Source organism: Corythoichthys intestinalis, chromosome 13 (assembly GCF_030265065.1).
Source record: "Corythoichthys intestinalis isolate RoL2023-P3 chromosome 13, ASM3026506v1, whole genome shotgun sequence".
NCBI lineage: Eukaryota > Metazoa > Chordata > Actinopteri > Syngnathiformes > Syngnathidae > Corythoichthys > Corythoichthys intestinalis.
In genome coordinates this window covers 12,227,651-13,094,532 of record NC_080407.1, presented here as the reverse complement: position 1 = coordinate 13,094,532, position 866,882 = coordinate 12,227,651, and the positions used below count along the sequence as shown (strand labels likewise).

General features: G+C 40.9%; 8 protein-coding genes, 5 long non-coding RNA genes and 1 pseudogene across 24 annotated transcripts; 8 read left to right on the top strand and 6 right to left on the bottom strand.

Moving 5' to 3' along the window:
* The first annotated feature begins 34,488 nt into the window (after nucleotides 1–34,488).
* Nucleotides 34,489–373,737, top strand: plxna4 (plexin A4). Of its 2 annotated transcripts, XM_057855551.1 has the most exons (32): nucleotides 34,489–34,953; nucleotides 68,878–70,201; nucleotides 95,133–95,315; nucleotides 261,341–261,469; nucleotides 275,376–275,476; nucleotides 295,652–295,775; nucleotides 303,693–303,846; nucleotides 304,408–304,507; nucleotides 304,576–304,690; nucleotides 317,866–318,066; nucleotides 318,487–318,583; nucleotides 321,019–321,209; nucleotides 331,475–331,626; nucleotides 331,701–331,824; nucleotides 331,974–332,110; nucleotides 332,711–332,878; nucleotides 332,987–333,080; nucleotides 335,459–335,698; nucleotides 335,767–335,913; nucleotides 337,932–338,166; nucleotides 338,249–338,391; nucleotides 339,278–339,546; nucleotides 344,031–344,097; nucleotides 346,216–346,362; nucleotides 346,441–346,600; nucleotides 351,213–351,316; nucleotides 354,470–354,569; nucleotides 356,784–356,974; nucleotides 360,597–360,766; nucleotides 363,529–363,741; nucleotides 366,481–366,631; nucleotides 369,363–373,737. In XM_057855551.1, the coding sequence occupies exons 2-32, from the start codon at nucleotides 68,984–68,986 to the stop codon at nucleotides 369,456–369,458; spliced, it is 5,721 nt and encodes a 1,906-aa protein (XP_057711534.1). In that variant the 5' UTR covers nucleotides 34,489–34,953; nucleotides 68,878–68,983; the 3' UTR covers nucleotides 369,459–373,737. The 2 variants fall into 2 exon arrangements, with proteins under 2 accessions (XP_057711534.1, XP_057711535.1); XM_057855552.1 differs by lacking the exons at nucleotides 34,489–34,953; nucleotides 68,878–70,201 and adding an exon at nucleotides 92,775–92,879 and having other exon boundaries at nucleotides 369,363–373,734.
* A 1,697-nt stretch (nucleotides 373,738–375,434) lies between these two features.
* On the top strand, nucleotides 375,435–455,466 carry LOC130927650 (uncharacterized). Its single transcript, XR_009066476.1, has 3 exons — nucleotides 375,435–375,588; nucleotides 377,587–377,740; nucleotides 455,011–455,466. It is a non-coding gene; the product is annotated as an uncharacterized LOC130927650 (long non-coding RNA).
* LOC130927648 (uncharacterized) lies at nucleotides 454,874–461,012 on the bottom strand. Its single transcript, XR_009066474.1, has 8 exons — nucleotides 460,827–461,012; nucleotides 458,711–458,755; nucleotides 457,780–457,872; nucleotides 457,539–457,588; nucleotides 457,381–457,450; nucleotides 457,227–457,311; nucleotides 457,116–457,155; nucleotides 454,874–456,985 (listed from the first exon to the last, which is right to left on the bottom strand). It is a non-coding gene; the product is annotated as an uncharacterized LOC130927648 (long non-coding RNA).
* LOC130927647 (uncharacterized) lies at nucleotides 456,592–457,329 on the top strand. The gene is made up of 6 exons (XR_009066473.1): nucleotides 456,592–456,631; nucleotides 456,768–456,799; nucleotides 456,858–456,885; nucleotides 456,953–456,974; nucleotides 457,057–457,085; nucleotides 457,247–457,329. It is a non-coding gene; the product is annotated as an uncharacterized LOC130927647 (long non-coding RNA).
* On the top strand, nucleotides 457,377–457,905 carry LOC130927649 (uncharacterized). The gene is made up of 4 exons (XR_009066475.1): nucleotides 457,377–457,487; nucleotides 457,557–457,607; nucleotides 457,671–457,714; nucleotides 457,802–457,905. It is a non-coding gene; the product is annotated as an uncharacterized LOC130927649 (long non-coding RNA).
* Nucleotides 461,013–463,781: 2,769 nt separating the features above from the next.
* On the top strand, nucleotides 463,782–471,875 carry mest (mesoderm specific transcript). 4 transcript variants are annotated; one of them, XM_057855653.1, is made up of 12 exons: nucleotides 463,786–464,013; nucleotides 464,232–464,399; nucleotides 465,666–465,745; nucleotides 465,816–465,893; nucleotides 465,955–466,091; nucleotides 466,165–466,223; nucleotides 466,287–466,327; nucleotides 471,037–471,107; nucleotides 471,179–471,280; nucleotides 471,354–471,430; nucleotides 471,498–471,561; nucleotides 471,625–471,875. In XM_057855653.1, the coding sequence occupies exons 2-12, from the start codon at nucleotides 464,246–464,248 to the stop codon at nucleotides 471,740–471,742; spliced, it is 981 nt and encodes a 326-aa protein (XP_057711636.1). In that variant the 5' UTR covers nucleotides 463,786–464,013; nucleotides 464,232–464,245; the 3' UTR covers nucleotides 471,743–471,875. The 4 variants fall into 4 exon arrangements, with proteins under 4 accessions (XP_057711638.1, XP_057711636.1, XP_057711637.1 ...); XM_057855654.1 differs by having other exon boundaries at nucleotides 464,237–464,399; nucleotides 471,625–471,874; XM_057855652.1 differs by having other exon boundaries at nucleotides 463,787–464,014; nucleotides 464,212–464,399; nucleotides 471,625–471,872.
* Nucleotides 471,798–490,769, bottom strand: copg2 (COPI coat complex subunit gamma 2). Its single transcript, XM_057855651.1, has 23 exons — nucleotides 490,611–490,769; nucleotides 490,287–490,339; nucleotides 488,979–489,059; nucleotides 488,840–488,911; nucleotides 485,965–486,044; nucleotides 485,817–485,892; nucleotides 485,650–485,742; nucleotides 485,498–485,584; nucleotides 485,266–485,423; nucleotides 484,160–484,293; nucleotides 481,432–481,499; nucleotides 481,172–481,360; nucleotides 481,016–481,111; nucleotides 480,709–480,952; nucleotides 480,557–480,632; nucleotides 480,378–480,481; nucleotides 474,743–474,868; nucleotides 474,615–474,683; nucleotides 474,356–474,537; nucleotides 472,472–472,699; nucleotides 472,276–472,414; nucleotides 472,112–472,210; nucleotides 471,798–472,039 (listed from the first exon to the last, which is right to left on the bottom strand). The coding sequence occupies exons 1-23, from the start codon at nucleotides 490,645–490,647 to the stop codon at nucleotides 471,909–471,911; spliced, it is 2,622 nt and encodes an 873-aa protein (XP_057711634.1). The 5' UTR covers nucleotides 490,648–490,769; the 3' UTR covers nucleotides 471,798–471,908.
* Nucleotides 490,770–493,649: 2,880 nt separating this feature from the next.
* atp2b1a (ATPase plasma membrane Ca2+ transporting 1a) lies at nucleotides 493,650–634,149 on the bottom strand. Of its 3 annotated transcripts, XM_057854063.1 has the most exons (23): nucleotides 634,131–634,149; nucleotides 548,331–548,456; nucleotides 540,565–541,028; nucleotides 531,205–531,402; nucleotides 524,548–524,805; nucleotides 524,353–524,478; nucleotides 519,363–519,527; nucleotides 519,239–519,277; nucleotides 515,565–515,720; nucleotides 515,260–515,474; nucleotides 514,839–515,081; nucleotides 514,528–514,769; nucleotides 511,816–512,053; nucleotides 511,554–511,733; nucleotides 511,395–511,482; nucleotides 511,213–511,319; nucleotides 510,948–511,139; nucleotides 510,644–510,857; nucleotides 510,369–510,580; nucleotides 507,199–507,306; nucleotides 505,078–505,266; nucleotides 504,494–504,583; nucleotides 493,650–500,207 (listed from the first exon to the last, which is right to left on the bottom strand). In XM_057854063.1, exons 3-23 carry the CDS (start codon nucleotides 540,755–540,757, stop codon nucleotides 499,818–499,820), a joined length of 3,843 nt encoding a protein of 1,280 aa, XP_057710046.1. In that variant the 5' UTR covers nucleotides 540,758–541,028; nucleotides 548,331–548,456; nucleotides 634,131–634,149; the 3' UTR covers nucleotides 493,650–499,817. The 3 variants fall into 3 exon arrangements, with proteins under 3 accessions (XP_057710046.1, XP_057710048.1, XP_057710047.1); XM_057854065.1 differs by lacking the exon at nucleotides 504,494–504,583; XM_057854064.1 differs by lacking the exons at nucleotides 548,331–548,456; nucleotides 634,131–634,149 and adding an exon at nucleotides 545,961–546,795.
* On the top strand, nucleotides 549,066–566,128 carry LOC130927926 (uncharacterized). The gene is made up of 3 exons (XR_009066554.1): nucleotides 549,066–549,289; nucleotides 565,831–565,936; nucleotides 566,011–566,128. It is a non-coding gene; the product is annotated as an uncharacterized LOC130927926 (long non-coding RNA).
* A 29,788-nt stretch (nucleotides 634,150–663,937) lies between the features above and the next one.
* Nucleotides 663,938–677,724, bottom strand: st8sia1 (ST8 alpha-N-acetyl-neuraminide alpha-2,8-sialyltransferase 1). Its single transcript, XM_057855645.1, has 5 exons — nucleotides 677,488–677,724; nucleotides 670,700–670,844; nucleotides 667,384–667,493; nucleotides 666,038–666,130; nucleotides 663,938–665,967 (listed from the first exon to the last, which is right to left on the bottom strand). The coding sequence occupies exons 1-5, from the start codon at nucleotides 677,658–677,660 to the stop codon at nucleotides 665,505–665,507; spliced, it is 984 nt and encodes a 327-aa protein (XP_057711628.1). The 5' UTR covers nucleotides 677,661–677,724; the 3' UTR covers nucleotides 663,938–665,504.
* An 8,662-nt stretch (nucleotides 677,725–686,386) lies between these two features.
* LOC130928863 (troponin I, slow skeletal muscle-like) lies at nucleotides 686,387–694,436 on the top strand (annotated as a pseudogene).
* Nucleotides 694,437–704,616: 10,180 nt separating this feature from the next.
* iqsec3a (IQ motif and Sec7 domain ArfGEF 3a) lies at nucleotides 704,617–819,049 on the top strand. Of its 6 annotated transcripts, none has more exons than XM_057855285.1 (14): nucleotides 704,617–705,249; nucleotides 728,415–728,495; nucleotides 753,656–754,187; nucleotides 758,623–759,773; nucleotides 773,451–773,612; nucleotides 787,286–787,408; nucleotides 798,565–798,731; nucleotides 798,807–798,946; nucleotides 807,370–807,495; nucleotides 808,148–808,247; nucleotides 808,314–808,472; nucleotides 812,393–812,482; nucleotides 812,547–812,590; nucleotides 816,308–819,049. In XM_057855285.1, exons 1-14 carry the CDS (start codon nucleotides 704,711–704,713, stop codon nucleotides 816,830–816,832), a joined length of 3,939 nt encoding a protein of 1,312 aa, XP_057711268.1. In that variant the 5' UTR covers nucleotides 704,617–704,710; the 3' UTR covers nucleotides 816,833–819,049. The 6 variants fall into 6 exon arrangements, with proteins under 6 accessions (XP_057711268.1, XP_057711267.1, XP_057711270.1 ...); XM_057855284.1 differs by having other exon boundaries at nucleotides 812,544–812,590; XM_057855287.1 differs by having other exon boundaries at nucleotides 816,325–816,516.
* A 4,861-nt stretch (nucleotides 819,050–823,910) lies between these two features.
* slc6a1l (solute carrier family 6 member 1, like) lies at nucleotides 823,911–838,037 on the bottom strand. Its single transcript, XM_057855295.1, has 15 exons — nucleotides 837,798–838,037; nucleotides 836,122–836,420; nucleotides 835,926–836,057; nucleotides 835,710–835,810; nucleotides 835,527–835,636; nucleotides 832,728–832,860; nucleotides 831,289–831,423; nucleotides 831,109–831,212; nucleotides 830,918–831,042; nucleotides 829,178–829,290; nucleotides 824,947–825,078; nucleotides 824,783–824,885; nucleotides 824,618–824,718; nucleotides 824,248–824,415; nucleotides 823,911–824,169 (listed from the first exon to the last, which is right to left on the bottom strand). Exons 2-15 carry the CDS (start codon nucleotides 836,360–836,362, stop codon nucleotides 824,074–824,076), a joined length of 1,794 nt encoding a protein of 597 aa, XP_057711278.1. The 5' UTR covers nucleotides 836,363–836,420; nucleotides 837,798–838,037; the 3' UTR covers nucleotides 823,911–824,073.
* A 4,379-nt stretch (nucleotides 838,038–842,416) lies between these two features.
* On the bottom strand, nucleotides 842,417–865,644 carry LOC130928592 (sodium- and chloride-dependent betaine transporter-like). Its single transcript, XM_057855294.1, has 16 exons — nucleotides 865,609–865,644; nucleotides 865,211–865,412; nucleotides 861,505–861,639; nucleotides 861,146–861,286; nucleotides 860,916–861,033; nucleotides 860,496–860,549; nucleotides 855,128–855,257; nucleotides 851,944–852,078; nucleotides 849,227–849,330; nucleotides 849,036–849,160; nucleotides 848,855–848,967; nucleotides 848,648–848,785; nucleotides 846,751–846,853; nucleotides 846,541–846,641; nucleotides 846,327–846,473; nucleotides 842,417–842,798 (listed from the first exon to the last, which is right to left on the bottom strand). The coding sequence occupies exons 2-16, from the start codon at nucleotides 865,398–865,400 to the stop codon at nucleotides 842,646–842,648; spliced, it is 1,887 nt and encodes a 628-aa protein (XP_057711277.1). The 5' UTR covers nucleotides 865,401–865,412; nucleotides 865,609–865,644; the 3' UTR covers nucleotides 842,417–842,645.
* Between the last annotated feature and the right edge of the window lie 1,238 nt (nucleotides 865,645–866,882).

The following is an 866,882-nucleotide window of genomic DNA, read 5'->3' as shown; positions in this document are numbered from 1 at the left end:
TTGTCACAGAGGAGACAGCTTCTCCATGCTTTCTGCACTCTTAGACTCTGTCTTTTTGGGAGGATTTTGATGTGCGGGCAGGTGACGGCTGAGAGGATACAATCTTAATTCCGAATCATGAGGAGAAAGTGAGCGTGGGTGATGGAGGAGGGAGAGAGGAAGCTGTGCGCATGCAAGCATGAGATTCTTTGTGATTAATCCCCCTGTCTGTCAGTCAGATGGCCTGACTTCTGGACTCTCCGAAGGGTTAAAGGTTGACTCGTATTATTCCGTGTGTGTTGGGGATAATGATTCTGGGAGTTCACGACAGGTGCCAATTTCTATCGTCTCTCTCCCAGCGACCCGGTGCCTTCTAAGGCCAAGCTAAGCCTGCAATGAGGTTAGATGCCCTCCAATCAAATTAAGAGATGACGGGGTGCATCATTCTATCCAAACAGCCTGCACAATCTCAACTGTGTTATTAATTCAGGATGCCGCTCTGGAGAGTCTCAACAATATATCTGTTCTACTCTGTAAAGTGATTTTACAGCATCAAGCGTCTTTAGTTTGATAAATTCACATGAATGGGTCAGACACAATGCTGTTTTGGTTTGATTGGAATTGTATGCTGAGCTATTTGACGTCGCTCGACTTCCAGCCAGGGGTGAAAGTGGGCCAGAACGGTCAGGAACGCAGTTCCGGTATAAGATTCAGGGCTGGAACGCAGTTCCGGTATAAGATTAAGGGCCGGAACGCAGTTCTGGTATAAGATTCGGGGCCAGAATGCTGCTCAGTTACACGGTGCTTTGATTCCGAAAATATGACGGCGACTGTCAAAAGCAATCTAAAAAAAAATTTTTTTTAAATGCTAAGCTGCCACACATGCATTTCATCTCCAAGAAGAAAACAATCTACCAACATCAGATTTACATACACAAGTGTTAACAACAAGCATAATAAAGTGCTTGTGTAGCGTAAATTAATTATATATATATATGAATAAAAAAAATAATTAATCGTAATTAATCGCAATTCAAACCATCTTTAAAATATGCCATATTTTTCTTTAAATTATTGCTGGAATGGAAAAATAAGACACAAGACGGATATATACATTCAACAAACGGTACATAAGGACTGTATTTGTTTATTATAACAATAAATCAAGATGTCATTAACATTATTAACATTCTGTTTAAGCGATTCATGGATAGAAAGACTTGTAGTTCTTAAAAGATAAACGTTAGTACAAGTTATATAAATTTTATATTAAAACCCATCTTAATGTTTTTGTTTTAATCAAAAAAATTAAATTTCCAATCAAAAAATGAACTAGTAGCTCGCCATTGTTGATGTCAATAATTACACAATACTCATTCATGGTGCTGAAACCCATAAAATCAGTCACATCCAAGCGCCAGCTGAGGGCGAAAAAACACCAAAAAACACAATCTGTCTGAGCGGGGCATGTGCGTTAAATGCGTCAAATATTTTAACGTGATTAATTTTAAAAATTAATTACCGCCCGTTAACGCGATAATTTTTACAGCCCTATTCTGAATGTATGTTCCTTATATCTTTATTATTAAAAAAAGAAAGTAAAAGTAAATGTTAACTTTAACTTCAATTTTAATATACATCCTATGTTCTTAAGTAGATAAAATTGAGATTTGGCATTTAGTATGTGAGGAAATAAGGGAAAATAAAAATTGGGAGATGGAGGTTGGGGTTATTGCTGTTTTTGTTAACTCAATTTTGAATGAAAATCAGTTTTCGTATGTGTTATAGAAATAACTGTGCCAAAACAGTTTTCTTTGCATTTCAGTAGTTTTAGGAGGTTTGACCCCCCCCCCCCCCCCAAATAAATAGATAAATAAACAAAAATTTCTGGCTCCCTGGCGACCTTCACGTCAGGGAGTTCCGGCAAGAAATTCTAGCCACTATCACCCCTGCTTCCAGCAATATAAAATCTTGGACAAGCGTCCTTGAGTTGAGTTAAAATTCAAATCGGGCAACACAACGGTGTGTCAGGGGACTCTGACTGCACTGTGATGGACGTGATCGAGAACAGGACGGTCTACCTGGGCTGAAGGTGAGTCCAAATTGACTTTAATTGGGTCCCTGATGGTGAATTGTATGAGTAAACAAAGAAGGCTGCGATAACACCAAATCAAATTTGTATCTACTCACACGAGCCATTCAAATCAATGTCTGTGATCACCCCAGCACCCCCAAAGTAGAAGAAAGACTGGTTCTTCAAAAGAGCAAACGAGTGAGATTGTAATCGCTGGAATTTGTTAGTCGAAATGGATTGGACGTCTGTCGCCGTCAGTGGGATTGAAACAGGACTTTTAATGACTGAAACATTCTTTTCAGTTCTGTGACCTTTTCTATTGCTATGACAACTCCTTTTCAATTACCGTAATTTTCGGACTTAAGACGCACCCTGACGAAAACGAGACTTGTTCATAGATAAACCGCACTGGACTATAAGCCGCAGCGGTCCAGAGTGTATTATAGGATGTTTGCACCAAAAGATATTAACCAGTAACACTTTATTTGACAGTGGCATCAAACAACTGTCATAAGACCAAATGAACCACCATGAAGCTTTGAACCACTTGGCTGCAAAGCTTCATTGTTTCAAGAAGCTTCATTTGGTTTTTACTGCTCCCTTGGGGGAGATGGTTAACCTCTGCTGTCACCACTGTTGTTGTCCAACATGCCTCCTAGCATGCATTGCAGCGTTACAGACGTAAATAACAATCATAATTCATGTTCTGTGCTAATTTCTTCAGTTACTGTTCCAGTTGTTTCATTAATTGCTAGTTATGGTATTCGGTAACACTTTATATGACAGTGGTGCCATAATCTGCTTATAACCAGGCTGTCAACAGACTTGCAGGGGCCCGGGGCCAAGAGAGCATTACAGGCCCACACTACCCCTGCCACCAGCTTGTCACGACAGTATACGCGGTACTTCTAACGCTTTGCTAACAATGACAGTGTAAATTTTCAGATTATTTGAGATGGACAGTTAAATTTAACAGACTGTAATGTGATTTGACACAATATAAACAAACAATTTCTATCTGTTTTCCCATGTAGGCTACAATACAATACAACTGAGAGTGCTATGCCTGCCTTCTAAGCAACAAAACGGTATACCTAAATATCCTGTGCCTGCCCCCTACACATCCCTGGGGTTATCAAGCCCTCAAACAGTTATGCGCCTAGATTTTTTGACAGCAAAGTCATTTACAACATCAGTGAAATCCAAGTTTGTTCAGCCTCGCTCACCTGCTACCCACAGACTAACATATATCCCTGATCTCCCATCCCCTTCTCTCTCCTCGGCTCAACTCGAGCAGCATGTCTTGGCATACCACAGCTCAATAAGCGACAAGTGGCCAGTAACAGACTGGAATCAGGCATTGGTCACGGTGATCGCGAATGTAAATGTTCAGTGTTAACGGCTGTTGTTCACTTCTCGACATCACCGTCCATAGCCAACTCTAGCCCTAATTCTCTGGCTTCTTGTCCCCCTTTTAAAAACTTCATCATTTTTTCTCGTTCACCTCTATGATCTTCATCTTTTTCTTTTTTCTTTGCATTTCTGCGCACCCGATTTATGACAACTTGCCATGTTTAGAGTTTATAAACAATGACAGATTTTAATTTCCCACTTCAGGGCACGTACGTAGTGGAGCCTCGAGTGCGCCAGAGCGGGGTCAAACCATTCTCTGCTAAGACAGAGGGGGGCATTGTGCAAAAAGAGGTAATAAAAATGTATATTTGAACTACTTAATATGTTAATTTTTAAGTATATATAGAGTAGAACATATTTCGTCAATGATTTCGATGAAAAAAAAAAAATACAGTGGGGCAAATAAGTATTTAGTCAACCACTAATTGTGCAAGTTCTCCCACTTGAAAATATTAGAGAGGCCTGTAATTGTAAACATGGGTAAACCTCAAACATGAGAGACCGAATGCGACGAAAAAAACCCAGAATATCGCATTGTTTGATTTTTAAAGAATTTATTTGCAAATCATGGTGGAAAATAAGTATTTGGTCAATACCAAAAGTTCATCTCAATACTTTGTTATGTACCCTTTGTTGGCAATAACAGAGGCCAAATGTTTTCTGTAACTCTTCACAAGCTTTCACACACTGTTGCTGGTATTGTGGCCCATTCCTCCATCCAGATCTCCTCTAGAGCAGTGATGTTTTGGGGCTGTCGTTGGGCAACACGGACTTTCAACTCCCTCCACAGATTTTCTAAGGGGTTGAGACTGGGTAGGCCAATCCAGGGCCTTGAAATGCTTCTTACAAAGCCACTCCTTTGTTGCTCTGGCTGTGTGTTCGGGATCATTGTCATGCTGAAAGACCCAGCCACGTCTCATCTTCAATGCCCTTGCTGATGGAAGGAGATTTTCACTCAAATTCTCTAAATACATAGCCCCATTCATTCTTTCCTTTACACAGAGTAGTCGTCCTGGTCCCTTTGCAGAAAAAACAGCCCCAAAGCATGATGGTTCCACCCCCATGCTTCACAGTGGGTATGGTGTTCTTCGGATAACATTCAGGATTCTTTCCCCTCCAAACACGAGAACCTGTGTTTGTAACAAAAAGTTCTATTTTGGTTTCATCTGACCATAACACATTCTCCCAGTCCTCTTCTGGATCATCCAAATGCTCTCTAGCGAACCGCAGACGGGCCTGGACGTGTACTGGCTTCAGCAGGGGGACACGTCTGGCAGTGCAGGATTTGAGTCCCTGGCGGCGCGTTGAGTTACTGATTGTAGCCTTTGCTACTGTGGTCCCAGCTCTCTGTAACTCATTCACCAGGACCCTCCGTGTGGTTCTGGGTTTTTTTCTCACCGTTCTTGTTATCATTTAGACACCACGGGGTGAGATCTTGCATGGAGCCCCAGATCGAGGGAGATCATCAGTGGTCTTGTATGTCTTGTATTTTCTAATAATTGCTCCCACAGTTGAATTCTTTACACGAAGCGTTTTACCTACTGCAGATTCAGTCTTGCCAGCCTGGTGCAGGTCTACAATTTTGTCTCTGGTGTCCTTCGACAGCTCTTTGGTCTTGGCCATAGTGGAGTTTGGAGGGTGACTGACTGAGTTGTGGAAAGGTGTCTTTTATACCGATAATGAGTTAAAACAGGTGCCATTAATGCAGGTAACAAGGGGAGCCTCGTTAGACCTAGTTAGAAGAAGTTAGACCTCTTTGACAGCCAGAAATCTTGCTTGTTTGTTCGAGCTGGACATAAATGGATTTTGTGACATAATGACACAAGCATTTAGTAATTCCCATGATACTGTCATGTAAGCCTGAACGATATATCGTTTAAACATCGCCATCGCGATAGTTGTTTTTTTTTTTTTTAATCCGTATACGCCTTGCTTTCTACCCTGCGCACAGCCTTACACCCTCCCTCTCCCAGCCCTTTGTTCCTCTCAGTCACTGCAGCACTTGCTTATTAAACGATGGTTTTGATCTGTCTAAATAAGCAGACTTCACATGGGCATCTGTCAATCATCGTTTAACTTGCTAAACAGTTTCTGCAAGGAAGCCGCGCTAAATGTGTGTGTGTGGAGACGTTGGAGACATATAAATGCCAGAAGTGATCATGAGGAGTTTGAAATTTCTCCATGTCACTCCAACGGTCACAGCTAAGGTAGATAAACAGAAGCATTTAATTTAAGCATTTATCGACCACAGTACTTTATACTTGTTCAAAAATGATTTGGTTGGACAGTTATGTTTAAAACTGATCATAATTTTGACATATTAAGTGCTTAAAAACCATTTATATATATTTTTTAAATAACTTTGGGGGAAAAAGTGAGAAAAAAACATGTCTTATATGTATCTCTTTCCAATGCTAAATCTGAATACATACATTGAGCACAAAAAACACACACACACAAAAAATTGGGTGGAGTGCGCTACTTCGTGGTCTTTCACTTATCGCGGCGGGTTCTGGTCCCCATTAACCGAGAAAAACGAGAGATCACTGAACACTGTGGTGATGGTGAGTCATCCAAAGTCTTTCCAAACAGCTATTCAAGTCATCAAGTGAAAATTTCTTTAAAAATAAAATATATATATATATATATATTTTTTTTTTTTTTAAATATCGCAATATAATATTGCAATATATCGCAAACCCCCCAAAAATCGCAACAATAGTTTTTTCCAATATCGTTCAGGCCTACTGTCATGTCATAATTATGATGGTCTTATCACAGTCTTATGTTGCCACTGTCAAATAAAGTGTTACCTATTAACCCAAATAAATCAAGAAATACGCCACACTGGACTTTAGGCTGCAGGATTTCAAAATGAAGGAAAAAAGTAGCGTCTTATAGTCTGAAAATTACGGTAATGACCTTCAGCAAAAAAAAGGACTATTCCACTGATTTTGCTGCCATTTTTGTTCTTTGGTGTAGCTCCACTCTCGCCTCTGCACATTCCCTCAATGTTCCTGAATTTCCATCTTCAGGCGCGTCTCCAACCCGCGCAGACGACGGTCCACTCGAATTGAAAATCCTGCATGTGATTTGGGTAAGGAGACGGTATTCAATTAGAAACACAGCAATGTTTGATGATGCCAGTATAGCGGGGAAAAGAGTCAAACACTCCATTGTAGTAATGGGCAAGCAGATGGCGGGCTGCTCTGATGCCTCTGCCCGGCCTGATGGCTCCATTCATCAGCATGCCACGCCTCCCCTAACGCTCTGCTCTAGGTTACCATTTAGAACTTCACACCCCTTTCCTATTCACTCGATTTGTTCTTTTTTGAAAGAGTCTACACCACTTTGACATTCACTCCAAGTCAGCCCAGTCTGTTTTCTTCTTAAAATAGGGTGACTGTACCATTTTTCGCTTTGATTTCTCAATAAGTCAACACCCCACGGATCCTCAAGGTGGCTCATCCAGCATCCGTCGCCGACTGATAGGTTGCAGTCAATGTGTCCAGCAGTGATGTGTATTCTAAGTTAATTCTCGGGGAGAAAACAAACATTTTTAAGCGTTTGATGGCATTTTCACGCCGCGCTAAACCTGTTACACAGCCGTGCCTAAGCCCATCCAGCCATGAACTGTGAGAGGCCAGTTTAGACTAATCCCCCCAACACTGTAAAATACATTTTTTCGCTCTTTATGAGGGGATTTAAATGATTTGGTACACATGCAACTTGTGTCGAGGAGGTTGTTTGCCCTCTGTATACTTGAGGATTTCTGTACATACTTTTACAGACAGACATGAGTTTTTTTATTATTTACTGTACAACAGGCTTTAGTGCATGTTGTTGACAGAAGGCTGCAAGGCAAATGGGAGAAATTGCACGATAAAAACACATTGGTGCGTCGAGTTCAGGGCCTAGTGTTGACACGAAGCCCAAGGGCGTTGATGTTCCTGTAGTGGCGGATTCTTCACATATGATGTCGTCTGAAAGATGAAGGGTTGGAAGCCCTTTTACTTTTCGTCTTAAAAATTATCAACTAAAACACTTAGTCCTAGTCATACTTTAGTCAACTCAAAATGTGTTAGTCTTCGTCTTGTTTTTGTTGACGAAAACTCAAGACTAATTTCGTCTAGTATTAGTCGATGTTTACCGTATTGGCCCGAATATAAGACGGTGTTTTTTGCATTGAAATAAGACTGAAAAGTGGGGGTCGTCTTATATTCGAGGTCTAGACATAATACCTATTCACAACGCTAGATGGCGCCAGATATCATTGAAGCCATGTTCTGTCATGACAGATCTCAGCTACTCTCAAGTTTAACCAGTTTGCATTATTTTATTGCAATGTTTTTCCTTATTCAGATTTGTTTCAAGACTACAGTTACAGTTAGACTTCACTTTGATGGTTAATGCAGTTATTGCAAATTTGTTCTTTTATCACAATAGATTGGTTTATTTACATTTCAAAAACCAGAAACCATTCATTTACGAATGTGCACTTTAGTTTGCATATTTAAATGTTCAGATATTACGATTTGAATGAGGCAAAATAACATGCTTTTTCTCTCAAATATATTGTTATAATCATTTGTTTCAGATGTACTGTAATTATTTTCTGTATAAAAATTTATTTGGAGCTCAAAAAGTCTTTTTTCAAACTTGAGTCTTGAAAAGAGGGTCGTCTTATAATCAGGGTCGGCTTATATTCGGGCCAATACGGTATTAAAAATGTTTACGTCTGTAAAATTAAGTTTTACTCCAAAAGGTTTCCAACTACCGTATTTTTCGGACTATAAGTCGCACATGAGTATAAGTCGCACCAGCCATAAAATGCCCAACGAAGAGGAAAAAAACATATATAAGTCGCACCGGAGTATAAGTCGCATTTTGGGGTGAAATTTACTTGAGAAAATTCCCACACATAGAACAGATATGTCATCCTGAAAGGCAATTTAATTTGAAAATACAATATAGTATATAATATATATATAATATATAATACAGTATGATAATGGCGAATATACTGTCCTCACCAGGAAGCTACGGCTCAGTCCTGGCTATACAGCGAGCTAAACTCCCAAATGACGCTGCTGGACGTCCGCATAATTTGCTGACTTTATTTTGGCCGTCGTTACGACACCATCATTTGAAGAGTGAAACTAAAAATAGAAATAATACTAATCAATTTCGTCCTCGATACCAAACAGGTTCGCATCAACGTAAACAAATCATAATTAGCTGCTATTACAGCAATGACACAAACGGTTAGCATGCATTCGCTAGCATTAGCACATCGTTCAAACAACCACACAACAATTTTACAAGCATAAACAATGAACGTAGGTTCGTAGCCGTGTTCCATGTAGGTCCCGCGATGACATCTTAGGGTTTTTGGAGACTTCTTTTAGCATCTTGCGGTCTGCTCTTGTTCCACTTGTAGGCTATTTTCCAAACAGTGGAATAGCTGATTTTATATTCTTTTGAGATCTTTTGAAATCCCTTACCAGACTCATAAGCGTCTACAATCTTCTTTTTTCTCTGTATGGTGTTTTCTCTCACTTCAACAGTCAGGGGCACACCAGACTAATCTCACCTAATTAATTCCACAACAGAAATTGCATTTATTTAAAATTACATTTTACAGAAAGTTAAAATCTTTTTTTCAGTTTTAATTGTTTAGTTCAATGACTTGAATCGCTCAAGATTGTTTGTTTAAAATGGATATTAAATATCCCATATGACCAAATATGTTAGAAAACACACAGACTTAGGGACATAGCGTGTCCTAATTTTTTCACGACTCTACATATATACAAACCGTATATACAGTACATTTTAGAATGTATTGTTTTGGTAGATAACCAAAATCAACTTCATTTTTTATATCAATTCATGTCAATTTTCATTACATGGTAGTGGTCCAGATCTTCTCATTGAGGTTATTGAGCTCTGTGTTCCCTTGACACCTTGGTGGTGACACTTAGCTTTTTCCCATCAGGCCCTTCGGCAGTTAATCGAAGCTCTTGTCACTGGTCAAAAGAACCATGACTTTATAAGTCTTGCTCATTTTAATCACTCTTAAATATTTATCAGAAGAAATTCTTTTGTTTAGCCGTGACCTTTCTCCCCAGCACGCTCATTAATATGTTGTCGTTGTTATTGCTGCCGTTGCTCTTGAACGCCCCGCCGGGGGCCGTTATTGATTTTGATAAAGCGGACACGGAGCTTTGCGTGAGTCACATTGGCTTATCAGCACTCGGCGGCGTGTGTACACGTGTGTGTTGGAGAAGCCTGAGGGTCCGGTGGCAATATAGGCGATGTTTGCGATGCAGGTTCATGCAATGCGTCTTTGTTTGGCGGGTGTCTGCTCAGCAGTTTGTTTGACTTCCTCCAACACGTACAGTATATACAAAAAGGATCCAGAGGCTTTCATGATGACTTTAGATATCATACAGTAGTAGTAGCAGGAATTGTAGGCAATAAAAGCGGCATTGGTGTAACTATCACAACAATCAGTGCACACACGTATCCTGCTTGTTATCCTTTGTGTGACGCACTGCAAAATTAATTTGTGTGTTAAAGATACCAGAACTTTTCTGCTAATGACATTGGCTTCGGGGCGATAAACATTCTTCAGCACTGAGGCGAAATAATGCCGGTGTGGCCTTTTAATGAAAACCATTAATCATTTATTGTTTTTATTTAATTTTTTAATTAATTTATGAAACTTGTTTTGAGCTTGAGTTTTCACATAGACTTTTTGTCAACCCCTCAGGTGAGAATTGTGCTGTAAACTATCTTCTTGCATGATAATTAAGAATGTGCTTGATTCAGTCTAGTAGTATTTCTTTTTAAGTCATTCACTTTAATTAGCAGCATACTTACTTGAAAAGACTGAAATTAGACTGTTATTGATACTGTTGTTTGAACTATTTTCCATAAAATTAATACCTATTATGAAAATAGTTTTTATGTTTAATATGTAGTGAAATACCTTTTAATATATCGTAATTTTCGGATTATAAGCCGCTACTTTTTTCCTTCATTTTGAATCCTGTGGCTTATAGTCCAGTCTGGCTTATTTGTTGATTTATTTGGGTTAATATACTGTATACAATACCGTTGTTGTCCAACATACCTCCTAGCATGCTTTGCAGCGCTCCAGATGTAAATAACAATCAAAATTCATTTTCGGTGCTAATTAATTCTTCAGTTACTGATCTAGTTGTTTCATTAAGTGGTAGTTATGGTATATGTAACACTTTATTTGACAGCGGCATCATAAGACTGTCATAACACCGTCATAATTATGACATGACACCATCACGGGCATTACTGATTGCTTATGACAGATGTCATGACGTGTCATCTGGAAAATTATGTCACTAACTCCAATTATGTCCAGCTCAGATCTATGACATCTAGAGATGTCCCGATCGATCGGCATCTCGACATGCCTTTTTTTAACATGTATATATATATTTTTAATTAAATCGTATTCTAATTGTATTTAACATTACAGACATAATATGATACACTCATCCAGAGTCTTTAGTTTAGGCTTAAGGTAGGGTTATCAAATTTATCCCGCTAACGGCGGTAATTAATTTTTTAAAAAATGTATCACGTTAAAATATTTAACGCAATTAACGCATGCGCTGCACGACCCACTCACGCATTCTCGCGTTCAATCTGTAATGGCGTCGTTTTACCTATATATGGAGCTAAAAGGTAGTGTAAAATGAGTAGAGTGAATTTTGGCAGCCTTTGGAGCCTTTCTTTAATTGGCTAAAGCCTTACATTCCCTCTCCCTACAATTAGAAATATCGTGGGAAGCAATGTGGGGAAGAAAGGTAGTAATTGATCTTTTTCTTAACACCCTATGTTATTTCCCAACGCAGAGAAGCTATATCAATTGGTACCACTACACACAGTCATGGTTGCACTTCCCATCATGCATTTGGGCAGAACAGTTAAATTGCTACAGTAGCATTTACTAAAAGCTCAACAAATACACTAGATTGGCAATATTTAGTCACAATATACAAAGTCAAATGTATCCTTTAAGAATTACAAGTCTTTCTATCTGTGGATCCCTCTCACAGAAAGAATGTTAATAATGTAAATGCCATCTTGAGGATTTATTGTCATAATAAACAAATACAGTACTTACAGTATGTACTGTATGTTGAATGTATATATTCGTCCGAGTTTTATTCATTTTTTTCTTAATGCATTGCCAAAATGTATATGATCGGGAAAAATTATCGGGAATGATTGGAATTGAATCGGGAGCCAAAAAAAAAAGCAATCGGATCGGGAAATACCGGGATCGGCAGATACTCAAACTAAAAATGATCGGGATCGGATCGGGAGCAAAAAAACGTGATCGGAACAACCCTAATTACATCTATTCAAAAGTTAGATAATTTGCCGGATAACACTAAATGACATCTGTCATAAGCATTCGTTAATGCTCATGACAGTGTCATGTCATAATTATGATTGCCTAATGAGTCTTTTGGCACCACTGTCAAATAAAGTGTTACGAAATACCATAACTAGCACTTAATGAAACAACTAGAACAGTAACTGAAGAAATAACATGAATTTTAATTTATTTACATCTGTAGCGCTGCAAAGCATGTTAGGAGGCATGTTGGACAACAACAGTATTGACAGCAGGTGGCAGCAGAGGTTGACTGTCTCCCCCAAGGGAGCAGTTATGGCCAAATGAAGCTTCTTGAAACAATGATTTGCAGCCAGTTGGTTCAAATCTTCATGGTGGTTCATTTGGTCTTATTACACTCGTTTGATGCCGCTGTCAAATAGTGTTACCAAATATCATAACTAGCACTTAATGAAACAACTAGAACAGTAACTGAAGAAATAATTAGCGCAAAACATAAATATTGATTTTTATTTACATCTGTAGCGCTGCAAAGCATGCTAGGAGGCATGTTGGAAGACAACAGTGTTGACAGCAGAGGTTGACTGTCTCCTCCAAAGGAGCGGTTATGGCCAAATGAAGCTTCTTGAAGCGATGAAGTTTTGCAGCCAATTGGTTCATAGCTTTATGGTGGTTCATTTGGTCTTATTACAGTCATTTAATACCGCTGTCAAATAAAGTGTTACCAAATTTTATAACTAGCACTTAATGAAACAACTAAAACAATAACTGAAGAAATAATTAGCACAGAACATGAATTTTAATAGTTATTTACATCTGTAGTGCTGCAATGCATGCTAGGAAGCATGTTGGACAACAACAGTATTGACAGCAAGTGGCAGCAGAGGTTGACTTAGGGAGCAGAGATGGCCAAATGAAGCTTTGCAGCCAATTGGTTCAAAGATTCAACGTGGTTCATTTGGTCTTATTACAGTCGCTCGTTTGATGCCGCTGTCAAATAAAGTCTTACCAAATGCCATTACTAGCACTTAATGAAACAACTAGAGCAGTAACTGAAGAAATGATTAGCACAGAACATGAATTTAGATTGTTATTTACATCTGTAGCGCTGCAAAGCATGTTAGGAGGCATGTTGGAAGACAACAGTGTCAACAGCAGAGGTTGACTGTGTCACTCAAAGGAGCGGTTATGGCCAAATGAATTTTCTTGAAGCAATGAAGCTTTGCAGCCAATTGTTTCAAAGCTCAATGGTGGTTCATCTGGTCTTATTACAGTCGTTTGATGCCACTGTCAAATAGTGTTACCAAATACCATAACTAGCACTTAATGAAACAACTAGAACAGTAACTGAAGAAATAATTAGCACAGAACATAAATATTGATTGTTATTTACATATGTAGCACTGCAAAGCATGCGAGGAGGCATGTTGGACAACAACGGTATTGACATTAGAGGTTGATCGTCTTCCTCAAGGGAGTGGTTATGGCCAAATGAAGCTTCTTTAAGTGATGTTTTGAGCCAATTTGTTCAAAGCTTCATGGTGGTTCAATTGGTGTTATGACAGACACTTATAATAAATACAATGAGGACAGCTTCAACTGATAGTCCAGTGCGGCTTGTTCATGAACAAATGCCGTTTTCATGTCAAATTTGGTGGGTGGCGACTAATAGTCAGGTGGCCCTACAGTGCGAAAATTACGGTAGTTGTAGACTTAAAAATTAATGGATTAAATTCATCTTATATGTAAAGTTTTCTCTTGCAAAAGTTTTCCAGTTTTGTCAGACCTCATACGTCCTTCTTGTCTGTTCAATCTCGACGTAATGCAGGACGGCAGCATCGTAACATATAACACGATAATAGTCCTGCAGCAGCAAATTTTACCTTACTCAACAATAATAACAATATTTTTTACGGCGCCTGTTTTTTGTACGGGAGCAGCACTCATTTGTCATGTGTCAAGTGTGCGCGTACGCACGCAAGGAAGGACGAGAAAACGTGGGCGAGCAGTAATCACCACGCATGGGTCAGCAAATGACGCCGGCGCTTTTGGAAGCGCCCACGTGTGCGCACAATGGCGTTGCTGAATAAAAGATTTTTTGTTTAAGTGCAGGCGTTTTGCATTTGAAATCGGCAAAGGGAGGCCAATCCTCCTTGTCGTAGTCGCCACACGTGGATGCCGATTGTGATGGTTGATCAGCCACCGAATTCATCAGAGAGGATAAAGAATATATGCCTGTTAACTCATTTAGTGGCAGCCAATGAGTTAATATTGGTATATTGTCAGTCTTTGTGTGTTAAATATCCATTGCTTAAAGGGTCATACATAGACTTCATAATGTATTGACTGCGCGCGGGGCCGATAAATAGGGGGCCTGCATTGTTGGCGAGGCCGTCAAAGCTGACCGAGTGGAATCACAGCAAAGAGCTTTTTTTCGTTGAAAATTCTTGTGAAAAAATGTTTAGATCCCCGAATTCTTAATAGATGTAGTTTATAGATGATGTAAAACTGTCTTGATTCTTAGTTAAAAGCAGAACAAAAAAAGTGCAGTTAGCGTTTATTATACGTAAATATATCGAAGTACAATGCTAATCTGTTAGTGAATGTAGCTGGCGACCGCTTGATGTAAACAGTGCTTTTCCGATGAAAATTGTTGTGAATAAATGCTTAAATCCCCGAATTCTTTATAGATATGGACTTAAAGCAGTCTCGATTCTTGGTTAAAAGCAAAAAAAAAAAAAAAAACATGCAGTTTGCGTTTATATTACGGAAATATGTCGAAGTACAATGCTAGTCTGTTAGTGAATGTAGCTAGTGGCCGCCTGATGTAAACGGAGCTTTTCCGGTGGAAAAATCTTGTGAATAAATGCTTAAATCCCCGAATTCTTGATAGATATGGACGTAAAACAGTCTCTGTTCTTTATTAAAAGCAAAAAAAAAAAAAACATGCAGTTTGCGTTTATATTACGGAAATAGGTCGAAGTACAATGCTAGTCTGTTAGTGAATGTAGCTAGTGGCCGCCTGATGTAAACGGAGCTTTTCCGGTGGAAAAATCTTGTGAATAAATGCTTAAATCCCCGAATTCTTGATAGATATGGACGTAAAACAGTCTCTGTTCTTTATTAAAAGCGAAAAAAAAAAAAAAAAAAGTGCAGTTAGCGTTAGTTTTACGTAAATATGTCGAAGTACAATGCTAGTCTGTTAGTGAATGTAGCTGGCGACCGCTTGATGTAAACAATGCTTCTCCGGTGAAAAATCTTGTGAATAAATGCTTAAATCCCCGAATTCTTTATAGATATGAACGTAAAACAGTCTCGATTCTTTGTTAAAAGCCAAAAAACCCGTGCAGTTAGCATTTACTTTACGTACTGTAAATATGTCGAAGTACGTTGCTAGTCTTGTAGTGAATATAGCTAGTGGCCGCCTAATGTAAATTCTTGTGAATAAATGCTTAAATCCCTGAATTCTTTATAGATATGGACGTAAAACAGTCTCGATTCTTGGTTAAAAGCTAAAAAAAAACAAAAAAAAACTTGCAGTTAGCGTTAGTTTTACGGCAATACAGTATGTCGAAGTACAATGCTAGTCTGTTAGTGAATGTAGCTAGCAGCCGCCTGATGTAAACAGAGCTTTTCCGGTGAAAATTATTGTGAATAAATGCTTAAATCCCAGAATTCTTGATAGATATGGACGTAAAATAGTCTCCATTCTTTGTTAAAAGCAAAACAAAACAAAAAAACGTGCAGTTAGCATTTATTTTACGTAAATATTGCGAACTATGATGCCAATGCAGTAGCCGCTAATTTCTCCCAACGTTTCAAAATGCACGCATGGTACGAAAAATAATAATTAACTTCAATCCTCGAAAAAATCACTCCTGAGACAATCCCTCCTGTTTTGGATGCGGTAAAGCTTTTGTACTTTTTCATTAGAAATCTGGCGTTCGATCGCTGAGTGTGTGTGTTTGTGAATAGCTCTTACTTGAATGCGAGGATGTGCACGACCGATCTGAGCCGTCAATACATTATGAAGTCTATGGGTCATAGTACTACAATGATGCAGGGCCTTCTAAGTCTTTTTTTTTAATTTTTTTTTTTTAGTATTGCATCCTCTTTTGACGTCATTTCTCCTTTAATCAATCTTTCTTGTTGTCTTTGAAATATGAAATCACCGGTGGCATCAATAAGGCAAAATGGAAAAAGGTCAGACGGAAAACAAACTCATATTCAGTGTTTGCTTTCGTCCTAAAGTGAGCCGAATCAGCGCGGAGAAAAAAAAAAGACCTTCCAGTTTCCAATTCCCCAAATCAAACAAGCGCTCATTAAAAGCCTCGCCGCCGTCGCCGTCATCTCGCCAATTCCATTTCGCCTCAAACGCACACATCTCAGCCCCGAGACGTAATCCTCTGCTTCATTTGCATCCAAATAAGACAAAATCCAAGGGATTCTTATCGACGATCACAGCCAATGTAGTGTGCAGTCATTGACGTTTATCAGTATGCAAATCAGACTTTTTCGCACGTCAATAAAGTCCATGAAGGACACGGTACGCTGATGCAGTCTTGGACGGCAGAAACAACAACTCCCTTGCTTTAAACACAGAGCAGTCAATAAGCCCGAGTTAGTTTGGAACAACGGCCATTCCGAGTCTTTGCTTTAATTTGTCCCTTTTCCCTCAGCTAGTCTCCATCGGCAGGAAGCAACATAAATCCACGTCAGCCTTTGTGCTTGGTGTGTAGCGGCCATTTGGGTGTCTCCAACACACACCGCTCACATGTGCACTCTTACTGTGTGACTGGCATGCAGAGTGCACACACTGCAGCACAATGTCCTTCTCTTTCCCTTGTTCGTCAGCCGACAGGACTGCGTACCTAATGAGTTGTCCTGGGACTTGACACACGTGAATGCATACATTTGTACTCTTACACTTGTCAAGCTTAGCTTTTTCCTGACAAAGGTTCAATTTCAAAAGCTTTGAAAGCGTAAAACTCATTGTGTAAGAGTCAATTACGGTGGGGCAAGTAAGTATTTAGTCAGCCACTAATTGTGCAAGTTCTCCCACTTGAAATTATTAGAGAGGCCTGTAATTGTCAACATGGGTAAACCTCAACCATGAGAGACAGAAAGTGGAGAAAAAAAATAACAAAATCACATTAATTTAATTCCAAAAGTTCATCTCAATACTTTGTTATGTACCCTTTGTTGGCTATAACGGAGGCCAAACGTTTTCTGTAACTCTTCACAAGCTTTTCACACACTGATGCTGGTATTTTGGCCCATTCCTCCATGCAGATCTCCTCTAGAGCAGTGATCTTTTGGGGCTCTCGTTGGGCAACACGGACTTTCAAGTCCCTCCACAGATTATCTATGGGGTTGAGATCTGGAGACTGGCTAGGCCACTCCAGGACCTTAAAACGCTTCTTAAGAAGCCACTCCTTTGTTGCCATGGCTGTGTGTTTGGGATCATTGTCATGCTGAAAGACCCAGCCACGTCTCATCTCTCCTTTACACAGATCAGTCGTCCTGGTCCCTTTGCAGAAAAACAGCCCCAAAGCATGATGTTTCCACCCCAATGCTTCACAGTGGGTATGGTGTTCTTCGGCGACAATTCAGTATTCTTTCGCTTCCAAACACGAGAACCTGTGTTTCTACCAAAAAGTTCTATTTTGGTTTTATCTGAGCATAAGACATTCTCCCAGTCCTCTTGCCTGGCACGGCCAGACTGTTCTCCCTGTATTTTTCAAACACTGAGAGAAAAGTCTGGGACCCAGCCCATTAACGGCCTCTCAAGCAGGTACAAAATCAATCGACAAATCAGATTCGTTTATTTGCGTGACGTGTTCTTAACGAGCAACGTCACTCTTGCCCGTCGGCAGTCGTCTCCACAACAACGCAGATGGTGAACAGGAGAGCCGAGAATATGTTCCAATCCATGGTAAAATCAGTTTTAAATTACCAAAAACACATCGACAGGAGTCATTGACAACAGTCTGTCTCGCGTTAGCCAGGTTGAATAAACTCTGCTCTCCTCGTATGTTTACGTCCGCGCGCAAGTCCCTCCTCCTGCCCTCGTCGCTTTACTAACGTCACGTCTGCCCGTCGCTGATTGGTCCACTCCGCTGTATGTTTGCTGTTGCTTGCTCCGCCCTGGAAATTGTATCCGCTGAATGGTGGCCAGACTCAATTGCTGGAACAGCGGTGAGTCTGGTGGACCAGGCCCAGTCCTCTTCTGGATTATCCGAATGCTCTCTAGCGGACTGCAGACGGGCCTGGACGTGTACTTTCTTCAGCAGGGGGACACGTCTGGCAGTGCAGGACTTGAGTCCCTGGCGGCGCATTGTGTTACTGATAGTAGCCTTTGTTACTGTGGTCCCAGCTCTCTGTCGGTCATTCACTAGGACCCCCCGTGTGGTTCTGGGATTTTTGCTCGCCGTTCTTGTTATCATTTTGACGCCACGGGGTGAGATCTTGCATGGAGCCCCAGATCGAGGGAGATTGTCAGTGATCTTGTATGTCTTCCATTTTCTAATAATTGCTCCCACAGTTGATTTCTTTACACCAAGCGTTTTACTGATTGCAGATGTCTTCCCAGCCTGGTGCAGGTCTAAGATTTTGTCTCTGGTGTCCTTCGACAGCTCTTTTGTCTTGGCCATAGTGGAGTTTGGAGTGTGACTGACTGAGCTTGTGGACAGGTGTCTTTTATACCGATAATGAGTTAAAACAGGTGCCATTAATACAGGTAACGAGAGGAGCCTCGTTAGACCTCGTTAAAAAAAGTTAGACCTCTTTGACAGCCAGAAATCTTGCTTGTTTATAGGTGACCAAACACTTATTTTCCACTCTAATTTGGAAATACATTCTTTAAAAATCAAACAATGTGATTTTCGTTTTTTTTTTTTTCCACATTCTGTCTCTCATTGTTGAGGTTTACCCATGTTGACAATTACAGGCCTCTCTAATCTTTTCAAGTTGGAGAACTTGCACAATTGGTGGTTGACTAAATACTTATTTGCCCCACTGTAACTCATTGAATACCATTCACTGCGATAGATGTCCAAACATTTGAACTGGGAGTGCTTTCAGCGATCAAATGTTCTAGTTCAAATGGATTGGATGTTGTAACTCGTTCAATGGCAGCCGGCGGGATAAAAAAATAAAAGATGAAATCCGGCCCAAATTGACATTGATTGCTTCTAAATCCCACATCCCAAGTCCCAAATGTTATTAATATATCTCCTGTCTTGACAGTTATTGAAAACAATGAGGCGGGTTGACCCGCCACAGAAGCAATATTGAGTAGTTTAAAAAAGTATCTGAATCTTTTGGAATTTCCCAAATTTCTGCATAAAATCACAATCAAATGTGAATTGATCTTTGTCAAAATCACACAGATGAAAATACAGTGTCTGCTTTAACTAAAACCACCCAACCAGTTATAGGTTTTCATATTTTAATGATGATAGCATGCAAAAAATGACGGAATGGGGAAAAATAAGTAAGTGAACCCCCTGCCTAAGAGCAATTCAAACCAATTTTTACCAAACATTTTACGTCAAGTGTGTGCCCAATCACTGATGAGTTGTTTAAAGCTGCCCTGTCCACTATAAAACACACACACCTGTTAAGAAATGTCTTGATGAAAAGCATTGTCATATATGCATCATGGCTTGGTCAAAGTAGCTGTCTGAAGACCTGCAATCAAGGATTGTTGATATGTAATGCATATGTAATGCAATATGTAATATGATAAGCGTCTTTATGTGTTTTGAAAAGCGCTCTAGAAATAAAATGTTATTGTTCTTATTATTATAATGTAAAAAGCTGGGAAAGGATACAAAACCATCTCTAAAAGTCAGAGAAGTTGTCTAGAAATGGAGAGAGTTTGGCTCTGGTGGACAGCCACTCCTTGGTAGAGAAGCAACAAAGATGATGCCAAGAGTTCAGCGCAGAATACTCAGAGTGGTAAAAAAAGAACCCTAGAGTGTCTGCTAAAGACTTACCGAAATCACTGGCACAGTCCTATACCTCTGTGCACACATTAACTATATGTAAAACCATGGCCAAGAATGGTGCTCATGGGAGGACTTCACGGAGGAAGCCACTGCTGTCTAAAAAAATGTGTTGCTTGTTTCATGTTCGCATAAAGCCACGTGGACACGCCACTGAAGTTTTGGCAAAATATTTTGAGGACTGATGAAACCAAAGTTGAATTGTTTGTGAGTAACACACAACGTCATGCCAACATCAATACCTCATCCCTACAGTGAAGCATGGTGGAAGGAGCATCATTATTTGGGGCTGTTTTACTGCCTTAGGGCCTGGACAACTTGCAATCATTAATGGAGGAACGAATTCAAAGGTTTACCAGGATGTTTTGCAGGAAAACCTGAGGCCGTCTGGATGGATGCTACAACAAGACAATGATCAAAAACACAGAAGTCAATCAACTGCAGAATGGTTTCAGAAGAACAAAATACACGTTCTGGAATGTCCAAGTCAAAGTCCAGACTTGAACCCCATTGAGATGCTGTGGCAATTCATGGCAGACATCTCTGGAATCTGACTGAACTACAGCAGTTTTGTAGAGAAGAATGTGCAAAGATTAGTCCTGATCGATGTGCAAGACTGATCTGCTGCTACAGGAAGCGTCTGGAAGTTATTGCTGCCAAAAGGGGTGGGGTGGGGGGCACAAAATATTAAATGTGATGGTTCGCTTATTTCCCCCCCCCTTCTGTCATTGTTTGCATACTATCCTCATTAAAAATATGAAAACTTGGGTGGTTTTAGTTAAAGATGAGACTGTTTTTTCATCTGTGTGATTTTGACAAAGATCACCTTTCATTTGATTGTGATTTTATGCAGAAATGTGAGAAATTCCAAAAGGTTCAGATACTTTTTCACACCACTCTATATATAAAAATTCCAAATTATGGCTCTGATTGATGAATCTATCATATATTACACGCTCTAAAATGAGCATTCACATCTTGTATGATCTGCGTGTTTCTTAGTTAGGGTTATTATTACACCATGATATATTGAGCGGGAGTGTATAATAAATAGCCTTAAAGAGATGTTGTGATTTTTAGATTAGTGTTGATTAAAGTTAGCATTGTTTTGCTCGTGAAAAGCGTGTTGCGCTGATACAAGTGTGTTTACAAGCCTTTCACATGCAAACCTCTATCAAGAGCAGACATCATGAATAATTTACACACTTCCTGTTGCGTGTTAGCGCGCACATTAAAAGATCTGTCAGTCATTCTGTGAAGTTGTTCATAGTAAATTTGGCAGATTAAGATATTCTTAGCTGTGCTTAGAACTATCTGACAGCAGCAAGGCACGAGGGGTAACGTTAGGTTATGATTGACGTTTGTTTCGGCTAAACAACGTAACAGGGTTCCGTCAAACTTGTTGAGGTGAAGGTTAAAAGAGTCGCAGATAGGAATGTTAGGATGGTTCATTGCGTTTTCTAGGGTGACCAAACGTCCTCTTTTGGCCGGACATGTCCGCTTTTTACATCCTGTCCATGGCGTCCGACGGGTTTTTTTTGAATTCATGAAAATGTCCGGTTTTCATTATTTTTCACAGGACCAATTACCATGTGCTGAAATTGACGCTTTGCACAGAATATAACGGCACTGTCATAGACTTCATAATTACATTGACGGGTCAAATCCGTCATATACTGTGCTATGACTTCAAGTAGTGGGCCCGCCCACATCAAGATGAGTTATTTTCTAACGCACGCAGCGATCTAACGCCGAATTTGGATTGAAAATGTACGAAAGCTGTACCGCATCCAAACGGAAAGGATTGTCTCAGGAGTGATTTGTTGGAGGATTCAAGGTAAGTATTATACTTTTTGTACCATGCATGAATTTAGAAGCGTTGATAGTTCGCAATATTTACGTAAAATAAACAGCACATTTTTGCTTTTAACCAAGAATCAAGACTATTTTACGTCCATTTCTATAAAGAATTCAGGGATTTAGACATTTATTCACAAGAATTTCCAACGGAAAAAGTTTTTTGTGGTGATAAGGCGTCGCTACAGTGGCATAAAGACTAGCAGCACATTCGACATATTTACGTAAAAATGAATACGAACAGCATGTTTTTTTATTATTATTGTCATTTATTGTTAAGAAATTTCACCGGAAAATCTGTGTGTAGATCAGGCGGCCGCTGGCTACATTAACTAACAGACTAGCATTGTACTTCAACATATTTACGTAAAATAAATGCTAACTGCACGTTATTTTGCATTTAACCAAGAATCGAGACTGTTTTAAGTCCATATCTATAAAGAAATCAGGGATTTAAGCTAGGGCTGTCAAATGATTAAAATTTTTAATCGAGCTAATCGCAGCTTAAAAATTAATCGCAATTCAAACTCTCTCAAATATGCCATATTTTTCTGTAAATTACTGTTGGAATGGAAAGATAAGACACAAGATGGACATATACATTCAACATACGGTACATAAGGACTGTATTTGTTTATTATAACAATAAATCAACAAGATTGTATTAACATTATTAACATTCTGTTAAAGCGGTCCATGGATAGAAAGACATGTCGTTCTTAAAAGATGAATATGAGTACAAGTTACAGTAATTTTATATTAAAACCCCTCTTAATGTTTTCATTTTAATAAAATTTGTAAAATTTTCAATCGAAAAATAAACTAATAGCTCGCCATTGTTGACGTCGCCGAGCATGACGTCACATGGGCTCTCTGCCGTTCTACCACATTGTATTTAACTACGTAAGGTAGTGATTGAAAGTTTTGTGAGTTTTAAATTAATTAGAGATCTAGTCAATGAGTGCGTTTTGCCCCTCGACTGCCGCCGTAGTTTCCGGTTTCATTGTACCTTATGTTTATTTGAGTGTTGACTTCCCAACGTACGAGACCTCTGATAGTTTGTAAAGTATATTGTGACTAAATATTGCCATCTAGTGTATTTGTTGAGCTAAACTAAATGTTTTAATAGAGTTTGACCAAAGTCTGAGTATGTTTTATATGTATTTTGCATAGCTATTTTGATTGGGAATGCCAGTTCTCTTTGCATTGAGCGCGTTTCTTTTTGTGAACATTATTTTTTTTGGGAGATAGGAATATTTATTGTGCTTTCACGAAATGATACTGTAGCGACTTAATTGTTCCGCCCAAATGCATGATGGGACGTTGGGCAACTATGACTGTCAGTGGTGGCTGCAAATGGTATATCTTCTGCGTTGTGTTCAATGTAGCGTGTTAAGAAAGACATCTCTTGTCATTCTTCCCCACGTCGCTCGCTACAATAGTTTGTTGTGAAAGAGTTGCCAAAGCTTATGCCAATATACGGCACGGTCCAATTTACACATGTCTCCACTCGCGTTTCTCTGCCTCTTAGCTCTCAATGTGCAAAAAAATGGAGACATTGTAATCTGTTTGAGGCAATGCATGAGCGGATCATTCCGCGCACGCGTTAAATGCATCAAATATTCTAACGTGATTAATTTAAAAAAATTATTACAGCCCGTCAACGTGATAAATTTGACAGCACTAATTTAAGCATTTATTCACAAGAATTTTCGGTGAAAAAAGCTCTCTCTGTGACAAAGGGCACAAAATATTAAATGTGATGGTTCACTTATTTTCCCCCTTCTGTCATTGTTTGCATACTATCCTCATGAATATTTGAAAACCTGTAAATGTTTGGGTTGTTTTCATCAAAGCAGACACTGTTTTTACATCAGTGTGATTTTGACAAAGATCAGATCACATTTGATGGGGATTTTATGCAGAAATATGAGCAATTCCTTAAGGTTCAGATACTTTTTCATACCACTGTATTGACTAGACTATCTATGGGTTTGCATTATATTCATAAAATATTTGTTTTTGAACAACTTCTGTGTAGTGATGACATTGCTGACTGATTATATAGAGGTCGATTTGTCTTTTATTCAATCAAAAAATAAAGAAATAAATCATACAAAAAAAAGTATGAATAAAACTGAATTTTCCTATCCAGACACAGGATACACTTTTAAATTTATTAAAATGATAAGGCGTCTTTGAGTGAACTTCGAATACAATTTAGGCATCTCCAGGCCGAGCAGAGTGTCCTCTTTTTTTGGACATCAAAATATGTTGACCCTAGCAGTATCTGCAAGAGTGTAGGTTTGGTCTCAACATCGGTAGGGACACTATTAAGGAAATGTACAGTAGTTGTGTTTTTTTATTGGGTTTTCCTGTAGAAAACACATACAGGATGACACTTCTCTCTAAGCAGCTTTCTACTCAAGATTTACTGGTTAGCAAGTTCACATAGTTTAATGTTATGCTAACGCTAATGCAAGTCGGAATTTCAGTAGCAAAATTAGTGGAGTGTTCCCCACCTCCACCACATTGACGTATTTTTACATTACTTACAGTGGCTGCTGCTGTATTCTACTGTGTACATTTTGATTGGTACTGAAATGGGATGTAAAAATTGTTTTTGTTTGTCAATTGGCATTTCCATTTCGTGCCCCTTGTTGTCTCCAAGCCCGGACCATCTGCAGCACTCATGGGTTCAACTCTTTAGGGGGATGCTTGGAACGGATCTCCGGAGACACGGCGGGCGAAACTCACCTGGTCCACATGGACACACACACCCATGCACATGGACAGACAGGCAGACAGGCGGGCATCTGCTAGCTTGATAGGGAGGCTGAAGAGATGATCCACGGATGGGTAAACACACACCCACGCGCCCACTCAAAAAAGTCATCAATATGCAATCTAACTAATTACATGACACCGTCAACACGGCCATCCGTCGGACCTTCGCTGATATATAAACACAAATGTCAGCCTGAGTGCCATTTACCATCTGACTGCGCATCGAAAAGCTATTTACAATACAAATCAATGGAATTTGAGAGTGTCATTCACGGCGCACGAGAGCTCGTTAGAAAAATGAGATATCAGGCACTGGTTTGACACGTTGCCGAGGAAAACATTTCTATTGAGATGGACACCAAGCATCATCATTGACAGCTTGCAAATACAAACGCAATTTATACGTGTGAATTGAGCTGCCAGTCGCCGGGGATGTTGTTGGATTTCAAATTAAAGTGGTTTTCAAGAGTGGGGAACTTAACAAGAAATGCACAAAAAATGGCAACATATCAGGAATTTAGTACCGTAGTTTTCGGACTATAAACCGCTCCTTTTGTCCTTCATTTAACATAACACTCTGACAGCGGCATCATAAGATCATTATCATTATAGCATGGCACTTTCATGGGCATTACTGAATGCTTATGACAGATGTCATTTCGAGTCATCTGACAAATTATATCAATAAACTCAATTTATTTTTAGCTCAGATCTTTTACATCCATTCAAAAGTAAGATAATTTGCCAGATAACACTAAATAACATCTGTTATAAGCATTCATTAATGTTCATGACATTGTCATGTCAAAATTATGATTGTGTAATTACATTCTTATTAGGGTTGTTCCGGTCGTTTTTTTGCTCCCGATCCGAACCCGATCGTTTTAGTTTGAGTATCTGCCGATCCCGATATTTCCCGATCAGATTGCTTATTTTTGCTCCCGATTCAATTCCAATCATTCCCGATAATTTTTCCCGATCATATACATTTTGGCAATGCATTAAGAAAAAAATGAATAAAACTCGGATGAATATATACATTCAACATACAGTACATAAGTACTGTATTTGTTTATTATGACAATAAATCTTCAAGCTGGCATTTACATTATTAACATTCTTTCTGTGAGAGGGATCCACAGATAGAAAGACTTGTGACTTTGTATATTGTGACTAAATATTGCCATCTAGTGTATTTGTTGAGCTTTGAGTAAATGATACTGCAGACATGCCCCAATGCATGATGGGAAGTGGAACCATGATGGGAAGTGGAACCATGACTGTGCGTAGTGCTAGCAATTCATATATCTTGCGTTTGGAAATAAACTAAGGTGTTAAGAAAAAGATCAAGTGCGACCTTGCTTCCCCTCATTGCTTCCGATGATATTTCTAATCGTAGGGAGAGGGATTGTAAGGCTTTAGCCAATTAAAATAAGCCTCCAAAGGCTGCCAAAATTCACTCTACTTATTTTATGCTGCCTTTTATCTCTCTATATAGGTAAAATGGCGCCATTACAGATTGAGCGCGATAATGCATGAGTGGGTAGTGCAACGCATGCATTAATTGCGTTAAATTTTTTAACGTGATACATTTAAAAAAAACGTATTACCGTCGTTATTGGGATAAATTTGATTACCCTACCTTAAGCCTAAACTAAAGACTCTGGATGAGTGTAACATATTATGTCTGTAACGTTAAATACAATTAGAAAATGATTTAATTAAAAAATATATATACAGTATATTAAAAAAAAAAGGCATGGCCGATATTTTTTTGCCGATTCCGATACTTTGAAAATGACGTGATTGGCATCACTAATTCTTATGGTGCCACTGTGAAATAAAATGTTACCAAATACCATAACGAGCACTTGATGAAACAACTGGAATAGTAACTGAAGATGATTGTTGTTTACATTTGTAGCACTGCAATGCATGCTAGGAGGCATGTTGGACAAGAACAGTGTTGACATTAAGTGGCAGCAGAGGTTGACTGTCTCTCTCAAGGAAGCAGTGATTGGCCAAATGAAGCTTTTTGAAGCAATGAAGCTTTGCAGCCAATTGGTTCAAAGCTTCATTTTAAAGAAGCTTTGCAGCCAATTGGTTCAAAGCTTCATTTTGGTTCATTTGGTCTTATGATGCCGCTGTCAGATACGTAAAGTGTTACCTGTTAAAATTTTTTTGTTTTACATATCCCATAATACAGTGAGGACAGCTGCGGCTTATAGTCCAGTGTGGCATATTTGTTGATTTATTTGGGTTAATTGGTAACACTTTATTTGACAGCGGCATCATAAGACCGTCATAATTATAGCATGACACTTTCATCGGCATTACGGAATGCTTATGACAGATGTCATTAAGTGTCAAATCAACAAAAATATCCTAGCCAAAATGTCGCCCAAACACAAATCAACATTACTTCAATCAAAAAAGTTGAAATTAAAAAAAAATAAAAATAAAAATTAAATAAATCTAAGAAAAATAGCTTTCACATGCATTTCCTTTTTTTAGTTTTCTGAGTTTCAAATTTATTTTTGCATTCAAATGCTTTTTTTTTTTTTTTTTTTTTTTTTTTTGGAGTGACTTTTTGTGGGTTGAAAATGTATATTTTGATTGAAGCAACTTTTTGAAAAAAAAATTATTGAAGCAACTTTTTTTTGGATTGAATACTGAAGATACAAATCTACCTCCATATGGCTCGACCCAGGGGTTACAATTTTTAACTGGGGTAACTACATTGGCACAACACCGGCGGGCATACCATATTCAATGGATGACGATCTTGGCGAAAAGTATTTCGTAAGCAGTCTCATTTAGAATTCCCCTCAAGAATGATGGGAAACAAAAAACACTCATTGTCAATTTATTATTATCAAAATTCTTGTAAGTTCATTTTATTGCTGACACGATGTTTCGGGGTCATCAACACGTTGTGCCCCCCCTGCCCCAAAATTCAAACTCCGCCTATGCTTTGTAGTGTATTCAATTGAATATGGGTTGAGAAGGATTTTCAAATCATTGTATTTTGCTTTGATTTACATTTTACGCAATTTCCCAACTTCAACCGAGTCCAGTTTGCATGATTTTGTCCTAAATTGTCAAGGGGCCCGAACGGCTAGTGTAACAGATGTATGACGGACATCTGTGTGCGTTGACGCTTGCAAAAGAGGGTTATAAAGACCCTTGGGAGGTGCGTACCACCGTTGGAAGGGGAAGGAGGGGTGACGATTTCAGGGTTTGGATGAAGCATACAGCTGTGCTGAAAGGGCTTCAGTGGCTTCATTCACATAGGGACCCCCGGACACTTGGGGCAACACGGATAGAACTGCTGAGACAACACCATGCCAGCTGGCTGCAGCAAACCCGCGCCCCCCCCTTTTAAACCCACTCGAGTGATTTAGAGGCGGCGTCTTCATCAACGCCATTCACAAGTCATCGTCTCATTTGCAAGACAAATGTGCCAGTTATACTGGGCAGTGGCTGTGAAAAAAGAAACTAGTGGCAAGACAACATCCTCCCAACAGACTTCTTTTTAACAGATATTTTAACATATATGTGTTTAGGCAAGGCAAGGCAAATTTATTTATGTAGCACAATTCAACACAAGGCAATTCAAAGTGCTTTACATCACATGAAGATTGTAAAAATCACATTTAAATCAATACAAAGTACAAACCAAGACAGTCAAAATAGGAAACAAAATTATCGATAAAAATCGCATTTAGTCACAAATAGAATAAAAATAAAACAAAAACTTCTACTACTAATCAGAGGTTGCGCTAGACTTTTTCGTTGTCTGTCATTTTGACTGACAGTGTCATAAAAATCCGGTCATAATCTATTTTTACCCGTCACTTACATTTTTAAAATGATAATAATGACATATTCAATAGTATTTAGTTTTCATTCATTTTGAATTAATATTCTGTCCGAACAAGCTTAACAAGAGGCAAACAGACAGCGGAGTGCACCAATCAGCGACGGGCAGACGTGCCGTTAGCAAAGCGACGAGGACAGGACGAGGGACTTGTGCGCGGAAGAAGTAAACATACGAGGAGAATGGAGTTTATTCAACATGGCTAGCGCGAGACAGACTGTTGTCAATGTGTCGTGTCGATGTGTTTTAGCTCATTTAAAACTGAATTTACCGCGGATTGGAACATATTCTCGGCTCTCCCGCCATCCGTGTTGTTGTAGAGACGACTTTCGGCGCGCAAGAGTGACGTTGCTTGTGAAGAACACGTCACGCAAATAAACAAATCTGATTTGTCAATTGATTTTGCACCTACTCGAGAGGCTGTGTCCCAGACTTTTCTTTCAGTGTTTGAAAAATACAGGGAGAACAGTCTGGCCGTGCCAGGCAAACACTCAGTTGCCTTGACATTTTTCCGAGTAAGGCCAACGACGTCATGCATCAAGAGAGACAATAGCTAATTAATATGCTCACTCGCCACCCTGTGTCTGGGGTGTGAATTGCAACCTGTCACAATGACGGATGGACTTCAGATTTTTCCGTCACCGTTTAAAAAAAAAAAACGGTCAACGACGGAAAATATTCGGTTAACGCGACCCCTGCTACTAATAATAATAATTATTGAAGTCAGCAATGGAGATAAGCACAAGAGGAATCGAAAGCAAGTAGATTGAAATATATGGACAGTTATAGATATGCAGTGCTAAAGCGTTTTTAGTAACGATGTCGATCGGGTCCGGTCACGTCATTTTCAAAGTATCGGAATCTGCCCAAAAAAAAAAAATCGGACATGCCTTTTTTTTAAAATATATATTTTAATTAAATCGTTTTCTAATTGTATGTAACGTTAGAGACAAAATGTCTTACACTCATCCAGTCTTTACTTTTGGCTCAAAGTAGAGCTATCAAATTTATCGCGTTAACGGTGGAAATTAATTTTTTAAAAAATTAATCGCGTTAAAATATTTAACGCAATTAACGCATGCGCTGCACGACCCACTCACGCATTGTCGCGTTTGATCTATAATGGCGCCGTTTTACCTATATATTGAGCCAAAAGGCAGCGTAAAATGAGTAGAGAGACTTTTGGCAGCCTTAAGAGCCTTTTTGTAATTGGCTAAAGCCTTACAATCCCTCTCTCAACAATTAGAGATATCGTGGGAAGCAATGTGGTGAAGAAAGGTAGTAGTTGATCTTTTTCTTAACACCCATTGTTATTACCCAACGCAGAGAAGATATATCAATTGGTGCCACTACGCACAGTCATGGTTGCACTTCCCATCATTTATTTGGGCAGAACAGTTAAATGGCTACAGTATCATTTTCTGAAAGCTCAACAAATACACTAGATGGCAATATTTAGTCACAATATACAAAGTCACATTTATCCTTTAAGAATTACAAGTCTTTCTATCCGTGGATCCCTCTCACAGAAAGAATGTTAATAATGTAAATGCCATCTTGAGGATTTATTGTCATTGTCATTGTCATAATAAACAAATACAGTACTTATGTACTGTATGTTGAATGTATATATTGGTCCGAGTTTTATTCATTTTTTTCTTAATGCATTGCCAAAATGTATATGATCGGGAGAAATTATCGGGAATGATTGGAATTGAATCGGGAGCAAAAACAAGCGATCGGATCGGGAAATATCGGGATCGGCAGATACTCAAACTAAAATGATCGGGATCAGATCGGGAGCAAAAAAACATGGTCGGAACAACCCTATTTTTTAGCCCTGATTTGAAGGAGCTAACAGTTTGAGTATACTTCAGATGTTCAGGTAACTTGTTCCAGAGGTGAGGAGCATAATAGCTAAATGCTGCCTCACCCTGCTTGGTGCTTGTTCTAGGAACATGCAGGAGGCCGGTTCCAGACGACCTTAGGGGTCTAGATGTCTGATAGGAATCGAACAAATCAAGCATGTATTTTGGTCCAAGGCCATTAAGTGTTTTGTAGACGAGCAGTAGTATTTTATAGTCTATCCTTTGACTCAATAGTGGTAGAACAGAGGATTTGCCTGCATCGGTATTCCGACGAATATCATTTAGGACTTTGATAAGCACGGTCTCGGTGCAGTGTTGTGGCTGAAATCCAGACTGAAATGCGTTAAAAAGATTGTTTTACATCATAAAAGTCTGGATCTGTTCGAACACAACTCTTTCGATAATTTTCCCCGAGAATGTCAGATTTGATATTGGCCTGTAATTACTAATGGTTGAGGCATCCAGATTAGGTTTTTTTAGGAGAGGTTTTATTACTGCAGTTTTTAAAGTCTGTGGAAACTCTGAACTTTGAAGGAAGGATGTCAAGGCAGCATGTTGTGGGCTTTAATTTTGACACAATTTCTGTTAAAGTGGCATAGTCCAAGAGGCCAAACTGTCTAGGATTGATGTGGGGGACATTTTGGGAGGCATTTAGTGTAACAATTGTTAATGTTTTTAAAAAAAAAAAAAAAAAGGATCCATTCTTGGATTTGAGCTCATCCATCCCGGTTCATTTCTTGTTTGCCGCACGCAAACATTAATTTCTCGGGGTCATGTGATGACGGCACAGCTATTGTGACAGCGTTATTGATTTGCTGAGCTATCTGATATGAAGATCTGCAGGACTGTTGATTTAGCCCACCGAAGCTAATAGCTTTGTCCATATCGATGCATTTATGGCCTTCAAATGAGTGCCGAGATGCCCTCAAAGGAGACGGAGACGTAAATGTGACACGCCGCTTTAAATCAATGTGCCGTCAAGGGGATTTGGGTGGAAATAGGACAGCCCCTCAAAACAAATGGGATTTATCTTATGCATTGATTTATGACGTGGCTTTCTTTAGAGTTGATATTGACCTTTAAAGTGCGTCCGACAGGATAAAAAAAGTCTTAAATAGCATTATTATGTGAATTAGAATCATATTTTGAGACGATTCGACTATATACAACAATTTGGCAAAGCGCAGATGACGGGAAGTCTTTTAATCGGCCATTATATCGCTCCAGCGTCCCCAAATGGAGGATGACGTTGGCAGGGTCATGATTTCATCCGATATAGAATTTGGCCCATTGAGGGGGAAGATTCAGAATGAGGAAAATACGACAGAGAGCCGCAAAATGTCATGATTGTTTCAATCTCTCTCCTCCAATATTTTGACAGGATATTCTTTTCATCCAAGTATTTTTCCCCAATTGCTAAATAAATGGTATGGTCATGACAAATAACAGTCTTGCGCTAAATGGAATATGAAATATTAAAAATGCATTTAATCAGTATGACAGGGCAAAATAACTGCATAATGGTCAAAACTGCCGACTTCTTGCACCTCCCATTGAATGTCCCTGCCCCAGCTTCAGAGATGGAGGAAATAGCGTAAACAAAACAGGAGGCAGCTAGCCGACATGCTAACCTGAACCGAGTGGCTTTTTCAAGTCTTATTCTCACCTTTCGAAATCACACAAAACTACCCCGAATCATGTCACACGCAGCGGGTTGATTGTCTTCACCGATCGGCCAGCTCCAGGTGGCGAGCAAGTTAAAGCTCATTGTTACCTTGCTCCGGGCAGGAGAGCTAATTGCGGGGAAGCAGCTGGACAATGACCGCCGGACAAACCGGCCGATGTCGGAGGAGCGCGTAACTACAACGTGGTCAACACAAATATGGCGTACATTAATGCTTCACAACACGGCGAAGACGTAAACAGTGAGAGAGCGGCGTGCAGTTGTTGTGTGCAGCTAACAAGGCAGAATGTGTCTGAGGAGAACTTTTTTAAATGTTCGTCCATGATCAAATGTAAGTAAATATTCCTTTATTTAAAGAAAGTTTGTTGTGTTTACTTTGTAATCGCTGTATTCGTGGCCATTTTAACACAAATTTGCAATTTCTAATGGGGTGGACAATTTGACAATATGTCGGCCGAGTGGCATTCTCTGTGGACAAGGAGCATTGTCAGCCACAAAATGACAGCCACCTCCGTATTAAAACATGTGCCATGATCCCAGTATTTGACATAATACAAAACACAATGTTTACTCACTTCCTCGTAAGTCCAATGGTCCCACAGTTGTCGCACACTTGTCTTGGCCGATCTCGGGATGAATGGGAACTTTCTGAAACCCAAAAAGGCTCACACACCGCTCCCATGTGCAGCTACAAAAGCCTGCAGCCGTTTGGCTGGCGTGATGCGAAAAATAAATGACTTGATCCGCAAAACCAGCTCAATCTGCAGTCCATCTGCATGCTATAATAAAGCAATGCTGTACTGTGAGATGCCGACCCGGGTGACGTCACATTCGCATTCGTCCTAAACCTGAGACTGAAGCCGGAAGTTACTCATTTTCATGGCGCGGGATTCAAAAATTGAATATACAGAGCCCTCCATAATTATTGGATTTATAATAATTATGACCTTTCCTCACTCACAATCATAAACGCAAACGTCTGGAGTTCGCCAAGTGGTATTGGGGCTTCAACTGGGACCGTGTGCTTGATTGAGCTTTTTGGCAACAAACACTCTAAGTGGGTCTGGCGTGCCACGAAAGATGCGCATGCTGAAAAGCACCTCATACCCACTGTGAAGTATGGGGGTGGGTCAGTGATGCTGTGGGGCTGTTTCGCTTCCAAAGGCCCTGGGAACTTTGTTAGGGTGCATGGCATCATGAATGCTTTGAAATACCAGGACATTTTAAATCAAAATCTGTTGCCCTCTGCCCGAAAGCTGAAGATGGGTCGTCACTGGGTCTTTCAGCAAGACAATGACCCTAAACACATGGCCAAATCTACACAGAAATGGTTCACCAGACACAAAATCAAGCTCCTCCCATGGCCATCTCAGTCCCCAGACCTTGTTTTGTTGGCAAAAGGGGGTTGTCCAAAGTATTAATACCAGGGGTGCTAATAATTGTGACACACATTATTTGATGTCAAATAATTATTTGTTTATTTGGGATTTTTCCCCTCACTGAATAAATGCACTTGTATTGAAGGTTGGATTTTTCTCTTTTTTTCCATTAAGGTCCCATATTATTTAGAAAAAAAACAATATTAGAAGCTAAAAAACACATAATTATTATAAATCCAATAATTATGGAGGGCACTGTATATAAAACGACCGCTTCCACATACATTCAAGCGGTCCATTTCATTCAGGAGCATAAAACACCGCGTGAAATATTAAAATAAACATGCTTTAAAGTGCATTAAATATTGGTTGTTGTTTTTTAATTCAACTCATTGACTGCCATTGACTGTTAATAGAGGCAAATTTAAATGTCACAAAAGAATAAAGTCGAAATAAACAATATTTTACAGAAAAAAAAATCATTAATACATAAAAAGGTCTATTAAAATAAGTACGTCAACGAAGTGTAGTATCCATTGCCACCACAGGCGATGCTCCTTAGTCCTGAGCATCCTGCACTTTATTTTTAGCCTGTAGGTGGCGCTCTGATGCAGAGTTTCAACAACAAGGAGTCCCCCTCGAGTGCTTTCTGCAAGCAGGAGGGAATTAGAAAGGAGGGAGTCAGTCCGGATGCTCAAGACCCCCCCAAAAAGAGCCCACTGGCAGCAAATTGAAGACATTCTAATCAGATTTCGCCCAATTTAAAGGTGCTTTTAGCCCTCCACCTCCACGTATTACATAATGAGGCCGCTTGAATACTAATTGCACTAATTGTACACACCCCTCAAGCGTTTAAAAGCTCATCAAAGAGCAGCACACGGAATAATGCAGATTTTAATCACCCCCTGCAACACCCATGCTGTCTTTGTATGGAAATGTGCTCTTGGGGGCTCATTTAGGAAACTTGCCCCCCCAAAGTGCCTTTTGATTTTTTTAAATTTTATATAGTTAAAATGACGCTCATGCACGCTGAGGTGATTTTTATTATTGTTTTCTTCGCTTTCCTGGTGCGTGGAACGGCGTCGTCCTCTTTAAGTGTGAAGGGCAAAAGCGGCCAACTCCGAGGCATCCCTCTTCCTCCTCCTCCCTGCTCCCTCCTCCTCATCATCATCCTCACACTCCCACTCTGCTGCAGCCACCCCTTGAGCGTCACTTGAGCACGAGCGCCGCACCGAGTAGCATCCCAAACTCTCCGTGCACACACACGCCAATCTCCTCGTTTTCATTCTCCCCTCCAGCAAAGTGCGTCCTCGCCGAGGCATGGCAGGTGCGGCGGCCGGCTGTCAGTGCGCGCAGAGCGGCGTGTTAAGCTCCGGCTGACCGGGGAACGCTGCTGCTGATGCTGCTGGAGGTCCGCTGCTGCAAGCTCGTAAAGTATTATTTGGGAGTGTGGATTTAAAGTGGACTCGCCTACCGGGCAGGATTATTTACAAGATTCTTTTTTTGCGTGTTTTTTGGGAACAGGAGGGTCATTGCTTTTTTCTCTTCTTTTTTGGACGTGCCTCTCTTGCATCCGCAGTGCGGCTGCGAAGTGACATCTGCAGAGAGTACAGGTAAGCAGGCAGGCAGACCTGTCTTGGGCATTATGGGATGCACCTGCTTCAGCCGCTGCGTGGCTCTGTTGATAAAAGCGCGGTTTTTTTTTTTTTTTTTTTTAAGAAACCAACCAGCGTTTTTGTTAGGTGGGAATCTTTTTCAAACTTAAACCTATATTATTATCTCTTGTATTTGCCTTCAAGTAGCTTTGTCCGTAGATGATAAATCATGCAAAGTTATCAACATCTATCACGTCCTTACTTCATCAATATATAAAAGTGCTGCCGGAAGCTTTATTTGAAGCATTAAGGTGTGCTATTAGTCCTATCCATTGATAAATCACTCCCAACTTTTTTACTTGCATTTCAGTTGTCTATAGCATTTGTAGGTGCGTCTCAGCTACGCGTTCAAAAATGTGCTGTGATTAGTTGCCACTCCATCATCCTCATTTTGTATTTTTGTTGTCTAAGCAGTTGTCTGGTGTTAAGTCAGTGAGCTCGTGTGTTCAAAGTATGGCCGGAGGGGTTGCCGCATATGTCGGGGGAGCCCTGGGGGGATCGGTGTAATACAAGAATATACATTCTTAACAACATGGATTTGTTTTTCTTAAACTATAGATTAGAAAATGTACCACAATAGGAAAATAACCAAGTCACGAGGGGCACCCAAGGGCGTAGGTTTGCATAGGGACGGTAGGGACAAAACACGACCAACTTTTCAGGGTGCTCAAATTGTCCCCACCAACTTTTAAGCAACTTTATTTGCATTATATAGTGGCTTCAGTTATATAGGTCATTTAGATTGTCTTTCCATATGTTTTAATTGTTGTAATTGACCGTACCATTCTTAGGTGAAATATTTTTATTATCTTCAGACTTACATGTAGCCCTATTCACTTGGTAAATGTGCCAGTCCATTTTTTTCCCCTCCTAAACGCACATTTGATTGGCTTATGACTTGCCCCCCCCCAACACACACACACAGACATTAGATATTAGGGATAATACTTTTTTTTTCAGCCAGCAGCAGCCACTGTAAGAAATGTAAAAAGTAGGGCTGTCAAAATGATCGCGTTAACGGGCGGTGATTAATTTTTCAAATTAATCACGTTAAAATATTTGACGCAATTAACGCATATGCCCCACTCAAACAGATTAAAATGACAGCACAGTGAAATGTCATCTTGTTAATTGTGTTTTTTTTGGAGTTTTGTCGCCCTCTGCTGGCGCTTGGGTGTGACTGATGTTATAGGCTTCAGCACCCATGAGCATTGTGTAAATAATTATTGACATCAACAATGGCGGGCTGCTAGTTTATTTTTTGATTAAAAATTTTACAAATTTTATTAAAACGAAAACATTAAGAGGGGTTTTAATATAAAATTTCTATACCTTTTAGTAACATTTATCTTTTAAGAACTACAAGTCTTTCTATCCATGGATCGCTTTAACAGAATGTTGTAATGTTAATGTTGTTGATTTATTGTTGTAATAAACAAACACAGTACTTATGTACCGTATGTTGAATGTATATATCTATCTTTCCATTCCAACAATAATGTACAGAAAAATATGGCATATTATATAGATGGTTTGAATTGCGATTAATTGCGATTAATTACGATTAAATAATTTTTATGCTGTAATTAACTTGATTAAAAATTTTTATCGTTTGACACCCCTAGTAAAAAAACATAAATGCTGCAGGAAAAGGGGAACACACCACTAATTTTGCTGCTGAAACTCCAACCTGCATCAGAGTTAGCAGGACATTAAACTGTGTAAACTTGCTAACGTGCAGAACTCGAGTAGCTAGCTGCTTAGAAGTGTCCTCCTGTTGGTGTTTTCTACTTTTAACGTTAATTACACTGTGAGCAATGTAGAGAACCGAGTTATACCCCCTTCTTCCCAGTTTTTATTTTATTTATGTGATTTTAAAGGAGCCCACTGGCGCTTTCATTTTTTTTGTTGAGTTTGGCTGTGCTTGTGGACAAAAGCATCCATTTTGATTTATTCATTTTTTTTATATTCCCTGACAAAGACGTTTTTTCAGTTATATTTAATTTCTTTATTTAGACAATGTGGTCTTAAGACGAATGTTTTTTTGTTTTTGTTTTTTTGCTAGAGGTGCACGATAATTATTGGTTCGATAATAGGAATTATGACGTCATCCCAATAACTCCGATAACATAATATATTATCGGCCCTATTAATAATATTTTGGGCACGGTGTCGGATTGGGATTTGTGCGTTTGTTTCAGCTCCTGTTTTGTTACTGTCTTTGTTTTGTTCGTTATAATAATGTTCATGTCATCATGAAAATTCTGGTTCGGTCAAAGGCAAATCTAAGCTGAATCAACCACTAGTATTTTTGACCTACAGGTGTTCAAAAACTCAGGTGAATACACATTATGTTCAAATAATGCAATTTAAATTTGCTCATAAAATCTGGACATTTTTCCTGGAAGTTTTTCAAAATGTTGTAAACAAAGGTTTGAATTGAACGGTGTAGGCTGAACCAGTACACATAAAAGATTTATTTTGCATTGATCATTAAGAATGTCCCGTCCCCAGCAAAAAGTGTACATGCAGGTTACACCATATCGTCCCTACCAATGTTGAGACCAAACCTACGCCCTAGTTTTTAAGGACACGCATTGCTGATTATTTAAGACAGGTAAAATATTAAGAACCCTCCTCACTGTGATTCAGTGCTCATTCAGTTGTGTGCTTATTGTGGTCAGAGGTGACCCATTAGTGTGCGTTACCGCCATCAAGGTCCCCGGTGAGAGAAGCGGGGTAAACATTTGAGTCCCCGAGGAGGAGTTTGCTAATCCTATCTGGCCCAGGCCGCACGGTAGCCTTTGTAAGCGAGTCACTTTGACATATGACCTCCACCCCGTCCGTCAACGAGACATTCCGGCTACAAGGGAGCGCGGCCTTGTCAATATTGCACCTCGCTCGTGCCTTAATCTCGCCCGGCAACCTTGCGGGGTGACGTTCAGAGGAGTTTGGGAGGTTCGGTGGATGTGCGCGTGAAAGAAACGCGTGACGGTGAATGATGAGACTGTGCGGCTGACATGAATAGTGGTCTCTGTTTGTTCTGCTGCTCTGATTAGATTACACACACATTGGGGATTTAGAAAATGTTGTCTTTTCCGGAAGTGAATTTCTATGAGTTGCCGATTGGGTAAAATGCTCACAGGGGTTAAAAGTTTGAAGCAACACCTGTTGCTTTGGCTCACTTTTAAACAGACTGAAAAAAATAATTGGTGGATTTACTTGATGAAATTGTAACAATTTGCACTTTTATAAGGGAAATTTTACTACTTGCAATATTATGTTGAGTTCACAAGGTTACTTAATAAAAGTAAGTGGAAATTTTTACAATGATTTTATCAAGTAAATCCACCAGTTATTTTTTCAGTGCACCAGTGATGTGGTTATTTGTACTTTTTAGTGGGTAAAAAGACAATAAGAGTTTAAGAAAATAAGAGTAATTGAGGAAAATAGGATTAGAATTGAATATTAATTCAAAAAGAAAAAAAAACCTGTCGTAAATACGATATTTTAAATAATCAAAAATAAATGCTGCGGAAAAGGGGAACACACCACTAATTTTGCTGCTGAAAGTCCGACCTGCATCAGAGATAGCAGGACATTAAACTGTGTGAACTTGCTAACGTGCAGAACTCGAGTAGGTAGCTGCTTAGAGAGAAGTGTCCTCCTGTTTGTGTTTTCTACTCTTAACGTTAATTAAACTGTGAGAAAATGTGGTGAACTGAGTTATACCCCCTTCTTCCAAGTTTTTATTTTATTTATGTGTAAGTAAGTGCAAATTGTTACAATGATTTTATCAAGTAAATCCACCAGTTATTTTTTTCAGTGCGCCAGTGATGTGGTTATTTGTACTTTTTAGTGGGTAAAAAGACAATAAGAGTTTAAGAAAATAAGAGCAATTGAGGAAAATAGGATTAGAATTGAATATTAATAAAAAAATAAATAAAAAATAAAAACCTGGGGTAAATACGATATTTTAAATAATATAGAATAAATGCTGCGGAAAAGGGGAACACGCCACTCATTTTGCTGCTGAAAGTCCGACCTGCATCAGAGTTAGCAGGACATTAAACTGTGTGAACTTGCTAACGTGCAGAACTCGAGTAGGTAGCTGCTACCAGGGGTAAATACGATATTTTAGATAATAAAACTAATTAAATGTACTTTAACTCTTCTGTGTGGTTTTTAAAAAAAAATTAGGGCTGTCAAAATTATCGCGTTAACGGGCGGTAATTAATTTTTAAAATTAATCACGTTAAAATATTTGACACAATTAACGCACATGCGGCTCAGACAGGTTTAAAAGACAGTAGAGAAATGCCCACATGTTAATTTTGTTTTATGGAGTTTTGCCGCCCTCTGCTGGCGCTTGGGTGCGACTGATTTTATAGGCTTCAGCACCCATGAGCATTGTGTAAGTAATTATTGACATCAACAATGGCGGGCTACTAGTTTATTTTTTTGATTGAAATTTTTACAAATTTTATTAAAACAAAAACATTAAGAGGGGTTTTAATATAAAATTTCTATAATTTGTACTAACATTTATATTATAAGAACTACAAGTCTTTCTATCCATGGATCGCTTTAACAGATAATAATGTTAATTATTATAATAATAATGTTAATGCCATCTTATTGATTTATTGTTATAATAAACAAATACAGTCCCTATGTACCGTATGTTGAATGTATATATCCATCTTTTGTCTTGTCTTTCCATTCCAACAATAATTTACAGAAAAATATGGCATATTTTATGATGGTTTGAATTGCAATTAATTGCGATCAATTACGATTAATTAATTTTTAAGCTGTAATTAATTCGATTAAAATTTTTAATCGTTTGACAGCCCTAAAAAAATGTTTCAAACTTTGGAATAGGAAATAGGCAAACAATACCCCAGTGGAGTGACCCTCCCCCTAGTGCGGTATACAGGCTCCCTCTAGTGGTATGTTAAAAAAAAAAAAAAAAAAAAAAAAAAAAAACTCCCGGTGCTTGGCCGTGTGCTGGGGGTTTCAGAAACATGTTGTCTTTTAGTAAAACGTTAGGTGCGTACTGAGATACTGACAATGAATTAGCGGCATTCTGGTGGCCCTGACGGTTTTAAAAGTGACCACTCAGCCTTTTACTATAATTTTCGCACTATAAGGCGCACCTTACGATAAGCCTCCAAATTTGACACAAAAACATAATGTGTTCATAGATAAGTTGCACTGAACTATAACACCCAGCTGTCCTCACTGTATTATGGGATATTTACACCTAAACATATTAACCAGTAACGCTTTATTTGAAAGCGGCATCATACAACCACATGAACCACAATGAAGCTTTGAAGCAATTGGTTGCAAAGCTTCATTGCTTCAAGACGCTTCATTTGGGGAGCCAGTCAACCTCTGCTGCCACCTGTTGTCAACACTGTTGTCGTCTAACATGCCTCTTAGCATGCATTGCACCACTACAGATGGAAATAGCAATCAAAATTCACTTTCTGTGCTAATTATTTCTTCAGTTACTGTTCCAGTTGTTTCATTAATTTCTAGTTATGGTATTTGGTAACACTTTATTTGACATTAGAAAATCATAGTTATGACATAACACTGTCATGAGCATTAATGAATGCTTACAACAGATGTGATTTAGTGTTATCCGGCAAATTATCTCACTTTTGAATGGATGAAAAAGATCCGAGCTGGACATGAATGGAGTTAGTGACGTAATTTGCTGGGTGACACTTAATGATATCTGTAATAAGCATTCATTAACGCCCATGACAGTGTCATTGGTCATCACTGCTCTCTTTGGGGAGACAGTTAACCACTGCTGTCAACACAGTTACTGTCCAACATGCTTCCTAGCATGCATTGCAGCACTACAGATGTAAATAACAATCAAAATTCATGTTCTGTGCTAATTATTTCTCCAGTTACTGTTCCAGTTGTTTAATTAGTTGCTAGTAGGACTGTCAAACGATTAAATTTTTTAAACGAGTTAATCACTGCTTAAAAATTAATTGTAATTAATCGCAATTCAAACCATCTATAAAATATGCCATATTTTTCTGTAAATTATTGTTGGAATGGAAAGATAAGACACAAGACGGATATATACATTCAACTTACTGTACATAAGTACTATATTTGTTTATTATAACAATCAACAAGATGGCATTAACATTAACATTCTGTTAAAGCGATCCATGGATAGAAAGACTTGCAGTTCTTAAAAGATAAATGTTAGTACAAGTTATAGAAATTATATATCAAAACCGCTCTTAATGTTTTCGTTTTAATAAAATTTGTAAAATTTTCATTCAAAAAATAAACTAGTAACTCGCCATTGTTGATGTCAATAATTACACAATGCTCAGAGTGCTTAAACCCATAAAATCACTCGCAACCAAGCGCCAGCAGAGGGCGAAAAACCACCAAGAAACACAAGTAATAAGTGCACATGACTCTGTGCTGTCATTTTAATCTGTTTGAGCGGGGCATGTGCGTCTATTGCGTCAAATATTTTAACGTGATTAATTAAAAAAATGAACTACCGCCCGTTAACACGATAATTTTGACAGCCCTAATTGCTAGTTATGGTATTTGGTCACACTTTATTTGACGGTGGCGTCATAAGACTGTCATTAGACAATCATATCATATCATGACATAATTTGCCTGATGACACTTAATGACATCAGTCATAAGCATTCAGTAATGCCCATGATAGTGTCATATGATAATTATGACGGCCGTATGACGCTGCTGTCGAATAAAGCGTTACCTATTAACCCAAATAAATTCATAAATAAGCCGCACTGGATTATTAGCCGCAGGATTCAAAATGAAGTTAAAATAAAGTAGCGGCTCTTAGTCCGAAAATTACGGTACATTTCAGTTGTTTTTAACTTTTTAGTACATTTGCATTTAATCCGAATTTTGAGGTGATGAAACAAATCTGGAACTCACTAACATGGATCATTTTCTCGTAGGCCACCTATATTTAATATAAGAAAACATTTTTAAATTTCTTATTCTTTTACTGTGTGCTTTAATTCACTGCTGTATTTTACTTCAGGTAAAACCACAATGACCCTTTATGTGAACTTTGACTTGTGTGGCATTCAGGCTCGTTTCAATTGACACTTTATTCAGAGGTGTAGCCTTTCTGCATGCTGATGACAATAGCTGCAAACAAGTGCTAATGTACGCCGGGACTGATATTGATCCTTGAGGTTCTCCGAGCAATCTTTTTTCATTAGTAAGCGAGGAGTGCTTTAGCAATTTGTGCACTGAGGGAAAAAAAAAGACATGACTTTGGAGTGACCTATGAGGGATGTTAGACGGGAATCAAGCAGATGGCAGAAAGCAGTTATGATTTATTTTTTATTTTTTTTCCAAATGGTCAAAAACTGGGCAATATCCATGTAGTCAATGTCTTTCAGCTGCAAACTTGTCGCTAGCAGGCAGTGTGGTAATGGGAGATGCCCCGGCTCCCTCTTTGTACTGCTCCCCGCTCCCCTCAGGATACATGATAGCACAGCAGCATTATGTTTTAGGGATGTTACATGAGAGATTTAGCGAGGCTTACACTGGGGTTTGCATGCTTTTTGCCGTGATCCGCTGCTTATTTGAGACATTCTTGATTTTTCTCCTCGCGCTTTTGTAGATGGGATTTGGAAATGTGTGTGAATGCAGCGATTGACTCCCAGCCAGACCCCAGTTGTCCCCCGCCAAGTGCCGGGGAGAAGTTAGTCGCATTCCTGGAATGAAATGTTTTCATTGCTTGTTCTGTTCTGGCGACTGGTGTGCTAAATGCAATCTAAATCACACCTATGTCTGCTTGTTTAGTCTTATATGACATCATCAGCTGCAGAGACTCATATGTGTTAGTTTATATGCATTGGTGGTGAGTGCGTGTCTCCATGTTGTTTATTCGGAGGGTAATTTACTCACCCTTGAATTGTGACACACCGCATTCTTCACGTGTCCCCATGGCAACGTGGTTTGCCAACTCCAAACTTTTTCTGGGAAATTGTCCTTGGCGAGAAAAAGAGAAATGATGAGTGGATGCATTAATGTTGGATGGCAGCAACTGGAAACGATAAATGATGACAAAGTACAACTTATGCATATTAGTTATTAGGTTCCTGTGCCATTTATTATCATTTATAGTTGGAAGTAGCTCAACAAAAGGGGAAAGTGTAAACCTAAAAAACTAAAAACCATAAAAAAACCATAAAATAAAAAAACATTCTTGCCAAATAACTTTAACCCAGCTCTAGTTTGCCTGATTATTCCTATGGTATCTTTATTTGTATTTGTTTTCCCAATATTAAGTCAGTCCTGTAATGTTTGTTCATAGACTTCATAATGTATTGAAAGGTACGGGGCCGATAAATAGGGGGCCTGCATTGTTGGTGAGGCCATTAAAGCTGACCGCGTGGAATCACAGACAAAGAGCTTTTTTCGTTGAAAATTCTTGTGAATAAATGCTTAAATCCCCGAATTCTTTATAGATATGGACGTAAAACGGTCTCGATTCTTGGTTAAATGCAAAAAAAAAACACACACAAAAAAAACGTGCAGTTAGCATTTATTGTACGTAAATATGTCGAAGTACAATGCTAGTATGTTAGTGAATGCAGCTAGCAGCCATCTGATGTAAACAGAGCTTTTCCGGTGAAAATTCTTGTGAATAATTGCTTAAATCCCCGAATTCTTTATACATATTGACGTAAAACAGTCTAGATTCTTGGTTAAAAGCAAAAAGAAACATGCAGTTAGCATTTATTCTATGTAAATATGTCGAAGTACAATGCTAGTCTTTTAGTGTATATAGCTAGCGGCCGCCTCATGTAAATTCTTGTGAATAAATGTTTCAATCCCTGAATTCTTGATAGATAAGGACGTAAAACAGTCTCGATTCTTAGTTAAAAGCAAAAAAAAGTGCAGTTAGCATTTATTTTACGTAAATATGTCGAAGTACAATGCTAGTTTGTTAGTGAATGTAGCTAGCAGCCGCCTGATGTAAACAGAGCTTTTCCGGTGAAAATTCTTGCGAATAAATGCTTAAATCCCTGAATTCTTTATACATATTGACGTAAAACAGTCTCGTCGATTCTTGGTTAAAGCAAAAAAAAAACGTGCAGTTAGCATTTATTTTAAGTAAATATGTCGAAGTACAATGCTAGTGTTTTAGTTAATATAGCGAGCAGCCGCCTAATGTAAATTCTTGCGAAAAAATACTTAAATCCCCTTAATTCTGTAGGCTAGCGGCAGCCTGATGTAAAAAGAGCTTTTCCGGTGAAAATTCTTGTGAGTAAATGCTTAAATCCCCAAATTCTTGATAGATATGGACGTAAAACAATCTTCATTCTTGGTTAAAAGCAAAAAACAAGTGCAGTTAGCATTTACTATACGTAAATATGTCAAAGTACAATGCGAGTGTTTTAGTAAATATAGCGAGCAGCCGTCTAATATAAATTCTTGTGAATAAATGCGTAAATCCCCTTAATTCTTTATCCATCTGGACGTAAAACAGTCTCGATTCTTGGTTAAAAGCAAAAAAAAAAAAAAAAAAAAAAGTGTAGTTAGCATTTCTTTTCCGTAAATATGTCAAAGTACTATGCTATGCTATACTATGCTACTAATACTATGCTAGTCTGTTAGTGAATGTAGTTAGCGGCCGCCTGATGTAAACAGAGCTTTTCCGGTGAAAATTCTTGTAAATAAATGCTTAAATTCCCGAATTCTTGATAGATATGGACGTAAAACAGTCTCGAGTCTTAGTTGAAAGCAAAAAAAAAAAAAAAAAAAACCCTGCAGTTAGCATTTATTTTATGTAAATATGTCAAAGTACAATGCTAGCCTGTTGGTGAATGTAGCTTGCGGTCACCTTATGTAAACAGAGCTTTTCTGGTGAAAATTCTTGTGAATAAATGCTTAAATCCCTAAATTATTTATAGACATGGACGTAAAATAGTCACGATTCTTCGTTAAAAACAAAAAAACGTGCAGTTAGCATTTATTTTAAGTAAATATGTCAAAGTACAATGTTAGTCTGTTAGGGAATGCAGCTGGCGGCCGCCTGATGTAAACAGAGCTTTTCCGGTGAAAATTATTGTGAATAAATGCTTAAATCCCTGAATTCTTTATACATATTGATGTAAAACAGTCTCGATTCTTGGTTAAAAGCAAAAAAATAAAACGTGCAGTTAGCATTTATTCTATGTAAATATGTCAAAGTACAATGCTAGTCTTTTAGTGAATATAGCTACCGGCCGCCTCATGTAAATTCTTGTGAATAAATGTTTAAATCCCTGAATTCTTGATAGATATGGACGTAAAACAGTCTCGATTCTTGGTTAAAAGCAAAAAAAAGTGCAGTTAGCATTTATTTTACGTAAATATGTCGAAGTATAATGCTAGTCTGTTAGTGAATGTAGCTAGCAGCCGCCTGATGTAAACAGAGCTTTTCCGGTGAAAATTCTTGTGAATAAATGCTTAAATCCCTGAATTCTTTATAGATATTGACGTAAAACAGTCTCGTCGATTCTTGGTTAAAAGCAAAAACAAATCTATAGTTAGCATTTATTTTAAGTAAATATGTCAAAGTACAATGCTAGTGTCTTTGTGAATGTAGCTAGGAGCAGCCTGAGGTAAATTCCTGTGAATAAATGCTTAAATCCCCGAATTCTTTATAGATATGGATGTAAAACAGTCTCGATTCTTGGTTAAAAGCCAAAAAAAAAAAAAAAAAGCGCAGTTAGAATTTATTTTACGTAAATATATCGAAGTACGATGCTAGTCTGTTAGTGAATGAAACTAGCGGCCGCCTGATGTAAACAGAGCTTTTCCGGTGAAAATTCTTGTGAATAAATGCTTAAATCCCCAAATCCTTGATAGATATGGACGTAAAACAATCTTGATTTTTGGTTAAAAGCAAAAAACATGTGCAGTTAGCATTTACTTTACGTAAATATGTTGAAGTACAATGCTAGTGTTTTAGTTAATATAGTGAGGAGCCGCCTAATTTAAATTCTTGTGAATAAATACGTAAATCCCCTTAATTCTTCAGTCCTCTGGACTTAAAACAGTCCGATTCCTGGTTAAAAGCAAATAAAAAAAGAAAAAGTGCAGTTAGCATTTCTTTTCCGTAAATATGTACAAAATACAATGCTAGTCCGTTAGTGAATGTAGCTAGCGGCCGCCTGATGTAAACGTAGCTTTTCCAGTGAAAAATCTTGTAAATAAATGCTTCAATCCCCGAATTCTTGATAGATATGGACGTAAAACAGTCTCGATTCTTGGTTAAAAGCAAAAAAACGTGCAGTTAGCATTTATTTTAAGTAAATATGTCAAAGTACAATGCTAGTCTGTTAGGGAATGTAGCTGGCGGCCGCCTGATGTAAGCAGAGCTTTTCCGGTGAAAATTCTTGTGAATAAATGCTTAAATCCCTGAATTCTTTATACATATTGACGTAAAACAGTCTCGATTCTTGGTTAAAAGCAAAAAAACGTGCAGTTAGCATTTATTTTAAGTAAATATGTCCAAGTACAATGCTAGCCTGTTAATTCATGTAGCTAGCGGCCGCCTGATGTAAACAGAGGTTTTCCAATGAAAATTCTTGTGAACAAATGCTTAAATCCCCAAATTCTTTACAGATATGGACGTAAAACAGTCACAATTCTTGGTTAGAAGCAAAAAAATAATGTGCAGTGAGCATTTATTTTACGTAAATATATCGAAGTACAATGCGACAATGCTAGTCTGTTAGTGAAAGCAGCTAGCGGTCTATGGGTTGTTTGACATTTCCTCACAAAAATGATCACTTGAACAAAGTTTACATGCGGTTTTTGAGTAGCATTGCATCGTAGTATTACTGCAACAATTATCCATGTGACTTTCCCACCCCATCATTGGCAGAAATGTAAGTCCCAACTTATGAATGAGCTTTTTCAGCCTTTCCTCCTCTTCCTTTGTGTCCATCTGTTTTGCATTGTCACGCCGCAGTTCATCCAGCGGCCTTTTTCTTGTCGTTCCGGGGGCCCCGGCGGCAAATCTGGCAGGCGTGCTCGTTTAGTATATGTTTGTAAGATCCTCGCCACGTCTCTGTAGGGCAAAAGCAACAGTGAGGCGGGAGAGCTCAGTGGAAAATCAGGACGTCGAAACACGGGCCGTGACCGCCTGTGAAGCCGCAAGAGTCGGAGGGGGAAGAAGAGGGAGAACAATTTGCATCCTTTCGCTTGTAGCGGCGAAGGACGACAGGCTGGCAGGCGGGCTGGCTTGCTGGCTGGCTCGGAGAAAGCTTGTCTGATGTGTTTAAGCCACGGGCTTTTGAGGGCTGCGGTTGCACACACGGCGAGAACATCTGAAGGGAGACAAACAAGTGGGGAGGCCAGGCAAAAGGCCCAGTAATGGAGTGTAAACCTGCCCGTGCTCACTTTAAACACCTCCCAGCGCAGGGGAACCACTTTAGAGGGAATGAATAAATCAAAACTCTTCCTAATAAGTGCGTGCAATTAAAATCGAGCCTTTACAAATCAAGCTTAACTGTCAGTTTCCCGTTTTGCTGTTTATTGGACGCCCACAGGCTTGCAAACATAACAAGTAAAGTAGCTCCGTGTGAAAAAAATAGTAATAACAAAGCGGTGGCGGGCAGGAATATGAATTAAAAACAAGAATGTAGTACAGTTCATTTAATGCCGCCGGCATGATTGAGGTGAAAACCCACTGACTGTGCAAGACGTCCAATCCATTTGTTCTTGGAAGGTTGGCAGCAATCGACTGATCATGATTACTATTTACACCACGGGTCCCCAAACTTTTTCCTGTGAGGGCCACATAACTTTTCCCTTCTCTGATCAGGGGCCGGGGTCAGTTTGCAACAGAAAAGGTGTAACGATTGCAGGAATGCCTCAATGTAAAAATTTATTGTTTTTCAGAAAGCCTCAATCAAATAACCCTTTCTGGATTCTTCACGGAACAAAAGTAAATAAAATAAAAAAAATAATAACTACAATATAATATAATATATAGGGCTGTCAAAATTACCGCGTTAACGGGCAGTAATTAATTTTTAAAAAGTAATCACGTTAAAATATTTGACGCATTTAACGCACATGCCCCGCTCAAACAGATTAAAATGACAGCATAGTGTCATGTGCACTTGTTTTGTCGCCCTCTGCTGGCGCTTGGGTGTGACTGATTTTATGGGTTTCAGCACCATTGTGTAATTATTGACATCAACAATGGCGAGCTACTAGTTTATTTTTTGATTGAAAGTTTTACAAATTTTATCAAAACAAAAACATTAAGAGGGGTTTAAATATACAATTTCTATAACTTGTACTAACATTTATCTTTTAAGAACTACAAGTCTTTCTATCCATGGATCGTTTTAACAGTTAATATTGTTATTGCTATCTTGTTGATTTATTGTTATGATAAACAAATACAGTACTTAAGTACTGTATGTTGAATATTAAGATCCGTCTTGTGTCTTATCTTTCCATTCCAACAATAATTTACAGAAAAATATATTTTATAGATGGTTTGAATTGCGATTAATTACGATTAATTCATTTTTAAGCTGTGATTAACTCGATAAAAATTTTTAATCATTTGACAGCCCTAATAATGTAATATAATAAATAATAATAACACAATTAATAATAATATATAATATAATAAATAATAATAACACTATTAATTAAATCGATAATAACCAAATAACTCTCTCTTGGTTCTTCACAGAAAAAAAGCCAGGAAATAAATAACACTACTGAGGGAAAAAAAAACCTGATTTACACTGATGGCCAAAAGTATTGGCACTCCTGCGATTCTGCCAGATAATGCTCAATTTCTCTCAGAAAATGATTGCGATTACAAATGCTTTGGTAGTAATATCTTCATTTTGAAGGAATTGGGCCGCGGAAACAGCGACAGCCGAACGAAATGGGTGTTCCGCTGGCACCGCTCATACAAGTCGGCCGGAAGGGCCAACATTCCGCGCGTTCACTCCGGTGTTAACGCTTTGTACTAACTCCGTGTTCCAAAAGTTTGCAGAAGGCTAACCGAAAACAGGTTGACAATTTATTCGTTGACAATGGTCAAAAACAAGGCAAAAACAGACGACGGAGAGACCTTGCTGGATCCAGGGTCGGCAAAACAAGGCTACATAGAAATGTTCCCGTGCAACGACCGTGTTATCTAAATGTTCAGTTCTTTTTGAAAGCTGAGTTGGAGTGTGCCGGGCCGAAGGCGTGGCTTGGCTTAGTTGTTGTCTTGGGATAATCCCTCTGTGGCAGGTCAGGTTCGTGCATCATCTTTTGTGGCTGGGACGTGGTTGCCACGGCGACCAACGCAGGTCTACACGTCCAAGGTGCACACACTATCATCTTGTTATCCTGGTTGGGCGAGGGTGTTCTCTGATGCTACTTGTTTTGGGACAAAGCGCCCTGCTCTTTGTCCTGGAGTGCCCGGGAGAACTGATTGCAAGAGTTGGTGCGTCAATCTTGCTCATGACGCATTGGGCTTCTGTGATAAGATGGCGTTGTCTATCTTTTATGCCCTCTATTCTGCTTCTTTTCATTAAACTATGGTGTAAGTGCTATTTATTTTATATGATTGGCACCACTGCAATTCTGTCAGATAATGCTCAATTTCTCCCAGAAAATGATTGCAATTACAAATGCTTTGTTAGCAATACTTTTATTTATTTTGTTTGCAATGAAAAAACACAAAAGAAAAAAAAAAATCATTATCATTTTAAAAACTCAAAAAAATTGGCCGGACAAAATTATTGGCACCCTTTGAAAAATCATGTGATGCTTCTCTAATTTGTGTAATTAACAGTACCGGTTACTTACCTGTGGCACATAACAGGTGGTGGCAATAATTAAATCACACTTGTAGCCAGTTAAAATGGATTAAAATGGACTCGACCTCTGTCCTGTGTCCTTGTGTGTACGACATTGAGCATGTAGAAAAGAAAGAAGACAAAGAACTGTCTGAGGAGAAAAATTGTGAGGAAGCTTGGCCAATCTCAAGGCTACAAGTCTATCTCCAAAGACCTGAATGTTCCTGTGTCTACTGTGCGCAGTGTTATCAATAAGTGTAAAGCCCATGGCATTTTGACTGACCTCCTTAGATGTGGATGGAAAAGAACAATTGATGAGAGTTTTCAACGAAAGATGTGCGGTTGGTGGATAAAGAACCTCGACTAACATCCAAACAAGTTCAAGCTGTCCTGCAGTCCGAGGGTACAGCAGTGTCAACCTGTACTATCCGTCGGCGTCTGCATGTAAAGGGACTAGGGTTGTTCCGATCATGTTTTTTTACTCATGATTCAATTCCAATCATTCCAGATAATTTTTCCCGATCATATACATTTTGGCAATGCATTAAGAAAAAAAATGAATAAAACTCGGACGAATATGTACATTCAACATACAGTACATAAGTACTGTATTTTTTTATTATGACAATAAATCATCAAGATGGCAATTACGTTATTAACATTCTTTCTGTGAGAGGGATCCACGAATAGAAAGACTTGTAATTCTTAAAGGACAAATGTGACTTTATATATTGTGACTAAATATTGCCATCTAGTGTATTTGTTGAGCTTTCAGTAAATGATACTGTAGCCATTTAACTGTTCTGGCCAAATGCATGATGGGAAGTGCAACCATGACTGTGCAAAGTGGCACCAATTGATATATCTTCTCTGTGTTGGGAAACAACGTAGGGTGTTAAGAAAAAGATCAACTACTACCTTTCTTCCCCACATTGCTTCCCACGATATTTCTAATGTTAAGAGAGGGATTGTAAGGCTTTAGCCAATTAAAAAAGGGCTCTAAAGGCTGCCAAATTCACTCTACTCATTTTACGCTGCCTTTTAGCTCTATATATAGGTAAAACGACGCCATTATAGATTGAATGTGAAATTGCGTGAGTGGCTCGTGCAGCGCATGCGTTAAATACTTTAACGTGATTAATTAAAAAAAAATTAATTACCGCCGTTAACGCGATAAATTTGATAACCCTACCTTAAGCCAAAACTAAAGACTGGATGAGTGCAAGACATTTTGTCTGTAACATTAATACAATTAGAAAACAATTTAATTAAAAATTATTAGGGCTGTCAAACGATTACAATTTTTAATCGAGTTAATTACAGCTTAAAAATTAATTCATCGTAATGAATCGCAATTCAAACCATCTATAAAATATGCCATATTTTTCTGTAAATTATTGTTGGAATGGAAAGATAAGACACAAGATGGATATATACATTCAACATACGGTACATAATGACTATTTGTTTATTATAACAATAAATCAACAAGATGGCATTAACATTAACATTCTGTTAAAGCGATCCATGGATAGAAAGACTTGTAGTTCTTAAAAGAAAAATGTTAGTACAAGTTAGAGAAATTTTATATTAACACCCCTCTTAATGTTTTCGTTTTAATAAAATTTGTAAAATTTTCAATCAAAAAATAAACTAATAGCGCGCCATTGATGATGTCAAGAATTACTTACACAATGCTCATGGATGCTGAAGCCTATAAAATCAGTCGCACCCAAGCGCCAGCAGAGGGCGGCAAAACTCCATAAAACACAACAAGTGAGCGTTTCACTGTGTACTGTCATTTAAATCTCTCTGAGCGGGGCATATTTGAACGTGATTGATTTAAAAAAAATAATTAACAGCCCTAAAAATTATATATATTAAAAAAAGGCATGTCCGATATTTTTTTGCCGATTCCGATACTTTGAAAATGACGTGATCGGACCCGATCGATCGGGACGCCGATTGATCGGGACATCTTTAAAAGGGACTGTTTTATTTTCCGTTGGGTTTGGATGGTTTTTACATTAATTAATGACACTGCGCACGGTAGACAAAGGAAGATTCAGGTCTTTGGAGATGGACTTGTAGCCTTGAGATTGCTTCTCAAGTACTCATACAGTTCTTCGGTCTTCTTTCTTTTCTACATGCTCAATGTGGTCCACACAAGGACACAGGACAGAGGTCAAGTCAATTTTAATCCATTTTAACTGGCTGCAAGTGTGATTTAGTTATCGCCACCACCTGTTATCAGCCACAGGTAAGTAACAGGTGCTGTTAATTACACAAATTAGAGAAGCATCGCATGTTTTTTCAATGGATGCCAATACTTTTGTCGAGCCCATTTTTGGATTTTTGCGTAAAACTGTAATGATTTAATTTTTTCCCCCATTTTCTTTTGTTTTTTTCATTGCAAGTTCATTGAATTTCGCTCACTCCCCCAAAATGTTTTAAACACTGGCTCCAGGTTAAAGTACACTTGCGACGGCCAGTCTTTGAACGTCTTTTTGCCTGGAAGGCTACTTTTGACACTTTTGTGCTCGTATTTCTCCATCTTTTTGGCTAATGCAAGTCTGTGCAGGTGAAATGTAGACACTCTGTCTCCACTGGGACATTCTAATATGGACATAAATTAATTCTAACCTGATAGTTGGGTTCATGTAAATGTCGGGGAGAGAAAATACAACTCCTCCTCCTTGTATCCAGCTGTGCATCTTTAAGACTCTCATCACCATTTCGGATTACGAGGCCGGACGGCGTAATCCACATGTTGCCAGCCTTCCAGATGTGCTTGAATAAAACCACGCGGATTAATGTTTTTGTCCGATAGTTGGCAGCAAACTCGGCGACGAATCTAAACTCACATTTTAGTGTGGCGGGCGGACGAATTAAATGTTTCCGTCTAATCGCCAGCACAAAGCCTTGTAAATTATCAAGCGTTTTGCGGCTAAGCGCTTTATCTCCGAGGTCAAGTCTTCTCGGGAGCACAGATTGGGAATCAGATAGGCCACTGGCACATGGATTCACATGGAGATGATTTATTTTTAGTTTTCGGAACAGCAACCACCTCACTGAAGCGGCAGTCAAACAGGCCAAAATCCAGTTGCGTTGTTGGTGAAGAGTACAAAGTCCTTCAGGTTAAAATGTTTCTAGTGAGGTAAAACTATCAAGTTAAGAGGACAGTGCTCTTTCTAAACTTGTCTCAACTTGGATCACAGCGATGTGATGCCTCAGGCTTCCCATATGCGTTTCTGCGAGTCATCTAGTTGGACGTTTTGGCGTGTTATAGCAGGCCAGTGCAAAAGCTGTGATTCACCATGCCAATAATCATCTGGCCACATTCCAACTAGGTGTTCCAGAGTTTCACTCGCATGAACTCGAGGCATGGCTCGCGAATACGTAGCCATGTTAGGGTGCCAGCCGTCCCTTCTTATTATCATGAAAATAGTGTTTTATTTGTATAGAGCGGACGAATACTGGTATGGTGCCTTTCAGTGTTGTTTTTGGCAGCCCTTTTAATTTTCGTCTTAGTCTTTTGGACGATACAGTGGGGCAAATAAGTATTTAGTCAACCACCAATTGTGCAAGTTCTTCTACTTGAAAAGATTAGAGAGGCCAATAATTGTCAATATGGGTAAACCTCAACCATGAAAGGCAGAATGTGGAAAAAAAACAACAGAAAATCGTATTGTTTGATTTTTAAAGAAAGTATTTCCAAATTAGAGTGGAAAATAAGTATTTGGTCACCTACAAACAAGCAAGATTTCTGGCTGTCAAAGAGGTCTAACGAGGCTCCACTCGTTACCTGTATTAATGGCGCCTGTTTTAACTCATCGGTATAAAAGACAGATTCTATCTATCTATCTATCTATCTATCTATCTATCTATCTATCTATCTATCTATCTATCTATCTATCTATCTATCTATCTATCTATCTATCTATCTATCTATCTATCTATCTATCTATCTATCTATCTATCTATCTATCTATCTATCTATCTATCTATCTATCTATCTATCTATCTATCTATCTATCTATCTATCTATCTATCTATCTATCTACCATGAGGGACAGAATGTGGAATTTTTTTTTCCAAATTACAGTGGAAAATAACTATTTGATCACCTACAAACAAGCAAGATTTCTGGCTGTCAAAGAGGTCTAACTTCTTCTAACAAGGCTCCACTCATTACCTGTATTAATGGAACCCGTTTTAACTCATTATCGGTATAAAAGACACCTGTACACAACCTCAGTCCGTCAGTCACACTCCAAACTCCACTATGGCCAAGACCAAAGAGTTCTCGAAGGACACCAGAGACAAAATTGTAGACCTGCACCAGGCTGGGAAAACTGAATCTGCAATTGGTAAAACGCTTGGCGTAAAGAAATCAACTGTGGGAGCAATTACAGTGATACCTCAGCTCACGAACGCTTAAGCTCACGAACTTTTCGCCTCAAGAACATTAAATTCGCGAGCATATAGTCTCTGCTGACGAACTAGTTTTCGGCGGACGAACCAATTCACGCGGTCGAAAAGCGCCACGAGAAGCTGACGCACGCTCACGGCGTCCCAGTTCGTCCCCTCACTTTCGTTGAGTGCGGACGTGGTTTGTGTTTGATAGACATTTTGGACCATATTGAGTGTACTTTTGCTATTATGGGACCGAAAAAGAGTTACCTACAGTACTTATGGAAGGTAACTCGTGCTACCAATTCGCCCTCGACTGGTAATTGGCGGTGCTTTCAGCTTCCCACCGTAGTAAGAAGTGGACCGGCGAGTCACGTTGGCTCGTTGTCGTCGCTTGTCTTCGGTTCGCCCGATTTCCTCTCCAGAAAGGTGGCGGCGTGCATACTAACACCCAGAGGCGTCGGATGGCTTTTTGTGGGCACTTTTATTAACAACCAAAAGCATGTGGGGGGCACAGCAGTGGAGTCTACGCTAACTGCGCACTTTGCCGGTAACACTCTCCTTCCAAACAGTAACTCCCTCCCTCCCTCCTCCTCCCACTCCATTCCATCAAGCCATCAACTACCATCACAAAGGTAAATAAAACGACTTTATTATACAGTACAGTTTATTTCTTTAATTATAATACAATAGCACATTTCTTATACATAAAATAAGGTATATTTTTGTGTAGTTTTAAGGCTTATTTAGTAGAAAATTATGTTTTATGGGGACCTGGGAACGGATTATTCTCATTTTAATGGTTTCTTATGGGAAATAAATGTTCGGAAGACGAACTTTTCGCCTTACACACACTTTCTGGGAACCAATTATGTTCGTGAGCTGAGGTATCACTGTATTAGAAAATGGAAGACATACAAGACCACTGATAATCTCCCTCAACTGTCATGAGACCAAATGAACCAACATTTGGCCGTTACTGCTCCCTTGCGGGAGATAGTCAACCTCTGCTGCCACCTAATGTCAACACTGTTGTCGTCCAACATGCCTCCTAGCATGCATTGCAGCGCTACAGATATAAATAACAATTGAAATTCATGTTATTTCTTCAGTTATTGTTCCAGTCGTTTCATTAACTGCTAGTTATGGTATTTGGTAACATTTTATTTGACAGTGGCACCACAAGACTGTCATTTGACAACCATGATTATGACATGTTGCTGTAATGAGCATTAATGAGTGATTATACTAAGTGATTGTACTAGATGTCATTTAGTGTTATCTGGGAAATTATCTCACTTTTGAATCGATGTCAAAGATCCAAGCTGGACCTAAATGGTTAGTGAGTTAGTGACATAATCTGCCAGATGACACTTGATGACATCTGTCAAATGCATTCATTAACGCCCATGACAGTGTCATGTCATTTGGCCATCACTGCTCACTTGGGGGGGAAGGTCAACCTCTGCTGCCACCTGCTGTCAACACTGTTGTTGTCCAACATGCCTCCTAGCATGCGTGGCAGCGCTCCAGTTGTAAATAACAATCAAAATTCGCGTTCTGTGCTCATTATTTCTTCAGTTACTGTTCTAGTTGTTTCATTAATTGTTAGTTCTGGTATTTTGGTAACACATTTAACAGTGGCTCCATAAGACCATCATGATGAAGACAAGACATTGCCATGCTTATGACAGATAACATTTTGTGTCATCTGGAAAATTATCTCACTTTTGAATGGATGTAAAAGAGCTGAGATGGACATAAATGGAGATAGTACCATATTTTGCCGGGTGACACTTATATATAAGCATTCAGCAACAAAAGCATTCTTTAATGCCCATGATACCGTCATATCATAACTATGACGGTCTTAGGGCAATCGTATGACGCCGCTATCAAATAAAGTGTTACCTATAACCCAAATAAATCAACAAATAAGACACACTGGACTATAAGCCGCAGGATTCAAAATGAGGGGGAAAAAAGTATCGTCTTATAGTCCGAAAATTACGGTGATATCCAATGCAAGAACTGTTCTTACACCCCTTGATGTTTATTTGACCCTTTTTATGACTGGAGTCATTTTTATAATAGTGTGGCTAGTGAGTGACTAGTGTATAACATTCAACATGAAGCACAACTCATGATTAGCTACAACATTAAAAAGAGATTTTCAGTGTGCTTCCATTAGTAGAGAGCTGGCAGCTAAAGAGAGGGAGTGAGTGAGGATGAGTGGCGAGATGCATGAACATGAGGAAGACGTGTCAGGACTGGAGATGATGCCAGTCTGCAGCTGACTGAGGCGAGAGCTGATTTGTCTGCACGGCCCCGCATCAGTCGCATACCCCTCGTCCGCCCGCTAGCGTCGAGCGTCTGGGAATTCGACGAGTGAAAAAAGGAAGAACGGGCGCTTAAGGCTTTGAATTAGCTCCCGGAAAAAGACGGGAGGGAGAAAAACAGCGTGGCCTTTTAAACATTTAAAAGTGATTCTTGGCTGCAGTGGTCTTAATTATGGCAAAATCTGAGTCTTGTTGATTGGAGGGATGATGGAGAGGCGATCGTCACATAAAGAAAAATGTTAGATATAGATGACAGGGAATTATTAAAGAGTGGCTTTTGGAAAACACTCTTTTTCAGGCTTTGTTGCAACAATACATAAAAGTGTTTTCATTTTTAAGGCACCCTTCCGAGGGGGTTGGAGTATAGTTTCCATTCCTGAATTGGTTTTAATAAGTGAAGGAGGGATAAAATATTACACAGATGGTGAGAAGATGGGCAGATGTCGGCTAAAATCCGCAGGGTCCTAATGTTGGATTCTTGCCTTCCTGTGCTTTTTTTTCCCAGAAATTCCTGGGATGGGAATCAGAGCAAAATATGTGATGCAGAAATTGGTTGTAATCATAGTGCCGGGTTAAGAAAGTTTCTACATGCTTGCATAAAGTACAGTGATATGAAAAAGTATCTGAGCCTTTTGGAATTTCTCACATTTCTGCATAAAATCACCATCAAATGTGGTCTGATCGTTGTCAAAATCACACAGATGTAAAAACAGTGTCGGCTTTAACTAAAACCACCCAAACATTTAGAGGTTTTCATATTTTAATGAGGATAGCATGCAAACAATGACAGAAGGGGGAAAAATAAGTGAACCGTCTGCCTAAGGAGACTTAAAGAGCAATTTAAACTAGGGTTGTTCCGATCATGTTTTTTTGCTCCCGATCCGATCCCGATCGTTTTAGTTTGAGTATCTGCCGATCCCGATATTTCCCGATCCGATTACTTTTTTTTGCTCCCGATTCAATTCCAATCATTCCCGATAATTTTTCCCGATCATATACATTTTGGCAATGCATTAAGAAAAAAATGAATAAAACTCGGACGAATATATACGTTCAACATACAGTACATAAGTACTGTATTTGTTTATTATGACAATAAATCCTCAAGATGGCATTTACATTATAAACATTCTTTTCTGTGAGAGGGATCCACGGATAGAAAGACTTGTGACTTTGTATATTGTGACTAAATATTGCCATCTACTGTATTTGTTGAGCCTTCAGTAAATGATACTGAAGGCCATGCCCAATGCATGATGGGAAGGGAAACCATGGCAAGTGAAACCACAACTGCGAAGTGCGAACAATTCATATATCTTCTCTGCGATGGGATATAATTCAAGGTGTTAAGAAAAAGATCAATTGTAACCTTGCTTCCCCACATTGCTTCCCATGATATTTCTAATAACAGGGAGAGGGATAGTAAGGCTTTAGCCATTTATTATAAGGCTCTAAAGGCTTCCAAAATTCACTCTACTCAATTTATGCTGCCTTTTAGCTATTGGCAAAACGGCGTCATTACAGATGGAGCGCGACAATGCGTGAGCGGGTTGTGCAGCGCATGCATTATTTGCGTTAAATATTTTAATGTGATACATTTTTAAAAATTAATGACCACCGTTATTGGGATAAATTTGTTAACCCTACCGTAAGCCTAAACTAAAGACTCTGGATAAGTGTAACATATTATGTCTGTAACCTTAAATACAATTAGAAAACGATTTAATTAAAAAAAATATATATATATATTAATAAAAGGCATGGCCGATATTTTTTTTGCCGATTCCGATACTTTGAAAATGACGTGATCGGGACATCTCTAATTTAAACCAATTTTTACCAAACATTTTTAGTCAGGCGGAAGATAATGGATGGATGGATGGTGTGCCCAATCACTGATGAGTGGTTTAAGCTGCCCTGCCCACTATAAAACACACACCTAGTCAGAAATGTCTTGATGAGAAGCATTGTCTGATGTGCATCATGGCTCAAAACAGCTTTCTCAAGACCTGCGATCAAGGATTGCTGATTTGTATTAAGCAAGGAAACAATACAAAACCATCTCTAAAAGTCTAGATGTTCATCAATCGACAGTCAGAGAAGTTATCTACAAATGGAGAGAATTTGGCACTGTTGTTCTCTCCCAAGGAGTGGCCGTCCACCAAAGATGACGCCAAGAGTTAAGCGCAGAATACTCAGAGAAGTAAAAAAGAACCCTAGAGTGTCTGCTAAAGACTTACAGAAATCACTCGCACAGTCCAATATCCCTGCCACAACAACTATGGCCAAAAATGGTGTTCAAAGGAGGACCCCAACGGTGGAAGCCACTGCTGTCTTCAACAAAAACAACATTGTTGCTCGTTAAATGTTCGCAAAAAGGCACTTGGACACTCCACAGAAGTTTGGGCAAAATATTTTATGGACTGATGAAACCAAAGTTGAATTGTTTGGGAGGAATACACACAATGTCATGTGTGGAGGAAAAATGGAACAGCTCACCAACATCAACACCTCATCCCCGTCGTGAAGCATGATGGAGAAAGCATCATGATTTGGGGCTGTTTTGCTGCTTCAGTGCCTGGACAGCTTGCAGTCATTAATGGAAGAATGAATTCAAAAGTTTATCAGGATGTTTTGCAGGGGAACCTGAGGAAGAATGCTGCAACAAGACAATGATCCAAAACACAGAAGTAAATCAACTTCAGAATGGTTTCAGAAGAGCAAAATACACGTTCTGGAGTGGCCAAGTCAAAGTCCAGACTTGAACCCTATTGAGATGCTGTGGCATGACCTAAAGACAGCGATTCCTGCCAGACATCCCAGATATCTGACTGAACTACAGCAGCGTTGTAGAGAAGAATAGTCTGGCACATCAGATCAGGACTAATCTACAGCTATAGGAAGCGTCTAGTTGAATTTATTGCTGCCAAAGGAGGGGCACAAAATATCAAATGTGATGGTTTACTTACTTATTTTCCTCCTTTCTGTTATTTTTTGCATACTATCCTCATTAAAATATGAAAACCTCTCAATGTTTAGGTTGTTTAAGTTAAAGCAGACACTGTTTTTTCATCTGTGTGATTTTGACAAAGATCACATTTGATGGTGATTTTATGCAGAAATGTGAGATACTTTTTCAGACCACTGTCGATGATGAGTCTTGTCATGTGTGTGTCTCTGACTTCACCGAAGGAGAAATAGGCATACGTTCGATAAAGGAAATGTCCGTCCTTTTTCCGATTCCAGCATCTTATTTTAATTCGTCTAGCACTTCTTCCGCTAGTCTTCAAACTATCTGCGTTGGATTAGACCCTCCCCACTCCTCGATCCAGAGTGGGTATCCGTTGACAGTAATCCGCGCTGCTAATCCGCGTCCTGATGTAAACACCCAAGGACGCGGCGGCTCCATCCTCGGCTCCTCCTCTGCCGCTACCGTCTTCCTGAGAGGAATGAGTGTGCCATCTGTTCACGGTGTTAGTTTAGCCCCGTGTCAGGCCTGATCGCTCAATCTTTATTTATTTCTGTGTGTGGATGGAAGGGTAGCCAGCGGGATTAGTTCAAGGGTGCAGCTTCATTTGATTGTCGCTCGTGGCTATTAATCATCGGTTGAAGTTTGAGTTGATGTCTAGGTTGAACTTTTTCATGAGCATTTTCTTGGGGTTCCATTTGTGTTCTTAGGAATTTAGGGTTTGGTCGATCCTAATGTCCAAGGGCGTAGGTTAGGTCACAAAATTGGTAGAGACACTATAACAGCATAACCTGCATGTACACTTTTGGCTAGGAACAGGAAATTAATAAGACCAAACAGATAAGGTGGGAGCTGCGGGGAGAGATACTAGTTAACCTATACATGGAACTACACTCCCTCATTCTCTCATCCAATTTTATAGTTAGACCATAAATAAGTCTGTCAATCTTACTTTCAGCTAACTATTTTTCTTATTTCAGGAAATCTGAGTAAAATTTACTTGAAACAGTGGCAGATAAATTCACTTATTTCTAGTAGATTTACACTGAAAACAAGAGAATTTAACTCGTTTTAAGGAGGTTTATTTTTTAAGTGTACTCAAGTTAACACAGTTTCATGCTATGCTAACTCTAATGCAGGTCGGACTGTCAGTAGCAAAATTAGTGGCGTGATCGCCACCGTCCACAACATTGACATCTTTTTACATTAGAGTGGCTGCTGCTGCTGCTGTTGGCCGAAAAGGACTTCTAATATCCCTCCTTTTTGAAGGGGACGGAGGAGGCAGCATGTATTTCTGTCGAGGTTGTGTGTTGACGGAATCTGACCTTTCAGCCAGATTGCCGGAATCACGCCAGCCGAACCGCCAGGCTCGTAGCGACCCGGGCCGGCAAGAAGCCGACAACCAGTCCAAAAGGCCAAACTCCACACGTTCACCTTAGTCCAGGGGTGTCCAAACATTTTGCAAAGGGGACCAGATTTGGTGTGGTAAAAATGTGGGGGGCCGACCTTGGCTGACGTACTTTACGTAGAACAATATATTTAGGGAAATTTTAGCAAGCCATTCTGTGTGTCACATTTGCTTGATTATTTTTTAAATTAATAATTTCAACAATCTCGCAACTAGCCTTTGTGGCGTTCTCTTTTGACTCTCGGACTCTTGCGGAATACTGCTGCTGTGAAATGCTGGAAAAAGGCTTCGAAACACAAGTTGACAATTGATTCAGGTCGACAGCGATCAAACAGCAAGGCAAAGCAGCAACAGACCCAGGCGAAGAGGCAGACTGGTTCCAGGGTCACCATATCACAAGTCAACAAAAGATTCCCGAGAAAAATAATAAACATTCAGTCTTTTTAAGGCTCTCGCTGGGCGGGCTGTGGACAGAAGAAGGGTTTGTTTCGGCGTTGTTTAGGATTATTGTCTGTTTGTGGATTGGACAGGAGGATTTGGGAGTTACTGTTGTCTGGGCAACGAGGGTTGTGGATTTTGCCACCTCAGTGCCACTTGAGGGCTGCGAGTTCACTTCTCGGTCGCGGGTTCCTCCTTATCAGATGTTCCTTGTCAAGACAAGATGTCCCGCCATTTGTTCTGGACTGTCCGGAAGAACTGATTGCGGGATTTGGTGGTGCAGACGTGGGCTTGTAGATGTTATGCCTCGTCAGCTTCAGTCTTGCTCAGTCAGCTGCATGACACATGTGTTGGGCTTCCATGATCAGAAAGTGTCATGTATCTCTTATGCCCTATGTCAAATACAGTGGGGCAAATAAGTATTTAGTCAACCACTAATTGTGCAAGTTCTCCCACTTGAAAATATTAGAGAGGCCTGTAATTGTCAACATGGGTAAACTCAACCATGAGAGACAGAATGTGGGGGAAAAAAACCCAGAAATTCACATTGTTTGATTTTTAAAGAATTGATTTGCAAATCATGGTGGAAAATAAGTATTTGGTCAATACCAAAAGTTCATCTCAATACTTTGTTACATACCCTTTGTTGGCAATAACAGAGGCCAAACGTTTTCTGTAACTCTTCACAAGCTTTTCACAGACTGTTGCTGGTATTTTGCCCCATTCCTCCATGCAGATCTCCTCTAGAGCAGTGATGTTTTGGGGCTGTCATTGGGCAACATGGACTTTCAACTCCCTCCACAGATTTTCTATGGGGTTGAGATCTGGAGACTGGCTAGGCCACTCCAGGACCTTGAAATGCTTCTTACGAAGCCACTCCTTTGTTGCCCTGGCTGTGTGTTTGGGATCATTGTCAAGCTGAAAGACCCAGTCAAGTCTCTATCCTTTACACAGATCAGTCGTCCTGGTCGCTTTGCAGAAAAACAGCCCCGAAGCATGATGTTTCCACCTCCATGCTTCACAGTGGGTATGGTGTTCTTCGGATGCAATTCAGTATTCTTTCTCCTCCAAACAGGAGAACCTGTGTTTCTACCAAAAAGTTCTATGTTGGTGTCATCTGACCATAACACATTCTCCCAGTCGTCTTCTGGATCATCCAAATGCTCTCTAGCGAACCGCAGACGGGCCTGGACGTGTACTGGCTTCAGCAGGGGGACACGTCTGGCAGTGCAGGATGTGAGTCCCTGGCGGCGCATTGTGTTACTGATAGTAGCCTTAGTTACTGTGGTCCAAGCTCTCTGTAGGTCAATCACTAGGTCCCCCCGTGTGGTTCTGGGATTTTTGCTCACCGTTCTTGTTATCATTTTGACGCCACGGGGTGAGATCTTGCCCCAGATCGAGGGAGATAACCAGTAGTCTTGTATGTCTTCCATTTTCTAATAATTGCTACCACAGTTGATTTCTTTACACCAAGTGTTTTACCTATTGCAGATTCAGTCTTCCCAGCCAGGTGCAGGTCTACAATTTTATCTCTGTTGTCCTTCGACAGCTCTTTGGTCTTGGCCATAGTGGAGTTTGGATTGTGACTGACTGAGGTTGTGGACAGGTGTCCTTTATACCGATAATTAGTTAAAACGGGTGCCATTAATACAGGTAACGAGTGGAGCCTCGTTAGACCTCGTGAGAAGAAGTTAGACCTCTTTGACAGCCAGAAATCGTGCTTGTTTGTCGGTGACCAAATACTTATTTTCCAATCTAATTCGGAAATAAATTCTTTAAAAATCAAACAAAGTGATTTTCTGTTTTCTTCCCACATTCTGTCTCTTGTGGTTGAGGTTTACCCATGTTGACAATTACAGGCCTCTCTAATCTTTTCAAGAAGGAAAACTTGCATAATTGGTGGTTGAGTAAATACTTATTTGCCCCACTTTATAATCTGCTTGTTTTCCTTAAACTATTATATAAATGCTATTTATTTTATATTGGGTGTGTTAGAGTAATACAAACCAACAATAAATATGAGATAAGATACTATTCCTTCAGTATGTGCGTTTGTGTTAGGAGGGGGAGTAAGGGGGGGACGTCTAGTTATCAGCCAATCAAACGTGTGTTTGGGGAGGGGAGGGGGAATGGACCAGCAAACTCAGCAAGAGATAGGGGTAAATGTAAGTCTGAACATGATGAGAATAATTCACTTAATAATGGTAAGGTCAATTCTATCCATACAATATATGGAAAGACGATCTAAATGACCTACAGTATATAACTGAAGTCATTACATAATGCAAATAAAAAAGCATCCTGAAAAGTTGGTAGTGTTTTGTCCCTCTCGCCCTGATGTAAACCTATGCCCTTGCTAACATTCCAGTACATCTTTGTCGTTTGTCATTTCCAGTGGTTGCAGTCTCAAAAACAAATATCAGGTCGCTTTAACTCGTCCCAATGACATCACATTGTCATTAGTACTGTGGTCAGTTTTCTTTAGAAATTCTCGATCTTGTGTTTAAAATTTTCAGCTATTTACTGAAGATGCCATCATCTTCATTTGAATGTCTTCATTATACTTTTTCATATAACGCTTCAGTCTTTAAATAGGAATAGATTATTTTGTCAAGCGGTTACTTATGAACGCCGCCGCCTCTAAATTTTCACGTCTCGCCAAACCCCCGCATTTACGCTGTCATCGTCAGCACATCTAAAAGGGTTTCCTGACAGATCCGTAAAAGATTGTCTAAATGCTCTTTACAGCAAGTTGATCTTTGATTCTTGCAAATGGTGGCTAATGACAAGAACTGCATCTCGAGATCAGTCACTTTTTGCAGGAAGGTGCAAGGTCTTGCACCTTCAATCTCTTCCGTTCCCTATTCTAATCATAGCCAGACTTTGACAACGCAAAGATGCGAGCGCTTTGTCATGACCACGAGTCCACCGTCGCTGTTCTTCACTTGGAAATATTACTCAGCGCTTCATTTCATTTATAGAGAGCCGTGGTGACCTCATAATGCATGAATTAGCTAACATTTAGCACCTTTATCGACTAGCTAAACACATGAACAGCACCCTTATAGCCATAGTTGGATCTACTACATACTTTGGCGTTTTTTGTGGGAATATGTGTCTGAACCATTTGTTTAGAACATTGTATAAAAAAAAACCAAGCATTTTGTAGCATTTAAGCGAGCGGACTTTTTCTATGTAAGTTAGCCAATTGTTCTTTTGTTTTTCCAATTTCATATTTCAAAATAAATGTATACCGTTTGAGGCTTAGCTCAGGTATTTAAATTTTTCATGTTCCTTATCCGATTACTCGATTATTCGAACTAACTAGTTCATCGATTAATCGACTACTAAAATATTCGATAGCTGCAGCCCTAATATAAACTAAATTATGAATGCATTAAAAAACATTCGCTCAAACAAAAACTTAACTTACGTTGATCTTAACAGGGAGCAGTTGGATCCAGCCAAGTGAAAAGAGGCAGACCAGCGGGCAGTGTATCCACCCTAATCAATAAAACTAAATGCAAACACTTTCAAAATAAACCATTACAACGCCACTTTAATTAAATGAATACTCGAGGCAACAAAATTTAATTCGAATATTTTTTTCTAACCGAATACTCGAGTTAATCAATTAATCGTTGCAGCACTAATTTGTACTTTATTAAAAAATTTAAGTGTTCCAAAATGGTTTTGTGAATTAATAAGTGTCAACAGTCCGATCACCTCATTTTCAAAGTATCGGAATCGGCAAAAAAATATCGGACATGCCTTTTTTTAACATATATATATATATACTGTATATATTTTAATTAAATGGTTTTCTAATTGTATTTAACGTTACAGACATAATATGTTACACTCATCCAAGCTCTTTAGTTTAGGCTTAAGGTAGGGTTATCAAAAATATCCCGATAACGGCGGCTATTAATTTACTAAACAATGTGTCACGTTAATTATTTTAAAATAATTAACGCAATCAGGGCTGGCCCAGCCTATATGCAGACTATGCAGCTGCTTAGGGCCCCTGACCACTAGGGGCCCCCTAATTTGGCATTTGTTTAATTAATATTCTATTTGGTTTACTACAGTTTGATTTATTTGACTTCTGTGAGTTTTGATACTTGATTACAAGCTTAAAAAAATAAAAGTTCTTCCTTAGCTTCTTTCTTTCCTCTTTTAGAAAAAGGTTTGGCGCTATGTACTGTAAGTACTGACAATCATTTGGGGTAAGAAGTTTGAAGTATGCAGTGCAACAAAATCTGATTACTATACAAAATATGGACGTATGGGTTGGATTGCATGTATGTGTTTCACAGTACACTGTGACGAAATGGTGGGCCAAAAATATGGGCCCCTTTGCATTATTTTGCTTAGGGCCCCCAAATGGCCTGGGCCGGCTCTGAACGCAATTAATGTAAGCGCTGCACGACCTTCTCACTCATTGTCACGCTCAATCTGTAATAACGCCGTTTTACCTATATAGAGAGATAAAAGGCAGTGCTAAATGAGTAGAGTGAATTTTGGCAGCCTTTGGAGCCTTTCTTCAATTGGCTAAAGCCTTGCAATCCCTCTCCCTATGATTAGAAATATCATGGGAAGCAATGTGGGGAAGCAAGGTGGCAATTGATCTTTGTCTTAACACCTTAAGTTATTTCCCAAAGCAGAGAAGATATATCCATTGGTAGCTAGACGCACAGTCATGGTTCCACTTCCCATCATGCATTGGGGCCTGGCTGCAGTATCATTTACTGAAAGTTCAACAAATACACTAGATGGCAATATTTAGTCACAATATACAAAGTCACAAGTCTTTATTTCCGTGGATCCCTCTCACAGAAAGAATGTTAATAACGTAAATGCCATCTTGAGGATTTATTGTCATCATAAACAAATACAGTACTTACAGTGCCTTGCAAAAGTATTCGGCCCCCTTGAACCTTGCAACCTTTCGCCACATTTCAGGCTTCAAACATAAAGATATAAAATTTTAATTTTTTTGTCAAGAATCAACAACAAGTGGGACACAATCGTGAAGTGGAACAACATTTATTGGATCATTTAAACTTTTTTAACAAATAAAAAACTGAAAAGTGGGGCGTGGAATATTATTCGGCCCCCTTGCGTTAATACTTTGTAGTGCCACCTTTTGCTCCAATTACAGCTGCAAGTCGCTTGGGGTATGTTTCTATCAGTTTTGCACATCCAGAGACTGACATTCTTGCCCATTCTTCCTTGCAAAACAGCTCGAGCTCAGTGACGTTGGATGGAGAGTGTTTGTGAACAGCAGTCTTCAGCTCTTTCCACAGATTCTCGATTGGATTCAGGTCTGGACTTTGACCTGCCATTCTAACACCTGGATACGTTTATTTTTTAACCATTCCATTGTAGATTTGGCTTTATGTTTTGGATCATTGTCCTGTTGGAAGATAAATCTCCATCCCAGTCTCAGGTCTTGTGCAGATACCAACGGGTTTTCTTCCAGAATGTTCCTGTATTTGGCTGCATCCATCTTCCCGTCAATTTTAACCATCTTCCCTGTCCCTGCTGAAGAAAAGCAGGCCCAAACCATGATGCTGCCACCACCATGTTTGACAGTGGGGATGATGTGTTCAGGGTGATGAGCTGTGTTGCTTTTACGCCAAACATATCGTTTTGCATTGTGGCCAAAAAGTTCAATTTTGGTTTCATCTGACCAGAGCACCTTCTTCCACATGTTTGGTGTGTCTCCCAGGTGGCTTGTGGCAAACTTTAAACGAGACTTTTTATGGATATCTTTGAGAAATGGCTTTCTTCTTGCCACTCTTCCATAAAAGCCAGATTTGTGCAGTGTACAACTGATTGTTGTCCTATGGACAGACTCTCCCACCTCAGCTGTAGATCTCTGCAGTTCATCCAGAGTGATCATGGGCCTCTTGGCTGCATCTCTGATCAGTTTTCTCCTTGTTTGAGAAGAAAGTTTGGAAGGACGGCCGGGTCTTGGTAGATTTGCAGTGGTCTGATGCTCCTTCCATTTCAATATGATGGCTTGCACAGTGCTCCTTGAGATGTTTAAAGCTTGGGAAATCTTTTTGTATCCAAATCCGGCTTTAAACTTCTCCACAACAGTATCTCGGACCTGCCTGGTGTGTTCCTTGGTTTTCATAATGCTCTCTGCACTTTAAACAGAACCCTGAGACTATCACAGAGCAGGTGCATTTATACGGAGACTTGATTACACACAGGTAGATTCTATTTATCATCATCGGTCATTTAGGACAACATTGGATCATTCAGAGATCCTCACTGAACTTCTGGAGTGAGTTTGCTGCACTGAAAGGGGCCGAATAATATTGCACGCCCCACTTTTCAGTTTTTTATTTGTTAAAAAAGTTTAAATTATCCAATAAATGTTGTTCCACTTCACGATTGTGTCCCACTTGTTGTTGATTCTTGACAAAAAAATTACATTTCATATCTCTATGTTTGAAGCCTGAAATGTGGCGAAAGGTTGCAAGATTCAAGGGGGCCGAATACTTTTGCAAGGCACTGTATGTAATGTATGTTGAATGTATATATTCGTCCGAGTTTCATTCATTTTTTTCTTAATGCATTGCCAAAATGTATATGATCGGGAAAAATTATCGGGAATGATTGGAATTGAATCGGGAGCAAAAAAAAAAGCAATCGGATTGGGAAATATCTGGATCGGCAGATACTCATACTAATCGGATCGGGAGCAAAAAAACATGATCGGAACAACCCTATAAATTAGTAAAAAAAAAGAAAACTATTAGATTAGTCGACTAATCGTAAAACTAGTAGGCTGACTAATCAGGAGCAAATTTGTCGTTTAGGCCAGCCCTAGTGTACCGGAAGATATTTCCTCCACACATTCTCACCTTTTTAACCCCTGACCCAATAAGAGGGCCCCTGGATATGTTCGCCTTAGGCCCCAAAATTGCCAAGTCCGCCACTGCTTATAGCCTTATTATTTGATTCCACTTCACCAGAGTCGAAGTGCCGTGTTTACAAGAAGTGCTGTTATATCTTCTATCTAAGTCTCATTTCTAGACGCTCCATACATAGCGTCATCATTTGTGGTGACCTCGTGACATACTGGTAGGCTTATTTCTGCAAGCGCTAGCATTTTCCCCTCCCTAATTATTGTTCTCCTTTGTGCTAGTTTGTAAAAGACAAAGTGAAGGTGCTGCGCAGCGTGCAGAGTCAGCAAGCAGGTGATGTGCACTGTTGGGAAACGGTAGAGAAATCGCCAAAGGTTGCAAATTGCTACTCTGAGGGGAGAATCAATTAGGTGCATAGAGGCGAGAAGGTGGCACAAAGGGGTTCGCGCAGAGCCATGTTGATGACCTCCTTTGAGACGACTCCTGTTCGTCTCTGTTTGATCCACGCATTGATTATTTGGGGCTAAATTTGTGCCGCTTCTCACTTTTTTATTGTTTTATTCCCTTTTAGGGGCATAATGCCCTCCATCTTGAAGGAAGCTTGATCCGCATTTGCTGACAGCAGTGGACTGTGCCTCCTTCTCGCTCCTCGCAGCCCCCTCGGCCTCGGCACAGCCATGACGCCCCATGCCAGGACACGGACCTTCGTTTTTCTATGCTGCTTCCTTTCCACGTTGGCTCGAGCGCCACAGTCTCACGGCGCCGGTTCCCAAGTGATCACGGCGTCCCTCGAGGAGGAAGGGTACGCGTCATTTCACGCCGAGAATCCCGAATGGACATTCAACCATTTGGCGGTGGACTATCGCAATGGCAACGTTTATCTGGGAGCGGTCAATCGCATATATAAACTCTCGCCGGGATTGGAGGTGCAAGTGTCTCACGAGACCGGGCCAGACGAGGACAACCGCAAGTGCTACCCGCCGCGGATCGTGCAGCCTTGCAGCGAGCCGCTCACGCTCACCAACAACGTCAACAAGATGCTGCTGATGGACTACCGGGAAAACCGGCTGCTGGCGTGCGGCAGCCTCTACCAGGGTATCTGCAAACTGCTGCGCCTGGACGACCTCTTCAAGCTCGGAGAGCCCTTCCACAAAAAGGAACATTACCTCTCTGGGGTCAACGAGAGCGGTTCGGTGTTTGGCGTCATCGTTTCCTACGGCAACGCCTCCCCTGACATGTTGTTTGTCGCCACTGCGGTGGACGGCAAGCCGGAGTATTTCCCCACCATCTCCAGTCGCAAGTTAGCGAGGAATTCCGAGGAGGATGGGATGTTCGCCTACGTCTTCCATGATGAGTTTGTGGCCTCCATGATTAAGATCCCCTCAGACACCTTCACCGTCATACCGGACTTTGACATTTACTACATTTACGGCTTCGCAAGTGGAAGCTTTGTCTATTTCCTTACATTGCAGCCTGAAATGGGGGGCGGCCCCACCACCGGGTCCTCTTCCGCGGGTCGAGAACAGGTGTACACCTCCAAGATAGTCCGCCTGTGTAAAGCAGACACCGCCTTCAACTCGTACGTGGAGGTGCCCATCGGCTGCGTCAGCAACAATGTGGAGTACCGACTGCTGGAGGCGGCCTATTTATCCAAAGCGGGCGCCATCTTGGCGCGCTCGCTGGACGTTGCGCCGGATGACGACGTCCTATTCGCCGTCTTCTCCAAGGGCCAGAAGAGGCGACCGCAGCAGGAATCGCAGGACTCGGCCTTGTGCGTCTTCTCCCTGCGGAAAATCAATGAGCGGATCAAGGACAGGTTGCAGTCGTGCTACAAGGGCGAGGGCACGCTAGACCTGGCCTGGCTCAAGGTTAAAGATATCCCCTGCAGCAGTGCGGTGAGTACCGTAATCCACACTTTGTTGGTTTTTAAAGCAACCACAGGTGAGTGTGTTTGAAAGACATTCATGAAAAGGTTCACCTCATTATAGCTGAGATGAAGCAAAAGGGGGGCGGAGGGACTTGATGAGCAGCGTTTCCTTGGGCGGGTTCATGCTCCATCTCATTATGATGTGATGTTCACGATCCGCTCACCCTTTTTAAACAATGCAGCCCAATGCTCAGCCATATTACCATAATTCCATTCCCCAGTAACAACATTACAAATTCAGTGATTCACTTCATTGCACACACACTTAAACTCACGCAGGGTTAAATTGGGCGCAGAGTGTTTAGACTGCTTTCAAAAGCTCAAACTATCTTATTTCTTCTTCTCGCTTAATAAAAACCGCCGACACCGAGAAGGAGAAAATAACCTTTTTATCATATCGCATTTGTTTGCTCTCAAAGTAGCTGATGCTAAATCAACCAATTCTGGAAAAATACTGTATATCAACAATAAAGATGCTCTAAATCAGGGGTCAGGAACCTATGGCTCGCGAGTCATATCTGGCTCTTTTGAGGAGTGCATCTGGCTCTCGGCCAAACCCTAATCCTAAATGTGGAAACAGCCGGCTCGCTTGACATAAACGAGCTGTGATGAGCTGATGACACATTCACACATTGATCTTGTACATATCAAAGATACGTCGCATTGATATGCTGCAATTTGGTGCCTATTGGTGGTACTCTCATCGCGGCTTGCACGGAGATGGGCAATACAGAGCCCGTCTATAAAGGATATAAAACTGCGTAGGGGAAATTTAAAACACGAAAGTGAATTACGTGGTACCCCAAGTCACACAGGCGGGTGATCGTTTTCACTTTCATTACTTTTTCCCCTGTCAAATTGGTGCCACTTCCATTAGAGTGAGACTCACTTAATCAGCTGCCTTAAGATACTTGGCCTGTCTCGGCCTCTGTGATGCACACGTTCACTTGTTTATGGTTTCCACTTCCAGGAAATATAGGCAACGGAATATAATAACATACGCAACATGTTTGTTTTTGTTTTTTTCAAAGTTTTGAGTGCACAACAGAGCAACGATTTTAACTCAAGTGACGATTTAAGGCTTTAGTTGTTGTTTTCTCAATATTAACTCGGCAACTATGATATACAGTGTATATATAGTATATACACACACATGGACACACTCTTTATGACTCTCGTAGAATCACATTTTAAAATATGTTGGGTGTTTTGGCTCTCTCAGTCGAAAAGGTTCCCGACCCCTGCTCTAAATGATTTCTGGCCGCATTCTTAAGATATACACTACATACCCGTAGTGAAAAGTCTTTTTTTCCATGATGGTTTTATAAAATACGGTTTAATAAAGAAGCGTTAATTAAGTGCTCTTAACCTTTATAAGCTGTGTAATAACATAAAAAAGCGAGAATAAAAGCGCCGTAAAAAATCGCTATCTTACGAATTTCTACATTCAGTGGACCACCCGTCACTAATTCCCACCGAAGGTAGAATCGTAAATAAATGCACCTTGTTTGCTCAAGGTCATACACTGCTGGTCAAAAGTATTTGAACCCTTGTAATTCTGTCAGATAATGCAGAAAAGGATTGCATTCATTGTATCCATCAAAGAGTTTCTTACAATGCTCTGCTGGAATTTTAGACCATTCTTCTTTGGCCAACTGCTCCAGGTCTTTTCTTCATGCTCAATGTTGTACACACAAGCACAGAGGTTGAGTCAACTTTAATCCATTTTAACTGGCTGCAAGTGTGATTTTGTTATTACCACCACTTGGTATGCTAAGTAACATTTGCTGTTAATTACATAAATTTAAGAAGCATCACATGACATCACGTCACATTTTCAAAGGGTGCCAATACTTTTTTCTGGCCCATTTTTGGAGTTTTGTGTAAAATGATGATTTAATTTTTTCCCCCCCATTCTCTTTTGTGTTTTTTCATTGCAAGCAAAATAAATGAAGATATTACTACCAAAGCATTTGTAATTGCAATCATTTTCTGGGAGAAATTGAGCATTATTTGACAAAATTGCAGGGATGCCTATACTTTTGGCCAGCAGTGTCTATCTGAATTCAGCCAGTACAGCCTTTTATGACCTTAGCCGTCCGCTATATCAAGATTTGGTCCTTTCCCATGTCGGCACTGGAATCACGGCGTAAATCTAGGAATACATCTTTGGCGAGGGCGCACGTGCCGGACCGTTGTCGTCTGCCGCCTCCAGGGCAGGATAAATCACGCCTGTGGCGCGCGTCAGCAGGGTGAGGTAGTGCACGTGTGTGTGGGGGCGTACGCCGGGGTTAGCGCGGTGGAATGATGCCATTTCACCACACGCCACGGTATCATCGCTGCCACAGCATGAATTAGACCCGACTGAAGAAGAGGCGGCGGACTCGCCAGGAGATAAATCACACTCACATCCGTGACAACAGGAGGCTGAAGAAATACTGTTCTAAATAAGAGGCTTCATGAAATTGTTATTAAATATTTCATCAAATCATATAATAGATGGAAATTGCGTTTCCTGGGACCTTTTATTCTATGGCGGTTTAACCAAACATGAACAATGGTTGTGTTTATACAATCCCTCACAGTGCAATATGAATACAGAATTATAATAATACAACTCATAGACAGAAAAATACATGTATGCAATCTTGGTGATTTGTTATTTAATATTAGAACTGGGTGGGGTGGTTGCCGGTGAATAATTATGTTTCCATGCCATTGACGGCAATGGACGTCCAAGCCATTTTAATTCGGAGGGCTGAGAGCGAATGAAGGATTTGATCGATTTTGACTCTTTCAGTGCCATTGCAGGGGTGCACAAAAACAAATCCAAAATGCGTCCTACTCAGCTTTTGCGCTCAAGTGTTTCAAATTTTTATTACTTTCGGGTAACGTCTGCGTGTAACAAACTGACGTGTGTCGTCAGGATTTACCCATTTTCAACTTTACGGGGTGCACCAACCCGGAACATGAATAACCCCAAATCGACTCCACTGACCACTAACACATTTTGAAATTTTTTCCCGGTGCTTGGCCGGGTGCTGGGGGTTTCAGAAACATGTTTTCTTGTCGGAAAACGTTAGGTGGGTACTGAGATACGGACAATCAATCAGCGGCATTCTGGTGGCCCTGACGGTTTTAAAAGTGGCCACTCAGCCATTTACTATAACTTCTAACTAAAGGCGCCACCCAAAAAATTTGACACAAAAACAGCATTGATCATAGATAAGCCACACTGGACTATAAGTCGCAGCTGTCCTCACTGTATTATGGGATATTTACACCAAAAGATATTAACCGGTAACACTTTATTTGACAGCGGCATCGTACGACTGTCATAAGACCAAAAGAACCACCATGAAGCTTGAAACCAATTGGCTGCAAAGCTTCATTGCTTCAAGAAGCTTCATTTTGCCATTACTGCTCCCTTGGGGGAGACAGTCAACCTCTGCTGTCACATGCTGTCAATACTGTTGTTGTCCAACATGCCTCCTAGCATGCATTGCAGCGTCACAGATGTAAATAACAATCAAAATTAATGTAATGTACTAATTATTTCTTCAGTTGCTGTTCCAATTGTTTCATTAATTACTAGTTATGGCATTTGGTAACACTTTATTTTTCATGAGACAGTCATAATTATGACATGACACTGTCATGAGCATGAATGAATTCTTATAACAGATGTCGTTTAGTGTGATCCAGCAAATTATCTCACTTTTGGATGGAGGTAAAAGATCCGAGCTGGACATATATGGAGTTAATGACGTAATTTGCTGGGTGACACTTAATGACATCTGTCATAAGCATTCATTAACACCCATGACAGTGTCATGTCATGTGGTCATCACTGCTCTCTTGGGGGAGACAGACAGTCAACCTCTGCTGTCAACACTGTTATTGTTCAACATGCCTCCTAGCATGCATTGCAGCTCTACAGATGTAAATAATCAAAATTCATGTTCTGTGGTATTTTTTTTCTTCAGTTACTGTTCCAATTGTTTCATTAATTGCTTGTAGGGCTGTTTGGTCACACTTTATTTGACAGTTGCGTCATAAGACTGTCATTAGAGAATCATAATTATGACATGACACTGTCATGAGCATTAATGAATCATTGTGACAGATGTCATTTAGTGTTAGCCGGCAAATTATCTCACTTTTGGATGGATGTAAAAGATCCAAGCTGGACATAAATGGAGTTAGTGATATAATATGCCGGATGACACTTAATGACATGACAGTGTCATGTCATTTGGTCATCACTGCTCCCCTGGGGGAGACAGTCAACCTCTGCTGTCACATGCTGTCAACACTGTTGTTGTCCAACATGCCACTTAGCATGCATTGCAGTGCTACGGATATAAATAACAATCAAAATTCATGTTCTGTGCTAATTATTTCTTCAGTTACTGTTCCAGTTGTTTAATTACTTGCTAGTTATGGTATTTGGTAACACTTAATTTGACATTAGACTGTCATAATGATGACATGACACTGTCATGAGCATTAATGAATTCATATAACAGATGTCATTTAGTGTTATCCAGGAAATTATCTAACTTTTGGATGGATGTGAAAGATCCAAGCTGGACATAAATGGACTTCGTGACGTAATTTTCTGGGTGACACTTAATAACATCTGTCATTAGCATTCATTAACGCCCATGACAGTGTCATGTCATTTGATCATCACTGCTCTCTTGGGGGAGACAGTCAACCTCTGCTGTCAACACTGTTATTGTTCAACATGCCTCCTAGCATGCATTGCAGCACTACAGATGTAAATAATCATAATTCATGTTCTGTGCTAATTATTTCTTTAGTTACTGTTCCAGTTGTTTCATTAATTGCTAGTTATAGTATTTGGTCACACTTTATTTGACAGTGACATCATAAGACTGTAATTAGACAATTATAATTACGACATAACACTGTCATGAGCATTAATAATTGCTTATAACAGATGTCATTTAGTGTTATCCGGCAAATTATCATATTATATTACATGATTATAAATGGAGTTAGTGACATAATATACTGGATGACACCTAATGACATCTGTCGTAAGCATTCAGTAATGCCCATGTTAGTGTCATGTCATAATTATGACGGTCTTATGACGCCACTGTCAAATAAGGTGTTACCTATTAACACAAATAAATTTAAAAAATAAGCTGTACTGGATCATAAGCTGCAGGATTCAAAATGAAGGAAAAACATAGCGGCTTATAGTCTGAAAACTATGGGATAATGTCGACCCCTACATTGACGGTGATAGTTGTCCAATCGTGTTGCCACTAGTGGACGTCCATGAATTGGAAGTCTATCACTGTCAATGGCAGCCAAGAGCTCTTTGGTTTTGGTCCTGCAGCACTCTCTGATCAAAGACTTTTCAATGACAAAGCCACATTGACATCAACTCCCATTGGGCATATTAGTGGCTGGAATGAGCTCAGGAATGCAAATAGACTTGTAAACACCGTCTCCTCAAACATTACAAGCAATTTGCATAAAAATGTTTTGAAAGCAGTCGTGCCAATCAAGTGTTTAAAGCAACACCGGCGACTCTTCGATAAATCCTCCCCGACCATCTGACGTTAGCGCGGCGTGTTTTGATTAATCCGCAGCCTCACGATTAGATGTCGCGAGTTGCCCGCCAGATTGCGGCGCTACCGCGTCCGACTGTCCGCAGTGTTTGCCTTGATTAAAGCCCACCGCTGGCAGCTGATAGAAGTGCCATAAAAAAAAAAAAAAAAATCAAATAAATTAGAAGATGAGAGCATTGTTCGTGTCATTTCATCAACGTAACATATAGTAATAATACGATGACCTCAAGACATTCCCAATAATTCATAACATGCTTGTTTGCATCATGGTGTTGTTGTAAAAAATCAGAACATTAACATAGACATAGTTGGAGCTGCAGCTATTGATCATTTTAGTCGTCGATTAATCCATCAACTAGTTAGTTTAAAAAATCGAGTAATCGGATTAGGAACATTTAATGCGCTGGAGATTTTAGGAAATGTAAAACAAAGGCTTGCTAAGATTACACTTTCAAAAGAGCATTAAATGTGAATTCAAAATACCAAGTGTTTCTTCAAACTCTCAAATTTCACCTTCATTTGGAATTAAATTAACATATCGGAGCTTAGCCAAGAATTAAGATAAAATGAGGATGTAAGTACAACAAAAGAACAATTTGCTAACTTTCATAGCAAAAGCCTGCTAGCTTAAATGCTATAAAAAGTTTTGTTTGTTTGTTTTTTACAATGCACCCAATATATGGTCCAAACACATATTCCCACAAAAAACTGTGAAATATTCCTATAAACTAAATTACAAATGCATAAAAACATATTAGCTCTAACAAAAACTTACCTTATGTTGCGACTGCCTGATGTAAACAGAGCTTTTCCGGTGAAAATTCTTGTGAATACATGCTTAAATCCCGTGAATTCTTTATAGATATGGACATAAAACAGTCTTGAGTCTTGGTTAAGAGCAAAAAAACAACGTACAGTAAGCATTTAGTATATGTAAATATGTCGAAGTACAATGCTAGTCTGTTAGTGAATGTAGTTAGCAGCCGCTTAATGTAAACAGAGGTTTTCCGGTGAAAACTCTTGTGAATAAATGCTTAAATCCCCAAATTCTTCATAGATATAGACGTAAAAGTCGGGATTGTTGGATAAAAGAAAAAAAAAACACGTCCAGTAAGCATTTATTTCACGTAAATATGTCGAAGTACAATTCTAGTCTGTTAGTAAATATAGCTAGTCGCCGCCCGATGTAAACAGACGTTTTCCAGTGAAAACTCTTGTGAATAAATGCTTAAATCCCCAGATTCTTTACAGATATGGACGTAAAACAGTCTCGAGTCTTGGTTTAAAGCAAAAAAAAAAGTCCAATATGCATTTATTTTACATAAATATTGCGAACTATGATGCCAATGCCGTAGCGGCTAATTTCTCCCATTGATTTTTATCACAACGTTTTAAAATACATGCATAGTACGAAAAATATAATCATAACCTTGAATCCGCGAACAATGACAATGTATCCACCCAAATGAATAAAACTACATGCAAACACTTTCAAAACAAACCATTATAACGTCACTCTAATTAAACGAATCCTCAAAGCGGCAAAATTTCATTCGAACTTTTTTCTAATCGAATTAATCGTTGCGTTACTTGCACAAACTGTTACTTTTGGTGTCATTTGAATCTCCCAAAATGTTGCAATTCACTAAACACACTCAAAAATGATCTGTATGATAAAAAAAAGTGTAATTTTCCTTAACGCGCTTATCATAAATGCTCATGTATGTCATCACATGACTCTTTTATTCGATCATAAGACGACAGACCAGTATTAATCCAGCCTGAATGATGTCATCTCATACCAACTGCCAGATTGTTCTAGAGGATTCCACTGATTGGATAATGTTCACAGCGTGAAGTAATCCATGATCAGATTAACAATGAAGCCATTCTTCCTCCCGTGATTATACATTTTTTATAAAACCCCAGTACCGGGGTTTATATCAGATAATGAAAAAGAAGCGCTTTGACTGACTTTGTGACTGTTTTCCGCGTGGGACTAATTCAGTTCATCCTGGCTTGCTTTACATAATCTGCTCTGAGAGAGAAAGTGGAATATTGCAGGATATGATAGAGAGGGTTGCGAGGACTCTTCGTTTCTTCCCCCCCAAATGGTCACCACGCTTGGCCGCGCCACATAATGCATGCTCAACAGTAGAAGTCTGCGGAAAGGCCCGCGTCCATAGATCATCGGGAAGTGGCATGTGACCTATAAAACCAGCCGCCTGCACTTTACATGTTCGCTCCGTCAGCAGAAAAAAGGAGGGAAAAAAACAACAAAAGAGTGGGGTCACAATAAATCCCCCCTCTACCATCCTTGATTCATTTCTCTGTCCTCCTCAGGTGCTCTCATCCCACCCTTCCCTTTCTCTTCACAATGCTTTCTCCAGCGACTTTCACAGCCCCTTAACTCTGATGAGCGGATGACAAGGTCGCCTGCAAGTCCCGAGCAGGCCGCGGCCGTCCGTTCATCCTCTTGGCTAATGATCATTAATTACACGTCATTAACCGACATGCCACGGGCCCTTCTCGCACATTCGTCATGTGCCTTTCGGCTTCACATTGCGGATTCGCTCCGATTAATTAGATTGTTCTGCTCGGCTGTGTCTTTGGGTCGAGCCGTGCCTTGTCATCCCTCACTTGGAGGAAGCCTTCTGACATGACTCCGTTTTTCACTGGAAGAGGCTGGAACAGATGCAGTCATTTGACCTACAAATACAGTGGGGCAAATAAGTATTTAGTCAACCACCAATTGTGCAAGTTCTCCCACTTGAAAATATTAGAGGCCTGTAATTGTCAACATGGGTAAACCTCAACCATGAGAGACAGAATGTAGGGAAAAAAACAAGAAAATCACATTGTTTGATTTTCAAAGAATTTATTTCCAAATTAGAGTGGAAAATAAGTATTTGGTCAATACCAAAAGTTCATCTCAGTACTTTGTTATGTACCCTTTTTTGGCAATAACAGAGGCCAAACGTTTTCTTCACAAGCTTTTCACACACTGTTGCTGGTATTTTGGTCCATTCCTCCATGCAGAACTCCTCTAGAGCAGTAATGTTTTGGGGCTGTCGTTGGGCAACACAGACTTTCAACTCACTCCACTATGATTTTCTATGGTGTTGAGATCTGGAGACTGGCTAGGCCACTCCAGGACCTTGAAATGCTTCTTACGAAGCCACTCCTTTGTTGCCTTGGCTGTGTGTTTGGGATCATTGTCATGCTGAAAGACCCAGCCACGTCTCATCTTAAATGCCCTTGCTGATGGAAGGAGATTTTCACTCAAAATCTCTCGACACATGGCCCCATTCATTCTTTCCTTTACACAGATCAGTCCTCCAGGTCCCTTTGCAGAAGAACAGCCCCAAAGAATGATGTTTCCACCCCCATGCTTCACAGTGGGTATGGTGTTCTTCAGATGCAATTCAGCATTCTTTCTCCTCCAAACACGAGAACCTGTGTTTCTACCAAAAAGTTCTATTTTGGTTTCATCTGACCATAACACATTCTTCGAGTCCTCTTCTGGATCATCCAAATGCTCTCTAGCAAACCGCAGACGGGCCTGGACGTGTACTTTCTTCAGCAGGGGGACACATCTGGCAGTGCAGGATTTGAGTCCCTGGCGGCGCATTGTGTTACTGATAGTAGCCTTTGTTACTGTGGTCCCAGGTCTCTGTAGGTCATTCACTAGGTCCCCCCTGTGTGGTTCTGGGATTTTTGCTAACCATTCTTGGTAACATTTTGATGCCATGGGGTGAGATCTTGCATGGAGCCCCAGATCGAAGGATATTATCAGTGGTCTTGTATGTCTTCCATTTTCTGATAATTGCTCCCACAGTTGATTTCTTTACACCAGACACATTCAAATTCCGGCCCGGGGGCCAAATGCGGCCCTTGGTCAAATTTCATCCGGCCCCCAGCCTCTGTCATAACATCAATAACGTCTGGCCCGCACACACACTTAATAAATTGGTCAGCAGTACTGCTACCAGCATATGAAGTAGCTTACACACTAAATGCTGCTCCTCATTTACCCACTAAAAGGCAGTAGCACTCTAAGCAACATTACCCCGTGTGACTCTTTACTCCCAATTTTCTAAAATGGCGACAATCAACAAAAAAAAAAAGTTGACTGCGACGGCCGACGCTTCAAGGATAGGTGGAAATTGGACTATTTCTTCACTAAATTATGCAACAACTGTGTCTTCCTCATTTGCAAAGAGACAGTCACTGTTTTTAAAGAATTCAATTTGAAGCGATATGACCAAACAAGACACACTGACATGTATGACAAGATTACAGGGAAGATATGTCGCAAGAAATTTAAGCAACTTGAAGCTAGTTTAATTATACAGCAGCAGTATTTCACAAGAGCCCAAGAGTCGAAAGAGAACGCCACAAAGGCTAGTTGCGAGATTGTTGAAATTATTAATTTAAAAATAATAATAAAGCAAACGTGACACAAGGAATGCTTGCTAAAATTTGCTCAAATATATTGTTCTACGTAAAGAACGTCAGCCAAGGTCGGCACCACACATTTTTACCACACCAAATCTGGCCCCCTTTGCAAAACGTTGGGACACCCCTGCTTTACACCAAGCGTTTTACCTATTGCAGATTTAGTCTTCCCAGCCAGGTGCAGGTCTACAATTTTATCTCTGGTGTCGTTCGACAGCTCTTTGGTCTTGGCCATAGTGGAGTTTTGAGTGTGACTGACTGAGGTTGTGGACAAGTTTCTTTTATACCAATAATTAGTTAAAACAGGTGTCATTAATACAGGTAACGAGTAGAGCCTCGTTAGACCTCGTTAGAAGACGTTAGACCTCTTTGACATCCAGAAATCTTGCTTGTTTGTAGGTGACCAAATACTTATTTTCCACTCTAATTTGGAAATAAATTCTTTAAAAATCAAACAATGTGATTTTTTTCCCACATTCTGTCTCTCATGGTTGAGGCTTACCCATGTTGACAATTACAGGCCTCTATAATCTTTTCAAGTAGGAGAACTTGCACAATATGTGGTTGACTAAATAGTTATTTGCCACACTGTATATTCAACTTTTATCTTAAGGCACCATGTTTTTCTTGTACTTACATGATAGGCTTAATCAGTGACTTTCTGTCTGATGAGTTAGTCTGGACCGCATCCACAGGAAGTGAAAGGCGAGTTCATTCATTAAGACCATCCAGACTGGCCCCCTCCCTCACCCACTTCACTCCATCCATCCACATATCCGCTATCCGGCTCGCTGGCTGGCTTGCTAATTAAATCTCCATACATGATACCACTTGCTAAAGGTCAGTATTCATCACAATATCATTGTTCTGTGATTAAGCAACATTGTCTGCTGGCTGGCTTCATCCTCACAACATTGGCACGAGCCCCATTTCAGGTTTTGGATATGCAAAATGTGAAATATCACACAGTTTCTTTTAAATTCTGTGACAATTCTCAGCTTTTTTTAAAATATGAATTAGCACACCGCGGTGCCCTTTACGCCCTATCTTCACTCGCAAGCACTAAAAGTGGTATGAAAAAGTATCTGAACCTTTTGGAATTTCTCACATTTATGCATAAAATCACCATCAAATGTGATCTGAACTTTGTCAAAATCACACAGATGAAAAAACAATGTCTGCTTGAACTAAAACCACCCACACATTTACAGGTTTTCATATTTTAATGAGGATAGTATGCAAACAATGACAGAAGGGGGGAAAATAAGCAAGTGAACCATCACATTTAATATTTTGCCCCCCCTTTGGTAGCATTAACTTCAACCAGACACTTCTTGTAGCTGCAGATAAGTCTGGCACATCGATCAGGACTAATCTAGGACCATTCTTCTCTACAAAACTGCTGTAGTTCAATCTGATTCCTGGGATGTCTGGCATGAATCGCTGTCTTTAGGTCATGCCATAGCATCTCAATGGGGTTCAAGTCTGGAGTTTGACTTGGCCACTGCAGAACGTGTATTTTGTTCTTCTGAATCCATTCTGAAGTGGATTTACTTCTGTGTTTTGACTCATTGTCATGTTACAGCATCCATCCTCTTTTTAGCTTTAACTGTCTGACGGACGGCCTAAGGTTTTCCTGCAAAACATCCTGATAAAGTTTTGAATTCATTCTTTTATTGATGATTTCGAGTTGTCCAGGCCATGTGTTAGCAAAACAGCCCCACATCATGATGCTCCTTCCACCATACTTGCAAAGATCAGACCACATTTGGTGATTTTATGCAAAAATGTGAGAAATTCCAAAGGGCTCAGATACTTTTTCATATCACTGTACATTATGCAAGCATATAGAAACCTTTTTAACTCGCTACTATGATTATAACTAGGGTTGTTCCGATCATGTTTTTTTTTGCTCCCGATCCAATCCCAATCGTTTTAGTTTGAGTATCTGCCGATACCGATATTTCCTGATCCCATTGCTTTTTTTTTTTGCTCCTGATTCGATTCCAATCATTCCCGAGAATTTTTCCCGATCATATACATTTTGGCAATGCATTAAGAAAAAAATGAATAAAACTCGGACGAATATATACATTCAACATACAGTACATAAGTACTGTATTTGTTTATTATGACAATAAATTCTCAAGATGGCATTTACATTATTAACACTCTTTCTGTGAGAGGGATCCACGGATAGAAAGACTTGTGACTCTGTATATTGTGACTAAATATTGCCATCTAGTGTATTTGTTGAGCTTTCAGTAAATGATACTGTAGCCATGCCTAAATGCATGATGGTAAGTGGAACCATGACTGTGCGTAGTGCTACCAATTGATATATCTTCTCTGCGTTCGGCATTAACATGAGGTGTTAAGAAAAAGATCAATTGCGACCTTGCTTCCCCACATTGCTTCCCATGATTTTTCTAATCATAGGGAGAGGGATTGTCAGGCTTTAGCCAATTAAAAAAAGGCTCCAAAGGCTGCCAAAATTCACTCTACTCATTTTACGCTGCCTTTTGTCTCTCTATATAGGTAAGACGGCACCATTACAGTTTGAGCGCGACAATGCGTGGGTGGGTCGTGCAGCGCATGCATTAATTGCGATAAATATTTTAACGTGATACATTTTTTAAAAAATTAATTACCGCTGTTATCGGGATAAATTTGATAACCCTACCTCCAGCCTAAACTAAAGGATGAGTGTAACATATTATGTTTGTAACGTTAAGTACAATTAGAAAACGATTTAATTAAAAAATATATATATATATTAAAAAAGGCATGGCCGACATTTTTTTGCCGATTCCGATACTTTGAAAATGACGTGATCGTGATGAATTATAACCAATTCCTGCATCACAGATTTCTCTCTGACTCCCTTCCCAGGTATTTCTGAAAAAAGAAGCACTTTTCTTCTTTCAGTGACTAGTATGAGAGAGTATGAGAGCTACACTACAAATTTGAACATACCTTCTCCCTATGCACACCTGGACTGAGTAACACTAATGAGTCACATGACATTTTGGAGGGAAAATGACAAGCAGTACTCAATTTGGACATTTAGGGATGTAGTTTCTAAGTGGTGTACTCACCTTTTTTGCTGGGAATTAGATATTAATGGCAATATTTTGAGTTATTTTAAGGGGAAAATAATTTAACTCTATTATATAAGCTGCACACAGACTACTTTTCATTGTGTCAAAGTGTCATTTTGTCAGTGTTGTCCCATGAAAAGCGATACTTAAATATCTGCAGAAATGCGAGGGGTGTACTCACTTTTGTCATACACTGTAAAATGTCACACATAGTGAACGTGCGACGGAAACTATTGCGCATTTTTGTCTCGTTCTCATCTCGTCAGGCGAAAACTGTCATTTGCCTCATTATGTTTTAGCCTCCCAAAACACGTTTTTAGCTTGTTATCGTCTCATCATCATCACGAAAAAAAATAAGTGCTCGTTCAGGAAATATTTTCGTTGTTGTCATCGTTGAAGAAAAGAACACTGTTTTGATTTCAAGAATAACATTTTTGCGAAACTCACAAAGACGCAGCAACCGACCAATCATGAATTACTTCTAAGCAATAGCCCAAGTCAGGCTGAAAATGTGGTGTGAATGTATCGTGTAATTACAATGAGCTCAACTAATCCTTTTAGTCAGGACATAGTTCTGCTGATCATTCTGACAGGTCAGCAATTTGGCATCGGCGAAACGCCATATTATGTAATTATATACTTTAACGGGCGCTCTTTTTCAGTCTGGGGAAAACTTCCCCTTCAATCACTGATAAATGCATGAAAGACACAACCAGCCCGGCTTGGTATTAGTGTGGAATCATCACATTAGAGCGTGGTAGTCATCCAAATTTGTGTGGAATAATTGTCGGTGAAAGAGACGAGGCCAGTGCAAGAAAATGGACTCTTTGGAGCCTGTAAAAGCAGAGCTGCGACATGAAATGAAATTTCCTCTGCGGTTGAATATGTGTCATTAACTCTGTGAACCGGCAGCCAACGGAACGGGCCCTCGTCGCCGCGCCAGCCCAGATTAGGCCATACATCAGAGAGCGTTGGAGAGCCGATCTCTTTCAGTTGTCGCTAATCGCTTTTTCGCGTGGCCCCTTCTCTGCGTATATATATCTGCTGATCCCCCCCGCGCATGCGGTCCAGGAGCGCGCTCGCTTTGTGCTGGCAGGCGTTCACCAGCCGAAAGATGGATACGGTCGAGAGTGACCTGATTCTGCCTCGGCTGCTGGCCACGGTCCAAATATAGGAACTGTGCTCTAGTGTTGTCGCCTCAGTGTCGGGACTGACTCGGCTTTGTGTTTTTTGTTGTGATGACGGAAATATTCGACAATTTCGTCTTCAATTACCGATTTTCTGTAGTTACAGTGGGGCAAATAAGTATTTAGTCAACCACCAATTGTGCAAGTTCTCCTACTTAAAAAGATTAGAGAGGCCTGTAATTGTCAACAAGGGTAAACCTCAACCATGAGAGACAGAATGTGAAAAAAATCACATTGTTTGATTTTTAAAGAATTTATTTCCAAATTAGAGTGGAAAATAAGTATTTGGTCTACTACAAACAAGCAAGATTTCTGGCTGTCAATGAGGTCTAACATCTTCTAACGAGGTCTAACGAGGCTCCACTCGTTACCTGTATTAATCGCACCTGTTATAAGTCATTATCGGCATAAAGACACCTGTCCACAACCTCAGTCAGTCACACTCCAAACTCTACTATGACCAAGACCAAAGAGCTGTCGAAAGACACCAGAGACAAAAATGTAGACCTTCACCTGGCTGGGAAGACTGAATCTGCAATTGGTAAAACGCTTGGTGTAAAGAAATCAACTGTGGGAGCAATTATTAGAAAATGGAAGACATACAAGACCACAGATAATCTCCCTCGATCTGGGGCTCCATGCAAGATCTCACCCCGTGGCGTCAAAATGATAGCAAAAACGTAGCCTGGTACACCAGACTCACCGCTGTTCCATCCAGCTATTGAGTCTGGCCACCATTCAGCAGATACAATTTCCAGGGCGGAGCATGCCACAGCAAACATACAGCGGAGTGGACCAATCAGTGACGGGCGGACGTGACATTAGAAAAGCGACGAGGGCAGGACGAGGGACTTGCGCGCGGAAGTCAACATACGAGGAGAGCGGAGTTTATTCAACATGGCTGGCGTGAGACAGACTGTTGTCAATGACTCGTGTCGATGTGTTTTTAGTAATTTAAAACTGATTTTACCATGGATTGGAACATATTCTCGGCTCTCCTGTTCGCCATCTGTGTTGTTGTGGAGACGACTTCCGACGCGGAAGAGTGACGTTGCTCGTTAAGAACACGTCACGCAAATAAACGAATCTGATTGGACAGTTGATTTTGTCTGTGCTCGAGAGGCCGTTAATGGGCTGGGTCCCAGACTATTCTCACACTGTTTGAAAAATACAGGGAGAACAGTCTGGCCGTGCCAGGCAAGCAAAAACGGTGAACAAAAAATTCCAAAACCACACGGGGGGAACCTAGTGAATGACCTACAGAGAGCTGGGATCACAGTAACAAAGGCTACTATCAGTAACATAATGCGCCGCCAGGGACTCAAATCCTGCACTGCCAGACGTGTCCCCCTGCTGAAGCCAGTTTACGTCCAGGCCCGTCTGCGGTTCGCTAGAGAGCATTTGGATGATCCAGAAGAGGACTGGGAGAATGTGTTATGGTCAGATGAAACCAAAATAGAACTTTTTGGTAGAAACACAGGTTCTTGTGTTTGAAGGAGAAAGAATACTGAATTGCATCCGAAGAACACCATACCCACTGTGAAGCATGGGGGTGGAAACATCATGCTATGGGGCTGTTTTTCTGCAAAGGGACCAGGACGACTGATCTGTATAAAGGAAATAATGAATGGGGCCATATATCGAGAGATTTTGAGTGAAAATCTCCTTCCATCAGCAAGGGCATTGAAGATGAGTCGTGGCTGGGTCTTTCAGCATGACAATGAACCCAAACACACAGCCAGGGCAACAAAGGAGTTGCCCATGTTGCCCAACGACAGCCCCAAAACATGACTGCTCTAGAGGAGACCTGCATGGAGGAATGGGCAAAAATACCAGCAACAGTGTGTGAAAAGCTTGTGAAGAAAACGTTTGGCCTCCGTTATTGCCAACAAAGGGTGTACATATCAAAGTATTGAGATGAACTTTTGGTATTGACCAAATACTTATTTTCCACCATGATTTTCAAATAAAGTCTTTAAAAATCCAACAATGTGATCTCTCTAATATTTTCAAGTGGGAGAACTTGCACATTTAGTGGTTGACTAAATACTTATTTGCCCCACTGTATATTATCGACTAAAAAGGTAGCCTGAGCCAACTGTCCAATCTAGCTGCCAACCTATTGTGTGTACGATCAAACAAATAGACGGATATAATGCATTTTATGCCGTCCCTTTATCCAAGGACTCAAACAGAGTCATCTTTCAATGGCTGGCGTAAAATGTTGTTTTTCCATTCCCACAACACTTGAGTGTTTTTCAAAAGCAAACCTCCTGTCGCCAGTCCCATCAGCATCTTATTAGCGCACCACGCCGAGCGCTACATTGATATTATTTGCCATTCTGACCCAGGACGTCTATAGCGCCGCGAGTACCAATGTCATGTTCCGACGGCGGCGTAATGAAAACGTGTCTGCTTCCTGACAGACAGAAAGTATATTTCACCAGATTGCAGCAGGCGCTCTCACGAAACACACTCGACGAGATGGCAGATGTGATTGGCAAGCGGCAGAAGTAATACGGTGAAAAACACGGCGCGGGGCTGCGGGAAGTGATGAAAACACACATTTTGCACACACAAATATGCACGCGTACAGATAATGTCAATTGATTTATTTTGGATTATCAAAACCACTTTTGCACTCTCAGAACAGGTAATTGCTCTTGACAGGAATGTTTTTGAGTTTTTGCTATTCTCAGAGCATTCAATTATGGAGCCGCGAATGCTACAAAGATTTCTAGCAACTAAAACCCTTTAACGCTAAAGCTTGATTTTGTCCGAATTTGCATGCCTTTGATGTTGCATTTATATTTCTGGTTGGCTCCCTTTTTTCAGGACACCATGACTTTCATGTCCAAACTGTTGTTGTCTTCACTGACCAATTATAATCAACATTTTGGGCCCAAAAAGACAAAGAAATCCTAAAATCTTTTGTCAAAATGTGTAATATTGATGTCCCATTGATCACCAAACATGCTCAACGAACCGTTTTGAAGCTTGATAGTATTTATTCAACATATTAGCATAAACATTCAACAGAAAAAAATAAGACTATAGCATAGACTTCATAACCTATTGACATGACACGGAAAACGGGGCCGATCCGTAGGGGCCTATTTTTAATTAAAATAATGGGAATATATTTTTATTTATAACAAAAAAACTTCAAATATTTTCAAAACCAAAGCTGCTACCGACCTAAAACCAAAACAGGCACCTACCTTAGCCAAATATGAGACTCCAAGAGAAGCGGCATTTCTTATAAAATCCCGATTAATTATTTTTTATATAATATAACACAACTTAAAATGGCAATAAAAGTCTCAGGTTTTACACTAGATGCACAAAAATCCCCGAATGCAGAGATAATCAGCTATATTTTCAGGATCGATGATAATATTTAACATAACATATATATACGTTTTTGACCATAATAGCAACTTAAATTGTTTTCAACAGCTAATAAATCGCTCAATTTAACATCAGAAACTTAATACTTGAGGAAAAAACATGCAGAATCAATTATAAATAATATGTAAATAGATTATTGATATATTCTGTATACAACCACAATTTATTAAAGAAAAGAATAGCCCTTTATTGTGAATGAAATATTTATTGTCATCATCATCGGTATCTTTGACAATCATTGACAATTACAAAATGTGATATGATTTGCCCGAAGGAACCGAAGAATAAGGCAAAAGCAGACGGGAGGAAGCATATGCTTATCAGTTTCCCGTCCCCCATACAACTAAAGACGCACACTCAGACATGGTACATACATCAAAGTGTGGCTTCAGATGTCATCATTAATTTTCAAGAGAGGTCAGCTGGTCAAGATTTCTAATAGATTTAATCTTCATATCTTGCATCTTGACAAGGATCCTGCAATCCGAGACCCAGGTGTTGGCTATTTTCCCAGCTTTCTTGAGTTGACGTGCTTTTCTTGCACCGTCGCCGGTTCTCTCCCCCCAGATGGGAGCAGAAAGCAGCGACGGATGTCCAGCGGTTCCATGTTTATTAAATACTCTTTCAGCTTAGCAATTGCCAGTTGCGCCATTGTATCACCTGGGCTAGGCGTCACTTGTAATCCAGAAATGATGAGCTCATCTGCGCATCGGCACTAGTCGAGATCGTCCGCCAAAATTTCCAGCCTCTTGATGCGAACATCTCTCTCCTCGACCGCCTGCTTGAGTTTCTCGTTTTCAGCACGCATTAACTGGAGCTCTCTGACGATTTCTTGATTCTGGTTTTGAATCAAGCCAGTCAAGGAGACCTCCAATCTCTGTATGGAGGATTTTATTTCATCCAAGTCTCCAGGTTTCAAATTCTTTGGAGCCATACTGGGAGTCGAGCTTGCTGGCCCTGAGTTGGCCCTGAGCGCTTATCGGTTGAGATAAGTTGCTCTTGGGAGCTCAGAGGAGTGTGTCTGTTAACAGCTTGAGCTGAATCAACAATCGTATAATTATCATTATACAGTTATACAATGAAATTGTGGAGCATCCCTTTACAGTGCAGGATAAGTTAAAATCTCAAAAGTGATGTGCAAGTATGAAATCTAACTAAACATAAATATCAAATGCGTATGAGATAGTCGATTCTTGGTTAAAAGCAAAAGAAACCGTGCAGGTAACATCTATTTTACATAAATATGGTGAATATGCGGCTCGTCTGTAAGTTCACTGTGGCGCCGCCTTACAACAAGTCTACAGCAAAGAGCTTTTTACATTGAAATTCTTGTGAATAAATTCTTAAACCCCTGAATTCTTTATAGATATGGACGTAAAACCGTCTTGATCCTTGGTTAAAAGCAAAAGAAACCATGCAGGTAGCATTTATTTTATGTAAATATAGCGAACTATGAGCCTAGTCAGTTACGAATATTAGCTGCCGTAAACAAAGAAGAAAATTATTGCGAATAAATCCTTCAATCACTGAATTCTTTATAGATATGGACATAAAACTGTGTCAATTCTTTGTTAAAAGAGCTAAAAACCGGGCAGTTACGCATCTATTTAACGTATATACAGTGAGGCAAATAAGTATTTAGTCAACCACTAATTGTGCAAGTTCTCCCTCTTGAAAATATTAGAGAGGTCTGTAATTGTCAACATGGGTAAAAAAACAGAAAATCACATTGTTTGATTTTTAAAGAATTTGTTTCCAAATTAGAGTGGAAAATAAGTATTTGGTCACCTACAAACAAGCAAGATTTCTGGCTGTCAAAGACGCCTAACTTCTTCTAACGAGGCTCCACTCGTTACCTGTATTAATGGCACCTGTTTTAACTCATTATCGGTATAAAAGACACCTGTCCACAACCTCAGTCAGTCACACTCCAAACTGCACTATGGCCAAGACCAAAGAGCTGTCGAAGGACACCAGAGACAAAATTGTAGACCTGCACCAGGCTGGGAAGACTGAATCTGCAAGAGGTAAAACGCTTGGTGTAAAGAAATCAACTGTGGGAGCCATTATTAGAAAATGGAAGACATACAAGACTACTGATAATCTCCCTCGATCTGGGGCTTCATGCAAGATCTCACCCCGTGGCGTCAAAATGATAACAAGAACGGTGAGCGAAAATCCCAGAACCACACGGGGGGACCTAGTGAATTACCTACAGAGAGCTGGGACCACAGTAAAAAAGCATCAGTAACACAATGCGCCGCCAGGGACTCAAATCCTGCACTGCCAGATGTGTCCCCCTGCTGAAGAAAGTGCACGTCCAGGCCCGTATGCACAAAGGAGTGGCTTCTTAAGAAGCATTTCAAGGTCCTGGAGTGACCTAGCCAGTTTCCAGATGTCAACCCTGTAGAAAATCTGTGGAGGGAGTTGAAAGTCCATGTTGCCCAACGACAGCCACAAAACATCACTGCTCTAGAGGAGATCTGCATGGAGGAATGGGCCAAAATACCAGCAACAGTGTGTGAAAAGCTTGTGAAGAGTTACAGAAAACGTTTGGCCTCCGTTATTGCTAACAAAGGGTACATAACAAAGTCTTGAGATGAACTTTTGGTATAGACCAAATAATTATTTTCCACCATGATTTGCAAATAAATTCTTTGAAAATCAAACAATGTGATTTTCTGTTTTTTTTCCCCCCACATTCTGTCTCTCATGGTTGATGTTTACCCATGTTGACAATTACAGGCCTCTCTAATATTTTCAAGTGGAAGAACTTGCACAATTAGTGGTTGACTAAATACTTATTTACCCCACTGTACTTAATAATAAGGGTGATAAAACTATAAAACTCAAATGACATTATCTCCTGTTTTACTTGGTCGATTGACTTCAAGTAAAAACGGGCGTGGACCTCAACTTCCGCACTTTCAAATGAGACCAACCAGTTGCACGTGGCTGACGTAATTACAGCGTGACGAGGCTTCAAAGATGATATGCGTAAATCTGTCGCTGACGGGGTTCAAGGGTTCATCGCTAATATCGCTAATAGGAAATATTAATTCATTTACTGCCACTGACAACACTAGATATTAAATCTATCCATCTAAGAGTGGCATTGATGGCGATCCTCGTCAAAATAGATTGGCGATCTATCGCTGTCAATGGTAGCCAATGAGTTAAAAACAGGCATGTTGTTCAAAATCATCCTGACATCATATCCTGTTTTTAGCCAATTTTGCTAAGCATTCATTTGTTTACCCTCCTTCTTTGTCCTTGCTCCTTTTAGCCTCCGACCCAGTGACTCCATCGTAGTGCAAATCCGGCTAATCTTCATCGATCATTCAAACCTCTTAAACTCCTATCCAAGCCCAAAAGCTCAGTGTGCCTGAGATAAGCCACGTTCCATTTATCTAATGAAAGCCAGAACCCATATTTCTTTCGTGAAAGGTCGCCGGGAAGCGCTACTCCATGGTGAAGAATGGAACCCAAGACTAAAAGAGCCACTTAATCCGAGAACATTCCACCTCTGACCGCTTCCCATTTTGCGTTTCAAGCAAATGAACACTATGTTTTTAGTTTGGCATTAATGAATGTTTGTCCTGCGCGTGCCAAGACGTTACATTATACTCTAGATAATGGACTTCACGTGACCACCGTGCCATAACTCAAGCTTTCTATCTCGGCTGACGGTTTTTGAATGAATGCAAAGGCGCCATCACCTGCCAACTCTTCCCTTGCATTCAATCAAACTGCGAAGTCATTCATCACTCTGTGCCCGCTTGCCTCCTAAAAAAGTGTTTCTAAATCCAACCTCACACATACACATACAAAATAACGACCAATCGCCAGCGCCATTATTCTCTTATCGACTCCCATAAGTCATTCTACCCCGCCCAATGTCACGACTGATATAAATATTGTCTGCCGGCATTGTGGGATGCTGCATACAAACAAGAAATAGGCGGCGGAGCTGTTTTTTTCTCCGCAAAAATGGCTGCCGAGAGAATATCAAATGCATTGCAGGGATTTGCTTTAAAGCGTCATGACGCTTTGCATCATTTCCCGTTTTAATATCTTGCCGCGCTGGCGTCGGTCGGACTGCGGGGAATCGTGCCTGACAGCTCAGCCTCTGGCGCCGCAGCCCGACGTCGGTCCTCTTCCATCTTCATCATCTCCACGCGCTCGTTTCCGCTCTACACAACAACAAAAGTCTTCACACGGAGTCCCCGCTGGGGGCTTGGAATTTTGCACCTTTAGAATTCAAAGTGAAATTATAAGTTTCTCTACACAACAATGTTCTTAGATGTTGCTAGTAAAACAAAACCAGGAAAAGTTCTCCAGAGGAGTGTTTTGGATCGTGAGCATACCCAAATCACAATTTTGTCTTTCAATGTGGTTTTGGCGATCAACCACCTCGGGCGCTGTTCCAGATGCAGCATGACTAAGATATTTACAGTGGGGCAAATAAGTATTTAGTCAACCACCAATTGTGTAAGTTCTCCTACTTGAAAAGATTAGAGAGGCCTGTAATTGTCAACATGGGTATACCTCAACCATGAGAGACAGAATGTGGAAAAAAAAAACTGAAAATGACATTGTTTCCAAATTAGAGTGGAGAATAAATATTTGGTCACCTACAAACAAGCAAGATTTCTGGCTGTCAAAGAGGTCTAACTTCTTCTAACGAGGTCTAACGAGGCTCCACTTGTTACCTGTTTGAATGGCACCTGTTTTCACTCATTATCGGCATAAAAGACACCTGTCCACATTTCAGTCAGTCACACTCCAAACTCCATTATGGCCAAGACCAAAGAGCTGTCAAAGGACACCAGAGACAAAATTGTAGACCTGCACCTAGCTGGGAAGACAATCTGCAACAGGTAAAATGCTTGGTGTAAGAAATCATCTGTGGGAGCAATTATTAGAAAATGGAAGACATACAAGACCACTGATAATCTCCCTCGATCTGGGGCTTCATGCAAGATCTTACCCCGTGGCCTCAAAATGATAACAAGAACGGTGAGCAAAAATCTCAGAACCACACGGGGGGACCTAGTGAATGACCTACAGAGAGCTGGGACCATAGTAACAAAGGCTAATATCAGTAACACAATGCGCTGCCAGGGACTCAAATCCTGCACTGCCAGACGTGTCCCCCTGCTGAAGCCAGTATACGTCCAGGCCCGTCTGCAGTTCGCTAGAGAGCATTTGGATGTGAATGTGTTCTGGTCGGATGAAACCAAAATAGAACATTTTGGTAGAAACACAGGTTCTCGTGTTTGGAGGAGAAAGAATACTGAATTGCACCTGAAGAACACCACACCCACTGTGAATCATGGGGGTGGAAACATCATGCTCTGGGGCTGTTTTTCTGCAAACAGACCATGGCGACTGATGTGTGTAAAGGGAAGAATGAATTGGGCCATGTATCGAGAGATTTTGAGTGAAAATCTCCTTCCATCAGCAAGGGCATTGAAGATCAGACGTGGCTGGGTCTTTCAGCATGACAATGATCCCAAACACACAGCCAAAGCAACAAAAGCTTCGTAAGAAGCATTCAATGTCCTAGAGTGGCCTAGCCAGTCTCCAGATCTCAACCCCATAGAAAATCCGTGGAGGGAGTTGAAAGTCTGTGTTGCCCAACGACAGCCCCAAAACGTCACTGCTCTAGAGGAGATCTCCATGGAGGAATGGGCCAAAATACCAGCAACAGTGTGTGAAAAGCTTGTGAAGAGTGACAGAAAACGTTTGGCCTCAGTTATTACCAACAAAGTGTACATAACAAAGTATTGAGATGTACTTTTGGTATGACCAAATACTTATTTTCCACCATGATTTGCAAATTAATTCTTTAAAAATCAAACAATGTGATTTTCTGGTTTTTGTTTTCCACATTCTGTCCCTCATTGTTGAGGTTTACTCATATTGACAATTACTGGCCTCTCTAATATTTTCAAGTGGGAGAACTTGCACAATTAGTGGTTGACTAAATACTTATTTGCCCCACTGTATCTAGGGCTTTGCCTTACAAAGGCCAACATAATGTTGTCCTGCAACTTCTCGCAGCCCAAACTGTTTCACTGATCGCCATCGTTGAAGTATCGACACGACCGGAATTTTTGCGCTACACAGGGACATTTTCGAAGGACCCCGAGAAATTTTTCGTTCAACCGTTAACGCCGATTAAATTAAAAAAAAAAAAAAAAAAAGTTTCAAGATATATCTAGTTCTACAATTTTTGACCAAATCACACAATTTGGGCATCAAAAATGACAGTGAGGGGCATAAAAGTTGTATACAGAATTTGGAAAAAATTAACAGTTCCCTGGAAATTTGCCCAAAATTTTCCCATTCATTTTTAATGGGATGCCACGTCCAAATGTCCCATTCACTTTACATTACATTGATGCCATTGACAACCATGTATGTCGAATCTATTCTGTTGATGCCAATGTACTTGGACTCCATTGAAGCATATGTAAGTCAATGCCATTGACGACCGTGGATTTTTTTCGTTCGACTGTTGACGCCGATTTAACGGGAAAAAAAAGTTTCAAGATGTATTTAGTTCTACAATTATTTACCAAATCACATAATTTGGGCATTAAAAATGACGATGAGGGGCATAAAAGTTGTAAACAGAATTTGGAAAAAAAATTACAGTTCCCTGGAAATTTGCCCAAAATTTTCCCATTCATTTGGGATGCCACGTCCAAATTTCCCATTCACTTCAAACGGCATTTGCTTTTTTTTAATGCCTTTGACAGCCATGTTTGTCAAGTCTATTGATGCCATTGTAGTTGGATTCCATCAACGCATATGGAAGTAAATGCCATTGACGGCCATTAATGTCCAAATTTCCCATTCATTTTCAATGGGAAAAAAGCAATGTCCCCAAATCAACAGGAATAGACCTGATATGACAAGGACATGTCCCCCAAATGACCTGATATGACCAGGACATGTCCCCAAATGTCCCCAAATCAACAGGAAGTGACCCCAAACCAACCTGGGCGGGGCCAAGATCTGTATCTCCACATAGCATAGCCCCAGAGTAATTTCTTCAAAAATTGCTGCGGTAAACTCTGAAAGCATGTGAGTAATTTTCATTGTTCACGGTTTCTCCCATGCAGCTCCTGACCATCGATGACGACTTCTGCGGCCTGGACATGAACGCGCCGCTCGGGGTGTCCGAAATGGTGCGCGGCAGGCCTATTTTCTCCGACGCCAATGACAAAATGACCTCCGTCGTGGCCTACGTCTACAAGAACCACTCGCTGGTCTTCGTGGGCACCAAAAGCGGACGCGTAAAAAAGGTACGTGTAATCAGCTCTCCTAAAGTTCCTATGAAGGCAAAAAGCATGTTTATTTCATACTTCACGCGGTATGCTCTTGAATGAAATGGACCACTTGGATGTGTGTGGATTCGATCGATATTTCTATTAAATTTTTTTGATCACGCGCCATGAAAATGAGTGACTTCCCGGATTGACGAAGAATGCGGACTCTGCTGATTTTGTGGATTATTTCGTTTATTTTTCGCATTTTCACCAGCCCAATGTGCTGCAGGCTTTTGTTGCTGCACCAGGGAGAAGCGTGTGAGCCTTTTTGGGTTTCAAAAAGTTCCCATTCACCGCGGATAATGGCCAAAACAAGTCCGACAACTGTGGGACTATTGGCCTAATGAGGAAGTGCATAAAATAAGTGTTTTATATGATGTCAAATACTGGGATCACAGCACACGTTTTAATAAGGAGGTAGCTTGCATTTTGTGTGTGACAATGCTTCTTGTCCACCGAGAAGGCCACTCGGCCGACGACCGGTGGCCTGTCACACACCATGGTCACTTCAACCCCCTCGGTCCGATTCGCTTGCCCGCCGAGAATGCGCCTTCCTCGGCTTGGCCAGACCCCGCTACCACGTCGGCCGGTTTGTCCACCGAAAAATGGGCTATTTTTCGGCGTTCATTCCTGGCGACGAGCACCACCAGCCCGCCGTGGCCGCAGCAGAACGACGAGCCATAATTTGCTCACCGCCGGGCTTTGGCCGATCGCTGAAGACAATCAACCCCTGGCCGTGTGTGACATGATTCGGGGTAGTTTTGTGTGATTTCTTGTTTTCGAAAGGCGAGAATAAGACCTGGAAAAGCCGCTCGGTTCGTGTTAACATGTCGGATAGCCTGTTTACGCTCTTTCCGCCGTCTCCGAAGCCGGGGCAGGGAAATGACAAAAGCCGTCAAACTCCGGTGGCATAAAATACTGTTCGGGAGGTGCAAAAAGTCAGCAGTTTTGACCATGATGCAGTAATTTTGCCGTTTCGTACTGAATAAATACATTTTTAATATTTTGTAATCCATTTAGCACAAGCCTGTTATTTCTCATGTCATATTTTGGGCCATTTAAGGTCATTTACCTGTTAATTCTTAGTTACTTCCTGTTGATTTTGGGGTATTTTATGGGTCACTTCCTGTTTATTTTGAGTTACAGACCAGGAAGTGACCTGAGAATTACCCAAATAAATAGGCAGTGACTTAAACTCAACAGTAAATGACCTGGAAATGCCCTAAAATGAACAGCAAGTGACCTGTAAATGCCCTGAAAATCGGACAGAATGACTGTGAATGCTCTGGTTTTGAATGAACATACGTTCTAAATGGATTGGGCGTCGAGCACAGTCAATGCAGCTTTAGAGTTAACTGAGACACTATTATGGTGGAAGATTTTGGTAGCAACTTGTTGGTTTCTCTTTTTTTTAAGACATTGACAACTTTTAAAAACGATATCTTGATTCTTGTGGGAACATATCGATAACCTTTTGGGATACAAAGTATCATGATATATCACCATTTCGATATTTTGTCACACCCCTAGTCATGACCATATCATTTATTTAGCAATTGGGGGGAAAAATACTCAAATAAAAAGAATATCCTGTAAAAATATTGGAGTAGCGAGATTGAAACAATCATGACATTTTGCTGCTCTTTGTCGTATTTTCCTTGTTCTGAATCTTCCCCCTCAATGGGCTGAATTTTAAATTCTGAATTCCTGCCGACGTCATCATCCAGCTGGGGATGCTAGATCACTATAATGACAGGCGGCGCTAAAAGGACAGATTAAAAGTAGGGCTGTCAAAATTATCACGTTAACGGGCGGTAATTAATTTTTTTAAATTAATCACGTTAAAATATTTGACGCAATTAAGGCACATGCCCCGTTCAAACAGATTAAAATGACAGCACAGTGCAAAGCCATCCTGTTTCTTGTGTTTTTGGGAGTTTAATCGCCCTCTGCTGCGCTTGGGTGCGACTGATTTTATGGGCTTAAGCACCCATGAGCATTGTGTAATTCTTGACATCAACAATGGCGGGCTACTAGTTTATTTTTCTGATTGAACATTTTTACCAATTTTATTAAAACGAAAACATTAAGAGGGGTTTTAATATATCATTTCTATAACTTGTACTAACATTTATCTTTTAAGAATTACAAGTCTTTCTTTCCATGGATCGCTTTAACAGAATGTTAATAATGTTAATGCCATCATGTACCGTATGTTGAATGTATATATCCATCTTGTGTCCTATCTTTCCTTTCCAACAATAATTTACAGAAAAATATGGCATATTTTATAGATGGTTTAAATTGCGATTAATCACGATTAATTAATTTTTAAGCTGTAATTAACTCGATTAAAAATTTTAATCATTGGACAGCACTAATTAGAAGACTAAAATATGATTCTAATTTACATAATAATGCTATTTAAGATATTTTTATGCTGTCACATGTACTTTAAAATACTCTTAAGTAGGGATGTTCTGATCATGTTTTTTTGCTCCCGATCCGATCCCGATAGTTTAAGTTTGAGTATCTGCCGATCCCGATATTTTCCGATCCGATTGCTTTTTTTTTTTTTTTGCTCCCGATTCAATTCCAATCATTCCCGATAATTTTTCCCGATCATATACATTTTGGCAATGCATTAAGAAAAAAATGAATAAATCTCGGACGAATATATACATTCAACATACAGTACATAAGTACTGTATTTGTTTATTATGACAATAAATCCTCAAGATGGCATTTATATTATTAACATTCTTTCTGTGATAGAAAGACTTGTAATTCTTAAAGGATAAATGTGACTTTGTATATTGTGACTAAATATTGCCATCTAGTGTATTTGTTGAGCTTTCAGTGAATGATACTGTAGCCATTTAACTGTTGTGCCCAAATGCATGATGGGAAGTGCACCCATGACTGTGCGTAGTGGTACCAATTGATATATCTTCTCTGCGTTGGGAAATAACATAAGGTGTTAAGAAAAAGATCAATTACTACTTTTCTTCCCCACATTACTTACCACGATATTTCTAATCGTAGGGAGAGGGATTGTAAGGCTTTAGCCAATTAAAAAAATGCTCCATAGGCTGCCAAAATTCACTCTATTCATTTTACGCTGCCTTTTAGCTCTATGTATAGGTAAAACGGCGCCATTACAAATTGAATGCGACAATGCGTGTGTGGGTCGTCCAGCGCATGCGTTAATTGCGTTAAATATTTTTAACGTTATACATTTGTAAAAAAATTACCGTATTTTTCGGACTACAAGTCGCTCCTGAGTATAAGTCGATCCAGCCATAAAATGCCCAACGAAGAGGAAAAAAAACATATACAAGTCGCACCGGAGTATAAGTCGAATTTGTGGGGGAAATTTACTTGATAAAATCCAACACATAGAACAGACATGTCATCTTGAAAGGCAATTTAATATAGAAATACAATAGAGAACAACATGCTAAATAAATGTAGTGTACAGTGCATGAACAACGAAATGTAAATATACTGTCCTACGCTATGGCTCGGTCCTGGCTATACAGCGAACTCCCAAAAGACAATGCTGGACGTCCGTATAATTTGCTGAATCAATTTGGTCCTCGATAGAAAACAGGTTCGCATCAACGTAAATAAATGATAATTAGGTACTATTAGTAATAAGTAACAGGTTAGCATGCGTTCGCTATCATTAGCACATCGTTCAAACAACCACACAACTGGCTCTAAGTGTCCGATCGCGGGTGGAAAACACACAACAACAACAGAAGAGATGATACACGCAGGCGTTGCCTCTGTAGAAATGATTTAAAAGCATAAACAATGAAAGTAGGTTCGCAGCCGTCTATTCTCTCGCGCTAACTCACTCACTCAGAGCTACGTAGCTGTCCGTCTTCTTCTGGCGTGTGAGCACTCTTCTTCACGTAAACAAGTTCGAGTGCGCCCTCACGTGGGCGTGAAAGCGCCACAAACTAAATGCATCCATTTCAAGATAAAAAAGTCAATAATACAATTGAACATACACTGCCAAAGGCAGAACGCGAACGTGGCCATAGCTATAAAGAGTTATTCAGATAACTATAGCATAAGAACATGCTAACAACTTTACAAAACCATCGGTGTCACTGCAAAACACCAAAATAACATGTGAAATTATATCATAATGTGTTAATAATTCCACACATAAGTCGCTCCTGAGTATAAGTCGCACCCCCAGCCAAAATATGAAAAAAAAACGCGACTTATAGTCCGAAAAATACGGTAATTACCGCCGTTAACGGGATAAATTTGATAAGCCTACCTTATGCCTAAACTAAAGACTCTGGATGAGTGTAACATATTATGTCTGTAACGTTAAATACAATTAGAAAACGATTCAATTAAAAAAAAAAATATATATATATATTAAAAAAAGGCATGTCCGATATTTTTTTGCCGATTCCGATACTTTGAAAATGGCGTGATCGGACCCGAAATCTCTACTTATAAGGTTGTGAGAGCAGGGAGGATAGTTGTAGTAAGACGGATTGACTTTCGGGCAAACTCGCTGAGTCGGCTGTATTTGCTGCAGCGAGAGGTAGGTGCAAGCGTGCGATGAATTTGAGTGTGTTGTGAGGAAGCGGAGGTGTGATCAAGAGAGCCCCTGAGGGGGGATTTTATTCCTACAGCCAAACCTATCTGGTGTCTCTCTACATCCTTTCCGTCCATTACGCACACACCCACACACACACTTCCAGTGCATCATCTGCATCACTAGTCGACTTTTTCTCCTCTTTGGACTTAAATCCCAGGCACCCCCTGGGGAAGCGAACGGGAGCCCACGTCAGCATGTTGCAGAAGTTGCTAGACAGCGCAAATCAGCACGTTGCAGAACTGATTGGACTTCTTATCTATTTCTTCAGGCATATTTCGCTTCAAATACAGTTTTTGGACTTTGTATGGAATCAATAACAGTTTGCTGCATCTGTAAGTAAGTAGGGGTTCGGCTGCCTTTGAAGCACACTCGGTGCTTTTGCTACCATGTGAGGACATCTACTCTTTGGTAGTACACGTCGCACTCTGTATGACTGCCGGCAAGCCGCGGTCAAAAACGATTTGTTGAGCGAAACATGACTGGGATAAGACCGGTTTGAGCGTGCCGGGGCCTGTACCTTCGGCGTCCCCCGCATGCCCTCTCGGCCCTTCTTCGGGCTAATAGGATGACGCTTCTTGCTTGTGCACCTTTTTTTCCGCTGTGGTTGTAAGTCCGTGGCTGCGAGCCTCACAAGTCTGGCGAAAGCGAAGGTTGAGCTGGAGGACAGCTGTGTCTTGAAGAGTTAGAGAGGCGAGAAATGAACCTGAGAAATATGATCGCGCGTTGCCAACACACGCAAGCAAATAGTGATTTTGACACTGTTTGTAATGCTTGATTACCGGCCCCCTTCCTGTGTTTGTTTTGCTGCTTTTATTGCACACGGGGGCCCGAGCGGCGTTCTCGCTCACAATAACCAACACGCTGCAAAGCAACTATGTAATCATATTTTATACCTGCTGCTCATGTATGATAATGAGCCGCAAATTTAGTGTCATTGGGTAATAAAAGCGTCGGCGGTTGTGAATATTGTCTTTGGTTAAGTATGCTTACAAATAAATGCACTTTGGCTGCGAGTATGTCACATTTGATTGTGCGCTATGAGATTCTGACGGGATGATAACCTTCAGCCAAAATATCACGGTTTCACAGTGTTACCGTATGGCTATTACAGCTCTAAAATGTGTTACTATGAGATATCTGGGTAAAATTTTTTTTTTTTGAAATATTCTAAATCAAATTAAAATAAATGCAGTCCTTTCGGTGAGGCTAAACCCACAGCCACTGCTCAACATTATTGCCATCAGAACTAGGGATGGGAATTGATACGATTTTTCCGATTCCATTATCGATATTGCTTAACGATTCAATTCTTAATCGATTCTCTTATCGATTCTAATTTGGGGAAAAAGAACAAACGTTTTGATTGGCATCGGGTTTGTTTAATCAGAAGTCACAACCTTACAAACTCACAACGAGGTCAAAAGAGGCACGAAGCCTCAATTTTAACTAGGAGTGGGAACCTCTTGGTACCTCACAATAACGATGATCTGACGATATAGCGATACAATGATTATCGATACATTGGTCAGGAAATCATTCTAGGATATTCTAAAACCAACTAATAAACAGAAAAACAAGCTTCTGCTGTGAATTTGAATGAGTTTATCACTAGTAGACGTCCAATCCATTTGAACTGGGAGGGTGGCAGCGAATGAACGAATGTTCATTCGCTGCCATCCCTCCCACTTCAAACGGATTGAACGTCTATGGCCGTCAGTAGCAGCCAATGCCATTGACATTGGCACCTTTTTAAAATGATATCTCAATTCTTGCAGGAGCATATCGATAACCTTTTGGGATACAAAGTATTACGATATATCACCATTTCGATATTTTGTGACACCACTAATGTTAACTGTGGCAATAAGTGGCAAATACACAAGAATGTGTAACATATTACTGAAACATTTTTCTAATAGAAATAAAAAATATTGGTATATATTAGCATATAGGTCGTTGTTCTGCCTTTGGCAATATGTGTTAAGCAGATATAGCCACATAACTTTTCCTTCTCTGATGAGGGGCCAGGGTCAGTTTGTAACAGAAAAGATGTGACGATTTGCAGGAGTGCCTAAATGTAAAAATTTATTGTTTTTCAGAAAGCCACAATCAAATAACCCTTTCTGGATTCTTCATGGAACAAAAAGTAAACAAAATAATAATACAATATAATACAATATGATAAAATATAATATAACTCTATTAATTAAATAGATAATAACCAAATAACTCTCTCTGGGTTCTTCACAGAAAAAAGCTAGGAAATAAATAACACTATTGGAACCCCAAAAAAAAAAAAAATTGTTCAGGCGGCCGGACCAAATGTGGAGGCGGGCCGTAGTTTGGGGATATTACACTTTAACAGTTAAAGTGTATTATTAATTATACAGGTAAAGTATTATATACCATTATATTGAAATGCATGCCTTTTAGTTTTTATGGTGCTTACGCGCTCAAGTGGGGGCGCCCTTGCGCTTCCTCACGCGAAGACGAACGCGCTCACGCGAAGAAGTGCCGCATCCAAGCGATTAAGCGAGTTCGCGAGAGAGGGAAATACTGCTACGAGCCTACGTTCTTTGTTAATGTTTGTAAACTATCTAGAGGCAACGCCTGTATGTGTCATCTTTTGTATTGTTGTTGTGTGTTTCCACTCGCGATCGGACACTTAAATCCAGTTGTGCAGTGGTTTGAACGACATGCTAATGCTAGCGAATGCATGCTAACTGTTTGTGTTATTATTGTATTAGCAGCTAATCATCGTTGATTTACGTTGATGCGAACCTGTTGGTTTTTGGGGACGAAATTGATTTGTTTCATTTCAATTTTTAGTTTCACTCTTTAAGTGATGGTTGAATAAAGTCAGCAAATTATACAAACGTCTTCTGCATCGTCATTTGGGAGTTTAGCTAGCTGTATAGCCAGGACTGAACCTTAGGGTTAGGGTTATATCATTGTGAAGTCTATGCGGTGACGTTTTCATACCACGGTATACCTTGAAAACTGTAATCTGCACATGTCTAGCCCTACCGCCCTCTCCCAAAAAACACTAGTTGTCATTTCCTGTGAAATTCAGTTATTTGGCCATTATTCTCCTCAGCTTCAGCCCATATGGCAGACATGTTGGACAGAAGGTGATCAATACCCCGCCATCACAAGTGCACAGGCACGTACGCACAGCCCCATTACTCGCCAATACTCCCCTCCCATGCACGCCGGGCTCCTCCCCAGTCGTTAAAGCGTATACCATTAGATGACATCACAGGCAATAAAAGACAACAGCACAACAATAAAAGGTCCGAGCCTAGGTCCACCTCCTTTATCAGTGACTTTATAAGCCCTCCCCCAACCCCCAGCCTAATGGATGTTGATTTATATACACTCGCCCACCTAACCTTCTCTCAGTCTTTTTTTGCTTTTAAATGTTATTTATTGCACCGCGAGCGACACATCCGTCTGAATAAAATGAGCGTTACGGCAAAATAGAGTGGATGGACCTTAATGCACCGTTGTTTGGGCCAGCTCACTTTTATGACATCATGAATTTAAGAGGGGCGGGAAGCGTTAGCAAATGAAATTTTGTGTGCTCGTGAAATGTTTCTATTTGACGAGTTAGAATAATATTTGCTTCAGCCTGAGGACTCGACAACAGTTTACAACCATTGTCACAGTTGATGGTTTAATTAAAGAGACATCATTTGCAAACGTGAGTGATAGCTCGTTGGACTTCTACCTTCGGTGTTGAAGGAGATAGTATGTTTTCTCGTCGGCACCGTCTAACTGTTTGCATTATTCTGACAAACGTAATATAATCAATCAGGGAATAGTATCGTTTCTCGTATTTACTGTTTGTATTACTCTAACACACCCAATATAAAATTAATAGCACTTATACCATAGTTCAAGGAAAACAAGCAGAATACAGGGCATAAGAGATACATGACACCTTCTTATTACGGAAGCCCAATGTGTGCGTCATGCAATTAACTGAGCAAGTTTGACACTGACAAGCCCACGTCTGCACCACCAAGTCTCGCAATCAGTTCTCCCGGACAGTCCAGAACAAATGGTGGGACGCCCTGTTCCAACACAAGGATCACCTGCGAACACCCGATATCCAACTGATAATATGACTGGTAAGACTCCAAGAGCCCCTTTGACGCTCAACTCGCTTTGCCCTGTCAACAGTAACTCCCAAATTCTCCTGTCCAATCTACAAACAGATAATAATCCTAAACAACGCCCAAACACACCCTTCTTCTGCCCAAAGCCCGCTCCGCGAAAGCCTTCAAAAGACTGACTATTTAACTAATCGTTGTCAGTTTTTCTCAGGAACCTTTTGTTGACTTGTGATATGATGACCCTGAATCCTCGCCTGGGTCCCTCTGTGCTGTATGATTGCCGTCGACTCGGAATAAATTGTCAACTTGTGCTTGAAGCCTTTTTCTAGCTTTCAAAATGGAGTCAGTACAAGGGGTTAAGACTGAGGTGAACGCGCTGAGTTTTGCCTTGAAGCCGGGTTGCCAGGGTCCCGGCGGTTCGGCTGGCATGGTTCCGGCTGTCTGGCTAAAAGGTCAGATTCCTTCAGTGTCCTCGTTTAACTCGAACCAAGGATGGCTCAGTTGATACATATCACTTTTGTAACCAGAGAACGATCATCTGACTCTAGTCAGCATATCTTTTGTGAGCACTATGGTCCTCATTAGTCATTTCCATTCACACTCGCAAAACCACAGGGTTGGATTAATCCAATTAGCTGGTAATTAACTTGTGTTGTTCTAGCTGGCCTGTTGTCACTTTCAAGCCCAGAAGACAGGTTGTGGTGAAAAAGCCACCATAAAAAATAGACCAAACTACTGACAGGATGTGACTTTTCTTTTTAAGTGTTTACTTGTCCCTTCAACTCTTCCAGTTTTCTCCTCTTTGTAAACCAAATGGAACATACTAGTCAGGTTTTCTTTTTTTAAACTTCATGCATGGAACCATACCGTGGTCAGACTCGCATATACTGTATGCGTGTGTGTGTTTGTGTGTGTAAACTGTATGGTGACAGAAAGGTGCCATTGGATGATTGTCTGAGGCAATGAACACCTTTAGAGGTTCTCTAGTCCTTCCGAATAGGCTTATCCAGTTGGACAAAGCAGTTGTTGCTTGTTGGGCAGTGGACCGTTTAGGCAGGCAATCGGGCAGACAACCTTTTTACATCTTCCAAAAGCTGGAGTTTGCCTACCGTATAAGGGACAGTGTAATAAAAAACATTTTTTTATGTGGTGACATGTGACACTACGCCCTTTTCCTGGGGCTAGGTGTTGGAGGTTGTTGCTGAAGCAACTTTTTCTTCTGCGCCTTCTTTGCGCCCACATGAGAGTGAGCCAATTCCTTTTCAAGACCCACCAAGAAGTCCACCCATCTCTCTTGCCTTCCGGTGCATGCCTGATACAACACATATGCCTTGAGTGCTGCCATGCCCCTCATATTGTAGAACACGGAAACTGGCCATCTCCGTGTTCCTCCGTGTTTGACAAAGTAAAGGGAGCCCTGGATTTGCAAGTATTCAAGATGCTAATTGCATATTTCCAGAGTGAAACCCCCTTCACACCTAGGCAGCGACTATACAGGGGGGTGTAGGGGGGTTGTATGCTTGATTATTTGTTTGAGTGGTCTATTGTTTGACAAAGCCAAGTAGTCAGTTTGGTATCGGGGTCATTTGACACCTTTCTGGTCTTTCTTTAAAGCCCAAAAACCCGGCACTTCCAGTGTTTATATCGAGAAACACCAGTAATAACATTTTCTTACGTCAACTACATCCAAACCTCTTTGCCTGATTGGCAGTATCAACCGGTATACGTTGTCTCATCCGTGTCAGGTGTTAATGGCGTTTTCAGTCAAGTCATGAATCAGTCTGCTGGGAAAAAAATCAAAGAATGCTTTACAGCCAAATAGCGCTAATAAATAAACACGAGGCTTTGCCAAGGTTGGATCGATGAGGGCCGGCGAAGGTGGAAAATGCACTACTGGATTCGTTCCATTGTTGATTTTATGATGATTTTCTATGCAAAAAATACGTCATTGCAGAAATGACTCACTTTTCCGAGTAACTTCTTAGACTTAGAACTCACTTATGACGTGCCGTTTAGTTGACAGCAGAAGAGGAAGAAGTGGCAGAAAATTCTGGAAAAGCTCAGTTCCTCAATTGAAAGTAAGGTCTCGGGAGCTGAAGTAGCGCTTTGAAGAACCGAGCGCAGCATTTCCTCGCTTTTTTGTGCTTTCATGGTCGACCAACTTTAAATTGGTTCCCTCTCCGAAAGGAGACACTTGAGCTAAACTCATTCCGATGCCCGCGTACAAGAGGAGGCCTCAGATATTGTCTCACCTGCATCTTTCTGATAGAAACGGTAAACTAGCCGGCAAATACGAGCCTTTGCTTCGCTTTGAATTTCCCGGTTTTCTTCCTCGGTCTGTCCATGGCTGAGTGGACTTGCCTTGAGAGTTCTTTGATGACCAACTCCTGCCATATGGTGGCTGTCGGTTTCGCTCTGAAATGGAGATGTGATGACGATGAAGGCCACGTTGTTGGGGGTGAGGTTTAAAGCCATCGCTTACAGGTCAGTGGTCAAGGGGAAATCCTCTAACCTCCCTGCAGGAATTGCTCTAGCGTATGGTCATTTGCTCACGCTGCGCATTAGCACGGGCGGAGACCAGAGCAGAAACCGAGGGCCGCCTGCAGAGGTGCTAATGCAGCGCCCCTCTGCCTCTCCCGACGGGGGGCGGCACTGGCGCCCGACGCAATGAGCGGCTAACCTTGAACGTGACACAAGAGTGAGGCAAGCAAAGGATGTTGGCTTGAACAAGCTCGAGATGAAGCGTACAAAAAAGCTGCCAAAGGCTGTGTATGCGAAAGCCAAGGCCAAATCTTCTTTCTTTTCTTTTGTGCAGATCATTTGTCAGTATTTGGTCGAATGCCGAGAGCTGCGTGTCAGGTTGTGACAGTTCAGTCACCTCTTAACACGACTGCTTCTTTCCAGTCTGTACCAATCAGACAGACAAGAAGCAAAGGAGAGGGGGCAACGGCGCATGACGAATGTGAAAGAGGAAGTAAAAACGCAGACGTACAGAGAGAGCAAGAGTGGGAATTCAAAGCTTTCCAGTGTTTGTGTCTGTCATATCAGGCATCAAACAGGTCAATACCAACACAAGATGGTTAATGTTTGCTGTCGAGGAGGTGAAAGGTCAACGTCTTCCCTCAACCTGCTGTCAATTTCCCACTTTGCCACGCAACCTCTCTCACCCCAGCAGTTTTTTTTTTGCGATTCCGAGCCATCCTCCTCATCACAAACCTGCCATTTAGCTACCATTTCATTATTCCGCTCACTGGATTTAAATTTTGATGTCACTCCTGTGCCTTGAAACACGATGCACCCAAATAACAGCATTTAGAATGCAATCAATTGTATACAGTGCCCTCCATAATTATTGGCACCCCTGAAAAAGATGTGTTTTTTAGCTTCTAATATATATTTTTTAATTCAAATAATATGGGACCTGAATGATAAAAAAGAGAAAAATCCAACCTTCAATACAAGTGCATTCATTCAGTGGTGAAAAAAATCGCACATAAAGAAAAAATTATTTGACATCAAATAATGTGTGTCACAATTATTAGCACCCCTGGTGTTAATACTTTGTACAACCCCCTTTTGCCAACAAAACAAGGTATGGGGACTGAGATGGCCATGAGAGGAGCTTGATTTTGTGTCTGGTGAACCATTTCTGTGTAGATTTGGCTATATGTTTAGGGTCATTGTCTTGCTATAAGACCCAGACCCAGTGACCCAGCTTTCGGGCAGAGGGCAACAGATTTTGATTTAAAATGTCCTGGTATTTCGAAGCATTCATGATGCCATGCACCCTAACAAGGTTCCCAGGGCCTTTGGAAGCGAAACAGCATCACAGACCCACCCCCATACTTCACAGTGGGTATGAGGTGCTTTTCAGAATGCGCATCTTTCATGGCACACCAGATCCACTGATAGTGTTTGTTGCCAAAAAGCTCAACCTTGGTCTCACACAAAAATACACACGTTCCCAGGCTTCAACTGGGACCATGTGCGTTGGTCAGATGAGACCAAGATTGAGCTTTTTGGCAATAAACACTCTAAGTAGGTCTGGCGTGCCACGAAAGATGCGCATGCTGAAAAGCACCTCATACCCACTGTGAAGTATGGGGGTGGGTAAGTGATGCTGTGGGGCTCTTTCGCTTTCAAAGGCCCTGGGAACCTTGTTAGGGTGCATGGCATCATGAATGCTTTGAAATACCAGGACATTTTAGATCAAAATCTGTTGCCCTCTGCCCGAAAGCTGAAGATGGGTCGTCACTGGGTCTTTCAGCAAGACAATGACCCTAAACATATGGCCAAATCTACACAGAAATGGTTCACCAGACACAAACTCAAGCTTGTGAAACATTATAGGAGAGGATTAGGTGCTGTTTTGTTGGCAAAAGGGGGTTGGATAAAGTATTAACACCAGGGTTGCTAATAATTGTGACACACATTATTTGATGTCAAATAATTTTTTCTTTATTTGGGATTTTTTTCCCCCACTGAATAAATGCACTTGTATTGAAGGTTGGATTTTTCTCTTTTTTTTCCCAATAAGGTCCCATATTATTTGAATTAAAATAAAATTATGAGAAGCTAAAAACACATCTTAACCAGGGGTGCCAATCCCAGGGCCTTTGGAAGCGAAACAGCCCCACAGCATCACTGACCCACCCCCATACTTCACAGTGGGTATGAGGTGCTTTTCAGCATGCGCAGCTTTCGTGGCACGCCCACTTAGAGTGTTTGTTGCCAAAAAGCTCAATCTTGGTCTCATCTGACCAAAGCACACGGTCCCAGTTGAAGCCTGGGACCGTGTGTATTTTTGTGTGAGACCAAGGTTGAGCTTTTTGGCAACAAACACTATCAGTGGATCTGGTGTGCCATGAAAGATGCGCATTCTGAAAAGCACCTCATACCCACTGTGAAGTATGGGGGTGGGTCAGTGATGCTGTTTCGCTTCCAAAGGCCCTGGGAACCTTGTTAGGGTGCATGGCATCATGAATGCTTTGAAATACCAGAACATTTTAAATCAAAATCTGTTGCACTCTGCCCGAAAGCTTTTTCAGGGGTGCCAATAATTATGGAGGGCACTATATGTTAAGGTCTACAGTGCTGGCCAAAAGTATTGGCACCCCTGCAATTTTGTCAGATAATGCTTAATTTCTCTCAGAAAATTATTGCAATTACCAGTGCTTTGGTACTTATATCTTGATTTATTTTGCTTGCAATGAAAAAACAGAAAAGAGAATGGGAAAAATTTTTTAAATCATTGTCATTTTACACAAAACTCCAGAAATGGGCCGGACAAAAGTATTGGCTCCCTCAGCCTAATACTTATTAGCACAACCTTTTTTAAAAATAACTGTAAACAACCGCTTCCGGTATCCATCAGTGAGATTCTTACAATGCTCTGCTGGAATTTTAGACCATTCTTCTTTGGCCAACTGCTCCAGGTCTCTGAGATTTGAAAGGTGCCGTCTCCAAACTGCCATTTTCAGATCTTTCCACAGGTGTTCTATGGGATTCAGGTTTGGACTCATTGCTGTCCACTTTAGAAGTCTACAATGCTTTCTCTCAAACTATTTTCTTGTGCTTTATGGGTCATTGTCCTGCTGGAAGACCCATGACCTCTGAGGGAGACCCATCTTTATCACACTGGGACCTTCATTATGCCGAAAAATTTGTTGGTAGTCTTCAGACTTCAAAATGCCATGCGCACGATCAAGCAGTCCAGTGCCAGAGGCAGCAAAGCAACCCCAAAACATCAGGGAACCTCCGCCACGTTTAACTGAGGGGACCGTGTTCTTTGCTTTGAAGGCCTTGTTTTTTTTTCCCTGTAAACTCTATGTTGATGCCTTTCCACAAAAAGCTCTACGTTTGTCTCATCTGACCAGAGAACATTCTTCCAAAAAGTGTTAGGCTTTTTTAGATAAGTTTTGGCAAATTCCAGCCTGGCTTTTGTATGTCTCTGGGTCAGAAGTGAGGTCTTCCTGGGTATCCTACCATAGAGTCCCTTTTCATTCAGATGCCGATAGATAGTACGGGTTGACACTGTTGTACCCTCAGACTGGAGGACAGCTTGAACTTGTTTGGATGTTAGTCGTGGTTCCTTATCCACCATCCGCACAATCTATCGGTGAAATCTCTCGTCATTGTTTTTTTTTTTTTTCGTCTATATTTGGGAGGTTAGCCACAATGCCATGGGCTTTACACTTATTGATGACACTGCGGATGGTAGACACAGGAACATTCAGGTCTTTTTAGATGAACTTGTAGCCTTCAGATTGCCCATGCCTCCTCACAATTTTGCTTCTGAAGTCCTCAGACAGTTCTTTGGTCTTCTTTCTTTTCTCCGTGCTTAATGTGGCACACACAAGGACACAGGACAGAGGTTGAGTCAACTTTAATCCATTTTAACTGACTGCAACTGTGATTTAGTCATTGCCACCACCTGTTATGTACCACAGGTAAGTAACAGGTGCTGATAATTACACAAATTAGAGAAGCATCACATGGTTTTTCAAAGGGTGCCAATACTTTAGTCCAGTCCATTTTTGGAGTTTTGTGTAAACTGACAATGATTTTAACAAAATGTTATTCTCTTTTGATTTTTTTTCCTTGCAAGCAAAATAAATGAAGATATAACTACCAAACCATTGGTAATTGCAATCATTTTCTGGGAGAAATTGAGCATTATCTGACAAAATTGCAGGGGTGCCAATACTTTTAGCCAGCACTGTATATTACCTTGAACTCTTGAGAATTGATGAATACAAAATAATTTAAGTGCTAATTTTAAATCAATTCCATTTTAAAACTGATTTTGGACAGACTCTGGACCGAGAAGCTCGTTGATACGAACCCCAGTGCGAAATCTCTTCCCGGAGATGTTTATTGCTTCGGAAGGCACGCATATGTTGCGTGGGTTGATCGCGTCCTTGTTTTGCGTATGTGTTTTTGCATTTCTCGCGCTCGTCTCCGTCAGCGCGCGATGTGTCGGTTCGCTCCAGATGCAGATTATCGAAACGGGCCGAGCCGAGGCGCGGTCAGTGGAGCAGAGGATTAACTGCTTAGAGCTAATGATGAAATATGCCGTAGGATGTGTCGGCATTGTGCTTTGAAATCCAATCCCGCCCTCGTTACGCTATCGGAACACGTCGACGGCGGGGCGCCGTTACCGGACCGGGCGGCGCGCAATTCCGGCCCGTGGTCCAAACTGCTAGCACCGCGAGAATGATAATGTTCCCGCGCTGTTAAATATTCCTCGGCGGTGCCTCCTGGTTGACTTGACACTATGTGTGTGTATTGCTGCTCTCTTACCAGCTAATGCAGCAGCGTGTTGCCATGGCAGCGGGCGGCTACCACGACCATGGGTTGGAATGTATACAAGGTATCAGCTCAGAAGGAGCAAACACACACAGTTACAGTGGGGCAAATAAGTATTTAGTCAACCACTAATCGTGCAAGTTCTCCCACTTGAAAATATTGGAGAGGCCTGTAATTGTCAACATTGGTAAACCTCAACCATGAGAGACAGAATGTGGAAAACAAAAAACAGAAAATCACATTGTTAGATTTTTAAAGAATTTATTTGCAAATCATGGTGGAAAATAAGTATTCAGTCAATACCAAAAGTTCATCTCAATACTTTGTTATGTACCCTTTGTTGGCAATAACGGAGGCCAAAAGTTTTCTGTAACTCTTCACAAGCTTTTCACCCACTGTTGCTGGTATTTTGGCCCATTCCTCCATGCAGATCTCCTCTAAAGCAGTGATGTTTTGGGGCTGGCATTGGGCAACACGGACTTTCAACTCCCTCCACAGATTTACTATGGGGTTGAGATCTGGAGACCGGCTAGGCCACTCCAGGACGTTGAAATGCGTCTTAGGAAGCCACTGCTTTGTTGCCCTGGCTGTGTGTTTGCGATCATTGTCATGCTGAAAGACCCAGCCACTTCTCATCTTCAATGCCGTTGCTGATGGAAGGAGATTTTCATTCAAAATCTCTCGATACATGGCACCATTCATTCTTTGCTTTACACAGATCAGTCGTCCTGGTCCCTTTGCAGAAAAACAGCCCCAAAGATTGATGTTTCCACCCCCATGCTTCACAGTGGGTATGGTGTTCTTCGGATGCAATTCAGTATTCTTTCTCCTCCAAACACAAGAACCTGTGTTTCTACCAAAAAGTCCTATTTTGGTTTCATCTGACCTGAAGGAGAAAAGATATCGTCATCGCACACACCATATAATTGTTTGCATTAGTCTAACACATATATAGTCTAACACATACATATGGTACAGGTTTTCGTAGCCACCGTCTAACTGTTTGCATTAGTCTAACACACGTAATATAATTAATCAGGAAATAGTATCATTTTCACATTTACGGTAGGACTACACTACTAATATAAAATAAATAGCACACCATAGTTTAATGAGAAGAAATATAAGAGATACACAATGCCGTCTTATCACAAGATTGACGCACCAACTCGTGCAATCAGCTCTCCCAGCAAACTCCAAGGACAAAGCGCCTTGTCCTAAAACAAGTACAACCAGCCCGGACAGCAAAGTTGATAGCGGGCGTCCCACTCCGCGCACGAACCTAAACCGGCCACAGAGGGGGTGACCCAAAAGCAACGCCCAGAAACGCCTTCGACAAGGCCCGCCTCAGCAAAGACTTTAAAAAGACTGGACACTGAGATAACACAGATTTTTTCTGCTCGGAAACATATAGCCTTGTTTTGGATCCAGAATTGTCCCTCCGTCGTCTGTTTTTGCCTTGTTTTTACCATTGTCGACGAATAAATTGTCAACCTGTTTTCGGTGAGTGTTCTTCAAGCTTTTGAAACATGGAGTCAGTACAAAGGGTTAAAATAAGAGGACGCGCGAGATTCGGCCTTCCCGCCGGGCGCACATTCTCCCAGTCCTCTACTGGATCATCCAAATGCTCTCTAGCGAACCGTAGATGTGCCTGGACGTGTACTGGCTTCAGCAGGGGGACACGTCTGGCAGTGCAGGATTTGAGTCTGGCGGTGCTTTGTGTTACTGATAGTAGCCTTTGTTACTGTGGTCCCAGCTCTCTGTTGGTTGTTCACTAGGTCCCCTCGTGTGGTCCTGGGACTTTTGCTCACCGTTCTTCTTCACGTTTTGACTTCACGGGGTGAGATCTTGCATGGAGCCACAGATCGAGGGAGATTCTCAGTGGTCTTGTATGTCTTCCTTTTTTTTTTTGCTCCCACAGTTGATTTCTTTACACCAAGCGTTTTACAAATTGCAGATTCAGTCTTCCCAGCCTGGTGCAGGTCTACAATTTTGTCTCTGGTGTTCTTTGACAGCTCTTTGGTCTGGGCCATAGTGGAGTTTGGAGTGTGACTGACTGAGATTGTGGACAAGTGTCTTTTATACCAATAATGCAGGTAACGAGTGGAGCCTCGTTAGACCTCGTTAGAAGTTGGACCTCTTTGACAGCCAGAAATCTTGCTAGTTTGTAGGTGGCCAAATACTTATTTTCCACTCTAATTTGGAAATACATTCTTTAAAAATCAAACAATGTGATTTTCTGTTAATTTCCACATTCTGTCTCTCATGGTTGAGGTTTACCCATGTTGACAATTACAGGCCTCTATAATCTTTACATGTAGAAGAACTTGCACAATTGGTGGTTGACTGAATACTTATTTGCCCCACTGTAGATGGTGTTTGTGTTTGACATGTTACAAGGCTGACTTTCTTACAGCCACTTTAACAGCGGTATGCTGATTTATGAGTTCCATTGAGATAGTAACGCAAATTTAAAAAGTTCTGGCACTCGTAAGTCAAGGTTCCATGTGACGTCACTATTGTTTTCCATCCCCAGTTTGCTGTAGGTTCTCTTCAAATGTCTATTTGAACATAGTTGGCAGGGACTTACTCAGGAAAAGCAATTGGAGTGATGCACATTTCTTATAGCCTCGTGTTTAGCAGCGTGAAGCGGTGGGAAATGCGGGTCTAATATGCTAGGACATGGAAAAAAGAGTGGTGTGCATGTAGGAAGCAACGAGTGATGGAAAACGTCATGAAGACGTACACGCCGTGCTGGTTTTTCATTAGGGCTCTGTAGTGAGACTCGTGGGAACGTGTAGAGAGTGTTAGGAAAATTTGCATATGTCAACGTTAGATGTGTGAGAATTAGGGCTGTCAAACAATTAAATTTTTTTTAATCGAGTTAATCACAGCTTAAAAATTAATTAATCGTAATCAATCGCAATTCAAACCATCTCTAAAATATGCCATATTTTTCTGTTATTATTGTTAGAATGGAAAGATAAGTAAAGTAGTGATTGAAAATACACCAAAAGGTGTGAATGGCCAGTTTTAAATTAGAGATCTAGCCAAGGCAAAGTCTGAGTAAGTTTTATGTGTATTTTGCATAGCTATTTTGATTGGGAATGCCAGTTCTCTTTGCATTGAGCGCTTTTCTTTTTGTGAACATTATTTTTCTTTTTTGAGAGATAGGAATATTATTTTTGTTGTGCTTTCACTAAATGATACTGTACGACTTAACTGTACCGCCAAAACGCATGATGGGAAGTTGGGCAACCATGACTGTCAGTGGTGGCTGCAAATGGTATACAGTATGTTCTGCATTGTGTTCAATTAAGGGTGTTAAGAAAAAGTTCGTCTCCCTCTCCGGCCAAATGCATGCTGGGAAGTTGTGCAACCATGATTGTCAGTGGTGGCTGCAAATTCTGTACAATATGTTCTGCGTTGAGTTCAATTAAGAAAAAGGTTGTCAATGAACGCCTGTGTCCACTCGCATTTCTCTGCCTTTTCACTCCCAATGTGCTAAAACGGCATCATTGTAAACTGTTTGAGGCAACTCATGAACGGGTCTTTCCGTGCGTGCGTTAGTTGCCTCAAATATTTTAACGTGATTAATTAAAAAATAGTATACAGTGTGTTCTGCGTTGTGTTCAATTAAGCGTGTTAAGAAAAAGATCATCCCCTACTCTGCCGAAATACATGATGAAAAGCTAGGCACCCATGACTGGTAGAAGTGCCTGCAAATGGTATACAATATGTTCTGCGTTGTGTTCAATAAAGCGTGTTAAGAAAAAGCCTTTCTCCTGCTTTGCCCAAATGCATGCTGGGAAGTTGTGCAACAATGACTGTCAGTGCTGGCTGCAAATGGTATATAGTGTGTTCTGCGTTGTGTTCAATTAAGCGTGTTAAGAAAAAGATCGTCCCCTATTCTACCCAAATGCATGCTGGGAAGTTGTGCAACCATGACTGTCAGTGGTGGCTGCAAATTGTACACAGTGTGTTCTGCGTTGTGTTCAGTTAGGCGTGTGAAGAAAAAGATCGTATCCTGCTCTGCCCAAATGCATGCTAGGAAGTTGGGCAACCATGACTGTCAGTAGTGGCTGCAAATGGTATACAATATGTTCTGCGTTGTGTTCAATTAAGCATGTTAAGAAAAAGATCGTCTCCTACTCTGCCCAAATGTATGCTGGGAAGTTGTGCAACCATGACTGTCAGTGGTGGCTGCAAATGGTATACAGTGTGTTCTGCGTTGAGTTCAATTTAGAAAAAGGTCGTCAATGAACGCCTGTGTCCACTCGCATTTCTCTGCCTTTTCGCTCCCAATGTGCTAAAACGGTGTCATTGTAAACTGTTTGAGGCAACGCATGAACGGGTCTTTCCGTGCATGCGTTAGTTGCGTCAAATATTTTAACGTGATTGACTTAAAAAATTAATTGCCGCCCGTTAACGTGATAATTTTGACAGCCCTAGTGAGAATATATCCAGCTTCTTTTCAAGCAATTAGCATGTTAGCTCATCTGCACGCCTGACTCAGCAAGGCAAAGTGTGTGTATTGTAAAAATAGTCACCTTCCGTGTGTCATTTCGGCGAGTATATATAGCTCAGCTTTTTCCCTCTTCATCGGTGCTCCTTCATAATTGATAAGCTTTCCAGGTCCCTCACGCATTCGCGCAGTGACGATTCCCCGCTATGAATCCTGGTCAATGTAGTTATTTGCCTTGCTTTCCCTTCAAGCCAAAAAGCTGAATTAGTATTCTGACAGGAAGCAGAGTGAAATGTGTTTTACTTGCCGAACGGGAAGTGGGAGGCAACCCAGAGAGGCCGGAATAATGGGTCAGGGCTCACGGAGATGCGAGAGAGCAGTGATGGAGACAGCCTGATGGGACAGAGGCCGAGCGCACTGAGGGGGGAAAAAAAAGGATTCTGATGTTCATTTTTGTGCAGCTATTAAGGCAAGTACCCACAGTGTAGCGGCGGCGAGACATTTGGAGAGGCCATTCCCGCCTACCGTGCGTGCGTGGACAGGCAGAGAGACACTGAAGAGGGAAAATGACTCACTTTTCGTCTGAGCCCTTTTTTTTTTCGTTTCCTGACGGTTTGAACCGAAGTTGACTCGCTGAGCGTCGAAGGCTCCGGGTTAAGAAAAGGACGTGGCGAGGTCTGACACGTCGCAGACTCTTTGATCCGATGTATCATCTTACAATATTGCCATTGGCTGCCTTTTGTACTCCAACTACAAGGCATCCCGGAGCTTTTCGCCTGAACATACACGCTGCTCTCCGAAGTGAACGTCACGTCATTCATCAAAACATTTGAGTTGCTCATTTGCAAATATTTTGCATGAATATCAAGCATCATCATTGTAGCAGATTCAACGCCTTCAATGCGTGTCATGATTTTGACTCCCTCCCTATCCTGGAAGTCATCTAATCAGCCAGCGAGGAGCGACACAATGCACGAATCCACGTCTTTGACACCCTCAAAGAGCTTGTTTTGAGTTCTTACCCTCCATCTCGCCTATTAAGCCCACTTGAAAAGGCCTGCGTCTAGTCAGCCAGTTAATTAGCTGCGCTATTAACGGCCCTCAGCCATGGCCTGTTATTGTCAAGGCAGCAAACGGGGAGATAATTATGCGCAACTTTCTCTCGACTTCACACGTCGAGCATGTCGACACTCTGCTTTTATGCATGATTTCTGCGTGGCAACACTCCATACTCGAGATTTATGATACTATTGATTTACACTTCCAACCGAGTTATGGTCCACTGTGTTCCTGTTAATGATAAAATATATCAAAAGTATCAATAGTTTGATTTTATAATTAATTTTAGAGCAGATAGATCTGGTATCGGCATTTCCATCACTCTTCCATACATTGCTCAGTGATGTACAGTGGTATGATAAAGTATCTGAACCTTTTGGAATTTCTCACATTTCTGCATATAATCACCATCAAATGTGATCTAATCTTTGTCAAAATCACACAGATGAAAATACAGTGTCTGCTTTAACTAATACCACCCTAACATGAATAGGTTTTCAAATAAGTAAGTGAACCATCTCCCTAAGGATACTTAAAGAGCAATTGAAACCAATTTTTACCAAATATTTATAGTCAGGTGTTTGCCTAAACCGGCAGGAGGCCCCGGGGTCGACCCAGGACACGCTGGAGAGACTATGTCGCTCGGCTGGCCTGGGAACGCCTTGGAATCCCGCCGGGGGAGCTGGCTGAAGTGGCTGGGGAGAGGGAAGTCTGGGCTTCCCTGCTAAAGCTGCTGCCCCCGCGACCCGACCCCGGACTAAGCGGAAGATAATGGATGGATGGATGGATGTTTGCCTAATCACTAATGAATGAACATCTGCCTCACAGTTCTAAGATCAAGGGTTCAATCCCGGGCTTCGGCCTTCCTGTGTGGAGTTTGCATGTTCTCCCCGTGCCTGCGTGGGTTTCCTCCGGGAACTCCGGTTTCCTCCCACATCCCAAAAACATGCATGGTAGGCTGATTGAACACTCTAAATTGCCCGTAGGTATGAGTGTGTGCGTGGATGGTTGTATGTCTCCTTGTGCCCTGCAATTGGCTGGCAACCAGTTCAGGGTGTCCCCTGCCTACTGCCCCGAGTTAGCTGGGATAGGCTCCAGCACCTCCGCGACCCTCGTGAGGAAAAGCGGCATGGAAAATGAATGAATGAATGAACTAATGAATGGTTTAAAGCTGTCCTGCCCACTATAAAACACACACCTGGTAAAAATTGTCTTGGTGAGAAGCATTGTCTGATGTGCATCATGGCTCGGTCAAAAGAGCTTTCTGAATACCTACGATCAAGGATTGTTGATTTGTATAAAGCTGGGAAAGATACAAAACCATCTCTAGTAGGGTTGTTCCAATCATGTTTTTTTACTCCCGATCCGATCCCGATCGTTTTAGTTTGAGTATCTGCAGATCCCGATATTTCCCGATCCGATTGCTTATTTTTTGCTCCCCATTCAATTCCAATCATTCCCGATAATTTTCCCCGATCATATACATTTTGGCAATGGATTAAGAAAAAAATGAATAAAACTCGGACGAATATATACATTCAACATACAGTACATAAGTACTGTATTTGTTTATTATGACAATCAATGCTCAAGATGGCATTTACATTATTAACATTCTTTCTGTGAGAGGGATCCACGGATAGAAAGACTTGTAGTTCTTAAAGGATATATGTGACTTTGTATATTGTGACTAAATATTGCCATCTAGTGTATTTGTTGAGATTTCAGTAAATGATACTTTTGCCATTTAACCGGCACCAATTGATATACAGTATCTTCTCTGCGTTTGGAAATAACATAGGGTGTTAAGAAAAAGATCAACTACTACCTTTCTTCCCCACATTGCTTTCCCACAATATTTCTGATCGTTGAGAGAGGGATTTTAGGGCTTGAGCTAGTTACAAATAGGCTCCAAAGACTGCCAAAATTCATTTTACTCATTATACGCTGTCTTTTAGCTCTGTATATAGGTAAATCAGCGGCATTATAAAATGAACGCGACAACGCGTGAGTGGGTCGTGCAGCGCATGCGTTAATTGCGTTAAATATTTTAACGTGATTAATTTTTTAAAAATTAATTACTGCCGTTAACGCGATAAATTTGATAGCCCTACTTTAAGTCAAAACTGAAGACTGGATGAGTGAAAGACATTTTGTCTGTAACGTTAAATACAATTAGAAAACGATTTAATTAAAAAATATATATACAGTATATTAAAAAAAGGCATGTCCGATATTTCTTTGCCGATTCCGATACTTTGAAAATGACTTGATCTGACCCGATCAATTGGCATCCCGGCATCCCGATTGATCGGGACCTCCTTAATCTCGAAGTCTGGATGTTCATCAATCGACAGAGAAGTTGTCTACAAATGGCGAGAGTTTGGCACTGTTGCTTCTCTCCCAAGGAGTGGCCATCCACTAAAGATGACGCCAAGAGCTCAGTGCAGAATACTCAGAGAGGTAAAAAAGAACCCTCGCGTGTCTGCTAAAGACTTACAGAAATCACTGGCACAGTCCAATATCTCTGTGCACACATCAACTATGTGTAAAACTATGGCCAAGAATGGTGTTCATGGTAGGACTTCACGGAGGAAGCCACTGCTCTTTAAAAATAATAATAATAATGTTTCTCGGTTAAGGCTTTTGGACACTCCACAGAAGTTTTGGCAAAAATATTTTGTGGACTAATGAGACCAAAGTTGAATTGTTTGATAGTAACACACAACTTCATGCGAGGAGGAAAAATGGAACAGCTCACCAGCATCAACACCTCATCACCACTGTAAAGCATGGTGAAGGGAGCATTATGATTTGGGGTTGTTTTGCTGCCTCAGGGCCTGGACAACTTGCATTCAGTAGTGGAAGAATGAATTCAAAACTTTATCAGGATGTTTTTGACAGTTGAAGCTTAAAAGTGTTAGGTTTTGTGTTTGTTTTCTCCTAGTGTGACTTGTCCCTCTGATTGCCCATTGATTTCACCTGTTCTGCCTGCTCCTAGTGTATCCTCCAATCTGCATCTTCCTGTGCTCACCTGTTCCTCGTTGTGTCGTTACCCCTTATCTGTGTGTGTGTGTGTGTATATAAGCTCCTGGTTTCTTTTCACTCCTTGTTGTGTCATTGTCTATGTCGACGTCAATTTCAAGTCCTGTCCAAGCCCTCGTGTACCAGTCCCTCCGTTTAAGTAAGTTTTGGTTTGAACATTGCCTTTTTGATCCCCAGTCCTTTTGGTTGTACTTTGTGCTTTTGGTTAGTTGTTATTAAAACGTTTTTTGAGTTCACCGCCGCCTGCCCTGCTGCCTTTTGTTTCCCTGCAATTGGGTCCACACAACCTGCCTGCCCATGTTTTCCTGACAAAAAGAGGATGGACACTGCAACAAGACAATGATCCAAAACACAGAAGTAAATCAACTTCAGAATGGTTTCAGAAGAACAATATACACATTCTGTCAAGTCAAAGTCCAGACTTGAACCCCATTGAGATGCTGTGGTATGACCAAGTTAGTTAGTTAAAGCAGAGAGTGTTTTTTCATCTGTGTGATTTTGACAGGGATCAGATCACATTTAATGGTGATTTTATCCAAACATGTGAGAAATTCCAAAAGGTTCAGATACATTTTATACCACTGTATGTTCAGCCAGTTAGCTTCAACAGTGACTAGCATGAACTAGTCTCATGCGGCACACATTTAATTAACCATACCCAAAGGTCATTTACCTTTTGTTTGTTCATTAAACGCAATATAAAATGTTTACGGTTGCAGCACCTCAAGAAAATGACCAATTTATTAATTTTTTATTACGACTCTGGCGTAGGAGTACTGAATAATTGCACAGGGACTGTTCATTTGTGCTCCAGCGGTGCAAAAAAATCAATAGTATGTCTGCGGCTAATCACGCGGCGTGTTCTCAACGTTGCCCACTGGCTGGATGGTTCGCTAGCCGCAACCCTGCTGCGCCTACGCTGTAATTTTCCGTCAGTGCCTCCCGTAGCGTAGCTTCAGCGCTATGTAGAGAAAAGCATTTACTGAACTTTGTGTGTACAAAATGGATAGTCGCATTCTTTTATTAGGTCCTTCAACAGGTAAGCTATTACTTTTCTCCGTATTAATACTACCTGAAGAAAGACTTTCTGCGTTCCTTTTTAGCCCTTGCGCCACTGTTTTTATGAAAAGTATATTTAACAAAAACCTTTTGATGGAAAAAATAACCCGAAGCTCCTCAGTGCAGGCGACGATCGACATTGTAATCGATCCATTTCTCCGCCATTTAAATTGGTGTCAGCGCATGACTCACTGGCTGAGTGTGTGCAGCAATCTAGAGAACACACCACGGCAGGTGAGCTCCCCCCAACTCCTTCCTTCGCACCGGCCAATCATGGCTCGCCGCAGGTCTCTCGAGGCGACCGGTGCCCTTGCTCACCTTTCTTCTTCCATCCTTCACTGCTTCTCTCACTTTGCAGCCTCACAACTGGGTCATTCCCTCTCTTCCTGCAGTCAAAGGCAGGTATGAATACACTTTAAAGGGTACCGCGGGTAGAAAGACATGTAGTTCTTAAGACGTTAGTACGAGTTATCATATTTGGATATTAGAACCCCTCTTAATGTTGAAGGAGATGGTACCTTTTCCCGTAGACACCGTTGGTAACACTTTATAATAACTATCTGTTATAACTAGTCAATACATCATTAATACACTATTAATAAATGATATATAGTCAACTTGTTAAGTGTTTATTAACAGTTTGCTGTGATGTATGGATGTTTAAATTCAGTTTATACTGTGTTTTGCAAAAACAAAACCCCTCAAATTCATCGGTTTGTACGGTGCTGTTGTATTTTGTTTTCTTGCCATGCGATGGCTCAGAATGAGTGTTTCTATGCATTAAACAAAATGTTCAGCATTTCATATGTGTGTTTCTTTGGTAAAGTACAGCACACAGAAAGGCCTATGGGTGGAGCAATCTTGAGGTACAAAAATTTGAGGTTTTAAATATCACGAAAAATTTCTGTATCTTGAACTTGTTCAACCTATTTGCTGTTCTTCAAAGTTTAGTAGCGGGTTAGCACACGCTTAAGAACTGATCTTTAAAGTGTTAATATATTAAGTATTAGTTATAAGGTTATAAATGTTATTGGGACGTTATAACGTTTGACGTTATGTCACTTATTCCTCATTTACTAACAATTAAGAAATGACGAGTAGTTGCAACTTTAAAATAACATCCCAATAACATAAATGAACTATTAACTGATACTTAAGAACTCATTAGTTATAGTCAGTTACTAATTTCTTGTTTATGGTATATTGCTAATTTATAAGGTTTACGTATAAATTAGTGATATACAGCTTAAAAGTAATTTAACTCATTAACCATCAGTTTATTTATGATATATTGACTATCTATAGAGCATCATCACAAATTATTCACAAACTGTTAACAAACACTTAACAAATCAACACTGAATCATTCATTTACAGTTTACTAATTATCTATTAACTAGTTATAAAGGATAGTTACTATAAAGTGTTACCACACCGTTTGTTGCATTATTCTGACACACTTAATATAATCAATCAGGGAATAGTATCTTTCCTCGTACTTACCGATCGACTGCTTTTATAACACACCCAATATAAAATAAATAGCACTTGCACCATAGTTTAATGAAAACAAGCAGAGTATAAGGCATAAGAGATATATGACACCTTCTTATCACGGAAGCCCAATGTGTGCGTCATGCAAATGACTGAGTAAGATTGACGCTGACAAGCCCACGTCTGCACCACCAACTTTCGCAATCAGTTCTCCCGGACAGTCCAGAACAAATGGCGGGACGCCCTGTCCCAATGCAAGGAACACCGGAGAACGCCCGATATCCAACTGATAACACGACTGACAAGACTCCAACATTCCCTTTGACGCTGAGGTGGCAAAAAACACAACCCTCGTTACCCTGACAACAGTAACTCCCGAATCCTCCTGTCCAATCACCAAACAGACAATAATCCTAAATAGGGCTGGAGCTATCGATTATTTTAGTAGTCGATTAATCCTTGAACTAGTTAGTTCAAGTAATCGGATAAGGAACATGAAAAATTAAAATACCTGAGCTTAATATCAAATGGTATAAAAAAAATAAATAAATGAGGATCTATATACAACAAAAGAACAATTGGCTAACTTAAATAGCAAAAGTCCACTAGCTTAAATGCTATAAAATGCAAAATTTTTTTATAACAATGCTCTGAACAAATGGTTCGGACACATATTCCCACAAAAAAAAAAAACCCTGCTAAATATACCTATAAACTAAATTACGAATGCATTAAAAAAAATATTAGCTGAAACAAAAACTTACCTTATGTTGGTCTTAACAGGGAGCAGCTGGATTTATCCATGTGAAATAAGGCAAACTAGAGGACAATGTATCCACCCCCAAAAAAATAAAATTAAAGGCAAACACTTTCAAAATAAACCATTACAGCGCGACTTTTAATTAAACAAATACTCGAAGCAGCAAACTTCAATTTGAATCTTTTTTTCTAATCGAATACTTTTTTCATTCATTCATTTTCCATGCCGCTTATTCCTCACGAGGGTCGCGAAGGTGCTGGAGCCTATCCCAGCTAACTTCGGGCAGTAGGCAGGGGACACCCTGAATTGGTTGCCAGCCAATCGCAGGGCACAAGGAGACACACAACCATTCACGCACACACTCACACCTATGGACAATTTAGAGTGTTCAATCAGCCTACCATGCATGTTTTTTGGGATGTGGGAGGAAACCGGAGTTCCCGGAGGAAACCCACGCAGGCACGGGGAGAACATGCAAACTCCACACAGGAAGGCCGAAGCCCGGGATTGAACCCTTGATCTCAGAACTGTGAGGCAGACGTGCTAACCACTCAGCCACCGTGCCGCCTAATCGAATACTTGACTTAATCAATTAATCGTTGCAATACTAATCCTAAGCAACGCCTAAACACACCCTTCTTCCTGACCAGGGCCCGCCCCGCGAGAGCCTTCAAAAGACTGAATGTTTAACTGACCATTGTCATTTTTTTCTCTGGAACCTTTTGTTGACTTGTGATCTGGTGACCTTGTATCCTCGCCTGGGTGCCTGTGTGCTGTATGAATGCCGTCGACTCGGAATAAATTGTCAACTTGTTTCGAAGCCTTTTTCCAGCTTTCAAAATGGAGTCAGTATAAGGGGTTAAGACCAAGGTGAATGCGCGGAGTTTGGCCTTTTGGCTGGGTTGTCGGGGTCTCGCCGGCCTGGAGTTGTTGGAGCCAGGGGTTTAGCTGGCGTGATTCCATTAATCTGGCAATGTTTTCGTTGGCTTCAAGTAGGGCTATCAAATTTATCGCGTTAACGGCGGTAATTTTTGATTTTTAAATTAATCACGTTAATATATTTAAAGCAATTAAGGCATGCACTGCACGACGTACTCACGCATTGTCGCGTTCAAATTATAATGGCGCTGTTTTACCTATATATAGAGCTGAAAGGCAGCGTAAACTGAGTGAAGTGAATTTTGGCAGTCTTTGGAGCAATTTTTTAAATTGGCTAAAGCCTTACAAACCCTCTCTCAACAATTAGAAATCTCATGGAGAGCAATTTGGGAAAGAAAGGTAGCAGTTGATCTTTTTTTGTTAACAGCCTATGTTATTTCCCAACGCAGAGAAGATATATCAATTGGTGCCACTACGCACAGTCATGGTTCCACTTCCCATCATGCATTTGGGCAGAACAGTTAAATGGCTACAGTATAATTTACTGAAAGCTTAAAGCAAATACACTAGATGACAATATTTAGTCACAAAATACAAAGTCACATTTATCCTTTAAGAATTACAAGTCTTTCTATCCGTGGATCCCTCTCACAGAAAGAATGTTAATAATGTACATGTCATCTTGAGGATTTATTGTCATAATAAACAAATACAGTACTTATGTACTGTATGTTGAATGTATATATTCGTCCGAGTTTTATTCTTTTTTTTTTCTTAATACATTGCCAAAATGTATATGAAAAATTATTGGGAATGATTGGAATTGAATCGGGAGAAAAAAAGCAAAAAAAAGCAATCGGATCGGGAAATATCGGGATCGGCAGATACTCAAACTAAAATGTAATCGGGAGCAAAAAAACATGATCAGAACAACCCTACTATTAACTCAATTGAGAAGAATATAGTAGTAATGAATCATCTGGACAATTTATCATTAATCAGCCGTCAATATCAAAGATGAACAGATACTTTATGGGAGGTTTGTTCAACAATGAATAATACACCCTTATGAACTATAGCATTTTTCAGTGATACGCATTGACTCAATCACGGTTGTAACTTTATCTGGCTTCAAAGTGCAGTTTCGAATGAGGAGACGAAAATTTGTAGACGCACGGGGTTCATTCAATCACTGGTGTGGATTAGTTTCGGTTTCGCTGTTGATTACAGCGACGGGGGAGGTAAAAATGTTGACTGACGTTTTTAGCGTCTAATGTTCTGTACTGTTAGGAAACCGCAAGAAATATGATCAAGCTCTTCCTGTATTTGTATCCTGATATAAAGCTTTCTTGACACATGACAGTTAACTGACTCAAAGAGGAAATGAACAGGCTATTATGCACTATGATAAACGAAACTGCTAGAGTATTTATTGCTCAAGGCTTAGGAAATACATTCTCCATAGTATTGAAACTTAATAACATATTTAATTTAACTAAATAGATCAATTCATCAGCACTCACCTTTAGTTGTGCACATTTGACCCAACTGACAAAAGTCGAATTTCTGCACAATGAGAATGTAATAAAACATTTACGTTCAACATCTCCGAGCACCTCTTGATACAGAATGCTCTGCTGTATTTACCCGCTCCTATTGCACCGCATTTCTTGCACGTCGTCTCGTAGTAACACATACACAAACACGTTGTGTGGTGCGAAGACAGTGTTGTTGCGATTGAGATTCCTTGACTGAGCAGATGCGAGTGTAAACATCCGGCAGTCTGACTCTGACATAGACACAGGTGATGAAAAGAGACCGTTTGTTTTTACGTTGTTTGCCTTCAGTTGGCCTTAGCACCCAATAAACGGAGGGAGCTATTTATATTTGTCGTCGAGGTTTTTTCCCATCACACATCCCTGCCTTGATCCAGTAAAAAGAGAGCAACGTTGACATTTTTAATCCCTCTCATTCACGTCCTTGATTCTTGACACACGGGCACCCTGGGAAATTGGACTTCCAAGGATACTCTGATGTGCAACCCCCCCCCCCCCACACACACACACACAGGCTTCTCTCCCCTCCAATCTCCCTTTTCCTTTCCAGTCTGCTTTCAGTGTTGACGAAATCTCAACACAGCATCTTGTCTACAACTCTTCCCTCAAGAGATAGAGGCCTCATTTTTTGCTCCCGCATGTAATCAAATTCCACTCTTTCATTAAAACTTAGCTTGGTGACATCATTTCGAAAAAGAATTTGCCTCCCGATATGGAAGCCATTAAACGCTACCAGGGGAAAATAGCTCTTTGCATGGTTTCATCTGTGTTTGGCCAACAAAACTCAGAAGGAATTCAGGAGAGAATGTATTTGCGGACATTGTTTCTGGTTTGGCATCTCTCGGTTGGACCGACGCTGCTGTTTCGCCTCAATGATGACTGACCCTGGCCGTCACTTGACCCTTGCCCTTGTCTGTGTTCACCGCTAGCTACAGTGGTAGAAAAAAGTACCTGAACCTTTTGGAATTTCTAACATTTCTCTATTAAATCACCATCAAATGTTATCTGACATTTGTCAAAATCACACAGATGAAAAAACAGTGCTTAAACTAAAACCACCAAAACTAGGGCTGTCAAAATTATCGCGTTAACGGGCGTTAATTTTTTTTTTTAATTAATCACGTTAAAATATTTGACGCAATTAATGCAGATTACCCGCTCAGACAGATTTAAATGACGGTACAGTGAAACACCACTTGTTAATTGTGTTTTATGGAGTTTTGCCGCCCTCTGCTGGCGCTTGGGTGCGACTGATTTTATCGGCTTCAGCCACCCATGAGCATTGTGTAAGTAATTATTGACATCAACAATGGCGGGCTACTAGTTAATTTTTTGATTGAAAATTTTACAAATTTCATTAAAACGAAAATATTAAGAGGGGTTTTAATATAAAATTTCTATAAATTGTAATAAATTTTTCCTTTTAAGAACTACAAGTCTTTCGATCCATGGATCGCTTTAACAGAATGTTAATAATGTTAATGCCATCTTTTTGATTTATTGTTATAATAAACAAATACAGTCCTTATGTACCGTATGTTGAATGTATATATCCATCTTGTCTTTCCATTCCAAAAATAATTTACAGAAAAATATGGCATATTTTATAGATGGTTTGAATTGCGATTAATTGGGATTAATTACGATTAATTAATTTTTAAGCTGTAATTAACTCCATTAAAAATTTTAATCATTTGACAGCCCTAACCAAAACATTTATAGGTTTTCATATATTAACTCATTCACTCCCAGCCATTTTCACCAGAGCAAGGCCCTTCGCTCCCGGCTGTTTTACTGGATTTTGACTGATTTTGCAAGGCCCACAGAAAATTCTGTTCTATTGCTATCTAAACATAGAACCCACTAAAAGAAAGATTAGACTCCTATTTCAGCAGAAAAAAAAGTTAGTTCATATCATTTTCCATTCTTTAGAAATCAGCATTAGGAAATAGCTTAGTTTGAGCAATTTTCCAATTTCTGATAAAATTGAGCTTTTAGTGAAAGCATTCAAACATAACTTTGACTTATACACAGCTATTTTTTTTTTTTTTTTGCTTTAGTTACATCCCAAACATCCGAATAATGTTTTCTTTTTAAAAATTAAGATGAACAACAAGACAAATAGAGCTTTTGATAGCAAAGTAACAATTTATTTACACATAACTAACTGAAAGATCATGCTGTTCTGGCTGCGACAGCTGATTAAACTTTTCCCTCATCACCGTCTGTCTCATAAAGATGAATTTTTTTTTGTCTCTGCGGGCTCTGCTCGCGAGCAGCACGGACTCAAAGGCATCGTCCACTGCACTAGTGGTCCCGGTCGTTCTGCTCGGTCGTCCGCCGCCTGGCATCCATTCGGTCGTCTTCCACTGCCGTGCGGCTTGGCCGTTCGTTGCCGTTGAATCGGGTCGTACCAAATGCACTACTGCCCTCCTGTGGCCAGTTTTATTGCTTTAAAATGGATTTTCAGCTTTGTGCTTTGGAGCTAAATTGAATCAGAACCCAGAGATGTCTTTTTTTGGGGAAAAAAAAAACAAATAAAACGTAAAAGACGTATAAATATGTCTTTGGGACACTGAAACAATTAACAATTATAAATAGAACAGATTTATACGTTTTTGGGAGCAAATGAGTTAATGAGGATCGCATGCAGTAAATGAACCATCACATTTAATATTTTGTGGCCTCCCCGTTTGGCAGCAATACCTTCAACCAGGCACTTCCTGTAGCTTTAGAACAGTCTGGCACATCGATCAGGACTAATCTTGGCCCATTCTTCTCTACAAAATTCCTGTAGGTCAGTCAGATTCCTGGAATGTCTGGCATGAACTGTCTTTAGGTCATGCTACAGCATCTCGATTGGGTTCAAGCCTGGACTTTGACTTGGCCACTCCAGAACATGTATTTTGTTCTTCTGAAAACATTCTGAAGTTGATTTACTTCTGTGTGTTGGATCTTTGTCTTTTTACAGCATCCATCCTTTTTTTAGCTTCAACTGTCTGATAGACAGCCTCAGGTTTTCCTGCAAAACATCCTGATAAACTTTTTAATTCGTTCTTCCATTAATGGTTGTAAGTTGTCCAAGCCCCAAGGCAGCAAAACAGTCCTAAATCATAGAATATAATAGAATAGCCCTTAATTGTAATTATTCAATGAAATCATGATGTTCCTTCCACACATGATGCCTTGGTGTCATCAGTCCACAAAATATTTTGCCAAAACTTCTGTGGAGTGTCCAAGTGCCTTTTTGCGAACATTAAACGAGCAACAATGTTTTTTTTTTTTTTTTTTTTTTTAACAGCAGTGGCTTCCTCGGTGGAGTCCTCCCATGAACACCATTCTTGGCTATGTTTTACATGGAGTTGATGTGTGCAGAGATACTAGACTGTGTCACTGATTTCTGTAAGTCTGTGGCAGACACTCTAGGGTTCTTTTTTACCACTTTGAGTATTCCGCGCTAAACTCTTAGCGTCAACTTGGTGGACGGCCACTCCTTGGGAGAGAAGCAAACAGTACCAAACTCTCTCCATTTGTAGACAGCATTTGTTGTTGTGAGCTGAAAGAATGCCGACTCACTTCAATCCAGTACCTGGTGTTGCACTACAATGGCCTCCGCTTTCGGTTCGACTGATTCCCTGGCGTCTGAACACACTACAGATGCAAGCGCGCGTGCTGAAATGCGTTGGCAGGCATGAAGTCTACCACAACGTGGGCTGCAGACTTGGCGGCCAAAGACACGGCAGCGTAGACAGCACACCAAAATAGAAGCTTCCGCTTCACCTCTATCCCGGCTCGACGGTAAAACTCGCTAGCTCGAGCTCGTTTTTCCCTCTTCCAGACTTGTGAGTGTTGACTGATCTGTTTGTCACGCTCTTTAATTGGAAAACGCTCTCCCAGCGGGCTCGAGTGGCGTCATCCTTCTTCGAGCTCTTTTTTTTAATACCTTGTTTGAGATCAGCAGGCCGGCTTGCAGCTGCTGGATAAGCCATTCGCTTGTGATTAGTATATAGGGCCAACATGTCTACCAGCGTTTGAATAATGAGCTTGTGGTGACAGTTGGGGCGCACTGTAGATCTTGTGGGTGGAAGGATGGTGGTTTGAGGAAAATGAGGAAGGGTGATGTGAATAAATGAGCAAAGAGGAAGCAAGGGTCTCTGCTCATTTTTTCAGAAACAATTACGCGTTGGCTTCATTTGTCTCCTAGGAGTGCCACAAATATGCTAGATCCCCCTCTCGCCCTAGTCTCAGCAAGGGCGTAGGTTTGCATAGGGACAGTAGGGACATAACACTAGCAACTTTTCACGATGCTCAAATTGTCCCCACCAACTTTTAAGCAACCTTATTTGCATTATATAATGAGTTCTGTTATATAGATAATTTAGATTGTCTTCTGTGTCGGTCCATTTTTCCCCCCTCAAACGCTCGTTTGATTGGCTGATGACTTGACCCCCTCCCGCCACACAGATACTGTACAATTGCCCACTCACACAGCCTCAACAGATTAATGTCAACAACATGGAGGGATATTAGAAGGTTTTATTTTTGTTTTTTTGGCCAGCAGCAGCCACTGTAAGGAATGTAAGAAGACATCAATGTTGTGGAGGTGGGGGAACACCCACTAATTTTGCTACAGAAAGTCTGACCTGCATCAGAGTTTGCATAACATTAAACTGTGTGAGCTTGCTAACCTGCAAAACTACTGCGGTCAGGCCAGCCTCCACAAGAAACAACCAGGCCAAGCTAGCCGTCCATTTGCAGGCGACCGGGAGATAGATTTTTGATTTAATGATTTTACGACACTGTGCGGGTGTGTGCTGGCTCTCATGAGAAACACAGCACTGGTTCTCATGGGAAGCGCAGTCTTCAATGCAAAACGCTTTTGTCCACCAGCGTCACTAAAATCAACCAAAACTTAAAAATTTCCAAGTGTTGCTTTAACACGTCTAAATAAACAGCGTTAAAGATCAAGCTGGTTTGGCAAGGTTGAACAGCTGAGTTTTGGGTCGGGCTTTGAAAAGTGAGAGGGTAGATGCAGTGGGGCAAATCAATATTTAGTCAACCACCAATTGTGCAAGTTCTCCTTCTTGAAAAGATTAGAGAGGCCTGTAATTGTCAACATGGGTAAACCTCAACCATGAGAGACAGAATGTGAAAAAAAAAAAAACCTCACAATGTTTGATTTTTAAAGAATTTATTTCCAAATTAGAATGGACAATAAGTATTTGGTCACCTTCAAACAAGCAAGATTTCTGGCTGTCTAACTTCTTCTAACGAGGTCGAACGAGGCTCCACTCGTTACCTGTATTAATGTCACCTGTTTTAACTCATTATCGGTATAAAAGACACCTGTCCACAACTTCAGTCAGTCACACTCCAAACTCCACTATGGCCAAGACCAAAGAGCTGTCAAAGGACACCAGAGACAAAATTGTAGACCTGCACCAGGCTGGGAAAACTGAATCTGCAATAGGTAAAACGCTTGGTGTAAAGAAATCAACTTTGGGAGCAATTATTAGAAAATGGAAGCCATACAAGACCACTGATTATCTCGATCTGGGGCTGCATGCAAGATCTCACCCCGCAGCGTCAAAATGATAACAGGAACAGTGAGCAAAAATCCCAGAACCACACGGGGGGGACCTAGTGAATAACCTACAGAGAGCCGGGACCACAGTAACATAGGCTACTAACAGTAACACAATGCATCGCCAGGGACTCAAATCCTGCACTGCTAGACGTGTCCCCCTGCTGAAGAAAGTACACGTCCAGGCCCGTATGCGGTTCACTAGAGAGCATTTGGATGATCCAGAAGAGGACTGGGAGAATGTTTTATGGTCAGATGAAACCAAAATAGAACTTTTTGGTTGAAACACAGGTTCTCGTGTTTGGAGGAGAAAGAATACTGAATTGCATCCAAAGAACACCATACCCAATGTGAAGCATGGGGGTGGAAACATCATGCTTTGGGGCTGTTTTTCTGCAAAGGGACGAGGACGACTGATTTGTGTCAAGGAAAGAATGAATGGGGCCATGTATCAAGAGATTTTGAGTGAAAATCTCCTTCCTTTAGCAAGGGCATTGAAGATGAGACGTGGCTGGGTCTTTCAGCATGACAATGATCCCAAACACACAGCCAGGGCAACAAAGGAGTGGCTTCGTAAGAAGCATTTCAAGGTCCTGGAGTGGCCTAGCCAGTCTCCAGATCTCAACCCCATAGAAAGTCTGTGGAGGGAGTTGAAAGTTCATGTTGCCCAACGACAGCCCCAAAACATCACTGCTCTAGAGGAGATCTGCACGTAGGAATTGGCCAAAATACCAGCAACAGTGTGTGAAAAGCTTGTGAAGAGTTACAGAAAACGTTTGACCTCCGTTGTTGACCAAATACTTATTTTCCACCATGATTTGCAAATAAATTCTTTAAAAATCAAACAATGATATTTTCTGTTTTTTTCCCCCCACATTCTGTCTCTCATGGTTGAGGTTTACCCATGTTGACAATTACAGGCGCCTCTAATCTTTTCAAGTAGGGGAACTTGCACAATTAGTGGTTGACTAAATACTTATTTTCCCCACTTTATGTTGTGAAGATCTGGGGTGCAGAGTGACGAAAGACTCTGGAACCGAATTCTTGAGACATGAACAAGGAACAGAACGATGGAGGGAAGAAGTGAACAGGGGTGGACTGCTAATGCAGAGGAGTTTAGATATATAGGATGGGGCCAAGCCGTGAATTGCTTTGGAGGTGATGAGGAGAATCTTGTCCATAAAACTTTGTTTAATTGGGAGCCAGTGGAGTTGACGGAGGATGGGGGTGATGTGGGGTGTGGTGGGTGTTCGAGTAATGAGACGTACTCCTGAGTTTTGGAGGAGCAGCAGTGTCTGGAGAGATTTATATGGGAGACGTCAGATGAGTGAGTTACAATAATCAATCTGGGAGGTGACTAGACTGCAAACGAGAGTGGCGGCGTAGTGGGGTCGAATGAAGGAAGGAGATGTTACGGAGATGGAAGTAGGCTGACCTGGTAATGTTGTTGATTTGGGAGCAGAAGGAGAGCGTGCCGTCGAGGATGACACCCAAACCTGAGTAGTTTACGAACTTTAGTAGTTTTTAAAAAACAAAGGTTTGAATTGAACGTTGTATCACCAGCACCAATATACATGAAATTAAGTATAAGTTAGTATCTGTTTGGTCTTAATAATGTCCCGTCCCCAGCAAAAAGTGTTCATGCAGGTTATGCTGTTATATCGTCCCTACCAATGTTGAGACCAATCCTACGCCTTTGAGTCTCAGTTTGAAGCGTTCATGAACTACGCGGTTCAGATATGATCTTTTTTCCTTTCTATTTGAAAGACAGAAGTAAGACACGTTTCCATCATGTGCCCTGACAACCGCACACTGAAGCTTCTTCGTGTTAAACGGCTTCTAATTCTCTGTACGGAGCAGATTATACATAATTGATTAATGGATGAGGAGTGAAATTACTCATCATTCGAGAGAGAAAAGGGACATTTTGTCTCCAGGCCGGAGCGTTGCCAACTCTGACCCATTTTTTACAATGATATCGAGAAAATACTACATTTTAAAAGTAGATTCAGTCAGTGTGATCCAAGAGTCTGTACCCTGAGGATATCGTTGTTTACGGTGTAAGATTTAAAGGTACAAAAAGCATAGTTGGCAAGCTTTATATTACACAGTACACACTACATCTCTTTAGTTTACATTCACTGAGGGAGAGTCCATATCTCTGACAGAAAGAAAGAAAGACACTAATCCCAAAAACCTGATCCCTAACGGAACACCGGCATCTTATTTTGTTCGCAAACAGTAATAAAACTCTGTCTACATCACATTAGATCCATTTCACAGCAGTTGTTTTCCCCCTCCCTTACTTAATAAAAGCCTCCATTGCTGAGAGCGGAGGCATTACTCCTGTCTGGTTTCTTCCACGGCGAGTGCGTATCTCGACCCTCTGCAGTTGCTAGGCTGCGTTGCTAGGCAACTAATATCTACTATTATGGGATTCAGGCAGACTCAATGGGGAAGTTTAGTGCTGGCAATCTGGCCTTGTGTTTCGACGCTGTGTAGTATCATGTTGTGCACAATTTCCACTTGGATTGCAGGGCCCTCGACAACAGCTACAAGTTTGAAAATAGTATTTTTCAACAAGGTCAGTTTGCATGGATAAGATATGACAAGGCAACAGTGTTTTTTATTATCATATCCCCAAGGACATACTCTAACTTGCAAACAGAACAAAATACAGTCAAGGCAAGGCACATTCTTTTGTATCGCACAATTTAACACAAGGCAATTCAAAGTGCTTAATATCACAGGAAGATTCACGAGCAAAGGTAAAATGATTCATTAAAAAATCAGATTAAATCAAAAGAAAGTTAAAACAAAGACAATTGAAACAGAGTGGACCAGCTCTACACCCTAGGCAGGGTCCACGGTTCGTGGTAGTTCGCCAAACCAGTCTACAATCCCTTACAAAAGTCATGTCGCTTATCCATTTTGTTGTAACAATTTCTAAAAACCACCAAACTTCACTGTTTTGTGGCAAAAAGTGGATTTATCAGATGAATTTTCCATTGAATTACACCACAGTCGCCGCAAATATTGCAGGAGACCTACTGGAGCCCGCATGGATCCGAGATTCACTCAGAAAACAGTGGAGATTTGTGGTGGCAAAATCATGGTCTGGGGTTACATCCAGTATTGGGGTGTGCGAGAGATCTACAGGGTGGAAGGCAACATAAATAGTCTGAAATATCTACAAATCTTACTGCCTCTTACATTCCTAACCATAAAAAGGGACAAATTCTGCAGCAGTATGGTGCTCCATCGCCATACTTCAATCTCTACCTCAAAGTTCCTCAAGGCAAAGAAGATCAAGATCCTCCAGGACTGGCCAGCCCAGTCACCAGACATGAACATCATTGAGCATGTCTGGGGTAGGATGAAGGAGGAATGAGCCATTTCTGAAACCAATTGAATGATTAAAAGTCAGGTTATTAGCAATTGTTTTACACAAAAATGATAAGAGACAATACTTTTGTCAGGGATGTACATGTGTTTTGTGGATCTGGAGAAGGCCTCGGTGTGCCTCGGGGGGTCCTGTGGGGGGTGCTCCGGGAGTACGGGGTACCGAGCCCCTTGGTAAGAGCTATTCGGTCCCTGTACAACCGGTGTCAGAGATTGGTCCGCATTGCCTGCAGTAAGTCAAATTTGTTCCCAGTGAGGGTTGGACTCCGCCAAGGCTGCCCTTTGTCACCGATTCTGTTCATAAATTTTATGGACAGAATTTCTAGGCGCAGCAGGAACGTTGAGGGGGTCCGATTTGGTGACTTCAGGATTGCATCTCTGCTTTTTGCAGATGATATAGTGCTGTTGGTTTCATCAAACCGTGACCTCCAACTCTCACTGGAGCAGTTCGCAGCAGAGTGTGAAGCGGTTAGGACCATGGTCCTCAGTCGGACAAGGGTGAAGTGCCCCCTCCGGATCGGGGATGAGACCCTGCCCCAAGTAGAGGAGTTCAAGTATCTTGGGTGTTGTTCACGAGTGACGGTAGGAAGAAGCTGGAGATCGACAAGCGGATCGGTGCAGCGTCTGGAGTCATGCGGACTCTGCACCGGTTCGTCGTGGTGAAGAAGGAGCTGAGCCGAAAGGCAAAGCTCTCGATTTACCAGTCGATCTACGTTCCTACCCTCACCTATGGTCATGAGCTGTGGGTCGTGACCGAAAGAACAAGATCCCAGATACAAGTGTCCGAAATTAGTTTCCTCCGCAGGGTGTCCGGGCTCTCCCTTAGAGATAGGGTGAGAAGCTTGGTTATCCGAGAGAAAACTCTGCGTCGAGCCACTACTCCTCCGCGTTGAGAGGAGCCAGCTGAGGTTGCTCAGGCATCGGGTTCGGATGCATCCTGGACGCCTAGAGGTTTTCCGGGTATGTTCCACCGGCGGGAGGCCCCAGGGACAAATAATATAATAACTAAATGCTGCCTCACCCTGCTTGGTTCTTGTTCTTGAAACATACAGTACAGGAGACCGGTTCCATACGACCTTACGGTTCTAGATGCTTCATAGGGATCCAACAAATCAGGCATGTATTTTGGTCCAAGTTCTTTAAGTGTTCTGTAGACGAGCAGTAGTATTTTATTGTCTATCCTTTGACTCACTGGAAGCCAGTGAAATGATTTCAAAACCGGTGCAATGTGGTCCAGTTTCCTTGTATTTGTAAGGACTCTGGCAGCAGCATTCTGTACTAGCTGCAGATTCCTGACGAATTTTTTTTATCAAGACCTATAAATATACCGTTGCAATAGTCAAATCTACTGAAAATGAATGCATGCACAAGTTTTTCCATGTCTTGTTTAGTCAGAAGCCCCTTAATTTTGGCTATATTTTTTAGGTGGTAATAAGTAGATATAGTGACGGACTTTAGATGGCTATCAAGTTTTAGGTCTGAGTCAATAATTACGCCAATATTTCTGACTTGATTTGTAGCTGTAAGTGACATTGTGCCAAGGTGTGTATTTTTTGGCCCAAAAGGATCACGTCTGTCTTCTCCACATTTAGCTGGAGAAAATTCTGGCACATCCATTCATTGATTTGATGAATGCATTTACTCAAGGAGACTAAGGGACTATCAACATGCAGGGACACAGAAATGTAGAGTTGTGTGTCATCTGCATAGGTGTGATAGATGTCGTACTGTTCCATGATCTGAGTTAGGGGAAGCATATAGATGTTAATTAGAAGTGGTCCAAGAATGGACCCTTGAGGGACCCCACATGGGAATTTGGTTTGTTCTGACTAATGGTTTGACACAAAGAAATCCCTATCATGTAAATAAGATGTGAACCACTGAAGAACAGTGTCAGTGATCCCTACCCACTGTTCCAATCTGCTGAGGAGTATGTTGTGATCAACCGTGTTGAATGCAGCAATGAGATCCAAAAGTAGCAGAAAAGATTATTTGCCTGCATCATTATTCCAACGAATATCGTTTAGGACTTTGATAAGCACGGTCTCCGTGCTGTGCTGCCGAAATCTAGACTGGAATTACTTGAAGGCTATCTTTCTTTTTTTGCAGCAGAGTTCATAGCAAATGGACAACCTGTGTACAAAGATTGACATCACTGTTTTTTGAATGTACTGCTGAACTATTGCTCAGTGGCTAACTATGCACAATCGAGTGATCTCCATTCAGCGCTGGGAAAGGCTGAAAAATGTAGCGTTAGGGTCAAGGTGAAGTACCAGTTGAGCTTTTTGCTATTTATACGATGATGACCCGCCCTCCACCGTCACTCTCGACATTCGCACAATGGGATGCGTGCGCACACAAACAAACAATCTCCCGCTACGCCTGATATCGATCGCTTCCCTCATTCTCGGCCCCTTCAAAGGTGACTCTGCGACCTTCCCGGTCCCCTCCATTAAAAGTATTGCTGTTGAATCTAATCTGTCACACTCAACGGGGAATCTTTTACTTTGAAGATAAACGAGTCACCCGAGTGGGCACTACGTTTGGACACGGCAGATAGACGACCGTTGCCAATCACCAGGCGCATTTGCATGCCAAAAGGAGTGTGAATCGGGGGCGATGGCATGAAAAGTTTGCTATTTCCTCGCCAGGGCAGGATCTGCTTGTTTTTTTTTACAAATCTGATTAATTGCGTGACTTAGAGGATTTCATGGGCATCTGAAACTGAAAAACTACAACCAAGTTTGCGGAAATACAATCACATTAGTGGGGGTCAAATAATCTTCGGTGCACAAGATTAAAGCCATTTTTTCGCTTGGATTTAAAGTAGAAATGAGTTTCTGTAAGCCGTCAATCAAAGTGTGGATTGTGTCATCCGACTATAGCTTTATTTGTTGCGTTTCACGCAGGATGACTTGAATCAAGCCTAGTAAAGCTTTTACACAAAATGAGCTCCCATAAAGACAATGGAAGTGTGTAAGTGCATATGTGTGGGTGTTTTCTTCGGGTAACTGTCCAGTTGATGAATGGTCCAATGGGCTGAGTAAAGGAGAGTGTCCATAAAACACCTGAAATGTCCTGAGCCTCTTTCTGGCTTATTCTCCATCCTTCACTGTTGGTTTTGGCAGCCCTTTTTGATTTTTGTCTTAGTCTTTTGGACGATAATACCTACAGTGAGGCAAATAAGTATTTAGTCAACCACTAATTTTGTAAGTTTTCCCACTTGAAAATATTAGAGAGGCCTGTAATTGTCAACATGGGTAAACCTCAACCATGAGAGACAGAATGTGGAAAAAAAAAACAGAAAATCGCATTGTTTCATTTTTAAAGAATTTATTTGCAAATCATGGTGGAAAATAAGTATTTGGTCAATACCAAAAGTTAATGTCAATACTTTGTAATGTACCATTTGTTGGCAATAATGTAGGCCAAACGTTTTCTGTAGCTCTTCACAAGCTTTTCACACACTGTTGCTGGTATTTGGCCCCATTCCTCCATGCAGATCTCCTCTAGAGCAGTGATGTTTTGGGGCTGTCGTTGGGCAACATGAACTCTCAACTCCCTCCACAGATTTTCTATGGGATTGAGATCTGGAGACTGGCTAGGCCACTCCAGGACCTTGAAATGCTTCTTACGAAGCCACTCCTTTGTTGCCCTGGCTGTGTGTTTGGGATCATTGTCATGCTGAAAGACCCAGCCACGTCTCATCTTCAATGCCCTTGCTGATGGAAGGAGATTTTCACTCAAAGTCTCCCGATACATGGCCCCATTCATTCTTTCCTTTACACAGATCAGTCGTCCTGGTCCCTTTGCAGAAAAACAGCCCCAAAGCATGATGTTTCAAGCCCCATGCTTCACAGTGGGTATGGTGTTCTTCGGATGCAATTTAGTATTCTCTCTCCTACAAACACGAGAACCTGTGTTTCTACCAAAAAGTTCTATTTTGGTTTCATCTGACCAAAACGCATTCTCCCAGTTCTCTTCTGAATCATCCAAATGCTCTCTAGCGAACCGGAGACGGGCCTGGACGTGTACTTTCTTCAACAACAACGGAGGTCAAACGTTTTCTGTAACTCTTCACAAGCTTTTCACACACTGTTGCTGGTATTTTGGCCCATTCCTCCATGCAGATCTCCTCTAGAGCAGTGATGTTTTGGGGCTGTCGTTGGGCAACACAGACTGTCGACTTCCTCCACAGATTTTCTATGGGGTTGAGATCTGGAGACTGGCTAGGCCACTCCAGGACCTTGAAATGCTTCTTACAAAGCCACTCCTTTGTTGCCCTGGCTGTGAGTTTGGGATCATTGTCATGCTGAAAGACCCAGCCATGTCTCATCTTCAATGCCCTTGCTGATGGAAGGAGATTTTAACTCAAAATTTCTCGATACATGGCCCCATTCATTCTTTCCTTCATACAGATCAGTCGTCCTGGTCCAGAAAAACAGCCCCAAAGCATGATGTTTCCACCCCCATGCTTCACAGTGGGTATGGTGTTCTTCGGATGCCATTCAGTATGCTTTCTCCTCCAAACACGGGAACCTGTGTTTCTTCTGGATCATCCAAATGCTCTCTAGCAAACCGCAGATTGGCCTGGACGTGTACCTTCTTCAGCAGGGGAACACGTCTGGCAGTGCAGGATTTGAGTCCCTGGCGGTGCATTGTGTTACTGATAGTAGCCTTTGTTACTGTGGTCCCAGCTCTCCGTAGGTCATTCACTAGGTGCCCCCGTGTGGTTTTGGGATTTTTGCTCACCGTTCTTGTTATCATTTTGACGCCACGGGGTGAGATCTTGCATGGAGCCCCAGATCGAGGGAGATAATCAGTGGTCTTGTATGTCTTCCATTTTCTAATAATTGCTACCACAGTTGATTTCTTTACACCAAGTGTTTTACCTATTGCAGATTCAGTCTTCCCAGCCTGGTGCAGGTCTACAATTTTGTCTCTGGTGTCCTTCGACAGCTCTTTGGTCTTGGCCATAGTGGAGTTTGGAGTGTGACTGACAGAGATTGTGGACAGGTGTCTTTTATACTGATAATGAGTTAAAACATCTGCCATTATTACAGGTAACGAGTGGAGCCTCGTTAGACCTCGTTAGAAGAAGTAAGACCTCTTTGACAGCCAGAAATCTTGCTTGTTTGTAGGTGACCAAATCCCTGTCTTCCACTCTAATTTGGAAATAAATTCTTTAAAAATCAAACAATGTGATATTCTGTTTTTTTTCCACATTCTGTCTCGCATGGTTGAGGTTTACCCATGTTGACAATTACAGGCCTCTCTAATCTTTTCAAGTAGGAGAACTTGCACAATTGGAGGTTGACTAAATACTTATTTGCCCCACTGTATTAGTCTTAGTCATATTTCAGTCATTTCAAAATGTGTTTGTCTTCGTCTAGTTTTTGTTGATGAGAACTAATTACTTCTACTATTAGTCGACGTTTACTCAAAATGTTTTCGTCTGTAAAATTCAAAAGTTTTACTCCCAAAAGAAATAAAGGTTTCCAACTATTTTGAATGAACACTTACAGACGAGCACATATTGTAGCGTCGACTATCTTGGTTCTTAACCTGGGTTCGATCACACACCAGGGGTTTGGTGAATAAGTCTAAGGGGTTCACTAAGGTCACTAAGGTACAGAAACGCAGAGCCCTGTTTTCAGAATGGCTTTTTAGACCAGGTTTTCGGCTGGTTTGCTCCCAGTTTACAGGCTTAATCCATTTTTTAAAATTGCTAGCCCTAGATCTGATGGGTGGAGGAACAGGTTTTCTCAGTGGAAAGTTGACACGCACTTGGTATGAGGGAATACAACAGACCAAAGGACAGCGTGGTCTCAAATTTTGACCTGTTTATAAAGCATGCTGTCAAAATGAGAATTTTGAACGGGAATATGCTAGATTATTAGCTTGCTAGCTTCGATACATCTGTTTTGAATTGAAAAAAATGGCTTTATTATCTAATTCTGATGGGTTCAGAAATTCCATATGTGAAACAGGGTTAAGATCACCTGGTATAAAAGGACAATGACAACCCATATGCTAATGCTACGAGTTACATTTAGTGTGTGATGATCACTCAGCACAGACCTGTAAAGGCTAAAGCAACATTGCATGTTCTCTCTTGCCGAGATATGAAAAAAAAATCTGACTGTGTGTGCTTCAACAAATGCAAGCGAGTTGCGGGAGCGCGGCACGTCACATGAGTGACACAACCAGACACTGCTACGATAAAGGCTAACTACACATAAAAATGTGACGGAAGCTGTCGCTTTTTTATTTCGTCTCGTCAGATGAAAACTGGCATTTGTCTCGTTATGTTTTAGTCTCCCAAGACACGTTTTCAACTCGTTATTGTCTTGTCATCATCATAAATTTCCTTATAGTCATCGTTGACAAAAACAACACTACCATCCTTTCATCTTTAGCGTTTCTCATCACTGGCAATCCTCTATTTGCTCGTGCTTTGTCTCAACTCGCTCGTCTTTTCGCATTTTTCTCTTTCTGCAGCTTCTGGCTACAAAAAAAAAAAAACTCCAAACAAATGAGAGCAATATCATTTTACAGGACAGCGACTTCAAAGTTTGTTCTCTGAAATGAAGTAAGGCAAAAAGTCCCCGAGGGGACGGAGTGAGAATGGACGAGTTTGAAAGGGTAAAGCTGGGGAAAGACGGACAAGACTGAGCAAGTCAGCGTTATATTTGAGTCAATAAGATGTTTTTAGATTGTCCTTTTTTTTCCCCGTTCGGGTTTCTGAAAGGCCGATGGGTCCATAACTCACCATCGTTTTCTTCCTGCTTCAGTAGACGTTTGTGTTGTCACATTTTCCACTGTCGGCTGAACTTTTGTCAGACACCTTCAACACCTCAATTCATGACTTCTCACCCTCATTTGTGACATTGTTAGTGAGCATCCTCCTACTAACAACCAGCTGAGATGAAAAGGCGGCAGATCACACGCCGGCTATGCTTTGATCAATCTGGCAACAAGTGTAAATAGGATCATTAATAGGGATTTAACGAAGGGGGTTCGCTGTCCGTCCGCCATGAGACGTCCCTAAACAGAGCACCGACAGCGCCTTTAATTGGAATGTAATCTGGAACGTTTCATTTCAGTGGATTATAGTGGGGGGGAAATGAAGAAGCCAACGTAGGCGATAAGTGCATTTGGACAGGACGTTAGAAAAAATAATGAGTTTGACAAACACTCGCTGTACAGTGGGGCAAATAAGTATTTAGTCAACCACTAATTGTGCAAGTTCTCATAATTGAAAAGATTAGAGAGGCCTGTAATTGTCAACATAGGTAAACATCAACCATGAGAGAAAGAATGTGTGGGGGGGGGGGAAACAGAAAATCACATTGTTTGATTTTTAAAGAATTTATTTGCAAATCATGGTGGAAAATAAGTATTTGGACAACAACGGCGGTCAAACGTTTTCTGTAACTCTTCACAAGCTTTTCACACACTGTTGCTGGTATTTTGGCCCATTCCTCCATGCAGATCTCCTCTAGAGCAGTGATGTTTTGGGGCTGTCGTTGGGCAACACAGACTTTTGACTTCCTCCACAGATTTTCTATGGGGTTGAGATCTGGAGACTGGCTAGGCCACTCCAGGACCTTGAAATGCTTCTTACAAAGCCACTCCTTTGTTGCCCTGGCTGTGTGTTTGGGATCATTGTCATGCTGAAAGACCCAGCCATGTCTCATCTTCAATGCCCTTGCTGATGGAAGGAGATTTTAACTCAAAATCTCTCGATACATGGCCCCATTCATTCTTTCCTTCATACAGATCAGTCGTCCTGGTCCAGAAAAACAGCCCCAAAGCATGATGTTTCCACCCCCATGCTTCACAGTGGGTATGGTGTTCTTCGGATGCCATTCAGTATGCTTTCTCCTCCAAACACGGGAACCTGTGTTTCTTCTGGATCATCCAAATGCTCTCTAGCAAACCGCAGATTGGCCTGGACGTGTACCTTCTTCAGCAGGGGGACATGTCTGGCAGTGCAGGATTTGAGTCCCTGGCGGCGCATTGTGTTACTGATAGTAGCCTTTATTACTGTGGTCCCAGCTCTCTGTAGGTCATTCACTAGGTCCCCCCGTGTGGTTCTGGGATTTTTGCTCACCGTTCTTGTTCTCATTTTGACGCCACAGGGTGAGATCTTGCATGGAGCCCCAGATCGAGGGAGATTATCAGTGGTCTTGTATGTCTTACATATTCTAATAATTGCTCCGCCAATTGATTTTTTTTTTTTTTTACACCAAGCGCTTTACCTATTGCAGATTCAGTCTCCCCAGCCTGGTGCAGGTCTACAATTTTGTCTCTGGTGTCCTTCGACAGCTCTTTTGTCTTGGCCATAGTGGAGTTTGGAGTGTGACTGACTGACTGAGGTTGTGGACAGGTGTCTTTTATACCGATAATGAGTTAAAACAGGTGCCATTAATACAAGTAACGAGTGGAGCCTCGTTAGAAGAAGTTAGACCTCTTTGACAGCCAGAAATCTTGCTTGTTTGTCGGTGACCAAATACTTATTTTCCACTCTAATTATGAAATAAATTCTTTAAAAATCAAACAATGTGATTTTCAGTTTTTTTTTTCCCACATTCTGTCTGTCATGGTTGAGGTTTACCCATGTTGACAATTACAGGCCTCTCTAATCTTTTCAAGTAGAACTTGCAAAATTGGTGGTTGACGAAATACTTATTTGCCCCACTGTATATCCTCGGCATCACATTATGCCTCTAAAGACTCAGCTCAGATTACAAGCATCAGATATGGCCAAACAGACCTCAATCCAATTGAAATCCGCAAATCAGTTTGTCTTCCTCCCTAAACTCCTTTACAAATGTATCGGCCGGACCCGATTACATGGCTTTTAAAAGCCGCAAAAGCCGCAGCCGGGGTAGCTTTTCGGCTGCAAGCTTCTTATTGAGGCCGACCGTCGAAACGTCAAGACAAACAATGCCAAATGTTCCTCTCCCTTCGTGTAATTAAGTTTCCGCAAACCTTCTCTTTGCCTTTGTTGCGCACCAAATGAAGTCATCTGTTAGTTGCGCCGTAGCAAATTGATCCTGAATAGAAATTTGAGTGAGAGAGGTGACTCTTGTGTTCTTTAATAAAGTTATTCATGTGTCTTTGTGTTGGGATCAATTATGCAAAGCATCTGTTTATGCAGCCCTGGTGGCATTGTGTTCGCCTATTGTTCCGCTTCTTAAATGCTTCTGACCTCAGCCATCTACTTCCACTTTTGACCCTCAATCTACGTAATCATTGCTGATGTACGAGCGCGCACAGCTGTCACTGCTGGTTTCATTATATTACTTTTCAGACTCATCTTTTATTGCCTTTTCATACCTTTGGCTTGCCTTCCTACCAAAGCCTGGCAGTTGGCGCCCCCCTCTCCTCGTCTTTCCTTCCTTTTTCCCTACTCTGTGTTCAATTATTCATGCCGAGCTCTATCACACACACATACACACGTTGTGTAAACGCATGTGCCATGTGTTGGCAGTGATATTTCGGGGGGCTTTGTTTGGGAGACGGGTTACTGGCAGCGTCGGCGCTGAAACTGAAGGGAGCGTTATTGGAGATGAAGGCAAAGGGACTCGTGCGTTGCCTCGCACCGTTTACTTGCTGCTTTCCATTTTTAGTCAGGGTTGACAAAGTCTTCTAAGATGCCCTTTTGCAGCAACTCTTTGGTGCTGAGTGTTTGTACGAAAAATTATTCGACGGTCAGCCGGCCAACATCTCGAGGTGACGCCTCAGCCCAATTTGTGCTTTGTTGGTGATCGTGCAGTTTTTTGACAGGAGATTAATGAGGCATGCAGGGTTAGTGAGAAAGAGGCAGCAGGGGTTCGATGTTTGATGCGGTCGTATGCAGTTGATACATTTTGGCAGCCAATGAGGTCGTTTATCTTCGGGAATTACACCCATATGGGACACTGACTGGACATTTACAGTGGTATGAATAAGTATCTGAACCTTTTCGAATTTCTCACATTTCTGCATCAAATCACAATCAAATGTGTGTAGCTCTGTCAAAATCACACAGATGAAAATACAGTGTCTCTTTTAACGAAAACCACCCAAACATTTATACGTTTTCATATTTTAATGTGTATAACATGAAAACAATGACAGAAGAGGGAAAATAAGTAAGTGAACCCCCTGCCGAAGAGCAATTCAAACATATTTTTACCAAACATTTTAAGTCAGGTGTGTGCCCAATCACTAATGAGTGGTTTAAAGCTGCCCTGCCCACTATAAAACACACACCTAGTAAGAAATGTCTTGATGTGAAGCATTGTCTGATGCGCATCATGGCTCGGTCAAAAGAGTTGTCTGAAGACCTGCGATCAAGGATTGTTGATTTATATAAAGCTGGGAAAGGATACAAAACCATTTCTAAAAGTTTGGATGTTCATCAATCGATAGTCAGAGAAGTTGTTAACAAATAGCGAGAGTTTGGCACTGTTGTTTCTCTCCAAAGGAGCGGCCATCCACCGAAGATGACGCCAAGAGTTCAGCGCAGAATACTCAGAGAGGTAAAAAAGAACCCTAGAGTGTATGCTAAAGACTTACAGAAATCACTGGCAGAGTCCAATATCTCTGTGCACACATCAACTATATGTAAAACTATGGCCAAGAAGGTCATGGAAGGACTCTCAGGGGAAGCCACTGCTTTCTAAAAAACAAAACATTGTTGCTCGTTTAATTTTTGCAAAAAGGCACTTGGACACTCCACAGACGTTTTGGCAAAATATTTTGTGGACTGATGAAACCGAAGTTGAATTGTTTGGGAGTAACACACAAAAACCCACTAAACCTCCACCGTGAAGCATGGTGGAGGGAGCATCATGATTTGGGGCTGTTTTGCTACCTAGGGGCCTGGAAAACTTGCAATCTTTAATGGAAGAAAGAATTCAGAAGTTTTGCTGGAAAACCTGAGGCCGTCTGTCAGACAGTTGAAGCTAAAAAGAGGATGGATGCTGCAATGAGACAATGATCCAAAACACAGAAGTAAATCAACTTCAGAATGGTTTCGGAAGAACAAAATATAAGTTCTGCAGTGGCCAAGTCAAAGTCCAGATGCTGTGGCATGACCTAAAGACAGTGATTCATGCCAGTTATTCCCAGGAATCTGACTGAACGACAGCAGTTTTGTCGAGAAGAATGGGCCAAAATTAGTCCTGATTGATGTGCCAGGCTGATCTGAAGTGACAGGAAGCGTCTGGTTGAAGTTTTTGCTGCCAAAAAGGGGGGCACAAAATATTAAATGTGATAGTTCACTTACTTATTTCCCCCCTTCTGTCGTTGTTTGCATACTATCTTCATTAAAACATGAAAACCTATAAATGTTAGGGTTGTTTTAGTTAAAGCAGACACTGTTTTTTTCATCTGTGTGGTTTTGACATACATCAGATCACATTTGATGGTTGATGGTTAAGATACTTATTCATACCACTACCAGACTCGCCGTTTGTCCCAATCATTTGGTTTGTAGCAAAGACATTTTGCTGGGTTTGTACCGATGGAGAGTGAGCGAGTGTGAAATGTGAGTCATCCCATCAACGAGGGTGACAGGTCACAATGGACACGGCCGCCGACCCCTCGCCGATGCCCCGGCTATTGATCCCATTAAAGCTACACCTCCCAGCTCGTGTTTGGTCTCCTTCCTTGTGCTTACTTTCCTGTTGGAGTGCATTAATCTTAATGAGATCAACAACAAGGCTTCACGTCTTTCCTTCAGCCGCTATCTCCCCGCCTGCCTTTCTCCACGTCGGGCTTTCACTTCCAGCAGCTGTTTTTTTCCCCACCCTTTTAATGCTCGGATGCATGCGCTTCCATCATCGACAAGCCATAAATAGAAAGTGTTATGCAAATGATGATTAGGTGATAAATGCAGGAAATAATACCAAGAGATAACCTGATGACTATAAACGTACAGTGGTATGAAAACGTATCTGAACCTTTTGGAATTTCTCACATTTCTGCATAAAAACTTCACCAAATGTAATCTGATCTTTGTCAAAATCACACAGATGAAAAAACTGTCTGTTTTAACTAAAACCACCCAAACATTTACAGGTTTTCATATTTTAATTATAATATTTTAATCTATAGGTCATGCCAAAGCATCCCAATGGGGTTCACGTCTGGACTTTGACTTGGTGACCCCAGAACGTGTATTTTGTTCTTCTGAAACCATTCTGAAGTTGATTTACTTCTGTGTTTTGGATCATTGTCTTGTTGCAGCATCCATCCTCTTTTTAGCTTCAACTGTCTGACAGATGGCCTCAGGTTTTCCAGCAAAACTTTTGAATTCTTTCTTTCATTAATGATTGCAAGTTGTCCAGGCCCTGAGGTAGCAAAACAGCACCAAATCATGATGCTTACTCCACCATGCTTCACGGTGGGGATGAGGTGTTGATGTTGGTGAGCTGTTCCATTTTTCCTCCACACATAACGTTGTGTGTTACTCCCAAACAATTTATTTTTGGTTTCATCAGTCCACAAAATATTTTGCCAAAACTTCTGTGGAGTATCTAAGTGCCTTTTTGCGAATATCAAACGAGCAACACTGCTTTTTTTAGACAGCGGTGACTTCCTCTGTGGAGTCCTCCCATGAACACCATTCTTGGCTGTAGTTTTACATATAGTTGATGTGCGCACAGAGATATTGGACAGTGCCAGTGATTTTTGTAAGTCTTTAGCAGACACTCTAGGGTTCTTTTTTTACCTCTCTGAGTATTCTGCGCTGAACTCTTGGTGTCATTTTTGTTGGACGGGCACTCCTTTGGAGAGAAGGAACAGTGCCAAACTCTCTCCATTTGTAGACAGCTTCTCTAACTGTCGATTGATGAACATCCAAACTTTTAGAAATGGTTTTGTATCCTTTCCCAGCTTTATACAAATCAACAATCCAATATTTATTTTTCCCCTTTTTGTCATTGTTTGCATGGTTTCCTCATCAAAATATGCAAATCTATAAATGTTTGGGTGGTTTTGGTTAAAGCAGACACTGTTTTTACATCTGTGTGATTTTGACAAAGGTCAGATCACATTTGATGGTGATTTTATGTAGAAATGTGAGAAATTCCAAAAGGTTCAGATACTTTTTCTGTAAGTCTTTAGCAGACACTATAGGGTTCTTTTTTACCCCTCTGAGTATTCTGCACTGAACTCTTGGCGCCATCTTTGGTGTAGGGCCAATCCTTGGGAGAGAAGCAACATTTGTAGACAACGTCTTGGACTGTCGATTGATGAACATCCAGACTTTTAGAGATGGTTTTGTATCCTTTCCCAGCTTTATACAAATCAACAATCCTTGATCGCAGGTCTTCAGCTCTTTTGACCGAGCCATGATGCACATCAGACAATGCTTCTCATCAAGACAATTCTTACCAGGTGTGTGTTTTATCGTGGGCAGGGGAGCTTTAAACCACTCATCAGTGATTGGGCACACACCGGACTTAAAATGTTTGGTAAAAATTGGTTTCAATAGCTTTTTAAGTCTCCTTAGGCAGAGGGTTCACTTACGTATTTTTCCCTCTTCTGTCATTTTTTGCATGCTATCCTCATTAAAATATGAAAACCTATAAATATTTGGGTGGTTTTAGTTAAAGCAGTCACTGTATTTTCATCTGTGTGATTTTGACAAAGATTAGATCACATTTGATTGTGATTTTATGCAGAAATGTGAGAAATTCCAAAAGGTTCAGATACTTTATCATAGCACGGTATCAAAACTCAAGTTCATCAGGATGCTGACGTCTTTTTTTGTGTGTGTGTTTGTGTTTTGTTAATTGCCATCTCCGCACAGAGAGCCACAGGCTGTCAGCGAACGGATTTAGATGCGCCCGATGGCGACTCGACATTGAGATGGCTCACAATTATCCTCCGAGAATTCTCATTTAAAGCCATTAAAAATATTTCTGCTGGAAACGTGCCCAGCTGAGCTGCCTTTTTGTGGCGACTTGACGATAGGTTGATTTAACACCCAGCAAACAGCAGCTCCTGTTTATTCCCAATTAGTAAGATAGATGAAGACCTGAACAAACGCACGTACCTTTTTAGAGTGCCTGCATCGGAACACAATTTATTTATTTATTTATTTTTATTTTCAAACAAATTACAGCTGCAGCTATCAAATATTTGCTGATTTTTCAGTCCACTAATTGAGTAATTGCTTAAAATTAAAGGTGTCCTGATTGATCGGGATGCCGATCGATCGGGATCGGATCACGTCATTTTCAAAGTATCGGAATCGGCAAAAAAATATCGGACAGGCCTTTTTTTAATATATATATTTTTTATTTAAATCGTTTTCTAATTGTATTTAACGTTACAGACAAAATGTCTTGCACTCATCCAGAGTAGTTTTGGATTAAAGTAGGGCTATTAAATGTATTGCGTTAACGGCGGTTATTAATTTTTTTTAATTACTTACGTTCAATAATTAACGTATGCGCTGCACAACCCTCTCACGCATTGTCACGTTCAATCTATAAAGACGCCATTTTACCTTTAGATAGCGCTAAAAGGCAGCGTATAATGAGTAGAGACAATTTTGACAGCCTTTGGAGCCATTTTTTATGTGGCTAAAGCCTTACAATACCTCTCTCAGCAATTAATAATAACGTGGGAGGCAATGTGGGGAAGAAAGGTGGTAGTTGATCATTTTCTTAACACCCTATGTTCTTTCCCAACGCAGAGAAGATATATGAATTGGTGCCCTTACGCACAGTCACGGTTGCACTTCCCATCATGCATTTGGGCAGAAGTTAAATGGCTGCAGTATCATTTACTGAAAGCTCAACAAATACACTCGATGGCAATATTTAGTCACAATATACAAAGTCACATTTATCCTTTAAGAATTACAAGTCGAATGTTAGAAAATGTTGAAAGAATGTTAATAATGTAAATGCCATCTTGAGGATTTATTGTCATAATAAACAAATACAGTACTTATGTATTTGTAGTTTTATTCATTTTTTTTTCTTAATGCATTGCCAAAATGTATATGATCGTGAAAAATTATTGGGAATGATTGGAATTGAATCGGGAGCAAAAAAAAAAGCAATCGGATCGGGAAATATCGGGATCGGCAGATACTCAAACTAAAACGATCGGGATCGGATTGGGAGCAAAAAAACATGATCGGAACAACCCTACTTAAAATGGTTGGTTTTGGTGAATGACGTTGGACTTGGGAGAATAATATTGCAGAGTCGGCTGTCTGTCTACTGTAAGTGAAGAATTTTTCATTTCAGCCCTTGAGCAGAGAAGCACATTTTGGCTGTCTTCTTCCTCAGGTTACCAATTGGTAGGCACGTACTGCCGCATGTTGATTGGTCGCTGGAACGAAATATATGCATTTTCTTTTCAAATCAAGCTTCTCTCCTCTCCACGGTGGCTTCCAATAAATCCAGATGATTCCCGTGTCATTATATGCCACATTTGACTTGCAAATGGCCCCCTAGCGCGTTCCAAGACGGCAAGATGAATGCACCGTCCACACACACACACACACACACATATATATATATATACACAAAAGGTGCTGATGTTTCACAAGGGTGTTTGTCTGGTGCCTCCATGCGTATTTTTTCTCCGTCCAACTTCCAGCGCTCAATATCCCGCAGCCCTGCAGGGGGCAGCACGTATTAGCGGCCTCTTTTGTCCCCTGTCAGCACGAGCAAGGTAAACTTCCTCTTGGATAATCTCTCTCATTCTTTACCTCGTTCCTTTTTTTCAATGCCCGGCCTTCTCATCGTCGCCTCTTACACGCTCGCTGCATCTCGACTCCTTCGGCCCACTCCGCCTCGAACCCCCCCAACTGCCATCTGAGAGATGAAAGCCTCCCTACAGCTCCTTTCACTCCTCCTGAAGAAGCCCAAATGAGCAAGCTTATCTGATAAATTACCCACCTCGGCTCTTCAGACAGACACACATACGCACGTCAGGGCCGCTCACCCACACAATTGATCACGTGCCACAAGAAGAAATCAGCAGAGATTGTTTCAGATGCCCGACGCTTGATCGAAGTAAATATATGCCAAGGCGTTTAGTAAGCAGAACGCCCAAATGTGGCCCTGGCATCGGGGGGTTGGAGGCATGGGCGGACTTTTGGGCAGGGAGGCACAAAATGTTGATGACCCCGAAACGCAGCGTCAGCAATAAAATTACCGTATTGGCCCAAATATAAGACAATGTTTTTTTGCATTGAATTTAGACTGAAAAAGAGGGGGTCGTCTTATATTCGCGGTCAAGACATTATACCCATTCACGACACTAGATGGCGCCAAATATCATTGAAGTGATGTTCTGTCATGACAGATCTCAGCTACTCTCAAGTTAAACCAGTTTGCATTATTTTATTGTAGTGCTGTCAAACGATTCAAATTTTTAACCGAGTTGATTAGAGCTTTTTAATTAATCGTAATTAATCACAATTCAAACCATCATAAAATATGCCATATTTTTCTATAAATTATTGTTGGAATGGAAAGATGAGACACAAGATGGATATATACATTCAACATACGGTACATAAGTACTGTATTTGTTCATTATAACAATAAATCAACAAGATGGCATTAACATTATTAACATTCTGTCAAAGCGATCCATGGATAGAAAGACTTGCAGTTCTTAAAAGATAAATGTTAGTACAAGTTATAGAAATTTTATATTAAAACCCCTCTTCATGTTTTCGTTTTAATAAAATTTGTAAAATCGTCAAAAAGACGTCAGCGCGTTATCCCGCATTAAAAGCAGTCCGGGCAAAACATGATGCTTAGAGCTGGCAAAATTAAACGATTCCTCAAGGTGAATAAAATTACTCGGATCAGTTTTTAAACTCGAGTTGCTCGAGTATTGGTTTCAGCTCTAAATAAGATGACAATGAGCGTTTTTTGAGGGGAATTCTTAATGAGGGTGCTTAGGCAATACTTTTCGCCAAGCAGCCGGTGTCGTGCCAATGTAGTTACCCCAGTCGAAAATTGTATCCCCTGGGCGGAGCCATATGGAGGTAGATTTGTGTCTTTATTATTCAATCCCCCAAAAAAGTGCTTCAATCAAAAAAGTCGCTTCAATAAAAAAAAAAAAAAGTGTTGGAATGCAAAAATAAATTTGAAACTCAAAAAAATGCATGTGAAAGATATTTTTCAGTTTTTTTTTTTTTTTTTGATTGAAGCAACTTTTTTGATTAAAGTAATGTTGATTTGTGTTTGGGCCACATTTTGGCTAGGACGTTTTTGTCTTTATTATTCAAACAAAAAATAAGTTGCTTCAAAAAATATATTTTCAAAAAGAAAATCACTTCAATCAAATAAAGAAAAAATCTTTTTTGAATGCCAAAAAATATCTGAGATTGAAAAATTTGCATTTGAACACTTAATTTTTTATTGATTGAAGCAATTCTTTTGGTGTTTGGGCCATATTATGGGTAGGATGTTTTTGTCTTTATTATTCAATCAAAAAATAAGTTGCTTCAAAAAATATATATTTTCAAAAAGAAAATCACTTCAATCAAAAAAAGAAAATATTATGGGTATGAAATTTGTGTCTAAATCATTCAATTCCAAATAAGGTTGCTTCAATCAAAAAATAAAAAAAGATTTTCAATTAAAGACAAAAATCATTTGAAAAATTAAATTGCCCTCCCTTAATTTTTTATTTTTTGGGAAAATTATATGCAAAGCAAATGACCGTCTTAGGTGCTAGTCACATGATCCGTTTGAAAAATAGTTTTGACCCATTATAATTTTTTGTTTTTTTTTTGTTCATTTCATTCATTTGTGTTGTAGTTTTATTGCTTTACAACTTTTAGTCAATTTCAGGCAATGAAACTTTTCAGCCACCAGGACGGGCCTGCCCCCCCCTTAAAATCCGCTTATGGTTGGAGGTGCCTGGCGTCGGCCCCTTCGGTCACGCGCCGCACGAGGTCCACGAAGGGAGCGCACACAGCTCTTATTAAAAGCGTAATCCCGACAGCTGTTGTTCTGCGAAGCGCCGCCCCCTTCCGACCCAGCCGGATGCGCCAGAGACTTCTTATTACCGCCTGGCTTATTTCTACATACATGTAGTCTCAACAGCAAACTCATTTGCATCGGCAGACTGTGTTAAGTCGGAAGTGTGACTCGTGCTCGGGTAATCAGCATAATGAGGGAATGAGGTTCTAATGCAACAAAATGTTTAGATTGAATCCAAAATGTTTGCGTAATTCCCCGCGGTGCATAAATTAATCAGGAGGAAGCCCAAGCTCAGCAAAACACGTAAAAACTTGCTTTTAATGGAAATTTACAACGCAGAGCGTTACTTTCCTAATGATAACCGCTTGTTGTTGTTGACATAAACAAGATAAAATGATCAATTTTGGGCATGAATTTTAAATAGTTTTCATTTTTAACGATCTTCTCAAGGTTTAAAAAGTGCTTGTATTGACAATTTGCTTCTCAACAAATATTTACTGATGCCATAATGTGCTACACGTTATGCAGTTTTGCTGTAACACACTTATGTTCAAAACGACACAAATTTTAACAATAAAACACTTGACACACAACAATTAGTGTTCAAACGTCTTTCTACAGTAGTCTGATCAATATTTTCATTTAGCAGATTAAATTAGCCTAATTTGCCTAACAAAAGTCCACTAGCTTAAATGCTATTAATGCTAACGTATTTACAATTCTAATAGCAAATCGCCAACACATAACTCCACAAGATTCAGCTTTAAACTTAATTACAAATGCATATACAAACATATATTAGCTGAAACAACTTACAGTCTGATGTGGGCCTAACGAGAGCGCAGCTATCCTTTAATCATGTTAGACTTCTGTCTACTCCTCAGTTATACTAGGCGACAGTCCAGCCAGACCCAACGCTGCCACCAGAGGGCAGTGTAACCTCCATCATAAACAAAGTACAATACTTAGAGTTAATTTGAGATTTTGGAGTACTTAAATGGTTTATATCGTTTTACAAGGAAATTCGGTTTACGTCGCCAGCGTACGAACGGAACTCGTTCGTAACCTGTGGACTACTTGTATTCAAGTGAAATATGTCCATAAAATATGTACCGTAATTTTTTAGACTATAAGACGCTACTTTTTCCTTCATTTTGAATCCTGCGGTTTATAGTCCAGTGCAGCTTATTTGGGTTAATAGGTAACACTTTATTTGACTGCGGCGTTATTAGACCGTCATAATTATGACATGACACAATCATGGGCATTACTGAATGCTTATGAGAGATGTCATTAAGTGTCATGCGGCAAATTATGTCACTAACTCCATTTATGTCCAGCTTGGATCTTTTACATCTATTCAAAAGTGAGATAATTTGCCGGATAACACTAAATGACATCGATTATAAGCATTCATTAATGCTCATGACAGTGTCATGTCATAATTATGATTGTCTAATGACAGTCTTACGGCGCCACTGTCAAGTAAAGTGTTCACAAAATACCAGAACTAACAATTAATGAAACAACTGGAACAGCAACTGAAGACATAATTAGCACAGAACATGAATTTTGATTGTTATTTACATCTCAAGTGCTGCAATGCATGCTCGGAGGCATGTTGGACAACAAGAACAGTTTTGACAGTAGGTGGTAGCAGAGGTTGACGGTCTCCCCCAAGGGAGTAGTGATGGCCAAATGAAGCTTCTTGAAGCAATGAAGCTTTATAGCCAATTGGTTTAAAGCTTAATGGTGGTTCATTTGTTCTTCTGACAGTCTTATGATGCCGCTGTCTAATAAAGTGTTACCGGTTAACATCTTTTGGTGTAATTATTCCAAAATACAGCGAGGACAGCAACAGCTTATAGTCCAGTGCTGCTTATGTACGAACAAATGCCGTTTTCGTACCAAAATTTGGTGGGTGCGCCTCATAGTGCGAAAATTACGGTATTAGACATTTTTAATAGAACACATTTTTAAAATTATTTCTTTATTCATAACACCATATAGTTATAAATCATGTACTCATTTCCTAGTTTATACAGTGGGGCAAATAAGTATTTAGTCAACCACTAATTGTGCAAGTTCTCCAACTGAATATGAAAGAAAATCACATTGTTAGATTTTTAAAGAATTTATTTGCAAATCATGGTGGGAAATAAGTATTTGGTCAATACCAAAAGTTCATCTCAGTACTTTGTTATGTACCCTTTGTTGGCAATAACGGAGGCCAAACGTTTTCCCTAACTCTTCACAAGCTTTTCACACACTGTTGCTGGTATTTTGGCCCATTCCTCCATGCAGATCTCCTCTAGAGCAGTGATGTTTTGGGGGTGTCATTGGGCAACACGGACTTTCAACTCCCTCCACAGATTTTCTGTGGGGTTGAGATCTTGAGACTGGCGAGGCCACTCCAGGACCTTGACATGCTTCTTACGAAGCTACTTTGGGATCATTGTCATGCTGAAAGACCCAGCCACGTCTCATCTTCAATGCCTTTGCTGATGGAAGGAGATTTTCACTCAAAATCTCTCGATACACGGCCCCATTCATTCTTTCCTTTACACAGATCAGTCGTCCTGGTCCCTTTGCAGAAAAACAGCCCCAAAACATGATGTTTCTAACCCCGTGCTTAACAGTGGGTATGGTGTTCTTCGGATGCAATTCAGTATTCTTTCTCCTCCAAACACGAGAACCTGTGTTTCTACCAAAAAGTTCTATTTTGGTTTCATCTGACCATAACACATTCTCCCAGTCCTCTTCTGGATCATCCAAATGCTCTCTAGCGAACAGCAGATGGGCCTGGACGTGTACTTTCTTTAGCAGGGGGACACGTCTGGCAGTGCAGGATTTGAGTCCCTGGCGGCACATTGTGTTACTGATAGTAGCCTTTGTTACTGTAGTCCCAGCTCTCTGTAGGTCATTCAATAGGTCCCCCCGTGTGGTTCTGGGATTTTTGCTCACCGTTCTTATCATTTTGACGCCACGGGGTGAGATCTTGCATGGAGCCCCAGATCGAGGGAGATTATAGGTGGTCTTTTATGTCTTTTATTTTCTAATAATTGCTCCCACAGTTGATTTCTTGACACTAAGCGTTTTGACGATTGCAGATTCAGTCTTCCCAGCCTGGTGCATGTCTACAATTTTGTCTCTGGTGTCCTTCGACAGCTCTTTGGACTTGGCCATAGTGGAGTTTGGATTGTGACTGACTGAGATTTTGGACAGGTGTCTTTTATACCAATAATGAGTTAAAACAGGTGCCATTAATACAGGTAATGAATGGAGCCTCGTTAGTTCTCGTTAGAAGAAGTTAGACCTTTTTGACACCTAGAAATCTTGCTTGTTTGTCGGTGACCAAATACCTATTTTCCACTCTAATTTGGAAATAAATTCTTTAAAAATCAAACAATGTGATTTTCTGTTTTTTTTCCCCCCACATTCTGTCTCTCGTGGCAGAGGTTTACCCATGTTGACAATTACAGGCCTCTCTAATATTTTCAAGTAGGAGAACTTGCACAATTGGTGGTTGACTAAATACTTATTTGCCCCACTGTAATCATTATTTGTGTTTGTAGTGTAAAAAACCATATCATGCGATTGAATTAGTGTACATGTCAAAAGTATTTAAGTATATTGCATGTATCTTCACTCGACTTAATAAAAGTGCTCGAATTTGACCTCAGATGACCCTGCTTGTTAAGTAAGTGACAGCATTGCAGCAGCTGCTGTTGAACACACAAAGCGTACGTCTTTTTGTGCGCGTGTGTCAGCAACCGTCTTTAATGTGGCATCACGATGAATAGCGTCAGAGGTGAAAGGTTAAAAGTGCAGCTGTACACCGGCACCTGCGTTATGCACACAAACACACCCGCTCTCTACCTACTGATTGAGCTGCCCCCCCCTCTGGGGACCCTCCCAGTGTGGGACGCGTGTGTTTCCCTCACTAATTACGCCCATGACACCCGCCAGCTACTACTCACACCTTCTTTGTAGAAGATACAGTAGTTTCATCAAACATCCGTTCCCCCCCCTACCCCAGGGTCTGCCCTCTCCCCTGGGTGCCATGTTGGGGGTTGGGGCCTGTGGGCTTTGTTTACCCCGTCTAGACCCTGACAATACTTAATGACGGCGTGAGCCGACGGGACTTTTGGCTCGGGTTGCACATTCCTCATCACGTACACGCCTTCTGTTCGATGTATCGCCGTCTCGTTCTTAGTTGGCAGCTAATTAATGAGGAATTAAAGCAAAAGTGGAATCACTGGCAGTCAATTGCTGACTGAATACAAAGTAGTTTAGCTTCAAGCGTGTTTGTGGGACCCCTCACACCAATGAAAATACACTGGAGTGGGCTTGTCTTTAGCATTGCAGAAAGTACCACTCAGCGTGACCTCATCTTATGAAATTCCCATAAAGGTTTTGAATTAGTAATAACAATTGAAAAAAAAAAAAGCAAACACAGCGATTTATGATCATTTTACACAGAATTTGTTGAACCGTTAATCACAATTATCACGGACGGGGTCGGTTCTGCTTCGCAGCTGGCGTTGCGCAACCTTTCCGCTGTGTTTCGGGACTTTCTGTTCGATGGGCTGTATTGCAATTATTGGCTCTGCGTCCAACTGTGAAACTCACTTGGTAAAAAAGAAAGCATGTTGTTTTGTTTGGAGCTCCTAAAAGGCACCAAAACTAAAAAAAAAAAATCCCAATATGAGACAGCTGCCATGAAGGGGGGCATTTTGATTAGAAGAATTTATCAATAAGGAACTACAAGTACAGTAGTAGCTCGACTTAGAAAATTAATTTGTTCTGGAAGTGGTTTCGTAACTTGAAAATGCCAGAATCCGTTCCAAGCCCCGTAAAATTCCGTCATAAATCTTTTATAATGCATAAAACTACTTCAAAACATGTAACATAGTCATGTGAAAAAATTAGGACACCCCATTAAATATGTCTGATCTTGTTTTTCTCTATCTCTGGAAAAGAAAGTTATTTAATTGCAAGTAAACAACAAAAATTAACGTTGTTTTACTCTTTAAACCAAATATATCAACAAAAATGCATATTCTAACTGAGGAAAAAGTTAGGACAACCTAGCCCCTTTGGCTGAAATACATTTACAGCCTGTTTCAAGTCACCCCACAGCGTCTCATTGGGATTAAGATCTGGTTTTTGACTCAGCCATTCCAGGACCCTCTATTTCTTCCTTTTTAGCTTTACTGGTATGTTTTGGATGAATTTTATCAATAAGAATAATAATATTAACAGTTTTACACACAATAAAAAATTGTGTACACAGTGGTTGAATACAGTGGTATGAAAAAGTATCTGAACCTTTTGGAATTTCTCACATTTCTGCATAAAAATACCATCCAAATATGTTCTGACTTTTATCAAAATCACACAGATGTAAAAAAAAAAAAAAAAAAAAAAAAAAAAAACCATTGCTGCTTGTTTAATTAGGCAATTGGACACTCCACAGAAGTTTTGGCAAAATATTTTGTGGACTGATGAAACCAAAGTTGAATTGTTTGGCAGTAACACACAACGTCATGTGGGCTGTTTTGCTGCCTCAGGGCCTGGACAACTTGCAATCATTACTGGAAGAATGAATTCAAAAGTTTGTCAGGCTGTTTTGCAGGAAAACCTGAGGCCGTCTGTCAGACAGTTGAAGCTAAAAAGAGGATGGATGCTGCAACAAGACACTGATCCAAAACACAGAAGTAAATCAACTTCAGAATGGTTTCAGAAGGACAAAATTCAAGTTCCGGGGTGGCCAAGTCAAAGTCCAGACTTGAACCCCATTGAGATGCTATGGCATGACCTAAAGACAGCGATTCATGCTAGATTTCCCAGGAATCTAAATGAACTACAGCAGATTTGTAGAGAAGAATGGGCAAAAATTAGTCCTGATCGATGTGCCAGATTGATCTGCAGCAACAGGAAGCGTCTGGTTGAAGTTATGGCTGCCAAAGGGGGGGGGGGGGGGGGGGGGGGGGGGCACAAAATATTAAATGTGATGGCTCACTCCCTTATTTTCCCCCCCTTCTGTCATTGTTTGCATACTATATTCATGATGCCGATCGATCGGGTCCGATCACGTCGTTTTCAAAGTATCGGAATCGGCAAAAAAATAACGGCCATGCCTTTTATTAATATATATATATATTAGGGCTGTCAAAATTATCGCGTTAACGGGCGTTAATTATTTTTTTAAATTAATCACGTTAAAATATTTGACGCAATTAACGCAGATGCCCCGCTCAGAGAGTTTTAAATGACAGTACACATTGAAACGCTCACTTGTTGTGTTTTATGGAGTTTAGCCGCCCTCTGCTGGCGCTTGGGTGCGACTGATTTTATAGGCATCCATGAGCATTGAGTAAGTCATTATTGACATCAACAATGGCGGGCTACTAGTTTATTTTTTGATTGAAAATTTTACAAATTTTATTAAAATGAAAACATTAAGAGGGGTTTTAATACAAAATTTCTCTAACTTGTACTAACATTTTTCTATTAAGAACTACAAGTCTTTCTATCCATGGATCGCTTTAACAGAATGTTAATAATGTTAATGCCATCTTGTTGATTTATTGTTATAATAAACAAACAGTCCTTATGTACCGTATGTTGAATGTATATATCCATCTTGTGTCTTATCTTTCCATTCCAACAATAATTTACAGAAAAATATGGCATATTTTATAGATGGTTTGAATTGCGATTAATTGCGAATAGTTATGATTAATTAATTTTTAAGCTGTAATTAACTCGATTAAAAATTTTAATCGTTTGACAGCCCTAATATATATATTTTTTAACTAAATCGTTTTCTAATTGTATTTAACGTTACAGACATAATATGTTACACTTATCCAGAGTCTTTAGTTTAGGCTTAAGGTCGGGTTATCAAATTTATCCCAATAACGGCAGTAATAAATTTTTTTTTTAAAATGTATCACGTTAAAATATTTAACGCAATTAATGCATGCACTGCACGACCCACTCACGCATTGTCGCGCGCAATCTGTAATGGCGCCGTTTTACCTATATAACACCTTATGTTATATCCCTTCGCAGAGAAGATATATGAATTGGTAGCACTACGCACAGTCGTGGTTCCACTTGTCATGGTTCCACTTCCCATCATGCATTTGGGCATGGCCTTCAGTATCATTTACTGAAAGCTCAACAAATACACTAGATGGCAATATTTAGTCACAATATACAAAGTCACAAGTCTTTCTATCTGTGTATCCATCTCACAGAAAAAATGTTAATAATGTAAATGCCATCTTGAGGATTTATTGTCATAATAAACAAATACAGTACTTATGTACTGTATGTTGAGTGTATATATTCGTCCGAGTTTTATTCATTTTTTTCTTAATGCATTGCCAAAATGTATATGATCGGGGAAAATTATCGGGAATGATTGGAATTGAATCGGGAGCAAAAAAAAGCAATCGGATCGGGAAATATCGGGATCGCCAGATACTCAAACTAAAACGATCGGGATCGGATCGGGAGCAAAAAAACATGATCGGAACAACCCTAACTATAAATGTTTGGGTGGTTTTAGCTAAAGCAGCCACTGTTTTTTCATCTGTGGGATTTTGACAATGAACAGATCACATTTGATAGTGATTTTATGCAGAAATATGAAAAATTCCAAAAGGTTCAGATACTTTTTTCATACCACTATATATCAATTTCTTTCCATCGCCATTAGCAATGGGTTTATGGCTTTCAGAGTGTCGTCACAGCTCCCACTTTACAATAAAAAATCTTTATTTTGAAACTAATGTTGATCAAAATGTTAAGTGTAGTTTAAGAGTGTCACTTTTCTAGCTGCGTGTAGGCAGCTTGTTACTCGGTGTGTGTCTGTATGTGTGTAATTGCAGCCACTGGCTCTTGTTCTCTCTACAGGCCATCTAATGAGCCTCCTGCACACACTCACACCCTTGCACACATTCGCTCGCACATGCACACAGCTTGATTGGTGCACCATGCCAGCATACTGTATATCTCTCTTCAGCCTAATGAGCAGGCAGCGCTGCACAAACTCGCAGCATAACAATCATATCATCTGTGTTTTTGCGAAAACAGTCGCTTAACTCTCAGCGGCGCCACGACAAGACAAATATGCACACTTTCAAAAGACAGCGAGGTCACAGGCGGTCATTAGATAAGAAAACATCCCACACACTGATGAAATAGTTCTTTTGGAAAAAAACGAGGCCTGCGTGCATTGCACAATTGATCAATCCGATGTAATGTTGCCAAAATATTTGTCGAGCATGCGGAACCAATTTTCCAAAACATGTGTTCCTGTTTTTTTGCTGTCATTTTAGGTGACATGAAAGAGTAAATGCAAGCGGCTGAGAGCCCTCATGTTTTAAATTTTACAAAATGCCACATAAAACCGCACCCTTGCGATAGATAAGCATTTTATCTTTTCATTACTGAAGCGATACACATGATTTTCGGATCCGATTGCAGCTCTGTGTGTGTTTTAAGTGAATTTCACCAGAGCCTAATGCTAATGGCCGAGCAATTACGGCCTACACGTTGCAGTAAATCATTCATATCGTGTTTCATCTCTGCTGTCTGGACACATTGTTGCAATAACAACAACAGGCGAGCCGCAGCATCTTTCTTTTTTTTAAAGAAATCATTTAACAACCATGATAAATTAAATTTCTGCGACAATAAAACGAGTCATTTCGTGATTTATGAAAAAGTATCTGAACCTTTTGGAATTTCTCACATTTCTGCATAACATCACTATCAAATGTGATCTGATCTTTGACAAAATCACACAGATGAAAAAACAGTGTCTGCTTTAACTAAAACAAACCAAAAATTTATAGGTTTTCATATTTTTTGGGCAGCAATAACTTCAACCAGAAGCTTCCTGTAGCTGCAGATCAGTCTGGCACATCAATCAGGACTAATCTCGGCCCATTCTTCTCTTCAAAACTGCTGTAGCTGAGTCAGATTCCTGTGAAGTCTGGCCTTAATCGCTGTCTTTAGGTCATGCCACAACATCTCAATGGGGTTCAAGTCTGGTCTTTTACTTGGCCACTGCAGAACATATATTTTGTTCTTCTGAAACCATTCTGAAGTTGATTTACTTCTGTGTTTTGGATCATTGTTTCATTGCAGCATCCATCCTCTTTTTAGCTTCAACTGCCTGACAGACAGCCTCAGGTTGTCCTGCAAAACATCCTGATAAACTTTTGAATTCATTCTTCCATTAATGATTGCAAGTTGTTCAGGCCCTGAGGCAGCAAAACAGCCCCAAATCACGATGCTCCCTCGACGGTGGGGATGAGGTGTTGATGTTGGTGAGCTGTTCCATTTTTCCTCCACACATGACGTTGTGTGTTTCTCCCAAACAATTCAACTTTGGTTTCATCAGTCCACAAAATATTTTGCCAAAACTTATGTGGATTGTCCTAGTGCCTATTGGTGAACATTAAACGAGCAACAATGGGTTTTTTAGACAGCAGTGGCTTCCTCCGTGGAGTCCTCCAATGAACAGGAATTGTTGGTCATAGTTTTACACATAGTTGATGTGTGCACAGAGATACTGGACTGTGCCAGTGATTTCTGTAAATTTTTAGCAGACACTCTAGGGTTCTTTTTTTACCTCTCTGAGCATTCTGCGCTGAACTCTTGGCATCATTGTCTTGTTGCAGCATCCATCCTCTTTTTAGCTTCAACTGCCTGACAGACGGCCTCAGGTTTTCCTGCAAAACATCCTGAAAAACTTTTGAATTCATTCTTCCATTAATGAATGCAAGTTGTCCAGGCCCTGAGGCAGCAAAACAGCCCCAAATCATGATGCTCCCTCGACGGTGGGGATGAGGTGTTGATGTTGGTGAGCTGTTCCATTTTTCCTACACACATGATGTTGTGTGTTACTCCCAAACAATTCAATTTTGGTTTCATCAGTCCACAAAATATTTTGCCAAAACTTCTGTGGGTTGTCCTCGTGCCTTTTTTGCGAACATTAAATGAGCAACAATGTTTTTTGTTTTTTTTTTAGACAGCAGTGGCTTCCTCCGTGGAGTCCTCCCATGAACACCATTCTTGGCCATAGTTTTACATATAGTTGATGTGTGCACAGATATATTGTAAGTCTTTAGCAGACACTCTAGGGTTATTTTTTTCCCTCTCTGAGTATTCTGCGCTGAACTCTTGGCCTCATCTTTGGTAGACGGCCACTCCTTGGGACAACAGTGCAACAGTGCTAAACTCTCTCCATTTGTAGACATCTTCTCTGACTGTCGATTGGTGAACATCCAGACTTTTAGAGATGGTTTTGTATCCTTTCCCAGCTTTATACAAATCAACAATTCTTGATCGCAGGTCTTCAGACAGCTCTTTTGAGCGGGCCATGATGCACATCAGACAATGCTTCTCATCAAGACAATTCTTACCAGGTGTGTGTTCTATTGTGGGCAGGGCAGCTTTAAACCACTCATCAGTGATTGAGCATACACCTGACTTAAAATGTTTGGTAAAAACTGGTTTCAATTGCTCTTTAGCTCATTCACTCCCAGCCATTTTCACCGTAGCAAGGCCCTTCGCTCCCGGCCTTTTTACTGGATTTTGACTGATTTTGCAAGGCCCACAGAAAATTCTGTTCTATTTCTATATAAACATGGAACCCACCAAAAGAAAGATTAGACTCTCTTCTTTCAGCAGGAAAAAAAAGTAAGTTCATATCTTTTTCCATTCTTTAGAAATCAGCATTAGAAAATAGTTTAGTTTGAGCAATTTTCCAATTTCTGATGAAAAAACAGAGGAATTTAGCTTTTTGTGAAAGCATGCATTTCAAACATAACTTTGACTTTAACACAGCTATTTTTTGCTTTAGTTACATCCCAAACATCTGAATAATGTTTTCCTTTTACAAAATAACATAAACAACACGAAAAATAGAGCTTTTGATAGCAAAGTAACAATTTATTTACACATAACTAACTGACAGATGATGCTGTAGTGGCTGCGACAGGCGGGTTAACTTTTTTTTTGAGTCTCTGTGGGGTCTGCTCGGCGACATTGTCCGCTGCACTGGTGGTCCCGGTCGTTCTGCTCGGTCGTCCAGCGCCTGGCATCCCGGGCGTACTCTCGGTTGTTCTGCTCGGTCCGCCGCTTGGCATCCTTCCGCCAGCGCCCCGGCAGTGTGGCCAGGCCGTTCGTTGCCGTTGAATCGGGTTGCGGGTCTTACCAAATGCGCTACTGCCCTCCAGTGGCCAGTTTTATTGCTTTGAAATGGATTTTAAGCTTTGTGCTTTGGAGCTCAGTTGAATCAGAACCCAGAGATGTCTCTTATGAAAAAACAAACGTAAAAGACGTATAAATACGTCTTTGGGACACTGAAACAATTAAAAATAAAACATATTTATCAGGGCTGTCAAAATGATCGCGTTAACGGGCGGTAATTAATTTTTTAAATTAATCACATTAAAATATTTGACGCAATTAACGCATATGCCCCGCTCAGATTAAAATGACAGCACAGTGAAACGTGTACTTGTTGTGTTTTGTCGCCCTCTGCTGGCGCGTGGGTGCAACTGATTTTATAGGCTTCAGCTCCCATGAGTATTGTGGAAGTAATTATTGACATCAACAATGGCGGGCTACTAGTTTTTTTTTTTTTTTTTTTGTGAAAATTTTACAAATTTTATTAAAACGAAAACATTAAGAGGGGTTTTAATATAAAATTTCTACAACTTGTACTAACATTTATCATTTAAGAACTACAAGTCTTTCTATCCATGGATCGCTTTAACAGAATGTTAATAATGTTAATGCCATCTTGTTGATTTATTGTTATTTTAAACAAATATGTACCATATGTTGAATGTATATATTCATCTTGTCTTATCTTTCCATTCCAACAATTTATTTTACAGAATATATATATAATTTACAGAAAAATATGGCATATTTTATCGATGGTTTGAATTGCGATTAATTAATTTTTAAGCTGTAATTAACTCGATTAAAATTTTTAATCGTTTGACAGCCCTAGTACTTATACGTTTTTGGGAGCAAATGAGTTAAGTGTCCTTGGGCAGAGGTTTCACTGACTTATTTTTCCCACTTCTATCATTGTTTGCATGCTATCCTCATTAAAATTTGAAAACCTATAAATGTTTTGGTGGTTTTAGGTAAAGCAGCCACTGTTTTTACATCTGTGTGATTTTGACAAAGATCAAATCACATTTGATGGTGATTTTACGCAGAAATGTGAGAAATTCTCAAAGGTTCAGATACTTTTTCATGCCGCACTTTAAAAAAAAACAGATTTCCATGGGAAAATTGCAATGCATAGCATTCACTTCATAACACATGTTTTGTATTCTGTTTGTTTGTTCTATAGAATGTGTATTTACAGGACACGGTCTAATGGGAGGAAGGGTACGGTAACTATAGCAACCGCCGCACTGATTTGGCACCCAAATAAACACACATGCATAGAGACGCGTCCACGCTTGGTGGAGCGTGTCACTTACTTTGACCTGTAGAGTTTTGGCACCAGATGTCTCCCAACTGGCACTGCTGGAGACATATGTTGTATTTGTGTGTGTGTGTATCTTGGCAAACCGTGCTTCCCGCCCTTCCAGTTCACATGGATTGGACTTTTACTATTAACAAACTAATTTCAATTCACAGTAATTCACTCGTATCTTGATTTTTCTGTCTTCAACCAAAATATGCCGTGAGTTTTGCTGTTGTGTTTTTCTTTGTGAACCCAAACAAATACTTATTTTTTCCCGTTACAATGCGCTCGTTCATCATTTATAAGGCCATTTATTCTTCGGCGTGCGCGAGGATGTTCCCGTATTTTGTCGCGTTGAATAATTTAGCCTCTCGTTGCCTGTTTTGATGACGGGCGACACGTCCCGAGCGCATGAGGCCATATTCCCCTCGGCCTACCAGAAGGGAATCTCTTTCCGTTGTTTACGTCGTGTTGACGCGTGTGTTCGCGGCTCCCGTGATGAATCACAGACGCACCACCTTTTTTTCCGGAAAGGCCGAGGATGTGCTTTTATTGCGAGGCTAGCTCTGCAGAGCGACGGCGTGACGCATCATCGGTTGTAGGAGGTTATATTGGCCTTTTATCCTCTCTCCGTCTCGCCTCCTTCTCCCTAGTGAGCTCTCGCTTTATTCTCGCCTTCCAACGCAGACTCGGCTCCAGCTCATCCAGCACTCCGTCAACATTACTGCCTCCCGCGGCCTCCTTTTGACCGTCCTAATTCATCGCTGTGACAGGGAGAAAATCGTATCAAGTCTATTAAAGTGTCCCGAGCGCATATAGGGGCGGCTAATAGCGAAAAACCAAACCCTCGTCGCAATAAACACATCCTTAGTATAGTGTAAATGCAGCTTGTACTCTGATAAAATGCCAACATTCGAGGCACGGTTGCACTTAAAAAGACGGCGTACTGTACCGCTATTAATAATGCAACACACAACACTAATGATAAGCACGCGGACTTCATTTATCATTTATAAAGGGAAAAACTTTGGAATTTCAAATACAAGTTGAACAAATTAGCAAGCGAATTGAGAACAAACCAGCATTTGCTTGCAATTTGTGTTGCAATCTTTGCAATCGATCTCAAAACAGACTTCCAAAAAGTCATTCAATAGCGTAAGTGGACAAAATCATTTCTCGCCAGCGTTTAATTAGGCCAAATGTATTGTTATAGTTTAAGCGGGACACTGTTAAAATCCTCTTTAATGCTTGAAGACTTCTTTATGTCGACTATATTGTTGCTCTCTGCAGGTTATAAAAGTATCATTAGACACACTTGAACTCACATTATATTATAGTTCTTGTGACAGCACCAAAGTCAGCCGCCCTTCTTGCTTTTTCAGTGTCGTGTTGTTGTTGGAAATGTAACTAATGAGTCGCCTATAAGATGACGTGCACTGACAGGAAACTGAACTTTTGACATTAAAAAAAAAAAAGATTAGGGAATGAAAAGTGCTGAATGTGCACAAAAGTAATCATGACTTTCTGGAAAGTCTTTGTACAAGATTTTGGAACGCGTCTGGGGGGGATTTTGACCTTATTCAGCGAGTCCCAAACTCATTTTCCGTATCCAAAAGCGATTGACTCAAGGTCGTACCTCGAGTCCAACCCTGCTACTTGCCAAAAATTCCCACCCATGTGTCCTTTCACTCTGTTTATCCACCAGCTTGACACATTTCCTTAGGAACTTGCATCTTATTTCATAAAACAAACTATGTAGTTTGTTTGCTTGTTTCACCTTGCAAATATCAGATACAGCAAACTATTTTAATGGCAACGTAAGATGCAATGCTGCTGATTTTCTAAGAGTGTGGCATTATTAAAACATGAATTGATTAAGTCGCCTTGAGACTAAAGCAGCAAGGCCAAGAACCAAAAGTGGTATTTGCCATGTGGCAAAATGGATTTTACCATGTGGCATTTTTTTTGCCATGTGGTAAAATGGATTTTTACATGTGGCATTTTTTTTTTTTTTTTGGTATATGGGAAAATGGATTTTGGTTTTGCATTTTCTGGGAGGTATGTAGCATTTTCTGGGTTTGTAGATGGCAGTTTTGCAGGCCATGCACGTCCATGCCATTGACGGCAATGCACGTCAAAATTTTCCATTTATATTAAATGGCAGAAAACGTGTGGTTGTGATTTTTGACCATACACTTTACCGTGCATTGACATTCAACTGGCACGCAAGTCAGGCTGCGCCATTGACGGCTATGCACGTTTAAATTTTCCATTCGTGTGGCAGAAAAACATTTCACAACAAATCAATATTGCCACATGGCAAAATCAATTTTGCCAAATGGCAAAAAAATGCCACATGGCAAAGTAAAAATGTCACATGGCGAAATCCATTTGGCCGCATATCAAAAAATGCCACTTGTCAATTTACATTTTGCAACATGGCAACCACATGGCAAAATCAATTTTGCCGAATTGCAAAAAAAAAATGCCACATAGCAAAATCCATTTTGTCACTTGGTAAAAAAAAATGCCAGATGGCAAAAAATGCCACTTGGCAAAGTCCATTTTGCCACATGGCAAAAAAAAAAAAATGCCACATGGTGAAAAAAATGCCACATATCAAAAAAAAGCCACATGGCAAAATACATTTTGCAACATGGCAAAAAAAGGACCACATGGCAAAAAAAAAAAAAAAAAAATGCCGCTGTGCAAAATCAATTTTGTCACATGCAAAAAAAAATGCCACATGGCAAAAAAAAAAAAAAATGACGCATGGTATAATCCATTTTGCCACATGGCCAAAAAAATGCCGCATGGCAAAATCACTTTTGCCGCATGGCAAAATCACTTTTGCCACATAGCAAAAAGAAAAAAAAAAAGCCACTTGGCAAAAAAATTGCCAAATGGCAAAATCCATTTTGCCACATGGTAAAAAATAATGCCACATAGCAAAAAAATGTGCCACATAGCAAAAAAAAATGCCACATAGTTAAAAAAATGCCACCTAGCAAAAATAAAATGCCACTTGACAAAATTCATTTAACTAGTGGCAGCCTAGTGTGAAGGGTTCAATGGCAACCAATTCATTGTGTATGTAGGAGCGAATGTCTCGGCGAAAGTGTGCGGTGGATGGCAGTTTTTGGGCGGAACGGCAAGTTTAAATGAATTTGCGCTGAGTGGCGGAGCCCAAAACAGAGCTGAGCGCCGGCGCACTGACTTAAACAACCCATCCAATAGCAGAGAGGCAGGTGTACTTACAGGGTTGGACAAAATAATGGAAACACCTAACATTTTGGCATCATAATCATTAAACATAATTGTTAAAGAATGGCAATCAGGAACTTGAGGAAGTTTCGCAAGGTCTGGGACACTCTGAAAATGACTCTCATACCTCTCTTTGCTAAGCTAAATGGTACCTCGATGTGCGTTCGTGTGGAAACACACTGGGCTGACGCTAGTGTGAAAAGGCCTTTAGGATCCCTGCCACTTTTGCCGTTGCTGTGGCGACCCTGTGGCGTGTATTTTTCCCCACCTGCACAGAGATGACCCAGCATCTTGTGCATTGAGGGAGCGATAAGATAGTTTGTGTGTCTGTGTAGATGAGTGAGCACACAACATGACTGGTTGTGTGCCACCTGACAGATAACAGCGATTGGTTGCGCGGATGCAATATGGCTCTCTATTGCCCGTGTGAATTTGGTGATAGTGGCACATGCGTGTATATACATGTGAGACTTAATTTTCATCACAAGATGTAGATCGTAACCTTACCTGTTGCTGTTGAGGAGTCATATGTGTATGGTATGAAGTCGCAGTAGAATAGGCAAAATGTGGCTGTATTGCTCTGCCCTGAGAGTGCCCCCAAAATATGGAACGTAATGTAGCATAGCATCGCAAAGTCGCACTTTCCCGACTCAATGTCGAATGAACTGGAGTATATAAAAAATGCATATGGGAAAATTAAACCACGAAAGGGAATCGTGGGGTACTCCAAGGTGTGCGGTTGCTCTCACTTTTGTGACTTTTTGAACTGTCAAATTGTCTCCGCCTGTTTCGGCCAGTCACTCTCACATGGTATGTTCAGCAATAGGGCTGGGCGATATGGCCTAAAGTAAGTATCACGGTAAATTGAGCAGATTTACCTCGTTAACGATAAATGCCGATAAATTCGGCTAAGCGGACTGTTATATAATTTGAAAATCTGAATCAATGCGTGAAATACATATGAATTGTTTCTCGTTGATTTAGTTACCGGATTTCAATTTAACATATTTTAAACAATTGTACATGCAGTCTAAACATTAAGTATATAAACATTTCTTGGAAACCAGAATTCAGGTATGAATATTTATAACGGCTTGTATGATTAAAAAAATGTACAACATTATAAAAATCCATACGATGACTGTGCAAACATGTCATTGTAACACAAATGCCTTAGTTTGAACAAAAAAATTCAAACAGACAACTTATTGTTCATGGCTGCTGTGACATAATTACTCAACTCAAATGTTTACTTCAAGGTTTCTGCACCCCCCCCCCCCCCCAGAGCATTTTTTAATACATGCGCATGCATCCCCCACAGAGACACACACATATTAAAGCTATATTGCTCTTTTGCCAATGAAACATTTTAGATTTTATCATGGCAGTAATGACACAGAAGCAAGCACATACAGAAAAATAGCTGTGGCCATTAAACGGTCATATTATAGGCTTCACTGTATAAATAACATGACATACTAATAGCTAGATGCAGTCTGTGCCCAATCCACTCATTAAGTTCAGCCGTTTTGACAAGGTTAGAGCCGCTATCCGACTCGATCACGTTCATTTTATAGCGTTAGCCGCTAGCGTTAGCCTGTGGCCTGGCTACCAGTAGAAAGCACCCTCTCCTGAAATCGTGAGAACCAGGGAGGAAAGGAGGTGAAAGCCCATTTGGAGGCCGCCAAGAGTCTACTTAATGTCGGGTGAAAGTTTGGCGAACCCCCCCAAGCCCAACTCCATCACGTTTGCTTGTAGCGTTAGCCGCTAGGGTCAGCCTACATGGCGTCTGTTTGTTTGAGTTCCTCATAACCACATGACTTCATACGTAAGCGCACTGACTGCTTTCTTAAAGGGGAATGAACTTAGCCGAATAACACGGAGTCAAAGCGGGATGAAAAGACTACATTTTCTTGTTTTATTAAACTACCGAATTTACCGACATGGTCAAAATTACGTCGGTCATCGTGAAGAATTTCGATAACGGTAAATTTTCGGTATGCCGCCCGACTCTATTCAGCAACAGCATGCAAAACACAATCGCCACATTAGAACCCGATTCTGTGTATTAAAAGCAACTGCTTAGCGCAGCACAACAACATTTGGCCATGGCTATTCATCTGTCATCTTGCCATTGTTTATTTTGACTAGCGTACGCGGTGTACATTCGCTTCCAGTGATGCCTGGCGTGTATTGTCACCAGTGTTGGGCACGTTACTTTAAAAAAGTAATTAGTTATAGTTACTCACTACTTCTTCCAAAAAGTAACTGAGTAACTAGTTACCAGGGAAATTAATTAATCCCGTTACTTTAAAAAGAAGTTGTTGTATGTCAAAGAATTTGAAATTTTCTGAGCAGTATTTGAGTCAGTTGAATAGAGAAGAACAGACAGGTAGTTGTGTTATAGAACCCTGTAATATTTATTGCACCTCACCAGCAACAGATTTATCCTACACTTGAAGTGCAACAAAAAAAACAGTAAGCAATATCATAAAATAACAATCAGCAGTAAACAATATAAAGTGAGTTTAATCAAGTAAATCTTACTCTCACAACCTGAGACAACTGGTTAAGTAGACATAGCCTACTGTACTTCAAGTATTTTGACTTGAAATAGTGTTTATATCTCCACCTCGTAAAGGACAAATTTTCCTCTGAATGCTCTGCCATCATATCCCTCTGCATCTGTTTTGCGTGTGTGTGTTTGCCACATGCGCTGTTCCGGTTTTGTGTGTGGAAAAAAAACGGCTCTGATTGACTCTAACCCTTAGCCAATCACAATCACTTCCATCGCATCTATCCAGGTGGTGCATTCAGGTAGCCTCGTCCCCCTACTTCTACTGTCACCCTCAAAGCGTCTGTCGTCCTCAAGATGGAAGCAGCATTCTTGGGGGATGGGAACGAGGCTACCATTCAGGTGTAGCAAAAACAGAAACGTTAGCAAGCTTTAGAAAGCATTGTCTAATTGAATGAGCAGGGACAAACAGCCTGGAGTCATAAGAAGTACGTGCTGTAATATTCTGATACAGAATTATCCGAGGCACCCTAAAGTGCACACGGCGCCAATATTGTTTTGCTCACATGATGCGGGAGTGAGTTAGAGACACAGCCTGCCGAGAGCTGTACGTTTGTGTTAATATTGAAGTGACAGTGCCTTGCAAAAGTATTCGGCCCCCTTGAATCTTGCAACCTTTCGCCACATTTCAGGCTTCAAACATAAAGATAACATTTTTTTTTCAAGAATCAACAACAAGTGGGACACAATCGTGAAGTGGAACAACATTTATTGGATAATTTAAACTTTTTTAACAAATAAAAAACTGAAAAGTGGGGTGTGCAATATTATTCGGCCCCTTTACTTTCAGTGCAGCAAACTCACTCCAGAAGTTCAGTGAGGATCTCTGAATGATCCAATGCTGTCCTAAATGACCGATGATGATAAATAGAATCCACCTGTGTGTAATCAAGTCTCCGTATAAATGCACCTGCTCTGTGATAGTCTCAGGGTTCTGTTTAAAGTGCAGAGAGCATTATTTAAACCAAGGAACACACCAGGCAGGTCCGAGATACTGTTGTGGAGAAGTTTAAAACCGGATTTGGATACAAAAAGATTTCCCAAGCTTTAAACATCTCAAGGAGCACTGTGCAAGCCATCATATTGAAATGGAAGGAGCATCAGACCACTGCAAATCTACCAAGACCCGGCCGTCCTTCCAAACTTTCTTCTCAAACAAGGAGAAAACTGATCAGAGATGCAGCCAAGAGGCCCATGATCACTCTGGATGAACTGCAGAGATCTACAGCTGAGGTGGGAAAGTCTGTCCATAGGACAACAATCAGTCGTACACTGCACAAATCTGGCCTTTATGGAAGAGTGGCAAGAAGAAAGCCATTTCTCAAAGATATCCATAAAAAGTCTCGTTTAAAGTTTGCCACAAGCCACCTGGGAGACACACCAAACGTGGAAGAAGGTGCTCTGGTCAGATGAAACCAAAATTGAACTTTTTGGCCACAATGCAAAACGATATGTTTGGCGTAAAAGCAACACAGCTCATCACCCTGAACACACCATCCCCACTGTCAAACATGGTGGTGGCAGCATCATGGTTTGGGCCTGCTTTTCTTCAGCAGGGACAGGGAAGATGGTTAAAATTGACAGGAAGATGGATGCAGCCAAATACAGGAACATTCTGGAAGAAAACCTGTTGGTATCTGCACAAGACCTGAGACTGGGACGGAGATTTATCTTCCAACAGGACAATGATCCAAAACATAAAGCCAAATCTACAATGGAATGGTTCAAAAATAAACGTATCCAGGTGTTAGAATGGCCAAGTCAAAGTCCAGACCTGAATCCAATGGAGAATCTGTGGAAAGAGCTGAAGACTGCTGTTCACAAACACTCTCCATCCAACCTCACTGAGCTCGAGCTGTTTTGCAAGGAAGAATGGGCAAGAATGTCAGTCTCTCGATGTGCAAAACTGATAGAAACATACCCCAAGCGACTTGCAGCTGTAATTGGAGCAAAAGGTGGCGCTACAAAGTATTAACGCAAGGGGGCCGAATAATATTGCACGCCCCACTTTTCAGTTTTTTATTTGTTAAAAAAGTTGAAATTATCCAATAAATTTTGTTCCACTTCACGATTGTGTCCCACTTGTTGTTGATTCTTGACAAAAAATTAAAATTTTATATCTTTATGTTTGAAGCCTGAAATGTGGCGAAAGGTTGCAAGGTTCAAGGGGGCCGAATACTTTTGCAAGGCACTGTATATGTGTTATTAAAGAAATAGAGTGCCAGCACGTCCTGTGTGGTTTAGACCCCAATCACGTGATGTCACAACTCCGCCCCCCTGACTGGTGCCGCCATATTGTCCGTCAGCTCATCATGTTTACATATTCCCGCTACGTACATTCCTCCTATTACTGCGTGTTTTTCTGCTTGTCTAAGGAATCACCGCCTAGTAAACGTACCCAAAAACCTTCCTGACAATCATTAACATTGATTAATCAAAACGGTGAAGGTATGTGTGGCGGTTGGTTGCAGTAACAGAGAAGATAAACGGTCATTTTAGTAGTTGCTGTGTGCCCATTGTTAAAAGGGCAAATCTCTAAAGCAGCATGGTTTGTTTATCTCGGTCCATGATGCGTTTGTGTCGACAGCCGTTAGACAGCGGCGAAAACATCAATATGATGGCAACATGATCGCAGACATCATCAGACGGACACTACGATGCTCGTCGCCACGGTCGCGCAGCAAGAAGGGGAGCGCAACAACAGGTGTTGTGCCGAAAAATAGCCGCCCTGCGTGAAATGTCCCCCCCTGACGGGAGCGCCCACACGGAAACGACTTTCTTGTACTGTGAATATGTATTATTTTACTCTGCTTGAACTAATAAATGTCATAACTGTGTGATTGTCATTAGGATATGGTCGTGAAAACCTGTAGACTAATACATTTCTGTTCAAAGATGGTTATGTGGCCCAGTCCACGATTTGTTACTAAAATACAGTACTAATATTTTGTGTAATTTAATTATTTAAAACTGATCTTACAGTTGTAAATTCATTACTGTAATGATTCCATGAAAACATTTGATGTTTTCACGTCAATTATAGCGTTATAAATAAGCGCTTCCGTCAGGGGGGACATTTCACGCAGGGCGGCTATTTTTTGGCACACACCGGCCCGTTGTCGATCAAGTTTCATTTTACAAACCTGAAAACGGTGACGCTCAGCTGACCAACTGTCGGTTTATATTCGGGCCGGTCCCGATTTTGGGTACCCGACTCCTCATCATGACATAAACTGGAGTATGATTGGAAATTTTGTGGTCTCAGGACGAGCTCTAACGCACGGCACGGGACCGGATTTGGGCATCAAATATGGATCTGGAGACTGGATCGACCGAAGCTTTTCCAAATAACGGCTTTTATGCAACTCATCCTATGAGTTTACAGCGTCTGATAGCACCAGGGCTTCCATAATTTGCAAGTGAATCACACAATGACGGACAATATGGGGGCACAATACAGCGATCATGTGATTGTGTGACGTTGGTGATTGGGGTCTTTATCTTTGCTAAGAAAAAGCACAAAACAAAACACGTGCGCTATTCTCGAACCTGAACGGACCCCAAGTCTTGGATGACAAATAAACAGAGCAGAGTAGATTCGCTATGGCTGGTAGTTTCTTCAATTTATTCAGAGTAAGTAACACACCACTTTTGACCTTCAGTAACGTTAACGGCGTTGTAACGGCGGAAAAAAATAATTAGTTAGATTACCCCATTACTGAAAAAATAACGCCATTATGCTGTGACGCTGCACATGAAGTAGCAAAAGCGCACCATGCTGTGGTTGCATTCACAGGCGAACCAGTGTGCGCTTAAAACGGACCGAGACCCAGGATTTTTGAGCGGACCAGAGTTCGGTTGTTTGGTTCGGATGCGCGTTCACATTTACGAAATGAAGCGGACTATCCGAGAAAACAGTGCTAGTGTGAAAGTGCCTTAATCTAATAAAGGCAATCCTCACAGGGGATCATGTGATCTGGAGCTAGGCGGTGCTGCTTACGCTCAAGTCTCAACCCAAGGGAGCATCGTTCTTGCTGTCTTTGTGCTGGGAAAAATAACAACAGCCAGGGAAACATTTGGACGTGACGCCAACAGCCTTCCCTTCCTTTATTTTGTTAATCTCGTGCCAATTTCTCCTCAGGAATACGCTAGTGACGTGTTCATTATTGCCGTTCGTATCTCGCTCTACCTTGAGTTCTACCACCTCCTCTTCCTTCTGCCTCCTTCGCTGCGCCTGCCAAGCTGCCGCTCCCCACTACGTATCCACCCAGGCAGCTCTGCCAACAATTAGAACACATTACTGCCAATTGTGCCACCTGCGGCCTCCTGAAAGGCAGAGGGGAAAAAAAAGAAGGGGAGGGGTGCGGCGCGGCGCCAGCGGACGTGGCGTATAGTGAGCTGGATGCTGTCACAAAGCGCAGTGTTTAATTACCAATAAGCAGTGGTTTAATCAGGAGGCTGAATACAGCGAATGGACACATTGCAACTGTCTGTGTTAGGCTGGTGGGCGGGTTTGTCGGCATTTTTTCTGTCAGCGTGTGACAGCGAAGGAAGAATAAGCGGAGGCTTAGTCAATTGGAGGAGGGTCCGCCATTGTTTTACAAAGCAACTCGGTGGCGGCAAAGGAAAACGGAGGGAGACGCACGTTCGCACCTGCCACGCGGCCAAGGACGTTGGCTGAGATTTGTGAGAATTGGAAGTGTTGCTGTGAAAGACGGTGGAAAAAAAATAGGTGTCTTTCAGGGGATTTAGCCCCAAGCCAAAACCAATTCACAAGCACTCCTCACTGGAGAGGGGTCTTAGCCCAACCCTACTGCCGCCACCCAAGCTGTCCATGCAAAAACAGGCCTGAGCTGTCGACAATTTCTTGCAGACCCAGTAGCATGTGCCAAGGTTGCATTAAAACTGCACTGTTAGGCCAGATGAGAATGTAATCCTCCATTGTGTTTTAAAATGGATCAACCTGGAAGGCTTAGTGAAGGCAGTGGACTCTGCACTCTCCATACATATGGTGAATTTAGTCACACTATGGCTTTGTTATTATTATTATTAGTAATTGTAGTTTTGGTTCTGAAGGGAATAGTTGCTTTTCTCGCAGACATCATATAACTCTTTGCATTAGTCTAAAACATTCATTATAGTAAAGCACTTGACCATAGTTTAAAGTGATCCTCCCACAATTGTTCTCTTGTACTAAAATATGTCGTTAGAAACACATAAAATGTTAAATCAATGGCAATATTTTATAATATTTAGTACATATTTCACCATTAGTTGGCGCCATGGTTTGCGGGCTCGCAGTGATGACGTCATTGGTATCTTTCGTGTTCAACAATTGCTTATTGCTGCCTAAACTCGCGAAGTAAAATGCCACGATGTGCTGCTTTTGGATGCAATTTCCAGTCAAATGGAAACAAGGGGAGTGAAGTGAGTGGTCAAGGTGGAATTATTATTTTTAGTGAATAAATGTGCATAAGTGGAAGCTTCTCCCCCTTTTTGGTCCCTGTATGCACGTATCCTACCCACCACGTGTTACAACTGACGCCCGTATAGTTTTCCTGGATCCTCAGTCAAGTAAGGGATCCGTCTATTTTCTGGATCCAACAGTCCCACCGCGTCTGCAATGTTGGTTTCGGATCTGTCCATTTTTTGATTCGTCGGTCCCACAGCAGCTTTTCGGATCAGTCTATTTAGTGGAATCGATGGCCTGATCGCGACTGTAACATTGCCATGGGATCGGTCTAATTCCTGGATCTGCGAGTGAGTAAAAACGCGGATTTGGATTACTATTGCAAATTTTTATGTTGACTATTCTTCGTGGGAGTTTTCCCCAAATCATACTAAATAATTAAAGCACTATGGCACGCTACAGTGACGACAGTGACTCTGACGTGGACCTTACAACAATGTTGGAGTTCGTCAGGGAACGCGTGTTTGCGTACTGCTGAGCTCCCGAGTGAAGAGTGGTCAAGGTGGAAATATTATTTTTTGTGAATAAATGTGCGTAAGTGGAAGCTTCTCCCCCTTTTGGTACTTTTATACACGTATCATCGCTACCACGCGTTACAATGTACAAGACGTGGATTACACAAGGTGTGCTCTTTGGCCTGTACTGTATGTAAAGCACACGACAGCTCTGGATGCTAAAAATCTACATAATTATATTGGGATAAGTTTGAAAACGCAATATACTTACCTTGAATGTCTGCTAATAAAACCGGAGTTTCCAACAGCATACACTCACGCTCCCAACCGGAGTTCCCAACAGCATACGCTCTCTCGCTCGGTTGTCATTGAGACTTTTGCCCAACTTTTGTCTTATCAGGTATTTGCTGCACGCATTTTTCCCTGAAGCTCGTCTTGTGAACGACCGACAGTGCTGTCCTGCTCCTCACTTTTCAGATCTGGTTCAAATAGGAAGGATAGAACCGACGACATGTTGGGAAAGCTAACGAGTGATACGCTGGAATTTCGGCAAAGGGACTGGTGACGTCACGGACTCCGACGTAACAAGAATGGCGACCTATCACTTAAAATAATTTTACAAACTTTATTAAAACAAAATAATTAAGAGGGGTTTTAATATCATGTATATTATTATTATAATAACTCATACTAACATTTATCTTTTAAGACTTACTTGTCTTAAAAATAGAGGATCCTTTTAAAGAAACAAGCTCCATTCCCTTTGACACAGTAAAGTGGACTAGCTTATCAGTTCTTGCCTGATAGGCGAAGAAAAAAAGCGTCATCAGCGCTCCGGTAGGGGTCAGGACGCTCCTGCCCTACCAACAACTTGATAGTGTTGGACCGTGGCAACCACGTCCCAGCCACGAACGATGACGCGTGAACTTGACCGCCAAAACCTGCCACAGAGGGATGATCCCAAGACAACACCCAGCCACGCCTTCGGCTCGGCCCACTCCACCGCAGCTTTCAAAAGGACTGAACATTTAGATGACAACTGTTGCTTCTCGGGAACATTTCTATGTAGCCGTTGTTTTGCCGACACTGGATCCAGCATTGTTTCTCCGTCGTCTGTTTTTGCCTTGTTTGACCAGTGTCGATGAACATATTCGTTGTTTTCGGTGAGCCTTCTTTAAACCGTTCAAAATGGAGTCAGTACAAAGGGTTAACACCGGAGTGAACGTGCGGAACTTTGCCCCCTCCCGGTCGACTTGCGGGAGCGGTGCCAGCGGAACACCATTTCGTTCGGCTGTCGCTCTTTGCGCGGGGGCCGAATTCCTTCAGTTCTTATAATGTGCCAAAGGTTGGGAGTTACTGGCTTAAATGTGACCGGCAATTGCTCTCAAATCCCGCGATAGGCTTGTCCTTAGAACCTTTACACAAATGTTTTTAGGTCGTCTTTTGAATGATTTTTGCCATCCTTTAACCAGTTTTCCACTCATGCTACTCCCTCCTTCTCTCTTTCTGCCTCCAGAGTCTTGCTAGGTAATTGCTCAGGGCTTCAGAGAAAAGGCAGGATGGAAAAGAAAAATAGGCAGAGGTTGTCGGAGAGCATGTATGTAGCAGAAGTGGAACAGGAGCGAGGGCAGGATGAAACAAGGATGATTGCTGCCTCGTAATATGTTGCTGTGTATGTGTGAGCGAATATCCAGAAGAGTATGTACAGAAGTCACAGAGGGATCGCTGATCTTCTCCCCCCAAAAAGAATGTGCTGTTGCAAAGGCGCTTTGAGCTTGTAAAACAGTCCCACAGTTCTTGAGTGTACGTACTGCCTGTTAGCGACGCATGCGCTCACACGTTGGCATCTATATTTGGGTGGTGCGTACCCACTGCACACTTTTCATGGAACTTCATCTGTTAATAATGTCGCCGTTTATTTAGTTTTTTTTAAAATGGAAAGTGTTGGAGGCAGTCTTTCAGGTCCTCCGTGTGTTTGTTTTCAAATCAGGTGAGACGGCTAGACTGGATTGCTAAATAAAAGACTGGAGGTCAATACTGTGCAGTATTAATATCAGAAATTTCTGGATGCACTTAGCTACAAGACAGGCTGTATAGGAAATGCACACTGATCAAGAAACACGGCCTTCTTTAAATACAAATAAGGAGGTGTGACTGAAACACTGGGTGATTAACTCTTCCTGCGGATCTTGCAAAAATGGGTCATGAGTAAAGATGGCTTCCCGATCGATCGGGTTCGATCACGTCATTTTCAAAGTATCGGAATCGGCAAAAAAATATCAGACATGCCTTTTTATATATATATATATACACATACATGTATATATATATATATATATATATTTTTTAATTTAAATCGTTTTCTAATTGTATATAACGTTACAGACAAAATGTCTTACACTCATCCAGAGTAGTTTTGGCTTAAAGTAGGGCTATCAAATTTATTGCGTTAATGGCGGAAATTATTTTTTTCTTAATTAATCACGGTAAATAATTAACGCATGCGCTGCACGACCCACTCACGCATTGTCGCGTTCAATCTATAAAGGCACCGTTTTACCAATATATAGAGCTAAACGCAGCGTATAATGAGTAGAGAGAATTTTGACAGTCTTTGGAGCCTATTTCAATTTGGCTAAAGCCTTACATTCCCTCTCTCAGCAATTAAAATTAAGGTGACTTTCCCAACGCAGAGAAGATATATCAATTGGTGCACCTACGTACAGTCATGGTTGCACTTCCCATCATGCATTTGGGTTGAATGGCTGCAGTGTAATTTACTGAAAGCTCAACAAATACACTAGATGGTAATATTTAGTCACAATATACAAAGTCACATTTATCCTTTAAGAATTACAAGTCCTTCTATCCGTGGATCCCTCTTACAGAAAGAATGTTAATAATGTAAATGCCATCTTGAAGATTTATTGTCATAATAAACAAATACAGTACTTATGTACTGTATGTTGAATGTATATATTCGTCCGAGTTTTATTCATTTTTTTCTTAATGCGTTGCCAAAATGTATATGATCGGGAAAAATTATCGGGAATGATTGGAATTGAATCGGGAGCAAAAAAAAAAAAAAAAAAAGCAATCATATCGGGATCGGCAGATACTCAAACTAAAACAATCGGGATCGGATCGGGAGCAAAAAAACATGATCAGAACAATCCTTGTCATGAGCCTTGTTGTGTTGCCAGTTAAAAGTCCATGACGATCTGATGCAAAACTAACTATCAGCAGTTTCTAAGAAAACAACTCCATTTGATTGCATTAGGCAAGATGCATACTGACTTCAAAAGCAAAAACAATGACATCCGTAGGGTGTGCTATGCTACCCCTAGTTGTTTTCGAGTGTTACATGACCTTGTTTTAAAATACAGTGATATCTTTTCAAGTGACAAGTTGCTTGGGCGATTTGAAGGAAGGAACGGCACATGACCGAGTACAGTCATGCTACTGATAAACACGCCCAATCAATATTAATTCTGTTATCTGTAGGTAGAGCGGACTCCTATTGTGCAGCCATTTCACTCACACGTCACCTGCTGGGGCCTGATTGTGAGTCCGACACAGCAGATTAGCTCATCGGCGGGACGATAGGAAAGCAATCTGCGCTTATCTGCCGTGTGCGCCGTTGCGCTGGATGGTGTCAACACAAATAAGATGTGCTGCATTTGACTGAAAAGTTTGTATTTAAATTTGTCAACATGCCTGTGGGGGAAAAAACTATCCCGCTTGCTTTCGCCCATTAACCTAATGAACTAGCACCCATGACCACTCGTAGCTTTCAGAGAACCAACGTTGCTTCTCCAAACTTTCCCCAGGATGTCGTATTGATCGAACCAATCAATGGGTGTAAAACACCATGAGTGCATCTGGTAACCATAAAGGCGGCACTTAAACGAAAAATGGATGGCCATAATAGTGGTCAAACATCATTGTTCGTAATGGAAGAAGGAGGATGAGGTGATTAGAGGAATTGCGACGTGGTTTCAGAGACGACTATGACTACTCTCGACGTCTTCATCGCCTTCTCCCCGTTGTCCTGTCTGCATCCATTCCACATTTCCCTGAGTTAATGATGAATGCAACGTTAAGCAGGAGTCCTCTCCTCCATCAACTCTGTCCTCCCTCTCCTCATCCACTCGCTCTTCCCATTTGTTGTTCTGCTTTTACTGTCAAGGAAGTGATTTGTGTCAGCCATGCTCTGATACCGAGACCCAGTTTCCACTTGGAAGGGTTGCCCTCAGTGCACATTAGCCATGACAGAGCATTGATCCTCAGCTGTACTCAGAGAGAGGACAAGGAAAAAGATTGACTCCCCTTGAGGAAGTAAACAAATAATTTCTTATGCAAATTTCTTGAAACTACAGCAAAAACACGGCTAAGTCTCTGGATCCGATGCTTCCTGGTAGCGCTAAACGATATCGGAAAAAACTGGCATTGCGATTTTTGGGGCGGGGTGCGATATATTGCAATATTAAAACCAGAAGAATTTTCACCAGACTTGAATAGCTCTGTTTGGTAAGACTTTGACTCACCATGACCACACTGTATTCTTTGAGATGTTCTGATCCATCACATGATCAGAAATTGGGCCGATCTCGCCATTTTTCAGAAGATCTGAATCTGGTGTAAAGGGTCGTGTTTTTAATGAAAAAAAAAAAAACATTTATTTTTTTCTGCTTCATCCTCGTACAGCTTCTCACCCTCCCTCCTGAAAAGCAGTGTGACCAAACTGTTTTTCTTGGTCACAGTGCAGCTTGCGTTTGGTACTTAAAGTTAACGTGATCCTCTACCTTAAATATATGTAGGCTCTAATAAACCACAATTGTTCTCTTGTACTAAAATATGTTGTTAGAAACACATAAAATGTTCAATCAATGGCAATATTTTATCATATATAGAACACATTTTGACCGATAGTTGGCGCCATGTTTTGCGGGCTCGCAGTGATGATGTAAATGGGATGTTTCCAAATGTGTGTACAACAATTGCGTATTGCTGCCTAAACTCGCTTAGTAAAATGCCACGATGTGCTGCTTTTGGATACAATTTCCAGTCAAAGTGGAGTGACGTGATTGGTCAAGGTGGGATTACGTATTATTTTTTTGTGGATAAATGTGCATTAGTGGAAGCTTTTCCCCTTTTTGGTCCCTGTATGCTCGTATCCTACCTACCACGCGTTACAACTGGCGCCCGAACATTTTTCCTGGATCCTCAGTCAAGTAAGGGATCTGTCTAATTTCTGGATCCGACGGTCCCACCGCGGCTGCAATATTGGTTTCGGATCCGTCCAGTTTCTGGATTCGTCAGTCCCACAGCAGCTTTTGGGATCAGTCTATTTTCTGGATTCGACGACCTGATCGCGGTTGCAACATTGCCATGAGATCGGTCTTATTCCTGGATCTTCGAGTGAGTAAAAAACGCAGATTTGGATTACTATTGCTATCTTTTTTGTTGACTATTCTTCGTGGGAGTTTTCCCTAAATCATACCAAATAATTAAAGCACTATGGCACGCTACAATGACGACAGTGACACTGAAATGGACCTTACTTTTATGTTTGAGTTCGTCTGGGAACGCGTGTGCGTACCGCTGAGCTCCCGAGTGACAAGTGGTCAAGGTGAAAATATTATTTTTTTGTGTGAATAAATATGCATAAGTGGAAGCTTCTCCCCTTTTTGGTACTTTTATGCACGTATCCTACATACCATGCGTTACAATGTACAAGAGATGGATTACACTCGATTCCAGGATTTGTTCCCGTCAAACTGTTGGCTTGTACTGTATGTAAAGGATACGACAGCTCTGGACACTAACAATCTACAGAATTATACTGGGATAAGTTTGAAAACGCAGGGTCTTACCTTGAAGATCTGCCAACAAAAACCGGAGTTCTCAACAGCATACACTCTCTGCTCCGTTATCATTGAGACGCACTTGCAGCGAGTACATCATCAGTTTTGCCCAATTCTTCTCTTATAAAGTACTGTATTTCCTGTTCTCATTTTACCTTTGCTGCTCGTCTTGTGAACGACCGACAGTGCTATCCTGCTCTTCACTTTTCCGATCTGGTTCAAATTGGAAGGGCAGAACCGACGACATGTTGGGGTAGCTAAGAGTGACACGCCGGCCCAGTGACGTCACGCACTGCAACGTAACAAGAATGGCGACCTATCATTTAAAATAATTTTGCAAATTTTATTAAAACGAAAAAATTTAGAGGGGTTTTAATATTAAATTATTATAACTCCTACGAATATTTATCTTTTAAGAATTACTTGTCTTAAAGATCGAGGATCACTTTAACGATGATTGAAGGGTTTGTAGCTTTGATCTGGCCAGAGACGCCTCATTAGCTCTACGATCAAAGGCACAAATGTGTTAATCATCGTCAAGCGTCGAACGCAATATGTTGTGGCAACTCATTCGTTGTTGTTTTTTAAAACCTGTCCTGTTCAGCTGTTTGACACGGAGAATAGAAGTCTAAGGGGCAGTTTACCAGGTAAAAAAAAATTCAAATTTGCATTTATATGGTTCCGTCTCCATTCGAACAATGTCGCAATTTCGCATGAAAACGATGTAGCCTTCATGCCAGGCCCTAGGGGGCAGTGCAGATTTACAAGGTGACATCGAATGATGCACTTTGACCTCCTCAGCCCGGAAGACAACATGCCCGCCCACTCCGGGCAATGGCATTTTCTTTTGTTCAAAAAGGCACAAAAATGGAAACATTCAACATATTTAAATCTATAAAATATTATTTAAAAAGTAAATTAAAGCCGACGTTCCGCCATTAGCTGTCTTTAATGTTTAATAGCACCACTGCGCACGCCCAATGTGACGTGTACGAGTGCTGACGTTATCGGCGCGGGTCCCACGTGGCAGGAGCTTTTGATATGCATGCGGAGCCAGCCCCACTCAAGCCCCCGGGATCGAATTCCTCCACTTTGGAGGCAGGATTCAGAATTTTTCGTCTTTGCTGACACCAAATGCACGCGAGGCAATTCTGCTACTCTGTCATTGCGTCCTCGTGTCGCAGAGTCGCCTTGTAAACTGCCCCTAAGTGTCCGATTGGTCTGAACAGTTTAATGTTTCACACTGAGAGTATGACATACTCCCATTGTAATCATTCAACATACCTCATTTATTGTGACAAAGCAGTAAACAGGAACGGATTATGGGGGGGGAAAAGAAAAAAAAAGAAACAAGAAAAGAAAGCAACTACAAGAAACACATTGAACGTCTACACTAATTATTAATACGTTGGTTCTATTGTCAGCTAGATGTATTTCCGGTTGACACCATGTGGTGGGGCTGGTGACCAGGGAAAGAAGGGGAGAGGGGAGGGGGAGACTATAAGCTAAGTGGGAGGGGGGGGGCGTACACAAATCAGCACTGTGATCTAGAACCTAGTTATCGTGTGAATCCCTTCAGAGTGTAAGCCCGTTGGCAACCGACCCTATGCTGCCCCACCGCCAATCCCGGCACCAGGACCCCAACTCATTCATTGTGTAAGTGAGAGGCTGTTCTCGGCAGTGTAAGCGTCAAAGCAAAAAAAACAAACTTTTATCGGTATTCTCAAAATCAGGTGACTTGTCTCTGCACAATTGCTTCTTTTATGAAGGAAAACAAAAGTTTACATTAAAAAACAATCGCACGGCCTACGATAGGACTATTGCCATGCGCACATTGTGATGTTCAAAATGATATATTGTGCAGGCCTAATTCCTGGTCACTCTGATTCAGTCCCTCTCAAAAGCCCACCTGGCTAAGCAGCTGGGTCACACAACGGGCCATTTGGCCTCATCAAACATTCATAGGCCCGAAAATTTCCCACTCCTCCTTATTGCCATCATCCTGCCGTTTTCGAAATGGCATCCCTGGATTATCGTACAGTTTAAATTAAAATCTAAAATGGACAAAAGTCCCTAGCTTCTTCTCTGGGTAATTCCTGATGATAAAGTCCAGCTTTGCTCAATGGGGATTTTATTTATTAGAGTGAAAAGGCGGGATATGAGAATACCCCTGCCCATTGGATGGAAACTTCAGGGCTGATTTATGCAAGGAGGCAAGCTATATATCTGTCTGAGAGGGACTAAAGAAAAGGAACAGTAAAAGAGTATTAGAAGGGATGAGAAATCCCCTCAGATCAAACCCTGGAAAGATGGTCTCACTTAGCTTTTAGATAGTATTCCACCAGCTTCGAAAAGCCCTGTAGGCTTCTGATGGCGCATTCCCAGCTCATAGACTCATGCATGTTTTAGGAGGGCTTATCACTTGGGAGAAGGGTTGCAGCTATTGACTGGTCTAGGATACACAACAGCCCACAATGGAGCTGAGGATGGAACAAGATCTGCAAAGAGCATCCCTAAGGCAAAGTGGCCAACTAGTAGCCACCATATTTCACGATGCCTTGTTCTTGCCGTCCTCCATACACAAGGTCTTCAGGGAGGGTGGGGGCTCTCCCTGGACAGCAGATAGCAGCTGGTGTGTGTTTGAAATTCTCTCCAACCTTTTCAAAGCCTTCATAAGTGCCCATTACCCTATCTAAGGGGAATAACATTATATACCAGAGGTTTGCTTTTGTTATGTTGAGTGTCCTGTTAAGTACCGGACCAATCGAGTGTATTGATTGATAGATTTCTGCCAATAACAATCATAGCATTTGTCTAAGCTTGTATCGACTATCTAGAAGACCACACATGCAGAACTATTCAGAAAATACAAAAATGTACTATTTTATATGAAGGGAAAAGGTACCGTTCTCGCACACACCATATAATTGTTTGCATTAGTATAACACATTCATTTAACTATAGTTTAGGCAGACTTCACTCAGTGGCCTTGAACACAGTAAAGTGAATCACCTTATCGGCGCTCATGAGGGGGAAAAGGGAAAATGGTACCGTTTCTCGTAGGCACTGTCTAACTGTTTGCATTACTCGAACACACGTAATATAATCAATCAGTGAATAGTATCATTTCTCATATTCACTGTAGGACTGCACTATTCTAACACACCTAATGTAAAATAAATAGCACACCATTGTTTAAAAACACAGAATAGATACAGAACGCCATCTTATCACAGAAGCCCAGCGTATGCATCACGAGCAAGATTTTCGCACCAACTCTGGCAATCAGTTCTCCCGACAAACGAACAAGGACAAAGACCAGCGCGCTTTGTCCTAAAACAAGTAGCGCCAGCCCGTATAAAACAAAGTTGATAGCAGGCGCTTGTGACGTCAAGACCAGCATCAGTCGCTGTGGCAACCGCATCCCATCCAGGCACGAACCTAAACAGCCCGAAACCGGCCAGAGAGGGATGATCCCAAAACAACGCCCGGACACTGAGATAAGACAGATTTTTCTGCTCTGAAACATGTAGCCTTGTTTTGGATCCAGAATTGTCCCTCCGTCGTCTGTTTTTGCCTTGTTTTTGACCATTGGTGATGAATAAATTTTCAACCTGCTTTCGGCGAGTCTTTTTCAAACTTTTGGAACATGGAGTCAGTACAAAGGGTTAATATCAGAGATGAACGTGCGGAGTTCCGCCTTCCCGGTTGGCGCGCGCGGGGGCAGAGCGGCACTTTGTTCGGCTGTCGCTGTTTCCGTGCGCCTTGGCCGGGAGGGGCGAATTCGAACATATAGCAGAGACCTCGGGCCTTACACCTCAATTTCTTCATTCCTCCGTAAATCCCAGGCAATGATGTCCCCAGGCCGTATCTCCACAGCCCGACGATCAGTAAGTCGTCTAGACCTATTCAGCACAATGACGCAGGATCAGTCCTAAAGGTCGCAGGTTAAACACAATGTAGGGAAGCCAATGATTGTCTTAACCCTTGAGGGGGGTGAAGACTTGTGACCTCAAGTAATTATTGCATAACACTACTACTAACCTAACCGACGTACTGCATGAAATCGTATTGTCAATGTCTTGGATATGGATTCAATGTTTGAATCAGTCAAACAAAAGAGTGAGTCATCGCCCTACAGTTATGGCTGTTTAATACGCTATTGAAATTCCCAAAATATGACTTCGGATTGACTGGACAAAGCCGCTTGTGTCTCCGTGTAAAGACGCCTTGACATAGAAGGGATGGAAGCACATTACTGTGCAAAATTTCCGAGGATAGACAGCTCGTTGTTGACCAGTAAATATGGAACCGGGTCAAGTACCGCCGATTCCCCTCGGGGCGTGATGAGCTAAGGATGTGTGTCCGCCAACCTCCGCTTGCGGCATTGTGCGTACACGCGTGTACGATGTATTGACTCAAGCGTTTGGGGCACCCGTACGCGCTGACATCTGACCTCAATTTAGAGGCAGAAGTTGCCCAAGGCAAGGTGATGACTTAAATGCAGACCGCTTCCCTGATGTGCTCGGAAATTGGACATTGGGTTCCATTGATGACCACAAAGTGCTCTTTCACCATCTTTGTCGGCGTCACAACAGAAGCGTCTACTCAAGGCTTTCTTTCATGTACTTCCAAATGTGATTTGTTCTCTTCCCCGCCCCCTCTGTGCTTGTCTATGCAGCCTTATTTCCTTATGTTTTATAGACTGTAATAATTACAGTAAGGGGTCCACTTTAGTCCTACCCATCGTGGGTCATTTCTTTTATGATGCCACATTAAAAGTGTGCAGCCAGAGTTGAAACTAATTGCAAGTTGATAGAGCAATCCAAGGGAAGGAATTGGCGAGGAACGGCACGTTTGTCACGTTTGGCACGCCCGAAGCACAATACGCACAAGTCCCGCCACACTTAGCTACCGCGACGCCCCGCTCGGGACCCGAGACAGATGCACAGGTATTTAATTAGAAGCGACTGCAGCTGTTGCTGTTTATGACCCAGACATTTCGAAGGAAAATGCTAGCAGGTCGGCACACGCGCGGGTCAAGCATTTGTTTGAGTTGCCTAGCCAGGGGAATGTCTGCAGTTCGTAAGGTGGAACAGTGCGAGTTTAGTGGCATACAAACACAGCTGTCACTTCGGTGCATACCGGTAGATAATGCGGATAATATATACAAATGTCCCAGACTGTAACATACTTTATATTCCCAAGTGGTGGTTGACCGGGGTATCAATTTAACACTAATTTAATTTGGTCTATTTTTGTCATTCTGCACTGTTTATCTTGGCTTTTGTGCTTGCTGTACAGTCCCTGACAAAAGTCTTGTCGCTTATCCATTTTGTAGAAACAATTGCTATTAACTAAAGATGTCTTGATCGATCGGGATGCCGATCGTCATTTTCAAAGTATCGGAATCGGCAAAAAAATATCGAACATGCCTTTTTTAAATATATATTTATTTCTTAATTAAATTGTTTTCTAATTGTATTTAACGTTACAGACAAAATATGTTACACTCATCCAGAGTCTTTAGTTTTGGCTTGAAGTAGGGCTATCAAATTTATTGCGTAAACGGCGGTAATTAATTTTTTTTTAATTAATCACGTTAAAATATTTAATGCAATTAACGCATGCGCTGCACGACCCACTCACGCATTGTCGCGTTCAATCTATAATGGCGCCGTTTTACCTATATATAGAGCTAACAGGCAACGTATAATGAGTAGAGAGAATTTTGGCAGTCTTTGGAACCTCTTGTTAATTGACTAAACCATTAAAATCCCTCTCTCAACAATTAGAAATGTCGTGGGAAACTATGTGGGGAACAACCGTAGTGGTTGATCTTTTCCTTAACACCCTATGTATGTGGGGAACAACCGTAATGGTTGATCTTTTCCTTAACACCTTATGTTACTTCCCAACGCAGAGATTGGCTCCACTACGCACGGTCATGGTTGTACTTCCCATCATGCATTTGGGCAGAACAGTTAAATGGCTACAGTATCATTTACTGAAAGCTCAACAAATACACTAGACTAACTACACTCAACTACTACCTTTCTTCCCCACATTGCCTCCCACGTTATTTTTAATTGCTGAGAAAGGTATTGTAAGGCTTTAGCCACATAGAAAATAGCTCCAAAGGCTGTCAAAATTCTCTCTACTCATTATACGCTGCCTTTTAGCGCTATCTATAGGTAAAACGGCATCTTTATAGATTGAACGCGACAATGCGTGAGTGGGTCGTGCAGCGCATGCATTAATTATTTAACGTGATTAATTAAAAAAAATTAATTACCGCCGTTAACGCAATAAATTTGATAGCCCTACTTTAAGCCAAAACTACTCTGGATGAGTGTAAGACATTTTGTCTGTAACGTTAAATGCAATTAGAAAACGGTTTAAATAAAAAATATATATATATTAAAAAAAGGCATGTCTGATTTTTTTTTTGCCGATTCCAATACTTTGAAAATGACGTGATCGGACCCGATCAATCGGGACATCTTTAGTTTACAGTGTTTATTATAGATGTGTTTCCTTATTTTGTATGTATTAACTTCAATTCAATGACATGTTGATAACCAATAAACATCCGTGAAACTGTGAACTGGAGTCTCATATGCCATCAACACGCACGCACAAATGTATGCACGCACACTGCGATAAAACACAGCTGTGAAAATTACCACCCTCTGATTTTATTTACCGTGGGATAAATGGACTCATTGCATTTCACAACAGGCTTAGCAACATGTCGTTGGTTAGTTAGATGGACTTACGATCTGCTAGCTTGTTGTCTCTTGTCGTCTTCCAAAATTACAACTGGGTGTCAGCGCTTTAGGCGTTCATTCACTGCCGATGTGCAGCCAAGCTTGGCATTGAAGAAACAGGACACAACAGTGTACCCTCCTTTGTTTCGTTGAAATAAGTCAATGTTTTGGCCACTCCGGTGCGCTTTTTTTGGCTTTGTGCTGCTTTCCCCGCTTGCATACCGAGCGTCCGACATTAAAAAAATCTCCCGAACCCCTTCCCTCCTTTAAAAATGTTCTCCTCGGATCTACACAATTCACATAGGCTACCCTTTTTGACTTCAAAACGGCGAATTTTGCCAAAAGGTGAGAGATTTTCATGCCTGAGTAGTGTAGCCTTGAGTGTGCCAGAGCGGGGTCAAACCATTCTCTGCTAAGACAGAGTAGGTGGGAGTTCATCAACATTTATGGGTTTCGTCTTCCATGCTTCCTCTTTTATCCTACCCCAGAGATGCTCAATGATGTTCATGTCTGGTGACTGGGCTGGCCAGTCCTGGAGGATCTTGATCTTCTTTGCCTTGAGGAACTTTGAGGTACAGATTGAAGTATGCGATGGAGCACCATCCTGCTGCAGAATTTGTCCCTTTTTATGGTTAGGAATGTAAGAGGCAGCTAAGATTTGTTGATATTTCAGCCTGCAGATCTTTAAGGGTGAACACAGTTAAAAAAAAAACGTGTGGCATTTGCCAAGGCCCATAGCCTGTCAAAAGAATGGACGCTGGAAAAGTGGCAAAAGGTGGATTTTTCAGATGAATCTTCCATTGAATTACACCACAGTCACCGCAAATATTGCAGGAGACCTACTGGAGCCCACATGGATCCGAGATTCACTCAGAAAACAGTGAAGTTTGGTAGTGGCAAAATCATAGTCTGGGGTTGCATCCAGTGTGGGGGTGTGCGAGAGATCTGCAGGGTGGAAGGCAACATAAATAGTCTGAAATATCAACAAATTTTAGCTGCCTCTTACATTCCTAACCATAAAAAGGGACAAATTCTGCAGCAGGATGCTGCTCCATCGCATACTTCGATCTCTACCTCAAAGTTCCTCAAGGCAAAGAAGATCTAGATCCTCCAGGACTGGCCAACCCAGTCACCAGACATGAACAGGATGAAGAGGAAGCATGGAAGACGAAACCCAAGAATGTTGATGAACACTGGGAGAAATGCAAGACTGCTTTCTTTGATGTTCCTGATGACTTCATCAATAAATTGTATGAATCCTTTCCGAACCGCATCGTTGAAATTCACCTCCCCAGACAAGCCACACGGAAACAGTGACAGCTGAACAAAGTGCCGCTCTGTCGATGCTGCCTCCGCGCGCGCCAACCGGGAAGGCGGAACTTCGCGCGTTCATCTCTGATATTAACCCTTTGTACTGACTCCATGTTCCAAAAGTTTGAAAAAAGATTCGCCGAAAGCAGGTTGACAATTTATCCGTCGACAATGGTCAAAAACAAGGCAAAAACAGACGACGGAGGGACAATTCTGGACCCAAAACAAGGCTACATGTTTCCAAGGAGCAAAATCTGTTTTATCTCAGTGTCCAATGTTTTTTAAGTCCGTGGGCCGGCCGAAGTTGTGTCCAGGCGTTGCTTTGGGATCATCCCTCTCTGACCGGTTTCGGGCTGTTTAGGTTCGTGCTTGGATGGTATGTAGTTGCCACAGCGACCGACGCTGGTCTTGACGTCACAAGCGCCTGCTATCAACTTTGTTATCCGGGCTGGCACTACTTGTTTTAGGACAAAGCGCGCTGGTCTTTGTCCTTGTTCGTTTGTCGGGAGAACTGATTGCCAGGGTTTGGTGCGTCAATCTTGCTCGTGGCGAACACGTTTTGGGCTTCTATGATTAGATGGTGTTGTGTATCTATTCTGTTTCTTTAAACTATGGTGTGCTATTTATTTTACATTAGGTGTGTTAGAGTAGTGCAGTCCTACAGTGAATATGAGAAATGATACTATTCCCTCATTGATTATATTACGTGTGTTCGAGTAATGCAAACAGTTAGACGGTGCCTACGAGAAACGGTACCATTTTTCCTTTTCCCCCTCATGAGCGCCGATAAGGTGATTTACTTTACTGTGTTCAAGGCCCCTGAGTGGAGTCTGCCTAAACTATAGTTAAATGAATGTGTTATATTAATGCAAACAATTATATGGTGTGTGGAGAACGGTACCTTTTCCCTTCAGCATGGATGCAGTCCTTCAAGCCCATGGAAGTCATACAAAATATTAAATTTGGATTTCACAGCAGCACTACTTAATTCACTTATGTTATGTAACATATTTTTGTATTTGAAGTACATTTTTGGTTCAATTTTCACAGTACTTTCTGTAGGCGACAAAACTTTGGTCTTGCCAAAATTTGACCTTTATGGCTTCATTAAATGATAAATCTTTTTTCAGTGATACAAATATATTTATGTACATTCAACATCAATTGGGAGGGTCTTAGCTTTCATATGAGCCATTTCTGAATTGAATAATTAAAAATCAGGTTATTAGCAATTGTTTCTACAAAATGGATAAGCGACAAGACTTTTGTCAGGGACCGTATAAATGTGATGGTAGTGGTTTTAAGTATTGGACTGACTGAAGATCCAGGCCCCAACTGCACAGCCAATAATACTTCCTGTCCTTTGTACTCTTTCATATGCGGACTGACCATCATTCTTTTACTGCTGTTCAGATCAGTCCACCATATTTGGGAAGTGGAAGTCTATAAACTCTCGGCAGCCATTAAGTTACAGCGGAGGCTTGTGTTTCCTTTCCGTTCGTCACACTTGTAAGGTACCACATGCCCTGCTTTAGCCTCCGCCTTCTCCGAGACATCTCCGCATGTTTGCACTTTGCATGGGAAACTAGGCTAGCATGATTAATGCTCACGGCGTGATCCATGGTGCTTCTCCTCCTCCCGCGGATCCCGCCGGGAACCCTTTGCTCCGTGTCTTTACAGCGGTTGGCTAGCGTTTCCCTGCGCTCCGGATGGTTCAATGTGATGAATGATTAACACGCAGCCTTGCTAAATGATGGCCAATAGATCATTTATAGAGTAACTATGGAGGAGGACCTTGCAGAAAGCTGTTGGAGCTATTTCTGTGGTTTGTACAGTTATGTCAGTATTCAGGCCTAAAGTAGAAATATACGACCAGCATTGTCTTTCTCCTGCAGCACCCAAAAAATGCTGACAATGGATTGCAAAAACCAAGCCTGACCTTTCACTGGGTTATTAAAGAACACTCGCACTATTCTTGTCAGTGACATTGCCTTTGAATCAGCAGATCTACAGGAAGTACACGGGAATTTAATGACTCCCGGCGTCACTTCGTTTTTACCGTGAGCCATTTGGTGAAATGGTGAGTGGCCCTTTGACTGGAGGCTACCTGTGTGTGAATAAATCCTGAGATGCATATGTTAGAGTTATAACAGCTTCACCCAATCTTGCCACTAAAAATCCACACAAAAGCCCTTAACCCCTCCTCCCTTATTTCCACACTTATATGATGTCCATATTTCATGAGGTCTAGGTTGTACTTTCATCATGCCCTATGACACTTCACTATGTCTTTCAGCTGTGCTGGATGAGATACGCAGACCTACCGGTCTTAAATATCTTTTATGGAAATTCCGCTCCGGCTTCTTCGTACGGAACCGGTGCCCTGCCCTCATTCTGCACCTCCCCAACCCATACGCCAATCAATAAATAATGGGGTTCGTCGTGAATGTGTGTAGCCTACAGCGTTGGCGAGGCGGCGCTTGCAGCAATCGAAGGGAAGCTGCGAGCTGTCACCGAAAGAAGAGGTGTGAGGTGGAGGGAAGTGATCCTGAGGGAACTTGAAGTGACACTGGAGGAAAGGGGAACAAAAAAAAGGAAGAGATAAAATGACTTGAAACACTTTGTAGAACGTGTGAGAGAGAGGGGGCGCATGGCGAAAACTAAGTAAAGTGACATCTCTAAAAATATCACAAAAATGGACAGAAATGTTGTCGTCTCATCAGCATCAGACTGGCTTTGATTACTGCCAATTAGATCCCATTGGCAGGTAATTACGGTCCTATTACTCCCGGATATGAGCGCTGTGAAACAAAATTACGAGTTTTCAGTGTATTTGATTCGACTAACAACAAAGGTTTAAGGTTTGGCAAAAGCTCCAGAATTACTGTAGCAACCCCTTTGCTCTTGCAGGACACCAATTGAAGTGTGACATGTCCTTCTGAGTGTTTGCTGACTTTCCAAAGAAGCAACTTGAAGGCGATTGTCTCACCCAAATGTCAGCAGTCTCATCTTAATGAAGCCCATCTGTTGAACTTTGCAAAATTTCCATAATTCTCTTGCAGCGCTGCTATTTTCCTACTCACCCCTTACCTCTTATCTCATTTGCCCGAGTATAAATCCTAATTCGAATAAAGCGGCATATTCTCAGAGTGGCTACAGTGGGGCAAATAAGTATTTCGTCAACCACTAATTGTGCAAGTTCTCCCACTTGAAAATATTAGAGGCCTGTAATTGTCAACATTGGTAAACCTCAAACATGAGAGACAGAATGTGGAAAAAAAAACAGAAAATGTTTGATTTTTAAAGAATTTATTTGCAAATCATGGTGGAAAATAAGTATTTGTTCCATACCAAAAGTTCATCTCAATAATTGTTATGTACTCTTTGTTGGCAATAACCGAGGCCAAACGTTTTCTGCAACTCTTCACAAGCTTTTCGCACACTGTTACTGGTATTTTGGCCCATTCCTCCATGCAGATCTCCTCTCGAGCAGTGATGTTTTGGGGCTGTCGTTAGGCAACACGGACTTTCAACTCCCTCCACAGATTTTCTATGGGGTTGAGATCTGGAGACTGGCTAGGCCACTCCAGGACCTTGAAATGCTTTTTACGAAGCCACTCCTTTGTTGCCCTGGCTGTGTGTTTGGAATCATTGTCATGCTGAAAGACCCAGCCATGTCTCATCTTCAATGCCCTTGCTGATAGAAGGAGATTTTCACTCAAAATCTCTCGATAAATGGCCCCATTCATTCTTTCCTTTACACAGATCAGTCGTCCTGGTCCCTTTGCAGAAAAACAGTCCCATGCATGATGTTTCCACCCCCATGCTTCACAGTGGGTATGGTGTTCTTCGGATGCAATTCAGAATTCTTTCTCCTCCAAACACAAGAACCCGTGTTTCTACCAAAAAGTTCTATTTTGGTTTCATCTGACCATAACACATTCTCCCAGTCCTCTTCTGGATCATCCAAATGCTCTCTAGCGAATCACAGACGGGCCTGGACGTGTACTTTCTTCAGCAGGGGGACACGTGTGGCAGTGCAGGATTTGAGTCCCTGGCGGCGCATTGTGTTACTGATAGTAGCCTTTGTTACTGTGGTCCCAGCTCTCTGTAGGTCATTCACTAGGTCCCCCGTGTGGTTCTGGGATTTTTGCTCACCGTTCTTGTTAACATTTTGACACCACGGGGTGAGATCTTGCACGGAGCCCCAGATTAAGGGAGATTATCAGTGGTTTTGTATGTCTTCCATTTTCTAATAATTGCTCCTACAGTTGATTTCTTTACACCAAGCGTTTTACTAATTGCAGATTCAGTCTTCCCAGCCTGGTGCAGGTCTACAATTTTGTCTCTGGTGTCCTTCGACAGCTCTTTGGTCATGGCCATAGTGGAGTTTGGAGTGTGACTGACTGAGCTTGTGGACAGGTGTCTTTTATACCGATAATGAGTTAAAACAGGTGCCATTAATACAGGTAACTAGTGGAGCCTCGTTAGACCTCGTTAGAAGAAGTTAGTTTCCACTCTAATTTGAAAATAAATTCTTTAAAAATCAAACAATGTGATTTTCAGGGTTTTTTTTCCACATTCTGTCTCTCAAGGTTGAGGTTTACCCATGTTGACAATTACAGGCCTCTCTAATCTTTTCAAATAGGAGAATTTGCACAATTGGTGGTTGACTAAATACTTATTTGCCCCACTGTACACATGTTGCAAGCAAATATGAACTATGATAATGCACCGGGGTCTCGACCTGCTGTGGTATGGGAGGCCGTGCCTTAGCTCCTTCGGGGGATTTCGTATGGATTTTCACTTCCATCTAAAGTGATCTGACTTAATGGGTGGGTCTTGCTGATCAATCGACATCCATTGAAACAACCCATACTTGCAATGGATGTCTAATCCAAATTAGTCTTGCTCCTTTGGTTAGTCACGGCCGACTGGGAAGTCGATACTACCGCCGTGACCGTGACTCCAAACCCAGGCAGTGATATCAAAGAGACCCATCTGCCTTAATCATTGTGATCAGTACCGAGAACCCATCAGTTAAGAGTTAACGTCACAACAAACATCTTTTTTCTACTAGGATCAAACCTTGTTTATATATCACCCCAGTGCTCAATTTGGTTGATTTGAAACAGTTTTATGTGCTGTTTTCTCGTTTTGCTGCCTCAGTGACTCATCACTATCACACACGGATGGCGGCAGATGCAATCCCGCCACCACGCATCTCGCTAAGGCCGAGCCATTAAGAATGTTTGCAAGATGACGGTAACGAGCAACTTTGTGGCTCAGTTATGGTCTTTTATCTGCAATCCCGACAAAGCTTTTCACTTTGCTTGTTTCTCTGAGGAATCTTTGTTTTGCACTAATCCCTTGTGATGTGGCACTTCAACATAGATGCACAATGAATGTACTAAGTAAAGTTTATTTAATTAGTACGGATTTGGAAAACTCTGAAATGCCTATAGCGGCACAATAAGCATTTGATCAGTGTACAGAGATATTGCGCTACCTTTACAACTACTAATTATAGTACGCCAGTTCCGATCTGTTCTGTTTTAGACAAAAACCCTGCTTGCATTCATTTGCAGCTACCTCAAACAAGTACAATATGACTCACCGATGATGAAGCATTGAAACGAGTAACCAAAGTAATTGGGAGAAATCTGCACTTTCTGATAAAACAGCCCCACTCTGACGCTGATAAGACAAATGCGAGGCAAGAACCTCCTTGAATACTAACTTAATCGTATATGCGTTTTTAATCACAAGAAATCTCCCTTTCGCATGCAACCTGCCACGTTGCTGTTCGTCCGGCGCATCCAGCATGAAGCATTGATCCCCGCGGCGTGAGGCGTTTCTTAATGAATCACATCTTTCTGACCCCGGGCTTAACTAGCACTGGCACAAACGATGCCAAACCGTGGCACGGACGGTTGCGCCGTCAACACTTAACGCGGGATAAGGATTGGGGCGAGTAAAAGGAATTCGATTTGCGATGAGAGCTTGACAGATTTGATCATTTCAGCCTGTGGGTGTATTTTTTGGCTTTGCATAAACAAGCACTCCAACCCAGAACATTTTACGGTTGTCTTGTCCTGCTTGCAAAGTACCTTAATTTTCAGACTTTAAGGCGCAACTGACTATTTACCCAACAAATTTGACATTAAAATTGCATTTTTTCATTGTTAAGCCACACTAAACTGTAAACCACAGCTGATATTAACCGGTCACACTGTATTTGACCGCGGCATCATAAGACTGTCATCAAACCAAATGAACCACCATTGACCAATTGGCTGCAAAGCTTCATTGGCCATCACTGCTCCCTTGGAGGAGACAGTCAACCTCTGCTGCCACCTGCTGTCAACTCTGTTGTAGTACAACATGTCTCCTAGCATGCATTGCAGCGCAACAGATTTGAATAAGAATGGAAATTTCTTCAGGTAGTGTTCTAGTTGTGTTTAGTTGCGAGTTATGGTATTTTGGTAAAACTTTTTTTGATAGTGGCGGGTGACACTTAATGACATCTGTCATAAGCATTCATTAATGCCCATGATAGTGTCATGTCATTATCATCATGACCGCTGTCAAAGTGTCACCTATTAACCAAAAAAAATTAACAAATAAACTGCACTGGACTATAAGCCGCAGCTGTCCTCACTATATTATGGGATATTTACACCATATTATATTAACCGGTAAAACTGTCTTTGACTGCGTCATTATAAGACTGTCATTAAACCAAATGAACCACCACTGCCGAATTGGCAGCAAAGCTTCATTGCTTCAAGAAGCTTCATTTGGCCATCACTGCTCCCTTGGGGGAAACAGTCAACTTCTACTGCCACCTGCTGTCAACTCTGTAGTCGTCCAACATGCCTCCTAGTATGCATTGCAGCACTACAGATGTAAATAACAATCAAAATTCATGTTCTCTGGTAATTTTTTCTTCAATTACTGTCCTAGTTGTTTCGTTAGTTGCGAGTTATGGTATTTGGTAACACTTTATTTGACAGTGGTGGATGACACTTAATGACATCTGTCATAAGCATTCATTAATGCCCATGATAGTGCCATGTCATAATCATCATGATGGTCTTATGGCAGAGTTATGACGTCGCTTTCAAAGTGTTACCTATTAAATCCAAATAAATCAACAAATAAGCCACACTGGACTATAAGCCGCAGCTGTCCTCACTGTATTATGGAATATTTACACCACAAGATATTAACCGGTAACACTGTATTTGACTGCATAAGACTGTCATTAAACCAAATGAACCACTATAGACCAATAGGCTGCAAAGCTTCATTGCTTCATTTGGCCATCACTGCTCCCTTGGGGGAAACAGTTAACCTCTGCTGCCACCTGCTGTCAACACTGTTATTGTCCAACATGCCTCCTAGTATGCATTGCAGCACTACAGGTGTAAATAACAATCAAATTTTTTGTTCTGTTGTAATTATTTCTTCAGTTACTGTTCCAGTTGTTTCATTAATTACTAGTTATGGTATTGGGCGACACTTTATTTGACAGTGGTAGATGACACTTAATGACAGAGGCGTAGCAAGGGTCCCCGGGGGCCCCAGGCAACAAGCAACATGGGGCCCTTCGACCGTGTGCAAGTAAGGGGACAGTTGGACTTGGAGCAAAGGCATATTCATTAAAAGTACAATAACGCCTCGGTCTCATAGAGCGCTTTTTAGGACACTTAAAGTGCCCGGCTTCTACTACATTAGGACATAAAACTATCGTAACATAGTACACTCATCGTTGTCTTGCTTCTTTTTCTCCTCTTCTGTTTTTTTTCCTTCTTTTGTCGCTTCCATAAGGATAACTTCTCTTCATTTTGGATATACACCAATTTAAAAAAAGCCAAATCGCCGCTCACTCTCACTCTGAGTTACGTGAGGGGGGGAGGGTGTAGAGCAAGTGAAGGGGCCCCTTCAGGGAACTCAGACACAAAGCTTTCATTGGCAGTAAAGCTGCATGTGCTAAATCTGTTGGCCCGTCTGGGGGCCCCCTGCTGGCTGGGGCCCTCGGCAATTGCCTGGTTTGCCTAATGGGACGCGACGCCTCTGCTTACGGCAGTCTTATGATGCCGCTGTCAAATAAAGTGTTACCTTTCAACCCAAATAAATCAACAAAAAGCCGCACTGGACTATTATTCACAGGATTCAAAATGAGTGAAAAAGTAATGTTTCATAGTCCGAAAATTACGGTACATTTTGTGCTCTTTGTTTTTCTGCAATTATTCCTGAAAAGCTAATTCTTCTCCTTTCTCTTTTCTTCCATGTTCCCTTTTGACTGCGCTGTTGAAATGATTCGCTCAACATCAGGTATGTCTTCCATTCACGCCATAATGTTTGTTTTCCACTTGCAAAAATAATACAATCAGATTTTCTTAACCATGCGTGAAATCCGTTCTCGCGGTGTGACTAAGGTTAGTTGTTTCAGTGTGGAGACAATGTTTTATTAAGTGTTTATTTAGTGATGATTGCAATGAGACTGGTGGCCAGTGATAACACTTTGCTTGCTTAAGGCACACACCTGCACAATAGTTTGGTGTCAGACCGCAGTGATGGCATTATAAATCTGTGTCTTCTTAATGGGGGTGCACAGGAAAAGCTACTTCTCTTGGTTCCTCAACTTGCTCTGCCTTCCTTGTCTGCCACCTATGGTGCGCCGTCAAGCCTCACATGCAATTTAACTGCAAATGTCAGGGTCTAATGCATGCTAATTTAGGCAGATGAGATGAGTGGCGGCGCAAGTGCCACATGTCCCAGCGTGGCGTCACGGGCGGATGCCGTCGCTCGCTCACCTGAGGGAGAGGCGGCAGAGCAGCAGGCCGGGCAGCTGGAGGAAAGACAGAAAAGCGGATAAGTGGATGGGGAGTGCTGGTGTGAAAAGAAGATGAGTGATTGAAGGTAGAGATGGAAATAGGAACACGCTGGCAATATTTAATTAGCCAGTTTGGACAGTTTGCTAAATTATACTGCAGTGTGCTTTATGGCACGAAACTACGCCTGGATTTTGCAGTAAAATACTACTTATTGGCACTAACACTCTTTCTACTTTTTACTACATCATGTAACACTAAGTGCTGTATGATCACTCATTGGCCCATTATTTAACTGTGTTCTGTGTTTAGTCATGCTCTGCTATACTTCTGCGAAATAATTTTGAGTATAGTACAGTGGTACCTCTTCTTACGAAATTACTTGGTTCTAGAAGTAGCTTCCTTACTTGAAAATTCTAAGTAGACTCGTTTTTCATGTAAATGCCATAATCTGTTCCAAGCCCCCTAATATTCAGACATAAATCTTTTATAATGCATAAAAATTAGGGTTGTTCCGATCATGTTTTTTGCTCCCGATCTGATCCCGATTGTTTTAGTTTGAGTATCTGCCGATCCCGATATTTCCCGATCCGATTGCTTTTTTTTATGCTCCCAATCAATTCCAATCATTCCCGATAATTTTTCCCGATCGTATACATTTTGGCAATGCATTAAGAAAAAAATGAATAAAACTCGGACGAATATATACATTCAACATACAGTACATAAGTACTGTATTTGTTTATTATGACAATAAATCCTCAAGATGGCATTTATATTATTAACATTCTTTCTGTGAGAGTCATCCACGGATAGAAAGACTTGTAATTCTTAAAGGATAAATGTGACTTTGCATATTGTGACTAAATATTGCCATCTAGTGTATTTGTTAAGCTTTCAGTAAATGATACTGTAGCCATTTAACTGTTCTGCCCAAATGCATGATGGGAAGTGCAACCATGCGTAGTGGTACTAATTGATATATCTTCTCTGCGTTGGGAAATAACATAGGGTGTTAAGAAAAAGATCAATTACTACCTTTCTTCCCCACATTGCTTCCCACGATATTTCTAATCGTAGGCAGAGGGATTGTAAGGCTTTAGCCGATTAAAAAAAGGCTCCAAAGGCTGCCAAAATTCACTCTACTCATTTTACGCTGCTTTTTAGCTTTATATATAGGTAAAACGGCACCATTACAGATTGAACGCGACAATGCGTGAGTGGGTCGTGCAGCGCATGCGTTAATTGCGTTAAATATTTTAACGTGATAAATTTAAAAAAATAAATAATTACCGCCGTTAACGGGATAAATTTGATAACCCTACCTTAAGCCTAAACTAAATACTCTGGATGAGAGTAACATATTATGTCTGTAACGTTAAATACAATTAGAAAACGATTTAATTAAAAAATATATATATATTTAAAAAAGGCATGTCCGATATTTTTTTGCCGATTCCGATACTTTGAAAATGTTGTGATCGGACCCGATCCTCTCTAATAAAAATGCATCAAAACATGTAACACATACATGTTACAATTAGATTATTGCACAGTAAACTTAAAAAAATCTGAGTTGTGCGTAAGAAGAATACCAAGAATACAGTAAAGAATAAAAGTTAATACACTCATGTAAAGCTGTTGGAACACATGGTGCAAATGAAGAGGATGTTGGGATACGTACACATACAGTAGAAGTCCATCTAAGCCAATTGGATGCCAGGAATTCTAGGCAACAGCCAATGGTAGAGCAGCTATAATTGCGTTACATTCAGTAAATTCTGGGAGATGCGAGTACCAGCCATAATGTATTTTTGCCTTAACACTGGAACTACCAGGTTTTTTAGGGCTATAAAGAAATACCAGAAAGGCGTCAAATGACCCCAATGCCAAACTAACAACTTGGCTTTGACAAACAATAGACCACTCAAACAAGCAATCAAGCATTCTAGGTGTGAAAGTGGGGGGCGTTCACTCTGTATAGCTGCAAGTAGCATCTTGAATATTTGCAAATCCAGACTTGTTAACTCCTGGGTTAGTGTAAAAATGATGAGAGGGACATGTGTCATGAAACTATGACTAGCATCGAGAACTGTAGCTAAACCAGACTGTCTACATTTAAGAAAATTGAGTGTTAGAACATCTGGGACAAATCCCATCAAGCACTTTTATTTTTATTTTGACAAGTCCAACATTCAGTTTTCAAGGTTCACGGTATATTCTGTTGAAGCACACAATGTTCAAAGAACTTTCCACAGCAGCTCAAACAGCTATTTTGTCACACCAAGCACAAGCTTTGGTATACATTACATATAGGCAAACTGCAGCTTTTAGAAGATGTAAAAAGGTTGTCCGCCCGATTGCCTGCCTGAGCGGTCTACTGTCCGACAAGCAACAACTGTTTTGTCCAACAGGACAAGCCTATTTGAAAGGGAGAATGAAAATGACCTCTAAAGGTGTTCATTGCCTCAGACAACCATCTAATGGCAGCTTTCTGTCTCTATACAGTTTACACACACAAACAGTATATGTGAGACATACTGTAAAAAAAAAACCTAACTAGTATGTTCCATTTGGTTTACACAGATGATAAAACTGGAAGAGTTGAAGGGACAAGTAAACACTTAAAAAGAAAAGTCACATCCTGTCAGTAGTTTGGTCTGTTTTATGGTGGCTTTTTCACCACAACATGTTTTATGGTCTTGAAAGTGACAACAGGCCAGCTAGATTAACAAGACGCAATATTTTCCCATTGAGGTTGGTCTTAACCTGAAAATTCTTGATGTAGAGACGTTTTAAGTAGACACCCTTGCAATTCTGTCAGATATTGCTCAATATCTCCCAGGAAATGATTCCAAGCACAAATGGTTTGGTCGTAATATGTTAATTTATTTTGCTTGTAATGAAAAAAAACAAAAGAGAATGAAACAAACAAACAAAAAAATCATTATCATTTTACACAAAACTCCAAAAATGGGCCAGACAAAAGTCAGCCTCAGCCTAATACTAGGTATCACAACCTTTAGACGAAATGACTGCGAATAATTGCTTCCGGTGTCCATCAACGAATTTCTTACAATGCTCTGCTGGAATTTTAGACCATTCTTATTGGCCAACTGCTCCTGGTCTCTGAGATTTGAAGGGTGCCTTTTCCAAACAGCCATTTTCAGATCTCTCCACAGGTGTTCTACGGGATTCAGGTTCCTGGCAACTTTAGAAGTCTCCAGTGCTTTCTCTCAAACCATTTTCTAGTGCTTTTTGGAGTGTGTTTTGGGTCATTGTCCTGCTGGAAGACCCTTGACCTCTGAGGGAGACTCAGCTTTCTCATACTGGGCCCTAAATTATGCTGCAAAATTTGTTGGTAGTCTTCAGACTTCATAATGCCATGCACACGGTCAAGTTCCAGAAGCAGCAAAGCAACCCCAAAACATCAGGGAACCTCTGCCATGTTTGACTGTGGGGACTGTGTTCTTTTTTTTTTTTTTTTTTTTTTTAAGGCCTTGTTTTTTTCCCCTGTAAACTCTGTTGATGTCTTTTCCCAAAAAGCGCTACTTTTGTCTCATCTAACCAGAGAAAATTCTTCCAAAACGTTTTTGGCTTTCTCAGGTAGATTTTGGCAAATTCCAGCCTGGCTTTCTATGTCTCTGGGTCAGAAGTGGAGTCTTCCTGGGTATCCTACCATAGAGTCCCTTTTCATTCAGACACCGACGGATAGTATGGGGTGACACTGTTGTACCCTCAGAATGCAGGACAGCTTGAACTCATTTAGATGTTAGTCGAGGTTCTTTATCCACCATCCGCTTAATCTTTCGTTGAAATCTCCCATCAATTTTTCCTTTTCGTCCACATCTAGGGAGGTTAGCCACAGTGCCATGGGCTTTACACTTATTGATGACATTGCGCACGGTCGACACAGGAACATTCAAGTGTTTGGAGATGGACTTGTAGCCTTGAGATTGCCCATGCTTCCTCACAATTTTGCTTCTCAAGTCCTCTAACAGTTCTTTGGTCTTTTTTATTTTCTCCATGTTCAATGTGGTACACACAAGGACACAGGACAGAGGTTGAGTCAACTTTAATCCATTTTAACTGGCTGCAAGTGTGATTTAGTTATTGCCCCAACTTGTTATGCAGGGGGGGCAGCACTATACTGTGCAATTTTACTAAGTTTTACACAGTGCTCTATTTTTCTATACGTTGTAATACATATAGTTCCATAATATTGCAGTATCCTAAACAATTCTATTCTGCATCTTCGAAAATACTTCAAGTTATACTTTAATATGACTCAAGTATACCTCCTTCATTTAGTACCTACCATCTTGTATGTGTTCACGAAATGCGCACTCTTCCATAATGCAAACGTTGCGATACGTGGCAAGCGTTTGCTGACTCACAGCTTCTCACTCTCCCCTTTACTGCTGTCATACGAGGCCGACTGACACTGTGTGACATGTTGAGGTCGCGCAACATACAGACTGGGTCACTGTAGCTGGAAATGGCAGCAGGTTACACATTCTACAATGAGGTTCGGAACATAAGCCGAGTTTAAGAGGGGGGGCAGGTGGCCGAAAAGTGTCATTGCATGTAATTGAAGTTCCTATATGTGTATATATAAGTTCTAAAGCAATAAAACTGCAAGAAAAATGAATGAAATGAACAAAAAAAAACATTATGATAATGGGTCGAAATTATTTTTCGAGCAACTTAGACAGCCATTTGCTTTGCATATAATTTAAAATATATAATAGAGAAAAAAATATTCAAAAATATTTTTTAGAGGATTTTTTTCATTGATTGAACATTTTTTTTTTTTTGATTGATTGATTGAACTTTTTTGAAGATTGAATGATTTAGATACAAATGTCCTCACCATGATATGGCCCAAATAGGATTTCTTCAATCAGAGAAAACTTTTTCAATGAAAAATTAAGTGTTCATATGCAAATTTTTCAATCTCAAATATTTTTTCGCATTCAAAAACTGTTTTCTATGTTTGAATTTTTCTTTTTTTTGATTAAGTGATTTTTCTATTTGAAAATCTATATTTTTTTAAGCAACCTATTCTATATTTTTCTTTTTTTGATTGAAGCAACTTTTTGGGGGATTGAATGATTTAGATACAAATGTCCTCATCATAATATGGCCCCAAAACAAAAAGGATTTCTTCAATCAAAGAAAACTTTTTCAATGAAAAATTAAGTGTTCATTTGCAAATTTTTGAATCTCAAATATTTTTTTTTTGCATTCAAAAACTTTTTTCTATGATTAAATTATAAAATAAATTAAAAATAAATTCTTTTTTTTGATTGAAGTGATTTTTCTTTTTGAACATTTTTTTTTTTTGAAGCAACTTATTTTTGGATTGAATAATAAAGAGAAAAATGTCCTAGCCAAAATGTGGTCCAAACAGAAATCAACATTACTTCAATCAAAAAATAAACTTGACTTCAATCCCAAAAAAAAAAAATTTAAAAAAAAGAAAAATAGCTTTCACATGCATTTTTTTTTTTTTTTAGATGTTTGAGTTTCAAATTTATTTTTGCATTCAAACACATTTTTTTGATTGAAGCGACTTTTTTTTTGGGTTGAAAATATATATTTTGATTGAAGCTTTTTTTTTTCATTGAAGCAACTTTTTTTTTTTTTTTTTGATTGAATAATAAAGACACAAATCTACCTCCATATGGCTCCGTCATGTGGATACAATTTTTGACTCTGGTAACTACATTGGCACGACACCGGCGGGCGGACCAAATTCAATGGATGACGATCTTACTGAAAAGTATTGCCTAAACAGCCTGATTTAGAATTCCGCTCAAGAATGATGGGAAACAAAAAAACGCTCTTTGTCAACTTATTATTATAAATATTCTTGTCAGTTAATTTTATTGTTGACACTGCGTTTTGGGGTCATCAACATGTTGTGCCCTCCCTGCCCCAAAAGTCAAACACCGCCTTCGGAACAGATTTGCTCTGTATTGGATTAAAATTCCAACACTCCGCTTCTCAGATTTAGACTCTCTCGCAACGTGTCTTCGTCTGCACACTTGATGGAAGAAGAGTCCGATCGCAGCTGATTGGGGGAGAAACAGGAGTACATCAATAATGTATTGTTGTCTCCCTGCGGTCGAAACGCTGTCGTTTGTTTTCCTCTCTTCTCTCTTTTTCACTTCTTGTTGTGACTTTCGGCACTCACCATGTTATTTTTCCTTCCCAAATTGGCAAAACCGCACTAGAAGTGGTCGTACTTGCTGTACTTGATTGACTTGACCCCGTGGCTCGTTCCTCCCTGCTGTTATTTGTGAGTCATGAATATTCACTTGTGCAGTCACTCTGTTTTTCTTGTTCACTAAGCAATGGCCGTATTTTTTCTTATTTTTTGGCCACCCACGCAAGGACACAGATATCCAGACACATGCTCAACAAAACACTCACTCCCTCGCACAATTGCAGCCCCGTCCATGAATATTCATCCGCACCTGTTTGCCGCCACAAAGTTTGTCGCCGCTTTCATTGTTGAGGAGACAGAAGTTTGGACGGAAGCTCTTCTGTCTTTTTGTGTGTGTTTTCTTTTCATTGGCTGCCTTTATTGACCTCGACATCTGTTACTGTCTAATATATTCTGCTTCTATGTGATATTTAAAAAGTTATTTTAGCTGTAATTGATGTATAGTGGGGCAAAGTATTTAGCCAACCACTAATTCAAGTTCTCCCAATTGAAAATATTAGAGAGGCCTGTAATTGTCAACATGGGTAAACCTCAACCATGAGAGACAGAATGTGGAAGAAAAAAAAAAAACTGAAAATGTTTGATTTTTAAAGAATTTATTTGCAAATCATGGTGGAAAATAAGTATTTGGTCAATACCAAAAGTTCATCTCAATACTTTGTTATGTACCCTTTGTTGGCAGTAATGGAGGCCAAACATTTTCTGTAACTCTTCACAAGCTTTTCACACACTGTTGCTGGTATTTTGGTCCATTCCTCCATGCAGATCTCCTCTAGAGCAGTGATGTTTTGAGGCTGTCGTTAGGCAACACGGACTTTCAATTCCCTCCATAGATTTTCTATGGGGTTGAGATCTGGAGACTGGCTAGGCCACTCCAGGACCTTGAAATGCTTTTTACGAAGCCACTCCTTTGTTGCCCTGGCTGTGTGTTTGGGATCATTGTCATGCTGAAAGACCCAGCCATGTCTCATCTTCAATGCCCTTGGTGATGGAAGGAGATTTTCACTCAAAATCTCTCAATACATGGCCCCATTCATTCTTTCCTTTACACAGATCAGTCGTCCTGGTCCCTTTGCAGAAAAACAGCCCCAAAGTATGATGTTTCCACCCCCATGCTTCACAGTGGGTATGGTGTTCTTCGGCGACAATTCAGTATTCTTTCTCCTCCAAAGACAAGAACCTGTGTTTCTACCAAAAAGTTCTATTTTGGTTTCATCTGACCATAACACATTCTCCCAGTCCTCTTCTGGATCATCCAAATGCTCTCTAGCGAACCGCAGACGGGCCTGGACGTGTACTTTCTTCAGCAGGGGGACACGTCTGGCAGTGCAGGATTTGAGTCCCTGGTGGCGCATTCTGTTACTGACAGTAGCCTTTGTTACTGTGGTCCCAGTTCTCTGTAGGTCAGACATGTCCAAAATCCGGCCGTGGTCAAATTTCCTCCGGCCCCCAGCCTCAGTCATAAAATCAATAAAGTCTGGCCCGCACACAGACTTAATAAATTGGTCAGCAGTACTGCAACCAGCATATGAAGTAGCTTCCACACGAAATGCTGCTCCTCATTTACCCACTAAAAGGCAACAGCACTTCAACCCTTTATTGCCAAATGTATCACATTTGATAAACCTAAAACTTCACGATTTTGAGTCTAATTTAGAATTTTGACATTTCTTTTTCCAAAAAAAAAAAAAAAAATGATGGATGCAAGTCAACACATGCATCTGCATGTTCCATGAGAAAAAAAAAACATGATTTAGCATGGGTTGTAATGTTGATATTAGAACACTTATTACACATAGGCTATTCATTTTGACTTTTCTTTTTACAAATTTGAAAAATAGGTTTCATTAGGACCTTATTTTTCACATTTTGGGATTCTCTGATAATTGTTTCATGTTGCAGGTATTTAAGGGGTAAGCAACATTACTCCGTGTGACCCATTACCGTATTTTTCGGACTATAAGTCGCGTTTTTTTTCATATTTTGGCTGGGGGTGCGACTTATACTCAGGAGCGACTTATGTGTGGAATTATTAACACAGTATGATATAATTTCACATGTTATTTTGGTGTTTTGCAGTGACACTGATGGTTTTGTAAAGTTGTTAGCATGTTCTTATGCTATAGTTATCAGAATAACTCTTTATAGCTATGGCCATGTTCGCGTTCTGCCTTTGGCAGTGTATGTTCAATTGTATCATTGACTTTTTTATCTTGAAATGGATGCATTTAGTTTGTGGCGCTTTCACGCCCACGTGAGGGCGCACTCGCACTTGTTTACGTGAAGAAGAGTGCTCACACGCCAGAAGAAGATGGACAGCTACGTAGCTCTGAGTGAGTAAGTGTGTGAGTGGGCGAGTTAGCGAGAGAGAATAGACGGCTGCGAACCTACTTTCATTGTTTATGCTTTTAAATCATCTCTACAGAGGCAACGCCTGCGTGTATCATCTTTTCTGTTGTTGTTGTGTGTTTTCCACCCGCGATCGGACACTTAGAGCCAGTTGTGTGGTTGTTTGAATGATGTGCTAATGATAGTGAACGCATGCTAACCTGTTACTTATACTACTACTAGGTACTATTACTAGGTACTAATAGTACCTAATTATCATTTATTTACGTTGATGCGAACCTGTTTTCTATCGAGGACCAAATTGATTCAGCAAATTATACGGACGTCCAGCATTGTCTTTTGGGAGTTCGCTGTATAGCCAGGACCGAGCCGTAACATAGGACAGTATATTCACATTTCGTTGTTCATACACTGTACACTGTACATTTATTTAGCATGTTGTTCTCTATTGTATTTTTATATTAAATTGCCTTTCAAGATGACATGTCTGTTCTATGTGTTGGATTTTATCAAGTAAATTTCCCCCAAAAATTCGACTTATACTCCGGTGCGACTTGTATATGTTTTTTTTCTCTTCGTTGGGCATTTTATGGCTGGATCGACTTATACTCAGGAGCGACTTGTAGTCCGAAAAATACGGTACTTCCATTTTCTAAAATGGCGACAATCAACAAAAAAGAGAAAGTTGACTGTGACGGCCGACGCCTCAAGGATAGGTGGAAATTTCTTCACTAAAATACGCAACAACTGTGTCTTGCCTCATTTGCAAAGAGACAGTCACTGTTTTTAACGATTTCAATGTGAGGCGATATTACCAAACAAGACACGCTGACATAAACGACAAGATTACAGGGAAGATACACAGCGAGAAATTGAAGCAACTTGAAGCTAGTTTAATTTCACAGCAGTAGTATTTCGCAAGAGGCCGAGAGTCAAAAGAGAATGCCGCAAAGGCTAGTTGCGAGATTGTTGAAATTATTCATTACAAAAATAATAAAGCAAATGTGACACACTGAATGGCTAGCTAAATTTTGCTTAAATATAAGGTTCTACGTAAAGGACGACAGCCAAGGTCGGCCCCCCACATTTTTAACACGCCAAATCTGGCCCGCTTTGCAAAAAGTTTGGACACCCCTGGTGTAGGTCATTTACTACGCCCCTCCGTGTGGTTCTGGGATTTTTGCTCACCATTCTTGTTATCATTTTGACGCCACGGGGTGAAATCTTGCATGAAGCCCCGGATCGAGGGAGATTATCAGAGGTCTTGTATGTCTTCCATTTCCTAATAATTGCTCCCACAGTTGATTTCTGTCTTCCCAGCCTGGAACAGGTGTACAATTTTGTCTCTGGTGTCCTTCGACTTGGTCTTGGCCATAGTGGAGTTTGGAGTGTGACTGACTGAGGTTGTGGACAGGTGTCTTTTATACCGATAATGAGTTGAAACAGGTGCCATTAATACAGGTAACGAGTGGAGCTTCGTTAGACCTCGTTAGAAGAAGTTAGACCTCTTTGTCAGCCAGAAATCTTGCTTGTTTGGAGGTGACCAAATACTTATTTTCCACTCTAATTTGGAAATAAATTCTTTAAAAATCAAATAATGTGATTTTCGGGGGGGGGGGGGGGGGGGGTTCCTCCACATTCTGTCTCTCATGGTTGAGGTTTACCCATGTTGACAATTACAGGCCTCTCTAATCTTTTCAAGTAGTAGAACTTATTTGCCCCACTGTATTTCCAAATAATGGGCTTCGGGAGCACTCACATACGGTTTTTATCCCCTCTGAATTTCAAAGGTGAAAGACCGACACATGAATAGAACATGTTTTATGCAAATGAGGCAGACGAGATGTCAATCTCATCCTCAGGTGAAGCTTGTGATGTCATCAAACAACAACACTAATGATGCAATGATTGGAAATCTCTACGATGGAGGGATTAGAGGTTGGGGGAGAGCAGTTACAGCTACAGGCTGTTTGTGAGTGTTCGAAATTTTCAGTTAAGTCAAATGTGCCTTAACATGTTTGAATCCAACTGTCTTTGTCTACTCCTGAAGGCAAGAGTGCATGTCTCACTCATCCTCACAAAGAGTAACGATCGACTGTTTTCTGTCTTTCTTTGTTTTTCTCACATGCATTGACACATGCCCCGCCTCCGTCCCGGAGGCCTTAATGTGTTGGTTTGTTTGCCAATGTAGAGAAGTCGCTGGTCCCGTTGAGTCATCCTTAGCAGGAACAATGTCTTTGAATGGAACACCTGCTTTGCACAGGGTGATTCATCAGACCAGGGTCACTATACACATGACCACTGGAGGGCATGTGTCTCTAATAGTGCTGGGCCTAGCCCCTTAAATCCAAATGACTCCTAATAACGGCCCTTTTAATGGGCTGATGATGGCCCAATTTGCTGTCATCTTCCCCTTCCATCTCTTTCTCATGCTGGTGTGTGTGCTGCATGAATGGGAAGATAAAAGACACCCGGAATTCGTTTGAAGTGAGAAGTCCAAAAGGAAAATCTTATTCAGGACCTCCGCCGTGGAGCCGACCGCACCATTCGTTGTAGAATTCAATATATGAGGGTGATCTTCAACTCTGAAGGGAAAGGTAGCCCTTGAAGGAGATACAAACAGCCTTGGAATATAATGAGTTTGGATCCTATCTCAGCACGGCTCATTGAAAAGTCCTGAATGACTACATGTCAGACGTGCGGGCGGTGATGTCACGCAGGAGTAAATTGAGACGACATCACCAGACGCCGATGGCATGTTGATGAAGCGTTACTCACCTTTGCTCAGTGCCGCATCATCACCTGACCTTTGTTCTACAGTGGTGTGAAAAAGTATCTTAACCTTTTGGGATGTCTCACATTTCTGTATAAAATCACCATTAAATTTGATCTGATTTTTGTCAAAATCACACAGATGTAAAAACAGTATCTGCTTTAACTAAAACCACCCAAACATTTATAGGTTTTCAGATTTTAATGAGGATAGCATCACAGGCGGAGTTTGACTTTTGGGGCAGGGGGGGCACAACATGTTGATGAACGCGAAACTTAGTGTCAGCAATAAAATTAACTTACAAGATTATTTATAATAATAAGTTGACAATGAGTGTTTTATGTTTCCCATCATTCTTGAGGGGAATTCTAAATCAGGCTGCTTAGGCAATACTTTTCGCCAAGATCGTCATCCATTGAATATGGTACACCCACCAGTGTCGTGCCAATGTAGTTACCCCAGTCAAAAATGTTATCCCCTGGGCGGAGCCATATGGAGGTAAATATGTGTCTTTAGTATCAATAAAAAAAAAATTTGCTTCAAAAAATATATATATCTTCAACCCAAAAAACTCACTTCAATCAAAAAAAAAAAAAAGTGTGTTTGCAAAAATAAATTTGAAACTCAAAAAGTCAAGTTTTTTTTATGATTAAAGTAATGTTGATTTGTGTTTGGGCCACATTTTGGCTCAGACATTTTTGTCTTTATTATTCAATCAAAAAAATAAGTTGCTTCAAAAAAATATATATTTTCAAAAAGAAAAATCACTTCAATCCAAAAAAAAAAAAAAATTCAATCATAGAAACTGTTTTTGAGTGCGAGAAAATATTCAAGATTGAAAAATGTTCATTTGAACACCTAATTTTTCATCGAAGGAGTTTTCTTTGATCGAAGCAATTCTCAAAAAGTTGCTTCAATCAAAAAAGAAATATTTTGATTGTAAGAAAAAAAATCATTCGAAAAATAAAATTGCCCCCCCCCAAAAAAATATATATATACATTATATATATATATATGTGTATATAAAGATTTCAAAACTGTCCGATTGGCATGTGTGATACATCATTGGAATGCTTAAAAAAATTTTGAACTGGAGGGCATTTTTGAAAAAAATATTTTTTTTAAACAGCAAAACCCTAAGTGTAGGCGAGAGCAAGCGAGAGCAGAATTAAAGACGCCACGATTTTAACAACATATTTTTGCAAACTTACCTTGTTTCGATCCAAAAACTCCATGGAGCATGTATCACTGAGTGTCAAGACACAGCTGTGAATGGCCACAGCCAGATTTTTGGGGGATTGTATGGGTGAAACATGGTGATATAGCAAGGGTCGCGATGCAGAAATCACAGACAACAAGGAGTGGTTGAGATTTTCTTTTTCATATAGTTACCCTTTTAAATGTTATTTTTCAAATTTTCTTTGTTTGGATCGATTATTTATCATCTAATATATCGAGGAAAATGCGACAGTAACAAAAAAAATACAATTAAGCGATAGTTATGAGGTAGATATCCGTGACTTTTTTACAGACGCCAAATTTTTCATTGTGACGTAATTTGTTTAAAAGTTTAAAATATGCGAGTGAATAATTTTTTTAAGTCGTTTTCTTTTTTCAAACTAAATGTTAGACATCAATTAATGATTCTAAGCTAAAAATGACAGACATTTTGAATAATAAATATAATTACTTACCTTCTTTTTATGGCTAGGTTGAAACAAAAACGGTTGCGCGACGTCTGTAAACGGGGGTTTTCAGGGTAAAACGGGCAAATTAAAAATAGTTCGGGGGCTTAGTAAGCCATGAATCTGCTATGGCAGCATATAGACATATTGTTTTATCAAACACAACAGTTTTTTTGGCTTAAAATACAACAGTTTCTCTGCAAGAGGGGTGCAAGAGCAGAAACTGCTTTTTCAGTCTTGTCTGTATTTTCCGCCATATATATGTATAAATATATATATATATACACACACATATATATATATAAGTCGTAAAGCAATAAAGCGCTGTATATTACTTTCTTATGTTTCAAGATGCAATCTGTGCTTGTCAGAATGATTTGCAACACGGTTCGATGTAATGTAAATAATTCAGATGTGATTCTTTGTCAAACATAACGACAGATCCTCTACATTTGACCTATACTGCTGCTTCCCAAAAGACTATGAAGCCATATGTACAAACACAAGTAATCACAAGTACAAGCCAATGTAACTCAAAACTCGAGCCTGTTGTTAACCAAATAAAGCAGTGGAAAGAACGCAAACACAATGATGCGAAAAAGCGAAACAAAAGGGCAATAAAGGACATAACAATAGGGCGGCGATGACTTGCAGACTAAAAAGGGCCCTGACTGCAATGCAGGTTTAACACGCAACTCCTCGACACAAAATGAGAGCAAAAGAATGCGAGGGGCGAGAGCCGATGCCTCCAGTGCCCGTGACAGTCCGCCGGATGATTTATGGCCAACATTGTCTCGTAGTGTAATTGGCCGCTGGCTTACTCGCTGCTTCTACGTCTACTTTGTCTTCTGCGTGTGGGAATGGGAGCGTGAGGGGTGTTTGTGGATGGACTTGACCCAAAATTTAAGTCTTGGAGGAAAGAGTGGGGGTATTATGCAAGAGCAAAGCTAAAAATATTGACCTGGCTTCTGCCGAGCCTCGGATTTAGAGGCAAATGTGTTTTTGAAAATGATATTATCAAACCTGTCAGAAGTGCTCTGTCATGATGAAAACATCCTCCATAACTCATTTGATAAAAAATATTCATCCCATTTTTGTAGTTATTTTGAAGATTTTTTCAAAATGTTTTTGCACTTGTTGTCCAGCCTGTCAAGGAAATATCAATTAATTGAAAACACTTCTATAATATTTGACCTAGAAAAAAGAAGTTTAAGAGTCTCACACCACAATTTGTTCCATTTTGAAGACAATATACAGTGGTATTAAAAAGTATCGGAACCTTTTGGAATTTCTCACACGTCTGCATAAAATCACCATCAAATGTGATCTGATCTTTGTCAAAATCACACAGATGAAAAAACAGTGCTTAAACTAAAACCACACAAACATTTATAGGTTTTCATATTTTAATAAGGATAGTATCCAAACAATGACAGAAGGGGGGGAAATACAGTGCCCTCCATAATTATTGGCACCCCTGAAAAAGATGTGTTTTTTAGCTTCTAATAATCTTTTTTTTAATTCAAATAATATGGGACCTTAATGGAAAAAAAGAGAAAAATCCAACCTTCAATACAAGTGCATTCATTCAGTGGGGAAAAAATAGCACCCCTGGTGTTAATACTTTGTACAACGCCCTTTTGCCAACAAAACAAGGTCTGGGGACTGAGATGGCCATGGGAGGAGCTTGATTTTGTGTCTGGTAAACTATTTCTGTGTAGATTTGGCCATATGTTTAGGGTCATTGTCTTGCTGAAAGACCCAGTGACGACCCTTCTTAAGCTTTCGGCAAAAGCTCAATCTTGGTCTCATCTGACCAAAGCACATGGTCCCAGTTGAAGGCTGGGACTGTGTGTATTTTTGTGTGAGACCAAGATTGAGCTTTTTGGCAACAAACACTCTAAGTAGTTCTGGCGTGCCACGAAAGATGCGCATGCTGAAAAGCACCTTATACCCACTGTGAAGTATGCTGGTGCGTCAGTGATGCTGTGGGGCTGTTTCGCTTCCAAAGGCCCTGGGAACCTTGTTAGGGTCCATGGCATCGTGAACGCTTTGAAATACCAGGACATTTTAAATCAAAATCTGTTGCCCTCTGCCCGAAGGCTGAAGATGGGTCGTCACTGGGTCTTTCAGCATGACAATGACCCTAAACATATGGCCACACACAGAAATTGTTCACCAGACACAAAATCAAGCTCCTCCCATGGCCATCTCAGTCCCCAGAACTTGTTTTGTTGGCAAAATGGGGTTGTACAAAGTATTAACACCAGGGGTGTTAATAATTGTGACAAACATTATTTGATGTCAAATAATTTTCTTCTTTATGTGGGATTTTCCCCCACTGAATGAATGCACTTGTATTGAAGGTTGGATTTTTCTCTTTTTATCCATTTAGGTCCCATACTATTTGAATTAAAATATATATATATTAGAAGCTAAAAAACACATCTTTTTCAGGGGTGCTAATAATTATGGAGGGCACTGTAAGTAAGTGAACCATCACAATTAATATTTTGTTCCCTACTTCCCCCGTTCGGCAGCAATAACTTCAACCAGATGCTTCCTGTCGCTGCAGATCAGTCTGGCACATCGATCAGGACTAATCTTGGCCCATTCTTCTCTACAAAACTGCTGTAGTTCAGTCAGATTCCTGGGATGTCTGGCGTGAATCTCTGTCTTTCGGTCATAGCCACAGCATCTCAATGGGGTTCAAGTCTGGACTTTGACTTGGCCACTCAAGAACGTGTATTTTGTTCTTCTGAAACCATTCTGAAGTTGATTTACTTTTGTGTTTTTGGTCACTGTCTTGTTGCAGCATTCATTCTCTTCTTCAACTGTCTGACAGACGGCCTCAGGTTTTCCTGCAAAACATCCTGATTAACTTTTGAATTCATTCCTCCATTAATGATTAAAAGTTGTCCAGGCCCTGAGGCAGTAAAACAGCCCATAATCATGATGCTCCTTTTCATTTTTCCTTCACACATGACGTTGTGTTTTACTCCCAAACAATTCAACTTTGGTTTCATCAGTCCACAAAATATTTTGCCAAAACTTCTTTGGAGTGTGCAAGTGCCTTTTTGCGAACATTAAATGAGCGACAATGTTTTTTATTAAGACAGTAGTGGCTTTCTCCGTGGATTCCTCCCATGAACACCATTTTTGGCATTAGTTTTACATATATTTGATGTGTGCACAGAGATATTGGACTGTGCCAGAGATTTTTATAAATCTTTGGCAGACACTCTAGGGTTCTTTTTTACCTCTCTGAGTAAACTGCGCTGAACTCTTGGCATCATCTTTGGTGGACGGCCACTCCTTGGGAGAGAAGCAACAATGCCAAACTCTCTCCATTTGTCGACAACTTCTCTGACTGTCGATTGATGAACATCCAGACTTTTCGAGATGGTTTTGTATCCTTCCCCAGCTTTGTACAAAACAATTATCCTTGATCTCAGGCAGACAGCTCTTTTGACCGAGCCATGATGCACATTAGACAATGCTTCTCATCAAGACAATTCTTACCAGGTGTGTGTTTTATAGTGGGCAGGGGAGCTTTAAACCACTTATCAGTGATTGGGCACACACATGACTTAAATATTTTGGTAAATGTTAAAAGGATTCACTTATTTTTCCCCCTTCTGTCATTGTTTGCATGCTATCCTCATTAAAATATGAAAACCTATAGATGTTTGGATGGTTTTAGTTAAAGAAGACACTGTTTTTACATCTGTGTGATTTTGACAAAGATCGGATCACATTTGATGGTGAATTTTTGCAGAAATGTGAGAAATTCCAAAGGGTTCAGATATTTTTTGGTACCACTGTAGTTATAAACACATATTTGAATTGCCGTTATTGAAGATGAAACTGATTTAATTTCATTTATATTTTACTTTCATTCTGCAAGTGTTGACGTCATGAGAAGCTGAATAAAGTCAGCGAACCACACAGACGTCTGACATCGTCATTTCGGAGCTTAGCGCCAACATCTTGGCAAGGACAGTACATTGACGTATAATCAGTGTTGGGCACGTTACTTTAAAAAAGTAATTAGTTATAGTTACTCACGACTTCTTCCAAAAAGTAAAGTTAGTAACTGAATTACTCTATAGTAAAAGTAACTAGTTACCAGGGAAAGTAACTATTTTTGTTACTTTAAAAAGATGTTGTATGTCAAAGAATTTGAAATTTTCTGAGCAGTATTCGAGTCAGTTGAATAGAGAAGAACAGACAGGTAGTTGTGTTATAGAACCTTGTAAAATTTATTGTGCCTCACCAGCAACAGATTTATCCTACATTTGAAGCGCAACAAAAATAAACATATTTGAATTGCTTACCACAGATGTCGACAAAAGCATTGCCCCGGGACATAAATTACACTTTACATGCACGTTCTTTCCTTTAATTTCGACCAACTTGAAATAGTGTTTATATCTCCACCTCGGAAAGGGCAAATTTTCCTCTGAATGCTCTGCCATCATATCCCTCTGCATTTGTTTTGCGTGTGTGTTTGCCGCACGCCCTGTTTCGGTTTGTGTGTGAAAACACAGGCTCTGGAGTACGTGCGCTATTAGGCTCGAGCATTTACGTCACAGAATGGGGGATCACGTGAGATTTGACAACAACGCGGCCATATTGGAAGCAGGTCTGGCTCGCGGGACATTAAACTTTAACTTGCCAGTTCGATAAAGAGACAAACTCGTTACTAAGGCAAAGAACAGATATGTGATCAAACTTAAGGATGTGAACAATGTTGACCCTTACGAGCAAGCCGAAGACAAATGGAGTAAAGATGTCGACGAGCGTCCAAAATTACACGCAATGGACATTCTGTTTGGTGTATGTTCCGAAACTCATCAGCTATTCCGAAATTACAAATCGCTACAAAGCTACGAACAGTTTTGCTGCGGATGGGTGCAGGACCTGCACATTATGACCGTATCAAACGTTAACTCCATCGTTCTTGCAAAGATAGGCTATGCGTGTTTACTGTTTTCATTGCCATGAACCTGAACGCACCCCAAGTCTTGGATGACAAATAAACAGAGCAGAGGTGACTCGCTACGGCTGGTAGTTTCTTCAATTTATTCAACGTATGTAACGCACCGCTTTTGACCTTCAGTAACGGTAACAGTGTTGTAACAGCGGAAAAAATAATTAGTTAGATTACCCCGTTACTGAAAAAAATAACGTCGTTATGTAACTGCGTTATTTATAACAGCGTTATTCCCAACACTGCATATAATACATGTTTTTGGGATCGTTATTTTGAGATTTGGGGCGTGTTTAGGGGTACTTAAAGGGGTTACGTCGCCAGCATGGAAACGTAACTCGTTCGTAACTCGTAGACTACCCGTATTTGAAGAAAGCAGCAAGTGTAGTTGTTAGCGTGTAAATTAAGTTCCTCTTCATAAAATGTGTATTTGTGCTCCCACTGATTTATGCAGCGCATGAAGTGCAACGAGTGGCCCGGATTAGTGTGATTTATTGCCGTCGTGTCTTGTGTGCAACCAGCCTGCAACGGCGCTCTCAGAATTCGGCGTATCGGTGGAGCCTCCCTCTGGCGGCGCGCGTTAATTAAAGTCGAAGACGGCGACCTTGAGTGGCGCCCGATAACGCTCGCCGATAACTTTTCTAAGCCTCTCCAAAAACGCACGCACACGAGCACACAAGTGGCCGTAGGCAAGCTTTCTGACACTCAAGTGAGCGCCAAGCCTTTGCCGTTTGTTTATCTTCCGTTCATTTTTTGGGGGGCCTAATGGATTTTGTTAATGAAAAGGTCCTGCGCTTCTTCATTCCCACCTCCACTTAGCGTCAAACTTTATTGTGTATACACTCAGGCTAGGGCTGTCATAAAAAGCCGCTCTAGTGCCGTGCATTTGTTTTAATTAGCCGCTTTATTACCTTGTGGGTTATGAAACGCAGCGCAGATGCAGGAGCTTCTACTTTTGTCAAATTATTCATTAAAGGACATTACTTGTTTTAATTGAGTGCACGCTGTCCAAGTTTTAAGGCATTTATGCACTGTGTTGATTTCTTTCTACATGATAAGTGCATCGACAGAGTTTGACTTTTGGGGCCGAAATGCAGTATCAGCAATAAAATTAACTTACAAGAATATTTATAATAATAAGTTGACAATAAGCGTTTTTTGTTTCCCATCATTCTTGAGGGGAATTCTAAATCAGGCTACTTCGGCAATACTTTTCGCCAAGATCGTCATCCATTGAATATGGTACGTCCACAGGTGCCGTGCCAATGTAGTTACCCCAGTCAAAATTTGTATCCCCTAGCAAGCAAAGTTGATTTGTGTTTGGGCCACATTTTGGCTAGGACATTTTTGTCTTTACTTTTCAATCAAAAAATAATTTGCTTAAAAAAAAAATTTTTTTCAAAAAGAAAAATCACTTCAATCAAAGAAAGAAACATTTCAATCAAAAAATATATATTTTCAACCAAAAAAAAGTCGCTTTAATTAAAGAAAATGTGAATGCAAAAATGAATATCTAACTCAATAAAGTGAAAAAATGACAGCTATTTTTCTTTGATTGATTTTTTTTTTTTTTTTTTTTTTTTTTTTTTGATTGAAGCAAAGTTGATTTGTGTTTGGCCCACATTTTGGATAGGACATTTTTGTCTTTATTATTCAATCAAAAAATAAGTTGCTTCAAATATATATATATTATTTTTTTCAAAAAGAAAAAATCACTTGAATCAAAATAAGAAAATTTTCAATCTTGGAATAAGTTTTTGAATGTGGAAAAAATATTTGAGATTGAAAAATCTGTATTTGAACACTTAATTTTTCATTGAAAAAGTTTCCTTTGATTGAAGCAATCCTTTTTGTATTTGGGCCATATTATGGGTAGGACATTAGTTTCTAAATCATTTAATCAAAAAAAAAATTTTTTTTTTTAAAATATAAAAAATAAAAATAAAATAATTTTTTTTAAAAATAGTTTTTTTTAAAGTTGCTTCAATCAAAATATACATTATATTTTCAACCCCCCCAAAAAGTCGCTTTAATAAAAAAAAAAAAATGTGAATGCAAAAATAAATTTCTAACTCAAAGAAGTGAAAAAAATGAAAGCTATTTTTCTTTGATTTTTTTTTTTTTTTTTTTTTTTTTTTTTTTTTGATTGCAGCAAAGTTAAGCAAAGTTGATTTGTCTTTGGGCCACATTTTGGCTAGGACATTTTTGTCTTTATTATTCACTCAAAAAAATATGTTGCTTAAAAAAATGTATTTTCAAAAAGACAAATCACTTCAATCAAAAAAAAGAAAAAAAGAAAAAATTCAATCGTGGAAAAAGTTTTTGAATGTGAAAAAATACTTGAGATTGAAAAATCTATTTGAACACTTAATTTTTCATTGAAAAAGTTTCCTTTGATTGAAGCAATCCTTTTTTATGATTGGACCATGTTATGGGTAGGACATTTGTGTCTAAATCATTTAATAAAAAAAAAAAAAAAAGTTGCTTTAATAATAAAGTTGCTTGAATCAAAATATATATTTTCAACCAAAAAAAAAAAAAAGTCGCTTTAATTTAAAAAAAAAAATGTGAATGCAAAAATGAATTTGTAACTCAAAAAAGTGAAAAAAAAATGAAAGCTATTTTTGTTTGGGCCATATTATGGGTAGGACATTTGTGCCTAAATCATTTAATCCCCAAAAAGTTGCTTCAATCAAAAAAAAAGTTTTTCAAAGGAAAAAAATCATTTGAAAAATAAATTTCCCCTCCCCTAATTTTTTTCTTTTTTTGGGGGGGGGGTGGATTATATGCAAACCAAATGAAAGTTACTCGTCATATGATCTGTTCGAAAAATAATTTTGACCCATTGTAAAAATCTATTTTTTTTGTTCATTTCATTCATTTTTGCTGTAGTTTTATTGCTTTACACATTTGATATATATATTCTATATAAGTCAATTACATGCAATGACAATTTTCGGCCATGGGGGGGGGGCCTGACATCCACCCCCCACACACATACACACACCTTAAAAGCCGCTTATGGATAATTGGCATTATTAAATCTGCCATTTGACTGTCAGACAACGTCTTGCAAATTGTTGGAATGGTGTGCACGCATGCAGGTATGTTGGCTGCCGCGCTGTTTGTTTGTGAGGGAAGCTTCCTGAATCTGATGCTATCACTGTGATTTCCTTTTGTCACCCAACACCCCCAAAGATCCCAACCCTAATCAGCCGGCGAGATCACAAGAATGAGTGAGCGAGCCGGTCTGGAGGGATTGGAAGCATAAATTGTGAAGATGAATGAGAGCAGACACCTATATATGTTTTCATGCGCACTGGGCTCGCATCTGTATGTTCCAGATAGGAATCTATACACTCCGTGACAGCCAATATAAATCCCTTTATGAACATCTTTATCAGGTTGATGTGAGTTTCGGCATGGCGGACCTGCTCGGGTCAGATTGGTACATCAGAGTGACAGCTTTGCGTTTACCTGGAATCTGCAGATGCAGATAGATTGTTGATATACACCTTATTGCTTCCCTTCCTTACTTCTTGTTATATCATAAAAATGTGGGATTATGAAAGATTATATTAGCAGAGATGTGGCTTTAATTTAGAAGGTGTCATCTTGCTCGTATTTTGGACTTTAAAGGGAACGTCGCACTTAAAGAATTGTAGGCTCTAATAAGCCACAATTGTTCTCTTGTACTAAAATATGTTATTAGAAACATAAAATACTGCCTTTGATTTAAAGATCTATCATATTTAGTACACGTTTTGACCTAAGGAGGGCGCCATGTTTTATGGACGCTCGGGGTGTTGACGTAGATTGTCACTGTCAGGACAGTCCCTGACAAAAGACGAAAACAATTGCGAATAAGCTGACTTTTAATTCTTCACTTGGTTTCAGAAATGGCTCATATGAAAGCTAGGACCCTCCTAAATGATGTTGAATGTACAAAAATATTATTTGTTTCACTGAAAAACGATTTATCATTTAATGAAGACATAAAGGTCAAATTTTGGCAAGACAAAACTTTTGTCGCCTACAGAAAGTAGTGTGAAAATTGGACAAAAAATGTACTTCAAATACAAAAATATGTTACAAAGCATAAGCGAATTAAGTAGTGGTGATGTGAGATCCAAAATTAATATTTTGTATGACTTCCATGGGTTTCGGCAAGGATTCATACAATTTATTGAGGAAGTCATCAGGAACATAAAAGAAAGCAGTCTTGCATGCCTCCCAGAGTTAATCAATATTCTTGGGTTTCGTCTTCCATGCTTCCTCTTACATCCTACCCCAGACATGCTCAATGATGTTCATGTCTGGTGACTGGGCTGGCCAGTCCTGGAGGATCTTGATCTTCTTTGCCTTAAGGAACTATGAGGTAGAGATTGAAGTATGCGATGGAGCACCATCCTGCTGCAGAATTTGTCCCTTTTTATGGCTAGGAATGTAAGAGGCAGCTAAGATTTGTTGATATTTAAGACTATTTATGTTGCCTTCCACCCTGCAGATCTCTCGCACACCCCCACACTGGATTAAACCCCAGACCATGATTTTGCCACCACCAAACTTCACTGTTTTCTGAGTGAATCTCGGATCCATGCGGGCTCCAGTAGGTCTCCTGCAATATTTGCGGCGACTGTGGTGTAATTCAATGGAAGATTCATCTGAAAAATCCACCTTTTGCCACTTTTCTAGCGTCCATCCTTTTGACAGGCTTTGGGCCTTGGCAAATGCCACACGGTTTTTTAATTGTCTGAACCCTGAGAGATCTGCAGGGTGAAATATCAACAAATCTTAGCTGCCTCTTACATTCCTAACCATAAAAAGGGACAAATTCTGCAGCAGGATGGTGCTCCATCGCATACTTCAATCTCTACCTCAAAGTTCCTCAAGGCAAAGACGATCAAGATCCTCCAGGACTGGCCAGCCCAGTCACCAGACATGAACATCATTGAGCATGTCTGGGGTAGGATAAAAGAGGAAGCATGGAAGACGAAACCCAAGAATATTGATGAACTCCCACCTACGCTGTCTTAGCAGAGATTGGTTCGACCCCGATCTGGCGCACTCAAGGCTACACTACTCAGGCATGAAAATCTCTCACCTTTGGCAAAATTAGTCGTTTTGAAGTCAAAAAGGGTAAACTACGTGAATTGTGTAGATCCGAGGAGAACATTTTTAAAGGAGGGGAGGTGTTCGGGAGTTTTTTTTTAATGTCGGACGCTTGGTATGCAAGCGGGGAAAGCGGCACCAAGCCTAAAAAACGCACCGGAGTGGCCAAAACATTGACTTATTTCAACGAAACAAAGGAGGGTACACTGTTGTGTCCTGTCTCTTCAATGCCAAGCTTGGCTGCACGTCGGCAGTGAATAAACATCTAAAGTGCTGTCACCCAGTTGTAATTTCGGAAGACGACAAGAGACAACAAGCTCGCAGATCGTATGTCCATCTAATTAACTAACAACATGTTTTATGGAAGTTGCTAAGCCTGTTGCGATATGCAAAGAGTCCATTTATCGCACGGTAAATCAAAACTGAGGGCGGTAATTTTCACGGCTGCGTTTTATCACCGCATGCGTGCATACATTTGTGCGTGCGTGTTGATGGCATATGAGACTCCAGTTCACAGTTTCACGGATGTTCATTGGTCATCAACATGCCATTGAATTAAAGTTAATACATACAAAATAAGGAAACACATCTATATTAAACACTGTAAGCGTTAGCATTGCTACATTGAGGCTAATGGGGAAAAACCCATAACCCCTGTGTATTATAGAAAACGCTGATACAAATCCATATCACAGGGCAGGCTTAACAACCTAGCCATGCTCTCCATTGAGCGTGAGATTGCTCAAAAACTTGATTTCCCTGATGTTATAAATGACTTTGCTGTCAAAAAATCTAGGCACATCACTGTTTGAGGGCTTGATAACCCTAGGGATGTGAAAGGGGCAGGCACAGGATGTTTAGTTATACTGTTTTGTTGGTTAGCAGGCAGGCATAGCACTCTCAGTTGTATTGTATTGTAGCCTACATGGGACAATAGATGGAAATTTTTTGTTTATATTGTGTCACATCACATTACGGTCTGTGAAATTTAAATGTCCATCTTAAATAATTTGAAAATGTACACTGTGATTGCTTGCAAATTGTCAAAAGTACTGCGTATGTTGTCGGGACAAGCCGGTGGCAGGGGTGGAGTGGGGTGGAGGGGCTCCTATGATGGTCTATTGTCCCCGTGCCCCTGCAAGTCTGTTGACAGCCCTGACTACCGGTGTTCTCCAATTCCTTCTACGCGTCGAGTACTTACTATTTGTGTTTTTTTTTTCTTGTGTCTTCTTGAGTTTTCATTGCCTCAAAATACTTTTTGCATGTGTTTCCCTCTCATACTTTTAAGTATTGTGTTTTTTGTGGTAGCTTTACAACAGATTGTTGATCTGTTGACCACATTAGTCTCGGAGTGTATTCAAACCACGCTTATTTCAAATTACTACGTATTTTCTTAAGGCATCTTTAGTATGTTCTGGCTGTATGCATCTAAACAAAACAAGCTTAAAGCGCACAGTAATACTTTGGGTGTCAAATACGCCTCTTGTAGACGTTTCGCCGGTGTAACTCCTTTTGGCAGAACACAGGTTTTGTCCTACTCTGATCTCGTCTCATCCCGTCTTTCCGGTTCATTTTGCTTTTGCTACTCGTTTTGAGAAATGTGCTGCCATGCTCATTAATGTTCCTCTCGGGTTTAAATTGAAAGGGTTGAACAGATGACATGTTTATGTCGCTAGAGTCATACTCCGGAAGCCCGGCAGCGTAACCATGTGATGTCACCGCCTTGCGACGTCAACAACAATAGCAACAAAGTTTGTTTTCTAACGTACTGCTATTGGTAAAGGAAGGATAGCAATGACTATTAGTATCAGAGGTTCTGGTTCCCTCTTCCTTTTTGTACTTTGAAAACCCAAATCCTCCCTATCTTATTGACCCAAAGTCCTCCACCTTTGGCCTTTCTTGTGAAAGTCGCCGAATTAGCTCTCACCCTCTCAAGAAAGTGCAAAAGTCGGCGACATTAATGGACACTCTCTCATTCTCTTGGCGTAACCGGGATTGACATTTTCATAATTACCATTCCGTCACCACTGTGGACTTGCAGCGGTTTCATTACTAATTCATTGTGCATGGGGAGCAAAGGCGGCGTGGACAGTGAAAGAAAGAAAAAATGGAATAAAAGCAGGTTGGTGAGGGAGTTTTTAGGAAAGCGGAAGAAGTAGGACAAGTGGATATTGATTTTTCAAGTGCGAATGAATTTTGGGGACGTACTTGATGTTGCTCTCCTTGTATCCTCACTCGATGCACGCTTCTTTACCTCTCTCCATTTATTCTTTCTACCTTCTCCATCTGTAGTCTTTGCCGTGCCGCAGCAGCAGCAGCAGCAGCAAGTCCTTGTTGCCACGGCAACGCAGGGTTATCTCAGCCATGCAACAGGGAGGCAGAGAGAGCGAAGGAGAGAGACAGAAGTAGATATAGGTCCGGAGGGACCCACTTCTTTTTTCCTTTTGGACCAGGGTGTCATTCTTCAGGAAAATACTTTTACGAAATTGCCGACTTGGGTTTTGAACTCTGATTGCCTTAGCATATAAGTTACTTCAAGGTTCACATGCATTTAGGAATCCAGGACAGAAAGAACTTACCATAATTTTCGGACTACAAGGCACACCTGACTATAAGCCGCCACCCACCAAATTTGACACGAAAACGGCTGTCCTCAATGTGTTATGGGCAGGGCTGTCAACAGACTTGCAGGGGACCGGGGACAAGAAACCATTATAGGGGCCCCCCCACCCCACCGGCTTGTCACGACAACATACGCAGTACTTTTGCAAGCAATGAAAATGTAAATTTTAAATTATTTAATTTGAGATGGACAGTTAAATTTAATAGAACGTAATGTGATGTGACACAATTTAAACAATTTCCATCTATTGTTCCATGTAAGCTACAATACAATACAACTGAGAGTGCTATGCCTGCTTGCTAAGAAACAACACAGTATAACTAAACAGCCTGTGCCTGCCCCTTCCATATCCCTGGGGTTATCAAGTGATGCGCAAACAGTGATGCGCCTAGATTTTTTGACCGCAAAGTCATTTATAACATCAGTGAAATCCAGTTTTTGAGCAAGCTCACGCTCAATGGAGAGCATGGCTATGTTGTTAAGTATAAAGTATGTCTTGTCATACCGCAGCTCAATAGGCTACAAGCGACCTGAATCGGGTTTTGGTCCCGGTGATCGCGAATGTAAACGTTCAGTGTTTTCATCGGCTGTTGTTCACTTACCCACATCACAGCCCACATCCAACTCTAGCTCTAATTCTCTGGCTTCTTGTCCCCCTTTTAAAAACGTAATCATTTTTTTCTCGTTAACCTCTATGATCTTCATTTCTTTTTCTTTTTTCTTTTCTTTTCTGCGCACCCGATTTATGACGACTGGCAATGTTTAGAGTTTATAACTATGACAAATTTTAATTTCCCGCTTCAGAGCACGTATGTAGTGTAGCCTTGAGTGCGCCAGACTGGGGTCAAACCATTATCTGCTAAGTCAGGGGGGTCGGGGGTTGGGGCGTAGTGAAAAAAAAAAAATATTTGAAATATTTAACATGTTAGTTTTTAAGTATATAGCGAGTAGAACATAATATTTAATCAGACAATGTTTCAAATAAAAAAGAAATTTACTGTAAATAAATTACATTAAGTAAAATGAATTAAGGGTCATTCAAGGGCCCCTATGGTCCTGAGGCCGGGACAACATACCCGGTTGACCCCCCCCCGTTGACGGGCTTGGTTATGGGATGTTTACACCAAAAGATATGAACCGGTAACACTATACTTGACAGTGGCATCAAAAAAACTGTCATAAGATCAAATGAACCACCATGAAGCTTTGATTTTCTCGTCTGTTTGCATTATTCTAACACACTTAATATAATCAATCAGAGAATAGTATCGTTTCCCGTATTTACTGTTTAACTGTTTTTATTACTTTAACACACCCAATATGAAATAAATAGCACTTATAGTTTAAGGAAAACAAGCAGAATATAGGCATAAGAGATACATGACACCTTCTTATCACGGAAGCCCAACGTGTGCTACGTGCAACTGACATAGCAAGTTTGACGCTGACAAGCCCACGTCTGCACCACCAACTCTCACAATCAGTTCTCCCGGAAAAATGGCGGGACACCCTGTCCCAACACAAGGAACACCGGAGAACGCCCGGTATCCAACTGATAACACGATTGATAAGATTGCAAAAGCCCCTTTGACGTTGAGGTGGCAAAGTCCACAACCCTAGTTGCCCTGAAAACAGTAACTCCAGAATCTTCCTGTCCAATCCACAAACAGACTATAATCCTAAACAACGCCCAAACACACCCTTCTTCTGCCCACAGCCTGCCCCGCGAGAGACTTCAAAAAGACTAATCGTAGTCATTTTTTTCGGGAGCCTTTTGTTGACCTTTGATATGGTGACCCTGATTCCTCGCCTGGGTCCCTCTGTTCTGTATGATTGCTGTCAACCTGAATAAATCGTCAACTTGTGCTTCGAAGCCTTTTTCCAGGTTTCAAAATGGAGTCAGTACATGGAGTTAAGACTAAGGTGAACGTGTGAAGTTTGGCCTTTTGGCAGCCCGTGTGGTTGGAGCTGCGCCGGCACGGATCCGGCTGTTCGGTTGGCTTGATTCCGGCAATCTGGCAAGAAGGTCAGATTCCTTTACTGCAACGCTCCATTGCTTTAAGAAGCTTCATTTGGCCATCACTGCTCCCTTGGGGGTGGGGGGGACATAAAACCTCTGCTACCACCTTCTGTCAACACTGTTGTCGTTTAACATGCCTCCTAACATGCATTGCAGCCCTACAGATGTAAATAACAATCAAAATTCATGTTCTGTGCTAAATATTTCTTCAGTTACTGTTCTAGTTGTTTCATCAAATACTAATTATGGTATTTTGTAACACTTTATTTGACAGTGGCGCCATAAGACCATCATAATAATGACATGACATTGCCATGAGCATTAATGAATGCTTATGACAGATGTCATTTTGTGTCATCCAGCAAATTATCCCACTTTTTAATGGATGTTAAGATCTGAGCTGGACTTAAATGGGGTTAGTGACATAATTTATGATGTCATTAATGCCCTTGATATTGTCATATCATAATGATGCCCCTGTTAAAGAAAGTGTTAGCTATTAACCCAAATAAATCAACAAATAAGCTGCACTGGACTAGAAGCCGCGGGATTCAAAATGAGGGGGAAAAGTAGCGTCATATAGTCTGAAAATTACAGTAACGTAATCTAATACGACCTCACAAATCAGACATGAATCATAATTGATTAGGAGTTCCAGTGTAGAGGCGAGCAACACCATCTTGAAGAAAACAACTATGACTTCAGTTACGGCACCAAAAGATCATGACATGCATAAAATTTTCTGATTTAACTCTGCATTGCCCCAAAAAACTGTTTGTTTGAATAAAAGCAGCTGGAAGGAAAGCTTATTAACACCAACAAGGCGGGTGGTGGTGGTGGGTGTTAATCAGATGGTATTTTAGACAGAGTTTGAAGTGCACGCATGTGGTTGTGGGAGTTTGAAAATTTCAGTCAGGCAAATATACCAACACACAACAGATTCATTAGCAACCCTCCCTGCCAGGCAAGAACGGAAGATAAGTGAAAGCAGCGCTCACCGCTCTGCCTCTCATTCATTTGCACAGCTCCAATCGGGAGACCAAGCTAAGTGGCTTATTGAACAATTTTCAATGGCTGCTTGGTTGACTCGCTGCTCCCTCGCTCATGGTCGCCAAAGGACTGATTTGTCCTTCGTTTTGTGCAAAAATTAACATGACTGTAAGTGAAATATTTCGAGGGCAGATTTCTTGATGCCATACTATGCTAACAGTGGGGCGAATACCAATTGTGCAAGTTCTCCTACTTGAAAAGATTAGAGAGGCCTGTAATTGTCAACATGGGTAAACCTCAACCATGAGAGACAGCATGTCTGTGGGAGCAATTATTACAAAATAGAACACATACAAGACCACTGATAATCTCCCTCGATCTGGCGCTCCATGCAAGATCGCACCCCGTGGCGTCAAATTGATAACAAGAACGGTGAGCAAAAATCCCAGAACCACACGGGGGGACCTAGTGAATGACCTACAGAGAGCTGGGACCACCGTAACAAAGGCTACTATCAGTAACACATTGCGCCGCCAGGGACTCAAATCCTGCACTGCCAGACGTGTCCCCCTGCTGAAGCCAGTACACGTCCAGGCCCGTCTGCGGTTCGCTAGAGAGCATTTGGATGATCCAGAAGAGGACTGGGAGAATGTGTTACGGTCAGATGAAACCAAAATAGAACTTTTTGGTAGAAACACAGGTTCTCGTGTTTGGAGGAGAAAGAATACTGAATTGCATCCGAAGAACACCATACCCACTGTGAAGCATGGGGGTGGAAACATCATTCTTTGCGGCTGTTTTCTGCAAAGGACCAGGAAAACTGATCTGTGTAAAGGAAAGAATGAATAGGGCCATGTATCGAGAGATTCTGAGTGGAAAATCTCCTTCCATCAGCAAGGGCATTGAAGATGAGACGAGGCTGGGTCTTTCAGCATGACAATGATCCCAAACACATAGCCAGGGCAACAAAGGAGTGTCTTCGTAAGAAGCATTTTAAGGTCCTGGAGTGGCCTAGCCAGTCTCCAGATGTCAACCCCATAGAAAATCTGTGGAGGGATTTGAAAGTCTGTGTTGCCCAACGACAGCCCCAAAACATCACTGCTCTAGAGGAGATCTGCATGGAGGAATGGGCCAAAATACCAGCAACAGTGTGTGAAAAGCTTTTGAAGAGTTACAGAATACATTTGGCCTCTGTTATTGCCAGCAAAGGGTACATAAGTGTTGAGATGAACTTTTGGTATTGACCAAATACTTATTTTACACCATGATTTGCAAATAAATTATTTAAAAATCAAACTATGTGATTTTATGTTTTTTTTTTCTTCCACATTCTGTCTCTCATGGTTGAGGTTTACCCATGTTGACAATTACAGTCGCCATAGTGTTCCCGCATCATCGCAGATAATATATGAGACATCTACGACAGGCGCGCACATAATAAGAATTAACCCTGCATGGTGAGGAAGCCTAAATAATACCTCATAATTAGTGTTGTGTGTAATCAGTTTTGAGTTTGTCTATGCCTTTAGTCAGGCACAACAGGCAAAACAAAAACGGCACGTGCGTTGTCTCTCCCCTCTAATTACAAACATATCCAATTAATTACACACATATTTCATCAGGAGCGAGGAATGCAAAGCAGTCCGGACACACGCTTGTACACAAAACCTAGCGAATAGTAATTAGCGGCACTTGGCATCATGTGTGTGTGAAGCGAGCGGTCGCTCGAAGCAATGTTTCACGAGAGGGGCTCGCATGTGATCATTTGAACATCTAGCAGCTCAAATCCTGACCCAGAAAGACCTGTTAGTCCGCCTATTAAAAGTCCAACTCGATTCCATGTATTGTCCTGAATCAGATGCAGTTGTTTGCTTGCGGTCGATGGCAGCATAATGATACCTGTCCACCCCATACAATCAGTAAGATGCAAAATTGTAACATGGTCAATACCAAAGAGCTGTCCAAACACACCAGAGACAAAATTGTACACCTCCACAAAGGTTGAAAGGGCTACGAAGCAATTGCCAAGGAGCTTGGTGAAAAAAAGTCCACTGTTGGAGCAGTCATTAGAAAATGGAAGAAGTTAAACATGACGGTCAGTCTCAATCGGATTAGAGCCCCATGTATGATTCCATGAAAGGTGAGGAACCAGCCCAGAACTACACGACAGGAGATGGTCAATGACCTAAAAAGATCTGGGACCACAGTTTCCAAGGTTACTGTTGGTAATACACTAGACATCATGGTTTGCAATCATTCATGGTGTTGAAATTCGCCTACCCAGACAAGCCACACGGAAATAGCGACAGCTGAACAAAGTGCCGTTCTGCTGATGCTGCCTCCGCGTGCGTCAACCGGGAAGGCGGAACTTCGCGCGTTCATCTCTGATATTGACCCTTTTTACTGACTCCATGTTCCAAAAGTTTGAAAAAGACTCGCCAAAAGCAGGTTGACAATTTATTCGTCAACAATGGTCAAAAACAAGGCAAAAACAGGCGATGGAGGAAAATTCTGGATCCAAAACAAGGCTACATGTTTCCGAGCAGCAAAATCTGTCTTATCTCAGTGTCCAGTGTTTTTTAAGTCTGTGGGGCGGCCGAAGGTGTCTCCAGGCGTTGCTTTGGGATCATCCCTCTCTGGCCGGTTTCGGGCTGCTTAGGTTTGTGCATGGATGGGATGTGGTTGCCACAGCGACCGACGCTGGTCTTGACGTCACAAGCGCCTGCTATCAACTTGGTTATCCGTGCTGGTACTACTTGTTTTAGGACAAAGCGCGCTGGTCTTTGTCCGTGTTCGTTTGTCGGGAGGACTGATTGCCAGAGTTTGGTGCGTCAATCTTGCTCGTGGCGCACACGTTTTGGGCTTCTGTGATAAGATGTCGTTGTGTATCTATTCTGTTTCTTTAAACTATGGTGTGCTATTTATTTTACATTAGGTGTGTTAGAGTAGTGCAGTCCTACAGTGAATATGAGAAATGATACTATTCCCTGATTGATTATATTACGTGTGTTCGAGTAATGCAAACAGTTAGACGGTGCCTACGAGAAACTGTACCATTTTTCCTTTTTCCCCTCATGAGCGCCGATAAGGTGATTCACTTTACTGTGTTCAAGGCCACTGAGTGGAGTCTGCCTAAACTATAGTTAAATGAATGTGTTATACTAGTGCAAACAATTATATGGTGTGTGCGAGAACGGTAACTTTTCCCTTCAATGGCAAGGAAAGTTTACCTGTCTTAAGTTTGCTGATGACCATTTGGATGATGCAGAGGAGTCATGGGAGCAGGTTTTGCGTTCAGATGAGAGTAAAATAGAACTTCAGATCATAATTACACTAACAGTGTTTGGAGGAAGAAGAATGATAAGTCCTATTTCAAGAACACCATCCCTACTGTGAAGCGTGGGGGTGATAGCATCATGCTTTGGGGGTGTTTTTCTGTGCATGGGACAGGACGAGTGCCGTGTATGCTGGAAAAAGACTTCAAAGCACAAGTTGACAATTTATTCAGGTCGACAGCAATTTTACAGCACAGAGGGACCCAGGCGATGATTCAAGGTCACCATATCACAAGTCAACAAAAGGTTCCTGAGAAAAATGACAACGCTTAATTAAACATTCAGTCTTTTGAAGGGCCTCGCAGGGCAGGAAGAAGAGTGTGTTTGGGATTATTGTCTGTTTGTGGATTGGACAGGAGGATTCGGGAGTTACTGTTGTCCGGGCAACGAGGGTTGTGGATTTTGCCACATCTGCGTCAAAGAGTCTTGTCAGTCGTGTTATCAGTTGGATATCGGGTGTTGGTTTTCCTTGTGTCGGGACAGGGCGTCCCTTCATTTGTTCTGGACTGTCCGCGAGAACTGATTGCGTCTGACGCATGCGCTGGGCTTCCGTGATAAGAAGGCGTTGTTTATCTCTTCTGCCGTATATTCTGCTTGTTCTCCTTAAACCGTGGTATAAGTGGTATTTATTTCATATTCGGTGTGTTAGAGTAATACGAACAGTTAGTACCTTTTCTCGTAAGCATAGTCTATCTCCTTCAGTATTAAGGAGAGGATGTCTGGGTCCCTGTTTTGAGATTTTGGGGAACAACCTCCTTCCTTCAGTCAGAGCATTGTAGATGGTTCGTTAATGAGTCTTCCAACATGACAATGACCTGAAGCACACAGCCAGCAAAACTAAGGAGTGGCTCTGTAAGAAGCATAACATGGTTCTAGCATAGCCTAGCCTGTCTCCAGACCTAAACCCAATAGAAATCATTTTGAGGGAGCTCAAAAGCCGTGTTTCTCAGCGACAGCCCAGTAACCTGACTGATGGGTGGACCAAGATCCATCCTGCAGTGTGTGCAAACTTGGTGAAAAACTACAGGAAACAAAGGCCAAAGTACCAAATATTAACATGAAAATTTCAGACCCGTCCATCATTTCTAAGTGGGAGAACTTGCAAAACAGCAGGGTGTTGAAATACTTTTCTTCACCATACGTTTTTTGTCGCCTCGACTGGTGCGTCCGAGGTCGTCGGACGCCTGCGTGAGAACCAACGAGGCGGCGAGACAAAGCTGGTATCATTGTAAAGCTCCAGTGACAGTCAGAATTGTCCTCGACGCCCTGAGGTCGGCGCTTCGAGCCCCAGCGCCGTTCCTCAGGCATTTGTAGCCCGAGGCCCGAGTGTTTGTGAGCTCTCGTTCCGGCCGGCTAAATGCCAGAAAGTACCGTGAAGTGGACGTCAGTGGGTTTCAATGACTCCTCTTCATGGACTCCTCCATTATAACCAGTTGAATAGCCGTCAGTGGCATTCTGACTCACACAGACCGTCACTTCAATGTTATTATGCGCGTCTACCCCAAAGCTTGATTAGCCATGCATTCTTTCAGAGTGTATGTGTGCTGGAGAAGCTTTGTCCCCACCCTTTTTTTAGTTTTGACCACCTCCCTGACCCCCCTGGGATGATTGACAGATCTTTTGTCCAATGGAGTAGAGTCACTCAGACCCCTGACTGTGACTCCATTTTTTTAGGCGATTCTGTCTCAGTTTTGGGTGTTAGCCACGCACCTTTGATCATAAGTCTGAACCCTTTGACCCAAAAGTTTTTTAGTCCAATGACTGTAGGATTGTCCAATTTTTGCCTTTGCAAGCGTATTTTATTTTCAAGATTAAAATATCCCAAAATATCACGTGATCTGAGTCGTCTTTTGTTAAAGTGAATTTCTGCCGTCAGGCTCCGGCTTAGTTAACCCTCTTATTCACTTGGCGGCTTTTCTGGAAAAAGAAAAAAACTGGTTTGGTTTTTACCTAGTATTCCTAATAATAATATTCATATCAGCAGGTAATTACAATTTCTTCAATAGAGAGCTAATCCATGTGTGCCCGCTCTGTTATCAGGAGGCATACCGGTACAGCTTTGTGGAAGGCCCCAAGGAAAAGGCCAAATTGCTCTTCTATTCTGCGTCGGGGGCAGACATACACTTGTGATATCTACTGCGTCCACACAAACACACATTTGTCTAACCTGATTGTCGCTTTCAATAGCTACGAAGTATTATTGGAAGCATCCGTGAACACCCCATGGTCCCCCAGACCCAGACACTTTTGGCTGGGATGGAAGAAAGACCCCTAGTGACCCCTCTGCCTCATTAAAATGCTAAAGAGCTGCCGGAGGATAGAAAAGCTAATCCGCACACCTGTTTCCATCCTAGAGCCCTCATCTCCCCTGGTCAAAGACCCCCCCTGGACACACACACACACACATGCTTTCAGATTGCGAAAAGTAGAAATGACAGTTTTTCAGCAGAGTAAAGAAAATGAAAGAAAAACACAGACACTTGGAGCAAAAACAGCTGTCCAACAGCCTAATTAATTGTCTCATCAAGAAACAACCATATTAAACCTAATCACTTCACTAATGTGCATTTCAAACGGCCATTTCAGTTGTTAGTGTTTTTAAAAACAACAACATTACACGTTTGCTCTGCAGTTTTGTCTTCATTGAACCCTCCCAACTATAACGCGCATAACACTAGAACTACCAAGGATGGATCAATTGATACAAATCACTTTTGGAACCAGAGAAGGATCATCTGACCCTAATCCGTATATTTTTTGTGAGCACTATTGTCCTCATTAGTCATTCCCATTAACTCTCACAAAACCACAGGGTTGGATTGCTCCATTTAGCATCTTGAGTGTTTGCAGGGCAGGGGTGCCTTGGCTGATGGGGGAAGGCTAAACTGGTGTTATTCTAGCTACCCTGTTCTCATTTTCAAGCCCATAAAACAAGTTGTGGTGAAAAAGCCACCATAAAATAGACCAAACTACTTACAGGATGTGACTTTTCTTTTTAAGTGTTTACTTGTCCCTTCAACTCTTCCAGTTTTATCATCTGTGTGAACCAAATGGAACATACTAGTCAGGGTTTTTTTTTTTTTTTTTTTTTTTTTTTTAAATCTTATCCATTGAACTATACTGTGGTCAGACTTACAGTATTACCCTTTTCCCACTGGCCAAAAAACCCATGTCAACCCACTAACAATCGGCTTTTGGTGGCAGTGGGAAAGGTGCAGCGACCCACCTTGACCCGTGTCAATCAACCCACCAAGCGACCCGCGTTAAAATCACCTGATCGTCATGCAGTGTGAAAGCAAAACCCAGGGTCAACAGTCAACACCCTAATATACGTGGTGACGTAGGCTCTTACGTGATCCACATACGGCGAACAGTCGGTGTAGCAGCGTTAGCAATAGCAGTAACAGATGAAACAAAGGCTCCTCTCCTCCTTCTGTGACTTACACGATTCCTTTCAATTTCAAACCAAAATTCACGTCGGCTACGTTGCCTCAGCACAAGCAGAGTGTTGATCCTTTGCTGCATTTCGACCATTTTGAGGGCAGTAAAAAGCATGAAAACAGAGAACACAAAGGTAAAGGAGGCTTCCATGTTGCTCTGCATTATTTACTTCCTTGAACTGAATGAATTTGGTCGCACTTGTCGACGCGCATCTTAGCGTGGTGACGTCACGTAACCTTACGCACGGCTGAGGACAGACACGGCTTTTTATTTTTGTGAATGGGAAAGGTGCCAAATGCCAATTGCTAGTGGGTTGCATTGGCTTGGAAAAAACACGCGTTGAACCACTGGTTTCAGTGGTAAAGGGGCATATGTCTCACATATACTATATTGTGTGTAAACTGTATGGAGACAGAAAGCTGCCATTAGACAGTTGTCTGAGGCAAGGAATACCTTTGGAGGTTATTTTCTCTCCCCCTTCGAAATAGGCTTGTCCAGTTCGACAAAACAGTTGTTTCTTGTCGGACAGTGGACCGCTCAGGCAGGCAATCGGGCGGACAACCTTTTTACATCTTCTAAAAGCTGCAGTTTGCCTATATGTAATGTAGACCAAAGCTTGTGTTTGCTGAGACAAAACAGCTGTTTGAGCTGCTGTGGAAAGTTGTTTGATCATTGTGTGCTTCAAGGGCGTAGGTTTGCATAGGGACAGTTGGGACAAAACACTACCAACTTTTCTGGATGCTCAAATTGTCCCCAAAGACGGAGACTAGGGGTTAAGACGGAAGGCGAAGACGAAAAATTCTGAATCCTGCCTCCAAGTGGAAGAATCTGATTGCGGGGGATTGAAGGGGGGCTTCCTCAGCATGCATATCAAAGGCTCCCGCGGCGCGAGACCGCGTCGTTAACGTCAGCACTCGTACACGTCACATTGGGCGTGTGCAGTGGGGCTGCTAAACATTAAAAACAGCAAATATGGTGAAATTTCAGCTTTAATTTACTGTTTTAATAATATTTTCAAATTAAATATGATGAATGTTTCAAGTTTTGTGTCTTTTTGAACAAAAGAAAAATGCCATTGCTTCGAGTGAGCGGGCAAATTTTTTCCGGGCTGAGGGAGCTTGGTGGGGTCAAAGTGCATCATTCTCTGTCACCCTGTATATCTGCACTGCCCCCTAGGGCCTGGCATACATACTACATCATTTTCATGAGGAATTGCGACATTGTTCGAATGGAGACGCAAAATGCAAATTTGAAATTTTTCGTATTCTCGGAGAGTCACCATGTAAACGGCCCCTTAGTTTGGTATTGGGGTCATTTGACGCCTTTTTGATATTTCTTTATAGCCCCAAAAAAAACGGTAGTTCCAGTGTTAATTTTCTCTGGCCCAGCATGCAAGCATCCTATCACCACGCACAAAATGAAACAGAACTAGCATGTGTCTTAATAATCGAGGACAATATGCGTACTGCTTCTTGGCTTTCACAATTGATGACTCATTTATAAACAGCTTCTGCGCTCGAGCTTTTCCAACCTCGCAGTCGCCTTTGAACGGCAGGCGCGGAAGGCCGCTCTTTGTTTCGCCGGCCAACAACGCGCATCTGCGCGGCGTCGTAAACCCGCTCGTTCAGCTCAAGTGGGCGCTTAAGAAAACGGATAAATCAGCCACGCGTCGTATTCGCTCTGAACGTGAACGCCATAATAACACAAGCGATGATTTAGTCGTTATCCATGACAATTTCTGCATTGCAATGATGAAAGGGACGCGGCACTCGGCGATGAATGGGGTGTTAACTTGTGTGGCAGAGTGTTATCTTTCCGACACGCGGAAGAACGCGGCATCAATGCCAGGGCCGAGGCTGAACATCCATAAAGCGGTGACAGCAAGAAGATGAAAGGGCGAGGGTGATCCGGGTCAGGAAAGACTGTCAGAACCATAAATATCACTTTAGGTGTGCATGCCCTCAATAGTTTGAGGGCACTGTATCATTAATGGAGTCAGATGGCTCAACTTGATGGAAGTCGCTGAAGGGAAGTCATCTTAATGACTAATTGGTAGCTTGCGCAAATGATCAACACACTAATGAGCTCTGAATGCAATTGGTTCTTTTGTTACCTCAAGTTTTTAGAAGGTTTGCTGCAGGGATCTCACTTCAATCTTCTCCATTTGAATGCTGCCAGAGTCAATCCGGCTTTGGCTGTTTGGACAAACACGTCTGTGGGAAACATGGCAGACAGCCGCTTTCCTAATCTTCTTGGTGGGAAAAGTGTTTGACTCGTGTTATGCCGTGTGTAGCTCGTTGTCTCAACTAAACGTGCGTTTTGACGATTTGTCGACTCCTCTATGTACTCAACCCTTTTGCATCATATGTTCGGTTTGTCCTTCTGAGCTGCAAGTGGGCGTCCGAGGGAGATTTCCCATCAGCCCCTGTACCGCAGTGCGTAGCGCAGGTTAGCCACGGAAGGGCTCTGGAATCTCTCTCTTTCCCTGGCTCACGCCGTCTCCCTCCCAGATGAATCGGAGCAGAGATGAAAAGCTTTTAGGAATGCTGGCAGACAGGCAGTGCTTTGCAGTAATCTAACCTGGGGAGGATGAAAGCCGGCTGGGAAGCTGGGACCAGAGAAAAGGGAAGGGGGGGGTTGGTTGATAGGAGCGGTGTAAGGTGAGAGGATGAGAACGACAGCGTGAAGTTTTGGGAAAGAGCGACTGCTTAGTCAGAGAGAGAGCGGATTGTTTCAAAAACGGTTGATGGTGACACATAAAGCTCGAAAGTAAAGTTAAGCGTATCAGGTTAATTGGTGCAACAGTAGTCATCATTTTGTGGTGCGTCGAAGGTAGTCAGTTGAGTGAGCCTGTTCTCACGATTATTCCGTGTATAACTAGGGTTGCCTCCTTTCAGAAATAGAAATAAGGGATGCCCCCTCTCGCGCCCAAAGCCTTACGGGCGAAAAAAAGATGCATCCCCAAAACTCCTGAAATGCATAGAAATGTATGTATTTTTAGATGAGAAAACTGTATTGTGCACTTTGTGGGCATGGCAGTTTCTTTGCAGCAGATTGTTTTTTTTTTTTTCCTGCAGGTTAGTGAAAACGAAGTTGTGAATATCATAATTAACATTTATGTTGTCGGCACTGAATCCGGTCACGTGATGCATTGACAAGCCAAATTTCTTAAGGGAATGTTCCAGGAGAGCTACAATTCCAGCAGCTGACTCGTCTGCATTCTCTATGAAGTCCAGCATTTTGTTATTGAGCCAAGACTCTGGACTGAAGTACTGGACAGCAAGGGGAACATCTTCCTGCTCAATTAATTCGAGGCATCGGTCTGTATGGGATGGGTGATGTTAAGCTCTTAAGCACATCATCCACTGCCTTTGGACCCAGGTCTTGTTTCAACAGTGCCTCTTGCTCGTTCTCCCCAAAGTCATTTTCTTCACCATTTTGGAATAACATAAAAATCTTCTGACTGAGCCTGTGTCCACAGTCAGCACTATTGAAGCTCTGGCTGGCTACGTTATACTGTGTGGTATACCTGTGTCACCTCAGCTGCAGTAATTTAGAGGGTAGGAGTGGGATGATGTCAAATTCACTATTAATCAATCAATAGATAGCATATATTTGCAGTAGGACTATTTATTCAGTGTCTTTTTGCTGTTAATCTATTAGGAATAATTCCAAATGAGTAGCATTAGTTAGCGTAACAAAATAACATGTTCTTTATGGGGACATAAATTCATTCCATATTGATTGATAATAAATGCATGTTTCAAAAAAAAAAAAAAAAAAAAATCAACATTGATAAAAATAATCAACCATAGTAGCAACTGAAATAGCCTAGCTATGCTCCTATCAATGCAAGATGTATGAAGGTAAATATAAATATAGCCTATATGTTATACATATACAAGCGCATAATAACATACCAAATCAAGCTCAGGGGATGTTTCAGGTACAAATAATTGTGACGAAGGCTCTTCTGGGATCTTATATTCCGTATGTGGAGGTCCCCTGCAGCATGCTGTTTTATTTTTTGGAGACGTTTCCCCTTTTGAGGATGACGTGGGGTGTCCTGAACTTCTAATGTTGAAGAGACATGTTAGTTTTGAAAACGCGCGGGGCGGTGCACTGAGCAGAGAGAGCGAGTTAACTAGGCAACGAACCCGGAAGTGGAGCGCAGTGCAGGGCAGACAGCAGCGGGCAGGCTGATAACTATCTTGCTGTCTTTAATATCTCCTGCCTTTTTTGTTCATTATTGCTGGCTCAGTGGTCACTCATGAGCGCAGGTGTGTGTTTGTGTGTGACAGACGTGCATGGGCTGGGCGCACCGCCGCCCGCCACGCAGGAGCCGCGGGTCGCGCGAGGTCGACCCATGGGACAATTGTGAAATACGCAATAAACTGCGTTCCGTATTGGTTCAATACAGAACGCAACTTTTAATTCCCAATTACGGGACGATTCCGTATTTCAAGGGACGGGTGGCAAGTCTATGTAAAACTGACATTTTTACAGTTCCTTGAATGGGACGTTTTTGGATATATGCAATGAAACTGATGATACAACCCCGAGCAAAAAGTATGGAATCACCAGTCTCGGACGAGCAATCACTCAGACATATGTCCAATGCAGATTCTTGACTCTTGACACCTTGTCCAAAGAAGATTCTGGACTCTAAATTTCAATTCCTTTATTGTCATTGCAAGCCAAGCAAACAACGAAATTGGAAAGCTACTCTGTGGTACCATAAAACGCAAGACAGTAAAATAACACACAACTTAAACATACTACTAAATAAAAGACAAAGAATAAATTATTGTGCAAAAGTCGCTACATAGCAGCATCATGAACAATTAGTGCTGTTCAGTGTTGAGAACGCGGATGGCCCTGGGAACTCTGAGTCTGGATGTACGTGAGCTCATCACCCTGTATTTCCTGCCTGAGAACAACAGTTCAAACAGGTGATGACCAGGATGGGAAGAGTCTTTAATAATGTTCTTAGCTCTTTTTAGGTGTCGCGCAGCAGCAATGTCCTCCTGAGGTGGCAGAGAGGAGCCAATAGTTTTCTCAGCAGCTTTCAAAAGGAAACACACTGTTTTGGGCAGTACATGTGCATTACCATAATCCAGTGCGGTGGCTTCAGAGTGCAAGTCCCAAGAATGTGTCCACTTCAGAGGGACATTGACATAAAAAAAAATCTGTGAAATGACATCACTCATCAGAACTACATGAGAGTACTTTGGTTTGAGTCTTGGTAGCATGCCACAGATGTAGAACGATCAAGCAGACACCTTGTACTTGGTCTAAGTTTGCACACACTCTATTGTCAGGGTAACGGTCGCGGTTCAAATCAAGTAAAAGCACAGCATGAAAATGTGCGACTGCGTGAGGTGTTGTAATTACAGTAAGTCAGCGCCAGTTTGGAGAGGCTGACACGCGGCGTAATTGCGGCTGTCACACGGACGCCAGGCGAAGTTCAAACTCCACGCGGTGGAACAAACCCAATTGCGACAGCGCTGGCTGAACACTGGAGTGGCGTCGAGTGCGGCAGCGTTGTCACTCACAAATGCAGTTGGCAGTCAGTTGAGGGAGCGCACTGTCTTTTTTTCCCCTTTAAATCATAATGTAGGTGGAGCGGGCCTGTCGCCGGCGTGACAAATCCTTCCTCGTTCACCTTGTACTTGTGGTTCTGCAATGAGCGCGGCGCACCCCAGCGGAGCGCTTCCACACCTAATTGAAATTTGGAGGTATAAGAGGATTTCTGCACAACGCCAGCTGACAGTCCCCATTCACAGAATATCCTCTTAGACTTCTTTCTCTCTGTGCCTGTGTGTTTCTCTTCCATAGGAAGAATTCATGTGTCTTTAAATGTTAGTGAGGCTTACAGTTCCCTCTATCATCACATTTTGTTAGTGTACCTACACCTTGTAGTGTTGTTTTTGGCAGCCATTTTAATTTTCGTCTTAGTTTTCTTCTGTTGGACGATAATACCTTTTGGTCTCAGTCGTATTTTAGTCATTTAAAAATGTGTTTGTCGTCGTCGAGTTTTTGTTGACGAAAACTCCAGACTAATTTCGTCTGGATTTAATCGACGTCAACGCAGTATTTTTGTCTGTAAAATTCGAAAGTTTCACTCCAAAAATAAGTAAGAAAAGGTTTTCGATGAACATTGGCAGACAAGAAAATATTGTAGCATCTACAAATCTGTCCCGTGACATTACACACTCAGCAGGAAAACAGTAGGCTACATTATTTTTAATTAGTTATACCCTGCTGGACGCCACGAACTATATGTAAAAAAAAAAAAATTAAATAAAAAGTTGACCGATAGTTTAGGAGTACGCTCACCGTTAGTAATAGCCTTATGCTAACGCTACGAGTTACATTTTTCACTCAGCACTAGGGTTGGGAATTGATAAGTTTTTTATGATTCCGATTCCATTATCGATATCGCTTAACGAGTCGATTTTTTTGTCGATTCTAATTTGGACTAATGGACTGTATGAGGTTCTGGGATATGTTTTATGGTTCATTCGCCTCGGGGTGTCGGTTAGAACACAAGGAGCGGAGAGTGGAGTTGGTCTTTGGCACTTTTAATCCAACTTGGCAACAGGCACAACTATATACAGGCAATGGCACTTGATATGACAATCACTCAATGAGCATATGAGAGCATGCGTGGAAAGATGTTGATGTATTTGTATGTGTGTGGAAGAAGACTGGAATGTGTGGCTATATGTGTGGTTCTGAAAGGAAAGAAAATGACATCATATTAGTGCTGATGCAAATTGACTGTGGTCAATGCTTCTTACGAAGACACTCCTTTGTTGCCCTGGCTGTGTGTTTGGGATCATTGTCATGCTGAAAGACCCAGCCACGTCTCGTCTTCAATGCCCTTGCTGATGGAAGATTTTCACTCAGAAGCTCTCGATACATGGCCCCATTCATTCTTTCCTTTACACAGATCAGTCGTCCTGGTCCCTTTGCAGAAAAACAGCCCCAAAGCATGATGTTTCCACCCTCATGCTTAATAGTGGGTATGGTGTTCTTCGGATGCAATTCAGTATTCTTTCTTTCTCCAAACATGAGAACCTGTGTTTCTACCAAAAAGTTCTGTTTTGGTTTCATCTGACTATAACACATTCCCCCAGTCCTCTTCTGGATCATCCAAATTGTCTCTAGTGAACCACAGACAGACCTGGACGTGTACTGGCTTCAGCAGGGGGACACATCTGGCAGTGCAGGATTTGAGTCCCTGGCGGTGCATTGTGTTACTGATAGAAAGTAGCCTTTGCTACTGTGGTCCTAGCTCTCTGTAGGTCATTCACTAGGTCCCCCTGTGTGGTTCTGGGATTTTTGCTCATCGTTCTCGTCATCATTTTGACGCCATGAGGTGAGATCTTGCATGGAGCCCCAAATCAAGGGAGATTATCAGTGGTCTTGTATGTCTTCCATTTTCTAATAATTGCTCCCACAGTGTATTTCAATACACCAAACGTTTTACCTATTGCAGATTCAGTCTTCCCAGCCTGGTGCAGGTCTACAATTTTGTCTATGGTGTCCTTTGACAGCTCTTTGGTCTTGGCCATAGTGGAGTTTGGAGTGTGACTGACTGAGGTTGTGGACAGGTGTCTTTTATACCGATAATACAGGTAACGAGTGGAGCCTCGTTAGACCTCGTTAGAAGAAGTTAGACCTCTTTGACAGCTAGAAATCTTGCTTGTTTGTAGGTGACCAAATATTTATTTTTCACTCTAATTTGGAACTAAATTCTTTAAAAATCAAACAATGTGATTTTCTGTTGTTGTTTTTTTTTCCACATTCTGTCTTTCATGGTTGAGGTTGACCCATGTTGACAATTACAGGACTCTCTAATCTTGCTCAATTGGTGGTTGACTAAATACTTATTTGCCCCACTGTAAATGCTATTTATTTCAGTTTGGGTGTGTTAGAGTAATACAAACAGTAAAAATGAGAAAAGATACTATTCCCTTCAACTCCCAGCACTACTCTTCAGCAAAATAATACAAGGTGGGAAAAGTTATTCAAAATTTGAAAGTGAAGTGACTAGATTATACATTACCGCATGTGACAAAATCCTTGAAATGCAGCCATTTGGGGAATCATCATCAGCAGCACGCTTGCATGCTCCTTTATTTGTTGGCTCATGTCTGTGATTAGATAAGCAACCATGCTGAAACAACACGCTTGTTCATTTGGGCTGCACTATGAAGCTTCCATTGTCATGCACAATGCTTTGCTTATGTGTTATGGCATTATGCACGGGCGTGAAACTCATATGAGCCCTTGATAACAAGGTGCTAATTTTAGTAAAAGAGCATTTGTGGAAATTATTTGAAAGCTTTAATGCATCAGATCTATTTTGCTTCCCTGCCGATTATTTTCTTTCTTTCTGGGGAATCAACACATCCCTTTTGGGAGCTTTACCTCAGTCACTCCCCTTGTTTTTTTTCCATTTCCTCGCTCTCTGCCTCGCTTTGTATCCGACCCGCCGCCCGTCGCTGTGCCAGCAATGCAATTTTGCACCTCAGTGGGGGAAACGGCTCTAACAGTCGAAGCGGTGTGCCAGTTTGTTTAATAACAGAGTAAAGGAAGGAAAAAAAGGGGAGCCGAGGAAGGAATACAAAGAAGAATCGAGTGGCCTCGGGGCAGGCGACAAGGGAATATACGCACGGAGAACACAGGAATTCACACCTGCTTATCTCTGAGGAATTGGCTACGAAAGGCTCCTCTTTTTAATTAGAAACTTTGGAAGAAAACTCATAAATCACCCCCTTGTGCAAGAGGCGGTCGACGAACAAATTTGCACAAGCGAGGCACATAATGACTTTGTGCCTGCTTCAACAATGCACATACAAGCCACTACATTAGGTACTTTTGTACCCCTCTTTTGTTTTGGGGCGATAAGAGCATTGTGTGTATGAGGCAAAATTGTGTATATGATTGTTTGCCATCTCTAGTATTCCAACTGCTTATACTGTGCAGGTACTGTATATTTCATGTTAGTTTGTTCTATGTAAAATCATTGGATTATACTAAAACTAGGACACCGTTCAGAGATAGTAGTATTAGAAATTGGTGTACAAAGGTCACTGGGACTGTGTGTACACCATGCATGTGTGTGTCTCGAGTTGTCCTGATGGCAGTGTGTGTGGTAACAGGATCCAGGCTGCTCTCAGACAGCGTCTGGGCTTTCGGCTCCGCATCCATTATTTACACACACCGACTTTCCCTGTTTTATTTCTCCTCTGTAAACTTTCTCTTCTTAATTTGTTCTATGGCATAAATTCGACTGTTGATTTCCTCAACTTTTTCTCCGAGCGTGTATGGCTTGATCTTATATGTTGAAATAGGAATTTGCCCTTCTGATATTCTGATGGTATGATAACTTTAAGCCTCGTGCTTAATTTGTGAATCATGAGGTGACGGAACGCAAAGTACATATGACAGCGCAGGGGATGACGAGACGGGCATAGGACCCGGAATATACGCAGAAAATGGTGCTGAAAACAACACGCAGATGCCCACTTGCCATGCTGTTGGACTTAGAAGCCTGAATTTAAGATAGTATACATGGTATAAATTAGATATGTCCCGATCACGTCATTTTCAAAGTATCGGAATCGGCAAAAAAATATCGGACATGCCTTTTTTTAATATATATATTTTTTAATTAAATCGTTTTCTAATTGTATTTAACGTTACAGACAGAATATGTTACACTCATCCAGAGTCTTTAGTTTAGGTTTAAGGTAGGGTTATCAAATTTATCCCGATAACGGCGGTAATTAATTTTTTTAAAAAAGTATCACGTTAAAATATTTAACGCAATTAACGCGTGCGCTGCACGACCCACTCACGCATTGTCGCGCTCAATCTGTAATGGAGCCGTTTTAGACACACTAAACGCGCTGGAGTTAACTCTCGTAGCTGGTGGGAAACGTTCATGACAGTGTTAACAACCTTTAATTTTGTATAAAAGCGAAATCATATTGAAGGTATTGCCTCCTCGGCAAACATGTTTTACATGTCAAATGGCCCTCCTCCTCTAAGCCACTTTTTTGTAGCCGAAGTATTCCCATACTGGCGATTTTGTTTTCTTTGATGGGGGGAAAAAGTTCAGGAGTTTCACCTCCTCTAGCCAGCGTGTAGCACAGCTGACTCACTGACACTGAGCAACAACCGATTGGGGAGGGTTTAGCCTTGTAGTTGCAAGCGAGGGATTTCTCCATGCATTTTTGGCCGAAAAATTTTGAAACCTTGACGTTTTCATACCACTGTATTCCTTGAAACCGGTAATCGGCACATGACTTTGTTGAAGTCAAAGTCACCACTAAAATGGATGAACCGCTCTGATGAATATGCTGAGAAGTTGTATTGAACAGACACAAGAGGCCAGACTGATAGGCTGATAGTCAGCAAAGGGTGGGGGGTCTCAAGGTCATGCCCTCACCTTCCAAGTAAAGCTGATGCGAGGATGTCAATAGGTCATTAGCAAGCTGAGACAGACTCAGCATCCTGTCCGAGTGAGCTGCTGATTGATGGTCTGATGGAGATTATAGTATGGAGGGACATCGTAACATGAAGATGGGTATCAGGGAGTGTTTTCTGATCAAAGTCCATCATCAGAAGACATTTTCCCTCTTTGTGCATCCTTAGGTCATTATGGGTCAAGGAATCTAGTGTGATCCCCCTCTTGTTATTTTCCATCAAAGCGGCGGCGAGGGAGGCAGGATGTCGTCAACGTGGAATAATGGTGGTTTTTCCAATGTTGCTTACATGGGAAGCAAACTGTATTTTATTTTGCATTTTTGGTTTGAACTCAAACATTTTGGCTCTGCATGTGGAAACTTTTTCATGCGTGGCAGTGTGATAGCAAATGTGAGTGTAGTATTCCAAATCACATTTGGTCCAAGGGTTTTTACATGAACAAAATGAATTGATGAGAAAATACAGTGGGGCAAATAAGTATTTGGTCAACCACTACTTGTGCAAGTTCTCCCACTTGAAAATGTTAGAGAGGCCTGTAATTAACAACATGGGTAAAACTCAACCATGACAGACAGAAGTGGGGGGGGGGGGGGGGGGGGAGAATTTATTTGCAAATCTTGGTGGAAAATAAGTATTTGGTCAATACCAAAAGATTATCTCAATACTTTGTTATGTACCCTTTGTTGGCAATAACAAAGGCCAAACGTTTTCTGTAACTCTTTACAAGCTTTTCACACACTGTTGCTGGTATTTTGGCCCATTCCTCCATGCAGATCTCCTCTAGAGCAGTGTTGTTTTGGGGCTGTCTTTGGGCAACACAGACTTACAACTCCCTCCACAGATTTTCTATGGCGTTGAGATCTGGAGACTGGCTAGGTCACTCCAGGACCTTGAAATGCTTCTCACGAAGCCACTCCTTTGTTGCCCTGGCTGTGTGTTTGGGATCATTGTCATGCTGAAAGACCCAGCCACGTCCCATCTTCAAATGCCCTTGCTGATGGAAGGAGATTTTCACTCAAAATCTCTAGATACATGGCCCCATTCATTCTTTCCTTGACACAGATCAGTCGTCCTGGTCCCTTTGCAGAAAAATAGCCCCAAAGCATGATGTTTCCACCCCCATGCTTCACAGTGGGTATGGTGTTCTTCGGATGCAATTCAGTATTCTTTCTCCTCCAAACACGAGAACCTGTGTTTCTACCAAAAAGTTCTATTTTGCTTTCATCTGACCATAACACACTCTCCCAGTCCTCTTCTGGATCATCCAAATGCTCTCTAGCGAACCGCAGACGGGCCTGGATGTGTACTTTCTTCAGCAGGGGGACACGTCTGGCAGTGCAGGATTTGAGCCCCTGGCAACGCATTGTGTTAGTGATAGTAGCCTTTGTTACTGTGGTCCCAGCTCTCTGTAGGTCATTCATTAGGTCCGCCCGTGTTGTTCTGGGATTTTTGCTCACCGTTCTTGTTATCATTTTGACCATTGCTGATTTCAATTATTATTAGTAGTAGTCGTTTTTATTTCATATTTATTTATTTTTATTCTATTTGTGATTAAATGCGATGTTTATGTATAATTTTATTTCCGATTTTGATTGTCTTGGTTTTTACGTTGTATTGATTTAAATGTGATTTTTATGATCTTCATGTGATTTAAAGCACTTTGAACTGCCTTGTGTTGAATTGTGCTATATAAATAAATTTGCCTTGCCTTGTCTTGACGCCACGGGGTGAGATCTTGCATGGAGCCCCAGATCGAGGGAGATTATCAGTGGTCTTGTATGTCTTCCATTTTCTAATAATTGCGCCCTCAGTTGATTTCTTTACACCAGGGGTCCACAAACTATGGCCCGTGGGCCGGATACGGGCCACCTCCACATTTGGTCCGGCCCCTGAACAATTTTTTTTTTTTAATGGTGTTATTTATTTCCTGTTTTTTTTCTGTGAAGAACCCAAAAAGGGTTATTTGGTTATTATATATTCAATTAATAATGTTATTATTATATCATATCATAATATAATATAATATAATATAATATAATATAATATAATATAATATAATATAATATAATATAATATAATATAATATAATATAATATAATATAATATAATATAATATAATATAATATAATATATATATATTATATTATATTATATTATACATATATATAATATACATATATATAATATAATATAATATAATATCTATATATTATATTATATTATATTATATTATATTATATTATATTATATTATATTATTTCTATTTTATTTACTTTTGTTCCGTGAAGAATCCAGAAAGGGTTATTTGATTGTGGCTTTCTGAAAAACAATACATTTTTACATTTAGGCACTCTTGCAATCATCACATTTTCTGTTACAAACTGACCCGGCCCATCATCAGAGAAGGGAAAAGTTATGTGGCCCTCACAGGAAAAAGTTTGGGGACCCCTGCTTTACATCAAGCGTTTTACCTATTTCATGTTCAGCCTTCCCAGCCTGGTTCAAGTCTACAATTTTGTCTCTGGTGTCCTTCGACAGCTCTTTGGTCTTGGCCATAGTGGAGTTTGGAGTGTGACTGACTGAGGTTGTTGACAGGTGTCTTTTATACTGATAATGAGTTAAAACAGGTGCTATTAATACACCTTGCCTTGTTAGACCTCGTTAGAAGAAGTTAAACCTCTTTGACAGCCAGAAATCTTGCTTGTTTGTACGTGACCAAATACTTATTTTCCACTCTAATTTGGAAATAAATTCTTTAATTATCAAACAATGTGATTTTCTGTTGGGTTTTTTTCCCAACATTCTGTCTCTCATGGTTGAGGTTTACCCATGTTGACAATTATAGGGCTCTCTAATCTTTTCAAGTAGAAGAACTTGCACAATTGGTGGTTGACTAAATACTTATTTACCCCACTGTATAGCCAGTTTGAAGGTTGGTGCAACTGAAACAGGCCTAAAAGGCTGATTCTTGAAACTGCAAAAAGGGTTGATTTGGTGCCCGCGATGCTCCGGGGGGCTAAGCGTGTTGACTTGTTTAATGGCTCCCAAAGCCTTTTAACTTTCACACAGTGGCCTGCGGTCACAAAAATATAATGGCTTTCGCGCTGCTTTTGGAGCACGGCCACCAGGTTGCTCGACTAATAGAGACACAGGTGGCAATGCGTGCCTCAAATTATGTCCTCGCCTTCTCTGTGGGGTCCTGTATGCCCAGTCGGGAGCTTCCGCTGCCTCAAGCAGCACCTCGTATGATCTCAAGAAAAGAGAAAAAGCAAGGGAAATAATAGGTTTGAAAGAAAAACACCCATTTGAGTTTTTCCCAGCGAGGCCAAATATTTGTCGGCATCAAATGAAGTGGTATTGGGTATTTCTCGTTGCTTAATAGCATAGAAAGAGACTTGCTTCAGATATAAAATTAGGAATATTGCATTGGACTAAAAGTATGGGGGATGAAACACATGAAATCTAATTGGTGAGTTGGATTTTGGAGTGTTTTTGTGAAGTTTAACTCCACAAAAATACTCCAGCAGCTAAAGCCCAGTCTGGCTTGTTATCTTCGTTCTGCTCCACGCCAAAGGTGTTTAATGGCAGTCTCAAGTTTTTCCACATCTAACTAAAACAAGCATGCGTATATGCACAGATACGCTGGAACACAGACGGGTCTTCTGCAAACTCTTCCCACAGAGTTGGAAGCATAAAATCGCCCAAAATGTTCACGGCGTCCCGGCCAACTCTGAGAACAACAAGCCATACTTTGGCACAATGCAACTCGTCCATTTTATGACTTAAAAATGTATTTTTCTTGACAAAAAAAAGTTACATAGTGAAATTCTTTGGGGCCTAAGCACTCATGTACCTAAAGGCATAAGGCGGAGTTTGACTTTTGGCACAACATGTTGCTGACCCCGAAACGCAGTGTTAGCAATAAAATGTATAATATATATATATATATATATATATATATATATATATTCATAATAATTTATAATAATAAGTTGATAATGAAGGTTTTTTTTTTTGTTTCCTATCATTATTGAGGGGAATTCTAAATGCCACTGCTTTGGCAATACTTTTTGCCAAGATTGTCATCCATTGAATATAGTACGCTCACCGGTGTTGTGCCAATGTAGTTACCCCAGTCAAAAGTTGTATCCTCTGGGCGGAGACATATGGAAGTAAATTTATGTCTTTATTATTCAATAAAAAAAAAAAAAAAAAAAAAAAGTTGCCCCCCCCAAAAAAGTCGATTTAAAAAAAAAACAAAAAACAAAAAAAAACAAAAAAAAAGTGTTTGAATGCAAAACAAAAACTAAAAAAAAAACTGCATGCGAAAGCTATTTTTTCTGATTTTTAAAATTTTTTTAAGGGTGTTTTTATTTATTTATTTATTTATTTATTTATTTATTTTGATTGAAGTAACTTTTTTGATAAAAGTAATGTTGATTTGTGTTTGGGCCACATTTTGACTAGGACATTTTTGTCATTATTCAATCAAAAAAATAAGTTGCTTCAAAAAAAAAAATATCTTCAAAAAGAAAAATCACCAGTCAAAAAAAGAAAAATTCCAATGTTGGTAAAAGTTTTTGAATGCAAAAAAACATTTGAGATTGAAAAATTTGATGTGTTTAAACTCGGGCTGTCAAAATTATCGCGTGAACTGGCAGTAATTATATTTTTTAAATTAATCACGTTAAAATATTTGACGCAATTAACGCACATGCCCCGCTCAAACAGATTAAAATGACAGCACAGTGTCATGTGCACTTGTTGCTTGTGTTTTTTGGTGTTTTGTGGCCCTCTGCTGGCGCTTGGGTGCGACTGATTTTATGGGTTTAAGCACCATGAGCAATGTGTAATTATTGACATCAACAATGGCGAGCTACTAGTTTATTTTTGATTGAAAATGTTACAAATTTTATTAAAACGAAAACATTGAGAGGGGTTTTAATATAAAATTTATATAACTTGTACTAACATTTATCTTTTAAGAACTACAAGTCTTTCTATCCATGGATTGCTTTAAGAGAATGTTAATGCCATCTTGTTGATTTATTGTTATAATAAACAAATACAGTACTTATGTACAGTATGTTGAATGTGTATATCCGTCTTGTGTTTTCTTTCCATTCCAACAATAATTTACAGAAAAATATGGCATATTTTATAGCTTGTTTGAATTGCAATTACGATTAATTAATTTTAAAGCTGTGATTAACTCGATTAAAAATTTTAATCGTTTGACAGTCCTAGTTTGAACACTTAATTTTTCATCGAAAAAGTTTTCTTTTTCAATCCTTTTTGTGTTTGGGCCATATAATGGGTAGGACATTTGTGTCTAAATCATTTAACCCCCCCCAAAAAAAGTTGCTTCAATAAAAAATTTTTTAAAAATTTAATCGAAGAAAAAAAAAATCATTTGAATTTTTTTTTTTTTTTTTTTGGGGGGGGGGGGTTATTCATTCATTCATTTTCCATGCAAAGCAAATGACCGTCTAAGTTGCCAGTCAAATGATCTTCTTTTATATATATAGACCCCAATCACCAAGGTCACACAATCACGTGATCGCTGTATTGTGCCGCCATATTGTCCGTCATTGGGTGTCCGTGTTGTCAATGATCGTAGTTTCTAAAGGTGGATTCACTTGCAAATTATGGAAGCCCCAGTGCTTTCAGACGGTTTAAACTCATTTGATGAGTTGCATAAAAGCCGTTATTTGGAAAAGCTTCGGTCGATCCAGTCGCCAGATCCATATTTGATGCCCAAATCGATGTTTCCTCCCTTCCGGTCCCGTCCCGTGCGCGTCAGACCTCGTCCTGAGACCACAACATTTCCAATCATACTCCAGTTTATGTCACAAAGAAGAGTCGGGTACCCAAAATCGGCACCGGCCTGAATATAAACCGACATTTGGGCAGCTAAGCGTCACCGTTGTCACGATTCTTAAAATGAAACTTGATCGCCGGTTCGACAACGGGCCGGTGTGTGCCGAAAAATAGCCGCCCCGCGTGAAATGTCCCCCCTGACGAGAGTGCTTATTTATAACGCTTTATTGAAGTGAAAACATCAAATGTTTCATGGATGCATTACAGTTATGGATTTCGACTGTAAAATCAGTTTTAGGTCATTAAATTACACAAAATATTAGTACTGTATTTTAGTAACAAATCGTGGACTGGGCCACATAACCATCTTTAAACAGAAATGTATTAGTCTACAGGTTTTCACGACAATATCCCAATGACAATCACAGAGGTATGACATTTATTCGTTCAAGCAGAGTAAAATAATACAAATTCACAGTACAAGATTTATTAGTTCAAGCAGAGTAAAATGATACATATTCACGGTACAAGAAAGTCGTTTCCGTGTGGGCGCTCCCGTCAGGGGGCACATTTCACACGGGGCGGCTATTTTTCCGCACAACACCTGTGGTTGCGCTCACCTTCTTGCTGCGCGACCGTGGCGACGAGCTTCGTAGTCTCCGTCTGATGATATCTGCGATCGTGTTGGCATCACGACTATTAATGTTTTCGCCGCTGTTTGACAGCTGCCGACACAAACGCATCATAGACCAAGATAAACAAACCCTTTTAACAATGGGTACACAGTAACTACTAAAATGACCGTTTATCTTCTCAGTTACTGCAACCATCCGCCACACTTGACTTCACCATTTAGATTAATCAATGTTAACGATTGTCAGGAAGGTTTTTGGGTTTGTTTACTAGGCGGTGATTCCTTAGACAAGCAGAAAAACAGGTAATAATAGGAGGAATGTATGTACCGGTAATATATAAACACGATGAGATGACCGACAATATGGTGACTAGGGTTGTTCCGATCATGTTTTTTTGCTCCCGATCCGATCCCGGTCGTTTTAGTTTGAGTATCTGCCGATCCCTATATTTCCCGATCCGATTGCTTTTTTTTGCTCCCGATTCAATTCCAATCATTCCCGATAATTTTTCCCGATCATATACATTTTAAATAAAGCTCGGACGAATATGTACATTCAACATACAGTACATAGGTACTGTATTTGTTTATTATGACAATAAATCCTCAAGATGGCATTTACATTATTAACATTCTTTCTGTGAGAGGGATTCACGGATAGAAAGACTTGTGACTTTGTATATTGTGACTAAATATTGCCATTTGTTGAGCTTTCAGTAAATGATACTGAAGGCCATGCCCAATGCATGATGGGAAGTGGAACCATGACAAGTGAAACCATGACTGTGCGTAGTGCTACCAATTCATATATCTTCTCTGCGATGGGATATAACTTAAGGTGTTAAGAAAAAGATCAATTGCTCCCTTGCTTCCCCACATTTCTTCCCATGATATTTCTTATCGAAGGGAGAGGGATTGTACGGCTTTAGCTAATTAAAATATGGTTCCAAAGGCTGCCAAAATTCACTCTATTCAACTTACGCTGCCTTTTAGCTCTCTATATAGGCAAAACGGCGCCATTGCAGATGGAGCGCGACAATGCGTGAGTGGGTCGTGCAGCGCATGCATTAATTGCGTTAAATATTTTAACGTGATACATTTTTTTTTAAATTAACTACCGCCGTTATTGGGATAAATTTGATAACCCTACCTCAAGCCTTTACTAAAGACTGGATAAGTGTAACATATTATGTCTGTAACGTTATATACAATTAGAAAACGATTTAATAAAAAAAATATATATATATTAAAAAAAAGGCATGTCCGATATTTTTTTGCCGATTCCGATACTTTGAAAATGACGTGATCGGACCCGATCGATCAGGATGCCGATCGATCGGGACATCTCTAACAGTATCTACTAAAATGACCGTTTATCTTCTCTGTTCCTGCAACCAACCGCCACACATGCCTTCACCATTTTGATGAATCAATGTTAACGATTGTCAGGAAGGTTTTTGGGTTCGTTTACTAGGCGGTGATTCCTTAGACAAGCAGAAAACAGGCAGTAATAGGAGGAATGTACGTAGTGGTAATATGTAAACACGATGAGCTGACGGACAATATGGCGGCACAAGCCAGGGGGGCGGTGTTGTGACGTCACGTGAATGGGGACTATAGACCCTACTCACCTACGTCACAAAATGACGTGTCGCTGTATCCGGCCACCATATTGTCTGTATTTTTTAGACTTGTTCTCATTGTTTTCAATTAGTCGTGCAAGTTATAGAGCAATTCATGGAAGCCCCTGTGTTATCTGACGCTGTAAACTCATTGGATGCGTTGCATAAAAGGCGTTATGTGGAAAAGCTTCAGTTTATCTATTCGCCAGATCCATATTTGATGCCTAAATCGATGTTTTTCGACCCGCTGTCTTCGCCGTCTTTGCCTGACATCTGCTAGCTACCCTGATATTTACAGCTATCTTGTCCACACAAAATCAACCTATTCTCACGAAAGTTTGAAAAACTTTAAGAGCTTGGAGGCTTATAAATACTTCGTTGCTGGTTGGGGGAAACAGGTCCTCGTCCACGAAAATTCGGCAGGAATCTATCTTGTGCTCGGGAAGGTGAGTTACGAAATTTTCAATTCAAAATCTTTTGTTCTTGCTAACATCCACTGTCAAGTCTAATGTATTTCATGTCATTTGTCAATGGAGCTAGGGCTTTTAAAGTTTATATGGTTTAGCGATAGCACTCTCACTACATACATATATAATATGTAATAAATATGAAGTGCGATAGCACTACTCCAGATTGTCCCTAGTTGAATTTATTTTTTGGCTTTTGACCTCAATAGTGAAATTGTAAATTAGTTGTATGACAACTGTCTTATTATCCCCTTATAATTATATATTTTCAGGTAGTTCATTCACAACGTCTGAGTGTATGTTGTCGGCGATTAGCCTAGCAATGATCTTAATTGTGGTTGACAGCCCAAAACCCTCTAAATATATATTAAATGCATCTTACCAGATATAAAATGACTACTACATAATCTGTGGTAGTCGTTTGGAGCCCAGTTTTCTCGTCGAATTGCAGCAGTCAATCTCGCTCTCCTCTCCGGGTCTCTCGGAATACGGTAAAACTTCAAGTCTCTCCGTCCATCTTCTCTGTTTTTGCAACCGACCGCCACACACGACTTCACCATTTCGATTATTAATGTTAACGAGCAGAAAAACACGCCATAATAGGAGGAATTTACGAAGCGCTAATGCATTAACATGACGAGTATGCGGACAACATGGCGCGGGGGCGTGGCTGTGACGTCACGTGAATAGGGTCTATAGGAAAGTCAATTACATGCATTGACACTTTTCGGCCACCGCGGGGGGCTGGCCCTCCTGGCCCCTACTTAAAATCCGCTTATGCCTGCTGGTGGTCCATTCAAACTGACACCTTTGCTAGAAGGAGATATACGAACAAGAAGAAGATTTGTGAAGAACCATCCCTCCTCCCTGTTCCCCCGCCTTCTCCCGACGCTCCGAGGCAGCGATAACAGGCGGACCTGCCACTCACCTCTTCGGAGCCAAGGGAGGGCGAGGCTGAGGGAGGAATGAGTTGGGACGCCTCCAGACACTTGTCCCCTTTCACGTCCAACACCATCAGTCCTCGCGGTAACACTCTGGGTCTGTCTTAGCATTTCTCAGCAGGGGAATGAGGTTAGATTAGCAAGCCGCGTGGACCTGGGGGCTAACTAGTAGCGCACTTTGAATGCCACTACGGTCAGTCATCGAGCCGGGGGTTCCCTCACAGCTCTTGCTGAAGTGGTGTCAGATCCCAGATGAAAGTTGATGGAAACCAAACATGAGTTCTACCCACACACAGTTCCGCCTGTCATCAATAACAACAGTAAAGGTCATATATTATTCTTTGCTTCCACTCTGGCAGTACTTTTGTTCCTCGGTGACAATGACATAACCTTTATTTTAAATGGACGTATTTATTTAAAGTGGACCAAAATCAAAACTAGGTCCAAATGCAATTTAACTGCTTATTAATGGCATCACCTTGAGCACTTTCTCCAGAGGCCTTCCAGCTTTTGCACTAAATACAGTTTTTCTCCCTCTCAAGCTTCAGAGTGACACTTTGGCGTTAATACCCTCAGATTAACGTCGAATAAGCCACGAGTCCATCTTGCCTGAAGATACTCGTAGGCAGTATAACAGAGTTTTTGTTCCATTAATGATTGACGGCGTGAAATGGATCCAGTTTTTTTTTTCCCTGCGTATTTTTATCGAGCCGGACAAATTCTGGCAATCAGACCGCCACTATTCTATCGCTGTCTGAATGAATGGAGCGTGTGAAGAGACACGTCGTCGTTACGTGGCGTGGATGTGTTATTTTTCCTTACCGTCTCCTTCACAGTCGGTGTTCCTCCCTGTCGTCTACCTGACTGACGTGCTGTGTTTGCCTGACAAAGAGGCTCAGAACTGTCATCAGGCGTTTTGGCGAGACCGCTGTTAAAACTGACTGTCATGACCAGGATATTGTCTTCAAAGAATGCATATACAGTGGTATGAAAAAGTATCTGAACCTTTTTGAACTTCACATTCCTGCAAAAAATCACCATCAAATGTGATCTGATCTTTGTCAAAATCACACAGATGTAAAAACAGTGTCTGCTTTAACTAAAAGAACCCAAACATTTTTAGGTTTTCATAATTTAATGAGGATAGCATGCAAACAATGACAGAAGTGGGGAAAAATAAGTAAGTGATTAGTGGTTTAAAGCTGCCCTGCCCACTATAAAACGCACACCTGGTAAGAAGTGTCTTGATGAGAAGCATTGTCTGATGTGCTTCATGGCTCGGTCAAAACAGCTGTCTGAAGACCTGTGATCAAGTATTGTTGATTTGTATAAAGCTGGGAAAGGATACAAAACCAACTCTAAAAGTCTGGATGTTCATCAATCGACAGTCAGAGAAGTTGTCTACAAGTGGAGAGAGTTTGGTACTGTTGCTTGTCTCCCAAGGAGTTGCCCTCCACCAAAGATGATGCCAAGAGTTCAGCGCAGAATACTCAGAGCGGTAAAAAAAAAAGAACCCTTGAGTGTCTGCGAAAGATGTAGAGAAATCACTGGCACAGTCCAGTATCTCTTTGCACCCGTCAACTATATGTAAAAATATGGCCAAGAATGGTGTTCATGGGAGGACTCCACGGAGGAAGTCACTGCGGTCTAAAAAACGTTGCTCATTTAACGTTCGCAAAAATGCACTTGGACACTCCACAGAAGTTTTGGCATAGTTGATTGTTTATTGTTATACACAACGTTATGTGTGGAGGGAAAATGGGACAGCTCACCAACATCAACACCTCATCCCCAGCGTGAAGCATGGTGGAGGGAGCATCATGATTTGGGGCTGTTTTGGTGCCTCATGGCCTGGACAACTTGCAATCATTAATGGACCAATGAATTCAAGAGTTTTGCAGGAAAACCTGAGGCCTTCTGCCAGACAGTTGAAGCTAATAAGAGAAAGGATGCTGCTACAAGACAATGATCCAAAACACAGAAGTAAATCGACTTCAGAATGGTTTCAGAAGAAAAAAATACACGTTCTGGAGTGGCCGAGTCAAAGTCCAAACTTGAACCCAATTGAGATGCTGTTGCATGACCTAAAGACAGCGATTCATGCCAGACATCCCAGGAATCTGACCGAACTACAGAACTTTTGTAGAGAAGAATGGGTCAAGATTAGTCCTGATCAATGTGCCAGACTGATCTGCAGCTACAGGAAGTGTCTGGTTGTTAAGTTATTGTTGCAAAATTGGGATAGGGGGGCAAAAAATAGTAAATTTGATGTTTCACTTACTTATTTTCCCCCTTCTGTCATTGTTTTGCATACTATCCTCATTAAAATATGAAAAACTATAAATATTTGGGTGGTTTTATTTAAAGCAGACTTTTTTTATCTGTGTGATTTTGACAAATATTAGATCACATTTGATGCTGATTTTAAGCAGAAATGTGAGAAATTCCAAAAGGTTAGATACTTTTTCATACCACTGTATGCTACTCCGGTGTGGAGATACGCACAAGACCCAACTGGGTTATCATCTATTCCACACTTTTCCGCAACACAACATTGTGTTCACTTCCAATCCAGGCGATGGCTCACACTGCTACCTTTTTTCAGCCATGACCTTGGATGATATTCCCCTCCTGCCCATGTACCTCACTACAGTTGCACGGCCTCAGGTCAGAGCACAGTGACACTTCACTCAGCACTTTATCCAGGGTGTTCCAAATATGGAGGTGTTAGTCGCCATTGTGCCAGGCTTAGCACACTGCTTAACTGTGTGACTATCGGCCTGCAGAATCCATATTCCATTGCCTAGCAAGCACACCATCCCTCTCCACGGTTATTGTTTGGTTGTCGGCTCAGCGTTGCGGTCGGAGCCCGTGGCAAATTGATTCCTCGCAGAGTCCGAGGAAGTTTCCAATGTGCCTTTTGTTGCGTTCGCTGCCAAAATGTAGACGCAGCGAGAGGGTAATCCTGTGGCTTTCGCACCGGAATGGCTTCCCTGACTGCATCTCGCCTTCTGCCTGCCGGTGGACCCGCAGAGAGCGAGATGAAACACACTCTTTGACTGCGATATTTTTTCCAAATAAAGGCCATCTGCTCAAGCGGTGTCATTTGTTTTTTTCACAAGCTGCACTTTTAGTCTTAGAAGGGCCAGAAAGAAATGTATTCTTGTTTTAGTGTGAATCATGCATGTGTAGTGTTTCCCACCACCATGAAGGGGATCCAGTGGAGTACAGTACCTGACAAAAGTCTTGTCGCTTGCACACACATGGACCTGAAGTGTCCCTCTAATATATTTGTAATCAAATATTTCCTTGGATCAATTAACTCTCAGGTGTGTATAAAAAGAACCCCAGTGCACTAGACTGCCAAATCAACTGCAAGCTGACCTCTGACAAGATGCCAAAGATTCCTCCTGAGACCAAAGTGTTAATTACCAAGAGCCTGAAGACCAGATCCACTGCAGATGTGGCAGACACCTTCAATGTGTCTCAGCGTCAGGTACAGAGGATTAAAAAAAGATATGAACAGACTGGAGACGTTTTTGACAAGCCCAGGTCAGGCAGACCCCGCAAGACAACTGCTCGGGAGGACCGGTTGTTGGCTGGAAAATCCAAAGCCAGCCCTTTTTTCCAGAGCTCCACGAGACTTAGTCAACTGAAGTCCCTGTGTCAACCAGAACAGTCTGTCAAATTCTGTCTATAAATCGCCTCCACGGTCAAATCAGTGCCCAGAAACCAGGATTGAACAAAAGACAATTAAAAAACCGTGTGGCATTTACCAAGGCCCACAGCCTGTCAAAAGGATGGATGCTGGAAAAGTAGCAAAAGTTGGATTTTTCAGATTAATCTTCCATTGAATTACACCAGAGTCACCGCAAATATTGCAGGAGACCTACTGGAGCCCACATGGATCCGAGATTCACTCAGAAAACAGTGTAGTTTGGTGGTAGCAAAATCATGGTCTGGGTTTACATCCAGTATGGTGGTGTGCGAGAGATCTGCAGGGTGGAAGGCAACATAAATAGGCTGAAATATCAACAAATCTTAGCTGCCTCTTACATTCCTAACCATAAAAAGGGACAAATTCTGCAGCAGGATGGTTCTCCATCGCATTCTTCAATCTCCACCTCAAAGAAGATCAAGATCCTTCTTCTAAGAGGAAGGATATTAGCTTGGGCTGAATTCTTGATTCAGCTCAAGCTGTGAACAGACGCACTCTGAGCTCCCAAGAGCAACTTATCTCAACCAATAAGCGCTTATTGCCAACTCAGGGCCAGCAAGCTCGACTCCCAGTATGGCTCCAAAGAATTTGAAACCTGGAGACTTGGATGAAATAAAATCCTCCATACAGAAATTGGAGGTCTCCTTGACTGGATTCAAAACCAGAATCAAGAAATCGTCAGAGAGCTCCAGTTAATGCGCGCTGAAAAACAAGAAACTCAAGCAGGCGGTCGAGGAGAGAAATTTTGGCTGACGATCTCGACCAGTTGGGAAAATAGCCAACACCTGGGTCTCGGATTGCAGGATCCTTGTCAAGATGCAAGATATCTGAGTGTGCGTCTTTAGTTGTATGGGGGACGGGAAACTGATAAGCATATGCTTCCTCCCGTCTGCCTTTGTCTTCTTCTTCGGTTCCTTCGGGCAAATCATATCACATTTTGTAATTGTCAATGATTGTCAATGATACCGATGATGATGACAATAAATATTTCATTCATTCATTCATCCTCCTGGACTGGCCAGCCCAGTCACCAGACATGAACATCATTGAGCATGTCTGGGGTAGGATTTTTCTTGCCAAAATTTGACCTTTATGTCTTTTTTCAGTTAAACAAATATATTTTTGTACAGTCAACATCATTTGGGAGGGTGTTAGCTTCCATACGAGCCCTTTCTGAAACCAATTGAATAATTAAAAGTCAAGTTAAGCAATTGTTTCTACAAAATGGATAAGCGACAGGACTTTTGTCAGGGACTGTAGATGGTCAGAGTGTCTTCCATCGAGTCTGGTCACAGAGTAACGGATGAGCACGCTGCTCTGGGTAGGCGGCATAATTATCTTCCAGCCAGACAAGTCTGCATGTGCATCTGCTTCTCCGTGTTTTCCATACATGTTTATGCTCATTAGTAGGCCTCAATCGGGGGCCAAACAGATCGTTCACCTTCCCTAACCACTCCGAGACAAAATGAAGTCAGCCCGGCAGCGGAAGTCTATTGTGTCGTGCTAATGTGATAGCAGAGATTAGCATTGTAATCCATTTAGCATAGAGCGGCTAATCCCCTCATTGCCGTCGAAACGGAATCAGATAATGTTGGCTACCACCACCGTGGTTGCCTTAATGATTGTAGGCTGATGAAATGTTAGCATTAGGATGAATTAATTATGACAATGAAACATGGATGGCAGCTCACAATCTTGGAAGAAATGAAGGGGAGACATGTAAACATATCTTGCAACTTGCTTCATCGCTATAAAAAAGTATGACTGCTATAAAATTCCTACACTTGCTACTTATTCGTCTTTCTGGTTGGGCACATGCCCTTCCGGTTTGATCACCCCAGCATCCACCGATTCTCCTTAAATTGTCTTATATTCCAATACGTTCAACTGATTGGCATTCAAAACCTTAAAAACCGCAGTGAGGAAGCTGTGTTGTCACCGTTGTGTATTGTAATTAATCATGGAGGGACTCACTTGCCTTTCCTACCATCTGCTTCATATCTAATTATATTTGCCGCCGTTTACCGGCAAAACCCGCTGAGAAGAAACGAGCCAGAGTCATCAAAACTTTAACAAGGCTCCGTTTCACACCTGTCATGGCATGAAGTCTGCCAGGTGTCCAAAAGTTGCTGAGTTTACAATGATGGGCTCAACAAGTCTTTGTGTTGATCCAATCCCCAAATCCACTGAAGAAAGTATTTGCGTTAGTCCCTCCAGGGATTATCCTCGGGCAATCCTCTGTTGTCGAAGGTGGCTGTAATTCTGCGACTCCACCGGAATCACGCGTAAAATGCGGTCTCTTTGCCGGATTATATGTTCCTTAAGTCTTTCTATGTTTCCTTGCAGATTCGAGTGGACGGCTCTTCCCGATCCCTGCAGTATGAGACGGTACAGGCAGTGGAAAGCGGACCTATCCTCCGCGACATGGCCTTCTCAGCTGATCACCACTACCTCTACGTCATGTCCGAGACCCAAGTAAGATGCTCATTGTCAAAGGTCGCAGGTTAAAAATAACCCTTGTTGGTCAATGGGTGTTTCGATGTGATGTGCGCCGGAATGAAAAAAAGGTGCGAATATTAGGGATAGAGGAAGGTGTTTGTTGTTCGCACTGTTGGAAGGTGAAATAGCAGCACTCTGCCTAATGGATGCCGGCACCGAGAGGCTTTGTATACCTCCATCAAGGCAAAAATAGCTACATTTATGGACACGCGAGGTTTGTGAACAATATGTGACTCAGCGTTTCGACCTCCATGTGGCTCTCAGTTTGATAAAAAGACACCTACAGTCATGGGCAAAATTATTGGCACTCCTGGAATTTTTCCAGAAATACAACATTTCTCACAGAAATGATGGCATCTATTTCTTTGATGTGCATTAGAAAAACAGAAACAAGCTGAGGAAGAAGCCAACATTGGCACAATTTTACACAGAACAAAAAATAGGCTGGACAAAACTCAATATTAATAACAGAAAGCAATCGCTTCCTATAACCATCAACTGGTTGAGTGCACTTACATCTCAGATGGAATTTTGGACCACTCTTCTTTTGCAAACTGTTCCAGGTCTCTCCGATTTGCAACAGCAATTTTGAGATCTCTTCATAGGTGTTCAATGCAATTTAGATCCAGACTCATCCATGGCCACCTCAAAATTCCCCAGCGCTTTGTCTCCAACCATTTCTTGGTACTATTTGAGGTATGTTTTGGGTCATTGTCCTGTTGCAACACCCACGACCTCTGACCCAGACCTAGTTTTCTGACACTAAACTCTACATTGGAGGCCCAAAACATTTTGATGGTCTCCAGATTTCATGACTCCTTGCACACCGTCAAGGCACCCAGTGCAGAGGCAGCAAAACAACCCAAAAACATCACTGAACCTCCACCATGTTTGACTGTTGACTTTGTAGGCCTTCTTTGTGCTTTTCCAAAAACCTTCCAAAGTCCCTTAGTCAGAAGTGGGTCTCTCCTTGGTGTCCTGCCATAGCGCTTCTTGTCATTCAGATGATGACGCATGGTTCGAGCTGACACTTTTACACCCAAAGTCTGCAAAACAACTTGAACTTGTTTGGAAGTTGACTGAGGATCTAACAATCTAACAATTTTCCCCATCCAGGGAGATTAGCCACAGTTCCATGGGGTATGAACATCTTGATTATTATGCGCACAGTCGACAAAGGAACTTCAAGATCCCTGGAGAAGGTCTTGTATCCTTGAGTATCCAAGTATTTTGTTTCCTAAGTCCTCGCACACTTCTCTGCTCTTCTCCATGCTTGGTGTGAGACACATGCAGTGGGGCAAATAAGTATTTAGTCAACTAATTGTGAAAGTTCTACCCCTTGAAAATATTAGAGAAGCCTGTAATTGTCAACATGGGTCAACCATGAGAGACAGAATGTGGGGAAAAAAAGAGAAAATCACATTGTTTGATTTTTAAAGAATTTATTTGCAAATCATGGTGGGAAAATAAGTATTTGGTCAATAACAAAAGTTCATCTCAATACTTTGCAATGTACCCTTTGTTGGCAATAACGGGGGCCAAATGTTTTCTGTAACTCTTCACAAGCTTTTCACACACTGTTGCTGGTATTTTGGCCCATTCCTCCATGCAGAAGTCCTCTAGAGCAGTGATGTTTTGGGGCTGTCGTTGGGCAACACGGACTTTCAACTCCCTCCACAGATTTTCCATGGGGTTGAGATCTGGAGACTGGCTAGGCCACTCCAGGACCTTGAAATGCTTCTTACGAAACCACTCCTTTGTTGGCCTGGCTGTGTGTTTGGGATCATTGTCATGCTGAAAGACCCTTGCCTGGTATACCAGACTCACCGCTGTTCCAGCGATTGTGTCTGGCGACCGTCCGGCGGATCAAATTCCGAGGGCGGACAAAGCCACCGCAAACACAGCGGAATGGACCAATCAGCGACGGGCAGACGTGACGTTGTTAAAGTGACAAGTGATTAGCTTGAGTGGAGAATGGAGAAGTTTATTCAACATGGCTAGCGTGGGCCACGTTGACTGTTGTCAATGACTATTTTCGATGTGTTTTTGGTCATTTAAAACTGGTTTTACCGCGGATTGGAACATATTCTCAGATCTCCCGTTCACCATCTGTGTTGTTGTAGACACGACTTTCGGCGCGCAAGAGTGACGTTACTCGTTAAGAACACGTCACGCAAATAAACGAATCTGATTGGACAATTGCTTTGTACCTAGCTCGAGAGGCCGTTAATGGACTGGGTCCCAGACTTTTTCTCACAGTGTTTGAACAATACAGGGAGAATAGTCTGGCTGTGCCAGGCAAGAAAGACCCAGCCACATCTCATCTTCAATGCCCTTGCTGATAGAAGGAGATTTTCACTCAAAATCTCTCGATACATGGCCCCATTCATTCTTTCCTTTACACAGATCGGTCGTCCTGGTCCCTTTGCAGAAAAACAGCCCCAAAGCATGACGTTTCCACCCCCATGCTTCTCAGTGGGTATGGTGTTCTTCGGATCCGATTCAGTATTCTTTCTCATCCAAACACGAGAACCTGTGTTCTAACAAAAAGTTCTATTTTGGTTTCATCTGACACATTCTCCCAGTCCTCTTCTGGATTTTCCAAATGCTCTGTAGTGAACCGCAGATGGGCCTGGACGTGTACTTTCTTCAGCTGGGGGACATGTCTGGCAGTGCAGGATTTGAGTCCCTGGCAGTTACTGATAGTAACCTTTGTTACTGTGGTCCCAGCTTCTGTAGGTCATTCACTAGATCCCCCGTGTGGTTCTGGGATTTTTGCTCATTGTTCTTGTTATCATTTTGACGCCACGGGGTGAGATCTTGCATGGAGCCCCAAATCGAGGGAGATTATCAGTGGTCTTGTATGTCTTCCATTTTCTAATAATTGCTGTTGATTTCTTTACACCAAGCGTTTTAGCTATTGCAGATTCAGCCTGGTGCAGGTCTACAATTTTGTCTCTGATGTCCTTCGACAGCTCTTTGGTCTTGGCCATAGTGGAGTTTGGAGTGTGACTGACAGAGATTGTGGACAGGTGTCTTTTATACCGATAATGAGTTAAAACAGGTGCCATTAATACAGGTAATGAGTGGAGCCTCATTAGACCTCGTTAGAAGAAGTTAGACCTCTTTGACAGCCAGAAATCTTGTCCGTTTGTAGGTGACCAAACACTTATTTTCCACTCTAATTTGGAAATAAATTCTTTAAAAATCAAACAATGTGATTTTCTGGGGTTTTTTTCCACATTCTGTCTCTCATGGTTGAGGTTTACCCATGTTGACAATTACAGGCCTCTCTAATCTTTTCAAGTAGGAGAACTTGCACAATTGGTGGTTGACTAAATACTTATTTGCCCCACTGTACGCACACAACACAAAGGACGAGTCAACTTTTATACATTCTAATTGGTGCAAGGTATGATTTCTATATTGCTAGCCCCTGTTAATTACCATAGCTGCGTTTAAAAAAGCATCACCTACTTGAAATGAAATGATTTACCCACAGTTCTACAATGGTGCCAACAATTTTGTCCAGCCATTTTTTTGCACTCTGTGTAAAATTGTGTACATTTTGGCTTTTTGAGTATTTCTTCAGCATTTTTAATATAAAGTAGAGGTGAGATTAAAAATGGAATTAGGTTAAGGATCAAAATGAAGAGCTCAAGGCAGAAAGAGTAAGAGAACACAGAAGGAAAGACTAGGATTCTGTGGAATAGGTCCATTTAGGATTCTGTTTTGTCATGGAATCCAATTATCAGTTCTGCAAATCTGTTAACCAGCAAAATTAGATTCCTTACTTCTCGCCTCTCTTGGAATTTAACATCCATAATTGGGGCTCCAAGATGGAGACACTGTATCACATTAAAATGATTACCATTTCTTAATTTCCTTCTCTTCCCTTTGTGTTTCATTCCCTTGAGTCCCATATTGTGTTACACATTTAGGCACTTCAATTAGTCCATATTGGAAAAATAAACAGTAAGTGATTGTGGCTGTCCAGTTCGGCAGTGGGAGTGGCTTCTGGGTAATTAGTCTATTAGCCTAGTTAAAATGTAGACCTTCCCAAGTGTTTAGGGAGAAACATCTGGGAATAATCACATCACACTGAAGCAACACATTCACAGAAAGTTACTTCCTTCAGTATCATCAACATTAAGGTGCACGTAAACAAGAACTCGCAATACTGACGTGGCCAACAGAATTAAAAGTAGCCCTGAACCATCAATAAGAGGAGGCTCCACGCTGCGTCCCGGCCCAGGACCCAGACGCTGGGAGAGCATCTAAAGACAGAACCAAGAAGAAGCCCACAGGAGGCCGAGAACAGAGTGGATCGATCGAGCTCCACCCCTGCTGTTCTTAGCACACCCTTGGAACGTCCTCTTCGAATTCACTGATGCCTGGCCTGTAAAGGCGGTCATCTCGACACAGACCCTCTGTGGCTCCCTGAAAGAGCCTCGCATGTAACTCTGTCCTTGTGAAACCATGTTATTAATGCCCTGGTTAAACAACAAAACAAAAAACGATTGCAGAGTTTGTATTTGAACATCATCAACTCCACGAGCTACAAGTAAAATATGACTGCACCTCATCTCAGATATATTTGGTAACTGTCGAACTGCCTTGCATTCGCTGTAGAAGCTGTTGCTCACCGCCGCACTGGTTGTATTCAATTATTGATATTCCGTGTAGAAAATGCAGATCTGTAAGTGTGAATTATTGAGAATGTGTACTATGCTTGGGTGAGATCGTTCAAAGTCAACCGCTTCCCCCTCCCTAGAGAAGCCCGACAACTAATTTGAGTCAGCATCAAAGCTGTTTAGTATCAGTATTCTTTAATTTCTGCTCGACTGGTGAAGGTGTTTAGATGTGGCGTCCCAGTTCGGTCTAACAAGGAAGCAGAACACAGGCGGTGACACGTGTCAAGCTAGCAAGGCAGAAGTGCGGGACGTTTTTACCTTTTGTCCTCCCTTTAATGGCCTCTCATTGTGTGCTAGCTCAACTCATCTCCCGTCTGCAGATACACGTTGGCTGAAAGTGCTTTCACACGCGCTACGAGAGCAGAAGCAGACGCGGGAGCTTTATGAGGCGACGCCCGCGGAACGTCTGACACAGTTGAAATAGTTGGGATGAAGGTCATTGTCCAGATATTTTATGAGCGGGGAAAGTCTGAGGTCTGCTGTTTATGACCTGATTAAAATGCAGATACAGTCTGTAACTGTCGAGTTGCGATAGCTCCTCAAAACTTTCGAAGGATGGGCATTGAAGTTGTATCGATGAGGAATATTTTTCGATTCAATCTTGGAAATAAAACTGAAATTCAAACAACTCGGAGATAAGAGTCAGAAGAGGTACACATGTCTCGGAATGGTACTGAAGTTGCGGTACTAACTTTTCCAGCCTCAGCAACCTCACACAATTTGTAGAAGTACGGTGGTATGAAAAGGTATCTAAACCTTTTGGAATTCCTCACATTTCTGCATAAAATCACCATCAAATATGATCTGATCTTTGACAAAATCACACAGATGTAAAAACTGTCTGCCTGAACTAAAACCACCCCAAATATTGATGTTTCTTTTTTTTTTTTTTTTTTTTTTTTTTTTTTTTTTTTTAATGAGGATAGTGTGCAAGCAATGACAGAAGGGGGGAAAATAAGTAAGTGAACCCTCTGCCTAAGAAGACTTCAAGAGCAATTGAAACCAATTTTTACCAAACACTTAACGTCAGGTGTGTCCACAATCACTGATGAGTGGTTTAAAGCTGCCCTGTCCACTATAAAACACACACCTAGTAAGAAATGTCTTGATGAGAAGCATTATCTAATGTGCATCACGGCTCGATCAAAAGAGCTGTCCTGACCTGCGATCGAGGATTGTTGATTTGTATAAAGCTGGGAAAGTATACAAAACCATCTCTAAATGTCTAAATGTTATTCAATTGACAGTCAGAGAAGTTATCTATAAATGGAGAGAGTTAGGCCAGTGTTTTTCAACTGGTGTGCCGCGGCACACCTGACGATCTCTAGTGTGCCGCGAGAAATTATCCAATGTCGCATTTATATATTAAAAATTTTGTAATGTCCATAACCGTTCGGGCCCTTGAAGGGGCCATCAGACTGCAGAGTGGTGACGTAATGGGAAGCAAGCTAGGAAGGAGGGAGAACGGCGTGAGAGCGAAGTTAGCGGTCGCATGTTGCTGATGCCGCTGTTATTTTGTTTATTATTTTCAATTGTTGCCACAATAAAATGGGAAAGTCATCACCGACTCCTCTCCTTTCTGTTTCCCCTTTCGGGGCTATTACAATATTTTTTTTAACGTCGTCGGGCGGAGTTGCAGTAGGAAGGTGTAGAAAGTTCTTGGTCGTGTTGCGTTCAAAAACTGCTCGGATTTCTAGCCATCAAAGACCTTGCTGTCCGCGACAATGTGGACCCCAGCACATCTGCTGCACATTAATTGGTTAGACTCGTCATGTGTCAAAATACTCGAAAGTGTCCTTTCTATTTTATCCATATGTGACGACCGTCAATCCTCCTCCTGTGTTTTATTCTAACACATTGTCAACGACAGCAAAATGGCTGACGGCTAGAAATTCGAACAGTTCTTGAACGCGAAACGAGCAGCTCTCCTAAACGTCATCTCCAAACGAAACACCCGTCACTTCAGGGTAGTTACCTTGTTGCTAAGTCTAAAAAGTCCCACACCGTGACAGAGACATTATTACTACCTGCCTGCAAAGCCATTGTCTGCGAGATGCTCGGCCCTGATGTGGTTAAAGACATTGCTCAAGTCCTCCTGTCAAGCCTAACTGCTATAAAAAATAAAATAAAATAAAAACAGACTGAGAGCTGTTGAAGAATAAGGATATCGACTTTGTGTTCATTTAAACAGGGTCAAGTTTCACACTGAGTAGGTATACATACTGAGAAATGATTTTATAATTAAATATACTGTACAGAAAATAATTTTGGAACATTTTTGGTTAGTGGTGTGCCGCGAGATTTTTTCCAATGTAAAAACGTGCCTTGAGTCAAAAAAGGTTGAAAAACACTGAGTTAGGCACTGTTGCTTCTCTCCCAAGGAGTGGCCGTCCACCAAAGATGATGTCAAGAGTTCAGCGCAGAATACTCAGAGAGGTAAAAAAGAACCCTAGAGTGTCTGCTAAAGACTTACAGAAATCACTGGCAGAGTCCAATCTATCTGTGCACACATCAACTATATATAAAACTATGGCCAAGAATGGTATTCGTGGGAGGACTCCACGGTGGAAGCCACAGATCTCTTAAAAAGAAAAACATTGTTGCTTGTTGAATGTTCGCAAAAAGGCAAGTTTTGGCAAAATATTTTGTGGACTGATGAAAGCAAAGTTGAAACAACATCATGATTGGAGGAAAACTAGAACAGCTCACCAACATCAACACCTCATCCCCATCGTGAAGCATGGTGGAGGGAACATCATGATTTATGGCTGTTTTGCTGCCTCAGGGCCTGGACCACCTGCAATCATTCATGGAAGAATGAATTCCAAAGTTGATCAGGATGTTTTGCGTGAGAATCCGAGGCCGTCTGGATGGATTCTACAACAAGACAATGATCAAAAATACATAAATAAATCAACTTCAGAATGGTTTCAGAAGAACAAAATACAAGTTCTGGAGTGGCCAAGTCAAAGTCCAGACTTGAACCCCTTTGAGATGCTGTGGCATGACCTAAAGACAGCGATTCTTAACAGACATCCCAGGAATCTGACTGAACTACAGCCGTTTTGTAGTAAGAATGGGCCAAGATTAGTCCTGATCGATATGCCAGACTGATCTGCAGCTGCAGGAAGTGTCTGGTTGAAGTTATTGCTGCCAAAGGGGGGTTGGGCACAAAATATTAAATGTGATGGCTCACTTAGTAATTTTTCCCCCTTCTGTCATTGTTTACATACTATCTGAATTAAAATATTAAAACCTAGAAATGTTTGGGTAGTTTTGGTTAAAGCAGACAGTTTTTTCATCTGTGTGATTTTGACAAAGATCCGATCACGTTGGATGGTGATTTTATGCAGAAATGTGATAAATTCCAAAAGGTTCAGATACTTTTTCATACCACTGTATTTGCAACAAGCAAAATGAAAAACCTTCCCAGTGCCTGAGCATCCTATGAGTGCAAAGATAACTAATAATGATTGATCCCATCCCAATCGTTTGTCACGCCGTGACAGTCCCGACGGCAGGATAGACGCCTTCCTCATTTGACCTTTTCAGGATGTCAAGCGAAAACAATAACACACGTTCGGCCGCCGGGGTCCGCTCCGTTAAGCCAGTTTATGATACGAAACCAGCGCTTGGCGGAGTGAGCGGCACGTCAAGCGTGACCGAGGGGGGTGGCGACGTCGTGAATCCCCCCTGATTCATTTGGTGGACAAGGCAGGACAGATGTGGGCTACACCCTAATCACTTGTTAGGGCTAAACAGTATATGGCGGAAAACACTCAGGTGAATTGAAGTTCCGCTTTGAGACCCCCAATTTGGCCAATTTTCAAAATTGTCCGATATGCATGTGTGATACATCATTGGAAAGCTTAAAATCTCAATTTTCTGGGGGAAGAAAAATTTTGAACAGGAGGGCAATTTTTTTTTTTTTAAATGTTTTTTTAAACAGCAAAACACTATCTGGAGGTGAGAGCACGCGAGAGCAGAATTACAGACGCCATGACTTTAACGAGATATTATCGCGTACGTACCTCGTTTCAATCCAAAAACTCCATGTAGCATGTATCACTGAGTGTCAATACACAGCTGTGAATGGCCACAACTGGATTTTTGGGGGATTTTATGGGTGGAACTTGGTAATATAACAAGGGTCGCCATGCAGAAATCGCAGACATCAATAAGTGGTCGAGATTTTTTCATATATTTACCATTTTAAATGTTTTTTTTCCCATTTTTCTTTGTTTGGATCGATTATTTATCATCTAATATATCGGAGAAAATGCGACAGTGACAAAAAAATAAAATGCAATTAAGCGATAGTTATGAGATAGATATCCGTGACTTTTTTACAGACGCCATTTTTTTCATTGTGACATAATTTGTTTATAAGTTTAAAATCTGTGAGTGAATAATTTTTTAAGTAGTTTTTTTTTTTTTTTTTTTTTAACGAAATATAAGACATCAATTACTGATTCTAAGCTAAAAACGACAGACATTTTGAATGATAAATATTAGGGTTGTTCCGATCATGTTTTTTTGCTGCTCCCGATCCGATCCTGATCGTTTTAGTTGAGTATCTGCCAATCCCGATATTTCCCGATCTGATTGCTTTTTTTTTTTGCTCCCGATTCATTTCCAATCATTCCCAATAATTTTTCCCGATCATATACATTTTGGCAATGCATTAAGAAAAAAATGAATAAAACTCGGACGAATATATACATTTAACAAACAGTACATAAGTACTGTATTTGTTTATTATGACAATAAATCCTCAAGATGGCATTTACATTATTAACAACAGCTTTATGACATGGCGCATTATCCTGCTGAAAGTAGCCATCAGAAGTTGGGTATATTGTGGTCATAAAAGGATGGACATGGTCAGCAACAATACTCAGGTAGGCTGTGGCGTTCCAACGATTATGCTAGGAAAATATTCCCCACACCATTACACCACCACCCTGAACCGTTGATACAAGACAGGATGGGTCCATGCTTTCATGTAGTTGACGCCAAATTCTGACCCTACCATCCGAATGTCGCAGCAGAAATCGAGACTCATCAGACCAGGCAACGTTTTTCCAATCTTCTATTGTCCAATTTCGATGAGCTTGTGCAAATTGTAGCCTCAGTTTCCTGTTCTTGGATGAAAGGAGTGGCACCCAGCGTGGTCTTCTGCTGCTGTAGCCCATCTGCCTCAAAGTTCGACGTACTGTGCGTTCAGAGATGCTCTTCTGCCTACCTTGGTTGTAACGGGTGGTTATTTGAGTCACTGTTGCCTTTCTATCAGCTCCAACCAGTCTGGCCATTCTCCTCTGACCTCTGGCATCAACAAGGCATTTCCGCCCACAGAACTGCCGCTCACTGGATATTTTTTTCTTTTTCCGACCATTCTCTGTAAACCCTAGAGATGGTTGTGCGTGAAAATCCCAGTAGATGAGCAGTTTCTAAAATACTCAGACCAGCCCTTCTGACACCAACAACCCTTTCGCATTCAAAGTCACTCAAATCACCTTTCTTCCCTATACTGATGCTCGGTTTGAACTGCAGGAGATTGTCTTAAACCATGTCTACATGCCTAAATGCACTGAGTTGCCGCCAAGTGATTGGCTGATTAGAAATCAAGTGTTAACGAGCAGTTGGACAGGTGTACCTAATAAAGTGGCTTAAAATACAGCAATTTCAGAGGAGTGCAAGAGCAAAAACTGCTTTTTCAGTCTTGTCTGTGTTTTCCGCCATATGTAGTTGCCCTTAAAAGTGTCGTGCGTTTGTATTTAATATCAGCGTTGTTCGAAGCAGGGCTGGTAATAAATTGCAGTGTCGATATCAGCGGGTCGTCCATGATTATTCCCATCCATCGGCACTGATATAAATAATAATTTTGCTGTGATTGTAGTTGAATCCCTCAGCTGTAATGGGCATAACTGAGATATCTAATTGGAGACTAGAACTACACATACAGTACATTACATGCACAGCTGGAGGGCCGTTGGTACATTTCATAGCGTATATTTAACTCCATTATGTCTTATTATTTGCAAGCTCACGACCCTGCGCCGAGATATCGCAGTGTCGCTGTTATCACGTCCAATTGGTGGTCTGCTGTAGGTGCAATGTGTTTAATTACTTGCTGGGAATGAAGAACATTTTGCAAAAGATCGCATTTTCCCTCGGCGGGTTGAGTCTCAGGTCACTGATATTGTGTCGGCAGCGAGACATAAAGTGGAATTGTCTCAATGTTCCTCACTTTTCTGCATTACGCTGCCATTACGCCACGTCTCTGCCCTCGCACATTAAGGCATCAAGTGCTCTTGAAGTGTGATCTTGGGCTGCCGTCTTTTTAAAAGCCTGATTATATTCCATCTCTCCCTGCTGTGAAAAAGGAGGGAGTCAGAGTGCTGGTTCTAATGGCTGCCATTTGCAAAACCAAAAAACAAGAGGGCATTATAAGCGCCACGCACCGCCGTCCCTGTGTTTATGCCTATTGTCGTCGGACAGATGTTTTTGATACAGCAAAAATGTTACGCGATTGCGCGAATGATATCGAGCTCTGGAACCGAGAGTTGACTTTTCAGGGCTTCTAAATGTGTGCCCTCAAGTGGGCACATCTGCCAGCGACCAAGTGTTAAATTATAAAGATACGGCTCCATTGTTTGCGTCGGTTCTGTCTGGCTGCTCTTGACATAACAAAGCCCGGGATGAGGTGACGCGGGTGCGAGCGTGCCGGGAGATTTGGGTTTCATAGCCGCTCGTGATAACACAGCCGGGGTGACACAATGGCCTTTTTTACTCTTAGCGTCGGACCCCTCGTGTGCAGTGAGCGGCAGTGTTCGCCCTGCGATTCCATCTCTAACTCATTCCCTTTATCTGTCTAATGCAAATTGGCCTCAGCGCAGCAGGAGGGGAGAAAACACACCGGTTGATTCACGCACCAGGATGCACTCCTATTGTTTTTCCACATGTAATAACATGCAGCATTGCTCTTGACTTTGACAAGGAGATACACCCCCTGCAAATCCAGAATCCGCTCAGCTGTACATAGGAGTCGAGTAGTGGAGTGTAGCTTTTTGTTTCTACTGTCAGAATTTCTGACATCTGTCGTGTCTGTGCTCAACAGACACCTTGAAATTTAGGTTGCAGAAAGAACGAATGTGTAGCATTGATCCGTTGTGCCTTAAGAGGTGGGGATACGGGTTGGCGCTTCCATGCCAGGTAAAGTCACACGATATGTTCCAGATCATTCAAGTCATTTTGCTTAACTTGGCATTGCGAATCGTGCATTACGTTTGAGTAGATTTTCCAGCAAATGTCTCACATGTCCCGAGAATCACCAAAGGCTCTTCTCGCCAGCAGGGGCGAGAACCAAAAGTGGTATTTCCCATGTGGTCAAATGGATTTTGCCATTTGGCATTTTATTGCCATGTGACATTTTTTTTGCCATGTGGCAAAATGGATTTTGACATGTCGCATTGTTTTTGCCATGTCGCATTCTTTTGCTGTGTGGCCAAACAGAAGTTGCCATTTGGGATTTTTTTTGCCATGTGGCAAAATGGATTTTGACATGTATTTTTTTTGCCATGTGGCAAAACTGATTTTGCCATGAAGCATATTTTTTTGCCATGTGGCAAAATGGATTTTGACATGTGGATTTTTTTTGCCATGTTGCAAAACTGATTTTGCCATGTGGCATTTTTTTTTTTTTTTTGCCATGTGCATGTGGCATTTTTTGACAAGTGGCAAAATTGATTTTGGGTAAGTGGCTTTTTTTTTTTTTTTTTTTTTTTTTTTTTTTTTTTTGCCATGCGGCAAAATGGATTTTGCCATGTGACATTTTTTTGACAAGTGGCAAAAAATTGATTTTGCTAGGTGGCATTTTTTTTTTTTTTTGCCATGTGGCAAAATGGATTTTGCCATGTGGCATTTTTTTTGCCATGTGGCAAAATGGATTTTGCCATGTGGCATTCTTTTTGCCATGTGGCAGTCTTTTTGCCATGTGGCAAAATTGATTTTGCCATGTGGCATTTTTTTGCCATTTGGCAAAACTGATATTTCCATGTCGCATTGTTTTTGCCATGTCGCATTCTTTTGCCGTGTGGCCAAACAGAAGTTGCCATTTGGGATTTTTTTTGCCATGTGGCAAAATGGATTTTGACATATGGTATTTTTTTTGCCATTTGGCAAAACTGATTTTGCCATATAGCATATTTTTTTTGCCATCTGGCATTTTTTTGCCATGTGGCAAAATGGATTTTGACATGTGGAATTTTTTTGCCATGTTGCAAAACTGATTTTGCCATGTGGCATTTTTTTTTTGCCATGTGGCAAAATGGATTTTGACATGATGCGTGTTTTTTTGCAATGTGGCAAAACTGATTTTGCCATGTGGCATTTTTTGCCATGTGGCAATTTATATTTTATTTTATTTTTTTGCCTTGTGGCAAAATGGAATTTGACATGTGGCATTTTGGTATGTGACAAAATGGAATTTGGCATGTGGCAGTTTTGGGGGGTATATGGCAGTTTTGAAGGCCATGCACATCCATGCCATTGACGGCTATGCACGTCCGAATTTTCCATTCATTTTAAATGGCAGAAAAACATGTGTGGCTGTGATTTTTGACCATGCACTTAGCTTTACAGCACATTGACATTCAACTGGCAACCAAGTCAGGCTATGCACTACGCTATGCGGTTATGCACGTACAAATTTTCCAAAATCCAAATCCATTCTGTCACATGGCAAAAAAAAAAATGCCACATGGCAAAAAAAATGCCACATGGCAAAATCCATTTCTCCACATGGCAAAAAAATGCCACATGGCAAAAAACAATGCCACTTGGCGAAATCCATATCGCTAAATGGCAAATACCACTTTTGGTTCTCGCTGTCTGTTCTCGCTCGACCCGGCCTCGGCTTTGTCGTGACTGAGCGACAGCGGTCAGCCGCCTGGTGACGGCTCATTAATCAAAGAGATGGCAACACCTGGTATTGCCAGCTGCTGTCGTCGTGGTAACAAGAGGAGGCAAAAGCTCTTGAGTATCTTGGTGGTTGGTGCTAGAAATCAGAATGGTTATTTTGGAGGAGTGTTCATCTAAGAATGCTAATAGCTTATCATTCATAGACTTCCACTATGGTGATTTCATGACTTTTTGTATATAGTCTGACTGCTACATCTTATTCCCAGCTGTCTAGGATGCCAGTGGAGGCCTGCGGTCAGTACTCTACCTGTAGCGAATGTCTCGGGTCCGGAGATCCTCACTGCGGCTGGTGTGTCCTCCATAACACGTAAGTACAGAACAGTACATGGAACAGATTAGGCTCATCTGTCAAAGTAATATTGTATTTTGACTGCGACAGAACTAACATGAAATGCTTGCCAGATGTTGTTGCGTTTCCTGCTGCCCTCTAGCGATAAAGTGTCTTTTATAACTCACATTTTTGCCACACTCTCACTCAGTAAAAAAAAGTTATTGGACTCTCATGTCACGTCACCAGACTTCTCGTCTAAAACGTCGCAACTAGCTGTTTGGTGACAGCATGCAAACGTCCAATTTGTACACTAAGCTGTTCACTTTCCAGCCTATCCCCGATTCAACTTGAAGCCGGTCCGTCCGGCACCGCCGTTGACGTCTTTCCATCTGTCGCGTACATTCGCACACTTCGCCGCCAGCTGTCAAACTCCCGTCTGTCTACTGGGGTGTGGGGTGGGGGGGGAGGCGCTTGATTTCCCACTCCGCTGTAAATTGAAAATGGCTTTCTCGTGTCAGCGCTAGCCCTTGGGTATAGCTTGCACGCCGGGCTGTGTGTGAGTGTGCGTGTGTTTTAGTGGCCTGCATTTAGCACCTCCATCCCTGCTGGCGCTGAGAGGACACGGCTAGGGCAGGGATGCGAGAGGAGCATATTGACCGAAAACTGGAGGTGCAAGAAAAGACCGGGCTGAGATGCAAAGAATAGACAAATAGAAGAATGGAAGGAAACGTGTGAATGGAGTGATAAGCACCAGCAAGAATTAGGACAAAAGAAAATGGGACATGTTCATCCAAAGCAGTGTTGTTTTTTTTTGCAACGACGACGACAGCGAAATATTTCGTTAACACTTTTTTTTCATGACGATAACGAGAGGATCACGAGCTAAAAACGTGTTTTGGCAGACTAAAACATAACGAGACAAATGCCGGTTTTCGTCTGACGAGACCAAAATGTGCAATATTTTCCGTCACATGTTCACAATGTGTGACATTTTATGTGTAGTTAGCCTGCATTGTAGTAGTGTATGGTTGTGTCACTCGTGTGACGTGCTGTGCCACCCCACCCAACTCACAACATTTGTCTTCTTATCATGGCAAGAGAGCATAGCGTTCATGTTTGCGTTAGCATCAAGCACTCACGTTTGCATTAGCATCAGGCTATTGCTAAAAGCGAACGTCCTCTTAAACTCTTAAAGACTTTTTTTACATACAGTTCGTGACGCCCAGGTGGGTATAATGAATTTTTAAAATTTTACAGACAAAAACATTTTTATGAAATGTTGACTAAAACTAGACGAAATTAGTCTTGCGTTTTCGTTAGCAAAAACTAGACGAGACATAGTCTCTCCAGCGTTTCCTGGGTCATCCCCGGGGCCTCCCACTGGTGGGACATGCCCGGAACACCTCTCACGGGGAGGCGTCAAGGAGGCATCCGAACCAGATGCCCGAGCCACCACAGCTGGCTCCTCTCAACGCAGAGGAGTAGCGGTTCAACGCCGAGCCCCTCCCGGATGACCAAGCTTCTCACCCTATCTCTAAAGGAGAGCCCGGAGACCCTTCGGCGGAATCTAATTTCAGCTGCTTCTATCCGGCATCTTGTTCTTTCGGTCACAACCCACAACTCGTGACCATAGGTAAAGGTAGGAACGTAGATCGATTGGTAGATCTTCTTCGGGATGCCGATCGATCGGGTCCGATCACGTCATCTTCAAAGTATCGGAATCGGCAAAAAAATATAGGACATGCCTTTTTTAATGTGTGTATGTACAGTGCCTTGCAAAAGTATTCGGCCCCCTTGAATCTTGCAACCTTTCGCCACATTTCAGGCTTCAAACATAAAGATATGAAATTTAATTTTTTTGTCAAGAATCAACAACAAGTGGGACACAATCGTGAAGTGGAACAACATTTATTGGATAATTTAAACTTTTTTAACAAATAAAAAACTGAAAAGTGGGGCGTGCAATATTATTCCGCCCCTTTACTTTCAGTGCAGCAAACTCACTCCAGAAGTTCAGTGAGGATCTCTGAATGATCCAATGTTGTCCTAAATGACCGATGATGATAAATAGAATCCACCTGTGTGTAATCAAGTCTCCGTATAAATGCACCTGCTCTGTGATAGTCTCAGGGTTCTGTTTAAAGTGCAGAGAGCATTATGAAAACCAAGGAACACACCAGGCAGGTCCGAGATACTGTTGTGGAGAAGTTTAAAGCCGGATTTTGATACAAAAAGATTTCCCAAGCTTTAAACATCTCAAGGAGCACTGTGCAAGCCATCATATTGAAATGGAACGAGCATCAGACCACTGCAAATCTACCAAGACCCGGCCGTCCTTCCAAACTTTCTTCTCAAACAAGGAGAAAACTGATCAGAGATGCAGCCAAGAGACCCATGATCACTCTGGATGAACTGCAGAGATCTACAGCTGAGGTGGGAGAGTCTGTCCATAGGACAACAATCAGCCGTACACTGTACAAATCTGGCCTTTATGGAAGAGTGGCAAGAAGAAAGCCATTTCTCAAAGATATCCATAAAAAGTCTCGTTTAAAGTTTGCCACAAGCCACCTGGGAGACACACCAAACATGTGGAAGAAGGTGCTCTGGTCAGATGAAACCAAAATTGAACTTTTTGGCCACAATGCAAAACGATATGTTTGGCGTAAAAGCAACACAGCTCATCACCCTGAACACACCATCCCCACTGTCAAACATGGTGGTGGCATCATCATGGTTTGGGCCTTTTTTTCTTCAGCAGGGACAGGGAAGATGGTTAAAATTGACGGGAAGATAGATGCAGCCAAATACAGGAACATTCTGGAAGAAAACCTGTTGATATCTGCACAAGACCTGAGACTGGGACGGAGATTTATCTTCCAACAGGACAATGATCCAAAACATAAAGCCAAATCTACAATGGAATGGTTAAAAAATAAACGTATCCAGGTGTTAGAATGGCCAAGTCAAAGTCCAGACCTGAATCCAATCGAGAATCTGTGGAAAGAGCTGAAGACTGCTGTTCACAAACACTCTCCATCCAACCTCACTGAGCTCGAGCTGTTTTGCAACGAAGAATGGGCAAGAATGTCAGTCTCTCGATGTGCAAAACTGATAGAAACATACCCCAAGCGAATTGCAGCTGTAATTGGAGCAAAAGGTGGCGCTACAAAGTATTAACGCAAGGGGGCCGAATAATATTGCACGCCCCACTTTTCAGTTTTTATTTGTTAAAAAAGTTTAAATTATCCAATACATTTTGTTCCACTTCACGATTGTGTCCCACTTGTTGTTGATTCTTGACAAAAAATTAAAATTTTACATCTTTATGTTTGAAGCCTGAAATGTGGCGAAAGGTTGCAAGGTTCAAGGGGGCCGAATACTTTTGCAAGGCACTGTATGTATATATATATATATATATATATATATATATATATATGTATACACACAGTATGTAGTTTAATTTAAATCGTTTTCTAATTGTAGTTAACATTACAGGCAAAATGTCTTACACTCATCCACAGTCTTTAGTTTTGGCTTAAAGTAGGGCTGTCAAATTTATCAACGGCTGTACTAACATTAAAATATTGAACGCAATTAACGCATGCGCTGCACTACCCACTCACGCATTGTCGCATTCAATCTATAATAGCACCGTATTACGTATACATAGAGCTAAAAGGCAACGTAAATTGAGTAGAGAGAATTTTGGCAGCCTTTGAAGCCTTTTTTTAATTGGCTAAAGCCTTACAACCCCTCTCTCAACGATTAGAAATATAGTGGGAAGCAATGTGGGGAAGAAAGGTAGTAGTTGATCTTTTTCTTAACACCCTATTTTATTTCCCAACCCTGAGAAGATATATCAATTGGTACCATTACACACAGTCATGGTTGCACTTCCCATCATGCATTTGGGCAGAAGTTAAATGGCTGCAGTATCATTTACTGAAAGCTCATAAAAATCCACTAGATGGCAATATTTAGTCACAATATACAAAGTCACATTTATCCTTTAAGTCTTTCTATCCGTGGACCCCTCTAACAGAAAGAATGTTAATAATGTAAATGCCATCTTGAGGATTTATTGTCATAATAAACAAATACAGTACTTATGTACTGTATGTTGAATGTATATATTCGTCCGAGGTTTATTCATTTTTTTCTTAATGCATTGCCAAAATGTATATGATCGGGAAAAATTATCGGGAATGATTGGAATTGAATTGGGAGCAAAAAAAAAAAGTAATTGGATCGGAAAATATCGGGATCGGCAAATACTCAAAATAAACCATTCGGGATCGGAACGGGAGCAAAAAATCATGATCAGAACAACCCTAATAATCATTTGCTTCAGATGTACCGTAATTATTTTCTGTATAAAAATTAATTTGGTGTTCAAAAAGTTTTTTTTTCAAACTTGAGTCTTGAAAAAGTGGGGGTCGTCTTATAATCAGGGCCGTCTTATATTCAGGCCAATACGGTAATATGCATAAATTCATTTACAGAACAAATGCCGAGAATTGCATGTTGTTTATAAAAATTGAACATCATTTGAAAGAGCCGAAGATTTGTTGATGCACCAACAAATCACACCCCTAACATTAAAAAAAAAAAAAATTGAAATTTGCGGCATCTGGGGAGCAAGCAGCCCGGATCAAACGGTATTTCAACATGCCAAAAAGACAGTTGAATTTACTGTCTTTTTTCAAAACGAAGGAAGATGGTTCAAAACGAGTCATAAAAGCACAAAGAAAAAAGAGGAAAAAAGAAAAGTCCCACAGCATGGCAAGTGGGCATTTGCGTGTAGTTTTCGGCACCATTTTCTTCGTATGTTCCGGGACCTGTGCCCGTCTCGTCATCCCTGCACTGTCATGTGTACTTTGCATTCCAACACCTTATGATTTACAAATTAAGCACTGACTAAGACTAATAAGTATTATCGTCCAAAAAGACTGAGACTAACACGGAATTAAAAGGGCTGCCAAAAACAACACTGATCCAAAGTGTTATGAAATAACAAGTCTGCTCAAATGTTTGTGGTGTCTGGAATGGATTAATTTGAATTCACATTGTGTCGCGATGTAATCGTGTAAATGTCCTTATTGTCTTTCATTGTGACAGCGCTCTTTAGAGGGCTATTGGGTGTGAAGTTGTAGAAAGCCTTCACTTTTTAGAGTTGGATTGGAAATTTTGAAAGAGTGTGTGTCCTTGTCTCTGCCGGTGTGTGAGCGTGTTTGTGAGAAGCCCATTAACGCCCTGGAGATGCTCCTGGCCACACAGCAAATGGGTGTCCACAGATTGCCCTGTCACACTTAGCCTGATAGAATCTGCTCATCCCTTCAGCCTCCACTTCACACACACCAACCAAATAGTGACTGCGCAAGACACAACGGCAAGAATCCTTTTGTGATTGGAAACAGGTACAAAATGGAATCACTTGCATGTGGCCAAGTGGGAGACAGTGGGGGAAATAAGTATTTAGTTAACCACTAATTGTGCAAGTTCTCCCACTTGAAAATATTAGAGAGGCCTGTAATTGTCAACATGGGTAAACCTCAACCATGACAGACAGAATGTGAAAACAGAAAATCACATTGTTTGATTTTTAAAGAATTTATTTGCAAATCATGGTGGAAATTAAGTATTTGGTCAACACCAAAAGTTCATCTCAATACTTAGTTATGTACCTTTTGTTGGGAATAACGGAGGCCAAACATTTTCTGTAACTCTTTACTAGCTTTTCATACACTGTTGCTGGTATTTTGGCCCATTCCTCCATGCAGATCTCCCTCTAGAGCAGTGATGTTTTGGGGCTGTCGTTGGGCAACACAGACTTTCAACTCCCTCCACAGATTTTCTTTGGGGTTGAGATCTGGGGACTGGCTAGGCCACAGCAGGACTCCAAATGCTTCTTATGACGCCACTCCTTTGTTTCCCTGGCTGTGTGTTTGGGATCATTGTCATGCTGAAAGACCCAGCCACATTTCATCTTCAATGCCCTTGCTGATGGAAGGAGATTTTTACTCAAAATCTCTCGATACATGGCCCCATTCATTCTTTCCTTTACACAGATCAGTCGTCCTGGTCCCTTTGCAGAAAACCAGCCCCAAAGCATGATGTTTCCACCCCCATGCCTCACAGTGGGTATGGTGTTTTTCGGATGCAATTGAGTATTCTTTCTCCTCCAAACACGAGAACCTGTGTTTCTACCAAAAAGTTCTATATTGGTTTCATCTGACCATAACACATTCTCACAGTCCTCTTCTGGATCATCCAAATGCTCTCTAGCGAACCGCAGACGGACCTGGACGTGTACTGGCTTCAGATGGGGACACGTCTGGCAGTGCAGGACTTGAGTCCCTGGCAGCGCATTTTGTTACTGATAGTAGCCTTTGTTACTGTGGTCCCAGCTCTCTGTAGGTCATTTACTAGGTCCCCCAGTGTGGTTCTGGGATTTTTGCTCACCGTTCTTGTTATCATTTTGATGCCATGGGGTGAGATTTTGCATAGAGCCCCGGATCGAGGGAGATTATCAGTGGTCTTGTATGTCTTCCATTTTCTAATAATTACTCCCACAGTTGATTTCTTTACACCAAGTGTTTCACCTATTGCAGATTCAGTCTTCAATTTTGTCTCTGGTGTCCTTCGACAGCTCTTTGGTCATGGCCATAGTGGAGTTTGGAGTGTGACTGACTGAGATTGTGGACAGGTGTCTTTTATACCGATAATGAGTTAAAACAGGTGCCATTAATACAGGTAACGAGTGGAGCCTCGTTAGAAGAAGTTAGACCTCTTTGACAGCCACAAATCTTGCTTGTTTGTAGGTGACCAAATACTTATTTTCCACTATAATTTGGAAATAAATTCTTTAAAAATCAAACAATGTGATTTTCTGTTTTTTTTTTTCTTCCACATTCTGTCTCTCATGATTGAGGTTTACCCATTTTGACAATTACAGGCGTCTCTCATCTTTTCAGGTAGGAGAACTTGCACAATTGGTGGTTGCCCAAATACTTATTTGCCCCACTGTATTTGTGTGTCAACTGTATGCAAACAGTCACCCTGGCCCGAATCTTGAGTGCAGGCCGCCATTTTTCATCATCAGTAGAATGCTTCGCGCTCCTCTAAAGTTGGAAGGGTGCTGCCAAGTTGCTTCAAAGTGTTCTCCCGGGTAGTCGTGCTGCTGTTCCCCAATCAACCTTGAAATCACCCCGCTGGTCTTGTGCGTAAACAGCCTTTTCTTCACTCTCGATCAGCATAGGCTTTATTTACTCTATAGATTGGCCAGGAGAGCTGCGAGAGCCGAGGGGAAGAGGAGAAAGGCAATCAATAGGGAGGAAATCAACAGGAGAGGCTGTTATGTGTGTGTGTGTTTGTGTCTGCATGCGTGAAGTCATTGTCCTTGACAAGCACTCAGCATTTATGGAGAAAAGCCCTCAACACTCCCTCCTTGCTTTGACTTTGAATGCAAGCGACCATAAACGTTCCTTCCTATGGATGCGCATCCTTCTATTCAACCTCACCTGTTTGGATTCCCCTCATTTTGCTTTCAAAATGCTCGATTCAATTGCTTCTTTTTCTGCGCACCGTCGTTGATGTTTCGAGTGGCACTAAAGGGCAACAACACCATTTCAACGTGTGCACATCATCAAAAAATGTTTACTCCGAAGTGTAGCTACAGGACAAGTCGTCGTGCAGTCACGCAAACACGTTCAATAATAATTTAAATTTATCATATTATTATCGTAATTTCCGGACTACCAGTATCAGGCTCACTTGACTATAAGCTGCCACCCACGAAATTTGAAGCGAAAACGACAATTGCTCATAGATAAGCCATCATCGGACTATAAGCCGCAGCTGTCCTCACTGTATTATGGGATATTTACACCGAAAGATATTAACTGGTAACACTTTATATGACACCAGCATCATAATACTGTCGTAACACAAAATGAACCACCATGAAGCTTTGAACCAATTGGCTGCAAAGCGTCATTGCTTCAAGAAGCTTCATTTGGACATCACTGCTCCCTTGATGGAGACAGTCAACCTCTGCTGCCACCTGCTGTCAACACTGTTGTTGTCCAACATGCCTACTAGCATGCATTGCAGCGCTACAGATGTAAATAACCATCAAAATTGATGTTCTGTGCAAGTTATTTCTTCAGTTACTGTTCCAGTTGTTTCATTGATCGCTAGTTATGGTATTTTGTAACACTTTATTCACAGTCGCGCCATAAGACTGTCATTAGACAATCATAACTATGACATGACAATGTCATGATTATTAATGAATGCTAATAAAAGATGTCATGTAGTGTCATTCGGCAAATTATCTCACTTTTGAATGGACGTAAAAGATCAGAGCTGGACATAAATGGAGTTGACACCTAATGACATATGTCATAAGCATTCAGTAAAGCCTATGATAGTGTCATGTCCTTATTATGACTGTCATATGACAGTCTTATGACACCACTGTCAAATAAAGCATTACCCATGACCCCAAATAAATCAACAAATAAGCCGCAGTGGACTATAAGCCGCAGGATTCAAAACGAGGGGGGAAAAGTAGCGGCTTTTAGTCCAAAAATTACAGTATACAGTGGGGCAAATAAGTATTTACTCAACCCCCAAATGTGCAAGTTCTCCTACTTGAAAATATTAGAGAGGCCTGTGATTGTCAACATGGGTAAACCTCAACCATGAGACACAGAATATGGGAAAAAAAAGAAAATCACATTGTTTGAGTCACAGTCAGTCAGTCACACTCCAAACTCCACTATGGCCAAGACCAAAGAGCTGTCGAAGGACACCAAAGACAAAATTGTAGACCTGCACCAGGCTGGGAAGATTGAATCTGCAATAGGTAAAACACTTGGTGTAAAGAAATCAACTGTGGGAGCAATTATTAAAAAATGGAAGACATACAAGACCACTGATAATCTCCCTCGATCTGGGGCTCCATGCAAGATCTCACCCCGTGACGTCAAAATGATAACAAGAACGGTGAGCAAAAATTCCAGAACCACACGGGGGGGCCTAGTGAATGACCTACAGAGAGCTGGGACTACAGTAACAAAGGCTACTATCAGTAACACAATACGCTGCTAGGGACTCAAATCCTGCACTGCCAGATGTGTCTCCCTGCTGAAGAAAGTACACGTCCAGGCCTGTCTGCGGTTCGCTAGAGAGCATTTGGATGATCCAGAAGAGGACTGGGAGAATGTGTTATGGTCAGATGAAACCAAAATAGAACTTTTTGGTAGAAACACAGGTTCTCGTGTTTGGAGGAGAAAGAATACTGAATTGCATCCAAAGAACACCATACCCACTGTGAAGCATGTGGGTGGAAACATCATGCTTTGGGGCTGTTTTTCTGCAAAGGGACCAGGAAAACTGATCTGTGTAAAGGAAAGAATGAATGGGGCCATGTATCGAGAGATTTTGAGTGAAAATCTCCTTCCATCAGCAAGGGCATTGAAGATGAGACGTGGCTGGGTCTTTCAGCATGACAATGATCCCAAACACACAGCCAGGGCAACAAAGGAGTGGCTTTGTAAGAAGCATTTCAAGGTCCTGGAGTGGCCTAGGCAGTCTCCAGATCTCAACCCCATAGAAAATCTGTGGAGGGAGTTGAAAGTCCGTGTTGCCCCACAACAGCCCCAAAACATTACTGCTCTAGAGGAGATCTGCATGGAGGAATTGGCCAAAATACCAGCAACAGTGTGTGAAAAACTTGTGAAGAGTTGCAGAAAACATTTAACCTCCGTTATTGCCAACAAAGGGTACATAGCAAAGTATTGAGATGAACTTTTGGTATTGACCAAATACTTATTTTCCACCATGATTTGCAAATAAATTCTTTAAAAATCAAACAATATGATTTTCTGTTTTTTGTTTTTTTTCCCACAATCTGTCTCTTATGGTTGAGGATTTACCCATGTTGACAATTATAGGCTTCTCTAATATTTTCAAGTGGGAGAACTTGCACAATTCTTTTTGACGCCACGGAGTGAGATCTTGCATGGAGCCCCAGATCGAGGGAGATTATCAGAGGTCTTCTTGTATGTCTTCCATTTTCTAATAATTGCTCCCACAGTTGATTTCTTTACACCAAGCGTTATACCGATTGCAGATTCCGTCTTCCCAGCCTGGTGCAGGTCTACAATTTTGTCTCTGTTGTCCTTCGACAGCTCTTTGGTCTTGGCCATAGTGGAGTTTGTAGTGTGACTGACTGAGATTGAGGACAGGTGTCTTTTATACCGATAATGAGTTAAAACAGGTGCCATTAATACAGGTAACGAATGGAGCCTCGGTAGACCTCGTTAGACCTCTTTGACAGTCAGAAATCATGCTTGTTTGGAGGTGACCAAGTACTTATTTTCCACTCTAATATGGAAATAAATTCTTTAAAAATCAAACAATGTGATTTTCTGTTTTTTTTTTCCACATTCTGTCTCTCATGGTTGAGGTTTACCCATGTTGACAATTACAGACCTCTCTAAGCTTTTCAAGTAGGAGAACTTGCACAATTGGTGTTTGACTAAATACTTATTTGCCCCACTGTAGTTGGCAACTAACTTTTTAATCAATTTATTCAGTTAGTTGTTGCAGCTGTATTGAACACAATATTCTTCTCCCGCTTGAACTCCATTCACGTGCCAATATACTTGATGAACATTCAACATTTAGTCATGCCAGTCTGTCAGCTGTCAGTCATCCCGGTGTTTAACGAGTATATCAAGTCTGCCGTGGAGCGTGACAGGCAGACAGATTGGACGCCGCATTTGCCCGGGTTGCATTGTCGTCAAATTTAGCACTAAGCACTAAGAGAAGTCCTACTTCGCACATTTTGAGCGCAAATCTGATCTGTTGTTGCTTGATCTACTCGCCGGACAAATGTTCATAGGCATCGATCGCTTCACACTTGACGCGTTCCTCTCGTTTGTTAGAGAGCTTCTTGTTCGCCGCAATCAATGCCAAACAAACAGAGGAGTCCGTTTTATATACACTCGGACTGAAACATAACAAATAAGCTTTAAAGGCAATTTTAAACCTGTTCATGTTTCAAGATTTTGTCCTGGCCAATATTGGTAGACAAACAACAGAAGGTAGACTCAAAGAGCTGCATATCAAATGCATAGACCCGCTGAACCGACGCCAAAAACACATAAAATGGCGGAATGAAACTTGCAAGTCATGCCGCCGAATATCCTGTCTCCCAAAATGAAAACGTATTCCCGTGACGTCTCGTCTGTTGTCAGACGAGTAACCTTTTCCGCCGGAAAGAAAAACTAATTGGCAGAACTGTTTTGTTTGTTCTTCATGCCGTCTTGTTTTAATTCCACGCCGCCACAGCTTGTCTCCGTACTTCTGCTACCAGCGCTCATTACAGAGTTATGATAATTAAAATCACAACAGACTAATTGTGTTTGGTCAAGATGGAATCAAAACACCGTGCACTTGTGTTTTGTCGGAAAAAAGAGCACCTTAAGGGTTGTTTTTTCGACTCAACAAACTTACAAGTCCTAACAACCATTGGCATATAATGTTAAGGAACCTCGGAGCAAAATCTTGCATTCGATGCATAATATTAGAGCAGAGGACACCAACCAAGGATGACTGTCGATGAGGGATGTTGTGGGCACCTGGCATCACTTATGGTTCACCCCCGACCCAGCCCCACCTCACCTTCCATCTCTCACTGAGGGAACAGAAAAAGGGCACAAAGTGACAGAGGCATCAGGATGGAACGAAGCATTGTGCATCTCCAAGTGACTCTCTGCTGTCAATGTCACACAGTTTGAAGTCAGGCCCATTGCACAGTGTCTGCTCGGAAGTGCACGAAATACCCACATTTCAACCGTTTGGAGCGGAAGAGTCGTCGAACTGTCAGAGTAAATAAAATGGATCACTCAGAGGAACATTGAGAGCATGGTATTGACGATATTAATATTTGTCCATTGAAATGCTCATGTAGATCTCGAATTAAGTTCGTGGGGTTTGTATACAAATCCATACGACAAAGATCAATAACAGAGGTCACACTGTGTTTGCATACACTGTGCATAATGGCCATATTGTTTTTCTAGAGCGTGATCAATGCGTCTCAGCCAGATCGATACGTATGCTACTGTTGTACTTCGCGCTCAAAACATATTAAAGTGCATCATTCACATCCCATTACGATGGAAATATCTTGCATTATTCACATAAGCTTGTGTGTGTAGGTGACCATTCATCTATGCGCTGTGCTTAATTTGTAAATCATAAGGTACATATGACAGCGCAGGGCTGACGAGACGGGCACAGGTCCCAGAACATACGCAGAAAATGGTGCTGAAAACAACACGCAAAATGCCCACTTGCCATGCTGTGGGACTTACAAGCCTCAATTTCAGATAATATCCATGGTATAAATGTTATGACAACAATTTACAATTATTAGGCTATAATTTGCACAGCACGAGCAATTGCCCACTTAACCACAGGTGGGACTTACGTACGGTCTATCTTGTAAAACATTAAAAAAATTTTTTTTTTTTTAAATCAGGGATTACAATAAATAACACAAACCCATTCTTTTGAAAGTTTCATACCCCAGTCTTCTCTGGCCCCAAAGTTCCCACCGCCTTACAAATTGTATTGGGTACTGGCCTGTTGCTCCAGCTGTTGGTGGTCCACCTAGCTGACTGCTGGCGCTGTAGTTGGCCCCCACTCCAGGTGGCACTGAACCTGACCAGCTGCTGCCACGGTAGCAGCCTCCTGCCCCAGCTTAGCTGGCTGTCGACCCTGGCTAGCTGCTGCGGCACTAGCCTCCTACTGAACCTGGTCCTGCCCATTAGCATGATTGCTGCAGCTGCCCTCATCGCCGGTTGTTGCTTTTCTAACTCGTTTTGAACCATCTTCCTTCTTTTTGGAAAAAAAAAAAAAAAAGGCATTAAATGCAACTGTCTTTTTGGCATGTTGAAATACCGTTTGATTCTGGGTGCTTGCTCCCCAGATGCTACCAATTTACAAATTTTTTTCCAAAATTATTTTTTTATGTCAGGTGCCTGATTTAATGGTCCAGCTTTTCAGTGCATCAACAAATCTCCGACTCTTTCAAATGACGTTAATTTTTGATAAACAACATGCAATTCTTGGGTTTTGTTCTGTAAATGAATTTATGCATATTATGATTTCATTTTATAGTGTAATGTCCGTAACTATGCACGGTCCCTTTAAAAGACGCTGGGATCGGAGAGCTGTGAGGTAGTAGGAAGTGAGGGGGAGATGGGCGAGAAGCAAAAGTTGTTATTTTGTTTATTGTTTTCATATTGTTGCCAAAACAAAGTGGAGAAAGCCATCATCGACTCCTCCCCTTCTTTACCCCATTAGGGGCTATAACAGTATTTTTTTTTTTTTTAATGTTTTTATTAGGGCTGTCAAAATTATCGCGTTAACGGGCGGTAATTAATTTTTTTAAATTAATCATGTTAAAATATTTGACGCAATTAAAGCACATACCCCGCTCAAACAGATTAAAATGACAGCAGTGTAATGTCCGCTTGTTACTTGTTTTTTGTTGTTTGGCGGCCTCTGCTGGCGCTTGGGTCCAAATGATTTTATGGGTTTGGGGAGTGAGCATGGTGTAATTATTGACATCAACAATGGCGAGCTACTAGTTTATTTTTTTATTGATAATTTTACAAATTTTAATAAAATGAAAACATTAAGAGGGGTTTTAATATAAATTTATTATAACTTGCACTAACATTTATCTTTTAAGAACAAGTTTTTCTATCCATGGATCGCTTTAAGAGAATGTTAATAATATGAATGCCATCTTGTTGATTTATTGTTATAATAAACAAATACAGTACATATGTACCGTATGTTGTATGTATATGTCCGTCTTGTGTCTTATCTTTTCATTCCAACAATAATTTAAAGAAAAATATGGCATGTTTTATAGATGGTTTGAATTGCGATTAATTACGATTAATTAATTTTTAAGCTGTAATTATTTCGATTAAAAATGTTAATCGTTTGACAGCCCTAGTTTTTATATTATTATTATTTTCTATTCACGAGTGGTGCCGGATCTGCCCAAATAAGTCCTGGAACACAGGCACGCCAAAACCAAGAGGTGCCGGATCTTGTTCCGACAGGATCAGGCACAAAATAACCCCTGTCTATGTGCATTTTTATAACTTTGTATTAGTTCTATCTTGACAATTTTCTAAATATGAATCTAGTTTTTTTTTGTAAAGTTATGAACTCATATTTTCTAAATTAAAATAGACTTTTACAATATTTTTTAACTCCCATTCCTGGCAGATAGAGCGGTGTAATATCAAGAGGGCACCGCCTTAATGGCATCTTCAGGGGCAGTGGTGGCGTCACATAAGCCAGACAAATGGCCTAATAAGCACACTACACACACCAAAGTCTCCATTAGATAGTTCCCTCACTGGACTCATCATGTGTATGTGCGTTTGTGTGTGTTTTGGCTTACAAACCTCATCATAGCGTCATTACGAGCGGGCGTACGGCAACTACATCACAGCAGGCTGCTGGTCGTTTTGTTCCACTTATTGTCCCTTAAAGACAAATAATGACTAAGTTACATTATAAGTGTCATTGCTGCAAGGAATCCAGAAATGCCTTGGACTCCACAGTGGGGTCATGGCCAGTGGGCCAAGTAATGACTCTCCCATGAGTCCTTCCATGCGTGTTTGTGCTATGTGGACCAGCACTCATAATGATAGCAGAGCTCCGTGCACGTGTGTGTGTTTCTATGTACAGAAACGTGACATTTAGAGTGTGATACACGAAAGAAAAGCCTGTGTCATTTAGCGCAGGATGTATAACTAAAGCGGTCTGGAAAAGAATCTAAACCTTTTGGAATTTCTCACATTTCTGCATAAAATTACTGTGATCTGATCTTTGTCAAAATCGCACAGATGAAAAAACAGTGTCTGCTTCAACTGAAACCACCCAAACATTCATAAGTTGTCAGTCTGGCATAGCAATCAGGACTAATCTTGGCCCATTCTTCTCTAAAAAAAAAAAACTGCTGTAGTTCAGTCAGATTTCTGGGATGTCTGGCATGAATCGCTGTCTTTAGGTCATGCCAGAGCATCTCAATGAGGTTCAAGTCTGGTCTTTGACTTGGCCACTCCATAACGAGTATTTTGTTCTTCAGAAACCATTCTGAAGTTAATTTACTTCTGTGTTTTGGATCATTGTCTTGTTGTTGCATCCATCGATTTTTTAGCTTCAACTGTCTGACATACGGCCTCAGGTTTTCCTGCAAAACATACTGATAAACTTTTGAATTCATTCTTCCAATAATGATTGCAAGTTGTCCAGGCCCTGAGGCAGCAAAACACCCCCAAACCATGATGCTCCCTCCACTATGCTTTGCTGTGGGGATGAGGTGTTGATGTTGGTGAGCTGTTCCATTTTTCCTCCACACATGACATTTTATTTTAGCCTATTTTGTCTCTGGTGTCCTTCGACAGCTCTTTGGTCTTGGCCATAGTGGAGTTTGGAGTGTGACTGACTGAGGTTATGGACAGGTGTCTTTTATACCAATAATGAGTTAAAACAGGTGCCATTAATAGAGGTAACGAGTGGAGCCTCTTTAAACCTTGTTAGAAGAAGTTAGGGCCCAAGTACACCAGATGCATGATCGTTGCGGTTCCGGTCCGACTCCGGTAAAAAACAGCGCCAGAGCCAATCCGTTCCCATTATATCCTATTGTTCAACGTATACCTGCCGCGTCAGTGCTCCGGATTGCCTGCGAACCACCTCCGGCGTGCTGCATGCCCGCCGGATGGTATAGGCTATTTTCTATTTTTGCCGGACACGCATCCGACAAAATGGGTGGAGCTGGGCCTGACGTCAAAAGCCCAGGTGCCTAATCACGGTTTAAACACGAGCGAAGATGGATGATGAGCGCTTCATCATGGAGGTGGAAACTGGAAAGTCACAAAGTAATATACGATGCAGCAGATCGTTATTATAAGGACAGCATTAAAAGCGAAGCTGCAAGGTGTCCTATTATGTGTGTTTTTCTGGCAATCATATCAAACACACGACGTGCTAACAACTTTGAGCGAAAAAAAAAAAGCAGCGTATCTGGAAGTGGTTCCACTGCAGAAATTCTCGTGCCCGGCGCACACACAATGTCAGTTTGTATACAGAGTCGAGGGGGGGAAAGTACGAAAGAAAAAAGAGACACCCACAAGTTTCGACCTGGTGGTTTATTCAAGACGTTTCTCTTTCTTTCCTACATTTCACTTGACTCTTCATAGAAAAAACAACAGTTTGCGCTGGGCACAGGAATCTGCAGTGTTGAGACACCAATTCCAAGTACGCTGTTATTTAGTTCGTGTAGTATAGAATCCGCTATCCATTTTATAAATATTACAGATTATTTAACAGTTGTTTATAACAGCTCTATGAGATGTTATGTGCCATAAATTTTAAATGTGCACAAAGATATAAACCCACCGACACAACCAAGGGCATAATAGCCCCCCTTCCCCCCCACACACGGAGCCCTGATCTTAACATGATGCAGTCAATCTGGAATTAAGAGACAGACACAACTAAAATATTACAGCGTCGCTGGGGCTGTCATCGGTGGGTTAATTTATGCACCAACGCGGGGCTGTCATTGGTGTGCTGGTGCACCAGCGCGATGCTCCGATTGGTGGACTAGATAGCGTCAGTGTATATCAGGGGTCCCCAAACTACGGCCCGCGGGCCGGATACGGCCCGCAGCCACATTTGGTCCGGCCCCCTGAACAAAACCAAAAAAAAAAAAATTTGTAAAAAAAAAAAAACAAAAAAAAAAATTTTTTTTTTTTTTTTTTTTCCAATAGAGTTATTTATGTCCTGGCTTTTTTCTGTGAAGAACTGAGCAATGGTTATTTGGTTATTATCTATTTAATTAATACAGTATTATTATATTATATTACATTACATGATATTATATTATATTATATTATATTCAGGGGTGCACATAAGTGGTCCGCACATGCGTACTGGACGTAGACAAACGCGCTGGCCCTCAACGGCTTCCATACGCTTTTGCGTACCGATGGCTGACCACTATTTGCGGCGGACACGAGAAAATAACTTCTCAAAATGTCGATGAGGCAGGCCACACTGAGTAATTACTTCCGTGTTCCCCCACCCCCGTCAAAAGACAGACAGACGACAGAGACATCACCGGAGCTACCGAAAAAAAGGACTTTTGCTGAAAAGTGGCTACAGGAGGTACCATGGCTAGAAGTGAATGATGCTCGCACGGAAATGCGGTACAAAATGTGCCGTGAGAATACCAATGTCGCCGATTAGAGCAACGCATTTTATGTAGGGTCAAAGAATTTCAGCCATCCAAACTTTGAAAAGCACGAAAAAAACAGAGAGCATGTGGCAATTAAGCAAACTATCGATGTCAAACAGGACCCCACTCGCCCTATGGACATGTGGCGGAATAGGGCGGAATAAAGGTAATGAACAGCGACATGCACTGACAAACGTGTTTTTGCTCGCATTTTACAAAGCTAAACATACATGTTCAATGAGATCTTATGAGGAGGACATCCCACTTTTAAAAAGGCTTGGAGTTAATGTGGGAGCCGCATAATGCCCTTTATTTTGAATTGGTGCTTTTATGTTTATTTCTTTACATTTCACTTCAAAGTAATGGCAATTTTGTTGTGCCAGTTGATGTTAATCAAGCATTAACTGTTAATATAATTAATCAAAGTTAATTGGCTCTAAGTAAGGCTTGTCATAAATTTATCGCATCAGGTGGGTCGGCTCTCAAGCTCAATGAGGACCAAGTCACATCTCCAGGTCCTCCTCTGAGAACCTGGGCAAAAAAATTATGTGCACCCCTGATTATATTATATTGTATTATATTATATTATATTATATTATATTAAGGGCTGTCAAAGTTATCGCGTTAACGGGCGGTAATTAATTTTTTTCATTAATCACGTTAAAATATTTGACGCAATTAACGCATATGCCCCGCTCAAACAGATTAAAATGACAGCAGTGTCATGTCCACTTGTTACTTGTGTTTTTTGTCTCCCTCTGCTGGGGCTTGGGTGCGACTGATTTTATGCACCATGAGCATTGTGTAATTCTTGACATCAACAATGGTGAGCTACTAGTTAATTTTTTTGATTGAAAATTTTACCAATTTTATTACAACGAAAACATTAAGAGGGGTTTTAACATAAAATTTCTATAATTTGTACTAAAATCTATCTTTTAAGAACTACAAGTCGTTCTATCCAGGGATTGCTTTGACAGAATATTAATGTTAATGCCATCTTGTTGATTTATTGTTATAATAAACAAATACAGTACTTATGTACAGTATGTTGAATGTATATATCCGTCTTGTGTCTTATCTTTCCATTCCAACAATAATTTACAGAAAAATAAGGCATATTTTAGAGATGTTTGAATTGCGATTAATTACGATTAATTTTTAAGCTGTGATTAACTCGCTTAAAAATTTTAATCGTTTGACAGCCCTAATTATATTATATTATACTATATTATATTATATCATTTTTATTTTATTTACTTTGGTTCCGTGAAGAATCCAGAAAGGGTTATTTGATTGTGGCTTTCTGAAAAACAATACATTTTTACATTTAGGCACTCCTGCAATCGTCACACTTTTTCTGTTACAAACTGACCCCGGCCCCTCATCAGAGAAGAGAAGGGTTATGTGGCCCTCACAGGAAAAAGTTTGGGGACCCCTGGTGTATATAGTTGTTGTTTTTGCATTAGTGAGGTGGCGGGAAGTTAATAAAGAAAAAGAGGAAAAAGGCGTTGAAGCTCGTGTGTTGTTTTCGCGGCCAAACTTCCACTTAGCAAACGTTACAATATCAATATGCAAGGAAAAAAATGTGCTCTCTCTCTCTCTGCTTCTCTGATGAGTACAGACTCCGTGTGTTTGTAGTTGTTTTAAATGGCACATTATCGCGCGCGATCCCGCGAGAGCTCACGAGGGGACGGAGTTGGCGGACCGCAGCCGGTATGATTTGCCTGTTTTTGACGAACTGCGTGGCAAGCAGTCAACACTGAACCGGACCGGAACAGCAACGATCATGCATCTGGTGTATTTGGGCCCTTAGGCCCCTTTGACAGCCAGAAATCTTGCTTGTTTGTAGGTGACTAAATACTTATTTTCCACTCTAATTTGGAAATACATTCTTTGAAAATCAAACAATGTGATATTCTGTTTTATTTTTCACATTCTCTCATGGTTGAGTTTTACCCATGTTGACAATTAAAGGCCTCGCTAATCTTTTCAAGTAGGAGAACTTGCGCTATTGGTGGTTGACTAAATACTTACTGTATTTGCCCAACTCTATACTCTCCGAATGCCAACATTTGGATTATTTTATGCATTTTGACAATCAAGCCCTAATATGAAACCTCTCTGGACCATGTTGACCTCATCTGCAACACGAGAGTCGATTAACTCATCAAAGATGGGCTTCGTGATGAAATATAGCACCCACACATCCTCGTCATCATCTTTCTCTCTTAATTGCGTCAGCTTATCAAAGACCCTCAATTGGGAGGGAGTCCTTATTAGTCTCTATTCAGAGCCACTCTAATCCTTTCAGATCGCAGTCAGCCTGTCAAACTGACCGACAAAGCAAATAGAGAGATGTTGGACAGCAAAATAACAATTATTCCGATCTCTAGCTTTGCATAGTTGATCTACAAATGAGACAAATTATTGTAGCTGAGAAGAATGTCGCCATTTGTTCCACTTAAATTGGTTGTTGGACTGAATTTAAACCCCTATTTTGGTTTAATGGTTTCTTTGGTGAAAGTGGGTGTTTTAGTAGTTTGTTCGCCAGAAGTGTTGACTTATTAAATGGCTGCTGATGTGAAGCCAACTATGGGATTAGACCACCTGCTCTGGCATCAGGAGGAACAGAAGCCACCACCTCTACCTGCACTTGCCGTTGCCTGTGAATGCCAGTCATTAAGACCTGCCTCCTCCCCAAAGGGCCTGCTCTACTTCCACGTATAGAGCCGCCATTGTTTTAAAACACACTTATGTCTAGCGGGGGTCCGTTCGCTGTAATGAGTATCCCCCTGTGGAGGAAATACGAGGAATGTTCTCAACAGGTGCATGAATAACACTTTTTGTCTTCTTTTTTACAGGTGCACCAGAAAGGAGAAATGCGAGCGCTCGATGGAGCCGCGCCGCTTTGCGTCCGACATCAAGCAGTGCGTGAGGCTCACCGTGCACCCCAACAACATCTCGGTGTCCCAGTTCAGCGTAACGGTGAGTCGACGTCGTTATCGCTTCTTCGTTAGGGAAGAAGCACTCAGGAGAGACAGATTGACGCCCGGACAATGTGATTATGATGCGCTCGTTTCTGATTAGTGGCCGCTCTTTACATGGATGGCGCATCCTGCCAACAGCAACACAACTCAAATCCCGGCTGTGTAAATGTGCTGTCCTGTCCAATGAAACACTCATTAACACACCATAGTATTTGCTTGGCATTGTGTCCAGGATGTTTGGCAGCTTAATGCAATACATTTCCCCTGGACAGTTTATTGACGACTCTGCGTAAGAATTCTAATGCAGCGGTACGGTCAGCTACAAGTTTAAATTGTTCTGTATTTAAAGAAGGAAAGCATTTTGGCTAGGTTCTGACCACAGGTCCTAATGCACAAATAAGGTTTTTTTTGTGTGTGTGTGTGTTTTTTTTCGACCTGAGTGAGGCATTAACTTGAAGGTCCGAATGGGACAAGTCTCAAAGAAGCGGACCATTTCAAATCTGATCTAGGTCACTTTCGTATGTGGATAAAATCTGATCTGGGCCACATTTTTCCATCATGTGGCGTTGGTCTGAACTCTCAAGCATCCCAAATTGGAATTTACAGTGGTATGAAAAAGTATCTGAACCATTGGAATTTCTCACATTTCTGAATAAAATCACCATCAAATGTGATCTGATCTTTGTCAAAATCGTACAGATGAAAAAACAGTGTCTGCTTTACCTAAAACCACCCAAACATTTCTAGGTTTTTATATTTTAATGAGGATAGTACGCAAACAATGACAGGAAAAGGAGAATTGACCGAAAAATTAGTAAGTGAACCATCACATTTAATATTTTATGGCCCCCCTTTGGCAGCATTAACTTCAACCAGACACTTCCTGTAGCTGCTGATCAGTCTGACACATTGATCACGACTAATCTTCTCTTCAAAACAGCTGTAGTTCAGTCAGATTCCTTGGATGTCTGGTATGAATCACTATCTTTAGGTCATGCCACAGCATCTCAATGGGGTTCAAGTCTGGACTTTGACATGCCCACTCCAGAATATGTATTTTGTTCTTCTGAAACCATTCTGAAGTTGATTTCCTTCTGTGTTTTGGATCATTGTGTTGTTGCATCATCCATCCTCTTCTTAGCTTCAACTATATGACAGACCGCCTCAGGTTTTCCTGCAAAACATCCTGATAAACTTTTGAATTAATTCTTACATTATGATTGCAAGTTGTCCAGGCCCTGAGGAAGCAAAACAGCCCCCAAATCATGATGCTTCATCCACCATGCTTCATGGTGGGCATAAGGTGTTGATGTTGGTGAGCAGGTCCATTTATCCTCCACACATGACATTGTTTCTTACTCCCAAACAATTCAACTTTGGTTTCATCAGTCCACAAAATATTTTGCCAAAACCTCTGTGGAGTGTCCAAGCGCCTTTTTGCGAACATTAAACAAGCAACAATGTTTTTTTTTTTTTAGACAGCAGAGGCTTCCTCTGTGAAGTCCTCCCATGAACAGCATTCTTGGCCATAGTTTTATATTAAGTGTATGTGTGCACAAAGATACTGGACTGTGCCAGTGATTTCTGTAAGTCTTTAGCAGATACTCTAGGGTTCTTTTTTTTAACCTCTCTGAGTATTCTGCGTTGAACTCTTGGCCTCATCTTTGGTGGACGGCCGCTCCTTGGGCTGATGAACATCCAGACTTTTAGAGATGGTTTTGTATCGTTTCCCAGCTTTATCAAAATCAACAATCCTTGATCGCAGGTCTTCAGACTGATCTTTTGACCGAGCCATAATGCACATCAGACAATGCTTCTCATCATGACGCTTCTTGCCAGGTGTGTGTTTCATAGTGGGTTGGGCATCTTTAAACCACCCATTAGTGATTGGGCATGGGCACATACAGCATTTACTGTATATGTGTTTACAATTAATTCAACCCGAAAAGAAAAGGGCTGACGGGAGAAGCCGAAGCTTATTGAAACCCGTCCCCAGTATACCATATAGGACGCAGAAAATATCGAATATCAATTTTTGACATTCAGATTTCATAGTGATTAAGTTTTTTTTATTTTTTTTTATAGTAACCATCCCCTCTGATTGTTCATTTTCCCAAAATGCGTTCTTTGCCTTCGAGTGTCTATGAGAATTTAATGTCATGCCTTCTGTCATCGTTTACAAGCTATCCTCTTTAAAATATTAATATAACCTATGAATGTTTGGGTGGTTTTAGTTCAAGCAGACACTGCATTTTCATCTGTGTGATTTTGACAAAGATCAGATCACATTTGATGGTGAATTTATGCAGGAATGTGAGAAATTCCAAAAGGTTCAGATACTTTTTCTTACCACTATATGCAGCAATTACGACAGCAATTAGCAAAAGAGGCAGCGAGGATGTTAGCGATAGAGCTGTGCTTTACCGTTATCGTCTAGCTTGAACTCTGCTTCTAGACAGGAGGCGGCCTTGACCAAAGTCATGAAAAAAAAAATTAAAATGGAAAAAAAACAGAGTAGGCGCCAAATGAGCAATATTTCAATATTGCTTAAATGGCCGGGAGTCAGGGCAAACTGACCGTATGTGTGTGCGTCAAGAGTGCGTGCATGTGTTCTATTAATCATGTGAACGTTGAATATAAGACAAAACAGGGATTTTTTATGTCTGTTATTTGTGTCCTCTTTTTGGAAATCAAAATATGATCACCCCAGAATGACGTAGAGCCAGCATATGTTGTCATTTGTTTTGATGCCTCTGCGCATTTAGTCAGTTTAGTCAGCGCGTGTTGGACTGCGAATTAGTGCGCATACGTAATATTTTCACAGGCTCAATGGAAAAAGGCAGTCTTAATAGGCACGTCAAAAAAAAAAACAAACAAAAAAAAAAGATGACGAAAAATTTGAATTGTGCATGAAGACCTGCGGTCTGAACATTTGCTACATGTTCTGCTTTAATTCACTGGATCTTGTGCTGCTCCTTCTTGTGTATGAGCATTAGCCACCTGGGGGCAGCATACCACGTGTACAAATATACTGATGTTCTGCAACTGAAGAGTCAGCTCCTCAGTAATGAATACATTGCTATTCTCGCAAAAAAAAGTCTGTATACTCGTATCTCAAGGCAAGGCAAGGCAAATTTATTTATATAGCACAATTCAACACAAGGCAATTCAAAGTGCTTTACATCACATGAAGATCATAAAAATCACATTTAAATCAATACAACGTAGAAACCAAGACAAAAGATCTCATTTAATCACAAATAGAATAAAATAAATAAATAAAAATAAAACAAAAATAAAAATAAAACAAAAACTACTACTACTACTAATAATAATAATTGAAATCAGCAATGGGTATAAGCACAAGAGGAATAGAAAGCAAGTAGATTGAAATATATAGACAGTTATGGATATGCAGTGCTAAACAAAAGCGTTTTTAGCCCTGATTTAAAAGAGCTAACAGTTTGAGCATACTTCAGACATTCAGGTAACTTGTTCCAAAGGTGAGGAGCATAATAACTAAATGCTGCCTCACCCTGCTTGGTTCTTGTTCTTGGAACATGCAGAAGACCGGTTCCAGACGACCTTAGGGGTCTAGATGTCTCGTAGGAATCTAACAAGTCAAGCATGTATTTTGGTCCAAGGCCATTAAGTGTTTTGTTGACGAGCAGTAGTATTTTATAGTCTATCCTTTGAGTCACTGGAAGCCAGTGTAGCGATTTCAAAACCGGTGTAATGTGGTCCAGCTTCCTTGTATTTGTGAGGACTCTGGCTGCAGCAATCTGTACTAGCTGCAGCTTCCTGACTGATTTTTTATCAAGACCTGTAAATATACCGTTGCAATTGTCCAATCTCCTGAAAATGAATGCATGCATAAGTTTTTCTATGTCTTGTTGAGTCAGAAGCCCCTTAATTCTGGTTATATTTTTTAGGTGGTAATAAGCGGATTTAGTGACGAACTTTAGATGGCTATCAAATTTTAGGTCTGAGTCAATAATTACGCCAAGGTTTCTGACTTGATTTGTAGCTGTAAGTGACATTGTGCTAAGTTGCCTGCTTATCTTTGACCTTTCCTCAAAGCGCCACTAACGTGTTCCCCCACACGCATCCATGTTTACTCGCCCTCCTACCAGTCCGTTTGGCCTTTTTTATTGCAACCTCTTCATAACTCAAACACAGCATTGATGCTCATTTTTCCATTTCCCCTTTGAGCCTTAAATATGGTTTGTGCATGAGAAGCCAGTGAGCACCCTGTACCATACTATTTGATTTACTGAGGTCAGGCCTGAATGATCATTTCCCATCTGTGTTGCTCCAAGGGTCACGCACACCATTGTTGCTTTTCCACCTCTGCGCCACTTTAATGGTATTCATAGACTGCGCGTGTGTGTATGTCTTGGTGTGTGCGTATGTGTGATCGGGCTCATTCGGAGACTCCGCATGAGTGTTTAACCTTTTCGGAGTGTGGAGTTTTACCCAAAGGCGAGGGCGCACATATCCCGAGTGGATGACGGTAGGCCACATGTGGGACATTCTCCTTCACCTTTCTTTAACTTCATATTAGGAAGATAATGCAATGGAATTGTTATTATTGTTGTTTGAAAATAGGCAATGGAACTTATTGGAAAACCTAGAAGGCCTAGACCCCTGCAGTCTGACTTCATTAAAGCACAATCTAAAAACAGCTGAGCTCGGCCCTTCCTTGGTTGCTGAGGCAGCTCTGGCCAAGTGTGAACGGGCTTCGCTGCAAATCAGAGCCTTGACCGAGGACCGCCGCAGACGTGCTTGTCCCATCAATATGTATATTCCGGTTTTGACCCCCGTACACCTGCTTCCCCCGCTCTGTATTCAAGGACGGCGTTTTTCCCTCCGACTGTCTTCGACCGAACAAAGTCCACCAGGTGCTGAGCTGATGCTGCATTTTTAGAAGGGGAGAGTGAAACTGCATACTTTTAATCTTGAGGAATATTTGCAATGTTGGGACTTTGAACTCGTTCCAACAGTGGTATGAAAAAGTATCTGAACCTTTTGGAATTTCTCACATTTCTGCATAAAATCACCATCAGATGTGATCTGATCTTTGTCAAAATCACACAGATGAAAATACAGTGTCTGCTTTAACTAAAACCACCCAAACATTGATAGGTTTTCATATTTTAATGAGGATAGCATGCAAAGAATGATAGAAGGGGGAAAAATAAGTCAGTGAACCCTCTGCCTAAGGCAGTACTTCTCAAATAGTGACCCCCCCCTCCCCAGCGAGGCCGTGGAGTGATGCTGGGGGTGGCACATGTGACCTTGGGGAACATACTTTTTTGCCGTACTAGAATAAAGTGTAATTGCACTTCCACTGAGTGGGTGGCAGTGGCGCTCTCATTTTCAGCATAAACGAAGTATTTTTTAACCAAACAAGAGAACACAGCAAAGAGCACTGGAGATATGAAATGCTAAGATGAAGAAATATGATGAAGCATATGTAGCATTTGGCTTTTGGCTTTGACTTTTAGTACAGTGAGAGACGAGGAAAGACCAGTCTGTTTACTTTGTCTAAAAATGTTCGCAGCGGACAGCAGGAATTCTTTTTTCCCAGTGAAAACGTGCCAAATATTGCAAACAATCATCCCGCTTTATCAGTGTTACATCAGTAAACCAGCGAGCACTGTCAGCATCACATAAGGAGGCATACCAATTTGCTCAATGCAAAATAACCAAACACCACAGCAAAGGAGCTGATACTGCCCGCAGCAATAATAAAAACTGCCACTCGGTCCAATGACACTGTTGTTTTTGTTCTATTATTTTTTCTGTTTTTTCAGTCTAATAGTTTGGCATATTGCCCTCTCAAGTTAATGTTGCTAATCAATTTGAATTTATGATTACTTTTTTCTTTTTTTTACTTTTTTTCATCTTTAATATTAAAAAGGACACAATGTTATACAGAGGTGTACTTATAATAATAAGATTTTTATAGACACATGATACTACAGTATATTTACAGTGGCAGCAGAGAGTTGGGGGGGGGGGGGGGCAGAATGTTTACGTCTTCCTGGAAGGGGCATACCAGAAAATAATTGAGAAGCACTGGCCTAAGGAGACTTAAAGAGCAATTGAAACCATTTTTTACCAAACATTTTAAGTCAGCTATGTGCCCATTCACTGATGAGTGGTTTAAAGCTGCCCCGCCCACTATAAAACACACACCTGGTAAAAAATGTGCATCATGGCTCGGTCAAAAGAGCTGTCTGAAGACTTGCAATCAAGGATTGTTGATTTGTATGAAGCTGGGAAAGGATACAGAACCATCCCTAAAAGTCTGGATGTTCATCAATCGACAGTCAGAGAAGTTGTCTACAAATGGAGATAGTTTGGCCCTGTTGCTTCTCCCCAAGGAGTGGCCGTGCACCAAAGAGAGTCACCATGTAAACGGCCTCTTATTTTCCCCCTTCTTTCATCGTTTGCATACTATCGTCGTTAAAATATGAAAACCTATAAATGTTTGGGTGGTTTTAGTTAAAGCAGACACTGTATTTTCATCTGTGTGATTTTTAAGAAATATCAGATCACATTTCATGGTGATTTTATGCAGAAATGTGAGAAATTCCAAAAGGTTCAGATACTTTTTCATAGCACTCATAAGTGGATTTTAGGGGGGGGGGGCACGGTGTCCGAAAAGTGTAATTGCATGTATTTGACTGTCCTATATATATTAAAGTTGAAAAGCAATAAAACTGCAACAAAAATGAATGAAATGAACAAAAATAAATATTTTTATAATGGGTCAAAATTATTTTTCGTGCACCTTAGATGGTCATTTGCTTTGCATATAATTATTATTTTTTTTATTTTTTTAAATAAAAAAAAAGTTTCAATAAATTAAAATAAATAAATTTATAAATAATATAAATAAAATAAATTTAATATTTTTTAAAAATTATAATTCTTTGACCTAAAATATGTATATATTTTGATTGAAGCAACTTTTTTGGGGGATTGAATGATTTAGACACAAATGTCATAATCATAATATGGCCCAAACACAAAAAGGATTGCTTCAATCAAAGAAAACTTTTTCAATGAAAAATTAAGTGTTCAAATGTATATTTTTCAATCTTAAAATATTTTTTCGCATTCAAAAACTTTTTCTATGATTGAAATTTTTCTTTTTTTGATTGAAGTGATTTTCGTTTTTAATATCTATATTTTTTACTTATTTCATATTATTTATTATATATTATTATATATATTATATATATTTTTTTTGTTTGTTTTTTGACTGAATAATAAAAACAAAAATGTCCTAGCCAAAATGTGGCCCAAAAACAAATCAACATTACTTTAATCCAAAAAAAAGATTGAAAAAAAAAATAAAAATCTAAGAAAAATAGCTTTCACATGCATTTTTTAAAAATATTTCTTTGAGTTTCAATTTTATTTTTGCATTCAAACACATTTGTTTTTAATTGAAGCAACATTTTTTGGGTTGAATAATAAAGACACAAATCTACCTCTATATGGCTCCGCCCAGGGGATACAATTTTTGACTGGGGTAACTACATTGGCACAACACCGGCAGGCGTACCATATTCAATGGTTGACAATCTTGGCGAAAAGTATTGCCTAAGCAGCCTGATTTAGAATTCCCCGAGGGGAAACAAAAAAGGCTCAAAGTCAACTTACTATTAAATATTCTTGTAAGTTAATTTTATTGCTGACACTGCGTTTCCGGGTCATCAACATGTTGTCCCCCCCCCCCCCCCCGCCCCAAAAGTCAAACTCCGCTGTGATAGAACTGAATGTTTTTCATTGTTTCATCTGCATTAGTGGTATCCATCATGATCTTGTCGCATTTCCCCGCCTGATCACCGATTTCAAGCATGTTAAATACATTTTCCCATCTTTTATTTTTCTCCTATAGTTGGTCCTGGAAGCCCACAACGTTCCAGAGCTGTCCGCAGGGGTTAACTGCACCTTCGAAGACCTGGCAGAGATGAACGGGCTGGTGGAGGGCAACCGCATCAAGTGCTTCTCCCCGGCCGAGAAGGAGATGCCGCGTGTCGTCGTCGACAAAAGTAAGAAAGCAAATCTCTCCGGAAATTCTATTTTAGTCCTTTTCCTGGGACTAATTATCCAGTTCTTGGTTGACACCGAGAGAGGGGGGCTTGGGAGGAAGGGGGAGTTAGCTTTAGCAGCCTTCAAGGTAACTTTTAGGGGGCCTAATTAGGACGGATCCACTGTCAGGGGCGCTTTACCTTGATTGATGAATGATTCCCTCTTTGTTAGCCAGGCTAGGAGAATGAGTGGGCCGCGTTGACGGTGGCGAGGTGACCCGTGTGACGGCGTGTGTGCGTGTGTGTATAATGAATTAAACATGAAGCCCTTCATTAGAGCCAGACAAAAGGACACAGACGAGGTACAGCGTTTCATCGCATTCCCACTTTAGCTCGTCTGAGACTCCTTGACAGACCGCTTGCCGTCCCGAGGGAGACTTGTTCCTACCTTATCGTCTCTCGCAAGGTTGCAGGGATGATTTCACAACCTCCCGTCGCAACAAGCGTAACACTTGCGGCTCCTCTATTGGCGTGCGAACAAGTGATAAAATTCCACATCGTAACACGTTGCGTTTCCTCCAGGCGATCACCAGATCGTGCAACTCTACCTCAAGTCCAAAGAGACCGGCTTGGCCTTCGCCAACACCAGTTTTGTTTTCTACAACTGCAGCGTGCACAAGTCGTAAGTCTTATGCGGTTCTGTTTTTATTTTTGTGAACAGATTGACATTTTTTTTTCTCCTTTTTTTAGCTGTTTGTCATGTGTGAGCAGCCCGTATCAATGCCACTGGTGCAAATACAGACACGACTGCACACACGACCCGCGCACGTGCTCCTTCCAGGAGGGTCGAGTCAAGAAGCCAGAGGTGAGTTAGCATCCGGTCCAGAATTGCAGCCAGTAGCGATAAAACATTTGAATGGGTTGATGTTTGGCTTGTGTGTGTGAGGTCGTTCTGGAGACCGAAACACCTTTCAGCAATTGGCTCGGTCGACGGAAGGTAATAAAAGCGATATCCGGGTGGCCGTCCCTATTCCCTGACACAGCTTAGCGGCTGTGAATTATCAATCATACTGGCAGCTGCTTCCATTTCTCGCCTTTTCACATCCAGCGCGGTTCTGGCCGCATATTCCTGTTACCTAATCACTAGGAGATGCATACCTGTCAAGTTGTACTGTTTCGGCGTAATTTGTACAAGTGAGCACAGATTTTACGCCGTACGTTCAAAATCTGTACGTTTTTCATGCATTTTTGCATTTATGCATTCTGTTTTTTCGCTCCCGATCGTTTTAGTTTGAGTACCTGCCATGATATTTCCCGATCCGATTGCTTTTTTTTTTTTGCTCCCGATTCAATTCCAATCATTCCCGATAATTTTTCCCAATCATATACATTTTGGCAATGCATTAAGAAAAAAATGAATAAAACTCGGACGAATACATACATTCAACATACAGTACATAAGTACTGTATTTGTTTATTATGACAATAAATCCTCAAAATGGCATTTACATTATTAACATTCTTTCTGCAAGAGGGATCCACGGATAGAAAGACTTGTAATTCTTAAAGGATAAATGTGACTTTCTATATTGTGACTAAATATTGCCATGTAGTGTATTTGTTGAGCTTTCAGTAAATGATACTGTAGCCATTTAACTGTTCTGCCCAAATGCATGATGGGAAATGCCACCATGACTGTGCGTAGTGGCACCAATTGATATATCTTCTCTGCGTTGGGAAGTAACATAGGGTGTTAAGGAAAAGCTCAACCACTACCGTTCTTCCCCACATTGCTTCCCACGATATTTTTAATTGTTGAGAGAGGGATTTTAAGGCTTTAGCCAATTAAAAAGAGGCTGCAAAGACTGCCAAAATTGTCTCTACTCATTTTACGTTGCCTGTTAGCTCTATATATACAATAGGTAAAACGGTGCCATTATAGATTGAACGCGACAATGCATGAGTAGGTCGTGCAGCGCATGCGTTAATTGCATTAAATATTATAACGTGATTAATTAAAAAAAAAAAAAATTCCCGTCATTTACGCGATAAATTTGATAGCCCTACCTTAAGCCAAAACTAAAGACTCTGGAGGAATGTAAGACATTTTGTCTGTAACATTAAATACAATTAGAAAAAAATTTAATTTAAAATATATATATATATATATTAAAAAAAGGCATGTCCGTTTTTTTTTTGCAGATTCCGATACTTTGAAAATGACGTGATCGGACCCGATCAATCGGCATCCCGATCGATCGGGACATCTTTAATTTTTAGGGCTGTCAAACGATTAAAATTTTTAATCGAGTTAATCAAAGCTTAAAAATTCATCGTAATTAATCTCAATTCAAACCATCTCTAAAATATGCCATATTTTTCTGTAAATTATTGGTGGAATGGAAAGATAAAACACAAGACGGACATAAACATTCAACATACTGTACATAAGTACTGTATTTGTTATAACAATAAATCCACAAGATGGCATTAACATTATTAACATTCTTTCTGTTAAAGTGATCCACGGATAGAAAGACTTGTAGTTCTTAAAAGATAAATTTGAGTATAGGTTATAGTAATTTTATATTTTCTTATTTTTATTGTAAGTTCTTAACGTTTTCGTTTTAATAAAATTTGTGAAATTTTCAATCAAAAAGTAATAAGTAAAAAAAAGTCAGATCGGGCTCTTCCACAGTGTCTTTAACTACGTAAAAATGATTGAAATACACCACAAGGTGTCAATGGCGAGTTTTAAATTAATTACAGATCCAGCCATGTGTATTTTGCATAGCTATTTCGATTGGGAATGCCAGTTTTCTTTGCATTGAGCGCTTTTCTTTTTGTGAACATTATTTTTTTGAGAGTTAGGAATATTATTTTTGTTTTGCTTTCACTAAATGATACTGTAGCGACTTAACTGTTCCAACTAAATGTATGAAGGGAAGTTGGGCAACCATGACTGTCAGTAGTGGCTGCAAATGGTATACAATATGTTTTGCCTTGTGTTCAATTAGGCGTGTTAAGAAAAAGATTGTCTCCTGCTCCGCCCAAATGCATGATGGGAAGTTGGGCGATCATGACAGTCAGTAGTGGCTGCCAAAGCTTAGGCCAATAAAAGGCGTGGTCAAATGAATGCCTGTGTCCACTCGCATTTCTCTGCCTTTTGCTCTCAATGTGCTAAAACGGCGTCATTGTGAACTGTTTGAGGCAACACTTGGGTCATTCTGCGCATGTGTTGATTTGACCTTTTTGACAGCCAGAAATCTTGCGTGTTTGTATTGACCAAATACTTATTTTCCACTCTATTTTGGAAATAAATTCTTTAAAAATCAAACAATGTGATTTTCTGTTTTTTTTTTTTTGTTTTGTTTTGTTATCTACATTCCGTCTCTCATGGTTGAGGTTTACCCATGTGGACAATTACAGGCCTCTCTAATCTTTTCAAGTAGGAGAACTTGCACAATTGGTGGTTGACTAAATACTTATTTGCCCCACTGTATGTACAGTATGTTCAATGTATATATCCCTCTTGTGTCTTTTCATTCCAACAATAATTTACCGAAAAATATGGTATATTTTAGAAATGGTTTGAATTGCAATTAATTATCATGAAATAATTTTTTAGCTTTGATTAACTGAATTAAAAATTTCAATCGTTTGACAGCCCTAATTATTTTAAAAATTGAGTTTTATTTTTGTTTCATATTGCACGCTATATACAACGTTGTAAGATTAGTAGGGCTGTCAAACGATTAAAATTTTTAATCGAGTTAATTACAGCTTAAAAATTAATTAATCGTAATTAATCGCAATTCAAACCATCTATAAAATATGCCATACTTTTCTGTAAATTATATATATATTCTGTAAAATAAATTGTTGGAATGTAAAGATAAGACACAAGATGGATATATACATTCAACATACGGTACATAAGGACTGTAGTGGGCATTTCACTCAACTGTCATTTAAATCTGTCTATGCTGTCCTCACTCCGAAGCGTCTACTTTTTCCAAAGCTAGACAGCTAGTGAACGACGCCTTAATAATCAGACTTCTTCCTTTTTCGTCTGATTTATTAATAACATAGCCTCAAACCATTGTCCTCTTTAGACCGTCGTAAAACTACCAAAAAAAAGTACACAAGCATTGCATTAGCAACAACGTTAGCTTAGCACGCTATACAGGTTCACTAAACATAAACAAAAAGCGTCTCATACAAAAAATATAACATTTCGCTTACTAACATGATATGTACATTCTTTACAACAACCATACTTACGGACAAATCTTGTCCAAGGATCATATAAGCACAACATTACAACGTAGGCGTCAGCCCGAGACGTCGTGCAGCCATATTGAAATGGCAAGAAAAAAATAAACCATGTCGCAAAGCGACCACAAGAGTTCGCTGTTAGACAGCACAAAAAGCCTTGCTGTAAAACTTACCAAAAGGCAGAATACTGTCTGAGTGGGACATGTGTGTTAATTGCGTCAAATATTTTAACGTGATTAATTTAAAAAATTAATTACCGCGCGTTAACGCGATAATTTTGACAGCCTTAAAGAATAGTGACCAATTTGTAAGGGCATACATCACAATTTGTAAGCTCGCCAACGGCCTCGGGTTGAACGGTATGGAGATGTCTTAACTTTCATCCGGACGCGTGGCCGCAAAGGACGGTTTGGAAATGTGCCCGCGTGTGTCTTTTACACTTTTTGTAAAGCAGGACAGCCTTGCTGGGAGTTGGTGGCAGGTTAATCCATGCCCGAGGTGAGCTATGATGAAGATCAGTGGCGCTGGCATCCGTCTGGATGAACGCAGGGACGCGGCGGGCCAGATTGTCTGGTTTGATGAGAAGTCTGCTCGCCATTGTGTTATACCGCCAATATTTCCCCGGAGCCATTCAACCTGGGCACAAGATATTATTTTCCCTCCTTGCCAACGCCTTCCATTATCCTTTTGAACCGTCTGCTTAGTCAGACCTCAGTCTTTGCCGGTTTACTTTTCCAATTAACTCAGGCGCTGCCGGTCAATATTGACTGAGGATAATAATGTGCCAATCCTCTTCCCATTGTGTTGCCGACTTTCAAGGAAAGCCACAAATAAAGCGAGAGGGATTATGCATTTGCACATTAATGACACGGTCCGTCTTGATGAGCCGCGCTCCGGGAAAGCAGGTGTTTTGCAGCCTTAATGACTTTTAATTTGCCTTTTATTAACCCTTCCGATCCGAGGTCGAGCACTCGACTCCTCTCCCAAAACGGCAACAAGTCGGCGTTGATCTTTCCGCCTCCGATACAATGAAGAGATTCCGAGCGGCTTTGGGAATAATCCTTCCACGCTATGCTAATGATAGCCATTCCGCTTCTCTTCCCACTGGTTGAGCCTTTTGTTAGTATGCACGGCGGCGTGGCGTTAAAACCCGCGCCGGGCATGGAGCTGGTGCTGTTTTATTCATGCTGGCGGTGGCACAGGGCACACGGCTCAGACACTTGCCAAACTTTGTCCTTCACACGTCTCAAGGATTTAGCCGGCGGGATTAGCCTGACAACAAAAATATTCTCGGTCACGCCGTTATAGTGGGAATAAGCTGTGGCTGTTTACCCAATTAGCAATGTTTACCTGCGCGTTGAGCTCTTCTTTGGGGCCTTCCAACTTCCTTATTAACCTCACTATTTTTTTCCAGTTTATGCTAAACAATGGTGACTACCACTCGGCGCAAAAGGAGCATTAAGTGCTTCTGAGTCGCACTGATCAATTCCGAGGAGTTTATTTACCAGAACTATATCGATCAGGATGATTTTATTAAGCCAGCGAAATGCCAGCTTGAATAGCTGCTAGTTGCCCATCTCCGTAATAGGAGATGGTGGACGATTGGAAATGTCGAGGTGGCGAAGTGCATCCCAGGAAAGAGCGGCTTCACTCGAGATCTCCACAGGAAATGTGCGAAAGCTGGAGATGTCCCTCATCTTCACACCTCGCTCTGGCTATAATTACGTGACTTGAAACTACGCCGAGGAAAAGGCCTTCACAGCTCCCACGCCGCTTCCTGTTGGGTCGCCGTCGCCGCCCTTCACACCTCCCACCAGCCTCCAATTAGTGGATCTAAGCAGGTTCCCCAACAAGAATGAAGCAAACTAGGGTCAGCGCGAAGGGTCGACTCGCAAGGAATGGTGCAGAATCGAGACTTGGGCTCATGACAGTGTTTGCTCAACAATAGCTTGAACTCAAGTTTTAAACTCTTCGTTTTCTAGATCACGCAAAATTATAACTTGATGCCATCAGATCCTAAACCAATAAGCAGTGCTTAATTTGTAAATCATAAGGTGCCGGAACGCAAGTACATACAGTGGAGCAAATAAGTATTTAGTCAGCCACCAATTGTGCAAGTTCTCCTACTTGAAAAGATTAGAGAGGCCTGTAATTGTCAACATGGGTAAACCTCAACCATGACAGACAGAACGTGGGGGAAAAAAAACAGAAAATCACATTGTTTGATTTTTAAAGAATTTATTTCCAAATTAGAGTGGAAAATAAGTATTTGATCATCTACAAACAAGCAAAATTTCTGGCTGTCAAAGAGGTCTAACTTCTTCTAACGAGGTCTAACGAGGTTCCACTCGTTACCTGTATTAATGGCACCTGTTTTAACTCATTATCGGTGTAAAAGACACCTGTCCACAACCTCAGTCGGTCACACGCCAAACTCCACTATGGCCAATACCAAAGAGCTGTCGAAGGACACCAGAGCCAAGTTGTAGACCTGCACTAAGCTGGTAAGACTGAATCTGCAATAGGTAAAACACTTTGTGTAAAGAAATCAACTGTGGGAGCAATCATTAGAAAATGGAAGACATACAAGACCACTGATAATCTCCCTCGATCTGGGGCTCCATGCAAGATCTCACCCCGTGGCATCAAAATGATAACAAGAGCGGTGAGCCAAAATCCCAGAACCACACGGGGGGACCTAGTGAATGACCTACAGAGAGCTGGGACCACAGTAACAAAGGCTATTATCAGTAACAAAATGCGCCGCCAGGGACTCAAATCCTGCACTGCCAGACTTGTCCCCCTGCTGAGGAAAGTACACGTCCAGGCCCATCTGCGGTTCGCTAGAAAGCATTTGGATGATCCAGAAGAGGACTGGGAGAGTGTGCTATGGTCAGCTGAAACCGAAATAGAACTTTTTGGTAGAAACACAGGTTCTCGTGTTTGGAAGAGAAAGAATACTGAATTGCATCCGAAGAACACCATACCCACTGTGAAGCATGGGGGTGGAAACATCATGCTTTGGGGCTATTTTTCTGCAAAGGGACCAGGACGACTGATATGTGTAAAGGAAAGAATGAATGGTGCCATGATGCCAGATCTCAACCCCATAGAAAATCTGTGGAGGGAGTTGGAAGTCCGTGTTGCCCAACAACAGCCCCAAAACATAACTGCTCTAGAGGCGATCTCCATGGAGGAATGGGCCAAAATACCAGCAACAGTGTGTGAAAAGCTTGTGAAGATTTACAGAAAACGTTTAACCTCCGTTATTGCCAAATAAAGGGTACATAACAAGGTATTGAGATTAACTTTTGGTATTGACCAAATACTTATTTTCAACCATGATTTGCAAATAAATTCTTTAAAAATCAAACAATGTGATGTTCTGGGTTTTTTTTTTCTTCCCCGCATTTTGTCGCTCATGGTTGAGGTTTACCCATGTTGACAATTACAGGCCTCTCTAATATTTTCAAGTGGGAGAACAATTAGTGGTTGACTAAATACTTATTTGCCCGACTGTATGACAGCGCAGGGATGACGAGACAGGCACAGGTCCCGGAACATATGCAGAAAACGGTGCTAAAAACAATGTGATTTGTTGGTCCAGCTTTTCAAATGACATTAAATTTTTATAAACAACACACAATTCTTGGGATTTGTTCTGTAAATGAATTTATGGATATTGTTATTCTATTTTATACATTTAAAAAAAAAAAAATTTTCTGTTATTATTATTTTCTATACTTGAGAAGTGCCGGATCTGCCTAAATAAGTCCCAGAACACGGGAAGGCCAAAATGAAGAGATGCCGGATCTTGTTCCGGCGGGATCCGGCACAAATTAACCCCTGCCAATAAGATCAAATTCATTGATTTGATGCCCTTTGTGATTAAAAGTCTTCTAAAAGTTGGTCAATTGCACTTTAACTCCGTTCTCTGCTTTCATCTCTCCACCACGTGGAGCCTGATGGTTTTTATTTATGGGAAAGTGTGTGTGTGTCTATGTGCAAGTGTACAGCGGGCGTATCTGTGCCGCCCCTATTATTTATCACATCCCGTGCGTCCAAGAGGGGGTGTGAGGCTGGCGATAAACACAACTGACATTACATCAACTTAACGTCAGCATAAATCTCAGAATGTGATGGCTGGCATCACCACTACTATCAGTAGTACCTACACACAGAAATGAGGATTGTATACAGTTGTATGAAAACGTATCTGAACTTTTTGGAATTTCTCACATTTCTGCATAAAATCACCATCAAATGTGATTTCATCTTTGTCAAAATCACACAGATGAAAAAACAGTGTCTGTTTTCACTAAAAGCACCCAAACATTTATAGGTTTCATATTTTAATGTGGAGACTATGCAAACAATGACAAAAGGGGGAAAAATAAGTACTTGAACCATCACTTTTAATATTTTGTGCCCCCCCAACTTCAACCAGATGCTTCCAGTAGCTGCAGATCAGTGTGGTACATCGATCAATCTTGGCCCATTCTTCTCTACAAAACTGCTTTAGTTCAGTCAGATTCCTGGAATGTCTGGCATGATTCGTTGTCTTTAGGTCATGCCACAGCATCTCAATGGGGTTCAAGTCTGGACTTTGACTTGGCCACTCCAGAACATGTATTTTGTTCTTCTTGAACCATTCTGAAGTTGATTTACTTCTGTTTTTTGGATCATTGTCTTGTTTCATCATCCATCCTCTTTTTAGCTTCAATTGTCTGGTAGACGGCCTCAGGTTTTCCTGCAAAACATCCTGATAAACTTTTGAATTAATTCTTCCATTAATGCTTGCATGTTGTCCAGGCCCTGAGGTAGCAAAACAGCCCCAAATCATGATGCTCCCTCCACCATGCTTCACGGTGGGGATGAGGTGTTGATGTTGGTGAGCTGTTCCATTTTTCCTCCACACATGACGTTGTTTGTTACTCCCAAACAATTCAACTTTGGTTTCATCAGTCCACACAATATTTTGCCAAAACTTCTGTGGAGTGTCCAAGTGCCTTTTTGCGAACATTAAACAAGCAACAATGGGTTTTATTTTTTTTTTAGACAGCAGTGGCTTCCTCCGTGGTGTCCTCCCATGAACACCATTCTTGGCCATAATTATACATATAGTTGATGTGTGCACATAGATATTGGACTGTGCCAGTGATTTCTGTAAGTCTTTAGCAGACAGTCTATGGTTCTCTGAGTATTCTGCTCTGAACTCTTGGCGTCATCTTTGATGGACGGCCACTCCTTGGGAGAGAGGCAACAGTGCCAAACTCTCTCCATTTGTAGACAACTTCTCTGACTGTCAATTGATGAACATCCAGACTTTTAGAGACGGTTTTGTATCCTATCCTAGCTTTATACACATCAACAATCCTTGATCGCAGGTCTTCAGACAGCTCTTTTGACCAAGCCATGATGCACGTCAGACAATGCTTATCATCAAGACAATTCTTACCACGTGTGTGTTTTATAGTGGGCTGGGTTAAACTACCAATCAATGATTAGGCACACCTGACTTAAATTGTTTGGTAAAAATTGGTTTCAATTCCTCTTTATTTTTGCCATTTGTTAAGCAGCACCCAAGGACTAACAGAGCAATTTTTCTCATTTTAAAATAACAATCACTTACTAGTAAAAGTATACATTAGTAACTATTTATTAATGCACTCATGTATATGTGAATTAATGTTAAGTAATGTATTATAGCTATTATACTAACCTAACCTTAAGTATGGTGTTATTTCACGTGAACGTACCTCATAAGTATTATTTAACCTTAATTAACCATTACTGAATGTTTTTTGGACACTTGTTGTAAAGGGTAGCACACGTATCCCTTAACTAAGAAATTATAAATGCTTAAGTTCACCCCTCTTAACCTTTATTAACCATTACTGAATGCTTTTTGGACCCTTATTGTAAAGTATAGCACACGTGTCCCTTAACTAAAAACGTATTAATGCTTAAATTAACAAACCCTAACCCTTGATAGGCCTATATATATATATATTTTTTTTTTTAATTTTACCAAACTATTAGTTACTGTCTGGTTATGCATTAACTAATGTTAATCAATATATTACTAAATGTTAAATAAGGGATTATATGAATTATTGTAATGTTACTTAAACATTTATTGTCTTAAAATGCATTAACTTAATGCATTAACTCATGTTAATTAATATATTAATAAATGTTAGATAATGGATTAAATGACTTACTGTCATGTTACTTAAACATGAGTTATTGTCTAAAAATGAATTAACTAATGTTAATTAGGGGACCCTTATTGTCAAGTGTTACCTTGTTTACAAATAAACAGATGAATAATAAACCAATTTTTGTTTCTCGTTTTTCTAATGTGTTACTTGTCAGATAAAAGATCAATTTGTATTGTACTTTTAAGACACGTATTTAGTGAAAGCAGTATAAATATTCATCAGGCATAAACTGAAGGTTCATTGAAGCGCTACTCCACATCACCATGGCAGCACATGATGCAAACGGCGCTGCCTTGTGTTGTTTATCTCAAGGAGGTGCTCCGTCTATCAGCCCGCAATTTGTCTCCTTTGTGACAAAGCGTTGCCTTCGGACACCTCGTCATCAGCATACGGCGCTACCGGCCGTGTCTTCTAGATTTAAGTCACACTCGTCTGCCTCCGCCTCCATCAGGCGGATTGCATTAAAGGCGGCCATTGTTGAAGTGTATTAACTGTGCGCGGCACCCTACCACTTATATTCGTTCTCTAAATGTAGGAAAATGAAGCGCAAACACACCACCTCTCGCTCTATGTGTGTGTGTCATTTATCTATAATGACTTTGTGAATAGTGTCACCCCCCTCGCTGAGGAGCCATCCAGTCAGTCACTCAAGCAAACTCAATCAAGTGGCTTTTAATAAACTCCACGCGAGCGTTATCGCCTGGTTGAACGTGCGCCACGCCGGCTCGTCTTATCTGCTCGGCTTCTTCTTCACCCTTTTTGACATGCCCAAGCTCTTCTTGTCATTTAACGGAATTTTCCCTCCTTTTCGGTCTGTTCTTAAATTCAACCACTCCCCAAAAAGTTCTAGAGTACCATTCTAATGACATCTCTCTTTAGAATTTGTGTATGTCTTGTTTTATTGGATGTTTGTCACTACAGTGGGGCAAATAAGTATTTAGTCAACCGCCAATTGTGCAAGTTCTCCTACTTGAAAAGATTAGAGAGGCCTGTAATTGTCAACATGGGTAAACCTCAACCATGAGAGACGGAATGTGGGAAAAAAACAGAAAATCAAATTGTTTGATTTTTAAAGAATTTATTTCCAAATTAGAGTGGAAAATAAGTATTTGGTCACCTACAAACAAGCAAGATTTCTGGCTGTCAAAGAGGTCTAACTTCTTCTAATGAGGTCTAACAAGGCAGCACTTGTTACCTGTATTAATGGCACCTGTTTTAACTCATTATCGGTATAAAAGACACCTGTCCACAACCTCAGTCAGTCACACTCCAAACTCCACTATGGCCAAGACCAAAGAGCTGTCGAAGGACACCAGAGACAAAATTGTAGACCTGCACCAGGCTGGGAAGACTGAATCTGCAGTAGGTAAAACGCTGGGTGTAAAGAAATCAACTGTGGGAGCAATTATTAGAAAATGGAAGACATAGAAGACCACTGATAATCTCCCTCGATCTGGGGCTCCATGCAAGATCTCACCCCGTGGCGTCAAAATTATTACAAGAACGGTGAGAAAAAATCCCAGAACCACACGGGGGGACCTAGTGAACGACCTACAGAGAGCTGGGACCACAGTAACAAAGGCTACTATCAGTAACACAATGCGCCGCCAGGGACTCAAATCCTGCACTGCCAGACGTGTCCCCCTGCTGAAGAGAGTACATGTCCAGGCCCGTCTGCGGATCACTGTAGAGCATTTGTATTATCCAGAAGAGGACTGTGAGAATGTGCTATGATCAGATGAAACCAAGATAGAACTTTTTGGTAGAAACACAGGTTCTCGTGTTTGGAGGAGAAAGAATACTGAATTGCATCCGAAGAACACCATACCCACTGTGAAGCATGGGGGTGGAAACATCATGCTTTGGAGATGTTTTTATGCAAAGGTACCAGGACGACTGATCTGTGTAAAGGGAAGAATGAATGGGCCATGTATCGAGAGATTTTGAGTGAAAATGTCCTTCCATCAACAAGGGCATTGAAGATGAGACGTGGCTGGGTCTTTCAGCATGACAATGATCCCAAACACACAGCCAGGGCAACAAAGGAGTGGCTTCGTAAGAAGTATTTCAAGGTCCTGGAGTGGCCTGGCCAGTCCCCAGATCTCAACCCCATAGAAGAGGAGATCTGCATGGAGGAATGGGCCAAAATACCAGCAACAGTGTGTGAAAAGCTTGTGAAGAGTTACAGAAAACGTTTAGCCTCCGTTATTGCCAACAGAGGGTGCATAACAAAGTATTGAGATGAACTTTTGGTATTGACCAAATATTTATTTTCCACCATGATTTGCAAATAAATTATTTAAAAATCAAACAATGTGATTTTCTGGTTTTTTTTTTTTCCACATTATGTATCTAATGGTTGAGGTTTACCCATGCTGATTTACCGGCCTCTCTAATATTTTCAAGTGGGAGAACTTGCTCAATTCGTGGTTGGCTAAATACTTATTTGCCCCACTGTACTTTTTGGGTCAAACCTTTACGGTTTCCAATAGATATGTCCCGATCGATCGGATCCGATCACGTCATTTTTAAAGTATCGGAATCGGCAAAAAAAATATCGGATATGCCTTTCTTTAATATATATATATACTTTTTTTTTTTTTTTTAATTAAATCGTTTTCTAATTTTATTTAACGTGACAGACAAAATGTCTTACACTCATCCAGAGTCTTTAGTTTTGGCTTAAACTAGGGCTATCATGTCGCATTCAGTCTATAATGGCACCATATTACGTATACATAGAGTTAAAAGGCAACTTTAAATGAGTAGAGAGAATTTTGGCAGCCTATAAATTTTTTTCTTAATTGGCTGAAGACTTACAAACCCAATCTCAACATTTAGTAATATCATGGGAAGCAATGTGGGGAAGAAAGGTAGTAGTTGATCTTTTTCTTAACACCCTATTTTATTTCCCAACGCAGAGAAGATATATCAATTGGTACCACTACGCACAGTCATGGTTGCACTTCCCATCATGCATTTGGGCAGAAGTTAAATGGCTGCAGTATCATTTACTGAAAGCTCAACAAATACACTAGATGGCAATATTTTATCACAATATACAGGGTCACATTTATCCTTTAAGAATTACAAGTCTTTCTATCCGTGGATCCCTCTCACAGAAAGAATGTTGATTATGTAAATGCCATCTTGAGGATTTATTGTCATAATAAACAAATACAGTACTCATGTACTGTATGTTGAATGTATATATTCGTCCGAGTTTTATTCATTTTTTTCTTAATGCATTGCCAAAATGTATATGATCGGGAAAAATTATCCGGAATGATTGGAATTGAATCGGGAGCAAAAAAAAAAAAAGAAATCGGATCGGGAAATATCGGGATCAGCAGATACTCAAACTAAAACGATCGGGATCGGATCGGGAGCCAAAAAAAAAAAAAAAACATGATCGGAACAACCCTAGTTTCCAACCATTTCTTAACTTGCGACAACTACGAAATTTTTATTCTCGTTCAAAGTAATAACCTGAGAACCATGCAGCATCCTGAACAAGTTGTGTAACTGTTTTTCTCAGGAGTGTCCCCAGCTGCTGCCGGCCGAGCGCATCCTGGTGCCAGTGAACGTGGTGAAACCCATCACGCTGCGGGCCAAGAACCTGCCCCAGCCTCAGTCTGGCCAGCGAGGCTACGAGTGCCTGTTGACCATCCAGGGCAACGAGCACCGCGTCCCCGCCCTGCGCTTCAACAGCTCCTCGGTGCAGTGTCAAAACACATCGGTGAGAAGTCGTCCTCACGCACCGCAACAGTATTCCAATGTTGGCAGCAGATTAGCGCGGAAAAGGCTTTATGGCGCTCTTGTGTTTATACAAAAGTATCTCCTCCTTATGCCTGTCCTCATCACTCTGACTGCTTGTGTGTCTGCGGGATTAGTGTGCATAATCATCACACAATCCAAATATTGTACTTTGATTGAGCACTGAAGGAGGGAAACTGTAATTTCGCCGAAAAGGATAAGTCCGACACGAAAATAGTCTTTGAAAGGTGTGTGCGTACGATCCCTTCAGTGTGTTTACAGCAACCTGTTGCCAGCAGCGAGTGTCACCCCTTGTTTTTTTGTACTCTGGAGATAATGACGGACACTTTCTCCCTCGCACCTCCCCGTTATTTCCTCCACCCCCCGGTTGCCTTGGCGACAGTACTTCTATGACGGGATGGAGATGAGCAGCCTTCCCGTGGAGCTGACCGTCATCTGGAACGGCGACTTCAGTATCGACAACCCCGCCCACAACAAAGGTGAGCGTCAAAAAGCGCGCTCTTAATTTCCTAATTTCGAGCAAAAACACGTTTGCAATGTCCACGTTGTCTTTTAATAAACACAGACATGCAGTAGGGCGACTCCTGCCCTCACAGTTAGTCTCCATGGCAACAGGCGGGCGGTGTGCCGAGGTGCGGCAAGCTTCGGCTGATATTTCCTCGTAGAGTGCTTAACGAAGTTTATTTGCTGCCAGCCCTCTCACTTCAAATGGATTAGGCGTCTACTAGTGACCAACTAATTTAAATCGGGCAAAACAATATAAAGGACCAACTGATTGGATGCCTCTCATCATTAGTGGCGATGAAAGCATAGGCGGGGTTTCTAAATCAGGCTGCTTAGGCAATACTTTTCACCAAGATCGTCATCGTACCCGCCGGTGTCGTGCCAATGTAGTTACCCCAGTCAAAAATTGTATCCCCTGGGCGAAACCATATGGAGGTAGATTTGTGTCTTTAATATTCAATCAAAAAAAAGTTGCTTCAATCAAAATATATATTTTCAAAAAAAAAAAAAAGTGTTTGAATGCAAAGATATATTTGAAATTCAAAAAAATGCATGTGAAAGCTATTTTTCTTTGATTGATTTTTTTTTTTTTTTTTTTTTTTTTTTTTTTTTTAATTTAAGGCATAGGCTGAGTATGACTTTTGGGGCGGGGGGGGGGGGGGGGCACAACATGTTGATGACCCCGAAACACAGTGTCAGCAATAAAATTAACTTACACGAATATTTATAATAGTAATTTGACAATGAGTGGTTTTGTTTCCCATCATTCTTGAGGGGGAATTCTAAATGCCACTTTTCAGGCAATACTTTTCGCCAAGATCATCATCCATTGAATATGGTACGCCTGCCGGTGTTGTGCCAATGTAGTACCCCAGTCAAAAATTGTATCCCCTGGGCGGAACCATATGGAGGTAGATTTGTGTCTTTATTATTCAATCCAAAAAAAAGTTGCTTCAATCAAAATATATATTTTCAAACCCCCAAAAAAGTCGCTTCAATCAAAAAAAAAAAAAGAGAAAAAAATGTGAACCTCAAAAAAATGCATGGCATGCGAAAGCTATTTTTCTCTGATTTTTTTTTAATTTTTTATTTTTTTTTATTAATTGAAGTAATATTGGTTTGTGTTTGGGCCACGTTTTGGCTAGGACGTTTTTGTCTTTATTATTCAATCAAAAAATAAGTTGCTTCATTCAAAATATATATTTTTAAACCCCCCAAAAAGTCACTTCAATCAAACAAAAACAAAAACAAAAACAAAAAAAGAGAAAAAAAATTGAAACTCAAAAAAATGCATGGCATGCAAAAGCTATTTTTCTCTGATTAAAATTTTTTTTTTTTTTTAATTTGTTTGGTTGAAGTAATGTTGGTTTGTGTTTCGGCCACGTTTTGGCTCGGACGTTTTTGTCTATATTATTCAATCAAAAAATAAGTTGCTTCAAAAAATATATATTTTCAAAAAGAAAAATCACTTCAATCAAAAAAAAGAAAAATTTTAATCAGGGAAAACGTTTTTGAACGTGAAAAAATATTTGAGATTGCAAAATTTGCATTTGAACACTTCATTTTTCATTGAAAAAGTTTTCTTTGATTGAAGCAATCCTTTTTGTGTTTGGGCCATATTATGGGTAGGACATGTGTGTCTAAATTATTCGATCCCCAAAAAAGTTGCTTCAATCCACAACAACAAAAATGTTTTCTATCAAAGAAAAAAATCATTTGAAAAATAAAATTGCCCTCCCATAATTTTTTTTTTTTTTTTTTTTTTTGAAAATTACATGCAAAGCCAATGACCGTTTAAGGTGCGAGTCACATAATCTGTTCGAAAAATAATTTTGACCCATTATAAAAAAAATTTTTTTTTGTTCATTTCATTCATTTTTTTTGTTGCAGTTTTGTTGCTTTACAACTTTTATATACTAGTATAGTACAGTATATAGGAAAGTCAGTTTCATGCAATGACACTTTTCGGCCACCGGGGGGGCCTAGCCCCTCTTCCCCTCCTTAAAATCCGCTTATGGATGAAAGAGTTAAGGATTATACGACACTAGCAATGTAAATCACACTTTAGAAAAAACAGCATGGCTTTGGATTGATAGCTCCCGGGTAGCAGCAAAAGAAAAGGAAGCATCATCATCTCCCAGGGCGTCACGAGATGGACAGATCACACCTCCGTCTAATCGCAATTAGGAGGATAACGTCTGGCCTGTTGCCATGGTGATAATATGTTAAACGTGCGTAGGCGTAAAGCACCACAGATAATAGCATAATGAGGCAAAGAAACTGCTGTTTGTTGCTCTCTGCCTATTTGCACTAGTTTGTCACTGACTTTTTGGGTGAGGGAATCATTTTGCACTTCTTACTTTCCTCTTGAATGAACTTCTCTTACATGAATTCTCTACCTCGGGTCTAGTCCATTTGTACAAATGTGACGCCCAGCGTGGGAGCTGCGGCCTGTGCCTGAAGGCGGACCCGCTGTTTGGTTGCGTTTGGTGTAAAGGAGAGAACCGCTGCACACTTAAGCAGCACTGTCCGCACCCTGAGAACCAGTGGCTGGAACACAACGGCATCAACAGCAAATGTACACACCCTCGTATCACGCAGGTGAGATTCATACCGACATCTGATAATTTGTTTGATTTATAAGAATACAGGTAGTCCCAGTTTTACGACGTACTCCACTTAGGCGATTTCAACTTTCTCGTCGGCACCGTCTAACTGTTTACAATATTCTAACCCACTTAATATAATCAATCAGGAAATAGTATCGTTTCTCGTATTTACTGTTTGACTGTTTGTATTACTCTAACACACCCAATACCAGCGCATGCATCATACAACTGACTGAGCAAGATTAACGCACCAACTCTCGCAGTCAGCTCTCCCGAACAGTCCAGAACAAATGGCGGGACGCTCTGTCCCGACACAAAGAACACAGGAGAACGCCCTATAGACCCTACCCACCGACGTCACAAAATCACGTGCTCGCTGTATGGTTCCGCCCCCTTGTCCGTCATTTTGTGTCTGTATTATCAATGGTCTCAATTGATCGAGCAATTTATAATGCATTTCATGGAAGACCCGGTGCTTTCGGATGCCGTAAACTCATTTGATGCGTTGCATAAAAGGCGTTATGTGGAAAAGCTTCAGTTTATCCATTCGCCAGATCCATATTTGATGCCTAAATCGATGTTTTTCGACCCGCTGTCTCCGCCGTATTTGCCTGACATCTGCTAGCTACCCTGATATGTACAACTATCTTGTCCACACAAAATCAGCCTATTCTCACGAAAGTTTGAAAAACTTTAAGCGCTTGGAGGCTTATAAATACTTCGTTGCTGGTTGGGTGAAACAGGTCCTCGTCCACGAAAATTCGGCAGGAATCTATCTTGTGCTTGGAAAGGTGAGTTACGAAATTTTCACTTCAAAATCTTTTGTTATTGCTAACATCCACTGTCAAGTCTAATGTATTTCATGTCGTTTGTCAATGGAGTTAGGGCTTTTAACGTGTATATGGTTTAGCGATAGCACTCTCACTACATACATACGTGTATGTTGTCGGAGATTAGCCTAGCAATGATCTTAATTGTGGTTGTCAGCCCAAAACCCTCTAAATATATATTAAATGCATCTTACCAGATATAAAATGACTACTACATAATCTGTGGTAATCGTTTGGAGCCCAGTTTTCTCGTCGAATTGCAGCAGCCCATCTCGCTCTCTTCTCTCCGGGTCTCTCGGAATCCGGTAGAACTTCAAGTCTCTCCGTCTTCTCCGTCTATCTTCTCTGTTATTGCAACCGACCGCCACACACGCCTTCACCATTTTGATTATTAATGTTAACGAGCAGAAAAACACGTCGTAAATAGGAGGAATGTACGTAGCCGTAACAGGTAAACATGATGTGTTGACGGACAATTGGGCGGCACTAGTCAGGAGGAAGGAGTTGTGACGTCACGTGGGTAGGGTCTATATCCAACTGATAACACGAGTGACAACACTCCAAGAGCCCCTTTACTCTGAGGTTGCAAAAACTCTCGTTGCCCGGACAACAGTAACTCCCGAATCCTCCGGTCCAAGCCACAAACAGACAATGAATGAATGAAATATTTATTGTCATCATCATCGGTATCATTGACAATCATTGACAATTACAAAATGTGATATGATTTGCCCGAAGGAAGAAAGAACCGAAGAAGAAGACAAGGGCAGACGGGAGAAGCATATGCTTATTATTTTGCCGTCCCCCCATACAGCTAAAGACGCACAATCAGACATGGTACAGTTACATACATCACATGGCCACAAACTGCACAATAAGACAATCAACAATCTTGGTTTGAACAATAACTCAGCGTCCAGAAGCAGCTCCATTGCGGTTGTTGATCACACAGCAGTCTCGTGCACAAGCAGATTAGTGGACTGAGCAGAGGCGTCGCGTCCCATTGGGCAAACCAGGCAATTGCCTAGGGCCCCCAGCCAGCAGGGGGCCCCAGAGGGCCAACAGATTTAGCACTAGCAGCTTTACTGCACTGTCGCAGCGACAAGTGTAGGGAGTGTTTCAATACCATGGAATCATTTGGCAGATTATCTAACGATTCGGTTATCAATCCCAATCGGCACTAACCATGTCACGTAGATTATACAAGTTTAAGAATGCCTAATCAGCCATTAATACCACATGATTGTTTAAAGACTCACCAAGTACTCTCTGGAAGGTCCTTCCCAAGGTTTTCTTTGTTGATTTTCACAGGCCACCTCATTATTCATGTGACTACTTAAAAAAATGGGGATTTTTCCAAAAAAGTCTATTAATGGGTTTTTCGTATTCCTCGTTGAATACTCTATAAGAAAAATATAACATATATGCATCTAAAATAATCCTAAACAATTTTATTAGCAAATTTAATACTCATTTCGGTTGTTGGTCCACCAATCAGTGGCTTTTACGGAATAATTTGAATTTGGTGGGTCGTAGGGCCAATCTGACTACTGATTTCACACAAAGGTATATACCTCCGCATCTGACGGTGGTATTTTTGTGTTGCTACTCTTTCTTCTATTGCTCCAAGTCTAACTGTCCCCCTTACTTGCACACTCTCGAAGGGTCCCATGTTGCTTGTTGCCTGGGGCCCCCAGAGACCCTTGCTACGCCTCTGGGTCTGAGTTTCAGGGCGTACAAGGTTATGGCTTTGTCATTGTCCCTGACATTCTAGCATCTATCTTTTGTGGGAACATTTTGTTGTGGCTATGTGTGTGGCAAAAGTGTTATGTGTTGTCACAGCTGGTGTGCAAGTAGCGACTCAAAATGCTTTTCTTATAAGTCTCTTTAAAGGGTACATTCCTAAGGTGTACATGGTGGCAACATTGCCGCACACAAAGATCACTGTGACAGTTTCATCAGACATGAATGTATAAATCAATCAACATGTTGTACATATCTCAAGATTAATGTCTCCACAACAAAAGACTTGCTTATTATTCGTTTTAAACAGTATATTTTCCATATAGTCAGTAAAGAGCTGGACATTTGAATCAGGAGCTCGGTAGACACAGCAGATAATTATGTTTTTACAATTGGGGATAAGGAGCTCAGTTGTAATACATTCCAGGAGATCGTCAATAATCCCAAACATAAACTTCTTCCTGCCCACGGCTTGCCCCGCGAGAGCCTTCAAAAGACTGAATGTTTAACTAATCGTTGTCATTTTTTTCTCGGGAACCTTTTGTTGACGTGTGATAGGATGACCTTGGCTCCCTGCCTGCGTGTTTCTGTTTCGCCTTGCCGTTTTGATCGCTGTCGACCTGAATAAATTGTTAACTTGTTTTTGGTGAGCCTTCTTTAAACCTTTCAAAAGGGAGTCAGTACAAAGGGTTAAGACTAAGGTGAACGCGCGGAGTTTGGCCTTTTGGCCGGAATGCTGGAGTCTCGCCGGGCCAGCTCGTTGGATCTGCGCCACCTCGGGTCCGGCGGTTCGGCAGGTGCGATTCCGGCGGTCTGGCTAGAAGGTCAGATTCCTTCAGACTTTATGACACCAGAATTCTCGTTGGCTATTTTGTCTTCAGTCGGTTTTTTTTTTTTTTTTTTAAAGCCCTGTAAGCAATACCTGATTCCTGCGGATTTCTGGTGTCCATGGAACTTCCCAAACTGCGTTGGAAGCCTTGACGTTAACGTTATCATAAAAGCACTGAGGCACTCTCAATCAGTGATAATGTATCGTGTGTGAACTGTCTGTTGTTGAAAATTAAACATCAAAACAACTCTTTTGACACCAAACCTGTGCTTTATTCTTCATGTACTTGAATTGTGACAAGTAAATAAGTCAGACTCACAGCAAACATATGTACACTATAAATGATGGAGTGCACCAACCAAAAATACGACATAAAGTGATAAAAAGCTGGCAGTTTTTGGCCGACTGGGTCACGGCTTCGTGTGGCCATTCGATTCCGAACACACACATACTTTACTTGCCTCGGTGGTTCTTCCATTTTTTTATTCAATCGCTGGCTAACCCCCAGCCCCGTATTTTCAGCAATCCCCTCCCCACGAATGGCTTGCCATTTGGCAATCTTCATAATGTCTTGACGAGACATTGTAGAAGTTATCCTACTTGCTCTTTGTTGAACTCTCGTTGGCTTGGTCCATTTTTGTGTGTAGAAAAATCATGTTTGACAATGGCGGTGATTTCGCGCTGAACCGGAAACAACAGTCTGAGCGGACCAATCATAGTCCATTCCCACCACGTCACACGCGTTGATGCGACACGAAGCCAGTAAAAAAAGAAGGAGCCAGAGAGGCTACGGCGCAGGGTTGCAAATCGGTTCTTCCTTGACAGCGCGGAAGCATAACTCGGCTTTAAAGGGTTAATTCCGATTTACGTGGAAATTCTGGTTATGTCGCCAGCATAGGAACGGAACTCGTTCATAACCCGGGGACTACCTGTTATCGCAATTTTTTTACTTTTTTTTGTGCATTACCTACTGTGAAGAAAATAAGTATTTAGTCAACCACCAATTGTGCAAGTTCTCCTACTTGAAAAGATGAGAGGCCTGTAATTGTCAACATGGGTAAACCTCAACCATGAGAGACAGAATGTGGGAAAAAAAACTGAAAATCACATTGTTTGATTTTTAAAGAATTTATTTCCAAATTAGAGTGGAAAATAAGTATTTGGTCACCTACAAACAAGCAAGATTTCGGGCTGTCAAAAAGGTCTAACTTCTTCAAAACAAGGTCTAACGAGGTGTAACGAGGCTCCACTCGTTACCTGTATTAATGACACCTGTTTTAACTCATTATCGGTATAAAAGACACCTGTCCACAAGCTCAGTCAGTCACACTCCAAACTCCACTATGGCCAAGACCAAAGAGCTGTCGAAGGACACCAGAGACAAAATTGTAGACCTGCACCATCCTGGGAAGACGGAATCTGCAATAGGTAAAACGCTTGGTGTAAATAAAGCCACTGTTGGAGCAATTATTAGAAAATGGCAGACAATCAAGACCACTGATAATCTCCCTCGATCTGGGGCTGCATGCAAGATCCTACCCCTTGGCGTCAAAATGATAACAAGAACGGTGAGCAAAAATCCCTGAACCACACGGGGGGGACCTAGTGAATGACCTACAGAGAGCTGGGACCACAGTAACAAAGGCTACTATCAGTAACGCAATGCACCGCCAGGGACTCAAATCCTGCACTGCCAGACGTGTCCCCCTGCTGAACCAGTACACGTCCAGGCCCGTCTGCAGTTCGCTAGAGAGCATTTGGAAGATCCAGAAGAGGACTGGGAGAATGTGTTATGGTCAGATGAAACCAAAATAAAACTTTTTGGTAGAAACACAGGTTCTTGTGTTTGGAGGAGAAAGAATAATGAATTGCATCCAAAGAACACCATACCCACTGTGAAGCATGGGGGTGGAAACATCATGCTTTGAGGCTGATTTTCTGCAAAGGGACCAGGACGACGGATCTGTGTAAAGGAAAGAATGAATGGGGCCATGTATCGAGAGATTTTGAGTGAAAATCTCCTTCCATCAGCAAGGGCATTGAAAATGAGTTGTGGCTGGGTCTTTCAGCATGACAATGATCCCAAACACACAGCCAGGGCAACAAAGGAGTGGCTTTGTAAGAAGCATTTCAAGGTCCTGGGGTGGCCTAGCTAGTCTCCAGATCTTAACCCCATAGAAAATCTGTGGAGGGAGTTGAAAGTCCGTGTTGCTGTTTTTTTTTTCACATTCTGTCTCTCATGGTTGAGGTTTACCCATATCGACAATTACAGGCCTCTCTAATATTTTCAAGTGGGAGAGCTTGCACAATTAGTGCTTGACTAAATGCTTATTTTCCCCACTGTGCGTGAAGTACATGCTTTCTGTGCCTTGCTTCGTACATCATAAACCACCTCAAAATCTTGGTAACGCAAAACAGAAATACTCCAGCGATTGAAATCGCCGACAATGCACCTCATAAGCACACTCTAGTATCTGTAATGCAACGAAAAGTCGAGTTGATAGGAATAAAATCCAACTGGCAACTCTTACATCTGGTTGAAAGCCTTTCCAGATGGGTGGAGGTCGAATGGAAGACATCTCATTAAGTCCACCGAAGACATGAGGACCATTTTGGGGAGGACAGAGAAGCAAAGATAGATGGATGTCCAGATGAAGGGAAGGGAAGTAAAGGGATGGAGATCACTTGGCCATTGCCGGATAATGTCCTGTGTAGTGGCGTCCCAGAGGAGGAGCTGTGATGAAGCAATGAAGGGAAAAGGCTGGAAGCAATCCCCTCCAAGCATGCTGGGGTGGAATGTCAGGTACAGAGAAGAGGGAGGTGGGCATGCCGGAATGGAAATGTAATCCCAGATTGATGTGTTAACCCGCGACCTCCGTGGAGATTTGGTGAAAGCGATGAAGCATAAACCTTTATTGCGGCATGAATCAGATTATATCTGCACATTGTTGACGGAATGAGAGTGTGGGCGGGACGAGACGGTTCAAAAGTCAAGTTGAAAAGACAGAAAGGAAACAGAAGCAAGGCAAAGAGGAATTTAAAAAACAATAATGATAAGGTTTCGCCTTGCGAATGATCTCGTCTCAACGTCAATCGACGCCCCTTCGCCTCGCCTTTTCGCCTCTCTCGCGCCGCCTCTTTCTGTGTTTGCCAATATCTGTGGTCCGCCGGGCGCAAAGATAGACATCAGCGGGGGGTCTTGTTAATCCGGGATGTGGAATGTGGCGAGGACGATCTCTCTCCCGCGTAGCTGAAACTCATTAGGATGCATGTGTGGGAGTTGCACAAGCCCCGAGCTTCAAGCTAAGTCGCCAAGGTCCATCTGTGCAGATCTAAAGACGTTCAATCAAATTAGATGACAATTTCTGCAGCGATGGCACCCGTTTCTCATGCTATGGAATATTGTGAAGAGCCAAAGCTGTCAAGGATCTTTTTATGTTCCCACCTGTGTTTTGGCACCGTCTTATTGTTTGCAATACTCTAACACACTTAATATAATCAATCAGGGAATAGTATAATTTCTCGTATTTACTGTTTGACTGTTTGTTTTACTACAATACACCCAATATAAAATAAATGGCACATATACCATAGTTTAAGGAAAACAAGTACTGTAGAATATATGATATAAGAGATAAAAAACGCCTTCTTATCACGGAAGCCTAGTGCGTGCGTCATGCAGCGGATGCACCTACTCTTGCAATCAGTTCTCCCGGACAGTCCAGAACAAATGAAGGGACGCCGTGTCCCGACACAAGGAAAAGCAACTCCCGATATCCAGCTGATAACACGAGTGACAAGAATCCAAGAGCCGCTTTGACGCTGAGGTGGCAAAATTCACAATCCTCGTTGCCCAGACAACAGTAACTCCCGAATCCTCCTGTCCAATCCACGAACAGACAAAATCCCAAACACACCCTTCTTCCTGCCCACGACCCACCCTACGAGAGCAATAAAAAAAAATTGAATGTTTAACTAACTTGTCATTTTTCTCGGGAACTTTTTATTGACTGCTGATATGGTGACCTTGGAACGAGTTTGCCTCCTACCCTGAGTGTTTCTGTTTTGCCTTGCCATTTTGATCGCTGTCGACCTGAATAATTTAAAAATGGAGTCAGTACAAAGGGATAAGACCAGTGTTGGGAATAACACCTTTATAAATGACGCCGTTACATAACGGCATTATTTTTTTCAGTAACGGGGTAATCTAACTAATTATTTTTTCCGCCGTTACAACACTGTTACCGTTACTGACGGTCAAAAGCGGTGCGTTACTTTGAATAGATTGAAGAAACTACCAGCCGTAGCGAGTCTTCTCTGCTCTGTTTATTTGTCATCCAAGACTTGGGGTGCGTTCAGGTTCATGGCAATGAAAATAGTAAACACACATAGCCTACCTCTGCAAGAACGATGGAGTTGCCGTTTGATACGGTCATAATGTGCAGGTCCTGCACCCATCTGCAGCAAAACTGTTCGTAGCCTTGTAGCGATTTGTAATTTCGGAATCGCTGATGAGTTTAGTAACATACACCAAGCAATAAATACAGCAGAATGTCCATTTCTCATAATTGTGGAAGCCCGTCGACATCTTTACTCCATTTGTCTTCGGCTTGCTCGTAAGGGTCAACATTGTTCACATCCTTAAGTTTGATCACATATCTGTTCTTCGCCTTAGTAACGAGTTTGTCTCTTTATCGAACTGGCAAGTTAAAGTTTAATGTCCCGCGAGCCAGACCTGCTTCCAATATGTCTGCGTTGTTGTCAAATCTCACGTGATCCCCCATTCTGTGATGTAAACGCTCGAGCCTAATAGCGCACGTACTTCAGAGCCGGTGTTTTCACACACAAACCGGAACAGCGTGTGCGGCAAACGCACACGCAAAACAGATGCAGAGGGATATGATGGCAGAGCATTCAGAGGAAAATTTGTCCTTTACAACAGGGGTCCCCAATGACCGGGCCGCAGACCGGTACCAGTCCGTGGCGCATTTGGTACCGGGCCGCGCAGAAATAATAAATAATTTATTTACGACTGCATTCTGGCCAATTAACTTTGGCCTGTGCCGCTTCACACACCAATATCCCTGTCTACTCTAGACATACAACTACAGGATAGGAGGTCGTCATAGAAATGCATTGATTGGGCTGTTAGCACTAAATCTCATTTTGTATATCTATGCGCGCTTGGACTCGATAATAACGTATGACGTAGGTCGTCGCCAATCACATTTCTTCCCGGAAATAATTAGCCCACACACTAGAATGACTGAATAACAGATGTCTTTGGACAGACTTTTTACGGGGAAAAGGGAACCTGACGAGCCAGAAGATGTGCCTACAACCTCGAAGAAAACAAAATTTATGCTACTTCCCAATCACTAAAGACCCACGAACTGCGAAGGAGTGAATTCGTGACCCGTATGTGAATAAACCGAGTGATTCGAGCATGTCTGTGCAACAGGAATATCAGCTTGTAGAGATCGCAAATCACGGGGACCTTAAACGTACATTTGGGACAACAACTCTACCGAAGTTCTGGATTAAAGTCATTTCGGAATATCCTGACATCGCTAGGAGCGCGCTGAAAACTGTGCTACAATTTCCAACATCGTGTATTTGTGATGCTAGCTTCTCTCACTCTCCCATCTCGGGACCATCTCGTCTCAACGAAACAAACTCAGGCCTCCCACTGATTCAGCGGGTGAGTTGTATTTTTTCCCTGCACTTAACACGATGGGGCTAAAAACAAATGCTATTTTATATTTGTCATATTTTTCTGCCGCACATTGCCGGTGTTTTGACAAAGTTGCCATGCGCGGAACGTTAAAAAGGACCGCAAATGCAGCGATTCCAAAGTACACACTACAAACTTTCTTTAAAGAAAGAAATATTAACTTACGTTAGCCATGTTAGGTGCACACAACAACTGCACGTAGCCCTGTCACTTAACGACTTCGCCGTGTCGTTAAGCATTAATTTACACCATTTCCATGTTGCACATGTATGTTTATGATGTAAATAGTTTTTTAGCACCATTGGATAACATTAACAGTCCAACGGAATATAAAAAAAGACTTTTTTCACCGCCACAAAAGCTTTGGGAGCAAAATTTTATAAGGGTGCAAAATTTGACAGGACACCGGTCCGTGAAAAAAAGACCCAAATCACACCGGTCCGTGGTGCAAAAAAGGTTGGGGACCCCTGCTTTACAAAGTGGAGATATAAACACTATTTCAAGTTGGTCAAAATTAAAGGAAAGAACGTGCATGTAAAGTGTAATTTATGTCCCAGGGCAAAACTTTTGTCAACATCTGTGGTAAGCAATTCAAATCTTTTTATTTTTGTTGCACTTCAAGTGTAGGATAAATCTGTTGCTGGTGAGGTGCAATAAATATTACAAGGTTCTATAACACAACTACCTGTCTGTTCTTCTCTATTCAACTGACTCGAATACTGCTCAGAAAATTTCAAATTTTTTCACATACAACAACTTCTTTTTAAACTAACGGAAATAGTTACTTTCCCTGGTAACTAGTTACTTTTTCTATAGAGTAATTCAGTTATTAACTCAAGTTACTTTTTGGAAGAAGTAGTGAGTAACTATAACTAATTACTTTTTTAAAGTAACGTGCCCAACACTGGTTAAGACCAAGGTGAACGCGCGAGTTTGTCCGTTGGAGTTGCGCCAGCGCTGGTCCGGCGGTTCGGCTGGCGCGATTCTGGCGGTCTGGCCAGAAGGTCAGATTCCTTCACTCGCATGAAATGAGAACAGAAAAATGCATCAAGAGCAACAACTAGAATCTCGAAAATGACGAAACACTACCTTACGTGGCAGTTTCACTTTTATGTTTTCAGATTACTCCTCTACGGGGTCCCAGAGAAGGTGGCACCCTGGTGACCATCCGCGGAGACAACCTGGGCCTGGAGTTTCGTGAGATCCAGGGCAACGTGAGGGTGGCGGAGGTGGAGTGCACGCCCATCCGAGAGGGCTACATCCCGGCAGAGCAGTGAGTGGGCGACTTAACGTGCACAACACCCTCAAGTGTATTTGAAATGGGAGTTCCTAATGTCGCATCCACAGAATCGTGTGCGAGATGGGCCGCGCCGAAAAGAGTCAGTATACAGGGAACGTCAAGGTGTGCGTCGGTATGGGCGCGTGCCGGCCGGAATTCACGGCCAAGTCGTCCAAATACTACTACTTTGTGGTAGGTCAACTCATATTTGGCTTTTTGTCAGCATTTTCAATGTCCCTGTTGGCTGCAGTCCTGCCACGTTTTTTCTTGCTGTGTGAAATTACAAAGGTGTCAAGTGTGGATGTTATTCTTAACCACTCGCTTCTTATTTTTCTCTTTAGATTCCAAGAATCCACAGCATCAAACCGAGCAGAGGGCCCGTCTCCGGGGGAACTGTGGTCAGCATCATGGGGAGCCACCTGGACGCCGGCAGCAACGTGTCCATCATGTTTAAGGACCAGCCGTGCACCTTTCTTAAGTCAGTCGTCCACCGACGCGCCGTGCGCCCCCTTCCTGACCCCCGCACTTAAGCAGTCAATTAAAAGCACACACTGCGTCATTTAAAAGAGCTGCACAGACATTCCAGGGCCGCAAGAAATCAGATTATATTCAAGTCATTGGCAAAATGAGTCGCCCCGGATTTATGATCTCCATAAATATCCTCCTAATGAGTTTCCGTTCTCCATCACCGCTTTCATGTCTTCTTCAATACAGCACCAGCTCCTTCTGTAAGTTATGCTCTCATTTAGCTGATAAGGCCGGCCGGGTGTGCTTTAGGACGTGTCCCCACAATGACTGACAGCACCAAAATGTGTGCCTTTAAAATCACTAAAATCTGCCAACAAAGAATAACACTTGACACTCAGATTGGATGCACCGACTGTGTATTTAAATACATTTTTCAAAATAACTGACAAAAAATTTTGACCATGACTAAACCAACATCTCCATGTCCGAGTCTTTTTGCAATGAAGCATCCACTCAATTCAAAAGCAGTTCAATAAGTCAAGCAACCATGACCCAACTCTCAAATGCGACCTTATTATACGCTTTCTAACCCGTTGTCCTTTTGCCACAGGCGCGACGGCTTGTGGCTAACGTGCCGCACACACGCATCACTACACGGCTACGGCAACGTGTCGGTGTCGGTGAGTATCGACAAGGCACAGCTGCAGAGGGACCTGCGCTTCGAGTACGTGGAGGACCCCACCATCACCAAGATAGAGCCCGAATGGAGTATCTACAGGTCAGGACCAAGGAAATCAAATTTTTTTGCCAGTGCTTCTTCAATAGTAACAGCGCAACTGAAAAATTAGAATCTTTTGGCTATAACCTCCATTTCCGTCCTTTACAGTGGAAACACTCCGGTGACCGTGACGGGAACCAACTTGGACATCATCCAAACGCCGCTAATCAGAGCCAAATACAACAATCACGAGACACTCAATGTAAGTCAACTACCGTGCGTTATGTAAACAGAGCTTTTCCGGTGAAAATTCATGTGAATAAATGCTTAAATCCCTGAATTATTCATAGATATGGACGTAAAACAGTCTCGATTCTTGGTTAAAAGCAAAAAAACGTGCAGTTAGCATTTATTTTACATCAATATGTCAAAGTACATTGCTATTCTGTTAGTGAATGTAGCTAGCGCCCGCCTTATGTAGACAGCTTTTCTGGTGAAAATTCTTGTGAATAAATGCTTACATTCATGAATTATTCATAGATGTTGACGTAAAACAGTCTCTATTTTTGGTTGAAAGCAAAAAAAAAAAAAAAAAAAAAGTGTAGTCGGCATTTATTTTAGTTAAATTTGTCGAAGTACAATGCTATTCTGTTTGTGAATGTAGCTAACGGCCGCCTAATGTAAACAGAGCTTTTCCGGTTAAAATTCTTGTGAATAAATGCTTAAATCCCCGAATTCTTTATAGATATGGACATAAAACAGTCACGATTCTTGGTTGAAAGCAAAAAAAAAAAAAAAAAAAAAAACGTGCAGTTGGCATTTATTTTACGTAAATAAGTCGAAGTACAATGCTATTCTGTTAGTGAAGGTAGCTAGCGGCCGCCTTATGGAAACAGAGCTTTTCCGGTGAGAATTCTTGTGAATAAATGCTTAAATCCCTGAATTCTTCATAGATATGGACGTAAAACAGTCTTGATTCTTGGTTAAAAGCAAAAAAAAAACATGCATTTAGCATTTATTTTACGTAAATATGTCGAAGTACAATGCAAGCCTTTTGGTGAATGTAGCTAGTGGCCACCTTATGTAAAAAGAGGTTTCCCGTGAAAATTCATGTGAATAAATGCTTAAATCCCTAAATTATTTATAGATATGGACGTAAAACAGTCACGATTCTTGGTTTAAAACAAACACCAAAAAAAACGTGCAGTTAGCATTTATTTAACGCAAATATGTCGAAGTATAGTGCTAGCCTGTTGGTGAATGTAGCTAGCAGCCGCCCTATGTAAACAGAGCTTTTCCGGTGAAAATTCTTGTGAATAAATGCTTAAATCCCTAAATTATTTATAGATATGGACGTAAAACAGCCACGATTCTTTGTTAAAAACAAACAATACAAAAAAAACCGTACAGTTAGCATTTATTTAACGTAAATATGTCGAAGTACAATGCTATTCTGTGAATAAATAGAGCTAGCGGCCGCCTTACAGAGCTTTTCCGGTGAGAATTCTTGTGAAGAAATGCTTAAATCCCCGAATCCTTTATAGATATGGACGTAAAACAGTCTCGATTCTTGGTTAAAAGCAAATAAAACGTGCAGTTAGCATTTATTTTATGTAACTATGTCGAAGTACAATGCTAGCCTGTTGGTGAATGTAGCTAGCGGCCGCCTTTTGTAAACAGAGCTTTTCCGGTGAAAATTCTTGTGAATAAATGCTTAAATCCCTAAATTATTTATAGATATGGACGCAAAACAGTCACGGCTCTTGGTTAAAAACAAACAAAACGTGCAGTTAGCATTTATTTAATGTAAATATGTCGAAATACAATGCTATTCTGTTAGTAAATGGAGCTAGCAGCCGCCAGATTATGTCTCTATGAGTGGAAATGCATATATGATAAACATGACACAATGCACAGGTGTCAGGGGAGCCTTATACAGTACCCCCAAAATCTGCGAATAACTGAAACCACAAATTCCGAATCGCGAATTGGTCTGTGCTCATCTCGTGCTGCCTTGGTGATGTAAACGGGTCAAAAGTAGGGCACGGTTTGCAGATTGAAATTAATAGAGGGTGATGAAATTTATCTCCACGCATATGCAACGATAGCCGCAGAGATTGTCCCTTATCAGAATCTTTGTAGCCTTTATTCACCCCTTCGCTTTGAATTTGACAGAACAAGAGGATGATAGTAACTGATATACAGTATGTCTTTGGCCTTGTGGATTTTTCAAGGGTGCATTTCATAGTTCTTGTATGCAAAACTCACACAATCGGGTCTTTGTGGAGTCAGTCTCCCAACACACGCGGAAATATTCAAGTCAACTTTGAGCAAGGACGCACGACAGGGACGTCTGGCAGACCTTTTCCAGATGTGTCCAGCGTGACGTTCAAGGACCCAATTAAAGCGACAGACGCCAGTCGCGGCGGCTTCACGCTGAAGGTTATTGTTGGCGTCTCGTCAATGTTTGCGCGAAACCTTTTCTGCCTGTTGTCATGACGCTGACAATTTCCTACAGACATGTCAGACAAAGCTGTCTTGTTTTGAAAACAAGTTTGTAAATAGCTGAAAGGAAAGAAGAGAGTCAAGAAAGCCTGAAAGGGAAAACATGCCAAGTCCTTACCATCTTGTCGCCCCCAGTTGTGCCAAGTCCTGAGCCGGACATCCATGGAATGCCAGGCCCCGGAGCTTTCTATCAGCCTTGCGCATCAGCAGGAGGCGCCGGAGAGACCTGACGAGTTCGGATTTAGGCTGGACGACGTGCAAGCAGTCATGGTGCTCAACAACACCAATTTTATCTACTACCCCAATCCCGAGTTCGAGCCTCTCAGTCCATCCGGCGTTCTGGAGCTTAAACCCGGATCGCCCATCATACTGAAGGTACGTTCACTCTCAGGATGTTATCACGCACTTCTCTACAGGGATTGAGTTGAGTTTCCTTCCCTCAGGGGCGGAACTTCCTCCCACCCACCAGCACCGGAAACGGAAAGATGAACTACACCGTACTCATCGGAGAGAAGCCCTGCATGTTGACTGTGTCTGACAGCCAACTGCTCTGCGAGTCACCCAACCTGACTGGTCGCCACAAGGTTCTGGTGAGTGGCATGGATGCAAATCAATGCAGGGACGGACAAATGTTGCCTTTGTTTTATCAGCATGAGCACTCCCAGACAGACCGATCATCTGTGTTTTTGTCAATGCCGCCCACAAGACAAACACATGAACCGACTGCGGGAAGCCCAATAAGGACCGTTCACGGCCACTTTGCTCCAAACACTTCCTGCTGTTTCCAATTGGGCAAGACGGCTGTAATATGAAATAACAGAAGCAGAAGTTAGCACTTTTTAGATCAATATGTCTGTCTTACTGTCTGTTTGAACTTCAGCCACATTAAAACTAATAGGAGTTTGAGATATACAGTGGGGCAAATAAGTATTTAGTCAACCACCAATTGTGCAAGTTCTTCTACTTGAAAAGATTAGAGAGGCCTATAATTGTCAACATGGGTGTTTCAACCTCAACCATGAGAGACAGAATGTGAAAAATAAAACAGAAAATCACATTGTTTGATTTTTTAAAGAACTTATTTCCAAATTAGAGTGGAAAATAAGTATTTGGTCACAAACAAGCAAGATTTTTGGCTGTCAAAGACGAGGTCTAACGAGGCTCCACTCGTTACCTGTATTAATGGCACCTGTTTTAACTCATTATCGTTATAATAAACACCTGTCCACAACCTCAGTCAGTCACACTCCAAACTCCACTATGGCCAAGACCAAAAAGCTGTCGAATTTGCCTTGCCTTGTCTTGAAGGACACCAGAGACTGAATCTGCATTAGGTAAAACGCTTGGTGCAAAGAAATCAACTGTGGGAGCAATTATTAGAAAATGGAAGACATACAAGCCCACTGATAATCTCCCTCGATCTGGGGCTCCATGCAAGATCTCACCCTGTGGCATCAAAATGATAAAAAGAACAGTTATAAAAATCCCAGAACCACACGGGGGGACCTAGTGAATGACCTATAGAGAGCTGGGACCACAGTAACAAAGGCTACTATCAGTAACACAATGCACCGCCAGGGACTCAAATCCTGCACTGCCAGACGTGTCCCCCTGCTGAAGAAAGTACACGTCCAGGCCCGTCTCCGGTTCGCTAGAGAGCATTTGGATGATCCAGAAGAGGACTGGGAGAATGTGTTATGGTCAGATGAAACCAAAATAGAACTTTTTGGTAGAAACACAGGTTGTCGTGTTTGGAGGAGAAAGAATACTGAATTGCATCCGAAGAACACCATACCCACTGTGGAGCATGGGGGTGAAAACATCATTGGGGCTGTTTTTCTGCAAAGGGACCAGGACAACTGATTTGTGTAAAGGAACGAATGAATGGGGCCATGTATCGAGAGATTTTGAGTGAAAATCTCCTTCCATCAGCAAGGGCGTTGAAGATGAGACGTGGCTGGGTCTTTCAGCATGACAATCATCCCAAACACACAGCCAGGGCAGCAAAGGAATGGCTTCGTAAGAAGCATTTCAGGGTCCGAGAGTGGCCTAGATCTAGAAAATCTGTGGAGGGAGTTGAAAGTCCGTGTTGCCCAACGACAACCCCAAAACATCACTGCTCTAGAGGAGGTCTGCATGGAAGAATGGGCCAAAATACCAGCAACAGTGTGTGAAAAGCTTGTAAAGAGTTACAGAAAATTGAAGAAAATTGAAGTGAAGAATTACAGAAAACGTTTGGCCTCCGTTATTGCCATCAAAGGGTACATAACAAAGTATTGAGATGAACTTGAGGTATTGACCAAATATTTATTTTCCACCATGATTTGCAAATAAATTCTTTAAAAATCAAACAATGTAATTTTCTGGAGGTTTTCTTACATTCTGTCTCTCATGGTTGGGGTTTACCCATGTTGACAATTACAGGCCTCTCTAATATTTTCAAGTGGGAGAACTTGCCCAATTAGTGGTTGACTGAATACTTATTTGCCCCACTGTAGCTTTTATTATCCAGAAGAATTGGTAATAAAACAAGCAGACATTCAAATTGTTGTGACCTGAAAGTACATAAAAAAGTTCTGTCAAAAACCATGATTTTTTCCATCCTCAGGCTCGCGTGGGGGGTATCGAATTTTCACCCGGCGTGGTTCACATCACGTCGGACAGCCCGCTCAGCAGCACGGCCATCATCGGCATCGCGGCTGCCGGTGCCCTTCTGCTCCTCGCCATTGTCATGGTGCTCATCGCCTATAAGCGCAAGTCTAGAGAGAGCGACCTGACGCTCAAGCGGCTGCAGATGCAGATGGACAACCTGGAGTCGCGGGTGGCGCTGGAGTGCAAGGAGGGTGCGAAACTCACACACTAGTGTCTCTTTCTTCATCGTACCAACCGAGGGTATTGTATCGTAAGACTTTTATATCCTGTTAGCTTTTGCAGAGCTACAGACAGACATCCACGAGTTGACAAGTGACTTGGACGGCGCAGGGATCCCTTTCTTGGACTACAGGACGTACACCATGAGGGTTCTGTTCCCGGGAATCGAAGAACATCCCGTACTCAGAGACCTTGAGGTACGCTTCATCCGTTCATGGTCAGTTGCGCCCGATCTTCTCGCCAGGAAGTTCTAGCAGTATCGGACGGCTTTTTAAAGATTCTAATTATGTCAATCGCTCAGGTAAAAGGAAAATATCTCGTAATTTATCCCCGGCGGTGACGTTGATTGACAGCCGTAATTGAACGAGTCGTCTTGTTCCATTAAGGCGATGATTGACCCCTATTCCACTGCCCTCAAGGTTGGCCACTCTGTCCCTTGATGAGAATTTGCCAGTAATACGCAATATTAATTAGGCTTTAATTGGTATAAATGTCAAACCGCTCGGAGAGGCAATGTGCCGCGGCAGCCTAATGAAGGAAGCAGAAGGCTGCTTTTAGGTGTTTGGCACACACCTAATTGTTATTGATGTGTCGGTAGAGGTGACAGAAATAGCCCATGTGATGGAAAAGATGCAGTCACACTAGTGCTTGCCTGTGGAAGTCTTGTATGAAGTGAGTATGTGTGCTGATGAAAACACGAAGCAAAACTTGTCATCTACAACTTGACTGCCGCACATGCTGCAAATAGGCGACGCGTCACCACGAGGCAGACGTTGAAAGCCCAAACTCCGTAGGTGCTCGTTAGGGAAGAAAACATGGAGGTCGGAAGCAGATGCGGCAAGCGCGGCGGCTGGCATAAACGGCGCGGGGGACGCGGCGGGCTCGGCTTTGAAACGGCGATGGCGACGCGTGGCATCAAAGCATCTAATCGAGCTCCGGAGAGGCACGCCGCTTTTGTTAGGTTGAAGAGACGCGACAAATCTTGGAGTCTCGCAGGAGAAGCGGCCCATTATGCTGCACTGACAGTTAGTTTTCATATTCTGATGTTTTATCCGATCCGGTGTATTTTTTCCTCTAATACAGGTGCCAGGTTACCGACAGGAGCAAGTGGAAAAGGGCCTGAAGCTATTCGGCCAACTGATCAACAACAAAGTCTACCTTCTGTGCTTCATCCGCACTCTGGAGGCTCAACGTGGCTTCTCCATGCGCGACCGTGGCAACGTGGCCTCGCTCATCATGACGGTGCTGCAGAGCAAGCTGGAGTACGCTACCGACGTGCTCAAGCACCTTCTGTCCGACCTCATCGACCGCAACCTGGAGAGCAAGAACCACCCCAAGCTCCTGCTCCGAAGGTAGAAGGACACCTTTCATTCTTCCTTCAACTCTTAGTGCTGAAATCTCCCTAACCATCTCTTCTTCTTATGTGAATTTTTCCATCACTGTGACTGCCTTGTGCCACTTCTGTCACCATCTTTATTTCTGCCACCCTCCTCTCCCTGCTCACTTGATTGCTAAATCAATGCTTAAAGTGTGCGAACAGCGTATCTCTGGCACAGCATCTGAGCACGGCTACCCACTGATTCCTTGGCCAAGAAGTGTGTGCATGTGTGCCTGAGGACCACATACACACACACATCATTCCATCTGTCCCATCTCAACCTGTGCTGAAGTACGAGCACCAGGCAAGCTAACTAACGAGAGCCTTCCACAACCATCTGTCGCAGTCTTTGCCGCAATCTACAATCCCCTACCCTTCATCCCGCCATGCGGGCACGCTGCATGTACACAAATACACGACTCCGTTTAGTTTGGACTATTATTACCGCCGCTATTAGGCGAAACCTACAGAAGGCGGAGATTATGTATTCGGTTGTGGCTGTTTGTATGTTTAGCTTCAAGATAACTCATGGTAAAGGGATTATGATCAAATTTGCAGGATATGTTTGGAATAGGAAACAGAAGAGATGCATACACTTCACTATCAGTTGACGGGGCTCGGGACCAATCCGTAGGGGGCCTATTTTCAAAAACAAAGCCGCTAGCGACCTAAAACCAAAACAGGCACCTCCCTTAGGCATATACAATGGGGCAAAAAAGTATTTAGTCGACCACTAATTGTACAAGTTCTCCCACTTGAAAATATTAGAGAAGCATGTAATTGTCAACAACCTCAACCACGAGAGACAGAAGGTGGGAAAAAAAAACAGAAAATCACATTGTTTGATTTTTAAAGATTTTTTTTTTGCAAATCATGGTGGAAAATAAGTATTTGGTCTATACCAAAAGTTCATCTCAGTACTTTGTTCTGTACCCTTTGTTGGCAATAACTGAGGCCAAATGTTTTCTGTAACTCTTCACAAACTTTTCACACACTGTTGCTGGTATTTTGGCCCATTCCTCCATGCAGATCTCCTCTAGGGCAGTGATGTTTTGAGGCTGTCGTTGGGCAGGACGGACTTTCAACTCCCTCCTCACCTCGTGGCGTCAAAATGATAACTATACGGGGTACCTAGTGAATGACCTACTGAGAGCTGGGACCACAGTAACAAAGGTGACTATCAGTAACACAATGCACCGCCAGGGACTCAAATCCTGCACTGCCAAACGTGTCCCCCTGCTGAAGAAAGTACGCGTCCAGGCTCGTCTGCGGTTCGCTAGAGAGCATTTAGATGATCCAGAAGAGGACTGGGAGAATGTGTTATGGTCAGTTGAAACCAAAATAGAACTTTTTGGTAGAAACACAGGTTCTCTTGTTTGGAGGAAAAAGAATACTGAATTGCACCATAGGGTTAGGTTCTCTTGTTTGGAGGAAAAAGAATACTGAATTGCACTATAGGGTTAGGGTTAGGGTCATCATGCTTTGGGGCATGCTTTTGGGGCTGTTTTTCTGCGAAGGGACCAGGTTGACTGATCTGTGCAAAGGAAAGAATGAGATTTTGAGTGAAAATCTCCTTCCATCAGCAAGGCCCTTGAAGATGAGACGTGGCTGGGTCTTTCAGCATGACAATGATCCCAAACACACAGCCAGGGTAACAAAGGAGTGGCTTCGTAAGAAGCATTTCAAGGTCCTGGAGTGGCCTAGTCAGTCTCCAGGTCTCAACCCCATAGAAAATCTGCGGAGGAAGTTGAAAGTCCGTGTTGCCCAACGACATCCCCAATATATCACTGCTCCAGAGGAGATCTGCATGGAGGAATGGGCCAAAATACCAGCAACAGTTTGTGAAAAGCTTGTGAAGAGTTACAGAAAATGTTTGGCCTCCGTTATTGCCAACAAAGGGTACATAACAAAGTATTGAGATGAACTTTTGGTATTGACCAAATACTTATTTTCCACCATGATTTAATAAACAAATTATTTAAAAATCAAACCATGTGGTTTTCTGGGTTTTTTTTCCACATTCTGTCTCTCATGGTTGAGGTTTACCCATGTTGACAATCAGGCCTCTCCAATATTTTCAAGAGGGAGGACTTGCACAATTAGTGGTTGACTAAATACGTATTTGCCCCACTGTATAAGTCTCCGTGAGCAGCGACATCAAAAAATTCAAAGCCGCTCTCGAATAAAATCCCAATGATTTTTTTTTTTTATACAAGTATAATAAAAACGACACTCCCGCGCCGGGAGCCCCGTCGGGAGCCCCGTCGGGAGCCCCGTCGGGAGCCCCGTCGCTTCAGCTTTGAATGAGTGTCGTGTCACTCGCGGGCCGTCCACTTGACAGCCGGCCTCCGCGCCTGGGGGGTGATATTGGGGTCCACCAGTGTGCCGTGACAGGGCACCGTACCGTCGCGGGCACTCCGGTGAGATGCCGATGTCACACCCTTGTACCGGTGCCCTATTTTCGGCTTGGACTCTAGCAGAGTCCGATGGCTGGATGGAGCCCTGGTGGCCATTATTCTTGCTTCATGCTTTTATTCCATTGGCGTAGTCACCTGCCACCCAAACTTTTTGCTTTTCAAAAAAAAGTAAAAGTGACACGTCAATAAAAATATATATATTTAAAAAAAAACAAAAAAAAAAATGTTTTTAAAATTTTTTTGCAAAAGGTTTTTTTCTTTGATTAAAAAGTGTTTTTGATTGAAGCAACTTTTATTGGGATTGAATGATTTAGACACAAATGTCCTTTCCATAATATGACTCAAACACAAAAAGGATTGTTTTGATCAAAGAAAACAGTTTCAATGAAAAATGAAGTGTTCAAATGTGAATTTCTGAGTCTAAAATATTTTTTCACTTTCAAACCTTTTTTACTACGATTGGATTTTTTAAAATTTTTGATTGAAGTGATTTTTCTTTTGAAAATATATTTTTATGTTTGAAGCAACATATTTTTTGATTGAATAATAAAGACACAAATGTCCTAGCCAAAATGTGGTCAAAACGCACAATTACATGACTTCAATCAAAAAAGTTGTTTCAATTAAAAAAAAAAAAACTTGACTTAAATAAGAAAAAAAAAAAAAACTTTTTCAATCAAAGAAAAATAGTTTTCAAATACATTTTTTTAAAGTTTAAATGTATTTTTGCATTCAAACACTTTTTTTTTTTTTTTGATTGAAGTGACTTTTTTTTTTTTTTTTGGATTGAATAATAAAGACACAAATCTACCTCCATAGAAGAACTGTTGTTATTTTTACCCAACAGTCACTTTGGCATATGAACAAATACAACACTGAAACTTAGGAAATAGACCAAGAACAATCCTATGGTTGTAAGTGCTTTAAAGTCTTTTCATGTTCATTGGCTGCCACTGGCAATCAAATGATCGCTGCCAGCACTTCTGAGTCAAAATGGATTGGACGTCTATGCCTGTCAATGGCATTGAAACATGATTATGTTGTGTTATGTGGAAGCAGTGGAGGCCTTGCAGCAGTTTGTATCTTGTGGACAATCCCGCGAATGTGCATCAGTCAAGCTGCTGTGTGACAAACACACACACAGACGCCATCCATAAAGCACTCTCAAAAAAGGAATACCTCCAGAAAAAGAAATTATTTTTCTTGCGTACGTCCCCCACTCCTTTCGCCACGCTTCTTTCAGTCCTTTGACAGACTGGCGATGTGAGGAAATGGAGAGGATTTGAAGCCGTGTGTGATTACAGACCGCAAGGACGCATGAAAGAAAAGATCAAACGTGACCCCGGTGACCTTGTCGCTGGATGAGAGTGGAGTGCGGGAGGGCTAATCCCCCCCAGGTGTTGTGCCAGGCCGGCCCACTGGCATGACGGACTCCCTCCCTACTCGGTGTGAAGTCCCTTTAAGTGGCTATCTGGGCGTCGATGGGGCGTTCGGGCCGCAGGTGGCCGACCGACTCCCCGACAATAGCGCCACACAATGTATACTAATCCTAAAATATTGATGCCTTCGAATGTGTATGCGCAGCCCCCTGTTGACGGCCACAGAAAAAAAAGGATATCCGATCCTCGCCTGTGCCCTCGCCAGCGCCACTGATGTTTTTATACACGCATCAATCATTCATTCACTCAGGATCAGTCACACACTGTCGAAGCACGGATGCCAGGCGCTGAAGGAGACACGTATTCACTAGCTTGCTATTGTGCACGGATAGAGTGTCAGTCCATTGAGGAAAAAAGGGCTTGATAATGAGGCCAGTGTTCCTACAGGGAGCACATCAATCCAACGGGATCAAATCAAGCCTTTTAATTGCTTTGCATCGCATTCAAATCCCCAACACGAGGATTGTCCACAGGTTCTTTTTTCCTTTGGTGTCGCCGCAATTATGTTTGTGTTACCGAGAGGCATCATAATGATGTTGATGCGGGATATTAATGAGGGCGTACGGTACGTGATGATTATTATGTGCTGTCCGTGTCTGCAGGACCGAGTCCGTGGCGGAGAAAATGCTGACAAACTGGTTCACCTTTCTTCTGTACAAGTTTCTCAAGGTAAAAAGTCATTGAGTTCATCACTTGTGTTTTTCTTAAAGTACATACACAACAATAACGCACTTCTCGGGAGTTCACTTCACTTATAGTCAGTGTTGGGCACGTTACTTTAAAAAAGTAATTATAGTTACTCAGTACTTCTTCCAAAAAGTAAGTTAGTAACTGAATTACTCTATAGTAAAAGTAACTACCGTAATTTTCGGACTATAAGCCACTACTTTTTTCCTTCATTTTGATACCTGTGGCTTATAGTCCAGTGCAGCTTATTTGTTGATTTTTTTTTAGGTAACACTTTATTTGACAGCTGTGTCATAAGACTGTCATAAGATCATCAAAATTATGACATGACACTATCGTGGACATTACTGAATGCTTATGTCATTAAGTGTCATTTGGCAAATTATGTCACTAACTCAATTTTTGTCCGTCTTGGATCTTTTGCATCCATTCAAAAGTGAGATCATTTGCCGGATAACACTTAATGACATCTGTTATAAGCATTCATGAATGCTCAGGACAGAGACATGTCATAATTATGATTGTGTAATGACAGTCTTATGGCACCAATGTCAAATAAAGTGTTAGCAAATACCATAACTAGCAATTGATGAAACAATTGGAACAGTAACTGAAGAAATATTTAGCACAGAACATGATTTTTGATTGTTATTTACATCTGTAGCGCTGCAATGCATGCTAAGAGGCATGTTGGATGACAACAGTCAACAGCAGGTGGCAGCAGAGGTTGACTGTCTCCCCCAAGGGAGCAGTGATGGCCAAATGAAGCTTCTTGAAGCAATAAAGCTTTGCAGTAATTGGTTCAAAGTTTAATGATGGTTCATTTGGTCTTATGACAGTCGGTCGTATGATGACGCTGTCAAATAAGGTTGTACCCGTTAATATCTTTTGGTGTAAAATTGTAAATATCCCATGACGTAGTGAGGACAGCTGCGGCTTATAGTCTAGTGCAGCTTATCTATGAACAAATGCTGTTTTCGTGCCAAATTTGGTGTGCTGCGGCTTATAGTCAGGTGCGCCTTATAGTGCGAAAATTAGGGTAGTTACCAGGGAAAGTAATTCTTTCTGTTACTTTAAAAAGAAGTTGTTGTATGTCAAAGAATTTGAAATTTTCTGAGCAGTATTCGAGTCAGTTGAATAGAGAAGAACAGACAGGTAGTTGTGTTGTAGAACCTTGTAATATTTATTGCACCTCACCAGCAACAGATTTATCCTACACTTGAAGTGCAACAAAAATAAACAGTAAAAAATATAATAAAATAACAATCAGCAGTAAACAATATGAAGTGAGTTTAATCAATTTTAAATCTAACTGTCACAACTTGAGACAACTGGTCAAGTAGGCATAGCCTACTGTACTTCAAGTATTTTGACTTGAAATAATGTTTATATCTCCACCTTGTAAAGGACAAATTTTCCTCTGAATGCTCTGCCATCATATCCCTCTGCATCTGTTTTGCGTGTGTGTGTTTGCCACACGCGCTGTTCTGGTTTGTGTTTGAAAACACCGGCTGTGATTGGCTTACCATGACACATGACTCTAACCCTCAGCCAATCACAATCACTTCCATCGCATCCATCCAGGTGGTGCATTCGGGTAGCCTCATCCCCCTACTCCTCCCGTCACCCTCAAAGCGTCTGCCGTCCTCAAGATGGAAGCAGCATTCTTTCTGGCTGATAGTGGGGGATGGGAACGAGGCTAGCATTCAGGTGTAGCAAAAACAGAAACGTTAGCAAACTTTGGAAAGCATTGTCTAATTAAATGAGCAGGGAAAAACAGCCTGGAGTCATAAGAAGTACGTGCTGTAATATTCTGATACAGAATTATCCGAGGCACCCTAAAAGTGCACACGGTGCCAATATTGTTTTGCTCACATGACGCGGGAGTGAGTTAGCGACACAGCCTGCCGAGAGCCGTACGTTTGTGTTAATGTTGAAGTTATATGTGCTATTAAAGAAAGAGTGCCAGCACGTCCTGTGTGCTTTATAACGGCGTTATTCCCAACACTGCTCATAGTTCGGCTGGCCTTGGACCAACAAAGGATTTGAAAGTGTTTTTTTCTCCGTGCTGAGTTTTTAATCTCCAAAACCTCTGTGCAGGAGTGTGCGGGCGAGCCGCTCTTCTCGCTCTTCTGCGCCATCAAGCAACAGATGGAGAAGGGCCCTATTGACTCCATCACTGGAGAGGCACGCTATTCTCTCAGCGAGGACAAGCTCATCCGGCAGCAGATCGACTACAAGACGCTGGTGAGGAGCGGAGAAAGAAGGACACCTATTCATTGTTGCACACACTTGATGTCTCGGCGGGTGTCGTTGGGGTCTCAGGTGGTAAATTGCATCCATCCGGAGAACGAGAAGAGCCCGGAGATCCAGGTGAAGGCACTCAACTGCGACACCATCAGCCAAGTGAAGGAGAAGATCCTCGATGCCATCTACAAGAACGTGCCACATTCGCACCGCCTCAAAGCCTCTGATATGGACCTCGGTATGACTTCTCCGTATCTGTTTTGTTATTTTTAGAGTTCACTTTTTCCCATGTAGACTGTAGCTCAAAAAATACAATGGCTACGAACAATAGGTGTTCAAATATCCATCTAGTCTGATCAATATGTAAATTTAGTAGATTAAATTAGCCTAATTTGCCCAACAAAGTCCGCTATCTTAAATGCGATGAATGCTAACATATTTACAATTCTCATAGCAAATCGCTTACACATAAAACAACAAAGTGTAGCTTTAACTGAATTACAAATACATACACAAACATAAATTAGCCGAAACAACTTACAGCCATATGTGGGCCGGACCAGAGCGCAGTTATCCTTAATCCATGTTGACGTCTGAGTGTGCTCCTCAGTCATACGAGGCGACATTCCAGCCAGACCCAATGTTGCCACCAGAGGGCAGTGAAAATACAATACTTTTGGACTTTTTTGATAGTTATTTTGAGTTATTTTGATTATTGATTATTATTTATTTTGAGATTGAGGTACTTAAAGGGTTAATTACAATTCATGTGGGAATTCACGCGGGAATTCGGGTTAGGTCGCAGTGGTATGAAAAAGTATCTGAACCTTTTGGAATTGCTCACATTTCTCAAATCACTATGAATGTGATCTGATCTTTGTCAAAATCACACTGATGAAAAAACAGTGTCTGCTTGAACTAAAACCACCCAAACATTTATACGTTTTCATGTTATATTGAGGATAGCATGGAAACAATAACAGAAGAGGGAAAAATAAGTAAGTGAACCCTCTGCCCAAGGAGACTTAAAGAGGAATTGAAACCAATTTTTACCAAACAATTTAAGTCAGGCGTGTGCCCAATCACCAATGAGTGGTTTAAAGCTGCCCTGCCCACTATAAAACACACACCTGGTAAGAATTGTCTTGATGAGAAGCATTGTCTAATGTGCGTCATTGCTTGGTAAAAAGAGCTGTCTGAAGACCTGCGATGAAAGATTGTTGATTTATATAAAGCTGGGAAAGGATACAAAACCATCTCTAAAACTCTGGATGTCCATCAATCGACAATCAGAGAAGTTGTCTACAAATGAAGAGAGTTTGGCACTGTTGCTTCTTTCCCAAGCAGTGGCCGTCCACTAAAAAAGAACCCTAGTGTCTACTTAAGACTTACAAAAATCAATGGCACAGTCCAATATCTCTGTGCAGACATCAACTATGCCCAAGATTGGTGTTCATTGGATGACTCCATGGAGGAAGCCACTGCTGTCTAAAAAAACATTATTGCGCGGTTAATGTTCGCAAAAAGGCACTTGGCCCCTCCACAGAAGTTTTGGCGAAATATTTTTTGGACTGATGAAACCAAAGTTGAATTGTTTGGGAGTAACACACGACGTCATGTGAGGAGGAAAAATGGAACAGCTCACCAACATCAATACCTCATCAACACCGTGAGGCGTGGTGGAGGGAGCATCATGATTTGGGGCTGTTTTGCTGCCTCAGGGCCTGGACAACTTGCAATCATTAATGGTAGAATGAATTCAAAAGTTTATCAGGATGTTTTGCTGGAAAGTTTGAGGCTGTCTGTCACAGTTGAAGCTAAAAAGCGGATGGATACAGTAATAAGACAATAGTCCAAAACACAGAAGTAAATCAACTTCAGAATGGATTCCGAAGAACAAAATTCACGTTCTGGAGTGGCCAAGTCAAAGTCCAGCCTTGAACCCTATTGAGATGCTTTGGCATGACCTAAAAACATCGATTTATACCAGACATCCAAAGAATCTGACTGAACTACAGCAGTTTTGTAGAGAAGAATGGGCCAAGATTAGTACTGATTTGTGCACAGACTGATCTTCAGCTACAGGACGCGTCAGGTTGAAGTTATTGCTGCCAAAGAGGGGGCCACAAAATATTAAAAGTTATTGTTCACATACATATTTTTTCCCTTTGTTATTATTTGCGTACATACGCGGAGTTAAAGGGGGGGTCAGGGCGGCCAGGCACCCCCTTGGTGGCCGAAAATTGTCATTGCATGTAATTGACTTTCCTATATATATAAAAATTGTAAAGCAAGAAAACAAACAACAAAAATGAATGAAATGAACAAAAAAAATATATTTTTATAACGGGTCAAAATTATTATTTGAACAGATCATGTGACTAGCACCTTAGACGGTCATTTGCTTTGCATATTATTGAAAAATAAATAAATTAAATAAATCAATAGGAGAGGTCAATTTTATTTTTTCAAATGATTTTTTTCTTTGATTGAAATTTTTTTTTTTTTTTTTGTTTTTTTTTTTTTTAGTGAAGCAACTTTTGGGGGAATTGAATGATTTAGACACAAATGTCCTACCCATAATATGGTCCAAACACAAAAAGGATTGCTAAAATCAAAGAAAACATTTTTCATGAAAAATTAAGTGTTCAAATACAAATTTTTGAGCCTCCATTTTTTTTTTTTAATCATTGAAATTTCTTTTTTTTTTTTTCTTTTTTTGATTGAAGTGATTTTTCTCTTGAAAATATATATACAGTGGGGAGAACAAGTATTTGATAAACTGCCAATGGGTTTTCCCATTGACTGTGTATCAAATACTTGTTCTCCCCACTGTATATATTTTTGTATAAAGCAACTTAATTTTTATGATTGAATAATAAAGACACAAATGTCCTAGCCAAAATGTGGCCCAAACACAAAACAACATTACTTCAATCAAGAAAGTTGCTTCAATCAATCAATCAATAAATAAATAAATAAATAAAGATTTTTTTAAAAAAGCTTTCAAATGCATTTTTTTGGCTTTCAAATTTATTTTTGCATTCAAACACATTTTTTTGATTGAAGTGACTTTTTTTTATAATTAAAAATATATTTTGATTGAGGCAACTTTTTGTTTTGATTGAAGCCGTTTTTTTTTTTTTTTTTTAATTCGAATAATGAAGACACAAATCTACCTCCATATGGCTCCGCCTAGGGGGATACAATTTGTGACTGAGGTAACTACATTGACACGACACTGGTGGGCGTACCATATTCAATGGATGATGATCTTGGTGAAAAGTATAGCTGTCCTGCCATCAGCCTGATTTAGAATTCTCCTCAAGAATAACGGGAGACGGAAAAAAAACGCTCATTTTCAACTTATTGAAATATATTATAACTTTTGCCACACACATAGCCACAACAAAAAGTTCCACAGCAAACAGATGCAAAAATGTCAGGGACATGACTAAGCATTAACCTTGTACGCCCTGAAATTAATTGAGCTGCTTGACTGTACGCTAAGTTACTAAACTCAGATTGTTGACTGTGTTATTGTACAGTTTTGATGTATGTTCCATGCCTGAATGTGCGTCTTTAGTTGTATGGGGGACGGGAAAGTGATAAGCATATGCTTCATCTCGTCCGCCTTTGTCTTCTTCTTCGGTTCCTTCGGGCAAATCATATCACATTTTGTAATTGTCAATGATTGTCAATGATACCGATGACGATGACAGTAAAATTCCATTCCATTCCAAAACATGGAAACCGATAAATGTTTGGGTGGTTTAAGTTAAAGCAGCCACTGTTTTTTCATCTGTGTGATTTTGACAAAGATCATATAACATTTTTGTGATTTTATGCAGAAATGTTAGAAATTCCAAAAGGCTCAGATACTTTTTCATACCACTGTACCTGTATACAGTAACCAGGAAGGACCTTATAAGAAAGGCTAACTCCATCCCATTGGGAATAATAGCTACTGTCAGTACAAAGATTGACCAAATCCTTTGATGAAACCTCCTTTAGGTTGCCTGTTATTGTTTGAGCTGTAGGAGACCACAGAGGAGCTTCCCTGTGAAAGAAATGCTCCACATCTCTTTACTTTTAGATACATGTGTGTCAAGTCAAGACCAAACGTTGGCCAAGCGCACTCGGCAACATCGCTATATAGTCCATGTTTAACTTTAAGTGGAAGCAAATAGAAACAGAGTAAGACAAATGCACACACACAGTGATTGCAAGGCATGATAAAGATAATGGGATTGTGGAGGAGTCTCTCCTGAGACAGATTGGTCACGAATGTTGTTATCTGACTGCCTTTTGTTGTTTTTATTTTTTTTGGTTTTAATTCTTCTTTCGATGCAGTCTCCTGCAGGGCCAAAGCATTGCCTTTCATCACTGTGTATGAGAGGGCGTGTTGGCTGAAGAAAATGTGTAGAAACTGCAGAATAAGACACTTTCCCAGGAGTCTACTTGATTGTGTGCGAGTCCGTAACACGACTACATACACGTTTATACTCCTGAGTCCGTACTTGAATTGGCGTAATCCCACTTTGCTCCGCGTTCCCATTTATTCTTTGATCTGTTCCCTTTACTTCCTACGTTTGCTTCACTGGGACTTGACAGTTGACAGGTGCTCATTTCCATCTTGATGGGAAAATGTGTAGATTTAAAATGTGATAACAACAACAAAAGGACGTTCTGCCGCTTTCGCTCAATCCTCCGAAGACGGACCTCCGTGCTTGGCGCTTGATTTAAAATTAAAAAAAAATACCATGCCTTTGTTATTGGACTGGAGAATGAGGTGTTTAGCTTAAACACTTGTTGATTTACAGATTGTTTTCCCATTCTTTACTCTTTAGAATGGCGTCAAGGCCGAGGTCAGCGTGTGATCCTGCAGGACGAGGACGTCACCACTAAAATCGAAGGCGACTGGAAGAGGCTCAACATGCTGGCCCACTATCAAGTAACTCCTCCATTGTGACTTCATTCAGAGTATATGGCGGAAAACGCAGACAAGAATGAAAAAGCAGTTTCTGCTCTTGCACTCTTCTTTAAAATAAACTGCTGTATTTTAAGCCAAAACAACTTTTGTGTTTGATAGATGGTATCTATCATATGCTACATGCTGCCATAGCAGATTCATGGCGCATTAAGCCCCGAACTATTTTTAATTTGTACGTTTTACCCTGGAAACCCCCGTTTACAGACGTCGTGCAACTGCTTTTGTTTTAACCCAGCCATAAGACTAAGGTAATTAATTATATTTATTATCTAAAATGTCTGTCATTTTTAGCTTCGAATCATTAATTGATGTCTAATATTTCGTTTAAAAAAAAAAATAAAAAAAAGGCGTCACGTCCCATTAGGCAAACCAGGCAATTGCCTAGGGCTCCCAGCCAGCAGGGGCCCCCAGAGGGCCAACAGATTTAGCACACGCAGCTTTACTGCACCAACGCAGTGACAAGTGTAGGGAGTGTTTCAATACCATGGAATCATTTGGCAGATTATCTAACGATTCTGTTATCGATTCCATTCAGCACTAACCATGTCACGTAGATTATTCATGTTTAACAAAGTCCAATCAGCTATTAATACCATATGATTGTTTAAAGAGTGACTAAACACGTACTCTCTGGAAAGTCCTTGCCAAGTTGTTTTACGTTGATTTTCACAGGCCACCTCGTTATTCATGTGACTACTTAAAGAAATGGTGATTTTTCCAAACAAGTCTATTAATTGGTCTATCGTATTCCTCGTCGAATACTATATAAGAAAAATATAACATATATGCATCTCAAATAATCCTAAGTGATTTTATTAGCAATTTTAATACTTCTTTTAGCAAGGTTCCTTGGGTATGCATACGTTCCTATAGCAACCAGTCCTGTTATTGTACTACGTCACAAGCGCTGCGTATTCTGGGAGCGAGAATAGGCGTAAGGTGCGCATTTCGAGCAGAGGACGGCCACCTGTTGAAATGTGAGCGTCCATGAACGAATGTAAGTACATCCATATGAGTCAGTGTAAAGTGCTTAGTTTTTGACACTTTTATGGCCAAGATGACCACACGTGCACGCAGCGTGCACTCGCACCCCCCCACCTCTGTGTTCATTATACTGCGCGAGTATGTACGCGACTCAGAAGGGCCCCATGCTGCTTGTTGCCTGGGGCCCCCAGGGACCCTTGCTCCACCTCTGCTAATAACTCGCTTAATTATATTTTTTTTGTTACTGTCGCATTTTCTCTGATATGTTTGATCATAAATAATCGGTCCAAAAAAAGAAAAATTGAAAAGAAAAAAAAAACATTTCAAAGTGTAAATATATGGAAAAGAAACTCTCGACCACTCCTTGATGTCTGCGATTTCTGCATCGCGACCCTTGTTATATTACCATTTTTCACCCATAAAATCCCAAAAATTCCGGCTGTGGCCATTCACAGCTGTGTCTTGACACTCGGTGATACATGCTACATGGAGTTTTTGGATCAAAACAAGGTAAGTACGTGATAATATCTCGTTAAAATCATGGCGTCTTTAATTCTGCTCTCGCGTGCTCTCGCCTCCAGTAAAGGTTTTGCTGTTTAATTCTTTTTTTTTTTTTTTTTTTTTTTTTTTTTTTTTTAAATGCCCTCCTGTTCAAAATTTTTCTTCACACAGAAAATTGAGATTTTAAGCTTTCCAATGATGTATCACACATGCATATAGGACAATTTTGAAATTTAGCCAGATTGGGGGTCTCAGAGCGGAACTCGAGAGCAGGCGAGAGCAGAATTAAAGACGCCATGACTTTAACGAGATATTATCGCGTACTTGCCTTATTTCGATCCAAAAACTCCATGTAGCATATATCACTGAGTGTCAAGACACAGCTGTGAATGGCCACAGCTGGATTTTGAGGGGGATTTTATGGGTGAAACTTGGTAATATAACCAGGGTCGCAATGCAGAAATCGCAGACGTTAAGGAGTGATCGAGATTTTCTTTTTCATATATATACCCTTATAAATGTTTTTTTTTTTTTTTCAATTTTTCTTTGTTTGGTTTAATTATTTATCATCTAAAATATTGGGGAAAATACGACAGTAACGAAAAAAATACAATTAAGCGATAGTTATGAAGGAGGTATCCGTGACTTTTTTACAGACGCCAATTTTTTCATTGTGACGTAATTTGTTTAAAAGTTTTAAATATGCGAGTGAATCATTTTTTTAAAGTAGTCTTTTTTAAACAAAATATAAGACATCAATTGATGATTCTAAACTAAAAATGACAGACATTTTGAATAATAAATACGATTACTTACCTTCTTTTTATGGCTAGGTCGAAACAAAAGCGGTTGCGTGACATCTTTAAACAGGGGTTTCCAGGGTAAAACGTACAAATTAAAAATAGTTTGGGGGCTTAATGTGTCATGAATCTGCTATGGCAGCATATAGACATTTTTTTCTGTCAAACACAACAGTTGTTTTGGCTTAAAATACAGCAGTTTCTTTTACAGAGGAGTGCAAGAGCAGAAACTGCGTTTTCAGTCTTGTCTTTGTTTTCCGCCATATATATATATAGTAGGACCATGTCTGTACGTTGCTGAGACACAGGAATACAAAGATCTCTGTGCGCCTCTCCTTCCTTCACTTGATATCAACATTGCAGATTGAGTGAAATAATGATAGGATCTTAATAATCTGGCGCACACAAAAAGGCCCCGGGTGCTTATTCTCTGTCCCATCCAGCCAAACAATGATAGAGATCACTTCAATTAACCTTGCAGCGTGGCTACTCACATTATTTGCAATGCTCGCTCTCACACTGTGTGTGTGTGTTGGTGCCGAATCCCAGATGCGTTAATTGAATCCAGTTTGGATGAACTGACAAATGCATTCACACTCACACGCGCTGATTCTTCGCACTTACGCTTACACACTACTCATCCTTGAGAGGAGCCCATTATTATTAAATTGAGATGTCACACGGGCTTGCGCCAAACTGTCAATCGTTAGCCTGTGAGAGGTAAGTTTGTAATTACACATTCTGGCAAAAATTTACAAGGGTTTATTAGGGATTAGTTGTTTTCCAATTCTATTAAAAATAGGATTTTAATGTAGTTTATTTTGCGTAGGTGCCCGACAACGCCGTGATGGCATTGGTTCCCAAGCAAGTGACGGCGTATAACTCGGTCAACAACTCCACTGTGTCCCGGACATCAGCCAGCAAATACGGTGAGTTTTTCCCTCAAATCCATAGGCGGAAATGGCCGAAAAATGTCAATGCATTTATTTGACTTTTCTATAAATTCATTTAAAGGGGAAGTTCAGAATTTTTGACATAAGGCGTCAACTTCAAGTTAGAGTTGATTTCAACAAATTCCGTGCAGTTTGTTAAATATTTGCTAGTTTCAGGGCTCCGGAGTTGCTAAGCTAGCACGGGTCAATGGTGCCTGCTTAACATGCAGTGGGGCAAATAAGTATTTGGTCAACCACTAATTGTGCAAGTTCTCCCACTTGAAAATATTAGAGAGGCCTGTAATTGTCAACATGGGTAAACCTCAACCATGAGAGACACAATGTGGAAAAGAAGCAGAAAATCAAATTGTTTGATTTTTAAAGAATTTATTTGCAAATCATGGTGAAAAATAAGTATTTGGTCAATACCATAAGTTCATCCCAATACTTTGTTATGTACCCTTTGTTGGGAATTACGGAGGCCAAACGTTTTCTGTAACTCCTCACAAGCTTTTCACGCACTGTTGCTGGTATTTTGGCCCATTCGTCCATGCAGATCTCCTCTAGAGCAGTGATGTTTTGGGGCTGTCTTTGGGCAATACGTACTCCGTCCACAGATTTTCTATGGGGTTGAGATCTGGAGACTGGCTAGGCCACGCCGATCCTTGAAATGCTTCTTAGGAAGCCACTCCTTTGTTGCCCTGGCTGTGTGTTTGGGATCATTGTCATGCTGAAAGACCCAGCCACGTCACATCTTCAATGCCCTAGTTGATGGAAGGAGATTTTCACTCAAAATCTCTCGATACATGGCCCCATTCATTCTTTCCTATACACAGATCAGTCGTCCAGGTCCCTTTCCAGAAAAACACCCCCAAAGTGGGTATGGTGTTCTTCGGATGCAATTTAGTATTCTTTATCCTCCAAACATGAGAACCTGTGTTTCTACCAAAAAGTTCTATTTTGGTTTCATCTGACCATAACCCATTCTCCTAGTCCTTTTCTGGATCATCCAAATGCTCTCTAGCGAACCGCAGACGAGCCAGGACGTGTACTGGCTTCAGCAGGGGACACATCTGGCAGTGCAGGTTTTAGCAAATACCATAACTAGCTATTAATGAAACAACTAGAACAGTAACTGAAAAATAATTAGCACAGAACATGAATTTTGATTGGTTTTTCCATCTGTAGCGCTGCAATGCATGCTAGGAGGCATGTTGGACAACAACAGTGTTGAGAGCAGGTGGTAGCAGAGGTTGACTGTCTCCCCCAAGGGAGCAGTGATGGCCAAATAAAGCTTCTTGAAGCAATGAAGCTTTGCAGCTAAAGTTTATGGTGGTTTATTTGGTCTTATGATTGTTTTATAGCGCCACTGTCAAATACCATAACTTGCAATTCCTGAAACAATTAGAACAGTAACTGAAAAATAATTAGCACATAACATAAATTTTGATTGTTATTTACATCTGTAGCGCTGTAATGCATGCCAGGAGACATGATGGACGACAACTGTGTTGACAGCAGGTGGCAGCAGAGGTTGACTGTCTCCCCCAAGGGAGCAGTGATGCCCAAATGAAGCTTCTTGAAGCAATGAAGCTTTGTAGCCAAAGCTTCACGCGGTTCATTTGGTCTTCTGACAGTCGCATGATGCCACTGTCAAATATAGTGTTATCTTTTGGTATTAATATCTCATAATACAGTGAGGACAGTTGCTGTTTATAGTCCAGTGCGGCTTATATGTAAATAAATGATGATGTTTTCATGTCAAATTTGGTGCATGACAGCTTATAGTCATGTGCGCCATATAGTGCGAAAATTACAGTAGATATAGGAATGAACTGAGCTTTGTTGAGACTGGAGAGAGATTTGTGGATCCTGGAAAATACTTTTGGAATAACACCGGGATCTAAATAGAATAGAATCCAAACGGTTTGGATAAATAATCTTTCTGGTGGCGTCCCCTCCCTCTTCGCCTCTGAGGAGGGATTGATTGCGCCCGAAAAGCCGCTGATCAATTTCCACTCTCGCTGTGTCAACATTCAGCGAGCCGTGTGTTTTGGAAATGTCATGGCCGGCTCCATCCGCCGGGTGGGCGCGTCGTATTTTACCTCTTCGATTTTGTGTCAGCCGATGTTTCGTCACCCCCCAAAGACACCCACTTTTTGGAGGACGCTCACACACGGTTTAGCCTCTGACTTTATATTTCATTCACAGAGAACATGATCAAGTATACGGGAAGCCCCGACAGCCTGCGTTCCCGGACGCCCATGATCACGCCCGACCTGGAGAGCGGCGTCAAGGTGTGGCACCTGGTGAAGAACCACGAACACGGCGACCAGAAAGAGGGCGACCGCGGAAGCAAGATGGTCTCCGAGATCTACCTGACCAGACTTCTGGCGACCAAGGTGAGGCCGCTTTACAGCCTGACCTCCATCCGGCGTTCTGGTGACTCAGGAAAAGCCTCATTTGCATATTCATTTGAAGGCATCGTCTCGTTGGAGAGGATTATTCAAATGTATTCCGCTCCCCTCCCTCGAGGAGACCAGATGAGAGAGAAAGTAGATAGTTTAGTAGTTTTGTTTGTTTTTCTCCTCTCTCGAATTGGGTGTTGACAAGGCATCCTATCAGAAGGGCTAATGATAAGAAGCTCTTTGAGGTTTTTCTTCAGAAAGAAGACAATAATATGAGGAGACTCTTCTACATACAGTTTGCTAGCAAAAGGTGGCATTTGTGCGAGACGGCGATAGCATGCCCCTTATTTAATCTCATATGGCACTTTGCGTCGGCCCTGTAATGGCAAGTGAATGTTTTGCCGCCGCCTGGGGAAGGAGAGCAGCCGGCGGTGATGTCTGCAGACTCTCGAGATGGAGGACGTGAAATGTCATTGCCTCAGTGCTACACGATCGCTATACGTCACATCCCCTTGTCAGATAATAGTCTGGCAAAAAGGGCCCGTGGGCTTGATCCATTGAGATATGATTCTATCTATATGGTAGGGAAAAAAGAACGCTGTCAGGAATGAGAACCGCATTAGAATTACAGTTATGATTATCTGGCTAACAGGATTGTCTCCTGTCTGTGATTTGCTGAGACACTCCAGCCCAAATTGGATTTTTATTTGCCCGCACCTCATTCCTATTAGGAAACCTCTGTCCTTTCATTTCATCCCGTTAGCTCATTCTTCCTCATTCTACAAGAGGATTTAGAGCAGATTCCGGCGTCGTTTTTGCATCGCTTGCTGTCAAATCGCCAAGATTAACTCAAATGAGGGTCACCGGTGTTGTGTGGGCGGGCGCTCATCTGTCAACACAAAGGAGACATTGTGAAAAGTTAATGTGTGTAAGGGCTGAACGATATTGGGAAAAATTTGATTTTGCACATTTTTTTGCCCCGATACCACTTAGTTTGAAATTTATATCTATTTCTATATACAGTTGTTTGAAAAAGTTTCCGAACCTTTTGGAATTTCTCACATTTCTGCATAAAATCACCGTGATCTGATCTTTGGCAAAATCACAGAGATGAAAATACAGTGTCTGCTTTAACTAAAATCACCCAAACATGTATAGGTTTTCATATTTTAATGAGGATAGTATGAAAAGAATGATAGAAGGGGGAAAAATAAGTAAATGAACCATCACATTAAATATTTTGTGCCCCCCCCCTTTGGCAGCAATAACTTCAAACAGACGCTTCCTGTAGCTGGAGATGAGTCTGGCACATCAATCAGGATTAATCTTTGCCCATTCTTCTCAACAAAACTGCGTTAGTTCAGTCAGATTCCTGGAATATCTGGCACGAATCGCTGTCTTTAGTTCATGCCACAGTATCTCGAAGGAGTCTGGACTTTGACTTGGCCACTCCAGAACGTGTATTTTGTTCTTCTTGAACCATTCTGAAGTTGATTTACTTCTGTTTTTTGGATCATTGTCTTGTTCCATCATCCATCCTCTTTTTAGCTTCAATTGTCTGGTAAACGGCCTCAGGTTTTCCTGCATTCTCCCTTTAATGATTGCGAGTTGTCCAGGCCCTGAGTTAGCAATACAGCCCCAAATCATGATGCTCCCTCCACCATGCTTCACGGTGGGGCTGAGGTGTTGATCTTGGTGAGCTGATCCAATTTTTCCTCCGCATATGACGTTGTGTGTTACTCCCAAACAATTCAACTTTTGGTTTTATCAGTCCACAAAATATTTTGCCAAAACTTCTGTGAAGTGCCCCAGCGCCTTTTTGCGAACTTTAGACGAGCAATAATGTATTTTTTTGGACTGCAGTGGCTTCCTCTGTGGATTCCTCCCATGAACACCATTCTTGGCCGTAGTTTTACATATGATACATATGGTACATATGGCACAGAGATATTGAACTGTGCCAATGATTTCTGTAAGTCTTTAGCAGACGCTGTAGGGTAATTTTTTAACCTCTGAGTATTCTGCGCTGCACTCTTAGCGTCATCTTTGGTGGGCGGCCAGTCCTTGGGAGAGAAGCAACAGTGCCAAACTCTCTCCATTTGTAGACAACTTCTCTAATTGTTGATTGATGAACATGTCGATTGATGAGTTTTAGGGGCTTGAAGTGATGAAGGCAGCCAGATCTGTTCGCATGGGACAGAGCTAGTGTGAAGTGGTACAGAGATCGTGAGTTTTTAACCCTGAAAAATAACCCACTACAATGGTGGAAAGGGCAGCACGACCCTCTGGAGATTTTGTTCCCATGAAACGCGTCTACTTAAACATGAACATGTGGCTTAGTTGATCTTCCTCAAGAAAAATATGCCCTTCAAAAAAAGATATGGACAGTGATGAGGAATAAAAAATGTGGAAGCAGAGACATATGTGAATGACTTTGCTGTGTATAAGGTTAAAGTAATGATTATTGACCTGTCTGTCTAAAATGCCATGTTTTTATTCCCCCAGTTATACCAGTGGTAAAGCATAATATATTATTTATTTATGATAACACTAGCAGGTTTAATTCATTTTTTTCTAGAGCTGCTGCATATAATTAATATTTTTTGTTTGTAAGATGTTTACGTTGAAAGTTTGCACTTAAATTACTTACCTCTTGTGTTCAAAACACCAGGAAATACAGTAATTGAATTACTGTACTTTTTTGTTGTCTGTCACTGGAGTTTTATTTTATTATCAATCTCATCCAACAAAATGACGGTCATATAGTACCGTATTTTTCGGACTATAAGTCGCACCTGAGTATAAGTCACACCAGCCATAAAATGCCCAACGAAGAGGGAAAAAACATATATAAGTCGCACCAGAGTATAAGTCGCATTTTTGGGAGAAATGTATTTGATAAAATCCAACACATTGAACAGATATGTCATCTTGAAAGGCAATTCAAAATAAAAATACAATTGCTGAATAAGTGTACAGTATGATAATTTTACATGATACATGAACAACGAAATGCGAACGTGGCCGGTATGTTAACGTAACATACTGTAGCTATTAGTTATAGAGTTATTCAGATAGCTACAGCATAAAGAACATGCTAACAAGTTTACCAAACCATCAGTGTCAGTCCAAAAAAAACAAAATAACATCTGAATTGATGTAATAATGTGTTAATAATTTCACACATAAGTCGCTCCAGAGTATAAGTCGCACCCCCAGCCAAACTATGAAAAAAAAGTGCGACTTATAGTCCGAAAAATACGGTAAGCCTTATTTTTTTTTCATAAAAAAATAAAACATAACATTGGTATGAAATTTTGTTGTTTAATTAGTGGCTTTTTTATATGTTTAAAATACTTTACGGACACACACAACAAGTGTTTACTACCGTTTCGTTTTCACTCTGTATCGAACCGTATCTTTCTTAAACTGTATCGAATCGTATCGAATCGCTCGGCCTTAAAAAAGTATCGTTTTTTTAATCGAATCGTAACCTGTGTATCTAGATACATATCGAATCGGCTTCATGACAGAGATTCCCAGCCCTAGTTCAAACGATATATTGTGCAGGCTTCATGTGTGTGTCAATCATTCTCAACACTCTCTTTCCGCACAGGGCACGCTCCAGAAGTTTGTGGACGACCTATTTGAGACCATCTTCAGCACGGCACACCGAGGCAGCGCCCTGCCGCTCGCCATTAAGTACATGTTCGACTTCCTGGACGAGCAGGCCGACAAACATAACATCCACGACCCGCACGTGCGACACACATGGAAGAGCAACTGGTGAGTGGGAATGGTCGTCGTTGGCGATGCTGTCATCACAGGCCTGGTAGCCGTCTTAGAGGCACGCTGCCAACAGTCTACTTTGGCACACATTTTCAGCCCAGAAATCCCTGTGGAAATCACGGTCACAAATGTGCGATTAATAGTAATATGTGCTGATGAACTCCAGGGTGGCGAGGGGTTAACTGAGCTGTGAAGGAGGGGAGGCGCAATAATGAATAGAGGCAAGTGGACTCAGTGGGAGTAGAACGCCCTCTAATATCTTATTAGCCTCGTGACCCTTTGCCAAAGATCCCAGCATGCTTCACTCACGTGTATGTGTCGGGGGACAAATGGGAGGGAAAACCATTATTGGGACGGCATTATTGAGAATTTCATAGACATTACACGTCTCACTATACATGATCTCAGTTTAATGTCCAACCTTTTTTACTCTATTATAGAATATCGTAATCGTAAAATGTTGTGCTGATATTAATATTACCAAATATTTTATTCTTTCGTTCAGAACTTGATCCCCAGCTGATATTTAAACTGAGCTCAAAGATCACATCTCTACAATTTACTCAGCGTGAAATAACTGCAGACAATTCCGTGATTCTCCGCACAACCAATGATGCGTTGGCGTTATTACGTAGCTTCTTTTGAAAGAACTCAAAGAACAGGGCAGCTGCGGCGGCTTAACGGCAGCCTAAATATCCCTCTGATCCCCCGCACCTAATCCTTCTAGATTCTTTGCTTCGATTAATGTTCAAGTCATAATGCAGACTTTTACTTCCTGGGGTCCAAATCCTCTTGTGCTAGATTGTCCGTCTTAATAGCTTTGTGGATGTGGTCGGTGCCGCTTTTTTTCCATGATTGAATTTCCTCAATCGGCTTCCACGTTCGGGTTCCGGCCACGTCAGATGATTGTGAAGATGTAACGATCCAAGTCGCTCATGTATGGCGTAAGATAACTGTCGAAAAAATTTGTACTCATATTTACACATTATTGTTCGTATATAAAAAATTTGTTCTCATATTTACGCATTTGTGGTCGTTTTTAGGCATTTTGTCCACACAAATTCGTACGAACAAAGACAAGATTCGTAGTCGCCGGAAACAGTTTTGTATTCACATACCCGCAAAAGACTTTTTAAAAATTTTTTGTTTACAGATACAAATGCCGAAATACATACACGAATGTGTAAATACGAGTGCGAATCGTTTTGACAGCTATCTTATTTCATATTCATAGCTCTCCTGATACCGCCTGCATAAGGATGGCCCAATTGTGATTCAGAAACTACAGTGGTATAAAAAAGTATCAGAACCTTTTGGAATTTCTCACATTTCTGCATGAAATCGCCATCAGGTCAGCAGTCAGGTGTGTGCCCAATCAATGATGAGTGGTTTAAAGCTGCCCTGCCCACTATAAAACACACACCTGGTAAGAAATGTCTTGATGAGAAGCATTGTCTGATTTATGTCATGGCTCGGTCAAAAGAGCTGTCTGAAAACCTGCGATCAAGGATAGTTGATTTGTATAAAGCTGGGAAAGGATACAAGACCATCTCTAAAAGTCTGGATGTTCATCAATCGACAGTCAGAGTTGTCTACAAATAGAGAGAGTTTGGCACCGTTGCTTCTCTCCCAAGGAGTGGCCGTCCACCAATGACCGCCAAGAGTTCAGCGCAGAATACTCAGAGAGGTAAAAAAGAACCGTAATGTCTACTTAAGACTTACAAAAATCAATGGCACAGTCCAATATCTCTGTGCAGACATCAACTATGGCCCAGGGTGGTGTTCATTGGATGACTCCATGGAGGAAGCCACTGCTGTCTAAAAAAAACATTATTGCGCGTTTAATGTTCGCAAAAAGGCACTTGGAAACTCCACAGAAGTTTTGGTAAAAACCAAAGTTGAATTCTTTGGGAGTAACACACAACATCATGTGTGGAGGAAAAATGGAACAGATCACCAACATCAACAACTCATTACCACCGTGACGCACGGTGGAGGGAGCATCATGATTTGGGGCTGTTTTGCTGCCTCAGGGCCTGGACAACTTGCAATCATTAATGGAAGAATGAATTCAAAAGTTTATCAGGATGTTTTGCAGGAAAACCTGAGGCCGTCAGTCAGACAGTTGAAGGTAAAAAGAGGATGGATGCTGCAACAAGGCAATGATCCAAAATACAGAAGTAAATCAACTTCAGAATTTTTTCAGAACAACAAAATGTGGGTTCTGGAGTGGCCAAGTCAAAGTCCAGACTTGAACCCCGTTGAGATGCTGTGGCATGACCTAAAGACAGAGTTTCATGCAAGACATCCCAGGAATCTGACTGAACTAGAGCAGTTTTGTAGTGATGAATTGGCAAAAATTAGTCCTGAGATATGCGCCAGACTGATCTACAGCTACAGGAAGCATCTGGTTGAAGTTATTGCTGCCAAAATATTGGGCACAAAATATTATATGTGATGGTTCACTTACTTATTTTCCCCCCCTTTTGTCATTGTTTGAGTAGTATCCTCATTGAAATATGAAAACCTATAAATGTTTGGGTGGTTTCAGTTAAAGCAGACACTTTTTTTCATCTGTGTGATTTTGACAAAGATCAGATAACATTCGATGGTGATTTTATGCAGAAATGTGAGCAATTCCAAAAGGTTCAGATTCTTTTTCATACCACTGTATACTATACTAACTACTATAATAATATGTATTCCACCTGGCTATGAATCACATCATAAAATCAACTTTCCCGTTCTTTGTCCGTTAGCCTACCTCTGCGTTTCTGGGTGAATGTGATCAAGAACCCTCAGTTCGTGTTCGACATCCACAAGAGCAGCATCACCGACGCCTGCCTGTCTGTGGTGGCTCAGACCTTCATGGACTCCTGCTCCACCTCGGAGCACCGCCTTGGGAAGGACTCGCCCTCCAACAAGCTGCTGTATGCCAAGGACATCCCCAGCTACAAGAGCTGGGTGGAGAGGTGAGCTCAAGCCCGACGCTGCGGTTGGACCTTTGATTCTGTTTCTATCCGACGCATTGAGAGATTGTGATCTACGAACCGTGGAGCACATTTGGGATGATGAGTGAGAATGCATGTGAGAACCGTGCAGTGTGAAACCTCTCCAGCGTGTGTGTGTGTGTAAGAATATACATGCAGTCATTTGTCCAAATGAGACTTACATTACATTTACTTGTCTAAGGGCGCCCGGAAAGGCTCGTGAATAAAAGATGGCCACGCCGAGCGCGTTATTCATGCGTCGGCAGCTTTTAGAAGCGGGCGGCGGCGCATGTGCGCGGCTTAAGGCTCAGCGGTGCCCTCATTAGTCATGTGTGTTGTGTTCCCGCAGCCTGCCAGGAAACTGATTTACTGATACGTGCGTGCAGGTGGGAGGATGCTGATTCATCATACACCAAGCCAGAGGGCCACTAGTAGAGTAGGTTAGAAGTTAAGAGAGGAAGTACTAAGTAAGTCAGAGTATAACTCGTTGCTCGGGGATGTTTGTGTCGTTAATTTAAGGACGTGAAGTGAGCCGGGTTGCAGAGATGATGACACTTTCCATGAATTTGATGGCCCGATTTGATGGCTGTGAACAGAAGAATATGCCGCGGTGGCCATTAAAGCCGTTTGTTTACAAGTGCGCCGGTGTCTGGTCAGCGCTTTTACGAATCAGACATTTTACGGCCCTTTGTTTGAATTCAAAGTGGATCGTTGTCGTAAAACGGTTTCGAATAAAAAACGGACTCGCTGATGAAACGTTTACTGCTGCGATATATTAGTTGTTCAGTATGTAAAATGGGATGTACAGTGGGGCAAATAAGTATTTAGGCAACCACCAATTGTGCAAGTTGTCCTACTTGAAAAGATTAGAGAGGCCTGTGATTGTCAACATGGGTAAACCTCAACCATGAGAGACAGAATGTGGGGAAAAAAATCACATTGTTCGATTTTTAAAGAATTTATTTCCAAATTAGAGTGGAAAATAAGTATCTGGTCACCTACAAACAAGCAGGATTTCTTGCTGTCAAAGAGGTCTAACTTCTTCGAACGAGGCTCCACTCGTTACCTGTATTAATGGCACCTGTTTTAACGCATCATCGGTATAAAAGACACCTGTCCACAATCTCAGTCAGTCACACTCCGAACTCCACAATGGCCAAGACCAAAGAGCTGTCGAAGGTGACCAGAGACAAAATTGTCGACCTGCACCAGGCTGGGAAGACTGAATCTGCAATAGGTAAAACGCTTGGTGTAAAGAAATCAACTGTGGGAGCAATTATTAGAAAATGGAAGACATACAAGACCACTGATAATCTCCCTCGATCTGGGGCTCCATGCAAGATCTCACCCCGTGGCGTCAAAATGATAACAAGAACGGTGAGCAAAAATCCCAGAACCACACGGGGGGACCTAGTGAATGACCTACAGAAAGCTGGGACCACAGTAACAAAGGCTACTATCAGTAGCACAATGCACCGCCAGGGACTCAAATCCTGCACAGCCAGACGTGTCCCCCTGCTGAAGAAAGTACACGTCCAGGCCCGTCTGCGGTTGGCTAGAGAGCATCTGGATGATCCAGAAGAGGACTGGGAGAATGTGTTATGGTCAGATGAAACCAAAATAGAACTTTTTGATAGAAACACAGGTTGTCGTGTTTGGAGGAGAAAGAATACTGAATTGCATCCGAAGAACACCATACCCACTGTGAAGCATGGGGGTGGAAACATCATGCTTTGGGGCTGTTTTTCTGCAAAAGGACCAGGACGACTGATCTGTGTAAAGGAAAGAATGAATGGGGCCATGTATCGAGAAATTTTGAGTAAAAATCTCTTTCCATCAGCATGGGCATTGAAGATGAGACGTGGTTGGGTCTTTCAGCATGACAATGATCCCAAACACACAGCCAGGGCAACAACGGAGTGGCTTCGTAAGAAGCATTTCAAGGTCCTGGAGTGGCCTAACCAGTCTCCAGATCTCAACCCCATAGAAAATTTGTGGAGGGAGTTGAAAGTCCGTGTTGCCCACTGACAGCCCCAAAACATCACTGCTCTAGAGGAGATCTGCATGGAGGAATGGGCCAAAATACCAGCAACAGTGTGTGAAAAGCTTGTGAAGAGTTACAGAAAACGTTTGGCCTCCGTTATTGCCAACAAAGGGTACATATTAAAGTATTGAAATGAACTTTTGGTATTGACCAAATACTTATTTTCCACCATGATTTTCAAATAAATTCTTTAAAAATCAAACAATGTGATTTTCTTTTTTTCCCCCACATTTTGTCTCTTATGGTTGAGGTTTACCCATGTTGACAATTACAGGCCTCTCTCTAATATTTTCACGTGGGAGAACTTGCACAATTAGTGGTTGACTAAATACTTATTTGCCCCACTGTATGTGGAGGTTACGAAAAAGGAGCTGTTCCGTGATGCCGTTCCACATGAGGTTTTAGCAACCTGCGCGGTCCTTAACAACAACCACCTGCCTTCCGTAAAGACTTCTGGCAGCAACGTTGCTTCCGCACACGCGCCCGAACCAGCCAGCCAAAAAAAGCATCGCGCTTGTCCTCCAGTTGGATGGAGCCGCGGGATTTCAATATGCAAATAAGCGACTTTAATTAACATTGCTGATGGATGCAACACAGCTGCTGCTGACTCCGATCGAGTGTGAACGTCTGCCGCAGTGTTCAAGGTTGAAACCCCTCCATGGTTCATGTGTTTACAGGTACTACTCAGACATCGGCAAGATGCCGGCCATCAGCGACCAGGACATGAACGCCTACTTGGCCGAACAATCGCGCATGCACATGAGCGAGTTTAACAGCATGAGTTCTCTGAGTGAGATCTACTCCTACGTGGGAAAATACACAGAGGAGGTACGTGCGCTCGTTGGCCGCCATTGACGTCCATTCAGTTCAATTGTACTTGATACGTAATGTCATAGGCGGAGTTTGACTTTTGGGGCACAATATGTTGATGACTCCAAAATGCAGTGTCAGCAATAAAATTAACTTACAATAATATTTAAAATAATAAGTTGACAATGAGCGTTTTTTGTTTCCCATCATTCTTGAGGGGAATTCTAAATCAGGCTGCTTAGGCAATACTTTTTGCCAAGATCGTCGTCAATTGAATTCGGTATGCCCACCGGAGTCGTGCCAATGTAGTTACCCCAGTCAAAATTTGTTTCACCTGGGCGGAGCCATATAGAGGTAGATTTGGGTCTTTATTATTCAATCCAAAAAAGTTGCTTCAATTAAAAAAAACAAAAAGTTGCTTCAATCAAAATATATGGTGGAAAACACTCAGGTGACTTGAAGTTCCGCTCTGAGACCCCCAATTTGGCCAAATTTCAAAATTGTCCGATATGCATGTGTATGCATGCAAAGCTTAAAATCTCAATTTTCTGGGGGAAGAAAAATTTTGAACAAGAGGGCATTTAAAAAAAAAAAAAAAAAGTTTTTTAATTTTAACCAGCAAAACCCTATCTGGAAATGAAAGCACGCGAGAGCAGAATTACAGACGCCATAACTTTAACGAGATATTATCGCGTACTTGCTTTGTTTTGATCCAAAAACTCCACGTAGCATGTATCACTGAGTGTCAAGACACAGCTGTGAATGGCCACAGCTGGATTTTGGGGGGATTTTATGGGTGAAACATGGTAGTATGACAAGGGTCGCAGGACATGGCAAGAAATCTCAGACATCAAGGAGTGGTCGAGATTGTCTTTTTCATATATTTACCCTTTAAACGTTTTTTTTTTTTTCTTTCTTTCTTTCTTTCTTTGGATCGATTATTTATCATCTAATATATTGGGGAAAAATGCAACAGTAACGAAAAAAAATAAAATTAAGCGATAGCTATGAGGTAGATATCCGTGACTTTTTTACAGACGCCAATTTTTTTTTTTTTTTCAGCTAAATATTAGACATCAATTAATGATTCCAAGATAAAAATGACAGACATTTCGAATAATAAATACGATTAATTACCTTCTTTTTATAGCTAGGTTGAAACAAAAGCAGTTGCGCGACGTTTGTAAACGGGGGTTTCCAGGGTAATGGGGACAAATTAAACATAGTTCAGAGGCTTAGTGCGCCATGAATCTGCTATGGCAGCATATAGACATATTGTTCGATCAAACACAACAGTTCTTTTTGCTTAAAATACAGCAGTTTATTTTATAGAGGGTTGCAAGGGCAGAAACTGCTTTTTCAGTCTTGTCTGTGTTTTCCGCCATATATTTTCAACCAAAAAAAGTCGCTTCAATCAAAAAAAAAATTGTTTGAATGCAAAAATACATTTGAAACTCAAAAAAATGCATGTGAAAGCTATTTGTCTTTGATTAATTTTTATTTTAGTTTATTTTATTTTTTTGATTGAAGTCAAGTTTTTTTTTTTTTTTTTTTTTATCAAAGCTACTTTTTGTTTGAAGTCATGTTGATTTGTGTTTGAGCCACATTTTGGCAAGGACATTTTTCTTTTATTATTCAATCAAAAAATAAGTCGCTTTAAAAGAATATAGATTTTCAAAAAGAAAAATCACATCATTCAAAAAAAGACAATTTTCAATCATAGAAAAAAGTTTTTGAATGCGATAAAATATTTGCGATTGAAAAATTTGCATTTGAACACTTAATATTTCATTGAATAAGTTTTCTTTGATTGAAGCAATCCTTTTTGTGTTTGGGCCATATTATGATTAGGACATTTGTGTCTAAATCATTCAATCCCCAAAAAGTTGCTTCAATAAAAAAAAAAAAAAAAAATCAATCAAAGAACAAAACATTAAAAAAAAAAAAAAAATCTGTAATATATATATATATATATTTCCAAAATTATATGCAAAGCAAATGACTGTATAAGGTGCTGAAAAATAATTTCGACCCATTATAAAAATTTTGTTGCAGTTTTATTGCTCTACAACTTTTATATATAAATAGGAAAGTCAATTACCGTATTGGCCCGAATATAAGATGGCCTTGATCATAAGGCGACCCCCTCTTTTTCGAGACTCAAGTTTGAAAAAAGACTTTTTGAACACCAAATTAATTTTTATACAGAAAATAATTTCATTACATTTGAAACAAATGATTATAACAACATATTTGAGAAAAAAGCATGTTATTTTGCCTCATTCAAATCTTAATATCTGAACATTTAAATATGTAAAGTGCAATCACATTCGTAAATGAACATTATCTAGTTTTTGAAATGTAAATAAACCAATCTATTGTGATAAAACAACAAAATTCCAATAACTGCATTATCCATCAAAGTGAAGTCTAACTGTAGTCTTGAAACAAATCTGAATAAGGAAAAATATTGCAATACAATAATGCAAACTAGTTAAACCTGAGAGTAGCTGAGATCTGTCATGACAGAACATCGCTTCAATGATATCTGGCGCCATCTAGCGTCGTGAATGGGTATAATGTCTAGACCAAGAATATAAGACGACCCCCAGTTTTTCAGTCTTATTTCAATGCAAAAAACACCGTCTTATATTCGGGCCAATACGGTACATGCAATGACACTTTTTGGCCACCAGGTCGCCCTGCCCCCCCTTAAAATCTGCTTATGCTTAATGTGTGCATTTGTCAGATTGTGTGCGCGCTGGAGCAGGACGACGCAGCCAGGAAGCAACGACTGGCCTTCAAGCTGGAGCAGGTGGTGGCCTTCATGACTCTGGAGAGCTGAGGACCGCACTTCCCAGGATGCACTGGGAAGAACAGAAAACACATCCCCTTTCGCCCCGCCACCGTCCACACTCTTGTCCGACACCGAGCCGTGCCTGAGCGAAAACCTGTTCCTCCTGTTTTTATTTTTTTTTTCATTCCTGCTTCCTCGATTGAATTCTCGTCCCTCATCCACTGCTGCATACAGACACAGAAGAAATACATTTTTACGTTGCCTTTGAGAATTTACTGACCGGTATAATTCTTTCAAACTGGGAGGAGTGCGACAAACGGACGGTGGTTCCTTCTTGTCCATCTTCTGGATCGATGCAAGTGTTTCGTTTGCTTTGTTTCTCCCTTGTAGCTGGATTTGCATTGAAGGTTAAGGGCTCGGGAGGGTTCTGACAATGCCGCGGCGCCCCCCCCCTCAGCGGCCCTCCATTTTTGGCAGCATTAGCTTCCACGCTTCCATCCGGCTAAAAACCCGACAAAGCCCGAGCGGGCTCCTCTGTTTGAAGCACACGAAGATGATGACTTGTGTGTGATTTGAGAGCACATACGCACAAAAAACACACACACACAACACAACATACAAAGTTGGTCAGCCTAAAAACCAAAGGAGCTTGACATTTTCAACACAAAAAGATGTATTTGTCAAGTGCCACAGAGGAACACATAAAAAAAATATATAGAAAAATAAAAAGGACAACCACGAAAATGGACTTTAGAAGAAAAAAAACAAAAAAAAACAACAACTTGTGACTGGAACCTGTGTGCTACTTTTCTGACCTCAGTTTGTGGAGATGCTCCGTGGCTCCTGGCTTTTCCACACCTTTCTTTCCTGTTTTGCACAAGCCTTCAAGGTGGACGTAGTGTAGCCGCGGAGGCGCCGGTGTTGTATTCGCGCCTCTCGGGAAAGACGAACGATGGACAGCGATGATAAACTGAAAACTTGTTGGATGTGAGAACGAGAGAGAGAGCGCGAGTCCGCCTCTTGTATCCTGTGAAGCTCTGCCCTTTCTTTTGCCTTGACAACGTGCCCCATGTGGTGATGTGAATGTGCGAAGGCCGCCCTCGGTCCACCTTTACTGGCTTTTTTTAGCGCATGTAAAACCATTTAAGAAAAACTTATTTAAGGAAAAAAAAAAACTCTAAGCCTTGCGATGATGATGTGGATGTGTTTGTTTCAATTTGTTTTGCTTGAAAGACTGGAGAGAGAAAGAAAAGCGGGATTGAAGTTTAAGGTGGAACCTTTATCCAGTTGATGCTGCAGAACCGGATGGCGATTCGTGTACGGCGGTGCCTTGAGATAGGGGTTTATTTCGTTAGCAGTCTTTCCTGACTTATGCTAGCATCAATTGACATCAGCATCATTTAACAGAGTGTGCAGAATTATTATAGTGTTTATTAACCATAATTTTCGCAGTATAAAAAAGCCGCCACCCAACAAATTTGCCCCAAAATGGTATTTTTTCATAGATAACTAGCTAGATAGCTAATAAATAGCTGTCCTCACTGTATTATGGGATATTTACACTGAAAGATATTAACTGGTAACACTTAATTTGACAGTGTAACACCAAATGAACCACCACAAAGCTTTGAACCAATTGGCTGCAAAGCTTCATTGCTTCAAGAAGCTTCATTTGGCCATCACTGCTCCCTTAGGGGATAGAGTGAACCTCTGCTGTCAACACGGTTATCGTCCAACATGCCTCCTAGCATGCAATGTGGCGCTACAGATGTAAATAAATCAAAATTCATATTCTGTGCTAATTATTTCTTCAGTTAATGTTGTAGTTGTTTCGTTAATTGCTAGATTAGCCGCACTGGACAATAAGCCGCAGCTGTCCTTACTGTATTATGGGAAATTTACCCCAAAAGATAACCGGTAACACTTTATTTGACAGCGGCATCATAAGGCTATCAAAAGACTATATGAACCACCATGAAGCTATGCAGTCAATTGGTTCAAAGCTTCATGGTGGTCTTGGTCATTTGGTCTTGGTTCATTACGTCAAGAAGCTTCATTTGGCCATCACTGCTCCCTTGGGGGAGACAGTCAACCTCTGCTGTCAACACTGTTGTCGTCCAACATGCCTCCTAGCATGCACTGCGCCACTACAAATGTAAATAACAATCAAAATTCCGTGCTAATTATTTCCTCAGCTAATGTCCTAGCTGTTTCATTAATTGCTAAATTAGCCGCACTGAACAATAAGCCGCAGCTGTGTTTACTGTATTATGGGATATACGCACCAAAAAAAAAAAAACAGTAACACTTTATTTGACAGCGGCATCATAAGGCTGTCATAAGACCATATGAACCACCATGAAGCTTTGCAGCCAATTGGTTCAAAACTTCATGATGGTCTTGGTCATTTGGTCTTGTTCATTGCGTCAAGAAGCTTCATTTGGCCATCACTGCTCCTTTGGGGAGACAGTAAACCTCTGCTGCCACCTGTCAACACGGTTGTCGGCCAACATGCCTCCTAGCATGCATCGCAGCGCTACAGATGAAAATTCATGTTCTGTGCTAATTATTTCTTCAGTTACTGTTCCAGTTGTTTCATTAATTGCTAAATATGGTGTTGATAACACTTTATTTGACAGTGGTGCCATAAGACTGTCGTAAGACCATCGTAATTATGACATGACAGTTGCCAGGCACGGCCAGACTGTTCTCCCTGTATTTTTTTAAACACCGGGAGACAGTCTAGGACCCAGTCCCTCATTGGCCTCTCGAGCCCGAAGGAAAGTAACCATGCAATCAGATTCGTTTATTTGCGTGACGTGCTCTTAACGAGCAATGTCACAACAACACAGATGGCGAACGGGAGAGCAGAGAATATGTTCCAATCCGTGGTAAATTCAGTTTTAAATGACCAAAAACACGTCGAGTCGCTAAAACCAACAGTCTGTCTCGCGCTACCCATGTTGAATAAACTTTGCCGTTCTCCGCTCTCCTCGTATGTTTATTTCCTCGCGAGTTTCTTGTCGCTTTACCAACGTCACGCCCGCCCATCACTGATTGGTCCACTCCACTGTCTTTTTGCTGTGGCTTGCTCTGCCCTGAAAATTTGACTGCGGAACGGTCGTGAGTTCCAGGCAAACATAACACTCCCATTAGCCTTAATGAATGTTTATGACAGATGTCATTACCTCACTTTTGAATGGATGTAAAAGATCCAAGCTGGAAATAAAATGAGATAGTGACATAATTTGCTTAATGACATCTGTCATAAGCATTCATTAATGCCCATTATAGTGTCATGCCATAATTATGACTGTCTTACGGCAGTGTTATGACGCTGCTGTCAAATAAAGTGTTGCCTATTAGCCCAAATAAATCAACAAATAAGCCGCACTAGATTATAGGATTCAAAATGAGGGGAAAAAAGGAGAGTCTGAAAGTGCGAAAATTATGGCAGTCAAGTTTTGCTTAAATTCACTGGAATTCAAGCTGTCCCTGAGGTATGCCATTGGCCACTGGGGGCAGTATAACATTAGGAATTCTGCGCAGAGGATAAAAAATATGTTCCTGTAGGTACTATTACTCCAAAAACAAAATCCCCTAAATTAGCTCACTTGTATCTCAAGGCCCCCCATGCATATTAACCCATTTGTAGCCCAAAGCCGTTCTCGGGGTGTAGGATGGTCACGCTGGCTGTTCAACATATCAAAGACATGGAGATGGAGAAGGTTGTCGTAAATGTGTAGACTTCTGAATTAGCCGTGTCCTTCATGTAGCTAAGCTAAATAAACACTGTGTGTAGAAGCCCTACCAGCCACGTGGACACGCGCACCATCGAGGAGCGGCGCGGATAAAGTTTCCACCTTGAGACATTTTCTAGGAATTATAGTCCAGACGTCCTCCTAGTTCAGTATTATAGCAGGTGTTACACACACAAAACAGACTTTTACTAGACAATATTTGAAAGATAAAGAGTATCTTATCACAAGATCAAAACAGCCCGGGGGATAGAAGGTGAGCTTCTCTAACTTTGTTATAATTAATTGTATACCTGTGTATGTAAATATAATGCATTCCTATTTTGCAGTCCAGAACAAAATACTATTTGTAATATAGAATAAACTTTATTAAGAAACCAAGGATCTGAATGTGTGTGTGTTTTTGTTTTTTAACTCATTGACGGCAAAAGAACGTCCAATCGATTTGAGGTGCTGGCATTGATTGATCATGTTTTCCATGGACGTCTATCGCCGTCAATGGCATTCAATGAATTAATGCAATATAGTAACCTAATGCACCCACAATTGGAAGCAAAATATATGGCACCCTTGATTGCGGCCACGTCCCCAAAAAATGCGTAATGGGGTGTCCGGAATGGACTAAATATTAGTTGTTGTTGTTTTTTTTTAATTGAACAATACTAAATAAACAATAATAACTACAGAACAACCAGTTCACGCAATATATGTGCATTATTAACATTTTTACCTTTCATGTTAACAGAAAAAAAATAAATAAATACATTTAAGTATATGTTATGCTAGATAATTTTGCATGAGCTTCAAGATTATATTTGCATTTTATGGTTTTATCCTATTTAGTAATGTGAAATGTAAGTAACTTTCATCAGGAATATTTTAAAATTCCACTTTCCATTTTGAATTTTACATTTGTGAATATGAAATTTTCCCATCAATACAAAAAGATTCAATAGTATAAATATTATTTTATCTTTAGATTCATCTACTGTGATAATCGTTTTCCCATTCAATGCTTTTTTTTTTTTTGGTTGGTTTTACTTCTGATATATTTTTGAAGACCAGTCCAAAATTGGGGTAACCAAAAACAAATGAGTCACATTTTCAGATTCAGCCTAACAAAATGAACATTTGTTGTCAACATCCTTAAAACGAGCCATGTATACATTGGTTTATGCAAAATCTTAAACAGGTCAATAAAGGTGGTGGCGTGATTATTTTTAGTTTATTATTATGACTATCAACTGATGATAATTATACGTGAATGAGCTCAGCTCCTGTACTCATCTATGTGAAAAGTGAGAAACACAGCTGATGCTCCAGAAGAACGTCACCCCAAAGATAATGGTCACAAGAGTGTGCACTTCACTATGCTAGAACCTTCACAATGCATTTCAAATTAACTAGCTAGCAGCAGCTAAGTAGCAGCGTTATTTTTGAGCCGGGATGTAACTTTTGACCTCAAAACAACAAAGGTAAGACCTGCGCAGACCTACTGTGGAAAAAAAAAAAAAAAAAAAAGGGAGTACCGACTGCTAGAACTGTCACAGGGAAAACACGGACTGAATTTTCAGAGATGTGGGCTTTCTCTATATGAACAAGTGGAAAGCATTGGATAGCCACATACTGAAGGGGCGCTCTATCTTACTCTGTGATGGAAACTGACAGATTTGTGATCATATTTAAGTTAATAATGACAGGTTATATGATTATTAATTTAAACTAATATTCTTGCAACTTCACAGTGAATATGTTTTTTCCATTTTTTTTAATAACACCAAATTATTTAGAGGGGCTTAAGAATATTTTAGGGGGGCTGAAGCCCACACTAAAACAGGCCTAACGACGCCACTGCTTATTACTCGACCATTGTTCCAAAAATATAGTAGCGTGTTTAAATAGAATGTCCTTGTTATTACATTTATAATAATTATGAGGAGAATAATTATGTTTATAAATGAGATATAATTGTCAATTAATTTTAACAATTTTTCATCCAAGCGAAAAGCAATTGCAGCATATACAAGACGTGAAATTTTTTCTGCCTTGGTAATTCCCCTTCCTTTCAATGAGAGATCTCTTAAAAGCCAAAAATTAAACTTCTTTTTCATTTGATCTAATATTGGTTTAAAGTTTAATGATGTTCTTAACTGTTTATTGTTGGAAATTACAACTTTTTGGGGGGAATTACAACACCTGGGTATGAAACCTCCGTCTGTTACGTCATCCAAATATTACGTTGAACCAATGGGGAGATGTGACGTCACATTAAGCGACGAAACACTTGTCAGGTGCTGTCAAGACTCGAAACTATCGGTGAGAAAATGTAAACAAAAGAAAAAGAAACCATGTTTTTCGCGTCATGACAACAGAGGCCAGCTTCATGTGACGTTTCGTGTGAAGCAGAAGTTATCTTTGAGGTAAGCTGCATTGAGTTTCAAGCTTTTATACAATCAATGCAAGCGGTACTGCACATTGTACACATGCAAGGAATTGATTGAGAATAATCATGGACAATAGCCATTAAAAATAGACTACTTAACTCATTTTAAAATACATTTAAAGGTTGACTATACGTATTATTTAAGTTAATTGCCTGTTTATTGCCTGCAGGTGAACTTCTATAGACCTTCATCGTTCATACGAGTTTTTTCCCCCTTAGGCTATGCATGAAGGACAAAAGCATAGATAAAATGATATAGCTTGTAAAAGTTCTCGTGCGTTTCAGGTTCATTCTTAACTCCTTAACTGCAACAGACGTTAAATCAATTTTAACTGGAATGATGGACATCGAATGATCAAGTTTTATTGCCATTGACGGTGATAGATGTCTGCTCTAATTTGATTTTTAGACCCTGGATGTCAATTGTTGTTAATGAGTTAATTTTCTCCTAGCCAAATGTACAGTAGTTGAATCTCTTTTTAGGATTTATTACTTATAATTTTGCGTTTTATAATAAAAACGGCATGTGTATCATTTTCTGGTTAAAACAAAAAAAATCACATAAATTATGCTTCAGTAGTACGAAGAAAATAAATTTAAGCCATCTGGTGCACACCAGAAAGTATGTTGTGTGCACTAGAAACTACCTGGTGTGCACCAGATTGTATGTGGTGCGCACAACATACTATCTGGTGCACACTAGAAAGTATTGTGTGCGCGGTATAAACTATCTGGTGTGCATCAGAAAGTATGTTGTGCGCACTAGATACTATCTGGTGCTCACCAAAAGTATGTTGTGCGCACTAGAAACTATCTGGTGCACACCAGACAGTAAGTTGTGCGCACTAGATACAATCTGGTGCGCACCAAAAAGTATGTTGTGTGCACTAGAAACTGTCTGGTGCGTACCAGAAAGTATGTGGTGCCCACTAGAAACTATCTGGTCCCCATCAGAAAGTATTTTGTGCTCACTAGAAACTATCTGGTGTGCACCACATGGTATGTTGTGCGCAGTTGATACAATCTGGTGCGCACCAAACAGTATGTTGTGCATACTAGAAACTATCTGGTGCCCATCAGAAAGTATTTTGTGCTCACTAGAAACTTTCTGGTGCCCATCAGAAAGTATTTTGTACTCACTAGAAACTATCTGGTGCGCACCACATGGTATGTTGCGCGCACTAGAAACTATCTGGTGCGCACCAGACAGTAAGTTGTGCGCACTAGATACAATCTGGTGCGCACCAAACAGTATGTTGTGCATGCAAAAAACAATCTGGTGAGCACCAGATAGTATATGGTGGGCAATATAAACTATCTGGTGCACACCAGATAGTATGTGGAGGGCACTAGAAACTATCTGGTGCGCACCAGAAAATTATGTTGTGTGCACTAGAAACTATCTGGTGCACACCAGATAGTAGGTGGTGCGCAATAACAACTATGTGGTGTGCGCTAAGAACTATCTGGTGCGCATGGGAAACAATCTGGTGCACACCATATAATATGTGGTGCGCACTAGAAACTATTTGGTGCACACCAGATAGTAGGTGGTGTGCAGTAACAACTATGTGGTGTGCACTAGAAACTATCTGGTGCGCGTGGGAAACAATCCGGTGCACACCATATAGTATGTGGTACGCACTAAAAACTATCTGTTGTGCAGTGATAGCTTTATAGTTGAGTCCAAGATTGAAGTAAAGCTCAAATAAATCCTGTATAATTATTTTTAGCATGCCGAAACTGCTGTTGTGTGATGCGCGCCTGCAGTTTGTGGCCTGTGTAAGGGAACTTTCTGGTGCGCACCAGATACTTTTGCGGTGTGCACCAAATAGTTTTCTAGTGTGCACCACATACTTTCCGATGTGCACACGATGGTTTAAATTTATTTTATTTCTGTCGATCTCCCTTTACGGGCTCTGTACTCCAGTAGTAGCCTTGATATTCGCGTAATTGAAGCAATTCTTTGACTTAGACCAACCGATGCCCACAGTGACGTGATGGGCGAACGGGCGAGTGAGTCCAAGGACAAGCCGAAGCGTGAGAAATTCCCAACGCGTAGGAGTCGCTAAAGCTCATCGACTTAACATCCGTCGGCCACTTTGATGCGGCAGCCAAGGGTTTTCCAGGTATGCATTCGCCCGCCCATCCGCTTGGCTCTCAGGTAGCCGTCACAGCATTCCTCTCTGTAAATCTGTCTCTCCAGAGGTATCATGTCAGGCAGGGATGTTTTTTGCGGTTTAACCAGACTGAAAGTGCCTCAGTTAGTTCTGTTGAATGTCACTAGAACATCACGCACAGCAAACACCAGCAAAATAAAAGGACAGGCAACGTGAGTCTGTTTTCATCCCAGACAATCAGACCGATGTTTTGCTGGTGTTCTCGGTGCTGGGCCGGTTGTCAATAGAAACTGCAGTGCAGCAGAGGGATGCTAATGAAGGGATCGAGAAAACAACAGAGGGAAAACGTGGGCAGAAAGTAGAAAAGCTACAAAAAGAAACCGTTGGCAGTATCACAATGGAAGATCGTCCAGTAATTACATCCTCAAAAATATCTTGAAGTACCACGATTATGACCAACTTGAAAATATTTTGAATTATTTCTCGGGCAAAAAAACAAATAGAGTACTTGTTAAACTTCAGAAAACAATCAGTGTGAGGTTCCTTAAGTTAGCCCATCAACATCCTTAACTTCTGTGCCGACTTTCTTCAAAAACGAATCAACAGTTGATTGTCATTTTCCCCATTTGTTCCTGTCCATTGAACAAGCAAATTGCTCTTCTCTTCTTCGGGTTCTTAATTGAAAATGCTCTCGATAAAGAGCATATTTTTACTTCAACTTTTCTGTCAACGCCAACCCCGAAGGAGCGACCGACTGAGCGGGATGAAAGCCGTAGTCGAGGATTAACAAGTGAGACGGTCGTCGGCGCTTTGATATAAAAAACCGTGTCGCAGGTGCAGCGTCACGTCTCTTCACACATGCTGATTGTTTTGACCGAGATAATTGGGCCCCTGTCTGCCTGTGTTGTGCCACGGATAGTTGTTTCAACACCTGCCAAACACGGGATCGCCGCGGTCGCCCAAGCGCCATGGCAACACCGAGCTGATATAATTGGCTGTCGGCCACCGGCCCCGTGCGCCTATGGATCGCGTTTTGACTGGCGACAAATGATGTTTCAGTGTCAACGATGACAATACACTAGATCCATCTGAAGCTACATTTGAGGTCAAATGAATCGGATGTACCGTATTGCCCCGAATATAAGACGGCCCTGATTGAAAAAAGACTTTTTGAACACCAAATTAATTTTTATACAGAAATTAATTACAGTACATCAGAAACAAATTATTATAACAATATATTTGAGGGAAAAAGCATGTTATTTTGCCTCATTCAAATCGTAATATCTGAACATTTAAATATGTAAACTAAAGTGCAATCACATTAGTAAATGAATGGCTTCTGGTTTTTGAAATGTAAATAAACCAATCTATTGTGATAAAACAACAAAATTGCAAAAACTGCATTAACCATCAAAGTGAAGTCTAATTGTAATTTTAGTCTTGAAACATCTGAATAAGGAAAAACATTGCAATAAGATAATGCAAACTGGTTAAACTTGAGAGTAGCTGATATCAGTCATGACAGACCATCGCTTCATTGATATCTGGCGCCATCTAGCGTCGTGAATGAGTATAACGTCTAGACTGCGAATATAAGACGACCCCCACTTTTTCAGTCTTATTTCAATGCAAAAAACACCGTCTTGTATTCGGGCCAATACGGTAAATTGCGGTCAGTTTTAGCCGATGAGTAATCGATTAACTCAAGTATTCGAGTAGAAAAAAAGATTCGAATGAAAATTAAAGTGGCGTTGTAATGGTTTGTTTTTGAAAGTTTTTGCATTTAGTTTCATTGATTTGGGTGGATACACTGCCCTCTAGTCTGCCTCATTTTGCATGGCCAAATCCAGCTGCTCGCTGTTAAGACCAACATAAGCTAGGTTTTTTTTTTTTTGAGGTAATGTTTTTTCATGCATTCGTAATTTAGCTTAAAGGTATATTTAGACAATTTTTGTTCGAATATGTGTTGGAACTATTTGTTGAGAGCATTGTAAAAAAAAATTATTTTTTTTTTAAAGTGTTTTATAGTAATTAAGCTAGTAGACTTTTGCTTTATAAGTTAGCCAATTGTTCTTTTGTTGTACATATGTAGATCCTTATTTATTTAATTTTTTATACAGTTTGAGGCCCAGCTAAGGTATTTTAATTTTTTCATGTTTATCCGATTACTTGATTATTCAAACTAACTAGTTAATTGATTAATCGACTACTAAAATAATCAATAGCTGCTGCCCATGTGTGTCATCAAGCGTGAGGAAATTTTTAGGTAAGAAATAAGATTTTTTATTTATTTTTATTTTATTTTATTTTTTTATAAGATCTATGAGTTTTTGAGTGAAAGCAGTAAAAGTTGTTTTTTTTCTAGTCACATCTGAGATGCAATTTTTGGCTGTTTTCAACTACTGTACATTGAAAATAAAGACATTTATTGACTGAAAATGGTTCAGTATTACATGAAATGTCTTGTTTTCGTGTGTATATTTATAATTGCTTCTTACCTAAAAAAAAAAGTTTTATCCTATTACTCGATTAATCGATAGAATTTTCAGTCGAATACTCGATTACTAAAATATTCGATAGATGCACCCCTAGTTTAAATAGTCAGTTGCTGGCTTGTTTTAAACAGTCAAGTTATTTGTTACATGCACAAGAGTCCTTGGTGCTCAACCAAAAAGCGCTGACAACGAATGAAAAGTAACTCTCCTCGGCTTGCTTTTTTTCTTCCTTAAAGGCCACTTTTTCAGCTCGCCTGTTTCTGTGTTGCACTGTCCTTTCTCCAATTTAGCAGCTGTGGCTACGTGTCCTGCCTTTCGAAGAGTCCACATTGATCCTATATGACCAGTTTGTAAGAACAACTGCTTTTTCCTTACAAGCCATGTAATCAGGGGCGTAGGTTTGGTCTCAACATTGGTAGGGGCGATATAACAGCATAACTTGCATGTACACTTTTTGCTTGGGATAGGATATTAATAAGACCAAACAGATTGGGTGAACGGGCATCAGGGCTACATTTCTCACGAATATGAACTAATGTTCATTACGTTGATTACGATTGACCAGTCAATCGCAACGCTAGTGTGTGCAACTCGCGGCATACCAATTTTTTTTTTTCTACATGTACAGTGGGGCAAATAAGTATTTCGTCAAACACTAATTGTGCAAGTTCTCCCCCTTAAAAATATTTGAGAGGGCTGTAATTGTCAACATGGGTAAACCTCAACCATGAGAGACAGAATGTGGGGGGAAAAAAACAGAAAATAATATTGTTTGATTTTTAAAGAATTTATTTGCAAATCATGGTGGAAAATAAGTATTTGGTCAATACCAAAAGTTCATCTCAATACTTTGTTATGTACCCTTTGTTGGCAATAACGGAGGCCAAATGTTTTCTGTAACTCTTCACAAGCTTTTCACACACTGTTGCTGGTATTTTGACCCATTCCTCCATGCAGATCTCCTCTAGAGCAGTGATGTTTTGGGGCTGTTGTTGGGCAACACGGACTTTCAACTCCCTCCACAGATTTTCTATGAGATCTGGAGACTGGCTAGGCCAATCCATGACCTTGAAATGCTTCTTCCAGCCACGACTCATCTTCAATGCCCTTGCTGATGGAAGGAGATTTTCACTCAAAATCTGTCAATACATGACCCCATTTCTTCTTTCCTTTACGCAGATCAGTCGTCCTGGCGTTTTTGCAGAAAAACAGCCCCAAAGCATGATGTTTCTACCCCCATGTTTCACAGTGGGTATGGTGTTCTTCGGATGCAATTCAGTATTCTTTCTCCTCCAAACACGACAACCTGTGTTTCTATCAAAAAGTTCTATTTTGGTTTCATCTGACCATAAGGCATTCTCCCAGTCCTCTTCTGGATCATCCAAATGCTCTCTAGCGAACCGCAGACGGGCCTGGACGTGTACTTTCTTCAGCAGGGGGACACGTCTGGCAGTGCAGGATTTGAGTCCTTGGCGGCGCATTGTGTCACTGATAGTAGCCTTTGTTGCTGTGGTCCCAGCTCTCTGTAGGTCATTCACTAGGTCCCCCCGTGTGGTTCTCACCGTTCTTGTTATCATATTGACGCCATGGGATGAGATCTTGCATGGAGCCCCAGATCGAAGGAGATTATCAGTGGTCTTGTATGTCATCCATTTTTTAATAATTGCTCCCACAGTTGATTTCTTTACACCAAGCGTTTTACCTTTTGCAGATTCAGTCTTCCCAGCCTGGTGCAGGTCTACAGTTTTTGTCTCTGGTGTCTTTCGACAGCTCTTTGGTCTTGGCCATAGTGGAGTTTGGACTGTGACTGACTGAGTTTGTGGACAGGTGTCTTTTTTTACCGATAATGAGTTAAAACAGGTGCCATTAATACAGGTAACGAGTGGAGCCTCATTGGACCTCGTTAGAAGAAGTTAGACCTCTTTGACAGCCAGAAATCTTGCTTGTTTGTAGGTGACCAAATACTTATTTTCCACTCTAATTTGGAAATAAATTATTTAAAAATCAAACAATGTGATTTTCTGTTTTACCCATGTTGACAATTACAGGCCTCTCTAATATTTTCAAGTAGGAGAACTTGCACAATTGGTGTTTGAATAAATATTTATTTGCCCCACTGTACATGGTTAATTATGATTATGTTTTATGCATGTTGTGTTGTGTGAGCAACATATGAGGTTATGCAGCACCCGCCTCTCTCGAAGCAGCTTCTTGCTCACGTTTTTCTGGTTCTATAGTTTCCAGCAGATTTCACTACATTTCTCACACTTTAATAAATGTTAACAGTAGAGAAAACAAACGGGGACATTTCTTTCCAAGCAGGTTCCTTCTTGGTATTTGTAGGTTAGCAAATTCACACAGTTTAATGTTATGCTAACTCTGATGCAGGTCGGACTTCCAATAGCAAAATTTGTAGTGTGTTGCCCACCTCTAGCACATTGGTGTCTTTTTACATTACTTACAGTGGTTGCTGCTGCTAGCCAAAAAAAAACTTATAAGAGGGGGCTGAGGAGGCAGCATGTTGTCCACATGTATTTCTATTAGGGTTGTGCCTGCGTGTGTTTGTCGGGGGTGGGTCAAGTCATCTGCTAATCAAACATGCGTTTGGGGGAGTTGGGGGGGGCTGGCGCATTCAGCAAGTGAAAAGGGGGACATATAAGTTTGAACGCAATGAAAATAATTCACTAAATAATGGTAGGGTCAATTCTATCCTTACAACATATGTTAAGACAATCTAAAGTATCTGTATAACTGAACTCGATTATACAGGGTGATTCAAAAAGAATGTGCCGAAACCATTGCAGTATATTTAAAAAAATAAATTGAAAAAACAATTATTAACTAGCTAGACACAAACATTGTATGTCATTTTGTGTAACTTTGTATGTAACATGTAAGTTTTTATTTCATGCTTTACAGGTGCTCAATGTCCACCACCAGCGGCACGGACAACATCAAGCCGATATGACTTTTAATTTGTTAAAACAACTTACTTGTTCAGTCCGTTTCAATGATTTTAAAATGAATACATGCGTGATCACTTTGGCACGTTCTTTTTGAAACACCCTGTATCATGCATACAGTATAAGGTTGCTTAAAGATTGGTGGGGACAATTTGAGCATCCTGAAAAGTTGCTCGTGTTATGTCCCTACCATCCCTATGCAAACCTACGCCCTTGCTAGTAATACTTTCACGCTAATATTATACGAACTTTAGCCCGAATGCCCAGTAGGAATCCTCGGCAAGTTGGGGCTAAGGGTTAAGGCCATTAAGCGGGATTATAATAGGATGCCGTACGGCAAAATTCAGAGTCAGCAAAATTAAAGTAGACCTGCATTTTACGTTCATAAATGATACCTGCTGATGCATGCGTTACCGCCGTGTAAACCTTTTCGACTTTTCTCACTGTTCGTACAGTGGTTAAGAAAAAGTATCTTAACCTTTTGAAATCTCTCACATTTATGTATGAAATCACCATCAAATGTGATCTGATCTTTGTCAAAATCACACAGATGTAAAAACAGTGTCTGATATCACTAAAACCACCCAAACATTTATAGGTTTTCATATTTTGATGAGGATAGCATGCAAGCAATGACAGAAGGTGGAAAAATAAGTTAGTGAAACATTGCCTAAGGAGACTTAAAGAGCAATTGAAGCTAATTTTTACCAAACAAGTCAGGTGTGTGCCTAATCACTGATGAGTGGTTTAAAGCTGCCCTGCCCACTATTAAACACACACCTGGTAAGAATTGTCTTGATGAGAAGCATTGTCTGATGTGCATCATGGCTAGGTCAAAAGAGCTGTCCAAAGACCTGTTGATTTGTATAAAGCTGGGAAAGAAAACAAAACCATCTCTAAAAATCGTTGTCTGCAAATGGAGAGTTTGGCACTGTTACTTCTCTCCCAGAGAGTGTCCGTCTACCAATGATGACGCTAAGAGTTCAGCGCAGCATACTCAGAGAGGTAAAAAAGAACCCTAGAGTGTCTGCTAAAGACTTACAGAAATCACTGGCACAGTCCAATATCTCTGATATGTAAAACTATGGCCAAAAAAGGTGTTCATGGGAGGACTCCACAGCAGAAGCCACTGCTGTCAAAAAAAAAAAAAAAACGTTGTTGCTCGTTTAATGGTCGCAAAAAGGCACTTGGACACTCCACAGAAGTTTTGGCAAAATATTGTGTGGACTGATTAAACCAAAGTTGAATTGTTTAGGAGTAACACACAACATCATGTGTGGAGTAAAAATGGAACAGTTCATCAACATCAACAACTCATCCCCACCGTGAAGTATGGTGGAGGGAGCATTATGATTTGGGGCTGTTTTGCTGCCTCAGGGCCTGGACAACTTGCAATCATTAATGGAAGAATGAACTTAAAAATTAGGATTTTTTGCAGTAAAAGCTGAAGCCGCCTGTGAGTTGAAGCCAGTTGAAGCTAAAAAGACGATGGATACTGCAACAAGACAATGATCCAAAAAAACAGGAAGTAAATCAACTTCACAATGGTTTTAGAAGAACAAAAGACAAGTTCTGGAGTGGCCAAGTCAAAGTCCAGACTTGAACCCCATTGAGATGCTGTGGCATGACCTGAAGACAGTAATATCTGACTGAACTACAGCAATTTTATAGAGAAGAATGGGCCAAGATTTGTCCTGCTCGATGTGCCAGACTGATCTACAGCTCATGGAAGCGTTTGGTTGAAGTTATTGCTGCCAAAGGGGGGGGACACAAAATATTAAATGTGATGGTTCACTTAATTATTTTTCCCCCTTCTGTCATGGTTTGCATATTATCCTCAATAAAATATGAAAACCAATAAATCTTTGGGTGGTTTTAGTTAATGCAGACAGTTTTTTCATCTGTGTGATTTTGACATGCAGAAATGTAAGAAATTCCAAAAGGTTCTGATACTTTTTCATACCATTGTATCTCTATTCCTAAAACTTTCGTCTGGACCCACTTAATCAACATTAAAGATGCACACTTAAAAAAAAGTCCTGTGAATCGATCCCATTTCGTACATGTTAAGCGTTGCAGTTTTGCTCTACGGTGAGCTACTCTGGCGGGTCATTGCATTTTTAATGTGGACTTATTTTCAACTGAATAATTTAGTGCCTGGTCAGCAAGCAATGGTGATCCGGAATCTATCTGATGGGCAAGAGGGAGCACAGGGAGGGGTGGGGGTACATGTGGCTTCAGGAAGTTCGAAGGTGCAGGAAAGTGCACGTGGTAGCACTCTGTGTACTATCGATTACGTGTGCTACTCATGCAAAGACCTGCTGCGAGTACAGTATTGCTCGGTACGTTCAAAGTTAATTCTAGTGTGAAAAGTTTGCACATCTCTGTTCAAAAGTCAGATTTTTTTTTTTATTTATGTGGCGCTGAAACATGATCCATGTTTGTCTGAGACATTTCTTTTTGAACTGAGAAATTCTTGGACTTTTGGTGAGTTCCACTTTGGAGACTACACCATAGGCGATTGCTCAAAGACTGCAAATGTCAGAAAAATAAGTGATCAAATGTATACTGTACACTGTTCCGTGACAGCGAAACGAGACGAGTCATTGGCTAAACGCTGGGTTTATCCCACCCATTTGACGCCATGCGTCTCTGGAGGACCATGGGCAGTGGGCGTGTCTCGGCTCTTCTCTGCATGATGATTGGATGATGTCTGAGGCAGTGAAATTATCCGTTGGAGGCATTTTTCAATTTTCGTTCCATTGTTCTGAGTTGAACAGGAGACCTTCATAATCATCCTAACGACACTTTCTTAGTTAAAACTTATTTCTGGTGGGGTTTTTGTTGATTATAGCTGCTTGTGTTCAGAGACTTGACATCCGGCAGTCTAGTTTCTTTCCCTACTGAACAGCGGGTGCCGCTCAGCCCCTCCACCGTCACAAAACACTGACAGGCCGACACACTTTGAGCTTCCCCTCATTGAAAGACCAGCATCCGCCACTGGATTACATTATATTGTGTTTTAGAATCATGCTATTATGCTGTGTAAAATCTAAAAACAATTTTTTGGGGTTATGTTGTTTTATTTTAATACACTAAAAATAGCTATCGCTGTTACATTGGTATGAAAAAGTATCTGAACCTTTTGGAATTTCTCACATTTCTGCATAAAATCACCATCAAATGTGATCTGATCTTTGTCAAAATCACACAGATGAAAAAACAATGTCTGCTTTAACTAAAATCACCCAAATATTTATAGGTTGTCATATTTTAATGAGGATAGTATGCAAACAATGACAGAAGGGGGAAAAATAAGGAAGTGAACCATCACATTTAATATTTTGTGCCCCCCCCCCCCCCGCCCCTTTGGCAGCAATAACTTCCAGACGCTTCCTGTAGCAGCAGATCAGTCTGGAACATCGATCAGGACTAATCTTGGCCCATTCTTCTCTACAAAACTGCTGTAGTTCAGTCAGATTCCTAGGATGTCTGGCATGAATCGATGTCTTTAGGTCATGCCACAGCATCTCAATGGGGTTCAAGTCTGGAATTTGTCTTGGCCACTCCAGAACATGTATTTTGTTCTTCTGAAACCATTCTGAAGTTGATTTACTTCGGTGTTTTGGATTATTGTCTTGATGCAGCATCCATCCTTTTTTAGCTTCAACTGTCTGACAGACGGCCTCAGGTGTTCCTGCAAAACATCCTGATTAACTTTTGAATTCATTCTTCCATTAATGATTGCAAGTTGTCCAGGCCCTGAGGTAGTAAACAGCCCCAAATCATGATGCTCCCTCCAACATGCTTCACGGTGGGGATGAGGTGTCGATGTTGGTGAGCTGTTCCATTTTTCCTCCACACATGACGTTGTGTGTTACACCCAAACAATTCAACTTTGGTTTTATCAGTCCATAAAATATTTTGCTGAAACTTCTGTGGAGTGTCCAAGTGCCCTTTTGCGAACATCAAACAAGCAGCAATGTTTTTTAGCCTCTGTGGACTCCTCCCATGAACAGCATTCTTGTCCATAGTTTTACATATAGTTTATGTGTGCACAGAGGTATTGGGCTCTGCCAGTGATCTCTGTAAGTCTTTAGCAGACACTCTATGGGTTCTTTTTTACCACTCTGAGTACTCTGCGTTGAACTCTTGGAGTCATCTTTGGTGGACGGCCACTCCTTGGGAGAGAAGCAACAGTGCCAAACTCTCTCCATTTTTAGAGAACTTCTCTGACTGTCGATTGATGAACATCCAGACTTTTAGAGCTGGTTTTGTATCCTTTCCCAGCTTTATACAAATCAACAATCCTTGATCGCAGGTCTTCAGAGAGCTCTTTTGACTGAGCCATGATGCACATCAGACAATGCTTTTCATCAAGACAATTCTTACCAGTTGTGTGTTTTATAGTGGACATGGTAGCTTTAAACCACTCATCAGTGATTAGGCACACACCTGACTTAAATTGGTTTCAAATGCTCTTTAAGTCTCCTTAAGCAGAGGGTTCACAAACTTCCTCATTAAAATATGAAAACCAATAAATTTTTCGTGGTTTTAGTTAGAGATGTCCTGATCGATCGGCATCCCGATCACGTAATTTTCAAAGTATCGGAATCGGCAAAAAAATATCGGACATGCCTTTTTTTAATATATATATATATTTTAATGAAATCGTTTTCGAATTGTATTTAATGTTACAGACATAATATGTTACACTCATCCAGAGTCTTTAGTTTAGGCTTAAGGTAGGGTTATCAAATTTATCCCGTTAATGGCAGTAATTAATTATTTTTTAAATTTATCACGTTCAAATATTTAACGCAATTAACGCATTTGCTGCACGACCCACTCACGCATTGTCGCATTCAATCTGTAATGGCGCCGTTTTTACCTATATATATAGAGAGAGCTAAAAGGCAGCGTAAAATGAGTAGAGTGAATTTTGGCAGCCTTTGGAGCCTTTTTTCAATTGGCTAAATCCTTACAATACCCCTCCCTACGATTAGAAATATCGTGGGAAGCAATGTGGGGAAGAAAGGTAGTAATTGATCTTTTTCTTAAAACCCTAAGTTGTTTCCCTACGCGGAGAAGATATATCAATTGGTACCACTACGCACAGTCATGGTTGCACTTCCCATCATGCATTTGGACAGAACAGTTAAATGGCTTCAGTATCATTTACTAAAAGCTCAACAAATACACTAGATGGCAATATTTAGTCACAATATACAAAGTCACATTTATCCTTTAAGAATTACAATTCTTTCTATCCGTGGATCCCTCTCACAGAAAGAATGTTAATTATGTAAATGCCATCTTGAGGATTTATTGTTATAATAAACAAATACAGGACTTATGTACTGTATGTTGAATGTATATATTCGTCCGAGTTTTATTCATTTTTTTCTTAATGCATTGCCAAAATGTATATGATCGGGAAAAATTATCGGAAATGATTGGAATTGAATCGGCAGATACTCAAACTAAAACGATCGGGAACGGATCGGGAGCAAAAAAACATGATCGGAACAACCCTAGTTTTAGTTAAAGCAGACACTGTTTTTACATCTGTGTGATTTTGACAAAGATCAGATCACATTTGATGGTGATTTTATTCAGAAATGTGCGGAATTCCAGAAGGTTCAGATATTTTTCATACCAATGTATATAAATAAGTACAACTTTATTTTTTATATGCTTGGCTGCAGCCACTGTATTCATCTGTTTGACTGCATTAGACAAATATGTAAATTGTACATCTCCAAGGTGGGAGTGCAGTAATAGGGCGGAGTAGAGCGGGGGAACAGGGCAATTACCCGCCCGATGCAACATATATCATCTTGTCACACGCAAGTGGACATCATAATGCCGAGTAATGACTCCACCCATCTGCAACGCAGGTAGAGGCGGGCTTCCTGGGGGCTCTTGTGCTATTAATGAGGCCTCATTGGAAGTGGATGGGGGCTTCTCTGAATAACAAAAGGCAGTACAGGATCATTAGGCCCTCGGACGCCTGAGGGCTGTGCGGCTTTAATCAGGTTTGCGTAATGAATGCACCTGCCGCGAATCGCCGCTTCTTCATAACGCTGGCTTTTAACGCCGGATCGGACGCCGCGCGTCGTCGAGTAATTGAGCCGGTGTCGGATTTTATTAGCGGTCCCCGAGTTGAGCGGGCGCAGTGACAATGTTATGACAAGGCCTCGGGTCACGTTAGATGGATCGTCACCTTGGGATTTCTTCATAACAACATCATGCTCAGTCAGTAACTCATTCAGCAAATAGTTGTGTGTTTGTTATTCTAGCTGAATACCTTTTGCTTCCTCCATTTTGAAGAACTATACAGCATAACTACTCGGAATGTATGAGTCTACTTTAAAGTGATGTACTTCTTTTGCGCAAGATTACGAAAACATGATTAGTGATTAATTCCAGCATTAAATATTGATTTGAAGTCGAAAAGTAGAGTAGTTGAATAATTGGTTGAACTCATAATACCCTAGGTGTCTTTCAATAAATTGGAATACCTTGGAAAATGTAATTTACTTCAGTGGTTCTATAAAGCGAAACTCATTACAGTAGCCCATATTGATTCCCTACGCACAGAGTGAACGATTTCATGATTTATTGTTTTCATAATTTTGTTTATAGCCTACAGCGAATACGAAATGATGTTACGTAAAAAAAAAAAATATGGCAATGATTTTTTTAGATCATTTGCCGCCATTGACGGTGATCGACGTCCAATCCACTTACAGTGGTATGATAGAGTATCTGAACCTTTTGGAATGTATCACATTCCTGCATTAAATCACCATTAAATGTGATCGGATCATTGTCAAAATCACACAGAGGAAAAAACAGGGTCTGCTTTAACGAAAACCACCCAAACATTTTAAGGTTTTCATATTTTAATGAGGATAGCAATGGGAACTAGGCCTGCAAGCAGGACTGAACAGGCCCTCGCAGTTTGGTGCAACTCGGACGGCACGCAGGTCAGGGTTGTGGCAGATTGTCCCCCTCTCGTAATCTCATGAGAACCTAACTTGCTTGAAACTCGTACGTACGCATGTACGTGCAAAAATTGGTCAGATTTCGGGCATGTTCAGGCCTCCAAATATAAACTACTGTAAATCGATGAAAATTTCACATTGGATCCAAAATACCCAATTTCTGTTAGATTTGGAATATGGGTGCAAGAGACTTTTTGGAGCAGTTTTGCATCAGGTATAGAATCCCCAAATTTCATTGCTCTTTGTTGAAAAAACCTAATCGGAGAGGCCTTTTTTAAAACTCCTTTCTGTCACCACTAGTTGGCGCTGTAGGGTTGATGCAAATGACCCCAACAGGACCCGTCAGAGTATGACTCGACAAAAGCGAGACAAAATGTTGACATTCATTTTCACTTTGCTATTGGACAACTTTGCTTCAATCAAACTTCAATATTTTTCATCAGGCACCTGAACACATACATCTCTTAAGCCTCCCCTGATGCAGGTCTAAGGTCAATAGATTTTTTTCCCTTGGAGGAGGAGCCTGTCTCGTAAAAAAAAGGCATTTCCTGTTCCCACTAGGGGTGCTACGCCTAATGGGTAATATTTCAATGCACACGTGTTAAGGGTAGGATACCGCACATACATGCCAGATATGAAAAAGATTGAACATTGTGTCAAGGAGCTATTAGTCATTTACTGAATTTGTCATTTTGCTGAAAAAATTGCCGACTTTGGCACCACGCCCAGGTCAGACCCATGATGAAAACGCACCATTTTAAAAACTTTAGATCTCATATGTCTCCTGAACAGTCTCACCAATTTTGAAGACGATCCAACTAACTCCCTCCCTCCCTCCCTGTAAATCGATAAAAATTTCACATTCGATCTAAAATAACCGATTTCCTGTTGGGTTTGGAATATGGGTGCCAATGCTTTTTTGGACAAGGTATAGACTCCCCAAATTTCATTGCTCGACGCTGACAAAACCTAATGTTATAGGCCAATTTTAAAATTTCAAGGGGGCGCCACTGAGCCATTTTGTTGATTTTTTTTTTTTTTTTTTTTTTTTCTTTTTTCCCAACGCTGCAAAATTATCGAAATTTTAAAAAAATTCTGCCAAATGTGCAAATTTTGGTGAGTTTTCGTGTATGTTTAGGCCTCCAAATTGGCCATTTTCATTTGCCCTCCTGAAAAAAGAAAAATAATAATAATAATAACTCGCTCTGCAAGCAGGACTCAACGGGCCCTCGGGAGTCCTGTGTCGATTTCTACAAAATTAATTTCGTTTATTTTTTTGGGGGGTCATTAGGTTTTTTTCCCTTCCAGGAGGAGTCGGTCTCGTAAAAAGCCATTTCCTGTTCCCAGCAGGGGGCGCCAGGCCTAATGGGTGATATTTCAATGAAGTTGAGTTCAGGCTTGGATACGTCACTTACATGCCAAATATGAAAAAGATTGAACGTTGTATGGGGGAGTTATTAGTCATTTTCTGAATTTGGCGTTCTGTCAAAAAATGTCCGACTTTGGCACCCCATCGACTTGGCACGATGAAAAATACATCGTATCTTTTTTTCTCCTACAGATAAAGTAGCAGAGTGTGAAGCAACAGCCTTAAGGAGTCAAAGCAGTTCTTCACTGCTGTCATGAATATGTCATGAACCAATTTATCCCTAATGTGTTTAATTGAAAAGTACATAGTATTTTTTCTCCCACAGAAGTAGCAGAGTTTGAACTCTGTGAACCCTAACACAAAAAAAAAAAAAAAACGCCCCGCACAGGTCAGGCCCGTGAATGAAAACTCAACATTTTGATATGTGCAAATTTTGGTGAGTTTTCGAGCATGTTCACAACTTCAAATTGGCCATTTTCATTTGCACTGAAGAATCCCTAAACCTAAACCCTAACCCTAATCCCCAAATAAACCCGATTTTGGTACTCTGCCCAGGTCAGACCAATGAATGAAAACGCACCATGTCTCCTGAACAGTCTCACCAATTTTGAGGAGGATCCAGCTAACTGCCTCGGTGCAATGGTTTCAAACGTGCACCCTGGTTTTCGACAAAAATGGCATGTTTTTCAACATTCGATCCAAAATACCCGATTTCTTGTTGGGTTTGGAATATGGGTGCAACAGACTTTTTGAAGAATTTTTGCACAAGGTATCATCTCCCAAAATTTCATCGCGCTACGTTGAAAAAACCTAAATGGAGAGGCCTTTTTTAAAAATTCCAGGGGGCGCCACTAAGCCATTTTTTTAAACATTTTTTCAGAACGTTGCCAAATTATCGAAATTTTCGCGAAGCCGCATGTTTGTGCAAATTGTGGTGCGTTTTTGAGCATGTTAAGACCTCCGAATTGGCCATTTTCATTTGCCATGAAAAAAGAATAATAATAATCCTTTGCAGAACAATAGGGCCTTCGCACCTGTTGGTGCTCGGGCCCTAATAATCCTTCGCATTACAATAGCGCCTTCGCACGCTTAGTGCTCGGGCCCTAAGAATAAGTAATTGCCACTTTTGTCAATGCCATTGCACATACAAGCATTCGCAAAACTGATAAGCGTGTTTGTCTGTGTTCTCGTCGTCCTGGCGTGTGATCATGTGCCAAATGCGTGACCTTTTCCCATTTTTCTTCGTCGGAAAAAGGAATAGGGGGTGTCCCAGCAATGAGCCCCCACCCCCCAGCTGTTGTCTTTAATAAAGGGCCGCTGGTGAACAGCTTGTCACTGTCTCATCTTTGCAATGTTCCAGCGATGCCTTTGTAGCAGGCCCAGCGACACGCCAACAACAACTCTTGAATAACCCAAACTGGCTAATTCAGCCCTGTTGGACACATCTGTCTCTTCTCATCTCGTCTTCGTACTCTTTAGCGTTATTAGTAGTGCCAAATGGTGCCGCGGGGATTCGAAGCCATCGCACGATTTCTTTCTACAGTCCGCATTTGATTTTTTTTGCGCACGCCGTCGTTGCGAATTTGCTTTCCCTCCATGCCAAGGCATCTGCCTTCTTGCTATTGCGAGTTTTAAATTAATCTCCAGAAGGAGGCTCAGGATTAAATGCGCTGGAGCTGTTTAGTATCTGGACAGCTGGGCCGTCAAAAGGATGGAGAGCAAGGTCTCGTGTCCTAAATCCCGGGCTATTGTGATGGCGAGATTTGTCTCCGGCGGCCAAACAAAGCAAAACACGTGTTTAAAAAAACTGCAGGCGTATCTTCATCTCTTTTTCTTTTTTTGGGGGGGGGGGCTATTTGCATACGTATTGGGTGAATCATTGTTGTCATTTAAATGAGAAGGGGGACATCCCTCTCAGGCAAATACCACAGAGAAAAAAAGGCGAGCATTTTGATGGCAGACATGCTTTCGTGATCAACTTTAATAGCCTATTTTCCCGGGGAGCTGCATTGAAGTGGAGCACATTAAGACAGCGTATAAAGTGCCTCATAAACTGCTTGGATTCTTCAACGCCATCATCATCATCACCTAGACAGACAAAAAAAAAACTTTAAAAAGATTCCATTTTGGTTTCAATTTTGAAGTCAGGTGATGCCGATGTGAAAGTGCTTCCCTCTTTAAAGAACAGTGCCTGTTGGTGGTTGCAGGTAGCCTTACCCAAGATGGCTGCCAACTATGCACGTCGCCGTATAGATAGGAGCACTTGTCGCCCTTCCCAAGAAGATGATAGACGTCCAATTGTGTGTCATTAAATCATCTTTCTGCTGTTAATTTAAATTAGTTTTAACACTAGTTGCCAAGATGCACCCTTTCACCAATTAGGGGCAGTTTACATGGCGACTCTGAGACACGAAGACGCAATGACTGTGTTGCGGAGTGGCCTCGCGTGCATATGGTGTCGGCAAAGACGAAAAATTCCGAATCCTGCCTCCAAAGTGGAAGAATTCGATTGAGGGGGGCTTTCTCCGCATGCATATCAAAGGCTCCTCCGGTGCGAGACCGCGCCAATAACGTCAGCACTCGTACACGTCACGGTGCTACGAAACATTAAAAACAGCTAATATGGCGGAATGTCGGCTTTTATCTACTGTTTTGATAATATTTTTAAATTGAATATGTTAAATGTTTCCATTATTGTGCCTTTTTGAACAAAAGAAAAATGCCATTGCTGTTGGGTGGGCGGGCATATTGTTTTCCGGGCTGAGGAACTTTGGTGGGGTCAAAGTGCATCATTCGCTGTCGCCTTGTAAATCTGCACTGCCCCCTAGGCCCTGGCATGAATACTACATCGTTTTCATGCGAAATTGCGACATTCTTCGAATGGAGACGCCTAACCCCTAACCCATATATGGTGGGGCAAATAAATATTTAGTCAACCACTAATTGTGCAAGTTCTCCCACTTGAAAATAATAGAGAGGCCTGTAATTGTCAACATTTGTAAACCTCAACCATGAGAGACAGAGCGGCTGCCTTATATAAACAGTGCTTTTCGGGTGAAAATTCTTGTGAATAAATGCTTTAATCCCTGAATTTTTATAGATATGGATGTAAAACAGTCTCGATTCTTGGTTAAAAGCAAAAAAAAAAAAAAAACATGCAGTTTGTATTTATTTTATGTAAATCTGTCAAAGTAACATGCTAGTCTGTTAGTCAATGTGGCGGCAGCCTGATGTAAACAGAGCTTTAGCTTGAACAGACACTCGGGTTCTTTTTCACCTCTCTGAGTATTCTGCATGGAACTCTTAGCGTCATCTTTGGTGGACGGCCACTCCTTGGGAGAGAAGCAACAGTACCAAACTCTCTCCATTGGTAGACAACTTCTCTGACTGTTGATTGATGAACATCAAGACTTTCAGAGATTCAGCTTTATACAAATCAACAATCCTTGATCGCAGGTTTTCAGACAGCTCTTTTGGCTGAGCCATGATGCACATCAGACAATGCTTCTCAACCAGACATTTGTTACCAGTTGTGTGTTTTATAGTGGGCAGGGCAGCTTTAAGCCACTCATCAGTGATTGGGCACACACCTGACTTAAATTGTTTGGTAAAAATTGGTTTCAATTGATCTTAAGGTATACTTAGGCAGAGGGTTCACTTACTAATTTTCCCCCTTCTGTCATTGTTTGCATGCTATCCTCATTAAAATATAAAAACCTATAAATGTTTGGTTGGTTTTAGTTAAAAAAAAGACACTGTTTTTACATCTGTGTGATTTTGACAAAGATCCAATCACATTTGATGGTGATTTTATGCAGAAATGTGAGAGATTCCAAAAGGTTTAGATACTTTTCATACCACTGTATGACTACAACGCATTGTACTTAATGCATTCTTGCTTCATTAAGAGGAAGTTGCTTTATTCTTTTCCTAATCCGTTGCTTGCTAAGTGGTGACCAAATCAGAGCCCTTTGTTTATACCAATGTATGTGTGAGCGCGCATGGGTGTGAGAGCACGACGGGGAATGATTCACGGGGAAATAAACGATGCCAAGCTAGTGCGGAGGCGGAGATGATGAGAAATGGAGGAAGGGGGCAACTTCTCACTTGGCCTCCATCCAGCTGGCATACGGGCCTGTCTGTTGGGCTTTTTCAAACGCAATTTATTTTGAGATATTTTAAAAACTCATTTGAAAGCCATTTTCACCGTATTGCCGCTGCCCCCGCCCCACCCCCCTCTTTCTCGCGAGCCTCATTCCTTGGCAGTCGGCATAGTTTTGATTTAGGGCCATCTGTAATCCTCGGTACGGCCGCGCGGTTTTGCTTTCTTTTCCCGCACCTTTTTTTTTCTCAGTCCTCCCAGGATTAGAACTTTCGAATTTTCTGTCAGTGAGTCGCTTTGGTTTGTTAGCCACAAGACAGTAGGCTGAGAGGAACTTATGTTCTTGTCTGTCCGCAGCTAAGAAAGCGGTAATTCAGCACAAATCCATTGACGTTTGGACATTAGGCATCAAGGTGTCGGTCTAGAAACGCCGTTGAAGTTTAGAAAGAGCATGTCTTCCCCTGTAACTTTTAGGAAATATCTTTTCCGAACGTTGCGCTTCAAAGGCTGATTGGAAGAGTCTCCCTGCCAGTGTCTGGGTGTCAGTCAGGGTAAAGCAGTGTGGTGGCTGAATTGGGGGTAACTCTGTAAGCTTAGAGATAAGCACCTGGCGGAGGTGACGGGACAGCTTTCCATTTCCAACTGAGTGCCCAATGAAGTTTCGCTTCAAAAATCATCCTTTTACAAAGCTACACTTTAATGCGCGAATGAGTGAAGGATTGTGTTTGACGGCGATAGCCGTCCTATCAAGAAAAACGGGAACAATACATGAAATAATGCGTTTAAAGTCGAAATGGACAATGGTCAATCTGTGCATGTTCAAAGTAGGAATGAACTAGGGATATCCCCGATCCAATCGGGCCATTTTCCAGAGGATCGGAATCGGGTGAAAAGGATCATGTTATTGAACTATGAAAAAATGTTAATCTATACATATATATTTTAGGGCTAAAATGTAAGCACATAATCCAGAAATACAATGGCATTGCCAAAAGAAACAAAAATATACCGTAGTTTTTGGGCTATAAGGCGCATCATCAGCCGACACCCACAAAATTCGACCCAAAAACGACATTTGTTCATAGATAAGCCGCGCTGGACTATAAGCCGCAGCTGTCCTCACTGTATTATGGGATATTTACACAAAAACATATTAACCGGTAACGGGTCCGATCACGTCATTTTCAAAGTATCGGAATCGGCAAAAAAATATCGGACATGCCTTTTTTTAATATATATATATATTTTTTAATTAAATCGTTTTCTATTTGTATTTAACGTTACCGACAAAATGTCTTACATTCTTTAGTTTTGGCTTAAAGTAGGGCTATCAAATTTAATCGCGTTAACGGCAGTAATTAATTTTTTTTTAATTAATCAGGTTAAAATATTTAATGCAATTAACGCATGCGCTGCACGACCCACTCATGCATTGTCGCGTTCAATCTATAATGGCGCCGTTTTACCTATATATATAGAGCTAAGAGGCAGCGTATAATGAGTAGAGAGAATTTTGGCAGTCTTTGGAGCCTTTTTTTAATTGGCTAAAGCCTTAAAATCCCTCTCTCAACAATTAGAAATATCGTGGGAAGCAATGTGGGGAAGAAAGGTAGTGGTTGATCTTTTCCTTAACACCCTATGTTACTTCCCAACGCAGAGAAGATGTATCAATTGGTGCCGTTACGCAGTCATGGTTGCACTTTCCATCATGCATTTGGGCAAAACAGTTCAATGGTTACAGTATCATTTACTGAAAGCTCAACAAATACACTAGATGGCAATATTTAGTCACAATATACAAAGTCACATTTATCCTTTAAGAATTACAAGTCTTTCTATCCGTGGATCCCTCTCACAGAAAGAATGTTAATAATGTAAATGCCATCTTGAGGATTTATTGTCATAATAAACAAATACAGTACTTATGTACTGTATGTTGAATGTATATATTCGTCCGAGTTTTATTCATTTTTTTCTTAATGCATTGCCAAAATGTATATGATCGGGAAAAATTATCGGGAATGATTGGAATTGAATCGGGAGCAAAAAAAAAAGCAATCGGATCGGGAAATATCGGGATCGGCAGATACTCAAACTAAAACGATCGGGATCGGATCGGGAGCAAAAAAACATGATCGGAACAATCCTACTTTATTGTACAGCGACTTTATAAGACTGTCATAAGACCAAACGAACCACCATGAAGCTTTGAACCAAATGGCTGCAAAGCTTCATTTTGCCATCACTGCTCCCTTGGGGGAGACAATCAGCCTCTGCTGCCACCTCCTATCAACACTGTTGTGGTCCAGCATGCCTTTTAGCATGCATTGCAGCGCTGCAGATGTAAATAAATATCAAAATTCATGTTCTGAACTAATTATTTCTTCAGTTACTGTTCCATTTGTTTCATTAATTGCTAGTTATGGTATTTGATAACACTTTATTTGACAGTGGCACCATAAAACTATCATTAGACCATCATAATTATGACATGACACTGCCATGAGCATTAATGGATGCTTATGACAGATGTCAATGTGTCATCTGGCAAATTATCTAAATTATCTCTTACATGTTTTTTTTCTGTTTTGTTTAAAAAAAAACAACCAAAAAAAACTTTTTTTTCCGGTACCGGATCGGGACTCAAGTAATTTTTAGTTTTTGTTACTATGCTATCAAAAGCTCTATTTGTCTTGTTGATTATGTTATTTTGTAGAAGGAAAACATTATTCTGATGTTTGGGATGTCACAAAAGCAAAAAATAGCTGTGTTAAAGTTATGTTTGAATTGTATGCTTCTTACAAAAGCTCAAATTCTGTTTTTCCATCAGAAATTGGAAAATTGCTCAAACGAAGCTATTTTCTAATGCTGATTTCTAAAGAATGGGTAAAGATATGAACTAACTTTTTTTCCTGCTGAAAGAAGAGTCTAATCTTTCTTTTGGTGGGTTCCATGTTTATATAGCAATAGAACAGAATTTTCTGTGGGCCTTGCAAAATCAGTCAAAATCCAGTAAAACGACCAGGAACGAAGGTTGTTGCACCGGTGAAAATGGCTGGGAGTGAATGAGTTAATGAACTCTGGTCGGATGTACGAAATTTCGTCCATGTCAACGTAGCCAATGGTGTGCTACTTGAGTCGTAGCACATTTCCCTGTTTATGAACACGCAGGGTTTATTGCGAGCGAATTCGGCACTTTCGTACACGCCAGAGTGCTCGCAAATATCATCAACGCGTTTTACGTCATTGATCGTCCATTTAGAGTTGCTTACACAAACTATAATGAGGCAATAGAGAGCTAGCATCACAGTCACGGTGACTCACTCGGACCCGTGGGTTTGCTTGATAGATGATGGCTGTTATTTTGGCCACTGGATTCCACCTAAAGTTCCAAGGGCGTCCATTCAACGTCGCTTCATTAATATGTATTGAAAATTATGTGGCAAGAAGTCTTCTAAAGGTTACGTACATCCAAAGGGTCTGTTGTAATCAATGTAAAGGGTGTTGTTTAGTGTCTGACTCAGCAGAAAAGAAATTGAATGTGTTTGTATAGTGATGGCGAAAAGTTGCAGGCACTTGACAACTTCATCGCCTCTAGGGAAGAAATCCACTTCCACACAATCACTTTTGATACTTCTCCATGAAAAGAACCTCTTGGTTTGTTCTTCAGCTTGCTTAATGAATGTCGCTGCTTTTTCTTGTTTGTAATTTCGCTCCTACTTTGCCCCCCAGCACTGTTAATTCTCCCTCTTGATTGGCGCTAATCAGTGCGCGTGTGTGCAGGGGGCCTTTATTTCTTAATGGGGCGTAATAGTGGCACGACCGGCACCGAGCGGATCTCGTCGGGGAGCTCCTAACACGCGGGGCTCATTTGATTAAAGCGAGCCGGCCCCCTCCCTATTGTTTCTCATTACGCCGGCCCCTAGGACCAACGCTGACATTTGAGAAAACACAACATATTAAATTAGGTGTGGGGAAAAAAAAGGTAAGACGATGCTAAATCTTCTAACGGTCGCAAATTAAAATCGCTCCGAGCGCTGTAACGGCAATGCTTTCTTCATTTCTTACAGTAAAGGCTTCGACGGTGAACAAGGTGACACTCGGTCACAGTTGAAAAGATCTACAGTCATCTGAAAAAATTAGGACACCCCATTAAGTATTCAGTTCTTTATTAAGAATTGTTCACATATCAATGTCTAATCTTGTTTTTCTTTATTTCTGGAAAAAGAAAAGGATTTAATTGCAGGTAAACAACAAACATTAACATTGTTTTACTCATTAAACCAACAAAAATGCATATTCTAACTGAGGAAAAAGTTATGACACCCTACAACCTAATACGTAGTGTTACCCCGTTTGTGTGAAATAACTTAATTGGGACACTTTTTGTAGTCATCTACCAGTCTTTGACTTCGGTCTGAAGAAAGTTTGCCCCACTCCTCAACGCAGAATACTTTCAGCTGTGAGATGTTTGAGGGGTTTCTTGCATGTACAGCTAGTTTCAAGTCACCCCACAGCATCTCAATGGGCTTTGACTCGGCCATTCCAGGACTCTCCATTTCTTGTCAGCCAGTCGTTGGTGGATTTACTGGTACGTTTTGGGTCCAGTTTCGCTTCAGTTTTAAGTAGGGGTGCACGATATCCCCTTATGGAAACCGATGCCGATATCTTTAACTTCCTGCTCCTCAAGGCCGATACCGATACGATAACCGATAGTATATACTGTATTTAATTTTTCAATGTATATTCACCTGAGTTTCTGAACACCCGTAGATCAAAAATACTAGTGGTTGATTCAGCATAGATTTGCCTTTGACCGGACCAGAATTTTCATGATGACACGAACATTATTATAATGAACAAAACAAAAACAAGAACAGTTTTGACTTCAAATAAAGTGTCCATATTATTTTTCTCAAATGAATATAATTTGAGTCAATCACAGTCAATTCATAAGTCAATATCATTGACGATGTGTTCCCCTGAACAATGAGCACTAATCTAAAACAAACATAAACCCAACAGGTATTATGCTTTGTCAGCAGATAAAAAAATTTGGTGCAACAGGAGAGGAGGCTTTTGTCGTCTTGGTCCATGAAACAACTTTCTTAACTTGGCAATTATAGAACAGCAAGCCTACCAATAACCAAAAGGCCTCTCAAGAACTTGTAAACATAACATTGTAAAATGCAAACATTTGCTAATTGCCATAGTAAGGTTTATAACTCAGTGAAGGAAAAATACGTCCTCTAGAACAGTGACAAAACTTTGCATCCTGGCAAAACAGGAGTATAAACAAATGCACACATCCCAATCCGCCACCGTGACAAAAATGTTATTAATAGGCCCGATAACATATTGTCATCGGATTTATTGGGATGACGTCATAATTCCTATTATCGGACCGATAATTATCGTGCACCACTAGTTTTAAGTTTTCCACAGATAATCTCACATGTTCCTCAAACACCCTCTGATACACAATAGAATTCATGGTGGATTCTATGATGGTGAGCTGGCCAGGTCCTGCTGAAGCAAAGCATCCCCAAACCATGACACTTCCACCTCCATGCTTCACAGTTGGTATGAGGTTCTTTTCCTGGAATGCTGTAATGGGTTTATGCCAAACATGTCATCTGTATTGGTGTCCAAATAATTCATTTTTAGATTAATCTGTCCAAAGAACATTATTCTAGAAGTCCTGGTCTTTGTCTACATTCACTCTGGCAAACTTCAGTCCGGCCTATATGTTCTTCTAGGAGAGAAAAGGTTTCCTCCTTGCGCACCTCCCATGAAGATTAAACTTGTGAAGTCTCTTTCTGATTGTAGAGGCATGCACTTTCACATCAACAGTAGCAAGAGCCTGTTGTAGGTCCCGTGATGACATTTTAGGGTTTTTGGAGACTTCTTTTAGCATTTTGTGGTCTGCTCTCGAGGTGAACTTGCTTGGATGGTCAGACCTGGGCATGTTGGCAGTTGTTTTGAATGTCCTTCACATGAAGACTATTTCCCGGACAGTGGAATGGCTGATTTTATATTCTTTTCAGATCTTTTGAAATCCCTTACCAGACTTCTAAGCATCTACAATCTTCTTTCTGAAGTAGGACTGCAGCTGTCGAATATTTTAGTAATCGAGTAATCGACTGAAAATTCTATCGATTAATCGAGTAATCGGATAAAACATATAAATTTAGGTGAAGAGCAATTATAAATATGGCGTAAAACACTCAGGTGACTTGAAGTTCCGCTCTGAGACCCTCAATTTGGCCAAATTTAAAAATTGTCCTATATGCATGTGTGATACATCATTGGAAAGCTTAAAATCTCAATTTTCTGGGGGAAGAAACATTTTGAACAGGATGGCATTTAAAAAAAATTGAAAAAAAATTTCAAACAGCAAATCCCTAACTGGAGGCGAGAGCACGCGAGAGCAGAATTAAAGACGCCACGATTTTAACGAGATATTATCGCATATTTACCTTGTTTCGATCCAAAACTCCATGTAGCATGTATCACCGAGTGTCAAGACACAGCTGTGAATGGCCACAGCCAGATTTTTGGGGGATTTTGTGGGTGAAACATGGTGATACAAGGGTCGTGATGCAGAAATCGCAGACAACAAGGAGTGGTTGAGATTTTCTTTTTCATATATTAACCCTTTTAAACGTTATTTTTCAATTTTTCTTTGTTTGGATCAATTATTTATCAACTAACATATCGGGGGAAATGCGAAAAAACAAACAAACAAAAAATACAATTACCGTATTTTTCGCACTACTAGTCGCACCTGAGTATAAGTCGCACCAGCCATAAAATGCCCAACGAAGAGAAAAAAAAACAGCTACAAGTCGCACCGGAGTATAAGTCGCATTTTGGGGGGAGATTTACTTGATAAAATCAAACACATAGAAGACATATGTCATCTTGAAAGGCAATTTAATATAAAAATACAATAGAGAACAACATGCTGAATAAGTGTACAGTGTACAGTGCATGAACAACTAAATGCGAATATACTGTCCTCACCAGGATGCTACGGCTCGGTCCTGGCTATTCAGCGGGCTAAACTCCCAAATGACGATGCTGGACGTCCGTATAATTTGCTGAATCCATTTGGTCCTCGATACCAAACAGGTTCGCATCGACGAAAATAAATGATAATTAGGTGCTTTTACAGCAATGACATGACAAAAACGGTTAGCATGCGTTCGCTAGCATTAGCGCATCTAAGTGTCCGATCGTGGGTGGAAAACACACAACAACAACAGAAAAGATGATACACACAGGCGTTGCCTCTGTAGAGATATTTTACAAGCATAAACAATGAAGTAGGTTCGCAGCCGTCTTTCTCTCTTGCTAACTTGCCCACTCACTCACCTACGTAGCTGTTGGTCTTCTTCTGGCGTGTGAGCGCTCTTCTTTACGTAAACAAGTGCAAGTGCGCCCCCACGTGGGCATGAAAGCGCCACAAACTAAAAGCATGCATTTCAATATAAAAAAGTCAATAATACAATTGAACACACATTGCCAAAGGCAGAACGCGAACGTGGCCACAGCTATTAAGTTATTCAGATAACCATAGCATAAAGAACATGCTAACAAGTTTACCAAACCATCAGTGTCACTCCAAAACACCAAAATAACATGTGAAATGATATCACAATGTGTTAATAATTTCACACATAAGTCGCTCCTGAGTATAAGTCGCACCCCCAGCCAAACTATGGAGAAAAAAAAAAAAAAACTGCGACTTATAGTCCGAAAAATACGGTAAGCGATAGTTATGAGGTAGAAATCCGTGACTTTTTTACAGACGCCAAATTTTTCATTGTGACGTAATTTATTTTATATATATATATTTATAAGTTTAAAATATGCGAGTGAATAATTTTTTAAAGTCGTTTTCTTTTTTTAAACTAAATATTAGACATCAATTAATGATTCTAAGCTAAAAATGACAGACATTTCGAATAATAAATATAATTGCTTACCTTCTTTTTATGGCTAGGTTGAAACAAAAGCAGTTGCGCGGTGTCTGTAAACATGGGTTTTCAGGTTAAAACAGACAAATTAAAAATAGTTCGGGGGCTTCATGCGCCATGAATCTGCTATGGCAGCATATAGACATATTGTTCTATCGAACACAACAGTTGTTTTGGCTTAAAATACAGCAGTTTCTTTAAAAGAGGAGTGCAAGAGCAGAAACCGCTTTTTCAGTCTTGTCTGTGTTTTCCGCCATATACATGAGAAAACAAGACATTTCATCTAATATTGAACCATTTTCAGTCAATCAATATCGATGGACATTGTTGAAAACAGCCAACAATTGCATCTCGGATGTAAATACAATTAAAAAAAAAAAATTTTTTAATTAAAAAAAAAGACTAATTCACTGCTTTCATTCAAAAAACTTAGACGCTACCTGCTACTACCGTAGCATCATGCAGGCTAGTTTTTAGCAACGCGAGCGTCCTTTGTAGCGGCTGTCGGCTACTGTAAGTTTAAAAAAAAAAAAAAAATTTTTTTATTGCTTCTTCCTCTACGCACGTGACATCAGCCCGTTGTCCCGCATTAAAAGTAGTCGGGCAAACGTGATGCTTAGAGCTGTCAAAATTAAACGATTATTCGAGGTGAATGAAATTACTCTGATCAGTTTTTAAACTCGAGTTACTTGACTTTAGTTGCTCGAGTATTCGTTTCAGCTCTATTCTGCAGGCCTCAGACAGCTCCTTTGATATCACCATGGTGTTTTCACTCACTTCAACAGTCAGTCACTGTTGAAAGTATTCTGCGTTGAGGAGTGGAGCAACTTTCTTCAGACCGATGTCAAAGACTGGTAGATGGCTACACAAAGCGTCTCACTGAAGTTATTTCAGCCAAAGGGGGTAGCACCTGCTATAAGGTGGTAGGGTGTCCTAACTTTTTCCTCAGTTAGAATACGCATTTTTGTTGATAAATTTGGTTAATTTGTGTTGTTTACCTGGAATTAAATGACTTTTCAGACATTGATATGTGAACATTTCATAATAAAGAACTGAATATTTAATGGGGTGTCCTATTTTTTTCAAGTGACAGTAAACTTTCTTTTAGAAATGGATATCAGTCACGTTGAAGAGTTAGCGCCGTTTTTTTCCAGTGAAAATATAAATATAGCCCCTAAGATATTGCAGCGCTGTTGTTTGATGAGATGCCGTGTTTTAAGTATGGGCCTGGGATAGATTGATGGCGTAACAAGCCTGAAATCACAGCTTTCTCATTTGTGGCAAAACCAAAAGCATTTGCATTGGCTTTATAGATATACTCTGAAACGAATCCCCTGAAGACGTTACTTAATTTGTCATCAGAGGAGGGACGATTGGGCCCCTCTTTTAATGGAAAGTATCCAAATGAAAGATTTTTTTTTAAGCGTCGAAAGGCATCGCGTCACGCACGCAGCCACAGGCCCATTGCCTCGCTTCATCTTTTAAAAAAATAATCAATTCAAATGGAGGTGTCAGCAAGGAGAAGATGGATAGGTCTCAGCTAATGCGTTTTTTCTCACTTGCTAGAAATTAACTCCTCTTCCCAACTCGGGCTCAGCCGCCATCTGCAGAGTAATGAACCCTTAACGCCGCATTTTTTTCCCTCGCCGCTCTCACCCCCCCTGCAAAGTCAAATTCCTTGACTTGACCCATAACTTACTTGACGGGCCCTCAAAGCTGAAAACCCAATTTCGCCAACACGTCTTCCATCTGCTGTTTGCTTATAGGTGTGTGCATTCAAGGGAGAATCGGGGATTTAGTGCAGACCGGCTATGATTTGCGTGCAACTGCTTGAACTGTTGTTTGTCTTCTTTCAGCCTTTTTTTGCAAAAGAATGCTTAAACTTGCAATTCTCATCGTTTCGCTTTATTCGTAACGTCCTTATGCTGTAGCATCCCAGTGTGAGTGCGCTAGATAAGGGATATATCTCCGAAAACACCAGCTCATTAGATTTCAAGTACTTTGTCATGGACGGAAACCAAGTGAATGCTGAACCCGCACACTGCTGACACACCAGAGACAAACTCAAACCCTGGTTCAGACAGAATTTTGAAAGATTGGAACCCTACCCCCTCCTCACTTGCTGGAAGTGATCAAAAGTTGGCCAGACTGTGACCGTGGGATTTCCTGATCTTCAAAGCGCTGGCTTTTTCTCCGGGAGCAAAAATCCCGCAGCGGCGGCTTCCTCGGGAGGACCTTAGCCGGTCCGACATCCAAACGACCGGCGCAAAGGGAGCCGCTGTTAAATAAAGATACATGTCATCAGTTCGTCGAAGTTAAGTTTGAGGACATTCACTGCCATTGACGGCAATTGACACCTAACTGGATTAGACGTCTCTCGCCGTCCATAGCAGCCAATATGTTCAAAATGTGAATATATTTTCCTCCAACTCTGACAGTATAACCTGAAGCCAAAATATCAGTTTCATGGTATCACGGTATTGCTATTAGGGCTGCAGCTATCAATTATTTTATTGGTCGATTAATCGATGAAGTAGTTATTTCGAATTATCGAGTCATCGGGTAAGGAAAATGAAAAATGAAAATACCTGCGCTGAGCCTCAAACGGTATAAAAAAAATAAATGAGGATCTATCTACAACAAAAGAACAATTGACTAACTTACATAGCAAAATTCCGCTAGCTTAAATGCTATAAAATGCTAACGTTTTTTTTCTTTTTATTACAATGCCCTTAACAAATGGTTCACTCATATTCCCACAAAAAAAAAAAAAAAAAACGCCTAAATATACCTATAAACTAAATAACGAATGCATTAAAAAGCATTAGCCCAAACGAAAACTTATCTTACCTTGGTCTTAACAAGGAGCAGATGGATTCATTCAGCCATGTAAAACGAGGTAGACTAGAGGGCAGTGTATCCACCCTAATCAATAAAACTAAATGTAAACACTTCCGAACTAAACCATTACAACGCCACTTTAATTAAACGATTACTCGAAGCAACAAAATTTAATTCGAATATATTTTTTTCTAATCGAATACTCGAGTTAATCGATCAATCGTTACAGCACTAATTGCTATTACAGCTCTAAAATGTGTTACTTTGAGATTCAATCGATCAGGATTTTTATTGTTCAAAACATACAGTGTATCACAAAAGTAAGTACACCCCTCGCATTTCTGCAGGTATTCAAGTATATCTTTTCATGGGACAACACTGACAAAATGACACTTTAACACCATGAAACGTAGTCTGTGTGCAGCTTATATAATGGAGTTAATTTATCTTCCATTAATAGCCATTAATATCTAAACCCCTGGCAACAAAAGTGAGTACACCGCATGGGAACTACGTGCATCCCTAAATGTCCAAATTGAGTACTGCTTGTCATTTTCCCTCCAAAATGTCATGTGACTCATTACAGGAGTGCTGTCAGCATTGCTGCAGAGATTGAAGAGGTGGGGGGTCAGCCTGTTAGTGCTCAGACCATACGCCGTACTCAACTGTTAGTGCTCAGACCATACGCCGTACTCTACATCAAATTGGTGTGCATGACTGTCACCCCAGGAGGAAACCTCTTCTGAAGACGGTACACAAAAAAGCTCGCAAACAGTTTGCTGAAGACAAAGCACATGGATTACTGGAACCATGTCCTATGGTCTGATGAGATGAAGATTAATGTGTTTGGTTCCAATGGTCTCAAGCATGTGTGGTGGCAACCAGGTGAGGAGTACATAAGTGTGTCATGCCTACAGTCGAGCAATAAATCTCTGCAGCAATGCTAACAGCACTCCTGTAACGAGTCACATGACATTTTGGAGGGAAAATGACAAGCAGTGCTCAATTTGGACATTTAGGGATGTAGTTTCTAAAGGGTGTACTCACTTTTGTTGCCAGGGGTTTAGATATTAATGGCTATATTTTGAGTTATTTTGAGGGGAAAATAAATTAACTCCATTGTATAAGCTGCACACAGTCTACTTTTCATTGTTTCAAAGTCTACTTAAATATCTGCAGAAATGAGAGGGGTGTACTCACTTTGTGATACACATTATTTAAATAATAAATAAAAAGATGAAATATTCTAAATAAAATCAAAATACATGCAGTCGTTTAGGTAAGCGTAAACCCACAGAACAGCTCAACATTAATCCCATCAGAACAAAAATAATTGAATTATTTTCAATAAAAAGCACGTGTGTATGACTTGTATCATGTTTACATTATACACACACACACTCTTTCTCAACACAGACAGTTGCCAGAGAGAAAAAATACAACATCGTTACACAGCTAGACACACTAAACACGCTGGAGTTAACTCTCGTAGCTGTTGGGAAACAGTCATGATAGTGTTTACTAACCTTTAATTTTGTATAAATGCGAAATCATGTTGGAGGTATTGCATCCTCGGCAGCCACCCTTCGCAAAAATGTTTTACATGTCAGTTGACCCCCCCTAAACCGCGGCCGTCTGTAATTTTTCTGGAGCCGAAGTATTCCCATACCAGTGATTTGGTTTTCTTCGATGGAGTTTCACCTCCTCCAGCCATGGTGTAGCACAGCTGATTTAGTAACACTGAGAAACAACCGGTGGGGGAGGGTTGAGCTTTGCATCTGCAAGAGAAGGATTTCTCCCTGTTTTTTTTGGGGGGGACAAAAAAATAGCTAATACCGTAGGGACGGTACGATGGAAAAATTTTAAGGTTTTGAAACCGTGACGTTTTCATACCACCGTATACCTTGAGACCGGTAATCGGCACATGTCTAAAGCCAACAATCCGCATCAACTACTGAAAGGTGAATAATGAATAGCCTCTCCGCAGCTATAAATAATGCAACACACCTTATAGAGGAGAGAAACTCAATCAAAACGCCTGCTTTGTAACCAAACCCAACGATTCAGCGGCCAAGGCACAAAACTGACTTTTTCGAAAAAGAAAAAAAAAACATTCTCACACCCACGTCCGCCCTGACAGCATGCCATGTTCTCGCACACATAAGTTTAAAGAACTCAAATAGGCTAATTTGCATCCTGCCAAGAACAACATTTTCACATCTTTTTTCAAGATACTGTATCCTCGCCGCTGTTCTTCAAATCAAAAAGAAAAGAAAACGTGCGGCGTAGTTGTCCGCATGCTTTATTATTGTTCTTTCATCTGTGTTCTTTGGTCGTGCCACACTTGATTCCATGGGATGATAGCCAGATGCGGAGTCTCTATTGGATTATAATCCATCTCCCGCATCGAAGATCAGCCCTCGTGATTGTTGTGCTGTGCGTTTGACAAGATTAAGCCTCCGTTCCCTGCTTTTCAGAAGAAGATTGTGTTGGATACAATGCGTCTTCCTTGAGCTTTAGCTCATGAACATTGGGAACATTGTAGACTAATGTATATCTTGACTGTAATTGATGCCAGTTGCTTTTGTTCACTGCTTTCAATTGTACTAAAAGGCTAAAAAATATCCAAGTGTGATTGTGAGAACATTCCAGTCAAAAAACATGTTGAAAATAGGCAATGCAGTGGGGCAAATAAATATTTAGTCAACCACTAATTGTGTTAAAGTAAAGTTCTCCCACTTGAAAATATTAGAGAGGCCTGTAATTGGCAACGTGGGTAAACCTCAAACATGAGAGACAATGTTAAAAAAAAATGTAAATCATATTGTTTGATTTTTTTTTAAAGAATTTATTTGCAAATCATGGTGGAAAATAAGTATTTGGTCAATACCAAAAGTTCATCTCAATACTTTGTTATGTACCCTTTGTTGGCAATAACTGAGGCCAAACGTTTTCTGTAACTCTTCACAAGCTTTTCACACTCTGTTGCTGGTATTTTGGCCCATTCCTCCATGCAGATCTCCTCTAGAGCAGTGATGTTTTGGGGCTGTCGTTGGGCAACACGGACTTTCAACTCCCTCCACAGATTTTCTATGGGGTTGAGATCTGGAGACTGGCTAGGCCACTCCAGGACCTTCAAATGCTTCTTACGAAGCCACTCCTTTGTTGCCCTGGCTGTGTGTTTGGGATCATTGTCATGCTGAAAGACCCAGCCACGTCTCATCTTCAACGCCCTTGCTAATGGAAGGAGATTTTCACTCAAAATCTCTCGATACACGTCCCCATTCATTCTTTCCTTTACACAGATCAGTCGTCCTGGTCCCTTTTCAGAAAAACAGCCCCAAAGAATGATGTTTCTACCCCCATGCTTCACAGTGGGTATGGTGTTCTTTGGATGCAATTCAGTAATCTTTCTCCTCCAAACACGAGAACCCGTGTTTCTACCAAAAAGTTCTATTTTGGTTTCATCTGACCATAACACATTCTCCCAGTCCTCTTCTGGATCATCCAAATGCTCTGTAGCGAAGCCTGGACGTGTACTTTCTTCAGTAGGGGGACACGTCTGGCAGTGCAGGATTTGAGTCCCTGGCGGCGCATTGTGTTACTGATAGTAGCCTTTGTTACTGTGGTCCCAGCTCTCTGTAGGTCATTCACTTAGTCCTGCCGTGTGGTTCTGGGATTTTTGCGCACTGTTCTTGTTATCATTTTGACGCCACGTGGTGAGATCTTGCATGGAGCCCCAGATCGAGGGAGATTATCAGTGGTCTTGTATGTCTTCCATTTTCTAATAATTGCTCCCACGGTTGATTTCTTTCCACCAAGTGTTTTACCTATTGCAGATTTAGTCTTCAGTTTTGTCTCTGGTGTCCTTCGACAGCTCTTTGGTCTTGGCCATAGTGGAGTTTGGAGTGTGACTGACTGAGATTGTGGACAGGTATCTTTTATGCCGATAATGAGTTAAAACAGGTGCCAACGAGTGGAGCCTCGTTAGACCTTGTTAGAAGAAGTTAGACCTATTTGACAGCAAGAAATCTTGCTTGTTTGTAGGTGACCAAATACTTATTTTCCACTTAAATTTGGAAATAAATTCTTTAAAAATCAAACAATGTGATCATCTGTTTTTTTTTTCCACATTCTGTCTTTCATGGTTGAGGTTTACCCATGCTGACAATTACAGGCCTCTCTAATCTTTTCTTGCACAATTGGTGGTTGACTAAATACTTATTTGCCCCACTCTATGTTCACAATGTTTGACATTTGCATATTATAAATGGAGTACATCAGCTTGCAGTTTTTGGGTCGTGTCACTCATGCACCTCTCCTTCACTCTCCTTACATCAGATTAGGATGTGTCTAAAGGTAGTTTATTCTCCATCAATTGCTTGTTTGGAAACACGGTAAGATTAGTTGTCTTGTCAAGAGAGAATAAGCAATGCTGTTTTAGCCTTTAAAGGTCTTTGCTGAGTGATCATCAGACGCTAAATGTAACTCCTAGCGTTAGTGTAGCATTCGTGTTGGCGTTAGCATTAGCTTCAGACTGGCCAGCGTGCTCTCAAAACGCTGGCCATTCTAAAACAGAAGCACTTTGGTTTTCTGGTCAGTAAATTTAGAGGAGAGCCAGTTGCCGAAATGGCATTTAGCTAAAAGCAAAGTTTGTTTGTTTACTTACAGTTCGGGGCTTCCAGGTGGGTTTAATTGAAAATGATGTACTGCTTCTCCTGCTGAGTGTGTATCATCACCAAGTTGGCATCGTCCTTGATACTACAATATGTGCTCGTCCTGCTATGTTCATTCAAAATTGTTGGAAACGGTTATTTATTTTTGGACTACAAATTCACAGACGAAAACATGTTGAGTAACTGTCGACATAAACTATACAGAAATTTTTATGAGATTTTGTCAAGGAAAACTTGACGAAGACAAACACATTTTGAAATGACTAAACATAGACTTCATAATGATATTGACGGGTCAGATTCGACCTTCACAGCGCCACTCCTTCTTGTTGGAGGCCAACCCACAAACTGCTTCAGTTATTCGCAGTCGGTCACAGCGACACATGCAGCAATCCAACGCCAGATTTATGTTGTAAAAGTACAAAAACTGTACCGTATACAAACAGGAAAGATTGTCTCAGGAATGATTTGTTCGTGGATTCAAGGTAATCATCACATTTTTCACAAGAATTTTTTTATGTAAAAAGCTCTTTGCTGTAAGGCTGCCGCCACATTGTCTAACAGACTAGCATCATTCTTCCACATATTTACATAAAATAAATGCTAACTGTACATTTTTTTCTGCTTTTAACCAAGAATTGAGACTGTCTTACGTCCATATCTATAAAGAATTCAGGGATTTAAGTAGTGCTGCAACGATTAACCGATTAACTCGAGTATTCGATTGGAAAAAAAAAAATCAAATTAAATTTTGTTGCTTCAGGTATTCGTTTAATTAAAGTGGCATTGTAATGATTTATTTTGAAAGTGTCTGTGTTTCATTTTATTGATTAGGGTGGATACACTGACCTCAGGTCTACCTCATTTTACATGGCTTAATCCAGCTGCTCCCTGTTAAGACCAACATAAGCTAAGTTTTTGTTTGTTTTTTAATGCGTTCGTTATTTAGTTTAAAGGTATATTGCCTGAACCATTTGTTAAGAGCATTGTAAAAAAAATGTTAGCATTTAAGCTAACAGACTTTTGCCAATTTGCCAGTTAGCCAATTGTCCTTTGTTGTACTTAGATCCTTATTTATTAATTTTTTTATACCGTTTGAGGCTCAGGTATTTCAATTTTTTATGTTCCTTATCCGATTACTCGATTATTCAAACTAACTAATTCATCGATTAATCGACTACTAAAATAATCGATAGCTGCAGCCCTCGGTCCATATCTATCAAGAATTCAGGGATTTAAGCATTTATACACAAGACTTTTCACCGGAAACTCGCATCTCACTTCGACATATTTATGTAAAATAAATGCTAACTGCACTTTTGTTTGCTTTTAACAAAGAATCGAGACTGTTTTACGTCCATATCTATAAAGAATTCATGGATTTAAGCATTTATTCACAAGAATTTTCAACCAAAAAAAAAGCTCGATGTCTGTGATTCCACCTTGTCAGCTTTGACGGCCACGCCAACAATGCAGGCACCCTATTAATCGGCCCCTCGTCCCATCATAAATCATTATTAAGTCTATGGACTAAAATATGACTAATACTATTAAGTATTCATGTCTGAAAGACTAAGACTGAAACAAATATTAAAAGAGCTGCCAAAAACAACACTGCATCAGAGTTGTGTCCTTCAAGGCTGCTCATTACGTAGCTGTCACTGACTTCAAGTTCCGACCTCATAGTCACTCAGTGAAACCCAACCGATATTAAGGTGCTCCTCCGCATCGAAATCCATTGCCAGGGGGAAAATTTGATTGGTTAATACAATCAGGTGTGCAATTTTAAAGAGACGCCCAAAGCGAATGAACTGTTGCTTCTTATCTGTAGTCTACAAGACATATTTTCCATCCATGGTGGTATTGCGTCTTATTTTTCAAACAATTATAATAGCCATTTCTTTTGCTTTTGATAATGGAGAAAAAGCTGCATGAAGATGGAGGTATCCGTCGTGTCCAGAAGGTACAATTTGGCACTGTAGCAAAGGTTGGTGATGGGATAGGTTGAACATGAGCGGCCATCGAGTCTGCTTAATGTAGTCAATTTCAGTCCCCTGTTTTATTTATAAAGTACGCGAGCATATGGACTTTCGTATAAGCTTATTGTTCATGCGTATAGGTCAACTGGAATCACAGCGCCCTCATATTGCGCCCTTTTGGACTCATTTGAAATTCAATGCAGGAAAGCTCCCGCCGACAGGTTCCTCATACTGTATTGTACGTGTTCCGCTACACCTTCAATCACCTTTTGCTGATCTTGAATACGCCAGTCACAAACAAAAACATAGAGTAAAGATCATAGCGGTAATCTGTCAGGTTACAACCTTTAAAATGAGCGTCGTTTTAATTTAAGGTGTGAATGTTGGTCAAATTTGACACAACGGAGAGGAATAGTATGACCTGAGCTTAGATGGAGCCGTTTGCTGTAGGGTTTTTTTGGCTGGGGAGACTGACATCAGATCACACAAAGGCGAACAACGCTGTAATGGCTGTGGAAGTCTTTGCAGGCACAATTGCTTGTTGCCATTATGCACCGGAGCCTATTTGGCTTTTGTAGGGAAGGCACAAAATTGCTCCGCTATTATCTCAGTGCTCTTATCTGTGCTTTGTGAATCAAGTTGCCTTGAGATGGATCGTGAGGGAGTGAGCACTTCTTTTCCATACAGGATATGTTGTCTTTATCGCAGGCCAGGTGAATATCATATTTGTCTCGGAGAAGAAGAGTGGAGAAGAAAGTGTTTGGCCTGTTTTTGAGCTATTGAGCCAGTGGAGTCGGAAAGGCTTTGCTGTTACTCCCTCCTCCATCTCAGCTGTCAGCTGCCTCGATGCTTGACCCTCTAAATCCCTTCCTTTCTCGTCTCTTACTTGCCTTTTTGTCTTGCTTTTCCTCTCCCACAATGGCAGCCATTTTCTCCAACTGCCCCCCGACCCATCATCATCATCTTGTCTGTCTCCATTCAAAATCCTCATCTCCTCACCTGCTGTTTTTTTGTCCTTAACTCCCTTGATTTTCACTTGTCTGTTTCCTGGCTTCCAATCACCGTCTTCTTCTTTCCCTTTTCAGTCCCCGCATCCTCTCCCTTGGGGAGAAGCGCGGCTCTGATGAACCACGGAGAGCCCCGGAACAAATCAGTTTATCGATCTGTACGCGGATATCGCGCCGGCCCTCCGATCGTCAGCAGAAAAACAAAGTGTTTATTAAGCGAAACCTTCCCAATCTGCTCGCACACCTCGCTGCACCCCTCGCCCATTGGCTATCTCCGGACCTGTCCACACAGCAGATAGGAAGCCTGACTGGTCAAGTTTCCAGACTTCTTTAGCAGCCCTCCCGACATAGCTATTAAAGCCAACAGTGTAAGATCACGTACTGTTCAGCTGCTAATGCGTTTTCATTTCATTTGTCTTTGCCCGCAGCGGTAGTTCTCAAGTGTGGTACAGGTACATTGGTTCATTCGTTGGTCCTGATGGTCTTGTACAATATATAACGTTGCGCCAAAAGGTAGAGCCACAGAATAGAGCGAGAGAGTTGCTTTGGAGTGGAGTGTTTATCAGCCATCCGCTGTCTATAGAGCTTAAATTGGGCCTGAATCTTGTACAGAACGATTGCATTACGGGCTCCTCTGAAAGAGCTGAATTTGATTGAAATGGAAAGCGGTGCCTCCTTGCGCTGAAAATACATCACAGCTGATTAGATTATGAAGTGTGGCGGCGGAGGGGAGGGTGTCGCTTGATGTGAGGCTGAAATGCAAGCAAAACACTCCAAGTCAAATGTGAAAAGAAAGGAAAAGTGGCGATGAGTAATGGCGGAGACGAGGACGGAGAGCAAATGGAAGAAATTCCTGGATTTCCTAATCGCTTTCTGTCGGCCGGGGGTCGCCTCGTAAAGCGCGCCGAGAGATGGAGTCGGAGGTTCTGCGGCGTTCTGAGTAGGAGTGTGACAAAATATCAAAATGGTGATATATCGTGATACTTTGTATCCCAAAAAGTTATGGATATGCTCCTGCCAAGAATTGATATATTGTTTAAAAAAGGTGTCACTGTTCAAAAAAATAAAAGGAACCAACAAGTTGCTACCAAAATCTTCCACCATAATAGTGTGTCGGTTAACTATATGGCTTCCACTGACCACGTTGGATGCCCAGTCCGTTAAGACTGGAAAGGGGGAATGAACGGTCGTTCATTCGAAACCATTCTTTCTTAAGGAATTCACCCCCCCGCCAAGCCGCGGAAACATCACCAGCCGAACGAAATGCTGTTCCGCTAGCACCGCTCCCGCAAGCCAACCGGTGGGGGCCAAAATTCCGCGCGTTCACTCCCGTGTTAACCCTTTGTACTGACTCCATGTTCCAAAAGTTTGAAGAAGGCTCATCGAACAGAGGCTGACAATTTATTCATCGACAATGGTCAAAAACAAGGCAAAAAACAGACGACGGAGAGGCAGTGTCTGATCCTAGGTCCGCAAAACAACAGACACATTGGAATGTTCCCGAGCAGCAACAGTGTTATCTAAATGTTCAGTTCTTTTTAAAAGCTGCGGTGTAGTGGGCCGGGCCGAAGGTGTGGCTGGGTGTTGTCTTGGGATCATCCCTCAGGTTCGTGCGCCATCATATCACGGTGACCGACGCAGGTCTTGACGTCCAATGCGCCCGCGCTATCAACTTTTAATATTGGTTGGGCGAGGGTGCTCTCCGATGCCACTTGTTTTAGGACAGAGCGCCCTGCTCTTGGTCCTGGAGTGCCCGGGGGAACTGATTGCAAGAGTTGGTGCGTCAATCTTTCTCATGACACGTTGGGCTTCTGTGATAAGATGGCGTTGTGTATCCTCTATTCTGCTTCTTTTTGATTAAACTAGGTTATAAGTGCTATTTTGTTTTATATTAGATTTGTTAGAGTAATATAAACAGTAAATATGGGAAATGATACTATTCCCTGATTGATTATATTACAAGTGTTAGAGTAATGCAAACAGTTATGTGGTGTGTGCGAGAAAGGTAACTATTCACTTCATTTCCGATTTTCGGGGCATTTAGAGGTAACTTTCAGTTAATTTGAGGGAATTTACGGATCATTTCCTGTTGAGTTTGAGTCACTGCCTATTCATTCTCGGGTCACTTCCTGTTCTGTAACCCAAAATCAACAGAAAATGACCCATAAAATGCCCCAAAATTAACCGAAAGTGACTAAAAATAAGTTATGAGCTGAAAAAGCCTAAAATTACCTTGTTGCCTGGCATTGGCTGACACCAGAGGTTGCGCTAGACATTTTCGTTGTCTGTCATTTTGACTGACAGGGTCATAAAAATCCGGTCATAGTCTATTTTTACCCGTCACTTAAATTTTTAAAATGATAATGATGACATATTCAATAGTATTTAGTTTTCATTCATTTTTAATTAATATTGTAACGCTTGCTTGGCGGCGAAAAATTAGACATGGAAGTCGTGGTATTTTTCTCCCTTTTTACTCTGCTTACCGCCAACAACTCCGCCCCCAAAGAAAAAGAGGCAACGTTATAGACCCCAATCACCAACGTCACACAATGATCTTAATTGTGGTTGTCAGCCCAAAATCTTCTAAATATATATTAAATGCATCTTACCAGATATAAAATGACTACTACATAGTCTGTGGTGATCGTTTGGTGCCCAGATTTCTTGTCGAATTACAGCAGTCCATCTCGCTCTCATCTTCGGGTCTCTCAGAATACGGTAGAACTTCAAGTCTCTCCGTCTATCTTCTCTGTTACAGCAACCAACCGCCACACACGCCTTCACCATTTTGATTATTAATATTAACGAGCAGAAAAACACGCCGAAATAGGAGGCATGTACGTAGCGGTAATGTGTAAACATGACGAGCTGACACACAATATGGCGGCTCCAGTCAGGGGGGCGGAGTTGTGACGTCATGTGATTGGGGTCTATACACAGGCGGCAATCTTGTCCATCAATTGGATGACGCGCTGGCACACCGGGTGCACCAATAAGAACCTCGCGTTGATGTGTCAATCACGGTGCCGCCGCCAGACCCCGGTGACGCTACAATATTCTGACAGAAGAGCCAACGACGTCATGCATTAAGAGAGACAATAGCTAATTAATATGCTAACTCGCCACCCTGTGGTCTGGGGTGTGAATTGCAACCTGTCAAAATGACGGACGGACTTCAGTTTTTTCCGTCACCGTTTTAAAAAAACGGTCAACGACGGAAAATATCTGGTTAACGCGACCCCTGGCTGACACTGATGACCATAGAAGTGGGAGTGGCTGCCATTGACGGTGCTCGACGCCCAATCCGTTTTGACTGGGAACGTTCGTTTATTTGAAACCAGAGCATTCACAATCATTCTTTCCGATTTTCAGAGCATTTACAGGTCACTTTTTGTTCATTTTAGGGCATTTACAGGTCATTTCCTGTTGAGTTTGAGTCACTGCCAAATCATTTGGGAGATTCACGGGTCACTTCCTGTTCGTTAACTCAAAATAATCAGGAAGTGACCCACGAAATACCCCAAAATCAACAGAAAGTAACTGAAAATCAATAGGTAATGACCTGAAATGGCCCAAAATTCCCTCAATGTCTGGCATTGCTTGCCACTGACGGCTATAGACGTTCAATCCGTTTAAAGTGGGAGGGTGGCAGCGAATGAACATTCGTTCATTCGCTGCCACCCTCCCACTTCAAATGGATTGGACGTCTAATCTTGATAAACTCATTCCAATTCTCAGCAGAAGCTTGTTTTTCTGTTTATTACTTTGTAGAATATCCTAGAATGATTTCCTGAATGTATCGATAATCGTTGTATTGCCATATCGCCAGATCATCGTCATCGTGAGCTTTGTATCGCAAATCGTATCGTATAGTGAGGTACCAAGAGGTTCCCACCCCTAGTTCTGAGCCTCCACTTGATTGACAGGCCCAATGGATCCACGCCATTCCCAGTTGCGTGGCTCTCAGGCTTTCCCATAATCAATCAGCCATTAATGGAGTAAGTGGCTGTGGAAGGATATTAAATGTTAATTGCTGCAAGGTATTGATAACGCTCATTGATCTGCTGGATAATTGCAGTCAGTGGAAACAGAGATACATTATATGAGCCCGAGCCGCTTCTGTCAGAAGGACTAAACAATGATGAATGGTTTTGCAAAAGAGATGTGCTTCTCTTGTGAGCATCTCTTGGTGCCGCGTCCTCAAGGGAATATTGTGAGAGCGAGCCCGACTTTAAAGCGCTCCTTTGCTCTCTCTCGCTGTCTGCTGTCTGGTATCATCTCGCAAGTTCATATTGACATGCTTTTTTGTTGCATTTTGCCATAAATCAACCATTTTGCCCTGATTGGATTCAGTTTGAGGGCAAGGCGGTCATTATTGTCTTTCTCTTTTTTTCTGGCCATGAAACTCTCTAAGTGCTTGCATATGTTTGCAGTGTATCAGCGCTGCTGAGCAATCGCATCCAACTGCAAAGTAAGCCTCAGAATTCCTGACAATAGAAAGTTGTGCTCGATACGGAGTCTATTCTCCCTTTGTTGGAAGAACAACCTAAGCACACCCTCCCAAAATCATGATCAGACTTCAAATTGAACCCCATGCGCGATGCAACCTAGATTGGATGCCCGTAGGTGTTGCTAGTGGGGAGAAGGAAAGCAGAATAGATTATTAATCACCCTAAGATGATAAAAAGTGGGAACTTACCAATACATCTTTACACTACCACAGGTACACTTGCACTACTCTTGAAAGTAATGGAGGATATTTTTGCATTTTCTGTGTGAACTCATCGCGCTAGATGTTCCATACGATTCTATATCTAAAATACAGTCATGTGGAAAAAAAGATAGGACACCCCATTAAATCTCCTGTTCTTTATTCTGAAATTTTCACATACAGTGGGGCAAATAAGTATTTAGTCAACCACTAATTGTGCAAGTTCTCCCACTTGAAAATATTAGAGAGGCCTGTAATTGTCAACATGGGTAAACCTCAACCATGAGAGACAGAATGTGGGGGGGGGAGTCAGAAAATCACATCGTTTGTTTTTTGAAGAATTTATTTGCAAATCATGGTGGAAAATAAGTATTTGGTCAATACCAAAAGTTCATCTCAATACTTTGTTATGTACCCTTTGTCGGCAATAACGGAGGCCAAACGTTTTCTGTAACTCTTCACAAGCTTTTCACACACTGTTGCTGGTATTTTGGCCCATTCCTACATGCAGATCTCCTCTAGAGCAGTGATGTTTTGGGGCTGTCGTTGGGCAACACAGACTTTCAACTCCCTCCACAGATTTTCTATGGGGTTGAGATCTGGAGACTGGCTAGGCCACTCCAGGACCTTGAAATGCTTCTTACGAAGCCACTCCTTTATTGCCCTGGCTGTTTGTTTGGGATCATTGTCATGCTGAAAGACCCAGCCACATCTAATCTTCAATGCCCTTGCTGATCAAAGGAGATTTTCATTCAAAATCTCTCGATACATGGCCCCATTCATTCTTTCCTTTACACGGATCAGTCGTCCTGATCCCTTTGCAGAAAAACAGCCCCAAAGCATGTTTCCACCCCCATGCTTCACAGTGGGTATGGTGTTCTTCGGATGCAATTTAGTATTCTTTCTCCTCCAAACAGAAGAACCTGTGTTTCTACCAAAAAGTTCTATTTTGGTTTCATCTGACTATAACACATTCTCCCAGTCCTCTTCCGGATCATCCAAATACTCTCTAGCGAACCGCAGACGGGCCTGGACGTGTACTTTCTTCAGCAGGGGGACACGTCTGGCAGTGCAGGATTTGAGTCCCTGGCGGCGCATTGTGTTACTGATAGTAGCTTTTGTTACTGTGGTCCCAGCTCTCTGTAGGTCATTCACTAGGTCCCCCGTGTGGTTCTGGGATTTTTGCTCACCGCTCTTGTTATCATTTTGACGCCACGGGGTGAGATCTTGCATGGAGCCCCAGATCGAGGGAGATTATCAGTGGTCTTGTATGTCTTCCATTTTATAATAATTGCTCCCACAGTTGATTTCTTTGCACCAAGCGCTTTGCCTATTGGAGATTCAGTCTTCCCAGCCTGATGCAGGTCTACAATTTTGTCTCTGGTGTCCTTCGACAGCTCTTTGGTCTTGGCCATAGTGGAGTTTGGAGTGTGACGGACTGAGGATGTGGACAGGTGTCTTTTATACCGATAATGATTTAAAACAGGTGCCATTTATACGGGTAACGAGTGGAGCCTCGTTAGAAGAAGGTAGACCTCTTTGACAGCCAGAAATCTTGCTTGTTTGTAGGTGACCAAATACTTATTTTTCACTCTGATTTGGAAATAAATTCTTTAAAAATCAAACAATGTGATTTTTTTTTTTTTTTTCCACACTCTGTCTCTCATCGTTGAGGTTTACCCATGTTGACAATTACAGGCCTCTCTAACCTTTTCAAGTAGAAGAACTTGCACAATTGGTGGTTGACTAAATACTTATTTGCCCCACTGTATCAATGACTGGTCTTGTTTTTCTTAATATGTGGGAAAGAAAGTGATTTGATTACAGCTAAACAACAAAAAATAACATTGTTTTACTCATTAAACCAAATATATCAACAAAATGCATATTTTGAGGAAAACGTTAGGCCACCCTACCACCTAATAGCTGGTGTCACCCCCATTTACCACCTTAACTTCAGTGAGACGCTTTTTGTAGCCATCTACCAGTTTTTGACATCTGTCTGAAGAAAATTTGCCACACTCCGCAACGCAGAATACTCTCAGCTGTGAGATGTTTGAGGGCTTTCTTGCATGTACAGCCCATTTCAAGTCACCCCACAGCATCTCAATGGGATTAAGATCTTGGCTTTGACTCGGCCATTCCAGGATGCTCAATTTCTTCCTTTTCAGCCAGTCCTTGCATTTACTGGAATGTTTTGGGTCATTGTCATGTTGCAGGGTCCAGTTTCGCTTCAGGTTTAATTTGTTTCACAGATGATCTCACATGTTTCTCAAGCACCCTCTGATACACGATAGAATTCATGGTGGGTTCTTTGATGGTGAGCTGGCCAGGTCCTGCTGTAGCAAAGCATCCCCAAATCATGACACTTCCATCTCCATGCATCACAGTTGGTATGAGGTTCTTTTCCTATAATGCTGTATTGGGTTTACGCCAAACATGTCCTCTTATCGGGTGTCCAATTCAATTTTAGATTAATCTGTCCAAAGAACATTATTCCAGAAGTCCTGGTCTTTGTCTGTTTTCACTCTGGCAAACTTCAGTCTGGCCGTGATGCTCTTCATGGAGAGCAAAATTTACCTCCTTGCACAACTCCCATGAAGGTTAAACTTGTGAAGTCTCTTTCTGATTGTAGAGGCATGCACTTTCAACAGTAGCAAGAGCCTGCTGTAGGTCCCATGATTACATTTTAGGGTTTTGGGAGACTTATTTAAGCATTTTATGGTCTGCTCTCGTGGTGAACTTGCTTAGACTGCCAGACCTGGACATGTTGGCTGTTGTTTGTAATGTCCTCCACTTGTAGACTATCTTCCGGACGGTGGAATGGCTGATTTTATATTCTTTTTGAGATCTTTTGAAATCCCTTCCCAGACTCCTAAGCGTCTACAATCTTCTTTCTGAAGGCCTCGGACATGTCATTTGATCTCACCAAGGTGTTGTCTATCACTTCAACAGTTAGTCACTGTTGAAAGTATTCTGCGTTGAGGAGCAAACTTTCTTCGGACCGATGTCAAAGACTGGTAGCTGGCCACAAAAAGCGTCTCACTGAAGTTATTTCAGCCAAAGGGGGTAAAACTAGCTATTAGGTGGTAGGGTGTCCTAACTTTTTCCTCAGTTAGAAAATGCATTTTCATAGATATATTTGTTTTAATGAGTAAAACAATGATAGTTTTTGTTGTTTACCTGCAATTAAATCACCTTCTTTCCCTCATATAAAGAAAAACAAAATCAGACATTGATATGTGAACATTTCTTAATAAAGAACTGAATATTTAATGGGGTGTCCTAATTTTTTCACATGACTGTATGTCTATAATTGAGTTATTGAGATAGCTGTCGGTTGGTTTCGGATCAACCTTTAGCTGAGTGAAGTGTTGAATGGAAAATGACAGCCTGAAACTCGTGGAGACTACGTTACACGTGCGGGTTGGAGGTAGGTTCACAGCGGCTGGGGAGTTGCATCTCTGAGAGGAATTGGCAGGCCCTTGCGAGGCACGCTTGTCAGAAAGCCTGAATAATGCATGACCTCCGAGCAGTCGGGCTCTCTCGTACCGCACGATTCCGAGACGGGGATCAATAACACTTAGAAGCTACTTTATAATGAAGGAGATGCTAAAATTCCATCATGAGGCAATTAGTTGAACTCCTCCGCCTCTTGTTCATCACTCATCTCCCTCCATTGGCAGATTAGTGATCTGATTTCTCGAAGTTAGGTGAGAAAATTTGTCAAAGCTGCTTTCGTGAGAAAGTTGGATGGATCTCCAGAGGTGGCCGAGGCTGAAAAGGAGAGAGGGCTTGTTATTTTGGCATGTTTCTCTCTTCTTTGGCATTCCCTCTCTTCCCTGCTGCTCTAACGCCGCTGGCGTTTGTCGTGCCGCTTTCCTGTAAACTCACTACGCTACAACGTGCCGTACCTAGTAATGTCGGTCCTTGAAATGGTATAGAGGCCACTAAGCCTCCGAATCGCAGGGACTGTGTTCCGGCCATCCAGACACTCTAGTATGCATTAGAATCACTCCTTCTCGGTGCAAAACGCATATACAATGACTCCTATCTCTGCGGACAGAAGTGCTCTTCGCTCCTCTCCACTGGGAGGTTAAGGGTGAAGAAGCAATAATGCGGTGTAAATGTACTTGCCTGGCTTTGGGAGTTCATTAGAGGTCCATTATAGTCTTTGAGTGACATCATTCACGAGGAGCGCAGACGTGGACACTCTGCGGTTCCTTTGGCAAGAGGATTCCTGATGGAATATCTTGAGTGTAGGGTTGAGAGCATCTTAGCTTGGGAAGCATAGACCACCCTTATTTACAGTTGCATCAAGACTCCTTTCTAATGCATGGTACTCTACTCCCTTGTCTTGAACCTCGAAAGCATATTTATGCTTCCTGCATAACCTCCTTGAAGCTGGCTTCATTCAAATGCGCAACCGCTATCAGAAAAACCTTCTGTTGTCAACTGCAGGCTGCCAAATTATTTGGGTGAGCGCAAGGAGAGGAGATTACGAGAGTGGACGGTGACCCGTGGCAAGAATCTCATTATTCACCCTCTTCGCTGTTTGCTGGAGAGAATGTCAACGGGGAGTGACTGATCTTAGGATCTTTCCTCCCCACTCTGGAGGTCAAGCTTAGGTCCTCTCGGTCAGTTTAGAATTATAGAATAATTGCATAATTAACTTGCCGGAAGAGTTCCCCTACCCTTGAGGTGGGCTCTGCTCCATCATTACAAATAGTACAAAGCTTGACTTTGGCTGTAATTAGCTCTCCGTTGGTTGTAATTCAATGAGAATGGCAGCTAATTGTCAAATCTGTGCAATTCAATCAAGTCGACAAATCATATTGCGCATGTATTGTATGGCATTTACAGTGGCAAATAAGTATTTAGTCAACCACTAATTGTGCAAGTTCTCCCCCTTGAAAATATTAGAGAGGCCTGTAATTGTCAACATGGATAAACCTCAACCATGAGAGACAGAATGTGGGGGGGGGGGGGGGGGGGGGGGGGGGGGGGGACAGAAAATCACATTGTTTGATTTTTTAAAAGAATTTATTTGCAAATCATGGTGGAAAATAAGTATTTGGTCAATACCAAAAGTTCATCTCAATAATTTGTTATGTACCCTTTGTTGGCAATAACGGAGGCCAAACGTTTTCTGTAACTCTTCACAAGCTTTTCACACACTGTTGCTGGTATTTTGGCAAATTCCTCCTTGCAGATCTCCTCTAGAGCAGTTATGTTTTGGGGCTGTCATTGGGCAACACGGACTTTCAACTCCCTCCACAGATTTTCTACGGGGTTGAGATCTGGAGACTGGCTAGGCCACTCCAGGACTTTGAAATGCTTCTTACAAAGCCACTTCTTTGTTGCCCTGGCTGTGTTTGGGATCATTGTCATGCTGAAAGACCCAGCCACATCTCATCTTCAATGCCCTTGCTGATGGAAGGAAATTTTCACTCAAAATCTCTCGATACATGGCCCCATTCATTCTTTCCTTTACACAGATCAGACGTCCTGGTCCTTTTGCAGAAAAACAGCCCCAAAGCATGATGTTTCCACGCCCATGCTTCACAGTGGGTATGGTGTTCTTCGGATGTAATTCAGCATTCTTTCTCCAGCAAACACGAGAACCTGTTTCTACCAAAAAGTTCTATTGGGGTTTCATCTGACCTTAACACATTCTCTTAGTCCTCTTCTGGATCATACAAATGCTCTCTAGCGAACCGCAGACGGGGCTGAACTTGTACTTTCTTCAGCAGGGGGACACGTCTGGGAGTGCAGGATTTAAATCCCTGGCGGCGCATTGTGTTACTGATAGTAACCTTTGTTACTGTGGTCCCAGGTCTCTGTAGGTCATTCACTAGGTCCCCCCCGTGTGGTTCTGGGATTTTTGCTCACCGTTCTTGTTGTCATTTTGATGCCACGGGGTGAGATCTTGCATGGAGCCCCAGATCGAGGGAGATTATCAGTGGTCTTGTATGTCTTCTATTTTCTAATAATTGCTCCCACAGTTGCTTTCTTTACACCAAGCGTTTTACCTATTGCAGATTCAGTCTTCCCAGCCTGGTGCAGGTCACCAATTTTGTCTCTGGTGTCCTTTGACAGCTCTTTGGTCTTGGCCATAGTGGAGTTTGGAGTGTGACTGACTGAGGTTGTGGACAGGTGCCTTTTATACGGATAATGAGTTAAAACAGGTGCCATTGATACAGGTAACGAGTGGAGCCTCGTTAGAAGAAGTTGGACCTCTTTGACAGCCAGAACCAAATACTTATTTTCTACTCTAATTTGGAAATCTTTAAAAATCTGTGATGTTCTGTTTTTCTTGTCCACATTCTGTCTCTCATGGTTGAGGTTTACCCATGTTGACAATTACAGGCCTCTCTAATCTTTTCAAGTCGGAGGTTAACTAAATACTTATTTACCCCACTGTATATTACAGATCTCTATAGACCCTACTCACCTACGTCACAAAATGACGTGTCGCTGTATCCGGCCGCCATATTGTCCGTATTTTTTCGACCTATTCTCATTGTTTTCAATTAGTCGTGCAAGTTATAGAGCAATTCATGGAAGCCCCGGATGCGTTGCATAAAAGGCGTTATGTGGAAAAGCTTCAGTTTATCCATTCGCCAGATCCATATTTGATGCCTAAATTGATGTTTTTCGACCCGCTGCTTCGCCGTCTTTGCCTGACCCTGATATTTACAACTATCTTGTCCACACAAAATCAGCCTATTCTCACGAAAGTTTGAAAAACTTTAAGAGCTTGGAGGCTTATAAATGCCACGTTGCTGGTTGGGTGAAACAGGTCCTCGTACACGAAAATTCGGCAGGAATCTTGTGCTCGGGAAGGTGAGTTACGAAATTTTCAATTCAAAATCTTTTGTTCTTGCTAACATCCACTGTCAAGTCTAATGTATTTCATGTCATTTGTCAATGGAGCTAGGGCTTTTAATGTTTATATGGTTTAGCGATAGCACTCTCACTACATACATATATAATATGTAATAAATATGAAGTGCGATAGCACTACTCTAGATTGTCCCTAGTTGAATTTATTTTTTGGCTTTTGACCTCAATAGTGAAATTGTAAATTAGTTGTATGACAACTGTCTTATTATCCCCTTATAATTATATATTTTCAGGTAGTTCATTCACAACGTCTGAGTGTATGTTGTCGGCGATTAGCCTAGCAATGATCTTAATTGTGGTTGTCAGCCCAAAACCCTCTAAATATATATTAAATGCATTTTACCAGATATAAAATGACTACTACATAATCTGTGGTAGTCGTTTGGAGCCCAGTTTTCTCGTCGAATTGCAGCAGTCAATCTCGCTCGCCTCTCCGGGTCTCTCGGAATACGGTAAAACTTCAAGTCTCTCCATCTATCTTCTCTGTTTTTGCAACCGACCGCCACACACGGCTTCACCATTGTGATTATTAATGTTAACGAGCAGAAAAACACGCCATAATAGGAGGAATTTACGAAGCGCTAATGCATTAACATGACGAGTATACGGACAACATGGCGCGGGGGCGTGGCTGTGACGTCACGTGAGTAGGGTCTATAGATCCCGAGAGATTTAAATTCGTACAGGACATTTTGGACCAACTTTTTGCCTTGCGTCAAGAGCTCTCCTGTAGCCCATTAACTCTCCATCAGCCTCCACTTGCATTGTCACACTGTTAACACAGCGGAGGCCCGGGCGTCTATAATAGACTATCGACTGGCCCGTGTTTTAAAGCTAAGCTGGCTAGCTTTAGCAGCTCCACCACCCACACTGTTCAAATTAATCTCCCATTGAAAAGGGACGGCGGCGTATATTGTTTTAGCGACGCGGCAGTCAGTGCGACCGCCGGACGCGCAGGCAAAAGCGCCCGGTTTCATTTCTGCGTGTGATTTATTTGAATTCATCATCCCGATTGATCGAGAGCCTTTACTCGGGGGGGTGCAGATACACGCTAAATGACTATCGACGGCCAAGTGTTTGAAAAATGCATTTGTCAGACCACCGGCTCTATTGATGAGCGCGTATTAAAAAATGTATCTGCAGAATCAATCGAGGGGAAGGAGAGGAACAACAGTGAGTGTTTGCTCTCTCCCTCTTTACCTCTTACTATTCGTTGTCTTTTGTCTCCGAGTGCCAACCACTGCTGGCGCATTGCAGTAAACGAGGGGAGGTAGAGTGGTCGGGTGTGCGTTTGCCGCGCGCGTGTGTGGCGTCGACAAGCATGCGCGGGTTTACCGTCTCCATAAATCCCACCCGTAGCGTTGCAGGCGCGCACTCCGCCGTCTCGAGATGCTGACCTTTTCTTAGGACTTCTTCTGTTTTATCTCAGCGTGATACGATGGAGATGAATCACAGGGGTGTGAAAATGCCAAATGTCATTGTCATTCTCGCGCTCCTCTGGGTTCTTAATGAATTATAGGATACGGTGTGGTGTTACAAGACTGGGACTGATTTGATTACGCTTTTGGCTAGTCAACAAGCAAGGAGATCAAGGATGAAAAGTAAACAGAAGTTATTATTTCCCAGTCCAGAATGACGACGGTAGCGATTCTCCTCCATATATAATAATCGTGTGTCATTATCGGAAAATGCGAAGACCGATCACGGTGCCACGTTAATATCAAGCGTCCCGGAGTTAGCCGTGCATTCGGATGCTTGTGTTTGCAGTAGCAGTTTTACCATCCTCATTTCATGACTGGCTGGACTTTATAGAGGAGATGATGGAAGGTGCGACAGTCGCCATCATCTCGTAGATCACATCCCCTTTACGCACCCTCGCCGGGTCCCTTGTGTGTCGCTTCGTCTCTGTAATATCCCCTAGTAAAATGAATACTGAATTTTAGATTCATTACACACAACCAAAGTAGTTCAAGCCTTTTATTGTTTTATTATTGATGATTTTGGCAAAAAAAAGTCAAGAAAAATTAGCCAACCAATACAAAAAAGTGTTGTTTGATACAAAAAAAGTCAACCTTCAATTACAGTGCCTTGCAAAAGTATTCGGCCCCCTTGAACCTTGCAACCTTTCGCCACATTTCAGGCTTCAAACATAAAGATATAAAATTTTAATTTTTTGTCAAGAATCAACAACAAGTGGGACACAATCGTGGAGTGGAACAAAATTTATTGGATAATTAAAACGTTTTTGACAAATAAAAAACTGAAAAGTGGGGCGTGCAATATTATTCGGCCCCCTTGCGTTAATACTTTGTAGCGCCACCTTTTGCTCCAATTACAGCTGCAAGTCGCTTGGGGTATGTTTCTATCAGTTTTGCACATCGAGAGACTGACATTCTTGCCCATTCTTCCTTGCAAAACAGCTCGAGCTCAGTGAGGTTGGATGGAGAGTGTTTGTGAACAGCAGTCTTCAGCTCTTTCCACAGTTTCTCGATTGGATTCAGGTCTGGACTTTGACTTGGCCATTCTAACACCTGGATACGTTTATTTTTGAACCATTCCATTGTAGATTTGGCTTTATGTTTTGGATCATTGCCCTGTTGGAAGATACATCTCCGTCCCAGTCTCAGGCCTTGTGCAGATACCAACAGGTTTTCTTCCAGAATGTTCCTGTATTTGGCTACATCCATCTTCCCGTCAATTTTAACCATCTTCCCTGTCCCTGCTGAAGAAAAGCAGGCCCAAACCATGATGCTGCCACCACCATGTTTGACAGTGGGGATGGTGTGTTCAGAGTGATGAGCAGTGTTGCTTTTACGCCAAACATATCGTTTTGCATTGTGGCCAAAAAGTTCAATTTTGGTTTCATCTGACCAGAGCACCTTCTTCCACATGTTTGGTGTGTCTCCCAGGTGGCTTGTGGCAAACTTTAAACGAGACTTTTTATAGATATCTTTGAGAAATGGCTTTCTTCTTGCCACTCTTCCATAAAGGCCAGATTTGTGCAGTGTACGACTGATTGTTGTCCTATGGACAGACTCTCCCACCTCAGCTGTAGATCTCTGCAGTTCATCCAGAGTGATCATGGGCCTCTTGGCTGCATCTCTGATCAGTTTTCTCCTTGTTTGAGAAGAAAGTTTGGAAGGACGGCCGGGTCTTGGTAGATTGGCAGTGGTCTGATGCTCCTTCCATTTCAATATGATGGTTTGCACAGTGCTCCTTGAGATGTTTAAAGCTTGGGAAATCTTTTTGTATCCAAATCCGGCTTTAAACTTCTCCACAACAGTATCTCGGACCTGCCTGGTGTGTTCCTTGGTTTTCATAATGCTCTCTGCACTTTAAACAGAACCCTGAGACTATCACAGAGCAGGTGCATTTATACGGAGACTTGATTACACACAGGTGGATTCTATTTATCATCATCGGTCATTTAGGACAACATTGGATCATTCAGAGATCCTCACTGAACTTCTGGAGTGAGTTTGCTGCACTGAAAGTAAAGGGGCCGAATAATATTGCACGTGTTGGGTCTTGTGTCTCTCAACTTCCTTTTCACAATATCCCACAGATTCTCTATGAGGTTCAGGTCAGGAGAGTTGGCAGACCAATTGAGCACAGTAATGCCATGGTCAGTAAACCATTTACCAGTGGTTTTGGCACTGTGAGGTGGTGCCAGGTCGTGCTGGAAAATGAAATCTTCATCTCCATAAAATGTATGACAACACCTGGGGAAATGCTAATATTCCATCATTTATCCATAAACGCATGCCTTTTGGATTCATATCATGCCACTTCGTGCAATTACACACATCGCAACACCAAGGAAATGATAGAAATTTGGATCGATTGTCAAGCTAAAAGGACCCGCCCACGAGATCCCGGAAATCTAGCATATTGTGTACGTGACGTCACTACAAGCAAACAACCGGCTCAGTGCTTAGTACTGAATGGCGGCGATGATAGCGGACAATTTTGTTTCTAATTGCAGCGACGAATCCGACGTAACGAACATTCTTCTTATGGTGACGAGGAGTGTTATGAACCTTTCTTTGGTGTTTTGGGTTATCAATTTGAGCCCAAACGAAAGCCAATGTAGCCTAATGAAAGGATCATTGAGAGGAGCAATCACACTGATGAAACACCGGCAACATTGTGTGGGAAACACCAAATGGTTTGTTTTGCATTTCTTTTTGTGTAGCTGATACACCGTGACCGCAAAATAATGTAATGTATAGAATAATTATCATTTATTGTGCTATCATAGGTTTTCGCTCTGCCAACAGACACAAATATGAATGGGATTCGAGGATTTGTTCTATATATTTTACGAGTGATAATTTATACATGTGTCCAGTCTTATATCCAATGCGTGATATGTTTTTATTATAAAAGAGTACTCACTCTGGCCATTTCGAGCTTTGCTGCGCCGCTCCTTTGGTTCGCCTGGGGTGGTCTCATCAGAGCCAGTCGTCCGCTTTCTTGATATCTCGGGACATTTAGGTGGCTGCGCGTGTATGGTGGCTGCTTTCATCAGCAATTTCTTAGCAAAACCTAATTTCATTTGTCCATAGTTCGAATAGCTTTCAGGTGTAAAATGCGCACCACACCAATCCGTGCCGGAAGCTGGGTATGCAAAATTAGCCCTCTTAGCACAGACGAACTTTACTCATTGTCTGCGTAGTCCAGCTCTTTTTCTCGTGTTCGGGAACTCATGGGTACTACATTGAGACAAATGGCTATTTGTAGACCACATAGCATGACAGGTTTGAAACATTTTAGCGTTTTTTTGATAAAACACAAACGCAACCCTCTCGTCGATAAACAACGATTGCACCTGCCTCGACCTTTCGTTTCCTTGTTATGACGTCTCCGCCCCATTCGGCTGTTTCCGGAATACTTTCGGAAATGTTCGTAATTTTCGATCTATTTTCGATGATTGCTCATGAATGCGATTTATTTTTTTGTTAACTTTATTAATATTTGTTATCTTGCCACATAACGGTTCTATTGCTATCTCACAGCCCCTTAGTGTTTTAATACCCTATAAAGCTTTTCAGCAGATGGAAGCATGAAGTGCGCCAAAATCTCCTGAGAGCTAGCTGCATTTACCCTGCCCTTGATAAAACACGGTAGACAAACACCAGCAGCTGACATGGCACCCCAGACCATCACTGACTGTGGGTACTTGACTCTGGACTTCAGGCATTTTGGCATTTCCTTCTGCCCAGTCTTCCTCCAAACTCTGGGACCTTGATTTCCGAATGGCATGCAAAATTTGCTTTCATCTGAAAAAAGTACTTTGGACAACTGAGCAACAGTCCAGTACTGCTTCTCTGTAGCCCAGGTCAGGCGCTTCTGCCGCTGTTTCAGGTTCAAAAGTGGCTTGACCAGGGGAATGCGGCACCTGTAGCCCATTTCCAGCACACGCCTGTGCACGGTGGCTCTGGATGTTTCTACTCCAGACTCAGTCCACTGTTTCTGCAGGTCCCCCAAGGTCTGGAATCGGCCATTCTCCACAATCTTTCTCAGGGTGCGGTCACCTCTTCTGGTTGTGTAGCGTTTCCTGCCACACGTTTTCCTTTCCACTGAGGTGCCTTGCCTCTGGGAACAGCCTATTCGCTGAGAAATTTCTTTCTGTGTCTTAGCCTCTTGCTTGAGGGTGTCAATGATGGCCTTCTGGACAGCAGTCAGGTCGGCAGTCTTGCCCATGATTGCGGTTTTGTGTCATGATCCAGGCTGTGAGTTTTTAAAAGCCTCAGGAATCTTTCGCAGGGGTTTTGAGTTAATTCGTTGATTTAGATGATTAGGTTAGTAGCTTCTTTAGAGTAGCTTTTCATGATATGCTAATTTTTTGAGATAGGGATTTTTGTTTTTTCTTGACTTTTTTGCCCAAATCATCAATATTAATACAATGAAAGGCTTGAACTACTTCAGCTGTGTGTAATGAATCTAAAATATATGAAAGTCTTATGTTTATCAGTACATTACAGAAAATAATGAACTTTATCACAATTAGTGCCGCAACGATTAATCGATTAACTCGAGTATTCGATTAGAATAAAAGATTCGAATTAAATATTGCTGCTTTGGGTATTCGTTTAATTAAAGTGGAGTTGTAATGGTTTGTTTTTGAAAGTGTTTGCATTTAGTTTCATTTATTTGGGTGGATACACTGCCCTCTGGCCTGCCTCATTTTACATACAGCTGCTCCCTGTTAAGACCAACATAAGCTAGGTGTTTGTATGAGCTAATGTTTTTTAATGCATTCGTAATTTAGTTTAAAGGTATATTTAGCCAATTTTTGTGGGAATATGTGTCGGAACTATTTGTTGAAAGCATTGTTTAAAAAAAAAAAAAAAAAAAAATTATTTTATAGCATTTAAGCTAGTGGACTTTTGCTATGTAAGTTACCCAATTGTTCTTTTGTTGTAGATCCCTATTTATTTATTTTTTATACCGTTTGAGGCCCAGCTCAGGTATTTTAATTTTTTTCATGTTTTTCATGACTCGATTATTCGAACTAACCACTTCATCGATTAATCGACTATTAGATTAATCGATAGCTGCAGCCCTAGTGTGTTATCAAGCGTAATGAAATTTTTAGGTAAGATTTTTTTTTTTTTTAATAAGATCTAGAAGTTTTTGAGTGAAAACAGTAAAAAGATTTGTTTTTCTTCTCGTCACGTCTGAGATGCTATTGTTGGCTGTTTTCAACAATGCACATCGAAAATAAAGAGATTGATTGACTGAAAATGGTTCAATATTAGATGAAATGTCTTGTTTTCTTCTGTATATTTATAATTGCTGCTTACCTAAAAAAAATGTTTTATCCGATTACTCGACTAATCGATAGAATTTTCAGTCGAATACTCGATTATTAAAATATTCGATAGCTGCAGCCCAAATCACAATATGCAAATTTTTTGAGAAAGACCAGTACAATGCTAACTAGCGCACCGGAAAGATTTTGAGTGAGTCACCAGTACCTTGGCTGTTTACAGACCGAAGGCGAGGTCGAACCTTTGACGCCTGAAAACAACACTGGAAGGATGATGTGTTTAGATCAGAGGACGTAATTTGTCGGGAATGGGTTTGATTCAGCCTGACACGGGGGAAATATGGAAATGGTGCTGCAAATACTGAATGTTTGTTGTGCTTTGAAGTCAAATTGACAGCGGTGTGAGGAATCCCTGTGTGTGTGGGAGAGACCAGGCTATTTTCTGATATCAGAATGAAAGAGAAAGAGCCCATTTGTCTTTAATGTTTGTATCTGAAAACAAATGGTAACCATAGATAATAAACAGAGACAATGTGATATTATATCTGAATATGAGTGTTGCGTTCTTGGCGACGTTATCCAAAAGTGCGAAGCCAACCTGCAAAACATTTGATTATTTCCTAGAAAAGCTCCATTGGACCACATGGGTTTCTATTTTTATTCAGAGCAGGCAGTGAATGTGTAAAATGTAATTCAAGGAGACTTCTGAGACTTCATTAGGGGACAAAGAAAGGACTTGAACTCGAGCCTGGCTACCTTGAGGATTGTTAGGTGCGCGACTGAGGGTTCACGGGTCAACGCGCATCGCTTCCTCTCACAGGACACACTTAAGGAGCTCACGTACGCTGACGAGTCGTCGCACCGTGTTGACATCCAAATCGCAAACAAAAGGTGTCAAAGTGACGAATGGCGTTGTAAACACGGAGCCGGGGCCGAACGGCCCCCCGGAGGCCGTCTGTGTTTGCGTGAGATCAGCAGAAAAAACCCTTATCTGGCCTATTACGGGCCTCGGCGTCAGCGTGTGAACACGCTGTGTGCTTTGCATCCCAATGTCCTAATCTATTCCTCATTAAAGCTTAACGCAGCAGTTAACGCGGCCCGTGATAGCATCACGCTGCGCCGAGGCCTGCGTGCCACTGATAACGCAATAGAGACGGCTGGCGAAAACATCACCTTGGGACGTCGGCATTCAGCGCGTGGCGGCAATAGAAATCCAATCTAAGCGTGAAGTTTTGATTTTTCAAGGGGCGGCTCTCCATATTTCACGTGATTCCGTCATTCAAAGATGGGAGGGCCTGGTGCTCCCATACCCGGATGAAGCCATCTGCTTCGCCCGGGCCAAAGCGTGGACATGAGCCCTCCCACACCTCCAGCCTGTTCGCCCGCAGATGCAAATTTTTTCCCCCAAAAAAAGTACACAACTTCTAGCGACGCCTGCCGCAAAAATAAATAAATAGAGCACTTAATTGAAAACGCTCGTCAATCTGTCACCGGCGAAAGCGGGCGCGCGGGAATGAATAATGGATTGCAGGGTGGAAAAAGAAGATAATAGGGGGAAAATGAAGGGAGCGGCGAAACAATGATTGACGCTGACAAGTTAGACATTAGACAAAAAGGGTGATCAACATTCACAGGGCTTTCCTTTGCGTCTGCGAAAGCAGCCAATTATGCAAAAACTCCCAAATAGCGCTTCTGAACGTTGACAAAGCTTTTACCAAACTCATTGGGAGGGCTAGAAGCGAATGATCGTGTTTCATTGCCATTGGCGGCGATAGACGTCCAGTCGTGTGGCTTTTTTTTTTTTTTTTAAATACATTAATCGCTAGCAGACGTTCAATCCATTTCAACTGTTTCACTGTAGGAATGCAACTAACGATTATCTAACTAACTACCTTCAAGTAGGGGGGCCGTCCTACACTCCGCTTCAGTCGGTTGAAGTCACAAAACACATGCAGCGATCCAACGCCGGATTTAGGTTAAAGAAGTATGAAAGCTGTACCGCATACAAACAGGAAGGATTGTCTCAGGAGTGATTTGTTCGAGGATTCAAGCTAATTATCATATTTTTCGTACCATGCATGCAATTTGAAATGTTGTGAAAAACTGTAAGGGGGAAATTAACCGCGACGGCATCGGCGTTATAGTTCTGAAGCGGATTGTGGGATGGCCCCCTACTTAAAGGCGTGGTGCAGTTCAAGGTCAAATCTGACCCGTCAATATCATTACGATGATTAACTCAAGTAATTCGATTAGAAAAACGCTACGAATTTTGCTGCTTCGAGGATTCGTTTCAGTGGCGTTGTTATGGTTTGTTTTGAAATTGTTTGCATTTATTTTTATTGATTGGGGGGATACACTACCCTCTAGTGGCAACAGTGAATTTGACATAACTCATTTCGCATGGCTGAATCCGGCTGTTCCCTGCAAAGACAAACATAAGGAATGTTTTTGTTTGAACTAATGTCTTTTTTAGAGCTGCTAAACGATTAAAATTTTTTAATCGAGTCAATCACAGCTAAAAAATTAATTAATCGTAATTAATCGCAATTCAAACTATCTATAAAATATGCCATATTTTTCTGTAAATCATTGTTGGAATGGAAAGATAAGACACAAGACGGATATATACATTCAACATACTGTACATAAGTACTGTATTTGTTTATTAAGACAATAAATCAACAAGATGGCATTAACATTATTAACATTCTTATAAAGCGATCCATGGATAGAAAGACTTGTAGTTCTTAAAAGATAAATGTTAGTACAAGTTATAGAAATTTTATATTAAAACCCCTCTTAATGTTTTCATTTTAATAAAATTTGTAAAATTTTCAATCAAAAAATAAACTAGTAGCTCGCCATTGTTGACGTCAATAATTACACAATGCTCATGGTGCTGTAACCGATAAAATCAGTCGCACCCAAGCGCCAGCAGAGGGCGACAAAACACCAAAAAAGACAAGTAACAAGAGGACATGACACTGTGCTGTCATTTTAATCTGTTTGAGCGGAGCATGTGCGTCAAATGCATCAAATATTTTAACGTGATTAATTTTAAAAAATTAATTACCGCCCGTTAACGCGATAATTTTGACAGCCCTAGTTTTTTTTAATGCATTCGTAATTTAATTTATTGGTATATTTAGCCGTTTTTTGTGGGAATATGTGTTTGAACAATTTGTAAAAAAACTGTAGAAAAATAATTAAAAATTTGCATTTTATAGCATTTAAGCTAGAGGACTTTTGTTATGCAAGTTAGCCAATTGTTCTTTTGTTGTCCTTAGATCCTCATTAATATATTTTTTATACCATTTGAGGCTAAGCTCAGGTCGAACTAATTCATAGATTAATCGACTACTAAAGTAATAGATAGCTGCAGCTTTAGCTTCATGTAAAGTTAGCATACAGTACACTTATTTAGCCTGTTGTTCTGCAGCCCTCGCGTCATGTAGCGTTAGCATACCGTACACTTATTTAGCCTGTTGTTCTCTATTACATATTCATTTTAAATTAACTTTCAGGATGACATGTCTGTTCTTGTTGATGGATTTTGTCAAATAAATTTCCTCCCAAAATCTGAAATAAACTTCACTCGTGCAACTTGACTTTCTCAGAACTAACTTCATCATCTGAGCTGGAGAAGCCATCACGGTGTTATGTTCCCATCTAGACTCAGTGTCAGTGATTAATGTAATCAGCGACGCTGCGTCCCGCCTCCAAATGAGTTTGAGATTGACAGTCCGGTTTATTAGACTCTGTGTGGACTGATGGCACGTAATTAAAACTGTCACCACGGTAGCCGTTATAAACGCAAGAGAAGACGACACCCTATTGTCGTGCTCATGTGCCACATATGTTCAAATTTGTGGGAGTTTAGTGTTTAGTAATTCTGATAGGTTTAATATATCCTTGAAAAGTGGCCAGGTCTCATTTTCGTTTCTCATTCTTCTAAAATCGTGAAAGATTTCACGCTCGTGATCCTGGCATATGAAATTCTGTGATGTCTATTAATGCTAATGTGAGACAGATTCTTGGTAATGCACTGCGTAGGTGTGATGCCCGTCAGAGGGGACGAGGGGGGGGGTTAATAATGGCTCAGGTTGATTTCACAGTGTGCGTCACGTCACAGCGATCTGGGAATATCTGCAGGCAGGGGAAACCATTCACGTATGCGTCTGCGAGGAACTGCTCTGAACGCCTCACACTGAATGTGGTTTTGGATCAATGTGCACATGTACAGTGAAATGCATATAAATTTTTTTTTCATAATCATCCTTGCCCGTGTATATATCCCCCACCTCATAGAGTGTATAGTCTTTTAAGTACTGTTATTTTATTTTATTTATTTCCTTGTTTTTGGTCCATGAGAGCTGCTATTTTTTAATTTCGTTGTTTCTGTGTTGGAACAATGACAATAAATTATTCTGATTCTGATTCTGATAAATTTGCTTTATAATATACGGTGGTTTCAAAAAGTATCTGAACCTTTTGGAATTTCTCACATTTCTGCACTAAATCACCATCAAATGTGATCTGATCTTTGTCAAAATCACACAGAGGAAAATTCAGTGTCTGCTTTAACTAAAACAATTTTTTAAAAAAAAATCTTTATAGGTTTTTATATTTTAATGAGGATAGCATGAAAACAGTGACAGAAGGGGGAAAAATAAGTGAACCCTCTGCCTAAGGAGACTTAAAGAGCAATTAAAACCAATTTTTACCAAACAATTTAGTCAGGTGTGTGCCCAATCACTGATGAGTGGTTTAAAGCTGCCCTGCCCACGATAAAACACACACCTGGTAAGAATTGTCTCGATGAGAAGCATTGTCTAATGTGCATCATGGCTTGGCCAAAAGTGCTGTCTGAAGACCTGCGATCAAAGATTGTTGATTTGCATGAAGCTGGGAAAGGATACAAAACCATCTCTAAAAATCTGGATGTTCATCAATCGACAGTCAGAGAAGTAGTCTACAAATGGAGAGAGTTTGGCACTGTTGCTTCTCTCCCAAGGAGTGGCTGTCAACCAAAGATGACGCCGAGAGTTCAGCGCAGAATACTCAGGTAGAGGTAAAAAAAGAAACTAAAATGTCTGCTCATGACTTACAGAATTTACTGGTATTGTCCAATATCTCTGTGAACACATCAACTACATGTAAAACTGTGGCCAAGAAGGGTGTTCATGGGAGGACTCCACGGAGGAAGCCACTGCTGAAAAAAAACATTGTCGTCCGTTTAATGTTCACAAAAAAGGACTTGGATACTCCGCGGAAGTTTTGGCAAAATATTTTTGGGATGGATGAAACCAAAGTTGAATTGTTTGGGATTAACACAACGTCATCTGTGGAGGATAAATGGAACAGGTCACCAACATCAACACCTCATTCCCACAGTGAAGCATGGTGGAGGGAGCATCCTTATTTGGGGCTGTTTTGCTACTTCAGGGCCTGGACAACTTGCAATCATTAATGGAAGAATGAATTCAAAAGTTTATCAGGATGTTTTGCAGGAAAACCTGGCGCCATCTGTCTGGCAGTTGAAGCTAAAAAGAGGTGAAGGAATCCGCCCCCCCGGCCAAACCGCACGGAAACAGCGACTGCCGAACGAAGTGCCACTCTGCTGATGCCGCTTCCGCGCGAGTCAACCGGGAGGGCTGACATTCCACGCATTCCCTTCCTGTGTTAACCCTTGGTGCTGACTCCATGTTGTAAAAGTTTGAAGAAGGCTCACCGAAAACAGGTTGACAATTTATTCGTCGACAATGGTCAAAAAACAAGGCAAAAACAGACGACGGAGGGACAATTCTGGAACCAGGGTCGTCAAAACAACTGCTACATAGACATGATCCCAAGCAGTGAACTGTTTGTTATCTCAGTATCCAGTCTTTTTTGAAAGCTGCGGTGGAGTGGGCCGGGCCGAAGGTGTGGCTGGGTGTTTTCTTGGGATACTCCCTCTGTGGCCGTTTTTGGGCGGTTAGGTTCGTGCGTGGCTGTGACGTGATTGCCACAGCGACCGACGCTGGTCTTGACATCCCAAGCGCCCGCTATCAACTTGTTATCCGGGCTGGGCGAGACACTACTTGTTTTAGGACAGAGCGCCCTGCTCTTTGTCCTTGGAGTGGCCGGGAGAACTGATTGCAAGAGTTGGTGCGTCAATCTTGCACACGTTGGGCTTCTGTGATAAGATGGCGCTGTGTATCTATTCTGCTTCTTTTCGTTAAACTTTGGTTTGCTATTTATTTTAGTTGTGTTCGAGTCGTACAAACAATCCTACAGTACATATGAGAAACGGTACTATTCCGATTGATTATATGAAGTGTATTAGAGTAATGCAAACAGTTACAGTGGGGCAAATAAGTATTTAGTCAACCACCAATTGTGCAAGTTCTCCTACTTGAAAAGATTAGAGAGGCCTGTAATTGTCAACATGGTTAAACCTCAACCATGAGAGACAGAATGTGGGAAAAAAGATAACAGAAAATCACATTGTTTGATTTTGTAAGAATTTATTTCCAAATTAGAGTGGAAAATAAGTATTTGGTCACCTACAAACAAGCAAGATTTCTGGCTGTCAGTGGTCTAACTTCTTCTAACGAGGTCTAACGAGGTGCCACTCGTTACCTGTATTAATGGCACCTGTTTTAACTCATTATCGGTATAAAAGCCACCTGTCCACAATCTCAGTCAGTCACACTCCAAACTCCACTATGGCCAAGACCAAAGAGCTGTCGAAGGACCCCAGAGACAAAATTGTAGACCCGCACTGGGATGGGAAGACTGAATCTGCAATAGGTAAAACGCTTGGTGTATAGTAATGGTGTAATCAACTGTGGGAGCAATTATTAGAAAATGGAAGACATACGAGACCACTGATAATCTCCCTCAATCTGGGGCTGCATGCAAGATCTCACCCCGTGGCGTCAAAATGATAACAAGAACGGTGAGCAAAAATCCCAGAACCACATGAGGGGACCTAGTGAATGACCTACAGAGAGCTAGGTCAGTAACACAATGCGCCGCCAGGGACTCAAATCCTGCACTGCAAGACGTGTTCCCCTGCTGAAGAAAGTGCACGTCCAGGCCGTCTGCTGTTCGCGAGAGAGCATTTGGATGATCCAGAAGAGGACTGGGAGAATGTGTTATGGTCAGATGAAACCAAAATCGAACTTTTTGGTAGAAACACAGGTTCTTGTTTTTGGAGGAGAAAGAATACTGAATTGCATCCGAAGAACACCATACCCACTGTGATGCATGGGGGTGGAAACATCATGCTTTGGGGATGTTTTTCTGCAAAGGGACCAGGACGACTGATCTGTGTAAAGGAAAGTATGAATGGGGTCATGTATCGAGAGATTTTGAGTGAAAATCTCCTTCCATCAGCAAGGGCATTGAAGATGAGACGTGACTAGGTCTTTCAGCATGACAATGTTCCCAAACACACAGCCAGGGCAACAAAGGAGTGGCTTCGTAAGAAGCATTTCAAGGTCCTGGAGTAGCCTAGCCAGTCTCCAGATCTCAACCCCATAGAAAATCTGTGGAAGGAGTTGAAAGTCCGTGTTGCCCAACGACAGCCCCAAACATCACTGCTCTAGAGGAGATCTGCATGGAGGAATGGGCCAAAATACCAGCAACAGTGTGAGAAAAGCTTGTGAAGAGTTGCAGAAAACGTTTGGCCTCTGTTATTGCCAACAAAGGGTACATAACAAAGTATTGAGACTAACTTTTGGTGTTGACCAAATACTTATTTTCCACCATGATTTGCAAATAAATTCTTTAAAAATCAAACAATGTGATCTTCTGGTTTTTTTTTTCACATTCTGTTTCTCATGGTTGAGGTTCACCCATGTTGACAATTACAGGCCTCTCTAATATTTTCAAGTGGGAGAACTTGCACAATTAGTGGTTGACTAAATACTTATTTGCACCACTGTATATGGTGTGTGCGAGAAAGGTAACTATTCCCTTCAGAGGATGGATGCTGCAACAAGACAATGATCCAAAACACAGAAGCAAATCAACTTCAGAATGGTTTCAGAAGAACAAAATACACGTCCAGACTTGAACCCCATTGAGATGTTGTGGCATGCCATACATCTCAGGGATCTGACTTCACTACAGCAGTTTTGTATAGAAGAATGGGCCAAGATTAGTCCTGATAGATGTGCCAGATGATCTGCAGCTACAGGAAGCGTCGGGCTGAAGTTATTTCTGCACAAAATATTAAATGTGATTGTTCACAGATCACATTTGATGGTGATTTTATGCATAAATGTGAGAAATTCCAAAAGGTTCAGATACTTTTCATTCCACTGTAGGAAACCATCAGGTTTCCAATGTTTTTTTCCCATGCTATCCATCGGGCAGGGTGATTTGGACTGCGGCGATCTGGCGTTGACTGGTAATCTAGTCCGGCCATTAGTGCCTGTTAAGTGGCTCGGTCCCGGTGTCACCTCTGTTCCATCAGTCCCAATTTGGTGCTACACGGGCTTCCCGATTCCAGAGTGCATCCACTCTCCAATCTAACAAAGCGCCCTTTCTATCTGGCATCCTTCTTTGGAGCGCGTTAGCCGATGGCAGAGGCGCTGACACGCCTGATCGATAACAACTAATACGGAGTAAATGGATAAACTTACCTGCTGCATCACCTGCCACCAACCTTGAGCTCTAACCAGTTAAAGGCCCGAGTCATTCGCTTCTTCACTATTATCTGCAATTCCCACCGGGATGGACTTTCTCACAAGGCGAGAAAGCTGTTCTTCAAATGCTCCGTCTTGGTATCGGCCGCCGTCCGGAGCCCTTCCAGTCAAACCTTTTAATACGTAGTTCCCAGAAAAGGTGTCTGCGCGACGTCACCCTTTCATGAATCAGAAAGGATTTACCTTTAATGTCATGATGAAAGAGTGAAATCAGCCCGAAAGACGGCCGCCGCGGCTTCAAAGGAGAGACGCGTGTCAAAAGGTGTGCGCTTGCTTTGTTGACATGGATTAAGGGAGGTGATGGCAATCACACCCTTGACGAAACAATTATCCCTCCACTTGGTCTGCCCGGGCCGAGACTTTCGCTTGGACACTTTCTGTTGTTATCCTGTCTTGGCCTTTCTTCTTCTTTTCCCACTTTCCCATCAACGTAATTAGAGCCTCCGTCAATTGCGCCTTCACTCAGAAGTCTGCGCCACGCAGAAGCGCGCGGCGGACTCCCCCGAGCGGTCGATTCTCAGTCGCCTTTCTCCTGTTTTTGTGCCGTTTCAACACATGATTAAAGGCGGCGAGACAATTACCACTCATTTGGAAAGAGCGGAGCTTCATACAAACGTGACAATCAATCCATTATACTTTATCCTTCATTATTTTTTCACATGCTTGTGTCATGTTTTCCCCTTTCATCACTGTTCTCCACCTTCAATACACTCAGTCTTAGCGTAGCAATCCATGCACACTATCATTACTTGTTTCTGCCCCTGCTGCCATTACACACGACTCGGCGGGGGCACGTCTTGTTTTCTCCTGTCAGCCTTTTGTCGTCCTCAAAGGAACAATTGATCCTGCGATTCGACTTCCTTGAAAGCCAGCACCTGAAATAGGCTTCTAAAGACAGACAGAAATAAGGAGGGGGAACTTGAGCATTTGTAATTTCTTAGTTAAGGGGCACATGTGCTACACGTTACAATAAAGGTCCAAAAAACATTCAGTAATGGTAAAATAAGGTTAAGTAATACTTATGAGGTACGTTCACGTGAAATAATACCATACTTAAGGTTAGGTTAGCAGCACCCAAGGACTCACAGAGCAGTGTTTCTCATTTTAAAATAACATAATCACTTACTAGTACCAGTATACATTAATAACTATTTATTAATGCACTAATATATACAGTGCCTTGCAAAAGTATTCGGCCCCCTTGAATCTTGCAACCTTTCGCCACATTTCAGGCTTCAAACATAAAGATATGAAATTAATTTTTTTTTGTCAAGAATCAACAATAAGTGGGACACAATCGTGAAGTGGAACAACATTTATTGGATAATTTAAACTTTTTTAACAAATAAAAAATTGAAAAGTGGGGCGTGCAATATTATTCGGCCCCTTTACTTTCAGTGCAGCAAACTCACTCCAGAAGTTCAGTGAGGATCTCTGAATGATCCAATGTTGTCCTAAATGACCGATGATGATAAATAGAATCCACCTGTGTGTAATCAAGTCTCCGTATAAATGCACCTGCTCTGTGATAGTCTCAGGGTTCTGTTTAAAGTGCAGAGAGCATTATGAAAACCAAGGAACACACCAGGCAGGTCCGAGATGCTGTTGTGGAGAAGTTAAAAGCCGGATTTGGACACAAAAAGACTTCCCAAGCTTTAACCATCTCAAGGAGCACTGTGCAAGCCATCATATTGAAATGGAAGGAGCATCAGACCACTGCAAATCTACCAAGACCCGGCCGTCCTTCCAAACTTTCTTCTCAAGCAAGGAGAAAACTGATCAGAGATGCAGTCAAGAGGCCCATGATCACTCTGGATGAACTGCAGAGATCTACAGCTGAGGTGGGAGAGTCTGTCCATAGGACAACAATCAGTCGTACACTGCACAAATCTGGCCTTTATGGAAGAGTGGCAAGAAGAAAGCCATTTCTCAAAGATATCCATAAAAATTCTCGTTTAAAGTTTGCCACAAGCCACCTGGGAGACACACCAAACATGTGGAAGAAGGTGCTCTGGTCAGATGAAACCAAAATTGAACTTTTTGGCCACAATGCAAAACGATATGTTTGGCGTAAAAGCAACACAGCTCATCACCCTGAACACACCATCCCCACTGTCAAACATGGTGGTGGCAGCATCATGGTTTGGGCCTGCTTTTCTTCAGCAGGGACAGGGAAGATGGTTAAAATTGACGGGAAGATGGATGCAGCCAAATACAGGAACATTCTGGAAGAAAACCTGTTGGTATCTGCACAAGACCTGAGACTGGGACGGAGATTTATCTTCCAACAGGACAATGATCCAAAACATAAAGCCAAATCTACAATGGAATGGTTCAAAAATAAACGTATCCAGGTGTTAGAATGGCCAAGTCAAAGTCCAGACCTGAATCCAATGGAGAATCTGTGGAAAGAGCTGAAGACTGCTGTTCACAAACACTCTCCATCCAACCTCACTGAGCTCGAGCTGTTTTGCAAGGAAGAATGGGCAAGAATGTCAGTCTCTTGATGTGCAAAACTGATAGAAACATACCCCAAGCGACTTGCAGCTGTAATTGGAGCAAAAGGTGGCGCAACAAAGTATTAACGCAAGGGGGCCGAATAATATTGCACGCCCCACTTTTCAGTTTTTTATTTGTTAAAAAAGTTTAAATTATCCAATAAATTTTGTTCCACTTCACGATTGTGTCCCACTTGTTGTTGATTCTTGACAAAAAATTAAAATTTTATATCTTTATGTTTGAAGCCTGAAATGTGGCGAAAGGTTGCAAGATTCAAGGGGGCCGAATACTTTTGCAAGGCACTGTATATATGCGAATTAATGTTAAGTAATGTATTATATACAGTGTTGTCACAGATTACTTAAAAAAGTCCTTTAATTACTGATTACTGACTACACCTTAAAAAAGTAATCTAGTTACTTTACTGATTACTTTATAATCAAAGTAAGTAAGTCACTTTAACAGTAACTTATCGGTTACTTTTTACCAATTTTTCTCCTTTTGCTGCTGAAAAATGTCATCACATGTAATTGAATTTTTCACAAAAGGCTTAATCTTTGAGTTAGCGGGGGTTAAATTAGTCGATGGAGTTGATTTCAACCACCACTGACTCACGCTAGCTTTGCCACACCGGAGCCCTGAAACTAACAAATAACTGACAAACTGCACGGAACTTGTTCAAATCAACTCCAACGACTAAATAAACCCCCGCTAACTCCAAGATAAAGACTAATGTCAAAAATTTTGAACTTCCCCTTTAAAATAAAGACCTAGCTTAGTACTTCACTTAGTAACGCGTTACTGACAACACTGATTATATAATGTATTATATATTATAACCTAACCTTAAGTATGGTAATATTTCAAACAAATACAATAAACAATAAACAAATACAGTACTTATGTACCGTATGTTGAATGTATATATACGTTTTGTGTCTTATCTTTCCATTCCAACAATAATTTACAGAAAAATATGGCATATTTTATAGATGGTTTGAATTGCGATTAATTACGAATAATTAATTTTTAAGCTGTAATTAACTCGATTAAAAATTTTATTGACAGCCCTATAAAAAACATTAAAAGCAGCTAATAGCTGAGGGGAGGGTGCATCAATAATCTATTTATAATCGAATCGCAGCCTCTAAGTCGTAATCGAATCGTTGGGTGCCACGAGATTCCCAACTCTACTAGCGAATGCATGCTAACCGTTTGTGAATGTCATTACTGTATTAGCAGCTAATCATCGCAGATTTGCATTGCCGCGAACATGTTTGTTACTGAGGACGAAGTTGTTTGTTTCATTTCTATTTTTAGTTTCATTCTTCTAGTTATGACTAGGGTTGTTCCGATCATGTTTTTTTGTTCCCGATCCGATCGTTTTAGTTTGAGTATCTGCCGATCCCAGTATTTCCCGATCCGATTGGTTTTTTTTTTTTTGCTCCCGATTCAATTCCAATCATTGCCGATAATTTTTCCCTTTCATATACATTTTGGCAATGCATTAAGAAAAAAATGAATAAAACTCGGACATATACATTCGACATACAGTACATGAGTACGGTATTTGTTTATTATGACAATAAATCCTCAAGATGGCATTTACATTATTAGCATTCTTTCCTTCAGAGGGATCCACGGATAGAAAGACTTGTAATTCTTAAAGGATAAATGTGACTTTGTATATTGTGACTAAATATTGCCATCTAGTGTATTTGTTGAGCTTTCAGTAAATGATACTGCAGCCATTCAACCCAAATGCATGATGGGAAGTGCAACCATGACTGTGCGTAGTGGCACCAATTGATATATCTTCTCTGCGTTGGGAAAGAACATAGGGTGAATCAATGATCAACTACTACCTTTCTTCCCCACATTGCCTCCCACGTTAATTTTGATTGCTGAGAGAGGGAATGTAAAGCTCTAGCCAAATAAAAAAAGCTCCAAAGGCTGTCAAAATTCTCTCTACTCATTATACGCCGTGTTTAGCTCTATATATTGGTAAAATGGCGCCTTTATAGATTGAACGTGACAATGCGTGAGTGGGTCGTGCAGCGCATGCGTTAATTATTTAACGTGAATAATTAAGAAAAAATAATTACCGCCGGTAACGCAATAAATTTGATAGCCCTACTTTAAGCCGAAACTACTCTGGATGAGTGTAAGACATTTTGTCTGTAACGTTATATACAATTAGAAAATGATTTAAATAGAAAAAAAAAAAAAAAAACAATTATATATATATATATATATATATATATATATATATATATATATATTAGGGCTGTCAAACGATTAAAATTTTTAATCGAGTTAATTATAGCTTAAAAATTAATTAATCGTAATTAATCGCAATTAATCGCAATTCAAACCATCTATAAAATATGCCATATTTTTCTGTGAATTATATATATATTCTGTAAAATAAATTGTTGGAATGGAAAGATAAGACACAAGATGGATATATACATTCAACATACGGTCCATAAGGACTGTAGTGGGCATTTCACTCTACTGTCATTTAAATCTGTCTATGCTGTCCTCACTCCGAAGCGTCTACTTTTTCCAAAGCTAGACAGCTAGTGAACGACGCCTTAATAATCAGACTTCTTCCTTTTTAATCTGATTTATTAATAAAATGGCCTCAAACCATTGTCCTCTTTAGACCGTCGTAAAACTACAAAAAAAAGTACACAAGCATTGCATTAGCAACAACGTTAGCTTAGCACGCTATACAGGTTCACTAAACATAAACAAAAAGCGTCTCATACAAAAAATATAACATTTCGCTTACTAACATAATATGTACATTCTTTACAACAACCATACTTACGGACAAATCTTGTCCAAGGATCATATAAGCACAACATTACAACGTAGGCGTCAGCCCGAGACGTCATGCAGCCATATTGAACTGGCAAGAAAACAATAAACCATGTCGCAAAGCGACCACAAGAGTTCGCTGTTAGACAGCACAAAAAGCCTTTCTGTAAAACTTACCAAAAGGCAGAATACTGTCTGAGCGGGACATGTGCGTTAATTGCGTCAAATATTTTAACGTGATTAATTAAAAAAATTAATTACCGCGCGTTAACTAATATATGTATATATATATATGTATATATATATATTAAAAAGGCATGTCCGATATTTTTTTGCTGATTCCGATACTTTGAAAATGACGTGATCGGACTCGATCGGGACATCTTTAGTTATGACGTTAGGATCAACGGCAAAATAACGTAAAAAAAAAATCATACCAATGTCCTGCATTGTCATTTGTGAGTTTAGCTGGCTGTTTTTCCCCTGAAACTGTTGAAGCAACACATCAAGCTCTCTGAGAAGTGGGATTAAACATTGAGGTCTAATAGAATGTGTTTCCTTTGTTTTGAATGACAGCAAAGTGATTAAGATGAATACTGGAGAGCGCTTTATTCTGACAGTAAGCAAAGGAGGTTTCCTGTACGCTTTATGAAGCTCAAAGCGTGTCTGATGGTGCGCTACGATACGGTTGCTATGACTCACCCCTTCCCGTGTTATTTTTTTTTCCCTACAACCTGACACACAAAAAAAACACATTTTCAGTGTTTAATTTCAATTTCTTTACCTCGCCCGGAGAAAAAAAATACCGCAGCAAATGAGGACCTGCGTGTTTTTTGCGCTTGCTTTTTCAAGTGTCGTTTGGAGACGGGGCTTCAGGGTCTCAGGCCATTAAACCTGGCAAATAAATTCGGGTGAATTCATTAAGGGGTGATGATTGTTGACAGTGCGCGCTGGTTGAGAACAGGCCTAGATAAGGAAGCGGCTCGGTAATTGGGCTTCCAGGAGCAGCGAGGCCTCGCCTTGAGTTGAAAAAAGCCGACGTGCTAGTATATCAAATGGATTTTGTGAAAGCGGCAACTACAAAATCAACTCGTATCGCAAAAAAAAATCATTGCGTATGCATTGAAAACAAATATGTAACACCCCTCCCGGGCACAAAATGAAGACCTAGTCAAAGCTAATCTCCCTCCCAAAAAAACGGACACCCCCATGCCTGTTACATATTCATTAAATCAAGTCATTCCGCATTGCATTGCATTACGCCAAGCGGAAATTGTTCCTTTTATCCATCAGGAGAATTGGGAATAAGCACACATCACCATAAAACAGCGCACTGCCTCCGAGCTGCGAAGGCAATGAAATTGATGGATAATCAGTGAATTGAATCGTAGCAAATATGATCTCTGGACATTAACTCTGCCATAGTATGCACACATTTTCTTTTCATTAGACTCCACACCGCTATTTTAATGAATTGCCCAGAGTAATGAGTGCTTTTAGGCGGCGGGTTTCGGCCGCTTGTTAATCATGAAAATGGCACAATAGCAATTAAAGCTCGTAACGCCGGCGATTACGGCCTTGAACTGGCCCGGGATTCGGCCTCAGAACCTGTAATTATCATGGCTTCCTGGAAAAGAGACGAGGGAGATGAAATCATTATATGTAAACACATCATCTCTTTCGGTGTCATTGACGATGTTAGAAGTCCAATCATGTCAGGTTATCCTTCTGCCGTCAATTGAAATGAGTTTGTCGCGTGCAGACCGTTCAACCAGATTGGACATCTATCGCTGCTGGCCAAAAGTATCGATCGATCGGGTCCGATCACGTCATTTTCAAAGTATCGGAATCGGCAAAACAATATCGGCCATGCCTTTTTTTAATATATATATATATATTTTTTAATTAAATCATTTTTTAATTGTATTTAACGTTACAAACATAATATGTTACACTCATCCAGAGTCTTTAGTTTAGGCTTAAGGTCAGGTTATCAAATTTATCCCGATAACGGCGATAATAAATTTTTAAAAAAATGTATCACGTTAAAATGTTTAACGCAATTAATGCATGCGCTGCACGACCCACCCACGCATTGTTGCGCTCAATCTATAATGGCACTGTTTTACCTATATAGAGAGATAAAAGGCAGTGTAAAATGAGTAGAGTGAATTTTGGCAGCCTTTAAAGCCTTTTTTTTTAATTGGCTAAAGCCTTACAATCCCTCTCCCTACGATTAGAAATATCATGGGAAGCAATGTGGGGAAGCTAGGTAGCAAATGATCTTTTTCTTAACACCTTATATTATTTCCCAATGCAGAGAAGATATATCAATTGGTAGCACTACGCACAGTCATGGTTCCACTTCCCATGATGCATTTGGGCATGGCTACAGTATAATTTACTGAAAGCTCAACAAATGCACTCGATGGCAATATTTAGTCACAATATACAAAGTGACAAGTCTTTCTATCCGTGGATCCCTCTCACAGAAAGAATGTTAATAATGTAAATGCCATCTTGAGGATTTATTGTCATAATAAACAAATACAGTACTTATGTACTACTGTATGTTGAATGTATATATTTGTCCGAGTTTTATTCATTTTTTTCTTAATGCATTGCCAAAATGTATATGATCGGGAAGAATTATCGGGAAGGATTGGAATTGAATCGGGAGCCAAAAAAAGCAATCGGATCGGGAAATATCGGGATCGGCAGATACTCAAACTAAAACGATCGGATCGGGAGCAAAAAAACATGATCGGAACAACCCTAATTGGCACCCCTGCAATTCATTCAGATAATGCTCAATTTCTGATACAAATGCTTTGGTATACTGGTGCACAATAATTATTGGTCTGATAATTATCGGTCCGATAATAGGAATTATGACGTCATCCCGATAAATCCAATAACATTTATAATAGGACTAGGGCTGCAGCTAACAATTATTTTAGTAGTCGATTAATCGATGAATTAGTTTGTCGAATAATCGAGTAATCTGTTAAGGAGCATGAAAAATTTAAATACCTGAGCTGACCCTCAAACGGTATAATGAAATAATTAAATAAGGATCTATGTACTACAAAAGAACAATTGGCTAACTTACATAGCAAAAGTCCACTAGCTTAAAACCTATAAAACTTTTTTTTTTTTTTTACAATGCTCTTAACAAATGGTTCAGACACATATTACCACAAAAAACGGCTAAACATACCCATAAACTAAATTACGAATGCATTAAAAAACAACATTAGCTCAAACAACAACTTAGCTTATGTTGGTCTTAACATGGAGCAGCTGGATTCAGCCATGTGAAATGAGGCAGACTAGAGGGCAGTGTATCCACTCAAATCAATAAAAGTGAATGCAAACACTTTCAAAATAAACCATTACAACGCCACTTTAATTAAACGAATACTCGAAGCAGCAAAATTTAATTCGAAACTTTTTTTTCTAATCGAATACTCGAGTTATACTCGAGTTAATCGATTAATCATTGCGGCACTAAATTAATAATTCACTGCATCTATTTTTTGTTATAGTAGTTTGGTTCAATCACTTACACATTGCGGTGTCTAGCGGTAGCATTGACAGTCGTGAATTCTTTCTGTAACGTTTCCGCCTCGGAAATATACAGTGGGGCAAATAAGTATTTAGTCAACCACTAATTCGGCAAGTTCTCCCACTTGAAAATATTAGAGAGACCTGTAATTGTCAACATGGTTAAACCTCAACCATGAGAGACAGAATGTGGAAAAAAAAACAGAAAATCACATTGTTTGATTTTTAAATAATTTATTTGCAAATCATGGTGGAAAATAAGTATTTGGTCAATACCAAAAGTTCATCTCAATACTTTGTTATGTACCCTTTGTTGGCAATGACGGAGGCCAAACATTTTCTGTAACTCTTCACAAGCTTTTCACACACTGTTGCTGGTATTTTGGCCCATTCCTCCATGCAGATATCCTATAGAGCAGTGATGTTTTGGGGCTGTCGTTGGGCAACACGGACTTTCAACTCCCTCTGCAGATTTTCTATGGGGTTGAGACCTGGAGACTGGCTAGGCCACTCCAGGACCTTGAAACGCTTCTTACGAAGCCACTCCTTTGTTGCCCTGGCTGTGTGTTTGGGCTCATTGTCATGCTGAAAGACCCAGCCACGTCTCATCTTCAATGCCCTTGCTGCTGGAAGGAGATTTTCACTCAAAATCTCTCGATACATGGCCCCATTCATTCTTTCCTTTACACAGATCAGTCGTCCTGGTCCCTTTGCAGAAAAACAGCCCCAAAGCATGATGTTTCAAACCCCCTTGCTTCACAGTGGGTATGGTGCAATTCAGTATTCTTTTTCCTCCAAACAAGAGAACCTGTGTTTCTACCAAAAAGTTCTATTTTGGTTTCATCTGACCCTAACACATTCTCCCAGTCCTCTTCTGGATCATCCAAATGCTCTCTAGCAAACCGCAGACGGGCCTGGACGTGTACTTTCTTCAGCAGGGGGACACGTCAGGCAGTGCAGGATTTGAGTCCCTGGCGGCGCATTGTGTTATTGATAGTAGCCTTCGTTACTGTGGTCCCAGCTCTCTGTAGGTCATTCACTAGGTCCCCCCGTGTGGTTCTGGGATTTTTGCTCCCCGTTGTTGTTATCATTTTGACGCCACGGGGTGAGGAGGGAGTTGAAAGTCCGTGTTGCCCAACGACAGTTTTCCCCACTGTATAGAAAAGTAAATTACATGCAATGACACTTTGAGTTTTGTGTAAAATGATAATGATTTTTTTTCTCTCTTTTGTGTTTTTTCATTGCAAGCAAAATAAATGAAGATAGTACTACCAAAGCATTTGTAATTGCAATCATTTTCTGGGAGAAATTGAGCATTATCTGACAGAATTGCAGGGGTGCCAATACTTTTGGCCAGAAGATTATCTTTGTTGTCGAGTCATGAGCATCAAGGTTAGCAGTGTCCGCCGGGAGCAGAATTCTGATGAGCTGGGCGCAAGTCTAATCTCCCCAATTTCATTGTTTTTCCAATTTGGCGGCTATTTTCAAGAAAGGCGTGCGTTGGGATTGAATGCGGCCCGAGTCATTCAGTCTGTTCCCCACGGGCATAACGTGAGCGCCAGTGACTTCGCCTTCATTTAACTGCTGCTCGGTCGGTCGTTCGGAGAGGATCCGATCGGACGTCTGTCGACGCGACAAGTAAAATCACATCGGAAAGTCACCGCGTGACCTTTTCCGTAAGCGTCCGTCACCTCCTCGGCTCGTTGCGTGGGCAACATTTGCATTGAGAGATGGCCACACTAGCTTTATAGATGCGATGAGTCAATTAAAGGCTTAATGACAAGTCCGGTGACCAACCTTTATCATTAGCTCCTTTTAAATATGCATGAGCATCCCCCAGTGGGGGTTATAATGGCCACATCTGAGCCCCCTCGCCCCCGCTCGGTTTGACAAACGCGCGCCATAACGCCCGGTAGAAGGGCCGTGACATTTTGGACCGGCGGTGATTGATGTGTTTTTGAAGAGAGGCGGCAGAACGCGTCAAAGCTTCTTTTGTGGGATCCGTGATAGCCAGTCTCATCATATACTGTCCAAAAGTAGAACATTCAAGTCAAGCCGGCACCGACTTCCATTTCGGCTAGCGTTAATATTAGCTCTAAATGTATTTCAAGCTTGAAAGATCGTCGGAGGAATGACTGTCAAATGTCAGACAGTTGAGTTTCCCCGACTTACATTTTCTATTTCCCGCCATTCTTCCTGTCAAGGTGACATTTGAAAAGCGCACGTCCGTCTACGCTCCATCAATCGTCCTTCCCTTCCCGGCTAAACAGAATGAATCCAAGAGGGCTGCGAGTGAGCGAACATATTTCAGTGCCATTGATGGCGATGGACGTCCCAGCCATTTGAATTGGCAGCAATCATTCAGTACAAATTTGAAACCCTACTTTGGAGCCCCGATAACTATGAATTTCTCACTATTTTTAACTTGTATATAAATATGTGTCTTAGAATTTGAATATGATGATGTTTTTGTCCAGAGGAGTGCATTTTCACAAAGATGTTTATTTTTGAAAAGCTCACAGAGAAGACATTTACACATATTCTTTTGCCTATGTTTTAGAGTGTCTTATGCTGCGGGCATTTTTACATGTTATTGAGATAACCTGGTGCAGAATATCAGATAAACAAACAAAAAAAAAAAAACAAAGAACTTGTAAAACCCAGTCCAGATTAGCAGCGGGTACAGTATATAATCAGATCGCTTCATGTGGCTGGCAGCTATTTTTGTCCGATGGGCGGTCAGGGCATCAAAACACGGAATCGAAATTTTTAAATTCGAAACATCGAAAACATGATATGGAATGAACAAATAGCATACTGGTATTTTTTTATTTGAAAACGAGAAATGAAATCACAACTCGTTATGTTTTCCGATTTTGGATTATAAAACAGATATGGAATGAACGAATGATACATGGAAACTAGGGTTGTTCCGATCATGTTTTTTTGCTCCCGATCCGATCCCGATCGTTTTAGTTTGAGTATCTGCAGATCCCGATATTTCCCGATCCGACTGCTTTTTTTTTTTTTTTGCTCCCGATTCAATTCCAATCATTCCCGATAATTTTTTCCCGATCATACACATTTTGGCAATGCATTAAGAAAAAAATGAATAAAACTCGGACGAATATATACATTCAACATACAGTACATAAGTACTGTATTTGTTTATTATGACAATAAATCCTCAAGATGGCATTTACATGATTAACATTCTTTCTGTGAGAGGGATCCACGGATAGAAAGACTTGTAATTCTTAAAGGATAAATGTGACTTTGTATATTGTGACTAAATATTGCCATCTAGTGTATTTGTTGAGCTTTCAGTAAATGATACTGTAGCCATTTAACTGTTCTGCCCAAATGCATGATGGGAAGGGCAACCATGACTGTGCGTAGTGGCACCAATTGATATATCTTCTCTGCGTTGGGAAATAACATAGGATGTTAATGAGAAGATCAACCACTACCGTTCTTCCCCACATTGCTTCCTTGTTGAGAGAGGGAGTTTAAGGCTTTAGCCAATTAAAAAGATGCTCCAAAGACTGCCAAAATTCCCTCTACTCATTTTAAGCTGCCTGTTAGCTCTATATATAGGTAAAACGGTGCCATTATAGGTTGAACGCGACAAAGCGGGAGTGGGTCATGCAGCGCTTGTGTTAATTGCATTAAATATTTTAACGTGATTAATTTTTAAAAAATTAATTACCGCCGTTAACGCGGTAAATTTGATAGCCCTACTTTAAGCCAAAACTAAAGACTCTGGATGAATGTAAGACATTTTGTCTGTAACGTTAAATACAATTAGAAAACGATTTAATTTAAAAATATATATATATATTTAAAATATATATATATATTAAAAAAAAGGCATATCCGATATTTTTTTGCCGATTCCGATACTTTGAAAATGACGTGATCGGACCCGATCGATCGGGACATCTTTATTTCCAACAAAAAAAAAGTCGCTTCAATCAAAAAAAAAATGTGTTTGAATGCAAAAATAAATTTGAAATTCGAAAAACTAAATACTATACTAAAAACTATTTTTCTTTGATCAATGTTTATTTATTTATTTATTTTGATTGAAGTCAAGTTTTTTGTTGATTGATGCAACTTTGTGATTGAAGTAATGTTGATTTGTGCCTGGGCCACATTTTGGCTAGGACATTTTTGTCTTTATTATTCAATCAAAAATTAAGTTGCTTCAGAAAAAGATTTTCAAAAAGAAAAATCACTTCAATCAAAAAAAAAGAAAAATTTCAATCATAGAAAAAAAGTTGAATATGAAAAAATATTTGAGATTGAAAAATTTGCATTTGAACACTTAATTTTTCATTGAAAAAGTTTTTTTGATTGAAGCAATCCTTTTTGCTGTTGGGCCATATTATGATTAGGACATTTGTGTCTAAATCATTCAATCAAAAAAAAAAATATATTTTCAATCAAAGAAAAAAATCATTTTATGTTCTCTCTCTCTCTCTATTTATATATATATAGTTTTTTTTTTTTTTTTTTTTTAATGCAAAGCAAATGACCGTCTAAGGTGCTTGAAAAATAATTTCGGCCCATTATAAAAATGTTTTTTTTGTTCATTTCATTCATTTTTGTTAGAGTTTTATTGCTTTACAATTTATATATATATATAGGAAAGTCAATTACATGCAATGACAATTTTCGGCCACCGGGGGGAGCCTGCCCCCCCCCCCCCCCCCCCCCCTAAAAATCCGCATAAAATTGTCAGGTGTCATCATTTTATATTACAAAAGAGGAGAAGAAAAACCGTGTCAGGGAAGCTCACTCTGCATAGATGTTGATGGTTTCAATGTATATATGTACATAGAACTCATATACTCTTTCTCTCAACAGGTATTCAAAGGTGGATCACTTGGAGTCAAAAGTCCACAGCGATGTGGAGGGACCCTCATCAGGTCGCCGCCCCTCTATCAGCGTCCACCCGTCCATTATTCCCACATCAGGAGTCTGAAAATGTGGGCTACGCTCGGCTCGACGCTGCCTCCTTTTATTGCTCCCAGCTGACTGGCTGCTTTATGGAGGGTGACACTGGGTGGGCCAGTTCAATTTGGCGTCCCATCCCCTCCAAGCTATGGATATTTGCTCTTTCCTACTGCACTTCTAATGACATGAAAAATGGTCACATTTGTTTCTTTTGCATGCCAAGAGCAAGAAAAGAGCTCATCATGTACTTCCTAAATTGAAATACGATAACACACTAAAGGGCTGTCCAGATGTTTCAACTGACAGTATTTATTTTAAAGTTGTTGAGAACATATAGCTTGTGTTTTCCTGAATAAAACTAAAGAAAACAACATAAATGCCTTGCATGTTTCTTGGTATTCAGTGTTAGAGTCACCATGAGGAAGACAAGATTGTATGGGCAAATGAAATCAAGAAAAATATTGGGGAAAGAGAAGCCGTCAACACGACGAAATAATGCTATGTTGTAGGTAGATGAATGATTGAATGTATGAACAAATGAAGTCTGGAAAAATATTGGTGAAAGAGTAAGAAGACGTCAACACGACGCAATAGTGCCCTTTTGCAGCGAAATGGTCGGATGGGAAAATAGTGATGGACATATACATAAAAATTTTCGCGAAACCCCATCTCTCATGGCCGAATGGTTAAAAACATTGACTCCCACCCAAGTAACCCGGGTTCGATTCCGACATAGCTCTGCATCGGTCAAGATAAATGCAGGCACTGAATAACTGCTAATGAATTCAGGATTCGAACCCGGGTACTCCATTAACGTATTAATGTCTTTAACCATTAGACCACGGATTGTCTATTCACATCCGTGTCAAAAGTCATACTTATCCAATATTACAACACATACCCATACGTCAGAAGAGAAATAAGTCTAATACACTAGATTACATCTGCGACGTCATCTTGACCATAGTCTAGTGGCAAATGAAATGACCTCGTATGTAGGAGAGTCGGGCTCGATTCCAACGAGATTTTCGCTTTACCTTTCTCAGCCATTTTCACTCGATGTCGTCTTCAAATTCCATTTTCCCCCCCTAAATTTCATTTTAACGATGACGTCATTGCCGGAAACCTATTTAAACTGCAGGAAATTCAGCAATCGTTCTTTTCAAACCTGTTGCCAGTCCTGTCGCCACCCGATTGCTGCGCGCCACACTTAACAACGAAGTAAGTCATCGAAATTCTTTAACCTCCCGACTGCAACTTTTTTTACTTCAATTTGACACTAATTCACGTTTTGAGCGTGCTAAAAGCTCGCCAGCGTGTCTTTTAAAAATGTTTGTTAACAGGACGGAGGCCGTCGACGTCGAACCAGCAAGCGCGTGCTAAAGTTTCATTCGACGACCACAAACAAATGCAAGCGTTTAACTGAATGAGGTACCCATTTAAATACATCAAATCTGTTCTGTGCGTGAATTACATGCACTTTCTCATAACAGGATTGACGCCAACATTCCTGAGCGCCGTTTGACAGGAGGTAAGCTGCGGCAAAAAAAAACGATCACCATTAAAACTAATCAAATATTGTCTGCAGGTTCTCATCTTAAAGTGAATGGGCAAATTGATTTTAAACGATCGAATGAACTTACCAATTCTTACGTTTTCTGTTGCAGGCCACTGTCAAGCTGTCCGCTTCTGATCACAGGTGAGACAAACAAACACCAACCCGTGTAAATCTCATTTTGTCTTTTAATTTGTTTCAGCACGTGTCGAAGAGCTACAATGTCCAAGGTAAGGACGCTTGAAATTTACAACGGCCATTTCTAAATGTTTTTTTTTTTTCTTCCCTTGTTTGCAGCCATGAGAACGACGTCCACTGGGTTTGAGCACGCTGCAAAACAAAATGGCTGACGTGAACATTTTTAAACATTGACTTGAACATTTTTTTTTTTTTTTTTTCAGGCCACCCAAAGCTGCATTCAAGAGAGCAGGTACCTTCCCCTCATTTGCATAGCGCTCACCTGCTTCTTATTTTGTGTGCAGGCTTACCAAATCCTCCACCTGTGAGACAAACGAGTTCCACATTAACTAACCTCAATGTTAAAAAATTCTGAAATTGAAATATGTCTGACCGTTCCCACTCTCTTCTCAGAACTCATGTCCTGGCCGGAGTGGAAAAAGACAGAGTTGCTCGTCGACGTCCTTCAAGCCCAAAAGCTAAAAAAAAAAAATGGCAATAAAAATCTTTGGCAAAACTATTTTAAAGCTTGCAGACTATTTGCTTACACTTCATGTTTACTCATTTCAGGTACTCATCCAGATGTGTGGAGATTTTCAGTTACCGCCTTGATTTAACCTGTTGCGGATCGAGAAATTGACGCCATCGAGGTCACGTGAGTTCAATCACTCGTCAAACACATCTGCACATAATGAACTCCACTCACCATGGTCTTCGTTTTTAGGTCCACACAACTTCATGACCTGATCCAGAAGCCTTTTGAAGAAGGATACGCGTAAGTTTTCACATAATTAAAGGTTGTTGACCTCACAATCCACATAACTTTATTCTTCCACAGGCACTGTTGATGTTTCAGTCATGCAAACATGGTCTTCCTCACAAGTGAGTTTCATATCAGCTGAATACTTCATTTGCTGCACACCAAATTCACTTAATTTTTGACTTACCTTTTTTTTTTTTTGTCTTTAGGGTCCACACGCTGGTCTGTGATCCTCCCATTGGCCGACGAGTAAGAGTTGCAGTTTTCCTTGTGTGCTTGTCTGAAATGCAAAAATAAAAGATTAAAAAAAGAACATCTCATCTCAACTCTTATTCTTCAAACACATCACAAAAAACAATTATAAAACATTTAAATGTCTTGTTGTATGAACTTTTTTTTAATCTTTTTTTTTTTTTTTGGTCTGAATGGGAGGTGTGGCTATGCAAATGACCTAGCATGGGGCAAGTTGATTGGTGGTTTTATGGAAAAGTGGGTGGGGTTGCTCAAATAGAATATTATGATTGGGTGAAGATTTCTAAATCAAGAAGCAGGCTGCATTCTGATTGGTTCTCGGTTGGTGGGCGGGCTACATTCAAATTAACTTGGGTGGGCGTGTTTTTGTCCCAAAATCGCTTTTTTGGAACCAAAAATGGGCATGGTTATGAAAGCTAGTCACTTCTGATTGGTTAATTTTGAGGGCGGAGCTAAGACTCTTCTCTGATTGGTTCTTGTGGTTTGGGCGGAGCTAAGATATTCCGTGGGTGTGGCTATACAAAAATTCTAAGCGCGCTGATTGGATGACAAATTTCTGACAGCTCGGGTTGCCGGGCAGATTTTGGGCCTCTCCGAGGCCAGTTTTTCTCAGCATTCTGAGAGCTCCGCTTTCCATGCATTTTAGACCCAAAAAAGACTCATTTTCAAAAACAAAACCTATTTTTTAACTTAGTGGGGACGCATTTAGCAAGAAAAGACAAAGACTCCAATTAAAGTTGAACAATATATTGTACAAAAACAGCAGCTTCTTTGACAATTTCACAACATTTGACGTGCCGTGCATGACTAAAACAGCAGTCGACGCCAATGTTGCGTTGCTGGAGGAGGTGTGTGACATCACATACCAAGCGAATGCACGCACATTTGTCCAAAATCTCTCCGATCCTGTCCTGAAAACCAAAAGAAGAGCAGTCAGTGATGTTCTTAGCATCTGAGTCACATGACAGAAAACAACTTAGCTTGCCAGACAATAGTAAGTAAGAGTTTATACATTTGCTCATTTAATGACAAGACCTTTGGTGCACACCTGGGGGGTTTGATGGAGTCAAACTGACAACACATGAATTTTCCTGACAATTTAAAAAATAATAATAAACAATCAATAGGTACCTAATATTTTGACCAATTGGGTCATGTCATTAGTTACACTTGGGGGGGCACTCTCATAGCCACACATGACATTATCTGCAATGCTGAAATAAAACTAAGGGTTTTCCTTATATTTTGGACTATTGGGGGTTTAATTGGGGGGGGGGGGCAAACTGACAACACATCAATTTTCCATCCACATTATGATAGGCTGCACACCTAATAAAAAAAAATAACAATCACTATGTAACTAATATTTTGACCAATTTGGTCATGACATTAGTTACACTTGGGGGGGGGGGGGGGGTACTCTCATAGCCACACATGACATTATCTGCAAAGCTGAAACAAAACTAAGGGGTTACCTAATATTTTGGACAATTGGTAACAATCATGTCACACTTGGGGCGGTTGGGGGGGGGGGGCAAACTGACAATACATTAATTTTTCATCCACATTATGATAGGCAGCACACCTAATTTAAAAAAATCAATATGTAACTAATATTTTCACCAATTTGGTCATGACACTTGGAGGGGGGGCACTCTCATAGCCACACATTATCTGCAAAGCTGAAACAAAACTAAGAGTTTACCTAATATTTTGGACAATTAGAACATACAGTACTGTGCAAAAGTTTTAGGCAGGTGTGAAAAAATGCTGTAAACTAAGAATGCTTTCAAAAATGGAAGTGTTAATAGTTTATTTCCATCAATTAACAAAATGCAGTGAATGAACATAACAGAAGCATTTTGTAAATTGATAAAAATAAACAATCATTGTTTATATTTTTGAAAGCATTCTTAGTTTACATCATTTTTTCACACCTGCCTAAAACTTTTGCACAGTACTGTATGTAACACTTGGCAATCTGCCAACACATTAATAGCCTGCACACATAAGTCAAAATAATATCAATCACTATGTACACTTGGGTATCACACAATTTTGTCTCCCACTTATATACACTAGATATGTATGGCTGGACCATCCATGACACCTGTCTCCTGAAGCCAACTGACTATGTACACTTGGATAAGACTGAACTCATTTGTACATAAAATTTTGACCATTTCAAAAAGTACACATGAGGCTCAAAGTGGGCAATCGGGACACAAAGCTATCTTCCTTGCATAAAATTTTGCACTCCAATAACATATTTAAGCTTGAAAATGCATGAAATGTAGAGAATGTTGTCTGGTGGGCGGAGCTAAGCAAGCACCTTAGCATTTTGTAAAATAAAGTTGCCCAATTTTCAGGCGTCAAATGCATGGCAAGTGACTTAAGAGTGTGGGAAAGCAGTTTGGCCTTTAATCCGAGCAATTCCTGTCATTTCATGCATTTTCCAAGTCGCCACTCTCGCCGTCAGCATGAGCTGAGCCAAACTTCGACTCAAACCCTTACAATCCCTTTGCCTTCCAAGCCATGCCCTGAGAGGACTGTGGTAGCCACGCCCACTCGACCGCCTTCAATGTCATTTCGTGTATAACTCCGCCCAGTTGCACACAAAAAAAAAGCAACAAACACGCCCACTCGGCAGCAAAGTCCAACCCATTTGCAAAAACACGTGGATATTAACTTGTTTTCAAGCATTTCATCCCATCGTCTTTTCTTCAACGCTCGTCCTCATTGTGTGATCTTTAAAACATTTCAAGGTAAATATCAATAAAGATCCTTCAAAATAGGTCTTGCCAAGTTATGGAAAACAACTTGACAAATTTTATGGAAGCATAGTTTGGATTACCGAATAAACCATGCTTCGATCGGATCTAAACAACTGAGGAACACGTTCAAGAGACGACAATGGGTCTTTTTTTCAGCAGAAATATACATTTAAACGCTCATGGAGTAGAAAACTGCAGCAATTCTTACCTTTTGTTGTGCAGGTTGACCGACGACGTGGGAAATAACTCCTTGCTTTTAGACATCCGCCCTCGGAATCCACCAAAAAGGACTTACGTGACGTTCACGTAACGTTATTGTTTCAGATCTTGTGTAAAAGCACGCAAAAAGAACGCGTACAAACGCCAAACAAAACTGATTACACTACACGCCAAACAAAACTGTGTAGCGTTTCCTCTTCCGGTCTGTTTTACTTCCGGGTCGCAAACTTTCTTAATGTGTCAAACGTATTATCTAGGTTAAAGGTAGTAGTACAAAAACAAAAGCATCGCTGATATTAACTAACGTTCTGAGAATGTATGGGAAGTGCAACGTGCATGCAATGTGTATTGTGACGAAAAAACAGTTGCAGTTCCATATTATTCCCACTGGAGGGCGGCATTGCAACATGTATTGTGCTGAAGTGCCGTTACTCACTAAATAACCAGTTGCTGTTCAACGTGCATGCAATGTGTAATGTGCCGAATAACTAGTTGCAGTTCCACATCATCAACACAGGAGGGCAGCATTTCAACATGTATTGTGCCGAAGTGCAGTTAGTTACTCACAAAATAACAAGTAGCTGTTCAGCTAAATCCCCACAGGAATGCAGCTTTGAGACAAATATCTTATTTTTTTTTATGTTAATATTTCAATTTTTCTATATTTCACTACTTTTTCTTTTCTTTTTTAACAATTTTCTTCAATTTTGTTGTACAATTGTGCAATGACAATCAATAAAGTGCATTTTCTGTTAGTTCCAATTCCAAATTTCATCCACAGGAGGGCAGCATTGCAGCATGTCTTGTGCTGAAGTGCAGTTAGTTACTCACTAAATAACCAGTTGCTGTTCAACCAAATCCATAAATTTATTTTTTTTAAAACAATTTTCTTCAATTTTGTTGTACAATTGTGCAATGACAATCAATGAAGTGAAATTTCTCCGTGAATAACCAGTTCCAATTCCAAATCTTATCCACAGGAGGGCAGCATTGCAACATGTATTGTGCTGAAGTGCAGTTAGTTACTCACTAAATAACCAGTTGCTGTTCAACTAAATCCCCACAGGAATGAAGCTTTCAGACAAATATCGCGCAATCTTGTTTTTATGTAAATATTTAAATGTTTCTATATTTTAACTTTTTTTTTTTTTTTTTTTTTTCCAGCATGTCTTGTGCCGAAGTGCAATTCCTCACCATATAACCAGTTGCAGATACAGCAAATCCCCACAGGAAGGCAGCTTGGAAACATTTTTTATTTTTTTTTTTTTGGGTAAACACTTCCAAGATTTCTGTATTATACTTCTTTGCATGATCTTACTATTTGCACTATTAAAAGCACTTCAAGTTTCGTTGCACAATTGTTGCAATGACATGCCCAGAAGATGATAGCCAATGAGAGTGTGGGGGTGAGGGCGCTGAGCGTTTTTTTCCCCCCCACTTCTTAAATTGAGTTTCAGGGTTCAAATCACATACAACTAATTATTCTAAAATTATTCACAAAAATAATAGTAAAAACATTTGTGACCATATTACTTATGAGTGGGTTACACTTACTGCATACATCATTTTGCTTTGTTTACAAGCATTGCACGCAAAGTGATCATTTGACCCATTCTCTTTCCCTTAACGCTTTTAACATAACTATTTAAAAAAAAAAAAAAAAAAAAGGCATTTGGATCGGATCGAGACATCTAAGGAACACGCCAAAAACAAGAAAATGGGTGTTTTTAAGCTGATACATAGATTTAAACGTGCATGAAGTAGAAAAGTGAGCATTTCTTACCTTTGTCGCAACTTTTGATTCGCCGCATATGTAATCCACCAAAATTACGTCTTGAGCGCTAACGTGACGTCACTAGACCTTGAGTTAAATCGCACAAAAGACTGACGGATATTAGATTTCCGGTTTTCCTTTCACTTTTTGGGTCGTAAATCTTCTTCAAAACAGATAAAGTATCATCGTGTGTCACGAAAGGCACACCCATAATTTGACCAAAAAAAAAAAAAAAAAAAAATGGTTGATATGACGCTCCCAAAACGGAAACTGGCCGTAAATTTTGAGTAGAGCGCTTGTGACAGCGCGCATGCGCAGATGCTGCCTTACTCATTACGTCATACCCTACGTGTTCCTAATATTTGGGCAAATTTTTATTTTAAATCATTCGAGAGACTTGGGTACCAAACTGTAAATATTGTCCGTCCTCACATATTGTCATACGTCAACATAACTCAGACAATATATTTCGCCACAAGAGGGCGACGGTGACACGTAAATCTTTTATTAAGATTTTTTTTTTTTTTCTTGGGCAAAAAAAGGAACTTTGTAAAAGAACATTGAACTGCAACATTCTTTTAAATGGGGAAAGATTTACGTTGCAACGTTTCCCTCCTGTGGCGAGCTGGAGTAACTACAACAATCTGGTGCAAAACAATCGACGGTGCAAAGAAGGAAAACATATTTATTTCATTTCTCGTTTTCAAATCCAAAATCGAAAAACGGATGACTTGTTTTTCGGACGTAGTTACTTCAGATGGCCACAAGAGGGCGACAATGACACGTAAATCTCCTGTTGTCTTTTTTTCTCCCTCACTGTTTATCAATACTATTTTAAGGATTTGGACAAAATAATGGAAACACCTTCAAAATACAAACAAAAACTAATTTAATATGGCGTATGTCCGCCTTTTGTGGCAATTACAGCCCGTTCAATGATTATGCCAAAATGTTAGGTGTTTCCATCATTTTGTCCAACCCCTTGAAATCACACACCCGGAAATAAACAACACTCAATCAAGTATTGCATTATTATGAGGGCAAAAATCGACACTTTTTTCTGAGATATTTGGACAATCGAATGTATGACATGAAATGTGTTACAGCAGCTGATAATAACGCATCACGTGATGCGCACTTTAGACTACGAAGATCGTGTATTGCAACAACATGTTTTCTCTTATTCATTGGTAACATTTTTCATCTTAAAACACAATAAAAATCATTATTAGCAGTCCTAACGGACAACAAAATAATATATATTTATCATATATGACAATTTTATTACGGAACCTCCAGTCAAATGGGGAAACATAGTCACCATAAGAGTACATCTTTCGTTAAACTTGCTTGGCTTCAAGGGATCCTAAATGTAGTTCCAAGGTCTTCACTTAAGTGTTGAGTAAGTATTTAATCCTTTTTATGGATTTATGTGTTATTTCCACGAGTTACAGTCACGTACAAGTCATAGGTATTTTATATTATGCGTCACTTGATGGAGCGATGTCATGTTTTAACCTTAACTCGCTAGAGCTGGCTAATGCTAATGTAGCATTTGTACACAATCTGATCAGGTGTCAATGTTAATTTTCATTTCTGGGGTGGGATTCATGACATGAGCTAAGCAGTTCACAATGAGAGAGTGGTGGCTCCACGTAGGATTGATGTGCATCCCGCTGCTGGCCGTCTACCTGCACATCCCACCGCCTCAGCTGTCACCTGCCCTCCTGAAGTGGCACAATGCCGGCCGAGGCTTCACCTTTAGGGGGAAAGAAATTTTCTACAGAGGTGACACACACATTCTTTTCTTAATGTATTTGTCCCCATTAAGCCATTTGATTTTATTAAACAGATCCATCTGGTGATATTTAATAGGGGCCCCTGAATGACCCTTATTTTACTTTATTCACATATTTAAATCATTGTCTGATCTGATTAAATATATTCTACTCGATATATACTCAAAAACATATTAAATATTTCAAATACATGGTTTTTTCCCCCCTTTTTTTTTGCACAACTCCAGCTCCTGTCTTAGCAGAGAATGGTTTGACCCCGCTCTGGCGCACTCAAGGGTACACTACGTGCATGCCCTGAAGTAGGAAATTAAAATCTTTCATTGTTATAAACTCTAAACATGGTGAGTCGTCATGAATCAGGTGCACAGAAAAGGGAAAAAAATGAAGATCATAGAGGTGAATGAGGAAAAAAAAAATTTTTTTTTAAGGGGGACAAGAAGTCAGAAAATTAGAGCTAAAGTTGGCTGTGGACGGTGATGTTGATAAGTGAACAACAGCCGCTAGCACTGAACAGTTTACATTCGCAATCACTGTGACCAAAGCCCGATTTGAATCCGTCACCTGCTGCTTGTAGCCTATTGAGCTGCGGTATGACAAGACATGCTGCTCGCGTAGAGCCGAGTAGAGAGGTGGTGATGGGAGTGAGGTGATGGGATCAGGGATATGTTAGTCTGTGGGGAGCAGGTGCGCGAGGCTGAACAGACTCTGGTCCGGGGGCTGGATTTTTCTTGGGTTAACAACCTAGCCATGCCCTCCAATGAGCGTGAGCTTGCTCAAAAACCGGATTTCACTGATGTTATAAATGACTTCGCTGTCAAAACATCTAGGTGCATCATTGTTTGAGGGCTTGATAACCCCAGGGATGTAGATGGGGCAGGCACAGGATATTTAGTCATACTGTTTTGTACCTTAGCAGGCAGGCATAGCACTCTCAGTTGTATTGTATTGTAGCCTACATGGGACAATAGATGGAAATTGTTTATATTGTGTCACATCACATTACGGTCTGTTAAATTTAACTGTCCATCTCAAATTTGAAAATCTACACTGTCATGGCTTGCAAAGCGTTAAAAGTACTGCGTACGTTGTCGTGACAAGCCGGTGGCAGGGGTGATGTCCCCGGGCCCATGCAAGTCTGTTGACAGACCTGTTCACATGCAATATTGACAACAATAGACCTCATCTTGCAGTGCTATTGACAGCAGGGAGCGAATTGCAGGTTCTTTGATTCATTTTCCCCTTGCATCTTCTCCAGACTCGCATGGCGCCTTAGGAAGCGCCGATATAGTCCTCCTCCTCCATGGCTTTCCCACATCCAGCTACGACTGGAACAAGGTCCGAGCATCCCGGCCTGTTTTGCTTGGGGGAAAAAAATCATTTTAAACCATTCAACATGTCACAACAGATTTGGGAGCCGCTAACTCAGCGCTTCAACCGGGTCATAGCACTGGACTTCTTGGGCTTCGGATTCAGCGACAAGCCTGTAAGTGAATCGTCAATCAATCGGATCAGTCTCAGATGTAACATTTTCCTTCTCTGCTCAGCGACCGCACAAGTACTCAATCTTCGAGCAAGCCAGTGCGGTGGAGGCGCTGGTGGCCCATTTGGGTCTGGCCAACCAGCGCATCAACCTGCTGTCACATGATTACGGCGATACAGTAGCCCTAGAGCTGCTATACAGGTCCAAGATGGTTACTTTCTGCTGTGGTCAAACACGTACACGTTGTACATTCTGTGCTTTCCCATTTGAACAGGAGTGACCTGAACCGCACGGGTCATTTGACCATCAACAGCCTTTGCCTCTCCAATGGAGGTATTGAGTTGAAGTGTGTTCTTCCATTTCTGAGTCATTTTGACCGATTCCTGCTTCGAACAGGTTTGTTCCCAGAAACCCACCACCCTCGCCTGCTGCAGATGGTAAGTCTCTGTTACAAATCTAGGTTAGTACAACCCTTTGGAATTGCCAGTCTCGGACGAGGGCTCACTCAGACATTTTATTATGTAGAGCAAACTCAGGGGGGGAAAAAAAAGCTTGAAAGAACAGTTTGTTAAAAAATGCAACTCTTTAGCATTCAGAAACACTAAAAGAAATGAATCAAAAACATTGTGGTGCTCAGTAAATGTTACTTTAATAGAGCAAGTGCAGGGAGATATAGAATCTAGAGCTGAAACAAAAACTCGAGTAACTCGAGTTTAAAAACTGATCCGAGTAATTTTATCCACCTCGAGTAATCGTTTATTTTGACAGCTCTAAGCATCACGTTTCGCTCGGACTACTTTTAATGCGGGACAACACGCTGATGTCACGTGCGTAGAGGAAGAAGCAATAAAACAATATAAAAAACATTTCAGCAGCCGACAGCCGCTCCAAACTACGCCGACGTTGCTAAAAACTAGCCTGCATGATGTTAAGTTGGTAGCAGGTAGCATCTGATGAGTCTCATAGAGATCCCATGTATGTTGAACTAAATGCGAAATGACAGACTCGGCCGCGTCTGGGCAGCGTTAATAAACAGCCGCCATCTTAAAGCAGTAGAGCGCTAAGCGCTAATAAAGAGCGCTAAACGCTAATAAATAAGATTAACGTTACTGTCTGAGTCACTAGCTCACGTAACGTTAGCCCTGCGGAGGGCTAGGTTTCTATTAATTATGACCACTTTCGATGCGTGGCTAACGTGTCTTACATACAGGCTTTAACATAACATAGCTTTGTGGAGTGATGAGGGTGTAAAATAAAAACTCAATAATGCTAACTATCAATTTTAGCTTAGTAGTCATTGCTGAATAAAACACCAAGTAGCACTGGTCCCTAATGTGCTCCAATACAGCTTACAGTTTAGAGTAGCGTAAAACTTAACTAGAACTTAAAAATGGCTTGACACAAATAGAAATTTAATTGAAACACGTGGGAAAAAAATCCTAACTTTTAAGTGATGTGTGTTATCAAGCGTAATGGCATTTTTAGGTATATATAAAAAATTTTTAAATAAGATCTTAAGGTTTTTTGAGTGAAAGCAGTGAATTTGTCTTTCTTTTTAATTCTAGTTACATCTGAGATGCAATTGTTGGCTGTTTTCAACAATATACATCGAAAATAAAGACTGACTGAAAATGGTTCAAGATTAGATGAAATGTCTTGTTTTCTCATGTATATTTATAATTGCTCTTCACCTAAAAATATATTTGTTTTATCCGATTAATCGATAGAATTTTCAGTCGATTACTAAAATATTCGATAGCTGCAGCCCTAATAGAATCACTCCACTTCAAGTAGAAAATACAGACACCCAATTTCCTTTCCTTAAGTGGGCCCCCTGCCTCAGATCTGGTCATTGGTCAGCAGTTAAAAACAGTGCAGTTATCACACCTAGGACTGCTGGACTAAGTGAATTCACAAGAGTCATGGCTCCAACAAGACAGGTCTCCAGACTAAGGAGAGGATTATCAAACTTCTTGAAGAAGATATGGTTGCTAAAGATGTAGGCTGTTCACAGTCAGCTGTATCAAAAATCTGGACCAAGTACAAACAGCATGGAGAGGTTGTTAAAGTTAAGCGTACTGGTAGACACCCAAACGTCATGACAAACAACTATAGGCCATATGTCTTGAAAACAAGATGTACAACAAGACAAAGAAATGGGAGGAAGCTGGAGTCAAGGTATGTGACAGAACTGTGCAAAATCGCCAGAAGGAAATGGGATTTTCATACAGGAAAGCTAAAAGGAAACCATCATTGACACTTAAACAGAAAATAACAAGACTGCAATGGGCTAAGGAGAGGCAATCATGGACTAAATGACTGGATGTAAGTTATTTTCAGTGAGGAGTCAAGAATCTGCATCGGACAAGGGGATGATGCTGGAACTTTTGTTTGGTGCAGTACCAGTGAGATTTACAAATGCCTCAGAGACTGCAAGCTAGTGCTTACTTTGGAAATAAGGTGCCGGATCGCAAAGTACATATGACAGCGCAGACATATGTTAAATGGTGCTGAAAACAAAACGCTAATGCCTTCTTGCAATGCTGTGGGACTTTTCCTTCTTTTCTGACTTGTTTTAAACCATCTTCCTTCTTTTTGGAAAAAAAGACAGTAAATGCAACTGTCTTTTTGGCATGTTGAAATACCGTTTGATCCTGGCTGCTTGCTCCTAGATGCCGCAATTTTTTTTTTTTTTTTTTTTAATGCCAGAGGCGTGATTCGTTGGCCCAGCTTTTCAGTGCCTCAACAAATCTGACTCTTTCAAATGACAATTTTTTACAAACATGCAATTCTTGGGATTTGTCGTGTAAACGAATTTATGCATATTATTTATTTTTTTCTATAATGTCCGTAACTACGTGTAATATTCTGATATGTTTTCCGAGGCACCCTGAAGTGCACGCAACGTTACTGTTGTTTTGGTCACGTGATACGGGAGTGCAATAGAGAAGCACAGCATGCAGAGAGCCCCAAGCTGTGTTCATACTGTTAGCTCAATGTGCTTGTAAAGAAACAGTTGTCAGCACGTCGTGTGTTCGATACCTTTGCCAAGAAGAAGCTCAAAACTACTACACTATGTATGCAGGATCCGTTTAAGAGACACTGGGACTGGAGAGCTGTGAGTAGTAGGAAGCGAGGGGGAGACGAGCGAGAAGCAAAAGTTTGCGGTCGAATGTGGCGGCAGTCTGCTATTATTTTGTTTGTTTTATTGTTGGACCCAATTAAGTGGAGAAAGCCATCAATGACTCCTCTTTCCCCCCAACGTTTTTATATTATTATTTTATAAGCACGAGAGGTGCCAGAGCTGCCCAAATAAGTCACGGAAAACAGGGAGGCCAAAATCAAGAGGTGCCGGATCTTGTTCTGGCAAGATCCGGCTCAAATTAACCCCCGCTGCAAGCTGTCATAGAAGCCAGGGGTGGTGCTCCGAAAATACTACAGATGTGTTTTGATTGTCATTTCTTTGTTTCTCATGATTCCATATACAGTAGGGGAAATAAGTATTTAGTCAACCACTAATTGTGCAAGTTATCCCACTTGAAAATATGAGAGAGGCCTGTCCTGTAATTGTCAACATGGGTAAACCTCAACTATGAGAGAATGTGGGAAAAAAACAGAAAATCACATTGTTTGATTTTTAGAGACTATTTGCAAATCATGGTGGAAAATAAGTGTATAATCAATACCAAAATTTCATCTCAATACTTTGTTATGTACCCTGTGTTGGCAATAACTGAGGCCATATGTTTTCTGTAACTCTATACAAGCTTTTCACACACTGTTGCTGGTATTTTGGCCCATTCCTCCGTGCAGATCTCCTCTAGAGCAGTGCTGCTTTCGGGCTGTCGTTGGGCAACACAGATTTTCAACTCCCTCCACAGATTTTCTATGGGGTTGAGATCTGGAGACTAGCTAGGCCACGCCAAAACCTTAAAATGCTTCTTACGAAGCCACTCCTTTGTAGCCCTGGCTGTGTTTGGGATCATTGTCATGCTGAAAGACCCAGCCACGTCTCATCTTTAATGCCCTTCCTGATGGAAGGAAATTTTCACTCAAAATCTCTCGATACATGGCCCCATTCATTCTTTCCTTTACACAGATCAGTTGTCCTGGTCCCTTTGCAGAAAAAAAGCCCCAAAGCATGACGTTTCCACCCCCGTGCTTCACAGTGGGTATGGTGTTCTTCAGATGCAATTCAGTATTCTTTCTCTACCAAACACGAGAACCTGTGTTTCTACCAAAAAGTTCTATACCATAACACATTTTCCCGGTCCTCTTCTGAATCATCCAAATGCTCTCAAGCGAACCGCAGACGGGCCTGGATGTGTACTTTCTTCAGCGGGGAGACATCTGGCAGTGCAGGATTTGAGTCCCTGGCAGCGCATTGTGTTACTGATGGTAGCCTTTGTTAGTGTGGTCCCAGCTCTCTGTAGGTCATTCACTGGGTCCCCCAGTGTGGTTCTGGGATTATTGCTCACAGTTTTTATCATTTTGACACCATAGGGTGAGGACTGAGGACGGAGTTGAAAGTCCATGTTGCCCAACGACAGCCCCGATACATCATTGCTCTAGAAGAGATCTGCATGGAGGGATGGGCCAAAATACCAGCAAGTGTGTGAAAAGCTTGTGAAGCGTTCCAGAAAACGTTTGGCCTCCGTTATTGCAAACAAAGAGTACATAAAGTATTGAGATGAACTTTTAGTATTGGTATTATTTTCCACTATGATTTGCAAATAAATTCTTTAAAAATCAGACCCCCCCCCCCCCACACACACACACACACACATTCCGTCTCTCATGGTTGAGGTTTACCCATATTGACAATTACAGTCCTCTAATATTTTCAAGTGGGAGAACTTGCACAATTCGTGGTTGACTAAATACTTATTTGCCCCGCTGTACATTTCCTTGCACCTGCTCTACAAAAGTAACATTTACTGACCACCACAATGTTTTTCATTTCTTTTAGTGTTTTTGAATGCTAAAGAGTTGCACTTTTGAACTAATTCAATATTTTTTCAAGATTTTCCATCAGAGTTTGTTCGACATAATAAAATGTCCCGAGTGAGTGTTCATCAGAGATTGGTGATTCCATACTTTTTGCTAGGGTTTGCATCACTTAAATATCCGTTTTGTCTCGTAAAAGCTTCTCAAGGACTCATCGTTTTTGGCTCCCGTCCTCATGCGGCTCACGAACTACATCATCTTCCAGAAGGGGTTCGCATTCATTTCATTCTTCGACAAACACGCAAAACAAACCACGCCTGACTGCTATTTTCACCTCTCAGGATCGGCGAAGTCTTTGGACCGTACACTCAGCCGACAGACGCGGAGTTCTGGGACATGTGGACCAGTTTACGCTATAATGATGGCAACCTAGTTTTGGACAGGTGTTTCATAGGGGTGACTTGAGTTGAATATTGGAATTAGCAGCTTTTAAACTTCTATTTTTATCTTTGTCAGTGTTCTCCAGTACATCAACCAGAGGTTAAAGCACAGAGAAAGATGGGTCGGCGCGCTCACTTCCACCTTCGTGCCACGTAGGTGACATCACACTACATCCTGTCCCGCATGTCCTCTTTCCTATCTGACATCCTGCTTTTCCAGTGCACTTGATATACGGCCCGCTGGACCCGGTTAACCCCCACCCACAATTTGTCCGCCTTTACCAGTGAGTCTCACCTTTTTCGGCTGTCGCGTTCTAGTTTAGGTGACACGTGTGCTTTACCCGCAGGAAGCTGGTACGGAGGTCGACGGTCAGCGTTTTGGACGAGCACATAAGTCATTACCCGCAGCTTGAAGACCCTACGGGTTTCCTCAACGCTTATTTTAACTTCATTCACTCGTTTTGAACCTGACTGAAGATGTCAAGAGCCCGATGAGCAAATAAATAGTTTTGTAACAAAGTTTCCCGGAATGAATATTTATTTCGCTTAACTTTTTCCAGTCCATTGACGATGACAGACATCCAAAATGAATCACGAATACACATGCGATCTATTTGAACCGGACGTCATTTTAGCCCACGGATGCCAGGATGACGTCGACAACGGTTTCGTCGTCGCTGCGGACGGTCACCTGCATGGTGACGCCGTCGGCCAGCGCCAGACGAGCGCGGACGAGTGTGTCGTGACCTCCTCGGAAAACACCTGGGAAGTAAAAAAATAAGATTCAATCTGTAATAAAACCAGCGAAAAATGTGTTTCTTCAATGTAACGTACCAGCAAGGAAGAGGATGTGCGAGTTCTTGTTTTCCGGTACTTTGTCCGAGCGTTCGCATGGTTGCATTCCCAAGAAGTTGACGATGTTTTTCACCGCCTCTGTAGGAACAACAACAAAAAAACGTTCAAAGACATTTTAAGGATTATGTCAGGTATTCACGTACCGTCCAGAGTGCGTACGGACGCCAGCGCGAACGTCTCCTCTTTCTCAAACTCGTCTCCCACTTCTTCCCACGCCGCCCCGAAGTTGGGCTTTAGAACCTTCTGTATGTGGTCCGCCACGGTCACTTCCAAGTCCTCCAACTGCAGAAGAGGAAACCGAAGAATGGCGAAACAACTTGACGGCACTATGTTACTTACCACATACTCGTCGTCGTAACCGTCGTCGTCCGGCTCTCCCGTGTTGGGGTCGCAGTCTCTGACCAGATATTTCATCGTGCAGCTGAACGTACATGACACCGCCGTGGGGTCATCTTCAGGCAGGCGCACTAGCGTGTAGCACGAGCCGGGCTGGCTGTATGGGAGGCTGGCGGCGGGAATGTATTGGAGCACCTCGTACGACTCCGACGGCTCCATTTGCACAAGAACCTGTCAAGACGAGCGGCACATTGGTTAACGGCGAGGGATCGATCGAGGGTATTGTGAGAAACGAGAGACTGTGAGAACAAAAAGTGGTATTTGGTATGTGGCAAAATGGATTTTGCTGTGTGGTAAATTTGATTTTGCCGTGTGGCTTTTTTTTTTGCCGTGTGGCAAATTTGATTTTGCCGTGTGGCATTTTTTTGCCGTGCGGCAAATTTGATTTTGCCAAGTGGCATTTTTTCCCCTATGTGGCAAATTTGATTTTGCCAAGTGGCATTTTTTCCCCTATGTGGCAAATTTGATTTTGCCAAGTGGCATTTTTTCCCCTATGTGGCAAATTTGATTTTGCCAAGTGGCATTTTTTCCCCTATGCGGCAAATTTGATTTTGCCAAGTGGCTTTTTTTTGCCATGCGGCAAAACTGATTTTGACATGCGGCATTTTTTTTGCCATGCGGCAAAACGGATTTTGACATGCGGCATTTTTTTTTCCATGCGGCAAAACGGATTTTGACATGTGGCATTTTTTTTGCCATGCGGCAAAACGGATTTTGACATGTGGCATTTTTTTTGCCATGCGGCAAAACGGATTTTGACATGTGGCATTTTTTTTGCCATGCGGCAAAACGGATTTTGACATGTGGCATTTTTTTTGCCATGCGGCAAAACGGATTTTGCCATGTGGCATTTTTTTTGCCATGCGGCAAATTTGATTTTGCCATGTGGCATTTTTGCCATGCGGCAAATTTTGATTTTGCCATGTGGCATTTTTGCCATGCGGCAAATTTGATTTTGACGTGGCATTTTTTTGCCATGCGGCAAAATGGATTTAGACGTGGCATTTTTTTTGCCATGTGGCAAATTTGATTTTGCCAAGTGGCATTTTTCCCCTATGTGGCAAATTTAATTTTGCCAAGTGGCATTTTTCCCCTATGTGGCAAATTTGATTTTGCCAAGTGGCATTTTTTTTGCCATGTGGCAAATTTGATTTTGCCATGTGGCATTTTTTTTGCCATGTGGCAAATTTGATTTTGCCAAGTGGCATTTTTTTGCCATGCGGCAAAATGTGGCAAAATGGATTTTGCCATATGGCATTTTTTTGCCATGTGGCAAAATGGATTTTGCCATGTGGCAAACTTGATGTTGCCATGTGGCATTTTTCCCCATGTGGCAAAATTTGCCATGTGGCATTTTTTTGGCCATATGGCAAAATTCTTTTGAGATATGGCCAAAAAAATGTGGCTTTTGACCCCCAGGAGGCAAAATTTTGCCATGTGGCATTTTTTTGCCATGTGGCAAACTTCATGTTGCCATGTGGCGTTTGTGGCCTTGTTTAGGTGCCAGTGGAATATTAATGCGCGGAAATGGTCAAAAATCACAGGCACACACGTTTTTCTGCCATTTGATACTAATGGAAAATTTGGACGTTCATAGCAGTCAATGGCATAGCCTTACTTGTGTGCCAGTTGAATGTCAATTCACTGTAATGGTAAGTGTATAGTCAAATCACAGGCACACGTTTTTCTGCCATTTAATATGAATGGGAAATTTGGATGTGCATGGCCTGCAAAAATGCCATATAACCCAAAACATGTCAAAATCAATTTTCCCACATAGCAAATACCACTTTTTGTTCTCGGCCCTGCTGAAACTGAAGCCGGAACCTTCTGAAGGAGCTGGTCGTTGAGCGTGTTGGTGCAGTCGAACTGGAACACCATGTGTCTGGAGAAGGTGTGTTTGATGCAGCGGACCACGTATTCCGTCTCTGCTTCCGTCAGCTGGACTGGCTCGGCCGACTTGAAGAGCGGGCCGAGACCTTGAAACTCCGGGATGGCCGCCAGTTGTTCTGTGAGCAGACAAAGTTGCAATGACGTCACAACAAGTCAACAATCCAGCAACGCTCTTTGGAGACCAAGTATTCACCTTGATAGATGTCCTGGCGTGATGGAGCCAGCTTTTCTGGGAGCTTGCTCGTCGCCGCCGGAGTGATTTCTGAGAAGAACGGATGTGTTTAAAGGTGGAATCTAAGCAGGACAAAAAAATTAACTGACCTGTTTTTTGTTCTGTGATGGGCGTTGTGGCGAGAGGAACAGACTTCATGTCGAAGGGTTTCTCTGAAGGATCCAGAGTGTACTGGTGCAGTGACTTCTCAAGACCCGGGACGGATACAGACAAACCTGAACATGACGATGTGAGAGCCATGTCATTTGCTTAGGTTTTTTTTTTTTTTTTTACCCAATGGCTACCATTGATGAAAATTAGACATCCAATCAATTTGGACTGAGACACCCTTCCAGCTCAAACTGAGTAGACATCTACAAGTGATAAACTCATTTAAATTTAAAGAAGAATTAAAAGAGCCACATGAGCCTGTCGCAATAACAGGTAATGGTAGGCGATATATTGTATTATAAATTATTGCTGTTAAGCAATATTATTGTCATTATTTTTAACCAATTCAACCACTAATGTACAGACAATACATCATAATAAACCACCCATTCATATGCAATAAATTGTTATTCTTAAATGAAACTAACTATATTATAAAAATTAAAACAATGCATTACAAGTCATTTGAAAGCTACGGTGGTATGAAAAAGTATCTGAACCTTTTGAAATTTCTCACATTTCTCCATAAAATCACCAAATGTGATCTGATCTTTGTCAAAACCATACAGATGAAAAAAACTGCTTCAACTAAAACCACCCAAACAAAGGTTTTCATATTTTAATGAGAATAGTATGCAAACAATGACAGAAGGGGGAAAAAAATAAGGAATATCTGCCTAAGGAGACTTGAAGAGCAATCAAAACCAATTTTTACCAAACAATTTAAGTCAGGTGTGTGTCCAATCACTGATGTGTGGTTTAAAGCTGCCCGGCCCACTATAAAACACACCTGGCAAGAATTGTCTTCATGAGAAGCATTGTCTGATGTGCATCACTGCTCGGTCAAAAGAGCAGTCTGAAGACATGCCATCAAGGATTGTTGATTTGTATAAAGTTGGTAAAGGATACAGAACCCTCTCTAAAAGTCTGGATGTTCATCAATCGACAGTCCGAGAAGATATCTACAAATGGAAAGAGTTTGGCACTGTTGCTTCTTTCCCAAGGAGTGGCCGTCCACCAAAGATGATGCCAAGAGTTCAGCGCAGAATACTCAGCTAAAAAAAGAACCCTAGAGTGTCTGCTAAAGACTTACAGAAATCACTGGCACAGTCCAATATCTCTGTGCACACATCAACTATATGTAAAACTATGGCCAAAAATAGTGTTCATGGGAGGACTCCACAGAGGAAGCCACTGCCGTCTTAAAAAAAAAAAAAAAGTTGCTCGTTTAATGTTGGAAAAAAGGCACTTGGTCACTCCACAGAAGTTTTGGCAAAATATTTTTTGTACTAATGAAACCAAAGTTGAATTGTTTGGGGCTAACACAACGTCAAGTGTTGAGGAAAAATGGAACAGCTGACAAATATCAAGACCTCATCCCCCACCGTGAAGCATGGAGGAGGGAGCATCATGGTTTGGGGCAGTTTTGCTTCCTCAGGGCCTGGACAACTTGCAATCATTATTTATCAGGATGTTTTGCAGGAAAACCTGAGGCCGTCTGTCAGACAGTTGAAGCTAAAAAGAGGAGGGATGCTGCTACAAGACAATGATCCAAAACACAGAAGTAAATCAACTTCGGAATGGTTTCAGAAGAACAAAATACATGTTCTGGAGTGGCCAAGTCAAATTACAGACTTAAACCCCACTGAGATGCTGTGGCATGACCTAAAGACAGCGATTCATAACAGATATCCCAGAAATCTGACTGAACTACAGCAGTTTTGTAGAGAAGGGGCCAAGATTATTCCTGATTGATGTGCCAGACTGATCTGTAGCTACAGGAAGCATCTGGTTGAAGTTATTGCTGCCAAAGGCGGCCACAAAATATTAAATGTGATGGTTCACTAACTTATTTTTCACCTCCTTCTGTCATCGTTTGCATACTATCCATATCAAAATATGAAAACCTATAAATGTTTGCGTGGTTTTAGTTCACTTTTTTCATCTGTGTGATTTTGACAGATCATATCACATTTTATGGTGATTTTATGCAGAAATGTGAGAAATTCCAAAAGGTTCAGATACTTTTTCATAGCACTGTAACAGCGATAGCCATTTTTAGTGTATTAAAACTACATAACCACAAAAAAACTTGTTTTTACATTTTACACAGCGTAACAGCATTATTCTAAAACAAAATATAATGTCATCCAGTTGCAGATGTTGGTCTTTCAATGAACGGAAGCTTTAAGTGTGTCAGCCTGTGAGTGCTTTGTGACAGCGGATGAAAACCTATAGACCCTACCCACCGACGTCACAAAATCACGTGATCGCTGTATTGTTCCGCCCCCTTGTCCGTCATTTTGTGTCTGTATTATCAATGGTCTCAATTGATCGAGCAATTTATAATGCATTTCATGGAAGACCCGGTGCTTTCGGATGCCGTGAACTCACTTGATGTGTTGCATAAAAGGCGTTATGTGGAAAAGCTTCAGTTTATCTATTCGCCAGATCCATATTTGATGCCTAAATCGATGTTTTTCGACCCGCCGTCTTCGCCGTATTTGCCTGACATCTGCTAGCTACCCTGATATGTACAACTATGTTGTCCACACAAAATCAGCCTATTCTCACGAAAGTTTGAAAAACTTTAAGAGCTTGGAGGCTTATAAATACTTCGTTGCTGGTTGGGTGAAACAGGTCCTCGTCCACGAAAATTCGGCAGGAATCTATCTTGTGCTTGGAAAGGTGAGTTACGAAATTTTCAATTCAAAATCTTTTGTTCTTGCTAACATCCACTGTCAAGTCTAATGTATTTCATGTCATTTAATGGAGCTAGGGCTTTTAATGTTTATATGGTTTAGCGATAGCACTCGCACTACATACATACGTGTATGTTGTCGGCGATTAGCCTAGCAATGATCTTAATTGTGGTTGTCAGCCCAAAACCCTCTAAATATATATTAAATGCATCTTACCAGATATAAAATGACTACTACATAATCTGTGGTAATCGTTTGGAGCCCAGTTTTCTCGTCGAAATGCAGCAGCCCATCTCGCTCTCTCCTCTCCGGGTCTCTCGGAATCCGGTAGAACTTCAAGTCTCTCCGTCTATCTTCTCTGTTATTGCAATCGACCGCCACATACGCCTTCACCATTTTGATTATTAATGTTAACGAGCAGAAAAACACGCCGTAAATAGGAGGAATGTACGTAGCCGTAACAGGTAGTCACGATGTGTTGACGGACAATTGGGCGGCACCAGTCAGGAGGCTGGAGTTGTGACGTCACGTGGGTAGGGTCTATAAATGTTTGGGTGGCTTTAGTTTAAAGCGGATATTGTTTTTTCACCTGTATGATTTTGACAGCTCACATTTGATGGGGATTTTGGCCGTCAAAAGTGTGATACAAAATGACTCGTTTTGTCCAGCAAAGTGCACATTTTAGCAAATTTGAAGACGAATTATTCACTGCCAATCAGATTTGTCCTAATAGGTGTCATTTCAAAGCAATTCGTAGTATAGTATCTGAGATTAACTCCAGTAATAATTACTTACATGTTGAACATGACGCGTCTTTATGTTGAAATGTTCACCGGAAGTACCTTTGCTAAGATGCTAACCTTAAGCTTTACGCTGTAAAACAAGGGCACTTCTCTTTTTGCCATGCATGTGGTGTCAGATATATTTTTTTCTTTTTCGCATTGTTTGCAAATGCCGTGTTAATGTATGAAGTGTAGAGGTGGGAATCTTTGGGTACCTAACGATTCGATTACGATTCAGAGGCTCCGATTCGATTATAAATCGATTATTGATGTCACCCAAACCCCCTCTTTTAATGTCTGTACATTAGTTCCAAAATAGTTTAAAAATCCTATTAGGCTAAACCAAACTATTATTTACGTATCAGGTTAACAGTTAAAAACTAGGGCTTTCAAAATGATCGCGTTAACGGGCGGTAATTAATTTTTAAAATTAATCTCGTTAAAATATTTGACGGTTTAACTCACATGCCCTGCTCAAACAGATTAAAATGACAGCACAGTGTCATGTGCACTTGTAACTTGTGTTTTTTGGTGTTTCTTTGCCCTCTGCTGGCGCTTGGATGGGACTGATTTTATGGGTTTCAGCACCATGAGCATGGTGTAATTATTGACATCAACAATGGCAAACAATGGTTTATTTTTTGATTTAAAATTTTTACATATTTTGTCAAAACGAAAACATTAAGAGGGGTTTTAATATAAAATTTCTTTAACTTGCACTAAATTTTATCTTTTAAGAACTACAAGTCTTTCTATCCATGGATCGCTTTAACAGAATGTTAATAATGTTAATGCCATCCTGTTGATTTATTGTTTTAATAAACAAATACAGTACCTATGTACAGTATGTTGAATGTATATATATCCGTCTTGTGTCTTATCTTTCCATTCCAACAATAATTTACAGAAAAATATGGCCTATTTTAGAGATGGTTTGAATTGCGATTAATTTTTAAGCCGTGATTAACTCGATTAAAAATTTTAATCGTTTGACAGCCCTATTAAAAACAATAAAATAGTCAACTCCCCATTCTGTATCAGCAGCTTTAAAACTACATTCAATTAATTTAATGATGTGAATCAACTGTTAAAGTTGATAAAATTTCTCCCGTTATTCCATAACTTCCCTTCCGTCTACTTACAACATGTCAAAGTTTTAAAACTGTTTCATTATTTAAAGACCTATTCAAGTCAAGATTTTGCTTATTTAGGAGTATTTCAGATAAAAAGTTAATTACGTTCGCTACAACAGAGCCTTCAAGAGAAGTCTACTGCTTTAAGATGGTGGCTGCTTACAATGCGGCAACTATTAAACGGCAAGCCTGTCGTTTCGCATCTAGTTCTTTTTATATGTTCTAACACCGCAGTTGTCTGTCATTTAGCATCTAGTTCTGCATATATGTGATATCTACTATAGCCGTATGTGGCCGTATGTTTGCAGCAACTGGGCGTTGTTTGATCCAGCTGTCGGCCGCAGTCAGGTATTTTTGTTTTTTTATCTAGCGGCATGAGTTGAACATGATATTTGCTCTCGGTCCGTTCCTCATTCGTCCTGAAGACTGCACTGACTGTGTTTTAGTTCTGCTTTACCTGGTATAATTCAATAATCGGAATTTGGATGTTTGTGAATCGTTCTCGAATCTTCCACGGCCAAATCGCGAATAATCCAAGAATCGGAAATTTCGCGCGCCTCTATTGAAGTGTCCATTTTTATCTGCAATTTTGCGTTTTGGAGAGGATTGCCAGTGTTTTATAGCAGGCTAAAGTGCTTAGCACATTGTCTTTTTTCCGTTAGCCGCAATGCTAACATTTTACAATGTTTAATAAAGATCTGTTAGCTAATTTTGTATATCTGAACTTTTAATTCTATAGCGTGTTGATGACCAATAAACATTATGTAAGGAACAGGAGTTTCATATGCAATCACCATGCATGTGTGCCGAACAAATTCACAAATGTACGCACACATCTGGCAATAAAACGCAGCTGGGAAAATTCCCGCCCAATAAATCGATTCATTGCATATCGCGACAGGCTTACACACGATTGGACGTCTATCAACGCCAACGACAGTGCAAATCTCATCTCACCGTTGAAGATGTAGGCGGCATTGAGCGCTTTCTGCTTCTGCTGCAGCACGTTCATGTAGAACGTCGCTCTGTCACGCACCTCGTCGTCGCTGTCCATCATGCACCTGAACAATCACGATTTGTTTTCGTTTGTCCGGAAGTAAACATCCAGCGTTTATTTAAAAAAAACAAAAAAGTACCTCTGCATGAGAACCAGAACACTTGGCAGAAGGTCGTCGTTCTGAGCTCCGAATTTGGCCAAAGCGCTGACAGCCGCTAATAAAAAGAAAAATATTTGAAATTATGGAAACAAAAAAAAACTTTTGTGAAGACGTCGAAAAGTGTGTCTGACCGGCTCGCACGGCCTCGCTCTCCAGCACCACTCTGTTGAAGATGAAGCGGATGTATTTGGACGGCTGCGGGGTGCGCGGCCCCTCCTTTCCCAGCAGGTGCAGAATCTTGGTGGCTAGCACCGTGTGTTCGCAGTCCTCGATGAACTCGCACAGGTGCGCCAGGCCCGTTTCTTTACTCTCGGGGTTCTCCTCGATAATGCCGATGATGCAATCCACGATGGCGCGCTTGTACTCAAAGCCGCCCTGAATGCGGAAAGCTCGTGAGCGTTAAAACGACATTTCCGGAGTAGCACGTTTGCGGCTTACGTCGTCTCTCAGCATGTTGGAAAGGAAGTTCATCATGACGCCGTGTTTCCTGGGATACTTCTGACACAGAGCGCTGATGGCTTGCACCACCACCACCTGGAACAAAAAGCAGATGTCAACTTGCGAGCTAGCAAACCAGAAGCCGCTTTTCTTTACCTTGAACTCGTCGGAGATCTCCGAGACGAAGGAAGAAATCTGCTTCATTAGTCGGTCCACGCTGCTCTCGCTGCCCGTCTTCAGCAGTGTGGTGATGGCGAGCGTAGCGATGCTGCGGTTGGAATCCGTGATCAGGTTCTCCAGGTCCAGGTTGCACGCCGTCACGGCCGACGGATGCTTCATCGCAACCTGGCGGACGGGAGCGGGAGGCACAATGTCAGCAGTCCAAATTATTATCGTTTAGGCGAGGGGTCGAGTACCTTGTTGAGGGTCCTGACTGCGGCGTATCTCAGTGCAGCTTTGGGGGAACTGCAGAAGAGCTGTAACACTTTAAAAAGATAAAAATTAATCAGGCATGAAAATGAGTCACGGGTTAAAAAAGTCCCAAAACGTCCCAAACAAGTAATTTTCTCCTTATTAGTCAGTGTCTATTTTTCAGATTAGACGACTAATATTTTGTTTCCCCCTGTTTTTAACTAATTTAGCAAGGAAATTGTTGATGAAGCTTAATACCATATTGGCCCGAATATAAGACTTAGTTTTTTTGCATTGAAATAAGACTGAAAAAGTGGGTGTCCTCTTATATTCGCGGTCTAGACGTTATACCCATTCACGACGCTAGATGGCGCCAGAAATCATTGAAACGTTCTATCATGACAAACCTCAGCTACTCTCAAACTCAACCAGTTTTCATTATCTTAATGCGATGTTTTTCCTTATTCAGATTTGTTTCAAGATTACAGTTATACTTAGACTTCACTTCGATGGTTAATGCAGCTATTGCAATTTTGTTGTTTTATCACAATAGATTGTTTTTTTTTTTTTTTTTACATTTCAAAAACCAGAAGCCATTCATTTACCAATGTGATTGCACTTTAGTTTACATATTTAAATGTTCAGATATTAAGATTTGAATGAGGCAAAATAACATGCTTTTTCTCTCAAATATATTCTTATAATCATTTGTTTCAGATGTACTGTAATTATTTTCTGGATAAAAATTAATTTGGTGTTCAAAAAGTCTTTTTGCCAAACTTGAGTCTTGAAAAAGAGGGGGTCGTCTTATAATCAGGGCCAGCTTATATTCGGGCCAATACGGTAATTTAGCAATGAAATTGTTGATGAACCTTATCAATTCACAAAAATATTTTGGAACACTTAAAATCTTTATGAAAGTACCAATAAACACATAACAATAAATCACAAATAAACAATGAGGTCAAATGCTGATAGGATTAAGTAGAGCAAAAGAATGGAATGTAAAACAGATTCAGAACACTGACTTTGCCTTTCCAACATGATTCAAAACAATTAAAAAAATATCTAGCATTAATATTATAGTATACTACTATTTATCAAAGTATAATAATTATTCATTGCCAATCCAATTTTTCTTAAAGGGTGTCATTTTAAAGCTATTCTTCGTGTAGAATCTGATTTCTTAAGTATGTGGGATTAGCTCCAGAAATCGTAATTTATATAACAAACATGACGTGCTTTTATTTTGTAATGTTCACCGGAAGTACGTTCGCTAAACCGCTAACCGTAAGCTTTACACTCCGCAAAAAAAAGCTCTTTTTGTAATTGCATGTAATCAATTTTTTTTCCATTTTTTTCGTTTGCAAATGCTGTTAACCATTGATTTTTCATGTTTGAAGTGTCACCTTTTAACCGCAAGTTTGCGTTTTGGAGAAGACTGCCGGTGTTTTATAGCAGGCTAAAGTAGGTTGTATTTTTTCCCCATTAGCCTCAATGTAGCAATGTTAACGTTTACAGAGTTTAATATAGATGTGTTTCCTTCTTTTGTATGTCTGACCTTTAATTCTACTAGTGCTGCAACGATTAATCGATTAACTCGAGTATTCGATTAGAAAAAAACAAATTAAAATTTTGCTGCTTTGAGTATTCGTTTGAAGTGATGCTGTAATGGTTTATTTTGAAAGTGTTTGCATTTAGTTTTATTGATTTGGGTGGATACACTGCCTTCTAGTCTGCCTCAATTCACATGGCTGAATCCATGTGCTCCCTGTTAAGACCAACATAAGCTAAATTTTGTTTGAGCTAATTTTTTTTTTTTAGTCATTCGTAATTTAGTTTATAGGTGTATTTAGCCTATTTTTGTAGGAGTATGTGTCTTAACCATTTGTTAAGAGCATTGTAAAAAAGTTTGCGTTTTATAGCATTTAAACTAGCGGACTTTTGCGATGTAAGTAAGGCAATTGTTCTTTTGTTGTACATATATCCTCATTTATTTATTTTTTTTTATAACATTTGAGGCTCAGCTCAGGTATTTCAATTTTTCATGTTCCTTATTCGATAACTCGATTATTCGAACTAATGGTTTATCGATTAATCGACTACTAAAATAATCAATAGCTGCACCCCTAAATTCTACGGCTTGTTGATGACCAATAAACATCTGTGAACGGAACTGGAGTCTCATATGCCCTCAGAACGCACGCACAACGCAGCCGTGAAAAATTACCGCCCTACTTTTTATTTACCGAGCGATAAATGGACTCATTGCAGATCACAACAGGCTGAGCAACTTCAATAAAACATGTCGTTAGTTAGATGGATGGACTTAAAATCTGCCAGCTTGTAATCGTCTCCTGTCGTCTTCCAAAATTACGACGGCGCTTTCAGTGTTCATTCACGGCAGACGTCATGCAGCCAAGCTTGGCATTGAAGAGACCGGACACAGTGTACCCGCCTTTGTTTCGTTGAAATAAGTCAATGTTTTGGCCACTGTGGTGCGCTTTTTTGACTTTGTGCAGCTTTCCCCGCTTACATACCAAGACTCCGACATTAAAACAATCTCCCGACACCCCACCCCCTTCAAAAATTTTCTCCTTGGATCTACACAATTCAAGTACGTCACCCTTTTTGACTTCAAAAAAGCGAATTTCGCCAAAAGGTGGGATTTTCATGCTTGATAAATGTTAACAAATAGATCAGCCATTTGTTTAGCTGCACATCGACACTCACCGGACACAGCGGGGGCCAGCTCCCTAGCCGTGCAGTTGGGCATGTGAACAATGGCGGAGGCGGCTTCGTACACGACCATCTCGTTCTTGTTCCTCAGGCAGCTCTCGATGAAGTCAAACAAGGGGCTGTCGTGACTGCGCGCAAAAAAATGAAAAAAAAAAAAAGCGGCATATTAACTCATTTGCTCGCGAAAACACAAATACGTTCTATTTTTAATTCTTTCAGTGTTCCAAAAACATAGTTTTTTATGTTTTTTTTTCACAAGAGACATCTCTAGGTTCTGATGCAACTTTGCTCCAAAGCACAATGCTCAAAATCAATTTTAAAGCAATAAAACTGGCCACTGGAGGGTAGTAGCGCATTAGGTAACTCATATCGGACCGTGAAAGGAAATGAATGAAGAGAAATAGTCAGGAAAGGGAAGTTGGAAGAAGCAAGAAGCGTGACAAAAATGTGGAGAACGATGGAAAGCACAAGGCACATGCCCCACACAAGTTCCCGAGGTGAATTCTGTTATGAGATAGTGGTCACTACAAAAGAAAGATTAAAAAAAAAAAAAATCTTGATGAGACAGGACAGGCGGTGATGAGGGGAAAAATTTACCCCGTCTGCCATTACATCCGCGGCCACAACAGCGTCATCTCTCAGTTTAATAGTTATGTGTAAATAAATTGTTACTTTGCCATCAAAAGCTCTATTTGTCTTGTTGTTTATGCTATTTTGTAGAAGGAAAACATTTAAATGTTTGGGATGTCACAAAAGCAAAAAAATAGCTGTGTTAAAGTCAAAGTTATGTTTGAAATGTATGCTTTACAAAAAGCTCAATTTCTCTGGTTGTTCATTAGAAAATTGCTCAAACTAAGCTATTTTCTAATGCTAATTTCTAAAGAATGGAAAACGATATGAACCAACTTTTTTTCCTGCTGAAAGAATAGAGTCTAAATCTTTTGGTGGGTTCCATGTTTATATAGCAATTGAACAATTTTCTTGGGCCTTGCAAAATCAGTCAAAATCCTGCAAAACGGCTGGGAGCGAAGGGGGTTCAGGTGAAAATGGCTGGGAGTGAATGACTTAAGAATCGAATCTGTCATCTGCGACATTCTTACCCTCCTTCCGTCTCATCCAGAAGCTTGCTGGCAATGCGGATCAGCATACAGTAAGCAAAGGGCGACTTGAGGCCCGACTTTGTGAATTTGTTGAGCATCTTAGTCACGGCCAGGCGATCATTCTTCCTCAAGTGATATAATAGGCCCAGAGCATGGTACTGGAACACATTTTGAGTTATCTTTAAATGGTGAACTGCATGACGACGATCATTGTGCAGTTAAGTGCGCTCACCTGAACCATGATGTTATCGCTTGAAGCCGCCTCCTGCGCTTCGTTAACCCAACGTTTCACGACGTCGTAGCTCATCCTCACCATGTGCTGAAACATTATCGCTATTAAAATCTTGACCTGAAAAACGACTATTTGACCAGAGCGCGTCTCACCAGTGAGGATACCAAAGCCGAGCTGGACACACTCGGCACCTTGTCGACGATGGCCTGCTTCATGTATCTCTCGATGGCCTGCAGCATGGTGGTCTGATCGGCAGCCATTTTGAGTGTCATTTCTTGTTTAATTGTAAAAAGTGTCTTAAAAGTCGAATGCTACTTACATCGGTGATCCTGCAAAGAGCTCTGATGGCAGGTCCTCTGTACACGTCATCCTTGCCAGTCATGTCTTTGGTAAGACTGCACAGAACAGCAACCAATGAGTGAAACACAAACATACGTGTTGGCCTCATTTAAGCATTAAAATCGAACCTGCTGGTGACAATGATGACGTCCTCAGAGATGTTGGCCATCTCCTTAATAGTCAAGTAGCACATCCTCCTCAGTGTTTGCTAATAGGACATAATAAAAATTAGGTTTCTTCATACCATGCATGCATTTTGAAACATGAAAAAAATCAATGGGAGAAATTAGCCGCTACTGCATTGGCATCATAGTTCGCAATATTTACGTAACATAAATGCTAACTGCATGTTTTTTTTTTTGCTTTTAATCAAGAATCAAGACTTTTACGTCCATATCTATAAAAAAAGTTCGGGGAATTAAGAGTTTATTCACACAAATTTTCACCGTAAAAGCTGTTTAAATAAGGCGGTCGCGAGCTACATTCCCGAACAGATTAGCATTGTACTTCGACATATTTACGTAAAATAAATGCTAACTGCACGTTTTTTGCTTTTAACCAAGAATAGAGACTGTTCTAGGTGCAAATCTATAAACTATTCGGGGATTTAAGCATTTATTCACAATAACTCTCATCGGAAAACCTCTGTTTACATAAGGCGGCCGCTAGCTACATTCACTAACAGACTAGCATTGTACTTCGACATATTTACGTAAAATAAGTGCTACCTGCACAGTTTTTTTTTTTGCTTTTACCTTTCCACACCTATGAAGAATTCAGAAATTTAAGCATTTATTCACAAGAATTTTCATCAGAAAACCTGTTTACTTAAGGCGGCCGCTAGCTACATTCACTAACAGACTGGCATTGTAGTTCGACATAATTACATAAAATAAATGCTAACTGCACGCATGTTTTTTTTGCGTTTAACCAAGAATCGAAACTGTTTTACGTCCATATCTAAAGAATTCAGGGATTTAAGCATTATTCACAAGAATTTTCACAGGAAAAGCTGTTTTCATTAGGCGGCCGCTACATTTGCTAATTGACTAGCATCATAGTTCCAATATTTACGTAAAATAAATGCTAACTGCATGTTTTTTTTTTTTTGCTTTTAACCAAGAATGGAGACTGTTTTACGACCATGTCTATAAAGAAATCAGGTATTTAAGCATTTATTTACAAGAATTTTTACCGGAAAAGCTCTGTTTACATAAGGCAGCCGCTAGCTTCATTCACTAACAGACTAGCATTGTACTTCGACATATTTATGTAAAATAAATGCTAACTGCACTTTTTTTTTTTTTGCTTATACCTTTCCATATCTATAAAGAATTCAGAGATTTAAGCATTTATTCACAAGAATTTTCATCGGGAAACCTCCGTTTACATAAGGCGGCCGCTAGCTACATTCAATAACAGACTAGCATTGTAGTTCGACATAAATACGTAAAATAAATGCTAACTGCACATTTTATTTTTTTGCTTTTAACCAAGAATCGAGACTGTTTTAAGTCCATATCTATAAAGTGTTCGGGGATTTAAGCATTTATTCACAAGAATTTTCACCCTAGAAGCTGTTTACATAAGGTGGCCGCTAGCTACATTCCTGAACAGACTAGGATTATACTTCGACATAATTACGTAAAATAAATGGTTACAGCAGGTTTTTGTTTTTAACCAAGAATCGAGACTGTTTTACGTCCATATCTATAAAGAATTCAGGGATTTAAGCATTTATTCACAAGAATTTTCAATGTAAACAGCTCTTTGCTGTAAGGCTGTCGCCACATTGACTAACAGACTAGCATCGTAGTTCAACATATTTACGAAAAATAAGTGCTAACTGCTGTTTTGCTTTGTTTTGCTTTTAACCAAGAATCGAGACTGTTTTACGTCCATTATTCACAAGAATTTTCACAGGAAAAGCTGTTTTCATCAGGCGGCCGCTTCATTTGCCAACTGACCAGCGTCGTAGTTCGCAATATTTATGTAAAATAATTGCTAACTGCACGTTTTTTTGTTTTTTTTTTTGCTTTTTAACCAAGAATCGAGCCTAACGTCCATATCTATAAAGTATTCGGGGATTTAAGCATTTATTCACAAGAACTTTCAATGGAAAAGCTCTGTTTACATAAGGCAGCCACTAGCTACATTCACTAACAGACTATCATTGCACTTCGACATATTTACATAAAATAAATGCTAATTGCATCTTTTTCCTGATTTTCCTTTCCATATCTATAAAGAATTCTGGGAATTAAGCATTTATTCACAAGAATTTTCACCAGAAAAGCTCTGTTTACATAAGGCCGCCACTAGCTACATTCCCTAACAAACCAGCATTGAACTTCGACATAACTACGTAAAATAAATGCTAACCGCACGTTTTTTGCTTTTAACCAAGAATCAAGACTGTTTTACATTCATACCTATAAAGAATTCGGGGATTTAAGCATTTATTCACAAGAATGTTCAACGTAAAAAGCTCTTTGTTGTAAGGCTGCCACCACATTGGCTAACAGACTAGCATCATAGTTCGACATATTTACGAAAAATAAGTGCTAACTGTGCGTTTTTTGTTGTTGTTGCTGCTGCTTTTAACCTAGAGTCAAGACTGTTTTACGTCCATATCTATAAAGAATTCGGGGATTTAAGCATTCACAATAATTTTCACCGGAAAAAAAGCTGTTTACATACGGCCGCTAGCTACATTCACTAACAGACTAGCATTGTACTTTGACATTTTTACGTAAAATACATGCTAACTGCTCGGTTTTTTTTTTTGCTTTTAACCAAGAATTGAGACTGATTTACGTCCATATCTAAACAATTCAGGGATTCAAACATTTATACAAAATAATTTTTAACGGAAAAAGCTCCGTCTACGATTCTACTTGGTCAGCTTTGACAGCCTCTCCAACAATGCAGGACCCCTGTTTATCGTCCCCGCGCTCCTTCTCCCGTCAATACATTATGAAGTTTATGGCTGAATGGTCTTACGTCATTGGATTGGAAGAGCCTGGTCATGGCAAAGAATGCCTCCGTAGCTTCGGTGGTCCCAAAATGTTCGCCCTGAAATCAATAAAAGTCCATTCATGTGAGAGGAGGTGCAAAATAACACTGTGTTAGTCTTCCCAACCTGGTTGAGGAGGTAAATGATTTTGGTGAGGATATGCAGGCATCTCCGCGGGTTGATGGGTGTCTCGTTGAAAATGCGAGCCTGGGGACAGACATAAGAATAGCTTATTATATGGAGCTTTGCTATTGCAAATGCCCAGATAGTAAATTTCTATTTTTTTTTTTTTAATGGCATTTCTTCAGCGTGCTGCACAGCCCGGACTGCTTGATCTTTCAAATATCAAAATGACCAGAATTTTTCCGTGACACAGGGACTTTTTCAAACAACCACGAAAATTTTTCCATTCGTTCGTAAACGTCAATTTTTCGGGGGGAAAAAAATTTCAAGATGTATCTAGCCCTAAATTTTTTTTAACCAAATCACATAATTTGGACGTAAAATTCCTGGACGGTGAGGGGTATAAAAGTTGTATACAGAATTTTCCAAATCCTTATGGTCCCCGCAAAATTTGCCAAAAATTGTCCCCTTCATTTATAATGGAATGCCTAATTATATGGGGCTTTGCTATAGTCAAGGCCCAGAAAGTAAAATTCTATTTTTTTTTTTTTTTGAATGGCGTTTCTTTGGTGCGCGTCTCACAGCCCGAACAGTTTGACCGATCGGCACCGTTCGAATATCGAAACGACCAGAATTTTTGCACGACGCAGGGACTTTTTCGAACGACCATGAAAAATTTTCCATTCACCCGTAAACACCTATTTTTCCTTTTTCTTGGACATGCCTCACCATTTAGCCAATGGGCACCGCTCACACATGAACACGACCCAAATTTTTGAGAGCCCACATATCAATAGGACGTGTCCCGCAAATGTCCCTGATTCTACTGACGCATATGGCAGTCGATGCCACTGACGGCCACGGACGTCCAAATTTCCTATTAATTTCCAAAGGCATTTACTTTGGTTAATTCCATTGACTGCCATGTATGTCAATTCTATTGACGCCAATGTACTTGGATTCCATTGACGTATATATAAGTCGATGACATTGATGGCCATGGAAGTCCAAAATTCCCATTCATTTCCAATGGCATTTACTTTGGTTAATTCCATTGACTGCCATGTATGTCAATTCTATCGATGCTGACGCATATGTCAGCCATTGATAGTCATGGACGTCCAAATTTCCCATTCATTTATCAATAGTATCTGTCCCCCTAAGTGTCCCCAAATCAACCTGGGCGGGGCTAAGATCTGCATCTCCACACAGCAAAGCCCCATCGTGATTTTTCCAGAAATAGTTATTAGTTTGTTTAAATTTTCATTTGTTAATTGCTTAACTAAGAACGTTTGTAAATGGGCAACATACTTCTTGCAAAACGGCACTCTTCTCCAGATGCTGGAAAGGGTTTGAGCCACTTCCTGAAAGACAAGGCAGACATAAAAACACGAAAATAAAATTTTAATACAAAACAGACAACAGTCTCGATTACCGCGACTCATTTAAATAGAATTACCGAGTTGTTTTGTCAAAAGAGTCATCAAAGTATCTATTAGACGACATGATTTCACCCCGACAGCTCATTTGAAGCTAGCAGCACCTATCAATTTGTTAGCACGACGAACGCTAGCCTCCACGTTCTAAAACTTACCGTTCGCTCTCGCCATTACGAGAACAACGTTCAAAACTCACCAGACTCTTCGTCTTTCTTGTCAAACTTTTTTATCATCGTGTCGAAATTGACTGACGTGCGGAAATCGTGCAATTTCGAGGGCGCAAGCAAACGCTTCCACGTAGTCAGAATTAAAACGGATTTCCGGTAGTTGTCTTGCTTTTGTAGTTTTTTTAAAGTAGCTGATGGCAAACAACTTACTAGCGCACTACCGCCACCACGAGTGTGGAGTGTGAACATGCTCAATAATATGTACTGGAGCTGGCGTACAGCTACGACAGGGGATGCAGTTGCTCAAAATTCCCACAGGAGGGCAACCGTGAGACCTTAATTTCGTGTTTTGTCAGTTTTTAAGAAATTCCTCACGGTTTATAAAAAAACAAATGTACTCTTAGAAATGAAATTTTTCATATTGAAATACTGCATCGGTATGAGAGCAAAAACAGCATGTTTTTATCGGTTACGAACGCCAAAAACAGATCCGCGATGGGCATCTCTCCCTCGTTTAAGATATCGTCAGTTGCCTAAATAAACGGGTTTGCTGCCCACAAAACGACTTTTTTGCCGTACTTTTTGTGCAGTACTTTAGTATGATTTTTGCTGCATCCAAACTGTACGTTTTCATTGAGAACGACTGAGAAATTGCTTTAAAAATTGACAAAATACAAATTTTTTGGCTCACGGTGCCCCTCCTGTGGGGATTTTTTGCAACTGCATCCACTGTCGTGGCCGTAAATCACCTACTGTAATAGCTACCAGTGGTCGCAATAACGTGGCGTCGATGCCGTAAAATAATTAATAGATTTCAGATTAGTATTAACTTTTAACAGTACGACGGGTCCGCTGACCTCTTGGTTAAAAAAAAATAATAGAAAAAAAAAAAAAAAAAAACACACACACAAAAAAACTACATAATACACAAAATTAAAATAGTTATGTTGCGAGCATGAAAAATGAATATATATATATATATATATATATATATATCTTTAAACTTGTAAAATTTTTACCAGGGCGTGAAAGAAATATGATTTGACAAATAAAACAGGTTGCATGAAATAAGAGAACTGACAGTGTATTTATTGTGCAATGCTGACCTTTGTCTTATTGATCATCTTCCACTGCTGGCCAAAAGTATTGGCACCCCTGCAACTCTGACAGATAATGCTCAATTTCTTCCAGAAAATGATTGCAATTACAAATGCTGTGGTAGTAATATCTTCACTTATTTTGCTTGCAATGAAAAAACCACGAAAGAGATTGGGAAAAAATTAAATCATAATCATTTTATGCAAAACTCTAAAAATGGGCCAGACAAAAGTATTGGCACCCTTTGAAAAATCATGTGAGACTTCTCTCATTTGTGTAATTAACAGCACCTGTCACTTACCTGTGGCACGTAACAGGTGGTGGCAATAACTAAATCACGCGTGTAACCAGTTAAAATAGATTAAAGTTGACTTAACCTCTGTCCTGTGTCCTTGTGTGTACCACATTGAGCATGGAAAAAAGTAAGAACACCAAAAAACTGTCAAAAACGGGCCCGACAAAACGATTGGCACCCTCAGCTTAGTACTTAGTGGCACAACCTTTAGACGAAATAACAGCAAACAACCGCTTCCAGTATCCATCAATGAGTTTCTTACAATGCTCTGCTGGAATTTTAGACCATTCTTCTTTGGCCAACTGCTCCAGGTCACTGAGATTTGAAGGGTTTCCTTCTTCAAACTGCCATTTTCAGATCTTTCCACAGGCGTTCTCTAGGATTCAGGGCTGGAGTCATTGCGAACCAGTTTAGAAGTCTCCCGTTCTCTCAAACCATTTTCTAGTGCTTTTTGGGTCATTGTCCTGCTGGAAGACCCATGATCTCGAAGGGAGACAAAGCTTTCTCACACCGGGCCTTACATTATGCTCTAAAATTTGTTGGTAGTCTTCAGACTTCATAATGGCATGCACACGGTCAAGCAGTCCAGTCCCAGAGGCAGCAAAGCAACCCCAAAACATCAGGGAACCTCCACCATGTTTGACTGTGGAGAACGTGTTTTCTTTGAGGGCCTCGTTTTTTCTCCCTGTAAACTATGTTGATGCCTTTTCCCAAAAAGCGCTATTTTTGTCTAATCTGACCAGAGAACATTCTTCCAAAACGCTTTTGGCTTTTTCAGGTAAGTTTTGTCAAACTCCAGCCTGGCTTTTTTATGTCTCTGGGTCAGAAGTGGGGTCTTCCTATGTATCCTACTATGGAGTGCCTTTTCATTCAGATGCTAATGGATATTACAGGTTATCACTGCTGTGTCCTCGGACTGCAGGATAGCTTGAACTTGTTTGGATGTTAGTCGAGGTTCTTTATCCACCATATCTTTTGTTGAAATCTCTCGTCAATTTTTCTTTTCCGTCCACATCAAGGGAGGTTAGCCACAGTGTCATGGGCTTTACACTTATCGATGACACTGCGCACGGTAGACACAGGAACATTCAGGTCTTTAGAGATGGACTTGTAGCCTTGAGATTGCCCATGTTTCCTGACAATGTTGCTCCTCAAGTCCTCAGACAGTTCTTTGGCCTGCTTTCTTATCTCCATGCTCAACATAGGACACATGACAGAGGTTGAGTCTACTTTAATCCATTTTAACTAGCTGCAAGTGTGGTTTCGTTATTACCACCACCTGTATGTGACACAGGTAAAGTAAAAGGTGCTGTTAATTACACAAATTTGAGAAGCGTCACATGATTTTTCAAAGGGTGCCAATACTTTGTCCAGAAATTTGTTTAAAATGTTTTTTTAATCCATTTTTTTGTGTTTTTTCATTTTTTCAGCAAAATAAAGGAAGATATTACTATCAAAGCATTTGTAATTGCAATCATTTTCTGCAATGCTGCACTCAACTGACTGCAACCAATTTATCTTGAAAGTCTGTAAAGGGGGGGGACGCTGATGCAAAATGAACACCAGGGCCGCTCCATGTAGGCTAAATACATTATTTATTTTTAAAAACCATACACATTACTCGACACGTTTCAAATGTAAATCCAATCACGATATCCATTTAAAATGCTCAAGATAAACAGACATGAAGTACTTTTATTTCCAAATGTTAAAAGATTAAAAAAAAAAAAATCCATAAAACAGATGGGAAAAAAAACAACATTCATTCCTGTGTTTTACAGGAAGAAGCTACAAACAAACTCCTGGTATGGATTCCGCTTTTTGTGTTTTCAAAGGTCTTATTTGCAGTTGTCATTTGAGTAAAACCGAACAAGGTCAACATGCCTCCGGGTGAAGAATGCTGAGGGGGCTGCAGGAAGAACGTGCAGCCACCGGGGCCAACAAAACAAAACACACAAAAACAAAACAAAAACAAAAAAAGAGGCCTGTTCTCTCCCCCTCACACCTATTTGCACCCTGAGATGAATGTTCCAGAACAACAACACACGATTGGCCTCCCCGCTGTGTCAAACCGTCTCAAGAGCACGATGAAAGCTCGATAAATCCGTTAAGCATCATAAAAATACAAAGGTACATTTGTTGTTTCTGTATCAAAACTCTCTCTAGGAAATAAAGTACCCTGTGCAGATAGATACCAGTGTATGCCTCGTCTTTATTCTTAAAAAAATGATCCTTTTATTGTTTCCAGTACATCAGGTGTCCAAAAACTGTTCCCCTGTGAGTGCAGGGCGGGAAGAAAGTGAAACATTTAAGATGTCGCATCTGTGAGGAGGGCTGAGAAACACTAAAAATGTAAAGTAGGCAGATTCAAAGAACTAAAAACGACTTTTGGGGGGGGGGGGTCTATATTTAGCAAGCAACCACAGGGTCGATCAAACTTCAATGTTGAGAACAGCCAAGGCACGGTCACTGGCTACAACCCCTAGCAAACAGTATGGAAACACCAATCTCGGACGAGCATTCACTCAGACATTATGTAGAACAAACTAAGATGAAAACGCTCGAAAAAATAATGAATTAGTTCAAAAGTGCAACTCTTTAGAATTCAGAAACACTAAAAGAAATGAATAAAAACATTGTTGTGGTCAGTAAATGTTACTTTTATAGAGAAAACGCAGGAAAATAAACATAGAATCACTCAATTCTGAGAAAAAAATATATGGAATCATTAGAAACAAACAAAGAAATAACAGTCAAAACGCATCTCTAGTATTTAGTTGCGCCACCTCTGGCTTTTATGATAGCTTGCAGTCTCTGAGTCATGGACTTGATGAGTATTCTTCATCAATTTGGTGCCAACTCTCTTTGATTGCAGTTGCCAGATCATCCTTGCAGGTCGGAGCCTTGCTGTGGACCATTTTTTTCAATTCCCTCTACAGGTTTTCAATAGGGTTGAGATCTGGGCTACTTGCAGGCCATGACATTGACTGGATGATGCTTTAACAGTTTCACCTCTGTGGCATGATGCATCGTCATCTTGGAAAATGACATATTTTCAATTGAAGGGATAAGAAAGTTAAAATTTTAATGTAAACTTGTGCATTCATTGAAGATTTAACCACCGCCATCTCCCCAGTGTCTTTGCCTGACATGCAGCCCCATATCATCAAGGACTGAGGGAATTTTGATGTTTTCTTCAGGCACTCATCTTTGTAAATCTCATTGGAACGGCACCAAACAAAAGTTCCAGCATCATCACCTTATCCAATTCAGATTTTCTTGACTCATCACTGAAAATAACCTTCATCCAGTCATTCACAGTCCATGATTGCCTCTCATTAGCCCATTCCAGTCTTGTTTCAGTTTAAGAGTCAATGATGGTTTCCTTTTAGCTTTCCTGTATAAAAATCCCATTTCCTTTAGGCGATTTAGCACAGTTCTGTCACATACCTTGACTCCAGCTTCCTCCCACTTCATTTGTCTTGTTGTATATCTTCTGTTTTCAAGACATATGGCCTTTAGTTGTTTATCATGACATTTGGATGTCTACCAGTACGCTTAACTTTAACAACCTTTCCATGCTGTTTGTACTTGGTCCAGATGTTTGATGCAGCTGACTGTGAACAGCCCACACTTTTAGCAACCATACGTGTAGCATTACCTTCTTCAAGATGTTTGATAATCCTTGGTCTCAAGAGACATCTCTCTTGTTAGAGCCATGATTCTTATGAATCTACTTGGTCCAGCAGACCTCCAAGGTGTGATAACTGCACTGTTTTTAACTGCTGACTTACGAGCAGATCTAATCTGAGACGGGCTCAATTAAGGAAGGGAAATTGACTGGATTTGTCTGTATTTTATACTCAAAATGGATTGATTCCAATTTTTTTTCTTCAGAATGGAGTGATTCTGTATTTCCCTGTACTTGCTCTAGAGAAGTAACATTTACTGACCACCACAATGTTTTTTTTAATCATTTCTTTTAGTGTTTCTGAATGCTAAAAAGTTGCACTTTTGAACCAATTCATTATTTTTTTCAAGCTTTTTATCTTAGTTTGTTCTACATAATGTCTGAATGAGTGCTCATCCGAGACTGGTGATTCCATACGTTTTGCTAGGGGTTGTAATTTAGTCTCAATTGAACCCAAGTTGTGGTTCCTGTTCACCTGGTTCTGAACGTGTTTGCTAACGTGGACTCCCTTTTTTTTTTGCGGTGACAAGCTTTCAACATGTGGAAATCTTTGAACACAAGATAACGGATGGAAACGAGGATTTTTTTTTTTTTTTAACCCCCGGAAGGTTTTGTGCACGTGGAAACTAGAGAGTAAATATTTATAGCGATGCTCCAAACACATCATCGGGGGCCGGGCGGACCTCCTCTCTATACAAGACTTAGTGTTTATTGGTTTGGCTAGAAGTTTCTATGTTTATCTACAAATATATATAACAAATAAAACTTGCAGGCAAAAATACTTAAGTTTCAATAGAAACACCCTTTTTTTCCTGAAAATACAGCAGTATCTGAAATATTTTTTTTTCTTAAATCTGTCCCCAGTTTTCCGCGTCATACATCAGGAAGCTCTTTTGCCTACAAACAGAAAAAAAGTATCTACAAACTTTGTAAACAGACCTGTTTTTTTCCTCCATAAACATAAATAAGTCAAAATATTAACAGCCAAATGGAGCAGAAATGAGTTTTTGTGTTAGCGAGGGCCAAAGAGCTAAATGTACAACACCATCGAGATTAACTCTTGCAGTGCCTTTGACGGAGATAGACGTCCAAAACGAAATGAAATAGTTAATCACGAGTTGATGTCAAATTAACTCATGCAGCATTCTTTTGTCTTGATTTTAAATTACCGTAATTATTCTTACTATAAGCCGCCACCCACCAAATGCGACATGAAAATGCCATTTGTTCATAGATAAGCCGCACTGGACTAAGCCGAAGCTGTCGTCATTGTATTATGGGATACTTACATCAAAAGATATTAACTGGTAACACTTTATTTGACAGCGGCATCATACAACTGTCATAAGACCAAATGAACCACCATGAAGCTTCAAGAAGCTTCATTTGGGTTCACTTGGGGGAGACAGTCAACATCAGCTGCCACCTGCTGTCAATACTATTGTTGTCCAACATGCCTCTTAACATGCATTGATGCACTACAGATGTAAATAACCATCAAAATTCATGTTCTGTGCTAATTATTTCTTCAGTTGCTGTTCCAGTTGTTTCATTAATTGTTAGTTATGGTCATAGACTTCAAAACTCTTGATGTGACACTTCGTCATTCTTTGCGTCACACCTTAGCTGAGCTTCATTTAGTAAGTCTTTCAAAGACGGCACACGCTCATGTCCAAGCCGGATTTAAGCTTGGATTTTTGAAGAAGTACGAAGGCTGTACCGCATACAAACAGGATGGATTGTCTATGGAGTGATTTGTTCGAGGATTCATGGTGATTGTTATAATTATCATACCATGCATGTATTTTTAAACGTTGTGGGAAAAAAATCAGTGAATCAGCCGCTACTGCATTGGCATCATAGTTTGCCATATCTATGTAAAATGAACGCTAACTGCACGTTTTTGCTTTTAACCAAGAATCAAGACTGTTTTACGTCCATATCTATGAAAAATTCAGGGATTTAAGCATTTATTCACAACAATTTTCGCCAGAAAAGCTCTGTTTACATTAGGCGGCCGCTAGCCTCATTCGCTAACAGAGTAGCATTGTAATTCGACATAGTTACGTAAGATAAATGCTAACTGCACAGTTTCTTTGCTTTTATGCAAGAATGGAGACTGTTTTACGTCCATATCTATGAAGAATTTAGGGATTTAAGCATTTATTCACACTAATTTTCGCCAGGAAAGCTGTGTTTATATCAGGCAGCCGCTAGCCTCATTCGCTAACAGAGTAGCATTGTACTTCGACATATTTACATAAAATAAACGCTAACTGCACGGTTTCTTTTCTTTTAACTAAGACTCAAGACTGTTTTACTTTCATATCTATGAAGAATTCAGGGATTTAAGCATTTATTCACAAGAACTTTCACCAGAAAAGCTCTGTTTACATCAGGCGGCTGCTAGCCTCATTCGCTAACAGAGTAGCATTGTACTTCGACATATTTACGTAAGATTAATGCTGACTGCAGTTTCTTTGCTTTTAAGCAAGAATGGAGACTGTTTTATGTCCATATCTATGAAGAATTTGGGGATTTAAACATCACAAGAATGTTCACCAGAAAAGCTCTGTATACGTCATGCGGCCGCTAGCCTCATTCACTACAACTATATACAGTAACTATACAACTATATAATGACAATAAAGAGCTATTGTATTCTATAATGAGTAGTGATTGCATATAGAATTTATTAATAATCTATTAATGAAATAGTTATAATTGATTCTGCATGTTTTACTCAAGTATTAAGTTTCTGATGTGAAAATTGAGTGATTAGCTTTTAAAAAAAAAAAATACTAAAAAAGTTGCTATTTTGGGCAAAATGATATGCTAAATATTGCTATTGATCCTGAAAGTATAGGTAATTATCGCAGCATTTGGTGATTTTTGTGTATCTAGTGTAAAATCTGAGAATTTTAATCGCCATTTTAAGTTTTGTTATACCAATATAAAAATAAATTAGTCGGAATTTTATAAGGGAACGACTTAGAATTTTTTGATACCGCTGCTCATGGAGACTCATATATGGCTAAGGTAGATGCCCGTTTTGGTTTTAAGTCAGTAGCAGCTTTGGTTTTGAAAATATTTGAAGTTTTTGAAAACAGGCCACCTACGTTTTGGCTCTGCGTCCCATGTCATGTCAATATATTATGAAGTCTACGTTTACAGTATTTGGTAACACTTTATTTCACAGTGGCACCGTAAGACTGTCATAAGACCGTCATAATTATGACACGACACTGTCATGAGCATGAATCAATTCTTATAACAGATGTCATTTTGCGCCTGCCGGCAAATTATTTCACTTTTGAACGGATGTAAACGATCCAAGCTGGACATAAATGGAGTTAGCAACATAATTTGCCGGATGACACTTAATGACATCTGTCATGAGCATTCAGTAATGCCCATGATAGTATGTCAAAATTATGACGGACTTATGACGCCACTGTCAAATAAAGTGTTACCATATACCATAACAAGCAATTAATGAAACAACTGGAACGGTCACTGAATAATTGGCACATAACGTGAATTTTGATTATTATTTACATTTGTTGCACTGCAATGCATGCTAGGACGCATGTGTTGCCTATGAACCCAAATAAATCAAAATGAAGGAAAAAAGTCGCGGCTTATTGTCAGAAAATTACGGTAGTTTATCACTAGTAGACGTTGAATACAGTCAAAGAGGGAGGGCTGACAACCGTTGTCAACCTTTCCACTTTGCACGTGTTGGATGTCCATCACCGTCAATGGCAGCCGATGAGTTAAAAGAGAAGCTAAAAGGTTCTGTCGCCTTCAAGCCGTGAGGACCTCGTCCTCCTCTTTCGCGTCGTTGCGTTTCAGATAATATTAATAGTAAGAATAGAATAAGAAAAACAGGTCACTTGCAATCAAGAGTCCAGAATGAGGCCTTTGTCCAGCCGGGCAAACCAAAAATGGGGGCGGCGGGGGGAGGGCGCCCAAGTTCGGCCGTGGTTTAAGGAGAACAAGTCCAGAAGATAAAAGCATCCACGCAAGCCATTAGGTTCCTCCCAACGTTGTTCCAGCCCCCGCCCGACGCAGCCCCCCGGTTCGCCCCCCGCCTCCCTCGGTGTACAAAAGTGGTAAGGTGCCTTTCGGGGAGGTGGGCGTACTCTGCGATCAAAGGGAGGTCTCCAGGCTGTGTAGGGGGCTGCCAGGCACCGAGTGGTCGCCCGCTTTGGTGGTCTCCGGGAGGAGGTGGTTGCTGCTCTCCACAGCATTATTGTTCTGGTTGGGGGAGGCGGCGTTAAGGGTGGGGCCGGGGGAAGGCGGGGCGGCGCCAGCCGGCGAGGGCGGCGCGGGCGAGGCGTTGCGGGAGCTGGCAGAGTTGCGTTTAGTGGGGGCGTCGTCCTCGGCGTCCGTGTCGTCTATCAGGGGTATGTGCGGCTCTGAGTCCTCTATCCGAAACTCCGGGTGGGTCATGAAGTTGTGGATGGAGGTCCGCGACTCGGGCTTCTCCAGGCCCTCATAGAGGGAGATGGAGCTGCGGAATGCATTCACCACGCGGATCTGCGGGCAGTCAGAAAAGCAATTTTAGACACGAGCACACCCAGAGAGTCGCTAGCCCAGTCAATACCAGGTGAGTTTTTAGTGGCCTCAACACAAGAACGCCATCAGTGAAACACGTGCAAGTCGTTCTGACACCTACGAGCCTCCGGCAACACTCTAATGGAATCTTTCCGCTTCTCCAATCTAGGCCTAAACCCAAAATGGAGGTTTTGACGTTGACGAGGCGTGCGGATGGCCGTGTGTCGGAGCGCTTTTGGGCGATAAGTCGGTGCACAGAGTGAGCGGGCGTCAAACCCAAACGAGTGTTTTGAGAGTGTCACCAAACGCTCTTAAGAGGCCCGCTCCAGATTAGTCCTCAAAAATGCAAAAATAACCAAGAGGGAAAAAAAAGACAGAATGAAAGGCCGAAAAATTGGACATGCTTAGAAGAAAGGATGACAGATTTGACAAACGGAAGGACCAGACAGGAGATGAACTCATTGGCTGCCATTGACGGCAATAGACTTCCAATCCAGTTGAACAGGGGATATATAGCTATGGCGTAGGTTTGGTCTGAACATTGGTAGGGACGATATAACGGCATAACCTGCATGTACGCTTTTTGCTGGGGACGGGACATTCATAATGATCAATGCAAAAATAAATCTTAACATAACTTTTATGTGTATTGGTTAAGCCTACACTGTTCAATTCAAACCTTTGTTTTCTAAAAGTACTAAAGCAACATTCTGAAAACTACCAGAAAAAAAATGTCCGGATTTTAAGAGCAAATTTAAATTGCATTATTTGAACATATCTTAACTTATATTAACCTAGAAAATAAATACAAGCTTGTTAATCATCTCTTAACGATCCAGGAATTTAAGAAAAATAAGGATTTGTCTTAAGACCATTCAACAATGTCTAAATAAATTAAATTAGGGCTGTCAAACAATTACAATTTTTAATCGAGTTAATCACAGCTTAAAAATTAATCGTCATTAATCGCAATTCAAACCATCTATAAAATATGCCATATACGTTCAACATACTGTACATAAGTACTGTATTTGTCTATTATAACAAATCAACAAGATGGTATTAACATTCTGTTAAAGCGATCCATGGATAGAAAGACTTGTAGTTCTTAAAAGATAAATATTAGTACAAGTTATACACATTTTATATTAAAACCCCTCTTCATGTTTTCGTTTTAATAAAGTTTGTAAAATTTTCAATCAAAAAATAAACTAGTAGCTCGCCATTGTTGATGTCAATAATAATTATGTTGCTGAAGCATGAAACCCATAAAATCAGTCGCACCCAAGCGCCAGCAGAGGGCGGAAAAACACCAAAAAACACAACAAGCGGAACTGACACTTTGCTGTCATTTTAATCTGTTTGAGTGGGGCATGTGCGTTAAATGCGTCAAATATTTTAACGTGATTAATTTAAAAAATTAATTAACGCCCGTTAACGCGATAATTTTGACAGCCCTAAATTAAATATAACTGAAAAAACTTCTTTGTCAGGGAATAACAAAAAAAATAAATAAAAATGGAGCTGTCCTTCAGTAAAAAACTACTGCTTTTGTCCACAAGCACAGCCAAACTGAACAAAAAAATGAAAGCTCCTTTGGGCTGCTTTAAGACCACTTAAATAAAATAAAAAGTAAAACTGGGGAGAAGGGGGTGGACCTCGCGTCACTACATTTTTCACAGTTAATTTAACGTTAACAGTAGAAAACATACAGGAGGACCCTTCTCTCTAAGCAGCTTCCTACTCAAGTTTCGCAGGTTAGCAAGTTCAAACAATTTAATGTTATGCTAACTCTGATGCAGGTCAGACTTTCAGTAGCAAAATTAGTAGTGTGTTCCCCACTTCCACAACATTGAGGTCTTTTAAAATTTACCGTTACCAAAATTCTTCACGATGACCGACGTAATTTTTACCGTGTCGGTAAATTTAATAAAACAAGAAAATCTAGTCTTTTCATCCCGCTTTGAATCTGTTGTTCGGCCATATTCATTCCACTTTAAGAAAGCAGTCAGTGGTTTACGTATGAAGTCACGTGGTTGTCAGGAACTCAAGCAAACAGAAGCCCGGTAGGCTAACGCTAGCGGATATTGCTACAAGCAAAAGTGATGGAGTCGGGCTTAAGGGAGATTTGCCGTATTTTTTCACCCGACATTAAGTAAACTCTTGGCAGCCGCCAAACGGGCTTTCACCCCCTTTCCTCCCAGGTTCTCACGATTTCAGGAAAGGGTGCTTACTACTGGTAGCCAGGCCACAGGCTATCGCTAGTGCCTAACGCTATAAAATGAACGTGATGGCGTCGGATAGCGGCTCTAACCTTGTCAAAATGGCTGAACTTAACGAGTGGATTGGGCACAAACTGCATCAAGCAATTAGTATGTTGTGGTTTTTTGTATCTGTGTGTGTGTGATTTCTTAGCTATCTTTTATGAAGGTAAAGCACTCATCATAAATTATAATGCAACTGTGAAGCCAATAATATGACCGTTTAAAGGCCACAGCTATTTTTCTGCATGTGCTTGCTTCATTCTGTGTCATGACTGCCATGATAAAATCTTCAATGTTTCATGGGCAAAAGAATGATGTAGCTTTAATGTGTGTGCATGTGTCTGTCGGGGGGTGTATATGTGCGTGCATGTATTAAAAAATGATCAGGGGAAAAAAACCTGAAACCTTGAAGGAAACACTTGTATTGAGTAATTATGTCACAGTAGCCATTAACAATAAGTTGTTTGAAGTGTTTTGTTCAAACTCTAAGTCATTTGTGTTCAATGACATGTTTGCACAGTTGTCGTATGGATTTTTATAATGTGGTACATTGTTCAAGTCATACAAGCTGTTATAAATGTTTATACTTGAATTCTTATTGTTTACAAGAAATTTTTATATACTTAATGTTTAGACTGCATGTACAATTGTTTAAATGTTTAATTGAAATCGGGTAAATAAATCAACGAGAAAGGGTTAATTTGTATTTCACGCATTGATTCAGATTTTCAAATTATATAACTGTCCGCTTGGGCGAATTTATCGTCATCGGGGAACTGTGATCGGTACTTTAGGCCATATCGCCCAGCCCTATTGTAAGGTGTATTAAATTCTTGTTCATGTCAACTGCCCCTCCATCGGGCTTCTGCACGGCCCTGCACCCGGTTCAAATGGATTGGAGGTCTACTAGTGATACTCATTTAAAGACTTATTTTTTAAAGAGCTGTATTAACGGACAGGAGACAGGAAGGGGGCAGACAAAAAAACAGAAGATGAAACAGATGACAGGAAAACGTGACAAATGATCAATCGTATGCGTTTTTTTTTTTTTTTGCAGAGTCCAAACCAACAACCAAAAAAAAGCTGCTGCAGCCAAGCACGTCCACAAGCGGATCGGGCACGTGGTTAGACCAAAAAACAGAAATGCCACACGAGAGCCGAGAGCCAACCCATGCAGAGCGTGTGCTACCTTGTGCTCTAACGGCGGTAAACCTTTGAGTATAGCCCATGACACATTTTCACAGAATCTAAAGAAGAACACGTGGCGGGTCAGCGCGATGACGCATCGAGGACAGAGTTTGAAAGGACCTGCAATGAAAAGTTACTGAGCTTCTTCCACCTGTAGGAAAAACAGCTGACAATTTCTTCCTATCTTTCAATCCGGAAGATCTGCAAGAGAGAAGAGCCGCCAGGGTGCCGTTCCCGATCGTCCCCGGCCACTTTTGAGGCCTTCTTTAAAAGCGTGTCTATGGGCGTATACTCAAAACATTTACCCAGCGCTGCGACACAGACCCATGAGGGCAACGGGGTAGGGGAGGGAGGGTGCACAGACTGACTGAGGCAGCTGCAGACACAACCTGCTCAATCCGGAAAACATCACTGAAAAATGCACACATTTCCTTGGTTATTAATCACAGTCCAAAAAAAACATTCCAAGCAGAAGCGGAACAGATGTGATGAAACAGAGAAAAAAACATCTCCACGCCAGAAGCCACCTGGTCACATGGTACATAGATAAGAAGGGCGTCATGTGGCATCCAAGCTTGATGAGATATGTGGGTGCCTTATTTGTCAATAGAAGAGCGTCAATGAGAGAGAGAGGTTAGAAGAGGAAAGGTCTCATGCACGAGAGGAGAACACGCACTCACACCCCACGGCGGCAGAAGCGGAGTTGTTGGCAGCGGTGATGTTGTTGTTGTTGGCGGTAGTAGTAGTAGAAGGACAAGTAGTGGTGTTGGAGGAGGTGGAAAAGGCTACATGTGTAGGGCTAGAAACATTGGTTACATCGTGCTGCTGCTGGCTGGAGTTGGAGGCCTGCCGCCTCAGAGCCCCCTGAAAGGAAGTTCCGCTCTGGAACGCACTCACTACATCCATCTGCAAAGAACCACACAGCATGACAGGAGAAAGCCCAGAGGAGGGAGAGACAGAGAGAAAAGTGAAATAATAGCAGTCTTTAGCATATCTTTAGCATAGAAGACCCAATTGTCACTTGGGATTTTGACTTGTTAAAAGAAGAGGGGAAAAAGGGGGATAGTTTGGGTTGAAAAAGGCATTGACCAATTGATAAATCCCTAAATAATCAATCAGCTGCTTTCCATCCTCATCTCCTTTAATGAAAGCTTTAGCAGGGAACCCCTGCATTTTCAGGGATTTTTTTGGTAGCATCTTGCTGTTCAAAAAAACTCCGTTGAAGTTAGTTGAGGAGTTTCATTTGTGCTTAGCCATGACTCTCAGTCAGTCCCGCAAACTGCAAGGGGGTGCATTGCACTGTGCATTGTTTAACAGTGCTGCTGCAACAGCAATACGGAGTTAAAAGGCTTTATGGCTTTTGCTTCCCAGTGTGGAGTGACACTCTGTGGGTTCATTACCTGAGTCTGAATGCGATTGAGTCCGCGGAACCACAGGATCTGGCCGCGACGTAGCTCTCGCTCGGCGTGGTCGATCTCGTCCATGTCGTCCAGCTCCTCCAGCTCCTCGTCGGGGATCTCCTCCTTTTGGGTTCCGTGGCCCGCCGTTTTCAGGAATTTTAAGCGACTGGTCGGTATCGAGGAGATGACCTGGTGGGAAAAAAAAATTTAAGGTGAATGTCTATCGCGAGACTAATGAGTTAATATTTAAATACATTTTAAAAAGCCTGATCATCTGTTTACAGAGGTGGGTAGTGAAGGAATTTGACCTTCTAGCCAGCCGAACCGCCGGACCCTCGCTGGCGCGGCTCCAACAACCCGGGCCGGCGAGATCCCAACAATCCGGCAAGAAGGCCAAACTCCGCGCGTTCACTTAGTCTTAACTAGAGATGTCCCGATCGATCGGGTCCGATCACGTCATTTTCAAAGTATCGGAATCGGCAAAGAAATATTGGACATGCCTTTTTTTTTATTTTATATATATATATATTTTAATTAAATCATTTTCTAATTGTATTTAACGTTACAGACATAATATGTTACACTCATCCAGAGTCTCTAGTTTCGGCTTAAGATAGGGTAATCAAATTAATTCTTAAAAAAATGTATCACGTTAAAATATTTAATGCAATTAATGCATGCGCTGCACGACCCACTCACGCATTGTCGCGCACAATCTGTAATGGCGCCGTTTTACCTATGTAGAGAGCTAAAAGGCAGCGTAAAATGAGTAGAGTGAATTTTGGCAGCCTTAGGAGCCTTTTTTTAATTGGCTAAAGCCTTACAATCCCTCTCCCTACAATTAGAAATATCGTGGGTAGCAATGTGGGGAAGCAAGGTAGCAATTGATCTTTTTCTTAACACCCTATGTTATTACCCAACTCAGAGAAGATATATCAATTGGTAGCACTACACACAGTCATGGATGCTAAAGGCGTGTTACATCCAGCCATCATGCATTTGGGCATGGCCACAGTATCATTTACTGAAAGCTCAACAAATAAACTAGATGGTAATATTTAGTCACAATATACAAAGTCACAAGTCTTTCTATCCGTGGATCCCTCTCACAGAAAGAATAATAATGTAAATGCCATCTTGAGGATTTATTGTCATAATAAACACATACAGTACTTATGTACTGTATGTTGAATGTATATATATATATATATATGTATATATGTCTCTGGGTCAGACGTGGGGTCTTCCTGGGTATCCTACCATACAGTCCCTTTTCATTCAGACACCGACGGATAATACGGGTTGAGACTGTTGTGCCCTCAGACTGCAGGACAGCTTGTTTGGATGTTAGTCAAGGTTCTTTATCCACCATCTGCACAATCTTTCGTAAAAATCTCTCGTCAATTTTTTTTTCCATCCACATCTAGGGAGATTAGCCCACAGTGCCATGGGCTTTACACTTATTGATGACACTGCGCACGGTAGACACAGCAACATTCAGGTCTGAGATTGCCCATGCTTCCTCACAGTTTTGCTTCTCAAGTCCTCAGACGGTTCTTTGGTCTTCTTTTATTCATGCTCAATGTGGTACACACAAGGACACATGACAGAGGTTGAGTCAACTTTAATCCATTTTAACTGGCTCCAAGTGTGATTTAGTAATTGCCGCCACCTGTTATGTGTCACAAGTACGTAACAGGTGCTGTTAATTACACAAATTACAGAAGCATCACATGATTTTTCAAAGGGTGCCAATACTTTTGTCCGGCCCATTGTTTGCGTAAAATGATAATGATTAATTTCCCCCCCCCCATTCTCATTTGTGTTTTTTTTTTTTTCATTGCAAGCAAACTAAATGAAGATATTACTACCAAAGCATTTGTAATTGCAATCTTTTTCTAGGAGAAATTGAACATTATCTGACAGAATTGCATGGGTGCCAATACTTTTGGCCAGCAGTGTTATTTGAAGTAACGCTACTCTTGAGTAAAATTTTTGGCTAATCTACCCACCTCTGTCTGTTTATGGAATGATAGTGCAAGTATTCCACGTTGAAACTACTTCCTGCATGATGTTCATCCCACCACAGGGGGGTAGTGCCGAGTTACAGATTAGTCTTACCTGCCCCCACAGCAGCGAGCCAAAGCCTAGGAAAGTGCACCAAAGCCAATGATCGATGCTGAGAGCCACACAGCTAAATGGTTTCCCTCCGAACTGCACGATGATAATCTGGAAGAACGAGAAGGAAGCCGTTAAGAGTTCTGACTGTTTGCATTAGGAGTGGGAACCTCTTGTTACCTTCACGATATGATTTGCAATACAAAGCTCATGATAACGATGATCTGACGATATGGCGTTACAATGATTAGCGATACATTGGTCAGGAACTCTTTCTAGGGTATTCTACAAACAACTAATAAACAGAAAAACAAGCTTGTGATGTGAATTGGAATGAGTTTATCACTAGTAGACGTCCAATCCATTTGAACTGGGAGGGTGGCAGCGAATGAACACTCGTTCATTCGCTGCCATCCCTCCCACTTCAAACAGATTGAACGTCTATGGCCGTCAGTGGCAGCCAATGCCAGGCAATGAGGTAATTTTGGGCCATTTGCCTGTTGATTTTCAGTCACTTCCTGTTGATTTGGGGGTATTTTATGGGTCACTTCCTGTTTATTTTGAGTTTCAGAACAGGAAGTGACCTGGGAATCAACCAAATGAATAGGCAGTGACTCAAACTCAACAGGAAATGACCTGGAAAAAAACAGCAAGTTACCTGTAAATGCCCCGATAATCGGACAGAATGACTGCAAATGCTCCGGTTTCGAATTAGTGCTGCAACAATTAATCGATTAACTCGAGTATTCGATTAGAAAAAAAAAGATTCCAATTACATTTTGCTGCTTCGAGTATTCGTTTAATTAAAGTGGCGTTGATATGGTTTTGAAAGTGTTTGCATTTATTTATATTGATTTGGGTGGATACACGGCCCTCTCGTCGACCTCATTTCACATGGCTGAATCCATCTGCTCCCTGTTAAGACCACCATAAGCGTTCGTTTGAGCTAATGATTTTTTGAATGCATTCCTAATTTAGTTTAAAGGTAAATTTAGCCATTTTTTGTAGGAATATGTGTCTGACCAATTTGCTAAGAGCATTGTAAAAAAGTGTTAGCATTTCATAGTATTTAAGCTTGCAGACTTTTGCAATGTAAATTAGCCAATTGTTCGTTTGTTGTACATAGATCTTTTTTAAAAAAAAAAAATTTTTACCGTTTGAGGCTCAGCTCAGGTAATTATTTTTTTTAATGTTCCTTATCCAATTACTCAATTATTTGAACTAAATAGTTCATCGATTAATCGACTACTAAAATAATCGGTAGCTGCAGCCCTATTTTGAATGAACGAACGTTCCCAGTCTAAATGGATTGGGCGTCGAGCACTGTCAATGGCAGCCTTAGAGTTACCTGAGACACTTTTATGGTGGAAGATTTTGGTAGCAACTTGTTGGTCCCTTTTTTTTTTTATTTACAGTGGGGCATATAAGTATTTAGTCAACCACTAATTGTGCAAGTTCTCCCACTTGAAAAGATTAGAGAGGCCTGTAATTGTCAACATGAGTAAACCTCAACCATGAGAGACAGAATGTGGGAAAAAAAACAAACAGAATCACATTGTTTGATTTTTATTTTATTTTTTTTAAATCATGGTGGAAAATAAGTATTTGGTCAATACCAAAAGTTCATCTCAATACTTTGTTAAGTACCCTTTGTTGGCAATAACGGAGGCCAAACGTTTTCTGTAACTCTTCACAAGCTTTTCACACACTGTTGCTGGTATTTTGGCCCATTCCTCCATGCGGATCTCCTCTAGAGCAGTGATGTTTTGGGGCTGTCGTTGGGCAACACAGACTTCCAACTCCCTCCACAGATTTTCTATGGGGTTGAGATCTGGAGACTGGCTAGGCCACTCCAGGACCTTGAAATGCTTCTTACGAAGCCACTCCTTTGTTGCCCTGGCTGTGTGTTTGGGATCATTGTCATGCTGAAAGACCCAGCCAAGTCTCATCTTCAATGCCCTTGCTGATGGACGGAGATTTTCACTCATAATCTTTCAATACAAGGCCCCATTCATTCTTTCCTTTACACAGATCAATCATCCTGGTCCTTCTGCAGAAAAACAGCCTCAAAGCATGATGTTTCCACCCCCATGCTTCACAGTGGGTATGGTGTTCTTCGGATGGAATTCAGTATTATTTCTCCTCCAAACACGAGAACCTGTGCTTCTACCATAAATTTCTATTTTGGTTTCATTTGACCATAACACATTCTCCCAGTACTCTTCTGGATCATCCAAATGCTCTCTAGCGAACCGCAGACGGGCCTGGACGTGTACTGGCTACAGCAGGGGGACACGTCTGGGACTGCAGGATTTGAGTCCCTGGCGGCGCATTGTGTTACTGATAGTAGCATTTGTTACTGTGGTCCCAGCTCTCTGTAGGTCATTCCATAGCTCCCACCGTGTGGTTCTGGGATTTTTGCTCACCGTTCTTGTTATCATTTTGACGCCACGGGGTGAGATCTTGCATGGAGCCCCAGATGGAGGGAGATTATCAATGGTCTCGTATGTCTTCCATTTTCTCATAATTGCTCCCACAGTTGATTTCTTTACACCAAGCATTTTACCTATTGCAGATTCAGTCTTCCCAGCCTGGTGCAGGTCTACAATTTTGTCTCTGGTGTCCTTCGATAGCTCTTTGGTCTTGGCCATAGTGGAGTTTGTAGTGTGACTGACTGAAGTTGTGGACAGGTGTCTTTTATACCGATAATAGTTAAAACAGGTGCCATTAATACAGGTAACGAGTGGAGCCTTGTTAGACCTCGTTAGAAGTTAGACCTCTTTGACAGCCAGAACTCCTGCTTGTTTGTAGGTGACCAAATACTTATTTTCCACTCGAATTTGGAAATAAATTCTTTAAAAATCAAGCGATGTGATTTTGTTTTTTTTTCCACATTCTGTCTCTCATGGTTGAGGTTTACCCATGTTGACAATTACAGGCCTCTCTAATCTTTTCAAGCAGGAGAACTTGCACAATTGGTGGTTGACTAAATACTTATTTACCCCACTGTATTTATTTATTTATTTTTAAACACTGACACTTTTTTAAAACGATATCTCGATTCTTGGCAGGAGCATATCGATAACCTTTTGGGATACAAAGTATCACGATATATCACCATTTCGATATTTCGTCACACCCCTAGTTCGCATGCGGTCCTAAAGCCAGCGTACCTGGATGACAAAGGTACCAAAGACGATACTGCAGAAGATGGGGTTGTTGAAGATGCCATCAAAAACATTGCGTTCGCCGTGGATCTTGCGAGCGTTGATCTCGTTGAACAGCTGCATGAGGACGAAAGTGTTGAAGACGATGGTGTAGTGTTCCGAGGGCGGTGCTCGGAGGGGCGCGTTCCTGCCGCTGTCGACGTCGAACATTTTCTCTCCTAAGCGGGAAAAGGAACGTCAAAGAGGAATCCAGCAAAGAAGCTAAAGCCTCAGTTTCGTACCGGCAAACAACAGTGTGAAGATGATGACCAGCTGGTATACTCCTTGACCCAGAATGTTCTTCATCATGGTGCGAGAAATGAGAGGCTTGTTGCGGCCGTACGGCTTCCTGAACAGCAGGGCTTCTGTGGGCGGCTCCGTGGCCAGAGCCAGTGAGGCGAAAGTGTCCATGATTAGGTTGACCCATAACATCTGCACAGCCTTCAATGGCGAATCCTGCAGGATAACAGCCAACAAATTCAGTCCCACTAAAATTGTTAATGTTCCTTTCACATTGCTACATGGATTTATCGATTTTTTTTTAACCTGCGTGATGCAGGCGCCCGTGAACGCCACGATGACGGCCACCACGTTGACGGTCAGCTGAAACTGCAAGAATTTGGAAATGCTGTCGTACACGTTGCGACCCCACATGACGGCTTTGACGATGCTGGAGAAGTTGTCGTCCGTCAAGATGATGTCCGAGGCCTCTTTAGCCACGTCGGTGCCAGCGATACCCTGCGGAAGGAAATTGACGATGCCGTTTATGGCACTGCAGATTTATTCGCGCAAATTTTCGTGCGAGACTCACCATGGCAAAGCCGACATCTGCTTTCTTCAAGGCGGGACCGTCGTTGGTGCCGTCCCCTGTGACGGCGACGACTTGCCTCTGCTCGGATACGGTGCTGTCAATAATACCTAAGGGAGTAAAAGACGTGAGCTGGAAGGAAAATAGAGAATTTCTTATGTTTTGAAAGGACAAAATAATCCTACCTTTGACTAAAGTGTGCTTGTCAGTTGGGGACGACCGAGCCAGCACTCGTAGTTTGGGCCAGATCTTGTCAATGCGCTCTTGCTCAATCTACAAATTTACCAAAGATCAATCGAAGTATTTCTAGAAGCATTTCGATGGATTTGCCACTGTACGCGCACCTCTCCCTTTTCGTTGCGTATCCGTCGGTTGAACTCTTTGCCTTCCAAGCAGAGGAAGTCGTCTCCGGGCTGCAGGATTCCGCACTTGCTGGCGATGGCGCGTGCCGTGTTGATGTTGTCGCCGGTCACCATCCGCACCGTGATTCCGGCACGCTGGCACTTTCTGATGGCGTCTGGGACCTTAAAAAAACAAACAAAAAAAAAAATGATAACAGTCGAGTCCTGTTTTACTTTTCCTCTTGGAATCATCTCTGCGGATTACCTCGGGCCTCACGGGGTCTTCGATGCCCACCACGCAGATGCAAGTGAGCCCGGTGAGGATGTCGTTTTCGTTGTCCCAGTCGGGCTCGCCGTCAGTCACGCTGAAATCACGGTACGCGAGGCAGATGGTCCTCAGTCCTTCGGAGGCCATGGGCTCGATCACTTTCTTCACCATGTCGTCCCGGTCTCGCGGGCGAAACACCTTGGACTCGCCAGATGCCGTCAGGATTTTATAGCACCTACGAGCAGAGAACGTGGCCATAAGACAACAAAAAGCCTCTAAAAAGTAGAAGGAGAAAACAAACGCATTTGAATGCGGAGCTGCACGAGTGTGACGTCACATTAAGCCCTCTGTGAGTGAAAAAGAAGCCCATCAGTTAAGAGGCTTACAGAGTTGTTACCAGCTCATTTTCTCAGCGCCTGTTCATAACTCACAAAGTAAGGGACTGAGATGGGATGCGCTTGAACTTCTTAGCCGCTTTAAGACAAGACTTATATACAACCTCTAGCAAAAGTATGGAATCACCAGTCTCGGACGAGCACTCACTCAGACATTTTAGCATGTAGAACAAACTCAGATAAAAAGTAGGGCTGTCAAACGATTAAAATTTTTAATCGAGTTAATTACAGCTTAAAAATGAATTAATCGTAGTTAATCGCAATTCAAACCATCTATAAAATATGCCATATTTTTCTGTAAATTATTGTTGGAATGGAAAGATAAAGACACAAGATGGATATATACATTCAACATACAGTACATAAGTACTGTATTTGTTGATTATAACAATAAATCAACAAGATGGCATTAACATTATTAACATTGTTAAAGCAATCCATGGACAGGAAGACTTGTAGTTCTTAAAAGATAAATTTTAGTACAAGTTATAGAAATTTTATATTAAAACCCCTCTTAATGTTTTCGTTTTAATAACATTTGTAAAATTTTCAATCAAAAAATAAACTAGTAGCCCGTTATTGCTGATGTCAATAATTACAAAATGATCATGGGTGCTTAAGCCCATAAAATCAGTCAAACCCAAGAGCCAGCAGAGGGCGACAAAACTTCAAAAAACACAAGTAACAATTTGGCATTGCACTGTGCTGTCATTTTGATCTGTTTGAGCGGGGCATGTGCGTTAATTGCGTCAAATATTTTAACGTAATTAAAATAATTAATTACTGCCCGTTAACGCGATAATTTTGACTGCCCTAATAAAAAGCTTGAAAAAAATAATGAAGTAGTTCAAAACGCTTTAGGATTCAGAAATACTAAAAGAAATGAATATAAAACATTGTGGTGGTCAGTAAATGCTACTTTTATAGAGCAAGTGCAGGAAAATATATATGGAATCACTCCTTTCTGAGGGAAAAAGAATATGGAATCATGAGAAACAAACAAAGAAATAACCATCAAAACACATCTCTAGTATTTAGTAGCACCACCTCTGGCTTTTATGACAGCTTGCAGTCTCTGAGGCATGGGCTTGATGAGTATTCCTCAACAATTTGGTGCCAATTCTCTTTGATTGCAGTTGCCAGATCATCCTTGCAGGTCGGAGCCTTGCTGTGGACCATTTTTTTCAAGTCCCTCTACAGGTTTTCAATAGGGTTGAGATCTGGGCTATTTGGAGGCCATGACATTGACTGGATGAGTCTAAGGAATTCTTTAACAGTTTTAGCTCTGTGGCATGATGCATTGTCATCTTGGAAAATGACAAACATATTTTCAATTGAAGGGATAAGAAAGCTTTCTAAAATTTCAATGTAAACTTGTGCATTTATTGAAGATTTAACCACAGCCATCTCCCCAGTGTCTTTGCCTGACATGCAGCCCTGGACTGTGGGTATTTTGATGTTTTCTTCAGGCAGTCATCTTTGCAAATCTCACTGGAACAGCAACAAACAAATGTTCCAGCATCATCACCTTGTCCAATGCAGATTCTCTACTCTGGACAAGGTGATGATGAAAATGGCTGTGGTTAAATCTTCAAGAAATGCACAAGTTTACACTGAAATTTTAGACAGCTTTCTTATCCCTTCAATTGAAAATGTGCTTGCTATTTTCCAAAATGACAATGCGCCATGCCACAGAGCTAAAACTGTTAAAGCATTCCTTGGAGAAAGACTCATCCAGTCAGTAGCATGGACTGCAAACAGCCCAGATCTCAACCCTATTGAAAACCTGTGGTGGAACTTGGAAAAATGGTCCACAGCAAGGCTCAGACCTGCAAGGATGATCTGGCAACTGCAATCAAAGAAAGTTGGTACCAAATTGATGAAGAATACTAATCAAGTCCATGCCTCAGAGACTGCATGCTGTCATAAAAGCCAGAGGTGGTGCTACGAAATACTAAAGATGTGTTTTACTGTTATTTCTTTGTTTGTTTCTAATGATTTCATTTTTTCCCCTCAGAATGGAGTGATTCCATATATATTTCCCTGCACTTGCTCTATAAAAGTAACATTTACTGACCACCACAATGTTTTATATTCATTTCTTTTAGTGTTTGTGAATCCTAAAGAGTTGCACTTTTGAACTAATTCATTATTTTTTCAAACTTTTTATCCGAGTTTGTTCTACATGATAAAATGTCTGAGTGAGTGCTCGTCCGAGACGAGTGATTCCATACTTTTTGCTAGGGGTTGTAGTTCACGGGCATCTGGGGTAAGCAAAAACCTATAGACTAACACCACACTCAAACTTTCTTACTTTTTCAGGAGGATTTCCGAAGCGCCCTTGCTGAACATCCGGTAGCTGCCGTCGGCCATTTTTAGCACCGTGCTCATGGACTTGCGCACCGAGTTGAAGGTGTACACTTTGTGTAGCTTCTCCTCGGGGATCTCGTTGCGAATGGTCTGGTAGTCGCGTTTGAGGTCGGTAGAAAATCCCAGCAAGGCACATTCGGTTTTGTTCCCCACTTGCCGAGGCAGGCCCCCTTCTTTCTCTGGAGGCTACCGGAGAGGACGCCAGAAAATAGTGAGCGGCGGTATCTCGACTTGATCGGGAAATCCCGGACTTACCATGATCTTGGTCGTGTAGGCGCAGTTGACGGCTATTCCCAGAATTAGGAAATCTAAAATGGAGGCGGGGATGTTCTCCGGGTCTGGCACCTTCTTGTAGTGTTTCTCTGCCACGTAGGCCTGCACCACAGTCATGCGGTTCATCGTGAGCGTCCCAGTCTTGTCCGAGCAGATAGCCGTGGCGTTGCCCATCGTCTCGCAGGCGTCCAGGTGACGCACCAAATTGTTGTCTTTCATCATTTTCTGTCAGAAGGACAACAGTCAAACGCTAGAGAGCTCTTTCCACATTGGATAACACCGAGCAGTATCATAGCTTGGCTTTAAGGTAACACTTCACATGTCTTAACAGGCTGGACTGCTTCCTTTAATAGGCTAAAACGTAAGCCGGCGGGTACGTGGGTGATAGGTTAAATCACCGTACCTTGACGGAGTACGCCAATGAGATGGTGACGGCGAGAGGGAGGCCTTCGGGAACGGCCACCACCAGCACGGTGACGCCGATGATGAAGAATTTGACAAAGAACTGAATGTAAATGGGTGTGCAGGCCTTGACCCAAGGCAGGTTTTGGATCCAGAAGGTGTTGAGCACAAACAGCACCACCAGGATGATCACGGTGATGGCCGACATCACCAATCCTGAAAGGAAGGTAAATGAGTTCATCACTAGGCTGGCAGTGAATGCACGTAAAACATATGTCCAAATGCATAAAAAAATCTGCGTCTTACCCGCTTTGCCAATTTGTACAGCGAGTTTGGTCAGCTTGCCCTGCAGGACCGATTTCTCTTTCTTTGGCAGGTTGGCTTTCTTCTTCTCCTCCGCGTCGCCTCCCTCGTCGCTGTTTAGAGGCTGCATTTCCATGGCGGCGCCATCCTGCGCTTTGGCTGGAAGGAAGAAAGCGTTTGATATCATGAAATATAATACAGTGGTATTAAAAACCTTTTGGAATTTCTCACATTTCTGCATGAAATCACTCTCGAATGTGATCTGATCTTTGTCAAAATCACACAGATGAAAAAACTCTGCTTTAACTAAAACCACCCAAACATGTATAGGTTTTCATATTTTATTGAGGATAGTATGCAAACAATGACAGCAATAACTTCAACCAAACGCTTCCTGTAGCTGCAGATCGGTCTGGCACATCGATGAGGACTAATCTCGGCCCATTCTTCTACACAAAACTGCTGGAGTTCAGTCAGATTCCTGGGATATCTGGCATGAATCGCTGTCTTTAGGTCATGCCACAAGCATCTCAATGGTGTTCAAGTCAGGACTTTAACTTGGTCACTCCAGAACGTGTATTTTGTTCTTCTGAAACCATTCTGAAGTTGATTTACTTCTGTGTTTTGGATAATTGTCTTGTTGAGGCATTTATCCTCTTTTTAGCTTCAACTGTCTGACAGACTGCCTCAGGTTTTCCTGTAAAACATCCTGATAAACTTTTGAATTCATTCTTCCATTAATGATTGCAAGTTGTTCAGGCCCTGAGTCAGCAAAACAACCCCAAATCATGATGCTCCCTCCACCATGCTTCACAATGGGAGATGAGGTGTTGATGTTGGTGAGCTGTTCCATTTTTCCTCAACACGTGACGTTGTGTGTTCCTCCCAAACAATTCAACTTTGGTTTCATCAGTCCACAAAATATTTTGCCAAAACTTCTGTGGAGTGTCCAAGTGCCTTTTTGCCAACATTAAACGAGCAACAATGTTGTTTTATAGACAGCAGTGGCTTCATCCGTGGAGTCCTCCCATGAACACCATTCTTGGCCATAGTTTTATATGAAGTTTGTGTGCACAGAGATACTGGACTATGCCAGTGATTTCTGTAAGTCTTTAGCAGACACACTAGGGTTCTTTTTTTACATCCCTGTGTATTCTGCGCTGAACTCTTGGCGTGATTATGGTGTACGGCCACTCTTTGGGAGAGAAGCAACAGTGCAAAACTCTCTCCATTTGTAGACAACGTCTCTGACTGTCGATTGATGAACATCCAGATTTTTTAGAGATGGTTTTGTATCCTTTCCCAGCTTTATACAAAGCAACAGGTCTTCAGACAGCTCTTTTGACCCAGCCATTATAAACATTAGACAATGCTTCTCATCAAGACAATTCTTACCAGGTGTGTATTTCATCGTGGGCAGGGTGGCTTTAAACCACTCATCAGTGATTGACTTAAATTGTCTAAAAAAATTGGTTTCGACTGCTCTTTAAGTCTCCTTAGGCAGAGGGTTCACTTACTTATTTTTTCCTCCTCCTGTCATTGTTTGCATGCTATCCTCATTAAAATATGAAAATCTATAAATGTTTGGGTGGTTTTAGTTGAAGCAGACCCTTTTTTTCATCTGTGTGATTTTGACAAAGATCAAATCACATTTGATGGTGATTTTACACAGAAATGTCAGAAATTCCAAAAGGTTCTTTTACTTTTTCATACTACTGTACATAAATGATTGTATTTGTATTCGGGCTGTCAAAATTATCGCGTTAACGGGCGGTAATTATTTTTTAAATTAATCACGTTAATATTTTTGACGCATATAACGCACATGCCCCGCTCAAACAGATTACAATGACAGCATAATGTCATGGCCACTTGTTACTTGTGTTTTTTGGTGTTTTGTAGCCCTCTGCTGGCGCTCGGGTGTGACTGATTTTATGGGTTTCAGCCCCATGAGCATTGTTCAACAATGGCGAGCTACTAGTTTATTTTTCTATTGAAAATTTTACAAATTTTATTAAAACGAAAACATTAAGAGGGGTTTTAATATAAAATTTCTCTAACTTGTAGTTCTTAAAAGAGAAATGTTAGTACAAGTCTTTCTATCCATGGATCACTTGAACAGAATGTTAATAATGTTAATGCCATCTTGTTGATGTGTTATAACAAATACAGTACTTATGTACAGTATGTTGAATGTATCCGTCTTGTGTCTTATCTTTCCATTCAAACAATAATTTACAGAAAAAAATGGCATATTTTACAGATGGTTTGAATTGCGAGTAATTAAGATTAATTTTTAAGCTGTGATTAACTCGATTAAAATTTTTTAATAGCTTGACAGCCCTAATTTGTTTTAAAGCACGTCTTTGTATTCACGGCGGTATCTCCCGGCCTCCCCTCCCTCGCAGGCGGGACAAACGGGAATCCCGAAGACACGCGAGCGGATAAAATATGAGGGCTCGTCTCTGCAGAGCCGTGATAAAATCATTAGTCGTGCCAAGCTGTGAGGATACAGCTGCTAAAACCCTCCAGGACAATTGTCACATCTTTCTTCCCTCAAACTTGGGATGATTTAATTAAATGCCTCATGCAATGGCGCGCCCGTGACAAGGCTACGGTATTGTGCGGAAGGGGCGGGGAGGGTTAGCACCGGGTTACTGCAGCTGCCACTGACTGTGGTTGGTTCTGGACTTACACGGCCGGAGTAATCTCAGTCTAAAGGATTACGGCTGAATCCTGGCAGACAGAGGGAATCCGTGCACCGGGGACCATCACCGGTGGTCACGGACCCGAGTGTCACTGATCAGGACCGCCAGCTCAACCACGGCACAATTGTGCTTGTCAGCCTTCAAATTGGACACGATATCCTCCAGGATCGCTTCCGTCGGAGACAACCGTGTGAGTCAAAAGGTGGGGGCCGCAGGGAGAAGTATAGTATGCAGAGGGGGGGAAGCAGATGTTCTGGCCTCGGAATTGTTGCGTCGCTTTAATCTCCTCATCACTAATCGCTGTAACTGGATTCGGTAGCACCTGCTGCCCAAAGCACAATGTGCCAGGCGAGGAAAAAGGGGGAGACAAGGCCGGACAACCAGGATGCCAGCACAGCTTGTGCTGTGTCAAAGGGGGGGTCGCGGCCAAATGCAAAAATCACTGGCGGGAAAAAAAGCACCGCAGCCAATTACATGCTGCCATTAAATAGGAAGGATGACGCCGGCTAATAAATGTGGGCGCCACAGTTGCGAGGTGATTATACACACTTTAATTGAACCGCCTACCCTTTACCAGACATTGCTATGCGCATCAGCTTTAAAAGCCCACGATGCGCAGTCAGTATCGCACGCGCGCTTCCGACTCGTTCCACCGCATTCCACATCAACGCCACGGAAATGAACTACACACAACACGACCTTTTCCAGGACATTTCACTTTCCAAAGCCGTCATTAGGGGACAGATGCTTTAAGGTCAATCGTTCAGCCTAGTTTTGCTCATTTTTCCAGAGAGACCAATATCGTATTATTTGGGAATCTGAATGCTAATCGAGGGAAGATTTGCTTAATACAATCTAAATCAGCTTACGGTGCACTTTCGGAGACCCGTTCAAGGTCGAACCGTATGACTAAAAAGCAGGTGGTGTGTGTGCGTGCACTCGATCACGTTGGTCCGAACAGCAACTCACCTTTCTTACGATTTTCAATGGAACCATCCTGCTTCTTGTCTGCATGAAAAAAAGCAAGAACATATAGTTAGCGAGGAAGTGGTATACTTGAACAGAATGTAAACCAGGCAATGATAACACTCACTTTTTCTTTGTTTCTTCTTCTCCTCTTTTTCCTTCTTCTTTTCATCTTCATCATCATCGTCCTCATCCTCCGCGGCACCGAGCAGCGTGAAAATAATTCCAGTTTGCGAGTTGACGCCCACCGCTGTGACCACCATTTTCCCTGAGCCCTCCATCACGTGGGTGCCTTTTGGAGCGAGGGGGCAGACGAGCGTTAGCCATTTAAGTTCCCCCGCGGATACAGACAGAAATAAAAGCCTCACTAGATTTATTTGCTAAGAGAGCGGAACACTTGAGACGCCGATCTAGCGGAAAACCAAAGAAATTGGTGGGAGGATGGACTGATGGAAGGAGTCACTATGCTAAAATATGAGAGTCGTGCATAGGCATGTGCTGGTTTCAAGGTTTATCGTGGTATGAAAACGTCACGGTTTCAAAACCACTAAAAATTTCCGTCATACCGTAGTTACAGTATTAGCTATTTTTGCGGTCCCAAAAAAAACGTAGCGAGAAATCCGTGGCTTGGAGCAACAGTGCTCACCCATCCCCTTCCAGTTGTCGCTATGTCCTGCAGGGGTGTGACCCCAAAAGGTGATCGATATGCTCCTGCCAAGAATCGAGATGTCATTTTAAAAAGGTGTCAATGTCTAAAAATGAAATAAAAAGGAACCAACAAGTTGCTACCAAAATCTTCCACCATAATAGTGTCTCAGTTAACTCTAAGGCTACGTTCATACTACAGGTCTTAATGCACGAATCCGATTTTTTCGTGTTTTTCCGACTCGAGTGAGGCATTAACTTGACGGTCTGAACGTGACAAGTCGCATAGAACTGGACCATTTCAAATCCGATCTGGGTCACTTTCGTATATGGTTCAAATCCGATCTGGGCCACATTTTTCCAGACTGTCGCGGCGGTCTGTACTGTTCAGTCTCTCAAATCGGAATTCATGCAGCAATTACGTCATCAAAAAGCGAGAGAGACGCGGTGCAGCTGTGCGTCATTAGCGCCTAGCTTGCCTTGAACATGGCTTTTTAGGAAGGGTCGGACTTGACAACAGTCATAAAAAAAATAAAAATGGGTTGAGGATAAGCCTGAGAATGATCAGTTTTCTGTCTGCTCCATATAAGCAATATTTCAACATTGCTTACACGGCCCAGAGTCGGGGCAAACTGCCCGTACGAGCGTGTGACATGCACGGACAGTGCGTGCATGCTACCGATCCATATACTTTGAATATAAACCTAAACTGGGATTATTTATGCCCGTTATTTGTGTCCTCTTTTTATAAAGAAAAATATGATATCCCTGGAATGACGGATGACAGCCAGCATGTGTTGTCATTTGTTTTGATGCTTCTGCGCATGCGGGTCGTCTTGCTCAGCGCGTGTCGGACTGCGAATCAGTGCGCATGCGTAATACTTGAATGGTCTCAATGGACAAAGGCAGTCTGAACGGGCACGCCAAAAAAACAGATATGACAAAAAATCGGATTTGTGCATTAAGACCTGTAGTATGAACGCCTAAGGCTACATTGATGGTGCATGAAGCCCAATCCTTTTAGACTGGGAGTTTTCAGGGCATTTACAGGTCAATTGCGGTTCATTTTTGGGCATTTTTAGGTAATTTCCGGTTGAGTTTGAGTCACTGCCGATTCATTTGGGTGATTCCTTCCTGTTCTGTAACTCAAAATCAACAGGAAGTGACCCATAAAATACAAGCAAGATTTCTGGCTGTCAAAGAGGTCTAACTTCTTCTAACGAGGTCTAACGAGGCTCCACCGGTTACCTGTATTGATGGCACCTGTTTTAACTCGATATCGATATAAAAGACACCTGTCCACAAACTCAGTCAGTCACACTACAAACTCCACTATGGCCAAGACCCAAGAGCTATCGAAGGACACCAGAGACAAAATTGTAGACCTGCACCAGGCTGGGAAGACAATCTGCAATAGGTAAAACGCTTGGTGTAAAGAAATCAACTGTGGGAGCAATTATTAGAAAATGGAAGACATACAAGAGCACTGATAACCTCCCTCGCTCTGGGGCTCCATGCAAGATCTCACCCCGTGGCGTCAAATGATAACAAAAACGGTGAGCAAAAATCCCAGAACCACACAGGTGGACCAAGTGAATGATTTCACAGAGCTGGGACCAGAGTAACAAAGGCTACTATCAGTAACACAATGCGCCGCCAGGGACTTAGATCCTGCATTGCCAGACGTGTCCCCCTGCTGAAGCCAGTGCACGTACAGGCCCGTCTGCGGTTTGTTAAAGAGCATTTGGATGATCCAGAAGAGTACTGGGAGGATGTGGTATGGTCAGATAAAACCAAAATAGAACTTTTTGGTAGAAACATAGGTTCTCGTGTTTGGAGGAGAAAAAATACTGAATTGCATCCGAAGAACACCATACTCACTGTGAAGCATGCTTTGTGGCCGTTTTTCTGCAAAGGGACCAGGACGACTGATCTGTGTAAAGGAAAGAATGAATGGGGCCATGCATCGAGAGATTTTGAGTGAAAATCTCATTCCATCAGCAGGGGCATTGAAGATGAGACGTGGCTGGGTCTTTCAGCATGACAATAATCCCCAACACACAGCCAGGGCAACAAAGGAGTGGCTTCGTAAGAAGCATTTCAAGCTCCTGGAGTGGCCTAGCCAGTCTCCAGATCTCAACCACATAGAAAATCTGTGGAGGGAGTTGAAAGTCCGTGTTGCCCAACGACAGCCCCAAAACATCACTTCTCTAGAGGAGATCTGCATGGAGGAATAGGCCAAAATACCAACAGCAGTGTGTGGAAAAAAAGCTTGTGAAGAGTTATAGAAAAAATTTGTTCTCCGTTATTGCCAACAAAGCGTACATAACAAAGTACTGAGATGAACTTTTGGTATTGACCAAATACTAATTTTCCACCATGATTTGCAAATAAATTCTTTAAAAAAAAAATCAAACGTGATTCTTCTGTCTCTCGTGGTTGAGGTTTACCCATGTTGACAATTACAGGCCTCTCTAATATTTTCAAGTGGGACGACTTGCACAATTACTGGTTGACTAAAAACTTATTTGCCCCACTGTAAAAAAGATAAAACTGCTATCTTTATAAAATGTGTTTTAGGAGCCTGAGAGGCCGGCTACAAGTTGACCCAGAAGGTGCTCATCATGGCGGCCGTCAACCCCAACACGGACGCTGGGTGGAGGTCCCTCGCCATGACCACCGGCAAGCAGGAACACAGGGACATGGCCTGGAGATGTTCAAGACGACAATGGAAAGCTGGAGACGGGCCGGGCGGTCCTCAAGCGGCCATCTCTCCTCATGGCCCACATGGCGACTTTCGGAATGTCGCTGTGGGACTCCCTGATGGGCAGGAAGCACAAGAGCACCTGCTGGAGTTCCTGGCGGTTCCTCTTCAATTGTTTTGGTGCGAACTTCTCCAAGGATGTGACTTCAGAAGCAAGGAAGAACAAGGCCTAGGAGTGGCCGACCAGCAGGAAACAGAGCAAAGTCGAGGAGGGCAGAAAGGACACAGCGAGGAACAGAGACTTGTCCAAGTCGAGGAAGCAAGACCAGAAAACGCAAGGCGTAGAAAAAGGCTATGTTATTGTTGAAAGACGACGCGCATATCCTGGTAATACCACATTGATTAATTGCACTGCCTGAATTATAGGACTATGTAATACGCATTTTATATTTATGTTTATTTAGATTTCATACTTGCAAGTCACTTTTGAGATTTTAACTTATCCTGCACTGTAAAGGGAGATGCTCCACATTTTCATTGTACAACTGTATAATGACAATCAAGGGCTATTCTATTACACAATAAGTTATTAATAATCTATTAATTATTAGGGCTGTCAAAATTATCGCGTTAACGGGTGTTAATTATTTTTTTAAATGAATCACGTTTAAATATTTGATGCAATTAACGCACATGCCCCGCTCAAACAGATTAAAATGACAGCAGTGTCATGTCCACTTGTTACTTGTTTTTTGTCTCCCTCTGCTGGCGCTTTGGTGCGACTGATTTTATGGGTTGACATCAACAATGGCAAGCTACCACCGGTAGTTTATTTTTTGATTGAAATTTTTACACATTTTATTAAAACGAAAACATTAAGAGGGGTTTTAATATAAAATTTCTATAAACAACTTGTACTAACATTTATCTTTTAAGAACTACAAGTCTTTCTATCCATGGATCGCTTTAACAGAATGTTAATTTTAATGCCATCTTGTTGATTTATTGTTATAATAAACAAATACAGTACTTATGTACAGTACGTTGAATGTATATATCCGTCTTGTGTCTTATTTTTCCATTCCAACAATAATTTAAAAATATGGCTTTTACAATTAATTAATTTTTAAGCTGTGATTAATTCGATTAAAATTTTTAATCGTTCAACAGCCCTATTAATTACTTATAATTGATTCTGCAAGTTTTCCTCAAGTATTAAGTTTCTGATGTGGAAATTGAGTGATTTATTAGCCGTTAAAAACATGCAGTACAGAAAAAATAAGTTGGTATTTTGGGCAGAAACTGCTATTGATCCTGAAAATATAGGTGATTATCTCTGCATTTAGTGATTTTTTTGTGCATTTAGTGTAAAATCTGAGAATTATATAGCCATTTTAAGTTTTGTTATATTAAAAAATTATCGGGATTTTATAACGAAACAACTTTGAATTTTTTTTATGCCGCTGCTCATGGAGACTCATATATGCCAAAGGTGCCTGTTTTGGTTTTAGGTCAGTAGCAGCTTTGGTTTTGAAAATAATTGAATTTGAGGTTTTTGAGAATAGGCCCCCTACGGATCGGCCCTGCGCCCCGTGTCCTGTCAATATGTTATGAAATCTATGGCTTAAGGTTATTATACCGTCAAAATCTAATACCGGCACATGCCTAGTCTTGCATTGAATGATCATGATTTGTTCATTCGCTTGGATTGGATTGGACGCCTATCTCCGCTAGTGGCAGCCATTGTGTTAAAGAGGCTCCGTGTTACCTGATAACAGCATTAAATCTTTCTCTTGCGTCTTCTTGACGTGGTCAGACTCTCCCGTGAGCGAGCTCTCGTCGATCTTCAAATCGTTGCCTTGGATGAGAAGACCGTCGGCAGGCAAAAGGTCTCCTAAAAACCACACCAATAGTAAAACTGGAGTTCCAAACCTCTGGAAGGAAAGAGTTTAGTCTGTCTTACCGTATTTGATTTGTGCGACATCCCCGACGACTATCTCGGCCACGGGGATCTGGATGACCTGTCCGCCGCGAACCACGGTGAACTTCTGTTCCTGCTCGATGCGGCTCTGGAGGCCGCGGAACTGCTTCTCTTTGCTCCAGTCGTTGAACGCCGTCACCAGCACCACGCAGATGACCGACAGCAAGATGGCGGCGCCCTCGATCCAGCCCGCCTCTGCCTCGTGCTCGTCCTCCCCGCCGCCGGCAGCCTTCCCACAGTCTGCAGAGGCAAAAAAAAAAAAAAAAAAAAAAAAAACGGCGGCCATGCGTGTCAACTCTATAAATAAAGCTCGCTGGTAATAAACAATGCAAAGCAAACATAGGACTTACCGTACTGGCCCGAATATAAGAGTGTTTTTTGCATTGAAATAAGACTGAACAAGGGCGTAGGTTTGGTCTCAACATTGGTAGGGACGATATAACAGCATAACCTGCATGTACACTTTTTGCTTAGGAAAGGACATTATTAAACCCAAACAGATTGGGTGAACGGGGTCAGTGCTACATTTCTCATGAATATGAATCTAATTAATTGATAGGCCAAATGATCAATGCAAAATAAATCTGTTTTGACTTATACTTTCATGTGTATTGGTTCAGGTGATACACCGTTTGTTTTCAAAAACTACTAAAGAAACATTTTTGAAAACTTCCAGAATAAATTTCTGGATTTTATTAGCAAATTCAACATACACAATAAATACAAACCTATTATGAATCTCTTAATTGTCCAGGAATGCAAAAAAAAATAAACATTTGTCTTTAGACCACTCAACATTGTCTAAATTAATGTCTAAATTAGGGCTGTCAAAATTATTGCGTTAACGGGCGGTAATTAATTTTTTTAATTAATCACGTTAAAATATTTGACGCATTTAACGCACAAATGCCCCGCTCAAAGAGATTAAAATGACAGCACAGTTAAATGTGTACCTGGTGTGTTTTGCAGAGTTTTGGCGCCCTCTGCTGGCGCTTGGGTGCGACTGATTTTATTTGCTTCAGAACCCATGAGCATTGTGTAAGTAATTATTGACATCAACAATGGCAGGCTACGAGTTTATATTTTGATCGAAAATTTTACGAATTTTATTAAAACGAAAAAATTAAGGGGGGTTTGAATATATAATTTCTAGAACTTGTACTAACATTTATCTTTTAAGAACTACAAGTCTCTCTATCCATGGATCGCTTTAACAGAATGTTAATAATGTTAATGTCATCTTGTTGATTTATTGTTATAATAAACAAATACAGTACTTATGTACTGTATGTTGAATGTATATATCCATCTTGTGTCTTATCTTTCCATTCGAACAATAATTTACAGAAAAATATGGCATATTTGATAGATGGTTTGAATTTCGATTGATTACGATTAATTACTTTTTAAGCTGTAATTAATTCGATTAAAAACTTTAATCGTTTGACACCCCTAGTCTAAATGAATAAATATAACTGGAAAAAAATCTCATCACGTTAACAGCAGAAAGCACATACTGGACTGGAGGCACCTACCCATTCGAGTTTTGCAGGTTAGCATGTTCAGAAAGTTTAATGTCATGCTAACTCTGCTGCAGGTCGGATTTTCAGTAACAAAATCAGTGATGTGTTTCCCATGTCCACAACACTGACGTCTCTTACATTCCTTACAGTAGCTGCTGCTGGCCAAAAAAACTTCTAATACCCCTCCTCTTCAAAGAGGCGGCATGTTGTATTTTTGTCGGGGCTGTGTGGTTGTGCATGTTTGTGTATGTGGGTGTGTGTGTGTGTGTGGGGGGGCATGTCATCAGCCAATCAAATGTGCATATGAGGTTAAATAAAAATAATAATGGTCCAGCACATTTTAGCAAGTGAAAAGGGGTAAATGTAAGTCTGAAAATAATGTAAATACATCACTTAATAATAGTAGGGTCAATTCTATCCTTAAAGGATAAAAAAAGACCATCTAAATTACCTACATAACTGAACTCATTATACAATACAAATAAGGTTGCCTGAAAGTTGGTGGGGACAATTTGAGGATCCTGAAAAGTTGGTAGTGTCCCTACCGTCCCTATGCAAACCTACGCCCTTGAGACTAAAAAAAAGGGGGTCGTCTTATATTCGTGGTCTAGACATTACACCCATTCACGACGATAGATGGCGCCAGATTTCATTGAAGCAATGTTCTGTCATGACAGATCTCAGCTACTCTCCCCATTCACGACGCTAGATGGCGCCAGATATCATTGAAGCGATGTTCTGGTATGACAGATCTCCGCTATTCTCAAGTTTAACCAGTTTGCATTATTTAATTGCAATGTTTTTCCTTATTCAGATTTGTTTCAAGACTACAGTTACAATTAGACTTCACTTTGATGGTTAATGCAGTTATTTCAATTTTGTGGTTGATTACAAAAGATTGGTTTATCTTAAGGCTGTCAAACGATTAAAATTTTTAATCGAGTTGATCACAGCTTAAAAATTAATCGTAATTAATCGCAATTCAAACCTTCTATAAAATATGCCATATTTTTCTGTAAATTGTTGGAATGGAAAGACACAAGACGGATATATACATTCAACATACGGTACATGAGTACAGTATTTGTTTATTATAACAATAAATCAAAAAGATGGCTTTAACATTATTAACATTCTGTTAAAACGATCCATGGATAGAAAGACTTGAAGTTCTTAAAAGATAAATGTTAGTACAAGTTATAGAAATTTTATATTAAAAGCCCTCTTAATGTTTTCGTTTTAATAAAATTTGTAAAATTTTCAATCAAAAAATAAACTAGTCGCTCGCCATTGTTGATGTCAATAATTACACAATGCTCATGGCGCTGAAACCCATAAAATGAGGGTGACAAAACACCAAAAAACAAGTAACAAGTGGACATTACACTAGGCTGTCATATTAATCTGTTTGAGCTGGGCATGTGCATTAAATGCGTCAAATATTTTAACGTGATTAATTAAAAAAATTATTACTGCCCGTTATTGCGATAATTTTGACAGCCTTAGTTTATATACATTTCAAAAACCAGTAACCATTCATTTACCAATGTGATTGCACTGTAGTTTACATATTTAAATGTTCAGATATTAAGATGTGAATGAGGCAAAATAACATGCTTTTTCTCTCAAATATATTGTTATAATCATTTGGTTCGGATGTACTGTAATTATTTTCTGTATAGAAAATAATTTGGTGTTCAAAAAGTCTTTTTTCAAACTTGAGTCTTGAAAAAGAGGGGGTCGTCTTATAATCAGGGCAGTCTTATATTCGGGCCACTACGGTATATTGTCTTTGCAATAGAGCTGAAACGAATACTCGAGCAACTTGAATAACTCGAGTTTAAAAACTGATCCGAGTAATTTTATTCACCTTGAGTAATCGTTTAATTTTGACAGCTCTAAGCATCATGGTTTTCCCGGACTACCTTTAATGCGGGACAACGTGCTGATGTCACGTGCGTAGAGGAAGCAGCAATAAAAAACAAAACTTACTGCAGCCGACAGCGGCTACTAACGACGCCGACGTTGCTAAAAACTAGCCTGCATGATGCTATGGTGGTAGCAGGTAGCGTCTGATGCGTCTCATAGATATCACATGTATGTTGAACTAGATGCGAAATGACAGTCAGCGGCGGTAGTAAACAGCCGCCATCTTAAAGCAGTAGACTTCTAAGCGCTAATAAGATTAACGTTACTGTCACTCGCTCACGTAACGTTAGCACTGCGGAGGGCTAGGTTTCTATTAATTATGACCGCTGTCGATGCGTGGATAACGTTGTCTTACAAACAGGTTTTATTTAATCTGTGAAAACATAGTGCTGTAGAGTGATGAGGGTGTAAAATAAAAAACTTAATAATGCTAACTGTCAATTTTAGCTCAGTAGTCATCGCTGGATAAAACACCAAGTAGCAATGGTGCCTAATGTGCTCCAATACAGCAGGTATCATATATTTATTTTGAACTAGGGCTGAAGCTATCGAATAGTTTAGTAATCGAGTAATCGACTGAAAAATCAATTAATCGAGTAATCGGATATCATAAATCTTTTTTTTTTTTTTTTAGGTAAAGAGCAATTATAAATATACATGAGAAAACAAGACATTTCATCTAATTTTGAACCGTTTTCAGTCAATCAATGTCTTTATTTTTGATGTACATTGTTGAAAACAGCCAACAATTGCATCTCAGATGTATTCTCGGATCACAGAAGCACTGGCTCGCATCAAAGTCATTTCATGTTTGGTTTTGTTTTTTTAGGGAAAGGCAATTTTATTTTTGAAACTGATTTTTTTCTTTGAAAATATTTTTTTTTTTGATTGAAGCAACTTTTTCTGGGATTGAATGATTTAGACACAAATGTCCTACCCAAAAAAAAGATTGCTTCAATCAAACAAAACGGTTTAAATGATATTTTATCGCATTCAAAAACTTTTCTGCAATTGAATTTTCTTTATTTTTGATTGAAGTTATTTTTCTTTTGAAAATATTTTTTTTTTGTTTGAAGCAACTTATTTTTTGATTAAATAATAAAGGCCCTAATGCAAAACTACACATTTTTTTGATTGAAGTGACTTTTTTTGTATTAAAAATATATATTTTGATTGAAGCAACTTTTTTTTTTGATTGAAGCTACGTTTTTCGATTGAATAACAAAGACACAAATCTACCTCAATAGAAGCCTAGCCCTCCGCAGGGCTAACGTTACGTGAGCGAGTGAAAGCTAGCGACAACTTATTTACTAGCGCTGAGAATCTACTGCTTTAAGATGGCGGCTGCTTACTAATGCCGCCCAGTCTGCCAATTTGCATCTAGTTCTACTTAGATATGATATCTATGAGATGCACTACGCATAAACCCAATACAGCATTCCGGGAAAATAACCTCATACCAACTGTTGAGCATGGGAGTTATTTTTGTGTAGTTTTTGGCAACGTCGGAGTAGTTTTTTAGCGGTTGTCGGCTGCTGTAAGTTTTTTTTTCTTCTTTTTATTGCTTCTTCCTCTACGTACGTGACGTCAGCGCGTCGTCCCGCATTAATTAAAAGTAGTCCGGGCAAAACGTGATGCTTATGGCTGGCAAAATTAAACAATTCCTCGAGGTGAATAAAATTACTCGGACCAGTTTTTAAACTCGCGTTGCTCGAGTATTCGTTTCAGCTTTATTTTGAGCACTGCAAAAACTCAAAATCCTATCAGGACTTACAGTTTAGACTAACTTAAAACTTAACCACGACTTAAGAATAGCTTGACACAAATAGAAATTCGATTGAAACGTGGGAAAAAGACAACTTTTAAGTGATGTGGTTTATCAAGCGTAATGGCATTTTTAGGTAAGAAATATATATATATATATTAGGGTTGTTCCGATCATGTTTTTTTGCTACCGATCCCGATCGTTTTAGTTTGAGTATCTGCCGATCCTGATATTTCCCGATCCGATTGCTTTTTTTTTGCTCCCGATTCAATTCAAAACATTCCCGATAATTTTCCCGATCATATACATTTTGGCAATGCATTAAGAAAAAAATGAATAAAACTCGGAACGAATATATACATTCAACATACAGTACATAAGTACTGTATTTGTTGATTATGACAATAAATCCTCAAGATGGCATTTACATTATTAACATTCTTTCTGTGAGAGGGATCCACGGATAGAAAGACTTGTAATTTTAAAGGATAAATGTGACTTTGTATATTGTGATTAAATATTGCCATGTAGTGTATTTGTTGAGCTTTCAGTAAATGACACTGTAGCCATTTAACTGTTCTGCCCAAATGCATGATGGGAAGTGAAACCATGACTGTGCGTCGTGGTACCAATTTATATATCCTCTATGCGTTGGGAAATAACATAAGATGTTAAGAAAAAGATCAACTCCTACCTTTGTTCCCCACATTGCTTCCCACGATATTTCTAATCATTAGGAGAGGGATTGTAATTCACTCTACTCAATTTATTCTGCCTTTTAGCTCTATATACTGTATAGGTAAAACGGCGCCATAATAGATTGAACGCGACAGTGCGTGAGTGGGTCGTGCAGCGCATGCGTTAATTGCGTTAAATATTGTAACGTGATAAATGTAAAAAATATCAATCCTCGCCGTTAACGCGATAAATTTGATAACCCTACCTTAAGCTTAAACTAAAGACTCTGGATGAGTGTAACACATTAGGTCTGTAACGTTAAATACAATTAGAAAACAATTGAATTAAATAATATATAGCTATAAATTAAAAAAAGGCATGTCCGATATTTTTTTGCCGATTCCGATACTTTGTAAATGACGTGATCGGACCTGATCGATCGGGACATGTACGATCTAAAAGTTTTTTGAGTGAAAGCAGTGAATTAGTCTTTTTTTTATTCTAGTTACATCTGAGATGCAATTGTCGGCCATTTTCAACAATGTTCATTGAAAATAAAGACATTGATTGACTGAAAATGGTTCAATATTAGATGAAATGCCTTGTTTTCTCATGTATATTTAAAATTGCTCTTCACCTAAAATTATATATGTTTTATCCGATTACTCGATTACGAAAATATTCGATAGCTGCAGCCCTACTTTGCAATGATGTCAAAACGAGCCACGATTTTAACCAACCTACCTTCTCTTTCGGCATCTTGAGGTCTATAAAAAGAAAGGCCAAGTGAAACTACGGCTGCCACTTCCAGGATAATCAGTGTGACATCCTGCAGCGCCTCCCACACTAATTGCAAGAACGTTTTGGGCTTTTTGGGCGGTATGAAATTTTGCCCAAACACTGTTTTCCGCTTCTCGATGTCTGCCGGCTGCCCACTCAGACCTGAAGAGAGAGAGTGGGGGTGAAGATGAGACATATTTAAAGAAAACGCGTCATGCTCCATTTTGAGTTAAAAAAAAAATATATATATATCAGCATTCTTAAGTCTCAGCTAGCAGCCATCTTGTCTGACAACAGATGGATGCGACGCTGTGTGGGCTAAAAGTCACGCGTATTATCTGCGCGGGGCATCAGGCGCTCTGAAAGGACACATTTGGGGGTTGACAATAGTGCCTCACTCAAGAGAATGGACGTCAAATACAACAAACGTGTGACCACATGCATTCTGCTGCGCTGCGGGGACCCCCGCCGAATCCACTCACAGGCCTCCACACATATTCAAAAAGGGCCTACACACAGTTGATGATGCGCCACACTTTTTCAGCTCTATTCATGCAGACGGCTCGCGTGTGCATGTGGGGGTGGAGTGGATAGAGCTGTGTGTGTGAAGCCATGAGGAGGAGGAGTGGAATTTTGGAGGAGAGGATGACTGTGCGAAACCGCTACTGACTGGTGTGAAAGCCTGAGACGATCAGGCTGGGAGAAAGGGGACAGCATGCATGTACTAGTATAGTATATAATAAAGAAGGAAACTGCATTTTTAAACAATTGGAATGTAGTGGGTCACATAGTTGACTTGGAATGAATACTGATGATATAAAGCTCTCATAAGTGACGAGAAATACACTACAGTGCTGGCCAAAAGTACTGGCACCATAGGCACAATATGATGACCCCGAAACGCAGTGTCAGCAATAAAATTAACTTACAAGAATATTTATAATAATAAGTTGAAAAAAAAGCATTTTTTTGTTTCCCATCATTCTTGAGGGGAATTCTAAATCAGGCTGCTTATCCATTGAAAATGATACGCCCGCTGGTGTCGTGCCAATGTAGTTACCCCAGTCAAAAAATTGGATCTCCTGGGCGGAGCCATATGGAGGTAGATTTGTGTCCTCATTATTCAATCGAGAAAAAAAAGTATATATTATCAATTTTAAAAAATGTCACTTCAATCAAAAAAATGTGTTTGAATGCAAAACTAAATTTGAAATTTAAAAAAAAATGCATTTGAAAGCTATTTTTATTTTTTATTTTTTTGATTGATATTTTGTGTGTGGGCCACATTTTGTGTCTTTATGAGTCAATCAAAAAATAAGTTGCTGCATACAAAAAAAAAATATTTTCAAAAGGTAAATCATTTCAATAAAAAAAAAAAAAGAAAAAATTAAATCATAGAAAAAAGTTTTTGAATGCGAAAAAATATTTGAGACTCAAAAATTTGCATTTTAACACAATTTTTCATTTGAATTTTTTTTTTCTTTGATTTAGCAATCCTTTTTGTGTTTGGGCCATATTACGGGTTGGATATTTGTGTCTAAATCATTCAATTCCCCAAAAAAGTTGCTTCAATCATAAAAAAAATATTTTCAATCAAAGAAAAAAATCATTTGAAAAATAAAATTGGCCTTTTTTTTTTTTTTTCTTCATAATACGCAAATCAAATTACCGCCTAAGGTGCTAGGCACATGATCTGTTTGAAAAATAAATTTGACCCATTATTAAAATATCTTTTTTGTTCATTTCATTCATTTTTGTTGTTTTCTTGCTTTACAAAGTTAGAATAGAACTTTTTGTGACACCAGGGGGGGGCCCGGCCCCCCTAGCACCCCCTCAAACTCCGCTTATGACTGGCACCCCTGCAATTCTACCAGATAATGCTCAAATTCTCCCAGAAAAGGATTGCAATTATAAATACGTTGGTAGTAATATCTTCATTTATTTTGCTTGCAATGCAAAAAAAAAACAAAAAAGAATGGAAAAAAAAAAATCATTATCATTTTACACAAAACTCCAAAAATGGGTCGGACAAAGGTATTGGCACCCTTTGAAAAATCATGTGATGCTTCTCTAATTTGTGAAATTTACAGCACCTGTTACTTAACCTATGGCACATAACAGGTGGTGGCAATAACTAAAATCACACTTGCAGCCAGTTAAAATGGATTAACGTTGACTCAACCGCTATCCTGTGTCCTTGTATCACACTGAGCATGGAGAAAAGAAAGAAGACCAAAGAACTGTCTGAGGACTTGAGAAGCAAAATTGTGAGGAAGCATGGACAATCTCAAAGCTACAAGTCCATCTCCAACGACCTGAATGTTCCTGTGTCTACCGTGCGCAGTGTCATCAATAAGTGGAAAGCCCATGGCACTGTGGCCAATCTCCCTAGATGTGGACGGAAAGGAAAAATTGACGAAAGATTTCAAGGAAAGATTGTGTGGATGGCGGATAAAGAACCTCGACTAACATCCAAACAAGTTCAAGCTGTCCTGCAGTCCGAGGGTACAACAGTGTCAACCCTTACTATCCGTCGGCGTCTGAATGACTCTATGGTTGGATAGCCAGGAAGACCCCACTAATGACCCAGAGACATAAAAAAGCCAGGCTGGAGTTTGCCAAAACTTACCTGAGAAAGTCCAAAACGTTTTGGAAGAATGTTCTCTGGTCAGAAAGGATAAAAGTAGAGCTTTTTGGAAAAAGGCACCAACATAGATTTTCCAGGGGGAAAAAATGAGGCCTTCAAATAAAAGAACACGGTCCCCACAGTCAAACACAACAAAGGTTCCCTGATGTTTTGGGGTTGCTTTGCTTCCTCTAGCACTGGAGTGCCTGACCGTGTGCACGGCATTATAAAGTCTGAAGACTACCAACAAATTTTGCAGCATAATGTGAGGCCCAGTAATAGAAACCTGGGTCTCCCTCAGAGGTCATGGGTCTTCCAGCAGGACAATGACCCATAAAGCACTAGAAAATAGTTTGAGAGAGAGCACTGGAGACTTCTAAAGTGGCCAGCAATGAGTCCAGACCTGAATCCCATAGAACACCTGTGGAGAGATCTGAAAATGGCAGTTTGGAGAAGGCACCCTTCAAATCTCAGAGACCTGGAGCAGTTGGCCAAAAAAGAATGGTCTAAACCTCCAGCAGAGCATTGTAAGAATCTAATTGATGGATACCGAAAGCGGTTGTTCGCAATTATTTTGTCGAAAGGTTGTGCTACCAAGTATTAGGCTGAGGGTGCTAAAGCATTTGAAACTGCAATCATTTTCTGGGAAAAATTAAGCACTATCTGACATAATTGCAGGGGTGCCAATACTTTTGGCCAGCACGGTAGATAAGGGTTCATGTGAAAACTGCTTGTTCAATGGGCTGCCAGTGACGGCAATTGACATCCAATCCATGAGAACTGGGAGGGTTCAAATGTATTGGACGTCTACTAGAGACAAACCAATTTAAAAAATAAAGCAAATGACGGATTGGATGTCTATGTTTATTCATTGACTACCCTAAAACCAGTCCTGTTTTGAGATTGTATTAGAACACAACCAGATCCTTTCCTCAAGGTCCATTAGTGGAAAAAGGAGCCGGAACAGTGAGTCACAAACGGTCGACAGGCTGTGGGGTTTACCCGGCAATAATTGCCCGTCGCAGCTCCCTTGCCACCTCATCGCGTCTGCTTTGATTCTTTAAGCCGCTAATGAAAAGACGCTGACAGCTACGGCCCGCTTTAGTTTTATGCCACATTTTCCCTCAGCGCTCGGGCGCAATAAATGGAAGTGACAGAGCAGTCAGCACCTCATCCCGGCCGACGGAAACTGAAAAATAGGTGGGTCATCATCACTCGGACCGCGAGCGGCTAATCATTAACTGTTTCATTTGTAGCGCTCGTCCCCGGTTGACCCCGCGACGACCGCTAATGTCATCCCGGCTGCTGACGAGGGGTCAAGGTGAGCATTGGCCTTGCTGCGATCCAATGAAACATGGTTGCAGTTTGGCTTTTTTACTGCCTCCAGATTGAAGATTGTGTCAACAGGAGAGCAAACAGAGATGACAGCCACAAATGACAAACAACTAGCAGGACATGTCAATTCAGTCCCTAAAATATTGGGATGAAGGTCTACTACTACTCAATTACTGAAATCTCTCCTTGGTTTTAAGAGCCTGACCACCACACCCATTGATTCAGACAGCATCTTCGCAGACGTTTTAAGTTAAACCGAACATCGCACGATTGCGTACAGCTCCTCTGAATAATGGCGCATTGTCCTTTCTTTCCTAGAGGAAGAAAACACCATACTGTTTGTGTTTAGTTCATAATTTTGGGCCCTATAACTGAAAGAAAACTAAAGCATTACACAAGGAAATCGAGTAATTCGATTACAGAAAAGCTTCGAATCAAATTTTGCTGCTTCGAGGATTTGTTTAATTAAAGTGGCCTTGTAATGGTTAGTTTTGAAGTGTTTGTATTTTGTTTTATTAAGGTGGATACACCGCCTTCTAGTGGCACCAGTGAATATTACATAACTCATTTAACAGGGCTGAATCCAGCTGCTCCCTGTTAAGACCAGCATACGGTTTTTGTTTGAGCTAATATGTTTTTTATAGGGCTGTCAAACGATTAAAATTTTTAATCACAGCTTAAAAATTAATTAATCGTAGTGCTGAAAACGATTATTCGATAAACTCGAGTATTCGATTAGAAAAAAATATTCCAATTAAATTTTGCTGCTTCGAGTATTCGTTTAATTAAATTGGCGTAATGGTTTGTTTTGAAAGTGTTTGCATTTAGTTTTATTGATTTGGGTGGATACACTGCCCTCTAGTCTGCCTCATTTCACATGGCTGAATCCAGCTGCTCCCTGTTAAGACCCAACATAAGCTAAGTTTTTGTTTGAGCTAATGCTTTTTTTAATGCATTTTTAATCTAGTTTAAAGGTATATTTAGCTTTTTTTAAGGGAATATGTGTTTGAAGTATTTGTTAAGAGCATTGTAAAAACAAAACAAAACGTTGGTATTTTATATAGGGCTGCAGCTATCGAATATTTTAGTAATCGACTGAAAATTCTATCGATTAATCGAGTAATTGGATAAAACAAATATATTTTTAGGTGAAGAGCAATTATAAATATACATGAGAAAACAAGAAATTTCCTCTAATCTTGAACCATTTTCAGTCAATCAATGTCTTTATTTTCGATAAAAAAAAATAGACGAGAGACTAGAAAAGACTAGAAAAAGACTAATTCACTGCTTAACTCAAAAAAACTTTTAGATCTTATGAAAAAAAAATATATATATATATCTTACCTAAAAATGCCATTACGCTTGATAACACATATCACTTAAAAGTTAGGATTTTTTCCACGTGTTTCAATTGAATTTCTATTTGTGTCAAGCCATTTTTAAGTACTAGTTAAGTTTTAAGTTAGTCTAAACTGTAAGTCCTGATAGGATTTTGAGTTTTTGCAGTGTTCAAAACAAATGTATGATACAGGCTGTATTGGAGCACATTAGGGACCAGTGCTACTTGGTGTTTTATCCAGCAATGACTACTGAGCTAAAATTGATAGTTAGCATTATTAAGTTTTTATTTTACACCCTCATCACTCCACAATGCTATGTTATGTTAAACCCTGTATGTAAGACATGTTAGCCACGCATCGACAGTGGCCATAATTAATAGAAACCTAGCCCTCCGCAGGGCTAACGTTACGTGAGCTAGTAGTGACAGTAGCGTTAATCTTATTTATTAGCGCTCTTTATTAGCGCTCTACTGCTTTAAGATGGTGGCTGTTTACTAACGCTGCCCAGACGCGGCCGAGTCTGTCATGCGCATCTAGTTCAACATACATGTGATCTCTATGAGACGCATCAGACGCTACCTGCTACCAACACAGCATCGTGCGGGCTAGTATTTAGCAACGTCGGCGTCGTTTGTAGCGGCTGTCGGCTGCAGTAAGTTTTTTTTTTTTTGCTTCTTCCTCTACGCACGTGGCGTCAGCGCGTTGTCCCGCATTAAAAGTAGTCAGAGCAAAACGTGATGCTTTGAGCTGTCAAAATAAACGATTACTCGAGGTGAATAAAATTACTCGGATCAGTTTTTAAACTCGAGTTACTCGAGTATTCGTTTCAGCTCTAATTTTATAGCATTTATTTTAGCAGACATTTGCTTTGAAAGTTAGCCAATTGTTCTTTTGTTGTACATATATCCTCATTTATAAAATTTTTTATACCTTTTGAGGCTCAGGTCAGGTATTTTTTTTATTTTCCTTATCCGATGACTCGATTATTCGAACTAGTTCATCGATTAATCGACTACTAAAATAATAGATAGCTGCAGCCCTAATCGTAATTAATCGCAATTCAAACCATCTATCAAATATGCCATATTTTTCTATAAATTATTGTTGGAATGAAAAGATAAGACACAAGACGGACATAAAAATTCAACATATTGTACATAAGTACTGCATTTGTTTATTATAAGAATAAATCAACAAGATAGCATTAACATGAACATTCTGTTTAAGCGGTCTATGGATAGAAAGACTTGTAGTTCTTAAAAGATAAATGTTAGTACAAGTTATAGAAATTTGATATCAAAACCCCTCTTAATGTTTTGCGTTTGAAAAAAATTTGTAAAATTTTCAATCAAAAAATAAACTAGTAGCTTGCCATTGTTGATGTCAATAATTACACAATGCTCATGGTGCTAAAAGCCATAAAATCAGTCGCACCCAAGCGCCAGAAGAGGGCGACAAAACACCAAAAAACACATGTAACGAGTGGACATGACATTGTGCTGTCATTTTAATCTGTTCGAGCGGGGCATGTGCGTTAATTGCGTCAAATATTTTAACGTGATTAATTTAAAAAACTAATTACCGCCCGTTAACGCGATAATTTTGACAGCCCTAGTTTTTTTAATGCACTTAAGTTTATAGGTATATTTAGCTGTTTTTTGTGGGAATATGTGTTTGAAGGATTTGTTGAAAGCGTTGTTAAAAAAAATGTTAGTATTTTATAGCATTCAAGCTAGCAGACTTTTGTTATGAAGTTAGCCAATTGTTTTTTGTTTTTTGTTTTTTTAATTTGAGGGTAACCTCAGGTATTTTATTTTAAGTAAAAGTGCAATACTGCGTAGTTTGACGAAACACTCAGGAATTTTATTTTGAAAGTGCAATCTTAGCAAGCCTTTGTTTTACATCCCTCAAATTTATTCTGTAACGCATTAAATGTTCCTAATCCGATTTCTCGATTATTTGAACTAACTAGTTGATAGATTAATCAACTACTACAATAATCGAGAGCTGCAACCCGCGACTCAATGTTTTGCTTTCTTCTTTGAAGTGCCTCTGCCATGGAGGGTTTTATCATGCAGCTAAACACACTGACCCACAAGAATCCAAATTTGCTGACCAATCGCGGCTTTGCAGCAAAGGCTCGGCTGTGGCAAAGAGCAACATCCGACACAATGAGGCCGATTTGTGAACAGCATTCCAATGACGGAGGCCTTCTCCGTGCTTACACAGCCTGCGGGGGCCAGGGAGTGCAAACCCAAATATTTAACTTCACTGATGCAGAAATCAAACTGGAAAAGGGGGAAACAAATAAGTAACTGCTGCCAATAATATCGAAGTGGAGAGGCTTCAGGAGTTTAATGTGCCTCATTACGCAGAGGATACAGGCGATCCCTTTAGAGACTGGGAATATAAACACTTTGCTTGGAAGGACCCACTGATAGCTACTGTTCCACACTGTGGCCGCTGGTTGACATCTAAGGACATCTGAAGTGTCGAAGACGTGGTTGCACTTAGCCTCGCAATGCGGGGACCCTGAGAACTGACCTTCAAAGCGGAGAGAAAGTGCTGAAAGGATGGCATAGTATGTGTTAAAACACTGCACAGTCCGACGGGACTAAAAATAGATCGCATAGTCGACTTGACAGTCTTTACAGCTCAGGCTGTATATCAGTCACACCCCCGCGGTGACGCATAGCTCCACTCAAAAATGTCTACTCTGCACTGAAAATGTGTATTCTCTGTACTAAAATTGTGTATTATGGATGAGGGAACACACACGACAGGAAAACAAGCATCTCACAGTGGGTGGACGTACAGGTGTGATCCGCACACTGCGGCAACAGGAAAAGTTGAGTAATACTTCACTGAGTGAAGAAAATGAGCTTGGAAACGTGAAGGATTAGGGAGGGATTGGTTAAAGAGGGTTTTAGACCTAAACGTCCAACTAATTAGAAATCCCTTTTCAATTGTCAAGCCCCCGTAATCCCGTGCCAGTGACGAATGAGCTCATTGGTGCTGTTAAATATCAAAGTGAGCGAGAGCCTCAATGTTGTCGTAGTGATGCGCGGGCCTCGCCTGGTGTCACTCGCGTGACAAAGTATGACAGGGCACTTTTAGGCATCCCGGCGTGACACAGTCACATATGTGTTAGAACAACTGGCACCTCAACAGAAAGATTCTCAGCGATTCCTAGTCATGGCCGCAGGAGAGCGGAAGATGCCACTCCGCAATCATCACGTCGTTAAGGTAATGATTCCGGCAGCGACCGCACACAATTCGTGCTGCCATGCAGGGGGGTATTTACAGCATTCCCTCTGGCGAGATGAAGCCCAGGGAATGTTTTTTCCTCTCTCCCTGCCTGCTTTGAGACTCTGCGTACAGAGGACTGTTGCTGCGACAGTGAGTATGCAGTGCCGTTTTAATCTGGGATCAAACTGAAAATCCTCTCCCATAAGAGTTCAGTCAAGGTCATACTGGCGATTAGGCAGACAGTCTATAGAGAGATGCTGAAACAGAGTAGTGGGAATGAAGAACGGTAGGGGGGAGGAGTCAATGCTGTCAACTAGTGAAGCTCCAATGTCGTCAAACATCTCATTTTCACAAAAGCCGGTTGGCGAACAACACGGTGACGAAGACTAATTCCGGAGATGAACTCACTTCTTCCACAACAAGTCTGGGCCATTACTTGGCGGGCCTGAAAGCCTCCAGTTTTGCTGGCCCACATGTGTGACATTAACCTGGCGTGGGCCTGGTGCTACGCCCTGGCGGACAGCTGCTCTGAGACGCCCACAGCGGAGACACAGAGGTGAAACAGGAGAGAGGGGACACGACCGGGCCCTGAAATAGAGCCGCAGTGGCCCGGGTCAGAGCCAGCCACCTGTCTGACATATGAGCTTTCCGAGGAAGTGATGTCAAGGTGTCCGACGATGTGCACGCCTTCTAAAGTATGCGCCAGTCACATTCGCGATTTGTTCACAGCAAAACATCCAACTCTAAAAATGAGGCAAAGGGTTACATTACCGTCCGTAGGTGAGGTTTTTAAGCGGTTGCAGAGTCCGTGAACGTCTCCGTAAGATTCCCCGATTTTGTTTAGGCCTTCCGCGCCTCGCAGTTCCATGAGGGAGCGCAGTTCTTTGAGCGAGCAGCCAAAGTCGCCATCGTGATTGGCCTCCACAATGGAGTTCTTCACCCCGCTGTATGAGTTGTTCGCCATTTTCTCCCACCAATACAAAGCTCGGAGTGAAGAAAAAAGAAAAACTCAAAAAGTGTCCCAGAAAAGCTTAAATCCTCCCGAGCGCGCACACAGCGGTAGCTCCCATAAAAAAGGCGATAGGGCCGTCAGAGGCAGCTGGAGTCACGCGACAGCGGGTCGCGGGGCAGTGCTTCTACAATGCCAGCCATGGCCCTCGGAGAGCGGAGTCTTCCTGGCCTCTCATGGCGACGGAGGGCAACTCGTAGAGTCGGAGATCAGCATGCAGTCAGATCTGAAAAGACCAAAGCAAACACACCATTAAAGGGACATTTTCTCAAACTTCAGAAATTTTCACTGGGAATACAGTGATGGTGCATTCCTCATTACTGCGACTGAGCATTCCCAGTCCTTCTTTCAGACATGTCGGGTCATGTACTGTACATCGGCAGCCCACCGCACAGGCTGCTTTCTAGGATCACGATTCCTTCCTCAGCTCTGGCGCTGGCGGCGAGCTGGGACCCACTGAATGATTACTCCAGGAAAGCCTGGCGTTAAATCTAATTAAGAATATCAGCGGCATCGGGGAGCTCCGTGGTGGTGCTCCGAAGCAGGGGCAGACCGTTGTTAGTGCAATCCGTGCTCCACAATGAGCCTGCTTTACCACAAAATAATGCATGGATTCCTTAGCAGCATGCTATACTTTGCTCATCTGAAAAAAACGCATGTGGTCCGGGCTCCTCTAATCGCTGAACTAGTTGGCGAGATAACAAAGCAACAGGTCGCGGTTTATCTCAGACTCCAAATATGTCACATGGGACCGCGTAGCAGCACAATAGATAACGTCCGGCTGCATTAACATTAGCGCTCGCGGCTTGTTCTGTCTTGGAAACTATTCTGTCACACGTCGAGATTCTACTCGGGGCCATCTGCTGCGGGAAAAAAAACAGGAGAGGAATTTGTTTTTGATCATGCGGCACTATTGCGAGGTTGCTTGTATCACTGAGGTGGAACAGGTTACACTTGGAATCGTGTCACTGCGAAAATTGTAAGAACTGATGAGACCACTAGCCAAAGCATGTTCGATTTAAATGACATTCTTTTGATTGCTTCTTCCTTAGTTCACTAAACGCCATAACATCGAGCCGACTGGTAATTGCCACCAGTGCCTCAAGGCCCAACTCAAAGGATGACTACCACAGGTTTGTCAGTATCAAGAAAAATGCAGTGCACTATTAATGGTCCATGGCAGTGAGGTTATGCAACACAGAATGGCTTGAAGGATACATATGCATAGCAGCCCAAGGCAGCTGAGAACTAAACTGATGCTGCAGGACATTGCAATTAAATTGATATCGCGAATGATCTCTGCCAACAGTCCCAGATCAAATGAAAGTATCAGTATTTGATGTTTTTTTGCTCCCGATCCGATCCCGATCGTTTTAGTTTGAGTATCTGCCGATCCCGATATTTCCCGATCCGATTGCTTTTTTTTTTTTTGCTCCCGATTCAATTTCAATCATTCCCGATAAATTTTCCCGATCACATACATTTTGGCAATGCATTAAGAAAAAAATGAATAAAACTCGGACGAATATATACATTCAACATACATTACATAAGTACTGTATTTGTTTATTATGACAATAAATCCTCAAGATGGCATTTACATGATTAACATTCTTTCTGTGAGAGGGATCCACGGATAGAAAGACTTGTAATTCTTAAAGGATAAATTTGACTTTGTATAGTGTGACTAAATATTGCCATCTAGTGTATTTGTTGAGCTTTCAGTAAATGATACTGTAGCCATTTAACTTCTGCCCAAATGCATGATGGGAAGTGAAACCATGACTGTGCGTCGTGGTTCCAACTGATATATCTTCTCTGCGTTGGGAATAAAATAGGGTGTTAAGTAAAAGATCAACTACTACCTTTCTTCCCCACATTGATTCCCACGATTATTCTAATCATTGGGAGAGGGATTGTAAGGCTTTAGCCTGTTAAAAAAAAGGCTCCAAAGGCTGCCAAAATTCACTCTACTCATTTTACGCTGCCTTTTAGCTCTATATACTGTATGGGTAAAACGGCGCCATTACAGATTGAACGCGACAATGCGTGAGTGGGTCGTGCAGCGCATGCGTTAATTGCGTTAAATATTGTAACGTGATAAATGCAAAAAATATTAATTCTCGTCGTTAACGCAATAAATTTGATAACCCTACCTTAAGCTTAAACTAAAGACTCTAGAAGAGTGTAACACATTATGTCTGTAACGTTAAATACAATTAGAAAACGATTTAATAAAAAAATATATATATATACAGTATGTATAAAAAAAAAAGGCATGACCGATATTTTTTTGCCGATTCCGATACTTTGAAAATGACGTGATCCTGATCGATCGGGACATCTCTAGTAATTGGTATTTGTAAGTATTCAAATGTAAGTACTTGTATTTGATCTGAAAAAACTACCGGACCAGTCCCTGTTCACACTCTGAAGGACAAAACAGGCCACAGTTTTCAAACCCAAGCAGAGCAGTGGAACCAAGAGCACGCAACTGTCATTTCGCGCCACCTCCGTTGCTGCTAGCGGCACCGTGGGCGACGGGCCGCGCCAACATTTAGCGCGCGGGGACAGTTTTGGGTCGTGGAGCAGGTCACGTGTCACAATAGCACAAAACCAATGCGACTAGACCTCCCGGCCCGGCAGCTACCGTGGGATGGTTGAGTGACATCAGGCTGGGGTTAACCCATGAAACACCGTGGTCACGCACATCTGGAATAGCGGAAATGGGGTCCGGCGTCTCCTGACGAGGATCCCCCTTGGCAGTACCAGCGCTTCCGTGAGCCAAGCCCACCGCGCAAGTGGAGGAGAGCGATTCTAGGGATCCCTCCGCAACGAAGCCGCCTAGCATGAGGGGTGGTATTTTTAGCTTTTCCCCCGGCCGCCCCTCCCCCCGCCGCTAGCCTGCCACCGAAGTGGGTCAGGCCATGTAAATGTGGAGGGTACAAAGCAGTTGCTGCTGAGAGCTACTTGAGTGGCCCTCCAACGCCATCGCGATGCCCAACGTTGGCTTTGGCCGTCGTCGGAGGTGTCGGCGAGTCAAGGCGCACTTCTAAGTCTTCCCCCCCTCAAGACTTCGGAGGCTTTGACACAAATATAGACAAGCTATCGCCTTTCTAAAGGCCATCAAACATGAGCATTGACACTCGCTGTTCAGCGATAAATGTCACATATGGCTCAACTGTTTGAATGCAATAAAACGCCCAATAAGACGATTTAGATGTACTGATAAAAGACTGTTGTCAGAACCTTTCTACACTCTGTGTCCCTGCCTGAATGTCTCGAAGGCATGCGTACTCTGTAGTAGTAAGTGTGAAAATGTTACACTGCTATAATGTTATGCTGCTACAGCAGCTGCAGACACGGCGCGTCTTTCATCAGCACGGCTTTTGAAGATGAAACGCGCACTATGTTCTTTGTAACATGTCGTTCTACAGAGCGGGGCCGTTGCCCCTCCGAGGCCCTGCCCGCTTTTCCATTTGCTGTAGCGGTCTGACCTCACGGCCATTCCACTACAAGGTGGTCGACATTGTGACACTGAAGAAATCAAACATCAGAAAAAAGTCAAATGCACATTAAAAAGACGTTTTGTCTAAAAATACAGTGGTACAATAACTTAAGCTTGTAACTCAAAAGTACCAAACTGGACATTGTATATCGATCCGAATAAAGGTTGAACTGAGGCAAATGACCTCTTCATGTTTGTTTAATCTGCTGTTTTTCCAAATGGATTCCAAAACGACTATTAGACACAGCTAACATATAAGAAAAGGTGCTCAGTGACAGCGTGAAATGTTATTTTTGGAAAGTGGAGCTACTCATCAGTGTTATATGAGGTGGCTTTTAAACAGGGCATCACCACAGGCTCGCACTGATCGTACAAAGAGCGTCTTTTGACATTGGCGGTGAAATTAGCACAAGTGTGCCACGCCGCCCCCCTACCCCAACCAAAATGTGACAAGTCTGGATTACAAATGTAAGCAGGGAAGGTGATCCCGACGCGGCACAGGAGCGTCAAATGACACAAGGAGCGCTTGCCACAACAAGGGTAACCACGATTGACGCTCAACAGGCCGCACTGTCGACAGTCAGCTGATAGGAAGAAGCCGCAGCGATGGAATAGGGAAGGATTTTTCATTCGTTTTTACTCAATCTTGAATGACTGTTGCGGTCCAAAGGCCTCAGGCAGAGCGATACAATGTGGTTACTGTTGGTTTACATAAATCATTAAACACGCTGTGAGGCTCCATAGGCTGTGCAACGCACTAAGGATGACAATCAAAGGAAAAAAATAACAGTAATGGTCAAATGGAGAGAATAAAGAGGGAACGATAAGATTACTAAATGGGTTACTACTCATATTGATGAAGGCTGAGGTGGAATAACACTGTATAAGACTGTTCATATACTGCAACCTATTTCTCACATGCAGGGCTGTCAACAGACTTGCAGGGCACCCCACCCCAACTCACCCCTGCCACCAGCTTGTCACAACAACATACGCAGTAATTTTAATGCTTTGCAAACAATGACAGTGTAAATTTTCAAATTATTTGAGATGGACAATTAATTTAACAGACCGTAATGTGATGTGACACAATGTAAAGAAACAATTTCCATCTATTATTCCAATGTAGGCTACAATACAATACAACAGAGAGTGCTATGCCTGCCTGCTACGCAACAAAACAGTATAACTAAACATCCTGAGCCTACCCCCTTCACATCCCTGGGGTTATCAAGCCCACGAACAGTGATGCACCTAGAATTTTTGACAGCAAAGTCATTTATAACATGAGTGAAATCCAGTTTTTGAGCAAGCTCGCGCTCAATGGAGAGCATGGCTAGGTTGTTAACAGGTTCGTTTGTGCTGTTTTTGTGATTGATTCATATTAGCATTTGCTATAATTCACAGTGGGTTGTAAACCCAAGATAAATCCAGCCGCCGGACCAGAGTCTGTTCAGCCTCGCGCACCTGCTCCCATCAGACTAACATATATCCCATCACCTTCTCTCTCCTCGGCTAAACGCGAGCAGCATGTCTTGTCATACCGCAGCTCAATGGGCTACAATCGGCCGGTGACAGACTCGAATCGGGCTTTGGTCACGGTGATCGCGAATGTAAACCGTTCAGTGTTAGCGGCTGTTGTTCACTTACCGACATCACCATCCACAGCCAACTCTAGCCCTAATTCTCTGGCTTCCTGTCCCCCTTTTAAAACCTTCATCATTTTTTCTCGTTCACCTCTATGATCTTTATTTCTTTTTCTCTATGATCTTTATCTCTTTTTCTTTTCTTTGCACCCGATTTATGATGACTCGCCATGTTTAGAGTTTATAATAATGACAGATTTTAATTTCCCGCTTCAGGGCATGTACGTCGAGTAGCCTTGAGTGCACTAGAGCGGGGTCAAACCATTCTCTGCTAAGACAGAGGGGATATATATATGAAATATTTAAGAAGTTTTTAAGTATATATCGAGTAGAACATAATATTTAATCAGACAATTATTGAAATAAAGAAATATGTTAATTTAAAGTAAAATAAATTAAGGGTCATTCAGGGGCCCCTATATGAGGCCCAGGACAACATACCCGGTTGCCCCCCCGTCGACGGGCTTGCTCGCATGATTACGAATCATTTCAGAAAATTCTAGTGCTGCAACGATTAATCGATTAACTCAAGAATTTGATTACAAAAAAATATTCGAATTAAATTTTGTTGCTCCGAGTATTCGTTCAATTAAAGTGGCATTGTAATAGTTTATTTTGAAAGTGTTTGCATTTAGTTTTATTAATTAGGGTGGATACACTGCCCTCTGGTCTGCCTCTTTTCACATGGCTGAATCCAACCGCTCCCTGTTAAGGCCAACGTCACCTAAGTTTTTGTTTGAGCTAATGTTTTTTAATGCATTCATAATTTGGTGTATAGGTATATTTAGCAGTTTTTTGTGGGAATATGTGTCTGAACTGTTTGTTGGGAGCATTGTAAAAAAATTTTTTTTAAACTTTAGCATTTAAACTAGCAGACTTTTTCTATGTAAGTAGCCAATTGTTCTTTTGTTAAAAATAGATCCTCGTATACCGTTTGAGGCTCAGCTCAGGTATTTTGATTTTTCATGTTCCTTATCCGATTACTCTATTATTCGAACTAACTAGTCCAATGATTAATCGACTACTAAAATATTCGATAGCTACAGCCCAAGAAAATTCATTCCCATATCATGACTTAACCTAATATTGATATAAAAAATCTTTCTTGCATTTTGTTATGACTTCTCACCAAAGGTATTTCTTGCATAATGCATATTAGGTGTTTGATATTTTTGATTGACAAATTTGATTACCATATTTAATGTTTTTCATATAATGAAATGATGACATATTGCAAGTTCAATAATGAATTTTCTTTTGAAACTGTTGCTTTTGCAATTATCTACTCGAGAATAATTCACATCAAAAGTAAGTTGTTTCGCTTGTATGACAATTCTTTGCACAGTGTTCGTATTGCGTAAAACCGTGATAAATTTGCAGTCTGTCGACAACAGTCATTGTGAACAATATAACGCGTGTTGAATGCTTAGCTGTCATGCCCAACGAAAAACTGGAAGAGTGCATCCCTCTATCCCAGGTCCAATTAAAATCCCACCCGGCTGCAGCGGCATCAGTTGCAGTCTTGCGCCGTTTAATTGGATGATCAGTGATCCTTTCATCCCTACACCAAAAAGGGGCTCAGCGACTGCAGTACACATGAACATCGCAGGTAAAGTGGAGGAATTCAAAAGGCATCCATCAAAGTTCTCACTAAGTGGTGAGAAAGGGGGCTTTGAAAGTCTACGTTAAGAAAGGGAAATTAAGCGTCGCACCGGTTTCACACTGCAGGTGATCTGCCAATACGGTTTCAAGAAGTAGCGGTAGTAAACCCGGTCTTGTCAGGGTTGTTTTAATTTAAATACAGTCAACTTTCCCCTGGAGCGTCATGGACGTGCACGTTGACGCATCATCACATGCAACTTTCATCATACTAAGTGTGATCCAGCCCCGCCACAATAAGAATCGATTTCAAAGCAAACAATTAATATTTTGTAGCCTGCCGCGTCCCACGCAAGCGCACACGGTTAGCCTCTTAGCTCCTAGGCTAGAAGACTGTGTGCTGATTGCAGAGAAAACGCTACTTTACCAAACATTTGACAGCTACCCGCAACTTAACCGCAGGTGGGGCGCACGCAAAGGCGATCTGCGGCGGCGATCGCTGCAGCACCCCGGCTGTGAAGCACCCCGGGAGCTGCCGCCCACACTGTCGCTCGGTGCCTCTGTCCCGGGTGTAAGGTTAGCCGCGTTAGCTCGCCGTGGAGGCTAACCAGCGAGCGGCAGCGGCTGGCGCTTGGACGCGAACCGCAAAACCGAGGCACATCGCCGCAGCGGGCTTCCAGCAGAAGGGCGATCGGAGCCGACCCGAGGCGCCCCTCGTCAGCGTGTGGCATTTAACGGCGATCGGACGGAATACGGACACCCGAAAAAGACTTACTCCGTTCTCCGAAGAGCACCCTGCGTCCCTCTCTCACTCCCCCTCAGTCTCAGCGACTCCGAGGCTCGCTCCCCTGGACTGAGGTACAAGCACCGCCTTTCTTGACGTCACATCACCAAGCAAAGACTGCGTGGAGAACAGAGTGCTGTCAAGATGGTTCATTGCCAGTAAACGCCGAATTGACAATCGTATATTACAGGCATTGATGCAAATTTCATTATGACAATTCGCACATAAATGGGTTTTCCCCGGGAAAATAAATATTAAACATGTTAGGAGACATTTTTGCTGCTTAATAAACTATTAGGCAATGTATTTTTTATTAACAATCAACGCATTGCCATTGACTTTAATAAACGTCCAATTAATTGAAACTGGGTGGACTATTTTTGAATTGCCAAAGTTTTAGTACAAAATCGGATGTATTTTCAAGCATCTATCTCGCTTCTCGTTTTGCCTTTTTTCCCCCCACAACTCCACCAGGGACTTGTGATGCGCGTCAAAAGGGGGCGGGTCCCTGTCCGCTGGTGTGGATACCCATTGGCTCAACCCGCATATCAGTCGCCTATGGAAACGGTTACGTCATGACACCCCCATGTACTCCCTCTCTCTCATGTCTGTGTAATAACTGGATTATTTAAGAGTTCACAGCAGCCTATGATGCAGGAAAAGCAAAGCACACACCAGCACCTCAGTGCTGCATCGCTGACTTTTTTATTCTCAGTTTCCCGATAGGCAACACTGACTCCTCCTAGACCCCTGTTAGTTCGTCCCCCTCCCTGCTAATCTAACCTGACGTCATTCTTTCCATGACGTAAGATTTTTTTTTCTCCTCTTCTTCGCCTTTAATGCCTGTGGTCTTTGTGATGAGGAGAGTTGTGTGAAATCCCATCAAGTGCATTTGCATGGAGATGAACCCCACAATTGTTGGTATAGTGAAGCAATGGGAAAGTTTAAAGGTGAGTGAGGTGCACGCTTAAAAGGGAGCAAATGAAAGCATAAAAACAGTCATTAGTGGTGGTAGATGATAAACAGAGAGGGGTCAAACCTCAGTGTGTAATACACTTGGTGTCTCGACATAATTGGACTTATCATTAACGCGTGCATTCGGCACACAGGGCCGCTCTGCAAACACAGGGAAAGTTCAACCATGCACAAACGTGGATGTGTGAGTTTAGAACTTGTTTAGGTTAGGAACTTGTGAGTCACGTGTAGGTCAAGTGGAGGAGGATTTGGAGAGAGAAGAAGAGGAAGCTCACAAGCAGGGTGAAAGGAGTGGAGATTGATGTAAGTTAGGTTGCGTAATTGAGGCATTTTAGTCGAAATGTGAAAACAGAAGCAAATTTTTAGCCAGGACAATTAACTGCCCCTGGATTTAGAGCAGTGCTTCTCCATTGTTTTCTATTACGTCCCCCCACAGGAAGATGTAAACGCCCCCCCCCCCCCCCCCCCAACTCTCTGCCACGACTGTAAATATACTGTAGTATCATTTGTATATAAAATTCTTATTATTATAAGTACAACTCTGTATAACATTGTGTTCTTATTAATATTAAAGAAAAAAGTAATCTAGATCAACTTACAATAAAGTGTTAAAAAACACACACACATATCCATTCTGTAAAAATAAACTACAGATAAATTTTTGGACCGTTTGATCCTGAAAAATAAAATTTAATAAAATCAGTAAAAAAAAAAAATAATAAATTCAAGGTGATTAGCAACATTAGCTCATTTGGACAATATGTCAAACAATTAGACCGAAAAAAAAAAAAAAATTAATAGAACAAAAATGACGTGGCATTAGACAGAGGAACAGTTTTTATTTTTGCTGCAGGCAGTATCAGCTCTTTTGCTATGGTGTGTGGTTATTTTGCACTGAGCAACTTGGTATGCCACCTTATATGATGCTGCCAGTGCTAGCTGGTTTACTGATGTAACACTGACAAAGCGGGAGGATTGTAGGCAAAATTTGGCACTCGCTGAAAAAAATATTTCCTGGTGTCCGCTGCGAACATTTTTAGACAAAGTAGACGGACTGGTCTTTCCTCGTCTCCCACTGTACTAAAAGTCAAAGCCAAAAGCTAAGTGCTACATATGCTTTGTCATATTTCCTTGTCTTAGCTTTTCATATCTCCAGTGCTCTTTGCTGTGCGCTCTTGTTTGGTTCAAAAATACTGTGCACACGCTGAAAATGAGAGTGGCACTGCCACCCACTAAGTGGATGTGCAATTACACTTTATTCTAGTTCGACAAAAAAGTATGTTCCTCAAAGTCACATGCGCCACCCCCAGCATCGCTTTTCGCCCCACTATTTGAGAAGTACTGATTTAGAGGTTTCTAGATTACATTACAATGCTGGGTCAAAAGTATTGGCACCCCTGCAATTCAGTCAGATATTGCTCAATTTCTCCCAGAAAATGATTGCAATTACAAATGTTTTGGTTGTAGTATCGTGATTTTGCTTGCAATGAAAAAACACTAAAGAGAATGAAAAAAAATAAAATGAAATCATTATCATTTTACACAAAACTGCCAAAATGGCCGGATAAAAGTAAAACTAATACTTGGTACTACAACCTTTAAACAAAATAATTGCGAACAACCGCTTCAGGTATCCATCAATGAGTTTCTTACAATGCTCTGCTGGAATTTTAGACCATTCTTCTTGAGTCAACTGCTCCAAGTGTCTTGAGATTTTGAATGGTGCCTTCTCCAAACTGCCATTTTCAGATCTCTCCACAAGTGTGTTCGATAGGATTCAAGTCTGGACTCATTGCTGGCCACTTTAGAAGTCTTCAATGCTTTCTCTCAAACCATTTTCCAGAGCTTTATGGGTCATTGTCCTGCTGGAAGACCCATGACCTCTGAGGGAGACCCAGCTTTCTCACACTGGCCCCTACATTATGCTGCAAAATTTGTTGGTAGTCTTCTAACTTCATAATGCCACGTACACGGGCAAGCAGTCCAGTGCTAGAGGCAGAAAAGCAACCCCAAAACATCAGGGAACCTCCACCATGTTTGACTGTGGGGACAGTGTTTTCTTTGAATGCCTCATTTTTTGTAAACTGTTATGTTGATGCCTTTTCCCAAGAAGCTCTACTTTTGTCTCATCTGACCGAGAACATTTTTCCAAAAACGTTTTTGGCTTTCTCAGGGAAGTTTTGGCAAACTCCAGCCTGGCTTTTTTATGTCTCAGGGTCAGAAGTGGGGCCTTCCTGGGTATCCTACTATAGAGTCCCTTTTCATTCGGACGCCAACGGATAGTACGGGTTAACACTGTTGTACCCTCGAATTGCAGGACAGCTTGAACTTGTTTGGGTGTTAGTCACGGTTCTTTATCCATCATCTGCACAGTCTTTCGTTAGAATCTCTCGTCAATTTTTCTTTTCCGTCCACATCTAGGGAGGTTAGCCACAATGCCATGGGCTTTACACTTATTGATGACACTGCGCACTGTAGAGACAGGAACAATTGGGTCTTTGGAGATGGACTTGTAGCCCTGAGATCACCCATGCTTCCTCACAATTTTGCTTCTAAGTCCTCAGACAGTTCTTTGGTCTTCTTTCTTTTCTCCATGTTCAATGTGGTACACACAAGGACACAAGACAGAGGTTGAGTCAACTTTAATCCATTTTAATTTGCTGCACGTGTGATTTAGTTATTGCCACCACCTGTTATGTGCCACAGGTAAGTAACAGTTCTGTTCGGTGCTGTGAATTACAAAAATTAGAGAAACATCACATGATTTTTCAAAGGGTGCCAATACTTTTGTCCAGCTCATTTTTGGAGTTTTGTGTAAAATTATAAGAATTCAATTATTTTCCCCATTTTGTTTTTAAATAAATGAAGATATTACTACCCAAGCATTTGTAATTGCAATCATTTTCTGGGAGAAATTATCTGCATTATCTGACAGAATTGCAGGGGTGACAATACTTTTGGCCAGAATGTAACTGTGTACAACCGGCGCCATATCATTGTCGCGTTAGAGCGCCTCGTTGTTGGCCTTGAGTGTGCTCACGTCATTACAAGAAGCAAGAGAGTGACAGCAGGCGCTTGGCTTTCATGAAACCAAAAATGGCCGTGTCTAAATGATGCGGATTCGACTGAACTGCATGTGAAACCAAGTGCGAGGCAGCAGAATTTACCATGAAAAGCACCAAATCTCCACCTCCAATCTATTTCATGCTTAAGACCCGCTGCAGGCTGGCCACACAAATGTCTGCTGTTTTTATTTATTACCCGTTGCTGATGTGAATGAAATCTTGATTTAGAGGTCTTTTTTTCACGCCGATGTGGTCTTGTTTGTAGACTCTGGCCCTTAGGAGAAACGTGCCACATGCTCCGAAGCATCTCGTGAACTACAGTAAATGTCAAGTGCCGTTTGTCCCTGTGCACGCTAATGTGTCGTCATCACCGTTAACTGCATGACTCACGTGGCAGTGTCATGGCGCACCCAAAAAAATCCCCCAGAAAAGAACTACTTGACATGAATGCTTTCACAGATTAAAAAATACAAGTGTGATGGAAAGAAGTGGTTTTCAGAATGAACCAAATTAGTCGTGGTTGCGGGCTGAACCCGACATAGAAAGTTAACTGCCAGGGGCAGAAGTGCCATGCACGGGATGAGCCAGCTTGACTAATAATTAAAGGTTAAACAGCAAATTCCAAAATGAGAACATGTCTACTGTCGCTCTTTTTTGGGGGTTTGTTTTAAAATGCCACTTCTGTTGCACTGGTTTATAAGTAATTTAATTTTATATGCTACTTGTAAAGTGTCAATTTGTATTTCATGTATTTTAATAAGCAGTGTTGGGAATAACGCTGTTATTTTTTCAGTAACGGGGTAATCTTAACTAATTTTTTCTGCTGTTACCGTTACTGACAGTCAAAAGCGTGCATTACTTACTCTGAATAAATTGAAGAAACTACCAGCCGTAGTGAGTCTACTCTGCTCTGTTTGTCATCTAAGACTTGGTGTGCGTTCAGGTTCGAGAATAGCGCACGTATTTTGTTTTGTGCTTTTTCTTAGCAAAGATATACCACACAGGACGTGCTGGCACTCTGTTTCTTTAATACAGTACTTCTCAAATGGTGGGGGCGCAGAGCGATGCCAGGGGTGGCGCGAGGGACCTCGGGGAACATGCTTTTTTTTTTTTTTTTTTGCCGTACTAGAATAAAGTGCACTTGCACATCCACTCCGTGGGTGGCAGTGGCGCCCTCATTTTCAAAGTGCGTGCAGTATTTTTGAAGTAAGCAAGAGCACACGGAAGAGACTCATGCAGAGCTGGACTCATGCACACGCAGCGACCCACTGACTTCTCCGGTTCTCACGTGTCCGGCCGAGAAGTGCCGTTTTCGGCTTGGGATCGTCACGACCACCGCCCTCACCTAGGGTTCTCCCTCGACCGCCGAGAATGCGCTTTTTTCGGGCCGTTTGCCTTTTGGCTTTGACTTTTAATATAGTGGGAAATGAGGAAAGACCACTGTTTACTGAGTCTAAAAATGCTTATAGCGGAGATTCTGAAGCAAAATCAGTTAAGACGCCACTTAAAGACATTAGACCTCAATCTCATTGATAAGCCACTTGATTGTTTTTCAGCGAAAACGTGCCAAATATTGCCAATTGTCACAATCGTCCCGCTTTGTCAGTGTTATATCAGTAAAACAGTGAGCACTGTGGTGAATCAGCGAAAATAAAAACTTTCCTTCTGTCCAAAGACACCCCCCCCCCCCCTTCTATTCAGTTTTGTTTTTTTCGGTCAAATTTTTTGGCATGTTGTCCTGAAGAGTAAATGTTTCTAATCATTTTGAATTTGTTATTATTTACTGATTTTATTACATTTTATTTTTCAGTATCAAATGGTCAAAAATGTACCTTGAGTGTATTTTTACAGTTTGGATGTGACTTTTTTTTTTTTACTTCAGGCAAATTGATGCGCGTTGTCTTTTCTGTTACAAGCAAAACAATGTTAATAAAGTTATACTTTATTATAAGTTGATCTATGTTACTTTTTTTCTTTAATAGAAAAAAAGGACACAATGTTAGGCTGAGGCGTACTTATAATAGTAATATTATAGACAAATGATACTATTTACAGTGGCGGCAGAGAGTTGGGGGGGGCGCGAAATATTTACGTCTTCCTTGGTGGGGCGTTACAGAAAATAATTGAGAAGCACTGCTTTAATAGCACATATAACTTCAAGATTAACACAAACGTACGACTCCCGGCAGGCCGTGTCGCTAACTCACTCCCGCATCATGCGAGCAAAACAATATTGGCGCCGTGTGCACTTTAGGGTGCCTCAGATAATTCTGTATCAGAATATTACAGCACGTACGTCTTATGACGTACTGTCAGCCAGCAAGAATGCCACTTCCATCTCGAGGACGGCAGACGCTTTGAAGGTGACGAGAGGAGTAGGGGGTCGAGGCTACCTGAATGCACCACCTGGATAGATGCGATGGAAGTGATTGTGATTGGCTGAGGGTTAGAGTCATGTGTCATGGTAAGCCAATCAGAGCCAGTGTTTTCACACACAAACCGGAACAGCGCGTGCGGCAAACACACACATGCAAAACAGATGCAGAGGGATATGATGGCAGAGCATTCAGAGGAAAATTTGTCCTTTACGAGGTGGAGATATAAACACTATTTCAAGTCAAAATACTTGCAGTAGGGTATGTCTGCTTGACCAGTTGTTTCAAGATCTGAGAGTTACCGTATATTTCGGACTATAAGTCACACCTGAGTATAAGTCGCACCAGCTATAAAATGCCCAACAAAGAGGAAAAAAAACATATAAGTCACACCGGAGTATAAGTCGCATTTTGGAGGGAAATTTACTTGATAAAATCCAACACATAAAACAGATATGTCATCTTGAAAGGCAATTTAAAGTAAAAATACAATAGAGACCAACATGCTGAATAAGTGTACAGTGTTATAATGTTACATGATGCATGAACAACGAAATGCAAACGTCAATTATTCAGAAAACTATAGCATAAAGAACATGCTAACAAGTTTAACAAACCATCAGTGTCACTCCAAAACACCCAAAAAACACAATGACATAATAATGCGTTAATAATTTCACGCATAAGTCGTGTAACTATGAAACTATGAAAAAAACTGCGACTTATAGTCGGAAAATTACGGTAGATTTAATTGATTGAACTCACTTTATATTGTTCACTGCTGATTGTTATTTACTTATATTGTTTACTGTTTATTTTTGTTCCACTTCAAGTGTAGGATAAATCTGTTGCTGGTGAGGTGCAATAAATATTACAAGGTTCGATAACACAATTACCTGTCTGTTCTTCTCTATTCAACTGACTCGAATATTGCTCAGAAAATATCGAATTCTTTGACATACAACAACTTATTTTTAAAGTCACGGAAATAATTACTTTCCCTGGTAACTAGTTACTTTTACTATAGAGTAATTCAGTTACTAACTAAGTTACTTTTTGGAATAAGTAGTTAGTAACTACAACTACTTACTTTTTTAAAGTAACGTGCCCAACACTGTTAATAAGTACCACGTGTTGGACTATAATTAATTTTATTTCAATTTGAATTGAATGAAAGAATGAATGAAAAATCATCTTTGAAAATCCATAATCGTCAGACAAACGGGTATAAAAAATATTGGGGCTTAAACTAGTTGCTAGAGGTACACCATTTTCCAATGACTGCCTGTTATCACTTCCACTAATGACTGTTATTTGAGATTATTTTGAGTCAGTAACGCCCCATTCAGACTTTTGACAGAGGAGCACGGTACATTCTGGTACGAACACTCGATGACGTGATCACTTCCATCCATCCCGGTGATCTTATCACATGTTTGAAAAGCTGGCCGCTTTCAAGTGCTTCATCTATTCACACTGGGAACAATGTCTTATTCAGTGAGGATGGAAAAAAAAGTGCATGACACAGCACAGCTCATCAGAGAGGGAAAAAAAATACATTTTTACATGCTGACTGGAAAGAGATGTTGTTCCCCTTTAGGTCAAGCAAGCGGAAAATAACAATGTTGCTTTTCTTACTCAAGCACTGTATGAATATGGCTTCCTCGAGGTCATCTGATCTTTCTACATGACACCGTTTCTCCAACGGACGTCGCTTTTTCCACTGGCTCAGCACTTTAGCACAGAGGGGAAGGCTTTTGTGGGCTTCCTCCTTTTCAAGAGGGAGGAGAAAAAGAGAAGTGTCGCATGTTTTGAGACACGCTCGATGATGTGTGGGCAAGGCTCGGAAAACACATCATCAAAGGTCTTGTTCATTGATCGTGTTTAGGCCAACAGGTCATTAAGCTTGCTGAAATGACTGTAATCACATTTTCCCCTGCTCATGGCAGCTCCAATTAATGCGCAAAGTGGCAGAAAAAAGACTGATAAGAATAAATGATACAGGTGTCTGAAAGCAGCGCTTGTGAGCGCCGCCGCACAAAGCTCCACTTGTATCATCGCTTCGATGGTGGACGGCCCATGTTTGTGTTTCCAACCGCCACAGGAATTTACTGCAGGCAGTCGCTAGGGCAGCCGCTGGGGGTCGAGCGTCCGACGGGACAAAGGCCAGAGTTGTCGGGCGAGAGGGAGAAAAAATGAAAAATGGGACAAGGAGTCATTGTGAAAGGCGTGTAGACTGGAAATAGGCATGACGTCGCACAAAAAAACGATTAATGAACAAAAACATGTTTTTTTTTCCTCGCTACTGTAGGTGGCGCTATACTAACGAATGGTGATGTGTTGGCATTTTTTTAATCTGAATGAAAAATCATCTTTCAATCCCATACATTATGATTGTGAATGAGCGCAACTATCGCCATCCATAGACTCCACCATCAGTTGACAAGACAACTCCCACAGACTTTGCACCATGCCTTCCTGTAGGGGGCCAACCCATAGAGCGTTGAGGTGGCTTTCACCTTTCACTGTGATAAATTTAAACACACTCTGCGTTCTAAATAAGTATTTAGTCAACCACCAATTGTGCAAGTTCTCCAACTTGAAAAGATTAGAGAGGCCTGTAATTGTCAACATGGGTAAACCTCAATCATGAGAGACAGAAATTGAAAAAAAAAAAAAAAACTGAAAATCACATTGTTTGATTTTTAAAGAATTTATTTCCAAATTAGAGTGGAAAATAAGTATTTTGTCACCTACAAACAAGCAAGATTTCTGGCAGTCAAAGAGGTCTAACTTCTTCTAATGAGGTCTAACGAGGCTCCACTCGTTACCTGTATTAATGGCACCTGTTTTAACTCATTATTGTTATAAAAGACACCGGTCCACAACTTCAGTCAGTCACACTCCAAACTCCACTATGGCCAAGACCAAAGAGCTCTCGAAGGACACCAGAGACAAAATTGTACACATGCACCAGGCTGGGAAAACTGAATCTGCAACAGGTAAAACGCTTGGTGTAAAGAAATCAACTGTGGGAGCAATTATTAGACAACGGAAGACATACAAGACCACTGATAATCTCCCTCGATCTGGGGCTCCATGCAAGATCTCACCCCGTGGTGTCAAAATGACAACAAGAACAGTGAGAAAAAATCACAGAACCACACGGGCGGACCTAATGAATGACCTACAGAGAGCTGGGACCACAGTAACAAAGGCTACTATCAGTAACAAAATGCGCCGCCAGGGACTCAAATCCTGCACTGCCAGACGTGTCCCACTGCTGAAGCCAGTACACGTCCAGGCCGGTCTGCAGTTCGCTAGAGAGCATCTGGATGATCCAGGAGAGGACTGGGAGAATGTGTTATGGTCAGATGAAACCTAAATAGAACTTTTTGGTAGAAACACAGGTTCTCGTGTTTAGAGGAGAAAGAATACTGAATTGCATCCGAAGAACACCATACCCACTGTGAAGCACGGGGGTGGAAACATCATGCTTTGGGGCTGTTTTTCTGCAAAGGGACCAGGACGACTGATCTGTGTAAAGGAAAGAATGAATGGGGCCATGTATCGAGAGATTTTGAGTGAAAATCTCCTTCCATCTGCAAGGGCATTGAAGATGGTTGGGTCTTTCAGCAAGACAATGATCCCAAACACACAGCCAGGGCAACAAAGGAGTGGCTTCATAAGAAGATCCTGGAGTGGCCAAGCCAGTCTCCAGATCTCAACCCCATAGAAAATCTGTGGAGGGAGTGAAAAGTCTGTGTTGTCCAACGACAGCCCCAAAACAGCACTGCTCTAGAGGAGATCTGCATGGAGGAATGGGCCAAAATACCAGCAACAGTGTGTGAAAAGCTTCTGAAGCTTGTGAAGAGTTACAGAAAACTTTTGGCCTCCGTTATTGCCAACAAAGGGTACATAACAATGTATTGAGATGAACTTTTGGGATTGACCAAATACTTTTTTTCAACCATGATTTGCAAATACATTCTTTAAAAATCAAACAATGTGATTTTCAATTTTTTTTTTCCACATTCTGTCTCTCATGGTTGAGGTTTACCCATGTTGACAATTACAGGCACAACTACCTGTCTGTTCTTCTCTTTTCAACTGAATTGAATACTCCTCAGAAAATTTCAAATTCTTTGACATAAAACAACTTCTTTTTAAAGCAACGGAAATAATTACTTTCCATGGTAACTTGTTACATTTACTATAGAGTAATTCAGTTACTAACTCAGTTACTTTTTGGAAGAAGTAGTGAGTAACTATAACTAATTACTTTTTTCGAGTAACATGCCAAACACTGGTGACCTTGCCTCCCTGCCTGAGTCTGTTTCGCCTTGCTGTTTGATTGCGGTCGACCTGAATAAATTGCGCCGAGTTTGGCCTTTTGGCCGGGATTTCGAAGTCTGCCAGCCCGGGGCATTGGAGCTGCTCCGGCGCAGGTCCGGTGGTCCGGCTGGTGCGATTCTGGCAGTCTGGCTAAATTTTATTGTAATTTTAAGTTTTATTTTATTTGTATAAAAATGTATTAATCGGGATTTTATGAGGGAACGACTTTGAATTTTTTGATGTCGCTGCAGATGGAGACTCATATATGCCCAAGAGAGGTGTCTGTTTTGGTTTTAGGTCGCTAGCGGCTTTTGTTTTGAAAATACAGTGCCCTCCATAATTATTGGCACCCCTGAAAAAGATGTGTTTTTGCACCCTAACAAGGTTCCCAGGGCCTTTGGAAGCGAAACAGACCCACAGCATCGCTGACCCACCCCCATACTTCACAGTGGGTATGAGGTGCTTTTCAGCATGCGCATCTTTCGTGGCACGCCAGACCCACTTAGAGTGTTTGTTGGCAAAAAGCTCAATCTTGGTCTCATTTGACCAAAGCACACGGTCCCAGTTGAAGCCTGGGACCGTGTGTATTTTTGTGTGAGCACCTCATACCCACTGTGAAGTATGGGGGTGGGTCAATGATGCTGTGGGGCTGTTTCGCTTCCAAAGGCCCTGGGAACCTTGTTAGGTGCATGGCATCATGAATGCTTTGAAATATCGGGACATTTTAAATTAAAATCTGTTGCCCTCTGCCCGAAAGCTGAAGATGTGTCGTCACTGGGTCTTTCAGCAAGACAATGACCCTAAACATATGGCCAAATTCACACAGAAATGGTTCACCAGACACAAAATCAAGCTCCTCCTATTGGCATCTCAGTCCCCAGACATTGTTTTGTTGGCAAAAGGGGGTTGTACAAAGTATTAACACCAGGGGTGCTAATAATTGTGACACACATTATTTGATGTCAAATATTTCTTTATGTGGGATTTTTCCCCCACTGAATGAATGCACTTGTATTGAAGGTTGGATTTTTACTCTTTTTTTCCATTAAGGTCCCATATTATTTGAATTAAAAAGATATATATTAAAAGCTAAGATAATCACATCTTTTTCAGGGGTGCCAATAATTATGGAGGGCACTGTATTTATTTGAAGTTTTTGATAATAGGCCCTCTACGGATCGGCCCCGAGCCCCATTAACTGATAGTGAAGTCTATGTGCCATCAATGGTAGAAACTATGTCTCAATATCTCAACCCCTTTATAATTTAGTTGTCGTTCTTGAGCTCAGTGACTGCATTTTGTCCCGCGCCGTGACCATGAAACAACCTAGCCAGGGTTCAGCTTGCCGACAATAAGTCACCGCAAGTGCAAACTGTCAGGACAAAGCGTCCCACCCAGCCTAATAAGTGCATGTGTTAGTGAAAGACTATATAGGGTGTATAAATGTCTCTGTGTGTGTGGGTCCTCAGTACAAAAGTACCATAGAAGGGTGTTGGCGCGTTTCAGTTGCGGGCATGTTTTCCACCTTCTGTTTTTCGTCAATTGCCTCTGTATTTACTGCACGGCTGGCTACAGAATCTGGGGCACATAAATACAATTGATACCGCAAAACACGGATGAGAAACCACCTGAGATCCTGCATTTAGATCCGAGGAGAAGCCAAAATGGAAAACATAAAAACACACAGGACCAAAATAACAAGTGGTGCGTAAAAACAGCGGAAAGGGTTTGGAGCTGGAATAAATGAGACCAGAGAGGAACACAAGGGGACTTGGACAATTAAGAAACATTGTGTTTGCTGATCCAGGATCAATTCTTGTCAATTTAATTAGAACCTTGCGAATTTCTATGCCGACTAGCCTTGAAATGGGTTCAGATGGCAAAGACGGGGGCAGATCCAATGGGAACTCGGCGCCCTTTACACCCCATTTCTTTCCTTTCGCATGGGGGGGCTTTCCCCCGGGAGAGAGGAAGAGCCAGGAAGGGCATATCGTGCTTGGGGTGGTACAAGACCGCTCACACTCCACACAAACATACACTACACCTCCACCATGATGTAAACCCTCGGGAGCAGGCTGATAAATCTAAATTCAACTTTTGGTTGACAGAAACCTGGACTGAAAAACACATTTAATATTAATAATAACATAAGGGTAAGGAGTACTTACTGTAATTTTCGGACTATAAGCTGCTACTTTTTCCCCACTCATTTTGAATCCTGCAGCTTATTTGTTGATTGATTTTGGTTTATACTAGGGCTGTCAAACGATTAAAATTTTTAATCTAGTTAATCACAGCTTAAAAATTAATTAATCGTAATTAACCGCTATTCAAACCATCTATAAAATATGCCGTATTTTCTGTAAATTATTGTTGGAATGGAAAGATAAGACACAAGATGGATATATACATTCAACATACTGTACATAAGTACTGTATTTGTTTATTATAACAATAAATCAACAAGATTGCATTAACATTATTAACATTCTATTAAAGCGATCCATGGATAGAAAGACTTGTAGTTCTTAAAAGATAAATGTTAGTACAAGTTATAGAAATTATATATGAAAACCCCTCTTAATGTTTTCGTTTTATTAAAATTTGTAAAATTTTCAATCAAAAAATAAACAAGTAGCTCGCCATTGTTGATGTCAATAAGTACACCATGCTCACTCATGGTACTAACCCGTAAAATCAGTTGGACCCAAGCGCCAGCAGAGGGCCAAAAAACAAGTAAGAAGCGGACATTACATTGTACTGTCATTTTAATCTGTTTGAGCGGGGCATGTGCGTTAATTGCGTCAAATATTTTCACGTGATTAATTTTTTAAAAAATGAATTACCTCCCGTTAACGCGATAATTTTGACAGCCCTAGTTTATACACAAAAAATTTTAATCGTTTGACAGCCCTAACAGGAGGATATTTCTCTCAACGCAGCTACCTCCTTGAGTTCGAGAAATTCACACAGATTAATGTTATGCTAACTCTGATGCAGGGTGGACTTTCAGTAGCAAAATTAGTGGTGTGTTCCCCACCTCCACAACATTGACATCTTTTTACATTACTTGCAGTGGCTTCTGCTGGCAGGAAACAACTTCTAGTATCCCTTGTCTTCAAAGGGGGCGGAGGAGGCAGCATGTTGTATTTCTGTTGGGCTGTGAATGCGCGTGTGTCAGTGTGTGTGTGTGTGTGTGTGTGGGGGGGGGTCAAGTAATCAGCCAATCAAACGTGCGTTTGAGGGGGGAAAAATGGACTGGTACATTCAGCGAGTGAAAAGGGGTCAATGTACAGTGGGGAGAACAAGTATTTGATACACTGCCAATGGGTTTTCCCATTGACTGTGTATCAAATACTTGTTCTCCCCACTGTAAGTCTAAACATGATGAAAGTACTGTAATTCACTTAAAAATGGTCGGGTCAATTCTTCTTACAACATATGGGAAGACCGTCTAAATGACCAATATAACTGAAGCCATTATATAAAGCAAATAGGGTTGCTTAAAAGTTGGTAGGGACAATTTCAGCATCCTGAAAAGTTGGCAGTGTTATGTCCCTACCGTCCCTATGCAAACCTACGCCCTTGATAGAATGCAAATAAGGTTGCTTAAAAGTTGGTGGAGACAATTTGAGCATCCTGAAAAGTTGCGAGTGATATGTCCCTACCGTCCCTATGCAAACCTACGCACTTGATTAAAATACCCCGCTTGCCATAACCATTTGGTTATTTCTACTCCTCAGAACGTGAGAGCTAATACCTTCGAATACGGGGAGCGTGTGCCCCACGTTCTGAAATATTTAATTAGCTTCAGACGCCAATTCAATATTTAGAAACGTGACGGTCTAGATCACCACAACAATAATGGTCATTTTGTTAGCGGACCCTCGTCCAAAATACCGTACTTCGAAATCCTCATCTGAATTTACAACGAGTGATGTCAGCGCCGAACAAATGCTATGCTAGGAGGCGACGATTCGGGTCCAAGACACGCCATAAAGAACTTACGTCAATGTTACTATTAATGTCGTTTTTACAGTATAAGCCAGAGAAATTCCTTAACTTCAAATGCCTTCCTGTGTTTTTTTCTCCCCATTTTGATCTCCGTGCCGACGTACTCCAGGCGCAAACCTTCAGTAGGAGAACTGATGTGCTTTTCAAAATAAAGCGTGTAAAGGAACAATTTGTATTTGTCGTGCTATTTCAGACGACTTATGGTAAATAGTGCTTAAAAATGAGCTTCTTATATTCATTTAGACGTCATGATGAATAATACAAATTAATAATTAGAATGAATTTTACAAAAAAAAAAAAAAAAAACTCATCTGCGAGGTGTGGCAGCTTTTATTTGTGTGTGGCGCAGCGCCACAATTGTTAATATGTAGGGGAAAGCTTGCAAATACTATAACTAGCAATTAATGAAACAACTGGAACAGTAACTGAAGACATAATTAGCACAGAACATGCATTTTTATTGTTATTTATATCTGTAGCGCTGCAATGCATGCTTGGAGGCATGCTGGACGACAACAGTGTTGACAGCAGGTGGCAGCAGAGGTTGACTGTCTCCTCCAAGGGAGCAGTGATGGCCAAATGAAGCTTGTTGAAGCAATGAAGCTTTGCAGCCAATTGGTTCAAAGCTTTATTGTGTTGTTTTTGGCCTTAAGACAATATTATGATGCCAGTGTCAGAGTGTTACCGGTTAATATATTTTGGTGTACATATCTCATAATACAGTGAGAACCACTGCGGCTTATAGTCCAGGGCGGCTTATCGATGAACAAATGCCGTTATGGTGTCAAATTCTGTGGGTGGTGGCCAGTCAGGCGCGGTTTATCGTAAAAAATAAAAAATTACGGTATTCCATTCAGGTCCAATAAAAGACATGTAGATGTGGCCTAAAAACACCAGGAACAACCCTGTCATTACACAATGTTCCGTCACCACGACCGCTGACCGGCACACCCCCAACCCCCGATTTAGAGAGAGGTGGGGGGCAATAAGAGGAGGGGGGATTGGGCATGATCCTAGTGTAGCAGATGGATATGTCAGATATGCCTGCACGGCTTTATGGAGATGCTTATGGAGACGCTTAGTGGTAATGTAATGACCTCTGCGTGCATGTGTGTGTGTCATATACCCATTTGGTGAGGTGGAATTCTCTTAGCTGCAGTAAAAATGGCAGCAATGAATGTCTTAAATGAATGACTCGTAAATATGACCTTGTGATTAATCAATTCACACTTTGGCTGCCATTGACAGCCATACACGAACAATTAAGAGACTGACAGCATCATTTACATGACCGTTTGGCCAATCTTCAGCTCCCAATGCAAAAAAACAAGGTTTTGTACTGTCTAAAAAGACAGTGGGAAGTTCCTTTTAAACACACTCATAAATATGTGAACTCTTGACTTTTAGCATACAAAAAAACATACAATTTTCCTCCACCGTCATCTATTTTCTACTAATGGTTTATGGAAACTTTCCGCCCTGGTGTGTCACGTGACGTGCACCCAAGGAGTTTTCCGAGGTTTATGGGTCATGTGACACAGAGTCCACAGAGAGCAGACCGCGTGATTACCACCCGTAACCCAGTTTAACGACTAGCCTACTTTTGGCTAGCCCCGTTCCAGAACCACCCAGAGGAGTCCAAATAAGTCATGGCAAGTGTGAGCTCACGCCAGAGACCTCGCCCTAAAACTGAGCACAGGAGTGGGGGGGTTTACATCCAACCTCGCTTGGTCTTCAAGGTCTAGTTGGTCGAGGTTGGCGATATGCCCCTGGCTGAATTTTCAGGTTTACTTGAAAGTTTCAAACAAAAGGGAGGATGCAAGTGACTGAAAACATTCTCCAGAGCAGTAGCTACTGGCTAAAAAAGGCAAAAAGAACAGATGGGAGTACGGCACTAAAGTCTGCAAATCATCTTGAAGGTTGTTATCTGGATTTTCATGTTTGGATTTGTTGAACTAAGGCAAAAAGTCAGTTCAAGGCCTTGTTTTGGACGGTAGTTAATAACCATATTTAACATAAGAAAACTACACTGGGCTATAACTGTCATAGTTTATTTATTTATTTATTTTTAAACCCACCCCAAGAACAGAAATTTCTTGAAAAAATAAAGAACATGCTGAATAGGTACAGTGGTATGAAAAAGTACCTAAACCTTTTGGAATTATTCAAATTTTTGCATAAAATCACCATCAAATGTGATTTGATCTTTTTCAAAATCACACAGATGAAAAAACTGTGCCTGCTTGAACTAAAAGCACCCAAACATTTATAGGTTTTCATATTTTAATGAGGATAGCATGCAAACAATGCCAGAAGAGGGAAAAATAAGCAGTGTTGTTAATAACGACATGAGAATATAACGGCGTCACTAACGGTGTTATTTTCTTCAGTAGTGAGTAATCTAATTAATTACTTTTCTCATCTTGGCAATGCCGTTACCGTGACTGGGGCGGGAAAGGCATGCGTTACGATGTTGGTTGACTGCCGCGAGAAAAGTCTGGAAAAAGAGTGTGACGCCGTTGCAAACACGATGCTACTATGCTAGGTGGCTCCAATAATACCTGACTGTAGTCGATAGCCTACAAACTACGTCCACATGATGCTTCGGTAGATATCACATATATACAGAACTAGATGCAAATGACAGACACAGCGGAATTAGTGTTAGGGCCTCCGCCCCTTCTTCCTGAAGCCTTCCTCAGGTGAGGGGAGTTTGGCTGATTACAGGTCAGACGGGTGGAGCGGCCACAGCTGAGAGCGGTTTACATCAGCCAGCTTTAAAAGCCCAGCAGACGCACCACCACGTCGCCCGATCAACTCGTCTGGTTCCACCGTCAGTTGTTTCTTGCATTGCTTGGATACGTTCTCTGATCACCGGCTCACGACTTGTTTTTTCTCTTGCCCCAGGACCTGTTCTCTGCTTGCCCCTTGTCGGATTCCACGCCTGCCTCCTTCCGAGCTCCCTCGCCTCACGCCGGCTCAGCCACCCTGAACAGAGCACGCTACTACAACACTTCGTCCTTGGTGTCGCTAATAAAGCATTGCTCATCACAAGCCCTGTTTGTCTGCACCGTGATCCTCTCCTCCTTGCGCTCCCTAACAATTAGCAACATATGTAATAAAGAACTAGATGCGTTAGTAAACACCTGCCATCTTAAAGCAGTAGACTTCTCATGAAGGCTCTGTTGTAGAGAACCTTCCTGGCGAACCTAAATCACTTTTTATCTAAAATGCTCCTAAATCGGCAAAACTTAACTTAAATCTATCTTTAAATGATGAAACATTTTTAAAACTTACACATGTCGAAAATAGACAGAAGGGAACTAATGCAATAACGGGAGCAATTTTAACAACTTTAACGGGTGATTCACAACATTAAATGACTTAATTTTTGCCTTAATTTTGTGCCCAATCACTGATGAGTGGTCTAAAGCTGACCTACTCACTATAAAGCACACACCTGGTCAGAATTGTCTAGATGAGAAGCATTGTCTGATGTGTATCATGACTTGGTCAAAAAAGCTGGCTGAAGACCGGCAATTAAGGATAAGCTGGGAAAGGATACAAAACCATCTTTAAAAGTCTGGATGTTCGTCAATCGACAGTCAGAGAAGTTATCTACAAATGGAGAGAGTTTGGCACTGTTGCTTCTCTCCCAAGGAGTGGCCGTCCACCAAAGATGATGCCAAGAGTTCAGCGCAGAATACTAAGAGAGGTAAAAAAAAATACCCCTAGACTGTCTGCTACAGAAATCACTGGCACAGTCCAATATATATCTATGTGCACACATCAACTTTATGTAAAACTTTGGCCAGGAGTGGTTCATGGGAGGACTCCACAGAGGAAGCCACTACTGTCTAAAAAAAACCATTATTGCTCGTTTAATGTTTGCAAAAAGGCACCTGGACACCACAGAAGTTTTGGCAAATTATTTTGTGGACTGATGAAATCAAAGTTAAATTGTTTGGGAGTAACACAACGTCATCTGTGGGGGAAAAAATGGAACAGCTCACCAACATCAACACCTCATCCCGACCATGAAGCATGGTGGAGGGAGCATCATGATTTGGGGCTGTTTTGCTACCTCAGGGCCTGGACAACTTGCAATTATTAATGGAAAAATGAATTTAAAAGTTTATCAGTGTGTTTTTCAGGAAAACCTGAGGCCGTCTGTCAGACAGTTGAAGCTAAAAAGAGGATGATGATCCAAAACAGAAATAAATCAACTTCAGGATGGTTTCAGAGGAACAAAATGCACGTTCTGGAGTGGCCAAGTCCAGACTTGAACCCCATTGAGATGCTTTAGCACACAGGTGTCAAACCGATTCCAGAACAAAATGCACGTTCTGGAGTGGCCAAGTCCAGACTTGAACCCCATTGAGATGCTTTAGCACACAGGTGTCAAACCGATTCCAGAAAGGGCCTAGTGGGTGCTGGATTTGGTTCCAACCGATAACGCGCAGAGAGTTTAACCAATGAACTTCCTGCTGAAACAAGCAGCACCTGACAAAGTTTAACTGATTACACATGTAAAAGATCTAATTGGTGAAAAGGTGTCCTCTTCATGGTTGGAAAGCAAACCTGCACCCACTAGGCCCTTTCTGGAATCGGTTTGACACCTGTGCTTTAGCATGACCTAAAGATCGCGATTCATGCCAGACATCCCAGGAATCTGATCTACAGCAGTTTTGTAGATAAGAATGGGCCAAGGTTAGTCCTGATCAATGTGCCTGACTGATCTGCAGCTACAGGAAGCGTCTGGTTGAAGTTATTGCTGCCAAAGGGGGGGAGCACAAAATATTAAAAGTGATGGTTCACTTACTTATTTTCCCCCTTCAGTCATTGTTTGCATACTATCCTCATTAAAATATGAAAACCTATAAATGTTTAGGTGGTTTTAGTTGAGCAGAGCAGACACCTTTTCCATCTGTGTGATTTTGACAAAGATCAGATCACATTTGATGGTGATTTTATGCAGAAATGTGACAAATTCCAAAAGGTACAGATACTTTTTCATCCCACTGTATATTTAATGTTAACATAACAGGCTGATGGTTATTCAGCTAAATGACAAAAATACACATCTCAAAAAAGGGGTCTGAAAAATACAATACTGTAAGAACTTGTAATATAAAAGTATACATGTGATCATATTTTCACCCTCCTGTTGAGTCATCAACAATTTTTCTGGTTTATGTAGGTCACAACCACGCGACGCTCCGGGCTGCCAAAGCCAGCGTCCAGCCTCAGCCTGGAGCGTCGCTCGGTGGCATTGTACCGGCAACATCCATTATGGATGTGACCCAGTAATAATGGATGAGACCGGTGAGTAACCTGAGGATGCGGAGGGACATGGAGACTGCTCACAGCCTCGCGGTCTCCTTTTCCTCCTTTTCTTGGAGAACATGACGCCCGCACGGACACAAACAAACATGGAGGTGTTCTAATAAAGCAATACAGGAGTGTCAACAAGCGGTAAAGGAAGGGCAGGCTCGGGTTTTACAAGCTCGTGTCAAGTCGCAACGCTGTTTTGCTGTGATCTAATTAGCTTGAATCAATTCATTTGAACTTCAACTCTTTGGCTGCCTTTGACGCTAATAAACGTCCAATCCATTTCGAGTGGCAGCAAAAAAGCCCTCCTAGGATTTGACGACTATTGTCGTGAATGAGCTAAAATGTCGTTTATCCCACAGGCGACCATTAACTATCTGTGATGCGATCTTTAAAGTCAGCTGGCCGGCCACAATGGGAGCTCTGTGTCCAAACAGCTGCCATGGTCAAAACGCCCCCAACAGTTGTCGGAAATCTAATAGCGACACGGCCCAACTTCCAGTAGCAATCGATGACCAGCACTTTTGACAGGTGACACTGTGGTCCGCCGAATAGCGGGTGACAGATGGGGAACAGGGAGGCCTGTGTGTGTGTGTTTGTGTGGGCGGCGGCACTATCGAGTCTCATTCTCTGTCACGCTGACAACGGCACGCTTAGTCACACACCTGATGGACTGTGAGAATGTGTGTGTTTATTAGCATAGAAGCAAGATAGACTGGGAATCCCCCCCACTAGTCCCTTCGGGTGAAATTTGCTCTCAAGAAATGCGAAAAAAAAAACATTTTTCTCTCAACAACAACAAAATAAGAGGTCTTTTGTCCAAGACTGACTGTGACACTGATAATGCTGCAAAATCTCACTCCCATTTGGCACCTATCTTTTTGCACATTCTGTGTTGCTTCAGGAGAATAGTGCCGAGAGCCTGGAAGCGCTCGCTCGCGTGATGACATTAGAGCAGAATAATGCTGCGCATACTAATGACGGGATCCAAGCACCCCTCAATTTTTGTGAACGTATTCCAAGGTCACGTCACTTAACTCGTCCATTCAATCCCAGCAGATTGAAAATGTGACGTCTTTGGGAGGGTACTGTAAAATGATAAATGTTTCCATCAATCGTTGCAGACGGGACCCTGGCGAAGTTCCTCTGATTGGATCTTTGATTGCTGGCAGTGATTGATGACTCATCATTTGCGACATGAATCGTCCGTTGGCATGGGTGGGACAACACGACGGGAGTAGATGAGGTGGTGGAGGTGAAGAATTGCAGATATAATAGGAAATATTGAAGTTCCAATTACATATGCACCGATACCAGTATTGGCAGGGGGGCCTATCCGGCCCAAAATTGTGGTATTGGCGAGTACCAACAAAGAGGGCGCCGATACCATTTACCGGTCTCTCACTCTCAGTTGTGTGATGACACGTGATCACTTTGCATGCCAAGCAGCTATCGCTATTGGTCAGCTTCAGACCAATGAGAGCAGGCCAATAGCCGCTCTTAACCGATGCCGGGGCAGCTTTTTCATATGTAGGAAAAACAAAGGACCAATAGCCGCTCTTAACCAGTGCCGGGGCAGCTTTTTCATATGTAGGAAAAACTAACTATGAAATTAAAATGCCAGCGGTCCGGACATATTTCAGTTTATAATCTACGTCGAGTACAATAACTGCATGCAAGATTTGCGGCCTGAAAGTTTTGAGAGGTAGAGTTAAATCGGCCAGTTTATATACCTCGAACTTGATAAAACATTTGAAGACGAAACGTGAACGAACACAAGAGTTTGAGGCTACAACAGCAACTGCTACCAAGACAAAGGTCAGCTAACTTCGTCTACTTTACTTTTTATGTCTTTTACTGAAAGAAATGCCGCCGTAATTTGAGACCCGTTTCAAAAGTAGGGTTTTAATCTTTCAGAAATAGAAAGATATTTGTGTTTTTTTCATTGCAGGCAAAATAAATGAAGCTATTACTACCAAAGAATTTGCAATTGCAATCATTATCTGGGTCAAACTGAGCATTAACTGACAGAATTGCAGGGGAGCCAATACTTTTGCCAGCACTGTAAATGTATTCCATATTGGTTCAATACGGAACGACACTTTTAATTCCCAATTCGGAATGATTCCTTATTTCAAAGGACGGGTGGCAAGCCTATTCAAAAGTGCTGTAGAAGTAAGCAAAGTAAGCTAAACTAAGCTAAGCAGCTAGGTGTGTGTTGCTGGTGGTGCACAGAGAGGGAGGCTAACAGAGAGACAGGATGCTGTGGTCAATTATTACTACTAAATTTCATGAAAGTTGCACTCTTTGGTCTTGCCGAGCCAAAACTCAGGGTTTAAAAAAGTTTATACATGTTTTAATTTCACGAATTTGGCCTTTGAGAGTCAAAGGTTGATTTAACTATTGTCACTCATACCAGGTATGCAATAAAAAGTTCTACTGGACTTTGTGTGTGTGTGTCTATATAAATATATAAATAAATTTCAAACGAAGAATATTTTAAACTACTGAAATGCAAAGAAAACTGTTTTGGTCGGTTATTTCTATAACACATACAAAAACTGATTTTCATTCAGTTTATTCATTTATTTATTATTATTATTTATTTATCATTCATTTAATTCAGTAGTTTTTCAATAATTTGCAAAATAAAAGTTAACAAAAACAGCTCTAACCCCAACCTCCATCTCCTAATTTTTATTTTCCCTAATTTCCTCACATACTAAATGCCAAATCTCAATTTTAACTACTGAAGAACAAAGGATGTATATTAAAATTGGAGAATGTAAACATTTACTTTTTGTTGTGTTTTTAATAATAAAGATATGAGTAACATGCATTCAGAAAAATCAGTACAAATGACACAGTCAAATAAGTATTTAGTCAACCACCAATTGTACAAGTTCTCCTACTTGAAAAGATTAGAGAGGCCTGTAATTGTCAACATGGGTAAACCTCAACCATGAGAGACAGAATGTGGGAAAAAAAACAGAAAATCACATTGTTTGATTTTCAAATAATTTATTTCCAAATTAGGGTGGAAAATACGTATTTGGTCACCTATAAACAAGAAGATTTCTGGCTGTCAAAGAGGTCTAACTTCTAACGAGGTCTAACGAGGCTCCACTCGTTGCCTGTATTGATGGCACCTGTTTTAACTCATCGGTATAAAAGACACCTGTCCACAACCTCAGTCAGTCACACTCCAAACTCCACTCGGGCCGAGACCAAAGAGCTGTCGAAGGACAACAGAGAGAAAATTGTAGACCTGCACCAGGCTGGGAAGACTGAATCTGCAATAGATAAAACGCTTGGTGTAAAGAAATCAACAGTGGGAGCAATTATTAGAAAATGGAAGACATACAAGACCACTGATAATCTCCCTCGATCTGGGGCTCCATGCAAGATCTCACCCCGTGGCGTCAAAATGATAACAAGAACGGTAAGCAAAGATCCCAGAACCAAACGGGGGGACGTAGTGAATGACCTACAGAGAGCTAGCACCACAGTAACAAAGCCTACTATCAGTAACACAATGCGCCGCCAGGGACTCAAATCCTGCACTGCCAGACGTGTCCCCCTGCTGAAGCCAGTACACGTCCAGGCCCGTCTGCGGTTCGCTAGAGAGCATTTGGATGATCCAGAAGAGGACTGGGAGAATGTGTTATGGTGAGATGAAACCATAATAGAACTTTTTGGTAGAAACACAGGTTCTCGTGTTTGGAGGAGAAAGAATACTGAATTGCATCCCCGAGAACAGTATACCTACTGTGAAGCATGGGGGTGGAAACATCATGCTTTTTCTGCAAAGGGACCAGGACGACTGATCTGTGTAAAGGAAAGAATGAATGGGGCCATATATCGAGAGATTTTGAGTGAAAATCTCCTTCCATCAGCAAGGGCATTGAAGATGAGACGTGGCTGGGTCTTTCAGCATGACAATGATCCCAAACACACAGCCAGGGCAACATAGGAGTGGCTTCGTAAGAAGCATTTCAAGGTCCTGGAGTGGCCTAGCCAGTCTCAGTCAGAAAATCTGTGGAGGGAGTTGAAAGTCCGTGTCGCCCAACGACAGCCCCAAAACATCACTGCTCTGAAGAGATCTGCATGGAGGAATGGGTCAAAATACCAGAAACAGTGTGTAAAAAGCTTGTGAAGAGTTGCAGAAAACGTTTGGCCTCCCTTATTGCCAACAAAGGGTACATAACAAAGTATTGAGATGAACTTTTGGTATTGACCAAATACTTATTTTTCAACATGATTTGCAAATAAATTCTTTAAAAATCAAACAATGGGATTTTCTGGGTTTTTTATCCACATTCTGTCTCTCATGGTTAAGGTTTACCCATGTTGACAATTAAAGACCTCTCTAATACAGTGCCTTGCAAAAGTATTCGGCCCCCTTGAATCTTTCAACCTTTCGCCACATTTCAGGCTTCAAACATAAAGATATGAAATTTAATTTTTTTGTCAAGAATCAACAACAAGTGGGACACAATCGTGAAGTGGAACAATATTTATTGGCTAATTTAAACTTTTTTAACAAATAAAAAACTGAAAAGTGAGGCGTGCGATATTATTCGGCCCCTTTACTTTCAGTGCAGCAAACTCACTCCAGAAGTTCAGTGAGGATCTCTGAATGATCCAATGTTGTCCTAAATGACCGATGATGATAAATAGAATCCTCCTGTGTGTAATCAAGTCTCTGTATAAATGCACCTGCTCTGTGATAGTCTCAGGGTTCTGTTTAAAGTGCAGAGACCATTATGAAAACCAAGGAACACACCAGGCAGGTCCGAGATACTGTTGTGGAGAAGTTTAAAGCCGGATTTGGATACAAAAAGATTTCCCAAGCTTTAAACATCTCAAGGAGCACTGTGCAAGCCATCATATTGAAATGGAAGGAGCATCAGACCACTGCAAATCTACCAAGACCCGGCCGTCCTTCCAAACTTTCTTCTCAAACAAGGAGAAAACTGATCAGAGATGCAGCCAAGAGGCCCATGATCACTCTGGATGAACTGCAGAGATCTACAGCTGAGGTGGGAGAGTCTGTCCATAGGACAACAATCAGTCGTACACTGCACAAATCTGGCCTTTATGGAAGAGTGGCAAGAAGAAAGCCATTTCTCAAAGATATCCATAAAAAGTCTCGTTTAAAGTTTGCCACAAGCCACCTGGGAGACACGCCAAACATGTGGAAGAAGGTGCTCTGGTCAGATGAAACCAAAATTGAACTTTTTGGCCACAATGCAAAACGATATGTTTGGCGTAAAAGCAACACAGCTCATCACCCTGAACACACCATTCCCACTGTCAAACATGGTGGTGGCAGCATCATGGTTTGGGCCTGCTTTTCTTCAGCAGGGACAGGGAAGATGGTTAAAATTGACGGGAAGATGGATGCAGCCAAATACAGGAACATTCTGGAAGAAAACCTGTTGGTATCTGCACAAGACCTGAGACTGGGACGGAGATTTATCTTCCAACAGGACAATGATCCAAAACATAAAGCCAAATCTACAATGGAATGGTTCAAAAATAAACGCATCCAGGTGTTAGAATGGCCAAGTCAAAGTCCAGACCTGAATCCAATCGAGAATCTGTGGAAAGAGCTGAAGACTGCTGTTCACAAACACTCTCCATCCAACCTCACTGAGCTCGAGCTGTTTTGCAAGGAAGAATGGGCAAGAATGTAAGTCTCTCGATGTGCAAAACTGATAGAAACATACCCCAAGCGACTTGCAGCTGTAATTGGAGCAAAAGGTGGCGCTACAAAGTATTAACGCAAGGGGGCCGAATAATATTGCACGCCCCACTTTTCAGTTTTTTATTTGTTGAAAAAGTTTAAATTATTCAATAAATTTTGTTCCACTTCACGATTGTGTCCCACTTGTTGTTGATTCTTGACAAAAAATTAAAATTTTATATCTTTATGTTCGAAGCCTGAAATGTGGCGAAAGGTTGCAAGGTTCAAGGGGGCCGAATACTTTTGCAAGGCACTGTATATTCAAGTGGGATAATTTGCACAATTAGTGGTTGACTAAATACTTATTTGCCCCTCTGTATATAAATTTCAAACAAAGTGGTATCGGCCGATACTGCATAGCCAGGTGTCTGGGCCCAAAAAATGGTATTGGTGCAACACTAGTTACAATATAATTCGTACGATAAAACTAGTTAACCTGTAACAAAATGGTAAACATTTCTATGTACTTTTTATGTTTTCTTCATAAAAGCTGATACAATAAATGCAAACATTCCATCACGCACCATCAAGGTGATCGACGTTCATTGTATATTCTGAACGGAAAGACTGGCAGCGATTATTTGCACATTGAAACACGATCAGTTTGCACCAGACGCAAAAGTAGTTTTTAACCATATCCGCCAGTTAATTTTCAATACCTAATCGTCCACATATCCCCGCTGGCCTTTGCGACATGTGGTAATCCAGCCTGATGTGATTGGCGAATATCTCAATACAGTGACCTATTTTATTTCCAGGAGGTTAACACGGCTGACGTGCCAGCGTGTGGCTTAGCTGATTGTATCAAACCTAGAATGGGATGCTCTCTTGTGCCTCAATAACGACATTTGTCTGTCTTGGTATTTATAACCACGCAGGCACACCAGTCACTTTCAAGGAGACTGTCCATTTATTATCCGCCATGGCAACAAAACAGCAAATCTACGGGGACGTGAATCAAAAGCAGCACCATTCACTATTTCGAGTCCACTCACACACACACACCTGGTCATACTCTGTGTGTCGTCAAGAGCGTCACATGGTGGAAAGGAGATACTAGAGACTTGCGTGTACCCTTGAGCACAAAAACACTTTATAAATAACAGGGACGCATGCCTATGGTTCATTAGAATTCTGACACATGTTGGACATTATTGGAGATAGGAATTATTAAGGTGAGAACCTCATTGATTTGGAAACGAGATGTCTGTGGCCAGAGTTCATTGGTGCGTCAAGCTATTCAAATCAATTGGGGCAAAAGCCAAGAAGATTGGAAGAGGTAAAAAACAGTTTGTGCAAATAGTAGACTATAGACTTCATAATGTATTGACTTGACACATTCCCCAGGGGGCCGTCTAACACGTTGCTTCATTTCTCCGGTCACATGCAGCGATCTAACGCCGGTTTTAGGTTGAAAAAGTATGAAAACTGTTCAGCATATAAACAGGAAGGCTTGTCTTCAGGAGTTAATTGTTCAAGGATTCAAGGTCATTATTATAGTTTTTCGTACCATGCATGCATTTTGAAACGTTGTGAAAAAAATCTATGGGGGGGAAATTAGCCGTTACAGCATTGGCATTATACTTTGCAATATTTATGTAAAATAAATGCTACCTGCGCTTTTTTTTTTGCTTTTAACCAAGAATCAAGACTGTTTTACAGGCATATCTGTAAAGAATTCAGGGATTTAAGCATTGATTCACAAAAAATTTCAACAGAAAAAGCTCTATGTTTACATATGGCGGACGCAAATTTCCTTAATGACTAGCCTCATAGTTCGCAATATTTACAGGACGTAAAATAAATCCTACCTGCACGTTTTTTTTTTTTTGCTTTTAACCAAGAATCCAGACTGTTTAATGTCCCTATCTATGAAGGATATAGGGATTTAAGCATTTATTCACAATAATTTTCAATGGAAAAAGCTCTATGTTTACATATGGCGGACGCAAATTTCCTTAATGACTAGCCTCATAGTTCGCAATATTTACAGTAAGTAAAATAAATCCTACCTGCACTTTTTTTTGTTGTTGCTTTTAACCAAGAATCCAGACTGTTTAACGTCCATATCTACGAAAGATATAGGGATTTAAGCATTTATTACCTGGTCTTTCCTTTGGAAAGATCAGGTAGTGAGATTCTACGGCCTCCCCCTATATGTTATTCTGTTTTTTTTTTTTGAATGGGAATCCTTCGGCGCGCTGCGCAGCCCGAATACGTCCATATCTTTAAAGAATTCAAGGATTTAAGCATTTTTTCACAAGAATTTTCAAGAGAAAAAGCTCTTTGTTTACATATGGCGGCCGCTAATTTCCTTACTGACTAGCCTCATAGTTCGCAATATTTACAGTACGTAAAATAAATGCTACCTGCAAGTTTTTTTTTTTTTGCTTTTAACCAAGACCCAAGACTGTTTTACATCCATATCTTTAAAGAATTCAAGGATTTAAGCATTTTTTCACAAGAATTTTCAACAGAAAAAGCTCTTTGTTTACAATGGCGGCCGCTAATTTCCTTACTGAGTAGCCTCATAGTTCGCAATATCAACGTAAAATAAATGCAACCTGCACAGGTTTTTTTGCTCTTAACCAAGAACTGAGACTGTTTTACGTCCATATCTTTAAAGAATCCAAGGATTTAAGCATTTATTCACAAGAATTTTCACAGAAAAAGCTCTTTGTTTACATTTGCCGGCCGCTAATTTCCTTACCGACTAGCCTCATAGTTCGCAATATTTACAGTCCGTAAAATAAATGCTACCTGCAAGTTTTTTTTTTTTTTTTTTTTTTGCTTTTAACCAAGAATCGAGACTGTTTTATGATCATATCTATAAACAGGGGTGCACATAATTTTTTTGCCCAGGTTCTCAGAATAGGAACTGGAGATGTGACTTGGTCCTCATTGAGCTTGAGAGCCGACCCGCCTGATGCGATAAATTTATGACAAGCTTTACTTAGAGCCAATTAACTTTAATTAATTATATTAACAATTAATGCTTGATTGACATCAACTGTCACAACAAAATTGCCATTACTTTGAAGTGAAATGTAAAGAAATAAGAAGCACCAATTCAAAATAAAGGGCATTATGCGGCTCCCACATTAACTCCAAGCCTTTTTAAAAGTGGGATATCCTCCTCATAAGACCTCATTGAACGTGCATGTTTAGCTTTGTAAAATGCGAGCAAAAACACATTTGTCAGTGCATGTCGCTGTTCATTACCTTTATTCCGCCACTTGTCCATAGGGCGAGTGGGGTCCTGTTTGACATCGATAGTTTGCTTAATTGCCACATGCTCTGTTTTTTTTCGTGCTTTTCAAAGTTTGGATGGCTGAAATTCTTTGACCCTACATAAAATGCGCTGCTCTTATCGGCGACATTGGGATTCTCACGGCACATTTTGTACCGCATTTCCGTGCGAGCATCATTTGCTTCTAGCCATGGTACCTCCTGTAGCCACTTTTCAGCAAAAGTCCTTTTTTTCGGTAGCTCCGGTGACGTCTCTGTCATCTGTCTGTCTTTTGACGGGGGTGGGGGAACACGGAAGTAATTTAGTGATGGCCAAATGAAGCCTCATGAAGCAATGAAGCTTTGCAGCCAATTGGTTTGCACATGTAGCAAAGCTTCATGGTGCTTCATTTACCCTATGGCGCCATCAAGTGGTCTAGAAGCCCAAGAGGTCAACATTGTTAAGAATTCAATGGCTATTTGCTTAAGACAAAGATATGAATGTGCTTGTGTTAGTAATTTAGTATGTGAACAAAATACAACAAGTGCTAAGGGTAATTTGTTATTCATTTTTATTTAGAAATAATAGCTTTCCCACAGTGGCTGGCTTTAAACAGTTTCTTTTTTTGGGAGGAAAATATTTCACCAGCTTTAGAAAATATTCTTTCACAAGGCACAGATGAAGCTGGGGTGCAGAGAAATGTGAGTACCAGTTTATATAAATTTGGGTGGGTATTCTTTTGTGCCTCCCAGTACACTAATGGATTGTTCATTCTGTTGATGTTTGGTTCAGATAGGTACACACACACACTCACATTTATATTAAAGTAGTTTTTCTCCCTTACCTTATTGAAAGCAATCAAATCAAAATGTTTCCATACGGGGGAGGATCGCTCTTTTCGCGCAGGTTCCATCGCAAGCAAAGGACAAGGTTCGAAAAAAGATTGCACTGGTTGCACTGTTGCGCACAGATGTAACAAGTACAGGAGCCCGAAATCCACAAAATGTGAGATAACAGGCGATCGCCATTGCGTTTTACAACCAATTTATAACGTAGTCTGTCCTGTTTTTGCAATGTGCGCCAAACTTTGGATCACTTCCGAAGCACTCACGAGATTCAGCCGGCCACCGGCCGCCGGCAAGGCTTCCCACGTCATCATTTCCGGGTTTTGCCGAAATGAAGCGCGCCTCGCTACAAGCTTCGTGGAAACCCCCCTCCCATTACTCGACACAAGCTTCGGAACCTCGGCTCATTTCGTCCCATCACTTAAGTAATTACTCAGTGTGGCCTGCCTCTTCAAAATTTTGAGAAGTTATTTTCTCGTGTCCGCCGCAAATACAGTGGTCAGCCATCGGTACGCAAAAGCGTATGGAAGCCGTTGAGGGCCAGCGCATTTGTCTACGTCCAGTACGCATGCGCGCATGCGGACCACTTATGTGCACCCCTGTCTATAAAGAATGAAGTCTATAAGTAGACTAAGGTGTCAGTCTCTCCCAGTTCAAATGGATTAGGCATATATCATCGTCAATTGCAGGCAATGAGTTAATCTGGGAGACTGTGTTGGTTCTGATGTTTGGGTTAGCAAAAGAGTTCATATCTGCCCTCCCTGTATAATACAGTTTCAATTATGTCAAATGTAAATAGAATGAAATCGTGACAGGGCAATATTCCTAGTACAAGCACCGCAATCATGTTTCTTCATAGGTAGCGCACGAGATTATAGTGAGATTACGCAAACCCGTCCCATGAATTCCATCTCGCATCACCGCAGAAGTGCGCATCCCTGTCCTATGAGGAGCGCGCACACAGGAGGCCTGCGGGGTCTGTCCTAAGCTGACCCGGGCACAGTGATAAAATCATTCCTCCGGAGAGCGAAGCCGCGCTCCCTCGACTGACCAGCCTGTCGTTTCCAAGGCGATGAGCAGTTCGCTCTGCCTCTCGGAAGATGCGTCTGTAACGGCTGGTTTATTCATGTAGAACGATGAATGGCCAGCGAGAATGCTGAACGCTCTGTACATTTGTGCGTGTCTCCGAGTGAGCATCTAATAGGGCTGTGAGGCAATCTGAAGCAACAGAAGCCAGGACATTCATGGCGCCCGGGGCTGGACAGAATAAGAACACACAGCACAGTAACACACTGAGTGGGTAATGTGCACCCAGCCCCCATTGGAGATTTTTTCCCCCCACCAATTTCCACTTTGAAAGAATGCAAATTCCTGCATGTGTGTGTTTGCATTTGAAGTATCCTGTCGGCCAACTCGCGCTCTTATGGTGCATTTGCCTCTTTATGATGCATTTAATTGGACAGAACAAAGCCGGAGGAGCTCGCAGACTTCGTTTACAGCTCATCGGGTGGTTATTTATCGACAATTAACGAGCGCCGGATGTCTAAAAACGGAGCGAGGTCATGCAGATGAATTACAAATAAATAAAATGGGAAAGAAATAAGTGGCCTAATGACGTTATATAGCCGCTGATTTTATTTTCTGACGGTTGAACTGTGGGAATCAGATTATGCAAATAAGGGCATGACTCAAGATCAGCGCGCAGTAAGGCTGCTATTTATCTTTAGTGTCTTCACAATGTGCAAATTATGCTTCATTAGAATGCAACGACTCAATTGTTTGGTGAAAGAAAAACGCGCAAACATAAATAGCTTGCGACAATTTCAAAGCTAAAGGGCAACAAATTATTGGGAAACCCAAAACTAAGCTATTTTCGGTTTGATTCTACACTAATGTTGATACTTTAAGTCAATGAAAAGTTATTTCATTTTTTGATATTTGTGTGGGATGTCAATACCAAGCACTCCAAACTACATCGTGTACGATTCAGTCAGTGCTGCTTTTGGCAAGACTAATTTCGTCGAGTTTAAGTCAACGTTAACTAAAAATCTTTTCATCTGTAAAATAAAATAATGTAATCCTTCCAAAAATAAAGGTTTCCAACTATTTCGAATGAACATTGGCATACCAGCACATATTGTAGCGTCTACAAGGACAATGCCAACTTGTTGATAATACACACTTGGCGGGAAAAGAGTATACTAATTTCAATTAATTATACCCACCTGGACGCCAAGTACTGCATGTAAAAAAAGTTGTCCGAGAGTTTAAGACGACGCTTGCCATTAGCTCTAGCCTAATGGCATAACGTTGAATACGAATGCTATGCTAATGCTACGAGTTACATTTAGCGTGTAGTGATCACTCAGCCATTGACTTCAAAATGATATTGACGGGTCAGATCGGTCATGCACCGCACCTCACATTCAAGTCGGGGGCCACCCACATCAAGAGGAGGTATTCACAAACACACGCATGCAGAGATCTAATGCCGGATTTCTGTTGAAAAAGTACTGCTAAGTAAAAAGTAAAGTAAAGCTGTACCGCATACAAGCAGGAAGGATTGTCTCAGTGATTTGTTCGAGGATTCGAGGTAATTATTATATTTTTCGTACCATGCATGCATTTTGAAACGATGTGGAAAAAAATCAATTGGAGAAATTAACTGCTAAGGCATTGGCGTCATAATTCGCAATATTTATGTAAAATAAAGGCCAACCGCCCGTTTTTTTGCTTTTAACCAAGAACCGAGCCTGTTTTACACCCATATCTATGAAGAAGTCAGGTATTTAAGCATTTATTCCCAAAAATTTCAACGTATAAAGCTCTTTGTGGCGATAAGACGGCGCCAAAGTGGCTTACATATTCGCAGTACATTTGACATATTTACGTAAAATAAATGCTAACTGTCCGTTTTTTTGCTCTTAACCAAGAACCGAGCCTGTTTTACGCCCATATCTATAAAGGAGTCAGGCATTTCAGCATTTATTCCCAACAATTTCAACATAAAAAGCTCTTTGTGGTGAGAAGGCAGCGCCACTGTGGCTTAAAGACTCGCACTACATTCGACATATTTACGTAAAATAAATGCTAAGTGCCTGGTTTTTTTTTGCTTTTAAACAAGAATCCAGACTGTTTTACGTCCATATCTACAAATATTTCAGGGATTTAAGCATTTATTTCCAAAAATTTCTACGTAAAAAAATCTTTGTGGCGATAAGGCAGCGCCACAGTAGCTTAAAGACTTGCAGCACGTTCGACATATTTACGTTAAAAAAAAAAAATGCTAACTGCTCGTATTTTTATTATTGTTTTTTTTTTTTTGCTTTTAACTCAGAATTGTGACTGTTTTACATCCATATCTATAAAGAATTCAGGGATTTAAGCATTTATTTCCCAAAATTTCATCATAAAAAGCTCTTTGTGGTGATATGATGGCGCCACTGTGGCTAAAAGACTAGCAGCACATTCGATATATTTACGTAAAATAAGTGCTAACTACCCGTTTTTTGTTGTTGTTGTTGCTTTTAACCAAGAATCAAGACTATTTTACGTCCATATCAATAAAGAATTCAGGGATTTAAGCATTTCTTCACAAGAACTTTCAACGTATAACGCTCTTTGTCTGTGTTTCCACTCGGTCAGCTTTGACGGAGATAGGCCCCTTATTAATCGGTCGCGCACACCGTGTCCCATCAATATTATTATAAAGTCTATGGTTTTCGTCTGTAAAATGAAAAAAAAAAAAGCTCTTTACAAAAATAAAGGTTTCCAACTATTTCGAATAAACACTGGCATACGAGCACATATTGTCCAAGGACAACGCCAATCCACACTCGGCAGGAAAACAGCATATTATTTTTAATTAACTATACCCACCTGGACGCCAAGTACTGTGTTCGAAAAAAGTTGTCCCACAGTTTAACATGACGCTTGCCGTTAACACTAGCCTAATGCTAACGTGGGTATGGCATAGCGTTGAATGCGAATGTTATGCTAACACTACGAGTTACATTTAGCGTGTAATGATCACGCAGCCATAGACTTCATAATGGTATTGATGGGTCAGATCGGTCATGCACTGCGCCTCACATTTAATTAGGGGGCCGTCCACATCAAGAGGAGCTATTCACAAACACACGCACGCAGTGGTCCAATGCCGGATTTCTGTTGAAAAAGTACGAAAGCTGTACCGCATACAAAGAGGAAAGATTGTCTCAGGAGTGATTTGTTCGAGGATTCAGTGTAATTATTACATTTTTCGTACCATGCATACATTTTGAAACGTGAAAAAAATCAATGGGAGAAATCAGCTGCTACTGCATTGGCATCATAGTTCGCAATATTTATGTAAAATAAATGCTGAGTGCACGCTTTTTCTTTTTTTTTTTTTTTGCTTTTAACCAAGCATCGAGACTGTTTTACGTCCATATCTATAAAGAATTAGAGGATTTAAGCATTTATTCACATGAATTTTCACCAGAAAAGCTCTGTTTACATAAGGCGGCTGTTTTTGCTTTTAACCAAGAATCGAGACTGTTTTACGTCCATATCTCATAAGAATTCATGGATTTAGGCATTTATTCACAAGAATTTTCACCGGTAAAGCTTTGCTTACATAAGGCGGCCGCTAGCTAAATTCACAAACAGACTAGCATTGTACTTCGACATATTTACGTAAAATAAATGCTAACTGCATGTTTTTTTTTTTGTTTTTAACCAAGAATCAAGACTGTTTTATGTCCATATCTATAAAGGATTCAGGGATTTAAGCATTTATTCACAAGAATTTTCAACGAAAAAAGCTCTTTGTGATTTCACTCGGTCAGCTTTGACGGCCTCGCCAAGAATTCAGGCCCCCTATTTATCGGCCCTTTGTCCCGTCAGTACATGAAGTCTCTGACTCAGCATAGACCTTTAAAGGCTCAAGCAACATTGCATATTCTCTCTGGCAAAGATAAGAAAACCAATCTTACCGTGTGTGCAAGCCTGCAGACTGGAGAGCAGCAGCAGGTCACATAAGTGACACAATCAGACACTGCTACGATGCAGGCCAACTACACATAGAATGTCACACATTGTGAACATGCGACGGAAACTATGGCGCGTTTCCGTCTCGTTAGATGAAAACTGGCATTAGTCTCGTTATGTTTTAGTCTCCCAAAACACGTTTTTACCTTGTTATTGTTTTGTCATCTTCATGAAAAAATTGTTGACGAAATATTTTTGTTATAGTCATATTTGACGAAAACAACTTTTTTTTTTCTCTCCCATATTTTTATTATTTTTCAAAAAAAGGACAAGAACTGAGAATTCAAAACAAGATGACCACGAGGAGGTCATATATTACAACCCAATTAAATAAATAAAAATAAAATAAAGAGAAAAATAATACACATTCACACACACATTCACACAGCTTGCAAAGACAAAATGAAAAATATATCTGTATATAGAAGACGTAATTACATTCTAAGATCTCAGACTGTTAATACAATGTACATGTATATGTCCCATAGAATTTGAAAAAGATTCAGTGCAAGTTATTCTTTTATGGTGAACGAAGGACACGAAAATAGCATTTTCACATGTCGGAACTACATTACGTTGAAAGCCAGAGAAATACTTTGTCCTCTAAAAAAAAACAAAGTGATGAAGTGAAGTAGCTATAAGTGATGGAAGGAGATTTCTTACTCATGCTCCTATTTCATGTACAATTGCAATTTCAAACCTTTTGACACTTTCGCTGCGGCAGAGATTACATTTGTCCTTGAAGAGAAAAAAAAAAAACTCTTACTCGCCCTGAAGACACAAAAACCATAATAAAGTGTTGTAGTTTTGATGACTTCCTGTGGCCTACTCTGGTTGTATTTTTTCAGGTGCGGCCCTGAATAATTTGTGTACCCATCGCAGAAAGAGCACGTTCAACCGCGTGTCATCTCCTTCTCAAAACGAGAAAGTGACGAGTGGACTGCAAACTCAGCCTCCTACGCACGCGCAAACAGCGTGTTGAGCGAGCGCCACGAGGCCCTGCTGGGACCGACCAGTCTCTAAGTAAACAGATGTGCTCTCAGCGAAACTGTGGCGACTGAACGCTTTGCTGGCAGAGTCAAAATGTGCGAAGGGAAAGTGAGAAAAGGAGAGAGAGGATGTGATAAAAGAGCCACGCGCGCTTATACAAAACACACGTGGGACTCATGTGATGTCAATGGCGCAACTTCGGAGATGGAAACCTTTGGGGCAGCTTTGTTTATGCCATGCTAGATGTTGATTACATTGGAGCCGAAATGCTACTGAATAATAAATGGAAATTACACAGTGTGAGTCACACTTCTTTAAGCATATATCGCTAACGAGGGAGATTTTAATCCTTTTGAGGTTCTGGCAGATGGACTTTGTAAGCTTAGTAGTCATACTTATTCGGCAACGAAAACGGCTGTGGGGAAAAAAAATAAAACAATGCTGCTAGATTCAACAATACAAAATTATTTCCTAACAGGAGACTTTTTAATGTGGAATAAAATGAAACCTCAGTTATAAGTTTACAATAGCGTCCCACACGAATACTATTTTTAGACCAACAACATAGTCAATATAGACACGCCCTCGCATACAACTCATGTTATTACTGCTTGTTTTCTGCCGCTAATCTTTCAAAAAAGAACATGCCGAGTAAACACTGCTGCTATGGAACTTATGGAAACGACTAGACATTACGACATATGAAAGATGTTTTCTTCATACATTTCCCGATGCCAAAAAAGAGGGGAAAATGTCAACAATGCATCAACTTTTGCGGACGTCCAAAAGACCAGTTTAACGTCAGTTTAACGTTCGCTGCTCAGCCTCCAACGCATACAGACGCACTCTGAAGCAAGCAGGCGATCGAGGAGAGAGATGTTCGCATCAAGAAGCTGGAAATTTTAGGCTGACGACCTCGACCAGTGCCGACGCGCAAATGAGCTCATCATTTCTGGATTACAACTGACGCCTGGCCCAGGGGACACAGTGGCGCAACTGGCAATTGCTAAGCTGAAATAGTATGGAATAAACATGGAACCGCTGGACATCCGTTGCTGCCTTCTGCTCCCATCTGGGGGGAGAGGACCGGCGACGGTGCTCATGAAGCTGGCAGACCACAAGACCAAGACTGCCCTGCTTAACCAGCGCCGCCACTTGAAAGGCTCTAAGATTTTCTTGAATGACGCCGAAATGCCGAAATTGCAAGAGAAACACGTCAACTCAAGAAAGCTGGGAAAATAGCCAACACCTGGGTCTCGGATTGCAGGATCCTTGTCAGACGCAAGATATGAAAATTAAAGCTATTACGAGTTTTGACCAATTGACTACAATAGCTGGATAACTGCAAATACTACACAGCCGGCCAGTATAACAACTCGTGGATGTGGACGGTAAGCTGAAACTTATCAACGGCAGGAGTTGTTGACTGTGTTATTTTACAGTCTTGATGTATGTTCCATGCCTGAATGTGAGTCTTTAGTTGTATGGGGGACGGCAAACAGAAAAGTATATGCTTTATCTCGTCCGCCTTTGTCGTCTTCTTCAGTTCCTTTGGGCAAATCATAATCACATTTTCTAATTGCAATGATTGTTAATGATACCGATTATGATGACAATAAAATTCCATTAAAAAAAGGTGAAGCCACTCACCTTCAAATGCAGTAAACATTTTGTTGGGGGCCGTGGTCCTACAGGGGATGAAGAGGTAAGCCATTTTGATATTTTTACTTCCTGTAATTTCCCGAATATAACGCGCACTTTTTTCCCCCAAAATCAACTTGTAAAATCATGGTGCGCATTATCAACGGGTACAGGGATGGCGACAAAAATATAAATTAGGGCTGTCAAAATGATCGCGTTAACGGGCGGTAATGAATTTTTTAAATTAATCACGTTAAAATATTTGACGCAATTAACGCATATGCCCCGCTGAAACAGATTAAAATGACAGCAAAGTGCAATGTCCACTTGTTACTTGTGTTTTTTGGAGTTTTGTCGCCCTCTGCTGGCGTTTGGGTGCGACTGATTTTATGGGCTTCGGCACCCATGAGCATTGTGTAATTATTAAGGGTGTAACGGTACATGTATTTGTATTGAACCGTTTCGGTTTGGGGTCGTCGGTTCTGAACGGAGGCGTACCGAACGAGTTTCTACTGTAATGTAACCCTTACTTTTCGAGGCTGTGAGTCGATCGGGTTACAGTTTCTTTGTGTAGATTATATTTACTCAGTCTTCTCTACTATAATGAGGACCAACACGGTAGGACAGTATAAGAAATGTCAACGGCGCGACAACGTGGCCGCCGCGAGAACGCAGCGAAAGGCGGCCGTTAAAGTCAATCAGCCAATACACACCAGTCGCAGAGCGGCCGCTTGTCAGAAGCGGCTCAATGCGGCGCACAAGAAAATAACGGCAGAGTTTATTATTTGACGCGAGACGCGGCCCTCCTGCGTCAATCCATACTACTAGCTAGCATAGGGCAGACCGGAAGTCACTCGTGTAAAAACACGGTGGATCCGGTCCATTTTCAAACTAATATGCAATCGTAACTCACTTTTTTGAGTCCATCAGATCTCTTGAGTGGTAGATCGGGGCACAGTTGACTTGTCTTTGTTGATTTACTGCTGTCTTCTCTGCTATAATAATAACTAACACGGCTCCGTGTTCCATACAAAACCCTCCGACCAATACAAAACAAGTAGGAACTAATATTCACAGAGGAACTAAAGTTATACAACATAAAATATAATATATCAATGAATACTATATCACATTTGTAAAATATAAACACATAATAAAATAAATAATAGCCCATTTAAATAAAATAAATTGAAATGAGCGAAAACACCTGTGATTAAATAATAAGATCCTGCTTACACAATTAAATTTATTAATTTCTATGTGGCGCTTTGAGAAAATCCACCAATAAAGCTTTTGAAAATCGTTCCTAAGAAAATAAAATGATTCATCGAGGCATTTCATCTGTAAAATACATTTTAAAATCTTTGTCATTGGGATTGTTTTTCTGTTTAGCACAGGACTTCTTTTTTCCTCTTTGTTTCAGAAACAAAGCTGACCAATACGCGGGGTCAAATTCATTCGCTTCGTGCGAACGAAAGATGTCCATTTACGTGCCCTGCTATCCTTTGGCCTCTCATACAACTTTTCTTTAGATTGAGAACAATACATCGCCACACACCGCCGTGGCATCTTACCGAGAAGCAACGCAACAATACTGTTCTATGGCGGACTTCCCTCGCAGTTCTCTGTGTGACGTAATTTCCGAAGATTGTCGAAGAAAAGCATTTTCGTTGTCAAGGGCGTTGCTATGGGTTAAACAAAGAATCTGGAAGGGTTGCGTCAAAAAAAAATAACGAAAATATGTTTATAATTGTTTTGCCATTGATATTATTCAAAAACATGGTTGGCCAACCTTACTTCAAATTTGTTCTTTAACTGTCCATCTCAAATTAAATAAGTTGAAAATCTACACTGTCATTGCTTGCAAAGCGTTAAAAGTACTGCGTATGTTGTCGTGTCGTGGGCAGGCCCTACAATGGTCTCTTGTCCCCGTGCCCCCACAATTCTGTTGACAGCACTGGTTGCGTGCGGTATGCCATTGATTCTACACATTAGCTGCCTGATTGACAGGCTATTGTTTCATAATGACGCGACAACTCCAATTCATCCTGCTTGGTCTCTCAACGACCCCCAAAGGATTAAAAGGTGCGAAATCGACATCTTCAAGACCTCTGCAACCTCATCAAATGTGTTTATTAGCATCACAAAGGAGTGAATACATTAATAGTGCTTGATTTCCCCAAATGGGAATAATCTAATTTTATCCTTGGGTGTTGTTTCCAACACAAAGAATAAACATCTTGTAATAAAAGTAAGTGATTAGCGACGAGGAGCAGTCGATTCCATGGCGGGCACTACTTCCTCTCCATGGGCTTTTGCGCTTCCTGTTGTGTTTCCATGGCGCTGCATACAAAAGAGGACAAGCTACTGTCCTGCAGGAAGCCATAAATAATTGATTGGCGTGTGGCTTAATCAGGCCCGAGGCCCGCCTGGCAATTCCACGGCTGGCTATAAATAACTCAAGATGCTAATTACGTTTTACGACGACACAAACTGGGTCCGGCAGGACTTTATATGCATCCAAATTCATGATCTGTGGCCCTTTTTGTCAAGTTTTCGAGTGTGGTGTATAAGAGACAGGAGGCAGTCGGTGACAGGAAGAACAAAGTTGTCAAGATGTCAAGGGAGCGGCACTTAAGAGTCAAAGCAGTAACAATCTCCCTGTCTGTAACTGGTTCTTTCAAATGACAGGAAGTGCCGATAATGCACAGGAAACATCAAAATTGTCTCTGTCCTTTAAAGTGGAGATGACTCGCAGGTCAAGGTTAGCAGGGCCAAAGTGGTTTACCCTCTATTATAATGTTCTTGCTTAAAATTCTGCTTGGCTTTCTGTACAGCATGTGCTGTAAAATGCTAACGGACCAAACCACAAAGAATTCCAAAGACCACAAAACAGCTCTCCTGAATGAACCTTTCCAAGAAATACCCAGCCAGGAACACCAAGGGCATTAAATCCAGGCGCAAGTTATGGATTCACAGAGGATCCAGAGCACTCGCATCTGAAGCCACTAACTGAGTTATACATTGAGGTAATGTTCTTCGTATTTAAAGCCAGCACCGGTGTTCCCCCTCATAGACGGGGGCAGCGGCGGGATGCGATGCCAGGCAAAGTAGACCGGACAGGAGAAGGGCACCCTGCCAAGCACTTAGTGTCCACTTAGGTCCACCGGAGTGGGTTGAGATTGTGAAGTCAGCACTTAGCCCACACACGTACACGAGGCAGACTCCAGCCTTCAGACAGGATCCTATATAATATACTGTAGCGACTTGATTGCAAACCATAACAAAATGTAAAGAACTAGATGCCGGCATTTCCCCGAGTAGTTTTCCAAGATCGTGATTGATTCCTTTCCAATTTAATGGAAAGCATATCCTATTTCAGTGCACTCGTGGTCCTCTTCGGAATGATAAATGAATTAAATGAGTTGCACAGTTTATTTCAGGTATTCACGATAAGAATGAGTCATTTTTTCCACAACATGTGAATGTGTGACGCAACTTTGCCCAATGGCTTTACCACAAGGGCGTAGGTTTGCATAGGGACGGTAGGGACATAACACGAGCAACTTTTAGGGATGCTCAAATTGTCCCCACCAACTTTTATGCAACCTTATTTCATTGTATAAAGAGTTCATATATATAGGGAATTTAGATTGTCTTACCATATGTTGTAAGGATAGAATAGACCCTACCATTGTTAAGTGAATTATTTTCATTATTTTCAGACCTACATTTATCCCTTTTCACTTGCTGAATGTGCCGGTCCATTTTTTTTCCCCTCAAATGAACATTTGGTTTGCTGATGACTTAAAGCCCCCCACCCCACCATAAAGACACACACACACGAACACAGACATACTCACACAACCCCGACAGATTCATGTCGACAACATGTTATCGCCTTCGGAGAGGAGGGATATTAGAAGGTGTTTTTTTTTTGGGCCAGCAGCAGCCACAGTAGGTCATGTAAAAAGACGTCAATGTTGTGGAGGTGGGGGAAACACCACTAATTTTGCTACTTAAAGTCTGACCTGCAACAGTTAGCATAACATTAAACTTGCTAGCCGTCAAACTACTGCGGTCAGGCCAGCCCCCCAAGGAACAACAATGTCAAGCTAGTCATCCCTGATTTGAATCATTGTTTGCATTGTGTGCATTACGGTAATATCGTCCCTACCAATGTTGAGACCAAACCTACGCCCTCGCTTTACCACACGGGATATGTTTGAGTCCCAAAAACAGCAGCGTCTGCTCATTGGGCCCATAAAAGTCATGTTTATAAAGGTTTTTGATGTTTATCAAGCCCAGTACAAAAGGGAGAAGGTCAAAAATAACCAGCAAAGATGGGAGACAGACGCAGGGTAGAGCAAGTCACTTTTCTCGAGGTCATTGCCAAATACGGTCACAACGCTGGCTCTCCCGCGGCGCCGGTGCCATTGGTCGCTTGGGTCGAGGTGCATTCAAAAACAGCTGTAATTTTTTTTTAAGGGTTTCCAAATGCTCCTTTTGAGCTTTTTTTCCCAGGATGCACGGCAGGTTCAGAGTACCCAGGCTGCTTTAATGGTAGTTGTCTATGTATGTTTTTAAGATCCATTTATTAACTACTACAACATACAGTGGGGTAAATAAGTATTTAGTCAACCACCAATTGTGCAAGTTCTCCTACTTGAAAAGATTAGAGAGGCCTGTATGTGTCAACATGGGTAAACCTCAACCATGACAGACAGAATGTGGAAAAAAACCCAGAAAATCACATTGTTTGATTTTTAAAGAATTTATTTCCAAATTTGAGTGGAAAATAAGTATTTGGTCACCTACAAACAAGCAAGATTTCTGGCTGTCAAAGAGGTCTAACTTCTTCTAAGGAGGTCTAACGAGGCTCCACTCGTTACCTGTATTAATGGTACCTGTTTTAACTCATTATCGGGATAAAAAACACCTGTCCACAAACTCAGTCAGTCAGTCACACTCCAAACTCCACTATGGGCAAGACCAAAGAGCTGTCGAAGGACACCAGAGACAAAATTAGACCTGCACCAGGCTGGGAAGACTGAATCTGCTATTAGTCAAACGCTTGGTGTAAAGAAATAAACTGCGGGAGCAATTATTAGAAAATGGAAGACATACAAGACCACTGATAATCTCCCTCGATCTGGGGCTCCATGCAAGATCTCACCCCGTGGCATCAAAATGATAACAAGAACGGTGAGCAAAAATCCCAGAACCACACGGGGGGATCTAGTGAATGACCTAAAGAGAGCTGGAACCACAGGAACAAAGGCTACTATCAGTAAAACAATGCGCCGCCATGGACTCAAATCCTGCACTGCATTTGGATGACCCAGAAGAGGACTGGGAGAATGTGTTATGGTTAGATGAAACCAAAATAGAACTTTTTGGTAGAAACACAGGTTCTCGTGTTTGGAGGAGAAAGAATACTGAATTGTATCAGAAGAACACCATACCCACTGTGAAGCATGGGGGTGGAAACATCATGCTTTGGGGCTGTTTTTCTGCAAAAGGACCAGGACGACTGATCTGTGTAGAAGAAAGAATGAATGGGGCCATGTATTGAGAGATTTTGGGTGAAAATCTCCATCCATCAGCAAGGGCATTGAAGATTAGCCTGGTACTCCAGACTCACGGCTGTTCCAGCTATTGAGTCTGGCCACCATTAAGCGGATAAAATTTCCAGGGCGGAGCAAGCCACAGCAAACAGACAGTGGAGTGGACCAATCAGCGACGGGCGGGAAGAGGGACTTGCGCGCGGAAGTAAACATATGAGGAGAGCGGAGTTTATTCAACATGGCTAGCACGAGACAGACTGTTGTCAATGACTTGTGTCGATGTGTTTTTGGTAATTTAAAACTGATTTTATCGTGGATTGAAACATATTCTCGGCTCACCTGTTCGCCATCTGTGTTGTTGTGGAGACTACTTCCAACGCGGAAGAGTGACGTTGCTCGTTAAGAACACGTCACGCAAATAAACGAATCTGATTTGTCGATTGATTTTGTACTTGCTCGAGAGGCCGTTAATGGGCTGGGTCCCAGACTATTCTCTCAGTGTTTGAGAAACACAGGGAGATCAGTCTGGCCGTGCCAGGCAAATTGAAGATGAGATGTGGCTGGGTCTTTCAGCATGAAAATGATCCCAAACACACAGCCAGGTCAACAAAGGAGTGGCTTCGTAAGAAGCATTTCAAGGTCCTGGAGTGGCCTAGCCAGTCTCCAGATCTCAACCCCATAGAAAATCTGTGGAGGGAGTTGAAAGTCTGTGTTGCCCAACGACAGCCCCAAAACATCACTGCTCTAGAGGAGATCTGCATGAAGGAATGGGCCAAAATACCAGCAACAGTGTGTGAAAAGCTTGTGAAGAGTTACAGGAAACGTTTGGCCTCCGTTATTGCCAACAAAGGGTACATAACAGTATTGAGATAAACTTTTGGTATTGACCAAATACTTATTTTCCACCATGATTTGCAAATACATTCTTGAAAAATCAAACAATGTGATTGTTTTTTTTTTTTCCACATTATGTCTCTCATGGTTGAGGTTTACCCATGTTGACAATTACAGGCCTCTCTAATCTTTTCAAGTAGGAGAACTTGCACAATTGGTGGTTGACTAAATACTTATTTGCCCCACTGTATACTAATGAGTGAACAACTAATCTGTGTAGTACATTACCATTGGTAGCTAGCCTCAGGTTTGCTTCATAAAACACACCGCAAACCAAAGGTAGCACTCACCCTTCTGAACTTTGCCCCTTGTGGCAATTATATTCCTTCAGGACTCATGACATTAAGTGCCAGTGTGCGCAAGCGTTTGTGTGTGACGTAACATAAGCTTTGCCCTGATTCTGCACAGCTGGGCTTCTCAGTATTCCAGATTACAATAACGTCACCATTTGGCTCCCGCCCCCAACTCATCCCTCTGCTTGCAGCGCACGCTCCACTGAACTCGCATCTACTCGCAACACATGCACCCCCCCCCCCCACACACAAAGTCCTATGATGTCACCGAACTCGCGCTCACTCTCCATCTGCTAGGCGCATGCCGTTATCGTGTTTGCCCTGCCGCAAGTCGCTTCCACTCTGCATATTTACCCCTCTTTTTCTTTGATTAATTTTTCAACATTCTGCTTCCCTTATTCTCGCTGACTCACAGAGTACCAACTTGAAGGCCGGGAAAATATAGCACACCACTGGGCAGATGTCATGCCTTTATTTAGACTGGAATTCACTCTTATGAAAGAAATTGCAACTATTTGAGATGACAGCGAAAAACATGTTGGCTATCTGTTTGAACAATATGATCTGTACATGTTGTACATTTATACCATACTTCCCCAATTGAACACAAGCACACTCAGCAAATATATAGTACTTATGTGTTCATGAATCAGCTTTTTGTTCCATGGTTGTGAAAAGTATAGCTCATTTCACAGCGGTTCAGGCAAATATTAAGCTGAGGTAGCTGGTTGCTCGTGTTGCTATCTGAACATCGACGTCAATACATAAGAGTAATTACCTGGATCAAAGCTCCTCTGAGGAAAGGAGAGATGAGAATGAGCTCAGTGTTTGAAGCTCCCTACGCCTCCTCCTCCTCTTCGTGGTGTCATGAGTCAACAGGCAACAGGAGCACAAGAGGAGATACGACACTGCTGATTAAGTGGGTCAGCCGGGGACATATTGTGGGTGTCCACACTGATCGTGGTTAACTTACGGCCGCTGCAAACTCAGAGGTCGGAGGATTCAAATAAAATTTGACCGGCTCGAATTGCGTCATCAGGCAGTCAAGGAGTTGGAGTGCTCACTTGGTTAGTCCACTAGAAATGTATTGTTACATTTGACTTGAAATGGCTCAACAAGAAGCCTAAGGCTAAATATCTGGACAAGAGGTACATTACTCTAGACGATTGGTATGAAAAAGTATCTGAACCTTTTGGAATTTTTCACATTTCTGCATAAAATCCCCATCAAATGTGATCTGATCTTTGTCAAGATCACACAGATGAAAAAACTGTCTGCTTTAACTAAAACCACCCAAATATTTATAGGTTTTCATATTTTAATGAGGATAGTATGCAAACAATTACAGAAAGAAGAAAAAAAAAAAGTAAGTGAACCGTCACATTTAATATTTTGTACCCCCCCCGGCATCAAAAACTTCAACCAGACGTTTTTTGGAGCTGCAGATTAGTCTGACACATTGATCAGGACTAATCTTGGCCAATTCTTTTTGACAAAACTGCTGTAGTACAGTCATATTTAGGAGATGTCTGCCATTAATTGCTGTCTTTAGGTCATGGAACAGCATCTCAATGGGGTGCAAGTCTGGACTTTGACTTGGCCACATTCTTCTGAAACCATTCTGAAGTTGATTTACTTCTGTGTTTTGGATCATTGTGTTGCTGCAGCATCCATTCTCTTTTTAGCTTCAACTGTCTGACAGATAGCCTCAGGTTTTCCTGCAAAACATATGAATTCATTCTTCCATTAATGGTTGCAAGTTGTCCAGGCCCTGAGGCACCAAAACAGCCCCAAATCATGATGCTCCCTCCACTGTGCTTCACGCTGGGGATGAGGTGTTGATGTTAGTGAGCTGTTCCATTTTTCCTTCACACATGACGTTGTGTGTAACTCCCAAACAATTCAACTTTGGTTTCATCAGTCCAAAAAATATTTTCCCAAAACTTCTGTCGAGTGTCCAAGTGCCTTTTTCCGATTATTAAACGAGCAACAATGTTTTTTTTAGACAGCAGTGGCTTCCTCCGTGGAGTCCTCCCATGAACACCATACTTGGCCATAGTTTTACATACTAGTATAGTGGATTTGTCCACAGAGATATTGGACTGTGCCAGTGATTTCTGTCTTTAGCAGACACTCTAGAATTCTTTTACCTTTCTGAGTACTCTGCGCTGAACTCTTTGCGTCATAATGTGTGGAGGTCCACTCCTTGGGAGAGAAGCAACAGTGCCAAACTCCCTCCATTTGTAGACAATTTCTCTGATTTTCGATTGATGAACATCCAGACGTTTAGAGATGGTTTTGTATCCTTTCCCAGCTTTATACAAATCAACAATCCTTGATAGCAGGTCTTCAGACAGCTCTTTTGACTGAGCCATGGTGCACATCAGACAATGCTTCTCATCAAGAAATTCTTACCAGGTGTGTGTTTTATAGTGGGCAGGGCAGCTTTAAACAACTCATCAGTGATTGGGCACACATCTGACTTAAATTGTTTGGTAAAAATTGGTTTCTCTCTTTATGCAGATGGTTCACTGTCTTATTTTTCACCCTTCTGTCATTGTTTGCATGCTATCCTCATTAAAATATGAAAACTTAATAATGTTTGGGTGGTTTTAGTTAAAGCAGACACTGTTTTTACAACTGTGTGATTTTGACAAAGATCAGGTCACATTTGATGGTGATTTTATGCAGAAATGTGAGAAATTCCAAAAGGTTCAGATACTTTTTCATACCACGGTATAATAATTTGAACGTTTAAAGCCATTATCCGTCCTAATGTAGTTGTTGCCTAAGGGTCTGAAATGAAGCTTTTTAGGCGGGGAGGATTACTGTATCACTTATTTTTTCTTCATTAGTCTAAACAGGTCTTGCACTGCTTTGATTTCAAAGTCAGGCCTGAATGAATTAACCTTATCCATGCAAATGTTATCTTCATCAAATTGACAAATTTTTTAACAACGCTCATTCGCCACCTTTAACCGTACTAATCTCCAACACAAAGCAAGTTTGGAAACATCAGTCCCCCATTGTCCTGATTAAAGGTGTCATTTGGCCTACTAATGTCTGTTTATTGCAAGGAAGGAAACCATTTGCTAAGTGGAACATATGATGAGTGGAGCAGAAGTAAGATAGAGAAGAGCGACTCTACTATATCTCGCTTGCCTGGCCCCATTCCAGGAATTATTTACATGCTGGAAGTAAAACAATGAAAAGGCCGCATATCGATTGGACAGACGAAGCCGGGAAATTCTCTTGCAGTCTTTATGGAGCCTTAATGAGGGAACCGTAAGGGGGCGCGGCTCTCGCCGGGTTTTAACTCACTTCCTGTTTGAGTGAGCAACTGCCTCAAATAAGCCTGAGGCGTACAGTAAAATGGGTTTTGGGGATTAAAAACACGGCAGCCGCTGGCGATTGGAAGCGTGACAACGCCCCCCGTGGCTGTGTGGATGAGGCGATAACGAGGACGCAGCAGGTGAGCAATTCTCGTCTCCCGTCCATCCCGGGAGGAACGAGGGAATTTCGCCAAACGAAGTTAAGGCCTCGAAATGGATTTTCACGCGTGATTGAGGAAGGGAAGTGAATTGAGGGAAAGGCACACCCGAAAAAAGGCTTCAGGCAGCAAATTGCTAACTGAATGCATCTGGAACACTGGACAGTTTTACTAAAGGGTCTTGAATGCAATTCCCACAGATACTGAATTCTGACATATTTTGAGATTGCAGAACAAATATTCATTATTTGTAGGAAACGGATCCAGTTATCCACTGCCATTGACGACTATTAGTGTCAAATATGTGCTGCGAATTTTTAGGATTAGTCACCCACTTTTCGCCTTTTTAGGTCAGATCAAAAGAGAGCACTCTACCTTAATGAGCTGCTCTACTTTCATGATAAATGGAAAAAGGTACTACACCGCGGTCCAAGTGCGGCCATTTTAAGCGTCACCACCAGTATCAACCGATCAGGGCGAGGTCGGTGAAGTAGTAGTAGTGGGCGCGCAGTGGAAAAAAACAAAACAAAACACGCTTTCATCAATATTGCAGCTGTAAAGCTGGTGAAAGGCAACACCGAGTGGCCAATATATTCCATCGTGTCATCGGCATAGTGGATCGGATGCCTCGGCCTGACATGCAAACATTGTTACCTGAACAAACCGTGATGCAAAGCCGCCTTTATTTATTCATGTGCGGCTTCTTTGAAGGAAAAGCAGAGCAGGCGAATGTTCCGCCGTCCGTTTATTTGCAACAAGTAGGTCAGACATGAACGTGAACATGAATGCCTCCTTGCCAGGGAAAGGGGCAGTCATTCCCGGAATGATGGCAGTCAACTTGACATCGCATCGAACAGTCCACATTTTCTATATGAACAATCTGATATTTGTCCTACAGATTCCATTCACTGTATTGAAAGAACTAATGAAGGAATCCATGTAAGCTCTAATTAGTTTGGCCAGTGCTAATTCCTCCACTCCCAACAATGACGGTAATTTGAGCACAGTAGGCTCACAGACACATACGCAATGAGCTTTGGCAACTGCCTGTCATCTTATTGGTCGGCGCCAGAATGTTGCCGCATGTTTGTGTGTTTCTTTGTGCGGCCCGACCGAGGTCGAGGTCACTGCGCTTTTAATCTGCGCAGTTTTCCGAACCACTCCAAGGACTTTGACGCATCACTTTTTCTATCTATTATTCACAAGTGCCAAGACCTTCAAGTGTACGTGTGTGTGTGTGTGTGTGTAAAAGGCTGCATGCTTCTGCAGCACAGTTCATAATTCTCCTGCATGTCGCAGGCTGATATCATGTGAACCCCTGTTGCATAATCACGCTCCGGTTGCACAACAACCCCTGAATTTGGGGATAGTCAAACATCCGTTTCATAAGCAGGAAACGAAGCCTTGACGGAGATAACAATACATTTTTGGGGATACATTTTGGCAGGAGCAAAACGGCCAAATGTGTTTGTGTTACAATCAGGCGGGGTGACCGGCCTATGCGCTATCAGTGGCGCGCAGCTTGTTTACCCTAATGAACACAACACGGCCAAATGTAGACAAGGACAATGCCAGCGCACCTCATAGGGAGAGGTTCACAATGCGGGCACACACACCAACTGGACCATTTGATTTCTTTGTGTCGGGCTTGCTTAAATTGCTCAAGAATTTGCTTTTATTGTCTGCTTTCATGCAGGCAGAAGACTTGTGCTAATACTGCAGGGGTGAGTGCAGCGAGCGCTCAAATCCAGTAGCTAAAGCTTTAAATCCGACCAAACATGTTTTTTTTTTTTTTTACCCATTTTGGACCAATAGGAAAATAGTTAATATTCGTGAAGGGGGGAAACAAATTCCCCTCCGTCCAATAGTAGAGCCTCTTAGTTGTTTACTCAAATCTCTGAAATCCCTCTGTGAGCGTTTATTCAGGCAATGTGAGCGTCTGCGGTGATGCGGCAGCGCCATGGCGTGCCTGTGCCCATTACATCATGGTGAGTGGCAAGGAGGCGAATACCCCTGCAACACACACACAGCCAGTCACGTGATCTTCGAGCTCAGACGCACCTCTGATCTGATTCTGTGATGACTACCAACCTCCCCTGGCATCCCGTGACTACCCCACAATGTCAAATTGAATAGTTCAAATTTTGACATTTTTACATGTACAATCCGTGTGCCAAAGCTGCTTTGCACTGACATTACCCTGGTTGGGGTCAGTGGGCACAGAGCAGACCATTAGGTGAGTGGCGAGGGGTTGGGGGATTTACAGTGGGGTAAATAAGTATTTAGTCAACCACCAATTGTGCAAGTTCTCCTACTTAGATTAGAGAGGCCTGTAATTGTCAACATGGGTAAACCTCAACCATGAGAGACAGAATGTGAAAAAAAAAAAAAACAGAAAATCACATTGTTTAATTTTTAAAGAATGTATTTCCAAATTAGAGTGGAAAATAAGTATTTGGTCACCTACAAACAAGCAAGATTTCTGGCTGTCACAGAGGTCAACTTCTTCTAACGAGGTCTAACGAGGCTCCACTCATTATCTGTATTAATGGCACCTGTTTTAACTCATTAGAATATAAAGAGTATAAAAGTATAAAAGAAACTTGTCCACAATCTGTCAGTCACACTCCAAACTCCACTATGGTCAAGACCAAAAGAGCTGTCGAAGGACACCAGAGACAAAATTGTGGACCTGCACCAGGCTGGGAAGACTGAATCTGCAATAGGTAAAACGCTTGGTGTAAAGAAATCAACTGTGGGAGCAATTATTAGAAAATGAAAGACATAAAAGACCACTGATAATCTCCCCCTTGATCTGGGGCTCCATGCAAGATCTCACCTCGTGGCGTCAAAATGATAACATTAACGGTGAGCAAAAATCCCAGAACCACACGGGGGGACATAGTGAATGACCTACAGAGAACTGGGACCACAGTAACAAAGGCTACTATCAGTAACACAATGCACCGCCAGGGACTCAAATCCTGCACTGCCAGACGTGTCCCCTTTCTGAAGAAAGTACACATCCAGGCCCATCTGCGGTTCGCTAGAGAGCATTTGGATGATCCAGAAGAGGACTGGAAGAATATGTTATGGTCAGATGAAACCGAAATAGAACTTTTTGGTAGAAACACAGGTTCTCGTGTTTGGAGGAGAAAGAATACTGAATTGCATCCGAAGAACACCATACCCACTGTGAAGCATAGGGGTGGAAACATCATGCTTTGGGGCTGTTTTTCTGCAAAGGGACCAGGACGACTGATCTTTGTAAAGGAAAGAATGCATGGGGCCATGTATCGAGAGATTTTGAGTGAAAATCTCCTTCCATCAGCAAGGGCATTGAAGATGAGACCTGGCTGGGTCTTTCAGCATGACAATGATCCCAAACACACAGCCAGGGCAACAAAGTGGCTTCGTAAGAAGCATTTCAAGGTCCTGGAGTGGCCTAGCCAGTCGCTAGATCTCAACCCCATAGAAAATCTGTGGAGGGAGTTGAAAGTCCGTGTTGCCCAACGACAGCCCAAAAACATCACTGCTCTAGAGGAGATCTGCATGGAAGAATGGGCCAAAATACCAGCAACAGTGTGTGAAAAGCTTGTAAAGACTTACAGAAAACGTTTGGCCTCCGTTATTGCCAACAAAGAGTACATAACAAAGTATTGAGATGAACTTTTGGTATTGACCAAATACTTATTTTCCACCATGATTTGCAAATAAATTCTTTAAAAATCAAACAATGTGATGTTCTTTCTTTTTTTTCCCACATTCTGTCTCTCACGGTTGAGGTTTACCCATGTTGACAATTCCAGGCCTCACTAATACTTTCAAGTGGGAGAACTTTTAGAACAATTAGTGGTTGACTAAATATTTATTTGCCCCACCGTACATGAAAATCGCAATACTTGAACATCCGTATTTCAGTATGAATGTGGGAACACCATCACCCGTATCACGTAGCGTAGTGGTTCTTAATCTTGCTAAAGGTACAGAACCCCACAAGTTTCACATGTGGATTCACTTAACCTTTTGGAATTACATGATAAAGCACTTTTCTTTTCAAATTCAAAACTGATATCTAAGCTATCAAGCTAATAATTGAGCAAATTCCCGTTCAAAATTCTTCTTGTTTTGACAGCATGTTTTTCAACGGCTCAAAATTTGAGACCACGCTGCCCATTGATCTGGTGTATATTCTGGTGTAAGGATACCCTACCACCGAATAGCTAGTGTTACCCTCATTGGCTGAAATAACAAGTTTGCTCCACTCCTCTATGCAGAATACTTTCGACAGTGACTGACTGTTGAAGTGAGAGAAAACACCATGGTGAGATCAAAGGAGCTGTCTGAGAGAAGATTGTAGTCTAGTAAGGGATTTCAAAAGAATATAAAATCAGCCATTCCACTGTCAAGTAAATAGTCAACAAGTGGAGAACATTCAAAACACCTGCCAACATGCCCAGTTCTGGCCATCCAAGCAAGTTCACCTCGAGAGCAGATGGCAAGATGCTAAAAGAAGTCTCCAAAACCCCCAAAATGTCACCATGGGACCTACAGCAGGCTTTGCTACTGTTGATGTGAAAGTGCATGCCTCTACAATCAGAAAGAGACCTCACAAGTTTAACCTTCATTGGATGTGTGCGAGGAGGAAACCTTTGCTCTCCAAGAAGAACATGAAGGCCAGACTGAAGTTTACCAGAGTCAATGTATACAATGACCAGGACTTCTCGAATTATGTTCTTTGGACAGATGAATCTAAAATTGAATTATTGAGGCGTAAACCTAATACAGCATTCCAGGAAAAGAACCTCATACCAACTGTGAAGCATGGAGGTGGAAATGGCATGGTTTGGGGATGCTTTGCTTCAGCAGGACCTGGCCAGCTCACCATCATAGAATCCACCCTGAATTCTATCGTGTATCAGAGGGTGCTTGAGGAACATGTGAGATCATCTGTGAAAAAAATTAAAGCTGAAGCAAAACTAGACCTGCAACATGACAATGACCCAAAACATACCAGTAAATCCAAGGACTGGCTGAAAAGGAAGACATGGAGAGTCCTGGAATGGCTGAGTCAAAGCCCAGATCTTAATCCCATTGAGATGCTTGTGGGATGACTTGAAATAGGCTGTACATGCAAGAAACCCCTCAAACATCTCACAGCTGAAAGTATTCTGCGCTGAGGAGTGGGGCAAACTTTCTTCAGACAGATATCAATTAGCTATTAGGTGGTAAGGTGTCCTAACTTTTTCCTAAAAATATGCATTTTTGTTGATATATTTGTTTTAATGAGCAAAACAATGTTCATTTTTGTTGTTTACCTGCAATTAAATCACTTTTCCAGAGATAAAGAAAAACAAGATCAGACAATTCTTAGTAAAGAACTGAATATTTAATAGGATGTCCTAATTTTTTCACATGACAGTAGATTGTATAGACGTGCCAACGAATTTGAACTGAAATACATTTCCTTGCAATATTACACTTTAACTCATTGGCTGCCGTGAGTTAACCACCAGGAATAAACTTCCACGAGCTGTGCCGCAGAAGCGTGCGTCATCATGTGGGCCCGCTCTTGAAGCTAACTACTTGAAAGTACTTCATAAACATTTGTGCGCAGCGGCTACTTGACCATCCGGTCCAAGGACGAAGCCCCGATGCAAAACGAGGTGCGAGTTTCACACAAACACTCGCACGCCTACAGGAATGTTTTCTTGCCTTCTGCCATAACAAAACAATGATTTCGCATACATTACATGGAGAAAAGTATTGGGACACCTACAAGAAGTGCAGCTAAAAGCTCCCACTCCTGCAAGAAGACTGATCTGTATGCCCCCCCCCTACGGAACACCTTGAAGGACTTTCCAGCTTGATGACATAATGTTACATTAAGAGATCGAGTGCTGAACATGGCCAGCATTCCTATGAGGACGCCACGGGCGCAAGAGCTGGGAAGTACCCCCACCTTTCTGGAAGTCCCCCAACAAAACTCCCTCCCCAGCTGCTCAACTTTAGCCCACCGTTTGTTAAAAATACCCAAAGTTACCACACTGGTCCTGATGACAAGCGTCACCATGGAGATAAGGGATAACAGGTTGTCAGCGGGGTCGGGCTGGGAGTCATGTGCCCTTGCGTGGGGACACTGATGGTTGCATTTGGGTGGTTTTACCATGAGCTGGGGGTGTTCCCTGGGAAAGGGAGAAAGGCAGCTGCATCGTCAGGGAAATCCCCCTTACTTTCAGTGACACTAAAATTAACTGGATGTTTATTTTCATTTGAATCTCAAATTTTATGACCTCATATTTTGTGAGGAGTGTGAAGGTGAAATGGAAAGGTCTAAAAGGAGGAAGTGAGAAAATGTGGGGATGGACGTGAGAGGTTGATCAGAGGGGAAATCCTGAGGGTGTCAGTCTTTTTAGGACTTGCAAACTGGTGAACTGGATGTGACCGTGGGACTCATTTGTGTATGTAAAGCCACAAAAGTGATAGTTGAGTTGGCAGGTGAGCATATCTGTTTAAATGTTGAAAAAAAGAAAAAATATATTTTAATAGGAAAGATAGATCAGAGGTTTGAATGACATTCACAAAAGTTATCAACCTATTTATATTTGTGCTGTCAAATTTATCGCGATAACGGGCGGTAATTAATTTCTCAAATCAATAACGTTAAAATATTTGACACATTTAACGCATGCGCGGAATGACCTGCTCATGCATTGCCTCAAGCAGATTACAATGATGCCGTTTTTTGCACATTGAGAGCTAAGAGGCTGAGAAAGGCGAGTGGACACAGGCGTTCATTGGACCGCGCTGTTTATTGGCATAAGTTTCGGCAACTCCTTCACAACAAAAATAACTATCATTTAGTGAAAGCACAATAAAAATAATATTCCTATCTCTCAAAGAAATTATGTTCACAAAAAGAAAAGCTTTCAATGCAAAGAGAATTGCAATTTCCAATCAAAATAGCTATGCAAAATACACATAAAACTTACTCAGACTTTGGTCAAACTCTATTCAAACATTTCGTTTACAACAATTAAGCTGGGTGGCAATATTTAGTCACAATATACAAACTATCAATGGTCTCGTACGTTTTGAAGCCAGTACTCAAATGACGTGGATGGACCAGTAAACAGGGAATTACGGGGTCAGTCAAGGGACAAAACACGCTCATTGGCTTGATTTCTAAGTCATTTAAAACTCGCCATTGACACCTTGTGGCGTATTTGAATCACTACCTTATGTAGTTAAAGACACTGTAGAAGAACGGCAGGGAGCCCGTGTGACGTCACCGCTCGGCGACGTCAACAATGGCGAGCTACTAGTTTATTTTCTGATTGAAAATTTTACAAATTTTATTAAAATGAAAACATTAAGAGGGGTTTTAATATAAAATTACAATAACTTGTGCGAACATGTATCTTTTAAGAACTAAAAGTCCTTCTATCCGTGGATCCCATTAGGAGAAAGAATAATAATGTTAATGCCAGCTTGCCACTATTGTTATAATAAACAAATACAGTACTTACAGTGGGGCAAATAAGTATTTAGTCCACCACTAATTGTGCAAGTTCTCCCACTTGAAAATATTAGAGAGGCCTGTAATTGTCAACATGGGTAAACCTCAACCATGACAGACAGAATGTGGAAAAAAAAAAAAAAAAAAACTGAAAATCACATTGTTTGATTTTTAAAGAATTTATTTGGAAATCATGGTTGAAAATAAGTATTTGGTCAATACCAAAAGTTCATCTCAATACTTTGTTATGTACCCTTTGTTGGCAATAACAGTGGCCAAACGTTTTCTGTTCTTCATAAGCTTTTCACACACTGTTGCTGGTATTTTGGCCCATTCCTCCATGCAGATATCTCCTCTAGAGCAGTGATGTTTTGGGGGTGTCGTTGGGCAACACAGACTTTCATCTCCTACCACAGATTATCTATGGGGTTGAGATCTAGTGACTGGGTAGGCCACTCCAGGACCTTGAAATGCTTCTTATGAAGCCACTCCTTTGTTGCCCTGGCAGTGTGTTTGGGATCATTGTCATGCTGAATGACCCAGTCACGTCTCATCTTCAATGCCCTTGCTGATGCAAGGAGATTTTCACTCAAAATGTCTCGATACATGGCCCCATTCATTCTTTCCTTTACACAGATTAGTTGTCCTGGTCCCTTTGCAGAAAAACAGCCCCAAAGCATGATGTTTCCACCCCCATGCTTCACAGTGGGTATGGTGTTCTTCGGATGCAATTCAGTATTATTTTTCCTCCAAACACGGGAACCTGTGTTTCTACCAAAAGGGTCTATTTTGGTTTCATCTGACCATAACACATTCTCCCAGTCCTCTTCTGGATCATCCAAATGCTCTCTAGCGAACCGCAGACGGGCCTGGACGTGTACTTTCTTCAGCAGGGGGACATGTCTGGCAGTGCAGGAATTGAGTCCCTGGCGGCGCATTGCTTTGTTACTGTGGTCCCAGCTCTCTGTAGGTCATTCATTAGGTCCCCGTGTGGTTCTGGGATTTTTGCTCACCGTTCTTGTTATCATTTTGACGCCACGGGGTGAGATCTTGCAAGGAGCCCCAGATCGAGGGAGATTATCAGTGGTCTTGTATGTCTTCCATTTTCTAATAATTGCTCCCACAGTTGATTCTTTACACCAAGCGTTTTACCTATTGCAGATTCAGTCTTCCCAGCCTGATGCAGGTCTACAATTTTGTCTCTGTTGTCCTTCGACAGCTCTTTGGTCTTGGCCAGAGTGGAGTTTGGAGTGTGACTGACTGAGGTTGTGGACAGGTGTCTTTTATACCGATACTGAGTTAAAACAGGTGCCATTAATACAGGTAACGAGTGGAGCCTCGTTATACCTCGTTAGAAGAAGTTCGACCTCTTTGACAGCCAGAAATCTTGCTTGTTTGTAGGTAACCAAATACTTATTTTCCACTCTAATTTGGAAATAAATTCTTTAAAAATCAAAGAATGTGATTTTCTGTCGTTTTTTTTTTCCACATTCTGTCTCTCATGGTTGAGGTTTACCCATGTTGACATTACAGGCCTCTCTAATCTTAGGAGGAGTAGGAGAACTTGCACAATTGGTGGTTGACTAAATACTTATTAGCTCCACTGTCTGTACAGTATGTTGAATGTATATATCAGTCTTGTGTGTTATCTTTCCATTCCAACAATAATTTACAGAAAAATATGGCATATTATAGAGAAGGTTTGAATTGCAATTAATTACGATTAATTAATTTTTAAGCTTTTATTAACTCGATTAAAAATTTTAATCGTTCGACAGCCCTAATCTATATATCATTTTTGATGAATTTGTATATACTGCGTTTAAATCATATTTAGTATATTTAATTTCTGTGTGACTAGGGTATTATGTGTTTATTGAATTCCATTTTGTACTGATCAATTTTTCCCCTTAAGTCTTTCCCTTATGAGCGTCAATGCCTGGCACGTTTTTAATTTCATTAATTTTCCCCCAACTGGTATGCAAAAGATAACCAGCTCACTGTGAAAGCACGCTTGGACAAATGGGCCCTGTGTGCATATTTCAATAAATATGAGACGGCATAAATGCTTGCACGCTGGAACAGACTCAAATGGGTCAGGAAATTAATAAGCAGAAATGCAGAAGAAGCTTTTGTGTGTGTGTGTGAGGAGCACTTTACATTCTAATTGGAAAGGGATGAATGAAGCCTTAGCAGAGTCACCGAAAGGCAATTTGGCGCTCTAATTTACGGCCTTCAATGGGTCCTTGAAGGTGCTTCTCACCTCCTGTACGGGTGGACTGCTAAAGCATGCAGAACAGGAAGTCCCATGATCCTTTTGGCCAAATTAAGTGTGTGTGCGTTTGTCTAATGAGTCGTGATCACCAAAGCGATTGGATTGTGTGGTCTAGCGGGGCTAATGGTGTGCGAGCTGAGGGGGTTAACGTGCAGCCATCAGCCCTCCTTCGCCCGCGAGGAGGTTACACCTAAGTGAGTCCTTGCGGGACGCTGTAGCCCGTGGGTACTCCGAGGGCAACTCCGGGGAACAGCATGGCAGCTGCTAAGAGACCGAATCACAACACACCATGTTGCTCACGACAACATGACGGGCGGGCATGTTGAGTACAAACATGTCAAAACGCAACCTCCGATGGTTTTGATAATAGAGCATACTCAGTTTCAGCAAAAAGGACCAAGCTCGCATATAGGGGTTGACCCTAATTTAATTAAACAAATGACACCCAGTGTTTACCCCAGCTTTACATGACAAAGGCCTCATTAACTCAATCAGATAAAGCTAATATCAGCATCACCAATCAGGACATCCAATTCTGCCCCAGAATGATAAGAGGTGAAGTTGAGGGTAGGATATTTGAAACCACGAAGGTCATCTTTGTATTTCCTTCAGTTTAACTGTCCTTCCCCGTTTGCGCTGATAAGGGCTGGAAACCATGGCAACGTTGCATGCCACGTGTAGACATCCCAGTGCGGTTAAATATAACTGCACCCACCCTTCGCTACTCCACATCCTGACCCCCCTCCATCACTCGTCCCCCTTCAATGCCACACGACTAGTTGTCCTGCCATTGATCCTCGCTGCTATAAATAAACGCTTTTCCTTCCCATAATTGCAACCCTGGCAGTCTTGTTTGGATGGCGGCAGGAATAAGACGCCAAGGAGGAAGAATACAACTAGCGTGAGTGAATGTAAAATGCCAAAAATAAATCCCATCGTAGGTACCTATAACTATGAAATGCATTAACAACTTGAGATACAAGTTTAATTTATTCTATCTACAGATCAAAATACAGGCATGAAAACAGCAGATGGGCACAACTCCTCAGTAAGCTGCAGTAATATTTTTTGTTGGTTGTGATGTGATGGATGGTTTTACTCAACTGTCAGCTTAGTTATTATTATTCCGACATTAAAGGATAGTGACTAAAATAACAATTATGTGTGTCCACAGTAAAACGGCACAATTCAGTAGAAGCCACCTCAGGCTGAATTGGTGGCGTGAACAGTTTAATAACCCCCCCCCGCCCCCCCCCCCAACCCTCCATACCACCATGTCGCTCACACTCACATTTTAATGCCCACCCCGGAAGGTGTCAAGGCTCCCTGTCAGGCATGCGACACGAACGCCGCCGTCACACATTCGCCAACACTCGCCGCGTTATCTTCCGGTCCAGCCGGATTGAGTCTAAACGGGCAAGAAAGCAGAAGTGGAGGGATGTGGGAGGGGTGTGGGGGTTACTTGCAACCGCTCCTCAAATTGCGTCGATTAGCCAAAGCTTCTTACGCCAACTGCTTTGATTAACAGGACACTCTAGAGGATGAGAGGTGACACTGATGCGGCAACACTTGACGGGGGAGCGACATGTCAAGTGGGCAGTGCACAGTACTCCTAACTCCACTGTTATACATCAAATAGAGCTTTGACTTCACTCATATACTGTAGAGTCTTTGTAGGTGAATTATATACATAAATATATACAGTGGGGCAAATAAGTATTTATTCAACCACCAATTGTGCAAGTTCTCCTACTTGAAAAGATTAGAGAGGCCTGCAATTGTCAACATGTGTAAACCTCAACCATGAGAGACACAATGTGAAAAAAAAAAAAAAAATAGAAAATTACATTGTTTGATTTTTAAAGAATTTATTTCCAAATTAGAGTGGAAATAAGTATTTGGTCACCTCCAAACAAGCAAGATTTCTGGCTGTCAAAGAGGTCTAACTTCTTCTCACGAGGTCTAATGAGGCTCCACTCGTTACCTGTATTAATGGCACCTGTTTTAACTAATTATCGGTATAAAATACACCTGTCCACAATCTCAGTCAGTCACACTCCGAACTCCACTATGGCCAAGACCAAAGAGCTGTCGAAGGACACCAGAGACAAAATTGGAGACCTGCACCAGGCTGGGAAGACTGAATCTGCAATAGATAAAACGCTTGGTGTAAAGAAATCAACTGTGGGACCACTGATAATCTCCCTCGATTTGGGGCTCCATGCAAGATCTCACCCCGTGGCATCAAAATGATAACAAAAATTGTGAGCAAAAATCCCAGAACCACACGGGGGGACCTAGTGAATGACCTACAGAGAGCTGGGACCACAGTAACAAAGGCTACTATCAGTAACACAATGCGCAGCCAGGGACTCAAATCCTACTCTACCAGACATGTCCCCCTGCTGAAGAAAGTACACCTCCAGGCCCGTCTGCGATTCGCTAGAGAGCATTTGGATGATCCAGAAGAGTACTGGGAGAATGTGTTATGGTCAGATGAAACCACAATAGAACTTTTTGGTAAAAACACAGGTTCTCGTGTTTGGAGGAGAAAGAATACTGAATTGTATCCGAAGAACAGCATACTGTGAAGCATGGGGGTGGAAACATCATGCTTTGGGGATGTTTTTCTGCAAAGGGACCAGGACGACTGATCTGTGTAAAGGTAAGACTGAATGGGGCCATGTATCGAGAGATTTTTCATGGGACAACACTGACAAAATGACACTTTGACACAATGAAAAGTAGTCTGTGTGCTCCCCCCAAAATGTCATGTGACTCAGTACAGGAGTGCTGTCAGCATTGCTGCAGAGATTGAAGAGGCGGGGTGTCAGCCTCTTAGTACTCAGACCATACGCCGCACTCTACATCAAATTGGTGTGCATGGCTGTCACCCCAGGAGGAAGCCTCAAGAAATCCCGCAAACAGTTTGCTGAAGACATGTCAACAAAGCACATGGATTACTGGAACCATGTCCTATGGTCTGATGAGACGGGCGGGCTTTCTTGTGTACCGTATTCAGAAGAGGCTTCCTAGAGTGTAGAGCAGACATGTCCAAAGTCCGGCCCGGGGGCCAAATGTGGCCCGTGGTCAAATTTCATCCGGCCCCCAGCCTCTGTCATAAAATCAACAACATCTGGCCCGCACACAGACTTAATAAATTGGTCAGCAGTACTGCAACCAGCATATGAAGTTGCTTACACACGAAATGCTGCTCCTCATTTACCCATTAAAAGGCAGCAGCACTTTAACCCTTTATTGCCAAATGTATCACATTTGATGCACCTAAAATTTCATGATTTTCAGACTAATTTAGAATTTTGACATTTCTTTTTGGGGAAAAAAATGATGGATGCAAGTCGACACATGCATCTGCAGGTTCCATGAGAAAAACAAACAGGATTTAGCAAGGGTTATAGATATCAGAGTGCTTATTACACATATTCATTTGGACTTTCCTTTTTACAAATTTGAAAATTCAATTTCATTAGGACCTTATTTTTCAAATTTTGGGATTCTCTGATAATTGCTTCATGTTGCAGTTATTTAAGGGCTAAGCAACATTACTCCGTGTGACCCTCTACTTCCAATTTTCTAAAATGGCGACAATCAACAAAAAAAAAGTTGACTGTGACGGCCGACACTTCAAGGATAGGTGGAAATTGGACTATTTCTTCACTAAAATACGCAACAACTGTGTCTTGCCTCATTTGCAAAGAGACAGTCGCTGTTTTTAAAGATTTCAATGTGAGGCGATAATACCAAACAAGAGAAGCTGACACGTACAACAAGATTACAGGGAAGATAAGCAGCGAGAAATTGAAGCAACATGAAGCTAGTTTAATTTCACAGCTGTAGAATTTTGCAAGAGCCCGAGAGTCGAAAGAGAACGCCGCAAAGGCTAGCTGCAAGATTGTTGAAATTATTCATTAAAAAAATAATAAAGCAAATGTGACACACTGAATGGCTTGCTAAATTTTGCTTAAATATATTGTTCTACGTAAAAGAGGTCAGGCCCCCCACATTTTTACCACGGCAAATCTGGCCCCCTTTGCAAAAAGTTTGGACACCCCTGGTGTAGAGTGTGGCGTATGGTCTGAGCACTAGCAGGCTGACCCCCCACCTCTTCAATCAAAAGATGTGAAGAATGGATTGTGCAGACGCCGAAAGACCAGTTTAATGCCAGCAAGGTGAAGCCATTCACCTTCATATACAGTAAACATTTTGTTGGGGGCCATGGTCCTACTGAGGACGAAGATTTAAGCCATTTTAACATTTTTACTTATCTTTTTAACGTGGCGTTTTGCTGTGCTGCTTCTGTCTGACAATGAATGACCTGAAAAAAAATTAAAATGGTATCTGACTGGCACTGCGGTTACGTTTTCTGTTGTAAAAAAACAACAACTTTAGTAAGGGGGAAGTGTAAATAAATTATATAATTAAGATTTGTTATTAATTAAAAAAAATAAAAGTGTTCGTTGGCTGGCAATGAGTAGCATTTGCGATCGTTACACAAATATAGCAAGGTATATTACCCCCAAGAACGGTCAGAAACGTAAGACAACCAGACGATACAATATATAAGAAAGACAGGGCATATGGTGGTAAAGGATAGACTTTTTCCCGTCTTTTTCAGCCCTTGAAAATCAAGCCATCTCTTTAAGCGAACATTTGTATGTTCTGTTTTATTTGCAACTTTTATCGCGATGCGCAGTCTTCGTTTTATTTATTGTTTTATTTTTTTAAATGTCATTGTAAAATATTTTCCTGCCTTTTATTTATCTTGAGCCATGTTTTGTTGTAAAGCACTTTGAAGGCCTTTCGGGTTTTGTAAAGGGCTATATGAATAAATTTGATTAATTGATGGATTGATTCCACATCTTGACATCATTTTCGGACAGAATTGGTAGGTTTAGCTCAGTAAACGTCTCGTTCGTACACTATTTCCATGCATTTACTATTAGGGACAAACGGGAGGTTGACCCGCCTAGCAACAATTGCTAACGTCATGAATATTAATGAGCAAAAGTGACGTGTTGCTTGCGGTACGCCCTTGCAAAAGAGATAGGCGAAAACAATGAATGGAGAAATAGAGAAAGCAAAGAAAAGAAAAAAAATTACAATTGTTTTTTCTGTTTGCGTTTTTCCGAGGAAAAAAGTAAAAGTAACAAAAATTGTCATTCTTTTTTCCGTTTGGGATTTTCAATGACAAAATGTACTATTATATTTTCATTTATTTATCTTTTAATTTGAGCACTCCTGTGATTCCATACTTTTCATTCACAGATGGCAGACATTACAAAATCGATAACTGAGCGTAGGATAACTGCCCCTTATGCAACATGCAGCTCCCAAAAGTGCATCTATATGAAGCACAAACTGGACTGCATAAAATATGAGTAACAATTTGTTTCTAACTAGAGAAAAGGTCAAATAGTGATTCAGACATATTTCCTGACGTCATAAGAGGCTACAAATATGAAAACTAGAAATAAAGTCATCTCTAAAATACCGCCCACCCATCCTTATTACGCATGCACGTGCAGCTTATTATTTTCTCCCCCTGCGAGACAAAGAGCGCGCATCAAGGGCGCGTTATTAGTGTGCACGTGAGTCCCGTGTGACGTTTGCACCGAAATAGATCACAAGTATCCTCCGGCGGGCCTTTTGACTCATCAAAGTGAATCTATTCTCTGTAAATGCTGATCCAGAAATACAACGGAGACGCAATGAATGAGGTGGGCTGATTTGAGTGACAGGCCCCCGCCCCTTGGAAGTTCTATTCCAGGACTGGCTTGGATTCATGGGAAGCATTCAGTTGAGTTCAGGATGAGGGAGCATAACAATATCATTCATCCATTGGAATATTCAGCAACCCAATTAGAAATGTGTTAAAATATTATATTGTATTCGGACAGGGGTGTTCAGACTTATACTTACCGTAATTCTCGGACTATAAGCCGCTACTGTTTTTCTTCATTTTGAATCCTGCGGTTTATAGTCCAGTGCGGCTTATTTGTTGATTTATTTGGGTTAATAGGTAACATTTTATTTGACAGCGGCGTTATAAGGGGTAGTTTACATTGCGACTCTGCGACACAAAGACGCAATGACTGAGTAGTGGACTCGCCTCGCGTGCATATGGTGTCGGCAAAGACGGAAGGCGAAGACGAAAAATTTTGAATCCTGCCTCCAAAGTGGAAGAATCCGATTGCGGGGGATTGAGGGGGGGGCTTCCTCGGCATGCAAATCAAAGCCTCCCGCGGCGCGAGACCGTGCCGATAACGTCAGCACTCGTACACGTCACATTGTGCTACTAAACATTAAAAACAGCAAATATGGCGGAATGTCGGCTTTAATTTACTGTTTTAATAATAATTTTAAATTTTGAATGTTTCCATTTTGTGCCTTTTTGAACAAAAGAAAAATGCCATTGCTTTGAGTGGGCGGGCATATTTTCTTCTGGGCTGAGGGAGCTTGGTGGAGTCAAAGTGCATCATTCTCTGTCGCCCTGTAAATCTGCACTGCCCCCTAGGCCCTGGCATGAATACTACATCGTTTTCATGCGGAAATTACGACGTTGTTCGAATGGAGACGTAAATGCAAATACCAATTTTAAATATTTCGTATTCTCGGAGAGTCACCTCGTAAACGGCCCCTAAGACCGTCATAATTATGACATGACACTATCAGGGGCTTTACTAAATGCTTATGACAGATGTCATTAAGTCTTATCCAGTAAATTATGTCACTAAATCCATTTAAGTCCAGCTCGGATCTTTTACATCCATTCAAAAGTGAGATCATTTGCCAGATAACACTAAATGACATCTGTTATAAGCATTCATTAATGCTCATGACAGTGTCATGTCATAATTTTGATTGCCTAATGACAGCATTATGGGACCACTGTCAAATAAAGTGTTACCAAATACCATAAGTAGCAATGAATGAAACAACTGGAACAGTAACCGAAGAAATAATTAGCACAGAACATGAATTTTGATTGTACCGTAATGGCCCGAATATAAGACGGCCCTGATTATAAGACGACCCCCTCTTTTTCAAGAGTCAAGTTTGAAAAAGACTTTTTAACCACCAAATTAATTTTTATACCGAAAATAATTACAGCACATCCGAAACAAATGTTTACAACAATATATTTGAGAGAAAAAGCATGTTATTTTGCCTCATTCAAATCTTAATATCTGAACATTCGTAAATGCCTTCTGGTTTTTAAAATGTAAATAAACCAATCTGTTGTGATAAAACAACAAAATTGCAATAACTGCATTAACCATCAAAGTGAAGTCTAACTGTAACTGTAGTCTTGAAACAAATCTGAATAAGTGAAAACATTACAATAAAATAATGCAAACTGGTTAAACTTGAGAGTAGCTGAGATCTGTCATGACAGAACATCGCTTCAATGATATCTGGCGCCATCTAGCGTCGTGAATGGGCAGAGTAGCTGAGATCTGTCATGACAGAACATCGCTTTAATGATATCTGGCGCCATCTAGCGTCGTGAATGGGCAGAGTAGCTGAGATCTGTCATGACAGAACATCGCTTCAATGATATCTGGCGCCATCTAGCGTCGTGAATGGGTATAATGTCTACACCGCGAATATAAGACGACCCACTCTTTTTCAGTTTAATTTCAATGCAAAAAACACTCTTATATTCGGTCCAATAAGGTAATTTACCTCTGCGCCACTGCTATGCATGCTAGGAGGCATATTGGACAACAACAGTGTTCACAGCAGGTGGCAGCAGAGGTTGACTCTCTCCCCCAAGGGAGCAGTGATGGCCAAATGAAGCTTCTTGAAGCAATGAAGCTTTGCAGCCAATAGGTTCAAAGCTTCATGGTGGTTCATTTGGTCTTATGACAGTAGTATGATGCCGCTGTCAAATAAAGTGTTACCGGTTAATATCTTTTGGTGTAAATATCTCATAATACAGTGGGGACAGCTGCGGCTTATAGTCCAGTACGGCCTATCTATGAACAAATATCGTTTTCGTGTCAAATTTGGTGGGTAGTGGCTTACAGTCAGGTGCGCCTTATAGTGCGAAAATTATGGTACTCACCATAAAGGCCTTTTTTCCAGTTTGCTGGAAATAACGCAAACATGTCTAAGCTCCGGTTTTTATTTAAATTAAAAAATACAATAAAGCTGGATAAAGCCAAGCTAAACATTGTAATCGTCCCATAACGCTAATGTTGCTAATGTTATCATTTAGTATGGCTGTAGCGAGGCATGCTACCCTACAGATGCGGCCTAATCCCGCAATATGTTAATGGAGCCGAATGCATGCATGTCGGCAATCAATTATGTGCGTGTTCTTTTTTTCCATAGCCGTCAACACACATGCGAACACAAACATAAGTGTACTTTTTTCCCTCAATGAGCCTTCAAAATGATTTATCCATTTGATGTTCAGTGAGGTGTGAACTCAGCACACAGCTCCGGGCAAACCACAAATGCGCACACACAAACCTCAACCGCAGCAACTTAATGCCCTAATAGCCTCCGATTAATTAATTAACATATGTTTGCATCACATGTCCTGACTTTAACTTTCCGCTTTATGATTCTGATATTAGGGGGCGCGACATGAGTGTGATGAAACGCGACAAGCCGCATTAAGGAGCCGTATCCCACGCGCGTGAACTGGCACGTCGTGCACGAGGCGCACACGCGCTCGCCTTCACGGGCCGGCCCACTAATGTGTTGGGATGTGAAGCTTGCTCTGCCTTCTCCATTTGATACACTATCGTGAAAATATGGTCGGAATAAGTCACCAAGATGTTAAATCTGCTGCTATGGACAACGATAGACCTCCCCGCACGAAGAAAAAATCATATGCTCCCTCTTAAAGTGCGCATGACACAAAAAAAACATGTTTATTTCATTTTTCACGCCCTGTTTTATGCTCATGAATGAAATGGACCGCTTGGATGTGTGTGGAAGCGATCGTTTTATACAGTGGGGCAAATAAGTATTTAGTCAACCACTAATTGTGCAAGTTCTCCCACTTGAAAATATTAGAGAGGCCTGTAGTTGTCAACATGGGTAAACCTCAACCATGAGAGACAGGATGTGGAAAAAAAAAAACAGAAAATCACATTGTTTGATTTTCTGCTTCCGGCGAGCTCTCCTGTCCGCAGCAGGGGAACGAGCTGTAACTTGCTCGCCACCGGGTGGGTTGCCAGTCGGCGAAAACATTCAACAACCCCTCCGCCGTGTGACATGATATGATCTAGTTTTGTGGGATTTTTCGCTTCGAAAAGCAAAAATAAGACTTTGAGACGTCACTTGATTCGGGTTAGCATGTCAGCTAGCTGTCACGCTTGTTTGTTTACATTCTCCGAAGCCGGGTCAGGGAAATGAAAAAAGCCCGACTAACTACGGTGGCATAAAATATCATTCAAGAGGTGCGACAGTAAAGGTGAAGTCGACAGTTTTGACCATTATGGAGTATTTTGCCATGTCTTACTGAATAAATGCATTTTTTATTATTTCAAGTATTTTCCCCAATAGCTAAATAAATGGTATGGTCATAACAAATAACAGTCTTGTGCTTAATGGAATATGAAATAATGACTTCCTTGGACGGCCAGACCTGGGCATGTTGGCAGTTGTTTTGAATGTCCTCCACTTGTAGACTATTTTCTGGACAGTGATATGGCTGATTTTACATTCTTTTGAGATCTTTTGAAATCTCTAACCAGACTCATAAGCAACGTTGTTAATATTACGTTAAAAAAGTAATTAATTACAGTTACAAATTACTTCTCCCAAAAAGTAATTGAGTTAGTAACTCAGTTACCTGAATGTAAGAGTGATTAGTTACTCGGCAAAGTAATTGGTTTTTACTTTTCATGTTTTTTTTTTTCCATTAAAAAAAAACAAAAAACATAGGTCACACTATGTGAAGTTCAAAGGGTTTTGGGGACATTCGCCCTCGCCCATTCTTTGCCCTAAACTTAACTAGACACAGGGGTATTGTCGATATTGCGATAACTAGATAGTAACCTTTGCTTTGTTTGGAAGTCATTTAATGTTGTGAATCACCCGTTAAAATTGCTCCCGTTATTGCATTAGTTCCCTTCTCTCTACTTCCTACACGTTAAAGTTTTAAAACGGTTTCATCATCTAATGATAGATTCCAGATTTTGCCAAAATCAGAGTATTTTAGATAAAAAGTTACTTAGGTTCGCTAGGAAGGTTCTCTACAACAGAGCCTTTCTGAGAAGTCTACTGCTTTAAGATGGCGGCTGTTTACCAACGCCGGCAAGTGTATCATTTCGCATCTGCTTCTCTATACATTTGCGAACGCAGCCGAGTCTGTCAGTTCACATCTAGTTCATATACATGTGATATCTAGCGTAGCATCATGTGGGCGTAGTTTGTAGGCCGTCGGCTACAGTCAGGTATCATTGGAGTCACCCAGCCAAGCATCACGTTGCAATGGCGTCACAACTCCCTCTTTCCCAATCCCGCTTTTCTCTCTTCGTGTCCCGCAGACTTTTATCGCATCACTCAACCAACGTAGTAACGCAAAGTAACGCATGTCTTTACAACCTCAGTAACGGTACCGGCGTTGCAAAGATGATAAAAGTACTTAATTAGATTACTCACTACTGAAAAAACGTCGTTAGTAACGCTGTTATACTCTAACACCGTTATTAACAACACTGCTCATAAGCGCCTGCACTCTTCCTTCTGAAGGCCTCAGACAGCTCCTTTGATCTCACCATGGTGGTTTCTCTTACTTCAACAGTCAGGGGCACACCAAACTAAATGTGAGCTTTAAATAAGGCAAGTCTCCTTCAAAACACTTGGTAATGATGTTCTAGTCATGTGCATCCGATGTGATACCCCAGTGTGTGATTTTAGCCATTTTATGTGGGTTTGAATGTGGGGGTGTCCTACATGATTCCTTAACAGAAATTGCATTTATTTAAATTACATTTTACAGAAAGTTATATAAAATCTTGTTTTCAGTTGTAATTCTTTACTTCTATTACTTGAATCTCTCAAGATTGTTAAAATTGATATTAAATTAAAGGTGGGAACCTCTTGATACCTCACGATACGATTTGCAATACAAAGCTCATGATGATCTCACAATATGGCGATACAACGGTTATCCATACATTGGTCTGGAAATCATTTCAGGATTTTCTACAAAACTAATAAACAGAAAAACAAGCTATCTTCATCCTTTTGCTGTAAGTTTATCTTTAGTAGATGTCCAATCCATTTGAACGGAGAGGTTGGCAGCAAATGAACCCCTCCTAGTTATTTCAAACAGGCCCCTCCCAATTCTATGGCCGTCAGTGGCAGCCAATGCCAGGTAACAAGGTACTTTTCGGCCATTTCAGGGTATTACCTGTTGATATTCAGTCACTTCGTGTTGATTTCGGGGCATTTTATAGGTCACTTCCTGTTGATTTTGATTTAAAAAAAAAAAAAAAAAGTCCGCTAACTAATATAATAAAATAAAATGCTAACGATTTTTAAAAATTACCTTAACAAATCATTCAAACACATATTCCCACAAAAACGGCTAAACATACCTATAAACTAAATTATGAATTTATTAAAAACATATTTGCTCAAACAAAAACCTAGCTTATGTTGGCCTTAACAGGGACCAGCTGGATTCAGCTATATTAAATGATTCATGTCATATTCACAGTTGCCACTAGAGGATAGTGTATCCACCCAAATCAATAAAACTAAATGCAAACACTTTAAAAACAAACCATTACAACGCAACACTTAAACGAATCGTCGAAGCAGCAAAATTTGATTTAAAGCTTTTTTCCTAATCGAATTACTCGAGTTAATCGATTAATCGTTGCAGCACTAAGTGACTGTGAATGCTTTGGTTTCGACCAATCAATTGCAGCCATAGAGTTAACTGAGACACTATTATGGTGGAAGTTTTTGGTCGCATCTTATTGGTTCCTTATTTTTTTTTCCCTCAAACATTGACACCTGATTTAAAACGATATCTCGATACCAAATATGTTAGAAAACACACAGGCTTCCATAGGTTGTCCAATTTTTTTACATGATTGTTGCTTAGCAATTATTTTCTCCTTAAATATGTTAGCATCCATCGTGAAACAGCTATTTAGTTTGGTCACCTGCATTAATGCATTCACAATTTTAACTATTCGTAGCTTGGTATTGTATACGATAACTCTGTTTTTGTCCATGTGGATCGTCTTCAGAATCAACATACATCATGGCGGAGGCTCCTTTTTTAAAAAACGTAATCTGGCACGGATTAGCGGGCGCCCGAGCTCGAGATTTGACCTAGCATTATAATCCTTTGTGTTGATCTAACGTAATCTGATTTCTCTCAATTACTTTGTCTCCAAAATACACGGAGGCAGACGGTAAAGTGAACAATAGAGCCTGTTGGCATGCCGCTAGAATCGTGGGTATCGTATTATTCAAATTTAACGCAAGATGAGCTTCAACAATACCAATCAAATCCAATACGGCCCCGGCTTCATTGTTTAAAATCTAATAAAATCAAATATGAGCGTTATATCAAAAAAAGAAAGAAAAAAAAAAAATTCTGGCTTTGCAAGAGTAATAATGTTGAGGCAGACAGAAGGCAAAAAAAAACAAACAAACAAACAAAAAAAAAAAAAAACAATGTGCTCGCCTTTGATTACGATTAGTTAATTGAACAAATCAACAGCAGTAAAAATAATCAAATAATTTATCTAGGTCTCATTATTTTTGATTGACGGGTCAGCACTGCTACAAATATTTTTACGCACACATTACATCACTAAGTCAACCCCTCCCCTGACGGAAGCTTATCTTCTCGCAACGCTGGAATCATCCGACCTAAAAATGACATCACTGGAGGATTTTATCATATTCAGACAAGAGTAGGAAGATCAAATCAGAAGACAGACGAAGCCGAGCCAAGATCCAGATCGTGTTTTTATAGCCTTTGATTACACCGGGCGGACGGGCCTCGTTATCGATCCGATCTTCCAAACTCATTTGAGGCCAGGGAGGAGTCTATAACGGTGCCCTGCTAATGCAATATGGGACGTGCGGCCCCTCGTTTGTCATAGTAACCCGACTTGGAGGAGTTAAATATAGCCGCTTCCGGTTGAGCAGAGGAGGGATTTCAGCCTCTATTCTTAGCGCGCTGTCCTCTGCATCAAAGCGGATGGACACGCGCAAAATCTATGATGACCAAGAAATGAATAATGGACTCTAAGGGCCGGCAGCGAATGATTTGCCAGTCCATGGATATCCATACCACGTCCATCGCCGTCAATGGCAGCGAATGAGTTCATTTGTTGCCTGCTCACACTGGGTCTCAGGTGTTTTTTACAACTGATGTCAAAATAAGTGGAAGTCACCCACAGTCAATTAACAGTACACAAGAGCCACGCACACGCCAGCCAACCTGACATTTCCCCCCTCGTCCCCTCAATGCCAAATTGAGTACAGGATAGTGTGTATGTGCGTCTGTTGACAGATGATATGCTTAAAGCCGACACCGCCCACACACACCGCCTTTGACAGCAGGTTTCATCACAAGGCCACGGACCTTTGTCAATTACAACAATCCACATGTCAAAATAAAATGAAAATGGGTTTTAATCATTAAATCCACATTTTCCCCCGTTAAATTAGATTCGTCTTGTTTTAGAAATGTGTTCAAAATGACAATTGCGCTATGTAGCTTCACAACACCCAACATGGGGTTATTTTTGGGGCAAATAAGTATTTAGTCAACCACCAATTGTGCAAGTTCTCCCACTTGAAAATATTAGAGAGGACTGTAATTGTCAACATGGGTAAACCTCAACCATGAGAGACAGAATGTGGAAAAAAAAAAAAAACAATAAATCACATTGTTTGATTTTTACAGAATATATTTGCGAATCATGGTGGAAAATAAGTATTTGGTCAATACCAAAAGTTCATCTCAATACTTTGTTATGTACCCTTTGTTGGCAATAATGGAGGCCAAACGTTTTCTGTAACTCTTCACAAGCTTTTCATACACTGCTGCTGGTATTATGGCCGATTCCTCCATGCAGATCTCCTCTAGAGCAGTGATGTTTTGGGGCTGTCGTTGGGCAACACGGACTCTCAACTCCCTCCACAGATTTTCTATGGGGTTGCGATCTGGAGACTGGCTAGGCCACTCCAGGACCTTGAAATGCTTCTTACGAAGCCACGCCTTTGTTGCCCTAGCTGTGTGTTTGGGATCATTGTCATGCTGAAAAACCCAGCCACGTCTCCTCTTCAATGCCCTTGCTGATGAAAGGAGATTTTCACTCAAAATCTCTCGATACATGGCCCCATTCATTCTTTCCTTTACACAGATCAGTCGTCCTGGTCCCTTTGCAGAAAAACAGCCCCATAGCATGTTTCCACCCCCATGCTTCACAGTGGGTATGGTGTTTTTCGGATGCAATTCAGTATTCTTTCTCCTCCAAACACGAGAACCTGTGTTTCTCCCAAAAAGTTCTATTTTGGTTTCATCTGACCATAACCCATTCTCCTAGTCCTTTTCTGGATCATCCAAATGCTCTCTAGCGAACCGCAGTCTGGCCAGGACGTGTACTGGCTTCAGCAGGGGGACACGTCTGGCAGTGCAGGATTTTAGTCCCTGGCAGGGCATTGCGTTACTGATAGTAGCCTTTGTTACTGTGGTCCCAGCTCTCTCTAGGTCATTCACTAGGTCCCCCCGTGTGGTTCTGGGATTTTTGCTCACTGTTCTTGTTATCATTTTGTCGCCACCGGGTGAGGTTTTGCATGCAGCCCCAGATTGAGGGAGAGTATCAGTGGTCTTGTATGTCTTCCATTTTCTAATAATTGCTCCCACAGTTCATTTCTTTACACCAAGCATTTTACCTATTGCAGATTCAGTCTTCCCAGCCTGGTGCAGGTCTAAAATTTTGTAATAAGTCAGAACAGGTGCCATTCATACAGAAAACGAGTGGAGCCTCATTAGACCTCGTTAATAGAAGTTAGACCTCTTTGACAGCCTGAAATCTTGCTTGTTTGTAGGTGACCAAATATTTATTTTCCACTCTAATTTGGAAATAAATTCTTTAAAAACCAAACAATGTGATTTCCTGCTTTTTCCCCCACATTCTGTCTCACATGGTTGAGGTTTACCCATGTTGACAATTACAGGCCTCTCTAATCTTTTCAAGTAGGAGAACTTGCACAATTGGCGGTTGACTAAATACTTATTTGCCCCACTGTATATTGTTTAAGATGATTTCTTAAGATACTGTCTGAATGATTTTCTTTTCAGCAACCGATCCAGGACGAATTTACAGTGTTATCCCTTCTAGTGCTGTCCCTACAGACATGTTCTACGACATTTAATCCTTAGAGAACATAAAACAGTTTCAGTCAATAGTAATCCATAATTCCTCACAATCTCTACCAGGAGATGGAAAGGACAAAATGAAAATACAGTAGGTGATCGAGGTTGATCTATTTCAAGGTTGCTAATCTGCACGCGGCGGGGGTGTCTTCACATGTCACCATGGCGCTGCTGCGCTACAAAGGGAAATGGATGGCAGAAATCAATAGACGACGGGGCCTTTCCTAGCATGATGTCACTTCACAAGGGCGCCTGTGTGTACCTCATGCGGGGACCTCATCCGGGCGCGTTTGGAAATCAAATGGACGGCGTAACCATACTACGCATGCGCATTCGAGTCCCACATTCGTGTCTGCGAGTCGGGGTTGAAGGACTGCGCGGAGCGTTGAGGTCGAAATGACGGATGATGTTTAGACATCAAGAGTGAAGGCTAAGAATAAGAAGTGGAGCAATCCCCAAGGTAGGCGTAAAATAGAGCAATGACCACAAATGCTGGCGTCGCCATGGCCACCGCTTCCAAGTCCTCAAGAGAATTTCAACTGATGTACACTACACTGTCTAATCAGGTTAGTCTGTTGCAGAAAGAGAACGTGACATATGGCACAAATACAGTCCCTGACAAAAGTCGTGTCGCCCATCCATCTTGTAGAAACAATTGCTAATAACCTGACTTAAGTATTCAATTGGTTTTAGAAATGGCTCATATGAAAGCTAAGACCCTCCCAAATGATGTTGAATGTACAAAAATATATTTGTTTCACTGAAAAAAGATTGATCATTGAATGAAGACATAAAGGTCACATTTTGGCAAGACAAAGGTTTTGTCGCCTACAGAAAGTTTGAAAATTGAACAAAAAATGTACTTCAAATACAAAAATATGTTACTTAACATCAGCAAATTAAGTAGTGGTGCTGTGAGATCCAAATTGAATATTTTGTATGACTTCCATGGGCTTCGGCAAGGATTCATACAATTTATTAATGAAGTCATCAGGAACATCAAAAAAAGCAGTCTTGCATGCCTCCTAGAGTTCATCAACATTCTTGGGTTTCGTCTTCAGTGCTTCCTCTTTCATCTTACACCAGAAATGCTCAATGATGTTCATGTCTGGTGACTGGGCTGGTGAGTCCTGGAGGATCTTGATCCTCTTTGCCTTGAGGAACTTTGAGGTAGAGATTGAAGTATGCGATGGAGCACCATCCTACTGCAGAATTTGTCCCTTTTTATGGTTAGGAATGTAAGAGGCAGCCTGCTGATCTCTCAGGGTGCAGACAATTAAAAAACCGTGTGGCATTTGCCAAGGCCCACAGCCTGTCAAAAGAATGGATGCTGGAAAAGTGGCAAAAGGGGGATTTTTCAGATGAATCTTCCATTGAATTACACCACAGTCACCGCAAATATTGCAGGAGACCTACTGGAGCCCGCATGGATCTGAGATTCACTCAGAAAACATTGAAGTTTGGTGGTGGCAAAATCCTGGTCTGGGGGTCTGGGGTGTGTGAGATCTCTCCAGGGTGGAAGGCAATATAAATAGTCTGAAATGTCAACAAATCTTAGCTGCCTCTTTCATTCCTAAACATAGAAAGGGACAAATTCTGCTTCATCGCATACTTCAATCTCTACCTCAAAGTTCCTCATAGCAAAGAAAATCAAGATCCTCCAGGACTGGCCAGCCCAGTCACCAGACATGAACATCATTGAGCATGTCTGGGGTAGGATAAATGAGGAAGCATGGAAGACGAAACCCAAGAATGGTGATGAACTCTGGGAGGCATGCAAGACTGCTTTCTTTGATGTTCCTGATGACTTCATCAATAAATTGTATGAATCCTTGCCGAAGCCCATGGAAGCATACAAAATATTAAATTTGGATCTCACAGCACCACTAGTTAATTCGCTTATGTTATGTAACATATTTTTGTATTTGAAGTAGGGTTGTTCCGATCATGTTTTTTTGCTCCCGATCCGATCCCGATCGTTTTAGTTTGAGTATCTGCCGATCGGCATCAAAACTTTGTCTTCATTAAATGATAAATCTTTTTTCAGTTTTTGTACATTCAACATCATTTGGGAAGGTCTTAGCTTTCATATGAGCCATTTCTGAAACCAATTGAATAATTAAAAGTCAGGTTATTAGCAATTGTTTCTACAAAATGGATAAGAGACAAGACTTGTCAGGGACTGTACATTGACTGCTCTGTGCTGATATCGCTTTCGTGTCAACATTCATTTAAAATCAATCAAAAGTCGACCCACTCAAAGATTTCAAGAAGCAATGCCAAAAAGGATTGAGGAAATCTTCCATTTTGGTTAGAAAAGGCCATTTGGACCTATGGAAAAGTCTCGAGAAGCGAAGCTGACGAAGACACAGCAAGTCCATTATTGCGAAGAGACCATTTTATGCCATTTCTTTACCCTGAACATAGTTGCATGCATTTTCAATTGATTTTACACATTGAGGGCCACTGTCAATCAACATCAAGAGATGCTTCAAAGCGGTCCCAAAGAGCGACTGCTTGTTCCTCGGCTAGATTTGCGCACGGCCGTTTTGTAAGGGCTAGTAAATCAAGCCTGTTGCACTTATTCAAGGAGCAATCACGACAGGTATTCAGCGAGTGAATGAAAGCCATCTTCCTAATAAAGACAGCAGTGCATTCTTCCTCGCTCTCTGGAGGGAACGCAGAGTCTCTCGCTAGATGAATAGAACGCCCTACCTTGGCAAATAAAGTCAGCTCCCCCCCTGTCTTTTTCGCTACTAACGTCACTCGATTATGTGCCGCCTTTTCAAAAGCCTTTGTGAAGGCTGCGCTCTAATTCAGCATACGTTACCTGGGAATAAGATATTTTTTGTATTATTATTATTTTTAACACTAACACCGAGTGATGATCCTTCATCTATTGGGCGAACAGTAGTGACCTCCCCCAAGGGCACGTGGGGAATTCATAAATGTGGCCGGTGAAGGACGTGACGCACCGGGCAAACATGACTCTAAACAAACAGTCGGCGGCGTGTGGCGTGATCCATTTTTATTGACGCGTCTTGTCGACACTCACCAATGTTTACCCACAGACGAACTCTGCTGTTGATCTTTAATGATCTGCCCACAAACATACCCATTAAGAGCTCTCAAAAAACAGCAAATCTTTTATAAACTCTTAATTTCCTGTGGTTTTTTTTTTTTTTTTTACTCTCTTCCTCTAAAATGGAAAATAAATGAGTAGGTGTCACTTTGATGACATAATCTCTGACGCGGGCAGGCCGAAGTTGGTGGAAAAAAAAACAAAAACCGGTTGCGGTGCGACACAAGTAATTGCCAGGATTGATCATGGGAATAAGTGGACTGTTTCCATGGCAACCGCCGCAGGACCGGGGCGGCCGGCGAGGGATTGATCGACGGTCGCGCACGCCCCAAATGTTGCAAGGTGTAATTCAACGAGCGATATTTGTGCTCCTCCTTGCAACTTTGTAGTAAACACTAATTGATTGGTGATTATACGCTGGAATTGTTTTCTGTCATCAGCCGAGTAATTCATTAGATGAATAAAAGGATGGCTTGTTGGGCACAGCATGTTTCATCGCAAACAAGGAATACTATTTATTCCTCTTAAAAGTGCCTATGACAGCAAAAAGCATGTGTTTATTTAATATATTCCGCGGTATTTTATGCTCCTGAATGAAATGGACCGCTTGGATGTGTGTGGAAGCGATCGTGTATTTATTTAGTTTTTTTGAATCCCGCTCCATGACAATGAGCGACTTCCTGTTTTGACAAAGATTTCTAATGTTACGTCAGCGGGATAGTCATCTTCAGTATACAGCTAATACTACAGTATGCAGAACTACTGCAGATTCAGCTGGTTTTGCGGATTAATTTGTTTATTTTTCGCATCATACCAGCCAAACGGCTGCAGAAAAATGTTGCTGCACCAGGGAGAGGCGTGTGAGCCTTTTTGGGGTTTCAAAAGGTTCCCATTCACCAGTGGATATTGGCAAAAACAGGCCCTACTACTGTGGGACTATTGGACTTTCGAGGAAGCGAGTAAACATCGTGTTTTGTATTATGTCAAATGGGCTTGTCGCACATCCCCCCGCCGGGAGAGCACTATACTCTGATTATCGTCCTCTTCATGTGCCCAGTGTTCTGTCAAATTTTCCACCCGATCAGAAATTGCAACTTTGTTTTAAAAATGGCCGGGAATACAGCGATTACAAAGTAAACTAGAGTTGTCCTGACCAGTCGACGTTGTCGACGTCATCAATGACGTAAATGCATCGAAAGGCAAAACATACCGTCGACGGGTAATGACGGGTTTAAAAAAAATTACATGCGGATAAAATTTAGAATGGCGGGCGCTCGCGATGCAAGCGGTTGTTACTGGCACCCCCAAGGGGGCCGCTGTTATTTCAATGTGACCGCCATTGTCAGATTGAGAAAATAGGAAGAAAGTGGGCGAGCGAGAGAGGTGAGCTGGAAAAGTTCGCGGGTAGCGCGGAGTTGAGTGGCTGCATCCCCCACGTTTTTGTTTTGGTCAATAAAAGTACAGCGGGGAGAACAAGTATTTGATACGCTGCCAATGGATTTTCCCATTGGCAGTGTAACAAATACTTGTTCTCCCCATTGTATCTATAAAGAGCCACCCGACGTCTCTCGGTGTTTTTATGCTCGCCGCCGCCTTCCTGAGGAGGAAATCGGACGAACCGACGACAACAAGCTAGTTCACTCCTCACTACGACGAGGAGTTGAAAACACCGCCAATTACCAAAAAGGGCAGAATTGGTAACACGTGAAAGCGGCATAAAGCCAATAAAGCGGACCAGAATAACCAGAGTCTGGAATTATTTCAAGGAAAATATGGAGGGTGCCACCGTGTGTACTCTTTGCTAAGCTGAGCTCCCATACCACGGTAGCACGTCGGCTATGAACGAACACTTGAAGCGTCGTCACCCAAGTGTAATTTCAAGAAACAACAAGCTAGCGGATTGTAAATCCATACAACTTTCTAACGATTTTTTTAATGGAAGTTGCCTTTGCGACGTATCAACGTGCATTTTTATTTAATAAAATAATTAACATATATATAAAATTGTATAATATTTTTTTAAATTATTATTAAATTTATTCGGATCATGGAAGCTCCCAATAGGGGAAAATATATACATATATCCTGTATATACATAATATAAAAATAATGCTAATGTTAGTTACTTTATATTATAAAGTATTATTGTGTATATACATATTGTAGTATACTATAAATTTAATACTATATATTTAATTTTTGTTACTATGAGTATGTGTGCCTTTCATTCAAAATAATTGTGGTAATATTTCAGTGTGCCCTCTACTTTATCTATTTTCAGGTTAAAACAAACAAAGGTTGAACAGTTTTTCCCCTCCCTTAAAAATGCGGAATGCACACCAGAAAAAGCGTCTGAACTCACACAAAGTATTCTGAAAATGGTTGTCCGGGATATTGGAAATCATTTTAACATTTAGAACAATATAGACAATGACATACCACAAAAAGAGTAAGATTTGTTTTGACTCCTGTTAAAGAGGTGAAATAAAGTAGTAAAAAAAAAAAAAAAAAAAAATTGATTAGATTAGTCGACTAATCTTAAAAATAGTCAGCTGACTAATCGGGAGGAAATTAGTCGTTTGGGACAGCCCTAAAGTAAACACTCCAAACTTTCTTTAAATAAAGGACTATTTACCTCCAATTGAACATGGATGGGCATGTAGCTCTCCTCAGACACATTCTGTCATGTTAGCTGCACAACAACTGCAGCCGCTCTCCTATCACTCTCTCGCTGTTTATGTCTTCGCCGTGTAGTAAAGCATTATTTTCCCATATTCATGTTGACCATTTGGCAGCTACGCTGTCTTCCGATGTCGGCCGGTTTGTCTGGTGGTCATTGTCCAACTGCTTCCCCGCAAAACAAGCCCTCTGCCCTCAGCAGGGGAACGACGAGTTCTAATTTGCTCGCCGCCGGGCAGGTTGCCAATCGGCGAGGAAAATCAGCAACCCCGCCGCCGAGTGAAATGATCCGGGCTAGTTACGTGTGATTTTCCACTTGGAAGACTTTGAAACATCACTCTGTTCGGGTTAGCATGTCAGCTAGCTGTCACGCCTCTTGGTTTGTTTAGATTCTCTGAAGCCGGCAGGGAAATGACAAAAGCCGGACTAACTACGGTGGCATAAAATATCGTTCGGGAGGTGCGACAGTAAAGGTGAAGTCGACAGTTTTGACCATTATGGAGTAATTTTGACATGTCATACTGAATAAATGCATTCTTATTATTTCATATTCCATTTAGCACAAGACTGCTATTTGTCATCACCATACCATTTATTTAGCTGTTGGGGAAAAATACTTGGATAAAAAGAATATCCTGTAAAAATATTGGAGTAGAGAGACTGAAACAATGACATTTTGCGGCGTTGAATTTTCCTCGTTCTGAATAATTCCCCCTAAATGGGCTGAATAGTAAAACAGATGAAACCATTCTCCTGCCGACGTCATCAACCTGTTGGGGACGCTAGAGCCCTATAATGGTAGGCGTGGCTAACCGGCAGATTAAAAGACTAATTTTTCGTCATCTGCGCTTTGCCAAATTGTTGTATATAGTCGAATCGTCTCAAAATATGATTCTAATTCACATAATAATGCTATTTAGACTTTTTTTCTCCTGTCGTACGCACTTTAAGTCATAAGCTACCATTGACAGTGACTGACGTCCAATCAGTTTTAACTGGGAAGACGTCTACTAGTCATAAACTAATTTAAATTCATGGCTGGCAGCCAATATGGATGAACCAATTTAGAGCTTCGCGTAACTTCCAGATGACCTCAAGCAGACTGACTCTTAAAACCCTCGCTAATCATTAGTCATTTTCGACCAACATCCAAAAAACGAACTGCCCTGAGACAAGAAGTGCGAAGTTGTCGCCTTTGCTGTCCCTCCGGTGATGAACACCTCACACCCAGCCGCCGGTTTGCTTCGGCAACTCGTGTTGAACTTTCAATTAGCGCGCGGACATCCCCGACAGCTAAATCGGCAACGGTCGCACAGTCTTTCTCCAAATGTCACAAGCGAGGTGTTTGGTGTTTGCGTCCCGAGGACAATGAGCCGGATTGGGTTTCGCGAGGAGACTTAGCAGCACCCAAACTTAGCACTGACTCCCTAAGGATGCTGGTATGTGTGAGTGCGGATAAACACGGTAAAATTAGCTCCTTGACAACAGGATGTTGTGCAATTTATGGAAGTCGTTGGTCAGCGTTATTACACAGTATAAGTGGCACCTTTTAACAATGACTTCTAAACAATCTATTTGGTCCTTTCTCCAAGCAGGTAGGGGGCAGAGAAACACAAAAACAAAAAAGGATAATGTGTTAATAGCGCCTCTAGAGGATGGTAGAGGTATTCCGTTTTAACAATGCACAAAATTCTATTTTATAGAAGTTTCCTGAGAGAAATATGGACGGCGCCATTTTGGAAAATGTCTGCCACGAACTTCCGGTTCAGAGAAAAAAAACACGAACTAGCCCTGTAAGCAGGACTGAACGGGCCATCGCAGTATGGCGCAACTCGGACGTCACGCAAACTGAGACGGCACGCAGGTTGGGGTGGTGGCAGATCGTTCCCTTCTCATCCTATAATGAGAACCTAACATGCTGGAAAGGCGCATCTTTTTTAGGGATGAGAAAGAAATTCACACACCTAGGAGAAAAAAACCCTGTTGTGGAGTACTTCAAAAAAGGAGATGCTAATAAACTGTGCAGCAACGCCCTGATTGAAAACAAGAATGAATCTTGTAATTGGGCCAATTCGACAGAGTGCGCCAAACTCTGTGGCGCTGTAAGCTCCCTAAGTCCCAGAAAAAATGTACTTCCTCTTCATGGCGAACAAATGGTGGTCACGAGAACAGACGGAGAAATTTGGACATAGTCCTTAAAATGTAGTATTACAAAAGGTCTTCAAACTACAATGTTGTGGAAGAAAAATGAGTGACTTTCTGTTGCCAGTAGTTGGTGCTGTAGGGTTGATACAAATTAACCCTACAGGATCCTTCAAGGTACGACTGTTACCAAGCACGGGAAGGTTGGCGCATATACGTATATTGTATGTCTGAATGCTCAGAATTTGTGGCGAGACCAAATGGCGACGGTGATTTTGACTTTCCTATTGGACCTCTCTGCTTCAACGATACCTCAAAAGGCCCGTGAATTAAAATTCACCATTTTGATAACTTAAGATCTCATTTGTCTCATGAACAGTCTCAACAATTTTTAGGAGGATCCAACTAACTCCCGAGGCGCCAAGGTCTCACATGTGCACCCTGTAAATCGATAAACATTTCATATTCCACCCAAAATACCCGATTTCCTTTTGGGTCTGGAATATGGGTGCAAGAGACTTTTTGGAGCAGTTTTGCACAAGGTATCGACTCCCCAAATTTCATTGCTCTATGTTGTAAAAACCTAATAGGAAAGGCCTTTTTGAAAAATCTTTTCTGTTGCGACTAGTTGGCGCTGTAGGGTTGATGCAAATGACCCCTACAGGACCCTTCAGAGTTCGACTATCAACAAGCACGGGAAGTTTAGCGCAGATACTTTGTATATCTGGCAAGTTAAAATTTGTGGTGAGACCAAATCGCAATGGTCTTTTCATGTTCCTGTTTGGACCCCTCCTCTTCAACAAAACCTGAATATTTTCCATCAGGCACCTGAACACATGTCTTAAGGCTCCCCTGATGCAGGTTTGAGGTCAATTGATTTTTTTTCCTGAGGAGGAGGAGCCTGTCTAGTAAAAAAGGGCGTTCCCTGCTCCCAGCAGGGGTGCCAGACCTAATAGGGAATATTCAATGTTGTCGTGTTCAGGCTGAGATACTTTACATACCTTCACACGCTTGGTGCTCAGGTCCAAATTACGGTTGAAGTAAGCAGTGTTTTGACAAAGTTAAAACTGCAAAATTAAAGCAGAGGAACTGACGTAATCCCCATAAATGGATTCAGCACAACGTAGATGAGACGTAGATGAGATTGTATGATTGTTCTTGTCACTTTGTTGATCAATTGTGAACAAAATTATAACAACCTGTCAGCCTGTGTTGAAGTGAGGTATAGAGATTGATACGCCAGCCACTTGAGTAACCAAAAGGAGATGAAATTACAGATTATATTACATTTGCCGAATGCAGAAGGGCTGACAAAGATTTTGTTGTTAAAAGGAAATACTACAAGGTGTGTACATATAAACAAAAATTGTATGTCATTCTTTTCTATTGCAGATATTAATCGCAATCAAACTTTTTGGACACCATGATTCCATGTCTTCCATGTTTTATTCAAAACAATTGATGCATGTGCAAAAGAGGTAAAAAAAAAATCACAATTTATAAATTACAAAAATATTAATGAAAGTGGAGCATAAGTCGAGCCTTCCATCATCAAAGTAGAACGCACGTAGTCTCGATATATGTCCATCAACGTACATTAAGTGTTGTTGTGAGGCACATCAAGTCGTCTTCCCAGCGTGTTTCACCTTTATACAAACGAACAAAAACTTGTAACACTTGCATTATGCATTCAAGGGTAAGAAGCCCATGTATGACCTGGAGAAGATGAGCGTTTCTTTTCCATTTCTTCATAGTAGTCAAATTGTACTTAATGTAACCATCAGAGTATTGTACATTTACTGATTAGCAACAGGCTAGCAGCAATAGCATGTGTTGCAGCCACAGCAGTATAGTAGTTGTAGTACTACAATCATCATCGAAATAACAATTTCAACGACAACAAGTCGTTTCATGCGGAATATTTAAGCTTTAGTTTTTTTGGAGCACCGGACACATGAAAATGCAGGGATAAGAAGAACATACTGTACCTTCCATAACACAGCGGCAACATGGATACATAAACACGTGGTGGCACGTGCTTGGTTCCACATCCACCTTCATGAACATGTTATCCTCAAATGTCGTAATGATGGCAGATGGATGCAGTAGTTCCAAATTTTGAAGGAATTTGATGAGTGATGCCACTCCAGCTCCATGGTTGATTTAGTTAGAGAACGTACGAAAACGGAAGTCGCGAGTAGAAATGCGGAAGTACCTCGGAAACTTGTCTATAAAATGCTGTGGCGCGGTGTGCGATTTTTTGTGTGAGTGTGTTAAAAATAAATCAATAAATAAAACATATTGAAACAATAGCATACTTAACTTTGTGGATAAAATATATGTGTTGTAAAACTTTTTTTTTTGTTAATAACTTGGTCACCAACTGACCCCTTGCTTGTTACCATGTCACGTTGGATAAGGCGCCATTGGAACGGAAACGTTAACTCTTGACAGAGAAAAAAAAAAAACGAAGAAGCAATTTTTTGCAAAAACAGCAACATTTTCTCAGATTCAATTCATGGTCAGAAATGTAGATGATTATGATAGTTTATAATAGTGCCCAGCAAGCTACAGATTTAGACCATGGAAAACTTTAAATAGCTTGCATTGTATCCATATTATTGTTTGTTGTTGCTGCACAGCGCTTTTGGATATTCGTGTGCAATTTATTTGAGTGTTGAGAAAAGTGGGTGTTAACCCAAGGCTTATTGGACTTCAAATATGTTAGCTGCGGGTATTTGCATTATAATTCACGGGCGTTTTTATATACTGGACAAAACCTCCAACACACACTGTAGGTGAACTAGAACGCTGTCTTTGTAGTAGCCTAGTAGGAGTACGTAAACTATCCAGTATGCATGTGTACTGCCATTGTGCATGCCTTGTATGGAGAAAAAAGGAGAGACAGCGAGAACCAAAAGTGGTATTTGCCATGTGGCAAATTGTATTTTGCCACGTGGCATTTTTTTTGCCATGTGGCAAAATGGATTTTGGCATGTAGTATTTTTTTTTTTGGTATGTGGCAAAATGGATTTTGGGGTACATGGCAGTTTTGCAGACCGTGCACGGCCATGCCATTGACAGCTATGTACGTCCAAATTTTCCATTCATTTTAAATGGCAGAAAAACATGTGTGGCTGTGATTTTTTACCATTACAGCGCATTGACATTCAACTCGCTGTAATGTAAAGTGCATGGTCAAAAATCACATCCACATGTTTTTCTGCCATTTAATATCAATGGAAAATTGGGATGTGCATAGCCGTCAATGGCATAGCCTGACTTGGGTGTCAGTTGAATGTTAATGCGCTGAAATGGTAAGTGTATGGTAAAAAAATCACAGCCACACATATTCTTCTGCCATTTGAAATGAATGGAAAATTTGGACTTTCATAGCCGTCAATGGCATGGATGTACAGTACATGGCCTGAAAAATCTGCCATATAACCCCGCAAAATGCCATATACCATAAAAAAAAATGCGACAAACCAAAATCCATTTTGACACATATACTAAAAAAAATGCCACGTCAAAATCCATTTTGCCACATGGCAAAAAAATGCCACATAGCAAAATTAATTTTGCTTCATGGCAAAAAAAATGCCAGATGGCAAAGAAAAAATGCTACATAGCAAAATAAATGCCACATGGAAAAATCCATTTTGTCACATGGCAAAAAAAAAAAAGCCACATGGCAAAATCCATTTTGCCACATGGCAAAAAAAAAAATGGCCACATAGCAGAATCCATTTTGCCACATGGCAAATACCACTTTTGGTTCTCGTCCCTGCCAGAGAAAGCGCAAGCATGACAAATTTGGACCGAAATGGCGGTTTATGGAAAAGAAAAACACAACAGGATCCTCAGCATCCCCTGCTGTGAGTGAATTCCAGCTCCCAAGATAAAATGTAATGATTTCGGAGAGTATGTGTTGTTGTAGTTAGCCACTCAAGTGCGGGACATAATGAAAATACAGTAGCCTTGACTATTCTTGTTATGTTTGGTGTGTCATTAGTTTTGTCTGTTTTTTAATGATTTTGTTTTGTTCTTTGTATTTTCTTTCTTCTGGCACTGCTCACGCGAACCATGCTCAAGTCAAAGTGACACGTTCGACATTGGGATGCGTTGCGTTTATACAATCTCTTACTCATACTTGACTCACACCAAACAGGGATGGAGTCATTGGTGAAAAATGATGAGATTTTGGTCCTGCTGGATGGATATTATTGTTCACATTTCCTTTCTCTCACTGCCAACTGGTCCAAATAGCACAAATGCACAAGGACATACTGAGATACAAATGTCTTAGTAGTTAATTTTAGCAGTACTAGTGCATAAATCAATGCAGATAGTCTATAAATTCATCACTCAGCTACAGTTTCCCCCACCAAATCCATACCCCGTTACATGAAACTTGTGGGCCGTGTAACTAAAATAGCGATTACCTCATTTAGCGTGTGGGCAGGAAGCAATATTTAGGTTGAATTTCCATTCAAGTGTAAGTGATTTTAGTGGATTCTCATCGGGAGTGACGGCAGGTGCAAATGTGAGGATGAAGGAAGCATTTTTTCCCCCTCTGAGCTCCTGTGTTGTCTCCTTTTCCTGGATGGTGGGGGTGGATTTTGACGAAGGGGGGCTAAATATAACCCCAGTGTGTATAGAGTGTGTTTGCCATGTTGAATGTAATTGCAGTCAATCTCTCCTCTGACTCGGAATCACAACATTTGAGCACCCTTATTAAAATCCCCCCGCCTCAACACACACACACCGTACTCATCTCACACACTTCTCTGCAGGGCATTTCACTGCACACCCCCAAACAGGAAGAGACTGCAATGATTTACTTTTTACTGTAATATATAATACACACCTTTTCTGTGGGGGTGTTGATCCAGAGCGCCGCCCTGTGGTGGTGTTGCTGCCACTGAGGGAGAAAAACAGAGCCATTGATTTTCCACACAGTCAACAAAATGATTTTGTCATGAAGGGTAAATACACAGCCTCCTATACTCATTTATCCCAAACATACACACGCATATCCCCGCGGAGAGAGCGCTCCCTGGCAACGCCACACAAACACAACATGCACATAATTCACGTGTTGTCAATGAGCCATGTTTCTGCTTCTGGAAATTGAGGAATGCAAAACAATATGCACTGCTGTGTTATGCTAACATGAAAGTGAAATACAACAGAGTTGCACTAATGCAGTCTTCTTTTACATATAACTAGAAGGAGCCAGTGCCATTAAACAAACAAACAAACAAACAAACAAAAAAATACATATATAGTGCTGGCCAGAAGTATTGGCACCCTGCAATTCTGTCGGATAATGCTCAATTTCTCCCGGAAAATGATTGCAATTATAAATGCTTTGGTAATAATATCTTCATTGATTTGAAAAATGATTTAAAAAAAATATTTTTCACAAATTCCCAAAAGTATTGGCACCCTTTGAAAAATCAAGTGATGCTTCTCTAAATTATGTAATTAACAGCTCCTGTTACTTATGTGTGGAACATAACAGGTGGTGGCAAGAACTAAATCACACGTGCAGCCAGTTAAAATGGATTAAAGTTGACTCAACCTCTGTCCTGTGCCCTTGTGTGCAGTGGCGCCACCAGGGGGTGGCCAGGGGTGGCCGTGGCCACCGCTATAATTTGGTCAGCCACCCCACTGGCCACCCCGCTAGCCAGTATATCGTTAGATTGTTATAGCATCAGTTTTGCATTTCATCTGAAATTAATGCATTTATTTTGTTTTGTTAATGTAGGACTGTCAAATTTATCACGTTCACGGACCGTAATTAAATTTTTTAAATCACGTGAAAATTTTTATCGCAATTAATGCATTCGCTGTACGACTCATTCACACATTGCCGCAAACAGCCTACAATGGCGCCGTTTAACTTATATACAGAGATAAGAGGCAGAGTGGAGTAGATACAAGCATTCATTGGGGTTGTGCTTTTCATTGGCAAAAGCTTTGTCATCTCTCCCACAGCAACCATAAATATTGTGGGAAGCGACGTGGGGAAGAATGACAGGAGTTGATCTTTTTCTTAACACCCTGTAGTGTACCCAACGCAGAGAAGATATAGCATTTGCAGCCACCACACACAGTCATGGTTGCAACACTTCCCATCATGCATTTGGGCAGAACAGTTAAGTCGCTACAGTATCATTTACTGAAAGCTCAACAAATACACTAGATGGCAATATTTAGTCACAATATACAAACTCACATTTATCCTTTAAGAATTACAAGTCTTTCTATCCGTGGATCCCTTTCACTGAAATAATGTTAATAAAGTTAATGCCATCTTGTGGATTTATTGTCATAAGAAACAAATACATTACTTATGTACAGTATGTTGAATGTATATTACCGTCTTGTCTTATCTTTCCATTCAAACAATAATTTACAGAAAAATATGGCATATTTTAGAGATCGTTTAATCGTTTCGATCAATTACGATTAATTAATTTTTAAGCTGTGATTAACTCGATTAAAAATTTTAATCGTTTCACAGCCCTAGTTAAATGTACACCTTATGCCTAGTATATACATAACACAATCAAAACAGAATTGTTGTGGAACTCAAAATGTTGACTGGACAGTTATGGACTATGCATATTAAATCATTAGTAACATCAAATATTACACAATACACCAAAGTATATCAGTAGCCGTGTCCTTAAGTCTTTCTGATAGTTTTCCCCTGACCTTTTTACTGCAATAATATAATGAAAACCTGAAATTATGGCTTTTAGTTTTGGCCACCCCAAGATTTTAAGTGGCCCCATCTGGCCACCCCTATGAAAAATTTCTGGAGGCGCCACTGCCTAAATGTAAACGGAAAAGAAAAATTGACGAGAGATTTCAACGGGAGATTGTGCGGATGGTGGATAAAGAACCTGGACTAACATACAAACAAGTTCAAACTGTCCTGCAGTCCGAGGGAAAACAGTGTCAACCCGTACTATCCGTCGGAGTCTGAATTAAAAGAGACTCTATGGTAAGATACCCAGGAGGACCCCACTTCTGACCCAGAGACATAAAAAAAGCCAGCCTGGAGTTTGCCAAAACTTCCCTGAGAAAGCCAAAACCATTTTGGAGGAATGTTCTCTGGTCAGATAAGACAAAAGTCAACATCACCATAGAATTTACAGGGGGAAAAAAACAATGCCTTCAAATAAATGAACACGGTCCACACAGTCAAAAATGACAGAGGTTCCCTGATGTTTTGGGGTTGCTTTGCTGCTTCTGGCACTGGACTGCTTGACCGTGTGCATGGCATTATGAAGTCTGAAGACTACCAACAAATTTTGCAGCATAATGTAGTGAGGAAGCTGGGTCTCCCTCCCTCAGAGGTCATGGGTCTTCCAGCAGGACAATGACCCAAAGTTGAGCATTATCTGACAGAATTACAGGGGTGCCAATACTTTTGGCCAGCACTGTATTTTAACTCCCGCAATGAAATGATCGCTGCCAACCCTCCCAGTTCAAATGGACTGAATGTCAGTCGCCGCTTATGGCACCGAAACGTAATCATCGGTTTTGTGATTTCAGATGAAGTCCTGTGGAAGTTTACAGTACACAAATGATCACTTGTTTAATGACCTTTTGTGGCAATATGGGCAAATTAATGAGCCGTGACATTCAATTATACACCAGCGCCTCCAATCACGGCAACACTTTGCCGAGACAAACACAAGGAACGCCGGAGTAGGACTTGCTTGTTTATGAGTGTGTCTTTGGCACGGGGAGCCATATCATTTGCATAATCATGAATAGCAGATACGGTTGTCAGGGGAAACGGACGATGGAAAGAGAAGCGAATGCTGCAGTGATGAGCAGAGATGCGACGCATTCCGCAACACAAGTGGGAGAACCAGTTTTTCCAATGAGCGGGAGTTACAATATGTTTGGAGGTACAACTTCAATACTTGAGGAAAATTGATTATTCTGATCTTACAAATGCCTGAGCGACTGTAACAATAATAATATCTAAACAAAATATGTGTTAGCATAACCTTATTTTGTTGAAAGAAACATTAAAGTAGTTAAAGGGAAATAGTTTGATTTTAGGTTCTCACAAAAATGGATGTTGTTCACATTTTTTAAAACGAATACAATAAATGAAACTCACTAAGTGAATATACAGTATATTGGCCCTCTGGTTGTTTTGCCATCTCTCTGACGCCCTCCTCTCCCATCTGTGTCATTGGCCGCCCACGCCATGTCAAACTGCCTCTCTTGGACAGCTCATTCCCTCTGCCTTAGCCAGCCTCCTTCATCCAGCCTCTCCACCCGTGGCTCCATAAAATAAAACCTTACTGCAAACTGGGTGGCTAAGCGGTAAAATGGACCACCTCAGCATGTTGCCTGATGCCCATCTTCCCACCCTAAACAAAGTGCACTGTGATGATTGTTTACGTTTTTTTTTTTTTTTTTTAAAAGAGCCGTCACATTGCTTTTTTCCCTTCTCCAGGCGGCGAGACAGTGAGTCATGCTTCACCGTTGAGAATTTAGCAAAAATCAATTTTCTCCCTTTTTACCTCTCAGCCGCAGCGTCAGGACCATCGATTGCCACCGCCTCTGTCCTCCAGGCGAGTGTCATCCCGAGTTTAGAATATGTGATCGCGCTGTGAAATTGTATGTATTGATTAACAAATTCCTGTTTTTAAAAATGTTTTAAATTTATATTTCAGTTTCTTGAAGGCTTACGATCACCCCTCTTTAAGTAGAAAACTGTTTCAAGATTGGCCACGACCTACAGTGCCTAATACTTGGTAGCACAACCTTTAGACAAAATAACTTCAAACAACCACTTCAGGTATCCATCAATGAGTTTCTTACAATGCTCTGCTGAAATTTTAGACCCTTCTTTTTTGGCCAACTGCTCCAGGTCCCTGAAATTTGAAGGGTGCCTTCTCCAAACTGCTATTTTCAGATCTCTCCACGGGTGTTATATGGGATTCAGGTCTGGACTCATTGCTGGCCACTTTAGAAGTCTCCAGTGCTTTCTCTCAAACCATTTTCTAGTGCTTTTTGAAGTCATTGTCCTGCTGGAAGACCCATGACCTTTGAGGGACACCCAGCTTTCTCACACTGGGCCCTACATTATGCTGCAAAATTTTTTGGTCGTCTTTGGACTTCATAACGCCATGCACACGGTCAAGTAGTCCAGTGCCAGAAGCAGCAAAGCAACCCCATAAATCAGGGAACCTCCACCATGTTTGACTGTGGAGACAGTGTTCTTTTCTTTGAAGGCCTCGTTTTTTTCCTGTAAACTCTATGTTGATTCATTTTCCCAAAAAGCTCTACTTTTGTCTCATCTGACCAGAGAACATTCTTTCAAAAAATTTTTTGGCTTTCTCAGATAAGTTTTGGCAAACTCCAGCCTGGCTTTTTTATGTCTCTGGGTCAGAAGTGGGGTCTTCCTGGGTATCCTACCATAGAGTCCCTATTCATTCAGACGCCGACGGATAGTACGGGTTGACACTGTTGTACCCCCGGACTGCAGAACAGCTTAAACTTGTTTGGATGTTAGTTGAGCTTCTTTAACCATCATCCGCATAATCTTTCGTTGAAATCTCTCGTTAATTTTTCTTTTCCGTCCACATCTAGGGAGGTTAACCACAGTGCCATGGGCTACACTTATTGATGACACTACAAACGGTAGACACAGGAACATTCAGGTCTTTGCAGATGAACTAGTAGCATTGAGATTGGTGTTCTTACTTTTCTCCATGCTTAATGTGGTACAAACAAGGACACAGAACAGAGGTTGAGTCAACTTTAATCCATTTTAACTGGCTGCTGATTTAGTTATTGCCACATCCTGTTATGTGGCACAGGTATGTAACGGGTACTGTTAGAAAAGCATCACGATTTTTCAAAGGGTGCCAATACTTTTGTCCGGCCCATTTTTGGAGTTTTGTGTAAAATGACAATGATTTAATGTTCTCCCCCCATTTTCTTTTGTGGTTTTTCATTGCAAGCAAAATAAATGAAGATATTACGACCAAAGCATTTGTAATTGCAATCATTTTCTAGGAGAAATTGAGCATTATCTGACAGATTTGCAGGGGTGTCAATACTTTTGGCCAGCACTGTAAGTTTAGATTTCGATGACGGCTAACTTAACAGCAGAAGGATGAAATGCGCCACACGCGACTCGAGAGCCGGACTAACCCTTCAGCATACTACGTGCTGCTCGTTCCAGGCGGCAGGACAGCGTGACTTATACTGCACGCGTGACAGATAGCTGACAGGCCGCATGTGTGGTGGAAAAGGTCGGCACTAGCGAGGATCTGACTCATACCGTCCTCAGCTTTCTCTGTGTTATTGATCTGCTTCAATCTTATTTAGCCGACAACAAAACTCGCAGCCTCTCATCGACTCAAAATTGTTATATTCCGTTCCCGCCACGGCTGCCAGGCGGTGTCTTCTCACAACTTGGTCACTTGTCATTAGGGACATTTTTTTTTTTCTTTGAGAGGTTCCAAAGCAGTTCAGGCCAAATGTCTACTAAAAAAAAAAATCAAAACTGACAAGACACATTATGTGTGACAGCACCGCAGAAGGGCCTGAAGCTTTAGTTTTTCTTTTTAATTAAAAAGTTAAAAACATTTGTTCATTTTCATAACATGGAAGAAAAATTGAGTGTCTAGCCTGAAGGTGAAAGTGTGCCATTTGTGTCTGCTTGACATATTTGAAAGCCAATTAGGATATAAAATATCACAGCTATAAATTATATAGCACTTAAAAACAATGTTGACGTAGTTGTGGTCAGGTTTTGTAGGCTTTTACTAACCTTCCCTTGACTGGGGATATATATATATATATATATATATATATATATATATATATATGTATATATACAGTGGGGAGAACAAGTATTTGATACACTGCCAATGGGTTTTCCCATTGACTGTGTATCAAATACTTGTTCTCCCCACTGTATATATACACCGTGGGGCCAATAAGTATTTAATCAACCACTAATTGTGCAAGTTCTCACACACGGGGGGACCTAGTGAATGACCTACAGAGAGCTGGGACCACAGTAATAAAGGCTACTATCAGTAACACAATGCGCCGCCAGGGACTCAAATCCTGCACTGCCAGACGTGCCCCCCTGCTGAAGAAAGTACACGTCGAGGCATGTCTGCGGTTCGCTAGAGAGCATTTAGATGATCCAGAAGAAGATGGAGAGAATGTATTATGGTCAGAAGAAACCAAAATAGAAGTTTTTGGTAGAAACACAGGTTCTCGTGTTTGGAGGAGAAAGAATACTGAATTGCATCCGAAGAACACAATACCAAATGTGAAGCATGGGGGTGGAAAGATCATGCTTTGGGGCTGTTTTTCTGCAAAGGGACCAGGACGACTGATCTGTGTAAAGAAAAGAATGAATGGGACCATGTATCAGGAGATTTCGAGTGAAAATATCCTTCCATCAGCAAGGGCATTGAAGATGAGACGTGGCTGGGTCTTTCAACATGACAATGATCCCAAACACACAGCCAGGGCAATAAAGGAGTGGCTTCGTAAGAAGCATTTCAAGGTCCTGGAGTGGTCAAGCCAGTCTCCAGATCTCAACCCCATAGAAAATCTGTGGAGGGAGTTGAAAGCCCGTGTTGCCCAACGACAGCCCCAAAACATCAATGCTCTAGAGGAGATCTGCATGGAGGAATGGGCCAAAATACCAGCAACAGTGTGTGAAAAGCTTGTGAAGAGTTACAGGAAACGTTTGGCCTCCGTTATTGCCAACAAAGGGTACATAAAGTATTGAGATGAACTTTTGGTATTGACCAAATACTTATTTTCCACCATGATTTGCAAATAAATAAATTCTTTAAAAATCAAACAATGTGGTTTTCTGTTTTTCCCCCCACATTCTGTCTCTCATGGTTGAGGTTTACCCATGTTGACAATTACAGGCCTCTCTAATATTATCAAGTGGGAGAACTTGCACAGTTACTGGTTGACTAAATACTTATTTGCCCCACTGTATATAATAACCATCTTCATAATTATCTCATCATTTCATGAAGCAATATCATTTGGCAAGTAATAAAATGCAACAATATGATTTCTTGAATGTGCCAGACAGTTTAGTTTCTCAATGTCTATGGCTTGTCCTTGAAGTTAACCTGTGGAACCTGGGCCGGTTTAAACCGGACAGAATGACAAGGCAGTTCTATCAAGAGCTAAACATGTCTATAGTTATCAATCACAAAAATTTCTCTTTACTGCAATCAATCATTGAACATACTATCATAGCAATCAATACTTTAATGTGAGCTTTCATTGGTAAAAGCAAATATTTAATAATTATCTTATCAATAATTTTTGTTCTATTATTACAAAACTGAAATAAATGAAAAGTGGGACAAAAGAAAGTGTTGTTACCTTTTGGTTGTTGACCCATTAGGTAGTTGCGGCTCATTAGTTATAAGGGTCTGAGGGATGCTCATCTATTTCAGTCCTCCTCCCCCATTTCTGCAGGGACAAGCATAGGACATCATCATGGTGAATGCATGGGCAGGTAGACCAGTGTGTAGGTGTATGTGTGACACACACATAAGCAGTGTGTCTTCTTTAACTATGTCAAGGACGAGAGTTGAGCTGGAATTAGAAGAGGCATGGCTGCCATGGTAACCATTCAACTAGTTAATGTATGCTGGAAGGCGAGAGAGTAAACTATAGTTGGAAACACAGCAAACGTGACACCTGGGCCTGCACAGACCGCAAATTGATGGATGGTGTGGCAGCTTCTCTGGAGCGTTCATTAATCCTCAAATGGTGGTCCTGTCCAAGTGTCTAAACACACACATTGAGGGTGCGTGTGTGTGAAGCTTCAGGTGTAATTGCTGGCCATCATTCGTCACAGCTGCATGCACGCCAGTGAAGGCCAGCATGCGGTAGTGACGTCAACCCATTTACAGGTCACCAAATTGACAATTAGACACACGTGAAGCTTCAAAGGAGGCATTAAAATGTTCACAAATCCGCTAAATAGCAATTATGGGAACGCTGTCGAATTCCAGCCATGAAATAATTCTACAATAAAAATGCGAGGTTTTGTGTGACGCTACTGCTCTCCTGTGGCGATTTGGAGTACTACAGATGCCTGCTAAACTAACATACCAATACAACTCGAGTCGCAACAATACAAATCTAAAGCTTTATTTTTTCTTCTCATCACATGTGTTACATTGAAACTGTTAATGACTGTGGGCAAATGAGTAATACTAATTGCAGTATTGCATTTGAAAATTAAGATGGCTTTTCATTGATTGTCAAGTAAAACCATATCGTGCCGTTTAAAATGAAGGGGAATGATCTGCACCACAGCATTTAACGTAAAGGGTTTCCAGACCCAAAAATTCCCAGGTTTGTGTCGTATAATAAATGACGCTACTTTTTCATGATATTCAAGTTTTTTGTCCATTCATGTTCTCTTGTTTATTAGAAGTTGCATGGTGTGGGCTGCAGCCCTTTAGATATGGCGGAAAACAGACAAAACTGAAAAAGCAGTTTCTGCTCTTGCACTCTTTAAAGAAACTGCTGTATTTTAAGCCAAAACAACTGTTGTGTTTCATAGAACAATATGTCTATATGCTGCCGGCGGAGTTTGACTTTTGGGGTCAGGGGGGCACAACATGCTGATGACCCCAAAACGTAGTGTCAGCAATAAAAATACTTACAAGAATATTTATAATAATAAGTTGACAATGAGCGTATTTTTGTTTCCCATCATTCTTAAGGGGGATTCTAAATCAGGCTGCTTAGGCAATACTTTTCGCCAAGATCATCATCCATTGATTATGGTACGCTTGCCGGTGTCGTGCCAATGTAGTTACCCCAGTCAAAAATTGTATCCCCTGGGCATAGCCATATGAAGGTAGATTTGTGTCTTTATTATTCAATCAAAAAAAAGTTGCTTCAATAAAAAAATAAAAAAATTAAAAAAAAAGAATGCAAAAACAAATTTGGAACTCAAAAAAAAAAAGCATGTGAAAGCTATTTTACTATTTTTTTTCTTGGAGTCAAGTTTTTTTTTGTTTTTTTTTTTGGATTGAAGTAATGTTGATTTGTGTTTGGGCCACATTTTGGCTAAGATATTTTTGCCTTTTTTATTCAATCAAAAAAATAAGTTGCTTAAAAAAAAGATTTTCAAAAAGAAAAATCACTTCAATCAAAAAACCAAAATTTTCAATCATAGAAAACATTTTCGAATGCGAAAAAATATTTGAGATTGAAAAATTTGCATTTGAACACTTAATTTTTCATTGAGAAAATTTTCTTTGATTGAAGCAATCCTTTTTGTGTTTGGGCCATAACATGGGTACGACATTTGTGTCTAAATCATTCAATCCCAAAAAAAGTTGCTTCAATTAAAAAAAAAAAAAAAAAAGTTCAAAGAAAAAAATTATTGGAAAAATAAAATTGCCCTCCGCTAAATTTTTTCCGTCGAAAATTATATGCAAAGCAAAGGACCGTCTAAGGTGCTCGTCACATGATCTGTTCGAAAAATAATTTTCACCCATTATAAAAATACATTTTTGTGTTCATCTCATTCATTTTGGTTGCAGTTTTTTTGCTTTACAACTTTTATCTATATAGGAAAGTCAATTTCATGCAATTACACTTTTGGCCACCGGGGGGGGGGGCTGGCCCCCCTGTCCCCTCCTTAAAATCCACTTATGTGCATTAAGCCTCTGAACTATTTTTAATTTGTCCGTTTTACCCTGGAGACCCCCGTTTACAGACGTCGCGCAACCGCTTTTGTTTCAACCCAGCCAAAAAACAAAGGTAATTATATTTATTATTCAAAATGTCTGTCATTTTTATCTTAGAATCATTGATGTCTAATATTTTGTTTAAAAAAAAAAAAAAAAACGACTTTAAAAAATTATTCACTCGCATATTTTCAACTTTTAAACAAATTACATCACAATGAAAAACAATTATGTCTGTAAAAAAAGTCTCAGATATCTACCTCAAAACTATAGCTTAATTGTATTTTTTGGTTACTGTCGCATTTTCTCCATTGTTAGATGAATAATCGATTCAAAGAAAAACTGGGAAAAAAAAAAAAACGTTTACAAGGGTAAATATATGATAAAATCTCGACCACTCCTTGATGTCTGCGATTTCTGCATCGCGACCCTAATTATATTACCATGTTTCGCCCAAAAAATTCCCAGAAAATCCAGCTGTGGCCATTCACAGCTACGCCTTGACACTTTGTGATAGATGCTACATGGAGTTTTTGGATCGAAAAAAGGTAAGTACAGAATAATATCTTGTTAAAAGTAATCCTACTCTCGCGTGTTCTCACCTCCAGATCGAGTTTTTCTGTTTAAATAAACTTTAAAAATAAAAAAAAACTGTTAAAAATGTTTCTTCCCCCAGAAAATTAAGATTTTTAGAATTTTAAAAAAAAATGCAAAATTTAAACAGCAAAACCCGAACTAGAGGCGAGAGGACGCAAGAACAGAATTAAAGACGCCATTATTTTAACAAGATATTATTGCGTACTTGCATCGTTTCGATCCAAAAACTCCATGTAGCATTTATTATCGAGTGTCACAGATGTGAATGGCAACAGCCGGATTTTTGGGGGGATTTTATGGGTGAAACATGGTAATATAACAAGGGTCGCGATGCAGAAATCGCAGACATCAAGGGGTGGTTGAGATGTTCTTTTTCATATATTAACCCTTTTAAACTATTCTTTGTTTGGACCGATTATTTATCATCTAACATATCGGAGAAAATGCGACAGTAACAAAAAAAAAAAAAATACAATTAAGCGATAGTTACGAGGTAGATATCCGTGATTTTACAGGCACCATTTTATTCATTGTGACGTAATTTGTTTAAAAGTTTAAAATATGAAAGTGAAAAAGTCGTTTTTTTTTAAAAGAAATATTAGACATCAATTAATGATTTTAAGTTAAAATGACATTTTGAATAATATAATTATTTTCCTTTTTATGGCTAGGTTGGAACAAAAGCGGTTGCGCGATGTCTGTAAACGGGGTTTTCCAGGGTAAGACAGACAAATTAGTTTGGGGGCTTAATGCGCCATGAATCTGCTATGGCAGCATATAGACATTAAGGCTGCAGCTATCGAATCGGATAAGGAACATGAAAAATGAAAATACTTGAGCTGAGCCTTAAACGATTATATATATATATATATATATAGTTTTTTTTTTTTTGATGAGGATCTATGTACAGCAAAAGAACAATTGGCTAACTTGCATAAAAAAAGTCCGCTAGCTTAAATGCTATAAAACGGCTAAATATACCTGTAAACTAAATTATAAATGCATTAAAAAACATTAGCTCAAACAAAAACTTAGCTTACGTTGGTCTTAACAGGGAGCAGTTGGATTCGGCTATGAGAAAAGAGCCAGACCAGAGGGCAGTGTATCCTCCCTAATCAATAAAACTAAATGCAAACACTTTCAAAATAAACCTTTACAACGCCACTTTAATTAAACGAATACTCAAAGCAATAAAAATTAATTCGAATATTTTTTTTCTAATCGAATACTCGAGTTAATCGATTAATCGTTGCAGCACGAATAGACATATTGTTCAATCAAACAACAGTCCTTTTGGCTGAAAATACAGCAGTTTCTTTTAAAGAGTGCAAGAGCAAAAACTGCTTTTTCAGTCTTGTCTGTTTTCTCCGCCATATATGTTGTGTATGGTTTGAATACCCTGGTTCCTTACCTAGACCACATACGCGGATTTTAGGGGGGGGGCTGCCCCCGCCGGTGGGCGAAAAGTGTCATTACATGTAATTTACTTTCCTTTAAATAGTTGTAAAGCAATAAAACTGCAACAAAAATGAAAAATAAATTTTTAATGAGTCAAAAAAATTTTTTCAAACAGATCATGTGACTAGCAACGTAGACGGTCATTTGCTTTGCATGTAATTTAATGCATGTAATTAATAAAAAAAAAATTAGGGGAGGGCAATTTTATTTTCCAAATGACTTTTTTCTATATGTAAATATATTTATTTTTATTTGATTGAAGCAACTTTTTTGGGGATTAAATGATTGGGACACAAATGTCCTACCCATATGGCCCAAACAAAAAAAAAAAAAAAAAGGATTGCTTCAATCTAACAAAACTTTTTCAATGGAATAATTAAAGGTTCAAATGCAAAATGTTCAATCTCGAATATTTTTTCACATTCAAAAACTTTTTCCATGATTTAATTTTTTTCTTGGTTTCTTTTTGGAAAAAAAAAAAAAAAAAATTTTTAAGCAATTTATTTTTTTAATTGAATAACACAAACATGACCGAGCCAAAATGTGGCCCAAAAACAAATCAACATTACTTCAATCAAAAAAAAAGACTTCAATCCCCGCCCCCCCCCCCCCCCCCCCCCCCAAGAAAAATAGCTTTTACATGTATTTTAGTTTGAAATGTATTCATTTTTGCATTCGAACAGTTTTTATTGAAGTGACTTTTTTTGGGTTGAAAATATGTATTTTGATTGAAGCAACTTTTTTTTTATTGAATAATAAAGACAATTCTACCTCCAAATGGCTCCGCCCAGGCGATACAATTTTTGACTGGGGTAACTACATTGGCACGACACCAGCCGGCGTACTATATTTAATGGATGACAATCTTGGCAAAAATTATTGCCTAAGCAGTCTGATTTAGAATGATGGGAAACAAAAACACTCATCGTTAACTTATTATATTCTATTAAGTTTAATTTTATTGCTTAAACTGCGTTTCGGGGTCATCTCTATGTTGTGCCCCCCCCCCCCCCACCCCAAAAGTCAAACTCCGCCTATGTGACCAGCAGCAAAGTGATGAACATTTCAGCTTTTCCATTTCAACTTGAAATAACACATCCAAGACATCAGTTAATTTACATCAAGCTTTTTTTTTATTGATACAAAATAGCACACTGCATGATAAATCTCCCAATATTTAACACATCGCATTATTTATAGTTTCAAGCGACCCAAACATGATCTTAGTATCTCGCAATCCCGACTAGGAAAAAGTCTCGGTATGCAATAAAGTCACCTGCCAGGTGCTCCATGGGTCTCCCCGCAGCTGAGCCTGTAGTCCCCGCTGGACTGGGCAGGCAGGCGGGCTGACCTGGAAAACGCTCACACAGTGATAGAGGTTGCATGGCACCAAAGCATTGCGACAATACCTGCCCAAGATGGCTGGGTTACCTGGCATTTCAAGCAGCGGCCACACCGCCGGCTCGGGTGCGCTTTGCTCCGCTCGTCGAGGGAGGAGACCCGCACGGAGCGGCGAGCGCCACTGTGAGACAAATACAGCCCATGAATCTTGCGACAATGAAACAACCAGCAGCGCTTTTGTTCGACTCAAAAGGTGTAAATGCACTATTCACACCTTTTCCAACACGGAGAGGGAAAATGTTGCTTCATCATCGCGTCCTGGGTACTACCAACTCGGGCAAAACATTTGCTCAAAGTCCCTCTGTTGGAAGGCAAGACAATTCTCAAAATCATCAGAATCCAACGCTGTGTACACGCTGTCGGGTGAAAGGCATTCGCCGTAAAGAGACGAAGTACCGATCGAGGAAGGGGCTTCTTTCGCGTAGTTAGTACTACTCGACTCCATGTTGTCTTTGTGGTCTTTTATCAAGTACTGCGTCGTGTTCTCAGGCGCCATCGCTCCGGGATGAAGCTGCTTCGAGCAGGCCGCGGTTCGTCGCTCCACTCTGGGCCGAACTCCGGTGCTAAAATCGGTGATCCGTCGACGGTTCCGTCTCTGGCGTTTCACGTTTCTCGGTGACTTGAACTCGGGGGTGCTGTGTCGACACTCTCCGAAGGCCTCGTCCTCCTCTGGGGCCACGCGAAGCTGTGTCCACCGTAGCTTGGATGCGGGTTTCAAAGTTATGCGTAGAGCGTCCGTGTGTTTCGAGCTGGTCATATCCATCGAAATTATATACATTTCAAGTCCTGGACTGAAGAAAAAGAACATATAGCTTCGATCTAAAAGAACTCGCGATTTTAAGCCTGAGGAGATGCCTGACGTAACTTCAAAAACTACTGCGAAATACAAACACGTCGTTTTATTCAAAGAGCATACCCATGATGCACTGCTTTAGTGGCGCTGGTGTCGTTGCTGCCACGTTGTGGAGCGGAGGCGCGTCACCTTTTGATTCAAAATCATTCAAGAATCGTAGGTGCAACGTTTGTGAGTGGATAATGTAAATTTTTAGAATATTTTTTCAGTGTAATGCCCCATTTATATCAAAACAGGACAGGGTTACATGGAGTCAACTGAGTCGTTGTGGCGACCACTGAAGGGAAAAGCCGAAAGGAAAAGAAGTACAATGTCATGAGTATAGCTAGTGCTTAATTTGTAAATCATAAGGTGCCGGAACGCAAAGTACACATGACAGCACAGGGATGAGACGGGCACAGGTCCCAGAACATACGCAGAAAATGGTGCTGAAAACAAAACGCAAATGCCCACTTGTTATGCTGTGGGACTTTTCTTTCTTTTCTTTGTGCTTTTCTGATTCATTTTGAGCCATCTTCCTTCTTTTTGACCAAAAAAAAAAAGAGTAAATGCAGCTGTCTTTTTGGCATGTTGAACTACCGTTTGATCATAATAATAATTAGAGATGTCCCGATCGATCGGCATCCCGATTGATCGGGTCCGATCACGTCATTTTCAAAGTATCAGAATTGGCAAAAAAATATCGGCCATGCCTTTTTTAAATATATATATATATATATATATATATATATATATATATATATATATATATATATATATATATATATATATTTTTTTTAAATTAAATCGTTTCCTAATTGTATTTAACGTTACAGACATAATATGTTTCACTTCCAGAGTCTTTAGTTTAGGCTTGAGGTAGGGTTATCAAATTTATCCTAATAACGGCGGTAATTAATTTTTTAAAAAATGTATCACGTTGAAATATTTAACACAATTAATGCATGCGGTGCACGACCCGCACACGCATTGTCGCGCTCAATCTGTAATGGCGCCGTTTTACCTATATAGAGAGATAAAAGGCAGCGTAAAATGAGTAGAGTGAATTTAGGCAGCCTTTTTTTTGATTGGCTAAAACCTTACAATCCCTCTCCCTACGATTAGAAATATCATGGGAAGCAATGCGGGGAAGCAAGGTAGCAACTGAGCTTTATCTTAACACCTTATGTTATTTGCCAACGCAGAGAAGATATAGCAATTGGTAGCACTACACACAGTCATGGTTCCACTTCCCATCATGCATTTGGGCATGACTACAGTATCATTCACTGAAAGCTCAACAAATACACTAGATGGCAATATTTAGTCACAATATACAAAGTCACAAGTCTTTCTATCCGTGGATCCCGCTCACAGAAAGAATGTTAATAATGTAAATGCCATCTTGAGGATTTATTGTCATAATAAACAAATACAGTACTTATGTATTGTATGTTGAATGTATATATTCGTCCGAGTTTATTCATTTTTTTCTTAATGCATTGCCAAAATGTATATGTTCGGGAAAAATTATCGGGAATGATTGGAATTGAATTGGAAGCAAAAAAAAGCAATCGATCAGGAAATATCGGGATCGGCAGATACTCAAACTAAAACGATCGGGAGCAAAAAAACATGATCGGAACAACCCTACTAATAATAATACATTTTATCTATAATGCAGTTTACATTTGAAAAACAAATCCCAAAGTGCACATTACCATGTAAAAAATAAAAAGACTAAGAATAAAAGAGTAAAAGCAAAAATAGACAGAAACAGAGATACAATCAGATAGAAATCAGATAAAATTAGCCAGGGTAAGCTTTTTTAAAAAGGTAAGTTTTTAGTCCTTTTTTAAAGGCATCCACTGTCTGCGGGGCTCTGAGGTGGTCTGGGAGGGCGTTCCACAGACGGGGAGCGGCAGCTGCAAAGGCCCTGTCGCCCATAGTCGAGCCGAGTCCTGGGCGGGAATAGATGGTGCAGTTGGCCTGACCGGGTTCTGGCTGAAGTATTTGGTGTGAGGAGTTCGGTGAGGTAAGTGGGGGCTACACCGTGTAGACAGTGATGGGTATGAAGGAAGATTTTGAATTCAATACGGAGGTGAACAGGGAGCCAGTGTAGGGTGTGAGGGATGGGGTTGATGTGCTCGTGTTTACGCACCCTCATTAGGTTTGATCCTGGCTGCATGCTCCCCAGATGCCGCAAATTTCAAGTTTTTTTTTTTTTTTTTTTTTATGTTCGGGGTGTGATTTGTCGGTCCAGCTTTTCAGTGCATCAACAAATCTCTGAGTCTTTCAAATGATTTTTACAAACAACATGCAATTCTTGGGATTTGTTCTGTAAATGATTTTATGCATATACTATTTTATTTGTTGTGGTCGAAAGTGGCAGCAGTCTGCGGTTATTTTGTCCATTGTTTTATTGTTGCGACAGTAAAGTGGAGAAAGCATCAATGATTCCTCTCCTTTCCCACCATTCGGGGCTATTACAGTACATTTCTAAAGATATATATATATATATTTTTTTTTTGATACACGAGAGGTGCAAGATCTGCTCAATAGGTCCCGGAACACAGGGAAGCTAAAATCAAATTAACCCCTGAGTATAGCACTAAGCAATTTACTCAAGGCCGTAGCTTTGCATGGGGACGGTTGGGACAAAACACAACCAACTTTCCGGGATGCTCAAATTGTCCCCACAAACTTTTAGGCAACCTTATTTGCGTTAAATAATGACTTCAGTTATATACTTCTAGGTCATTTAGATTGTCTTTCTATATGTTTTAGTTGTAATTGATTAATTTATTCAGTGAATTATTTTCATTATTGTTCAGACTTACCTCTTTTCACTAGCTGAATGTGTCTGTCCATTTTTTTTTTTTTAAACTCCTGAACGCACATTTGATTGGCTGATGACTTGACCCCTCCACCACTCCCCTCCAACACACACACATTAGATTTTAGAGGTATTACGGATTTAAGATGTTTTTTTTTCTTCCAGCAGAAGCCACTGTAAGAAATGTAAAAAGTCGTCAATGTTGTGGAAGTGGGGAACACACCACTCATTTTGCTACTGAAAGTCCGACCTGCATCAGAGTTAGCATAACATTAAACTGAACTTGCTAACCTGCACAACTCGAGTAGGGAGCTGCTTAGAGAGTAGTGTCCTCTATGTGTTTTCTACTGTTAACTAGAGCTGAAACAAATACTCGAGCAACTCGAGTTAAAAAGCTGATCCGAGTAATTTTATTCTCGAGGAATCTTTTAATTTTGCCAGCTATAAGCATCACATTTTGCCCGGGCTACTTTTAATGCGGGACAACGCGCTGAATAAAAACAAAAAAACATACCTGACTGTAGCAGACAGCCGCTAGAACCTATGCCGACGTTATTACAAACTACCCGCATGATGCTACGGTTGTAGCAGGTAGCGTATGATGCGTCTCATAGATATCACATGTCTATAGAACTAGATGTAAAAAGAGACTCAGTGGCGTTAGTAAACTGTCGCCATATTAAACCACTAGACTTCTCAGCGCTAATAAATAAGATTAACGTTTCTGTCCCTTGCTCACGTAACGTTAGCCCTGCGGAGGGCTAGGTTCTATTAATTATGACTACTGTCGATGCGTAGCTAACGTATCTTACATACATACAGGCTTTATTTAATCTGTAAAAACAAAGCACTGTAGAGTGATGAGGGTACATATACACCCAGAAGCACTGGTCTCTAATGTGCTCCAATACAGAAGGTATCATACATTTATTTTGAACACTGCAAAAACTCAAAATCCTATCAGGACTTACAGTTTAGAGTAACTTAGAATTTAACTAGAACTAAAAGTAGCTTGACAAAAATGGAAATTCAATTTAAACACGTTGGGAAAAACTTAAGAGATGTGTGCTATCAAGCGTAATGACATTTTTAGGTAAAAAATAAGATTTTTTTTTTTATAAATAACAACTTCAGTTTTTTTTTTTTCGTGAAAGCTGTGATTTTTTTTTTTTTTTTTTTTGTAGTCACATCTGAGATGCAATTGTTGGCTTATTTCAACAATGTACATCGAAAGTAAAGACATTGTTTGACTGAAAACGGTTCAGTATTAGATAAAATGTCTTGTTTTGTCATGTATATTGATAATTGCCCTTCACCTAAAAATGTCTTGTTTTCTCATGTATATTGATAATTGCCCTTCACCTAAAAAAAAAAAAAAAAGTTTTATCCGATTACTTGATTAATCAGTAGAATTTTCAGTCGAATACTTGATTAATATAATATTCGATAGCTGCAGCCCTACTGTTAACGTTAAATTAACTGTGAGAAATGTAGTTTGCCCCAATTTTACTTTTTATTTTATTTATGTGGTCTTAATGCAGCCCACTGGAGCTTTCATTTTTTTGTTGAGTTTAGCTTTGCTTGTTGACCAAAGCTGTAGTGTTTTACCTGAAGGATGGCTCCATTTATTAAAAATATTTTGTTATTCCCTGAAAAATGAGTTTTTTTCAGTTATATTTCTTTCTTTATTCAGACTATGTTGAATGGTCTTAAGACAAATGTTTATTTTATTTTATTTTTTTTAATTCCTGGAGAGTTAAGAGATGATTAATAAGCTTGTAAGTGATGTTCAAATAATGCAATTTAAATTGGCTCATAAAAGTTTTCAAAAATGTGTCTTTAGTGGTTTTTGAAAACAAAGGTTTGAATTGAACGATGTAGATTGAACCAATACACAGAAAATATTTATTTTGCATTGATCATGATGAATGTCCCGTCCCCAGCAAAAAGTGTACATGAAGGTTATGCCATATCATCCCAGTAATGTTGAGACCAAACCTACGCCCTTGACTTTACTATTACTCCAAAATATCGCAAAAAGTGGTGGCATGATTTGGTTTGGTGTAAAAGTATCATGTTATTTTTTTGTTTGTTTAATGACACTCACCTTCAGGTGTGTTTTCAGCTGATCAACCGTAGTCATCAGCATACGAGTCTTGAATATACGACTATGGAGAGAAACATGTGAATTCATTTCCCAAAAAATATGTCATAATTCAAACCCAAGACTAAGTAGTCACAGGGAGTCAGCGGAACTAATATTCAGTTAGAATCATTTAAATTTACCTCTGTTTTGCTTATCTGAAATCAAATAGCTAGCCGGTTTCATGCCAAGACGCCACTTTTTCGCGCCCAATGAATGTAGTTGCTCCAAATCCCCACAAGAGGGTAACCTTGAAACGTTAACTTGTCTTTAGTCCCGACCCCTCTTCAGAATGTCTTCATTTTTTATCCATCCACATAAACTACATATATAAAAGCTAAATAAAAACTAAATTCAGAATGTCACAATGTATATTTAACGATTGTGTGAAAATTGTAAATTTGTTTTTGGCGTTTAATTTGGAGTCTGGGACTGCCATAGTGAATTGTAATGCTCAAAGTAATTCACACAAAAGAGAATTTGGGCACAATAACTTCATTGAAATGGTAAAGTCCTTTATTGATGGTAGCTTTACATGTAATGCAAAAGCAACCATCTATGTATTTTTTTTTTAATGGCGTTTCCACAGTCCAAAGCGTTTGGCCCATCTACACAGTTCGAATACTGAAATGATCGGAATTCTCGCACAACGCAGGAAATCTTTCGAATTACCGACCTAAAATTACAGTTCGCGCCAAAATGCGGGTTTTTGAAAAGAAAAAATGTCTTTTATTGTATGTAGTCCTACAATTTTGATCCGATTTACATATATCATACATTAAAAATATAGGAAAGGTAAGGTGCATAAAAGTTCGACACAGAATTTCCCCCCAAATTCTACAAAAACGAACCCATTCGTTTATCATGGGATGCCATTGTCATGTACGCCGTTCCAGTAATTTCTAATGGCCAAAATTTCCCCTTCATTTTTAATTGCAGAAAACTTTCCAGCAGAGCCGAGAACCAAAAGTCGTATTTGCCATGTGTCAAAATTGATTTTGCCATGTGGCATTTTTTTTGCCATGTGTCAAAATGGATTTTGCCATGTGGCTTTTTTTTTTTTTTTTTTTTTGGCTAAGTGGCATTTTTTTTGCCATGTGGCAAAATAGATTTTGCCATCGGGCTTTTTTTTGCCATGTGGCAAGCCACAACCACATTGCAAAAAACACATGCCACATGGCATAATCAATTTTGCCATCTGGCAAAATCAATTTTGCCACCTGGCAAAATCAACTTTGCCACCTGGCAAAATTTCAATTTTGCCACCTGGCAAAAAAATGCCAGATGGCACAAAAAAATGCCACATCGCAAAATCCATTTTGCTAAATGGCAAAAAAAATGCCACATGGCAGAATCCATTTTGCCACATGACAAATACCACTTTTGGTTCTCGCTGTCTCTCGAAAAACATGGGTGGTTGTGATTTGGGACCAAAAACTTGTGCCCGAGTAAGTCAATGCCATTGACAGCTATGCACGTCCATGCCATTGACAGCTATGCACGTCCATGCCATTGACAGCCATGTACGTCCTTGCATTTGAGGGCCATGTTCGTCCATGCCATTGATGGCCATATATGTCGATTCTATTGATGCTCATGTCAGTCGATACCATTGAGGGCCATGAACGTCAAAATATCATCATCAGGAAGTGACCCTAAAATGTCCCCAACGAAATAGGAAGTGACCTGAAATCAGCAGGACGTCACCCCTGTGGGGTTTACCTGTGAAAGCAAGGCGACCATTGCAATTTCTCCAGAAATGCATTTTCTAGTTGACAAATGCGGTTTTATGCTAACAACGATCATATTTGCAGCCTCTCCAAATAGCAAAAGAGCAATTACTTATGTTATATTTTTAGTCTAAATGATCAAAATTCCGATTCAAATGGAAAGACTTGCCATGTTCTTTATCCACCAGCTGATGGCTGTGTCTGTGGTACAGAATAGGTACCCTTATAGGGGGAAATTGTCACTGGAAGGCAATAAGCCGGTGCTGTTCGTGCAAATGGTCTGCAAAGGAGGTCCCCTGTGCTTCCCTCTAATGAGTTGGTATATCTGTGGTCACATGAGGCCCGCTTTGTTTTCCGTCTGTGCTTTTTATGAAGTGAAAGTGTAACCCGAGGTGAAAAAATACTGATGATAGTGCGTCTAGGGAGATTATATTTAAAGCCACATGTTAGCAATCCTTGGTGCAAATACATGTGATTAATAGAGGTTGTTAACAGCTAAGTGCCTTCGATTTAATTAAAAACCCACTCTACTATTAATGATGTTCGTTAATGGAACAAAGTGCCCTGTTTGGATGTGGCTGATGTGGCACATGACAGCAGCAAAAGTGCTTGTCTGAAACACATTGCATGAGTTCACGTGCTGTTTCAGTGCGAATGGTGTGATAGGGAAACCGGGCACAGTTCAAGTTCCATCTGCAGTGCGGTGCTGAGGGTGAGAGAGGGAGCCTGAGAAGGAGAGAGCGAGAAATGGCATGAGGCCCAAGGGCATCATTTCCAAAAGACATCACTCAGTCAGCCGGTGGAAAGTTCGCAGTAGTGCCCGATGAATGCGGGCGAAGATTTTGTGTGTACAGAGATAAAAGGCTTTGGACTTTGTCACATGACCTTTGGCTTCAACTGAGCTTTGTAATGTCATTTGACTATTGATGAGACAATGTGCATCAACTCATCAGGTCTGAAACATCTGCAAGTCTGACTTGGATCGGAGTGTTACATCCATTTTTTAGAGTCTCAAGTGGCTACAAATCCGCTATCTGTGTGGGGGTGTTGACACAAACCTCATTGTGCCTTGACCCTGACTTGAGCAGGATACGCCTAATGACTATACTGCATAAGAGCTCCAGCTTGATGCAAGCATGACTGCAAATTGCACACAAACACAAACCTGCATGCACGTTTCTCAAAAAAAGGCTGTGTGGTGACATCAAACTTTGCTGTATGATTACAAAAAAAAAAAAAAAATCATTCTCACAGTCCAGATGGAAAACATCTGGTTTTGACCTGCTCCTTTTGATGCTTGGATTCCTGAGACTTACAGTGGGGCAAATAAGTATTTAGTCAACCACTAATTGTGCAAGTTCTCCTACTTGAAAAGATTAGCGAGGCCTCTAATTGTCAACATGGGTAAAGCTCAACCATGAGAGACAGAATGTGGAAAAATACAGAAAATCACATTGTTTGATTTTTAAAGAATTTCCAAATTAAAGTAGAAAATTAAGATTTGGTCACCTACAAAAAAGCTAAATTTCTGGCTGTCAAAGAGGTCTAATTTCTTCTAATGAGGTCTAACGAGCCTCCACTCGTTACCTGTATTAATGGCACCTGTTTTAACTCATTATCGGTATAAAAGACACCTGTCCACAACTTCAGTCAGTCACACTCCAAACTCCACTATGGCCAAGACCAAAGAGCTGTTGAAGGACACCAGAGACAAAATTGTAGACCTACACTAGGCTGGGAAGACTGAATCTGCAGTAAATCGTAAAAAGTAAAACGCTTGGTGTAAAGAAATCAACTGTAGGAGCAATTATTAGAACATGGAAGACATACAAGACCACTGATAATCTCCCTCGATCTGGGGCTCCTTGCAAGATCTCAACCCGTGGCGTCAAAATGATAACAAGAACGTTGAGCAAAAATCCCAGAACCAACCAGGGGGACCTAGTGAATGACCTACAGAGAGCTGGGACCACAGTAACAAAGGCTACTATCAGTAACACAATGTGCCGCCAGGGACTCAAATCCTGCACTGCCAGACGTGTCCCCCTGCTGAAGAAAGTACACGTCCAGGCCCGTCTGCGGTTCGCTAGAGAGCATTTGGATGATCCAGAAAAGGACTTGGAGAATGTGCGATGGTCAGTTGAAACCAAAATAGAACTTTTTGGTAGAAACACAGGTTCTCGTGTTTGGAGGGGAAATAATACTGAATTGCAGCCGAAGAACACCATACCCACTGTGAAGCATGGGTTTGGAAACATCATGATTTGGGGCTGTTTTCCTGCAAAGGGACCAGGACGACTAATCTGTGTAAAGGAAAGAATGAATGGGGCCATGTATCGAGAGATTTTGAGTGAAAATCTCCTTTCATCAGGAAGGGCATTGAAGATGAGACGTGGCTGGGTCATTCAGTATGACAATGATCCCAAACACACAGCCAGGGCAACAAAGGAGTGGCTTCGTAAGAAGCATTTCAAGGTCCTGGAGTTGCCTAGCCAGTCTCCAGATCTCAACCCTACAGAATATCTGTGGAGGGAGTTGAAAGTCTGTGTTGCCCAACGACAGCCCCAAAACATCACTGCTCTAGAGGAGATCTGCATGGAGGAATGGGCCAAAATACCAGCAACAGTGTGTGAAAAGCTTTTGAAGAGTTACAGAAAATGTTTGGCCTCCGTTATTGCCAACAATGGGTACATAACAAAATATTGACATGAACTTTTGGTAATGACCAAATACTTATTTTCCACCATGATTTGCAAAGATTCTTTTTTTTTTTTCCCACATTGTCTCTCATGGTTGAGGTTTACCCATGTTGACAATTATATGCCTCTCTAATATTTTCAAGTGGGAGAACTTGCACAATTAGTGGTTGACTAAATACTTATTTGCCCCACTGTATTTGTGTGTCTACTCGTGATTGACATGGGCATAAAATTTCATGCTTTAAGCAAAACTGGTTTTATGAGACTTTTTTTGTTATCTCGTGATAGACAAGCCTACTAAATATTGTGTTGCTTAGCAAAACCGGCTTCAGGGGCTGAAATTTTAAGGTCACATGGCTCTAATCTGAGGGGTTAATAATGCAATTCCCAGTCAGTGCAACGCATGACTGCTCATGCATCAATTAGTACCGAGTCAGCCAGGTCAAATGTAGCATCCCAACCTTCCTTACATGCCTGTTACATGGTGAGAAGGTCCTTTCCCAGAGCACACAAGAAGAGGCCCGTTCACCTTTGGAAGCAGGTGACATTGCATCTGACGTCCCGTGATTAGAGCGAGTGAAGATGCCCGTCAGAAAGGAAGCATGGATATAACGTTCCCTTCTAAAGAACTGAGAGACTTATTGTTCCGGATGAAACTGTTGACAGCTTCTCTTTCTCCTTAGGACTCGTGTCCCCATTTGACTCCTTTATACCAGCTGCTACTAGCATAAATATGTTGATGTTATTCACAAACGATGTCGGAAACTACCATCAAGGTTGGAGCTTGTTAAAGGAAACTGCACGGGTCGTCTCTCTGTGCTAAGCTCCTTTTTTTGGAAAGCACCCAAAAGGCATTCCGGCGCCCCCTCCAGCCCCCCTGTTTCTCCTACCATTGGCTGTGTGGTAAATTATGAATTTTCCCAGAGGAGGGATGGGATACAAGCCTTCTCTGTCTTTCACAGAAATTAAAAAGTATACTTTTTTCACCATAATAGAGCATGTGATCTAGTTGGGTTTGCTCTAGTTGCAAGAGACAATGTTGTTTTATGAATTTAATCTGCGGAGAAAATACAGTGATTCAATTTAGATCGGATAAGAAGATCCTATTAAATGATGACTACACAAAAGGTCTGGTAGCAGACTTTGTCACTGAAACATTCCATCATGGGATGCGCTATCCCCCATGATACTGTGCAGTAATTGGCCCGAAGGGGCGGGGTTGAAAGTAAGGAGAGCTGACATTGGGGAAAACGGCGCATTTGAATGTCTCTCGGGCCTCTTTATGGGGTTGCTACTTTTGCTAACATTCAATCTATTTTAATTGGGAGATGTCCCAGTTAAAATGTATTGCATGTCTATTGCTGTCAATGGCACAGTAATGTGAAAACTGGCTGCCAGCCTTCCAGGTTCAGTCTATTTTAGCCTCACTTCTGCCACAAAATTAGCTTTTCAGCCGGTGTTGCATCTAGCTGCGAGTGCAATTCAGTAACATTTAAATTCCATATTATTTAGTGTCAAAATGACCTCCTCAACGGATTTTTTTCCCTTTCATCCACCAGCAAAATGGGTTTTTACCTCAAAGAAAACTATTGGCTGTAAAATATCAGGTCACTTGGGGACATTTGGGGGACGTGTCCTGGTCATATCAGGTCATTTGGGGACATTTCGGGGGACACGTCCTTTTGATATCTGGTCATTTCTGTTGATTTTGGGACACTTTTTTTTTTTGCCATTGAAAATGAATGGGAAAAGAGTTGACCGTTTAAAGCCGTCAATGGATCGACTTACGTAGGCATCAATGGAATCCAATTACATTGGCATAAATAGAATGGACAAACATGCCCATCAATAGCATTGAATAAGTAAATGCCATTGGAAATGAATGGGAAATTTGGACGTCCACGGCCGTCAATGGCATTGACTTACATATGCGTCAATAGAATCCAAGTACACTGGCATCAATAGAATCGACAAACATAGTCGTCAATGGCAGTAAACAAAGTAAATGCCATTAAAAATGAATGGGAAATTTGCACGTCCATGGCCGTCAATGGCATCGACAGCCATATGCGTCAACGGAATCCAAGTACATTGGCATCAATAGAATTGAAATTCATGGCCGACGATGGCATCTGTCTAAATTGGCCTCAATGCAATGTTAATGCCATTGGAAATGAATGGGAAATTTGGACGTCAGTGGCTGTCAATGGCATCAACTTACATATGCGTCAATGGAATTAGAGACATTTGGGGGACAGGTCGTATTGATATCTGTCTGATTCATTATTGTTTCACGGACATTGTTTTTTTTTTTTTTTTTTCCCACTGAAAATGAATGGGAAATTTGGACATCCATGGCCATCAATGGCAGTAGACAAAGTAAATACCATTGAAAATTAATTTAAAATTTGGACGTCCATGGCTTCGACATCCATATGCGTCAACGGAATCCAAGTACATTCACATCAATAGAAATTACATACATGGCAGTCAATGGCATCTGTCTAAATTGGCCTCAATGCAATGTTGATGCAATTGGAAATGAATAGGAAATTTGGACGTCCATGGCCGTCAATGGCATCGACTTACATATGCGTAAATGGAATTGGGGACATTTGGGGGACAGGTCGTATTGATATCTGTCTGATTTACTGTTGTTTTGCGGACATTGGTTTTTTTGCCATTGAAAATGAATGGGAAATTTGGACGTCCATGGCCATCAATGGCAGGAGACAAAGTAAATGCCATTAAAAATTAATTTAAAATTTGGACATCCATGGCTTCGACATCCATATGCATCAACGGAATCCAAGTACATTGGCATCAATAGAATTGACATACATGGCCGTCAATGGCATCTGTCTAAATTGGCCTCAATGCAATGTTGATGCCATTGGAAATGAATGTGAAATTTGGACGTCCATGGCCGTCAATGGCATCGACTTACATATTCGTCAATGGAATTGGGGACATTTGGGGGACAGGTCGTATTGATATCTGTCTGATTTACTGTTGTTTTTCGGACATTGTTTTTTTTTGCCATTGAAAATGAATGGGAAATTTGGACGCCCATGGCCGTCAACGGAATCCAAGTACATTGTCATCACTAGAATTGGCTGTAAATAATGACAACATTTGAGACAAGGAAAGGCAGCTGGGATCAGATACAAAACGATGCTTTAATCTAAATCCAAAGCGGTAATTCACATCACAATTTCCTTCAAACAGTCCCTAACCCTTCAGTGACATACTGGATGGAATGAACACATCGTAAAAAATGATATAAAACAATACACCTTCAACACAGCAAGTTACGTAATGCCACTAAGTGTCATTCACTAAGGCCCACGTTTACACCATTACATTTTGTCCACTTTAATAAATTAACACCAAAGACGTCATCAGGCTGATCAACAGCGCCCAGAAAACTTAAGGATGCTTGAATAATTTATTCATACCTAATACAAAAGGCACTCAACCTTCATCTGGACTGAGAAATCATAAGTAAGCGTATGGCACACTTGTGTCTCTTCTCTTCTGAAGGACACCTTTGTTTGGCCCTTGTGCACAAAATCAACAATTGTATCTGAAAAACACAGCTTAGAAAAAAAATCTCTACATGAGACTGAATGTTGTGCGTCTGGCAAAACGTGTAACTGATGCTTCCTCGTGGATCCTGAGCAACAACAACAGCTCGCTTTTTTTCCCTTTTTCTTTTGATCGTCAACCCAAAAATGCCTGGTAAGGACAATTTAGAGTGAATGAAGCTCTCATGCATTATTTTGGAATGTGGTGGGAAGTTGGAATACCTGCGTAAAAGCCCACACAAGCATGAGGGAGAAGAAGGGATTCCGACACGAAACCTCAAAAGTGGGAGGCGGACATGCGAACCTCTTGGAAGCTATTTGAAATTTGACTCAATATCCTACTAGTGCTTGGAATTGTACAAATATATTTTAGGTTTTTACTAAAAAGACAATTATGAACAATAGGAGCGCAGTGGTAAAACGACTAAATGTGACTAGTGAGGTAAAATGGTGTACTAGTACCATGAGTGACAAGAGGTGGGTAGAGTACCCAAAAATTTTACTCGAGTATGAGTAGCGTTACTTCAAAATAAGATTACTCAAGTAAAAGTAGTCCTCCCAAAAATATGTTCAAGTACAAGTAAAGTATTTGATGAAAAGAATAATGAGTAACTGCTTCCGATGTTTGATGTGCTTTTAAACAATGGTATTTTTTTTTCTCAGCACAACCTTACCAATATGAACTGGTATTATTAAACTGTACGTTTACCTAGTATATAACCACATTAAACCGAAGAAATATCCCCACCCAACAAAAAAAAAGTTAAATACTTAATTTTTGACAGTGTTTTAAAGATGCCGCATGATTGAACAGGCTGGCTTGATCATAGAACGACAAGGTTGAGTCTGATTGGTGTAATGGAGTCATGTGATTATTGTTGCGACGTCTTATTGGTGAAACTGGTAGAGCTACTGCTAGAATTGCTGGGGAAAAAAATGTAAAATCTAATCTGTAGAACACAGAGGAAAAATGTAACGAGTAGTAGCTAGTATGAGTAGCATTTCTTCACAAGTCTACTCATGTAAAAGTAAAACTACACTTAGAAGTACATTTTTCTCAAAAAGTTACTCAAGTAAATGTAACAGAGTAGATGTAACATCTTACTACCAGTGTAAGTAACGTGTTACTTAAATTACAAAGACAAAAGAGCGAGTCAAAAGTTTGGACGCGCCTCATCATTTGTGCTTTTTATATATTTTCACTACTATTATACTGTATATTCTCACTGAAAATATCAAAACTATGAATGAACATGAGGAATTATGTACAGTGGGGCAAATAAGTATCTAGTCAACCACTATTTGTGCAAGTTCTCCCACTTGAAAATATTAGAGAGGCCTGTAATTGTCAACATGGTTACACCTCAACCATGAGAGCAGGAATGTGGAAAAAAAAAAAACAGAAAATCACATTGTTTGATTTTTAAAGAATTTATTTGCAAATCGGTGGAAAATAAGTATTTGGTCAATACCAAAAGTTCATCTCAATACTTTGTTATGTACCCTTTGTTGGCAATAACGGAGGCCAAACGTTTTCTGTAACTATTCACAAGCTTTTCACACACTGTTGCTGGTATTTTAGCCCATTCCTCCATGCAGCTCTCCTCTAGAGCAGTGATGTTTTGGGGCTGTCGTTGGGCAACACGGACTTTCAACTCCCTCAGCAGATTTTCTATGGGGTTGGGACCTGGAGACTGACTAGGCCACTCCAGGACCTTGAAATGCTTCTTACGAAGCCACTCCTTTGTTGCCCTGGCTGTGTGTTTGGGATCATTGTCATGCTGAAAGACCCAGCCATCTTCAATGCCCTTGCTGATTGAAGGAGATTTTCACTCAAAATCTGTCGATACATGGCCCCATTCATGCTTTCCTTTACACAGATCAGTCGTCCTGGTCCCTTTGCAGAAAAACAGCCCCAAGGAAGGATGTTTCCACCCCCATGCTTCACATTGGGTATGGTGCAATTCAGTATTCTTTTTCCTCCAAACAAGAGAACCTGTGTTTCTACCAAAAAGTTCTATTTTGATTTCATCTGACCATAACACATTCTCCCAGTCCTCTTCTGGATCATCCAAATGCTCTCTAGCGAACCGCAGACGGGCCTGGATGTGTACTTTCTTCAGCAGGGGGACACGTCTGGCAGTGCAGGATTTGAGTCCCTGGCGGCGCATTATGTTACTGATAGTAGCCTTTGTTACTGTGGTCCCAGCTCTCTGTAGGTCACTCACTAGGTCCCCATGTGTGGTTCTGGGATTTTTGCTCCCCGTTCTTGTAATCACTTTGACGCCACAGGGCGAGGAGGGAGTTGAAAGTCCGTGTTGCCCGACGACGGCCCCAAAACATCACTGTTCTAGAGGAGATCTGCATGGAGGAATGGGCCAAAACACCACAAACAGTGTGTGAAAAGCTTGTGAAGATTTACAGAAAATGTTTGGCCTCTGTTATTGCCAACAAAGGGTACACAACAAAGTATTGAGATGAACTTTTGGTATCGACCAAATACTTATTTTCCACCATGATTTGCAAATAAATTATTTTAAAAATCAAACAATGTGATTGTCTGGTTTTTGTTCTTCTATATTCTGTCTCTGAGGGTTGAGGTTTAACCATGTTGACAATTACAGGCCTCTCTAATATTTTCAAGTGGGAGAACTTGCACAATTAGTGGTTGACAAAATACTTATTTGCCCCACTGTACTTGAAAACAGGTTTTATCTTCTACATTCTTCAAAGTATCCACCCTTGAGGTGTCTCCAAACCTTTGGCCTATACTGCATGCATTATGAAATACTTTATAGGATTCTTGCTCATTTCATTTTTGTTGTTTTATTGCTTTACAACTTTTATAGACATCATTTTAACGGCTAGGTCTTTATTTTAAAGTGGGGTTCAGAATTTTTGACATTAGGCTTAATCTTCGAGTTAGTGGTTGTTTAATTTGTCGTTGGAGTTGTTTTGAACAAATTCCTTGCAGTTTGTCAGTTATTTGTTAGGTTCAGGGCTCCAGAGTGGCTGAGCTAGCGCAAGTCAAAGGTGGTTGAAATCAACTCCATCGACTAACTAAACCCCTGCTAACTCGAAGAAAAAGCCTTATCTGAAAAATTCAATTACATGCAATGAAATTTTTCTGTTCAGGCAGCAAAGGGAGAAAAATTGGGGAAAGTAACTGACAAATTACTTTTAAAGTAACTTATTTACTTTGATAATAAAGTAATCAGTAACTAGATTACTTTTTTGAGGAGTAATCAGTAATCAGTAATTAAATTACTTTTTCAAGTAATCTGTGACAACACTGGTTACTACACACCTCTGCGAGTGACATACTGTATTGGCCCGAATATAAGACGGCCCTGATTATAACACGACCCCCTCTTTTTCAAGACTCAAGTCTGAAAAAAAAAGACTTTTTGAACACCAAATTAATTTTTATACAGAAAATATTTCCAGTACATCCTAAACAAATGATTATAACAATACATTTGAGAGAAAAAGCATGTTTTTTTGCCTCATTCAAATCTTAATATCTGAACATTTAAATATGTAAATGAAAGTGCAATCACATTTGTAAATGAATAGCTTCTGGTTGTGCCAGATTGGGATAAAACAACAAAATTTCAATAACTGCATCAACCATCAAAGTGAAATCTAACTGTAACTGTAGTCTTGAAACAAATCTGAATAAGTGAAAACATTGCAATAAAATAATGCAAACTGGTTAAACTTGAGAGTAGCCGAGATCTGTCATGACAGAACATTGCTTCAATGATATCTGGCGCCATCTAGCGTCGTGAATGGGTATAATGTCTAGACCGCGAATATAAGACGACCCCCACTTTTTCAGTCTTATTTCAATGCAAAAAAAACACTCTCATATTCGGGCCAATACGGTAATTAAATTCTACTAGATGCTATTAGGTGGTTCCCTAGTGACATGGAGTTGCAGAAATGTCGTTCAGCAGTAGAAAAAGTGTCCCGCTACTAATACACTAAATAATCTTATTTGAGAGTACTAGTAGATAGTTTTTGAAGCGCACTTGTAGGATATTGAAAATGCTCGATAGGCAAAACTTCTGCCAGGCAGAATAAATCCTTCCTCCCTCACCCACGGAATTTTCAATTCCCGAAGTTCCTCTCCCTCACCTTTTGGCCAACGGCCACGTGGGTGTGGAAGATCTAGTAACAACACCACAGGATTGTTTGAGCGCTTAACCGCAGCTTCCCAGATTGACGCGCAGTGTCCCGCTTTTGTGCAGCTCCCACAGCTGCACGAACTCCTCGGGCATAGCGTGGATCCAGCGGTCGGGCTGCATGTTGTCGTAATAGTGGTGACTGATAGGCTTCTTCTCCAGGTCGGTGGGCAAGGGCCAGAAGCCGTAGACGCTGACCTCGTCGCACAGGCCCAAAGCCAGGCTGACCATAAAGAGGCCTGTGGAGAGGCGGCGGGCATGCACGCCGCGCTCCTTCCAGAACTGACCCACCACGTTCAGGAAGTGAGGGTTGGCGAACAGCATGGTGAGGTTGGACGAAGAGTCCGCCAGCGTGTAGGCGACGCGTTTAGACAATTCGGTACCGGCAAGCGTGGAGAAGCCCGGCATGTAGATGAAGCTGGAGCCGTACGCCTTAATGTAGTCCACGAAGGACTTGCGACGCCACAGCAGGCTCTGGTATCTGAGGGGACACCTCATTACTTACTTGTGTATATACAGTGTGTATTCCATAAAATGTACCGTGCGCTCACTTCTTCTCAATGATGCTTGGGTTGGCCGTCACCAGGTGCGTTTTGGTGCCTACGTCATCCACGTATTCTTTAGAGAGCGGTGGGAGGTTACACCTACACAAAGACAAAACATGTTAAGGCATCTGAACCACTGTAATCACTATTGACAGGTTAGCAAGCTGGAGTCATGCAAATAAACAGCAAGTCATTCATTCAGACTTGCTGGGAGGTAAATTTGGACAAAGATCAGGAAAATAGTAGCCACTACATAATCTACAGTAGTATAAAAAGTATCTCAACCTTTTTGATTTTCTCACATTTCTGCATGAAATCGCCATCAAATGTGATCTGATCTTTGTCAAAATCACACGGACGAAAAAACGGAGTAACGCACATGCCCCGCTCAAACAGATTAAAATGACAGAACAGTGCAAAGTCCACTTGTTACTTGTGTTTTTTGACGTTTAATCACCCTCTGCTGGCACTTGGGTGCGACTGATTTTATGGGCTGCAGCACCCATGAGCATTGTGTAATTATTGACATCAACAATGGCGGGCTACTAGTTTATTTTTTGATTGAAAATTTTACAAATTTTATTCAAACGAAAACATTTAGAGGGGTTTTAATATAAAATTTCTATAACTTGTACTAACATTTATCTTTTAAGAACTACAAGTCTTTCTATCCATGGATCGCTTTAAAAGAATGTTAATAATGTTAATGCCATCTTGTTGATTTATTGTTATAATAAACAAATACAGTACTTATGTACCGTATGTTGAATGTATATATCAGTCTTGTGTCTTATCTTTCCATTCCAACAATAATTTAAAGAAAAATATGGCATATTTTATAGATGGTCTGAATTGCGATTAATTACGATTAATTGATTTTTAAGCCGTAATTAACTCGATTAAAAATTTTAATCGTTTGACAGCCCTCGTGAAAACTGGTTTCAACTGCTCTTTAAGTCTCCTTAGGCAGAGGGTTCACTTACTTATGATTCACCCTTCTGTCATTGTTTGCATGCTATCCTCATTAAAATATGCAAACCTATAAATGTTCGGGTGGTTTGAGTTCAAGCAGACAGTTTTTTCATCTGTGTGATTTTGACAAAGATCAGATCACAATTGATTGTGATTTTATGCAGAACTGTGAGAAATTCCAAAAGATCCAGCTACTTTCTCATACCACTATACTCATAACTATTCAGTAAACACTGAAGTTTTTAGTTTTTGCATTTGGAGCTCTCAGTGACTGCAATGCAAAGTAGCCAAAATGACGTAAGCCTTCCATAAGCGGAACAGCCAGTCAAACCGGAGTTTCTCTACTGTCAAGGTCGACAGGTTGCGGCAGCGGAGGTCACCTCATGACAAAGTCGGCCTTGTCGATGGCGCGGCCGCACTGGCTGTGCCGGAGGATGCCTCCGTTGCCCACCACGGCACACTTCTTCAGGGGGAGCGGGAGAGGGCTGGCCTGGGGAAAACAGTGAGTAACTTAAAATGACAGAGATGGACATCTACACACTGTCAGCCCTCTAAACTCAAATGGATTGGTTGTCTATTATCATCAATGGCATACAATGATTTAAATCTGAGCTATAAGAAACCAGGAGTGACACAGATAATAAAACCCATCCCACCGCCTCTGCTATACAGCCCTCTGGAAGCATGCTTGGCTTCGGCTAACACAGAAATCCACGAGGCTCATCTGTCTTCACTCAAAGATGTTATTATAATTGCGTCATCTTTGGATGTTCAGTTGTTGGGCTACCAGCCATGAGATGAAGCCAATTTTGTTGTTATTTTTCTAACTTTAATTTAAACATTAAATGTCTATCGGTTGGTTTCAAAACAAATCTTAAAAAATGCATTTTTAGGTGCAGTACGACTTCGAGTCTCAAATATGTGGTATATTGCTCATCTTTTCATGAGCATAAAAGTTGTCACTTACAAATATGAGACTGTTAACACTCAAAGGAAGATTGTTTCCCTTTAGAAGCCAGATATTTTACATGACTACTGTATGATGCATGACCCACCCAGTTGGCATGTTTAGTACATTCCCTGGCTAATGTCCAAATGCAATAAGAGCCCTGAGAATGAAAGCTCGTCTGTGCAGTGAGCATTAAATCGCAGCACTTGGGGAAAAAAAGCTACAGTGTGCATCAGACCTAGCAAAAACACTCCTGTACATGAGGTGCTAAAAATAGTCGGGCGTCGCGCAGAGAGTCACGTGGTAAAGAAGAATAAGGCGCGAGGAAGACGCGGCAGTTATGCAAATGAGGCCTCCACTGTTCAGGGAAATGTGACTTCCTTCAAAGCATTTTCTCAAGTAACTCACGCTTTATTTATGATTCTTATGGGGAAAAACGATGCAATTTGCCCTGAAAGTGACACTCCAAAACAACAGGGGGCAGTGTTAAACATTGTCCAGATTACGGATAAAACAATTTCACAACCGGTGATAATTGATCAAAGGAATCATTTCTGCTTTCTGAAAACTGGTTCAATCATGAAAGGGATCAAGTATGTTTTAAGGCTTACAGTTTTGTAGAAAATATTATTATTTTGTTTTTACTGATCGCATGTCAACTTTTCAGTAACATTTAAGCCCTTTCACACGATTATTTCCAAAGATGGACAACGAACTCTCTTCCTGTGTTCTACTGTCCCGGACACATTGTGTAATTCCCCCTTTTTCACGATCGCGTGTATTTTTGTATTTAATAAACCATTGAACACTTCCCTCCGTTGTTTTCTGCTTTGAAGTACAACCTTGCTTCCGCAGTAGCAGACCCTAACATTGGCAACAAAATTAAGCACACATTGGATGGAATCTTCCTCAGTTCCACTGTCACGGACACATTGTGTAATTCCCCCTTTTCAGCGATAGCGTGTATTTTTGTATTTAATAAACCCTTGAACACCTCCCTCCGTTGTTTTGTGCTCTGAAGTGCAACCTTCTTTCCGCAGTAGCGGACCCTCGGACCCTAACATTTAGTGCTGCAACGATTAAACGATTAACTCGAGTATTTGATTAGAAAAAAATATTCAAATTAAATGTTGTTGCTTCGAGTATTTGTTTAATTAAAGTGGTGTTGTAGTGGTTTATTTTGAAAGTGTTTGCATGTAGTTTTATTGATTTGGGTGGCAACAATGAATATAACTCATTTCTCATGGCTCAAACCAGCTGCTCCCTGTTTAGGCCAACATTAGCCAAGTTTTTGTTTGAGCTAATGTTTTTAATGCATTTATTATTTAGTTTATAGGTATATTTAACCGTTTTTTGTGGGAACATGTGTCTGAACCATTTGTTGAGAGCATTGTAAAAAAAAAAAAAAACCTTTAGTATTTTATAGCATTTAAGCTAGTACAACCTTGTTTCCGCAGTAGCGGACCCTGACATCAGCAACAAAATAAACCACACATTTCCAAAGATGGACAACGGACTCTCTTCCTCAGTTCTACTGTCACGGACGCATTGTGTAATTCCCCCTTTTCAGCGATCGCTTGTATTTTTGTATTTAATAAACCCTTGAACGCGTCCCTCCGTTGTTTTGTGCTTTGAAGTACAACCTTGTTTCCGTAGTACCGGACCCTAACATCGGCAACGAAATAAACCACACATTTCCAAAGATGGACGATGGACTTTCTTACTTGGCTCTTCGATCGCGTAGCAATTTAATTTTTTTATGTCTTCAGTTCAATTTAGCCTTTTTTAGCTTGCTATGTTAATAATTGCAATGTTTGATTACCGCTTTTTGTCTCACTGCGAAGAAGGAGGAAGTGACGATTGGCCCGCCATGATATTGTCATTAGGCATTGTGCTGTGACCCGGGAATTTAACATCTGCTTTCACGCCCGGACATTATACTAAGACACGACCCGTGAAATGTCTGCGTAACCTCCGTGTCAGTCTACCCGGGAAATTGTTTTCACATACAATTGCAACATGGTTAAATCCAACGATATTCCTGGTGTTTCGGAGTGTGTGAAAGGGGCTTTAAAGTGCTTCACTGCTCACACATTACTGGGTAATTCCAAAATAGATGAAATTCATTTCTTTCCGCATAAATTACACAAACACACACACACACACACACACACACACACACAAACCATGTAACGCTAATTGCTAATTTGGTGTCACAACCTATAAAAAGGTTGAAGCACTGTTTAATTTAAGGGGTAAAAATGATAGTTTGAAGATCAAATTCCTGCTATTTTTGTACAATTTCCCAGTCCGACCTCTGAAAGGTTTCGCATGAGCACTCAGCTTCTGTTATGTGTATTTCTATTCACCTCCCCCTTCATGAATGAGCATGCACAGCTCGCTTCTGCAAATTAGGGTCAGATATTCATCTCAACCCCCCCTTTTTCCTTTTCAGCAGGATATTAGTCTGAGGCCTCGCTGATCATCTCGATTATTCGAGCGGGCCCAAAACACCTCTACAAAGAGTGCCTTATTTGGTTAAAAATACACCCAGTGGGACCTTCTCATATTGTATGCAAAGACAACAGGAGGGAAGAACTGTTTCTATTGCCTATGTGAGTGAACAATCTCTAATGTGCCCGAGTAATAATATCGGCCCAACCCACCCCGTGCCTGATTCAAATGGTAAAACCACAGCGGCATCATATTGTGCTGAGTGCAAAAGAAAAAAACTCATCTATGCTCACCTGCACAAATATTGAGTGGGACTCATTATCGACCAAGTGAGAGCGGTGGAACTCTTGGTCGTACCATAAGGATTTGCCCACCGGCGTGTTCTCCTTGGTCAACGCGAACAGACGCTGGGGGGCGCAGCACTCGTTCAGCAGCTTCCTGGGGGCGGGGCAAAACAAAGCAAAATGAGTTACGCTGACAAAAAATAAATATAGGGTTTTAAATGTCGTATTCGCACCAATCAAAAGACAGGTAAACACAATGACGGTAATAAACATCCAATCCACTTGACTGGTGGCGAGGTATCGCCGTCCATAGACTACATAATTATATAGACTGGTCATATTCAACAAGCACTGCGCCACGCCTTCAAGTAGGGGGCCATCCCACACTCCGCTTCAGTTAGTCGCAGTCGGTCGGAGCGACACATGCAGCGATCCAACGCCGGATTTAGGTTGAAAAAGTACGAAAGCTGTACTGCATACAAACAGGAAGGATTGTCTCAGGAGTGATTTGTTCGAGGATTCAAGGTGATTAATTTATTTTTCATACCATGCATGCATATTGAAACGTTGTGAAAAAAAATCAATGGGAGAGATTAACTGCTACGGTATTAGCGTCATAGTTTGCAATATATACGCAAAATAAATGCTAACTGCATGTTTTTTTTTTTTGCTTTTAACTAAGAATCGAGACTGTTTTACGTCCATATCTATCAAGAATTCAGGGATTTAAGTGTTTATTCACAAGAATTTTCAACAAAAAAAAATTCTTTGTTTACATAAGGCAGCTGCTACATTTGCTTAATGACTAGCATCATAGTTCGCAATAATTATGTAAAATACTGCAAATGCTAACTGCACGTTTCTTTTTGCTTTTAACCAAGAATCGAGACTGTTTTAGGTCCATATCTATCAAGAATTCAGGGTTTTAAGCATTTATTCACAAGAATTTTCAACGGAAAAAGCTCTTTGTTTACACAAGGCCGCTGCTACATTTGCTTACTGACTAGCATCATAGTTCGTATTATTTATGTCAAACAAATGGTAGCTGCACGTTTTTTATTTTTTATTTTATTGCTTTTAACCAAGAATCGAGACTGTTTTACCTCCATATCTATAAAGAATTCAGGGATTTAAGCATTTATTCACAAGAATTTTCACCAGAAAAAGCTTAATGTTTACGTAAGGCCGCCGCTTCATTTGCTTACTAACTAGGATCATAGTTTGCAAAATTTACGTAAAATAAATGCTAAATGCACATTTTATGTGCTTTTAACCAAGAATCGAGACTGTTTTACGTCCATACCTATCAAGAATTCAGGGATTTAAGCATTTATTCACAAGAATTTTCAACGGAAAAAGTTCTTTGTTTACATAAGGCCGCCACTACATTTGCTTACTGTCTAGCATCATAGTTCGCAATGTTTATGTAAAATAAATGCGGATTGCCTGTTTTTGCTTTCAACCAAGAATCTAGACTATTTTACAGTGCCTTGCAGGGGGGTCGTTTTTAGTAGTGACATGCTACTAAAAACAGGAGAACTGATGTGATTTGAAAAATAAAGCGGGTAAAGGAACAATTTGTATTTGACGTGCTATTTCAGAGGAGTTATAGTAAATAGTGTGTAAATAATAAGGGTGTAATGGTACATGTATTTGTATTGAACCGTTTCGGTACGGGGTGTTCGGTTCGGAACTGAGGCGTACCGAACGAGTTTCTGACGTAATGTAACCCTTACTTTTCGAGGCTGTGAGTCGATCGGGTTACAGTTTCTTTTTGTAGATTATATTTACTCCGTATTCTCTACTATAATGAGGACCAACAGGGTAGGACAGTATATAACCCAGAAACGTCAACGGTGCGACAACGTGGCCTCCGCAAGAACACAGTGAAACGCGGGCGTTAAAGTCAATCAGCCAATGCACACCAGTCGCAGTGCGGCCGCGCGTCCCAGAAGCGTCTCAATGCGACGCACGCGAAAAGAATGGCAGAGTTTATTATTTGACGCGAGACGCGGCCCTCCTGCGTCAATACTACTACCTAGGATCGGGCAGACCGGAAGTCACTCCTGTAAAAATACGTTGGATCCGGTCGATTTTCGTACTAATATGCAATCGTAACCCACTTTTTGAGTCCATCAGATCTCTTGAGTGGTCGATCGGTGCACAGTTGACTTGTCTTTGTTGATTTACTGCTGTCTTCTCTGCTATAATAATAACCAACACGGCCCCGTGTTCAATACAAAACCCTCCTACCACAACAAAACAAGTAGGAACCAAGCCTGAACGATATATCGTTTAAACATCGCCATCGCGATGTGTGCGTGCGCGATAGTCCCATCGCAAGGACGTGCGATAGTTTTTATTTTTTTAAAATCCATATACACCCTGCTTTCTGCTCTGCGCAGAGCCTCACACCCTCCCTCTCCCAGCTCTTTGAACCTCAAAGTCACTGCAGCACTTGGTTATTAAAGTTAACAATGCTGGTATCTTTGATCTTGCCAAAGAAGCGGACATCACAGCGCAGCAACTGTCAATCATCGTTTAACTTGTTAAACAGTTTCTGCAAGGAAGCTGCTTTGGAATGAATGTGTGTGTGGAGACATTTGAGACATATAAATTAAATGCCACAAGTGATCATGAGGAGTTTGTAATTTCTACATGTCCATCAAGAGTCACAGCTAAGGTAGATAAACAGAAGTATTTAATAAAGCCAAGCATTTTTCTACTACAGTACTTTATTCTTGTTCAAAAATGATTGAATGATTGAAATGATGAAAACGGATCATAATTATTACATTTGAAGTGCTTAAAACCATTTATTAATATATATATATATATATATATATATATATATATATATATATATATATATATATATATATATACAGTATATATATTTGTAGAGAGAGAGAGAGAGAGAGAGAGAGAGAGATATGTACAAATATATACACATATATATCTATATCTATATATATATATATATATATATATATATATATATATATATATATATATATATAAAATCATACTTTGGGGAGAAAAAAGAAAAAAGTGAGAAAAAAAACATGCCTTATATGTATCTCTTTCCAATGCTAAATCTGACTAAATACATTGAGCACACACACAAAAAATAAAAATTTGGGGGGCGCGGTGCGCAACTTCGCTGTTTTTCACTTATCGCGGCAGGTTCTGGTCCCCATTAACCACGAAAAACTGTACACTGGTCATTCTGAGTCATCCAAAGGCTTTCCAAACAGCTATTCAAGTCATCTAGTGAAGATTTCTTAAAAAAAAAAAATATATATATATATATATATTGTTTTTTAATATCGCAATATAATATCGCAAACCCCCAAAAAATCGCAGCAATAGTTTTTTCCAATATCGTTCAGGTCTAGTAGGAACTAATATTCACATAGGAACTAAAGTTATACAACATAAAATATACAATATAAATGAATACTACATCATATTTGTAAAATATAAACACATAATAAAATAAATAACAGCCCTTTTAAATAAAATGAAATGAGCTAAAACACCTGTAATTAAATAATAAGAATAATACACAGATCCTGCTTACACAATTAAATGTATTAATTTCTGTGTGGCGCTTTAACTTGAGAATATCCACCAAAAAAGCTTTTGAAAACCGTTCATAAGAAAAAAAAAAATGATTCATTGAGGCATTTCATTTGTAAAATACATGTTAAAATCTTTGTCATTGGGATTGCTTTTCTCTTTAGCACATGACTTCTTTTTTCTTTCTTTCAGAAAGAAAGCAAACCAATATGCGGGCTCTGAAAGGCAAATTCTTGTTGGATTATCATCTTTCATCCTCTTTTATCATCACCCGCTACTTTTTGAGCAGAATTCTAGCTTTGTATAGGCTAATGTCCCTATTGTTGAAAGCACAAAAGTGTATAATAAACAACTAGCACATTTATATTTTGCATTTTGTTTTCTTACCGTACCAAAAATGAACCGAACCGTGACCTCAAAACCGAGGTACGTACCGAACCGAGATTTTTGTGTACCGTTACACCCCGAGTAAATAATGAGTGATATTTATTCATTTAGACCAGGGGTGACCATTACGTCGATCGCAACGCTAGTGTGGGTAGCTCGTGGCATCAAAACAACAAAAAGATTTAGATATACAGTACATACATACTGTACGTAGTTAATTATGTTGTGTGAGCAACTTTTTCGGGATTATGCAGCACCCCATGGTGTCAAGGTAGATCACGAGAGGTTGTCTCCTTGACAAGTAGCTCTTGGAGCAAAAATGTATGAGCACCCCTGTTGTTAAATTATACGTTAAAATGTACAGGGGTTGGACAAAATTATAGAAACACCTTTAAAAAAATCAACAAAAAACAATTTAATATGGTGTAGGTCCGCTTTTTGTGGCAATCACATCCTCAATTCTACGAGGTATTGATTCCTACAACTTGTGAATTGTTTCCAAATTAATTCTAAGCTATTGTTCAGTTAGAATACCCTCAAACTCTTTTAGAGACGATTGTAGTGGAAATCAACGTCTTTAATGAATCTCTAGAAATGACCATAAATGCTCAATATTGTTGAGGTCTGGGGATTGTGGTGGCCATACGAGATGCTCAACTTCATTAGAATGTTCCTCATGCTATTCTTGAACAATTATGTTTAATGATTATGATGCCAAAATGTTAGGTGTTTCCATTAGTTTGTCCAATCCCTGTATCTTTTAATCTTAAAAAGGAAAAAAAAAAAATCTTATTTTCAAGGCGTGGCGGCTTTCATTTTGGTGTGGCGGTGCGCAACAATCTTTTTTATGTAGGGGAAACCCTGAGATTACATCCAAAATATATGCGAGGTAGAATAAAATACAAATAATAGACAATAGAGTACAAAAAAAAATTCATTGTTGAGGATGAATTGTCTCCATTCGAGAATTCAAAAATAACGACACACATAAAAATGTTTTTTCTTGTTTTTGTTTTCCACCAAAATATATCCACTGAAATAGTAGCTATTTTAATCCGTTACATTTTGCTGCCAATGTTATTATAGAATTTAACAACACAAACCACAATTAGTGCTGAAACGATTATTCTATTAACTCGAGTATTAGATTCGAAAAAAAATATTCGAATTAAATTTTGCTGCTTCGAGTAGTCGTTTAATTAAAGTGGTTTTGTAATTGTTTGTTTTGAAAGTTATTGCATTTAGTTTTATTGATTTGGGTGGATACACCGCCCTCTAGTCTGCCTCATTTCACATAGCTGAATCCAGCTGCTCCCTGTTAAGACCAACATAAGCTAAGTTTTTGCTTGAGCTAATGTTTTATTTTTTTTTTTTATGCATTTGTAATTTAGTTTAAATGTATATTTAGCCGTTTTTTGTGGGAATATGTGTTTGAACTATTTAATACGAGCATTCTAAAAAAAAAAAAACGTTGGCATTTTATAGCATTTAAGCTAGCGGACTTTTACTTTGTAAGTTGGCCAATTGTTCTTTTGTTGTACAAACAGTATATCCTCATTTACTTATTTTTTTTAATACCGTTTGACGCTCAGGTTAGGTATTTTTTATATTCCTTATCCGATTACTCGATTACTCGAGCTGACAAGTTCATCGATTAATCGACTACTAAAATAATCGATAGTTGCAGCTGTAAACACAATATTAAAAAATCACATGATTTGGGGAATCATATAGTGGTTGTTTTAGGAATTAAATTCCATTTTGTAGAAAAGGCTATGTACCACAAACTAAAAGTGTTTTGGGTTGACATGTTTTTCTTTTATTAATTAAAATTGTCTGCCCTCAAGTTAAGCAACTCATCATGAGACTTGAGAAGGATTTTTTTTTTTTGGTACAAAAACTACTTCAAGCGCTATAATTAGTCAAAAATAGGATTCATTTTTTGGGTGTTGATTAGAAAACGACATCCCGCATTTTGGGCTTACGTCTTGGCCAGGGCAGGCCCAGGCCATTTGGGGGCCCTGAGCAAAATAATGCCAAGCGGCCCATATTTTTGGCCCACCATTTCAAATGCATATTATGCCAATATTTCGTTTTACTACAATCAGAGGAAGCCGTACATTTGCCGTTGCCGACAGGTGACAACTTGCTCGGCTTTACTTGATTCGCTTGATTATTTGCATTCGCCCTGCGGCCAATGGCAATTACCAGTACAACATACTGACAAGCTCAGCTGACAACAACATTCAAGTTGGAGTGTCTTGCACAACAACCTCAACATCAACAACATGCTCTATTGCCTTGATACTGCTGTTTCTTTTCTTCTCCGATTTTCTTCTTCTTTCGTTTCTCTGCACCAGAAAGATAATTCTCTTCGACATATCCGTGCATCTATTTTCCAAGCAAGTTTGAGCACCAATCATCGCAAAGCAGGTTCAACGTCACTCCCCAGGTTGTAATGACAAGAAAATGGATGTTTGCATAGATAAACCGCAATGCACGCCACATTATTCACAATGCTCTATTAAAAACGTATAAAAGGAGGTTGCCAGATTGGGGGGCCCTTAGTGCTCAGGGGCCCTAAGCAGCTGCATAGTCTGCGTATAGGCTGGGCCAGCTTTGGTCTTGGCCTTGTTTTAGGGTACGGTATGCTTATTCAATTTGCGATGAGAACATCAATTTACGATTGCGTAAATGCTGACACTCAGCTGTTTTATCATAAGCTCAAAATCGGCTTTGCCTCTGATAATGATTTCACCTCAGTTGAAGAGATTTATTGACACAAGTCTAGCTAGATGGAGTGTGTGAGCGCACGCGCGCGCGCGTACCTATAAAGGTCGATGCCAGTCTGGTTTTTCTTCCAAGCGTGGCCATGATGCCGTAGCACCTCTTCCAGGATCTCCTCGTCCCGGGGTACCCGATACACGGGGAACACGTAAATCAAGCAGAGAAGCAGCACGCACAAAGCACACGCCGACAGCTTGCACGGGTGGCACCGCATCCCTCACTCGTCCGTCTCGATCCAGTCTCCTCGCCGGCTGCAGCTTTATAATAGCGTCTGTCACTCAGGGGCACTCATTTCTGAATCTAGGACGAGCGGCCAATGAGGAGCCAAGAGGGGAGGGACCAAGCAATGTCACTTCCCGTTCAGTTTGGTTAAAATAAATAAATAAATCAATAAACTAAACACAGTGATTATATATCCAAACAAAAACAGGCTCTTGACATGATTGTAGAAAGGGACGATATGGCATAACCTGCATGCGCACTTTTTGCTGGGGACGGGATATTCATATTGATCAATGCAAAATAAATCTGTATTGACTTATACTAAATTTTATGTGTATTGATTCAGCCTACACCAATTAAGTCAAACTTAGTCAAAAGAAACATTTTGAAAACTTAATAATGCAATTTAAATTTGCTCATAAAATCCAGAAAAAAAAGTCTGGATTTTATGAGCAAATTTAAATTGCATTATTTGAACATAACTTACATTATATCAACATACAAAATAAATGCTAACTTATTAATCATCTCTTAACTATCCAGGAATTAATTAAAAACAAAACAAAACAAAAAACATTTGTCTTAAGGCCACTCCACATTGGCTAAATCAGCGGTTCTTAACCTTGCTAGAGATGCCGAACCCCAGGAGTTTAACATCTGCATTCACCGATGCCTTCGGAATTTAATGAAAAACTATTCTTTTTTTTTTTTAATTCAAAACTGATAGATATTAGCTCGCTAGCTTAGCTATATATGAAATAATTTGAACTTTTTCTAAGTTTACTTCATCTCATTCCAATTGCAAGTCAACTTTCCACTGAGCAAACCAGTTTCAACTCCCATTAGATAGAGGGCTAGCAGTTGAAAGAGTTTAAAACTAGTTTAAAACGTCACTTTATCTTTAGATAACATGAAAATAGGGCGTGTCTTAACCTTCGCTGAACCCCTTCCACTTACGCACCGAACCCCTGGGGTTCCATCGAACCCAGGTTAAGAACCACTGGTCTAAATAAAGAAGTAAATATAACTGAAAAACTATTTTGTCAGGGAATAACAAATATACTAAAGATGGAGCCGTCCTTCAGCTAAAACTGCTTTCAACAAGCACAGCCAAACTCAACAAAAACAACAAAAAAAGAAAGCTCCAGTGGGCTGCATTAAACCACATAAATAAAATAAAAAGTAAAATTAGGGAGGGTTAAACCTCGGTTCACTACATTTCTCTCAGTTAATTTAACGTTAACAGTAGAAAACACATACAGGAGGTGTAAGATAAGCTTATTGTATGTTGTACAAGTATGCTCTCCCATAATTACTCCCAAGCTATGACGCGAATGACAGTTAAATACTGTAACAATGCATACTCGCGCGGAGTGACTAATGTACATGTTTGTACTCCCCCAACCACATTGTGTGCGAGTGTGTGTGTGTTCAAAACAAAGTTGCTAACTTGACTTAGAGGTGTGCTGCAAATCACAAACTGCCGTCACAATGACGCCTTGCAACTGATGTAATGCATGACCATAACAACGGCTCCCTAAAAAAAAGACGGCAGAATGAGGAGCTCTGAGAGAGACTTCGGTGAGACTCCGATTTGGCACGTTGCGCTCTCTCCGACCTCTCCCCAAGCGGCCGTCTGGTAAAATCTCACTCTGTCTCCTGTCTCAGTTATTTACGTCCTCTCTTGGGTTACTTTGCAGAATAGTACATAGTTTAGACCCAACAGGAGGACACTTCTCTCTAAGAAGCTTCATAGTCGAGTTTTGCAGGTTAGCAAGTTCACACAGTTTGATGTTATGCTAACTGTGATGCAGATCAGACTTTCAGTAGCAATATTACTGGTGTGTTCCCCACTTCCAACACATTGACGTCTTTTTACATTTCTTAAGTGGCTTCTGCTGGATGAAAAAACCTATCTTAAATCCCAAATATCTCTAATATCTAATGTGTGTGTGTTGTGGGGGGTGCCGGAGGGGGTCAAGTCATCAGCTGTTTAGGAGTTAAAAAAAATAAAAATGGACCGGCACATTCAGTTCGTGAAAAGAGGTACACGTAAGTCTGAACAATAATGAAAATAATTCACTTAATAATTGGTTGGGTCAATTACAACAATTAAAACATATAGGAAGACAATCTAAATGACCTATATAACTAAAGTCATTATATACCGCTAATAAGGTAGCTTAAAAGTTGGTGGGAACAATTTCAGCATCCTGGAAAGTTGTTAGTGTTTTGTCCCTACCGTCCCTATGCAAACCTACGTCCTTGAGAAACCATATATATCACAGTCCATGCCACAATTTTCACGTTTAGTCATACAGGTGTTGGACTAAATCATTAAAACACTTTTAAAAAATCAATAAAAACTAATTTAATATGGTGTAGGTCCACCTTTGGGGCAATTACAGCCTCAATTCTCCGAGGTATTGTTTCCAAAGGAATTTTAAGCAATTCTTCAGTTAGAATGCCCTAACTCTTTTAGAGATGATTGCAGTGGAAATCGATGTCTGAATGGAATCTCGAAAACGGACTATAAATGCTCAATAATGTTGAGGTCTGGGGAATGTGCTGGTCATACGAGATGCTAAACTTCATTAGAATGTTCCTCATGCCGTTCTTTAACAATTAAGGTGCTGGCCAAAAGTATTGGCACTCTTGCAATTCTGTCAGATAATGCTCAATTTCCCCCCAGAAAATGATTACTATTACAAAGTTGGTAGTAATATCTTCATTTATTTTCCTTGCAATGAAAAAACACAAAAGAGAATGTAAAAGAAAATTAAATCATTTTACACAAAACTCCAAAAATGGGCCGGACAAAAGTATTGTCACCTTTTGAAAAATCATGTGATGCTTCTCTAATTTGTGTGATTAACAGCACCTGCTACTTACCAGTGGCACATAACAGGTGGTGGCAATAACTAAATCACACTTGCAACCAGTTAAAATGGATTAAAGTTGACTCAATCTGTGTCCTTGTGTGTACCACATTGAGCATGGAGGAAAGAAAGTCAATCAATCAAAAGACCAAGGAACTGTCTGAAGACTTGAGAAGCAAAATTGTGAGGAAGCATGGGCAATCTGAAGGCTACAAATCCATCTCCAAAGACCTGAATGTTTCTGTGTCTACCATGTACAGTGTCATCAATAAGTGTAAAGCCCATTGGAATGTGGCTGACCTCTCTAGAGGTGGACGGAAAAGAAAAATGGATGAGAGATTTCAACGAAAGAGTGCGTGGATGGTGGATGAAGAACCTCGAACAACATCCAAACAACTTCAAGCTGTCCTGCAGTCCGAGGGTACAGCAGTGTTTACCCGTACTATCCGTCAGCGTCTGAATGACAAGGGACTCTATGGTAAGATACCCAGGAAGACCCCACTTCTGACCCAGAGACATAAAAAAGCCAGGCTGGAGTTTGCCAAAACTTACCTGAGAATGCCAAAAACGTTTTGGGAGAATGTTCTCTGGTCAGATGAGACAAAAGTAGAGCTTTTTTTGGGAAAAGGCATCAACATGTCACAGCGTGGTGAGGTTTGTCGTGTCATGGTTATTTCCTGCTTCAATTTGAAAGTCTTTCCCTCCTTGTTTCAGAGCACTTGCCCTTCCTCACGTGCTCCCTAATCACCAATTGGTTCCACCTGTTCGCCATTACCTTCTGTGTGTATTAATAGTCAGTCTCCCCTTTGTTTTGTGCCAGAGTGTCTTCGTCCGCTGACGTGTTACCCCAGCCTGCTATCGTCCACAGCCAAAGTCACCACGTGAACCTAGTCCTGAAGAATTTAGTAAGGCTTTTGAGTTTGTTTGCTGCTTTGTTTTTGATGGTATTTTTTGCCTTCTTTGTGAAGTGAATTTTTGTTGAAGAACCTGCCTTTTGATTGTGAATATTTTGTAAGCAATTCTGAATTTTTACTTTGTGTTTATGATAAGATTTTAGCCTCCCACAGTGGAGTGACTTTTTGTTGTGCCATATTGTAAAATATTTTTGTTAAACAAGAAAACATTGCATTTGAGTCCTGCCTCGAGTCCAGTCCTGACACAACATAGTGTACACGAATAAAAACAAGGCATTCAAAGAAAAGAACATGGTCCCCACAGTCAAACATGGCAGAGGTTCCTTGATGTTTTGGGGTTGCTTTGCTTCCTCTGGCACTGGGCTGCTTGACTGTTTGCATGGCATGATGAAGTCTGAAGACTGCCAGACACATTTTGCAGCATAATGTAGGCCCCAGTGTGAAAAGGCTGGGTCTCCCTCAGAGTTCATGGGTCTTCCAGCAGGACAATGATGCAAAACACACTTCAAAAAGCACTAGAAAATGGTTTGAGAGAAAGAACTGGAGACTTCTAAAGTGGCCAGCAATGAGTCCAGACCTGAATCTCATGGAACACCTGTGGAGAGATCTGAAAATGGCAGTTTGGAGAAGCCACTCTTCAAATCTCAGAGACCTGGAGCAGTTGGCCAAAGAAGAATGGTCTAAAATTCCAGCAGAGCATTGTAAGAATCTCATTGTGAGATACTGGAAGCGTTTGTTATTTTGTCTAAAGGTTGTGCTACTAAGTATTAGGCTGAGGGTGCCAGTACTTTTATCTGCCAGAATTGCAGGGGCGCCATTACTTTTGGCCAGCAATGTATGTTCAATGATTATGATGCCAAAATGTTAGGTGTTTCCATTATTTTGTCCAAGCCCTGTAATTGCTATTGCATAGTTTTGCATGAAACAACTTGTGTGCAGATATGTGCGAACAGCATGACTAGTTTTGACCTGAGAAGAATGTAATCGCAGTAGAGACTTTATTTATTTATTTTTTTTAATTTTTGGAACGATCCGATTCATTTTCCGGTGTTTTCATTGTTAACTTGACAGACTCCTTGGTTGTGTAAAAAATGGCTTTTTCGTTATCTTCTTCTGCCATCTGCTGGCCAATTTCAGGACTGACACATCACAGTTTATGACGCTTGGCTAAGAATTTTGATTTCATTCATTCTCAAGTTGTGCATTTTTTAAATTTAATCAAATTATCTCTTTAAAAACAACAAAACACACAAGAAACAAGAACAATCAGAGTTTATTCACCTTGAAAGGTGGAAAAGCGCTGTACAAGTATAATACCATTCCATTCCATTCATATGACAGTTAAGACTCCCCCTGTTGTTTTAAAGATACCAATAACCAGTGTCAGCTATCAAAACATACTTAGAACTAGAAACAATGGCCCGCAACAGGCATGTGCAGAGGGGGGAGTGGGGGTAGTGCTTGCGCGCCTGCCCCTTTGCCCCTACATGCCCAAAGTGCCCCTTTCCAACCTTAACCCCCCCTCCCCCTGCACGCTGTTCCTCTGTGACCTGCGTGTATGGTGAGGAGTCTGAGGACATCTGGTGGTCAAAAACAAACGGTGTTATCCTATTAAACTGAGTTTGAGCAAATGCTGTAGTAAAAATTCTTACAACAGGTTTATTGTGGGGATTTTTGAAAAATAATAATCGGTAATTTTCTCTTAGAGTTTTCTACTTTAATGATGAATTACCCCCCGCCCCGAGGCTATTTCGATCTGTGTGTCTCTACTCGCTGCAGGCAACCGTATTTGTCCGTTGTCTTCACAATGTTATCTAGAAAGGTACACATCTTTAAAGTGCGTATGACAGGAGAAAAATACTTTGAAATAGGATTATTATGTGAATTAAAATCATATTTTGAGATGATTAGACTATATACAACAATTTAGCAAAGCGCAGATGAAGAGAAATTAGTCTTTTAATCATCCGGTTAGCCACGCTTTCCATTATAGGGCTCGAGCGTCCCCAACAGGTGGATGACGTCAGCGGAGTCACGATTTCATTTGACTTAGTATGCAGCCCATTGAGGGGGAATTATTCAGAACGAGGAAAATGCCACGGAGAGAGCCGCAAAATGTCATTGTTTCAGTCTCTCTACTCCAATATTTTTACAGGATATTCTTTTTATCCATGTATTTTTTCCCCAATAGCTAAATAAATGGCTTGAGAAGGACCAGTCAACCCGTTGAGGGGGAATTATTCAGAACGAGGTAAAACGCGACGAAGAGAGCCGCAAAATGTCATTGTTTCAGTCTCTCTACTCCAGTATTTTTACAGGATATTATTTTTATCCAAGTATTTTCCTCCAATAGCTAAATAAATGGCATGGTCATGACAAATAACAGTCTTTTGCTAAATGGAATATGAAATAATTAAAATCAATTTATTCAAGGCGACATGCCAAAATTACTCCATAATGGTCAAAACTGTCGACTTCACCTTGACTGTCGCACCTCCCGAACGATATTTTATGCACCAAAATCGGGCTTATGTCGTTTCCCTTCCCCGACTTTGGAGAATGTAACTAAACCAAGAGGCGTGACAGCAAGCCAACATGCTAACCCGAACCGAGTGTATGTTTCAAAGTCTTCGAAGATGAAAATCACACATAACTAGCCCTGATCATTTCACATGACGACTGGGTTGTCGATTGTCTTCGCCGATGGGCAAACCGCCCGTCGGAGAGCATTTTACAGCTCTTTCCCCTGCTACTACGGACAGGAGAGCTCGCCGGGGAAGCAGCTGGACAATAACCGCTGAACAAACCGGCCGACGTCGGAGAAGCTTGTAGCTACCAAATGGTCAACACGAATATGGCAAAATAATGCTTTACTACACGGCGAACTTGTAAACAGAGACACTCAGTGGAGGAGGGCGGCTGCAGTTGTTGTGCTGCTAACATGTGCAGCTAATGTGTATGAGGAGAGCTTTTTACATCCCCATCCATGATCAAACATAAGTCCTTTATTTAAAGAAAGTTTGTAGTGTTTACTTTGTAATCGCTGTATTCGCAGCTATTTTGACAGAACACCGGGCACATGAGAACAATAAGCCGAATATAGTGCTCTCTCGGCGGGGGATTGTGCGACAAGCCGCCGGTGTTGTGCCAAAAAATAGCCGCCCTGCATGCATGTCAGCCACAAAATGCAAGCCACCAACATATTAAAATGATCCCAGTATTTGACATAATAAAAAAAAAACACGACGTTTACTCACTCCCTCGTAAGTCCCATTGTCCCGCAGTAGTAGGGCTTGTTTTGGCCAATATCCACTGGTGAATGGGAACCTTTTGAAACCCCCAAAACGCCTCTCCCTCGTACAGCAAGATTTTTCTGCAGCCGTTTGGCTGGCGTGATGCGAAAAATAAACGTATTAATTAGGGCTGTCAAACGGTTAAAATTTTTAATCGAGTTAATTACAGCTTAAAAATTAATTAATCGTAATCAATCGCAATTCAAACCATTTATTAAATATGCTATATTTTTCTGTAAATTATTGTTGGAATGAAAAGATAAGACACAAAATGGATATATACATTCAACATACGGTACATAAGTACTGTATTTGTTTATAATAACATTAAATCAACAAGATGGCATTCACATTATTATATCTTTTAAAGCGATCCATGGATAGAAAGACTTGTAGTTCTTAAAAGATAAATGTTAGTACAAGTTATAGGAATTTTATATTAAAACCCCTCTTAATGTTTTCGTTTTAATAAAATTTGTAAAATTTTCAATAAAAAAATAAACTAGTAACCCGCCATTGTTGATGTCAATAATTACACAATGCTCATTGGTGCTGCAGCCCATAAAATCATTCGCACCTAAGCACCAGCAGAGAGCGATAAAGGTCCAAAAAACACAAGTAACAAGTGGCGTTGCACTGTTCTGTCATTTTAATCTGTTTGAACGGGGCATGTGCGTTAATTGCGTCATATTTTAACGTGATAATTTTAAAAAATTAATTACCGTCCATTAACGCGATAATTTTGACAGCCCTAGTATTAATCAGCTGAATACTTAGTCCTTCTCATACAACAGTACGGCTGTATATTGAAGAGGACTCCTTCGTCGTATAAGTCACAGCGCCATCTTTCTCAACTCGAGACTGTTGCCGGAAGTCACTCATTTTATTGGCGCGTTTTATTAAAAAAACTAAATAAATATAGCAATCGCTTCCACACACATCCAAGCGGTCCATTTCATTCAGGAGCATAAAATACCGCGTGTATTATGAAATAAACATGCTTTTTCGTGTCACAGGCACTTTAAGTTTTCTAATAACAAAACAATAGTTTTGAAAAAAAACTGTTAATGGTGGCTCAGTGAACATCTAATTTGGTTTATTCTCAGATGAACATTTTGAGTTGCGAAGTTTGATATCGGGGTTGAACGAAGAAAAGAGGCAAAGACTGAGTCACAGCCAGAAAGTGTTGATGACAGTGTTGATTTCTATTCACTGTTTCCCCACTCCCAATTAAAGTCTGTCAGAGTCACAGCCAATCATACTGTAAAGCTGGCTAAACTGGAAGTTATGTTGTTGTTGGGTGTATTAAATTTTGTGTGTCTGCATGGCCCTGGCTCACAATGACAAGAAAGTTGTGACATCATCTGCTCTTTCTGTGTACGGATGTGTGGACGCGGAGTAGGGTTGCATCAGGAATAGCGCGTCCACCTGCTGAGGATCACTGAAGAGCAATGACAGAACATTCGGGATGGATGGACAGACAGATAAATCATCAATCTTCCACTCTTTATCGTAACCTCATTTGCATTAACAAGAGCCAAAAATGTGTCGACTGCATGTAATGTCTTAGTTGAGGCTCATAGTGACTTCGACACTTTCTTCCACTCTGACGGCAGTGTCAGGGCAGGTCCTATGTCAGGCCTGGGCTGGTGCCAGCACATTCTTGATGGACCAGATGCTTTATCTCCGTCCGCCGGGCTGATATAAAGGCGGCCATTGTCCGAGGGGTCCATTGTTGCTGGCCCTTCGACTGAGAGAGCACTACACGGGAACTCCAGGAAAGGTAGGGACTCCAATTTTGATCTTTTTGGAATGAGGTGTGACTAATACTGCATTAGTAAGTGTGACACATAGAAAAATGAAAGGTTTGAAAAAAATATAAACATGCTATTGAATGGAAACTACACTCTCATAACTCAAGCCCTCATTTAAACTTGTGATAAAGTTCACCTCATCCCTATTTGTGGTTTGGTTCTGCTTGTATGTTGTAGATGCAGGGCAGAACGACAGCGATGAACGCCAAGTGGGATAAGGTGAGTATTCACAAACACACGACTAATCCTCCATGTTGGGGAATGAGGACACGCCGTCCTTGTTGCAAGCGTCTGGGGTTTCTCCCCTGAACCCCCTCCCCTGTTGTTATCAGCATCCACATGAGCGTTCATCCTATTAATATAACTTTTATCTTTAAACGTGTCTGTCAACTCGCAGTTGCTCATGTGTGTTTTGGCCATATATGTCTTGCACTGCTGCATAGGAGTGCTGGTTAGCAACAAGTGAATTCAATTTAACCCTATATTGCCAAATGCATCACATCTGATACACCTAAAATTTCATGATTTTGAGACTAATTCTGAATTTTGACATTTCTTTTTGGAAAAAAAAAAAAAAAATGATGGATGCAAGTCAACACATGCATCTGCAGGTTCCATGAGAAAAAAAAAACAGGATTTAGCAAGGATTATAGATATTAGAGAGCTTATTACACATATTCATTTTGACTTTTCTTTTTACAAATTTGAAAAAAAAAGGTTTCATTAGGACCTTATTTTTCAAATTTTGGGATTCTCTGATAATTGCTTCATGTTGCAGGTATTTAAGGGTTAAAGAAACACCGCTTTAATTCCAATTTTGATTGCATTGTCTTTTGTGCTTATGTTGTTCCGATCATCTTAATGAATTCATAATTTAGAAATGTCTTTGTCATACTAGTTATTCAATTCAAGATATTTTTGTATTTGTGAAGCTTCTTTGCTTTTCAATTAAATAATTGTTCTTATCGTGCATATGTTGATGATTTATTCGTCACAGTTTATCATTCAGCTTAATATTATTGTAAAAAAAATTAAATACATTTTGTTAAAATATTCACTTAAGTCATTTGTTTATAAAATTACTGTTATAAGGACACCTCTGCATTACATTGTGTTGTTTTTTATATTGAAGGAAAAAAAATAAAGATCAACTTACAATTAAGTATAACTTATTTAAACTTCTTTTGTATGTAACAGAAGACTTCAAGCGCGTCAAATTGCCTGAATCTAAAACAAACAAACAAACAAACAAAAATCAGATCCAACTGCAGAAGTACACTCAAGCTACATTTTTTGACTATTTGATACTGAAAAATAAAATAAAATCAATAAATAGGAATTAGGGCTGTCAAAATTATCACGTTAACGGGCGGTAATTAATTTTTTTAACTAATCACATTAAAATATTTGACGCAATTAACACACATGCCCCGCTCAAACAGACTAAAATGACAGTATAGTGTAATTTCCGCTTGTTACTTGTTTTTTGGTGTTTGGCTCCCTCTGCTGGCGCTTGGGTCCAACTGATTTTATGGGTTATTCCCATGAGTGAACATGGTGTAATTATTGACGTCAACAATGACGAGCTACTAGTTTATTTTTTGATTGAAAACTTTACAAATTTTAATAAAACGAAAACGTTAAGAGGGTTTTAATATAAAATTTCTATAACTTGTACTAACATTTACCTTTTAAGAACTACAAGTCTTTCTATCCATGGATCGCTTTAAGAGAATGTTAATAATAATGCCATCTTCTTGATTTATTGTTATAATAAACAAATACAGTACTTATGTACTGTATGTTGAATGTATATATCCATCTTGTCTTATCTTTCCATTCCAACAATAATTTACAGAAAAATATGGCATATTTTATAGATAGTTTGAAGTGCGATTAATTACGATTAATTAATTTTTAAGCTGTAATTAACTCGATTAAAAATTTTGACAGCCCTAAAAATAATACATTCTAATTGATTAGCAACATTAACTCATGAGTACAATATGCCAAACATTTGACCGAACCCCCCCCCCCAAAAAAAATTTAATAAAAACAAAAACGACAGTGTCATTGGACAGAGGGATAGGTTTATTTTTGCTGCAGGCAGTATCAGCTCCGTTGCTATGGTGTGGGGTTATTTTGCAATGAGTAACTTGGTATGCCACCTTATATGATGCTAATAGTGCTTGCTGGTTGACTGTTTTAACACTAACAAAGCGGGACGATTGTTGGCAATGTTCGGCCCGTTTTTGCCTTATGCGGAGATGATGGTGGGGCTGGTTGGGGGATAGCCTCCCCTCGGTGGCCGAAAATGTCATTGCATGTATTGGACTTTCCAATATAAGAATTTAAAATTAAGACTTTTCCGGGACAAATTGTTTTCTGTAAAAGGGATAAAACAATAAAACAAACAACAAAAATGAATGAAATGAACAAAAAAACTATTTTTTATAATGGGTCAAAATTATTTTTCGGACAAAACATGTGACTAGCACCTTAGAGACCCACTTAAGATTTGATTGCCGACACTGCGTTTCGGGGTCATCAACATGCTTTGCCCCCCTGCCACAACACCCTAACCCTAACCCAAACTCAGCCTGTGGTTTTCGCTGAAAAAAAAAAATCAAGTGTCAATGTGATTGGGGTGTAATGTCGTAACTTATTCGGCTTCCTGCTGTCCGCTGCAAATATTTTTAGAGACAGTAAATAGACTGGTCTTTCCTCATCTTCCACTGTATTACAAGTAAAAGCCAAATGCTACATTCGCTACAGACATGTATGATGGATGTGCATTTTAGTCTAGTACGGCAAAAAAGTATGTTCTTCAAGGTCACATGCTACCCAGTAAGGCATCACTCTGCCCCCCTTCGAGAAGTACTGACTTACACTGGTATGACGAAATATCTGAAATTTTTGGAATTTCTCATATTTTTGCATGAAACCACCATCATATGCAATCAGATTTTTGTCAAAATCACACAGATTAAAATACAGTATCTACTTTAGTTAAAACCACACAAACATTTATAGGTTTTCATTAGGGCAGTCAAACGATTAAAATTTTTAATCGAGTTAATCACAGCTTGAAAATGAATTAATCATAATTAATCGCACTTCAAACAAGCTATAAAATATGCCATATTTTTCTGTAAATTATTGTTGGAATGGAAAGATAAGACACAAGATGGATATATACATTCAACATACGGTAGATAAGTACTGTATTTGTTTATTATAACGACAACTCAACAAGATTCTGTTAAAGCGATCCATGGATAGAAAGACTTGTAGTTCTTAAAAGATAAATGTTAGCAGAAGTTATAAAAATTTGATATTAAAACCCCTCTTAATGTTTTTGTTTTAATAAAATGTGTAAAATTTTCAATCAAAAAATAAACTAGTAGCTTGCCATTGTTGATGTCAGTAATTACACAATGCTCATGGTGCTTAAACCCATAAAATCAGTCGCACCAAAGCGCCAGCAGAGGAAGACAAAAACCACAAGTGACAAGTGGACATGACACTGTGCTGTCATTTTAATCTGTTTGAGCGGGGCATGTGATTAATTAAAAAAATTAATTACCGCCCTTTAACGCGATAATTTTGACAGCCCGAGTTTTCATATTTTAATGAGGACAGCATGGAAACAATGACAGAAGGGAGAATATGTAAGAGAATCCTCTGCCTCAGGAGACTTTAACAGCAATTGAAATCAATTTTTACCAAACATTTTAAGTCAGGTGTGTGTCTAATCACTGATGACTTGTTTAAAGCTGCTCTGCCTACTAGAAAACACACACCTGGTCAGAAATGTCTTGATGAGAAGCATTGTATGATGTGCATCATGGCTCGGTCAAAAGAGCTGTCTGAAGACCTGCGATCAAGGATTGTGTATTTGTATAAAGATGGGAAAGGATACAAAACGATCCCTAAAAGTAGGTATGTTCATCAATCGACAGTCAGGGAGGTTGTCTACAACTGGAGAGTTTGGCACTGTTGCTTCTCTCCCAAGGAGTGGCCGTCCACCAAAGATGACGTGAAGAGTTTAGCGCAGAATACTCAGAGAGGTAAAAAGGAACCCTAGAGTGTCTGTTAGAGACTTACAGAAATCACTGGCACAGTCTAACATCTATGTGCACACATCAACTATATGTAAACTATGGAGTGGTGCTCATGGGATGAGTTCATGGAGGAAGCCACTGCTGTCTAAAAAAAACATTGTTGCTCGTTTCATGTTCGCAAAAAGGCACTTGGACACTCCACAGAAGTTTTGGCAAAATATTTTGTGGACTGATGAAACCAAAGTTGAATTGTTTGGGAGTAACGCACAACGTCACATGTGGAAGAAAAATGGAACAGCTCACCAACATCAACACCTAATCCCCAGCGTGAAGCATGGTGGAGGGAGCATCATGATTTGGGGTTGTTTTGATGCCTCGTGGCCTGGACAACTTGCAATCATTAATGGAAGAATCGGTTCGAAAGTTTATCAGGGTGTTTTGCAGGAAAACCTAAGGCCGTCTGTCAGACAGTTGAAGCTAAAAAGAGGATGGATGGTGCAACAAGACATAGATCCCAAATACAGAAGTAAATCAACTTCTGAATGGTTTCAGAAGAAAGAAATACAGGTTCTGGAGTGGCCAAGTCAAAGTCCAGACTTGAACCCTATTGAGATGCTGTGGCATGACCAAAAGACGGCGATTCATGCCAGACATCCCAGGAATCTGACTGAACTACAGCAGTTTTGCAGAGAAGAATCGGACATAACTAGTCCTGATCGATGTGCCAGACTGATCTGCAGCTACAGGAAGTGTCTGGTTGAAGTTATTACTGCCAAAGAGGGGGCCACAAAATATTAAATGTGATGGTTCACTTACTTATTTTCCTCCTTCTGTCATTGTTTGCATACTGTCGTCATTAAAATATGAAAATCTATAAATGTTAGGGTTGTTTTAGTTAAAGCAGATAATGTTTTTTCATCTGTGTGATTTTGACGATCACATTTGATGATTTTATGCAGAAAACAAAATTATTATTAATTATTATACCTTTTTTCGGCAGCCGAAGTCAAAGATCACGGCTTCCCGCAAGCTCTCCCTTAAGGTGAGTCCCTTTCGTTACCTTCGCGACGACTCATATCGCTTTTGACGTCGACGCCTTTATGTCCGATCAGATGCTCCTCCTTACAAGAGCTTGTGAGGATCTGGAGAATGAAAGGCAGGAGCGTGAGCAGGAGAAAGTGCGCTACCTGGAGGAGAAACTACCTCCTCTGCAGCTTTCTGGGTTGTCGCTGGACGAGCTGCAGGTGCGCCGAACGCAATTAAACACCGAAGGAGCCATTTCTTAAGAATTTGCTTTTCTTTAGAACTTGTGCAAGCAGCTTCATGCCAAGATTGACGAAGTGGACGAGGAACGATACGACTGTGAATCCAAAGTCAACAAGCACAACATTGACGTGAGTTCAACACGGTTCTTTAAAGGTTTTTGCAAACTCGGGAGTTGGGAATGAGTGAATGATTCCGAACGCAGTAACTATACTCCCTGCTCTCTGAATCTCATACACGTTAGTCCAGTGGTCTCCAAACTATTCCACATAGGGCCGCAGTGGGCACAAAATTTCGTTCCAACAAAACAAGACGACACCTTTACACCAATCTGATGTCTTACAAGTGGAATCAGTTGATTGCAGTCAGGTGCTGCTTGTTTTAGAAGAAACCTCATTGGTTAAACTGTCTGTGCTGGATCGGTTGGAACAAAAACCCGGACCCACAGCGGCCCTTGAGGACCGGTTTGGAGACCCCTGATTTAGTCAATCACCAATTGTGCAAGTTCTACTACTTGAAAAGATTAGAGGGCCTGTAATTGTCAACATAGGTAAACCTCAACCATGAGAGACAGAATGTGGGGGGAAAAAAACTGAAAATCAAATTGTTTGATTTTTAAAGAATTTATTTCCAAATTAGAGTGGAAAATAAGTATTTGGTCACCTACAAACAAGCAAGATTTCTGGCTGTCAAAGAGGTCTAACTTCTTCTAACAAGGTCCAACCAGGCTCCACTCGTTACCTGTATTAATGGCACCTGTTTTAACTCCTTATCGGTATAAAAGACGCCTCTCCACAATCTCAGTCAGTCACACTCCAAACTCCACTATGGCCAAGACCAAAGAGCTGTCGAAGGATACCAGAGACAAAATTGCACCAGGCTGGGAAGACTGAATCTGCAATAGGTAAAACGCTTGGTGTAAAGAAATCAACTTAGAAAATGGAAGACATACAAGACCACTGATAATCTCCCTCGATCTGGAGCTCCATGCAATATCTCACCCCGTGGCGTCAAAATGATAACAAGAACAGTGAGCAAAAATCCCAGAACCACACGGGCGGACCAGATGAATGACTGACAGAGAGCTGGGACCACAGTAACAAAGGCTACTATCAGTAACACAATGCGCCGCCAGGGACTCAAACCCCGCACTGCCAGACGTGTCCCCCTACTGAAGCCATTATACGTCCAGACCTGTCTGCGGTTTGCTAGAGAGCATTTGGATAATCCAGAAGAGGACTGGGAGAATGTATTATTGTCAGATGAAACCAAAATAGAACTTTTTGGTAGAAAAACAGGTTCTCGTGTTTGTAGGAGAAAGAATACTGAATTGCATCAGAAGAACACCATACCCACTGTGAAGCATGGGGGTGGACACATCATGCTTTGGGGCTGTTTTCCTGCAAAAGGACCAGTACGACTGATCTGTGTAAAGGAAAGAATGAATGGGGCCATGTATCGAGAGATTTTGAGTGAAAATATCCTTCCATCAGCAAGGGCATTGAAGATGAGACGTGGCTGGGTCTTTCAGCATGATAATGATCCCAAACACACAGCCAGGGCAACAAAGGAGTGGCTTCGTACAAAGCATATCAAGGTCCTGGAGTGGCGTAGCCAGTCTTCAGATCTCAACCCCATAGAAAATCTGTGGAGGGAGTTGAAAGTCCGTGTTGCCCAACGACAGCCCCAAAACATCACTGCTCTAGAGGAGATCTGCATGGAGGAATGGGCCAAAATACCAGCAACAGTGTGTGAAAAGCTTGTGAAGAGTTACAGAAAACGTTTGGCCTCCGTTATTGCCAACAAAGGGTACATAACGAAGTATTGAGATTTTTTACTTTTGGCGTTGACCAAATACTTATTTTCCACCATGATTTGCAAATAAATTCAATAAAAATCAAACAATGTGATTTTCTGTTTTTTTTTTTTTTTTCCACATTCTGTCTCTCATGGTTGAGGTTTACCCATGTTGACAATTACAGGCCTCTCTAATATTTTCAAGTGGGAGAACTTGCATAATTAGTGGTTGACTAAATACTTATTTGCCCCACTGTAGATCCGCGAGCTGAAACTGAAGGTGCAAGACCTTGGAGGCAAGTTCAAAAAGCCTGCCTTGAGGAAGGTGAGGGTCTCTGCGGACGAGATGATGAGAGCCCTTCTGGGCTCCAAACACAAAGGCTCCATGGACCTCCGCGCCAACCTCAAGTCAGTCAAGAAGGAGGACGTTAAACAAGACAAGGTATGTCGCACGTTTACCTTCACCGTCCACCGCTTTAACATTGCTCTTCCCTTTGCAGGTTCTCACCACCGAGGTGGGCGACTGGCGTAAGAACGTCGAAGCCATGTCTGGAATGGAAGGCCGCAAAAAGATGTTCGACACGGGTGGCGCCGCGCAGTAAGGATGGAAAACGCAGTCCTGACTCAAAAAAAATGTAGGAATAGGCATTCACGGACACTTTTTTTCCAAGTCAACTCTACAGTATACTGTTTGTATCTCTCCTTCGGCACTTAAAGGGGAAATAAATCACTGTTTTTTCCTCATTGGAATGGAGTTTATCGTCTATTATGCGCAGATGGCGAGCACCTGGGCTGTGTATTTTTAGCCTCCATCTTTAGAAGATACATTACTCACATGTTTGCTTGTCTTCACGGCCGTCTGGCTTTTGTCTATACATGCTTTGTTATCTGAAACATGGCGGTGACACCAACAATAGTTTTTGGATATCCGCTTACGCAAGTGAAGCATCCACTCATAAAAAGATGGATGAAAACTCCCGCATCCATCTGCAGCCAAACTCCTGTTTGCCCTTGTGTGACTCCACGCTAAGCTTATAGTGACAGTCTGGTCTATGAATAGGCACAACCTTCACATAGTACAAATGCTCCAGATGTGCAACTCACAAATGTTGCTGTCCAGAGATGATGGACACGTGCAAGTGTGGCAAAATGGAGGCCTTTCTCAAAGCCACTAGGTGGTAGCAATGATCCATACGACTTAATGTGTCAAAAACAATGTCAGATATTATTAAAAAGTTAATTACACTACTCAGTAGTGTAATGGCCAGTATAATGAATTTATTGGTGATATTGTCACATATAACCTGGTGCATTCAAAGAACAATCAATATCTTCAGCTACATCATGATTACTAAAATGTAACAGTGACTTTTGTTCTAATTGTATGTAACACTTTGGCAATTTCTATCATGTCTTGATGGCTGCACTTCAGCTTGCAATTCAGTTTGACTCTAAGGTAGTTCGTTCGTGTGTCCAATTATAAATTAAAAAGGTCAATTGATAAAATGAACTTACCGATGCAATCTTTGAGTCAGGGAACATTACTTGTGCTAATTGTGACAAGTGATCAGCAATAGTTGCGGGCAAACTGTTTTTGGCAACAAACTGGCAGAATGAAATCTCCGCTTTCGTCACTTTAAATTTTGCAGACTTCATTTTTATGACCAGTGTTGTTAATCTTACTTTAAAAAAGTAATTCATTAGTTACAAATTACTTCTCCCAAAAAGGTAAAGGTAAGAGTAATAAGCTACTTGGCAAAGTAACTGGTGTTACCTTTCATGTTTTTTTTTTTCCCATTGAAAAAACAACAACAACAACAACAAAAAACATAGTAACTAGGGCTGTCAAAATTAATTTTTTCAATTAATCACGTTAAAATATTTGGCACAATTAAGGCACATGCCCCGCTCAAACAGATTAAAATGACAGCACAGTGCAACGCCAACTTGTTACTTGTGTTTTTGGGAGTTTTGTCGCCCTCTGCTGGCGCTTTGCTGCGACTGATTTTATGGACCATGAGCATTGTGTAATTATTGACTTCAACAATGGTGAGCTACTAGTTTATTTTTTGATTGAAAATTTTACAAATTTTATTAAAATGAAAACATTGAGGGGTTTTAATATAACATTTCTATAACTTGTACTAACATTTATCTTTTAAGAACTACCGTAATTTCCCGAATATAACGCGCACTTTTTTCCACCAAAATCAACTTGTAAACTCATGGTGCGCATTATAAACGGGTACATGGATGGAGACAGAAATATATATGTATTACATATATATATATATATATATATATATATATATATATATATATATATATATATAAAAACCGATTTTTTTTTTCATTGACACGGCCACGTTGTGTTGAAGAAACGTATGCGGCCACCCGTTGCCGACCATTACGGTACGTGACGTCACCGTTTTGTTTCGGTAATACTTCACTCTAATCGGCCGAATGATTTCGTCTGTGTTAAATTCTGCTTTTTTCACTCTTCATAAAGCACAGACTTTAGTTTCTTGAACTCATTTGAGTCGACGTTTATTGCAGCTCCGCAATTCGGACCATAACAAATGTAAGGACACACACTTCCTGTGTCCGTCAACTATATCGGTCCCTCGGGAAACTCAAACCCAAATAACAATAGTTCCTTTTGTTACTGAAGTGTTGACAGCTATGAGCTCTCACGGATTTCCGACTTACGTTCTCACTTTCATTTTACCGTATCAATCCATGGAAGAAACATTTTTTAAAAGAAAAGTCACATCTGTTTTGTTTTCTCCTAGATTCTGGTAAGTTGGAGAAGTTGTCAAATCATATTATTACCATAAATATTGTCAGTTTACGGTAATGTTTTGAACTACCAATGTGCTATGCTTGTGCTGTGTTTCACCAGTCAGTAAAATGACATCTCTGTATCTGTACACAAGCTCTGTTTTCTTCTAAAATTAGGGTGCGCGTTATAAACGGGTACAATAATTTTCCCTAGATTTTACAAGTAAATTTGGGGTGCGCATTATACACGGGTGCGCCTTGTATTCGGGAAATTACGGTACAAGTCTTTCTATCCATGAATCGCGTTAACTGAATATTAATAATGTTAACGCCATCTTGTTGATTTATTGTTATAATAAAGAAATACTGTACTTATGTACCGTATGTTGAATGTATATATCCATTTTGTGTCTTATCTTTCCATTCCAACAATAATTTACAAAAAAATATGGCATGTTTTATAGATGGTTTGAATTGCGATTAATTATGATTAATTTTTAAGCTGTAATTAACCCGATTAAAAATGTTAATCGTTTGACAGCCCTGATAGTAACCTTTGCTATGTTTGGAAATCGTTTAATGTTGTGAATCAACTGTTAAAGTTGTTAAAATTGCTACCGTTATTGCATTAGTTCCCTTCTGTCTACTTTCGACATGTTAAAGTTTTAAAACTGTTTCAGCATTTAATGATAGATTCAAGTCAAGTTTTTGCCGATTTAGGAGTATTTTAGATAAAAAAGCGACTTTTCGCAAGGAAGGTTCACTACAACAGAGCCTTTCTGAGAAGTCTACTGCTTCAAAATGGCGGCTGTTTATTAACGCTGCTGTCTGTCATTTCGCATGTAGTTCTATAAACATTTGATATCTAGGCATAGATTGTAGGCTGTCGGAAATATTGGAACCACCTAGCCTCGCATCGCGTTTGCTACAGCGTCACAACACTCTTCTCTCTCAGTGTCTGACTTTTCTCGCGTCATTTAACCAACGTAGTAACGCATTGTATTGCACATTGTCTCGCTGCCGAAACGGTGACAAAATCCGAACGGAGAAAAAAAAACGTAATGCACGAAAAACGTACAGATTTTGAACGTATGGCGTACACATTTAAAAATCAGTGCTCACTTGTACAAATTACGCTGAAACCGTACAACTTGACAGGTATGCAATTCTGTCATATGATGCTCAATTTCTCCCTGAAAATGATTGCAATTACAAACGTTTTGGTAGTACTATCTTCATTTATTTTGCCGCAAAGAAAAAACACAAAAGACAATGGGGAAAAAAAAAAAAATCATGATCATTTTACACAAAACTCCAAAAATGGGCGGGACAAAAGTATTGCCACCCTTTGAAAAATAATGTGATGCTTCTCTAATTTGAGTAATTAACAGCACCTGTTACTTACCTGTGGCATATAACAGGTGGTGGCAATAACCAAATCACACTTGCAGCCAGTTAAAGTGGATTAAAGTTGACTCAACCACTGTCCTGTGTCCTTGTGTTTACCACATTGAGCATGAAGAAAAGAAAGAACACCATAGAACTGTCAGAGGACTTCAGAAGCAAAATTGTGAGGACTCATCTCAAGGCTACAAGTCCATGTCCAAAGACCTGAATGTTCCTGTGTCTACCGTGCGCAGTGTCATCAATAGCCAATGGCACCTTGGCTAACCTCCCTAGATGTGGAGGGAAAGGAAAAATTGACGAGAGATTTCAACGAAAGATTGTGTGAATGATGGATAAAGAACCTCGACTAACATGCAAACAAGTTCAAGTTGTCCTAGAGTCCGAGAGTACAACAATGTCAACCCGTACTATCCCTCAGTGTTTGAAAAACAAGGGACTCTATGCTAGGATACCCAGGAAGACCCTACTTCTGACCTAGAGACATACAAAAGCCAGGTTGGAGTTTGCCAAAACTTACCTGAGAAAGCCAAAAATGTTTTGTAAGAATGTTCTCTGGTCAGATGAGACAAAAGTAGAGCTTTTTGGGAAAAGCCATCACCCTAGAGTTTACAGGAAAAAAAAACGAGACCCTCAAAGAAAAGAACACGGTCCCCACAGTCAAAAATGGCGGAGGTTCCCTGATGTTTTGGGGCTGCTTTGCTGCCTCTGGCACTGGACTGCTTGACATTAAGTCTTAAGACTACCAACAAATTTTGCAGCATAATGTAGGGCCCAGTGTAAGAAAGCTGTGTCTCCCTCAGAGTTCATGGGTCTCCCAGCTTGACAACAACCCAAAACACTTCAATAGAGACTTTTAAAGTGGCCAGCAATGAGTCCAGACCTGAATCCCATAGAACACCCGTGGAGAGATCTGAATATGGCAGTTTGGAGAAGGCACTCAAACTCTATAGGTCTTTTTAAATTTGACCACTTGCAGTTTGTGCTTTGTGTTTGATCTCAAACAAGGATTTGGACTATGTGTCACCAAGCCTCATTCTAGGAGTTGGTGATTAATCGTAGCATGCTCAAGGTGTGACCTTGGCGAGCTGATTTACGACAACATATCAAATGGCTCCCCTGCTCCGCCCACCTGCAATGACAAAAATGACAGTCCTTCACAATTTACTGTTGTCCATCTGTCGTGCTACTATACATGCTACTACATCTGTTGTAGTAGATGGTTGTTGAAGGACACCTATAAATGACATTTCTTTAAAGCAAAATGGCAGAATTCCCGTGTGTTTCTTAGCATTAGTTTATGAAACATTTTATGGTTTAAAGGTTAAAGGTTAGCTTTTAAAACATACATAGATTAAGTTTAATGTTACTTAGTGTGCTTTGGGGGCTGAATTTTCAAAGAATTACATGGGGAATTCCACCAATGCCAGAACAACTATACAATGACTGCTTTAATCAAAAGTCACAAGCTTTCCGTGCACTTTTTAGATCTACTCATGATAAAACCGACTACTAAAATTCATTTTTCACAGTAAAACTAGCTTCGGGGGTTGAATTTTCAAAGAATCCCACTCCCCATGCATCAACCCCTAAAATGATCACTTAAAACCAAAATGGCATACTTCCAGGCATGGCTTTTTAAGACTCTTTGTGCATCGACACATGATTAAACATGAACTTCATCATGATAATGACAAATTCCCCAGACACTGTGCCACGTCTTCAAGTAGGGGGCCGTCACACACTCCGCTTCAGTCTGTCGCAGTTATTCTCAAACACATGCCGCGATCCAACCCTGGATTTAGGTTGAAAAACTACGAAGGCTATACCGCATACAAACAGGAAGGACTGTCTCAGGAGTGATTTGTTCGAGGATTCAAGGTAATTATTATATTTTTCGTACCATGCGTTAGAAAAGTTGTGAAAAAAATCATTGGGAGAAATTAACCGCTAACGCATTAGTGTCATAATTCACAATATTTACGTAAAATAAATGCTAACTGCCCGGTTTTTTGCTCTTTTAACCAAGAATGGAGACTGTTTTACGTCCATATCTATAATAAATTCTGGGATTAACGCATTTATTCACTAGAATTTTCAACATAAAAAGCACTTTGTAGTGATAAGGCGGCGCCGCAGTGGCTTAAAGACTAGCAGCACATTCGACATATTTACGTAAAAAATGCTAACTGCCCGTTTTTTGTTGTTGTTGTGCTTTTAACCAAGAATTGAGACTGCTTTACATCCATATATATATATATATATATATATATAGAATTCTGGGATTCACGCATTTATTCACAATAATTTTCAACTTAAAAAGCTCCTTGTGGTTTAAGCCGCAGCGTCGCAGTGGCTTAAAGACTAGCAGCAAATTCGACAAATTTACATAAAATAAATGCTAACTGCCCGTTTTTTGCTTTTAACCAAGAAACAAGACTGTTTTACGTCCACATATATAAAGAATTTAGGGATTTACACATTTATTCACAACAAATTTCAACATAAAAAGCTCTTTGTGGTGTTAAGGCGATGCCGCAGTGGCTTAAAGACCTGTAGCACATTCGACATATTTACGTAAAATAAATGCGAACTGCCCGTTTTTTTGCATTTAAACAAGAATCGACTGTTTTACGTCCATATCTTTAAAGAATTCAGGCATTGAAGTATTTATTCAGAACGATTTTCAACGTAAAAAGTTCCTTGTGGTGATAAGGCGGCGCCACAGTGGCTTAAAAAAATTGGCAGCACAATTGACATATTTACATAAAGTAAATGATAAATGGCCGTTTTTTTTCTTTCTTTTAACCAAAAATTGAGACTGTTTTAGGTCCATATCTATGAAGAAATCAGGGATTTATGCATTTATTCACAAGAATTTTCAACGTAAAAAGCTCTTCGTGGTGATCAGGCGACTAGCAGCACATTACATTCAACATGTTTACCTAAAATAAATGCTAACTGCCCGTTTTTTTTTGCTTTTAAACAATAATCGAAACGGTTTTATGTCCATATCTATAAAGAATTCAGGGATTTAAGCATTTATTCACAAGAATTTTCAACGTAAAAAGCTCTTTGTGGTGATAAGGCGGCGCCCCAGTGGCTCAAAGACTAGCAGCACACTACATTTGGTATGTTTACGTAAAATAAATGCTAACTGCCCGTTTTTTTGCTTTTGAACAATAATCGAAACTGTTTTATGTCCATATCTATAAAGAATTCAGGGATTTAAGCATTTATTCAGAAGAATTTCCAATGCAAAAAGCTCTTTGTGGTGATCAAGCGGCGCCACCGTGGCTTAAAAACTAGCAGCACATTCGACATATTTACGTTAAATAAATGATAACTGCCCGTTTTTTTTCTTTTAACCAAGAATCGAAACTGTTTTACGTCCACATCTATGATGAATTTACGGATTTACACATTTATTCACAAGATTTTTCAACATAAATGCTGTTTGTGTTTCCATTGGGTCAGCTTTGATGGAGGTTGGCCCCCTATTAATCGGCCCCGCGCCCAGTGAAAATATTATGAAGTCTATGATTAGACTTAATACAAAAGGACATTCTGCAAACTCAAACTGGCAGAATTTAAAAAAACGAACAACTACATCCATCTCTGTCAATTAAAAAAGTATTCAGAATGGCATGTCCTTGGAAAAAGATGGCAGAATGTCCTTTACGTCATTACCACTCCAGGTATAGAGTCAAGTGAAGAATGACAGTTTGAGCTTGTATCATGATGATACAAATTGTACACTAAATCAAGAGTGAGTTAGTCCATGTTCAACACACTGGATGCTTTGTGTGTGTCAACAATTCAAAGATACGATTTAATCCGCAGGATTACCCTCAAGCCTTGTTCGATTCTACAACCATGTCAGCTTGCTCTGGTCATGAATAAATCATGCAATCTGATCGAAAAACATGAAAAAGTAAATTATTAATGCTTGGTACAATGAAACCTGTTCTACGTAAATCTCTTGATTTAATCCACAAAATAATAATTGAGTGTAAATTGTAAATAATTGAACTGATTCTCAAAATGCTGGGGGGGGGGGGGGGGGGGCTTCTCTTTTCCGAAGTGCAGTTCAGTTGTCTTTCATTGAACTATGATGCTAGTCACTAAGCAAATTAGCAGCTGCCATATCACAGACAAAGAGCTTTTTCTGTTGAAAATTCTTGTGAATAAATGCTTATATCCCTGAATTCTTTATAGATATGGACGTAAAACAGTCTCAATTCTTGGTTGACATAAAAAAAACGTGCAGTTAGCATTTATTTTACATAAATATTGCGAGCGATGATGCTAGTCAGTAAGCAAAATAGCAGCCGCCATATCACGGACAAAGAGCGTTTTCCGTTGAAAATTCTTGTGAATAAATGCTTAAATTCCTGGACTCTTTATAGATATGGGCGGAAAACAGTCTTGATTCTTGTTTAAAAGCAAAAAAAAAACCGTGCAGTTAGCATTTATTTTACGTAAATATTGCGAACTATGATGCTAGTCAGTCAGCAGATTAGCGGCCATCATATCACCAAGATCTATTTTTGTTGAAAATTCTTGTGAATAAATGCTTAAATCCCTGAATTCTTTTTAGATATGGATGTAAAACAGTCTTGATTCTTGGTTAAAAGCAAAAAAAAAGTACAGTTAGCATTTATTTTACGTAACTATTGCAAACGATGATGCTAGTCAGTAAGCAAATTGGCGGCCGCCATATCACGGACAAACAGCGTTTTCCGTTTAAAATTCTTGTGCATAAATGCTGAAATTCCTGTATTCTTGATAGATATGGACGGAAAACAGTCACGATTCTTGTTTAAAAGCAAAAAACAAAAACGTGCAGTTAGTGTTTATTTTACGTAAATAGTGCGGACTATGATGCTAGTCAGTAAGCAAATTAGCGGCCGCCATATCACAGACAAAGAGCTTTTCACGTTGAAAATTCTTGTGAATAAATGCTTAAATCCCTGAATTCTTGATAGATATGGATGTAAAACAGTCTTGATTCTTGTTTAAAAGCAAAAAACCATGCAGTTAGCATTTATTTTACGTAAATATTGCGAACTATGATGCTAGTCAGTCAGCAGATTAGCGGCCATCATATCACCAAGATCTATTTTTGTTGAAAATTCTCGTGAATAAATGCTTAAATCCCTGAATTCTTTTTAGATATGGATGTAAAACAGTCTTGATTCTTGGTTAAAAGCAAAAAAAAAAAAAATTCAGTTAGCATTTATTTTACGTAAATATTGCGAACGATGATGCTAGTCAGTAAGCAAATTGGCGGCCGCCATATCACGGACAAACAGCGTTTTCCGTTTAAAATTCTTGTGCATAAATGCTGAAATTCCTGTATTCTTGATAGATATGGACGGAAAACAGTCATGATTCTTGTTTAAAAGCAAAAAAAAAACCGTGCAGTTAGTGTTTATTTTACGTAAATAGTGCGGACTATGATGCTAGTCAGTAAGCAAATTAGCGGCCGCCATATCACAGACAAAGAGCTTTTCACGTTGAAAATTCTTGTGAATAAATGCTTAAATCCCTGAATTCTTTTTAGATATGGATGTAAAACAGTCTTGATTCTTGTTTAAAAGCAAAAAACCGTGCAGTTAGCATTTATTTTACGTAAATATTGCGAACTATGATGCTAGTCAGTCAGCAAATTAGCAGCCGTCATATCACCAAGAGCTTTTTTTGTTGAAAATTCTTGTGAATAAATGCTTAAATCCCTGTATTCTTTATAGATATGGATGTAAAACAGTCTTGATTCTTGGTTAAAAGCAAAATAAAAACGTGCAGTTAGCATTTATTTTACGTAAATATTTCGAAGTATGATGCTTGTCTGTAAGCAAATTAGCGGCCGCCATCACACAAAGAGCTTTTTGCATTGAAAATTCTTGTGAATAAATGCTTAAATGCCTTAATTCTATATAGATATGGACGTAAAACAGTCTCAATTCTTGGTTAAAAGCAAAAGAAAAAAAGTGCAGTTAGCAGTTATTTTACGTAAATATTGCAAAGTATAATGCCAATGCCGTAGCGGCTAATTTCTCCCACTGATTTTTTTTCACGTTTCAAAATGCATGCAGGGTACGAAAAAATAATGATGACTTTAAATCCTCGAACAAATCACTCCTGAGACAACCCTTCTTGTTTGTATGCGGTACAACTTTCCTACTTTTTCAACCTAAATCCGGCGTTAGATCGCTGTATGTGATCGACTGCTACTAAATCAAGCGGAGTGTAGGACGGCCTCCTTCGGGAAGGTGTGACGCAGTGAATGGCGAATGTGTTACGTCAATACATTATGAAATCTATGGCAAGTCTATGGCGTGAAAGTGCATTTTTCATTTCCTATTAATGGGCAGTGGTAATCTTCAAACTGCATGCAGTTAAAACTCTATTGTTATGTTTCATTCTTTTTTTTTTTTTTTTTTTTCATTTAAGAGTCAGCCACTTCATTAGTTTACATGCCCAAGGCTTTGTCATGCATGTACTGAATGTAAAAGATGAAAGGGGATTATTCCTGTGTATGATTGTTATTAAAATGCATTGAAGCAGGTCGGGCAAATGCAGAAAGAGCAGAAATAGGTCAAAATGGTGATTCCCCCGCTCTTCCCCTGCGTGCCTACGTCGTGACGTCATTGTCCCCCCGTGACCACTCCCCCTCACTCCACTGAAGCCGCCCCCTCCTTCCTCGCGCACCAGCGAAAGAGCGAGCCGTGACAAACCCAGCGTCAGTCTCCCGGATTCTCCTCCTCCGTCGACGCAGCCGAAAGAGCGTGCCGGCGCCTGCCGCGGCCGCACCTCCCCCGCCGCCAGTGATGGAGAGCCTGCTGGATAACCCCATGAAAGCCGTGCTGTACCTGAAGGAGCTCACCACCATCGTGCAGAACCAGCAGAGCCTCATCCAGACGCAGCGGCAGCGCATCGACGAGCTGGAGCGCAAGGTAGAGGACCTGATCGGCGAGAACCGGCAGCTGCGGGACCCCCACCAGTACGTGCAGCATCAGCATCGCCGCCAAGCTCAGCCGCAGCCGCCGGCCGCCCAGGCGCACGCCCACCCGCATCAGCACCACAACAAGGCGGCGAGCGGTCAGCATCAGCACCACCATCATCATCATCAGCGGTCCTCCTCCCCTCCTGCTCCGACTCCTCCCGCCGCTACCCCCGCTCCGGCGCCGCACCACCACCCGCAGCATCTGCAGCTGGTGCCCGCCGCCTCACCTCAGCCCCCGCAAGCCGGTCAAAGCAGCCCGGAAGCCGCCGAGGAAGGCAAGAGGAGTCCGTGCTGCAAGTCGCTGGTCCCGCAGACCCCCACCGCCACCCTGTGCCGCTCGGTGGGACTGGCCAGGAAGGCTGAGTGAGTAGAATACCAAAGTAATCAATGGATTTTACACACACTCTATTCCTTTATATCAACAATGAAGGGTAGAAATGTGACCTCAGCACCTTGAGATATAACCCCAAACTAATAAAAAAACGCACGTTAAGACTTAATTCCCGAGCCTGCACGACGGCGTCAGCCACAGACTCATTAATCGATGAATCCTTAATGGCTATTGATTTTCCGAACAACGGCCGCAATTTTTAATTCATTGAGGCCAGTTGAGTGAATTCCAAGCAGCTTTCAGACGTTCTGAGGTCATTTTGGAACTCTCTTAATCCATCGATTCTTTCACTTTTCCAAATATGGTCACTGAATAGTTTTTCTCAGATTAATAGACACATTTCAAATTTCTTAAACTCACTTGGATACTTGAACCATCACGAAATTACCCCTTTAGCTGGCCAACAATAACTCACTTAAAGATTAGAAGTGTGGATGTTCCAATACATTAACAAGTGAAAATACTGAGTACAGATTCATCTCTGCGTAATAAATTGCTGAGTCAGCTCATCGTCTTTAATTCAAAGCTCTCAAACATTTGAAAGAGAATTCTGAAGAAATGTTTAACTTGAATTACAGAGGGGCAAATAAGTATTAGTCAACCACCAATTGTGAAGTTCTCCTACTTGAAAAGATCAGAGAGGCCTGTAATTGTCAACATGGGTAAACCTCAACCATGAGAGACAGAATGTGGGGAAAAAAACAACAACCAGAAAATCATATTATTTGATTTTTAAAGAATTTATTTACAAATTTGAGTGAAAAATAAGTATTTGGTCACCTACAAACAAGAAAGATTTCTGGCTGTCCAAGATGTCTAACTTCTTCTTATGAGGTCTAAATAGGCTCCACTCGTTAACTGTATTAATGGCACCTGTTTTAACTCATTATCGGTATAAAAGACAGCTGTCCACAACCTCAGTCAGTCACACTCCAAACTCCACTATGGCCAAGACCAAAGAGCTGTCGAAGGTGACCAGAGACAAAATTGGAGACCTGCACCAGGCTGGGAAGACTGAATCTGCAATAACTAAAACACTTGGTATAAAGAAAGCAAATGTGAGAGCAATTATTAGAAAATTGATGACATACAAGACCACTGATAATCTCCCTCGATCTGGGGCTCCATGGAAGATCTCACCCCATGGCGTCAAAATGATAACAAGAACGGTAAGCAAAAATTCCAGAACCACACGGTGGGACCTAGTGAATAGCCTTCAGAGAGCTGGGACCACAATAACAAAGGCTACTATCAGTAACACAATGCGCCGCCAGGGACTCAAATCCTGCACTGCCAGAAGTGTCCCCCTGCTGAAGCCAGTACACGTCCAGTCCAGTCAGCGGTTTGCTAGAGAGCATTTGTGTGATCCAGAAGAGGACTGGGAGAATGTGTTATCATCAGATGAAACCAAAATAGAACTTTTTGGTAGAAACACAGGTTCTCGTGTTTGGAGGAGAAAGAATACTGAATTGCATCTGAAGAACACCGTACCCTCTGAGAAGCATGGGGTGGAAACATCATGCTTTGGGGCTGTTTTCCTGCAAAGGGACCAGGACCACTGATCTAAGTAAAGGAAAGAATGAATGAAAATCTCCTTCCATCAGCAATGGCATTGAAGATGAGACGTGGCTGGGTCTTTCAGCATGACAATGATCCAAAACACACAGCCAAGGCAACAAAGGAGTGGCTTCGTAAGAAGCATTTCAAGGTCCTGGAGTGGTCTAGCCAGTCTCCAGATCTCAACCCCATAGAAAATCTGTGGAGGGAGTTGAAAGTCCGTGTTGCCCAACGACAGCCCCAAAACATCACTGTTCTAGAGGAGATCTGCATGGAGGAATGGGGCAAAATACCAGTAACAGTGTGTGAAAAGCTTGTGAAAAGTTACAGAAAACATTTAGCCTTCGTTTTTGCCAACAAAGGGTATATAACAAAGTATTAAGATTAACTTTTGGTATTGACCAAATACTTGTTTTCCACCATGATTTGCAAATAAATTCTTTAAAAATCAAGCAATGTGATTTTCTGGGTTTTTTTTCCACATTCATGGTTGACAATTACAAGCCACTCTAATATTTTCAAGTGGGAAAACTTGCACAATTAGTGGTTGACTAAATACTTATTTTCCTCACTGTATTTGTTTTTGTGACATAGGAAAGGATTTTCCGTACATGTTTTTGGGGCGTCGTTGCGTAACAGTACACAAAAGTGCGGTTTTGTCGTCAAATCCACGTCAGAATCTGTTTGCCCGCCACCGTACGCTCAAGGTCACCGGCTCGGGCGCTGAGCTCCATCTGCTCCCTTCCGCTGCATTGTTTAATAATCCTGATTGATTTATCAAAAAAACAAACAAAAAAAAAACGTGAGTCCACCAACGTCTTACTGTCACACTAAAACAGGAAGGGATATGAAGGAAAGGCTTTCAGCTGAGATGAGGATAGGAGTTGACAAGCGAGATAATCGTGCTTGAACTTTACACGACATCTCATAGTCGAGCACCAATGGGAGCCTGGATTGACGTTCGACGGGCGACGCGGGATGTAAACGAGAAGGTTACTTCGGTAACGTTTGACTTTCGGGGATCCAGTTGGGAGGAGATCGCACAGATGTGTCATGAAGATCCAACTTTGACGCCTGAGCCTGACATCCATCCTCACGATGGTGCCGATCGGCTCATCATTTTTTTCCCTTACTCATTTGCTTGATTAAAAATAGGAAGGAGAGGGCGGGTAATCTATTTGCCTGGCGGTAAATGAAAAATGAAATGCTAGCTCACGCCGCACACCTTCCTCATCTCATGCTTTGATGAAAGGCACTCGTGAGGGAATAGGAGTTTAAATTTCTCCAGTTGAAAAACTCAAGTAATTTTCCTTGTTGAAATGAATGGAATTGCCATTAATCTGTCACGGTCAGTCCAAAAATCCAATACCAAAAAAATAAAAAATGTGTTTTATTTCTGTTTAAATTAGGGCTGTCAAAATTATAGCGTTAACGGGCGGTAATTAATTTTTCTAATTGACGCACATGCCCCACTCAAACAGATTAAAATGACAGCAGTGTCATGTCCACTTGTTAGTTGTGTTTTTTTGTCTCCCTCTGCTGGCACTTTGCTGCGACTGATTTTATGGACCATGAGCATTGTGTAATTATTGACATAAACAATGGCGAGCTACTAGTTTATTTTTTGATTGAAAATTAAAAAAAAAATTTTAAAACAAAAACATTAAGAGGGGTTTTAATATAAAATGTCTATATTTTGTACTAACATTTATCTTTTAAGAACTACAAGTCTTTCTATCCATGGATCGCTTTAACAGAATGTTAATAATGTTAATGCCATCTTGGTGATTTATTGTTATAATAAACAAATACAGTACTTATGTACAGTATGTTGAATGTATATATCTGTCTTGTGTCTTATCTTTCCATTCCAACATTAATTTACAGAAAAATATGGCATATTTTATAGATGGTTTGAATTGGGATTAATTACGATTTATTAATTTTTAATCTGTGATTAACTCGATTAAAAATTTTAATCGTTTGACAGCCCAAGTTTAAATTACATTTTCTAGCCCACCTATGATGATTCTCATGATTTGTTAGCATTAAGCTACCAGATTTACTGTGTATCACAAAAGTGAGTACACCCCTGGCATTTCTGCAGATATTTAAGTATATCTTTTCATGGGACAACACTGACAAAATGACATTTTGACACAATCAAAAGTAGTCTGTGTTATGTAATGATTTATTTTCCCCTCAAAATAACTCAAAATACAGCCGGTACACAAGAAAGCCCAAAAACAGTTTGCTGAAGACATGTCAACAAGGCACATGGATTACTGGAACCATGTATGTATAAGGTCTGATGAGATGGGCGGGCTTTCTTGTGTTTCGTCTTCAGAAGAGGCTTCCTCCTGGGGTGACAGCCATGCACACCAATTTGATGTAGAGTGCGGCGTATGGTCTGAGCATAACAGGCTGACTCCCCCACCTCTTCAATTTCTGCGGCAATGCTGACAGCACTCCTGTAACGAGTCACTTGACATTTTGGAGGGAAAATGACAAGCAGTACTCAATTTGGACATTTAGGGATGTACATAGTTTCTAAGGCGTGTACTCACTTTTGATACCGGGGGTTTAGATATTAATGGTTATATTTTTAGTTATTTTGAGGGCAAAACTCTGTTATATAAGCTGCACACAGACTACTTTTCATTGTGTCAAAGTGTCATTTTGTCAGTGTTGTCCCATTAAAGGTATACTTAAAAATCTCAAGTAGTAATAAACACTACTCATAGACTTCACTATCAGTTGACAGGACACGAAGCTCGGAGCTGATCCATAGCCGATCAAATACTTATAATTCAGATATTTTCAAAACCAAAACCGCTAGCGACCTAAAACCAAATCAGGCATCACCCTTAGGCATATATAAGTTTCCATGAGCATCGACATAAAAAAATTCAAAGGATCAGTAGTAATATTTAACATGTCATAAAAGGTTTTGCCCGAAATAACAACTTAAAGTGTTTTTATTTAGTTTTATTTAGTTTTCAACAGCTAATAAATCACTCAATTTTCATATCAGAAACTTAATACTTGAGGAATGCATGCAGAATCATCTTAATTTTACTCAACAAAAGCAAAATTTGCATTTTTCTATATACAGTCACAACTTATTTAGGTTGAATTCCAACGTTACCATTGCTTCAGCACGGTGTCTTGCCGGCTATCTGGCCTTTGACGTTTTTAGAATGTTACATAAAAATTTCTAAATTCGTACTCATTTGAATATAAAGTTACGCTACTGTGTACGGATGCAACATGGCGACCGTCACAAAACAAAGAGCTTTTTAAGTTGAAAATTCTTTCAAATAAATGTATACATCCCAGAATTTCTATAGATATTGAAGGAATTTGACTTTTTAGCCACACTGGTGGAATCAAGCCAGCCGAACCGCCGGACCCGCACTGGCGCAGATCCAACGACCCGGCAAAAAGGCCAAACTCCGCACGTTCACCTTAGTTTTAACCCCTTGTACTGACTCAGGTTTGAAAGCTGGAAAAAGGCTTTGAAGCACAAGTTGACAATTCAGGTCATACAGCACAGAGGGACCCAGGCGAGGATCCAAGGTCACCATATCACAGGTCAACAAAAGGTCCCCGAGAAAAAAATGATAATGCTTAGGCAAGGCAAGGCAAATTTATTTATATAGCACAATTCAATAAAGGAAATTCAAAGTGCTTTACAGCACATGAAGATTATAAAAAAATCACAATAAAATCACTAGGTCGTAAAACAAAGGCAATCGAAATAGGAAATAAAATTATACATAAAAATCGCATTTAATCACGAATTGAATAAAAGAAATAGATAAATAAGAAATGTAACAAATACTACTGCTAATAATTAGTTTAGCTTAGTTAAACATTCAGTCTTTTGAAGGCTCTCGTGGAGCAGGCCATGGGCAGGAAGAAAGGTGTGTTTAGGATGATCTTCAATCGCAGTTTGGGCATTGGGAGATTCTGCTCGCCCCAGTGTCAAAGGGGCTGTTGGAGTCTTATGAGTCCTGTTATCAGTTGGATATCGGGCATTCTCCGGTGTTCCTTGTGTTGAGACAGGACGTCCCGCCATTTGCTCTGGACTGTCAGGAAGAACTGACGTGGAGACGTGGGCTTGTAGAGGTCTTGCCTATCATCTGGTCGTCAGCGTCAATTTTGCTCAGTCAGCTGCATGACGCACACGTTGGGCTTCCGTGATAAAAAGGCATCATGTATCTCTTATGCCCTATATTCTGCTTGTTTTCGTTAAACTATAGTATAAGTGCTATTTATTATATATTGGGTGTTAGAGTAATAGAAACAGTAAATACGAGAAAAGATACTATTCCCTTCAATATAAACATAGAACAGTTACGTTACAGTTTACGTAAATATTTCAAGCTAAAATTACGCTATTGTGTAATCCAAAGTTGGCGGCCATCACAAAACAAAAAGGTTTTTAAGTTGAACATTCTTGTAAATAAATGCGTACATCCTGGAATTTCTATAGATATGAAAAGTGGTATGAAAAAGTATCTGAACCTTTTGGAATTTCTCACATTTGTGCATAAAACCACCATCAAATGTGATTTGATCTTTGTCAAATCACACAGATGTAATCACAGTGTCTGCTTTAACTAAAATCACCCGAACATTTACAGGTTTTAATTTTCTCATGATGATAGCATTCAAACAATGACAGAAGGTGGAAAAAAATAAGTAAGTAAACCCTCTGCCTAAGGAGACTTAACGAGCAATTGAAACCATTTTTTTGACAGTCAGAGAAGTTGTCTACAAATGGAGAGAGTTTGGCACTGTTGCTTCTCTCCCAAGGAGTGGCTGTCCACCAAAGATGATGCCAAGAGTTCAGCGCAGAATACTCACAGAGGTAAAAAAAAAAAAAAAAGAACTTACAGAAATCACTGGCACAGTCCAATATCTCTGTGCACATATTAACTATGTGTAAAACTATGGCCAAGAATGGTGCTCATGGGAGGACTTCACGGAGGAAGACACTGCTGTCTAAAAAAACATTGTTGCTCATTTCATGTTCGCAAAAAGGGACTTTGACATTTCACAGACGTATTTTGAAGACTGATAAAACCAAAGTTGAATTGTTTGGGAGTAACGCACAATGTCATGTGTGGAGGAAAAATGGAACAGCTCACCAACATCAACACATCATCCCCAACCTGAAGCATGGTGGAGGAGCATCATGATTTGGGGGTGTTTTGCTGCCTCGGGCCCTGGACAACTTGCAATCATTCATGGAAGCATTAATTCAAAAGTTTATCAGGATGTTTTGCATGAAAACCTGATGCCGTCAACAAGACAATGATCCTTCTGATCTGGTTTCAGAAGAACAAAATACAGGTTCTGGAGTGGCCAAGTCAATGTCCAGACTTGAATCCCATTGAGATGCTGTGGCATGACCAAAAGACAGCGATTCATGCCAGACATCCCAGGAATCTGACTGAACTACAGCAGCTTTGTATGAAAGAGTGGGCCAAGATTAGTCCTGATCGATGTGCCAGACTGATCTGCAGCAACAGGAAGCGTCTGGTTGAAGTTATTGCTGCCAAAGGGGTGGCCACAAAATATTCAATGTGATGGTTCACATACTTATTTTCCCCCCTTCTGTCATTGTTTGCATACTATCCTCAATAAAATATGAAAACCTATAAATGTTTGGGTGGATTTAGTTAAAGCAGACAGTTTTTTCATCTGTGTGATTCTGACAAAGATCACATCACATTTGATGTTGTTTTTTGCAGAACTGTGAGAAATTTCAAAAGGTTCAGATACTTTTTCATACCACCGGAGAACAGTCAACATTCTTGGTTAAAAAAAACCAAAACAAAACCAAAAACAAAACAAAAAACAGGCAGTTATCATTCATTTTCCGTAAATATTTCGAGCTAAAGTTACGCTAATTTATTACACAATGTTTCAAAGTGCAGGCATGGGGCTATTTTATCTAATAATTACCTTGAATCCTCGTCCAAATCAATCTTGAGACACTCCTGCCTGCTTGTATGGAGTAAAACCTTCGTCCTTTATCCACCTAAATCCAGCGTTTGAACACAGCTTGTGTTTAAGTATCACAGTGAAAGCCAAATACTCTGCCTGGGTCGGCCCCCAACGGGAAGGCGTACTGCAATGTTTGTGGGAGCTGTCTTGTCAACTGATGGTGAGGTCTATGCACTACTATATACGAACACTTTTTGAATTGCTCACCATCTGCTAAACTGTGGAACTGCTAATGAAGTTAATTTTGGTCATATTTGAAATTGACACTCAAATGTCACATCATTTGAGGATGGAATTCAGACACTGAGGCAGGTGTCGAAAGACGCGATGGAAGTGTTTGTGTGTGTCACTTGTCCCCGAGTTGTTCTTCTGTGTTAACCCCTTGGTCTGACAAGGCCAAACCTTAATGTTGCCCCCTTCTTCGTATGCCCTTGCGAGCATGTCAGCTCAGAGGCCTCTGCCCCTCACTGTTCTCTGAAGCTCCAAACGGGGAAACGTTCGAAGGGCAATTAGAGGGGGCGAAAACAACAGCGTAAAATACATAGTGAGCTACCCTGCTGAGCGCCTGCTTCCGGATCCCGTGGTCTCCCCTTGTTCCGAGATGCTCGGATTTATGAGCTTGGAGCTCAAGTGAGTCATAGCTCAAGGAGTATTTTTGTACCAAGGAGTATTACGGCACCACTCTAAAAAGGAGAAAAAGATCTTCAATCATATACAGTGTACAGTGGAGGTCTTGCAAAGATTAATGTTGAATAATTTCGAGAATACAGTGATCCCTCGTATTTCATGGTTGAAGGGGACTGCCCAGAGGCGGAGCTTATTTACACCTTGGGGTCTTCAATGCACAATGGTACCTCAACATACGATGGTATCAAAATACAATCCCTAAAAATTGACTCATTGTTTGTCTCGAAATACAACGATTTACGACAATGTTGCAATTTTGTTGTTTTCCCACAAGATGGACACATGGGGGATTTTCTTGTGAGAGAAATCAACATGGGTGTCAAGAAGGTGAGTGCAGGTAAGGAAAAAGGAAAGGAAGGTGACGTTTACCAATGAAAAATATGAGCGTGGTGTGCAGGTCAGTGAAATGGCTCGAAAAATATGTCTATGATCACGAGGATGACTCTCATTGTTATGATAATTATTGTAACATGGGCAAGGCAGTTGCCAGTTTCGTCAGGATTGTAATCATTTATTTCAGAACTTGTGTAACACGACACGGCTACTGTTCGCCGTAGCTGATGCCAACAACATCAGAACATGGAAAGAGAGATTAAAACTCTGCCGCACCTTTCTCAGTCTCTCATCAGTCACATGGTTCAGGAGCAGCATGCAAAACACAACCCCACGTTAGAACCCAACACATGTACCAGCATTATTTATTAAGGTTTTGGCCTAGTTTTTTGGACTGTGGAACCAAGAGTGTAGGTTTGCATAGGGGATGTAGGGACATAACACTACCATCTTTTTAGGGTGCTCAAATTGTCCCCAACAACTCTTAAGCAACCTTATTTGCATTATATAAAGAGTTCAGTTATATAAGTAATTTAGATTGTCTTCTCATATGTTTTAATTGTTGTAATTGACCCCACCATTATTAAGTAAATTTTTTTCATTTCATTTTCATTTGACTTTGACTTGGCCACTCTAGAACGTGTATTTTGTTCTTCTGAAACCATTCTGAAGTTGATTTGTTTCTGTGTTTTAGATCATTGTCTTGATGCAGCATCCATCCTCTTTTTAGCTTCAACCGTCTGACAGACGGCCTCACGTTTTCCTGCAAAACATCTTGATAAATTTTTGAATTCATTCTTCCATTAATGATTGCAAGTTGTCCAGGCCCTGAAGCAGCAAAACACTCCCAAATCATGAGGCTCCCTCCACCATGCTTCACGGTGGGGATGAGGTGTTGATGGTGGTGAGCTGTTCCATTTTTCCTCCACACACGACATTGTGTGTTACTCGCAATCAATTCAACTTTGGGTTCATCAGTTCACAACATATTTTGCCAAAACTTCCAACTGTCCAAGTATTTTTTTTTTTTAGATAGCTGTGGCTTCCTCCGTGGAGTCCTCCCATGAACACAATTCTTGGCCATAGTTTTACATATAAGTAGTTGATGTGTGCAAAGAGATATTGGACTGTGCCAGTGATTTCTGTAAGTCTTTAGCAGACACTCAAGGGTTCTTTTTTACCTCTACGAGTATTCTGCGCTGAACTCTTGGCATCATCTTTGGTGGATGGCCACTCCTTGGTAGAGAAGCAACAGTGCCAAACTCTCTCCATTTGAAAACAACTTCTCTGACTGCCGATTGATGAACATCCTGACTTTTAGAGATGGTTTTGTTTCCCATTCCCGGCTTTATACAAATCAACAATCCTCGATGGCAGGTCTTCAGACCGCTCTTTTGTCATGATGCACATCAGACAATGCTTCTCATCAAGACACTTCTTACCAGGTGTGTGTTTTATAGTGGGGAGGGCAGCTTTAAACCACTTATCAGTGACTGGGCACACACTTGACTAAAAATGTTTGGTAAAAATTTATTTCAATTGCTCATTGCACTTACTTATTCTTCACACTTCTGTCATTGTTTGCATGCTATCCTCATTATAATATGAAAATCTAATGTTCGGGTGGTTTTAGTTAAAGCACACAGTTTTTACATCTGTGTGATTTTGACAAAGATCAGATCACTTTTGATGGTGATTTTATGCAGAAATGTGAGGAATTCCAAAAGGTTCAGATACTTTTTCCTACCATTGTATATCTTAACTTTTTAAAATAAAATACTGTAATTTTTATTTTCATTTTTTAACTGAGAGCGCGAAGTAGCGAGGGATCATTGTTCAATAGTCCTACATTTTCTGAATACGGTCCAAATAACGTCAAATACAGAAATTCCACCAATCACAGCCATTAAATGAGGACGTAATAAATACATTTCTTCTGTTTGTTTGTAGCATTGAACATCTGAGTGCCTCCAAGGAAAGAAGGCAACTTGTGTGTAAAAATCAATAGCTCTCTTCTTTTTTTTTTCCCGTAAAACACGAGCGGGGCACAGAGATAGATTGGCGACTGATAGATGGGAAGGGGATGGGGGATGCACATGGCGGGCTCCAATCTCCACTCTCCATCTCTGCCTTCTCATCACTCCGAAAGTCAAACGTTCATTTCTTCCCTTCTCGGCTTTTATCTGGGCGTCCCTTTCCATAGGCGAGAATGGGAATCACGTCCGCTTGCCGGTCATGACGGGGTGACTCGGCGCCGGAGCCCCTGCCGTAATTCTAAATCACACGATATCACATTTGGGTGCTTTTAAATTGCTTCATTTCTGTGAGCTGGCAGCGGAATGTGAGCAAGTCTAGCGGAGACGTTCCCTGTCAGCAGTGCGGCTCTATTAATGAAGCATCCCGAGAGTTGAAATGTAGTATGGCGTGACTCACAATGGTCGCTCGATCCAGCAAACGTGCCTTCAACGGGGCGATATTTGAATAGGATGTTAAAACGGTGGCCCATCTGTCGTGGAGATTTCAGTCCCAGGAAGCTTTGCGATGAAACCCCCTTGACAATTTTGTTGTTTTGCATGTAATTAACAGTGGAAAACATGCAATGACATGGTTTGAAAGGCTGTCTTTTGATTGGTCGCTTGAGAACAGCCTCACAAAACTTGACTCGTATGCTCTTTTTCATCGCTCTTTAGCCAACATGCACACATTGTTTGCGCATTGTAGCGACCTATTAGCCCGAGGAAACGTCAGGTAAGGTTAATTCCACCGAGGAGCGCGATGCTACCTTTTGCCTCTGAGCCCTACAGCGGCAACCGGAACGGGCACTGCGCGTCCAATTGAATTCCGATGCATCCTCGTTGATTTATTGGATTCTACGCGCGCAAAAACGAAGTGAGGACGCGACTACCGTAATTTCCCGAATATAAGGCGCACCCGTGTATAACGCGCAGCCAAATTTACTTGTAAAATCTAAGGAAAATTATTGTACCCGTGTATAACGCGCACCCTAATTTTAGCACCAATAAATAGAAGAATACAAGAAAACAGGGCTCGTGTACAGATACAGAAATGTCATTTTACTGACTGGTGAAACACAGCACAAGCATAGCACATTGGTAGTTCAAAACATTACTGTAAACTAACAATACATGCGGTAATAATATGATCTGATAACTTCTTGAACTTACCAGAATCCAGGAGAAAACCAAACAGATGTGACTTTTCTTTTAAAGGCTGCTGTATAACTTGCTCGTTTCATCATGATGAATGAATGTTTCCTCTATGGATTGATACGGTAAAATGAAAGTGACAACGTAAGTCGGAAATCCGAGTGAGCTCATCGCTGTCGACACGACAGTAACAGTAGGAACTATTGTTATTGTTGTTAACTTAGAAATGCAGTAACTACCACATAACAATAAAAAATAATGAATTAAAATGAAGTGCAGCAGCATTTTAGCGCCATAACAATCGGTTTCAACATGAGGAAATATCAGTTTTTTGCAATCGAGACAGCAGAGAGATAGAAGAGGTTTGATCGGGCCTAAAAAAATCCAGCCCGACCCGACACGGCCCGCTGGTATTGAAGCCCGACCCGGCCCGAGCCCGATCAATTAACTAGATTTGCAGGCCCAGCCTGAAAAACCCAATTTTTTGTTGTTGTTGTTGGAGTGACGCGGAAAAAAACAAAAACAAAAAACGCAGCAGCAATTTATTTTCATTTCTTTGAGTTGGCAAAAAAAACCCCGCAAGTTTTCTGAATGTTTAAATAGTCTACATATTTTTATGATCATTATAAAAGCATTGACACAACGAAATAATGCCAGCAAAGTTTAATATAAAAAAAAAAAAAAAAAAAAGAAAAAACATGGGGTTTTGCAGACACACAGAGAAGATTCAAAAGGATCACATTTGTGTTGCCTTTGTGTGCATAAAAAAAGTGTTTCGTAACGTATTCTCAGTTGGAAAAAAAAAAAAAAAAACGGAAGTTTTCTTAATGTTTAAATAGTCTACATATTTTTATGATCATTATAAAAGCATTTACACAACGAAATAACGCTGGGAAGGTTTAATGTAAAAAAAAAAAATATGGTTTTGCAGACACACAGAGGAGAACATTCAAAAGGATCACATTTGTGTTGCCTTTGTGTGCATAAATAAAAGTGTCGTTCGTAACGAATCGCAAGCGCCACAGCGCGTGGAGAAGAAGAAAAAGCGGGCGGCACCACTGCGTTCATGTGCATGCACAAGCAAATGCACAATACAGAGAGCCTGCTCTCGGTTTTATCCAGTTTTTAAAAAAATAATTTATTAGTCCGGCGCGGCCAAACGTGAATGCTTAACATTTTGGGCCCGGCCCGACCGGCCCGTTCGGGTTCGGGCACAAGATCTAACCTCTAAGAGATAGGACATAACATAACAATGGCTGAAGCGGAGAAAGAGGGAGCGAGAAAGATTATTGATGCACCTAAGACGTTGAAAGCAGACATTTGGAGACATTTTGGCTTCTACGAGGTTGGTGGGAAACTTGACCAGAGTTATGCAGTGCGTAAAAAATGAAACATGAGAATAATAATACAAATGGGGAAACCAAATCTGTTGCATCACCGGAATTGCGCAGGGAAGATTTTTGAACGTACTTATGTATTTTGAAATGCGCTGAATCGATTCGGCTTGTTGCCCGCATCAAGTTGAATCGTCCATGCCCCGCATCGGGATGCATCGCCCGATTACGAAATTACGGTAATTACCAGGCCGGACTGAACGATCGCTCTCCTTATGACCTTTTGCCTGGGCTACAGTACATTAAGGGCGTAGGTTTGCATAGGGACAGTAGGGACATTACACGAGCAACTTTTCAGGATGCTCTAATTGTCCCCACCAACTTTTAAGCCACCTTATTTTCATGAAATAATGAGTTCAGGTATAAGGGTAATGATTGTCTTCCCATAAGTTGTAAGGATAGAATAGACACTACCATTATTAAGTGAATTATTTTCATTATGGTCAGACATAGACTTCATAACGAAATTGACAAGACACCTTCCCCAGACACTGCGCCATGCCTTCATGTAGTGGGCCGTCCAACACTCCGCTTCAGTCGGTTGAAGTCGGTTGCAGTTAATGTCAAACACATGCAGCGATCCAACGCCGGATTCAGGCTGAAAAAGTACGAAAGCTTTACTGCATACAAATAGGAACGATTGTCTCAGGAGTGATTTGATCGAGGATTCAAGATAATTATTGTATTTTTCGTACCGTGCATGCATTTTGAAACGTTGTGAAAAAAATTAATGGGAGAAATGAACCACCACGGCATTTGCATCATAATTCACAATATTTACGTAAAATAAATGCTAACTGCCCGTTTTTTTGCTTTTAACCAAGAATTGAGACTGTTATATGTTCATATGTATAAATAATTTAGGGATTTAAGCATTTATTCATAAGAATTTTCAACGTAAAAAGCTCTGTGTGGTGATAAGGCGGCGCCACAGTGGCTTAAAGATTAGCAGCACATTTGACATATTTATGTAAAATAAATGCTAACTGCCCTTTTTTTTGTTTTGTTTTTTTGGGGGCTTTTAATCAAGAATCTAGACTGTTTTACGTCTATATAAACAATTCAGGGATTTAAGCATTTATTCACAAGAATTTTCACCGTAAAAAGCTCTTTGTCTGTGTTTCCACTCGGTAAGCTTTGACGGATATAGGCTCCCTATTAATCGGCCCCGTGAATATATTATGAAGTCTATAGTTCAGATTTACATTTATCCTTTGTCACTTTCTGAATGTGCCGGTCCATTTTTCCACTTAAACGCACGTTTGATTGGCTGATGACTTGACCCCCTGCCCCCTTCACCTGCCACACAGACGCACTCACACTCTCCCACAACCCCGCCGACAGAAATGCAACATGTCTCCTCCTTCACCCTTTTCGAAGAGCAGGGATATTAGAAGTTTATCGGCCAGCACAAGCCACTGTAAGTAATGTAAAAAGACGTCAATGTTGTGGAGGCGGGGGACACTTTACTAAATTTGCTACTAAAAGTTCGACCTGCATCAGAGTTAGCATAGCATTAATTTGTGTGAACTTGCGCCCTTGCAAAACTACTACCGTCAGGCCAGGCTCCACAAGGAACAACAAAGTCAAGATAGCCATCCCTCATTTGGATCATTGTATACCTAATGTGCAATAATCGTTTAGTAATCTGTTTGGTCCTAATAATGTCCCGTCCCCATCAAAAAGTGTACATGCAGGTTATGCTGTTATATCGTCCCTACCAACCTACGCCCTTGAAGTACATCCTGTGTGTTTGCCATCCTCTCAAATCAACACGGAGATAAATAAACCCCAAGCGGGTATAGAATTGCACTCCCCAAACTTCACAGCAATAAATCAGTGCCAGTCTGCGGACGGCAAATGAACTCCGAGAAGAAGTCCGGTCCATTCCCAGAGCGCTCCGCTTTCAGCCTTTCTTTAAATGTCAGTTCTGTTCCTCCCCGCTCTTAAAAAAGGGCTTTCAAGTTTTTATTTTCCTGTGAGAGGCGAGCCGGGAGTTGTTGGAGAGAGTTATAATCCGGAGAGCTCGGTCTATGTTCGTTTGATGTGGAGTGTGATGACATTATCTGTTGGGATTTAAACAAACAAAAAAAAAAAAGGATGAAAATTGAGTAGCTATTAACTCGTGTGCTATTGACTACGGTGGGCCATAATGCCGGATTTAGGTTGAAAAAGTGCGAAAGCTGTACCACATATAAACAGGAAGGATTGTCTGAGGAGTGATTTGTTCAAGGATTTAAGGTAATTATTATATTGTTCGTACTACGCATGCATTTTGAAACGTTATGAATAAATCAATGGAAGGAATTAGCCGCTACAGCATTGGCGTTATACTTCGCAATATTTAGGTAAAATAACCGCTAACTGCCCGTTTTTTTTTTTTTTTTTGCTTTTAACCAAGACTGAAACTGTTTTACATCTCTAAAGACTTCAGGGATTTCAGCATTTATTTACAAGAATTTTGAATGAAAAAAGCTCTTTGTTGTACTAAGGGGGTTGCCACATTGGCTAACAGACTAGCATTACATTCAACATATTTACGTAAAATAAATGCTAACTGCCCGTTTTTTTGCTTTTAACCAAGAATCAAGACTGTTTTACGTCCATATCTATAAAGAATTCAGGGATTAAAGCATTTATTCACAAGAATTTCAACGTAAAAAGCTTTTTGTGGTGACAAGGCGGCGCCACTGTGACTTAAAGCCTAGCAGCACATTCGACACATCTAAGAAAAATAAATGCTAACTGCCCGGTTTTATTGCGTTTAACCAAGAATCGAGACTGTTTTACGTCCATACCTATGAAGAATTCAGGGATTTAAGCATTTATTCACAAGAATTTTAATGTAAAAAGTAGGGCTGTCCAAATTAACGCGTTAACGGGCGGTAATTAATTTTTTAATTAACCACGTTAAAATATTTAATGCAATTAATGCATGCGCGGAACGACCCACTCAAGCATTGCCGCCAACAGACTACAATGGCGCCATTTGTGGACGCAGGTGTTACCGGCACCCGCCAAGGGAGCCGCTGTTATTTTCAATGTGACCGGCATTGTCAGATTGAGCAGTAAGGAAGAAAGTGGTCGAGCGAGAGAGAAGAGAAAGTGCGCAGTTAGCGCAGGCTCAAGTGCTGCGTCCCCCACATGCTTTTGTTTTGTTATTAAAAGTACCCACAATAAGCCATCCAACGCCTCTCGGTGTTTATATGTACGCCGCCATCTTCCTCAGGAGGAAAACAGACGAACCGAGCCAACCGACGACAACAAGCCAACATGAATGGCCGGTCCATAGCACCGCTATTTACCAAAAAGGACGAATTGGTAACGCAGGCATTTATTGGAGCCGCGCTATTTAATGGAATAAGCGGTGGCATCTCTTCCACAACTGGTATAACTATTGTGGCAAGCAAGCAGGTTATGCTGTTATAAGCAAGAATAACTGGAGATGATCTTTTTCTTAACGCCATGTATTATACTCAATGCAGAGAAGATATACCATTTGCAGCAACCACTGTGACTCATGGTTGCTCAAATTCCCATCATGCATTTGGTCAGTTAAGAACATTTAAGTCGCTACAGTATCATTTAGTGAAAGCTCAACAAAAATAATATTGCTATCTCTCAAAAATAAAATAATGTTCACAAAAAGAAAAGCGCTCAATGCAAAGAGATCTGGCATTCCCAATCAAAATAGCTATGCAAAATAATACTCCATTCAATCATTAAGTTTAGCTCAACAAATACACTAGATGGCAATATTTAGTCACAATTTACAAACGATCAAAATTACAATAACTTGTACTCACATTTATCTTTTAAGAATTACAAGTCTTTCTATCCATGGATCCCTTTCACAGAAAGAATGTTAATGTTAATGCTGTTTTGTGGATTTATTGTTATGATAAACAAATACAGTACTTATATACAGTATGTTGAATGTATATATCCGTCTTATCTTTCCATTCCAACAATAATTTACAGAAAAAAATGGCATATTTTAGCGATGGTTTGAATTGCGATTAATTGAGATTAATTAATTTTTAAGCTGTGATTAACTCGATTAAAGATTTTAATCGTTTGACAGCCCTAGTAAAAAGCTCTTTGTGTTGATAAGGCGGTGCCACAGGGGCTTAAAGGGTAGCAGCACATTCGACATATTTACGTAAAATAAATGCTAACTGCCTGTTTTTTGCTTTTAACCAAGGACCGAGACTGTTTTACATCCATATCTATAAAGAATTCAGGGATTTAAGCATTTATTCACAAGAATTTCAACGTAAAAAGCTCTTTGTGGTGAAAGGCAGCGACTTAAGGCCGAGCAGCACATTCGACATACTTATGTAAAATAAATGCAAACTGTCTGTTTTTTTTGTTGTTGTTGTTGCTTTTGACCAAGAATCGAGACTGTTTTACGTCCTTATCTATCAAGAATTCAGGGATGTAAGCATTGTTGGAATTCGCCCCCCCCCGGCCAAAAGAATTCAGGGATGTAAGCATTGTTGGAATTCGCCCCCCTGGCCAAGCCGCACGCGGGAGCTTGCCAACCGGGAAGGCGGAAATTCCGCGCGTTCTCTTCTTATTTTAACCCTTTGTACTGACTCCATGTTTCAAAAGTTTGAAGAAGACTCACCGAAAACAGGTTGACAATTTATTCGTCGACAATGGTCAAAAACAAGGCAAAAACAGACGACGGAGGGAACAATGCTGAATCCAAAGCAAGGCGACATAGAAAATGTTTCTGAGCAGCAAATCTGCATGTTGTTTCGGGACCATCCCTCTGTGGCCGGTCTTGGGCGGTATTGGTTCGTGCACGGATGGGACGTGGTTACCACAGCGACCGACGCTGGTCTTGACGTCCCAAGCGCCCGCTATCAGCTTTGTTATTCGGGCTGGCTTTACTTGCGCGCTCTGTCCTTGCAGAACTGATTGCAAGTTTTGGTGCGTCAATCTTGCTCGTGATGCACACGTTGGGCTTCTATGATTGTGTATCTTATTCTGCTTTTCATTAAACTCTGGTGTGCTATTTATTTTATATTAGGTGTGTTTAGAGTAGTTCAGTCCTACAGTAAATATGAGAAATGATACTATTCCCTGATTAAATATATTACGTGTGTTCGAGTAATGCAAACAGTTAGACGGTGCCTACGAGAAACGGTACCATTTTTTCCTTTCCCCCACATGAGCTCCGATAAGGTAATTCACTTTACTGTGTCAAGGGCATGGAGTGAAGTCTGCCTAAACTATAGTTAGATGAATGTGTTAGACTAATGCAAACAATTGTATGGTTTGTGCGAGAACTGTACCTATTCCCTTCAGCATTTATTCACAATAATTTTCAATGTAAAATGCTGTTTGTGTTTCCACTCGGTCAGCTTTGACGGAGATAGGCCATCTATGAATGTCCCGTCAATATATTATGAAGTCTATGGATGGGCTACTAATTGGATTAGACGTCCATCACCGTCAATGGCAGTGAGTGAGTTAGGTTTAATATTAGATTGAGCAATTGACTGGTAGCGTCTGCCCAGAAGTAAAAGCAAGTGCTGTTTAATGATTTCCTAGTGTTTTTAGTTGGTGTCTTGCCTAATTTAGACTTTTTAGTTTTACCTGTGTTAACCAATCAGCTTGCCCCAGACATCCGTTTCCTGTCCAGGTGTTCATGGTTGTCTTGTTAATTCATTGTTGGTGTGAGGTTGTGTCCTGTAGTGTTCTTAGTTTCCCTGTTCATGGATTTTGCATTTGGAATCGAATAATTTTCAGTTTCACTTGTTTCCCAGCATTTGGATCTCACTAGCAACATATTTTCAGGTATTTTGTCACCACTACATTGCTTCTCATTCTTGTCATTAGTATTATATCCTGCTGTGTTTTCATTTAACAGGGTTGAATATTATTTAGATTGATTTTTTTCCTATTTATACCCATGTTTTTGGAGGTCAGGAGCTGTACCTAATAAGGTGTCTGATTTATAGTAAAGTCAACAACGACCTTGTGTCTTTGGCTTTTTGTTTTTCTAGGCTAAAAACACATTTTCGTGCTCTTTGTCCGACAAGCTGAGTCTCTCGAGAGTGATGCGCTGACGCACAGCTTTCTGGCAGTCTTTTTTTAAGATGTCTATTTATTTTTACGCGCGTGAGTGTGTATGTTGGCTTTTAGGATGGACTGAGAGATTCGTTTGGAAGGCTGGCGCGGTCGCCCGACAAACACAGCTGCTCCAGAAGCAATGTATTTCTCCCCCTATCCGCCAAAGTCAGAATTATTTTGGCTCGTCCCCATTGATTAAGCGGGGCTTTTCAGCCATATCGTCATTAGCGGAATTGACGTCTGACAAACGAAGCGAGGTGAAATGACGTGTAATAACCAGGCTAATTGCCTTTCAGCGGGCAGGCTGACACAAACATGGCACAAAATGTTATTCTCATCACGCTTCTGTTCTTTGTGTCATCGTTTAGTGGTGTCATGTTGCCGTGTTTCAAAAACGTCGGCTATCGACACAGCGACGAGCCGCACGCAAACACATTAGCGCCGAGAGGTTAACGCGACATACAGTGGGAGCGTGGTGTGTGGATTAGACCCCCGCTGTTTGTTCTCTCTTCCCCTGCAAGCACGACTCCGTTTAGAGATTTTGGTACCCGGGCGGTATTAGGCGGTTTGGGCCGGCAGGGGAACGGAGGAGGCCCAGGAAGTGGGGTCGCGCAAGGTCAATTTAATCTTGGGAAGGCTGCATTGATCAAGAAGGTTCGTGCATGTATGTGTGTGAGTGGAAATACAGAAAAATATATCTTCACTTAATACATTTATGCATATCCAGAGGCGGACACAAGCTTGAAAAAAAAAAAAATAAAGCCAGACTAGGGCTGAAACGATTATTCAACTCTAATCACAAGGCCTATTTTGTCCTTGGATTGACTTTGACTGTGAAAATGGTAATTTCATAATCAAGTCTCACTTTGTGCAAAATTTGTGGTTCCGTATTCTGTATTGACTTATACTAACTTTCATACCGCAAATTTATAACGTCTTAAACTGATAATTTTTCTTAATTCTAGTCGTATGCGTCAGATTATTTCACTTGAAGTAAATATTACAAAATGTTCTTAGTGAGCCCACACAGCTAAAAGTTGTTCATTTTTCACCTAAATGTAGTACAAAAAATAACAATAGACAATATCTTTCTTGAATTAGGAACATTTTTGACAAGTTTTTTTTTTTTTAAGATTAAATATACAATATTTTTGCTTAAAATAAGTCTGTTAAAATTATTTTCAGCTAGCTATTTTTCTTATTTCTAGAAATCCGAGTAAAATGTACTTGAAGCAGATAATTTCAAACATTTCTAGGAGATTTACACTGAAAACAAGGGAAGTTTTTTTGGTTTTTTTTTCAGTTTTAAGGAGGTGGGTTTTTGCAGTGCATATGTATTGGTTCAGGTGATTTGATTCAAACCTTTGTTTTCTAAAACTACTGAAGAAACTTATTGCAAACTTACAGAATAAATGTCTGGATTTTATTACCAAATTTAAATTGCATTATTTGAACACAAATTATGTTAACATACACAAGAAATACTAACTTGTTAATCATCTCTTAAATATCAAGGAATTCAAAATTGTCTGTATAAATCCATGAAATATAACCAAAAAAAAAAACCCCAAAAAACTTCTTAGTCAGTGAATAACTAAAACAAATAAAAATGGAGCCTTCCTTCAGGTAAAACACTACTCCTTTTGTCCCCAACCACAGCCAAATTCAACAAAAGCTGCTGTAAGACCACGTAAATAAAATTAAAATGAAAACTGTGGAGAAGGGCTAAACCTTGGTTCACTACATTTCTTATAGTTTAACAGTAGAAAACATGCATGAGGATATTTTTCTCAAAGCAGCTTCCTCCTCGAGTTTGAGAAATTCACACAGATTAATGTTATGCTAACTTTGATGCAGGTCGGACTTTCAGTAGCAAAATTAGTGGTGTGTTCTCCACTTCCACAACATTGACATCTCTTTTCATTATAAAAAGGGCCAATGTAAATCTGAACGTAATCAAAACAATTCACTTAATACAACATAAGGGAAGAAAATCTAAATTACCTACAGTGGGGCAAATAAGTATTTAGTCAACCACTAATTGTGCAAATTCTCCTACTTGAAAAGATTACAGAGGCCTGTAATTGTCAAAATTGGTAAACCTCAACCATGAGACAGAATGTGTGTGTGGGGGGGGGGAACCCCCCAGAAAATCACATTGTTTGATTTTTAAATAATTTATTTGCAAATCATGGTGGAAAATAAGTATTTGGTCAATACCAAAAGTTCCTTCAATACTTTGTTATGCACCTTTTGTTGGCAATAACGGAGGCCAAACGTTTTCTGTAACTCTTCACAAGCTTTTCACACACTGTTGCTGGTATTTTGGCCCATTTCTCCATGCAGATCTCCTCTAGAGCAGTGATGTCGTTGGGCAACACGGACTTTCAACTCCCTCCACAGATTTTCTATGGGGTTGAGATCTGGAGACTGGCTAGGCCACTCCAGGACCTTGAAATGCTTCTTACGAAGCCACTCCTTTGTTGCCCTGGCTGTGTGTTTGGGATCATTGTCATGCTGAAAGACCCAGCCATGTCTCATCTTCAATGCCCTTGCTGATGGAAGGAGATTTTCACTCAAAATCTCTCGATACATGGCCACATTCATTCTTTCCTTTACACAGATCAGTGGTCCTGGTCCCTTTGCTGAAAAACAGCCCCAAAGCATGATGTTTCCACCCCCATGCTTCACAGTGGGTATGGTGTTCTCCGGATGCAATTCAGTATTCTTTCTCCTCCAAACACGAGAACCTGTGTTTCTACCAAAAAGTTATATTTTGGTTACATCTGACCATAACATATTCTCCCAGTCCTCTTCTGGATCATCCAAATGCTCTCTAGCGAACTGCAGACGGGCCTGTTCATGTACTTTCTTCAGCAGGGGGACACGTCTGGCGGTGCAGGATTTGAGTCCATGGCAGCGCATTGTGTTACTGATAGTAACCTTTGTTACTGTGGTCCCAGCTCTCTGTAGGTCATTTCATAGGTCCCCCCGTGTGGTTCTGGGATTTTTGCTCACTGTTCTTGTTATCATTTTGACGCCACGGGGTGAGATCTTGCATGGAGCCCCAAATCGAGGGAGATTATCAGTGGTCTTGTATGTCTTCCATTTTGTAATAATTGCTCCCACAGTTGATTTCTTTCCAGTTTACACCAAGCGTTTTACCTATTGCAGATTCAGTTTTCCCAGCCTGGTGCAGGTCTACAATTTTGTCTCTGGTGTCCTTCGACAGCTCTTTGGTCTTGGCCATAGTGGAGTTTGGAGTGTGACTGATTGAGATTGTGGACAGGTGTCTTTTATACCGATAATGAGTTAAAAGAGGTGCCATTAATACAGGTAACGAGTGGAGCCTCGTTAGACCTCATTAGAAGAAGTTAGACCTCTTTGACAGCCAGAAATATTGCTTGTTTGTAGGTGACCAAATACTTATTTTCCACTCTAATTTGGAAATAAATTCTTTAAAAATCAAACAATGGGATTTTTTTTTTCTCCACATTCTGTCTCTCATGGTTGAGGTTTACCCATGTTGACAATTACAGGCCTCTCTAATCTTTTCAAGTAGGAGAACTTGCACAATTGGTGGTTGACTAAATACTTATTTGCCCCACTGTATGTGTTGAATAAATTTCAACAGGAATTCGCTTGGTAGCTTAGCTATATTGGTTTTGAATTTGAAAAGGAAAAAAAAAAAACATTATTAAATTCCATAGGGTTCGGAAACTCGTGGGGTTTGGTATATTTAGCAACTTTAAGAACCACTGGTCTATACTGAAAAGATGTTCTTCTTTTTTACTGAGTCTCCGTGACTTGCAGAGTCTTTGTCTATCTCCATGATGACGCCGTCCCGTCCGCCTGGTTAGATTCCTCATTCCCGCTCTTGTTTTTTTCTTTACCCAGCAACCAAACGGTGCTCCATCAGTTCTGCTGCCCGGCCCCGGAGGCCCCCGAGGGGGAGACGTCGTCCGCCTGTGTCCCCAGGTAGGACTGTGTGGACTCTGTGCTAGTAACAACGCTTTCAAAACGACTACACCACCCCTGTAGTCTGTTGAAGTGGTTTGTAAATGCTTGAGTTTTGTACTCCTTTGGGTTTTGAGCTCTAATTTGACCAATTTAGCATTCTCAAGCCCAGACTTAATGATAATTTGTTACTTTTAGCAGTCCAGATGGCTTTCCGGCGAGCGTGCTAATCAAAAAATTAGTCCGTTTCCAATCGATGCACGATTTTTCCGGAGTATCATCTGGTTTTCAATTTGATTAGTCCTACTTTCATTTAAGTGAGTGATTCATCTATTAAATCAATTCAATCCTCTACTCCAAAGAACTTTGTTTTTGCTTTTTATCAGAAGCAACTAATGACGATCATAACTGATGAACTCAAAACCCAAGTGCTTAATGTAACAAACCACCTCAAAGCAGGACTCACCGGGGCCCAAAAGTCCCTTTTTCTTGTCGTTATCTGATCACTTTTATTTTTTTCCCCCCCTGTCTGTTCCAAATGCTGTTTTATTGTTGATTTCCGCCATGTTGTCCGTGATTTCACGCTGCATCGCATCCCCTCCCTTCGCACACGCACAAAGCGCCACACCTCATCTCGTCCATTAGCGTCCATGCTCACACATGCGGGCCTTTTGTCTGTCCACTGTGCTCACATTGAGTGTTAGATTTTTTTTTTTTTTTTGGGGAAACCAACCACCAAAAATTGTTACAGGCTGTGTGTATCGTATGTATGTGTAAGGGGGTCTTTAATGCTGGAAAGTGGCGAGCACATGTAATGCATCTGTATTCATGTGGGGAGGGGGGCACGCACAAGAAAAAAAAAATGATGTCGCATGCTTTTTGCTTGGCAGTGATTAGAATGTAGCTCCTTGTCTTTTGTGTGCGTGTATGTAAGTGTATGTGTGACCTGCAAACAATCAGGCATACTTTACATGCTAGGAACGTTCAGTAGACATGTAAGTTTGCTGCCATTGAAGGAAATAGAAACATCTAGGGGCGCCATATAGGGGTGAAAAGTGATATTGATTCTAAGGGCCCATGCCCTGATCATAGGCGAAGTAGACGATCGCATAAGGCCCCCAACCAGCTGCCTTGCCCCAACGAGCAACGGCTTGGGCCACCAGAGCCAGCAGCACCCCCAACTATTAGGCTCGAGCGTATGACGTGGCACTCGCGAGGTTTTCGCCGCTATCGCCATTTTGGAAGCGGGAAACAAACAGTGAGGCATTTCAACACAGGTCGCTCTTTAAAAATGGTTGGAAATTATTGTGCGGTAAAGAATTGCAACAATCGATTGAATAGAAAGGAGAATGTACAGCTCGACGGAACACCATTGAGTTTTTCCCGGATCCCTACATGGAGAAAAGGCGAGGGAAAGGTCATATCTGAACTTACCAAACGTCGAAGAATGGCATGGGTGACCTCAATCAGAAGGAAGGGCATAACGTTTGATTCTCCAGTTACACACAGAGTTTGCTCTATGCACTTCCACTCCGGTAAGTTAATTTCATTTGTTTACGCAAATTTCGGTAACTTTATGCCCTAAGTCGGCCTGTTGTTAGCTAATCCTACAGCTAAAAATCTAGCATACATACATGTGCATTGTCTTCATAAGACATAATTCCTGTCGTTGCTAAATGAAAAAGCTGTAGTATTTTGACGTGAGAGAGTGGCAAAGAATTTGTACACAGGCTACATTTTCTGCAACAAAAAAATTTGTACATCCGTGGTCACAGACTAATGTAAACACACATTGCCTACCTTTGCTAGAAAGATGGTGTTGCCGTTTGCTATTGTCATAATGTGCAGATCCTGCACCCATCCGCAGCAAATCTGTTCGTAGCTTTGCAGCGATTTGTAGTTTCGGAATTGCTGATGTAACTAGTAGTTGCACCGATACCATTTTTTAGCCCTGATACCGATACCTGGCTGTGCAGTATCGGCCGATACCGATACCATATCGATACCACACCGATTTTATATATATATATATATATATATATATATATAATTTCTTTTTTTTTTTTCTTCCCCCAAAGAGCTACATAATTGGATGTGAAATCATTGCTATCAAGTCTTTGTCAGGCTGTTGCTTACCTTTGCAAAATAGGAAAAAGACTAGTACAAAGTATAATACTAGCCCAACAGTAAGAAAGTAAAAATAAGTTCATAATAATAAGCTCTGAATGAACTGAGTAAACTTTTTTTAAACCTCTCAAAGGCCAAACAGTGCAACTTTCATGAAATTATTGTCACATTCTGCTGCTGGTTAGATTGTGTTTTGTTGCTGGGCTGTTAGTGGGGGCGTTCCTGACGTCGCACCTGAATCCAATGCGGGCTTATCAACGCAGCATTTAAGCACGGGTGAGCTCAGAGAAGGCTGCCGAGATATTTGCTTTGCTGATCGCCATTTGACATCTTGCACTATAGTCTCGCTACATTTGCTTGTTACGCCCTTGCATTGGGTTTTTTCTGTTAGTGTGCTGCTCTCGTTTGTAACCTCTACCCTGTGCAGGTATTTGAGTGTTTTTATTTGGGCTTTTTGGCTCGCTGCCTATCGTCTTAGTTAATCTTCGAGTTTTTCGTATTGAGCTCTGTCGACCTGCTGTCACGGACTCCTTTTGTTATTTCTACTATCCCGCGATCGCTTGTTATTTTTTGTTTGCAATCATTAAACCCTTGTACTTATCCCCCGCTTGTTGTCCGCTTCGAGGTCCAACCTTGTTTCCGCATTTGCGGACGCTCACAATTATAAGTAGTAATAATTGACCATAGCATCCCGTCTCTCTATTAGCCTCGTTTTTTCGGGAGGGCGTGGGTCCCTTATTTCTATTTCTGAAAGGTGGCAACCCTACTTTGGAAACACTTCCCAAATTACTGTGGCATTTCTTTCATTAAAAGACAGTAAAAGTAAAGTAGACGAAGTGAACTGACCAGAGATAGTTGCTCCGGTCCAGCGCCCTGCTTCCTCTGGATAGCAGTCCTGCTCTTGCAGGCTCAAACTCGTTGTGTTCGTTCTCGTTTCGTCTTCAAATGTTTTATCAGGTTCTTTCAGGCCGCAAATCTTGCATGCAGCCATTGATTTTAATTGACGGGATTTCTATTTTGAAATATTTCCCGACCGCCGCCATGCCGCCATGTCGGCCATGTCATTGGTCAGAAGTGGCTATTGGCCCATTCTCATTGGTCTGGAGCAGGCCAATAGCGATAGCTGTTTGGTGTTCACGTGTCATCACACAACACAGAGACAAAGTGTAGTGAGCGCCAGGAGAAAAAAAAAAAAGGCTGCGGTCAAATGTTCTAATAATGGACCGGTAAATGGTATCGGCGCCGTCTTTGTTGGTACTCGCCGATACCGATACCACCATTTTGGCCGGATCGGCGCCCCTTGCCGATACTAGTATCGGTATCGGTGCATCTTTAGTAGGAACTTACACCAAACACTAAATACAGCATGATGTCCATTCCGCGTAGTGGTGGAAGCTTGTCGACATCTTTATTCCATTTGTGTTCGGCTTGCTCGTAAGGCTCAACATTGCTCACATCCTTAAAATTGCTCACTTATCTGTCCTTCGCAGCGGTAACAAGTTTGTCTCTGTATCGAACTGGCAAGTTTTCCTTACTTTTTTCCATCTTTGGCACTCGTAGTTGAATTGTATTTGCCGCAGTGGCGCCTCCAGAAATTTTTCATAGGGGTGGCCAGATGAGGCCACTTAAAATCTTGGGGTGGCCAAAACTAAAAGCCATAATTTCAGGTTTTCATTATATTATTGCAGTAAAAAGGTCAGGGGAAAACTATCAGAAAGACTTAAGGACACGGCTACTGATATACTTTGGTGTATTGTGTAATATTTGATGTTACTAATGATTTAATGTGCATAGTCCGTAACTGTCCAGTCAACATTTTGAGTTCCACAACAATTCTGTTTTATTGTGTTATGTATATATTAGGCATAAGGTGTACATTTAACTAGGGCTGTCAAACGATTAAAATTTTTAATCGAGTTAAACACAGCTTAAAAATTCATTAACCGTAATTAATCACAATTCAAACCATCTCTAAAATGTGCCATATTTTTCTGTAAATTATTGTTGGAATGGAAAGATAAGACAAGACAGATATATACATTCAACATACTGTACATAAGTACTGTATTTGTTTATTATAACATTAAATCCACAAGATGGCATTAACATTATTAACATTTTTTCTGTGAAATGGATCCACGGATAGAAAGACTTGTAATTCTTAAAGGATAAATGTGAGTTTATATATTGTGACTAAATATTGCCATCTCGTGTATTTGTTGAGCTTTCAGTAAATGATACTGTAGCGACTTAACTGTTCTTCTGGGACGTGGTGCAACCGTGACTGTGTGTGGTGGCTGCAAATGCTATATCTTCTCTGCGTTGGGTACACTACAGGGTGTTAAGAAAAAGATCAACTCCTGTTTTTCTTCCCCACGTCGCATCCCACAATATTTATAGTTTCTGTGGGAGAGATGACAAAGCTTTTGCCAATTAAAAGCACGGCCACAATGAATGCTTTTAACTACTCCACTCACTTGGCACGGCCTCTTATCTCTGTATAGAAGTAAAACGACGCCATTGTAGGCTGTTTGCGGCAATGCGTGAATGAGTCGTACTGCGAATGCATTAATTGCGATAAATATTTTCACGTGATTAATTAAAAAATAATAATTACCGCCCGTTAATGTGATAAATTTGACAGCCCTACATTTAACAAAACAAAAAAAATGCATTCATTTGGGATGAAATGCATAACTGATGCTACAACAATCTAACGATATACTGGCAAGCGGGGTGGCCAGTGGGGTGGCCAACAAATTTATAGGGGTGGCCGGGGCCACCCCTGGCCATCCCCTGGGGGCACCACTGATTTGCCATCAAGTTTAAATGTCCCGTGATGCAGACGTGCTTCCGAAATGGCTGCGTTGTCGCAAATCTCGCATGATCCCGTGCTGCTGTGACGTAAACGCTCAAGCCTAATTCGTCATGTACAATTATGTCAGCATACCAAACAAACAAATAACAAAACAAAAAAGAAAGCCATTTGAATGCTGCATTTATATTATCCCCCCCCCCACACACACGCACCACAATGGACTGTTCCACGACGACAGACTGAGTATCAATCGCTTCGCTTCGTTTAGCGCCGTTTAGCATCGCTTAGCTGTTCGTTAGCTTCACTTAGCTCTCACGCGGTTTTCCCAGCACTGGTGGTGGGGCCCAAAGTGATATCTTTTCATGGGGCCCAAAATCCCTGGCAGCGCCCCTGGAAACATACACACATTTGGGCTTAACAGCAGACTGCCGGGTGCTTTATTTATATTCAGCGTGACCTATTCTGGCTAATAGTCCACTTTCGAGTCAAGGTTCTTTTTTAATGACATGCTTGTCTAATTAGAAAATTGGCAGTGAGTTGAAGCGCCAATGCAATTACAGCTTAAGGGAGCAAGAGACTCGTGCGAACTTTCCTAAAATACCTAGAGTGGACAAAAGTATTGGGACACCTACCAGATGGCTCAATGAGAATCTTCGGCGTCTAGTCAGTGAGTTGGCTCATGACGTTTGTGTGACTGCGCAGGAACCGGAATGAAATATTTTTTAAACGGCGTGAAAAGTGTTCATCACATCTGAGGGTTTCTCTTCCCTCTCCATTCCGCAGCTTATCTCCGCCTTGTGAAGTGAATTCAAAAAAAGGGGAGGAGGAGGGTGGCGGGTTTATTACAGAAGAGATTTCATAAAAGCGTAAGATTTTTGATGACTTTGCTGCAGCATCTTCTGCGTGCGTGTGTGGCGTCCTCCCGCCTACGAATCAGCACTTTTTAACCTTTTTGCTGCCTCGTTTTTCAGCAAGGGCACTGCTTTCAAGCAATTTTTTTTTTTAGAAACCTGCTGATTTACATATAACCAAAGTTAAAATTATTTTGGGATATTTAAACTTGCCTGAACAAACACTCCTTAAACATACACTGCTGGCCAAAAGTATTAGCACCCCTGCAATTCTGTCAGATAATGCTCAATTTCTTCATGAAAATGATTGCAAGTACAAATGTTTTGGTAGAAATACCTTCATTTATTTTGCTTGCAATGAAAAAACACAAAATAATATGGGGGGGGATTAAATCGTTATCATTTTACAAAAAATGGGCCGGACAAAAGTATTGGCACCCTTTGAAAAATCATGTGATGCTTCTCTAATTTGTGTAATTAACAACACCTGTTACTTGCCTGTGGCACATAACAGGTGGTGGCAATAACTAAATCACACTTACAGCCAGTTAAAATGGATTAAAGTTGACTCAACCTCTGTCCTGTGTCTTTGTGTGTACCACATTGAGCATGGAGAAAAGAAAGAAGACCAAAGAACTGTGAGAAGCAATATTGTGACAAAGCATGGGCAATCTCAATGCTAAAGTCCATCTCCAAAGACATGAATGTCCCTGTGTCTACAGTGCGCAGTGTCATCAATAAGTGTAAAGCCCATGGCACTGTGGCTAACCTCCCTAGATGTGGAGGGAAAAGAAAAATTGATGAGATCGACTAACATCCAAACAAGTTCAAGCTGTTCTGCAGTCCAAGGGTACAATAGTGTCAACCCGTACTATCTGTCGGCGTCTGAGCAAAAAGGGACTCTATGATAGGCTACCCAGGAAGACCCCACTTCTGAGCCAGAGACATAAAAAAGCCAGGCTTTGTGGGCAGTGGGACGGGTAGCTGGGTAGAAATTCCATGCTGTGGTCCCACTGCCCCAAGCCTAGCTTTACTATTTTAATGCATACATTGCACTCCCCTCACCTCACAATCCCATCACGGTGCTGGGTAGTGGCTGCCAGTCGGGAACCTGGCAGCCACAGTAATAGGGTCGTAGGTGGGTCTCACACTTTTTCCCTATGGCGTGGCTCCTGGGGCGTGGACTGCCTGGGCTGCCGGCCGCGGGACTGGGGGGAGGTCGGGGCTCCGATCTTGCGCCGTGGCGGCCCCTCGGCATTCTCCTGCCTTCGCCTTCCTCTCTCTTCTCTGACTGGGTATCCGCCCTGTGCTCCATCGCGGGTCGCTGGCTGGGCGCCAGTGAATCGGCTGGGTGTTGCCTTCTCCGGCGGGGGACCCTGCCCTGCCCTGGGCTTGGTGGGCCGCTGGGGGTCCCGTGGTGTGCCGTGCCGATTGGGGGGCTGCAGCTGTGGCTCGTGGGTCGGGTGGTCGGAAGGGGGAAGTGGGCGTGGGGTTGGTGGTGCGTCTCCTCTTGCCATTACTGAAGGCCAGTTGATGGGTGCTTAGGTGGCCCGGGGGACCACCCTGGACCCCCGGGGCATGCCCAGGGACGATGGCTCCTTTGCTGGGCTGCGGGAGGAGGGATGGGCTGCGCTGAACCCCCCAACCCCAGGCTGGCTGGGTGGGGGCCGTGGCCCTGGGTTGGCGCCCGTGTGGCGTCTCCGCTCGTCTGCGTGGCTGTCGGGTGCCTGGTGGGGCTCGCGTGTGGCTGGATATGATTAGGCGCGCTCGGGTGGGGGGTCCCGGTGCCGGGATTGGCGATGGGGCGGCGTAGGATCGGTCGCCAACGGGCTTACACTCACAAGGGTTTCACACGATTACTGGGTTCTAGATCACAAAGCTGATTTGTGTACACTCTACCCCTTTCAATCACTTATAAACTCCCCCACCACCGTCCCCCTTGTTCCCTGGTCAACAGGCCCCCCACATGGTGTCAACCGGAAATACATCTAGCTGACGATAGCACCAACATTTTAGTCGTTAGTGTAGGCGTTCAATGTATTTCTTGTTGTAGTGTTTCTTTTCTTTCTTCTCTTGTTTCTTTTCTTCTGTTCCCCCACAACCCCTTCCTGTTCAAAATAAAAAAATAAAAAATAAAAAAAATAAAAAAGCCAGGCTGGAGTTTGCCAAAACTTACCTGAGAAAGCCAGAAACATTTTGGAAGAATGTTCTCTGGTCAGATGAGACAAAAGTAGAGCTTTTGAGGAAAAGGCATCAACACAGAGTTTACAGGAAGAAAACAAATGAGGCCTTCAGAGAAAAGAACACGGTCCCCACAGTATGTTTTGGGGTTGCTTTGCTACCTCTGGCACTGGACTGCATGACCGTGTGCGTGAAGACTACGAACAAATTTTGCAACATAATGTAGGGCCCAGTGTGAGAAATCTGGGTCTCCCTCAGAGGTCATGGGTCTTCCAGCAGGACAATGACCCAAAACACACTTCAATTAGCACTAGAAAAAGCCTTTGAGAGAATGAATAATTTTCTTGGAGAATTTGAGCATTATCTGACAGAATTTCAGGGGTGCCAATACTTTTGGCCAGCAGTGCATGTTCGTGTAAGCCAAGGTCAAAGCGGAATAATTATTGATTTAAAAAAAAATTAAAAACAAAATCACATTGGAGTAGATCCTGAAGACTAAATGAAAATGTATAGTAGTCACTATGATGAAGTTAAATACAACTGAACTGTATTTGAAAAGCTCACCTTGGGATTAACCAATTTAGAGTATTAATACAAATAAAATGACTTAAAATGAGTGAAATTTCACAATCACTATTGTCGGGTATGTATTTCCCCTCACTTGGATTAATCAGATTCTTTCAATTTGACCCCAGATTGTTGAATAGCACACACTCTACGTTGTTACTGCCCATATAATAGCTTTATAAAATGCTATTATAGAGCCAAATGCAGCTCAGATTCTCTTACTTGTGCGGTAGCTTTGGCGAACAAACACATCAGTCCTGCTCAGTCTCTTCTGGGATGACACTTTGCACGGTGCATTGCATAGACAACAGTTTCGACTGGAGCCAATGTCATTACACACCGCCTTATTCGTCTCTTAGGGGCACTCAGAACAATTGTGCCGAGCCCGTCGATACCTCGCGTTTTTGAAGGTGACTGTTTGTTCATGCAAGAGAGAGGAAAACGCATGCGAAAAAAAGGTTTGGTTTGTCAAAATGCCTGCAGGCCATGCATTCAGTCCAATCCAATTTCACTGTTTAAAATGGTTTGGATGCAGGGGTAAAACTGGTCCGGAATGGTCCGGAACACTGTTTCGGTATAAAACTGGGGGGCAGAACGGTACCTTGATCCCAAAAAAATGAGAGCAACTGTCAAGCCTTTATGTTAAAAGAAAAACAAAACTGCCAGGCTGCCACAAACTCATTTCCGAGAAGAAAACAACAAACGTCAGATTTACATACAGAAGTCTTAACAACAAGCCTGATAATGTGCTTGTCTGTTTAATATGCTGATGTACTGACGACATGTGATCAGCATTGATACAGTGAGATGGAAAAGTATCGGAACCATCAAATGTGATCTGATCTTTGTCAAAATCACACAGATGAAAAAACGATGTCTGCCTTAACTAAAACATTTATAGGTTTTCATATTTTAATGAGGAAACTATGCAAACAATGACACTAGGGGGAAAAATAAGTAAGTGAACCATCACATTTAATATTTCGTTGGCACCTTTTTGCCAGCAATACCTTCAACCAGACGCTTCCTGTAGCTGCAGATCAGTCTGGCATATCGATCAGGACAAATCTTGGCCCATTCTTCCCTACAAAACTGCTGTAGTCCAGTCAGATTCCTGGGATATCTGGCATGAATCGCTGTCTTTCGGTCATGCCACAGCATTTCAATCGAGTTCAAGTGTATTTTGTGTTTTGTTTTTCTGAAACCATTCTGAAGTTGATTTACGTCTGCGTTTTGGATCATTGGCTTGTTGCAGCATCCATCCTCTCTTTGGCTTTAAATGTCTGACAGAGGGCCTCAGGTTTTCCTGCAAAACATCCTGATAAACTTTTGATTTCATTCTTCCATTAATGATTGCAAGTTGTCCAGGCCCCGAGGCAGCAAAACAGCCCCAACAATGGATTGGATAATCTTACACATTTATCTGTTAACTAGTCTTTAACACTCAAAACAAGTTGAAGAAATTTACTTGACTAGATTTAAGAAAAAGAATCTTACGACATTGTAAATTTGCAGCGTGTAAAACCTTTTGTGTGTTATAGGTACAGTGCAAAAACACACCTCCTTAAAGCTAGTTAAATTCCCTTGTTTTTTGTGTAAATCTACTAGAAATAAGGTACATTATCTGCCAGTGCTTTAAGTAAATTTTACTCAGATTTCTTGAAATAAGAAAAATAGCTAGCTGACAATAACAATAATAACAATGACAATAATAGTAAGTCTAAGTCTTTTTAAGCAATATATTAGTTTATATACTGTATAATCTTGTTTGTCAGAAATGTTCTTAATTCAAGAATACAATTGTTCAAAACATTATTTGAAGTATTTTTTTCTTGATTTAGGTGAAAATGGACCAACTTTTAAGATGTATGGGTTTAATAAGAACAAATAGTAATGTAAAAGTCCTTGTAAATAGAATAATCTGACGCATTAATCTGTTAACTACCGTAATTTTCGCACGATAAGGCTCACCTGACTATAAACCGCCACCCACCAAATGTGACACGAAAACGGCATTTGTTCATAGATAAGCTGCACTGGACTAAAAGCCGCACCTGTCCTCACTGTGTTATGGGATATTTACACCAAAAGATATCAACCGGTAACACTTCATTCGACAGTGACATCATGCGGTCAGACCAAATGAACCACCATAAAGCTTTGAACCAAAGCTTCATTGCTTCAAGAAGCTTTATTTGGACATCACTGCTCCCTTGGGGGAGATAGTCAACCTCTTCTGCCACCTGCTGTCAACACTGTTGTTGTCCAACATGCCTCTTTGCATGCATTATAGCGCTACAGATAAATAACAATCAAAATTCAGGTTCTGTGCTAATCATTTCTTCAGTTACTGTTCCAGTTGTTTCATTATTCGCTAGTTAGGGATTTGGGAACACTATATTTGACAGTGGCGCGATAAGACTGTCATTAGACAATCATAATTATGACACTGTCATGAGCATTAATGAATGCTTATCACAGTCATTGAGTGTTTTTCGGCAAATTATCTCACTTTTGAAAGGATGTAAAAGATCCTTTCCTTTCTTTATTTTCCCTTCAGGCATGACAAATCCAAACATACATACAGCATTTATGCATTTAAGCTAATTGAATCCCGCCCCCAGTATACCATAGGACGCAGAAAATATCGAATAACAATTTTTGACATTCAGATTGCGTAGTGATTTCAAGTTTTTTTTTTTCCCCATTCCCATTGATTATTCATTTTCTCAATAGTCCATTGTCGATCGTTGCGATGTGCTCGTTGATTAAATCCAGTAGATTAGTTGATAATTCAGAGGTTAGTTCATTCAGTTGATTCGGTCCAGAAGATAGCGAATAGCTGAGGACCGATGGCAGGCCGCGTCCGCCACCCCAGTGGCAGTGTTGGATGTCGCCAGGTCATTCTTCACCTGTAATATGTCATCACAGGCCTTGTTGAGGCTGACATGCACTCCAGCGATAGCGTTGACCGCAGTAGTTGCCAATTCCACCGATCGCTTTTGGCTATCCACTTTGATGATGTTTCGACGAATCAAGTGTGCTCCAAGCCCCTGCAGAAGAATCGCAGCCAGCAGCGCAACAAAAAGAAAAACATCTTCGATGTCTTCCACTTCAAGTGTTGTCAGACATAGTGGCCGCCATTTTCCCCCAGCTATCCTCCACATAACCAGACTTGAAAGTGTTTCCCGGGTAGGCGCGTTGTCCAGGTTCTGACGCATTGTAGAAAAGATCTCGTCCATGGCACTTAGTGATCAATTGACCAGTTCCATGTCATTACAGAATGTCACAACACTACTATTAGAAGTCAACTGTCTGTGCATTTACAGCCAAATGATTATCTGTCCTTGTGATGTCTGGATGAGTTTTGTTTGCATTGGCTTTGAGTCCTTTTTATACCCTCCTTTGTTTTGGGTACAAGTTTGAGTTGTCACCTAGACATCATTTTTCTTTTGTACAGTTCCTATCATGACCAAGAGTTAGCTTGAGTCAGCAACATAATTGTTTAATAAAATTTGTTTATACCTCCTCTTAAAAACAGCCAATGACCCTGAGCTGGTCACTGTAGAATCTAATTTGTTCCAAAGCTGTACACCAGTGAGCTTGACATAAATGGAGTTAGTAACATAATTTGCGGGATGACATCTGTCATCAGCATTAAGTAATGCCCATTATAGTGTCATGTCATAATTATGACAGTCTTATGACACCGGTGTCAAATGAAGTGTTACCAAATACCATAACAAGCAATTAATGAAACAACTGGAACAGTAACTGAATAAATCATTAGCACAAAACCTGAATTTTGATTGTTTGCATGCTAGGAGGCATGTGCTGCTTATTAACCTAAATAAATCAAACAAATAAGCCACACTGGACTATAGGCTGCAGTATTCAAAATGAAGGAAAGATGGAGAAAATTACTTGACTACATTTAAGAAAAATAATCTGATTAATTTTTAATAAATTTGAATTGCGAAGTGCCAAAAGCAGTTTTCTTTGCATTTCTGTGATTTAAGGAGGAAATTCTTGCTCCATTGCAACCTTTATTTCAAGGCGTTGTGGCAAGAAATTGAAGCCAGTTTCATCCCTGATTGGACGTCTATTGCAGACATTGGCAACAAATGAGTTAATACTGCAACATACGTGCAACCTTTTTAAGAACCGCGTCACGCTTTTGACACCCATCGAACCGTCTAGCAGTTTTTCCGTGCTGACTCATGCTCGCGCCGTGGTCATGTCACTTCAGGTGTCGCCTCAGCTTCTGCTCAGCCTGTCAGCATGAATTATCTGTTCAAAAGGCTAGGCAAGAAGAACCGCAGCAGGGAAGGTACAGTGGGGCAAATAAGTATTTAGTCAACCACTAATTGTGCAAGTTCTCCCACGTGAACATATTAAAGAGGCCTTTAATTGTCAGCATGGGTAAACCTCAACCATGAGAGACAATGTGGACAAAAAAAACCAGAAAATCACATTGTATGATTTTTAAATAATCTGTTTGCAAATCATGGTGGAAAAGTATTTGGTCAAGACCAAAAGTTCATCTCAATACTTTGTTATGTACCCTTTGTTGGCAATAACTGAGGCGAAACGTTTTCTGTATCTCTTCACAAGCTTTTAACACACTGTTGCTGGTATTTTGGCCCATTCCTCCATGCAGATCTCCTCTAGAGCAGTGATGTTTTGGGGCTGTCGTTGGGCAACACGGACTTTCAACACCACAGATTTTCTATGGGGTTGAGATCTGGAGACTGGCTAGGCCACTCCAGGACCTTGAAATGCTTCTTACGGAGCCACTCCTTTGTTGCCCTGGCTGTGTGTTTGGGATCATTGTCATGCTGAAAGACCCAGCCATGTCTCATCTTCAATGGCCTTGCTGATGAAAGGAGATTTTCACTCAAAATCTCTCAATACATGGCCGCATTCTTTCTTTCCTTTACACAGATCAGTCGTCTTGGTCCCTTTGCAGAAAAACAGCCCCAAAGCATGATGTTTCCACCCCCATGCTTCACAGTGAGTATGGTGTTCTTCAGATGCAATTCAGTATTCTTTCTCCTCCAAACATGAGAAGCTGTGTTTCTACCAAAAAGTTCTATTTTGGTTTCATCTGACCATAATACATTCTCTCAGTCTTCTTCTGGATCATCCAAATGCTCTCTAGCGAACCGCAGACAGGCCTGGACGTGTACTTTCTTTAGCAGGGCGACACGTGTGGCAGTGCAGGATTTGAGTTCCAGGCAGCGCAATGTGTTACTGATAGTAGCCTTTGTTACTGTGGTCCCAGCTCTCTGTAGGTCATTCACTAGGTCCCCCCTGTGTTTCTGGGATTCTTGCTCATCGTTCTTGTTATCATTTTGCGCCACGGGGTGAGATCTTGCATGGAGCCCCAGATCGAGGGAGATAATCAGTGGTCTTGTATGTCTTCCATTTTCTAATAATTGCTCCCACATTTGATTTCTTTACACCAAGCATTTTACCTATTACAGATTCAGTCTTCCTAGCCTGGTGCAGGTCTACAATTTTGTCTCTGGTGTCCTTCGAAAGCTCTTTGGTCTTGGCCATAGTGGAGTTTGGAGTATGACTGACTGAGGTTGTGGACAGGTGTCTTTTATACCGATAATGAGTTAAACCAGGTGCCATTAATACAGGTACTGGGTGGAGAATTGTTAGACCTCATTAAAAGAAGTTAGACATCTTTGACAGCCAGAAATCTTGCTTGTTTGTAGGTGACCAAATACTTATTTTCCACTCTAATTTGGAAATAAATTCTTCAAAAATCAATCAATGTGATTTTTTTTCCACATTCTGTCTTTCATGGTTGAGGTTTATCCATGTTGACAATTACAGGCCTCTCTAATCTTTTCAAGTAGGAGAACTTGCACAATTGGTGGTTGACTAAATACTTATTTGCCCCACTGTAGAAGAAATAAAAAACAATGAAAATAAATATTAATAAGACTATAATGAGCACAGCAGGGGGTTGCTTGCTTGTTTGTTGACGCCGTCCCTATGCGGACATTATTGAAGGGAGTTTGAGCCAAAGGATGGGAATAGCGAGCTCCAAGATGGATGCAGGCGTACACAGGTGTCCAAATAAAACAACCGTGAGATTTCAGGTGTTGAGTAAATCTTATTTCTGCCAGCCGATGCCCTCAAACTGCTTCATTTTTCCTGTGCACCTGCTTTAATGTGGATTATGAACCTTTACAGTTCTTGCACACTATGCTAAGGTTATAAAAACACTGATTCACTCGCTTTTTTACGCCTACTTTGCTAAAGAGTGTTATTTATGAGACCACCCAAGCGGGTTATTGATCAGCATCTCCGTAACGGAGCTATCATTTTTGTGATGAATCGCACGAGATGAGCGCCGCTAAATTCTGCCCATGTGCGCTTTCGCTTCCCACTTAGCGATGAGTTATGGCGTTCATTTTTTGGGGGGGACGCAGTGTTCGACTGCTCAGCCGTGAGAGGTCAGCGGCAGGTCAACTGTCAAGGGAAAGATGTGAAAGTAATCTCGCTTGTATTGTTTCTAAGCCTTGTTTTTGTCCTTGGGTGAACGTGCGAACACGATAGCGGAGAAACCGATTTTTGATGATCGTTGGTAATTATGCATAAACGCGCTAGTATTTTCCATGAAAGCCTCGACTCGAATGCGGCACCCTTCCGCTGCTTTGCAGTTGAAATCGAGTGAAGGCGAGTGATAAATTCAGCTTATACAGTGGTAAGAAAAAGTATCAACATTTGGGAATATCTCACATTTCTGCATAAAATCGCCATTTTTTTGGTGATCAGATCTTTGTCAAAATCACACAGATGAAAAAAGTGTCTGCTTTATCTAAAACCACCCAAACACATATAGATTTTCAAATTATAATAAGGATAGAACGCAAACAATGACAGAAGGGGGAAGATAAATAAGTGAACTATCACATTTAATATTTTGTGCCCCCCCCTCACAAAATTTTGGCAGCAAAAACTTCAAACAGATGCTTCCTGTAGCTGCAGATCTGTCTGGCGCATCGATCACGACTGATCTTGGCCCATTCTTCTCGACAAAACTGCAGTACTTCAGTCAGATTCCTGGGATGTCTGGCATGAATCGCTGTCATTAGGTCATGCCACAGCATCTCAATGGGTTTCAAGTCTGGACTTTGACTTGGCCACTCCAGAACGTGTATTTTGTTCTTCTGAAACCATTCTGAAGTTAATTTACTTCTGTGTTTTGGATTATTGTCTTGTTGCAGCATCCATCCTCTTTTTAGCTTCACATGTCTGACAACTTTTGAATTCAATCTTCCATTAATGATTGCAAGTTGTCCAGGCCCTGAAGTAGCAAAACAGCCCCAAATCATGACGCTCCCTCCACCTCTACGGTGGGGATGTGGTGTTGATGTTGGTGAGCTGTTCCATTTTTCCTCCACAATGTTGTGTGCTACTCCCAAACAATTCAACTTTGGTTTCATCAGTCCACAAAATGTTTTGCTAAAACTTGAGTGGAGTGTCCCAGTGCCTTTAATGAACATCAAGCGAGCAACAACGTTTTTTTGTTGTTGTTTTTTTTAAAGACAGCAGTGGCTTCCTCCATGTAGTCCTCCCATGAACACCATTCTTGGCTATAGTTTTACATATAGTTGATGTGTGCACAGAGATATTGGACTGTGCCAGTGATTTCTGTAAGTCTTTAGCAGACACTCAAGGGTTCTTTTTTACCTCTCTGAGTATTCTGCGCTGAACTCTTGGTGTCATCGTTGGTGGACGGCCACTTCTTGGGACAGAAGTAACAGTGCCAAACTCTCTCCATTTGTAGACAACTTCTCTGACTGTCGATTGATGAACATCCCGACTTTTAGAGATGGTTTTGTATCCTTTCCCAGCTTTATAAAAATCAACAATCCTTGATCGCACATCTTCAGAAAGCTCTTTTGACTGAGCCATAATGCATATCAGACAATGCTTCTTATCAAGACCATTCTTTCCAGGTGTGTGTTTTATAGTGGGCGGGGCAGCTTTAAACCACTCATCAGTGATTGGGCACACACCTGATTTAAACTGTTTGGTAAAAATTGGTTTCAATTGCTCTTTGTCTCCTTTGGCAGAGAAAATAAGTCACTTATTTTTCACCCTTCTGTCATTACATACTATCTTCATTAAAATAAGAACACCTATAAATGTTTGGGTAGTTTTAGTGGTTTTAGTTAAAGCAAACAATGTTTTTTCATCCATGTGATTTTGACAAAGATCAGATCACATTTGATGGTGATTTTATGCAGAATTATGAGAAATTCCAAAAGGTTCAGATAATTTTTCATACCACTGTACGTAAAGATCTGCGGGCGAATGAGCAAAGAGATGGTTATTAATGTAGAAGTTTCCACTCAGCGTGATTCATTCTCACTGAGGGGTATGAGATGCTATATGTAACAGGGGGGTGGGAAAGAGATTCAGTTCAAGTGACAAGATACCGGCTTTAAACGAAACCATATTTCTGTTCGTAGAAATTAACGGAATTCGCATTCTGGAATAAAGGGCAGGCATCGCAAGGCCAGTGCACTCATCCATCTTCCCCGCCCTCGCGGCCCTCTATGACACCTAGAGGCGCTAAATCTTCCTACCTAGCACCGGACGTTAAGGATGGCCGACAGGCGATTTGACAGTGCTCGTGAACAGAATATGGGTGCGAGTAAAGCTTCACTTTGTGCTGACTCTCCAGCTGAGGTGCATAAATATGCGCACACGCCGCATTCAATTTGCATGCTCAATGATTCATTAGCCCCTTTCGCACATGCCCATCTGAGGGACCTTTTTGTTTTTTTTTAAAGAGATACTTTATTTATCCCATGAGGGAAATTAGGTTGTCACAGCAGCAATATTCTACGATATATGCGCTAATATAGGAGCAACCAAGCAAGTAAAAAAAATAAATACAAGACCAGAGAATTGGCACCAGTGGGTCTGGACTCGAGTCATAAAATTATACAGTTTAGCTCTAATATTAGAGTGCGATACATGCACAGAGGTATTCGACAACTATCTATACGCCCAGTACAGTAATACCCCTTCGCTTCAACGAAACCTCAGTATTTTCATTAGGCACCTGAACACATGTCTTATGGCTCACTTGATGCAGGTTTGAGGTCAATTGATTTTTTTTTTTTTTTTTCCTTGGAGGACGAGCCTGTCTCTGTGCCCAGTAGGGGGCGCCAGGCCTCACGGGGAATATTTTAATGCAGTCGTGTTCAGGCTGAGATACGTCACATACGTGGCAGATATGAAAAAGATTGAACCTAGGATCAGGGAGTTAATTGTCATATACTGAATTTGGGGTGTTGCCAAAAAAAAAAATGTCCGACTTTGGCACCCCGCCCAGGTCAGGCCCATGATGAACTCACCATTTTGAAAACTTAAGATGTCTGTTACGCCCCAGTCTAGGGGAATCAGGACGCAACATGGGGTGTGCTCCTCCCGTCAAACCCTCACCCAGAAAAGCCAATGAAAACGCAAAAAAAAAATCAAGAGCAGTTTCTTTATTTGGCTCGAAGGGAGACAATCGCCAAAATAACAAACAAAACAATCTATGAAAACCCTGTCTTCCCTAACAAAAGAAAAAAGGTCTAAAGACATTTCCTTTACCTACCTCCTAGCAACAAAAATAGGAGAAAACTGTGCAAAACAAAAAGGCATCTCCCTCCTACATTACTGCTCAACTATTCACACTATATACAAAGGTTATATGAAACAGGAATCACTGCTGGAAAGCAAACACACGAACTGGCGTTTCTGAATGCTGGTCTGGCTGGCGAGGAGGTCGAGTGCTGGTGGCAAGCTTCTTAAATAGGCCAGGGAGTCCACACCTTGGCCAATCAGGGGGCACTAATCAGGAGTGGCTGAAACAGCAACACCTGCACCTAATTCATTCAATCAGCCACCCAACTCACACACACACCAGTGGAAAAAAGCAGTAAAAAAAGAATAATTGACCCACTGGGTCATAACACCCCACCACCTAAAAATCGGACATTTACTCCCCAATGTAAATGTGCTATTCAGACTGCTGTAATGTAACTGGTGCTTATCGGGCTTTAGAAAAGTAACAAACTGTGCGATCAACATAAGGGTCATCTTCCTGTAGGAGTACAGCACCTGCGCCAAGGGCACTGGCGTCGACCTCAATCTCATATGTGTAATGAACAGTCTTACCAATTTTAAGGAGGGTCCATCTAACTCCGTAGGGACCAATGTCTCAAATGTGCACCCAGTACCCGATATTAATTTCACATTCAATCCAAAATACCTGATTTCCTGTTGGGTTTGGAATATACAACCCCTAGAAAAGAGTATCAGACAAGCACTCACTTAGACATTTTATCATGTAGAGCAAACTCGGATAAAAAAAGCTTGAAAAAACTAATTAGTTCAAAAGTGCAACTCTTTAGCTTTCAGAAACACTAAAAGAAATGAATAAAAAACATTGTTGTCCAATGTCTCTTGTCCAATTCAGATTCTTGACACCTTGTCCAATGTATATTCTTGACTCTTGACAAGTTGATGATGCTGGAACTTTTGTTTGGTGCTGTTCCAGTGAGATTTACAAAGATGACTGCCTGAAGAAAACACCAAAATTCCCTCAGGCCTAGATGATATGGGGCTGCATGTCAGGCTAAGGCACTGGGAAGATGGAGTGTTTACACTGAAGTTTAAGACAGCTTTCTTATCCCTTTAATTAAAAATGTTTGTCATTTTCCAAGATGACAATGCATCATGCCACGGAGCTAAAACTGGTAAAACAATCCTTGGAGAAAGACTAATACAGTCAATGTCATGGCCTCCAAATAGCCCAGAATAGGGTTGAGATCTGGGTTGAGGGAATTTTGAGATCTTCTTCAGGCAATCATCTTTGTAAATCTCACTGAAACAGCACCAAACAAAAGTTCCAGCATCATCACCTTGTCAAGAGTCAAGAATCTGCATCGGACATTTACTGACCACCACAATGTTTTTAATTCATTTCTTTTTGTGTTGCACTTTTGAACTAATTCATTATTTTTTCAAGCTTTTTATCGGAGTTTGTTCCACATGATAAAATGTCTGAGTGCTCGTCCTTTTTGCTAAGCGTTGTATAACTGAGGTCATTATACAATGCAAATAAAATGCGCGAAAGTTGGTGGGGACAATTTGAGCATCCTGAAAAGTTGGTCGTGTTTTGTCTGTACTGTTCCGATGCAAACCTACGCCGTCTAAGCAAATTCAAAGAAATGTCTTTGCCTGATAACAAAGAGGGCTAAACAGAACTGAAAAGGCAATGAAATCTGAACTTACTGATGGACCTTTCAGACATTTATTGAATGCTGGAAGATTTGTAAAGCTTTTTATTTGGTCTTTGTATATACAGTATATAGCAGATTTTCACCTATAGCGGTTGTCTGGAACATATCCCCTGTGATGAATTGGGCTTTACTGCACATCAAATGACACACAAAAAACAGGTTTAACTCTTGGTCTTGCACTATAACAAGCCACATAGGAAATGGCCGGGCTACGTTTGAAATGAGACATCGCGTACCCTTTTAGAAGACATCTTCATGCAGTCCCCCCTCCCCAGCAAGTCTATTTTTCGCTCACCTGCATCTGAGTGAAGAAGCGACTTTATTTCACGATATATAATTCATCCCACGTATGTCTATTTTAGAAGTGGTGGATCCGGGTAAAGCCCATTACAGCGACTTTTCTCCGCCAGCTAAAGCTCTGCCATGTGTGATGACATTGAGAACGGGAAGGCAGACTAGATATTGCCACCCAGGCAAATTTATACGCACATTTATGAGGTGTCATCCAAAAGTTCCACGTTGGGCAAAGAGAGCATTGCCGCCAGGTAGCAATCTATGTGGTGCGTTGTGCCAGCAGGCCCGCGGCACAGAGTAGAATCCGTGGAAGCCACGTTCTGGCACCTCCAATAGCGACATTTCAGTGCGAATTTCCCTTTCGTGAGCCATAAATCACAAGTAGGTAAGGCGGGAAATGCTGGAGAACAAAAATGTATTGGATGGGTGGCAAGTGTTAATACTATCATTCTCCTGCTATATTGCATATTAGATATTTATTGGATTTTTAGAAGACTTACTGAGAGGGATGAAGTAATTTAGTTAGTGGAGATCCAAAATGTGCCTGGGTGGGGGTCTGCACACTAGGGAGTGGCAATCTCGGTGAACTATAATGTAATAAAGTCACCAAAGTTCTTATTTGCCTCAGTACAATGGATTCACTTTATCCTTTCCATCAATTTTAATTCAATATGATCCGATTACGGTACTTCCACTTGAAATCCATTTTATACACAAACACGCACGCAGTGCAGTACGAAAACCAAGGGCGTAGGTTTAGTCTCAACATTGGTAGGAACGATATAACAGTATAAGCCGCATATAGACCCTACTCACATGACATCACAACCACGCCTCCGCGCCATATTGTCCGTCTACTCGTCGTTTTGACGCATTACCGCTACGTAAATTCCTCCTATTATGGCGTATTTTTCTGCTCGTTAACATTAATAATCAAAATGGTGAAGGCGTGTGTGGCGGTTGGTTGCGATAACAGAGAAGATAGACGGAGAGACTTGAAGTTCTACCGTATTCCGTGAGACCCGGAGAGGAGAGCGAGATGGACTGCTGCAATTCGACGAGAAAACTGGGCTCCAAACGATTACCACAGATTATGTAGTAGTCATTTTATATCTGGTAAGATGCATTTAATATATATTTAGAGGGTTTTGGGCTGACAACCACAATTAAGATCATTGCGAGGCTAATCGCAGACAACATACAGTTTCAAATTCAAGATGCTTATTTCTTCCACCATTATTACATTTTGAATAATATTTAGCTGGTACCAAGTGAAAGAAGCTGGCCTCGTCTACGGATCATCAGTTAAACAGGTGTGCCCAAACCTTTTGCAAAGGGGGCCAGATTTGGTGTGGTAAAAATGCGGGGGGCCACCTTGGCTGATTTACATAGAACAATATATTTAAACAAATTTTAGCAAGCCCTTCTGTGTGTCACATTTGCTTTATTATTATTATTTTTAAATACATAATTTCAACAATCTCGTCTTTGTGGCGTTCTCTTTCGTCACTCGGGCTTTTGCGAAATACTGCTGCTGTGAAATTAAACTGGCTTCAAGTTGCTATAATTTCTCGCTGCATATCTTCCCTGTAATGTTGTCGTACATGTCAGTGTGTCTTGTTTGGTAATATTGCGTCACATCGAACTTCTTGAAAACAGCGACTGTCTCTTTGCAAATGAGACACAGTTGTTGCGTGTTTTATTGAAGAAATAGTGCAATATCCACCTATCCTTGAAGCGTCGGCCATCGCAGTCAACTTTTTTTTTATTTTTTTTTTATTGTCGCCATTTTAGAAATCACACGGGGTAATGTTGCTTAGAGTGCTGCTCTTAATGTTTTTCAAACTTTCGGGAGAATAGGCTGATTTTGTGTGGACAAGATAGTTGTAGATATCAGGGTAGCAGATGACAGGCAGACAGGGCGAAGACAGCGGGTCGAAAAATATCGATTTAGGCATCAAAAATGGATCGACTGAAGCTTTTCCACATAACGCCTTTTATGCAACGTATCCAATGAGTTTACAGCGTCTTAAAGCACCGGGGCTTCCATGAATTGCTCTATAAATTGAACGACTAATTAAAACCATTGAGAATAGGGCTAAACAGAGACGGACAATATGGCGGCCGGATACAGCGACACGTCATTCGGTGACGTTGGTGAGTAGGGTCTATACACTTTTTTTGCTGGGGACGGGACATTTATAAGACCAAACAGACTGGGTGAACGAGGGTCAGAGCTACATTTCTCACCAACATGAACCTAATTAATTGATAGGCTCAATAATCAAGGCAAAATAAATCTGTATTGACTGCTACTAACTTTCCTGTGTATTGGTTCAGGTGACGCACCGTTTTAAAAAACTACTAATGAAACATTTTGAAAACTTCCAGAATAAATGTCTGGATTTTATTAGCAAATTTAAATTGCAATATCTGAACACAAATTACAGTGGGGCAAATAAGTATTTAGTCAACCACCAATTGTGCATCTTCTCCTACTTGAAAAGATTGGAGAGGCCTGTAATTGTCAATATGGGTAAACCTAAACTATGAGAGACAGAATGTGGGGGAAAAAAAACCCAGAAAATCACATTGTTTGATTTTTAAAGAATTTATTTTCAAATCATGGAGGACAATAAATATTTGGTCAATACCAAAATTTCATCTTAATACTTTTTTATGCACCCTTTGTTGGCAATAACGGAGGCCAAACGTTTTCTGTAACTCTTCACAAGCTTTTCACACACTGTATGGTATGTTGGCCCATTCCTCCATGCAGATCTCCTCTAGAGCAGTGATATTTTGGTGCTGTCGTTGGGCAACATGGACTTTCAACTCCCTCTGCAGATTTTCTATGGGGTTGAGATCTGGAGACTGGCTAGGCCACTCCAGGACCTTGAAATGCTTCTTACGAAGCCACTCCTTTGTTGCCCTGGCTATGTTTTTGGGATCATTGTCATGCTGAAAGACCCAGCCACGTCTCATCTTCAATGCCCTTGCTGATGGAAGGAGATTTTCAATCAAAATCTCTCGATACATGGCCCCATTCATTCTTTCCTTTGCAGAAAAACAGTCCCAAAGCATGATGTCCCCCCCCCCCCCCCCCCATGCTTCACAGTGGGTATGGTGCAATTCAGTATTATTTTTCCTCCTAACAAGAGAACCTGTGTTTCTACCAAAAAGTTCTATTTTGGTTTCATCTGACCATAACACATTCTCCCAGTCCTCTTCTGGATCAACCAAATGCTCTCTAGGGAAGCGCAGACGGGCCTGGACGTGTACTTTCTTCAGCAGGGGGACACGTCTGGCAGTGCAGGATTTGAGTCCCTGGCGGCGCATTGTGTTACTGATAGTAGCCATTCTTAGTGTGGTCCCAGCTCTCTGTAGGTCATTCACTAGGTCCCCCCGTGTAGTTCTGGGATTTTTGCTCTTGTTATCATTTTGACGTCACGGGGTGAGATCTTGTATGGAGCCCAAAATCGAGGGAGATTATCAGTGGTCTTGTATGTCTTACATTTTGTAATAATTACTCCCACAGTTGATTTCTTTACACCAAGCGTTTTACCTATTGCAGATTAAGTCTTCCCAGCCTGGTGCAGGTCTTGGCCATATTGGAGTTTGGAGTGTGACTGACTGAGATTGTGGACAGGTGTCTTTTATACTGATGAGTTAAAACAGGTGCCATTAATACAGGTAACGAGTGGCGCCTCGTTAGACCTCATTAGAAGTCAGACCTCTCTGACAGCCAGAAATCTTGCTTGTTTGCAGGTGACCAAATACTTATTTTCCACTCTAATTTGGAAATATATATATTTTTTTAAACCAATGTGATTTTCTGTTTTTTTTCTTCACATTCTGTCTCTCATGGTTGAGGTTTACCCATGTTGACAATTACAGGCCTCTCTAATATTTTCAAGTAGGAGAACTTGCACAATTGTTGGTTGACTAAATACTTATTTGCCCCACTGTATTTTAATATACATAAGAAATACAAACTTTTTAATCATCAATTCTATAATCCATTTATAAAAGGGGAATCCTTGATTCACTACATTTCTTCCAGGTTGATTAACGTTAACAGTAGAAAACATACAGGAGGATATTTCTCTCAACGCAGCTACCTCCTTGAGTTCGAGAAATTCACACAGATTAATGTTATGCTAACTCTGATGAAGGGCGGACTTTCAGTAGCAAAATTAGTGGTGTGTTCCCCACCTCCACATCATTGACATCTTTTTACATTACTTACAGTGGCTTCTGCTGGCGAGAAAAAAAACTAATATCCCTCGTCTTCAAAGGGGGCGGAGGAGGCGGCATGTTGTATTTCTGTTGGGCTATGAATGCGTGTGTGTTTGTGTGTGGGGGGGGGGTCAAGTAATCAGCCAATCAAACGTGCGTTTGAGGGGGGGAAAAATGGACTGGCACATTCAGCGAGTGAAAAAGCGGGTCAATGTAAGTCTGAAGCTAATGAAAGTACTGTAATTCACCTAATAATGGTCGGGTCAATTCTTCTTAAAACATATGGGAAGACAATCTAAATGACCAATATAACTGAAGCCATTATATAATGCAAATAGGGTTGCTTAAAAGTTAGTAGGGACAATTTCAGCATCCTGAATAGTTGGTAGTGTTATGTCCCTACCGTCCCTATGCAAACCTACGCCCTTGACGAAAACACATACTTGTATGAGCTGAGCATGACTGTCCTGATTTGTAATTGTGTGTGTGTCACAACTGGCTTTCAGTTTCACATTTCTCCCCACCCCCGAAGATGTTGCCACTGTTTATCTTTTTCATCCAACTTTTTTGTGCACCAACCCTGTGGGTTTTTTTCAGCTGTGTCCTCTCCTCCACGTTGTCTTTGTCTGTCAAGTGCATAGACGACACGAGAGGCACAGTCAAAGTAGTGAAAAGACGGGAGCCCCCGCATTTTGCCACTTAGATTCCCGGAGAGAGAAGAGGTCATTGCAGATGCGGCAAGCCACCTCACTCTGCGTTTTCTCCTCCTTTCTGCAGCGATGACCTTTCTCCGGACCCGTCAGTGGGGGAGGAAGGGAAGGGAGGAGAGGGGGAGCTGCAGAGTGAGGCCCCGTCACAACCGCAGCCCCAACAGGAGACGCCGCCGCCATCGCAGCCCGAATGCGAGAGCCCCCAGGCGCAGCCCTCGCCACCACCGCCCGAAACGGAACCTGAATCCGAACCTAAGACGGAAGCCGAGCCAGAACTTCTCGATGATGCCCTGGATGAAGAGTTGCCACAGGAAGCTGTGGACCAAGAAGATGTGGAAGAAGAGGAAGTGAAAGAAAAGCAGGAGGTGCAGGATGCCCAGGAAGAACTCAAAGTTGAAGAAGTGGAAGAAAAAGAAGAAGCAGCTGAAGTTGAGGAAATGAAGGAGGAGGAGGAAGATGAAGGCCCAAAAGAAAGCAGCACTGCGAGGAGAGCCAGCCTCCACCACACGGCGTCGCCCCTGAGGGTGCAACGCAACGGGGCCGGTTCGCACTCGGCCACCTCCGACTATGAGCTCTCTCTTGACCTCAAAAACAAGCAGGTAGGGAATGTTTGGGAAGGGGCGTGTGTGGAGCCTGGCCAGTTTTCTGTTCTTCTCTTTTGGCACCAGTGGACTGGCCAAACTGTATCTGCTACATCATCAGCATGATCATCATCATCATAACCATGGATCCCCATCATGCTTCTGTCTATTCTGTCACTAGAAGGCTGGAAATGATACATTAATTAAAAACACAGTGATTCTCAGTGGATCTTCCACAGAGAATAAAAGGCACGTGACTGTCCCTCATCTTGTACTGATGTATGTCTATGAAAATATTCTAGAAATGTGCGTTCCCTTTAACAAGTCAATGTCTTGTCCTCCTGCTGTTCCATCAACCAAATCCATTCAATTTCAATTCATCTTCATTTGCCAGGACCCTCATCTGCCATTTGCCCTATATTGTTTCATATCACTCGACTAACCCAGCATCCTACAAGGTCTTCATGCAGGTAAGCTTATTAAGTGCCACTTGGACACAATACAATACGAATCTGACTGGTTTTTGAGTTAGACTCATTAAGAACTTACAGTGGGGCAAATAAGTATTTAGTCAACCACCAATTGTGCAAGTTCTCCTACTTGAAAAGATTAGAGAGGCCTGTAATTGTCAACGTGGGTAAACCTCAACCACGAGAGACGGAATGTGGAAAAAACAACAACAGAAAATCACTTTGTTTTAGTTTTAAAGAATTTATTTCCAAATTAGATTGGAAAATAAGTATTTGGTCACATACAAAGAAGCAAGATTTCTGACTGTCAAACAGGTCTAACTTCTTCTAATGAGGCTCCACTCGTTACCTGTACTAATGGCACCTGTTTTAACTCATTATCGGTATAAAAGACACCTGTCCACAACCTCAGTCAGTCACACTCCAAACTCCACTATGGCCAAGACCAAAGAGCTGTCGAAGGACACCAGAGACAAAATTGTAGACCTGCACCAGGCTGGGAAGACTGAATCTGCAATAGGTAAAACACTTGGTGTAAAGAACTCAACTGTGGGAGCAATTATTAGAAAATGGAAGACATACAAGACCACTGATAATCTCCCTCGATCTGGGGCTCCATGCAAGATATCAGCCCGTGGCGTCAAAATGATAACAAGAACGGTGAGCAAAAATCCCAGAACCACACGGGGGGCCTAGTGAATGACCTTCAGAGAGCTGGGACCACAGTAACAAAGGCTACTATCAGTAACACAATGCGCCGCCAGGGACTCAAATCCTGCACTGCCAGACGTGTCCCCTGTTCGCTCGAGAGCATTTAGATGATCCAGAAGAGGACTGGGAGAATTTGGTATGGTCAGATGAAACCAAAATAGAACATTTTGGTAGAAACACAGGCACAGAACACGGAAAGAATACTGAATTGCATCTGAAGAACACCATACCCACTGTGAAGCATGGGGGTAGAAACATCATGCTTTGGGGCTGTTTTTCTGCAAAGGGACCAGGACGACTGATGTGTGTAAAGGAAAGAATGAATGGGGCCATGTATCGAGAGATTTTGAGTGAAAATCTCCTTCCATCAACAAGGGCATTGAGATGAGACGTGGCTGGGTCTTTCAGCATGACAATGATCCCAAACACACAGCCAGGGCAACAAAGGAGTGGCTACGTAAGAAGCATTTCAAGGTCCTGGAGTGGCCTCGCCAGTCTCCAGATCTCAACCCCATAGAAAATCTGTGGAGGAGTTGAAAGTCCGTGTTGCCCAATGACATGGAGGAATGGGCCAAAATACCAGCAACAATGGGTGAAAAGCTTGTGAAGAGTTACAGAAAATGTTTGGCCTCCGTTATTGCCAACAAAGGGGGCTTAACAAAGTATTGAGATGAACTTTTGGTATTGACCAAATACTTATTTTCATCCATGATTTGCTAATAAATTCTTTAAAAATCAAACAATGTGATTTTCTGTTACATTCTGTCTCACGGTTGAGGTCCACCCATGTTGACAATTACAGGCCTCTCTAATCTTTTCAAGTCGGAGAACTTGCACAATTGGTAGTTGACTAAATACTTATTTGCCCCACTGTACCTATTTAAGCCTGTTTTTGTAGAACTCTTCAGTCTTTACGGCGTCGTCGCGTCAACAGAGCTGTAGATTGCTTCCATTGATCTTCTGCCCATAGAGAGAAGTGCACGTGAGATGCATCTTCCAATCAATGAGGGACTAATTGGAAGTGCAGGGTGATACCTTGATTGCAGCAACCTAATGATTGACAATCAATTTGTGCGGCATTTGCTTAAAACCCTTGAAAAAGTTTATTACCCTTGTCGACCTGACCACGAAGAAAAGAAACGTCATGTCTGATGGAAAACTGACACATAAAACAGGGTCATGGGTTCCTAATCTTTTGAAGGCTTTGCTTGACGTTGGAAAATATCTCGCATCGATAGCTACGACACTGAAGATTCATCAGCAAAATGATGACTCTTTAATTATCTCTGCTTGGAATAGGAGCGTTACGTTGTGTCACGTCCCACTTCTTGGAGTTGCATAATCAGCTCGTTAATCATGCAGATGTTTCTGCGCTTTAAGACATTTGCATGAGCACGAGTGCAGCTAATGACCCCTTGATTCTCCTCCCAAACGCAGACCCGGCCTCAGCGGTCCATCTTGTGTGTGTCGTGATAACCAGTCCTTGTAGCAATGAGTCATGGTCGAGTGTTTAGGTGTTTTGTAACACGGTTTGACCTCCAGTTGTATTCAAAACACTGAAGAAGCAGCTTATATTGTCAAGAACATCCATCACTACCTGGTGCCTAGATAAGTAAGAATTATTTGGGTAGCGTGGAAGAACTTGGGCTTTAAATGGTCCATAATCATCGTGAACTTCCTTCAACCTCTCTTTTCTTGCAATTATCCCAAGTAGCTTTGAAGTCTCTTTCAAATATTCGCATTCCTTTTATCCTCCCGTATAACGGCTCCTTTGAAAATGCAGTGTTTACTTTGCCCTTATAGCTTAGTTTACCGTGGAAAATGCACGGGTTCAATCTGCCCTTTAAAATCGATTGAGCGAGTCCGGCCCGTGGCGACACGGATCTGCAGATTAATCTCTTTCCATCAGCGCTTAGTGAAGTGATCAGGAGCCTGAGTGACTACCCTCTGCTGAAGAGGCGGGACTTCTTTCCCATCATGTCTTACCATGTCCTCCCCAAAGCACCGTTGACCTGTCATTTTTCATCTTTGCCTGCTGGAATAGTCCTAATTTGTCGAGTATAAATGCTTGGCTAGTTTTAATCCTCTTTCTTACCTTCATGGTGACTGTAATTCCAAATGTGTCAGACAGGCACAAAGGGAGCAGCGTGTCCTCAAATGCTTTCTTTAAAATCCCTGACCCAGCTTACGCAGAGGCCAAAACGGGAATAAAAACCAGCAACACTTAATCAATCGACTTTATATATTTTACTCCGTCAAGGGCGTCTCGCCAGTTTCTTTGGATAACAAGGGACACTTTTACGAACAGCTTGTAAAACGATCGAGGTGCCGTATTTTGATGCATGACCGCGTCATTCAGCAGAAAGTATTATTGTCGTCAAAATCAGTGCCTCTTTGAATGACTTAAAAGGAGTACGGCAGTTGAGCATCTTTATCTCTCTAATGACATCTTCATTCTCTTGTACGCTACTTGAGAGTATGTTTAGTACGCGAACAGTTATCTCAGCACACAAAAAAAGTCCACTTATGGCTTAAATGAGGTTCAGAGCGGCAACAAAAGTATGGTCGTTCATTAAGTCTAAACGAGAGAAGGGTCAGAGGCTTTCAAAAGATGTGGGCCGCAAAATGTGACTTGCCAAGATAAGAGCTCGCACTTGGGTGTTTCCAGAGATACACGTGCCACGATTGTTCTGCGAAAGCGCGGGGGTTTCATTAAGTATTTGAGCGTCCGCCAGACAACGGCGCGCGGCGTCTATCAGTTTCCCACAGAGTTTCAGCCATCTTTCGCAGGCGAGATTAATGCCGCGTTCGTTTTCAGACAATTTAAAAGACCTCTCTGCGGAGTTGGCTGAGGTTGGCTTTTTTCAAGGAAATGAGAGCTTTGTACAGATGCTAAGAATTGGCTGGTTATTTGTTTTTTGAGGTCAACCCACACAGGCGCAGATCAGTTCAACTCTCTGGCTTCATGACCTCTCATTACCTCCATTCATGTTCACTTCCGCTAAATGCTCTTCCTATTTACTGTTCAGCGCCATTCATTCCTATCCTTCTCAGTCTTGCTATTCATCTTCAATGCGCCACCAAGATTTGATAACAGCAGCGGTCTTAGTAATTATGTTCATTGCCACTGTCCCCATTTGGCCTCACTTGGCGAATGTTGGAACTTGTGATGGATTGTTTCCTTTTCATTCCCTTGAAATGATACTTTGAATGCTTGATGAAGCTCCTGTCCCGTGTTCATCAATTTACCTCTTTTCTACTTTTCTTTCCAGATCGAAATGTTAGAGCACAAATACGGCGGCCACCTCATTTCCCGCCGCGCCGCCTGCAAGATCCAGACAGCCTTCCGCCAGTACCAGCTCAGCAAGAACTTCGAAAAGATCCGAAACTCCCTACTTGAGAGTCGTTTGCCGCGCCGCATATCCTTGCGCAAGGTGCGCACCCAGAACACTGAGGGCTTCTCGGCTGAACGGGCCCTGGCTGAAGGCTGCAACTTGGCGGGCATTCCTCTAGTGAGGTCGCCGTCGCTGCCCGCTTCAGTGGGCGGGAACCTGACTGATCTGGAGGACTCCTTCACGGAGCAAGTCCAGTCTCTGGCAAAGTCCATAGATGATGCACTCAGCAACTGGAGCCTGAAGACTATGTGCTCGCTGCAAGAAGGCGGCGCTTATCAGTTTAACGCGGCAGGAGAGGGTGGCGGACTTGGAGATTCAACCATTCATCAAACCATGCTGGACCCCGGCGACCTGTCCAAAAGTGCCAGCAAGCTCATGATGGCCTTCCGAGACGTGACGGTCCAGATCGATAGTCAGAACTTCCGCGTTTCGTCTTCCGTCATGGAGTCTGTCACGTTGGGAGGCTGCGCCCAGCAAGAGGGAGCTGAGTCAATCACATCCAACTCCACTCCTCAGTCAATCCCATCTGCAGAAACCCCGGCTCCCCCATCGGCTGAGCCCATAGATCCCCCACCGCCCCCCCAAGAGAACCCACCTCTCCCTGAAATGGATATATGTGATCAGGATATGGAGTTTCCCGCTCCCCCTCCCAGTGAGGAAGAGCTCAGCGGGGAAGACCCGCTTCCCTCGACCCCCCTAGACAAAATGGCTCCCCAGGAGGAAGACGCTGTGGTAGTGCCACCTCCACCCGAGCCCCCCAAACCTACCCCTCCGGCATCCGAACCACTCGGGGTCAATCGTAGCAGCTCGGAGACTGCAGACAACAGCTCAGAGCAGATGAGCAGTAGTAGCGCCTCAACAGAGGCTCGCTCCACGTCTGAGGCCTCCTCCAAGGAGGCGCTGCAAGCCATGATCCTCAGCCTGCCGCGCTACCACTGCGAGAACCCCGCCAGCTGCAAGTCGCCCACGCTGTCCACCGACGTCATGCGGAAACGCCTCTATCGCATTGGCCTCAACCTCTTCAACGTGTGAGTACCCACCGCTGTTCTTTTTACTGGACACTGGTATCGTTGCATCTTCATTAGGGGTGTAACGGTGCACAAAAATCTTGGTTCGGTACGTACCTCAGTTTTGAGGTCACGGTTCGGTTCATTTTCGGTACAGTAAGAAAACAAAATGCAAAATATAAATGTGCTATAAATGGGCTAGTTGTTTATTACACACGTTTGTCCTTTCAACAATAGGAACATTAGCCTATACAAAGCTAGAATTCTGCTCATAAAGTAGCAGGTATTTAAAGATAATCCAACAACAATTTGCCTTTCAGACCCCGCGTATTGGTCAGCTTTCTTTCTGAAAGAAAGAAGAAAAAAGAAGTCCTGTGTTAAAGAGGAAAGCAATCCTAATGACTAAGATTTTAACATGTATTTTACAAATGAAATGCCTCAATGAATCATTTATTTTTCTTATGAATGGTTTTCAAAAGCTTTTATTGGTGGATTTTCTCAAGTTAAAACGCCACACAGAAATTAATGAATTTAATTGTGTAAGCAGGATCTCTGTAATATTCTTATTATTTAATTACAGGTGTTTTAGCTCATTTCAATTTATTTTACTTAAGTGGGCTATTATTTTATTATGTGTTCATATTTTACAAATGTGATGTAGTATTCATTTATATTGTATATTTTATGTTATATAACTTCAGTTTCTATGTGAACATTAGTTCCTACTTGTTTTGTTGTGGTAGGAGGGTTTTGTATTGAACACTGGGCCGTGTTGGTTATTATTATAGCAGAGAAGACGGCAGTAAATCAACAAAGACAAGTCAACTGTGCCCCGATCTACCACTCAAGAGATCTGATAGACTCAAAAAGTGGGTTACGATTGCATATTAGTTCTGCCAAAAACTCTTACATCGGCAAAACGTCCTACATTAGTCGAATTTGACACCCAAAGTACTACCGTGCGCTCGAAACTTGTTTTGTTTAGATGCATACAGGAATAACGTACTAAAAAAATGCCTGCAGAAAATACTTAAATGTAGTTATATCAAATAAGGACGGTTTAAATGCGCTACGTCAGGGGTCACCAACCTTTTTTGCACCACGGACCGGTGTTATTTGGGTCTTTTTTTCACGGACCGGTGTTCTGACAAATTTTGCAACCCCTCAAAAATTTCAACGATGCGGTTCTGCGCATGCGCATAACGTTAAACATAGCCGCAAAATGCGCAAATGCAGCGATTCCAAAGTAAACGCTACAAACTTTCTTGGAAGAAAGGAATATTAACTTACGTTTGGTCATGGAAGGACTTGTAGAAAAGTTCTCCTCAGATACATCCTGCCATGTTAGCTGCACACAACAACTGCACACCGCTCTCATTATTAACGACTTCGCCTTGTCGTTAAGCATTAATTAAGAAGCCCGCTTCACAAAGATACGATGTTGGAAATTGTAGTAAGGTTTTCAATGCTCTTGTAGCGATGTCAGGATATTCCTGAATGACTTTAATCCAGAACTTCGGTAGAATTGTCTCAACTGTAAGTTTAATAAAGTCTGCCGTCATCTCAACAAGTTTATCCTCCTGTTGCACAGACATGCTCGAATCACTCAGTTCATTCACAAACGGGTCACAAATCCACTCCTTCGCAGTTCGTGGGTCATCGAGGTTGTAGGCTCGTCAGGTGCGCTTTTTGCCGTAAAAATATCTCCAAAGATATCTGTTTTCCAGTCATCTTCACTTGTGTGGGGGCTAATTATTTCCTGGAATAAAGTGCTGCGCCCGCGGCCTAGTAATACGTTATTATCGAGGACAAGCGCACATAGATATACAGTGGGGAGAACGAGTATTTGATACACCGCCAATGGGTTTTCCCATTGGCAGTGTATCAAATACTTGTTCTCCCCACTGTATATTATATACACAAACAAGATGTACTGCTAGCAGTCCAATCAATGGATTTCTATCGCGACATTCTGATCAATCCTGTAGTATTATATCTAGAGTAGACGGGGATATTGGTGTGTTAAGCAGGGGCACAGGGTTAATTCGGCCAGAATACGGTCGTTATTAAATTATTATTTCCGTGCGGCCTGGTAGCAAATGGGCCACGGACCGGTACCGGTCCGTGGCCCGGCAGATGGGGACCCCTGCGCTACGTGACTAATGTGGTCAACTGCTTCAAAGCTAACACAAAAAAACACAATGGTAAAAAGTGAGTGAGTAATACATGCAAAAAGTATCTTTGAGGCAGTGAAAAGGTTCTAAATAACTAAATAAAAACAAAAATAGTGAGTACTCGCCGCTTCGAACCGATGTGCGCATGCGTGTGGATGCATGCGCGCTGAGCATTGTGTAGGACGTTTCTCCACGTAGTTCGGAATGGCCGAACACCGGAGCCACCGTATTTTTACACGAGTGACTTCCGGTCTGCCCGATCCTAGCTACCGGTAGTAGTATTGACGCAGGAGGGTCACGTCTCGCTAGGCCTGTCGCGATAACAAATTTTAGTGGCGATAATTTATCTCATAAATTATTGTGATATGCGATATTATTGCGCCCCCCCATTATTATTTTTTTTAAAACCAATTTACAATAACACAGTGAGAATGCAGTATATATTAATCGATCAAGTACACCCATTTAAACGCGATAAATATTTACTCTTAAATTCAAAAATTATTTTTAAGGAATCACAACTATAACAATAGACCATGCTTCTTAAGTAAAAGACAACAATGTTAATACCGCACAGAAACACAGAATAAATAAAATGTGTTTTTCAAGAAAAAAAATAAAATAATTGCACTTAATAACTTAAGCATTTAGGCGGATGAAAACTCTTACCCTCATAGCTTCTGTAATGGTGTTCCATAAGGATGCAACGATACAGTCAAGTCACGGTTCGGTACGATTTTCGATACTGAGGACATGATTTTCGATCCGATTCAATACATTTAATGCTCTGAAAAAAAAACAATTGTATTTTTTTTTTTTTTTGCTGAAGAGCAAAAATTAAATTGTCATCATATAAACATACATTTTAGTGCATAATATTTATTTGCTTACTTTTTACTGATCTGAAGAAATTTGGTATAAAAGTGCTGAGAATAATCTTTACTGTTTGTAAAGTGAGGCGGGGCACTCTGTTGATTGCTACAGCTCTCTTAGCAGCTAGGTTTACTACATGAGCAAGACATCCTATTTGTGGTACGAATCCATCTGTTTCACGTACTGAATTAACAATATTTGCAGCGTTATCTATAGTCACTGGTATGGATTGATTTGGCCTTCTTATCTTCCATTCATTCAGGCATGGCGGTTTATAATTCATCGATGTAGTATATGGACTACGTGTCCCATAATCACTCTGGGCTCACGTAGCCAATGGCATGGAACGTAGCACATTTAGTTTGCTATTTCATGATATCTAGTGTGTGCGCGCATTAAAAAAGTTAGCAAACGCCACAGAAGTCAGGTCTGCTCATAACTGCCCAACACCAGCATATGACAATCGACTTTCATAAACAGGACGAGTTTGAAGCACAGCGCTCTTAATTTGCCACTCAATGTTCATCATGTCAATTCAGCTGTCCGTTGTCAAAGCGAGGTTGTCCGTAGCAGCCAAGTCGGTAACAATGTTTTGGCGGACTTCGTTGTAAATATCCGGTGTTGTGCGGAAAAATAGCCGCCCCGCGTGAAATGTCACACCAGACCTAAGCGCCCACACATCAACAACACCGGCACGCCGGAGATGGTCCGCAGTCAATCCGGAGCACTGACGCGGTCCAACAATAGGATATAATCGGAATGATTGGCTCCAGCGCTATTTTTTTTGCCGGACCTGGAACGAAGATGCATTTTGCGCAGTTGGTAACAAGGAATCCGAACTTTTAACAGCACGTCTGCCGCACGCGTGCACGTGCATAAATCGCAGCGGAAAAATTACCGCCTTCATTTTTATTTATCGTGCGATAAATGGAATTATTGCATATTGGGAAACTCTGTCGTTCTTTTCGCTTGCGTCACGTTGTCGCGCCGTTGACGTTTCTGGGTTATACCGTCATACCGTGTTGGTCCTCATTATAATAGAGAAGACGGAGTAAATATAATCTTCACAAAGAAACTGTAACCCGATCGACTCACAGCCTCGAAAAGTAAGGGTTACATTACGTCAGAAGCTCGTTCGGTACGCCTCCGTTCCGAACCGAGCACCACGTACCGAAACGGTTCAATACGAATACATGTATTGTTACACCCTTAATCTTCATTAAGTGCACACTGTGAATAGTTCTGCCACCTCGGGTAGCCACAGCTTGATGATTCTTACTTAGAAAGCTTTCCCCTCCGAAAAAAGCTCAAATCTTCGCACGGATAGGAACGTGGTGCGGATTAGGGTCATGCAATCTTAGAAGTCTCTTAAACTGTCTGCTGTCCATTTCATTTTTAAATCTGCGAGGGTGGAGGGAGGGCAGAGCAGGCGATGGGACGTCAGGACACGTGGCGGACGAGAACGAGGTGGGTTTTGCGTGCCGGCGAAAGACCTGAGAGAAGGGGTGTTGCCATGGCAACCAGAGTGCACGGAGGCTCAGTGCTGCGATGCGGCGGAGGCGCCCGCATGAAACGTGTCACGCTTTGTCGGTTTGGATGCAGTAAAGTTTGTTTGCAGCATGTCATTGCAATGGACGCTTGGTGAGGTACAACTTCAAATTCTGCTCGAAAGCTTATTCTAACTCAGAAGTTATTGAACTGAAATACAGTGGGGCAAATAAGTATTTAGTCAACCACTAATTGTGCAAGTTCTCCCACTTGAAAATATTAGAGAGGCCTGTAATTGTCAGCATGGGTAAACCTCAACCAAAAGGGACAGAATGTGGAAAAAAACCCAGAAAATCCCATTGTTTGATTTTTAAAGAATTTATTTGCAAATCATGGTGGAAAATAAGTATTTGGTCAATCCCAAAAGTTCATCTCAATACTTTGTTATGCACCCTTTGTTGGCAATAACAGAGGCCAAACGTTTTCTGTAACTCTTCACAAGCTTTTCACACACTGTTTCTGGTATTTTGGCCCATTCCTCCATGCAGATCTCCTCTAGAGCAGTGATGTTTTGGGGCTGTCATTGGGCAACACGGACTTTCAACTCCCTCCTCACCCCGTGGCATCAAAATGATAACATGAACGGTGAGCAAAAATCCCAGAACCACACGGGGGGACCTAGTGAATGACCTACAGAGAGCTGGGACATCAGTAACAAAGGCTACTATCAGTAACACAATGTACCGCCAGGGACTCCAATCCTGCACTGCCAGACGTGTCCTCCTGCTGAAGAAAGTACACGTCCAGGCCCGTCTGCAGTTCACTAGAGAGCATTTGGATGATCCAGAAGAGGACTGGGATAATGTGTTATGGTCAGATGAAACCAAAATAGAACTTTTTGGTAGAAACACAGGTTCTCGTTAGGGTTGTTCCGATCATGTTTTTTTGCTCCCGATCCGATCCTGATCGTTTTAGTTTGAATATCTGCCGATCCCGATATTTCCCGATCCGATTGCTGTTTTTTTTTTTTTTTTGCTCCCGATTCAATTCCAATCATTCCCGATAATTTTTCCCGATCATATACATTTTGGCAATGTATTAAGAAAAAAATGAATAAAACTCGGACGAATATATACATTCAACATACAGTACATAAGTACTGTATTTGTTTATTATGACAATAAATCCTCAAGATGGCATTTACATTATTACCATTCTTTCTGTGAGAGGGATCCACGGATAGAAAGACTTGTAATTCTTAAAGGATAAATGTGACTTTGTATATTTTAACTAAATATTGCCATCTAGTGTATTTGTTGAGCTTTCAGTAAATGATACTGCAGCCATTTAACTTCTGCCCAAATGCATGATGGGAAGTGCAACCATGACTGTGCATAGGGGCACCAATTGATATATCTTCTCTGCGTTGGGAAAGAACATAGGGTGATAAGAAAATGATCAACTACTACCTTTTTTCCCCACATTGCCTCCCATGTTATTTTTAATTTCTGAGATAGGTATTGTACGGCTTTAACCACATAAAAAATGGCTCCAAAGGCTGTCAAAATGCTCTCAGCGTCTTTATAGATTGTATGCGACAATGCGTGAGTGGGTCGTGCAGCGCATGCGTTAATTATTTAACGTGATTAATTTAAAAAAATTAATTACCGCTGTTAACGCAATAAATTTGATAGCCCTACTTTAGGCCAAAACCACTCTGGATGAGTGTAAGACATTTTGTCTGTAACGTTAAATACAATTACAAACGATTAAAAAAAAAAAAAAATATATATATATATATATATATATATATATATATATATATATATATATATATTACAAAAAGGCATGTCCGATATTTTTTTGCCGATTCCGATACTTTGAAAATGACGTGATCGGACCCGATCGATCGTCTTTAGTTCTCGTGTTTGGAGGAAAAAGAATACTGAATTGCACCATACCCACTGTGAAGCATGGGGGTTGAAACATCATGCTTTGGGGCTGTTTTTCTGCAAAGGGACCAGGACGACTGATCTGTGTAAAGGAAAGAATGAATGGGGCCATGTATCGAGAGATTTTGAGTGAAAATCTACTTCCATCAGCAAGGGCATTGAAGATGAGACGTGGCTGTGTCTTTCAGCATGACAATGATCCCAAACACACAGCCAGGGCTACAAAGGAGTGGCTTCGTAAGAAGCATTTCAAGGTCGTGGAGTGGCCTAGCCAGTCTCCAGATCTCAACCCCATAAAAAATCTGTGGAGGGAGTTGAAAGTCCGTGTTGCCCAACGACAGCCCCAAAACATCATTGCTCTAGAGGAGATCTGCATGGAGGAATGGGTCAAAATACCAGCAACAGGGTTAGTGCCAACAAAGGGTACGTAACAAAATATTTAGATGAACTTTTGGTATTGACCAAATACTTATTTTTCACCATGATTGGCAAATAAATTTTTAAAAAATCAAACAATGTTATTTTCTTGGTTTTTTTCCACATTCTGTCTCTCATGGTTGAGGTTTACCCATGTTGACAATTACAGGCCTCGCTAATCTTTTCAAGTGGGAGAACTTGCACAATTGGTGGTTGACTAAATACTTATTTGCCCCACTGTATTTCAGCGCCATTGCCATTTTCATCCTTATGCTGGGAACTGAAATGAGTTTCTCACTAGTAGACGTCCAATACATTGGTACGAATGAACACACAACTGGGTAGCAGCGAATGAACGAATGTTCATTCGCTGCTACCCAGTTGTGTGTTCATTCGCTAGCAATGGCAGCCACTGAGTTAACGTTAGAGTAGTTTTCAAGCAAATCAAGTCGGATTAAATATAAAACACAAATCCGAAAATAACGCCGACACTCCGCAAAATGCTAAACTCGTCATTAGTTGTCGTAGCGGGTCAACGCGGGACGTAATTAGGGACTCCTTCGGCAGCGCGAAGCTCATAACTTCGGGCTGAAAATGCCGTTAACGTCTCCATCCTGCGTTGTCACGGCAACACGTCTGTCAAAGCTCCTTGTTGAGATGGATCCTGCGGGAGCGACGACAAGATTTCGCGGTGATATTGCCCCAATTAAGGCTCCTCACGCAAATCTGGGAGAGGCAATAAAAGTGCGACCGTAAAGCCGATTAACTTGTGCTTTGCGAGCGTGACGCTTGGAACAAGCAATGGGGGAGGAGGCGGTAGGAGTGTCGTAAATAGCGAGGGGTTTATGCACTTGTGCATATTGGGAGCATGATAGCATAATTGCTTGAGTCATTTTTAACCTACTGTCAGAATAGCAATAAAGAAAAACACTAATGTGCTTGCTAAACATTGTTTTTGCGTCAATTAGATATCTACGAAAGTTTGTTGTTTTTCCCGAAAACGTTAAAATATGACATAGGCAACTATACCATTAGGCTAATCAACTTTAGTGCCATCTTGTGGCATCTGTCAGGTCATGGCATAGCACAAAAACTATTTCAATGATGCAAACCCAAGCAAAAAGTATGGAATCACCAGTCTAGGACGAGCACTCTTTCAGTCATTTAATCATGTAGAACAAACTCGGGTAAATAGCTTGAAAAAAATAATGAATTAGTTCAAAATTGCAACTCTTTAGCATTCAGAAACACTAAAAGAAATGAATAAAAAACATGGTGGTCAGTAAATGTTACTTTTATAGAGCAAGTGCAGGGAAATATATATGGAATCACTCCATTCTGAGGGAAAAAAATATAGAATCATGAGAAACAAACAAAGAAATAACAATCATCACACATCTCTAGTATTCTAGTATATCTAGTAGCCTTTGCCTGACATACAGCCCCATATCATCAAGGACTGAGGGAATTTGTATGTTTTCCTTCCATCTTTGTAAACCACACTGGAACAGCACCAAACAAAAGTTCCAGCATCATCATCTTGTCAAGCGTCAAGAATCTGCATTTTTTTTTTTCACAAGAAATTTCAACTTAAAAAGCTCTATTTCAGGACGGCCGCCATGTTGGATTACACAAAACGTAACTTTAGCTTGAAACATTTTTGTAAAATGAACGATAACTCCCCCTTTTTTTTTTTTTGCTTTTAACCAAGAATCTAGACTGTTTTACATTCATAGCTTTAGACATTCCACACTTTAAGCATCTATTTCAAGAATTTTCAACTTGAAAAGCTGTTTCGTGACAGCAGCCATGTTGGATTGCAGAATACCGTAACTTTTGCTTGAAACATTTACGTGACATGAACCATAACTGCCCGTTTTTATGCTTTTAACCAAGAATCTAGACTGTTTTACATTCATATCTATAGAAATTCCGCGATTTAAGAATTTATTTACCAGTATTTTTAACTAAAAAAGCTCTTTATTTTGTGACCATGTTGGATTTTGTATCTATACACATTACATGTAAGTTGGTATTTCTGGCAAAAACGAATATGATATGTTAAACATTGCTATTGATCCTAAACATGATTATTAATTTTATAGCCATTTTAGGTTTATTATACATATACAAAAATAAGATTTAATTATGGAAGAAATTTGAATTTTTTGATGCCGCTGCTAATGGAGACTCATATACAACCCTGAGCAAAAAGTATGGAATCACCAGTCTCCGACGAGCACTCACTCAGACATTTTATCATGGAGGACAAACTCAGGTAAAAAGCTTGAAAAAATAATGAATTGGTTCATAAGTGCCACTCTTTAGCATTCAGAAACATTAAAAGAAATGAATAAAAACATTGTGGTGGTCAGTAAATGTTACTTTGATAGAGCAAGTGCAGGGAAATATATATGGAATCACTCTATACTGAGGGAAAAAAATGCAGATTTTTGACTCTTGACAAGGTGATGATGCTGGAACTTTGGTTTGGTGCTGTTCCAGTGAGATTTACAAAGGTAACTGCCTGAAGAAAACATCAAAATTCCCTCAGTCCTTGATGATATGGGACTGCATGTCAGGCAAAGGCACTTGGAAAGACGGCTGTGGTTAAATCTTCAATCAATGCACAAGTTTACATTGAAATTTTAGACAGCTTTCTTATCCTTTCAATTGAAAATATGCATCATGCCACAGTGCTACAAGTGTTACAGCATTCCTTGGAGAAGGACTCATCCAGTCAATGTCATGGCCAGCAAATAGCCCAGATCTTAACCCTATTGAAACCTGTGGTGGAAATTGAAAAAATTGTCCACAGCAAGGCTCCGACCTCAGAGTGAGTTGGCATCACTTGATAAAGAATACACATCAAGTCCATGCCTCAGAGACTGCAAGCTGCCATAAAAGCCAGAGGTGGTGCTACTAAATACTAGAGATGTGTTTAGATTGTTATTTCTTTGTTTGTTTCTAATAATTCCATTTTTTTTCTCCTCAGAATTGAGTGAGTCCATACATATTTCTCTCTACGTGCTCTATAAAAGTAACATTTACTGACCACCACAATGTTTTTAATTCATTTCTTTTAGAGTTGCACTTTTGAACTAATTCATTATTTTTTCAGGCTTTTTATCAGTTTGTTTTACATGATAAAATGTCTGAGTGAGCACTCGTCCGAGACTGGTGATTCCATACCTTTTTCTAGGGGTTGTAAATGAGACCATTTCCACTGGTACAGAGCCATTTTTTATGCAAATAAAGATTGTATCGATGTAAACCAGTTTGATTGGCAGCTGGCTCATGTCCCGTTGATCTGTCGGACGCATTTTAAAAAGGTCACAGAAAATATACGCATGTGTAATGATGAATAATGCGCTGTGTGTTTAAGGAGAGTAAGGTGACAGAGTGTCTGTTTGCTGTCGAAAGATAAGCACACTTTTAATCAATTGGCTGTGAGAGAGGAGAGCGCCAGCACGGTAAAAACAAGAAGGGATTCATGCTGCGGCCTTATTAGTTCCGCCACCCTCCGCTCTAATAACGGCAACGGGATATCCATCTTAAAAAGGCCCGCGAGCTATCCTCGGCTCTCCTCTGACGACGCGGGCCAATAAAAGCTCGTCAGCGGTCGTCAATCAAATATGCCTTCAAGAAAAATGCTTGTATGCTAGCGTTTCAGTACTACTCATTGTTAGTAGTGGCGGAATATCGTAGACGTAAAATCCTGATCAATCTATTTCGTAACTTATATTACCTGGGTTAGCTAGCAGGAAATGTTTTGCACGTACAGTGGGGCAAATAAGTATTTAGTCAACCACGAATTGTGCAAGTCCTCCCACTTGAAAAGAGAGGCCTGTAATTGTCAACATGGGTAAACCTCCACCATGACAGACAGAATGTGGAAATAAATAAAAAAGAAAAACACTTTGTTTGATTTTTAAAGAATTTATTTCCAAATTACATTGGAAAATAAGTATTTGGTCAATACCAAAAGTTAATCTAAATACTTTGTCATGTACCCTTTGTTTACCACCGGTCTTAATGCACGAATCCGATTTTTTTCCTGTTTTTCCGACTCGAGTGAGGCATTATCTTGACGGTCTAAACGTGACAAGTTGCATAGAAGTGGACCATTTCAAATTCAATCTGGGTCACTTTCGTATGTGGTTTAAATCCGACCTGGTCCACATTTTCCCAGAATGTGGCGGCGGTATGAACTGTCAAGTCTCCCACATTGAAATTCATGCAGCAATTACGTCAACAAAGAGCGAGAGCGGTAGGCAGGTTGACAGCAATGTAGCTGTGCATTAGCTTTAGCGACGAAGTAGATAGTACCTTTTCTCGTAGGCACCGTCTAACGGTTTGCATTATTCTAACACACTTAATATAATCAATCAGGGAATAGAATCGTTTCTCGTATTTACTGTTTGACTGTATTACTCTAACACACCCAAAATAATATAAATAGCACTTACAGTGGGGCAAATAAGTATTTAGTCAACCACCAATTGTGCAAGTTCTCCTACTTGAAAATATTAGAGAGGCCTGTAATTGTCAACATGGGTAAACCTCAACCATGAGAGACAGAGTGTGGAAAAAAAAAAAAAAACAGAAAATCACATTGTTTGATTTTAAAGAATTTATTTCCAAATTAGAGTGGAAAATAACTATTTGGTCACCAACAAACAAGCAAGATTTCTGGCTGCCAAAGAGGTGTACCTTCTTCTAACGAGGTCTCACGAGGCTCCACTCGTTACCTGTATTAATGGCACCTGTTTTAACTCATTATCGGTATAAAAGACACCTGTCCACAAACTCAGTCAGTCGCACTCCAAACTCCACGATGGCCAAGACCAACGAGCTGTCGAAGGACAAAATTGTAGACCTGCACCAGGCTGGGAAGACTGAATCTGCAATAGGTAAAACGCTTGGAGTAAAGAAATCAACTGTGGGAGCAATTATTAGAAAATGGAAGACATACAAGACCACTGATAATCTCCCTCGATCTGGGGCTCTATGCAAGAACTCACCGTGTGGCGTGAAAATTAGAACAAGAATGGTGAGCAAAAATCCCAGAACCACACGGGGGGACCCAGTGAATGACCTACAGAGAGCTGGGACCACAGTAACAAAGGCTACTATCAGTAACACAATGCACCGCCAGGTACTCAAATCCTGCACTGCCAGACGTGTCCCCCTGCTGAAGAAAGTACACGTCCAGGCCCGTCTGCGGTTCGCTAGAGAGCATTTGGATGATCCAGAAGAGGACTGGGAGAATGTGTTATGGTCAGATGAAATCAAAATAGAACTTTTTGGTAGAAACACAGGTTCTCGTATTTGGAGGATAAAGAATACTGAATTGCATCCCAAGAACACCATACCCACTGTGAAGCATGGGAGTGGAAACATCATGCTTTGGGGCTGTTTTTCTGCAAATGGACCAGGACGACTGATCTGTGTAAAGGACAGAATGAATGGGGCCATGTATCGAGAGATTTTGATTGAAAATCTCCTTCCATCAGCAATGGTATTGAAGATAAGACGTGGCTGGGTCTTTCAACATGACAATGATCCCAAACACGGAGCCAGGGCAACAAAGGAGTGGCTTCGTAAGAAGCATTTCAAGGTCCTGGAGTGGCCTAGCCAGTCTCCAGATCTCAACCCCATAGAAAATCTGTGAAGGGAGTTGAAAGTCCGTGTTGCCCAACGACAGCCCCAAAACATCACTGCTCTAGAGGAGATCTGCATGGAGGAATGGGCCAAAATACCAGCAACAGTGTGTGAAAAGCTTGTGAAGAGTTACAGAAAATGTTTGGCCCCGTTATTGCCAACAAAGGGTCCATAACAAAGTATTGAGATAAACTTTTGGTATTGCCCAAATACTTATTATCCACCATGGTTTGCAAATAAATTCTTTAAAAATCAAACAATGTTATTTACTGGGTTTTTTCCACATTCTGTCTCTCATGGTTGAGGTTTACCCATGTTGACAATTACAGGCCTCTCTAATATTTTCAAGTGGGAGAACTTGCACAATTAGTGGTTGACTAAATACTTATTTGCGCCACTGTACGCAATGAGGTGAATAGAAGTGAAATGTGGAGCGTGACAATGACAGCGGCGAAGATTGAGATCGTCAGGGTTGCACATTGTGCTTCATCATGTGGCATTTACTGTGCCTTTAATTGCCCTTTCCCCCCACTCAGCTATGTTGATTCAACATCTGAGTGGGCAACGATATAATCAGGAGAAACATGATGAATCACTGTCAAATAAATGACGAAACATAAAGTACAGTACGGGCTTTCTTTGTACAAGTTATAACAGTAAATGGGTTGTTTTTCCAACAGTTTTGTAATTGTGTTTCAAAAAAGTCTTTGTTAAATTTTGCCCCAGCGAGTGGGGTGCTTAGAAAGCCGGAAAACTGTTTAATCGAGCCTCTAATTTAGCAAATTGACGGGGAAAAAAATACACGGCTCAATGCAGCCATGCTAATATTGATCAACACTTTGCCAGGATTGTCTCAGCCTCATTCCGCACCACTTATCTCTTTTTCGTCTCGAGATGCCACCCCCGTCCATTTGCAGCGCGTGTTGCGAAAACATCACGTAATCTGCCAAATTCGCTCGGTGACACGACAGCCGTCGGGAGAGTGGGCGAGCAGATGCTTTCAAAGCCGGGACCGGCGTCTCCCTCGTGCTGCCGTTTCCTCACACCCTCTGTCGCTGAAATTAAATTCCAAAGTCGTAAATATGATTAAGCGCCAAGCTGAGACTCGTCTTCATCTCCTTCTTCGACAGGAATCCCGACAAGGGCCTCCAGTTCCTGATCTCGCGAGGCTTCATCCCGGACACGCCCATCGGAGTGGCCCACTTCCTGCTGCAGCGGAAGGGTCTGAGTCGGCAGATGATCGGCGAGTTCCTCGGCAACAGCAAGAAGCCCTTCAACAGGGACGTCCTCGAGTGAGTGGACACATCGGCAAACATTTCATTCATTGACGGCAATAGACGTCCAATTAAATTTGAAGTGGAAGGGTTGCAGTAAATGAAAATGCACTTGCACCATCCCAGTTTGAATGGATTGAACGTCTACTATCAGAGGTGGATAGTAACGCGTCACATTTACGTGAGTACAATAATTTTCAGACCATAAACCGCTACTTTTTTTTTTACCTTATTTTGAATTCTGCGTTTATAGTCCAGTGCGGCTTATTTGTTTATATTATTTATTTGTTGGGCCGAGTGGGCTGACGGGGATGGGGGCGGGCGTGGGGTTGGTGGTGCGTACCCTCTTCTCACCTCTGAGGGCTGGTTGATGCGAGTGCGGGTGGACCCCCCTGGATCCCGGGGGGGTGACGAATGCTCCCTTGCTGGGCTCGGTTGGATGTGATTGGGCGCGTTCGGGTCGGGGTTCCCGGTGCCGGGACTGGTGGTGGGGCGGCGTTGGGTCGGTTGCCAACGGGCTTACACTCACAAGAGATGGCGTACCGCAAGCAACACATCACTTCCGCTCATTAATATTCACGGCATTAGCTACTGTTGCTAAGAAGGGACAAGTCACCGTTTGTCCCTAATAGGAAATGAATGGAAATCGTGTACGAAGGAGATGTTTACAGAGCTAAACCTACCAATTCTCTCCGAAAATGATGTGCCTGGTGCCAAATTGACTGGCAAAGATGTGGAAGAACATAAAAATCTTCAGTTAAAGAGATGGCTTTAGTGTCGAAGGCTCAAAGAGACGAAAAAAACGAGCCGACCTAAGCATAGCTTTAGCTTTTTTATCGACGCGACTGACAATGACATTCTCCTGTTTCAACAAGCTATCCTTTATCATAGTCCCTGTCTTTCTTATATATCCTCTGGTTGTCCTACGTCTCTTACCGTTCTTGGGGGTAATTTACAGTGCCTTGCAAAAGTATTCGGCCCCCTTGAACCTTGCAACCTTTCGCCACATTTCAGGCTTCAAACATAAAGATATAAAATTTTAATTTTTTGTCAAGAATCAACAACAAGTGGGACACAATCGTGAAGTGGAACAAAATTTATTTGATAATTTAAACTTTTTTAACAAATAAAAAACTGAAAAGTGGGGCGTGCAATATTATTCGGCCCCCTTGCGTTAATACTTTGTAGCGCCACCTTTTGCTCCAATTACAGCTGCAAGCCGCTTGGGGTATGTTTCTATCAGTTTTGCACATCGAGAGACTGACATTCTTGCCCATTCTTCATTGCAAAACAGCTCGAGCTCAGTGAGGTAGGATGGAGAGTGTTTGTGAACAGCAGTCTTCAGCTCTTTCCACAGATTCTCGATTGGATTCAGGTCTGGACTTTGACTTGGCCATTCTAACACCTGGATACGTTTATTTTTGAACCATTCCATTGTAGATTTGGCTTTATGTTTTGGATCATTGTCCTGTTGGAAGATAAATCTCCGTCCCAGTCTCAGGTCTTGTGCAGATACCAACAGGTTTTCTTCCAGAATGTTCCTGTATTTGGCTGCATCCATCTTCCCGTCAATGTTAACCATCTTCCCTGTCCATGCTGAAGAAAAGCAGGCCCAAACCATGATGCTGCCACCACCATGTTTGACAGTGGGGATGGTGTGTTCAGGGTGATGAGCTGTGTTGCTTTTACGCCAAACATATCGTTTTGCATTGTGGCCAAAAAGTTCAATTTTGGTTTCATCTGACCAGAGCACCTTCTTCCACATGTTTGGTGTGTCTCCCAGGTGGCTTGTGGCAAACTTTAAACGAGACTTTTTATGGATATCTTTGAGAAATGGCTTTCTTCTTGCCACTCTTCCATAAAGGCCAGATTTGTGCAGTGTACGACTGATTGTTGTCCTATGGACAGACTCTCCCACCTCAGCTGTAGATCTCTGCAGTTCATCCAGAGTGATCATGGGCCCCTGGCTGCATCTGTGATCAGTTTTCTCCATGTTTGAGAAGAAAGTTTGGAAGGACGGCCGGGTCTTGGTAGATTTGCAGTGGTCTGATGCTCCTTCCATTTCAATATGATGGCTTGCACAGTGCTCCTTGAGATGTTTAAAGCTTGGGAAATCTTTTTGTATCCAGACTCTCCCACCTCAGCTGTAGATCTCTGCAGTTCATCCAGAGTGATCATGGGCCCCTGGCTGCATCTGTGATCAGTTTTCTCCATGTTTGAGAAGAAAGTTTGGAAGGACGGCCGGGTCTTGGTAGATTTGCAGTGGTCTGATGCTCCTTCCATTTCAATATGATGGCTTGCACAGTGCTCCTTGAGATGTTTAAAGCTTGGGAAATCTTTTTGTATCCAAATCCGGCTTTAAACTTCTCCACAACAGAATCTCGGACCTGCCTGGTGTGTTCCTTGGTTTTCATAATGCTCTCTGCACTTTAAACAGAACCCTGAGACTATCACAGAGCAGGTGCATTTATATGGAGACTTGATTACACACAGACGGATTCTATTTATCATCATCTGTCATTTAGGACAACATTGGATCATTCAGAGATCCTAACTGAACTTCTGGAGTGAGTTTGCTGCACTGAAAGTAAAGGGGCCGAATAATATTGCACGCCCCACTTTTCAGTTTTTTATTTGTTAAAAAACTTAAAATTATCCAATAAATGTTGTTCCACTTCACGATTGTGTCCCACTTGTTGTTGATTCTTGACAAAAAAATTAAATTTCATATCTTTGTTTGAAGCCTGAAATGTGCCGAAAGGTTGCAAGATTCAAGGGGGCCGAATACTTTTGCAAGGCACTGTATATGGAATCACTCTATACTGAGGGAAAAAAATGCAGATTTTTGACTCTTGACAAGGTGATGATGCTGGAACTTTGGTTTGGTGCTGTTCCAGTGAGATTTACAAAGGGGGGCCGAATACTTTTGCAAGGCACAGTAGTTAGCTTTGTGTAGCGATCGCATATGCTACTCAGTGATAGCCAACGAACACTTTTAATTTTTTCATTGATAACACATCTTAATCTTATAATTTATTTACACTTCCCCCTTACTAAAGTTTATATATATATATATATATAACGGTAACAGTGGCAGTCAGATACCATTGTAATTCTTTTCAGGTCATTCATTGTCAGACAGAAGCAGTATGGCACACCATTACGCTAAAAAAATAAGTTAAAATGATAAAAATTGCTTACCTCTTTGTCCTCTGAAAGACCATGCCAACCCAACATAATGTTTACTGCATATGAAACGTGAATGGATTCGCCGAGCTGGTGTTAAAGCCCGCGCAAGTTGATTCGGTCTTCACATTTTTTCCTCCTGAGTTTTTGGTTTCCGGAAACGTATGAAGAAAACATCCTTCATGTGTCGTAATGTCTAGAGTCGTTTCTACAAGTTCCAAAAAAGCAATGCGTGATCGGCATGTTCGTCTTTGAAAGATTATCGGAGAAAAGTAGCACTTTTTACATTGGGTCTATGCGAGGGCGGGTCTATAATGTCCAACTTCGGCTTTACTTCCGCTTTGCGATGCGACGCCACGGTCTAAAAATAGCCTGCGTGCGGTACGCCATTACAGGGTTCTAGATCCCAGTGCTGATTTGTGTACATTCTCCCACTCCCAATCACTTAGCTTACAGACTTCCCCACCCCCCTCCCACATATTAATAGTTAGTGAAGGCATTCAATGTATGTCTTGTTGTCGTTTGTGTTTCTTTTCTTATTTTTCTTCTGTTCCTCTATAACCCATTCCTGTTCGCTGCTTTGTCAGAATCAACGAGACATGTTGAATGATCAAAATGGGAGTAAGTCATACTCTCAATGTGAAACATTAAAACCGTTCAGACCAACCGGACACTTAGACTTCCATTCTCCATGTTAAACAGCTGAACAGGACAGGTGTAAAAAAAATATATATATATATATATATATATATATGTTAGAGCTGTCGAACGATTACATTTTTTAATCGAGTAAATTACAGCTTAAAAATTAATTAATCGTAATTAATCGCAATTCAAACCATCTATAAAATATGCCATATTTTTCTGTAAATTATTGTTGGAATGGAAAGATAAGACACAAGATGGATATATACATTCAACATACGGTACATAAGTACTGTATTTGTTTATTATAACAATAAATCAACAAGATGGCATGAACATTATTAACATTCTGTTAAAGCGATCCATGGATGGAAAAATTTGTAGTTCTTAAAAGATTAATGTTAGTACAAGTTATAGAAATGTTAAAAGCCCTCTTAATGTTTTCGTTTTCATAAAATTTGTGAAATTTTCAATCAAAAAATAAACTAGTAGCCCGTCATTGTTGATGTCAATAATTACACCATGCTCACTCATTGTGCTGACACCCATAAACTCATTTGGACCTAAGCGCCAGCAGAGAGCGCCAAACACTAAAAAACAAGTAACAAGCGGACAATACACTGCTGTCATTTTAATCTGTTTGAGCGGGGCATGTGCGTTAATTGCGTCAAATATTTTAACGTGATTAATTTTAAAAATTAATTACCGCCCGTTAACGTGATAATTTTGACAGCCCTATATATATATTGATTTATTTGGGTTAATAGTTTGATAGTGGCGTCATAAGACGTCATAATTATGACATGACATTATCATGGGCATTAATGAATGCTTATGACAGATGTCATTCAGTGTTACCCAGTAAGTTATGTCACTAACTCTATTTATGTCCAGCTCGGATCTTTTAGAGCCATTCAAAAGTGAGAAAAGTGGCCGGATGACATCTTTCATAAGCAATCATTAAAGTGCCTGTGACTCAAAAACATTTATTTCACACAGTATGTTATGCTCCTGAATGAAATGGACAGCTTGAAAGTGCGTGGAAGCGATCGATATATTCATTCAATTTTTTGAATCCCGTGCCATGAAAATAAATGACTTTCGGCCAGTGTCTGGATAGAGGAAGAAGGCGAATGAGACGTCACCAAACTAATCATTTTTACAATACAGCCATTACTTTAGTATGCAGAAGAACTACAGATTCAGCTGATTTTGCGGATTAATTCTTTTATTTTTTGCGTCACTCCAGCCTAATGTGCTGCAGGCTTTTGTTGCTACACCAGGGAGAGTAGCGTAAGGCTTTTTGGATTTCCAAAAGATCCTTTTCATCGCGAAAAATGGGCAAAACAAGTCCAACAATCTACATTCCCTGACAAAAGTCTTGTCGCTTATCCATTTTGTTGAAACAATTGCTAAAAACCTGACTTTTAATTATTCAATTGGTTTCAGAAATGACTCATATGAAAGCTAAAACCCTCCCAAATTATGTTGAATGTACAAAAATATATTTGTTTCATTGAAAAAAGATCATTTAATGAAAACATAAAGGTCAAATTTTGGCACGACAAAAGTTTTGTCACCCACATAAAGTAGTGTGAAAATTGAACAAAAAATGTACTTCAAATACAAAAATATGTTACAAAACATAAGCAAATAAAGTAGTTGTGCTGTGAGATCCAAATGTTATATTTTGTTCGACTTCCATGGGCTTGAAGGACTGCATCCATGCGGTTTGGCAAGGATTCATACAATTTATTGATGAAGTCATATGGAACATCAAAAAAAACAGTCTGGCATGCCTCCCAGAGTTCATCAACATTCTTGGGTTTCGTCTTCCATGCTTCCTCTTTTCATCCTACCCCAGACACGCTCATGTTCATGCCTGGTGACTGGGCTGGCCAGTCCTGGAGTATCTTGATCTTCTTTGCCTTGAGGAACTTTGAGGTAGAGATTGAAGTATGCGATGGAGCAGCATCCTGCTGCAGAATTTGTCCCTTTTTATGGTTAGGAATGTAAGAGGCAGCTAAGATTTGTTGATATTCAAGACTATTTATGTTGCCTTCCACCGTGCAGAGCTCTCGCACACCCCCATATGGGATGTAAGCCCAGACCATGATTTTGCCACCACCAAACTTCACTGTTTTCTGAGTGAATCTCGGATCCAAGTGGGCTCCAGTAGGTCTCCTGCAATATTTGCGGCGACTGTAGTGTAATTCAATGGAAGATTCATCTGAAAAATCCACCTTTTGCCACTTTTCCAGCGTCCATCCTTTTGACAGGCTGTGGGCCTTGGCAAATGCCACACGGTTGTTTAATTGTCTTTTGTTTAATGCTGTTTTCTGGGCACTGATTCAACCATGGAGGCCATTTCTAGCCAGAATTCAACAGACTGTTTTGGTTGACACAGGGACTTCAGGTGACCCGGTCTCGTGGAGCTCTGCCACATTGGAAATAGGGCTGGCTTTGGATTTTCCAGCCAACAACCGGTCCTCCCGAGCAGTTGTCTTAAGGGGTCTGCCTGACCTGGGCTTGTCAAAAACGTCTCCAGTCTGTTCATATCTTTTTTTTAATCCTCTGTACCTGACACTGAGACACATTGAAGGTGTCTGCCACATCTGCAGTGGATCTGGTCTGGGAATTAACACTTTGGGCTCAGGAGGAATCTTAGGCATCTTGTCAGAGGTCGGGTTGCAGTTGATGTGGCGGTCTAGTGCACTGGGGTTCTTTTTATACACACCTGAGAGTTAATTGATCCATTATTGGTAACAGGTGAAGCTTTAATCTGGGATTGTGTGTATCATTTGACAAGGCGACAAGACTTTGCAAAAATTGACTCAATGAGCTTTACCAAGCTGTAAACATCAGAACACTTTTCAGCAGTTTTGTTTGGCACCGAAATGTTAGTCCAAAACCTGTTGGGATTAAAATTATCCATTTATTCTAAGAAAATATTGATTACAAATATATTAGAGGGACACTTCAGGTCCATGTGTATGAAAGCGACTAGACTTTTGTCAGGTACTGTTGAGACCATTGGACGGATGACTAAGTGAGTAAGCTACGCATTTTATGTTATTTCAAATACTGGGGTCACGGCAAAGGTTTTCATATGGAGGTGGCTTGCATTTTGCGGGTGACAATGGTCCCTGTCCACCGAGAAGGCCTCTCGGCCGACAACGGGCAGCTTGTAGCACACAATGGTTGCCGGCCGATGAATGCGTGCCTGCCTATAAAGCGCTATCCTCGGCTTGGGAACGGGTAGCCCCCTGCTCTCGTCTCCGGTTCTCGAGGTTTAGGGTTTAGCCACGCGCTCCGACTTCGGCCAGTTAGTCCACGGAGAATGCGCCATTTTCGGCGTTCATTCCCCTCTGCGTCCCCGGCGATGAGCACTCCCTGCCTGCCGGGGGCTGGCCGATCGGTGAAGACAATCCCCCCTGCCGCCGTGTGTGACATGAGTCGGGGTAGTTTTGTGTGATTTTTTTTGTTTGTTTTTGTTTTTGAAAGGCGAGGAAGAAACTTGGAAGAGCCGCTCAGTTCGGGGTTAGCATGTCGCCTGCTCTGTCTGTCTGTCTCTCTGTCTTGCAATGGCCATACAATTTAGCAATTGGGAAAAAATACTTAAAGTGTATGTCAACACCTGGGGAAATGCTAATATTCCATCATTTATCCATAAAAGAATGCCTTTTGGATTCATATCATGTCACTTCGTGTAATTACACACATCGCAACACCAAGAAAATGAGAGAAAGTTGGGTCAATTTCAAGCTAAAAAGACCCGCCCCCGAGATCCCGGAAATCTGGCAGATTGTGGACGTGACATCAAAACAAGGAAACAACCGGCTCAGTGCTTTAGTACTGAATGGCGGCGATGATGGCGGACAATTACATTTCTAGTTGCAGCGACGAATCCGACGTAACGAACATTCTTCTAATGGTGATGAGGAGAGTTATGAACCTTTCTTTGGTGTTTTGGGTTATCAATTTGAGCCCAAACGAAAGCCAATGCAGCCTAATGAAAGGTTAATTGAGGGGAGCAATCACACTGATGAAACCTTAACAGTTCGTGTGGGAAACACCAAATGGTATGTTTTGCATTTCTTTTTGTGAAGCTGATACACCGTGACGGCAAAATAAAGTAATGTATAGAATAATTATCATTTAATATGCTATCATCGGTTTCGCTCTGCCAACCGACACAAATATGAATGGGATTAGAGCAGGGGTCCCCTGTGTGATTTGGGTCTTTTTTTCACGGACCGGTGTCCCTCTTTTATATTCAGTTGGACTCTCAATGTTATCCAATGGTGCTAAAAAACTATTTACATCACAAACATACATGTGCAACACGGAAATACCGTAAATTAACGCTTAACGACACGGCGAAGTCGTTAAGTGAGAGGGCTACGTGCAGTTGTTGTGTGCGCCAAACATGGCAAACGTAAGTTAATATTTCTTTCTTTAAAGAAAGTTTGTAGTGTGTACTTAGGAATCGCTGCATTCGCGGTCCTTTTTAACGTTACGCGCATGCCAACGTTGTCAGAACACCGGCAATGTGCGGCAGAAAAATACAGCAAATATAAAATAGCATGTGTTTTTAGCCCCGTCGTGTTAAGTGCAGGGAAAAAATACAACTCGCCCGCTGAATATGTGGGAAGGCTGAGTTTGTTTCGTTGAGACGAGATGGGAGAGTGAGAGAAGCTAGCATCAAGCTAGCGATGTTGGAAATTGTAGCACAGTTTTCAGCGCGCTCCAAGCGATGTCGGGATATTCCGAAATGACTTTAATCCAGAACTGCGGTAGAGTTGTTGTCTCAAATGTACGTTTAAGTCGCCGTGATTGGCGATCTCTACAAGCTGATATTCCTGTTCCACAGACATGCTCGAATCACTCGATTTATTCACATACGGGTCACGAATTCACTCCTTCGCAGTTTGTGGGTCTTTAGTGATTGGGAAGTAGCATAAATTGTGTTTTCTTTGAGGTTGTAGGCACATCTTCTGGCTCGTCAGGTTCCCGTTTCCCTGTAAAATTGCAAAATTAGCCCTCTTAGCACTGATGAACTTTACTCATTGTCTGCGTAGTCCAGCTCTTTTTCTCGCGTTCGGGAACTCATGGGTACTACATTGCGACAAATGGCTATTTGTAAACCACATAGCATGACAGGTTTGAACCATTTCAGCGATTTTTTGATAAAACACGAACGCAACTCTCTCGTCGATAAACAACGATGGCACCTGCCTCGACCTTTTGTTTCCTTGTTATGACGTCTCCGCCCCATTCGGCTGTTTCCGGAACACTTTCGGAAATGTTCATCATTTTCGATCTATTTTCGATAATTGCTCATTAATGTGATTGATTTTTTTGTTAACTTTATCAATATTTGTTATCTTGGCACATAACGGTTCTATTGATGTCTCACACCCCCTTTGCGTTTTCATACCCTTTAAAAAAGAATATCGTGTAAAAATATTGGAGTAGAGATAAAAACAATGATGACACTTTGCTGCTCTCTGTCGCATTTTCTTCATTCTTAATCTTCCTCCTCCATTGGGCTGAATTCTAAATCAGCTGAAATCATTACTCTGCCGACGTCATCACCCAGATGGCGGCGCCAGAGCACCATAATGACAGGAGTAGCTAAACGGCAGATTGAAAGACTCTTTTCTCGTCATTTGCACTTTGCCAAATTGTTGTATATATTTGAATAGTCTCAAAATGATTTTAATTCACATAACAAATCTATTTAAGATGTATTTTTATGGTGTCACAGGCACTTCATTGCTCATGGCAGTGTCATGTCATCGTTATGATGGTCTTATGATAGTCATATGACGCCACTGTCAAATAGTGTTCCCAAATTCCATAACTAGCAATTAATAAAACAACTACAACAGTAAATGAAGAAATGATTAGCATTGAACATGAATTTTGATGAGTTATTTACATCTTTATTGCTGCAATGCATGCTAGGAGGCATGTTGGACGACAACAGCGTTGACAGCAGGTGGCAGCAGAGGTTGACTGTCTCCCCCAAGGGAGCAGTGATGGCCAAATCAAGCTTATAAATAAATATAATAATTTAAAAAATAAAAATGAATAATAAAATGAAAAATATATTTGTAAAATTTGCTTTATTTCTATAAATAAAAGGATTTCTTTTGTACAAATCATGGGATAACTTCATGCAAAGAGATAGCAGGATATCCTCATGCAAAGTCCATAAAAATCCTATTTGTGAACTGTGTTGAATCACTTAATTTAATAATAAATAGATCCATATAAATATATTTTGTTAATCTTACCACCTTCCTTGAATGCAGGATCAGTTGCGACAATACCCACATGACGCCATTATAACAATCTGAGGTAACAATGTTTTTCTCCACAAGAGGGCACTCGTGCTGTTTGGACGGGTGATTGTTCGTAGGGTTGTTCTGGTTTTAATTTGATGATTTTTGTGTCATTTTTAGCCTAATATGGTCATTTAATAGGTAATAGTACACTACTATAATTACAGTTCATATAGATGAAGTTGTGCAGAGAAAAAAAATAGACAATTATTTAACTGTTGGCAGTTACTCACAATGTTACTCAACAAAAACTTTATTTTTTTTTTTACTTTTTGAGTAATATTAGAAGTAACACTACTCTTATTTGAGTAAATTTTTTGGCAACTCTACCCACCTCTGTCTACAAGTGATAAACTCATTTTTAAAGAGTTTTCATTTAGTTTTTAAGAGCCACATGATTGGATGTTTGTCAATGGCACTGAAACAGTTAAATGAGCTATTCTATTCATCACTTATTTGGTCCTTTGCTTGCTCACTTTGAATATGATCAAGGTCACCGATCAAACATTTGAACGTGAGTCGGTGTGCCTAATCTTGTGTCCGGCGAGAGTACGTTTGCCCTCTAATGTGTCCCCTGCGCCGTGTTGGCGATGCTTCATTCTCTGCACGTTTCCTTAAGCATAAACTACACACATTAAAACGTCGCAAAGTCAATTAAGCCAAATTGTGGTCATGGATTTGGCCCGCAGGACTCATTCCGTTGATGAATGGTGAGCGGTAAGATTCTCATCTGCCTTCAGCCCTGCGGTCGTCTCGTCGTTCTTCGCTCAAAATACGCTTCCATCTGGCGTCGTGTTGCTTTTTATGCATCGCATGTCTCCTGCCAGCTCTGTGAAAACGTACGTTTTTAAGGCCTCAACGTTGCCCCCTGCCCTGCCAGGTTGAGATGTAACGACATGATGCGTGCATGCGTGGGTGGGTGTTGATAGAAAGGGCGGGGGCAGCTGTGGAGCATCCTGTCTGATGTTACGTAAAGCAGGAGTGACGGCCTGGAAGGAAGTGACAGGAGTTGGCGCGGTCACGAGGAGACTGTCAAGTCAAATCAGGCCTTAAGCCAAAACATTCACTACTTTCAGTTCATAGATTCAATATTTGAAAGGCATCCGGTTCAAGCCAACATACAACCCAAGCGGTGCTTAACTCATTCATTGACACTCTTTCTACTTTAAAAGTTGGCACTGGAGTCATAAGACTGCCATAAGACCGTCATAACTATGACATGACACTATCATGGGCATTATTTAATGCTTATGACAGATGTCATAAAGTGTCATCCGGCAAATTATGTCACTAACTCCATTTATGTCCAGCTCGGATCTTTTACATCCATTCAAAAGTGTGATAATTTGCCGGATGACACAAAAAGACATTTGTCATAAGCATTCATTAATGCACATGACAGTGTCATGTCATAATTATGATTGTCTAATGACTGTCTTATGGCTCCAGTGTCATAAAGTGTTCCCAAATACCATAAATAGCAATTAATAAAAACAACTGGAACAGCAACTGAAGAAATAATTAGCACAGAACAGGAATTTTGATTGTTATTTACATCTGTAGTGCTGCAATGCATGCTAGGAGGCATGTTGGATGTTAACACTGTTGGCACCAGAGGTTGATTGTCTCCCCCAAGGGAGCAATGATGGCTAAATGAAGCTTCTTGAAGCAATGACACTTTGCAGCAAAGCGGTTCAAAGCTTCATGGTGGTTCATTTGGAATGTTCCAGTTGTTTCATTAATTGCTTGTTATGGTATTTGGTAACACTTTATTTGACAGCGGTGTCATAAGACTGTCATAAGACCGTCATAATTATGACATGACACTATCATGAGCATTATTTAATGCTTATGTCAAACGTCATTAAGTGTCATCCAGCAAATTATGTTACTAACTCCATTTATGTCCAGCTCGATCTTTTACATCCATTCAAAAGTGAGATAATTTGCTCGATGACACAAAACGACATTTGTCAAAAGCATTCATTAAAGCAAATGGCAGTGTCATGTCATAATTATGACGGTCTTATGACAGTTTTATGGTGTCACTGTCAAATAGTGTTCCCAAAATACCATAGCTAGCAATTGATGAAACAACTGGAACAGTAACTGAAGAAATATTTAGCACAGAACATGAATTTTGATTATTTACACCTGTAGCGCTGCAATGCATGCTAGGAGGCATGTTGGATGACAACAGTGTTGACAGCAGGTGGCAGCAGAGGTTGACTGTTTCCCTCAAGGGAGCAGTGATGGCCAAATGAAGCTTCTTGAAGCAATGACACTTTGCAGAAAAGTGGTACAAAGCTTCATGGTGGATCATTTAGTATGTTCCAGTTGTTTCATTAATTGGTTGTTATGGTATTTGGTAACACTTTATTTGACAGTGGTGTCATAAGACTGTCATAAGACCGTCATAATAATGACATGACACTATCATGGGCATTATTTAATGCTTATGTCAGATGTCATGAAGTGTCATCCAGCAAATTATGATACTAACTCCATTTATGTCCAGCTCGGATCTTTTACATCCATTCAAAAGAGAGATAATTTGCTAGATGACACAAAATGACATTTGTCATAAGCATTCATTAAAGCACATGGCAGTGTCATGTCATAATTATGACAGTTTGATGGTGTCACTGACAAATAAAGTGTTCCCAAATACCATAGCTAGCATTTAATGAAACAACTGGAAGAGTAACTGAAGAAATAATTAGCACAGAACATGAATTTTGATTATTTATATTTGTAGCATTGCCTTGCGTGCTAGAAAGCATGTTGGCTGACAACAATGTTGACAGCAGGTGGCAGCAGAGGTAGACTGTTTCCCTCAAGGGAGCAGTGATGGCCAAATGAAGCTTCATGAAGCTTGGCAGCCAAATGGTTCAAAGCTTCATGGTGGTTCATTTGGTATTAGACCGTCTTATGATACCGCTGTCAAATAAAGTGTTACTGGTTAATATCTTTTGGTGTTAATATCCCATAATACACTCTGGACAGCTGCTGTTTATAGTCCAGTGCGGTTTATATATGAACGAATGTCATTTTTCGTTTCAAATTAGGTGGGTGGCGGCTTATAATCCGGTTACGGTAATTATGTCTCTCAAAATGGCTTGGACATCTATCACTGTCAATGGCAGCCGATGAATTAAGCACCTGACTTTTTGACCTTTTCTAGTTCTAAGTCCATTAAAACTTGTGTCCAAACCTCATTTCACCTGAACCAATTTGCATGCAACTTCCTGTGAACTCATGTTACCGCCATTTAAATTTTTTTTTTTTTTAAATTAAGGTAATTAACATTTAGCTATCAGGTGTGTGGAGGATTTTCCGCCCAGAGAGATTTCCACATGTTTCGTCGCCAGCTGCATCTCTCTACCTCGTGAGCGCGCCGTGCCGAATTAGAGAAAGCGCTTATCTCCATCCCACATCCCCCGGGTTCATCGATCCCATCGCGCTCAAGCACACTTATTAAGTTTGGCTCACTCCGCGCTACCTCAACAGCTGCGTGGTGGATGAAATGGATTTCTCGGGCATGGAGCTGGACGATGCGCTAAGGAAATTCCAGGCCCATATTCGCGTCCAGGGAGAAGCCCAGAAGGTGGAACGTCTCATCGAGGCTTTCAGGTAATTAGAAAGTCTGTTTCTTGTCTTGTTTTGACATTGACAAGCATGTATTTGTACTGTATAGTCAAAACAGGGCCGGAATGGGACTAATGTTCAGTCTTGGAGTTTCATGCCACAGACCGGCCCACTTTAAATCATGACCTACAGGGTAGAAATAATGTAATTATAATTGTGCTGTCACACTATTAAAATTTTCAATCGCAATTAATAGCATGCTGTTCATCGTTAACTTGCGATTAATGGAATTTTGTTAAAATGAAAAAATGATATACAGTGTTACCTCAACATACGATCACTTTGAAACACAATCTTTTCGACATCCGACGTAAAAATTGACTCGCCACTTATACGACGATTTATGACAGCGCCGCAGTTTCTTTGTTTCCCCGCAAGACGGATGCACGGCGATATTTTCTTGAGAGAAAATCGACATGTGTTCCAAGAATGTTCGGGCAGGTGGTGAAAAAAGGAAAAAGGCCAGGCTTACCCATGGACTTCGTAATGTTTCGTCGGAAAGTACAATACTAGTCTGTTAGTGAATGTAGCTAGAGGCCGCCTGATGTAAACAGAGCTTTTCTGGTGAAAATTCTTGTGAATAAATCCTTAAACCCTCGAATTCTTCATAGATATGGGCGTAAAACAGTCTCGATTCTTGGTTCAAAGCAAAAAAAAAAAACGTGCAGTTAGCATTTATTTTACGTAAATATGTCGAAGTACAATGATAGTCTGTTAGTAAATGTAGCTAGCGACCGCCTTATGTAAACAGAGCTTTTCCGGTGAAAATTCTTGTGAATAAATGCTTAAATCCCCGAATCCTTTACAGATCTGGACATTAAACAGTCTTCATTCTTGGTTATAAACAACAAAAAAAGTGCAGTTGGCATTTATTTTACGTAAATATGTTGAAGTACAATGCTAGTCCGTTAGTGAATGTAGCTAGCGGCCACCATATGTAAACAGAGCTTTTCCGGGGAAAATTCTTGTAAATAAATGCTTAAAATCCCCAAATTCTTTATAGATATGGACGTAAAACAGTCTCGATTCTTGGTTATAAGCAAAAAATAAAATTGCAGTTGGCATTTATTTTACGTAAATACGTCGACGTACAATGCTAGTCTGTTAGTGAATATAGCTAGCGGCCACCTCAGGTAAACAGAGCTTTTCCGGTGTAAAGTCTTGTGAATAAATGCTTAAATCCCAAAGTCTTTATAGATATGGTCGTAAACCAGTCTCGATTCTTGGTTATAGGCAACAAAAAAGTGCAGTTGCATTTATTTTACGTAAATACGTCGAAGTACAATGCTAGTCTGTTAGTGAATGTAGCTAGCAGTCGCCTTATGTAAACAGAGCTTTTCCAGTGAAAATTCTTGTGAATAAATGCTTAAAATCCCCAAATTCTTTATAGATATGGTCGTAAACCAGTCTCGATTCTTGGTTATAAGCACAAAAAAAAGTGCAGTTGCATTTATTTTACGTAAATACGTCGAAGTACAATGCTAGTCTGTTAGTGAATGTAACTAGCGGCCACCTTATGTAAACAGAGCTTTTCCGGTAAAAATTCTTGTGAATAAATGCCTAAATCCCAAATTGTTTACAGATATGGATGTAAAACAGTCTCGATTCTTGGTTATAAGCAAAAAAAAAAGGGCAGTTAGCATTTATTTTATGTAAATATGTCGAAATCCAATGCTGGTCTGTTAGTAAATGTAGCTAGCGGCCGCCTTATGTAAACAGAGCTTTTCCGGTTAAAATTATTGTGAATCAATGCTTACATCCCCGAATTCTTTATAGATATGGATATAAAGCAGTCTCAATTCTCGGTTAAAAGCAAAACAACCGATATAATGGCCCAAACGTCAGGCTGGCCCACCGGCACTTGTCCCGGTCCTCCCAATTAGCCAGTCTGGGCCTGAGTCAAAGCATCCCAATACCGTAAAAAAACAAAGAAATCTGATATTTTTCAAACAACGTAGTTTTTTAAAAAAAATTCTGCTGTTCCATAAGAAGAAAATGGATGCTCCGATCGAGTGGCAAATGTGTGTCGGTTGTTGCCTCGCAGTCGCAAAACAAACACGAGTTGACGCCGTCTGGCATCTCTGGGATGAACAGCCACCTGTCACCGTTGCCTGAGGTGCACGACGAGGTAAACAAAAAGTGTGGGTTGAGACCTTGGCACCAGCGATGCCCGGGCGGGCATCTGCGTGTTGGAGCAGAAGCGTGAGAGCGGAACAAACCTGAGGGGGTGGGAAGCAATGAAAAGGGCAGAAAAACAAAAGAGGGTGGAGGATTTATAAATAACCAGCGTTGCGTAACGTCCGCCGGCATTGCGTGCCCCCTCCCCTGCTGAGATCAGATGCGCCTCCAAAAACAAGTGGGGTGACGTTGATGCACCCCCTCCACCCAAAACGTGGTGAGGATGGAAAGCAGCAGCAAGCTCCTGTCTGCTGCGTCAGTGTACAAAACAAATGAGCAAAATGGTGCAAGCTGCTCATGTGTACGCTGTGATTTGTAAAGTGGGGCGTCCAAAAAAGCATAGTCATGCTGCATTTCCAACTGTATAATGAAAAGCAATGTTGTATTGAAACACTTTAGCCATATTTGACAGTTCGAGTAATGTTGGCTCTTTGCACAGGATAACGAATACAGTGGGGCAAATAAGTATCTAGTCAACCACCAATTGTGCAAGTTCTCCTACTTGAAAAGATTAGAGAGGCCTGTAATTGTCAACATGGATAAACCTCAACCATGAGTGACAGAATGTGGAAAAAAAAAAATCACATTGTTTGATTTTTAAATAATTTTATTTCCAAATTCGAGTGGAAAATAAGTATTTGGGCAACTGCAAACAAGCAAGATTTCTGGCTGTCAAAGAGGTCTAACTTCTTCTAACGAGATCTAACCAGGTTCCACTCGTTACCTGTGATAATGGCACTCACTTAACTCATTATCGGTATAAAAGACACCTGTCCACAACTTCAGTCAGTCACACTCCAAACTCCACTATGGCCAGAGCTATCGAAGGACACCAGAGACAAAATTGTAGACCTGCGTTAGGCTGGGAAGACTGAATCTGCAATAGGTAAAACGCTTGGTGTAAAGAAATCAACTATGGGAGCAATTATTGGAAAATGGAAGACATACAAGACCATTGATAATCTCCCTCGATCTGGGGCTTCATGCAAGATCTCACACCGTGGCGTCAAAATGATAACAAGAACGGTGAGCAAAAATCCCAGAACAACACGGAGGGACCTAGTGAATGACCTACAGAGAGCTGGGACCACAGTAACAAAGGCTACTATCAGTAACACAATGCGCTGCCAGGGACTCAAATCCTGCACTGCCAGACGTGTCCCCCTGCTGAAGAATTTACACGTCCAGGCCCGTCTGCGGTTCACTAGAGAGCATTTGGATGATCCAGAAGAGGACTGGGAGAATTTGTTATGGTCAGATGAAACCAAAATAGAACTTTTTGGTAAAAACACAGGTTCTCGTGTTTGGAGGAGAAAGAATACTGAATTGCATTCGAAGAACACCACACCCACTGTGAAGCATGGGGGTGAAAACATCATGCTTTGGGGCTGTTTTTCTGCAAAGGGACCAGGACGACTGATCCGTGTAAAGGAAAGAATGAATGGGGCTGTGTATCGAGAGATTTTGAGTTAAAATCCCCTTCCATCAGCAAGGGCATTTAAGATGAGACGTGGCTGGGTCTTTCAGCATGACAATGATCCCAAACACACAGCCAGGGCAACAAAGGAGTGGCTTTGTAAGAAGCATTTCGAGGTCCTGGAGTGGCCTAGCCAGTCTCCAGATGTCAACCCCATAGAAAATCTGTGGAGGGAGTTGAAAGTCAGTCTTGCCCAACGACAGCCCCAAAACAACACTGCTCTAGAGGAGCTCTGCATAGAGGAATGGGCCAAAATACCAGCAACAGTGTGTGAAAAGCTTGTGAAGAGTTACAGAAAATGTTTGGTCTCAGTTATTGCCAACAAAGGGTACATAACAAAGTATTGAGATGAACTTTTGGTATTGACCAAACACTTATTTTCCACTCTAATTTGGAAATAAATTCTTTAAAAATCAAACAATGTGATTTTCAGTTTTTTTTTCCCCACATTCTGTCTCACATGGTTGAGGTTTGACCATGTTGACAATTACAGGCCTCTAATATTTTCAAGTAGGAGAACTTGCACAATTAGTGGTTGACTAAATACTTATTTGCCCCACTTTATTTCAGCGCCATTGCCATTTTCGTCCTTATGCTGGGAACTGAAATGAGTTTCTCACTAGTAGACGTCCAATACATTCGTACGAATGAACACACACCTGGGTAGCAGCGAATGAATGTTCATTCGCTGCTACCCAGGTGTGTGTTCATTCGCTAGCAATGGCAGCCACTGAGTTAATGTTACAGTCAGAGTAGTTTTCAAGCAAATCAAGTCAGATTAAATATAAAACACGAATCGGAAAATAACACCGACACTCTACAAAATGCTAAACTCATCATTAGTTGTCGTAGCGGCTCAACGCGGGACGTAATTAGCGACTCCTTCCACCTTCCACCATGATTTGCAAATAAATTCTTTAAAAATCAAACAATGTGATTTTCTGTTTTTTTTCCCCACATTCTGTCTCTCATGGTTGAGGTTTACCCATGTTAACAATTACAGGTCTCTCTAATATTTTCAGGTGAGAGAACTTGCACAATTAGTGGTTGACTAAATAGTTATTTGCCCCACTGTATATGTTTTTGGATAGTTATTTTGAGATTTGGAGGGATATTTAGGGGTTCCTAAAAGGTTCATTTCGATTTACGTGGAAATTCAGGTTACGTTGCCTAAGTAGGAATGGAACTTGTTCGTAACCCGGGGACTACCCGTACGTCTGGATTTTTTTGTTGCCTTTTACTCATTCCGTCCAATCCAGTTTGACTGGGGCAGTCACATTGGATTGTCTATTGCTATCAACGGCAGCCATTAAGACTTACAAATAAAAATCTATTTTAAAAACACGATCTTTTACACCCGGTCCATGTTTTTCCTCCACTCACTCGACTCATTTAAAAACGGCGTAAACATAGTTTTTTGCCCCATAAAACAAGCACACATACAGCAAAAACTGCTAACCTGGCTCCTGTTGTGCGTATTTGCTGAATATCAACATGAGCGAAAAAGTCCCACGGAGACTTAACGTAGCTCAGCGGGCCTGTAAACCGGCGCCACGAGCTCAGTGTGCAAACGATGACTGCTCGAATTAACTCTTACACCAAGCTCACATTTTCCCCTTTCATTGCAGTCTTATTCCTCGCACACCGTTGTACTTTTGTATTATTTATCCTGGAGCTGGGGAGTATTCATACTTTATGCATTTGACTTGAAATAATCCCTCTCCACAGGGTATACACACGCACAACCTTGTCGACCGGGATTGTACTTACGACACATGATTGGTTGTCTATATTTGGTGGGGTAAAATGTTGTATGATGGGCATTTATGCTCTCCTGGTGTGCACATATTGTACATAAAAGCTTCTGCATGTTTAACTACCATCAAGACCCGGTGGAGTGCTGTGATGCCTGACGTGTTCAACCCTGCAGGACAAATGGCTTTTAAAAAGGGGGATATTTTTCCATAAAGTCATATTAAAGCTATAAATCCAAACGAGCCTTCGTTTTTTTTTTTTTTTTTGTTTTGCAGAATATACTGACCCTTTTTTACTATTTAAATTCAGTAGTGTGCATTGTCATAACTGGACATTCAATCGCTAGACGTCCATCACCATCAGTAGCGCGGGAAGTGGGGTGCTGAGGGTGATGCAGCACCACCTGGTGTCGGGGAGGAAAAAAGTGTTTTGGGAGATTCTATTTTTTTGTTTGTTAAAAATTAAATGAATTAATACTAGGGCTGTCAACCGATTAAAAATTTTAATCGAGTTAATTACAGCTTAAAAATTAATTAATCGTAATTGCAATTATCTATAAAATATGCCATATTTTTCTGTAAATTATTGTTGGAATGGAAACATAAGGCACAAGATGGATATATACATTCAACATACGGTACATAAGGACTATTTGTTTATTATAACAATCAATCAATCAACAAGATGGCATTAACATTATTAATATTCTGTTAATCTATCCGTGGATAGAAAGACTTGTAGTTCTTAAAAAATAAATGTTAGTAAGTTATAGAAATTTTATATTAAAACTAGGGCTGTCAAACGATTAAAATTTTTAATCGAGTTAATTACAGCTTAAAAATTAATTAATCATAATTAATCGCAATTCAAACCATCTATAAAATATGCCATATTTTTCTGTAAATTATATATATATATATTCTGTAAAATTGTTGGAATGGAAAGATAAGACACAAGACGGATATATACAGTGGGGAGAACAAGTATTTGTGTATCAAATACTTGTTCTCCCCACTGTACATTCAACATACGGTACATAATGACTGTAGTGGGCATTTCACTCTACTGTCATTTAAATCTGACTATGCTGTCCTCACTCCGAACCGTCTACTTTTTCCAAAGCTAGACAGCTAGTGAACGACGCCTTAATAATCAGACTTCTTCCTTTTTCATCTGATTTATTAATAAAATAGCCTCAAACCGTTGTCCTCTTTAGACCGTTGTAAAACTACAAAAAAAAAGTACACAAGCATTGCATTAGCAACAACGTTAGCTTAGCACGCTATACAGGTTCACTAAACATAAACAAAAAGCGTCTCATACAAAAAATAGAACATTTCGCTTACTAACATAATATGTACATTCTTTACAACAACCATACTTACGGACAAATCTTGTCCAAGGATCATATAAGCACAACATTACAATGTAGGCGTCAGCCCGAGACGTCGTGCAACCATATTAAACTGGCAAGAAAACCATGTCGCAAAGCGACCACAAGAGTTCGCTGTTAGACAGCACAAAAGGCCTTGCTGTAAAACTTATCAAAAGGCAGAATACTGTCTGAGCGGGACACTTGCGTTAATTGCGTCAAATATTTTAACGTGATTAATTTAAAAAATTAATTACCGCGCGTTAACGCGATAATTTTGACAGCCCTAATTAAAACCCCTCTTAATGTTTTCGTTTTAATATAATTAGTAAAATTTTCAATCAAAAAATAAACTAGTAGCCCGCCATTGTTGATGTCAATAATTACTTACACAGTGCTCATGGGTGCTGAAGCCTATAAAATCAGTCGCACTCAAGCACCAGCAGAGGGCGGCAAAACTCCATAAAACATAATTAACAAGTGGGCATTTCACTCTACTGTCATTTAAATCTGTCTGAGCGGGACATGTGCGTTAATTGCGTCAAATATTTTAATGTGATTAAAAAAATAAATACCGCCCGTTAACGCGATAATTATGACAGCCCTAATTAATACATATACAGTTCTGACCAAACGTATTGGCACCCCTGCAATTCTGTCAGATAATGCTCAGTTTCTCCCAGAAAATGATTGCAAATACAAATGCTTTAGCAGTAATATCATTTATTTTGCTTGCAATGAAAAAAAACACAAAAGAGAATGAAAAAAGAATCATAATCATTTTACACAAAACTCCAAAAATGTGTCGGACTAAAGTATTGGCACCCTCGGCCAATTACTTGGTAGCACAACCTTTAGACAAAATAACTGCGAGCAACAGCTTCCGGTATCCATCAATGAGATTCTTACAATGCTCTGCTGGAATTTTAGACCATTCTTCTTTGGTCAACTGCTCCAGGTCTCTGAGATTTGAAGGGTGCCTTCTCCAAACTGCCATTTTCAGATCTCTTCACAGGTGTTCTATGGGATTCAGGTCTGGACTCATTGCTGGCCACTTTAGAAATCTCCAGTGCTTTCTCTCAAACCATTTTCTAGTGCTTTTTCAAGTGTGTTTTGGGTCATTGTCCTGCTGAAAGACCTCTGAGGGAGACCCAGCTTTCTCACACTGGGCCCTACATTATGCTGCGAAATTTGTTGGTAGTCTTCAGACTTCATAATGCTATTTACATGGTCAAGCAGTCCAGTGCCAGAGGCAGCAAAGCAGCCCCAAAACATCAGGGAACCTCCACCATGTTTAACTGTGGGGACCGTGTTCTTTTCTTTGAAGCCCTCGTTTCTTTCCTTTTAAACTCTGTGTGGATGACTTTTCCCCAAAAAACTCCAAACTCCATCCTGGCTTTTTTAAGTCTCTAAGTCAGAAGTTGGGTCTTCCCAGGTATCCTACCATAGAGTCCCTTTTAATTCAGACGCCAACGGATAGTATGGGTTGACACTGTTGTGCTCTCAGACTGCAGGACAGCTTGAACTTGTTCGGATGTTAGTCGAGGTTGTTTCTCCACCATCCGCACAATCTTTAATTGAAATCTCTCGTCAATTTTTCTTTTCCGTCCACATTTAGGGAGGATAGCCACAGTGCCATGGGATTGACATTTATTGATGGCAATTTTGCTTCTGAAGTTCTCAGACAGTCAGACGGTCTTCTTTCTTCTCTCCATGGTCAATGTGGTACACATAAGGACACAGGACAGAGGTTGAGTCAACTTTAATCCATTTTAACTGGCTGCAAGTGTGATTAAGTTAGTGTCACCACCTGTTATGTCAGGTAAGTAACAGGTGCTGTTAATTACACAAATTAGAGAACCATCACATGATTTTTGCAAAGGGTGCCAATACTTTTGTCCGGCTCATTTTCAGAGTTTGTGTGAAACAATGTTGATTTGTTTTTTTTTTTCATTCTCTTTTATGTTTTTTTTTAATTGCAAGCAAAATAAATGACGATATTACTACCAAATCATTTGTAAACGCAATCATTTTCTTTGAGAAATTAAGCATTATCTGACAGAATTTCAGGGGTACCAATACTTTTGGCCAGCAGTGTAACTTTGGGAATTAAATATACGTACATGTAGGAAAAGTTTTTTGTTTTTGTGAATAACATGGTCACAACCTGACACCTTGCTTGCTACTGGGTCACGTTAAATAAGGTGCTATTGGAAAAGTTAACCGTTGACAGAGGAAGCGTTAAATGGCGCAAAAACAGATTACCGATTTTTTTGTAGACAAACTTTTCTAAAATTCGATTCGAGGTCGACAATGAAGATGATTATTACAGATAGTTCTAACTTTAGTGTCTTTAAACAGGTAAGAAACGTTTGCGTTGTTGCCATATTATTGTTGTTGCTGTTATGTATTCGTGTGCGATTTGTTTTAGTGTTGTGGAAAAGGGGGGGTCAAACTGAGGCTTATTGGTCCTTTTAGTTTTCAAATGAATTTGTTTCTCATTGCGCGGTCTAGCTGCACTTTTTTATGCAATTTAATTCACAGGCGCTTTTATTTCCAATACAAAAACGCCAACACACACTATAGGTAAAATAGAATGCTGTCTTTGTAGTAGCCTAGTAGTCGTGCGTACAGTGGGGCAAATAAGTATTTAGTCAACCACCAATTGTGCAAGTTTTCCGACTTGAAAAGATTATAGAGGCCTGTAATTGTCAACATGGGTAAACCTCAACCATGAAAGACAGAATGTGGAAAAAAAACAAAACAGAAAATCACATTGTTTGATTTTTAAATAATTTATTTCCACATTAGAGTGGAAAATAAGTATTTGGTCACCGACAAACAAAGATTTCTGGCTGTCAGAGGTCTAACTTCTTCTAACGAGGTCTAACGAGGCTCCACTCATTATCTGTATCAATGGCACCTGTTTTAACTCATTATCGGTATAAAAGACACCTGTCCACAACTCAGTCACAAGTCAGTCACACTCCAAACTCCACTATGGCCAAGACCAAAGAGCTGTCGAAGGACACCATAGACAAATTGTAGACCTGCACCAGGCTGGGAAGACTGAATCTGCAATAGGTAAAACGCTTGGTGTAAAGAAATCAAATGTGGGAGCAATTATTAGAAAATAGAAGACATACAAGACCACTGATAATCTCCCTCGATCTGGGGCTCCATGCAAGATCTCACCCTGTGGCCTCAAAATGATAACAAGAACGGTGAGCAAAAATCCCAGAACCACACGGGGGGACCTAGTGAATGACCCACAGATAGCTGGGACCACAGTAACAAAGGCTACTATCAGTAAAACAATGCGCCGCTAGGGACTCAAATCCTGAACTGCCAGACGTGTCCCCTGTTCGCTCAAGGGCATTTAGATGATCCAGAAGAGGACTGGGAGAATGAGTTACGGTCAGATGAAACCAAAATAAACTTTTTGGTTGAAACACAGGTTCTTGTGTTTGGAGGAGAAAAGAATTGCATCGGAAGAATACCATACCCACTGTGAAGTGTGGGGGTGGAAACATAATGCTTTGGGGCTGTTTTTCTGCAAAGGGACCAGGACGACTGATCTGTGTAAAGAAAAGAATAAATGGGGCCATGTATCTGGAGATTTTAAGTGAAAAACTCCTTCCGTCAGCAAGGGCATTGAAGATGAGACGTGACTGGGTCTTTCAGCATGACATTGATCCCATACACACAGCCAGGGCAACAAAGGAATGGCTTTATAATAAGCATTTTAAGGTCCTGGAGTGGCCTAGCCAGTCTGCAGATCTCAACCCCATAGAAAATATGTGGAAGGAGTTGAAAGTCCGTTTTGCCCGACGACAGCCCCAAAACATCACTGCTCTAGAGGAGATCTGCATGAAGGAATGGGCCAAAATACCAACAACAGTGTGTGAAAAGCTTGTGAAGAGTTACAGAAAACGTTTGGCCTCCGTTATTGCCAACAAAGGGTACATAACAAAGTAATGAGATGAACTTTTGGTATTGACCAAATACTTAATTTCCACCATGATTTTCAAATCTCTTTAAAAATTAATGTGATTTTCTGTTTTTTTCCCCACATTCTATCTCTCATGGTTGAGGTTTACCCATGTTGACAATTACAGGCCTCTCTAATATTTTCAAATGGGAGAACTTGCACAATTAGTGGTTGACTAAATACTTATTTGCCCCACTGTAAGCTACCCAGCATGCGTGTGTATTGCAATTGTATTGCAGTAGCATGACAAATTTGGACCGAAACAGCTTTTTTTTGGTTGTGAAACACTAAAAACGATCCTCAGCGCCCCTGATCGCTGTCAGTGGCATCTTAAGAATTAACTACACGATATTCACACCTCCATATAGCCAGCGCTATTGCATGTGCAACCCCGACGTGGTGCAGCAGTTCCACAACCCGGACACTATCTTCATCCTGGCGTTCGCCATCATCCTCCTCAACACTGACATGTACAGTCCCAACATTAAACCCGACCGCAAGATGCTACTGGAGGACTTCATTCGCAACCTCCGAGGTACCTCACAAAAACTTCGGCGTCCGTGATTTTTTTTTTTTTTTCATGTCATCATCCGCCTTTTCCCTGTCTCAGGTGTGGATGACGGCGCAGACATCCCCCGCGACATGGTAGTAGGCATCTATGAGAGGATACAGATGAGAGAACTGCGCTCCAACGAGGACCACGTCACCTACGTCTCCAAGGTGGAGCAGTCCATCGTAGGAATGAAAACGGTGAGCAGAAAAAAATGCCTCATTTCTTGGACAACATCCACCGCCGGATGACGATTTATCACGAGTACATTCTCCGTGCCAAGTCCGTCATGATTCAAGTCCATATCACTATCACCTAGATTGAGTAGTGTTAGTGGAGCTCATTTGTTATCCATTAGAAGGCAGCGAGCACCTCGCCTCGTTACGCTGGCTTCATCCGTCTTTAAGCGCTTCTGGGCCATTTTCGGGGGAAAAAATATCTGTGAATGTGAGTTTGGGTTCTGTTTCCAAGCACAGTTTAACAAAGAGCCATCTGCTCTGTACATGAACCTAGTCAATGACAATTTCTTTTTCAGTCTTATCGTCAATGCGGCAAGGTCTTATATTCTGTGACTAGACGGGTCTGTCGAGGGCTTTTAAAATCGATTACAATACAACAATCTGAACTTTAACCTCTTGCATTTCGCATTCAACGAAGACTCTGAGGAAAAAGTTCCTCTCTCTCATCTCCTGTCGACTTTCTCAATGACATTGAGACTCTGATTGTTGTCATCTTCCTCGCCCCCTCCGTCCCCGTCGATGTTTCTGCTCCCCCTCGCCACTGTGTCAGTGATGGATGGGTAGCCATCGGATGACAAAGGGAGCGTACTCAGAGCCTCAAATGATGGATTGTTGAGACAGGAAGTGACTCCTCCTGCCCACAAGGAGCTGTCAGTTCCACAAAAGGCAAGAGGAGAACGTTTAAGAGCAGATTGTGCATTATTACATAGAATTCACGTGAGTCATGTTAACTCGTCCAATCATGTGGCTCTATCCGTTCTTCTGCTGTGAACCTATATGGGTTTATCACTAGTAGACGTCAATGACATTCAGTGACGTTTATAAGGAGTGATGCACTGACTGAAATAAATCCAATTTAAAGACCAAATGTGAAGTAATTTCATCACATACCAAATAACGTCACAATAAAAGTAATTAAACATTGTTGTATATTTGACAAAATAATCGCGTTTCCGAAGTTCGAGCATGAAAGGGGACGAACCCGGAAGTGATACGTCACACCGCCATACAAAGCCCTTCAAACAATGATTCAAACAGCGATATAAGCGAGAAATCGAGGGCAAGGGAGGAGATCCAGATTTTTGAAGAGTTGGAAGAAGAGGAGGAGGTTGGAATTTTATGTTGGACCTAACATGTATTAGCCAGACGCTAATCAGGATGCAAACAATGTGCCTAGACGACCTGGCATGGAATGGAGACAAGACCCATCGAGATTACAAGATTGGTAAGATATAGGCTGTTATTATTTTCATGATTTGAAGATGCAGGCATTTGCACATAATTTTGTTTTTGTCTATCTGATGACAGACTTCATGTTTAGTTTGGCAGATTGGGCAGCTCTCGTGCATATAAAATAATAATATAAAAACGTTGGGGGGGGGGGAGATGGAGATGAGTCGTTGATGGCTTTCTCCACTTTATTTTGGCAACAGGAAGAAAACAAAATAATAGCGGACTGCCGCCACATTCGACCGCAAAGTTTTGCTTCTCGCTCATCTCCCTCTCGCCTCCTACTACTCACAGCTCTCCAGTCCCAGCGTCTCTTAAACGGATCGTGCATAGTGTCTTGTTATGAGCTTTTTGTTGACAAAGGTATCGAACACGCGACGTGCTGACAAGTTTGTTTCTTTATTAACACATGGAGCTAACAGTACGAACACAGCTTGGGGCTCTTGGCAGGCTGTGTGGAGCAATAGAGCCTGTGCCTCTGTATCACACTACCGCGTCACGTGACCAAAACGAGTAACGTTGCGTGCACTTCAGGGTGCCTCGAAAATCATTATATCAGAATATTACACGCAGTTAGGACATTACAGTATAAAATAATAATATGCATAAATTAGGGCTGTCAAAATTATCGCGTTAACGGGCGTTAATTATTATATATTAATCAGGTTAAAATATTTGACGCAATTAATGTAGATGCCCTGCTCAGACAGATTTAAATGACAGTACAGTGAAACGCTCACTTGTTGTGTTTTATGGAGTTTTGCCGACCTCTGCTGGCGCTTGGGTGTGACTGATTTTATAGGCTTCAGCACCCATGAGCATTGTGTAAGTAATTATTGACAACAACAATTGCGGGCTACTAGTTTATTTTTTGATTGAAAATTTTACAAATTTTATTAAAATGAAAACATTAAGAGGGGTTTTAATATAAAATTTCTATAACTTGTACTAACATTTTTCTTTAAAGAACTACAAGTCTTTCTATCCATGGATCGCTTTAACAGAATGTTAATGTTAATGCCCTCTTGTTGATTTATTGTTATAATAAACAAATACAGTCCTTATGTACCGTATGTTGAATGTATATAACCATCTTGTGTCTTTCCATTCCAACAATAATTGACAGAAAAATATGGCATATTTTATAGATGGTTTGAATTGCGATTAATTGCGATTAATTACAATTAATAAATTTTTAAGCTGTAATTAACTCAATTAAAAACTTTAATCATTTGACAGCCCTAGCATAAATTCATTTACACAACAAATCTCAAGAATTGCATGTAGGTTATGAAAATTAACGTCATACGAAAGAGTCAGAGATTTGTTGGTGAACTGAGAAGCTGGACCACCAAATCACACTCCTGACATTAAAAAAAAAAAAAAAAACTTGAAATTTGCGGCATCTTGGGAGCAAGCAGCCAGGATGCAACTGTATTTCAACATGCCAAAAAGACTGTTGGATTTCCTGTCTTTTTTTCCAAAAAGAAGGAAGATGGTTCAAAACGAGTCAGAAAAGCACCTAGAAAAGAAAGAAAAAAAGGAACGTCCCACAGCATGGCAAGTGGGCATTTGCGTTTTGTTTTCAGCACCATTTTCTGCATAATGTAATGTCCGTAACTGTGTGCGGGCTCATGAAGGGGCCATCGGTCAGCAGAGCGGTGACGTAGCTGGAAGTGAGGAGAAGAGTGCGGCGTGAGAGCGTAGTTGGCGGTCGCATGTTGCAGCAGTCCGCTGTTATTTTTGTTATTTAACTGTTGCCACGATAAAGTGAAGGAAGCCATCATTCACTCCTCTCCTTTCTATTTCCCTATTCGGGCTATTACAATATGTTCCGGGACCTGTCCACGTGCAGTCATCCCTGCGCAGTCATATGTACTTTGCGTTCCGGCACCGTATGATTTACAAATTAAGCACTGTTCCACAACAGATGGCAGCTCTGCTTTGACAAAGTCATTAGTCATCTATCCAAAAATTACACTTTTTTTTGCAAATCCTTGATCATAAGCAGACCGGTTGAGGAAGCAGGCATCTTCGAAGTCCTTGTAGCAGAGAAGATGACTCGATGATGCGTGAAATTCATTCGCTTAGATGTCCATTTACGTGCCCTGCTATCCTTCAGCCACTCATACAACTTTTCTTTAGATTGAGAACAATACATCGCCACACACCACCGTGGCATCCTACCGAGATGCAATGCAACAATACTGTGTGTATGGCGGAATTCCCTCGCAGTTCTCGTTGTGACGTCAATTCCGAAGATTTCCGAAGATTGTCGAAGAAAAGCATTTTCGTTGTCAAGGGCGTTGCTATAGGTTAAACAAAGGATCTGGAAGGGTTGCGTTAAAAAAAATTAACAAAAATATGCTTATAATTGTTAACTATTGATATTATTCAAAAACATGGTTGGCCAACCTGACTTCACATTTGGCCTTTAACCAAAATATTCAAAAGTGCAACTCCTTGGCATTCAGAAACACTAAAAGAAATTAATAAAAAACATTTTGCTGGTCAGTCAGTGTTACTTTTATAGAGCAAGTGCAGGGAAATATAGAATCCCTCCATTCTGAAGAAAAAATGTGGAATCATTCCATTTTGAGTAGAAAATACAGACACACCCAGTTAATTTCCTTTCCTTAATTGGGCCCCTGCCTCAGATTAGATCTGCTCGTTAGTCAGCAGTTAAAAACAGTGTAGTTATCACACCTTGGAGGGCTGCTGGATTCAAAAGAATCATGGCTCCAACAAGAGAGATGTCTCTTGAGACCAAGGAGACGATTATCAAACTTCTTGAAGAAGGTAATGCTACACGTGTGGTTGCTAAAAATGTGGGCTGTTCAGTCAGCTTTATCAACAGTTTGGACCAAGTACAAATAGCATGGCAAGGTTGTTAAAGTTAAGCGTACTGGTAGACCAAGGACGACATCCAGACGTCATGACAAACAACTAAAGGCCATATGTCTTGAAAACAGAAGATGTACAACAAGACAAATGAAGAAATGGGAGGAAGATGGGGTCAAGTTATATGACAGAATTGTGCAAAATTGCCTAAAGGAAATGGGGATTTTCATACAGGAAAGCTAAAAGGAAACCATTGACACTTAAACAGAAAAGAACAAGACTGCAATGGGCTAAGGAGATGCAATCATAAACTGTGAATGACTGGATGAAGGTTATTTTCAGTGATGAGTCAAAAATCTGCATTGGACAAGGTGATGATGCTGGAACTTTTGTTTGGTGACGTTCCAGTGAGATTTACAAAGATGACTGCCTGAAAAAACATCAAAATTCTCTTAGTCCTTGATGATATGGGGTTGCATGTCAGGCAAAGGCACTGGGGAGATGGCTGTGGTTAAATCTTCAATAAATGCACAAGTTTACATTGAAATTTTAGACAGCTTTCTTATCCCTTCAATTGAAAATATGTATCATGCATCATGCCACAGAGCTAAAACTGTGAAAGTATACCTTGTAGAAATACTCACAGTGAATGTCATGGCCTGAAAATATGAATATTGGACATTGGGTGGTGTGGTGTTACATATGGCTGTTCAGGGTGGAGATGGCTTTAGCAAAGAAACTGATCCTCAGTCTGCAGGATAAAAGTAAATAAAAATCAAGCAGTCAAGATAAAATCAGCGATCGTGGTGGGTAAGAAAGAGTAAACGGGTGTCTTTTGAGTCTGGATTTGAAAAGTTAGATGGTATATTGCGAAGATCGAGGGTTAGGGAGTTCCAGAGCTGGGTGGCACAGTGACTAAAAGCTCTGGAACTGAAAGTGGAGAGACAGACACGGGAGACTGAAAAGTGGAGGATAGTGGAGGAGCGAAGTGAACTGGTAGGACGGTTAATAAAGAGGAGAGTGCATAAGTAGGGAAGGGCCAGGCAATGAGTGCTTTAAAGGTAGTGACAACGATCTTGCAGTTGATTTTTTTTTTGTTTGACTGGGAACCAGTGAAGTTGATGGGGGATGGGCTTGATGTGGTGAGTGGTGGAGGTCCAAGTGATGAGGCGTGCTGCTGAGTTTTAGAGGAACTGCAGTTTCTGGAGGGCCTTATTTGGGAGACCAAAGAACAGTGAGGTACAGTAATCGAGCCGGGAAGTGACTAGACTACAGACAAGAGTGGAAGCCGAGAAGGGAGGAGGTGTGAAATGTTGCAAAAGTGGAAATAAGCTGATCTGGTGATGTCGTTGATATGGGGGCGGAAGGAGAGCGTGCTGTCCAAGATGACACCCAGACTCTTAACCTGAGTAGAAGGGGGGATCGGTACATTGTTGATGGTTATAGAGAAGTTATTGTCAATAGAGAGAATGGCATTGTTGCCTACAAGGACGACTTCTGATTTTGAGCTATTGAGAAGGAGGAGGAGGAAGTTGGAGTACAACCAAGAGTTAATATATTTTAAACAGATGGTGAGGGATGAGGGCGGAAGGGAAAATGCATGACAAGAGGTAACTAATGGCTTGTTCCGTATTGAAAGTTTGGTTGGTCTATTAGGAATCAGGTCACACGGGTTCATTTCACTGACATGATGGTTGTGTCATGCTAATGATGTCGTTCCATGCCTCTTCTGGCAAACAGCAAATGTGCGCGTTCCCCGCGGTGGCAAGGTTGTGCAAATGATCTGAAGGGGTGCCGGCAGAAAATGAAAGGCGGAAACGCGTATGTTCTGATCCGATCACAAATGAGACCCGGCTGTGCTTGCGACAGTCCTTCCATTTTATCCGACAATATGATTGGAGCACTCAGCCGGGGTGATTTTGCACAGTCGGGCCTCTATTGTGATAAACCTTTGCGTGACCCCGCAAATGGAGTGCCATGACTGCAACCACGCGGCTCAGAATCAGCATGATCGGATTAGCGTGAGAAGACTCTCTTGAGTGTCATTGGCTGCCACTGACGGCGACGGACGTCCAAAGCATTTGCGGCAAGGGCGTAGGTTTGGTCTCAGCATTGATAGGGACGATATAACATATCAAGATATCCAAGGACTTATCTACATCTGAGGCATACTAAACTACCCTAAGACTTTAACCAAAGTACTCTCATGAAATTCTGATGTGTGATTGTATTCCACAGATTTTTTTTTTTTTTTTTTCGTGTCAGTTCATGTTCATGTCACTGGACCAATTCTTGGATTTTTTTTTTTTTTTTTTTCACTCTGAAGCCACCGTGTTGCATGACCGTAATGCACATACAGTGACGCAAATAAGTATTTAGTCAACCACCAATTGTGCAAGTTCTCCTACTTGAAAATACTAGAGAGGCCTGTAATTGTCAACGTGGGTAAACCTCAACCATGAGAGACAGAATGTGGAGGTTTGATTTTTAAAGAATTTATTTCCAAATTAGAGTGGAAAATAAGTATTAGGTCACCTACAAACAAGCAAGATTTCTGACTGTCCAAGAAGTCTAACTTCTAACGAGGTCTAACGAGGCTCCACTTGTTACCTGTATTAATGGCACCTGGCTTAACTTATCGGTATAAAAAACACCTGTCCACAATCTCAGTCAGTCACACTCCAAACTCCACTATGGCCAAGACCAAAGAGCTGTCGAAGGACACCAGAGACAAAATTGTAGACCTGCAACAGGCTGGGAAGACTGAATCTAAAACCCTGGGTGTAAAGAAATCAACTGTGGGAGCAATTATTAGAAAATGGAAAACATACAAAACTACTGATAATCTCGCGCGATCTGGGGTTCCATGCAAGATCTGACCCTGTGGCGTCAAAATGATAACAAGAACAGTCAGCAAAAATCCCAGAACCACACGGGGGGACCTAGTGAATGACCTACAGAGAGCTGGGACCACAGTAACAAAGGCTACTATCAGTAACACAATGCGCCGCCAGGGACTCAAATCCTGCACTGCCAGACGTGTCCCCCTGCTGAAGAAAGTACACATCCAGGTCCGTCTGCGGTTCGTTAGAGAGCATTTGGATGATCCAGAAGACGACTGGGCGAATGTGTTATGGTCAGATGAAACCAAAATAGAACTTTTTGGTAGAAACACGGGTTCTCGAGTTTGGAGGAGAAAGAATACTGAATTGCATCCGAAGAACACCATACCCACTGTGAAGCATGGGGGTGGAAACATCATGCTTTGGGGCTGTTTTACTGCAAAGGGACCAGTACGACTGATCTGTGTAAAGGAAAGAATGAATGGGGCCATGTATCGAGAGATTTTGAGTGAAAATCTCCTTCCATCTGCAAGGGCATTGAAGATGAGACGTGGCTGGGTCTTTCAGCATGACAATGATCCCAAACACACAGCCAGGGCAACAAAGGAGTGGCTTCGTAAGAAGCATTTAAAGGTCCTGGAGTGGCCTAGCCAGTCTCCAGATCTAAACCCCATAGAAAATCTGTGGAGGCAGTTGAAAGTCCGTGTTGCCCAACGACAGCCCCAAAACATCACTGCTCTAGAGGAGATCTGTAAGGAGGAATGGGCCAAAATACCAGCAATAATATGTGAAAAGGTTGTGAAGAGTTACAGAATACGTTTGGCCTCCCGTTATTGCCAACAAAGGGTACATAACAAAATATTGAGATGAACTTTTGGTATTGACGAAATACTTATTTTCCACCATGATTTGCAAATAAATTCTTTAAAAATCAAACAATGTTATCCCCCCCCCCCCGCCCCCACACATTCTATCTCATGGTTGAGATTTACCCATGTTGACAAAAACTAGCCTCTAATATTTTCAAGTGGGAGAACTTGCAGAATTAGTGGTTGACTAAATACTTATTTGCCCCACTGTAATACAAACAATTATGCAAGTAAGGGTCGGCTAGCTTGACTTCGTTGTTCCTTGTGGAGGACGTCCTGACCGCAGTAGTTTTGCAGGTTAGCAGGTTCACACAGTTTAATGTTATGCTAACTCTGATGCAGGTTGGATTTTCAATGGCAAAATTAGTGGTGTTTCCCCTACCTCCACAACATTGACGTCTTTTTACATTACTTGGAGTCGCTGCTGCTGGACAAAAAACGTCTAACATTCCTCCCCTTTGAAGGGGGCGGAGGAGGCGGCATGTTTTCCGCATGAATCTGTCGGTGCCGTGTTACTGTCAGTGTCTGTGTGTGTGTTTGGGGGGCCAAACTTCCTGGTGGTATGCGGGAATTGAGTAGTTTTGCCTGGACGTGTCCGCAGGTGCTGTCGGTGCCTCACAGACGACTGGTGTGCTGCAGTCGACTTTTTGAGGTGACGGACGTCAACAAGGCCCAGAAGCAGGCGGCGCACCAGCGAGAAGTGTTCCTCTTCAACGATCTCATCGTGGTAATTTAAAAAAAAAAAAAATCATGTCTGGCTTCCGCTCCAGCTGGAGATTTCACACGGCAAATGACAGCTTCAACCTCCCCCTGGCGTCGAATGTACGCTTTAAAGCTTCTTATACTTTTGTGACACCTCCTTTAATTCAGACATCTCTGCGTGTTTCTTCTAATAAAGAAGAGCAGTAGAGATCTGTTCCCCAATGCGGAGAAGCCGGAAGGTTCCGCAGTAAAAAAAAAAAGTGTTTGACTCGGGCCGCGGCACAAATCAAAGACTTCGTGTCGGGCATAATTATTATTCTCATTAGGAGTCACGTCGCGGGTTATCGTTTCAAAGTCGTTCGGCAGCCATCATTATGTAAAATGCTGATCTCACACAAAGGCGAGGACGAAAGCGGTGTCCTCTTAATTGGTGGCTGCGGGAAAAAAGGTTAAAAGACACATTTTGGGGGGAATTCTTGATAGTTTTCATGAAAAGTTGAATCTCGTGAGACATTGGCTGCTCATATCTTTGAAAACTAGGAGAAATGTCACCGCAAAGTCACAATGATTCCATTGCATCGGTGGGGAAAAAAGCTAGGATTGGCTATGTCGCTGCGTGACAAAGTAATAAGCGAACAATACATAGCTGAATTCCTTTTTTTGGGGTCCATCCGCAGATATTAAAGCTTTGTCCAAAGAAGAAGAGTTCGGCAGCATACACTTTCTGCAAAGCCCTCGGCCTTCTCGGCATGCAGTTCCACTTGTTTGAGAACGAATGTGAGTCACTACATTTTTTTATTCCTTCACGTTTCCTCTCAATGTGACCATTTTCACCCTTATCAGACTACCCGCACGGTATCACCATCTTGTCGCCGTTCGGCTCCGACAAGAAGCAGGTGCTCAACTTCTGCGCACAAAGTGCCGAGGAGCTACTCAAGTTTGTGGAAGACCTGAAGGAGTCAATTGCCGAAGTGTCGGAGATGGAGCAGATACGTATAGAGTGTAAGATTTTTCTTTTTTCATTTTCAATGTGGATGTAACAGCGTTGAATGGCATACACCACCTTCAGTAGCTTTAAATCAGGCATAGACCATCAATCGTCAAAACGGCTCCCACAGACATTGCACCGACTCAGGCTGAACGTTGAGTTGGCTTTCACTGTGATAAACTCAAACACACGCTGCGTTCTAACGCTGGATTTTGGTGGAAACACGATGAGGGTTTTACTGCATACAAGCAGGCAGGAGCGTCTCAAAAGTGATGTGGTCAAGGTAATTATTATATTAAATTGCACCATTCATGCACTTTGAAACGTGAAAAAAATCAAGGGATAAAATTAGTGTAACTTAACCAATAATCTGGACTGTTTTACATTCGTATCGTATGGAAATTCCACAACTTAAGCATTTATTCATGAGAATTTTAAATTTAAAAAGCTTTCTTTCGTGACAGCCGCCATGTTGGATTACACAATACTAAGCTTTGCTTGAAATATTTACAAAATGAACGATAACTCCCCGTTTTTTTTTTTTTTTTTTTTTTTGCTTTTAAACAAGAATCTGGACTGTTTTGCATTCATATCTGTAGAAATTCCGTGATTTAAGCATTTATTTGCAAGGATTTTCAACTTGAAAAGGTTTTTTTTTTTTTGTCATGACAGCCGCTACGTTAGATTATACAATACTGTAACTGCCCGGTTTTTGCTCCTAACCAAGAATCCAGACTGTTTTATGTTCATATCTTTAGAAATTCCATGATTTAAGCATTTATTCACAAGAATTTTCAACTTAAAAAGCTCTTTCGTGATGTTTTTTTTTTTTTTTTTTTCTTTTTCTAATAGTGTTATTTATTTCCTGGCTTTTTCTGTGAAGAACCCAGAGAGGGTTATTTGGTTATTATCTATTTAATTAATAGTGTTGTTATTATATTATATTATATTGTATTTTTTATATTTATTATTATATCTTATTTTATCTACTTTTGTTCCGTGAAGAATCAGGAAAGGGTTATTTGATTGGCTTTCTGAAAAACAACAAATTTTTACATTTAGGCACTCCTGCAATCGTCAGTTTTTCTGTTACAAACTGATCCGGCCCCTCATCAGAGAAATGAAAAGTTATGTGGCCCTCACAAGAAAAAGTTTGGGGACCCCTAATCTAGACTGTTTCACGTTCATAGCTTTAGAAATTTTCACGATTCAAGCATTTATTTACAAAAATTTTCAACTTAAAAAGCTCTCTTTTTCGTGACGGCCGCCACATTGGATGACAAAATACTGCAACTTTGGCTTGAAATATTTCCGTAGAATGAACGATAACTGCCTGTTTTTTTGCTTTGAACCAAGACTCTAAACTGTTTTACGTTCATATCTATAGAAATTCCATGATTTAAGTATTTATTTACAACAATTTTCAACTTAAAAAGCTCTTTTGTGACGGCAGCCATGTCTGAATACAAAATACCGTAACTTTTGCTTGAAACATTTACCTAAAATGAAGAATAACTGCCCGTTTTTTGCTTTTCACCAAGAATCTAGACTGTTTTACGTTAATATCTATAGAAATTCCGCGATTTAAGCATTTATATACAAGTATTTTCAACTAAAAAAGCTCTTTGTTTTGTGACGGCCGCCATGTCGGATTTTGTATCAATAAACATTACATTTAAGCTAGTATTTCTGGCAAAAACTTATCTGTTAAATATTGCTATTGATCCTAAAAATAAAGGTGATTTTCTCAGCATCTGGTGATTTTTGTGCATCGTGTGTAAAATCTGAGAATTCTATAGCCATTTTAGGTTTATTATACATATAAAAAAAAAATAATAAGGATTTTATAATGGAAGAACCTTGAATTTTTTGATGCCGCTGCTCATGGAGACTCTTATACAACCCCTAACAAAAAGTATGGAATCCCCAGTCTCGGACGAGCACTCACTCAGACATCATGTAGAACAAACTCACGTAAAAAGCTTGAAAAAAATAATGAATTAGTTCAAAAGTGCAACTCTTTAGCATTCAGAAACACTAAAAGAAATGAATAAGTAAGTAAGAATCAGTAAATGTTACTTTTATAGAGCAAGTGCAGGGAAATACATATGGAATCACTCCATTCTGAGATAAAATATGGAATCATTAGAAACAAACAAAGAAATAACATTCAAAACACATCTCTCGTATTTAGTAGCACCACTTATGGCTTTTATGACAGCTTGCAGTCTCTGAGGCATGGACCTGATGAGTATTATTCATCAATTTGGTGCAAACACTCTTTCACTGCAATTGCCAGATCATCCTTGCAGGTCGGACCCTTGCTGTGGACCATTTTTTCAATTCCCACCACAGGTTTTCAATAGGGTTGAGATCTGGGCTATTTGCAGGCCATGACATTGACTGGATGAGTCTTTCTCCAAGGAATGCTTTAACAGTTAGAGCTCTGTGGCATGATGCATTGTACCCTTGATAAATGACAAATTTTCAATTGAAGGGATAAGAAAGCTGTCTAAAATTTCAATGTAAACTTGTGCATTTATTGAAGATTCAACCACAGCCATCTCCCCAGTCCCTTTTCCTGACATGCAGCCCCATATCATCAAGGACTGAGGGAATTTTGATGCTTTCTTCAGGCAGTCTTCTTTGTAAATCTCACTGGAACGGCACCAAACAAAAGTTCCAGCATCATCATCTTGTCAAGAGTCAAGAATCTGCATTGGACAAGGTGTCAAGAGTCAAGAATCTGCATTTTTTTCATCAGAATAGTGATTCCATATATTTTCCCCTGCACTTGCTCTATAAAAGTAACATTTACTGACCACCACAATGTTTTTTATTCATTTCTTTTAGTGTTTATGAATGAGTGAGTGCTCGTCCGAGACTGGTGACTCCATACTTTTTGCTAGGGGTTGTATGCAAAAGGAAGGCAACATTCTTGATTCAGCTCAAGCTGTGAACAGACGCACTCCTCTGAGCTCCCGAGAGCAACTTATCACAACCGAAAAGCGCTAAGGGCCAACTCAGGGCCAGCAAGCTCGACTCCAGTATGGCTCCAAAGAATTTGAAACCTGGAGACTTGGATGAAATAAAATCCTCCATACAGAAATTGGAGGTCTGCAAACCAGAATCAAGAAATCGTCAGAGAGCTCCAGTTAATGCGCGCTTGCCACACACATAGACACAACAAAATGTTCCCACAGCAAACAGATGCTAAAATGTCAGGGACATTACAAAGCCATAACCTTGTACGCCCTGACATTAATCGAGCTGCTTGACTGGACACTGAGTTACTGTAAACCCAGATTGTTGATTGTGTTATTGTACAGTTTGTGGCCATCTGATGTATGTACCATGTCTGAGTGTGCATCTTTAGTTGTATGGGGGACGGGAAACTGATAAGCATATGCTTCCTCCCGTCTGCCTTTGTCTTCTTCTTCGGTTCCTTCGGGCAAATCATATCACATTTTGTAATTGTCAATGATACCGATGATGATGACAATAAATATTTCATTCATTCATTCATTCATTCAAGGTGCCTGTTTCGGTTTTGGGTCGCTATTGGCTTTGGTTTGAAAATATTTGAATTTTAAGTTTTTTAAAATAGGCCCGCTACAAATCGGCCCTGTGCCCCGTCAACTGATATTGAAGTCTAAGAATCAGGTTCCTGGCAAAGCACAATTGTAAAGTCTCACTTGGCCGTTTTGAGATGCCGATGGCACAATTGCAGACAAAATCTGACTGTCACCTTGATTAGCGCCGACGCGCAATCATCATGAACTGTGGCGTTTAATTACCGCGATGAAGAGTCGCGGCATGAGCGGATGGCTTCGGAGGCCAGGAGCGCAGCGTGTCGGCGCCGGCGTAATAACGCCGCTGCGATGATGATGATGAAGGCGGCGGCGGAGCGTAACGTTGTTCGCTTTCTCTGCAGGGGAGCTGGAGAAGCAGCAGGGAGCCAAGACTCACTCGATCAACAACGGCACTCAACTGGAGCTGCGGGAAAAACACGGCGGCACGTCAGGTAGGCAATATGAGGTGATTCTAGCCATTATTGCGGGGGTATTGATTTAACAATGTGGCAGCAGGAAATCAGGACGCGGAGGACAGAAGTGGACACAATGCCGTCGAGGTGAGTGCTTAAGGACAAGGCCTCGAGCCCAATGGCAGGTAAGTGCACTAGGTAGCGTAGTGAGGCGTAAACAGGATCAATAAAAATACATCTGCAGGAGAAGCGTCAAAACCCAACAAATCCATTTGGATTCCCTTCGCTCCTTATGAACATCTTGTGCAATTGAAAGTAAGCCATCTGGACTACGTTACCCAAGAGGCTTTGCAGCTACAGAATAACCTTTTCCCATCCCGCTTCTCTGCGGCAGTGCGCCCCCCGGAGGAATTGGGCAAGCACGCAGCCTCAAGTTGACATTGAGCGTAACTCGGCTAGGTCTTAATTAGATATTGAGCTTTTTTGACATTGATTGGAAACCTGTAATTTCAACGACTCTGGCATTTGAGATTTTCATTGTGGAAGATTGTCCTTTCGTCCTCTTCGTGCGGTTTGCAGTAAATGTCAGCGGCTGGTGGGAATGAAACGTTAGCTGTCAGAGCGCATTCGTCCGGGAAAGGAGAGGAAGGGGATGTGGGGGGGTCAGTCGCCGCAGTGCAGAGTGCAGCTCTTCAGTCTCCATCCTTTCATCCACCCGCAATCAGAGGAAGTTGTCGTGCAAAGTCACAAAACAGCTGCTCGGCGATGATGATGATGCGATGTGACGAGACAGAAAATCAGCACGCAGTTCAACGTAGTGGCGGAAAAAGAGAACGTAAACTGTTTTGTTAACACTAGAGCTACCAAGGGTGGATCAGTTGACACAAATCACTTTTGTAACCAGAGAAGGATCATCTAACCCTAATCAGCATATGTTTTGTGAGCACTATGGTCCTCATTAGTCATTCCCGTTCACACTAGCAAAACCACAGGGTTGGATTGCTCCAGTTAGCATCTTGAGCGTTTGCAGGGCAGATGAGGGAAGGGTAAACTGGTGTTATTCTAGCTGGCCTATTGTCACTTTCAAGCCCAGAAGACAGGTTGTGGTGAAAAAGCCACGATAAAACTACTGACAGGATGTGACTTTTCTTTTTAAGTGTTTACTTGTCCCTTCAACTCTTCCAGTTTTATCCTCTGTGTAAAGCAAATGGAACCTAATAGTCAAGGTTTTCTATTTTTTTTTTTTTTTTTTTTTAAACTTCATGCGTGGAACCATACTGTGGTTAGACTTACAGTATGCCTCACATATACTGTATGTGTTTGTAAACTGTATGGAGACAGAAAGGTACCATTGGATGGTTGTCTGAGGCAATGAAAACCTTTAGAGGTCATTTTCTTTCCCCCTTCTGAAAAGGCTTGTCCAGTTGGACAAAACAGTTGTTGCTTGTCGGACAGTGGACCGCTCAGGCAGGCAATCGGGCGGACAACCTTTGTACATCTTCCGAAAGCTGCAGTTTGCCGAGTATGTAAAGTGGGGCAAATAAGTATTTAGTCAACCACTAATTGTGCAAGTTCTCCCACTTGAAAATGTTAGAGAGGCCTGTAATTGTCAACATGGGTAAATGTCAACCATGAGAGACAAAATGTGGGGGAACCCCCCCCCAGAAAATCATATTGTTTGATTAAAAAAAATATATATATTTGCAAATCATAGCTGAAAATAAGTATTTGGTCAATACCAAAACTTCATCTCAATACTTTGTCATGTACCCTTTGTTGGCAATAACGGAGGCCAAACATTTTCTGTAACTCTTCACAAGATTTTCACACACTCCAGGCAGATCTCCTCTAGAACAGTGATGTTTTGGAGCTGTCGTTGGGCAACATGGACTTTCAACTCCCTCCACAGATTTTCTATGGAGTTGAGATCTGGACCCAGAACCTTGAAATGCTTCTTACGAAACCACTCCTTTGTTGCCCTGGCTGTGTGTTTGGGATCATTGTCATGCTGAAAGACCCAGCCAAGTCTCATCTTCAATGACCTTGCTGATGGAAGGAGATTTTCACTCAAAATCCATTGATACATGGCCCCATTCATTCTTTCCTTTACACAGATCAGTCGTCCTGGTCTCTTTGCAGAAAAACAGCCCCAAAGCATGATGTTTCCACCCCCATAGTTCACAGTGGGTATGGTGTTCTTCAGATGCAATTCAGTATTCTTTCTCCTCCAAACACGAGAACCTGTGTTCCTACTAAAAAGTTATATTTTGGTTTCATCTGACCATAACACATCCTCCCAGTCCTCTTCTGGATCATCCAAATGCTCTCTAGCGAACCGCAGACGGGCCTGGACGTGTACTGGCTTCAGCGGGGGGACACGTCTAGCAGTGCAGGATTTGAGTCCTTAGCGGCGCATTGTGTTACTGATAGTAGCCTTTGTTACTGTGGTCCCAGCTCTCTGTAGGTCATTCACTAGGTCCCCCCGTGTGGTTCTGGGATTTTTGCTCACCGTTCTTGTTATCATTTTGATGCCACGGGGTGAGATCTTGCATGGAGCCCCAGATCGAGGAAGATTATCAGTGGTCTTGTATGTCTTCCATTTCTTTACACCAAGCGTTTTACCTATTGCAGATTCAGTCTTCCCTGCCTGGTGCAGGCCTACAATTTTGTCTCTGGTGTCCTTCGACAGCTCTTTGGTCTTGGCCATCGAAGAGTTTGGAGTGTGACTGACTGAGGTTGTGGACAGGTGTCTTTTATACCGATAATGAGTTAAAACAGGTGCCATTAATACAGGTAACGAGTGGAACCTGGTTAGACCTCGTTAGAAGAAGTCAGACCTCTTTGACAGCCACAAATCTTGCTTGTTTGTAGGTGACCAAATACTTATTTTCCACTGTAATTTGGAAATAAATTCTTTAAAAATCAAACAATGTGATTTTCTGTTTTTTTTTTCTTCTCCACATTCTGTCTCATGGTTGAGGTTTACCCATGTTGACAATTACAGGCCTCTCTAATATTTTCAAGTAGGAGAACTTGCACAGTTGGTGGTTGACTAAATACTTATTTGCCCCACTGTAAGTACCTGCTGTCCACCTTTGTTTGAACAAGCTAGGGAAAACAGCAGCTGTTGCAAACACTGATATGATAGATGATTATCCTCGATAACTAAGATCTGAGAATTGTCCAGCATAAGCATGCAAGTGTATTAAAAATCAGTTTCTTGCTTGGACTTATGACTGACTGGTATTAGGTCAGACATGAAGAGGAGTTTGCAATGCTGTCAAGGTACTGACCTCAAGAATCTCGACTACTGGAAGATTGGCAGGATACTGACTCGGAATTTTGAACTGAATAGCTTTCAGGTCAAGGAGTAATGTTGGAACTGAATAGTCGACAATAAAGATCTTTAGTTGTTAAAGAAGAGTAGGATAGAACAGAAGAAATGTGACTTGTGCATCGTGCTTTGTTGCTTGTTGGACGTCTTGTGTGCTTCCCCTCCTCTTCTACCAACCGTTCATGTTCTGGCCCCTTTACCTGATCCCTCCCCCGAGTATCCTCGTGTTCGCTGTCCTCTCACCCCTTCATAGCGCCACACAGTGGTTTGGAAGGGCGATACAGGTGCCCTCAGTGTCCCCTTTGGAACCACCGGGCTCACTCCCCCACACTCACGCTCAATTCCCATCACCGTTCCTCGGAGGACCGCACAAAGCCCCCACGTGTTTGCGTGTGTGTGTGTTATGACTTCACCACCACCTTCACCCCCCTTACCCCTAAAAAAATGAATAAAGAGGGCTTGACGGATGGTAGCGGAGGAACCAGCTTGATAACATTTGATGCTGTTCTCTTGGCTGTTTTCTAAACTAGGTGTCAATTCACAACAGGCTTCAGACGTACCAGCTCAGCAGCAGTCTCGAGAGCGCGGGGCTTGTTAACCCCGGGGGAGAGCCGCTGTTCCGCCCGGGGCCGGCCGCCTCGCCCCGACGACCGAGCCCCCCGGTCCGCAGGCCGCACCCTCAGCCCGCCGCCAGCGTGGCCGACCTTCGGCCAGAAGCGCTTATCCAGTGTCAGCGGATAGTTAAGGTCATCATGCTGGACAACGGCGGCCACGCCCGCATGGAGGCCTTCCTCAGCCACGCGCCAACCCACGCCCACACCCTCCCTTACCCCCACTACCACCCGCATCACTACTACCAGCATTACCAGATGAGCCAGTCAGCCACGTCTACGCCGTTGCGCTCGCCCGACACCTCGCAAAGCGGCGGCGGAGACGGCCACCAACCCCCTCTGCCTCCGCCACCGCCGCCGTATAACCACCCGCACCAGTACATCCCCCCGGACCCCCGACTCGGTCTGCATCGGACCCCTAGCGGCTCTCGGAGCATGGTGTAAATAGAAATCATTGAATTAACCCCACTATTTAACAGTACCAAATGTACATACAGATGAAAAATATCATCAGATGAATTAAAAAAAACAAAAAAAAAGCACTTATATACTTATATTTATGCTTAGATTTTAAAAATAGAACCAGGCAATGTCATGAATAAGTAACATTTGACTTTTCAAAACCGATTTATCACCTTTATAGGACTTTTTGCTGGTTTTAACTCGATCTAAAAATTGTGGATGGACAAAGAGCGGAAATATCCCCAACCGCGACTCGTGCCAAAAATCCAAGTGTCATTACAAATGCGGGAAAAAAAGAACTGGAAGGATGAATGGACACTTTGCTCCCACGCTGAATTTTTTTTTTGCCTCTACAGGAAGTGAATCGCTTCTATTCAATACAGACTTTTCAACTGAGACGCACTGTGGCAGCCATGTTTTCCTCCAAAGTGGAGGACAATGACGCTTCTTGGCTTTTTCAGGGAATCTCGAATTTCCCCGTTTATTTTTTTAAGCTTTGTGCGTGTTTGCCACCCATTCTCTGTGTTTGTCTTCTTGTATCTCCTGCTTATCTCTATCGCTTGACATTTATCCCCCAAAAGCAAGAAAAACAATGAATAAACAACAGCTTGCAGGGACGGCAAATGCTGATATTAACCAGGCCGTTATCTGATTTATTTTTTCCCCAGAGCGTGGATTGTAAATATCACATCGTAAAGATTTCGAAAGGGACAAGCAGCCTCTTAATAATCACGTGACCTTCACTCTGAAATGGGTCACCCGATGCCCCGGTTCTCATCTTTTATGCATAAAAAAAGCTTTAGCTTCCAGTTGACAGCTACTAGTCAGATTTATTGATCTTTTGGACTCTGGGTGCCTCTTTTATTTACAGATAACCTCACATGGACTCTGAAAAGAGTGTGATATGAAAGGACAAATGAGCACTTTCTGCCAAGTGTATCTTGATAATTTCTGAATAATTGCTGCTATTTATGCTGTTTCAAGACCTGACACTAAATAGGTAAAAATAATTTTGAAATCACCTTAAATTTTGATGACAACCCCAAATAAGAGTTTTTATTTATACTTATAGGTTTGAGAAACAGTGGGGCTTTTTTTCCCCCTCAGTTGTATTGCATGTTGTCACCACAGTATGTTTTGGTGCATGACTGAATTAAGTACGAGCACATGAATGGGAAATAAAGGGGCACTTTTTTTTCTTTTTTTAAATAAACATATACACTGCTGGCCAAAAGTATTGGCACCCGTGCAATTCTGTCAGATAATGCTAAATTTCTCCAAGAAAATGATTTCACTTAAAAATGCTTTGGTAGTAATATCTTCATTATTTTTATAGCGATGAAAAAACACAAAAAAGACTTTTTCATGATCATTTTACACAAAACTCCAAAAATGAGCCGAACAAAAGTATTGGCACCCTTTGAATAATCATGTGACGCTTCTCTAATTTGTGTAATTAACAGCACCTGTAGCACATACCTAAGGGGTGGTTTACATGGTGACTCTCCGAGAATACGAAAAATTTCAAATTTGCATTTATATGGGCCCGTCTCCATTCGAACAATGTCTCAATTCCGCATGAAAACGATGTAGTATTCATGCCAAGCCTAGAGGGCAGTGCAGATTTACAAGGTGACAGCGAATGATGCCCTTTGACCCCACCAAAGTTCCTCAGCCTGGAAAAAAAATATACCCGCCGACTCGAAGCAATGACATTTTTCTTTTGTTCAAAAAGGCACAAAAATGGAAACGTTCAACATATTTAATTTAAAAATATTATTAAAACAGTAAATTAAAGCAGACATTCCGCCAAATTTGCTGTTTTAATGTTTAGTAGCACCGCTGCGCACACCGAATGTGACGTGTACGAGTGCTGACGTTATCGGCGCGGTCTCGCACCGCGGGAGCCTTTGATATGCATGCGGAGGAAGCCCCCTCAATCCCCTTCAATCGAATTCTTCCACTTTGGAGGCAGGATTCAGAATTTTTCGTCTTCGAAGACACCATATGCACGCGAGGCCACTACACAACAGTCATTGCGTCTACGTGTCGGAGTCGCCATGAAAAAGCCCCTCAATCACACTTGCAGCCAGTTAAAATGGATTAAAGTTGACTCAACCTCTGTCCTGTGTCTTTATGTGTACACATTGAGCATGGAGAAAAGAAAGAAGACCATTTAACTGATGAAGAATTCAGAAGCAAAATTGTGAGGAGGCATGGGCAATCTCAAGGCTAAAAGTCCATCGCCGAAGACCTGAATGTTCCTGTGTCTACCATGCGCAGTGTCATCAATGAGTATAAAGCCCACGGCACTGTGGCTAACCTCCCTAGATGTGGGCGAACGGTGGATAAAGAACCTCGAGTAACATCCAAACAAGTTCAACCTGTCATGGAGTCCGAGGGTACAACAGTGTCAACCCGTACTATCTGTCGGCGTCTGAATGAAAAGGGACTCTATGGTAGGAGACCCAGGAAGACCCCACTTCTGACCCAGAGACATAAAAAAGCCAGGCTGAAGTTTGCCAAAACTTACCTGAGAAAGTCAAAAACATTTTGGAAGAATGTTCTCTGGTCAGATGAGACAAAAGTAGAGGTTTTTGGGGAAAATGCATCAATATAGAGTTTGCAGGAAAAAAAAAATGAAGCAGTCAAACATGGAGGTTCCCTGATATTTTGGGGTTGCTTTGCTGCGTCTGGCACTGGACTGCTTGACTGTGTGCATAGCATTATGAAGTCTGAAGACTACCAACAAATTTTGCAGCATAATGTAGGGCCCAGTGTGAGAGAGCTGGGTCTCCCTCAGAGGTCATGGGTCTTCCAGCAGGACAATGACCCAAAACATACTTCAAAAGCACTAGAAAATGGTTTGAGAGAAAGCGCTGGAGACGTCTAAAGTGGCCAGCAATGAGTGCTGTGGAGCAATCTGAAAATGACAGTTTGGAGATTACACCCTTCAAATCTCAGAGACCTTGAGCAGTTGGCCAAAGGTGAATGGTCTAAAATTCCAGCAGGACATTGTAAGAAACTCACTGATGGATACCGGAAGCGGTTGTTCGCAGTTATTTTGTCTAAAGGTTGTGCAACCAAGTATTCGGCTGAGGGTTCCAAAACTTTTGTGTTTTTTCTTTGCAAGCGAAATAAATGATTACTACCAAAGCATTTGTAATTGCAATCATTTTCTTAGAGAAATTGTGCATTATCTGACAGAATTGCAGGGGTGCCAATACTTTTGGCCAGCAGTGTAAAATAATGGATTATTACTGCATTCAAATGGAGACGGACATTACAATAAGAACATTTCAGGTCCTTTTGTCCCCTCCGTCACTGTCGATTTTTCTTGGGAGATGCTTTCTATGTGTGTGCGTGTACGGGACGTTACCATGGCAACCAATGTAGCATTTAGAGAGTCTCACGAGTGGCTGACTTTCACCTACAACAGGAAACTGACCAAAGGGCTCTCCCATATATACAAGTGCACTGCTTCATGAATGACCTGACGACAACATATAGGGGAATTCACATTTAATGTAAAAAAAAAAAAAAAAAATCCAAGTTAAAGATGAAAGGGAGTGAGCCATCACTTCCCGTGTTTGAATTCCTCTTGAACTGTCTTTGCAGTATATCATGCTATTAAACATCAAGTCCATCTGTGTTTCTTATGTGTGATTCTTTGAGATTAGTTGAATTTTTCATTCATCCCAGACAATGTGTTTTAGGTTGGTTTATTTACTTGACATGTTTCGGCGACTACTTCCCCTTTCATCAGAATGTCACTGATGTTGATGTGACGGGTCATTTATCAGCTGATGGATGAAGGCGTGACTCATCTGTCAGATTGACAGGCGAATCACGCCCTCTGGTTAAAAACAACACAGGAGTGGGTGTGTGTGTGTGTGTAAAAACAAAACAAGAACACAGCAATACGGCGACGTTGCCGTACGTGAGAGGAGTCACGGAACATATCTAAAGAGTCATGGATAAACACACCGGTCAAACCCCACACAACACTCTGCCAGATATTGGTCCATCCAAAGGACAAAATCCACCCAGAAAAAACTGCAACTCCATATTTGAAATTCTTTGCAAATCATACATCGGAGAGACAGGGAGGAGCTTTATTAAATGAAAAACAGAACACAAGGATTTTGAGATGGAGACAGCAATACGGCATGCATACAAGGACAATAAAAGAACAAGCACAACAGGAACACCACAAGTCAGCCATCACCGACCACTGCAAAAGGGAAAACCACATCATGGACTGGGAAAATGCCAGAGTTATACACACGGGGAAAAAAAACATCAGGATCAGGAGGCCATTTAAATCCACAAGCTGGGCCCGAGGGCCATCAACAGTGACGAGGGGGCGTACTTTCTCTCGACTACCTGGACCAGCATCCTGGAAGAGTGAAGGAACAGCAGAGGGCGCGATTCCCCTGTCAATCTGACATGAGTCACGCCTTCATCCATCAGCTGATAAATGGTGCGTCAGACCAACATCAGTGACACACTGATGAAGGCGGAAGGAGTCACCGAAACGTCAAATAAATAAAACAACCTAAAACACATTATCTGGGTTAAAGGAAAAAATCAACTAATCTATATGTGTAGACAAAATCAACTTATACAACTATGTCATTCTTTGAGGTTTTGTACAGTAGTAATATTTACATATTCGAGTCAAATTCGACATTTTTTTCCTATGAACGGTAAGTTTAAACACATTTCAGGAGGTACACTTGTACAATCTAACAATTTGTTATACCATTTAAATGTAAAATGTTTATGGTTTGTGTACACAAATAGTCCCCGGGTTACGAACAAGTTCCATTCGTACGCTGGCGACGTAACCCGAATTTCCACGTAATTCAGAATTAACCCTTTAATTGCCCCTAAATCTCAAAGAAATCGATCCAAAAAGTCCAAAAGTATTGTTTTGTTTAATAATAAAGGATACACTGCCCTCTGGTGGCAGTGTTGGGTCTGGCTGAACTGTCGACTTTGATGACTGAGGCGCACTCGTTTGACATGGATAAAGAGAAGCTGCGCCCTGGTTTGGCCCACATAAGGCTGTAAGTTGTTTCAGCTAATACAGTATATATTTGCGTATGCATTTGTAAGTTTAGAGCTATAGGTTGTGAAGTTATGTGTGAGCGATTTGCTGTGAGAATTCGAAGCATTTAGGATAGAGGACTTTTGTTAGGCAAAGTAGGTTAATTCAATCTACTAAATTTACATAATGATCAGACTACATGGACTATTGAACACCAATTGTTTTGTGATTTACAATTAAAATGCGTGTCGTTTCAAACATAATTTGAACTGGGAGGGTGGCAGCGAATGAACATTCCTCAAATCTCAAAATGGATTGGACGTCTGTCACTGTCACTGGCAGCCACTTAGTTGCCTTGCACAATAAAATGACAATTTGCTAACAATGTATTTACATCTCTACTAGTTACAGCCGTTGCTATTTTGTACATTTCCATCACACGAGGCCTACACTGTTGTTATATACACTTACAGGAGGGCAAATAAGTATTGAATCAACCACTAATTGTGCAAGTTCTCCCACTTGAAAATATTAGAGAGGCCTGTAATTGTCAACGTGGGTAAACCTCAACCATGAGAGAGTGTGGAAAAACAAAACACAAAATCACATTGTTTGATTTTTAAAGAATTCATTTGCAAATCACGGTGGACAATAATTATTTGGTCAATACCAAAAGTTCATCTCAATACTTTGTTATGTACGCTTTGTTGGCAATAACGGAGGCCAAACGTTTTCTGTAACTCTTCACAAGCTTTTCACACACTGTTGCTGGTATTTTGGCCCATTCCTCCATGCAGATCTCGAGAGCAGTGATGTTTTGGGGCTGTCGTCGGGCAACAGGGACCTTAAACTCCCTCCACAGATTTTCTATATGAGGTTGAGATCTGGAGACTGGCTAAGCCACTCCAGGACCTTGAAATGCTTCCTACAAAGCCACTCCTTTGTTGGCTGTGTGTTTGGGATCATTGTCATGCTGAAAGACCCAGCCACGTCTCATCTTCAATACCCTTGCTGATGGAAAGAGATTCTCACTCAAAATCTCTCGATACAAGGCCCCATTCATTCTTTCGTTTACACAGATCAGTCGTCCTGGTCCCTTTGCAGAAAAAAAGCCCCAAAGCGTGATGTTTCCACCCCCATGCTTCACAGTGGGTATGGTGTTCTTCGGATGCAATTCAGTATTCTTTCTCCTCCAAACACGAGAACCTGTGTTTCTACCAAAAAGTTCTATTTTGGTTTCATCTGACCATAACACATTCTCCCAGTCCTCTTCTGGATCATCCAAATGCTCTCTAGCGATCCGCAGAGGGCCCTGGATGTGTACTTTCTTCAGCAGGGGGACACGTCTAGCAGTGCAGGATTTGAGTCCCTGGCGGCGCATTGTGTTATTGATAGTAGCCTTTGTTACTGTGGTCCCAGCTCTCTGTAGGTCACTCATTTGGTCCCCCCGTGTGGTTCTGGGATTTTTGCTCACCATTCTTATCATTTTGACGCCACGGGGTGAGATCTTGCATGGAGCCCCAGATCGAGGGAGATTATCAGTGGTCTTGTATGTCTTCCATTTTCTAATAATTGCTCCCACAGTTGATTTCTTTACACCAAGCGTTTTACCTATTGCAGATTCAGTGTTCCCAGCCTGGTGCAGGTCTACAATTTTGTCCTTCGACAGCTCTTTGGTCTTGGTCATATTGGAGTTTGGAGTGTGACTGACTGAGGTTGTGGACAGGTGTCTTTTATACCGATAATGAGTTAAAACAGGTGCCATTAATACAGGTAACGAGTGGAGCCTCGTTAGACCTCGTTAGAAGAAGTTAGACCTCTTTGACAGCCAGAAATCTTGCTTGTTTGTAGTTGCCCAAATACTTATTTTCCACTCTAATTTGGAAATAAATTCTTTAAAAATCAAACAATACGATTTTCTGGGGTTTTTTCCACATTCTGTCTCTCATGGTTGAGGTTTACCCATGTTGACAATTACAGGCCTCTCTAATATTTTCAAGTAGGAGAACTTGCGCAGTTGGTGGTTGACTAAATCCTTATTTCCCCCACTGTATATGGCCTTCAGTTCCCGTTTTGGACTGTAAAATGTCCTAAAAAAGTGCTACATCCACGTTTCAAATGTCACTAAATCTGGCCTGACATGATTTATTATTTTAGGGAAAGGAGGGGGCTAGACGAGGGCTTCACCAACATTCCCAGTGTGCTTAAAAACATCGTGACCCTTCGGTTTGTCTTCCTGCTGCGCCGCCGTCATCCTCTTCCAGCGCTAAAGGTCACAAAAGAGCAATATTTATTGTTTTTGTTAACTCTGTGCGTCATTTCCAAGTAGGGCAAGTAAGAGTACCTCCTTGATGCTCCCAGGTGTGATGTACAGCATGTAGACGACGTAGCCCGGGATCAGCACCATAGAAGAAAAGGCCATGAACCAGCCGATGGTTTGGCCCCACACGGGGTAAACGTAGTTGCCCAGAGTAAGGGGTGTCATCTCCACAGCGCTGAAGGTAAACACACCCTGATATTCGAGATACATTACACAAGAAAGGGGGAAAAAATGTAGATGAATTTCAACTATTAGTTCTAACAAAGTGTTTTCACCAGTACAAAACTACCAGACATAGACTAGTCGATTGATGCCAAATTGATTGAGTGACAACATGACTGACAGATTGGTGTCACAAAGTTCGAGTCAATAAAATCATTGCTCTTCCGCCTACCAGGCAGATGAGCGGCGTGAAAAACTTCCAGCAGAGCTTCCACCAAATGCAGGGTCGGTAACCGATCATGTCCTCGATGTCCTTGTAGAACCTCTCGGCTCCTGCGATGTCAGATTGAAAAGTATCGTCAAAAATCGTAAAGGTCGGACGTTGAAACTGACCCACCGTAGAGCCAGGCGATGGAGAAGGTTTCAAAAAAGACGAGGTAAAGGAGGCACATTCCGCTGGCCGAGTAGTAGTCGAACAGCTTGAAGACGTACAAGCCGCCCTGGAATACATGTGGCGAACTCAGTTTATACGCGGATGGCTGTTTTGTTTAATTCCTTTACCTGTGTGACGTTAGAGAACCCAATGATGAAGGACACAAAGCAGACAATCAGGATGAACACCTTCTTCCGCTTCCTTAGTAATAAGGGATACTCGTCCATCAGAGCTGTGATGAAACCTTCCACTGTGCAAAACTGTTTGGATACACCAGAAAAGCTCTCATATATGTACAGTATTATCAGGAGGAAAACTACATGTACCGTAATTTTCGCTCTATAAGCCGGCACCCACTTAATTTGGCACGAAAACGGCATTTGTTCATAGGTTAAGCCACACTGGACTATAATCCTCACTGTTTTAAAGCATATTTACACCAAAATATCTTAACCAGTAACACTTTATTTGACAACGGTGTCATACGACTGTAATGAACCACCATGAAGCTTTGACCCAATTGGCTGCAAAGCTTCATTGCTTCAAGAAGCTTCATTTGGCCATCATTGCTCCCTTGGGGGAGACAGTCAAACTCTGCTGCCACTTAGTGGTATGAAAAAGTGTCTGAACCTTTTTGAATTCATCACATTTCTGCATAAAATCCCCATCAAATGTGATCTGATCTTTGTCAAAATCACACAGATGTAAAAACTATCTGCCTTATCTAAAACCACCCACACATTTATAGGTTTTCATATTTAAATCAGGATAGCATGCAGAAATGGCAGAAGGGCATAAAATAAGTAAGTGAACCCTCTGCGTAAGGAGACTTAAAGAGCAATTGAAGCAAGTCAAGTGTGTGCCCAACAGTGTTGTTAATCTTACTGAAAAAAAGTAATTAATTATAGTTACAAATTACTTCTCCCAAAAAGTAATTGCGTTAGTAACTCAATTACCTGAATGTAAGAGTAATTAGTTACTTGGCAAAGTAATTGGTGCTAATTACTTTTTTTTTCCCCTCAAAAAAAAAAAAAAAAAAAAAAAAGGCCATACTATGTGAAGTTTTTTGTGAAGGTTTTTGGTACAATTGGCCCGAGCCCAATTCTTTACCCTAATTTACCCTTTACCCTGAATCAACTGTTAAAAGTTGTTAAAATTGCTCCCATGGGGTGGCGTGGCTCAGTGGTAGATTAGTTGTCCCCCAACCCAGAGGTTGTGGGTTCGATTCTTCACCCTGATGAACTCGCCTAAGTATCCTTGAGCAAGATACTGAACCCCATGTTGCTCCTGGTGCTGCATCACCAGTAGGTGAATGGCGCGATAGTGTAAAGCGCTTTGAGCGCCTTGAAAGGTGGAAAAGCGCTATATAAGTGTAACACCATTATTGCATTTGTTCCCTTCTCTCTACTTTCGACATATGAAAGTTTTAAAACTGTTTCATCATTTAAAGATAGATTCAAGTCAAGATTTTGCCGATTTAGAAGTATTTTAGATAAAAAGTTATTTAGGTTCGCTAGGAAGGTTCTCTACAACAGAGCCGTCCTAAAAAGTCTACTGCTTTAAGATGGCGGCTGTCTACTAACGCATTTAGTGCCATGCAGTGTTGTTAATTTTACTTTAAAAAAGTAATTAATTACAGTTACAAATTACTTCTCCCAAGAAGTAATTGCGTTAGTAACTCAGTTACTTGAATGTAAGAGTAATTAGTTACTTGGCAAAGTAACTAGTGATATGTTTTTTTTTTTCTCAAAAAAAAAAAACAAAAACAAAAAAAAACACAGGTCACACAATGTGAAGCTTAAAGGGTTTGGGGGACAACTGGCCCTAGCCCAATTCTTTACCCTCAACTTAACTAGACAAAAGGGTATTGCGATAACTAGCTAGTAACCTTTGCTATGTGTGGAAGTCATTTAAAGTTGTGAATCAATCGTTAAAGTTGTTAAAATTTCTCCCGTTATTGCATTAGTTCCCTTCTGTCTACTTTAAACATGTGTAAGTTTTAAAACTGTTTCATCATTTAAAGATAGATTTAAGTTAAGATTTTGCCGATTTAGGAGCATTTTAGATAAAAAAAAATTACTTAGATTCGCTAGGAAGGATCTCTACATCAGGGCCTTCCTGAGAGGTCTACTGCTTTAAGATGGCGGCTGTTTACAAACGCATGTAGTCCTTAAAACATGTTGGCAATGCAGCAGTGTCTGTCAATTGCATCTAGTTCTATAATATGATATCTACCGTGTCATGTGGGTGTAGTTTGTCGGCTATGGCTGCAGTCAGGTATTATTGGAGCCACCTAGCATCGCGGTTGCAACGGCGTCTTCCCCACTCCTGCTCTGCTCTCGTCCCCGTGAGTCCGTTTCTCTCAGACTTTTTTTTTATTCAACCAACTTAGAAACGCATAGTAACGCACGCCTTTCCCGCCTCAGTAACGGTAACGGCGTTGCCAAGATGAGAAAAGTAATTAATTAGATTACTCATTACTGAAAAAAATAACGCCGTTAGTAACGCCGTTATATTGTAACGCCGTTATTAACAACACTGGTGCCCAATCACTGATGAGTGGTTTACAGCTGCTCTGCCCACTATAAAACACACACCTGGTTAGAATTGTCTTGATGAGAAGCATTTTCTGATATGCATCATGGCTCAGGTCAAAAGAGCTGTCTGAAGACCTGCGATCAAGGATTGTTGATTTGTATAAAGCTGGGAAAGGATACAAAACCATCTCTAAAAGTCTGGATGTTTATCAATCGACAGTCAGAGAAATTGTCTACAACTACAGTTTGGCACGGTTGCTTACAGAAATCATTGGCACAGTCCAATATCTCTGTGCACACATCAACTATGTAAAACTATGGCCAAGAATGGTGTTCATGGGAGGACTCCACGGAGGAAGCCACTGCTTTCTATAAAAAAAAAATAAATAAATAAAAAAATCATTGTTGCTCGTTTAATGTTCGCAAAAACGCACTTAGACACTCTGTAGAAGTTTTGGCAAAATATGTTGTGAACCGATGAAACCAAAATTGAATTGATTGGGAGTAAAAATGGAACAGCTCACCAACATCAACACCTCATCCCCACCATGAAGCATGGTGGAGGGAGCATAATGATTTGAGGCTGTTTTGCTGCCTCAGGGCCTGGAGAACTTGCCATCATTTATGGAAGAATGAATTCAAAAGTTATCAGGATGTTTTGCAGGAAAACCTGAGGTCATCTGTCAGACAGTTAAAGTTAAAAAGAGGATTGTTGCTGCAACAAGACAATTATCCAAAACACAGAAGTAAATAAACTTCAGAATGGTTTCAGAAGAACAAAATACAGGTTCTGGAATGGCCAAGTCAAAGGCCAGACTTGAACACCATTGAGAGACTGTGGCATGACCTAAAGACAGCGATCCATGCTAGACATCCCAGGAATCTGACTGAACTGCCGCAGTTTTGGAGAGAAGAATGGGCCAAGATCAGTCCTGATCGATATGCAAGACTGATCTGCAGCGACAGGAAGCGTCTGGTTGAAGTTATTGGTGCCGGGGGGGCACAAAATATTAAATGTGATGGTTTACTTACTTATTTTCCCCCATTCTGTCATTGTTTGCATACTATCATCATTTAAATATGAAAACCTATAAATGTTTGGGTGGTTTTAGTTAAAGCAGACAGTTTTTTCATCTGTGTGATTTTGACAGATCACATTTGAAAGGTTGAATTTATGCAGAAATGTGAAAAATTCCAAAAGGTTCAGCTACTTGGTACGTGGGATGAAAATACAAATGTACTTTCAAGACTGTTGTCATCCAACATGCATTGCAGCGCTGCAGATGCAAATAACAAATGTTCTGTGCTGATTATTTCTTCAGTTACTGTTCCAGTTTTTTCACTAACTGTTATGATATTTTCCTTTTGACATTGGCACCATACGGCAGTCATTAGAGAATCAAAATTATGACATGACTCTCATGATTATTGATGAATGCTTCTAACAGATTTCATCTAGCGTTATCCGGCAAATTATTTGAATTTTAAATGGATGCAAAAGATCTAAGCTGGACATAAATGGAGTTAGTGGCATAACTTGCCGAATGACATTTAATGATATAAGCATTAAGTAATGCCTATGATAGTGTCAATTCATAATTATGGTGGTCTTAAGACAGTCTTATGATGCCGCTGTCAAATAAAGTGTTACCAATTAACCCAAACAAAATCAACAAATAAACCGCAGAATTCAAAATTAAGGAAAAAATTAGCGGTTTATAATCCGAAAATTACGGTATATTAAAACTCCCAGTTTAATGGAACGGATATCTTGCGCCGATAATGGCAGCCAATGAGTTCATTGACGGTGTGTTGCGTGTACCTGGCTGTCCAAGCCCAACATCATTAGCATGGAGAAGAAGAGGATGGCCCACAGGGACGACATGGGCAGCTGCGTAACCGCCTGAGGGTACGCCAAAAACGCCAAACCGGGACCTGTATTTTTGTAAATATTCAACTTTTACCGTCAGCCCTACAGTCCGACAAAAGTCTTGTCGCTTATCCATTTTGTCGAAACAATTGCTAATAACCTGACTTAATTATTCACTTGGTTTCAGAAATGACTCATATGAAAAGCTACGACCCTCCCAAATGATGTTGAAGATTTATCATTTAATGAAGACATAAAGGTAAAATTTTGGCAAGACAAAAGTTTTGTCGCCTCCAGAAAGTAGTGTGAAAATTGAACAAAAAATCTACTTCAAATACAAAAAAATGTGACATCACATGAGCGAATCAAGTAGTGGTGATGTGAGATCCAAATTTAATATCTTGCATGATTTTCATGGGCTTCGGCAAGGATTCATGCAATTTATTGATGAAGTCATCAGGAACATCAAAAAAAGCAGTCTTGCATGCCTCCCAGAGTTTATCAACATTCTTGGGTTTCGTCTTCCATGCTTCCTCTTTCATCCTGTTCATGTCTAGTGACTGGGCTGGCCAGTCCTGGAGGATCTTGATCTTCTTTGCCTTGAGGAACTTTGAGGTAGAGATTGAAGTATGCGATGGAGCACCAACCTGCTGCAGAATTTGTCCCTTTTTATGGTTAGGAATGCAAGAGGCAGCTAAGATTTGTTGATATTTCACCCTGCAGATCTCTCAGGGTGTAGACAATTAAAAAAACGTATAGCATTTGCCTGGGCCCACAGCATGTCAAAAGGATGGACGCTGAAAAAGTGGCAAAAGGTGGATTTTTCAGTCGAATCTTCCATTGGATTACACCACAGTTACCGCAAATATTGCAGGAGACCTACTGGAGCCCGCATGGATCCGAGATTCACTCAGAAAACAGTGAAGTTTGGTGGTGGCAAAATCATGGTCTAGGGTTACATCCCATATGGGGTGTGCGAGAGCTCTGCAGGGTAGAAGGCAACATAAATAGTCTTATATATCAAAAAATCTTAGCTGCATCTTGCATTTCTAACCATAAAAAGGGACAAATTCTGCAGCAGGATGGTGCTCCATCGCATACTTCAATCTCTACCTCAAAGCTCCTCAAGGCAAAGAAGATCAAGATCCTCCAGGATTGCCCAGCCCAGTCACCAGAAATGAACATCACTGAGCATGTCTGGGGTAGGATAAAAGAGGAAGCATGGAAGACGAAACCTAAGAATGTTGATGGACTCTGGGAGGTATACAAGACTGCTTTCTTTGATGTTCCTGATGACTTCATCAATGAATTATGAGTCCTTGCCGAAGCCCATGGAAGTCATACAAAATATTAAATTTGGATCTCACAGCACCACCACTTAATTCGCTTATGTTATGTAACATATTTTTGTATTTGAAGTACATTTTTTGTTCAATTTTCACACTACTTTCTGTAGGTGACAAAACTTTTGTCTTGCCAAAATTTGACCTTTATGTCTGTATTAAATGATAAATCTTTTATCAGTGAAACAAATATATTTTTGTACATTCTACATCATTTGGGAGGGTCTTAGCTTTCATATGAGCCATTTCTGAAACCAATTGAATAATTACAAGTCAGCTTATTAGCAATTGTTTCTACAAAATGGATAAGCGACAAGACTTTTGTCAGTCCGACTTGGCTAACAAATACCCGAAGCGGCGAGCTCATGAACTGGCTTCTTGGTGATGTACGACATGAAACCCACAATGGAGAAGATAACAAAGCCTGCAAACATGCTGGTGAAGGAGTTGATGCAACACACGATGATGGAGTCCCTGAAAGGAAAGACAGAAAATGCAACTAAATGGTTACTATTAAATCAGGTTGCGATCTGGCAGTACTTGTAGACATCATTATTGTAGTTGTTGTAGCTCCCCAGTGCAATGAGTGAGCCAAGACCCAGGCCGTAGGAGAAAAAGATTTGAGTGGCGGCATCCAGCCACACCTGAAACATGTACGTAAATATGTTATCCAAGAAAAATAACGTAACGTAGTCAGTAATGTTTCATAGTTTTTAGTACCTCTGAGCTGATGAGCTTATTAAAGTCCGGAGTGATGTAGAAACGGATACCGTCGATGGCTCCGGGTAGGGTGACCCCTCGGAAGAACAGTATGAAGAGCATGAAGTAAGGATAGGTAGCTGAGAAATACACCACCTAAGTTGAGCAAAAAGTGGGAAATATGTGGCGTTTTTCTTAACTCGGTCTGAAATCTAGCTCTCATTTGCTCCCAAAACGTATAAATACGTTCAATTTTTAATTGTTTCAGTGTCCCAAAAACGTATTTATGCGTCTTTTACCTTTTTTTTTTTAATTTTTTTTTTTTGACAAGAGGCATTTCTAGGTTCTGTTGCACCTAAACTGCAATGCACAATGCTCAAAACTCATTTTAAAGCAATAAAACTAACCACTGGAGGGCAGTAGCGCATTTTGTAAGAACTCATCTCGGGCCAAAAATGAAAGTGAAGAAAAGTCAGGAAACGGAAATTGGAGGACGTGTGAGAATTTGAGAAAAATGTGGAGAACGATTGAAAAAAAAAAAAAAAGCAAACGACACTGGAGGAGTGTTTTGAAAAGAAAACGAAACCATCGTCAAAGAAGGATGAAAAAAATCTATCTTGATGAGACAGACGGTGACGGCCACAACAGCGTCAGGTTTCACACGCGATCTGCGGAGCTCACGTTGTGTTACTCCTGAGCCCGAGGTTGAAACCAATGATGAAGATGATGAAAAAAGTGAGACCGATCTTGATCCGGACTCATCCGTTTACTGGGAGCCACCTCATTCAACTGGGAGCAGCCGAGAGCCTTCCCCGTTCTTATGTGCGCAAATACTTCAACAGTTCAATAGTTTAGTTATGTGTAAATAAATTGTTACTTTGCGATCAAAAGCTCAATTTGTCTTGTTTTTTATGTTATTTTGTAGAACAAAAACATTATTCAGATGTTTGGGATGTCACAAAAGCGAAAAATAGCTGTGTTAAAGTCAATGTTATGTTTGAAATGTATGCTTTTACAAAAAGCTAAATTTCTCTGTTTTTTCATCAGAAATTGGAAAACTGCTCAAACTAAGCTATTTCTAATGCTGATTTCTAAAGAATGGAAAAAGATATGAACTAACATTTTTCTGTTGAAAGAAGAGAGTCTTTGTTCCATGTTTATATCGCAATAGAACCGAATTTTCTGTGGGCCTTGTAAAATCAGTCAAAATCCAGTAAAACAGCCGGGAGCGAAGGGCTTTGCTCCGGTGAAAATGGCTAGGAGTGAATGAGCTATCGTTTGGTTCTAATTAACATCTCGCAAAGTTGCTCCACCTTATGCTCAGTGCCAAAAGAGTTATTTCTTATCTATTCTGGGCTGTCAAAGTTAATCCTCCAATGAGCAATGATAAAAATCCCAGCCAACTTATTTTCACTTGCTCTTGTCAATCACTTTGAAAGATTATAAAAGATAAGCCTGACCTTCCCCGTCCATTCCACTCCCTTCCATATTGAAAAGTAGACGAGGACCCAGGCGAGCGCCAGGGTGCCCACCAGGGGCCAACGGATCTCCCCAGGCTCCTCCAGGCCGCTGGACAGCTGGTGCATGTTACGCCTGCAAATTAAAAAAGTGGTGTTTGACACTTTCACGTGTTTTTGACACGGAGAATGGAAGTCTAAGTGCCCGGTTGGTCTGAACAGTTTTAATGTTTCACATTGAGAGTATAACATACTCCCATTGTGATCATTCAACATACCTTGTCTATTATGACAAAGCAGCAAACAGGAAGGGGTTATGGGGGAACAGAAGAAAAGAAGCACATACAACAACAAATACATTGAATGTCTACACTAACTACTAATATGTTGGTGCTATCGTCAGCTAGATGTATTTCCGGTTGACACCATGTGGGGGGCCTGTTGATCAAGGAAAGAGGGGGACGGGGTGGGGGAGGCTATAGGCTAAGTGATTGAAAGGGGTAGAGTGTAAACAAATCAGCTCTGTGATCTAGAACCCAGTAATCGTGTGAATCCCTTGTGGGTGTAAGCACGTTGGCAACCGACCTACACCACCCCATCGCCATCCTGGCACCGAGACCCCCCACCCGAGGCGCCCTATCACATCCAGCCGCACGCATATGGAAGTAGATTTGTGTCTTTATTATTCAATCAAAAAAAAAAAGTCACTTCAATCAAAAAAAAAATGTGAATGCAAAAGTAAATTTTAATCTCAAGAAAATATATTTGAAAACTATTTTTCTTTGAAAAAATTTTTTTTAGATTCAAGTCGTTTTTTTTTTTTTTTAAATTGAAACAACATTTTTGATTAAAGTCATGTAATTTTGCGTTTGGACCACATTTTGGCTAGGACATTTGTGTCTTTATTATTCAATCAAAAAATAAGTTGCTTCAAACAAAAAAATATATATTTTCAAAAGAAAAATCCATTCAATCAAAAATTCAAAAAAATTCAATTGTAGAAAAAAAAGTTTGAATGTGAAAAAATATTTGAGACTCAGAAATTCGCATTTGAACAATTTATTTTTCATTCAAACTGCTTTCTTTGATTGAAGCAATCCTTTTTGTGTTTGAGCCATATTAGGGTTAGGACATTTGTGTCTAAATCATTCAATCACAATAAAAGTTGCTTTAATCAAAAAACTATTTTTCATCAAAGAAAAAAATCATTTGCAAAAACATATTTTTTGAAAATATATTTTTTATTTGAAATATATATATATTTTTTAATTGAAGTGTCACTCTTTTTGAAAAGCAAAAAGTTTTAAACCCCTTTTTTCTCGATTGAATCATTTTGACAAAAAGATTCAACTTCGCGAGTTCCGGTGTGTTTGAGTGGCAGGTGACTACGCCAATGGCATAAAAGTATGAAGCAAGAATAATGGCCACCAGGGCTCCATCCAGCCATCGGAGTCTGCTGGAGTCCAAGCTGAATATAGGGCACCGGTACGTGGGCGTGACATCGGCATTTCACCGGAGTACCTGCGACGGTACGTTGCCCTGTCGCGGCACACTGGTCGGACCCCGATATCATCCCCCAGGCCCGGAGGCCGGCTGTCGAGTGGACGGCCCGCGAATGACACGACACTCAGTCAAAGTGTCCCGTATCAGCGCATCGCGGACACTCCGGTTGGAACCAGTTGCCAACTGTCACGTCAGAGCAGCGGGTGAAGTTCGCCGTGTTGAATCACATTAAGCAGCAGGGCACCGTACTCCGGTGAGATGCCGATGTCACACCCCCGTACTGGTGCCCTATATTTGGCTTGGACTCCGGGAGAGTCCAATGGCTGGATGGAGCCCTGGTGGCCATTATTCTTGCTTCATACTTTTATGCCATTGGTGTAGTCACCTGCCACTCAAACACACCGGAACTAGCGTTGAAGTTGATTCTTTGTGTCAAAATGATTCAATTGAAAAAAAAGTGCCTTCAAAACTTTTTCCACTTCAAAAAAAAAAAAAAAAAAAAAAAGTTTAAAACTTCTTGCTTTTCAAAAAGTGTGATATTTACATAAAAAATATATATATTTCAAATATATTTTCAAAAAAATTTTGCAAATGATTTTTTTAATTAAAAATAGTTTTTTGATTAAAGCAACTTTTATTGCGATTGAATGATTTAGACACGAATGTCCTACCCCTAACATGGCTCAAACACAAAATGGATTGCTTCAATCAAAGAAAACAGTTTGAATGAAAAATAGTGTTCAAATGCGAATTTCTGAGTCTCAAATATTTTTTCACATTCAAACCTTTTTTCCTACGATTGAATTTTTTTAAATTTTTGATTGAAGTGATTTTTCTTTTGAAAATATATATTTTTTTGTTTGAAGCAACTTATTTTTGATTGCATAATAGACACAAATGTCCTAGCCAAAATGTGGTCCAAACGCAAAATTACATGACTTCAATCAAAAATGTTGTTTCAATCAAAAAAAAAACTTAAATAAAAAAAAATTCAATCAAACAAAAATAGTTTTCAAATATATTTTTTCGAGTTTCAAATTTATTTTTGCATTCAAACACATTTTTTTTTGATTGAAGTGATTTTTTCTTCGATTGAAAATATATCTTTTGATTGAAGCAATTTTTTATTTGATTGAAGCAACTTTTTTTGGGATTGAATAATAAAGACACAAATCTACCTCAATACACGCAAGCCCCACCAAGCGCGCGACAGCCACGCAGACGAGCGGAGGCGCACCATAAACCCCACGCCCACCCCCGCACTCACTTCTAAGGTAGTGCAAAAGTCATTAGACTCACTCCCAAAACTCTGTGACGGCGCTTGTCAGGTTGGTGGTGTCCGTCAGGCTGTAGTTGCAAAAACACTTGTCGGTGTTCCAAGGATTGTCGCAGTTTTGCCAGGGCAACTCCTGCACGTTCAGACACAGGAGATGATGACTCTGGACAACAAAAGCCTTGGGGGGTGTTTTGTTTCTAACTTACTGAACTAAAGGAGTTGAACAAATAGTAGAGAGCCCAGGCTATGATAATGATGTAGTAGATGTTGAGCCAGAAGGAGAGAACCACTGCGGCCAGACCCACACCTGCAGAAAGAAAAAAATCTGAAATCCAGTGAATCTTTGTCCTTTTACACTGTGTCTGACCCTCAGATACAGAAATTCTTCTGTCTCTTTGGAATGTTCAGTTCGCAGTCTTTACCCTTCATCATCGGCAGGAGCTTCCACACCCCCAGACCTCCCACTGAAGTGAACTGTCCCAGAGATGTCTCCAGCAGGAAGAGCGGTATCCCAGCAAACACCAGAGTCAGGAAATACGGGATCAAAAACGCTCCTTGATAGGAATCAGAAATACAGTTCAAAATTGAGAAATTGGGTTTCCTAATGTAAGACCTTACCTCCACCATTTTTGCCACACAAATACGGGAACCTCCAGACGTTCCCCAAGCCGATGGCGTACCCCACGCACGACAGCAGAAAGTCAAACTTGCCCTTCCAGCTGCCTCGGTCAGGGGGTTCCTCTTTTTGCTTCTCTTGGTCCACAGGGGGCGCCGCGTGCTCCATTTCCTCAAAGGGAACCGCTTGCTTGACGTCACTCGGGGAGTTTAAGTCCACTGTACTCTGTCCGGTCTTGCCCATGGCAGGATCCTCAAGACTCTCACGACACAGGGAGATGGTCTTTCGTTGAGTTTTGGTTCTATGGTCAACAAATTCAAGCAATTTATACCTGTAAAATTTTCAGTATTGGGTTGTAACACTATTAAGATCTTGGGGTCATTACTTTTCCTAAAACTGCTTGTTTTACCTCACTCATTTTTTAAAAAGTTTAAAATCACGCCAAGATTCATTTAACAATCATTCCAGCCTTTCCCCTTTCAAACCCCAGCCATTTTTTAAAAGCTTCTGTTCCAGTTACGCCCATCAGATGTCTCCTTGGTCACTCAAGTGGCCTGCGTGTCAATCTATACCTCACGTCAACACAGTCTAACAGGTTGTTATAATTTTGTCCACGAATGATCAACAAAGTGATAAGAACGATCATACAATCTTATTTACGTCTCATCTACGTCGTGCTGAATCCATTTTTTGGAGATTCCATGGGTTTCTCTGGCTTGATTTTGTCACTTTTAACTTTGTCAACACACTGCTAACTTCAACTGCAACCAATGAGGTTTTTTCTAAACTGGAAGTTCGAAGTAGAAATTGTCCAAGATGGCGCCTATATTTTGCTGAGAAAACTTGTTTGTAGCTTCACTGAGTGCAGCTGTTGACAAACCAGTCAAGTTCTTGAATTTATAAAGCCTGTCTGCAATTTAAGGAGCGCCAGTTGGAGGAAGAAGGGAGAGGGATAGAGGTTGAGCTGTGTAAACCCCAACTACTTGTACGGGGGTAGGGGTCATTTGACCCACCTTGGCTGAAAACAACAAATTCTCTTACCCAGAACCCAGCGGGTGTTAATTCTCCATGTCGGTGTACAAAAATGTCAACTTCTTGTGTTGCTTTGGAGCGGAACAATCCCAGAAAATTGTGCAAACTATTTATTATCTAAATACTCTCAATTACATAAAGCATTAAAAGAAATTGCCAATTGTAGCATAAATCTCAGTCACTCTCTCAATTACCTAACACCAATATCCTGTGTTCCATGTGTGGATGACATCATACAAAAAGGAAGTTGGCACACGGAGAGGAAAGCATTTGCAGGTGATTGATTGACCTAGAAAAATTCACATTGCCACTTTTCATTTGATCATTGCACTCAATGTTCAATTTATTTCAATGTGCACTCACAGCTGCAATATTTATAGGTATGTGCTGATTGATGCTCATGAAAAGCTTTGTGCATTGGTGCAGATGATCCACACTTGAAATTTAGATGACTTTTTCATGAGAAAGAGGAGTTGGACTGAAAAGCCAAATCAGTTTGGATCAATGGATCTGCATTCTCGTGTAAAATGACTTATATGCTTAAAATATAAGAGATTTTGAGTTTATATCTATAAAAAAAAATTACTATTGAACTCCATCAATTTTTTGTCCTTTTTTCAATTCGACAAGAGGACGAAATGCCTACCTGCAAAATGTACCCTGTATCAACCTTTCCGATCCAAAAGGTAATGAAGAAATTATCACTTGGCGCTTCCTCCTCGGGCCCTCGGGAGGCTGTCCGCTGCCTGAGAAGACCTCTCCACCATTCCCGTCTCACTCTTTCTGCAATGTCGGCGTGGTGGTTCTCGTCCTTGTTAGCCTGGGCTATCGAGTGGCCGCTAATAAAGTTCGACCTGTGTGCCTGCTTTGATTACAGCTCAGTGCCCGGACCCCCTGGGGCAATGTGGGACATGCCGATCACACACATATACTCTGTGGTGTGTGTGTTTGACACTAGACAGCATGGTTGCCATGGTTTTCCCAGGGAAGAAAAGGCCGTCATTTGGTGTAGAGTTTTGGAAAATGACAGGGTCGGACCACAAAGTCCTCAACACTGACTGTTGTGACACACCTATATGACGGTTAGTGTTGTCTGTTCGTTTGATCTTGTTTTTACGGCATTGTCAAAATAAAATGTGTTGTAATTCAAATTTGCACCAGGGCCAAGCACAAAAGGTGTTATTTGCCATATGGCAAAATGCATTTTACCATGTGGTATTTTTTTTTTGCCATGTGGCAAAATTGATTTTGCCATGTGGCATTTTTTTGCCATTTGGCAAAACTGATTTAGCCCAAAATGTGTTTTTCTGCCGTTTAAAATGAATGGAAAATGCCGCATGGCAAATGGATTTTGCCATATGGCAAAAAAATGCCACATGGCAAAATCAATGGCAAAATCAATTTTGCCACATGGCAAAATCAGTTTTGCCAGGTGGCAAAATCCATTTTGCCATCAGGCAAAAAAATGCCACATGGCAAAATCTATTTTGCCATAGGGCAAACAAATGCCACATGGCAAAAAAAATGCCACATGGCAAAATCCATTTTGCCACATGGCATAAAAATGCCACATCGCGAAATCCATTTTGCCACATGGCAAAAAATGCCACATGGCAAAAAAATGCCACATGACGAAATCCATTTTGCCACATGGCAAAAAAATGCCACATGACGAAAACAATTTTGCCACATGGCAAAAAAAATGCCACATGGTGAAATCCAGTTTGCCACATGGCAAAAAAATTGCCACATGGCAAAAAAAATGCATATGACAAAATCCATCCTGCCACATGGCAACAAAAAATGCCACATGGCAAAAAAAATGCCACATGGCAAAATCTATTTTGCCATAGGGCAAACAAATGCCACATGGCAAAAAAATGCCACATGGCAAAATCCATTTTGCCACATGGCAAAAAAATGCCACATGACAAAATCAATTTTGCTACATGGCAAAAAAAAAAAAAGCCACACGGCAAAATCCATTTTGCCGCATGCAAAAAGAAATGCCACACGGCAAAATCCATTTTGCTGCATGGCAAAAAAACTGCATATGGCAAAATCCATCTTGCCACATGGCAACAAAAAATGCTACATGGCAAAAAAAAATGCCAGATGGCAAAATCCATTTTGCCGCGTGGCAAAAAAAAAAAAAGCCACATGGCGAAATCCATCCAAATACACTTTTGGTTCTCGCTGTCTCTCCAAATTTGGCTGACCTCTGCTCCAGCCTCCCTTGGTACTTTCTCAATGTTCAATCTGGACAATTCCATGAGTGCATTTTGAAAAGGAGTTGTTTTGATGGGAACGTGATTAATGCGATGAGCTTGAGAACATATTGGAAAGGAATAAGATGAACATTACTGCAGTCTTGCTCCAAAAACCATTGTTAAAAGTCTTCCCAAAGGAGCAGAAGGCGTTGTTTCAGGGATCAAAAGTTCTGCATTTGTACAAATTTATCTTGTACTTGGAAATCCCTGTCGTACAACCGTTTGTGTTGCTTAAACCTTGTATATGTAACATCTAACAAGACCAAGCTAAGTTAACTGAACGATGCCTTAAAAAAACTTGGAGGTCACTTGTACCTCGAGGCAGTCTATCTGTATTAATGGACCTCTGTGTGAGCTTCCCGTCGTTTTTCTTCAATGTCATGAACGAAGCCACAAAGTCTGAAGAAGAGTCAGTTGCCCCGCGGTGCCAAATGTTCATCGCCTGAATGCTGGCACAAGACGACCAGGCGACTGTGGAAGAATACATTGCTAATTCATGACATCACATGACGTCGTCACTTTGACTTGAACTTTTGTTCGGGTTGTCGGCGTCTCCGGAACGTAATCGGCCCCCATTATCTTGAGCGAGACTGAGATATGCTGGGCGGAATCAAAATGAAGCCGCATCGATCGACGTCGAGTAAACGCGATGACGGAAAACTGCTTTGACAGCCGCAATCCGGGCGGCCATCTTGCGGCGAGATAGCGGCGATAATGCGCAGGCCTCATGAAGCTCTTCAATGGGATTTCATCTCGTCATTTGAAAGCCGCGTCCGCTCATTGGTAGGCCAGCGCATTGTGAGAGCTCTCATTCGTCTTCCGTTATGGAAATTGGCCTTGAGACACTTTTGTATGCTTTATGTTTGTGTAAATTGAGGGGAAATAAGCCATGTTAATACATTTGGAATTCGCTTATGACACAAAGTATTTGCTAGAGTTGAATTGCATTCATTTCTGCCAGTTTTGCAAATGCTAGGGTATCTTTTAATATGGCATTTACATGAAGCATATGAAAAAATATATATGTACGTATAAATATAGATACGTATGTATTGAAAACTATCATTACAATATTAAGTGGGTGACTCGATTGTCTTCATTTTCCTGCTGCATTAACATTCTACTAATCCATCTACTTATACCAAGTCCTTAATTATTAAACACAAATGATGCAGTTACTGTCGCTATGGCAACCAGATACCATCAATCTAAACTGTGTCCTCACAATCCGACACAAAAGGAACATAACAATCATGTTATCAATTTGAAGAGTTAACGTGTATACAGTGGTGTGAAAAAGTCTCTGAACCTTTTGGAATTACTCGCATTTCTGCATAAAATCACCATTGTCAAAATCACACAGACGTAAAAACAGTGCTTTAACTAAAACAACCCAAACATTTATAGGTATTCATATTTTAATGATGATAGCATGCAAACAATGACAGAAGGAGAAAAAATAAGTAAGTGAACCCTCTGCCAAAGGAGACTTAAAGAGCATTTTTACCAAATAATTTAGGTCAGGTGAGTGTCCAATCACTGATGAGTGGTTTAAAGCTGCCCTGCCAACTATAAAAAACACACCTGGTAAAATCGTCTTGATGAGAAGCAGTGTCTGATATGCATCATGGCTTGGTCAAAAGAGCTGTCTGAAGACCTGCGATCAAGGATAGTTGATTTGTATAACGCTGGGAAATGATACAAAACCATCTCCAAAAGCCTGGATGTTTATCAATCGACACTCAGAGAAGTTGTCTACAAATGGAGAGAGTTTGGCACTGTTGCTTCTCTCCCAAGGGGTGCCCGTCCAACAAAGATGATACCAAGAGTTGAGCGCAGAATACACAGAGAGGTAAAAAAGAACCCTCAAGTGTCTGCTAAAGACTTGGCGAAATCACTGGCACAGTCCAATATCTCTGTGCACACATCAACTACATATGGCCAAGAATGGTGTTCATGGGAGGACTCCACGGAGGAAGCCACTGCTGTCTAAAAAAAAAATATCATCGCTCGTTTAATGTTCGCCAAAAGGCACTTGAAAACTCAACAGACGTATTGGCAAAATATTTTGTGGACTGATGAAACCAAAGTTGAAATGTTTGGGAGTAACACACAACGTCATGTGTGGAGGAAAAATGAAACAGCTCACTACCATCAACACATCATCCACACCGTGAAGCATGTTGGAGGGAGCATCATGATTTGGGGCTGTTTTGCTGCCTCAGGGCCTGGACAACTTGTAATCTTTAATGGAAGAATGAATTCAAAAGTTTATCTAGATGTTTAGCAGGAAAACCTGAGGCTGTCTGTCAGACTGTTGAAGCTGGATGCTGCAACAAGACAATGATCCAAAACACAGACGTAAATCAACTTCAGAACGGTTTCAGAAGAACAAAATACACGTCCTGGAGTGGCCAAGTCAAAGTTCAGACTTGAACCCCATTGAGATTCTGTGGCATGACCTAAAAACAGCGATTCATGCCAGCCATCCAGGAACTGCAGTTACAGGAAGCGTCTGGTTAAAGATATTGCTGCCAAAGGCGGGGCCACAAATTACTAAACGTGATTGTTCACTTACTTATTTTTACCCCTTCTATCATTGTTTGCATACTATCCTCATTATAATATGAAAATCTATCAAAGTTTGGGGGGTTTTAGTTAAAGCAGACAGTTTTTTCATCGGTGTGATTTTGACAAAGATCACATTTGATGCTTTTATGCTGAAATGTGAAAAATGCCTAAAGGTTCGGATACTTTTTCATACAGCTGTACAATTGACTTTACTGTACAAACTGCACATGCATGTGCGCGTCAAACAGACCAGCATTTGCACAAGCATACACAACGAGGGCTAATTGTCCCCCATCAATTGTGGGACAGCCGAACAAACGGATTCACCCGTTAATCGGTTGCCGCTTCACATCACACACACATGAGCGCTCTCGGCGTCACGCACGCACACATGCAAAAGAATGAATGTGCTACACTAGTAAGATTGGTTATGTCACAAATATTATATACAGTGTAGTATACATTGGTAACATATAAAGGATTATAAAACTTTTCGCAGATAAGAGTATCAGGACAGTGACAACTTCAAGAACTCAAAAAGTTGATTACGATATGTACATGACACTGATCCATGATCATTCGCTACCCGTTAATTGTGTAAAAAACAAAAGTTGGTATCAAACTGTAAACATTCCCAATTATGTGTTGTTATGTTAAACGCCAGTGACCTCCCCCGTCGCCATCTTGTTGTCGTGTTCTCGTGCTCGATCAGGCCTGTGGACGACGGTGCCACACAACGTCAAGGCAGGATTGTGAGGCCGAGCCTGGCGTAAATCTGCTGACGGCGTCGTCATGCTGTGGGGAGTCTGATTGGACGAGAAGAGAGGTATTTGGATTCAGCAAATACCGATGTAGAGCAGTGTTGTTTTTGTCAACGATGACGAAAATATTTCGTCAACGAAAACTTTTTTTCATGACGATGACGAGACGATAACGAGCTAAAATTTGTTGTTTTGCTAGACTAAAGCATAATGAAAAAATGAATGCCAGTTTTTGTTGTTATGAGATAAAAATGCATAATAGTTTCCGTCACATTTTCACTATGTGTTACATTTTAATGTATAGTTAGCCTGCATCGGAGCAGTGTCTGGTTGTGTCACCTGTGTGTCGTCTCCAGTCTCCATGCAGGCTTGCACACACGGTAAGATTTGTTTTCTTATCTTAGCCAGAGAGAATATGCAATTTGCTTTTGCCTTTAAGGTCTGCTAGGTGATCATCACACACTAAATGTAACTCGTAGAGTTAGCATAGCATTGGGCAATAGACTTCATAATGAAATTGACGGGTCACAGTCATCAGACACTGCGCCACGCCTTCAAGCAGGGGGCCGTCCTACACTCCGCTTCAGTCAGTCGAAGTCTGTTGCAGTAACACATGCAGCTATCCAACGCCGGATTCGGATTAAAAAGTACGAAAAGCTGTACCGCGAACAACAATACAAACAGGAAGGATTGTCTCAGGAGGGATTTGTTCGAGGAGCCAAGGTAATTATTAGATTTTTCCTACCATGCATGCATTTTGAAACAATGTGGGCAAAAAAATGGGAGAAATGAACTGCTACAGCATTGGTGTCATATTTCGCAATATTTACGTAAAATAAATGTTAACTGCCCATTTTTTTTCTGTTTTTAACCAAGAATCGGAACGGTTTTACATCCATATCTATAAAGGGATTTAAGCATTTATTCTCATAAATTTCAACGTAAAAAGCTCTTTGTTGTGATAAGGCAGCGCCACAGTGGCTTAGAGACGAGCACCACATTCGACATATTTACATAAATGCTAACTGCCTGGTATTTTTTGCTTTTAACCAAGAATCGAGACTATTTTACGTCCATATCTATAAAGAATTCAGGGATTTAAGCCTTTATTCCCAAAAATTTAAACGTAAAAAGCTCTTTACGGTGATAAGGCGGCGCCACAGTGGCTTAAAGACTAGCAGCACATTCGACATATTTACGTAAAGTAAATGCTAACTGCCCGTTTTTTTTTTTTTTTTTTGCTTTTAACCAAGAATCTAGACTGTTTTATGTCCATATCTATAAAGAATTCAGGGATTTAAGCATTTATTCCCATAAAATTTCCACGTAAAAAGCTCTTCGTTGTGATAAGGCGGCACCACAGTGGCTTAAACACTAGCAGCACATTCAACATATTTCGTAAAATAAATGCTAACTGCCAGGTATTTTTTGCTTTTAACCAAGAATCGAGACTGTTTTACGTCCATATCTACCAAGAATTCAGGGATTTAAGGATTTATTCCCAAAAATGTCAACGTAAAAAGCTTTTTGTTGTCATGAGGCGGCACCACAGTGGCTTAAACACTAGCAGCATATTCGACATCTTTGGTAAAATAAATGCAAACTGCCAGTTTTTTTTTTTTTTCTTGTGCTTTTAACCAAGAGTCGAGACTGTTTTACGTTCATATCTATAAAGAATTCAGGATTCAAGCATTTATTCCCAAAAATTTCAACGTACAAAGCTCTTTGTTGCGATCAGGCGGCGCCACAGTGGCTTAAAGTGCATACGACACGAGAAAAAAGTCTTAAATAGGATTATTATGTGAATTAGAATCATATTTTGAGATGATTCGACTATATACAACAATTTAGCAATGCACAGATGACGAGAAATTAGGTTTTTAATCTGCCGGTTAGCCACGCCTACCATTATAGGGCTCTAGCGTCCCCAACAGGTGTATGACGTCAGCAGGAGAATGGGCTCATCGGTTTTAATATTCAGCCCATTGAGGGGAAATTATTCAGAACGAGAAAAACGCGACGAAGAGAGCCGCAAAATGTCATTGTTTCAGTCTATCTACTCCAATATTTTTACAGGATATTATTTTTTTATCCAAGTATATTTACCCAATAGCTAAATATATGGCATGGTCATGACAAATAAAAGTCTTGTGCTAAATGGAATATGAAATAATAAAAATCCATTTATTCAAGACGACATGGCAAAATTACTCCATAATGGTCAAAACTGTCGACTTCACCTTTACTGTCGCACTTCCCGAACGATATTTTAGGCCACCTAAATCGGGTTTGTCATTTCCCTTCCCCGGCTTCGAAGAATGTAAACAAACCAAGAGGCGTGACAGCTAGCCGACATGCTAACCCGAACCGAGTGATGTTTCAAAGTCTTCGGAGCGGAAAATCACACATAACTAGCCCGGATTATTTCACATGACGACCGGGTTGTCAATTGTCTTCGCCGATCGGCAAACCGCCTGGTGGAGAGCAATTTACAGCTCGTTCCCCTGCTACTACAGAGCGGCTGCAGTTGTTGTGCAGCTAACATCTGCAGCTAATGGGAATGAGGAGAGCTTTTTACATGCACATCCATGATCAAACGTAAGTAGTCCTTTATTTTAAGAAAGTTTGTAATGTTTGCTTTGTAATCGTTGTATTCGCGGTTATTTTTAACTCAAAGTTGCAATTTCTGATCGGTCGTAAAATTTGACAGACCACCGGGCACATGAAGAGGCCCATTCACGTGACGTCACAACTCCGCCCCCTGACTTGTGCCGCCATATTGTCTGTCAGCTCATCGTGTTTACATATTACCGTTACGTACATTCCTGAAGAATCGAGACTGTTTTATGTCCATATCGATAAAGAATTTAGGGATTTAAGCATTTATTCCCAAAAATGTCAACGTAAAAAGCTTTTTGTTGTCATGAGGCGTAACCACAGTAGCTTAAAGAGTCTAGCAGCACATTCGACATATTTACGTACAGAAAATGCTAACTGCCCGTTTTTGCTTTTAACCAAGAATTGAGACTGTTTTACGTCCAATATCTATAAAGAAATCAGGGATTTAAGCATTTATTCCCAAAATTTCAAAGTAAAAAGCTCTGTCTTGTGATAAGGCGGCGCCACAGTGGGTTAAAGACGAGCAGCACATTCGACATATTCACGCTAGCTACATTAACAGACTAACGTTGTACTTCGACATAGTTACGAAAAATAAATGCTAACTGCCTGTTTTTTTTTTTTGCTTTTAACCAAGAATCGAGACTGTTTCACATCCATATCTATCGATAATTCAGGGATTTAAGCATTTATTCACAAGAATTTTCAAGATAAAAAGCTCTTTGTGTTTCCACTTGGTCAGCATTGACGGAGATAGGCCCGTCACAATATCATTATGAAATCTATGATTGGGCTAATGCTAACGGCTAGCGTTCTTTTACTCCCTGACAACTTTTTTCTTTTTAGATACAATACATGGCGTCCAGATGGTTATAATTAGTTGAAATAAATGTAATGTAAACAACACCAATCTACAGTACCGATAATGTATTTTTATGAGTAGCGAGCACTCACCCTGCACAAAGTGATGAAGATGAACATCGGGATGCAGATGAGCGGCGTGAGGATAAGCAGTGCGCCCACGAGCAAGGCCCACTTGCCCATTTGGTAGTCATACACTATGAGCGAGTGCGTATTGACCAGGTCGTACAGCATGGTGACCTGGAGTTTGTCAGCCAGTCAGATAAGACACAGATATCGGGAAATGAACAAGGAAAACAGGGCTCACCACGCAAAGCAGCGGCGTGACGAACAACCAACAGTACTTGATCACCGAGGTTGGCCGGTAGCCGATCATGTCCTCGATATTGTCCAGGAAACGATCGGCGCCTATGAATTATTTCATTTATTAATTTTTTCCCTGCCATTCACGGCGATCAATGTCAAATCCGTTTGGGCTGGGAGATTGGCAGTGATCGTCTATAAGTCGTTTGCCTACCGTACACCCAGCCTACGACGACGCACTCAAAGCAACCGATGATAAGTAGACTGGTGCCACTCGGTCCGAAGCTGTCGATGAGGTGGAAGAGCATGATTCCTCCCTTTAAAATGGAAAGGAAACAATATTACATACAGTGGGGCAAATACGTATTTAGTCAAACACTAATTGTGCAAGTTCTCCCACTTGAAAATATTAGAGAGGCCTGTAATTGTCAACATGGGTAAACCTCAAGCATGAGAGACAGAATGTGTAAAAAAAAAAAAAAACACAGAATATCACATTGTTTGATTTTTGTAGAATTTATTTGCAAATCATGGTGGAAAATAAATATTTGGCCAATACCATAAGTTCATCTCAATACTTTGTTATATACCCTTTGTTGGCAATAACGGAGGCCAAATGTTTTCTGTAACTCTTCACAAGCTTTTCATACACTGTTGCTGGTATTTTGGCCCATTCCTCCATGCAGATCTCCTCGAGAGTTGTCAACTCCCTCCACAGATTTTCTTTGGGGTTGAGATCTGGAGACTGGCTAGGCCACTCCAGGACATTGAAATGCTTCTTACGAAGCCACTCCTTTGTTGCCCTGGCTGTGTGTTTGGGATCATTGTCATGCTGAAAGACCCAGCCACGTCTCATCTTCAACGCCCTTGCTGATGGAAGGAGATTTTCACTCAAAATCTCTCAATACATGGCCCCATTTATTATTTCCTTCACACAGATCAGTCGTCCTGGTCCCTTTGCAGAAAAACAGCCCCAAAGCTCGATGTTTCCACCCCCATGCTTCACAGTGGGTATGGTGTTCATCAGATGCAATTCAGTATTCTTTCTTGTCCAAACTCGAGAACCTGTGTTCCTACCAAAAAGTTCTATTTTGGTTTCATCTGACCATAACACATTTTCCCAGTCCTCTTCTGGATCATTCAAATGCTCTCTAGCGAACCGCAGACAGGCCTGGACGTGTACTGGCCTCAGCAGGGGGATACGTCTGGCAGTGCAGAATTTGAGTCCCTGGCGGCGCATTGTGTTACTGATTGTAGCCTTTGTTGCTGTGGTCCCATCTCTCTGTAGGTCATTCACTAGGTCCCCCCCATGTGGTTCTAGGATTTTTGCTCACCGTTCTTGTTATCATTTTGACGCCACGGGGTGAGATCTTGCATGGAGCCCCAAATCGAAGGAGATTATCGAGGGAGATTATCAGTGGTCTTGTATGTCTTCCATTTTCTAATAATTGCTCCCACAGTTGATTTCTTTACACCAAGCGTTTTACCTATTGCAGATTCAGTCTTCCCAGCCTGGTGCAGGTCTACAATTTTGTTTCTGGTGTCCTTTGACAGCTCTTTGGTCTTGGCCATAGTGGAGTTTGGAGTGTGACTGACTGAGGTTGTGGACAGGTGTGTTTTACACAGATAATGAGTTAAAACAGGTTGCATTAATACAGGTCACGAGTGGAGACATTGTTAGACCTCGTTAGAAGAAGTTAGACCTCTTTGACAGCCAGAAATCTTGCTTGTTTGTAGGTGACCAAATATTTATTTTTCACTCAAATTTGGAAATAAATTCTATAAAAATCAAACAATGTGATTTTCTGTTTTTTTTCCGCCACATTCTGTCTCTCATGGTTGAGGTTTACCCATGTTGACAATTCCAGGCCTCTCTAATCTTTTCAAGTAGGAGAACTTGCACAATTGGTGGTTGACTAAATACTTATTTGCCCCACTGTATATGATCCTCTAAATGCATTTATAAAATTAATGCAAATTTGATACAGTAATCGTCCCTAGAAATACATAGAAGTGGATTTGAAGTTTCACAAAAAAACATCAACAAATTTCAATAAGTTCCTGCTTTCTCCAGCAGGACGCGACCCCTAGTCCACGCCTCTTCTACACACCTCTGTGATATGTGGCAGGCCCAACAGGAAGCAGACCCCAGCAATCACCAGAACCAGGATCTCCCGAGCGCAGCGCTTTCTCAGCTGTCGTGGGAACAGGTCAATGATGGACGTCGCGAGGCTTTCCACGCATAAAAACTGCAAAGCAAAACATTTCTACCATCAGTTCGGTCTTCAAAAAGTTAGAGCGTGCGGTCCTTGACATGCCTGAGTGTCCAAACCCAGAAAGAGCAACATGAGGAAGAACAGCACGGTCCAAAAAGTCGATCCGGGTAGCATTGAGAGTGCTTTGGGATAGGTGATGAAGGCCAACCCTGGACCTGGAGAACCGCAGAAAAAGATTTTCAGTGCCAGTGACAAGAAATAAAGTGTGATCACTTGAATGCACCGCTGTTAGCGACTTCCTCAATCCCCACGCCTAAATTAAACGCCATGAAGCCCAACACTGAGAACACCACGAAGCCGGAGAAGATGCTGGTGATGCTGTTCAGGAGGCAGAGCGCCATGCAGTCCCTGTTGCAAACACTGGTTAGAAATCGTTAAACTTAAAGAATCGGTTTTACTGTGGTACTTTCATACCTGTAGCAGTTGTTGTTGTAGTTGTTGTAACTTCCAAGGGAAGTTAGGACTCCCTGGCAGACTGCGTAGGAGAAAAACACCTGAGTTCCTGCATCCAGCCAAACCTAGACAAGAATATTATCAGTCAATTTTACAGTTAGTTATCATTTGCATGTTCACAGTCCGTTTTCATCCTGGCATCTCTGATGCGAGTGCTTTTCCCCTTAACAACACATGGTTGTCATTAGCAATGGGCACCAAAAAAAGATGCAATTTACACGCTGACACATGGCCGCCTCGCTCGCACAGAGGAAGCCGTTATGTCCTGCGAGTTTTTTTTCTTTCCCTTAAGTCATCCATCCCGGCGCCCGCTGATTTACTCCGGACAAAGGAGATGCATTCATACATCGACAGCCAGAACCTTGCCAGATGTTTGATCCTCACATGCAAAAGATGGCCACATTGCAGAATGTCCCTGTTTGAATGTGTTAATTCCGGAGTGTTGTTCAACATCAGCTATAATGAAGTGACAAGACCGATGAGAGAGGAAGTCCGAACTGACATGACCTCCAAGGGTTGAGATCCTCGGATTCCTGACGCCTGGAATCCTGACAGCGAGACTCTTCTTTAAATCCTGCAACACATGCTCCTATTGTGCTCAAGCACCAACCCATCAACCAGTGTATAGAGCGGTATTCCCCTATGGGGTTAAGCATGCATCTTAGTACTGACGACAGTCACACTCACGCACTTTCATAAAATACTTTTAAATAAAGCGGGTGCTGCTTCATGGTGCTTGACAAATCCCAGCTCACTTTCTCTTTCTCTGTTTATTTTTCTTGTTAAGGGGGAAAGCTTGGGAGCGGAAACGAGGCGGGAGGAAGCAACGAGAAGGACTTTTAGGGGCCCCGATATGGTGCTTAACTCGTTTGCTACCACTGACAGCGACAGACTTGCAATCCTTTTGAACTGGGAAAGGCTGGCTGATGTTTATCTCTGTCCATAAAAGGCAAAAACATATACAGTGGTGCAAATAAGTATTTAGTCAACCACTAATTGTGCAAGTTCTCCCACATGAAAATATAAGAGAGGCCTGTAATTGTCAACATGAGTAAACCTCAACCATGAGAGACAGAATGTGGAAAAAGAACCCAGAAAATCACATTCTTTGATTTTTAAAGAATTTATTTGCAAATCATGGTGGAAAATAAGTATTTGATCGATGCCAAAAGTTCATCTCAATACTTTGTTACAGTATGTACCCTTTGTTGGCAACAAGGGAGGCCAAACGTTTTCTGTAACTCTTCACAAGCATTTAACACACAGTTGCTGGTATTTTGGCCCATTCCTCGATGCAGATCTGCTCTAGAGCAGTGATGTTTTGGGGCTGTCGTTGGGCAACAAGGACTTTCAACTCCCTCCACAGATTTTCTATAGGGTTGAAATCTGGAGACTTGCTAGGCCACTCCAGGACTTTGAAATGCTTCTTACGAGGCCACTCCTTTGTGGCCCTGGCTGTGTGTTTGGGATCATTGTCATGCTGAAAGACCCAGCCACGTCCCATCTTCCCTTGCTGATGAAAGGAGATTTTCACTCAAAATCTCTCGATACATGGCCCCATTTATTATTTCCTTTACACAGATCAGTCGTCCTGGTCCCTTTGCAGAAAAACAGCCCCAAAACATGATGTTTCTACCCCCATGCTTCACAGTGGGTATGGTGTTCTTCGGATGCAATTCAGTATTCTTTCTCCTCCAAACACGAGAACCTGTGTTTCTACCAAAAAGTTCTATTTTGGTTTCATCTGACCATAACACATTCTCCCAGTCCTCTTCTGGATCATACAAATGCTCTCTAGCGAACCGCAGACGGACCTGGACGTGTACTTTCTTCAGCAGGGGGACACGTCTGGCAGTGCAGGATTTGAGTCCCTGGCGGCGCATTGTGTTACTGATAGTAGCCTTTGTTACTGTGGTCCCAGCTCTCTGTAGGTTATTCACTAGGTCCCCCCGTGTGGTTCTGGGATTTTTGCTCCCCGTTCTTGTTATCATTTTGACGCCACGGGGTGAGATCTTGCATGGAGCCCCAGATGGAGGGAGATTATCAATGGTCTTGTATGTCTTCCATTTTCTAATAATTGCTCCCACAGTTGATTTCTTTACACCAAGCGTTTTATGTATTGCAGATTCAGTCTTCCCAGCCTGGTGTAGGTCAACAATTTTGTCTCTGGTGTCCTTCGACAGCTCTTTGGTCTTGGTCATCGTGGAGTTTGGAATGTGACTGACTGAGTTTGTGGACAGGTGTCTTTTATACCGATAATGAATTAAAACAGGTGCCATTAATATAAGTAACTAGTGGAGCCTCATTAGACCTCGTTAGAAGAAGTTAGACCTCTTTGACAGCCAGAAGTCTTGCTTTTTTTGAAGGTGACCAAATACTTATTTTCCACTCTAATTTGGAAATAAATTCTTTAGAAATCAAACAATGTGATTTTCAGTTTTTTTCCCCCCCACATTCAGGCCTCTCTAATCTTTTCAAGTAGGAGAACTTGCACAACTGGTGGTTGACCAAATACTTATTTGCACCACTGTAAATGCAACTGGCATATTTGAGATTCTGAACGATTAAGCACACACAACAACATTTTACGCTTCTGTTGCCGAGAGACACGACATTGTGAGGAACACAGAAGATCATTTCAGGACTAATACGTCACAAAGTTGTTGTGTAATTCTTACATGTGCATTGCCCAGACGGTTGAAATCAGGGAAGAGATAGAATTTCAAGCCCTCGCCAGCACCAGGTAACGATACTCCTCGGAGAAAGAGGATGATGAGTATCAGGTATGGGAAGCCGGCTGTGAAGTACACCACCTACAGAATAACACATTAATTAAAGAGACTTTTAAGCAGTGTGTACACGCAAAAACGATTATACATAACTGTTAACCGCAAATATGAATGAGCATGAGTGATCAGGTTTTGATACTGTGTTATGAAAAAGTATCTGAACCGTTTGGAATTTCTCACATTTCTGCATTAAATCACCATCAAACGTGATCTTTGTCAAAATCACACAGATGAAAAAACTGCTTGAACTAAAAGTACCCAAACATTTATAGGTTTTCATATTTTAATGAGGATAATATGCAAACAATGACAGAAGGGGGAAAAAAAGTAAGTGAACGGTCACATGTAATATTTTCGCATATCGTTCAGGACTAATCTTGGCCCATTCTTTTCTACAAAACTGCTGTCGTTGAGTCAGATTCCTGGGATGTCTTCATGAATCACTGTCTTAAGGTCATGTCACAGAATCTCAATGGGGTTCAAGTCTGGACTTTAACTTGGCCACTCCAGAACGTGTATTTAGTTCATCAGAAACCATCCTGATGTTGATTTACTTCTGTGTTTTGGATCATTGTCTTGTTGCAGCGGCCATCCTCTTTTTAGTTTGAACTGTCTGACAGACGGCCTCAGGTTTTCCTGCAAAACATCCTGATCAACTTTTGATTTCCTTCTAACATTAATGATTGCAAGTTGTCCACACCCTGAGGCAGCAAAACATCCCCAAATCATGACGCTCCCTCCGCCATGCTTCACGGTGGGGGTGTTGATGTTGATGAGCTGTTCCATTTTTCTTCCACACATAACGTTGTGTGTTACTCCCAAACAATTTAACTTCGGTTTCATCAGTCCACAAAACATTTTGCCTTTTAACTTCTGTGGAGTGTCCAAGTGCCTTTTTGTGAACATTAAACAAGCAACAATGTTTTTTTTTTAGACAGCAGGTGCGTCCTCTGTGGAGACCTCCCATGAACACCATTCTTGGCCATTATTTTAAATATAGTTGATGTGTGCCAGTGATTTCTGAAAGTCTTTAGTACACACTCTACGGTTCTTTTTTAACTCTCTGAGTATTCTGCGCTGAACTCTTGGCATCATCTTTGGTGGACGGCCACTCCTTGGGAGAGAAGCAACAGTGCCAAACTCTCTCCATAGGACTAATCTTGGCCCATTCCTCTCTACAAAACTGCTGTAGCTCAGTGAGACTCCTGGGATGTCTGTTATGAATCTCTGTCTTTAGGTCATGCCACAGCATCTCAATGGGGTTCAAGTCTGGACTTTGACTTGGCCACTCCAAAACGTGTATTTTGTTTCTTCCGAAACCATTCTGAAGTTGATTTTCTTCTGTGTTTTGGATCATTGTCTTGTTGCAGAATCCATCCTCTTTTTAGCTTCAACTGTCTGACAGACGGCCTCAAGTTTTCCTGCAAAACACCCTGATGAACTTTTGAATTCATTCTTCCATTCTTCCAGGCCCTGAAGTAGCAAAACAGCCCCGGTGGACGTCCACTCCTTGCGAGAGAAGCATCAGTGCCAAACTCCATTTGTAGACAACTTCTCTTACTGTCGATTGGTGAACATCCAGACTTTTAGAGATGGGTTTGTATTAGGGTTGTTCCGAGCATGTTTTTTTCCTCCCGATCCAATCCCGATCGTTTTAGTTTGAGTATCTGCCGATCCCGATATTTCCCCATCCAATTGCTTTTTTTTTTTGCTCCCGATTCAATTCCAATCATTCCCGATAATTTTTCCCGATCATATACATTTTGGCAATGCATTAAGAAAAAAATGAATAAAACTCCGACGACTATATACATTCAACATACAGTACATAAGTACTGTATTTGTTTATTATGACAATAAATCCTCAAGATGGCATTTACATTATTAACATTCTCTCTGTGAGAGGGATCCACGGATAGAAAGACTTGTGACTTTTAAAGAATAAATGTGACTTTGTATATTGTGACTAAAAATATTGCCATCTTGTGTATTTGTTGAGCTTTCAGTAAATGATACTGTAGCCATTTAACTGTTCTGCCCAAATGCATGATGGGAAGTGCAACCATGACTGTGCGTAGCGGCACCAATTGATATATCTTCTCTGCGTGGGAAATATCATAGGGTGTTGAGAAAAAGATCAACTACTACCTTTTTTTCCCCACATTGCTCCCCACGATACTTCTAATTGTTGAGAGAGGGATTTTAAGGCTTTAGCCAATTAAAAAAGGCTCCAAAGGCTGTCAAAATTCACTCTACTCATTTTACGCAGCCTATTAGCTCTATATATTGGTAAAACAGCACCATTATAGATTGAACGCGACAATGCGTGAGTGGGTCGTACAGCGCATAGGTTAATTGCATTAAATGTTTTGACGTGATTAATTAAAAAAAACTTAATTACCACCGTTAACGCAATAAATTTGATAGCCCTACTTTAAGCCAAGACCAAAGACTCTGGATGAGTGTAAGACATTTTGTCTGTAACGTTAAATACAATTACAAAACGATTTAATTAAAAAAAAATATATATATATATATATATATATTAAAAAAGGCATGTCCGATATTTTTTTGCCGATTCCGATACTTTGAAAATGACGTGATCTTTAGTTTGTATCCTTTCCCAGCTTTATAAAAATCAACAATTCTTGATCGCAGGTCTTCAGACAGCTCTTTTTACCGAGCAATGAGGCACATCAGACAATGCTTCTCATCAAGACCATTCTTACCAGGTATGTGTTTTATAGTGGGCATGGCAGCTTTAAACCACTCATCAGTGATTGGGCACACACCTGACTTAAATTGTTTGGTAAAAAATGGTTTCAATTGCTCCTTAGGCAGAGGGTTCTCTTATTTTTCCGTCTTCTGTCATTGCTTGCATTCCATCCTCATTTAAATATGAAAACCTATAAATGTTTGGGTGGTTTTAGTTAAAGCAGACACTGTTTTTACATCTGTGTGATTTTGACAAAGATCAGATTTGATGGTAATTTTATGCAGAAATGTAAGAAATTCCAAAAGGTTCAGATACTTTTTCACACCACTGTATTTGGTGAGAAATATCAATCCCCACCTTGCCCATGTATTTAATCCCCTTCCAGATGCAGAAGTAGCATACGACCCAGGCCAGCAGCAGGCAAAGCGCCAGGTCCCAGTGCACCTTCCCAAGTGACATCGACTCAGACATCCTCAAAACACGGTTGCTGTTCAAGGAGCACAAATGGGATGCAACCGTCAAGAATCAGTCAATTAATGTCACATTGTCTACACTTGAAAGTAGGGATAAACAGATCCAGTAACAGCACATGCTAACATAGGCTGAGATTGAGGGGGGGGCATACCAATAAATAAAAAAAAAAAACATGCACGCATAAAATCATTGATGACTCATGCAATCAAAGTTATCAAATCAAGTTATTAAAACATTCCATTGCATGTCAATAATTGTAGTACGAACAGCAACATTTGTAATCCAGCAGCTCTGCAGGGAACAGGCTGTCTAGGCAAACAGGGCGGAGTGAGATCACAATGTTTTTTTCACTTCTGATTTTTCTTTTTGTGGGAACAAAAAGGACTCCCCTCCAGACTGAGCACTCTTCTCTATTGTGGTCGCATTACCCATCTAAAAAAAAAAAAAAAAGTCCCGCAGAATGAAATAAATTGCCGCAATTTGGTGTGACATTGTTTTGGCCGCATGGGTATTTCGAACAATGATCTGCATTTTAAATTTATTTGACTGCTTTAGCTCTATTAATATCGCCTTTTTTTTTGGGCATGCTAAGCAGTTACCATTGATTCTCGCTAGATTGGCCCTGAAACTAACAGAGGTGGGTAGAGTAGCCAAAATCTTTACCCAAGTATGAGTAGCGTTAATTCAAACTAATATTACTCAAGTAAATGTAGTCATCCACAAAATGTACTAAAGTACAAGTAAATGAGTTTTTGTTTTTCTATATGGACTGTTTTTATAATGATACGGTACAATAACCTGTTACATAAGCCAAAGAAATACACACACAAAAGAAAAAAAAAACCATGTAATTCTGACGAGAGGAAAAAAAATTACATAAAAGAATCATTATTTGTCCAAAGAGCACGACTGTCCTCTGGTGGAGAATATAAGAGTTCCTTCATAATTACTGTTTTGAAATTAAAAAGATCATATCTCTGGTTTTCCGTGGTCAATCGGTGGCAAATAAAAACTGGGAAAGAGGTTCAAATCCGCGCTTACGAGTCATGTTGAGGGCAGCGCTCTATATCAAATACTTCATTTTTTACAGTGCTTTAAAGACACCACATGATTGAACAGGCTGGCACGAAGATTGAACGCCAAGCTTGCTTCTGATTGGTAAAATGGAGTCATGTGATTATTGTTGCGACATCTCATTGGTGAAATCGGTAGCGTTACTTGCTACTACTACAGCTAAAATCTAATATGTAGAATAAAGAGGAAAAATGTAACGTGGCATTTTTTTTTCACAAATCTACTCAAGTAAAAGTAAAAAACATAGCTTAGTTAAACTACTCCTAGAAGTACACTTTTCTCAAAAACTTACTCAAGTAAACGTAACGGAGTAAATGTAACGCGTTACTACCCACCTCTGCTACAAAAATAACTGAAAAACTGCACGGAATTTGTTGAAATCAACTCCACTAAATAAACCCCCGCTAACTTGAAGATTAAGCCTGAAGTCAAACATTCAGAACTTCTCCTTTAAAATAAAGACTTGGCTGTTAAAATGTTGTCTATAAAAGTTGTAAAGCAATAAAACATACCAAAAAAAAAAAAAAATGAATGAAATGAGCAATAATCCTACAAAGTATTTCATAATGGGTCAAAATTCTTTTTCAGACAGCTTATGTGGTAAGCACCTTATAGACGGTTCTTTACATTGCTTTGCCAAAATACGCCTGAGTAGGCAAGATGGATATTTAGAATTTCTTGCACCTAAGCTTTCAAAAGCTTCAACAGCAACTGAACTTGAACATGAACAGTGTCAAGATTTATGTAATGTGGTATGAAAAATTATCTGAACCTTTTGGAATTTCTCACGTTTCTGCATAAAATCACCATCAAATGTGATCTGATCTTTGTCAAAACCACACAGATGAAAATACAGTGTCTGCTATAACTAAAACCACCCAAACATTTACAGGTTCTCATATTTTAATTAGGGTAGGATGCAAACAATGACGTTCACTTATTCCACATTTAATATTTTGTGCCCCTTCCCCCCATTTGCCTGCAATAACTTCAACCTGACGCTTCCTGTAACTGCAGATCAGTCTGGCACATTGATCAGGACTAATCTTGGCCCATTCCTCTCTCCAAAACTGTTGGAGTTCAGTCAGATTCCTGGGGTGTCTGGCATGAATCTCTTTCATTAGGTCATGCCACAGCATCTCAATGGGGTTCAAGTCTGGACTTTGATTTGGCCACTCCAGCATGTGTATTTTATTCTTCTGAAACCATTCTGAAGTTGATTTACTTCTATGTTTTGGATCATTGTCTTGTTACAGCATCCATCCTATTTTTGGCTTCAAATGTGTGACAGACTATATTAGGTTATCCTCCAAAACATCCTGATAAACCTTTGAATTCATTCTTCCATTAATGATTGCAAGTTGTCCAGGCTCTGAGGTAGCAAAACAGCCCCAAATCATGATGCTCCCTCCACCATGCCTCACGGTGGTTTATGTTGGTGAGCTGTTCCATTTTTCCTCCACACATGACGTTGTGTGTTACTCCCAAACAATTCAACTTTGGTTTCATCAGTCCACAAACTATTTTTCCAAAACTTCTGTGGAGTGTCCAAGTGTTTTTTTTAGACAGCAGTGGCTTCCTCCGTGGAGTCCTACCATGAAGCCCATTCTTGGCCATAGTTTTACATATAGTTGATGTTTGCACAGAGATATTGGACTGTGCCAGTGATTTCTGTAAGTATTTAGCAGACACTCTAGGGTTCTTTTTTACCTCTGTGAGTATTCTGCGCTGAACGTTTGGCATCATCTTTGGTGGACGGCCACTCCTTGGGAGAGAAACAACAGTGCCAAACTCTCCATTTGTAGACAACTTCTCTGACTGTCGATTTATTAACATCCAGACTTTTAGAGCTGGTTTTGTATCCTTTCCCAGCATCCTTGATAGCAGGTCTTCAGACAGTTCTTTTGACCGAGCCATGATCACATCGGCACATCAGTAAATGCTTCTCATCAAGACAATTCTTACCAGGTGAGTGTTTTATTGTGGGCAGGGCAGCTTCAAACCACTCATCAGTGATTGGGCACACACCTGACTTAAATTGTTTGGTAAAAATTAGGGCTGTTAAACGAATAAAATTTTTAATTGAGTTAATCACAGCTTAAAAATTAATTAATCGTAACTAATCGCAATTCAAACCATTAATAAAATATGCCATATTTTTCTGTAAATTATTGTTGAAATGGGAAGATAAGAAACAAGACGAATATATACATTCAACGTACTGTATTTGTTTATTATAACAATAAATCAACAAGATGGCATTAATATTATTAACGTTCTGTTAAAGCGATCCATGGATAGAAAGACTTGTAGTTCTTAAAAGATAAATGTTAGTACAAGTTATAGAAATTTTATATTTAAACCCCTCTTAATGTTTTCGTTTTAATAAAGTGTGTAAAATTTTCAATCAAAAAATAAACTAGTAGCTCGCCATTGTTGATGTCAATAATAATTATGGTGCTTTAACCCATAAAATCAGTCGCACCCGAGCGCCAGCAGAGGGCGACAAAATGCCAAAAAACACTAGTAACAAGTGGAAATGACACTTTGCTGTCATTTTAATCTATTTGAGCGGCGCATGTGCGTTAAATGCGTCAAATATTTTAACGTGATTAATTTAAAAAAAAAATTAACGCCCGTTAACGCAATAATTTTGACAGCTCTTGTAAAAATATTTCAATGTTTCAATTGCTCATTAATAGGGTTGTTCCGATCATGTTGTTTTTGCTCCCGATCCGATCCCGATCGTTTTAGTTTGAGTATCTGCCGATCCGATTGCTTTTTTTTTTTGCTCCCGATTGAATTCCAATCATTCCCGATAATTTTCCCCAATCATATACATTTTGGCAATGCATTAAGAAAAGAATGAATAAAACTCGGACGAATATATACATTCAACATACAGTACATAAGTACTGTATTTGTTTATTATGACAATAAATCCTGAAGATGGCATTTACATTATTAACATTCTTTCTGTGAGAGGGATCCACGGATAGAAAGACTTGTGACTTTGTATATTGTGACTAAATATTGCCATCTAGTGTATTTGTTGAGCTTAAATGATACTGTTGCCATGCCCAAATGCATAATGGGTAGTGGTACCAATTGATATATCTTCTCTGCATTGGGAACTAACATAAGGTGTTAAGAAAAAGATCAATTGCTACCTTGCTTCCCCACATTGCTACCCATGATATTTCTAATCGTAGGGAGAGGGATTGTAAGGCTTTAGCCAATTTAAAAAAGGCTCCAAAGGCTGCCAAAATTTACTCTACTCATTTTACGCTGCCTCCTATCTCTCTATATAGGTAAAATGGCGCCATTACAGATTGAGCGCGACAATGCGTGAGTGGATCGTGCAGTACATGCATTAATTGCGTTAAATATTTTAACATGATACATTTTTTAAAAAATTAATTACCGCCGTTATCGGGATAAATTTGATAACCCTACCTTAAGCCTAAAGACTCTGGATGAGTGTAACATATTATGTCTGTAACGTTAAATACAATTAGAAAACGATTTAATTAAAAAATATATATATTTAAAAAAGGCATGGCCGATATTTTTTTGCCGATTCCGATACTTCGAAAATGACGTGATCGGACCCGATCGATCGGCATCTCTACTCTTTAAGCCTCCTTAGGCAGAGGGTTTACTTACTCATTTCCCCCCCGTCTGTTATTGTTTGCATGCTATCCTCATTAAAACATGAAAATCTATAAATGTTTGGCTGGTTTTAGTGAAAGCAGACACTCTTTTTTTCATCTGTGTGATTTTGAAAAAGATCAGATCACATTTGATTGTGATTTCATACAGAAATGTGAGAAATTCCAAAAGGTCCAGATACATTTTCATACAACTGTACATATATCTTTTAAGTTAATTTTATTGCTGACACTGTGATTCCGGTTCATCAACATGTTTTGCTTCCCCTCCCACAAAAGTCAAACTCCGCCTATGCATGCTGACAAAATCATCAAAACATGTGCGGCACTGAAGAAGAACCAGCACATGTTTCAAATGCGTTGGTAAGGCAGCTGGATCGCATCAGGATATTTCACATCGAGGGCCGTTTTGCAACTTTCATCCATGTTTTCATTCAATGTAGCATAAAAAAAACAAAAAAGTGTGTCTCCAAATTTGTGTGTGGGTGTTTTTTGGTTTTCCTCACGTCCAGAATTCCTCCTCGGCTGATTTGACCATCAGGAAGGTTTCATTCAGGGATCTGCGAAGAGCAGAAGAGCAGCTGTGAATCAACAAGAACTGTTCATATAAAATCACAGTGGGATTATTCTCATGCATTCCAAGCATTTTACAATATGCTGGATGATATGGCGTGTATGGCATTGATTTACGTACCGGATAGACACAAAAAAGTCTTAAAAAAACAAAGTAATGCAAATATTTGGTGAGGATCCAAATCTTCGCATAGGGCTCGTAACAAATTTACTACCATTCTTCATCTGTGCGGATACAAGTTTGGCGACCTTTCTCTTATGTTTTTGCTTATCTTGGAATTCTCTCTGCAGAAGACGGGAAATCAAGAAGGGAAGGAGGCCAGAGAAAGGACGCTCCCCAGGTGGCAACTCACATGTCGCTCAAGTTCTCGAAGTAATCGTAGGTGCTTATATTGTTGAGGAAGGACCAGTTGGCGTCAGGGTGGAACAGATGCGGGTTAGCATACTGGCTCACGCGATCGTGACAGTTATCTGTGGGAAGAAACCGAAGATGATGAAGGAGTGGCAGGTTGTCTTATGGGAGGATTGTAATGTTCTATATGGGAAGGAGGCCTAGCTTTAATCAGAGCCAGATGTTCCTCACCGCTGTTCCAATAGTTTTCACATGTGGACCACGGCAACGGGCTCTGAAAGGAGTTGAACAGGTAGAAGAAGATCCACGCCAGCACCACGATATAGTAGATATTCTGGTAGATGACAATGATAAGCGATGCCACCCCCACTCCTATGCAACATACACATGTATTACTGTTGGGAAAATCATTTTGAAAAGACAGTACAATAATATCAATGCATTTACACTTCTCATGACCTTGTGAACAAAGACTCTTTAACAACTGTTTGTCACAAGGTCCAAAAATGTTTACCACGACAGCTGCGCATCACGTTTCTGAATTATTCCACAAATCCCAGCCTTGTTTGACTGTGTTTCTGTTAACTCACCCTGGAACATAGGGCAAATCTTCCTCCAGGCGGTCACAGTGCTCTGGCTGGTGTACTGACCCAGCGCCGTCTCCAGGAAGAAGACGGGAATGCCGCCGAAGGTCAAGAACAGGAAGTACGGAATGAGGAAGACTCCTGGAGGGAATTCGCGAGATGTTTGACTCATTGTCTGCTATTGCCGGCGATCAAGGTCCATCAAATACTGTCAGTTGCAGCTATTGAGTAATTAGAATGCTGTGGTGCCTTGAGATACAAGTAATCGGACCACATGCCATAGACTTCATAATTGTATTAATGCCTTCAAGTAGGGGGCCGTTACATAATCCGCTTCAGTTATTCGCAGTCAATCAACACATGCAGCGATCCAACGCTGGATTTAGGAGGAAAGAGTACGAAAGTTGTACCGCACACAAACAGGAAGGATTGTCTCGGGAGTAATTTGTTCGAGGATTCAAGGTAATTATTATATTTTTTGTACCATGCATGCATTTTGAAACGTTGTCAAAAAAATCAATGGGAGAAATTCACCGCTACAGACAAGCATCATTCTTCAAACTATTTTTCGTAAAATGAATGCTAACCGCACGTTTTTTTTTTTTTTTTTGCTTTTAACCAAGAATCGAGACTGTTTTACGTACTTATCTATGAATAAAGATTTCAGGGATTTAAGCATTTATTTACAAGAATTTTCCCTAGAAAAGCTCTGTTTGCATATGGCGGCCGCCACTTTGACTCACTGACTAGCATCGTACTTTGACATATTTACATAAAATAAATGCTAACTGCACGTTTTTTTTTGTTTGTTTGCTTTTAATCAAGAATCGAGACTCTTATGTCCATATCTACAAAGATTTCAGGGATTTAAGCATTTATTCACAAGAGTTTTCACCAGAAAAGCTCTGTTCACATATGGCAGTTGCCACATTGACTGACAGACTAGCATCGTACTTCGACATATTTACGTAAAATAAATGCTAACTGCACGTTTTTTGTTTTTGTTTTTGCTTTTAACCAAGAATCGAGATAGTTTTACGTCCATCTTTATAAGAAATTCAGGGATTTAAGCATTTATTCACAAGAATTTTCACCGGAAAAGCTCTGTTGACATATGGCGGCCGCCACATTGACTGACAGACTAGCATTGTACTTCGACATATTTACGTAAAATGAATGCTAGCTGCACAATTTTTTTTTTTTTTTTTTTTGCTTTTAACCAAGAATCGAGAGTGTTTTACGTCCGTATCTATAAAGAATTATGGGATTTAGCATTTATTCACAAACAATTTCAACGTAAAAAGCTCTTTGTTGTAAGGCTGCTGCCACATTGACTCACTGACTAGCATCGTACTTTGACATATTTACGTAAAATAAATGCTAACTGCACATTTTTTTTGCTTATAACCAAGAATCGAGACTGTTTTATGTCCATATCTATAAAGAATTCAGGGATTTAAGCATTTATTCACAAGAATGTTCACCAAAAAAGCTCTGATTACATATGGCGGCCGCCGCATTGACTGACGGATTAGCATCGTACTTCGACAAATTTATGCAAAATAAATGCTAACTGCACGTGTTTTTTTGTTTTACGTCCATTTATATAAAGAATTCAGGGATTTAAGCATTTATTCACAAGAATTTTCATCGGAAAAGTCTGATTACATATGGCGACGGCCACATTGACTCACTGACTAGCATCGTACCTCGACATATTTACGTAAAATGAATCCTAACTGCATGTTTTTTTGCTTGCTTTTAACCAAGAATCGAGACTTTTACGTCTATATCAAGAATTCAGGGATTTAAGCATTTATTTACAAAAATGTCAACGTAAAAAGCTCCTTGTCGTGATAATGCGGCGCCACAGTGGCTTAAAGACTAGCAGCACATTTGAAATATTTACGCAAATAAATGCTAACTGCACGTTTTCTTTTTTGCTTTTAACCAAGAATCGAGGCTGTTTTACGTCCATATCTATAAAGAATTCAGGGATTTAAGTATTTATTCACAAGAATCGTCACCAGAAAAGCTCTGATTACATATGGCGGCGGCCACATTGACTGACAGACTAGCATCGTACTTCGACATATTTACATAAAATGAATAATAACTGCACTTTTTGTTTTTGCTTTTAACCAAGAATCGAAATGTTTTATGTCCATATCTAAATTCTGATTACATATGGCAGCGGCCACATTGACACACTGACTAGCACCGTACTTCGATATATTTACATAAAATAAATGTTAACTGCACGTTTTTTTTTTATTTTTTTTGCTTTTAACCAAGAATCCAGACTGTCTTACGTCCATATCTTTAAAGATTTCAGGGATTTAAGCATTTATTCACAAGAATTTTTACTGGAAAAGCTCTGATTACTTATGGTGGCGACCACATTGACTCACTGACTAGCATCGTACTTCGACATATTTACGTTAAATAAATGATAACTGACAGTTTTTTTTTCTTTTGCTTTTAACCAAGAATTGAGTCTATTTAACGTCCATATCCATACAGAATTCGGGGATTTAAGCATTTATTCAGAATAATTTTCACCGGAAAAGCTCTGTTTACTTATGGCGGCCGCCACGTTGACTGACAGACTAGCATTGTACTTCGACATATTTACTTAAAATAAATGCTAACTGCACGTTTTTTTTTATTTTTTTTATTGCTTTTAACCAAGAATAAGACTGTTTTACGTCCATATCTTTAAAGATTTCAGGGATTTAAGCATTTATTCACAAGAATTTTTACTGGAAAAGCGCTGATTACTTATGGTGGCGACCACATGGACTCACTGACTAGCATCGTACTTCGACATATTTACGTAAAATAAATGCTAACTGCACTTTTTATTCATTTTTTGCTTTTAACCAGGAACCGAGACTGTTTTACGTTCATATCTATAAAGAATTCAGGGATTTAAGCATTTATTCACAAGAATTTTCACCGGAAATGTTCTGATTATATATGGCGGCGACCACATTGACTCACTGACTAGCATCGTACTTCGACATATTTACGTAAAATAAATGCTAACTGCACTTTTTTTTTTTTTTTTTGCTTTTAACCAGGAATCGAGACTGTTTTACGTCCATATCTATAAAGAATTCAGGGATTTAAGCATTTATTCACAAGAATTTTCACCGGAAATGTTCTGATTATATATGGCGGCGACCACATTGACTCACTGACTAGCATCGTACTTCGACATATTTACGTAAAATAAATGCTAACTGCACTTTTTTTTTTTTTTGCTTTTAACCAGGAATCGAGGCTGTTTTACGTCCATATCTATAAAGAATTCAGGGATTTCAGCATTTATTCACAACAATTTTCACCGGAAATGTTCTGATTACATATGGCGGCGGCCACATTGACTCACTGACGAGCATTGTACTTTGACATATTTACGTAAAATAAATGCTTTTAGCATTTATTCATAATAATTTTAACGACCACGGCAACAATACAGGCCCCTTATTAATCGGCCCCGCGCCCTGTGTCCCGTCAATATCATTATGAAGTCTTTGCACATGCATTGTGGAATTTAACTGACATGAGGTTATTTTTTGTTTGGGATAGAATCAAACTGCATTTGGGTTCAGTCAACATCTTGAAGTGATTTTGGAGAACAATCGGGATCAGCATTCCCCCAACTCCAACGCGCGCACACATATACTTTCACACAGACGGTCCTCACCTCCACCATTCTTGAAGCACAGATAAGGAAACCGCCACACGTTTCCCAGGCCTATGATGACTCCCGTCATAGAGAACAAAAACTCCCACTTATTGGCCCATTTTCCCCTGGATGGACCTTCTCCATCTGCATCTACTTTGTTTGGATCAGACTGTCTCGTCGGACTGCCTCCGGTTGTTTCTTCAGTCATGTTGACTCAAGTCTTTTGTACACAAATAATAAAGCTCTTAATAACCTTTGCACACACAATGTTCTTTCATTTCCTCCCATTTCCGGAGTGAATATTTTCAATTGCTGCCCAATTAAAAAACAATTACGCAGAACAAATGCCAATTAAGTGTCAATGAAAACAAACGAACAGTATGTTCTAATGACTAGAAATGAGATGTGGAACTCACCAGTGGAGTTTGCAGTGGACCCTGGCTGAAAGCCTCCACAAGTGAAGAAGTGGGCAGGAGCTGAGAGGGGGAAAAGTCCTGTGAAATGGGGTGTGTCCTTGGAGGATGCACAAATCAGGGGGGAGGAAAAAGACCGAGAGAAAGTGAATGCGTGCTGAACAAGATTAATTGTGGTTGTTGGAATGCACGAATGTGTGTCGTCTGCATTATAACGTTACAATCAATAGAAAACATCAATGCGGCACTGATTATATTATTTATGATGTGTTAGTATATGATTTGTGTTGTATGTTACACTGCAAATTGACAATTTACATGCTCTTTTGTTTATTTTATACCAGAAAGAAGAAAATCTGGGCAAAATACATACAGAAGGTGCTGATTATCATCTCGAGTGCCATTAAAAAAAACAATTGGAATAAAATAAATTCTCAATACTGTAAAAAAAAAAAAAAAAAAAAAAAAGTTTTTTAAACCTGAAACTGGAGTTGATACATACACACTGCTAATCTATAACAACTTAATCAGATTATTTTTCTTAAATCTAGTCAAATAACTTTCTCCCTCTTGTTTTGAGTGGTAAAGATTAGCTAACGGATTAATACCTTAGATTATTCAATTTACTTCAAGTAAATATTACTATTTGTTCTTATCACGCCCATACATCTAAAAGTTGGTAATTTTTCACCTAAATCAAGAAAAAAAAACATATTCGGAGTTTAATGGGGGGGCCAGACCCCCCTGGTGGCTGAAAAGTGCCATTGCATATAATTAACTTTCCTATATATATAAAAGTTGTTGAGCCAGAAAACAAACAACAAAAATGAATTAAATGAACAAAAAACGATATTTTTTATAATGGGTCAAAATTATTTTTTGAACAGATCATGTGACCAAATGACGGTCATTTGCTTTGCATATTATTTTCCCCCTAAAATTTTAAAAAATAGAGGAGGGCAATTTTATTTTTAAAATGATTTTTTTTCTTTGACTGAAAATATATATATTTTTTGATTAAGGCAACTTTTGGGGGGATTGAATGATTTAGACAAAAATGTCCTACTCATGATATGGCCCAAACACAAAAAGGATTGAAAGGAACTTTTTAATGAAAAATTAAGTGTTAAAATGCAGATTTTTGAGTCCCAAATATTTTTTCGCATTTAAAAACATTTTTTCTATGATTTAATTTTTTTTTTATTGATTAAAGTGATTTTTCTTTTAAAAAATTACATATTTTTGAATGAAGCAACTTATTTTTTGATTGAATAATA

Coding starts and splice junctions, on each gene's coding strand:
- plxna4 (XM_057855551.1), top strand. CDS start 68,984: ATGACGCCCCATGCCAGGACACGGACCTTCGTTTTTCTATGCTGCTTC. Junction 339,547..344,030: donor CCCAAGCTCCTGCTCCGAAG/GTAGAAGGACAC, acceptor CCGTGTCTGCAG/GACCGAGTCCGTGGCGGAGA. Junction 356,975..360,596: donor CCAGACTTCTGGCGACCAAG/GTGAGGCCGCTT, acceptor CTTTCCGCACAG/GGCACGCTCCAGAAGTTTGT.
- mest (XM_057855653.1), top strand. CDS start 464,246: ATGAGAGAGTGGTGGCTCCACGTAGGATTGATGTGCATCCCGCTGCTG. Junction 465,894..465,954: donor TCGGATTCAGCGACAAGCCT/GTAAGTGAATCG, acceptor TTCTCTGCTCAG/CGACCGCACAAGTACTCAAT. Junction 466,328..471,036: donor ACCCTCGCCTGCTGCAGATG/GTAAGTCTCTGT, acceptor GTCTCGTAAAAG/CTTCTCAAGGACTCATCGTT.
- copg2 (XM_057855651.1), bottom strand. CDS start 490,647: ATGATAAAAAAGTTTGACAAGAAAGACGAAGAGTCTG. Junction 485,893..485,964: donor GTCATCATTGTCACCAGCAG/GTTCGATTTTAA, acceptor TGTTCTGTGCAG/TCTTACCAAAGACATGACTG. Junction 481,112..481,171: donor AGATCTCCGACGAGTTCAAG/GTAAAGAAAAGC, acceptor TTTTTGTTCCAG/GTGGTGGTGGTGCAAGCCAT.
- atp2b1a (XM_057854063.1), bottom strand. CDS start 540,757: ATGGCGAACAACTCATACAGCGGGGTGAAGAACTCCATTGTGGAGGCC. Junction 515,475..515,564: donor TGTACAAATTGGCAAAGCGG/GTAAGACGCAGA, acceptor CCTTCCTTTCAG/GATTGGTGATGTCGGCCATC. Junction 510,858..510,947: donor CGGGCGCCTGCATCACGCAG/GTTAAAAAAAAA, acceptor GTTATCCTGCAG/GATTCGCCATTGAAGGCTGT.
- st8sia1 (XM_057855645.1), bottom strand. CDS start 677,660: ATGCGGTGCCACCCGTGCAAGCTGTCGGCGTGTGCTTTGTGCGTGCTG. Junction 670,845..677,487: donor ACTGGCATCGACCTTTATAG/GTACGCGCGCGC, acceptor CCCCGCCCCCAG/GAAGCTGCTGAACGAGTGCT. Junction 666,131..667,383: donor AAGGCCGACTTTGTCATGAG/GTGACCTCCGCT, acceptor GTCTTTGTGTAG/GTGTAACCTCCCACCGCTCT.
- iqsec3a (XM_057855284.1), top strand. CDS start 704,711: ATGGAGAGCCTGCTGGATAACCCCATGAAAGCCGTGCTGTACCTGAAG. Junction 787,409..798,564: donor CGTCTCATCGAGGCTTTCAG/GTAATTAGAAAG, acceptor ACCTCCATATAG/CCAGCGCTATTGCATGTGCA. Junction 808,248..808,313: donor CCACTTGTTTGAGAACGAAT/GTGAGTCACTAC, acceptor CACCCTTATCAG/ACTACCCGCACGGTATCACC.
- slc6a1l (XM_057855295.1), bottom strand. CDS start 836,362: ATGGGCAAGACCGGACAGAGTACAGTGGACTTAAACTCCCCGAGTGAC. Junction 835,811..835,925: donor GCTCCTGCCGATGATGAAGG/GTAAAGACTGCG, acceptor TTCTTTCTGCAG/GTGTGGGTCTGGCCGCAGTG. Junction 832,861..835,526: donor GCCGTCACAGAGTTTTGGGA/GTGAGTCTAATG, acceptor TTTAATTTGCAG/GCGTAACATGCACCAGCTGT.
- LOC130928592 (XM_057855294.1), bottom strand. CDS start 865,400: ATGACTGAAGAAACAACCGGAGGCAGTCCGACGAGACAGTCTGATCCA. Junction 849,331..851,943: donor ACCGTCTGGGCAATGCACAT/GTAAGAATTACA, acceptor ATTCTTGTCTAG/GTTTGGCTGGATGCAGGAAC. Junction 849,161..849,226: donor TACAACAACAACTGCTACAG/GTATGAAAGTAC, acceptor TGTTTGCAACAG/GGACTGCATGGCGCTCTGCC.